Consider the following 1,153,433-nt stretch of genomic DNA (forward strand, 5'->3'; position numbering starts at 1 on the left):
GGGGAAACTTTATTGACACATTCCTGGGGTCAGATACATCACATGATCACACTGACAGAACCACAGGCACATAGACACAGGCAACAGAGCATGCACAATGTCGGCACTAGTACAGTGTATATCCACCTTTCGCAGCAATGCAGGCTGCTATTCTCCCATGGAGACGATCGTAGAGATGCTGGATGTAGTCCTGTGGAACGGCTTGCCATGCCATTTCCACCTGGCGCCTCAGTTGGACCAGCGTTCGTGCTGGACGTGCAGACCGCGTGAGACGACGCTTCATCCAGTCCCAAACATGCTCAATGGGGGACAGATCCGGAGATCTTGCTGGCCAGGGTAGTTGACTTACACCTTCTAGAGCACGTTGGGTGGCACGGGATACATGCGGACGTGTCCTGTTGGAACAGCAAGTTCCCTTGCCGGTCTAGGAATGGTAGAACGATGGGTTCGATGACGGTTTGGATGTACCGTGCACTATTCAGTGTCCCCTCGACGACCACCAGTGGTGTACGGCCAGTGTAGGAGATCGCTCCCCACACCATGATGCCAGGTGTTGGCCCTGTGTGCCTCGGTCGTATGCAGTCCTGATTGTGGCGCTCACCTGCACGGCGCCAAACACGCATACGACCATCATTGGCACCAAGGCAGAAGCGACTCTCATCGCTGAAGACGACACGTCTCCATTCGTCCCTTCATTCACGCCTGTCGCGACACCACTGGAGGCGGGCTGCACGATGTTGGGGTGTGAGTGGAAGACGGCCTAACGGTGTGCGGGACCGTAGCCCAGCTTCATGGAGACGGTTGCGAATGGTCCTCGCCGATACCCCAGGAGCAACAGTGTCCCTAATTTGCTGGGAAGTGGCGGTGCGGTCCCCTACGGCACTGCGTAGGATCCTACGGTCTTGGCGTGCATCCGTGCGTCGCTGCGGTCCGGTCCCAGGTCGACGGGCACGTGCACCTTCCGCCGACCACTGGCGACAACATCGATGTACTGTGGAGACCTCACGCCCCACGTGTTGAGCAATTCGGCGGTACGTCCACCCGGCCTCCCGCATGCCCACTATACGCCCTCGCTCAAAGTCCGTCAACTGCACATACGGTTCACGTCCACGCTGTCGCGGCATGCTACCAGTGTTAAAGACTGCGATGGAGCTCCGTATGCCACGGCAAACTGGCTGACACTGACGGCGGCGGCGCACAAATGCTGCGCAGCTAGCGCCATTCGACGGCCAACACCGCGGTTCGTGGTGTGTCCGCTATGCCGTGCGTGTGATCATTGCTTGTACAGCCCTCTCGCAGTGTCCGGAGCAAGTATGGTGGGTCTGACACACCGGTGTCAATGTGTTCTTTTTTCCATTTCCAGGAGTGTATATTAACGACATAGGAGACAATCTGAGTAGCCGTCTTAGATTGTTTGCAGACGATGCTGTCATTTACGGTCTTGTCAAAGTCATCACATAATCAAAACGACTTGCAAAATGATTTATATAAGATATCTGTATGGTGCGAAAAGTGGCAATTGACCCTGAGTAAGGAAAAGTGCGAAGTTATTCACATGAGTAATAAAAGAAATGAGCTAAATTTCGATTACACGATAAGTCACACAAATCTGAAGGCTGCAAATTCAACTAAATGCTTAGAGATTACAATTACTAATAACCTAAATTAGAACGATCACATAGATAATATTGTGGGTAGAGCAAACCAAAGACTGCGATTCATTGGCAGAACACTTAGAAGGTGCAACAGGTCTACCAAAGAGACTGCTTACACTACGCTTGTCCGCCCTATTCTTGAGTACTGCTGTGCGGTGTGGGATCCGCATCAGGTGGGACTGACGGATGACATCGAAAAAGTACAAAGAAGGGCAGCTCGTTTGGTATTATCGCGAAATAGGGGAGATAGTGTCACAGACATGATACGTGAATTGGAGTGGCAATCATTAAAACAAAGGCGTTTTTCGTTGCGACGGGATCTTATCATGAAATTTCAATTACCAGTTTTCTCCTCCGATAGCGAAAACATTCTGTTGGCACCCACTTACATAGGGAGAAATGATCATCACGATAAAATAAGAGAAATCAGGGCTCGCACGGAAAAATTTATGTGCTCGTTTTTCCCGTGTGCCGTTCGACAGTGGAACGGTACAGAGACAGCTTGAAGGTGGTTCATTGAACCGTCTGCCAGGCACTTTCTACATCTACATCTACATTTATACTCCGCAAGCCACCCAACGGTGTGTGGCGGAGGGTACTTTGCGTGCCACTGTTATTACCTCCCTTTCTTGTTCCAGTCGCGTATGGTTCACGGGAAGAACGACAGCCGGAAAGCCTCCGTGCGTTCGTATCTCTCTAATGTTACATTCGTGATCTCCTCGGGAGGTATAAGTAGAGGGAAGCAATATATTCGATACCTCATCCAGAAACGCACCCTCTCGAAACCTGGACAGCAAGCTACACCGCGATGCAGAGCGCCTCTCTTGCAGAGTCTGCCACTTGAGTTTGCTAAACATCTCCGTAACGCTATCACGCTCACCAAATAACCCTGTGACGAAACGCACCGCTCTTCTTTGATCTTCTCTATCTTCTCTGTCGACCCGACCTGGTACCGATCCCACACTGATGAGCTATACTCAAGTATAGGTCGAACGAGTGTTTTGTAAGCCACTTCCTTAGTTGATGGACTACATTTTCTAAGGCCTCTCCCAATGAATCTTAACCCGGCACCCGCCTTACCAACAGTTAATTTTATATGATCATTACACTTGAAACACGTATGTTGTGTGGCGGCGATGGTGAGGCATTGCAGAGTCTCTGACCAGAGAGCTATTTGTCGTTCCTAGTCTGCGCTTGACTGCGCGAGAGTTCAGTTCTGTTGCGAGGCAGTTGCGGCCGAGTCGCAGTAGAGTTCAGTTGCATGTAGGGAGTTAGCTGTTGTGTGGGGAGTCGGCGGGCGTCGACATGGCACTCTGGTCAAGATTCGGGACAAGGTATATATTTTAAATAAGGTAATGAAGCAGCATTGCGCACATCTGATAATGTAATGTAAATTAACTGTAACTAATTTGTTCAAGAATCGCCCCAATAATAATTTTGTTTTTAAACCAACCATTTTTAACAAAGAATCCTTTTTTGAAAGAATAATTGCCTTACATTTCCTTAAAGAAAAGTTCCCTTTAAATTCAAAAATATATATATGTATATATATATTTGCGATGCATTTCCTCCAAGCTATGGCGAAAAATAAGAGCAGATGCAGTTTTACTGAGGTAAGAATTTGAGTTTAATCAGGGCCTAAAGATCGACATTTCGGTCTATTTGCGTTTTCATTATCATTGAATTGTGTTACATTTTTTGTGGGCAGCTTACCTGGGTCAGATTGCTATTTTTCATTTAATTGTCATTGTCATTAAATTTATTTGCTGGGAGGCTACATTAGGTTGTATTCATGTTAACATTCAATTATTGTGTTTAAAATTTCTCTGGGGAGGTTACACTTAGCTTTATTCCCATTAACATTTTTTTTTTAAATATTGACATTAAGAAATATTTGTGTGGGGAGGTTACACTTGGCGACATCCAGTCCAGGATCGTATTTCGTTGAGTATCTTCTGAAACGTAGCCAGATATCTGCTCTTATTTGCTTTAATATAATTAGCATTTGGCGCAACGCTTTTACTAATTTTATGACTTCCTTTCCTCAGATGATCGGCAATTCGTTGCTCTGTTGTATTTGTGTGTTGCTTTTGCATTGTGCTTATTTGTTTTGTGAATAATTGTGACTATTGTAAAAATGCCGCGAAAGACTATGAATAGTGTATCGCGAGGTATTATGAATGAATTTACCGACTTAAACAACGTAACGGATAGTAATTGTGACACGCAGTGTAATGATGACAATCCTGCGTTCAGCGACAATCAGTGGGTTCCAACCACTAATGATGATTATTATCTTAATGATGAACAAACGAACTCAATTGTCTCCTCTGTTAGTTTGACGACAATTGATGACGCGGGGCGTTCTGTTGGAATGAGCGCTGCCCAGCTTAATACACCCGGTTTGGAAAATTCAAATAATGTACAGACAAATTTTACTAATGAAAATGGACAATGTACTGAAAGTACGACGGATCCATTTAATTCCGAAATAGTGACCGACAGTGTACATTCGACTGGCAAATCTTTTTGTAAACCTCAGAATAAGCAAATGGTTACAGAAAGCGAGACAATTCCAGATCCACCATTAAACAGCACAGAGAATAGAAATGCTAATTCTGTATCGGATCCAATTATGGCATTTTTGCTACAAATGAATAAACAGTTTAATGAAAAACTAGACAATACTAATGAAGATCTCAAACAACTTAGTGAACAGAACAAACAGCTTAATGAAAAATTAGACAACAATTCCAGATAGCTTAGCGAGCAGATTACAGCCGTTGCCGCGCAGTGCCATGACACTAAGGAACAGTTACGCGAGGAAATTGAGGCTTGTTCAAGAAAAAGTAGCGAAGAAATTAGATCTGTTGCTCAGGAATTAAGGGAGATGCAAACAGCTACAACAGAAACACTTAGAGACGAAATTAACGGAGTCGCTAAACAATGGTCTGAAAAGGCTACACAATTACGCGACGAGTTTAAAGCAATGACAGCAGAACTTTCGCGCACAATGGATGAAAAGATTGACGCGAAATTCGACCAACAGAACGCTCAGATTGACGAACGCTTTAATCACCATATACAAAACAGTGATACGCGTTTCCGTAAATTTATTCAGGATCAAAATAATGTAAAACGTCATGTCATGGAAACAATCACGGCTCAGAGACAAGAAGACAAACGTAAAATGTTTGCGAAGGCAAAAACATATGTAGACAATAATATTGCTACAGTGTCGGACAAAATTGATACCATTGAACAGTTGAACACCGAATTACGTGATGAGATTTCTGACCTTAAATCGAAAACAGACACATACACAACAGATTTTCAAACAGTGACCGACAGACTCGAACATTTAGAACTAACACAGGATTCCGATGTCGTCAAAGCTGACGTTAAAAAACTGAACGAAACTACACGTAAGTTGCAAAAACAGATTAATGCCTCCGATTCTAAAACCGATGATCAGGCAAAAATACTGACTGAAAAATATGATGAATTGGCCAGTCGTATTGATGCTATTGAAAGTAATAATGACGGCAAATCAGACGATACTTCACCGGTTTCATTTAACCAAACACCTGAATTTCAAAATTTACAGCAGACAATTAATGAGATCGATTCATCTAATAACACGTTGCGTAGAAAATTGTCAAGTTTACAGCAAGAGGTAACAGAGATAAAAAATGTTTCTGGGTTCAACACATCACAGCAGACGCCACTTTGCGAACATTTGTCAGACTCACGCAGCGCGTATAATTTGGTTAATCTACAGAGAGTACAGGACTTAGATTCCGAACAACCACAGTTCAATAGATTCTCTTACAATCCTGAACCTGTTCCATCACACAGAGACGATAATTTCGATTTCAAACATTTTCTGTCGGTAAGAAAATTTAAAGTGTTTAAGAATGACAGAACACAGATTCACCCACTGGATTGGATTCAACAATTTAGCTTTGCTTTTCCACCGACTTGGCCCGTAACGCACAAACTTGAATTTATTTGCAGTTTTTTGGAAAGCGAACCGGCAACTCGTATGAGACCGATCGCGAGACAATGTTATTCAGTAGAAGAATTTCAGAATGCCTTTCTATCAGCGTATTGGTCGAAGACGACACAGCGCGGAATTAAATATCAATTAATTAGTTTACCAAATTATGAGAACTCCAATTTTTCCACTGTCACGCATATTTTTGAGCACATGGTCCAACAAAACCTGTACCTTATAGTGAATCTGCACTCATTCAATTATGCATTTCTAAATTGCCACGATCATTAAGAGTGTCACTTCTAACGGGTCAGCAAAAAGAAAATATTTCGGCATTCAGGGATCTGCTGCAGCTTTTAGAAGTGCAGCAATTTTTCATATAACAACCAAGGCCAGCAAACTTACAGTAATTACGGTCAACCACGTAGTTTCATTAGCAAAAGTAACAGACGCTTTAGAAACGACAACCACCAGAACTTTGATAGCAGGCAAAATTTTAATTATCGGTATCGTCAAAATTATGAGCAACAGGAACCACATTTTATTAACAATAGACGTTTTCCACCACAACAGCATGAAAGTCAGCCGGTTAGCATTCCTAACCAACAATGGAATGCACAAGGTCAACCAGGCTTTTAATGCTTCGCCGCGTGCACGTATAGTCCCAGGTCCAACAAATATTAATGCACGGCAGCAAGGAAATAACTACGTACAGAGAAGACAGTATTTCAATTCCTATCGCAATGCACCGTATAGGAATGACTATCACGACAGACGTAAAAACAATGAGCACAATTATCAGCGTACGTTTCATAACAGTAGGTCTTACGAGCAGCAAAATGATCAGGAACAACATATTCTTATGAATGAACCCGACAGCAGGTATCATCCAGAACGTAATACGTCTGGAAGAAATAGTAGAACAGTTCAAATAGTCTAAATGCCACAGAATCGTCCTGACAATAATAATACGTCAGATAGAATTTGACTAGATACTGTACAGGTCGCATCTTCCAGTAACACAAGCACTACCTTTGACACGCAGAATGTTGTTCACGAAAATGTTATTACTTTTGACGACATCAGAGACACTCTTTTACAGGAAAGACCAGTTATTCAGAAAACCATTTCACATCCTGTCATCGAAATTAAAATTGGTTCATCGAAATTTGCAGCAGTAATCGATTCTGGATCACCTATGTCAGTTATAAATGAGGAAACTTTTAACGAGTGTAACAAAGAGAATACATATCCTACATTACCATTAGGCAAGACGAAAGTGAAAGGAACAGTATCGAGTAAAGGAGTAGACGTTAAATTACAGACGCATTTATCATTTTGTATTGCAGGTCTCACATTTCACTCAAATTTTTGGATTGTTCCTTTATTGACAACAGACGTTATTTTAGGTACTAATTTTCTCGTACAACACGACGCAGTGGTTGATTTTCAAAATTCCTGTTTAATGTTGAAGGATGAAAATGTGCAATTGGCTTTAGAATTTCAGCACTCATTATCGGCAGAAGAGGAAACAATTAATTGTACACAGGTCATTTCCGTGTTACGTAACATAGACTGTAATTCCACATTGTTCACTGATACGTACGTACATAACTATAACACTCCAGACGAAGCTGGCTACGACGTAATGCAAATGATTTATGATAAAGTTAAACAGAGCAGTGCAAATACAGACGACGAACGCACCCAACTACGCAAAATTCTTTTACAGCAAGCTCCAGTTTTTGACAACATTCCTGGTACTATGTCCGGATTTATGTATGAATTTCAAGTCAAACAGCACGACACATTTAAAGCTAAGCATTATCCTATTCCGTATATTCATAGAGAACAAGTTAAAAAAGAATTGCAGGATATGCTCGACCAAGGAATTATAGAACCAGCAGTTAGTCCGTACATAAACCCGCTGCATATTGTTAAGAAAAAAGATGGCTCACTTCGCCTTGTACTTGATTCACGTTACATCAATGACATTATTATTATTGGAACAGATCGACCACAGACACTAGAAGAACTACTACAGAAATTTCACGGTACTGCTATTTATTCTACATTAGATCTGAAATCGGGATTTTGGCAAATTCAACTTCATCCGAATTGCAGAAAATACACAGCATTTCTCTGTTTTGGCGACTGTTATCAGTTTTGTAAATTACCGTTCGAATTAACTATTTCTTCAGCAGCTTTTATTCGCGGTTTGAACACAATACTTCCGACAGAACTTAAAGACAGATTCACGACGTATGTAGATGACATTCTTATCGCAGAAGCTAACTGGAATGAACCGATCTGATTCTTGAACAACTGTTGCAAACTTTTCGTGCACAAGGACTCACAATTAATCTCAGTAAATCGCATTTTGGTAAAACTTCTATAAAATTTCTTGGACACATAATTTCAGCAAAAGGCATTGCGCCTGATCCGGAAAAACTTCAAGCTCTACGTGACATTACTGTTCCTACAACGAAGAAACAATTACGTAGTTTTTTTGGGATTAATTAACATTTTTCGTAAATTTATTCATCACTCTGCTTTAGACACACCTAGATTATGCCAATTAACAGGTAAAAACACTATTTGGTCATGGGATAAGCAAGCACATTCTGAATTTGTGAACCTGAAACATGCTTTGTTGAATGCTCCACTTTTATCGCACCCAGATCTTACCAGAAATTTTTCCATTGCCATCGACAGTTCCAACACCGCTTTAGGCGTACACATTTTTCAGGAAATTGAAGACGATGGCTCTACAGTAATTAAAAACATCGCATTTGCAAGCCGCATTCTGTCACCTGCTGAACGAAATTACTCCGTTACAGAATTGGAAACATTATGTGTTGTATGGGCTTTTACGAGATTTCGGCACTTTCTTTATGGCAGACATACCACCGTTTACACAGATCACAGAGCGATACAATTTTTACTTTCGGCTAAATTCACTCACGACAGATTAAGCAGATGGAAACTTTATTTAAAGGAATTTAATTTTACAATAGTTCACATTCCCGGCACACAAAATGTTATAGCAGACGCACTTTCTCGTTCTCTCAGCAACAATCAGCATGACATCGCAACCAACTTCTGCAAAGCAAATTTCAGTGTCATGTACATTCAGCAAGTTGCATTTGAAAATTTTATTTCGTCGTCATTACAGGACATAGCAAAAGAGCAAAGTAAAGACAATGTGTGGAAAGAAATTAAACACCTTTGGCAAAATAAGAATAATATTACGATTAGAAACCATTACACTGCACGCAATGACATTCTATTTCGCCGCTCTCATCCAGACAGCAACAATTGTTTATTATGCATTCCTGACGAACTGGTTAACAAATTAATATGGTATACTCATTTAAGTTATGCACATTACGGAGCCAGAAAATGTTTTCTTATACTGAGACAGAACTGTTATTTTACCAACATGGAAAAACGTATACGACGAGTTTTAGCGTCATGTAAAATTTGCCAGAGAGTTAAGTCAGACACAACTTCACATATTCCTCCATTATATCCCATTATACCTGTTAAATAAAGACATATGGCCGCCGTAGACATTTTTGGTCCAATTCCGAGAACTAATAGAGGTTTCTGCTACGTCTTTGTCGCTGTTCACCTCACTTCAAAATTTGTTACTTTCACTCCGTTACGTAAAGCTACTGCTAAAACTGTTTCGAAAGCATTTGTAAAACATTTTCTATTTCATGTAGGGTATGTGATGAAAGTAATTTCTGACAATGGATCACAATTTCGTTCTGCTATATGGACACGCATGTTACGAGCTAGAAACATTTCTCCGATCTATATATCCAAGTACCATGCTTCTTCGAACCCTTGTGAACGATTAATGAAAGAAATTGGTAAACTGTGTAGAATATACCGCCACAAAAGACATATTGATTGGGACACACACATATTCTCCTTCCAAGATGTAATTAATTCCATACCAAATGAATCCACTATGCTATCTCCGTCTGTTATACTGAAAAATGCTGAACCACCTAACAAAATTAAAGAATTAGTACACTTTCCTACATCTCGTCTATTACGACACCATGAAATAATTAACATTGCGCTAAACAACATCAAACGTGCCGCAGAGCGCCGGAGAAGGCAGCAAAAACAGGTTTGTACACGCCGAGACTTTCACATTGGACAGAAGATATTAGTATGAACACACTATTTATCCAATAAAATAAAAGGTAAGTGCAGTAAATTTGAACTTCTATACGCAGGTCCATATCGAATTCGCAGCATTCCTCACCCCAATGTTGTACACGTCGAAACTCTGAGAACCAGAAAATCGAAAGGAAATCACCACTTATCCAACATAAAACCCGTTATTGAGTGAACATACTTTACGATTTATCATACTGTAATGCTATTTACTAATTTTTATGATCATTTCTGCAATTATATTCACGTGATTAATTATTGATGACTATCGTATTTTTTTTCTTGGCAAGTGCCCGGCAAGGTAAGGTTAGCAGGTCGTTCTTCTTGTCGTTACAAATCAGACCGTGCATATTTTCCAGATGAACTTACGCATTTTATGAATAACTATGCAATTCTATGTAGTGACGTATTAATTTTATCACATTCTCTCTCCATTAAAGTCTTTAATTCTCGCCTCTATTAACTACACTACATACAAGCTGAACACAACGAACGTCACATTTTGTCTTTTTTATGTACGATTGTTATCATGTTTTGTTTGTATGCACTGTGAAATAGTTAAGGTATAACACACCAGTTGATTTTGACATTTTTTGCCCTATGATACCTCAACATCGTGACTGTTTTACATTTTTTTTTTGCTGCTGCATTGTGATATTCTCTGTACATTTTTGCCTTTGAACACTGTCTATGCTTTTGACATATTATGTTTTCTGTCATGATATGCTGTATGCTTAATTGTGTCACCATTAACCAGTCATTATTTAGTGGGTATATGATTTAAATGCAAGGCATTAATCTTTGTTCATCAATTTTAGAAAGAAATGATACGTAATGGAAATAAATTAAACAGAAATGGGAATTTCAGCTACGGAATAGACGAAAGAAGATACAAACACCTTATGAGGAAGAGTAAATGGATCAGAATTAACAAGCATTAACAAGAATATACTATGCACATCGTAGAATAGCAGTCTTAACTATTTTTTCTTTCAGAATACAAGGCGATTGATGCAGGCTGTCAGACAGAACTACACATATTAGTTTTAGTGATGAAATATGCTAGAGATAAGGAATAGTTGTGTAATGAATAATGAAGTGATTTTTTTGCAGATGATAATGAATGCTGATGAAGAGTAATGATGAAGAATATGCTACTATGAATAATGAAGTTTTTCTTTACAGTTGATGATAATAATGAAGTTATGATAATATGGATAATGAAGTTTTTCTTTACAGATGAGGATGATGTTGAAGTTTATGTATTTATGCTATGTAGTTATTTAAGTATTTGTTGCAGTTTGTTTTGACAGTATGTTTTATATCGTATGGTATGATGACTGAAGGTTTTAGAGAGGACAGCTATGGAACACATTTTTTTATACACATTTCACTACCTGTTAATTCGAAGTTCACTACTTTTCAGCATAGTATGAGTTTCTTCTTTCAGCTCAATAATCCATTTTGTATTTTTTCCAGGAGAAGCCTTTCATGATAGTTACTAAACTTGTTACTTATTAAGCCTATACTAGTACTTGCATTTTTTTTATCCACTTGTGTCACAACCTTGCTACAGCTGACTCATGACGAATGACGTTACACATTTTTCATTTACAGGAACAACCCAGAAGCAATTTTTTTTTCTCTTATTGCTTTCACTTATAATTACCCAAAGCAATGCATTGCTAACTAACTAGCATAAAAACAAAAAAAATGTATTACCAGTCCCAAATAATGCTACTAGTTTAAGAGAATTCTGAGTAATACTGATCAGCTCTGAATAGTATGTCACTTCAGTAATGACTTCTTAATGATACAAAAAAAAAAAAATAATGCTTTGTAACTGGCAAATAACTGCCACTGTTTATTGTAATGAGACTACTTATAATGCCCATGATTATTAATGCTATGACTGTAATTAACTGATTTTTAATCATAACTTCTTAATGGTGTGTATCACCAGTTTCAAATAATGCTACTCATTTAAGATAGTTCTGAATAATACTGAATGATGAACAATGTTTTATACTATTCAATACTTGCTGGCCATTAAGTGCCGATAATTAATATAACTAAATGAAATATGTTATTAATTATACCATTAATTAGCTCCTGTTTTCAATGATGACTTTTCATGTTTTGGTAACTGGCCAATGAGTGCCAATAATTTGTATAACTCAATGAATTATGTTAATGCTATGCCAATAATTGACTCTCCTTTTCAATGATGACTTTGGATGAACATTATTCTGTCATACTAAATATGTTTAGTGACTGGCCAAGGACTGCCACCGTTTATTGTAATACGATTACCCATGACGCCAATAATTTAATTTTATGAACATTATTCTGTAATACTAAATACATGGTACAGAAATGTTCAATAACTGGGCTATGAATGCCGCTAACTACTAATGTAATTCTCAATGAAGACTACTATGTGACTTAATGTCCTTCACCTTCTGACCTAACTACCTGCAATTACTGTAATATCCATTTGTCCTGTCCATCCTCATGATCATGGAGCACTATATTTGGTTTTTGCACTAATTCTACGTTGGTGTGCCTTGTAAGAGCGTGGTGTTGACACGACATGCTGTCCACCACCGTGAGCGATGAAGACGTTATTATGGTCCCACTGTTTGGTGTACCTAATGTACTGCCAAAATGAAAACATGGAACATTACTACGACATTTCAGTGTCTTGGATACGCTGATAAATACTTCTGGGAAAAGAACTGCAAATTATCTCACTTGCTGTTGTACTTCTGTGGAAAGATATGAACTTTCAGTGCAGCTGCTTGCAACCTAAGTGCTACAACCATGATGCAATCCTTCCTATTCCTTCCCTAATTCTTGTAAAATGAAAAAGTCATATACAGTGCGTGTGCACTTCCTTTCTTTTGTTAATAAGATCAGTTATCCTGAAATTGCTAAAGTTTTCTATAGTGCATGTGCACTTTATTACACTCCTTGATTCGTTTGCTTGTTGTAGAAAAATACTAGGGAGTACTACAGTCCGTGTGCACTTTTGTCATTTGTCAATATAATTTGTACTCATTAGGTTTATTTGTAGTAAAAATATTAGAGAGTTTTTCAGTGCGTGTGCACTTTATGCCATTTGTATTCATTACGTATATATTTTGTGACTTTCTGATATGTTCTGCACTACAGTGTGTGTGTATTTTTGCCGTTTATTAATACATTTTGTGATTTGCTGATATATTCTCAACTGCACTGCATGTGCACTTATGTCACTTGTCAAAATGATTTTTTACTTTTGCGTTTATTTATTATGAAAGTGCTAAAGAGTTTTTCAGTGCATGTGCACTTATGTTATGTGTTAATATGTTTTCTACTGAACTTCAGTGCCTGTCCACTTTTCTAATTTTTCAATATGATTTGTACTCATTCTGTATATCTTTTATGATTTCGTGATATGTTCAATACTTCAGTGCGTTTGCAATTATGTCATTTGTTAGTCATTGTATATACATTTCGTCATTTACTGATATATTCTGAACTGCAGTGCACGTGCACACATGTCACTTGTCGACATGATTTTTTGCCATTCTGTTTATTTGTTCTGAAAATGCTGAAGATTTTTTTCAGTGCGCGTGCACTTTGTTATCTATCAAATAATTTGTATATACATTTTCCTGATATGTTTTGTACTTATATTTTGTCTTTGTCTGAAATGTTTTGTACTCAGTGCATGTGCACCACATTTAATTCATGTACTACATCTGAATATTCTGTAAATTGTAAAAGTTGATTGATTAAAGAAAAAATTTTGCCGCACTTGGCAAGTCCAAATGACTCACCATCGCTGCCAAATTTTTGCCCCCCCCAGTGGAGGGTTATGAAACGCGTATGTTGTGTGGCGGCGATGGTGCGGCATTGCAGAGTCTCTGACCAGAGAGCTATTTGTCGTTCCTAGTCTGCGCTTGACCGCGCGAGAGTTCAGTTCTGTTGCGAGGCAGTTGCGGTCGAGTCGCAGTAGAGTTCAGTTGCATGTAGGGAGTTAGCTGTTGTGTGTGAGGAGTCGGCGGGCGTCGACATGGCACTCTGGTCAAGATTCGGGACAAGGTATATATTTTAAATAAGGTAATGAAGCAGCATTGCGCACATCTGATAATGTAATGTAAATTAACTGTAACTAACTTTTTCAAGAATCGCCCCAATAATAATTTTGTTTTTAAACCAACCATTTTTAACAAAGAATCCTTTTTTGAAAGAATAATTGCCTTACATTTCCTTAAAGAAAAGTTCCCTTTAAATTCAAATATATATATATATATATATATATATATATATATATATATATATATATATATATATATATATTTGCGATGCATTTCCTCCAAGCTATGGCGAAAAATAAGAGCAGATGCAGTTTTATTGAGGTAAGAATTTGAGTTTAATCAGGGCCTAAAGATCGACATTTCGGTCTATTTGCGTTTTCATTATCATTGAATTGTGTTACATTTTTTGTGGGCAGCTTACCTGGGTCAGATTGCTATTTTTCATTTAATTGTCATTGTCATTAAATTTATTTGCTGGGAGGCTACATTAGGTTGTATTCATGTTAACATTCAATTATTGTGTTTAAAATTTCTCTGGGGAGGTTACACTTAGCTTTATTCCCATTAACATTTTTTTTTAAATATTGACATTAAGAAATATTTGTGTGGGGAGGTTACACACTTAAAATCGTTCCGCACGCATACTCCCAGATATTTTACAGAAGTAACTGCTACCAGTGTTTGTTCCGCTATCATATAATCATACAATAAAGGATCCTTCTTTCTATGTATTCGCAATACATTGCATTTGTCTATGTTAAGGGTCAGTTGCCACTCCCTGCATCAAGTGCCTTCGCTGCAGATCTTCCTGCATTTCGCTCCAATTTTCTAATGCTGCAACTTCTCTTTATACTACAGCGTCACCCGAGAAAAGCCGCATGGAACTTCCGACACTATCTACTAGGTCATTTATACACATTGTGAAAAGCAATGGTCCCATAACACTCCCTTGTGGTTATTATTTATTGTGAATAGCAGAGTAATCACGTAGATGTAGATGTAGATATAGGGGTTCGAAGCTGTTTTATACGTGGGATTTGGAATGTTTAAAGAATCGAGGGTTTACTGATTTCATTCTAAGGAAATTTGTTGAGCTGGAGGACGGCACCAAACGAGTCCAAGGGCTTATAACGAATAAGCTGGAGAGGTGAAGGACAGCACTGAGCTGGTAGAAAGACTGATGACTTTAAAAAGTGTCAATGACGAAAGTGAGGTGGCGAAGTGGCGAGTGGCTGAGCCCTTGGCACGGAAAGGCTGCGGCGGGCCGTGACGCACTGCCAGGAAGCCCTGCCACCGGCTGCTGGCCCTGCCGACTCCTCCACTTAGCGGTCTGCGGGCCTGCCGCAAGGACGCGCCGGCCTCTGCTTCAGAAGGGCCTTCCCTGCGCCTTTCCTTCGTGGCCCATTAAACCCGCCACTTCCGACTCTCAGCGATAGTCCACACTTCGACGCCACCTTGCGATCGGCGTCACCCCGCAAGCTGCAAGGTCCAGTCGGCACGTGAAGTGGAGCAGCTGTAAGAGCCGCGGAAACGACATGCTGTGACCTTCCCCCCACGAACTTGCTGTTTCATTCCCAGACAGACTCGACGATTGCACCGTCAATTTTCTGCATACACAGTAGGCCAAATGATCATACTGGTATACTTGGTATAGGATTGACATTCCCTCGACTTGATTCTTTTTTGATAAAAAAAACGCAATTTTTTTTTTAGGTTTTCCTTGGCATGTATTGCCTACTACAGGGACTAAAGTAATCAGTTTTGAACAGGGCCACATTATTCAGTGCCCAAGGGGCTGAATGTATTTCGCAGTGACTGTATCTCTTTATTGGTATTGGGAGTTGCTCTGCCAAATCGATTCGTATAAAGTTTTGCCAATAATAACACAGAGTAAGCACACCACTTGCAGTTACAACATGCTGCACGGTTATTCGAGTTATGTATCCATTCCACAGTTTAGACATTCATTTAACGTAATCGTAAAGTTTTCTTTTCTTTTTAAAAACAAAGTACAATTATACTTGACTTTAACATTAATGCCAAATCTGCACAGTGACAAGGCTATTACCAATACATGAATCAATGTCTAACTGATTACATGAATAACCTCCAATGTCATAACAGAGGCGCCACCTGTAAGCAATAATTTGTTTAATGAAAAATTTAAATCGGCAAGAAAGTTCAAATGCAATTACTGAAGTTACGAAGTGGGGAAGACAGTTCTCAAGCATACTTTACTTACGTCAAGTACTTTAAGTTTGAGAGGAAACGCACAGATGTAAATAATATACTTATATGGATATGGTGTCTGTTCCGGAAGAACAGACACCATATCCACATTATGGTTCTGGCAATACCGGCCATGACCTTCTTCTTCTGTGCGGATGCACACATATTACCCGAACTCTTACGGGACTTGGTAAGATTGTCATCCACGAGTAATGAATATGTTGGGGTGGGACACTATGAATGTAGTGTGTGGACATACAAAGTGAGAATGTGGGTCTCGCGGGGGGCGTGCACGGGATTGTCCCTGCAGTCACTCTATCCTCTGTGCCCTCGGTGATTCAAATGGATGGAGCGTCTGCCATGTAAGCAGGAGATCCCGGGTTCGAATTCCGGTCGGGGCACACATTTTCACCTGTCCCCGTTGATATATATCAACGCCCGTCAACAGCTGAAGGTATTAATTTTATTCTAATTTCGATACAAATAATGTTCCTTGTACTGCTACGGCTCAGTAGGAAAACACCTCCCTTCCTGGACGTTAGCTATGCTGATGTAATTTACCACGGTATCGTAGTTAATTCCACTTCGGTCAGTACTGGCTAGCAATGCTGAGTCCGATCCCAGTGCCATTCAACTGCAAAGTTCCAGTGTCGTATGCACGGTATACCAGAACCACAACACATATCGTGTAGCCGCTTCGGCTAAGCAGGCCACACATTACGAGCGCTTGCCGGAACGTGTTGCTTCACAGCTCCCCAGTGCTGCCTTCTCCACACGCCCCTGACATTCTTCTCCAACGGCTTACCTGTGATGCCACCGCCGTGAGCCATAAATCTTCATTCCAACTCGAATGTGCCTACAACCGGCTCAGCAGTTAACTATTGGTGAACGTAAACACTAGAAAGCTCTGGGGATTCATCTCATGGGCATGTGAGGGTGTTGCGTACTGTAGGCGGTGCTACGCCCAACAAAAATGGTTCAAATGGCTCTGAGCACTGTGGGACTTAACATCTGAGGTCATCAGTCCCCTAGAACTTAGAACTACTTAAACCTAACTAACCTAAGAACATCACACTTATCCATGCCCGAGGCAGGATTCGAACCTGCGACCGCAGCAGCCGCGCAGTTCCGAACTGAAGCCCCTAGAACCGCTAGGCCGCCGTGGCCGGCCCCTCTCTTTCGAAGAGCTCGAAAACCGTTCTACAAAACTGTTTAAACGTTCCTGCTTTCCATCCAGTCAAACTTAGTAGCTTGACGCAGGTAAAATGTCTGGCCTGTTGACGATCCCAGTAATATCACTCCACGGCAAAATGCAGCCTCCTTTCAAGTATTTTCAAACGTTTATTTCCAACAGGTGGAATCCTACGTAAATCATTCACTCTTGAGCCAGTCCCATAGGTCACCACCATAGGGAAAGACTGGTCCTCATCTCCAGGGCGGAGAAAGCCTGCTCCCTCAGAATACCAGGAAGTGGCTTTAATGTACACAGTAACAGGCCACGCAAAAGGTGCGACCAGAAAATGAAATATTAGACGGGTTTCTCAAATTTGGATAGCCAAAATTATGTATATGACAGAGAATGATAAACTAGGTATCTAGAGAATAAGACCAGTGGTTAGAAACGGATACTTCCGGCGTTTCGATGCACTGAGTGACCTACAACTGAGGCACTTGTTTGCAAACTGATTATCATTCATAGCAAACAACGCTGATGGCACTTCTTTGAAAAGTAGTAAATTAACAATATGGTGTATTCACGCCGGAGTTTAACTTTATTTACAGCACGAAAGCTACCTGTTTGAAGCGTCTTTCATGTTTATCACTACGCAAGTTGCAAGACACAAGTGTGGCTCAAAGACTTTCTATTCGCCCTTTTCGTCTTCTAGGGGCTCACATCACTGGTTGTGAAGGCAAAACTCTATCTTTCAATCAGAAGCCGAGGGCCTTAGAATTGAGATGGCTTGGTCCATGTGGACGCGGAAGAATACGCCTTCCTCTTTCGCTGTCTTCGACTCTGGACGGGCTCACCCTATTCGCTGTTCTTTCGTGTGATCGGCAACTGCAGCAGCTAAAATCTTGTGTGTTAGCAGTGCAGACGCGAGACTCTTTGTATAACTGAGATGAGTACCTCTGAGGTGCAGTATTCAGAAGCTACGGTGAGACCACTGCTTGCTAGCTTAGCGTTATACACTGTTGTGCAAAACTTAAGGACGAAAGTAACTTTCGCGTGATATGTCGCTGCCGAGTAACACAGCTCTATGAAACTTGGACCGTAATTAGAAAGAACTACTGCAGTGTAGTACAGAAAGTAGTCTTCCTGACACTGAACGAGTCAGCAGCGTTCACGTCACTTCCTGCTATTTCACATTGAATAGCCATTTCTTCACGTGAAACACAGATCTACGTTCTGCAATATGTCGGCAACGTCCCACGTAAAGTACAGGGCTATTACAAATGATTGAAGCGATTTCATAAATTCACTGTAGCTCCATTCATTGACATATGGTCACGACACACTACAGATACGCAGAAAAACTCATAAAGTTTTGTTCGGCTGAAGCCGCACTTCAGGTTTCTGCCGACAGAGCGCTCGAGAGCGCAGTGAGACAAAATGACGACAGGAGCCGAGAAAGCGTATGTCGTGCTTGAAATGCACTCACATCAGTCAGTCATAACAGTGCAACGACACTTCAGGACGAAGTTCAACAAAGATCCACCAACTGCTAACTCCATTCGGCGATGGTATGCCCAGTTTAAAGCTTCTGGACGCCTCTGTAAGGGGAAATCAACGGGTCGGCCTGCAGTGAGCGAAGAAACGGTTGAACGCGTGCGGGCAAGTTTCACGCGTAGCCCGTGGAAGTCGACGAATAAAGCAAGCAGGGAGCTAAACGTACCACAGCCGACGGTTTGGAAAATCTTTCGGAAAAGGCTAAAGCAGAAGCCTTACCGTTTACAATTGCTACAAGCCCTGACACCCGATGACAAAGTCAAACGCTTTGAATTTTCGGCGCGGTTGCAACAGCTCATGGAAGAGGATGCGTTCAGTGCGAAACTTGTTTTCAGTGATGAAGCAACATTTGGTGAAGTGAACAGACACAATGTGCGAATCTGGGCGGTAGAGAATCCTCACGCATTCGTGCAGCAAATTCGCAATTCACCAAAAGTTAACGTGTTTTGTGCAATCTCACGGTTTAAAGTTTACGGCCCCTTTTTCTTCTGCGAAAAAAAACGTTACAGGACACGTGTATCTGGACATGCTGGAAAATTGGCTCATGCCACAACTGGAGACCGACAGCGCGGACTTCATCTTTCAACAGTATGGTGCTCCACCGCACTTCCATCATGATGTTCGGCATTTCTTAAACAGGAGATTGGAAAACCGATGGATCGGTCGTGGTGATCATGATCAGCAATTCATGTCATGGCCTCCACGCTCTCCCGACTTAACTCCATGCGATTTCTTTCTGTGGGGTTATGTGAAAGATTCAGTGTTTAAACCTCCTCTACCAAGAAACGTGCCAGAACTGCGAGCTCGCATCAACGATGCTTTCGAAGTCATTGATGGGGACATGCTGCGCCGAGTGTGGGAGGAACTTGATTATCGGCTTGATGTCTGCCGAATCACTAAACGGGCACATATCGAACATTTGTGAATGCCTAAAAAAACTTTTTGAGTTTTTGAATGTGTGTGCAAAGCATTGTGAAAATATCTCAAATAATAAAGTTAATGTAGAGCTGTGAAATCGCTTCAATCATTTGTAGTAACCCTGTACAACCAATAAGAAGCAAGAACGCTACGTCACATGCTGCACTTGCGAGACGCCATATTGTATTTGTCGTTTTCAACTGAAACCCATATTTCTTACTTTTTGTAATATAGCGTACATTCTATGAATATATTCTGTTTCTAAGCACCAACATATTGACAGTCTCTCAGAAAAGCGTCGAATTAATACGATAGGTTATAACGAAATTAAAAATCAATGAATTTTCGTATTTAACACCTCTGGTGATATAACTCACATGTTATGAGAGCATGTCTGAGACGACGGCACATTGAAGATTCATCGAACACGCATCGTTCGTGGCAGGATTTGATATAATTAAATGTCAGTTAGTAACACATTGGTGACTAAATTCTTCAGAAGGCCCTAACGAAAAATACACGTTCGTTCTTTGTACAATTAAAACTTTTATCCATTATGGATGAGGATCACTGCGACTGTGATGAATAAAAATGTCTTGAAATTACTGCAACCAGTCGCCTTTTGATTTGTTCCTCAATTCTTATTAAGACATTACCGGTTTCGAATCGCCTGGCGATTCACAATTAGATGGCACATATTTGATGATTGACTGCAGCAGTGTGGGAGTCTTGTATCTGTGGCAAGATGTATAAACGAAACATGTAAGCACTGCGTACGGCGAGAGTTATTCATATTACGAGATTGATTTTATTGCGTTACTTACAGTTATTAGTAACACAACAAAATCGATCACATAACGTGAATAATCCCCACCACACTCAGTACTTACGTGTTTCGTTTATACATCTTGCCACAGCTACAGGACTTCCATACTGCTGCAGACAATCAACAAATATGTACGATCTGATGATGAATCGCTAGGCAGTTCGAAACCGGTCATGGGATAATAAGGGACTGATGACCTTAGCAGTTAAGTCACATAAGATTTCACACACATTTCCATGGGATAATGAAAACTGAAGAACAAAACAAAAGGCGACTGGTTGCAGTAATTTCAAGAAACCTTTGTAGAACTGCAGCGTAGCGTAGTTGATTGACCTGAAAAATGTGTATCGCTGTATTCAGATTTTTTTTCACCCTCACGCATACTAAAATGTCGTGAGAATTACTTATTAAATTAAGAGAAGTAATTTTTGTGAAATTCGATGTTATGTAAATATAAGTGTGTCCTTTCTCGGGACTGAGTTTGTCCAATTTTGTGAAGCTTTTTAGCTGCTGTTCTTACTGACTGGACATGGAACTTTCCTTTTTGTTTTATAATGTGTCCATGGTTGTTAAAGATTTTTAGTTATGTCTGTATACTGCAGACAGAACAACGTGACTAGCTTATGGACCAGCGAGGAAGTGTGCGTTGTAATAGATCCAACGTAAAAGATTTACGTGGCGTCATTTTTCGCAAACAAGCTGTGCGTTTTGCGAGCCAGATACAGCCGACAGCCGCCGCTGGCGAGTGGTACAGTCCAAATCGCATTAGTCAGCAGGTCCCATGTGACGTAGGCGCTGTGTGCTGAGCGGTTGGATTTCACGTCCGAGTCCACGTCAGTGTTACCTGCCTCGTCCCATGTGAGGACGGCTTAACTGAAAGAAGCACGCAACGAGACGAAGAGAAATGACACTTTTATTCGGAAACAATAACTACATGCAGTCACTGCGATCTATGATCAAATGGCTCTGAGCACTATGGGACTCAAATTCTGAGGTCATCAGTCCCCTAGAACTTAGAACTACTTAAACCTAACTTACCTAAGGACATCACACACATCCATGTCCGAGGCAGGATTCGAACCTGCGACCGTAGCGTTCGCGCGGGTCCAGACTGTAGCGCCTACAACCGTTCGGCCGATCTCTGATCGATGATGGTCCATTGGGCATTACAAAAGGAGAGTAGAGGGAGAAACAAACTGTGTCTCCGTTAACCCCTCTCCGTCTCCGCGCCTGAACTCTGGCTTCGTGCCCACTTTGAAAGTGAGAGCTTTCCCCGACGCTTGCACGGCGGAAGAGTGGCGCGGCTGTGTGTTTACCTCGGGCCGCGTTCCTTGATCCCGGCGCCGTGTGGCGGCAGCCTTGCGGCCAAGTGTACGGCGCAGCGTACACACACTCGCGGAGGCGGAAGCTGCCCCGGCCGCCACGGCTGCAGATATTCCTTCCGGGCCGCAAGTGGGACAAGGCCCGGCGCGGCCGCTGCCCCGAGGACCGCGCGCCATTTGGCCTCAGGCCGGCAGTTTTTCTCACGCGCAGCCGCCACTGTGTCCGGCCGTCTGCGGGAGCGATCAGACGCCCGCGGCGCGCCGCACTGCTACCCTCCGAAGACTGCTCCAGTGCTCTTTACTAACAAGAGGCTACCGTTGCTACGTTACCCACTAAGGGCGGTAGGGCAACCCATCCCTTGGTTAAGTATCTGGGGATCATTCTGGATTATTCCCTCACGTTCACGATGCATACACAGCAACGCAAGCGGAAACCTTGAAGGTGGCATACGCGCTGATACCATTCTTCACCAGCACCCATCAAATGTTCAAATGTGTGTCAAATCTTGTGGGACTTAACTGCTAAGGTCATCAGTCCCTAAGCTTACACACTACTTAACCTAAATTATTCTAAGAATAAACACACACACGCATGCCCGAGGGAGGACTCGAACCTCCGCCGGGACCAGCCGCACAGTCCATGACTGCAGCGTCCTAGACCGCTCGGCTAATCCCGCGCGACAGCACCCATCTCAATGACAAGTACAAACTCTGCAAATGCCCCTTGTCACATTAATAACCAGAATATACACTACTCTTTACTGTACGCCTGATCCCCTTTGGTTTGCACTGGACAGCGCTTTATGCCGTAAAAAGGACACTGCGCAGTGTTTTTGACTGGACGTTTACCTACAGGGATATTTTATGCGCGGCTTCTCGTGTACCCCTCGCTACCAAATATCAGCCAATCCGAAGACGCTACATGAAGGTAAAACGCGTCACTGGGAAATAATAATAAAAATATTCGACACTGCAACCAAGACTCCTTGTCCCGGCCGGCCGGGGTGACCGAGCGGTTCTAGGCGCTACAGTCTGGAGCCACGCGACCGCTACGGTCGCAGGTTCGAATCCTGCCTCGGTCATAGATGTGTGTGATGTCCTTAGGCTAGTTAGGTTTAAGTAGTTGTAAGTTCTAGGGGACTTATGACCTCAGAAGTTAAGTCCCATAGTGCTCAGAGACATTTGAACCATTTGAACTCCTTGTCCCGGTTATGAATCTCTATAATTCATCAGACGGTTTTCATGCTTCCGTCGAACCATACGAGTACATGCTCCAGTCACATTAATGTGACAACCACCTATGGGCAGGTGGCAGCACTAACAATTGTGGGGGGTGGGGTGGGGGTGGGGGTAATATAAAGCGTGTCGGGGAGACGCGGATAACAGTGCAGTCGTTGTCGTCATGCGGAAACGGAGCAATGTACGTCCGTGGTTCGAGGAGCAAAAGAGCATGATCATTGTCTTTCGGGCCGAGGGTGGAAGCATTTTGGGAACGACTAATTTTGTAAATTGTTCACGTGTCACCATGTTTAAAGTATACCATGCATGGCACAATGGCGCTATCCAAAACCGGCACCGAGGCAGCTGTGGTGCATCAAGTGCCATAGATGGCACGGATCTGTACGGGCGAATAGACGTGCAACTGTTGAGTAACTGACCGCCCAGATCAACCAAGGGGCCACCAACAGCGTCTCCCCAACAACTGTTCAGCGAACGTTGCTGGACCCGCCGCTGTGGCCGAGCGGTTCTAGGCGCTTCAGTCCGGAACGACGCAGCTGCTACTGTCGCAGGTTCGAATGCTGCCACGAACATGGATGTGTGTGATGTCCTTAGGTTAGTTCCCGTGAGATCACCTAAGTTAAGCGCCGTCGGGCGTGGTCGGCACTTGGATGGGTGACCATGCTGGCCGTCATGCGCTGTTGCCTTTTTCGGGGTGCACTCAGCCTCGTGATGCCAATTGAGGAGCTACTCGACCGAACAGTAGCGGCTTCGGGCAAGAACACCATCATAACGACCGGAAGAGCGGTGTGCTGACCCCACTCCCCTCCTATTCGCATCCTCCACTGAGGATGACACGGCGGTCGGATGGTCCCGGTAGCCCACTCGTGGCCTGAAGACGGAGTGCTTAGGTTAGTTAGGTTTGCATAGTTCCAAGTCTAGGGGTCTGATGACCTCAGATGGTAACTCCCACAGCGCTTAGAGCCATTTGAACCATTTTTGAATGTTGTTGCATATGGATCTCCGCAGCAGGCTCCTGGTTCATGCAACCATGCTGAATGCTGTTTGTCGGCAACGAAAGCTGGAATTTGTACTCCAGTAAGGCAATTAGATGCCCACTGAGTGGCGATAGGTGACCTTTCCAGATGTATCGTAATTATATGTATGTGTGGTGTTTGTTCTTTAGGACATGTCCCAAAAAACAGATATCACACATTCATATAATTGATGCACCTCGAAGGGCAATGTATCTACAATTTCCAGTGCGGATGGACATTTACGTTCGACTTCCAGGGCGAATCTAAAATTAGCGAGCATAAGAGATGAGGACAGGGACTGCGAATAGGTGGCGCTATTTGGGGATGTGAGTCAGCCAGGGAGCGCACATTTGGATAAACGCTGTGTCAGGGTGGCGCAGTGGAAAACGCAAATGCCTAGTCAGCTGGAGACCCCGGGTTCGAATCGCAGTCTGGCACACATTTCATTCGTCGCCCTTCACTCCGAGAAAGGTCCCGATACTGCTGGTATCTATCATTAGTTCCCTCCCTTTCCTTTCCTTTCTCCCCAGTCCAATTTACATCATACGAATCAGGTTTTACGCTCCATCGGACAAATGGCCATTGGCGTGAATGGCGCTGCCACAAACTTCGTCTCTGTGGCATTCCCTGGGTGATCTAGTTTTTCTGGAAGGAACACAACGAAGCACCTGTCCTTGGGGAGCACGTCCACTCCTGCGTGCAGGTAGCGTTTCTTACCAGTAGCACACTACAATGTGTCGCACATTATGCGTGGTTCGAAGAGCACCAGGTTGCGTTTACCATTTTCCCCTGGCCACCAAGCTACCCGGACTTAGACCCAGTCAAGAATCTTTGGGACCACCTCGATCAGACTGTTCGCACCGTGGATTTCAGCCGAGAAACTTAGCGCAGCTGGCCGCGACATTGGAGTCGTCATGGATCGACATCCCGGTCTGTACCTTCCGGAACCATACTGACTCTCTTCCTGCACGTCTCAGAACGGCCCACGTTGCGGAAGTTGGTTATTCAGCTTTCTGACAGCTGGTCACGTTAATGTGACCGGACAGTGCAGAACGCATTCCCTAGCAAAAACAATAATTCACAGTTCAAAATGGTTCAAATGGCACTGAGCACAATGGGACTTAACATCTGATGTCATCAGTCCCCTAGAACTTAGAACTACATAAACCTAACTGACCTAAGGACATCACACACATCCATGCCCCAGGCAGGATTCGCACTTGCTACCGCAGCAGCAGCGCGGTTCCGAACAGCAGCGCCTAGAACCGTTCGGCCACATAGGCGGGCAATCCACCGTTACAAATGTGCAGTAGAGATGGCTGCGCTACAGACTCCTGGTAGAACTCTGCCTGCGTGAAATCTCCGTCTGGAGCATTTGTTTTCACAGTATCTTGCAACGATTCACATCCACGTTGTAGTTCGTATCTCCATTTGCATTACTACACACTTTAGTTTGGTCAAGAAACGCTTATCCAATGAGCACCACATTTTTGACTCACTTACAATATATGAAAAAATGTAGAGTCTACAGTCTACATGAGTGTCGAAGCTACTGCGATACAATGATATATTACAAGGATGTGGCATTTTGGGAAAGGAAACGCAATTTACTGGTATGTTACATTGAAAACATTGAGAACAATATGAAAATAGTACACATAGCAGAAAAAGGATCTACTATCAGCTTGTTAGAGAAAATAGAAATACACACACACACATGAAAAACAGCCCCACTGATAATCCTTAATGAGCAGACTGAGTTGGCTAATACCCCTTTACTGAAAAACTCCAATAAAGTACTTTCCAAATCCAGTATATAAGTAAATATTGTTTCTACTCATCTCCACAGATGAAGAAACAAATATTATAATATTGCATGTATCTACAATAGTCAATAATTTTCATGGAATTAAATATGAATAAATTTTAATGTACTGTAATCATTATTATTCCAATAGCACACAAGGATTACACATACTTTGTTATCTACGTTTATTTCTCCATCATTTTGTAAAATAAGTTTGAACACCTAATTCACTTGGTCCCATTTACGTATCTGTATTCAACGCCATACATCTATTGTAAAATGTTGCTTCACTGTAACGTAACATTAATTTCTCGTTTCTTTTCCCAGAACGACATATGTTTGTAATAAGTCATTGTATAGCAGCATGTTCAACACTTGTGAACGTAGTAAACTGTGTTTTCATACAACCGAGTCAAAACATATGGTGCGCTTTGTATATTTGTTTTGTGACCAAATGAAAGTGTTTAACAATGTAAACTGACGTATGTGGTTGCGCATATACAGACAACAATGCGAATATGATTCGTTGGAAGAAAACTGAAAACAAATGCTCCAGACAGACATTTCACGTAAGCTGCATTCTACCACACGTGTACAGAGCAACCATCTGTATTACACATTTAACGCATCATGTGTTTTGACGACAGAATTAAAGCACTCTGATGATGAACTGCATAAATTCGAAACCAGTAACGGTGCTTTTTAAGTAAGTAACTTAAAACTAATTTGTGGCTGGTTGCTGTACACCATCATCAGTTTATTTCGTATAACAGCCACGATCTCCAAACATATCATTATTTGACAAAATTTCATCCATATTTCCGGAACCGATAAGCCGGATGCTGTGATGGTTCTACATCTACATCATACTCCGCAAGCCACCCAATGGTGTGTGGCTGAGGGTACTTTCGGTACCATTATCTGATCCCTCCAACGCTGTTCCACTCGCGAATAGTGCGTGGGAAGAATGGTTGTCGGTAAGCCTCTGTATCGGTTCTAATTTCTCGAATTTTCCCCTCGTGGTCAATACGCGAGATGTATGTGGGGGGGAAGTAATATATTGCCTGAGTGCTCCTGATAAGTGCTGTCCCGAAATTTCAGTAGTAAATCACTCCGTGACGCACAACGTCTCTCTTGTAACGTCTGCCAGTGAAATGCATCCCTGTAACAGTCTCTCGCCAGCTAAACCATCCTGTGACGAAACGCTCCGCTCTTCGTTGGATCTTCTCTATTTCCTCTATCAGTCCTACCTGATAGGAATCCCAGATAGATAAACAGCTCTCAAGAATCGGGCGAACAAGCTCCTTACAAGCCACTTCTTGGTGGATGAGTTACATTTCCTTAAGATTCTTCATATGAATCTGAGTCTTTTGTCTGCTTTTCCCACTATCCGTTTTATTTGGTCATTCCACTTACGGTCGCTCTGGATAGTTACGCCTAGATAATTTACGGACGCTGTCTTCAGCTGTTTGTCATCAATAATGTAGCTGTGCAGTAGTGGACTTCTTTTCCTATGTATGTGCAATATGTTACATTTATTTACGTTCAGAGTCTGCACCATTCATCAATTCCCTACAAGTTGTTCTGCAAATCATCAATTCCCTACAAGTCGTTCTGCAAATTCGTACTATCTTCTGGCGTTGCTACTTTGGTATAAACAACTGCATCATCTGCGAATAGCTTTAAAGAGCATCCGACGCTTTCTACTAGATCATTTATACACATTGTAAACAGCAACGGTCCTTTCATACTTACCTGTGGTACTCCCAATATTACCTCTCCATCTGTCGATTTAGTTCCGTTAAGAGCAACGTGTTGAGTTCTACCTGCAACAAAGTCTTGAATCCAATCGCAGGTCTGCTTTTTTTCCAGTCGTTAGGGACCTTTCGTTGCTCAAGCGATCTTAGATAAATTACTGCTAGAAGGAGAGCACGTTCTTTCTCATAATCTTTGTAGAATCTTACAGGTATCTCATCTCGTCCTGAAGCCTTTTCATTACTGAGCGATTGTAGCTGCTTTTCAATTCCGCGATCGGTTATCTCAGTATCTGCCATTACGACGTTAGCACGACGATTGAAAGGAGGGACAATGAAACAACTTCGGAAGACCGAATTCAGTATTTCGGCCATCTCTCTGTTATCTTCGTTTCAGTGCCGTTGCGGTCGCTGAGAGAATTTGAGAGATTTTGACCCACTTAGTGATTTTACATACGACCAAACTCTCTTCGGGTTTATTCACGTCTTACTTTCGAAATCATTGATCGCTTCTCTCATTGCTCTCCTTACGCTCATTTTAGTTTCGTTCAGCTTTTGTTTGTCAGCTAGATTTTTACGTCTCTTGAATATGAGATGAAGTGCTCTTTGCCGGCCGCTGTGGCCGAGCGATTCTAGGCGCCTCAGTCCGGAATAGCGCTGCTGCTGCGGTCGCAGATTCGAATCCTGCCTTGGGCATGGATGTGTGTTATGTCCTTAGGTTAGTTATGTCTAAGTAGTTCTAAGTCTAGAGGACTGATGACCTCATATGTTAAGTCCCATACTGCTTAGAGCCATTTGAATTTGAGTTGTTCTTTGTTTACGTAGCACTTTTCTAACACGACTATTAAACCATGGTGGATCTTTCCCATCCCTTAAAACCTTACTCGGAACATATTTGTCTAGGGCATATTGAACGATGCCTTTGAATTTTTTCCATTTGTTCTCCACATCTTCGTCCTCATCATAGAATGTTTGATGCCGACTGCTGAAATTTGTACCCTGACACTCTTTCTGATCAAATATATCGTCCTACCTTTCTTAACATTCCATGCAGGACCCGTCGTCATCGATGCTGTCACAGCCTTGTGATCACTGATATCTTCCTCTACGTTAAGTGATTCGGTAAGTTCAGGTCTGTTTGAAACTTGCTGGGAGATTAAAACTGTGCGCCGGACCGAGACTCGAACTCGGGACCTTTGCCTTTCTCGGTCCGGCACACAGTTTTAATTTGCCAGCAAGTTTCATATCAGCGCACACTCCGCTGCAGAGTGAAAATCTCATTCAGGTCTGTTTGTTGCCAGGAGGTCTAAGACATTACCCTCACGAATTGGTTCTCTGACTATCTGCTCAAGGTAATTTTCGGACAAGACATCCAGAGCAATGCCACACGATTACCTGTCTCTGGCACCAGTTTTGATGGCATAACACTCCCAATCTATACCTGGCAAGTTGGAGTCACCTTCTACTACAACGGCATGGTTCCTTCGAAAAGGAGCGCGAACAGATTACTTCCCCGTTCGCTCTCTGTGGTCCTGGAAAAGGTTTCTTTCATGTTTTATTATACAAGTTATAGCGCATTACTTTACATATTTAAATAGACTTTAACTGCATACAAAAATTACCCTGCCTTACTAAACGACCTTTGTGTCTAGTTGTTTAATTTACACTTCATTACATTCTGACAAACAATTACAAATGGCCTAATTTATCCAAGTTAGTTTCCTGGTTTCCTGTCTAACGTAACTCTGTTCACACTTTCCGGCGGGCCGATCGGTACCGAACGACCTCCGTGTCATCCTCGTCCATTGACGTCACTGGATGCGATACGGAGAGGCATGCGATCGGAACACCGCTCTTCCCACCGTTGTCAGCAGCCGCTACTACTCGGTGAAGTAGCTCCTCAGCTGGCACCATGAGGCTGAGAGCACGCCGTTCCATTTCTCCTGCCGAGGAGAAATCCCTGGCAGGGCCCATACAAATTCCCAACCTTTGCTCAGTCCAGTCTCATCACATTCATGAATGATGAGTACAACACAAACACCCAGTCATCTCGAGGTAGGTGAATATCCTGACCCCGCCGGGAATCGAACACGGGACCCCATGCTCGGGAAGCGAGAACGCGACCTGGAGACCACGTGCTGCGTACTTACCGCCCCAGAGCCGAGGAGGGGTCTCCACTACAAGTAAAAACTTTGGCGCTCAGGGAAATGCTTTCATTCACACATCTTCGACCTTTAACCTCGACAGAACATCAAAAGAAAATTCAGCAGATGGAATTTTCAGTGTGCAGCGGAGTGAAAACTGATTTGAAACTTCGCCGATATGATCACGTCAGTGTTTCGTACGCCCAGCTGGCGTGGTTGCTGGAAGACATATTACGTGACTACTGCACGTTGTGTCTAATTCACCGGCTCCCAGTGCGCAAGCACCCCATTACCACGCAGCGGAGATCACCTCTAATTTCATCATAACCAAAACACAAGGTCCCATTTATGTAGTATCCGAGGTGTGCCCACTCAGAAATAAAATATATGCGCAAGCATCTTCGCTGTCGCCGCTGTCCGCCTCTGAAACGGAAGTGCCCTACACTCTGCGCACAATTCAATGCCACGGAGCTCTTAGGACGTGACTGAAGCATATCCTTCTGTCACCCACATAACCTTTTTCCCAAAAATTAACGCATACGGCCAAATCCTGCTCTGTCACTTAGCGAAGCCAATGCTCCTGTCTTCTATTTATCCTGTACGTCTGTTGTTTTCTCTGTGAATCACGCCACCTTCCTTTTTCCTTATATTCTTCAACTCTGTGTTATCACAGTCCTCTTTTCCTGCCTCCTCCACCCCTTTCTCTCACGCCCACTGCTGCTAGCACTTATATTGAAAACCAAACTTACCATAATTTACTATTATTACCGTACTTATCAAGTACCAATATAAGCTGTGTACATGTCTTCTTTTTTTTACCTTCACGATTTTAATTTTCATGCTCTAAATATCTAAGAGATGGTCAAAAGAAAACGAGACAGACGCAAACAAGTTAAATAAACTGTTTATTATTTCAAAAGTAATCAAATGGTTCAAATGGCTCTGAGCACTATGGGACTTAACATCTGAGGCCATCAGTCCCCTAGAACATAGAACTACTTAAACCTAACTAACCTAAGGACATCACACACATCCATGCCCGAGGCAGGATTCGAACCTGCTACGGTAGCGGTCGCGCGGTTCCAGACTGAAGCGCCTAGAACCGCTCGGCCACTCCTGCCGGCGAAATGGCATGGGGAGAGATCGGTACTGTGAGGAGCAGATTTAAGGACTTCCCAGCGAAACTTCTCAAGCGCAGTCGAAACAACCTAGGCAACATGTGGGCAGTCAATATCCTGCAATAGACTGATGGCGTCCGTCAGCACTCCGTTTTGATTTGACAACGAGCTTCAGTTTTTTCAAATTGTCCATGTACCGCTGTGCGCTAATTGTTCCTCCCTGTTCCATAACGTCAGTGACCAGTGGGCATTGCAGTCAAAGAGAAAGTGTGGTATCCTGCCCACTCGTGTAATACAGGGTGCCTCGAATGCTGCTTTCTCGGATAGCTAAACAACAATTCAAACATATTACATTAATGGTTTTTATTACAATAAAGTAGATTGACAATACTTAACTTGGCTTCTTTACAATTATTGGTCGCAAGCAATTACATGTCTCTCAATGTTTACAATTTCCATGCAAGTCAGGGCTCGTCTTCCAGTGAGGCTCTTCTAGAGCGGGCGAGTCTAGGCAGCGCGTCGCTTTTATCCTCCTTGTGTAGAGGCCGCTCCTGTCGGAGTGACGTCCTAGTCAGCGTCCGATTGGCTTACGTCGTCTCACAGAGTAAGATTTCCTGCATACCTTGCGGGTCAAGCAGATCCTGGATGAGAGAATACTACAGGCAAATTACTTAGCCACAGCCTAGGGGTTTGCTTCCAGAACAAATTTCCACTTTACAGTGGTGTGTGCTGCGTGACATTTGGAACACCGTCAAACTAACGTGGTCTTCCAAAGGATGGTGACCATACCTCTGGTCCGTAAATATCCTTCAGTTTCTGTATGATAAGTTTCCGGCTATTTGAAAGAGACAGTTCGATTCGCTGGTCGCCTTGATCACCTGACACCACAGTATCGTTCTTGACTTTCGTTCCGGCGCTTGTCGTTACGCCAGAACAGAAAGTCATCATGACTTCCCGGAGCTGGCGTACACAGCTTTGGATTGTTTTCAGTTGGGGTGAATCCGTGTGCTTGTACTGTTGTCGCTGATGCTTTCTCTCGGGCTCAAAATGATGTCACCATGTTTCGTCTCCCGGGACATTACGGGACCGTAAACGATATTCTTCATTGCGATACCGTTTCAGATACTGCAGTAATGTCGACATTCTGTTCAACTGCTGAAACTGCGTCAGGCTGCGGGAAACCCACTGCGCACCGATTTCCCGGTACTGCAGATGGCCTGTCGTGGTGGCGTGAGCGGAACCGCGAGTATTTCCCACCACGAGCTGAACGTCTTCCACCGTCCACCGTCGGTCGTTTCTGACAGCAGGATGCGCCGCATATATCACATAGATGGCAACGAGACGATGAGCCTGTCTTGGCCAACTCCTGTCTTTCAGTAATACCCGACCTTCTAGAAATCGCTTATTCCATGCAAACACATTCGCACGTGACGTACTGTCTTCGTCATATGCAGTACACATTCGGACGTTAATTTCACTTCCCGACTCTCCTTCCACAGTCAGAAACCGCTCTACACCTCTCTGTTCCTCTCTCCCAGCCTCCGCAGTGAAGTCGGACGCACACACTACTAGCTGACCTCACTTCGAGCACGTCTAGCAGGCAAACGGCACGGCGGTGGAAGTTCCTCCTGTCACTTCCTGACTGCCAATAGAGGGCACTTCTATACGCAAACCTATCTGTCTTACCAATGTTAGTGCCGTGCCCGTTACATACGATACTGCCCATTAAAATTGCTACACCAAGAAGAAATGTAGATGGTAAACGGGTATTCATTGGACAAATATATTATACTAGAACTGACACGTGATTACATTTTCACGCAATTTGGGCGCATAGATACTGAGAAATCAGTAGCCAGAACAACCACCTCTGGCCGTAATAATGGCCTTGATATGCCTGGGCATTGAGTCAAACAGAGCTTGGATGGCGTGTACAGGTACAGCTGCCCATGCAGCTTCAACACGATACCACAGTTCATCAAGAGTACTGACTGGCGTATTGTGACTGGCCAGTCACTCGGTCACCATTGACCAGACGTTTTCAGTCGGAGAGATATCTGGAGAATGTGCTGGCCAGGGCAGCAGTCGAACATTTTCTGTATCCAGAAAGGCCCGTACAGGACCTGCAACATGCGGTCGTGCATTATACTGCTGAAATGTAGGGTTTCGCAGGGATCGAATGAAGGGTAGAGCCACGGGTCGTAACACATCTGAAATGTAACGTCCACTGTTCACAGTGCCGTCAATGCGAACAAGAGGTGACCGAGACGTGTAACCAATGCAACCCCATACCATCACGCCGGGCGATACGCCAGTATGGCGATGACGAATACACGCATCCAATGTGCGTGCACCGCGATGTCGCCAAACGCTGAAGCGAGCATCACGATACTGTAAACAGAACCTGGATTCATCCGAAAAAATGACGTTTTGCCATTCGTGCACCCAGGTTCGTCTTTGAGTTCACCATCGCAAGCGCTCCTGCCTGTGATGCAGCGTCAAGGGTAACCGCAGCCTTGGTTGGCTCTGAACACTATGCGACTTAACTTCTGAGGTCATCAGCCCACAGCCTTCGTCTCCGAGCTGATAGTCCATGCTGCTGCAAACGTCGTCGAACTGTTCGTGCAGATGGTTGTTGTCTTGCAAACATCCCCATGTGTTGACTCAGGAATCGAGACGTGGCTACACGATCCGTTACAGCCATGCGGATGAGATGTCTGTCATCTCGACTAGCGATAAGCCGGCCGTTGTGGCCGAGCGGTTCTAGCCGCTGCAATCCGGAACCGCGCGACCGTTACGGTCGCAGGTTCGAATCCTGCCTCGGGCATGGATGTATGTGATGTCCTTAGGTTAGTTAGGTTTAAGTAGTTCTAAGTTCTAGGGGACTGATGGCCTCAGAAGTTAAAGTCCCATAGTGCTCAGAGCCATTTGAACCATTTTTTTGCTAGTGATACGACGCCGTTTGGACACAGCACTGCGTTCCGTATTACCCTCCTGAACCCATCGATTCCATATTCTGCTAACAATGATTGGATCTCGACCAACGTGAGCGGCAATGTCGTGATACGATAAACCGCAATCGCGATACGCTACAATGCGACCTTTATCAAAGTGGGAAACGTGATGGTACACATTTCTCCCCCTTACACGAGGCATCACAACAAAGTTTCACCAGGCAACGCCGGTGAACTGCTGTTTGTGTAAGAGAAATCGGCTTGAAACATTCCTGATGTCAGCACGTTGTAGGTGTCGCCACCGGCGCCAACCTTGTGTGAATGCTCTGAAAAGCTAATCATTTGCATATCACAGCGTCGTCTACGTGTCGGTTAAATTTCGCGTCTGTGGCACGCCATCTTCGTGGTGTGGCAATTTTAATGGCCAGTAGCGTATTGTGACCAGTGCCCAGGGTGACGTTGGACGCCGCCTGGTGATGTTGCGGGCACGTGATGCGGTAACAAAAGTATGCAAAGGAGCAGGCCCGGACTGGGGATCCCCCTAGCGAAGATAGGGGCTGCAAGTGGGGAAAGATATTGAGTAAGCGACTTTGAAAAAAAGGGCAGATTAGTATTATGCAGAGCCTGCGAGCGAGTATCTCGAAATCGGCGAAGCTGATCGAGTGTTCATGTGCTGCTGTCGTGAGCATCTACGGAAAGAGGTAGGAGGACAGTGAAACTACCACTAGACGCTAAGTGATTGGACGTCCACGACTCTTCACAGAACGTGGGGTTTGTCAGTTTGTCTGCTCTGTAAAATAGGATAGATCAAGATCTGGGGAACCACTGCCGAAAGAACACAATACTCGTACAAGTGTTTAGGAGCACACCGTTCATCGTACACTGTTGAACATGCAGCTCCGCAGCAGACCACCCCTGCATGTTTGCGTCTTGATCCATCGACATCGTCAATCACATTTTTGCCACAAGTAGACATCTAATGCTATATACCTCCACAAACCTACCAGCAAACTATCGGATCCCTGATATGTAGAATCAGTGATGTATTTCGTTCCAAAGAAGGACAAAGAAGCTATTACGCAGGTGATCATAATGTTTGGCTCATTAGTGCATAGTCTGTCTTTTATTCATTTGAATACTCCTTATAGTATAACATGCTAACGTTGATAAATGTGGAACCTAATGTAAAATGTACAATCCCTGATTAGATGTAAGTGAGGGCCTGACAGCTCTAATCTAGCCAGATTAAATAAATAATTAAGAGAATAAAACTGTGCGCCAGACAGTGACTCGAACATGAAACTTCTACCTTTCGTAGACACATGCTCTCCAGACTGAGCTGTCTCATAGCTCTTATAGGTCCTGCTGTGTTGTCCGAACAACCAGCGCAAAATCACCACAGGCGCAAAGATGTGAGCTGGTGCTAGTGCCATAGAGGCTCGCCCCTTGTGCGAGTTGCACCAGCGCCAAGGGCGCCGCTGAGGATGAAGATATCGACTTCTCCTCGGCCCCGCTAATGACCGGACAACAACGGACAGAAGAGGAGCTCTCGCCCACTTGGTTACAGATCGCCGTCCAGAGCTGACTTAGATAGGGAAGGTCGTCTAGTGAACTCTTAGCTGTGAACAACTCCTGCCGCACAGGCCTTGAAGGCCCAAAGGTACCGACTGGCCGCCGTGTCATCCTCAGCCCACAGGCGTCACTGGATGCGGATATGGAGGGGCATGTGGTCAGCACACCGCTCTCTCGGCCGTATGTCACTTTCCGAGACCGGAGCCGCTACTTCTCAATCAAGTAGCTCTTCAGTTTGCCTCACAAGGGCTGACTGCATCCCGCTTGCCAGCAGCGCTCGGCAGACCGGATGGTCACCCATCCAAAATAGCAGTGAACAGACTGTTGCCGGTCGGTGTGGCCGAGCGGTTCTAGGCGCGCAGTCCGGAACCGCGCGACCGCTACGGTCGCAGGTTCGAATCCTGCCTCGGACATGGATGTGTGTCATGTCCTTAGGTTAGTCAGGTTTAAGTAGTTCTATGTTCTAGGGGACTGATGACCTGAGATGTTAGGTCCCATAGTGCTCAGAGCCATTTGAACCATTTTGAACAGACTGTTGTAAATTGCATTTGCTATGTACTGTCAAGTTTACTATGATTATTTGCACTTAGCCATTGGGGGTCTTTTTGTGCTATATTACATGCAGTGTTGCGGACTTCAGTATTCAACAAGTCATAATGATAAGTAAACCTTTTTAAATCATTTGTGTTACTTTGTTACTAATTTGTTGGAATGTTGAAAAACCTTCGTTCTTCTACCCTGTTACCTGACTCTGGGGCAGAGCTATGTAAAAGTGGCAGGGAGAAACTGCTTGAGCGGAGTACTGCACCAGAAGCCTTTTCACTAATTCACAAACTCGGCCTACAGTGGCAACTAAGCCTCGACAGCTGTAGCGAAGGGGACGTTACAAAACTGGCGACGAGTGTTTACAAAAGTTTCACTCCCACCAGTGCCTGAGTCCTTCTTTCCAAACTTCGCATAAGATTTCCTGAGAACCTTGCGGGTCCTAATGGCTCTAAAAACTATGGGACTTTTCATCTGAGGTCATCAGTCCCCTAGACTTAGAACTACTTAAACCTAACAAACCTAAGGACATCACACACATCCATGCCCGAGGCAGGATTCGAACCTGCGACCGTAGCAGCATCGCGGTTCCGAACTGAAGAGCCTAGAAACGCTCGGGCACAGCGGCCGGCTACCTTGCGAGACAAGCATCCTGGATAAGATAATACTGCGGGCGAATGACTTAGCCACAGCCTAGGGTTTTGCTTCCAGAACGTATTTCCACTCTACAGTGGTGTGTGCTGCGTGACATTTGGAACACCGTCAAACTTACACGGTCTTCCAAAGGGCGGTGACCATATCTCTGGTCCGTAAATGTCCTACAGTTTCTGTATAATAAGTTTCCGGATATTTGAACGAGACAGTTCGATTCGCTGACCGCCTTGATCACCTCACACCACAGGACTAGACTCTTTCTCATACTGTTTTGTAAAGCGTCAGGTGTACTGAACAAAGATTGCAGACCTATAGGACTTGAAGACAGGCTTCGCAATGCATTTGAACGTATCACCATGGAGTCCCAGGAGCGCACACGAGAGCAACTGAATATCGGCAGGATGTGGTCTGTGCCAGCAGAAGTGCACATATTGACGTATATGAATGAGAGAACAAAACTCTATGAGTTATTTTGTCCCAGATTGACAACCAGTTGTTTTATCTAGTTTTATCTACTTGAAAGTTATTAAGATGTGGGAAGCAGTGAATAATCAGAACATTCTTAAATGTTATGTTCCATACTTGTGCTAAAATTGGGACGTTACTGTCAGAGAAACTGAAGGTTGGCAAAGGGCTGAGAGAAGGATGCAGCTTAGCTCCTACCCTCTTTAAAATATGTTTGAACGAAGCACTGAAGAATTGGATGACATCCTGCTGTCCCATTTCGCTGGAGATCAGGTCATCTTCGCCGAGGAAAAAGAGGATGTGTCTTACATGTTAAGGAAGCTTGAAGAAGAAGGGGAGGGATGGGCCACGAAAATTAACTTCATATAGTCTGAATATTTTACTGTCGAACATATAGGAAGGGATCTTGTTATGGATGATGGATCTACTGTAAAGTGTAGTCGATCCCATAAATAGTTAGGGACAGTCATTTCGGGTAAAGGTGGAAGCAACGACGAAATAAAGCACAGAACAGGAAATGTAAATGAGACAATTAAGCAGTTACACTCCATTCAAAATGGTGCAAATGGCTCTGAGCACTATGGGTCTCAACATCTGAGGTCATCAGTCCCCTAGAACTTAGAACTACTTAAACCTAACTAACCTAAGAACATCACACACATCCATGCCCGAGGCAGGATTCGAACCTGCGACCGTAGCGGTCGCGCAGTTCCAGTCTGAAGCGTCTAGAGCCACTCGGCCACAGCGGCCAGCTACACTCCATTATTTGGAATAAAAGTACATTAAAAAAATTTTAAAAGAAGAATGTACGAAACGACAGTTGAGAGCATTGCTCTGTATGGTACTGAACTGTGGGGGAGTCTCCATGGTTAATGAGAAGAAATTGAAGGCAATGGAAATGGAGTTTGGGAGACAATTTTGTGATGTAACAGGAAAAGACAAAATAAGAAATGAAGTGCTACGGGAACAATGGAAGCTACAAAGGTCATTGTAGACGCAGTTGAAAATAAACGGCTAACGTGGTATGGATATCTTAGAAGAATCCCACGGGAAATATAGCCTTGTAAAATATAGGATTGGAGACCTCCACGACACAGAAAAAGGGGAAGACTCCGGCTTGCTGGAACGATGAAGTGAAGCATTGAAGCGTGCGATGCAGGGGAGGGTCATGCAAGATGAGGACTGGCAAGACAGAAGGATGAAAGAGACGCCGCATGGTGTAGAACACTCACAGAGAGAAAGAAGAAGAGACGTTATGAAAATCTAAAGCTGTAAAAATAATTTATGAACACTTTGCATTTTTCCACGAACTGGTCTGGAATGCCACAAGAGGACAGCACAAAACAGGAGAGAGAGGTTGCAGCCTTTAGCAGTTGGTTGTTATTGAACGGAAAAGGCGTCCAGCTCTTAGAATCGAGCGAAACGACAATAGCGCTTGCAAGGCAGATTTTGCCTGTGCCGGTAGCCGCACCTGCTGCCGAAAGCGACGCCCCACTTTGAGGCCTGGAGGTGCCGCCCACGCGCCGCGGCCCTATGTGGGTCACATGTGCGCCGCTCCTGTGTCTGTCCCGCAGGGGTCACGGCCCGTGGCCCACTTAGTGCTTTTATCAGGACGCGGGGACTCCTCCCACGGGCACAGAGTCAACACGTCGTAACTCAGCCAGATAATGCAACAACGCCAGTCCCTCTAGGTACTAGCTAGCTACTTTACGTGCTCTGTTTACCGCGTAATGCAGCAGCGTCGGCGGAAGCTGCCGAGAAATATACCCGGCCATTAAAGGATGTTTGCAGATCTCAGGGTACCAGAATGTACACCCTCCCCTCTCATTTTCGTTCTGTTTTATTTTTACTTTTTGTTGTGGTTTAGTGGCTCGCCGACATCACGGCGTTGGAAACTGAATATTAACCCATTATTCCCATTGGGGGAACTCAAGTTGGAATTACGAACTTACTTTCTTTCTTTCTCGTGCCTTTGTCCCGCTCCAACGCGGGGTCGGCTGCATTAAGACAGATTTGTTAGTGTTAATGGCAGAGGGTGGCCGGATGCCCTTCATGCCGCCACCCCGAACCCCCCCGGGACGGAAGTAGTGTACCCAGCTGTCTGCGTCTAGTGGAAATCATGAAACAGTGCGAACGTTTGCAAATGTCTGTGAGTCGTGTAATTGAGGCCGAACTTGGCGACCAGCCCGGTATTCACCTGGCGGGATGTGGAAAACCGCCTAAAAACCACGTCCAGGCTGGCCGGCAGACCGGCCCTCGTCGTTAATCCACCAGGCGGATTCGAAAATGTTCAAATGTGTGTGAAATCTTATGGGACTTAACTGCTAAGGTCATCAGTCCCTAAGCTTACACACTACTGAACCTAAATTAGCCTAAGGACAAACACACACACCCATGCCCGAGGGAGGACTCGAACCTCCGCCGGGACCAGCCGGGCGGATTCGATCCGGTGCCGGCGCGCCTACCCGAGTCCAGGAAGCAGCGCGCTACCGCTCTTGGCTACCCTGGCGGGTCTTGGATTCATGAACCATGGCGGACGATTTTAGGTTTGTTCTGCGCACTTGCGTCACGTATACTGCGACAGCCAATGAGCGTTGTTCTGAGCGCACTGTCGTGAATGCCGTAGCTAATGCGAAAGTTAAACGTGATCGTAGCGAGTTTTTAGTGAATTTCGGTTCCATTTGTTGCGAGCTGTCATCACTGATTGCGGTGCTAAGTGATAAATTCTGCGTCAGTAAGCGAGAGACATAATTTACAGGATAAACGCTTTCTTCAAACGGAAAGCACGCGCATGCGCGTATCGCAACTGTCGTTTGAAATCGTCAACAATGCAATCCCCGTTCGTGCCTCGACATGCGCGAGCCGCTATCGTTCGTGGATCGGACTATAGTTGGTTCAAATGGCTCTGAGCACTATGGGACTTAACATCTGTGGTCATCAGTCCCCTAGAACTTAGAACTACTGAAGCCTAACCAACCTAAGGACATCACACACATCCATGCCCGAGGCAGGATTCGAACCTGCGACCGTATCGGACTATAGTGCCAGAGGGAGCTGTCCCACATGAAACTAAAACTGAGAAAAACTATACGTTACTAGAAATTGTTTTGACAAAAAAAGAGAATAAAATAAATTGGCCTGGTGCAAGAAGGACTCACGACTGAGTGTTCCGTACAAACTTAATTATGTATATAGTAGACAGTTCACCCATTCCAGGATGACCATTCAACCATTTTTGTCTATTATCGACATTGATACTGGCAAGATATCGGTCACACGGATGCTACGATTTTCGAGAATGTTCCAATTTCAATCATATAAATATAACGTAGAGTCACCCAGGAGGTAAGCGACCATTATTTAACACTCAGTAGGTCGGCATTCAGGCTGAATGGGTGGCAATGGTAAAAGCCAAACATTGCTACCCAGTCAGCCTGAACAGAGAACCACAGATTCTCTTAATTTCAAGTTTAATGTCGGGTAAAACAATTAACAATTCTCGGGTTTTTGCCTTTTTCTTGTACTGTCAAACCTCGCATCTTGCCAAATTTCATGATTCTAGGTCAACAGGAAGTACCGAACAGGTTTCGATGAGTGACTGCGCGAGCGTCAAAATATGTGACGTAAATGGCCGTATCTTTTGGCTGCATTGAGTTAGAAGCTTACATCTATTATACCACCAAATGCCTATAGGCCTTAGTACGTGACATAAATTTCAACTTGATATGTGTACCCATTCCTGAGAATGACGTGTCTTAACAGACGGACGTAAGACAGAGAGTCGGATAATAAAGGACTAAAATTTGTTTTGTTATATAGTTACAAATTTACAGTTTTCGGATTTTTTCCTTTGCTTGTTCTGCGAAACCTTGCTCATTGCAAATTTCATGATTCTATGTCAACGGGAAGTACGCTATAGGATTGGATGAGTGTGTTTGCGATTATCGAAAAATGTGGCATTAATGACCGTTTCTTTTGTTAGCATTGTCTTAGAAGCTTTCATTTATTACGTTTTCAAGAGTCTATAGGCCTCAGTATGTGACAAAAATTTCAACTTTGCCGTTCCTGAGGGAAATGCTCCTATATAGTGGGACGGATAGATAGACTGACAGAAGGGTAACAAATGATCCCGCAAGGGTTCCGTTTTCACCGACTGAGGTACGGACTCCTAAAAAAGGTTCGTTCTACAATTTTTTGGTGGTGTGAGGTAATAGTGGGGTAAGGGGTCCTGAGGAGAAGAAAAATTACGTCCAACAGTATCAACTGTGGTTGTTGTTATTGTTGTTACAACGTAGTGCGGGCTTGGTGCTCTATTGGTAAGGTGCGAACATGGAAACCGTAAGGTCACGAGATGGAATGTCGGTCAGATTTGGAATTTTTCAGATCTTCAATGAGGATACCCCAGAAACGACGCGTGATTCGGAATCCACGTTGAACTCCTGGTCCCCTGTCCCCCGTAGAATTACTGGCGTAGGTTAAAGGGCATGCAAAGAGCCGGAAGAACTTGCCAATAGGCGGCTCAGAATACCTCTTTGGGGATTCCCAGCCGATTATACCACACCTTTTTTTACGACGTTGTGCCTAGAACGAGGCACTCGTTGTCCGTGGTAATAAACAACACAATGAAGGATGAAATGATCGTGTAGCATTGATGGCGGGGAGGCCCCATCCGGGGAAGTTCGGCCGCCGAGTTGCATGTCTTATTTCTGCCGGTGCCACATTGAGCGACTTGCGTATCGGTGATGAAGAAAACATAATGAGGTCAACACAAAACCCAGCCGACGAATGGAGGAAATGTCCAAGCCGGTCGGGAATCGAACCCTGGCCCGCTGCATAGAAGGCAAACACGTTACCACTCAGTTACACAGACGGACCAACAACACCGTGAGTTTTGGTTACATGTATTACTCGACAAAGCAAACCGGAGACCTGGCTCTAGCGCCATCTGACACGCTCAAGTGACTAAGTACGGCCAGGTTCCAGTACTGCGCGTAAGCATGAAAAGTAATCGAGCACAATGCTTTTACGGGAAGCCGCGATTATTTGCTGTTAACATCATTAAATTTGTTCGCGATGAGAATGAGAAAGAGAAAGGAATTACGGTGTTGACGGAAAAGGCGACGGAACGTGCTAGCAAAGTGTTAAAATTAAGTAACTCGATGGTGTACCAATTATAGGAGGAGGGGACGATTCTGAACGGACTGGTATTCAAGAATCTAGAACAGGGGTCTCCAAACATTTTAGTCCGCGGGCCACATTGACTCCTCCGCGAAGTCATAAGGGCCAAGATCTACCTAGTGGGATTAAAGCACCCTAGCACTCCGTGATCACCGTAATGTAAGGCTAAAGGAAAGATGAAATCGCAAAAATCTAAGGTTGTGGGAATAGCTAGCACTGAAACGAACTACGGTTTTTATTTAATTACATAATTTTGATTGGTGGACGTACCTGACCGAAATTCTGGCGTATTTTAGTCTGGCGAATTTCACCGACAAAAACGTATGTCACTGCACATTCTTCACGAAAGCGTCCTGCAAAGTTAACGAAATCTCAAAATCATTGTTAGCAACACTATTACTGCAAGACGTAACAGAGGTAGAGTATGTCAAAGCATTGTTATTTCAAACTGCCCAGCAATAAGTTTAGTTATGTAGTCTTGTAGCGAGTAGCAGAGCCAATGTCGCGATGTATTGGTCGCGATAGGCCTCGAAACTCAGTTGTTGGCAGTATAGGTGCCACCTCAAATATTTGGCGGGCCGGATACCGGGGGTGTCCAGCTAGCTAACGCGGGCCGGTTTGCCGCCCCTCGCTGGCCGGAGTTTGGAGACCCCTGATCTAGAAAGACATGCAGAGAGTAACAGTCTCGATGACGGTTTGAATAAATGCGTTATTTGACAGTAATTTCTATGCTGCTACGAACAATACAAAAACAGTACGAACTGTATGAAAACTTGCAGTCTTCCCTGCACAGGACTGTCCTTCGAGGCTAGCAAAGAAACTGAGGAAAATTATCTGTTTGATTCTGAAAGGTGATAAGGTCAACGAGTTGCCGATTGCGCGAATGAGACGACAAAGTTTCGAAAATGGCATACTACACTAAATTCTTACGTAAAAACCAATCATTAGAACCTATACTTTTTGATGCTTTTAAACAACTAGAAACCAAATGGTTCATTGGTGGGATGTAAGATGTTAAGGACTGCAGATCTCCCAATTTCTGGATATAAATGTCGCTTCCTTAGGGGAACTACGATGACAGGACAGCGTCCTCATTACATTCATCCTTTATTATTTGGTAACTCTCCAATACTATCTATAATATTATTTCAATTTTGTATTCACATGATGATTCAATTCGAGCTCCTTAATGCTTGAATATTTTCACTGTCATTAGTATGATAAACAACTGGATTAAATGGTTCAAATGGCTCTGAGCACTATGGGGCTTAACTTCTAAGGTCATCAGTCCCCTAGAACTTAGAAGTACTTAAACCTAACTAACCTAAGGACATCACACACATCCATGCCCGAGGCACGATTCGAACCTGCGACCGTAGCAGTCGCGTGGTTCCCGACTGTAGCGCCTAGAACCGCTCGGCCACGCCGGGCGGCAAACAACTGGATTATCTTGTCTCATGTTACAAGACGTTAAATGGGTGATGAAATCAAGAAAGCGTATAATACTGTTTACGGCCGGCCGGGGTGGCTGAGCGGTTCTAGGCGCTACAGTCTGGAACCGCGCGAACGCTCTGGTCGCAGGTTCGAATCCTGCCTCGGACATGGATGTGTGTGATGCCCTTAGGTCAGTTAGGTTTAAGCAGTTCTAAGTTCTAGGGGACTGAGGACCTCAGCAGTTAAGTCCCATAGTGCTCAGAGCCATTTGAACCATTTTTTATAATACTGCTTACATTTTAGTATTATTGACTGAAAACAGTTTGAAACGTCATTCTTTCGGCAACCTGTGTAGTACATGTCCCTCTAGCACCTCCATAGTTGTCGTTAGAAGCTCATCATTCGCTCCAACAACCAGCCGAGCTCTCGACGTCATCACAGAGATACGGGGAATCAGTGACTCGGAATAGTGTGACGTGACGTAAGTGACGAGGAAGTCTCGCATCACGTTGCACAGCAGCGGCAGCTGTTCTTTGCATGCAGGCGACCGCACCGGATACAGGCGGGATGAGTTCGCTGCCGCATTGCACAGTTTGACGTTCGGTGTTTCCCGAAATAGAGTCCAGGAAAATCCGGTAATGCACGACGTACTAAGAGGGACTCCCTGTCTTCTAAAACATTTGCGAGCACTCGCCGTAGGTTGAACTCGTCTCTCGGCGATCAAGGAATCCCACCCCGTCTAACTGCAGAAGATAGAAAATATTAGACCAAGATTTACTCAATAAAAGTATAACGCACAAAACAGCAGACTTTAAACACGCTTGTTATAGAGCTTATAGTTCAGGAAACATATGGTTACCCTCCTCGTGTCACACTATGGCGACATAACCTCGCTTCCAGCACTCCATCCAGAACACGAAGAACAAGCGTCGCTATTGAGTTGAGTCTTTTTAAAGCCGATCACGGCCAATCAGAAGTCGTCTCATTTGAGCCGCAACTATGCTCTGCCTGCTTCTACAACCGTGTTAACAGGGATGTTGTACAGACGCGAAAATTTTGCTACAAGCGTTTATCTACCAATTTCCAAGTATTTAGGAAAATAAATACTATGAGAAACTATCTAAAAGTGGCAAGGAATTTTAGAGAATGGCAAGCTATATTTAACGCAGGACACTTTCCAGTTTTCCGCTTGAAGGCATGGATGCGCTTGCAGACCGGTCAGTCGCAGCGAGTATTCCAGCCCGTGTCGTGGTCTGTCCGACCCGTGACGTGAACGGGGTGTTTCCAACCACAAATATTTTAGCCGTTTTTCAACCAGGTGTAGGAGCGGCTACGCACATAATGCGTTGGCACGTTTAAATGGTTTATTTTTACGTTCATTTCTTTTCTACAACCTTACTGCAGCAAACGGTTACGCTTCTTATTTTATGATTTTCAATTTTTGAAAGACAGCCAGAAACTTTAAACATCTTTTAAAACCCACGGAGTCGATATATATTCTTATAACGTCTTTTTAATGATTTGTCGAGATCTGTGTATCTTTTTCTTCATTTTTGAAGAGACAGGCCAATGGAATACTTTTTTTTTTTTAATTTCAACTACAGCATTTGCTGCTTATTTGTGAGAAATGTTTTTCATTTATTGATTTATTTTTGATTTATTGTAATTATTAGACTCCCATACCAATCTTCGACAGCATTCGTGGTCCTGTGCCGCTGTATAAAACAATCCACATTTCAGTTGGTATACTAGAATTTTCCATTCACTGGTGGACAACACAGCCTTAGACTTTCATGACCTATTCTCCACTAGACATTTTCTCCATTATCACCACCCACTCTTCATCAACACTCTTTGGTAGAAGATGTGCCACTGCTGCGCACATGCAACAATACGATCGGAATTCTTCGCCATAATTATATTCCCCCGTTAATACTTGTTCTTTTGTTTTCTTTCACAGACATTGGATGAAGTGGAAATTGGATACCCAAAGTGAAGTTTCGGGGAACAACGTTTTCGTAGATTTAATCGTAGCCATTTCAAAATATAGCACTGCAGTCTTCGGTGGGCAACCACGCATCTTATTTTTCGATTCACAAAAAAGTCTTTCAATGGCCGCTAAAAGAAACATCTTTCAAATGTACCTTGACTTTTGTCTCGGAGCAAAGGAAATAAAACGGGAAATACCTTTGTCTCTCCTTCTGTGCTTCCGATGTCAACATATATGGTGAACAGTTGTTTGAGTTGTCACGAACAACTGTCAGATGTCCCATCCACAAGAACAGGTCCATTTTCACTCAGGATTTTCTCCAGTTCTTCACAGCCGGATTCTTTTATCAGAAATAGATCCAACGTCAGTTTTCAACAAAAGACCTATTACCGGTCCGCAGCTCGTGGTCGTGCGGAAGCGTTCTCGCTTCCCACGCCCGGGTTCCCGGGTTCGATTCCCGGCGGGGTCAGGGATTTTCTCTGCCTCGTGATGACTGGGTGTTGTGTGCTGTCCTTAGGTTAGTTAGGTTTAAGTAGTTCTAAGTTCTAGGGGACTGATGACCATAGATGTTAAGTCCCATAGTGCTCAGAGCCATTTTTGAACCTATTACCGTCAGTCGCTTCAAAATGTCTACACTCAGTTAATCTCTGAACCAGGGTTCTGGAGAGTCCCAATAGCTTCCCTTCTTCTAGTACACAACGCAGTCTTGGAGTCCTCATGATGTGGCATACCGGCGACCAAACTTAAACCTTATCTTCCAAATCTTAAAGTACCTCTCTAAAATTTGGAAATCAGGAATTGTCTTATCTTCGCGGACTCTTTTCTTGTGTAATGCACTCTGATTTAGTCCATTATAATTTTAAAAAAAAAAAAAACCTGCGACTGTGGGTTTGTTTATAAGTAACTTTTCTACTGCCTGTCACAAGTTTCTTTTATTCACGTTTTACACTACGCATTTCGGGAAACGACTCCCATTTTCAAGTGTGTATTTGTCTGTAGTATGCCATTTTTATGTAATGTTTTAGAGGTGTGGGGTTCTGCTTTGTTTTCTAGATTCTACTGCAATATATGAAAATCGTGCAATTTTTAGTTAGTTATCGATTTTTTGTATGTAGTTGGTGGCGAAATTTGGAAGAACTTGTACTTATAGTTTTCTTATGGTATATTTGTGTCGAGTGTCATACGCGTTAAACATCACTCACAGTTTTCAGTGCACAGTACACATCGAGAATAACTTACACAAACACACAGTTACAAAGATGTTTTTAGATGTAGTTGACAGAGACATCTAAAAACATCTTTGTAACGGTTTGTTTGTGTAAGTTATTCTCGATGTGTACCGTGCACTGAAATCTGTGAGTGCTGTTTAACGTGTATGAGACTCGACACAAATATACCATAACAAAACTATAAGTACAAGTTCTTCCAAATTTCGCCAACAACTACTTACAAAAAATCGATAACTAACTAAAAATTGGGCGATTTTCATATATTGCAATAGAATCAACAAAACAAAGCATTACCTCACACCTCGAAAACATTATATAAAAATGGCGTACTACAGAGAAATACACACCTGAAAATGGGAATTATTTACCGAAATGCGTTGTGTAGAACGTGAATAAAAGAATATTGTGACTGGTACCAGAATGTTTATTTATAAACAAACCCATTGTTATGCATTCGTTTTTTTAATCTGCACATCTGCTTCGTCAGGTGGGCAAGAATGTTGCTGTACAGCCATGATCCTCCCACTTGGAATTTTTTAACGGCCTCAGTACTTCCTCTATTCGGAATTGACGCACTACCAGCTTGTATACTCATTACATTTTCTGTGCACCAGGTAGCGACGACCATTCTTGAGAAGACACGGGTTCTCACCCTTTGTAATTATTTCCGTACTCACAGAGGGTAGAATTGAAGTAGCTTAGACTTACCAAACTATACTAAAACAAATGCTGTCAGCGAGGGCACTGCCTGACTGAAGGTGGCAACACATCCGCTGCTGCTCTACGGCTGGTGTAAATCTAACAGTGGGGAAGGCCCTGGTCGGAAAACTCATGGTGCGGAACTGCTTGGTCGGAAGTCCCACAGTACCTGCTGCACCTAGAAAAGGGACCGAAACAACGCGGTCGGAAAGCCCACGTAATCTCCCAGCCAGGCAAAGACTACGTTAATAGTGTGGCCATACCTGATGTTAACAACAATTCGAACCCGATTATCGATTCCACAAGCTGAGCTGGCAAATCACAGGAAATTGAGTACGGCAGGACAGAAAGGGGAAGACCCTAAAAGAAACCGAAACAATGACTTTCCTGTACGTAGTCAGAAAACACTGAAAGAAACAGTATTCCTCTGATTTACGCGAACGCATAGCTGTACCCTGTAGATCTATATTCACAGTCGCTGTGCTAAATGAAATACTGATAACGAAGACTGTAAACACCAATTTTATACCACTTAATTCTTATTTCTGTAAATTACGCTAAGGTGATGAGCCGAGCATTAATGAAAGCAATGAATAGTTTTTTATTTCGTTTCGGGCCAACTAAGGATTACGTGTAGATAACTATTTATTTCTCTTTTCCTCCAGCCCTCTCCAAAATTTATTCTCTCAGAATGAGTTCTTTTCCTCTCGTGTCATCGTTCGACGCCAGTTGTTTTTCTGTTTATTTGATGTTCCTGAAAACCTTCGAATTTCTTGACTTCTAGTCTGAATTTCGCTGTTGAATAAATTCTTCTATCCAGTCGCCATTTCTTCCAAGTCCTTTCCTGTCTTTCCTCGCCCCCCATTTTTTGTCTATTTTCCTCTTTTTGAAGCATGTATGGATCTTCTCTGTTAATCTGCTTTCCTTAGTTCTCTCTAGCCTCCCGCAAGCAGGAAGGCTCAGCAGGTAGTAGGATCCACGCCTCCTGCACGAGTACCAGCAGGTAGTAGCCTCGATCCCTCCGTGACTCCTCAGAGTGGCAGTTTGTGGGCTCATGTTTCAGTCTACGGCAGGTCGCTTCATACTGAACACCTCCTCGGACACAGTTGCGGTTACTGTAGAACGGGAAAAAAATTGCTACTGCAGGAAGGTTACGCTTTCGAATTTCAAAAATTGTTAAAAGGTGGTGGAGCGCGATGGACGAGAAACTTTAGGAATTGCAGAATTTTTATTAAAACTGCCTCCATTGAAGACACCGATCTGCTCGAGAGTCAAGACGACCACAACTACACAGAAGTAGCTGCTGATAAAATTCAGAGGCAGAAGATAATTCCTGATATGAAAAGGAAAGTTACAAAGGACATGTGTGACAGACCATAAAAACATGCAAGGAATCGTCTTAAAGGAGATCACACGGAAGAGATAAAGGTTAAATATCTCTACAGCTTTCGTAAATACACTTACAAAGCTAGGCGGGAAATTCTGCCTAAATTACCTACAAGTGTTCAGGAGGTTAATGCCGTTCTGAATGTATTAAGTGTGAAAATTAAAAATGGGGCGGATTCTTTGATACGTAATAATGCTGACATAAACGTAATATTCTGTGAAACTTGGAACCTCAAAATACTTCATTAGTGTGACACAAAATGTGTCGATGGAACTTTTAAGTAGTGCATTAAGTGTTTTTTGTTAGATATTTAAGATCCATGGGCTTTTTAATGGATGTTATATTCCAATGATTTTATCTTTGTAGAATGATAAGAAAGCTATATATTACTAGCATGACTTCGAACGGTTGTTAATAAATGCGATAATCTATTGAAAGGCAGCTGTCCTATTTACTGTGATAATTCTGAGTGTATCATGGGCACAAATATGAGTTAGAGTTAATTCTTAACTCTGACAAATGTTCTCAAGTCTTGTAATATCGCTCTAAAGGTGCGTTTACACTGCGATTTGTATCGGCACATGTATGAGATACATGTATATGCGACTTTGCGACATGTATCGCGACTTGTATGAGTTGACAAGTATCAATTTCATACATGTATGAGCGTGCGTTTACACTGATTTGCATCACTGTGCGATGGCTTCCGACGACGATTTGGAAGATTTCACATTTTTATGTGCTGGTACACTTGCTCTTTTGGAAGATGATAGGAAGAAAAGGCGGAGGAAGCGTAGATGGTGGCAGAGAGAGTTTCTTCGCAAACGCGCTACTCACGGAGCTTACGCAATGCTCGTTCAGGAATTAACGCTAGAGGATGGCGCATATTTTAGAAATTATGTTAGGATGAGTATGGAGGATTTCCGCGGTTTGCTATCTCTTGTTGCTCCTCTTGTGTCCAAAACCAACACAAACTTTCGGGAAGCGATTCCACCAGAGGATCAGTTGGCAGTAACACTCCGTTTTTTGGCCACTGGGGATTCCTTTTCGACGTTAATGTATCTGCATAGAATATCAAAAAGTGCCATATGCAACATTATTCTTCGTGTTTGCGAGGCCATTGTGCAAGTTTTATCCCAAGAAGTGAAGGTAAAAGTTTTATATATATAAACAATCGTGTGTGAGACGTTGGCATTAGCAATCGCGCGACAGTGCAAACGTTTTGTCATGAAATCTTCGTTTTACGAGGGCAATTATTTTTAACGAGCGGACGAGGGTACATACAAGCAACTGTCAACCAGGAAAAGCAGCACAAATTTTCTACCGCGCCGTTGATGTTGCCAACATAACCACGTGCGGATGCTGGAATAGGAACTAAAATTTTAACGGCACATACATTTTGCACCATAAATTTCTCAAATTTTGCTGAAATGGGTTAGCTTTTAGTTCTTTGGATCGACTGACATGCTTCACTCAGTAAGACAATATCACAATTTCTGAGGACACTTTTTCACAGTAAAGATATCCAACAACATTAATTTGTATTTAGTTTTATTAAGTAGTACTTGACAGCACATTACATGCATATTTCAACATTTATACATGTTTTTAAAGAATACATAAATTATGATGCATTTGCATCTATTATTTCATCGTTTGACTCCTGCAAACATCTGTATATTCCGTTCTCAAGTCTTGCCATAATTCTAGTAAGGCCATTTTCATAAAGAAATCTGAGCTTCTTGCCGACCAAGTCACCCAAGTGGGTAAACTGGTCCCTTTTTCTGCCTGCTAAATTGTCGCCAACTTTTCTTAAGGTCTGTAAAAGACCTTCTCGGTCTTCATCCAGGTCTCTCCTAGCTCTCTTCAGTGCACTTGATCTACCACTTCCACTCGGACTTGGAGTGGTACAGGGTGACACGGTTGCACATCCACTTTCATGTGGAGGCACAGAAATGACTGGAGTGGTTTCCACTTCCACAATGTCTTCAATGGGGGCGTGGCAAATGTCACCTCCTCCATTTCTGTGACATCGAAAGGGAAACTAATGCTTCCTTCTCCTTCTCCTTCTCCTTCACCATCTCCTTCTGTGGCTGGGGCTTCCATGACCTTTAAAATACATAACACATTTCTAAGGCAAAGTGAGCTATATGTTATACATACACTATAATCGAAGTATCTTAATGTATTTAGAATTTTTTTGAGTGTCCATGCGTAAATTAAATTAAAAGAGTAACAATTTTCTTTCCAGCTTCCTGCTACTGCAGAGGAATGGCTGAAAATTGCCAAAGAATATGAAGAAAAATGGAATTTCCCCAGGTGTTTGGGAGCTATAGAAGGGAGGCACATTGACATTGTGGCGCCACCCAACAGTGGAACAGTTTATTTTAATTATAAAGAGCGCTTCAGCATTGTTTTGCTAGCAATTGCTGATGCTAATTATAGAATAATTTACGCTGATGTTGGCACGCAGGGGAGGATTTCAGATGGTGGTGTCCTTAAAGACACCACATTTTACAAAATGTTAGAAACCAAAACTCTAAATATACCACCATCATCTCCTCTCCCTGGTAGGAGCAAGCCTGTTCCATATGTTTTCGTCGCTGACGAAGCCATTGGCCTAGAGGAAAATATTGTGAAACCATTTCCAGGTCTGCATGAAAAAAATAGTTGGCAACGTATTTTTAACTATAGAGCATGCAAGGCAAGAAGAGTAATAGAAAATGTATTTGGGATTATAAGTGCTGTTTACAGAGTGCTGAGGAAGCAAATGCTTCTCAGTCCGGAAAAGGCTACGGTGGTGGCACTAGTCTGTGTTTATTTACATAATTTTCTTCAAAACAGAAAATCTCAAAGGTATTGTCCAGCAGAAACATACGACAGAGAGGGAGATGATGGCAACGTAATACCTGGGTCCTGGAGGGACACCCCTACTGTGCTGGAGCCACTGCCCAGAACTGGCCGAACAACTTCATTGCTGAATGACAACAGAAGAGAATATGCTGAATACTTCTGCAGTATTCAGGGCTCCATCCCATGGCAGTATGGAAAATAAGTTCCACATCAGTGTTAAGTGATGACATAAAGGAATATGATCTATTCTTCTGCAGTATTCAGGACTTCAAACCATAGCAGTATGGAGAATCATGTTTTTCAGTGAAATTGTAAATATTCACATAATGTAAAGCATTAGCACGAAAAAATGTTGCCAAATATATGATTAATAAAATAATATAACAAATTTACTTACTGGTACTACTTCATGTGTACTCCTATGAGAGAGTGGTTTGTAATTGTCTCTTATGAACTGCATACTTTCAAAAGCATACCATGAAGTGTGGTACACATTGCTTGTAGCACTTCCAGTTCCTTTGCTGCTCTTCCTTTTCGCTAACTCGCGACTATATTGGCTTTTTAAATTATGCCACTTGTCCTCACATTCCTTCCTTCACACGTTAAATGCCTTGGCAATTTCCTCCCACTCGTCGTACCTTTTCTGAGTGTTCTTATAGTCTCGTAGTTTCACATCCCATGTACAGGGGTGCCTACGCACTGCCTCTATAAAATGCAGTGTATTTTGTTTGGACCAAGAAGTCATGGCAAATTTTAAAGTATTACACGCGGGCACAACACACGACACAATACACAAATAACTTCACAACAAACGACAGTCGGCAGCTCCAAAACTCAAACAGCCGCCAAAGAGCCTGGTACCACGCATGCGCTAATCGTCAAAATAAGCGGCAGGCGACAAGACGACAGGAAATGATAGTACTGCGCATTCGCGAGTTCTTAAAATGTCGCTCATACATGTCGCGTATATGGCCAAAAAGCGATATACAAAATGTATACGCGACATGTATGAGCTCGAGGGTCCGCATACAAGTTCCGTGAATTTTTGTATGAGGTGATATTTCGCGACATGTCAAATTGACATGTCGCTCATACATGTCGCGATACATGTATCCCAGTGTAAACGTACCTTAACACTGTCTTTATAGTAATAAACTTTGGAACTATGTTCGAGACCAGAGATGTTGGTCAGAGAGGTTAACTTTACTTTGTCAGAGTAGAGGCCGAGTGTTCTAGTAGCAACTGCGTGGTAATGTACTTGCTTTGAAATGGGCGGAAGCTGGCCTGCACTGGAGTGGAGGCAGCATTGTGTTAAACAATTTTTGTAATATGATGTTTAAAGAGAGATATTAAACACAAGGAGTATAATATTGTATGAATAAGAAAATGTCACATTTAAAGCTAATGTGGTTTGTTACATTTGTAATTACTTACCATGCTGATGGTTATAACAGTGCTTATGATTTAGATTTTCTGTAATGTTTTGTAATGAAGTTATATGTTTCCGTCTTTCATTCAGTGATAAATGCTAAAGAGACATTTTGTGAATTAGTTCAAGTGTGAGAAGGGCATTTACGAGAATAATATCAGTTAAGATTAGAGGATTAATGCAAGTGAAATATTTTACGAAAGTGCTACGCTGTGATTTCTAACAGATTTATTGGTAAACATTCAGTGCGAACATTTAAAACAATGTCATTTAGTCACAGAATCTGATAGCATACGTAAATTTTATTGAGAATAGATTTTTTTCTCGCAGTCGTTTTGTTTGATCGGCCGATTAGATTTCACATCATGAGTACTTTCATTATGTCTGAATTTACCTTCGTCACCAAAGTTTTCAGACATTATATAAAGTATTATGAAAGTTGGAAGTGAAATGTGATCAGAAAGTTTCTGTGTTGCACGTTCATTCTGCCAATGCTGGATCGTGGGTAGGTACTCTCTTGTTGAGGACTTACACCTATGTCTGTGTGTGGAAAGCTACAAACGTTGTACCATTACTTGGTGGATACTTAAAGAAAACGCACTCTTTCGTCCATCTATGTGGGCAGAACTGAGCTGCAATAGACAGAGAGCCACCAATTCTTTGGGAAGTTTCCACAAGTACTATAATTCTATTCCTACAGCCCACATAATAATTGCAGTCAATCCCCTTAAAAATAAGTAAATAAATAAAAAGATCTTGTCCAAATTTAAAATTTATGAAGCAACAACTGGCAAAATCAATAGATGGAAAAATTACATGAATGCAATATGCGTAATTAGTTTCCTGTAAAGTGAAACTTGGAAGCACAATCTAAAATGAAAAATATTGCCAATTTTATTGATAGGAATAGACTGTCGGCTAGTAACACAGTTAATTTTGTAAGCATACTTAAAACTAAAAAAAATGTAAATTTTTAAATACCTTTTGCGCTAAAACAGTTCGCTTTCTCGTCGTGCACACTGGGTAACGCTGAACGTGCAGGTACAAAAACAACTAATTCATAGTTTAGCAACACAGGTTTATTTGCTTTTGTTCTCGGCATGACAATCAGAGTCATACTTCCTTATTACCTACGGCAGAAAACGTTTTGCCGCTTCGACTAGAAGTATGTCCGTTCCAATCAACTTCGAAACGGGGAACTGGGTTCCCTCCCTGACCTCTGTTGGGATACATCCGGTGCCCGAAACGGACCCTCAAGGGTCATAGAGACATGGGTCCGGTTTATCTGACCGCGGGAGCCATTGATCTTGCGGCCCTCTAGATGTACGCAGAGTGTAACACATCTTATCTTGATCTCATCTGTTATTTCAGGGCAGAAAGAGTAGATGTCCTTATTTAGTAACAAAAGCAAATTGCTATGCTTGACCTTGATTAAAGCTAATATTTTACGCAAGATTTTTGTTCCTATCTTTCTCAAATCTTCTTATGCAGTTGTTCATCCAGATAAAAATAGCGTTTCCAACTCTTAGATGACTTTGGTTTCATACTTGTATTACAATGTTTTGATTCAACTTCTTTAGAAAAACATTGTTTATTGTATAGATTTCTGACTTTGATGTATTCGCTAAACATTTTTCCAGTTCTGGCATAAACTGCTTCTTGTTAACTTTTTATATTTGTATTTTCACTCACATATTTAAAGTTGCCTATTTTCTTTGTATTGATATACCTGTTTTTTAAACTTTTCGGTGCCTTATTTTCATTGGTAATGTATTCTGTCTTTTCACCTGTTACTTGTAGACCTCCCTTTCCAGCTATCAGCTTCAGAAGTTCTATCCTTTTTTTGCATTTTCTAAGATTGGCTCTGTTATTACGAAACTGTCTGCAAAAGCCCAAATAGTCTATTTTCTATCTATCCAACTCTAAATATTTATTACTTTCTGTTTTTCTCCTTATATTTTCCATTCTCTCATAACTTTCCCTGGCACACTACTGAATGACAGTGGCGACAAACTGTCTCCTTGTCTCACTCCTGATACAACTGGGGAGGCCCCAGAAGTTGTTGAACTTCGACATTAGAAACTGAGTTTGTAAGAGGTTGTTTAACTATTTTAGACCTTTCTCGTCTGTTTCAAATTCCTAGAACATTTCAAAAAGGGAGACTCCATCAGTCGAATCATAATCCTTTCTAAAATTATCAAATCTCTTTTTAATTGATACGTTCATGTGCATGATTGTTTGATTAAGTTTTAGAATTTTCTCTACACAGGATCTGTTACTTCTAAAACCGCCTTGAAATTCTGCAATCCATTTATCTAGTTGAGTATTTAATAAGTCCAGAGAAGCTTCCTGACAGAAAACAGCGTTTTCCACCTACTAAGTGGAGAAGTCAATGACCAATGAGAAAGGTTGCTCTCTGCTTCTGAGATTGACTGGCTGAAGGGCTAGAATGATAAACCATTTTCTAGGGATGTTGGTAGCCCGCGGGATAGAAGAGCTGCTGGCGGCCTCCTAGGTATACGAGGAAAGTCGTGTATCCGCTGGGCCAGAAGTTTACACTTCTAGCAGGAAGTTATAGTGCCATCGTGGTCCACAAACATTTTATTTCAACGTGGAAAGCCTACAGAAACTCAGAAGTGCGTCCCCGGGTTCAGGCGTGGAATTCTGATTAGTCATTTTCCCGCTACCCAGACACGTGTCGCGACAGAGTGAAAGCTGAGAGTTCGGTAGAGAGAGGCCTCAGAACTGAGCGTGGAGCCATCAGCTACCAGGAATGAAAGAGACAGACTTGGCGAAGTCTAATTTAACACAGTAAATTACATTTGATTTCCGTGGAAACTGTAAGCGTTTTCTTCGTCATGGAGATTATCGGCGTAGGTTGCTAGGAACTAGCTGGAGGTAGTGTATTGACGTTTAGTGGCGTAGGGTCTCCTGTCCAGTGATCTAATATCGGGATCTTTCTAAATGCAGTTAGACTACTGCAGGACATTAATCGCTGGTTTTGGAACATTGACAAATTTAACCCTGTCTTGTTGGTCAAAGTTGAAACTTGCTTGTCACAGTGTCATCTTCAAAAATTATTTTTCCTCCCACGTGTTCTGAATCGTAAGTGTACTTTGAAGGATGTTCTGTACCAAATGATCGACTGATGAAGGTGTCACAGTATTTGACAGCTGAGAAGTCAGAGGTGCCTTGAGAGTAGAAGTGCGAGCCATAGTAAAGGGCCTCACACACGAGCGCGACGGATCGCAGCGATCCGTAGCATGCGATATCGCCTGCAATCCGTCACTCACCTCGGCAACCCCACAAGTGAGGGACTTGCCTAGCAATTTCAGTCAGTATTATGAACGTCACTATTCTGTTATGGAAAATGAACTGCTATATTCAGTAGCAGTTTCAGTCGATTTCCGTATCCTCACGAATACTTGCAAAACACAAATTTGAAATACATGACAATTATAATGTATGAAACTTCTTTTGAAACGCTTTTCTTGATGACTGTTGGTTACTTTGCAGAATAAATCATATTTTTACTGATGCCAAATGGGTTTTGGACACATTTTCGGTGTGCCATTACAATTTGCTTTACGTTTATTAGTCCTCAATGACTTTTTTATTTATTAGCCTTTCGTTTGACGCTTATTTAGTGAGATATTTGGCCCGGTCACTATCGATGGACTACCATGTGTAGATGTGCTGTACGTTTACAGCTTCTGTAATGGTGGTGATCCTGCCGCTGTCGAAGCGTACAATCGGCGCTTTCAGACAAGCCGAAATGCTGATCGTAGTGTATTTACCACAGTTTTCAGCACACTACGTGAAAGAGGTATTCTTCCAAGTTCCCATTTTTCTTCTGAATCTCTAGTCCAATAACCTATGCAGGAACAGCAATGTTGTTGTTGATGTGGTCTTCAGTCCTGAGACTGGTTTGATGCACCTCTCCATGCTACTCTATCCTGTGCAAGTTTCATCATCACCCAGTACCTACTGCAACCTACATCCTTCTGAATCTGCTTAATGTATTCCTCTCTTGGTCTCTCTCTACGATTTTTAACCTCCACGCTGCCCTCCAATGCTAAATTTGTGATCCCTTGATGCCTCAGAACATGTCCTACCAACCGATCTCTCCTTCTAGTCAAGTTGTGCCACAAATTTCTCTTCTCCCCAATCCTATTCAATACTTCCTCCTTAGTCATGTGATCTACCTATCTAATCTTCAGCATTCTTCTGTAGCACCACATTTCGAAAGCTTCTATTCTCTTCCTGTCGAAACTATTTATCGTCCATGTTTCAATTCCATACATGCCTACACTCCATACAAATACTTCCAGAAACGACTTCCTGACACTTAAATCTATACTCGATGTTAACAAATTTCTCTTCTTCAGAAACGCTTTCCTTGCCATTGCCAGTCTACATTTTATATCTTCTCTACTTCGACCATCATCAGTTATTTTGCTCCTCAAATAGCAAAACTCCTTTACTACTTTAAGTGTCTCATTTCATAATCTAATTCGCTCAGCATCTCTCGACTTAATTCGACTACATTCCATTATCCTCGTTTTGCTTTTGTTGATGTTCATCTTATATCCTCCTTTCAAGACACTGTTCATTCCGTTCAACTGCTCTTCCAAGTTCTTTGCTGTCTCTGACAGAATTACAATGTCATCGGCGAACCTCAAAGTTTTTATTTCTTTTCCATGGATTTTAATTTCTACTCCGAATTTTTCTTTTGTTTCCTTTGCTGCTTGCTCAATATATAGACTGAATAACATCGGCGAGAGGCTACAACCCTGTCTCACTCCCTTCCCAACCACTGCTTCGCTTTGATGCCCCTCGACTCATAATTGCCATCTGGTTTCTGTACAAATTGTAAACAGCCTTTCGCTCCCTGCATTTTACCCCTGCCACCTTTAGAATTTGGAAGAGAGTATTCCAGTCAACATTGTCAAAAGCTTTCTCTAAGTCTACACATGCTAGAATCGTAGGTTTGCCTTTCCTTAATCTAGCTTCTAAGATAAGTCGTAGAGTCAGTATTGCCTCACGTGTTCCAATATTTCTACGGAATCCAAACTGATCTTCCACGATATCGGCTTCTACCAGTTTTTCCATTCTTCTGTAAAGAATTCGTGTTAGTATTTTGCATCTGTGACTTATTAAACTGATAGTTCGGTAATTTTCACATCTGTCAGCACCTGCTTTCTTTGGGATTGGAATTATTATATTCTTCTTGAAGTCTGAGGGTACTTCGCCTGTCTCATACATCTTCCTCACCAGATGGTAGATTTTTGTCAGGACTTTCTCTCCCAAGGCCGTCAGTAGTTCTAATGGAATGTTGTCTACTCCCGGGGCCTTGTTTCGGCTCAGGTCTTTCAGTGCTCTGTCAAACTCTTCACGCAGTATCGTACCTCCCATTTCATCTTCATCTACATCCTCTTCCATTTCTATAATATTGTCCTCAAGTACATCGCCCTTCTATGAACCCTCTATATACTCCTTCCATCTTTCTGCTTTCCCTTATTTGGTTAGAACTGGGTTTCCATCTGAGCTCTTGATATTCATACAATTGGTCCTCTTTTCTCCACAGGTCTCTTTAATTTTCCGGTAGGCAGTATCTATCTTACCCCTAGTGAGATAAGCCTCTACATCGTTACATTTGTCCTCTAGCCTTCCCTGCTTAGCCATTTTGCACTTCCTGTCGATCTCATTTTTGAGACGTTTGTATTCCTTTTTGCCTGCTTCATTTACTGCACTTTTATATTTTCTCCTTTCATCAATTAAAGTCAATATTTCTCCTGTTACCCAAGGATTTCTACTAGCCCTCGTCTTTTTACCTACTTGATTCTCTGCTGCCTTCACTACTTCATCCCTCAGAGCTACCCATTCTTCTTCTACTGTACTTCTTTCCCCCACTACTGTCAATTGTTCCCTTATGCTCTCCCTGATACTCTGTACAACCTCTGGTTTAGTCAGTTTATCCAGGTCCCATCTCTTTAAATTCCCACCTTTTTGCAGTTTCTTCAATTTTAATCTGCAGTTCATAACCAACAGATTGTGGTCAGAGTCCACATCTGCCCCTGGAAATGTCTTACAATTTAAAACCTGGTTCCTAAATCTCTGTCTTACCATTATATAATCTATCTGATACATTTTAGTATCTCCGGGATTCTTCCATGTATACAACCTTCTCTTACATTTTTGAAATGCACATCAAGTGATCTACATGGAAAAGCATTCGGAACAGGACACGTGTTCACAGCAACTTTTTCCTTCGGATGACTGTTCCTGTCATATCCCTCAGTATTGACCATTCCTCCTAGACGCCCTGTGTACGTTCTCCGAATCAGTAACAAAAATGCTGGAAGCTGTGATCATAAAATTCACTCAAACATTCATTTACGCCCGCATTTCTTTCCGTTGCATTCAGTAAGCACTAACTACTTTTGAATATGTTTTTGAAATATGGTCATATTGCGTTATAAATAATTACCTAGATCAGAACTTCATGTAGAAAGGGGCACTTATTCAGAATGTTTCATCTGGAAAAATACTTTCGTGTACGCAGAACAAAACGGAAAAGAGTAGTTGACTTACAAAGCGAGGCTGCTACTCTTGTTAAGACTATTTTCTGAGTGTAAGAGTGCAGTAAATTGAGTAAGACCCTCCAATAAATGTTTGCTAATTAATCTTAAGAGTAACAGCAGTACGTCGCTTAGTGTGTTTCGCGGATCGAGAATGCATGGCTTTCGGCCACGGCAGCCTGAGATACGAGGTAAAGAAACATTTCCATCGTATAGTGTCATCAGCCTCCCCCCATGAACCATGGACCTTGCCGTTAGTGGGGAGGCTTGCGTGCCTCGGCGATATAGATAGCCGTACCGTAGGTGCAACCACAACGGAGGTGTATCTGTTGAGAGGCCAGACAAACGTGTCGTTCCTGAAGAGGGGCAGCAGCCTTTTCAGTAGTTGCAGGGGCAACAGTCTGGATGATTGACTGATCTGCCCCTGTAACACTAACCAAAACGGCCTTGCTGTGCTGGTACTGCGAACGGCTGAAAGCAAGGGGAAACTACAGCTGTAATTTTTCCCGAGGGCATGCAGCTTTACTGTATGGTTAAACGATGTTGGCGTCCTCTTGGGTAAAATATTCCGGAGGTAAAATAGTCCCCCATTCGGATCTGCGGAAGGGGACTACTCAAGAGGACGTCGTTATCAGGAGAAAGAAAACTGGCGTTCTACGGATCGTAGAAAAAGGGAAATGGATAGGTTAAAGTTAGATATAGTGGGAATTAGTGAAGTTCGGTGACAGGAGGAACAAGACTTCTGGTCAGGTGAATACTGGGTTATAAATACAAAATCAAATAGGGGTAATGCAGGAGTAGGTTTAATAATGAAAAAAAAATATAGGAATGCGAGTAAGCTACTACGAACAGCATAGCGAACGCATTATTGCGCCCAAGATAAGTACGAAGCCCACGCCTACCACAGTAGTACAATTTTATTGCCGACTAGCTCCGCAGATGACGAAGAGATTGATGAAATGTATGATGAGATAAAAGAAATTATTCATATAGTGAAGGGAGACGAAAATTTAATAGTCATGAGGGACTGAAATTCGGTAGTTGGAAAAGGGAGAGAAGGAAACGTAGTAGGTGAATGTGGATTGGGGGTAAGAAATGAAAGAGGAAGCTGCCTGGTAGAATTTTGCACAGAGCACAACTTAATCATAGCCAACACTTGGTTCAAGAATCATGAAAGAAGGTTTTATGCATGGAAGAACCCTGGAGATACTAAAAGGTATCAGATAGATTATATAATGGTAAGACAGAGATTTAGGAACCAGGTTTTAAATTGTAAGACTTTTCCAGGGACAGATGTGGACTCTGACCACAATCTATTGGTTATGTACTGTAGATTAAAACTGAAGAAATTGCAAAAATGTGAGAATTTAAGGAGATGGGACCTGGATAAGCTGACTAAACCAGAGGTTGTACAGAGTTTCAGAGAGAGCATAAGGGAACAGTTGACAAGAATGGGGGAAAGAAATTCAGTAGAAGAAGAATGGGTAGCTTTGAGGGATGAAGTAGTGAAGGCAGCAGAGGATCAAGTAGGTAAAAAGACGAGGGCTAGTAGAAATCCTTGGGTAACAGAAGATATATTGAATTTAATTGATGAAAGGAGAAAAAATAAAAATGCAGTAAATGAAGCAGGCAAAAGGGAATACAAACGTCTCAAAAATGAGATCGACGGGAAGTGCAAAATGGCTAAGCAGGGATGCTAGAGGACAAATGTAAGGATGTAGAGGCTTATCTCACTAGGGGTAAGATAGATACTGCCTACAGGAAAATTAAAGAGACCTTTGGAGGAAAGAGAACCACTATTATGAATATCAAGGGCTCAGATGACAACCCAGTTCTAAGCAAAGAAGGGAAAGCAGAAAGGTGGAAAGAGTATATAGAGGGTTTATAGAAGGGCGATGTACTTGAGGACAATAATATGGAAATGGAAGAGGATGTAGATGAAGATGAAATGGGAGATATGATACTGACAAGGGAACCTCCCCATCGCACTCCCCTCAGATTTAGTTGTAAGTTGGTACAGTGGATAGGCCTTGAAAAACTGAACACAGATCAATCGAGAAAACAGGAAGAAATTGTGTGGAACTATGAAAAAAAAGCAAAATATGCAAACTAAATAGTCTATGTGCAAGATAGGCAACGTCAAGGTGAGTATAAACTCAGAAGCGCCGTGGTCCTGTGGTTAGCGTGAGGAGCCGCGGAACGAGAGGTACTTGGTTCAAGACTTCCCTCGAGTGAAATTTTTTATTTTCAGACAATTATCAAAGTTCAGGCGCTCACACATAATCAACTTCGCTCTCCAAAATTCCAGGACATGTTCAGATTTGCTTGGACATATGCAGGATTTGACGGTCTACACACGGAAAAATTTGAAAACGTTAAAAACATATGTTTTGTCAGAGCACAGGGAAAGCTGTGCGACTGTGAAACTGTTGCATTCATTTGCTGCAGTTTATGTGACAAACTCTTATGTTTTCATCACTTTTTTGGGAGTGATTATCACATCCACAAGAAAACCTAAATCGGGCAAGGTAGAAGAATCTTTTTACCCATTCGCCAAGTGTGGGTCGACAGCATATTCCTGTCATGTGACGTCACCAGTGTCGTATAGAATATATCAGACGTGTTTTCCTGTGGAGGAATCGGTTGACCTATGACTTTGAGATCAAATGTTTTCGGTTCCCACTGGAGAGGCGCGTCCTTTCGTCTACTAATCGCACGGTTTTGCGGTGCGGTCGCAAAACACAGACACTAAACTCATTACAGTGAACAGAGACGTCAATGGACGAACGGACAGATCACAACTTGGCGAAAATAAAGAAAATACACTTTTCACTCGAAGGAAGACTTGAACCGAGGACTTCTCGGTTCGCAGCTGCTCACGCTAACCACGGGACCACGGCGCTCCTAAGCTCACTGCATCCTTGATGTTACCTATCTTGCCCATGGACTACTCAGTTTGCATATTTTGCTTATTATTTTCATAGTTCCACACAACTTCTTCCTGTTTTCTCGATTGATCTGTGTTCAGTTTTACAAGGCCTACCCACTGTGCCAACTTATAACTAAATCTGAGGGGGGTGCGATGGGGAGGTTCCCTCGTGAGTGAAGAGTTTGACAGAGCACTGAAAGACCTGAGTCGAAACAAGGCCCCGGCAGCAGATAACATTCCATTAGAACTACTGACAGCCTTGGGAGAGCCAGTCGTGATAAAACTCTACCATCTGGTGAGCAAGATGTATGAGACAGGTGAAATGCCCTCAGACTTCAAGAAGAATATAATAATTCCAATCCCAAAGAAAGCAGGTGTTGACAGATGTGAAAATTGCCGAACTATCAGTTTAATAAGTCACAGCTGCAAAATACTAACACGAATTCTTTACAGACGAATGGAAAAACTAGCAGAAGCCGACCTCGGGGAAGATCAGTTTGGATTCCGTCGAGATGTTGGAACACGTGAGGCAATACTGACCTTACGACTTATCTTAGAAGCTAGATTAAGCAAAGGCAAACCTACGTTTCTAGCATATGTAGACTTAGATAAAGCTTTTGACAATGTTGACTGGAATAATCTCTTTCAAATTCTGAAGGTGGCAGGGGTAAAATACAGGGAGCGAAAGGCTACTTACCATTTGTACAGAACCCAGATGGCAGTTACAAGAGTCGAGGGACATGAAAGGGAAACAGTCGCTGGGAAGGGAATGAGACAGTGTTGTAGCCTGTCCCCGATGTTATTCAATCTGTATATTGAGCAAGCAGTGAAGAAAACAAAAGAAAAATTCGGAGTAGGTATTAAAATCCATGGAGAAGAAATAAAAACTTTGAGGTTCGCCGATGGCGTAATTCTGTCAGAGACAGCAAGGGACTTGGAAGAGCAGTTGAACGGAATGGACAGTGTCTTGAAAGGAGGATATAAGATGAACATCAACAAAAGCAAAACGAGGATAATGGAATGTAGTCGAGTTAACTCGGGTGATGCTGAGGCAATTAGATTAGGAAATGAGACACTTAGAGTAGTAAAGGAGTTTTGCTATTTGGGGAGCAAAATAACTGATGATGGTCGAAGTAGAGAAGATATAAAATGTAGACTGGCAATGGCAAGGAAAGCATTTCTGAAGAAGAGAAATTTGTTAACATCGAGTATAGATTTAAGTGTCAGGAAGTCGTTTCTGAAAGTATTTTTATCGTGTGTAGCCATGTATGGATGTGAAACGTGGACGATAAATACACTCCTGGAAATGGAAAAAAGAACACATTGACACCGGTGTGTCAGACCCACCATACTTGCTCCGGACACTGCGAGAAGGCTGTACAAGCAATGATCACACGCACGGCACAGCGGACACACCAGGAACCGCGGTGTTGGCCATCGAATGGCGCTAGCTGCGCAGCATTTGTGCACCGCCGCTGTCAGTGTCAGCCAGTTTGCCGTGGCATACGGAGCTCCATCGCAGACTTTAACACTGGTAGCATGCCGCGACAGCGTTGACGTGAACCGTATGTGCAGTTGACGGACTTTGAGCGAGGGCGTATAGTGGGCATGCGGGAGGCCGGGTGGACGTACCGCCGAATTGCTCAACACGTGGGGCGTGAGGTCTCCACAGTACATCGATGTTGTCGCCAGTGGTCGGCGGAAGGTGCACGTGCCCGTCGACCTGGGACCGGACCGCAGCGACGCACGGATGCACGCCAAGACCGTAGGATCCTACGCAGTGCCGTAGGGGACCGCACCGCCACTTCCCAGCAAATTAGGGACACTGTTGCTCCTGGGGTATCGGCGAGGACCATTCGCAACCGTCTCCATGAAGCTGGGCTACGGTCCCGCACACCGTTAGGCCGTCTTCCGCTCACGCCCCAACATCGTGCAGCCCGCCTCCAGTGGTGTCGCGACAGGCGTGAATGGAGGGACGAATGGAGACGTGTCGTCTTCAGTGATGAGAGTCGCTTCTGCCTTGGTGCCAATGATGGTCGTATGCGTGTTTGGCGCCGTGCAGGTGAGCGCCACAATCAGGACTGCATACGACCGAGGCACACAGGGCCAACACCCGGCATCATGGTGTGGGGAGCGATCTCCTACACTGGCCGTACACCACTGGTGATCGTCGAGGGGACACTGAATAGTGCACGGTACATCCAAACCGTCATCGAACCCATCGTTCTACCATTCCTAGACCGGGAAGGGAACTTGCTGTTCCAACAGGACAATGCACGTCCGCATGTATCCCGTGCCACCCAACGTGCTCTAGAAGGTGTAAGTCAACTACCCTGGCCAGCAAGATCTCCGGATCTGTCCCCCATTGAGCATGTTTGGGACTGGATGAAGCGTCGTCTCACGCGGTCTGCACGTCCAGCACGAACGCTGGTCCAACTGAGGCGCCAGGTGGAAATGGCATGGCAAGCCGTTCCACAGGACTACATCCAGCATCTCTACGATCGTCTCCATGGGAGAATAGCAGCCTGCATTGCTGCGAAAGGTGGATATACACTGTACTAGTGCCGACATTGTGCATGCTCTGTTGCCTGTGTCTATGTGCCTGTGGTTCTGTCAGTGTGATCATGTGATGTATCTGACCCCAGGAATGTGTCAATAAAGTTTCCCCTTCCTGGGACAATGAATTCACGGTGTTCTCATTTCAATTTCCAGGAGTGTAGTTTAGACAAGAAGAGAATAGAAGCTTTCGAAATGTGGTGCTACAGAAGAATGCTGAAGATTAAATGGGTAGATCATATAACTAATGAGGAAGTATTGAATAGGATTTGGGAGAAGAGACGTTTGTGGCACAACTTGACCAGAAGAAGGGATCGGTTGGTAGGACATGTTCTGAGGCATCAAGGGATCACCAATTTAGTATTGGAGGGCAGTGTGGAGGGTAAAAATCGTAGAGGGAGACCAAGAGATGAATACACTAAACAGAGTCAGACGGATGTAGGTTGCAGTAGGTACTGGGAGATGAAGAAGCTTGCACAGTATAGAGTAGCATGGAGAGCTGCATCAAACTAGTCTCATGACTGAAGACCACAACAACAACAGTGTCATCAGAAATGTCAATAACATGAAGCAGGCAAGAGTATGGAACTCAAATCTTCCTGCATTTACTGTACTGGCTAACCCTTTTCTTTACCGCCAGTTTCGAACGCTTTGACACTTACTGTGTGAGAGGAGTTAACGGCAAGACACTGGACTCGCATTCAGAAGAGGGGAGGTTACACTCCCCGTCGTGCCATCATGATTCAGGTTTTATGTGTTCTCTAAATCGCTTGCGGCATATACCGGGGTGTTTCCTCTCAATAGGACAGGACCGATTAGTTTCCGCATGAGCTCCAATTTCTCTGATTTTACAGTCGTGGTCATTTCGCGAGGAGGGAATAGTATGTTGTCACACTTTATGCTGTCAGAATTTCTACGTAACCGAGTTCGTGGTAGACAGTGCCTCTCGAGTTTGAGGAGCACCACCATAATCCTCTCGCCCTTGCTAAACGAACGTCCTCTATTAATCCAATCTGGTTAGACCCCAGGCAGGCTACACGTACGCGAGAATCGCTCGATCGAGCCACTTCCTTCGTAGATGAATTATGTTTCTTTACTATTCTTCCATTGAATCTCAGTATAGAAAGCGTTACTTCTACAACTACTTTTCAGTGGTCCTTCGGCTTCCGGACGGTACGGATTGCTACACCTACGTATTTACGATTGTAATTGAGTTGTTAACCCATTTATATATATATATATATATATATATATATATATATATATATATGTTCCGTCAGTCCGTAATTTGTGAGAACGACGTGGCCGGTGCGTAGACATCTTATGCCACGTAGTTCCGGAGTCCTCCCAAGGATTTGTCGAATCCATGGCACGAAAATCTCTGATTACGGTCCCAAGGTAGATCAACACGCTATTAAGCAGTTAATGCTTTGTCTCAAGATACAAACGAAAAGGACGAGTACAGGACAATGAAACAAGGAAGGAATCTTAAGAAAGGCCCGGTAACCAAAGGGATCCCCGACACGAACTATGCACAAGTGCAGCCATGCCAGTGTTACTACTCAGATAATTACGTTCCAGATACCAGATCCAACAGCGAACAATAACCTCAGTGTGCACGTGTATCTTCTATAGTGGTTGTCGTGGCTCCACACATTTTTTCAAATGAACGGATGACTGGCCTACACTTCACGCACGTATGTGCTAATGGCGATGCACGGGAGGCAGTGCGACTGTATCACGAAGCATATCCTTAGAGAAGACAGCCTGACAACAGAGTGCTTATTAAGTCCCATCAGCGCCTGCGCGAGTCCACTTCATGCAACACGCAGCTAGACGAAGAACGGCGTCGATACCACGAATAGAGGAGTTTGTATTACAACAAGCGGATACAGCGTCGGGCGCAATCACGAGGACTGCTGCAGCAGAGTGCGTTTCTCCAATGACCGTACGGCGTATATTACATGAGGGACAGTTGAACCCATGTCACGTAAAAAGTATGCAAACGCTGGCAGCACATGACTTTACAGCCCGGGTTGCCTTTTGCCATGCATCCGTACTCAGTGTGGATATGGTAGACAGTTCTTCGTGCAATTGTTATTTACAGACGAAGCCTGCTTTACCCGATACAGTATTACGAACATCCACAAAACACACGATCAAGCTTATGAGATCCCTCATGCTGCCATTGAGACGACGCATCAGCGGAGATTTTTCATTAACATTTTCCCCCTGGTGTCGCTGGTGATCTGTTGAGGGGGTGGCATTTCCTATCTGGCCGACTTACTGCTCCTGTGTACTTTCATTTCCTGCAACGAAGCTAATTGACTTTTCCGGTGATCTTCGTTGTGGTGAAAGAATTCGTTCATGGTACATGCATGATATGCATGATGGTGCACTGGCACACTTCCATGCGGCTTTCCGAGAATACGTAGCACGAATCTTGACTAGAAGTGTACCTATCAGTCGTGAGTCGCCAGTAGCGTGGATCCCCCGACGTGAATCTTTGTTGGACTTTTTTGTAAAGGCAATGTTTGAAAGCTGTTGGTAGTATCGACGAAGTCCTGGAATGAGTTGTGCGTGGTTATCAATGCTTTCAAGACACGTCTGTGATATTTGTACCTGTATGGGCATCGATCAGGTGAGTTGTTGAAACTGTAAGCAGGCTGTTTAGGTGTAAGTAGGCTGTTCAAATTTTTTTTATGTTGGTAACGCCACGTAGCCCTCTGTATGAGAATCACTGACTGTGCTGTGTGCAGTCTGTGGCTGGTTGGCATTGTTGAAATAATCCCTATTGTAGTGTTGGGCAGTTGGATGTGAACAGAGCGTAGCGGTGCGCAGTTGGAGGTGAGCCGCCAGCAGTGGTGGATGTCGGCAGAGAGATGGCAGAATTTTGAGAGAGGACAATCTGGACGTGTGTCCATCAGAAAGAGTAAATTTGTAATACTGGATATCATGAACTGATATATAAAATGACTTTTGAACGCTATTAAGGTAAATACATTGTTTGTTCTCTATCAAAATCTTTCATTTGCTATGTCTATCAGTAGTTAGTGCCTTCATTAGTTAGAATCTTTTATTTAGCTGGCAGTATTGGCGCTCGCTGTATTGTAGTAGTTCGAGTTACGAAGATTTTTGTGAGGTAAGTGATTCATGAAAGGTATAGGTATTGTCAGTCAGGGCCGTTCTTTTGTAAGGATTATTGAAAGTCAGATTGCGTTGCGCTAGAAATATTGTGTGTCAGTTTAGTGTTGATCAGAATAAGTAAAGAGAGAAATGTCTGAGTACGTTAAGTTCTGCTCAGCTGTTTGAAAATCAAATAACGTAAGAGATTTATCAGCACAGTAATTCACTAATTTTTCTAAGGGGACGTTTCAAAACCTGCCTCCACATGAACAATGATCGTGTGGAGAAGAGAACATCTGGAGTTGGGATTCTTGGGGGAGTGAGGGTCTGTTATATTGTATCCACGTACTCGTTACTATTATCTCGTATCGAAGAAACTATTGATTTCCGGATCTATGTTTATTAGAATTATTTCCTTGTTTCTTTTTCCTCTACTTAGGAACGGGAAAAAGTGAAACTGGTATTTTGTTCGATATTTCTTTGGTCTGGGTTACAACAGGTGTGTTTTATTTATTACTAACAGCTGAGAAACATCAATTAGCCATAGCAGCAGTTTTTAAACAAACTTTTTAAAGGAAAGGATTAATTTTTAATCGTAAAATCTGTATTGGTTTGAAATATTGCTTCATTATAGAAAATGGGAAAAGCGATCAGAGGTATTTAAATAACAATGCCAACAGAAACATAAAAACAGAAAACGGTTCAAACGGCTCTGGGCACTATGGGACTTAAGATCTGAGGTCATCAGTCCTCTAGACTTAGAACTACTTAAACCTAACTAACCTAAGGACATCACACACATCCATGCCCGAGGCAGGATTCGAACCTGCGATTGTAGCAGCCGCGTAGTTCCGGACTGAAGCGCCTAGAACCGCTCGGCCACCGCGGCCGGCCCAACAGAAACAAGCAACAAACACATAGCATAAGAATTGGTACAACACTGCGACACAATAATGCCCCTTTTGCCGTGTGTGTGTGTGTGTGTGTGTGTGTATGCATGTACGTGGAGTGGTGTGCAAGAGTTGCCCCACCTGGTCTATACAGCAGTTTCTCGCTGCCGTCGCCAGACATCCATTGTATTGCAGAATAGCATCAACCCCAGTCTGGAAATATGCCTCCGAAGTGACAGAGCAATAAAGTACAGTGCTTCATTTACTTTAAAACATTAAATATTTGTCTGCCATTTCTACGAAATAGTAAAAAAGGAAAAAACAGTAATAAATTAAAAACTTAACAACAATTCATTCATAATATACAATAAGAATAGCGTGTAGCTGATTTGCTCCCTGTGCTTACATACTATGGCCTTATCTGCTTGTAGCTCTTGAAAACGGACAGATAAACACCAAAAATAGAGTCCTTCAGTCACAGTTTCCACTTTTCAACAGTGATTATTCGTAATACCCACACGGTGGTATGATGCCCGATTACAACATCATTTGAGCAGAGTTTAAAATAATTAGAATCGGCAGGACAATGCTGGTGATATTTTGTAATAATCAACCTCAACTGACTTTTCCAGAAAAGCAGCTAACGGTGGATGGACTAAGCTTTCTTTTGTTTGCCTGTTTAATTTAATACTTCGATTCAATGTACCTTGAAACTGAGCGAGTCCAAATTTTTCAATCATTGTTCACTTTCTACGTTGATTAAAGAAAATAATAAGAATAAAAAACCGGAAATCGGTTATTTCAAATGCCGGTTATTTAGAGCGATTGTAAAGGGAAATGATAGGTTGCCGGACGAAAATATTGCTCACTTTCGGAAACTTTTCCCCCGTACTGGAATATATAGACAAATGGGCTTTATTCCAATGAATAAATTATACATTCACGTTTCTATTTGTACATTTTTATCCAGAAATATTAATATCTTCACTGTGTAATTGGGATTTTCCCGAGACAGCTCTGAAAGGGGGTAGATCGACGGTTGTCGCTGTCACACCAGCTGTCGTTATCTTAAACATGAAATTAACATATCACCCTCATTCTTACATATGTAGTTTTGGTTAATCGTAGGGAGTTTCAGAAACAACAAAAAAATATTGGTGTCATTATAGTTTTTTGAAAAAATGACCATTTTTGGAATCCTCTTTTCTGGCCGAAAAAATACTAAATATAAACAAACAAAAATAAGCTACAATCAAATGAAGAGAATTCAGTATGTTTCAAGGGAGACTAAAAATAATTGAAATTGGATGAAAACTGTTGCGTGGGCGTCAACAACAGTACCGAAAAACATGTTTTTGAGAAAAACGCGTTTTAAGTTTGACAAGTATTTATCATGTAATAAAAGGGACAAAGCTTGAAATTTACGGGATATTATCGACGCCTGGTCCATAACAACTGTCGTCCCGGCTAGTTGTTGACCGCTTTCTGCCACCTTGATCTGATAACTCCTCATTTTCGTCCTCAAAGCCCTTTTCGTCGCTGAGGGCATCGACGCTGGCGTCTCTCTCTTCACAGAATCGGCGTACATCATCGCCGATTTTGGATCAAATGGCTCTGAGCACTATGGGACTTAACATCTTAGGTCATCAGTCCCCTAGACTTAGAACTACATGAACCTAACTAAGTTAAGGACATCTGACACATCCATGCCCGAGGCAGGATTCGAACCTGCGACCGTAGCAGCAGCGCGATTCCGGACTGAAGTGCCTAGAACCGGTCGGACAAAGCTGCCGGCGCCGATTTTGGTTTGAAGGGCATTTGCCACGTATTATATTGCAGTATGGCCTACACTAAATAGACATACGGCCAAATTTGAAGCAATGTTGACAATTTCGCTTCGGCTGGATATTATTTTTGGAGCTTATCTCCAAATGTGACTGTTGACACTTTTGTTGACGTTTTGAGTAAAACCGCCCAAACAAAGCTCCAGGAAAACAGAGTTTCTCAAATCGGTATAAATAGGGCGCCTGAGCGCGGAACCGGTTCTCCAACGTCGAAACATGTGTAACGTCCACTTTGAAAAATTATGAGTGACAGTGCTGGAAAACTTGTACGTTATTTGATTTTCAAACAGCTGAGCAAAACTGAACGTACTCAGACATTTCTGTCTTTACTTATTCTGATCATCACTAAACTGACACACAATATTTTTAGCGAAACGCATTCTGGCTTTCAATAATCCCTACAAAAGAATGGCCGTGACTAATAATAACCTATAGCTTTCATGAATCACTTACCTCACAAAAATCTTCGTTATTCTAACTACTACAATACAGCGAGCGCCAATACTGTCAGCTAAATAAAAGATTCTAATTACTGAAGGCACTAACTACTGATAGGCATAGTTGGCAAGTGAAAGATTTTGATACAGAACAAACAATGTATTTACCTTAATAGCGTTCAAAAGTCATTATATATAACGGGTGATCAAAAAGTCAGTATAAATTTGAAAACTGAATAAATCACGGAATAATGTAGGTAGAGAGGTACAAATTGACACACATGCTTGGAATGACATGGGGTTATACTAGAACCAAAAAAATACAAAAGTTCAAAAAATGTCCGACAGATGGCGCTTTATGTGATCAGAATAGCAATAATTAGCATAAAAAAGTATGACAAAGCAAAGATGATGTTCCTTACAGGAAATGCTCAATATGTGAACCATCATTCCTCAACAATAGCTGTAGTGGAGGAACAATGTTGTGAACAGCACTGTAAAGCATGTCCAGCGTTATGGTTGAGGCATTGGCGTCGGATGTTGTCTTTCAGCATCCCTAGAGATGTCGGTCGATCACGATACACTTGCGACTTCAGGTAACGCGAAAGCCAATAATCGCACGGACTGAGGTCTGGGGACCTGGGAGGCCAAGCATGACGAAAGTGGCGGCTGAGCACACGATCATCGCCAAACGACGCGCACAAGAGATCTTTCACGCGGCTGTCGGACATTTTGTGAACTTTTTTTTTTGTTCTAATATAACCCCATGTCATTCCAAGCATGTGTGTCAATTTTTACCTCTCTATCTACATTATTCCGTGATTTGGTTCAAATGGTTCAAATGGCTCTGAGCACTATGGGACTCAACTGCTGAGGTCATTAGTCCCCTAGAACTTAGAACTAGTTAAACCTAACTAACCTAAGGACATCACAAACATCCATGCCCGAGGCAGGATTCGAACCTGCGACCGTAGCGGTCTTGCGGTTCCAGACTGCAGCGCCTCTAACCGCACGGGCACTTCAGCCGGCCGTGATTTGTTAAGTTTTCAAATTTATACTGACTTTTTGATCACTCTGAAGGACACTCGCCCAGATCGTCCGGTTAAAACTCCGCCATCTCTCTCCCCACATCCACCACTGCTGGCGCCTCACCTCCAACTGCCCGACGCTACGCGCTGTTCACGTCCAACTGCCCGACACTACACAAGGCAATATTCCAACAATGAGTCCAACCAGCCACAGACTGCACACAGCGCTGTCAGCGATTTTCATATAGAGCACTACGTGGCGTTACCAACATAAAACCCCGAACAGCCCTACTTACACGTGCCGTGCACGTTCGGCTTCAAACGCCCACAGAATCGTTACGTTTTTGGAGTTGGCGCATAATGTTTTGGGGCATAATTCGTCAATATATGTACATTCGAATTCCGTAATAAAAGAAATTTGGAGTTTTTTCGGCAGTCAACCTGTCGTCCCCACTTAAAAGTCAGGTTAAACTGTTGTAGAAAAAACCGATATAACCGAAAACCGGTTGTTTCAGCGATAACCGACGTCCCCACCTTTACTCACCCTTTCGTTTGTGTCTACAGGGTGAAAAGTATTTAAACCGACAAACTCTGGGAGCTTGTAGGGGACATCAAAACAAATAATTTTCCCTAATCTCATTTTTTCCTATGAGGAGTATTTAAACCGGTAGAGGAAGATTTCTCTGGTGGCAAATTAATTAAACCAACAAACACTTTTCCATTTTTTTATCACCAAGAGACAACAAATTAACACAACCCAATTTCAATTACAGTAGATTTTCAAAAACTCCCCCATTGACACGTAAATAAAAATTATACCGTCGGATAATGTTCTGCCTGACACGGGCAAAAACCCCAGGAGTATCCTGAATTGTGGCTGATGCAACAGGAGTTGCGTAAATAAGGTTGTGCATCTCTCCCCACACAAAAAAGTCCAGAGGGCACACATCTGGGTATCGAGCGGGCCATGGTACAGGACCACTTCTGCCAATCCACGTTTCTGGGAACTGTCAGTACAGGAATCGACGCACACGACGACTGAAGTGTGCCGGCGCCCCGTCACCTTGGAACCACACGCGTTGTCTTGTAGGGAGAGGGACGTCTTCCAGCAATTCTGGCAATGCTCTGGAGAGAAAATTGTAATAGTGCCTGCCATTTAATGGCCTAGGTAGCAAATACGCCCAATTAAACAGTCCCCAACAACACCGATCCACACATTAACGAAGAACCGCACTTGATGAGCGCTAGTAACTGTGGCATGTGGGTTATCCTCACTCCAAACATGAGAATTGTGCATGTTGAATACTCCATCACGCCCGAACGATGCTTCATCGGTGAACAACAAAGAGGATGGATATGTAGGATGCATTTCACACTGTTCCAGGTACCACTGCGAAAACTGTGCTCTGGGCGGATAATCAAGTGGTTCCAGGTTGTGGACACGCTGCAAGTGAAATGGGCGTAACAATTACTCCCCAAGTCCTGTTCTTACATTCGTCTGATTCGTCCCCATGTTACGTGCAATTTCACGAGAGCTGATTGAAGGATCCCGCTCCACATGCTGCAAGACGGCTTCCTCAAATTGCAGCGTTCTTACCGTGCGACGGCCTCCCTGTCGAGCTAAGTGACCCGGTCGCAAGCAACCGTTGGTACAAAGCAGCAAAGGTCGTATGATGCGGGATACGACGATTAGGATACTGTTGTTGATAAACCAGCTGTGCAGCTCGTCCGTTGTGGTGCGCTACGTAGCACGCACCAACCATATCAGTGTACTCACTCCAGGTGTATCGGTCCTTTAGTAAACAGAGACAATGCACTACTACACTGGTGGACAGCAGTTGCCTACAACTGAAGAGCGTAATACGGCCTCCACCGGTTTAAATAATCCTCATAGGAAAAAATGACATTAGGAAAAAATATTTGTTTTTATGTCCCCTACAACCTCCCAGAGTTTGTCGGTTTAAATACCTTTCACCCTGTATAATAGAGAAACACCTTGTTTGTGTATTAGTGACGGCAGCTTGCGTGTCCCCACAGTGGCGCCTCAGCACCCGCGCAGCCGGCTGAAGGCCGCGTGTCCGGGGGTTGTTGGCACGGCTCGCCGGTGCGTCCGCCGCTCCACTTGGGCCGCACTTGCGAAAACGCGGCGTGCAAGCGGCGGCCTTCCGGCCGGCACGGCGCGCGGGCTCGCCGTAAACAAAGCGGCCACTTTCGCCGCATCACCGCCTCAGCGCCTTTCGACACGGCCGCCTGTTGCCATAGGCCGACACCGCCCTACTTACGGGACGGCCCACGCCCATATACCTCACCATAAGCACGCGCTAGGCTGTAGGTAGCTTGTTTCCTCACTTGTCCGTCACTAGAGGCAAACCTGTGTCTGGAGTCAGGACGTGGAAGCGAACATCTGCCTCCCCAAACCACTCCCCATTCAAATAACAAATATGCCTGTATCAGTGACATAAATATAGAATGTTTAACAAATAAAAATAAAATAATAATATGTTGTTGTTGTTGTTGTGGTCTTCAGTCCTGAGACTGGTTTCATGCAGCTCTCCATGCTACTCTATCCTGTGCAAGATTCTTCACCTCCCAGTACCTACTGTAGCCTACATCCTACATGTCCTACCAACCGATCCCTTCTCCTAGTCAAGTTGTGCCGCAAACTTCTCTTCCCCCAAATCCTATTCAATACTTCCTCATTAGTTATGTGATCTACCCATTTAATCTTCAGCATTCTTCTGTAGCACCACATTTCGAAATCTTCTATTCTCTTCTTGTCCAAACTATTTATCGTCCATGTTTCACTTCAATACGTGGCTACACTCCATACAAATTCTTTCAGAAACGACTTCCTGACACTTAAATCTATACTCGATGTTAACAAATTTCTCTTCTTCAGAAATGCTTTCCTTGCCATTGCCAGTCTACATTTTATATCCTCTCTACTTCGACCATCATCAGTTATTTTACTCCCCAAATAGCAAAACTCCTTTACTACCTTAAGTGTCTCATTTCCTAATCTAATTCCCTCAGCATCACCAGACTTAATTCGACTACATTCCATTATCCTCGTTTTGCTTTTGTTGATGTTCATCTTATATCTTCCTTTCAGGACATTTTCCATTCCTATCAACTGCTCTTCCAAGTCCTTGGCTGTCTCTGACAGAATTACAATGTCATCGGCGAACCTTAAAGTTTTTAGTTCTTCTCCATGGGTTTTAATACCTACTCCGAATTTTCCTTTTGTTTCCTTCATTGCTTGCTCAATATAGAGAATGAATAACATCGGGGAGAGGCTATAACCCTGTCTCACTCCCTTCCCAACCACTGCTTCCCTTTGATGTCCCTCGACTCTTATAACTGCCACCTGGTTTCTGTACAAATTTTAAATAGCCTTTCGCTCTCTGTATTTTACCCCTGCCACCTTCAGAATTTGAAAGAGAGTATTTCAGTCAACACTGTCAAAAGCTTTCTCTAAGTGTACAAATGCTAGAAACGTAGGTTTGCCTTTCCTTAATCTAGCTTCTAAGATAAGTCGTAGGGTCAGTATTCCCTCACGTGTTCCAATATTTCTGCAGAATCCAAACTGATCTTCCCCGAGGTCAGCTTCTACTAGTTTTTCCATTCGTCTGCAAAGAATTCGCGTTAGTGTTTTGCAGCCGTGACTTATTAAACTGATAGTTCGGTAACTTTCACATCTGTCGACACCTACTTTCTTTGGAATAGGAATTATTATATTCTGTTCTTCTTGAAGTCTGAGGGTATTCGCCTGTCTCATACACCTTGCTCATCAGATGGTAGAGTTTTGTCAGGGCTGGCTCTCCCAAGGCTGACAGTAGTTCTAATGGAATGTTGTCTACTCCCGGGGCCTCGTTTCGACTTAGGTCTTTCAGTGCTCTGTCAAACTCTTCACGCAGTATCGTATCACCTATTTCATCTTCATCTACATCCTCTTCCATTTCCATAATACTGTCCTCAAGTACAACGCCCTTGTATAGACCCTCTATATACTCCTTCCACCTTCTGCTTTCCCTTCTTTGCTTAGAACTGGGTTTCCATCTGAGCTCTTGATATTCATACAAGTGGCTCTCTTTTCTCCAAAGGTCTCTTTAATTTTCCTGTAGGCAGTATCTATCTTACCCCTAGTGTGGTATACCTCTACATTCCTACATTTGTCCTCTAGCCATCCCTGCTTAGCCACTTAGCACTTCCTGTCGATCTCATTTTTGAGACGTTTGTATTCCTTTTTGCCTGCTTCATTTACTGCATTTTTGTATCTTCTCCTTTCATCAATTAAATTCAATATTTCTTCTGTTACCCAAGGATTTCTACTAGCCCTCGTCTTTTTACCTACTTGATCCTCTGCTGCCCTCACTACTTCATCCCTCAAAGCTACCCATTCTTCTTCTACTGAATTTCTTTCCCTCATTCTTGTCAATTGTTCCCGTATGCTCTCCCTGAAACTCTGTACAACCCCTGGTTTAGTCAGTTTATCCAGGTCCCATCTCCTGAAGTAATAATAATATTATAATAATAATAAATTGTAATAATTATAATTGTTTGGTTAAGTAACTGAGAGATTAAAGTTCGTTTCGCCTTTAAAATTGGAATTGAATTTCTTAATGTTTCATAAAATCTTACGTAGCATTGTTCATTGAGGTCACACAATAAAGTAAATGCAATGTACGGAACGTAGCCAGCGGTCATTATATATTTTTTGTAGACAAAGCCTGATATCTGACTTCAGCTTCAATCATGACAATGGGGTGAATAAAACTACTAAAACAGAGAAAAGCATACGATTAAATAAAACATGTATTCATTTCAATATATACGATATGAATGACACTTACTTAAAATTCTAGGTAAATAATTGCAGATAATACACAAAAAGAGCGATTTATTAATTCTGCGCCTCTTTTCTGCAAATAAGTATCAATATGGCTAACTGTGGAGCCAGACGAAATATTTCGTCCTTCTAGGACAACGAATGACATGAGTGCTGATGCCTACTGGCTGCGACAAGAGAGCGGTGTTAATTTCTTTGTTTTGCTTTCTCTTGTCTTAAAAATCGATACATATAATCTAAGTTCAGTAAATTAAATATCGTCTGTTCTCGAGTGCAAATGGTTCCTTAAAAATGCCATTACAGTACGAGGTATGTTCAGAAAATTCTGTAGCGTTGTCCACAAAATTTTTGTGCGCTTAGCGTTTGCTTATTGTGCATGGTCTTGTTCAAATGGTTGGTTCAAATGGCTCTGAGCACTATGGGACTCAACTGCTGAGGTCATTAGTCCCCTAGAACTTAGAACTAGTTAAACCTAACTAACCTAAGGACATCACAAACATCCATGCCCGAGGCAGGATTCGAACCTGCGACCGTAGCGGTCTTGCGGTTCCAGACTGCAGCGCCTTTAACCGCACGGCCACTTCGGCCGGCTCTTGTTCAAATGGTTCAAATGGCTCTAAGCACTATGGGACTTAACATCTGAGTTCATCAGTCCCATAGAACTTAGAACTACTTAAACCTAACTAACCTAAGGACATCACACACATCCATGCCGAAGGCAGGATTCGAACCTGCGACAGTAGCGGTCGCGCGGTTCCAGACTGAAGAGCCTAAAACCGCTTGGCCACACCAGCCGGCCATGGTCTTGTTCGAAATACTCTCCTCCACAATTGATACACCGCACAAACCCCGTTTCCACTTCCGGAAGCAGTCCGAAGCGCTGTTTGCGAATTTTCTTTTATCTCCTCTATCATTGCATATCTTCGTCCTTTCAACAGGTTTTTCAACTTTGAAATTAGAAAAAAAAGTCCGATGGGGCCAGGACTGGAGAGTACGGAGGATGACGCAGCATAATGATTTCGTTTTCTGTGCTCCAACAGGTATGAACGTAAGGATGCTTTAGCGTGATGCAAGAGGCATAAATTGCCTCGCCACAGTCCATGCCGATTCCCTGTCACATTTTCTCGCATGCGTCGCAACACGTCCCGATAGTACGATTGATTAACAGTTCGTCTTTGTGGCATGAATTCATGGTGAACTAGTCCTTCAAAGAAAACTATCAGCATGGCCTTGACATTTGACCTGATCTGACGAGAATTTTTTGGTCGTTGAGAACCTTTCCCAATCCATTCTGGATACTGAAATTGGTTTCAACATCAAAACTGCACATCCACGTCTCATCACCAGTTGTGATTCTCTTGAGGTATTTCCCGCTCTCATCAGCGCGATCCAAAAGCTCTTTACAGATTGCGAGGTGGTCTTCCCGGTCTAAACTCAAGAGTCGTGGGAAGAACTTGGCGGCATCACGATGCATTCCAAGATGCTGTTTCAGGACTTCACGACACCATCCAGCTGAAACGTTACATTCTTCTGCGCTCTCTCGGACAGTCAGTCTTCCATTGGCACACACTATTCCGCTGACGTTTGTAACGGGACATCCTCCTCTAGCATTACTTTTGCTCATCACTAGTTGTCGATACCATTTTCGAATTCTGGACAGGTCAATATTATCTCACTTGCCTTTTTGAAAACTTTCATATAATTATCCACACAGTATATTTCAAGCTAAAATTTATGAAAAGGAATTACTTCATAAAATATTTTAGTTTCGATGTTATAATCGATACGTACTAGCTCTGATGAACAATTAATTTTTTTAGAAACATTTGAAACTATTGTTTATTTGCACACTTAAAATTTCTATTATTAATTACGCAATGCTGTACTGTTTAATAGGTTTGTTTCTGGAGTCATTTATGAAATAATAATCGAAATTAATAATGTAACGAAAAGTAGTAGGAATTCATTTCTTAAGAAAAATTGTAAACCCTTTAGAATATTGTTATATCCACAGAGTGTGAGAATCGTAAGCTTGCCTCTAATGTGAACGGGCGCATTTTTGCATAACAGCTGCGTACAATGTAATTTCGACTTTGTTAATGTGAAAAATCAAAATACTGTATGATACACTAAAATGTGAGAAAATCACAGAAAAACACATTTACTTAAAAAAAATATTCTGCAACAATAATCTCCCTATTTAATTAGTTCAAACCAACCGTGAGACCTCATGTTAGATTTTCAGCTTCAAGAATCAGATCTCCAGACAAGAAGAACTGGAGCGATTTCAGCATGGTTCAAAAATGGTTCAAATGGCTCTGAGCACTATGGGACTTAACTTCTCAGGTCATCAGTCCCCTAGAACTTAGAACTACTTAAACCTAACTAACCTAAGGACATCACACACATCATGCCCGAGGCAAGATTCCAACCTGCGAGCGGTCGCGCGGTTCCAGACTGTAGCGCCTAGAACCGCTTTTTTTTCTTAATCTCATTTTGTTCGTTTCCCTTCGTTGTATCTGCTCTGGGCGGACGTCGAAAGACACCCGTTTCAGTTCGTTTTTGATCCATTAACTCAGTTTTTTTTATCACAGATGGCAGCTAGCCCTCTGACCGAACACGCTGATCTACCGTGCCGGCGTCCGCTCAGCCACCCTGGCCGGCGATTTCAGCATGACAAGCTAAGTAAACATGAAGGTTTATTGTCATCTTCGCTCCTCTCAAATCTTCATAAAAGACGTTGCTCATTAATTACTTGGAATGGGCAGCGTTTAATGTGGACAATAATGGAAGAAGGAAGGAGGGGGGAGATTACACGTTCCTTACATCAGCGTCTTCGGTAGATGTTCGAAGAGCGTCCTGAACAACGGTCATCTTCAACTTCCATCAGGCCATTTTTAAGCCGTGTGAACCATTCGTAACACAGAGACGGCTTAAGAACTCATCACCATAGGTTTCCTAAATCATTTGGTGTGCCTCTGTAAAGGCCTTCTTGAGTTTCACGTAAAATTTAATGCAGAAGCGTTGTTCCTGTAACTCTGCCATCTCGAAATTCATTAACCGTGAGACACAATGTTCTACTCAATGCAGCACTGAACAGTAACCAACAGACGTAGAACAATGAAACTTCCGGCAGTTACACATCAACACAGGCTGGCGCAGGGATGTAAACCGCATTTCGCTCCAACACACCATTGCATACATAACGAATGTACGGAATTTTTTGAGCAGATCTTGTACACATTTTACGGCCCCGTACAGAAAGTAGCTCTTTCACTACAATCGCAGTCATTTTAGGCATTTCGAGTAGTGTTATTATGAGCCTGTGCGCTGTAGTACTCTGACCTACGCACCTCTGTCGGTAAAAAGGGAGTCCGAAAATTGTTAATTTGTAATTACGTCCCATAAAAAAAATTGTTGTCCGTCCGTCTGGCTATTAAGACCCATTTTCCTCAGGAACCATTAGAGGCATCAAGCTGAAATTTATGTCAAATACTAAGGTCTGCGCCCCCTTGGCGGCGTAAAAATTGAAGGTTTTAAGTCAATGCAGCTATATATATACTATGTGATCAAAAGCGTCCGGATACCCCCAAAAACATACGTTTTTCGTATTAGGCGCATTGTGCTGCCAGGTGCTCCATATCAGCGTCCTCAGTAGTCACTAGACATCGTGAGAGAGCAGAACAGGTAGCTCCGCGTAGCTCACGGACTTTGAACGTATCAGATGATTGGGTGTCACTTGTGTCATACGTCTGTACGCGAGATTTCCACACTCCTAAACATTCCAAGGTCCGCTGTTTCCAATGTGATAGTGAAGTGGAAACCTGAATGGACACGTACAGCGCAAAAGCGTACAGGCCGACCTCGCCTGTTGACTGACTGAGACCGCCAACAGTTCACGAGGTTCGTAATGTGTAATAGGCAGACATCTATCCAGACCATCACACAGGAATTCCAAACTGCATCAGGATCGACTGCAAGTACTGTGACAGTTAGGCGGGAGGTAAGAAAACTTGGATTTCATTGTCGAGCGGCTGCTCATAAGCCACACATCACGCCGATGAATGCCAAACGACGCCTCGCTTGGTGTAAGGAGCGTAAACATTGGACGATTGAACAGTGGAAAAACGTTGTGTGGAGTGACGAATCACGGTACACAACGTGGCGATCCGATGGCAGTATGTGGGCATGGCCAATGCCCGGTGAACGTCACCTGACAGCGTGTGTAGTAGTGTCAACAGTAAAATTCAGAGGCGGTGGTGTTATGGTGTGATCGTGTTTTTCATGGAGGGGGCTTGCACCCTTCATTGTTTTATGTGGCACTACCAAAGCACAGGCCTACATTGATGTTTTAAGCACCTTCTCGCTTCCCTCTGTTGAAGAGCAATCCGGGAATGGTGAATACATATTTCAACACGATCGATCACCTGTTTATAATGCACGGCCTGTGGCGGAGTGGTTGCACGACAATATCATTCCTGTAATGGACTGGCGTGCACAGAGTCCTGACCTGAATCCTATAGAATACCTTTGGGATGTTTTGGAACGCCGACTCCGTGCCAGGCCTCACCGACCGACGTCGATGCCTCTCCTCAGTGCAATAATCCGTGAAGAATGGACTGGCCTTTCCCAAGGACTTTTCCAGCACCTGATTGAACGCATTAAATATGGCAACATTTCTATACGTCTTTCTTGCATTCACAGCGCCAGATTTTCACCTTGTGATTAAAATTGGAACTAATTATTTTCCAGTGTAAATCGCCTCTTCATTAACGCGTTGGCATATATATAGTATAATGAGCCTAGTGTTTTTAAAACACTTTCCGAAACTAGAGTGGAAGGTATGCGTGGGTGACTGATATATAAATTTTTATTACTGTTATAAATTTTTAAATCACTCTTACTATCAGCTCACTTTTTATCATGTTATTATTATTTTAAGTAAACAGATGATGGGGAAAATTAGATTAAGGAAAAGTAATGTAAGTTTAAACTTTTATATTTATTTTAAAATTCATCGAACGGATAACACATGCTAGTTCTGTCTCAAAGCTGGTGCCTTATTTACTACTGTAAATTAATTAAGAAAAGTGTTACTCAGAGGGGATTCAATTAGCATAAAACGTGACTTCCAAAGAATAGGAAACCGAAAGAATAGGAAACGGGATGGGACTCGCATTCAAACAAGCACATAAAAAATAATTCAAAGGTACACAAAAAAGGAACTGAAACTGTTCATAACCATTCCATTCTATTTAGGCAAAGAAATTCCGCTCCTAGCGTAGTCGTATTCCCAGTGGATAACCTCAGACTGGTAATGGAAGTTAAGACAAAGATCACGTGGTTCGAGATAACCACAATCTTCCCAAAACACTCTGTAAGAATCTTTCTAGAAATTGTGAAATAGGAAAACTCCTCGCGATAGCGATTAATTAAGTTTGAATACTCGAAATATTATGCACAAGAGTAGCTGAGGGCTAGTTTTGTTACTACAGCACATGTTCCACGTGCACAAGTACATTTACAGAAAATATGTAATTCCACAACGATTTTAATGAAGAAATGAAATTAAAACACGTTAGTTACAGAAAACTTCCGAACTGCGTTAATAACGCCGTAGTATTGACCTAATGGGTCGTTAAACCATTTGTACGAGCACGTGGTACTGTTGCTACAAAGCACACACCACATAGGTTGAACACAAAGAGGAATTATTAATTTGAAGAATTTCAACGGGAGAAAACCTTACAATCACACGCACATTCACACTGAAGAGCGATAATGCTAATTAGAATTACGCCTCATGACTTATCATACTTCCACTTTCTTTTATTGGAGTGGAAACAAAGTAATTACCGCAGTAAAGTCCGAAACCAACACAGAAATCACACTACATCCTGATTTAAAATAATATAAAAACATTTTCAGTATAAATCTGTAAGAAAAGTAATTAATATTTCAGTTAGGCTGAAAACTTAAGAATTTCATTGTGCTTCGGACTCATCAAACACGCGCTTATCCGACTATGTTACCACTTGAAAAACTGCGCAGAGACTAGCTAGCGTGTGTCCCGTCCGAGAGTATCTCACAGATACAATAGGAAACAACCAGAGAGATAGCTTCCTTTGCCAACTTGACAAGGGACGTACAGAACCACACCAAGGAGACAAATCTCTTTGCCTTAGGAATCGTATCTACCTACTCAGACGTTGGTACTGCTGTTCTCTAGCAGACAGAACTTCTGTGCCACCACCGAGCATGTAACTACAAATACTCACACTCATTCATCCTTTCACACCAGAGGGGAAGGAGGTGACAATATGTTTGAAGAACATCATATACACTACGTAAAGGAGGCGGATGTGGGTTTCATAGAAAACTGTGTGTCATACGAATTACGCAAAAAAATGTGTTTGAAAGTGTTACATGACAAGTTGTTCGTATTTATATGTCAATATAACATATTCCGTTGCTCAGTCTCCTCCCAGGTAAATTTAGAAATACCGCAGTAAATTTAGAGGTTGAAATGTGTGCCGTAAACAACAATAAATCGAGCAAAATAGCATGAAAGGAATCTAACAGACACCTTTCAATAGCATGTCCCGCTGCCATTCGCCAATTACAGCTCACACTAGACGTCCGTGAGGAGCTGAACTTCAGTTACGAACACGCGTACAATGTCAATGAGGCAGGAATCACTACTTCGGGAGAGTATTACTTCTTGTGCCGGCGTACGCCTTCGTCAGCACACCAGTCGGCACTAGGAAACATCGTATAGCAGGCGCTGAACTAGGTGCGCCTATGACAAGACCAAGACACGCCCCCAGGCTAAGCACCCCTGAGCAGCGTCCTATATAGGCCGCCGCCGCCAACCGAGCTGCCTCAATCTCTCCCTCTCAGTACCTCAGTACGTCGCATCGGGACTCAGTTCGCATTGCACCTCAATGCGTCGCACTGTGCTCTAGTTTTCTACAGTGATAGTCGTCGTCTCACACCTTAGCACGGACAATATGCAAGAATTAGTACATGTTATTTGATTGCTGTTAACCCCAGAACTTCAGTTGGATGTCATTGAAGTTCAGTACTCAATTGGTTCCTGTAATAAAGTGCATATTAACCACGTGTGCATCTGGTATTGTAGTGAGAGGAAACCGGCCACCCACCTGTTATACCACCCTCTCCTCGTCCGCCGGCCGGAGTGGCCGAGCGGTTCTGGGCGCTACAATCTGGAACCGCGCGACCGCTACGGTCGCAGGTTCGAATCCTTCCTCGGGCATGGATGTGTGTGATGTCCTCAAACCTTTAAGTAGCTGTAAGTTCTAGGGGACTGATGACCTCAGAAGTTAAGTCCCATAGTGCTCAGAGCCATTTGCATTTTTTTTCTCCTCGTCCAGCAGGGTAAAACAAAAAAGAGGGCACAGCCACAACAGGTGGCAACGAGACTGATCAACAAGTTTTGTTTGCTTATCATGTGTTCTAGGTTGCTGCAAGGGTGCTGTCGTTTCAGTGATTGTATTTGAAAATTTATTGTCGCAGGCTCGAATCCTGCCTCGGGCATGGATGTGTGTGATGTCCTTAGGTTAGGTTTAAGTAGTTCTAAGTTCTAGGGGACTGATGACCTCAGAAGTTAAGTCCCATAGTGCTCAGAGCCATTTGAACCACTTTTTTGAAAATTTGTTCTTGTTGTTGCATGTATTGCAGGAGGGAAGCTGCAGAACTAAGCTAATTTCTTTTCAGACGCTTTGCACGTTGCTTTTCTATTTGTCTTTTCATATTTTGCTATAATTTGTTAGCGTTAAAACGGCTACCCCGCCCCCTTCACCCCTGCCCCTGCGCCTCAGCCGCATACTGCTCCTGCTCTGGAACTAAATCAGATTTCTCAGTTTCAGAACCAGTAAATCGCCACATTGCTGTATATTGTATAGCAACTGCTTGCCGCACAATCTGCGTCGGCTGCCTAACCGATCCAGCGAGTGCTACCAAACAACATTCCACCATTACGGGACTTCTATGAAAGAGAAGAGGAATTGCTCGAATACCTTAACCAGTTACAGGCTCACTTTCAAGTCCATCGAATTCAAGGCACTGTGAAATCTCCTTATTTGCTGTCCGTTGCTGGAGTCCCTGTCTGCTCAAATGGTTCAAATGGTTCTAAGCGCTATGGGACTTAACATCTGAGGCCATCAGTCCCCTAGACTTAGAATTACTTACACCTAACTAACCTAAGGACATCACACACATCCATGCCCGAGGCAGGATTCTAACCTGCGACCGCAGCAGAAGCGCGGTTCCGGACTGAAGCGCCTAGAACCGCTCGGCCACATCCCTGTCTGTGTTTCGGCTAATTCAAATACTCTTCCCTCTTCTCAATGTGTTGTGGTCTTCAGTCCTGAGACTGGTTTGATGCAGCTCTCCATGCAACTCTATCCTGTGCAAGCTTCTTCATCTCCCAGTACCTACTGCAACCTACGCCCTTCTGAATCTGCTTAGTGTATTCATCTCTTGGTCTCCCTCCACGATTTTTACCCTCCACGCTGCCCTCCAATGCTAAATTTGTGATCGCTTGATGCCTCAAAACATGTCCTACCAACCGATCCCTTCTTCTAGTCAAGTTGTGCCACAAACTTCTCTTCTCCCCAATCCTATTCAATGCCTTCTCATTAGTTACGTGATCTATCCACCTTATCTTCAGCATTCTTCTGTAGCACCACATTTCGAAAGCTTCTATTCTCTTCTTGTCCAAACTAGTTATCGTCCATGTTTCACTTCCATACATGGCTACACTCCATACAAATACTTTCAGAAACGACTTCCTGACACTTAAATCTATACTCGATGTTAACAAATTTCTCTTCTTCAGAAACGATTTCCTTGCCATTGCCAGTCTACATTTTATTTCCTCTCTACTTCGACCATCATCAGTTATTTTACTCCCTAAATAGCAAAACTCCTTTACTACATTAAGTGTCTCATTTCCTAATCTAATTCCCTCAGCATCACCCGATTTAATTTGACTACATTCCATTATCCTCGTTTTGCTTTTGTTGATGTTCATCTTATATCCTCCTTTCAAGACACTGTTCATTCCGTTCAACTGCTCTTCCAAGTCCTTTGCTGTCTCTGACAGAATTGCAATGTCATCGGCGAACCTAAAAGTTTTTACTTCTTCTCCACGAATTTTAATACCTACTCCGAATTTTTCTTTTGTTTCTTTTACTGCTTGCTCAATATACAGATTGAATAACATCGGGGAGAGGCTACAACCCTGTCTCACTCCTTTCCCAAGCACTGCTTCCCTTTCATGCCCCTCGACTCTTATAACTGCCATCTGGTTTCTGTACAAATTGTAAATAGCCTTTCGCTGCCTGTATTTTACCCCTGCCACCTTCTCAATAAGAAGCGTAAATTCAAGTGTAGCTGTGGCAACTTTTATAGCGAATGATGATCCGTGACCCAATGACTTACAGTGTCCCTAATAGCAGAATTAGAAAACAGATTCTCAAGTACTCAGATCCTTCGCTCCATCAAGTGTTGCAATTTGACTCCGGCGCCACGGCCGCCGATAAATCTGATCAGGTCCCGATCTGTCCGGTCTAGTCGCTTCTTGTCCGCGACTGCGTCGCTCAGCCACCACAACGAGCCCTCACACAAACGCGCAGACAGCCTATCAAACAAGTAGCTAGGCCTGTAAATCTAGTGAAGTCTTGCCTTCGCTGTTTTGCTCGCCATAAGCGGCAAGACTGCCGTCGCGCAACGCGACGAGTTACTCATGTGTAAAAAAAAGGCAATATCCAGCCAGTTTACTTGCAACTGCAAAAGAACGTCAATTCTTTCCGCTCTCGCAACAAAGGTCTCATGCACATACTGTGAATGCAGTGTTTTCAAAACCGAGTACAGGTTTTAGCAGTAATTTAAGTAAGATTGTGCCCTCATGTCGCCCCAGTGCAGTGCGATGCCATTCCAACAAACTCTTTGTAACACTACAAACTGCAGGCCTTCCTGTTGATTTTCAATTAGACACAGGTGCTTCTGTGACTTTGCTTAATCGTGCTCCGCACGCCTGTCAAAATCTAGCACGCACCTCAGCGCACACGACGGACAGGAAATCCCAGTACTTGCACAGTGTAATTTGGCTGCCACTTACAAATGTCACACTAGGACAGCGAACTAGTTTGCTTAAGGAATTTCCTGTACTCTTTTCTGATGGACTTGGGAAAGCTAATAATTTTGTAGCGTACATTGCCCTTTCCCTTTGCTTTACGAGACAAAGTAGCCAGTGAATTAAAAGTATTGCAGGACAATGGTGGGATTGTTCCAATACAAGCTAGTCAGTGGGCAAGTCCATTGGTTTTGATGCCCAAGCCTTCTGGCTGCATTCGCATTTGTGTTGACTTCAAACGTACTGTCAAGGCACATACAATAATTGATCCATTGTCTCTCCGTGTGGAACTTATGGACAGGCTTAATGCAGGCCGTTACTTTCGTAAGGTACATTTGCGTGATGCGTATTTACAAATACCTCTAGGTGAAGAACCACAGAAAGTGTTTGTTGCTAATACACACTAAGGCTTGTTCAAGTATTTGCGTTTGCCCTTCGACAGTGCCTCCGCACCTGCCATTTTTCAACGTTACTTGGAAGAGCTGGCTGCTCAACGGCCGTTCTGTTCCAACTGTCTTGACGATACTGTCGTCTCAGGTCGTACGCCAGAGGAACACATCGCCAACTTGCGTACTGTTTTTCGAGGATTGCAGATGCAGGACTCAAGTGTCGTCTTGGAAAGTGCGAATTTTTTCAGACTGAACTACAGTACTTAGGTCATGTGATAAACAGTCTGGGTGTGCAACCCCTCCAATCTCATTTGCTTGCAGTCCGTGACCTACCTGTTCCTCGCCACGCGTCTGACCTGCAGTCAGTGGTAGCCAAGTTGACATACTACATTCGTTTCTTTCAGAACGCTTCTCAGATCGCGGCTCCATTTCATCGTTTGCGTCGGAACAGTGTGCTTTTCATGTGGAGCAAGATCTACGGCAATGCATCGGAATGCTGACGCCGTTTCATGCCTTCCGATCGGCCCCACCTCTGATTTTGATTCCTCTGACGCATCTTGTTGCCAGATCGATGCACAGGACTCCGAATTGCTGCAATCTTTTTCACTGAATTACAGAAAAATTGCACAGGACACGGAAGCGGACCCTGAGCTGAAGATTTCGTTGCATTACAGTCGCACGTGTTGGCCTTGCTCATTGAATGGTATTCAGAACTAACTAAGTAGCGTGCCGATACTTTGCTCGTCGGCGTAACCTTTCAGTACAACAAGGCGTGATCTTAGTACACTCTGACAGTGGACAATCGTGCGTCTTCGTTCATTCCTCCAGTGTTGCAAAACGATGTGTTACAACTGCTTCACCAAGGAGACTGAGGAATTGTTCGCACTAAACAGTTCGCGAGCCGGCATTGTACTTGGCAGGGATGGATGCCCGCATTGAACAGATAACGTCACAGTGTCGCGCATGCGCGGAAAAACAATCCGCTCCGCCACTGACATTCTCAGCTTGGCCTAAGACTCAGCCGCCATGGCAACGATTGTACATAGAGTTTGCAGGACTATTTTGGAACACTCGTTGGCTCAAAGTGGTAGACTCTTTCAGCAAGTTCCCATTTGCAGTGCCTATGAACTCTGCCACGTCACGTAGCACAATTGACGTTCAAAAATGGTTCAAATGGCCCTGAGCACTGTCGGACTTAACATCTGAGGTCATCAGTCCCCTAGAATTAGAACTACTTAAACCTACCTAACCTAAGGACATCACACACATCCATGCCCGAGGCAGGATTCGAGCCAGCGACCGTAGCAGTCGCGTGGTTCCGGACTGAAGGGCCTAGAACCACTCGGCCACCGCGGCCGGCTACAATTCAAGTGCTGTCCTCAATTTTTTTCATTGAACGATTGCCTCAAGTCATTGTTAGGGACAACGGACCTCAGTTCACGTGACATGACTTTGAAAAGTTTTGTAAACGCAATGACATTCGCCATCTACCAAGCGCTTCGGTTCACCCCAAGTCCAAAGGAGAAGCAGAACTCTTCGTACGCACTTTTAAACAACAGATGGCCAAGCTTCGCACCTCCCACACAGTGAAACTCTTTTTCGCCTCCTACCGCTCCCACCCACGCGACGGACCATCACCGGCGGAACTACTGTACTACCGCCGCCATCGGACACTGCTTCACTTGCTCCACCACCGCAGCATCCGGCGCCCCCAATGGTCCGTCAGTATCGCTTTGCACCCTGTTGTTCTTTACAGGGTTTCAGGCCGATGTCAGCGCTGCGAGCGAGGCGAGATCCAGAAACGCATTGGCAAATATAGGTATCCAATTTCAGATGCCAATGGTTTTCAGCGCCGTCGCCAGAATCAAATTCGCATCTGTCGTTGCCCCGTGCTTCTGCTACCTTTCTTTCCCCAGATTCACGGCCTCATGGGACCACGCGGCTTTCGCAGCCGCCCGCTGCTGCCGTCACAGCACCGCAGGACGAGCCAGTGCACGTCGCGGCTTCTCCTTCGCCTTCGCCGTCGCCGCTCTCTGACCCGATGGACCTGGACCCGACATCGCCGTCGCCGCCGCCGTCATCACCTCGGGAGACGCCCTCAGAACTGGATGAGCCTCCTGAGCAGTATTTTCGGGAGAACGTACCTCTACTCTCGCAGGTCAGACGGTGGGTTCCAGTGCACGACAACAGTGAGACGTTTGGCCAGCACACCGGTCGGCATTAGGAAACATTGTATAGCAGGCGCTGAACCAGGCGCGCCGATGACAAGAGGAGACCAAGACATGCCACCTAGGCTACGCGTCGGTAACACCCCCTGGGCAGCGCGCATACAGGCCGCCGCCACCGACCGAGCTGCCTCAATCTCTCACTCTCAGTACCTCAGTAAGTCGCACCGGGACTCAGTTCGCATTGCATCTCAATACGTCGCACTGTGCTCTAGTCTTCCACAGTGATAGTCGTCGCCTCACACCTTAGCTAGCTGTGAGGGAACGTTACTCATTGTATACAGGGTGGTCCATTGATAGTGATCGGACCAAATAACTCACGAAATAAGCATCAAACGAAAAAAACTACAAAGAACGAAACTCGTCTAGCTTGAAGAGGGAAACTAGATGGCGCTATGGTTGGCCCGCTAGATGGCGCTGCCGTAGATCAAACGGATATCAACTGCGTTTTCTTAAAATAGGAACCCCCATTTTTTATTACATATTCGTGTAGTGCGTAAAGACATATGAATGTTCTAGTTGCACCACTTTTTTCGCTTTGTGACAGATGGCGCTGTTGTAGTCACAAACTTATAAATGCGTGGTATCACGTAACATTCCGCCAGTGCGGACGGTATTTGCTTCGTGATACATTACCCGTGTTAAAATGGACCGTTTACCAACTGCAGAAAAGGTCGATATCGTGTTGATGTATGGCTATTGTGATCAAAATACCCAACGGGCGTGTGCTATGTATGCTGCTCGGTATCCTGGACGACATCATCCAAGTGTCCGGACCGTTCGCCGGATAGTTACGTTATTTAAGGAAACAGGAAGTGTTCAGCCACATATGAAACGTCAACCACGACCTGCAACAAATGATGATGCCCAAGTAGGTGTTTTAGCTGCTGTCGCGGCTAATCCGCACATCAGTAGCAGACAAATTGCGCGAGAATCAGTAATCACAAAAACTTCGGTGTTGAGAATGCTACAGCAACATCGATTGCACCCGTACCATACTTCTCTGCACCAGGAATTGCATGGCGACGACTTTGAACGTCGTGTACAGTTCTGCCACTGGGCGCAAGAGAAATTACGGGGCGATGGCAGATTTTTTGCACGCATTCTATTTAGCGACGAAGCGTCATTCACCAACAGCGGTAACGTAAAGCGGGATAATGTGCACTACTGGGCAACGGAAAACCCACGATGGCTGCGACAAGTGGAACATCAGCGACCTTGGCGGGTTAATGTATGGTGCGGCATTATGCGAGGAAGGATAATTGGCCCCCATTTTATCGATGGCAATCTAAATAGTGCACTGTATGTTGATTTCCTACGTAATGTTCTGCTGATGTTACTACAAGGTGTTTCACTGCATGACAGAATGGCGATGTACTTCCAACATGATGGATGTCCGGCACATAGCGGTATTGAATAGCATATTTCATGACAGGTGGATTGGTCGCCGAAGCACCATACCATGGCCCGCACGTTCACCGGATCTGACGTCCCCGTATTTCTTTCTGTGGGGAAAGTTGAAGGATATTTGCTATCGTGATCCACCGACAACGCCTGACAATATACGTCAGCGCATTGTCAACGTATGTGCGAACATACGGAAGGCGAACTACTCGCTGTTGAGAGGAATGTCGTTACACGCATTGCCAAATGCATTGAGGTTGACGGACATCATTTTGAGCGTTTATTGCATCAATGTGGTATTTAGAAATGGCTCAAATGGCTCTGAGCACTATGGGACTTAACATCTGAGGTCATAAGTCCCCTAGAACTTTGAACTACTTAAACCTAACTAACCTAAGGATATCACACACATCGATGCCCGAGGCAGGATTACAACCTGCTACCGTAGTCGTCGCGCGGTTCCGGACTGACGCGCCTAGAACCGCTCGCCCACTCCAGCCGGCTGGTTCAAATGGTTCAAATGGCTCTGAGCACTATGCGACTTAACTTCTCAGGTCATCAGTCGCCTAGAACTTAGAACTAATTTAACCTAACTAACCTAAGGACATCACACACATCCATGCCCGAGGCAGGATTCGAACCTGCGACCGGAGAGGTCATTCGGCTCCAAACTGTAGCGCCTAGAACCGCACGGCCACTCCGGCCGGCGGCCGGCTGGTATTTACAAGTAATCACGCTGTAACAGCATGCGTTCTCAGATATGATAAGTTCCCTAAGGTACATGTATCACATTGGAACAACCGAAATAAAATGTTCAAACGTACCTACGTTCTGTATTTTAATTTTAAAAACCTACCTGTTACCAACTGTTCATCTAAAATTGTGAGCCGTATGTGTGTGACTATTACAGCACCATCTATCACAAAGCGAAAAAAGTGGTCCAACTAAAACAGTCATATTTCTTTACGTACTACACGAATACGTAATAAAAATGGGGATTCCTATTTTTAAAAAAACGCAGTTGATATCCGTTTGACCTATGGCAGCTCCATCTAGCGGGCCAACGATAGCGCCATCTGGTTTCCGCCTTCTAGCTAGACGAGTCTCGTTCGTTGTAGTTTTTCCGTTTGACGCTTATTTCGTGAGATATTTGCCCCTTTCATGTTCAATCGGACCACCCTGTACAGTTGTGATATAGACACGGATACGATGCGACAATTAGTACAATCCTGTTAACATCGGAGCTTCAGACTGGACATCGCTGAATTTAAATGCTCAATTGGTTCCTGTAATAAAGTCTATTTTAACAACGTGTGCATTTTGTGTTGGTCATCAGAGGGTTGGATTCCCTCAGTCGACGACGTCAGGTTGCAACGCCTGGGCTACTCTCAGGTTGTAATCTCCGTCTTCGGCGGTTGTGTCTGTCTGTCTGTCTGTCTGTCTGCCTGCCTGTCTGCGTGTCTGCCTGCTCGTCGCTTCCTGCTGTCGCTGTTCGTCCGTCTGTCCGCCTGCCTGCTCGCTGTCCGCCGCCGCCGCCGCTGCTGCCTGCTGTCCGTCCGTCCGTCTGCCTGTTCGCCGCCGTCTGCTGTCCGTCCGTCCGTCTGTTCGTCGCCGCCGCCAGCCGGTGCCCGCCGCCGCCGGTGCCCGCCGCCGTCGCCGTCGCCAGCCGGTGCCCGCCGCCGCCGCCGCCTGGTCGCCGCCGTCGCCGCCGTCCTGACCCTGGTCTGCGGCCGTCTTCGTCTTCATCCGTCTTCGTCTTTGTCTGTCCCCAGTTTCTGTCCTTTCCTCTTCGTTCTGTTCGTTATTGTTTCTCTCTACCGTCATGTCCGCCCCCACCACCGCTGCCACCGCTACCACCACCGCCATAGTTTATACTTCCCCTTCCGCCGCCTCCACCACTATAACTTGGTGTGCCCAGTCCCACCCCCCTCCTTCCATCCCACCTCTCCTCACTCTCCCTTCACCCTCTATCTTTGTCGCCCCCTCTCCCGCTTCTTCCTCTCGCTCCTCTCGTTCTGATCCTTTCCCCCCACTCCCCCAGCCTGTCACTGCAGCTCCGGCTCGGGCGGTGGCCCGTCGGGCCACTGTCCACGCCCAGCTCTCGCCGTCACCTTCGCCATCACCACCGCCACTGCCACCGTCATCGTCATCGTCGCCGTCGCCTTCGCCTTCACCGTCACCATCTCCGGCGCCGACTCCGACCCCGGGACCTGCCCCTCCCCGCCACATTCCCATTGTTCCCATCCCCCACACCTCCTCCACCGCCGTCAAGCGCCCCAGTGGCACCCCTGCTTCCTCTGCTTCCAAAAAGGCTCCACCTCGTCCTCCTTCCCCCACCCATGATGCCATGGATGTCTCCCCGCCTGTCCCTGCCCCCTCATCCTCCTCCTCTACCCCCTCCTCCTACCGCTACCTCCTCTCCCGTCCTGATCCCTCTCTCCTTGAAGCCCGGAACCTCACCCTCTTCCTTCGCCAGCATTGTCCTGGTGCCCCCATCTCCCTCCTCACTCCTCGCCGTGATTCGGTCCTCATCTCCTCCCCCAGCCCAACCCTCCACACATACCTCCTTTCCCGCATCCCTGTCACCTGCTTTGGCCCTCATGCCTCTCTCACGCCTGCTCCCTCACCACCTCCCTCCTGCCAACCCCAACCTCCGCGTCGCCCGCCAACTCTCACCTCCGTGATCACTCGGCTTAGTCCAGTGATCACGGAGGAGGAGGTGTTGGCGGAGCTCCAGGCGCATCCCCATTTGGAGGTGCATGCGGTTCGCCGCATACATAACGCTGCCGGCCCCACCCGCCTTATGCGGGTTTTTTCTGAGCACGCCCCCTCCATTGACCGTCTCCTGAAGGAGGGTGCCCTCCTTTTTAACCAGCGGTACAAGGTCGACCCCTCCCGTTCCCCTCCTCAATCCCTGCACTGCCAGAGGTGTCTGCGCTATAACGCGCACCCCACAGCTGAGTGCCGCGAGGCCCCCACCTGCCCGCATTGTAAACAAGCGCACTTCCTCAGGCAGTGCCCTAACCTCCAATCCCCTCCTTCCTGCAATACCTGCAATCTCCCACATCCCACCTACTCCCAAAAGTGTAAAGCCCGACCCCCTCCAACCACTCCTGAACTCACCGTCCCTGTCCATCCCCTGGACGCCCCCACCCCTCCTGGCAATTCCCTTCATCCCCCCCCCCCACCGCTGAGGACATCATCAGGTACCTTACCATCGTCCTCCAGAATGTTCATCCCTTTCAGCGCCCCCACACCCTCCAGCAGATCTCCCTTGCCGCCCGTTCCATATTCCAACTCAAGATGTACGCCACCTACTCCAACAACCAGGCCCATTTCACCTTCTCCCACCTTGACACCCTCGTCTAAATCCCTATCATGGCACGACAGCATCATATCCTTTTCAACAACATCCGCTCCCTACCCGCCAACAGGAACCTCTTCCTGCACACCCTTGCCACCCACCGCGTGGATGCCTTCCTCCTTAATGAAACCTTCCTCCAACCCCACCACACCATTCACACTTCGGCCTACCTCCCCCACCGCTCCGATAATCCCCTCCCAATTGTGCGTGGCGGAGTTGCCATTGGTCACCACCGCCAGATCCCCGTTCGGCTCCATCCTCACCTTCCCGACCCCACCGAACACCTGATCCTTAGTCTCTTCTTCCCCGGCCTTACCGTTACCTGCGCCACCATCTATGTCCGCCCCAACGCTCCTATTCCCTTCGACTTCCTCTCCCACGTCGATCGTACCTTCTCCTCCTACGTGATCGCCGCCAACCTCAACATCCATAGTCGTTCCGCTGCCCAGTTACGGCGGTGGCATCGGTTCCTCTCCACCCTTCAAGGCGACCTCGTCCCCATCCCCCAGCATACCCGTCCCGAATCCAACTCCACTCCTGATGTTATCCTCTCCTCCCCCAACCTCCTTGGCCGCATAACGGTGGATGTCCTGGAGCCTATTGGTAGCGACCATCTCCCTGTCCTCCTCACTGTTTCAGATGGTCGTCGCCCTCACCCCGACCCTCGTACTGACCCTCCCCCTAAGTTTGTCCATGACTATTCCCGTGCCGACTGGAATGCCTACCGGGCTACCCTTTCCACCCAGGTCGATAGCCACCCCTTCCCCTACCACCACCCTGACGATGTCACCCATGCCGCCTCCTTTCTCCAGCAGACCTTGTCTGAGACCGTGGAGGCCCACGTCCCTACTGTCGCCATCCACCCCCACCGTCCTACCTTACCCCCACAGGCTGTTCTCCTCCTCCGTGAATCCCGTCGTCTCTACCATGCCTTCCTCCGCATGCGTGACCCGGACACACTACGACGCCACCGGCAACTCCAGCGACGCATTCGTAATTTGCTCGCGGCTAAGAAACGCCGGGACTGGCGACAGACATGCACCCATTTAAATGCTACCCTGCCAATCAACTCGTCCAAGTTCTGGTCGGCCTTCCGTCGCCTTACCGGAACTAAACCCTCCCCCTATTATCCTCTTCTCCATGATGATCACCCTTTCCCTGACACCCTTAGTAAGGCCAATCACTTTGCCTCCTACCTCTCCGATATCTTCTCCATCCCCGATGATCCCCAGTTTGATTACTCCCTCTTCCCGGATGTCCGCGATCGAACTGACACCTCCGTCCCTCCCCTCGCCCCGGGTTTCCAGTACTTGGACAACATTGCACACACGGAACTCAATGCCCCTATCACTACACAGGATCTCATTGCTACACTCCGCACAAAACGCAACACCGCTCCTGGTCACGATCGTGTCGCCTACCGTCACCTTCGTGAAGCTCCTGTCTCTTTCCTCTCCACCCTGGCCAGGCTCTACAATGTAGTCCTGTCCACCGGTTACTACCCCGACCTGTGGAAAACCTCCCGTATCCTCATGTTCCTTAAACCTGGCAAACCGCCGTCCGCCGTCTCCTCCTACCGTCCCATCTGCCTTACCTCGGTCTTCAGCAAGGTCCTGGAATCTATCCTCACCCGACGCATCCACCAGCATCTCCGCCAGCACCGCCTCCTTCCCGTTACCCAGTGTGGCTTTCGGCCGTCCTTCTCTTCCGACGACCTTCTCCTTCACCTCACTCATCTCCTTTCTGAACAGCTTAATTCCCGTCGCTCCGCAATCTTCCTCTCCCTGGACCTCGAACGTGCATATGACCGTGTATGGCATTCCGGTCTCCTCTTCAAGCTCCAAACCTTCGCCCTTCCCATTAACTACGTCCGTCTGAACGGCTCCTTTCTCTCCCGCCGTCCTTCCTATGTCACCATCCATAACACGGATTCCTACACCTTTTTCCCCTCCGACGGTGTGCCCCAAGGCTCCGTCCTCTCCCCCCTCCTGTATCTTTTGTACACGGCGGACATGCTGCCGCCGTCACCCCCCGTCCACCTTCTCCAGTTTGCCGATGACACCGCCTTCCTTGCCCTTGCCCCCACCCTGCAACGCTCCCAACGCCTTCTCCAATCCCATCTTGACCGATTCACTGCTTGGTGTAACCAGTGGTTGCTCAAGGTCAATCCTTCGAAAACCCAGGCGATCATTGTAGGCAAAACCACCCCTTCCTTCCGCCTCCTTGATTTCTATCTCACCGTCTATGTCCGTCCCATCGCCCTCACTCCCACCCTTAAGTACCTTGGCGTCACCCTCGACCGTCGCCTCTCCTGGACTCCCCATCTCCGTACAATCCAAGCCAAGGCACGTTCCCGACTCCGTCTCCTCAAGCTCCTTTCCAGCCGTACGTGGGGTCTGGACCCTTAAACAATCCTCCACACCTATAAATCCCTCATCCGCCCTATCCTTTGTTATGCCTATCCAGCCTGGATCTCCGCCCCCCCTACCTTTTATAAATCCCTCCAAATCCTTGAACGCCATGCTCTCCGCCTCGCCTATCGCATCCGTCTCCTCTCCCCCACGCGGATCCTGTATGATCTCATCCCCTTCCCCCACCTCCTCCTTTTCCTTGAAAGGATACGGATCCTGTACACCTCCCGTAAACTCGATCCTCCTCACCCGCTCGTCTCCCCAATCCTCTCCCATCCCCGCCCGCTGCCGCGCCTGTATTCCCACGTCCCGCCCGGTCTCCATCTCTCCACCCTCCTTACTCTCTCCCAAGGTGGCTTCCGCCAGCTCCCCCTCCCTGATGATGTCCTCCTCCCCTCCATCTACCCCTCCTATCAACTTTGACCCTGCCCCACCACCCACTTCCGGTGTCCTTTCCTTTGCGCACCCTCCCTCCCTCCCTCCCTTCTCTTCCCTTCCCTCCCCTTCTCTTTCCTTTTCCCCCGTCCCCTCCCTCCACCACTCTTCCCCCCGGGCTTCCCCTCCCCCTTCCTCCCTCCCCCTTTTCTCCCCTGCCCGTGGCATCTCTGCTCTCCCCTCTCCCTCTCCCACTCCCCTTCCTCCTCCTCCTCTCTTGGCAGGTCCCCGGACTCGCACACGCATAGTGAACATTCGCGCGCCGGAGATCATCGCCATCAGTGTCTAGTGTGTGCCGTCGTGTTTAGTGTTCAGTGTTCACCGTCACACTCCCTCGTTCACCAGTGCCATCGACATCTTCAGTGTTTGTGCGTCGTCTCATCAGTTAGCCGTGTGGATTCTCGACGAGTGTGAACGGCTCCGTGTTTGTCTCTATGTGTCTCCTGTTTTATTGCCCACATTCTGTAACTTATGTGTCTTCTCCTGTTTTTTCTGCTTGTATATTCTATGGCTGAAGAGCAGCGTAGTGTGCTGCTGACAGCCTGCCTGTTGTACAGGCTTTAAAATAACAATAAAGTAAAAAAAAAAAAATTGTGTTGGTGAGAGGAAAGCGGCCACCCACGTATCATACAATCCTCCCCTCACACAGCCAGGAACCACTTACAAGAGGGCACAGCCACAACACTTACAACAAATGTCTCGTTTTATTAGTATTCGTGTGACCTTCTTTTAGTGTGTTAGTAGAACCAGTATCATTCATCGCGAGCGTCTAACTTAGAAATCAAGGGTGGCGTAGAATCCATTTCTGAATCTCGCAATACTATGTGTCTTTTGGTACTGCAGTCTACTTCCGTTAACATAGTGCATATCTTTTTTGCCTGGGTGGAAGTTTGGCATGTTTACTATAAAAATCACTGCATGGTAGCTCTACGTCGGTGGAAATAGAAGCTGCACCATTCTGTCCAGATAATATGCACTTTCGCCGTCCCTAATACCGGCATGTTCTTGTGTCAGTTTTAGACGAATCAGATGACGCAACTCCTTTTTTCTATCGAGACTTCTCAGTTGATCGTGTGCCAAGAGATTTACTTTTTATCCTTCGGTTGCTCTCGAAAAAAACTCTCGGACACCCTTCGAATCAGAACGTATTAGGACTTTGTCGACCACATAAAGATTAGTTTGATGAACGGCATACGACTCAGTGATTAATATCAGCGCTTCTGTTGACAACGAGAAGGATTATCGCCACCTGGTAATGTGGTTCCTATAGAGACACACTTTTTCGAACCATCCGTGTACAACTTGTACTAGTTGTGCTAGATATGATCCAATTTTAACACTTAGTAGCTCTCAGTTCCCTCGGTGTACATTGGAGTTAAGTAGTTTTCTTTTGTAGAACTTTGTTTTCAACACAGGTGCAGCTACCCCTCTCTCTCTGCAAACAGATAACGTAAAAATTCAAACTAGTATTTCAGAGGCAGGTTGCTAGATTTGTTACCGGCGCGACTGCTACGGTCGCAGGTTCGAATCCTGCCTCGGGCATGGATGTGTGTGATGTCCTTAGGTTAGTTAGGTTTAAGTAGTTCTAAGTTCTCGGGGACTGATGACCACAGATGTTAAGTCCCATAGTGCTCAGAACCATTTGAACCATTTTTTTTGTTACCGGTATTTTCAACCAACACGCGAATATTACGTAGATGCTTCGTGAACACAAATGGGAATTACTGGGAGGAAGACGGCTTTCTTTTCACGGAAGGGCATTGATAAATGCAAGAGAATGAGCATTTGAAGTTGACTGGAGAACGGTTCTGCTGCTGCTAACATACATTCCACGCAAGTACCACGGTGGTAAGATAGAGCTATAAGGGCTCGTACGGGGCATATAGACAATCCTTTTTCCCTTGCTCAAATTGAGAGTGGAACAGCAATGTAAACGCCTAGTAGTGGTACAAGGTACCTGGCGCCATACACCGTACACCATACGGCGGCTTGCAGACTACGTAAGTATGTCGATGTAGGTATTGCGAATTGTAGGAATAAACGGGTGGCGTGTAATCATCAATTCATGTAAACAATCAGTTAAAAATGGCTTACCTGTAGAGTACTAATCTTTAGTTAACCAGTTATACATAATAATTGTAAATAGTCACCTTACTCAACAACCTGTCAGGGTAGCCGAGAGCGCTAACAAGCTGCTTCCTGGACTCGGATATGCGCGCCGGCTCCGGATCGAATCCAAGAAAAGACGGGCAACATATTACCTTCTCCCACATGTGTTTGTGAAGTGACCACGGCATGAAAATTAATGGAACCAGAGCTCAGACGTAGGTTTACCGACCGTTACTCTTCACGTGCACCATTAAAGTACGGAACAAGAAACGGGGAAATCACAATGATACCCGAAATACCTTCCTGCATTCAGGGTAACCATAAGAAACTTACACGTTGTCTCAGAACTATAAGCAGGCTGGAAGTTGGAAAGAAGGTTGTACTTCCGTGACGGAAAACAAACGGCAACCTTATAAATCGTGTACGAAGGCGGGCTAACTAGCAAAACGAGAAGTACGTGGAGGGCGACACTCGGCGTCCCACTTAACAAGAACAGGTGAAGAAAATTATCTGATGCTTAGTATTAATATTGCGACTAGTCGCTTTTTAATGCTTTTCAAAAACATTTTTTTCCCTTTAAGCTTTGGAGTGACTGAAAGCTCATATTCCGATGGTTATTAAGTACAGTACTGCACCCTCTCCACTGCTTCAAACACAGTTGAAGGTTCAAGGAACCTTCAAAGAAGATCAGACGTTTAAACAGAAGTTATGAAATTTATAATAAATTTAACGATGCTATATCTTGAAAACTACAAAATATATAAAACTAAGCTGCAAACCTATTTAAACACGAATAATGAATTCTCAGTCATAATTTGAAAAGAAATACTAGGCACCCAGTAGAGAAATAGAACGAATATTGACACAGGGTGTGTCCCTCTTGACCGTAAAAACTTCGTGGGAAGATGAGGAGATGTATCAGTTTGATGCTGGGAACCATGGTGCGAAATCGAAAGCTATGAGTGACGGAAAATATACCGTTGCCCTTGTACAAAAATAAAGGTCTATGTGAAAATATTTTGTCTGCACGAGGTGCTGCATTCGGAAGAGTTATTGAAGTAGAGTCTGATCTCCCTCCCCCAGTTTCTACTCAGGCCTGCCATGGTCGCATTTGTTATCCCAGTCGATAAATTCGGGTGGTTTTAACGGTGTCAAAGGCAGTGAGAATTCTTGCCAGAGGATCCTCTGCAGTCTACACAGATTTCTCGCACCCAAGGTTATTTGTATGACAGCACAAGAAGGTATCAGCTGGGGTGGCCACTATTACTGCGCACCTTTGAGAGGATGTTTGGTGCAGGTGTTAACGAGCAAGATGCACGAAGTGAGCTGCGGCTCCATCATGTTAAAGCCAAATCTCTGCATTTTGATCAATTGGGATTTTTTCAAATCTTTTCGGACTGGTTTGAGGCTGTCTCCTGATGCGTCAAATTTTTCATCTCATAATAGCACACACAATCTCCTCTTTTATTTGTTAGATATATTCCAATCACTGACATCCGCTATAGTTGTTGCTCTTTACATCTTCATCTAGTACCATGGAAGTTACTCAATGACAGCCGGCCGGGGTGGCCAAGCGGTTCTAGGCGCTACAGTCTGGAACAGCGCGACCACTACGGTAGCAGGTTCGAATCCTGCCTCGGGCATGGGTGTGTGTGAAGTCCTTAGGTTAGTTAGGTTTAAGTACCGGGTGATCAAAAAGTCAGTATAAATCTGAAAACCGAATAAATCACGGAATAATGTAGATAGAGAGGTACCAATTGACACACATGCTTGGAATGACATGGGGTTTTATTAGAACCAAAAAAACACAAAGTTCAAAAAATGTCCGATAGATGGCGCTTCATCTGATCAGAATAGCAATAATTAGCGTAACAAAGCAAAGATGATGTTCTTTACAGGAAATGCTCAATATGTCCACCATCATTCCTCAACAAAGCTGTAGTCGAGGAATAATGTTGTGAACAGCACTGTAAAGCATGTCCGGAGTTATGGTCAGGCATTGGCGCCGGATGTTGTCTTTCAGCATCCCTAGAGATGTCGGTCGATCACGATACACTTGCGACTTCTGGTAACCTCAGAGCCAATAATCGCACGGACTGAGGTCTGGGGACCTGATAGGCCAAGCATGACGAAAGTGGCAGCTGAGCACACGATCATCACCAAACGACGCGCGCAAGAGATCTTTCACGCGTCTAACAATATGGGGTGGTTCCAATAAAACCCCATGTCATTCTAAGCATGTGTGTCAATTTTTACCTCTCTATCTACATTATTCCGTGGTTTATTAAGTTTTCAAATTTATACTGACTTTTTGAGCACTCGGTACTTCTAAGTTCTAGGGGACTGATGACCTGAAAAGTTAAATCCCATAGTGCTCAGAGCTATTTGAACCATTTGAACTCCCTGACATATTTACACATTCCCTAACATCCTGCCCTTTCTTGTCAGTATTTCGATGTATTCCTTTCCTTGCCGATATTGTGGAGAACCTCTTCATTTCTTACCTTACTGGTCAACATGGTTTCCAACATCATTCTGTACACCACATCTCAAACACTTTGGTTGTCTTTCTGTTTTCACACAGTCTATGATTCACTTCCATTCAGTGCTGTGCTTGAAACATAGATTCTCAGAAATTTATTCCTCATATCAACTCCGGTGTTTGATAGTAGCAGACCGTTTTTGGCCAGGAATGTCCTCTTTGCCTGTGCTAGTCTGCTTTTTATGTCCTCCTTACTTCCCCCATCAAACGTTGTATCGCTTTCAACAAAGGTTCCTACGTGTCCCTAAATCTGATAAGTTTACCGCTAATCTCGTTTCTGCTCTCATTGCTTCTGTCTTTACTCTCAGTCCATAGTCTGTGCTCGTTAGACCGTTCCGTTCGACAGGTCCCGCAATTATTCCTCACGTCAGCTGAGAACAGAGATATCGTCAGAGAATCTTATCATTTATATTCTTATACCCAGAATGTTTATCCCACTGCTGGACCTTACTTTTGTTTTCGTCATTGCGTCATTGATGTACAGACTGAACAATACGAGAGAAAGGCTGCATCCCTGCCTTATGCCCTTTCTAATCCGAGCACTTTGTCCTTTGTTTTCGATTCTTATTGTTCCCTCTTGATTGCTGTACATATTACATATTATCCATCTTTCCTTATAAGTGGAATGTCTTCCAAGAAAGTGGGGTGCACGTCATTTAGAAACAGTGTTCAGTAAAACAGTTAAATGGGCCGTTAGTCCAAAAGTTTTCGATACTGAATTAATAAAAAAAATGGCCAAATGCAAATAGGACTCGCGCATTGAAGTATCAGTGCAAGCTCAGTTATGAACACTACTGGCCATTAAAACTGCTACACCAGAAATGATGACGTGCTGTAGACGCGAAATTTAACCGGCAGGAAGAAGATGCTGTGATATGCAAATGAGTAGCTTTTCAGAGCATTCACACAAGGTTGGCGCCTTTGGCGACACCTACAACGTGCTGGCATGAGGAAAGTTTCCAACCGATTTCTCGTACACGAACAGCAGTTGACCGGCGTTGCTGGTGAAACGCTGTTGTAACGCCTCGTGTAAGGAGGAGAATTGCGTACCATCACGTTTCCGACTTTGATAAAGGTCGGATTGTACCCTATCGCGATTGCGGTTTATCGTATCACGACAATGCTGCTCGCGTTTGTCGAGATCCAATGACTGTTAGCATAATATGGAATCGGTGGGTTCAGAGGGTAATACGGAATGCAGTACTGGATCCCAACGGCCTCGTATCACTAGCAGTCGAGATGATAGGCATCTTATCCGCATGGCTGTGACGAATCGTGCAGCCACGTTTCGATCCCAGAGTCAACACATGGGGACGTTCGCAAGACAACAACCACCTGCACGAACAGTTCGACGAATTTTGCAGCAGCATGGACTATCAGCTCAGAGACCATGGCTGCGGTTACCCTGGACGCTGCATCACAGACAGGAGCGCCTGCGATGGTGTACTCAACGACGAACCTGGGTGCACCAATGGCAAAACGTCATTTTTTTGGATGAATCCAGATTCTGTTTACAGCATCATGATGATCACATCCGTGTTTGGCGACATCGCGGTGAACGGACATTGGAAGCGTCTATTCGTCATCGCTATACTGGCTTATGACCCGGCGTGATGGTATGGGGTGCCATTGGTTACACGTTTAGGTCACCTCTTGTTCGCATTGACGGCACTTTGAACAGTGGACGTTAAATTTCAGATGTGTTACGACGCGTGGCTCTACCCTTCACTCGATCCCTTCGAAACCCTACATTTCAGCAGGATAATGCACGACCGCTTGTTGCAGGTCCTGTACGGGCCTTTCTGGATACAGAAAATGTTCGACTGCTGCCCTGGCCAGCACATTCTCCAGATCTCTCACCAATTGAAAACGTCTGGTCAATGGTGGCCGAGCAACTGGCTCGTCACAATACGCCAGTCACTACCCTTGATGAACTGTGGTATCGTGTTGAAGCTGCATGGGCAGCTGTACCTGTGCACGCCATCCAAGCTCTGTTTGACTCAATACCCAGGCTCTGTTTGACTCAATGCCCAGTCGTATCAAGGCCGTTATTACGGCCAGAGGTGGTTGTTCTGGGTACTGATTTCGCAGGACCTATGCACCCAAACTGCGTGAAAATGTAATCACATGTCAGTTCTAGTATAATATATTTGTCCAATGAATACCCGTTTATCATCTGCATTTCTTCTTGGTGTAGCAATTTTAATGGCCAGTAGTGTATGTTTGTAGTTAAAGCATCCTGGGAATCGAGAACGTCAACGAATTTTGCCTGTTATCTGCATCGATACTAGCAAGATATTGATCCCGGGAATATGTACAGCAGTTCCTCAGACCAGACCGGACATACAAAAGGAAGTGATCAGGGGACCTTAGTTTATATGTGTAGACAGAAACGATTTGATAAAAAATTTTATCTTCTTACTAAAATATGACTATAACTTACATTTTATGTTCGCGTGCAGTAATGTTCGTCTATTATGCTTCTGACGGATGATGAATGCAATGTGTATTCAAAGAGCAAACCATATTTTTATGTGATATAATTACAATTTTACAAGTTTGAGATTTTTTACTTTACTTGTACTGTGAAACCTTGTTTCCTGGTGAATTTAATAAATCTATGTCAACAGAAAGCACGTTATAGGTTTTGATGAGTGAGTTTTCGAGGTTGAAAATATGTTATATAAATTGCCGTATCTTTTGACTGCATTAACTTAGAAGCTTACAATTTTTATACCTTTCAAGAGACAATAGACCATAGTACGTTATGTAAATTTTAACTCCGTACGCCAAACTGTTCCAGAAAAAAGGGTCTTAAGACACGGACAGACAGACGGATAAAAAATGACAAAAAATATTACATCGCGTAATATAACTACAAATTAGCAATTTCAGGATTTTACCTTTACTTGTACTGTGAAACCCATGAGTGAGTTTTCGAGTCTCAAAATATATGAGTAAATGGCCGAATCTTTGGAGTGACTTAGAAGCTTAAAAGCTTTACGTTTCCAAGGGACCATAGATCCTAATTGTCGGCTGGAGTGGCGGAGCGGTTCTAGGCGCTTCAGTCTGGAACCGCGAGACCGCTACTGCCGCAGGTTCGAATTCTGCCTCGGCCATGGATGAGTGTGATGTCCTTAGGTTAGTTAGATTTAAGTAGTTCTAAGTTCTAGGGGACTGATGACCTCAGATGTTAAGTCCCATAGTGCTCAGAGCCATTTGAATAATTTTTTGACCTTAACATGTGACACAAATTTCGAGTCTATACGTCAACCCGTTACTGAGAAAAAGAATTCTTAACAGTCGGACAGACAGACAAACGGACAGATAACAAAGCGATCATTTCATTTTTACGAACTGAGGCACTGAATCCTAAAAACAGGGAAAAATTAAGATGAAGGTTTGAATAATTCGAATGTTCTACACAGCCTCTCTCTCACTTGAGTATAACGCACAGAACGTTCATACAACAGTGTGAAAATTTCAGAAAAGTCTTTCTTTTGGATGTTTTCCAACTCGCCCGTCACATTGGCTTGAATGTCGGTTACGTCGCCAAAGTGTTGACCTTTCATGTGAATGTCTACACTTTGTTGTTTCGTGGTGGTTCGTATTGGTAACAAATCTCATCAAGCGTGATATTTCTTACAGAAAAGAACTGTTCGCGTTTGCATTTCAATCAGGTCGCCGCAGAAGTTCATGGCTCATTACTTTTGTTCGGGTGTCTAAGTGTGCGTGCCAAACGTGGCTCACCATTTTCTTCATAATATTCTGGAGAATATCTTGCACTCATGATTTACAGGTTTCGTACCAATGCGATGTGTGACAGGAAACAATGTTGATGCACTATGGCCTCGCGTCCACTTCTTAACACTGTTTGGTCACAACTGAGTGTTGTTTGCAGTTGATAGTTGAAGCAGCCACTCTAGCTGCTGCTCTGATGTCACGTGTAAGCCACGAATAAAACCTGTCTCGGTACTTTTTGGACGGACGGTGAAGACACAACAATCAGTTACTGGCTGTCCATGCCCTCTAATTTATTACAAATATAGCTCTTCAAAAGAGTAGGGTCCGAACTGTTTACCACCACACATGACTATGGCGACTATTGAGCATTCCGTCACTCACGCTGCAGCACTCGTCGACTCAACACGAGGCGAGGTGTGAAGTCAGTAATAGCTGAAGATCCCATTTTTTGTAAATCAGAGGGGTGTATTTGCTTTTTCCCGTGCAGCTTTCCACCAATGTACTGCCGTCATCCGGAATTACTTGCAACTACGTACGCAATAGCTCAATTTATAACTTCTTGTAAACGACGATTCCTAGATACCCAAATTCCATTAATTAGGTTACGCGTTTTACTTCGTAACGTTGGATTTAGTCGCTTCCAGATAGGGTTCCTTGGATAAACGCACTTTCACTCCTTCATCATCAGTGAAAATTCGTACTAGCACCACAAAAAACACAGTAATGTTTTTTTGTCGTTTTAAACGATTCTATTTTTTTCATCACGCGTCGCAGTTAATATTGTCCGTTAAAGGGAGACAGGTTGGTGGCGCACATACGTGTTTCTCGAACGCTAAACATTTCTTTACTACGTTAGATCACAACTGCATCAATTTTCTTGTACAAACTTGCTCGCATGCATTTTTATTCTAACCAAAATAACAAAGAATGGCAGTATGATAGTTTGTTACGTGCCAAATCTGTTTTAACTTGTGGGATCAACACGTTGCGAACTTCCCATTTCAGACGATACAATGTGGACACGGGTGTCGCAACATTCTCACGTGGCACAGAGAACGATTAACAAACCTGGCCGGAGGAATGAGGGGCCATATATAAGTGGTGTGACACAGGGCACGGCAGGGAGGCGTTAGGAAACCGCCGCGGGTTGACAGTTGGAGTTCAGTGGCCCGGCCCCCTAACAAAGCTGACACACGCAGCTTGCGCCGTGCGTGAGATTTCAAGGCCGGCGTGGCGAGGGCGCAGCGTCGTCCAAATGTAACGCCCGCACTCTGTTTACAGAGCTGTTAGCCGCTCTTGGCAACAGCCGGCACGCAGTTTCAACACTAATTGCCTCGCTGTGCTACATGGGAGGGCACTGCGTAATTTTCGAACAAAAGTAAGTGAAAGGGTATTAACTTTCCTCCTCTCCAGAAACGGTGGTTTGTGTGAAGTCTGGGGCTGCTAAGGAAAATTATAGTTCTTGCTTCAAACTTTACTTATTGTTTAAATTAGCACGACCTTTTTCGCCAGTATTAATAGAAGCAGTTCATTAGGCAGCTGACGATGAGAGCATATTGCAGAAACCTGCCGAACTAATTTGATTAGCAAACAAAGACTGAAGCAGATAAATGTTACATACAGCTTTAAACTGAGATGACGAAAATCATGGGATAGCGATATGCGGAGTATCACGTACACAATGTATAAAATGGCAGTGCAATGGCAGAACTGTCAACAACTAACAACCGGCTGAAACTGTGGCGAATGGTGCAGAGATGGGTACTATGACAAAGAGATCCGTAATTCATGCAATAAATACAATCAAATTGCGATACAAGAAGCATAAAACGAGATACCATCAGCAGAGGGCCGGTCTGAGAAACGTAATCCATTAGCTAGCACCGTTACAACAAAGATAAACAAACAAAAGGAAAAAGATACCCAAAATTAAAAATCGGGAAGCGAGAAGTTAATCTAGCTACTGGGCCTACATGCGACTACATGTGTACATTAAATGCAGGTGAAGGACTAATTGTTGTTGTTGTGGTCTTCAGTCCTGAGATTGGTTTGATGCAGCTCTTCATCCTACTCTATCCTGTGCAAGCTGCTTCATCTCCCAGTACCTACTGCAGCATACATCCTTCTGAATCTGCTTAGTGTATTCACCTCTTGGTCTCCCTCTACGATTTTTACCCTCCACGCTGCCCTCCAATACTAAATTGGTGAGCCCTTGATGCCTCAGAACATGTCCTACCAAACGATCCCTTCTTCTAGTCAAGTTGTGCCACAAGCTTATCTTCTCCCCAGTTCTATTTAATACCTTCTCATTAGATATGTGATCTACCCATCTAATCTTCAGCATTTTTCTGTAGCACCACATTTCGAAAGCTTCTATTCTCTTCTTGTCCCAACTATTTATTGTCATGTTTCACTCCATACAAATACTCTCAGAAACGACGTCCAGACACTTAAATCTATACTCGATGTTAACAAATTTCTCTTCTTCAGAAACGCTTTCCTTGCCATTGCCAGTCTACATTTTATATCCTCTCTACTTCGACCATCATCAGTTATTTTGCTCCCCAAATAGCAAAACTCGTTTACTAGTTTAAGCGTCTCATTTTCTTATCCAATTCACTCAGCATCAACCGATTTAATTCAGCTACATTCCATTATCCTCGTTTTGCTTTTGTTGATGTTTATCTTACATCCTCCTTTCAAGACACTGTCCATTCCTTTCAGCTGTTCTTCCAGGTCTTTTGCTGTCTCCGACAGAATTACAATATCATCGGCGAACCTCAAAGTTTTTGTTTCTTCTCCAGGAACTTTAATTTCTACTCCGATTTGTTCTTTTGTTTCCTTTCCTGCTTGCTCAATATACAGACTGAATAACATCGGGGTTAGGCTACAACTCTGACTCAGTCCCTTCCCAACCACTGCTTCCCTTTCATGCCCCTCGACTCTTATAACTGCCATCTGCTTTCTGTACAAATTGTAAATAGCCTTTCACTCCCTGTATTTTACCCCTGCCACCTTCAGAATGTGAAAGAGAGTATTCCAATCAACATTGTCAAAAGCTTTCTCTAAGTCTACAAATGCTGGAAATGTAGGTTTGCCTTTCCTTAATCTTTCTTCTAAGGTAAGTCGTAAGGTCAGTATTGCCTCACGTGGTCCAACATTTCTACGGAATCCAAACTGATCTTCCCCGAGGTCGGCTTCTATCAGTTTTTCCATTCGTCTGTAAAGAATTCGCGTTAGTATTTTGCAGCTGTGACTTATTAAACTGATAGTTCGGTAATTTTCACACCCGTCAACTCATGCTTTCTTTGGGATTGGAATTATTATATAATCTTTAGAAATTTCCTTTTTCTGACGGACACACGTCCATGTTATCCGCTCTCAAAACTCTGCCATCTCTCTTCACACATCCACCACTGCTGGCGGCTCACCTCCAACTGCCCAACGCTACGCGCTGTTCACATCCAACTGCCCAACTCTACACAAGCGAGTATTCCAACAATGCCAACCAGCCACAGACTGCACCAAGCCCCCACAACCGCACGAGTGGTCGACTGTGAAGAGGGGACAAATTGAATAGCTGACCGGCGGCCATTAGAGTGGTAAACTGACGCGCGGATTTCGAATGTTTCTACATCGCTTTTGGTTATAAAATGCCTTCCCTAGAGTTGGGTCACAAACATAATGCCTCATTTAAATACGTTACTACAATATAGTTTTTAATTTATGAACAAACAGCAACTAGTCACTGTTTATGAATTTATGCTACGTAGTACATGGAATCTGCCGTAGCTAAAAGTTATCCACTGGACCCCTAGCATTTTTCGTAGTTCATTTACGATAGATGTACGCAAAATGCATCAAAATACTCGAAGATTTGCCCACTATGTTAATAGATATTTTCTGACTTTATTGCTTTAGATTTTATGAGTGCGTTATATATGGCGTAGTGCTTTGGCAACTCACGACCAAATTATCAAGTTTCAACCTAACCTAGACCATGAAAACACTACCGATCAGCCAGCTACAACAAACAAGACTTCAGGCAGGTATCCAGTATCGCATTAATCACAATATTTACTTTCGAAGATGTACACTTCAGTTTATACGTGTGGTTTTTTCATATAATAAATAAAACTCAACAACTGTTCCATCGAGAGAAGTTGTGAAATCAGATTACAATTACACACATTAAGTTGCATTTTATAACGATAAAAAGCCTGCTAACTCAAATTTCGTGTTGCTTGCAACTCAACTTTTATAGTTAAAATAAAACGTGGTTCACAAAGAAAAATTTATCTTCTGCTGTATATGGTCTGGAAAACGAAAGATGGATGGAACAACATCATCTTTCAGCTTTCTGCGATTTACGTAATTTTCAAGGAAACAACTTTCTTCAAAATGATCGGAACATATAAAATGGTATTCTCCGTCGTCGGAAATCTTGCCTCCTGACAGCGTGTAACCATTTTTGTAACAGCTGTGGTTTTGAGAAAGGAAACCTGCAAATATATGCACAGACATTATGCTAATACCGTGTTACAAAAACATTTACTAAGCAAGTGCACTGACATGCAAAACAACTTAAAATATCCATATACCTGTGAAATGTAATATTCGTTCCTTTCTCGAATTTATTTGTACAATTAATCGCTGCACAACTCTTCACCATTGAACTTCTTTTGATTGGAACGTGCAGACAGTAGAATTACGAGTAACAAATACTGTATGTACGCCCCAACAAATATACAACGTTGAATCAGGGTCTTCATAAACAACAGTACTACACAACACATCTGACTACAACCACTATAATGGCGTCCAACCGAAGGTTCAAATTGTCCCGCGACTGCAGCGCCATAAGTGAGTCTAGTTATTTTTTACAAGGTCTTTGGACTGCACACAGCACAGTCAGTGATTTTCATACAGAGCGCTACCTGGCGTTACCAACATAAAAACCTAAACAGCCTACTTACAGACGGTTCAAATCCGCACACGGCTATCCAGATTTAGGTTTTCCGTAATTTCCTAACTCGCTTCATGCAAATGCAAGGATGGTTCCTTTGAAAGTACGCGGTCGATTTCCCTTCCCCATTCTTTCCAATCCGAACTTGTGCTCCATCTCTCGTGCCTTCAGTGTCAATGGTTCAAATGGCTCTGAGCACTATGGGACTCAATTGCTGTGGTCATAAGTTCCCTAGAACTTAGAACTACTTAAACCTAACTAACCTAAGGACATCACACACATCCATGCCCGGGACAGGATTCGAACCTGCGACCGTAGCGGTCGTGCGGTTCCAGACTGTAGCGCCTTTAACCGCTCGGCCACTCCGGCCGGCCTTCAGTCTCAACGGCACATAAACTCTAATGTTCCTTCCTGCCTCAAATCCACCACAGAAAAAATGTGACTTGAGACACGCCTTTATGTTCTTTAGTGGACTAGAAGTCTAATGTACAAGCCCATGTTCTATATCTACCCGAATCAAAGTCGTAAACCACATTATAACTCCACTGCAGAGATTATTTCTTTCTTTCCTTTCCTTTTTTTATATGACAGTCACAAAGGATACTTATAAGCTGCAAACTGTATTGCAGAATTTGAGTCATTATTCAGTACTGACAGTAATCTCTCTGGCGACATTTTACGAGGCTAACCACCCATCAGACAATTTAAGAGAGCCTACCTTTGAAAGACCGTCAATTTCTCCTACGGAGACGGCATGGCGCTTTTTTCTGTGCCTTCCAGTGACCACATTTTTCACTTGAGTCTGTCTCATGTACCAGGGTTTTTTTTTTTTCATTCACAACGGCAAGAAGTCTTCAGAAATAAAAGTAACTTCAGACACACCCCAAAGCAGTGTATTATAACGAAATGTAGCTAGACCTGTGGAAGATCGACGCTTGGTGGAGGGAATGGCAGTTGACATTTATCATAAATGTAACTTTTTGTGCATAAACAGGCAAAAATGCCAATTATTTTGCGATAACGATCACTGGAAGCGATCACACCGATAATACCTCTAGGAATATACTTATAGAGTGATTTAAAGTGGAACGACTTCAAAGAACTAACAGCAGATAAGGTAAATGCCAGTGTTCCATTGGAAAAATCCTCAGAATGTGTAGCACACTCACAAGGGAGACAGCTTGCCAAACCCTCCTTGGACCAATACTTGATCCGATTCAGATAGCACTAATAGAGGAAATGGAGAAGATTCAAAGAAGAGTACTGCGTTTCATCGCAGGTTTAATTAAAACGAAAGAAAGCGTCGGGAAGATGCTCAGCCTATTCCAGTAACAGACGATGCAATGGAGGCTTTCTGCATCACGGTGTGGTTTCCTGTTTAAAGTTCCGAGAGCGTACGTTCCTGGAAGTCAACCAATTTATTGCTTCCTCCTACGTATATCTTTGAAAAGACTTTGAAGGTAAAATTAGAGACATTAGAAGTCATACGGAGGCTTACCAGCGATCGTTCTTGCCGCGAACCACTCACGACTGGAACAACAGGAGGGAGAGCTGACAGCAGTACACAAAGTACCCTCTGCCGCACTCTGTAATGTGGTTTCCGGCGTATACAGGGTGGTCCATTGATAGTGACCTGGACAAATATCTCACGAAATAAGCATCAAACGAAATAACTACAAAAATCTAAACTCGTCTAGCGTGAAGGGTGAAACCAGATGGCGCTATGGTTGGCCCGCTAGATGGCGCTGCCATAGGTCAAACTGATATCAACTGCTTTTTTTTTAAATAGGAACCCCATTTTTATTACATTTTCGTGCAGCACGTGAAGAAATATGAATGTTTTAGTTGGACCACGTTTTTCGCTTTGTGATAGATGGCGCTGTAATAGTCACAAACGTGCAAGTACGTGGTATCACGCAACATTCCGCCAGTGCGGACGGTATTTGCCTCGTGATACATTACCCGTGTTAAAATGGACTGTTTACCAATTGCGGAAAATGTCGATATAGTGTTGGAGTCTGGCTATTGTGATCAAACTGCCCAACGGGCGTATGCTATGCATGCTGCTCGGTGTCCTGGACGACATCATCCAAGTGTCCAGACCGTTCGCCGGATAGTTACTTTATTTAAGGAAACAGGAAGTGTTCAGCCACATGCGAAACGTCAACCACGACCTGCAACAAATGATGATACCCAAATACGTGTTTTAGCTCCTGTCGCGGCTGATCCGCACATCAGTAGCCGACAAATTGCGCGAGAATCGGGAATCTCAAAAACGTCGGTGATGAGAATGCTACGTCAATATCGATTGCACCCGTACCATATTTCTCTGCACCAGGAATTGCATGGCGACGACTTTGAACGTCGTGTACAGTTCTGCCACTGGGAACAAGAGAAATTACTGGACGATGACAGATTTTTTGCACGCGTTCTATTTAGCGACGAAGTGTCATTCACCATCAGTGGTAACGTAAACCGGCATAATGTGCAGTATTGGGCAACGGAAAATCCACGATGGCTGCGACAAGTGGAACATCAGCGACCTTGGCGGGTTAATGTATGGTGCGGCATTATGGTAGGAAGGATAATTGGCCCCCATTTTATGGATAGCAATCTAAATGATGCAATGTGTGCTGACTTCCTACGCAATATTCAACCGATGATACTACAAGATGTTTCACTGCATGACAGAATGGCGATGTACTTCCAACATGATGGATGTCCGGCACATAGCTCGCGTGCGGTTGAAGCGGTATTGAATAGCATATTTCATGACAGGTGGATTGGTCGTCGAAGCCCCATACCATGGCCTGCACATCCCCGGATCTGACGTACCCGGATTTCTTTCTGTGGGGAAAGTTGAAGGATATTTACTATCGTGATCCACCGACAACGCCTGACAACATGCGTCAGCGTATTGTCAATGCATGTTCGAACATTACGGAAGGCGAACTACTCGCTGTTGAGAGGAATGTCGGTACACGTATTGCGAAATGCACTGAGGTTGACGGACATCCTTTTGAGTATTTATTGGATTAATGTGGTATTTACAGGTAATCACGCTGTAACAGTATGCGTTCTCAGAAATGGTAAGTTCACAAAGGTACATGTATGACATCGGAACAACCGAAATAAAATGTTCAAACGTACGTACGTTCTGTATTTTAATTTAAAAACCCTACCTGTTACCAACTGTTCGTCTAAAATTGTGAGCCATATGTTTGTGACTATTACAGCGCCATCTATCACAAAGCGAAAAAAGTGATCCAACTAAAACATTCGTATTTCTCTACGTACTACACGAATATGTAATAAAAAATAGGGGTTCCTATTTAAAAAACGCAGTTGATATCCGTTGGACCTATGGCAGCGCCATCTAGCGGGCCAACCATAGCGCCATCTGATTTCCTCCGTCATGCTAGACGAGTTTCGTTCTTTGTCTGCAGCTCGTGGTCGTGCGGTAGCGTTCTCGCTTCCTCCGCCCGGGTTCCCGGGTTCGATTCCCGGCAGGGTCAGGGATTTTCTCTGCCTCGTGATGACTGGGTGTTGTGTGATGTCCTTAGGTTAGTTAGGTTTAAGTAGTTCTAAGTCCTAGGGGACTGATGACCATAGATGTTAAGTCCCATAGCGCTCAGAGCCATTTGAACCATTTAGTTTTGTTCTTTGTAGTTGTTTCGTTTGATGCTTATTTCGTGAGATATTTGGCCCGATCACGATCAATGGACCACCCTGTATATGTAGAATCAGCTATTATACAAGCGCGATACTACGCTATACAAGGATTCTTCGCAGTAATTCAGCTTGTCTGATACACACTTCTTACTTCATGACAGGCTTTCTTGTGCTAGGAAATTGTCTAGGACAGCTCCTAGTTATTCACCTGTTTGTCCACAAACCACACTACGGAATTTGAGGCTAATTTTAAAACAAGAGTACACATCTACACTGAAGTGCCAAAGAAACTGGTATAGGCATGCTATTCAAATACAGAGATATGTAAACAGGCCCAATACGGCGCTGCGGTCTGCAACGCCTATAGAAGACAGCAAGTGTCTGGCGCAGTTGGAAGAACGATTACTGCTGCTACAATGGCAGGTTATCAAGATGTAACTGAGTTTGAACGTGGTGTTATAGTCGGCGTACGAGCGATGGGACAAAGCATCTCCGAGGATGCGACGAAGCGGGAATTTTCTCGTACGACCATTTCACGAGTGACCGTGATTATCAGGAATCCGGTAAAACATCAAATCTCCGACATCACTGAGGCCGGAAAAAAATTCAGCATGAACGGGACCAACGTTGACTTAAGAGAATCGTTCAATGTGACAGAAATGCAACCCTTCCGCAAATTGCTGCAGATTTCAATGCTCACCCATCAATGAGTGTCAGCGTGCAAACCATTCAACGAAACATCATCGATATGGTCTTTCGGAGCCGAAGGGCCATTCGTGTACCCTCGATGACTGCACGATACAAAGCTTTATGCCTCGCCTGGGCCCGTCAACACCGCCATTGGACTGTTGATGACTGGAAACATGTTGCCTGGTCGGACGAATCTCGTTTCAGATTGTATCGAGCGGATGAACGTGTGCAGGTATTGAGACAAACTCACGAACTCATGAATCCATGGACCCAGCATGTCAGCAGGGAACTGTTCAAGCTGGTGAAGACTCTGTAATGGTATGGGGCTCGTGCATATGGGGAGATGTGGCACCCCTGATACGTTTAGATACGACTCTTGACAGTTGACACGAACGTAAGCATCCTGTCTGATCACCTTTATCCATTCATGTCCATTGTGCATTTCGACGGACTTGGGCAACTCCAGCAGTACAATGCGACACCTCACACGTCCAGAATTGCTATGAGTGGCTCCAGGAACATTCTTATGAGTTTAAACACTTCCATTGCCCACCAGACTCCCCAGACATGAACATTATTGAGCATCTCTGATGCCTTGCAATGTGCTGTTCCGAAGATATCTCCACCCGGTCGTAGTCTTACAGATTTATGGACGGCTGTGCAGGATTCATGGTGCCAGTTCCCTCCAGCACTACTTCAGGCATTAGTGGAGGCCATGCCACGTCATGTTGCGGCACTTCTGCGTGCTCACGGGAGCCTTGCACGATATGAGGCAGGTGTACCAGTTTCTTTGGCTCTTCAGTGTACATCTACAAGGGTACTCTGTAAGTCACACTTTGTAGTGGCTGTTCTCATTGCCGTAAGGGCAGCATCTGAAAATGAGAGATGATGAAAGGTCACGAGAAGTGGAAGAATATTCGACTTTTTTCACCAACAAGTAATTAACATTTCAGGACATCTGTTAGATTTTTGAAGTGAATGTTGCATTAGCAGCTGTTTATGGGGATCCTTCCAGAAATGGTTCAAATGGCTCTAAGCACCATGGGACTTAACAGTCCCCTAGAACTACTTAAACCTAACTAAGGTCATCAGTTCGGAAGGACGACGGTTCAATCCCGCGTCCGGCCATCCTGATTTAGGTTTTCCGTGATTTCCCTAAATCGCTCCAGGCAAATGCCGGGATGGGTCCTTTGAATGGACACGGCCGACTTCCTTCCCCGTCCTTCCCTAATCCTATGAGACCGATAACCTCGATGTTTGGTCTTCTTCCCCAAAGAACCCAACCCCTAAGGACATTACACACATCCATGCCCGAGGCAGGATTCGAACCTGCGACCGTAGCAGCAGCGCGGTTCCGGACTGTAGTGCCTAGAACCGTTCGGCCACAGCGGCCGGCGGCATCCTTCCTTCAGGCATGATCGTATCCTATGTACTTTGGCACAGAAGTTAATGAAAGAAATGGTCCGGTATGGAGACGGAAGGCGGAAGTGGAGTTCAGACCATTAGCAGCGTGTCCTGGACGGTTGGGCCACGGTGCCCTCGGTCGGCCAGGTCCTCAGCTGAGCGGGGCGGCTGGTCGCAGGTTTCCGGCCCGGAGGAAAGTGAGCGGCGCTTTCGAGCGGCGCCTTCGCTTTCTGCTGAGAAAGTCCGCCGCCGGTTTCACTGGACGCCGCCTCCCGTGCTCGTTCTCCGCGGCCAAAGCGCGCCCTGCTCTCGTCACAAAAACACGCACACTTTCCTTGACGTTTCGAGTCCATCTGATTAGCAGCGCTGTCCCGACCGTTGGGAAATTCCAGCTTCGTTGATTTGTCTTTGTCTGCAGCTCTACAGGGTGTCCCCTGAGGAATGGTCAATATTCAGGGATATGATCAGGGATGCTCACATTGAATCAAAATGTTTATATTGACATATGCATCATTCAGACAGGTTTCTGAGACAGAATACCTTTAATGTACTTATGTTTTTGGGCTAGGGGAAAGCACGCATTTGTGTTGCCATCCAGCCTTTTTGACATTTTAATCTAGTCTAACCTACCTCGATGTTTTTAACATCTTTGCTCACGATGTCTTTCTGCCATTAAACAGCCCGTTCAACGTGCAGTTGTGAGTGAAGTGGTGCGAGGGGCCGTGAGTGTATCAGAGAGAAGCATCGGTTAGATTACATTAGATTAGATTAATTATTCATTCCATAGACCCATAAAAGAGGGAATCCTCCTGGGTGTGGAACATGTCAGATAAACACATTACAAAAATGTAATTAGAAAAACTTGAGTTTCATTAATTTTAATGATTCTCAGTCAATAAACAGCAAAATTATGTACATGAATTAAATTTAAACTTATAATATTTACAGGTTTAATACTTACATCTTCTTTCATTAAATCCATCATCAGACATTTGCTAATTTCTTGGCTATTACAACCAAGTATTGTCAAAAATTAAAGTAAATTATTCATTTCAGTGATCCTCAGTTAAGAACCGTCAGATTATGTACAAGATTTAATATTAAACTTCCACTATTTACAGACTTAAGACTTAGATCTGCTTTCCATACAGATCTGCTTTTCACACAGTAGGTAGTTACTTGGCTGTTACAACCAAGTATTGTCAAAAGTTAAAGTGTGATAAATTTTCATTAAAATGGTCTACTGTGCTTGTTGAGAAACTCATGGATGGAACAGAAGGAGTTGGCCACCAAAAATTCTTTTAAATTATGTTTAAATTGTGCCTTGTCTGAAACTAAAATCTTAATGGTTGCTGGTAACTTACTGAAAATATGCGTTGCTGAATGCTGGACTTCTTTCTGGGCAAGAGTAAGTGATTTTAAATCTCTATGTATATTTTTCTTATTCCTAGTATTTATACTGTGTACTAATCAGTTAGTTGGAAAAAGAGATGTACTATTTACAACAAACTTCATTAAGGAAGAAATATACTGAGAAGCTGTGGTCAATATGGCCAGTTCTTTGAATAGGTTTCGACGTGATGTTCTTGGATTTACACTACTCATTACTCTTATACGCTTCTGTACTCCAAAAATTTTTAACCGCTTTGGTACACGCTCTGGCTAACATGCCACATCTACGCCAATGAAGAATATGCAGTTATGGTGAACGTTCACGACTTCTGTGATGATAGTGCTCCTGCTGCTGTCGAAGAATACCGTCGGCGCTCCCTGACACGTGGAATTCCTGATCGTAGAGCATTTACCAAAGTTTCCAGTACATTGCGTGAAACAGGTATTCTTCCTAGTTCCCATTTTTCTTCTGAACGTGTAGTTCAACAAACTGTGTAGGAACAGCTGCACATCGTTGAAATGCTGTAGCATAATCCCACTACTAGAACATATCAGTGTCCCACGACCAAGCGTATGGCGTACATTACAAAATGGTTCAAATGTCTCTGAGCACTATGGAACTCAATATCTGAGGTCATCAGTTCCATATACTTAGAACCACTTAAACCTAACTAACCTAAGGACATCGCACACATCCATGCCCGGGCAGGATTCGATCTTGCAACCGTAGTGGTCGGGCGGCTGCAGACTGTATGTAACCCCTAGAACCGCTCGGTCACAACGGCCGGCGTGAACATTACATTTGTAACACTTGCACTCATTTCACATACAATGTGCCCACAATCTTCATATTTTCTAAGGTACACATGCTGTGCAGGAGGCAATTTGTATGGTTGGAGGCCGGCCGGAGTAGCCGAGCGGTTCTAGGCGCTTCAGTCTGGAACCGCGCGACCGCTACGGTTTTAAGTTCTAGGAGACTGATGACCACAGCAGTTAAGTCCCATAGTGCTCAGAGCCATTTGAACCATTTTGTACGGTTGGATGTGAAGAACTCACTTCGTACGCCGCGTTAGCACTGTAGACACTTTTATTATTCAAAGATGACCGGTTTCAACAGTCTTACACTGCCATCATCTGATCTTAGGGAACTTGTTATAAAATTGCGATGTTACATTACATGAAGTCAAAGAATAAAGGGCATTCCGTACGTACACATATCTTGATAAAAATGCAGTTGATAAAATGCACACAATTGATAAAATTCTTGTGCCATCCATACATATCGGTGGCAGACACGAGTGATGACCCTGTTCGTCACCAAAATGCATGAATAGCAAGAGGATTTTATAAGCTGCGTGGATTTTGTCAACTGTGTGTTTTTATCAACTGGGTTTTTATCAAGATATGTATACGTGTAGAGTGCCTTTTATGGTTTGAATTCTGTCACGTTTGCTTCGCAAACACTATTCACTTATGAAGCCGCGTTTACACGGAATGGAATCAACAGCACACGTAATAATTATCGATGATCACGGGAAAATCCAGACGGTAAAGCAGAAAGCAATTTCCGAGTTCGTTTTTCAGTCAGTGTTTGGTGCGGCATGATCGGTAATACGCGGACAGGTCCAGTCATTTTACAATAGCGAATGATGGAACAGAATTACTTGCATTTCTTGGAAAATTTGCAACGGCCTTGCCACAGTGGATACACCGGTTCCGGTGAGATCACCGAAGTTAAGCGCTGTCGGGCGTGGCCGGCACTTGGTTGGGTGACCATCCAGCCGCCATGCACCGTTGCCATTTTTCGGGGCGCACTCAGCCTCGTGACGCCAATTGAGGAGCTACTCGACCGAGTAGTAGCAGCTTCGGTCAGGGAGAGCGGTGTGCTGACCCCACGTCCCTCCTATTCGCATCCTCCTTGAGGATGACACGGAGGTCGGATGGTCCCGGTAGGCCACTCGTGGCCTGAAGACGGAGTGCTTTTTTTTCATGGAAAATTCGTTTGTTGAACACCTTGAACATGATTGCAATGTGCTTCCAGCACGATGAGCCCCTCCAAATTTTACTGGATGTGCGAGGGAACGTCTCAACCTCAATTGCTCTATTCGCTGGATTGGTCGTGGTAGTATAATTAACAGTCCACCAACTAAGGCAGATCTGACGGCATGAGATTTTTGTTCAGGTGGCTGGATGTAGTCTGAGGTTTCTTCACCTCAGAAAATTAAATGCTTGGTCACATCTTAGACGCTATCTAATTAGGGAACGCGAGGAGGCACTAAGACAAGCAACACATGTTCTCCCATGAGAGCCTAATTGCATTGAAGTTGACGGTGGGATAGTCGGAAATTTATTGTGAACCGTGCAATAGCTGCAATGCGACGAGTATGAAAGTGCTTAGAGGTGAATGTGTTAAAAATACGAATTTTTTAAAGTTTACTAATTGATGTACATGTGTAAACCAAATGATGTATTGAATAATACAGAAAACAAATAACAATGGACATTAAATGTGTTCTAGCTCGAAAATCATTCGAAATAGGGCATATCTCCTTATGACGGTTTCTGTTGCAAATGAATGTTCCTGTCATATCCCTGGATATTGTGCAGTCTTCCTGGGACACCCTGTGTAGCTCTGCTGTTTACACAGCTGACCATTAAAACTGTAACGCCATGAAGGTGATACGCAACAAAAACAAACATCAAACTGGTATTGGTTCAAATGGTACAAATGGCTCTGAGCACTATGGAACTTAACATCTGTGGTCATCAGTCCCCTAGAACTTAGAACTACTTAAACCTAACTAACCTAAGGACATCACACACATCCATGCCCGAGGCAGGATTCGAACCTGCGACCGTAGCAGTCGCGCGGTTCCGGACTGAGATTCTAGAACCGCGAGACCACCGCGGCCGGCAAACTGGTATTAACTGTACAACGTGCTTTGATATGGAAATGATTAGCATACCAATGCAACTGCAAACTGTAGATAGGAACAGCACCATCTACATTCTGTACACAAGGAAAGATTACACAGTGACTTTCTCATTTGTAAATCGGAGTCGAATATCGGTTGTTTGAGAAATGGTCGTGTTATGCCTCACAAAACAAGCTGAATCGTCTACCAAGACATGTTGGGCGGGATCGCGGTCAACGAGAGTGAGGTTTATCGCTCTGTGACGTTGCTGTTCGCTTCTCTCGGGTTGCCGCCACTGTGACGTGAATATGGGATCGATTGGTTCAGGAGGACAATACGCAACACTATGTAGGGTATCAAAGACGCCACGCAAATAGCGCCCGAGAGGACAGGCATATTGTTCGCTTGACCGTGCAGGATCGTACAGCCTCCTCACGTACGTCGACGTTGGAAATTGGTTTGTCAGTTATCCACAGGGATAGTCCGACGACGTATCGTAACCCTGGTCCTCCAAATGACTGCACTGGACACAGGAGAGGCACCATGTCGTCTTTTTAGAAGAGTTCCGGATCTATATAAACTCTTCTTGTGGACTTGTCTTTGTGAGGAGACTCCGAGAAGGACGAACGTTGGCTGATTGCACTTGTTACCGTCAGACCAATCCAGCACCTAGCGTGAGTGAACTGAATGCTAAGCGATGATTATATATATATTTTTTTATGTATACAAGGCGATCTTGCATAAGAATTTAGGTTACGCGAAAGTATGATCAAGATGTTCTGTGATTCTAACATCATCTATAAGAGTAAATGCGTTCTTCTTCCTTCTAGAGAGAAGCGATGCAGATGTAGATTCAAAAAATGGTTCAAATGGCTCTGAGCACTATGGGACTTAACTTCTGAGGTCATCAGTCCCCTAGAACTACTTAAACCTAAGTAGCCTAAGGACATCACACACATCCATGCCCTAGGCAGGATTCGAACCTGCGACCGTAGCGGTCGCGCGGTTCCAGACTGTAGCGCCTAGAACCGCTTGGCCACAACGGCCGGCGCAGATGTAGACTGCATTTTGTATGGCCTCTATCTGTAAAAACCATGGATCATGGAAGTCACCCCGAACATATTCAAAGCTGGTGCACGTATCTCGAAGTTCTCAACAGCTAACAGATATTTTATCTGTCAATGGGAGTTTATCATTGCAGCAGTTCCGCTGAAAGCAGAACTTACTCAATGAACTGTACTCAAATTAGTTAATCAGTTACGGACTTAGACAATGGATAAATGAGGACAAGGGAACTAGGCATTAGAAACGTAATAATCTGTGACTTCCGAATGAAAAATAATTAAAAAGAATCTGAAATTAACAAGCACGACTATTTAGTAATAACGCTACATTCGAGTATGTCCTCTAAGGGACCACTTGATAATACAACGCCACACGATATCAAAAGCAAAACAAAAAGGGACCCCACATAAACTCAAATCCCCTTGATAAAATTAAACAAATGAGAAGTAACGTGAATCAAGACCTACGGATGACTTAATAAAGACCGATATTGAATCTAATACATAGACCAAAGCCTCAATTGGAAGAAATAAAACACGTCTGTAGAGCCGAAAATCGTGTGATAGAATGTTACACCAGAGCAGGCTAGCAAGCAATGCTCTCATCATGAATTCCTGAATGTGTCAGCTTAGAAACAACCACCTCGGTGGTACACATGACAAAGGCGTCTAAACTTCACGAAATGAAGCATGCTGACTGTCTGCAAGCGGCATCCACACGAAAAGAAGTATACAATTAGGTCCAGTGGTCAGGGTAGGAAAAGTGATTCTAATGGTTCAAATGGCTCTGAGCACTATGGGACTCAACTGCTGAGGTCATTAGTCCCCTAGAACTTAGAACTAGTTAAACCTAACTAACCTAAGGACATCACAAACATCCATGCCCGAGGCAGGATTCGAACCTGCGACCGTAGCGGCCTTGCGGTTCCAGACTGCAGCGCCTTTAACCGCACGGCCACTTCGGCCGGCAAAAGTGATTCTCTTCTCTGGCCGTCCGTATGGTCAAGCTAAGTCAGGGGCTCCGCCTCAAAGTACAGCGTACATGTATGCTCTTACTGCGCCCCGAAAACGTAACTTCCCTAGCAGTTGAGAACAGTGTATAAAAAGTCTTTCTATCCTGCTAGCGACTTACAACTCACGTACTGGTATTTGCACTGAGGTGAGAAAAGTCATGGGGTACCACCTACTGGTGTTCACTGGCCTTTCTTTGCTAGGAACGTCTTAAATAGGACCGATTTAGTCCTTGAGACCACATGAAAAGCTGCTTGGACAAAAAGAAAAAAAAAAAAAGAGAGAGAGAGAGAGAGAGAGAGAGAGAGAGAGAGAGAGAGCGAATGAGGGAGACACGCCACTTAATAGCAATAAATCTGCAATCTGTATTAATAATCGCACAATCTTCATTTATCATTGCCGTTTTCTTCTTGCTTCTCTTTGACAAAGACTTTTCCCAACAGTCACCACAATTCTTCGCATTAATTACTATCTGACGCGGGTACTATTCGTCGCTTCAGTTCGTGAGGTGAAACTGTCTGTGGAACCATAAAGTTTCATTTTATTAAAGCACCTATGCCTGTTTTTAGGCAGGATCCCTCTTTTAGTTCGATGCTGAGGTGCTATTCCAGTACAGTTGTAAAACATCGACAGTGCGTTCGAATTTATGCGGACTATCAACTGGGCTGAGGCGTAAATGGGAGTTTCCACTGAGAAGGGAGGCGTGCTGGAGCAAACCGTGCCACTGTGCAAATCCACTGTGCCATGGTAGTGTACTTAGCAGGAGACCCAGGTTCGAATCCTGGTCTTGGTACAAGTTTCTATTCATCGCCTCAGTCTGCATATGTCCATCGCAGACGTTTGAAACTTGAAAAGGTCTCTAGAATCATAAAGATATTTGACAACAGAAAACGGTAGAAAGATATTTGACAATAGAAAATGGTACTTGTTGATTGTTGACGGCACTATCGCGGGTCTCTTCCCTCGTAACAAGTTATGGTTCCATGGGACTGTTATGGAATGAATGAAGACCAAACGCCATAGGAAAGCCGTGCTGGAAGGCTCGTCCCAGATTCGCTTCGCGCTTTTTTAGTAGCCTTTGAAAGACTCGAACTCGTATGCCTAGCGATTAGAGGTGTCGATAAGAAAATAAATGAAATATCCAAATTGTAAATTTAGGCTGAAATAAGAGAGGCAAAATTGGAACGCCCTTTCATTACAATCATTAACGACTGGCTGCCAGAACACTTTGTGGCATTCTTTGTTGTGGAACAGATCCGCCACGTCATTCGCATAAAAAGAAAGGCTGGTGTACAGAGAAAAGCGCTTAACTCGGGAAGACGCTTTTAAAGAATCGCCCCCTCTGTCAGGCGTTATCGGTACCCACGTGCGGCGACAGGCAGACCTTGGCCATCCGTCAACAGTATGCGAGCCACGTCGTGATTCCCCCACTGTCCGGCATTATCGCCGCAATTAGCACTTCGCAACGACAGCTCTCCGCCAGCCAGCTCTGTTTCTTGGCGCCAAGTTTAGCTCTCTGAGACCGCTGAGTAATGCAAAACTGATACGAGATATATCTCTGTGCGCGCGGAGATACTTTTGGAATCCGTACAAAGGGCGCATCAAAACGTTTGTTATGTGAAGCTCCACCCAAGAAAGTCACCGCCTCTCTTCGTGCCTCTTTAAGCCTATCAGCACATCGGTTATAAACAATTGTTCTAACTCCTCTTAAGTTTCCCGTTTGGCATTGCCTAGCTCGAATCGATAGTGCTAAGACACAGGGCTCGCTTTCAGGGGAACGTCGACTGAAATCATCTCCCCGCTATCCAGATCAGTGTTTTTCGGGGATACCTTAAAATCCGCCGGCCGGAGTGGCCGTGCGGTTCTAGGCGCTGCAGTCTGGAGCCGAGCGATCGATACGGTCGCAGGTTGAATCCTGCCTCGGGCATGGATGTGTGTGATGTCCTTAGGTTAGTCAGGTTTAATTAGTTCTAAGTTCTAGGCCACTGATGACCTCAGAAGTTAAGTCGCATAGTGCTCAGAGCCATCTGAACCATTTTTTGAACCTCAAAGTCTTGAAATCGTTTAAGGCAAATGCCGGGATGCTTCTTTTCAAAAGATCCTGCTGATTTTCTTCCATATTCCAAGCTTTTTCGTCGTCTCTGATGACCTCATTCTTATTCCTAATCTTCATCTTCCCTAATTTTGAAGTCTTTATGTTGACACGAACGAAAACACTGGGGCTTATGGAGTAAGTGAATAACGGTAGCATCACGAGGGCTTGAGGAACACTGCCTCATTCCCCTAAGATAGATGATTCATGACATTACAGAAGAGATGATTCAGACTGGAGGACAATCCTCGTTCAAGTTGGCCTTTATCGTTGACTAATGTTTCCACAATTCGATATCTAATCGTAGAAGATAGTCCTTTGGCCTGTCTGGACATGAAGTTCAAACAATTTCCCAAGATCACACCAAACTGATGAAGCTATGGTCTCCGTACTCGGTAATAGTCTCGTGATACATCCTAAATCTTGTAGGTCTGCAGAACCTGGTGCAATGTTAAATTCGCTGTGATGGAGGATCCGTCGTCTGGAGTAACGACAGTGGGACAACCTGTTGCGAGAAGTACACTTATTTTCGCACTAGTTAAGCGATATAATTCTAGATGAGTTTGTAGGCAGCACCTTCATTGGACTGAATAAAAAATGGCTACAAGCACTATGAGACTTAGCATCTGAGGTCATCAGTTCCCTAGACTTAGAACTACTTAAACCTAACTAACCTATGGACATCGCACACATCCATGCCCGAGGCTGGATTCGAACCTGCTATCGTAGCAGCAGCGCGGTTCCGTACTGAAGCGCCTAGAACCGCTCGGTCACAACGGCCGGCTGGATAGAATATTTTCTTAGCAAGTAACAATAGAACACACCATCCCCTTGGCTATCGCGCTTATGAGATGTGACGGCAATCTAAAAATTGCTTGTTGTGTAAGATTTTAATATGACAAATAGTAAAAACGAAAGTCTGTTTTGTGTAGAAATAAGAACTACAAGTAGAACTAATGAGCATATTCTTTCAAGGATGGTGATAATAAGTATTTTCTATATATCTGGCGATTGAATTCTAACAGGCACCACATATGTCGCAACGGTCAGGAAACGTGTATCGTTAGGTACAGATATTTTAATGGTGATAGTACTGATTTTTGTTCATATCTTTTCAATCAATAGTCTATTTAACACCTTATCTGCTAATTTTTTGCTACTCGCGTCGACTCAGAAATTAATTTCACGGTATGTTGGAAAAATCTTGAAGCCGTTCTGTCCGTGTGTAATACAAATATCAATGTCAGTTCAGGCAATGTAAGGTGCTGTGGTACGAAAATTGATGATTAAAAATCAAGACTAATAAAAAGAAAGTGTACTAAAAATAAAAACAAATAGTATTGTACTGCAAGCTAGTTTCGCTGGACAACCACTTAAATGGACGGTGACTTCAGAGGGCGATCAATTCAATGGACGCTTGTTCCACTGAACAATCATACAACTGTACGATCATTCCTATGTGAAACATGTCTACTGGATGATCATTCCACTGGACGATCATCCTATTGGACGATAATAGTACTGGACCACCACTGCAGTGGTTAATCACACCCTTGTACGATGATTCCAGTGGAAGTCATTCACCAGATACAAGAAACCGCAGAAAAACTTTACATTCGACTAAGAAATAAAACAGGTCGTAATGAACGCTGGACTTTGACACTCAGGTCGTTACTGAGTTGTATGAGAAACACTGCACCCCGCCATAGCGTCTGTTTCCCGGCGTCGTTACACAGTAAGTCAGCAGAAATTCGAAACCACATAAAAATGGCAAAACAAAAAGAAAGATTACAGTGAAGCAATATGGCGGGAACCAGACGCAGACGCCTAATGGACAATGCTTCTACGTTAGGTTCAACAGCTATTGTTAGAGTCTTGTAGTATCTGATCAAATTAATGGGCATGAAAGGTGTTTACTGAACATATTCGTGAATCTTCGTTTCTGTTGATGTTCGTGTACAAATTCGGCTTCACCAACAAGTATATCGTCTCTCAACCTTTTGAACTGTAAACAGTCTGCAGTGGTTTCACTCCCTCGCGTTTGATAGAACACGACAACGGAGATCATAGTCAAATCAGTGACCCATTTGAAGCCCTTCACGCATATAACCACAAGTGTTCTGTTCTGTTCGTTGCGTGAATCGTATATTTTTCCAGTTTAGGTGTTTCCAGCTAAGGTTCTCGACCTTGATCACATTCCATATTGCGTGTGCAGGAACGTCTGCGAGACCTAGCAGATAGACCACAGTCTGTCCCCCAGCTTTCTACTATTTTTCCCCACTGCGTTGTGCAACAGACGTATTTGAATATTGTTAATTTTAACAGAGTAAAAAACGCGGTCATGTTATAACCGCCAGTTACTTTTGCTTATCCATATGTTACTTGTCTATTTCTAAGCTAAACAAATTACAGTGTCCTTTAAATTCAAATCCTTTTGTCTCGTATAATCATTCCAACCTCAATATGCCTGAAATAAAATCATTGGATAATCATTAAAAGAATCCAAAGTAGAACCAGAATGAACATTATATGAGTATTGTACAAGACCAAGTGCTAGTACTGATTCAGTTAAGTTATCGCGTCCCTTTCTCTGACGACTCCACTATCCTTTGGCGTTATCCGTTGCATGTTCAAAACATCAGTCAGTAACATTTGGTACTAACTATTAAATTCAGTCGGTTGTAGATTCCTCTATTTATATCCGTGGGCCTATTACTCCACCGAAAATAATACGAGGGTACCATGCCAGACACGTAACGTGTATCCACAGGACATGTGGCCTGTAATTGAAGAAGTGTCATGATGATCTCTCCATTGGCAAAAGATTCCGAAATAGTCCCCCATTCGGATCTCCGGGAGGGGACTGCCAAGGGGGAGGTTACCATGAGAAAAAGATTGAATAATCAACGAAAGGATAACGTTCTACGAGTCGGGGCGTGGAATGTCAGAAGCTTGAACGTGGTAGGGAAACTAGGAAGTCTGAAAAGGGAAATGCAAAGGGTCAATCTAGATATAGTAGGGGTCAGTGAAGTGAAGTGGAAGAAAGACAAGCATTTCTGATCAGATGAGTATCGGGTAATATCAACAGCAGCAGAAAATGGTATAACAGGTGTAGGATTCGTTATGAATAGGAAGGTAGGGCAGAGGGTGTGTTACTGTGAACAGTTCAGTGACCGGGTTGTTCTAATCAGAATCGACAGCAGATCAACACCGACAACGATAGTTCATATATACATGGCGACGTCGCAAGCTGAAGATGAACAGATAGAGAAAGTGCATGAGGATATTGAAAGGGTAATGCAGTATGTAAAGGGAGACGAAAATCTAATAGTCATGGGCGACTGGAATGCAGTTGTAGGGGAAGGAGTAGAAGAAAAGGTTACAGGTGAATATGGGCTTGGGACAAGGAATGAAAGAGGAGAAAGACTAATTGAGTTCTGTAACAAGTTTCAGCTAGTAATAGCAAATACCCTGTTCAAGAATCACAAGAGGAGGAGGTATACTTGGAAAAGGCCGGGAGATACTAGAAGATTTCAGTTAGATTACATCATGGTCAGACAGAGATTCCGAAATCAGATACTGGATTGTAAGGCGTACCCAGGAGCAGATATAGACTCAGATCACAATATAGTAGTGACGAAGAGTAGGCTGAAGTTCAAGACCTTAGTCAGGAAGAATCAATAAGCAAAGAAGTGGGATACGGAAGTACTAAGGAATGACGACATACGTTTGACGATCTCTAACGCTATAGATACAGCAATAAGGAATAGCGCAGTAAGCAGTACAGTTGAAGAGGAATGGACATCTCTAAAATGGGCCATCACAGAAGTTGGAAAGGAAAACATAGGTACAAAGAAGGTAGCTGCGAAGAAGCCATGGGTAACAGAAGAAATACTTCAGTTGATTGATGAAAGGAAGAAGTACAAACACGTTCCGGGAAAATCAGGAATACAGAAATACAAGTCGCTGAGGAATGAAATAAATAGGAAGTGCAGGGAAGCTAAGACGAAATGGGTGCAGGAAAAATGTGAAGACATCGAAAAAGATACGATTGTCGGAAGGACAGACTCAGCATACAGGAAAGTCAAAACAACCTTTGGTGACATTAAAAGCAACGGTGGTAACATTAAGAGTGCAACGGGAATTCCACTGTTAAATGCAGAGGAGAGAGCAGATAGGTGGAAAGAATACATTGAAAGCCTCTATGAGGGTGAAGATTTGTCTGACGTGATAGAAGAAGAAACAGGAGTCGATTTAGAAGAGATAGGGGATCCAGTATTAGAATCGGAATTTAAAAGAGCTTTGGAGGACTTACGGTCAAATAAGGCAGAAGGGATAGATAACATTCCATCAGAATTTCTAAAATCGCTGGGGGAAGTGGCAACAAAACGACTATTCACGTTGGTGTGTAGAATATATGAGTCTGGCGATATACCATCTGACTTTCGGAAAAGCATCATCCACACAATTCCGAAGACGGCAAGAGCTGACAAGTGCGAGAATTATCGCACAATCAGCTTAACAGCTCATGCATCGAAGCTGCTTACAAGAATAATATACAGAAGAATGGAAAAGAAAATTGAGAATGCGCTAGGTGACGATCAGTTTCGCTTTAGGAAAAGTAAAGGGACGAGAGAGGCAATTCTGACGTTACGGCTAATAATGGAAGCAAGGCTAAAGAAAAATCAAGACACTTTCATAGGATTTGTCGACCTGGAAAAAGCGTTCGACAATATAAAATGGTGCAAGCTGTTCGAGATTCTGAAAAAAGTAGGGGTAAGCTATAGGGAAAGACGGGTCATATACAATATGTACAACAACCAAGAGGGAATAATAAGAGTGGACGATCAAGAACGAAGTGCTCGTATTAAGAAGGGTGTATGTAAGACAAGGCTGTAGCCTTTCGCCCCTACTCTTCAATATGTACATCGAGGAAGCAATGATGGAAATAAAAGAAAGGTTCAGGAGTGGAATTAAAATACAAGGTGAAAGGATATCAATGATACGATTCGCTGATGACATTGCTATCCTGAGTGAAAGTGAAGAAGAATTAAATGATCTGCTGAACGGAATGAACAGTCTAATGAGTACACAGTATGGTTTGAGAGTAAATCGGAGAAAGACGAATGTAATGAGAAGTAGTAGAAATGAGAACAGCGAGAAACTTAACATCAGGATTGATGGTCACGAAGTCAATGAAGTTAAGGAATTCTGCTACCTAGGCAGCAAAATAACCAATGACGGACGGAGCAAGGAGGACATCAAAAGCAGACTCGCTATGGCAAAAAAGTCATTTCTGGCCAAGAGAAGTCTACTAATATCAAATACCGGCCTTAATTTGAGGAAGAAATTTCTGAGGATGTACGTCTGGAATACAGCATTGTATGGTAGTGAAACATGGACTGTGGGAAAACCGGAACAGAAGGGAATCGAAGCATTAGAGATGTGGTGCTATAGACGAATGTTGAAAATTAGGTGGACTGATAAGGTAAGGAATGAGGAGGTTCTACGCAGAATCGGAGAGGAAAGGTTCAAAAATGGTTCAAATGGCTCTGAGCACTATGGGACTTAACCATCTGTGGTTATCAGTCCCCTAGAACTTAGAACTACTTAAACCTAACTAACCTAAGGACATCACACACATCCATGCCCGAGGCAGGATTCGAACCTGCGACCGTAGCAATCGCGCGGCTCCGGACTGAGCGCCTAGAACCGCGAGACCACCGAGGCCGGCGGAGGAAAGGAATATGTGGAAAACACTGATAAGGAGAAGGGACAGGATGATAGAACATCTGCTAAAACATGAGGGAATGACTTCCATGGTACTAGAGGGAGCTGTAGAGGGCAAAAACTGTAGAGGAAAGCAAATAATTGAGGACGTAGGTTGCAAGTGCTACTCTGAGATGAAGAGGTTAGCACAGGAAAGGAATTCGTGGCGGGCCGCATCAAACCAGTCAGTAGACTGATGCCAGAAAAGGGTACGTCTATTATGAGCAAGGGTGTCTATAATATCTCTACATCTACATCTACATCTACATCCATACTCCGCAAGCCACCTGACGGTGTGTGGCGGAGGGTACCCTGAGTACCTCTATCGGTTCTCCCTTCTATTCCAGTCTCGTATTGTTCGTGGAAAGAAGGATTTTCGGTATGCTTCTGTGTGGGCTCTAATCTCTCTGATTTTATCCTCATGGTCTCTTCGCGAGGTATACGTAGGAGGGAGCAATATACTGCTTGATTCTTCGGTGAAGGTATGTTCTCTCCAAGGGATATCAAACAATATTTGAAAGGGAATTAAAAGAACTGTAATATAAGTTACTAACCTGCCACCGTATTTCAGTGACTAATCGGGCTGTTAAACTGCAAAAAGCTTTATCTTGGCAGCGAGTTCTAAGGGAACTCTGCAGATGTTATAGCTAACCGACAACTGCCAGCCAGAAATGTATCCATGCGCTCTTGGCGTCTTTCTTCAAAACAAGGAGATTGCTAACGGTCACCGCCATCTCGGTGACCACCAATAATTGCAGTTTGAAAGACATTGGCTTAAAATTAGCCTGACCCAAAATTACTCCTGTACGTGGGGGTTAATATTAAGTACTGCCTGCCTCACTCTCGTCTACAGGACACATAGAAAATCGGGAGGCAGGTTTTTATTATTTGAATTTGTAACTTAATCTTCTAGTAAAATAAATACAGTATCACAAAATGGCTACACGATTAAAAACCAGAAAATTTGTAAAGCAACAATTTCGGCGAGAAGCCGCGAAGTACCACGTATACGCTATTTTCTACGTCCTTCTAGATAACAAAGACGCAGAACTGCAAATTAATGGAAGCCATAAGGCCTATTCTAGTTAAATCGAGGTACTGAAATAAGTGGAAAACTTAATAATAAGATTATTTTTAGTGTAATAATAAAATTCGGTTTATTGTCTTTATGGTGTTTTTATTATGCCAGCGTACATTCCGAAGCGTTTTAAAAACTGTGCGATTTGCTTTGTTCTAATGTATTGTGGTATCCGAAGCAAGTTCCATTTCCGGCTACTTGTCACATTGTTGAGAGATGAAGGCTAGGTTAAAACAGAAATTGAAAAATCTGTAGTCCGACCGGGATACGACCTCCTTTTCCACGCAAGCTCTTTACCTCTTTTTTTCTTTCTTTCCGTCGGTCTGTTTCTTCGTTGTTTTTTCGTCAGTAGTTTTGTGTGGATACAGCATAAAATGCTTCGAATACAATGGAGGGGGTATTACAGGGGGTAGCCGGACCCCAGAAGGACCACGCTGAGCTACCGTGCTGCCATCGATAGAACTCCAGACTGGAATTTATTGTGATGACACACTTAGTCACGTCTGGCTCCTCGAGAAATATGGGCCACGCAAGGAACTTGTGACGTCACACCAGTCGGCTTGTTCGTCGTACGTCGCGAACGCTAGTCTGCGTGTGGAGCCCACGGGAAATCAGTATGTTAATGAAAAGGTACTCACTAAGTGTCTTAACTTTGTTGTCTGCTGCTGAGAGTTTGCATACATTTAAGCGCTTAATTAAGAATTATTGAACTCATCTGAAACAGTTATTCGCTCCCAGCCGGAGCCGGCTGCTGGCACTCGTAAGACCTGCACCGTCACGTGCTCTGACGTGTGGGCCGCGGCCTGTCCTTCTCGTGGGCCTCGTATGCATCTAAATCGCTATCCTGGAACCCTAAACCATTTGCAGGTTGCCTATCAATAAAAACTTTATTTTTACACTACTGACCACTAAAATTGCTACACCACGAAGATGACGTGCTACAGACGCGAAATTTAACCGACAGGAAGAAGATGCTGTGATATGCAAATGATTAGCTTTTCAGAGCATTCACACAAGGTTGGCGCCGGTGGCGACACCTACAACGTACTGACATGAGGAAAGTTTCCGACCGATTTCTCATACACAAACAGCAGTTGACCGGCGTTGCCTGGTGAAACGTTGTTGTGATGCTTCGTGTAAGGTTTCCGCCGGATTGTTGCCTATCGCGATTGCGGTTTATCGTATCGCGACATTGCTGCTCGCGTTGGTCGAGATCCAATGACTGGTAGCAGAATATGGAATCGGTGGGTTCAGGAGGGTAATACGGAACGCCGTGCTCGATCCCAACGGCCTCGTATCACTAGCAGTCGAGATGACAGGCATCTTATCCGCATGGCTGTAACGGATCGTGCAGCCAAGTCTCGATCCGTGAGTCAACAGATGGGGACGTTTGCAAGACAACAACCATTTGCACGAACAGTTCGACGACGTTTGCAGCAGCGTGGACTATCAGCTCGGAGACCATGGCTGCGGTTACCCTTGACGCTGCATCACAGACAGAAGCGCCTGCGATGGTGTACTCAACGACGAACCTGGATGCACGACTGGCAAAACGTCATACTTTTGGATGAATCCAGGTTCTGTTTACAGCATCATAATGGTCGCATTCGTGTTTGGCGACATCGCCGTGAACGAACATTGGAAGCGTGTATTCGTCATCGCCATACTGGCGCATCACAAGGCGTGATGGTATGGGGTGTCATTGGTTACACGTCTCGGTCACCTCTTGTTCGCATTGACGGCACTTTGAACAGTGGACGTTACATTTCAGATGTGTTACGACCTGTGCCTCTACCCTTCATTCGATTCCTGCGAAACCCTACATTTCAGCAGGATAATGCACGCCCGCATGTTGCAGGTCCTGTACGGGCGTTTCTGGTTAGAAAAAATGTTCGACTGCTGCCCTGGCGAGCACATTCTTCAGATCTCTCACCAACTGACTGAAAACGCCTGGTCAATGGCGGCCGAGCAACTGGCTCGTCACAATACGCCAGTCACTGCTCTTGATGAACTGTGGTATCGTGTTGAAGCCGCATGGGCAGTTGTACCTGTACACGCCATCCAAGCTCTGTTTGACTCAATGCCCAGGCGTATGAATGCCGTCATTACGGCCAGAGGTGGTTGTTCTGGGTACTGATTTCTCAGGATCTATGCACCCAAATTGCGTGAAAATGTAATCACATGTCAGTTCTAGTATAACATATTTGTCCAATGAATAGCCATTTATCATCTGCATTTCTTTTTGGTGTAGCAATTTTGATGGCCAGTAGTGTAGTATTTTGCGTAATTATTGACCGAATTTTTAAATTAACAATACTGACATAACCTACTCATAAAGACGTATAACCTTATACCGGGTGTTCAAAAAGTCTCTCCGCAGTGCCGTATGATTGTTAGTCGCCCGTGCCGTATGCCGCAGTGGATATACCGAAATGAAACTCAATGAAATACAAGTTATTAATTTACTGAATATTTAATTTTACTGAAATAATCGAAACAGTGGAATGTTAGGAGAGTCCACTTGAAGGGAAGTATCCCAGGCAGGCGAACTATCATACAGCACGCGCGGCTAACAATCATACGGCACTGCGGAGAGACTTTTTGAATACCCCGTATAACAGGCACTGTGCGTTTGTGATGAAACACCGTAACTGAGGGCGCACAAATACGCAAATTATATGCATCCAGTACTAGAGAAAGAGAACACTTAGCGACTTCCAACAAACATCACATGCAGTTTCAAACTTTTACGAAATTCTTTGAAGCTGACAAAGCCGAATGGGAAGAATTTTATAGCTTGCCACATTTTCGCTGTTCCTGCACTGAATGTACCTCCCAGATTATATCACTGTTCGACACACAGTTGAGGAGATGTGACGTCATAAACACTGGGAGGCCTGAGAAACCAGCTTTTGCTAAAATGGAGCGCAGATTAGCCAGACTACATTCATCCAGAATGAGAGCACTTAGTTACTTCTAACAAAACTATAAGCATAATTTCAAGCTCTTCCACAAACTTTTCTCTCTTACATGCTTGAAATCAAATACTTAAAACATTAACTCATACGTAAAGTATTCAAACGTGTGAAACTGTTAGATTCTTTAAAGAACTGGCGTTTATTGGCAGATCAGCAACCAAAAACGTTCACAGATACGCTTTTGTAGCGTGTTGACAATTAGTTGGTAACATGTTTCACAGATAATTTGAACGATGTTTTTATCGAAATGGTGTGAGGCGAATCAGTTTACAGAATATGTATACATGATTAGTATTAACATTAGTGAACACATCATTATTTTTTAGTCCAATTCATGCAACTACACTTTTTTTCTGGCTGCTAGTTCTTAACTAGAAATTCGTCAACGGAATAGGAGGAGTAGTCCAGCAGAGATGATTTTAAACTGGGCTCCTTTCTGAGAAACTAATGGTGTGTAATAAAGATCACCTTCCCCTGTTGTTGTAGATGTGGCCATCTCTATGCATCTCAAAATGGTGATGGATCGCAATGAAGGGCCCTACACAGCAACAGAAAGCGCGGATAATGAAGCTGTAGCTTTGAAATGTAAACGTAAGTTTTCCAAGATAAGTGCACTTGAAGTACGCAATTGAGTTATAGTGCAGTATACAGCTGTTTGTGACAAAGCCAGGCACGTCGAGAAACGCGAGATATCGCCAAATTTCGAATGCGGGCTCGAACAAGTCGCTGGATGTGGGAACGTGACCGTTCGCTCTGCTGTCGCGACCCACGGTTTGTGCAACCAGGAACAAATGTCGAGGAAGTCTCGTAAAGAGATTGCTGCGGCTTGCGGTTGTATGAAGGACAGCGGCGCGAGATAACACGGTTCTGCACATGCCGGCAGACAAGGACAGCGCGAATGTGTTCCGCTCCGCTTCCATTTCGCAAACCGAGGCTCGCCGCACAGCGAGCTTCATCCCGCCACTTCATCTACATCCACATACCTACCTACCTTCACATACGTAGTCTCCAAACCACTGTGAAGTACATGGCAGACCATACGTGGCGTTGTGCCATGTGTTAGAGGTTTTTCCCGTCCCACTGGCTTATGCAGCGCGGGAAACAAGACTGCTTAAACGCCTCTGTGCGCGATGTAAGTTGTCTGATCTCTTCACGGTTGCTAATGGTGCGATACCCAAAGGGCTCTAGTATTGCCATATTCTTCACTTAATAGTCGTTCTTGAGACTTTGTAAGGACTGGTATCTGATGTCAATCTTCAATCGTCTGCTAAATGAGACTTTCTGGCAACTCCGTGACGCTTTCCCGCCAGTCAAGCAAATCTGTGATCATTCGAGCTGCCCTTCTTTGTATGCGTACCGTATTCCCAGAAAGTCCTATTTGGCGTGGGTCCCACATAGTTGAGAAAATTCTAAGATTGGGTACGTAAGTGTTTTCTGGGAAGTCTCCTCTGCAGAGGGCTGCATTTTCCTGTATTTTGTCAATGAATCGAAGTCTACCAACCCGAAGTCTACCACAAGGTATGCATGGGCAGTGCATTAGCAAAGCTGTCGTTTGTGCTCATGTGCTTCATGTGAAAATGTTTCAGACGTGATTGTGGCTGCACGACGGGAACTAACAGACTCTGAACGCGGAACGGTAGTCAGAGCTAGACGCATGGAACATTCCATTCCGGAAATCGTGACGGAATTCAGTATTTCGAGATTCACAGTGCCAAGGGCGTGCCGAGAATAGGAAATATCACAACAACGCAATGGCCGATCGGCTTCACCTAACGACGGAGAGCAGCAGCGTTTGCGTAGAGTTGTCAGTGCTAACAGACAAGTAATACTACGTTCAATAACCGCAGAAATCAATAAGGGCTGCGTGACGAACGTATCCGTTACGTCAGTGTGACAAAATTTGGCGTCAATGGGCTGTAGCATCAGACGACTGGTGAGAATGCCTTTGCTAACAGCACGAAATGGCCTACAGCGCATCTCCTTGGCTCGTGACCACATCGGTTGGTCCCTAGGGGACTGAAAAACTGTAACCTGGTCAGATGCGTCCCGATTTCAGTTAGTAAGAGCTTATGGTAAGGTTCGCGTTTGGCGCAGACGCCACGAAGTCATGGACCCAAGTTTTCAACAAGGCACTCTGCAAGATAGATCTGGCTCTGTAATGGTGTGGGCTGTGTTTACATGGAATGAACTGGATCCAACAGAACCGATCGTTGACTGGAAACGGATATTTTTGTCCACTTCATTCGCAGCCATTCATGGAGTTCATGCTCCCAAACCACGATGGCATTTTTATGGATGACTATGAAGCATGTCTCCGGGCTACAGTTGTTCGCGATTGGTCTGATGAACATTCTGGACAATTGGAGCAAATGGTTTGGCCATTCAGATCGCCCGACGTAAAGGCCATCGAAGTTTTACGGGATATAATCGAGAAGTCTGTTGTGTTCATCATCCTGCACCGTCAATGGTTTCGCAGTTGTGGATGGTTGTAAGGGCAGCATGGCTCAGTATTTCTGCTGGGGACTTCAACGACTTGTTGAGTACATGCCACGTCGATTTGCGACACTACGTCGGGCAAAAGGATCACTGCTTCTTTGGGTTCTGTTGCATGCTTGTGACGGTGTAGCAACGTCTTCGTATTAAACCGCTTCCCGGGAACCGCTCCAGTGCAGCGACCACAATCTTCGGCGAAGCTTCTTCCTGGATCGATCCACGACTTCCAAACAGCAGTGCACAACGCCATCTAAGAAACTTGGCTGTAGAGTAAATCTAGTTTGCAAGCTTGCCGAAAGCAATTGGTGTGTGGACGCCAATATTCTACGCTCTGCTGCACTCGCTCTTGGGTATTCTGCTGGTCAATACTGCGCCCTTGCGTGGGAAAACGGAGACCACACAACAAATGTGCAGCTTACTGAAGCCGTGAGAGCTATATTGGAAGTGTTAGATCTACTCGCCTGACCTAACTAATATTGCCCCTCAAGATCTGAAGAGAAAAGCAGCTAGGGTAAACTCGGGCAAGAACATCATTTCGCATAAGAACTCTACTACAAAATCCAGCAACAACTCCTGTGAAATCACGCAAAGCGCTCTGGCTGATTCGGAAAGTATCAGTTCTCTCGCCGTGACCTCCGAATGGTGACAACGCTAGAACGAACATCCACCCATTAGGGCCAGCCTGATTCAAGATTCAGGGATTCCATCTACCGCGCCAATTCTGATCGAAGTTGAGCCGCATTAGGACGGGCCAAGGGATATGTGGGAACACATTGAGGAAGTGGGATTTCTGTCCATCTACTGACTGCGACAGCTGAGTTGAGTAGCAAACAATAGAGTGCCGACTTCGAACATTCGACGGTGATCTGAAGATCAAGTCACTCAGAGAGCTCTGGACCTATTGGCAGAATTTGACATTTCCTTAGGAGAAGAAGAACTCCTTAGCCGAGATCGCTATAAAAGCTCAACTGTAGATAATCGGTCTCAGTAAAACTAAATTACTATCTTCAGATCTTCATCCACGAGATTTGGCTATGTAGCCACTGCTTCTAACAATGCTCTTGACTGTATCTATCTCATTCATGAGGGTGTAGCAATGGCTACACAGCCAAAACAATTGACAATTTAGACAGACAAATACACAAAGGCAAGACAACGAATGGCAACACTATGAAAGAAGAGAAAATATTCGCCAGTATCCCATACCTGGGCACCATATCACAAAAAATAGCCAACCTTTTCAACAAACAAATTTAACAGTTTCGTTCTCAACTAATAATAAATTAGGAAACTTACTCATCCATAACATAGAATCAAATACGCAAATATACAACAACACTGGAGTGTACAAAGTGTCATGCCCCAGTTGTCCTGCCTACTATGTAGGGAAAACAGGCAGAAACTTCAAAACCCGTTTTCAAGAACATGTAAATCCTCTCAGGCTCAATCACTTTGAAGTATCAGTCATTGCACAACATTCGTTGGAAACGAAGCATGTTATGAACAATCTCGAAAAGAATCTGGAGGTATTACATAATGAAGCCAATAGTAAGACCCTAAATCTGTTAGAACAACTGGAGATATGCCTCCACAAAATCAAAAAAAAAAAAAAAAAAACTGAATTGATGTTAAATGAGCAAACAGATTTCGCAAGCCACAGCTATTTCAGTAATTTTAAATACCTATTCTAAAGTTATTTCCTGCATATGTCAATTGTTTAAGGCATATGACAATTGTTTGTTAATTTTTTTTATCATCGAGTTGAGCCTCTATGGACTGCGTGGTAACAATATCTTAATATCTTAATAATTATATCTTCAACACTGTGAAAAATTTATCTTTGACCACACCATGTACATAAACATATGTGGAGTGTTTACAAACGTGTTTGCGAATGTGCCTCTTGAATGAAGTGATATGTTTGAAAACGATGGAGAAAAAAACGTATGCTGTTGCTAAAACGCCAAAAACGCTTTTTTTGAATTATTTGGTAAGTTTACACCATTTCTCTTTTCCACTATATTGGCACATATTTTCCGCCTTTAACTTACGAAATTCGTAACTTAACATTAAACCTTTTCGTGACAGGAATATGCATTTCACCTAATTCAAGAGAAAAAAATAAAGCAGTTAATAAGACGAATTACACCTTAAGATGGATCCACAGGGTCCGAAATGCATCGTGTACTGAATAAAACAAGAAAAATTGTGACTGAAGGCATTTTTTAATTCATACCTCGAAATGATTTTTTGTTTATTATAACTGATTTTAGATCCACTTTCTACCTTGCTTCGTTCTTCGATTCGGTCTGTAGTTTGTCGGATCTGTGACCAAAATGCACAACGTCTGGCATATGCTGTTATTTATATATATTTGAAGATGGTGCTGATTTTGTGTTTAACATTTAACGATGCCGCTTTGGTTCCAGTACATTAGGACATGTTTTTATAAAACAGATCAGAAGATGGTCATTATAGACCGAAACCGGTAATCTGATGACAAGAAATGTGTGACCATAGACGTAAAGTAAAGGAAATGGATTTATATTGGACAGAACAAATAGTTAACTATTTGCTTAAACCTGATTAGTCGTAAAAGCATCTGAATTTAAAAGATAAATGTGTAAACAACAGTGTTATAGTTCCGTTGTGTGCAAGGGGCTCGCTGTATCTATTTTGGTGGCGTAACTCACAAATGGAAGATCTAACGAGGCCACACTTCATATTAAATACTGGTAAGTTCCGCCAGCGTCTGACATACCTTCTGTTTTTCTAGGCATATGCAGGAAGACTGCGAGAATTGTTCACCGTTTTCTGATAGACGATTTAATGTTGACTGTGGAAACAATTCAACAGAATAGCTGTCTTTGCTTAAGGCAACATGCATTCTATGCAGAGCAGTTTATTACTCTGCGCGAAGTGCAACGCGGCGCAATTTTCTTAAAAGAGGAAAATGCTGGCAAGGAATTTCTGATGTGTTTGAAATAATTTGAGTAGAACAGCACATAATTTCTTCCAACATATAGATAAGCTACAATGGTACTCACGACATGAGTGCACCAAACACCTGGTAAAAAAAGCTGCAACATTTGAAATTTTGAAATAAGACAAAATCTGTATCTACAGAAAACTATTGACAGACGTTCACTGGTTTTGCATGTGATGAGTTTAAATGCTTCACTACTGGGATAGATCTATAGAAAACCGACTTTGTACCGCGCATCGAAGACTACTGTCTTCACAACGCCGCAAAAGTAACATCTCAACGTGGAAAACACGCTTTAAAGTCCTGAAAGATCCCGTGAAAATCTCCACTTCAAAAATTGCCATAGGAACCATGGAAATAGACACGCATTAACTGCGTGATATCAGCGAGTGACCAGCAGACTCTGAGTGCAAATGAGATCAATTTTCTACACAATTGTATTCCGTCTTACCATATCGCGGCGACCCATTCGCTGTCACTGACCGACACAAGCAAGCCGGCCACACAAGACTCGGCTCGCTTTGCCCCTTTCAAGCACGCCTTCCATCAGAAACTCGGTGTCTTCGGATCACCTTACTGAATATGCCAAAGATAGTTACCCTTGCCAAAATCGACAGCTCGGTACAGAATATGTCTTTGTAGTGTATCTTCCAGTTAACAACACGCGAAATAAATCAGTAGTGAAATTTGTGCTTGTGACAGACAGCTTTCAAAGTATAACGGATTCTATAACATCCAGATATACCCATGAACGCCCACAGAAATTTATACGGGTGGGACAAGATTCTAAGCCGCGCAGGATTAGCCGAGCGGTCTTAGGCGCTGCAGTCATGGACTGTGCGGCTGGTTCCGGCGGAGGTTCGAGCCCTCCCTCGGGCATAGGTGTGTGTGTTTGTCCTTTGGATAATTTAGATTAAGTAGTGTGTAAGCTTAGGGACTGATGACCTTAGCAGTTAAGCCCCATAAGATTTCACACACATTCGAATTTCAAGATTCTAAAACTGCCATTTTTAGGGTTTCATACCTCAAACGGTAAAACCAACACAAGTAAAGGAAAAATCCTAAAATCGTTAATTTTTTATTATATCACACTAAAAAATATTTTTAGACCCCTCTTTGCCAGTAACGGGTACGCGTATCAAGTTGAAATTTTTAAGCACCTATGTCTATGCAGTCAAAAGATACGGTCATTTCTGTCACATATTTTGATATCTTACCCGATATCGATGTCGATAACAGGCAAAAATCGTCGAAATCCTATATTCCCGGGTTGGATGAAGTGTCTATTTGCGAAATTAAGTTTGCACGGTGCTCGAGTCCTACTCGCAATTATCCGTACTTTTTTAAACCAGAAAACTTGAGAAATTCTTGTTGATTATTAACATTAATTATCGGCAAAAGTGCCACTGATTAAAACTCCGGAAATTGAAGTAACGGGAGATAAACTTTAAAAACTTTTATTCAACTTATTCCACCACTCCTTGATTACAAAACTTAACATTTGATCATGTTAGTGAACTCTACTGCTTTATTTACATGCCTTCAATTTTTTTAAAATTGACTGGTACACTTATTATTAATCAAACGTGTTCTGAAAGATACACTTTTCTAAGCAATTTGACTAAAGTGGAACCTAGGCCACCATTCGACAAGACGAACGTGACAAACCAAAAACAATCACGAATCGCCGTGCACAATCGACTCTCAACAGCCTAGGATTGAATCAATGTGAGTCTTACTCCTCCCCCCCCCCTCCCTCCCCTTCCCACTGTACCACCAATTTGACAGATTATTGAGAAACCATGTCAAATGAACCGCTGAAATTGTAATTCTATGACTGCATCATCTTATGCAGTGTTGTACCAGGTCAGTTTGAGAAGATCCCGTTTCTTGAAGTAAAAACTTTCGATCTTGGTGTTTCACACTTTTTCTCTTTTCTAAGGAGAAAATGCTATTTCTTATTTGCGATTGATGTATTCTGCTCCATAGATAAGGTACAATGAAAACACCAACGGTTCAGCAGTACCGTGTTCTTCAGTCTTCTACAGACGCTCTGCGGCTGATAAACGGAATGTAGTCTCAGCAAGCCGCGACAGGTCTTCTTTGACCGCAGACGAATGGTAAGCTGTTGTGATTAAGTTGTCCAGTATCAGGAGGGAGTGTCCCTGTGGAAAATGGGGAAGGACGTTAGACAGCTGCACTATAGCCATGTTTGCTGGAATAAAAGTGTTGGAATGGTCCCTTTCTGGAGCTCGATAATGACTTTACGAAGAAAGAGCAGAAAGTAATTTGGGGACTGTATTTTGGCAATGTTCTGCGAAACGTTTTTTATTCCAGTCTTTGATCACAACATCAATTTTGACGATGACCGGTTTCAGTCCGTAATGACCATCCTCAGATCTTTTCTACGCCACGTCCTAAAGTGATAAGGCCATAATGGAATCGACTATGTCGCAGCTGGTGAATGTTCTGTAAATTGTTACATCTACCTTGAATGCAGGAAGCACCAAAACCATCAATGCGCCGAAGGAAGAGCATAATTTACCGTGAACAGTCTGTGTCAGAGTTCTGACCCCAAATCCCCCGACTCCAATCCAGCTCACCCATCCCCACCCCAACACGTTCCCGTTGCGAACTTTTATGGGTATACCCTCATTAGTTTCAAGTAATACAATATTCGTGATATGCGGAAGAAAATATGCCAACGAGATAAGTAAAGAAAAGTTCCACATACAGATATCGCAGCATACAGTGACAGAGTTTTGTTTCTGGTATAGAGGCCTACTAAAGATGTGCCGCTGGAAGCCAAGCGCAGCTGTATGTTTGTAGCGCCAGCCACAATGGACAGTGAGTAAGATGCCCTCCGAGGCCACGGCAAGGTCCTATGCCAGTCTATGTGACCTTGATGACACGTTCCGCAGTGAACAAACAGGTACTCATTCTTACACTTAACAGGACTCGTCTGATGCTTGCTAGCGTTCTTAGACTGACTCTATGCCCCCAAATGCGCTCTGCTAATTCTTGTTAGGGTAACGGCAGGTGCTGACGGGAATGAATATTATGGAACCGTCGATTTAATGAGTCGTGGTTGCAAAATACTGACAGTAATTTGTTACAGGAGAATGGGAGAAAACTGGTAGAAGTCCACTTCAGAGAAGATCTGTTCGGATTCTTAAGAAATACAGGACTCTACGACTTATTTTAGAACGTAAGTTAAAGTAAGGCAGGTTGTTAAAGTAAGGCAAAACCTGCATTTAAAGAATTTGCGGATTTGGAGAACGCATTTTTCGGTGGAGACTGGAATACACTCTTCGAAATTCTGAAGCTAGAAGGGGTGAATACAGGGAATGAAAGGTTATCTACAACTTGTGCATAAGCGAGACTGTAGGACTAAGATTCGAGTACATGAGAGAGAAGCAGTAATCGAGAAGGGAGCGAGACAGGGTTGTAGCAAGCAGTAAAGGAAACGAAGGAGAAATTTGGGGAGGGAATTAAAGTTCAGGAAGAAGAAATGAAAACTTTTGTCGATGACGTAGCAAGTGTGTTAGAGACAGAAAAGTACTTGTTGAGCAGTTGAACCGAATAGATACTGTATGCAAAGGGATTACAAGATAATGGAATGTAGTCGAATTATGTCTGACGATGCGGAGGGAATTAGATTAGGAAATGAGAAACCGAAAGTAGTATATGAGTTACGCAGGAAAATAGCGTATGACAGCCGAAGTAGAAAGTATATTAAAAAGGCTGGCAATAACAAGAAAAATATTTCAGGGAAAAAGAAATTTGTTAACATCGAATATAAATTTAAGGGTCAGCAAGCCTTTTTTGAAGGTATTTGCCTTTAATGAGCCTTGTAAGACACATATGACAGAAAGTTCATATAATAATAGACTAGGAGCCTTTAGACTGTGATACTACAAAATCATGGATATTGGATGGATAGACTTTTGCACAGGACAGACTAGCATGGAGAGCTGCATGAAACCAGCCTTCCGACTGCAGACCACATCTGTCTGAGAAGCTCAACATCTTTTCGATGTTAAAAGCTAAAGCCCATTATTATCGGATAGAATATCATTTTCTACATTTTCTTCTACTATTGTTGTGTACGAAGTCTACTGGGAACTTGTCCCTGCATTATGAATCTGCGATGTCATAGAGTGTTAAAGACGACAGCATTTCAAGTAAGCAGTCCAATGTATGACCACCTCCCATCGTTATTTACATTTTTGATCGATTTGCCTCCCCAGTACTTCAAAGACGCACGTAAATACGAGACCGAGCAATTCCACAGTGCAACAAATAATACTTACCGAGTCTACGAGAAACTGGGGTCGCACGCACGTCTTCCCTATACCCATCCTCGTGTTTAACTCGAGTACCACTCATATATCCCCGATCACAACTATATTTATGCTCATACGTCACATCTTTGGCGGCGAACACACTGTACGTTATTTTCCCTTTCATGCATGAGACCCCCACTTTCTCACTATGTGTACGTAGTTTTAGCTGTCGATTATATATGGCACTCTATATGCAGTAATCCTATATATTTCAGCCCTCCGTTGTTGCCTGTAGGTATGATCTTAAGCTGCTGTATCCATGGCCCACCAAATTGTCCTTCGAATAGTTTCTCACGACTCTTATAAACCATTCTTCTTCTGCTTCTCATTACAGGCCACATAAGAATTACTTTTAAGAGGCTAAGCTCAATTTACGCTTCCTCTAGTACTCCTTCACATGTCCACATCCTTCTTCATTTTCCTCTTTCTCTCTATAACTTCATTTGTGAGTTTTTGTCGTTTATCGTAGAAACCTCCTCATTTCGTAGTTTTGTCTCTATATTTTGTTCTGCATTCGGTTTATTGTTCTGGCACTTTCCTAAAGCAAATTAATTTGTTATCTATGCTATTATACGAAGACAGGTCGTCGTGTAACGTTGTTACAAAACATCTTGAAAATTTCGTGTCCGATTTACTGCAGATTTTTACACAATATCGGGCGGACTCAAGTTACATGCTTTTCAACATATCATGTGCGGTTTCGTTTCCTTTCTCATAATTAGTTTTAACTTCGATAGCAGGACATTTAATCCACTTGAAAGGAGTTTACTGGCCGTGCTAACTTACGTTGGTAATTTTTTTGTGTCACTGTTATTTGTGTCTACTGGCTTTGAGCCTCGTTGATACTTTATGAATATTTTATGAGTTGCTTCTGTAATCTGTTACGAACTCAGCACAAATGCAAGTCCAATTTTCCTTACTTAGTTGAAGTGGGCGTTCTCGTTCAGATTTTATTTATACCTGCTTTTATGAAAATAGTCTCATAAATCTCAGTTTAAAATCAAGCTACATACATTGCTAAAGGTCTGTGTGTGTCCGTGTTGCAGGTATTTCTTAATATCGGATTCTAACACGGTTTGTTATTTATCAGTATTATTTGTGCTGGTTTTAATGGTACAGATTAATTTTAGTGCTTGTTGTTGAAACCAGCTGGGTCTTGTTGTTTAAAACTTGTTTATACATCGCGTCAGATATATCTGTTGATCACGAGGAGAGGAGACAGACAGTTGAGCTTTGATGTTAGATGTGAACAGTCGAGTTTTGGTTTAGTAGCAGTAAGCAGCAAACAATGGAGATTTGTGGGAATTATATTATGGATTAATGGAAGATTTATTGTGGAGAGAAAAAGAATTGATTTTTTCATTGGTACCATTACACTCTTTATAAAGAATGGTTTACAGGTAATTATTAAGTTTGTCTTATTTGCAGCAGCAGTTTGATAACGCAGCACTCTTGGGTCGTCAGACATCCAGATCAGGAATCTTTTTTTTTTTTAGAATTTATCGATCATTGTGAGAGAAATGCATTTAAGAATTCAGGTTTCGAAATTTTGCTTAAGGAAATTTTTTGCATGTGAAGTTCAATTTGGCCGGCCGGTGTGGCTGTGCGGTTCTAGGCGCTTCAGTCTGGAACCGCGTGATCGCTACGGTCGCAGGTTCGAATCCTGCCTCGGGCATGGATGTGTGTGATGTCTTTAGGTTAGTTAGGTTTAATTAGTTCTAAGTTCTAGGCGACTGATGACCTCAGAAGTCAAGTCGCATAGTGCTCAGAGCCATTTGAACCATTCTGAACTTCAATTTTTTTTAATTCTTGGATTACAGTTACGTGATTTCAGAGAAATATTAACTATTATTGAAGTTCCATTAAATGTTATGTCCGCCCCTGGTAGCTGAGTGGTCGGCGCGACGGAATGTCATGCCTACCGGCCCGGGTTCGATTCCCGGCTGGGTCGGAGATTTTCTCCGGTCTCGGACTGGGTGTTGTGTTGTCCTTATCATCATCATTTCATCCCCATCGACACGCAAGTCGCCGAAGTGGCGTCAACTCGTTAGACTTGGACCCGGAGAACGATCTACCCGACGCGATGCCCTAGTCACACGGCATTTCCATTAAATGTTATTAAGCCACACTACTACTGCGTTCATTTAACCCAGAGCCATTGTCCACATCTTAAAAGTCAATTAATTTTCGATTTATTGAAAACCATTATCAAAAATTATGAACCAAGAATGATACCAACGTTTATAGAGAATGCATCAGCAGCTCTTGCGACTCGCTTACCGAGACGCACTGTAACTACGAGAGCAGTTTTCATGGCGTTTTCCAGTGGGACCCAAGTAAGCCAAACAGTGTCGAGAACAGATTCTTTTTATAGTTAAATTTCACAGGGACCAACTTTAGTTTCAAAGTAATAAGTTTTTCATTAAAGTTCATAGCCAGATTTTGTGGTAACAATAACTTTCAGGCAGGAAATGATTTTCTTAGAATTCTCGCAGCTAGATTTTTCTATGGATTCTCGCAGTTGAATCTCGTCACCAACCGTATGCGTTATGCAAGTTGTCAGATCCAACAAGCTCGAAGTTTAGCATCCAACAGACCATTTAACATTAAAAACACAATTTACATTACAGATACACTTTCACTAAAATAAGTTTAATGAGATATGGTTCAACTGAAATGTTTTTGTATCAATTTTAGTTCACGCTGTGCTTTATTCAATCTATGCTGAAACAGAACCACCGGAGCCGGCTGAAAATCAGCGATTTGATGTGTCGTATTAAGTAGTTCAGTTTCTAACTCTGTAATTGTATTGCCCATATGCTTACTTTTATTTCAGTTTCTCAGACTTTACTTGTTATAGAGATAATAACTACATGTGGCACCCTTTTAAAAAACAAAATTGTCTTTTCTGGTTCAAACGTCACGTTTTTGCGACCTGGCGTCTTATCACTACCAGCTCTCTTTATTTCTTTCCAATCCACAACGTTAATCTCCTGGCGATTAAGTTCTCTTTACATGGCAAACTCTGGCTTCATTAAGTTCAAAACTGAGAGGAAGTCTCAGTTCCTGCAAAGTGTGTTGTGATAATCGACGATAATTGAGAGATTATAGCTATTTGCGGGTAGCTCGTTACAGTCTTGTATACTCCACCAGATGGCATCGATATAAACGACTTCCTGTCCTATTCCATTCGCGCACGGAGCGATTGTACAACGATGGTGTATACGCTTATTACGAGCCTTTATCTGTCACCTCCTGTTCTAATTGCCCCAATGCGAGATACAGTGCAGAGGCAGCAGAATCGATGCGCAGTCTTCCTCCAGTATCGGTTGCCTGAAATTGTCGAGCAAGCTTTTGTAAGATTAACATCCTCGCTCTTCCAAAGATTCGTATTTAAGTTTCCCAAACGTCTCTGTTACACTTTAGTATGGACCATATCGACTTGTGAGGACCCTAGCAGCGCATCTGAATTCCGCCATGTCTTCATCAGGTTACCCTCCATTCATAGGCTGTTGCACGTAGCGCCTGTTATTGACTTGTAAGTAATAGATTTCAGCTATCAGTCGTCCTTTTCAAATTTTATTGGCAGATCTAGATTTCAGCTAGAAACTAGCCATCCTCAATGCACTATCGTATGGCATTGTTGGCCGGCAGGCCCCATGCGGGGAAGTTCGGCCGCCGTATTGCAAGTTCTTTTTAGCTGATGCCACTTCGGCGACTTGCTTGCGTCAATGATGATGAAATGATGATGAAGAACACACAACACCCAGTCATCACGAGGCAGAGAAAATCCCTGACCCCGCCGGGAAGCGAGAACGCTACCGCAAGACCACGAGCTGCGGACAATCATTTTTGATCAATGCATGTAACGCCTGTTGGTCGGGCTTCATTCATAGTTCATTCAATGAACCGTGAATGAAGCCCGACTAACAGGCATTACATGCATTGATCAAAAATGATAGTGCATTGAGAATGGCTAGTTTCTAGCTGAAATCTAGATCTGCCAATAAAATTTCAAAAGGAAGACTGATAGCTGACATCTATTATTTACATATCTGCCATGTCTGCTGGAACAATATTCTACACCATCCAGTCATACAAATGTGATCACAGCCTACGTTCGACGTTAACGTGCAATAATCACTCACAGACGTCCAATGGCAGTTGTGGCAGTGGAGGGTATATAAAGCTTGTCAGAAGAACGCAGAAAACAGTGGATTCGCTTTCGTAACGTTATCTGACGTCCATAAGGACATGATCACTGTCGTTGTGGACAAGGGTGGAACATATTCCAAAACGGCTAAATCTGCAAACTGCTGGCGAGACCCACGTGGTTAAAGAATACGTCTAGGTGCTATCCAAACCGGCGCCAAGGAACTCTGGTGCACCACAACAATAGATGCCGGGGGTGAACGAGAGTTGGGTACGCCCGAACAGACGTGCAATTGTTGTGCAACTAACTGCCCAGATAAACCTGTGGGCTACCAACAGATCCTCTACAACTACCGTTTAGCGAACGTAGTTGTGTATGGGCCTCCACAGCAGGCACGTGGTTCATGCATCCATGCTGACTGTCTATATCACTAACGTCGATTTGCAGTAGGGTTTTGGAACATCTACTGTATTCGAACATTATGAAGTACCTCGAAGAAAACGATTTATTGACACATACAACGGATTCAGAAAATATCTTTCTCGTGAAACACTACTAGCTCTTTATACTAACGAAGTAATGAGTGCTATCGACAGGGGATGTCAAATTGATTCCATATTTTTAGATTTCCAGAAGGCTTTCGACACCGTTCCTCGCAAGCGTCTTCTAACCAAACTGCGTGCCTACGGAGTATCGCCTCAGTTGTGCGAATGGATTCGTGATTTCCTGTCAGAAAGGTCACAGTTCGTAGTAATAGACGGCAGTCATCGAGTAAAACAGAAGTAATATCCCGCGTTCCCCAAGGAAGTGTTATAGTCCCTCTATTGTTCCTGATCTATGTTAACGACATGGGAGACAATCTGAGTAGCCGTCTTAAATTGTTTGCAGACGATGCTGTCATTTACCGTCTTGTAAAGTCATCAGATGATCAAAATGAATTAGATAACATATCTGTATGGTGCGAAAAGTGGCAATTGACTATGAATAAAGAAAAGTGTGAAGGTATTCACATGAGTACTAAAAAAAATTAGCTAAATTTCGATTACGCGGTAAGTCATACAAGTCTGAAAGCTGTAAATTCAGCTAAATACTTGGGGATTACAATTACAAATAACCTAAATTGGAACGATCACATAGATAATATTGTGGGTAGAGCAAACCAAAGACTGCGATCCATTGGCAGAACACTTAGAAGGTGCAACAGGTCTACCAAAGAGACTGCTTACACTACGCTTGTCCACCCAATTCTGGGGTATTGCTATGCGGTGTGGGATCCGCGGATGGCATCGAAGAAGTACGAAGAAGGACAGCTCGTTTTGTATTATCGCGCAATAGGGGAGATAGTGTACAGACATGATACGTGAATTGGCGTGGTAATCATCAAAACAAAGACGGGATCTTCTCATGAAATTTCAATCGCCAGTTTTCTCCTCCGATTGCGAAAACGTTTTGTTGGCACCCACCTACATAGAGAGAAACGATCATCACGATAAAATAAGAGAAGTCAGAGCTCGCACACCGAAATTTAAGTGTTCGAGAGTGGAACGGTAGAGAGACAGCTTGAAGGTGGTTCATTGAACCCTCTGCCAGGCACTTTATTGTGAATAGCAGAGTTATCACGTAGATGTAGATGTAGATGTCCACCAGCGACGAAGGCTGGAATTTGCACGCCAACACCGCAACTGCACGTCCACTGAGTGCCGACAGGTGGCCTTTTCAGATGAACCACGTTTTATGCTCCGTCGCACAAATGGCCGTTGGCGTGTACGGCGCGAAACGTCCGACAGCAAACAGGCTGCAACCAGGATGGAGAGTTATGGTCTGGAGAATGTTTTCATAGCACTCCCTGGGTGATCTCGTCATTGTGGTAGACACAATGGATCAACACAATTATACATATATCCATGGGGACCATGTTTTTCCTCGGCACCATGGCATCTACCAGCAGGACAATGCAGTGTGCAACACAGCTCGCAATGTACGTGTATGTGTGTGGTTTGAAGAGTATCAGGATGAGTTAACCGTACTTCCTTGGGCGTCAAACGCTCCAGATTTAAACCTAATCGGTAATCGATGGGACCACCTCGATCGGGCTGTTCACACCGTGGATCCTCGTCCGAGAAACTTAGCCCTGCTGGCCACGACATTGGAGTCGGCATGGCTTTACACCACTGTCGGTACCTTCGCGAAGCTCATTGACTCTCTTGCTACACATTTCGCTCTGCAAAATGTCATTATTGAAGCTTTTGACAGGTGTTCACACAACGTGAGTGGACAGTGTAGAGCAGATCGCACTAGTGTCATGTATGCGGTATTCTTCACTTATGCAGCTCACTTTGCCAGGACACTCTCAACAAAGTTCCCCATTCGCAATTCATATTGCTGATTTTTGCATTCCATTTCGTATCTTACGAGGGTAATCCCAAAAGTAAGGTCTCCTATTTTTTATAAGCACAAAACTCTGTCTGTGTGGCAGTTGGTCACACTGTTATGAAGAGTGCTTCACGAGCTGTATGTAAACATGCGCACGCTGCGTCGAGGCGCTCAGTCTTGGCTTGGCAGCCGTTGAGAATGGAGCTCCCGTTGGATGTTACCGCCAAGTGCGAATTGCGGGCAGTTATTCGGCTTTTGAACGCAAAGGGCACTGCGCCGATTGAAATCCATCGCCAATTGACGGCAGTGTATGGCGAGTCGTGCAGGGATGTCAAAAATGTTCGTAAGTGGTGTAGAGAGTTTGCAGCTGGTCGGACCGAAATTTACGAAGATCAGAGGAGCGGGAGACCGTCAGTTTCTGAGGAGACAGTGTTTAAGGTTGAGCGAAGCATGCGTGAAGATCGGTGGATCACCCTGGAAGATCTCTGCACGTTGGTTACTGAGGTTTCCCGAAGCTCCGCTCACAGAATTTTAACGGAAACATTGAACTACCGGAAGGTGTGCGCAAGATGGGTGCCACGCATGCTGACTGAGGACCACGCGCGGCAACGAGTTGATGCTTTCCGCGCATTTCTTCATCGCCTTGCAGCCTAACAGGACAACTTTCTGGACTGAATTGTCACGGGTGACGAAACCTGGGCATACCACTTTACACCTGAGACCAAGCAACAATCACGCCAGTGTTGGCATCCTTCTTCTCCAAAGCCGCGGAAATTCAAACACAGTCTGCCGGTAAAGTCATGGCAACAGTTTTTTTTTTATTAGAAAGGGGTATGTTGGTCGAGTTTACGCCCACTGGGACCACAATTAACGCTGACAGGTACTGTGAGACTCTGGAAAAACTCAAACGGGCAATTAAGAACCGGAGAAGAGGAATGTTGAGCGAGGGCGTACACATTCTCCATGACAAAGCTCCGGAAAGCTCTGCAAATCGTTGCTCTCCTGCAACAGAATCAGTGGAACATAATCGCCCACCCACTCAATAGTCCTGACTTCGCGCCCAGTGACTATCAAGATTAAAAGAACATTTGACCGGAAAGCGATTCAGCTCCGACGACGAGGTGAAAGATGAGGTTCATAACTTTCTGAACAGCATGGTGGCGAGCTGGTATGACATGGGCATACAAAAACTGCCACAGCGTCTACAAAAATGCTTCGATATGTCGAAAAATAGCTAAATGTTCAAGCTGTAAACTGATGTAAACCACTGTAGAAATACAGGTCTATGTACTTATAGAAAAATAGGAGACCTTGCTTTTCGGATTACCCTCGCATATAAAGCTGTGTAGTTCGCTAGATAAAATGACTTCTTTTATTATGACGTTAAAGTACACAAAGTGTAAATACATCATTTTCTTGCAGCCACCCATTAACAATACATTCTGGGAGACAAGAGCATTGGCGAAACATCTAATATTGCTGCTGACAGCTTCTGATAAATCTTTTATATACATTAAGAATATTAATGCTCTTAAAAAACTTACCTGTGATACATCGTGTCACCGTACGGTTTAACTAACTGGATTCCAAAGATCAAAAACTCTTCGAGCCAACCACGTACCTATGATCATACGATGGTTTTAAGTTGTCAATGTGGTAAACTTTCGAACTCCTCTGGTAAACCTACCTGTTAACTTGAGTATACTATTTGCAAGACAGCTTGTGCAAGAAGGCGAGCTGTGCTTCATACGAGTGAGTTTTCCCTGAACCCATGCTGATTCTCTAAGAGAAACTGTCCTGCGGAACGTCATAATGTTCGAGCTTAGAACATACTCTATGAACCCCCGCCTCCCAAGAGACAGATTATTTCCTCTTTTATAAAACAGGAGTGAGTTTTCCAGTTTCGCGGGACTACTCACTGCGTAAGAGGTTCTCGATAGAAATGAGCTGTGGAAGGAGCCGATTCACCGGAATATTCAATACAAAATCTAAAAATGGAAGCATCCCATCATTTTCAACCTCCATAGTAAATTTGATACGGGGATGAAGACAGCTGAAGTGGTCCAAAAATCTGTTAAGATGTGTCAATGTGGGGAAGCTTACGTTGGCCGTTCTATTCGCACAGTGAATGACAAGGTGTGTGGAGCATCGCCGTCACACGAGGCTACAACAGCCGGAAAAATCGGCCGTAGCAGAACACTGCCTAAATGAGGGACACAAAATGAAATTTGAGGAAACTGTTGTGATTGCCAACATTTCCGGTTTTAGGAATAGTGTCTATAAAGAGGTGACCGAAATTAGGTTGGCTGATAATTTAATCAACAGAGACAATGGGTTTCCTCTTAGTAAAACGTGGAATCCTGTATTATCTCGCATCGAAACTGAACGCTCTTCGGTGCGGCCTTGATTGCGATATATCGTTGCCAGCAGTGTTTCACTAAGGGCGGCGCCACCTCCCTGTTTTGGAAGCCAGAAACCGTGATGGGCGGCGCATGCGCCGTGTACTGTACGGTGGCCTATATAGGACGTCGAATTGCAATCTTGCGTCAGTTCTCAGCGGGACTCATCAGCAGAAGCAGCATTTCCTGAAGATAGCGAACAGGTGGATCGCCAAAATATCAAGTTGATTTTAGGATCCGGCAGCAAACCCGAAGAGACTTTCAAGATTTCCACAGTACTGCTGAAGGCCATTTTAAGATTTCAAGATAATTAAAGAGAAACCTTGCAGACACGAATTTATACGTTACGGGCTCAAAGCCACAGGTTTTAAAACAAACGCGGCTGAAGGTCTAAATACAGAGCAAACAAGAATTTTAAATAAAACACGGCTGAGGACCTAATGTTAAAATACTTCACATAAGGTTCGGCTGAAGGCCATATATTGATCACAGAACAGACAAAATTAATACACGGCTGAAGGTGTGGCACGGTACTTGCGACAAAAGAAGATCACAATCAATAACAGCACAACAGTGGTGCTCAGACGCGTTCCAAGGATCGGCCTGGGGAGGAAACTAAAAACAGTTTAGGTGAGACAGGCAGCCAAGTGTAACACTACATAATCGGCTGGCAGCAAGACCTAGGGACGGCTGAAGAACCAACCAACAACCCAATCTGTGGTGTCACCGTCAGACACCACACTTGCTAGGTGGTAGCTTTAAATCGGCCGCGGTCCATTAGTACATGTCGGACCCGCGTGTCGCCACTGTCAGTGATAGCAGACCGAGCGCCACCACACGGCAGGTCTCGAGAGACTTACGAGCACTCGCCCCAGTTGTACGGACGACTTAGCTAGCGATGCACACTGGCGAAGCCTCGCTCATTTGCAGAGCAGATAGTTAGAATAGCCTTCAGCTAAGTCAATGGCTACGACCTAGCAAGGCGCCATTAGCATTACATTGCATGTATCTACAGAGTCTCACTTGTATCGTCAAGAGCGATGTACAACAAGAATGGATTAAAGTTACGTATTCCAGCAGCTACGTACTTTTCTTTATAACATTCATTACGTATCCTGTTTCAGACCTCTCTCTAGCCTGCGTGAGTTTAACGCGTGCATTCGGCCTCCTCAACCAAGTAGTGTGCGTAGTGTTGGCTAACTGCTAACACTACACAATCAATTCCCTTCCACCCGACCAACGGGACGACAACCAAAAATCAGCGAAACACAGTTCCACATAAACGCTTGCTTCAAGAACTCCGACAATCCTAAAACCAATCACCGTGGAACAACAACGAGAAATGACAAGACACATACAGACAGAGTTTCCGTAAGCGATCGGCAACCAAATAGCCGTCGTCCGATGAGATGACCGACCGACGATCAACCAAGGTCGTCCCTACTCAAGTTATGAGTGTCGGCAACGGTCGGGCGAGTCCTGGCTGTCCGGAGCTCACTGCAGCTCCAACCCGACTCAACCCGATGTCCGTTCGGAACTCGGAGACACGGCGACCCGGGCACACTGGCTCGGATCCACCCATGCAGAGGTAACTCTTGTCCATAGGCGACGACATCTCTGCCGTCCAGATGACCAACTGACGAGGCCCAGAAACGGTCAAAAGACCAAATACACGTCGCCCAATGAGACGACCAACCGGCGGTCGTTCCCGCTCCACCGAGCGAGGTGGCGCAGTGGTTAGACACTGGACTCGCATTCGGGAGGACGACGGTTCAATCCCGCGTCCGGCCATCCTGATTTAGTTTTTCCGTGATTTCCCTAAATCACTCCAGGCAAATGCCGGGATGGTTCCTCTGAAAGGGCGCGGCCGACTTCCTTCCCCATCCTTCCCTAATCCGATGAGACCGATGACCACGCTGTCTGGTCTCCTTCCCCAAAACAACCAACCAACCGTTCCCGCTCCATCTCCTTCCGTCGGACAGTTCATGTGTGTGGCCAGCGGTCGCCAAGTATTGGCTGTCCGCGCCTCACTGGCGCTCCGTCCCCGACTGAACTCCCGACGCACGACGAACCGGTAATATTAGCGGTCGTTTCGAAGATAATACGACAGTGCTCTTATCGTTAAGCGCTGCTGCTGCCACTCACGGGCAGGTAAGACAGGAACTTAGTGACGCCCGTAAATCGAATAAGACAACGAGGCGGCAGTACCGTAAGGAGAAGATGACAAACAATAAACGGCATGAACACGAGCCGCGCAAAGCTCACATCCTATATAAACAGTTCGGGGTAACCACTACTTTTCTTAAATGTGCTGTTACTGCATAATCCCTTCAGCTATCTCATTGCTAATTTTTAATTCACATGGTCGGTTTGAAAATTACAGTTTCATCTTCAGGTGTGCTTGTGGCAGTCCAGCTCACCGAAGTGAGGAAATACATCAAGTGATCAAAAGGTGAAGGCATCGAAAATTATTAGTGCTACTGTAGGCACAAAATACACTATTTCGTGTGACAGTCCAATATGAATTCCCAAGAATATAGTAACCCGAAATTCTATGCCTGCTCAAAGAAAGAAGGAAAAGAATATTAATGATTTCTGAAAATAGCTGTAACAGTCTAGATTGCATGGCACATTTATTCATAGGTGACTCGTTTCGATCGTTAAATGATCATCTTAAGACCTAGCTGTAATATAATACAGGATATAAATTAGAAGGATACGTTAAAAGAACTTAAAATTGGATATAAAATTACAAAACGTACTGCATCCATTTTGATGGACAACGGCTGTGTATGGAGAAGGGACCGCTGAATGACGGTAGCCAATTGCTGGGGAGGGCAGTAGTCCTATTTCTTAAATACTAGATGCTCCGCCTACAGCTGATAGTATGATGTCAGCGTAAGCCAATTAGGTATAAGCCGAGAGAATTATGAACAAAAAGATGTACTTGTTAGAAAATAAAACGTCAAAATTATGCAAAAAAAATTATAATAAAGAAGAAACAGCTTGTTAATACTGCTACTGTGAAATAAATATCACATTTGCTGTATATACGTAGCCGTCTAGGGGCATGTTCGAAAATAATTACATTCTTGTTAGTTTCTACGAAGATGATGGATGCCATACCAAAGACGTTGTGTCAGAGCGGTTTACAAAGAGATGTCGGTGAATATCGGTAGGTGATGCCCAGCAAACGACTTTCCATAGATGTTCGAAACAGTTAGTTACAATTGGGCTGGAAGACGCCGATCTTGGGTGCTCTCCATTGAAGCAGCCACAAACATCGATAAATGAAGTAGATGACGCTCCATAGATGTAGTGCCATGACATGAATAAGCAGTATCCGTTGATGTACGGATCGATCTATAGCAATAGCTGTAGAAAGTAATATACTGGCAAACAGTAACAAAGTGCTGAGAGAGTCTAGCAACATTAAAGGAAAACACGTGCCTGCATTTCTAAAACAAACTGGTGAAACTGAGTAATGTTGAACAGAAATAAATTAAAATGATTTCATGAAAGACAGATATAAATTAAAACTGCGGTGCTATAAGAGACTTAATATGCCAGTTATTTGTAAATGTAATAACGTTGTACAAAGATGTAAGAAAATAATTTGAAATGAAGGAAATAAATGTCATGAGCCATTATATGTAAGTAAAATAACAAAAAACCATAATAATATGGGTCACAAAAAAATGCTGTGAAGAAGGATGTAAAATGGACTCGTACAGCTATAAAACTAGGACATGAAAGGAAGCATTCTAAAGCAGATCGTCAAAAAGTTCAAAGAAATGTTTGTCTTTGAAGTTTAGCTGCTCATTTATAACAGATGAGGGTTTGTTTTTGAATATATATGACTTGCGATCTAGATTGTTATAATCATTTTCAAAGGATATGAATGAAAAACAACTAGACGCCACATGTTTCCATTTATAAGGATGGATCAAACCAAAAAATACCTTTTTTATTTAATTGTGTTGGTATCTAATGTACATACCATACAACCTGTAATATTTACATCAGAAATATATCTGATGGTTTCCAGCGAATTTACGGAGATCATCGTTCTTGTTAACTGTGTGTGAAGTTTGCTATGAAGATGTTATTTTGCCAATTTTTGGGGCTGCTCCGGCAAGTGTAGTGGTATTACTAGCGGATTTGACGTAACTGAACAATTTGCACAAATTACTTTATGATAGCCATGTGTGCACTGAAACACAAATTTTCTGTTGGAAACTGCGATTTCGTGTTTTATTTGCGCCGTGTTGTGTTTGGTTCATTTTCACCAGATAAAATATTTTTCGTAATTATAATTATTGTGTATTTTCCTTGTTTTATGGGAATCTATTTCCGTACAACTTTGTTTTCCTTTCGATTTCTCCGTTTACTGTACTTTCCTGCCCTGACAGTCATGTCTACAGTCCCTTGTAGGCTCTAAGCTGTTAAAAGTTCTGTGCTTGTGTTTGTATAACTTCTTGCTGAACAGCCAAGTCTACTCTGGCTGTCGGCTTATATTTATAGTTGTTTCTTAGAGGTCTGATAAACGTGACTTGAGAGACTGAAAACAGTCCGTACATATGAAACAATAAAAAATGGCTCTGAACACTGTGGGACTTAACATCTGTGGTCATCAGTCCCCTAGAACTTAGAACTACTTAAACCTGACTAACCTAAGGACATCACACACATCCATGCCCGAGGCAGGATTCGAACCTGCGACCGTAGCGGTCACGTGGTTCCAGACTGAAGCGCCCAGAACCGCGCGGCCACACCGGCCGGCTATGAAACAATAGGACTACCTTTTTCTTAACTGCGGGCTAATACAGATGTTCTTTATTTGGCATACTACATTATGCGATGTTTGTTGCACAGTATAATAAGAAGTTAAACATTCGGCCAGAAATACTTGGTGTGCAGTAAAACATCACTGTCGATACCATAACACATGAAATCCAGTACTCCTCCCTTGAGGACACTATTTTCTGGGCGAGGCTCTTCAAGCACACATCCGAGAAACGGCTGCGGCTGTGTATCTTGGCGAATTGATCGTGTGGTTTTGAATACTTCTTCACAAATATTCAGTGACACTCCTTCCTTGTATTCCACGTCCGCCTATGAACCCTGAAGCGGTAAGAACTGATTTACGGCCCAGTCAAACCATCGTCGGTGAAACATGCCCATGCACTGGGGACGAAGTTGAACCAAAAGGCACGATAATGTGCGGTACGAGGGCTTAATTCATCCCAAATGTAGCTTACCGTTCGGTAAAATTGCATGTCAGGTAAAAACGTGAGTTGATTTTGGTTTCATTGTAATGTGCAAACGAACACTTTCACGATGGATCTTCCTATATGAAGCTTTATTCAGTTAGTCCCTCTCTTCAAACACTGGTAGGGGCAATTGGGATTGTGGAAGACTTTTTATATCGTACTTCAATCGTCATAACGCTGAGATTCGTGTAGTGTGTCTAACAGGTTGATTATTATGTTCTATACCGTTGACAGTTTTTAATCTGCATTTGAAAATATCTGTTTTGCTGGTTTTACAATTCACTTACTGCATTCTGTACCTATGAAATCTGTGTGTAGAAGTTTTCTTTCTATTCGCAATACCATTCATTCACTCTTTTGTGTTCTTGTAGTGTACCCGTGTAAACTGCGCCTAACAGTTTCCATTTTTCAGGTTTTCCCTTTCACTCGCTATTTTCTTTTAGAGTAATCTGTAACCGTAAGCCTCATTAAGTGGTCGGTAGCCCTTGTTTTCACTTACCTGGATCTTCCAATCGAAGCTGTCGACTTCATTCTATCTCGGCACTGAGTTGACGTGGATGAGGAAGAATTCGATTATACCACACGAATCTCGTTTTATCTTGAGAGCTGGGAGTGTATTTTGTAACAGACAGAATGAGCTCTAAACTGGACGTGGATTTATCATAGATTAATGACTGAGAATAAAGTGGCCGTTTTCTCCTACGGAGAAATTAGAGACGAAACAGCTGTGACTTAACGTGAAATATGTTACGGATTCCTCAATTTTCAGTCACAAAATGCAAGATCTTTTTTTTAAAAAAAATGTCACTCCGTGGTATAACTGAACTATTAGAACTGTTGAACTGTCTTAGTGTTGCAATCCGCTCTGCACGGTTTTCTGTTCTGTGTGTGTGTAAATAGATGACTCTTCCTGTGTTAAGATCTACTTTGCAGTTCATATAGTTAGCCATGTTTGTGTATAACTTACCTGTAACAATTGTTAGTATGTACAACGATATTGCGTCATGTCTTCAGTCTCCAAGGTTAGATGTGATTCAGTACGAAAACTGCTCGAACAAATTGGTAACCTTACTCTGTAACGGTAGTTCAAAAATGAAGTCGTATAATACTATCAATATATGTTACTTATCAATTGTAGACGGATATTACAGCTTTAAAGTTGTATTGCTCCTTTTTATTCGGTGCGTACTCCTTATGTCAGAATAGAAATATGTCTGATTTTTTTCACTACTCATCCAGCAATCAATGTTTTCCTTGACAGATACTACACTTCAGAGTAGTTCTCAGGGATATCATCCATCTTGGCCACATCGTCCCTCAAACGATGTTGAATACTTATCACCAGCAGTAAAATTTTTGTGTTTAGCTTGCTGTTTATATTGATTGTTGTCCAACTTGGGGAGTGTTATAGTTGTAGAACTGTAGGTTTTACACACACAATCCACTTTTACCACAATCCTCCTCAAATCAAGTTTACTACTATTGTCAGCAAATAAACTTATCTCTTGCAATTTTGTCATATGACGACATGGTTGGAGACGGTGGCTGTTATTTGAAGACAGATGTTGGTGTTGGGACAGCAACAGTTTGTGGCTGGTTGCTGTCCCAACACTAACATTTGTCATAAACTTATCTGTTTTTGTTTGCTGTTTATACTGATTTCTGACTAACTTGGAGAAGAGTACAGGTATAGAGCTGTATGTTTTAGTCCACCTTGTCCCTCAAATGATGTTTAAAAATGTTACCAGCAAATGCATTGATCTATTTTGTTTGGTGTTTCTCAGTGATAGATGATTACGTTGGAGAACATTGTAGACATGGAGCTGTTTTAATAAAATTTCTCACTGTTGTTATTGGAGCCGTAAGTTACAAGATGTGTGAGAAACATTTCTGTGCTCTTGACTGGAATCATTTATGACATTTAGAGTGGTTGGCTAGTTAGTGATTGTAGATAAAGTCTTGTTATTTATATACGAATATATTCTCCCAACCAGACACCTGTTCCAACATGCAGATGGTTTCATACACATGTAAAATACTTTGTAAACATAGTTCTGTTGATATGGGTGTGATATACTGGAAAGGTAGAGGATTGTGGGCGAAGGTATTCAGTTGAAAAAGAGAAATGCGAGTTTTTATATTTCACCAGACAAAGTTTATTCTGACGACCTCAACAAACTCCCAAGCTTACAAAAGTACATACAAGCACACCACGTGAAGCAGTGCGGCACGCGGGCTGGGCTACACTGGGGCGAAGCCCAGTCTGCGGTCCGCCTAAATGCAGGGCACCGAGTCGAAACGGCTAGCGGGTCGCCTCTGTACTTGAAACAAATCTGCTAACTACTTTAATGCAATAAATGGACCAGATCACACAACTACGCGACAAAATTTTTTTCCTTATTCGAAACGTCAGAAACATCTCTTCCCTGCTTTATATGTGGAGGATGCTCAGAACAACCAAGTCTTTTTCTTACTTACAGCAAGCAAAGGACACAGAAAAAAGATATGTAGGGAGCCACGGTCACCTGACTTTTCTCTCGAATACAAGTGTTTTTTCTCGAAAAATGTTAGTACAACGGACACAAGTTTACTATAAGACATCTCGTAAAAAGGTACGGGTACTTTGAAAAAACGGGTGGGCATCACATACTGGCCAACCTCCGACGACGCGTCCCCCAGAAAACGGGGGTATATAATAGTTTACAACGTACAGTACAAAAAACTCGGGGTGCAAACAGGCCCCTTTTACATACTACACTTACACGATATTAGTAACATTTATTTTTTTATAATTTTTTTTGTCTCAGGTGCCGTGGACTCCCCTCAGTCTCATATGCCTCAACTGGTGAGGTAATTGCTAAAAAACCTTAGTCCTCGCATGCAATAATGATAATAATACAGTGAAAATGACAGTCAAATGACGAAAAAAGTATAACTATACAAATGGATTGGGAAAAAATGTACACTTTACACAACTTTAGTTTTTTTTTAAAAAAAATGCACTGTCCTACGGAGGAATATATCACATACAATACAATAGGATAGGTGCACAAAAAATTCACTGACACATGAACGGTTGCGGGTCGCAAGGCGAGGCAGGCTCCCCCGCGGAGGTCTCTACTGCGGGAGCGTTCTCCGCGGAGGCTCCTGCGCTGCGCCCGCGGCCGCACCGACCACTCGGGTGGGCGTCTCGAGAGACTGGAGTGGCGGTTTGGAGGGGAAAATGTGACAGCTACGTACGACGCCGGCGCTACATTGTCCTCGGTAGCGCCGGCCCGCTTTAACATATTCTGTTCCTAGCGTAACAATATAGAGACTCGACACAAATAATAAAATTTCACACAAACAACACATAGAATTAATAAGTATTGTTTAAATAATAAATTATTTGGTTTGTAATACGGCAGGCTGCGCGCCCGGTTTGTACTGAGAGTCGGCGGAGCGCGCCCGGCGGTCAGGCCTCCAGCGTGACCACCATCTTGGTGGGCTGCGGGGGCGGCGGCGTCGGCGACTTCTTGGACAGGTTGAGCGGCTGCTGCGAGTCGGCGGCCACGTCCACCTGCAGCGCCAGGAGGTGCTGCGGGGGCGGCTGCGGCTGCTGCGGGGGCGGCGCGTGGTGGTGGTGGTGGTGGGGGTGGTGGGGGAGGTGGTGCTGCTGCTGCTGCAGGGCGTGGTGCAGCGGCGACGGCGCCGGCGACGTGGAGGAGGAGGGCGCGGGCGACGCGGGGGAGGGCGCCAGCTGGTAGGCGGCCGCTGACGTGATGACGCCGGGCGTGTTGTGCTGCTGGTGCTGGTGCGGGGGCGCGTGCGGCCAGGCGTCGGCGCGCATGATGTAGCTGTGGATGATGTCGGTGCGCTGGCGCTGCTCGGCCGTCATGCGCGGGCCCTCCATCAGCGAGCGCGCCAGCGTCGAGTGCGTGCTCGACAGCAGCGACGCCGACGGCGCGGGGGCGGGCGACGGCGACGGCGCCGACGCGGGCGCGGGGGCGGGGGCGGGCGCCGGCTCGGGCGACGACACGAGCGCCAGGTGCAGCTGCGGGTGCATCTGCTGCGTCGCCGTCAGCGGCTGCGCCTGCGCCTGCGCCTGGCCCGCCGCCTGCGGGGGCGGCTGCGCCGGCGGCTGCGTGCGCAGCGCGCGGAACTTCTTGTGCGGCTTGTACGCCTCGTCCATCAGCGAGTTTGTGTCGTACAGCGGCGGCGCCTGCAGCACGCGCTTCAGCACCGGCATGTCCTCCACGATGCTGCTGCCCGACGTATGCTGCAGGCACAACAAAACACACTCGTCAGTCCGCTGTTACATCGTCACACGTGCCGACACTAAAAAAAGAGTATTAACATCGATAGGGTTGCGAAGTGCTCGGAATCACGCGAGGCGAACCTTACAAGGTCTTCCTATTATTGTGGACTGTTTGTTCCGTATCATTCGCGGATGGGGCGACGGAAAAATGACTAGATGCCTCGGTATGCCCCCTAATCTTATCTTTTTCCCGTATCCCCTTGAGATAACAAAATATTATTGTTGCACTGATATATATGTAAGGTAACCACGCATCTGGACGATTTCCGACACTGCCTCTCCGAAACGTAAATCGCAGATATTCACAGGCGGTGTCTTCCGTCACGGTCTGTACAGTGAATCGCGGATTATACATCCTTACTTGTGCGGTAAACGGGCCAAAATCCAATTTCTGCATTTCCGGCTTTGAGACCACTTTTAAAACACCTACACGCTATTTCATTTGTGGAAGAAAGGCGTAAATCATGCTCCCCCCCTCCCCCCCCCCCCCCCCCCCCACTGTCGATTTAGGCAGTATTAATAGGACTCGTGTCCATTTAAAACTGCCGAAATAGGCAGTAGACTGTCACTCGTCCACAAACCAAGCAAAGTGTCTGCCTATTATGAACATGGTCGTGACTCGAAAATACAAAAACTTGTGTACGTATATGAACAAAGCGGGACTAGAGCATGCAAAGAAAGGTCTTCCATTGATCTTTAACTAAAAGTTCGACCAGACGAACAGTCTGTATGTAAGTGAAAACCGGACAATGAGCACTAAAAGATATTATAGACCTCAAGCAGCCGAGGCGAGATTTTGTAGAACAGTGCAGGGAGTACGAAGAAAGATAGATAAGACTGCTACAGTAGATTCTTGAAGGAAGGAGCATTGACTGACTCGAGAGAAGGAAGCCGCAACGGACTATCTGGTCTAATGCTTGAGGAAGAATAGAGAGCCGCGCGGGATTAGCCGAGCGGTCTCAGGAGCTGCAGTCATGGATTTTTAATCTGCACTGCCAGTATTGCGTGGTTCGATGCAGTCATGGACTGTGCGGCTGGTCCCGGCGGGGGTTGGAGTACTCCCTCGGACATGGGCGTGTGTGTTTGTCCTTAGGATAATTTAGGTTAAGTAGTGTGTGAGCTTAGGGACTGATGACCTTAGCAGTTAAGACCCATAAGATTTCACACACATTTGAACAAACAAGAATAGAGAAAATTCCTAAGACGTCCCGTTTTCAAGAGTGAAAGAGTGGCGTGCACCCTTGGGAACGTGGCTCACGCCGGTGGCGTTCCCGTATAGGTGGCAGTTTTCTGAAGCGCGACGGTTCGGCCCGCGTGCCGGCACCTGACAGCCCTTCGGGTAGGTGGCGAGGTGTGTTTGTACTTACGTGGTCGTCGTCGAGCGTGGACCGGGGGCTGGAGCAGACGGAGGTGGGCGTGTTGTCGGCCTTCTCGGTGCCGGACTCGATGCCCGAGTCACTGGGGGAGTCGAGCTTGCGCACGAAGCGGCGGTGCGGGCAGGCGTCGGCCGCCTCGGCGCCGCACACCGACTCGCTGCTCGAGACGGAGCCCAGCGGCGACTTGACGGCCTCGTCGGCCCACTGCGGGGGCGTCGCCAGGGAGACGGGCGCGGGGGCGGGCGCGGGCGCCGCCACCTCCAGGTGCTGCTGCTCTTGCTGCTGCTGCTGCTGCTGCCACTGCTGCTGCTGCTCCGTCATCTTGAAGGCGAGCAGCTTCTCGGAGTGCAGGGTGTTGAGCGTGCGCAGGTCGGGCACCTTGCGCAGCAGCTCCTGCGCGAGGTGCGAGCCGGCCGCGACGCCGCCGTGGTTCTGCGCCAGCACGGCCTGCAGCGCGCCGCGCAGCTTGCACTGCATGCGCTCCACCAGCTCGCCGTTGCGCAGCCCGGGCCGGTCGGGCGCGATCACCACCACCGAGCAGAACAGCCCCACCTCGGCGTCCGTCAGCTGCAGCGCGTTCAGGCGCTCCGCGAAGTCGAACATGGAGTCCATGAGGAAGCGCGCGTTCGACGAGCTGTGGATGGCCTCGCGCTTCAGCATCTGCCCGTCCAGGCAGATCATGCTGTTGGTGTGCGCGTCGAAGAGGCACGCGAGCCGCACCAGCAGCACCTCGAACACGCCCGCCTTCAGCAGCGTCACCTGGTCGTCCTGCGGCAGCAGCGCGAAGCCCGGGATGCGCTTCGCGAACTCCACCACGCCGCGGATGGCCGGCGAGAAGCGCTTCGAGAAGTCCTGCAGCAGCTCCTGCTGGCCCGTCAGCGGCTGCGGGCTCGGGTTCAGCGGGCACGCCTGCAACCACACACAACACACACACCTGTCAGCGTCTCGCCTTCTCGTCGTCACAGCGCGCCCACAGCTGGGGAAGCGTGGCGGATACATCCGAAAGAAAAAGGGCTAGTTAACATGGGCTTCAGACCTACGAGTACTTGTTGATCTTCGCTGCTGTGAAACATCTCTCCTACTGAACAGCTCCTCATAGCTCTTAAGATATTTCTGAGCTCATGTTTCAAAACTGGTTCAAATGGCTCTGAGCACTATGGGACTTAACTTCTGAGGTCATCAGTCCTCTAGAACTACTTAAACCTAACTAACCTAAGGACATCACACACATACATGCCCGAAGCAGGATTCGAACCTGCGACCGTAGCGGTCTCGCGGTTCCAGACTGAAGCGCCTAGAACCGCTCGGCCACACCGGCTGGCGAGCTCATGTTTGCTAGACAAGTTTTTCTTGTTGTCCCGGCGCGGGTGGCCGAGCGGTTCTAGGCGCGTCAGTCTAGAACCGCGAGACAGCTGCGGTCGCAGGTTCGAACCCTGCCTCGGGCATGGATGTGTGTGATGTCCTTAGGTTAGTTAGGTTTAACTAGTTCTAAGTTCTGGGGGACTAATGACCTCAGAAGTTGAGTCCCATAGTGCTCAGAGCCATTTGAACCATTTTTAATACTACGACAATTGACGTACCAAACAAATAGGCGCAAATGATATCTGCTGCTGTGAACAGTATTGATATCTGACTAATGTCGAAGCTGATAATTTAACACCGCACGATTTCTACGGCTGCCCGCATAGCCTACACTAGGAGCCACGTTATGTTGCACGAATCGATATCCTTCATGGTTACGACAAAAATGCTAGCGTTAAGTCGATAATATCCACGTTCGTATCAAGGCGAGTTGGCGCAGTCGATAGCACCCTGGTCTCGCATTCGTGAGGACGACGCGTCAAATCCCCGTACAACGATCATTATTTATGTTATGGTTTGAATACCTCAACAGTGTTTTTATTAGTCATGGTCCTGTGAGAAATGGTATGCAGTTGCCTTTATCCTCAGAGTTGACTTAAACACTCTGTTGGATTACGAGCTACAGTTTAACGTGAATCCCTAATCACGGTGCTTCTTTGCACTTCTCACGTTAATAAACGCTGGAAGAAGTGATAAGTGACAAAAATCTTACGACAGAGGGAATCGAACCCGGGACATTCAGATGGGACCTAACAGCTGGTTCAAACGCTGCTTATTAATACCGAAATCGGAAAGAAATAAACAAGGGGAGCGGCGCGCCTATTTGAGGATTTGGAAGTTGGAGTAGTGAGTGGCGCGAGCGCAGACCGCTTCCTCGTATTTGCGTGCGGCGCGGCGCGGCGCGGCTGAGTTGGCGTGACGTCAGCGGCGACCTCAGCACGGCCGCCAAGGTCGCGATCGATGGCAGCGGCGGGCCGGCTGCAGCGGCAACGCCGCAGGTCCCTGACCGCCGGGGGGGCGCGCTTCGACGCCCGCCGACCTCCCTCCTGCTGCACCCGTGTCCCGAGGGGTGCTTCAGTAGCGTCGACCTCGATACAGTATACCGACCAAAGGTCTCCTACACTTCGCTCCGCAGCTGTCTGCTTGTCAGACGTTCACCAGAAGACGGTGAATGATGCAACAGATCGAAATGACCGGTACAGCGATAGCTGATCCTTCCGATTAAGGCTATTTCTGTTCCAGTTATTACTTCTGGACGAACTATTAATAAACAGGTTTCTGACCTACTAACCGTAGACTTCAAAAACGTCAAGGAATTAAAATTATAAACGGAAAGGTATCAATATTTAAAATGTTATTTTCAAGATGGACCATAGAAAGGGATGGGACAAGAATAAGGAATGATTTCGGCTGTATCCTGTTTGCTGTGCACGAGTTAAAGAAACTCCAGAAAAATTCGATGGTCTGTGGTCTGCTGGACATTCGAACCTTGTTTCTTACGAATGCTACTTCGCCGCATCGCTCGTCGGAAATAAAAATATTCTGACAATATCTTGATACTTCGCAGCGACAATGTCGGAAGTACCTGTGGAGACATATTGTAAGTTTGTCTCCACAAAGCCACTGCGGACGAATTGCGTTCGGCAGCTCTGCCGAAGTTCATTTCGAAAGCAGTGCGCCGGGAGCTGACGAAGGCGTAAACTATGACCTCAGAATTGGGTTAATATTATCAGAATGTAAATAGTTACGGCTGCTAGCCATTATTCAGTAGAACATAGGTTCGGAGTTCCTTTACGGCAAATAAAAGGCGCCCCGATTTCGTTACTACTGAAGCCACCTCCACAGCTGCAGACCTTTTTTTATTCTTGCCCCATTCGTAATTTGACGTCAAACCTTATTTCTTATGACTGTTGGGCGTCTATCTGTCATTACCAGATCCTGGTTTCATATCTCGACATCAAGAGAGGAATATTTAAGGCGCCGTAAATAGCTGCGCATCATCTACAGTCGCATGTTTAATACGTGAACTTTGAATGCTCTTATCATTATCTCTCTCTGCCGTTTTGTTAGGAAGGATGGCCTCGTAGAAATCTGAAAGTTTTTCGTGTTGCTACTTAGTTTTTTATTGGTGGGGAGAATTTTTGTTTGGCTACTCATGGTCTTATTGCTACTGCTCGTTCTTCTACGGTGTTCACGCAATCCCGCCTTTTACAGGTCGGATGCTGACTTTTGTAGCCCACTGAACGACAGCATTACAGAATAATATACCAGAGTCTTGTTGCAACCCTTGTTCACAGAACGAGCAGCCCTTAGCGGCTGCCGGCCGCGGTGGTCTAGCGGTTCTAGGCGCTCAGTCCGGAGCCGCGCGACTGCTACGGTCGCAGGTTCGAATCCTGCCTCGGGCATGGATGTGTGTGATGTCCTTAGGTTTAATTAGTTCCAAGTTCTAGGGGACTGATGACCATATATGATAAGTCCCATAGTGCTCAGAGCCATTTGAACCATCTGAACCTTAGCGGCTCGCCATCTCACAACTATTCATGACGTCGCCTTTCCGGCTTAGATCTTTTTTAATATGTGACTTGTAAGTACTGCATCTTTTTCCAGTCAGTACAGACTTTAATTTTATTAATGTATTATATACCTAATATGTTTTGGAACATTTAGTCTAATTCTGAAGACGACGCTCATGGTAGCGTCGAAACCTGGTCAATTTTGACTTAATATTTGTGACCGAGGGCTTATTTGTTCTAAAGTAGATTTTATTTTTCGCTCTAGTATGCAGGAATCGAAAAATTACGTGTTTCGCTGGCAAATTACTGTCCTCAAATATGAGGATTACGCCAGAAATAATCGCATAAAGATTGTAATTGTGTCGGGGCAAATGCATACCAGCGCGGTCGCTGTATTGCTCCTCTCGATCAGGCTACGAACGAGGAAAAAACTGCGCCTGCTGGCGCTTCTTTTTGCACTCGTCGTTGCGAAGCCACATTAGGCAAGAGCGTCAGAGGTGAAGACGTCACGAGTCCGGTAAGCAAACGCGCTGCCCGGCCGTGGATTACGGGGCGGGGCGGGGCGGCCGACCTTGGCTCGTCTTCCCGGTAACGAGCTGAGCCAGAGACTTCCCGGCGCGATGCCCGCGCCACACCGCGGCCGCCCGCGGAACTAGCGTGGCTCGCGCCGCAGACTAGAGCGTGTGCGCTCTCGCTGTCGGAAGGGAAGGCAGCCTGACAGGACTGGGTAGGTGGGTGATTTTGGAGCGCGCCGAGCCAGACTGCAGAGAAGAGGTGTGCGCGGGTACTCACCAGAGTGGCAGGGCAGCTGGTGTAGGTGGGGCGCGCGCGCGCGCTGGCCAGCAGCGGCGCCACCTTGTCGCGCGTGAAGTCGCACGTGTCGAGGTGTGCACGCACGACGCGCGCCAGCAGCGCCGACTGGTCCTCCAGCTCGTGCGCCAGCGCCTTGTCGTGCGACCGCGAGCTCGAGCTCTGCTGCATCGCGGCCAGGATGCGCGCCTTCTCGCGCTTCGGCACGCGCCCGAACCGCACCGCTGCAAGCAGAAAGAGCGCGCGTTCCAGGCAGGCCGTTCCCACACACCGTTCTTAAAATCTACACAACACACTTCACAAAATGTCGCCTCGCATACCGCACCGAACAGGCTGCAAAAACAATGACACAATTAGACACTCTCCGTGTGAATCACCAATCTGGATCCCCTAAATACATCACAAGACATCACCAATACCTACAGCTCTATACACGAGAGCTACCCAACCTGGTCTCAACCTCCCACTAGTGGGCGTTCCAGCTCTCATGGTGGGAGTTAAGCTGTAGTAAGGCCCTTAAAAAACATTTTACGCTTTTATAAAATTTTGACGCAAAGTGTTTGATAAGTAATTATTGTTGTACGCTTTAATTTGTTTTAACTATGTTTATTAAGTTTGTGAAGTAAAGTTCCTTGCCTCCTTTATATATTAACGCCTCAGTAACTGGTGGGCGGTTAGAAAATTTTACCACTAAGGAAGATAAAAAACGTAGGTTGACTAACCCTGCTATACACCGATTCATACGCAAAACCCGCCTAAACCGTGATATCAGACACATCTTCCCCTCCCCCCCTCCCCTCTACCCCGCCTTAAAAACTTGGTTGTGATGACTGATGTGTAGCACAAGGTCTAAATTCGTTGCAAACGTGATAATTTGGTTGTGAACTGAGGAAGCCAACGAATGTGAACACAAAACTAGGGCTTTCGTAGCAGTCTGACTACAGAGTAGCCTGCTGTTTACGTACGCGCCAACACTTTGCCATATTTAACGCATTTTTCATCATAAACGCTAGAACGGAAAGAAAATACAGAACACGAATGTTACATAAATGCCAAGTCTGCGACGAGTATTTTGATGCATATTATGAACATAAACTACGAAAAATGTATAAGAGGGGGGGGGGGGGGGGGAATCTACCACGTAACTCGTACCCAAAATCCTCTTGGGTAACTGTAGAGAACCTATGTACGAAGAAAACTGTGATCATTACGCTGTCACTTTCGCATATCTCGCGCAGGTGTCATCGATTACAGCATTTACAGGGCCACATACACATTCATTTTTGCCTCGCTCAATAAACAGGTCCAAAGGCGAAGAAAATCGATAATACTGGTACGATACACTCTCCGCCTCTGCACTGTGGCTTGCCGAGTATGTAAGTAGATAGCTAACTACAACGAGATTTTAGTGTACTCGATCGTCCCTCCAGAATTCTTGCTTGTGCTGACAAATTTGAATGGTAGCAGTCAACTTATCCTAGCATAAGTTGGACGCTCACAACTTGCTTGTGAGCTGGCGAAACTAAGGACATTGAATGTACAATAGAAGAGATGATAAGAGATGGATCGAAAGTCTACACTCTCTCTATGCATAGCTCCTACTAAATACAACATAGAATCCACAACACTGCGTACCCAAAACTTTTCACTTACGCAAAGCATTGTTGAGGCAGGAATCGCGTCAGATCTCACATAATAAGAAGACAGGACCTAGCCAAGAGTCGAAACTGGCATTTGTAATGTGATCACTTCAAGCACGATATACTTCAATAATATCAAGGAATGAGAAATTTTGTGCTGTACCGAGCTGTAATCAGTGTAATACTTCCACGCAACGGTAACTCATGAAATAAGCAACGAAAGATGCCGCATGAATTTGCTTTCATAAATTGTGACTGAGTATGATGTACAATATGCTGCTTTCACACAGTTATCTAACCGCCTCTCCATTCACCGTGTAAAACTGTGAGGCTGTTGGTCTGTAATGAGAACACGGCGGGCAGTTTTGAGACGGACGCCGGCTGCATCCTCTTACGCAAGAGGGCGGCGCGTGCGGGATTTAAGGCGACGTGTGCTGCGTGGGTGCGGACGCAACCCTCTTGCGTCACGGCAGCCCAGAGTCACAAGCAAAGCAAACAGCTGCACCACCCACCGAGAAACCTCTCCACAGGATTCCACGCAGTGACACTTGGCTACAGAACTACATGCCGAAGTTAGCAAGTGCGGGAACTGCCTGCAAGGGGGGACAGAAATTAAAATTCTGGAGCAGCCACAAGTCGCACGTAACTTTTTAACACGTCGAAGTAGTGTACAGAGCAGGCAATAAAGTAAATCAAGCAGGAACCGAGATCAAAATATTCCCTGCCTCCGGTATCAGTTCCACTGTATCAGAGAAGTGGTGAATGTCCGACATTTCACAGACTGGAGAATGGTTATTGTTATTCACAAATAATGAAAATTTCGTATTGATGACTCTGGACCTTGTCACACACAACGTACGTGAACTGTCTACAAAGCTGCAATACTTAATGACGAAACAGCGATCATAATAAGGGACAGAATTTTCCACACAATAATCATCCATTTCTGCTTCTACAACCTCATATGAGGAGCAGTAACGATACAGGTGTATTACTCTTGCAGTACCTTCGGATTAACAGGCAATCTCTGCTCACACACCATAACGTCCTAGAATACGCCATGGATTAACACAGACAAAAATATATGCATTGAAACTTCAAACACCAACCGAAATAGAACTACAGACCTTTGCTCTTTAAGCAGTCAGTGTGACCATGGTCTTATGTACTGTTCAGAAGCTACAATGTAGGAGAATACGACACCGATCAACTGAGCCAAAATTACATGCACCGAAACCTTAAACACGAATCCAACAGTACTGTAGATCGCTCCTCTTTAAGCAGGCTACGGGACCACTGTGCCATCTACCGCTAACAAGTTAGAACGTTCTAGAGTACGATATGGACGAACAGACGCAAAAAGGCATGCAATGAAACTGTAAATATGAACGAAAACATAACTTGAGATCGTTGTTCTAAAGACATGCAATGTGACCGTTTTCCTATCTACTGCTAACAAGTTAGAACATCCTGCTATGAATGAACAGAGCCAAAGGTCTTCACTACTTCGCGTCCACTTTGCACAATTCAGAGATTTTAGTTTTATTCTGGATAGTTTTGGAGGGCACACTGATTTCGTCAAAGAAACATGAACTGTTGGTCATTCGAGAATTAGTAATGAAGTGCACGTTTCTAGAAATCACCTCACTACACATCCACGGCAGCACTACGGTTTCGGAATAGATATGTCAGCGGGAACGTGGCTGAATTGAAATAGCATTACAAAATCCGGCACAGCGACACATGTAGTCTTGGTAGGAAATTACGGGTTTCGGGCACGACTGGCCACTTTAAGAAACAGTAGTTCGCTCGCAGGCACTATTAAACCAAACAGTGAAGCAGAAGCAGCGGTTGACGCATCATTCCAAGTATCTGACAACATAAACGGGCGCCTCACAAACACTGACAATGAATGAAGATCGGGTGGAGTTTGCACGGTTTTCGCCCGGCGACAGTTTCAGTCACGCCGAACACGCACGCAAAGCGGAGGATGGTGTTTGCAGCAGGAAAAACAGGCACGGGCACGTGTATTTCTGTAACAGTGTCGAGGCAAGGCGTGATCGCCAGGCCAACAGGCAGCACAGTGCAAACGGCAGCGGCCGACACCGAGCGCCACCGGCCGGGTGCACTGCCCCCACGGGATGCTGCAGCGATCTGGCGGGCCGCTTCCGGGGTCGCTCAACCCCGCGCGGCTCGAGTCCCGGTCGGAGTGTCGGCGCACTCGATAATACCGGGTCGCGACACCGAAACTCTACCATCACGGTTTTTGTGGTGTCTGGCAGAGTGAATACGAGCTGAGCCTTTAATGGTGCACGGCGCCGGGGGCAACAACCGTCGCGCCGGCAGAGGGCGCCGACCGCACGGGCGCCGCGGCGATCTCTCTCTCTAGCGCGCGCGTGCCCGGGGAAAGCGAAAACAAGACTCACTTTCACGCACGCAGCGTCGTAAGTAGGTCTGTAGAAAGCAACGCGTCCCGTTGGGGAGGGAAGCGAGCGCAGCGGTGTGTTTCACAAATTCGTCCACTACTACGCCACTCTGCAGCACTTTTGATAAAAGCAAAAAAAAAAAAAAAAAAAAAAAAAAGAAAGTCCCTAGCATCACTGATCGGAACAAAATACAGAGAAAACTGACGCAGAATGGCTGGTGAGGATGCGTAAAAATTATTAAAAATGAAGCACGAGACACGAGAAAAAACACACACACACACAGACACACGCAAGTAAAACACAGTAGCCGACAGGATACGTACGTGCATTATGATAGTTCACAACGCCGTTTAATATTCCCTTCAAAATGGGCAACTCGTCACCCATCTTGGAGACCACTTTGGGAGCAATGTTGGCGGCCACTGTAGCACTGGGCGGCGTGAGAAAAGCGTCCTCTTCGCCTACTATGGAGCGCACTGGAGTCGAAGCGACCGTACGGCGGTCGCCGCCTGCGGTGAGACGCGCGGGCTGTGGCGGCGTGCGGAGCGGTCAGTGTCCCTTGTAGCGGTGGAGCTGCCGTCGCTCGGGCTGTTCAACTGTGTGCTCGCAGCGCGCAAGTCCGCGCAGTTGCATTCCCAGCGACCGACTGGCGGAGCGGCGGCCCGCGCGCGACCCCCTCCCCCGCGGCCTCGAGCCTGGCCCCCCCTCCCCCACACCCCCTCCCGCAGCCATTGCCGCGACAGGACGACCGCCCCCCACTCCGCCGCCCGGCCCAGCCCTTGAACTTGCTTTCAGCGGCGGCCGCAGCGGCGCGACCTACATACGGCGCTCAGCCCCCCTCCCTCTCCCCGCTCCACCCTTCCCCTACCGGGCAAACTGTGGAACATCGCGAGCGTAACCGCCCGATTCGCGCTGCGCAGTGCTGAAGTCTTACTACATTTGCAACGGGCCACTTCTGCCACTCGTTTTCACCTACGTCTGTACTCTGCAGGCCACAGTGAAATGCACGGCAGAGGATACTTCTCGCGTTCTAATTATCTTGCCTAGCTCCGCCTCCGTAGGCGATAATGAAACAGAGTACAGCTTTCGTCTTTGGACTTCGAGAGACATTATGAGTACAGAAACGCTCTCCCTTAAGGATAAAGAGGACAAAGAAACGGAAAAGCCTAGCGCTGCTGCTTTCGGCACCGAAGGACCCGCCTTCGAATACCGGTATCTTCTCTTATTTTTTTCTAAGCTAGGGAGGTCTGGGCCGGGGTTCACCCACCCCTTGGTGACATCAAACGAGCAGCTGCTTGAATAAAGAAGCAGGAGCAGCACCATCGGCATTCGTCTACTGGCAATAAAGGCTGGAGAGATGAACGAAATGATGCTCACATGGCCCACGATTATATATCGCTCCTTGTACTGGTTTGTAAGCACCAGGCCTAATACGTAATTCGTGACTAGCGGTTACCTTTAGATATTTTCAACCTGTATGTGGCACACACGGATTGCTATACCCTCTAGATGGGTCAATACATCGACATAAATAAACGAATGTATCACGTATTAGAATTTCTTCCCGTACCATTCGTATATGGCGCACTGGATGAATGAGTGCTTGAAAACCTCTCTACACGCTTTAATCATTCTAATCTTGTCTTCCATATGTAGCGGGGTTGCAGTATATTATTAGATGCCTCATATAATAACACTCACTAATATTTTTTAGGTACCCTTTTCCGAATTGTTTGCATCAGTTTTCAACCGTCTGCCTCATAACGTTTTTAGCGAGCTCCATGGCTCAAACAAACCTGCGTGTGTTATAAAATAAGGGCTGTTCCAAAACGTTACCGGCAAACACACAGAGTGTAAATGGGAGCAGTGCGAGTAAGACCTTACCCAAGCTATCACAGTACCTGCACTCTATATGCTTTAACCAAACAGAATCTAAAGGCAACTCGTGGCAGCCCACGTTCAAATGTTCCTTACATGTTTCTTGACAGCTATGAACTTCCACTCTATAAATAGAAATGGCGCCTTGTCCTTCAGTTCCTTTTAGCTATCAGCAATAAGAATTTACCTGCATTTCCTTAAATCATGGCCTCGTAATCTCAGTTCTCGTCTGAAATGGAGAGTAGAACAAATTGCGATTGGAACTTGCGGCGTAGAACGAATATCTGGAGACCTCGTTCGAATACCCACGAAGTCGAGAAAGGAAGTCATATATTACAAGTGCTTCCGCATGCTGCTTTTCTGGACGTTCACTAAAGATCTGATCGCCACAGACGGAAATAATTAAGGTGATTCTCTCACACGGAATATGGTGATCCATTTAAACACTTTCCGAAACCAGAACACGCAACCATAAACCACACAGTGTGAACGTATTTTATTTGTGAGGCAAACCTCTGCAGCCAGTCTTTTGTACGCACGCATGCTTTGCCTAACATCGATTCCTTTCAGAACATAGCTCTATTTTGCCCAAGGTTTATGCCTATAAATTTTGAGTAAGGTTTTGAAACACACATTATTTCAGTTGTCACCAAAACAACTGCAAATTGTTCGTTCCTTTTGTGCTCATTAATTACGTTGCAGTGACATTAGCTAATGGAATTTTCCATTCGAATCGCACTCAGTGACACGTTGGATGATCAATCAGATTGTTCGGTTCTTTTATAGTAACCGTAGCAATATTACTGCGAACGTCCGTTGACTTCTAGTTAGACATAGTCTTTGAGGAGCTCTGGAAATTTAGTCCTACATATACAGTTACAGAGGAACTGTCAGTGTTTTGATTTACGACGCTTTTGTCTTCCGCACTAGAACCTACCTTAAGGATATTCAGTATTAGAACCTACTGTATTCATAGGAAAAGCACTCTCTGCGGATGTAGCACTGTTTCCAGTTGTTCCTTCAGATATTGGTGAGCTTAAGCTCGTTTGCTTCGTGTCACAAGAGACGGAGGAAAATTTCATTTTTTCCCTTTCGGTATAAGCACACAATACCGCTTTTTGTAACGAAGAATAGTATTACCTTAACAATACGCGAATATAAGAGGATTTACAGAGCAATATTTTTATATTGTTTAGAAATAAATTTTTACAATGAAATGAAAGAGGGACGTTTACATTTCATAGAAAATTACTGAAATCGAGCGGTGTGCAGGTAAAAACACGTTGATCTACAAAACGTAACGTTCGATTTCAAAATTACGTCCTCGTTATAACAGCCTCACAGCTACAAGCAGACAATGGATGAAAACACGCGGTTATAAAACCCGTCGAGTGACATTGGTCAAGGAGAACGCGATCCGCGAAAATAAAATGGCCGGCAAGGTCAGCGGCGGCGCTGCTCCGTCGCGCAGCCGCTCGGGGGTCACCTTTCGAAAATAACATGATGACACACGAGCACGACGCGCAAGCGCCGCACATACCAAATTTTCCGTGACGCAACGCACTGTGTATATCAGTTTACCGTGCACGACAGCTGCGCGTTATTGTTTCGCGAGCCATTTCCGCGAAATGCAACTGTCGGATGTCTATCGAATTCGCTGCGTCAAGGATGATAAAAAAAGAAAAACAATTTTGACGCCAGCGCAGTCTGGTGTCGATTAGAGGAAATTACCTACTATGTTCAAGTCAAGAATCTAATTGCATTCGGGAATGGGGGAACCAGGATTTAGATTCAGATGATGAATGACAGTGGCAGGATTGTGAAAAATATTTCGCACTACACTGTGCAGGAAATACTGCGCCGTCACCTCGCGCCGTCGCGAAAACACCTGAGCCATGCTGCAGAGGCAAGGACACCGGTGGCGGTCGCGCCGAGTACGTAGTTCCGCCGACCTCCGCCAGGCGGCGGTAGCGCGCTTGCTCCCACCGCAGCAGCAGCGCCGCGTCGCGGCCGCGCGCTGAACTACCAGAGTTCAAGTAGCGGTACCTACGTCACAGGGGGGCTGGCCTCTGGAGCGGGAGTTCAACCGGCGCCGGCTCACAGCTGCGGTCGGAAGTGGCCGCCTACGAGGAAGTCGGAGGAAATTGGGTCTGCGGAGGACAGAGAACTCGTCGCGGCTGTAGGCGTGCGCAGATGCGTATCGTACATAAAATGTACTGCGGCGCTACACAGAATGGACTCGTCATCAGTACTACCAAGAAAGAAGTGAGTTATGTACAACGTCATGAGAACTTTACTGGAGGCGTTTTGCTAAAATTATAGATCAAAGGGGAGATCTTCTTGGAAAAAGGGAGTATTTATGACGACGTAAGTGTGAAGCGAAAGAGGAACTGCTACTCGAGGCAGGATGCAGATACGGGATGGCAAAATGCTTGTTGACAGTCGTAACGGAGCGGCGGGCTGTGGTGTGAATCACCGCACGCTTTGTTAGCTTAGGCAGCGCCCAGATGTTTAAGCGTCCTAGTTTACGAGTCAGAGCAACGACCGATAACAGCGTGAGCAAAGGGGGTCTCCCTTGACGTCATTCCGTCCAAAAAGAAACCGGGTTAGAGAGGTTAATGCACTTTGAGCACACGCACGCCGTGCTTCTCATTCCTCAAAGTAACTAGCGAATAAGCTTCAGTTAAAATGTTGAGAATCATCGAAATTGAGACAAATGAGGCAGTGATGTTACATAGGCGCCATACAAAATACAGACGTCATATAACGGAAACTAATTAAAATACTTGAGGGTAATAATTGCTCTGGTGAAAGGTGAAGAACGGACGCTTAATTCGAGTTCCATACGAGATATAAACATCCATAGAAATGACAGTGTGCAAGACTGGGATTCGAACGCAGGAATGCTATTACCAGCTATTTTATCCAAGCACGACTCACGACCTAGCCTCGCAGATTTACTTGTACCAATACACCCATTACAAGCATTATCTACAAGGTAGCTGGTCCAATTCCTAGCATGGCGGTAAGTTTCAGTTTGCCAGGAAGCTTCATAACAGCCCATACCCTGCTGCAGGGCCAAAGATTCCTTCTGGAATACATTCATTGATATTTGTTCTAATAATGATTTCAGTGACTGAAAGACCTGCTGCACGTCTTTCAGTAGGACGCCGCTATGTTGACTTGCATTTCCCCAAACCTACCCCAGTAATTCTGCCGGGGAAAGAGGACCTACAGCTTAACGTGGAATCCGAACCACGTGCAGCACCTGGCAAATATTTACATCAGTAACAGGTGAAACCTAGGTTAAAGAGAAGCTGAAATATTTCGTGTCCGACAGGGATTCGATCTCGGTACTTTTTCGTTTCCAGGCATTCGCTTCACCGCTGGATTACCAGACTTGACAGATTTGTATCACCTGCCATTGCCACGTTCTATATCTTCCCTGGTTCTAAAGCCACAGGCAACGAGCTTCGCGAGAAAGTAATTCCTAACATGGAATGGGCAGGAACCGTTTCTGCGGGGAAAAAAAAATTGCCGGAGAAAGAGTTGATTTTAACAAGAATATAGTATATTGAAATTTTGCGAAGCTGAGTGGAAGACCCATGTGGATTTCAACCTTAACAAGCTGTGCACTTTTTAATCTGCTTTGCTGGGAATTTTAGTACTCCCGCAGGCTCAGGCAACAATGGTGTGCTGGATCGAAGCCGATAAGAGACCGGCACGGTTTGCGGACGAGTTTCACAGTCAACAGCAGAGTGCGTTCCGTTTCCATTAAGAGGGAATAAGCTGCAATAGATCGCTGTTGGAGGCGGCTGGCTGTCCCGGGGGCGTGAACCCGCCTGGTTCTGTCGCAAGGCGCCGTGTCGTGTCGCAACGCAACGCTGCCGCGCTCCGCCGCACTCTTGCTCAAGTCGCACACTTTCCAATCCGATGTGACCCGCGGGGGCAACGAACTCGGGACTTTCGCGACGTAATCCGCGCCGACGTCACTACCGCAGCGTGACTCGGCCGCCGACTCACGCACGTTCCCCTCTCCCTACCCCCTCCACCTGCCCACTCACCCATGTGTCCCATCCCCTCCACTAACCCCCACCCCCGCCCCATACACAGAATCCACGTTACGCAGCAATCGGCACAATAGTGTGTCTCATATGATCAATGCTACTTCTTCAATACACCCGCGCATTTTCTCGAAGAAAAAACTGTACACACTTTCTACAATATTTATCAATGGGACGTGTCTTGAAGAATTTTTTTCCCTGTGCCGTTTTACACGTGACTTGGGCACAAATCAGCTAGTAAGTAAGAGTCGTCTATATTGTAGCCCTTTGCAGGTTTTGCGTTAGAGTTGTGATCACTGTGGAGCAGTGGTACGCTGTCAGGTACGACGCGCACTAAATCCATTGTTGTGTCTTCTGCCACTCCCGTAGTTGCAGTGTATTCACTTTTTGCATACAGCGGAGGAGAACACCCCTCTCCCTTAGCCTGGTTTACTTCTAAAGAGAGAATCTCACGCCTTATATGCTACAGCGGACGCCGAAGCATGCCTTTTTTTTCCCTTTTAGCAATTGCTAATAAGAGCCACACCATTCGACGTTCGTTATATACTACAATTAGTATTTCTCTCACTGTATGGGATTTTTTTGGCCTGGTACTATATTTCGTATGCATGTAAACATAATGGTTCTGACTCCACGTTAAACAATAGGTTCTTCTATGACTGGGTGAAATAGTTCTCAGCTCGCAGAAACCCCGTGACAGAATACCTGCAGTAGCATTATGGTTACTGAGGCACTGTCGCGTTCTCTTCTGCTGGTAACTGTCGCGCATTTTTTCTTCTTAAAGTGAAACCTGACGCATTTATCATACGATTATATACACGAACAATGGAAGCAACAGATGACACTCTAACGGACAGTCAAAATAACCAAAAACTACAGGATGTACGGAAGAGAATGTAATATTTTTGTGACGATGGTAACAGGGGGAATAACAACAGAGTATTTTATACAAGAAAATAAGGAGAGTACAAGATTCACTTCTCGCCGTGAGTGTAACAAAACTGTAAGTTTCAAGAAGGCACTAAAAAAAAGTAAAATTAGGAGGAATGTAATGTCTTGTGTGTAGTCGGAACAGAACAGTTGTTAGTAGTTTTGAGAACCAATGTGCATCCTCATAAGCTAAAACAAAGTTCCCTGCAATAGCTGTGGAAGAATGCAAAAATGAAATTCTAGTCGTAGTATTAGAAAATATTGTTTCTATGTGCTGCATCATTACACTTGAAGTAACTGACAGATTAAAATTATGTTCATAATTACGAAACGTTTAGTAAGCTCTAGGCAACATCAGGTGACGAATTACGTTCTACCTTCAACAGCACTGCTCTCGAGAATTTGACAACTGTTCGTTGATTCTGCAAATGCAGAAACAAAGAGTCTGAGTATGGAGGAAAGTGACTGACGTTTTATACAAGTATTTTTACTTTGGATATAATCACAGGACGCGTTATCAAAACATTACGAGTTTCGGTCATAGATTGGCCATACACAGAACCTGTACAACATAGGGGGCGTACGGCGGTAAAACTGTCCACGATGTATGTTGTCACGCTACAAATACATCTTCACTCCGGAACTCACCTTATGGTGTGTGGCGGAGCGTAGATTTGATAGTAGTATCAATCCCTTCCTGCCGTGTTGCATTCACGAATGGCTGTTGCGCGGGAAGAGCGACACGTGATAAACTTCCTTAAGCGCTTATTTCACAGTTTCGCTGCCAAGAGTGTAAAGCAGTCATCAATCCAGAGATTGTTTTCCCCGCCACGATGCATTACAAGCCGTGGTCCTGTTGGAGGTGGTATGCCGAAACTGGTCCTGATGATAGTTATATTCTGTGGCTGTGTCCGAAACAAAAAGATGGGGTGTAGTGACTGCAACACTGTTATGTTAATATGATTTTTTTCCTGTGCCAGTGCGTCAGCATTTTTATTGGTTATGATATTGCAGTTTACACTGACGAGCTATTTGTAACGAAGTATTTTATACCTGATGACACAGTGTTGAAGCCGGTGATAAGTCAGTAACTATAATTCGCGATCGAAATAGTTTTTTCATTAATTCCGTGGTTAGTTTGCACCAGTATTGTTGTGTTCTCGAGAGCTCGGCATCCCGGTAGTGTTTACAAAGAGTGTGTTTGAAGTGGAGGCACTCACCATCTCTGCTCATGCCCACGGCGATGCACTTCTTGAGCCGGCAGTACTGGCAGCGGTTACGGTTGACCCTGAGGATGGAGCACTGCTGGTTTTTGGTGCAGGGCCGGTACTGAATCTTCTGCTGGATGGACCTCCGGAAGAAGCCCTGCAAGGGAGCGCGCGGTGAGACACATCGCGAGCTGCAGCCCATGGCGTCCGGCGGCAGACTGGCTGGCTGGCTGGCCGTGCGGCTGCGGCCGCCGCTGGCTGACCCGCTTCGCGGCCGTTCACCCCGCTCGCCGTGACACACTCTCGCGCCGGCGCCCAGGCCGGGCAGCGCCGCGCGGGGCGAAAGCGATAGTGTTTCGTCACGAGGCAAGCAGCGCCGCGGCACGGCGAAAGTCCCGCTTTCCCAATATCGGCCCACATCGCCGCGGGTTACCACACAGCCGCAGCCGGAGCTGGAGCCCAGCACCGTTACCAAAATGTTGCCGCAGCCAGCCAGTCGGCCGCCGTTTGTTTACCATCTTGCAAAAGCGCACAAGTTAACCAGCGCAGAGGGGATCGAAAGGGAACGAGCAGGAGAGACGGTAAGGGCTAAATAGTATGCGGTACGAGTCAGCGTTGCAAGGGAAAATTTGGGAACGAAGAGCAATTGGAAGGAAAATTTGGGAACGAAGAGTAATTGAATGGGAAAATTTGGGAACGAAGAGTAATTGAAAGAGAAAATTTGGGAACGAAGAGTAATTGGAAGGGAAAATTTGGGAACAAAGAGTAATTGAAAGGGAAAATTTGGGAACAAAGAGTAATTGAAAGGGAAAATTTGGGAACAAAGAGTACTTGAAAGTGAAAATTTGGGAATCAAGAGTAATAGAAAGGGAAAATTCGGGAACTAAGAGTAATTGGAAGGGAAATTTGGGAACGAAGAGCAACTGAAAGAGAAAATTTGGGAACGAAGAGTAATTTGAAGGCGAATCGTTGATGAGTACAGCTTAATAATTGCTTCAGCTGTAGTGGCAAGCTACCTGTAGGTAACTACCAACGAATTCGTAAGTGGTTGATTTGTAGAGAATGTAAGGACTGATTTGAATCCAGCACGAAAAGAAACAGCCAGAAGCGGAGCTACGGAAAATAAAGGAGTTACAGAGTTGTAAACGAAAATGACTCGAAGACAAGTCGTTGATGATGGGTACAGGTTAACCATTGCATTAATTGTAGTGGAAAACTAGGTAGCTAAGAACGAACTCTTAAGTGGTTCGTTGCTATATAATATGGGATAAGGATAGATTTGAATCTGGTGCCAAAAAGTAGCAGTAAAAATGGACGGAAGGGAAAATAAAAGAGAGTTGTAAACGAAAATTTGACGCTGAAGAATGAATGAAAGGTAAGACGTTGACGAAGAGTACTGCATTAATTGTAGGGGAAAACCAGGTAGAGAAGAACGTACTTGTGAGTGGTTCGCCGGCCGCGGTGGTCTCGCGGTTCTAGGCGCTCAGTCCGGAACCGCGCGACTGCTACGGTCGCAGGTTCGAATCCTGCCTCGGGCATGGATGTTTGTGATGTCCTTAGGTTAGTTAGGTTTAAGTAGTTCTAAGTTCTAGGGGACTGATGACCACAGATGTTAAGTCCCATAGTGCTCAGAGCCATTTTTTTGTGAGTGGTTCGCTGCGGAAGAACATGAGCTAAGGGTAGATTTGAATGCGGCAGAAGAAGAAATAACGAAAGGAAGGGAAAATAAAGGAGTCAAAGTGCTGCAAGGGAAAATTTGGTGCTTAAGTGGCTTTTAAATCTCAACTGAAGAGTGAATGGAAATAAAGTCGCTGATGAAGAGTATACGATGTCAACTGAAGAGTGAATGGAAATAAAGTCACTGATCAAGAGTATACGATAACAGTTGCATCAACTGCTGTCGGAAACTAGGTAGCTAAGAATGTAATAGTCAGTGGTTCTTTCGTAAAGAGCAACGTAAGAGGCTAAGGACAGAGTTGAATGAGGTAGAAAAAAATAGCGAAAAGGGGGGCGGGGGGTGGTATAGGGAAGTCAGAATGTTGTAAGAAAAAAATTGGCTCAGCAGCACAATTTCAATCTAATCAACTGAAGACTAAATGGAAGGCAAGTCGTTGATGAAGAGTATAGGTTAACAATTACATTAACTGTACTGGAACAACAGGTAGCTAAGAACGTAATCGTTTAGTTCTTTGGTAAACAATGTGACCTAAGGATATATTTGAATCCGGCAGAAAAAGTAGCGAAGAGTGGCGACGGATTGGAGGAGTAAAGACTAATATTTTAGTATAACGACTCAAAAAGTTGTTCATGAAATTTTGGGACTGAAGAGTGTATGGAAGACTCATCGTTGATGCATAGTATTGGATAACAATTGTACTGTGGTGGAAAATTGGACAGCTAAGAATGTACAAGTTGGTGGTACCTTGGTATCAATTTGATTGCAGCAGGAAAAAGGGAAGCGAAAATTGTAATGATTCTGAGCTGACTGATTTGGCTTATCACTCCAATTACGGTAGAAAATCAGAAAATGTTGGTTGTGAAGATGAGTGATTTATGGCTGAGTCATATTGGCTCAGACTGAGTTTAATTGGGACGGGACAAAATGGAGCGAAAAATGAAATGAGTTTATCGATGATGAATATCACTAATCTGATTCTGGTAGAAAACTTGGTGGCGAAGAATATAGCAGTAATAAGACTGTTATTAAGAAATGTCGACGAAGAAGTAGCTTTATTGTTCAGCACAGACTGTAAAGATGAATGAATCATTGGTGCAGAATATGAGCTCAGAATCGATTTGGTTGTGGTGGAGAAAATGTTGTGATGGGGAACATGGACGAAGAGCTCCTTTTATTGTGATAGAATTTTACGTATTGAAGAATGCAGTAATGGCAATTTCTGTTTTATTTGTCAGGCAGTACGGTCTACTAAGAACATATCTGACTATACGAGACGACTGGGAAGTGAAGAAAGCAGAGGCGACAGGTGTTCTGGTAAGTAATAAGACGGAGAAATAAGAAGCGAAGTCCACAGGGATGAAGTGCTGCTGGTGAAAATTATAACTAAGAATCTGTTTGAGTGCGATGTAAAACAACGTAACACAAAAACAAAAGCAGCCCGCCAGAATGGATGTGATATTTCAGCAATCACCATTGTAGTACACATCCCTGCCGGCGTACATAATTTCTGGAAACGCATAACAAGCACACCGCAGCCGCATGGAAAGTGAGGGTAGACCAAAGGCTGGAACTAGTTGTGAGAGGAAAGTGGATTCTGAGGAAAACTTTAGTAGCGAAAAGAGTAGATAAGTTACGTATATGGTTTAAATGGTAGACAGAGTGCGAATAAAAATTATTGTCTCTTCCGTCGACTCATTTACCAAAAGAAATGATAAAATGGATCCATTTAAAAATCTCAAAAGGGTTCTGTGACAAATGTTTTGATATCCAGAACAGCTACAGTTTTTGTTTGTTTCGGCGCCTTACTTCATCCGTAGACCACTAATTTTGTTTCAAAATACTCGATTAGCTATAACACGGTCAAAAAATTTTATCATCTCTTTTAAGATTTGCCTACATCACTCAAATACCTCTTCGCACAAGGGCTAAACATTAAACTAGTAATGCAAACGGCCTAAATGGTACGACATATTGTCGTGACCACCGAAAACGCAAAAGTAAAGTAAGATTAGAAGAAGAGAAATGTATTTAAAACTAAGAAAGTGTGTCTTCTATGATCCCACACAGTGCGTCGAAGAATTCACCCCATTGTGTAATGACAGCGCATACAATATCATAATGTAAACGCTTCAAATGCAAGATCAGTTATCCTTGTGTACATCTCGTAGAATTGGTAGAGCAACTAATCACTCTCAGAAATTAGTGTCCTATCAACAAAATGCTGCCACAAAATATAAATACGCAACCGCATCGTTCCTACGTCAGTACCGTAGAAGAAAAGCCAGCGACTCAAACACAATGACGCTACAGTAAAAATGGTCAAATTTCCGTACAAAGCCTCACGAAGTCAACAAATTACAAATCACATTTAGTGTGCGGTCATCATCTCAGACGATACGATGAAAGGTCACGGAGGCAGATATAAGAAATGGGGAAAAGGGAAGGACGAAGTTAGTATGCTCGCCCCTCGGCGTCCCGGCGTGCAGTACCGTTATGCGCGAGATGCAGAAGTCCAAATACTGCACGCAGGGTTCATCGACCCGTGCCGGAAGCAGGGCTAGTCCCGAGTTATCTAATCGGGCGTCGACCCCGCGCTGGCCTACCACAACACGGCACGCGCATGCGCGCTAGCCACCCGGGCCGCTCACTGGGTCACGCATGCGCCGTGCGTCTAGCGGGAAAAAAGACAGGCTTGCAGTACCGGGCACTGCACCCAGCTAAGCCACTGGCAGCTCACGTGGGTTGCGCACGGTGCATTGTATTAAACGAGGCGGAGAGAAACTGCTTACTGCAACGCATTTTCAGGCAAAATGTTAACCGTAACAGTACCACAACTTCCGTTTCAATAAATTACTAACATTCTTACTTAACGCCCTCCATTTTCGTTAATTAATTTCATTTTCCTTTGTATCTCATCATTTTTACTTTGATTTTTTAACACTGTAAAATATTAGACTTGTTTTTTAAAATATTACGCAATATGTCTCTGAATGTGAAATAAACGATATGAAATCCGAACTGAGAGTTCACTTAAGCGTGCCATCCTCGTGACACGTTATGAAATGTGACAACTTTCCAGCTAAAACGTGGTTAGTGTTTGGGAAGAGCAGCTACACAGCACACGCTGTTAATATGACGTCATCTGCAGGTAAATCTGAAAGATCAGTAACTTTAAATAAATGATTTGACATTACACTACACAGCTAAAAAATGATCCAAACAAAAATAAAAAACATTTGCCGTAAGAAAAATTCATGAAGCTTCCGTTGCGTGGGCTCAGAGACCTCTTCGTGACTAGCCGGCCGAAGTGGCCGTGCGGTTAAAGGCGCTGCAGTCTGGAACCGCAGGACCGCTACGGTCGCAGGTTCGAATCCTGCCTCGGGCATGGATGTTTGTGATGTCCTTAGGTTAGTTAGGTTTAACTAGTTCTAAGTTCTAGGGGACTAATGACCTCAGCAGTTGAGGCCCATAGTGCTCAGAGCCATTTGACCCATTTTTCTTCGTGACTGGGTAAAAAGGAAAACAAAAATGAGGAATTAAGTACTGCTTTCTGAGCACAGGCAACTGGTTCGGTACAGAAAGGAAACCAGGAAATTTTATCGGGGAGAAAAAGCATTAACCTCATTTACAATTCCTTAAATAACTCTATGCCGCCTCCACTATTGGATTTTAGTTCAGAAATGTCTCTGAGCACTATGGGACTTAACTTCTGAGGTCATCAGTCCCCTAGAACTTAGAACTACTTAAACCTATCTAACCTAAGGACAACACACACATCCATGCCCGAGGCAGGATTCGAACCTGCGACCGTAGCGGTCGCGCAGCCCCACACTGTAGCGCCTACAACCGCTCGGCCACCCCGGCCGGCTGTACAATAGTGCTTAAGTAAATCCAATAGTCGTAGGCTGCAGTTGTGGACGCGACATTAAAGAAAATTATCCCTCAGAATTACTGTCGAAGGTAGTTCCTAACTTTCTGTTAGGGTAGGCGCGTAACACGCAAACATCTTCTACTCAGTAGAATATCCTCTCTGAACAAGGGATCTACGGTATACACACAAATGTCTCTTTAAAGGCTTATTTTGTAGATAAACATCATATTGTGAGTTTGGATAATTTTACTACGGGCGGTACCAACCAAGGAAGCAGATCGATATGTCGTACGATTTTAGTGTTGGTAATGTCACAGTATCACTTGCAGTTCTCAATTCACCTGTTCTCTTTTAAATGAGTTCATCTCCAGCCATCTATTGTTATTGTGTGTGAAATCTTATGGGACTTAACTGCTAAGGTCATCAGTTTCTATGCTTATACACTACTTATCCTAAATCGTACTAGGACAAACACACACACCCATGCCCAAGGGAGGACTCGAACCTCCACCATCTATTCCCTTTTAAAGAGTTCACCAATGATTTGTTCACCAATGATTTATCGACTCGTACGAGTGCATAGTTCATGTTTGTGTGTGTCATGGATAATTAATCTCGCTGTTGATGAAACATTTAATAGGGGTGAAATCGTCGCTGCGGAAACGGCTTCGATTTCGAGCACACGAGCCTGGCGGTTTCTCCCGAGCACGGCCGCGCCGCCGAGGAAGGAGATATCCTTTCTCTGGCGAAAAATTCGGCGAGCGAGAGCAGCGAACAGCGAGCAGCGAGTCGCGCTCGCGGCGGGCAGGTGAACGACCGCGGCGCCGCGAGAAGGTCACTCGCGGACATCGACCCCGGCGCCGCGCTCGGCGGCGCTCGGCCCGCTCCGGCCGCCTTCGGCTCCGCTCGGCGCACTTTTGTTTTCGCCCCGCCCCTCCCGCTGGCCTCATTCGCTAACAAGGACACAGTTACGTCAGCACGGCACGGCACTCGTTCCCATTCGGCAGCCAGGAGTCACTGACACTTTGGGGAGAGCCCTCCACCCCGATACACCCACTCCGGCTGCGATTTCCAAACGGGGGCGCCGTCTAACGGGGACCAGAATACTCTCCGCAAACAGACAGACAGACAGAGGCTGCCTCTTCTGTTTCGCTCATTCCGCGGAGACCTCATCTGCGCTCTCCTGTGTGCTACAATGTCGCTCGGGGAAAAGTGCAATGAACTCGGGCAACCGCAGGAAACGTATCGCCCTTCCCTTTCATTAGCTAATGGCGCTTACTTTGCTACGAACTTTTTTTCCGTTTGCAGACTCGTTTACGTTAATTTTGACGTCTATGGGACAGATATTTATTCCGCGTGGCTACACAAGGTGTATAATAAATAACAGAGTAAACGCATACAGTTGCAAGTACACGGCACTGGGCGCAAAAATGTCTCAATAAACAAGAGCTCTAAAACGCACACCTTAAAAGCTGGGAGCTTCCTCATGTTCAGTACTGTGAAACAAAACGCTTCTACTGCAAGCTCTCTGCTTTGAGAGGTGGTAGTATCTACCAAAACAAGAAAGTAATGTCCAGTAAACATGGGATCTAAAGTGTATACCTTAGGAGCTGTGACCAATTCTTTATCTCCGCTACTGTGAAACACATCTCTTCTGCTTAACAAGTACTCTTGTAACTCTTAAGACATGTACATTAGGGCCCTTGTTTGCTCGACGCTTTTTTTCTTGTTTTCATCCAGTTTACCTGCTTCCAAAATATAGAAACCAAAGAGCTTGCAGTAGAAGAGATTTGTTTCGCAGTATCTAAAATGAAGAAGTGCTTGTAGCTCGTAAGGTATGCGTTTTACAGGGCATGTTTACTGAGACTTTTTTTGCTTCTAGTGTCGTATACTTTAAAATACATGCGTTTCAAATGGTTCAAATGGCTCTGAGCACTATGCGACTAAACTTCTGAGGTCATCAGTCGCCTAGAACTTAGAACTAATTAAACCTAACTAACCTAAGGACAGCGCACACATCCATGTCCGAGGCAGGATTCGAACCTGCGACCGTAGCGGTCGCTAGGTTCCGGATTGTAGCGACTAGAACCGCACGGCCACCCCGGCCGGCTGCATACGTTACGCCACTAATTATGATATATACTGTACACAACATCTAGCTGTTGAAGTAAGCAACTTAAGTGACTTTTAATCGATCTCACTCATTCTGAGGATATTTTACCCTTGTTAATGGTGGTTGAGCTCTATGGCTGTGTATTACATTACTTGGGAATAGAGCAGCCAGTCGCTTTATACAGCTTTATTTATGTCAAGACGACTTTTGGGGCTTCATCTTGTATTGGCGTGTTTCACTTAAACACAATGCCGAGAAAATGTTGTTTTGGCGAAGACACAAAAATAATACGCCTCCCGAAGAAATTCCGAAAAGAGGCATGACGTGCATATAGCTGTAAGAGAAAAACCTGGTTGCTGCATTTTTCAGGTAAGATACGTTTATATTCTTAACTTCAATGAACACAGAAAAAAAAAATATCTATCAATTTCGACATAAGTTGTAAGCAGATATGTTCACCAGTCGGAGTTACCTTTTATGATACTGCATTTGACTCGCTGGATGTGAATAATAATAGAGTAGAAAGATATCGACGGTTTCGTCCCGCGCCTGAAATTACGCCCCCCCCCCCCCCCCCGCCGCCATTGCGGCAGCAGAAACGGGCGAGCGGGGGCCTGCAGGATGAGGGAATTGCGATTTAAAGAGGCGGCTGCGAGAGTAGCGGGTGCATTGCCCCGTGGCCCGGCCTTACAACACCGGGGCTGTTACGACACAGCACGGCCGCGGGCCGGGGGAAACTGAACTGACACACATTTCGCCGCTTTCTTTTTGCTGCACTTTCGCGCCAGCCGCCGTGTAATTTTTATGGCGCCAGCGTAACAGTCCACTGCTCATTGACCGCCTGCTCTGCGCAGCAACAGCCGAGCCTAATCGGCTATTTGCTCCCCTTGTTCTTTCAGGTACACCCTCGTTTGCCTCGACTTGCCATGTTACACGAAAACAGCCATGGGTAGCACTACTTCTGAACAAGACTTACGCCACGACTTTTTTTCTTTTTTTTTGCTACATCAGTACTCGATTCATGTTTATCAGAGACTTATTTAGCCGAAACACGAACTGTACAAGATTTTTTGCCTTGGTGCATTCTCTGTAGGGGCCACACAGAACGTAAGTAGGTAGTACTAAAATTCTGATCATTTACACGAAACAGCAAAAACAGGTAAGCATTCAAAAACGAAGATACGTTTAGCCCCAAATCATTCAGAAAGTGGTCACTACAGTATTAATAATAAGAGTTTCGTGATTACATTCTTCTGTTGCTATAATGTGATTCGTTCCCTTTAACAAAAAGGACCTTTCTAAGTATTACCATATTCACTTGATACTTTTTAGTACTGTTTAATGTAACAACAAAAGGTGGTAAAATAAAGGAACGGGGAAATAATGAAGATATGGCTACTTTCAGAATAGTCTTGTCGATAACTCTGTGAAGTTGTTAAATAACTGTAAACAGAAAGGGATGCCGAAATTCACAGTCAGGGTGGAGGTGAAGGCTCAAGGAACCACACAAATAATATATAAAATCGAAAACATGTGAAGTAAGCAGTGAAGCTTTCGAAGACAACCCCCCCCCCCCCCCCCTCCGAAAGGGAGGGGGGCTTTGGGTCCAAAAGCTGCATACTGCATCCTTGATAACCATTTCGTGTGTTCGACTGCCACATTACCACTGCCAAGTACCAGCGGCTTGTGAAGAGAGAAAAATATGTAAAATCCGTACTGCAAGATGATTATGTCGGAAAATCTAGTACTGCAAAGAAAAGGACGGGAAGATTACGGTCTAATGCAGTCCCGACGAAAAAGGGGCGAAGTGCCAGTCGTACAGAAAGTACCCCCCACCAGGTAGCTGCCAGAGTGTAGATGTAGATAATGTTAGCGACAGCCACAAACTTGGATTGTGGAAGGAAGTCTGCTGTGTCTAATCGGATCATCCCATATTTGTCTCGGGTGATTTTTGAAAACCACGATAAATCTAAATCAGGATGGGTTGGATGGGACTTTGATCCTGGGGCACCCCGAATGCGAATACAGTCGATTAAGAACAGCGCCACTTCGCTCGGTTGTAGCCTCATGAATAGCCATAATACTTAACTCGCTGTAAGGATCAATCTACAGATTTTACCGGAAATATTGAGAAAATTAATATCTATTGCTGTGTTAGAGAAAACATAAAGAGCGAAATGTGTTGTACCTGGATAAGGCACTAATAACTGCAGGTACAAGTGAATCGAACGAGTGGATGATGTCAAAATATTAAAGACCCTGCTGAAATATACAGAAAACATAGATAAGGAAGCATGGACAACAACAACTGTGGATGATTGTGACAAAAAGAGAAACAGAAATTCAATCTAATAATCTAAAATAGCTTCATTTGCAACGTAAACAACGACAATTTTTCTCACCCAGGCTCATTACCCTCCATATCTTTCGTGTGTGGGTGTGAAATGGGTTCAAGAGACGTGCGAAATTCGTGCCACGGGCTGTAACAAAGTAAGTACATTTATCTCGGAACAGCTTGTAGTGAGTAGTCGTTATTACGTTCCTACACTCCTCGTATCGGTGATGGTTAAGATAAACTTGGCGACTGACATGCCTTTAATTGTGTAATTCAGTAGCCACGATTGCGTGTTTTGACAAGTGCTTCGGCTCTAACTCAAGTAAGTTATGTGCATTTTGATTCAGGGCAAGCAACTGAATGGCCTAACGATGATGGCATCATCTTAGGTAAAACAGTTCCCCATTCGGGTCTCCGGACGGAGGCGACTCAGAGTGAAGTCATCACGCGAGAGTGTGGAGATCTGCATTAACGCAGAGTCTGCATGGAAGACCACAACAACAACATCGTACAACCACACAGGGGAACTGTGCTTAAACGAAAGGACACTGAAGATATGGTTTAATCCAGCCAGTGTGTCAGTGTATGGTCATGCAGAAATTGAGTAAGCACGGGGTGTAGTGTGCGAGATGATGAGGAAGCCAGGGCGGTGAGGGAGAGTCGCCGTGTTGTGGGCCCCCGGCCGGCAGGCAGTCGTCCCGTAAGACGACGCGAGGCCACGGAATGCTAAGCTGCCAGCGCCGCCGCCGGGGCAACGACCCGTCCGCAAGTAGGCCAGCGGCGCGGCGAGCTCGCGCGAATGATTGCCGGCGTTGGCGCGCGCTATATATACCGTGATAACGGGCGCGCGCACGTGCGCGTGCGCGGGTCCACCTCATCTCACCTCAACCTCAACCTCATCCTCATCCTCTGCCCTCCCCGCCGACACTTCCTTTCGGCGGCCGTTCACACCAACGAGAGCGTGCTCCAAATCGATACGCCCGTCGCGGACAAAAGCGAAATGGGGCCGCAGATTAACCGCGAACTGACTGCTGACTCACGCCCAGGCTTAGCGGCAATGGCTCACACGCGCGATAAGTGCTGAGGCGCAAACTTCCGCCTCCTAAACGCTCCACAGGTACGCAACAGCCACTACGAGACGTATCAGTAAACGGATTTTTTCCGTGAAGAGGAAAGAAACCAAAGAGGGTGATATACAACGGCAAATGAATCAATCTGAGATACGAAACCCTCAACCCAAAACGACTGCTTCCAAAGCTACGATGCCAAACATGTGTTGTGGAACAAGATAGTTTTCCCTTCTATTTGGCTAACTAGACGCTGCGTGCCTCTTTTTTCCTCCTATATTTTTTCATCTTTTCGTAGTATCTCTTTTGTCCATTGTCATATCACTCCACACTTGTTACTCTAAACTTGATATTCTAAATTTGGTTCAAATGGCTCTGAGCATTATGCGACTTAACTTCTGAGGTCATCAGTTGCCTAGAACGTAGAACTAATTAAACCTAACTAACCTAAGGACATCACACACATCCATGCCCGAGGCAGGATTCGAACCTGCGACCGTAGCTCTAAATTTAACACCCTGTTCCTCAAAAGACCTTTTTCTGCTGCCACTTGTGCTTTTATGTTGTGTATTTTTAAATATTTTTAACATCTCGGGTCCAGCTTTTCGTTAATTTCTTTTCCCAGATACACTTGTGTATCTGTTTTGTTAGCTTTTCGTCATTCATCTCGTATAAATATCCATAAAATATTACTCATATTTTAGTCATTATGTTTGTTCTTTTTGGCTGTATTTCGCCATTGCCTTTCCACTTCCATGCTTCTGAGGTTGTTAATGGACCCAAATTTTTTTCATCGTTTTTCTCTGTAATATTTCTAGTTTGTCTATGTTATAATTCAGTGCAAAACATTCATTTGCGTTGAGAAGTTCTGATTTCAGTTTTATTTATTTATACACTTTTTTGGACAGCATGCACCATTTAATGTCGTGAAAACTATTCCATTCCGCATATCGCGTATTTTAGGTACGAATATGGTCTACTCCTGCCGAACCCAGTTATATAAATAAAATAGGAGATCTAGACTGTTTTGGATGGAAAATGATGATAATAGAAACTGTTTTTCCTAGAGCGCCATAGTGGTTTCTTTAAAAGCATTTATCATAGTGTAAATTGATTTTTAGCAGGACTCTGGGATATACAGATCCGGTGAACTTTTAGGCATACATCACAAGAGGTGGAGGCAGGAAACTAGAAACATACGCTGCAGATAGTGTGACGTATGCACTGACGTCGTCAATCCTGATGTAGAGGACTGCGGCCCCTTTTCACAAACTGAAATGTGATTTCTATTATCCTTAGTGAAGTGGCATTTTTCTCGGGACACTCGACTCCATATACAGATATGCAAGAGGGTATTGTTGAAAAGCTAAATACCCATATAATAGGCACACGAAGCACAATATGTGTCCGAGAATGTACCGACGTTTAAGTGAAATAAGAACAGTGGTGTTACAGCATAATGAACGAGGAGGGCAACGAACAATACGAACTCCCGAAATGCTCGGGTTATGAAGATCCCATATCAACACTGGAGCAATGTCACGTGATGTGGCGTACAACGCTGTATGGGAAGTAACACAAAAGCAGCAGCTACGCCACTACCATTCATAGAAAACACAAGCTTCTGCTCTTGCCGGCTTCTCACCTAGGCATCACGTTTAGCCAACACTGAGAGTCGATCCTCAATTTTTTCGGCCGAGGCGGAATGGCTCGTAGTTGCAATGGTCGTCAGGGCCTCCATTGTAATTAAAAAGTCGATCTGCATGCTGTTCTGAAATTTATTTCCTTACTTTGCGAAGAGTGTGTGGCATAGAAGATGTTGAGAGTCAGCGCGAGCGAAGAAAGTACGAAGTGCCATTCGGCAATCTCGCCTGAGTAGCGCGCAACCCGCGTTACGCTACTGCTTCGCCAGGTTGCATCACTCCGAGGAGGTGACGCGGTAATTAGCTGCGGATCAAAATTCCCTAAACTTAGAGCTACGAATGAGAAGCGAGGAATATGTGTGCTGTAATTACAGCGATGTGGTGATATATTTACGTTTCTAAACTAGTGATTCGTCACTGTCTAAAAACACCGTTATACTAACTGTCTGACTATTCTTCTGATTTTTTTCAGTTTTGAAATTTCTTGCTTACACCCCTGTGTACGTTGACGACACTGGTAGCATGGCAGTGAAGGTCAGAGTTTCTTTTGATTGAGACCTTCTGTTGTTAAATTCTGTAGATTATAACATACTGAAAATTTCCTAATCTATTCCTAATCAAAATTTATAGTTTAAGCAAACATGCGTACAGTACGTTGTTGCCTCAACCGCCCTTACAATAGCAATGACAAACTGAAACTAAGAATTCTGTTTTCTTGCCAGACACGTATAGCGTTCTTTGACTTAAGTAATTGGCACAGATTTGTGCTCGAGTTTCCCGAAAAACGACTTGCTTCACCAAGTCTGTCCTGTTTTTTGAACCCTTCCCTATGCTGTTGGCTGAAAATCTCGAGCTAATATCTAAACTCTAACTACTGTCGTTAACCAAAGCAAGAACATTGTTTTGATTACGTCCTTTCTCCCAATTCTGAATCAAGCAAGTGTTCACAGCGAGGTTACTGAAATTTTTATTACTTGTTTTCATGTAAGGCATACTGAAAATCTAGCAGTAAATTAATAGCAATGTAGACATTTTAGCAAGTAACTGGCACTGACAGCAAATCATTCACTACCATCAGTTCTCAGTTAATTTAACTGCAAATATTTCTCTAAATTCAAGAGTGATGTGAACGTGTACACTATCTATACGCCGCGTTTAAAGTGGCCAATTATTTTCATATCTTTACATGCAATGATTTCATTCGATTTATGGCATCTATCTTTCTGAAGAATTTGTCTTCAAAATAACACTGCAAGACATAATGTGAAAATAATGTAACATTAAAAAGCACGATGACGAAAATACCCCCTTGAAAGGGCTTAGCGTCTATCTGAAAGGCTAAAAGAATCGGGAGAGTGAATGGCACGATGGAAATGTTTAGCTCCAGCATTCATGCGCAAGGTGGAGATAATGACGCTATTAATGTGTAGGAACCGCCTTTGCGCGTGTTGTATAAAGAATGTACCTCTGGAACGGCGTCGACGTAAGCTACTCTGCTCTGCTCAGCGAAGTCACGTTCTGTGCACGCAGCTGGCTTTATATTCGAGCAGTGAAACTGCCAACAGAACTTTGCTTTTTAGTGTTCGCTTCGTGTAGTTTGGCTGTAATGTTCAAAGTGTGTTCTCCCCTTCCCCACCAACTCTACAGAGTCATCACAAGGCCAGAGTGAGTAATATTGCTCTAGAGTATTAACATGGTGCGTCGAGATGAGTGCATCTCTCGGTCAACTATGAGGATGAGCTGAATATTTTACGACCGGACGTGAGGCTGCTGTGAGCGTCCGCGTGGGGACGTCATCTGGTATCTCGTACCGGAGCGGAGGTGGGAGGCGGTGTGAACAACCGTACGTCACCGCAGCGCATTCCGCGCTGAGCAGCAGCCGTGTGGGTGGGTCAGTGACCCCGGCAGATACCGGGCTGTGGGTCACCTTGCCTCTGGGCCGACGTCTGATAGGCGCGCGGGCAGATGGACGGGCGCAGGGGAGGGGAGGGGTGGGGGCTGAGCGCCGGGTGGAGGGGGGCGCCGTGGCGCGGGGTGCATGACCGGCGCAAGGCCGCGGGAGCATCGGCCCGGAAGCCTACCTCCCCCCACCCCCCTCCTCCTCTGGCCCTGGCGCTCTGCGCATGCTCACCACATGAGTAAACACCGCGGAGCCCGCCTACTTGCACGGGACAGCCTCAAGTGGGCTGGCGAGCACGATTCTGCGCTGTTCCCAACCCAAAGACGTGCAACAAGTGCAAATGGCTTATCACCTGTTCGCTTTCTGCCTCCCAGCGCTGAGATATGCCAAAAGAGGTACTGTGGATCGTTCAGACAGTTGAAGCTCGCTCATTTCGAGAAGAAGCTTACTGATACGGACCTCGGCAGAGAAATCCTTTCGAAGTTCACTATCCTAGCAAAAAGTTTGTTGTAGTTCGATATTTTCATAGTGTATGTAGGGGCAAATAGTTAGTAGAGATGGAGCTGTGCGTGAGTGAACTGAGTAGCACATGATTGAAAAATTATAATGCTTTGATCACCTACACTCAGTTTTCTTTGTGTGTGCGTGGTCATTTAGATTAGGAATTTTGACTCAAATTTCCATCCACCGCGACATTCAATGAAACTTCCGCGTTCGATTTAGCTGTTAGCTGGGGTACCATTGGGAGGTATTATAAAGAAATAAGAAACCTTCGTTGTCGTCTTAGACTTCATTATCCAGCTAAGCAGAGAAAAAAATAGACGGAGTCATGGCGCTACTGCACAGAAATATGAACTTGTTCATACTGCTTACATACCCGGATTTCACATGAATTATTGATGGCATCATGTGTTGTGACGATTACAATTTAATGAACGTTTTAAACTTAAATAGTGAGATATTGTCCCTGGCGTATGGGAGTTTTTCAAAAGTTACCAGAATCATCTCGCTTTTCCATGTTCACGAACGATTCGTTTGGAGTTCTTTCCTTTTTTTCTGTCAGTCACCCATAATGGAAGATACTGCTTCTGGCGTCTTTGCTGCAGCTTGAAATCTACGATGGGACTTCAGAAAGTGGCGTTACACAGTATTACAGCAGGCACAGTTATTTTTATTGTATGCTGCACTTATAGTGGGAAATTTCAGCCACTTGCTCAATTCCTAAACGACATAAATCTGTTCCTTGGTCACGGAGCCGTTCGAGAACAGCTGTGTGAACGTCCTCGTGGTTGGAAAATCTCTTTCCCCTCAGATCTTCTTTCGGCTTGCCGAAAGGATGGAACTGTGCGGCAGAGGTTTCGAAACTTCTCATCGAAAGTAATGAAGCAAAAGTCGTGTGGAGTGTTTCACTTTCGTGCAGAAGAACAATGTCTTTGGTAGATATTCCACGCCTCTTGTTCTTTACGGCGTCAGTGTTTCACGGTACGAACTGGCATCATTTGTGCTATTTGCCACAAACTATGTCAACACAACTCCCTCACAGCCGAAGAAAACAGTGGTCATTACCTTCCCTGCAGATGGCGTAACTTTGCATTCCTTCTGCGGAGGTGAGAAGGTGTGTCTCCATTCCACAGACGATCTCTTTGTTGCAGGTATGAAATGAAAGAGCCATGTCTCATTGCACGTAATGAAGCAGCAAAGGAAACAATTGTCTTCCGCGGAGTAAGCCTCGGGCAAGACAAGAGAGGCCGTAAACTTTGCGCCTTTTGTGTGTAGGTGACAATGGTCGCGGAATCCAGGGAGATAATATTTTCCGTTACAGCAGATGATTTGAGACGATGCAATGAGCACTACCTGCTGAGATGTGCATCTGCTTTGTAGGGAGTGGCTAAATTTAGATCACAGAATACCGAGTAAGACAAGTATCCTGTCACCATTGTACACGTAGCGTGTCTTGCTACAGACGAACATGGGCCTGAGTGCATTCTACACACGATAGCTTTATAGGGCACGCATCCTTACTGAACATGCGATTGGGGCAGGACAGAAAGCGGCTAATATTTTTACGAAATGCCTTCCGCAGGGTTTATATGTAGGATTCAGAGCCAAGCCGAGCGGTCAAGTGGCGCAGGCACACACGACACTCGATTCTGTGCGTACGTGCGCAACTGCAGCTGCGGACAGAGGGGTGAACTCGCGAATGCGAGGGCGGGGGAGGCGTGCAGCCGGTGTTGCGTGGGGCTGGGGGCAGCGCCGCGGCAGGGGTCCCGGCCGGTCCACGGACCGATACAAGGTCGCTGTGCCAAGGTCACTCACCCACCGGGGGCCGAGGGCCGCACAAAGACGCCTGCCCGACTTGCCGACTGGCCGCGCCACAAATAGCTGCACTGTATCCGCCGCTGCCAGCCGCCCACTCCCGCACCAACCGACCACTCGCGCCCCTCTCGCTCCGTCACTCTGGCGAGGAATACGAGCTCTCTGAAGACTCGCAAGACACCTCGCCAGTTGCAGAGCGAGTGGTCAAAATATTCGTCACTCCCAGAGTCTCGTTTCTTAGGACGAGACGCAGTTCTTATCGACCCCACGATGCCCCTAGTACGTAATACACGGCTGCACACGTTAGGGAGGAGGTTTCTCCAGAATATTTGTACAGCCTTTGGCGACACCTTCGCTATCGTCCTCAGTGGACACAAACACGCGTTCAGTTTCGACAATGGAACTCCGTAACTACCTTGCGCGCTTGCTTGCCGGTGATGTATACCAGTTTACTTTGAAAAATTGGAGATACGTATTTGTATTTGTAATTAGTGAAGAATTTACGATCGAAATCTGAATAACGGTAACGTGCACGGCCTTAGAAAGACTCGAGTATTGACGATGCAGGTAACAGCCGGAGGCTGCCGAGAAGATTTGATGCAGTGTAGTCACTCACGTAAGGACACACGACAAGAAACAGCAATACTTGAAATTTTTCCCAGCCAGTCATGAAACGTTTAATGTGTGTAGGACAGAAACAAAACTGTAGTGCGCAGTTTCTATTAAGTTTCCTTCGGTGTATCGTACCTCGCCTATCGTATGAATGCACTGCGGCCCACGTTCCTTCTGTAGCAACGTACGTCATTTGTCTAATGTATAAATGGAGAGACTGTGTCGCTACTTTTAGTGACACAGAAAGAAATCACGATGTCGTATTCTGTGCAGGTATTAAAAGGACTGTTCGTGCGCACCTGCTACTAATTACTTCTGTCCCTGAAATGACTGTAATTATTGATCATTTTCCTTTACTGGCGTGTTCCAGCAGCGATGTCGCTGTCAAGCGGTAGATGGCTCGTGTGATCAGACACCAAAACTGCTCAGCGTATGGCGGGTTGTGGTATTCAAATGGTTCAGATGGCTCTATGGGACTTAACATCTGAGGTCATGAGTCCCCTAGAACTTAGAACTACCTAAATGTAACTAATCTAAGGACATCACACACATCCATGCCCGAGGCAGGATTCGAATTTGCGACCGCAGCGGTCGCGCGGTTCCAGACTGAAACGCCTAGAACTGCTCGGCCACATCGGCCGGCTGTTGTCGTAGTATAAATTTTGTACGACTGTGGTACCTGCGATGTAAAGTAATTAGTTCTATCTATTGCACATACTAAGGTATTGGTACTTCCTGGGATACTAAACCTGTGAGTAGAATACGATGAGTTCAGCAGAGACGCAGCACAAGTCTACATTAGTGAAGGTTGGGGAAGCAAATCAAAGACACCATACGAGGCATTTGCCTATATAGAGTATCCACGGGAGATTTGAAACTCGTCGGATTGGTGATCTGACTTCAATCTGTTGACCACTGCAATATCTCTCTCTCTGTTCGAACTTCTATTGTTTCTAAATAACGTGTAGCAGGTTTTACAAAGCTGATGCACGACACATTCATTCGAATTGGCGTATGCAGTATAAAAACGCAGTTTGAAAGGTGATTTTGATAGGAGTAATTTATTATTTAGTACGTATTTGAATAGATGTGAAGTGTCCCGCAATTTTCCCGAAGGAATTTCGTAACAAAGCCGAGGCCGACGGCGGTTTTGCGCTCGACGCGCCGGTCCGTCCTTTCCCAGGGCCGCTACAAGGCAAACGACCGCCCAAAGCCGCTCGCGTTGTCTTCCGGGTCCGCGACAGCTTAGCAGCTCATACGCTGTATTATAACCCTGAAACTATCTGCTCCAGAAACGCAAAATGTGAAGGCGTACCCCAAACTGCTCTGTTGATACACATAAGGAAATATGTCCTCAACTCGAAGGTTGGTTTGAACCTGACGGACGTGGTATGACCGCTTACAGGCAGAACTATACATTAACGAGGGTCAAATTTGAGATTTTTCAAGTTAACGAAGCAACAAGTCAGAAAAAATTCTACGACCGTTCGGAGACCACGCATTTGTAATCCACCATTTACCCACTAGAATACCGAGCTCGCACAGTTACGTTAAGGATGCCGAGAGCAAGTCCAGTCTTGCACTGTAGCTGCTTTGCAAACAGCCTAAACAGATTTTGGGGAGACACGGCAGTATAGCGGTGTGATAGTGAACAGCCTTGGGATAGCCAGGGATGCTTTACTTGACACAGTTTCGGCCGAAGCGCAACGAGCGGGAAGGAAGGAAGAAATGTTGGTGGCGAGCGTGACGTAACGACTTTCTCCGGCCGGCAGGCCGTTGGCTCTGCTTTCTCCAGTGACGCAACAGGTGCGCCGCCCGCGCAACGTGAATCTCCGTGAGACCTGCGCTCGTTGCACGGCATGTGGCGTACGTAGATGGTTAGCTCGTATTATTCGCGCAGTTCAAAAAGCAGCTTCAAAGTGAGATCAGAGAAGCCACGAAGAGGCGTCCTGCGATGGAATAGAAACAGTATTTAAAAAATGCTGTTGAAACTGCCGCAGTACACTCACCTTATAAGTCGAAATTACATTATGAAACTCCCGAAAGCATACATTGTTATAGAAAGGAAAAAACTAGCTTCGCCTGCTGGTTGAAACCGAAGTAGACCGGGAGACTTACTTTACGCAATAGCTTCAAAGCTAGTAGTATCGCTTAGGAACTATTTGTTTTTCGACGTCGAACCGTGTCTTTACGCTGCGGAAAGTTCCATTAATATTAGCGCAGCGGCAACGGACAGGCAGTTTGCTTTAGGCAAGTCACCAACACCCTGCGCAGCCTCGCCGAAGACACGATGCAGGTATATGATACTACGGCAATATAAACTCATAAAATTTTCTCGAGCTTTCGGATGTTTACAGTGGTTAAATATCCTCGAGCTTCCTGGCGGGTGCTCCTCAATCGTTATCAAGTGCTGTCCTTTAGAACACCGAGAAAGTTTTAATTCTGCAGCAGTGTACTACATAGTGGAAGCAACCAATATAGACTTACATGGGCTCAAAGGTGTCTACTCTGAAGGTCACCACTACCAAATGAATTTATTTGACAAGCACGCAGGTTCGCAGCATTCTCATGTCAGTGGTCGTGCGCTACTTTTTCTGGCGGAGTGCAGCAATATGTCAATGAGAAGTTGCTCGTTCAGTGCCGCTGATATTCTCGAATTTTACAAACCTTATCATGGGGTAAGGTCACAGTAAATGGTCGAAAGTGGGAATTTCTTTTTCTTTTGTAGCAGGGAAGCCGGCCGGAGTGGCCAAGCGGTTCTAGGCGCTACAGTCTGGAACCGCGCGACCGCTGCGGTCGCAGGTTCGAATCCTGCCTCGGGCATGGATGTGTGTGATGTCCTTAGGTCAGTTGGGCTTAAGTAGTTATAAGTTCTAGGGGACTGATGACCTCAGGAGTTAAGTCCCATAGTGCTCAGAGCCATTTAAACCATTTTGTAGCAGGGAAGGATGTCCAGAAATGACACTTGTTTATCCCAGTACAGTGTATTAGTAGCACAATCACATCCGGACGGCAATACATGCAGTGGCTTCAACGTATCGCCTGTCGGGTGTTAAAATATGAAAGGTGCGAATGATCAAGAGAGATATTTGTTCGTTACTGGCTCCGAACATTGGTAACAGAGCAGCGCGTTGAGTTTCCAGCACTGGAAATTCGTCCCTGGACAGAGTAGTAAGCCGGAGCTCTATCACACGATAATGATTTTTCTGACGTCCACAGAGTTAAACACAGAGAGCAGTGTTTCGAGGCAACAATGAGAAGTACTGAGTTGTCGCGTGTTCCGTTTGCTGTCCGTGACCACGACGGGAGATGGAGCGAGGGCGCTCGCGCACTCGGGGTGGGATGACCTCTGCAAGGACGCGTCCGGGCCGACGACCGCAGCTCATCTCCCGCCGGCCAGTCGCCGCCTGCGCAGACACTCTACACGAACTCGCCCTCTGCCCGAAACCACACCGGAATGCGAATTCCAGCCATCACCGTCCGTCCCACACAGCTTTACCTGCTAGCAGTCATCATCTGAAGCCCAAATGAGACTAATCAGACGAATTATATAGTCATCTCAAGATGGGAAACGATATCTGGTGCTTAGTGACTCTACTGAATGAGGAGAGGATATATACGAACGCGAAGCGAGAGGCGTTTATTTCCATAGTCTGTCACACGCTATCGAGTTTTTTCGAAATTCTGCCGTTGTCAAACGATTGCCAGTACGGGCTTTGAGGACCGTCTTGATTCAAAACACTTTTTCATATCTAAGCCACTTTCAGGTGGGGGATTTCTCCGACACCAAGGTGTTTTCATTTTTCTTCTTTGTAAACTACGGAAATTCAGTTCCGCCTATTATGGAAGCAAGTGTTCATTTTCATGTCGAAACATGTTTTCAGCACATTTTTGCCATCATCAGTAACTTCTTTCATTCATGTCTTATAGTTTACAATATCAGATTTTTTCCGACATTCTGAAGACGGCAAAAAACGTACTGCAGCATTTGGCATGAAAATGAATAAACTCTTGCATAATAGATGGACATGAATTTCCATTACTCGGTCCACACTTTACGAGTACGCTACCAATCAAGCGATGTCTAACTCCTGCTAAGGTGAGCCTATGTATTGCTCCATTTCATATTCACAAAAATTGTTACTACCAGACGCTTTGATCTCAGTTGTGACTCATTGAAATTGTTTCTGTAATTCAAGTGTGGTGGAGTGGGACTACAGCTACTCGATGACTTTAAGAAAATAGATACTAACAGCCGTAATTTTATTTAACAATTTCGTCAAGCTCCAAGTTTAGGTGCCTGATTGGCATCATCTTCAGGCTTCCACAGAAGAAACTAGGTAAGTCACCTAGTCGTCTTAGTATAGTGACCACAATCTCCAAATGGTTTCCGTAGATTTCTTCTCGACAGACGTGGATCCTTCACACCTCTCTCCGGCTGACAGTTGCTGTTATAGGTGCGAAGCCTCCACGTCCGTCGAGAAGAAGTCTACGGAAACCGTTTGGAGATTGTGGTCATTATACTAAGACGACTAGATGACTTATCTAGTTTCGTCTGTGGAAGCCTGAAGATGGTGCCAGTGAGACAGCGAAACTGGTAGCTAAATAATATTATGACTGTTGGGAGTCTAATTTCTTCAAGTCACTGAAATTGTACTCAAAGGACAGTACTGTTTTTCGTTTTCTGAAATACACAATTATAAATTTGTCAACATTTAAAGCAAGTTGCCAGTCTTTGCATCAGTCTGAAATCTTTTTCTTCAGACAGTGCTTTATTATGCAGAGATGAGTGATCTGCTGAAAGTGTGGCGTTACTGTTAATATTGTCAACTAGTTTATTAATATACAAAACGGACGGCAGCAGTCCCAACACAATGCAGTTACTCTTGCGTCTGTCAGTGAATCTCCACCCAAGATAATATGCTGCTAATAACTTACTGCAGAAATCGAAGATTGTGAGAAATGAAAGGGAAGATTGAAGAGGGAGAAATTTAGCGATTGAAAGAATAAAGGAGGAGTCAGTGAATCTCCACCCAAGATAATATGCTGCTAATAACTTACTGCAGAAATCGAAGATTGTGCGAAATGAAAGGGAAGATTGAAGAGGGAGAATTTTAGCGATTGAAAGAATAAAGGAGGAGTCAGTGAATCTCCACCCAAGATAATGTGCTTCTAATAACTTACTGCAGAAACCGAAGATTGTGAGAAATGAAAGGGAAGATTGAAGAGGGAGAATTTTAGCGATTGAGAGAATAAAGGAGGAGTTGAGGAAGGAATGCTGCGGGTGCCGGGGTGCGGCGCGGCGCGGCGCGACGGCCGTGGCGGCGCGACAGGCGAGGTGAGCAGGAACGGACAGCCCTGAAGGCCGGCGGTGAAGGCCAGCGGCGCGGACACTCACCTTGCAGCCTTCGCAGGAGTGCACACCATAGTGGAAGCCGGACGCCTTGTCGCCACACACACGGCACAACACCGTCGTCCCGTCGAACTCTGCAACAGCCCAGAACACGCCGGCGTCACGCACTTGCGATACTACGGCCTCTAGTCACATACACACACACTCAAAATGTCAGTTCGAGGGCGACCGCACTCGAACAAAGGAGAGCGGCCAACTCGAGCACAGCGAGGTGAGTACAATACAACGTGATAGAGTATGCAGAGACTTCTTCCCTCCCAATCTATCTGACCTTCAGAGTGAGAAGTAACTTCAAAAACTCTCCTTCGATCACATTTGGCTACAATGGTGATGCTGCCATTAAACCGAAGGTTGAAATCCATCACTACAGTGCCTTACTAAGCATGGTCTTACTGGTATGCCATTGGCTTCTTCCGAGCTATGGACTGACTTAACCAGCTAATTATAAGGAGACTACCAGTTTAAAGTATTTTTCACCTTAATAAAAACTGCCAGAGGCGAAAGAAGTGATAAGTGTTCAGTCCCTGGACTGACTGAGTATCGAACCCGTGGCTGTTTTACAGCCCTACAGCTTACGGCCATGCACTGCTCAAAAGTCCCTCTCGTGTTCCAAAGGGCTCAAGAAGCTGAACAGAAGCGTTGTCACTGCAGTGAGCTAGTCTCCTTCGCCGCCCAAGCCGACACAGTTCTTCATCACAGATCAGTACTGATCTACAATAATTAATGTTAAGGTTCCCCAAAATCACTTGGAACAAATCGAATAACATTTCTTTGGAGGCTGTGCGGTTCTAGGCGCTTCAGTCTGGAACCGCGTGGCCGCTACGGTCGCAGGTTCGAATCCTGCCTCGGGCATGGATGTGTGTGATGTCCTTAGCTTAGTTAGGTTTAATTAGTTCTAAGTTCTAGGCGACTGATGACCTCAGAAGTTAAGTCGCATAGTGCTCAGAGCCATTTGAACCATTTTTTGCTAAATGTATTAAAAAAAATACATTTACAAAGACGAAACAAAATCGCAGCATGATTACATAGCCCGATTAGATAAAGTGTAGGAGAAAGTAACGCGTGAGTCACTGCGAGTCCCAGCATTCACTGTTTGCGTCACAGCGTTCTCATACCTGATAACAATGAAAGGGTTGCTTGCTCATGCGGTCGTTGAACTCTCCAGGCCTGGGACAATGGCACGGCAGCGTCGCAATTTCTCGCAGCCTCCTCTGACACAGAAAGCGAGCAAAGTGCTTATCTAATCTGTGACCCGGATAAGTTCGTTCGAACCGTCACGAGGGAACAAAGACCGAAGCGCCATCGCAGTTTTTCAAGGACTTCTCGAATGCGGGTCTCTTCGCTGTCAACGACCACTTGCCAAGGTCACCGACTTGTCGGGCATTACGGCGCGGGCGCAGTCGCCTCGCGAGGACAAGGAGGACGTTATCTCGCGCAAAAAAAAAGAAATGTAGTAACTTACAGTGTATCTTCTAGTCGTGTTTGATGTTGCTGTTGGGCTAGTGCGTAAGAATAGGAATGTCAACCCCACTGGACACAGAGAAGTCTACAGTTTAGAGTTTCTTTCAATGTTGGATGCTGTCCTTCAAAAAAATGGTTCAAATGGCTCTGAGCACTATGGGACTTAACATCTATGGTCATCAGTCCCCTAGAACTTAGAACTACTTAAACCTAACTAACCTAAGGACATCACACAACACCCAGTCATCACGAGGCATAGAAAATCCCTGACCCCGCCGGGAATCGAACCCGGGAACCCGGGCGTGGGAAGCGAGAACGCTACCACACGCTGTCCTTCAAAAAGCCCTAAACATTGTAATATCATTATGGATATTTCTTGTTTTATACTGATGTCAAGAATTTAAATGTTACTTACTTTCTGGTACTTGAAAAAATCATATTTCAAAACCGCCCAGGGCTGTCGCTCTTTTACTACCGGCTTGATCATCTGATCGTATTGAGGTATCTTAAAATTACTTACAGCTGCCTACACGGCAACGTAAAGAATTTTATCATACCTCAAGATGACCAGGTGAACGAAATAGGTAGTGAATAATCAGATGTTATTAGTGGATTTGAAAAATAAGATTTTCTTCTTAAATAGTAAGGACGATGAGGGACACCGCCTGCACAGACTATTTCTTTTTGCTGCTTTGTTAATCGTATTAGGCAATAACGGGAAAGTTCCTATTATAGCGAAGGACTCTCTAAGTGCAGAGATAATGGAAGTCCCAACCAGTCTAGAGGATGATAACGATGTAACATCTGGAGCGCAGATACTATCAGGAAGGCTTTAAAATAATTATTTGCGGTAAAAAAGGATTATCAAACCTGAACGTTGGTTTGAACATCACAGTGCTTTACTAGATATTGTGCTGTTGGAAGTTGCACGCCGTTGGTTTCCTCCGATACTTTGAGCTGACTTACGAAGCCAGTGGCATACAGTTTAACACGGACTCCGAATGCGGTACAGCTAAGACAGGCTTCAGAGGTATGCCGTGTTGTCGCAAAACGCTATGTTAGCTTCCTCGACCGAAGATTGCTGCACTTGCAACAGTTACAAACATCGACAGGTGTGGAGCGGTGTAAGAATCGTGTGGAGAGAGGGAGAGAGTCGCCTGGAAGAAAAGTGAGAGGCCGGTGAAAGGTTGAGGCGGCGGCGGCGGCGGCAGGTGGAAAGTGAGAGAGCGGGCGGGCGCGCTTTACCTATGTGCAGCTCCGGCTCTCGCCGGCCGACCGCGGCCGCGTCCATGTCGACGAGCATAGCGGAGGCGGGCGACGCAGAAGACACCGGCGCGTCGTAGGCGGCGCCCGGCGGGCAGCCGACGCTGCCGTCGGACAGAATCATCGCGTCCGCTCCGCTCGGCACGGTCCCGCGCACACGACTGCTGAAGGCAAGGCGAGCCACTGGCACTTCACACACGCGGACACACTGTTCGGGAACGACCGCACCGCACGACTGCCACGCGGAGAGTGAAAGTCGCAGCAGCGCCGCGCACGCACCACACCTGAAGGGCGACGGCAGCCTTGTTGGTAAACGGCCAGTGCCGCCCGCGGTAGTGGGGAAGGGGAAGGGACCTCGCAGAAAACCTGCGCGCCCACCGCGCCCGCTTATTCCTTTTTTCGGCAGCTCGCCGGCGCGGAGGTCATTGACAAACAATAGCGCGGCGGCCAATGGCGCGCGCCGCGGCGCCGGGCGCGGCCCGCGATTGGCTGGCGGCGGCCCCCCACCACCGGCGAGCTCTGCCCCCCACCCCGCGGGCCGCGCGCGCCACCCCTCCGCGGGAGACGCAGGGGGCTTCGGCCGGCCACACACCGGGGTAGTTCAACGCCCCCGAACCTTGACTGAATTACCCAGACTGGAAGCGGCCAAGGCCACCCGCCGGAGCGGCGAACGCCCCGGCCGGCCGGACCGAGAGCGCACTGCGCATGCGCGGCGAGGCTCACTACGCCGCTCCTTTCACTGGCGCGCTCTCCCAGAACTATTTACATCACTTATCGCCTCACCGTTATCAGCAGGCCGCTGCGCGGGTCATCGAACCCCACCTGCCACCGCGACGGAAGTCGAAATCTGCTCTCCTTCTCATTTGACTTCCATGCACCAGCCCTTCTATTAAAGACATCGACTGTACTCAATCGTTACGTAACGATCGCTGTTTAAAAAAGAAAGTGCTATTAACCTCTGACCGATTTTGCTATTCGCCCAACCTCCTCCCACCTTAAGCCTATTCAGCGAGTTCGGCGTAATGTGAAGGCATTTCCGCAGCCGCGAAATGGCTCAGAAAATGTGTTGTATAAACGTTGAATTTTTTCCCGGAGTAAACCTAAGAGAATCCATGTGTGATGAGGTTCTTCGGGTGAGTGGCGTATCTCATTACATTGAGGACGATGAACTCTTGTTGCTGTGGTTACACAAAGCCGCGCAGCCGCCGGTGTGCAGTCCTTCAGGTAGCACATAAATCTACAGCAACGTAAGATTCTCACTCTGAATAAATGCTGGGAACAAGGCAGGTGATTAACCTCTCGCGTTCGCCCGAGAGGTTACTAGGATGCTTTCATTCTTTCAGCAGCAAACTGTGAGAGTTAGATATTCTCTCAGGAAGTTACCACTGCAATAAGTGACAGCACTGAATTTATCCTTAACGTTTTCTTTGACACAATCGTAGAAAACGTTTTGTATAGTTAACCGGCTGGCCGTCGTCAGAACAACTGTAAGTGACATTAGATGGTCACAAAGAAATGCTTTCTCAGACAATGGCTAGTGGACTGATACCTGTTAAGCACACTCGTACAAAACATTTCCTGTAGCTGAGTCTACATCTACGTGTACATGATTACTCATCAGTTCACAATTAAGCAACTGGCAGAGGGCTCATCGAACTACCTTCTTGCTACTTCTGTACTGTTCCACTCTCGAACAGAGCGTGGGAAAAACGAAAACTTAAATCTTTTCTTCCGAGCTCTGATTTCTCCATTTTTATTATGGTGATCGTTCCTCGCTGTGTAGGTGAGCGTCAACAAAATATTTCCACACTCTGATGAGAAAGTTGGTGATTGAAATTGCTAGAGAAGGTTGTGCTGTAGCGAAAACACGCCTTTGTTTTAATGAATGTCACCCCGATTCGTGTATCATATCCGTGACATTCTCTTTCCTGTTTCGCGATAGTACAAAACGAGCTCCTCTTCTCTGAACTTTTTCGATGTCTTCCGTCATCCCTATCCGATGCGGATATCACCCGAAACAGCAATACTCCAGAAGAGGGCGGACGAGTGTTGTGTAAGCTGTTTCCTTATCAGCCTGTTACGTTTTCTAAGTGTTCTGCCAATAAATCGCAGTCTTCGGTTTGCTTTCCCCACAACTTTATCTATGTGATCGTTCCAGTTTAAGTTGCAGGTAATCGTATTCCCTAAGTACTTAGTATGTAATTTAACGTGTAACCGAAATTTATCGGATTCCTTTTAAGCATGGAAAATGTGAGGTGCATCATCGACAAATGGCAATAACTACCTCCCCAACGAAGTCTCACCTTTTTCCTAAAAGATACAGTATTGTGGATACTTTAGGTGAGGAAGAGAGTACAGAGCAGTAGGATAATTTATACCCTGGGTCCGAAGTTTAGAAGCATGTAGAGGTTTACAACTCATAGAGAACTCTGGAAATACTGCATCTTATCAGATCAGAAAATGCAAAGATCTTCTGGAAATGTAACTATCAGAAAGTGGGAAAAACCAAAAGCAAGAGAGAAACGTATCAAGAAATAGAAAGAATTAATTGGAGAAAAAGAGTGTAGAGTACATAAAGACAGACAATGCAAGAAAAAGAAAGGCATGATGGCAAATACTGAGCAACGAGAAGAACGCTAACACCCTACAGTATAATTCTTGGAGCCAGAAGAAGATTCATGTAATCGAGGTTAGTAAGGTTCGCATGGTGGAGAGCTAGGCAGAATAGAAACAATTAGAAGCCAGTGAAAGATGTTGTTCCTCGAAACATTTGCAGACCAGGCCGATTGATCGAATAAGGAATGAAGACACGCTGGAACGTCTCGACGACCTGATGAATTAATCGCAGAGGTAGAATGGTGGAGCACATATTACGACATAAGTCGCTGCTGTAAACTGTATTTGAAGGGACCGTAGAAGGCAGGCATAGGTATGAGTATATAAAGAGAATCTATGATAATGATGTAGGACACAGCAGTCGTGCTGAAATGAAGCGGATAGCGACAGAAAGAGATACATGTGTCAAACCAGCTGAAGACTTTATGGCAGAAAAAATGGTCCAAATGGCTCTGAGCACTATGGGACTTAACATCGGAGGTCATCAGTCCCCTAGAACTTAGAACTACTTAAACCTAACTAACCTAAGGACATCACACACATCCATGCCCGAGGCAGGATTCGAACCAGCGACTGTAGCGGTCGCGCGTTTCCAAACTGAAGAGCCTAGAACCGCTCGACCACACCGGCCGGCGATGACAGAAATAACTAGTCTTCTGACTGATTTTCGTTCCTTGTCCATGTTTTTTCTTTCTTTTTTTTCCTGCATATCTAATACATCAAACTTTCTGAAAAATTTGTACTCAAACTCTATTCTGCCTTTTCTCCTAAGAGCGAAGTATTCCTGGATGCTATGTTAGACATCTTTTTGAACGGTTCCATCTCCTGGTAAATTCTGTCCATATACGTATTTTCTGTCCTATCGTTTCTTGCAGGTCTCTCCGCCGCACTTCACGTACTCCAAATCGATGGAGGTGGCACAGTGGTTACCATACTGTACTCGCCGACCATACAGATTTACCTTTTCCGCTATTTCTCCAAATCGCTAAAGGCAAATACGGGGATGGTTCCTTTGAAAGGGAACGACTCATTTCCTTCCTCTTGCTTCAAACGTTGCGAGTGTTTGCTTGTTCTCTGATGACCTCTACATCGACGGGACGTTAAATCCTAATGTGCATTCGTTCACGTGCTCGAAGTATTGCGCACCACCGTGGCGTTTATCAGTAGCAGTTTACAAAGCGACAGACGGCTGGGCGCCTTTCGTCTGCTCTCCACGGCGCTTCGTGTGTCGCGAGGACGCTCACTCATTCCTTGAAACGAGTTCGTTGACCGCGGCGGCGGTGATCGCCTTGTCGCCGGTAACCAAGAGTGTGGTGGGCCTGTCACTGTAGTTGACGTCTGCCGCCGTTATCCCTTGTGCCAGAACGAGGGCAAACGCGTGATAAAGCTCTCACTTCGACTTATCTGTTCATATCGATTACAAAGAGTTGTTTTTCTCGATCTGCGCTATTACGTTTGTTAAATTTAGTCACCAGCTTTTGTCTGACTTACCAGCAATACGCTTCGTTAGTCCACACCGTTCTCTTCCTTTCTTTTTGTTTGTGTAGGGACGATTGTATGGATTACGTGATGTGTAAAGAACCTAACAATAACGCTATCTTTTACTGATATGTATAATACGGTTGAATCTATATGAGTCCTGTATTTTCAATAGCGCCATCTTCCCAGCGATTAGTTACGAGAGTGCGATGAAAAGCAATGCCTCCGAATTTTTTATGCGGGAACTCCTGAAGTTTTTTTTGTAAATAAAACAAACATATTATTAAGATTCCAGATTTTTATTTTTCTTCTGCCGGTAGAGGGCTCCGGACTGCAGCGTGTAACACGGCGGTGTGTAACGCGAGAAACGGTGTCCTGTAATCGTGTTTCCAGCTCGACGGGTTCATCGACACACGGGGAAACCTCTCCTGCGGCATGCCAGTGCCAGACTACACACGAGCGATGCGGCGTCTCGAACAGTCCGACGCCTTGGTTTCACTGCCACGGATCAGTCTCGCGTTGCCTCCGTTCCATTTTCATCTGTTTCCAAAACTTAAAGAGACCTTCAAGGACCTCACTTTGATGGGGACGAAGCGGTGCAAACAGAGGTGAGGCTGTGCCTCACTCAATTAAGTCAAACATTCTACAATGGCAGCAACAACAAACTGGTCACTTGTTGGGTGAAATCTGTTCTTCGAGCCGGCCGCGGTGGTCGTGCGGTTCTAGCGCTGCAGTCCGGAACCGCGGGACTGCTACGGTCGCAGGTTCGAATCCTGCCTCGGGCATGGGTGTGTGTGATGTCCTTAGGTTAGTTAGGTTTAAGTAGTTCTAAGTTCTAGGGGACTGATGACCTAAGATGTTAAGTCCCATAGTGCTCAGACCCATTTCTGTTCTTCGCCAGCGTCACTATGTTGAGATGCAAATATTTAGACATGAAGAACAAAGACGCAAAATGGTAATAACGTCTGTTTTATTTAAAAAGCTTTAAGAGTTTTCACATTAAAAATTCAGAGGCATATCTCTCCAGCACGTGCTCGTAGACGAAGTTCTTGAGAATATCTTCTATGAGATGCAGTGACTCGCAAACTGATTAATGAGCGAATAAAAAGTTTTAAGAGTGTTATAAATCGTGTGGAAGCAGTTTCCGTACAAATTACCCGCTACTATAACAGAAAGATTTTAACTCGCCAAAATATTTGTGAAATTGTGTTTTAAAAAGCATTGTATATCTATAGGGTCAAGAGAATCTGCTATTAACATTCTTTACAACACTACACCTGTTAAGGAAATGATTTAAACTTCCTCTAACTATCCGCATTGAACTTATGAGTGTGGAAAGAGAAAAGTGATATACCACTGCTATCAAGCGACGAGTCAACAAACTCGCATCAGGGAGAGATCAACGATGCTATGAAAAAATATGTCGATTTACTCACAGGTAAAAGCAGGTTGTTGTTCACGTATACGAGTATATATAGACACTACACCGCAATCCAATGTACCGGGTGATCAAAAAGTCAGTATAAATTTGAAAAGTGAATAAATCACGGAATAATGTAGATAGAGAGGTACAAATTGACACACATGCTTGGAATGACATGGGGTTTTATTAGAACCAAAAAAATACAAACGTTCAAAAAATGTCCGCCAGATGGCGCTTCATCTGATCAGAATAGCAATAATTAGCATAACAAAGTAAGACAAAGCAAAGATGATGTTCTTTACAGGAAATGCTCAATATGTCCACCATCATTCCTCAACAATAGCTGTAGTCGAGGAATAATGTTGTGAACAGCACTGTAGAGCATGTCCGGAGTTATGGTGAGGCATTGGCGTCGGATGTTGTCTTTGAGCATCCCTAGAGTTGTCGGTCGATCACGATACACTTGCGACTTCAGGTAACCCCAAATCCAATAATCACATGGACTGAGGACTGGGGCCAAGCATGAAGAAAGTGGCGGCTGAGCACACGATCATCACCAAACGACGCGCGCAGGAGATCTTTCACGCGTCTAGCAATATGGGTTATTTTTTGGTTCTAATAAAACCCCATGTCATTCCATGCATGTGTGTCAATTTTTACCTCTCTATCTACATTATTCCGTGGTTTATTAAGTTTTCAAATTTATACTGACTTTTTGATCATCCGGAACATTGCATTCAGGAAGACATTTCGTACCAGTATTAGCGAATTTGTCTTATTACATTCGCCTTTTGAGCGAGGTAAGAAAAACTGTTTAAATTTATTCTCAAGTTCTTTACGCAAGATATACAGTGGTGGCTGCACAAGCGTCCAATCCTAACGCCAGGGCTTTGCTAGTGCAGTAATTTCGTGTCCCACTACAGTTGGCGAAATGTGTCTCTATCTTTATTTGTTTCTTCCACTGGCGGTATGACCCCTGCAGAGAAGGGTTGTAAGGCAGATGGAGGAGCTCACACGGGATACGAAAACGAAATCGGTGCTGCAGATGCGGCTGGGCTATTGTTCGTTTTCCGCGGGCCGTAGGTATATTCCTGTACGGGTTCGTGGCGCGTTTCCCGAGGGGTGGACACCGAAGCGACGGAAACGACTCAACGGGGGTGTCGGCCTTGGAGCGCTCCACAAAGGCGGGGGAAATCGTGGGCCGGGGTGAACGTCCCAGAGGGCGTCCACCCCTTTCTGGCAGGGCCGCACAAAGGAGAGCGAGGCGGCAGCCCTCAGACATCCTCCCTGTCGCTTTCACGGCAGAAATTTCCAGGGTCACGGCGCCCCTTCGTGGCGCGTGAAATTTTTGCAGATGTCTTCTCTGATGTCACGTAGCCATAGGACTGAGTGATTGATGGCCAGCAGGAGTAGGAAGTGACATGTAATTGCCACCTTAGTACAGGTGATACTTAAAAGAACAGGAAAATTGGGCCTAGGGACCACGAAAGTGAAATTCATACGAAATCAAGAGTGTAGGAGATATAGATAGCAATACTAGTCCGACGGTAAGACGTTTTGTGGAAACAAAAAGGTCACTAATGAGTGACTGAAAATTGTGGAGCAAGTATCCATAATGGAAGACAGCCACATGCTTATAAAAAAAGACATACTACCTCCACACAAAAAAAGATGAGAGGGCACGTATTGCTTAGTAAACATGTGCTGTGGATCGTCATTTCTTTTCTGTCGAGTTTAACTCAGATGATGGAGAGAGACATAAGGTATTCGCGATAAAATTTGTCACAAGTTCTCAATATATAATACTAAAGCTATCTAACTCTTAGCTGCATTTAATGGAAGGTTTAATCAAGCACTTTAGGTTCAGTTACACATTTTCCTCCTCTGTTTCCTTCCATATGCCTCCACAGTAATAAAGCACTCAGCAACCAAAAAGACACTCCTGCTGTTTCTTCCCAATGACAGAAACGAGGCGGCAAGATTTCACTCCCTGCGTTACTGAATTATGAGAAGACAAGACAGAATACGTTTCTTTCTAAAATATATTTTAATTCCGATTTCGTTGTTCCCATTAGACATCGCATGAGTCTATAACAAATAAACTAGTATATTCTACATCTATCTACACCTACATATATATTCTGCAAGCAAATGCATGGTGCATGACAGAGGGCTGCTATTGAGATGCGAAGAAAAAAGTGTACCCTGCTCTAGAGATCCCAACTGATATGTGTTTGACTTTAAAAAATTTTAAGCAGATGACTCACGAATGGTGTTCGCCATGCAAGGTAAATTGGGTGCATTCATTTTTACATCTGAATGCCTTTAGCATGTGATCACGTAGTGCGTGGCCCTGACCAACAACGGCACGAAAACAAAAGAAAAACATGAGAGACGCAATCTTATGTAAGACCTGCCACCTGAGATTATTCTGTAGTATTAAAAATCCTTCGCTCAAACACTGTGTGAAAACGCCAAGGAGGGGACAGTGGAAAGGGAGGTGGGAGACGCCATTAAGAGAAAGACTGGATGGCAAGGAATGGATAAAGAACACTCAACAAACCATGTATCTTCGTCTTCGAGCTGTAATTCAGATAAGCTGGTATACATGAAATTTGACATTCCTGTTCTTGTTACGTTCATTCACCACGATTACAGGTCAGATTTTTGTGTAACATATACAACAAATTCTTTGCTTATTATGGCTAGTAAGCCTGCATTCCATGTTATAAAATCTGATACAGGCCTGCGACATACTTTCCTGTTTAAAATACCACTGTAATCTTAACGCTTTTCTGCGGTATGGGGAAGTACCAACGCCTTAAGGTTATTTCTGGAGGTGAAGCTACTATAGTTACGAAATCTGCCGTATTTATGTTGAACTGATAAGTATGACACTGCGTTAAGGCAATGTGGATGATCAACTGCGTAGCCTGTAGAATTCACAGAATGATTTCTGAGGCCTGCAGTCGACAAGTATCGGAATTTTCGGGGACATCTCAGTTTACGGCACGGATTTTCATACCTCAAATACGAGCATTTTAGGTTAGTTATAATGGTGAGCGTTATAGATATCGTCAAAAATTCACAAATACCTAAAAAAGCTTTTTTAATTCACAATTTTGCGATGGATTTCAGGGTATTTTGGACTTTCAATTCACAATTTCGCGATGCATTTCGGAATATTTTGCCTCCATCATGAGGTCGACTTCATTAATGTGAGTGGATCACAAATCTTGTTTTGTACACGACTTTGTGAGTACAGTGTTACACCTCTTCACATAATATTAAAGGCAGTCCAAAAATACGCACAGGAACATATATGAATACTTTCACAGTGTGTATGATATAACTGAGCGATATGAAACTGAAAAATACGGAACGCTACAGTGCTCAGTGGCTTTTCTTCAGTTTCAGCTACTTTTACTGTTGCATTGTTTTTCACAAAGTAACTGTACACACTTTGTAAAATTTAGAGTGGACAGAATCAAGATAAGCAAAATTTAACTGACGATGAGTGTAGTAAAGAGCTACAGAACTTGTGAAAGGTCAGAGTCAAGCAGACAGAGTTGGTACACTATTTGGCAAGCTGCGAACAGTGTGTAGCCCGTCCGAAGATCTGCCACTTGGTGCAAAGTGGATCAGAAGTGCATTGGTGGCTGGTGGCTGGCTTCACTTTTACGTGCGGTTCGACTTGTGGCCTGCGAGGTGAGGCGAAGCGAAGCCGAGCGTGGATGAGGTTGCTGACCGTGTCGGCTAGCGTCGGGCGCCTTCGGCAGCATTCGGCCGCCTTCGGCTCGGGGTCACCGAGAGTCACTTACCCCCGTGGTACACAAACCGGACGCAAAACCTGCCGGCTGAATGCACCCGCTCCGTCGCATCTGCACACGCGGCAGCTATTGTCATTTATGGAGGATTAGGCTTTTTATTCTGACAAAAGTATCTTCCAGTCCTAGTAGAACCAATCTGAGGTGCTATACTCGACGTTATAATGATGACCCATTTACCAGAAGCATAATCGTAATAACGATGATTCGTCTCGTACGTGTATTGTATCTGAAACTATTACAGATTTTTTTTTATTTCGAATACATTACTTGAATATTCATCACAGACCCATATAAGAGAGCGTGTTGTCACAAAAATTTCACTGGGTGGACAGCTGTCATTTTTCTACTTTGCCACCATTTCTCCTGTAGTCTCTGGGTTAACGTTTTCATCGCAATCGTGTCATCAAGTTTTCGGTTACAGCATCACCAGCGATTCAATACTTCGTTGATATACGAGAATTTAGAAAGTAATGCCTGAGATTTTTCCGAAATGAGAAGGTATCAGTTTGGTCCAGAAGGATTAGTTTCTTTACAGTTCAGGATTGACTTGTGTTCCCATCATTACCGCACAGTCACGATGATCGTACCCCTAACAAAAATGTTCAAATGTGTGTGAAATCTTATGAGACTTAACTGCTAAGGCCATCAGTCCCTATGCTTACACACTACTTAACCTCAATTATCCTAAGGACAAACACACAAACACACTCGAACCTCCGCCGGGACCAGCCGCACAGTCCATGACTGCAGCGCCTTTGACCGCTCGGCTTATCCCGCGCGGCGTACCCCTAGCACATTCCATTGTAAATTCATGCACTGAAAAAAAATTAACCCTCTGTAGGGTTGAAGGAAGGATTTTCGATTTTAAAAACATGTACAAACTTATTCACATGAGTTCCAGAAATGTAGGAAGCCTCATTTTACTACCAAACGTAGCCCTATATACCTTTTCATGGAACATTCATGCGAGGCCAATGTATAAACTATTTTCAGTAAGCCGGACGTGCCACTTTAAATCAATTCATTGCTACCGAAAATATTTCCTAAATTAGTCCCTTCTCGACAATTATTTCTTTTATGGGGTTGAATTCAAACGCCTCATGATTACCTATTGCTGGTAGAATTAGCCAACAGGCTAGCTAGCAAATCATTAATCTAATCCTTTCTTCTTAAACTTCAAACGTCTTACATATTTTCCTCCTTTACACCGCAATGCACAAATGGTTCAAATGGCTCTGAGCACTATGGGACTCAACTGCTGTGGTCATAAGTCCCCTAGAACTTAGAACTACTTAAACCTAACCAACCTAAGGACAGCACACAACACCCAGCCATCACGAGGCAGAGAAAAACCCTGACCCCGCCGGGAATCGAACCCGGGAACCCGGGCATGGGAAGCGAGAACGCTACAGCACGACCACGAGATGCGGGCCAATGTACAAGCTTGCAGGACTTGTAGAGGGGAGTGAGTACATAATATTTTGAGCAGGAATCCACTCCCAGAAACGTACCATTTCCATTCCGATTGTTTCAATTCAGGTATGTAACGCGTCCATGTCTGATGAGGGAAAGATGGGTAGGCCGAAGTGATCCAACTGCGTGGCCGCAGCGATCGCCACATTCAACTCATATGGACCATTTCCTGTGGTGTCGTACGCAGTTTAGTTTACGAATTTACGAGACTCCCGTAGAGACAGAGGAAGATCTGCTGGCGCGAGTTCTGGCCGCTGCACTAAAAGTTAAAAAATGGCTCTGAGCACTATGGGACTTAACATCTATGGTCATCAGTCCCCTAGAACTTAGAACTACTTAAACCTAACTAACCTAAGGACAACACACAACACCCACTAAAAGTTAAAGAGACGCCAGTTGGGATGGAGACTGTGTACCGGGACATGCTTCGTAGATACAGTGTCTGTAACGACGTTGGTGGTCGCCACATCGAGCCACTGTTGTAATGCGTCAGTACTCTTCTGTACGTATTGTATGCTTAAGTGGCAAATGGATGTTTCGTTAAGTTTCCTTTCGAATTGTTACCTAATAACTGTACTGCGTCACGCTTAATTCAGTTCCTCGAGTAGAAGTGGATGAGTTAAGCATCTGAATTAAAATCGTAGTAGAACGGAAACGGTACGAGTCCAGATATGAGTTCTTGTTCAAAATATTATGTGCGCTGCAAGTCCTACTAACTTGTAACGGGAATTTTCGAACACTTTGAATGTTTCCACAAACTTAGTCTAAGGTTCTGTGGTCAGCATTGCACAAGTCAACACATTTTAAAATAAAATATATAAAAGCCACACGCGGGACTTCACACACGATATGTAGCGAAAACGCAACCCGGTGATTCTGTACTTTATCAAACTAAACTTTTATAAGTCCCCAATCTAGTTCAAACTATTCTTTTGACACTCTGTGCTACTATTGATAAAATTGATAATCATATTTTTTCTCTCGTACTTTCAAGTTTGTTGGAAATAGTTGTTTTTATGGAGATTTCCAGAGTTCCAGCACAAAGAGTTTGCGTTCGTGACTTGCAGTGAAACAACCATTTACCGAGTGGCGAAAAACGTTCTTGACTATTGCTTCGAACAGGCAGTCTCGGTTAGGGTCTTTATTCCATGTGCAGTGTCCTCTAGTGCTGACTAGAATGGACTGCTAGCAAGTAGTCGGTATTCCTTTATAAATGAACCACTTTTTTCATCCGATTGCTTATGCCGCTGCTGCGCGGCGCACTTGCGGCCTGCATAATTCATGGGCCTTTGTATGCACCCTGTGCGAAAACCTATTTGTAATCAGCGGAAGTTACGCTTCATTCACTGTTCTGAGCAGTACAGTTTACTGCCTGCGAAGCAGTCCGCGGTGCAAGTAATCGCGTAGGCATCATCCTCCAGAATACTGAGCTGCATACACAACTCGCTTCCTTCTCCGGCCCCACGTCATGCACGAACCGTTTCCGAACGACAGGATGGCTTCGACCATCTCTAAATGGCCTTAAACGAGAGCAAACATGAAATCAGTCACAGTGACGCTTCGGCAAGCACTTTACTTTCCTGTGTAGTAAGTAGTGGGCCGCTTTCTGGGTCACTTCTAACTTAAATATTCCATCTCATTTAGTACAAAAATTACATGAGCCTTTAGATGCCAAAGAAATGCACAGACTTTTCCTCGCCATCTTTCCTCATCTCGAGCAGTATTCTGTTATAATATACGAAATTTTTTGTAAGATACCGAGATACACTGACAAGCCACTAATCTGGTAATACTGTACCGTAAAACGAAGTAGCGATGTAAACAATCTTAAGCGTTTACTTGTGTGGGTAGCGACACTTTGTAGTCTATGTCCAGTGGGTTTGTAAGCTGTAGTGTCAGCAGAGGAAAACTCCTCGGTATTACTCAAAATATATCAAGATACTATTTAAAAAGTTTTTTAAATCCAGTGCTACAGTAGAAAGCTGAAGATCAGGTGGGTAGATCAAGTAGTTGAAGTAGAGGTACAGAATCGAATTTGGGAGAATTGACTTTTGCGGCACGCATTGACTAAAAGAAGAGACAGTTTGATAGCACGCATGTTGAGGCATCCGTGAATCTTAAGTAGGAAGAGTTTATGGTAAAATGTGTAGAGTGTGAGCAAAGCTTAAATATGGTAATGAGGTTTAAGTGTTGCACTTGCAGTTGTTATGCTGAGAAGAGACTTGCAGAGAACGGACTAGCGCGAAAGGCTGCAACAAACCAGTCTTGAGAATGATGAATACAACATCTTGCTCAGAAACGTCTGTGACATAATTAACTCAAACAGTACTTGTAGACTTTTTTACCTTCTAGCATCTAACACAATCTAGGAGCGATTAAAGAGTTTGCTATGGTGTAGTTTACGAGCCAAGCATTGTTAGAGCTACTGCCTTTCACTTGTCTTATAACGCTAAAGTAACACAGAAATATCGCAAGCTCAACAGCAACTGTTCTTAACATTTTTGTTGTATATTTTTTCAGTTTATAGACTTTCGGGCGATGTTCATTCAGCTATCTTAAGAGTAATGTCAATTACGACGATACGAGAGTAAGGACAGCACAACATCCAGTCCTCGAACGGAGGAAATCTCTGACCTGGCAGGGAATCGAACCCGGTACTCTTCGCTTAACAATCCGCCGCGCTGACAACGCAGCTACCGAGGTGGACCATTTTTAGCCGGCCGAAGTGGCCGTGCGGTTAAAGGCGCTCCAGTCTGGAACCGCAAGACCGCTACGGTCGCAGGTTCGAATCCTGCCTCGGGCATGGATGTTTGTGATGTCCTTAGGTTAGTTACGTTTAACTAGTTCTAAGTTCTAGGGGACTAATGACCTCAGCAGTTGAGTCCCATAGTGCTCAGAGCCATTTGAACCATTTGAACCATTTGGACCATTTTTGTTGCACTGACGTTCGAAACCCACGATTATTTTTTCAGTGGGAAGAGTTTTTGTTACTTTTAATATAGAATCTGACTCCCAATTTGTGCTCTTGTAATACTACAACTAGTATTCGGGACACACCCACAACCGTTTCGTTGTTCCCATCTCACTCGTAGTTTGATTGCTTAAGAATGTGGCTACAAATCGTCGTGGCGACCCGTAGTTTGATTGCTTAAGAATGTGGCTATAAATCGTAGTGGCGATGCACACACACACACACACACACACACACACACACATATATATATATATATATATATATATATATATATATATATATATCCATGCACACATATATAGACACAGGCAGACATACGTAAATGCAAAGAGGTTGGGCAGAAATATATATCTGCCTATGTCTGTATATATGCGGATGGATATGTGTGTGTGTGCGAGTGTATACCTCTCCTTTTTTCCCCATAAGGTCTTTCCGCTCCCGGGATTGGAATGACTCCTTACCCTCTCCCTTAATACCCACATTCTTTCGTCTTTCCCTCTCCTTCCCTCTTTGCTGATGAAGCAACCTTGGGTTGCGAAAGCTTGAAATTTGTGTGTGTGTTTGTGTTTTTTTATTGTTTCTATCAACATACCATCGCTTTCTCGTTTGGTAAGTTAACAGCATCTTTAACCGCCGTAGTAGCAAGGTCCTAATGGAGGTGGTTTGCCGGGCCTTCTCCGACCGTAATGGGGATGGGGATGATGATGACGCCAGAAGAACACCCAGTCATCTCGGGGCAGGTGAGAATCCCTGACCCTGCCAGGTATCTAACACGGGACCCCGTGCTCGGGGATCACGAGTTGCGGATATATTTTCCACTGTAAAACGGTAATTTCAATCTGGCCTACAGCACGGTAGGATAATATGTTTTCAGACTGATTAGTAGTTTGGATTTTAAATGTTGTGTTGCAAGCATCTTGCCCGTTCTAAACACCTTTCGAACCATGTACTCACTTAGTTTATTTACAAGTGCTGTCTGTTCTAATTAACGCTGTTGCTGCTTCCCGCATTATTCTCAAAAATGTCTCTGAGCACTATGGGACATAACTTCTGAGGTCATGAGTCCTCTAGAACTTAGAACTACTTAAACCTAAGGACATCACACACATCCATGCCCGAGGCAGGATTCGAACCTGCGTCCGTAGCGGTCGCACGGATCCAGACTGAAGCGCCTAGAACCGCTCGGCCACTCTGGCCGACCCACATTATTCTGATTTCCAATACTTTCTTTCTCTTTCTCTCTCTCTCTCTCTTTATCCACATTTCAGCCCCCGTGCGACTGAAGAAAAACAAAAAGGTTTTCGCAAATTTTGACCATATCTTTGTAATACCGCCCTGCTGCGTCATTGCAATCGATTTTGCCGTCCGTTCGGCGTACGTGCAGAACGGCCGGCGCTGGAGCACCGCTAGCGATTTGGCAGTGACAGAGGCCCCGAAGGCGGTCGACGCCGGGTTCATCGGCCCCTCTTGTAAACAGTGCTCGCAGTTACGCGCGCGTGACGTCAGCATGGCGGTCGCGTGGCATGAGGCGGCGCTTCCGGAACGCTATACGGCCGCCGGCTCTGCTAGGCCGTACATCACTCACTCCAGGAAAACCGCGTCAGGAGAGTCCAGGAAACCGCCGAGCGCACCACCAGAATGTAGGTCGACAGGGGGCCCAGCTTTTATTAGTTCCGCATAAAGAGCTAAAGAAAGGATTCCCCAGAATTTATTAGGACAGCCCAAGTAGTCGATACCGCTGCTTCCGTGAGCAAAAAAACATGACCGCGAAAATACCCGAATCTGTCTGAAGCTTATGAGGAAAACACTACGCACCGTGTGTCTCGAGTGGGGAGTATTGAAGAATTACAGTACCTAGGACACACAGCTCGAAACTTTTTGCAATATATAACGCACAAATACATAAGTTCCCAATATAAGGCACAAAAATACATCAGCTTCTCTTATCCAGCAGAAGAGAAGTCTAAATGGGATGGGGGGGGGGGGAGGGGGGAGGAGGGAGGAGGGAGGGGGTCGGAATAGTACAGTTCGCTATAGAGAAAGCCATAGGAAGAAAGCCATAATTTAAAAGAAATCTTTTTGTCAAGAATGGTATCTGGTATGTTGAAGTGTAAAGTAGATATCAGTTACTAATGTCTTTAAGGAAGCAAGATTAAAATTTAAAGTGTCGTCTACGATCAGGTCGTTAGAGTCGGAGCTCAAGCTTGGAATGGGGAAAGAAAGCAGCAGAACCGTATGAAACGAATCGTTCGAGAATTTGTCTGAACCGTTTAGTGAGGTCACTGACAACCTAAAGGCTTGCCATACGGCTATATGAACCTATCTCCTCCCGAACACTTGTCTAGCGTCGTACCACGGCGCAACTGTGCTCGGTAATATTGTGATGAGGTACGGTACTTTCCTTGAAGGAAATTTACGGTCTAACATATGCTCGACGTCGGAGGAGGAGAATGGCAGAAGGAAGCAGAGCTGTTCATCCTCCTTGACAGGGCCACAAATTGGTCCAGTTCACACCTAATCCTCAGAAGCTGGATTTCGAACAATGGTATTAGAGATCCTTACTGCCGGTTCCTGAATCTGGAAGGCTGCGTAATAATTCGCCAAATGATGGTTCAGCAAAGAAAGCCCGGGTAGAATTATTGCATTAAGTCTTCAGAAGGTGGTGTCGAAAGCTCGTAAATACTTGAAGAACGTCATGATTATAGGCAAGATCCGCTGATAAAATTTCTTAATTGAAAACGAGTATCGGTCCACAGACCATCATCAGGTTCATAAAAGCATTAACAACATCATATTTGGCGATATAAAATCAGTGGCGTCAGATGATAAAATCCGTGAATTAGTTACTGTTGTCACATAGAAGTATAAATTATATAGTCAGTCATAAACTGTGGTAGACAGTGCACCCTGGCACAGTTTATGACTGACGATGTAATTTATATTAATACATGACAAAAGTGACCACGGATTTTATGACCTGACGCCAATGATTTTTTATCGCAAAATATGATGATGTTTTATGAACCTGATGGCGGTCTGTGGACCGAAACTGGTTGATCAAGGAAGAAATTTTATTAGAATCACTTGCCGGTAATCATGACGTTCTTCAAGGGATTAAGGTCCATCTCGACCGCGACCGATCGGAGAGTTGGTTGTAGCAAGAAAGCCTATACAATACAAAAGTGATATGCGCGATGGTGAAGGGGGAAACCTTGATAGGAAGGGGAAGAAACATGGAGATAAATACGCAGCGCGTTCGGTAACTAATACAACACATGTCCTTTCTCGGTCAATTTTGGTTGAAAAAAAGGCAGAATTGGTGACGGTGGAATATTCCCGGTTCAGCCCGTATAGTATCATGAAGTTCCGATTAGTGCCGGTGCTATACGTAACCTTCAAAATGGCGTTCCAAGCAGAGAACTGTCTTTGAGATTGGCCATAAACCAGAGCATCGTAGGTATTCGTAGATGCTTGCAGAATGTCTACGGAGATCTGGGAGTGAACAAAAGCACGCCGAGTCGTTGGGCGAGCCGTCTGTCATGGTCGCAACGTCTCCTTCTCCATGACAATGCAAGGTTTCGCACAGTTCTCTTATATCGGATGACTATTAAGACCCCCAGTGGTTTAGGCCAGATACAGCTGTGGCATTTCACCGAAATAGGTAACTGGGCGATATTATGGAGGAAGCACGGTCAAATTTTGCTGCGGTCACCCGGACGTACAGTTTCAAGGGTTTCCCCAAAATCACCCATTTATTTACCCCATCTTTATTCACTGCGAAGTCTGTGAATGTTGACCTGGTTTTGTCACATTTCATTCGAAGTATTTTAAGAGGTGTCGGATGGGATTTACGTGAAGTGTTCTTGTGGTGTCGTTGCTCCGAAGTTTCAGCGACCAAGCAGAGGTGTCTGGTGGCTGGTGGCTGGGTGTCGTCTACCTGCACGCAGCGAACGCCGGAGAACGGGTCGCGCGGGGGCGTGTGCGCGGGCAACGACCCGCGGCCGGCCTGTGCTCGGGCTTGGGCATCGATTGGGCGTTCTGGTCTTAACCCTGCAGGCGCGCGCCGTTTGTTTACGGGCGGGGCCCGCTTCCTGGGACTATTCCCGGAGGCGGCGGTGGAGGCGCGGGCGGAGGCACGGCACAGCACTAACCCTGGCAATCCTGGCGGGCACGCGGAAGTTCTGCCGGACGCCTTACATGGCGGCCGCCGCCACATCACGGCAACAGGTGCCACTGGCGGTCTGCCCGCCACAGTGGCACACTCAGCTCTCTCGCCTTCTTCTCATTCTCCTCCTCTTCTTTCCGATTCTCGTTCAAATGGTTCAAATGGCTCTGAGCACTATGGGACTTAACACCTGAGGTCAGTCCCCTAGGCTTAGAACTACTTAAACCTAACTAACCTAAGGACATCACACACATCAATGCCCGTGGCAGGATTCGAACCTGCGACCGTAGCGGTCGCTCGGCTCCAGGCTGTAGCGCCTACAACCGCACGGCCACTACGGCCGGCACGTAGATACACTGGAGCGCCAAAGAAACTGGTCTAGGCATGCGTATTCAAATACAGAGATATGCAAACAGGAAGAATACGGCGGTACGGTCGGCAACGCCTATATAAACAACAAATGTCCGGCGCTGTTGTTAGATCGGTTACTGCTGCTACACTGGCAGTTTGTCGAGATTTAAGTGAATTAGAAAGCGGTGTTACAGCCGGCACAAGTGCGATGGGACAGAGCATCTCCGAGGTAGCGATGAAGTGGAGATTTTCCGGTACGACCATTTCACGAGTGTACCGTGAATATTAGCAGTCCTGTAAAACATCAAATTTCCGACATTGCTGCGGTCGAAAAAAGACCCTGCAAGAACGGGACCAACGACCACTACACAGAATTCTCCAATGTGACAGAAGTGCAACCCTTCCACAAATTGCTGCAGATTTCAATGCTGGACTATCAACATGTGTCAGCGTGCGAACCATTCGACGAAACATCATCGATATGGGCTTTCCGAACCGAAGGCCCACTTGTGTGTGGCCGAGCGGTTCTAGGCTCTTCAGTCCGGAACCGCGCTGCTGCTACTGTCGCAGATTCGAATCCTGCGTCGGGCATGGATGTGTGTGATATCCTTAGGTTGGTTGGGTTTAAGTAGTTCTAAGTTCTAGGGGACTGATGACCTCCGATGTTAAGTCGCATAGCACTCTGAACCATTTGAGCCCACTCGTGTACCCGTGATGACTACACGACACAAGGCTTCACGCCTCTCCCTACCCCTCAACACCGACAGTGGACTGTTGATGACTGCAAACGTGTTGCCTGGTCGGACGAGTCTCGTTTCAAATTGTATCGAGCGGATGGACGTGTACGGGTATGGAGGCAATATTATGAATCCATGGACCCTACATGTAAGCAGGGGAGTGCTCACGCTGGTGGAGGCCCTGTCTGTGGCGTGTGCAGTTGGAGTGATGTGGGATCGTTGATACGTCTAGATACGACTCTGACAGGTGACACGTACGTACGCATCCTGTGTGATCATCTGCGTCCATTCATGTCCATTGTGCATTCTGACGAACGGGCAATTCCAGCAGAACAATGCGAAACCCCATTCGTCCAGAATTGCTACAGAGTGGCTGCAGGAACACTCTGCTGAGTTCAAGTACTTCCGCTGGCTACCAAACTCCCCAGACATGAAATTTATGAGTATATGTGAAATGCCTTGCAACGTGCTGTTTAGAAGAGATCTACATCCCGTCGTATACTTACTGATTTAAGGACAGCTCTGCAGGATTCATGGTGTCAATTCCCACCAGCACTTATTCAGACATTAGCAGAGTCCATGCCAGCTCGTGCTGAGGCACTTCTGCATGCTCGCGGGGCCCTACACTACATTAGGCAGGTGTACCTGTTTCTTTGGATCTTCAGTATAGTTCATCTTTCGGTTTTAATAAGTGAGTTTGCGAGGATCAAAATATCTGACGTAACTGGCCGTATCTTTTGTCAGAGTTGACTTAGAAGGCACATTGTTTGCAGTGCCAAGGGACCATAGGCCTTAATGATTGGCAGTAGGCACACGCAGTACAGCTGTCTGTGCTCCTCTAATTGAGCTATCGCTGCTGGCCTGAGGGACGGAACGAAAACCCGAACGGCGGGCCGGCTGCTCCGCATTCCTCTCGCTGCCGGTGGACCAGGAGGTGTCGGCCGCCCTCTTACGCACTCGCGTAGCACGCAGGGCAGTCATCGGAGGCGGCGGCGGTCGCGGGTCGACGACCGCGCGCGGCGCGGCCGCTGCGTGTCGGTGCCGTTAGCGCTCCACTCACACACACGGCCGGCACCCCCTCCCCGCCCAACTTTCACTGCTCTCGGCCGCAATCTGGGGGTCGTCGACTGGCCGCCCATACACTGTGTGTGTGTGCGCGCGCGCGCCGGCTGACCCCGCTGACCCTAGCCACAGGTGAGGGCACGCGCTGGTCATTGTACTCTGCCGGCTTATCGCCACCCCGGCTCCCTTTAAAAGCCTCGGAGTAGTATAACAGGAGCGAGCGTCGCCCGCTGTACATTTGTAACACGAGTGCCTCTCTCTCTCGCCAGTCTTTCCCGTTCCTTGTGCGCTAGATTACGTTTCCTTTACACGAATAAACTACCGTTAAGTGTCCTAAATATTGAAGAACTCATGATTACCGCCAAGAGCTGACGGTAAAATGTCTTTCTTTGAAGGCCAGTTTCCGTCTTCATCAGGTTCATAAAAACATTTACAACATCATATTCTACGTCTACATCTACACTTATACTCCGCAAGCCACCCAACGGTGTGTGCCGGAGGGCACTACGTGCCACTGTCATTACCTCCCTTTCCTGTTCCAGTCGCGTATGGTTCGCGGGAAGAACGACTGCCGGAAAGCCTCCGTGCTCGCTCGAATTTCTCCAATTTTACATTCGTGATCTCCTCGGGAGGTATAAGTAGGGGGAAGCAATATATTCGATACCTCATCCAGAAACGCACCCTCTCGAAACCTGAACAGCAAGCTACACCGCGATGCAGAGCACCTCTCTTGCAGCCTGCCACTTGAGTTTGCTCCGTAACCTTATCACGGTTACCAAATAACACTGTGACGAAACGAGCCGTTCTTCTTTGGACCTTCTCTATCTCCTCTGCAAACCGACCTGGTACGGATCCCACACTGATGAGCAATACTCAAGTACAGGTCGATCGAGTGTTTTGCAAGCCACCTCCTTTTGTTGATGGACTAAATTTTCTAAGGACTCTCCCAATGAATCTCAACCTGGCACCCGTCTTACCAACAATTAATTTTATATGATGATTCCACTTCAAATCGTTCCGCACGCATACTCCCAGATATTTTACAGAAGTAACTGATACCAGTGTTTGTTCCGCTATCATATAATCATACAATAAAGGTTCGTTCTTTCTTTGTATTCGCAATACATTGCATTTGTCTATGTTACCAACAATTAATTTTACGATATAAACTCATTTTTCATCATATAATAAATTCCAGGAATTCTTCGCTGTTGCCACATAGTAATACAAATTATTTCGCCAATCATAAAATGTGCCGAAGTGTACTGTCTGGCACAGTGTATGACTGACGATGTAATTCATAGCACTATGCGACTAGAATGAATACATCATAGATTTTATTATCTGACGGCAATGATTATATCGCCAAATGTGATGGTGTAATTTTCTTATGAAATAGCCTCTGAACCGAAATAGCCCGTTACGGTGGGCGTTCAATAACTAATGCAAAATTTTTTTTCGTCCTGTTTCGATTTAAAAAAGGCAGAATTTGTTGTGGGAGATCGTGGGATATTCTCGCTTCAGCCCCGAAGTTCATGAGGTTCCGCTAAGTGACAGCGCTATACGTAGAGCCTTCAATTGCCGTCTGTAAGGATCTGTGTTCCAGAGAGCTTTCTTTCGGAGGAAAATCAGAGCATTCCGGATAGGCGCTTGCGGAATGTCTACGGATATCTGGCCGTGAAGTAAAGCGTGCTGAGTCGTTGCGTGAAGCGTCTACCATCAACCCAGCAAGGTCGCGCAAACCTGTCCGACCTCCCACGTGCTGGCCGTTCGCACACAGCTGTGACTCCTGCTGTGTCGGAACGTGCGGACACTCTCATTCGACTTGATGGACGGAATCAGTCAAACACTTGGCTGTGTTACTGGACGTCTCTGTTGGTAGTGCTGACACACTCGACTAGCAGCTGGGTGCAATTCATTGCTCATTACGAGGCTCGTCGTGGCAACAAAGATCTCAGTATAATGGATTTGAGGGTCACGAAATAAAATTTATTGATTCCAGTCACAATTTTTATTAACTTGTGTTTTTTTCCTTATCAGATGGAATTACGTTTTCAAAGTGCGTTTTTAGAGTATTATGACAGTTTCAGGAGTGAAGTTTGCGATGGCTGAGATGCTGCGTTATTCTGTTGTCTGTACTAAAATATGAACAAGAGTAGAACAGACTTCTCCTTATTTCCATTTCCACATTTCAACGGCGAGCGGTCTACATGCATTGGTGTGTAATGTTGATGATAATAACATGTACGTTTCGCTTCTTAGTGGTATTTCTTCCTTTTGCTTCCTGTATTATCCACATACTTTACTAATCCAGATAATGTTACGTCATTCTGGCTCTTGTTTTGTTATCTGTTTTAAGAAGAAAGCTTTCGTGTGATTAAGTAGTGAAACGAAGGCGCAACTCTACGTGCTGATTTCACGAAGCCCTTCTTTTCTTCAGTACCCCCCTTCCCCCCCCCCCCCCTTTCGCCCCCTTTCCCACTACCAGGTAGCTTTCACAGCGTCAATTACGTAACACCATCCTCTTGCAATGCCTTTGTGCAAGGAATCCTACTGCAGGACAAGAAATATGCTAGGCACAAGGAGTTTGACTAGTAATATCTGACAAGGAGAGCGCATTATGTAGTAAGCTTCAGGAAATAAGGCCAAACGCGAAGTCTAAACATCATCAGCTACTGGCGGAACAATTTCTAACAAGTGAAAAGAAATGTAGAAAATGAAACTGAAAAAGTGCGTAAGTAAATGCTCGTTGATCATCAGAACAGGTCGAAACAGACGCGAGAAACAAGGTAGGAAGAGAGTAACTTGAAAGTCTATTTTTTGACCCAGTACAAAGCAGAGGAACGACAGGAGTGGCTGTTGGCTGTGAGGCAATCCGGAAATGCTGCCAGAGAAAGGCGCAGCGCGTGATTTAAGAGGATGACTCGTGAGCGCTCACCCTACCGGACACGTGCCGCGTTGGTCTGCTTCCGTATGCCGGCGCATTAACATTTCAGGCCATCCTTTCCACCAAATGCTAAATATCAGCGGCACACACGTGTTGCACGTGTTGCAACTTTGGGAAGCTGCACCAGCCGCCGTCTCCGCTCATCACTATGCAACTGTCACATCGCTGTATTAACTTCCTGTGTCGCGGAGAAGCGGCGTAGTCTGCCAGCCCGTGACAGCTGCACCACCTGGCCCTTAACAGGCAAAGCGAGCCGCCCTAAGGGTCCGCACACTGGACTCAAATCCCTGTCAGGCCAACCAGATACAGCACTGTCGCGGTTTCCCTAAAGCACCTACGTTGAATGTTGGGAGCGAAAGTGGCACGGACAGTTTCTCACAACACCCTTCCCCAATTCAAGATCGGGTTCCCTTTCTAAGCCTTCTGCCGTCAACGAGGCATTAAACTAATACCCTTCTTCCTTTCGTATATAAACACTCACTGTTCTGCTAGACCCATAATTCTACGTAGAACGTGTACCAAAACACTCCAGTCGAAAAGCAAGTATGATGCAGAAAGCAAAAAAATGGCTCTCAGCACTATGGGACTTAATTTCAGAGGTCATCAGTCCCCTATAACTTAGAACTACTTAAACCTAACTAACCTAAGGACATCACACACACCCATGCCCGAGGCAGGATTCGAACCTGCGACCGTAGCGGTCGTGCGGTTCCAGACTGTAGCGCCTAGGACCGCTCGGCCACTCTAGCCGGCGCAGAAAGCAACAGATGTCAAAAAATAGTTCGAAGCTCAAGCTACTAATTATAGCGGTTATCGGAACTATAATTATAATTTCTTACACAAGAATAACAAAATAAAAATAGCATGCAGTAGACATAATACGGTGGAAATAAACTAATGTATCAAACAAGGATGTCCCATTTCATCCACTCTTTTTAATGTAATGATCACGAACAGCCAGGAAAAAATTGTTCAAATGTGTGTGAAATCTTATGGGACTTGCTAAGGTCAACAGTCCCTAAGCTTACACACTACTTAACCTGAAGTATCCTATGGACAAACACACACACCCATGCCCGAGGGAGGACTCGAACCTCCGCCGGGACCAGCCGCACAGTATATGACTGCAGCGCCCCAGACCGCAGCCAGGAAAGCTCGTAAGGTTCTTGCAGGGGACGTTGTCGGGCGATATGGGTCGCCATTCGCTCGGATTGTCCAGAACGTTCTTCAAAAGAATCGCGAACAATTGTGACCCGCCGACATGGTGCCTCATTGTTTGGGAACTTGAAGCCCATGAACGGCTGCAAAACTGGTCTGTAACTATCCGGACATAACCATTTCCAGTCAATTATCGGTTCAGTTGGACCGGAGGACCCAGTTCATTTCATGTACACACAGCACAGTGTTATGGAGCACGGTGAGCTTGTTGACAGTTTGTGTCCATTGCTTCGTGGGGTCTGCGCCACATTCGAACCCTAACATCAGCTCTTACTGATTTCTGGGTTCACCTGACTAGGCCACTGTTTACCAGCCGTTATGGTCAGGAGCCCAGGAGAGGCGCTGCAAGCGAAGTCATGCTGTTAGCAAAGGGACAAGCGTCGATCGTTTTCTACCATAGCCAGCAACTCCAGATTTCGCCACACTGTCCTAACTAATAAGATCATCGTACCTTTCTGTGGTTATTTCATGCAGTGTTGCTTGTCTGTTAGCACTGACAGCTCTAAAGAAACGCCGCTGCTCTCGGTCGTTAAGTGAAGGCCGCCGACACTGCGTTGCCCGTGTGAGAGATAGTGCCTGAAATTTCGTATTCTCGGCACACTCTTGACACTGTGGATCTCGGAATATTGAATTCCCTAACTGTTTTTGAAATGGAATGCCCAATGGGTCTATCTCTAGCCACCATTTTGCGTTCGAAGTCAGTTAATTCTCGTCGTGCTGCCATAATCACGACGGAAATCTCTTCACATGAATCATCTGAGCAGAAATGACAGCTTCGCCAATGCACCGCACTTTTACGCCTCGTGTACGCCATAATACCGCCATCTGTTCACGTGCTTATCGCTATCCAATGATTCGTCACCTCAGTGTATAATTGCCACTAGTGTTCAGTAGCGACTCATTTCACAATATGTCTAACGATTCTATGAGATCGCGTTGTTCTTTAATAGTCACTCTCTCTCGTTAACTCGTTGCGGGATGTCCTCAGTCCTTAAATGGTTTAACAATCTGATCAACACTATTCTGTAACATCGTATGCGTCGTGCACCTATAGTTTTTTATGTTAACAGCTGGTTCTTTTTCGGAAAGCCGCTTTGCATTATGCAGCAGTTGCGGCTACGTCTTTCTTCTATCTTCGGTATTCATTTATTCAACACTCATCCACCTCTTTAACAGTCCCTTGACCGAGTTAAATTACCCACAATGTGCACCTGGCACTCCTCATCATTAGATGCTGTAGAATACATTTTCCAAGTCCAAAACTGGTCATGAAGTTTCATTACATCAGTATTTCGAGGTAATTTGTAATCGGTAGCTAATTTTTAATTTAACACATACGTAAGTAAATCTGACATCGTTGAAAGTGAAGTTCTAGGTAAGGAACCATGTATCTCATTTATAGAAGAGAGGGGCTCGGTGAATTGTTTAACCACGCAACGATGTTAATTTGCTCCTCCACAGGCATTAGAAAAACCGAATTCGTGAATCCAAGAGCAGAGGTGCTCGACATAACTGTGTGTTGGGTGTCGCTTCAATTCGTTGCCTGCACTTTGTAATGGTTCTTTATTTACGTGACCAGTACGGCACTCCAACCCCAGCTCTCGATACCAGTAACATCGTACTACTTTTCTGCGAAGTAACAGACATATTTTTGTGACAATATTCACATTTTGTTTTATTAATGTATAGGTACTCCGATGTATCGATATATTACAGTGATATGGTTCTCGTCTGTATTCATTTCTGTAAGATTGTCATAATCTTTGACTTACTTGTAACCGTTTTGGCGCGAATGCGCACAGAGCAGTCTTTGTTTGACTTTGCAGAAGTTGAGTTGTTATTTCGCTTTGTAAAAGAACAGTCAAGTCTTGTGTTTGGCTAAAGTGGAAATTAAATATATGCAGAATGGTACAAAAATGTTTTCTTGATGATGTGACAATTAAGAAGAAGTATGTGTGATTTATAAGAAGCTTAATAAAAATGTTGATCGTGAACACCACGTCAAAAATTATTTCTACCATACCATTGTTCTGATCTGGGATTGTTTGATCATTAAGAATTTCCTGAAAAACGCTTTTGTTATGTCTTCAAATATTGCTAAAATACAGATCTGGACCTTCTAGCAGTCAAAGTGGAATCACCCTAGAATCAACAAGATGAGCCAAGACAACTTCGACGAAATCTACGTGGGAATCCATTCAAGATAAGTGCCAAAATTAATGACTTTTTTTACAGTGACTTCATTATTTCCATTCTGACGATACCATCCACAGTCAATAACTTTGTTATTGCCCGATAAAGCGAACATATGCTGCGTGAGCAACATTATTAATCTGGTTTCTAACCTACTTTGCAAGTGGTGGTATTGTTAGAACTTGACAAGACGAATAACGACAGATTTCTAGCCTCACCGTCTCGAATCCGCGCTCCGTACACCGTAACAATACATAGCGATTTTTCTAAATATTATAGGGAGTGAGAATGAGAATAGCCTCTACTGTTTGCGAGAACGCTGTTCGTACAGTGACACGACTGCAGCCGGTTGCTAATCCTCGCGTGAGGAAAACATGTTATTCGCGAGTGACGAAATACTTTATTTTTTTTCGTGCGTTTCTTTTCTGGAAGGCAGTGTGGAGGGTAAGAGTGGAGGGTGGCCACCCCCTGGGGGTCGCCGTCAGCCGCCCCCGCAGCTGCAGAGGCGGCTGTGGCTGTTTGAATGGAGCGTTGACCCGGTGGCGCGCGGAAGTGGCCAGGTCAAAGGACTTCCTTGAACCGCGCGCCACGGCCGCGGCACAGCAGCAACGCGCTCGGCCACCTTCGGCAGCACTCGGCAGCGTTCGTGGGCCGCCAGGACGATGCTCCCGGGAGTCAACGGCCCTTCACAACACAGGAGCATCGGCGCAACCCCTCGCCGCTGCCCATCTCCCTTTGAAACCCCGCAGACGCCACACCGCGGCTCATCCCACCTTATTGTTGTGTTCCTGAGGTCAGCAAGCTTCCGCCACCTGCTCGATACTGCGTCGTCCGTAACACTATACTCAACCGGCCAAACTGAAATACAACCGTCATCCTTTGGCATACGAGACGCTCTTACAGCGTCCGCATTTGCAGACCAAAATACGGGCGCTAAATTCTGTATGTAGGTGCAAATGACAAAATCTACTTACGTTACTTTTCTTGCCCAAACGTGTTTCGTGACATTCGTACCATCATCGCTGGAGTCTAATTTACTGAAGTCTTAATTACTATTCGTTGAATGCTGAAATCGTAGTTTTATTGAGGCGATAAAGCTTTATGTCAAAAGCAACAATTTATTAAGTTCCGCCGCTCGTGATTAGCCGAGCGGTCTATGGTGCTGCAGTCATGGACTGTGCGGCTGGTCCCGGCGGAGGTTTGAGTCCTCCCTCGGGCATGGGTGTGTGTGTTTATCCTTAGGATAATTTACGTTAAGTAGTGAGTAAGCTTAGGGACTGATGAGCTTAGCAGTTAAGTCCCATAAGATTTCACACACATTTGAACATTTTATTAAGTTCCACTATAACACAAATTGCCTGTTGGCTTCTGTCTCGGGTTTTTCGGCCGACGTTTATTTGATGATTTTTCTAACGTTTCTCCAGCACGAGTGGCTGGCATTGTCAAAGCTTCACCGTCCAATGCCGCAGCAGAATGTATGTATGTACCTGGCGCGAGAGCTCGACTCCAATACACCACCAGCAACGGAAGCTGAAGCTTTGACAATACCAGACACTTGGCGAAAAGTCAGAAAAATCATGAAACTAACGTCGGCCGAAGAACCCGAGACAGAAACCAACAGGCAGTTTGTTAACATGTGTCCACGGAAGGCTTAACAATTTTGTTCCAATACAAGTCTGTGTCAGGTTTTTAAGTCATCATTTAGTGGAACTACATATGGGTCAAAAACATTTCTGCAATGAACACGTTTTCATTTTCGCTTATACATGAATAAACAGACGCTTTTAACAAACGTAGATTCGCGAATATTTGTATCAGTAAGTAATGTCTACGCCGATAGTGTGTAATACTATCAACCACTTATGTTACAAATGGATTAATAAATCAACAACATAAGACCTAATTAATTTGCCAATTTTTCTGTAATATATTTCTTTGACAAGGCACAGAATCCTTGGCGACGAGTTACTGCCATTCTGTCTATCTTCAGTATATGGCGCACACAGGAAACATGTGTTTTCAATTATGTTTAGTTAGAGAAAGGGACATGAAACACATTCAAAATCTTCTGGAAACAGGCTGTATCTAATCTTTTATTAGGTTACACGGTTAGTAAACCTTTTTTACCTGCCGCCACTTTGGCATCTCTGTTAGCGGTAACATTTTGTAACCGGCCAATGCTTTTCAGTAATGGTGACTTATAAAGCACGGAAGTAACTTTATCTTACGGAGTTTATGAAGAAGGTTAAGGTGTATAATGATAATTAACTAGCAAATATTTTATGTCAAAATTTTATGAAAACACAGCCGGAACGTCCACTAGGTGGGGATAGGGACCAGATTGAGTAACACTAGTTTAGAGCATTGAACATTCTGTCTCCACCGATGATAAGTGTCATCGCAAAACGTTTCATTCTTGGCACTGAGAGGACCATGGTTAACGACGCCATATATCGGGTCGTGCTTTCCTGTTGAAAAACTTTACCTTTAATATTAAATAATTAGCTACGACAGTACAACTTAGGAATACTATGACGTCCTGTAGTCAAATCATTTGCAATTTTACTGGGTTTAAGTTACACAATATCAAGCAGTCTCGAGAGGAATATCAATACCTCATAAAAAAAGAAAAAAATAGAGTAATGGAACAAATTTGGTATACCGAACATTTACAAAATGCACAATAACAAATCAGGTTCATACTATAAGCAAAGCTAGTCTCTCGGTATTTTTGTGGCACGGTATACCAACTTAAGTAGCATTAGCCATTTATCTTACGTTCTCTGCTTGCTTGGGAAATCCATGAAGTACGACATTAAGCGACGTCTCGAAGGTTCGTATGTAACACTTTACTGAGTGCGGAAACCAGTTAAGTGGCCTCGCGGCCGGAGGAAAATGTCAGTGTCAGTACGGCGCGTGAGTGGCCGTTTGTAGGCTACGCTGAGGTAAACCGAGAGAGAAATCTCCGGGCCGCCGGCGGAGTCTCACAATTACACTGTGAGCCATGCTCCACTCACTATTGCTGTTCTACTAGCCCTGTGCTCCAAAAAGATACTTGAGGTAGTGGCTGCTACCCAAATTGCCTCCCAGTTCCAGAAAAAATGAGCATCATCATGCCCTTAACCCGCTTACCTAGCTGGAGGTTCAAATGGTTCAAATGGCTCTGAGCACTATAGGACTTAACATCTGAGGTCATCAGTCCCTAGACTTAGAACTACTTAAACCTAACTACCCTAAGGACGGCACACACATTGATGCCCGAGGCAGGATTCGAAACTGCGACCGTAGCAGCAACGCGGTTCCGGACAGAACCGCCTAGCTGGAGGAAGCCAATCCATGGGCATAAATATCGCTTATATTTCTCCTGGGAGAACTAGTATCTTCATTGTTCACTGCAGCCGATAGATTATCGCATGAAATCGGCAACGACGTAGGCAAACTGAACATCTCGTGCAAGTCACCAAATTTATTGAGGTATACACATAAATAAGTATACTTAGACATACATTGCAGCTTCCTCTCTTAGTCTGGGGTGTACTGTCCCAGATCTAAATTAAAAACAGTTGCAGTGCTCCGGCTCTGGCCAAGAAATTGAAATTCCGTGAATATACGTTTAGAAAAGAAACGGGTAATATGTTATTTCTTCCCACATACGAAGCGCCGAACAAACACAAAGAAAAAAAAAAAAAAAGAACAGAGACATTAGAGCCAATGTGAAAGTTTACGTTCCTGCCACTAACTTTTCGCCAATATAACAGGGAAAGTGGAAAACTGGAAGCGTTCTCTGGTAGCGCGCTACTCACCTCTCTCTTAAATCACGTGTGACCGGCGTTAGCAAAGTCGTAATTTTTTTTTGTCACGGTCGAACATGTTTTCTACAGGCAAGTCATTACAAATGGAGCACAACATGAGCAAGACGATTCTTAGGGGAGATGTTGGGTGTTGTGTTCGCCTTGTCCTAGTTTATTGACCCAACGGATACTCTTTGATTTTGATTAGCTTTGAAGATGTTGCGGTGTAGAGCAAAACAAGAGATACGTATTTTCTTATACGTGCCAATACTGCAGTGAAGGGGTGAAACATCCCGCTGAACATACTGAGTTTATTATTTATGAATGAATACCCTCGAAACAATAAGTAACGAGAAAGAATTTTTCGGGTCAAAAAATGCTGAAAGCACTTTGATACAGAGATATTTCTAGCTCATTTTTGACTAATCCTTCTCTGGAATCATATGATTGAATTTCGTATAGCGATGATGTCTATACGTTATGCTGTTAGTCAAATGTCAAAATGAGAAACAAAATATTGGGGAAGATGGGATTTCGAAAAAAATGGATTTTTTGACAAATCTGGATGCACCTTTGTAACGTACATTAAAATCATAGAACTTTTATTTGAAATTTTTGTTGTATCTGTTACCGTTTCGATGGTACTCATTCACTTTTTTCAAGGCGGTGTTTCACTCCCTTAACGGCAGTATGGGCACGTATAATAAAATATGTGTCTCTTGTTTCCCTCTACACTACAATATATTCAAGTGGCAACGGCCTTGCCGCAGTGGATACACCGGTTCCCGTGAGATCACCGAAGTTAAGCGCTGTCGGGCGTGGTCGGCACTTGGATGGGTGACCATCCAGGCTGTCATGCGCTGTTGCCATTTTTCGGGGTGCACTCAGCCTCGTGATGCCCATTGAGGAGCTACTCGGCCGAATAGTAGCGGCTTCGGTCAAGAATACCATCATAACGATCGGGAGAGCGGTGTGCTGACCCCACGCCCCTCCTATCCGCATCCTCATCTGAGGATGACACGGCGGTCGGATGGTCCCGGTAGGCCACTTGTGGCCTGAATACGAAGGGCTTACTATAATATATTCAAATCCGATCAAATTCGAAGTGCATCCCTCGGGTAGTGTTACTTCTGAGTATCGTGTGTCAGACGTGACGTAAGGAGGAGGTAAGTGGCGCGTTACAGAGAACTCTAGCCTGGCATTACGCCGGTAGTGATGGTCACCGCTGTTTGCCCGTTAACAGTGAGTACCGCGGCTGAGTGCGGGCGACTTAATAAGTGGCCGGCTGGCGCGGCAGCGCCCCGTCACCGCGTGACGCAGCGTTCTTCCCCCACTGCGGAAGTTGGCGCGGTGGCCCTGATCCGCGGACAAACGTGAATCACATCAGAATAAGGGCAGCGTGCAGTTCGGCGCCGACGCCGACCCCGGCTCACAAGGTGAACGGCCGGTCGCCAGGATCCTCAATAGTACTCCAGGGTGCTGTGTGTTACCGGTATTCCGAGGTGCTACGCTCCGTATTGGGCAACCCTCGTACGCATAATGCCCGCTCTTACAACAAGCCATGTTTGTAAGATTCCGCTGTATCACAGGGAATCTGCTCAAGGCTCAGAAACCGATTACCCTTTGGACTTACTCTTAAAATCTACTATCTTCATCAAAGTGTTCGATTTCAGGATAATTTACGTCGAGTAATGTGTAGACTGTGTAATTGTTTTCGAATACGAAGCTGATGTGTGAAGAAATTTAACTATACGTAAAGGAATAAGGGCCAACGGCCTTGGCTATTGCTAACACCGGTTCCCGTCAGGTCACCGAAGTTCAGCGCTGTCGGGCTTGGCTAGCCGCAGGATGGGTGACCGTCCGGGTCTGCAGAGCTCTGTTGGCAAGCAGGCTGCACTCAGCCCTTGTGAGATCAATTGGGTCGCTACTTGACCAAGAAGTAGCGGCTCCGGTCACAAAAACTGACAACGACCAGGAGAGTGGCACCTGTTGGCTGAGGATGACATGGCGGTCAGTCGGTCCGTTGGGCCTTCCGAGGTCTGGTCGGACGGAGTTAACGGGGTGATTGTCTCAAGTATATACATGTGCTTCCATTTTACTTGTGAGACTGAAAACAGTCTTACTCTTAAGACCTTTCATGTACACAATACATATAAATCATTGAGACCGGGTGGTCTACTGATGACGGCGCGGTAGCTCCGTCAGGGCGCTAGCAAACCCCTGTAATAAAAATATTAACCGATTTTTTTAACGATTAAACATCAAGTCACATCCTTAGAGATCCACTGACAAGAAACCGACGACGAAACAGTTCGAAAGAAAGAAGTGCCTGGAAACCGAGAAATCGCTTGTTAGAATCCCGGTCGGACCATGGATTTTTCGCTCTGCGCTGTACCTAGTATTCAGCTCTCAACAATGTGAGGAGAGGCCAGAATCGACATGTGGTTCGGATCACTCGCAAGGCTATAGGGTCCCTTTTCCTGTTTGGATAAGGGGGGAGGTTAGGGTCACGCAAGCTGGCTGGATGGTGTCCAGTGAAAAGACCTGTACCAGAGCGTTGAGTCACTGTAAATTATAATAATCATTATAATAATGATAATGATTATTATTAACTTCGTAAGCTCCATCAGGAGCATTTTCGCCGATGATGTTGTTGTGTAGAAAGATGGCTCTGAGCACTATGGGACTCAACTGCTGAGGTCATAAGTCCCCTAGAACTTACAACTACTTAAACTAACCTAAGGACATCACACACATCCATGCCCGATGCAGGATTCGAACCTGCCACCGCAGCGGTCGCGCGGTTCCAGACTGTAGCGCCTAGAACCTCTCGGCCACTTCGGCCGGCGAGTTGTATAGAAAGAAGTAGCGAAATGTAGGAAGACCCGCAAACGATCGACGCTTCGCGCAAGGTGAAAAAAAAATGTAAGCTATTACGCAAAAATAAGCAGAAAGACCCACTACTGCATGATTGCACGCTTGCAGAACAATCATTGGAAGCACTCATACCCCTTACATACCATGCAGTATGCATATAGACCGATTTAAAATGTAACGACAACATAAAACTAAACGCAGGTAAGGGAAGGCTAGAGATTCATTGGAAGAATCTTCAGGAAGTGTAGTCCAGCCACCAAGGAGGTAGCTTACAAAACCCTACTTCGACCAGTGTTTGAATATTAATCGTCTCGATTCAGTATCAGATAGGTCTGATAGAGAAAAACAATGAAGATCCAAAGAAAAGAAGCTCATTTCGTCACACCTTGAGTTAGTTAACGTGAAAGCATCGCAGAGAAGCACATCCAACTCCAATGGCAGATGCTACAAGACAGGCGTTATCCATCGCCGTGTGGTTTATTGTCAGCTTCCTGCTACGTACATCTCGCGAAAAGACAACGAAGGTAAAACCAGACAGATTCGTGTTCACACGATGATCACCAACAGTCGTTTTTCCCGTGCCTCGTTCGCGAGTGGTGCAGGTAAAGTGTGGGTAAAGTACCCTCCACCACATACCATAAGATGGTTTGCGAAATATGTCTACAAGTAGAAGACTCAAGGCAACGGCCTTGCCGCAGTGGATACGCCGGTTCCCGTGAGATCACCGAAGTTAAGCTCTGTCGGGCGTGGTCGGCACTTGGATGGATGACCATCCAGGCCGCCATGCGCTGTTGCATTTTTCGGGGTGCACTCAGCCTCGTGATGCCCATTGAGGAGCTACTCGGCCGAATAGTAGCGGCTTCGGTCAAGAATACCATCATAACGACCGGGAGAGCAGTTTGCTGACCCCACGCCCCTGCTATCCGCATCCTCCACTGAGGATGACACGGCAGTCGGATGGTCCCGGTAGGCCACTCGTGGCCTGAAGACGGAGCTGTAGAAGACTCAGTACCCCGCTTTGTCATCCATTTCCTGTAAACATCTTATTCAGCGATCCCTCTTAACAGTTTTTCTTCTGAAGGTGTAAGGCATTTTTCCAGACTTATGTCAGTGGGATGGAAACACGTCAGAGACATCTGGACTGTATTTTCCAGAGTCGATGCCTGGCGTGGCCATACCTTCTTCCTGCCAAGACGCTGGTTCTAGGCTGCCCGGCGGACCGGAACGGGCAACTTCTGGAAAGCTGCTAACGATACCAACTCCATGTGTGCAGAGCACTCGCTCTGCCGTGTGACCGCAAGCTGCCCGCCGAGACTCAATAATCCGCCCCGACATTGCCGAAATGCCGCAGCGAGTAACACCTGGTCGCCTGGAATGCGCCTCGCTAATGTAGTGTAATGGATGGGTGGACCGCTACATATGCATGGCTCATTTCTGGAGCAGGCCACATCCCTATGCAGAGCGTTGGCTCCGCGCATTATTTCCGTAACACCAGGCTCCGAGGATCGGCAAGTGGCAGGCTAGCAGTACAACAGCTGCTACGAGAAACGTATTCACGCTCCGTCTTCAGGCCACGAGTGGCCTACCGGGACCATCCGACCGCCGTGTCATCCTCAGTGGAGGATGCGGATAGGAGAAGCGTGGGGTCAGCACACTGCTCTCCCGGTCGTTATAACGGTATTCTTGACCGAAGCCGCTACTAATCGGTCGAGGAGCTCCTCAATTGGCATCACGAGGCTGAGTGCACCACGAAAAATGGCAGCAGCGCATGGCGGCCTGGATGGTCACCCATCCAAGTGCCGACCATGCCCGACAGCGCTTAACTTTGCTGATCTCACGGGAACCGGTGTAACCACTGCGGCAAGGCCGTTGCTTGCGAAAACGTATTCGGAGAAAGAAATAAGTTTTTTAGAAAAGCAAGTTACACAGTACACCCTCGACAAATTCCTAAAATCATTTAAGTTATTATTTTTTATCAGTATGATGAAGCCAGATGCGAAAATCAATATTTCACGTCCCGTCGAAGATATTCTCGTGAGATTTGGGAAGGAAATCTGCTGTGTGTTTTTCCAACGAACCAAGCCGGCATGTGCCTTTAAGAGATCTGAATGGTTGGAAGAGCGTCTCAATAGGTGTCTTCCCAAATGTGTAACTCTTTCTACTGCGACAACTCGTTCGTTGTCTGTTCCCGAGGCGAACAGTCGAACATAACGTTACGAGTTCATGGATTCGTGAGGTTGTCTCCATATGCGTACACGTCCATCCGCCCGATGCAATTTGAAAGGAGACTCGTCCGACCAGGTAACAAATTTCCTGTCATCGAAAGTCCAATGTCGGTGTTGATGGGCCCAGGCGAGGCGTAAATCTTTGTGTCATGCAGTTCAAATGGCTCTGAGCACTATGTGACTTAACTTCTGAGGTCATCAGTCGCCTAGAACTTAGAACTAATTAAACCTAACTAACCTAAGGACATCACACACATCCATTTCCGGGGCAGGATTCGAACCTGCGACCGTAGCGGTCGCTCGGTTGCAGACTGTAGCACCTAGAGCTGCACGGCCACTCCGGGCGGCGTGTCATGCAGTCATCACACGAGTGGGCCTTCGGCTCCGAAACCCGATATTTATGATGTTTCGTTGAATGATTCGCACGTTGACACTTGTTGATGGCGCAGCACTGAAACCTGCAGCAATTTGCGAAAGGGTTGGACTATTATCACGTTGAACGTTCTCTTCAGTCGTCTTAGGTCCCGTCCTTGCGGGATCTTTTTCCGTCCGCAGCGATGTGGGAGATTTGATGTTTTATCGGATTCCTGATAATCACGGTACACTCGTGAAATGGTCGTACGGGAAAATCCCCACTTCATCGGTACCTCGGAGATGCTGTGTTCCATCGTTCGTGCGCCGACTATAACACTACGTTCAAATTCACTTAAATCTTCAGACCCTGCCATTGTAGCAGCAGTAACCGATCTAACAACTGCGCCAGACTCTTGCTGTCTTATATAGAAGGCCGGCCGGGGTGGCGGAACGGTTCTAGGCGCTGCAGTCTGGAACCGCGCGACCGCTACGGTCGCAGGTTCGAATCCTGCCTCGAGCATGGATGTGTGTGGTGTCCTTAGGTTAGTTAGGTTTAAGTAGTTCTAAGTTCTAGGGGACTGATGACCTGAGAAGTTAAGTTCCATAGTGCTCAGAGCAATTTGAACCATTGTTATATAGACGTTGCCGACCGCAGCGCCGTATTCTGCCTGTTTACATATCACTGTATTTGAATGCGCATGCCTATACCAGTTTCTACGGCGTTTCAGTACATTAATGTTAATGGGATCGCGCTGTTAGCGGTCAGCGACACCAGTCAATAGACTACCGGCCCTAACGATGGGAACCCAGTATCAGTGAGCTAGGGCAAAGGTTAATTGTGTGTAGGTTCTTAAGTCTTATACAGGTGTGATGTTGCAGGTTCTGCAGTGCCTTTTGTAGCAATCTACAGTCAAGAGTCGGGTGACCGTGAGGCTAGAAGACTGACGCTGTCATAGCAGTATTAGCGGCGAGAAACAGCGCTGCCCGGCGGCTTGGCTTCTAATATTAAATGGGAAGTGTCGGGGAGGCGCCGTAACCCAGTTCCTGGGCGCACGTCAGCGCCGGCGCCGCGGCGAGTGCGTTGACTCTGGGGGAACTCCTCGTGAGTAATGTTTACCGCCCCCCCCCCCCCCCCCCCGCCGCGGGGGAGGACGAACTCGGCCGGGCCGGCGGGTCGTCGACCTGCGCCAGCCGTGACTTCCACGTCCCGCGCAACGCGGCGCACGCCAGCGCGGCGGAAGGGAAGCCGTGCCGTGTAGCGTGGCACGGCGCGCGCCACACACTACACGCGGCCAGAGCCTTCTACCGGCGCCACGCGAGAGTGGATCCCACAGAACCGGAGTCGCCGCGGCTTTCGCCTTTACAGCGCCTCTCCTCAACTCGCGCTCCCATCTGATCAATTTCGCTGCTCACGAGCGCCTGCTCAACTGCGCTACGTATCTCGTGGCACGGTGACTTCCAAACCCGTGAATGGACGTACGGTACGAGCGCCAAACGCTTGCACGACTGGCAGTTAAGGAGATACGTGATCCATAACAATTCGCTGTATATTTATTTGCTTTGAGCGCAATATAAAGAACCATTTAGTCAACTGAGTAATGGAAATGTCAAATGTTTTAAGTGCTGAATCTCATATCTGTCAGGAGAATAAAAAAAAACATTGTATCTCTTTTTGTATATAACTTATTTCTATACAAAACATTGGGAACGTAGCATGAAACCGAGGAATTATGCTACTCATCTCACCACTGCAAACAAATAATGAGACAAATTAGAATATAAATAATACATTAAAAATGGTGCTATATCAGAATAAAACCGTCTGGTTCTAAGTGCCTGTAGGAAAGATTTGTTTCAGGTGCCATTAATACTGAGGAACTACTTTTAATTTGTGATGATACAAGCACATAAATACACCAGTAATGTTTTAACTAGTACAAGTTTAGTCAACAAATACCATTTCCCATATCTTTTCAGATTTTTAAAAGAGAATAACAAAATTAAATTCGTGGAAAAAATCTCTCAGTATTGGCTTCTGTTTCTTACACAGACCCATTCTTGGGAGATGAAGTTGTAGAGTTTACTGTAAAACTCCCACTGCTGTTGAGAAAGAAATGGTTAGTCTGCTCACCCCTCGAACATTTTTTTTTTTTTACTATTTTTGAAGCCCAATTTATATCTTTCCACTTCGAAGATGCTTTATTGATACAAGGAAATGCTGACACGCACTCTGCTGACCACACAAATTGTGCGTCAGTTAAATGGAAAGAAATTTTGACTCATGGCACTTGGAACTCGGGAGGGAAGACCTACTTCGCACCGAGACCGAGCGCCATCTAGTAATAAATGTTGTATACATTTTGTCAATGGTTTAGCACTTGCAACAAAGTGCGGAGCACACACCCTAACTAAAAATGCGTTTTGTCAATAAATGTTACTGAGAAAGTTTGACATTTCCTCACTTCAGTTGCTGAACAACCACCTTGTGATCTACGAAATCCAGAAGGAAACCATTATCAGCAGGAGAAATCATATTGATGAAAGTTCAGGATGTAACAATTTGATATTTAAATGTACTAAGCAAGAAAGGATTGCCGAGAAAAGACATCCACATAAAAATATTTCTAACCAGAAATCAATATGATTTCTCCTGCTGATAATGGTTTCCTTCTGGTTTTCGTAGATCACAAGGTGGTTGTTCAGCAACTGAAGTGAGGAAATGTCAAACTTTCTCAGTAACATTTATTGAAAAACGCATTTTAGTTAGGGTGCGTGCTCCGTACTTTGTTGCAAGTGCTAAACCATTGACAAAATGTATACAACATCTAGGAACACTTAAAGTGACCATCAAGTAAGAAGAGCAGGGAAGAACGAAAGGAGTTAAATGTCCCGTCGACGCCGGCGTCATCAGAGATGAAGCACAAGCTCGTATTGGGGAAGGATGGTGAAAGTAATAATCTGTATCGTTTTCAAAGGCATTATTTCCTTACTAAAGTCAAGCAGTTTCGGGAAAACACATAGTGGGAGAAACGTTGTTGGGAGGGGCAAAAACTGTGAGTAAACGAAAATGTGGGCTGCAGAAGGTATGCAAATTAATTATCTAGCTGAATCTTGGCGCTCTTAATGTTCTTTAATAGTTTTTGAAAAATAGGACAGGTATTATAATTACTACTGCAAAACGCACTTTTTTATTCGGTTTTGTTCCCCTGCATCTCTGTTCTTTGTATCTCGCTTCAGAAATATGATAAGGTGTTGATTGGCTCTCTACTTTATTGTTTTAGTCACGAAAATATAGAATGTACTCCCATCTTGAGGTAAGCCATTTATAGACTTGAATTTAAAACTATGCAACATTTTGTTACATTCCATTGTATGATAGTAAAGTAGCGACAAATAGTCGCCTTTATTGTTCAAATGGCTCTGAGCACTATGCGACTTAACTTCTAAGGTCATCAGTCGCCTAGAACTTAGAACTAAGTAAACCTAACTAACCTATGGATATCACGCACACCCATGCCCGAGGCGGGATTCGAACCTGCGACCGTAGCTGTCGCTCGGTCCAGACTGTAGCACCTAGAACCTCACGGCCACTCCGGCCGGCCCCTTTATTGTTAAATAACAGAAGTCAACGAGGAGAAAAGAACTCTTTTAATGGATGTAGCTTATGCTTGGTATCTTACAAAAAACGCGGGAACCTTATGAGCACCAAAGACAGCGGTTCCAATCATACGAAAGAAGAAAGAAGGATTAGACTGGTTGGTTGATTTGGGGGAGGGGGCCAAAGAACGAAGTCAATGGTCCCATCGGATTAGGGAAGGATGGCGAAGGAGGTCGGCTGTGCCGTTTCAAAGGAACCTTCCCGGAATTTGCCTGAAGTGATTTAGGAAAATCACGGTAAACCTAAATCAGGATGGCCGAACGCGGATTTGAACCGTCGTCCTCCCGAATGCGAGAATGTGCTAATCACTGCGCCACCACAGTCGATAAAGAAGGAGTTTATTTTCTTATGCAGCATATGTACCATGGTGATGGAGGTTCCACATCTGTAGTATTGATTAGCACCAGTTTCACTGTCATTTTTAGCCGGCAACTGTGACCGAGCGGTTCTAGGCGCTTCAGTCCGGAACCGCGCTGCTGCTACGGTCGCAGGTTCTAATCCTGCCTCGGGGATGGACGTGTGTGATGTCCTTAGGTGAGTTAGGTTTAAGTAGTTCTAAGTTTAGGGGACTGATGACCTGAGATGTTCAAAATGGTTCAAATGGCTCTGAGCACTGTGGGACTTAACATCTGTGGTCATCAGTCCCCTAGAACTTAGAACTACTTAAACCTAACTCACCTAAGGACATCACACACATCCATGCCCGAGGCAGGATTCGAACCTGCGACCGTAGACCTGAGATGTTAAGCCCCATAATGCTTAGAGCCATTTGAACTGACATTTTAAATACGAAGAATGGCCACGGCACTCAAGGCGATTATTCAGTGGTTATAACGCAGCTCATGGTCTTGCAGTAGTGTTCTCGCTTCCCGCGCACGGGATCCTGGGTTCGATTCCCAGTGGGGTCAGGGATTGTTCCTGCCTCCAAATGACTGGGTGTTGTTGTGCCGTCTGCATAATTATCATTCATCCCCATTACGGTCGGAGGAAGCCAATGGCAAACCACCTCCACTAGGACCTTGCCTAGCACGGCGGTGCAGGTCTCCCGCATCGTCCCCTACACTCCTCGAGTATGCGACATCATCATCATCATAGCGTGAGAACGTCTCTTAGGACATCTCTCATATAGCACTGGATAAACCAGTCCTAGCATTTAAAATTAAAATAAAAGTGCAACTGGTGCTGGCATTTTATTCTAGATTAGGATATGGTCCACGTTAATAACGAGGTAATTGGAACCGAACTCCAATAGGGTATAACGACTGGGGAGGGTTTCGGCCTTGTCTTTTTCAGACGAAGCGTCCCAACATTCGTCTAAGTCTCCTTAGCGGGACCACGAAAAATCTCAGTCTGGATGACCGAGCCGGTATTCGAAACCTGCTCTTGTCGTACGCGAGTCCATGGACTTGGCCACTACGCCAACTCGCTCGTTACACAAACCACGCAACATGAGAGACAGAAGAGCGATCGGGACGATTTTCCCATTATAGAGTCAACCAATTGAGAACGCCGCCGAGCTCCGAATCCGGCGTGGAGCTCCTCCCACGCGGAAAGCGAAGCGCTGGCTGCAAGGGCGGGTGAGTGACCCGCGGCGCGGCGATGGCACAGCAGGCGCCAGCCGCGGCGGGTACAGTTAGCGCGCCGGCCGCCATTAGGGTTTCCTCGCAGCTGCCGCACACGCCGAGGCCCGCCTCCAATTAGACGCGAAATCACATTAACCGCCGCCCTGCCCGGCATTAGCATACGGAATGACACTCCGTCCGCGCGTCAGCAGCGCCCCGAATGCCACATGGTGAGAAAAAAAAGGGCCTGGGTAGCCGAGCGGTTCTAGGCGCTACAGTCTGGAACCGCACGACCGCTACGGTCGCAGGTTCGAATCCTGCTTCGGGCATGGATGTGTGTCATGTCCTTAGGTTAGTTAGGTTTAAGTAGTTCTAAGTTCTAGGGGACTGATGGCCTCAGAAGTTAAGTCCCATAGTGCTCAGAGCCATTTGAACCAAAGCTTCGTGCCATCTCTCTGCTTGGACGTTCCACGTTAGTATCTTAATCAGCTACCGTTCTAAACTGACCTCATTAAAACATTCATAACAGTTTTATTTAATATATCTACGAAATCGCACAAAAGTGCTATTGTCAGGCTCCCGACTTGCTGTAACAGTCTGTGGTGTAGTCCAGTGATCGCGGAGCCGTAGCAAAGCCGCCAACACATATCGATACTACAGACATTAGTGAGGAGTCGCTGCAGTCCCTTAACATCCAATGGGCTGCACGCCAGAAGACTGCGCCTCCCTTTCAGCATAGCAGTACCAAAAATGGTTCACATGGCTCTGAGCACTATGGGACAACTTCTGAGGTCATCAGTCCCCTAGAACTTAGAACTACATAAACGTAATTAACCTAAGGACATCACACACATCCATGCCCGAGGCAGGATTCGAACCTGCGACCGTAGCGGTCACGCGGTTCCAGACTGAAGCGCCTAGAACCGCACGGCCACACCGGCCGGCATAGCAGTGCCCTCACACTGAGATCAACATAGGTCGAGCATGCAAGAGTTCAGGCCAGTTGATGACTCCATCTGAAAGATTCAGTATTATAGAGTAGGACCAACGATAGCAAATATCGATATACCATAGACATTGGGGGGGGGGGGGGAGGAGGGGGCACGCTGCAATCCGAAAAAAAGTGAGCCACTGCAGAAGACAAGGCCTTCCTCTCAGTAGCAGTGTCCTCATACTGAGGTCAATGTAGTGCCGAGCATGGAAGAGCTCAGGTACGTTCGTGACCCCATCTGAAGGAGTCAACATTACAGTGTAGGACCAAAGAGTTCTAAAAGCTTCTGATCATTTGTACGTCATTAAGATTGAACGTTGCACTTGAAAAGAATAGTTTATTAATTAGTGAAAGTGATGTTTTGCTAATAAATGACAGTAGTACATTATCCAGCACTCATGTAGCAAAAAGTGTGAGACAATTAAGTAAATCTTTTATTATTTATATAGTAAAGTTATGATCAGACGAAGGTAGTTTCGTATGGTAACAACATTTTCTTTTACAAAGACCCTATCGTACTGATTGGGGCACGAGTTACAAGCTCTAGCAACCAAGTATCACCATTATCATCATCATCTCATCCATTTAATCACCAGTGGAACACAAGACAACTATAGATTACCGATCCAATGCAAGAGCTATACTTCTGTCGCTGAGACTTCTTCAAAGCAATCAAAGAACTCGCAGTTATAGCCAGACGAAAGTAATTTCGTGGCAACAGTGTCTTTTTCAGAGACCCTAACGTACTGATTGTGGCATGTTTTACAAGCTCTGACACCAAAATATCATCGTCATACCATCCATTTAATCATCCGTGGAACACAAGACAACCACAAATTACCGATCCAAGGAAGGAGACTTAACTTCTGTCATTGTCTTGCAACTGCTCTAAATGATTTTTCTAGGTAGTGTTCTTTCACGGTACCCAGAATCTGTAACTTGTTCTCCTACCACTTAGGTTCCAGTCGAACAGATATCTGGGGACATCACGTACTGTTTTTACGAGAGTGATTCCAAACTAGCACCATCTTCACTCTATCACGGCGATTTACATTGGTCTAGTTAGCTAGTTTCCGGAGATCTTAACTCCCTGCGGAATTTTGACCATCTCACATCACCACGGGAACACAGACTTCTGTTAGCAATAGTCGTTCGTTTCCTCCGCAGTTCTTTGGCTACAGTCCACTTTTGCAGCCGCAAAGAAATAGTGATTGATCGTTACTCTGGAAGATCCTGAGTTTCGTTCGTTCTGTCCCACGATATACAGTTGTTCGAAGGCACCTCGTGCTTTTGCCGACTCAGTATCACACATCTCCATCTACTTTGATAGCGACCAATCTTGACTCCTTAGAAAACTGTTTTGTACAATCGAGCATATGCTTAATGCGTCTTGGATACTACTGTAGGTAATCAGTAGGAAAGAATAAACAAGACTAATAAGGTCGAAACGGGTTATAGTATTGGTAACTGTATCATGCGAGTGGAATAGTGAATCAGCTCTGTCACATACTTGGCTGTCTCTGCCTCCTCACAACAGACATTACGTCTAGAATCGTAAAATATTTTAGCTTTGTGTCCGCGTTACCTATGTAGCACACTGCCTGTAGTCCATGCAGAGCGAAAGTATGTATTATATTTCCTATCGCTCTCTGTGGGTCGACTAATTCGTCTTCTTTTTACCTTGGTCGCCAGCTGGGTTCCTAGCTTACGGAAAGAAATGATTCAAACTTTTTCCAACTTCGATACTAAATAGCCTTCCAAGACTGGCGTCAGCGGTTTGAAGGTGTGTAGTACAGTTCTTCGCAATGCGCAGTTACCAACGCAGCTTCCAGTCTTTTCTCTCGGGAGCTACTACGAGACGCTGCTCAGAAGTGCGAGTAAGAATTCCTATCGTTCCAGCGGCCAAAGCGGCCTTCTGCCGACACTCGAGTCCCGGCGACCGGCAACCTGGAACGGCACAGGTACGGAAAAGCATTCGCTGTCGCGATCTGCTTCCTGGAACGGAAATATTCCTGGAAGAGAGCGCATAGCGCGCTGCATTCCAGAAACTGGCTTGCTGGAGTGGTAGTTAGGACAGTCGGCACGGTCCACCCGCAGCGCTAGCGGCGGAAACGCTCTGATACGGAAAGGTTCCAGGGAACGCATTAGCTGAAATTCCGAAGAGAACGCTTCGAATTCTTAATCGGGCAGGATTCTCTCAGGTAGTCACGTGGACGATATAGAGTTACTATAGTATTTCGAGTGAAGAGAAGCGTCTAATTGACGCGTAATGTGAGAAAGAACTGTTCGCTTCAAGTCGTGTCAACGTCGTGATTAGTAGAGGCTGGAGCGACGGGTCAGATGGGTAAGGATGCAGAAGGAAATAGACAACCGTGCACTTACTGATGGAATATTTCCGGCAGTCTTGTGTAGTGATTAAAAAAATCATTCAGAATGTCCGAATGTGGATTTGAACCACATAAGTGAACACATAACCATAGCAACCATAACACTGCTTCGGCGACACAGGAGATGCATCACTAGCTACGTTAGATAAAGACAATCGCAGGGATCGGCCTTTGTTTAAGTAGCGGAAAGTGAGACGCCCAGTAGGTAGACACTGAGCTCGTATTCGGGAAGGACGGAACTGAACTCTCGGTCCGGTTAACCAGATTTATATTTTCCGAGGATTTGTCCCTAATAATCTAGTCGTCGACAAGACACCAAAGCCCTAGTCTTCCTTCTGTTTTCAGTAGAGATAAGCAAAGAGAAACAACGAGAAGCGTCCATCCATTCTTTTACCTAATGCATTAAGCATTCGGCCACAAGATACTATTTCGTAACTTCTACCTAGAGACTGTCGGTCTTGTACTGTTCAATAGGACGCTTTATTCGGTTCTTCGGTGACAGGTTTTTTTATTTAACTCCTCAGCATGCTATTCCTCGTCTTAGAGACATGTATCGCATCAAGAATCGTACTTTAGCATGATTTGTACCACACGTGTTATTAACAAGAGTAGTTCAAGTCACACAAGAAGGCAAAATGAAATCCATAGTAGGATGTTGAAGGGAACCTTTCTAGCACCATCCGGGATTGATTTGAGGAGAAAAATGAGTATTTGAACCCTGTTATTCCCGAAGAATACGAACTTGTGTGGTACAAAACTTTGCCTCAGGAATCCACACCAAACATGGGCCCCCTTCTCTGTATCTCATAGTTGGACAGCCATTTTCATGAATTCTCACTCTGTGGCAAAGTACGCTCTGATCTGAAACTCCCTGGTAGATTAAAACTGTGTGCCGGACCGGGACTCGAAGTAACGATCTTTGCCTTTCGTGGACAGTGCTTTCACCAACCTTTTTTTTTCATTTCCTTACCTCTCACCAAAAATGAAGCCTTCTATGGCTAGGTTCTCACGCTATATCCCTCATCTGTGTTTTGTAAGGCGTAACGTGTAATACTTCTCTTCGACGCAATATAACAGCTACGGTTCCTTTTCGAAACAACTTTATATGTTATCCGTCTCCGTAGCTGCGGGGTCAACATGGCAGATTGCTAACCGAAGAGACCCGGGTTCGATTCCCAGACGGGTCGGAGATTTTCTCCACTCGTGGACTGGGTGTTGTGGTTTTCTTAACTTCGTATCATCAAGGCTGACATTTACCTTAAAACACACTTTCGTATCGTCTTTCTTCTACTGAGCTGAAGCAAAAGCCAACAAATTAAAAAAAAACCTTTATATTTTAACATTTCTCGAGGACTGAGCTATCCAAGCATGTTCATGATCCACTCTCGCCGCTTTACTTCCTCCAGTTCCTCTTCTACTACCCGCAACTTTCCACGAATGGCTACGCCCAGTTTGAAGTCTCGGTCCGACACAGTTTTAATATATGCTTGACATTATCAAGTTAGTAGGTGATATAATTAACGTAAAAACAGAAGCTGAACTTCAAACAGATAAGATCGCTATCGCACAGCATTTATTGTGATGACCTGTTTCTGCAAACTACGATGCCATCATCAGATCTTGTCCAGTAGAGTTTGCTGAAACTTGATCAAATGTATATTATATCGTCTCGTATCACAGAAGGATACTTCATGAACACGAGCACAATAGTATATCAGTAAGTCAAATATAACTGTTACATAAAACAACGTTCATATTGCATTGGTTATACAATCTCATTTTCGTACATTAGCAGAATGAGTCTTCATTCATATTGCACTGATTATACAATCTCATGTTCGTATATTAGCAGAAGGAGTCTTCATCTGTTAGTGTAAAAACATGATTAGTGCAATATTTACGTTGTTTTATCTAATAGTTATTTTATGGTTCACTTGCTGATATACTATTGTTGTCATGGAAAAAATCGAGGCCGGCCGGTGTCGCCGAGCGGTTCTAAGGCCTTCAATCTGGAATCGCGCCACCGCTGCGGTCGCAGGTTCGAATCCCGCGTCGGGCATGGATGTGTATGATGTCCTTAGGTTAGTTAGGTTTAAGTAGTTCTAAGTTCTAGGGGACTGATGACCTCAGATGTTTAGTCCCATAGTGCTCAGAGCCATTTGAACTATTTTGAAAAAATGGAAATTTCTTGGCTGGCTCTGAGCACATGGGGCCTGCTGCGGTCATCAGTCCCCTAGAACTTAGAACTACTTAAACCTAACCAACCTAAGGACGTCACACACATCCATGTCCGAGGCAGGATTCGAACCTGCGACCGTAGCGGTCGAGCGGTTCCAAACTGTAGCGCCTAGAACCGCTCGGTCACCCCGGCCGGCTTGGAAATTTGTGGTAAGTTCCTATGAGACCAGACTGCTGAGGTCATCGGTCCCTAGGCTTACTCATTACTTAATCTAACTTAAACTAACTTACGCTAAGGACAACACACACACATTTCCATGGCCAAGGGAGGACTCGAATCTCCGACGGGGGTGGCCGCGCGAACTGTGACAAGGCGCCTGAGACAGCGCGGCTACCCCCCGCGGCTTGTTCTCATGTCGATGAAGTATCGTTCTATGGTAGGACACGCTATAATATCCATTTGAACGACAGTGAAATGTACTGTAGATGATCTGATAACGGAAACGTATCTTGCTGAAAGCAAGAAATAAATGCTGTACAATTCACATTTTGGCTGTTGGAAGTTGTACTCAGTTTCTACTTAGTTTTGATCTGCCAGGAAGTTCCAATCTACTTTTTCCTTAAATTTTGTTGTGTAACTGATTGGGGACGACATACGTCGACCGCATACACCGACAGGTAACTGTATACCTGTCTGTTTCCGTAAGGAACGGAGCTGTAAAGAACCGAATTGTGTTAGATCATAGGGTTGATCGTGATATGTGTCGGGTTCATGGCATCGTATTCGTGTCCATTTTCCTTAATAAAACCGTTTTGAAATGAGACACGTGACCTGTCTTCCTGTGAGTGGGGTCGATTCTAGCGGGCGGTCGTGGAATACGCCGAAGAGGACGTCATTGGCCGGCACGCTGCCGGCTGACGTCATCGTGTTTCCCCCTCGCTGACACTTCCGGGGACCGGCCGTGACACTGGCGCCGCAGAATCTGGGCGCGCGCCGACTCCGGGAGTCATCCGCCGGGTTCCGTGGAGCGCAGGGGGAAACGGCCGGCCGCCCTTCCCCTTCCAGGACGGGGTCAAGGGCAGCAGTGGCGGAGGGGCGGGGTGCGCCGCGGCCGCGGCCGCTGCCACTGCTGCATTCCGCATGCGGCGCGGGTCCGCCGCCTCGCCGCTGCAGTGCTGCAACGGGAAACCGGCGCACCTGCCGCCGGCAGCCGCAGCCGGCGCGCGACACCCACGCCGCTGCGCCGCGGTCGTTCACTGCCGCCGCGCACGCCGTATATAGCCCGAGAACGCGGCTGAGCTTGTGTGGCGGAAAGACACTGCATCGTAGCGGCCATTAGCTCAATCCCCTTCGTCAGGATTGAAAGCTTAACTGAGAAAAATTCACACTTTTCTTCTTCTTTCGCTTACGCCATAGTCCCGCAGCGATCGCTCGGTCAGCGTGGTTACAACGGATTTGACAGTGTTAGTGCCGCCATCCCAAAACCCCTAGGACGGAATCAGTGTACCCCAACTGTCTGCGTCTAGTGTAAATCGTGTAGTGCGGACGTTTTGCAAATGTCTGCGACGCGTGTAACTGAGGTGGAACGTGGGGACCAGCCCGGTATCCACCTAGTGGGATGTGGAAAACCGCCTAAAAACCACATACAGGCTGGCCGGCACACCAGCCCACGTCCTTAATCCGCCGGGCGGATTCGATCCGGTGCCGGCGCGCCTACCCGAGTCCAGGAAGCAGCGTGTTGAGAAAAATTCACCCTGAGATGACAAAAGTCATGGAATAGCGATATCCATATATACAGATAGAAGTAGTATCGCGTTCACAAGGCATAAAAGGGCAGCGCACTGCCATTTGTACTCAGCTCATAAGTGTGAAATGGTCTCCGAAGTGCTTACGGCAGCAAGACTGTAATTAACAGACTTTGAACGCCCCATTTCGGAACTCGAAGGGGAGTATTCCGAGATCCAGAGTATCAAGAATGTTCCGAGAATATCAAATTTCAGGCGTTACCTCTGACCACGGACAACGCAGTGGTCGACGGCCTTCCCTTACGACCGAGAGCAACGGCGTTTGCGAGGAGTTGTCAGTACTAACAGACAAGCAACACAACGTGAAATAACTGCATAAAGCAATTTTAGACCTACGGCGAACTTATCCGTTAGGACAGACCAGCGAAATTTGTCGTTAATGGGCTATGGCAGAAGAGTATCAACGCGACTGTCTTGCTAACAGCACGGCATCCGTCGCAGTGCCTCTCCTGGGATCATAACCGTATTCGTTGGACCCTGGACGACAGGAAAACCGTGGCCTGGTCAGGTGAGTCCCGATTTCAGTTGGTAAAAGCTGATTCGAGTGTGGCGCAGACCCCACGAAGCCACGAACCCAAGTTGTCAACAAGGCACAATGCGAGCTGGTGGCGGCTCCATAACGATGTGGGCCGTATTTAAATCGAATGGACTGGGTCCTCTGGTCCGAGTGATCATTGACCGGAAATCGTCATGTTCGGCTGCTAGGGGACCATTTGCAGCCACTCACGGCCGTCATATTCCCAAACAACGCAGTGCACTTCCAAAGACTTGTTGCGTCGATGCCTCGTCGAGTTGCTTCACTACGCGGGGCTAAACCATGTCCGACACAATGTTTGGAGGTATACCATGACTTTTGTCACCTCAGAGTAGTCACCTCCCTTCGAAGTGCTTACTGGTGGCTTTGGGGGGTGTAACTACTTAACTACCACTGCTACAACTACTAAGTGCATGCCACACGCACACTTGTGTAAAGAGGACAAAATAATCTTACAACCGTGTGTAAATCTCAAAAAGCCCGTCTTTGTCGTTTTTTCAACTCGCGCGTCACATTGTCTTGCATGTTAGTTATGTCGTCAAAGCGTTGCCCATTCATTAAAATTTCCGCATTTTTTAAAATTCTTTTTTCATTTTTTGCAGAACTAGATCTAACGCTGGTCACTTTGATGACCCATTTACCCAATTTCCAGTCTTCGTTTGACAATGAAAAATAGGACAATAATTCAGTCTGTATTTTTCAGGCAAACTATTAATTAATTTTCTCGGAATTATTCTGATAGTTTCAAGCAATTCAGTATTTTATTTTTATTTTTTTATACAAAATTAGGAATTGTGCTGGTCAGTTTGGTACCCCGTTTCTCACTCTTCGTTTCGCTGTGAAGTTTCGGACAAAACATTTCCCTCAAGTCTCAAATGAAGTTTTAATTTTTTAGCTGAAGTTGGTACTTCAAAGCAATTACATCTTTCTTTGCAAAGCTAGACCTCACGCTGATCACTTTGACACCTCGGTTGTAATTATCCCACTCTTCGTTTGGGTATAAAATTCCGACAAATGTCCATCGTGTAGCTTCTAGGGCTTTTTTTTTTTTTTTTTTTTTTTTTTGCTCCCCTCAAACTTTTGACCAAAAGAAAGAGGATCTGGCACTGAAGACATGTAACGTGTGTGGCACTTATAGTGAGCGAGAGTGCGCGGCGGAGGCTGGATGCGCCGCAGCGGGGCATGCAGATGGGCTGACCTGGAACGACGGCGAGTGTGAGGCGCGACCCACTGGCTGGCGGGCGGCGCCAGGCCGACCCCGCAGCCCAGTTTACGCGGAGCTGGCCTCGCCTCGCCTCGCCACACCAGGCACCAGCGTCAGCCACTTTCGGTTACCGCCTCTTCAGCAGGCCGACCCCCACTGACAGCGCAACTTAAACCTCGCCGTTTGTAAACAGCAACCGAACTGTCTCTGCGACATTGACATGTTTTTGGGTAGACCCAGCTGACTCTTGTGTGTAGTAACACACCCCCTTGTAGGTCACTGTGTCAGTAACAAAATGAGTCGTAGTCCTTGAGTACAACTACGTGATCTGAAAGTTACGTCACGTTTTTTAAGAAGAGCGAAGAGTGGATCCTCTTCCTACTCCCTTATGCCTCGAATAACACCACCTTCGTAAGACAGTTAATCCTTAATCTTCCTTCCTTTCTTTTCTTCCCATTCCTTTGCAACATTCGTACACGAGTTAAAAACTACCAGCTGTTGCAGTAAAGTGAAATTTCGACTTAGCGTGAAATCGATAAAAAAGATTTTTTTTAATGCGCTGCTTCTGACGTTAGAAGGGAATTCTAAAGAGCTAGGAAGAAGAGGAAAATTAAACAAATTAAAAACTAGACGTCAGCTGAAAATCTTACCAAACGAATATGCACAATGTGTTGTGGTTTTTACAAAAAGTGCCGTTCTCAATTAAAATTTTCGACAGAGTAATGAATCAAAATGACTGGTTTCTAGAAAAGCAATGACTACTTCATGCGATCCATACGAATTGCTTTTTCTGAAAAATTAAGCCCAGTAGGGTAAAATGAAAATGGTAATCTCTGATATCGATTACAAATGTATGACCCGCTACTGTGTAACTTTTCATAACGATGGGACATGGGAACTGAAAATAGGACTAAAAATTGCTTATTTCTAAAAATGTACTCATGTAGATATGATCAGCCCCCCCCCCCCCCCCCAGGCCACCTCTCTATCTCTGCAAAATGAGATTTTCACGCGATCTTAGAGTTGGATTGTAAATCTCCCGGAACATCTCCATCAAGTACTCTTGCAAGTGTGTCTTCCACCGCACAGTGTGCCAGCAAATCCAATATCGCTTAAGCAGGATTTTATATAGGGCACAACCGATTTCATGGAAGAAGGAAGGAAGGAAGATTTGGATTTAACGTCCCGTCGCCTTCGAAGTCATTAGAGAAGAACTACATGCTCGAATTATTTCAAGGAGAGGGAAGGAGATCCGCCATGCCCTTTCCAAGTAAACCATTTCGGCGTTTATCTGGAACGATTTAGGGAAACACGGAAAACGTAAGTCTGGATGGCCGGACGCGGATTTGAACCGTCGTCCTCGCAAATGCAAGTCCGGTATGCTAACCACTGCGCCACCTAGCTCGATAATCTCTGGATGGAAAGACAGTTATCCTCTGATCGACGGTACTCGGTCGTGGTTGCAACTGAAAATTACAAATGAAAAGAAAAACCTTTGAACACTTACAAGCGACTGTATTAGTGATAGATTCGTAGGTCATCCTTCCTACCTACTATCGATGACAGAGCGGAATAAACTTTGATGTTGTCTTCCACTGGTGCCAGTCCTTTCGTCTGTGCACTTCTACGAGATCAAAATGTTAAATATGTATTCCAAGGATGTTTTACTCTGCAGTTTCCTTCATATCTCGTCCTCAGCTGTTCGTAGAAACTAAAGACAGCTCGTGGTCTCCAGGTAGCGTTCTCGCTTCCCGAGCAGGGGGTCCCGGGTTCGATTCCCGGAGGGGTCAGGGGTTTTCCCCTGCCTCGAGATGACAGGGTGTCGTTGTGTCGTTTTCATCATCATCATTCATCCCCATTACGGTCGGAGGAAGGCAATGGCAAACCACCTCCACTAGGACCTTGCCTAGTACGGCGGTGCGGGTCTCCCACATCGTCCCGTACGCTCCGTTACGGAGTATGGGACTTCATCATCATCAAAGACCTCGTATTGGAAAGTGTCCTTTCCCAGCACAGAATCAATCAGTGAAACTGCACACCACCTCCAACTATCCCGGGAAAAAATACTCCATTATGGTTCAAATGGCTCTGAGCACTATGGGACTTAACTTCAGAGGTCATCAGTCCCCTAGAACTTAGAACTACTTAAACCTAACTAACCTAAGGACATCACACACATCCATGCCCGAGGCAGGATTCGAACCTGCGACCGTAGCGGTCACGCGGTTCCAGACTGAAGCCCCTAGAACAGCACGGCCACACCGGCCGGCTCTCCATTATGGGGATGGCCCGCGAAAGAAGAAGAAATAAGCTAGCAGTTACAAAAACCGCCAACCAGTGCCCTAGAAGACCAACTAAACAGCCACCTATGCACATATAAGTAACTATAGACGCCAAGTCCGACTTGGATAGACCTACTCACTTCTCCAGCCTGAAGTTTCAGTCGATACCAGTGGTAGCCAGGTATCTCTCGGCACTTGACGAGAATTCTTACGCAGCAGCTCTACTGCCGATCTTTGGTGCCAGTGTTCGGCCGTCACCCTGACGCAAGCGACTGGACAAACCAGATGTAGCTCCATCCAGCGGACATCGTACTACCTGCTCTGTAAATGAGATCCGCCGACAGTTTCCCTAGCAAAACAGTGTCCAATTGCCGCCGCCATACACTCCCTACGACGACAGTGCTACTGCCCAGGACGTAACCACGCTGTTGGGCATCACACCAGACGATGGTCACTGCAGGATTGTCATAATGTGAGCTTCCGAGCCTCGCGACAGTCCGTAAGTCTCTGCAGTAGACGCAGAGCGGTGGGGCGAGCTGTTGTGGTGCTGTGCAGACCCTCACAAACAACGACGGTTGCAAAGTGGATCAAGAAAAGTGACTGCGACGGGAGCGGGAAGCGGCTGGCCGCGGCGCGCCGCCCCGGCAGGGCTGACCGCGTTCACCGGCCTCGCCGCTGCTCCTCCTCCTCTCCTCTCCTCTGGTCTGGTCTGCGATAACGGGACGCTGCCGGCAGGTCGTTGACTCGGCCACGGCCGGGGCTCTCGCTGCAGACGCAGCGCCACGCCGTGGGAAGTGCCCGCCCCGGCACGACACGCCGTGACTGGCATTTCCGCACCCGCCGTCCGCGGTTCGGCTCCCGTGCGGCGGACTCACGTGTTCCTCCCCTCAGCCGCCATGTGTGTAATACAAACATCCCTCCTCGTACTTGACCCTTCTCCTGCAAACTTTGCCGTTGGACGCAAACATCGCTGCGACCATTTCTCAAACAATAGCTCAGTGACAAGCCGAATTTTATTGTGTGACTGAATACCGTCAGATTTGAAACGCTAATGTCTACGTCACTAACAATGTGCAAACAACGGTTGAGCCCGCTAGGCACTCCACACTACAGATTCGGACTCGACAAACAAATTTCACATATGACATTATCTACAAATCCGTAAGAGACTCAGACAAATGGCAAAACCTGAACACAGCCACTGATAATACGTCATGTACACTATGCCGAATATATAGAAAGAAGGCCGTACCGACGTACCAGACAGGCAGTTACCCGAGATGAACCCGATCTGTGGCAAGTATTTTATAAATAATGTTGGGCGAGATCGGGATCATGTGGAGGATGTGTAAGGGCTTCCCAGCGAAACTTCTGCAGAATTGTCGAAACAGTCTTAGCAACACTTGGGCCAGGCCGCATCCTCCATACAGTCCTGATCCCTCCCGATGCAATATCCGTAGTTTTGGAGCTCTAAAGAAGACATTCGTTGCCAGTGATCTGCTTCGGACGAAGAGCTGCACTCCTGCCTTCAATGACTGTTCCGTAGACACCCTTTCATGAAGGCATTGACGGCCTTGTCACACATGGCAATTAGTTTTGAAATAATAGACAGTCTAGTTACTTTTTAGGATTCTGTACCTCAATCGGTAAAAAATAAACCCTTATAGGATCATCTTCTTGTCCGTCTGTCAGTCTGTCTGCCTGTCTCCCGATTGTTAAGAATCCTTCCCCAGGAAGTGCTAGACGTATCAGGTTGACATTCATGTCGCTTACTAAGGTCTTATGTCGGGAGGCCATGTTTATACCACCATTTATGTCACACATTTTTATACTCGCAAACTTACTGATCAAAACTATAGGGTCTTCCCGTTGACACAGAATAACGAAATTTGGCAGGAAGCAACTTCCCACTGATAAAGGAACAATCCGATAGCAGTCGATTTGTAATTATAATACATGAAACAATTTCTTTTCTCATCTGTTATCCGACTGCCGGCCGGAGTGGCCGAGCGGTTCTATGCGCTTCAGTCTGGAACCACCCGACCGCTACGGTGGCAGGTTCGAATCCTGCCTCGGGCATGGATGTGTGTCATGTCCTTAGTTTGGTCAGGTTTAAGTAGTTCTAAGTTCTAGGGGACTGATGAGCTCAGATGTTAAATCCCATAGCGCTCAGACCCATTTGAACCATTTGTTATCTGACTGTGTGTCTGTCCCGTATTAACACCTCTTTTTCTCAGGAACGGACGGACCTATAAGTTGAAATTTATGTCACACACTTAGGTCTATGGTCCCTCGGCAGTGTAGCAAATTTAAGCTTCCAACTCAATGCAAAGGAAGGATACGCCATATATTGTTATAATCGCGATCTCACCCATCAGTACCTGTAGGATACTTCCTGCTGACATAGAACCTTGAAATTTGGTAGGGAGCAAGGTTCCACTGTACACGTAAAGGAAAATATACGAAAATTGTTAATTTCTAATTATGTCAGACGAAAAAAATATTTTATTATTATGTTATCCTACTGTCTGTCTGTTCGTTTGTTAAGAACCCATTTTGTCAGGAACGAGTAGAGGGATCAAGCTGAAATTTATGCCACATACTAAAGTCTACGGTTCCTTAGGCGGTGTAAAAAATTTCAGCTTCTACGTCAGTCCAATCAAAAGATACGGACATTCGTGTCACTTGTTTTGATATTTTGCCTGTATCGATATCTATAAGAGGCAAAAGTCGTCATAATTCTCGATTCCCGGGATGGATGAACTCTCTAAACACTTTATTAAGTTCGTACGGAACCCACAGTGCGCGAGTTCTACTCCCAGTTTTCCGGATTTTTTTTTCTGCTCATATGTCACGTTTTCGCCAATGGCCTTGCCGCAATGGTAACACCAGCTCCGGTCAGATCACCGAAGTGCTGTCGGGCTTGGTTAGCTCATGTGTAGGTGACAGTCCGGTCTGCCGAGCGCTGTTGGCAAGCGGGGTACAGTCAGCCCTTGTGAGACCAATTGAAGAGCTATTTGATTGGGAAGTAGTGGTGCCAGTCACGAAAACTGACAATGGCCTTAAGAGCGGTGTCCTGATCACATCCTCTCCATGTCCGCATCCAGTGACGCCTGTGGACTGCGGATGACACGACGGTCGGTCGGTGCTGTTGGGTCTTCGGATGGAGTTTTTAGTTTTTCCGTCACGTTTTTATGTAACTGCCCCTTCTACTTCAGCGACCTGACTAGACCGATTGCACACTCGAGAATCGGCTAAATACGAGAAACAGTTGCGCCCAAGAGAGTGCGGAAGACTCGTGTGGAGGAGGCATCTTCCGGGTGTGAGCGTCCCCGGAGATTCCATTAGGCAGGGTAACTGGAACGATGGCTGGGCTGGCGCTGACACGGCCCGTTAGCGCACCACCGCCGCTATCAGCTTTCAGCCTCGGCCCGGCTCGGCCGATCCATCACCGGCGCCCGGTCGGCTTTTGTCTCGTGTCTAGCGACCCGGCGCCGAATTAACCCCCCCACCCGCACTCACGTGTGTCTGAACACCCGGAATGCTCCTGCTGCGTACATTGACCTCTCACTAACTACTGGCACACGTCTCCAAAACAAAACCCACGTTGACTGATGGTACTGCAGTGGTGTGTCGTCGACGAGACGTTACAATCTAATGTTCTTTTTTTCGCTTGTACGATTTGGTTTGGACTGAGGTCTGTTACTTCACGATATCCGCTGTCCGGCTTGGCTAGCATGTGGGTGGGTGACCGGCTGGGTCTACCCAGCGCTGCTGGCAAGCGGGATGCATTCAGCTCTTGTGAGGCCAATTGAGGAACTATTTGATTGTGAAGTAGCGGCTCCGGCCACAAAAACTGACAACGGCTGGGAGATCGGTGTACAGGCCTCATGCCTGTCCATACCCGCGTCCAGGACGCCTGTCGGGTGAGGGTGAAATTGCAGTCGGTGGGTACCGTTGGGCCTACCGAAGCCTGTTCGGACGTAGTTTGGTTTTAGTTAATTCGCGATCAGTTTGGATTTAGGAAAGATAAAGACACAGGAGAGGTAGCACTGACGTAACGCCTGATAACAGAAGCAAGTTTTAAGAAAAATCAAGAAACTTTCGAATAAATTATCGAGTCTGAAACAGCATTCGACAATGTAAAATGATGCACGATATTCGACATTCTGTGGAAAGTAGGTCTACGCTATAGGGTAAGACGGCTTATTTTAGAATAAATACGAGAGTACCAACAACAAAGTGCTCAGATTATAAAAAGTGTAAGACAAGGATGCAGTCTTTCGCACCTACTGTTCAATCTATACCTCGAAGCAGTGACAGAAACAAAACAAAAGTTCAAGAGTGGGATTAAAATTTCAGGCGAAAGGATGTCGATGATAAGATTCAAAAATGGCTCTGAGCACTATAGAACTTAGAAACTACTTAAACCTAACTAACCTAAGGACATCACACAAATCCATGCCCGAGGCAGGATTCGATCCTGCGACCGTAGCGGTCGCGCGGTTCCGGACTGAAGCGCCTAGAACCGCTCGGCCACCAAGGACCGGCTGATAAGATTCACTGATGACATTACTATCCTTAGCGAATGCGGAGAAGAATTAAAGGACATACTGAATGGAATGAACAATCAACGAGTGCACACTATGAGGTGACAGTAAACCGAAGAAAGACGAAAGTAATGAGGAGCAGCTGAAATAGGAATAGCGCGAAACTTATCAAATTTGGAGCCCACGAATTTGATAAATTCTGCTTCCTTGGACAGTCGGATAACATGACGAAGGAAGGAAGACATAAAAAGCAGACCAGCACCGGCAGAGAGTGCATTCCTGGCTAAGTGAAGTCTACTTGTATCAAACTTAGGAAATATCTGTGTGTCTGTAGCGCAGCGTTGTATGATAGCGAATCATGGACTTTGCGAAAACCTTAAAAGAAGACTTCGAAACGTTTGAGATGTGGTGCTATAGAAGGATGCCAAGAATTAAGAGGACTGATAAGGAAAGGAATGAAGAGGTTTTCTGCACAATTAGTGAAAAAAGTAACGTGTCTAAAATGCTAACAAGAAGAAGGGACAGGATGATGAGACATATGTTGCGACATCAGGGAATAACTTCCGAGGTACTGGAGGGAGGTGCAGACGGTACAAACTGCAGGGAAAGACAGAGACTGGAATATATTCAACAAATAACTGACTACTTTTGGTGCAAGTGTTACTCTGGAATGAAGAAGTTAGCACAAGAGAGGAACTCGTGGAGGACGGTGCCAAATCAGTCAGGGGAAAAGAAATGAACACAAGCTTGGACTGGAGAAAGGTAAGGAAATCATCCGTATCCTCTTCTGAAGGACCATACTGGCATTCGCCTCAAACGACTTAGGGAAACTACTGGAATCGTAAATGTGGATGGCCGGATGTGAGTTTGAACCTCGGGGTTGGCAGGCTCTCTGTGTTAATGACCTTAAAGTTACAAAGTGAATTCAATCACTTCAGCGCATGCTACTTTTCCTTTTATAGTTCTGCTACCAGCAAAGGGCTGAATATGTTAGGGACGGAACACGACTTTCTGTACCTATCTTAAAGGCATTACTGTTACATGAGCTACAGTAATTAACTGGTATTTGCCATGAGAGGGGTTGGGGGGGGGGGGTGACCAAGGCATTTACCTCTATCTATAACACCACAGATCGACATATTTCTCCGCCGCTGACTGACACATACGGGGGCATAAATTTGGATCAACGCGGTAACGCTCAGAGGAGCACAAAATTTCTTCGCGGAACGGGCGGCAGAGATGGGCAGCTACGTCAGAGCACGTGAATCAGTCGGCAGGCAAACGGCGCATCTCTCGTAATTGTCCCTTCCTGGCAACAGCCCTGCATGTGGGTCACTGCGATTACGTGGCAGCCTGACTCACTCACTACTCACTACTACAGCATCTCGGCGAGGTCGCTCACCCCGCTGTGGCTATATACCAGCAACAAAAAAGTTAGATATCTATACAGGTTTTTAAATGATCATTTCAAAATTCAAAACACTATGAATACGGAATAGATGTGTAGCTTCAGCACTGTTAACACTTAGAGCGGTACTTACGTTGCCGATGAGCCGACAGTCGATGGAAAAGTAAGTGTAAAATATTTATTACTTACCAACTGGAGCTTGGCGATGTTGGAAGACCATGTTCAATCCGCATACAGTATGCAACCCTTAATGTTGTAGCTGGCCTTCATAAACCGTGCGCGAGATTTTCATATTCTCTAGCTCGCTACACGCAATCTATTAGTCCTACAGAAAAAATGCACAGGACCTTTCCGTAGGAAGTTTAATGTAGTTGAATTTTGTACTTGGATATGTTTTCGCTGGAGGTTGTAGTTTTCGAATTATTCAAGAAAATCGTACGAAAGTGACCTTCAAACGCATCTCCCAGTCCCACACACAGTCCCCATCGGTCAGGATTTCTAGTACGTTGTGCGTAGGCATACCTACTGACACTATACAAATATTTCCTAATGCACGAATTATTTCTGACATTCGGCCGTTTTTGGTCTTCATTGACTACCCTTACAAAAAGTAAAATTGACGTTTGTGTAAATTTTGCCTAACAATTTTGTGAATTTTAATAACATAAAATAAACACTTGTATTGTTGTATTCGTCAGGCCTTCTGACTACGAAACCACTGTGATTGTAAGGATTAAGTTGGGTCAGAATTAACGTAATTAGTTTTGGCGTAAGTCGTTTTTCGTTCATTACCCTCATGGGCCGTTTAAATTAGTAATGTTAACGAAGAATCTGACTGTGCTGGTGGCGTAATAGCCCAATATATAGAGAGCAAAAACGGTATAATCTCGGGAATAGTTCATGTAGTTGGAATTTTTTTTACAATGGTAAGAGGGAGTGCCTCGAACACAATACTAGAAATCTTGACTGATGAGGGATGAGTGTGGTGGGTGGAGCTGCGTTTGAAGATTACTTTTGGACGTTTTTCTTGAACAACTCGAAAACCGTGGCCTTGGCGAAAGACAGACCAGTAAACAAAAAAAAAGTCTTCAGTACATTCGATACGACAATTTTAGATTGTTGTCGTATGTCTTTTCGCCCTTGACGTACGCCGGCCGGCGTACCACTACACCTGGACCCTTGCTCCTGTATGTCGCTCACTAGTAAACACACGTCGGTGCACCGTTCCACGGAAGACTGAAACCATCCGTGAACACGCTCTATCGCACGGAAACACACAACATTCACCTGGCGCTGACGTAATGCACTGTTAACAATGTGCATGCGGAAACAAAAGGAATGAGGCGGGCGAATCACTTTAGGGAGCGGGTGTGACTTGAGGTGTCTGATTTCGTGACGGCAACTTTTTTAAGGGATATACACATCCGATAGTAGCGCTAGCTGTGCGAGAGTATTTCGTAAATAGTGCCGGTTACCGGTGTCTTTATGGGTTCGGTTTTATGTTGCTCAATGTGTAGGAGAGCGTGGTCAGTGGTACAGCCGTTGACTGCAGACCTTGTACCATGTACCAGTGCTGCGCTGTGGTACTGAAGATGTCAAAGGGTTGTCGGGCGCTGCCGCAACGCCAGCGCCGCTAGGCTATCTGTCCCCGCGCCACCTGCCATTAGGCGCTCGCTAATGGCGGGCCAACAGCCTTCCAGAATGCTCGCCGACCCACAACCCGCCCGAATCTGCTTCACAATGCCTCGCACCGCTAACGAAAGCCAGAGCTTTCCGCGACAAGCCCGCGCAGACTCTTCAATATTTATATAACGGCCGCGTTACCACGGGCGCCAAGACTCGATTCGGCACAGTTTTAAATGAGCTGGCGGGAGGAAAAGCCGACTCAGTACAGGAAACCGAGACACTATTTCATCACAGTATCGGGAAGTGACTTTTCTTGTCTGCTGCTTCCCGTTAAATTATTCTTAACGTGTCGGCAATGAAACGAAAAACCTGCATTGCTTATTCAAAATTAGTCACCTTACTAACATAGTACCTGGTACAGGTAGGCTGTATTCTTTTTTTTATCCAAGCGATTGGCCAGTTTCAACCTTTGGACGTTTTCAAGCACTATCTTAAGCTTGCAGCTTCATTTTACATTTTAACATACCGCGGGTACATGAGACCAGGAATACATCTCAGTATTGTGGGCTTGTGGCCTAACTGGAACATGTTTTCATTCTCTGCGTTAACTGTCATTTTAATACGTATTTTATATGTATAGCTATTACTTCAATTTAGATTCTGAACAGATACAATTCTAGAGTCCTTATTTTTTCGTTTACCTGTTGACTTGCAGTGCCGTGTAAAATTGATACAGCTTTGTTTAATATATACGTTAAATTTCCTTTACTTTACTCTACGCTCACAAATTTTTTGTGATCAGACTACCGGTTTCGGTCTATAATGACCATCTTCAGATCTGCAGCAGAATATGAGAAAAACACAAATACACTAGCAGACTGTCTACAGCTTAAAACAATAAAATAGACCATAATGAAAAGTATTACTGACATACAGGAGCATTTGTGCTCTTTAAATATGAAGAGGCATTCCCGTTTTATAAAAACATATCTTAATATACTGGAACCGTAGTGGTATCGTCAAATGCTAAACGCAAAATCATAAGAGTCATCTTGTCAGCGGCACTACTGTTCAAAACAAACTGCCATACAGTAGCCACAAAGTCTTTGTGTTGCAAGTGCGTCAGATGTCGCTATTGTAAGCGTACACACATTCTTCAGTGATTAATTGTACGATATGAAATAATGGGGGATACAATCAGTAAAGTCTGTTATGGGCTTATAAGGTGAAAGAGGCCTTACATTAATAAAAAGCAATGAAATAAAACACGACAAAATGTTAGATTGTATCCCTCATTATTTTACATCGTGCAATTAATCATTGAACAATATGTGTATGCCTACAGTAGCACCATCTATCGAACTTGCAATACAAAAATTTTGTGGCTACTGTAGGGCAAGTTGTTTTGAACAGTAGTGCTGCTCACAAGATGACTTTGTACATACTATTACTTATATATATTTGACGATCCTGGCTCTGATTTGGGCATTCGGGAGGACGACGGTTCAATCCCGTCTCCGGCCATCCTGATTTAGGTTTTCCGTGATTTCCCTAAATCGCTTCAGGCAAATGCCGGGATGGTTCCTTTGAAAGGGCACGGCCGATTTCCTTCCCCATCCTTCCCTCACCCGAGCTTGCGCTCCGTCTCTAATGACCTCGTTGTCGACGGGACGTTAAACACTAATTTCCTCCTCCTCCTCTCTCTCTGATTTGGGTTTAGCGTTTGACGATGGCACTATGGCTCCAGTATATTAGGTTACGGTTTTATAAAACAGGTATGCCTCTTCATATTTAAGGCGCACAAATGCTCAACGTATGTCAGTAATACTTTTCATTGTGGTCTGTTTTATTGTTTTAAGCTGTAGACAATCTGCCAGCGTATTTGTGGTTTTCCAATATTTTGATGCAAATCTGAAGATGGTCGTTATAGACCGAAACTCCTAGTTGGTTGGTTGGTTGGTTGTTCTTGGGGAAGGAGACCAGACAGCGTGGTCATCGGTCTCATCGGATTAGGGAAGGATGGGGAAGGAAGTCGGCCGTGCCCTTTCAGAGGAACCATCCCGGCATTTGCCTGGAGTGATTTAGGGAAATCACGGAAAACCTAAATCAGGATGGCCGGACGCGGGATTGAACCGTCGTCCTCCCGAAACTCCTAGTGAGACGTCTAAAAATTTGTGACCATAGACGTGAAGTAAAAGAAATTTATTCTATATTCGGGTCACTGTTCAATTCGCGACCATGTCACAGCTTGTGAAATATATACGTGTATCTTTATTTATATTTGTGCCTCTACAGCAATTTTTTTCGTTAATGTTGTTAGACTTGTATCTCTGTTATATCATCAATTTATGGTTTGTACTGAATATCTCTTACCTAACTTTTAGATGGCTAAATGGCCACTAGTTCCCGGTGGCCAATTAAACAATATACAGCACTCTACGTGCTGGCGATGGCAATGCTATCGAAACGAGTAGTGGAGGAATAAAAAAAGGGGTGTTGACCTAAGGCATTATCGGCGAGATATGCTTAAAATTTATGAGAAGATTTTTTGTTTTCGGGAATCGGCAGGGTAAGCGTGGGGTGCTGGGGACGGGGCTCGGAGCGAGCATCGGCGAGCGACCTATTATCGAGCAGCGAGTGCGGTGTGGCGATGTGTGCCGGTGGCGCGCTGCCCCAAATACGAGCTACGGTACAGTTGCAGCGGTGGCGTGGCGCAGCGCAGGCCGGCCTTTCTGGGACGGCGGCGGGACGCGGCCAGCGGCCTTGCTGCCCTCCGCCGTCTCGAACCTCGCTCCAGGCCACTACGCTCTGGAACTGCCAAGTCCGCGTTGTCGTTCACCTCAAAGAGTAATTTATCCCCAAGACAGACAGTTGCTCATGCAACTCCGGTGGCAGATATCGCAAGGGAGGCGCTGTACATTGCGGCGCGGTTTACAGCTGTTATTCCCGGGAAAATACTTTTCTACAAGAGTCAACTGGTATATTGCTTCCTCCCTCGTAGGCTACATATCGCCAAGAGACCATGAAGCTAAAATTAGACAGAATCCAACGCGGAGGCTTCCAGCGCACAACGGATAGGGAAAAGCGACAGTGTTACACCAAACAACCCCCCCCCCCCCCCATCCTCTTACAGAGATCAAATATAGAATCTACCTGACTCAAAAGTTATAGATTTCTGGTCGCCGAGTTCTCTCAAAGGCATAAAACTTTGAACATAGCCGCTAAGGTTCAGTGACCGTGTCAGAATTATATTAGAACAAATAAGCCCTCGGTCACAAATATTAAGTCAAAATTGACCTGGTTTCGTCGCTACTATGAGCGTCGTCTTCAGAATTAAATTAACTGCTCTAAAGCATATTAGGTATATAATACATTAATACAATTAAAGTTCGTACTGACTGGAAAGAGATTTAAAAAAAAATCTAAGCCGGAAAGGCGACGTCATGAATAGTTGTAAATAAGATGGCGAACCGCTAAGGGCTGCTCGTACTTGAGTCAACAAGGGTTCCAGTCACTACAAACTTTAATTTTATTAATGTATTATATACCTAATATGTTTTAGAACAGTTAATTTAATTATGAAGACGACGCTCATAGTAGCGTCGAAACCTGGTCAATTTTGACTTAATATTTGTGACCGAGGGCTTATTTGTTCTAATATATCTCTCAAAGGCTGTTTTGCAACCTTTGTCTTAGTCTTATCTGCATCCAACATACGCCCAAAAGGAAAAATGTCGACACGGCCTCGGTGTTCTAGTAAATCGCCTCGTTTTGTTTTAAGGCACTGACACCCAAAGCACCAGATGTCAGACACTCAGATCGGTACCAGATGTTGTGTGTCAATAGAGCATAACCAAAACACAGATTTAGTTCGTGTAACGTACTGTCGTCCAGTAGAATATGCGTAAACGGCAATTAAAAATAACTCCAGAACTACAGAGGAGCGGAAAAAGTTAATCTGAGAGTATTTGTTTTGTAGATCTCGGGTGGGTGAGTCCGCAGGGCGCGAGGTCGTCTTGCGTAAGGTCCCGTGTTCAAATTCCAATGAAGACAATTTTTTTAACTGCTTACGCGTGAAACAGCTAAATGGGAGTACGTTTCCTGACATATAGAAGGATTTTTTGGAGTTTGTCTCACATGTCCGATAGGACACTACACCTATTCATACAAATGTACTCTATAGATTTGCCACTTTGAACCAACTAAGCTTATTTGCTTCTTCTCTCCTTTCCTTGAAACCAGTTAATTTTGTTCTGAGTTATTCTTTGTTTTCAATATCTTCATTGGAAATAATCATCTGTCGTAGGTCCTTATAGACTTACACGGACCAAGGATTTCTCTGTTGTTCAAGTATTACGCCGAACAAATTCTGCAAATCAGTTCATAAAAAAGAAGCTTTTCCAGGCCAAGTCACCTTTGCTCATTGGCCTTGGCAGGTCTATTGTCACAAATTAATTGATGACTGACATGAGGACTGCCAAGTTGAGTAGACGAGAGCTGGAGAAACTCCTTGTTGTCTAGAGTTTCCTATCTCTCTTCTGTACTTTGCTAAAAGTTCTTTTGTTGGAAGCTTACACCCTCTACCATGCATAAAAATTAAATGCCAGTTCTCTAAATTTACTCAGTAGGTTTTCGAGGACACGTTAGGTTTTTTTTCCAGAAGATCCCATTTAAGTTCCTGGAGCTTGTACGTTGTATGTTTATAGAGGCTGTATTGGGCCGTTTCATCTCAGCAGAGTATGTCTATATCGTTCGGTGTCTCTTGTCGCTTCAAAGTTGGTCGCGCTAGCGTCTTGTAATTTTGTTTGTCACGGTTCACATCCTTTTGTAGCATTGACCCTACATAGATGCCAAAAGGTAACCACTTATCTTGTAATCGAACACTATCGGGTAAAGGATCTTCAAAGATTTGCGATATTTCCTCAGAATTGTTTGTAGCTAGTGTTGCCAAACATATTCCTTTCCAGAATTTCATGAGCTACATATTCTTTTCTCCATGCGTTGTATTCCTCTACTACACTTTATTTTAGTTTTTTTCCTATATTAGGCACAACGTATTGTAATGAGGTACAAAATTAGTGCGTAATTGCTATAAGCATAATATTCTTATGAGTAGATACTCACGGTCTTTTTTATGTGCCCTAGGACAGGACTAAACGAAGAAAACTAAAAATGTGAATTATTCATACGGATCAACCCCTATTACAGCGCCACTATACTTAATAATATCTCATTTTATTTCGAGCCCGTAAATTGCAGACACTTAGCATGTAAAGAACTAGCTTAGCATTAAAGTTAAAATCTTCTAAGTTGAATGGCCGCGTTATGTTTCTTCAGAAAATCGACTGTCAACTGCTCTGCTGCGATCTTCTTCAGGATCTTGTGGTGACAACCGTAGTTTTCCTGATCTATAGTGTACATCACAAGATCCTGAAGGAGATTCCAGAAGAGGGGTCGAAACGTCGATTGTTTGAAAAAGTATGATGCGGCCTAACAATTTGTTATTTTAACTTCAGTGAAACCGGCCACGAAAGCCTGCAGACTTACATAAAATAGCTTAATATTCTTTCCTTTTTTGTCTTATCTGGCGGAAAGGACAACGTCAACGGGTGAAACTAACGTTGTGCTGTCACTAAAGACTACGCATATATTTAGTGGAAGCGATACAAGTTGTGTATAAGAATCCTTGTCGTACTTAGGCAGAATAAGAACTAAACATTGTGCGCAGCACCGTAACTGGCCCTTGCGTGTTTACAGGTGTACACGCAGACAGAACGCTAATGAACTCTAGAAATATCCTAGAATTAGCTTATACTCTTCGATAGCAGTTTTCCAAAACTGGTGTCAGGTGCAATAAAAATGCCTGAAAGTCTCCCGCACGTAGCATAAAGTTTCAGTAAGGCAGCTGTTTCTCATCTTCAGGTGCTACCGAAGTCAGTTTCCTTGACGTAAAGCCCCAGAACCTTTCATGTAGCGAGTACGTGGGGAAAGCCTCAAAAAGAGCAATAAAAATCCCTGGAGCGCCATAACCGTGTAGAGTGTCTGGACGTTCACGTCATGAAGGTGAAACTGTTTACGCACGCAAATATTTCATTCGTCCAGATGATGTGGAAAAGATGGGAAAAAATCGCAGTTAATTTAGCCGGTGGGTGAGATTTGGCACGCTTCGAAACCGCGTACGGAAATGTGCGGGAAATTCCGGCCATAATTACACGCGGCTTGAAGCAAACAGTGTCGATTCCACTTTGGGGCGAACTTCTAGGAAGCCATCAGTGTAGCTGTTAACAGATTCCGACACGGAATGAATGGGGTCAGGTGATATGTGGTCCATCTATTTCCTATACGGGTCCCGACAAATTTCTCGGCCAACTTTCAAAACGGGGCATGAAGATGGCGTCATGCTCGGCCAGCTTTCTCCGGCAGTCCGCTACTTTTCTCCGAAAACTGCGAGGGTTGAGTGACCCCTAACGGTCACCTCCCCCATCGTGGCATCAATACCTGAGATGCCGACAGCGCACCCCCTGTCGCGGTATTAATACCCGCCGACGAACGGACTGGCCGCCCTACATGGCTGTCCCTGTTCACGGGCCACGTGCTCGAAATGTCTGTCTCTTCGTCAGAAAATTTTCCCAACGTTAACGCAGCCCACAGTAGAACACATTTAATTTACATTCATTAAAATCTTACATTTTCTTGAAAGCGCTGGACGCTGCATCACACTATGAACTCGTAACGAAAGTGTGAGGGGCGCTCAATAAGTACTGCGACACATTTCTTTTCTCGGACAATTTCGGTTGAAGAAAACGCGGAATTTGTTGTGGGACATTGCGGAATATTCCCGCTTCAGCCCCTATAGTTCCGATAGGTGGTGGCTCTATATGTAATCTTCGATATGGCGTCTGTAACGGAGGTGCCTTCTAAGCAGAGAGCTGCCATTGGATTTCTTTTGGTAGAAAACCAGAGCATCACAGGTATTCATAGGAGCTTGCGGACTGTCTGCGGGGACCTGGCAGTGAACAAAAGCACGGTGAGTAGTTGGGCGAGGCGTCCAGCATTATCGCAACGAGATCGCACAAACCTGTCCGATCTTCTGCTTGCTGCGACTCCTGCAGTGTTGGAACATGGGGACATTCTCATTCGAGGATCATAATGAGACACCTCGCTGCACAAGCAGACACGTCTGATGGTAGCGCTGACATACTCGTCCACAATTTGGGGTGCACAAAGTTGTCCCCCCGCTGAGTTTTTCGCCCCCTGACAGGAGACCATAAAGAGCAACGAAGGACCATCTGCGCCGAATGATGCACTCCACGGATGACGAGGAGGTTATTGGTGCAGCAAGTCGCTGACTACGAGGTGGAGCAGTGGAGTGGTGACATGCGGACGTACAGACCCTCCCAGTAAGGTGGCGTAAGGCTGTCGCATTGATTAACCCGTGTTGAAAAACGAGGTTTTGAAGCCAAAAGAGTGGAGAATAATACGGTGTGCTGGAATCTCGAATAAAACCACCTTGCTTTCCGAAAGAAAGTGTTACATTACTTATTGTATGGCACTCGCACTATTTACGGAAAAGACTGTCAAAATACTGGGTGAACCAGAACGCCACTGACGAAGTTTGATAGGTGGCAGTACAGACGAAAAAAAAAGAAATGGAAATGAGTGTTTGGCGTTATTGGCCGCGAGGCCCTTTACGTGGCAGGTCCGGCCGCCTTGGCGCAGGTCTTATTACATTCGACGCCACATTGGGCGACCTGCGCGCCGGATGGGAATGAAATGATGATGATGAAGACAACACAACACCCAGTCCCTGAGCGGAGAAAATCCCCGACCCAGCCGGGAATCGAACCCGGGCCCCTTAGGACGGCAGTCCGTCACGCTGACCATTCAGCTATCGGGGTGGACGAAAAAGAAGAAAAAGTGTAGTAAACATGGGCTCTGAAATGAATGCCTTAAGAGTTGTGAGCGCTTGCTCTGTAGAAGAGGTGTGTTCTGTAGTAACGAAGATGAACAAGTGCTTGTAGCTCGTAAGGTATGCATTTCAGAGCCCATGTTTACTGGGCATGTTGGTCGATACCACCACCTCTGAAAGTTTGTCGGTGGAATTCTGATTCACCTTGTGCCGGGCCGTTACTGTCGGACACGTAAATTGACTACCCAGTGCAGTGATGGTCAACCTGTTTCCTACCGCGCACTAGCCGCCGTTACAGCCTTTATGGTGGACCATAGGTGACTGGAAGTTAAAGAAAATTGCATAATTTTTCCATATAATGTTGACATAAAGCATTCGGAACGTTAATTATTATTATATGCTTTAACTTCTTGCAACTCTTCTTCGTAAATTTTGTATCATAAAGTTACTTTCTTAGTTCACAATTCACCTATACTGTAGAACTGGTACGCCGTTAGGAAATTTTGCTACTTACAGATATAATAGTGGGTGGTAGCTAAAAATGATTGACTACCACTACCACGAAGTTCTTCTCACACCCTGCTGTTGTCTAGGAAGCTTGCAACGCAGTAGCGAATTGCAGGAAGGCTTGTGGAGGATCAGTGGTTGGCGCAGGGACTGTGAACGAAAATAAATTGCGCATGAAAAGCGCAGAGACTCATTACTGTTTGAGTACATTACTGGCGACAAATCACAGGAAACAGTAACAACCGCAAGATACCCAGTAGTAACCTTCCGGATCAAAAGGACCACATGAAACCAATGGCAGGAAAATCAGATGGCAGGTTGAGACTGATTTGAAGAATCTTAAGGAAATACACTTCGTACATGAAAGAAGTAATTTACAAACCACTGGTAAGACCGATTCGTGAGTATTGTTCATCAGAGTGGGACTTTTATCAGACTGGATTAAGAAAAGAGGTAGAGAAGATCCAACGAAGCGTGGCGTGTTTCGTCACGGGATCGTTTAGCAAGCTCCAGAACGTTGCGGAGAGGTTCATGGACCTCCACTGGTAACTGCTGAAATTCCGACAGTTTACGTTCGACAAAAAGTCAGACAACTTATTCATTCCGCGTACATATATCTCTCGAAATGACTAGGCGAAAAAAGGAGGCAAATTAGAGCTCAGACACAGGTTTATTGGCAGTCGTTCATCACGAGCACCATTCGCGAATGGAACAGGCTACAAGGGAAATGAAGGTCCCATCAGAAGTACCCTCAGGCACACACCGAAAGATGATTTACAAAGTATGGTTTTAGATATTGCTACGTGATCGTCTGGAGCCTATTTTTTACTAATGGAACCTAGTACTTTGTCCTGAACGACGAGGCAAAGGGAAGATTATGCGATACCTAGGGAAGTTTAATAGGACAGTCCCAGCTGTCTCTCTTTGTAAAGAATCAAGAAGTCAGTGCGGGGAAGCATTCTAAGACTGTTTGCTGATAAAACTGTTGTGTACAGGAAAAGTGTCGATGATAACTGGACAAAACATAAGAGGCTCATACACCACGTCTTCGAAGGAAAGACAAGGAAGAGGAAGAAGAATTCAACATCTGGATGACATGAAAGGTGGCTGGAGATACAGGAGATTTAAGTAAGCAGCTAAAGGCAGGGAACAATGGCGATATAAATTCTCCTTACGAAGTCATGGAGCTGCCACTAGGCATAATAATAATAATAATAATAATAATAATAATAATAATAATAACAATACTGTATCATTTGGAAAGTACATACTCGTATTGCACGCACGTGAGCTGTGAGAATTTCTTGTCGTGTTCACGTACTATTATTTCATAGACATCTCTTCAAGAATTTAGGCATACGATATGCAGATTACCACCAGATAAAAGTATTACGCAGAGCAGCTGCGAAGAAAGTGAGAGAGAGAGAGAGAGAGAGAGAGAGAGTGGAGGAAAGTAGTCGTAGCTCTCCTCCGGGTCCCGAGCCGCAGGTACAGCTGGAGAAAGCAGAGCAACCGCGGTAGATGAGGTTCGTCACCAGGGCAGTGATATTGTGCGTACTCATTTCTGAAATAACATACCTTAATAAAAGAACAGGCAAAGTAGACCACGGAAAATAGTATCGTGCGAAAGATGCAACTTACGCCGCCTAGGATTACCGTCTCAAACAGAACGTAGATCTAGACATTCGTGACATGACGGGGGAAAGCCAGTTTCTAACATAAAGATAGGAACCGTTGAAGAACTAGTTTGGTACTGCTGTTTTCGTGATAATAATTACGTTTATATGTAGATAATTACTTAAGCAGGATTGTACAGGAATGGTCTAGGTTAGTCAGAAAAAAGTATAGATATGTTTGTGTAATACACTCTGCCGAAGGATGTGTTTGATTTAAAAAATAGGAGGTCCGAAATATGGTTTCTCACTTTTTATTTAATACCGCGGGAAGCTTTCAGTTCCTACTATCGATTGGAAGTAGCTCCAACATGAAAAGAAAACCGGCGTATTTTCCGTCGTGTTGGAGAAACGACGGCTTTTAACCGTAACTTTTGAACAATACCTAGTTGATCGGTATGATTATCACGTCGCATATGCAACATCAACTCATTTTCAATAGTAATACTTTATTAACACTACCTTTTTCAGAACGCATACATTCCATCTTGCGACGTATACAGGCTATTGAGTTAGACCTTCTTTAAAAAGAATCTGAAGCTTTTGGTAACCGTTTAGCGCAAAAGTGAGTGTGGAATGCAAATATACCGAAGCAGACTGCGTTAATATAAAGAATTAAGTCGCACGGGAGGCTGTATGTTGACAAAATATTCGAAGTGAGAATGTACTACAGCATGAAGACATAATGTATATTGTCGATGCAGCTATAAAATTGCAAAAAGTTCCCGCAACATCTAAGACATTCCGGCCGTGATTAATAGAAGACACATTTAGGAGCATCCAGAGGGGTTATTGATCACATTTGTCGCAGAAACTCTCAGGATCACATATTTTTATCCGGCAAAATATATTGATTACTTAGCTTTCCTAAGGCCCAGCAGAGACAGATGTATCTACATCTATGCAAAGGAAGCCACCTTGCGTAGTGTGGCGGAGAGTAATTTTCTAGGCCACCCCCCTTCAGCCTCCACCAGTCGCGAACGGTGTGTGGAAACAGCGGCTGTTGGTAAGCCTTGAGCCTCCGTGTGACTTCAAATGTTTAGCTATAATTTTCATGGTCCTTTCACAAGATAGATGTAGGAGGAAGCTCATTCGATGATGCGTCTGGAATTTGTTCCTCGTTGCGACCCAAAATCATTCTGAAGTTGCTGACATCTAGCGCCAGGTGTAGGTGACATGACTGCCTAGCAGCCTTGTGGGTGACTCAAGGCTTTCATCTAAATCTGCATCTACATACATATTCCGCAAACGACCTGACGGTGTGTGGCGGAGGGTACCTTGAGTACCTCTATCGGTTCTCCCTTCTATTCCAGTCTCGTATTGTTCATGGAAAGAAGGATTGTCGGTATGCCTCTGTGTGGGCTCTAACCTCTCTGATTTTATCCTCGTGGTCTCTTCGCAAGATATACGTAGGAGGGAGCAATATACTGCTTGACTCTTCGATGAAGGTATGTTCTCGAAACTTCAACAAAAATCCCGTACCGAGCAACTGAGCGTCTCTCCTGCAGAGTCTTCCACTGGAGTTTATCTATCATCTCCGTAACGCTTTCGCGATTACTAAATGATCATGTAACGAAGCACGCTGCTCTCCGTTGGATCTTCTCTATCTCTTCTATCAACCCTATCTGGTACGGATCCCACACTGCTGAGCAGTATTCAAGCAGTGGGCGAACAAGCGTACTGTAACCTACTTCCTTTGTTTTCGGATTGCATTTCCTTAGGATTCTTCCAATGAATCTCAGTCTGGCATCTGCTTTACCGACGATCAACTTTATACGATCATTCCATTTTAAATCACTCCTAATGCGTACTCCCAGATAATTTATGGAATTAACTGCTTCCAGTTGCTGAGCTGCCATGTTGTAGCTAAATGATAAGGGATCTTTGTTTCTATGTATTCGCAGCACATTACACTTGTCTACATTGAGATTCAATTGCCATTCCCTGCACCATGCGTCAATTCGCTGCAGATCGTCCTGCATTTCAGTACAATTTTCCATTGTTACAACCTCTCGATATACCACAGCATCATCCGCAAAAAGCCTCAGTGAACTTCAGACGTCATCCACAAAAGCAGAGTCTGTTCCTGAAGAATGAGTAGGTGTACCGGCGGCTTCCTGGGCGGGAGACGCCCTCTGGAGACAGCCGCAGCCAGCGGCCACCTGCGGCTACTGCCCGCTCGGAGGTCGATCACCCGCGCCACGGCGCGAACCTTCCAGAAGTCCGCCGCCAGAGTGCGGCGCGTCGCGTCGCTGCACAGCGCTCCCAGGCCGTCTTCCCGCGGACAAGTCTGAGCCGTGCAGGACAAGTGCGTTGAACCTTCACTGTCACTCCTGCTAAAGCGCATCCACTTTCGTAAAATATGGTTCTGTTACAAAATGAATACCGCCATCTTTAACGTACCCGAAACTAAACGCTACAAGGAAGGAGCTTGACATCTGGACTCCAGGAAACTGGAATAGCTCAAATATGGTGCTAGATACGCAAGTAAACGATAGTGACAAAGGCGGCAGGAGTACGCATCTAATAAACGAGAGAACCCCTTACAATGTACAAGACTGACCATCATTTAGCGTGGCCATTATAAATAAATGATCTGGGTGCCAGCCGGTTTCTCTAATAATATCTTTCTACAACAGGCCATTACCCATGTAGGTAATGTACGAGTACCCATGCATATTCGTCATAAAAAACGAATTCCTTGAACAAGTTTTCGTCTTTTGGCGCCACTTTGATCACTTAATATACACTTTTCTGATAAGCTAAACAGCACACATTTTCATAAGAGGGCGGCTTCATATACCAAGCTTGAGTCCAGCTGTTAAATATGATGCAGTGAACACATGGTGTGTCGTGGGGCGATCGCTCTAAAATAATTGAAATGCCATGATCGCTTCAATATCGTTTACTAGCACCTTCAGAGTGCTTAAACCGGTCATCTAGTAAACGATATTGAAGCGATCGTGGCTTTTCAATTATGTTAAATATGAAACGAGAAAGTCTATATTACTAATGAAAATGTGCTATTCTGCCAACAAAGGATGCTGTTGACAATATAAAATTATAAAGAAGTGAATATTTGATATTTTGTGTTGACACATATTACAGATAGGGACCGAACACCTACTTCGTAGAACAATTTCAAGACTGACCACAATTTAGCGAGCTATGTAAGAGGGGCTTTCAATAAGCTATGCAGCACTTTTCAGTTGAAAAAAATGCTGAATTTGTTGTGGGATATCGTGAAACATTCGCGCTTCAGCACCTACAGTTTCATGAAGTTCCGACAGGTAGCGGCACTATATGCAACCTTCAAAATGGCCTCTGTAGCGGAGGTGCGTTGGAAACGAGAGCAGTCATCGAGTTTCTTTTGACAGAAAACCAAAGCATCGGAGGTATTCATAGATGCTTGCAGAATGTCTACGGAGACCTGGCAGTGATCAAAAGCACGGTGAGTCGTTGGACGAGGCATGTTTCATCATTGCTACAAGGTTGCGCAGACTTATCCTACCTCCCTCGTTCCGTCCGGCTACATACAGATGTGACTCCCGCGGTGTTGGAACGTGCAGACACTCTCATTCGAGCGACGGATCTCAGTCAAACACCTCGTTTCGAAACTGGACATTTCTGTTGGTAGTGCTGACACACTCGTCCACCAGTTGGTGTATTCAAAGGTGTGTGCCGGCTGAGTACCTCGCCGCTCTGACAGAAGACCATAAAGAGCAAAAAAGGACCATCTGTGCAGTGAAGGATGAACTCCGCGGGAAGCAGTACGCGGGTGATGTGTCAGACTGTCAGATCTTAGATGATATGTGTAGTGAAGAGACTGCCAGCTTTCTCGAGCTCCTAGAAACTGTTGAATCGTTTGAGCAAAGAGGCCTTCCAGTCTCCAGCACAAAGATGCACAATGATTTGGCTTTAGATTCAAACATGCTTACTGTCTTCGTTCTGCTACTGCTAGCATTTCTCTGCTAGATGCTGCCGCTCACGAGAGCTTCGAGTGTCATCGTTCCCCATTAACTTGTAGGGAAATTAGAACACTGCGCACAGATATGGAAATATATCAGCTGCAATGGCGTCCAAAGCCAAAAAAATTTTTTTCTGAATTTACAATATTTGTGTTAAAATATCCTTTTATTTTGTATTCTTCACTTCATCTCAAATTAAGCTTTGTGGCCATTTTCAAGTGTCTCTGTAATACACACCATGTGTAGCGCAGTTAAAACACAATTATAAAACAGCCATTGCGTTCCTCGCCAAAGGAATGGAAAATTGAAATGACAAGACGATTTACTCACCAAAAGAACGTTTTTGAGTAAGAGTCAAAGCGATTATGCAGTCAAACATTATTAAAATGAAGTGCGTTGCTCCATTAAACAATAAAATCAAGCAGTATTAGAATTGAAAAATGATGGGCATAAACTACAGAAAAATATGATACAGAAAGAATTACATTATTCGACTATAAAATAGTATTATAGTCGAAATTTTGCAGCAGTGGAGAATCCAAAATAGAAGCTTATTTCAAACCAACTGCGGTAGATTCCAGTCATTCAGAAAAGACACAAGTCTTCTTCAGATAGTGCAACACGCAGTTCTCGCATCTGTGCCAGCTCTTACGCCCCACGGCGCCGTAAACTGTCGGTCCCGACGCAAATGAATGTAAAATCACTGCGCTAAATAAAATCCAAATTAGGTAACAGCTCTTTCAAACATTCATTCCTGTACGGTCACGGGTACGATATACAATAACATTAGTGTCGTGGTAACACGGTTAGCGGTTGCGTGAGGGGGCAATGCAATCGTGACCATCACGTAATACGGATGGACCACGGTGAAGAGTAATCTCGACGCCTGCAGATCGGCAACCAGCAGTGCACCGCAGTTGGGCAGGCAGCGGCGCGCCAGGCGCAGCCGCCCACGCGGGCGCAGTGGCGGCCAGTGGACGGCGACGAAAGTGTCGTTAGGTGACCCAGTTGCAGGCCGTTGCTCGCCGCCAGCCGATATTTTGGACGCGCGGTCGTTACACCGCGCTGTGGCCGACATTCGTCGAACCGGGCCGTACAAAGGGCGCCAGATAGTGGTTACGTTACGTCGATCGCGAGCCGCACAAAGGAGCATTGTTCGGCGAAAGCACACACCTTGACCGCGCCGCCGCGGGCATTGACACCCGAACAAGGTGGGAAGACAGCTTTCTGGACTGATATATTGGCGACGATTCCCATTAAGCGAGACAAACAGTCTCAGAAAGCCTGAACATCTGATAAGATGAAACGTCTGTGTCTTCTTCATGTTACATATCTTGTACTGAATTGGAGTAATTTATCTTCAAGTGTGTCTCACTACGTCGAAGAAAATGAAATGGAGAAGGGACTGGCACAGGGACTGTAGCCTTTCCCTGGTTTTATTCAGATTGTATTAAGAAAGCTGTGAAGAAAATCAGGGAGAAATTTGGGAATGGGATTAAACTTCAGGGAGAAGAAATAACGACTTTGAGCTTTGCTGATGACATTGTATTTCTATAGGAGACGGTTAAGGATTTCGAAGAGACATTGAGCAAAATGGCTAGTGCCTTGAAAAGAGGTTATGAGATGAATATCAATAAAAATAAAACAAGGGTAATGGAACGTTGTCAAATTATGATGGTTACAAAATTAGATTAGGAAATGAGACACTGAAACTAGTAGCTGAGTTTTGCTGATGGGGCATCAAAATAACTGATGATGGCCGAAGCAGAAAAGATCTAAAATCTAAACTGGCACCAGAAAGAATTCATATCTGAAAAAGAGGAAATTACTAAAATCTAACGTAAAGTGTCAGGAAGCCTTTTCTGCAGATATATTTTTGAAGTACGGCCTTGTGTGGAAGTGAAACTTGAAATGAAATTTGAAAGATAGGCACTTCAATCAATAAGAGAACAGATGCTTTTGAAATGTGGTGCTATAGAAGAATGCTAAAGATTAGATGAGTAAATAACAGTCGAGGAATTAGCGAATCGAAAGCCGGAAAAAAGAAATTTGTGGCACTACTTGACTAAAAGAAGGGATTGGCATAAAGGATATTTTCTGAGGTAACTGTCTGATAATGGAGAAAAGTGTGTGTGTGTGTGTGTGTGTGTGTGTGTGTGTGTGTGTGTGTGTGTGTAGAGGGAGACAAAATTTGAATAAAAGGATGCAGGTTGAGGTACTTATGCAGAAATGAAGAGGCTTGCACAGAATATACTAGCGAGGCCTGCATCAAAAAAGTCTCCGGATTGGAGGCTACAGCTAAAGTGTGTCACTACATGAGATGAGAGATTCTGACAGAAGTCGTCGAAGATTCTTGGCACTTACACGTCATAAAACCATACCTGTCTACGGCGTATGAGGGTGACAAACATTTGTATCACGTGATTCTGACGATTACACTCCTTCCCTGCGTTACTAGTAACCGAATTACTTGGACTACGACCGCAGTATAGTGTTAGAGCGGTACATACATGATGATGCGAGGGCAAACTTTCATTTGGTTGTCTGCGAGCACTTTGAACGAATCTTCGACAAGTATGTCGGTCGTTATGTTGTAGCTCGCCAATACCCTGGCATCCTAGGTTCGCCGACTTGAGCCCGTTGGATTTTTCTTCTTTTTTAGCCCTGTTGATAGTGTCGATGAACTCCGGGAACGTAATGTGTTTATCCTCAAGTGCATATCTGTATTTTGGATTCTCGATGGCTCTGTTACAAAGTGTTCACGTAGCTCGCCAATACCTAGGTTCGCGGACTTGAGCCCGTTGGATTTTTTTTTTTTTTAAGGCCTGTTGATAATGTCAATGAACTGCGGGAACGTAATGTGTTTATCCTCAGGCACATATCTGCAGTTTCAATCCTCAGGACTTTGTTACAAGGTGTTCACGTATTGAGCCATAATACGTCATAGGGGGAAGTTATTGGTTCCCATGCCTATACTTATTAAAATGATTTGCTTATTTCTTTGTCCTCTCCTCTCCACTTTTTTACCTGCAAGATGTGTCTGAAAGCTCAGTGAATGGTTTCAGAAAATACGGGAAACAAAATAGCCTTAAAGTAATCACTATTAGCTACAGTACACTTCTGACGTCGGCTGTAAAGCTGTTGGAAACTGCCAACGAACGCTTTTTGTGGAATCACTCGAAGCAGCAGGGCCTTGCGTTCTTGTATACCCGTAATGTCTTGCGTGTTCAGCTTTCACGCTCAATTCAAGGTGACTGTTCTTCAACACGCTCCTTATTCTCGAGATTTGGCGCCGGCAGACTTCTTCCGCGCCTTAAATTAGTCCTGAAAGGCTTTCGCTTCGCGGACGTTGTCCGTGACCACAGTGCTTCGAGCGATTCCACAAGAAGCTGACAGATTCCAACAGAAGTTGGTTGTAGCTAATGGCGATTACTTTGAAGTTGTAAAGGTATTTTGCTAGTAACTCTTGTTTCCTTTATTTTCTGACACCATTCAGCGAATTTTTCAGACGCAGCTTTGATAATAGCCGAACACCCCTTATGCGAGCAGCTCGCCGAGGCTGCCCTAGCTCGTATCAGTGTCCGCGTACACGAGGGACGACTTGGCGATAGGCGGGCCGCCTTGTCGGAAGCGACGAGCGTGAGGAGTGCTTGGGATAGCGAGTGGGCGTCCGTGGGGTACAGGTGTGAGGTAACGGTGCGTGACGCCAGGCCTTCCCGCTAGGCGCGGCCACGTCACCGCGGTGACGACACGGCGTGCGCGGGCGGCGTGCGCGGGGTCGCGGCCGCGTTGGCGGTCGTCGGCCCAGTCGGCGACTTTCGCTAATTGAGCCGCCCGCCGGGGTCGACGACCCCGCGCCACGCTGCCGCTCTGTTGCAATGCCCGGCAGGTGCAGCCCTCGGCCGACGACCCACGCAGCTCTTCCTGCAACACCCAGTTTGTTCGCAAATACGCGTCCTACACCTTCCGTTAGTCGAGGGCATCGTCATCCGTCCACATACACCCGCGTGGACGCTTACCGCAAACCGTTCACCAACTCAGCAGCTCCACTGCAAGACCGATGCCGAACAGGTCCATATTCAATATACAACCACATTATCTCCAATTATGGATATCAACATAGCTATATTTTACACAGCTTTTATCTTACAAAGTCGAAACTCGTTCGGCATGGGTATTGGTTCGATCACTCTTAGAAAACAACTGAATATTGGAAGGAACTCGTAATATCGAATCCATCACGAACTAAGTAATACATAGTACTCGTGACATGTATGTAGTCTAGTGACAACTGAAGCAAAAAATCCGTAAGGAAAACAACAAAAGATGAAATTTCCTGGGAGATTAAAACTGTGTGCCAGACCGAGACTCGAACTCGGGACCTTTGCCTTTCGCGGGCAAGTGCTCTACCGACTGAGCTACCCAAGCACGACTCACGCCCCGTCCTCACAGCTTTAATTCCGCCAGTACCTTGCAAGCTTCAGGGAAGCTCTCCTGCGAACCTTGCAGAACTAGCACTCCTGGAAGAAAGGAGGTAGGAGACGAGGTACTGGCGGAATTAAAGCTGTGAGGACTGGGCGTGAGTCGTTCTTGGGTAGCACAGTCGGTAAAGCTTTTTCCCGCGAAAGGCAAAGGTCCCGAGTTCGAGTCTCGGTCCGGCACACAGTTTTAATCTCCCAGGAAGTTTCATATCAGCGCACACTCCACTGTAGAGTGAAATTTCATTCTAGAAACAAAAGAAGAACTTGTTCGGGTGGTTGATCTTTACATGACACGCCTCTCAGAAACTGATGACAAAGAGGAAACAAAACGATATAAACAACAAAATCTGGAAGTGGATAACATAAGAAGTTGCAGACTACTGTTTGGAACGTATACCAAATAAGATCCTTAAAACATATATGTCGGGCGATATAATTTGATTGAACTGATTTCATCTAACCAAGGAGAAAAAACAACTGTGGCGTTAGCTCCCTGTTGCCTTGATCGAAACAAAATTTACTGTGAAGGTTCTCTCCCTGTCACTCTAGCGAATACAACCAGAACCTTAAACAGTAGTAGGAGTTCCTTTATTACGTCTTTGTTAGCTATAATTTCTTAAGGAATTAATGACTCAATTTTTTTTTTCTTTTGGTCTTCAGTGCAGTGGAAGGTTAAATGTGGTGCAATCTACTCCCCCGGTACCACATACACTGCACTTAAGGGCTTCTTTCACTACTGCCTTCGCGTACAGTTGTTTCTTTAAGTTCCCACGGCCAGTCATTCAACTTATCACGAGTTTAAACTGCCTCCTGTCCAACCAGAGAACCACAGACCTTCTCTTCGAACACGGTTTCGGCATCATTAGGCTGCCATGTTTTTGTTTTTGGGATTTACTCCTGTGTTCTACGTGCTGCATCGCGATACTGCAACGTAGTTCAGATTTTACCTTTCCCTTAGTGACAGTTAGGATACCGTGCGATCTAACAAACTGAGTCGTTGCCCCCGTCCTGGTTCGCCTATCAGTTTGTTCGTTGCCACGAATACTTGAGTGACCAGAACCGAGAGCAGGCTTACCTTGTTGTTTGCCCCTAGCCTCACAAAGGTTTCAAGGCGTTCTGGAAAGATATTTGATCTCGTTGAAGGGCTGATAGAAATATTGGGACTGCTCGGTTGTCTGAATGAATGTTAATGCTGTGATTCTCTTAACAACTATCTAGACTCTCATCCGTGCACACTCTGAGGGCGATATGAGTGGGTGGAAATTAAGAGCCCTGCTTCCTTTAGAGATCTCATCAAAACCGACATCCAGTATAACAGTAATTATAATAAAAGACGTTGGCTAGTGACGTCCAGAAACGGCAGACTTAAGCGGTGTACAAGTTTCAGTGTCGACAGGCAAAACACATTCCACACACGGGACGAGGAATAGAAGCATAAAAGACAGTAGTAGAAACAGTTGCAGTGATTATGGAGTTAATGTGGATGAAGTTTTGTGCTGCATGCTTGAATTGCAGGAGTTTCTTGTACAGAACGTGCAACAGTGTTTACCCTCCCTTCTGCAAAATGTGGAACTGTTAGCTTACGTAATTTCCCGATTTGTTACTCTCCTATTCACTAACACGGCTGAAGCTTCAGACCAAGAGATAGCTGCTGAAGAAATGTCCCTAGAAACGCTACAGAAGTGACTTTTGCCCATGGCCTACTGTCACTCGTTGCTTATAGCTGTGCTTCGGTTACTTCCCGTTCATTTACATGTATTCGTGATACATGCTACGAGTAACTGATAGTTTCGTCTAAAGTCTCCGCTTTGTTCGTAATCTCGCATCGTTTAAAAATGCAACGTCTTGCACAAACACGACGTAAAAATCTGAGACAGAGCAGTTTATCAGCGATCTTACATATTAGCTGCGTAACAGCTAAGTAGGACATAATTGTGATACACGAGAAATATTTAGTGTATCAAATTGAGACGGTGGAGTGTTAGAATGAGCGAGTCTGAAGTTGGGCGTTCGAGCAATGTTACACGGTTAAAACTCTACTTGCTGGTCTACGTTAGCGTCTCTGTTGCCCGAGTGGACGGTGGCGCCGACACGCGTCCGCGCCGGGAACTACTAGCGCGCTGCAGTCTCTGCTTGTGAATGGATGCAGCGGCAGCTGGCGTAGGCTGCAGGTCAGTGTTACGTCAGCGGCGCAGCAACAGCGTGCGTAATACGCGCGCCGGCGACTCTGCCACATTTTTCTACCCGTTTGATTGTGTAACTTCTTGTTTCATGAGACACGCTAGAAACTCCCGTGTGGTGGACGTAATACAAGAATTCAGGATATCAGCTTTCGTTCATTGTAGAATTCTTTTTTTGTCAGAGTGACTATTTCGAAATTGTTACTGTTTCATTTTTCTATTTTTAGTTACCACGGTCAAGTAGAACTGTTTAAATGTTACACTTTCGCCATTTCTCTGATATATCATTTTCCCTGGTGATCATTTCTGGAGTTTCGGCTCTGCAGCCATTTTCAAGTAATTCATATTTTTCCTTTCGGAATTAGTTAAATTCTATACCTTTCTTGACATGTGCTATGGAATGCGATGTAACTAATTTCTAAAGGATAGTAATGAATTACTTGAAAATGGCTGCGGAATCGAAACTGCAAAAGTGTCCATCTGAAAAGTAAATAACAATCCTGTGGTGAGGGCATTATCATTTAAACTCGTACTGTATGGTTCAGACCTTAAGCATACAGTATCTGATCAGAATTACACGAGGAACAGGGTACCAATACCCCAGCAATCAGTACAATATTATCTCCAATCTAATATAAGTGACCTTAGTAAGGTGCTAATGTTTACTGTGTTAAATACAATAATTTTATGGGGACGCATTTCGAGCATGATGTACGAAAACTGTTATGGGAACAATCTCTCAGCTGTTAGCGCAACGTAATTGAAGATGTGACAGTTATAAATCACTCAGTAGGTCTTTCACTGTTACCAACATATTTCAAAGTTAAAACGTTTGTAGTCATGAAGAAAGATATGACTCTGTATTTCGTGGATATATTGTGGTAGAAAACGTGTTAGAGGAACTATACCTGCAATGAATCTATTATCCACAGTCATGTGTACGACTAGAGCTGGGTAATTAACCTAACCTAACCTAACCACTTAAGAGTTACTCCATATTTGGAAATTAAATTCCAAGAGAGTGTATATTTATTATCGAGCTTCAAGCAGAACTTCTACACTGTAAATAGGTTAGTTATAAGCGGTTTTTTTCTATTGCACGCACTGAAAGTGATATCAACATATTTATTCAAAAATGTAAATGGATTAAAATATTTCTTGTAACTTGCTTACGACCAGACTCCATGTGATAGCAACATCATAGATGTCGTAGTAAGACGTGGAATAAAGAGATTTAAAAAGCAGACCCTCACTGATTATAGAGGACGCAAGTTTCCTGTGGTTCCCCAACTGATGCAATTCAGGCCGTTATGCAGAAAGCAATGTTGAAACTGGAGGTAGCAAACTTCCCCGAGAGTGGAGAAGACCTTGAAATCGACTGCGGCGCCATCTGTCGGCAGTGGCCTGAACTCCGGCTGCCAGCAGCTTCGCGCTTTCGACGCCAGGTGCTGCTGCGCGCAGTCGATGCTCAGTTGCGCGACGCGCAAGCTGGCGCGGAAGATTCAAAGCTGTCACGTGGCACGCGGTTGCTTCCATCAACGTGTTACGCAATTTCTCCGATTGCCTGAACTCATGAATACGAAAAGGAATTTGATGTTCATTACTGATAGCTGATGAGCCACCTGTCTGTTATTAAAGACAAAACTTACCTGCTAATGTGAATGGCAGCTAAATGGAATCCATTATCGCAGTTCTAAGGAACTAGAAGACATAATAAAAAGGAGCAAAGAAAGGAAAAGTAAAAGAAATGAGTATGTCAAATTGGTCTTCTCCTTGAGTCTATGTTACACAGGCTCTGAAGGGAGCTTTCTCAGTGTATCTGTCAAAACCATAAGAAACTAAAAACTTGGGGAAAGCACACCAAACAATCTTCGTGTAGATTCCAAAAGTGCATTTCGGTTGCAAAGGGTGGGGAGAGATGTACTGGCGATGGGGCAACTGTACCAATGAATAAATGCATCCAATAGTGAGTAGGTTATAAATTTTTCGAAATAGCTGTTCTATAGGCTTTGTCATTTTTGGAAGGCCTACGTGACCATTACTATTAAAAAACTGAGTGTTAAGAAGTAGAAGCAGCCCCTGCTTGATGCTACGGGAATGGATGGACGTTGCAAGATAGGCAACGCCGCGATACCAGCTGTCTAACGGCGTAGCAGACTTACAAGGCGCTACCGTCTAGCACCCTGTATATGATCCGAAACCTACCTCAAAATTTTAAAACGATTATTGTAGTAGTTTCAGTTGCAAACAGCCATACTTGATAACTACTTTCGACTACATTTAATGATCATCTTCAAATATGTTTAATGACGAGTTGTGAAATGCCAAATTCTTTAACATTTTTTCGCCGACAGAAACCAGTTATCAAGTGTGACTAGTTGCAGCTGAGACTGGTACAATAAATATTTTAAAAATATTTAAACAGTTGCAGTACCTCTCGTGACAATACATCATCATCTCTTATAATCTAAATATTAATCTCTTTAATACAGTGATTACAGAGAGTAGTACAATGGTTAAAAAGAGATAAATCATAAGTTTAGAACGTCGTTGGCCACTTTGAGGCCGTAGTACCAGCTATGTAAAAGCTTTGCGCCGTTTTTTCATTCCAGTTTTGACGCTGCTCGTATTCGCTCGACACTGGACTTCTTCAGAATTTTGGATTCCATTTGAAGCGAGCTTTCCTCTGACGTGCGTTTTTTTAATCATCTAGAGCATATTTACGAGTTGTATGATATAGTATATTTCATTATTTTGTAATTTTCAATTTAATACCGATTTTTACTGGTGAATATTTTTATTTTGTCGCATTTGGTCCTAGTAGTGTTCCGAAAGCTCTCCACAATAGCGCCCGAATCAGAGCCCCAGCTAAAGGCGTTTCACGTACACCAGTTTATAACTTTACACAAAGCTAATTCCTAGCACACACGCGCATGCGCGTATGGTGGTAGGATGACGTCAGAGGCAAAACAAATACTGCGCGATAAACACGTACAAACCTTATCCGTTGTGAGTCAACCATTGTTTATGCATTGTTAGTCTCGTAGTTATTAGCAATTCTAATCTGACAGTATTTTGTCATGTAAAAAATACGAGTGGTGAGCGAACAGAAGTTTTGACTTCGATGAACAGCACAAGAGCAGGAGAAGCAACAAAAGAACAGTGATTTTCAGGACTTGTAAATTAATAGGCGCCTTGGCAATCAGCATTAGCAAGCGTGTTTCATAGACAAATTAACTATCTCATAAATTACATGCCAAAATTTAATTTTCGAAAAGAAACGATGAAGGAAACGCTATGTGAGTGGTGAGCGAACAGAAGTTTTGACTTCGATGAACAGCACAAGAGCAGGAGAAGCAACAAAAGAACAGTGATTTTCAGGAGGTGTTGAAATTGGAAGGCAGATGCAGTAACAGAAGAGGTGTGAAGTGATCTAAGGAAAGAAAAAAGCGTACACGTGCGAGTAGAACTATGAAGGTCTTGTAAAAATTTAATTATGTACAGAGATCTACACAGATAGCTCTTCTACAGGTATTGATGAGTGAATTTGTATCAAAATATGTGACATAAATAGCCGTATCTTTTGACTGAAATGATACAGAAACTGAATTTTTTACGCAGCCAAAGAAACGTAGACCTTAATATTGGACATAAATTTCAACTTGATACCTCTACTCGTTCCATAAAAAGAGATATCAACAGAGGGACAAAGAAGTCGTCGTAAAAGGGTTCCGTTTTTACAGACTAAAGAGCGGAACCGTAAAAGGAGGTGTGCTGGATAGATGGAAGATACAAAGAAGTTAAAGATGCTGACTGCCAGTGGGTATTGATATATATCAATGGCGCAAGCTGAAAATTTGTATTCGAACCAAGATCTGCTTACTAGGCCGATGTCCTGACCACTAAGCCATCCGGACACAGTGACCACCACAACCGCACTGACTACTCCAGCACGCCTCGCGTCACACCCAAATTCTCGCTTTATACCGCACGCTTTTGATGTAGCTCTCTCGTTCATTAACCTCATTACTCGCGGCATATCGCCGATTTCCGTATAATCGGCCCTCATCGCGTTAATTTTATACAGATATACGTGACGTCATATCTGTTCTTTCGCACATGTCCAAGAGAAAAGACACTAATATATACTACAGGAAAAAGTTAGAAGGAAATGCGATTGTCACATGGTCCATAGTTGGTTAAAAATGGTTCAAATGGCTCTGAGCACTATAGGACTTAACATCTGAGGTTATCAGTCCCCTAGAACTTAGAACTACTTAAACCTAATTAACCTGAGGACATCACACACATCCATGCCCGAGGCAGGATTCGAACCTGCGACCGTAGCGTTCGCGCTGTTCCAGACTGAGGTGCCTAGAACCACTCGGCCACAAAGGCCGTCTGGTTACAATGGAAAAGGGATATACATTAAGTGAACAGTACTTGATCAAGTACCGACCCACACATAAGAGTTCTCTCACGAAGTAAGCGAGAAGATCGGCAACGTTGTATGGAGTGGGTGTATTGGTTTGATAGGTACGAGAAGGATGTAAGCTGCAACTAGAGGGAAGTGAGTGTGCAGTACTGGACCTGAGTAGGCGGCAGCGGCGGCCCGAGGCAGTAGTCGGCCGCTGGAGAGGTCGAAGCTGACGACGGCGGCGTGGCTCATGTCGTGGCGCGGACTGAACCGCAGCGGCGCCGGCGGCCGCGGCGAGACACGTGCGCACGTGCGGCCGGCACGAGACCAGACCCCGCTGCTGACGTCTGCCCGCGCAAATCTGGCCCCGGCTGTCAGCGGCAAGCCGCCCTGCCAGCCGAAGCCGTGCCCTCGCTCCCACCACCCGTCTCGTGCAGCTACCCCACACCCCCACCACTCACTTGCCGAAGGCACTACATCTGCAGCTACAGGGTGGTTATCATTAAACTTCCGCTACCTGAGAGGGCCGCCGTGAAAAACGAGTGATCGCAAGACAATGAAACTTTTGTAAGGACGTGCAATAGAGAAATAACAAACTATTAAAAGAAATACACTACCGGCCATTAAAATTGCTTCACCACGAATATGACGTGCTACAGACGAGAAAATTAACCAACAGGAAGAAGATGTTGTGATATGCAAATGATTAGCTTTTCAGAGTATTCACACAAGGTTGGCGCCGGTGGCGACACCTACAACGTGATGACATGACGAAAGTTTCCGGCCGATTTCTCATACACAAACAGCAGTTGACCGGCGTTGCCCGGTGAAACGTTGTTGTGATGCTTCGTGTAAGGAGCAGAAATGCGTACCATCAGGTTTCCGACGGATTGTTGCCTATAGCGATTGCGGTTTACCGTATCGCGACATTGCTGCTCGCGTTGGTCGAGATCCAATTAGCAGAATATGGAATCGGTGGGTTCAGGAGGGTAATACGGAACGCCGTGCTGGATCCCAACGGCCTCGTATCACTAGCAGTCGAGATGATAGGCATCTTATCCGCATGGCTGTAACGAATCGTGCAGCCACGTTTAGATCCCTGAGTCAACAGATGGGGACGTTTGCAAGACAACAACCATCTGCACGAACAGTTCGACGACGTTTGCAGCAGCATGGAATGTCAGCTGGGACACCATGGCTGCAGTTACCCTCGACGCTGCATCACAGACAGGAGCGCCTGCGATGGTGTACTCAACGACGAACCTAGGTGCACGTATGGCAAAACGTCATCTTTTCGGAAACAGCTATGCGACTGAAGCGTTGTTCACCTTGTCCAGACCCTTCTTGATACTCTGCAGCTTCAATGCACACTGATGCTCGTGCTTCAACTCTACGTCCCCGTATCAGCACCGGCGCTAAACTGCAATTCTTGATACTGCAGAGCACAATCTGAACATCTATCCTATAAAGGTGGGTAACCATACGGTAAATACTTTTCCGCCTACACTGGCTCAAGAAGCGAAAGTTTAATTATAACTTCCCTGCGTATTTATATGCCGCAAAGTCTCTTTCTGATCTGTGCCGGCAAGTGCTTTGTATGGACCCACCGCGTGCATTTCCCCCTTTTCCTGATTGAGACACCTGTGGAGCGCGGAGAGAGTAATTGTTGGCAAGCTTCTGTATGGACTCGAATCTCACTAACATTTTAACCAATTTTTTTGGATTTTAATGCTCTTCTTTCTTTCTGTGCATGCTGAGTCGCCGTTTCTTTGTTTTGACTCTGTAGCCTTCTTTTCCCATTGTTCTAAACGTGTTAACTTACTCATTTTCTTTTTTATCAGAAATTTTGATGGAGGTACACTCAGTATTATTTACTTTGTGACAAAAACAGAATCTTTCAGTTGTCATGGAGCATAAAGGCTGTGAAAATGTATGGCATTTGTAAAGCTACCTGCATAAAAACGTGTTACAGTCATTTAAGACTGAAAAATAAAAAAGAAAACACTGAACATAGCACTGAAAGTGGTGAAACATGTTTGGGTAATGAAAAACACACAAATGGCGTATTACATAAAGTGGGATATCTTCCCACTACATCTCTCTAATTTCGCTAGATGTAAATTCGAGCCCGCCGCTGTGACCGAGCGGTTCTAGGTGCTTCAGTTCGGAACCGCGCTGCTGCTACGGTGGCAGGTTCGAATCCTGCCTCGGGCATGGATGTGAGTGATGTCCTTAGGTTAGTTAGGTTTAAGTAGTTCTAAGTTCTATGGGACTGATGATCTCAGATGTTAAGTCCCATAGTGCTTAGAGCCATTTGAACCATTTGTAAATACGAGGAAGCATTACGTTGGCTGACTCTTCTAGAGACATCCGCTCTCGGAATTTGAACAGTAAACGCCACTATGCACAACGCCTCTCTTTTTGTGTCTGCCAATACAGTTGGCTGAGGGAGCAGATCAGTCACTGTGACAGATCTTTGCCCCTGTGGATATGTCGTAAACTCATAGTCGAAGAATTCCAGTCTGCTTTCCTATCAGTCCAAAAGGTAACGTTGGCTACTCACCCACAGCACCGTCAATGGCTCCAGTTTGTAAAAGTAAATTACTTCTGACGCTAGAGTGCGTGGCCGGTACTTACCGACTCAGCGGCAACGGCTTTTAGCTGAGCTGGATGAACGAGGAAAGAGCGCCGCAGTGTCTGTCATCTTACCTGAAACAACAGGAAAAACTACTTATTTTTGTGTAGACAATAGTGTCATAGTGAAAGCCGCAACAAAAATTACCAAAATGCAGTAAACATAGGCAGTGGATGAGGTACAGCGTACAACAGTGTCTAAGCGCAAGGAGCGTTGCAGATGGGTGTTGTGTTAATAACGCTAGTCTGAGACTAGTCCACCGAGATTAAATCCACAAAGGAAATTATGATATAGTACAAGATCCATCAGTGCAAAACTCTATGGGAAATTAGGTAACATTCACTAATGCTGTGTCAGAGTGGTAGAATAGACTACCATGGTCCATCTCAGACAAGATTCCAACGATTTCATTGAAAAAAAAAGAAAAAAACTTTCTGATTAAATATACGTAAAAATAACCCTTCTGATTGAGTATACGTCAAGATAAGTCCACAAATAATATTTTAATTCTGGGTCATCTGACAGTTTTGTTGTTTAACGTAAATTTTATTTTAATGCAGTTTCATCTTTCCAAAGGGGAAATTTCTCTGTTACTTGTTTCGGTCTTCTCTAACACCCGTGTTACTCAGATATCTTTGACATATATTTTATATAAGTCTCAACGACGCTCCAAATTTATAAAAGATAACTGAAAAATGCCCAAGTTCATCGTCAAAGGCTTTTTAAAGCTCTTCTGTGAAGGCTACTGTAGTCGCAAAACACCCTGCATCATATGTCTGGACGCGCACGACTAGATGTGGTTCTTATGGACTTTCATTTAGATATGTAAATACTTGTCTGGATGACTCTCAGAAGGACCTATACAATGTAGTGTTTGTGCTGTTTCAGTGGAATATGTAAATGAAAGGAGGATAGACATTAGAACTCGGATGTGCCTTAAACCCATTTCTTTCTAACGTCAGAAAGGGTTCCGCCGATCATAACGTCTCCAACGAGAGTGTAATCACCATCATTGTCAGCCAGCCGCGGTGGCCGAGGGGTTCTAGGCGCTACAGTCTGGAACTGCGTGACCGTTACGGTCGCAGGTTCAAATCCTGCCTCGGGCATGGATGTGTGTGATGCCCTTAGCTTAGTTAGGTCTAAGTAGTTCTAAGTTCTAGGGGACTGATGACCTCAGAAGTTGTCCCATAGTGCTCAGAGCCATTTGAACCAATCATCATTGTCACATACTCTCGCTAAACTGGGCCCTGGCAGAAGTCAGAAATTTTAAAACTGGACAGAGACGCCAAGAAACTCTATTCTAGACCTTCCCATTACTTAGCTAGTGTTGATGAGTATTACGTCTGCTGTCAGAATTCGAACGGACCGCTCTAGTATCGAGAGCCTCTATAGTGTGTTAGCAACACTTCCAGTGAGTCGGTTTCCGATGTTTTAGGGGAGCCTATTTTTGTAAGTCACTTTGCAGCGATTGTTAACTGCTATTTCTGGAATGACGAATCGGCTATTGAGGAAATATCCTTTTGTCTATGATATCTGTGGATTATCGGCGGTTTTGGAGGCAATGCAAACGAACCAGAGCGACAGCAAAAGCTGGTGATGGTGGTGTACGGTCATCATTATCACAGCCGGGGTCCTGCCAGTGCATGTAGATTATTATTAGGCTACGTCAGCAGGAGGCACACGGCATGGTGGCGTTGCGTGTCCGCCATGCACACCCAGAGCCAGGACCTGCGCAATACAGCCGCTCCTGTCCCCCGCTTCACGTGGCGGCGGCACGCGACTGCCGAGTGCTGACGTCACCACTCAGCCCCACCCCACGGCCGCTGCGCGCGCAACACGGGTTTTGCCAAGAGGCGCGTCCCGCAGGTTCCTAAATACGGCACGTCTCCCTGACAGCACACGCGCGGTAGCATTCAAGACCAGGGGGCCACGACCCTGCTAATACTGGAAGAAGTCTGACGTACAGTACTCAACATCGTGTCGCGTGCTCACTACACTGAATATACCGGGTGATCAAAAAGTCAGTATAAATTTGAAAACTGAATAAATCACGGAATAACGTATAGAGAGGTATAAATTGACACACATGCTTGGAATGACATGGGGTTTTATTAGAACCAAAAAAATACAAACGTTCAAAAAATGTCCGACAGATGGCGCTTCATCTGATCAGAATAGCAATAATTAGCATAACAAAGTAAGACAAAGTGAAGGTGATGTTCTTTACAGGAAATGCTCAATATGTCCACCATCATTCCTCAACAATAGCTGTAGTCGAGGAATAATGTTGTGAACAGCACTGTAAAGGATGTCCGGAGTTATGGTGAGGGATTGCCGACGAATGTTGTATCTCAGCATCCCTAGAGATGTCGGTCGATCACGATACACTTGCGACTTCAGGTAACCCCAAATTCAATAATCACACGGACTCAGGTCTGGGGCTCTGGGAGGCCAAGCATGACGAAAGTGGCGGCTGAGCACACGATCATCACCAAACGACGCGCGCAAGAGATCTTTCGCGCGTCTAGCAATATGGGGTGTTTTTTTTGTTCTAATAAATCCCCATGTCATTCCAAGCATGTGTGTCAATTTTTACCTTTCTATCTACGTCATTCCGTGGTTATTAAGTTTTCAAATTAATACTGACTTTTTGATCACCCGGTATACTCACATGCAAAAATCGGTACGTTGTCGTGGGTGACGAATTATTATTATTTAGCGCATGGCAACTTTTTTTCTGTCTTGGAATATACACTTTCCACATGAATTTCGCCTATTTGTTAAGGCCATCTTCTGTTGTTTTTTTACTTGCTGGTGTGTCAACCCATAATTTTGGTCTCCTCTCATTAGATAATAGCTCAGGAGACGCACTACCACTTCCATTAACCAGATTAGGCACAAATTCGCGTTGAGATCTTTAGATTTTCTCGTTTTCACTCTTTCTTCTTCATTAACTAAGCGATGTGAACACTTCACCCTGATAAGGTGTGAACTTCAGATTAATAGTAGGAAAAGTGTGGTGATTTTGGTAGTAAGAACTTTTTTTTTATCAGATGTGTTTTGTCGGATACAAAAGGAAAAAGACGTTAAAGCGATTCTGTTCTGCTAGTCAAAGGGGTCGTTCCGCATGATGGAAAATCCTTTATTTCTGTATTACCTCAGTAGCATCGTAGAACTTTAAAATTTTAATTTATTGTATTCTTCAAAATCGTTTGAACTATGTAACAGTGTTCGATTCTCTAATTAATTACTTACTAAACCGAATTTAAGAGCTCCCAAAATTTTAAGGTTTCTATCGAGACTAACCCTTACTAAAATTTCTGTCACGCTTATATTGTAGTTACTGTATTTATATCCCGGTGCCGTACTTCGTCAGTACTTCCGAGCAAACTTAATTTCTGCCCCTGCCGCAGTCGCCGAGGGGTTCTAGGCGCTACAGTCTGGAACCGCGCGACCGCTACGGTCGCAGGTTCGAATCCTGCCTCGGGCATGGATGTGTGCGATGTCCTTAGGTTAGTTAGATTTAAGTAGTTCTAAGTTCTAGGGGACTGATGACCACAGCAGTTAAGTCCCATAGTGCTCAGAGCCATTTATTTAATTTCTGCAGTTTCACTTGCATTGGCTTCGTTCGCTCCCTCGCGTATCACTAACGAATTTGCACTGGAAATAGTTCCAGACCGCAGTTATCGAACTATTTTTCTTCTTTTTCCGAGCCTCGATCTCAACAGAATAGTGCCCATGTCATGTAGAGAAAAAATGGTTCAAATGGCTCTGAGCACTATGGGACTTAACATCTGTGGTCATCAGTCCCCTAGAACTTAGAACTACTTAAACCTAACTAACCTAAGGACATCACACACATCCATGCCCGAGGCAGGATTCGAACCTGCGACCGTAGCAGTCCCGCGGTTCCGGACTGAGCGCCTGAACCGCTAGACCACCGCGGCCGGCATGTAGAGACAGTTGGTTATGTATCTTAACTACTGACTGTTTGCGATATGGCTGGCATTACGTGCTTGGCGTTTTAGAGAAATGGTAGCGATATAGGAACTTCTGTGAACCTTCTTGAAACTGAAGAAATGCTGTTTGCGAAGAGGAAAGAACGGATTTCGATTGCGGTTGTTGTCCGCTGTTGTCAGTGACGCCTTATAGTCAGCACGGATGCAACCCGCCGAGCGTAATCGTGCTCCCGGTCACATCTCGGTTACTGTGCAGGCGCCTACCAAAAGCGGACCCATCATTCTGTTTCAAAATAAATTGCTAAAATAACCTTTCTTTTAAATTCCTGTATGTACTTATGAGTGCTAATGGACCATTATTGATGTGTGATGTCACCACAATAATAATAAGCGTCGTACAATTAACGTGTTGGTGCGGTAGAAAAATGTTATGGACTAGCACTTGTGATCGTCTCAAACCTTAAGTCACATAGCAAGATCTTAAAGGGGCAGAAAAATCTTTTTCAGCTAAGTCTGTTGGAAATAACCCTAAATTAAATCGTGTAAGAAATCACTCCACTTAGTCCTTAAAATGACTTCCCTTTGCGTTCGATATACTGTGCCAAGCACGCATGTTGCTCTTACGTCTTTGCTAATGTCACTATCTACTATTTATCAAGTTGTTTGCTCAGCCTTTTCTTATTTCTAGAAACCAGACAAAGGACATCAATCTTCGACTTTCGTCTAGCCATTTACCGCAGAGTGATTTTCAGTTTTCCAGTTTTTTTCATTGAAAGTGTATCTGTCAATCACACTCCTGTTTCAAGAATATAGTTTGTAAAGCGCTATATAGTTTACCCGAAGTTGTCTAGACCATTTTAATCTAAATGAAATTGCTTGATTTCTTAGGCACTGTTAGCAATTTTACTGTATCCATAACAAAATTTTTGGAAAAAATCGTTTTATAATTACGTATACCGACGTCTGCAAGCGGTCTCATCTGCTGTATCCACTTGTGAATTGAAACTCTTCGTTTGTTTGGTTAAAATGGAATTTGGTTTTTAATATACTTTTGGGGACAGTGTCGGTGAATATTTTACAAATAGCACCACTATCAACAAAGCTGTCATTTAAATAATATTAGTATTGTTTCTGCTTCTACTATTGTCGGTGTAAGGGACTTCATAAGGCAGAACATACAAAAATATTTACACAGTTATTGGTATGACATCAGGTATCTTCAAGTAATTTCTGAGTGATTGGTGAATGTTGTAAATAATTGTATTCTTAAAATATCAGTGACGCACAGTAAAATCAAACCATATTTTTTCCATCCTTATTTATTGTCATATTAAGGGACAGGGAACTGTATACCTGTTGGGCAACCAAGTGGTGTCTCACATCCGTGCCCCTAGCATTAGAGGCGCGTGTTTTCTGTAGCTCATGTAACTTGCAATGAAAATAATACGAAAATTTGCATACAAATTGCACATGACTTTGTTTTCTTCATAGATTATGTGTCACAAGCCTTGCACGTATCCTCTTTTTAATTTAGAACTAATTGATAATTAAAAAAACTTTACGAGAATGGTTATCATTTACTTTGATTTTTCTTCGAGTCAAAGCTTTTTTGGTTTCAAGTCTTTCCACGTTCGTAGATTCTGAACATGGTCAGTGTACAGTCGGCAATGACTGTTGTTCTTTTCTGCAATAATGTCTACTGGAGATAAAAACAGGGATATAATACAACAGTCACCTACTGTGTGACAGTCGTTCTGGAACATTTCGTTTATTGCAAGAAGGCGACAGACCTATATAGGGTGTAACGGATATAAGTGCATATATTTTTATATGTGGTACCTTGACATATTCACACACCAGTGTGTTGATTGCATTTCCCACAAGTGAGCCACAAACTTTGCGACCTGAAGTTTTCTGCGTCGCCATAGTGCACCACTAAGTGGATGACGCCTGTCGGAATAGACTAACCGTTTTGCGACAACGCGTGCACACTTCAACACCTGACGAGATACCCAGGGGTAAACAAGCATGAATGGCCTGCTCTTCGCTCATGTACTTGTAGGAACTACCTAATCTTAAAACATACTATTTGTAATAGCTACAATTATTAGTCTACAAATGACGTAAATACTGGTATAGTGTTGTTCAGTACACCGTCCTCAGTTACCATTAGAAATATCTGCACTTCCCGCCGTTATAAATTCCAGTCGTTACACTCTGTATATAATAAAAGTGCACTGTCAGTCTCTTGTGTCGTGACGGAGAACAATACGGAGGTGCGCTACGTTAAAGAGGTGAAGAGGGAAAGGGATCACGTTGTGTGAGTTCAGTGACACCGCCGCCACAAGGACGGCGAGTGCTGAGCGGCAGGAGCAGCCAGCAGTGGAAAGCGAGAGTGCAGAAGAAAGTGCCTGTTGCGCGGAGCGGGGAGAGAGAGAGTTGCGGAGCGAACCCGCCCAGTGACGCGAGCCGACGCGCACGCCTCGGCGGCCTGAGCGAGAGTGAGCCGCAGTCGCGCTAGCGCCAGACGGTGGCGCCGCGGCGGCCGGCGCGCGAACCAGCGGTCAGCGACCGCGCGGGGAAAAGTAGGCCGGCGCAGCCGGAGGCCTTGAGCGCTGCCCCGCCGTGCCTCTAACTCGGCAAACAAAGCCCGGCCCGCCACAGCGCAGCTGCACGCCACAGGCCAGCAGCCAGCCGGGCTACTCCGCCAGCTCCTCGCAGCGAGCGATTGCGTCGCCGCTCGAACGACACGGCAGTCCGCAACCAGACCGGAACATTTTGCAGCCTTGCTCGCTACAGAGCCCCGGGTGAAAGTGTTTGCTACGGGGCAGCCGGCACGCGCCCGCTGCGGAGCACTCGTCGTTTTCAGCCCTACAAGTACGCCGAAACAGTGCCATTCTACGTCCGAAACTCTGATACTGCACAGCCCATCATACCAAATTATGATTGCCTTTGCTCCGCAAAGGACGTAATTACTTCCTCAATTGCAGGCAGCGAGGGAGTACATACAACAATTTTCTATGCGCTACCAAAAGTGCACATCTGTCCTATGGCTCTTCAAGTGCCAAAACCTAGTCTGGACATGTGGGTAACATACCATTGTCAAAGCTTCAGTAGCTTCAGTAGTCATTAACACTTCCAAAGCTACTTTTCAGCGTCACTTTTCCGTCTCAAAACTTTTAATCCCAGACAGAATCACCCTCAAGGGACTGTAACATTCATTTGTGGGTTGTAATGAACTTTATTTTATTTTATTTATTTATTTTTACAATGGGCACGTTTCCTTAAACTTTTATTCAGTGTATCACCATGTCCAGGATCTTGGGACCCCATAATCCAATACGTACAAAAAGTCTGATGCTTTGGCATACTTATTTCGTGTTTCTAACGCCATGAAACCGGTCATGTGTTACACAAAACCTTTAACAAGCGTGCCAGATGGAAGAATTTTTCTTCGTTTGCCATACTGATCCTGCTGCGAATACGAACTTCCGTTATTAGGACGAAGAAAATACTCCAATCTTCAGAGGACTGAAAATTCTTGCAGCTCCCGTCTCTGTACAAAATGAGCTTCCCCGGCGCTTTTAAACAGTGACATCTTTTCATACAAGGATGTGGCATTTCTTTTCACAGCGTCCAGAATTCCTGAGCAAGGTATCGGTTCTACGATTAAAGGGAAGAATGTTGGAAAAATCGCACCTGTATGCAAGATTGTTATTTAGAAACATAAAAATCCAAAATTCTGACTCTGGCTGTATCAAATGACAAATCATTTTAAAAAAATATGAGTCGAATTGCAATGAACTTCTTTATGCTCCTAACTTCACATCGCTACAGAATCTTTTATTTCTTAATCGTCACCGCGCGGGATATCCGTGCGGTCTGAGGCGTCTTGTCACGGTCCGCGCGGTCCCCCGTCGGAGGTTTGAGTCCTCCCTCGGGCATGGGTGTGTGTGTCGTCCTTAGCGTAAGTCAGTTTAAGTTGGATTAAATAGTGTATAAGCATAGGGACCGATGACCTTAGCAGTTTGGTCCCATAACACCTTACCACAAATTTCCAGTTTTTTCCTAGTCCTCCTAAAATACGTGTTACCTTATCTCTATGTAACAGGTGTGCCTATTTTTAAGTAAACTTCGTGCTAAACAAGACTGCACAGAACGTAACAGGTTGCCAGACAAACAGTGGATGCAGAAATAGATGATCCCGCTCATGTGCAGCTATCAATACTTCAAACAGAAATTTCTGTTTTTAATTTCTGAAACAGAATTTCATCTAATTCCTTTTGAGCAGTTTCTTAAAGGTACGTTTTATTACAGTACCTTCAATGTTAAAGTGCTTTTGCCAAAAGTCGTAATGCAGTGACAATAATTCTGCAAAAAAATTCCATAAATCTTCTAAAGATGTATCGGTAAAGGGCAATTTTTACTGAATGTGAGTTCGCTTTGAGATATTTATTAGAACCATTCTTTCGACCACATGAATACAGATGAAGGTCGCTAATTTTCGGGATGAGAGAGCAATTGGGCTGGCCATTGGCAAAGATGGTTTTCGTACATGATCATTCCATGCTGATGTTACAAACTTTCAGGGATGATGGAGAAGGGGAAATGTATCAATTTGAGGTAGGGGATCCTGGTACGAAAACGACCGAAATGAAAGTTATAAGCGGAAAACTTTCTGGTACTTGTGACACTAGGCCTCTTCTACTGCAGGCTCTTTGCCTTCCATATTTTCGGAGGAGGTAGTATGGACCAAACCGAGAAAAATCTGTCTAGCAAACATGGGCTCTAAAATACGCACCTTAACAGCTACGGGCACTTGTTCAGCAGAAGAGATGTGTTTCAGTGCGCTTTAGAGCCATGTTTACCGGAATTTTTTTTCGTGTTTTGGTCCGTACCATCTACTCCCAAAATATGGAGAACAAAGAGTCTTCAGTAGAAGAGGTCTATTGTGAGAGGTATCAGGAGGGTTCTCGCTCATAAATTTCAACTCGCTCGTTTCCTAAACTGAAATTGATAACTTTATGCCGGCCGAAGTGGCCGTGCGGTTAAAGGCGCTGCAGTCTGGAAACGCAAGACTGCTACGGTCGCAGGTTCGAATCCTGCCTCGGGCATGGATGTTTGTGATGTCCTTAGGTTAGTTAGGTTTAACTAGTTCTAAGTTCTAGGGGACTAATGACCTCAGCAGTTGAGTCCCATAGTGCTCAGAGCCATTTGAACCATTTGATAACTTTATCCTTCATCATCATCTCTGAAAGTTTGTAACATCATCACGGAATTACCCTATATAGCCCGGATCGTCGTCAATGTCCGAGTTCTATGCTCGACTCCTTGACGCTGTCATAATACAAGGCGTAAGTCGTGAGAATAAACCTTTTCACGGTTAAAACTAAAATATATGCGAAAAATAATAAAAAAACTAAAAGAAGGATAATAAACACGAATGTGGTATAGGCGTGTGTCTGAGAAAGTGCTTCATAAATAAACAAGCGCGTGAATAACGAACAAAGCGAACAGCTTATAGAAGATGAAGTTCAGTATCCACCAAATTTCTCCGAGTCCTGTCCCATTTTCAGAAGCAGAGTGGCGCTAGAAAAATGTGTAGAAACAAATGCAGACGAAGTGAAATTGTTTGGAAAGAATCGTAGAACTATTACACTGTGGCAATATGATAGCAAGTCAGCTTGGAAAAAATAAAAAGAAAAATTATAATAAGAATAAGGAGACAACAGGAATGTGCGATAGTATTCAAATGGTACCCGAAAATTCGATCAATGTAAAGCTCTGTATGTGTCAGATTCACGGTTACAAGAGCACCATATGTGAACCACGTACGCTTTTGAACGTAGTGTTAAGTGGACGCTCTATTTTGTAATGGGCCGAGTATGGGAAACGTCAGGATGGCCTAGCGAGATTCTACAGCAAACAAGCAAGTGCTGAAATGGACGGTGCCAGCGTTGAACTACAACCATGCAGACAGCGTGGAAGGCCAGAGGGGAGTTTACCTGAGCGCGTGGAGTCAGCCAGCGCGACCATGACGCAGCGGCATCTACGGTGGCGCAGCCGGGTCGCGACTGGAACCACGCACCCCGGGGCGCAGGCCGCCATCCGCGCATGCGCTCTGGCTGTGCGGTCAACGACCCCGCAAACACTGACCTAGTGAACAGCACCGCCCCCGATCTCGCACCGTGCTCCCAGCCGTCCGGAAACAGACCCGTCACCTCGCGACCTGACTCGTATGCGAGGGGCGTATCAATTCGCTCCTACTGACAACGATGTTTTGTCGGACAGATGTTCTTCGTCTACTGGCCGAGGTGGTTAGGATAGTGTAGAAAAGGTGTGACGCTCGATTTCTTGTTAGTTCTACGACATATTCTGACCTTTAATATGCCTCGTAGTGTACAAATGATCCTCCGCGTAATTACTTTTACGTTTTACATTGTTTACTTTCTTTTTTTCCTCGTCAGAACAGGGAATGAAAAATCTAGGATCCAATTTTCTGTTGCTCTTACAATTCTTTATCGCGCCTTGCATTATATGCCGACGCTGGCTCCAATGTTTCTCCTCCACTTTAATCGCCTATATATTATAAATTAAAGTCTCCAACCGTGTTTTTATGTGTGTATCAGAAGCCTACTCCCATGAATTGCTGTGGGTATTTTGATACCGTTTCCACGGATCAATAAACTGATTTCAAAAGGGAATTATTTATTAGCGCTGCGTCAGACAAATGTGAAGCTGGCGATGGACTGTACTGTGATACATTTTCCAATTCAGGCTTAAATTTTATGCTTATTTTTATATACCATTCTATTATATATGAAGATAGTAACTGTTCTCGAAAGAACAGATACCATTGATAACCATGCAGCTTCTCTAGAATAAATGATAATTAATTGAAACCCTCAGCTGCCGACAGGTGTAGTTGATATACCTCGATGGGGACAGCTGAAAATGTGTATATGTACTTAAATGGCTACCCGGTCATGCGAATGAGCACAGGTTGCCCGAACTCTTACGACCGAGCGAGGTGGCGCAGCGGTTAGCACACTGGACTCGCATTCGGGAGGACGACGGTTCAATCCCGCGTCCAGCCATCCTGATTTAGGTTTTCCGGGATTTCCCTAAATCGCTCCAGGCAAATGCCGGGATGGTTCCTTTGAAAGGGCACGGCCGACTTCGTTCCCTAGTCCAATGCGACCGATGACCTCGCAGTTTGGTCTCTTCCTCCAAACAACCCAAGAACTCTTACGGGAACCGTCACCTTAGTTGGCGCGAGTAATGAGTGTTAGGGCAAATATCTATTAGGAACATTACGTATGTAGATTGTGGACAGTTGAGAATGTGGGTCTCACGGGAAGCGCGCAGGGGATAAGTCCCTGCAGACACGCTATTCATCTGTGTGCTCGGTGGCTCAGATGGATAGAGCGTCTGCCATGTAAGCACTCCCGGGTTCGAGTCCCGGTCGGGGTACACTTTTTCAGCTGTCCCCATCGAGGTATATCAACAATACCTGTCGGCATTTGAGGGTTTCAGTTAATTATCATTTAATCGTTCTATTAGACTGATCTGAATATGAGTTTTAATGAGCATTACTGATCGAAATTAGCTACGAGTTAAAACACATAAATCTCTTGCTATCAAGAATAGTACACTCTGAAGTATTCACACTTCGTCTTTCACTTCTGGCAATGGGTGTTGTATGAGAAACGCGAAGTTCCACCGTTTCCGGAGTCTGCGTTAATCTGTACTCACTTTATAACTGGCAAGGTAAGTCAGTTCATAGGAGTAAGGTGAGGACTTGCCACCAAGAATGGGATTGTGCCTAGCAAAAATCTTCGATGCTCAAACGAAGAGTCTGGTTAAGGAAAGCTTTACCGAACCTTAGCAGGTTGGACTTTTCGGTGATGACATGGCTATTAAAATGGGTTTGCTTCAGAGATACTGATAAAGACGGAGAAGAACAGGGACGAATAGCCGACGGTAAAATCTAAAAATGTAAATATGGGTTGCAGAATACTAATGTATTGTCTGACGATATGCTGATTAGTTTCGTTCGCACCCTGAAGTGGCGGAATATTCACAATAACTGAGGACCCGTGAGAACTGCGTCTATATTCGACAGTGCATAGCGATTCAGAGAAATCGTGGGTAAACTGCAATGAGTTTATTTTCCTTGCTAATTAAATATGTATGGTGTTCTGGACCGTACTCCTTCCTTCGTTGATTCAAACTGCAATAGTTAGACTCAATTACCCCCTAAGGCACTTGCCCGAACATTTACCAGCGGATTTAAGGCGACGAAAAAGTGCATACAACGTGTGTTGTGCCGTCTGCTACAGCGAAGCGCGCTAAGTCGGCCGTCGGTTATATAAACCAGCCACTGGCCGTAGCGGAAGTGAAATCGGCGAGAAGGCGCGAGGCGCCTTAGCGAATGCTGCCAGCCTACCGCGTGTGAGGTAATGGTCCCACCGTGGCGTGGCGCTGACTGACACGTAAAGAAAGCTGCATACCGCGCCCGCTGAGGCCGGATAACGGGAGCGTAACACACTCACGTTCTGAGGGATGGTGGACGGCGTCTAACATGTTGTAATCGGGCAATCATGTAAGTTGGCGGCCTGGTCTTTGTGCGATATATGAGGCTGTTCAAAGGTATCAAAAGCAGGAAAAAGCGCACACGACTTAACTATTCACTTGACTGCTAAAATCTCTTGGAGAGGACATATTTCTTTCTCTAATTAGACCATTGAGAAAGTGAGATATTATGAAGGTGATAGCTGGTAAGTTCAAGCTTGATTCTGTCAAGCTTTTTCGACCACTTCTATCAGCCAGATGCGCCAGTATTAATGGGTAACCTTACCCAGATGTACGGTACGGATAACATCGCAGTTCCTCGCTCCTGCGATCTCCTCGATTATAATTACTAACAATGCAGAGGTGACAGTAGACCTTTTGAGTTGGTCACCACGCTTGTGCGAGCGTGGACGGGCTCCCGCCTTTAAGGGAAAAAAAAGTAAGTTCAGTAGATGGATGGGGGAGGAACAGTTCAAATTTAGGAGAGAAAAAGGAACAAGAGATGCTACTGGCATGTTAAGAATCGTAGGGGAAAAATGTAGATAAATTTATGCTATTTTTATTGATTTGGAAATAGCTTTCAATAGGGTGCAGTGGAACAAGCTGATTGATATTTTGAAAAGGAAAGGAGTAGATTGGAGGAGAGATGATAGATGCAGAATCTATATTTACAACATAAAGTAAGAATAAGGATTAGAAATAAAATGTCTGAAGGAAGCAGCATTGGAGGGAGCATTAGACAAAGTTATTGCTTCTACCCTTCATTGATCAGCTTATACATGGAAGAGATTATTGCGAAAGGCTTAGATGGAAAGAGAGAAGTGTGTATTGGTGGAAATAGAATAGGGTGCATAAAATTTGATGACGACATGATATTAGGGGCAGAAACTGAATGAACTGTAAATAAAATGATAAAAGATCTGAATGATTCTTGCGTGGAATATGGGATGAGAATCAATACAGCAAAAACAAAGAGTATGGTGATCGACAAAGGAAGGCGGCTGCCACAAGATAAGTTGTTTTTAGCCAAGTCAGAGCGCTTAAATACCTTGGAAGTACGATTACTGAAGTCTTGAGTGGTATCAGGAGAAGAAAACCCGCGTTATTACAATGAACGAGGCATCCAATAGAAAGAGGAGGTTATTATGTGGCGAACTAGGAGATTAATCTCCTGACAGTGTCAAAGAATAACGTGAAAAACTGGCTTTTCTTAAAACGGAGCTTTTGTACACAGAAGAATCTGTAAGAATCTGCAGGCGCTATGGGTGGTGACGCTATAACTGTACATGCCTAGAAGAACAACGCTGGAGCGCACGCTTGCAGGCAACGGTGAGGCGATTGTTGGCCATTGGAGTGTTACGTGGAAAAAGGCAGCAGCACGCGTGTGGGGACAAAGCGGCTGTGCGGGGGCAGGCGAGGCGGGCAGTGAGAGTTGCGAGCGGAGCAGAGGTGAACGACCGCCATGTGGGCCGGGCCGGCCTCGAAGCCGCAAGTGGGGCAGTGAGCTCCGGCGCTAGCGCTGCCGCGGCGGTGGCGCTCATCTTGCGACACGCTGCACCGGCACCCCGCAGTCCTACCGAGGGTCTGGCACGTACTCTGGCTCATCACAAGTATCCGGACACCCCTAGGTAACCACTAGATGGCACGAGACGCGGACCCGTCAATACAAAAGGAGACCGATATGCCGGTGGTACTGAGGAAGATTGCCACCATGCTGCGGGATGGGCGCTTCAACGCGCAGCAAAACCCCTACCTGTTCGCCCAGGTAGATGGGGCACAGAAGCCCTCGCTACCTCACAAGCCGGTGGACTTCCGTGGCGGACAGAGATCACGTGCACCTTCTCGGAAGTAGTTCAACGTGCAATAGGCAGTTACGCATCCCCGATTATAAACATCTGACCATCAGTTTCAACCTAAAAAGCTCAGCTCCATCTTCTGGAGCCCATTCAGTTCCGCCCGATCGCCGTACCGTGCTCTTCCAATGGTTTCAATCGGATGTTGTATTGAATCTGTGGGGTCTGCGCAGCGCTTGTCCGGTCGCTGTCAGCTTCCCAGACTTCTCTTTCAAGTAGCTCCTCAGCTGGCATCACGGTGCTGAGTATATACCGTTATCAACTTCAAGTGGTGGCGTAAAGCGCATGAAAAACAGAGAGGGAACTAACACGCTAGAACAGTGACCGCCATAAAAAACCTGTTGTCCTCGGCAAGATCGAAGTATACGTGTCCGACACACGTTACATCCAAGGATGCGCTTCCACCGAGAAAACTTTCGCAATCTCTTCCAAATGACAGGCATAAGAGAATATCGTGCGCCTCGACACTAGTGACTTAAATCATCCACTTTTTCAGTATGAGCGGCATAGCAACCAACAGGTCTCCTTGAGCAAGAGAACATAGATGTCCCATACTGTCATTAAAAAAGCAGATAAAGTTACCAGTACTGCTGTCTGTTGAAATTCAGCACGTGTTCATCTTTCCGCTGATGGCCTGGAACTCTTACCAGCTGTATAAGAACATCCAGCTGGTAATGTAACGAGCGGTCTAGTACTTATACGCTCATTCTCTCAAAATCTTGATGGTTACACGCAAACCTGACCCTATTAGCTTGAAAATGGAATGAGTACTTTGTGAAACATGTACAGAAAATCGGGAGTTTCCATTTGCGACAGAGGCTGTACTTTGACGCCCGTAAACATCTCTAGAGAGTGCTGCTTCACATTTTTCGTCTCTCATCCAGCACAGTGGCCCTGCTCAGAACGCTGTGTCAGAGAGAGCAGACATAGTGAAGAGTGAGAGCAGCCAGCCAGCAGCAGTAAGAGTGGTTCCGCTCTCCCTTTCTCAGCAGCACTGCGGGGGCGGCAGCTGACACTCTCCCTCTCTGTCTCTTTGTCTGGGCGCACTCGCTCACTCGCGCCGCCCTGGAAACTTTTATCGCATTAAGCGAGAACGAACAGCCTAATTGGGGGAGCGGACAATGAGGAGACCTCTATTGTTTACACAGTGAGTCAGCGCTCCTAATAGGTCACGAGGCTCGACGAACAAAGGCAACACTTCCCATGTAGTGCAGTCATTTCGTAGTCCGACTTGAGACCACAGTCACTGTGCTAAGAGGCCATAAACTGAGCAAAGCATTGTTGTCTTTCGCCTACCTGACCACATAAAAAGACAATAAGTCTAACCTAATGGAGGAAACTGAAATCTCTCCATGGCTTATCCCTCCTTCAGTAATCTCTTCCACTCAATTTATTCTTTGCCCTTCTCCCTTTCCCTCCGTCTCAGCCTCTAATACCCCTTCAATAAATAATGCCTCAGTACATGGCCCATCATTCGTCGCTTTTTGCACTTCATTCCATATGTGCTAAGAATTCAAGCCCTTCTCTTCCACACCTTCTTCCCCAACCTCCTACACTGCCCATTACTGTCTCTGATTACACAACAATGAGACTCTCTAAATGTATTCTCCTGCAGTGACTCGGTGGCATGCTGATTTTATTGTTTGGAACAGCTTTTCATTTAGCCTCACAAGGCCGAGTGGATATCGATTTTTTTCGCCAGAGAAAATTCTAAGATTTTATTATTTAATCGTATGGCGAGGGTCCCTCCCGGGGCAGACCGTTCGCCGGGTGCCGGTCTTTCAATTTCACTCCACTTCGGCGACCTGCAGTCGGTGAGGTTGAAAGGATGATAAGGACAGCACAACACCCAGTCCCTGGGCGGAGAAAATTCCCCGACCCAGCCCGCAATCGAACCCGGGCCCAGAGGATTGATAATCCGTCACGCTGACCTTTTTTTTCATTTATTTATTTATTGTCAATAAAGATCACTCTGTGAAAAGGAACGTGTAGATCATTTCATGGTATAGTATGTGCATTACATATGGAGCGGTGAGAGAAGCGTGAGTTTCATTATCAGCTGTCAAATGTGCACACCGACTGCACCCGGCACATATCCATTCAGCTACCGGGGGCGGACAAATTCTAACATGGTACCCTGGAATGAACTCTGGTTACTGGATACAGCAAACAGCAATGCTAACTGCTATGACAGTTTTTTTCGTTCATCCATCCTTAACCCCGGATGGAAAGTGGTACTAGGCCTTGTCAGTATACGAGAATTAATGGTTCCTCAACCTGAGGAACGTACTAGAGCTATTCGGAAAGTAAGGAACGATCTGTCGCGAAATGGAAACGACAGTGAAAATCCGATGACGCTTTGCACAGATGTGTTGGGTAGCGTCTCTAGTATACCAGTAGGCAGCGTCGCATCGCTCTTCTCAGTTCCGAGCACATAGTGAGTGCGTAAAGATGCCTAGAAAATAGTGTCTCCCGCCATGTATGGGTGCCTGCCGTGAGATTTTGCCTGACATCGTGCAAATCCACATAACGTGAGTGTGATGTACTTGCTTCTTCATGACCGTTCTCGGCCGCTTACTGCAGAGGCTATGAGGATGCTCCTGCAGAGTTTTAGAATGGAGCTGGCCGTTGGGGCCGAGCGGTTCTAGGCGTTTCAGTCTGGAACCGCGCGACCGCTACGGTCGCAGTTTCGAATCATGCCTCGGGCATGGATGTATGTGATGTCTTTAGGTTAGTTAGGTTTAAGTAGTTCTAAGTTCTAGGGGACTGATGACCTCAGATGTTAAGTCCCATAGTGCTCAGAGCCATTTGAACCATTTTTAGATTGGAAGTGTTTGATCAGTCACCATACAGTCCAGACTTGACTCCCTCTGATATTCATCTCTGCTCAAACGAACCGCTGCACAGACAGCGAGCTGCAGTCGAGCATAGAAAATTGTCAGAAATCACATGAAGCTGCCTTCTATGACGATGGAATTGGAAAGTCAGAGCGGCGATCGTATAGAGAAGTAGCTGGAAGGTGTAACAAATAAAACAGTTTTTTCACTCTGCTCTCCATTTCACGATCGATCGTTCCTTACTTTCAGAATGGTCCTCGTAACTCCTACTAGTTGTTGGTTGATGGGTATAGCGGGCACTTCACGCATGAGCAGGTCAGCTAACGTCGAATTTGATTTTTATTTCCTATCATGGGAATATGGAATGTTAGTTATAAGGCAATATTTGCGAATAGAGGTTCCTGATGGCGCAGTGTATCGCAGAAGTCGCCTGAATAAAGAGGTTCAGACACACAAATGAAAATGTTGCCACTAATTCTCGCTACATAGCTGGCTGTCGCTGAGACTTTGTTGCAGGAGAAATCGAGCGTTAGGTACCGCCACTGTGGTGTGGTGTCCCCTGACCGTAGTGACACGGGGAGCGCAGGCGCTCCTTGCGCCACGCCGGCGACCCACTTGTTGCGTCTTAGCGCCCGCGTCCTTGCGCGCCGTTCCCACCCCTATGCTTCCGGTCGCTGGGGCTCCACCTCTCACCCGCTGGTCTCTCACGACTAGCAGCTGCTGCCCATTTCCCAGACACTCCGTCCCTTTCACTGGACTCGCATTCGGGACGACGACGGTTCAAACCCGCCATCTTCATTTAGGTTTTGCGTGATTTCTCTCAAACGCTTCAGGCAAATGCCACGATGGTTCCTTTGAAAGCGCACGGCCGACTCCCTTCCCCATCCTTTCCCAATCCGATGGGACCGATGATCTCGCCGTTTGGTCCCCTCCCCCAAACCAACGAGCTGACGAACGTTTTTATTGCCATACGGAGGGCATTCGATCCCCGGCTGGGTTCAAGATTTTATCCGCTCGGAGACTGGGTTTTGTGTTGTCATCATAATAATTTCACTTGCACGAGACCCCCGAACAGACTTGGGTCTCCCGGACAATAATGCCACACGATCATTTCATTTCATTGCGCTACGTACTGGGTGTAACTACTGACGCCACATTACTCACCATAACCAACAAGGAGTCCATACTCCTGTCAAGGTGGGCAAACGGGAACGGCAAGCATTGTGATGACAGCTGAGAAACAGACGTGGCAGCTCCAGTTTTGGAAGCTGACGTTGACGGCTCGTAGGTAGTCTGTTGATCACATGTCCGTCCATTGAGACAGCAGGCAGCGGTCGGCAGCCAAACCATTGATTGGTTGGCTGGTTTGAGGGAAGGGACGAAACAGCGAGGTCATCGGCTCCGTCGGATTAGGGAAGGATGGAGAAAGAAGTCAGCCGTGCTCTCTCAAAAAAACCATCCCGGCATCTGCCTGAAGCGATGTACAGAAATCATGGAAAACCTTAACTGGAATGGCCGAACGCGCCACCTCGCTCGATGCCAGGCCATTGATTTGAAGGTGAAACTGCCCGTGATTAGAACAAACCTCGTCAACACACAGTGTGTGTAGTAAGTCAATGCAGTAATCCCACTTAGTACAGAAGATACTGAGATACGTCTGTCTGTCGTTGCAGAGAAGAACACTCGAAACATTGGTGCTAAGCCCCTTGGTAGTCTTGGTACAATACAAAACATTAACGATCAATGATATGGGCGTACTGAGATGGTGCGGCTGAGCGGTTGTAGGCACTTCAGTCTGGAGCCGCGCGACCGCTACGGTCGCAGGTTAGAATCCTGCTTTGGGCATGGATGTGTGTGACGTCCTTAGGTTAGTTAGGTTTAAGTAGTTCTACGTTCTAGGGGACTGATGACCTCAGAAGTTAAGTCCCATAGTGCTCAGAGCCATTTGAACCATTTTTGTACTGGGATATGCATTGGTTGTGAAAATAATTTTGAATATCTGCCTGTAAGAACTGGCAAAAAGTACATCGTTCTGTTCACAATATCGGCATTAGTGGTATAGAAAAAAAAATCCAGATAATTGAAATATAGAACTCCAATACGCTCTATAGAACTGTAGAGTAAAAGTGACTCGTTACCGACGTCAGTGTCTTTCCACCGGTGTTGCCAGTAGCCACAGTACTGTGAAGACAGACCTATATTGTCCTCATTAAGTAATTATGATACAAACTAAGCCCATGGCGATGTATGAGACCACATGGTCTCTTAACTCCTCTGTCTCTCCATTACTGAGGGAGGGATGCGTTTGTCAGGACACTGAACTCATATTCAGAGTAGGTGCCATTCAAAGCCCAGGTTGGACATATGAGTTTGCGATTTCCAGAGCGTCCCTAAACGGGTTACGGTAAATGCCTGGAAGCTACCTTTGCAAAGAAGGGGTCCAAAATTCTTTTCCCTTCCTTTTGCAGTCCGAGCTTGTCCACTGTATCTGAAGATCTCTTCGTCGATGATGCGTCCAGCCCTAATAATCCTATCTGCTTGCTTTGCTTCTCCGTCACAAATATTTCTCTCTAGCAGCCGGTGGCAATTAGAAATTAATGTCTAACACGCATAATTTTCTTCTGCTTGATTCGATGTAACCTCTTCTGCTTGTTCATTTAGAAGGACGTACGTGTTGTCAAGGGCCACGCGGGATTAGCCGAGGGTCTAAGGCGCTGCAGTCGTGGACTGTGCGGCTGGTTCCGGCGGAGGTTCGAGTCCTCCCTCGGGCATGGGCGTGTGTGTTTGTCCTTAGGATAATTTAGGTTAAGTAGTGTGTAAGCTTAGGGACTGATGACCTTAGCAGTCAAGTCCCATAAGATTTCACACACATTTGAACATTTTGTTGTTGTCAAGGGTAGTCTTCCCGAAATAATGACCCCAGCATCTCCTTGAAGCTAACAATGGAAACAAAGTTTGGGAGCAACGAGAGGAAATTTCATAAAATTTCTGAATTCCGAAGTAATTGGGGGCGGGGGGGTGGGGGTGAGAGGGGTGGAGCTTATTATCACCCGGAATAAATTCCTTGTTACAGGTCATACTCGGGTGGATTTGAAATGGGGCCGTTCTTATAGCTCCGAGAATTCTGAGAAATAGCAATCCGAGAGGGGTCCAAAAGAGTGAAAGCGCTCTCGCGTTTGATACTAAAAGAACGATGAGATCCGAAATAATAGGGATTGTAGTGCACTGTCGCCTGCTTGATAGAGGTTGTTTAGTAGAGTTCAAATGAGGTCGTTGTCACAGCTCCGAGAATCGCTGACGAAAGCGAATCGAATGGAGGTGAAGAACAGCGAAAGTGCTGGCTTCGCTCTCCCTTCGCAGCGCGCCCCTGGCAGCTAGAATGACTTTCGCTGACGTCGCCAGCAGATGACGAGTGTTTTGCTGTCGTGTGTGACCTAATGAGGATGCCACTTCTCGACCTTTCGGACGTAACCACTTGCAAACGAGGAGAGAACGCGTTCGCTTACACGCTCCGTACGGGGCCCGCGGCTGGTTGGCGCACAGAGTTGTGGGGGAGGGGGGAGGAGGGGAGGGGGAGGGGGGAGTGTCAGCGGTGGGGGCAGAGTAGGCCGCGCGGGGCGACGACCGCGCCGGTGGCCGCGTTCGCGCGCGGGGGCAACGACCTGGCGCGACCCACATCGGCCGCAGCGGAGAAACCGACGCCGCCCTGCACTCTCTCTCTCTCTCTCTCTGCCAGCGTTCACCCTCGGTAGCACGATTCACTCTTCCTTTCTGTCAACCACTTTGTCTAATTCCCGGTTTGTTGCCATCTTCCTAATAGCCAATCAATTTTAAGGAGCAAAACGTTATTCCACTGGGCCTTATTTAACAGTCGTATTCTGATCAGCACTGCTACTTTCGGACATGACCCACTTTCAAAAGCGTCCATAACAGATGTGAATACATCGTCCTCGTCTCCTCCTGCAACGATGAAGACTATGTATCCACATCTGCTGTAGATGCACTTGACAGTGGCCCATGCTCGAAACTAGTGCTGCTGTTCTAAAATACGGCCGCGTGGAATGAAATTTTTTCTCTAATTTATCGAGGCTGTAGTGCCCACCCAGACGAAAATGAACTTCTGTATATTTACGACGCACTCCAAAGGCTTTGTTCCATCATGAAGTACAGTGTTTAGCTGCCGGACTTTCCACGTGAAGAACATACTGTCGGGAATACACGTCATAAACAAGAAAAACTTAAAGTTCAGTGACTGTTTACAGCACGTTTTTATTTACATCTAAAACAGTCCCGTAAACAGCCTGCCGAACATGTCCAAGTGTAAAGCAAAATTATCTGCTCTAGCCGCAGCTACTTACAGCAACCTATAAATGAACCATGCACCATTGTTATACCATTGTGAAACTTAAAGCATTGGTTAAACACCACTGTCACACATTTTAAGCAATTTCCTACGTCTGCCTGCCAAGGATATTAGCTTTACGCGTTCAAACCAATACAGGAACGTCCGATTAGTTCTCGTTGATACACTAAAACAATTCAACTCGTTAACCAGTTTGCAAAAATAATGAATTTTTATTATTTAACGAAAGATTATCGAAGGACACAATAACAGTACGAGGAATAGCAGGCAAGACAAACAAAATTACGATAACGGTAGTGTTTACCAAAACAAGTTACAACTATAGCAAAATAAATAAATAAATAAATAAATTGCAATGCCCTCCGCGGAGCAACAGAGAGCTTGTGGCAGGGAAACAAACAGCGTCAAACAACCTGTGCAGATGCCGACAAATGTGAACGAGGTGACATCGGCTCCAAATGAATTGGTATCGATAAGTCGAAAGCGCGTTCTTTTTGACGAAAGCGGAAACAAATGTACGAGCTACAAGAAGCGAAACTGGCAGAATGAATCTGCGTTTTGAAGCTACTTCAATCGGTAACGGGTACTAAAGCAAATTTTCGAAGCCCGTTAGCCAACAGTTGGGCATATAAAATGTCTTACACGAAGAGAACTGTGTTATAGGAGAGTAAGTAATGGTGGGTTCATGTTACCAACAGCAACTGAAACCAGATTGCAAGATACTAATAACTAGCATTGCTACAGACCAATTACGTACAAACTTCCGCAATGCAACAAGGTAAAATGAGCTATGTACATAAAAAAATGCGTGTTGGATAAAATGCACTTTTATTATTCAATTTCTCATTTGGTTAGGATCACGAACTTTTGATGTCTTACACAGTCACGAAAGGTGAAATAGCGTGGGATGTTGAATCTGACTGATGAGATTTTCCAACAGAGAATACGCACAAAGTCTGTGTTACAGACGTCACTCTAGTGCTATGGTAACGAGCAGTTTGTACGTGTATGCATGTGCAGGTATGTGCATGGGAGTGAGGGGGGAGGGCTTAAGAGACACAGGGGAGGGAAACAGAGGTAGAACCAACAGCTGCCGAATTGCTTCTGCCGTTTAAAATCTGAAAATAGCTGCTTGCAGCGTTGGCATTATAATTAACCGAGAAAGGCTCAAAAGAGGCAGCGGTGGCAAGAGTTTTTGTGCAAACTAGTATGTGATTTTAGGGATAAAAAATATTCAAATGTGTGTGAAATCTTATGGGACTTAACTGCTAAGGTCATCAGTCCCTAAGCTTACACACTACTTAACCTAAATTATACTAAGGACAAACACATACACCCATGCCCGAGGGAGGACTCGAACCTCCGCCGGGACCAGCCGCACAGTCCATGACCGCAGCGCCTTAGACTTTTAGGGACAGCTGAGTCTGCAGCGTCTCTGCTACTGCAGAGGACAAAGGTAACAATTGTCCCACCGAACTCGGGACTAGCTAAATGCAGTGGTAGCAGACGAATTGTGAAGGTAGACGTGGAGACGAAAAAAAAAATTAATGTCAATTCTTTTCAGTGGAACCCATTGGTCTAACTGACCGAATAATGGATCGACGAATAATATTGATGTCTAGTGCAGTACAGCTGAAGGAGTGGCTGCTTTGTTCACTTGTTACACTTGAAAATTCCGTGAGGTCCGAAATCTGACAAGGGGAGAAATTTTGGAGCAATAAAAATATCCACATATACGAATATTCTCTGTACAGAGAAAAAAGTTGGACAAAATTACGACAGTACAAGGATCCAGTGCGAGGGATGTTGCGAGGGGTGGGGAGGGGGTTAAGAGGTCAAGGTCAAGGCTACACAGAGGGCAGCAGGGGAAGAATGGAGCGCGCACTGCGCGTGCGTCGTGACGTCGGCAGAAGGCGTCGTTGTAGGCCGCGCTTACCTTCGAGCACCCTGCCTATGAGGTTGTCACTGTCCACGGAGAACGCCGGCACGCTGGCCGCCGCCGGCGCCGCCGTCACAGGAGACGCACACGCGCTTGCCGCCTTACTTGGGTCCTTCACAGTCATCGCGAAACGTCCTTAGCCGAGTGTGTCGCGCGGCACCACCGACCCGCCGGCGGGAACAATGACGACTGTCGGCGACGTCAGTAGCCGCTGACGACAACAGCAGCAACAACAACAACAACAACAAAAGCTACGACGGACGTGTCGGTTTGCAGCTACAGCGAGTCCTTGCGCAAAGGCGGTCCGCACGTATCTGAGGAGCCGGAACCCGCCGCTGCCGCCTCCGCCGCCGCGGGAGAGGTGGTGGGGGGCGCCGGAGCGGGCCCGCGCATGCGCACGGCGCTCCGAGCGCGCTCGCCACAGGCGAAAGTGACCCAGTGACTCAGTTGCAGGCTCCGCGGGGTCAACACACTCTCGCTGTCGGTTCTCGGCCGCGCTGCAGCTTTCACCGCGCCTGGCGCCGGCCTGTCAGCGGTTTCGCCTTCAGCTTCGTCTCTGACTCTCTTCCCTAATTATCCACAAAAGACCACTTTCGCGCGCGTTTTGCCTGCAAAAGTGTCAGCTCCACTTTCAGAACAGAATCCGACCGTAGTGGTCGACGACGACACGACTACATCTACATCTACATCTACATGATTACTCTGCAATTCACATTTAAGTGCTTGGCAGAGGGTTCATCGAACCACAATCATACTATCTCTTTGCCATTCCACTCCTGAACAGCGCGCGGGAAAAACGAACACCTAAACCTTTCTGTTCGAGCTCTGATTTCTCTTATTTTATTTTGATGATCATTCCTACCTATGTAGGTTGGGCTCAACAAAATATTTTCGCATTCGGAAGAGAAAGTTGGTGACAGAAATTTCGTAAATAGATCTCGCCGCAACGAAAAACGTCTTTGCTTTAATGACTTCCATCCCAACTCGCGTATCATATCTGCCACACTCTCTCCCCTATTACGTGATAATACAAAACGAGCTGCCCTTTTTGCGCCCTTTCGATGTCCTCCGTCAATCCCACCTGGTAAGGATCCCACACCGCGCAGCAATATTCTAACAGAGGACGAACGAGTGTAGTGTAAGCTGTCTCTTTAGTGGACTTGTTGCATCTTCTAAGCTTCCTGCCGATGAAACGCAACCTTTGGCTCGCCATCCCCACAATATTATCTATGTGGTCATTCCAACTGAAGTTGTTCGTAATTTAAACACCCAGGAATTGACAGCCTTGAGAATTGTACTATTTATCGAGTAATCGAATCCCAACGGATTTCTTTTGGAACTCATGTGGATCACCTCACACTTTTCGTTATTTAGCGTCAACTGCCACCTGCCACACCATTCAGCAATCTTTTCTAAATCGCTTTGCAACTGATACTGGCTTTCGGATGACCTTACTAGACGGTAAATTACAGCATCATCTGCGAACAACCTAAGAGAACTGCTCAGATTGTCACCCAGGTCATTTATATAGATCAGGAACAGCAGAGGTCCCAGGACGCTTCCCTGGGGAACACCTGATATCACTTCAGTTCTACTCCATGATTTGCCGTCTATTACTACAAACTGCGACCTCCCTGACAGGAAATCACGAATCCAGTCGCACAACTGAGACGATAACCCCATAGGCCCGCAGCTTGATTAGAAGTCGCTTGTGAGGAAAGGTGTCAAAAGCTTTCCGGAAATCTAGAAATACGGAATCAACTGGAGATCCCTTGTCGTTAGCGGCCATTACTTCGTGCGAATAAAGAGCTATCTGCATTGCACAAGAACGATGTTTTCTGAAACCATGCTGATTACATATCAATAGATCGTTCCCTTTGAGGTGAGTCATAATGTTTGAATATAGGAGGAACATTAGGAACAGACTAGAGGAGACTAGAAATCTACTCTGTAGGAATCAGCATGGGTTTCGAAAAAGACGATCGTGTGAAACCCAGCTCGCGCTATTCGTCCACGAGACTCAGAGGGCCATACACACGGGTTCCCAGGGAGATGCCGTGTTTCTTGACTTCCGCAAGGCGTTCGATACAGTTCCCCACGGTCGTTTAATGAACAAAGTAAGAGCATATGGACTATCAGACCAATTGTGTGATTGGATTGAAGAGTTCCTAGATAACAGAACGCAGCATGTCATTCTCAATGGAGAGAAGTCTTCCGAAGTAAGAGTGATTTCAGGTGTGCCGCAGGGGAGTGCCGTAGGACCGTTGCTATTCACAATATATATAAATGACCTTGTGGATAATATTGAAAGTTCACTGAGGCTTTTTGCGGACGATGCTGTGGTATATCGAGAGGTTGTAACAATGGAAAATTGACGCATGGTGCAGGGAATGGCAATTGAATCTCAATGTAGACAAGTGTAATGTGCTTCGAATACATAGAAAGAAAGATCCTTTATCAGTTACCTACAATATAGTAGATCAGCAACTGGAAGCAGTTAATTCCATAAATTATCTGGGAGTACGGATTAGAAGTGATTTGAAATGGAATGATCATATAAAGTTGATCGGATGCCAGACTGAGATTCATTGGAAGAATCCTAAGGAAATGCAATCCGAAAACAAAGGAAGTGGGTTACAGTACACTTGTTCGCCCACTGCTTGAATAATGCTCACCGGTGTGGGATCCGTACCAGATAGTGTTGATAGAAGAGATAGAGAAGATCCAACGGAGAGCAGCGCGCTTCGTTAAAGGATCATTTAGTAATCGCGAAAGCGTTACGGAGATGATAGATAACCTCCAGTGGAAGACTCTGCAGGAGAGACGCTCAGTAGCTCGGTACGGGCTTTTGTTGAAGTTTCGAGAACATACCTTCACCGAGGAGTCAAGCAGTATATTACTCCACCTATGTATATCTCGCGAAGAGACCATGAGGATAAAATCAGAGAGATTAGAACCCACACAGAGGCATACCGACAATCTTTCTTTCTGCGAACAATACGAGACTGGAATAGAAGGGAGAACCGATAGAGGTACTCAAAGTACCCTCCGCCACACACCGTCAGGTGGCTTGCGGAGTATGGATGTAGATGTAGATGTAGTTCTTTATTCCGCTCTTTGATCGCAGATTAATCTACGATTTCGGTTAGACGTCATTAGAGGAATAACACGTGGTTGCGGCAGAAATTTGGCACTGTCTTTGTGAAAGACATCAGCATTCGCCTCCATATATTGATAGAAACTACAGAAAACGTAAACCTTGAAGGCGTGTCATGTAAAGATGCTGATGCTGAATAAAATTTTCTCAGACAAGCGCGATGACTGCCAAACTTCGTTGATCAATGTTCGGGCGAGGTACAACAAAACTGGGAATCTACAACAAAGCGACGAATGTAGGAATATTAAACACAATTGGAGATGGAACACAAGCGCAGATGGAGAAACACTGGAGAAGGAGGTCTACAGTAGCCTGCAAGCGACTTAGAGAAACTGTGGCTCAAATGGTTCAAATGGCTCTGAGCACTATGGGACTTAACATCTATGGTCATCAGTCCCCTAGAACTTAGAACTACTTAAACCTAACTAACCTAAGGACATCACACAACACCCAGTCATCACGAGGCAGAGAAAATCCCTGATCCCGCCGGGAATCGAACCCGGGAACCCGGGCGTGGGAAGCGAGAACGCAACCGCACGACCACGAGCTGCGACAGAAACTGTGGAAAAGTTGGGCAGGAAGATGAATCGGCTGGAAGACAGTACAAAAACCGTATGGTAGCTGGGCACGGAAAAAAAGAAAACAAAGTGATAGAGTGTGGACAATACGAAATTACTAAATACAGAGCTTAAACATGGGCAAAACAGAAAAGGATAATGGCTTTATTTACCCAAGTTTGTTTATGAATCTGGAGACAGTGAAAACCTGTATTTACCGGGTGATCTGAAATTTTGGGATCATAATTTTACGAATGGGGGATATCTTAAAATGAGTATCTTGAGATAAGGAACCAACAGTCCTAAATGAATATTTCAGGGAGTCCGAGGTCTCGAACGATCAGTGCTTACAGGATCAAGTGATTCGACGTTATTTGCTGCATCCTGATTGAATGATGCACGTTCACTGATATTTATTGAAGACGTGCTGTCACATTGGATGGATACAGCGGTTCTTGAGTCCACGAGAGGACGTATGACACCACCCCACTTTGATATTTATGTACGTGACCACGTGAACAACAGATATTCTCTTTGTTGGATAGGAACGGGAGATTCTGTCCCATTGGCGAGCATGATTATATGAGGTCGTTAGTGTACAAAACTCAGTACAAACTAAAGAAGAACTTTTTGAATAGAATTGCCATCGTTTAGTTATAATTATTTATTATTCATTTATTTCGCACTACGGCGATTTCGGCTTTATTGTCAACTGCAGTGGTGAAAATGTCTTCGAATATCCGACATTTCTCACTGACATCTCGTCAACGAAATTACAACAGTATTACAACACTTAAGTGGTCATATATACCAGCCGTCACATTATAAGACATGGGTGCGAACGAAAAATAGGTATTACGGCAGGCCCATTTTTAATATATCTTACAATATGACGTCTGGTGTATGTAGAACAAAAACCAAACAACAGTCGTATTTCAATCCGTTCTTATTTATTTTTCTTTAAGGCACACTGTGAAGAGATGTACCACAAAGCTTGGTGCAGTACAACAGAAGCCATCAAATAAATCTGGATTCCCTGTATATTTATGTGAAGTGAATACCCCAGCGATTAGACAACAACTGTGTACTCACTCCAGAAAAACATTTACGGAATACAGATTTGATTGATGGATCCTGTTGTGCTTTATCAATCTTTGTGTTACATCCGTTCACAGTGTGCATAGATGCTTGAGGATGGCAGCAGTGAAGTGCCGAAACTCGTAGCTTAAAGAAAAATATATAAGACCTGACTGAAATACGGCTGTTGTTTGGTTTTTGTTCTACATACTGTTTGATCAGCCGCTGTCCCGAGTCTAGGATGGAGCCAAGAAGACTGGTTTATATCACTACATATATGATGAAATATTCTGACAACATGTCATTCTGACATGCCGGATGTTTAATGTTTCACCTTTGCACTTGATAATGTCTATAAAGCCGTAATCGCGGTAGTCTGAAATAAATGAATAATACAAACCTTAAAGTGAAATAGCGGCAATTTCATTCAAGAAGAATATTATGAATGTGGTCCCTAACGAAGAAAAAGTCACGGAGAAGAACTGGTGAGTAGGATTCGCATTACTTTCACACTGTACAACACAAAAAGAGTTTTTTTTATTTTTATTTTATTTAAGAATACCGTGAAAATTTATCCGTTGTTGTAATGAATGTATTGATACTGGTGGTCGTCACTTTGAAGGGTTGATATGAGCTTAATCTGTTATCAAGTCAATAAAAAAATAAATATCTATTTCTGAACATTAGATTATTACTTTAAATAACTCACTTTTGGTTCCTCTGCTACCTTTGGCCCTTGCAGTTACCATGTTCTAGTGACATTGGTTAAATGCAGTTGAAGTAAGCACCAAATCAATAGGGTTGAAACACGGGGCCATCAGGGACTCGAGTTCTGTCAACAGACCAGTGGTATCAACAGTGGAAAGTTCCTATGGAACCAAACAGTTGAGGTCATCGGTACCTAGGCTTACACACTACTTAATCTAACTTAAGGGGGGTAGGACGTCAAACGGGCCGACTTGGAGCAGGAGAGGCATCACAGGACATTTTAATTTCCACTGTCTATACTTTTACAAATAAAGTCATAAAAATTTGTTTGCATCACCAGGAAGGATGCTGGATTCACACTCATTTCAGTGGAAGTTCGAAAACATAACAAAATAATTTTTTTACATGTGAAATTTCATCATTTTTTCACTTACTTATGGCTGCATTTGTTGCTGTAGGTACACTTTTCTTCATAAATTAGAGAGATTCTTCGATGAATTTTGCACAGCACACATACCATACCTACAAGTGTATGAAACTCTAGAATTTATTTAATTTATGTAAAAACGAATGAGCTGTTATATTTTAAACTTCATGTTTAGAAAAAACACAAATTTTATAGTTAATTACCTCAATTTTTACCACAGTTTTTAATAGATGTAGAAAATTCTAGAGTTTCATACACCTTTAAGTATGGTTTGTATGCTGTGTAAAATTCATCGAACCATCTCTCTTACTTACGAAGAAAAGTGTACCTATAGCAACAAATGCTGCCATTAGTAAGTGAAAAAAATGATGAAATTTCACATGTAAAGAAAATTATTTCGTTATGTTTTCGAACTTCCACTGCTATGAATGTGAATTCTGAATCCTTCCTGGTCATGCTGACAAAGTTTTATGAATTTATTTGTAAAAGTATAAACAGTGGAAATTAAAATGTCCTGTGGTGCCTCTCCTGCGCCAAGTCGTCCCGTTCGACGTCCTACAACCCTTAAATTAACGTACGCTAAGGACAACACAAATACCAATTTCCGAGGGAGGATTGGAACCTCCGACGGGGGGAGCCGAACCGTGGCAAGGCGCCCTAGACCAAGCGGCTACACTGCGGCGCACGAGCGGTTGTGAGAGAAGCCGAGTCTCTAAAAAAGGTGGTATGTGGATTGATTGAGAAAAAGAGGATAACAGAGAAAAACGTAGGAATACTGGGCGCCAACGTTACAGCATACGGAAGAAGGAAGAAAGCTGACAGATGGTCCAATTAAAGAAAGAACGTGAAACACTAGGAGCTGTAATGGCGATTGTGACAACGCTAATAGCTCTTGAGTGACGTTTTCTTTAGTGGGAAATCTGGTAAGACAGTGTCAGCAACTGGACTGGAACAATGTTCGTCTTAATAGTGTGTACTCCCTGTGGAGTACTGTAGGGGTGGTGGGGGTGGGTGGAATGTACGGTAATTGCGGTCGGCTTTCCTCTCGGTTGTATGATTAGCGGTGCCCGGGACAGCGCCGCCCCGGGACGAGAAAGCAGCGGCTTGCGGTCGACACGGCACGGCGCTGCAGGTTTCCCGCTCTGCTGCCGCCGGCGGCCACTCGTGGATTCACTTTCCCTGGCACGGGCAGCCCTCGGTTTTGTTTACAAGCAGACAGGTCGCACCACCACCTGTTGCCTTCAGCAGTCTGACCGAGCAGTTGCTTCCTGTCGACTGCTAATATTGCCAAGTAGAAACCAACTAACAACAGGCTTCGAAAGGATGCGTGGCAGGTTAGCATTGCGTGACACGGAACACGAATGTTTTGTTTTTCCAAGGCTGGACTTCACGAATTTATTGTAAATAATAGAAAACTGAAACGCGATTTTGGTTCAAATGGTTCAAATGGCTCTGAGCACTATGCGACTTAACTTCTGAGGTCATCAGTCGCCTAGAACTTAGAACTAATTAAACCGAACTAACCTAAGGACATCACACACATCCATGCCCGAGGCAGGATTCGAACCTGCGACCGTAACGGGCGCTCGGTTCCAGACTGTAGCGCCTAGAATCGCACGGCCATGCCGGCCGGCGAAACGCAATTTTGATTTAGTTTTGTTTGATTTCTTTTATAGCGTTGGTGTCAATTTTGAGACTAATAAACTAATAAACATCTTTATCCTGATCTCATACATCTTTATTTAACTTCCATTTGTTTTACGATAAGCGTCCCATTTATGGCACGCTAGATTTGTTTTTGAGTTATTGACGCACTTGCCTGAGTGAGTGCAGTAGATGCACTGACTTGTTATCGGTGACATTTGAATTTATAAAATGACAAATAATAAAAATGGCACGTTAGATTAAACACAATGAAATGTTTGAGCAAGTACCTCAAATACCACACGAAATACAACAATGACGCAAGAGCAGTTACAGTACAGTACATAAAAGACCCTGATACTTAAAAAAAACAAAAAAAAAAAAAAAAAAAAAAAAAAAAGATTAATTTAAGAAGGGAAACACGAGCGCCTTACGTTGTTAGCAATCGAAAAACAAGAGTACAAACCAAACCACGAAATAAAAATTGCTTCAAAATTAAGTTTCATATATCCATTCTCCATTTTAATTCAGCCAACGTATGACACACCACTAAGAACGCTCAGAAAGCAACTTCTACCAAACGAGTTTCATAAATTTTAAAGGAATTTTTTTGCATCCTCCAATTCAGAACATAAATTTACAATTCTCCCATCAGTTAATGCCCACAACATCAATCATTGCTGTGCAGTAAAATCACGCAATGCTGTACAAATAATTTGCTTGGTCGCTATTAGATTTAACGACGTAAAGCAAATGAAGGAATGCAGTTGCATTAAGTATAAACTTACGCCAAGATGAAAAGCATATATTTCGCCAGCCGCGTATGTAAAATTCTACCGACGTTTGTTTAGAAATCCTTATCGAGGCACTTTAGAGACGCTACTTGTAATTCCTCGACGATATCTGCCTATATTCCCATCTAGTATGTTAATTACAGTAAGAAAATTAAGAGTCCAAACGTGGTCATATTGACGATACTACTTCCAAGTTCGCTGCGCGAATAAATTGAGTAACATGAAAAACGAGGCTCGACATGGTTGGTGGAAACATTAACACATCTTCACTTACTTCTGGTTGCTTCTCGCAGGAAAACATCTTCTCATTAGTGCATCGTAATTTCGTATATGTCTGTCAGTAACATCTACCCTTCAAATATTTTGTGTGAACCCACAACTAGCCTTTTGTATTTGACTTTTCTATCTAAATTCTTCCAATCCATTTGTGGCATACAGAAAACCAGTGCTTAACAGTTGGGGTTGTTCTTGTTGTTGTTGTTGTCTTCAGTCCAGAGATTGGTTTGATGCAGCTTTCCATGCTACTCTATACTGTGCAAGCTTCTTCATCTCCCAGTACCTACTGCAGCCTACATGCTTCTGAATCTGTTTAATGTATTCGTCTCCCTCTACGATTTTTACCCTCCGCGCTGCCCACCAATATTAAATGGGCATCAAGGGATCACCAATTTAGTATTGGAGGGTACCGCAGAGGGTAACAGTATTGGTTAAAAACAGTCTTGGTTGCAATTTGTCATTATGCTTACAACCTGAGCTTCATCTTATTCTGTTAATCGCTCCTGTGAACGGGGACGCGTTATGCAGGTCTTGGTGTCACTCGCGTCCAGCTAGAAAAGATTTTACTGACAAGGGGAGGTCGCCAATTGTGAAATTCAGATTCGATTCATACTGCGCATAATTAAAGCTCATGGCCAGAGGTGTAATGTGGCAAAGCACCAAGATGCACTTCTCAGCCGTTGTCGAGAAAATCGACAGTTATTAGAAACCGTTGTGGTGAAATACTCTCTATGATCAATAATTTTCTACAGCGTCGTGGCGCAGCGGTAAGCGCTCGGGTTCGTAATCCGAAGGTCGCCGCATCGAATCTCGCGCCATGCACTTTTTTTATTATTAGTTTTTTGTAATCTATTAATGAATTGCTTATGCATGTTGGTGAAGGCGGATCGCTCTCCAATTGTACCGCCTCCATTTTTACGTTTGTTTAACAGGGTGTACCAAAGCTCTCCCGTCCGCACTGATTTTCGACGATGTTATAAGTTGCACTAGGGACCGCATCTACCTTCTTTCGAAGTTAGCAGGCAACTACGCTGTTATGCGGCGGCTCGTTTTGGCCCATTCAACATCTTCAAGTGTAACGAGCGAGTAACGGAGTTTATATTTCATACGTGCCACAGCAAATTTGTGTTCGTGGGGTCTCTATTCTAATTCGAACGTTTGACTTACGCTATACGTATTGGTTTCGGAATATCGTTTCTTCGTCTTCCGTTAACTATACGTGGTTCACATTATGAAGACAATTAATAACATTTGTGAAATACAACTTTGTTCGCGGAAAACATAATGATGTTCGAAGTCGCCAGTTTTTCCACGACAAACGACTTTCAATTATATGCATAACTGTTGCAACTGATTGCCGGGAATTATATATATATATATAAATTTGAATTACAAAAAACAAATACTAAAAAAAAAAAAAAAAAAAAGTTGCATGGCGCGAGATTCGATCCGGCGACCTTCGGTTTACGAACTCGAGCGCTTACCGCTGCACCACGGAGAACTGTCGAAAATTATAAATCGTAGAGAGTATTTCACCGCAGCGGTTTCTTTTAACTGTCGATTTTCTCGACAACGGCTGAGAAGTGCATCTTGGTGTTTGCCACATTACACCTCTGGCCATGAGCTTTTATTATGCGCAGTATGAATCGAATCTGAATTTCACAATTGGCGGCCTCCCTTTGTGAGTTTAACGAAGGAGATGTGGGCCCGATATATTCGACGATGCCCTTTGGCTACACTGACTAAAGGATCCTTCTAACAAATGCCAAATTAAGATAACCGGAAGATGCCTAAATAAAGCGAAACGCGTAGTTGAAAAATAAAAAACTGAAATTGCAACCTAGACTGTTTTTAACCAAGACTTTTCTATCGTTCCTTTGGTGCCAGTTTCAGGTCGTTGTTGATGAATCTAAATTTAAATTGGATCACGTATTTCCTCATTTGGCAGGACCCGGTTTGCTCAGAACACTGCTATGGGGCACCGTGTGGATCGGCGCCAGCAGTCTGCAGGCAGATGCGGCCTACGCTCGCTGCAGCTCAAAGCGACACACTTGCACTTTCTTCCCTTGCGACTTTCTCCACAAGGTTGCAGCCGCGAAGCCGTCACGCAGCGCCAAGGAAAGTGCGCCCGCCTGTAGTTCGCGATCACCTGCCAGTGACCGGCGGGATGCAACAGGTTTTCGCGACGCATTAAGCATCGGCCTTCGACGGTCTGGCATCACAGATTTAGCGGTATTTTTCTGACTCACGCGAGGCAGTCTCGCCGTCGATCATTCACTCTACCCTTCTTTGTATACTCCCAATATCCCCTGCTGATCCAGCCTGGCACAGGTCTTCCCCCTCTCGCCTCCTCCTCCGCCACGATAGAGCATTCATCTGCTACAGACGGGACAAGTGTTTCATAGGTAATTACTTTGGTTTACAAACGGAAATTCCCCAGTACCCTAATAATGAAGTGAAGTCTGGTATTAGCTCTGCCTGCAACTAACAAGTGTGATTGCTCCATTTCATTTCTCCTTATAACATAGTTTCTAGATATTCTTTTACTTTCTGCGCTTTATTTTGACGGAATGTGAGGTTATGTTTCCAACATGGCGACCACTTCAGTAGCCGCCATCTTGGATGCAACTCCAAAAGGAAAGAGGCACTTACAAATACAAAATTTAGGAAACTTGCGACAGGATTAAATTAGTTATGCTCTATATACAATGCATGAAACAGGCAACAAGATAAATATACGTTAAAATTACCAGTTATATAATCTTACAAAATTAAGCGGAGTTAGAAATTATAAGGAATTTTAGAAATTTCATGTATTGTTTTGCTCGTCGGATCTTAAGGATCCGCTTTTTTTTTTTAAGATAAAGCTCTCCTATTTGGCATGCTTCGCTAAAAAACATCCTAAGTGACACATTGGTTGCATTGGTTAAGATACTGGACCCGCATTCGTGTTAACTGATACTGAAATCCTCTTCCATCCATCCATATTCAGATTTCCTATGTTTTCCCTAAATCACTTAAAGCGAATTCTGGAACCGTTCCCTTAATGAGATAAAGTCTAATTTCCCTCCACACACTTTCCTTTTCGAAGCCCGCGATCCACCTCTAAACTAAAATCTGGAAAATTACTTTTAGTCATGGATTATAAGACAAGAATTTCAGTCCTAACACGCTTGTTTTCCAATTCACTCTTGTCATTGCTTTTACAGTAGTATTTTCACTCTGGTTAGCTCCATTCTCGGATATTATACCCTAAATAAATTTTAGATGGTTGGTTGGTTGGTTTTGGGGAAGGAGACCAGACAGCATGGTCATCGGTCTCATCGGATTAGGGAAGGATGGGGAAGGAAGTCGGCCGTGCCCTTTCAGAGGAACCATCCCGGCATTTGCCTGGAGTGATTTAGGGAAATCACGGAAAACCTAAATCAGGATGGCCGGACGCGGGATTGAACGGTCGTCCTCCCGAATGCGAGTCCAGTGTCTAACCACTGCGCCACCTCGCTCGGTAAATTTTAGATGAAAGATCGTGTAGGACAGTTACTATTTCTTATCATTCACACGTGATTGTTAATCTTACAATTTGAGATACTTAAACATGAAAACAACAGTCCTTCATACCTACTTATGGGCGTATTTTCTTCTGAATTCTGTAGTTAATATTCTTCACCTCATCCCATTTCCAATGCTTTTCCACCGTCGAAGTTTATTAACTTTAAACATTCAGTAATATGCAACATCATTCAGTTCCTCAAAATCAAGCCTACTCCCACCCCTAACGCGACTCAGTGACTTATACGACTCGCCTGACTAAGGGGTGGTCCGTTCTAAAATAAAAACCGATGGATAAGCAGAAATTTAAAGTAGTATGAGATGCGAGGAACGGAACACCTGTGAGGTTATGTTTCCAACATGGGAACCATTTTGGTAGACGCCATCTTGGATGCAACTCCAAAAGGAAAGGGCTTCAAGCGACGTATCAAGCAGATACAGAATTGCACTCTTGGAAATTGAAATAAGAACACCGTGAATTCATTGTCCCAGGAAGGGGAAACTTTATTGACACATTCCTGGGGTCAGATACATCACATGATCACACTGACAGAACCACAGGCACATAGACACAGGCAACAGAGCATGCACAATGTCGGCACTAGTACAGTGTATATCCACCTTTCGCAGCAATGCAGGCTGCTATTCTCCCATGGAGACGATCGTAGAGATGCTGGATGTAGTCCTGTGGAACGGCTTGCCATGCCATTTCCACCTGGCGCCTCAGTTGGACCAGCGTTCGTGCTGGACGTGCAGACCGCGTGAGACGACGCTTCATCCAGTCCCAAACATGCTCAATGGGGGACAGATCCGGAGATCTTGCTGGCCAGGGTAGTTGACTTACACCTTCTAGAGCACGTTGGGTGGCACGGGATACATGCGGACGTGCATTGTCCTGTTGGAACAGCAAGTTCCCTTGCCGGTCTAGGAATGGTAGAACGATGGGTTCGATGACGGTTTGGATGTACCGTGCACTATTCAGTGTCCCCTCGACGATCACCAGTGCTGTACGGCCAGTGTAGGAGATCGCTCCCCACACCATGATGCCGGGTGTTGGCCCTGTGTGCCTCGGTCGTATGCAGTCCTGATTGTGGCGCTCACCTGCACGGCGCCAAACACGCATACGACCATCATTGGCACCAAGGCAGAAGCGACTCTCATCGCTGAAGACGACACGTCTCCATTCGTCCCTCCATTCACGCCTGTCGCGACACCACTGGAGGCGGGCTGCACGATGTTGGGGCGTGAGCGGAAGACGGCCTAACGGTGTGCGGGACCGTAGCCCAGCTTCATGGAGACGGTTGCGAATGGTCCTCGCCGATACCCCAGGAGCAACAGTGTCCCTAATTTGCTGGGAAGTGGCGGTGCGGTCCCCTACGGCACTGCGTAGGATCCTACGGTCTTGGCGGGCATCCGTGCGTCGCTGCGGTCCGGTCCCAGGTCGACGGGCACGTGCACCTTCCGCCGACCACTGGCGACAACATCGATGTACTGTGGAGACCTCACACCCCACGTGTTGAGCAATTCGGCGATACGTCCACCCGGCCTCCCGCATGCCCACTATACGCCCTCGCTCAAAGTCCGTCAACTGCACATACGGTTCACGTCCACGCTGTCGCGGCATGCTACCAGTGTTAAAGACTGCGATGGAGCTCCGTATGCCACGGCAAACTGGCTGACACTGACGGCGGCGGTGCACAAATGCTGCGCAGCTAGCGCCATTCGACGGCCAACACCGCGGTTCCTGGTGTGTCCGCTGTGCCGTGCGTGTGATCATTGCTTGTACAGCCCTCTCGCAGTGTCCGGAGCAAGTATGGTGGGTCTGACACACCGGTGTCAATGTGTTCTTTTTTCCATTTCCAGGAGTGTATTTGATAAGAGCAACTCTCCCTTTCATTCGACTATAGCTTTACTCATTCTCGAATTGTGACTGATGTTTCCTCCTTATACAGAGAATACTGGTGGAGTTAACTCAAGCCGGATGCACTGACATCGTCACCATATCAGGAGAGAGCAGCAGCTATGTTTTTGCTGAGAATTTCAACCAGTGCCATCCAGGCATATCATTCACTGCGTACAGTACGATGTTGGATATGGGGTTTCTTGAAATGTTGTGCGTTTCGTCATATGGGGTACACTAACAGCAAACTGTTTCTGCAGTTGTCAGATGGAGATGTACTACCGTCGTTGCTGTCTGAAGACACAACATTTGAAACTGTCTTTCAGTATGATGGTGTCCCACCTCATTACGCACTAGCTGTCCTGACATAACTGGATATCCCTTTTCCCAAGAGACTGACAGATCATTGATGTCCGGTGGAGTGGTCGCCACATTGCCCAGATTTAAGTCTGTTACCCTTCTATCTATGGGGAAATGTGAAGTGTACTGTGTGCACGATGAAGAACAGAAAGCTTGCACACATCAGGGAACGGACTGCTGATTTTCCGATATGTGTATGCATTAAAGTCCTTGACGAATGTGTTGAAACGTCCCCTTAGAAAAATTAATGAATTACTGTGCTGATAAACCTCTTACGTTATTTGATTTTCAAACAGCTGAGTAAAACTGAACGTACTCAGACATTTATCTCTTTACTATTCTGATCATCACTTAACTGACACACATTTTTAGCGCAACGCAATCTTGACTTTCAATAATTCCTACAAAAGAATGGCCCTGACTAACAATAACCTATAACTTTCATGAATCACTTATCTCACAAAACTCTTCGTTACTCGAACTATTGCAATACAGCAAGCGCCAATACTGCCAACTAAATAGAAGATTCTAACTACTGAAGTCACTAATTACTGATAGGCAAAGTTAGCAAATGAAAGATTTTGATAGAGAAGAAACAATGTATTTACCTTAATAATGTTCAAAAATCGCTCTGAGCACTATGGGACTCAACTTCTGAGGTCATTAGTCCCCTAGAACTTAGAACTAGTTAAACCTAACTAACCTAAGGACATCACAAACATCCATGCCCGAGGCAGGATTCGAACCTGCGACCGTAGCGGTCTTGCGGTTCCAGACTGTAGCGCCTTTAACCGCACGGCCACTTCGGCCGGCAATGTTCAAAAGTCATATATATATATATATATATATATATATATATATATATATATATATATATATATATATATATATCCAATATTACAAATTTACTCTTTCTGCTGGACACACGTCCAGATCGTCCGCTCTCAAAACTCCGCCAACTCTCTCCCCACATCGACCACTGCTGGCGGCTCGCCTGCAACTGCGCAACGCTACGCGCTGCTCACATCCAACTGCCCAACACTACAATAGCGAATATTCCAACAATGCCAACCTGCCACAGACTGCACACAGCACAGCCAGTGATTTTCATACAGAGCGCTACGTGACGTTACCAACATAAAAACCTAAACAGCCTACTTACAGGGTGAAGCGGATGATAACATTTAAACATGCAGAACGAGACGTCGAGCACATGGTGTAGCCTTTACGTGCTATCACCTGCATTTGCCTGTTCTTTACAAAATGGAGCACAACTCGACAATGCATAAAGCTCTGCTAAAACGAAAGACAGCTTTCTTTTTTGTGAAATTCTCTCACTGCTTTATATGTCACATGACCCCCTTTTTATTAGAAAATTGCGTGTTGCATCCAAGATGGCGGCTTCCAAAAGGACTGCCAAGTTAGTAACACAGCCTCACAGGCTTTTCCCATACTTTAGAGTTCTGTTTACCCACTTGTTTTTGTTTTACAAGGGTGGTTCACCCTTGTACTTGAAAGTTCAGGTCCGCTCAAATCTAAAGACTACAATGTAGACAAGTGTAATGTGCTGCAAATACATAGAAAGAAAGGTCCCTTATCATTTAGCTACAATATAGCAGGTCAGCAACTGGAAGCAGTTAATTCCATATATTGTTTGGGAGTACGCATTAGGAGTGATTTAAAATGGAATGATCATATGAAGTTGATCGTCGGTAAAGCAGATGCTAGATTGAGATTCATTGGAAGAGTCCTAAGGAAATGCAATCCGAAAACAAAGGAACTAGGTTCAGTACGTTTGTTCGTCCACTGCTTGAATACTGAGAGAGAAGATCCAACGGAGAACAGCGCGCTTCGTTACAGAATCATTTAGTAATCGCGAAAGCGGTACGGAGATGATAGATAAACTCCAGTGGAAGACTCTGCAGGAGAGACGCTCAGTAGCTCGGTACGGGCTTTTGTTGAAGTTTCGAGAACATACCTTCACCGAGGAGTCAAGCAGTATATTGCTCCCTCCTACGTATATCTCGCGAAGAGACCATGAGGATAAAATCAGAGAGATTAGAGCCCACACAGAGGCATACCGACAATCCTTCTTTCCACGAACAATACGAGACTGGAATAGAAGGGAGAACCGATAGAGGTACTCAAGGTACCTTCCTCCACACACTGTCAGGTGGTTTGCGGAGTATGGATGTAGATGTAGATGTCCAACGACTGTCTGTGTCCCGAACAACTCGGCTCCAGGTACAAGTGATACCCTTACAGTAATACCGACCCTTGACGAAAGTTACTGCGGTGGTTCAGCATACCCACTTGCAAGCTCCTGCAGCGTTCGTTAGCGCCTGCACTTTAATTTCAACGACTTGTAGGTTACTCCCGGTGGCGGTTGCGACGCCTCAGAGGAAAGTAGCGCGAGCGCGAGAAATGGAAAGTGAGCGCCTGGTCTCGGGTTCCTCGGCCGAGAGCACAGGGCGAGTGACGCTCGCGGGGGAGGGAGGGGGAAGACGTAGCGAAAGCCGGAGAAAACGCCAGCCCCTACCAGATTCTCAAGGGGGCGAGGCTGCTCTCGTTTTCCAGTTACCGCGTCAACACGCAGCCTTGCAACCAGGGATGGCGGCTATCGCTGAATCAACCGGATTTCAGTTGTGTCGCTTCGCATAAGCCAGTGTAGCCCGACTGTTAAAACCACTCAAGATAACCGGTTTCTGAAATAACCGAATTTATGTTTTTTATTCCTATTATTTTATTTCCTGTAATAAACGTAGAAATAGAACAAAGATAAAGCACTAGTATTCTGCTATTGATTCTAATTATCCGAAACTCTGCTCAAAAATCATGTTGTAATCGGGGGTCATACCAGTTTCAGGGCATTACAAACAGTCGTCAGTGCTAAAAACTGAGGTTGAAGAACTATTAATTTTTCCGCATTCAAGGGTTACAAACAGATAAATGCATTGAGTTAGATAGAGCAGCAATCAGTCGCAGAATTAAGTTGCTTTAATATGACATTTACAGTCACAGCGCAGATCAGATTTCGACCTGTGTCAGGTCATTATCAATACAGTGCTGAATTGTAGCAGTTGTTCGTGCTCAAGTGAATGCTTACACAGTTCAATCATTGATGGTTGTTGTATACTATGAATAAACTGTTGTTAAGTTTTTAATTTATTACTGTTACCGTAATTTCCTTTCTCTTTCATTATTTCGTAGAAATGGAAGACAAATCTTCCACGTTCAAAAGCAAATGAAGGATTGCACTTCATTACTACATTTTCAGAGTAAGGTTGGTGCCATTCCACAGTACAACTGATGTCTGGCGACTACTGTGAGAAACTATGGGCGGGGGGGCGGGGGGGCGGGGGGGCGGGGGAGCGGGGGGGGCGGGGGGGGCGGGGGGGGGGGCAAGTCTTGCACAGTCTACGTGCACGCGTACCTTACCCACAAAAAAATGGCTCTGACCACTATGGGACTTAACATCTTAGGTCATCAGTCCCCGAGAACTTAGAACTACTTAAACCTGACTAACTTAAGGACATCACACACATCCATGCCCGAGGCAGGATTCGAACCTGCGACCGTAGAAGCAGTGCAGTTCCGGACTGAAGCGCCTAGAACCGCTCGGTCACAACGGCAGGCCTTAGCCACGACACACGGCGACAGGGACATTATTTTCTCAGCAATGCTGTGCCAGTTCTTATGCTTTATGTTTGTTGCTCGTTTCTGTGGGCATTTTTATTATAATAGCGACGATCCCTTTCCCCGTTTTCTGTAATGCAATGCAAATTTTACAAATAAAACTTACTCATACTTTTAAAAAGGATTATTCAAAAACGGAAAATTTTAGCAGTGCTGCTATGACTAACCGTGCGGTTAAAGGCGCTGCAGTCTGGAACCGCAGGACCGCTACGGTCGCAGGTTCGAATCCTGCCTCGGGCATGGATGTTTGTGATGTCCTTAGGTTAGTTAGGTTTAACTAGTTCTAAGTTCTAGGGGACTAATGACCTCAGCAGTTGAGTCCCATAGTGCTCAGAGCCATTTGAACCATTTCTTACTCGGTTATTAATAAAAAAAATAAAAAGACATCTCTTATATCCGATATCAAACAAATACCGAAAAATACCAGTTATTCAGAACTAAAATATCAGTATCGGCTTGAAGCGGTCAGTTTTTCCCATCCCTATTTGTACTCCTGACACAAATGTGTGCGACACAGCCAGAGTCACAGTCAGCTAGACGTCATTATCTTAGGCAATCCTACAATCACTTCACTACATGAAGCCTCCAATCTTTGTAAACCTTCTTGTTACCTTCTGTACCTATATTAAAAGGCAAAGATTCTAGTTAACTTCTGAAAACAGCACGTTTCGAGCAAAGTGACTGGCACGGCAAGTACCAGGGGAAGCATAACAAACAAACATTCTCCGAACAGATCTTGAAGGTGCAAAGGTACCGATCGGCCGCCGCGTCATCCTCAGTGCTTAGGCGTCACCGGCTGCGGATACTGAGGGGCATGTCAGCACACCGCTTTCCTGGTCGTTGTCAGTTTTGTGACCACTGCCGCTACTTCTCAGACAAATAACTCCTCAATTGGCCTCACAAGGGCTGAGTGCACCCCGCTTGCCAAAAGCACTCGGCAGACCCGGACAGATCAATCCAAGTGCCAGCCAAGCCCGACAGCGATTAATTTTGGTGATCCGACGGAAACCGGCGTTACCACTGCGGCAAGGCTGTTGGCACCAGGGGAAGCAAGAAAGTCTTCATTATCACCCTGAAAAAATAAACATAATTAACTTTTTTTTGTTTGCAGGTGCATGTCTGTACTCCTCGTAAATACACTCCTGGAAATTGAAATAAGAACACCGTGAATTCATTGTCCCAGGAAGGGGAAACTTTATTGACACATTCCTGGGGTCAGATACATCACATGATCACACTGACAGAACAACAGGCACATAGACACAGGCAACAGAGCATGCACAATGTCGGCACTAGTACAGTGTATATCCACCTTTCGCAGCAATGCAGGCTGCTATTCTCCCATGGAGACGATCGTAGAGATGCTGGATGTAGTCCTGTGGAACGGCTTGCCATGCCATTTCCACCTGGCGCCTCAGTTGGACCAGCGTTCGTGCTGGACGTGCAGACCGCGTGAGACGACGCTTCATCCAGTCCCAAACATGCTCAATGGGGGACAGATCCGGAGATCTTGCTGGCCAGGGTAGTTGACTTACACCTTCTAGAGCACGTTGGGTGGCACGGGATACATGCGGACGTGCATTGTCCTGTTGGAACAGCAAGTTCCCTTGCCGGTCTAGGAATGGTAGAACGATGGGTTCGATGACGGTTTGGATGTACCGTGCACTATTCAGTGTCCCCTCGACGATCACCAGTGGTGTACGGCCAGTGTAGGAGATCGCTCCCCACACCATGATGCCGGGTGTTGGCCCTGTGTGCCTCGGTCGTATGCAGTCCTGATTGTGGCGCTCACCTGCACGGCGCCAAACACGCATACGACCATCATTGGCACCATGGCAGAAGCGACTCTCATCGCTGAAGACGACACGTCTCCATTCGTCCCTCCATTCACGCCTGTCGCGACACCACTGGAGGCGGGCTGCATGATGTTGGGGCGTGAGCGGAAGACGGCCTAACGGTGTGCGGGACCGTAGCCCAGCTTCATGGAGACGGTTGCGAATGGTCCTCGCCGATACCCCAGGAGCAACAGTGTCCCTAATTTGCTGGGGCGGTGCGGTCCCCTACGGCACTGCATAGGATCCTACGGTCTTGGCGTGCATCCGTGCGTCGCTGCGGTCCGGTCCCAGGTCGACGGGCACGTGCACCTTCCGCCGACCACTGGCGACAACATCGATGTACTGTGGAGACCTCACGCCCCACGTGTTGAGCAATTCGGCGGTACGTCCACCCGGCCCCCCGCATGCCCACTATACGCCCTCGCTCAGAGTCCGTCAACTGCACATACGGTTCACGTCCACGCTGTCGCGGCATGCTACCAGTGTTAAAGACTGCGATGGAGCTCCGTATGCCACGGCAAACTGGCTGACACTGACGGCGGCGGTGCACAAATGCTGCGCAGCTAGCGCCATTCGACGGCCAACACCGCGGTTCCTGGTGTGTGCACTGTGCCGTGCGTGTGATCATTGCTTGTACAGCCCTCTCGCAGTGTCCGGAGCAAGTATGGTGGGTCTGACACACCGGTGTCAATGTGTTCTTTTTTCCATTTCCAGGAGTGTAGTACCGTAGCACTCGCCGAGGGGTACAATCTGCAACCATCCGCGTTGATTTCGTGAGAGTGTAGGGCAACAATAGACCGTCATATGGCACTGTCATTAGGAAGCATTTACAGTGTGGTCAGTCCACAATAACAAAGTGGCAGAACATATTTGTGAAGAACCGGGAATCGCAAGAGGAGGTTCTGGTGCTCGAAGACCGAAGTATCACAATCGAAGCGAAAGTGGAAAAAGTGAATATCTCTCATGGAGCAGTTTCCATCATCTAGAACGATGCTGTTAACATGAGAAATGTGGTCCGTCGCAGGGTTCCGCGACTGCCTAGACCCATTCATAAAGTTCGCCGAGGGGAAACGTTGCAGCTGCGTCACGCCTACGGTGGTGACTTCCTTAGCCGTGCACGAGTCCTGGGTACGTCAGCAGGATACCGAGCAGAGGAACAAAGCAAGCAATGGAGACACGTGGGTTCACCGCCGCTGAAAAGAGCGAAGACTTACCCATCATCGGGCAGAGTAATGTTGCTTTTTGGAACTAACGTTGTTTGATGCTAATAGATTATGGTCATAACAGGTATACCTATCTCTACGTCTAACTAGATACTCCGGAAGCCACCGTACAGCGCGTGGCAGAGGGTACCTTCTACCATTATTTCCTGCTCCACTCGCAAATAGAGCGAGGGAAAAACGACTATCTATATGCCTCAGTATGAGCACTAATTTCTTGCATCTTATCTTCGTGGTCCTTACACACAGTGTATCAGAGTGGTACTGGTTTGGAGAGTGCAATATAATTTCTTTAACTGAGTAATTTATGATGCAATGTTTTCATATTATTTCATTTTAAATATTGTATTTTATGGAAAACCGATAGTGACATATTGATCTTCAACCCATGTATATATGCTGTATAACTTGTATAAATGTAACCTGACTTTGTCAATTTCTGTAATAGCTAAACAACAATAAAATTTCAGTCAATTCAATTCAGTGTATGTTGACGGCTGTACAATCATTCGGCGGTCAGCTTCAAATGCCGGCTGTATAATTTTTCTCTATAGTGTTCCTTGAAAAGAACTTCGCCTTCCCTCCAGGGATCCCCATTTGAGTTCCCGAAGCATCTCCATAACACTTACGTGTTGTTCGAACCTACTAGTAACAAATCTAGCAGCTCGCCTCTGAATTGTTACGTTGTCTTCCTTTAATCCGACCTGGTGCATATCCGAAACGCTCTAACAGCACTCAGCATGGGTCGAACTAGTGTCCCATATGCGGTATCCTTTACAGATGAACCACACTTTTCTAAAAATCCTCCCAATGAACCGAAGTCGACCATTCGCCTTCCCTACCACAGTTCTCACATGCTCGTTCCATTTCACATCGCTCTGCAGCGTTACACCGAGAAGTTTAAACGACGCGACTGTGTCAAGCACGACACTGCTAATGCTGTATCCGATCTTTACGATTTTTTTCCCTACACATCCGCATTAACTTACATTTTCCCACATTTAAAGCTAGCTGCCATTCGTCTCACCAACTACAAATTTTGTCTAAGTATTTTGTATCCTCCTACAGTTACTCAACTTCCACTTCTTACCGTATACCACAGGGAAATACGGAAGCGTCCGATCCCACCCCCGCCGGCCGAAGTGGCCGTGCGGTTAAAGGCGCTGCAGTCTGGAACCGCAAGACCGCTACGGTCGCAGATTCGAATCCTGCCTCGGGCATGGATGTTTGTGATGTCCTTAGGTTAGTTAGGTTTAACTAGTTCTAAGTTCTAGGGGACTAATGACCTCAGCAGTTGAGTCCCATAGTGCTCAGAGCCATTTGATCCCACCCGTCTGCTTTGACCCATGACGTCACAAATATGGCGGAAACAAAAGCAAACACACACACTTTCCACAAGAAGCCTAATAACACTAACGGGACAAGCGCGGGAAATGGGGTGTTTTGGGTGGGGGGCAAACTAAATATAAACAAATTTAGACGCCTTGCGTAGCTACAACGTGTAAGTGAAGTCAGCCATGCATGAATACCCACCCACCTCCCCAGGGGTCGTAACCCCTGCAACCCATAGAAGATAAAGATGCTTCAGTAGCTGATTAGTGTTTTTTGTCTTTAAAAAAAAAAATCTCACGGGATAGAACGAACAGATCAGAAAGATAAATATAATAAACTGAAACAGAAATTCGAGGAAACAGATAATTATAATAAGTAATAAGTGTTTTTAAATTTTAAAAAAATTTCACGAGATAGAACGAACAGATCAGAAAAGTAAATAAAATAAGATAAAACAGAACTGGAGACAGCCACACTCAAACCAAACTCCGCGCCGTCATGACGTCACACACAACACCCTTACGTCACGGGTCAAAGCCGACGCGTTGGATCGGACGCTTCTGTCGACCCTACCACAGCATCACCAGCAAACAACCACAGAATGCAGCCCATTCTGCTCGCAAAATCATTTATGTATATTGAGAAGAACAGCGGTACTGCCACACTTCCCTGGAACACTCCTGACGATACCCTTGTCTCTGATTAACACTCGCCGTCGAAGACAACATAATGGGTTCTATTGCTTAAGAAGCCTTCGAGCCACTCACATATCTCTGAACATATTCTATATTCTCGTACCTTCTTTAACAGCCTGCAATGGGGCACTGTGTCAAATACTTTCCGGAAATCTAGAAATCTGGAGACTCCCTGTTGCCCTTCATCCACAACTCGCAGTATATCATGTGACCAAAGGGCAGGCTGACTTTCGCACGGGCGATGCTTTCTAAAACCGTAGTGATTCGTGGACATAAGTTTCTCGGTCTCAAGAAAATTTATTATATTCCAGGATTCTGCAACAAACCGAAGCTAGGGATATTGGTTCAAATGGCTCTAACTACTATGGAACTTAGCATCTGTGGTCATCAGTCCTATATACTCAGAACTACTTAAACCTAACTAACATAAGGACAGCACACACATCCATGTCCGAGGCAGGACTCGAACCTGCGACCGTAGCAGCAGCGCGGTTCCGGACTGAAGCGCCTAGAACCTCTCGGCTACAACGGCCGGCTGGGATATTGGTCCGTAATTTAATTACACAAAGTAGCCTCCGCCCCACAGCGAAAGGTGGCTCGCGGAGTATATAAGAAGATGTAGACCTATACGTACTTGCTGACGCAGAGGCCAAAGTCACACACGCTTCATTTTTGGGGTATCAAATTTTGCCTCACCCTCCGTATTCTCCTGAATTGCCAGTTAGCAACATTTTCCTCTTTTGTCGAGTGAATAACCATTGTGTGACAAGTATTCCTAGAATAACGACGAAGTGATTTTCGAGATGGGACGATCCCTGAACAGCTAAGAATAAAGAAAGACTTCAGCAACTGTGCTCTCCGCCAAGTCATGTAACGCTAGGAAAAATGAGTCGTATTAGAGACATAGAGAAGGAGTGACACCGGAGCTGCTTGGTCGCAGTTTGATGTTCTTAAAGATATGATTAAATCTTTATGACTACTCCCCGAACTTATATTGAAAAGTTGAGTTTCCAGGACATTCCTGAGAAGCGCGTGTAAAGCGAGCAAAGTGACTCATACGGAATTTAGCTGGGCGTGTTGAACGAGCGACCTGTTGCTTCATATTGAACGGTGCAAATACCCTTACAGCAGATGGAATATACCGTGCGACACTAATCAGACGAGCCAAACGGGCAGGATAAAGTTGTCATTCACGTCTCGATTGCAGGAGAGCATCAGTTTCTGCCATTAGATGGATCCTGTGAGAAGCAGTTCGCCCGTCACACAAGAGTGAACACGGGTACCAGGCGATGCTTAAAGCTTTGTGCCGTGCAGTCATCAAGGGTACACGAATGGGCCCTCGGCTCCGAAAGCCTACATCGATGGTGTTCCGTTGAATGGTTCGCACCCTGACACTTGTTGATTGGCTAGAATTGAAATCTACAGCAATTTGCGGAAGGGTTGCACTTCTGCCATGTTGAACGATTCGCTTCAGTCGTCGTTTGTCCCGTTCTTGCACTAACTTTCTCCGACCGCAGCGATGTAGGAGATTTGATGTTTTACCGGATTCCTGATATTCACGGTATACTCGTGAAATGATCGTACCAGAAAATCTTCACTTCGCAGCTGCCTCAGAGAAGCTGTGTCCCATCGCTCGTGCGCAGACTATAACACCACGTTCAAACACACTTAGATCTTGATAAAGCCATTGTAGCAGCAGCAACCGAACTAACTACTGCGCCAGGCACTTGTTGTCTTATATAGGCGTTGCCGACCTCAGCGCCGTATTTTGCCTGTTTACATATCTCTGTATTTGAATATGCATTTCTATACCAGTTTCTTTGGCGCTTCAGTACATTACTCACAAGGGAACCTCCCCATCGCACCCCCCTCAGATTTAGTTATATGTTGGCACAGTGGATAGGCCTTGAAAAACTGAACACAGATCAATCGAGAAAACAGGAAGAAGTTGTGTGGAACCGTGAAAAAAATTAGTAAAATGTACAAACGGAGTAGTCCATACGCAAGATAGGCAACATCAAGGAGAGTGCGAGCTCAGCAACGCCGTGGTCCCGTGGTTAGCGTGAATAGCTGCAGAACGAGAGGTCCTTGGTTCAAGTCTTCCCTCGACTGAAAATTTTACTTGCTTTATTTTCGCAAAGTTTGATCTGTCCGTTCGTTCATTGACGTTTCTGTTCACTGCAATAAGTTTAGTGTCTGTGTTTTGCGACCGCACCGCAAAACCGTGCGATTAGTAGACGAAAGGTCGTGCCTCTCCAACGAGAACCGAAAACATTTGATCGCAAGGTCATAGGTCAACCTATTCCTCCACAGGAAAACACGTCTGATACATGCTACACGACACTGGTGACGGCATGTGCGTCACATGACAGGAATATGTTGTCGACCCACCTAACTTGTACACTTAGCGAATGGGTAAAAAGATTCTTCTACCTTGCCCGATTTAGGTTTTCTTGTGGATGTGATAATCACTCCCAAAATAGTGATGAAAACGTAAGAGTTTGACACATAAACTGAAAATAAAAAATTAAAATTTTCACGCGAAGGAAGACTTGAACCAAGGACCTCTCGTTCCGTAGCTGCTCTCGCTAACCGCAGGACGATGGAGCAGCTTGCCTTCCACTGTCCCTGATGTTGCCCATCTTCGCATGGACTACTCAGTTTGTATATTTTACTAATTTTTTTCATAGTTCCACACAACTTCTTCCTGTTTTCTCGATTGATCTGTGTTCAGTTTTTCAAGGTCTATCCACAGTGCCAACTTATAACTAAATCTGAGGGGGGTGCGATGGGGAGGTTCCCTTGTCAGTAGTAATGCTCTCGAAGTCTTTGACCGAACTGAGCCAACCAGCGATGAGCTGCTGTTTAAATCAGCGTTGAGAGAGGGCGCTGAACTCTGTCTTCCTGGAGGTGTTAGGATTGCACAAAAACAATGACAGTTCTGTGTGTAGCGTGATGGGGCTGCACAGGCCACAGGTTGAGGATGACTGAACTGCGTTGCACTATCACGAAGGTGATCGGCGTAACTTGTTCTGAAAAGACGTTCTGGTATTCGAGATACGTCATTACGTTCAGCTGGAGAATTATGATTACGGTTCGCTTCCGGCATGTGATAAATGCGCTGCATTTCCGGAGTGACGCGTGCTCCGCTATCGAGTTCCGACAGTGTGTGAGCTAGCTGTGCGACCCCCTGTCCTTGTCCTGGATCCCGCAATCTTATCTGCAATTTCACTGCGCTCTCACGGAGCGACGTAAAACTATTATGCACCGGTCATTAAACGAGCACAAAGAAGTCGCGGCTTTTACGAGTGCACAAACGTGTCGTCGAAACTGGGACGCCTGGCTGCGACACCAGAATTTTCCTCACTGCCTGCTACTGTGACGCCACGAAGACGTCTTCCGAGAATGTTACGGCGCAAAACGGTTTATGAGGGTCGTAAGTTTACACGCAAAACAATTGGGAAAAACTACACCGCCTGACAAAAAACTGAAACACCCAGAAGTGGAGGAGGACACAAAACTTCACGGATTGTGATGTTATTTCAGTGATTATAAAATCGAGTCCAATTTACAAAGAACTTGACAGTATTAGCATACAAATCAATGTAACATTGCACCTCCTATGGTCTGGGCACATTCACTGATTCGGTTAGAAATGGTGTAACAAAGTCGGTGTATGCTCTCCTGAGGCAAGATGGCTCATAGCTGTTGCAACTGGTAAATGATATCACGGATACTGACAATGGGACGGAGTTAACGTACGAGTTGACCCTACGCATGTTGTGTCGCAGACAGATCTGAGGGTATTTCTGACGATAGGAGAGCGCCAACATCAAGCAAACAGCTCATAAGAGATATGCCATTGTAAGGCATCCCTTATTAATAGACAAGAGAGCATGTTACTTTATTTACAATTTTGTAACAGCGCTGCAGTACGCACGGAGTAAGGAGTGAGCGGTAGGTTCCCAAGGCGGCTGGCCATCTGGCGCTTTCAGAGCGATTGGGTGAGGTGCCGATGCAGAAATGGCTCGTGACGTCAGCAAAGAGATACGTAGGGAAAGTACATTTATTCTGGCGCGAATCAAATAATCGTTATCAATAAATAGACTGAAGCGCCAAGGAAGCTTGTCTGAGTTGGTCTTCCATCCGACATACCATTTATACCTGTAAGTTTAATGTAATAAATATTATAAAGCGTTAAAACCGCGATATTCATTTATAAACGCCCTGTATAGTTATCATGTCTGAAGTTCGACATAGTGTTTTCTCGTATAGGTTGTATTATTTTGGTAATCTTGCAAAGACACAGTGAAGCGCTTAATTTTTCACCTAAAATAATTTTTTTCTCTCTGTAATGTTATTTATAAACTCTTTTCTCTGCGACGAGTGGTGACCAAGAGGTTCATGAAACAAAGACGAACGTATTTTCCTAACTTCCTTAATCACCGAGATGCAGACGTAAATTTTTTTGTGGCAGAACAGAAGATCTGCATGAGATAGATTCAGTGAGACATCTTTTTGTAGGTCTAGCAAGAAATTACAGAGTAAAATTACATAGAATATAGGCATTTATGTGCTGTTAAATGGTGCACCATCTGTAAGTCTACTCCTCTACAGACTCTCCGTCGAGACAGGCGTAATCATCACGTATCACTTGCCTCGGTGGCACCAGTGGCGTAAACTTGCGGCTACGGCCCGATCCACGAACGACGACGATTCGCGCATGTCGTGAAACAGACGTGGTTCCAATACTGACAACTCCAAACGACTGTTGCGGTACGGGCATGCGCGTGCTTTCCGCTTGAAGAAAGCGTATATCCTGCAAATTATGTCCCTCGAATGCTTCTGCAGAATTTATTAGTTATCATCACTATGAGCAATGACAACTCGCAACAAATGGAATAGAAATTTCCTAAACAACTCGCTAGGATCACGTTTAATGCTCACATTAGCTACGGCATTAACAGAAGAGCGCTCACAATGCTACTGAATGTTCACTGGCTTTCGGAGAACGCGCGACGTAGGTTCGCAGAACAAGCCTAAACTCGACAGCCATCGTTCGTGACTGCAACTACAGTGTGCCATTCATATCCCCATGTTTAATACATTTTTCGTTCGTAATTTCTTTTCAGGCTTACAAAAGAATTACATCATTCCATTTGTCCCATGTAGATCGGATAACCTTGGGCGAAACATTTGCCATAGTTCTATTTAAAAAAAAACTTAATCAGATCAGAAATATTCGTCTAGATGAGTAAAAAGTACCAATATCTTCAACGAGCCAAAATTTATATGAGGTAAAGAAGTTAGTCACCACACCGTTAGTCACCACACCGTATATAGCAACAATACTTCACACAGCAGTTATCCCAGCACCGTAAATGCTGAGTACAGCAGCAAAAAGGTGAAAAAAAGAAATTGCCTTGAATTATATCATCATCACAGTTATTCATTTAAACAGAAATGCAGAGAAAGATACGCCAAACAGTAGACAGGAAGAGAAGAATGAAGGTAACAAAGAAATCAGAAATCAGAAAAATCAAGCAACAGGAATAAATCAGAAAAGTTACCATCGCCCGGAGGACGGCAAAGTGGGATGCAGCGCTGAGTTATTAACCGGAAGGGAAGTATTCGTAGCTGGAGCCATAAAATCGGAGTGACGTAGAGCGTTCCGTCGTGTTGCTAACGAAAGCGAGTCTTGGCAGGCGGCCCCACCGACTGTTTGTTACCCATGTCAGCCGTTGCGGCTGCTGCTGCAAGCGTGAAACTATGTGCCGCCAGCAGCAGGTGATGGATAGCCCATGCTGCAAACACTCCGCGTGCATATGTCGGAATGGCGAACTGCGAACGCCTTTACAAAAAGTGTACACAGCAAGTCTACTTTACTCGTATAGAGGCGTCGGTAGGGTAACCAGTTTTCTGTAGGAATAACGTAGCAGGCATCAACAATACGATGCGCATTGGTAAATTTTTAATCTCTGTTTTGAATATTTTATTATTCTGAATAATATTTTAAATTAATAAAAGTCAGTCTGAAGAGTGACATTATGCTGCTGACATTATGAAGCTCAGAGTAAAAGAATAAAAAGAAAAAAAAGAATATACGCCGAACCGCACACTAGGCAGCTTCGTAGATTTCAAGGAAGCATACGACTCGATTCATCGCACCAGTCTGTTCAATACACTTCGTGAATATGGTATAGACAACAAAACTACTTGCCGGCCGAAGTGGCCGCGCGGTTCTGGCGCTGCAGTCTGGAACCGCGAGACCGCTACGGTCGCAGGTTCGAATCCTGCCTCGGGCATGGATGTATGTGATGTCCTTAGGTTAGTTAGGTTTAGCTAGTTCTAAGTTCTAGGGGACTAATGACTTCAGAAGTTGAGTCCCATAGTGCTCAGAGCCATTTGAACCATTTTGAACAAAACTACTTCATTAAATGAGCAGACTTTAACAGAGACAACCGCAAAAGTAAAATTCATGGAAGAAGTTTCTAAACCTTGTCAAATTAGGATGGGAGTGAGAAAGGGTGATGGGTTGTCCCCATTCCTGTTTAACCTGGTACTGGACAAGATTATCAGAACGTGGGAGAAAGAAACGCTTGGAATAAATATGGGAACAAAGGACAAACGATTCAACATAAAATGCCTTGCTTTTGCTGATGACCTAGCAATAATTACGCGGACTCCCGAGGAAGCCAAACACGCCATCGAGAAATTAGTATTATGTTTTTACATTGCAAATTTCTTTTGTTATAAAGAAAGTAATGTAATAAATATATGTTTTATTACGAATGACACACAAAACGAAAAATGAGCAAAGAAAATCTCTGCCTCCACAAAACTCTTTGGAGACAACAACAGCCACACTCTTTAGTTTGTTCATATTTTGTAAAGTATGTGGGAATCGCCATCGGTGGAAAAGTGCTCGTTTCACTTGATGTTTAACGATTCTGGAAAACATAAATTATATTTTTCAGAGCAGTGCTTGCAACAAGAATAAAAACAGTGAGTAATACCATCAAATTAATCAAACAATCTTAATATTCTTCCCACATACGGTACTCACTATTTCGTGTCTATATTTGCCACAGATGCACGATCCCCACAATACTTCAAACTAAATAGTATCATCTGATGATGAATCGCCAGGCGATTCGAAACCGGTCATGAATAAATAAAAATTGAAGAAAAAACGGCGATTGGCTGTAGTAATTCCTGAAACCTATTTTAAAAGATGTTGAAAGGGAAATTACTTGTTTTAGAAAATAATTAAAATATATGCAATACTCGGAAAACTGTACATAAAAAAAACCTAAAAATTATGAAAACAGCATCACTGGAATGTGAAAATATAAGCTATTGCCGAATGTAGTCCCTGTGCTACATCAAAAACAATATGCGGGTATATTGTTGTGATGAAATAAACAATCGCAAATTCGATATCGTAGGACATATTAGCATATTAAAGCATGGTCTAAACACATTCTAGTCCAAAATTACTAAAAACAAACAGAAATTACCAATAATTTTCGAAGGCCTGCTTAAACTATGATAAACAGCTTTTTTAAGCATATGCTGCAAGCTACAGGGAACATGAAGAGAGAACTGATGCGTTAAAAGCACACGGCTTACAGTATATGTTACAGCTAGGCACAGCCAATTTGCTGTGTTCCTTGAGCTAGAAAAAAAAAAAATTGAATGCAACATATATGCTACACAGGGACTGTGGAGGTTAACATTTGCAGGCGTCTATTAGGTTCCATATATGGTTTATCCGTGTAAGACCCGTCAGGTTTGACGAAAGCGCTAATGCGCTGCTTCCTGTACTCGGGTAGGCGCGCCGGCCGCGGATCAAATCCGTCCGGCGGATTAACGACGAGGGCCAGGTCGTTTTTAGGCTGTTTTCCGCATCCCACTAGGTGGATACCGGGCTGGTCCCGCCTCGGATAAACGACTCGCAGACATCTGAATACGTTCACACTATTCCATGGATTACACTAGACGCAGACAGCTGGGATGCACTAATTCCGTCCCGGGGGTACGGGGTGGCGGCAGGAAGGGCATCCGGCACCCCTTAAACATTAACATGCGAAATCCGATGCTAACCTGGCCGAAATTGTGGGATTAAGGCATCAGCGAAAGAAGAAGAAGAATATGATTTATCCGTGCAAATCTCTAAAGCTGACATATCGCTGTAAACTGTCATGAAACAGTGATGCCGTGAAACTGTTACAATTTGGTGTCACAGTGGATATCATAAAAGAGACGTGATAATGATGTAAGTTTCTTTGTAGAGGAGTATCTACTACACTACTGGCTATTAAAATTGCTACACCAAGAAGAAATGCAGACGATAAACGGGTATTCATTGGACAAATATATTATTCTAGAACTGATATGTGATTATATTTTCACGCATATTGGATGCATAGATCCTGAGAAATCAGTACCCAGCACAACCACCTCTGGCCGTAATAACGGCCTTGATACGCCTGGGCATTGAGTCAAACAGAGCTTGGAAGGCGTGTACAGGTACAGATGCCCATGCAGCTTCATCACGATACCACAGTTCGTCAAGAGTTGTGACTGGCGTATTGTGACTAGTCAGTTGCTCGGCCACATTGACCAGACGTTTTCAATTGGTGAGAGATGTGGAGAATGTGCTGGCCAGTGCAGCAGTCGAACATTTTCTGTATCCAGAAAGGCCCGTGCAGGACCTGCAACATGCGTTCGTGCATTATCCTGCTGAGACGTAGGGTTTCGCAGGGATCGAATGAAGGGTTGGGCCACGGGTCGTAACACATCTGAAATGTAACGTCCATTGTTCAAAGTGCCGTCAGTGCGAACAAGAGGTGACCGAAACGTGTTACCAATGGCACCCCATACCATCACGTCGGGTGATAGGCCAGTATGGCGTTGACGAATACACGCTTCCAATGTGCGTTCACCGAGATGTCGCAAAACACGGATGCGACCATCATGATGCTGTAAATAGAACCTGGATTCATCCGAAAAAACGACGTTTTGCCATTCGTGCACCCAGGTTCGTCGTTGAGTACACCATCGCAGGCGCTCCTGTCTGTGATGCAGCGTCAAGAGTAACTGCAGCCATCGTCTCCGAGCTGATAGTCCATCCTGCTGCAAACGTCGTCGAACTTTTCGGGCAGATGGTTGTTGTCTTGCAAACGTCCTCAGGGATCGAGATGTGGCTGCACGATCCGTTACAGCCAAGCGGATAAGATATCTGTCATCTCGACTGCTAGTGTCAGGAGGCCGTTGGGATCCAGCACGGCGTTCCGTATTACCCTCCTGAACCCACCGATTCCATATTCTGCTAACAGTCATTGGATCTCGACCAACGCGAGCAGCAATGTCGCGATACGATAAACCGCAATCGCGATAGGCTACAATCTGACCTTTATTAAAGTCGGAAACGTGATGGTACGCATGTCTCCTCCTTATACGAAGCGCCAGAACTACGTTTCACCACGTAACGCCGGTCAACTGCTGTTTGTGTATGAGAAATCGTTTGGAAACTTTCCTCATGTCAGCACGTTGTAGGTGTCACCACCGGCGCCAACCTTGTGTGAATGGTCTGAAAAGCTAATCATTTGCATATCACAGCATCTTCTTCCTGTCGGTTAAATTTCGCGTCTGTAGCACATCATCTTCGTGGTGTACCAATTGTCATGGCCAGTAGTGAAGTAAAGTACTTCTCGGCTAACACTCGAATCCTCGAGTGGAAAAGGTTGCAAAGACGCGTTTGAAATGTGTTAAAACGACTCTGCAGCTACAGCTGGTAGGTGTGCAGTGGCGCCTAATGACCTGCTGCGGGGTGATAATCCGCCGGCAGTGAAATTGTCCGCAACGCGGGGAATGTTGGCCTGCGCTCGTCGCGTTACTCGCTGGAACGGCTTGTACGAGGCGAGGCGAGGCGGCTATCGGATTTTCCCTTTTTCGTGCGGCGACGGGCGGTCCGTAGCCGCGAGTGAGCCGGCGGCGGCGAGGGAACCTTGTCCTGGTTGCGGCGGGTCGCGGGTTGACTGCCCTAGCAAGGACTCGCGCGGCCGCCGCTCCACTTAGCATCCGCAGGTCCTCTAGCCGCGCCGGCTCGCCTGCATCCCTATCGCAGATAATCCACACGGCGCTGGCACAAGTATCCGGGGCAGTGGTAAGCGTCGCATCTTCGTAAAGCACAGAAACCGCGAGGAAATGACGATATGCTTAGATAATGTCTGGAACCCATCGCCATGTCGCACTGATTGAGCATGTGGAGTCGTGTACAGAAAAACCTTGATTCAAACCAGCGGCCCCTATCTATGTCGGCAGCGGTTTCCATAAACTGATTCAAGCGAATGCCGGCACGGTTCCTACCAAACACTGCTGATTCACCACTAACACACATAATCCTCAAGGGAGTCTACAGTGCCGACTGTCGGCAAGACTGAACGGACGAGCAACGCCTCTGAAGTTGTCCAGCGCAGTTCTGGACGAAACGTTAGGAATAGAAGAGTTGCTAGGACCACGACCTTCCGAAAAGCTTTACCAGCAACAAACCCCTTGTCCTATTCCATTCGCGTATTGAATGAGGGAAGAACCACAGCCTGTATGCTTCACAATGTTCCGAAATCTCTGGTTGCTTCCATGGAACTGGATAATGGGTACATCAACTGCAATATATTTTTTGCAGCGCACAGTAGTTTGTATACTAATTTTCCACCCAGTTGCGCCTGTTGTATATTAGCAATTGGTTTCGAAGTCTTTCATGACTTGATCCTGAGTCTCATAGAAAGCCGGCCGGAGTGGACGAGCGGTTCTCGGCGCTACAGTCTGGAACCGCGCAACAGCTACGGTCGCAGATTCGAATCCTGACTCGGGCATGGATGTGTGTGATGTCCTTAGGTTATTTAGGTTTAAGTAGTTCTAAGTTATAGGGGACTGATGACCTCAGAAATTAAGTCCCATAGTGCTCAGAGCCATTTGAACCATTTTGAACCAAAATGAAATACATCCGCAAGTACTCGTATACCTTGCTGCTGTAACACAACATCCTCTTGTTTCTGTTGCTGTTTTTTTTGTAAACCCTTGTCGCCAGTTTTGTAAATGCCTCGTCGCTACTGCTGTGGACGCCGAGTTCGTGGAACGGCTTCTGGTGCAGTACACCGCTAAGACGATTTCTCGCTGCCACTGTTACACAGCTATGCCCCGGGATTAGGTAACAGGATAGGAGGAGGAAGCTTCTACGATAGTGCAACAAATTAGTAACAAAGTCACACAAATGATTTAAACAGGTTTATTTGTTTTTGTAATTTGTTGAACGATTAAGTCTGCAACACTGCTTGTGATATAACAAAAATGCCCTCAATGGCAAAGTGCAAATAATCGTAGGCAAACTACACAGTACATAGCAAATGCAATTTACGACAACTGTCTGTTCACGTCTGAGAGTTCACTAAATGACGTTCCCTGTCTAAGTCAGTCCTGGACGATGATCTATAACCAAGTGCGCGAGAGCTGCTCTTCTGTCTTCCGAGTAGGCTTTTGTCCGTTGTCGTCCGGTCACTGGCGGATTGCACTCGGCCGGCAATTGGCCGAGGCGAAGTCGGTATCTTCATCCACAGCTCTCCCCGTGGCGCCGGTGGACTCGCGCAAGTGACGAGTCTCCACGGCACTGGCACCAGCTGGCATCTTTGTGTCTGTGGTGCTTTTGCTCTGGCTGTGTCTTGTTCGGATGACACAGCAGTTGCGGTCTTCAGTCCGAAGACTACTTTGATGCAGCCCTCCACGCTGCTCTATCCTGCGTTAACTTTTCGTCTCCAATAACTACTGCAACATACATTCATCTGAATCTGCTTACTCCATTCGTCTCTAGGCCTTCCTCTGCAGTTTTTACTTTCCTTTCAGTATTAAACTGACGATTCCTTGATCTCTCAGTAAGCGCCCTAACAACCGATACCCTCTTTTAGCCAAGTTCTGCCACACCGAGCGAGGTAGCGCAGTGGTTAGCACACTGGACTCTTATTCGGGAGGACGACGGTTCAATCCCGTCTCCGGCCATCCTGATTTAGGTTTTCCCTAAATCGCTTCAGGCAAATGCCGGGATGGATCCTTTGAAACGGCACGGCCGATTTCCTTCCCCATCCTTCCCTAACCCGAGCTTGCGCTCCGTCTCTAATGACCTCGTTGTCGACGGGACGTTAAACACTGAATCTCCTCCTCCTCCTCCTCCTCCAAGTTCTGCCACAACTTCCTTTTCTGCCCTATTTCATTCAATACCTCCTCATTAGTCACGTTATCTATCCAACTAATCTTCACCATTCTTCCCTAGCACCACATTTCAAAAGCTTCTCTTCTCTTCTTGTCTGAACTGTACACCATCCATGTTTCACTTCCGTGCAAGGCAACACTTCAGAGCTTCCTCTTACGTAGTAAATACATAGGGTGTTACATAATTCTAATTGCAGGCGTCTAGGGGCTGTACAGGGGTTTAGGAGATAAGTTTTTAATAAGAAACCAATTCCGGAAATTTACCGTTTCGTTGTAACATAAGCATCAACATCTGGTCACTTTCAAGGTACGTACATAGGGAACAATGATCCATGGCATGGGCAATGTTTCGAGTACTGGTTCCCGGGCTCTCTTCTACGTGAAGGATGGACGTCCCTCTTCAAAGTCGAGAGGCCTGCACGTCCGTGGAGCAGCACAACCAAACCTCCTAGTAGCGAACCTAACGATTTCTCGCAGCCGTTGTTGTAGTCGTACACAATGGTATGTGGTCTCATGATTTTCAGCTTGTGTGCCGGAGATCTGAAAGTGATCCAATCCTCAAGATTATGTAACATTGATTCGTTATCAAAACTTTATCTACTATGTCCCCTGTTTTCAGTTTGTGTGCTGGAGATTTGCGCCGCGCGGGATTCGCCGAGCGGTCTTAGGGCGATGCAGTCATGGGCAGTGCGACTGATCCCGACGGAGGTTCGAGTCCTCCCTCGGGCATGGGTGTGTATGTTTGTCCTTAGGATAATTTAGGTTAAGTAGTGTGTAAGCTTAGGGACTGATGACCTTAGCAGTTAAGTCCCATAAGATTTCACACACATTTTTTTGGAGATTTGCAAGTAATCCAATCAGCAAACTTATTTTACATCAATATGGTACATGGGTTCCTTATCAAAACTTGATCTAATATGTCCCTCATTTTGAGCTTGTGTGCTGGAGACATGAAAGTGATCTAGTCCTCAAACTTATTTTGCATCCAGCTGGTGCATGGTTTTGTTAGCAAAACACTATTAGTAGATAGTTTGTTTTCAGTTTGTGTGCTGGAGATCTGAAAGTGATCCAGTCCTCACACTTATTTTACAACGAAATGGTACATGGGTTCGTTATGAAATCTTTCTCTACTATGTCACCTGTTCTCAGGTCGTGCGCTGGTTATTTATTTGGCTTATGCGTAACACACTACATTGGAAACATCATAAAAGAGAATATACATTGTTAAAATATAGGATACGAGCATAAGAAATAATGTAAATTGAACATTGGCACATAACAATAAATGTATAACCATATTACAAAACAATAAGATTGGCCGGCCGCTGTGGCCGAGCGGTTCTAGGCGCTTCAGTCCGGAACCACGCTGCTGCTACGGTCTCAGGTTCGAATCCTGCCTCGGGAATGGATCTGTGTGATGTCCTTAGCTTAGTTACGTTTAAGTAGTTGTAAGTTCTAGGGGACTGATGACGTCAGATGTTAAGTCCCGTAGTGCTTAGAGCCATTTTAACCAAAAAGATTGCATAAAGTTCACATTCCAGTATTTTCAGCAATCACAATTCCACATTTAGATCCTGTAGCCACTCCACACCTTGTGGTGTTGCCCTGAGGAAGTCGTCATCAGTGCCGGTGAACGCCCTCAGTGGACACTCGCTGACCATGTGGTGGATGGTTTGTTCTTTGGCTCCACAGTCGCACCCAGGGTCAGGCCTCAAGTACCATCTGCACATCGAGGATTCACATCGACCACGACCTGTCCGTATTCTGTTCAGAGTTATCCAGATTTTCCTTGGGAGGTGAAAGCCCGCTGGACGGCTGGGAGTCTCAAATAACGTATGCCATCTTGGATTGGCTCTGTTTCTCCAGTCCGTTCGCCAGATTTCAACACCATTGTAGATTTGGTTCAGAAGTTGATGTGCAGTCTTCACAGGAGGATTTATGGATTTGAGTCTTCTTTTACAGTAAGGTCCTGGTGGATTGTCAGGGGTGTATTACTGTAGATCTTTTTAAACACTCTAATGAGTATGTTGCATCGTCGTATATAAGGCTGTTCGATGTTACTCATGACTGGTAGCCAGTAGAGTGGAGTGGTTTTAATGGCTCCAGCAATTATTCGCATCGTCTAATTTAGCACCACATCTACTTTTCTCATGTGCGGGCTGTTTAGCCACTCCGAAAAAAATGGTTCAAATGGCTCTGAGCACTATGGGACTTAACTTCTAAGGTCATCAGTCCCCTAGAACTTAGAACTACTTAAACCTAACTAACCTAAGGACATCAGACATATCCATGCCCGAGGCAGGATTCGAACCTGCGACCGTAGCGGTCGCGCGGTTCCAGACTGTAGCGCCCAGAACCGCTCGGCCACGCCGGCCGGCTAGCCACTCCGATGCGCAGTATTCAGCTGTCGAGTAGACCAAGCTTAGAGCGGTGTTACGGAGTGTCTCTGCACCAGCTCCCCAGGTCTGCTCAGGTCTTCCAAGGTGTGCTGGTGATTTGAATGTGATCCAATCCTCAGACTTATTTATGTCCAAATGGTACATGGATTCGTTATCAAAATTTTATCTACTATGACCCTCTATAACCTTACAAGTCTGCAATGCGAACTCTGAAACACCCTGTGGTTATGTCCTATTACATATGCTGAGGGAATTAGATTAGGAAATGAGACACTTAAAGTAGTAAAGGAGTTTTGCTATTTGGGGAGCAAAGTAACTGATGATGGTCGAAGTAGAGAAGACTGGCAATGGCAAGGAAAGCATTTCTGAAGAAGAGAAATCTGTTAACATCGAGTATAGATTTAAGTGTCAGGACGTCGTTTCTGAAAGTATTTGTATGGAGTGTAGCCATGTATGGAAGTGAAACATGGACGATAAATAGTTTGGACAAGAAGAGAAAAGAAGTTTTAGAAATGTGGTGCTATAGAAGAATGCTGAAGATTAGATGGGTAGATCACATAACTAATGAGGAGGTATTGAATAGAATTGGGGAGAAGAGGAGTTTGTGGCACAACTTGACGAGAAGAAGGGACCGGTTGGTAGGACATGTTCTGAGGCATCAAGGGATCACAAATTTAGGATTGGAGGGCAGCGTGGAGGGTAAAAATCGTAGAGGGAGACCAAGAGATGAATACACTAAGCAGATTCAGAAGAATGTAGGTTGCAGTACGTACTGGGAGATGAAGAAGCTTGCACAGGATAGAGTAGCATGGAGAGCTGCATCAAACCAGTCTCAGGACTGAAGACCACAACAACAACAACATAGATGTTCCTCACCTTTCATAACGCTTATTATTATTACGCCCTCGTTAATGGTGTGAGGTGTTCCAGATTTGGGTCCTAACCTGGCAGTTCGATTCTGGCGCTGCAGCGTACTTTGCGGCGATATACGGAAAGTGGGTGAGGGCTTAGCGTGGCAGGGCGCTTCGCGGGGCCTGGCGGAGTCGCCGACCCCTCGCCTGGTGCAACTTTCAGATTAAGACAAGCCGAAGCGCGGCTCCGTTTCTACGCCTCACCGCACCCGCCGCTTGCGTAAACACGAAATGTCAGCCCGTGTTTTAGCCGCTATTCTTGTGTGTGCCCGCCGCGCCAGCAGCTAACGGCGCTCCGATAAGCGCTTACGTGCTCTAAACTTCAGCTCCCTGCCATCCGTTTCTTTAATCAGCTTAACACTCAACTGCGTACTTACGTAGAAAATTCCGAAGTGAAACGACGTTAATGAGCAGCCAGCACCCACTGGAATAGCACCCGTCTCCGCGTGTTGTCGGTAGACCACTATTCTGTTGACACAAGATTCTTTATAAAATTTGTCGAAAAAGATTCGGATGTTGTTCAGTGATATTTTCTGAGCGTTATGTTACAAGCGACCTGTGGTTTCCTTTGATTTTATTACAAGTGATCCGCTTTTCGTTTTATTTACACAGCGGCTTGAATAGGTTTGTGGGTGACGAAAGGGCTGATACGCACCTTCTGTGTGGATTCACTGAATCAGATGCACAACGGTGCTATGCACAGGTGCTGCCACAGAGACGGCAATCACGGCACTGTGCATATGCATCTGAGCAGTGTTGTATCACTCTGCATTTTGTGTTGTACGTTCTCATAATACCATACTACAAGTTTTTCCACTGCTGTAATACTTTTGTATTTTTTTTTTCTAATAAAGAAACGCATTCTTCCAACTACCTTGATTTCAAGTTGTTGCCACTCATCTAGCGTTACCTAAATGGTTCTGTTGTCTCTCATTTATTATATTTTCCAGTATTGTAGTGTGAGTAAATTTAGTCATGTAACATTTTGCTGGCCGGGGTGGCCGAGCGGTTCTAGGCTCTACAGTCTCGAACCGCGCGACCGCTACGGTCGCAGGTTCGAATCCTGCCTCGGGCAGTGATGTCCTTAGGTTAGTTAGGTTAAAGTAGTTCTAAGTTCTAGGGGACTGATGACCTCAGAAGTTAAGTCCCATAGTGCTCAGAGCCATTTTTTTTCATGTAACATTTTATCGTATGATGATTCGAAACTCATTCTTTCGCAAGGTACATTTTATTTTATTTTGTGATCTATATCGCTTTTTTTGGTTGGTTAGTTGACTGATTGATATGCGGGGAGGGGACCAAACAGCGAGGTCTTCGATCCAATCGGATTAGGGAAGGATGGGGACGGATGTGGGCCGTGCCCTTTCAAAGGAACCATCCCGCCATTTGCCTGAAGCGATTTAGATAAATCGCGGGAAACCTAAATCAGGATGGCCAGACGAGGGATTGAACCGTCGTCCTCCCGAATGCGAGTCCAGTGTGCTAACCACTGCACCACCTCGTTCGGTCGGTTTTGTTTACATTATAATACACCAGTTCATGGTTACAAGTACATCTTCCCTTTTCATTTTTATGGCGTTGGCCCACCCTTAAGCTTGATGACAGCTTCCACTCTTGCAGGCATACTTTCAATCAGGTGCTGGAAGCTTTCTTGGGGAATGGCAGCCCAATCTTCATGGAGTGCTGCACTGAGGAGAGGTATCGATGCCGGTCGGTGAGGCCTGGCACGAAGTGGGCATTCCAAAACATCTCAAAGCTGTCCTATAGGATTCAGGTCAGAACTCTGTGCAGGCTAGTCCATTACAGGGATGTTATTGTCGTGTAACCACTCCGCCACAGGCTGTGCGTTAAGGCGTTCAATCGTGTTGAAAGATGCAATCGCCATCCCAGAATTCCTCTTCAACAGTGGGAAGCAAGAAGGTGCTTAAAACATCAATGTAGGCCTGCGCTGTGATAGTGCCACGCAAAACGACAAGGGATGCAAGCCCATTCCATGAAAAACACGACCATACCGAAACACCACCGCCTCCGGATTTTACTGTTGGCACTACACACGCTGGCAGATGACGTTCACCGGGCATTCGCCATACCCACACCCTACCGTCGGATCGCCACAATGTGTGGCGTGATACGTCACACGACGTTTCTCCACTGTTCAATTGTCCAATGTTTACGCTCCTTGCACCAAGCGAGGCGTCGTTTGGCGTTTACCGGCTTGAGTGGCTTATGAGCAGCCGCTCGACCGTGAAATCCAAGTTTTCTCACCTCCCGCCTAACTGTCATAGTACTTGCAGTGGATCCTGATGCAGTTTGGAATTCCTGTGTGATGGTCTGGATAGATGGCTGCCTATTACACATTATGACCCTCTTCAACTGTCGGCGGTCTCTGTCAGTCAACAGACGTGGTCGACCTGTAGGCTTTTGTGCTGTACGTGTCCCTTCACGTTTCCACTTCACTATCTCATCTGAAACAGTGGACCTAGGGATGTTTAGGAGTGTGGAAATCTCGCGTACTGACGTATGACACAACTGACACCCAATCACCTGACCACGTTCGAAGCCCGTTGAGTTCCGCGGAGCGCCCCATTCTGCTCTCTCACGTTGTCTAATGACTACTGGGGTCACTGATTTGGACTACCTGGCAGTAGGTGGCAGCACAACGCACCTAATATGAAAAACGTATGTTTTTGGGGGTGTCCGATACTTTTGATCACATAGTATATTTGCAATTTTATTTTTGCAACCTGTAGTTGGAGACAGTTCAAACAAATACTGCTTATCTCGTCTTTCGCGCGACGCCCAGTCTTGAGGAATAGCGTCGGTTTGTTTCCCATTACAGACAAAATAATTTTTAACGCGGAATTTTACATGCGCATTCGATTGTGCGGCCCCAGATTAGTCTAGTGCAGTGCTTTGTCTACCGATATGTGTTAACAGGCAGAGTATAACCCAGAGAATAGCCAACACTCTAGCAGCGGCAGCACCGCCCCTGCCCGCGCTGACTGACACTGAGAGGCAGCAGCGCTAGTCGCTCGTGGCTGGAGTACTGCGAATTCTTCGCGTTTTACTGACCATTTTAATACATAGCGATGAACCAAATACCGTACTAGACAAAAGTCGGACAGCTATTTGATGTAGGGTCGTAAAATTTCGCTTTAAAAATAATTTTATTTGTGACGAAATAAATCTCGGGTGAACAGCCTGGTAGTGTGCATAGGACACAATATTTCGGCAATCGACCACGTTGACACCATCAGTTGCGCTGTGAAATATTGTGTCCTATGCACACTCATATCAGGCTGTTCACCCAAGTTTTATTTCGTCATAAAATACTCCTGGAGAAATTGGAATCACAAATTTATTTGTAACTGGAAACAAGTTCACGTTTTCCCTCGATGCTGGGCATCGCCTGAAAGACGTGATGAACAGTATTTGTTTGGGATAACTGCAGCGACACGTTGTAAAAATGAAATTGCAGATATCTTCCGAAAACGTCACAGAAAATACGCTCGACGTCTCTTAGGAGAGACAGCAGATACAACATTTTACAAAAATAAATGGGATCCACTGAGCACGACGCAAGGGTGTCGAAACGTGTTACGATAAAGAACAGAAGCAAGAACATTGCGTTTTGCAGAAATCACAGTTTTTAAAACACCCAAATTTAATTCTTAAACACGGAAATGCGGATGATATTAAAGAAAATTGATTACATTGCAAGATTCTAGGGATCGCTCATGTATACAGGGTGGTCCATTGATCGTGACCGGGCCAAATATCTCACGAAATAAGCGTCAAACGAAAAAAGCACAAAGAACGAAACTTGTTCCGTGATCCGAGGCATGTTTCCTTTTTAAAAGCAGTTGATTTATCCACTACTGGCTTGCTAGGCCTATCGCAGCTTCACCAGAGCCCCGTTAGCCGTCACGTTTCAGGGTTCCCATAGAGCCTTCTCAGCTACCGTAGCGGTCCTGGGGCACACGAAGTCCCCGCTGTACATCGCCCCTATAGGCAGTCCCCTACTTTGTGCCGTTGCCCATCTCCCACGACTTGGACGAGGGGTTGGACTTATGGGAGGATGTTTGATCTGCAACTGGAGGGGAAGAGGCCCAGAGGAAGACCAAGAGATAGATGGGTGAAGGGAGTGAAGGAATGTGTGACGAGAAGAGGAGAGAACTGGACGAAGGTGGAAGAGGGGGAATGGTGGAAAGACAGAACACGATGGAGAGGCTTGTGTTCCCGACAGACCCAGCCAGTGGCTGGAAACTGTCCAAGATGATGATGATGATGATGAATGAAACTTGTCTAGCTTGAAGGGGGAAATCAGATGCCGCTATGGTTGACCCGCTAGATAGGTCAAATGTGCATGAACTGGGTTTTTTAAAATAGGAACCCCCATATTTATTACATATGTAGTACCCATCTAGCGGCCCAACCACAGCGCCATCTGGTTTCCCCCTTCAAGCTAGACGAGTTTCGTCTTTGTAGTTTTTTCGTTTGATGCTCATTTCGTGAGATATTTGGCCCGGTCACGATCAACGGACCACCCTGTATATATCCCATAAACAAAACGTAATTGTGTGGAACAGTGGTTTTAGACAGGCAGAGTTGTTTAGGTTCGCCGCTAAAAACGCGTGAGTGCGAGTGGTGCCTCGAGTGCGTGGTCGCGGCATTGACAGTGAGGAGCGGTGTTTTGTTCGCCGGCTGGCCACCTCGCCCTTGCGCGCTCAGCACGGCGTCAGCAGCTGTCTCGGCTGCCGCCGCCCCCGTGGCCCGTGACGTGTGGCGTGTGGCGGGAAGGGGTCGTCGCCCTATCGCGGCTGCCATCTGCTCTCACCGCCACCGCGGCACTTTCTCTGCCGCCGCACGTGCTGTGAAAACCGCCGCCTCTCGCCTGCTTTCCCGGGGCTTCACAACAGACACCATCAAGACGCGCCCACTCAAATTACTGCTCCGCAAACATGTCTGCACCGTGTTGAGAAGAAGTGCCGTAAGACGGGGTGAATAGAAACAGTGGTATAAAAAAAAAGATAGAGAGAGAGAGAGAGAGAGCACAAAAAAAAAAAATGGGAATACATAAAGGTGCACAAAACCGAACCTCTGTCATTCGAAGATTTGTTTGTCTAGGTCTGTAATGAACCAATCTAACAGAGAAATTATGAGCTTCAATGTTGGCAACACAATCACATGCTGTGTTCACTCCGTGACAAAGATGAGATGTACATTCTTATTTTGATTGTCGTAACTGAAAGACGCCTTTTTGCATATGAAAAAAGGTTGGTGGAGAAAAACAATTTACAATTAAAAAAATAAAAAAACAAAAAAAGAGAAAAAAAGGTTTGGAGGTACCGTGTTCGAGTACTCGAGTCCTGCTCGTGTATTTTTTTTCTTAAAAATCGAACAAATTTTTCAATTTTATTTGTAGGAATATCAACAAACAGTGTTGTTCTTGTTGTTGTGGTCTTCAGTCCTGAGACTGTTTTGATGCAGCTCTCCATGCTACTCTATCCTGCGCAAGCTGCTTCATCTCCCAGTACCTACTGCAACCTACATCCTTCTGAATCTGCTTAGTGTATTCATCTCTTGGTCTCCCTCTACGATTTTTACCTTCCACGCTGCCCTCCAATACTAAATTGGTGATCCCTTGATGCCTCAGAACATGTCCTACCAACCGATCCCTTCTTCTGGTCAAGTTGTGCCACAAACTTCTCTTCTCCCCAATCCTATTCAATACTTCCTCATTAGTTATGTGATCTACCCATCTAATCTTCAGCATTCTTCTGTAGCACCACATTTCGAAAGCTTCTATTCTCTTCTTGTCCAAACTATTTATCGTCCATGTTTCACTTCCATACATGGCAACGCTCCATACAAATACTTTCAGAAATGACTTCCTGACAATTAAATCTATACTCGATGTTAACAAATTTCTCTTCAGAAACGCTTTCCTTGCCATTGCCAGTCTACATTTTAAATCCTCTCTACTTCGACCATCATCAGTTATTTTGCTCCCCAAATAGCAAAACTCCTTTACTACTTTAAGTGTCTCATTTCCTAATGTAATTCCCTCAGCATCACCCGACTTAATTCGACTACATTCCATTATCCGCGTTTTGCTTTTGTTGATGTTCATCTTATATCCTCCTTTCAAGACACTGTTCATTCCATTCAACTGCTCTTCCAAGTCCTTTGCTGTCTCTGACGGAATTACAATGTCATCGGCGAACCTCAAAGTTTTTATTTCTTCTCCATGGTTTTTAATACCTACTCCGAATTTTTCTTTTGTTTCCTTTACTGCTTGCTCAATGTACAGATTGAACAACATCGGGGAGAGGCTACAACCCTGTCTTACTCCCTTCCCAACCACTGCTTCCCTTTCATGTCCTTCGACTGCCATCTGGTTTCTGTACAAATTGTAAATAGCCTTTCGCTCCCTGTATTTTACCCCTGCCACCTTTAGAATTTGAAAGTATTCCGGTCAACATTGTCAAAAGCTTTCTCTAAGTCTACAAATGCTAGAAACGTAGGTTTGCCTTTCTTTAATCTTTCTTCTAAGATAAGTCGTAAGGTCAGAATTGCCTCACGTGTTCCAGTGTTTCTACGGAATCCAAACTGATCTTCCCCGAGGTTGGCTTCTACTAGTTTTTCCATTCGTCTGTAAAGAATTCGTGTTAGTATTTTGCAGCTGTGACTTATTAAACTGATAGTTCGGTAATTTTCACATCTGTCAACACCTGCTTTCTTTGGGATTGGAATTATTAGTGTAAGGTGTGCGAAATTATGAAGATATATTCAAAAATGAAAAAAAAAATGGTTGGTTCATATACTTATGGTCTGGGTTCAATTCCAACTTCTGCTGATGATTTTTGATAGGGAGAGAAAATCTTAAAAAAAAAAAAAACTGAGTGGTCAGTACGTCTGACTACCACGCAGCGGGCCCAGGTTCGATTCCCAACCGGCACAGAGACTATCCCATCTTGGTGGACTGAGTGTTGTGTCGTCTTTATCATCATTCATCCATGACACGCAAGTCGCCCAATGTGGCGTCAACTGAGAAGATTTGCAACACGGCCGAACTTCCCTTGGTAGGAACGCCCGGTCATCAATGCTATACGATCTTTTTGTTCATCGTCGGATGTGGTGTTCAGTTTGCTTACGTTGAGCTTCATTTGTAAGCATCAATCTAAACTGTATTGTTGTAACTTAAGTACATGGTAAAACAAATTTTTAAAATCGTTTCAGTAACCAGACGTTCAGTTCTAATGTATATTTTAATCGAAGTTCAAAAATCAAATGGCTCAAATGGCTCTGAGCACTATGGAACTTAACAGCTGTGGTCATCAATCCCCTAGAACTTAGAACTACTTAAACCTAACTAACCTAAGGACAACACACACATCCATGCCCGAAGCAGGACTCGAACCTGCGACCGTAGCGGTCGCGCAGTTCCAGACTGAAGCGCCTAGAACCGCTCGGCCACTCCGGCCGGCAATCGAACTTCTGTTTCGGCTAATTCAAAATGTAGAATTGCGGTTTCAGAATTTGTGACTTTGAAACCCTTATCTATTTTGTACCAGCTGTAAATAAATAGTTGCCACTATTAAAGTTCCAACCCTTGTGATTGTAGAGGAGAACAGCTTATGGCAAATTTTCTAAACTGTACACCATAATTAAACAGTTATGGCAATATACACTGAAGCGCCAAAGAAACTCGTGCAGGCATGCGCATTCAACTACAGATATATGTAAACAGGCAGAATACGGCGCTACGGTCGGCAAAGCTTAAATAAATCGACAAGTGTCTGGCGCAGTTGTTAGATCGGTTACTGCTGCTACAATGGCAGGTTTTGAAGATTTAAGTGAGTTTGAACGTGATGCTACAGTCGACGCACGAGCGATGGGACACAGCATCTCAGAGGTAGCGATGAAACAGAGATTTTCGCGTACGACCATTTCACTAGTGTATCGCGAATATCAGGAATCCGGTAAAACAGCACATCTCCGACATCGTTGCTGCCAGAGAAAGATTCTGCAAGAAAGGGACTGAAGAGAGTTGTTCAACACCGAAATTGGACTGTTTATATCTGGAAACATGTTCCCTGGACGGACGAGTCACGTTTCAAATTGTATCGAGTGGATGAACGTGTACGGGTACGGAGAAAACTTCATGTACCCATGGACCATGCATGTCAGCAGGGGACTCTTCAAATTGATGTAGGCTCTGTAATGGTGTGGCCGGCCGCAGTGACCGAGCGGTTCTAGGCGCTTCAGTCTGGAACCGCGCGACCGCTACGGTCGCAGGTTCGAATCCTGCCTCGGGCATGGATGTGTGTCATGTCCTTAGGTTAGTTAGGTGTAAGTAGTTCTAAGTTCTAGGGGACTGATGACCACAGCTGTTAAGTCCCATAGTGCTCAGAGCCATTTGAACCATTTTTTTGTAATGGTATGGGGCGTGTGCAATTGGAGTGGTATGGGACCACTGATACGTGTAGCAACGATTCTGACAGGTGACACGTACGTAAGCATCCTGTCTGATCACCTGCATCCAGTCTGCCCGCATCTCGTGGTTGTGCGGTAGCGTTCTCGCTTCCCATGCCCGGGTTCCCGGGTTCGATTCCCGGCGGGGTCAGGGATTTTCTCTGCCTCGTGATGGCTGGGTGTTGTGTGCTGTTCTTAGGTTAGTTAGGTTTAGGTAGTTCTAAGTTCTAGGGGACTTATGACCACAGCAGTTGAGTCCCATAGTGCTCAGAGCCATTTGAACCATTTTTTGAACCTGCATCCATTTATGTTCATTGTGCATTCCGACGGACGTGGGAAATTCCAGCAGGACAATGCGACACCCACATGTCCAGAATTGCTACAGAGGGGCTCCAGGAACATTCTTCTGAGCTTAAACACTACCGCTGGCCACTAAACTCCCCCATGAACACTACTGAGCATATCTGGGATGCCTCGCAGTGTGCTGTTCAGAAGAGATCTCCACCCCACCCCCACCCTCCGTACTCATACGGATTTATGGACAACTCTGCAGGATTCATAGTGTCAGTTCCCTCCAGCAGTACTTCAGACATTAGTCAAGTCCATGCCACGTCGTGTTGAGACACTTGTACGTGCTGGCTGCGGCAGGTGTACCAGTTTGTTTGGCTCTTCATTCTATTACTTAATGTATGTATTACTATTTTTAATCTGTTTTCACAGTCCCTAGAGTATCTCAGTGTATTACTTCACCTACATTCACGTTGTTTGTGTGTAACCTGCATTATACAGAAGAGACAACTGTGACCTACTTCCCCTTCCTCCAGCGCCATGTGCAATGAGAGAATAAATTTTCTCTCACCTCCTCCGAAGCGCGAGCGACTGGCCGGTGCTGCTGGAGAATGGCGACCCCTACGTAGTGGGAGATGAGCCTCCTGCTTGCTGGGAGACTGTCCTGGAGAAAAGTGAAATCCAGGCGCCGCCGCAGCGCTCACTTTCCTGGAGGATAGGAAAGTGTTTGGCCCAGAAGCGCGCACGTGCGCCTGCGCCACAAACACACTGCCTGTGAAAGTCCGCTACCCGCTGTACGCAGCCCCTCGCGTGAATACGATATGGCTGACACTGTATATTAAATCCACTCTCCTTAATCTTCGTATATGCTTTCATTTACATTTCTCCATCTAGGTCTACTCTACCGGATCAAAATTATCGGGACTGTCCTATGTGATGCAGAATTGATCACTAGATGCCATGAGAGTCAAACCCATCACTATCAAAGAATACTGTGTTTATAGTTCAAACGTGGTAACAGCAGATTTGGTTGCTCAGGAGAGCTCAGTCACTCCGAAAATGGACTACTCACTGGATGTCACATCAGTGAAAACCCCATTTAAACATTTTTAATGCTGTCCAAGATTGATGCCACTTGAAAATGGATGACAGAAAAACTAGTGATTTGGAGTGATGAATCATGCTATACCCTGAGGAAATCCGACGAAATGGTTTGGATTTGGCGAATGCCGCGAGAAGGTTACCTGCCATCACCTACAGTGTTGGGTTGGATTGTTTTGGGGGAGGAGATCAGACAGCGAGGTCATCGGTCTCATCGGATTATCGAAGGACGGGGAAAGAAGTCGGCCGTGGCCTTTCAAAGGAACCATCCCGGCATTTGCCTGGAGCGATTTAGAGAAATCACGGAAAACCTAAATCAGGATAGCCAGATGCGGGATTGAACCGTCGTCCTCCCGAATGCGCGTCCAGTGTGCTAGCCACTGCACCACCTCGCTCGGACCTACAGTGTCAATAGTGAAATACAGAGGATGTGATGTTACACTATGGGGATGGTTTTCGTGGTTAGCGTGTGAACCCCTCACTGCACTTGAGAAACGCTAAGTGCAGAAGGATATGAAAAAATTTTACAACATTGTGTACTGCTTATAGTAGAGGAACAGTTCGGAGGCGGTGGTTGGTATCAACATCAAAATGCACCCTGTCATAAAGCAGCTTCCACGAGGCAATGGTTCGTGGAAAATAACATTCCTGAAATGGTCTGGCGGGCGCAGAGTTTCAACCTGAACCCAACGGAACATCTTTGGGATGAAATACAATGTCGACTTCACTTCAGACCCCAGCGTCCAACATCACTAGCTTCCCAGGTTTCGGCTCTTGAGGAAGAATGGGCTGCCCTTCTTCAACGGAGTTTCAGACCCCACACTGAAAGTGCCCCAGCAGAGTTCAAGTCGTCGTAAACGTGAAGGGTGGACACACCACTTGTTGATGTCCACAAACAGTCACTTTCGATCAGATAGTATGTATCCATGTCTACTTGACAATGACTCCAAACAATGGAAAAATACAACTGGTCGCACAAGTGTCTCGTGTACGATTTGTTCGCTGGTGTGTTTTAAGCATTTGCCTATAGGTTTTCTGAAACAATAATTGAGACCGCTCAGAATTTACCTTGATGGTTTCGGTTTACGCATAAAGATCATCACACTGAGGATCACTTGAGAATCGGTCAGTAACCCAGCACGAGTTTCAACTCTTGTCTGCTAGGGGTGCACCTCATATCCCGTCTCTAAAGACGTGGTACATGTTAAGGTATATGAATGGGCCAGTATTCACTTTGATTGCTTTGGAGTGTGAAACATAATCATCATTTGAGGTCGACACCTGTCAAATACGAGTTTAAGTTCCCAAGAATGCTACGTATCGGCTGGTTAAATTCTCCTTTCTCTTACGTGATGGAATGTCCCCCGACAACTTCCAGCTTCTCCAGCTGCTCCAGCCTAAACTTACATTCTGTTGCTCTGCTCTATACTAGACTTGCTAGAATCATTTTTAAGTAAGAATGTATCCTCCCACAAAACAGTTACGAAAGAATTTGTGTACCGCCGCAAGAGTTAACTGGGATCGAGAGTGAAAAAAAAGTCCAAAAGAATTAATCTTAACTGATAAACCGGTTTCACGTAATATATAGGACAAAGCCTATTACATGGAAGATGAGAAACTAAAGTAAACGGAATATCTCTCTGAGTCAGTGTCTGCACGCTTCTGGAAGAACTATTTCGATCCCAGCAGCAATTTGTAATCTTCCTACACATTCATGCACACATTTACATCTAGCTATATTCTGCGAATCAATATGAAGTGAATTACGAGGATAGCTTCTGTTTTACTATATATCAATATTTTTTCCGTCCCTTTAGCGGATGGAGCTCGTAATGAATGATTGCTTAGACAAACTCTCTGCGAATTGTTATAACTTTAATTTTAGTTTCACGTCGTCTGCGGTGTACATTAGCTATGTAGGAATTAAATAAATACAGAACATTAGTAGATTTCGCCCCGAAAAGCTGTGCTTGGAGTTTCGTTAGTAGGATTACACGAGATGGTAAGAACCTCCTTGGAGTGGCGGTCAGATGCTATTTTCTCAGGATTATCATAATACCTTCTCGTGAGTGGCTGCTGTACGAAAAAGCCAAAGTTCACACCTATGAGTGAAAATCATTTCTCCTCGACAACTCCTTCTGTTCCACGGATGAATTTATATTTAACAAATTGTAGCCTCTTTTTTTAATTTTTGGTGTGGTTGCATGAGTAGGACTAAAAGATAATGTGTTCAAATGGCTCTGAGCACTATGGGACTTAACTGCTGAGGTCATCAGCCCCTACAACTTAGAACTAGTTAAACCTAACTAACTTAAGGACAACACACACATCCATGCCCGAGGCAGGATTCGAACCTGCAACCGTAGCGGTCGCGCGGCTCCAGACTGTAGCGCCTAGAACCGCTCGGCCACTCCGGCCAGCGATAATGTGTTCATTAATAGTAATATTAAAAATTTGTACATATCCTGTAAACTGACTCTTTCCACATCATTTCGGGGAAAAATGGTTCAAATGATCTATGGGACAGGTCTATGGAATATGTAATTAACTAACCAACTAACTGAAATCCTGCTATTTTCCCGTATAACTGAGGGAACGTCACTTACTGGGTAATCGACCACTGCTCGTGTACCGCACTGCGCTGCAGTTAAATGTCTTTCGAATGAACTGTACCTAGCTGTGTGATTTAAAGGGACACGCAGGCTGAGACTTCGTCAGCAGTGAAAGTGGCTGTACCAGCGGTCGCCGAGTGCAAGAAGAAGAGGAACCCTGACGATGGTGGTAGTGAATTGAAACTACTTTTGTCGAGAAGGGTATCGGTGGTGCCGCAGAGAATAGACAGACCCACTCTCGGCAGACCCTCGCAGTAGCAGCAGCGGCGGCGGCAGCAGGCAGTGTGTCAGTACGGCTGCGCCTTGCGACACGACAGTCCGCGCAGCCCGGGGTGAACGGCCCGCAACTGGGCCTCCGTACAGCTCCGCGCAAGCCAGATGCAACACCAACGCGACTATCGCGGAGGAAGCGCCAGCGTGCGCTCGGCTGGCTTGCTGGCGAGTCTCGTGCCCGCGACAGAGCAAGTGTTCCCAGGCAGCACAGCATTCTGCTGGCCCTAGCAGAGCGCTTCACTCCCTCGTGTATGGCAGGAGGCAATGACTCACACCCGTGTAGCCTGCGTTACGCGCTTGTGACGTCACGTGGCAACGCCACCACCATCGCTGTATTTCGTTACCAACTCCAGGGGTCACCGGTACGACATATGAGAAGCTTATTTCCAAAAGGTATCAAATCCATAAAATCTAATTTAACATGCTAGATAATAGACGTTTTACCTCCACAGTAACATTAGAATAAGTTTTGTTTTATTAAGACAATGTTGAGAGACATTATGCCAAGTATCTCTGCTACATGTATATTTAATTGTTATTGCATAAATAAAAATGTGTTTGATACCTTTTGGTAGAAAACTGAGTTAAGTTTGGTGACTGTTGTTCTGAAGTTTCTGTTGGTGATTCATAGTATTCACTTTACATGTCAGACTACATAATTAATTAAAAACTCAAAATCAGTATCAAAAAACGCTAGACACAACATACAACGTCATGTAAATTAATGTCGGCCATGTTGTGTATGACGTCATTACCAAGACCAGCAACGATTCCCTGCCGGGATCTGGTGCTTCCTGGAAACGAAATAAGACTGGATTTGGTATTCCTCATCGTGAACAGAAAGTCTTCGGGGAAAATACGTGGAGGACATAGTACGTTTTGACATACATAACAGTTCTTGTTACATAGGTAATTGATATAAGTAGTGTTGCCACCTGTTATATAATTTGCCAATTTTTCGTGTTGCTATTCAGTATGCAGGCTATTCAACCAATCATATTTAATATCGCTGAATGCTGATCATTTACGTAAGAGTTTAACACTAGTATTTTAACTCGTTTACATTTTATCACAGTTACTTAGCAGTCATGTACGACTCCTCGATCGTCGAAAGATTCGTACGTAATTACTGGAAAATTGCAAAAGTCTAACTAACTAATAAAACTGAAAACTAATTTTTCTTAAATTTTACTACTCACTCTTAAATACTGTACGTTGTGGGAGATTATGATTACTTTAACTTAGTTGTAATAATGATAACTAGACGAAGTTGGAATTCCAATGTGCTATATCTTTAATTTATAAACTTTTATCAAGAAAATTTTCTTACGTGTGAAATACTAATGAGATAAAACATTGTAATATTTCATAATTTACGTTACTAAAAGTCTTTCATAAAATAGGTCCACTCCAATCCAAAGTTCCTTGTGATTTCGGCTTGTGGAATTTGAGTAAGATCACTGACAATATTTGAGCGTGCCATCTATCAGGAAAATCATTGAACTTATTTAACGTAATGTCGAAAATTGCAGAGTGCTTTTTCAGCCGTAAAGTATGGTTAAATGTAGGTGAAGCCGACTCAGAATACTCCCACCGAAACATCGTCTTTAACATATGCTACTTGTCTTACAATATTTTTGAAATTATGCATTGACTGAGAGTGCATAAATAATACGTACGGCTTTGAATAATATTTGTTTCCAAATTATATTTTCAACATATATTAATTCAGTAGTGAACAGTTGTCAGAATCAGAACCAAATCAACAAAGAAATGCGATGCGAATTCGAATGAGAATGTGAATGCTAATGCCGGAGTCTGCATTGTTTCGATATTAATAAATCAACTGAGAAAAACATTCTTGTCACGGTACGACGCAGTTTGTATAATGTATCTACGACTTCTTTTCTCCTTGCTCTTACACTGTTTGAGCCATTATGCTTGGACATGAACTGTAGTCACTTACACATAACTAATAAACCATAAAAACTACGTAAAAACTCTTAAACTTAAAAAAATGAGGCTCTCTACAGGTCACACGAATACCCAAAAAAGACATTTGGAGTAATCCGATGGATTATAGACCCATATCACTAACGTCGATTTGCGGTAGGATTTTTGAACATATACTGTGTTCGAACATTATGAATTTCCTCGAAGAAAACAATTTATTGACAAACAGTCCACACGGATTCAGAAAATATCGCTCTTGTGAAACGCAACTAGCTCCTCATTCTCACGGAGTAATGAGTGCTATCGACGGGTGATGTCAAATAGATTCCACATTTTTAGGTTCTCAGATGGTCTTGGACACGGTTCCTCACAAGGGCCTTCCAATCAAATTGCGCACCAATGGAGTATCGCCTCAACTGTGGATTGGATTCGCGACTTCCTGTCAGAGTTCGTAGTAACTGACGTAAAATCATAGTGGATGACAGATGTAATATCTGCCCATCCCCAGGCAATTGGTACAGGCTCTCTGCTGTTCCTGATCTACATAACGATTTAGGAGACATTCTGAGCGGCCCTCTTAGATTGTCTGCAGATGCTGCTGCGATTTAGTGTCTTGTAAAGTCATAAGATGATCGAAAACAACTGCAAAATGATTTAGACAAGATATCTGCATCGTGCGAAAAGTGGCAACATCAGTACTAAAGGAAATCTGCTAAATTTCGCTCACACGATAACCGCACAAATCTAAAGGCTGTAAATTCTATTAGATACCTACGAATAACGATAACGAATAACTTAATCTGGAACGATCACATAGACAATATTGTCCGGAAAGCAAATCAGAGGCTGACAATTGTTGGATGTACACTTAGAAAATGCAACAGATTTACTGATGAGACTGCTTACACCGCGCTTGTCCGCCCTCGAAGGAGCCTTGCTGTGCGATGTGGGTTCCGCATAAGATGGGACTGACGGAGCACATGGAAAAATTTCAAAGAAGGGCAACTCGTTTTGTATTATCGCGACATAGGGGAGAGAGTACTACGGACATGATACATGTGTTGAGGTGACAATCATTGAAACCACGGCGTTTGTCGTTGCGGCAGAACCACCTTGCGAAATTTCAATCACCAGCTTTCTCCTTCGAATGCGAAAATAGTTTGTTGGCGTCTACCTATGTAAGAAGAAATGCTCATCATAATAAAATAACAGAAATCAGAGCTCGCATGGGAATACTTCGCGTCCGTTTTTCCCGCGCACTGTGCGAGAGTGTCACTATAAGGATCCCACTGCCATTTCCTTATTGAGATAACTGGAACTTTGCCGTCTTTCCCATATCAGGATCAAATTATCCGCTAACAATGTCTCCGCGGAAAATATCATGTTAAATCTTGTATCCCAAATAATGTCTCCACATTTGGAACGATAGCTACGCAATCGTGTTTAATGGGATCTAAGGCGCTGGCCCAGTTTGCGATTTGTGCTTTTACCAGTGGGGGGGGATGTCTTAGGGGGTTAGCATAATTATATATGTTACTAGCTTGGACCGTGGCGCTACCGATGGTTAAACAGTTATCTATAAATAGATGTTAATGCCGAAACTCACTATTCACGCGTATGCACTATCAGAAAAGCCATTCTTTTTTATATCTTTAAAAATACATTATAGGTAAAGCTTATTTACAAAAGCATCTACATACAGGTATACGAGGGGAATTCAAAAAGTAAAGGCACATTTGTGAAAAGCTGTACTTATTCTGATGCTAGGAAACTGAAACATGCGTTGTTTTTCTACGTAACCTCCCTGGACGTCAATGCAGTTTTCCCGACGTTTTACGTTTTTTTTTATTTCATCAGAAGATACGTTTATCGGTTGCATCTGTAACCAATTTTGTACCGCAGCAATGACGTCTTCATCACTTTGAAACCTTCTTCCCTGTAGTGCTTCCGTTAAGGGTCCAAATATGTGAAAATCGCTTGGAGCCAGGTTTGGACTGTATGGTGGATATTCAGCACATCGAATCTCAACTCCTTTATTCCGTCGGCTGTCCGTTTGGCAGAATGTGGGCGAGCGTTATCTTGCTGCAGGATGACACCTCTTCACAGTTTTCCACGACATTTGGATTTGATTGCAGGTTTTAGTTTCACATCCACCATACAATACAGACCTGGGTCTAAAGCATGGTGCGCATGGTGCGCATGGTGCGACAGATGGCAGCTTTCCCTAAACATAGATAAATGTAATATAATGCGCATACATAGGGGCAGAAATCCATTCCAGTACGATTATGCCATAGGTGGTAAATCATTGGAAGCGGTAACGACCGTAAAATACTTAGGAGTTACTATCCGGAGCGATCTGAAGTGGAATGATCACATAAAACAAATAGTGGGAAAAGCAGGCGCCAGGTTGAGATTCATAGGAAGAATTCTAAGAAAATGTGACTCATCGACGAAAGAAGTAGCTTACAAAACGCTTGTTCGTCCGATTCTTGAGTATTGCTCATCAGTATGGGACCCTTACCAGGTTGGATTAATAGAAGAGATAGACATGATCCAGCGAAAAGCAGCGCGATTCGTCATGGGGACATTTAGTCAGCGCGAGAGCGTTACGGAGATGCTGAACAAGCTCCAGTGGCGGACACTTCAAGAAAGGCGTTACGCAATACGGAGAGGTTTATTATCGAAATTACGAGAGAGCACATTCCGGGAAGAGATGGGCAACATATTACTACCGCCCACATATATCTCGCGTAATGATCACAACGAAAAGATCCGAGAAATTAGAGCAAATACGGAGACTTACAAGCAGTCGTTCTTCCCACGCACAATTCGTGAATGGAACAGGGAAGGGGGGATCAGATAGTGGTACAATAAGTACCCTCCGCCACACACCGTAAGGTGGCTCGCGGAGTACAGATGTAGATGTAGATGTAGATGTAAAGCCTCGTTTACGCTGGGGCGACAACATTGTGGCATGCTGTGGAAATGTGGCGTGCGTCGTCTTGACATTTAGTTCTAAATGTTTTGAAATGCTGAACTACTACATAACACTTTTTCAAAATTAATAAGCAAACATATTAATAGTAAACTTTTAGTGTTTGGCTCCACAAATTTAAATTATATGTAAAGTTTTACTCCAGTGCGTTAGAAATAAACATCCCAGGTTGGGATGCATAAACTAAAACCAGAGGAGGGGATGGTCTGATGCAGAGGGGGGGAAATCCCTCCCCCCATCCCCCCCCCCCCCTGCATATCGCACACTGCGCTGGCCTCACTAGTATGACTGTGGACGTCGGTGGGAGGGCGGTAGATCTTCCCGAAAGTTTGATGAAGTTAATCAAGCCCTATGACGATGATGGTATTTAGCAAGTTGGGGCAGTGAGAGCGATAGAAATGGAATCGTGTTAGGAGAATGGAGGAGCAGCGATCGCTGACAGGATTGCGGCAGCAGCGGCAGCGGCAGCGGCGGGTTGGCTTTCACTGGAGGCATTTATCCAGGTGATGCAAACGCTGGAATCAACGCGCCGCGCCGTTTCAACACGGGCCTTTGTCGTACGCGGCTTACGGGGGGCTCGTGCACAAAGGAAACAACCCATCCCCCTGCATTTACATTACCTCAAACCACAGTGTAGGGCATGGTGAAGTCTCTGTTTGTTCTGTTCCATTCGAGTATCTGAGGACGTAAAAATAGTCATCTATATGAATCGATGAACCATGGACCTTACCTTCGGTGGTGTGGCTTGCGTGCCTCAGCGGTACAGATAGCCGTACAATAGGTACAACCACAACGGAGGGGTATTTGTTGAGAGGCCAGACAAACATACAGTTAATGAAGAGAGACTGCAAATTTTCAGTAGTTGCAGGGGCAACGATCTCGATGTGTGACTGACCTGGCCTTGTAACATCAACCGAAACGGCCTTGCTGTGCTGGTACTGCGAACGGCTGAAAGCAAAGGGAAACTACAACAGTAATTTTGCATGAGGAAGTGCTGCTCTACTGTGTGGTTAAATGATGATGGGGTCCTCTCGGATACTCTCGGATAAAATATTCTGGAAGTAAAATAATCCCCCATTCGGATTGAAACATCCCCTTAGAACAATTATACACGACTGTCCTTAAACTGACACACAATATTTTTAGCGCAACGCAATCTGACTTTCAATAATCCCTACAAAAGAATGGCCCTGACTAACATTAACCTATACCTTTCACAAATCACTTACCTCACAACAATCTTCGTTACTCGAACTACTGCAATACAGCGAGCGCCACTACTGCCAGCTAAATAAAAGATTCAAACTACGGAAGGCACTAACTGCTGATAGGCATAGTTAGCAAATGAAAGATTTTAATAGAGAACAAACAATGTATTTACCTTAATAGTGTTGAAAAATCATAATATACATAGCAGTTCATGACATCCAGTCTTACAAATTTCAAAACTCCGCCATTTATCTCCTCACATCCACCACTGCTGGCGGCTCACCTCCAACTGCGCAACGCTACGCGCTGTTCACATCCAGCTGCCGCTGCCCAACACTACAATGGCAGACAACAATGCAAACTAGCCACAGACTGCACACAGCACAGCCAGTGATTTTCATACAGAGCGCTACGTAACGTTGCCAATAAGAAAACATAAACAGCCTACTCACAGGATCTCCTGGCGTGGACAACTCAGGAGTATGTTGTCATCAGGAGAAGCAAAACCGGCCTTCTCCGGATCGGAGTGTGGAATGATAGATCCATTAATCGGGCAGGTAAGTTAGAAAATTTAAAAAGGGAAATGGACAGTTTGAAGTCAGACGTAGTGGGAATTAGTGAAGTTCAGTGGCAGGAGGAACAAGACTTCTGGCAGGTCAGTACAGGGTTACAAATACAAAGTTAAATAGGTGTAATGCAGGAGTAGAATTAGTAATGAACAAGAAAAATGGAATGCGGGTAAGATACTGTGAACAGCATAGTGAACGCATTAACGCAGCGGAGATAGTCACGAAGCAAACTTCTGCCACAGCAGTACAAGTTTACATCCCAACTAGCTCCGCAGATGATGAAGAGATTGAAGAAATGTATGATGTAATGATTATAAAGAATCCGCCTCGATTGAAAATAGAAACCGGATGTTGACCTAGCTTTCGGCGCGAATAACCACGCCTTCTTCGGAACTCTCTAAAACTACAAACTGCCTAAAGAGGCACGGTCCTATTTAGGAAGTTTGTAGTTTTAGTGTGTTCCGAAGAAGGTGTGGTTATTCGCGCCGAAACCTAGGCCAACACCCAGTTTCTATTAGCAATCGAGGCGGATTCTTTGTAATCATTAAATTATTCACGATTGCTGACGCGCTGCAATGTTAAAAGTTCTCAAATGTATGATGCTATAAAAGAAATTATTCTTTCAGGTAAGGGACACGAAAATTTAATAGTCGTGGGGGACTGGAATTCGATAGTAGGGAAAGGAAGAGAAGGAAAATTATTAGGTGAATATGGACTGAGGGAAAGGAATGAAAGAGAAAGTCACCTGGTATAATTTTGCACAGAGCGTAATTTAAACATGCCAAACACTTGTTTTAAGAAGCATAAAAGAAGATTGTTTACCTGGAAGAGACCTGTAGACACCGGAATGTTTCAGATTCATTACATAATGGTTAGAAAGAGATTCAGGCACCAGATTTTAAATTGCAAGACAATTACAGGGGCAGATGTGGAATCTGACCACAATTTATTGGCTATGAACTGTAGATTAAAACTGAAGAAACTGCAAAAAGGCTGGGAATTAAGGAGCTGGGACCTGGACAAGCTGAAAGAACTAGAGGTTGTTGAAAGTTCCATTAAGCAGATCATTAAGCAACGGTTGACTAGAACAGGTGAAAGGTGCTCAGTAGAAGACAAATGGGTAGCTTTAAGAGATGAAATAATGAAGGCAGCAGAGGATCAAACAAGCAAAAAGACAAAGCCTAGTAGAAATCCCTGGATAGCATAAGAGATATTGACTTTAACTGATGACTGGAGCAAATTTAAAACTGCAGCAAACGAAGCAGGCGAAATGCGAAGCAGGAATGGCTAGAGGACAAATGTAAGGATACTTCTCTAGGTGAAAGAAGGATACCGCCTACAGGAAAATTAAAGAAGCCTTTGCTGAAAAGAGAAGCGGCTGTATGAATGTCAAAAGCTCGTATGGTAAACAGGTTCAAAGCAAAGAGGGGAAAGGTGAAAGGTGGAAGGAGTATACAGAGGGACTGTACAAGAGAAATGAACTTGAAACAGAAACAGAAGTGAACTTCGACGAAAATGAGGCGGGAGATATGATACTGCGAGAAGAATATGATAAAGCCCTGAAAGATCTAACTCGAAACAAGTGCTCAAGGATGGACGATATTCCGTCAGAACTGCTGTTAGCCTTGTGGGAGCCAGCCAATAACTCTTCCATCTGGTTCTTTAGAGAAGAATGCAAAAACTGGTAGAAGCCGACCTCGGGGAACATCAGTCTGGATTCCGGAGAAATGGAAGATGCAGGGCAATACTGACTTAATTTAGAACATAGATCAAGGAAAGGCAAAGCTACATTTATAGCATTTGTAGATTTAGAAAAAACTTTTGGCAGAGTTGACAGAAATACTCTCTTTGAAATTCTCAAGGTAGCAGGGATAAAATACAGGGAGTGAAAGGCTATTTACAACTTGTACGGAATTCAGACGGCGTTTTTAGGAGTCTAGGGACATGAAAGGAGGCAGTGGTTGAGAAGGGAGTGAGACAGGGCTGAAGCCTATCCCTCACGTTAATCAACAAGCAGTAAACGAAACCAATGGAAAATTTGGAGTAGGAATTAAAGTTTAAGGAGAAGAAACAACAGCTTTGAAGTTTGATGATGACATTGTAATTCTGTGACAAACAGCAAAGGACTTGGAAGAGCAGTTGAACGGAATGGACGGTGTCTCGAACGGAGGATATAAGATGAACATCAACAAAAGGAAAACGAGGATAATGGAATGAAGTCGAAGTAAATCAGATGATGCTAAGGAAATCAGATTAGGAAACGAGGTACTTAAAGTGGTAGATGTGTTTTGTTGTTTGGGCAGCGAAATAACTGATGATGGGTGAAATAGAATGGTTCAAATGGCTCTGAGCACTATGGGACTTAACTGCTGTGGTCATAAGTCCCCTAGAACTTAGAACTACTTAAACCTAACTAACCTAAGGGCATCACACACATCCATGCCCGAAGCAGGATTCGAACCTGCGACCGTAGCGGTCGTGTGGTTCCAGACGTAGCGCCTTTAACCGCTCGGCCACTCCGGCCGGCAGGTGAAATAGAGAGGGTATAAAATGTACACTGGCAATGGCAAGAAAAGCATTTCTGAAGAAGAGGAATTTGTCAACATCGAACATAGGAAGTCATTTCTGATGGTATTGTTCCGGAGTGTAGCCATATATGGAAGTGAAACACGGACGATAAACAGTTTAGATAAAAAGAGAAAAGAAGCTTCGAAATGTGACGCTACAGAAGAATACTGAAGATCAGATGAGTGGGTCGCGTAACTAACGACGAGTCACTGAATAGAACTGGGGAGACAAGGAATTTGTGACATAACTTGACCAAAAAAGGGATCACCAGTTTATTATTGGAGGGATGAAGGCGTGAATTGTTTCACAGGCAGTCTAGTTTATTTTTATTTTTATTTTTCTTTTATTTTTTTCTTTTTAGTCATCAGTCTTCTGACAGGACCTCCTACAAAAAAAAGAGGAGGAGGAGATTAGTGGTTAACGTCCCGTCGACAACGAGGTCATTAGAGACGGAGCGCAAGCTCGGGTGAGGGAAGGATGGGGAAGGAAATCGGCCGTGCCCTTTCAAAGGAACCATCCCGGCATTTGCCTGAAGCGATTTAGGGAAATCACGGAAAAGCTAAATCAGGATGGCCGGAGACGGGATTGAACCGTCGTCCTCCCGAATGCGAGTCCAGTGTGCTAACCACTGCGCCACCTCGCTCGGTCGGGGTCCTCCTACAGTTTTCACCCTCTAACTACCCTCTAGCGCCACGGAGATTATGCTCTGATGTTTCACCATGTGTCCTATCATCCTGTCCCTTCTTGTCTGTATCTTCCATACGTTCCTTTCTTCGCCGATTCTGCGGATAAACTCCTCATTCCTTATCTTATCACTCCACCTGATTTTCAAAATTCTTCTGAAGCAACACATCTCAAGCAATTCTGTTCCGATTTTCTCACCGTCCATTACTCACTACCATGCAATGTTTTGCTCTAAACGTACATTCACAGAAATTTCTATCTCAAATTCTGGCCTATGTTCCATACCAGTAGACTTCTCTTGGCCAGGAATGCCCTTTTAGCCAGTGCTAGTCTGCTTTTGATGTCCACCTCGCTTCATCCGCCATGGATCATTTCGCATGCAAGATAGCACAATTCCTTCACTTCCTCTATTTCCGAACCACTAATTTTAGTATTAAGTTTCACGCTATTCTCATTTCCGCTAATTCTCATTACTTTTGTCTTTTTCGGTTTACTCGGTTTATTCTCTGTCTATATTCTGTAGTAATTAGACTCCTCATTCCATTCAGTAGATTTTGAAATTCTTCTTCACTTTCACTGAGGGTAGCGAATCTTATCACTTATTCCTTTCAGCCTGTATTTTAATCCCATTCACAAGCCTCTCTTTTACTTCCGTCATTGCTTCTTCGCTGTATGGACTAAAAAGCAGTGTCGGAAGACTGCAGCCCTGACTTGCACCTTTTTAATCTGAGCACTTTGTTCTTGGTCCTCCGTTCCTATTGTTCCGTCTTTGTTCTTATAGATATTGCAAATCACTCGTCTTTCCCTGTAATTTATCAATATTTCGAACAGCTTCCAATTTTTCTAGGTCGACAAATCGTATGAGGGTGTGTTGATTTTTCTTCAGTCTTGCTTCCATTATCAGGCCCAACGCCACGATTGTCTCACTGGTGCATTTATCTTTTCTAAAAAAGAGATTTCTTTTCCATTCTTCTGTGTATTATTCTTGTCGGCAGCTTGGATGCATGAGCTGTTGAAACAATTGGGCTATACTTCTCGATATCATATTCTCTTGTTATCTTCAGAACTGTGTGGATGAATTTTTCCGAAAGTCTGATGGTACGTCGCCAATCTCATAGATCCCACACAGTAACTTCAATAGTTGCCACTTCCCCCAATTACTTTAGAAATTCCGATGGCATGTTATCTGTCCCTCGCTCCTTATTTGATCTCAAGTCTTCCACAGCTCTTTTAAATTCTGACTGATGCTGGATCCCCTACTTCTCCCTTATCGTCTCAAATTTCTTCTTTCAAGTCACCGGACAAGGCCCCTCCCCCCCCCCACCCCCTCCTCGTAGAGGCGTTCTATGTACTCTATGCACCTGTCCGCTATTTCCTCTGCGTTTAAGAGTAGAATTCTTATTGAATCTTTAATGTTAGAACTCTTGCTTTTAAACTCACCGAAGGTTGATTTGACTTCTCAATATCTTCTTCTTCTTTCTTGGCTCTACAGCTCATGATGAGCCTTGGCCTCTTCTACAATTTCCTTCCATTTCTCTTGATCCTTTGCCAATACTCTCTAGTTTCTATAGCCCAACTTCCAAAGATCTTCGATTACTCCATCTTCCCATCTGGCTCTTGGTCGACACGTTCTCTCTGACCTCCTGGCTTTCCTTGTAATTTTCTTTTTGGTACTTCTGTATCATTCATGCGAGCCACGTGTCCCGCCCACCTCAGTCTGGATGATTTCACTATCCTTCTGATGGGTTGGTTTTTGTATATGATGTACAACTCATGGTTGTATCTCCTCCTCCATCTTCCTCTTTCACAGATTGGCCCGATAATTCGCCTAAGTACCTTTCTTTCAAATGCATCCAGTGTTCCAATATATTTAGTCATTAATGTCCAGGTTTCAGAGGCATATGTAAGCACTGGTCGTATAAGTAATTTATAGATAGTTAATCTTGTGGTACGAGTCAGGAGCCTTGAGGATAGAAATCTTTTTAGGGCAAAATAGGCTCTATTGGCTAATATTAATCTCTACTCAATTTCATAGGAGGTATCATTTAGATGCGTAACTGTCGAGCCCAGGTACTTGAAATGTTCAACTCTCTCAAACGTATAATTGCTCACTGTTATTGCATTTGGCATATTTTCTCTATGTGCTTTTCCAGCTGCCATATATTTTGTTTTTCGTTCATTAATAATTAACCCCATGTTCATACTAGCCTGTTCATACGTTTGAGAGAGTTGAACATTTCAAGTACCTGGGCTCGACAGTTACGCATCTAAATGATACCTCCTATGAAATTAAGTAGAGATTAATATTAGCCAATAGAGCCTATTTTGCCCTAAAAAGAGATAAATGCACCAGTGAGACAATCGTGGCGTTGGGCTTGATAATGGAAGCAAGACTGAAGAAAAATCAACACACCCTCATACGGTAGTTACTGTCTCTTCCATTACTTTTTGGGTTCTTGCTGTTATATCTATGTCATCTGCGTAGGCCAGCATCTGCACTGGTTTATAGAAGATCGTTCCCCTGTTGCGTTTCTGATCAGCTTCTCCAGAGCGGCAATATGCTGAGTCATTTCCTTTCGACAATCATTTCATTTTCGATTTCTTCACATTTTTCCTGTAGCCATTTTGTCTTAGCTGCCCTGCACCTCCTGTTTATTTCATTCGTAAGTGATTTATATTGCTTTGCTCCTGTCTTCTCTGATAAGTTTTGTACTTCCTCCTTTCGTCGAACAATTGAATTATTTCTTCTGTTACCCAAGGTTTCTTCGGAGTTGCCTTCGTCTACCTATGTCTGTCTGTCTAACATCTTTTTAGAGACACCCATTGCTCTGTGGTATTCCTTATCGCAGTATGTACAGGGTTATTACAAATGATTGAAGCGATTTCACAGCTCTACAATAACTTTATTATTTGAGATATTTTCACAATGCTTTGCACACACATACACAAAAACTCAAAAAGTTTTTTTAAGCATTCAAAAATGTTCGATATGTGCCCCTTTAGTGATTCGGCAGACATCAAGCCGATAATCAAGTTCCTCCCACACTCGGCGCAGCGCGTCCCCATCAATGACTTCGAAAGCATCGTTGATGCGAGCTCGCAGTTCTGGCACCTTTATTGGTGGAGGAGGTTTAAACACTGAATCCTCACATAACCCCACAGAAAGAAATCGCATGGGGTTAAGTCGGGAGAGCGTGGAGGCCATGACATGAATTGCTGATCATAATCTCCACCACGACCGATCCATCGGTTTCCCAATCTCCTGTTTAAGAAATGCCGAACATCATGATGGAAGTGCGGTGGAGCACCATCCTGTTGAAAGATGAAGTCGGCGCCGTCGGTCTCCAGTTGTGGCATGAGCCAATTTTCCAGCATGTCCAGATACACGTGTCCTGTAACGTTTTTTTTTTCGCAGAAGAAAAAGGGGCCGTAAACTTTAAACCGCGAGATTGCACGAAACACGTTAACTTTTGGTGAATTGCGAATTTGCTGCACGAATGCGTGAGGATTCTCTATCGCCCAGATTCGCACATTGTGTCTGTTCACTTCACCATTAACAAAAAATGTTGCTTCGTCACTGAAAACAAGTTTCGCACTGAACGCATCCTCTTCCATGAGCTGTTGCAACCGCGCCGAAAATTCAAAGCGTTTGACTTTGTCATCGGGTGTCAGGCTTGTAGCAATTGTAAACGGTAAGGCTTCTGCTTTAGCCTTTTCCGTAAGATTTTCCAAACCGTCGGCTGTGGTACGTTTAGCTCCCTGCTTGCTTTATTCGTCGACTTCCGCGGGCTACGCGTGAAACTTGCCCGCACGCGTTCAACCGTTTCTTCGCTCACTGCAGGCCGACCCGTCGATTTCCCCTTACAGAGGCATCCAGAAGCTTTAAACTGCGCATACCATCGCCGAATGGAGTTAGCAGTTGGTGGATCTTTGTTGAACTTCGTCCTGAAGTGTCGTTGCACTGTTATGACTGACTGATGTGAGTGCATTTCAAGCACGACATACGCTTTCTCGGCTCCTGTCGTCATTTTGTCTCACTGCGCTCTCGAGCGCTCTGGCGGCAGAAACCTGAAGTGCGGCTTCAGCCGAACAAAACTTTATGAGTTTTTCTACGTATCTGTAGTGTGTCGTGACCATATGTCAATGAATGAAGCTACAGTGAATTTATGAAATCGCTTCAATCATTTGTAATAGCCCTGTATATTCTTAGCGAACTACAAACGGGTCTCATCATTCTTTAGTACTTCAGTATCCCACTTCCTTCGACGTTGTTCTACGGGTGGGGCGGGAGCAGCGAAGTGACCCAGAGCGATGCACCACACAGAGGCAGACGCTGGCGGGAAGCTGCGCCCGGGCTCCGCGGGGCAGCGGCAGCGCCCAGCTTTCTCTGTTACTTAAGCGTGGCATGTACGCAAGCCGGCCTGCATCTGATTTCTATTTTGAGCAACACCGTGAACGGCATCAGAGCTCTCGTAATTCCATCTCGAACATAACTCACCGCATTACCGCTTTATACGGCGTGACTCGGCAAATTCCGGGACGGTGACGACAAAGGCACGTTGTGGATACCAGACAATGGACGTAGGAAAACAATTTATTGAACTTTCTGGCATTAAACTTTCTCCTGCGTGCCATTTAATGAACATCTGCTCCTCTGTTTCTGTACCGGATTCGCTCGTCCCGAGTAATTAGCAATTAGTACCAGTATACAGCGGAAAAGCGTTAAAGTACGGGATAAATCGAAACTCCACCGACAACTTTTCGGAGAGATGTAGATGTGAGGTAGATAAATGTCAATAAAAAGAGAGAAATACTAAACTGCAAAACTGTGTCTATGGAATAAAACTAATGGAGAACATTTCATCACAGTGGTAAGACCGGAATATTTCTGTGCCTGTGAATGCTTGAAAAGAAACTACGAATCTTGACACAACAGAGATACCTGAAAGACGGATTATTAGAAAAATAAAGACTACAATACAAGCATTAGAGGATTTTGAAAGTTATGGGTAGGTCTTCTAAGACATAAAGAAAATAACAGAGGTAATGGCAATGAAATGTTAATCTCCTTTGGGCACATCTACCGAATGAATGTGGGCAGGCTAAAGAAAGAAATATTGCCGTATTTCTGAAAAAGAAGTCAACAACAGCATGGATTACAGAAATAAGAAGTGAATTGGAAAGAAAGAATATCAAAGAAATGTAAACAACAAAAAGAAACTACTGCAAGAATAAAATAGTAAATTTTTGCGGTTTTTCAGGGGAGAAAAATATGAAGTTAGGGACAACATGCACGGAAGAAATAAAAAGATGACATGAGCAGATGACAGAGGAGTAATGGAAAAATTTGAAGCACCGAAGAAAGAAGAGGAACTGAAGTTGTTACGTAACCACAGACGCAATAAGAAGACGAGGAAGAAATGCTGAACAATACGCACAAAGGTAACCGTTTACACCTTTTGTTCGTGCAAGCTTGCAGCAGAAGTATAGACACACCTTGAATTAATAGTACGTCACGGAAAAAATTGCTCAGGAGACAACAGAACGCCATGTCCCGATTGCCAACAGTTGCATTCACCAGGCAATGCGGTCGCGACTGCATATTTATGCCTTTTCACCTCGAGTGGGCCAAAGAACAACCCCCACTTGCACCTGCTAGAATGGAGACAGTTATGTGAATCTACAGCCAAGTAATCGTTCAGTTACGATATCTTAAGGTGGTTACCATAGCTGTGATAGATGCACTCGCTTGGAGTGCGATCAGAACCGATGGCGAACATCTGAACCACTTTCGTTGTCGATATCGGATGTGTACGACAAAAACAGGTGGAATAAACAATTGTGATCGAAGACCCGAAAATTATCGCTGCAGCAACTGCTTTGGAGGTGAATATTGAAAAAGCTCCTAGGTTTATTCCTGATATCCTACCAGTTCAAAATAATGAAGTAATTTCCAGATGCATCTACATGTTGAAAGGAAGTATCGCACACCTTCAGTTTCAGGTTCAGTAGAACGTCCTTGTTGACTGGTACGAACTGAAGCTTTTTGAATGCCGTCTAACTCAGCTCTATTCCTCTTGGAATTCTGGTTTGCTTTTCCTTGCTTTATGTCCAAGGTAGATGCCTTCAATAGTTACATTATCGTTACCTTGACGCCTAAAAAAAGGGCTTTGTCATAGGCGAGAGCACATGACTTGTAGTGAACTGGCAGATGCTCGGCGTCAGCATCAGAGACAATATAAGAACCAAGTCAATCAGAAGAAAGAGACGGGTAACGGACATCCACTCGAGAGTGTTGGCAGGCTAACAACAGAGTCGCCCGCATGGCGAGGAACATACTTGAGAAACGAGTTGTAGAGCACCGAAGATTTTGGGGACACAAAAGTGGAATTGGTACACACTAGTACACATTCCTTGATGTCGTTAATACTACTGCAGAAGTACTGCGATGACGAATGCCTCAAAACAAGTGGAATGGGAATTTATGTAAGAGGTCTGTCTCCACCAGTTGATAAAAATGGAAGAAAGAGAAGTCGTCCTACCACAAATAAACGCCCGATCACCGAAATGGTATGCGTATTGGTGGCTTACGTCATTGTGTGACACCAGTTTTGTCCCATTATAAACATGATATTGTGAAGTCTACCAGAAATCCCTAAAGGAACGATTTTCGCGACTGCTCGCTGGAGTTACAGTTTTTGAATCTCTTGTCGTGTCTAATTTCAATAACATTTCGAGATTCCGGCTGTTACTTCCACTGTCTTCGTTAGAATGCCGCATCTGACTAGCCGGAAAGTAATTTTCGACTAGTGCCAGGTAATATGTGTAGGAACACCCTTTTATGTCGTTTTAACACAGGGGGCTTGCGCTAGACTTCTTACATGGATCATATAACTAAAGAATAAATAGAAAGCGTATAGTGAAACTCAGTTTTGCAGAAGAAGTTAATTAATCGTCAGATAATATGATTGTATTAAGTTTGTTACACTGTATATACGATGTTCCAGATCGGGTGTTTTTCTAACTTACAGAATAGGAATATTTATTTAGACAGGTAGACGTAAGAAACGTTACTCTTTTTTCTTAAGAACATAGTTGCTTTGCAGTCCATTCAGAGACAGGTTATAATTTTTTTTAAAGTAGAAGACTATCTTTTTCCTAGGAGATGTGTTGTGTTTCAACCAACTATGTACAAATGAAAGGGGACTGTCCTATTTGCCATCTCCATTTTCAAGAAGTTTTGGCCATAAATGTAAAGGAAGCTGCGAATCTGATGAATGTGCCCAACCTCTGTGGTATCGATATGATCGTATTATTCGTAAGTATGTTCCTGAGACCACAGATGTTGGTCATAGAGGTTACTTCCTTTGAAGATAGTAGCATGCAGTGTGTATTAGACTGTCTGGAAACGTACTTGGTTTGGAAAAGATGATGCAAGCTGGCCTGCCGTGTAGTGGAGGCAGCATTATATGAAAAGGGTTTTGTAGATTTTGTAATAATATGCTTTGAGGAATATTGAAGACACTGAGCAAATATTAATGGAAGAATTACAAACTCGAATGTTAATGTAGTCCAGTTTTCTCATGTTTGTAAATCTGTAGTTTCTTATAGTTAGGACATTGCGTATGTCTGAAGCTTGCAGTAGAAATTTTATAATGCAACATATGGTTTTGTCTTGTAAGTGAAGCAAATGTCAAGGAAAGTAATAGTACGCAGGAAAATTACTAAGAAATATTTTGCTGACTTGTGTAGTTGTGGGTACTTTTTGAAAGGGTTTATTGTTGTTATGGACTAATGAAGCGTAACTGTACTTGGAGTCTTTGTTCTCATCTATCAGTCGTTAAGTTCTTCATTTTTCATTCTTTACCTTTTTGAATGTCTTTGTATACTCGCACTGCAAATCGCGAGTTGTGTGCTGCAGAAACATTTTTGTGAAAATTGGTGGGATACCGTCTTGCATTGTACATCACGAGTACGCTAAATAAAATTTGGTTTTTGACATTGTCATCATTACCTTAACAGTAACAGGTTGCAGAACAGAACAGCGTTCCGTTCGCGCAGCTAGGCCAACAAATGTAATTATAATCGAAGTTCATGTCCACTGCCAAGGTACAGCGATTGTCAGAATATAGTTGAGAAAATATAAATCAGTTCAGAGGCATAATACCAGTAGAAGCTCTCAGTAAAGTGCTATCCTGCGAATTTTCAGGCGGTTTTATAACAAAGTCAGATGTGTTACATTTTATGTTCGTTTGCTGTGTAATTACATCAACTATCATGGTACAGAGAAAGAAAACTGGCGTTCTACGGATCGGAGCGTGGAATGTCAGATCCCTTAATCGGGCAGGTAGGTTAGAAAATTTAAAAAGGGAGATGGATAGGTTAAAGTTAGATATAGTGGGAATTAGTGAAGTTCGGTGGCAGGAGGAACAAGACTTTTGGTCAGGTGATTACAGGGTTATAAATACAAAATCAAATAGGGGTAATGCAGGAGTAGGTTTAATAATGAATAAAAAAAATAGGAGTGCGGGTTAGCTACTACAAACAGCATAGTGAACGCATTATTGTGGCCAAGATAGACACAAAGCCCATGCCTACTACAGTAGTACAAGTTTATATGCCAACTAGCTCTGCAGATGATGAAGAAATAGATGAAATGTATGACGAGATAAAAGAAATTATTCAGGTAGTGAAGGGAGACGAAAATTTAATAGTCATGGGTGACTGGAATTCGTCAGTAGGAAAAGGGAGAGAAGGAAACATAGTAGGTGAATATGGATTGGGGGGAAGAAATGAAAGAGGAAGCCGCCTTGTAGAATTTTGCGCAGAGCATAACTTAATCATAGCTAACACTTGGTTCAAGAATCATAAAAGAAGGTTGTATACCTGGAAGAATCCTGGAGATACTAGTAGGTATCAGATAGATTATATAATGGTAAGACAGAGATTTAGGAACCAGGTTTTAAATTGTAAGACATTTCCAGGGGCAGATGTGGATTCTGACCACAATCTATTGGTTATGAACTGCAGATTGAAACTGAAGAAACTGCAAAAAGGTGGGAATCAAAGGAGATGGGACCTGGATAAACTGAAAGAACCAGAGGTTGTAGAGAGTTTCAGGTAGAGCATAAGGGAACAATTGACAGGAATGGGGGAAAGAAATACAGTAGAAGAAGAATGCGTAGCTCTGAGAGATGAAGCAGTGAAGGCAGCAGACGATCAAGTAGGTAAAAAGGCGAGGGCGAATAGAAATCCTTGGGTAACAGAAGAAATATTGAATTTAATTGATGAAAGGAGAAAATATAAAAATGCAGTAAATGAAGCAGGCAAAAAGGAATACAAACGTCTCAAAAATGAGATCGACAGGAAGTGCAAAATGGCTAAGCAGGGATGGCTAGAGGACAAATGTAAGGATGTAGAGGCTTGTCTCACTAGGGGTAAGATAGATACTGCCTACAGGAAAATTAAAGAGGCCTTTGGAGAGAAGAGAACGACTTGTATGAATATCAAGAGCTCAGATGGCAACCCAGTTCTAAGCAAAGAAGGGAAGGCAGAAAGGTGGAAGGAGTATATAGGGGGTTTATACAAGGGCGATGTACTTGAGGACAATATTATGGAAATGGAAGAGGATGTAGATGAAGACGAAATGGGAGATAATATACTGCGTGAAGAGTTTGACAGAGCGCTGAAAGACCTGAGTCGAAACAAGGCCCCGGGTGTAGACAACATTCCATTAGAACTACTGACGGCCTTGGGAGAGCCAGTCATGACAAAACTCTACCATCTGGTGAGCAAGATGTATGAGACAGGTGAAATACCCTCAGACTTCAAGAAGAATATAATAATTCCAATCCCAAAGAAAGCAGGTGTTGACAGATGTGAAAATTACCGAACTATCAGTTTAATAAGTCACAGCTGCAAAATACTAACGCGAATTCTTTACAGACGAATGGAAAAACTGGTAGAAATGGACCTCGGGGAAGATCAGTTTGGATTACGTAGAAATGTTGGAACACGTGAGGCAATACTAACCTTACGACTTATCTTAGAAGAAAGATTAAGAAAAGGCAAACCTACGTTTCTAGCATTTGTAGACTTAGAGAAAGCTTTTGACAATGTTAACTGGAATACTCTCTTTCAAATTCTGAAGGTGGCAGGTATAAAATACAGGGAGCGAAAGGCTATTTACAATTTGTACAGAAATCAGATGGCAGTTATATGAGTCGAGGGGCATGAAAGGGAAGCAGTGGTTGGGAAAGGAGTGAGACAGGGTTGTAGCCTCTCCCCGATGTTATTCAATCTGTATATTGAGCAAGCAGTAAAGGAAACAAAAGAAAAATTCGGAGTAGGTATCAAAATTCATGGAGAAGAAGTAAAAACTTTGAGGTTCGCCGATGACATTGTAATTCTGTCCGAGACAGCAAAGGACTTGGAACAGCAGATGAACGGAATGGACAGTGTCTTGAAAGGAGGATATAAGATGAACATCAACAAAAGCAAAACGAGGATAATGGAATGTAGTCAAATTAAATCGGGTGATGCTGAGGGAATTAGATTAGGAAATGAGACACTTAAAGTAGTAAAGGAGTTTTGCTATTTAGGGAGTAAAATAACTGATGATGGTCGAAGTAGAGAGGATATAAAATGTAGACTGGCAATGGCAAGGAAATCGTTTCTGAAGAAGAGAAATTTGTTAACATCGAATATAAATTTAAGTGTCAGGAAGTCGTTTCTGAAAGTATTTGTATGGAGTGTAGCCATGTATGGAAGTGAAACATGGACGATAACTAGTTTGGACAAGAAGAGAATAGAAGCTTTCGAAATGTGGTGCTACAGAAGAATGCTGAAGATAAGGTGGGTAGATCACGTAACTAATGAGGAGGTATTGAATAGGATTGGGGAGAAGAGAAGTTTGTGGCACAGTTTGACTAGAAGAAGGGATCGGTTGGTAGGACATGTTTTGAGGCATCAAGGGCTCACAAATTTAGCATTGGAGGGCAGCATGGAGGGTAAAAATCGTAGAGGGAGACCAAGAGATGAATACACTAAGCAGATTCAGAAGGATGTAGGTTGCAGTAGGTACTGGGAGATGAAGAAGCTTGCACAGGATAGAGTAGCATGGAGAGCTGCATCAAACCAGTCTCAGGACTGAAGACCACAACAACAACATCATGGTACAGTGATTGCTTACAAAACTAAGGTAAAAATTAACAGTATTCAGGGTCAACATTTTAATTTGAGTCATTTGCTAGGCAGTCAAATAGTTTTGATGTACTGACTAATCCGGATTTCGCATTGTGTAGCGCGTTTCACATACTTCCATTCGAAGTAGCCCTGCAATGAAATTTACGCACTTCAGCATCAAAATAAGTTTTATACATTTATCAGATACCAACCAGACACTTACGAACACGAGTTTAAGAAGTCTTACACATTACTTTCACAAATCAAATTCAATCAAATATCGATCAATTTCAGTTAGGGAGCTAACAGCTTGTGAAGTTTTAGGCGTGTATAGAACATGCTCTTCATGATTGGCTGCGTTTAGTTGGCTATTCTGATGGCAGAATGTTCACTTACGTGAGGTTTTCAAATGAGTTCCCATTTTCCTGAATGCACAACTCGATGCGTCTTCTAAACGATCTGTGAAGGAGACATAGCGTTGAAGACATTGCGTAGCGACAAGATGCTCTGAAGACACGTTCGGTTATGTTGCAAAATGTATCCTTATACTGCCGTATACAAAGCATGTTGGAGTACACAAACAAACGAGATAAATATTGACGTGGAATAAACATCACATACACATCCAATGAATACGTTGACAGTTGACATGATGATTATAAAGAAGGCTAGATTCAAAATGGCTCTGAGCACTATGGGACTTAACTGCTGAGGTCATCAGTCCCATAGAACTTAGAACTACTTAAACCTAACTAACCTAAGGACACCACACACATCCATGCCCGAGGCAGGATTCGAACCTGCGAGCGTAAAAAGCAGGCAAGGGTTAAGTCGTGAGATATCCTGGTCTAAGAGCTCTGTCATTCATTACGCTCTTACGTCCTGAGCAACGACTCCGCGAAACAAGTATTTTGAGAAGACACGACGGTAATAGACGAAAACTGACTGTGACGAGTGAGATGTATTGAGCTTTTATCGTCGACAATTTAGATGCTCCTTTAAAATGTGGTCTACACGTTACAGGGCATATGTGGGTGCAGCCCGATGGTTACAGCCCATTCTGTACGTACTGCTGTCCAAGAAGTGAATAACAGATTTCCTGGAAGATGATACGGACGCCGTGGTCCTTAGGAAGTTCCGCACCGTCGCTCCGTTTAACACCTGTGGATTTCTTTCCTTGGGGAACCTACAAGGCCAGATGGTTCACAACAGGGCATCGGGGAAGCTTGTCGCTCCGTAGCACTAGCAACTTAACGTCACGTCCACAGATCATTTAGAATGTGCACTGAGTTGTATATTCAGAAAAATGGACACTCATTTGAACACCCTACTTAAACGGAAACTCGTCTGAATACCTCACTCAAATGGACATTCTGCCATCAGAACATCCGCCTGGATACAGCCAATTAAGTACAGCATGTTGCATCCAGAATTAAAACTTTGGAAGTTATTACCTCTCTTACTAAAACTGACAAAAATTTCATTTAAATTGGTATGTACACAGTTGGATTGAATATATAATACGGCAAAATAATGCTCTGTTTAAAAAATTGTCAACTCTTTGCTGAAACTCGATGCAGAATAACTAAATAAGCTTTGTTCACAAGAATGAGTAACGTTTCTTGCCTTTAATTATCTAAATAAATGTTCTTTTCCCTTACTATTTTGTCAGTTACAGAGGAACACTTTGTATGTTCTCGAGTTAGTAGTCGAAATACAGGGTGACAATTACTGAACTATATGAAAAAAACGTAAATTATTTACAAACTACGGCGTGCACGCGCTTTATTCAACGTTAAAACGTCTCTACAGCTATTCGGACATAGGTTAAATGTTCGATAGGCCTACCATCCTTGGCTATCATGTGGTGCAGACGAATAGCGAAATTCCGCATGACCCGCTGAAGTGTAGGAACTTCGATGCTGTCGATGGCTTCCAGTCCACAGAAAGAAGTTGCATTGTTCAGATCCGGAAAATATGGCGCTCAATCGAGGTCCTTTCCAGTGGCCTCGGGTACCCCAGAGCCAGAATGCGGTCCTCAAAGTGCTCACCCACATCAAACACTCTCCTGCTTCGATGGGGTCGAGCTCCGTCTTGCATGAACGACATCTTGCAGAAATCAGGGTTACTTTGGATAATGGGGATGAAATCATCTTCCAAAACCTTCAGGTACCGTTCGGTAGTCAATGTGCATCAAGGAATACCGCGTCGATTATTCCGTGACTGGACACCGCGCACCACACATTCACCTGTTGAGGGAGAAGAAACTTTTCGACCGCGAAATGCGGATTCTCAGTCCCCGAAATGCGCCAATTTTGCTTATTGATGAATCCATCAAAATGAAAGCAGGCTTAGTTCCTAAACCAAACCACACATGCGCATACTATTTTCCATCATTCCCCGCGGCCAATCGTGCAGTTTGAACGCCATAACGCAAACTGTTCAGGAGTTATGACGATTTTATTTCATATAGTTCAATAATTATCACCCTGTAGAGACACAATGCAAGTACGAAATATGGTAAATTATTACGAAATATTGTATCGCGACTGTAGTATTCACATTCATTTTCTTTCAAGATAGCATCGGATAGAAAATAACTACTTGTGGACTGAATTGAAAGCATTGAAATGAAATGAATGGATCTAAGAGGACGAAAGCACTGAACACACAATGACACGACATAATACCAGAGAAAAACGGTGAGATGTTCTGAACCTGCAGTGTCACGAATATCTCGTGGCAATTGGTTATGGCGATGTTCGCGAAAAGCACGAAATCTGGGTTCGAGTCCCGGGCTGGCCAATTATTCAATTATTAGGACTTATCCACAAAGTACGTAGATAGGAATGCTGACTTATGAAAATACAGTGAAAGCGCCAATGCGTCTGCTGGAAACCGGTGGCGGAAACATGGATCTTCGTTCCGGCCGAAAAATAAGCTCTGCAAAAATGGAAGTACTTTTAGTCAATGATGGAAGCTGTACCATATCTAGCTTAAATATCTGTATAGAGTAAAGAAAAAACAGTACAATACCCGTATCAGAAACGCTGCGAACCGAATGGCTTTTTGTGACATGTGCAAGTACCGATTCTGCACAGTAATTCAGTGATTTTAATAACGCATTCCTTACCATGACACAAAACCACAATGAGGAAAACAGTCTTGTGAACTGCCATATCTAGCTCAAATATCTGTAGAGAGTAAAAAAATTTAAAAAAAATAGTACAATAGCCGTATCAGGAACGTTGCGAACCGAATGGCTTTTTGCGACCTGTGCAAGTACTGTTTCTGCGCAATAATTCAGTGGTTTTAATGAAGCATTTCTTTCCATGACACGAAAACACAATGAGGCGAACAGTCTTGTGAACTATTTTGCAATATCGAAAGCCGCGTTTGTATCTATCAGAAGTTTCTCTTCCTGCATTTTGTTATCAGGTCATTTCATAACCGATTACTTCTTAAGGGCAGCAGTTGCCTCACGTCCTCTGATGTAGGGCAGCTGCAGCGACAAAAGAAAAAGAAAAAAATCGCTGCGTTTCTATCAGTGTGTGAAATGTGACTGTTTGAGACAATGAACGCCACTGCTATGTCAGGACATTTACTGTAACTACAGGAAAAAAAAGACCTAGCCGTCAAAAGTATTGAATAACTGTTTACCGCAGGGATCCGTTCTTGCTCCTCTCTTTTTTTGTATACCCAGTCAAGAAAGTTGCTCTATGCAGATGCTTAGACAGTACCTACCCAACACAAAACTTCCGAAACAACTGAAGAAATCCAAACTCCTAATCTAGGCGTCATAAAGCAATAACTCCATACATGGAGATTACGCCTGAAATGAAATAAAATAGAAGATAGATGCACGATACCAACTTTGAGGGATACAAATTTTGTCGTAACATGCGTCCAAAATACCTTGGGATCACCTTAGGGTACTTTCTTTTAAGCAGCACTTGAAGCGAACATCCGTTAAGCTCAAAAGCAAAGATAATGCTTTTCGTAAGCTCCGTGACGCTAATTGGAGATCGTCTGCAGACACTCTTCCAATATCGGCACTCGAATTGATGTATTCAACAACAGAATGCTGTGCTCCTCTCTGACGCTTAATAGTCGTTCTGTGAAAAAGACAGATGTACTACTTACCAAGTCCATCCGCTTAATTAGGGGTCAGATGGATCTACTTCCACATTCTGGTTATCTGCCTTAGGCGACACTCCGCTTTCTGATATAAGACGGAAGAGAGCGCTGCTACATGAATATCTTAAGATCGTTGACCTAATACTGAATGACAGGTCGAGATATTCACCCTTATCTTGCTGAAGACGAATTCAACGCCATCAATGAATGCAAACGCTGCTGACAGCAAAATTATCCTCTACAATGACTGGAACTTCCCTACATCGAAAGGAAACCCTCTTGATTTGACCAGCCTCGGGCAATTTGGATAACTGTGAATCGCATTCGAACGGGCCACGCAGTACCCTCCACAGGTGGGCGAAATATCCATCACCATCTTGTGACTGTGGTTCTGATCGACAATTTCTCGCGTTGTATGAATGTGTCCTACATGGTCCTGTAGATTTACTGACAGCGACAAGTAGAGTGATAAACTATATAAAATCCCTTGATGTTCTTCTATAACTGTTGTCATTTGTATTATATTATATTGGGGTGTTGTGTGGAAGACTTAATACGTAATCGTAATACGTAATCGTAATACATGTATTCCTGTTATTCAAAAATTCTTAATGCATGCAATGCGACAAATAATAATAATAATAATAATAATAACGGTGAAGGAACCCAACTTACTCCAGTAACAATCGGTAACAATGCGACAATAAGAATAATGACCTCAGAAAAAAAGGAAGTTCATTTTACTGGGTTATTCGCGGATGCAGATATATCGCCCCAAAATGCATGAATAAGAGAACTTTATATTATTAGTAACCCACTCTCTCTCTCTCTCTGATGTTTTACGCAGGTAGGGTTGAGGGAAGAAATGATTTCCTACAGGCATGCTGTTTTTATTTTGTTCATTTGATTCCTAAACGTAATATACGAGGACATAATGGAACTGTTCACATTCTGAACTACAGGTTTCGTAAATTTTACGCACCGTTTCGTGGGAGTTGGCTCTTTTCCATCGATTCCCATTCAAGTTTTCTGAGAAATTTTGCAATACATTCCTATGTGATGAACTAGCAGGCGACAGCGCTACAAGTTCGTTTCTAAATTCGTTTATCCACTTCCTTCTAGTCTACTATATTAACGTAGCACCCACTGTAGTTGTACAGAAGAACTGATTGCAGGTCTCGCCTATCCGGAGTTTTGTGAAGTGTACTCTGATTGATCGCATATGACAAGTTAAAAGTGATTCCGGAGCGACACTAGAAACTAGCTGAAGACACTCTGAAGCCTAGAACTGGTGTCTAGGATGCGCTGGGGTGGGTCAGGATAGCAAAATGTCAGGGTTCGAGTCACTGTCTTTGCTGACTGTTTTAATTTGTCACGTGTGATCAAATGTCGTTGTGTCCTCCCTACAACGTTATTCTTCTTATTTATTCTTAACAGTAATTTTAGAAACAGAGAAGGCTTGGTGTGAGCCGTCCTTTCGTGTTGCCTCCAGCACAGCAAGACGGGAAGATAGTTACGGAAATGTGCCTCGGACCACGGCCTAATGTTCATAAAACAAAAATCACCAAGATCCCATTTTCCTTTGTTATGACTTAAAAAAACGGTTTCATAGAGGAGATAAGTATTTGCAAGGAAGCAGCATTCAGCCGCTATGAATTTTGTAATTGTTCTGGTACTTATGGCTCACGTGAGACTGTGTTTACGAGGCTATTGACGTAATGATATCACGGAATCAGCCTAAATATCATTTACCTAAGTATCATTTCTCCTCACAATATGAGGAGTACTCTTGAAGATTTAACTACCGTAAGAGATAACAAAGTTAGGTAACTAATTTTGTGTATCTTTGCAGTAAGAGACCTCCAGTTCTGGCACATAATGAAGTTGGCGCCACAGTTCAGTAGCATTCAGCTGGACGACCTATAATGAAATGTGCAGCCCAGGGGTGTCCAACCTTTTTGCTTATATGGAGTACACTGGAAGAAGTCGAGTATTTTTCAGCCTCACAATATATACTTAATTCTAACAATAACGGCTAAGAAAGGGGCAGTCGAAGGTATATAGCTAACACATCGAAGTTCTAATGGTTCAAATGGATCTAGTTTCAGGTTCTAGGCGCTTCAGTCTGGAACCGCGCGACCGCTACGGTCACAGGTTCGAATCCTGCCTCGGGCATGGATGTGTGTGATGTCCTTAGGTTCGTTAGGTTTAAGTAGTTCTAATTTGTAGGGTACTGATGACCTCAGAAGTTACGTCCCATAGTGCTCAGAGCCATCTGAACTCTAGTTTCGCAGTTGCAACTGAAGTAGGCGAAAGGTAACAGGCCAGCGTGTCTGACGGATTGGCCGGTTATAAGAACGAGACTCTGCGAGATCAAGTAGTTATACAGCAAGGGCGTCAATTTAAAGAACTGGATGGACCAGTGAGAGACTAGCATTATTTTTTTTCCAGTAGCCCCCTTTGATACTTGAATTGGGCCGCATGCGGCCCGCGGGCCGAGGGCTGGACAACCCTGGTGTAACCCATTCGTGAATTGGAGAAGGACTATGCTGTTTTGTTTTCAGTACTTTAGCGGCGTGCTGCGGAAATGTGAGATGCACATTTCAGTGTGTATCAGGACTGGAGATATGGTCTTGCAAGGAAACGAAGAATTAATTACATAACTCCATTTGTTCGAGGTGACAATTGTTGCTTTAGGACCACTGTAAGTACGCTCCATATTTTTGTTATAATATAACAAAATAATAAAAATTAAAATTACATTTGGATAAAGAAAACAGTAATCAAAATTTTGCAGTAAGGATGTTGTTTAGGTGATGAGAAAGAAAAGTAAAGAAATGAGTGGCAGCAAAGTTTAGTCAGTAGGTAGACTACGGGGGCAAAAAGTGACAAGAAAAGACACTGGTGAGAGAAAAAAGGCAATGATCGAACATACAGTTTTCAGCTGAAACAGAGATGGGGCAAGGGTATGCACAACATGCTATCAGCTAGCGAAAAGGGAAGTGACTGTAGAGATGTGGTACGGCATACTGAAATGAAGAGGATAATGAGGAAAAAACTCAAAGACTGCTTCGTTGATGAGTGGGGACCGAAACTGTATAGAGAAAAGTGAAGATTGAAGAAAGCTGTACACTTTCTCCTTATACACAGAATGATAATAGGTCTTATGTAGACTGTAGGGACTTTCGTCCCAGGGGCAGATGGTGCGGAGGGAAGGGACAGTGTGTAAATACAATTCCGACATGCGAACTGCTGATTGGAATTTCGAATTCGCTAAATTTCTGCCACGCCCCCTACCCACCCCTCTCTCAACTATCCAACTTCTCACTAAGAAACGGCGAAGGAGTTGCTCCAGAAGCACTACGTGCTGGTCAGGAACTGGCGCCAGTAGCGAGTTCGCTGCGCCGGTAGGCCAGGCGCGATGAGCCGCGACCGCGCTCAGCTGTTGCTTCAGCTGTTGCGGCGCGCTTGGCGGCAGCTGTACCTCCTAGATGTGCGGCGGGCGCGCACTATCTGCGTGAGGCGGAGAGCAGAGAGCGAGCAGAGCGCGTTTTAAAATTACACAAGCGGGCTGGCGCGCCAGCGAGGTGGGCGCAGCAGCAGCAGCAGCCGCGGCCGACAACTGCCGAGCGCGGCCGAGCGCCGCCGAACGTCGCCGAGCGCGCGGCCTCGGCCTGGAAAGCGGCGGGTGAACGACCGGGCAACTGGGGCAGTCGGCGCTACGTCACGGGCAGCGCTCGCTGCTCCTGGCGGCCGCTACGCCGGTTTCACTTTCGGACACTTTCTCAAAGCGGGCTCTGCGCGCGCAGGCGCTGCGTCCAGGAAGAGAAGACGCGCTGCGGGTCGTCTCTGCGCTCCCGCCACCAGCTGGAAGGCCACCATCCTCACAGTTCGTGACAAACCGGTACGCGTGCGACTGCGTGCGTGCGTAATATGTTCCAAAACGCCGCGCGTAAAGACGAGGCTTTCCCTTGCTCATGCCTTGGGTTCTATTGGTGATAAAAAGGCAGGGCGAAGCGTTTTGGATACCCCTTGGGCAAGGGACCATTCCTAAAGCAACAAAAGGATAAAGTCACTACCCTACAGTACAGGGGTGTTGTTGTTGTTGAGGTCTTCAGTCCTGAGACTGGTTTGATGCAGCTCTCCATGCTACTCTATCCTGTGCAAGTTTCTTCATCTCCCAGTACTTACTGCAACCTACAGCCTTCCGAATATGCTTAGTGTATTCAACTCTTAGTCTCCCTCTACGATTTTTACGCTCCACGCTGCCCTCCAATGCTAAATTTGTGATCCCTTGATGCCTCAGAACATGTCCTACCAACCGGCCCCTTCTTCTTATCAAGTTGTGCCACAAACTCCTCTTCTCCCCAATTCTATTCAATACCTCGTCCATGTTTCACTTCCATACATGGCTACACTCCATACAAATACTTTCAGAAACGACTTCCTGACACTTAAATCTATACTCGATGTTAACAAATTTCTCTTCTTCAGAAACGCTTTCCTTGCCATTGCCAGTCTACATTTTATATCTTCTCTGCTTCGACCATCATCAGTTATTTTGCTCTCCAAATAGCGAAACTCCTTTACTACTTTAAGTGTCTCATTTCCTAATCTAATTCCCTCAGCATCACCCGACTTAATTCGACTACATTCCATTATCCGCGTTTTGCTTTTGTTGATGTTCATCTTATACCCTCCTTTCAAGACACTGTCCATTCCGTTCAACTGCTCTTCCAAGTCCTTTGCTGTCTCTGACAGAATTACAATATCATCGGAAAACCTCAAAGTTTTTGTTTCTTCTCCATGGATTTTAATACCTACTCCGGTCAGGGGTAAAGTATTAATATTACACACTTCCTTCGCTTAGGCAAATGTACCAAATCGCTTGATTCCTTCTGCATTTGATGTGGTCTGTGGTGGGCTTGACGGTACTTATAGAGGCACCATTAATTCATGGACAGTTTCTTGGAACACCCCACAAAGAGAGATTTTTTTTTACTACATTTTCGCCGTCGCCAGCGGACCAAAACCCACCCGAGCTTCGGGAGGACGACGGTTCAATCCCGCGTCCGGGCATCCTGATTTAGGTTTTCCGTGATTTCCCTAAATCGCTCCAGGCAAATGCCGGGATGGTTCCTTTGAGAGGGCACGGCCGACTTCCTTCCCCGTCCTTTCCTAATGCAATGAGACCGATGACGTAGCTGTTTGGTCTCTTCCCCCAAAACAACCCAACCCCCACCCGAGCAAAGCGGCTATACATACCAAATGACTCAGATTTTTGCTGTATATTCCTAAAATATCCAACAACCTTGCAAATTTTCTTGATATATTTGTCCATTTCCAAGATACAGACGTTCAAAGTTACCCTACTTCTACATGCAAAATCCAGTATTAGGCGGTATCTAAGTAATAAATGATAGCAGCATAATCCTTAAATTTTAACGGCATATTCTCTAGACATTAATCTAGACCAGACATCTCGCCGTTTTGAAGAATTTTTATCCGTTATCAAGAAACACCCCAAAAATTTCTTTACTTGGTACCAAACCCCAGCCGCGGACTGCGAGACGGCTATGCACAGGAAATGGCTGTGATTTTTACGATGAATTCCTACGATCCCGATCTCTAACAACTTTGAAAATTTTCTTCATATCTTTATCCATTTCCTGGTCCCGGCGGAGGTCCGAGCCCTCCTTCGGGCATGGGTGTGTGTTTGTCCGTAGGATAATTTAGGTTAAGTAGCGTGTAAGCTTAGGGACTGATGACCTTAGCAGTTAAGTCCCATAAGATTTCACACACATTTGAACATCTTTATCCATTTCCTAGATACACAGCTGGTTCAAAACTATCCTTCTTGTACACATAAAATCCGGTGTGAGGCGATAACGTAGTTTATAAAGCGACGTAGAAAGGAGAAATATGCTGTAAAGTGTCTCCGTCTTCATCTGGGAACCCCTTGTTGTATTTCTAAAGCAAACGCATTTTTTATTTTTTTCCGTAAAATCAGGTCTGAGGTGTGAGGTATAAAATTAGTTTTGCGTTATTTCAATTTCACACAAATGAACTATCTAAATTTTATTGACCAATACATTTCTTTTCACGTGAGTTACGTGGCCTTCTGCAGCAGGAAAAAGAAGGGAACCAGCCGACAAATGCTCCTTTCGAAGCACAAAAACATGCGAATACGTTTCTGTTGATTTAGTAGTCTCTGACTGAAAAGTGGGGTACCATATGTTACGTTCTATCTTCCTCAGCAACATTAAAAATTTCCCCAAAAGTTTTGGCAAGCGAACATGTTCGCGCTTTTTCATGCTGAGAGAGAAGAATGCAGTGGTAGTGGCAAAGAGACAGAAAAGTACTGGAAAATAGTATGCAGTGGTTCTGGTATGGGAAGAGCAAAGGAGACTAGGGCAGTGTGTGAGAGAGAGAGGGACACAGTGGCAGAGGAACGTAGTTAACAGTGACGGAATAGTGATGGGAAAATAACGAAGTAAACAGTGCTAGGCAGGAGGAATACATAGTAAGAGACAGCAGAAGTGGGTGTGAGCCAGTGATAATAAGAGACAGAGTATATGATAATGACAATAAGGGGGAGAGAGGTGGTGACTCTGAGAAGAGACAGCAGCAGTAGGAAGGAAGGAATGAGATATTAGCAGGAAGTGCTAGCAAGTGGGAGACAATAAAAGTGAGAGGAGACTACAGTAGTAGGACAGAACGAAGGAAATTGTGGCTGTGACACAGGAGACAGTGACAGAGAGGTACAAAGAGATAAATAACAATAAGTTGGGCTCAGTAAGTGAGGAAGAAAGGGCAACTGATAATGGATGCGTACGGGCGACTTACGGCGATGGACTAATGGGTGTAAGGGAGTTTGAGGTCAGTTGCATGTTCAAAAAAGCGCGAACATGTTCGCATGGCAAAATTTTTGGGAAACTTTTAAAGGTGCAGAGGAAGGTAGAATGAGCCAGCTGGTACCCCACTTTTCAGTCAATGTCTTTTAAAAAACAGGGACCCAATCGCATTTTTTGTGCTCCGTAAAGAGCATTTTTTCCACTCGTGTGATACTTATTGCCAGCAGGGTTACGTTATATATTTTCATCAACACATTTACTCTGCTTTACATTGGATGGCAGGGGGTGCTTGGTAACAATGAGGAGATTTTTCTCGCCTCCAGGCGTATTGGGCGTGAGAGGAATGACTGCCCACGTGTCCCTATGTGAGTTTTATCTCTCTTACTCTCACGACCACTACGCGAAATACACACCAATGATTGCCTAGTCTTCCTCATATACCTGTTCTATAAATTTACCTAACAAGATTTCTCAAGATCAAAATTGCCTTTCTTCCAGAGTTCCCTGACTGTCTCTGTTACACCTATGTATATGCTATACTGCTCTGGTACGATCCTAGGAAGCAGTGCGCCTCTGAGTTCACGCCATGGTGGTAAAAAGCAAAGTACAGTGTCACCACTTTTTGCGAATATTAAAATTAGTAAAGGGAGTCTAAAATATACTCACAATGTTAAAAAACATAGGCATACCGATCGCTCCTAGTCAAAATTTACTATTCAGAGAATATTGTCAATACCATGGCGAGCGAAAGGTAAAATTTGCCTGTATCTGAAAAGAAAATATTTTATAGGAAGCGGATGATATTTTCTTTCGCGTAGTGGTCATGAGAGTAAGAGAGATAAAACTCACACTGGGACACATGGACAGTATTCCTCTCTCGCCCAATACGCCTGGAGGCGAGAGAAATCTCCTCATTGTTTTAAAAAAGAGGCCGGACTGGCGATAAAGAATTGTCACTGCTAACATGAGTAGCCGCGACTCACGCAAATTACAATGTGGAAAGAATCAGGTGGCAGTGTCTTATCAGCATGACAGCAGGGCAGCTCAGTTAGGGCAAGGCAAAAGCGGCCCGCACGAACTACAAAGAGACTAGCTGGCTGGCTGACCGGAAGTTATCCAAGTGGGCAGTGTGACGTCATATACTTATCACTAGGAGCGCTGTGTCGCTACCTTCACAAGCGAGAATAGTACAGAATGTTATTACATAGTAGCACCTAATCATACGGACAATCAAAATTAGCCAGAACGTTATGGTGCTATAATTCCACCTGGTTATTCAAAGTGAACCGAGCGTTTTCTTTTTTATGTCCAAAAATTTCCACTTTCTCTAATATATTCAAAATATGGCATTTTTCTTTTTTGTGCAGTATTTTTAAATTTTCTGAAGGGCTTGTGATGCTGTGTCCCTCTTCGCGTAAGTGCGCCGTTAATGCGGAGCGCCGGCCGCGGTGGTCTAGGCGGAGCGGGGGTTATTTAAGTTAAGGTTTTCCTGAAATCTTGTAAGAAATGACCTACCGCTTTGTCCTATATATTTCTTAGGGCAATCATTGCATCTAATGCAGTAGACATCCCTTCATTATATTTATTCACCACAGCTTTTTCCTTGTGCCACAGTTTTCGGCCTCGATCTGAAAATGTAAAATACTCTGTAATAGTTTTAGAATAAACTGTGTTTCACTAATCTGGAAACCGACCACTTAACGGATAAGATATTGGCAGGAATACAGAATGTCTTTTCATCCGCAATAAACAAGCCCGTGAGAGACTCTGTGGATTACTAAAGTACTTATTCATTGAGCTTGAATGTGTCTGTCAAATCCATATCCAAGTATAAACGAGACTAGTTTTAATCCTTAGATTAACAGTTTGTAAATGGGCGACGTTGGATGACTTGGTTGATTACCGAACTACCTACCAAAATCATAAAATGGTGCAGTGGATATGTATTATCGAAGAATCGAATTCAGTCACCAAGGAAGATACCATGACACAAGCATCTGTATTTTCTTAACATATTCCAGACGAATCCTGGTTAATTAATTTAACTTGGTCCACGATGTCTCGAACATTCTGGCTACCGGCGGATAATACATCAATAGAAAAAAAATTAAGAAATCGTATGCAATTTTTTGTATCTATGCCCACGCTGCTGAACATCAGGGGTAAAGTCATTCCACAGACTAATATACGCCCGGTAACCTGCGTGAGAGGCGTGTTAAAAATGCATAAAGTGACAGACGGTTATAAAGCAATGGAACTTACACGTTACGCGGTTCAGCAAGACTGGTTAGCAAATTAGTCGTCCAGTTACATCAGTGCTAGTATAAGGTGTGCCAGAAATCACGATCAGACATGTTTAATTGTTTTCATATTGAATCAAGAAGCAACATGAATGGCAAACAGAAACATGAAACGACTCCCTAGCTCTGGCAGAAGTCGTATTTAACAGAAAAAATTATGTGCAAGAATCGAATAACACAGAATGTTCTTACACGCTTCTTACATACGCCAAACTCTATCTGTATGCTGACCATCATTCTCGGGGCAGAGTTGGATTATTCGCTGCCATGTGCGTCTGTTTGCCCGGCGCGACATATCTGGAGTGACCATTCTCTGGGTTGTCTTTCGCCCAGATATAAAAATTTCGAGACCGGGAGCTAAGGCACACAACACATTTATCTGCCATCATGACGTTATGGAGAGCCACTAATGTGGTAGGAACTGCAACTAACTGTACGCACGAATCACGTCGCGTATTGATATCATAATCACTTAATTCATTGATGCTGCCTGGTCGAAAAGGTCTTCATCCAATGAAGCATGGAGGTTCTGGGAATGTTATCGCCGCCGACCGCTTCTTTGTCGATTTTGATGGTGAACGAAACAATTACGCATTTAAGCTGTCAGTAACTTCTTGTTGTTGCCATTTTTCTTGGGTCTTCCACTGCCTGGTGCATCTGTCACAGACCCAGTTGCAAAGAACGTTCTTCCCAGTTTTCGAAGATCAGCCTACATTAGGTCTTTCTTGAAGCGATTAAAAAAGTTTTCCTTAATTTCATTATATGTCTCATCCGTTCCTTACCTTTAACGCACTCATACATTAAGAATCTGCTTGTATCCACCATTATAACACAGATGTGGTAGCAAAACAGAGCACGGTCTCATGCCGTAGCATTCGCCAGAACCATAAACAAAACAACACGATCACATGTCGTATTTTCATGGAGTGACGCATGCACTGTTGTAATTTGAGCGTCCTCCACCAGAAGACAGACATACCACAGGCAGGGAACATTATTTTCAGCCTAGAATACATTTCCAGATCCACGTAACTGCGAAAATATACTTGAAGTGACTTAAGTACTTTCTGGTCGTGACCTTCGGCCCACCCTGTACATAAGATAAAATAAACAGTGTGATTCGTAAAAGCAAATACAAGACGTGACGAAAATGGACTTTTATTTGGCTCTACATGGATAGATATGAGATTCTTCATTTTTTTGACTAGTGTTACGTATTTGAATATAAAATAATGCAAAATGAATGAACATTTTGTGTAAGAGTTAGCTATTGGAAATATATCTCGTAGTGGCCTGTTATTAATATGCGTAGTACACCATAGTATGTTATTTTCTAGATAATAACAGCTAAAGGTAAATCCTGCTAGGTCACGTTTCCGTGTAGGGCAAATACAGGTGAACAGCTAGAGGTCGTCGGACGAAATTTTCCACTGCACATTCGACGACAAATTGCATCATTGCCGCCATTCCCAGGCTAATGTGAAAGGTGACCGTTGACGCGTCACAGTTTCAAACGGGCGCAGGAGCATGAGGAATTATCGAGTAACATCTCAATGAATGGAAATGACCACGGCGTCGCCGAGAAATGTGTACAACGGGGACGTTTATTTGCATTTATTTCAAATACTGAAGAGCGAACTATTTATAAGGGTGCCGCATGGAAATGAGATACGATAGGAGTTGTTGTTACCGCGTTCGGCGTTTCAACTGAGACAGCCGGTGACTCACGGGAGACTGGGAAGTGTCTCTTGGTAGAAGATGTATAAATAGTGCTCCGGGGGCAAAGTACCCTAGCTTTTGAGAGCACCAAGTTTCTTATAAAACTTCTTCTGATCTTAAGCTGTCAGAAAATGCAGTACGAATCCTCTTTGTTCAAGAAGAAAAGTCATCACCATACGGCTAAGGAAATTCTAAAAGAGAAAGAAAGAAAGACAGAGAGAACTAAAGCACCAGCCTGTTCAAAATGGCTCTGAGCACTATGGGACTCAACTGCTGTGGTCATCAGTCCCCTAGAACTTAGAACTACTTAAACCTACCTAACCTAAGGACATCACACACATCCATGCCCGAGGCAGGATTCGAACCTGCGACCGTAGCAGCAGCGCGACTCCGGACTGGAGCGCTTAGAACCGCACGGCCACCGCGGCCGGCGCACCAGCCTGTAGGAAGGGTATAAGACTGAGAGGAACATTCATATGTTTTATCTTAGCCGTCGCTACAAGTAATAGCAAAGGAAATCAGACTTTCCCTTGTGTTAATTGCAACCACATGGAATGCACGATGGCTGTGCGAACAGTTAAAAAATTAATCACATGATCTCTTCAATATCGAAACAAAATGGACGTGGAAGCTCAGAATTAAACGTTTGCTGCTGCTCACAGAAGGAGAAAGAAAATTTGTAATGGCAGTGGAGAAATTGTGGGGATCATATTGGAGTACCAACATTAACTTGTTCTGTGGAGCAAACCAGGCACGAGGATATGCAAGAAAATGACAGGAGTAGAGAGAAAGTAAGAAAGACAGAGAGAAATGTACTCAGTTTATGGGAAACACAGAGTACTAGAAGAGCTATCTAAAGCAAGCAGTAGAGACTACATTCGTACCTTATATGGACATTGAAATGCTAAGGTGACAGAGTATCCAACGGGAAGCCGATAAACTGATAGGCGCTCCTCAGTGTGATTATGATATCACAAGAATTGCAGTCTATTGATGAGACACCTGAAGTCCGTACTGCCTGTTATTGACCGAAGTTATCAACTAAGTCAATGGTCAACAACGTGACCAAAATTAAGGAAACGTGAGAGGTATCGAGAAGTACAGCCAGGAGCAATGAAAAAAGAAGTAATACATAAACAACTGAAAATCTCTAACCACAAGAAACCTTTTGTTCAATACAACGGTAAGTCTCTGGGGACATAAATAAATAATAATATAAAATTTTATGTCCGTCTCAGTCGCAAAGCTTGGCTATGGGTAGCAGGGCAGTTCACACTGAAAAGCATTATTTTGTCCAAACTATCGATCGCTGCACTTTGGCTCGGCTATTGGAGAAACGAATACATAGTCTAGTTTATATTAATAGCCGCTAGATGTCAGTTGTCTTCTGTTTTGCTTGGTAACCATTATGTGTTTAAAATGGCTACTCCGCAGCAGAAATCGTTTTGTGCTCTCGAGTTTGCGAAGTGCAACTCCGTGATTACAGTGCAAAGACGTTTCAGGGTGAGGTACCAAATTGATCCTCCGAATGGGTGGAACATTCGCAGATGGTATCGACAGTTTCTAGATACAGGATGTGTATGTAAATGAAAGAGACCTGGCCGCCCTCGTCTTCCTGAAGAAAATGTTGCACGAATTCAAACTGCTATCCAACGTAGTCCAAAATCAGCTCGTCGTGCCAGTCTGGAGTTAACAACTGCCTACAACAACAATTTGGCGTGTTATGAGACATCCGTTGATTATGAAGCCGTACAAGCTACAGCTGTTACAAACTCTGCTTCCTGATGACAAACGTTAACGTGTGCCATTTTGTAACGAGATTTTTGATGCTATTGACAATGATAACACTTTCGCACAACGCGTCGTGTTCAGTGATGAAGCAACTTTCCGTGTTAGTGGTCAGGTAAACAAATACAATGCTAGAATTTGGGGCCTACATAACCCACACACAGCATTGAACATGTACGAGATTTACCAAGTCAATGTGTTTTGTGCGATATCCCGATCATCTGTTTAAGGCCCATTCTTCTTTAATGGAAACACGGTTAACGGTTATTAGTATCTCGCTATGTTAGAAAACTGGTTGTTTCCGAGGCTGCACGAAGACAACTTCATTTTTCAACAAGACGGGGCACCCCCTCTCTGGAGTCGCGAAGTGCGTGAATATCTGAATCGAACTCTACCGAACCAAGGAGCTGGCGACTTAGCATGTCTCAGCTGGGCTCCACGGTCACCGGATTTGACACACTCTGATTTCTTCCTGTGAGGTTTCGCCAAAGACAACGTTTATGTACTACCACTTCCACAGAACCTGGAAGAGTTCAAGAACCAGATCCGTACTGCCATAACATCAGTGACGAAGGACATGCTTCCCCGAGTGTGGGAGGAATTTGAGTATAGATGTGATATCGTTCGTGTCGCTGATGGAGGACATATTCAACATTTGTAATCTGAACTCGAGAGGTTCGTAAATATGTGAGTAAAGTTTCATATTCGTATGTCTTAAAGTGTAATAAATATATGCATTCGAAATACGTATATTCTTTTTTTAAAGACCCTGTATTTTGTACTTGATAGTGGTGCATAAGGTATTGAAAATCTGTTAATAAAATTACCTTGCGATCGAGACGAAAATAAAATTTTGTATTACTGAAAGCATTGCGACCGTTAGATCTAAGTTACAATACGAAATGAATAATATCTCCATGATTCTGCCTGCAAAACACCGTGAAAGAATCGCTTTAATGGTGCTATGGAGCAAAAAATGAAGAGACATAGCCTAATTTTGTAGCAAGTACGTGAGGTATCATGAAACATCTTTAGATGACAGACAGCAAATACATTCCCTTACTATCTGCAGCTGAAATAGTAATTGTGTGCAACTGTACACTGGATTAAAAAAGAAATGAAAACGCCTCGTATTCCGGCCTATTCTCAATGTTTTATTCAGACAAACCGTGTTACGCTTTTCGAGGGCAAACTTACATCTTTAAGTGTTTTAGCTTAACATAAATTAAGTCAATAAGCAAGATGTTACTCGTTCGCCAACCTAGCGTGTTTGCAGCAAGAACGGGAAATGTGATCGCTAAGCATCCTTATGAATAACAAGCACATGGAACAGGACATTAACTTCGGTGCTGGCACAATTGACTCGCAATATCATGTCAGTGACGTAATTCCTGTAAAAGTAAGACGCTTAATGGCACTGGCATCCTTTGGTCGTGAATCATGAAGTGCTTATCTAGGAAAAAAAGCATCGTGATTGAAATGGAGCCCTCACTGTGGTTTTTAAATACTTTTTTTTAAAAAAGAAAGCTACGTTTCAGCCCTTATGCATAATATTTACTGGAAATAAATATTCATTTCAAAGCGTGCAAGGTACTGGCTTCGCAACGAATAGAAATGTACGTGGGACAGCTGAACTTCGCAAGTGATTAAAAGCATAAAATATGTACTTCAAGGAAAATCACCAAGAGGTTAAATAGCAGATTTTCGTGAAAGAACGGTAGCGCATTGCAAGAAATTGCTAGCAGTACGTTAAACTCTGATAAAAAAAGAGTAGTTAAGAATGTCTGACGCTACAATAACGAAGCACACAGTAAATTTACAAAGACGTATGTGAAGAACCTATTTTCACGCTGACAGTTATTAAAAATTATTTCAGTCTGACATCGATATTCTGAAAACATCAAATACGTAAAACACACTAATGAATACCTACACAGTGGGAACAATAATTGGGTGACCCAGTTCTTGATACAAAACTGGGAAATTACTACAGCTTTGTTTATAGGTGGCAAAGAAACTTCTCATGAGAGCAAAAAAATTGTCTACAATAGACGTGTTAAAGGCCATAAATTAACATTTGCTTGTACTGCTTGAAAAATTACTTTTGTATTAGATCGGCTTGCATTAGCATGTGCTCATTCTCACGGTAGCTGGTCGTTTCTAAACCTACCTTGGCATCCAGACATTCTGAAAATTGCATTTTGATTCTTGCATTCCTCTATTTACAGGGTATTTCGCACTTCACTCTTTACTAGCTGTTCAACGTCTTAACTATTAATCCCCTGTTTCTAGGTGGTTAGTTGATCGTAACGGACAGCTAAAATATGATGCCTGCTTCTTGGATTTATTTCTGGTTTCTGATGGCGCAAAGTACATAGCTTATAATTCGATAAGCGCTCCACGCGTACTAACTTCATTTGTAGCTGCTATATACACTATGTGATCAAAAGTATCCGGGCACACCCAAAAACATACGTTTTTCATATTAGGTGCATTCTGCTGCCACCTACTGCCAGGTACTCCATATCAGCGACCTCAGTAGTCATTAGACATCGTGAGAGAGCAGAATGGGGCCCTCCGCGGAACTCACGGACGTCGAAGAACGTGGGCAGGTGATTGGGTCTCACTTGGGTCATACTTCTGTACGCGAGATTTCTACGCTCCTAAACGTCCCTAGGTCCACTGTTTACGATGTGATAGTGAAGTGGAAACGTGAAGGGACACGCCCAGAACGAAAGCGTACAGGCCGATCTCGTCTGTTGACTGACAGAGACCGCCGATAGTTGAAGAGGGTCGTAATGTGTAATAGGCAGACGTCTATACAGACCATCACACAGGAATTCCAAACTGCATCAAGATCCACTGCAAGTACTATGTCAGTTAGGCGGGATGTGAGAGAACTTGGATTTCATGATCGAGCGGCAGCTCATAAACTACACATCACGCCGGTAAATGCCAAACGACGCCTCGTAAGGAGCGTAAACATTGGACGATTGAACGGTTGAAAAATGTCGTGTGGAGTGACTAATCACGGTACACCATGTGGCGATCCGATGGCAGGGTGTGAGTGTGGCGATTTTCCGGTGAACCTCATCTGCCAGCGTGTGTAGTGCCGATAGTAAAATTCGAAGGCGGTGGTGTTATGGCGTGATCGTGTTTTTCGTGGAGGAAGCTTGCATCCCTTGTTGTTTTGCGTGACACTTTCACAGCACAGGCCTACATTGATGTTTTAAGCATCTTCTTGCTTCCCACTATTGAAGAGGAAGGAATTATTATTTATTTCTTTTACATTTTTGAGCAAACTCGCACTCTGCCTAATTTAACACGTAAACCACCCCAAAGGATACACTTTGATTTTGATCGGCTTTGAACATGTTGTAGTGTAGAGCAAAATAAGAGATCCATATTTTTTTATACGTGCCCATGCGGCCGTTAAGGGGCTGAAACACCCCCTTGAAAAACTGCGTTCAGAATTTTTTCCACACGAACAATTCTTCGCTTCCTCATTATTGTGTAGATTTATAACAATGCTACAATAATAATGTACAAACAATTTCAAATATAAAGTGATCAAATATGTGAATATCACAACTCGAGCACAAAAAAGGGAGAGAGAGAGAATGCATTTAGAATATATTTTTCTGGGGAAGACGTATTGAACAACCCAGCATGACAACTGGCATTGAAGAAGATATATATCAGGCGTGCATACAGCGATGTAGATGCATTTCTAGCTTATTTCAGACCAATGCATCTTCATCATATATGACTGATTTTGGTATTAACTATGCTACACGTTTTGCTATTAGTGAAATGTCGAAATGAAAAACAAAATATTTTATCAGAAGTGTTGTGTATATCTGTTACCGTTTCAACGGTATTGACTCAGAAATATTAAACTTTTTTTTTCAAGGCGATGTTTCATCCCATAACGGCCTTAGGGGCACGTATAAAAAAATTTATCTTATTTTATTCTGCACTACAATGTATTCAAAACCGATGAAAATTGACGTGCATCCCTCTGGTAGGTTTACTTGTAAGTAACCCTTCACTTTAACGGCTACATTTTAACTGCCATTTAAATAAGTTTGTATTGATAATTTCTTTAATCTACTTGGGCAGTTCATTGTGTCGTTTTATTCTTTGGTAGAAAATACAGAGTTCTCTGGCTATTGATCCATCTTCGGAAAAATGTGTCGCTTTGAATAAACAGATATAGACTGATGCCGAGATTTACATTCGCAACTACATTTTATAGGTGATAATTGAAACTTCATGCCTTGGTGTTGCAGGTTTCCTCTGCCTCGTCCTGCTACCAGCTGGAGCGTCGGTGTTTGTGGAGCCGGGTGGCAGCGGGGGGCTTGACAATGTGTACCGGCCCACTTGTGGCCGGCCGACTTCCTCCTCTCGTCCCGCGATAAGCGAGATAGCGACCGGCGGGTTCAACGACCCCCAGAGAGCCACCCGGCCGCTTGCGACATCCCGGCCGGGTCGCTGACCGCCTCCCGGTAGCCACATCCTCCTACCGCCGACACTCCACAAATGAAGCCCCTCCCAGTAGCACCGAACCGTCCGTCCTAATTCTGACTGCAAACAGAATATTGGAAAACTGCTAGATTACGTAATCTCAGCTCAGAATATGAATCGAGCGTCAAAGAGAAAGAATGTATCGAGCAGTAGCACAAATGCGATTAGTGACAGTAGCGTAAATGAGATTAGCGATAATTCTAGCATCAAAATTAGTAGAAAACGTAAATACATTCTGCTGCCCTGAGCACGACGGACGAAGAACGGAGGACATAAGAAGCAGCTTACCACAGGCAAGAAAACTTCAATCGTGAAAAAAAGTCTAATACTGTCAAATAAAGGCTTAAATTTTAGAAAGAAATTTCTGAGAGTATGCGTCTGACGCAGAGTGTCATACGAATATGAACCACGGACTGTGAGGAAACCAGAAAAAAACAAGAGAATCGAAATAATGAGTTGCGACATAGTCACAGCGAAGTTCACATCATCCAAATAAGCTTTTATGTTTCTATTCCTGTTACAGACCACAATCTTATACAAAAAGAAGTTCAAATGGCTCTGAGCATCATGGGACATAACTTCTAAGGTCATCAGTCCCCTAGAACTTAGAACTATTTAAACCTAACTAACCTAAGGACATCACAAACAGCCATGCCCGAGGCAGGATTCGAACCTGCCACCGTAGCGGTCGTGCGGTTTCAGACTGAAGCGCCTAGAACCGCTCGGCGACACCGGCCGGCTCCTTATACAAAAGGCAATTGATTTTGGTCTAGGTTGACCACCTTCAAGGCGGGAGTTCAAACGGTGCTCTACCACATCCAGCCAACATGTACAGGATGATTCAAAGACTTTGCGTCAAACGTCTTGGGGTGATAGACGACGTCATGGGAAACAACTCTTGTTAGAGAGAAAATGTTCGCTGACGCTTCCCACCGACACTAGACGTGTTTTTATTGAATTCGTCGACCCTGGGACGACGCGGTTTCACCGAACTAGCAGCATCTACAGACCGGGTGTGCTGCATCTGTATATTACTCTCCTCCCGAACAGGCCATGAAGGCCCAAAGGTACCGACCGGCCGCCGTGTCATCCTCAGCCCACAGGCGTCACTGTATGCGGATATGAAGGGGTATGTTCAAATGGTTCAAATGGCTCTGAGCACTATGGGACAACATCTATGGTCATCAGTCCCCTAGAACTTAGAACTACTTAAACCTAACTAACCTAAGGACATCACACAACACCCAGTCATCACGAGGCAGAGAAAATCCCCGACCCCGCCGGGAATCGAACCCGGGAACCCGGGCGCGGGAAGCGAGAACGCTACCGCACGACCACGAGCTGCGGACGGAGGGGTATGTGGTCAGTACACCGCTCTCCCGGCCGTATCTGTATACTACCCACCTCAGTAAACTGACAAAGTGATTTTCAACAAGAAGACATTAAGAATAAGTACCTCTAAGCGAATCAGGAGCTTAAGTTTTCCTGGTCTATCCTCTCTCCCCCCCCCCCCCCCCCCTCTCCTTCACGCAGAACAGATGACTAGATTATAGGCAACACACAAGGCATCGTACACTACCACGTACCTAATAGCCGGTACGTACACCTGTGGCTCGGTTAACAGCAGCGACGCGCCGTGGCATGGAAGCAGTGAGGGCTTGGTAGGTCGCTGGAGGGAGCTGGCACTACATCCGCGCGCACAACTCACCCAATTCCCTTAAATTCAGGAGAGGAGGCCATTGAGCTCTGACGCCACGTTCAGTCACAACCCGATCGGGTTCAGACCTGGCGAGTTGGAGGTCAGCACAGCAATCGGAACTCGCCACTGTGTTCCTAGACCCTTCGATTACACTCTTGGCCTTGTGACATGGAGCATTATCTTGCTGAAAGATGCCATTGCTGTCGGGAAACATGATCGACATGAACGGGTGTACGTGGTCTGCAACCAGTGCACGATACTTCTTGACCATCACGGTGCCTTGCACGAAGACCCATCGATGCCCATCTCAATGTTCCACAGAGCTTAACGGAGCCGCCGCCAGCTTGTCTCCGTCTTGCAGTAGAGGTGTCAAGGAGCTGTTCCCTGGAACGACGGATTCGCAATCTCCCATCTGCATGATGAAGATGGTATCAGTTTTCATCAGACCACGCAGCGCTCTGCCACTGTGCCAAAGTCCAGTGCCGATGGTCATGCGCCAGTTTCAGTCGTAGTTGTCGATATCGTGCTGTTAACTTCGCATAGTTCGTCAGCTGTGGAAGACCATCGTTAGGAGTGTTCGGTGAGTTGTGTGTTCAGACACCCCCTGTCCAGCATTAAAGTATGATGTTAGTTCCCTCACATTTCCCCGCCTCTCCTGTTTTGCCAGTCTGCCCATTCTACGATGTCCGACATCTGTATTGAGGGGCCGGCCAGAGTGGCCGAGCGGTTCTAGGCGCTACAGTCTGGAACCGCGCGACTGCTACGGTCGCAGGTTCGAATCCTGCCTCGAGCATGGATGTGTGTGATGTCCTTAGGTTAGTTAGGTTTAAGTAGTTCTAAGTTCTAGGAGACTGATGATCTCAGAAGTTAAGTCCCATAGTGTTCAGAGCCATTTGAACCATTTTTATGTGTTGAGGGGTGCTCACCCACGGCTTCTGGACGTGGTTCCTCCACGAGTTGAAGACGCTCACCACAGCACTCCTCGAACACACGACAAGTCGTGTAGTTTCCTAAATGCTCGTGCCGAGCCTGTAGGCCGTAACAATCTCCCCTCGGTCAAACTCAGACAGATCGCTCGCCTTCCCCATTCTAGACACGGACAGCACGCTGACAGAAAACTATATGCACCGTGCGTGTGTCTGACTAGCAGCCATTCTTCGCGAGGTAACGCCGCTACCGCCTGGACGGGTTTATATCGATTGTAGGTCGGTGGTCAAATGTTCCGGTTGGTCAGTGTATCTGGTTAGGATAATCAGCTCAATGGTCGGGGGAAGGCAAAAACATTCCACCTCCAAAAGGACCGTGCATGGAGGTACTGTCGTGTTCAAACCAACGATCGGGTTGATGACAGCTTCACTTTCAATCACTCTGAAACTGACGCATTGATGTTACACTTCGAATATAATCGAAACTGACGGAAAAATTCGTTCTGCTGGAACAGTAACAAATGTCTTGCGAACACGGAAATAAAAGGAGCGCGAAGATTAAACTAGGCTGCCATTGTGGGTCGCTAGGCATTCCGTCACCAGGAAATTACGACAGAAGCGCTTTTCCGGTCAAGAATCGGCAACTCGGCCGTCCTGCGTCTCGTACTTTCCATCACAAGGCAACATAGTAGAATTTAACATTTGTTGGGAAATAACCAACGTAAGTATCACGCAGTTATCAATAATCATCCGCACACAATTCCAAATAGTGCTTTTAAACTACCACAGTGAACATTGACTTGAATGGTAAGTACGTTTCTACAAATAACTGAGGGGAAAAGAAAAAACAAATAACTGATGAGAAAGCTATGGAAGTCCATTAAACTGGAGATATCTCTTGATGAACAGGTGTAACGACGAACTGCATTCCTCCGACACCCTCGTATACTTGTTGAAGATCAACATCCATTGCTAATTGTAATTTAGACCTGAATTTAAGCATTAGTTATTTTCTAGTAGTTTTTTTCCTTGCTTAATCGAAGACAGGATTCAGTTTGTGGCGGAGCGGTGAGCGGTGAGGTGGACTATAGAAAACTGGTGGAGGGGGGAGGAGGGGGGGCACGAAGACAGAAATGACAGGTAAAAAACCGTCCGAATATTATTTCGAAGATTTTTTAAAGCTGATATTCAAGACTCTTGACGAATTTTGGTTAGGCAGAGGTAATGACGTAATAAGTGAGAATGCTGTATGAAAATGAAAGAGAATAATTCTGATCACAAAAGAACACCCGGACAGGATTCAGTGAAGAAAATAGTGAATATCCTGAATATTTCAGTTTCCAATGTAGCTAAGCCGAAATAATACAAGGCAGACATTAAAACAGTTTGTATGGTGGTGAAACTATCCGAATATCGAGAGAGAAACAGTTAAGACCAGCGAAGAAATGTTAGGGGGATATCAGTTGTATAATGTTGGGCCTAAGATTGTAGACGCCTGACGTAGACAAAGAGGAAGAGAATAGCTGTGTCAGAAGATTATACAACGAATGCGGTCAATATTAGGCAGGATGTCTGATGAGTTTAACGTATCATTTGGTAAAGCTAAGAAAAAAGTGGAAATATGTACTTCAATATATTACAGAAATTAGAAACACCATTAAAAGAAATGCAGAGTAGGAGAAGATGGCATTAATGCAGAATTATGGAGATATGAGGGCCAATACTAAATCAAATATTTCTTAATCTAATTAACAGATGTTGGAACGGATATCAGATTCCATAATTCTCATCGGATGCCAAAGTTATGCCTGTATTCAAAAAAGGTGCTAGAAACAGGTGTGACAATTATAGAGTAATAGATGTTTTGAATACAGGGTATAAGATATATGCAAGAATATTAAGTAAAAGAGTACGAGCAATCACAGATGTTTTATTACGAGCAGATCAAAACTAGAAAGGGGGCGATCCTTTCACAATTAAGTAAGTAATAGAAAAATAAGGGAATAGGCCTATAACCTTGAATCTCAAACGGCTTTCATTGATTACGAAAAAGCATTCTACCGAGTAAGTAGGGAGAAATTATGCGAAATCATGACTCAAGGAGAATGTATGAATCACCTAATTAAAATACATATATAAAGATTCAGAAATCAGCGTACATGTTGGAAATGGAAGATAAAATAAAAACATACGCCTAAAACAAGATGTAAGGTAGAGTTGTAGTTTGTCTACTATTTTGTTTAGAATTTACATAGATGATCTGATTAGAGAATGGATGTATAAAATTAACGGTGGCATTTGTACTGCATCAAATTTTACGCTTCAAACAATGATATTTGCTGATAATTAGATTATTACAAGTAAAACTGAAGGCTAACTGCAAAGATCAATACAGTAATGTGACAATTATAATTTCCCGCTTTGCGTGAATAAAACAAAAACAGTGGGCTCCAAAGGTACATACATTGTTAGAACTAAAATTGTAATCATTGATGCTATAGTAGAAAAAGACAGGCGTTTTAATTACTTAGGAACTTATTTCAGTTACAAATATGAAAAGGATTTTAAAAACAAATCACTAATTTTCCAGAAAATGTGCGGTATAATACACAGAAGCCTAAAAACTAAGACCAGAAAGAAACACATATGAAGTTTTACAAAGTAATGGTTGTGCCTTCTTTTCTCTATTGATATGCGACATGGATATCGACAATAGCTGATGAAAAAAAGGTACAGGCTGCCGAAATGAGACTCTTAAGAACAGTAGATGGATGTAACCATTCAGATGAAATTGAAATTGAAAAAATGGGGGCAAAACTAGAAATAAATGCTTTGGAAGGAAAAAGTGTAAAGTATAGAAACTATTGGACACAGCATGTTGACAGATTGACAAAGGAGAGGAGGAGAGGATCTCCAGAAGAGCATTGTACTGTACGCCTAAGGGAAGAAGATATCCGGAAAGACAAAGTGGCGATAATGAGATATGTTTTGAAGTCGGAACAGGCACCATTGCCTAATCCACGCAGAAGAAGAAGAAAAACTTTGGCAGGTTTTGACTAAACTGAGAAGACATCTCAAAGAAAACAGAGTACAGGTACTATATTGATATCTTGAAAGGCTTCCATGAATAACAAAAAGAGGACATCAGCTGTACAGATGAAACGTGACACGCAGTCAGGGAAAGAAAGCTAACGTAAGTGACTGACAATAAAGAACAGTTCCAGTAAAACACACAATGACCGTCTATATGCTCTCCCTTAACAGTAATGATACATGTTTGTAAAATATGTTTGCTTCTATAACTAAGTGGATTTCTAGATTCAACATATTTGGCGAGGGCTGAGGCTCCGCAACTGTGTAAAATTACGAATAGCCACTCTAGGTGCTCATATGTTCTTTATTTCAGTCCACGACCAGTTTCGGCTATTTATACAATCCATTTTCTAGTAGTTTTGAAAACTATGCTATGTTGAAGCGAAGTCATTCAGATTCGCTAGAAAATGGCTCAAATTCAAACACCAAAATCGGTCCTGGGCTGAAATAAAGAATATACTACCGCTTGGAGCGGCTATTCGTAACCTGTATTTTATGCTACAACTCCCTCCAGTCTGCAGAGTGGCTACACTCTGAAAGGGATCGTTAATCGCAGGAAGTCGTTGGCATCTGTTTGGCTTCATGCTGCGCAGTTATTTCCAGAAAAACCATTGAGCCGACGAGTATCATTGTTATGAATCACTGCAGCGTAAGCTTGACGCAATTCAGAACAAAATACAAATTAGCTGCCCTTGGTCGATTATTACAAATATATTCGGAGAGCGTCATTCTTTCTGTTTTCCTCCGTTCCCTAGTTGCTTCAAAATTCGTGGGTGTATGTTCCGTCTTTGCAAGTAATTGAAAACAGTTTGTTTATTGACATGCACGTTTCACTTCTATTATTTGTGAAGCATCACAAATAAAAGAAGCGGAACGCGTATGGCAGTAAACAAACTGCCTTCAATTAGCTGTATAGACGGAACATACCTCCACGAATGTTCACAGAACACGCAGGTAAAGAGCTGCAAGACAAAAATATACGTGACGTTATTACTTGGAAGAAAAACACAAAAAATATACAGCTATCTGAAGCTATATATTGTGAGATTACGACGGAATAACTGGGTGGAAGGAAGTAAGCTTTTTATTAAGGCGAATAAAATTTTTGTGTTACTTTTAATTATAGTTGTAATGTCAAACCAGCTGTATTTATTGGTTTTCACTAATGGCGATCGATATGAAAGTACCGGATGCGTCATCCTCAGTTGCGTTGCGTGGTAACCGATGTACTGCATGTCCGCAAGCGTATCAGGTAACCATGATACAGCACAAATACATCAGTGGGTGTGGCTACACCGAAACCGAATCTGTACCATGCATCCATTACTATGCTGTTGCCTGAGGATAACGCTCTTTGTACTTTGAGATATATTGCAATTAGTGACAAGAAATGCAGGTGGCTGGGCACAAAAGAAAAATAAAATCAAATAAATAGTTTTTTTGTAAATTTCTGTAGCAAGAAATTTAGCGTTCCCTAAGGGTCGGTGCTGGGGCCACTGCTGTTTCTTATTTATATAAATGATATGCCTTCTAGTATTACAGGTGATTCAAAAATATTTCTGTTTGCTGATGACACCAGCTTGGTAGTGAAGGATCTTGTGTGCAATACTGAAACATTATCAAATAATGTAGTTCATGAAATAAGTTCGTGGCTTGTGGAAAATAATTTGATACTAAATCACAGTAAGACTCAGTTTTTACAGTTTCTAACTCACAATTCAACAAGAACCGATATTTTGATCAGACAGAATGGGCATATTATAAGCGAGACGGAACAGTTCAAGTTCCTAGGCGTTCGGATAGATAGTAAGCTGTTGTGGAAAGCCCATGTTCAGGATCTTGTTCAGAAACTAAATGCTGCTTTATTTACCATTAGAACAGTATCTGAAATAAGTGACAGTTCAACACGAAAAGTAGTCTACTTCGCATATTTTCATACGCTTATGTCATATGATACTATTTTTTGGGGTAATTCTTCTGATTCAAAAAGGGTATTTTTGGCTCAAAAACGGGCTGTTTGAGCTATATGTGGTGTAAGTTCAAGAACCCCTTGTCGACCCCTATTCAATAGTCTTGGAATTCTGAAATTGCCCTCACAGTATATATTTTCTTTAATGTCGTTTGTTGTTAGCAATATTATCTTGTTCCCATGAGTTTGCAGCTTTCACTCAGTTAATACTAGGCAGAAATCAAATCTGCATGTGGAATGCACTTCCTTGACTCTTGTGCAGAAAGGAGTGCACTATTCTGCTGCATCCATTTTCGATAAGCTACCACAAGAATTAAAAAATCTTAGCAGTATCCCAAACGCTTTTAAGTCTGAACTTAAGAGTTTCCTCATGGCTCACTCCTATTCTGTCGAGGAGCTCCTGGAAGAGCTGAAAAATTAAGCAAATTCCAGTGTTACATTGTTGATTTTCCTTATTTAAACTTACGAATTGTCGCCTGATAAGTTTCTTATATTTCATATTATCTGTTTCTAATATCGTGTTATAATGTCATGTATTGACTCGTTCCATGACCATGGAGACTTCTCCTTAATTTGGTCCCACGGAACAATAAATAAATAAAATAAAGCAGCTGACTTCCCTATCCGTTTAAGCGCTACGTAAGCCACATTCAAAGGAAGAGGTTCTGCAGGAAAGAAAGGGTGTAGAAGGCAGTTGACGTTAGTGAAAAGTAAGCTGATAGTGAAGATGAAGAATCAGCTTCGACGCCGATAAAGACAACGTGTTAAGGCGTCTATCGCGGGCGTGCGAGCGCGCGACGCCAGATGAGACGTGACCACAGCCGAACATAGGATGACGTGGCTGCGGGCCCTCGGCAGAAATAGAGCCCGGAACGCTGCCAAGGCATATAAGTTGCTCGCTCCTGCGTCACGGCTCTGTTCCGCCCAAGGATGTACCTGTAGGGTGACAGCAGCCTAATGCTTCATCCCACAGTAGCGTCGTTACCAAACAAGGGCGTACTGAGGAAGGGGAGCTGCCTCCACCCCTTCCCAATATAAAAGGTAATGATATCCGTAATCCGACCTCACACCCTACTCCGCTACAAAGGCATACGTATCAATTCGGCGTCAGTTTGAAGACATTCGAACATGAAACGGATATTGAATTTTCTCATTTTGAGAGTACTGAAGGTGCGATCTGTTTTGCCTACTAAAAGCATTCAACAGCCTAGATCGCATAAAATATTTCTTTACTTAGGAGAACCGGTTTCGACAATCTTTGCTGCCATCTTCAGGTCTAAAAAATCTTTTTGTTGTAAAACGTGTTCATTTTACGTCGTAACCTCATGCCAAGTTGTGAAATGGATAAAATGGATAAAAAGGCTTGTCATGACTAAAACATTTAAAAAGCATCTAGTGCAAAAGGCCATGTACGTATGTGCTACTGTGTACTTTTCTGTGATCTAATAAGCATCTGTGAGTGATATACATATGGACATAGCCATCTGCACAAAGTGATTTATGTTTTTAAATGCGTTATTTACGACAAACCTTGTATAATGTGCTGATTTTTATCCACTTGGACAACTTGGCGTGAAGTTGCGATGGAAGATGAACAAGTTTTACAACAAAAAGACTTTTAATACCTGAAGATGACAGGAAAGTCTATCGAAACCGATAACCTTAAACAAAAAAGTATTTCATGCGATTCAGGGCTGTTAAATTCTTTATAGTAAATGAATCGGATATTGATTTGTAGCAACAAGATTACCCACAGGCATTTGCCTCGGAATATTAAAACAATTGCGCTGTTAGCTGCTGTTCTCTTTGTAACTGAAAGCAGTACACGAATTCGCGATTCTACGAGTTCCAAGAGCGTTTTACCACAAATTCGTCGCGTTTTTTCACGTGTTTCAAGAAAATATCAGCCCTAGCACACACTCTAATACCGTGTGATACATTAATACTAACCTCAGTTAGGAGCTGATGAGTCCAAAAGTTTATTCAGGTATGCCGAAACTACTCCCGTATAGTTGTCAAATTGTGAGAATACTGACTGCTACGTTTCGGTCCCTTGTACAGACGTTTCCAGACATTTTACGCGATCAAGATCAGGTAATTTAGGGGCCAACTGACGTAAGATAGGGTGCCTCAGTGTCTGTCAAACAGCCTGTGGCACGACCGTTGCCATCTTGGAAGATGGCAGTGTCCACAGCATACTCATCGAGAACATTTAGAAGAAAGGGCAACAGCTGGTCGCCGGCAATGTTGATATAAACATGGTGGCTCATGTTCATGCTAACGTGAATCAGTGTTCACAAATCTTTGTAAGAAAAACACGCCAATCATCACAGAACCATATCCGTTCTGAACCACACCTCCGGATTAAACACCTCATTCGGCTGTGCTGTCGGTACAGATGACGACTCGCGCCGTTTGACAAGGAGCGAAATAGTGGCTCGCCTCACCACATTACGTGCTCCCAGCCAGTTGCTGTCCAGCTTCTGTGTTGCCTGGCGCATTGGAGAAGTACTGCTTTACGTACCACTATTAGCAATGCCCTTTTTGCCATGTGCTCGACCGCAAATCCACTTCGCAATGCTGGTGCGGAAACTGGTTGAGAGTGACCCGCATTCACTGACAGCAGCAATTCATATCGAGTCTGGAACCCATTGTCGATGATAGTGCATGCGGATCGCCACGATTCCTGTCAGTTAGGATCTTTTTACCACCGTTGTTCTTAAGCCGATTTACAAGGCAGCGAGTGGTACCCTATTTCTTGAAGATATGCTGGACAATTCGCGTTGATAAGCCTACAAATCGAATAGTTTCAACTAAGGCGTGGTTTCGGACACTATATAGTTATTTTTATTGTATGTTATGGTTTTATAGACAAGATTAGCATGTATTATTGGTTTTCAAATGGTGTATCGAAATGTCCATTGACGCTAAACTCGCCTTGTGCGTATGTTTTGTCGTGTGGTAATACGTTGGTAAAGAGCTGTGCCAGGTTTCTTGTTGTGTGCTCTTGAGTCCGTTGAAAGTCGCCGTGTTTATTTGCAGGTTTGTTGGCCAATCTGCCCAGCAGAATCCACGGCAGCTCCTTCCCCCGCTTGCGGCGAGCCGCTCACAGCTACACGGGAGACGGCACCTACCGCCAGCTCGTCACCGGTCGCACTCGCTCTTCCATCGCTCACTGTCTCCGACGGGAAGCGCAGTGCATACAGACCACGGCAGGATGCTAAATTCACGTGACGCACTGCTTACGGCTCTCATTGGCCGGCGCGTCTTTTTAACCAGCCGCACTCAGACCCTCACCCCCGAACATTCAGTGAACTCAAGACTCATCAACATTAGTAGTAGTGACGACAATACGTCGGCATACCAGATGCTACTAAATTTTACTACGTTTCAGTGTTTTATCAGAGTGAATGAGCTTCAGAACTTCATTTATGTATAACTCAGCACTTGATCCGACTTGGCACGTCTATATTTCTGAAACTAGTAGACATATACACTCCTGGAAATGGAAAAAAGAACACATTGACACCGGTGTGTCAGACCCACCATACTTGCTCCGGACACTGCGAGAGAGCTGTGCAAGCAATGATCACACGCACGGCACAGCGGACACACCAGCAACCGCGGTGTTGGCAGTCGAATGGCGCTAGCTGCGCAGCATTTGTGCACCGCCGCCGTCAGTGTCAGCCAGTTTGCCGTGGCATACGGAGCTCTATCGCAGTCTTTAACACTGGTAGCATGCCGCGACAGCGTGGACGTGAACCGTATGTGCAGTTGACGGACTTTGAGCGAGGGCGTATAGTGGGCATGCGGGAGGCCGGGTGGACGTACCGCCGAATAGCTCAACACGTGGGGCGTGAGGTCTCCACAGTACATCGATGTTGTCGCCAGTGGTCGGCGGAAGGTGCACGTGCCCGTCGACCTGGGACCGGGCCGCAGCGACGCACGGATGCACACCAAGACCGTAGGATCCTACGCAGTGCCGTAGAGGACCGCACCGCCACTTGCCAGCAAATTAGGGGCACTGTTGCTCCTGGGGTATCGGCGAGGACCATTCGCAACCGTCTCCATGAAGCTGGGCTACGGTCCCGCACACCGTTAGGCCGTCTTCCGCTCACGCCCCAACATCGTGCAGCCCGCCTCCAGTGGTGTCGCGACAGGCGTCAATGGAGGGACGAATGGAGACGTGTCGTCTTCAGCGATGAGAGTCGCTTCTGCCTTGGTGCCAATGATGGTCGTATGCGTGTTTGGCGCCGTGCAGGTGAGCGCCACAATCAGGACTGCATACGACCGAGGCACACAGGGCCCACACCCGGCATCATGGTGTGGGGAGCGATCTCCTACACTGGCCGTACACCACTGGTGATCGTCGAGGGGACACTGAATAGTGCACGGTACATCCAAACCGTCATCGAACCCATCGTTCTACCATTCCTAGACCGGCAAGGGAACTTGCTGTTCCAACAGGACAATGCACGTCCGCATGTATCCCGTGCCACCCAACGTGCTCTAGAAGGTGTAAGTCAACTACCCTGGCCAGCAAGATCTCCGGATCTGTCCCCCATTGAGCATGTTTGGGACTGGATGAAGCGGTCTGCACGTCCAGCACGAACGCTGGTCCAACTGAGGCGCCAGGTGGAAATGGCATGGCAAGCCGTTCCACAGGACTACATCCAGCATCTCTACGATCGTCTCCATGGGAGAATAGCAGCCTGCATTGCTGCGAAAGGTGGATATACACTGTACTAGTGCCGACATTGTGCATGCTCAGTTGCCTGTGTCTATGTGCCTGTGGTTCTGTCAGTGTGATCATGTGATGTATCTGACGCCAGGAATGTGTCAATAAAGTTTCCCCTTCCTGGGACAATGAATTCACGGTGTTCTTATTTCAATTTCCAGGAGTGTATAACGAATTTAGTTATTTCATGCACGGGAAACTAAAAAAAAGTTTTTAATACTTTTCCACAGGTGTTCAATATGGTCCCCTTGAGATGCACGACATTTATCAATCCTGCATTCAAATTGTTCTCACACTGCAGCGAACATGTCTCGAGTTACAGCTTCCACAGCTCCTGTTATGCGGTGTCTCACTTCATTCATTGTTGTTGCTAACGGAGCCACATAAACAGAGTCTTTTATAAACCCCCACAAGAAATAATCACATACAGTCAGGTCTGGTGTCCTTGGAGGCCAGTAATGTAAGGCTGAGGCATTTGGTCCAGTGCGACCGATCCATCATTTAGTAATCCTTTGATTTAAAAAAAAAATACTGTTGGTAAATGAAGTCGTTCGAATCAGTCTCCAACTGTACAGTCTCCTGTAACAGTTTTCTCGGCAAAGAGAAATGGACCATACATTTTTTCTCGTAAAACTGCACAAGACACATAAAATTTTGGAGAGTCCCTCTCATGTTGTACAGCTTCATGTGGTTCTTCCGTATCTCATATTCTGACATTATGACGGTTCACCTTTCTATTTAAATGGAATGTTGCCTCGTCACTAAACGCTAATCGTGGAACAAAACTGTCACAGTCGATCTTGCCAAGAACGAAATTACAGAACTCCACACGTTGTTGTTGTCACCTTCACGAAGAGCTGGTAGTAGCTGAATTTTGTATGGTTTCATGTGTAAACATCGAAGCAACACACGCCAGACGGACATCAGGGGCTTGTTGAGCTGTCAAGCTGCGCGGCGAACGGGATTTCTACGGACACCTTTTGAAACTATGGTGCATGCGTTCGACGTCTGTGTCAGACACTCGGAGACGTCCCGGATATTTGCCTTTACACAAACAACCTGTTTCTCTGAGTTGTTCATGCCATCGTCTAATGCTCTGTGCTGTAGGAGGATCCACACCATACATAGCACGAAAGTCACGCTGAACAGTTATTACTGACATGCACTGCACAAAAAGTAGAATACAAAATCTTTGCTTCACTCTGGAACCGCGCGACTGCTACAGTCGCAGGTTCGAATCCTGCCTCGGGCATGGATGTGTGTGATGTCCTTAAGTTAGTTTGGTTTAAGTAGTTTCAAGTTCTAGGGGGCTGATGATCTCAGATGTTGTCCCACAGTGCTCAGAGCCATTTGAACCATTTTGAACAAAACGCTTTCTGAAACTTCCTGGCAGATTAAAACTGTGTGCCTGGCCGAGACTCGAACTCGAGACCTTTGCCTTCCGCGGGCAAGTGCTATACCACTGAGCTACCCAAGCACGACTGACGCCCCGTCCTCACAGCTTTAATTCCGCCAGGACCTCGTTTTCATTCTGAAAACGCTTTCTGTTGTCCCGACACCATTTTTAATAGAACTGAAGTGGGCGCACACTGCTGCTACCTAGCGGGAACCACGTAAAATTCGAGACTTTGCTCTTTCCAACAGTACGCTTGAAACATCCCCTTAGAAAAATTAATGAATTACTGTGCTGGTAAACCCCTTACGTTATTTGATTTTCAAACAGCTGAGCAGAACTGAACGTACTCAGACATTTCTTTCTTTACTTATTCTGATCAACACTAAACTGACACAATATTTTTAGCGCAAAGTAATCTGACTTTCAATAATCCCTACGAAAGAATGGCCCTGACTAACAATAACCTATACCTTTCATGAATCACTTACCTCACAAAAATCTTCGTTACTCGAACTACTGCAATACAGCGAGTCCCACTACTGCCAGCTAAATAAAAGATTCTGACCAATGAAGGCACTAACTACTGATAGGCATAGTTAGCAAATGAAAGATTTTGATAGAGAACAAACAATGTATTTATCTTAATAATGTTCAAAGTCATAATATATATATCAGTTCATGATATCCAGTATTACAAATTTACTCTTTCTGATGGACGCACGTCTAGATCGTCCGCTCTTAAAATTCTGCCATCTCTGTCCCCACATCCACCACTGCTGGCGGCTCACCTCCAACTGCGCAAAGCTACGCGCTGTTCACATCCACCTGCCCAACACTACAATAGCAAATATTCTAACAATGCAAACCAACCACAGACTGCACACAGCACAGTCAGTGATATTCATACAGAGCGCTACTTGGCGTTACCAACATAAAAACCTATACAGCCTACTTACCCGGTGTTCACGCACATATCTAAAGTAAGTTATGATTTGTTTAAATCGGATGAATGTTTTTGATACACTCTGTATTACGTGTACATATTGTAAATAAACTTATTAATGTTTTATCGTCTTGTAGATGTGAGGCTAGTCATTTGAACTACAGATACATCTGTAGGGCTAGGGCTTTATCTGGTGAACTTACACAATGGCTGCTGTGAGGAGGAGTCGCTTAGCTTACACAGGTACACTGATTACTGCCGTCGATAGCAACAGTGCTGGGGGCATTCCGGATAGGTCCCCTCGCGCACCATATTGCCGTTTAAGGCGTCGCGTCGCGGCGTGGGCGCCAGGAAAGCGGCGCGCGGTACCTGGCTGCTGGCTGCTGGCTGCTGGCTCCAATGCGGTGTGGGTTCTGCCTTGAACGGCGGCGCGCGTTGCAACACGGCCCTGAGAGGCCGTTGCCCGCGCCGATTATATGTGTCGCTGGCCGGCCCCTTGCCTCATTCCCAGCCGTTAGCCTTCGTTCGCTGCATTCCCCGGCTCCCGTCTCCGTGGCGACAGACGCGGTCCACGATCCGCCGACTCGCGTTCAACGGTAACGGACCAAGCGGTCATTAAACGTACTCCTGGCTTTAAGCGCGCCCATTCATCAGATAGCATTCATTACAACCGTCAAGGTGATTATCAACGTCAGAAACAATCGAGGCAGTAGCATCTGTCAACAGAATACCAGCCCACTGGTGGCATCAGACCTGCATATGGGAGCCCTGCCTTTCATGGACGCACACCAAGATCTATAAACAGGGTGAACTCGACTCCACCAACAAATTTCGGAGGTTCTTCAGGGAAATGTTCTATTTCGTTATAAGGAGCCTTCATCTCCACACCCATTCATCAAATAGCATTCACTACAACCGTCAAAGTGATTATCAACATCAGCAACAATGAAGGCAATAGCATCTGTCAACAGAGTACCAGCACACTGGTGGCATCAGATCTGCTTCTGGGAATCCTGCCTTTTGTGGAGGCACGTCAAGATTTATTAACAGGATGAACTCCACCAACAAATTTCGGAGGTTCTTCAGGGAAATTTTCTGAATATTTTGGTAAAAGGACCCTTGATATCCGGTGTTTCGTTGCAAAATACTGAACTACCTAGGAGATGTGGTCAGATGACAATCCACAGTTCTGCACATACACCCAGTCGGCACGTATGTCAGTGCAGTTGCGATTCTCTGAGGCAGATAGAGGGCTTTAGTGTTGTTTGTGTTTAGTGTTGTTACCAGGCCTGGTAGGATATACAAGGGATGCGAAAAGCGTCAGGTGTTGAGTAATCACTGTGGAGGAGAAGGAGATGCTGTCTGTTCGTGTGAGAAAGCATTAGCAGCACCTGACAGAGTCTGAAACAGATCTTATTGTGCGTATCCATTTGGTCGGCTGGTCGAACTGAGTCGTATTCGTATTTGTGGTACATCTGGGTATCGTAGTGGCGCGATGTTGGACTGCATGGGATTGGGAGGACAGGCACATTCGTCCTCAAGGTTGTGGTCGAACACGTCTGATGAGGAACGCCGTATTGTGTACCAAGTACATCTCAACCACTTCACATCTGCGCCTGCCATCTACGAATAAGTAATGCGCTTTCTGCAACATTCAATGTCATCCCACACCATTGGTCGAAGACTAGCAACAACGAGACTAAGAAATTATTGTCCCGTTCGTAGGCTGCCGTTACCACCACAACATCGACTGTGTTCGGAGAGTTTCCATGCCCGTGAAGCATAGACTGCTGACGAATAGTGTCGCTATGTGTTCAGCGGCGAATCGGGATTCTACACTATCCCAGATGACCACCATCGGCGAGAATGGCGGTGACTTGGGGAGACTTCCAATTCCTCTAATGGGAGAAGCACATCGCTGTTATGGCATCACGGTGTGAGAAGACGTCAGGTATGAATTGAGAACACGGCTCTTACTGACTTAGAGAACTATGACGGCACAACGGTACGACACAGATCTCCAACGACCCCACGTGTTAGCTCTCTTGTGACAGTATCATGGTGCCATATTTCAGCGGTCAATGCTCAACCACATACGGCACATGTCTCTAGGAACTATCTGTGTGATTTTAAGGTACTTCCGTGCCCAGCGAGGTCTCTAGATCTGTCCCCGATAGAACACGCGTATGATCAGCTCTGACTCTATTCCGTCCCAGTATCCAGGATGTCAAGGACCAGTTAGAACGGTTGTGGACCAACTTACCCCTCAAGACGATACAGCGGTTTTCTGACACCCTTCACAACGGAATCAGTGCATGCATTCAGACCAGGGGGGGTGCAACGTCGCCGCGCGGTGTCGCCGCGCGGTTTGAGGCGGCATGTCACGGATTGCGCGGCCCCTCCCGCCGGAGGTTCAAGTCCTCCCTCGGGCATGTGTGTGTGTGTTGTTCTTAGCATAAGTTAGTTTAAGCAGTGTGTAAGTATAGAAGCCGATGACCTCAGCAGTTTGGTCCCTTATGAATTCACACACATTTGAACATTTGGTGCAACGTCAGTCTGTATGTGGGATCCTAGTGCCAAGTTCTTCGAAAATTTGACGTATTCTAATCACAGAAGTAACGTCATCTATCCTCTCAGCCCATAAAGTTTCATTGCGTCTCCTCCTTCTCTTCTCCGTCTTTTTATCAGACAGTGTAATTACGATTTATTCTGTTTGTTACCCCAGTCACCTTTCTTTCTCTGAAAGCAAGTATACAGTAGTGAAAAGCCCTGTCAGTGGAATCGCCAAATCGTACGACACAATGTACAGAGGATGCCGCAACCCTCAGACAGGTGCAAGACTACTGTGATGTGGTTACCGACGCTGTGGAAATAGTTCAGCACTGCGTCGCTGAACTGCTCTTCTATTATGTTCAGTAGAGCCATACACGAATTGCATGATGGGCAAATTTTCATCAGTAAACCTATACGCACGCCTGTGTATTGATGTAAATGGGGGCAATTAATACTGCCATGAAGACAAACTCGAGATACAATCATGCAGTACTGAAAGCAAGTCTGAGAACGAAGAGTAAAGTCAGCATTGCTGTTTCAGCAGCTATTAATGGTACTGAGTGGAACAAGTTTCTTTCCCAAATGAGAAAGAAAGCGCATACCATCCACATTTGTACGATTGTGCAAATATTGCAGGTGCAATAAAGATGCAAAGATAAATGGTAATAAAAAATCAAACTAAAATTAGTTATTCTGTAACGAGCTGGTGGAGACCATATGTCTTTCTTTAATGGAAACAAAGCTGAGTTTATCTATTTGTTCCTTTCCTTTACACTGAGGAGCTGTTCTTATTCCCTTTCGCCGTTTTCCACAATCGTCACGCAAAAAATCTGCCGTGGGTAGATATGGTCGTTTGTTAGCAGCTTGGCGTACCTCATTCCTAGCGTTCTTCCTCCTGTGTTCTTCTCCGCTAACGTCTTCTTCTGTCTGGCACATTCTCATACAAAATCTGGTTTAAGTCTGTAGCACAGAAATAAGTACCGCAAATTTTCGCTGGCTTATCTGCCGTCGAACGAGCTGTGACTGTCTTTATAAAGTGTACCTAATCGATAACTTTCTATTATTGTTACTGTCATTAAGCCAATAAGGATAGTTTATAAAGTAATAAAAAGTATTATTGATTCTGGAGGTCTTAATTTAAGTTAGTTTGTAAAACAGAACCTCTGTCTCTTTGTTCTACAAGAGCCGCGTGGTCTAACAGCTATAAGAACTCCCAGGCTTACTCGACCACTGAATTTTCGTGGTAATGCGACTGCCCTTTCATTCTGAGAAAGGGTGAAACGAAATTAGGTTTGGTTCTCCATGCAGCGTTGTTGATCTCGTGCGGTGCCGGTTGCCTAACCGCCAGTGAGTGTTTCGCGGTAGCTGTGCTACGTCATGAACTGGAGTCCGAGCCGGATGACTAACGCGTATTGGGGACGTACGCATCTAGGTCCACAAACAGGACTTGGGCTTTTGGTTCAAGGTATGACTCAGCCCTTACGAGTTTCAAAACAAGTTCTTGAACTTACGTTCACGTCTTTTGCTTTATCCTTTTACCGAAAACGCTCACAAAATTAACTTTTCTGGCCTCTGAAAATACTAGCAGAAAGGCCGAATTAGAAATGAAACTAATCTGTTAGAATTTCACAAGATAGTACGTAATTTGTGTCTCTTACAAATAGCAATACGTGCAATTAAGAAAATCGCAGCCACGGGGAAATTTTCATTTTTCGAGTTTTAAGACTAAAATATCGTTGTAGACAAATAGTTGGTCTTCAACTTACCTAGAATCTCTAAAGCCTGTGAACGATTCCTTCGAGACTAATTATTATATACATTAAAACTTATGACTTTCAAAACAGCTCGCTTTACCGATCAGAAGTCAAATTTTCAAAATCACTTTTACGAAGCAATTAGCAACTATATTCGTTACTAAAGAGTGTACTTCTTGTGTTTGATAGTGCGTTTCTGGTCTTCTGGGAATCTTTCGTGGTAGTACATTTCAAACGGTGTCCAGAATCAAATTTTGAATTTCAAGTTACTTCAGATTACTTGACAGTCATCCAGACAACTATTTATCTGGGAGCCTGTAAACCACTCTAAAATCTACTGAAAGAAAAGATTTACCATTCTTCCTCAGAATAGTTCAGAATAATAAAAGGAGCACTGTTAAATGAAGGAAGCATACTGTTTAGTACAGGATTTGAGCCAAGGATAAACGAAATTTGAGATGACAAGGAAAAAAAAGTAGCCCATATACTGCGGAGTGGGATAATGACTTGCCAATTTTTATTTTCATTTATTTATTTGTAAACTGTGCCGAGAGATAGTGTAAGGAACTTGGTTGTGAGGAAGAAAGTTTTCTGTAATCGTATTGCCCGTTGGCTTCTATCTCGGCTTCTTCAGTCGACGTTTGCTTAACGATTTTCCTGTCGTTTCACCAGCACGAGTGGCTGACATTGTCCAAACTTCATTGTCAGTTGCTGGTGGCGAAATGGAAGATGATTCTTTGACAACGTGAGCCAGTTGTTTTGGCGAATCGTCAGGAAAATCGTTAAGCAAATTTTGTCTGAAGAAGTCGAGAGAGAAGCCATTAGGGAAAAGGTCAACAAATGACCACGAAAGTCTCAGTTCTTTTGAATTTCTACAGACATTAAAAATGAGAAAGCGATGACGAGTAAATTGAAGTTTGTGACAAAAAGAATTCCACAGAAGGAAAATTAATTGATGTCAGACACTCCTCAACAACTAAAAAGAGGTTGATGAATATCCATGTCCGGAGTGCAAGATGTGATGTGAAACTTGTGGGGGGGTGGGGGGGTGGTAAGATGAGAAGGTGTGCAAAACTAGGGGACAACTGAGGTAAAATATGGACAAATGTTATATGGAATGAGGGGAAGTAAATGCATAGCAAATGGATATCAGAATATGGGTAATGTTGGTGATGTTTGCCCTTGAGACTTCTGAAAGTGGTGTATCTGGAAACAGCGACAGCAGTGGAGGAGAAAATTGTGGGCTCAGAGACAGATGCGAATGTGAAATGTAGAAGTCCTCAAGCTTTAACTTCTCACTAACTTCCCTTATTAGAACACCTCCATGCCAATGATGAACAGCCGTGACACAGGAATACAGACGTTATATTTGAAGATCTCTTACTCCCGAACTTTTTTTTAAATTGTACACTTAATACTCATATTTTTTATATCGGTAATCGGTATCGGCCAGCATTAGCGATTCTCAGAAAGATAAAACAGTTTCAGTTGTCTGACTGCCTCTGATACAGCATCGGATATGGACATAACGTTTAACTATATTTTCGGTGTTTGCAACAAAGAAAACATTAAGCGTCCTGTTTAAAAAATTTCTGTCACTAAAGCACGACAAAACGTGATTTTTTTCCAAAAAAATCCGAGAGTTAGCAATAATACATCCTCGCAGAGGATTCTCAATGAAAGGGGGTTGTGGATCTGCGTCGGTACGTTAGGTGAGCTCGGATGGCTCAATTCGAATAACTCTGTTAGCGAAATGGGATTCGTTAAGGAAGAAACTTCACCTCAGTACATCAAGTGTACTCACAACTCTCTTTGATACGGTACTCGCATACGCAGAATTTGTGGTGTCTTTTGAAAAGAGAAAGCGGGTGTGTTTCGAGGGTAGCACTGGTACGGAGGAGCGACTAGGGAGAGGGCGGTGCAGACGAGCGATTTACGTAACGCAGTGTCGTCAGACTGGAGGTGACGTGAAAGCGGCGGCGGTTCCTCGGCGCGGCTCGCCGTGTCCCAGTTCCGACCCGGGTTCAACACACTCTGCCGAGGACGCGGCCGAGCGCGCCGCGCAGCGCAACAACCGCACAAGCGACAGCCGCTGCAGTCCGGCGCCTGCAAGGATGCAACACGCGGCGCACAGTGTTAGCGCTGCCGTGGAGGGGGGTCTCTTCACTTTCAGGGCCCGCAAAAGTGAAGCGTTCCCCACCAGAGGACGCGCGCCTCCAAAGGGTTATGGATTCGATCTCTTAGGCGAACAAGATCTACCAAACAGTTACTACTTTCACTGTCAACGGGAATTTTTAATTTTTCCACCAATGAAGAATATTATACCAGAATGACTTTTTACATCAGTCAGTTTTCGCCTTTTTATTCAGATTATTCTCCTGCCATTAAGTAACTTCCCGTCAAGATCCGTACACTTTTCTTCCATTACAAAGACGCCAATGTGAGTGTAGGCTGTAATTGAAAAGCGTCTGTTGAAAGAGCGAGCTGAATATTTTCAGTGTCACAGTTTAATGAATTGCCTCTAATCTTTAAAGAATCGAGCTCCCATGTGTGAATCAAACATCGAAGTACTTTACGAAAAGAGGAAAAGTTTAGAAAAGCTTTGAAATTGTGTCTAAAATTCGTTGGAAGTTGGTAAGTGCTCTCATTGTAAAATACTGCATAAATACGGTCTGGGTAACTTGCGCTCTCTTTTAAGAAAAGTTACTTTTTTCCATGCATTCCGTGTTGAAGACGTTATATTTCCTGAAGTATATGTCGTACGATATAATTCTGGAGGTACGTTTTGTGGCATATATGGATACTATCTGCATTGTGTGACGCGAATTATTAAATTAAAACGTAGTGCTCGATGCCAAAATTCTACTGCAGGAACAGCGAAAATTTACTAAGAGATAAAATTCTTTCCTATCATCATTTTTCGGGGGTTATCAGCGAGAAGAAGTTTCGAAAAGGTTTGAAATTATGTGGAAAGACCGTTGGAAGTCACTGTGTGTCATTCTCACATACTGTTTGAACATAGTGTGTGTAATATGTGCGCCATGAATGGCACTGCCTTAAGACTTTCAACGACAGTTTAGACGTTTTAATTAATAGATTATCATAGTACCCTAAATTTTGGAATTCGGTGAATAATTGCATGAAATTGTTTTCTGCTGGAGCGGTTGGACACGCAGCTTGCAAGTGGGACTAAATATCGTTTCAGCGGTTTGGTAATACAACGTGTCCGTCGAGGAATGGTCAGTATTCAGGGATAAAATAGGTAGGATCATCCGAAGTAAAAAGTCCAGTAAACACTATATCTAAAGTACACACCTTAGCAGCTATGAGCACTTGTTCACACCGTGAAACAAATCTCCTCTACTGCAAGCTCTTTGCTAAACATATTTTGCTATGAGATGGTTTGGACCAAAATAAGAAAAATTGTCAAGTAAACGTGGGTTCTGAAGTGCATACCTTAAGAGCTATGAGCACTTGTCCAGTATAAGAGTTGTGTTTCACAGTAGCGAAAGTGAAAAAGTGCTCGTAGTACTTAATGCATGCATTTTAGCGTACTTGGTTACTGTTTTTCGCTTCGAATGATCATTCCTGTGATGGCCGTGAACATTGACTGTATCTCCTGGAACATTCTGTTGGATAAGAACGGGTGTCCAAGCGATTGGTGGATTTTGATACATGCCAAGGTAAGCGACTAACTAAACTGATTAATGAGGAACCACATATATGTGTCGATACAGATATTCTGAAGAAAATGCTAATGAGTGTTCCTGGGCAATAGTCGCAGTAACTTTGCTTGTGAGAACAGACATCACTGCACTCATTACGGTCGGGAATACCGCTGTTTTTGTAAATATCAAAAAAATGTTCAAATGTGTGTGAAATCTTATAAGACTTAACTGCTAAGGTCATCAGTCCCTAAGCTTACACACTACTTAACCTAAATTATCCTAAGGACAAACACACCCACCCACCGAGGGAGAACTTGAACCTGCGCCGGGACCAGCCACACAGTCCATGACTGCAGCGCCTTTAGACCGATCGGCTAATCCCGCGCGGCTGTAAATATCACTGTAAGAAAAACGCAACCACCCAGAGTAACTGAGTAAATCATTTATTTCACGGTAAGTAGTTTCGAAAATAGGCCCATCTCCAGAAGGCAGCTAGGGTTTCTCGTACAAATTTCATATGTTTGTTTGGAGGAATTTTATAAGTTATATCACAAAGGTCTACCGCATCGATTTGTCACATGATGAACGGCTAAAGACAAGACTTCTGTAAAACATCTGGGAGTATGCGTACGGAACGATTTGAAGTGGAATGATCATATAAAATTAATTGTTGGTAAGGCGGGTGCCAGGTTGGGATTCATTGGGAGAGTCCTTAGAAAATGTAGTCCATCAACAAAGGAGGTGGCTTACAAAACACACGTTCGGCCTATCCTTGACTATTGCTCATCAGTGTGGGATCCGTACCAGGTCGGGTTGACAGAAGAGATAGAGAAATCCAAAGAAGAGCGGCGCGTTTCGTCACAGGGTTATTTGGTAAGCGTGATAGCGTTACGGAGATGTTTAGCAAACTCAAGTGGCAGACTCTGCAAGAGAGGCGCTCTGCATCGCGGTGTAGCTTGCTGTCCAGGTTTTGAGAGGGTGCGTTTCTGGATGAGGTATCGAATATATTGCTTCCCCCTACTTATACCTCCCGAGGAGATCACGAATATAAAATTAGAGAGATTCGAGTGCGCACGGAGGCTTTCCGTCAGTCGTTCTTCCCGCGAATTATACGCGAGTGGAACAGGAAAGGGAGGTAATGACAGTGGCACGAAAAGTGCCCTCCGCCACACACCGTTGGGTGGCTTGCGGAGTATAAATGGAGATGTAGACGCAGACATCTTTCAAACTACGTGAAGAGTACTTTGATATCCAGTAAGGGAGTTGACGATCAAACTTCTGGGTGCCCTAAATATGACATCATCATCATCATCATCATCACCATCATCAGGAGCGGCAGTGGCACAGAAAGTTGTGCAATTGGAAAGCACGTCCGGGTCGATGGGAGGAAGGTGAGGCGCAATGGCAGTGGCCGCCACGTTCCGAGAACGGGCTCGGCTTCTGCGCGGCAACAGGTTTCACTTTCAGGCGTGTGGTGGTACGGACACTGTGAATGAGGCCGCTTCCGGCCTTCTCGGCCCGAGTGGTCCTCGCGTTTCGCTTTCGTCGCTGCGTACCAGGTGTGAGCAGACACACACGCATATCACGCTAATGCAAACGCCTCGGAAGGCGGGACCCACCTGTAGCCTGCCGCACGGCTGCAGTCCTTTACGGCAACAGGGTGAAGGGCAGAGGTCAGCGCTCCGTCGGTTTCGAAGTCATTACGGACGGAGTACAGACTCACTTAGGGAAGGATGGGCGCAGCAAACGACCATTACCTTCTAAAGAATCATTCTGCTTTCGTCTATAGTTATAAAGTGAAATTGCACGAAACCTAAAACAGGCCTCAATAATTCCAAACTATAATTTCAAAAATATGAGCGGGAAATCTGCCTTTTACGACTGCAACCCTCAGTAGCACGAATCTCTCAGTTTTACTTTTTTTGGGGGGAGCAGGTCATCAGTCTTCTGACTGGTTTATGTGTCTTGCCACGAATTCCTCTCTTCTGTCAACTTCTTCATCTTGGTGTAGCAATCGGACCCAACTGCTCAGTTATTCCTTTGGTATGTTCCAGTCTCCGTTATCTCCTACAGTTTGTAAACATCTGAAGCTCCCTCAAGCAACATGGAAGTTATTCCTTGATGTCGTTCCTCTCGCAGTGAACCTCTGCTTGCCGATTCTCCGGAAAATTTTCAAAAATGGTTCAAATGGCTCTGAGCCCTATGGGACTTAACTTCTAAGGTCATCAGTCCCCTAGAACTTAGAACTACTTAAACCTAACTAACCTAAGGACATCACACACATTCATGCCCGAGGCAGGATTCGAACCTGCGACCGTAGCGGTCACGCGGTTCCAGAGTGTAGCGCCTAGAACCGCACGGCCACCCCGGCCGGCCCGGAAAATCTCCTCACTTCTTATCAATCCACCTAATTTTCAACATAATTTTATAGCACCACCTCTCAGACACTTCGATTCTCCTGTGTTCCGGTTTTCTCACAGTCCCTTATTTCTGAGTTACATTTTCAGCTTGGACTAATCATTGGATGTCAGCTGAGTAACAGATCCATCAAGGGCATTTCAGTGCTTCTAAAGCTATCCCAGCTCACAGTCGGTGATGTGGTCCTGAAGAAGAAACGCGAAGGAGCAACGACAGCTATACCAAGACAAGGTAGGCCTTAAGTATTGACAAACACGAACCGTCGATCATAGTGGAGGCTGCCTGTAAAAATAACCAGCGAAAGGAATCACCGACGCCACTGGATAGTGGATGACTGAAAACGAGCTATACTCTACGGCAACCTAGTGAAAGGGTTTTGCTTTGGCGAATGCCTGGAGACCGTCACCTGTCATCGTTTTTAGTGCAACAGCGATGTATGGAGGGTGTGGTGTTGCGTTACAGGGCTATTTTTCGTGGTTAGAGTATGGTCTCCTTGTTGCGTTTAAGAAAACGCTAAGTGCGGAAAGATACGAAAACATTTTACAGCATTGTGTATTTCGTGTAGTAGAGGAACATTTCGGAGCCATGACAATGTACCCTGTCATAAAGCAGCACTGGTTCGTGGACAATTACATTCCTGAAATGGACTGGCCTGTCCACAGTGCCGACCTGAATCTTTTAGGATGAGTTAGAACGTCGACTTTTCGCCAGACCCCAGCGTCCAACTTCACTATCTTCTCTGGTTTCGGCTCTTGAGAAGAATGTTCACCTCACTGAATGGGTCATAAACCGCCATAGACGCAAAGGGTGAACATAGCTCACATTAATGTCCACTAGTTCGTGTCCAGATAATTTCCATTACATAGTGTTACATTATCTTAAATTCCAAGTTTTTTTTTATTGAAAAACAGCATTGAGCTAATGACACAGTTTATGCTTTGTACTTCAGTAGGAGTAATCTGCCCATTTGACCATTCCACCACAACACAATTTCGTTCTCGCTGAATGATAGTGTTTTTTTGGTTTTCTTATCAGTTTTTGGTATTGTTCAGTCGAATTTAAGATCATATCTGTATTTTCCTCAAGTTCCTCACGAGAGTGAAAATGTTTCGATCAACCAATTAAAAAGATGTTCCACATGTAGTTATCCTTTTCCAAAGGGCTAGGGGCTCGTCTGTCCAAAAGTATGTACGCGCTCTTCTACTTGAAGGGCAAATTGCATAATCGGAGTACGGTAATTAGTGGACCGTCCCTCGACTATTTCTGAATCGTGGAGTTCGTATCCTCCAGAACGCACTGCGTACCTGTTGCCAAGGATAGCTATTGTCGCTATGAAACTCCGCCTACACACCTGTCTGTGTTCCTCACCCAGTACTGACATCAGAACAGGAGCAGAGCAGAGTGTCGGAACTGGCCTCCAGGAACCCACAGCCCGCTCGCCCCCGCGCCGCCACGGCGCTCGTTATATTTAAAGCGCGGGAATTCAGCGCTCGCCCCGAGGCCGCGCCCGCCCAGGGCAAGAAGCGGCCAAGCGCCCGCGACCGCGGCCTCGCGGAACTTTTCACAGCGGTCGGCGGTGTCCGCTGCCACCGTACCTCACTTCTGCCCATAGGTCACCTCCTAAAAAGCGAGCTGGTACAGTGGTGTCTCCACACTGAAGCCAGAACCAAGTGGTTCGTTTCCGATTCTTCACCGCATTTCTTCAGAAAGAATCTTCTTTTTTGTGACTGAAGAGGTTTAAATAACTTAATACAGAACTTTTTTTCTCAAAAAAGGTGGTGGCATATTCCTACAAGAGTAAATATTGCCGAAAACTAGAATAGACGTTACTATATATCCGGAAACCAATACTTGTTGCTATATGGGCTATTTTACTTGTGACGAATAGTTTATAGTATTCGGTGGTGTAGGCAGGATTCGCAAGACATAGCGCAGTAAATTACCACACTACGCACGTGTGGGTAGATGTATATCCTCGAGGAGTCATGGAGGCGGATAGTAGATGTGTGACTAGGGCCTCCCGTCGGGTAGACCGTTCGCCGGGTGCAAGTCTTCCGATTTGACGCCACTTCGGCGACTTGCACGTCGATGGGGATGAAATGATGATGGTTACGACAACACAACACCCAGTCCTTCAGCGGATAAAATCTCCGACCCAGCCGGGAATCGAACCCGGGCCCTTAGGATTGACATTCTGTCGCTCTGACCACTTAGCTACCGGGGGCCGACGTCATGGAGGAGAGGCATCAGGATCGCTAAAGTATCAGAGTAGGTGCAGGAATTATCGGTGACAGAGTCAGTTGGCCATACAATTAACCCAAAAAATTAACATTCACTCTGTATCATTCAATTCTTTGCGATGAATTATGAGCGCTGTCGTAGAACGTAACTCTTACAGAAGACAACGGCACCAGTTTATGTACGACAGGGCACCACCCCACTTTCAACGGATCGTTCGGCGGCATCGCATTGCAACGTTTCATGTGCGATGGATTGGTCGATTAGGTCCGGTAGCATGAGCTTCCTGTTAACCACACATGATTCGGTTTGATTTTTGGCTATGGGGACATTTAAAAGCATTGGTGTTCCGCAGACAATGTGAAGACGTTACAGGAGCATGTGACAAATGAATGTGACGCATTTCGAATAGAGCCAGGTCAGTTTGAAAGTGCATGATTCACTATGACGAAGGCTAAGCGATGTGTGACTATGCGTGGTAATTAGATGCGGCACTGCCTATATAGTGCCTACTTCTATGCAAAGAATGAAAATGAGAGGGCATATCGTTGTATGAATTTTTCCTGTTGTTTGGATCTGCACAACGACGGTTCGACGCTGTCAGAGACCTTTGATTAAACAAGTATTTTTACATTGTTTTTCGACATGAAAACGTACATCAAAACATGTTACTTTCTACACATTTGATGACTTTCAGCTTATTCGTCTCTCTCTCTTTTTTTAATTTTTATGTGGTCCACAGTTCTAATATATTTAAACCATGTCATCACAGAAGATGCTTTTAGTGATTAGCGCTCCATTAATGACTGGTTTCGTTAGGAAGTGTCACTTTCAAGTCGACGTAAAAATACACCATAAAAGGATAGGTTCTCACATATAACATCACATACAAGTTGACAGTTGGCTTCGCCAAGAAAATTTACGTCAAAACCTTTCGTACAGTTATCATATCTTCTCGATATCACACACCAACACAAGTCCGCCACAGTTGTACGACGTGCATCAATGGGTCCAAAAATTGTAAAAATTAGAAAAAAGACGTTGTAATAAAAAGTATTTCAGATATATTAGGTCTGCGGAGCATGCTTTACAAAAGAAAAAATGATTGGACTTTGTCAAATAAGAGGCAATGTGAAACTGAAACTCATCTAATGTGCATAAAGCATCACGTAAATGTAAATTTTGTTGACAAAGCTTAGTGCCGAGTTGGATACGAAGTTTTACGTGTTAACCTATCCTACGAGCTGGTCTGAGGTGACGCTCCGCTCAGGTATTCGTTTTTACTAAATGTGACACTACGTCGGGTAACAAGTTCTGAGTTTTGATCTGATGAAGGCAGCAGGCGAGAAATCGTCATAAATAAACAGGTAGGTACGCGATCGACCAGGCTTTACTCACAAAAGTCTTCGATGATTGCAGACTCATCCTGGAAATTTACTACCTTTACTAATAAAAAGATCTTCGTTTGTAGCCTAGCGAGACGAACCCTTCGAAGTTTCATTCAGTGATTACCGACCCTGGAGTATAGACGCTGTGTTTCTACCATTACCTGGTGACAACATCTTTGGTAAATCTCGCGTCACGCCTCATCCGCTTTTATTACTGAATCCCTTAATCGAAAGTGCTTGTCTCAGAGGAGAATTAATTTTACGCAGTCGTGGCGTTTCTCCGCTTCTCGGTCACGTAACCAGTCAGCTGTATCAGTCTGCTACGACAAATATATATGTTCAGTGAACTGTTAAACTGCAACCAACATGACGCCCTTATTCATTTTCTTTATGCGCTAGTACGACTCACATTAATATGTGTTCTGCTTCAGTTTTTCGTTCATTAGACAGCATGTATTTTGAATTACGAAATGGTTTAATATATTCATAAGTTGTATAAAACTCATTGGTAGATTGTTGGCAAACGTTGTACGTACAGTCTTCCTAATTATTACAATGTGTTCACATTTTTAATTACTTTAAGTACGACTCACATTAATATGTGTTCTGCTTCAGTTTTTCGTTCATTAGACAGCATGTATTTTGAATTACGAAATGGTTTAATATATTCATAAGTTGTATAAAACTCATTGGTAGATTGTTGGCAAACGTTGTACGTACAGTCTTCCTAATTATTACAATGTGTTCACATTTTTAATTACTTTAAGTACTTAAATACCTTAACTGTTAAGACTATGTAGCAGTTACCTCATGTTGAGTGGTCGTCAATGATTTCGAACTTTTCGTTGGCACCAGCTATACAGTTTGTATAACTATTCACCACAGAGAGCACCTTGGAGGAGATTCTACAATCTTTGACAGTTTTCCTCACAAAGGATATGCTACGTCAGTCTGTCCACTAACTTACTACCTTATGTGCAAGTCGGGTGTTTTCCTGCTTCTCATGATTTGTTGGTTTATAGCGTTGATCTGCATACAAGATGCAATAATTTGACACATGTTCTCTAAATGAAATCACTTTGTACATATACATTACTTGACGTATGTATTACAAATTTATGATTATTGTTTTTGTCTGTGACCACTGTGCCTTATTATGGTCTTTTTCATTGTATACAAGTGCCTGAGGATGATTTATTGTTTTGGCGAAACTGGTTGTCTTTTAGTAAAATAACGTTCTACTATTGTACAAATCGTGATTTTTCAAACGTATCTAGAAACTAAGTTGAAGATGAACGCCGTTAAAATAATGATTCCTTCAAGTGAAACCTACTTTTCGAAAATGAGTGTAAAGACTGATCTTAAAAAGTTGGTAATCTTTAAGTACGCCTTGTGACGACAAGTGTTTGAGGCAATACTTCAAAATTTAGCAAGATAGCCTTTGCAGCAGAAAAGCAGCTGTACTTAGTCCACGTCGCTTGTAAATAATCAAAGCAATTATGTTTACAATAACGACGTTAATTTCGGATTCTATATCGCCTGTCAGGAAATTCCATCATAAACTCACTCGTCCTGAAAGTGGGTAGAATTGATAATAAAAAGTTCTCTTCTTTATGATGTGCGGGATGGTTCAGTATTAGTTGTTTGTTTTTACACAAAGAGCTCAAAGTTGGTTTCAGGAAGAACAGTGACATCATTCCAGACGGCGTCACCTAGAAGATACGGCAAAGTGCTTCTCAGGCAGATAGCGGCTGCGTGATTCACTGCCGTGATAACACGTTCAAGACGATTGCGTCATTGCCACAAGCGTTGACGTCATCTTCCGGTAACTCGTGCAATATACTTCTGTCACGTAAGGAAAACAAGTACAGTTGTACAAGTTGGTTCAACGAAAAAACGAATTTGAAAACGTTATAAAAGTCAGTCAGGAATTTCAGTGCTGCATAAAATCCTCCATCGGTCACAAAATGTTTTTGACAGTTGTTAATCATTTGTGTCTTCAATAAAGTGAAATGCATGTAGGTATCTCATGTCATTGGTTGAAGTGTTCTTCTAAACCAAATAACATCAATTTCTAATACAGAGCAAAAAATTAAAAATCGTATCTACCACATGTGGCCGCAGTAATAATTTATATGCTGAAATGAAACTGTTTTATCAACTTTCTGTTTCCTTCTAGTCACTGTCGGTTTCGGAAATCGCCACACATCTTGGAGTAAACGTCCATGTTGAAATCTGAAGATGAACGTAGATCTGAAATGAGTGATGGCTGAAGTAAAATAGAAAATTTATAAACATTTATTGGTGCTTTATTTCATTGTCATGATTTTCTTTTGCAGATATCGCTATTTGTAACGTTTTCAGTAAACATAAATGTAAAAGAAACCCCATGATAAGGCCTTGCAGACCTCGCGATAGTCGACCGATCGCCGTGTCATCCTCAGTCATTCGTCATTGGGTGCGGTATGGAGGAGCTGGGCGTCAGCACACCACATTCTCAGTAAACAGATATACATTTACGCATTTCTTTTGTAATAATATGATACAAGAATATCTGCAAGTACTATATTCTTCCATACAACACACACACACACACACACACAAACTTAGGCGCTCGCGCGATACTCATTTCAGCTAATTGACATTCAATGCTGTTCTGTGTATAAGGTTTAGACCATAAAAGGCCTTATTTCAAGGATACAGTTTTGTTTTACACAAAGTAGCTCTTCGTGATATTCATACAAAAGATAATTACTAAAGACGAGCATATAATTCTTTTCCCGTAATATAGACATTGGTAAACGTTTTCTTTGAACGCGATGTCAGTCAGATTGTAAATTTTTCGCATCCACTAACATTCCTGTTTGGGGAAACATATACATTTATTTAATTGATTCCTTAATCACCATCTATTTTACTGAAAGAGCAACTGTATCCTTCTAATAACAGAATTTTTGTTTAGGTATCAGAAGTACAGACAATAGTACCCAGTACTAGAACGGTTCGGTTTCTAGACGGACTATTGTAAGTTGTGTTTCAAGCTACAATACAGTTTGTTTCTATATGTTACCACAGATACCCTCCCGCATATCCATTGCTGAAAGCCTGCAATTATCTCAGAAGGAGGAGAAACATAGCAAAATGACTCGAAGGCAAAAGAATGAAAAATTAAATGCCTTGGGAGTCGGCCAACGGCAGATGTAGATCATGACGTGCAACATGAGGTAAACAAATTCATCATTTCGCTACGAAATAAAATTAAAATATTATCATAAGAGATATAGTACAAAGTGTTACAAGTAGTTTCAAATTATTAAAAAAGTAGGTACTTTTTGTTATATGAATGTAGAAGCTTATGAGTACATAATGACGGGAATGAATTCGTCAAGTCCTGCAAAACAGGTTTTCGAAACTGAGGCAATTTGAGTAGTTATTTACGATTATGCAGTTGGGTTGATGATTCTGTTTTTCTGCACATAATCATCTTATTGCTGAGAGCAACGTTCGTGAACATATCCGTTGTCCACACTCCAAAAACGAGTACTTTTAGCTCTCGTGTCTTTGAAAGTTAAATCGACGATATAGGAAGTAAGCAAAATCCCCCACCTCCGAACTCCCATGTATAACACATGCGATTCACACATTTTAATGATTATGACGTCATATCTCCTGAATTATGTGTCGTACAATGACATATTTCAAGTGCATTCAGTAGCTTGTATGGATACTGTCTGCCAAAATGTGTAGCGAATGGAGTTGGTAGTAAAGAAGTAATAAATTAGAACATCGTGTCTGATGCCGACGATTTACTTTTTGATCAACGAAAATGTAGTAAGTGATAAACTTTTCTCCTGGGGGTCCCAGCGAGAAAAAGTGTCGGAAAGGTTTAAAATTATGTGTAAAGTTTGTTGGAAGTCGCAAAGTGCTCTGAGTCTCAAATACTGGATGAATAAAGTCTGGATAATTTGCAAGCATGAGTGACACTGCATCAACAGGTACACATTATTTCTAGCAATAATACTTGACTTACTGGTTAAGTCTTTAATGTAAGAATGTCGCTCTTAATGAGTAGATTATGAGAGAAATTTAAATTGTTAAATTCCGCCAATAATTTTGTGAAATACTTAAAAAATCACAGTTTCCTTTTCCCTGGAAGCTGTTAGACAGACAACCTGCAAGCTTGTGACTAGACGACCGTTTAAGCTGTTTAGTGGTACAGGATGTTTAAAGGACATAATTTCATGCTGGTGCCTCTAGGACTGTGTGTGTACAAAGTATGTTGACTTACATTGTACAGCCAGAGGTGTATTTCAACCTACATGTGAATAGAACAAGTTTAGTCATTACGTTACTTGTCCCAGTGATCACAGCTGTTGTCTTCTTTGATACAAATATATTATTACCTCTAATTTATATTCTCGTAGTGACGTGGCATCGAATATTTCTGAACATTGGCCATAGTGTAACGCCGAAACTGTAACAGCAGAATAAAAAAGTCTACAGTCATAACGGATTATGACGTCTTTATGACCTATAACACCAGAAATAATAGTAAGTACTTGTCCTGAGGACACCTGTTTCAGTCCAGCGGTTGTTGTCTTTCACTTTCAGGAAAAGGTATGGGAAGAGGAGACTATTGGCGTAAAGCGACTGGCCTCTTCCCCCCTTTCCCTCTTCCCCCCCCCCTCCCTCCAGCCACCACCTTCCTGTAAAATCTTCAAGCTTATTGAATTTCAGGAGATTTCATCATATCTTATTTGACGATAGTAGTAGTCCCGCTATCCACATAATAACAGTGGTTTTCCCAGTGGATTTACGTAATGTGGGTGTCGTCAGATTTCCGCTCACTCGCAGAGGCAGCACTTATCAGCATCGAGTCCAGTGCCAACTGCGTCCCCAGTCCACCGACCCCGATTTCCAACAAACAAACTGTGACGCGACCGCCATCAAAGAGTCCTGCCTTTCTGCCGCAATATCGACAAGTGTGAGAGTGTTTGTTCTTTGTCGGACTTGGATTGTACACAAGGAAAAAGCATTATTTTTATCTACATTTACATGATTGTGATTGCTAAATGTAACCCGTTAAATTTAGTTTACACGATAAATCACACAAATTTAAAGGCTGTTAGTTCAACTAAATAACTATGGATTACAATTACGAACAACTTAAATTGGAATGATCGTGTAGAAAATGTTGTGGATCAGGTGTATCAAAGACTACGTTTCATCGGCAGAATACTTAGAAGATGCAACAAATCTACTGAAGAGTCAGCCTATACAGCATTTCTCAGTCCTTTTCTAGAGTATTGCTGCCCGATATGGGGTCCTTACGAGATAGGATTGACGGAGGACATCGACAAACCTCAAGGAAGGACATATCGTTTTGTAATATCGCGAAATAAGCGAGTGAGTGTCACGGACATGATAAACGAGTTGGCAATCATTAAAACAAAAGCGTTTTTCGTTGCGATGAGATCTTTTCACGAATTTCGATCACCAACTTTCCTTCCCGAATGCCAATATTTTTGTTTACATACACGTACTTAAGGAGAAAGGAACATCGTAATAAAAGAAGAGAAATCAGAGCCCCCATGAAAAGATTTAAGTGTTCGATTTTTCCATGTGCTATTCGAGAGTGGTACGGTAGAAAAATTGCCTGAAGTTGGTTGGATGAATCCATTGCCGGGCACTTAAGTGTGAACTTCGGAGTGGTCATGTAGAGGTAGGCGTAGATGCATATTCTCCTAGCAACTGTACAATGCATTATGGTGGCTTCTTCCAAACAATTTTAGCGATTTTTTGCCCTATTCCATTCGGGTACTGAACAAAGAACACAGACTGTCTCGGTAAGTCCCCAAATCTCTCTTCTGTTGTTCTCATGATGCCTATACCAGATGTAGATGGCGGGACCACAACTGTCGGGCATCGTTCTTCGAGTACTATACCAGTTCCCTGAATTTACGCGGCGGAGCTTTTGAAAGAACTTCGTCGTACTTTTTCCAAAAGAATTCCATAAGAGCTTCTGTGTTACACGTTGTTATGATTCTAGTAGCTCTCTGAACTCGTACTGTGTTCTTTGTCCTCCGTATTGTGTGTGATTGTTATGTACAAATTCTCACCACAAGAGATGCATGGATAATAAGGTTGAAATAGTAAATAGACTAATAAAAACTGAAATGTATTTTTCTTGTTGTCATTACACCATGAACATGTGTAAAACAAAGTATAGGGCTGCACATAGTGAGAGACGATGAATGAAACGCGTTTGGCTGTCAAGAGAGCAAGGCGCGAAGCCTTCAGTGATTACCGTAGCAGAATATTGTCGAATGATCTTGCACAAAACAGAAAGAAATTCTGGTTGTCGATGAACGCTGTTAGTCGCACTAAATTTAGTGTCCTGTAATCACTGACGTGACAGGAACTGAAACTGAGTGTAGCAAAACAAAAGGAGAAATTTTTAACTCCATTTTCAAATGTTTCTTTACAAAGGAAAACTCAGGAGTGTAGCACTGGAAAGATGAATGAAATCGATATTATTGTCAGTGGCGTTGGAAAGCAGCTGAAGTGGTTAAAACCACACAAAGCTCTAGGTTCGGATGACGTCCCTATCAGATTCTATACACTCAATTTGCAGCGAGTTAGTCCCTCTTTGAACTATAATCTTCGGTAGATGCCTCGAAAGAAAAATCGTACCCAGTAGTTGGAAGAAAGCACATGTCCCACTCGTCTGCAACAAGTTTAGCAGAATTGACCCACAAAACTATGGTAAAATGGCCTTGACGCCATTCAGCAAGGATGCGCGAAATATGGGTCATGTGAAACCGAACTCAGACTTTTATCACGTGACGTACTGGAAAGCCACACATGAAAGCAGTCAGGTAGATGCAGTATTCTCCGATTTGCAAACGGTATTAGACTCGGTATCACATCTACGCTTATACCAAATTAAAATCACCAAATCTGTGAATGGATTGAGGCTTTTGTAGTAAGAGGGACGCTCCAAGTTATCATGAATAAAGAATCTTAGACAGGGAGATGTGTTAGCACCTATGCTGTTCATGTTGTATATTAATGAACTTGCGAACAATATTAATAGTACCATCAGATTTTTCGCAGATGATGCAGTTATGTATAATGAAGTGGTGTCTGAAAGAAGCTGTGCATATATTCAGTCATGATAAGATTGCAAAGTGGTGCAAATATTGGCTTCAAATGGTCAGAAATGTAAAATTGTGCACTTCATAAAACGAAAAAACATAGTATCCTATGACTGTAATATCAGTAAGTCACATAAGGAATATCTCAAATCATGCAAATACCTGTGTGTAACAGTTTTTAGGGATATGAAAAGGAACGATGACATAGAGTTAGTCGTTGACGAAGCACGTGGCAGACTGCGTTTCCATGGTAGCATACTAGGGAAAAGTGATCAGTTTACAAAGGAGTGTCTTTCATATCACTCGTGCGACCAATCCTAGATAAAAATGGTTCAAACAGTTCTGAGCACTATGGGACTTAACTTCTGAGGTCATCATTCCCCTAGAACTGACAACTACTTAAACCTAACCAACCTAAGGACATCACACACATCCATGCCCGAGGCAGGATTCGAACCTGCAACCGTAGCGGTCGTGCGGTTGCAGACTGAAGCGCCTAGAACCGCTCGGGCACCCCGGCCGGTCCCAATCCTAGAGTCTTTCTTAACTGTGTGGGACCCATGCCAAACAGGACTGACAGCGAATATTGAACTTGTATAGAGAAAGGCAGCACGAATGGTCACAGGTTTGTTTGACCTGCGGGAAAGTGTCACTGAGATGTTTAAAGGACTGAACTGGCAGATTCTTGAAGGCAGACGTAAACTACCCCGAGAAAGCCTACTCACAATGTTTGGAGAACCGACTTCAAATGATGACTCAAGGAGCAAATTACAACCGCCTACATATCGCTTCCATAAGAATCGTGAGCAGAAGATTGGATTAATTATAGCACGCACAGAGGCACTTAAACAGTCATTCTTCCATCGCTCCGTAAGTGAACTGAAGAGAAGAGAGCCCTAATAACTGATACAATGAGACATACTCTTTGCAAGCACTTCACAGGGATTTTCAGACTATGAATGTAGACGTAGAAAGAAAATGTGAAAAGTTTCTAAACGGCTACCAACTATGTCAGTAACGGAAAAAATTAGCTAATGTGAATTCCACCCTTCAGTATGGTTGTGATAGTAACATATTACAAAAAATAATTGATTTGGGAAGTTAATTCTCTTACTTAAATGGTCGTTTACTTCGTTAGCCAAATTCCCCGTCTGCAGAGCAGCGCCTGGGAAGCGGGCTGCCCGCTCAACGAATTTGCCGAGCGGGTAGCAAACTACCGTTTCGTACAGGCGACAGGAAATACCGGATTTTAAGTCATCTCTTGAGTCCAGACACTGAGAAAGGCTACAGTTGTGTCAGATAGAGCTCGGCCCGCACTGGGACATACATTTACGTAACTATTGACTTCTCTCTTTTCCCGTGCTCCGAAACACTTAATAAATATTGTAATTCCCTATGATACACATATGAAAATATATAGTAAAGAGCCGACCGGGTTGGACGAGCGGTTCTAGGCGCTACAGACTGTAACCGCGCGACCGTTAAGGTCGCAGGTTCGAATCCTGTCTCGGGCATGGATGTGTGTGATGTCCTTAGGTTAGTTAGCTTTAAGTAGTTCTAAGTTCTAGGGGACTGATGACCTCAGAAGTCAAGTCCCATAGTGCTCAGAGCCATTTTTTTTTTTTTTTTTTGGTAGTGAAGAACGTGAATTTTTATTGAAAAAGTAGGTTAGACTGTCGTTCTGTATACTACTTTGTACGATAAATTGAGTGGCAATAGCCAAGCAGACGTCACGGAGGGGGAACTAATAATTCAGAAAGCATTCTAAACGATGCCGGAAGTGATATGGCTATGTGAAGCGTACAGTACATTTAGCACCTATATTCGATGACCGTGTAATAAATTCGTGCATTTAACTAAAGCCGAAGCTGGAAGCTAGTCGAAGCTGGCCTTTTTTAATTACGTAAGAACTTATCAACGGCCTTGCCGATGTGGAGGCACCAGTTGCCGTCAGATGACAAAGTTAAGCACCGTCGGCCGTGATTGACACTTGGATGGAAGACCACCCTGGCCACCATGTGTTGTTGACCTTCCGGGGCGCACCAAGCTTCCTAATGACAGCTGAAGAGCTACTTGATCAAGTAGTGGCGGCTCCAGGTCATCAAAACTGATAACGACGTGTTGAGCGGTGTGCTGATCATAAGCCCCTCCAAAACCGCAGCCGGTGACGTCGTGTAGAGGATGACTCGGCGGTCGGCCGGTAACGCTGAGCCTAGCGGGGCCTCTTCGGACAGAGTTTTTTTTTGGTAAGAAATTACCACAACATATAAAGGAAGTACCAACACGAATTTGTGCAGCTTGGTAGCATCAGTGACATAGGCGGCAGTGGAGAGTCAGAAATTTCAATATTGTGATTCTTTTTTATATTGAAATATCCTGCCCCATAAAATTAGATGTGGGTCCTGGATCCGGACCTTGGCTTTTGCATGCAACGCCCTTATCGAGTCCGCTATGCAGGTTCTGCGCTATTTTCCAAACATGGGAGAAGAATCTCAGCTGCTTATCATGCTGGACTAGTGCTCCTGGAAGTAAACTGTCGTGAATGTTGCCAGTCGTTCGAGGATAGCTCTGTCGTTAAGAGAACTGCCGGCAAAAAAAGGCAACTGCTGGTCTCTGCCGTTGTGGCAGGAGTGCTCTGGAGAGAGTGGACTGCAGAACAGAGTGTAGCTCACGGCAGCCATTACGTCCACACTTAGCACTGTTCTTTTCTCACCAGAAAAAAACCTGCTCCAACAGGCTGGCACAAATTAACGCTGTTACGAGAAAGGCGTGCTGCTCACGGGTGTCTTTCCTGGGTCAGCTAGGATACACGTCTTCTTACTTTCGTTCAGCGCGTAGTCGATGGCCAATATTTCCTGTAAGACGGTTTTGGATTATTTTATTAACATTACCTCTGCGTCATGGGAAACTGCACAAAGCCATGTACATGTGTCAAATTTTGCTTCGTAAGCTACAATGTATCATTCTTTTTTTTTATCATCAGTCTTCTGACTGGTTTGATGCGGCCCGCCACGAATTCGTCTCCAATGTCAACCTCTTCATCTCATCTACATCTACGTCATATTCCGCGAGCCACCTAATGGTGTGTGATGGTGGTACTTTTCGTTCCAATGAGTCCTCCAGACCTGTTCCACTCGCGTATAGCGTGCGGCCAGAATAATTGTCAGTAAGCCTCTATATGGGCTAATTTCTCGAATTTTCTCCTCGTAGTCGTTACGCGAGATATATCTGGGGCGGGGGAGTAATACGCTGTCCGATTCTTCCCGGGACGTGATCTCTAGATATTTCAATCTCTCTTGTAACGGCCGCCAATGTAGTTTGTTGAGCATCACCGTAATGCTCTCGCGCCTGCTAAACGATCCCGTGACGAAACGCACCGCTCTTCGTTGGATCTTGGTACGGATCCCAGACAGATGAAAAATACTCAAGAATCGCTCGAACGAGCGCCTTATGAGCCTCTTCCTTCATGGATGAGTTACACTTCCTTAACATTCTTTCTATGGCTCTGAGTCTGGTAACTGCTTTTCCCACTATTTATTTTATGTCTTCATTCCACTTAAGGTCACTCTGGGTAGCTACTCGGGCATTTTACGGTAAATGCTGTTTTCAGCGGTTTGTCATCAGTAGTGTAGCTGTACAGTAGTGGGTTTCTTTTCCTGTGTATGCGCAATATGTTACATTTATTTACGCCTTACTATCTTCTGGCGTTGCTACTTTGTTATAGAGAACCACATCATCTGTGAACAGTCTTAAAAAGCTTCCTCAATTATTTGTTATATGTAACGGAATGTCTTCCGGTACGATTTCAAGTACCTGGAAGTTATTCTCTGTAATCTTAAGTCATGTCCTATCGTCTTGTCCGTTCTTCTTGTCAGTGTTTTCTGCAAGTTCGTTTCTTTCCTGAGTCTGCTGAGAAACCCCTCATTCCTTATGTTATCTCTTCATCCAATTTTCAGCATCGTCCGATGGCGCCATATCCCAAACGTTACAATTCCTTTCCTTTTCGATGCTCTAAACGCATATTCTCAGAAATTTCTTCCTTAGATTAAGACCGTCGTTTGACAGACAGTAGGCCAGAAATGGCTTTTGATCTGCTTTTCATATCCTCCTTGCTTCGTCCGTCGTATATTAGTTAGCTCCCAAGGTAACAGAATTCATTAACTTCATCTACTTGGTGGACCCCAATTTTGGGTTTATTATATATCTAATATCTCAGCTACTCTCTATTACTTTCGCCTTTTTTTTTTAGATTTACTCTCAGTTCATATTTTGTACTCATTGGACTGTTCGTTCCATTCGGTACGTTCATTAATTCTTCTTCACTTTCACTGACGAGAGCAATGTCATCAGCGAATTTTATCATTGATGCCCTTTCACCTTGAATTTTAATTCCACTCTTGAATGTTTCCTTCATCCCGTCACTGCTTCTTCGACGTGTAGGGGTGAAAGACTGCCTCTCTGTCATACATTCTTTTTAATCCGAGCACTTCGTTCTTGGTCCTCCAGTCTTTTTGTTTCCCCTTGGCTCTTTTACATATTGTATACTACCTGTCTTTACCTATAGCTTACTCCCACTTCTCTCATATTTCGACCACCTTGTACTATTTTACATTGTAGAATGCTCTTTCCAGCTCAACAATTCGTACAGTGTACAAAAACATGTCACAAAAATAATGTATGGATTGGCAGGAACGCCACACTTTACCCCCTCTCCTACACCATTGCCACCCACAGACCAGCAAGCCGATCAAGTGACGGTACGGGATAAGACAAAGAAAGGTATGAAGACGCGTTGTAAAATAATCGTGACATTAGTAGAAAATACTGTTTAAGCAGTTAATGTTTTTGAAATGCCCTCTTTGATTAAGCATAATTATTTTCGTAGACGAGTGTGTGACGGTGGAGCGCATTCTAATGGCTCCTGTTACTGATCATATTTTAGTCTGTAAAGTGATGACATTTCATCTGATTTAACGCAGAGGATTTTGCCTAGCCACGCCAACTGTTAGTCTGCTACATTCTGTAATAGCACCCTACACCAAATGACATAAGATTGTACACACCGGAAGATGCAACTTAAAAGATGCTGTGTGAATCTCTAATCGACTTCAATAAAAACAGTTATTGCGCACTATTGGACTTTTCATTCAGTTTTATATTTCAACAGTTTTAATACCTGTAATGAAATACTTGTTTTATATGTATGAGTCCTCAGTCAGTTATCCTGTTACGAAATTTCCGTGTTTGCACTTACTGTGAGAGTCCCCCTTAAGCCAACAACCTGAAAATGCCTTAACGTTTGTGGCCATACATACCGTTTTTGTAGCCTTACGGAACGACATCCAATTTGCTTTGGAACTGACAGCAACTTTCTCTTGCAAAGAAAGCAGTTACTTGCAGCTTCTTTCTCAATAAGGGAACTACAGCCTTGCAAATATTAAAAAAATATACGTATCTTTTGACAGATCTAAAGTGCACAGCTAGAAAATTATGGCAACACCCACTCTATAAATATGTCGCTAACACGATGTCAAAAATACCGGGATAGGAACTAATGACTGATATTATTTGTGATGCATAATGTTACGGCGGTACTAAAGTGTGTTTTGACACTGCCAATTACGCTTAAGTAACTGGTTATCTTATCTCTCATCCAAATGGCATTTTCCGTGAATCTCACCAACAAGCAAAACAATTAGCTGAGAAAAACGAGAACTGCCTGCCAGAAACAACTACCATAGACTTTATATCCATTCTGTGCTTAAAAAGATATACATTAAAATAAATCTTTCTTTTTTAAATTTTAGGTTTCACTGGTGATTATTTATTACAAATTATATTCATTTTCCATATTGGCCTATTTATTAACAAATACGAATATATTTATCAATCCTCCACAGTGGCGGACGTAAGCCATTTTGAAGAGGCCATCTGTAAGCAAAAACGTCATACATCATGTGCATATCTAGGTCATTTTTTCCACGGCCTAAGTACCTAAGTAAGTGTATAACTTGTAGTTTTTTGCAATTCTTATTTTTTATCGTTATTTCATTCCTAAAGGGTAGGCTGAGAATGGGGTACTGACCGCAGAATGTGACCGTTCTTTAACCCAACAGTTTAAATTCAGAATGTTTAAAAATAAACATTAAAAGATGAAAACCATTCAAGTCATATCATTAAAGCTGATTCTCTTGATACGATGATTTGCAAAGTGAACGGTGTCGCGTTGCTGTACTGGATTTCGATGTTAACGCTTATGTTTGGTGTTTGGTGTTTATTATTTTATTTACAACTTCCGGATGCCTTGTAATAGTCATACTGGCATAAACCTTTATATCAGTATCAAATAAACACGAGGTATAATGCTAACGAGTACGTAAAATTTATAGTACCACGCGATGGATCCCAGTCATAAAATACTCTCACGTAAAAACACTCAGTACTTGTTCCAACTCATGCTGATCTCTCACTGACCTATGGACCTGGCACGAAAATTAGTAAGAATCAGACGCGGGCCCGATGAAAATATGTACAAATACATAAGTGAATAAAACGTGTGATCACGCGAGGGTTTTAGATAAACCCTTAATATCTAAATCAAAATCCAGCTCACCCCTCCTCGCAAAGAATTGAGGTGCATCATTTTGGACGCTGCATCACCTCAATGACACTCGAGTTAAGGCTCTGATATAATTTCGTTTTTCTTCTTACTGTTTCCATTCAATAAATGAGGCCGAACAGCCGGCCGAAGTGGCCAAGCGGTTAAAGGCGCTACAGTCTGGGACCGCACGACCGCGACGGTCGCAGGTTCGAATCCTGCCTCGGGCATGGATGTGTGTCATGTCCTTAGGTTAGTTAGGTTTACGTAGTTCTAAGTTCTAGGGGACTTATGACCACAGCAGTTGAGTCCCATAGTGCTCAGAGCCATTTGAACCATTTGAGGCCGAATATATGACAATAAGGGTTTTATGACTACATCCCATAAACAGAATGAACCTACTTACTGAACATCAAAAAAGGGTCATTAGCTTTGGAAACACATACAGTATGTGTTCCTAAACTATATGCACAGATATCGGAGTAATGTTGAATAATTTCTTCTCCAGATAATATATTATATCATTATGCACCATGTCTGCCGCACATGCGTCTGCCGCCGCTTCTTTCCATCAGCCTTCCTTAGAAACTAATTAGTTGCCCGAAACACGCTTGATACTGAGTGGCGCTTGAAGGAAAAACTGCTTAAAGCGCAGGCCGTAGGACAAACAAGTTTCCTTCACACTGAGAGCGCCCGAGAAGCGTTTCATTAACCTGTGTTTAGTCGCAGAGTGCTTTCGATGCAGCCGTCCAGCCGCACGTCGTTCGCGAGCCGCCACACAGATGGCAGCAGGCGGCGCTGCGACAAGCCCGCGCCCTGCGCCACGCGGCCGAACTAGCTGGCGCAGCTTGTTGTCGCGCGTAATTACGGCCGATTTCAGCCGGGAGTAATGAGAGGAATTGTTTCCGTCAGCGACGGCGGAACGGTTCGTCTTGTAGCTCGAGGAGGATAAAAAGCAATTCTGCATCCCGTCACCGTGTTCTCTGCATTCACGGGACGATAAAATGTCTGTTTAGCAGGTTTTCAAAAAAAGTCGTCTGTTGTTACAGTCGGGCGGGGAAAACAATGCACATTCTCTGCCTGTTACTTTCTCTTTCAGCTAACAGCAAGTAAGTGGGCTACTCTTCTGGCATCATAGCTATAATTTTGATGGCAACAACAGTAGCTCTCTCGAGAACTAGAGGCAGTATAGATTGTACAATATAATTTTAACTACTTGAAAACACATGTTTTCTCATCAATTTAGAAGCATATTTCTGCATTATTACTGTCAGCCGAAAAGAGGAGCTGTTGTCAATAACCGAGATATATTTACGTTATATGCTTCTTTGTATATGCACTAGGCGTGTGTGTGAGTGTGTGTGTGTGTGTGTGTGTGTGTGTGTGTGTGTGTGTGTGTGTGTGTGTGTGTTTGGAGCTTAAGAGCGCTCAAGTCGAGGTTATCAGCGGCCATGCACAAGGAGGACAGAATATAAAGGTGAAAAGAAATAATGAAAATTAACGGAATCGAGACATAATCCTCAATTAAAATATGAAGCTATGAGATAAACTTTGTCATGGACCCTTAATGTTTTGGAATCGCCAGCCAAAAGGAGCATGAGAATGCTGCTGTATGTTCATCTCTCGCTGAATTCTCTTTTTCGGTTTATGTTGGGCAACAAAATGCTATACACGTGTATGAGATTGTGTAACCATTCAATTAAACATAGTGCGCCACCGAAGGAGAAAATCTTAACCGACAGTCCACAGCCGCCAGTAAAAAGAAATTTCATCACCAACATTTCATAAAATGGGGAAGATTCGGAAATATAGATTCGCAAGTTACGCCAGCGCAGTCATTTTCCAAATTCTTGTTAATCGAGTGAAAGTGTCTGGCACATGGATACGTCAAACATGACGCAGCCAGGCTGTGGCTAAGCCATGTCTCCGCAATATCCTTTCTTTCAGGAGTGCTAGTTCTGCAAGGTTGACAGGAGAGCTTCTGTAAAGTTTGGAAGGTAGGAGACGAGATACTGGCAGAAGTAAAGCTGTGATGACGGGGCGTGAGTCGTGCTTGGGTAGCTCAGTCGCCGGCACGGTAGCTCAGCGTGGTCGGTCAGAGGGATAGTTGCCCTCTGTAATAAAAAAACTGAGTAAAATGGATAAATGGATCAACAACGAACTGAAACGGGTGTCTTTCGACGTCCGCCCAGAGCAGACACAACGAACGACAACGAACAAAATGAGATAAAAAAAAAAAGTTGGTAGAGTACTTGTCCGCGAAAGGCAAAGGTCCCAAGTTCGAGTCTCGGTCCAGCACAGAGTTTTAATCTGCCAGGAAGTTTCATATCAGCGCAGAGTGAAAATCTCATTCTGATAACTTTTTTTTTTGAAAAATATGTAACAATCTGCCAACCGGTTGCATAGGTTTTCTGTATACCTCGAGCAGGTTTCGTCACCTCTAAGGGTGACCTCATCAGAAGGTAAGGTAATTACCTAAAATGAATATGTCAGATTAAATATATTATCAAATAAAAGTTTACATTAATGTAAACGAGTGTAAAACAAATAGTACTTACATGTAAGTACTATTTGTGTACTTCATGGAGTTTACCATGTGCTCCAGGGCGTCAGTCATTTTTCTGCGTACTAACAAAAAATTTGTTACGTAAGTTTATTTCCTCGTGGTGATGACTAAAACTCTACGACAACGCACAGCATCGTATGTGGGGTGCACGTCGGTTGCTGGAGAGCTGCCCGTATCTCGTGGTCGTGCGGCAGCGTTCTCGCTTCCCACGCCCGGGTTCCCGGGTTCGATTCCCGGCGGGGTCAGGGATTTTCTCTGCCACGTGATGGCTGGGTGTTGAGTGCTGTCCTTAGGTTAGTTAGGTTTAAGTAGTTCTAAGTTCTAGGGGACTGATGACCATAGATGTTAAGTCCCATAGTGCTCAGAGCCATTTGCTGGAGAGCTGGTGCCACCGTGACTGGGAGAAGACGGCAGCATCGCCCGTGGAGACGCGGCGGAGGCGTCGGTATTGACCTTGCAGCGGTGGCGGTGCGTAGCCACGCACGCGGCACGCACCACGCGGCATCGATCCGGCTCGTAGTACGCACGCCACGCCACGCCACGCTGCCTCCCCGCCGCACGCAACGAACGCAGCGCGCCGGCGTACGACTTCCCTTCCCCTGCGGCGGCGGCAGCGGCAACCCGCCACGCACTCCGCCATCCTCTGTCACCGCTCCTCGCTGCCCAATAGCGTACCAGAACGTGGGCAGTTGGAGTCCGCTCACCGTTACGATTGCGCAATACTGACTCTAGGCACCACCATGAACTTCCTACTACTTCCGCATTCACATTCTCACTATAAAGCACCAATGACATTTCTGAATAAATGCTCCACGGAGTTCTTGCCGCGTCACATTTGCACTCAATCTCAAGCATTCGTCGTCAGGAGATTTCAGATAGCCGTTACGTACTTCGTTTCACTTGCCCAATTATGTCACAAAATCACGGATCATCCATATGCTACCAGAAATTATGTCGATGTTTGTGACAAAAGAACGTTGGAGGCGATACTGATTTTTGGTAGAATAAGGAACTACAGTCTTCAGTCACAGTCGTGATCTAATTTCCATGCAGGATGCATTTCGAGCCCTGGCAGCTCATCTTCAGATGTTTTCACAGTTACATCAATTTTTTCTAAAGATTTACGTTAATTCTGGTCCCGGTAAGATTACAATGGTATATTACAAAGTGACATATTGTGAAGACAATTTCACGAAGCGAAGAAAAATCGAAAAGTTTCTTACTCTTTACAGTAGTGGATACATTGTTTTGATGTACATTATGAATACTGTACCCACTGTATGAATACTGCATCCACAACTGGAAAAAGTTATTTTTCAATTTTAGTTTTATAAACTAACTTATATTCATTAATGTCAAGCACGCCCTTTGGCCAGCCAAATGTTGGAACTGTAATGTGTAGGTGTCACTTTGTAGTATACCATTGTAATGTTACCAGGACCAGAATTAATCTAAATTTGAACTGAAAATAAAATCTGCATTGAAATTAAATCACGATTGTGACTGCAGGCGGTTGTTCTTTACTTTACGAAAGTAACGCAGTCACGCCAACTATGGATAAAATTAATTAAAGAATAATTGTCCGTTGTAGGCTGTACTGTGCTTTATTAAAATCTTGCTATTAGGTAATTTCGGCCGTGAGCCATTATCAAGCACATTTTCTATGTCGTGTATTACATATAGTGCTCATCACATTCTTTTATGTCACATACATAAAACTACAAGTCGTACTCAACGGTAACATACTCTAAGTGCTGCTGTCTGACAACTTGTCAAAGCAAATGTGCTTGATAATGGCTCACGGCGAAAATTAGCTAATATCAATATTTTAATAAAGCACAATACAGCCTAAAACGGACAATGTATTAGTTTATGAAACACTTAAGAGGCTGTGCATCCCCACGGAAGCAAAATCTTCACGAATAAAATTAAGACATTGATTTTGTTACATGGTGCTTTGTTTCTTTGTTGCCTTTCCAATCTGACGATGACGACGGAAGAAGTAGTCGAAAGCTTAAGATTGAGTGTAAATCAGACACCGCAAGAGCTCTGTGAAGTGTTTAACGGAGAATGTCGCAGCGAAAAATTACATTGTCAGTGACATTTTTGTTAATACAAGGGGCTTTTTTGTGTCATACTGCCTGGAGGCGGGATTTTGCCATTTTGCCAGGCTTCCTCATCCGGTGTAAATCTCATTAAAGTCCTTCTGGGTGTATTGCCGCGTCATCTGATAAAAAAGTACTCAACACGCTAAAAATACTAGAGTAACAGTCTTTTTAACGTTTTAAATATTGCATAAGATGACGCGGCAGCACACCCAGATGGTTTTTAATAACACCTGCGTCTAGTCGGTTCATTACATTCATCAAATACTTTTACCGTCTCACTAGCCAGCTTTCGAGCCACTGCAGGTTCTTCACCAGGTGGTGGGGATCTACGGGAATTTTATATTATGTATCAAGTGCAGCGAGTAGCTGATATTATGCTGACGTTACGTAACCGTGGGACTCGTAAACATTCCAGTTCATAAACGTCCAACGAAGAAAACGCAGCACATGTGGTAAAACATTGTGGGGACAGGCTTGGTATCGGTTATTTGCGGTTTTCCTAAACCGATTAAAACGAATGTCGGGATGGTTGAATACATTACGCCCGATTTCCTGCCTCATTCTTGTCCATTCCGCGTCCCTCCGGCACCTGATAACCTCGTTGTCCACCACACGATAAACGCTATTCCGGTTTCCTTTTTGGATTAATTCTGTAAATAGCTTTCTTTGTATCTCTTCATAGCTGACAGCCATTCTCTGATTTGATCGTGAAATCACATAAGTATTTGGTATTCAACCATATAGGATTGATTAATGACATCATTGACACTGCTGAAGAGCACAATTGAATCTGGCCATTTTTAACCCCTCCAGGTAGTGCAGCGCTGTGTGAAAGCTCGACTCTGGTGCCATCGATCCGTCGCCACTCCACAAGCGTTTCCCGGTAATCTGTCACAGCATCGTAAACAGAGCCGCTCCCCGGTAAACCGAACAACAATCTCGCTCTCCATAGATAGTGATACAATAAGTGTTCCGCATTCGCGGCGCCGAGTCAGGTAAGAAAGCAGTGAACTCGGATTCGGAAAGAGCAGAATTCAAATCCTCAAGTTTTCCATAGTTACCATAACCCACGATCACTAAGAATGCCGGGATGATTCCTCTGAGAAGAAGATTCCTAATTTCCATCTCATTCTACCTGAAACCGAGCTTGCGCTGCAGTACTAATGACCTAGTCGTCGCCGAGACCTTAAATTCCCATTTTATTCTTTGGAGTCATCATAGGTATTCTGGATATTAACTTTGCGATTTATCTTACCGTAATTCACTGATCATATATTAAAACCCAGAATCTAAACAACCTTTCTTCTGCCATTGGCGATAATGGAGGCTAATGAATTTTTACATTTAATATCTGTTGCATGACGTTGTACGTGTGTCACTTCTAGTTTAAAAAAAAAAAAATGGTTCAAATGGCTCTGAGCACTATGGGACTTAACATCGGAGGTCATCAGTCCCCTAGAACTTAGAACTGCTTAATCCTAACTAACCTAAGGACATCACACACATCCATGCCCGAGGCAGGATTCGAACCTGCGACCGTAGCGGTCGCGCGGTTCCAAACTGAAGCGCCTAGAACCGCTCGGCCACTCCGGCCGGCCACTTCTAGTTTCCCACGTTTGCAAATTTCTTTGTTTCCAGTAGTTCTTCAATACAACTAATTTCTCTTTCTGTTTTTTTCTCTCCTTCTTTATTCATTCCCAACCTTTCAGTTGCGAGCTCGTGCTCACTCTAATGATCTCTGTGACGACTGGAAGTAAAACCCCTTTCTTCCATACTTATAGCGAAAGAATAATAAGAGAAACCTTCCGAAAAATCCACAAAGAAAACCTTTCCACCAATGCACCCACCTGGGAGACTTGCATCATAATGATTTATCCTGTTACGTTGGTAACGTCTATGTGTCATGCTTACCAGTATAATTCTGCAAAGCACGGTGCTTTATTTCTCGTTAATCCTCATACCAGTATGGCCTCGGAACTTGTTCGCGCCGGTGGCAATGTCTACCATTTCCTCAATGTACAAGTCTCTCTATGTCTGAATTAAAGCTCGAGCTTTCGGAAATACGAATATGTATCATCTTCGCGGTTGTAACCGCGAAAAAATTCAAGAAAATTTCAGTTGCCCCTAGCCGGAGGACGTAGCCCGCGATGTTCGACAACACCGATAAAAGGAGGTAGCGGACATCTTCTACAGCACGAGTGCTAGGCGTGACACGACTTGAACACTGGGAGTATTTTCTACATTCATACTGGTACTTCCGTAACTAAACAACGGACTGAGGCTTATAAACATGTTTTTATCCCAAGCAACAAAGTTATTTCGGACCATGAGAGAAAAGATTGATACACTACCAAAAGTGCGACCTTGCGCACTGGAGCTTGTAGCAGGGCAGCGTGGCTTAGTATTGTGTAGTGTGGCTGGACTGCCGCGGGCCGCTCTGGACACAGTTTGTTGTCGGAGAGGCGCGGCCGGCGCGCCTTCACTCCCTCGTAGGCGGTTTGGCAACACGGGCCGACGATCGATGCTCGGAGCCACGTTTCAACTTCTCTCCAGACGACGACTACAGGGCAGGACCCAGCCCGGCAGCACCCCATCGTCTCGCCTAATTGACGTCTCCGTCCCAACACAGATTTAAAACGGAAACTATGAAATCTTTTCCGACAGAAGTGAGTTATTCCTGACACCAACTGTGTGATACTGCCATTGTCTGTACTGGAAATTATGGAGCCGCGAAGGTCGTAAGTCAATGTGGAATTCCTGACCATCTCACTGACATTTTCATATACCTGTATCTAAGAGCCCATTTTCTGTCACAGAACAGTAGATGGGAATTCCTCTTTCCTTAGCATTCCGCCAGGCATCAGACAAGTATGCATTTTGTCACCATTCCTTTTCATATTAGTCGCAGATTTCATAATAGGAAAAACTATGGACGACTCTAACATGGGCATACGTTGTAATGAACAATCTAGTTTTACGGATCTGGATTTTTCTGATGACACCAAAAAGTTCAACTACTGCTAAGCTGGATGGAATAGCCAGTTGCGTAGGGCTCAAAATAAAGGATGCTAAGACAAGAACAATTTACATATAAAGTGGAAATGTATTTACTCACATTATATGACAGTAGAATGTGGATACTGACCGATTACCCCATGTCGGCAGCCTTATCTTGAATACCGGGACGTAGACGCAGACTTCAGAAACAGAACTGGGAAAGATGGAGCTTTGTCCAATAAGTGCGATGCATATCTTAATTAGACTCTGTAAGTACGCCCAAAGCTTCGACTGTATTCTGTCATTCTGCCGATGGATATACGTGCATGTGGAACCTGGGAAATGTCGGGAAAATCAGCACACAATCTCGACGTTTTTCTACAACGATGTTTGAGGCGAATTTTGGAGATCATTTATCGGGACCACGTTTCAAATGATGAAGTGCAGAGAAGAAGTTGCACAGAATCGTTCCTGGAAGATTACTGAAGGCATACTATAGGCATGAAAAGTTGAAGATTCCCCAAATCTGCACTGTCGTGGAAACTAATGGATACATACAGAAGCAGGGGAAGATCTCGCGACAACTGAAAGCAAACTTTTGCAAACGATCTTCAGTGTATGGACATGGAATGGGTGATCTAAAAATCTGGCAGCTAACAGAAAACTGTTGGCCGATATATTACCTAGCAAAGAAGGAACTAAGTTCAAGTGAGTAAGTAAAAACGCTGCGACAGAATGGTTTTTTAATCTTCGTACAAAAAAGGTAGGGGGAATTGGGAAATGAGGCGCTAATAAGGCGAAGCTTACATAGTTCTATAAACTCTCACTGAGAAAGGTGTAGATGGCTTGTGAAGAGGACGGTAAGTTTCTAGGTCATAAGTAAGGATTAGCAGAAGGTATTGTTAATTTCCTGGTCCCAATGGAATTTTCTCAGCTAACAGACAGAAACTACGGTATTAAGCCGTTCTCCTTTGATGAGACACTTCAAATTTTTAAATAGGTGCTGCCATGTATTTTGTTGAAGTTCTTCGAGTATTCCAATCCTCTTATAATGAGTATTATTAACACATTTAAATTGATCATTATAAATGGATTTTTTGATGGTGTTGTTGTAGATATTAAGTTTATTTCCTGTACATATCCTTCTCTTCCTTCCCATTTACCATGATCAGTTACAATGGCATGTCACTCACATTTGCACTCCTTTGTAGATTTTATTATTTAATCCATAACTACTTGACTTAAATGAGATCGAAGAAGGGTCTTGAGAAAAAGTGAATGCGTAATATATCAGTTCGTAGAGGACACTTCTCCACAGCCAGGGCGGATCATGATAGATGAAAATACCTCTGGTGTAACATCAGTATCACATCAAAGTGCCTATCTCGTACAGTACGATGAACATTCCGTGATTTACTTCCTCCGCTAATGTTTGACCACTGACAGAAAAATCAAAGAAATCATTACAATGCAGGTACATGGTTCACCTGGAGGCTTAGACTAAAATCGAATTCAAAATCACAGAGACCGAAGTAAGTATCTATGAGACAAGGCCAGAAAAATACTTCGGTCTGAAAAAACAGAAAGGAAGGAAGGTCGGAAGTACATAATGAGGTTAACGTCCGCTCGACCATGTGACCAACTGGAGACAGTCAAGAGAGAAGAATGATATATCTGGTTTTCACGTCTGTAGAAAGTTAGAGAAGTTCGAGAAGTGTTGGTGGAAGCTGATGAAGCAGTGAAATTATGATATATTACGTAAGTATTGAACTAATTTCGTAGTGGAAGTGTTCTTGGACAAACGATGGTTCAAATGGTTCAAATGGCTCTGAGCACTATGGGACTTAACATCTCAGGTCATCAGTCCCCTAGAACTTGGAACTACTTAAACCTAACTAACCTAAGGACATCACACATATCCATGCCCGAGGCAGGATTCGAACCTGCGACCGTATTGTTCTCGTGGTTCCAGACTGAAGCGCCTAGAACCGCTCGGCTACACCAACCGGCGACAAACGATGCACTCGGGAAGTGCCGAATAACATGCACGTACCAGGCAGTACGTATTGATAAGAGGGAGGAGGGAGCGAATATGAGCAGAAATGGTATGAGACCTGGCCTTACATTGTCTGACAATCAGTGACGTCACAACCGGTACCACGGCTATATAAGGACCAGGTCAGGAGCCACAGGGCAGTCAGTTATAGCTTGAAAATGACAGAGGAACAGTCGGATCGTACAAGCATCTGAAAGCTCGATATTGAGTGGAAAATGGACTACTCTTGTTTCAAACCTCATTTCAACTCAGAATTGTTAAAAACGGCCTAGTAAATTTAACTGATGTAATGTATTCTTCTCCTTTGCCATCTTAAGATTTAACAGAATATGATAACGGAGTCAGCAAATTAGAGATATGTTAAGACGTTAAATGAAATTATTTTTTTAGCAGTAGGTTCAAATGGCTCTGAGCACTATGGGACTTAACTTCTGAGGTCATCAGTCCCCTAGAACTTAGAACTACTTAAACCTAACTAACCTAAGGACATCTCACAGATCCACGCCCCAGGCAGGATTCGAACCTGCGACCGTAGCGGTCGCGCGGCTCCAGAGTGTAGCACCTAGAACTGCTCGGCCACCCGGCCGGCTGTTAGCAGTAGGAAATGATACACTAGTGTCATAGAGAAACTCTGTACCTGGTCGTTTTGTTCTACAGTTTCATCACTGTTCGCTAAAACGATGGCCTTCTCAATATCCTGTGGTTCGTGTCCATTCACCTTTCAGTCAACGGAGATCGTACTTGGAGAAAGGACACCTCAAGTGAAAGTCGGCGAGTACTTTTACTTGAGCAAGATGTGGAATACGCCTGCAAGTTCTTCTGTATGCAACACGCAGAACTGCAGAGCTCTGCGGGTTGCCCCTGCGGTAGGGGACGCGACGCACAATCTCTCCTCGCGCGACGGCGCACACGAGTACGCGACGACTCGCCTGCCCCTTTCATTTCATTTTTGCCCCACCGCGGAGCAAGCAGCCGCCGTAAAGGGAGAGTGTGTGTAAGTAATTATACACGAGGACCTGTGCGTAGGAATGCGTCTGCTAATGCAGGCGGCGGCGGTGGCGTAGGAGAGCGGCGACCGCCCCTGTGCGGGGGCGGCTTTGGGGCAGGACGATGGTGCTCCGGACAAAAAGCGCACAAGTGCTCTCCCTGCAGTAGGGCGTTGCCCCACCGCCGTGGCTGGTACGTCACAGGACCCGTCGCACCGCAGGGGGCGCCGGTTGCGTGTGTACTGATTCGTAATGCCGCGCGAATCGCTCAATTGTTCATCCGGTAGCTCCCGAGAGATACGGGCACCGAGCAACCGAATTGCCTAATTAGAAGCAAAGGGGTCACGCACCTGCCTGAAAGCGAAGGGGCACTTAATAAACTATGTCGTGCAGCTGCCTCTGTTAGTATCTAAAGAGAACCCCGTCCCTTGTAAAGCAAATTTATTGGGCCTAACACCCGTTCTGTCTCCACTCCCATTTTTCAAGACCGTGCGGTGGCATGCGTAACTCGAACTTGAAAGCACCTAACTTTGACAAACACACTTTCTTCATTTGAACGAAACGGATAATTCATGAACATCCTCTCCTGAAAGAATCACACATATATGCTAACGAAGTATACTGAATCACAGACGCAAATAAAGGCTGTCATAGAGAAAATAAGTTTGAAATATCGCAGATTTTCTGGTATGTCGACAACTGAACGAAGGTTCTTAACAACAAAAACCTTGATGATGGAGATGCGATTCCAAAATCTACGCTGGCATTGTAAAACCGCTTTTATCAAGTTTTCCAATAAAGACTGCCTTCAAGATTCATTTATTTGTCCGTTTAATTTTCCCCACCAGTGGCGGCTATGTACTCGTAATACAGTATATACTCAAGTGAATGATCATGTTTTTAGTGTGTCATTCATTACTTTACTTTTCCCCTATTCGTAAATATAATAGATTCTTCTTGAATAATATGCTGTATCACTCCTCTTTTTGTTCGATTTGAGGAGACAGTGCTGCACGAAAGAGTGACTGGCAGTGTTCTTGAACCTGTTAAAAGAAGCGGCGTCAATGGATGTGTACTAGTCATGTAGTGCTAACTCTCGTTCGTTTAACATACAATACGAGTATAACTAAAAACAGGCTGAATGAATATTTTATTTCTTTATTCCGGTAGATACCTTAATCAAGCTGTCGCCGAGTGATGCCTCGAATATAATCATAAAATGAAGCACAATCAACCCGGTATTGCGGGCAAAACGTCAAGTTTCTGAGACAGCATCACCAACGAGTCTAAGAAGTTGGAAAACCTAATAAACTGTGGCGGAGGTTTCAATTTAAACAATGCTTGGGGTCCGGGACACAGTTTATTAAGATCTCGTCAGCCGCCCAATCCACCTGAACTGGAGAAAGGCAGAGTGAATGTTCGTTTCAGGGAACAAGATTGCGGACTCCGAAAAACAAATGACCATCAAGAGGGTGCAGCGAGCTCCGGCAGTTCAGCTCGTCTATAAATAGCGGCACGATATCACGGATAGTTCCAAGCCTGGTCAAGAGTGGAGGGAGCAAGTAAACTTAACAACAAAGCTCAGGCAGCCTTATAACATATCATTTCTCGAACGTAGCTGAGTAGTCCGTGCAGCTGAATGGCTTGCGGAGGAACTGGTTTTGACTCCCAGTAACAGCCGGGATTTTTTAGTGACGCCAACTGAGGTGCTATTTGATCGAGTAGTAGCAGCTGCAGCCAACGAAAACACAGTGGGCAGGAGCGCAAAGCGCTGAACCCATACCCCTCCATTCCGCATCCAATAACGCCATTGGTGGAGGATGACACGGCGGTCGGTCGGTTACGATGGGTGTCTCTCGCCCCCCCCCCCCCCGCCCCCCAGGCCCTGTGAAATGAGTTTACATAAATGTTAACCTCTGTTCTAGTCCAATTCCCTATCCTGGTCGTAAGGGACAGTTTTCGGTTACAGGTTCAAATGGTTCTAAGCACTATGGGACTTAACATCTGAGGTCGTCAGCCCCTTAGACTTAGAACTACGTAAACCTAATAACCTAAGGACTTCACACACATCCACGCCCGAGGCAGGATTCGAACCTGCGACCGTAACAGCCGCGTGATTCCGGACTCAAGCGCCTAGAACCGCTCGGCCACCACGGCCGGCTCGGTTGTAGGGGTAGGAGATTTTTGTTCTGTCCGAAGATGATAGGCCTCTGTTGCTCTAATCCTCCTAAGCTGGTGGTGGACGAAGGCTGAAAAACGTTCAAATGTGTGTGAAATCTTATGGGACTTAACTGCTAAGGTCATCAGTCCCTAAGCTTACACACTACTTAACCTAAATTATCCTAAGGACAAACACACACATCCATGCCGGAGGGAGGACTCGAACCTCCGCCGGGACCAGCCGCACAGGCCATGACTGCAGCGCCTTAGACTGCTCGGACGAAGGCTGATATCGATATTTTCCCATGGCGGCCCGTGTTCACTGCAGATAAATTTCTAAGTCCTCACAGGAAGCACCACCTTACGGAAGCGCTGTAAGTGGGAGTAAGAAATGGTCAGTTCTTTTTCTGACTGTCATCACCTCGAAGGCGTACGACTTTAATAATTTCATGGAGAGGTTGGAGCTCGAGAAACCGAAGCGTGGGCTGTCAGCACTCGTGTGGTTTATTTGGCTGGTCATGGGCCCTCTGCTGTGGAGATGGTGTTCTATGGTGTTCTAAAGAGTGCTTCTGAAGTCAGCAGAAGCTGGTCCTAAGTGACAAACCAAGTTACTTTTCCACAGCGGAGAAGTCTTTCAGAGTCGAAAGTGCGTTCCAGAAACCGTCAGTGAAATCCTGCGTAGGTAATTTACGGTTTAGAGATTGCAGGCCTGTTCGGTAAAAACAGACACGGCAGAGCAATCAGCTAGTAACAAATTGGACGTAGTTTTGTTATTCAGTCCAATGGTCGCTTCTCGGAATCGTTCTGGAGTAATTAGATTGCTCGACGGCTTTATTGACACAGGAGTAGTGAGAAGTTTAATCCTGGTTTGCGGGTCAGAGCGAGATCGATGTCGCTTACTTAAGACTGCTTTTACAAGAGTAGCAATGCAGATAGTTAATCCAGGTCCGTCAGTAAACGTTTCCGAGTACATTTGCGGTGCAGTGAGTCGCGTAATTTGTGTCGCCCACCGCACATCGCCAAGAGTACGAGGATTCTTGCCGCGGCCGCTAGTGGATCTTCGCGTGACAGCTCAGAGGGGGACTAAAGGAACATTTCAACGTGAAGAAGATTGTATCGAACGTTGAAATATCGTGTAGAAAGATAGAATCGATGTATGGACAGTCGAACGCTATCGCAGTTCGTAATAGGATGAGTGATGAGGCGTTTTGTCGATGCGGCGTCTAGCGAGAATACAGCGACGTATCACGATGCCGTTGAACGTCCAGCGCGAATGGTGATGAAGACTCGGGTCCCGGGGCAGTGTGACATGCCAGCAGACGGCAGAGGAGAACGCACGCGTCGCTATTGAACGGAGAATTAGCGCGGGTGGCTGGGGCGGCGCTTAGGCGGTTGTTGCGCGGAGAGGCTCGGAAGCGCGATCCCCTCACGCAGTCTGACTGCGCTGGGGGAAACAAGGGTGTTGCTATGGTGACCGTGCATGGCATGGGGTTGCCTGCCGCCGGGGGTGAAAAAGCTTCCCCTTGCAGTCCGGGGACCCGGCCAGCGCCGCAATCAATAAGAGGGAAGCAGGGACGGCCGACTGAAGGCAGCCGGAGCTGGCATGGCGCATAGTTCACGCACCGGCGTAGCGTGGAAATAAGAGCGCAATGTGCCAGTTAGCCTTGAGGCTGCTTCACTCTGGGCCAGTAACACAGTCTACTGGCGACGGATTCAGTGTCCCTACTGAGAACGCAGCAAGTAGACGCCCGAGCTCTTACACACGGCGCACTGGGTGGCCAAGTGGCAAACGTCTTGGTGGATAGCTTGTCGTGGAAGGAAAGATGGGAGGAGAAATTAAAAATTGAAATACAAGAAAATGGGCTCGAAAGGGACTGGTCGAAGAGAATTTGTAGAGTACTCCGCGGAGACATCGGTGGTCCAAAGGAATCGCCGGCCGCGGTGGTCTAGCGGTTCCAGGCGCTCAGTCCGGAACCGCGCGACTGCTACGGTCGCAGGTTCGAATCCTGCCTCGGGCATGGATGTGTGTGATGTCCTTAGGTTAGTTAGATTTAAGTAGTTCTAAGTTCTAGGGGACTGATGACCTCAGATGTTAAGTCCCATAGCGCTCAGAGCCATTTGAACCATTTTTGAACCAAAGGAATTCTTTTTCACTCTGAAAATGGTGGAAAGCTAATTTTCTCTTAGAAAAAATACAATGGTAAAGCCTAGGTTAGCAATACTCATCTAAGTTAAGCCATGCTTTGTGAAAGTACCAAGCTCATAATCGTACACAGATCCATTAAAATTCCGACAGCATTAAGTTGCCACGAAACAAACGTAAAATTAGCATGAAGTTGTGACACATGATTGTAGGGACTGTATGGAAATTAGCATCAGCGCAACAGTCCAAAGTAGGTATGAGTAACAACGAAATATTACGTAGCTGATTTCTCATTCCTAAATCACATTTGGATGTTGTTGGTTTGTGAGGAGAAGAAAAATGTGCGTGCGGCATTGACTAGGATTCCGTTTCTGCAGAGTTTGGCCATTTGGTGTAAGTCTTTTTATCTGACGTCACTTCGGTGACTTGCGCGTCGACGATGATGAAATGATGATGACAACAATTACACCCACTCCTGAGCAGAGAAAATCCACGACCCGGCCGGGAATCGTACCCAGGGCCCCGTGATCGAAAGTCAGCAATGCTAACTACAAGACCACTAGTTGCTGATGGTTTGTGCTTCGTGTAAGAATCGCAATTCGACAGTGGTAGAATCGCTGCCTATCGAAACTGTCGTGTCCCGTTGAGCATCCGTAAGATCCGAAACTGTAGTGTATCCGCGATATCGCGTTTCACGTTGCTCGGGATCTCACAACTCGGCGCTCAGGAGCACCATATTCCACCCCATGCAGCGTCTAAATGGCCCTACGCGACTAGCGCTGGAGAGGAAAGAGAAATTGTTCGCTTCACCGCGCGCGGTCTTGTCGCAAAATTACCTACATCGAGTCAGGAAATGTGCTTTTCTGGAGCAAAGGAAGTATCCACACTAACAGTACGATGAAATACACCACCATGAGATGACAACACGGAGACCATTGTTGTGATTTCTGTTGACGCGCCATCAGGGAGAGACGCACTGACAGCGGTGCGCCCAATAATGACACTGGACATAAGACAGAGGCCATGTCATCATTTCACACGAGTCTCAGCTGTACATGCAACACTACAGAGGACATACCCCTGCGTGGAGGCACCAAGGAGAAAGAACGTTGTCAGTCCGCATTCGTTATCATCATATTGCCGCAGACAAAAGCGTGATGGTACAGGTTGCCATTGGATATACGACGCGATCACTGCTGTTGGTATAACTGATAACTTGGACAACAGCCATTATATTTCTGACGTGTTAAGGTTGGTGGCTGTGCCCTTTATTCGAAGCCACGTCGATTTTGTATTTCGAGAAGATAAAGACCACGTGTTGTGGAGATTCAATCGCTGAAGAAAATATCTGGTCACCAGTTACCGAGAGGTTGGCATGCCACCGCTCACCAGGCACTAAGAATCGTGAACTGTTGTGCAGAGTTGAAGCAGCTTGGAATGATATCTTCGTATCTGTGACCGAAGTTTGGTTCAACTCGATGCCCAACTGGGTTAAGGCCCAATGACAACACTGGAATCATGAGCGGCCCCACGTTGTCTTTTTAGACGAGTCCCATTCCAGCGTTCATCACGATTGACGTATCTGGGTGTGGAGGCTCTCAGAATAAATAACATTGACAAATTGCATCCGTCATTGTCACAGCTGCTCAGTATCTAGCGCAATGGCATTAGATGCCTTGATCACCTCTGGTTCGCTTAGTTAGCAGTAATTTGGGCAGCAGCCGTTGCAATGCTGAGTTATGAATGCCAGTGGGTGTGCCCATATTTGAGGTCCCCGTGATGGACAGAAATGTGAATTTCATGCAACTGAGAACCCAAAGCAATCGAAGAGACACATCAGAGAATCTAGATTACGAATGTAGCCCACTTGTTAGGGGCATCATTTGTTTCAGACACGCAGCTGGCTGTGAAAGTTCTCGTTTCACAGCTACATATCAGGCCACTAGGTATGGAAAAGAGCCATATGCCTTTTTTAAGAGAGGTTAAAAAATTCTGAGAACTTTAGAATTAAAGAAAACATCAAAGGACTGATCTGTTTCGATGAGGAATGGTTTTCAAAACAGATTCACTTTTTATATTGTTATAATCATTGTAGAAAACTAATGAGGTAATTCTTAGACAAATCCTATGAGATGTTATGTCAATTCAGATGTAATGTATGCATCATAGAATGCCACAGTTACCGAGTAAAATGCATCTGGAAAAGAACGGAAACTTTTGAGAGAACAACTGGTCTCGAGTGTTGCCGACACGAACCGACCCGCAACATTTTCGGATGCAGCATTTGAATACTCGACGTCATTTCTCGAGAACACGCCGGAGCGGAGATGTCCGTACTTTTCGGTTGTCGCATCTCCCGGCACTGGTTTAGACGTGAGTCGGTGACTCGAGTAAGTTGTGAGCGCGCCGTGGCGCAGCAGCGAACCGTGAGTGGTCGCCTTGACCTCGACCTTGGGAACGGAGGCAGCGACCGCGAGAGTCAGCGAACCGCCTGCGCAGCCGGCAGCGGCGAACCGGCGACTATGCGCGCGAACCGGCGGAAACGGGGATGGGCGAGAGGGCTGCGTGCCACTGTAGGCGTCAACACTCTCCGTACATGGAGTTCTCTGTAAACGAAGGAACGTGCACGGGTAAGCAGGCAGCTCAAGTGGAACACCGCAAGGGAGCGAGCGATAACAGCACGAAATACCTGCCGCTATGCACCAGAACAAGATTTTCCGAGTATAAAGATCGTCTCTGACATTTCATACTCTGCTCAATACATCAAAATCTATTTTTGAATGACTCTATGATGCCTGCGACTGTCAATTTTTATTTTCGTTTTATTGCACAATTTTGATACACTGAAACGTCAAAGAAACTGGTATAGGTATGATTATTTAAAAGACATATGTATACTCTCTTTCAAATTCTGAAGGTGGCAGGGGTAAAATACAGGGAGCGAAAGGCTATTTACAGTTTGTACAGAAAACCAGATGGCAGTTATAAGAATCGATGGGCATGAAAGGGAAGCAGTGGTTGGGAAGGGAGTGAGACAGGGTTGTAGCCTCTCCCCGATGTTATTCAGTCTGTATATTGAGCAAGCAGAAAAGGAAACAAAAGAAAAATTCGGAGGAGGTATTAAAATCCACGGAGAAGAAATAAAAACTTTGAGGTTCGCCGATGACATTGTAATTCTGTCAGAGACAGCAAAGGACTTGGAAGAGCAGTTGAGCGGAATGGATAGTGTCTTGAAAGGAGGATATAAGATGAACATCAACAAAAGCAAAACGAGGATAATGGAATGTAGTGGATTAAAGTCGAGTGATACTGAGGGAATTAGATTAGGAAATCAGACACTTAAAGTAGTAAAGGAGTTTTGCTATTTGGGGAGCAAAACAACTGATGATGGTCGAAGTAGAGAGGATATAAAATGTACACTGACAGTGGCAAGGAAAGCATTTCTGAAGAAGAGAAATTTGTTAACATCGAGCATAGATTTAAGTGTCAGGAAGTCGTTTCTGAAAGTATTTGTATGGAGTGTAAATATGTATGGAAGTGAAACATGGGCGATAACTAGTTTGGACAAGAAGAGAATAGAAGCTTTCGAAATGTGGTGCTAGAGAAGAATGCTGAAGATTAGATGGGTAGATGATATAACTAATGTGGAGGTATTGAATAGGATTGGGGAGAAGAGAAGCTTGTGGCACAAATTGACTAGAAGAAGGGATCGGTTGGTAGGACATGTTCTGAGGCATGAAGGGATCAACAATGTAGTATTGGAGGACAGCGTGGAGGGTAAAAATTGTAGAGAAAGGCCAAGAGGTGAATACACTAAACAGATACAGAAGGATTTGGTTGCAGTACGTACTGGGAGATGAAGAAGTTTGCACAGGATAGAGTTGCATGTAGAGAGCTGCATCAAACCAGTCTCAGGACTGAAGACCACAACAAAAACAATATGTAAACAGGGAGAATATGCCGCTGCGGTCGGCAACGCCTATATAAAACAAAAAGTGTCTGGCGTAATTGGTAGATCGGTTACTGCTGCTAGAATGGCACGACATCAAGATTTAAGTGCGTTTTATAATCGGCGTAAGAGCGATGGAACACAGCATCTCCGAGGTAGCGAAGAAGTGGGGATTTTCCCGTACGACCATTTCACAAGTGTACCGTGAACATCAGGAATTCATTACAACATCAAAAAGATGCTACAAGAACTGGATCAACGACTACTGAAGACAATCGTTCAACGTGACAGAAATGCAACCCTTCCGCAAATTGCTGCAGATTTCAGTGCTGGACCATCAACAAGTGTCAGCGTGCGAACAGCTCAACGAAGCATCATTGATATGGGCTTTCGAAGCCGAAGTCGTACTCGTGTACCGTTGATGACTGTACGGCACACAGCTTTACGCCTAGCCTGGGCCCGCCAACTCCGACATTGGACTGTCGATCACTGGAAATATGTTGCTTGGTCGGACGAGTCTTGTTTCCAATTGCATCGAGAAGATCGAGTGTACGGGTATGGAGTCAACCTCATGAATTCATGGACCCTGCATGTCATCAGGGGACGGTTTAAGCTGGTGGTAGCTCTATAATGGTGTGGTGGGGGGGGGGGGGGGGATGTGCAGTTAGAGTGATATGGTACCCCTGATACGTCTAGATACGAATCTGACAGGTGACAACTGTGTAAGCATTCTGTCTGATCGCCTGCATCCATTCGCGTCCATTGTGCATTCCGACGGACGTGGACAATTCCAGCGACACCCCATACGTCCAGAATTGCTACAGAGAGGTGGTTCAAATGGGTCTGAGCACTACGCGACTTAACTTCTGAGGTCATCAGTCCCCTAGAACTTAGAACTACTTAGACCTAACTAACCTAAGGACATCAGACACATCCAGGCCCGAGGCAGGATTTGCGATCGTAGCGGTCGCGCGGTTCCAGACTGTAGCGCCTAGAACCGCTTGGCCACCCTGGTCGGCTACAGTGAGGCTCCAGGAACATTCTTCTGTGGTTAAACATCTTGCTGGCTACCAAATTCCCCAGACATGAACTTTATCGAGCATATCTGGGATACTTTGCAACGTGCTGTTCACAAGAGATCTCCACCCCCTCGTATTCTTACGGATTTATGGACAGCCCTGCAGGATTCATGGTGTCAAATCCCTTCAGTACTACTTCAGACATTAGTCAAGTCCATACCACGTCGTGTTGCGGTACTTCCACGGGCTAGCGGGAGCCCTACACAATATTAAGCAGGTGAACCAGTTTCTTTGGCTCTTCAGTGTATTTTGATCTTACAAGGAGACCGTGCGAACTTCCCCTACCGATCTGATTCATACAAACAAGGAGTGTATGGCACGACTGGGACTCAACATGTGTAAAAAAGAAAACGCAGCTCTCTACCGTTTTCGAGAAAATTTTTAAAATTTTAGGCGTGCTTATATACTTCGTATGATCGTTATTACTCCAGGAGTCTGCAGCCAAGCGAGAAGATGCTTGATTTCATGAGGGTAAGGTCTCTGGGTCCAATCTTGCTACTGCTGCTATCTTTTATTCCCAGATCATTCTAACAAATGGTTTATTATAACTGTACAGTTTATGAATATTAAATTATTTATTTCTTATCTTTATAGTCTCTGCCCCGAAAAAGGAGGAAAAAGTTTGTAGTTAGGAGATTTGGAAATGAAGGAAGGATACACGAGAATTTTTAGTCAAGTTATCAGAGTCATTTTATTTATATTATTTTATCCTCATTTGTGGCAAGCATAAGGTGTAGCCTACGGAGCACTGCGCGAACCAGAATGACACTGATCGTAGACACATCGAAAATAGTAATTATTGTGATATACAGTACACGTAATGAACGCTGAACTTTTAGTGTATGTTTCTTTCAATGTTTTTATTGCAAAACAAAGTTGGTTTACATTCATAAACGGTCCTCATTGTAAAGGGAAACAACTTATAAAATTTTAGAGGAAAATATTTGACAGGAAAAAGATCATGAAAATATTAAATGATTCTTTAGGTAATGATAATCTGTTGTTAGAATTATGTAGGGATGAAAAAAAAGTACCGGCAGTGAGATGCGATCCAGAGACGTGGCGCTTATGAAACCGAGCGCTTACTCGTTCGGCAGCGGAGTCCCTGAACACTGGCAGTCATACAAAGTACACAATAAAGTCTAAAATTTTCAAACTCAGATTTCTCGAAATGATTGAGAGCTGCGTCTTCCTGTCGAAGTCCTAGTCATTCCCTAGAAATCGGTGGCTTGAAATTCGTACGATCCCCCCGTCAGACAGTTTTCAAGCACCATTAAAAAAACCACTAGATCTTGAATACATCAGTTACGGTAAATGTAATAAGTTAGTAGACACATTTGTTAGCTGTTTGATCTTGAAAATATCTGAGAGGACAAGTATTGACAATTCAGCCGAAGGTGCCGTAACAGAGAACTCATGCCAACGATACAATGCATATTTATAAAGATGATACGTTTTCAGAACTATCTATCCATTAGCGTGCATATAGGGATAGGAGCAGTGGGTAACTTTAATGACGTTTCGATTGTAGCAGTTACAATAAAATAACATACATAACTAGGTGACGCAATTGTCAGCACAGTGGACTCGCCAGTCTAGAGAATGTCGATTCAAATCCTCGTCCAGCCATTCAGATTTAGGTTTCCATGATTTCACTAAATCACGCCACACAATCGCTGAAGTGGTTCCTTTGAAAGGGCACACCCTATTCCCTTCCCTATCCTTGAAACAATTCGAGCTAGCTTGTGCTCCGTTTCTAATGACCTCGTTGTCGACGGGACGTTAAACCCTAATATTCCTTTCAAAAAATAAATTATTTTAATATTTTACTCCTAAAAGTTAAAATGATCTACTAAACACTCAGAATTGTTTTTAAAAATACTTTCTAACAGGATACCTACTTGAAAGCGGACTAAGACCGAAACTGTGCTATAAAATGAGAATAAAACTAAAATTAACAGTTGTAAGTATCACGGAGACATTCGGAGAATAGGAACTGAGTAACCAAGTTCAAACAATTTCGAACTAAGGTTATTGTCATGTAATGTACCAGAGATGTCAATGTTTTGCTGTATCTTACACTCAAAACGTTTTTTCTTGAGAATACATTCAACCTATTATGTAACATTTACTAACAAATCCAACAAGAAATACGTTTTTTTTTTTAAGGATGAACGTTTGCCGGATATGGTGCTGCGTCGTATTGTAAACAACTACTACTGAGGAAACCAACGTTTCGGTCACGGCCACAGTGGCCTTCTTCTTGCTATAGTGGCGGCCCAGAAGGAATTCACTGTAGTTGTGGCGGAAACGTTAGTTTCATCGGTGATAGTTAGTTATTTCCACTGTGGCGCAGTACCACAGCCAGGATATTTCCGTTAACTGATTCAGATCGCGGAAACCTGCGCAAACACATTGTTTCCTAACTCGTACATGTGTCCGATTACAAGTACGCGTCGTGTTTATTAACTTTCAGGTACCACAAATACTAAAATCTCTGCAGTTTCCAAAAGGTTATAACAAGAAAAACTGAAGAAGGGAGTTCCCTGTTTCAAATGTGACATACTTGATCGACGATTCAGGTGTCCCTAATGCGGACACGCCAACACAAAGGAATAACACGTGGCACAGAATGGGAGACAAGAATGATGATGAGTAGCATTACGAAACAATGACGGTTTGAAATTGTACATTATTGTTCCGCCTTTTGTGCAAGGCGGAGATACAGGTGTGGCGAACGTTTCTTTGTGTGAGAGAATAACTGCCTGAACAGCTCGTCAGCGCAGTCGAGCGAACGACAGTGCGCAAGGCGCGTTTACGATCACTGTATTGTGCGTTCAGTGATGATTTGATGAGTGCTGGAAGAATAAACAGTGAAAATGTCTTCTGTCTGCATATCTTGCGTGAATGGTCGTACTTCCGCACACGACTAAAGATTGCTTTCGTACTTACAAATTACGGCTTTAGAGAAATTCAAGAAAAAGTAGGCAGTCTCGGTTGCAAAATCGTGATTGCGGGAGTTTCTGTACAATTGCCTGTGACCTTCGAGTGTTTCTACGCAATGCCTGATGATGATCCTATGAGAGTGAAACGCATCGTAAATTAAATAAGCAAGAAAGAATTTTGCAATCGAGGTTGCCTATTCTTTCTTGAACTTCTCAAGAGATTCGTGAATCATTAGCCGTGTGATTTTTAGTTTAGAGAAAGATATACAGTCGGTTATTCAGAAACGAGTTCCCAAAAACGGTCGTAACATTCGTCTATAATTAAGAACGGACGATAACGCTGAGCTGAATGAATTATGTATTATGAAGTATTTCTTCCGCTAGCAGCTTATAAAACAGGAAAAAGCCAAACGTGTCGAATAGCAGAGGACATAACACATGTAGATTATCAAACTTAACACACACACACACACACACACACACACACACACACAGAAAGAGAGAGAGAGGGAGAGAGAGAGAGAATTTTCGCATGTGTATCACGTCACAGCTGCAAAATACTAACGCGAATTCTTTACAGACGAATGGAAAAACTAGTAGACGCCAACCTCGGGGAAGATCAGTTTGGATTCCGTAGAAACACTGGAACACGTGAGGCAATACTGACCCTACGACTTATCTTAGAAGAAAGATTAAGGAAAGGCAAACCTACGTTTCTAGCATTTGTAGACTTAGAGAAAGCTTTTGACAATGTTGACTGGAATACTCTCTTTCAAATTCTAAAGGTGGCAGGGGTAAAATACAGGGAGCGAAAGGCTATTTACAATTTGTACAGAAACCAGATGGCACAGTTATAAGAGTCGAGGGACATGAAAGGGAAGCAGTGGTTGGGAAGGGAGTAAGACAGGGTTGTAGCCTGTCCCCGATGTTGTTCAATCTGTATATTGAGCAAGCAGTAAAGGAAACAAAAGAAAAATTCGGAGTAGGTATTAAAATTCATGGAGAAGAAATAAAAACTTTGAGGTTCGCCGATGACATTGTAATTCTGTCAGAGACAGCAAAGGACTTGGAAGAGCAGTTGAATGGAATGGACAGTGTCTTGAAAGGAGAATATAAGATGAACATCAACAAAAGCAAAACAAGGATAATGGAATGTAGTCTAATTAAGTCGGGTGATGCTGAGGGAATTAGATTAGGAAATGAGGCACTTAAAGTAGTAAAGGAGTTTTGCTATTTGGGGAGCAAAATAACTGATGATGGTCGAAGTAGAGAGGATATAAAATGTAGGCTGGCAATGGCAAGGAAAGCGTTTCTGAAGAAGAGAAATTTGTTAACATCCAGTATTGATTTAGGTGTCAGGAAGTCATTTCTGAAAGTATTCGTATGGAGTGTAGCCATGTATGGAAGTGAAACATGGACGATAAATAGTTTGGACAAGAAGAGAATAGAAGCTTTCGAAATGTGGTGCTAGAGAAGAATGCTGAAGATTAGATGGGTAAATCACATAACTAATGAGGAAGTATTGAATAGGATTGGGGAGAGGAGAAGTTCGTGGCACAACTTGACCAGAAGAAGGGATCGGTTGGTAGGACATGTTCTGAGGCATCAAGGGATCACCAATTTAGTATTGGAGGGCAGCGTGGAGGGTAAAAATCGTAGGGGGAGACCAAGAGATGAATACACTAAGCAGATTCAGAAGGATGTAGGTTGCAGTAGGTACTGGGAGATGAAAAAGCTTGCACAGGATAGAGTAGCATGGAGAGCTGCATCAAACCAGTCTCAGGACTGAAGACCACAACAACAACAACATCACGTGGCGTGAGTAGAAGGCATTTTACACAAAGAGAGAGGTGCCTTGAACTCTTTTTGTCTACCTTACGGATGTTAAACGTTTTTTCTACGGTACATCGAAACTTGGTCAGTGCTCGTCAAGAATGGTCGTATACATTTGTCCGCATGCTGGAACATAGCACAGTAACGCCTAGAGAATTTTGAAACACACTTAGAACCCTATATATAAAAAATACTGCGCAGGTAAGACACTCTTAGGAAGACTAGAAGTGGGATTGTGGGTGAAAGTGGGGTGATATGGAAAGATAAGTGTAATTCAGTAAACCCGGAGAAATTTTTACCAAAATTTACGTAAAAATACATTAGTATCTAGAAAAAAATACTGAGACGTACGACGTATCTAGTAATCCCATGGGGTTGGGAAAGAGGTTACACGAAAAAAAAATTCTTCAATGGAGTCAGGTCCATCGACTTGGGGGCGATGGAATAACTTGTAACTGGCTCTGTGACATTCCCATAATACTTTTGGCGAATAGAACACTGTAAGGCCCTCTGGGTATCTTTACGAACTAAGATCTCCCCAGAGCCTTTTAGAAAAAACAGAATCACTTTTCCGTGTCTGTGTTCTGAAATATTATGGCGAGATCATGGTACACCGTCAAACGCACTACTCTCATAGTAAGGGAGAGTAGTAGTTCAAAAGTTGAGACTTGGAATAGCGGATGATGCAGAGACTACATTGTGAGGCTGTTTTTCATATTACGCTTGGAAAAATGGTTTCAGTTTATCGTGAAATGCACTGGTACCCAATAAAAGCAGAACGTTGAGATTGCGCAAGGTTGCAGGACAACGGAACATCGGAAGACGCGTTCCTCCAGGTGATACCACAATGGTGCAATACTGTCAACCTGCCCAATTTTCACCCAGAGTTGCGTAAGTTATTGCCACTCTTGGCAAACCGCCATCGTACAAGTGCGTACGTAAAATGGAAATTTCTGCAAGGGAAAAGGGGTGAAGTAATGCTTACATAAAAATGACACTCCAATTTTTAAAGCGGAAAAGAAATTGTACAATAGAAAAACATAAAATTTCGACATCAGTTATTTTGGATGAGATCATGAGAATCTTATATCTACATATATACTTCGCAAGTCACTGTACAGTGCGTGGTGGAGGGTATATCGTACTAGTGTTTTCGGTTTTCCTTTCTGTTCTACGAGGACGTCCTGAAAAGTAATGCCTCCGAATTTTTTATGTCAAAACTCTTAAAGCTTTTTAAATGAAACATACATTATTAGCGTTCTAAATCTTCATTCTTCATGTCTACATATTTGCAGCTTCTGCCGCTAGAGGGCTCAGAATTGTACCTCTGTACGCGTCCTATTCTCTCTTGTCTTGTTCTCATGGCCCCTGCACGGGATACAAGGATGGTGGGAGCATTATACTCTCACAGTACTCGTTGAATACAGGCTCTCTAAGTTTACCTAAAACGGTAACACAACAATTACGTTCTCATTCTTCCAATGATTAACAGTTAAGATTCCCGATTTATTTTTCTTACACTTTCTTAATGGCGATATTTTTCTTGTACAATTCTAGCAGCGTGTTCCTGAATTCGTTCGATGCCTGCTGCCGTGACTACTTACGTTGTAACACGACGTAACATGACGGTATAACACAACAGCACAAGCGTAAGTACAACAGACATACTCGGAGGAATATAAATGGGGGAATATATGGAAGCACCTTTCGCCATGGTCTGCACAGTGGCTTTCGGATATTACACTACCCTATCAAAAGTATCCTGACGCCCCCATGTGTGCGGTTTTGACAGCTGTATGTCACGAGCGGCGACACGGGCATTATAAGAGAAGGTGGGGACTGCTGCGTTGTCAGCAGAGAAGCGGTAAAAACAGAATGAGTCGGTTAGGAAAACTTAGTGACTTCGATCGAGGATTAGTTGTTGGAGCTCACATGAGATTCAGATGCATCTGAGACAGTTCAGCTCTTATTAGGTTGGTCAGGGTGGCTACTGTTGGTAGGATAATGAAGTGTAAACACGAAAGAAAAAGCCACTGCTAAACCGATAACAAAGGCCTCATTTACTGATGGAAAAGGACCGTCCAGCATTGTGGAGGGGGATGTAAAAATATCGCATGAAATCATAGGAACGAATTACTCGTGAACTGCAAAGTGCTACCATCAGTCTAGCGAACAGAATGACTGTCAGTTAAAAAGATGGGGTACAATGGTAGAGAACCTCCTCATAAGGCACACATTCCTAAGCTACGCATTTCTCTACTCAGTTTTAAGAGGCGCTTGAGGAGATGTACATAATGGCTTCACTGGACAGTGTACGACTGGAAACAAGTGATCTGGAGTGACGAATCACGCTATACGCTGTGGGAATCCGTTGGAAGGGTTTGGGTGTAATGGTACGCGGGGTGTTCTCCGTCGTTAGGCTGTGGTCTCCTTATTGTGCTTAAGAAAACGCCAAATGTGGAAGGATATGAACACCTTTTACAGCATCGGGTACTGCGTACATAGAGGATCATTTCGGAAACTTTGACTGTATCAGCATGACATTGCACCCTGCCATAAAGCAGTCTCAGTGAATCAACGGTTTGTGGACAGTAGCACTCCTGGAATGGACTGGCCTACCCAGAAACCCAACCTCAACCCATTGGGACGAATTAGAACGTCGACTTCGCTCCGTATCCCAGCGTCCAACATCACTACCATCTCGAGCAGAGATCAAGCCGTCATAAAGGCGAAGGGTGGACACACTGGATATGAATGTCTACTATGTCCGGATACTTTTGATCACATGGCGTTGATGTAAATGAAGACCAGAATTGACCACACTAGCCTTTTGTACGCAATTTCTTTTACAGATGCCTTGAATTTTCCCAGAATCCTTCCAACAATTCTAAGACCTCTATTCATCTTTCCTGACACTGATTTGACGTGTTCACTTCTTACAACGACCCCTAAATATTTATAAGATGTGATACTCTCAAAATGTTAATCAGTAAATCTTGCAGTCAGACAGAATCGGGATTTTGAGATGTATAATAGTAATCATCGCCGATGAGAGACAGGAGAGGCTTAGAGTCGAACGCTCTGTCGAAATGCAGGTCCTCAGCGACGGGGTATTAGCCCTATTGGAGAACGTCCGGAGAAAGACGTGCGGAACCTTCTTAAAAGAAGCAATTCTTAGCCGTCATCACCGGTTAGGTATCCACTGCTGAATAAAGGTCTCCTCAATATTTTTCTGTATGTTACGGTGTTCATCTGTAAGTACCCATGTTGACCCCGCATGTCTTCGATACTGTCCTGGTATCTACCTACATTTATTCAGGTAAAAGGCGGGATGCTTTGATGTTAATTTGAATCTTACCCTTTCCAGTAACACTACCACGTCGTCTCGTTCTATGACATTGGCAGCTGGGGTTTCCAACAGTACTGCATGTACCAAGTTGGATATCGCATAAGGTGGTCCGCAACGTAAGAAATCTAACTTACCTGAAATGCCCGAACACCGCCCAGTACCGTATTCTCTGAGACAGATCCTGTAGCGAGCAGCAATGAGGATCGGCCTCCCTCTGACTTACCTGAAACAAAAGAGAAAAGTGGTAAAGGCGTCATTTCGGCAAAGCGTTTGTTATTACACTACTGGCCATTAAAATTGCTACACCACGAAGATGACGTGCTACAGCGGTGAAATTTAACCGACAGGAAGAAGATGCTGTGATATGCAAATGATTAGCTTTTCAGAGCATTCACACAAGGTTGGCGCCGGTGGCGACGCCTACAACGTGCTGACATGAGGAAAGTTTCCAACCGATTACTCATACACAAACGGTAGTTGAGCGGCTTTTCCTGGTGAAACCTTGCTGTGATGCCTCGTGCAAGGAGGAGAAATGCGTACCATCACGTTTCGGACTTTGATAAAGGTCGGATTGTAGCCTATCGCGATTGCGGTTTATCGTATCGCGACATTGCTGCTCGCGTTGGTGGAGATCCAATGACTGTTAGCAGAATATAGAATCGATGGATGCAGGAGGGTAATACGGAATGCCGTGCTGGATCCCAGCGGACGCGTATCACTAGCAGTCGAGATGAAAGGCATCTTATGCGCATGGCTGTAACGGATCGTGCAGCCACGTCTCGATCCCTGAGTCAACAGATGGGGACGTTTGCAAGACAACAACCATCTGCACGATCAGTTCGACGACGTTTGCAGCAGCATGAACCAGCTCGTACACCATGGCTGCGGCTACCATTGACGCTGCATCACAAATGGTTCAAATGGCTCTGAGCACTATGGGACTCAACTGCTGAGGTCATTAGTCCCCTATAACTTAGAACTAGTTAAACCTAACTAACCTAAGGACATCACACACATCCATGCCCGAGGCAGGATCCGAACCTGCGACCGTAGCGGTCTCGCGGTTCCAGACTGCAGCGCCAGAACCGCGCGGCCACTTCGGCCGGCTCGCTGCATCACAGACAGGAGTGCCTGCGATGGTGTTCTCAACGAAGAACCTGGGTGCACGAATGGCAAAACGTCACTTTTTCGGATGAATCCAGTTTCTGTTTACAGCATCATGATGGACGCATCCGTGTTTGGCGACATCACGGTGAACGCACATTGGAAGCGTGTATTCGTCATCGCAATAGTGGCGTATCACCCGGGGTGATGGTATGGGGTGTCATTGGTTACAGTTCTCGGTCACCTCTTGTTCGCATTGACGGTGGACGTTACATTTCAGATATGTTAGGACCCGTGGCTCTACCCTCCATTCGATCCCTGCGAAACCCTACATTACAGTAGGATAATGTACGGCCGCATTTTGCAGGTCCTTTACGGGCTCTCCTGGATACAGAAGATATTCACCTGCTGCCCTGGCCAGCACATTCTCCAGATCTCTCACGAATTGAAAACGTCTGGTGAATGGTGGCCGAGCAACTGGCTCGTCACAATACCCCAGTCACTACTCTTGATGAACTGTGGTATTGTGCTGAAGCTGCATGGGCAGCTGTACCAGTACACGCCATCCAAGCTCTGTTTGACTCAATGCCCAGGCGTATCACGGCCGTTGTTACGGCCAGAGGTGGTTGTTCTGGGTACTGATTTCTCAGAATCTATGCACCCAAATTGCGTGAAAACGTAATCACATGTCAGTTCTAGTATAATACATTTGTCCAATGAATACCCGTTCATAATCTGCATTTTTCCTTGGTGTAGCAATTTTAATGGCCAGTAGTGTAGTTACATGTTCGTGTAGAAAAATGTAGGGATGAAATTGCTAAATGCCGGACTAATAGAAGAACACTCATAATAATTGTTCGTGCCTTCGGTGACTTCCACGAAAAGCTATGATGTACAGAGGGGAAGAAGTTCTACCGTGCTTGGATGATGGAATTAAAAGAAATAAGTTTGTATAAAAATAAAGAGTTGCATTCCTGTACCTCTTCTCCTTATTAAGCTTACGGTATTGACCCGAACACATAAGTAAGGAAATCTCAATGTCTGTAAAACGCGAACGTAGCTCACTGGTAGATAAACACCGTGTGAGTGCCAGACCTCGACTGGTGTCGAGAGGGGCCATTCCGATACTGTGGCGCGGCCTCTGCTGGTGCAGTATCGCCTGAGAGAGTCTGAGATTCAGATTTTGACTTCGTCGTCGTATAAAATATCATTTCAGCGCGTACGGCGCAGTAAGAGCCAAGCCGGCCGCAAGGAGAGTGCGTGTAACGGCATTAGCGACTCCTTCTGGCTGCCCGGGCGGACTTAGGGGCAGCGGCAGAGGCCGCACGTGTTGACGACATCGATCGGCGACCTCCCCATCAGGGTGGGCAGCACTTTCCCTTCCCTCTCGTCTCTCGCTCTAACACACACTCCGGACAGCTCTCGCTGACCAAGCCGCTACAGGCCAGTCCGCCTACCAAGTCGTAGCTCTCTCTCTCTGCCATCCTGACGAAAATTATGGCTACTATTACTAAGAAAGCAAGCAGGGCACCACATAGTAAAAAATCTGGAGCATCCTTCGACAAAGAACCAGCTAAAGGGGAAGTTTTTCCTCCCAGCCGTAATACTCTTCGTTTCATCTGGGCGCAAATGACAGACGGCATTGACACACTATTTAAACAGAGAAAAAGGTGCTTGAGTATTTTTACGTTCATCTCTCACCACAGCAGGAGCATACAAAATGCACATGCGGTCAAGCGTACGTAGGAACAACGAAAACAAGCATTAACTCCCCCCTTAAAGAGCACAAAAGCAATTATCATCTGGGGAACACGGATAAATCAACAGCAACAAAACGTGCTCTGGGACCAGGGAATCACCAATTTCGCTTCTCCGATACTACGATTTTATCAAGGTCCAATTATTAACCTGCTGGTGAACACAGAGCAGCGATAGAAATTCAGAAAGCACAAAAAGACCTTCGACAGAAAAGAAGGACGGAAACTAGACAAGTTGTGGGCTTTGAAAGCAAACGGCACCAACTCTTCTGCAGTGCAAGCTCCTTAACAAGCGACAGCCAGACCCCACAGCGTATGACTGCGGTCGGGTGATGTCTCGGTCCAATAGCCGCTCGTGTACTTGTTAAAGTTCTGCTTCCTGAGGTTGTTACATTTCGAAAAGCAACCAACGAAGTATTATAGCCTTTGAAGACGTCTCCAGCGTTGGAAGACGAAACGTTAGACATAGGAAGATGCCACGGAACACGTCAATGCTCGCACAACTAAATCTAAAATCACGAAGAAAATGGAAATACACTCTCTCCGATATCTTCAGCTATTTGGAAGCGCCAAATACGTTATCAGTACAGAACCTGTGCTGAAAATAATATTCTTTGTTAACACAACTATTTTCAGCATATGCACTCTGTATTTCACCTTTGTATACGATTGAAAATGATGTAAACACGTTGCAAATCTGGCTATGTTAATTAAGATATTTAAATTGCGATCGAAAGGATTCGATAACAGAAACAAAAACGTCGCAGTAAACACTAACCCCCAAACGAGATATTAGCGACAATTTTTAGTTTGTGCTACGAGCAGCCGCTGAAACCAGCATGAAATATTATTCTATTTGGACAAAAATGTAAAATATTCGATTAACTCCCCATACAATTGGGCTCAGACTACAGAGTAGTGAGTGTAAAAAATTCACTCTCCAGATGATGTAGGAAAATTATAAATTCGAGAGTCGAATCATTGATTGTGGACGAAGAAGAAGAGAATGAGTTCGTGGCGGGAGGTCATCATGATCTTTTCGTTGACGTTACGAAAGCCTATGACAGCATTCCCATCTATAAATTGCGGACTGCAATGTTAAAGAATAGAGTGAGTTGTTTAAAGTCAAGTTGCTAGAGCTTTTAGAATTAAAGAAAGTACGAGAATATTTGGAGAATGTCTAAATGGTTACTTCGAGGCTGCGTGATAGCACCTACATTATTTAAAATATATTTAATTTCTATCTTACTTTTAGAGAAAGATTCCGTCGTAGTAAGGTGCGTCTATAAACGACGACATGCTGTTTACTTTTGCTTCACAAGATGTGACATTGTCATGAAAAGTTTTCAGCAATCCAGGAAAATATTTGTTTCATTATAATTCATGTCCTGAATCGAAATATTTATTTGTAATCAGATAATTAATTTCGGTTGGTAATGACCATCTTCAGCCTGAGCAGAAAAATGTTGCCTTATACATATTAACCATCACATGTGATGGTGCGGTCAAAATCATACTGCACATGAAGAGAGACTGTTATGATGGTCATTACCGACCGACCGATCAACCGAAATTAATTAACTGATTACAAATAAACATTGTGATCTGAGAATGGAGTTATAACAAAGCAAATACTTTGGTTTCTGCTGCTGACAAAGTCATTTTTGTAGGTGAGGATGATGAACAGCATGGTTCAAAAGTTGCACAGAGACTATTAGAAATGGGGTTGAACTATTAATTTGGAGAAATCGGAGTATTTGGTTACTGGAGGTGTGGGTCAAGACCGGAGTTAGATTGTGGGACAGTAACGTCTGTGGACTTTTATAAATACTTGGGAGACATTGTTGACTGAGCTGGAGTTAATTAAAGTGAAATGAAGAACCACAATGGCCGAGCTAGTCTAGCAACCAAGAAATTAAATAGAATTTTATAGAAGACACCTATTGTATCATAAAGGAAGAGTAGTATACTTAAACTGCTGGAGAAAGTTTAGCAATGTACGAAGCAGAAACATGGGGAATAACTTAAGGATTTACAGGAAAGTTCTGGTCAGTGGAGATCGGGTTTTGGAGGTGTTGCTGTAGACTAATACTCAGGGATGAAATTAAAAACGAAGACATACGTAAGAGAATGAACCTGGGCACCCCTGTAATGGACGTAATTGAAGAAAAAGGGCTGAGGCGGTGTGGACGTGTGTGCTATTCAGGCGAGGACATATGACCTAAGAAGGTGGAAAGATAGACTTTTGAAAGCTAGGGTGCGAGAACTAGAATATTATATACCGAAGGTGTAGGTGGGAGAAAGAAAAGGGAAGAGAAGGAACTATAAATGTTAGCTGCACTGGGACTTTATGCGGAATGAGCAACGACAGCGTTCGTCTCGATGCAGCTGATATCAATAGTTGCTTCCCTTTTCTCTCCTTTCTTCTTTCTCTATCTTCGATATACACTGTCTGTTCTTTCGGACATGTCCGAAAGAACAATAGCAACGCATTCATATATAATGTTATAGCAAAACGCAATTAGGAAAACAATAATTGCGTTCTCATTGTCCACGTGATCTATGGTTAGGGAATTCTGTACATGCATGAATAGGAACCGGCATATTTTCGTGTCGATGAATGAAAACTAATGCATCACTGTTGTCCATGATGGGTAGATCGAACAGGGGCTGCATCTCCACCTTCTAAGTCACCTGTGCTGAATGCTCTAGATTACTCTGTCTGGGACCACCTCAGATGCGTACATCGTTGAAGTTTGTGCATTTGAAGAAATGGAGCGACTAACTGTGTGATTTAAGAGAGGATGCACAGGTGTTTCAATGAATCCGCAAAATTACTGAAGAGAAGAGCGCATCCAAATGCGAGGGTGATGCGTGGAGCAACTTTTTTAACAAATACTATTGTAGACTAAATTATAACTCATAACGCGCTGAAACATTATCGTAGTTCTTTCCCGTAAGCCAAAGGCCAAATATGAGTCCTATTATTAGGGCTACATGTTTGCTTTCCCCCGTTTTGCAGTAGATGGCACTAGTGGCAAGTGGTGGTGCAGGTGGTAGGTCGTAAGTGTCATACAGTAAGCTTAAGCATTTCTAAACATAAAGCCATCAAAACATTAGTCATTTGTGATTACATCATAAAGCTTTAATTTTCTTCTTTAACATGAAATAATCTGCAGCTAAGGCTCATAAAATGCTTTGTAAGACTTATGGTGAGACAACTGTTAGTGAAAGAACGTGTAGATAATGGTTTCAACACTTCAGGGACGGTGATTTGAACACCGAAGACCGGCATGGCGATGGAAGAAAGAAGATTTTCGAAGTAACGAAAACCAACGGAAACAATCACAGGAGATAGCTATCGAAAGCAACCGATGCGTTTAGCCAAGCACTGAAAGACAAACGGTCACAGTGCAGCGATATAGAAGAAAATTGACTTTTCAGCATGACAATGCTCGACCCCCATGTCGCAAAACCCGTCAAAACATACTTGGAAACGGTGAAATGGGAAATGCTACCCGACCCGCCGTATTCACCACACATTGCCCCACCTTTTCGATCGACGGCACAGGGCCTGGCTTACCAGCGCCTTCGGTCATATGGACAAGTGCAAAATTGGATCGATTCATGGGTTTCCTCAAAAGACGCCGTGTTCGTCCGCCACGGGATTCATGTGCTGTCCCAAAGATGGAAGAAAGTAATGGTTAGCGATGGCCAATATGCTGAATCCTAATTTTTTTGTAAAATATTCACAATAAAGCCTCGAACTTTGAGAAAAAATTACGGAAGCGAAGTTGTAGACCTAATCGACCCAAAATTTGCGTTTCAGATACATCTGTACGGCATAGAAGAACATATTGAAGGCATTGGAAGTTCGTAACAAGACATTTGTATTTACGAGGGTTATTCCAAAAGTAAGGTCCGATCGGTCGCGAAATGGAAACGACTATGAAAATCCGATAAAGCTTTGCACAGATGTGTTGGGTAGTGTCTCTAGTATAACCCCAGTTAGCATCACGTCGCTCTTCTCATTTATGAGCTCGCAGTGAGTGCGTAACGATGTCTAGAAAATAGTGTCTGCCGCCAAATACGAGGGCCTGGTGAGAAATTTCGCCTGAAGCTATGCAGCTAACATTACATAACTGTCGTGCTGTTTCGTCTTCACGACAATTCTCAGCCGCATTCTGCAGGGGCAATGAAGATGCTCCTGCATCGTTTTCAAATGGAAATGTGAGATTACCCACAATACAGTCCGCAATTGTCTCCCCCTGAGTTTCATCTCTGGTCACATGAACCGCTGTCTTTGAAGACAACATTTTGACACAGACAACGAGGTGTAGGCCAGCGTGGAGAATTGGCGGAAAGCACTGGCGGCTGCCTTCTATGATGAGGCTATTGAAAAGTTCGTACAACGCTATGACAAAAGTCTAAGTCAGAACGGCGACTACGTAGAGAAGTAGCTGAAAGGTGTAGCTAATTGTTACAAGTAAAACATTTCTGATGTTCACTGTGGTTTCAATTTGGCAATCAATCGGACCTTACTTTTGGAATAACCCTCGTACTTTGAACTCACAATGAAATGAACACCCTTAGCTGCTTACAGGCGGTGACATACATCAAAGGGGACAGATGAAAATGTGTGCCCCGACGGGGCCTCGAACCCGGGATCTCCTGCTTACATGGCAGACGCTCTATCCATCTGAGCCACCGAGGACACAGAGGATAGCGCGACTGCAGGGATTTATCTCTGCCACGCCCCCCGCGAAACCCACATTCTCAACGTATTGTCCCGCACTACAATCGTAGTGCCCCCGCCCATTATACTCATTACTCGCGGCGCGTTGCCGTTTCCCGTAAGAGTTCGGGCACTGTTTGTGCATTCGCACAAAAGAAGATGGTCAAGTGGCCGGGGAGCCTTAATTATATATATACTAAGATGGTATCTGTTCTTTCGGACATGTTCGAAAGAACAGATACCATCTTAGTATATATGCATTTACTTTGCTAACTAGTTGTGCGCGGACTCACATCTACTGGAGCGTTTCTGTCTGTTTTACTTTGTACTTTCACCTGCGTTAGTTTCCGTTGTTGTGATTCGTACTGTGTATTTCGCCCGTCAACTCAACGTTTGTACGTTCTCTCGCTGCCTGTTGTGCACCACTTAATGGACTAGAATGGAGCGGCATCCACCTACACGCGGTGGGCGGCGGCCTACGAAGGTCGGGCCGTGTGGCGGTGCGTAGTGCGTACGCAGAGCAGTGCGTGCACCTGCGGGGCGGCGGCAGTGAAAGCGGCGGTCAGGGCCGGCTGCCGGCTGCCGGCTGCGCACGTGCCGGCGCGATCGATGGCTCGACCCTGCAGCGGGGGCCGTGCCCTTCACACTGTCAACACGCCAGCACGTGGCGCGCCGGGACGCCTCCCACCGCCCGCAACATCGCCATTTTGCACCGTCATCTCCAACTGGCCTACCGGCTAGACCAAGTTCCGTCCCATCCAGCTACCCGACATCTACTCGCACTTCTGTCGCATAGGCGAGAAAGACTTGTAATATATCTTTTCTAGGCCACTCACGTGCGCAGTTTTCGTTTTCAGGCGGAGGGTTTGTTTTTATGTCGCCTCGAAACAGGGCGGACTGCTCTTTCCCTAGTCATCCTAAATGGGAGTTGGTCAGAGTCGACTAGGTTGATTTTAAGGGTGAGTATTTAAACATGGAAAAAAAAAATCGCAACACCCAGAAGAAGTTGCCAACATAACGAAACTTGACATCTTGGGTTGTCGGGTGTTCTGCCGGATATCAGCGTCGTACTTGCACGATAACCAACGGTGGAGGGGGAAGGCCATAGGCATAAATACTGGACCAGGTCCACTCGAGGAGCAGTCTCAGGTCGCACCTGATGAAGGTCTCGATCTACGTGACCGAAATATCGTGCAAGTACGACGCTGATATCCGGCAGAACACCCGACAACCCAAGATGTCATTAGATCGCCGGGAAAGCCTGAAGAGTTACATAACGAAACTTGGTTGGCGTGTTTCAACAACTGAAGGATGATGTCTATTCAAATTTACCGAGCGAGGTGGCGCAGTGGTTAGCACACTGGACTCGCAATCGGGAGGACGAGGGTTCTATCCCGCGTCCCGCCATCATGATTTAGGTTTACCGTGATTTCCCTAAATCGCTCCAGGCAAATGCTGGGATGGTTCCTTTAAAAGGGCGCTGCGGACTTCCTTTCCCGTCTTTCCCTAATCCAATGAGACCGATGACCTCGCATTTTGGTCTCTTCCCCCAAACAACTCAACGCATCCTCTATTCAAATTTCGCACCAGTCGCATAAGAGTGGCGCTAGTAACGCCATTATGAGGATACAAATAAGGTTCGCTTTGAATACACGCTGTCACAGTCGTGGACATTGGTTCACGGATTTGAACCGTCGTTCCCCCGAATGAGAGTCCAATGTGCGAACCACTGCGCCACATCGCTCGATCCCAATCTCTGTCGCCGGCCGGAGTAGCCTTGCGGTTCTAGGCGCTACAGTCTGGAGCCGAGGGACCGCTACGGTCGCAGGTTAGAATCTTGCCTCGGTCATGGATGTGTGTGATGCCCTTAGGTTAGTTAGGTTTAATTAGTTCTAAGTTCTAGGCGACTGATGAAGTCGCATAGTGCTCGGAGCCATTTGAACCATTTTGAACCAATCTCTCTGTCTTTCTCTGCTGTTTATACCCCTCTACTCTCTAGTACCGCGTAGTTATCATTAATCTAACGGTGTTCCAAGTGCTGAATATATCGCAGGACGCTGACATTTTGTAGGCATATTCATTAATCTTTGCACTCGCGGAGTATGCCGAAAAAAAAAAAAAATAGTTTGCTTTCTGCCACTAGATGAAAATATGGCGCTGTAAGCAGTCAGAACGTGGTGTGAGTGCAGTACAATTTTACTGCCGCCAACTTACATTTCGCGGAAAGACCACAAAGATAAGATAAGAGAGATTAGGGCTCGTACAGAGGCATATAGGCAGTCATTTTTCCCTCGTTCTGTTTGGGAGTGGAACAGGGCGAGAAGATGCTAGTTATGGTACGAGGTACTCTCCGCCACGCACCGTATGGTGGATTGCGGAATATGTAAGTAGATGTAGATACCTTTGAGATGGGACGTGGTGAACTTACGTTAGTCAAGAATGCTTTTAAGGCGATAGAGGTTGAAGGAGATCATGTAATAGGGCTACGAGAAGCTGAATGTTCCTCCTGCGATTTTGCAGAACGACTTGGCAGGAATGTCGCCACAGTGTGTGTTTGCTGGCAGCGGTGGTCACGAAAAAGTATTGTCGCAAGAACACCGAGCTTCAGACGCCAAGAAGGACGACCTGTTGTGTTCGGCAAATGGCTCTGGCGCATCGTACTGCGTCTGCAGCAGCAATCTGAGCAGTAGCTAGCACCACAGTGACAAAACGGCTACTAAAAGGACAGCTCAGAGCCAGTAGCATACTTTCCACTAACCCCAAACCATATCCATTTGCGACTTCACTGGAGTCAAGCGAGAGCTCATTAGAAGGTGGAGAGGAGGTATGTTGTGTTTTCTGGTGAAAGCTGGTTCTACGTCGGTGCCAGTGATGGCCATGTGTTGGTTAGGAGGAGGTCAGGTGACCTTCTGCAATCAGCCTGTCTGCGGCGTAGACGCATTGGACGTACACGTGGAGTTACAGTCTGGGATGCGATTTCATATAACAGCAGGAACACTCTAGTGTTCATCCCACATACCTTGACTGCAAATTTGTACGTCAGTCTGGTGATTCGACAAGTTGTGCTGTCATTCATGAACAGCATTCCAGGGAGTGTTTCCAACAAGATAATGCTCGCCTACTTACCGCTGTTATAACCCAACATACTCTACAGAATATGAACTTGTTTCCTTGGCCTGTTCAATAGCCAGGTTTGTCTCCAATCGAGCACACATGGGACATCACGGACGAAGGTCCAGCGTCATCCACAAACAGTGTTAACCGTCCCTGTATTGGCCGACCAAGTGCAACAGACATGGAACTCCATCGCAGAAACAGACATCTGGCGCCTGTACAACACAATACATGCATGTGTGCATGCTTGCATTCGACATTCTAACGGTTACACCGCTCATTAATGTACTAACATTTCACATTTGCGGCAACGGCCATGCCGCAGTGGATACACCGGTTCCCGAGACATCTCCGAAGTTAAGCGCTGTTGGACGTGGCCGGCACTTGGATGGGTGACCATCCAGCCGCCATGTCTTTTACGGGGTGCACTCAGCCTCGTGATGCCAATTGAGGAGCTACTCGACCGAATAGTAGCGGCTTCGGTCAAGAATACCGTCATAACGACCGGGAGAGCAGTCTGCTGACCCCACGCCGCTCCTATCCTCCTCTGAGGATGACACGGCGCCCGGATGGTCCCGGCAGGCCACTTGTGGCCTGAAGACGGAGTGCATTTCACATTTGCAATGGCTGGTCTCGCGCATAAATTGTGATAATGCTACGTTATTCTCTTCCTAGACAAATGTATTACAGAAATGTCATAACCCTACATTAATTATTTTTTAGTGTTGCGATGTTTCTCCGTCAGTATATTTTCCCCTTGACGGCCATCTATGGCAAAGAAATTTCCAAGAGTCCTGAAAGGAAGGAGGACTTAAGGTCCACTGACTTCGAACATTCATCCTATCTTCAGTCAGTCTTCAAGCTACGGCAGGCTGAAATTTTGGTTGTCCTAATTTCAGCTGTTTCCGCCACCGCCACAATTTTGATGGTCTGTGGGTGGCTTATGGGACAAAACAGCCCGTAGTGTCACTTGAGAAGCCGTTACAGTATAAGCACCGTAGATTACAGGCAAGGTGTCTGAGAGATGTGAATTCTGAAAGACTTGCAGCTGAATTAGAGGTGAAGCAATAATAAAAAAATTTTGATAAGTATTTCACAAACCTGCCAAAAAATTCCAGTCCTCAAGATTTCGCTATGTATTCAAACGATGTGCTGTTACTATCAAAAACCTTACCGCGGAGAGAGAGCAACGGGATAACGCAGTCTGCAAACAATCGCTGCTGCTCATTGCAAAATTGGACTATTGTCACCTGCTGAAGAAGCAAGAAATAACGTTTCACAGTCTCCAATATCTCTAAATACGTGGATTGGACGAAAATGTGGGAACCCCGCGAGAAATGGATGCTCTAATATAAATGCAGCGCTAGCCGACCCTACAGGTTGCGGTGTTGTATCTGACCTCCAGCGGCGTCTGTGCAGTGTCCTCAGTCAGCCGCAAGTGTCAGTAGTGGCCAGAACAGTGCTCTGTGTATATGTGAGGGCTTTATGACGGAGCCCAATGCATTCGTACGAGGGTAGATTGTTGATGTTCGGATGGTACATGCCGCAGAAGGTGGCATTACTGCCATTATTCAAAGAATAATTTACGAGACACACATCTGGGAACTTTCCAGCGACGTTGATGTCCACGAGTTTCGTTACTGATGTACCGGGTCATCAAAAAGTCAGTATAAATTTGAAAACTTAATAAAGATAGAGAGGTAAAAATTGACACACATGCTTGGAATGACATGGCTTTTTATTAGAACCAAAAAAAAAAAAAGAACGAAGTATTGCTAGACGCGTGAAAGATCTCTTGCGCGCGTCGTTTGGTGATGATCGTGTGCTCAGACGCCAGTTTCGTCAGCTTGGCCTCCCAGGTCCCCAGACCTCAGTCCGTGCGATTATTGGATTTGGGGTTACCTGAAGTCCCAAGTGTATCGTGATCGACCGACATCTCTAGGCATGCTGAAAGACAACATCCGACGCCAATGCCTCACCATAACTCCGGCCATGCTTTACAGAGCTGTTCACAACATTACTCCTCGACTACAGCTATTGTTGAGGAATGATGGTGGACATATTGAGCATTTCCTGTAAAGAACATCATCTTTACTTTGTCTTACTGTGTTATGCTAATTACTTCTATTCTGATCAGATGAAGCGCCATCTGTCGGACATTTTTTGAACGTTTGTATTTCTCTGGTTCCAATAAAACCCCTTGTCATTCCAAGCATGTGTGTCAATATGTACTTCTCTATCTATATTATTCCGTGATTTATTCAGTTTTCAGATTTGTACTGACTTTTTGATCACCCGGTATTACAACAAATTAGTATAAGAACTAGAGAGGGGGGGAGAGGGAGGGAGAGAGAGAGGGGAGAGAGGGGAGAGAGAGAGAGAGAGAGAGAGAGAGAGAGCCGGCCGCAGTGGACGAGCGGTTCTAGGCAATTCAGTCCGGAACCGCGCTGCTGCTACGGTCGCAGGTTCGAATCCTGCCTCGGGCATGGATGTGTGTGATGTCCTTAGGTTAGTTAAGTTTAAGTAGTTCTAAGTCTAGGGGACTGGTGACCTCAGATGTTAGTTCTCCTAGTGCTTAAAGCTATTTGAACCATTTGAGAGAGAGAGAGAGAGGGGGGGGGAGGAGGGGGGGGGGGAGGGACAGTGGGAGGCTGAAGGGCGGGAGGTCGATTACGACAGTGTTATTTCTTTAATAAAATAACTGCCTTTTTACTTCAGTACTACGACCTCGAATGCCGAGGATGGGAAGAAAGATTCAGAACTTCAGTATTTTCAGAGCGCATAAGTGAGGCCATGAAAAACGGCATCTCAGGTTTGCTGTAACAAGGAGAAAAAAAATGTGCGTCGGTGAGAGATTGTGCCAGGCGTCCCTGGATCTGGAATCTGGGGCAGGGCTGGCGGAAGTCGCAAACTCGAGAACGCCTGCCTGGCGGAGGCGGTGGAAGCGGCGGGGGCGGTAGTGCAGTCTGCAGGCGGAGGCGAAGGAGGAGGGGCGGACTTCTGAAACTGGGGCTGACGCTCGCCAAGCTCAGCGAGGACGAGGCAGCCTCTCGCTGTTCCCACAGTCACGTTCCTAAGACCGCTGTCGTGGAATAGCAAGCTATCTGTGCTCCAACACGTCATGTCTCTTTTAGCGACTGCGCCTCCGTAGCTGAACGGTCAGCGCTGCTGATGGCCACGCGGGGGAACTGCAAGGCATTTTTCTTTGGTCGGAGTACTGGAACGAGGTGTACTCAGCTTCGTGATGGCAGTTGAGCAGCTACTGCGGGTGGACGTACGTGAAAGCCACCAAAACGACGAAAAAATTTTTACTGGATCTTCATTTACTACAGGCAACGGCCTTGCCGCAGTGGATACACCGGTTCCCGTGAGATCACCGAAGTTAAGCGCTGTCGGGCGTGGTTGGCACTTAGATGGGTGACCATCCAGGCCGCCATGCGCTGTTGCCATTTTTCGTGGAGCACTCAGCGTCGTGATGCCAATTGAGGAGCTCCTCGACCGATTAGTAGCGGCTTCGGTCAAGAGTACCGTCATAACGACCGGGAGAGCAGTGTGCTGACCCCACGCTTCTCCTATCCGCATCCTCCACCGAGGATGACACGGCGGTCGGATGGTCCCGGTAGGCCACTCGTAGCCTGAAGACGGAGTGCTTCATTTACGACATGCTACTTAAATTTCAGTTCCTGAATATTACGTTTCATTTCCACTACCGAGTGTGACAAAAACAATAATTGGCAGAACATTGCACGGACCACTTGCGATAATAGAGTTAAATTGAAATTGAAATGTCTAAAAAATTTTATTTACTTAAATGATATCGAATGCAAACCGACGCAGTAAAATTATCGACCTTATACTAAAGGTTAGTGTTAAGAAACCTCTGTAACTATGTTAAGATGTAAAAGAGTAATTTGTGAGATAAATGATAGTTGGAAGAAGGGAGTAATTTGTGAAAACATTAATAATTTTATGGAAAGTAAAATATTGAAACTAAAGTGAGTTATAAATGTACTGACTGTGAGATTCTATCAGTATTAGAGCATGTAATTCATTAAAACAAATTAAAAACATAAAGGTAGGAATCCACTATGAGCATTCGACCACCACTCGTTATCAGGTCAGCACGAAATGACGACGATTAACAACCAACACGTCCACAACAACCGTTGTGCGCAATGTAGTTACGTTAGGAGTTTGAGGGAATAATGGCTGGATGTTTACTTCCATGATAGCGGATAGCCACAAATGTGGACGGCTGTAGCCATCACCTCTATTGAAACTATACTTACTCTCTGATATTTCAACTACTTCAAGCTCTTCCCTTCCATAATTATTACATTCTCTGATTGGCACTCGTGTGTTCTACAAATTCATAACCTAGCTACATTCCTTTTGATGCTCAGATACCGCTAGTTTTATATTTTATCTTAGATGTGTGTGGTGTTCGTGTTCTTTGACACGTTTTTTTATTGCCCTTTCACTTCCGCCAACTAATACGATGCCACAACCACACGTCATTCGATTTACTCCCGCAGTGTGGAGGAAAACAGGCTCGTTCGTAGTGGATCGGGAGAAGTCTTTTAACTTGTGTTCTGTCGTAAGGTCAGCTAAGCTGTTGGTTACCCTGTTATCAAACGATACCCTTACGAAATGTGCTGGAGGTTCCGCTTTCTTTTCGTCTCCATTATTTTTATTACCGCTCTGTTCGAACGGCTGTGCTTATGGGAAGGTCATCGCAACCTTTGGATATCAATGTTAGCCTACCGAATTTCAGCTGTGATCGCCACCTCTTACTGTCACTGATGTAGAATTCATGCAACGACAGATTCTTCAGAGCGGCTTGCTTCAGGGGTGGATGAGGGTGAGAAATGGCGCCTAAAAGGTGCGGCAGTGAAACGGGCAATTTGCCAACCCGGGAAATAGCGCGTTACGTTAGAAATCAGAAAACGGGAGTGGTGCCATCTGGACAACAAACCTTTGGTACTGACCCTGGCATCGATGTTCAGTCGAGATGGTGGCGTGGACCGGTTAACAACTCGATGTTGCTGTGACGGCGTTTTACAAAACCAGCGACAGCTACGTACGTGGCCGCTCAGCATGTATTTCGTGCCCATTACAATTTCGTACGTCATGCTCCACTCCCGTCTGCACATGGTATCAAAATGTGAGTACAAGAGCTTTGACGAAACGAGTCGTACGTTGCGAAAGTTGGGTGGAAATGCAATACTTGTGAGCACACAGAGAATGTTGCAAGAGTGCAAGAAGCCTTCAACCGAAGTACCAGACGTTCTGCATTCGACGCGCTGCAACTTGGCGTATCTGATAGCCGTGTAGGCGAAAGTTGCACAAAGAACTGCAGTACCAGCATTAGAAAATTCAGATAGAATTGAATGCGGACGACTTCCCAAAGGAACTAAGTTTTGGCCAAGAATTGCTGGAACTCATCAACGACGATCCAGGCCTGTGCGACAATCTGATAATGAGCGATAAGGCTAATTTTTATGTGTTAGGCTTCCCTGAAAAGCAAAATTTTAGATACTGATTGCATGAAAATCCTGAAATACTTCATTAAACGCCAGATCGCAGTCAGAAGGCTGATGTGTGGTGCAGAGTATCGTCGTTTGGAACCATAGGGCCTTTGGATAGAGAACGTTAAGTTATGTTGAACGATTTCCTAGTGTAACAGTTGGCTGATCTCCCTGTAACTACTGATACACTACTGGCCATTAAAATTGCTACACCACGAAGATGACGTGCTACTGATGCGAAATTTAACCGACAGGAAGTAGATGCTGTGATATGCAAATGATCTGTTTACAGCATCATGATGGTCGCATCCGTGTTTGGCGACATCGCGGTGAACGCACTTTGGAAGCGTGTATTCGTCATCGCCATACTGACCTATCACTCGGCGTGATGGTATGGGGTGCCATTGGTTACACGACTCAGTCACCTCTTGTTCGCATTGACGGCACTTTGAAGAGTGGACGTTACATTTCAGTTGTGTTACGACCCCTGGCTCTACCCTTCTTTCGATCCCTGGTAAACCCTACATTTCAGCAGGATAATGCACGGCCGCATGTTGCAGGTCCTGTACGGGCCTTTCTGGATACAGAAAATGTTCGACTGCTGCTCTGGCCAGCACATTCTCCAGATCTCTCACCAACCGAAAACGTCTGGTCAATGGTGACCGAGCAACTGGCTCGTCACAATACGCCAGTCACTACTCTTGATGAACTGTGGTATCGTGTTGAATCTGCATGGGCAGCTGTACCTGTATACGCCATCCAAGCTCTGTTTGACTCAATGCCCAGGCGTGTCAAGGCCGTTATTACGGCCAGAGGTGGTTGTTCCGGGTACTGATTTCTCAGGATCTATGCACCCAAATTGCGTGGCTCACAAGTCAGTTCTATTATAATATGTTTGTCCAATGAATACCCATTTATCATCTGCATTTCTTCTTGGTGTAGCAATTTTAATGGCCAGTTGTGTACATTCTTCCAACAAGACGGGGCTGCGTGACATACCTCGCTGCCTGACCTGGCCTCGAAGATCCTCTGACGTGTAATTTCTTCCTCTGGGGTCATTTGAAATCTCAGATCTTCCTAGAAACTCAAGGATCAAATTCTCGAGAAAGTTAACCCAATCCCAGCGCCAGTCCTGCAAGATGTATGCGAAACTTGCGTAAAAGACTTTAAGTGCGTGTGAAGGAAACTGGCGACCACCTGAGAGGTGACATCTTCGAGTTGGGCATTTGCAAGCATTGTAAAGTCACGTTGTGTTTCTTTTGTATCGTTGTGAATAAATTTGTATCGCTGGTTGAGGGTTCAAAACCGCCAGTTTCTCTGCCGCATCTGTGTGTTTATGTTGACTTCCTATAAACTCTAGGGTACAAAGCACTACCATTTCCTCTGTTATTTTAATCGAAGACACCTTTCGTATGGAGTATACAGTAACTGCTGCCGTCCTGTTACCCGAGCACCCAGTGATTCGTACTTCCATCTGTTTCGATGTGCATGAGATGTGCTCATCCCTCGCCCGGAGAGAGTCCAGTTGGTGATGGAGCCCTGCGTTGGGAGGTTCAGTGTAATCGGCGGGCACGGCGCCACGTGTGAGCACTCCAACTAGTAATCCTCTCACGTCGGTCTCGCCGGCGCGACGCGAAGCCATTGGGGAGCACACTGGGAAGTCGCGACACGTCTCCCGTCAACACACAACACCTCTGTTTATCCTCACAAAACACCGGGTCGTACGAGTTGGGCTCCTCAGACAATTAAGCTCAGCTACTCCTACACTTCGTACAATTACTAGTCTTGGAAACAAACGTATCAGTCTTCTAACGCATGCAGCATTATTCTGAGTATTATTGTCATTACTTTCTATTAATGATGCAAATTATAGTTACTAAATAAGTCATGTAATAACAAATCAACATAATTTTCAATACCTCTATTACTTTATCATTATTATTAGTGCTGTCGTTATTGTTATTGTCAATTATTATATTTATTAATAATGCAGATTATGATTATTGTGATTGTTATGTGCTATTTTCTTATATGTGTTGTTCCTGATCAGACGGCTTTAGTCACTAAAATGGTCAGGCTAAATAAGCAATAAATACATAAATATGGTCCACTACTAAGCCGGCCGGTGTGGCCGTGCGGTTCTAGACACTTCAGTCTGGAACCGCGTGACCGCTACGGTCGCAGGTTCGAATCCTGCCTCGGGCATGGATGTGTGTGATGTGCTTAGGTTAGTTAGGTTTAACTAGTTCTAAGATCTAGGGGACTGATGACCACAGATGTTAAGTCCCATAGTGCTCAGAGCCATTTGAACCATTTCTATTACTAAATGCCTTAAAGGGCCCCCAAGTCACTAGTTGCAGGGTGTCTATCTAACTGCTTCAAGGGGAAACTAAATTTGTTTTTCAGTATTCCTTACAATTACTGCCAAAATTTAAAAATTTAATATGCTTTCATAATCTACTCAGTAAGAGCTGTAATCTTACGTTAAAGAATTACACAATCAGACAAGTATTAGATACTGCGAATCTATCTTGAGGCAGTGTAACTCACAGTGCACAAATTACCCAGAATTTATTAATCTAGTGTTTGAGAATGAGAGCACTTAACGACGTCCAACAAACTTTACACATAATTTCACACCTTTTAGAAACCTTTTCTCGTGGACACCCCCACGGAACAATGACAAGAAAAAAGTTTATCGCTTGTGACAGTTTCGCTGTTCATGCAATAAAACTTCAGCATCACGCGTGACTTTTAAATTTGCTACTTCTTTATCACAAACTCTGTTCACAACACATTTTGCATAAGGTATTCACATTTACCATGGAACGCACCTGCAAAATGCATATGTGTCCTCGGACTCTTTCGTGGTGGCTTGCTTCCAGAACACCTTATCGGTTTCATAGAACAGCATAGCTCAGGCGATCTTACATAAAAAACATTGATACGTGCAAAACAACTTTTTCTTAAAACAGAGCGAAAATAACCCCTTCTGTAATCACCTAGGGCTTGATAATGAGAGCATTTGTTTCTTTTTTTTTTATCAATTTGGTTTTGACCTTTTCATTAGTCAGTGGGTGAATAATCTGAAACTTATAAAACTTATATAATTAGGGTTTTGTGTCTTTAACAATATTTTACCTCCTTAGCATCAAATATTTAGTACATCAACTCATTTGCAAACTAATCACACCTTTGGAGCTGTTTTATACAGCGCAGTTCGACTCTTTAAAGAGTCTAGGGTATGGAGCGATAGCGAAGTTACAGCTATAATTACAAAAAACTATCGATTACACAAAAGGGGGCGATGAGAATGATACGTGGTGTTCACCCACAGTCACCATGCAGGTACCTCTTCAAGAAGTTACGCATCTTAACTCCACTTTCAGTGTACAAGAAATTTGTGGGATGACGATATGCACTTTCACAGGTGGCGCTAGTATCGCGTACATAAGGTATAAAGGAGATATCCCACGCCTTTTTTCACTTCAGTGAATGTTTCCTACTAAAATTCCTTATAAATTCAAACGGTTCAAATGGCTCCAATCACTATGGGACTTAACATCTGAGGTCATCAGTCTCCTAGACTTAGAACTACTTCAACCTAACTAACCTAAGGACATCACACACACCCATGCCCGAGGCAGGATTCGAACCTGCAACCGTAGCAGCCGCGTGGTTCCGGACTGAAGCGCCTAGAACCTCTAGGCCACAGCGGCCGGCCTCCTCATAAATAATCCGCCACACTTTCAAAAGCCTTGCGATGTCGATACCTACAACACTAGAAGGAGAAAATGACGTTTAGTACCCACTGTTAAAGCTGTAGTGGCTCCGAAAGTAGTTCATTATTCACCAACAAAAATATTTGATCGCTTGTCCAATAACATAAAATGTTTGACAGGTAGCAGAGCAAGTTTTAAATGTAACTTGAAATTATTTCTTCTGAACTCCTATTCCACACAGCAATTTTTATTTAAAAACCGGTATCCTATAAAACAGAAAGAAAATAACAACCAATTTATTTACGAGGAGAAATTGCACGAGTAGGAATGAAAAATGATGAGCCCACTAATGTAAGCCCTCTATCGACTGATTTCACAACAGGCATCACATAGAGTGATGCTGTACGTCTATGTCATGGTTCGACATTTCAGTCTTTCCTTTGATACATAGCGTCACTATTTGAAACACATCTACAGCGGCACTTCTTCCACTTGAAGTCAACCTATTTTTTTACACACAGGCACACGCGCGCGCGCGCACACACACACACACACACACACACACACACACATACGCACTCACACACTCACAATGCGCATGTGTTCACCTGGGCGCCTTGGTGTCTTCTAACGCCCCTTTTAATAGAAATGATTGCTTCGCAGAAGTGCCCTGTGTTTCGAACTGGCCTGGCACCTGCACAGTTTCTGGGTCTCGGCCTCTGTAGCGGTGATTGGCACGCCTTCGCTCTAGGCTGACGTCAGAAACAGAATTGGACGCCTTGGGCAACCATCGTCTCCTACAGTAGCTGATCGCTTTGCGTCCCTGGCGGAAAATACACAAATTTGTTTGTCGTCATTTCAGTAAAATATGGTCCAGTCATATTACTCTGACCATTTATCAGCAGCCTGATTAACCACCTTTTGCAGAGCGGACGTGCAGTTAGAGAGTCTGAGAAGTTCTGGAAGGTACCGACAGGGATGTGTGGAGCCTTGACGATTCCAGCGCCGTGTCCAGCTGCGCTGTGCTTCTTGGCTGAGAATACGTGACGGGAACCATAGAGTAAATATCTCTGGAGTGAGCATTCACATGCGCAGAACAGATTTTGTGTTGTCAACATACATTGCCGGCCTGGTCACGTGTTCTCGGGACGTCGTGTGTTTGTCCGTATAGCGCCCTGTATATTTAGAATGTCACTACATCCCTAGTCCAGATGGATTCTTTTCGTACGTGTCGTGGATTGTTTATATATGTTGCACAGACAGTTTAACAGTATCCATTTGATACCGATAATAAACCAGCTACGTAACTCTTAAGCGCAAGTGATATAACATCCTGCTTCTTTGCGGTGTCACAGTTCAGGTGCAATCGATTTTTGGTAGTTTTCGGTATGATACGGCACTTTATAGTATTACAGAGCTTGACGTACATTTTTGCAGTGATAGCCTTGCAAAACGACTTGACAGTACGCTAGTACTTTTGCAAGTGTCCGAAAACCACCGAATTTGCCACACATTAGCGATTATATCCCTGCTAATTTGTCCATTTTTCTGCTATTTCTGCGTATTTATTTTCTCGTTTTTGCGACCTAAAGCACAATTATTCTTAGTGGTGACACTTTGAAGTACTTATTTAACGCATTTTGCGTACTTGCTCCCAGTTTATTAATTAAATAGTAGACTGAGTAATCTATATACATAATCGACAAGTCACTGATATATGCATGGAGGATAGTATTTGCTGAAACAACTAACCATTCCCTTTTCTGTTCCACAAGCAAATTTACGGGAGGAAGCGATTGTTTGTAAGCTTTTGTACGAGCTGTAATATCTATTATATAGTCATAAAATCATAGAAAGAAGAGGTCTACAGAATCAAGCCTTCATTTTAAAGCGTCTCGAAATTTTTAAACATATACAGTGTCTCTTACTAATATGATAACTATAATTAGAGCTACATGGTATGTACCCATGAAAAGTTACTATCCCTCCTTTCACATATTTTGCTTTGCATCCGTAGCAACAACAGTAATTCACCATCGCTATTACACTATCAACAAACGGTGAAACACAACGAAAACTCTTGACATTATAAACTTCAAACGCTGCAGAAAGCACACACGCACAGCGAAGTCCCGAAAACACGTGACAATCCTGGTTTAATGTTGACAACATGCGCAGAACGCAATGGTCACTCCAGAGATATTTACTCTATGATGGGAACAGCCCTGTCGAGATGGCCAAAGAGATTCGCGATTGGTTTTCTGGCGAATTTGGTGGCGAGGGGGTATGGTAAACACCTCCTTGTGCTCTTCGAATCACGCAAGTGAACACGTGTGACACGTTGCATTACCTTGCTAGTCGGTGCCATCGTGTTGAAGAAAAACTGATTGCATGTAGGGGTGGACATGGTCCCGAAGGATAGATTCACATTTCTGTTGATCCAGTGTGGCTTCCAGAACGACTAAATCAACCAGGGAATGCCACAGAAATATTCCCCAGATCATAGCGCCCCCTCTTCCGACCTGGATCGTTCCAGTGACTGTTGCATGACCGTATAAATCAATGGCCATAAACGTTATTCATCTGCGAAGGCTACCAGTCGGCAATCAATGGACGTCCAGCCTTCGTCGCCAATGAACAGCATTCAGAGTGGGAGCGTGAACAGGCGCCTGCTGCAGAGGCCCATACGCAGCCGCGTTCACTGAACGATCGTTGACGAGACACTGTTACCAGCTCCTTGGTCCGTCTGGGCGTTCAGTTGGTCAACTGTTGCACGTCTCTTCGCCCCTACACATCACCGCTGCCGTCGATCACTACTGTTATCTATGGCCTGCGGTGCACCACATTTAGCCGACCGCGGTTCTAGGCCCTTCAGTCCGAAACCGCGCGACTGCTACGGTCGCTGGTTAGAATCCAGCCTCGGGCATGGATGTGTGTGCTGTCCTCAGATTAGTTACGTTTAAGTAGTTATAAGTCTAGGGGACTGATGACCTCAGATGTCAAGTCCCATAATGCTTAGAACCATTTGATTTTTTGGTGCACACATTTGCCTCGGTGCCGCTTTTGGATAGCTCCATTTTTCCATGCGAGGTATACTTTAAACATGGTGGAACGCGAACAGCTTTCAAACTTAAGCGTTTTGGAAACGCTCCCACCCTTGACCTGAAAGCCAGTGATCATCATGTCCGTTTGGACGTCAGATAAATCGCTCCGTTCCCACATTACGGTAACGAATGCACTGTTTCCGAGTCCCTCGACACGCTTCATACACTCTCCACTGCTACTGCTGCTACGTCCCGTCTGTGAGTGGTTGTCGAACGTTGACATCGATCATAGGCGGTGGTCACATTGATGCGACTGGACCGTGCATAACTTTTCTTGCGTAGGGAGCAGTTACGGGGTAGTTCATCCTGTTTCTGACTCCAGTTATCTTTGGGACTGTATTGTTCGTGTAGATAATATGATATGTGCGTCGTGTTGTTGAAGAAAAACCATCTTTTTAGGGATCGTGAAATTCCTCAAACTTGTGTTCGAAAGTTTTGTAAAGCCTAGTTGCCAGTTTTGTAAAGGCCTCGTCGCTACTGGTGTAGAGACCGAGTTCATGAGATTCTGAAACGGCTTCTGGTGCAGTACAGACAATTTCCCCTGCCGCTCCTACACAGCTATGCCCCGGGTTCAGGTTACACGAAAGGAGAAAGAAGGTTCTACAACACCCCAACAAATTAATAACGAAGTCACACAAGTGAGTTAAAAAGGTTTACTTATCTTTGTGACTTGTTGAATGATTATGTCCGCAACACTGCTTGTAATATAACATGAAAAACCCGTCAAAGGCTAAGTGCAAATAATCACAGTACATAGCAGATGCTATTTACAACAGCTGTCCATTCACTTCTAAGAGTTCACAAAGCTACATTCATTGTCTAAGTCAGCCCTGGACGATGATCTATAACGAAGTGGGCGAGAGCTGCTCTTCTATGTTTCGAGTAGGCTTCGTTCCGTTGTCGTCCAGTCATTGGCAGATTGTACTCGGCCAGCAAATGGCTGAGGTGAAGTCGATATCTTCATCCTCAGCGCCGCCCGTGGTGCTAGGGGAACTCGCGCACTCTCTAGAGCACTGGCACCAGTTTGCATCTTTGCGTCTGTGGTGCTTTTGTAATGGCTGTGTCTTGTTCGGACGACACAGCAGAAAGCTTGCTGATTCGTAAGGTAACAGCGTCGTGCTGTGTCTCATCAGAGAATACAGTTAAGGACTCGAAAAGCAGCATAGATTAGTAACGCTTGTCGACAGGCTGTTGTGTGGCATAAGTCTATTAAAATCACTTTGACTACCATTTATAGGAGTCGAATTGTGGGGACTAGTTAGATTAGATTAGATTAGATTAGTACTTGTTCCATAGATCATGAATACGACACTTTGTAATGATGTGGAACGTGTCAGGTTAATAAAAGGTGTCTATGCAAGATATTACTTTACACAAAATATTACATGACACTTAATATTTTTAATTTTTTTTGTGGGGGTTGGGGAAATTACCCACTTACTATATCCAAAAACTCATCTAATGAGTAGAAGGAGTTGCCATTCAAAAATTCTTTTAATTTCCTTTTAAATGCTATATGGCTATCTGTCAGACTTTTGATGCTATTAGATAAGTGACCAAATACTTTTGTGGCAGCATAATTTACCCCTTTCTGAGCCAAAGTTAGATTTAACCTTGAGTAGTGAAGATCATCCTTTCTCCTAGTGTTGTAGCCATGTACACTGCTATTACTTTTGAATTCGTTCGGATTGTTAATAACAAATTTCATAAGTGAATATATGTATTGTGAGGCTACAGTGAAGATCTCTAGCTCTTTAAATAAGTGTCTGCAGGATGATCTTGGAAGAGCTCCAGCAATTATTCTGATTACACGCTTTTGTGCAAATGAACACTCTTTTTACTCAATGATGAGTTACCCCAGAATATGATGCCATACGAAAGCAGAGAATGAAAATAGGCGTGGTAAGCTAATTTACTGAGATGTATATCGCCAAAATTTGCAATGACCATAATAGCATAAGTAGCTGAACTCAAACGTTTCAGCAGATCCTCAGTGTGTTTTTTCCAGTTCAATCCATCAATGCATACACCTAGAAATTTTGAATATTCTACCTTAGCTACCGATTTCTGATCGAAGTCTATATTTATTAATGGTGTCATTCCATTTTCTATGTGGAACTGTATATACTGTGTTTTGTCAAAGTTTAATGAGAGCCCATTTGCAGAGAACCACTTAATGATTTTCTGAAAAACATCGTTTACAATTTCACCAGTTAATTCTTGTCTGTTGGGTGTGATAGCTATTGTAAGTAGGCTGTTTAGGTTTTTATATTGGTAACGCCACGTAGCGCTCTGTATGAAAATCACTGTCTGTGCTGTGTGCAGTCTGTGGCTGGTGGCCATTGTTGAAATAGTCGCTATTGTAGTATTGGGCAGTTGGATGTTAACAGCGCGTAGCGTTGCGCAGTTGGAGGTGAGCCGCCAGCAGTGGTGGATGTGGGGAGAGAAATGGCAGAGTTTTGAGAGCGGATGATCTGGACGTGTGTCCATCAGAGACAGTAAATTTGTAAGACTGGATGTCATGAACTGCTATATTATTACTTTTGAACACTATTAAGGTAAATACATTGTTTGTTCTCCATCAAAATCTTTCATTTGCTAACTATACCTATCAGTAGTTAGCGCCTTCAGCAGTTTGAAGCTTTTATTTAGCTGGTAGTAGTGGCGCTCGCTGTATTACAGTAGTTCGAGTAACGAAGATTTGTGAAAGGTATAGGTTAATGTTAGTCAGGGCCATTCTTTTGTAGGGATTTTTCAAAGTCAGATTGCGTTGCGCTAAACATATTGTGTGTCAGTTGTGTTGATCAGAATAGGTAAAGAGCGAAATGTCTGAGTACGTTCAGTTCTGCTCAGCTGTTTGAAAATCAAATAATGTAAGAGGTTTATCAGCACAGACATTCAATAATTTCTCTTAGGGGACGTTTCACTACACTTGTATCATGGGCAAAAAGTAGCAGCTTTGCATCTTCGTGAATATAGAATGGCAAGTCATTAATATATATTAAGAACAGCAGAGGACCCAAGATCGAACCTTGCGTTCAATGGCCGTTACGTCATTGCTTATAGGACATTTCAGATCCCAGAGGTCTACAATAGATTGGTTCAAATGGCTCTGAGCACTATGGGACTTAACATCTTAGGTCATCAGTCCCCTAGAACTTAGAACTACTTAAACCTAACTAACCTAAGGGCATCATACACATCCTTGGCCGAGGCAGGATTCGAACCTGCGACCGAAGCAGTCCCGCGGTTCCGGACTGAAGGGCCTAGAACCGCACGGCCACCGCGGCCGGCTCTAGAATAGAGATATGTGTAAATCATATTATATGTCGTCAATGCCTTTCGTTCTCAAGACTAGGAATCATCTTAAAATAAATGAATCCGAGTCTGTGTCAGTGCGGGTTAAAGGTGTTGCCTGTTTTGAAGGTACATAAAGAGCCTCGTCTCGGGAACGGCTCCGGTATTTGCCTGAAGTGATACTGGAAAACCACGGAAGGGATGGCCGGCCTGTATTTGAATCGCTGCCAGAAGGTCAGATCTGTTTCGCCTGCAGGCGTGGCGACTCTGACGTTTGCCTTCAGCACAGAAGGCCGAAGCCAGCGCGACCGTCGGCTGTCGTGGCGGCGAAAAAGCGAGAAGAGAAACGAGGCAGAGGCGAGCGGCGCTCCAGAAGCGGGATTACGGCGCTACGAAGGCTGCGGCCGGCGCTATAAATACGTGGCTAATGCCGCCCCTGCCACCGCCTGCCAGGGAGCGCAGACTGAATGGAGGCCCGGCCTATGGCCGCCGTGCGTGCCGGGAGGACCAACTCTCTCACAAGCACGTCCTGTCTCCGGTAGCTGGCGAACGAGGGAAACAGTGGAGGGCACAAATGGCACACTCTCTCCTTCGTTTTCTTCTCTTCTGCTGCTCCACGAGGCGCATTTAGGGCGAGGTAAAATCGACTGATGTAAAGAGAATGTCATCTACATCTACATTGATACTCCGCAAGCCACCCAACGGTGTGTGGCGGAGGGCACTTTACGTGCCACTGTCATTACCTCCCTTTCCTTTTCCAGTCGCGTATGGCCGGCCGAAGTGGCCGTGCGGTTAAAGGCGCTGCAGTCTGGAACCGCAAGACCGCTACGGTCGCAGGTTCGAATCCTGCCTCGGGCATGGATGTTTGTGATGTCCTTAGGTTAGTTAGGTTTAACTAGTTCTAAGTTCTAGGGGACTAATGACCTCAGCAGTTGAGTCCCATAGTGCTCAGAGCCATTTTGAACCAGTCGCGTATGGTTCGCGGGAAGAACGACTGCCGGAAAGCCTCCGTGCGCGCTCGAATCTCTCTGATTTTACATTCGTGATCTCCTCTGGAGGCATAAGTAGGCGGAAGCAATATAATCGATATCTCATCCAGAAACGCACCCTCTCGAAACCTGGACAGCAAGCTACACCGCGATGCAGAGCGCCTCTCTTGCAGAGTCTGCTCCGTAACGCTATCGCGCTTACCAGATAACCGAGTATCGCCGATACAGTTTTAATAAGGTGAATCATAAGATGTCGCGACAACACTCTGAGATAGACTTTCGAACAACGACACATGCCAACTACTCAGACAAGAAGATACTTTTCACACTTGGAATGCATTGGCAGATGGGGTTTCACGGAAAGTGTTAGCAGAATACCTGAGGAACCAAGAATAGGTACCAACTCATAGATCAAACCGATTGAGACCAGATCCTATTCCCATACCGCGTGTGCGTGGAACGGTCGACTTCCATCATAGTTGGAAACCGCCACGTACGGGACTGGGGGGGGGGGGGGGGGGGGGGTCAACACCACCGATTACGACAAAAGCACAGGATAGGACGTAGGTTAAGTTAGTTTTTTGTAGGACAGATATAGGACATTAATTTAGGAAACTGCAGCGAATACTAACCTTGGCCAGCCCAGTGCCAGGGGCATGCTCCTCGGGTTTAGCTCGTGGAGCCTGGCTATTCTAAGTAGGTTTGTACTTTACTGGCACACCTGTGACGCTGCAGGTAATAGTCATTCTAGATTAGTTAATTAACAAGGAGGTTAGATCAAACTGCCCATTGTTTTAGAAAACTAACACACTGTAGTAGTTTAAACTGTAGTTCACCAACATAACTGTAATAGTAAAAGCTGCATTGTAATCCAATTTATGTATCACTTTATGACCCACTAATCATCTTTGGAGGTGGGTTAACATGTATAATTAGTATTGTTATTGAAATAAAGATTTTTTTTAAAAAAAAGGTGAATCACCTAAAACTTTCATCGTAAATGTTGCATAAATGATGTTTGGTGTACAAAGAATGGATTGGTAGTCATGGGCTCGTATTGTTAGCCAATACACAGATTGTAGTAATACTTCGGAGTGTATTTTTTATGCAGACATACACTTTATAAATGGAACAGTGTCTACTAACATTAAAAACTTTAAGTATGGTAAATGAGAATGTCAGTGGTGTTTGTTGCAGGATTCTAGTGCAAATCGTTTACGATAATTGCACAATACCTGTGGTAGCGCACACTAAGAAACGAAACGTGTCCATACACTTCTAATGTCGGTTCTAGTCAGTAGCGAGACAATCGACCAGCACAGGTTGTGTTCAAAATGACCACTGGCAGCGGGAATACAGGCTTTCAGTCTGGTGTGGAACGACTGCTGCACACGTGCTAGCATTTCAGCGGATATGTCTCAGCAGGCTACGTTAATACATCGCTGCTTATAGTCTGTTGTAGTTAGTATGTCCTTGTAGACAGCGTCTTTCAGCTTTCCCCACAAAAAAAGTGTCTCCAGGCGTCAACTCCGGAGAAAGGGCCAGCAAAGGTACAGGTCATCTGCGTCCAATACAACGATTTCGAAACAATTTGTAAAGACTTGCTGTAGTACTTCGTACAGTATGTGATGGACAGGCAGCACTTTGGTACCACAAGTTACTCTTGGTCTGCAAAGCATCCGTGGAAATTGGTCTGTTACGAGGCTGCGATACTTAATGCGCGTTCAGTGTTCCGTCTACGAAAAACGGGCCTATGTCCTCATGATTCACTATCCCACACCATACATTTACACTCCACGGAAACTGACGTTTCGCATGAGGAAATCAATGGGGATTTTCAAAACACCAATTGTGCTTGTTTCGCCGGCTTACCTGGTCTGACTGGTAAGTGTGGCTTCATCACTAAACGAGATACATGATACATCTGGACAATCCTGTCTTGGTGCGGCTTGTACAGAAGTTAACACGATTCACATAATCGTTTCCATGCAGCTCTTATTGGGGAGAGATGTGACAGCGATGGAACCTACACTCCTGGAAATTGAAATAAGAACTCCGTGAATTCATTGTCCCAGGAAGGGGAAACTTTATTGACACATTCCTGGGGTCAGATACATCACATGATCACACTGACAGAACCACAGGCACGTAGACACAGGCAACAGAGCATGCACAATGTCGGCACTAGTACAGTGTATATCCACCTTTCGCAGCAATGCAGGCTGCTATTCTCCCATGGAGACGATCGTAGAGATGCTGGATGTAGTCCTGTGGAACGGCTTGCCATGCCATTTCCACCTGGCGCCTCAGTTGGACCAGCGTTCGTGCTGGACGTGCAGGCCGCGTGAGACGACGCTTCATCCAGTCCCAAACATGCTCAATGGGGGACAGATCCGGAGATCTTGCTGGCCAGGGTAGTTGACTTACACCTTCTAGAGCACGTTGGGTGGCACGGGATACATGGGGACGTGCATTGTCCTGTTGGAACAGCAAGTTCCCTTGCCAGTCTAGGAATGGTAGAACGATGGGTTCGATGACGGTTTGGATGTACCGTGCACTATTCAGTGTCCCCTCGACGATCACCAGTGGTGTACGGCCAGTGTAGGAGATCGCTCCCCACACCATGATGCCGGGTGTTGGCCCTGTGTGCCTCGGTCGTATGCAGTCCTGATTGTGGCGCTCACCTGCACGGCGCCAAACACGCATACGACCATCATTGGCACCAAGGCAGAAGCGACTCTCATCGCTGAAGACGACACGTCTCCATTCGTCCCTCCATTCACGCCTGTCGCGACACCACTGGAGGCGGGCTGCACGATGTTGGGGCGTGAGCGGAAGACGGCCTAACGGTGTGCGGGACTGTAGCCCAGCTTCATGGAGACGGTTGCGAATGGTCCTCGCCGATGCCTCAGGAGCAACAGTGTCCCTAATTTGCTGGGAAGTGGCGGTGCGGTCCCCTACGGCACTGCGTAGGATCCTACGGTCTTGGCGTGCATCCGTGCGTCGCTGCGGTCCGGTCCCAGGTCGACGGGCACGTGCACCTTCCGCCGACCACTGGCGACAACATTGATGTACTGTGGAGACCTCACGCCCCACGTGTTGAGCAATTCGGCGGTACGTCCACCCGGCCTCTCGCATGCCCACTATACGCCCTCGCTCAAAGTCCGTCAACTGCACATACGGTTCACGTCCACGCTGTCGCGGCATGCTACCAGTGTTAAAGACTGCGATGGAGCTCCGTATGCCACGGCAAACTGGCTGACACTGACGGCGGCGGTGCACAAATGCTGCGCAGCTAGCGCCATTCGACGGCCAACACCGCGGTTCCTGGTGTGTCCGCTGTGCCGTGCGTGTGATCATTGCTTGTACAGCCCTCTCGCAGTGTCCGGAGCAAGTATGGTGGGTCTGACACACCGGTGTCAATGTGTTCTTTTTTCCATTTCCAGGAGTGTATATCGATGGAGAAAGCGTAGGACATGCTTGACTCATGCCACTCTCTCGTGCGATTGCGCGGGAGCTAACGTGCGGATCCGCTGCAACAGCAACAAGAACTTTGATTTCCCCCCTCTTCTGTCACCTGTTTCCTTCTGTTACGATGTCTAGGTGTTACATCACTACTTGAAAAGTTTGATAAATAACTGCGGAGAGACTTTTATTGGGATATCTTGCAGCATACACCGCACAGGATCGAACTACATTCTTCTTACATTCTCCATACACCATGAACATGTCGGCTTGTACTGCATTGGTAAATCCCATCCTTTCTTTCAGGAGTGCTAGTTCTGCAAGTTTCGCAGGAGAGCTTCTGTAAAGTTTGGAAGGTAGGAGACGAGGTACTGGCAGAAGTAAAGCTGTGGGGACGGGACGTGAGTCGTGCTTGGGTCGCTCAGTTGGTAGAGCACTTGCCCGCGAAAGGCAAAGGTCCCGAGTTCGAGTCTCGGTCCGGCACACAGTTTTAGTCTGCCAGGAAGTTTCAGTCTGGCTCTTATCTGACTGGTTCAGTACAACACACAGAGAAGATCGAAGAGCACTGCGATTCGTGACGTGACTGTTTAGTAAGCGGGGAAGCGTTACGCAGATGCTCAACAAATCTCAGTGACAGACGCTAAAAGAAAGGCGTTATGCTGTTGTTTAGAGTTGAAATTCCGAGAGCGCATATTCCAGGAACAATCGTGCAACACATTTCTTCCTCCAACATAGTCCTTGCGAAATGAGCACAAAGAGAAATTCACAGGAATTAGAGCTCTTACCATTCGAAGATGGAACCACCATGATTGTACTGGTACACATTTATGGTCACTACCGGCTCCGTTCAAAAGAACATCATCGTGTTACACTGTCAGCTGTCTTCATAACAAATACCCGCAGAGTCATATCAGTATCACGACTTGCGAAATCTAGTTTTGTTACGTAATATTAAAGGCAAATTCTGGAGCATGACGATCATTTAAACACTCCGACGACCGCCCGGCCGAAGCATTTCGAGCAGTGAGCGCAGTCAACTTGGCACAGTGTGTGGAAAGTCTAGTCGTCTAGTGTACACAGCACGCCAAGTTGCATGCACTCACTGCTCACAGTGCCTCTGCCAAGCGGTCGACAGAGCGTTTACATGATCGTCATGCTCCAGGATTTGCCTTCAACTAGATCCCTGAAGTCATGATATTAGCACGACTAAATGACGATTTGTTGTGAACATTGCTGGCAGTATAGCTAGACGATGTTATTTTGAACGAAACCGGTAGCGAAATAATACACGTTACCTAATACTAGTCCTATTACTATTAGCAAGAATGAGTGCGGAGGTCAAAACGATCAAGATTTATCTAGCAGTGGTTGCAAGTGTAGATGTAAAAAGCGAAGTCGAACATCACGTTAAACTATGATGTCGCTACACAGGACGGAGCAGTTAAAGGCATATTTAGGGATCAGAAACGGATTGTCAGATATTTTAGATGATACGGGGTTTTGAACCAGAAAAGCGTGCGAGGCACGTGTTAGTAAAAGCTTTACGCTTTAAAGAAAAAAAAAACTGCAGAGTCGTCGTTTTTATGCAATCTTGGCTTCAGAAAGTTTTTTGCCAAGTAAAACGGATCACTCCTTCTATTTTCTCAGCGTGGGAAAATTCGAAGAAACTATGAATTATAACGTGATAGTTGATGGTGATTTTTACTGCTTGAACAGCGGAAATGTAGTAATCGATAAACATTTTTCCCTTCCATTAATTTGTGGGAGGGGGGAGGGGGAGTGACAGCGGGAAAATGTTACATCTCCTACAGTTTATCACCTTCATTTGTCTACGACATAATCATTTTCTGCATGAAAGAAAAAGTTTCAGATTTAAGCTTAGGGTCTCGAATGATATGAACGTTATTCGAATTGCAAGCGAAGATATTAACATACGCAGAAGCTGAACATATTGTGGTCAAATGACGTGCTGACCTTCTGAAAAAAAGAGAAAAGTAGGAACTGACCCTAGCCAATAAAAAGTTTGAGACCCCCCCCTCATATGAGTACTAAAAAATTACACGATAAATCACACAAATTCAAATCGAATAACGAGCAACAGATTGGAACAATCACATAAAAAATGAAGAGGGGAAGGCGAATCAAAGGCAATAATTCCTGGCAGAACATTAGGAGGCGCAACAAATCCACTAAAGAAAAAGACTGCCTACACTACGCTTGTCCGTCCTCTTCTGGAGTACTGCTGCGCTGTGTAGGATCCTTAACAGATGCGATCGATGAAGAACGTAGAAAGTTCGAAGAACGGTGGCTCGTTTCGTATTACGGCGAACTAAGACAGAGAGTATGAGAATGCAGGCTTTCTCGGCAAATCGCGACGATAATATCTTCTCGGGTTGACGTGTCACGGATAAAAGACGAGAGTTGGGGTGGCAGTCATTAATAAAAAAGCGTTTCTCTTAGTGGCGAGATCTTTGCACGAAAGTTGCATTATCAACTTCCTCCATCCAAAATACTTGTTTGACTACCACCTATACAGAGAAAAATTGGTTCAAATGGCTCTGAGCACTATGGGACTCAACTTCTGAGGTCATCAGCCCCCTACAACTTAGAACAACTTAAACCTAACTAACCTAAGGACATCACACACATCCATGCCCGAGGCAGGATTCGAACCTGCGACCGTAGCGGTCGCGCGGTTCCAGACTGTAGCGCCTAGAACCGCTCGGCCACAACGGCCGGCCTATGCAGAGGAACATGATCACTGAAGTAAAATCAGAGCTTATACGGAAAGCTTTAGGAGTTCATTTTTCCCGTGTGCTATTCGAGAGTGGAATGGTCGAAAAGAAGAAAGGCAGGAAGCTAGACAACGAGGTCATTAGAGACGAAACTCAAGCTTGGTTACAAAAGGAGGGGGAAGGAATGCGGCCACGCCCTTTCAAAGGAACCACCCCTGCATTTGCCTGGAGCGATTTAGGAAAATCACGGAAAACCTGTATCTGAATGGCTGGGTGCGAATTTGATCCATCGTCTGAAGTTGGGCGTATGAACCCTCTGCCAAGAATTAAAGCGTAAATTGCAGAGTAATCTCGTAAATGTACATGTAGACACAAACAGAAAAATAAAATATTGTATTTCATTCGGCGTATCACCAGTAAAAGTATCCTCGTATAATTCGAGACGAACTATACATGTACGCCGCCCGAGGGCAGAGCGTGATGTATGTTACTTGTTTCGAGCTGCGGGCTGCAGATCTAGGAGTTGCCATAGCAACGCCGCTGTGGAGCGTAGGTGGCGGTATCGGGCGAGCTAGCAGCTGCGGCCCCCACCCCGGTCCGTCATTAGGGTCGGACACGTGTCAGCGCTGCAGCTTGTTTTCCTGGAAGTTGCAGCTCTGCCACAGCAGGTACAGCGACTCCCTCCACCCTTGCCGCCTCCCTTTCCCTCAATTTTCATTTCGCTCGCGCAAGTAGTAGCAGCACGGGCTGAGCAATTTCTTCCTCGCTTTTCCCTGCCCGTCTTTCCTCTCGTTGCAAAGAGCGCGCAAAGTATCCACCTGAAGCGCAAGCGCAGCGGCCGTCACGTACAGAGTCCCCGTCCATTCTTCAAGATACGTCGCGTCATCTCTTTGCTTGACTTCTTTTGTTCTTAAAGGAATTCCTCTGCGCCGTCAAAATCGCCGGTTTGACGAACAGATGTTATTGATGACACAGATTTATACCGCTACTACAGCAAGCGTACAAGTTGGGCAGATGATTGACATTATTTGTGCGTGGCTGGCGAACAAAGTTCCAGGCATCTGTGGTCATTTGTTTGCAGATTCAATCAACTATCTACTTAGGACTCAAACGATGCTTCCCACACGACACACACTGCGGAGTCACCTTTATCAATGGCTATAAAACACGCACAGTAAGGAAGAGAAAACACAATTCTTTAGGTGTACGAGATTAATATTCTGGGGGTTAAAATAAAGCACTCCGTCTTCAGGCCACGAGTGGCCTACCGGGACCATCCGACCGCCGTGTCATCCTCAGAGGAGGATGCGGATAGGAGGGGCATGGGGTCAGCACACCGCTCTCCCGGTCGTTATGATGGTATTCTTGACCGAGGGGGTTAAAATACTTTTGTAAATCATAGCAAATGAATTCTTACCTTTAACTTGACACAGAAAAGAGACCAAGAAAAAATGCATAAATTCAACTTCGAAGAGAGAAAGTCAAAGTTCATCTTCGAAGACAATATCCGATTCTGAAATTCACTATTGGGTGAAATCGTAGATAAAGATAATTACATACACTGGGCTCATTTGCATACATTATTCGCACCTCACTGAATACGTGGAGGCGGCCCTGGTGTCCGAGCGATTCTAGGCTCTTCAGTCCGGAACCGCGCTGCTGCTACGGTCGCAGGTTCGAATTCTGCCTCGGGCATGGATGTGTGTGATGTCCTTAGGTTAGTCAGGTTTAACTAATTCTAAGCCTAGGGGATTGACGACCTCAGATGTTAAGTCCCATAGTGCGTAGAGCCATTTGAAACATTTGAAGCCGGCCGGGGTGGCCGAGCGGTTCTAGGCGCTACAGTCTGGAACCGCGCGACCGCTACGGTCGCAGGTTCGAATCCTACCTCGGGCATGGATGTGTGTGATGTTCTTAGGTTAGTTAGGTTTAAGTAGTTCTAGAACCGCACGGCCACACCGGCCGGCCGTGGACATTAGTGATGTGGTATTAGAGTGTTACCGGATCACTGACTTCTATATGCTTTTGTTAGTACTTTGACAGTCTACCGTTGTCCTGGAGAAGACAATGATGGTTATAATAGAATGCTCAGATTTTTATAGAGAATTAACGAAAAATGTACCGAGCACATTTAATATATATCAGATATGTGTTTCAAACTATAGAGACCTAGCACTTAGCATTGTGTACAACGAGTCCGTCAACTAGAGGCACCTTACCAGAAAGAACAGTAAAAACTAAGAATAATGAGCAACTAGAAACACAAGAGAAGAGAGAACAGACATCATGTAGTTATGACGAATGAAGGACAAAGTTCAGAGTCCACTATTTAAACCAGCCGCAAACTGTAGTGCATAAAATGTGTTCGCTCTAAAACATACGTATAAAGCACGTTACAAATGAGCTCGGGTTGCCTTGTTTGGTCGGCAACATGAGTGCTCTCACATTTTAAGTGAGACGAGCTAATTATCTCGGGAAGTGTGGCTGTTTACGCAGCGGTGCACATGTATCGGCCATAGAAACCGCACAGAGAAAGTTCCCAGATAGAAGCAGCGTCTGTTGAAGCAAGCTTCTGAACAGATGTTGCTGCGTTTTCTGCCTTGAACGCTAGTAAATATCGAATTCACGTCCAGTGGTGTAGGAGTAGGCTCATGACATCTTAGTAAAACCAGTGAAAATACAGTCTACATTGCGATGGTACTTTATTAAAATGACCAGTTTCGGCCTGTAGCTAGGCCATCTTCAGACAGCAACATCAGCTGAAATTGATGATGCGTGCAACAGCTAGTTGACTGCAGTTTTAGCGTCTGAGGTCAACTGGCTATTGCACGCATCGTCAACGTCAACTGATTGTGCTGCCTGAAGATGGCCTATGTACAGGTCGAAACCGGTCATTTTAATAAAGTACGAGCGCGAGATAGACTGTTTTTTCACTGATTTTTTATAGATTAAAAGGTCACTGCTTTCCGAAAATGTTACCAAAAGTTTCAAAACTTCTTGCTGTAAATGAATGGTAAACGCAGAAAACAATTCACATTCGCAGCTGGCGGTGAATGGGTCGGTTGACTGTGTTTTCGTCTTGAAAAATTTGCAAATTAGTTCTCATACAGCACGAGAGGCGTTTCATCGGAGAGAAGAACTTGCCAGGAGTGTGTTGATCTTGCGTCAGTGACTGACAGAAATCATTAACCTCTCGTTATTTCTGTCACCCTTTGCAGCTAACCAAAAGTATTTGCGATGTAATAGAAAGGGATGAAATCATTACTAATTATGGAAATAAGACGTTCGCGTTTTAAGAAAGGTGTGTAAAATCCCTGAAAACGTCTCTAAGTATTCCGTCAATATAGCGGCACAAGCGGTCTCAAAACCCATTAGGTATCACACCTTTTTTCAACCACCTTTATTGTTTATCCTCTTTCCTTACTCTAGGAACACCATTTGTAACAAATGGTAGCTTTCGTATGTAACAGAAAGCATGGTTTGGTAGAGCAAATATTTAAAGCCGGAGAAAAGCAGAGAGGATACATGGAAACAAATTTTTGACGTAGCCAAGGACCGTGCAGAGCTGTAGCGCCAAAGAAGAAGAATGCAACTACTCATTATGATGTAATCTACATGTCATCTTATTGTTTTAGTAATAGTTCAACTAATTCTGACACCCTCAAGTGGAATTTTATTCAATTTTTCACGAAGTATGTTACTATAATTCTGTAGCGAAGTGGACAAGAAAGTATACTACTTCTTCCTGTTGCGAAAACCACCCAAGTGTCTGAACAATTGTCAAGACAATCGATAACAGAGGATAGAACAACGTCTGGTTATTACGCCAGTAGCTTAGTGCCAAGACACTCCTAGTTCGATAAGAGAAAACATTCAACAGTAGAATGCACACGACACACTCAGTTGGTTTATTTAATAACTACGAGAATTACATGTACTGAGAGCCATAGCAAGACTACCATGGTCATATTGTTACCGAATCCGCGAAGGTGCTTCGAAATGAAAGAGTCCAGAACATATCGGCTATATGTTGCTTTCAGAAGTAAAACCTACACTTTTGTTGCACTGATCTGCGACAATCGATGCATAATCATTTCTGTGATAAGATGTTGCCTTCGGCGATACAGTTTTTACAATGAAATTCTTACTGCGCAACATCGTGAACACTTCTTAACTGATTATCCGTCATAGTGAGTCCTAATTTCAGAAACATGGCTTTCGCATTCAGTATTCTTATCGACTGAACTTTTCAGCACAATACGTGACTTCTCTCACAGGCTCGTCCGACAGTATTTCACACTTTCTGAATTCAACACGAGTTCTCTGCAAAGAACGCACATTTCTAATATATCAAGAAGTTTCTGAATGTTTTTTGACAAACTAGGGGAAAGAAGAGAAGCTTGTAGCTCAATGAACCATCGACGCCGAGATCATTAGAGATAGAGAAGTTGCCCAGTTCGAGACGAATGAGACAGAAGGAAGTACATCACCATTCATCCGATTCACTTTATTGAATGCTTTATCGGTATGACCTTTCAGCATCGAGGTACTCCCGTAAAATAAGAGCCCGCCGTATTAATAGGCATTTTAACCCAACAACACACATCGAGTTACGGACTTACCTACAGACTGAGCTCTGCAGTTATTCACGATGCGGCAGTGAGATGATAGTTACCCGAATTCATTCTAACTATTCATTGTTTCATCATAGCTACGAGACACTCGATCATCGTTTCTCTTTGTTTCATCCAATATTTTTATTCCGTTTTATTTATATATGAATAATCACGGAAAACTTTTATCGGCATGATTAAAAGAGGACCTGATCCATCAGCTTCTGGAGTGTGAAACCAGTTCTGACACATCACGATCTGTCCCAAACAGTGGGAGGTATCACTATCCTGCAGCTGCATATTTACTACATTACATATGATACAATCTTAATTATTGCCTACAATGCTGTAATATTGTAAAATATAGTAAATAATACGTGAAATTAAGCAGCAAAACATTTAGATATCATTATCAAAGCACTGTGTGTAATAATGTTCGCAAATGTAACAATGGTGGTTTAACAACACTCTATTTGCCACCGCGGTTGCGAGTCATTTATAAGGTAACCTGTTTCGACATATATAATCATCTTCAAACATATGATAATTGCTGTGTGTAACACACCTTCGTAGAATTAAAGAACATTAAGGAACCAATTACCTAATATAAAAATAATTAATAATTTTCGATTTATCATACCTGTAGTCATCACAAAAAGTGATGTGTTACAGTGGAATTAAACGTAGCACTAACTATCTGACACATATGTAGGCATGACCTCGAGTAAGACAGGAGTTGGGAGGGGTTTAGAGCACACTAGGGGGTAGGGGTGGGGGAGAAAGGATTAATGCAGGGGTGACGCGCCGCGTAGAGGGGGAGGGGGGCGTGGAGGGGAAAGGGACGTATGTGCTATACTAGCACTCTTTTTTTCAACATATAAACATTACACAAGGTGCATCATAAACATTTAAAACCCCATCTCTACGTGATACAACTCAGTTAAAACATAATTATACACTTCTCACTATTCGAGAGCGGGTTAAGCTTAAGGGATTTTCAGTCTGTTGTCTAATAGAGAAAGAAATGCTTGCTAAGCTATTCAGAAATCTGGTAAGAAAGAACATATGCCTACAATCAAATCGGAAGGAACGATAGTATTATATTTCAACAAACCTTAGTTGCTTATCACACTCCTGAGTGCCTCTCCTCGCATATCAAAAGCCTAGCGCCTTTCCATAGCTGCAGTACAACTTCCAGCATCTTATCTGCGCCTACGCGTAACTTACATCATTTCCCATTTCATTCACATATCTGTGGCAAAAAACTGCCTTCAAGATAGATGCGAGATAGGCCTGGTTTGGTGCATTTGATATAAACCCACGGTGCATTCAAGAGAATATTAAAGTTCCACGTATGTGTCAGTTTGATTAAACCCCTTTTAGGTGTCAATGCGCATCATTATGAAGCACTAAAATAACTAATAATATTCATGATGGTGCACAGCAAGCAGCTACAAATTGGTTTTAGGTTACTTTATTCAGAAAGTACTGTTATCAGTTTCGAATTTTTCACAATTCATCATCTGAAGGTTTTTTCATGCTTTCATCGAAATAAAATCATACATTGGTTTCCTGTGGGTTGCATTAGGATAAACAATCATTCTAAATTACAAACTTGTAGCCAGTTGGTTGTGCTATATATTTGTGTTGGAATGCATCTTACGTGAAATGTCCATCTGGTGCATTTTTTTTTTTTTTTGCTTTCTTGCAATGAAATGCATTTTCAAGCATGTTCGTATTTTAATAGTTACAAAAGTTGCACTGCGTTGAAAGCCACTTTCGTTCAGTCACAAAACGAATTCTGAATACGCACCACATGTTTAAATTTACAGCATACGAAAACAAACACACAGTTTACAGAGTACGTGAGAGTCAAAGATGCTACAGTAGTTGGAAATGGAAATGTCGTGTGGCTAGGGCCTCCCGTCGGGTTGACTGTTCGCCTGGTGCAGGTCTTTCGATTTGACGCCACTTCGGCGACCTGCGTGTCGATGGTGATGAAATGATGATGATTAGGACAACACAACACCCAGTCCCTGAGCGGAGAAAATCTTCGACCCAGCCGGGAATCGAACCCGGGCCCTTAGGATTGACAGTCTCTCACGCTGACCACTCAGCTACCGGGGCCGACGATACAAAGACATTGCATTTATTTGGGGTGGGGGGGGGGGGGGGGGAAGGAAGAGTAAGTGTTATGTTAGACTGAAAAAACGTTTTATATTGAATCTAGGACTTTACATAAAGACAGAAACTTGATGGATGTAGAGACGACATCACAGTTAGAGGTAGTCTGTGAAACCAGTTGCTGGCAACTGATGCATCGTATATATCGATGGTGCAACCTCTTCAGCATCAACTAAGGCCTGAAGATAGTGCATTGAAGGGCCGAATTTTCCGCATCTCTGTTTGTTTCTTCCTTTTCTCGACCTCTTCTGCTACGTTTACTGTATCATTTTTCATTATTCCCCAAATTAACAAATTCTTCTCCAGAATTAATTAAGGCAAGATTGCTGCTGTGCCTTTCTGCTACTATACGGCTGCTGTCATCTGACGACAACCTTATGAGAAATGTATTTACTTCGTCCAAAAAGGCCTCGGAATGCCCAACGCGACCGACCGACCACCGTGTCATCCTTATCTGGTAGACGTCGCTGGATGCGGATATGGCAGGGGCATGTGGTCAGCGCACGGCTCTGCTGACTGTTGTCAATTTTCGTGACCAGAGCCGCTACTTCTCACTCAAGCAGCTCCTCAGTTGCTCTTACAATGGCTGAGTGCACCTCGCTTGCTAACAGTGCTCGGCGGATCTGGCGCGTCACTCATACAAGTGTTAGCCAAGCACGATAGTGCCTAACTTTGGTGGTCTGACGGGAACCGGTGCTACCACTGCACCGATGCCGTTGGCAGAAATGTATTTAACAGTACTTCATTTAGACTAACATCAGTGCAATACTTGGGTCATTCCATTAACATTTTTGTGTGTGTCTCATCAGTCCTCTGGTTTGATGCGACCTGCACGATTTCCCTCAGAGTGGCGCTTGGAACCTACGTCCTCAGTGTTATGTGTTCACTTCAATGTTTACCTTGTAGAGCTGCCTGTAGTACTCTGAGAGTTATTCCCTGATGTCGTAACACGTTTACTATCATCCTGTCCCTTCTTCTTGTCCGTGTTTTCCACAAACTTTTTTCCTCACCGAGTCTACAGAGAATCTCCTCGTTTCGTATCTTATCAGACCAACTAATTTTCAGCATTGTTACATTTTGCTCATGCGCATTGTAATGATACCGTTAAATAAGGAGTTCTAAGGAAGCTTGATCGGATGTGGGAGAGATTGTAAATGTTAACCTTCGGTGTAGGAATGTATACGCAATTGCGAATATGAACCACCATCAGCCGATTGGACTGACGGAAAGGAAAACTGTGCCGAACTGGGGCTCGAAACCGGATTATCCGCTTTACGCGAGCGGTTGACTTCTACATCTACATCTACATCTATACTCTGCAAGCCACCTGACGGTGTGTGGCGGAGGGTACCTTGAGTACCTCTATCGGTTCTCCCTTCTATTCCACTCTCGTATTGTTCGTGGAAAGGAAGATTGTCGGTATGCCTCTGTGTGCGCTCTAATCTCTCTGGTTTTCTTCTCATGGTCCCTTCGCGAGATATACGTAGGAGGGAGCAATATACTGGTTGACTCCTCGGTGTAGGTATGTTCTCGAAACTTTAACAAAAGCCCGTATCGAGCTACTGAGCGTCTCTCCTGCAGAGTCTTCCACTGGAGTTTATCTATCATCTCCGTAACGCTTTCGCGATTACTAAATGATCCTGTAGCGAAGCGCGCTGCTTTCCGTTGGCTCTACTCTCTCTTCTATCAATCAGCACGAAGACCAGGCAAGGTGTAATGCCCAAATTCTCATTCGTCTTTCCTTGGAAGTGAGAGGCCTCTTCTCTCCAATTATGCGACAGTCGTGTTTATTCCTCCGCCGGGTACAATAAGGTGCAGACGTAGAGCGCGGGAGCACGCGGAACGGAATTTAGCGGCAGTCAGTAGCGAGCCAGCGGGTGTGTTGGAACTTCCATCGAGCTACAGACCCCCTTGAAGATGCCTCCCGCAGACGGGGACAAAACGTTGGGAATTGAGACAAAATTCATCAACCGACCATGGCATAACAGCCCGGATAATAATAATGGTCAAGACGTAGAGCTGCTTTCACTGTTCCAGTAGCCAGACCGAGTGGACGACGTTGGACGTGGTACGTAGCCGTTCTGCACGCCTGTCCAACTCGGCTCGCCCCTTCGACCAACGACATTTCGCTGCAGAGTTGCAGCATCCAAACCTCCCGTTAACGGAAAGCAGCTGCTGAGGATAGACATGCAAGACGTGGCTGGCGTTCACGTTACCGGCTACCGTGACGTCAACGTCATGTGAGAGTCCCCTGTGTCATCTTCCTCACCCCACCCCCCTTTCCCACTTCCCCCCTCCCTAGACCTTGCTGCCATGTGAAATAATAACCAAAAAAAACTGGGATTCGCAGCTGTCAGACGGGCAGAGGCCGCGCGGGTCATGGGAACTGACCAGCGGCCAGCGGCCAGCGGCCAGAGGACGAGAGGGTGACCGCGGCGACACCGGTCACCCGCGTGACCCCTGACCTGCGGCGGCAGCTGCGACGGGCCTCGCCGGCCGCCTCTGCAGGAGCCGCCGTGTCGCCTCGTGTCGCCTGCGCCTGGTCCAGCCCAACGGACGTCGCAGCTCTTTGCAGCCGCCGTCGTTGGAAATGAGCTCACTGCAGCTTGCACCCAGAGTCTGCAACCCACGCTACTCCGTCCTCCGTTAACCGTCAACAGCCTATGCCCCTCTGTCACGGCGGAATCGTGCCAGGCTTCGCTGCACACCTACAAGAACGAGCCTAACGTTTTTCTGCAGACACAGGGGCAGATTACATCCATCATCTTCGAGAACAATGGGAGTTTCTCTTTTTTGTTTTCATCAGTCTTCTGATTGGTCTGATGCGGTCCAAAAAATGTTCAAAAAAATGTTGAAATGTCTGTGAAATTTTATGGGACTTAACTGCTAAGGTCATCAGTCCCTAAGCTTACACACTACTTAACCTAAATTACCCTAAGGACAAACACACACACCCATGCCCGAGGGAGGACTCGAACCTTCACCGGGACCAGCAGTGATGCGGTCCACCAAGCTCTCCTGTACCAACCTCTTCATCTCAGAGTACCACTTGCAACATACGTCCTCAATTATTTCCTGGGTATATTCCAACCCTTGCTTTCCACTCTGGTTTTATCCTCCGAAGCTTCCTCTAGTACTACGGAAGTTACCCTGTGATGCTTTAACAGATGTCCTGCGATCCTGTCCCTTCTTATTGTGAGTATTTTCCATATATTCTTTTCCTCAAAAATTGTTCAAATGGCTCTGAGCACTATGGGACTTAACCTCAGAGGTCATCAGTCGCCGAGAACTTAGAACTAATTAAACCTAACTAACCTAAGGACACCAGACACAATCATGCCCGACGCAGGATTCGAACCTGCGACCGCAGCGGTCGCTCGGCTCCAGACTGTAACGCCTAGAACCGCACGGCCACTCCGGTCGGCTTCCTTTCCTCGCCGACTGTCCGAAGAACCTTCTCATTCCTTACAAGTCCACATACTTTTCAACATTCTTCTGTAGCAACAACGGGAGTGCCAGAACCCAAACATTGCTGACCTCTTTCGGACCCACACAGTAACAGAGATGACTACATTAATTTCTTATCTGTGCAGGTGTGTATGATCCGGTTTACGGATTATCAGTGCAGAGTTCGACGATATTTGAAATAACTAAAAAGACCAAGCCTGAAGTATTCTGTAATAAGCAGAACCAAAATTTTCGTTTATAAAAGACTGTTTCGAATGTTACTCACGTTCTATCACCGGAAATCAAAGCGGGGTCCCATCCAACCGTGGGACATCTCTGAAATATTTTTCCGTTTTCCCCCATTTCATCTTCTGGTAAACGAGGGGACCCTTGTACCACATCCGCGACAAGTTTATAGCCTGTATGTTTGTCTAGCGCTTTTTCTAACAAATAAATGTCGATGACTTCCTTCTCAAAGCCGATAATAAAATAAAACGGTTTAGCGTGTCTTGTGGAACGTTTCCCTCCAAGATGCTGTAGGTTATAAAATATATCATTGTCGTCAGCTGCGACTCGATTCCGAGTACGCACGGCTTCTTGCTGCATAGAATGAGCAGCTTATGGCTGTGTTGCCGGTGGCTGAACAGACCAATCCTGCCATAAAACGTGCGTCCACACAAACCGCACTGAGTGGTTGCAGGAGGGCGGGGTTGTAACTGACGGGGCTTTCTTGCTTGTTGCTTGGCCTCTTCGTGTATGCGGGGTTTTCCATCAGACAAGTTGACAGAGTCGGATGTAATGTTCCTCCACAGTAAACGGTCCGCAGTACGTTCTTCCAGTGTTTGTAGCCGGCCGTTGTGGCCGAGCGCTTCTAGGTGCTTGAGTCTGGAAGCGCGCGACCGCTACGGTCGCAGGTTCGAATCCTGCCTCGGGGATGGATGTGTGTAATGTTCTTAGGTTAGTTAGGTTTAAGTAGTTCTAAGTTCTAGGGGACTGATGACCTCAGATGCTAAGTCCCATAGTGCTCAGAGCCATTTGAACCACCAAAGGCCAAGATCAATGGAAAAAAGATGTGAACCTCGTAAAAATCAGTAAGAGCGTCCACCTCTTCATTTTTTAAGAAAACTACCACGTACACAAAGCAGTAACGCACAATAAACAGCTACTTTAGCTGCTTAACAACCAGAAATATTGGAAAACAGACATTATTCAAAATCATTGAACAGATCACATTTAAAAAATCTTTCCCCTGCACCCTCTCCTCAACCGCTACTCTCTCTCTCTCTCTCTCTCTCTCTCTCACACACACACACACACAGACACACACACAGACACACACACACACACACACACACACACACACACACACCTCCTCCATTTCACCTTTTCACACCAACTCGCTCACCGTTCCCCTTTTTGGATTCACTGTTCAGTACCTCTAATCATCTTTGACCTCCCCCCCCCCCCCCCTGCAACTACCAACTCTCCATTTAGATCTCTCCTTTATTTCACTATTTCTCTTACATATGAAACTAGCCCTCGGGGTCTAACGCGCTGCTTCCGATCAGGAAGGCGTGCCGGTTCCCGGCACGAATCGACCCGCCGGATTAGTGTCGAGGTCCGGTGTGCCGGCCAGTTTCATAGTGCTCAGAGCCATTTGAATCATCCAGTGTTTGTATGCTTACACGATGACGGTCCTTACTGCACTTGAGAGGGGCTCCAAGAGGTCTACTGCCATTGACAATGAGATTTGACATATACTAACTCATCAAAATTATGCGCACACCCCAACGTAGTGAGAAATTGAGAACTACACGACACGAGAGGTGAACTCGACAGCATAAATTGAGGTTGGGAGGATAGTATTGTCAGTAGAGAAGCGGTAACAGCAGACTGTGTCTATACGAGAGCTCAGTAACTTCGAACGTGAACTTGTCATTGGATGGCGCCTGAGTGCAGATCCACCACCGACAGCTCAACCCCTCTAAAGCCGCCCACGTCGACCATGGATATGACTGTGAAGTGGGAACGCGAAAGAACAACCACAGCTAAATCAAGACCAGGTAGAGCTGATGTACTTACGGACAGGGGCCGTCAACCATTACCGATGGTGATCACAGAGAATCGCACGAAATCAGTGGAAGAAATCACTTGTAAGCTCCAAAGTGCTGCCGACAGTACTGTTAGCATAATCAGTGTACATAGGGAGTCAAAAAGAATGTACAATGGTGGAGCAGCTCCTCGTCAGTCACGCATTCCTGTAGTAGACGCTTGAGGTGGTGTAAAGGGCGATGCCACTGAGCAGAGGATGACTGGAACGAGTTATAAGGAGTGACACACCACACTATGCCCTATTTGGTGAAAGCCTGGAGGACGTTACTGGCCATGAACGATAGCGGCAGCTGTGAAGTGCGAAGGAAGTGGTGTTAAGGTGTGCGGACGGTTTTCGTGGTTAGGGTGTGTTTCCCTTATTGCGCTAAAGAAAACGCTAAATGCAGACAGATATAAACACATTTTATAGCATCGTGTACTGCGTACAGTAGAGGAACAGTTAGAGGACAATGAACTTATGCATCAACATGACAGCGCACTCTGGCTTATATCATGAACTGTGAGGCAATGGTTTGCGGATGATAACATTCCTGGAATGGTGTGGTCTGCCGGGAGTCCCTACTTGAACGTAATGAAACGCGTTTGGGACAAGTTAGAACGTCGACTTGTATTGTATTGTATTGTATGTTGATCGAGGACCTAGAAACGACGGAGAGGCTCCGTCCCCGCCGCAGCCGCAGTGGTCCGCAAACCCACGTCGACTACCGCAGTCCACATCACCCCTCCGCCGCCCCACACCGAACCCAGGATTATTGTGCGGTTCGGCCCCCGGTGGACCCCCCAGATAACGTCTCACACCAGACGAGTGTAACCCCTATGTTTGCGTGGTAGAGTAATGGTGGTGTACGCGTACGTGGAGAACTTGTTTGCGCAGCAATAGCCGACACAGTGTAACTGAGGCGGAATAAGGGGAACCAGCCCGCATTCGCCGAGGCAGATAGAAAACCGCCTAAAAACCATCCACAGACTGGCCGGTTCACCGGACCTCGACACAAATCCACCGGGTGGATTCGTGCCGGGGACCAGGCGCTCCTTCCCGCCCGGAAAGCCGTGCGTTAGAGCGCACGGCCAACCGGGCGGGCTGAACGTCGACTTACTCCAGACCCGAGCGCCCAACATCACACGGGTTTTGAAGAAGAATGAGTTGTCATTGTGCCATATACATCCAAATGCATCACTGAAAGTGTTCCTAGCACAGTGCAAGATAATGGATATTACTTTTTGATGCTTAAGTTACAGACGTATTACACGTGCTAGGTGGCTGTGAGACAAATGCAAACGTCTTGTTTCGGTAAAAAAATGCGTTCATTTTGGATTATACGCGATTTTGAGATATCCTGGTCTGCATTAAGCCGCACCGTGGTGTAATTCTAAACACATCTACAACGTTACAGCTTTAACAGCTATCCAGATGACCGAAAAAATAAGAGAATTCTGTCTGTCAACCTACTATACACCACGGAGGAATTATCGGAATGGGATGGAAATCCGTAGATCTGCATATACACACAAACAAATAATCGCAACTTCAAAAGAAATGAATGATTTATGCAAGAGAAAGAGCTTCACAAATTGAGCAAGTCGTTAATGCGTTGTTTCACATCTGAACCTTATACGAGCAAGTATTCGGTTTGGCATTGATTGATAGAGTTATTGGATATCCACCTGGAGTTATCGTGCCAAATTCAGCCCAATACAAGGGTTAGATTGTCAGAATCTCGAGATGAGAGATTAGAGATTAGAGCGCGCACGGAGGCTATCAGACAGTCGTTCTTCCCGCGAACCATACGCGACTGGAACAGGAAAAGGAGGTAATGACAGTGGCACGTAAAGTGCCCTCCGCCACACACCGTTGGGTGGCTTGCGGAGTATAAATGTAGATGTAGATGTAGATGGTAGGAGGGCCCTGCCCATAATGCTCCAAACGATCCCAACTGGGGAGAGATCCGGCGACATTGTTAGCCAAGGTAGGGTTTGGCAAGCACGAAGCAGTAGAAAATCTCGCCGTATGCGGGCGAGCATTATCTTGCTGAAATGTAAATCCATTATGGAAACTAAATGGGGCGTAGTATGTCGTCGACGTACCGCTGTGCTGTAAGGGTGCCGTGAATGACAACCAAAGAGGTCCTGCTATTAAAAGAAATGGCACCCCAGACTACCACTCCTGGTTTTCGGGCCATATGATGGGTGAGTCAGGTTGCTATGTCACCACTGTCCGTCTCCAGACATGTCTTCACTGGTCATAGGAGTGAAATTCGAAGCGGTACTCACAACTGAAGGTGATTCTACTTCAGTCATTGAGGTTCCACACTTAAGACGTGTCTGGAGATGTCCCGGACAAGGGACGGTGATGGGATACCAACCTGATTGTCGCACCCCGTGGGGCCCCACAACAAGGAGATGATCTAGGGTGCTAACTCATTTCATAACGGGACCCTTTTAGTCGTTACCTGCGGCACCCTTACAGCACAGCGGTCCGTCGACGATGTTCTACACCCCGGTTTTTTTTTCCAAGCCATACTGGGATCACATTTTAGCAAGATAATTCCTGCCCGCACGCGGCGAGAGTTTCTACTGTTTGTCTTCGTGCTTTTTCAAACGCTGACTTGACCAGCAAGCTCACCAGATCTCTTCGCAATTGAGAACGGTTGGAGCATTTGGAGCATTATGGTCAGTGCCCTCCAGCCAGCTAAGAAGTACATCCAACAACTCCATTAATCAATGCCAAGTCGAATAATTTTTCGCTTAATGGCCAGAGGTGAACCACCACATTACTGAGTTGCTCAGTTTGTGAAGCTGTTTCTCCTTAATAACTCATCCATGTTCTGAAATAGTAATCATTTGTTTGACTGTACATGTATGTCTCATTTACCAGTTTCCTCCTCATCTGAATAATTCTTTCCGTGGTGCGTCTTTTTTTTTTTAGAGTATCAGTATTATCTGTATATCATAAACCTCAATCATGCGAAATGTCATATCCTAAATATTTGAAATGGGCTACCTGTTCCATCAGTTTATGATTGACGACTGTTCTTGTTCGTACTGGATGAATACCTGAAACGCCGTGGTTTTAGTTTTGTCTATAGATGTACTAAGATTGTAGGATAGGAAAGGGAAACCTACGTTTCCAGCATTTGTAGACTTAAAGAAAGCTTTTGACAATGTTGACTGGAATACTCTCTTTCAAATTCTAAAGGTGGCAGGGGTAAAATACAGTTATAAGAGTCGAGGGACGTGAAAGAGAAGCAGTGGCTAGGAAGGGAGTGAGACAAGGTCGTAGCCTCTCCCCGATGTTATTCAATCTGTATATTGAGCAAGCAGTAAAGGAAACAAAAGTAGGTATTAAAATCCATGGAGAAGAAACAAAAACTTTGAGGTTTTCCGATGATATTGTAATTCTGTCAGAGACAGCAGGACTTGGAAGAGCAGTTGAAAGGAATGGACAGTGTCTTGAAAGGAGGGTATAAGATGAACATCAACAAAAGCAAAACGAGGATAATGGAATATAGTCGAATTAAACTGGGTGATGCTCATGGAATTAGATTAGGAAATGAGACACTTAAAGTAGTAAAGGAGTTTTGCTGATTGGGAAGCAAAATAACTGTTGATGGTCGAAGTAGAGAGGATATAAAATGTAGACTGACAATTGCAAGGAAAGCGTTTCTGAAGAAGAGATATTTGTTAACATCGAGTATAGATTTAAGTGTCAGGAAGTCATTTCTGAAAGTATTTGTGTGGTGTGAAACATGGACGATAAATAGTTTGGACAAGAAGAGAATAGAAGCTTTCGAAATGTGGTGCTACACAAGAATGCTGAAGATTAGATGGGTAGATCACATAAATAATGAGGAGGTACAGGATAGAATTGGGGAGAAGAGGAGTTTGGGGCACAACTTGACTACAAGAAGGGATCGGTTGGTAGGACATGTTCTGAGGCATCAAGGGATCACCGATTTATTATTGGAGGGCAGCGTGGAGGATAAAAATCCTAGAGGGAGACCAAGAGACGAATACACTAAGCAGATTCAGAAGGATGTAGGTTGCAGTAGGTACTGGAAGATGATGAAGCTTGCACAGGATAGAGTAGCATGGAGAGAAGCATCAAACCAGTCTCAGGACTGAAGAACACAACAAAAATAACAAAAACGAGATTGTAGCTTCCTCTTGTGTCATCTAGTTATGTAATGGTACTTGTAATTACAGAAGCTTCACTGTCTTGTATAATAACTTGATAATCAGAGAATAATATCTTTTTAATGCATAATTCAGGTTTTACGTTCCAGGAATTAACGTTTTCCCGCCTTTTCTGACATTTTTTATCGTTCCCGTCAAATTTCCTATGTCCACAATATTAATTTGCACCCTATTTTGCGTCAACATATTTATAATTTTCACGCGATTTACGCATTACGAAAAAGTGTTCGCCGGCCGAAGTGGCCGTGCGGTTAAAGGCGCTGCAGTCTGGAACCGCAAGACCGCTACGGTCGCAGGTTCGAATCCTGCCTCGGGCATGGATGTTTGTGATGTCCTTAGGTTAGTTAGGTTTAACTAGTTCTAAGTTCTAGGGGACTAATGACCTCAGCAGTTGAGTCCCATAGTGCTCAGAGCCATTTGAACCAAAAAGTGTTCGTGGAGAAAAAATTGACGCTGGCATGATGTTGGCCGTCTAGTAGTGTTTATGAATAGTATGTGGTTTAAATTTCTTTACACCAGAGCGCTATACTCAGCGGATTTGAACCGGTAAACGTGTAACAGTTGCAACAATTGGTGCCGTATCTCCCGCTGCTGCTAAGCTCTACTTGGCATCGTGGCCGATGGAAGTAACCAGGTTCGTTCGAATAGATGGATTATGACCAATCACAACGACCGCTTCCAAACTGTCTCTACTGCGCAAACGCATTATCATGATTGTTGTGATCATCGTGTCACCTTTGTCGAATCATATTTAGCGTGTTTGACCACTTGTAGTGCTAGTCGACCCCGTCATTCACTTTTGCGTTGGTCAAATGTTTTTACTTTTGAGTACAAACACAGCGCTGATTACGCAAGTTTTTCATCTGAGCAAAACGTGTTTCGAGAATTTATTCTTGTTGTCAAGTGCAGTATTTACATATGTATTTTTTTGCGATGTTACACAAACAATGTGACTGATAGTTTGCGAGTGTGGTTTTCTACTTAACTGAGGAGGCACAGTACCTGATAACCTCAGAAAGACGGCTATGGGAAAGACGCAGAACAACACATACAAATGCAACACAAAATACTGCTCTACATATTTGTCCTTGACAACAGGAAAAAATTCTCGAAACGCACCGTGCTAAGCATGAAAAAATAACTAGTGCAGTATTTCAGTAATTAAATAACAGATGACAGCCGCACGCTTTAAACAACATCGATTATGACGGATGAAATTGAGGCAAACGTTCCTACATCCCAGACAGTTATAAGTTCCAGTTACATCAACGGTTTTTATTAGATAATAAACCTTTATTAGAAAATAAACAAGCCCATGACAAGTCCTTTGATGCCTGTTATGTACATGCATCGCACATAAAGTGCGAAAATGCAAGAGGGTATCAAATTGTTCAAATGTGTGTGAAATCTAATGGAACTTAACTGCTAAGGTCACCAGTCCCTAAGCTTACACACTACTTAACCTAAATTATCCTAAGGACAAACACACACACCCATGCCCGAGGGAGGACTCGAACCTCCGCCGGGACCAGCCGCACAGTCCATGACTGCAACGCCTCAGACCGCTCGGCTAATCCCGCGCGGCCAAGAGGGTATACTATACATAACTTTTACAGCTTAAAACGTTATTTCCCACATTTTACATTTTCCCGCATTTTACACCATTTTTTTGAAGTCCCTTGAAAAGAGTAAAAGCGGGAGTTCGTAAATAGGCTTTTTGGCACGTGGATCACATGTTTATTGATTCCTCTTTCTTCCATTGTTGTCTGTAGGATATCTCAGCGAATTCTATCAAATGCTTTCTCATAATCCACGAATACTCTCGATTATCAATCTCTGACCTCCGGCTACCGGGACCTGCACTTCTTCTCTTGCGATTCCCGGTTCTTCACAGAGGTTTTTCGCCGTTTCGTTCTTCGTCATTCAAACTTCTTTGACCAGACTGGACCTTCTGTACTACCTGACCACTGTGAGATGGTGCATTCTTGCCGTCCATTTCCATCAAATCAGTGTCGTACGTTGGAGCATCCGTCCCCTTCAGATGAAGAAAACGAATTAGAGGACGATACTCCACTTTTCCAGTGGGCTAAATATTTTATTTTATCTCTTCTGGCGGAATGGCTAAGACACTGTGGCGCGGGGATTTCATTGTGTATCATGACTGTAGACGTGTACTTGCAAAAACACAAAGAAATAAGTAACATTATGTTTCAATGTGATGGTTAATGCTCTTACACACTGTGTGACATTTTATACCTGTAAAGATCTGCCGGCATAAATTTGCAGTCCGTATTCTACATCTGCGCTCACTTGAAGGGTCAGCCGCAGCTAAAATAGAAATCGGGTGAAGAGGGAACAGTAAAATACATTAGGAGTTACACGTCTATTCGCTGACGCTAATTCGCCTCTGAACTACTCGGAGGGTGCTAGCTGCTACATCGCAACGAAAGTCTATTTCACTGGCTACACGTAGCCGTCTGGCTGGCTGACTCGTGCACGTTTTCGGAGAATTAACTGGAACGACTTACGGCGCTCGTAGCACCGCTTTCGCAAATTGAGTTACTCCGGTCGCAAGAAAGCCTTTAGCGGAGCGTTCCCTACTCTAGCGTCCTTCACCCAAACAGTCGACGCCAGTTAGCTTCGTGCAAAGCTGGGCGCCCCAGGACCCCGAGTATCTACTTGCCACGGCACACTGTGGCAGTTACCTAAGCACTGCCTCATTTTCGAAATTGATTTGTATGGCGGAGGAAAACTTTGCAAGACTTCTATAAAGGAGAGCAAGGATCGAGACAAACTTCCTTTGGCAATGTCAGTGTCGGTAACATCTACTTGTATCTCTAGCGAAGGGAGACGTGGGTTTAGCATCCCGTCCACGACCAGATCCTTAGAGGCGGGACGCAAGTCGGCATTGGGTAAGAGTGGGAAAGAAACTGTACTTGTCCTTTCCAAATGAATCGTTCCATCGTTTAGCTTAGGCGATTTGGAGAACTCAGAGAAAATCAATGTCTGACTAACCGGAAGGCGATCTGAACTGCTGCCATACTCATTTCTGTAGGGGCTTCATATCTCAGAATTCACAACTGTCAGCAACGACCAAACCTACTTCCTAATTTTATCCATGTTTTTGAGCTTCAACCGTTGCTGTATTCAATACACACGCCTTCTGTCACAATTTTTCGTGTTTTATTAAGTACACGATGCATTTCGGACCCTGTGGGTCCATCATCACGTTAGTTTCTCTGTTAATGGATGAGACTTCAGCCACAGGTTTCCTTTAAGTGTGGTGAAATATATGGAAGCAGTGTTTTTGATACTGATACGTGTGAAAAGACAGCTCAAGTATTTATGGTTTCCTGTGAATGGTGGCGGGGCATAGCCAGACCTCAATCATTTAGACTTCATTCGGGAGGAGGGCGCCGGGGGGGGAGGGGGGGGCATCTGAAAGAAGTCGTGTATGTGATGCCCATCCTAGAGTGCAAATACTGGAACAACGCATTCATCTTGCCTGAGACGCCGTTCGGTTGCAGGAAGTCATATTGGAACATGTGCGCCAGTCGCTGTTGCGTCGTGTTTGCGTGTGCCTAAAGGCCTTGGGGGCCGCTTCGAAGACAATGTGTAACGGTGGTCTCATCACAGAATGTCGTGCATTGTATTGTACTGCACGTGCAAGATGAATTAATAAACACCCTGTAGCACAGACACCATGCATTTCCCACCATACGTCCATAGACCCTTTTTGTTCGTTATACTCTCAAGGATCATTTCCTGCGGTATGTTATCAATCAGCAAAATCATCCTGTCTATAGGATGAGTCATTATTCAGGAAAAGTATTTCGCACCATTTAGCAAAATCATCGTGTCTATAGGATGAGTCATGAGTGAGGAAAAATATGTCGCGCATATTGCCACACATTGAGCTACAAACAAAAAATTGTTTTTCGTATGTTTCTATGTCAGGAAATTATTTATTTATTTGACCTGCCATCAGGTTGTTTCTTACATGGGATCAGAGTTTCACACACACACAGTACCTTCTTTACATAACAGTTTACTAAAAATAACAATTTTAATATGACCAATAGTATTAAAATGACTTGTGTCTCTGAAGTGATAATGTGAGTAAAAAATAGTGACATCTGCGTCTATACCTACGTGCTTACTCTGCTATTCACAATAAAGTGCCTGGCAGAGAGTTCAATGAACCACCTTCATGCTGTCTCTCTACCGTTTCACCCTATAACGGCACGCGGGAAAAACGAGCACTTAAATTTTTCAGTGCGAGCCCTGGTTTCTCTTATTTTATCGTGATAATCATTTCTCCCTATGTAGGTGGGTGCCAACAGAATGTTCTCGCAGTCGGAGAAGAAAACTGATAATTGAAATTTCATGAGAAGATCCCGTCGCAACGAAAAACGGCTTTGTTTTAATGATTGCCACTCCAATACACGTGTCTTGTCTGTGACGCAATCTCCCCTATTTCGCGATAATACAAAACGAGATGCCCTTCTTTATACTTTTTCGAAGTCATCCGACAGTCCCACCTGATGCGGATCCCACACCGCACCTCAATACTCCACAATAGGGCGGACAAGCGTAGTGTAAGCAGTCTCTTTGGTAGACCTGTTGCACCCTCTAAGTGTTCTGCCAATGAATCGCAGTCTTTGGTTTGCTCTACCCACAATATCATCTATGTGATCGTTCCAATTCAGGTTATTTGTAATTTGTGACTGTGAACTAATGAAGTTAATACTGGCAGTACTTTACTACTGCAGCTGCTGCCATAAATAGTGATAATAGCAATAAAATAATAATAATAATAATAAAAATGACAGTAATAGTAGTAATGATAAAAGCAGACACGAAAAGAATTTATAGTAGTACATTTCCAGGGGCAGATGCGGACTCTGACCACAATCTATTGGTTATGAACTGTAGATTAAAACTGAAGAAACTGCAAAAAGGTGGGAATTTAAGGAGATGGGACGTGGATAAACTGACTAAACCAGAGGTTGTACAGAGTTTCAGGGAGAGCATAAGGGAACAATTGACAGGAATGGGGGAAAGAGTGTGTGTGTGTGTTTGAGGTTTACGGGCGCTAAACAGCGGGGTCATCAACGCCCATGGGGGAAAGAAATACGGTAGAAGAAGAATGGGTAGCTTTGAGGGATGAAGTAGTGAAGGCAGCAGAGGATCAAGTAGATAAAAATACGAGGGGTAGTAGTAATCCTTGGGTAACAGAAGAAATATTGGATTTAATTGATGAAAGGAGAAAATATAAAAATGCAGTAAATGAAGCAGGCAAAAAGGAATACAAACGCCTCAAAAATGAGATCGACAGGAAGTGCAAAATGGCTAAGCAGGGATGGCTAGAGGACAAATGTAAGGATGTAGAGGCTTACCTCACTAGTGGTAAGATAGATACTGCCTACAGGAAAATTAAAGAGACCTTTGGAGATAAGAGAACCACTTGTATGAACATCAAGAGCTCAGATGGAAACCCAGTCCTAACCAAAGAAGGGAAAGCAGAAAGGTGGAAGGAGTATATAGAGGGTCTATAGAAGGGCCATGTACTTGAGGACAATATTATGGAAATGGAAGAGGATGAAGATGAAATGGGAGATACGATACTGCGTGAAGAGTTTGACAGAGCATTGAAAGACCTGAGTCGAAACAAGGCCCCCGGAGTAGACAACATTCCATTGGAACTACTGACGGCCTTGGGAGAGCCAGTCCAGACAAAACTCTACCATCTGGTGAGCAAGATGTATGAAACAGGCGAAATACCCTCAGACTTCAAGAAGAATATAATAATTCCAATCCCAAAGAAAGCAGGTGTTGACAGATGTGAAAATTACCGAACTATCAGTTTAATAAGTCACAGCTGCAAAATACTAACGCGAATTCTTTACAGACGAATGGAAAAAACTAGTAGAAGCCGACCTCGGGGAAGATCAGTTTGGATTCCGTAGAAATGTTGGAACACGTGAGGCAATACTGACCCTACGAATTATCTTAGAAGCTAGATTAAGGAAGGGCAAACCTACGTTTCTAGCATTTGTAGACTTAGAGAAAGCTTTTGACAATGTTGACTGAAATACTCTCTTTCAAATTCTGAAGGTGGCAGGGGTAAAATACAGGGAGAGAAAGGCTATTTACAATTTGTACAGAAACCAGATGTCAGTTACAAGAGTCGAGGGACACGAAAGGGGAGCAGTGGTTGGGAAGGAAGTGAGACAGGGTTGTAGTCTCTCCCCGATGTTATTTAATCTGTATATTGAGCAAGCAGTGAAGGAAACAAAAGAAAAATTCGGAGTAGGTAATAAAATCCATGGAGAAGAAACAAAAACTTTGAGGTTCGCCGATGACATTGTAGTTCTGTCAGAGACAGCAAAGGACTTGGAAGATCAGTTGAACGGAATGGATCGTGTCTTGAAAGGAGGATATAAGATGAACATCAACAAAAGCAAAACGAGGATAATGGAATGTAGTCGAATTAAGTCAGGTGATGCTGAGGGAATTAAATTAGGAAATGAGACACTTAAAGTAGTAAAGGAGTTTTGGTATTTGGGGAGCAAAATAACTGATGATGGTCGAAGTAGAGAGGATATAAAATGGAGACTGGCAATGGCAAGGAAAGCGTTTCTGAAGAAGAGAAATTTGTTAACATCGAGTGTAGATTTAAGTGTCAGGACGTCGTTTCTGAAAGTATTTGTATGGAGTGTAGCCATGTATGGAAGTGAAACATGGACGATGAATAGTTTGGAGAAGAAGAGAATAGAAGCTTTCGAAATGTGGTGCTACAGAAGAATGCTGAAGGTTAGATGGGTAGATCACATAACTAATGAGGAAGTATTGGATAGGATTGGGGAGAACAGAAGTTTGTGGCACAACGTGACCAGAGGAGGGGATCGGTTGGTAGGACATGTTCTGAGGCATCAAGGGATCACTAATTTATTATTGGAGGGCAGCGTGGAGGGTAAAAATCGTAGTGGGAGGCCAAGAGATGAATACACTAAGCAGATTCAGAAGGATGTAGGTTGCAGTAGGTACTGGGAGATGAAGAAGCTTGCACAGGATAGAGTAGGATGGAGAGCTGCATCAAACCAGTCTCAGGACTGAAGACCACAACAACAGTAGTACAAGATTGATGTTTTCTGATGCAGCGAGTTCTGGGGGAAGGAAATTTAAGGAGACTATATCAGCTAAGAACACTGGGAAAAAAGATAGATCTAGTTGGAAAGAAGAATGTGCACGCGTAACTAGTGCGTGCAGGGCCAATGATAATCCTTATTGTAGATATGTCATTAATAGATATGTCATTAACTGTCTTCTGAAGCTGGAGATGCTGTGTTAAACCAACTGAATTCCATAAAAGCCATGAAAGTTAAGGGCCATATTAAGCGTTCTGTGCGTTTTTATAATAAGGCAGCACAAAAGAGCGACAAGTTTGCATAATCGGCTCGAGATGTAAACACTATTTCTCTTTTATAGATCGCTCTTTCCGCTAGAAACAGACGAGTCGTTTCTGAAAGTATTTGTGTGGAGTGTAGCCATGTATCGAAGTGAAACATGGACGATAAACAGTTTAGACAAGAAGAGAATAGAAGCTTTAGAAATGTGATGCTACAGAAGAATGCTGAAGATTAGATGGGTAGACCACGTAACTAATGAGGAGGTATTGAACAGAATTGCGGAGAAGAGAAATTTGTGGCACAAATTGACCAGAAGAAGGGATTGGTTGCTAGTAAATGTTCTGGGCCATCAAGGGATCACCAATTTAGTACTGGAAGGCAGCGTGGAGTGTATAAAATCGTAGAGGGAGACCAAGAGATGAATATACTAAACAGATTCAGAAGGATGTAGCACGAGACTGTAAACTCTTTCGCTGTCGACGACTTGTGGTTCGCAAGTTCTTATACGAATGCCCGTGCTTCACGATGGGAGCAGTTGTTTCTGTACTTTCCTAGCAGTAGCTGATACAATCTGTGCCTTTGCTGTTGTTGTAGTCTTCACTCCAGAGACTGGTTTGATGCAGCTCTCCATGCTACTCTACCCTTTGCAAACTTCTTCATCCCCCAGCACCTACTGCAACCTACATCCTTGTCCCCTCCCGGATATCCGAATGGGGGACTATTTTACCTCCGGAATATTTTACCAAGAGGACGCCATCATCATTTGACCATACAGTAAAGCTGCATGGCTCCGGGAAAAATTACGGCTGTAGTTTCCCATTGTTTTCAGCCGTTCGCAGTACCAGCACCGCAAGATCGTTTCGGTTAGTGTTAAAGGCCAGATGAGTCAATCAACCAGACTGTTGCCCCTGCAACTACTGAAAGGGCTGCTGCCTCTCTTCAGCAACCACACGTTTGTCTGGCCTCTCAACAGATACCCCTCCGTTGTGGTTGCACCTACGGTACGGCTATCTCTATCACTGGGGCACGCAAGCCTATAGTTCGTTGGATGCGATACATCTGCGGGAGAATAACATGTTCAGATCTTGAGGTTCTCCAGTGTCCCCGTAAATGACACTTTTTTCGTTTTTGTGGGGGAAGTCCAGTAAATAAAAAGAAAGGGCAACAGTTCTTGATGATGTTCTTTGATCCAAGATCGACATTTGCTATGAACTTTTTGACTGATTCTATCATGCCTATAGCTGTTAAATTTTACTTTATTTCCGTGCTACTACACGATTTCAGCGTTGCCGATTTTCGAGTACCTAGATATATTTGGTGGCTCTGTGATTATAAAATATCCGCGATGGCAAATATTACCAACAAAACGAACGATGTTGTTACTCCTTTGTGATGAAAGAAACAAGAAATGTATGCAGGTACTAGAAAATGGTCTGGGGCTGCAGCTGTGTAGTACTACGAAAATAAAATAGAAATCATTGCAAGCATCATAGAGTCATTGAAAAAAGTTTCTGGACCTGTTTCGCATGAAGTCCTTTGAACATTTGTCGTCACTTATGATTCACATTGAATGTCAAGAAGGGAAACGGTACTCTTTAACACTCCGTTGAGCTACGCCAGAAGTTAAAATGCGAAATATTATTTTTGTCCATTCCTGCTTTGTTTGGTGCTACTACCTACTTTTAGGGGAACCTCATCTTCCTCTTCTTCTTTTTCAGCCTATATCAATCCACTACTGGATATAGGCTTCCTCAAAATGTTTCTATTCGTTTTTGAGCCACTTGATACCATCATGTTCCAGCCACCAGATTCACGTCATAAAGCCACCCCTCCTGCAGTCTTCCATAGCCTCTGATGTGGTCCATGATGTCCACTGAACAGTTCTAGTCGTCCATCATCTGCTATTTTGTCGAGTTACGTGACTGTCCCATTGAAACTTCAGTATAGCAACTCTCTTTAGGACGCCTGTTCCTTATATTCTCTTCTAACGTCCTTTGATGGAATTCCATTCCAGAGGCTGACTCCCAGCATCCGTCGCTCCATGGCTCGTTGTGTGCGCTTTAGTTCACGAGCACTGGCCCGACAGTCATTGTTTCCAGTCCATAGGTAACGTGCCCAAGATATAGACCTTCACCTTCAGGTTATTTGGGACATTTTGTTCGTCAAGATGAATCTTAAAATTATTTTCGTAAACGTTATTCATGTCAGTCCTATTCTGCGAGTTTTTCCTAGATTAATCTTGTAGACAATGTAGATATGTTCACCAGCAACTTTTACAGACTGTTTTCGACTGTAGGTGGTTGTTTTCCTGGGCTTAGTATTTTTGTTTTAATGATGTTCGGTCGACCGGGGTGGCCGAGCGGTTCTAGGCGCTATAGTCTGGAACAGCGCGACTGATACAGTTGCAGGTTCGAATCCTTCCTCGGGCATGGGTGTGTGTGATGTCCTTAGGTTAGTTAGGTTTAAGTAGTTCTAAGTTCTAGGGGACTGACGACCTCAAGTTAAGTCCACAGGTGCTCAGAACCATTTGAATCATATTTTGAATTGCAGAGTCAAATTCCAGTCCTTACAGAGCCAAATTCCAATTATTGGATCATACTCTTTAGTTCTTCCAAATCTTAATTTATGAACGACATATCATCTGGAAAGCGCAGTTGGTTCAGATATGAACCACAAAATTTTTATAAATTTAAAATTTAAAAAATCACCGTGTTTTAGGTTGGCTATTTACGCTTTGCTAAAATCTTTCGTGCGAAGACTCGAGTGTGTGGCAAAACGAATCAGCCGTGTGAATACGCGAGTACTCTGTCGGCGTCGCGAGTGCGCCGTGTCACCAGCGAAAGCCTAAAATTACGGCAGAGGGGCTGTCCGCCGGCTCGGCTTTATCTCGGCGGCGCCGGACGGAAATAGTACGCGGCTCGGGGGTGGTACGGGGTGGGCTATTCCTGCGTCCGGGCGACGCCCAAGGTCGCAGCTCTTTGGGCACGCCGAAAACTCGCGGCCGAGGCTGCAAAAAACCTCCCCCCGTGAGGAAAAAAGGCAGGTGTGGCGTGCCGCCTGCCTCCACTTACAGCCCCGTGCGCCGGATCGCTTTGTTCTGCCGTGGACGCCTTCCGTCCGCCAGTTGTCAGGACCTCGCAGTACCCTGGAGAAGTGTCGAAGTCCTTCTTAATCCCCCGCCCCCTGTCATCCTTTACATCACACAACGAGACACCCGGTGACTCAACAAAGGGAATCCGGCCACTGTGGGGAAAGGATGCAGCCAGATACTTTCTCCACGTGGCCCCATTTGCGCTGACAGTCACCTGTCGATTTGGGCAGGACACTTGTGCTATACTGGATGAACGACAATAGTTCTATCACTAAAAATCTCGTTTAGTATCCTATTTCTATGATGTGATTGTGATTTAAATTCCTATGGGACCACATTGCGGAAGTCATCGGTCACTAGGCTTACACACTACTTAATCTAACTTAAACTGACTTACGCTAAGGACAACACACCACACATCCATGCCCGCGAGAGGACTTGAAACTCCGACGGGGGCAGCCGCGCGAACCGTGGCAAGGCGCCCTAGACCGTGAATAAAGCCCTCTAGATAACTTCTTTCTCTATTTACAACGACATTACGACTACTGCCATCATCAGTTCAAAAGAGAACCTATAAAACAAAGTTCAGTATATCGCAAGCCAAAAAATCCTATTGCTAAGCGTTAACGTCCCTCTCGGGCACAGGGAGTTTCATTAACGGGGGTAGGTCGTGAAACGGGCCGACTTGAAGCAGGAGAGGCTGCACAGGACATTTTAATTTCCACTGTCTATACTTTTACAAATAAATTCATAAAACTTTGTTAGCATGACCAGGAAGGATTCAGGATTCACACTCATAGCAAAGGAAGTTCAAATACATAGCAAAATAAAGTTTTTTTACATGTGAAATTTCATCATTTTTTCACTTGGTATTGGCTGCATTTGTTGCTGTAGGTACACTTTTCGTCATAAGTAAGAGAGATTCTTCGATTAATTTTGCACAGCATACAAAACATACTTACAGGTGTATGAAACTCTAGAATTTCCCAAATCTGTTAAAAACTGTGGTAAAAATTTAGATAATTAACTATAAAATTCGAGTTTTCTCTAAACGCGAAGTTTAAAACGTAACAACCCATTCATTTTTCCATAGATTAAATAAATTCTAGAGTTTCATACACCTGTAAGTATGGTTTGTAAGCTGTGCAAAATTCATCGAAGAATCTCTCTTACTTATGAAGGAAAGTGTACCTATAGCAACAAATGCAGGCAACAATAAGTGAAAAAAATCATGAAATTTCACATTTAAAAAATATTATTTTTTCGTGTTTTTGAACTTCCACTGCTATGAGTGTGAATCCTGAATCCTTCCTGGTCATGCTGACAAAGTTTTATGAATTTCTTTGTAAAAGGATAGACAGTGCAAATAAAAATGCCCTGTGGTGCCTGTCCTCCTCGAAGTCGGCCTGTTTGACGTCCTACCCCCCTTAAGTTTGACACTTACAGCTGTTATACCTTTTCTAAGTTTTGATTTGATGATGACAGCAGCCCAAATGCCGTTAAAATACAGAAACAGTTGCGTTATATGGAAACACGGTGACAAAGACACGCTTGAACACAAATGCAGATTCTGACCGAGTGTGCAGGTTGCGCTGTTGTATTTGACCGCGAACGGGCCTGTGAATGCAGTCAATACGTTGCAGGTGTCATTCGTGATCAGAACACTGTTCTGTGTAGTTGTGAGTGCATTATGTTGGAGCTAAGTGATTTCGAATGTGAGCAATTTGTTGGTGCTCATGTCGTGGGTGCTTACCTAACCAAGACAGGCGATGTGTTTATACCGCGTACAGGAAAAGCGGATAAATATCATTCGATAAGTCACAACTCGGACGAAAGCGTGCGTTGAGTGATCATGACCGACGCTCATTGGAGGGGATTGTGACCAAAAACAATAGGACGACAGCTGCAAATGTCACAGCAGAACTTAATGTCGCGCTCGCGATCCTGTCAGCACCAAAACAACACGAAGCAGCTTCATAAGCTGCGAATTGGAAGGCGAGCTGGAATTCCGAAACCACACATCAGTGATACAAATGCACTTAACAGAAAAACTTGGTGCCGAAACTATAAAACCTGGACTGTGAAGCAATGGAAGAAAGTCATTTGGTCTGATTGGTTTTGTTACACACGGTTTCCAAGTTCTGGTCGCGTTTTCGTCACAAGAGTGAAACAAGGCAGGTGTTTGGTGATGATTTGAGCAGGCATTTCGTGGTATTCCGTAGGCCTCATAGTCACTCTGCAAGATCACCTTCCTGCCAAGGATTATGTGACTGTTTTGGCGAGTCAGAAATGGTTCAAACGGCTCTGAGCACTATGGGACTTATCATGTGAGGTCTTCAGTCCCCTAGAACTTAGAACAACTTAAACCTAACTAACCTAAGGACATCACACACATCCATGCCCGAGGCAGGATTCGAACCTGCGACCGTAGCGGTCGCTCGGTTACAGACTGTAGCGCCCAGATCCGCACTGCCGCTCCGGCCGGCCCCAGGTGCAAGTCTTTCCATTTGACGCCACTTCGGTGACTTACGCGTCGATGGGTATGAAATGATGATGATTAGGACAATACAACGCCCAGTCCCTGATTGACATTCTGTCGCGCTGCCCACTTTTTTTTTTAAATCTCATTTTGTTCGTTTTCGTTCGTTGTATCTGCTCGCGGCTGACGTCGCAAGACACCTGTTTCAGAGTTACAGAGGCTAAACAGCTCTCTGGCCGAACACGCTGCGCTACCATGCCGGCGTTAAGTATGAAACTTCCTGGCAGATTAAAACTGTGTGCCGGACCGAGATAGTTCGTCGTTGATCCTTTAACCTTTAACTCAGTTTTTTTGATACAGAGGGCAGCTAACCCCCTGACCGAACACTTTGAGCTACTGTGCCGGCGCCGGCCGTTGTGGCCGAGCTGTTCTAGGCGCTGCTGCTACGGTCGCAGGCTCGAATCCTGCCTCGGGCATGACTGTGTGTGATGTCCTTAGGTTAGTTAGTTTTAAGTAGTTCTAAGCTCTAAGGGACTGATGACCTCTGCAGTTAAGTCCCATAGTGCTCACAGCCATTTGAGCCTACCGTGCCGGCGGTACCAGGGACGGACTGACGCCAAATGAAGAACAACAATAAATAAAATATGGATTTTTGTCACCTGATTTGCCTACGAATGGCTTTATGTTATCGGTCTTTGTACGTCTAATTTGTTATCCTAAGGCATAATGTAAAATTAGGAAAGATGCGGCTAATAATACTCGTAACTTTTATCACGAGGAATGACTTAATAAAGGCAACCTCTAACGAGAACCGAAACATTCATCGTTTCAACTACATTTCATATGTAAATAAAAAAAAAAAGAAAGTAAAAAAGGAATAGGTTGGTGCAACGACATCCTACGCTCTTAAATGTTGCCTATTTCCATTTACGAACTTCTGTAAACTCAGTTGTACTGCAAATATAATTCTCAGGACTCAGTAAATACGAATTGTTAGGCAATACAGTCGTAGACGATTTGTGATATTGACTGAAAATTAAGTCGAATGGCATTGTTGTTAGGAGATACTATGTGTTTTTCACAGTGACTGGAGGGGGGGGGGGGGGGTTCACAGCCATGCCGGTGCTCAGCCTATACCTCTCGGTGAAGCTTAACATCACCTTCTGCCCGACGGACCATAATCAACGATCAGTTTAACTCTTGATACATCTTCCACTCTATCGGATAACACACGACACATCTTCCACTCTTTCGCATAGCATACGAGTGCTGGTGGTGACAATTTCGTATCTGGCCACCGTACTGTCTACTAGCGTTCCGTCTCGAGAGACGGAACGCTGAACCTTGACATTTTAGTAATAGGCATCACAGAATAAAAAGAACAGAAGGAGAACAAGAGCACCTTACTGAGCAGCAAAGTACGTAGCCTTCAGAGGCGCCATTAGGGAGAAACTGACGTGCGAAATCGGAGCCGGTGGAAAGGGAGCGCACGTTTCGCTCGCTCAGGCTGCAAGACGACACCCGCGACGAATTTCTCCCCCCGCTCAGTCAGCAGCGCCGAGGCGCGCCGGAGCCAGCGCCGCAGAGCCTGCGGCCTACTTTCCTGCCCGCATCAGCGGGAGGCCACAAAACAGAGTCAACATTGACACCAGCGCAGGCGCACTTGTGCGCTTTCACAAGTACGGACTTCAATCACCCGCCTTGCGTGACACGGCGAAGCCCGCCACGGGCGTCGAAGTGCTAGCCCGGTAACGAGACTGCGGCTTACGTCACAGGCGCACGGTGGAACGGGGCAGGCGCTGTCTCTAGCTGCAATGTACAGTTTCACACAAGGGGACCGCGCCTATTCGTCACCGTCGATTTCATCCTGACTTACTGTACATATGCGGCTCGGCCAATAATAAGACAGAAGTGGGATCACCAGATGGACAAGAATTTGGAAAAAAATACAGTTTTTGACGCGGGTTGGGTCAGACGTGAGCCAACAACGGTAGCGCAGTTTTAAGGGACCGTTTGACTCAACGGAAAGAGTACAGAATTTTAACCGGAGGGTCTTGAGGTCGAGTCTCTATGCGAAATCTATTTTTAATTTTTGTTGTTGTCAGTTTCTACGTTACTCACACTGAAAGTAAACCGAAGTGATGGTCAGTATATTGTATCTACTAATATTTTCATAAAATACATGACAAACAAAGGCAAAGGGAAACAGTAAAGTTCAAATGTGTGTGAAATCTTATGGGACTTAACTGCTAAGGTCATCAGTCCCTAAGCTTACACACTACCTAACCTAAATTATCCTAAGAACAAACACACACACCCATGCCCGAGGGAGGACTCGAACCTCCGCCGGGACCAGCCGCACAGTCCACGACTGCAGCGCCTGAGACCGATCGGCTAATCCCGCGCGGCCAAAGGGAAACACGGAATAAATTTTCAAGAAAGAGTTGTCCTCATAAGCACGTAAATCGACCTTCGTCGGAATAGTCCTTTTAATGTCACGTACAACAACACACTTACATTCGTAAATTCTCTTTCCACGTTTCCAGTACCAGTCGACTTTTAACCGAACCCTGGACCTGCGAGGGCAAAATTACGAGTAGTTCTCGTGACACGACAGGGTATGAACGAAATAACGCACTCGTACAAAACGTTATATCCTATAATCCTTTACGGAAAAATTGTTGCCAACAGTGTCCAAATGTCTACAAATGGGGGAAAAAAAGGGTAATGGCTCTTAGGGACCGAGCATCCAAAACAATTTCTTACATACATGATAGTTAATATTGCAGCGTGGACAAAACAGAGCACCATGTAGATCTACATGACGAAGAGTGTGGACAATAAATTCTGCTAATACACTGATGCATTATGTGTTCAAGTTGAAGTGCGTGAAAGATTAACCACAGGTGAAACGGCGCTGTAACCGGATACGGAATTACCTGACACTATTTTCGAGTACGGATACGCAAATGGAAAATGTAGGAAAGAAATATCGCCTCACTTAAGCAACTGGACTCGTGGTTATCTGTCCGAAAGATTAGTGTTGGTAGTAATTTTCGGGAAGTCATCTAGTGAGACCGAAGTTATTTCTGGTATCAGCCGTCCGCTGTGGCCGACCGGATCTAGGCGCTTTAGCCCGGAACCGGGGTGCTGCTACGATCGCAGGTTCGAATCCTGCCTCGGGCATGGATATGTCTGATGTCCTTAGGTTAGTTAGGTTTAAGTAGTACTAAGTCTAGGGGACTGATGACCTCAGATGTTAAAGTCCCATAGTGCTTAGAGCAACTCTGTGCAACGTATGTGCAAGGCAAGTGGCATACACCATACTGGGTTAGAAAATCTGACGCCCTTTGGCTGCTTTAGCCATATATGAAGCACCGCCTGTTACAAGCAGCAAAAAGGTTGTATCTTTTCATACCACCCGGCCACAGTAGCTTCAGAGAGTTGTCAAACAAAATAGCATTCGTCGAATTGTTTACTCCACCGAGAGCTTCACACGTTAGTAGGAACGTATCTCCAGTGCCATCAATTTTTAGAACACAAACAACAACATTTGCAATATATCACCCACTAATATCCGTAGTTTCATCTATCGACAGCCAGATATTTTGTCAGCAATAGTAATTCGTATTTTGTTGAGCACATCATTGTAGCATACGGATAAATAGTTCTCTCTCAGTGTAGATTCATCTGGAACTGTATGTGTTGCGTACTTCTCCAAGAACCGTCTGAAGGGTGGATTCTTCAGCTTTTCCAATGGGATGTTGCAGGACACCATCATCGCACGCAAATCCTTGCAGGATGATTGCACGGTTAACGATTGACCCGTCTGTTCAAATAACAGCGTTTGCCAGCTGTTATTTTCAGCACTTCGTTTCACACAGCTGCTGTGTTTAGCAGTATTACAGTGTTGTTGCACATTAAAGCGCTCTTCTGCATTAACTTTAACTTCACACAGTTTACAAAATAATATTTTCCCATCAGTGCTAAAGAACTCTCCAAATTCTCGAACATATCCTCGCAACTTCACGCTGTCGGAGCACTTTGCTTTAGGCATGTTGAACAAGGCAAAGGCTGTATTCAAACTGGTTACTGGGAACACCTGTGCGACTGCGATGATTATTACGGCAGAAGCCGCCTTTGTTGGCTCTGAGAGAGTATTGTCTACTCTGCGCAACAGTATTATATGTTCGCGAAACAACTGTTGTTGAACACCGATTTTTTGGTACAGTCCTGAGAAATAAAGCTGTGTACTAATTTATCTGTTTATCTTTGATAATAGCAAGTTAAATATTGTCTCGTGAGCAACATATTCATTTTCTTATTCGTGTGTCCCGTAAGATACAAGAAAAACGGTATGTGCATTTTTGGTAAAAATTGACCGGAATATAACCTATTATATTAAAAGTTAGCCGCAATGTGATCTATTACTAAAATTTGTTGAAATGTGACTTTATATGCACAATCAAAATACATTTTTTGACACTAAAGTGCCTGGGTTTGTGTATAAATTGTTCTAAAATTCACCCCATAGTTCAGGAAAAAATATGACTTGTCATTAAAATCCGGGCCCTAGTGATCATACAGTAACGGGATTTCCGTGGATTTTCGACTGAATGCACTTTACTCCGTAACTTTTTGTCACTGAATTCGTCTCACATAGAAATTCTACATTATCACAAAAAAAACTTTGTTCTGTTTCAGATAAGACAGAATTAATGCCCGTATCTCTGTAATAAACGAAACTGCGAAATGTCTTTGGTCTTTGTTTCATGAGCCCCGATTCACTATCGGCTTAAGTGAAAATACGTTACAAGTATCTGTACAGAGCCAACAATTTTTTCGGAGAAAAGGGAGGCCTATATACACTACTGGCCATTAAAAATGCTACACCACTAAGATAACGTGCTACAGACGCGAAATTTAACCGACAGGAAGAAAATGATGTGATATGCAAATGATTAGCTTTTCAGAGCATTCACACAAGGTTGGCGCCGGTGAAGACACTTACAACGTGCTGACGTGAGGAAGGTTATCAACCGATTTCTCATACACAAACAGCAGTTGACCGGCGTTGCCTGGCGAAACGTTGTTGTGACGCCTCGTGTAAAGAGGAGAAATGCGTACCATCACGTTTCCGACTTTGATAAAGGTCGGTTTGTAGCCTATCGCGATTGCGGTTCATCGTATCGCGACATTGCTGCTCACGTTGGTCGAGATCCAATGACTGTTAGCAGAATATTGAATCGGTGGGTTCAAGATGGTAATACGGAACGCCGTGCTGGGTCCCAACGGCCTCGTATCACTAGCATTCGAGATGACAGGCATCTTATCCGCATGGCTGTAACGGATCGTGCAGCCACGTCTCGATCCGTGAGTCAACAGATGGGGATGTTTGCAAGACAACAACCAACTGCAACAGTTCGACGACGTTTACAGCAGCATGGACTATCAGCTCGGAGAACATGGCTGCGGTTACCCTTGACGCTGCATCACAGACAGGAGCGCCTGTGATGGTGTACTCAACGACGAACCTGGATGCACGAATGGCAAAACGTCATTTTTTCGGATAAATCCAGGTTCTGTTTACAGCATCATGATCGTCGCATCCGTGTTTGGCGACATCGCGGTGAACGCACATTGGAAGCGTGTATTCGTCATCGCCATACTGGCGTATCACCCGGCGTGAAGATATGGGGTGTCATTGGTTACACGTCTCGGTCACCTCTTGTTCACATTGACGGCACTTTGAACAGTGGACGTTACATTTCAGATGTATTACGAACCGTGGCCCTACCCATTCGATCCCAGCGAAACCCTACATTTCAGGAGGAGAATGCACGACCGCATGTTGCAGGTCCTGTACGGGCCTTTCTGGATACAGAAACTGTTCGACTGCTGCCCTGGCCAGCACATTCTCTAGATCTCTCACGAATTGGAAACGTCTGGTCAATGGTGGCCGAGCAACTGGCTCATCACAATTCGCCACTCTTGATGAAGTGTGGTATCGTGTTGAAGCTGCATAGGCAGCTATACCTGTATACGCTATCCAAGCTCTGTTTGACTTAATGCCCAGGCGTATCAAGGCCGTTATTACGGCCAGAGGTGGTTGTTCTGGGTACTGATCTCTCAGGTTCTATGCACCCAAACTGCGTGAAAATGTAATCACATGTCAGTTCTAGTATAATATATTTGTCCAATGAATACCAGTTTATCATCTGCATTTCTTCTTGGTGCAGCAGTTTTAATGGCCAGCAGTGTATGTACATGTAGCACAAGATTGTAGGCCAGCTACCCAGACAGAGGTAAGGCAGGTGCAGCTAGCTGCCGAGAACGAGAACGGAAGTAAGTGTAGCAAACCGGACGTGGACCGAGAAATACTTGACGGGATAAAGATTCTACCAGCGTACAACTGCGACCGGTAGGCTGTCTATAGCGAGGAGAGCTCGAAAGCGGGCCACCCCGCAGGTGCGATTCAAGGTCGGCGGAAAGGGAAAAAAAGGATGAGTTTCGATTCGGAAGGGTAAAAAAGAAGGGAAGGGATGCGAAACCGGCCCGGCGAAGGTCGGCGGGGAGGAGCGGCGGCGAGTACAGGTAGGGCCAGGTGCGGCGCGAAGGGCCCTGCCCTGGGCCGCCGCCGAGCCTGACCGGCCGTCAACCCGCGGGTGAACGCACGCCCGCCACCGGGCGTCGATCCCGGGAGCCCGGCGCCGCGTACCGCCGGTCCCGTTAGCCGGCGCTCTGTGTGCGCCAGATCACGCACCGGCACGCGCCTTTCCCAGAACGCCGGCGCGCCCGCCGACGTGCGCGCTATTCTATTCCGCGCCGCTTCCTCCCCGCTGCGGCCGGCAAAAACTCGCCCTATTATGCACGGCGCGCGAAAGTATCGACAGCGAGGCGGCCACAATCTCGTTCGGCTTCCCGTCTTCGGGCTTTGTAAGCTACTCTCCGAGACTGTTTCCGAGTGCCGGTCGGCGTGTAATCGGACGGACACGGACTCGCCAATTCAAAAAGGGTCGAGGGAAGGCCCGCTAATCGCTCTACCGGAATTCTGCATCTTGCCCTTCAAGCAGAAGAGCGCGTATTATGTTACGGCAGATGAGGTCCTCTGCGTTTCGGAGAAAGGCAAATGGGTTAGCGAGTTCTCATTCTCGTTGACGCTAAATAACGAAAAGTGTGAGGTGATCCACATGAGTTCCAAAAGAAATCCGTTGGGATTCGATTACTCGATAAATAGTACAATTCTCAACGCTGTCAATTCAACAAAGAACCTGGGTGTAAAAATTACGAACAACTTCAGTTGGAAAGACCTTATAGATAATATTGTGGGGAAGGCGAGCCAAAGGTTGCGTTTCATTGGCAGGACACTTAGAAGATGCAACAAGTCCACTAAAGAGACAGCTTACACTACACTCGTTCGTCCTCTGTTAGAATATTGCTGAGCGGTGTGGGATCCTTACCAGGTGCGATTGACGGAGGACATCGAAAGTGTGCAAAAAAGGGCAGCTCGTTTTGTATTATCACGTAATAGGGGAGAGAGTGTGGCAGATATGATACGCGAGTTGGGATGGAAGTCATTAAAGCAAAGACGTTTTTCGTCGCGGCGAGATCTATTTACGAAATTTCAGTCACCAACTTTCTGTTCCGAATGCGAAAATATTTTTTTTAGCCCAACCTACATAGGTAGGAATGATCATCAAAATAATATAAGAGAAATCAGAGCTCGAACAGAAAGGTTTAGGTGTTCGCTTTTCCCGCGCGCTGTTCGGGAGTGGAATGGTAGGGAGATAGTATGATTGTGGTTCGATGAACCCTCTGCCAAGCACTTAAATGTGAATTGCAGAGTAATCATGTAGATGTAGATGTAGATGTTTTAACACTTTGTTTAAATTGGCTCACCCAAAGAGCGCAAACAGACAAACAATTAACTAAATAGTGTCGGATCTCGGTCTGTGCGAAAACGGAGAGTAAACAAAAGAAACAATATTCATACGGAACAAAATTATATAGCAGATACAGGGTATCTTGGCCCGCAGTGGGTGCTACGACCATGCAGCAGCGCTGCTCAGGCGCTTCTAGAGTACTGGTTATTCTTTTCGTTTTACTTTCACTGTTAATACATATCAATATACGAATGTCGCTCTAAAGTAATTAGGGACTGCTCAATCGAATGGCCAAATAACATTCCGCCTTAAAATTTGTTTTGTTTGTAATGATAAACAAGTCGACGCTTTCCGTCGACACTGGGCATTATGACCAGTGTTTATATGGGCTTATTCAAAATATACTTTGCAATATGTCTTCGGGAACACCGAATAAAATGCTGTGTGTATGTGTGTGTGTGTGTGTATGTGTGCGCGCGCTTGTGTGTGTGTGTGTGTGTGTGTGTGTGTGTGTGTGTGTGATCTGTCTATAAAAAGTAAAAATTCACCCACCAAAACTTTAAAGAAGAAAATTTGTCAGCTGTAGAGTTTTCAGGGCACTGACGGTCCGCTGCGGCACAGATCTTACTTCAAGTGGTACTGAACTTTCTTTAACTAGTTCTATTGGGTCATTTTTTTACTTTTGTTTACTAGTAAAGTAATACAGTACTAGTTATTGTCATGTTGCTTTTTATTTTAAGTACTTGGCGATGGGAGTAATCGAAACATGTCAATGAAGTAATAAAAAATATATCAAACAATGTAGACAGTATTCAAATGGTTCAAATGGCTCTGAGCACTATGGGACTCAACATCTGAGGTCATCAGTCCCCTAGAACTTAGAACTACTTAAACCTAATTAACCTAAGGACATCACACACATCCATGCCCGACGCAGGATTCGAACCTGCGACCGTAGCGGCCATGCGGTTCCAGACTGTAGCGCCTAGAACCGCTCGGCCACACTGGCCGGTTGTAGACAGTATTAACCGGAAAGAAAAACAGATCAGTTTGTCAGCGTATTCGTAACAATAATCATTATCATTTATCTCAGAGGCTGGACATTTTCATCCGTTCCGTCTCCTTCTAAAATGGTCAAGCTATCTTTTCTAAAGACCTTTCGTCCCTTGGTTTACGGTATTTTATTGTGTTAGTGACATTCCCATGTGGCAGTCGGTTTATACGTTCTTTCCATGTTATCTGATGCTATGTTAAAGTGTCGATTATGCATATTCAGTTGAGCTCGATTTTATCATTTCTCTTTTTTCCATTAAAGTATATCCAGCCAAGTATGTTAGGAAGATCATTGCACAAGTTTCTGTTTCTTCTCTTCTTAAGGGTCCAGCTTTGCATCCGTAGAGCAACGGATGTATAGCCATAACGTTGTAGAACGTCAATAGACTACGTGGACTTTCTTTCCCGACGTTCTGCGTGTAGTTCCACAGGCACCATTAAACGGGTCTAACATATTTTATATTTCATTATTTGTGCCTTATGTGTGAAAAATGTTGCTCTCTGAGTATTTAAATGTAATAACTTGCTCGAAGACCTGCCTGTCAATTTCGATCTTACGTTGGATGGGATGACGTTCTAAAAGTGCTATCGATTTTCACTTCGTGATACATTGTATTCTCTGGCTCTTTTCCTTAAATTAAAAACTGTTTCTTCTAGGTCATTTTCATTCTGACTGACAATTACTTGGTTGTCAGCTTTTAATATATTTAATAGGTGTACCTACATTTTGGTCATATATGACAGTTTTGAACATGGCTGTTATTCAGCAACCGTATATTAGTTTCAATATGAGATTAAACAGTCAATCGCTTGCACATAAACGCTAGGTACATTAACCTAGGTTTCGGCACCTACTAGGGGTGTCTCGATACCTTGGTCAGTGCACCTAACGTTTATGTGCAACTGGTTGGCTGTTTAATCTTATATTGATATATATGTATAAGAGTGGGTGAAAGTGGACTGCCTTGTCTAACTGTTTGGTTTATTTCAGTCACGTTATGTCCGCCTAAAATTTCCAACAGTTTGTTTCCACTTACTCTATATATTTATATATTTAGGAGGCTAATACCTCTGTAGTTCTGACATTCATGACTGTTTCTCATAAAACGGGCTCTTAAATCGAGTATTCATATTTTTCCATATTTGGTGCATATTTTATCGGTTCCATTTTGATTTTATCACTTCCTTCGTTTTCCTTCTGGACATTACTGCTTCCTGTAGTTCGTCTACATCCATATCTGCTTTAGCAAGAACCATCTATGTATCTTGTGCATCCGTCCGGAGCGGTTTACGGTATTGTAACCATTTAGTTTCAGATATTCCGTTTGTTTCTAACAATGTGGTAGATGCAAAATAAATAATGCTGTGTTTCATGATTGTTTAGGCACATATGACGTCACACGAAACGTCATCGCGTCACACACCAACGCTGACGTCCGGATTCGGTAGGATCAACCCAGACGCAGATCCAATACGAGAAGCCGCGTTCCCGGAGAAGGCGACTGCGCTTGTATAAAACGCGCTGCAACGTTCGATCCCTCGGGTAGGGGAGAGATAGATGCCTGCGTGGAAGAGTTGCCTGCCTACCTGCGTCGATTCGCCGGCCCACGGCGAATTTTTGTGCCTCGCCCCGGCTACCCACCTCATACCTGCGGCATCAAGGCCAGCGAAACCGCGACCCCGGCTCAAGGGCGCGGCGGCAGGGTACCCGCTCGGCTCTGTGTCATCGCCTTCTTTGTGCCCTGCCCAGCTCGCCGGCTGACCTCACAGCGCACACGATTCCCTCCTCGTCGAAAGCGAAATGAAAGGGCGAACGGCGACGCCCACTCGCCTTCATTCCCTCTCGTTTCAGCGCCGCCGTGAAAGGCTCTTTTGCGTGGAAAACGCGCCGGAAGCCCGGTTATCTTATGAGAAAGTCTGCCACACGACACCCAGAAGGGTGGAAAGCGCGAATCCTTTATCTTTCTGACAAGACTACATGTAGGTCAGACATGCTTTTCCGACAAGGGTAAACAATGAAAAGTAACACAATATGACCAGGCTGCACGTATCTTGTATTTCAGGTCAGGTGCGGATCCAATGTTCGCCTCTGGAGTGGGGGTGGAGGTGGGGGGGGGGGGGGCGGAATGTGAAGGTTTGCTATACTGTCTCAGCCACGCCCCGCTTCTAAACTGTACTTGCCCTCACCCCAAGTTTAAATGTGCCACAGATATCTAAGATTTTTGTAATAGTGAAAGCATAGCTTCCCAGAAATTGCATTCAGAGAGAAATTGCATTCAGAGACCTGCATCGTTTGAAAAGCATTTACCCAACATATTGATGAGTAGCTGTGTCGTACTACTCTCACAAAGTTAACTGAAAATCGTTAAATGTAAACGATCCTAGTAGATTGTGAAACGTCCCCTTTGCAAAATTAATGAATTACTGTGCTGATAAACCTCTTACATTATTTGGTTTTCAAACAACTGTGCAGAAATGAACGTACTCAGACATTTCGCTCTCTACCTATTCTAATCAACACTAAACTGACAGCCAATATTTTTAGCGCAACGCAATCTGACTTTCAATAATCCCTACAAGAGAATGGCCCTGACTAACATTAACCTGTACGTTTCACAAATCACTTACCTCACAAAAATCTTCGTTACTCGAACTACTGCAATACAGAGAGCGCCCCTACTGCCAGCTAAATAAAACATTCAATCTACTGAAGGCACTAACTACTGATAGGCATAGTTAGCAAATGAAAGATTTTGATAGAGAACAAACAGTGTATTCACCTTAATAGTGTTCAAAAGTCATAATATATATATCAGTCCATGATATCCAATATTCCAAATTTACTCTTTCTGATGGACACACGTCCAGATCGTCCGCTCTCAAAATTCCGCCATCTCTCTCCCCACGTCCACCACTGCTGTCGGCTCACCTCCAATTGTGCAACGCTACCCGGTGTTAACATTCACCTGCCCAACACTGCAATAGCAAACAACAATGCAAACCAGCCGCAGACTGCACACAGCACAGTCAGTGATTTTCATACAGAGCGCTACGTGGCGTTACCAATAAAAAAACCAAAACAGCCTACTTACAATTGTTGTGTGATAGTACCCATCACGTTCTCCCTTTTGATCCGTGCCTATTTCAGATGCATTTTCCTTAAACTTGATGGTTGCGGTAAGAAAGACTATCTCATTTCGAATGCGATAAAATTGGTTTTTTATGAGGACATATTTAAATTCGGACATAATCGATTACTGACGACTTTTAGCTATTTTTAGTACGTGACAATTTAGACCAATGGGCATACGTATAATGTGCACGTCAGTCTCTCTGCCGGTTAAGGTTTGAAACCAACATCTAAGTCAGGTGATGGTGGGGGTGAGCGTGGGAGGGCGATGGGCGGGGGAGGGGGGGGGGCAAAAACTGGCACTATGCACCACGCGAAGTGGAACCGACAGCTTCAGTTCTCATTACAGGTCAAATCAAGCCCTGGTTTTAGTAGCTGAACGACTTTTTGTTTTAGTTTTACACATGCATAGATAATCCAACGTCTCGTAAATTCCAGATGTTAATGCCGTGGTTACGTGTTTACGTTTGGCCATCTGAAACGGTCACAAAGAGTTTGAAACATCGTATTCACAGCGCTTTCTTTTTACAAGCGGTAGACTTACAGTTGTTACATTGCAAGTCACTTTGTTCGCAGGCTCCACAGAGGAAGACAAAGTATTAGTGTGGGAGGAAGCATTCAGTTTTCCGAAGAGTCCACAACAATACGTGTCAAATGTTTTATTATGTTTTTATTGAAAGTAACGTCCGTTCATACCACAAAGTCTCGTTTTTTAGGCAAAATATATAGATTTCGAAACAATATCAAGATAAGACGCATAATAGGTATTGTTTCCAATTGATTATAGATAAAATTCTTGCAGTGCGTTTGATATTAACTTTCTGTAGTCTCAGAAACTTCATCATCCATTTTTAAATCTGAAGGCAGACGTAATGTTACGTGATAGATGTATGACGATCATTATCATTCAATTCGTAATACTTAAGACGGACATAAATATCCTTAAATAGAAGACCGTTTGCACATAGATATCACTTTTTAGCTTCAGCCCCTAAATCCACTGAACTAGTCTCGAAAAGTGTGTTTGAAAATTTTTTGTGTTTTTCAAATAACTTCACCTGACTTCCTTCCACATATCTTTCGTTGCAACTAAACGCTCCACAGGATTTCACCACCGTAACAAAGACATCTTTACCGAAAACACTGAATTTGGATAAAAATAAATTGGACAGTATCCAAGATGTCACATGAAATGGATGACGCCATTAGTCAGGTCTCTATCATCTACGATTTAAGCGGGACTACCGTGTCTGAAATTTACCAATCATTGAAAGACAGAAACGATTGTCATGTGTTGTAGAGATGTGTCTGAAGGCACCTAAATTATAAGCCACCCCACAGGCCATGGCGTAAGTGAACTTTGAAATATTTCTGTCCATCTTGAATACGTTCCGAGGGAAAAATGATTAAAATCCTATACTGCGTTTCCCAACCTCGGGTTGCGCGAACAGTATCAAAAAATGGCTCTGAGCACTATGGGACTTAACTTTTAAGGTCATCAGTCCCCTAGAACTTAGAACTACTTAAACCTAACTAACCTAAGGACATTACACACACATCCACACCCGAGGCAGGATTGGAACCTGTGACCGTAGCGGTCGCGCGGTTCCAGACTCTAGCGCCTAGAACCGCTCGGCCACTCCGGCCGGCCGAACAGTATCATGAGCGGTTCAAATTATTTTCAAGTCATCATGACATACTCTGAGTCCATTACACAGAAACTCGTTAAGAGAGACATTCACAATTAAGACACTCACAATCGTCACAAGCGCCTTTGCTGTTCACGTTTTCGGAAGAACACTGCAAGACGACCACACAAGAGCAAATTGCTCAGTTGCAATTTCCATCATTAGCCAAGCGGTCTAGGGCGCTGCAGTCATGGACTGTGCGGCTGGTCGCGGCGGAGGTTCGAGTCCTCCCTCGGGCATGGGTGTGTGTGTTTCTCCTTAGGATAATATAGGTTAGGTAGTATGTAAGCTTAGGGCCTGATGACCTTAGCAGTTAAGTCCCTTAAGATTTCACACACAATTTCCATCCTATACGATTGGACACCTCTCAAAATTCCTTTTATTATAAGTTTGTCTGGTGATGCAGTAATTCTCATCTTCAACTGAACTTCGCCCAAACAGATCTCCTTTCTGCAGATAAAAAATCGCGACGCGTCGATCTGAAGGGACGAGAAGCGAGGTACAGAAATGTGCTGTGTATTCTGATGGTGACGTTCACATGTAGTGACGTCATCTGTACCGACCACGTGCTCGTGACAAGTACCTGTTTTATTGGCTGTTTGCAGCTTCCCACGTTAATATGCTTTCACCGCTATCCGCTGACTTCATCAGCAATGCCAACCGCCGGTACAGCTCTGCGAAGGTTCTCCTGCATGAACGCCATATAAAGATAAACTCACAATTACTCGTCATTGACTCTTGACACGCAAAAACTGGTCAGTTCTACTGCCGCAGTATTTCTTAATTAAATATTGTTTCAGTTAGCATGTGAAAAATATATTACACGTGGTGCAATTGCGGATACTTTTTCTCGTGTTTATGTGATAATGGTGAAAGTGTAAAGGGCCAATTTTTTTTAAAGAGGTTTTCCGCTGAACCTTTTCTATTCAGTGTCATTAAAATAAATGCCCATTACTTCCGTATCTCAGTGAGATTTGAACTGTGTTACTAGCATCAATCAAACTGCACAACTCATCAGTCTGCATTATAAAACTTGTGGTAACATTTTGCTGTATATTTTGAACCGTTTATTAAATATTAGAAGTATTCACTTTACGTCGATAACTACATTTACGTAAAGACTTCAGAAAGTAAGTTACACGTGTCATCCGGCGCTAAGACCATTGCATAACAAGAGAAGCACTTTGTCAGAACAAATTACATGTTCCGGGTCTTCTGCAGGCAGTTCTGCTGCAGTATAGGTAACAGGTGTTTCACGGTGTACGACTGAGAGGGCACGACAACTAGAAACGTACCTATACTAAAAAGTTGAAGTGAGCGGGACAGAACGGTTCCAGTGGGCAACGCTTCCAAATTGCACACAGATTCGCTGTTAAATCCAAGCGGTATATGGACCAAATGCAATGCCGCGTCCAGTCGCAGTGAAATGGTGCCGACGATTTGAGGAAGGCTACCCATACGAGAATGATGCTGATATTGCACCATACGGTCTCCACCTTTTGCACAAGGTGAAAGAACATGTTTGAGGAAAGCTGAGCGGTTCTCTAATGTCACCGTAACCAAGGAGCGAATTTATGTAGGAGAGGAACTGAACTATGGGTTCGTTACAGACTGTTGGTGATTATGTTGAAAAATAATTTTTGTCTGTCATTACGAAATGTAGTGCAGCATTCAGTAAAAGTTACTTGAATCTACCGTGACTGTTCGAAATACATGAAGAAGTTTTTACAATTATCGCTAACAGTTACATAATTTGTTGATGTCTTCAATTATTTAATTAGCAAGATTCGAGGTTAGAGCTCATCATCAGGTTACAACTACAGTGTATAAACATTTAACACGACCACACACACTTACTAAAGTTCCTTCGTTTAGACTTGGTATGTGGTGTGGTCATCCTGTGGATAAAGAGAAGGACAGTCTAATAAGAGGCGATATCAGTTTGTTTGTCGGCCTGCTGTTCACATGAAAAATTTTTTAATTATGTCACTTTCCGCTTGTGCCGTAGCAGTCTTCTTATGATGTGTTGAGATACCACCATTTCTAAGGCTCTTTTGAACTTCTTAGCCATTGTTCACAAACTTCTGAAGGTAAAGTGGAGCGCTATATCACAACGAAATCAAAAATGCAGGAAACAAGATGGTGGCGAAAGCAAAACTTATTTCGATTTGCCTATCGATATGTCGATCCTGGTGTTGCCAGTCACTTGCAGTGTCTTCTGCACATTTTGATGTCACATCACTGATGTTGGTCGGCGAGCTATCGTACAAAATGAAAGTCTGTGACAATTTTATAGTAAAAATGACCGTATAAAATTTTTATGTCAAGAATTACAAAAATATTACTGGGACCTAGACTCATATATGACCTTAATGTCATGTATTTTCTGCTCGATGATCATTGAATTCAAATTGGTGAAAAAATGTGAATTCTTAAAACCTGTCATTTGATTTAAGATTTAGCTTTTCCACTTTTGGACCTGGATGAATATTTCCTTTCCCCCTCCACTATTTCCATTTTCCTGCTGTTTTCTAAATTATGCAGTCCTTTGTCTATTGTAATACTGTGACCCGCTTCGTTTATATGTTTACTGCACTGTTGATTTGTTTGTGAACAACGGATAATTTCAAAAGAGGCTTAGAAATAGACATACCTTAATAAAATGTAACAAGTCTGCCATGCCACACAACAGAGTGATTATTTAAAGAATTTTCATGTGAACAGCAGATCAACATACAAAGTGACATGGCCTCTTGTTAGGTTATAGTTCCCTTTCTCCACAAGATTATCACAGCACATACCAAAACTACAAATAGAAACTTTAGTATCTATGTGCACTTGTTTTAAATGTTTTTGTACTGCCGCGGAAACCTTATAATGAGGTCTAACCTCACGGTAAGATTGAATGCTTAAATGATTCTGTGCACTGTAATATGTCTAATACAGTCTTCGCAATCCTTAAGGAAGCGATGCGTACGGGCTGTAGTATTGTCTTGGTTTTCTCAGTACTGGTTCTTGAAATGTTGTAAGCAGGCTCTATCACCAAGAGCTTGCTTGTCAGACTTCTGAGCGTTTCTGCGACGCCCTCTCGTGGGTCAAACAAACCTGCAAGCATTCGTGTTTTCCGTCTCTGAATCCGTTCAGCATCCCCTGATAGTCCTGTCTGGTATGCGTCCCACGTACTTGACAAAATTCTACGATGGATCAAAGGGCTGAAAGGGCTGGTATTTAAAAGATCTCCTAAACAATCAGTGAAATGAAACGAAATGAGTCATCATCAGTGAAAACCGTTCAGAAATGCTGAACTAGCACTATATATTTCGTCCAGTTATCCCCAAAGTAAGTAAAGCTGTTCCCATACAAAGGTTACGAATGTTAATTATCGGAGGTGGTATGTTTTCGTCTTGAAGGGACGACAGAACTCCCAAGCCCAGCCAGTTGCAGAGGAGCTACAATTTAACTTACCACGATGTGGCTTGATTTTTTTTCAAGTAGCAATGGAAATTACGTCCCTTTATCACATTCGTTCGTCTGGTGATGTTATTTCCTAAGGAAGATCCTACGTGTTGTTTGTTCGGATGAGTCTGAGAAAAACAAATGACAATGAATGATCGTGTTAGTTTTGGGAGCTAGCTCGGGTGGCTTAACTTCGCGCTAAGAAGTAGAGTCAGTGCTAGCATAGATTTCCAACAGGCAGTACGTTGTTGTTGTTGTTATTATTGTCTTCATTCCAATGTCTAATTTCATATAGCTCTGTAAACTAGTCTGTCTTTCGGAAGTCTCTCCATCCTTGCATATCTGCTGCAAAATACATCCGCTTGAAATTAGTTATTGTATTCCAGTCGTCATCTCTCTCTACGGCGTTTATCCGACACATTTTCTTTTGTTATCAAATTGATGATTCCTTGATATCTCTGGATTTGTCCTATAAACCAATCGTTTCTTTTAGTCAAGGTATGGCACGAATTTCTTTTCGCCTTAATCCCATTCAATAGTTTATCAGTAGTTATTCGATCATCTACTCTTCAGCATTCTTCTGTGGCTCCAAATCTCAAAAGCTTCTGTTCTATTTTTAACTGATCTGTTTAATGTCTACAAGTCGACACTCCAAATACCTTGGAAAAAGACTTCCTACAACTTAAATTTAGATATGATGATAACAAATTTTTTTTCGCAAATGCTTTTCTTGAGGTTGCCAGTAGACGTTACGTATCGTCTCTGATTCGGGCATCGTAACATAATTCTCTTTAAAAACTATAACATTGCTGATTAGGTCGCTAGTAAAATCTCGTTATTTGGTGTTGATTAATTCATGTTTATTTAGGCGTTTCGAGATTAACTCATCATCACAATATTCAAGAAGAAAGTTGGAATTCATCATACATAGTACGGTGTCGTGTCTACACTTATCCAGAGCTAACACATGGCACAGTACTGTGTATAAGAATTATACCTTTCTTCTTAAATATTTTGATGATGATTTAATCTTGATACGCATTAATAAATGTGAATTACTCAATAACAAGTAATAAAATTTTTCTAGTGACTTAATCCGCAGTGTTACAAGTATAAAAAAAAGTTAGACAGTGGTTGCAATCCTTCTTTACTACTTCATGTCGTACCAAAAATCATAGTCACTTATTCTGTTGCCCAAATAGTACAAGTCGTCTAATACTTTTATTGTCTCATTTCTCAGTCTAATAACCTCAGAATCGCTAATTTAATTTGACTACATTGGACACATTCGCCACTTAAAATACTGCGACAAGCATGTTTTCACCGGTGAATGTCCGCCTGTGCTACAAGCCGGTGTCTTTGTGGACAGGTCGCCCAGGGGAGACAGCGCGATCGGTTCCGCTAGACACACGAAGGAAGTCAACGTCCGATGCCACAGGCGCCGCGACTGAAAGGGAAACGACATTCCTTTGTGGAGCCCCTGTGTGCAGCGTGCACCGCGGACTGCCTACGGCGTACACGCCACCCACCTAGTCTACCGGCGCAAACCACACACGAGGAATTCTTCAGAAGGGACCGACGAACGTACAGTAAATCACTTACCGGCCGTGTGAATGTCTGGCCGTGCGGTTCTAGGCGCTGCAGTCTGGAACCGCAAGACAGCTACGGTCGCAAGTTCGAATCCTGCCTCGGGCATGGATGTGTGTGATGTCTTTAGGTTAGTTAGGTTTAACTAGTTCTAAGGTCTAGGGGACCTCAGAAGTTGAGTCCCATAGTGCTCAGAGCCATTTTTTTGTGAATGTCGACGTCGCCGACGTATACTACTGATAGAAAGCTACACGGTTACCAGCCGGGTGGCAGTGCTGAAAGGCTGCTACGTCGTGAAGTAATACTCATCATGTTCTCTTATTCTGGCAATACACCATGTGGTCAAAAGTATCCGGACGCCTGGCTGAAAATGACTTACAAGTTCGTGGCGCCCTCCATCGGTAATGCTGGAATTTAATATGGTGTTGGCCCACCCTTAGCCTTGATGACAGCTTCCACTCTTGCAGGCATACGTTCAATCAGGTGCTTGCGAGAGCCAGTCTACATTTTATATCCTCTCTACTTCTACCATCAACAGTTATTTTGCTCCCCAGATAGCAGAACTCATCTATTACTTTAAGTGTCTCATTTCCTAATTTAATTCCCTGAGCATCACCTGATTTAATTCTACTACATTCCATTATTCTCGTTTTGCTTTTGTTGATGTTCATCTTATATCTTCCTTTCAAGACACTGTCCATAACATTCAACTGCTCTTCTAGGTCCTATAGGTACCGCTAAAGACGTTCATAACGGCGAAAACGTTGCCAGTGCAGGTCTCTTTGTTCACGAACTCAACTCTCGATTATGTTCCATAAATTTTCGATGGGATTCATGTCGAGTGATTTGAGAGGCCAAACCATTCGCTCGAGCTGTCCAGAACTTTTTAAACCAATCGCGAACATTTGTGGTTCAGTGACATGGGGATTGTCATTCATAAAAATTCTACCGTTATTTGGGAACATGAAGTCCATGAATAGCTGCGAAAGGTATCTAAGTACCTGAACATAATCATTTTCAGTCAATGATGTTCCGTTGGACAAGAGGACCTATTCCATTCCATGTATAAACCTCCCACACCATTATGGAGCCACCACCAGCTTGCACAGGGCCTTGACAATTTGGGTCCATGGCTTCGTGGGGTCTGCACCACATTCGAGCGCTACCATCTGCTGTTACCAACTGAAATCGGGACTCATTTTCCCAGGTCAGGCAAAGGCATTCCCATCGGCTGCCTGCTGCCATAGCCCATTAACGCCACATTTCGCTGCACTGTCTAACGCAGGGATTTCTAAAGTGGTCGATATCGACCCCTTGGTGTCGATATCGATTTCCTAGGGGTCGACATAAACTGATTTTGGGGGTCGACGAGATCTAAAAATCGACCCCTATTAAATTAACACAAGTTCTTATTCAAAACTTTCAAGATAGGTAGGTACTGTATTGTTTATGTTGTGTTACGTGTACGAAGAATAATTAATATTTTTGTAGGAAATAGCATTGTTGTAGTAATGTAAAGTCTCAAGTTCGTACAAGATGAAAAACTCGGCAAGTCTGTGTGGACAAGTTTGTGCAAGATAATGAGTTGGGGCGTACGTCTTTCAGGCGCGTTTTGACTTGCTCTCTATTTGACGCTTACGCGATTTAACACGAACGAATTCATGATCGAGTCCAAACATGTTCCTGCTATTTTACTATTTAACGAACTTGCACTTAGGTTGAAAGTTCATTTGCGTTACCTTACTACCTAGGTATTTTGTATCAATAGGAAAAAACTAAAGATAGGTCCCCTTATTCATAATAGTCTGCTAACTTAAAGCATTGCTACTTCTCACTCTGTCTTCTTCTATTCACCTAAGTCAGAATGAAAAATAACACTCTGTAGCAGCTGTTTTAAGTTAGCGGACCATTATGAATAAGGGGGTTGATCTTAAAAGTAGGTAATTTGGCCATGGGGGTCTGAGGTAACAGTTCATTTTGGAAAAGGGGTCACTTGTCCAAAATAGTTTGGGGATCCCTGGTCTAACGGATACGTTTATCTTTCATCCCAGTTATTTCACGCACTGATATCTCTAAGCAAACACCGCTGCTCTCGGTCGTTAAGTGAAGTCCATCGGCCACTGCGTTGTCTATGATGAGAGGTAATGCCTGAAATTTGGTATTCTCGGCACACTCTTGACACTGTGAATCTCGGAATATTGAATTCCCTAACGATTTCCGAAATGGAATGTCCCAATGTCTAAAGCGTGTTGTGTCCCGTCGTGTGGGCTTAATCACGTCGGAAGCTTTTTTACATGATGATGATGATGATGATGTTTACTTTTTGGGGCGCCCAACTGCGCGATTATCAGCACCCGTACAAATTCCCAACCTTTGCTCAATTCAGACTCGCCACTTTCATGAATTATGATGAAATGATGAGGACAACACAAACACCCAGTCATCTCTAGGCAGGTGAAAATCCCCGATCCCGCCGGGAATCGAACCCGGAACCCCGTGCTCGGGAAGCGAGAACGCGACCGCGAGACCACGAGCTGCGGAACTTTTTCACATGAATCACCTGAGTACGAACTATAGCTTCGCTAATGCACTGCCCTTTCTCACCTTGTGTACGCGATACTACCGCCACTGTATATGTGGATATCGCTTCTCCATGACTTTTGTCACTTCAGTGTATTACAACATCCTGTGTTGCAATTTCCACATTACATCATTTTCAAGTTGTTACAGGTGCTGAAAACAGGGCAGTACTCAACATTCATAAAAAGAATAAAAATGTGAACCTCTATCACTTTAGCCATTCTCCGTCACATAGATCATCGTTAAGTGGTAGATATCATAGTAGCTCATCCAAAGGAAGGACTTTTCTAATAGTTGCCTGGACGTCCTGTTCATTGTACTAGTAGGCGAGACTATGTAGAACACCTGATGCCTTAAAACCACTACCTTAACTCTTCTCTATTTTTATTATCCAGTTTCGTTGTGGAGACATAGTGTTTTGGAGTGAAAGGACCCTTTTCGGCAACTTCCGTCGCTGGCTGTTATCGTCGGTATCGGGTACAGGCATCACAGCGGAAGTTTATGTATGCAACGTAATGACAGAATTGTGGGATACGCACTAAACGAGCAAATGTAAGGCAAAGATAGTGTCGTGATTGCCTGTCCTTCAGAGTTGGTGAGCTCTTGTGTTTCCATTCCTTGGGCCCCTGCTTGGCCTTTTCCCGGCGGACAGCTCTGGATTAACGATCCTCGGCAGTGACTTGCGAGGTACCCAGACGTCTGGTCCCCCTGCTTCTCTCAGCCAGACTCGGCTGCAGCTCCTCTTCCGGCGGCCACCCTCGCAGCTACGCTATTTCTGGACACGCCCTTCCGCAGCCCGGATACACCAAAAGCATCGCTGGGACGCCAAACTTCTCTCTGCGTCCAGTGGTGACGCCAAGGTTCTGCGATCCTTGACCTACATCATAGCGTCCCAACGTGGAGGAAGCAAAATCTACCAAGTACATAGAAATCAATGCCTAAGACACATACAGTTACACGTGAAACCTTTGTTACCCTCTGGAAATACAGTAAATAAAAGTACTAACGTTCAAGTAGGCATCTTAAAAATTAAAGCTTTTATGAGTAGAGTTCCAAATATCTCAAGAGAGTTCGCTTTCTTTTGCCACTTCGGGAACAACCGAGAAAAGCCACTGCAAGTATTGACTGGGACCTATAACACGCTCTTAGAAAGCAATTCGGCAACAAGCGATTTCAGGACGAATCGGTTTCCTAAAAATGTTGAAACTTCAGCACATAGTGGAAATAATGACAGTGACAGAATCACCGATGGCAAGTAGCTTATTTACAATGTTTTTCACAGTCTGTGACTGCAAATATGACATTATCGAAAACGCATCCAGTTTCTGCTGTGCATGACTTTCTTCTAATCGCTTTGTTGAACGTAATTTGTTAAAGAAAGTTGCTTCAAGGTATTCTTGAGTCAATATAAGTTCTTTAACGGCCGAGCAATGTGGCAAAGCGACTTTCTTTGACGACTTACACCGAGGAAGTCTGAAGGTGGCTGTCATTAGCCCAAACTGGCTATGCCTATAAATTTTTACTTCACTCTAAATTGTAACACGGTATACACTATTTTATTCTCGACGTGGATACATTGTTAAAAAGGATAGACAAAGAAAATGACCTGTCGTTGCAAAACGAAACAATCCGGTATTTGCCTTAACCCTCTGACTACCAAATTTATTTAAGAAGTATTAATGTAAGGGTATTTTAATTAATTTCTTAGAAGTAAAGATATAAAAAGAATATTTACCGCCGTATCGTGTTCCAAGGGGGCTGGAGAGGGTGGGGGCTAGGACCCACAGGAGTCTTCATAAGTACCTCAAGGATTTCAGAAGACGTCTGCGCAAAGCCTACAAGTCATACTTCAAACAGACACACGTCACTAGACATAGCGTCTCTCCAACCTTATAACTCACACTACAACTACTCAGTATGGGCTTCATCTGTGATGCGGCATGTGTCAATTCGCGGGTGCGATGTGCCCGAGCAGACGAGAAGGTGGTCCGCTTTGCGAATCTGGTAATTGGGTTGCCTACCTGCAAGTGCGAACTAATTCGATGTGACAATACGGTGACGATGGTTAATAATGAAACTTGAGGACAGCAGAACCTTCAGATTCAATATGTAATTATAAGAATTCTGCTAACCATTAGTTGTTGTTGTTGTTGTTGTGGTCTTCAGTCCTGAGACTGGTTTGATGCAGCTCTCCATGCTACTCTATCCTGTGCAAGCTTTTTCATCTCCCAGTACCTACTGCAACCTACATCCTTCTGAATCTGCTTAGCGTATTCATCTCTTGGTCTCCCCCTACGATTTTTACCCTCCACGCTGCCCTCCAATACTAAATTGGTGATCCCTTGATGCCTCAGAACATGTCCTACCAACCGATCCCTTCTTCTGGTCAAGTTGTGCCACAAACTTCTCTTCTCCCCAATCCTATTCAATACTTCCTCATTAGTTATGTGATCTACCCATCTAATCTTCAGCATTCTTCTGTAGCACCACATTTCGAAAGCTTCTATTGTCTTCTTGTCCAAACTATTTATCGTCCATGTTTCACTTCCATACATGGCTACACTCCATACGAATACTTTCAGAAATGACTTCCTGACACTTAAATCAATACTGGATGTTAACAAATTTCTCTTCTTCAGAAACGCTTTCCTTGCCATTGCCAGCCTACATTTTATATCCTCTCTACTTCGACCATCATCAGTTATTTTGCTCACCAAATAGCAAAACTCCTTTACTACTTTAAGTGCCTCATTTCCTAATCTAATTCCCTCAGCATCACCCGACTTAATTAGACTACATTCCATTATCCTTGTTTTGCTTTTGTTGATGTTCATCTTATATCCTCCTTTCAAGATACTGTCCATTCCATTCAACTGCTCTTCCAAGTCCTTTGCTGTCTCTGACAGAATTACAATGTCATCGGCGAACCTCAAAGTTTTTATTTCTTCTCCATGAATTTTAATACCTACTCCGAATTTTTCTTTTGTTTCCTTTACTGCTTGCTCAATATACAGATTGAACAACATCGGGGACAGGCTACAACCCTGTCTTACTCCCTTCCCAACCACTGCTTCCCTTTCATGTCCCTCGACTCTTATAACTGCCATCTGGTTTCTGTACAAATTGTAAATAGCCTTTCTCTCCCTGTATTTTACCCCTGCCACCTTTACAATTTGAAAGAGAGTATTCCAGTCAACATTGTCAAAAGCTTTCTCTAAGTCTACAAATGCTAGAAACGTAGGTTTGCCTTTCCTTAATCTTTCTTCTAAGATAAGTCGTAAGGTCAGTATTGCCTCACGTGTTCCAGTGTTTCTACGGAATCCAAACTGATCTTCCCCGAGGTTGGCTTCTACTAGTTTTTCCATTCGTCTGTAAAGAATTCGTGTTAGTATTTTGCAGCTGTGACTTATTAAGCTGATAGTTCGGTAATTTTCACATCTGTCAACACCTGCTTTCTTTGGGATTGGAATTATTATATTCTTCTTGAAGTCTGAGGGTATTTCGCCTGTTTCGTACATCTTGCTCACCAGATGGTAGAGTTTTGTCAGGACTGGCTCTCCCACGGTCGTCAGTAGTTTCAATGGAATATTGTCTACTCCGGGGGCCTTGTTTCGACTCAGGTCTTTCAGTGCTCTGTTAAACTCTTCACGCAGTATCTTATCTCCCATTTCATCTTCATCTACATCCTCTTCCATTTCCATAATATTGTCCTCAAGTACATCGCCCTTGTATAGACCCTCTATATACTCCTTCCACCTTTCTGCTTTCCCTTCTTTGCTTAGAACTGGGTTTCCATCTGAGCTCTTGATATTCATACAAGTCGTTCTCTTATCTCCAAAGGTCTCTTTAATTTTCCTGTAGGCGGTATCTATCTTACCCCTAGTGAGATAAGCCTCTACATCCTTACATTTGTCCTCTAGCCATCCCTGCTTAGCCATTTTGCACTTCCTGTCGATCTCATTTTTGAGACGTTTGTATTCCTTTTTGCCTGTTTCACTTACTGCATTTTTATATTTTCTCCTTTCATCAATCAAATTCAATATTTCTTCTGTTACCCAAGGATTTCTACTAGCCCTCGTCTTTTTACCTACTTGATCCTCTGCTGCCTTCACTACTTCATCCCTCAAAGCTACCCATTCTTCTTCTACTGTATTTCCTTCCCCCATTCCTGTCAATTGCTCCCTTATGCTCTCCCTGAATCTCTGTAGAACCTCTGGTTCTTTTAGTTTATCCAGGTCCCATCTCCTTAAATTCCCACCTTTTTGCAGTTTCTTCAGTTTTAATCTACAGGTCATAACCAATAGATTGTGGTCAGAGTCCACATCTGCCCCTGGAAATGTCTTACAATTTAAAACCTGGTTCCTAAATCTCTGTCTTACCATTATATAATCTATCTGATACCTTTTAGTATCTCCAGGGTTCTTCCATGTATACAACCTTCTTTCATGATTCTTAAACCAAGTGTTAGTTATGATTATGTTGTGCTCTGTGCAAAATTCCACCAGGCGGCTTCCTCTTTCATTTCTGTCCCCCAATCCATATTCACCTACTATGTTTCCTTCTCTCCCTTTTCCTACACTCGAATTCCAGTCACCCATGACTATTAAATTTTCGTCTCCCTTCACAATCTGAATAATTTCTTTTATTTCATCATACATTTCTTCAATTTCTTCGTCATCTGCAGAGCTAGTTGGCATATAAACTTGTACTACTGTAGTAGGTGTGGGCTTCGTATCTATCTTGGCCACAATAATGCGTTCACTATGCTGTTTGTAGTAGCTTACCCGCATTCCTATTTTCCTATTCATTATTAAACCTACTCCTGCATTACCCCTATTTGATTTTGTGTTTATAACCCTGTAGTCACCTGACCAGAAGTCTTGTTCCTCCTGCCACCGAACTTCAGTAATTCCCACTATATCTAACTTCAAACTATCCATTTCCCTTTTTAAATTTTCTAACCTACCTGCCCGATTAAGGGATCTGACATTCCACGCTCCGATCCGTAGAACGCCAGTTTTCTTTCTCCTGATAACGACATCCTCTTGAGTAGTCCCCGCCCGGAGATCCGAATGGGGGACTATTTTACCTCCGGAATATTTTACCCAAGAGGACGCCATCATCATGTAATCATACAGTAAAGCTGCATGCCCTCGGGAAAAATTACGGCTGTAGTTTCCCCTTGCTTTCAGCCGTTCGCAGTACCAGCACAGCAAGGCCGCTTTGGTTATTGTTACAAGGCCAGATCAGTCAATCATCCAGACTGTTGCCCTTGCAACTACTGAAAAGGCTGCTGCCCCTCTTCAGGAACCACACGTTTGTCTGGCCTCTCAACAGATACCCCTCCGTTGTGGTTGCACCTACGGTACGGCTATCTGTATCGCTGAGGCACGCAAGCCTCCCCACCAACGGCAAGGTCCATGGTTCTAGTTGGCCTTCCTTTACCAGTGGGACACTGATACATAGCAATAACACGCAAAAAAGTCCAGTTAGCTCTCTAATAACTTGTCGCGGGACACATACGTCTCGTTGGTAGGCCAAAGAATAACCAACGAAAACACAGAAAATGTAAATCTGGATGGACGAACAGAGTTTTGAACGACCACCTTCTCAAATACGAGATATTTTTCTTCTTCCTTGCGCATGGCTAATGCTAAGCCGCTGCGTATGGCTTCACTTTTAGAGTATGTACCACCGCAGTGAGTAGTCACCTCGGATGAGCTCTATCAAAAACAAACAGTTGCTCTGCCTGTTAACAACGCTGTCATGTGTACTTTTCATTGTTAACTCGTGCCGGCCGGAGTGGCCGTGCGGTTCTAGGCGCTACAGTCTGGAGCCGAGCGACCGCTACGGTCGCAGGTTCGAATCCTGCCTCGGGCATGGATGTGTGTGATGTCCTTAGGTTGGTTAGGTTTAATTAGTTCTAAGTTCTAGGCGACTGATGACCTCAGAAGTTAAGTCGCATAGTGCTCAGAACCATTTGAACCATTTTTGTTAACTCGTGAATACAAGAAGGCCATTAGTACACCTGTTCCATGTGAATCACATATGAATATATGTACAGTCTTCCAGTTATGTTCCGTAAATCCCAAAGATACAGAAAAATTTGTATTTTTCGGGAGAAGTGGTGAGACTAGAATACTCAATGAGTTCTCTAATCGAACGGCAAATTGCAGTAGACCTACGGGATTGCTTGTTTGCGACTGAATGTTATCCTCAGAACCGTTGCTTCGAAATGACGTAGTTTATCTGTCACGGTAGCTGGGCGGTCAGCGCAGTGGATTGTTAACCGAAGGGGTCCGGGTTTGATTCCCGGCGGGGTCGGAGATTTTCTCCGCTCGTGCACTGGGTGTTGTGTTGTCCTCACGTTCGTACCGTCGTAGTTGCCACTCCGCTATGGAGGTGGCTGTATGGGCGGGTCCCGAAAGCCAATAAGTTAGAAAAAATGGACGGAGTTCATTTGTTTCGGGTAATTGAGGTAAATGCTTTTAAAAATTAGTAGTTATTTTACCCAGCCAGTGCAGTGTCCTGGCGAAATTCTTGAAATGTAACAAGTTTAATTTTAGGCAAGGATTGTAATTGATTTTACGCCCTCTCTGTGAGTGCTGTTATGCACTGTGCAGGTGTATAACGGAACAATATTTTTTCCTATACAGATTCAAGTTGTAAAATCCGTCACGCTTGGTGGACAGACGATTTAGGTAAACTTTTGTTAGATTCTAACCGAAATTTCATGGGTTGAAGCACAGGTGATGTGATAACATCACACGCATTAGTGATGCCAGTTGTCGCTGAAACAATAGATTTGCTGATATATCGGTTTTATTCAACGCCAGTTTAATCTGAGTTTTAAAACCTTTCAAAATGTCCTTTTTCTGAACTGACCGATTTTCAATTTTTTTATTACTTTTATTTCCTGTAATAAAGATGGAAATCGAAGAAAATTGGAAAAAAATCTGTTTCTCTCATTTTCAAGTCTGATAGAATCGAAATACGAAATTAAATAAGCAAATTAAACAAAAAATAGAACACAAAAAACATAGCACGCCCACCGTTCGCTGCTTTTCTTGAAAAGTGATCGTGGTTGAATACTACTAAAAATGACTAGTATTCTCCTACTGTTTCTGATATTTTGAAACTATGCTCAAAAACATGTTATAATTGAGTATCATACCATTATTTGGGTATTACGAACAGTCAGCGCCTAAAGGGTGAAAACTGAAGTTGAAGAACTCGGTTTTTCATGTTAATTTGTCTGTTTTCAAAAGCTTTTCAAACGCTACAAGCAGAGAAATGCATATTACGTAGACATAGGCAACGGATCAGCTACTTCCTATTTTTATGGTAAACTGTGAATGAATTGTTAGGTTTTATGTTTTCTCATCTTATGATGTCCAAGTTTGTTGTTGTTCCTCCTGCTCTTAGTCTTTTAAACCATATTCATCGATACCGCACTTCGTAAAACGCTTTCAGAGTAGGGATGTTGCCATTCTGTAATTGAACTGATATCCGGCGATGACAGCATGAAGCTATCGTACAGACCAGATCGGGCAGGTCTGCACACTGCATATAGACGCATGCCATCCTGTATACGGGCCACATGGTAACAGGTACATTATCGTCTCAGCAATACTGAACCAATTCTTGTGCCATGTGTTTCCTGCTCGTTTTCGTCGGCATTGTTATAAAAATATCACTGACCGTTTTTCCCATTTTCTATAATAATGCAATGTTTTAAAGCAATGGAAATTTTACGAATAACAGTTACTCGTTTAAAAAAAAAGTTTATTTGAAAACCAAAAATTATAGCACTGCTGTTGTGTTTAGTTGATATTTCGGTTTTTCTGCCGGGCTATTAGTAAAAAAATAAAGAAAACCCCTATATAATCGAGAGTAAACAAATACCGAAAAATACTGGTTTTTTCAGAAGTAAAACACTGGTACCCGTTTTAATCGGTCGGTTTTTCCCATCCCTAACACACTGGTCTCCTTTCAAATTAATTTTGTTGGCGACAGGTTCAAAGCAATGGTGAATAAGTTAGGGAAACGGCGAAATCTCGTTTAAACTGACTGACACACCCACGAGAAACGCTCATCTTATGACAACAGCCTTCTCTCTGTGTCTCTTTCTCTCTCTCTGTCCCTTCTTCCCCTGTCTTTGTTTGAACAACCGACGGAATGTTAGCTCTTGAGTTATATGCCGGCATAATCGAGTGTGCTGTGAGGTCAAGGCCGGAGCGCAGAGTTCACTGCTAAAGGTCGCCTGCGGCGGGCGAAGACACCTGCATTGCTAAACTTAGAAGCGACTCGCGGCCTTTTGTGCATACATTGTGGGACGCATCTTCTAGTTCGAGAACGGAACAGTTATCGACGGGCTTTTCGTGAGACATGTTGTGTAAAAACATGCAGCAAAAGTGCCCACAACAACGAGAATTACTGCCATTTTTCTGCCAGTGAACGGCCAAAACAGTCACCCAGTCCCAGTTCCACGTTCCGTATCTATCGGCTTCCCAAGGAGAAAAAAATCATATTCAGCATATCATATACACTGACAGGAAAAATGTGGCTAGCGGAAAATTTGAACAGACATCATCTCTCAGACGTAGAAACACGACTACCAACTTCCGTTTATTTCGCACATCCCTTTCTTCGTGTTGTGATTTTTTTCCGCCTGTGTACTTACTGATCGAATTTAAAAATTTAAAATGCTGTGATAATCCAGTCGTTAAAAGGTATAATCTGATGTTAAAAGTTTAGCACACTGAGTGAAGTTTTTGAAGTTAGAAATTATGTATACTTTCTGAAGCAGCGTGATTCACGGTGCAAAAATTACTCAGACTACATTCATCCAGTATTCGAGACTGACAGCACTTAACAACTTCCAACAAACTTTATGCATAATTTCAAACCTTTTAGAAATTTTTTTCCATACCGCCCACACAAGGAAATAGGAAAAAAAATTGCTTCATTTTTACTATTCACGCAGTAAACCTGCACCCTAAGGCATGACGTTTTAATTTATTACTTCTTTACTACTAAATGTATTCGAAACACGTTTTGCGTACAGTATCCACATATACAACTGAATGTACTTACAAAATTATGTCATTGTACGACACATGGTTCAAGAGATACGATGTCATTAGCGTTGAAATGAAGTAGCTCTTGCTAAATGCAGAATGCCGACAGCATTCATCCACTGTTTCAAGCAGTTTTATTCATGAGGGTTGGAGTCTTTAAAGAACTTGCGGTTGGGGGGGGGGGGAGGTAGGCGAGGGAAGTTACTGGTCCAAGACGCAGGGCAGCACGTGAAAAATATTGCGCTGTGCGTGAAGGCACATATCTAACGCAGCACTGTGGGCGTAAATTTTATTTGGACAACTGTGCTGAAATGATGGGCCCTGTATCTACATACGGATCTGTAAGCCAGTTTTTGCTGCTTCGTGGAATGTTTATAGTGTGCGTGATCATTAACTCTAGCCCCAGCTTAATTACGCCTGTTTCATTCACGTACGGTGCGGGGAAGAATGATTGTAAGCTCTAATTTTGCGGTTGATTACTTTGTCGGATATCCAAAGTGATTTAGCTGTCCCTGCTATGAGTCTTAAGCAACCCACAATGCCTTCAGAAACTATGTGTTAGGTTTTCGTATTTTGTCGCTCGCTATGTACAAACTAATAGTTCTACAGAAAAAAGTGAATTGGACCTTTTTATAGAAAATTTAATGTAGTTAAATTTTGTACTATGATACGTTTTCGCAGGAGGTCACAGTTTCCGATTGAGCCAAGAAAAACATGTTTCAGTGTCACTTTTGCACGTTTTTCTTAAATAATCCGAAAACTATGGCCTCTAGCAAGAATATATCTCAGAACAAAATCTAACTATGTTATGTTTCGTAAAAAAAACGATCTTGAATCATTTTTTTCTGTAGGACTAGGGAGCGAGAGGATATGAAAATCTCGTACATGGTATTTGAAGGCGTTGCGGGTTGCATAAAACCCAATAGCTAGGAGCAGCTGACTCCTCCTGTATGCGGCACTAGCTTGTATCTGCCCGAAATGAGCGCTGTCAGAACACTGACAACAAACGCCTTCAAGACGCAGAATATGTCGCTTGTTGTTGTTTGATGCTAGAGTCGGATGATCTGGTGCATACGAAACGAACCCACAGCTGTTCCTTCTGTCAATTTTTTCTATATTAATCCTAGACCGTAGCTCATCGTCGATGGAACGTTAAAGCCCTTCTTCTATGCTTCATCCTACCATCTCAGATACCAAATATGCAGAGTAGGAGTTTCTTCGACTCACACCAGCTGATGCTGGTGACAGCTATCCCACCCTCGAAGGTGTTATAATTTTTTTTGAGTGAACAGCAATGGATTTTCGTCACTTTGTGAACGGAGTTTTCTGACATTATTGAGTGTCTCTTGTATGCATCTGGCAATGTATTTTTGCAGCTTGCAAATTATAGACTTCGCGTGATGACATAACAATTTCAAGAATTTGATAATCAGATCATGTCTTCTCAAAAAACGTTCTGTTTTTCAAATTAAATGCATCACCATTTGGACCTCTAGTGAATGTCTGTATTGACATTTAACAGTATGGTATTTATGACAACAGCTTATAACACAATTCATATTGCTTCCGAGTATTGTGGAATCATTCTACAAAAAATATCAGTAAATCAGTTTGTTTCAGTAATTACTACAAAAAACCACAGCATAAAGAACTGTACTGTACTAAATCGTGGTCATGATCAGCATCTTCATTCTTGTCCTATGTTGGGTAAATTACGAAGTCCGACTTCACCAGACGAAAATTCAGATCAGGGGCAGACCTATTGTCAGACTTCCAGACCACCGAACGAGTTAAAGTGGTTCACAATATTTGAAATTCCGCTGGTGCAGAAAAAAGACTTGCGTATATGGGACTTGCGGATGCAGTGTGGATGCAGAGAGTACTTTTGTTATCCGTGGAGATCTTTATCTGTAATTTCATTCACTCATTTTGAAAACTGAGCCGGCCGGTGTGGCCGAGCGGTTCTAGGCGCCACAGTCTGGAACCGCGCGACCACTACGGTCGCAGGTTCGAATCCTGCCTCGGGCATGGATGTGTGTGATGTCCTTAGGTTAGTTAGGTTTAAGTAGTTCTAAGTTCTAGGGGACTGATGACCTGAGATGTTAAGTCCCATAGTGCTCAGAGCCAACTGGAATGACATGCATCTTTTTCTAACCCCGTCGAACGGTTCATTACTTCAGAGGCCTACTATACACTTTTGCTAGAAGCGAAATACGTAATCTCATGCCTTCAAATGACATGTTAAGCCAAGGCAATGCGCCAGACGCCGCGGCATTTTTTCGATGTGAAAGTCGCCAGAAAATAATCAATTTAGTCTATTGTTAGAAAAAAATCGACTCATTCTGTTGCACTTTATATATCAGCTGAATTATTCCTCTACTCTTTTTGGTGAAACCAGTCTATGGAAAGAAGCGAATGAAAACAATAGTTCAGTCTGCTGTAGTATTACGTATCAGCTGTACTATTGTTCATTCTTTCCTTCAGTTCAAACTATACTCTGCAACAATCTGAATGAAAAGGACTGGCGCAGTCCGTTGTAGTTTTCCACATTGAATAAAAAGAAAAATAAAAGAAAAAGAAACGACGCACAACAATGGAATTATCCGAATGGGACGAAAATCGGTAGATGTGATGTACAAAAGCAGAAAAACAAATAACTCAAATTTCAGAAAAACTGGATGACTTACTGAAGAGAAAGTTCCTCAAAAATTGAGCAAGTCGACAACGCGTTGGTACACCTCTTGCCCTCACGTCTACGGCTGGAATCTCACTGACTGGAGTAGAATTGTCTTCAGTGATGAGTCTCGCTCCGAAGTGACCCCGAAAGGTAAGCGAAGGCGTGTCTGAAGACTCCTCGGGAAGCGACGGGGTAGCAGCCTGACTGTCGTGCGCCATACTGCCCAAAACAATGAGTGATGCACTGGGATTGATACACTAACAGCAAAACAGTACGTCAACGATATTCCTCGCCCCGTTTTTTTTTTTCCCCTTCATGGCAAGCCATCCTGAGCTTACATTTCAGCATAATAGTGTCTGCCCGCACGTGGCGAGAGTTTCTACTGCTTTTTGTCGTGCTTGCCAAACCCTACCTTGGTCAGCAAGGTTGGCAAAAATGGTTCAAATGGCTCTGAGCACTATGTGCCTTAACATCTGAGGTCATCAGTCTCCTAGACTTCTTAAACCTAACTAACTTAAGGACATCACACACATCCATGCCCGAGGAAGGATTCGAACCTGCAACCGTAGCAGCAGCGAGGGTCCCGACTGATGCGCCTAGAACCACTCGGCCACAGCGGCCAGCTGCAAGGTTGTCGGATCTCTCCCCAATGGAGAACGTTTGGAGCATTATGGGCAGGGCCCCCCAAGCATCTAGGGATTTTGACAATCTGAAGCACCAAATGGAGAGAATTTGCTGAGTACACCCAACAACTCTATCAATCAGTGCCAAGCCGAATAACTGCTTGCATAATTTCCACAGGTGGACCAACGCGTTACTGACTTGCTCCATTAGTGAAGCTCTTTCTCTTGAATAAGACATGCAAATTTTCTGAAATTGTAATCATCTGTTAGTCTGTACACGTACAATCTACCGATTTCCGTCCCATTCGGATAATTTCTGCCTTGTGCACCGTGCATTTATTTTTCTTTTCAGTGTATATTGTGTGCATTAAGTTGTTCTATATGCAATTAATATGTAGCTAATTAAGGTGACGTGTCGTTAGAGGTGCAAAGTTGAAGAAGAAAGAAGAATGGAACACTGAAAAATTGGAATAACAGTGTGGATTCATTTTTGCTAAAAAAAGTTTTGGCGATACACATAAATTAATCATTTGATTCAAGCCCTTAAACCCTGTTCAGCCATTTAATATTGCGGAAGATAAATATTTTGTACAGAACATTACGTCACCGGCAATGTACGTAGAAATCACATGAATGTACAAATACTGCCTAAATTTCAAAACGTATGAAAAGCAGTAGGTATATTGTTTCACAAGTATGAGGAACTACTGTTCACAATCACACTGATACTTCAGTTTCACAGACAAGTCTGTCTCTGGCCACATCGTAAAACGTAAACGGTCTGTGATCAAGCGTGCACCCTTGTGGAGTACTAACAGTGACGAACGGACTAGCCTGACCCTTGGCGCTTTCAATTCTGATCCGAAACAGTCGATTATTCGGAAACAATCATTATTGTTGACTGTAGTCTGTTATCACCTGTCACCACCATTTTTGTCACTTCGATACTTATTCTTCACTTGGTGCCAATATGCAGCTTTCAATTCAGTTCCTCGGCCATGTTTATGAACAGTGCGATTATTTACAGTGAACTATGGGTCTGGATGAAAATGCCGAATCTCTCACAGTCAGTAGAGTCTGAATGGGAGAAATCATATGACTGGATTAAAAGTGATCTTCAAGGTAAATTCAGTGCGATATATAGTATCAGCAAGGATGATTTATATTCTGAGAACGTATTAATTAAGGAAAATTACAAATGAAGTGACGAATGATGACAAATATTTTTCGCGAAAAACACATCCGACAGATAGGAGTATGTACGTAAAAGTAAGCGATTAAGTCACCAAACAAATAAAAAATATTGTATCGTATATGGTGTCTGATCACATCACCATAGCATTTGCAGAAAGAGAACTGTCGGCGGTAAGTGCAAACCAGCGGGAAGATAGACACAGAGCTTCAATAAATGCAAAGTGAAAAATTATTTATTTAACCATAAATTATATCATTTAGCACATTTTAAAATCCACCAAAAGTTGATATTTAATAAAAGAAGCATGAAAAATTCGTATTCATGTAAATAAACACACAAATTTCGAAAATATTTTATTTGTAGAAACACACGTCTCTCTTGAAATAAGATACGTTATTTGACCTTAAAAATTTGGCAGTAGTAATAATGGTTCATTTATGACCGAAAGATTGAACTAGTATGCAAGCGAAATCACTCAACCTCGTAGACTGACGGAAAAATTCTTATAACTGGCGTAAGCGTTGCAGACTTGTGTCAGCTGTTTGTCACACATTAAGTGAAACCACTCACACAAGAAAGACATTCAAACAGCTGACGTGGCAGCACAGACTAGTTTCACTCGGTCGTTTCGCTCGTCTGAAAAAGTGACTGAGCGAAAAAAATTGACTGGACTAGTCGGCCGTAAAAACGAGTCGCTCGTCCCATCATTAGTGAGCGCACGGGGTCAAGGCCGAACGCCGCACGCCGCGCGGCTAATGAAGGAGCGAGCAGTCTGTCTCCCAAGCTACGTGCTAGGCTGACGTCAATGGCAGCCAAGTGGACAGCGGCAACAGGCGGAGTTCTGCAGCTGCTGTTCACTTGTCAGCCCGGTCGTGATTAATCATCTGCGAAGGCGGGGACGGTTCACTGATACCTAAAAGGCGCTGGTGGCCCGTCCCAATCAATTCACTGTCGTCTGGATACAAAATTACAAAAAAAAAAAAGTTGGATCAGTGCAGGAGAAGAGGCGAGAGAGGAGGTGGGGGGAGGATTTGAGAAGAAATAACTGCTGAACACATTCGCTTAAAACGATGCCAGAAATAACGTTTTAATCACTAGCATTTCTCACTGAGATTTCCGCAGGTAACGAGCCCTTGGTTCAAAACGACCATCTGCAGTTGAAGGAAGGGTTTCTCAAAGAGACAAATCTTGGAAATTATAAGGAGTGACAACAAAACAAGTGGACAAAGGAACAAAATCAAATGGAAAACGGAATTAGACCTACGACTGTAACGAGATTGTAATGGATGTGGTCGAGATAAGCACCCAGTGAGTCAGTGATAGATGAACCAAGAAGGAATAGACGGAGAAGACGACCTAATAGGAGGTGAGAAGGCAACACTAGAAACATGCAGCGACCACATGAATGTGTATGGCTGGAGCCCGCAAGAGGCCTCCATCTAGGAGAAGATGTGAAATGCCAGCTGTAATTGCTCCTGCTGCCGATGATGACGATGATAATGATGATGATGATGAAGCTGATTATCACGGATAACCTACCGTATTATTATTGTTCTTCTTCTTCTTCTTTTTTTAAAAAAAAATGCTATTTCCTTCTTGTGGTGTTTATTTGATTTAATTTATTTACCCTGACCCGATTATGGCCATTAGGTACTCTCTTGTATCGGACTAGGGTTTCACACTATCTATAACATCATATTTACCTAAGGTATAACAATTCTAATATGACAACAAATTTTTAAACGATCTGAGTGTCAGAAGTGGCTGTATGAGTAAATTATACTCATTATGAACTAACAAAGTTAATACTGGCGTTTTTATACTACTGCAATTGCTGCCACTAATAGTGATAATAGCCATAACATCAATACTAATACTAATAATAATAATAATGACAATAATTGTGACAACAAAAATAATGATTGTGACAGATATAAGAAGAATAGTCATGGCGATGCACTAAAGCGTGTTCCATCTTTTTCTCACAGAACCAACACCCAGCATTATGCTAAAATGGTGAAACCTCCAGAAATCTTCTGGAGATGAACCTGAAAAGGTTCGAAAACCGGTTCATGGAATGAAACATACTCAAAAAAGTGACTGGTTGCTGTTTTATGTAACTAAATTACTCACATAATAGATGTTTTCTGATGTAGTGATTTCTGGAAAAAGAAAATTTAAGGAGACTATATATGCTAACAGTACTGAAAAATAAGGAAGATCAGGTTGGGAAGAGGGTTGTACAAGGGTAAGGAGTGCGTACAAGGATAACGGTAATCTTATTATTGCTTTAGTAGATATGTCATTACCTGTCTTCTGAAGCTGGAAATGTTATTTAGTTCTCTAATATAACGTGGGAGGTTGTTCCAATGTCCGGTTCCTGGTACTGAGACGGACTTAGAGAGGGCGGCCGAACGATGGAGTGTGACGGAAAGGATTTTGCTCTGATGGGAATGGTTGATTATGTCGGTGTTGTTCTGACAAGACCGTTGAGGTCGAGGAGAGATATGATGTTAGTACATAACGTACGTTATTTTTAGCCACAATCCACGACCAGAGATCGTACTTCGAATTTTGTTTGTGTTGGTAACTTCTTACGTGCCATACTACTGAGGTCATTGGTCCCTAGGCTTAAACACTACTTTATCTAATTTAAACTAACTTACGCTGAAAGGACAACATACACACTCATGCACGAGGGAGGACTCGAACCTCCGACGAGAGGATCAGAATTTTGTATTCTCGATTGAGTCAAATGCTGAAATCCCATCACGGGTGGTCGTTGCTAAACTGTACTCAGTTGCTTCTCCTAATTAAATTCTGAGATTTCTACCAATTGCTTTAGGTGTAGCGCTCTTAATTTTGGTGAAAAGCGTCGGAGATGGACTCTGATAGACGATCCGGAGCATCGCAGATGTGTGAACGATGAAAGAGCAAGTTCGGCGTGCAGTTTTCCTCCTTATGTGCAATGCATCTGGTAAACGTTTTCAATGTCTGAAGACTATCGACACTTTTACGTACTGTACTGAGACGGTACAAATCGTTACCGAGGAAAGATCCTCTGACAAAAAATGAGGGACCGACCAGTGTCTTATAAACAGACACAGCAATCATTAGGTATTGACATCACCTGCAATTTATATTCTGTCATTTGTACGACTATTCATCACATAGGTACAGATGACACATTGTATCTCCTATTGCAAAAAATTGCTGGTAAAATCGAAAATCTTTCATGCCTTTATTTGAACAGCGGAGTTACACCAACGCTGTTAAATTAACTCAAAGCAAAGTACATAAACAATTGCAAAATTCTTGAATGCGGCGATGTGAGAAAATGCAAATACAGTTCCTAAGCTCGCCAGCAACGTGTTCCCAGCAATTAACTGTGCACGTTAAGACAAAGCAGTACCCATGGAATGACGATCAATATTCGATGCAATGAGGCAATACAATAGCAACTCTAATGGCACAGTAGACAGTAATCGGAGGCATCGTCGACTGGCAATGCGACGTCTGCAGTGATCTTTGTAGTATATTGCTGCTTTCTTCACCAAAATTGAATTGTTTGAGTGTACACTGACCAGTTCTAAAAATTGTCATAGTAATGAAAAAAAAAACCAGTTGTTACATGTTGCAGTACCTGTCTCAGGTTGGGTCTTCCATCATGTGTATCATAATTTTAGTGACTGTTTAAACGCAGTGGGCTTCACAATTCTGTAACGCCGTCAGTGTGGTCCCGATCTTACTTTTTTAGATCCTCCACCAGTTTCATCAAGTCAAGAAAGGAGAGAAAGGTCGATTTAATGTCCCATCGACCTCGAGGTCAGAAGAGTAGCACAAGATCAACTGGATAAAAGCACGAATCTATCAGGTAAGAAATGGGGAACTCCTTCGCAAAATCAGCGAGGACTTTAACATCTGAAAATATTGACTATAAGAAGAAATATGATGGTAGTAAATATTTTAAGATACCAGGGGATAACTTCCATGGTACAAGTGGAAACCATAGAGGTAAAAAGTTGCAAAGGAAGACAGACACTAGGATATATAGCAAAAATTGGACGTCATTGAGTTAGTGCTACCCCGCGTTGAAGAAATTGGCGTAAGAGAGAAAATTGTTGCGGGCCGCATCAAACCAGTATAAAGATTGACGAAAGAAATAAAAAAAGATCGATCATTGTCCATACATCCAACCCGACTTACGCTTGAAGTGGTTCAGAGAAAATTCAGGATGGATGGCGTTTTGAAATTCGCTTACCCAAAATCATATTCCAATTTCGTAACCATGCACCTCCTCACTGTATTCAGTGATACCGAAGAAGACAGAGATTTTCTATGGATGAGGGCCTCCTACAGTCGAAACTAATCAGTAATGACCAGAGCAGACGTTAAGGAAATTACGAGTATGAACCAACTGGAACTAATTTGATGACGGAAGATAGAGCAACATGTGAATGCGACTTCAGTTTGACACCATCGGCATAACTAAGCACGGAAGATTATTTAACCGGACCAGCTGATGGGCTGGACTTACCGAGTGGCTCGAACGTCCATACTTAAGTGAGGTCCGTATAAATTGGTTCTTAGGCCACAGTTGTATCGAACTATGTCGATAAAATAGGAGTGTGAAATGGCAAGTTTCATTAAACTGTGTAAGTAGGCTGTTTAGGTTTTAATGTTGGTAACGCCACGTAGCGCTCTATATGAAAATCACTGACTGTGCTGTGTGAAGTCTGTGGCTGGTTTGCATTGTTGGGCAGTTGAACGTGAACAGCGCGTAGCGTTGCGCAGGTGGAGGTGAGTCGCCAGCAGTGGTGGATGTGGGGAGAGAGATGGCAGAATTTTGAGAGCGGACGATCTGGATGTGTGTCCATCAGAAAGAGTAAATTTGTAATATTGGATATCATGAACTGATATATACATGATGACTTTTGAACATTATTAAGGTAAATTCATTGTTTGTTCTCTATCAAAATCTTTCATTTGCTAACTATGCCTATCAGTAGTTAGTGCCTTCCGTAGTTTGAATCTTTTATTTAGCTGGCATTATTGGCGCTCGCTGTATTGCAGTAGTTCGAGTAACGAAGATTTTTGTGAGGCAAGTGATTCGTGAAAGGTATAGGTTATTGTTAGTCAGGGCCATTCTTTTGTAGGGAATATTGGAAGGCAGATTGCATTGCGCTAAAAAGTGTGTCAGTTTATTGATGATCAGAATAAGTAAAGAGAGAAATGTCTGAGCACATTCAGTTTTGCTCAGCTGTTTGAAAATCAAATAACATAAGGGGTTTACCAACACAGTAATTTATTAATTTCAATACTGATGCTCTTCCGGTAGCGACGGAGGCCTGATTAGAATGGCTACCTGTTGAAGTGTTGGTTGGTACGATTTTTGAATATGGCAACTTGTAAGAAACCTTACGGAGTGCTGTGGAATGTGCGTTATTTTGTCGATTTGGGTTACTTTCGCTCGTAATCTGCGGGAAGAAACATTCTTAGTATCGCTCGGTATTCGTCCAAACTACTCTAATCTTACCATCGCTGACATTACACAAAGCATAATTTGGATTTCCTTGACTTGTTTTGGAACATGTGCGATAGAAATAATGAGACAGCATTGCACATTATTTTGAAAGAAAGTAAGGTTCAGGATCTTGAAATAGTACTTCATGTATCAGTGCAAAGGATCTCACGGAAAGGTTCACGAGGGATTGTTCTTCACACTTCACGAAACGAATCTTCACCTCTCGTCGTACTTACCTGCCTGCTTTACGCCGTCGCTGTAATTGCGCATCACCCTCCGCTGTGTACATGCCTCACTTTACCGGCATAAACCGTCTACTGACGGATTAGAAGTCTCGGCTAGCTCTGCGGCAGGTTCTAGGCGGCGCAGGTGACGTCTCTTGCAAGTTTCACACGAAAAAATGCGGCGCGCGGGAGGAAGTGTTTTCGCGGAACGGCTGAGCTCGGCGCGGCTGGGCGCGCGGGTTCGATAGCGGCGGGCGGTCGCGCGCCGTGTCAAGGCCGGCGCGGCGCAGGGTTCACTGGCACGCGTGACGTCACCGCGGCTGCGCACTGCGCACTGCGCAGCAGCCGGCCGGCCGCCAGCGCAGTTAAAAGGACGCCAGCCGCCCACCTACCCAATTAAGCGGAGTCCGCGGCCGGACCGGCGCTTCGTCATCCCGGAATTTCCTCTGTCCTTCGGGATTTTATTCGGAATACACTGCAAGCGTCGGTCTTCCCAATTTTCGTCATCTTATCAGGTTAAATAAATAGTCACTCTGCAAGTAAGACTGAGTATTGTTCTCGAATAATTGTAGACATCGCCAGAAACAAAAGGAACGCCTTTAAAATTTGTGAGTCCTTTGCTGGAAAAACCCTTGTATATTTTTATATGAACGACAACTGTAAGTACCACAGCCATACATACACTGCTCCAGAATGTTATCTAATGCCATCTTATCACCTTTCTTCACATTTATTTGGGTTTTTAAATTCAGCCTTCTGTAACACACAATACGTTTCTTTTTTCTGTTGACTCAAACATGTTTCCACCCCTATGCATCGTCTTCTGTGGGTTTCGATTTATTTCTGTAATACTATTACACCAAGGTCGTGTTTTTTTTCTACATTAAGGCTAAAAACTATAAAATATGCTTTTTAATATTTTTGGTTTATTGCTCACTTGCAATTACGTTAATTGTGAAAGTGTATTTGTACAGATTGGCTTGCTTTTGAGTCTTTTTATAGCTTGACAGCATGCGACCTGCGAAGCAATAGGAAGTGGTTAAAGACTTACTAATTTTGAAATATTTTCTTTTTCGAGACTCTTAGACCCATGTGTCCTGTACTTAAGTTTTCCGTCCTGTTGTACATTTATAGCGTGTTTTGTTTTTGGGTATATCACACACACTTTTTTCGAAAGCGGAGTTCAAGTATCCCGTTTCATTCGAAAACGTCAACCTGATCTTTCATATCTCAAAAAAATAATTATTTGTATATCGACACTTCACACGGTGTGTGACGGACGGTCCCTCCGGTAAAACTATCATTTCCCGTTTCTCTGTTCCATTCTCTAAAGGTTAGATAAACTTCCGCATGAGCTCCAATATTTCCGAACTTCTCGTTTTGGTTCTCTCACGAGAGGAAGTATCTGGGAGTAAATAGTATGTTGCTGACAGTTCGTCGAACGTACGTTCTCAGAATGTCACCGCAATCCACTCCATGATACACCCCTCTCTTGTAGTGGCTGCCATCAGCTCCGTAACGCCCTCGCACTTACCAAAAGGTCCCGATCTTGTCAATGTTGGCTTTTAACCATGCCTCATGAGGATCCCAGAATGATGAACAACACTCAAGAATCGGTCGAACATGTATTCTGAAAACCACTTCTTACGAGGAGAAACGACATTTCATTAAGATTCCTCAGCTGCCTCTCAGCCTGGCTAATGCTCTTCCTACAACTTGTTTCATGTCGTCAGTCTAGTTTAGGTCGCTTTCGATATTTTTTGTGGTTCATATTTTCAGCGATCTTTCACCAAAAGCGTAATCGAACTCTAGACTCAGTGCACCTTTTGACCTATTTAATATGTTATGTTTATTTATGTCCATGGTCAAGTGGCAGTCCCTACACCAATCAAATATCCTCCACAGGTCATCCCGTATTTCTTCTGGCTTTGCAATCTCCTTATAGGCAACAAAATTTTCTGCTTCATGGATCAGCCGACGCTGTGCATTACTTCACTTGCGTGTAATGTAAACGGCAATGGACAATAACATTCCGATTAGGTATTCCATAAATTATCTTTAGATCTGTCGATTTCGTCTTTTCGTATCTTTTTCAAGAACACAGCTCTCTCTTGGGTTATATACCTACTTGTCCGCCAATCTCCACAGCAGTTTCATCGCAGTCGCACATAACATTATCCGCTCCAGTATCCCCCTGTTACATTGGTTTCACCTGTGTCTCGTAGTGACTTCTATCGTGTATCCCTACAATTATTGTTGTGTAATCCTCAGTTTTTGAGTGGCTTTACATCCACATAATACATATTCGGCCGGCCGAAGTGGCCGTGCGGTTCTAGGCGCTACAGTCTGGAACCGCGAGACCGCTACGGTCGCAGGTTCGAACCCTGCCTCGGGCATGGATGTGTGTGATGTCCTTAGGTTAGTTAGGTTTAACTAGTTCTAAGTTCTAGGGGACTAATGACCTCAGCAGTTGAGTCCCATAGTGCTCAGAGCCATTTTTTGAATACATATTCGGAAAACGATAACGAACTGTACTAATTATTGGAGGAACCGCCATCGGTACTACCCAATTTTAGAGTTTCTTCCTACGTTGCTGAAAGTTTAAATGCCTCTGCGTGCGCTGCAATAAGTCTAATCGTGTCCTCCCTGCCCCTACGGGAGCGATACATTATTTAATGAAAAGTATCTATGTAATGCGGAATTGACCAGCAAGTGTAACGAGAGGCGAGACCGATAGTATAAAAGGAGGCAGGGAGTATTGGTTGGCTGTTTGATTCAGGGGAGATGGCCAAACAATGAGGTTCAAAAAATGGTTCAAATGGCTCTAAGCACTATTGGACTTAACATTTGAGGTCATCAGTCCCCTAGACTTAGAACTACTTATACCTAACTAACCTAAGGACATCACACACAGCCATGCCCGTGGCAGGATTCGAACCTGCAACCATAGCAGCAGCGCGGTTCCGGACTGAAGCGTCTAGAACCGCTAGGCCACAGCAGCCGGCAAACAGTGAGACTCTGCAAGAGAGGTGCTCTGCATCGCGGCGTAGCTCGCTGTCCAGGTTTCGAGAGGGTGCGGTCCTGGATGAGGTATCGAATATATTGCTTCCCCCTACTTATACCTCCCGAGGAGATCACGAATGTAAAATTAGAGAGATTCGAGCGCGCACGGAGGCTTTCCGGCAGTCGTTCTTCCCGCGAACCATACGCGAACAGGAAAGGGAGGTAATGACAGTGGCACGTAAAGTGCCCTCCGCCACACACCGTTGGGAGGCTTGCGGAGTATAAATGTAGATGTAGATGTAGAAAGAGACCTATCACAACCACAGGTGGAAACACAAGCGGCCAAAGACACTGCTAACTAGGGCATAAACACCTATGGTAAACTAACATACACAAACAGCGACAAACGCCGGTAAGCCCCTGCATATCAGCAACACTGACTGGCAACTACCAGCTGCTATTAGAGCCGACCAACAGGCCACAGCAGGGACACCGACGAGCTCGCCCACAGACGCACGAACAATCTCCCAACACTCCCTCACACTGTGCCTCCGGTATATGACCTATCGGACACAAGACCGATAACAAATCTAACTGTTGCAGGTTGCTGACGCTGAACGAGGACTCTGTACCAGCACCCAGCGCCAGCCGCCGAGCAGCACAAACGCACAACGTCAAGGTATCGACATGCATGATACCCACTACTAACAAAGCCTATCCTTGCACAACCTATCGCAGGCAGCAAGACAACCGCTACTGCTCTTGCCGCCCGACCTAACTTTCGCAGAGGTTTTTTTCCCTTGGCTCTTGCCTTGGCACTTTTTTTCCTCTGCCCTTCAAACCGCTACCCTTCGTCAGATTTCGACCAATCTATCTCCAGATGAGCGCGTATTAATGGTTAATCCTAACCAGACGTACGCAAACATCGCAGTACCCACATCCTGCGACACCTCACTTTAGTGAATACTAACCCTTATGCAGAGATGGCAGTAGACCTTTTGTGTTGGCCATCATGCCGGTGTGGGCGTGGAGGGGCTCCACCTCCATTAAAAAAAAAAAAAGAGACCTCCAGATAGGGATGACACTCGGGCTCGACGGCAGCGCCGTGCAGTGAAATGCGACCCCAGCGGTGATGCTGGGGGTGAGAGGGGACAAGGGGCGGCTGCTGGGCCAGCTGTGGCGCAATTGTTGCGGAGGCAGGCCGCAGCTGGGCGCCGCAGGCAGCTGGGACCGCCCTCAGGTGGCCGCCGGTTTGCACAACACGCGTGGGCGGCTGCGCCACCCGCGGTCAACCGCCGTCCGAGCCCAGTCTAGTCCAGCGAGTCCGGTGCGACAGCTACTGGCTGCCGTCAGCCTCAGGGCCACAAATTACTGCTTTCCAAACAAAGGCTGAGTGCCATCTACACCATCTGACAAAATAGCACCCAGATACTCCTGCTTAATGTATATATTAGAAGTGGATCTTGTGTCAGTTGAACAAGTGATGAGCTCCAATTGTCTACACTGTTATCTCAATCTTTATAGCGTGGGACTGAAAAATCAAGTTACAAAGGCAGTACGCCTGCAAAATTCTGTATGGAGAAACAAATTTATGACAACTAAACTGAAAATAAAAATATATAAAACAATGGTGCATCCTGTTTTACCACGTGCAGCAGAATCTTGAGTGACTGTAGGAGGATACAAGATGACTTGGACAGGATTTGTGATTGGTGTAAAGAATGGCAGCTAACTCTAAATATAGATAAATATAAATTAATGCAGATGAATAGGAAGAAGAATCCCGTAATGTTTGAATACTCCATTAGTAGTGTAGCGCTTGACACAGTCATGTCGATTAAAATTTGGGCGTAACATTGCAGAGCGATATGAAGTGGGACAAGCATGTAATGGCAGTTGTGGGAAGGCGGAAAGTCGTCTTCGGTCCATTGGTAGAATATTGGGAGACCGCTTATAAAACACAAACACGACCTATTCTTGAGTACTGCTCGAGCGTTTGGGATCCCTATCAGGTCGGACTGAGGGAGCACATAGAATCAATTCAGAGGCGGGCTGTTAGATTTGTTACTGGTAGGTTTGATCATCACGCGAATGTTACGGAAATGCTTCAGGAAATCGGGTGGGAGTCTCTAGAGGAAAGGAGGCGTTCTTTTCGTGAATCGCTACTGAGGAAATATAGAGAACCAGTATTTGAGGCTGACTGCAGTACAATTTTACTGCCGCCAACATATATTTCGCGGAAAGACCACAAAGATAAGAGAGATTAGGGCTCGTACAGAGGCATATAGGCAGTTATTTTTCCCTCGTTCTGTTTGGGAGTGGAACAGGGAGAGAAGGTGATAGTTGTGGTACGAGGTACCCTCCGCCACGGATCGTATGGTGGATTGCGGAGTATGTATGTAGATGTGGATGTAGATGCAGATGAATCTAGAGCAGAAAAGAAAAAGATAAAACAGAAATTAACGACACACGAAATGAAGGAACTAAAACATATACAAGGAGTAACCATGTGGCACAAAAGAACAAATGTGTCGATAAGAGGATAGTGCAGAATGCAAAATACAACCAATGGACGAAGACAAGAAAAAGAAATAGGAAGAATCATGTGAAAAGGTTGGGCCCCGCAAGACTAGTTAAGATTCGGGAACATGGACGACCGCAACAGAAACGACCACGTGGATAACCATCCAAGAGATGAGACAGCAGTTGGACCGGTGGCGCGCTAGTCAGCAGAAGAAGAATGATTCGCTTCTCGTATCATCTAGTTTCGAATGGTTCAAATGGCTCTAAGCACTATGGAACTTAACATCTGAGGTCATCAGTCCCCTAGACTTAGAACTACTTAAACCTAACTAACCTAAGGACATCACACACATCCATGCCCGAGGCAGGATTGGAACCTGCGACCGTAGCAGCAGTGCGGTTCCGGACTGAAGCGCGTAGATCCGCTCGGTCACAACGACCGGCCATCTAGTTTCGATAAACCTCCGTATGTGCTGTAGATTCTCAGACTTTTTCCGTCGAGGGAATTTCGCGAAAGATACGTGTAAGGAAGTAATTTGTGTCCAACTAGCTTCTGCCAGTACTACCTTATGCAGGAATGTGTGAAACTTTTTAAACTCTCTCAGTTTAATAAGTCATGGTTGCAAAATAGTAACACGAATTCTCTACAGAAGAATGTAAAAGCTGATAGAAATCGACCTCGGGAAAGAACAGTTTCGATTCCGCAGAAATGTAGGAACACGCGAGGCAATACTGACTCTACGACTTATCTTAGAAGTTTGGTTAAGAAACCAAAACTACGTTTATAGCATTTGTAGACTTAGAGAAAGCTTCTGAAAATGTTGACTGAAATACCCTCTCTGAATTTCTGAGCGTGACGGGGATAAAATACAGGGAGCGAAAGACTATTTACGCCTTGCACAGAAACCAGACGCCAATTATAAGAGTCGAAGGGCATGAAGGGATGACAGTGATCGAAAAGAGAGTGAGACAGGGTTGTAGCCTGCCCCCGACGTTATCCAGTGTGTGCACTGAACAACCAGTAGAGGAAAGAAAAGAAAAATCTGGAATAGGAATTAAAGTCCAGGGAGACGAAATGAACACTTAGAGGTTTGCCGATGACATTGTAATTCTGTTAGGAACAGCAATGGACTTAGAATAGCGGTAGAACAGAATGGTCAATGTCTTGAAAGGAAGATGTAGGATGAACATTAATAAAAACAAAACCAGGATAATGTAATGTAGTCGACTTAAACTAGGTGATGCTAAGAAAATCACATTGGGAAACGAGACATTGAGAGTAGTAGATGAGTTTTGCTGTTTGGGCCCAGCGAAAGAACTGATATTGGCCAAAGTAGACAGGATATAAAATGCAGACTCACAATGACTAGAAAAGCATTTCTGAAGAAGAGAAAAATTTGTTAACATCCCATACAGATTTAAGTGTTAGGACGTTTCTTCTGAAAGTATTGGTATTGAGTGTAGTCATGTACGGAAGCGAGACATGGATGATAAATTGATTGGATAAAAAGAGAATGGAAGTTTTGGGAATGTGGTGCTGCAGAAGAATGTTGAAGATTAGATGGGTCGTTCACGTAACTAATGAGGAAGAACTGTACAGAACTTGGGAGAATGGAAAATTGTGGCACAACTTGACCAAAAGAAGGGATCGATTGATAGGACACATTATGAGACGTCTAGGGATTACCAATTTATTATTGGAGGGAAGTGAGAAGAGTAAAAATCGTAAAGGGAGACCAAGAAACGAATACAGTAAGCAGATTCAGGAGGATGTAGGTTGTAGTAGTTATTCGGAGATGAAGAGGCTCGCCCAGGATAGAGTAGCATGGACAGCTTGTAAAGGAATTATTTAAATTTTTGTTGTGGATATGTAGACACTAGTTCAACTACCAGAGATTAATGCGTAAAGCATTTACTGAACAAAAGAAGCTTTACGCTCTTCGTTTATTAGTTTTAGAATAAGTTACCTTTCGCTGTTATCCTGTCCTAGTGTTAAGGTGTGTTGTGCATTTCTTACTGATAAAACTGGGTTAAATAATGAAAGTGATTTTGAAGCAGAGCGATTTCGTCTTTTGTGATACCATGGGTCGCAGCTCCTGAAATTCTGGAAAATTATTACTATTATTTTAATTTTATGGAGAGAATTTAGATGGAGGCGACGATCTTCACGGCAACGCCGCTTAACAATAGAGGTACGTGAATGTGTTCATCTTTTTCCTTTCGTGGCCGCTACCGTCAATTTCAGTATATTTGCCGCGATATTCAGAACCTGCAGTCTTTCTTTTCATTTAACTTCGAAGTCCACGCATTTACATTCTGAGATGAATAAATGCATTTAACTATAATTCTTTTTATCCAGGCTACGGGGGATGATTGCACTCAAAATGTACGTGCCTCTATCCCGTTCGTATTTTTGCATACATTTGAGTATGTACAAGCGTAGCTATATTTAAGACTCATTTCCTACACAGTATTAACGCTTTTTTTTTTTTTTTTTTTTTTTTGACCACTCATTCGCAAATGTACGTGCCCTCTTATCTGATGTAGTCAGTTTGCCGTATTCTTTAATAACATTATTTGTAATATTCAGTGACTTAGTTTCCAAAATTGATCTTCGCCTGTTTCGCAACGGCGCTTCACGCGAAATATTTATAACGCGACATCCACAATAACTTTTATTTCAAAATTTCGACGACCGACTGCATAAAGATTTTTCTAACAACAACAGTAGCAAAACATAATAATATAAGAGGGCGCGTTATAAGCTTCATCAAACGAGTTTTATGACTGAACCCCACAAGGACGACAACAAAAACAACAACACAAAGAAATATGCGTATGCGACCAGTAGTTCTTAATTTGGAATTGTACAGCCGCGTAGTTTTATTCTTTAAGATTTGAGACGACGTGCCGAAGGTGTGAAGGCAACTGAAGAAATGGAAGCTTGGAGGAAGAAGGAGCATGCCGCACAAGTGTTTCCAGGAGACAAAGAAAGCAGCGGTGAACACAGGGCCTGGACCACGTTGCTTCCCGGAAGCTCCTGGCAGGCGCTTATCGCCAGCGCGGGGTCGTGTGGCCGCCGTAGCGTACCGCGCTCACGTTCTCTCCTCCAGGGTCGATGCTCTCTGCACCTGGTCCAGAGAAACTCGTAACAGATACACCTGCGGAATGTTTCTGCTCTTATCATTGTGCTCCAGTAAACAAGTCACCTGAGTTTACCTACTACAAGCACTCCGGCTTCTGACCAGCGGTATTGCGAACGTACGTGCTTGATCGCTGTCGCGCTTTATCCTCAAAGGTATCACCCTTTCCAAGAGTGAAACAAGAGCACACCCAAAGTGAGAGAACACCGTGAGAGGTCGAGGCATGTGATTGAGCGTTGCCTGGGCTGGTACTCGGTAATTTTTTATACTTCTCCTTCCTCGTTCAAATGCACAGCAGAAGAGCTTGGATCTTTTCAAACTTATCCAGCCAATTGGGATTGGGACTGTCGTTATGCCAATTGGGACTATTTGGTAGGGAATTTTCAGTTCTTTTTGCCTTACAACGAGTGAAAATTTCTTGAAAACCTCGGTTGGATCCAGGGGTCTGGACCTGTTTTCCATATGTGTACGAGACAGTAACACGAACGAACAGTGAATATACGTTGACGAGCCAAAACATTAGGACCACTCCCCACCATTAAATGACCAGCCGGCCGCGGTAGCCGAGCGGTTCAAAGCGCTTCAGTCCGGAACTGCGCTGCTGCTATGGTCGCAGGTTCGAGTCCTGCCTCGGGCATGGATGTGTATGATGTCCTTAGGTTATTTAGGTTTAAGTAGTTCTAAGTCTAGGGGATTGATGACCTCAGATGTTAAGTCCCGTAGTGCTCAGAGCCATTTGAACCATTTTGAACTGAATGACCCTGGGAAGTTGAGGGCACATTAAGGGTTGAGGGAAGTGTTCAATCAGAGAAGAGAAGAATGGGGAGTCATCCTAGTGACGATCCACTGACATAAGCCAACGGGAAAATTCTTATGGTCCGGCTTCAGGGAACGAGCATCTCGTAAACGGCGAGACTGATCCGATGTTCGCGTGCTGCTCTCTGCGCATCTAGGGAAGTGTTTGAAGAGCCTAGAAAGAACGAACAGCCAACAACTTGGATGCTGACGCGTCGACAAAGGACGTAAATGGCAGAGACTTGTTCGTTTCGTGAAGCAGAACAGGCGACCACCCGCAGCACGCAGGGTAAAGAAAGATACTGCTTCATGCACTAGTGTGAAAGAGCACATTGTTCAGCACGTATTGTTCAGTACAGCTCCACAGAAGAGGAGAACTACGTGATCCATGTTGAACCAACGACTTTGTCAATTACGACTGCAGAGGGTGGGATCATCGAGACTGGACCGTGGATCAGAAACATATGGCCTGGTCACATTAATCACGTTCCTTGCTACACCAGGTCAATGGACGTGTCCAGATACGTCATCATCAAGGCTAGCGGCTGCGTGAAGTATGCGTTGCGCCACGGATGCATGGCTGTGGCGGCAGTGATCTGTTTTGTGGGATATACATCTCGACTTGCACGGCACCTATGGCAGTAATCGAAGGTTGGTTGGTTGGTTGGTTTGGGGAAGGAGACCAGACAGCGTGGTCATCGGTCTCATCGGATTAGGGAAGGATTGGGAAGGAAGTCGGCCGTGCCCTTTCAGAGGAACCATCCCGGCATTTGCCTGGAATGAATTAGGGAAATCACGGAAAACATAAATCAGGATGGCCGGACGCGGGATTGAACCGTCGTCCTCCCGAATGCGAGTCCAGTGTCTAACCACTGCGCCACCCCGCTCGGTATAATCGAAGGTGGCGTGGCAGTTGTGGACACTGTGAACATTGTTAAGGACCACCTGCATCCCATCATGCTTGACACCTTCCCGGACGGTGTCTGGTGACGCCCCGTCTCATAGCGTCAGCAGGCCGGTGTGGCCGTGCGGTTCTAGGCGCTTCAGTCTGGAACCGCGTGACCGCTACGGTCGCAGGTTCGAATCCTGCCTCGGGCATGGATGTGTGTGATGTCCTTAGGTTAGTTAGGTTTAAGTAGTTCTAAGTTCTAGCGGACTGATGACCACAGATGTTAAGTCCCATAGTGCTCAGAACCATTTGAACCATTTTTTTTTCATAGCGTCAGTATCGTGCTAGAGTGGTCTGAGGAGCGTGTTAGTGAATTCATTTTGATGTCTTGGTCACCAAATTTGCCTGATCTCAACCCGATGGAACACATCTGAAACACTATCGGGTGTCAAGAAAAGAAAGGAAGATCAAAGTTTAACATCTCGTCGACAGCGCGGTCATTAGAGACGGTATCGGTAGCCAGCTCCCGTCCCACTAACCACAGGCCCCTTTGTTTACCGAAATTGCGTGAAATATGCGCAGATATCTGGTACCATGTACTTGCGGAAACATACCATGTTGTGTTCAAATGTGTCTGAATTCCTAAGGGACCAAACCGCAGAGGTCATCGGTCCCTAGACTTACACACTACTTAAACTAACTGAACGCAAAGGACAACACACACACCCATGCCCGAGGGAGGACTCGAATCTCCGGCGGGAGAGGCCGCGCGATTGGTGACATGGCGCCTCTAACCGCGCGTTTTTGTTTTGCCTGTTGGTATTCCTGTTGCTATGGGTTTATTTATGGAGTGTCACTTTTTATTCGTAGTTCACTGTTGCCGTTTGACATTACATATTATCATATTGTCATTTGGAGATAGTGGAGCTGTGGACGCTAGGAAATGGAGTGCCAGATGAAAAAGTCGGAACATTTCCGACATATTCTTCTGTTTGAGATCAGTAGACGGTTGACAGCAGTGGAGGTAGGTAGAAACATTTGCGACGTTTAGGGGGATAATGCACTCGGACAGAACACGGCAAGTAAATGGTTTTCTCGGTTTAAGGAAGATATTATTGACATTAGTGACTCTCCACGTTCAGGAAGGTTTTCGGTGTTTGATGACGATCGTTTCAATGCATTAATTCACAACTGACTGCATCAGTGTTCTCAAGAACTAAAAAAGTGGTGAACTGCGATCATTTCACCATCGTACGCCGGCTGCGGTGGTCTCGCGGTTCTAGGCGCGCAGTCCGGAAACGTGCGGCTGCTACGGTCGCAGGTTCGAATCCTGCCTCGGGCATGGCTGTGTGTGATGTCCTTAGGTTAGTTAGGTTTAAGTAGTTCTAAGTTCTAGGGGACTAATGACCACAGCAGTTGAGTCCCATAGTGCTCAGAGCCTTAGCTTTCACCATCGTATGACATTTGCATGCAGTAGGGAAGGGTCAAAAATCGGGTGTATGAGTACAGCATGCTCTAAGCCAAAATCACAAACATCAACGGATGGCCATATGTTCATCTCTACTTGCTCGTCATCAGCTGGCTCGTGAACAGCACCGACCATTCCTATCTTGTATCGTTACTGGTCACAAGATGCGGTGTCTTTATGCTAACGTAAGGAAGTAAAGGAGTGGTTGAGCCCAAGCAAAGCAGTAACTCCGCACAAAATATAATATTATGCATCTGGTGGGGTATATTATGAATTGCGTCCCAGAGGTGTAACCATCTATGACGACATTTATTGCCAACAACTGAGACGTCCTGCAGACGTATTCCAAGAAGAACTATCAGGATAACTGCACGAAGTGATGCTACTCCACATTAACACCTGCCCGCATTCTGCTAGGCTGACAAAAAACACTGGGTTGGGTAGTCATTCCACACTCACGTTATTCACTTGATCTTGCGTTGTCAGATTATCACCTTTTCCGCATTCCATCGAACTGTCTTCAAGGCTCTTCCTTGCCGGATGAAAATGCGCTCCGAACATGGCTCGACGATTTCTTCATCTCAAAGCACATGGTTTCTACAGTCTCGGAATCGAAAAGTTAGCCCTTGGTTTGCCAGCCAAGGGCTGTTATGAATAGTGAAGGAGAATATATTATTGATGACTAAAATCTCTGTTATGTATATCTGTTGTGTTTATGCTACGAACGGATGCACTAACCCAATATACTGCGTCCAAATGGTGGACTATCACTCTGTTCAGCAGGTGCTAATAATGTTCTGTTTGTCTGTAAGCTTTTGTAACAAAGTCTATCACTTTTCAAAATGTATTGCATTGTCCAAGCTTTGTACTTTTTACCTATATCCTAAATTATTCGTCTAAATACCACGCAAAGTATAAGTTGGGCAGACGAGACGCTAATGGCGGCCGTGTGGGATTAGCTGAGCGGTCTATTGGGCTGCAGTCATGGACTGTGCGGCTGGTCCCGTCGGAGGTTCGAGTCCTCCCTCGGGCATGGGTGTGTGTGTTTGTCCTTAGGATAATTTAGGTTAAGTAGTGTGTAAGCTTAGGGACTGATGACCTTAGCAGTTAAGTTCCATAAGATTTCACACACATTTGAACATCTGTTTTTGCTAATGGGGAATCACCCTCGGCCACACAATGTATGGTATGTACAGATGAAAATATGTACCAAAGTTCAGTACAAGCATCGTCAATGCTTCATGTCGGCAAGGGCTAAAAATCAGTACAGAGTAACGAACAAGGGCGGTTCGCAGTCATCGTCTGCTTATGATCTTCAAGTTCAACTTCCCAAGTTCATATACTGTACCTATGTCAGCATGTACAATATGTACTATAATTCCAGTTTTCTGCTGACTTTATTACATAAAAAACTGATAGCATGTAAGATATCGATAATTGATCGACTGATACGGAGTACACTGCCCTTGGCACAGAATCTAAATTTACGTGGAATTTGGGTTGCAGTTCGCTTTTACATAATACGCCATTGCTGAAGAGTAAAGCGGAAGGAAGGAGAGCTTGCTGATCACTGGCCACCGGTGAGGCTGCACAACCGCTTTCTCTCCCTTCTGGAAAGTGAAATGCCGCGGGGACGAGTTTGCCGCTGGCTGCCCGCAATGCTCAAACTCACTTTCCGGCCAGTGGCGCAATTTTCACTATACTTAGGCGAGCTGCTCGCAAGGCGAAGTCACTAACGCACGTCTGTGTGGTGCTGCTCTGCTCGGAAGTAACCAATTCGAGTCCTGAAGGTGGAAGATACACTCCTGGAAATGGAAAAAAGAACAAATTGACACCAGTGTGTCAGACCCACCATACTTGCTCCGGACACTGCAAGAGGGCTGTACAAGCAATGATCACACGCACGGCACAGCGGACACACCAGGAATCGCGGTGTTGGCCGTCGAATGGTGCTAGCTGCGCAGCATTTGTGCACCGCCGCCGTCAGTGTCAGCCAGTTTGCCGTGGCATACGGAGCTCCATCGCAGTCTTTAACACTGGTAGCATGCCGCGACAGCGTGGACGTTAACCGTATGTGCAGTTGACGGACTTTGAGCGAGGGCGTATAGTGGGCATGAGGGAGGCCGGGTGGACGTACCGCCGAATTGCTCAACACGTGGGGCGTGAGGTCTCCACAGTACATCGATGTTGTCGCCAGTGGACGGCGGAAGGTGCACGTGCCCGTCGACCCGGGATCGGACCGCAGCGACGCACGGATGCACGCCAAGACCGTAGGATCCTACGCAGTGCCGTAGGGGACCGCACTGCCACTTCCCAGCAAATTAGGGACACTGTTGCTCCTGGGGTATCGGCGAGGACCATTCGCAATCGTTTCCATGAAGCTGGGCTACGGTCCCGCACACCGTTAGGCCGTCTTCCGCTCACGCCCCAACATCGTGCAGCCCGCCTCCAGTGGTGTCGCGACAGGCGTGAATGGAGGGACGAATGGAGACGTGTCGTCTTCAGCGATGAGAGTCGCTTCTGCCTTGGTGCCAATGATGGTCGTATGCGTGTTTGGCGCCGTGCAGGTGAGCGCCACAATCAGGACTGCATACGACCGAGGCACACAGGGCCAACACCCGGCATCATGGTGTGGGGAGCGATCTCCTACACTGGCCGTACACCACTGGTGATCGTCGAGGGGACACTGAATAGTGCACGGTACATCCAAACCGTCATCGAACCCATCGTTCTACCATTCCTAGACCGGCAAGGGAACTTGCTGTTCCAACAGGACAATGCACGTCCGCATGTATCCCGTGCCACCCAACGTGCTCTAGAAGGTGTAAGTCAACTACCCTGGCCAGCAAGATCTCCGGATCTGTCCCCCATTGAGCATGTTTGGGACTGGATGAAGCGTCTTCTCACGCGGTCTGCACGTCCAGCTCGAACGCTGGTCCAACTGAGGCGCCAGGTGGAAATGGCATGGCAAGCCGTTCCACAGGACTACATCCAGCATCTCTACGATCGTCTCCATGGGAGAATAGCAGCCTGCATTGCTGCGAAAGGTGGATATACACTGTACTAGTGCCGACATTGTGCATGCTCTGTTGCCTGTGTCTATGTGCCTGTGGTTCTGTCAGTGTGATCATGTGATGTATCTGACCCCAGGAATGTGTCAATAAAGTTTCCCCTTCCTGGGGCAATGAATTCATGGTGTTCTTATTTCAATTTCCAGGAGTGTATTTTCACCTACACTATTTGGCCGGAAAGAATACGGCAGGTGGCGGCCGATGTGGCCGAGCGGTTCTAGGCGCTTCAGTCTGAAACCGCGCGACCGCAACGGTCGCAGGTTCGAATCCTGCTTTGGGTATGGATGTGTGTGATGTCCCTAGGTCAGTTAGGTTTAAGTAATTCTAGGGGACTGATGACCTCGTATGTTATGTCCCATAGTCCTCAGTGCCATTTGAAGACGGCAGGTGGTGGCGTGTCCATATTCACCAAGCTTTCCGCCGATATCCTGGATTATACACTCCTGGCCATTAAAATTGCTACACCACGAAGATGGTGTGCTACAGATGCGAAATTTAACCGACAGGAAGAAGATGCTGTGATATGCAAACGATTAGCTTTTCAGAGCTTTCACACAACGTTGGCGCCGGTGGTGACACCTACAACGTGCTGACATGAGAAAAGTTTCCAATCGATTTCTCATACACAAAAAGCAGTTGACCGGCGTCGCCTGGTGAAACGTTGTTGTGCTGCCTCGTGTAAGGAGGAGAAATGCGTATCATCACGTTTCCGACTTTCATATAGGTCGGTTTGTAGCCTATCGCGATTGCGGTTTATCGTATCGCGACATTGCTGCTCGCTTTGGTCGAGATCTATGACTGTTAGCAGAATATGGAATCAGTGTGTTCAGGATGGTAATACGGGACGCCGTGCTGGATCCCAACGGCCTCGAATCACTAGCAGTCGAGATGACAGGCACCTTATCCGCATGGCCGTAACGGATCGTGCAGCCCCGTCTCGATTCCTGAGTCAACAGATGGGGACGTTTGCAAGACAACAATCATCTGCACGAACAGTTCGACGATGTTTGCAGCAGAATAGATTACCAGCTCGGAGAGCATGGCTGCGGTTACCCTTGACGCTGCATCACAGACAGGAGCGCCTGCGATGGTACACTCAACGACGAACCTGGATACACGAATGGCAAAACGTCATTTCTTGGAATGAATCCAGGTTCTGTTTACAGCATCATGATGTTCGCATCCGTGTTTGGCGACATCGTGGTGAACGCACATTAGAAGTGTATATTTGTCATCGCCACACTGACGTATCACCCGGCGTGATGGTATGGGGTGTCATTGGTTACACGTCTCGGTCTTCTCTTGTTCACATTGACGGCACTTTGAACAGTGGACGTTACATTTCAGATGTGTCACGACCCATGGCTCTACCCTTCATTCGATCCCTGCGGAACCCTGCATTTCAGTAGGATAATGCACGACCGCATGTTGCAGGTCCTGTACGGGCCTTTCTGGATACAGAAAATGTTCGACTGCTGCCCTGGCCAGCATATTCTCCAGATCTCTCACCAATTGAAAACGTCTGGTAAATGGTGGCCGAGCAACTGGCTCATCACAATACGCCAGTCACTACTCTTGATGAACTGTGGTATCGTGATGAAGCTGCATGGGCATCTGTACCTGTACACGCCATCCAAGCTCTGTTTGACTCAATGCTCAGGCGTATCAAGGCATTATTACCGCCAGAGGTGGTTGTTCTGGGTACTGATTTCTCAGGATGTATGCACCCAAATGGCGTGAAAATGTAATCACATGTCAGTTCTAGTATAATATATTTGTCCAATGAACACTCGTTTATCATCTGCATTTCTTCTTGGTGTAGCAATTTTAATGGCCAGTAGTGTATTTGAAACCTCTCTTCTGCGCCACTTGACACTGCTGATGGTGATCCGTCCATCGTATGAGGACGTTAGATCGGCGGCTCCCTCAGTGCCATTTGTGAGGAGTAAGCTTTGTGCTGACTCTGCCTTCCATACTCTGTCTTCTCTAATCATCAATATATATATATATATATATATTTGATTAGTCCAAAACAGTTTCGCGACTGCATTAGTAAAAAACAGAGAAACGTTAAGATGGTGGTATTAATGCTTCAGAAGTTGTATGTAGCCTTCTGCCACGAGAGCGCAATGCGCAGAACGTTCATTCAACGATGTACAAGTGTAAAAGACATTCCTTCTTTGGGATGTTGTTTACCTCGTGCATCACAATGGTCTGAGTGCCGGTTATGTCGTCGTTCATGTGAATTTTTTCACTTTGTCGTTCTGTCTTAGGTTCGCATTGATAACAACGATCTCGTCACCCGTGATGTTTATTTCCAGAGAACAATTGTCAGAGTTTTACATTTCACTGAAGTCGCAGCGTCAGATTTTTGTCCGAGAATGACGGCGTGTGGGAAAAACTTCACAACACTTACCTCTTCTTCAAAATCAGCCTATCGTGGTCTTGCGGTTAGCGTTGCCGCCTCCCGTTCACCTGGTTTCGGGTTCGACTCCCATCCGGATCGGAGATTTTCTGCGCTCGAGAGTGTGTGTGTGTATGTGTGTGTGTTCTCCTCATCAACTTTTCACTTTTCATCCTCGTCGACGCGTAAGGCGCTGAAGTAGCGTCAAATAAAAAGACTTGCACCAGGCGGCCGTGTATCCCAGATGGGACTCCCTGCCAACAATGCCATACCCCTCATGTTATTTCTTCAGCAAAACATTTCGGGAAATGTTCTGAAAACTTGGCTTAGAGATGTTGCTCCATTGCGATTTGTGTCACAATAACATTGACACACTACTTAACACTGCCTGCTCACAACCGACTGGAATACTCATTTGTTGCTTCAGGCTGCCACATGCGCTGACGTCGCTTACACGCCAGGAATAAAAATCAGTGTCGGAGCTTTTTGACGGATGGCATACTCTACAGGCACGAAGTGTTAGACAAATTATTATAGTATCTGAACGTGTCCTGATCTACGTTACATCTATAAGTTCAGTTAACAAATCAGTAACACCTTCCTATGGAGCAAACAGTCTCTTCAGTCCTCCAAGCTCTTCTACCAGACTGTCTTAATCCTCTCACAGTCTTGAGCAGTGCTGCTACGGTTTCGTTTTCGAGTTCTCCGTGAACAGATCGAACTTCCCACTCTTCGTCCAAACAGCTGCTTCAAAGTGATTCCTCCACTCTACATGATTTCCTCGCAGTCCTGCACACTCCGGTCAGAGAAGAGGACATAACAGGGGGTAAACACGGGTCATTAGCAGCGGTTGATTCACTTCTGAATCACTTGATGCACCGCCATAAGCTACCAGACGAGGGCGGATCCGCCCCGCAAACACGGTGGCTGCTGCTGAGAGGCGTAAGCCGGCCGATCCCCCGCCCACTGATTCATGCTGCAGCTTACGTTAACAGCACCCTCCGCCCTCCGCCGCCTGCCCCTCCGGGGAATGACGCATGTCTCCCCTCTGGTGTGCCGCCGCCCCCCCCCCCCCCCATGCCCCTTCCGACATCCACCAACCATAGTCGCCATACGTACAACGCATTCCCAACGGTTCCCCAGACAAACAACTCATTAGTGAGGCAGCGGACAGCTACAACATCGCAAATAGGCACGCCCTCGGCAGTTTCTTATAGTTCTGCCTGCACGACCCGTTACTTTACTAACGGGCACCAAATGACAAATGGATATCAAGAGAAAAGTAGTGCAGTCTTCTGCTTGACAATAGTAGTTTTCTGGAAAGCCAAATCACATGTCTCAAGAGGAAAAAAAAAATCCTATGCTCTCTGTATAGCGTTATTTTGGTCTAAAAAATTGGACACCCATCTCCTTCCCAACTATGAACTGACCTACCCAGGCAGTTGTAGGGCGACCTACAGTTTAATTTGGACTTAGACCCGCGGTGCAACTAGGAATATTTCACATTAACAAATAACTGCCAAAGATTCAAAAAGGAAACGTCAGATAAAAGTCATTGGACGGGCTGGAAATCGAATCCAAGATTTCTAGATTTGAACTCACGGAGCAGCATTCAATACTTACAGTACCTACTTCGCAGGATCTGGAAGGAAGTCAGCCGCGCGGGATTAGCCGAGCGGTCTAATGGCGCTGCAGTCATGGACTGTGCGGCTAGTCCCGGCGGAGGTTCGAGTCCTCCCTCGGGCATGGGTGTGTGTGTTTGTCCTTAGGATAATTTAGGTTAAGTAGTGTGTAAGCTTAGGGACTGATGACCTTAGCAGTTAACTCCCATAAGATTTCACCCACATTTGAACATTTTTGAAGGAAGTCAACAGCGGTCCACAGCTCGTGGTCGCGCTTCCGGCGCCCGGGTTCCCGGGTTCGATTCCCGGCGGGGTCAGGAATATTCTCTGCCTCGTGTTGACTGGGTGTTGTGTGATGTCCTTAGGTTAGTTAGGTTCAAGTAGTTCTAAGTTCTAGGGGACTGATGACCATACATGTTACGTCCCAAATTGCTCAGAGCCATTTGAGCCATTTTTTGAAGTCAACAGCTCTATGTGCTACAAACTGAAATTCAGAGAGTCCTGAACACCCTACATTGATAGACTCTCATTAAAGAAAGAGAGCATCAGTTCCAAGTGACAACCGAACAAGTTAAAACGTCTCATTCTTTTGCTTCTTATTGTGTCATAGTCTGTGTGATTCTTAGCCCGGTCAATAATGCATCTTCATTCTGCTCTGTTATACGTAAGTCATTCTGCTCTAACCCCTAGCTACCACAGTCATCTTTCACATCATCTATTCGTAGCTTTATGAGTATTCACTTCTTTATTACCGAGCGAGGTGGCCCAGTGGTTAGACACTGGACTCGCATTCGGGAGGACGACGGTTCAATCCCGCGTCCGGCCATCCTGATTTAGGTTTTCCGTGATTTCCCTAAATCGCTCCAGGCAAATACCGGGATGGTTCCTTTCAAAGGGCACGGCCGACTTCCTTCCCCGTCCTTCCCTAATGCGATGAGACCGATGACCTCGTTGTTTGGTCTCCTTCCCCAAAACCAACCAACCAACTTCTTTATTCTCCTACTTGGTTTCCATGGCAGAGCCATATTTATTCCTCTTCAGTTATCCACTCTAATGACGTATCCTAATGAATATATTCTAATGGCCTTATTAACCTTAGGATATCGACCCTTTGTCTTATATGCTCCAAATCTCCGTGCGCCATTTTTCTAACTTCTGGTACATATTTTTCACGTAATTCATCTCTCAGAGAGACCTGTTATTCATTGGCACTGGTTAGTGCCCATAACTCCAAGTCCACGTCCATGACAGCAGCAATAACCAGAATCTTTTGTCCATTTAAGGCTCTGGTCTACTATTCTCGAAGCTACTATTTTTACACAGAGGGTGATAGCATTTGGTGGCACTTAATACACTGAGACTTCATCTCAGAGTTGCCTAAATGATGTGCTCCAGTTACAGTTTAAATATTTTCACCCGCTAACAGTAAAGGTATGGCGTTCTTGATAAGACATTGAAACAGTGTTCATGTTTACAATACCTTGAACTTCGTACAACTAATGTGGAGGAACCGAAAATCTTGTGTGCTTCCAGAAAGAGAAGAAAAAGAAACAATACAGAACAGAGTTAAAAAAAAAATATTCTGCGAAGGGAAGAGCTAAGAATTTATGAGTAAATTTTGTATTACACCTTCTCAGGAAATAAGAAGACACTTACTAGCTCCTCTCTTTCTTTATCGCCGGCCGGAGTGGCCGTGCGGTTCTAGGCGCTGTAGTCTGGAGCCGAGCGACCGCTACGGTCGCAGGTTCGAATCCTTCCTCGGGCATGGATGTGTGTGATGTCCTTAGGTTAGTTAGGTTTAATTAGTTCTAAGTTCTAGGCGACTGATGACCTCAGAAGTTAAGTTGGATAGTGCTCAGAGCCAATTGAACCATTTTCTTTCTTTATCATCTCCACCAGCTCGTTATCTACTTCCACATATCACCTATAACTCACAAGAGAAGATATTTCCTGCTTCCAGATGCAAGCTGCCTGTACTACTTTTCGTCAGGTGCGAAAGACGGCAGCCTTCTCGGATAGCGTGCGAAGCTAACCCTGGGTCCGCAGGCAAGGTCACCCAGACATGCATCCAGCACACGAACCGGTCTGGCACCCTGACGAGCCGCGATGTAACTTTCATTCTGTTGTCTGCACCTGTCAGGCGCGCTCCCCGTTTACAGAGCCACGGTGAGCAAACATTAAAAATACGTGACTAGGCCGGACAGGAATAACGCTGTTCAAGAGGAGATACGTGTGTGGGGCATTGCAGGTCAACGTTTTGAGCTTTGCATACGGCTGTGGAGCACTTTGGAACAGGTCCACTTACAAAAGAGGAATTGTGGCGAAAAAGTTTGCTTAAAGTCCACCAAGCACCCGCCGTAACGCTATTACTTCCGGCTACGTATGAACCCGAACACCTGCCACAACGGGGCTATGTAATGGTTCCATTCACAAGTAATCACCGCACGCGTTAAGACATTTATCCCATCGGGACACGAGGCGATGAATTCCTGTTTCATAGAACGCAGTCGGCCGCTGACAGTTTCACAACCGCAGCCACTCTTGATTCCTCGTCCGGCTGAAACCGACGCCCACATATGTCTCTATTCAGGCCATCAAACATGCGAAAATTAGATGGTGAAACATCCGAATTGTACAGAGGATGTTGCACTGTTTCCCAGCCAAATTGCTGAAGCGTAGCCTTCGTCCGATTGGCAGTATGGGAGCGGGCGTTATCGTCAAGAGGTGGTTTTGACTTTATGGGGCTTCGAAGTTTCTACAAAGTGACTTCACAGCCCTGCACACTGAATTGGTTCCGCGCTCTAGGAACTCGACGGCCAGAAGGCCCCCGCAGTCGAAGAAGAAGGTCATCATGAACTTACCGGAACTTGTGTGTGCACCTTTGGATATCTTCGATAGGGGACATATCGGATGTTTCCACTGTTGGGTTTGCCGTTTGGCTCGGGCTGTCGGATGGAATCACTCCGTTGCACAGTAACGCCTGCCCCCACACTGCCAATCGGACGAAGGCTACACTTCAGCGGTTTGGATGGGAAACAGTGCAGTATACTCCGTACAGACTGGACCTTTCACAGTGAGATTTTCCCATCTTTGGCGACTCGCAAAAAGACGTGCATGGACGTCGGTTTCAGTCGGACGGAAGTGCAAGAGTGGGTGCGGTCGTGGATCCGTCAGCGGCCGACTGCGTTCTACGAAACAGTGGGATTACCTCTATCACGAGTGCCGTGACCACTTTTGAATGAAACCATTCCATAGTCTTGTTGCGGCGGGTATACGGTTTTAAGTGCCATTCATACACTACTGGCCATTAAAATTGCCACACAACGAAGATGTGCTACAGAAGCGAAATTTAACCGACAGGAAGAAGATGCAAATGATTAACCTTCCCAAGTCTCGAACGTCTATGATGAACAATGCAGACTGCAAAAAGAATGAAAATGTGTACCAAGGCCAGGGTTCGAACCCGGGATTCCTGCTCACTAGGCAGATGCGCTAACCACTACGAGATTCTGGCACAAAGCTTTGCACAACTGTTCCGACTACGCTAACTGGCCTCCATCCTCAATCCAATTTCCCATTAATGCCTCAGCCCAACTGGTATTCCCCCCAATGATTATACTGTTCGCGCATTACTTCAATGTAATTAGTCAGTCTGGGATGCACACCAGACAGATTTGATAGAGGAAACAGAGAACATTCAAAGAACAGCCGCACATTTCATTAGTAGGCGCGAAATCATCATAGAGATGCTCAGTCAACTCCAACGGCACGCTGCAAGAGAGGTGTTCTGCATCACGATATGGTTTACTGTTAAAATTCAGAGAGTGCTCGTTTCTAGGACAGTCAACAAATATATACCTTGCTCCTACATATATCTCGCGAAAATACGCGAAGATGAAAGTACAGATTCGAAGCTATACGGAGACTTTAAAGGAATCGATCTTCACGCGAACCATACGCGCATTGAACGGGAAAAGGTGAAAGTGACAGTGGTGAGCAAAATACCCTCCGCCACACACAATAAGGTGTCTTACAGAACAGAGACGTAGATGTAGGTGTAGGAACTGTTAAAACAGTCATCTGGACTCATTTGCGGATTGATTATCTAACAGCTTCCAGTGGTAGGAAAAAAAATTATATTCAATATTTCATGTAATTAATTACCGAATTTAAATATTTAAGGTGCTGTCATAATCTCTTCATTAAGAGGTACACTCCTGGAAATTGAAATAAGAACACCGTGAATTCATTGTCCCAGGAAGGGGAAACTTTATTGACACATTCCTGGGGTCAGATACATCACATGATCACACTGACAGAACCACAGGCACATAGACACAGGCAACAGAGCATGCACAATGTCGGCACTAGTACAGTGTATATCCACCTTTCGCAGCAATGCAGGCTGCTATTCTCCCATGGAGACGATCGTAGAGATGCTGGATGTAGTCCTGTGGAACGGCTTGCCATGCCATTTCCACCTGGCGCCTCAGTTGGACCAGCGTTCGTGCTGGACGTGCAGAACGCGTGAGACGACGCTTCATCCAGTCCCAAACATGCTCAATGGGGGACAGATCCGGAGATCTTGCTGGCCAGGGTAGTTGACTTACACCTTCTAGAGCACGTTGGGTGGCACGGGATACATGCGGACGTGCATTGTCCTGTTGGAACAGTAAGTTCCCTTGCCGGTCTAGGAATGGTAGAACGATGGGTTCGATGACGGTTTGGATGTACCGTGCACTATTCAGTGTCCCCTCGACGATCACCAGTGGTGTACGGCCAGTGTAGGAGATCGCTCCCCACACCATGATGCCGGGTGTTGGTCCTGTGTGCCTCGGTCGTATGCAGTCCTGATTGTGGCGCTCACCTGCACGGCGCCAAACACGCATACGACCATCATTGGCACCAAGGCAGAAGCGACTCTCATCGTTGAAGACGACACGTCTCCATTCGTCCCTCCATTCACGCCTGTCGCGACACCACTGTAGGCGGGCTGCACGATGTTGGGGCGTGAGCGGAAGACGGCCTAACGGTGTGCGGGACCGTAGCCCAGCTTCATGGAGACGGTTGCGAATGGTCCTCGCCGATACCCCAGGAGCAACAGTGTCCCTAATTTGCTGGGAAGTGGCGGTGCGGTCCCCTACGGCACTGCGTAGGATCCTACGGTCTTGGCGTGCATCCGTGCGTCGCTGCGGTCCGGTCCCAGGTCGACGGGCACGTGCACCTTCCGCCGACCACTGGCGACAACATCGATGTACTGTGGAGACCTCACGCCCCACGTGTTGAGCAATTCGGCGGTACGTCCACCCGGCCTCCCGCATGCCCACTATACGCCCTCGCTCAAAGTCCGTCAACTGCACATACGGTTCACGTCCATGCTGTCGCGGCATGCTACCAGTGTTAAAGACTGCGATGGAGCTCCGTATGCCACGGCAAACTGGCTGACACTGACGGCGGCGGTGCACAAATGCTGCGCAGCTAGCGCCATTCGACGGCCAACACCGCGGTTCCTGGTGTGTCCGCTGTGCCGTGCGTGTGATCATTGCTTGTACAGCCCTCTCGCAGTGTCCGGAGCAAGTATGGTGGGTCTGACACACCGGTGTCAATGTGTTCTTTTTTCCATTTCCAGGAGTGTATAATCTTACGTCAGAGGTTTAACACTGTAAGTCAAATATTACAAAGTCGGAAACGATATATGCACAGATCAAAAAAAGTTTTGCATCACCCCGGTTCCCAGAACTCCTGAACATAAAAGTTGATTGTGGATATTGTACCGCAGACACAGTCCCTTTGACCAGAGACGTCACTACACCCGCCCAATTATGTAAACAACCATGCATGAGCAGCACCTGTTAGATGGAGGGTGCCCGACAGCCGATCAGTTCCAGTCATTCCACCGGAAGGAGGTACACGGCTCGTGTTGTCTGTAGTTCAACTGTGCCTAGATGGTCAACAACGAGGTTCGATCGCGTCCGCATTGTTACTTTGTGCCAGGAAGGACTCTCAACAAGGGAAGCGTCCAGGCGTCTCGGAGTGAACCAAAGCGATGTTGTTCGGACATGGAGGAGATACAGAGAGACAGGAACTGTCGACGACATGCCTCACTCAAGCAGCCCAAGGGCTACTACTGCAGTGGATGACCGCTGCTCACGGATTATGGCTCGGAGGAACATTGACAGCAACGCCACCATGTTGAATAATGCTTTTCGTGCAGCCACAGAATGTCGTGTTACGACTCAAGCTGTGCGCAGTAGGCTGAATGATGCGCAACTTCACTCCCGACATCCATGGCGAGGTCCATCTTTGCAGCCACGATACCATGCAGCGCGGTACAGATGGGCCCAACAACATGCCGAATGGATCGCTCATGAATGGCATCATGTTCTCTTCACCGATGAGTGTCGCATATGACTTCAACCAGACAATCGTCGGAGACGTGTTTGGAGGCAACCTGGTCAGACTGATCGCCTTAGGCTCACTGTCCAGCGAGTGCAGCAAGGGGGAGGTTCCCTGCTGTTTTGGGGTGGCATTAAGTGGGGCCGACGTACGCCGCTGCTGGTCAAGGACGGCGCGGTAACGGCTGTATTATACGTGATTGCCATCCTCCGACCCATAGTGTAACCATATCGGCAGCATACTGGCGAGGCATTCGTCTTCATGGATCACAATTCGCACCCCCGTCGTGGACATCTTGTGAATGAGTTCCTTGAGGTTCGATTGACTAGAGCGAAAAGGGCTGCTTATGGAGACATGGAGACGTGACCCACCACTCTGAGGGATATATGCTGAATTGCCGTTGAGGAGTGGGACAATATGGACCAACAGTGCCTTGATGAACTTGTGAATAGTATGTCACGACGAATACGGGCATGCATCAACGCAAAAGGACGTGCTACTGGGTATTAGAGGTACCGGTGTGTACAGCGATCTCGGCCACCACCTGTGGAGGTCTCTCTATATGATGGTACAACATGCAATGTGTGGTTTACATGAGCAATAAAAAGGGCGGAAATGATGTTTATGTTGGTCTATATACCAGTTTTCTGTACAGGTTTCGGAACTCTGGGAACCGTGATGATGCAAATACCCAGACGGTATTCATCCAGTATTTGAGAATGAGAGCACTTAATGGTTTCCAGCAGACTTTATACATAACTTCAAACCTTTTCGAAACTTCTTTTCACTCATGCTGCCCCACCCCCTCTCCACAAAATAATGAAAAGAAAAAACTTTACCGCTTGCTGCAATTTCGCTGTTCTTGCAGTAAAACTTCAGCGTCAGACACGACGTTTTAATTTATTACTTCTAAACTACTAGATCTAACCGCAACGCACTTTCCAGACAGTCTCAACATAATACTACATGTTTAAGCCAAATTATATCATTGTAAGACATATAGTTCAGGAGACATGGTTCAAATGGCTCTGAGCACTATGGGACCTGAGGTCATCAGTCCCATAGAACTTAGAACAACTTAAACCTAACTAACCTCAGGACATCACCCACATCCATGCCTGGGGCAGGATTCCAACCTGCGACCATAGCGGTGGCTTCATAAACACTGAGACGAGTGAAAAGCTACAACACAGTTCGATTCCTTAAAAAGAATGAGGTCCTCAGTCCGCTAGAACCTAGAACTACTTAAACCTCACTAACCTAAGGACATCACACACATCGATGCCCGAAGCAGGATTCGAACCTGCGACAGGAGCAGTCGGACTGAAGCGCCTAGAACCGCTTGGCCACCGCGGCCGGCCAAAATATCTGATTCTCTATTTTTTATTCCTATTATTTCCTGTTATAAACGCATAGATCTGACAAAGATTGACTCCCTCCGTTTGAAAATACATCGCATTAGAATATTTGAGTAAGCAGTCTTACATTTATTACACAGCTAAGAAACAATCTGCCCCAGTGTGTGACATAAATTTCAACTTGACGCGGATATCCTTTCCTTCACAAACGGATAAACGGACAGATTAGACAGTCGGACGAGAAGTGACAAAATTATTTTTTTCGTCTGATTTAACTACACATTAACATTTTTCGAATTACTCTGCGAAACCTTGCTTCGTAGAAAATTTCAAGATTCTCAGTCAACGCGAAGTGCGCTATAGATTTTGATGAGTGAGTTTGGAAGTATCAAAATGTGTTACATAAATGACCGTATCTTTTGACGATACTGACTCGGAAGGTTACATTTATTATATCGCCAAGGGAGAACAGACCTTAGTTTGTGACAAATTTCGACTTCATATGTCTTCCGGTTCTTGATAAAAAGAGTTTTTAACCGTCAGACAGATATACAGATGGACAACAATGTGATCCAATAATGGTTCTGTTTCTACCGGCTGCGGTTGTTGTTGTGGTCTTCAGTCCCGAGACTGGTTTGATGCAGCTCTCCATGCTACTCTATCCTGTGCAAGCTGCTTCATCTCCCAGTACCTACTGCACCCTACATCCTTCTGAATCTGCTTAGTGTATTCATCTCTTGGTCTCCCTCTACGATTTTTACCCTCCACGCTGCCCTCCAATACAAAATTGGTGATTCCTTGATGCCTCAGAACATGTCCTACCAACCGATCCCTCCTTCTAGTCAAGTTGTGCCACAAACTCCTCTTCTCCCCAATTCTATTCAATACCTCCTCATTAGTTACGTGATCTACCCATCTAATCTTCAGCATTCTTCTGTAGCATCAGATTTCTAAACCTTCTATTCTCTTCTTGTTCAAACTATTTATCGTCCATGTTTCACTTCCATACGTGGGTACACTCCATATAAATACTTTCAGAAACGACTTCTTGGCACTTAAATCTATACTCGGTGTTAATAAACTTCTCTTCTTCAGAAACCCTTTCCTTGCCATTGCCAGTATGCGTTTTATATCCTCTCTATTTCGACCATTATCAGTTATTTTGCTCCCCAAATAGCAAAACTCCTTTACTACTTTAAGTGTCTCATTTTCTAATCTAATTCCCTCAGCATCACCCGATTTAATTCGACTACATTCCATTATCTTCGTTTTGCTTTTGTTGATGTTCATCTTATACCCTCCTTTCAAGACACTGTCCATTCCGTTCAACTGCTCTTCCAAGTCCTTTGATGTCTATGACAGAATTACAATGTCATCGGCAAACCTGAAAGTTTTTATTTCTTCTCCATGGATTTTAATACCTACTACGAATTTTTCTTTTGTTTCCTTTACTGCTTGCTCAATATACAGATTGAATAACACTGGGGAGAGGCTACAATCCTGTCTCAGTCGCTTCCCAACCACTACTACCCTTTCGTGCCCCTCGACTCTTATAACTGCTATCTGGGTTCTGTACGAATTGTAAATAGCCTTTCGCTTCCTGTATTTTACCCCTGCCACCTTCAGAATTTGAAAGACAGTATTTCAGTCAACATTGTCAAAAGCTTTCTCTAAGTCTACAAATGCTAGAAAATTGTAAGACATTTGCAGCAGATGTGGACTCTGACCACAATCTACTGGTTATGAACCGGCTGCGGAAACGAACGCTAGAAAGAGATCTTACGTCCCGTAGTGGAAGCGCGTAAGGGCGGTGGGCTGGCAGAGGGGCGTGGCCCAGTATGAAATCGAAATGAGGGGGAAGTGAGCGGAGCAGCGAGAGAGGAGCTTAACGGTTGCGCGACCTCGGCGGGTTGAAGGTCGCGCGGCCGCTGCCCGCCGCCAGCCACCGCTGGCCGGATCGCAAACAGCGTCGCGCCGTTGCCATCTCTGCACGCTACGTGGCGTCGCCAGCCGGCGGAATGCGCCCACCCGTACCCACGTGCTCTTCTCCCCCGCTCACTGCTTCTATTGCTTAACGCCGGGGAACTTCCATGACACGCAAGCGCACTGTGGACAGCACGCACGAATTCGTTCCGAAGATTTTCGCTTTCGCTGTTACTCGACCATTGATGACAATCGCCAATTTTGTTTCCCCTCACCCCCATCGTCTTTAATCCTTTAGACCTTCAACGGCAAGACTACTCTCGATCTACTTTAACTAACGCACAGCTCTCCGACCCACATGTACTCTGCAACTTTTACTTATTCAACATACGAAGTCCACAACTTGCCTCAAACTGCCGCTACTTTCTTTCGCTTGTGCCTTTGTCCCGCAGGTACGCAGGGTCAGCACGGTTAATGGGATTTGGCAATGTTAGATTAAGGGGTGGCCAGATGCCATTCCTGCCGCCACCCTGTACCCCCCAGGACGGAATGAGTGTACCCCAACTGTCTGCGACTAGTGTAATCCGTGGAATAACGCGACAGTGTTCAGATGTCTGCGAACCATGAGGCGGGAAATGGGGACCAGCCCGGTATTCACCTAGGGGGATGTGGAAAACCGCCTAAAAACCACATCGAGGCTGGCCGGCACAGCGACCGTCGTCGTTAATCCGCCCGGCGGATTCGATCCGGGTCGGAGCGCCTACCCGAGTCCACGAAGCAGCGCATTAGCGCTCTCGACTAACGTGGCGGGTCTGAAACTGCCGCTACCACCAGCAGATAAACTCCGAAACTAGCAACAGACCCGCTACGGTCTCAGGTTCGAATCCTGCCTCGGGCATGGATGTGTGTGGTGTCCTTAGGTTAGTTATGTTTAAGTAGTTCTAAGTTCTAGGGGACTGATGACCTCAGATGTTAAGTCCCATAGTGCTCAGAGTCATTTGAATTTTTAGCACCAGACCGGAGATTTTCCTCTCGGCCACTCCCCGCAACACGTTACTAACAGGTATATATGAAGCTGAATAGTACTGTTACAATTTTGTTGCAAAATTTGAAAAAATTATCTTACATACAAGTACTATGACGGACGGAGACGAAAAAGTTCTTCACGAAAAGAAAGTTTTAATAGTGAACTTCAGTTACAAGTACTATAACTGAGAAGGTATTTTGAAGCTAACGATAACATTTTAGTTTCCAACGACAAACACACTAGTGAGTGCAATCCGTCCATTTCACTGTTTTTACATTGTTCACTCTTTTTCTGGATGATTAGTATCTTCGTTTCCTTTTCTTGTCAGCTTTTGGTACAGAACCAAACCCCATAATATTTAACTGAAAGTTATATATATATATATATATATATATATATATATATATATATATATATATATATATAAATCGAGGATAGGACAGCGTGTCCGGAAACGTCATTCAGCTACGCTACAGAGCATCGTAGTTGATAGGCGCCAGCGCCTGCCCCCAGGTCACCCCTTCGGCAGCAAACGTGACTTTATACGCTGACGGGCCATAGTCGGAACATCCCACAATGTTGTTTGGTTGTTTTTTATTCAATGATCGCGACCGACTGCCACTATCGCCAGTGGAGAAGAATGATCTCGGTGCTACGTAGTCAGGCCTTCTCTCCTATGGATGTGATGCTCTGTTGCGTTTGTGGATGACGGTTTCGGACAAGGGTTTCCGTCTACAGTTTATTTTTCTCTGAATACCGAAAAACAATGGAGATTTTCAAGGGCTCTTGCCTCGCGGGATTAGCCGAGCGGTCTAATGGCGCTGCAGTCATGGACTGTGCGGCTGGTCCCGGCGGAGGATCGAGTCCTCCCTCGGGCATGGATGTGTGTGTTTGTCTTTAGGATAATTTAGGTTAAGTAGTGCGTAAGCTTACGGACTGATGGCCTCATAGTTAAGTACGATACGATTAGAAAAAATAGAGTGAAAGTAAATAGATTTTAATTTAGTTACTACTGGCGATATTAATTTCAACAAACGAGAAAAAACGAACGATAAAAAACGAAACAAAACTTTAGAACAACCACGGTCTACTTAATGTCAAGGCAATCAATATACGATACACGGAATAAAGAGCTAATAATACCTGTTGTGGAATGGTCTGAATCGAGTTACTGAAATTTACATCACGACAACAACAATAAATCTTCCAGCCCGCATATTAATAAAATGAAGAAAAGTGACCGGAAACACATCAGAGAAAGTGGCGCAACTTCTTAACGTTACCAAGGTAAGTCTAACACCAAACCACATATCGTTAGTAAGTTAGCATTCCGATATGCAGAGTGCATGAGCTCTACACCGTGATAACAAAAAACAACAACAACAATATTAGTAGTAGTAGATGAGTGGTTTGGTGGCATAGTTGATCGTATGACTTTTTCTCTTGTTCTTACACCTCTGCCAAAGATTTGGATAACAATAAAACAATCTTTGTGTAGGTTGTGCAACTGATACAGTGGATAACAAAAGTGAAAAACTGAGAGCATTTCTATACAATTCGATACACTGTCTAGTGTCCGATGTAGCACGATCCTTCACCTTTCGCATTAGGCATCGGAAGAGAGCGAGAGCGACATACGTGAAGACTTCTGTTCAGCTTCACCGCATCTCACATTTCCACGAGTTTTAGTTGTCACCATGAGGAGAACAGTGAACCGCTGGATGCACTGCGCCGTGCGAATGACAGCTCAATTACGAGTCCCCCTTAGAGGCGTGCGTCAGCTGGTGCCGGAAGCAAAGGGCGCCTATCTCGCTACCGTCGAGGGTGCGCGTGAATATGACTTATCGCTCGTCGAGAAGAATGATTATTTGTTATCGCGACGTACATAAATATACGGCTAGAAGTACAAGGGGTGCCGAAAACACACCCAGAAATTCTGAGGGCCGTTTCCTCACATTAAAACAAGAAACATTGTCATGTAAAACGTAAGTCGAAGGACGTTTCGCTTTTCAAAGTGCCATTGTGCAACGGTAAATTATATGCCTGCAATTAACAGCACTCAGGAATTGTTCTCAGTCTGAACACCTGAAAGGAAATGTTCAAAATTTACTCCTCTTACTCCTTCACTGCCACGAATCCTTGGCTGAAGAACTGTCACAATATTTCATAGTCACCTAACGGTGTCTTCCATGACACGAAGACAACGCGTCACCACATTTGGAATAATTATTTTAGGTGCACCACAGACAAAAACCCAGAATACTGATTTCATGTGAACGTACATTACGTGGAGCTACCCCTCCCACTTGGTATCTCTCATGGTACATATACGACCTACATTCCTAAAAATGAGACGAAATGTGCTGAAGCTACATCATGCACAAATCTCAGGAAACGCCGTCTAAAGTATTACGAAACTTATTTGCAGACAGCGAATTCATTTGACGTCAGCTGTAGTAGGTATAGATACACAATTAAACAGTGACACACGAAAGTTTGTGCAGGGCCGGGTTTAGTACATGGATTTCTCACTTATCGCGAGCGGTCGTCTTAAATTTAGCTTTTCGTGCACGCTTCCCGGATCGATCAAAACTTCCATATGTTATATGCCGCTAAATTGTGTAAGTGTATCCACTGTAGTAAGCTAGATAACACTGAAATGTCAAAGTGACCGCCTCAGTTTGTTTGTTTACCAACGCATGATGTGCCATAGTAAATACGTACGAAAACTATTTCGTGCTTCCCATTCCTGTGCGCCACATGAACGTACTAAACCAGCTCAACGTTTGGAATGCTGCAATGGTTTTTCGTCACATCACTGTCACAACGGTCACTTGGGGCTGTCACTAAGCGACTTACATCTGGACAACACGTTTCCTTTCATTGCCAAAGTAACTACACTACTGGCCACTGAAATTGCTTCAGCAAGAAGAAATTCAGATGATAAACGGGTATTCATTGGACAAATATATTATTCAAGAACTGACATGTGATTACATTTTCACGCAATTTGGGTGCATAGATAGTTCATCAAGAGTAGTGACTGGCGTATTGTGACGAGCCAGTTGCTCGACCACCATTTACCAGACGTTTTCAGTTGGTGACAGATCTGGAGAATGTGCTGGCCAGGGCAGCAGTCGAACATTTTCTGTATCCAGAAAGGCCCGTACAGGACCTGCAACGTGCGGTCGTGCATTATTCTGCTGAAATGTAGGGATTCGCAGGGATCGAATGAAGGGTAGAGCCACCGGTCGTAACACATTTGAAATGTAACGTCCACTGTTCAAAGCGCCGTCAATGCGAACAAGAGGTGAGCGAGATGTGTAACCAATGGCACCCCATACCATCACGCCGGGTGATACGCCAGTATGGCGATGACGAATACACACTTCCAATGTGCGTTCACCGCGATGTCGCCAAACACGGATAGACCATCATGATGCTGTAAACAGAACCTGGATTCATCCGAAAAAATGACGTTTTGCCATTGGTGCACCCAGGTTCGTCGTCGAGTACACCATCACAGGCGCTCCTGTCTGTGATGCAGCGTCAAGGGTAACAGCAGCCACGGTCTCGGAGTTGATAGTCCATGCTGCTGCAAACGTCGTCGAACTGTTCGTTTAGATGGTTGTTGTCTCGCAAACGTCCCCATCTGTTGACTCAGGGATCGAGACGTGGCTGCACGATCCGTTACAGCCATGCGGATAAGATGCCTGTCATCTGGACTGCTAGTGATACGAGACCGTTGGGATCCAGCACGGCGTTCCGTATTACCCTCCTGAACCCACCGATTCCATATTCTGCTAACAGTCATTGGATCTGGACCAACGCGAGCAGCAATGTCGCGATACGATAAACCGCAATCGCTATAGGCTACAATCCGACCTTTATCAAAGTCGGAAAAGTGATGGTACGCATTTCTCCTCCTTACACGAGGCATTACAACAACGTTTCACCACACAACGCCGGTCAACTGCTGTTTGTGTATGAGAAATCGGTTGGAAACTTTCCTCATGTCATCACGATGTAGGTGTCACCACCGGCGCCAAACTTATGTGAATGCTCTGAAAAGCTAATCATTTGCATTTCTCAGCATCTTCTTCCTGTCGGTTAAATTTCGCGTCTGTAGCACGTCATCTTCGTGGTGTAGGAATTATAATGGCCAGTAGTGTATATATGACCGATTCACGACATCACTGGTTGTAGTAGAAAAAAATGGGTGAGTGACGTTACTGGTTGTAATAAAACAGTTATTCTCCTATTCTTTGTTGATTAGGAGTCTTGTTGACAGCTATCTTCTCTTGCTGAATCCGTCAGAGCACTCTCTGAAACGTGGCACAGTTTCGTGTCTGGCGGTCTGTATGCCAGCACTGCGTCTAGCGTGCTCACCAACCGAACCACTGATTTGCGTGCTGCGTATTAATGCTGATGAAAGGCGCACCAGTGGCACCTCTTGGGCGCTGGCGCCGCTTCCGCCAACCAGACACCCCATGAATAATATTGCATACGCGATAGGTGCGGCGAGGAGCGGTGCGGTTGGCTCTTTCGGAGGTGTATGTGCGGACTGGCGTGCGGGCCCCACAGCCGTGGGGAGGACAGGGTATCGTGTATCTCGGCACGTGTCGTCCCCAGCTGAATATCACGCCGGTGGGGTTGGGCCAGCGAACGGAAACGTCTCCGCCCTTGAAACAGTCAAATGCGAACACGACAACAGCAGGGCAGAATCTCTCACTTGGGGTAAGAAGTTTGTGCAGGTGGGTTTGTTGTTGGCAGTTAGTGCCAAATAGACGAGGTGCGAGGTTGTGACAAAGCTCGATACCGGCGACGCTGCGTTTTATTGGCGGACACTTAGAAAATGTAACAGACCTAATAAGCAGACTACCTACACTACGCTTGTCCGTCCTCGTTTCGAGCACTGCTGCGCGGTGTAGGATCCTTACCAGATAGGACTGACGGAGGACATCGAAAAAGTTCAAAGAAAGGCAGCACGTTCTGTATTATCGCGAAATATTGGAGAGAGTGTCACAGAAATCATACAGGATTTGAGCTGGACATAATTAAAAGAAAGGCGTTTTTCGTTGCGACGGAACATCCTCACGAAATTTCAATCACCAGCTTCCTCCTTGTTGACACCGACCTTCATAGGGAGGAACAATCACCACGCTAAAATAAGGGAAATCAAGAGTTCGTACGGAAAGATATAGGGGTTCATTCATTCTGCGCGCTATACGAGATTGGAATAATAGAGAATTGTGAAGGTGGTTCGATGAACCCTCTGCCAGGCACTCAAATGTCATTAGCAGAGTATCCATGTAGATGTAGAGGTAGAAGTCGTGGTGGCAGACTGTAGTAGAAATTTCCATAAAATCTGGAAGAGGGTATATAATAACAATTCTCTTGTTTGTCGTCACTACCATTAGCTTTCAGCACCGTCAGCTATACCTTGCCACTGGTGTAGCTATATGATTTGGGTGTAAACGTGGTGCTGCGAACATGCTCATATATGAGGGGCATTCAGTAAGTAATGCAAAACTTTTCTTTCGGCCAATTTCAGTTGACAAAATGCGGTATTTGTTGTGGGACATCATAGAATATCCCCGCTTCAGCCGCTGTAGTTTCGTGGTTCCGACAGGTGGCGGCTGTAAGTAACTACAAAATGGCGTTTGTAACAAGGTGCGTTCCAGGCACAGAGGTGCCATTAAGTTTCTCACGGCGAAAAAACAAAGCACCGCAGATATTCATGGGCGCTTGCAGAATGTCTAGGAGACCTTGCAGTAAACAAAAGCACTGTGAGTCATTGGGCGAAGTGTCTGTCACCATTGCAACAAAATTCCTTTGGACTCAATCACCTTACAGGCCGGATTTCGCGCCTTGCGAAACCACCTGTTTGTCCCAATGAGGGAAGCGGCACGTGGACGATGGGGAGGTTATCGATGCAGCAACACATTGCCTCCGACGTCGACCAATAGGATGGTACTATGAGGGCATACAGGTCCTAAGGCCGTCCCGTTGAACGCAGATTACGTTGAAAATAGGAACAACTGGTTTTCTGCAATCGATTGCTGATCGCGACGAGCAACGTTTACAAACACAATTCACAGCTCGGAACCTCTCGACGACGTGAAGATTAATACAGTGTACTGGAATGTTGAATGAAACCATCCTGCTTTCAGAAAAAAAGTGTTGTATTACGTATTGAACGCCCCTCGTTTTTGAAGCTAATAATATACACTATTTGGTCAAAAGTATCCGGACATCTGTTAGTGGCAATTAATAAGGGGTGCGTCTACTCTCCATCTTTACGATCGCTTGATCTCTTCTGGGGATATTTTCAGTGAGATGCATGAATATATGTAGAGTTATGACAGCCCATTCTTCCTCAAGAACAGAAACGAGGGAATGTAGTGACGTTGGACGTTTGGGGTCTGGGGCGAAATTGATGTTATAATTCATTCCAAAGGTGCCTCGTTCATTTCAGTGGGGAGTCTAGACAGAGCAATAGATTACAGGAATGTTACTATCCATAAATCATTGCCCACAAATGCTGCTTAATCACAGTTGAACTGTTATGCTGATACAAACAATCATCGTCTCCAACCTGTTCCTCTACTGCACGCAGTATGTAACTCAGTGAAATGTGTTCGTATCTTTCGGCACCTAGAGTTTTCTTAGCAGCGTAATGATTAGGCCACATTCTAATCACAAGAACCACTCACATACCGTAACATTAGCTCCTCTATCGATATAACCAGCAACGAAAGAAATTTTGTTTCCTTAATCGGTTTCAAGCACCTAGTGCTCTTCTTCGGATGGCTAATACTGTCGCATTGTAACTTTTTGAAGAAGGGTACCAGGTGACTGAAACCGGTCATGGAAATAAAATTTCTTTCTTGCGACTGGTTGTTAATTATTTCAACAAATACAAAAAATGGTTCATATGCCTCTGAGCACTATGAGACTGAACTTCTGAGGTCATCAGTCCCCCAGAACTTAGAACTACTTAAACCTAACTAACCTAAGGACATCACACACATCCATGCCTAAGGCAGGATTCGAACCTGCGACCGTAACGGTCGCGTGGTTCCAGACAGTAGCGCCTAGAATCGCTCGGCCACTCTGGTCGGCTCAACAAATACAAATACTGTTCCTGAAGAGGGATGAATTACTAAACTCCCTCCTCTGTAGTTCACTATTGGCACTACAGAAGATGGCAGATAATGTTTTCCAAGATTTGTCATATCCAAATCCTTTAGCTGGACTGCCACAAGGAACAGCGTGTTGACAGCCCAAATCACTGGTTTCCAGACATCCACTGTCCGGTGGCGTCGTTCTTTACATCTCATCTAGCGTCACTTAGCATTGAGTACAGAAATTTGTGGCTTACGAGGAGCTGTTGGACCGTTGTGCCACAGTATTCATTGTGCTACTGCCCTGTTGATACCACTTTAGAAGTCACGAATTGTTCCTTTCGCTGATTTTATGCGATTTTCTTACAACCACTCTCTGCAAATACTCGACGGCCCCTGTCTGTCAGTAGCTGAGAACTGCCTGGTCTTGATTTAGGTGTGGTTGTTTCCTCACGTTTCCACTTCACGATTAGATCACTAATAGTCGACTTGCGCAACTCTAGAGAGGTCGAAATGTCCCTGATGGATCCGTTACTCAGGTAAAAAAATTCAGTGACTAGTTCACGTTCGAAGTCACTGAGCTCCCCTGACCTATAGACTCTGCTGTTACTGCTTATTTACTGACAACACAATATTCCCGGCTCTTTTTATACTGCCCGATCCACCTATTGTGACTTCTATTGCTCAATTCCACGTTAAATTGGGGTGTCCAGATACTTACGATCAGACAGTGTGTGTAGGAGGAAGAAATTTGTTGACTGACCGTTCCTGGATTGTACGTTCTCGGAATTTTAACAGTATAGTGTACTTCAGCTTCTAGCAGTTGGAGTCGGATGAGCATCTCGTGTTACTCTGGTGTTTAATATGCGAAGTCATACATAAACGTGCTTCTCTTCTTTGGATCTTCTCCCCCCCCCCTCCTCTCTCTCTCTTTCCTCATCAGTTTACCGACTGCTTTGGTGCGATCAAAAATGTTCAAATATCTGTGAAATTTTATGGGACTTAACTGCTAAGGTCATCAGTCCCTAAGCTTACACACTACTTAACCTAAATTTTCCTAAGGACAAACACACACACCCATGCCCGAGGGAGGACTCGAACCTCCGCCGGCACCAGATGCAGAGTCCATGACTGCAGCGCCCAAGACCGCTCGGCTAAACCCGCGCGGCTTTGGTGCTATCCTCCACGAATTCGACTCCCGTCTCATTTATTAATTCTGCCTCGTGTGGGTCCAAGACCGAGGACTAACACTCAAGAGCAGTCGAACGAAGGTTATGCAAACTACCATTGTCTTGGATAAATTGCATTTTCTAAGGTTTCATTCAATGGGTAATAGTTTGACATATGCTTTTCCTTACGACTATGTGTTTAGTCCACCACTGGAAGTGCATAGCTCTAAATATTTCACTGTTGCATCTGTTATCAGTGGTTGATAGTCACTCGCATCCTTAAACAATAATGGCCTATTTCCTCGCAATACGTTACATTGTTTGTGTTGTGGTGCAACTGGTATTCCTTGCTTCCAGAACAAATCCTTTATAACTATTCCCAGATTTTGCTACGATTTACAACCGTTGCGACTTCTCGATGTACAACAGCACAATCCTATCCACAGGAATATTTACGTGTATCGTGAAGAGTAATGGTCATCGAATCCTTACTAGGCGTACGCCACAAGCTACATCCCCATTTGACGACTCCTGTCTAGAAACATGACGGGAAATTATACTTTACAGCCGTAATCGATGTTACTCCAACCATACTGTTTATAAAAACGAGCCAAATTTTTCAAGTATTTCAGCCATATGAAATTTTTGAGATAAGGTCGTAAAAGGAAATATGTTGAATATAGTGATGACTGGGTGTTGTGTGATGTCCTTAGGTTAGTTAGGTTTAAGTAGTTCTAAGTTCTAGGGGACTGATGACCATAGATGTTAAGTCCCATAGTGCTCAGAGCCATTTGAACCTTTTTTTTTTTTGAATATAGAAACCCAAGAGAATTAGGTCACTAGGCGGAAGGTGGCACTTCCCGGTGTCTTGTAGCACTGCTTGTGCCACAAGTGGTCAGAGAAATCGCTGCCCAGCTGTATTTTCTGGAGCTGCTTTCCGGCGTCCCGTCAGGTAAGTTGTTTTGCAGCTCTAGAAAGTCCAAAGAGCGATTAGGGCGTATTTTCCGTCGTGGAAGGCCACCGCCAGGACCACAATTGTACCCGCGGCGCCCACCGTACCACACCAGCACTCACGGCTGCGAGACGCTCTCCAGTGACAGATTCTGTCCTAAAAATTGCATTATCCCACACGGTATTTACTACGGTTGCTAGTGTGCCTTAATTTTTCTTTTTATATTTAGAGTTAATTGGGCAAGAGAGTCATTTTAAGAGAGTCTGGTCTATTATCTGCAATTTTCTCCAAAAGAAATACCGAGAGGCCTAGTGTGTTTACGGCGCTCTTTGGAATGAGTGGAATTCAGATTTCCGTCTGGCCACCCAAGTTCACATTTTCTGTGCTTCCCTAAACCTCTTGGGTGATTATCGGGATTATTTACTGTTAAAAGAACATCATTGTCCTAATAGAGCTTCTACAGCGTACGGTGCGTGTCAGGGGGTACTTCTGGTACTGCAAACGTCACCATCCTTGCCTGTTCCAGTCACGAATGGTGCGCGGTAAGAACGAGTGTCGGAAACCTTTCGTATGAGCTCTGATTTATATTTCTCTGAATTCGCATTTGTGACCATATGGCGAGAAGTAAATGGAAGAAAATAATGTGATGCTCACCACTTGCTGGGACGCACGCTCTCGGAATTTCAACAACAAATCTGTCCTCGGTACACAAAGTCTCTCCTGTAGCGTCTGCCGCTGACGTTAGTTGAGATCTTACAACCCTCTTGCAATTGGAAAAAACTTTCTAAAGCCAAGATCGCATAAATATCCCTTTACTTACAGCAACCAGTTTCAACAGACTTTGCTGTTATCTTCAGGTCTTCAGAAAGTTTAGTTTTAAATCAACTTCATTTTGAGTTGAAACTTCACGCCAAGTTATCATGTTAGCGGTGAAATGAGCACTTACCAAACGATCTTGTGAGGAAACGCGTTTCTCTTCGTTGGGTGTTCTCTACCTCCATCTCTTCTACTAATCCAAATTTGCGTAGGTCTCAGACAGACGAATCGATGGAACGCTAGTCTTGTAAGCTACTGCTTTCGTGGATGAATTACATTTCCGTAACACTTTTCTAATGAATCTCAGCTTGGCAGCTGCTTTTCCTCCAATTATACGGTCATTCCATGTTAGATCACTTCAGATGGTTCTCTTGGGTACATTTCGGTTGTTATTGTCTGCGGCGAATCATTACCAGCAGCATAATCCAGTAGTAACTGATCTTTCCGCCTATTAGTTCGCAGTTCGTTACACTATTATACTGCATGTCAAGCTCAGTAGCCACTCTACTGTGTGCAATAGCCTCGTTGTCTTGAGAAAGTTAAACCTTAAACGTTCTTTCATTTTACAATGCACTTGGCAACTCACAATGTTTTACTTTGCCACATATAGCAGGGTTTTCGTTATCTTTTGTCAAATGAGAGCGAAATAGTCGAAACCAAAGATTGTTTAATCGATACAAAATTAAATAACAAAATTGTTAAATTCTTCCAACATTTGTGCCAAACGGTAACTTTCTATCTCTTGCTTCTAGTCAAACACATAACTTCACATGTGAATTTACTCTACTATTCTGTATATGTGTGACAGAAAAATTCTCGGTAGATGCGTCTCTCAATATAAGTATCCCACACCTTCCTTCTACATTGCAAGATAAGCGCAGTATGACTTGGTGCAAAGGCTTTCCTTGCCTCTCCTAAAAAAGAATGAAGCAGTCAATATCTTTTTGTCAAGCTGTGCAATTAATTTTCTTTAATTACGAATGACAAGCATTTCTACATATGGTTTATAACAACATCGTCAATATCAGAAATTAACCTTACTAAATGGAGCATGTTAGTTACCAGGGACGGTTTATCAAATTTTCTGGAGACTAAAGTAGTTGTAATTCCTGCGTGTCGCCAGCACAGTCCACAACCCCAGGCATTAATATTTTCTCGTATTTTGTAATTGGAGGCTCTTACCCGTCATTGCTGGAATACGCAGAGGAAATAATGGGAATGAACCATTAGGTCGCCTCTGTCACAAACAGTGGAAGGGAATTCCAGGCCGTTTATCTGTCTCCAGGAAACAGAATCTAAAATGCCGATCTGCATAATAGCCACCCTGAGGAACGATAATAATCGATACTTGAGGAAGCATCGTCGTAATACTGTCCTGGTGCCCCTACTGTCTACATTTCATAATGCTACAGATGGGTTGATCCCGAACGTCTGAATGTAACACTCTATAGTCAGTACGTGGTTTTTAGGCTTCACGTATGAAAACGTTGATCGAGCACTAATTTTCAGAGCTACAGTAATGCTGATGCGTTTACTGTCTACTAAGAGGCATTCCCGTTTGTTCTAATACGAGATGAAGCGATCTTAGCATCTTCCCCAGCAGGCCATTACTCGATGGCGCGTAAGTTTTTTCAGCAAGGGGACTCACCGGAACGTGTCGACACCAGAGCGTAATATATTTGCGAATTTTATTCCGTGTACTGAGTTGGACAGTAACTATGCCTCGCGGATAGGAGTATGATCGGTACACGCGGATTATAGCACTTGAGAGAGGAAGTGTAGCCGGACTCAAAGAAGCCGGTTCGAGTAATCGGCAAATCGCTGGATGTTTGAATAGGAGCGATGCCACTATTGGCAAGAGTGGGTGAGCGATAGCCGAACACATCGTTAAGAAGGAATCGGCCAACCCAAAGAGACGACACAACGTGAGGAACGAGCATTAGTCAGAGAAGCGTTCAGAGCTCCAGATTCGTCATTATCATCGATCCAACGTGCAAATGGTGCTTCAGTGACCAAAAGGCTCCCAGAAAGGGGGCTGAGCTCGCAGCGCCCTTTGCGCCGACTACCATTGACTGTACACCAGCAAACCCGCCTGAAGTGGTGTCGGGCACATTCGGCTTGGAATCTCATTGACTGCATGGGAATTGTCTTCAGTGATGAGGCCCGCGTCGAACTGAGCTCCTTGACCAGCGAAGATGTTTCTGAAGACACCCCAGACAGCGGTGCAATACAAGACTGACTGTCGCCCACCATACGGCCTGACGACTAGGACTGAAGGTCTGGGGTGCCATCATATTCTACGTCCCGTTTCGTTGCCGTTTACAGCAATCCTTCCTGGCCTTACATTTCAGCAAGATAATGCCCGACCGCACACGGCGAGAGATTTTCTGCTTGTCTTCGCACTTGCCAAACTCTGTCTTGGCCTGGAAGGTCGCCTGATCTCTCCCCAACTGAGAACGTTTGGAGAGTTATGCTAGGCCCTCCAACTGTCTCGCGATTTTGATGATCTAACGCGCCAACTGGACAGAATTTGGGACGATATCCCTCAGAAGGTCACCGTCACCTCTGTCAGTCATTACCAAGCCGAATAACTGCTTGCATAAGGGCCAGAGATGGACCAACACGTTACTGATCTGCTCAACTTGCGCAGCTGTTTCTCTTGAATAAACCAATCCGTATTTCTCTCTCCAACTGAGAACGTTTGGACCATTATGGCTAGGGCCGTCCAACCATCTCGGGATTTTGACGATCTAACGCTCCAACTGGACAGAATTTGGGACGGTATCCCTAAAGAGGTCACCATCATCTGTCAATCATTGCAAAGCCAAATAACTGCTTGCCTAAGGGCCAGAAATGGACCAACACGTTATTGATTTGCACAGTCTGTGAAGCTGTTTCTCTTGAATAAATCATCCCATATTTCTGAAGTTCTAGTCATTTGTTTGTCCGTACACGTACATCACATCTACTGATTTCCGTCCCATTCGGATAATACCTTCATGTTGCGCCGTTTTTTCTGTCTTGTAAACAGGGAATGGGCCTAACAACGTACTACAGATGTAAGTAATGAGTATGTTTCAAATTCAGTTAACAGGGCTATATATAATTGTCTCTCCCAGTGTTGGGAAACCGATGTAACTGAAGCAGAATGACTCGCACATTTTACCACTACAGTCGAGACAAAATGAATGAAAAGGCTTACGAACATACTGTAGCTTCAAACATTCCGACGGTGGCTAGAAGACGGTGCATTTCAGTAAATAAAGGTATTTCCTTTCTGTGTAGTGCTTTTTTGTAACATTACTCACCGGGATTTTTAGTCATATCAGCTCGTTCCATGCACAGTGTTCAGGGCTTCACCCTATGCTAATCACTACGCAAGTCTGGTTTGAACGCGATTGGAGTTTCTGTTTGCCATGGGTAATCCCTGCGTAAGCCTGTCTGTTACTCAGCAGGAAACTAGGTCCTTACGTAAGGAAGACGGTGAGTGTACGTGAGGCAGAAGGCAGGCAGAGCAGCGGGGATTCCCCGATGACTCACCAGCCGCATCGGCAGGACAGCCACTTCGCCATCAGCTGTCTCTGCAGGCTGCCGGCCACGCCGTACATTAGTCCGGGGCTCCGCAATGGAGTGTGTTTCACATTGTCACAGCTAGATCGCTATGCTAACTCTACGACCAGTTTCGTTACTTCACTGAAGATTCTATTCTTACGCTACATCGAAGGCACACACTGTTGTGGACATCACTTTCTTTCTGTCTGCCACCTGTCTAAATGGAGACACAGAATGAACCACTTTTCCAACCAACCCTGTCAGATACTGAACCACTGTCTGTCATGAGTATGTGGCATCTCTGTGTCCTTCATAGTGATTATGCAACATCTGAAGCTGTTCACGGCCCTTCACCCTACCAGGCCTGGTAACAACACTAATGAACTCTGGTGGCTGTTCTCTCACAGAGAACTGCAGCTCTTACCATTTACGTACCCGCCGTTGGTGTGCGTGTATAGGGAGTTACATTGACGTCCGATCATGTCTTCTCGGTACTTCACTTTTTTTGTCAGTCTGGGTATTTCTTTTTATTTTCTCCTTTTGTTAAAACAAACCCTACTCTAGTGTGCAGGGCGAGATTTTCTAAGGACTTCGACCTTGTTTTAGTACAGTGTTGATTTATTAGTGTTAGATTAATAATTATCTTTAATGGCTCATTCGACTTACCCTAAGGACTACCTAAATCCATTACGTAACAGTCTCTTTATTTTGTTTTCCGTTTTTCATCCAAATTCCTACAAAAAGAGATTGGAAACGGGGATTTACAACAGGGAATACGGGGAATACGAGGGCTGTTCGGGAAGTAAGGTCCTATCGGTCGCGAAATGAAAACCACAGTGAAAATCAAAGAAATTTTATTCACAACAGTTAGCCACACCTTCCAGCTACCTCTCTAAATAGTCGTCGCTCTGACTTAGACATTTGTCGTGGCGTTGTACAAACTTTCCAATACCCTCGTCACAGAAAGCAGCCGCCTGTGCTTTCCGCCAGTTCTCTACGATGGTCTGCCTTTCATTGTTTGTGCCAAAATGTTTTCTTCGTGGCCAGCGGTTCATGTGAGGGGAGATGAACAACGGAGGGATCCAATTAAGGGCTGTATTGTGGGCGATCAAACACTTCTCATGGTCAGTGCTGCAGGAGTGTCTTCATTGCCCCTGCAGAATGCGGCTGCCAATGGTCTTGAAGAAAGAAACGCATGACATTTATGTTATGTGGGCTGCATAGCTTCAGGCGAAATCTCTCACTAGATCCACATACTTGGCGGGAGACATTGTTGTTTTAGGCATTTCTACGTGATCAATTTGCGCACTGAACTAAAAAGAGCGGCGTGAAGCGATCGACAGGCACACTTAAGACACGGCCCAACACATCTGTGCAAAGTTCCGTCGTATTTTCACAGTGGTTTCCATTTTGCGCCTAATCGGACCTTACTTTCCGAATACGCATCGTATTTGGGAGCGGATTTTCAACGCTGGCATTCATTTTGATACAGGACCATATGGTCCCAGGCAAAAATATTTGAGCCTAGTGGGTGTAGAGTGTATCTCTTAGTGTATGAGAAAGAATAAAGTCGATAACATGAGCAAGCACTGGCGTGTACCTACCTTACGTGTGGTGACATCACTTAAGTCGCATTCTGTGAGTGGATACCGAAAAACGCGATGAAATGGCTGCGATTTGGAGCATTTCGTGCGTTATTAATACCAGTCGAAAAACGGTTCCCTATCATGATAAGAAAAACATCTGATGGCTGTAAGAAGCAGTAATTTATTTTCGTGATCAATGACCGACACTCTAAGGAAGGATCTTCTGAGGTGCGGGTTGGATCATTAATTCAGAGCTGCAGCATCATAATTTTGCTTGTGTGAGTGTGAATTGTGCAAGACGATCCATCAGGGACTACAATTACGCGTTGTCGTGCGAGTGGTCAAATATGTTTACGTAATACACTATTACTTAAGAGCGATTGTGAAATCGTTATAGAGTGATGTTGAAATTTCTTGAGCATTGTAACCATTCTTTGTTAATCTCCTGATTCTAATGAAATATGCGGTACATTCGAACGTTCTGGAGTAGTTGCATTCCATTGTTACATTGTTTCTTTCACAGTATCTTTTATCGTAGGTATAAGAATCTCAAAAAAATATTATTCTGTTATTTTGAATGACGTTAAGAGGAATGAGGATTGTAATTTGACTTACTTGTAAGTCGCTCATGTTTATCGAAGATGTCATTACTGTTTTTATGAGAGTTTGGTTGATTGTTTTACTTGATTTAAGAGTTTAAGTATTATAAACTCTTTGGTTGTAAAGTATGACAAGGAGAGAAGAAAGCTCTTTCATATTAAATAAGAACACTTAAGACAAACTATACACCGAAGACTTTATCTCCCTAGAGAAGCGCTCGTGACCGCGCAGTTGAGCGCCCCACAAACCAAACATCATCCCTAGAGAAATTCCTGATTTCATTTGAGGAAACCTCGATGGCCCTTTCCAAGGTGGAGGTCCGAGTGTGGAGGAGAAAGGCAGAGAACATAAACACATGAAGGCAAATTGTTGAGGAGACCAAGACCCATCAAAGGTCGAATGGTTGAAGTGCCATCCGCCCCATCTAATTGGTAACGTAGAAAACGTTTTCAGTGAAACTTATCAATCTGTTCTCCATGAGAAAGTTTGGTTACACACGTCTGTGAGAAAGATGTATTAGCGAAAACAGGCCCCGAATTAAGCTGTGTGAAATTAAAGACATTCGAAACGTCACTCAATTGATGGGTATGAGTGTATGGTTTCCTCCGCGATGTGCAGCCGATGCTAGCAACAGTAGTCTTATGTTCCTTGTAGGCCAGAAATAACGTCTGTGAAAGCGGGCAGGACATGAACGCCGTGCGGGTAGGAAAGTTCCCGCCGCGGCGGCAGGCGCCGCTGTGAGTGCGGCGACCTCAGACGCCGCTAACCGCGCCTAATTTGAGCTCGCGGCGCCTCACAAGGACGGCCACGTCTCAGATGTTTGCTCCGGTACCTCCTGCAACCACGCCCGCAGCATCATAAAAAATACCCGCAGAGCACACTGTTCTTAATAACGCGCACGCTTTCACAAGAGCGTTCGGAATCGCACGTCTACGAAACGTTTCGTCGTGTCGTGTCAGGGCGCACGCCCGCATTTACAAACACACACACACACACACACACACACACACACACACAGACAGAGGTAGTTTAAAAATGCGCCATACATTCCTACAGGAGGTAATAACTTATTGTTCAGACTATAAGAAAAATAATTTAAGAGAAATTTGTATGACTTAGCTGCTCTGGATGTTGGAATAATTCAACAGGTACGCTTAAAAACGTGTGAACGGGCCGTGGTGCGAAGCCGGATTCTCCGCTTCTCACGGGCGGTTACCTTGGCCGCTTCGGCCATCTGGACACGTTTCCCGTCCGACTCAAATTCCGATGTGCTGCTGAACACTGATGTGAACCCGCCCAATACAAATTTCGCTTTAGCTATGAATATAAAGGCTGGTTATAAAATGACTTAGTTGACAACATCGGTAGCTCCGTGAGGCTATTTGCAGATGACACGGTTGTTTACAAGAAAGTAGCAACATCAGAAGACTCGTACGTACTCCAGGAGGACCTGCAGAGGATTAATGCATGGTGCGACAGCTGGCAGCTTTCCCTAAACGTAGATAAATGTAATATAATGCGCATACATAGGGGCAGAAATCCATTCCAGTACGATTATGCCATAGGTGGTAAATCATTGGAAGCGGTAAAGACCGTAAAATACTTAGGAGTTACTATCCGGAGCGATCTGAAGTGGAATGATCACATAAAACAAATAGTGGGAAAAGCAGGCGCCAGGTTGAGATTCATAGGAAGAATTCTAAGAAAATGTGACTCATCGACGAAAGAAGTAGCTTACAAAACGCTTGTTCGTCCGATTCTTGAGTATTGCTCATCAGTATGGGACCCTTACCAGGTTGGATTAATAGAAGAGATAGACATGATCCAGCGAAAAGCAGCGCGATTCGTCATGGGGACATTTAGTCAGCGCGAGAGCGTTACGGAGATGCTGAACAAGCTCCAGTGGCGGACACTTCAAGAAAGGCGTTACGCAATACGGAGAGGTTTATTATCGAAATTACGAGAGAGCACATTCCGGGAAGAGATGGGCAACATATTACTACCGCCCACATATATCTCGCGTAATGATCACAACGAAAAGATCCGAGAAATTAGAGCAAATACGGAGACTTACAAGCAGTCGTTCTTTCCACGCACAATTCGTGAATGGAACAGGGAAGGGGGGATCAGATAGTGGTACAATAAGCACCCTCCGCCACACACCGTAAGGTGGCTCGCGGAGTATAGATGTAGATGTAGATCTTTGTTATTTCGGATATGTCTATTGTATAAGAAAAGTTCCTATTCTTGTACTCCGGAAACCAGATCTATTGAGATATAGCGAATCTGTCGATCCACTCCCATCTGTCTCTTACGTAGTTGTAGACACTACAGGCAGTGCTGGATGTGATTTCCATGCATCCTAACACACCCTACAGCACTTGTTTGCAGTGAACTGTGGTAACTTCCTATGGGACGAAACTGCTGCGGTCATCGGTCCCTAGGCTTACACACTACTTAATCTAACTTAATCTAACTTACGCTAAGGACAAAACACCCACCCACGCCCGAAGGAGGATTTGAATCTCCGAAGGGGAGCCGCGCCAACCGTGGCAAGGCGAAGTAGAAAGCGCAGCTAGTCCGCGCGACCCATCTGCACATTGTCGATGGGTTAGGCATATAGTAAATAGAGAAATCTGACAGAGTCCGGTCTGATGAATGGGGAGACCATGCTACAGCACCTCCATCGCCCATGGAACATTGAGGTGCCGTACGATCCCCTTCTTTTTATTTTATTTATTTATTTATTTTTGCTGAATGGTTCAAATGGCTCTGAGCGCTATGGGACTTAACTTCTGAGTTCATCAGTCCCCTAGAACTTGGAACTACTTAAACCTAACTAACCTATGGACATCACACACATCCATGCCCGAGGCAGGATTCTAACCTGCGACCGTAGCATCTCTCGGCTCCAGACTGTAGCGCCTAGAACCGCACGGCCACTCCGGCCGGCTTTGCTCAATGTTGCTGCCGGCGTTTGACAGTAGAAATTTTTATTTTGTTATACGATCCACATATCACTGGTGTGAAATGTACTGTACAAATCACAGTCGTTGTCTTTCTTCACGGGTAACTTTCTCCAATAGCGCTGCTAATTCATCGCGCAGAACTCGCTGACACATAGTACCTGTTAATCTGTTTGGCAGAGTGCATGGCCCTATGAGTCTATCACTGACAATTCCTGCTTGTACATCGAAACTCAAGTGAGCCTGGTGACTCACCTCTATGGTTGCTCGAGGATTTTCATCTGCCTACAGGTGACTATTGTGCTAATTTACTATGCCAGTTCTAGTGAATCCTGCCTACACCTCCGAATACTACACAGTACTCATCACAAGCAAAACGGCCCACGTTTCCCGACATATAATTATAGGAACGTTTCTTCTAGTTGCTGAAGGAATGTGTGACATTTCTTTTTCTAGTTCCTGAAGGAATATGTGACATTTACTTAAACCACTGTACATATCACAACAGAGCAGATATTGGATGCTACATGCGTAATCCAACTTGACACACGGCGCGAGGGATGCTGGGAGCGGTGCATAAGGCGCAGTCGCTCCCATTACTTCCTGCACGGATTGTCAAATTAGACTGCGCTTGTCGTGCAGTATACTAGATGACAATTCTGACGAGTGTCCTTGTGTTCAAAATTCATATGTGTGAGTATTGCGATAGACAGTTGGGAAGCAACCAGATGACGCAATGTCTGATAGCGTCCAGCATGTGCTGTGTAACTGCAAATTCATTGTGATACACGTGGCAACTGGAATGAACCAAATAAGTTTATTAAGTCAGAACTCTGTTAAATCTGTGAGCTGAATCAACTCGAGAACACTAAGAAAATGAAATATCACTATAGCCGACAAATTCGTCGTGAATTAAAGGTCACTTACATCGATGTTAGTTTAAACATCTGTTCTTGTAGTTAATAGTCGAGTATGTAACGTTTATGGACCCAATTTCCTTGACAAATGCATGAAAAATACTTTGAAATTAAATGAGAGCGTAATTATTTGTCGTGCTTTCTTTCTGAAAGTCGATTTTATTGTCCAGTTCATATTCTAAGTTATGAAAGCATGTAATCAGAAAGCTAGAGACTGATTAAAAGTGAAAAGTGTTCATATAGTGGCCTATATTCTTTTTGAATAGTATAACAGTAACATTTCTATAGGCACAGCAAATTTCATTACTCCAAAAACGCCTATTGTTGGTTTAAAATATACTTCTTTTGTAGAGAGTTCCTTGCCTGTCAAACTTCTGTAGTGTTTGTCATTATCATTCATGGTTTACAAAGTGGCTACCAGAAGTGTAATGATTGGATTCTTTGGGTTCCATTATTCCGCGACAGCCTCTAAAATGATCACTATTTTAATTTTCTTATAATTTGGCGGAAGGAAGGAAGATTAGGATTAAACGGACAGTCGATGACAAAATCATCAGAGTTAGTGGAGCACACACGCTCCTTTTCAAAGGAACCATCCTGGTACTTACCTTAAGCGATCTAGGGAAATCTTGTCAATTCTAAATCTGGATGATTGGATATCGGTCATCCCAAATATGAGTCTAGATAATTTGTTGAAGTCTTAGGAAATGGCATTTTTTTTATCTCCAAGAGTTGGCCTCCCTTAGTAACACTTACACCCAGCCATTAGTTCGTAGATACGTAAGTTTACTTTACAGCGCATAAATTATGTACAGCCGGCGTCGTTTGCTTACCTGCTTTCCATTCGGGTAAGGGTCAAATAATGACTGCAAATGTAGGCCATTTTTACAGTTATTTTTGTTTAATGAGCCCGGATTAGCAGTGTACTTTATTCTATAGCGTAATGACATAACGTAATCAAAAAATTTGCAGTAATCGCTTACATGACCCCTCATAGTTCTCTGATGGAACGGGAGATTTCAGAGACCAATAAGCAGATTCTCGTAACCACGCCATCGCAAAGTGTTCCTCTGTAGTTAGGCCGGTGATTCCTGTAAGCTCCATAAATTCTGTATTTTTCAAATCTGTCAACACTGTAATGTCCTATCAGAAAATTGATGCTGCAGGAGAAGAATCCTGCGATCTGTACTTTTACTGAGCAGAGAAATTTCAGGCGGTCAAGTTCACGAAGACGCACTTAACCGCTTTGCCGTGTGGTAAGCGGTTTCATCCAGTTGCAACGGCTTCAAGTGTACCACTTACCCGCTGCCAAGCTTTAGATGACTTTTCCTCTGCAAGGAGTCGGCAACTCGGCATTGAGAAGTCTGTCGCGGTCAACGATATGCTGCAAGAAGACTGTTCTATGTGAAACTTGAACGTGATCCTAGTGTTGTTTGAATGCCACTGCATTAAGGTACCACGTAGGCAATGTTACGTCACGGTGGGCAATATGGCTTTACCATAGTCCTTCAACTGTCTTTTTACAGAGCTCAGAATGTGGAAATTCTGCTCTTCCCCCGCTTCCGAACAAATTCAGCTTACCCATTGCCCCAAGGTTTTTGGTATCTAATTCAGTGCATTACCCGTTTATTTTTAGTTATTATCATTTTTCGTAATGCAGCTGTTACGAAGTGAAGACAGTCAACATAAATGGAGAACATTGTGTGATCTGTCACGGAATTGTGCAACATGTGTTGACTCTCTCTTGTGGACTGCTTGTGCAGCGTGTACTACATACGAGAGAGGCATCCAAACTGAATCAGAAGATGGAGGTGTATTGACTTCCTAATCATCAAGTAGCATCCCCTCAGTAGGCAATTATGTTCTGGTGTTGTAGTCGTTACAGGATAGTAAATGGCGCCTTTAAAAAAGAAGGCTTGCAGAACGAGAGCCCGACGTTTGTGCTTACGCTAAGTTACAGGTGACAAGCAGATTCGTAGACTGGCTGCAATGCTTGTCGTGTTCGTTTCAAGAGCGAGGCTGCGACACGCGAACACCTGAGTAGTTACTAGCTGGACTGCTGGGAGACTACCTACCGACTTCCTTCTGCTGTTACGCTGCCGGGGAAGTACGGTGACCCAAAACCTATACAAAGCCCGGAAACATCCTGCATCATCTAATCAAACGACATTCGTAAGGGAAATTCTTGGATACACACACAGCAAAAAGGTTACATTGTGATTTTCGTTTCATATGTCAGAGGAAAACGAAATAAAGATGATGAGGCAAGGAAGGGAAGGAGAAGGATATTTTTTTGTTTACGTCATAGTGATAAATTATTACCAATGTAGAAAAAACTGAAAAAAATTTTTTTGGCTATTATTCAAGGCATTGCTCCTTTCGACGTCGATACAGCTTCACCGCTCCTATATCACCATTCGGTGTCTAGCGAAGGGGACCTGGTATTTGTTTCACTTTTCCCTGTTCATTATTCTCTAGATATACAGCGCATTCAGTAAACTATTTCATGTATGTTTCCATATTGGCTATAACGGTTCTCGTTTCGTCTAAGTGGTCCTTGTATCACATGTATGTAGAGACTGGTCCTAAGCTTCTAAATATAATTCTTAGAATGGAAATTTGGCAAGGAGCACTTGTTCCTGTGAGGACTTTCTGATGTCTCCAAGTATATTAAACATATTTGAAATAATCGTGCTGCGGCTGAGGCTCAGGCTGATCTGCTTGTAAACTCCTATTCTCCTCGAGTCTTTCTGGGTTCACGTGGGTGATAGACTGATGTGTAATATCCTTCAAGTCGTCAATGGAAAATTTATGAACATCTCCCGCAAATAAATAATCAGCTTTCCAGAATCTTCTGAAATAGACGTTGGAGCTTCGGAGCTACACGTTTCCCGTATTTACTCGAACTGAAGACCCACAGACATTTTTTATGGAAATGTTTTGTTTCGTATTCAAATAATAACGGCTGTCTCCGAGTTTTTGTATTCCTCGTGTTGGTTTTATCAAGTTCAACGGAAACGAAGTTAGGATTTAACTCACCATCGAGAAAAAGTTCAGCATCGACGGAACACAAGGTCGGATGTAGGATGGGGCGAGAAAGCAACTGGGACATTTCCAAAAGAACTGTGTTATTTGGGAAAATCACAGAAAACTTACATCTGAATAGCCACATGTACAATTGAACTTCATTGTTTCCAGATGTTTCACCTCTTTCTGATATTGTACTGAGGGTTACTTGCCACCTACGCTTCTTGGATTTCACAAGAATTTTGTTGCGGCACTACCCCTCTAAAAACGACGCCGCCTGTAAATAATAGCGAAGAGCTACCGAAAACGTCGTTTATGAATATTGTGACTCTACCTGGGCCCAGAACAGTTACCTGATGTACGGCTTACCTAACAATCCCCCTCCCTTACCCCCCACCCCGAAGTAGTTTCCTCTTTCAGATCTACGTAGCAGGTTTTGCCAGTCTAGAAATCCTCGAACCGATGATAGACGGTCTGAATTAAACGAAATTTGATTGGAAATGAGCAGTTACAATTTTTGGAGCCTGCGAATTACTTCAAACGTAACGCCTTTATAATTTTCTCAAAGCGTAGGGTTCGATTTTGTATTCACCACAACATATCGCTGGTTCAGAATCAAGTGACACCGAATTCGCGGTTAAAATGTTTTTTGCCTTTGTATTTAACGGTTCTACAATCATCCACACAATTTTAACGTGCGTAGTTCTTTTATCCTCAACATTCTCGGCGCATTCGCGGAACGAAAGGTACTCAAGCGTGGGCTTGGCAGATGCTACTTTGTTTTTATTTTGTTACAGACACATCGTGGTACTGAGAAAACGAAATCGCACAGTACCCTAGAGAACTTTATGAACTGTTACGGGAGAAGTTACATGTATTACTTCTTACCGTCCTTTACGGCCTGAAGATCGCGACTGAACCAGAACACAACTGGGTAACGGCTGCCTTCAACATGTTTGAAGGGCTGGCGCTATTTCTTAGTTTGATATTGCTAAAATATACACAAACATTATTTTTGATATAGGATTAAGGAGAAAAGAAAAGGACATCTTTTACTTTCTACGTTATTCCACTGAATTTCTCGGATCAGTTCAGAGATACTCTTGGCAAACTGAAAACTACTCTGAGATCACTTTTCAGTAAAAAGTGAACAGTCGTGTAAAGTTCGGGGCTCTGAGCACTATGGGACTTAACTTCTGAGGTCATCAGTCCCCTGGAACTTAGAACTAATTAAACCTAACTAACCTAAGGACATCACACACATCCATGCCCGAGGCAGGATTCGAACCTGCGACCGTAGCAACAGCGCGGCTCCGGACTGAAGCACCTAGAACCGCTCGTCCATAGCGTTATTAACAGTGGCTGAGTGCTGTAAGAATTAACCTGTAAAGCAACACTACCTGATAGGATCTGAATCGTCTACTGATTGGCGTGTTCGGGGCAAGATTTCAGATTTCCAAGCTGGATTTTAAAAGGTGGAGATGATATGCGAGTGCTTGTCGAATAACTTACTGCGCAACACTGCATAAACTGTTCTGATTGGACTAGTGAGCTAGGCACAGCCTAATTTTAGTATAATCATACAGTGTGGGGGAAATAAAACTGTCCCTTAAATATTTATAATGCTGGTGCAGAACGGACCCTTTTTAATGTACTGGAGGAATGCCCATCGCAGAAATTGATAGAAACCTTTATTTCAATGGACCAGCCTGCGCATCTCCCGCTCGCTCTGCCGAGAGTAATTCGCTGTGTCATTACGCTTGAGTGAGTGAGAGGAGCAAATGTGCTTAGTGACCAGCTAAATGCAACACAAAATTGTGCTCGCGAGGAAACAGCACGTTTTCACTGTCAAATCCCATGTGAAGCACAATTTGCGGAAAACGTGTGCAGAACTGTTTCAAATGGCCCTGAGCACTATGGGACTTAACATCTTTGGTCATCAGTCCCCTAGAACTTAGCACTACTTAAACCTAACTAACCTAAGGACATCACACAACACCCAGTCATCACGAGGCAGAGAAAATCCCTGACCCCGCCGGGAATCGAACCCGGGAACCCGGGCGTGGGAAGCGAGAACGCTACCGCACGACCACGAGCTGTGGACGCAGAACTGTTTACGCCAGAGCTTAAGACTGGAAACCTTTTGAAAAAACTTCTAGCAAAGTGTACAACCCAAAAGTTAGTGGTAAAATGGTGACCATTTCCAGTGTCTTCTTATTGCAAATATTTTCCAGACCAGTTAAATTTTGACCACCCTGTGTATCTCACATACGGAAGATGGGTCAGGATTAAGAGAGATCAGGGCGTGACCTGAAGCATGTAGACAGTAATTTTCTCCTCGTTTGGTAGTCGTTTGGAATAGATGAGAAACCCGTCAATATGACTCAACACCACCATGTACTGTTCAGTAACTTGCGGAGTATAAAGCGTGATTCAGCTACCCCTACCGATGAGCGTTACGCAACCTGGAGCACATTCATATACCATGTGCAAGATTTTCATGTTCTCTCACTTGCTACATACAAACTCTTATTCCTACAGAAAAATGACGGGACCTTTTTGTAGGAAATATTATGTAATTAAATTTCGTACTGGGATACGTTGTGAATAGGCTGTTTAGGTTTTTATGTTGGTAACATCACGTAGCGCTCTGTATGAAAATCACTGGCTGTGCTGTGTGCAGTCTGTGGCTGGTTGGCATTGTTAGAATATTCGCTATTGTAGTGTTGGGCAGTGTGGACAGCGCGTAGCGTTGCGCAGTTGGAGGTGAGCCGCCAGCAGGGGTGGATGAGGGGGGGAGAGATGACAGAATTTTGATAGCGGACGATCTGGACGTGTGTCCATCAGAAAGAGTAAATTTGTAATACTGGATATCATGAACTGATATATTTATGATGACTTTTGAATATTATTAAGGTAAATACATTGTTTGTTCTCTATCAAAATCTTTCATTTGCTAACTACACCTATCAGTAGTTAGTGCCTTCAGTAGTTAGAATCCTTTATTCACCTGGCAGTATTGGCGCTCGCTGTATTGCAGTAGTTCGAGTAACGAAGATTTTTGTGAGGTACGTGATTCATGAAAGGTATAGGTTATTGTTAGTCAAGGCCATTCTTTTGTAGGGATTATTGAAAGTCACACTGCGCTGCCCTAAAAATATTGTGTGTCAGTTTAGTGATGATCAGAATAAGTAAAGAGAGAAATGTCTGAGTACGTTCAGTTTTGGTCAGCTGTTTGAAAATCAAATAACGTAAGGGGTTTACTAGCACAGTAATTCATAAATTTTTCTAAGGGGAGGTTTCAACTTTTCCGCTAGAGGCCTTAGTTTTCGAATTATTCAAGAAAGGCGAGCAAAAGTGTCTTAAAACGCGTTTGTCTTCAATAACTCGAAAACCGTGGCCTCCAGCGAAAACGTATCCCTGTAAAAAAATTAACTACATAAAATTTCTTACAAAAAGGTCCTATTTATTTTTTCCTTAGAGCTAATAGTTTGTACGTAGCGAGCGAGGAAATATGAAAATCTCGTGCACCGTTAATGAAGGTGTTGGGGGTTGCATAAATCCCTCGGTAGAGTCAGCGGCATCACCTTATACACGTGGACGTAAATGAATCAGGAGGATGAGGTTGCTCTTTGTCACCTTGTTCTCCTTTATTGCAATCCAACTTCATGAGTTTACATGTGCACTGCAGCAGACAGGCTGGAAGGTGACGGTGTGGTTGTACTTGTGGAACAGAGGCCTAGATGAGCTCCAGAATGGCCCATAGGAACAGCAGTGGGTCGTTTGGCCAGCGACGCGCGGAAGGCGCGACGCGACTCGGCCGTGAAATGTGAATGGCGAGCTGTGCGGTTACGTGAGCACTGTCGTTGCCAAGGGCGCCAGCTGCCGAAGGGCGCACCGCCCGGCGCCGAGCCGACGTTCCAGTCGCCAGTTGGCGCAAGCCGGCCACCGCCAATATGCAAGGCAGCATGACTGCGGAGGAAACAGCCCTGGTACTCCTAGTGTGCCATAGCCAGGCGATTCGGCACATACCCCCTTCCTCCTCCCCAAACTGCCGATACTTCTGTTGTGTTGGCAGAAGAGCCAACACCGTGTTACTAGAGGAGGCCGAAATGCACGCGTTTTAGCTCACGCAGGCTGGCGTGAGGAGGGAAGAGCTATACTGACGTGAGGTCTGGAACATGACAAGGAATTAGAATTCAGAAAGCGGACGTAATTAGTTTGATACTTAACTTTAATCCGTTAATGATGAACGTCGCTCTTGACGGTACATGATTCACAATATTATCTGTTCAGAATACAGTAACTGAATATGGCGCCTTGCTAGGTCGTAGCAAATGACGTAGCTGAAGGCTATGCTAGACTGTCGTCTCGGCAAATGAGAGCGTATGTAGACAGTGAACCATCGCTAGCAAAGTCGGCTGTTCAACTGGGGCGAGTGCTAGGGAGTCTCTGTAGACTAGACATGCCGTGTGGCGGCGCTCGGTCTGCAATCGCTGATAGTGGCGACACGCGGGTCGACGTATACTAACGGACCGCGGCCGATTTAAAGTGTGGTGTCTGGCGGTGACACCACAACTTCAACTGGTGCACACCCTGTCATTCTCATGTGTTGGTCATGAGGAAACTTGACGGTACGAGAGGCCATGCCTTTCATAGGAAACCAACCCACATTAAAGTGTATCTTCAGGTTGATATCTGTCACCGTCCAGCTCGGAGTGAAGGGGTACTTCATACGTTGGTTCATAGGGCCAACGCCATTTCAGACGGTGAAAGATTGTCAGCTGTGTTGGCCCACTTCGAAGTCACCTTTCGTCGCAATGCTTATAGGGAAACACTGACAAGACGCGCGTAACGCTATCGACCAACTGTGAATTTGTTGAGTCATGAAAATAACGAGATGGCATCAAATTCTCCAGCCGTTTTAATCCAAGCAATTAGCGTTTCGAACAAGACCGGTCGTATCTGACGAAAAATTACGTGAAATCTGCTTCTCGACCACCAACTCAAGATTATCTCGGTTTGTGTAAGTAGGGCGACCGTCACATCCCTTGGACCTGTGACATGTCATACACTGGCCAGATCATCAAGACGGGGACGACCAATGTGCTGAGCATAAGCGCCGCACACACTTACAACAGCCGAGCAGATGTGCTGTTGCAGGACGTCGCCTTCGCACCAGTCGTCCTATGAAATATAACTAGCTGGCATGCATTTCCAGCTATTGGGGTAGTGAGAATAAAGATGCAGCTAGACTGAATTAGCAAACAGAGATTTTTGCTTGATTCTGCTTGCAGTCCTGCACTGTCTAGTCAAACAAAAAGGGACAAAAGTTAATGCTACTTCACCTGTTGGTAATTAATATTCACTATAACGTTGGTCAGCTTTGGTTGTGTGGAGGAGCCTGTGCTTAAGGTACGTGGATGTGAGTGTTGTCTTTCGACACACGCCCTCCATACCGAGGTTTTCAATTCTCTTGCACAACCCCATCTAGTAGCGCTTGTGCTTTTAAAATGTCAGGGTCTCTACCTGTAGAAATGTCAACGGTTGTCGAAGATGTCACCTGGCTCAGTTCCTGTATGTTGTTTGAACATTTTATGTTTGAACATTTAAAAATCTCAAGTTTCACAGGATGTGAAGCCTATTCAGCACCCCACCCACCACCCCTTCCCGATGCCCAGGCTGTTTAATGGAAATAATGGGCTGATGCCCTGCAGGTGTATCCATTTTAGTAAATGTCGCTCTATTCTGGTCAACAGGTCTCTATGGACGTCACTGTCATCAGGTAAACCGCCTACAACGCTCGGAGGAGGAAGCTCAGAGACCTGAAAGGGAAGAAAGGAAAATTACAGTTAAACGTTTGACGACTTCGAAGTAATTAGAAATGGGTTACCAATTCACTTGGAGAAGCTGAGGAAAAAACAGCCATGGCTTCTTAAATGAAATATCTGGCAGCTACAATGAATTGCAGTCTATGAAGTTTCGGGATTACAGCGGGATGATGTCGTCATCTTCCCACAATACTTCGGCTGACAACCATTGAGCTATCGTCAGGCTAGTGCTTCACACTGGTTGGAGGAGGAAATTGGTGTTTAACGTCCCGTCGACAACGAGGTCATTAGAGACGGAGCATAAGCTCGGATTAGGGAGGGATGGAGAAGGAAAGCGATCGTGTCCTTTCGGAGGAACCATCCAGGAGCTTACCTTAAGTGATTTAGGGAAATCACGGGAAACCTAAATCAAGATGGCCGGACGCGGGTTTGAACCGTCGTCTTCCCGAATGCGAGTCCAGTGTGCTAACTGCTGCGCGATCCCGCTCAGTTTCCACACTGGAGATTGCTGGTGCACGTAGCATAGATTACCGCTTCGTGAGGAACTTTGTCGTGTTCTTAGAGGGCACTAAACTTGACAGAGGACACCCATGGAGTGGTAACCTATGCGCATGCGACTCTGCGCCAGTATTCGACTCGGCGAACCAGCAATCTCCAGTGTGAAATGCTCACCTGAAGATAGCTGAATGCTTGTCGGACAAAGTATGGTGGCAAGATGTTGGCGTTAACCAGCTGCAATCCCGAAAATTCATGGTATACTCGTTACGCCGGGTAAACTTCAGGAATCATACCATGAATTGTTTTATATACACCTGGAAATATTGTGTTGTGATGGCCAGACTGGGGTTTCAACAGGGCTTCTCCCAAAAACGCATCCACTGCGCCAACATAATTTGCTCCATCAGCCTTAGTCTAAAAAATTTCAAAATGTTTCATTTACGAAGTGGAATCAGTTGATTTACGCTAAGGAGCTGTATAAGAACAGAAATCTCAGAAAAAAACCTGAACCTTTTGCAAAGAAGCCGCCTTCGATCTATTTAGGGTTATAGAAGGCTTTCCAACATTCTGATTTTGCTTACCTTCATAAACTAAATCCCAACTGACAGAAATCCATGCACATCGATAGAGTCTAGCGTTGTACTGGAAGGGAAACCAGCAACAAGTACAAATAATTCATGGTACCAACTGAGCACTGAGAACTGACGTTGAGAAGCTTATAATTCGTTTCTCTGACGGAACTGATAAAATAATTTCGGATTATCAGGCAAGAAACTGAGTCATCTTGAAGCAACGTACCGGACCGTTTGCTGCTCATCATATTCAAGCAGAAGATAGCGTGCAGGAAACTTATGAAAAAAATTCAATCAACTGATATCTTACCTATGAAATACCCCCAGAAACCCTGCATTCTAATGAAGGTAAGAGTTGCTACTTTTGAAACACATCTGCACGTCTGTATGATAAGACTACCAATAACCTTGCTGGACTGCGAAAAGTGTCACCTTGCGATAGACATTAAACAATCGACTTTCTCCTCGCTAATATGAGACCACATTCTTACCAACAAAAAAATGGTTCAAATGGCTCTGAGCACTATGGGACTCAACTGCTGAGGTCATTAGTCCCCTAGAACTTAGAACTAGTTAAACCTAACTAACCTAAGGACATCACAAACATCCATGCCCGAGGCAGGATTCGAACCTGCGACCGTAGCGGTCTTGCGGTTCCAGACTGCAGCGCCTTTAGCCGCACGGCCACTTCGGCCGGCTCTTACCTACATCTCTATTACAATGTTAAGCACTGCGAAATTCTAACTATACTTAATACTCGTGAATATTTGGCACCACCCTTTTATACAGCATGTCGGTACTTGTGAAAATAGATTATCATTGCTAGAAACAAGGGAGTGGTTAAAAAAAGATATAGAACATGAAAAACGAAAAATTTTTCGATTATTTCTTGCACCGTGTCTGGAACGACCAATAGCAACGAACACAATTCAGTCGCAGTCAGATATGCGATTAGACTACTCTTTCTCGATATCGTGCGATGTACAGTAATCCATTCGGCAGGCGGACGTAGGTATGTAGCAATTACAAACTCGCAGAGAGTGTTTGCAGAATGCGCAAACCGATAAAATTGAAATAATATCCATTTTGCATAGGCAGTTTCCTGTGAGCATAAACTGTGAAGTACCAATATCCACAACCACAATGATAAGATTAATATAAGAATGGTCACGAAATGCTGCATCTGTAAGTTTATAAACAAAAGAGAAGACGGCAAAAGTGAAGCGCCTTCGATCACGTAACGTGTGCCCCAGACAGTGAAAGCTGGCCGAAATATTTTCGTTCGCGCTCGCTTATCAGTCAGTGCCAAGGAGATACGGCGCGACCTTAAATCTCCAAATAATCAAAAGAAAGTCACGCGAGACGGAAAAAACTGCCGCAGCTGTCTTCTATAGAATCGCAGCTGTTATTCGGTGTCTGCACCGGGTATCCATCTCATCATGCTCGCGCTAGTTCAATAACTACATATGAACGCCATATGTTTTGCTGTAACGCTGTAAAGTGTGTAGTTCATTTCCTTCTAATTTTTACTTCAACTTCAGCATACTCAGAATATTGCTCTAGTGCGAAAGAACCACCTCTACGTTTTCGGTGTTTGTCGAACATTCGAGACGAAATACTTAAATCTAATAAACACTCGATTCACTGCCGCCCTGACAGATTTGAATACGTCATGAGAAACTGATTGTTTCCCTAGAAGTCTACTCTTAGTTGTCACTGGCTTCTAAACATTAAAAAAAATGGAAAGGAAGAAGAAACGCCGGCCGCGGTGGTCTAGCGGTTCTAGGCGCTCGGTCCGGAACCGCGCGACTGCTGCGGTCGCAGGTTCGAATCCTGCCTCGGGCATGGATGTGTGTGATGTCCTTAGGTTAGTTAGGTTTAAGTAGTTCTAAGTTCTAGGGGACTGATGACCACAGATGTTAAGTCCCATAGTGCTCAGAGCCATTTTTGAAGAAGAAACTTTGTAGTAAGCCGAACTGCTTGTTGCTTGAGACGACTTTCTGACTTTCGGAAATACTTTGTAGACATGATTTTAATATTACGGCAGGGAGAGCCGTGACGGATTAGCACCCCTATTGACAATTTAGATCACCCTCCGATAAATATAACAAGTACGTTCTTTCGTCTATTTTTCACAACTTGGAAAAGTTCAGAGGAGCAGTATAATGATTATGTAAAACACAAACTGACGTTATGGACAGTTTCGTTCTCTTGCACAAATCCGCAGTGCGACCTATATATCTGTAATTAGTTCACACTTTCACGTATCATTGAATATTCACTGTTTTAGTCTTGTTGTCAAGAAGTATCTTCACAAGTTTACCTCTTCTCGTAACAACTATAATTGTTATAATGTCACTACATATCTATAGAGCAGCGTATTTTCAATAATGTCACTACATAGCTATAGAGCAGCGTATTTTCAGGGCACTTTTATTTTTAAGAAAAGGTCACGGTGGAAATCATGTAAAAATTAGACACATATAAAAAAAACTACTTAGATACACGACTGTGGGACCGAATATTTACGCCCTGCTGCGCGTAATTAGGAAAAATACAGAGTAAATCTGGACTTAAGAATTCGGCAGCGAAATTTGTCGTTGTGTACGGCTGCGTTATGATATTTACAAAACCACAGACACTTTATGGTATAGTGAACTTTTTTTTTCAAAAATAATATTGGTACGATTCGTTTTTCCATTTTCGTGATGGGCGTATGTTATAAACCCAGTAATCTGTGCGAAATGTTGGGCTTCAAACGCTTGCGTATCATGCAGAGTAGATGTAATAATACACCGGCACTTGGGGTAGCATATGGGCACTTCAAAATGTTTGCATTTACGAAACACACGTCTTATCAGGTACTGATGACGTATGGGTACCTGAAGATGATACACGATGCCGATACCGCATTGTCATAGTAACTTAGCAACGGAGAATCGAGTGTAGTTTTGCAAATATATACAGCGAAATAACATAACCACTTTTATAATGCTGCGAGCAAGGAGTAACTATAAAACGAAAAGGATTACGTAGATATAGACATGCAGTAGCTAAATACATCGCAAGTGAAAATGTTCCGCGCAGTGCCAGATTTCTACGGCACTGGGCAGGGGTGTTACGTGGCGCGTCACTTTTGCCGTCAGCGGCCGATGCGATGCGAGCGGAACGGGGTTAAGGCCACGGGCGCTGACAGGTGGCGACGGCGGCGAAAGTGCGTCGCGACTCACCTAGGTCCGGGATCGAGCTCGACGGCTCTTCGTGGCCGCCCTTATCGCGGTGCGACGCCTTGTGGTGGTGCGACGACGACGCCGGCACCGGGGGCGGCGGTGGAGGCGGAGGCGGCGGGCGCATCGCGGAGGCGGGCGTGATGACGACGGAGGCGGGCAGCGGGGGCGGCGGGGGCTGGACGACGACGGGGGCGGCGGCGGGCGGGGAGCACGTGGACGACGACACGACGGGCGAGGCGCCGCGGAAGTCTGGCGGCGCTCCGGTAGCGGCACACAACATGCTGCTGCTGCTGTCGCATGCGACCTTCGCACGGATGTGAGGCGGGCGGCCGGCGCGGCGGGCAGGCGGCCACTGGCGTGACCCGGGCGCGCGCGCCGCCGCCGCTCGGCAACTTCCGGCGGCGCTCGGGCGCGCTCGGCGCGCCGCTGGCCTTGTCCTTGAACGCGGCTCCTGAACCCGCGGGCCGGCCTGACAGTGAGCCGAGTGTAGCGGGGGCGGCGGCGGCGGTGGGGGCGCCGCGATCGATGGCGGCGGCAGCGCCGGCCACACAAACAGCGCCGCCTCTGTTTACCAGCCTCGCACAACTGTACCGCCGCCGTTGCGTAAGCGCGCTGCAGCTAGGAAAGTGCTCACTGACTCACCGGCCGTTAGGGAAAGTGAGCCGCCTGCCCGGGTTCGCTCCCTCGGCTCGTATGTCGGTCACCACTGCTTTCGATGCGCGAGAGTTGTTCTTTCGAAGGCTCCAATAGAATCGGGGTGATTCGGAAATTCTTTATTTTCCTTAAGGCGGGTGGGACGTCAAACGGGCCGACTTGGAGCAGGAGAGGCACCACAGGACATTTTAATTTCCACTGTCTATACTTTTACAAGTAAATTCATAAAACTTTAACAGCATGACCAGGAAGGATTCAGGATTCATACTCATAGCAGTGGAAGCTCAAAAACGTAACAAAACACATTTTCTTACATGTGAAATTTCACCATTTTTTTCACTTACTACTGGCTGCATTTGTTGCTATACGAACACTTTTGTTCCTAAGTAAGAGAGATTCTTCGATGACTTTTGCACAGCATACAAACCATAGTTACAGGTGTATGAAACTCTAGCAGTTATTTAATTTATGAAAAAATGAATGAACTGTTACATTTTAAACTAAATGTTTAGAAAAAATCCAAGTTTTATAGTTAATTATCTCAATTTTTTCCACAGTATTTTAATAGATTTGGAAAATTCTAGAGTCTCATACACCTGTAACTACTGTTTGTATGCTATAAAAAATTCATCGAAGAATCTCTCTTACTTAGGAAGAAAAGTGTACCTATAGCAACAAATGTAGCCAGTAATAAGTGAAAAAATGATGAAATTTCACATGTAAAAAAAAAAAAAAGAAGGTATTTTGCTACGCTTTTGAACTTCCACTGCGATGAGTGTGAGTCCTCAATCCTTCTTGGTCATGGTGACAAAGTTTTATGAATTTATTTGTAAAAGTATAGACAGTAGAAATTAAAATGTCCTGTGGTGACTCGCCTGCTCCAAGTCGGCCCGTTTGACGTCCTAGCCCCCTTAAACGTATCTGAAGCATCAGATTCGAAATTAGGAAAACGGAATTTGAAATGTTCTCTGCTTATGACGAGAGTCTTCGTGTCAAAATCACAAGATCACAAATTACAAGAAATAAAAGGAAATACAGATTATGGGAACACAAATGTTCTATACTTCGCGAAAATTACCGTGGAAGATTTTTTTTCTGAAGCAAATCTTCTAAAATGGGGATATCTAGTACTGTCCAACCGGTGCAGTTATAATGAGGTCAAGGTAACTCAACTTGTATTCCTGTTCTGATTGTTCCATTCGTGTCAGCAATTCCAAATGCAACTGAGGTTGCCAGTTCTGACCTAATCTAAAAATGGTTCAAATGGCTCTGAGCACTATGGGACTTAACATCTAAGGTCATCAGTCCCCTAGAACTTAGAACTACTTAAACCTAACTAACCTAAGGACATCACACACATCCATGCCCGAGGCAGGATTCGAACCTGCGACCGTAGCGGTCGTGCGGTTCCAGATAACCTAATCTAGTCTAACCAAAACACATTCAATTCGAATAAAGATTTGATGTATCTCTCCAAGCTGGTCTATCTTCTTTTACCTCCCCCACGTCCCACGTCCTGCACGCACACACTTCTCTCCATCACCAAATTAAGCATTCCTTAATGCCTCAAAATGTTTTCCATCACCGACCTCTCCTTTTAGTCAAACTGTGCCATAAATTTCTTTCCTCCCAGATTCGATGCAAAACTTTATCATTCCTTACCCGAATACCCAACTAATCTTCAGCATTCTGAGCATTCTTCTGTAGCACCACATTTCAAAGGCACTGTTATCTTCTAGTCTGTGCTGTTTAATTCACATATCACTTCCATAGAAGGCTCCACGTCAGATAGATAAAAAAAAATTCAGAATACTTAAATTCATAGTAGATGTAAAAATACATATATTTTTCCGAACCATTTTTCTTGCCATTTTTTTTTTGCATTTTATGTCAGCTCTAATTTGGCTCTTATCAATTACTTTTCTGTCGGAATGCCAAAAGGCATTTACTACTAATCCAATTTTCTCAGTGCTGACAGATTTAATTGTACTACTCTCCATTATCCTGGTTTTACTTTATAATTTATGATATGTAATTCGTTTTTTTAAGTGTCATAAGCGTAGAACATTTCTGTTCTCTTTATTTGTGTTGCCTTTTATTATTTGTAATTTCTGATCTGATGTGTGACTCGGATGAAAAAAAAATGTACAACTGTCATGAATAAAAAAAAAAAAATACTTAAAAGAAGTTACGAAGCATCACGATTGTACTGGCGGCTTCGAAAGAATAGTCTCTCGCTGTAAGTGTAAAATGTTGCATTCACAATTAATAAAATATTCCAGGCTATTATACCGTAGTCTAAGGGATTTCATTTCAAATGGGTTTTGAAGTGAAATCCCTTAGACCACGGCATAATAGCCTGGAATATTTTATTAATTGTGACAATTCCAGCTGTGAAAGTTTACATTTTACAAAATGTTGTATCCCTGTAAGTTTTACTTCGTTCCCTAGAACTCTGAATTTTCTTGATAGCCTGAGACTCTTCTGACCGCTTCAAACAGTGATTGATTTTGCAATTGACCACATCTCCTTTTTATGTTGAGTTTGGTGCTTGTTGTGGCCGCCTTCGCTGAGGACGCTGTTTCTAGACATCTCAGTCTCTCTATGTAGACAGTTGCGTTGCGCACAACTGTTGGTGGAACGATTCAGGCCTAGTGGCAGATCCCATCTTTGAGAACCGGATTCGGGCGGCCGGTGATCAGTCTTCACGTTTTTCCGAGTGCTACATCAACTCGCATAGCGTCAGTAAATTTGTATCAGACGTAAGAGGCATATTCGCCAGCCGAATAGCAAACAGCCATTGCTGTTGTTTTTACTACTTGTTATTTAGCACCGCTCTTTGAGCCCACAAATTTAAAGGAGATGTTGTTAATGCCATTGATTCACACTGCAGAAGTAAATACGCTAGATTATGGCTACAAGTACTATTGACAACGGGGTCATTTAAGACAGAGCGCAAGCCCACATGGACTAGGGGGTTGAAAAAAAAAGTGTGTCGGAATTCGATTAAGAGATTTAGGAATACTACATGCGATGTTTATACATCCCAGGTCTAACGAAACTCTGTATGCATGAAAATAGACGAATAAATCTAGTAAATAAGCAATGGTAAGTAACAAAATTTTTCTTTAAAGTGGGACATTCTTCTATTTGACCCAACGACATTCCAAATTTGCGAGATGAAAACGTCTTTATAACTGTTCCAATACAAGTACCGATGAAGTCAGAGACGTGACAAAATGCCCTACTTTTTTGTTGTAAAGTGTATTTTGCAAGCAGTGTGTCATGTGCTATGCCTATACTAATAATGGACCGTGAGCTGCTTCCTTCCAGCCATATCACGTGGTCTTACGCCATGTAGCAGGAGATAGATGAAGTAAGAGCGGATTGGAGTTTCAGCCAAACTGACGATTAGTCGTACTTTAGCACTGGGGCCAGAGGTATGTGTAGTTGATATGCACAGTTTCTGAGCTTAGTAAACTCTTTTTATTAGAAATAAAGTTGTAGTTCAAAGATTATAACTAACGAGAGATAGAAACGTAAAACTTAAAGGCAGAAAAATAGAGCAGCTAAGGTAAGATATACCACTTGAAAACCTGAACATTGGTTTCAACTCGGTAGTGTTATATATAGTCATGGTTCAGTTGGAGGTTAGTGAGTGTTCTCCAGTGCGTGTTTTACAGTGAGTGTTCCGTGTTGTGTTTTTTGGGAAGTGTTGCGAACGGCCATCATACTGTCGCTGGGTGTGCCTTTTATCTCTTGCGAACAGAAACCAGACTGTCGCCGTGTTTTTTAATTGTGTGTGTACTATGTTACTTGTCTGATTCCTGTGTCTTTTATTAACGTTGCCACTCCCTTTTTGCTTTCTGTTTTAACTTTCCGCATTTTTTCGCCGTTTTACTCTTGGCGTCTCCATTTTATCGCCTGTTTTTCTTGTTTCTTTTCTTCTTCCGTTTTTAAAATGAAAGTCTGGAGGCTGTAGAGCAGCGTACTAAGCTGCTGCCAGCCCACCCCCTTCGGGGGAATTGAAAATCAATAAAGGAAAAAAAAAAAAAGAAATTGGAGGTTGTACCAAAACCCAGGCGATCATTGTAGGCAAAACCACCCCTTCCTTCCGCCTCCTTGATTTCTATCTCACCATCTATGGCCTTCCTATCGCCTTCACCCCCACCCTCAAGTACCTTGGCGTCACCCTCGACCGTCGCCTCTCCTGGACCCCCCATCTCTGGACAATCCAAGCCAAGGCACACTCCCAACTCCATCTCCTCAAGCTCCTTTCCGGCTGTACGTGGGGTCTGGACCCCTCCACCATCCTCCACACCTATAAATCCCTCATCCGCCCTACCCTTTGTTACGCCCATCCGACCTGGATCTCTGCCCCACCTACCTTTTATAAATCCCTTCAAATCCTTGAACGCCATGCTCTCCGCCTCACCTACCCCATCCATCTCCCCTCCCCCACACGGATCCTGTATGACCTCATTCCGTTCCCCCACCTCCTCCTTTTCGTTGAAAGGATACGGATCCTGTACACCCCCCGTAAACTCGATCCTCCTCATCCGCTTGTCTCGCTCATCCTCTCCCACCCCCAACTGCTGCTGCGCCTGTATTCCCACGCCCCACCCAGTCTCCATCTCTCCACTCTCCTTACCCTCTCCCAAGGTGGCTTCCGCCAGCTCCCCCTCCCTGATGATGTCCTCCTCCCCTCCATCTACCCCTCCTATCAACTTTGATCCTCCCCCCCACTTCCTGTGTCTTTTCCTTTAGGCACCCTCCCTCCCTTCTCTCTCCTTTTCCCCCCATCCCCCTTCCTCCACCCCCTGGGCCTCCCCTCCCCCTTCCTCCCTTACCCTTATCTCCCCTACCTGTGGCATCTCTGCTCTCCCCTCTCCCTCTCCCCCACCACCCTCCTCCTCTCTTGGCAGGTCCCAGGACTCGTACGCGTTCAGTGGATATTCGCGCGCCGGAAATCATCGCCATCAGTGTCTAGTGTGTGTGCCTTCGTTTTGTGTTTAGTGTTCTTTCGCCGTCACGCCACCACTGTTCACGTTTGCCGTCGCAATCGTCCGTGTTATGTGCGCCGTGTCATCAAGTGTTAGTGCTTTTTCTCATCCAGCGTGAACGGCTTCATGTTTATTGTTTTTCGTGTCTACAATTTTTGCCCACATATCATTGTACCGCTCACGGCTGAAGAGCAGCGTAATATGCTGCTGACAGCCCGCCTTGTAAAAGGTGCTTAAAATAACAATAAAGAAAAAAAAATTGGAGGTTGTATGCTGTTGCCTTCCTCCGGCATTTGCGTTGACTTACTCAGCCAATTATAGGCAGGTCATGCGAAGACTGTTATGGGACCATTTATCGGGACAGACACCCGGCGTATGCAGACTCACCATCTTCAAATTAGAGTCCCATCCTTGACCTGAGTAACTAATTGATGTTAAATATATGAGTGATCTTTACTTGCAGTGGTGAAGAATTGGATTTGCATGCTACTGGGATTTAGAAAAATGCTTTGGAACCAAATTGGACGACACGGTCAGTGACTCGAATGCTGGGGCAGCCAGAAGTCCCATTGCACTACTTCAGATAAGGGCTGACGATCAGTGACAGCCACTCAACGGTCAAGGGTCGGCAGGGCCATCTCTGGGGCCCTTTTGATGCATCTGGGAGAGTATTTCGTACAGAAAGAAGTTCTTGGAGTCATCACTTGCGAAAACATTTTATGAAATGGAGTCATGAAGAAGTTTAGCGAAAGGCTCTATTGTCTGCTGACTGCTGAATATACATTCGACAGCACAAAAAGAGGGCCACCCCTGAATTATAATGTGTAGGCCACACGTGACTGTATGCAACCAACGTAGCACAGCTGTCCTGCAGGTCCTCTAAACCCTCTGCAGCACAATCGTTCGACTATACACAATAGGAACCACAAGAGACTACCAGAGAACACTGTTCTTTATGGCAGTCAGTCGAGATGTAAACCAATACCATTATACAACAAATATTAGAAACACATTATTAGAGATGAGACATTCCTAATGCTTGTTAACTGGAGTTCATTACAAGAAGGGACACTGCAGAAGTATTATCACACTCATTAAATGACATGCCTATCCCCCCCCCCCCCCCCCCAAGAGCCATGGACCATGGACCTTGCCATTGGTGGGGAGGCTTGCGTGCCTCAGCGATACAGATAGCCGTCCCATAGGTGCAACCACAACGAAGGGGTATCTGTTGAGAGGCCATACAAACGTGTGGTTCCTGAAGAGAGGCAGCAGTCTTTTCAATAGTTGCAGGGGCAACAGTCTGGATGATTGATTGATCTGGCCTTGTAACACTAACCAAAACGGCCTTGCTGTTCTGGTACTGCGAACGGCTGAAAGCAAGGGGAAACTACACCCGTAATTTTTCCCGAGGGCATCCAGCTTTACTGTATGGTTAAATGATGATGGCGTCCTCTTGGGTAAAATATTCCGGAGGTAAAATAACCCCCCTTTCGGATCACCGGGCGGGGACTACTCAGGAGGACGTCGTTATCAGGAGATAGAAAACTGGCGTTCTACGGACCGGAGCGTGGAATGTCAAATCCCTTAATCGAGCAGGTAGGTTAGAAAATTTTAAAAGGGAAATGGATAGGTTAAAGGTAGATATAATAGGAATTAGTGAAGGAACAAGACTTTTGGTCAGGTGATCACAGGTTTATAAATACAGAATCAAATAGGGGTAATGCAGGAGTCGGTTTAATAATGAATAAAAAAATAGGAGTGCGGGTAAGCCACTACAAACAGCATAGTGAACACATTATTGTGGCCAAGATAGACACGAAGCCCACGCCTACTACAGTAGTACAAGTTTGTATGCCAACTAGCTCTGCAGATGACGAAGAAATTGAAGAAATGTATGATGAAATAAAAGAAATTATTCAGATAGTGAAGGGAGACGAAAATTTAATAGTCATGGGCGATTGGAATTCGGTAGTAGGAAAAGGGAGAGAAGGAAATGTAGCAGGTGAATATGGATTGAGGCTAAGAAATGAAAGAGGAAGCCGCCTGATAGAATTTTGCACAGAGCACAACTTAATCATAGCTAACACTTGGTTCAAGAATCATGAAAGAAGGTTGCATACATGGAAGAAGCCTGGAGATACTGACAGGTTTCAGATAGATTATATAATGGTAAAACAGAGATTTAGGAACCACGTTTTAAATTGTAAGACATTTCCAGGGGCAGATGTGGACTCTAACCACAATCTGTTGGTTATGAACTGTAGATTAAAACTGAAGAGACGACAAAAAGGTGGGAATTTAAGGAGATATGACCTGGATAAACTGACTAAACCAGAGGTTGTACAGGGTTTCAGGGACAGCATAAGGAAGCAATTGACAGGAATGGGGGAAAGAAATACAGTAGAAGAAGAATGGGTGGCTTTGAGAGATGAAATACTGAAGGTAGCAAAGGATCAAGTATGTAAAAAGACGAGGGCTAGTAGAAATCCTTGGGTAACAGAAGAAATATTGAATGTAACTGATGTAAGGAGAAAATTTAAAAATGCAGTAAATGAAGCAGGCAAAAAGGAATACAAACGTCTAAAAAATGAGATCGACAGGAAGTGCAAAATGGCTAAACAGAGATGGCTAGGGGTCAAATGTAAGGATGTAGAGGCTTATCTCACTAGGGGTAAGATAGATACTGCCTACAGGAAAATTAAAGAGACCTTTCGAGAAAAGAGAACCACTTGTATGAGTATCAAGAGCTCAGATGGAAACCCAGTTTTAAGCAAAGAAGGGAAAGCAGAAAGGTGGAAGGTGTATGTAGAGGGCCGACAAAGGGGCGATGTACTTGAGGACAGTATTATGGAAATGGAACAGGATGTAGCTGAAGATGAAATGGGAGATAGGATACTGCGTGAAGAGTTTGACAAAGCAGTGAAAGACCTGAGTCGAAACAAGGCCCCGGGAGTAGGCAACATTCCATTAGAACTACTGACGGCCTTGGGAGAGCCAGTCCTGACAAAACTCTACCATCTGGTGAGCAAGATGTGTGAGACAGGCGAAATACCCTCAGACTTCAAGAAGAATATAATAATTCCAATCCCAAAGAAAGCTGGTGCTGGCAGATGTGAAAATTACCGAACTATCAGTTTAATAAGTCACGGATGTAAAATACTAACGCGAATTCTTTACAGACGAATGGAAAAACTGGTAGAAGCCGACCTTGGGGAAGATCAGTTTGGATTCCGTAGAAATATTGGAACACGTGAGGCAATACTGACCTTACGACTTATCTTAGAAGCTAGATTACGGAAAGGCAAACCTACGTTTCTAGCATTTGTAGACTTAGAGAAAGCTTTTGTCAGTGATGACTGGAATACTCTCTTTCAAATTCTGAAGGTGGCAGGGGTAAAATACAGGGAGCGAGAGGCTATTTACAATTTGTTACAATTTGTACAGAAACTAGATGGCAGTTATAAGAGTTGAGGGGCATGAAAGGGGAGCAGTGGTTGGGAAGGGAGTGAGACAGGGTTGTAGCCTATCCCCGATGTTATTCAATCTGTATATTGAGCAAGCACTGAAGGAAACAAAAGAAAAATTCGGAGTAGGTATTAAAATCCATGGAGAAGAAATAAAAACTTTGAGGTTCGCCGATGACATGGTAATTCTGTCAGAGACAGCAAAGGACTTGGAAGAGCAGTTGAACGGAATTTACAGTGTCATGAAAGGAGGGTATGAGATGAACATCAACAAAAGCAAAACGATGATAATGGAATGTAGTCGAATTAAGTCGGGTGATGCTGAGGGAATTAGATTAGGAAATGAGACACTTATAGTAGTAAAGGAGTTTTGCTATTTGGGGAGCAAACTAACTATTGATGGTCGAAGTAGAGAGGATGTAAAATGCAGACTGGCAATGGCAAGGAAAGCGTTTCTGAAGAAGAGAAATTTGTTAATATCGAATATAGATTTAAGTGTCAGGAAGTCGTTTCTGAAAGTATTTGTATGGAGCATAGACATGTATGGAAGTGAAACATGGACGATAACTAGTTTGGACAAGAAGAGATAATAGAAGCTTTCGAAATGTGGTGCTACAGAAGAATGCTGAAGATTAGATGGGTAGACCATATAACTAATGAGGAGGTATTGAGTAGGATTGGGGAGAAGTTTGTTGCACAACTTGTGCTAGAAGAAGGGATCGGTTGGTAGGACATGTTCTGAAGCATGAAGGGATCACCAATTGAGTACGGAAGGGCAGCGTAGCGTGGAGGGTAAAAATCGTAGAGGGAGACCAAGAGATGAATACACTAAACAGATTCAGAAGGATGTAGGTTGCAGTAGGTACTGGGAGGTGAAGAAGCTTGCACAGGATAGAGTAGCATGTAGAGATGCATCAAACCAGTCTCAGGGCTGAAGACCACAACAACAACAACTAATGACATGACGAATAGTTGTTCATGATCCGAATTTGAACACACTTTAACCAAACAAAGCTTGCTTGTATTGTCCAGACCTGACTAGGCATAAAGAGACGTAAAATATTGAAGTGTTCACCAGTATCAGTTTACAAAGCCGAATGTCCGTACATGGAAATAAATGACTGTACATTTAGCGCTGTATTGGGAACCCCATGAAGCTTATATTGCTTCTGAGGAGTAACCACGAAAGGTATGGAATGAAGTTCAATGCACAAGTGTAGTTAATGTCACTTACTGAAACTGAAGTGATGAGTGTGATTCCGCGAGTTGTGTAGACCATCTGATCATTCTAATACATATAAACTGTTTAGCAGACAAACAGAACATTTCTCTTAGATTTGTGGCAGGTAATGCTGCTGCCTAATATACTTGTCAGAAGAGCAAAGCGGAATGCAAAATGATGTTGAACATATATAATCCCAGTGCAAAATACTACAAGTGACCCTTAACAATAAAATGTGAAAGGTTCTCCACATGATTACTAGGAAGGTTTCAATAAGTAAAACTAATTTGAGGGTTATTGATCTAACGAATGTCCTAGGGATTAAAAATATAAACAACGTTACTGTGAAACATCACATGTTGTGGCAAAGCTGAAAGAAATACTGAGATAGTGACACAACCCATAGAATATCCAAGAAGTCTATTATGGAGGTGCCAGAACTACGTATGTTTGATCTCTTCTGAAATACTGCTGAGTACTATGCGATCATTACTGACGGGACTGATGGAGGACGTCGAAAACGTTGAAGGAAGACAGCTGATTTTGTAGAATAGCGAATTAGGGGAGAGAGCGTCGCGGCGGATGTTTTTCTCGTTTTTTTCCGTGGAGGTTGGAGAATGCGTGGGGACAGGGAGACGAGTTGGGTACACAATAGTAAAACAAGAGGTTTCTCCCTGATGTGCGTCATTTTCACGGCATTACAACCAGCGTCTTTCTCTTCCAAATGCAAACAGTTTTTATTGCTACAATGGATGATATTACATCTGTAATAATATAAGAGAAATTAGAACTTGCACATAAAGATTTTGCTGTTCGTTTTTCTCGAGCTTCGTATATGAGTGCCAAGGTCGAGAAATTGAAGCGATTCTGTGAACTCTTTGTGAAGCACATAACTGTCAATTACAGAGTAATCGTGTATCATTGCGATGTAAGTGAAGTGCCTTAACAGAAAGAAATTTCCATTGTGCACCGCTTATTGCTTCAGAGATACTGAGTGCACTTTATAAGTGCTCAAATGTGAATGATATAATGTGTATACACAATTTACTTTTACAATCCGCTTAGTTACCTTGGTAGAATACATATTTTCTTACGGTGAGATCTAACGCAGAGCGCTTACAAGAAGGAATAGTTTCCTGCATTCAGCGACTGCTAGCTAGTTGAACTGTTTTGTGGTAGCTACGGTTATCATGAGTGTATTCTTTAACTTTTTTTCGTTAAATATTAGAATGAAACGTCAAAAGTAGATGTGCCTGCTCATGTTATAGTAAAATAGCTCTAGCTTCGTTAGTGTATACTATAGACTTGGGTAGGGTAGCTGAATCGTTTTATCCTTCAAGCGGTGAGTGTGGATTTGTGGCCTGGGCCTGTACTAGCTTGGCTCATGAGCTATGGCCAGCCAGACTGGACGGCTGATGGGCTGGCCGGCCAATTAGAGCCTGGTGCTGTTGTCTGTTTTCTGCTGGGGATGGAGCAGGAATTCTTCACAAGATAGAAGGAACTCTCGACAGCGAGAGACCCGCTGATTGTGGTGGTGGCACAACAGCTCCCCCCTTCATGGCTCTGCCTCTGCTGCTCCTTTTGATATAATTATGTTTACTTCCTCTCGTGGCATCAGTATAAGTGCAGCAAGCAGAAATACACATCAGGCTGTCTGTTGCGATGGTTCTCTAGGAGAGATGAAGTTGAGACAGAGTCATCGCTCTTATTGAAGAAGGTGGATGTCCCATCAGAGAAGCTGGCAGAAGGTATGGCGTGCCACATACCACAGCAACGAGATGGTGGAGGAAATGCATCGAAAGAGGTACCATCAACGGAGTTCCTGGCTCAGGCAGGAGGAGAATGAGGTTATAGCAGGAGGGTAGGGAGTTTGTGTCTGAGAGCAGACAAAATCCCTTTCCGGACGTGAAACAGTTGTGGCAGGAGACTAACTTCCGCGGCGACACTGACACGAGTCCCCAAAGGCTCATCGAAGACAGTGTTTTATACTGGTTGGCATTTGTGGAGCTCCATCTGAGTGCGTCTTGGGAAAACGTTATTTTCACTGACGAGAAGGTGTTTTCGAACAATATAGACCGTCCAAGAGTCGTTACAGGCCACAAGGGACTCACCATCGACACGAATATGTAACCATGCCTACAAGAAGTGGGCGGTTGTCTGTTTCCTGCTGGGGATGGAGCAGGAATTGTTCACAAGACAGAAGGAACTCTCGACAGCGAGCAGTATGGCCACATATTGGAAAATGTGATGCTTTTGTGAGAGCAAATGCTGTACATCGAAGGGGACTTCACATTCCAAGAGGACCATTCTCCCGTTCACAAGTCTGCATTCCTTCAGCAGCAGCTCTCCACGGTTGGCGTCAATGTCACTGACTGGCCACCACAAGTTGCTGATATGAACCCTATGGAAAACATGTCGGCTGAGGTCGCCAGAACGTTAACAGAGAACTGGTCACGAAACCAACCAACTACATCTGACGTTCTTTGGGACTGCATTCTTGAACCCTGAGAGGAAGCTGCTACTTGAGGCTGTTACGTGCGACGACTTAGATTCTATGCCAAAACGCATGATGGAAGTACAAAATATGCAGGATTCTGGATAAAATATTAGAGTCCTTCAAACGCTTTGTTACATCGCCGTTTCCTTCATTTTTCCTCATTGAGAGCCAGTGGAGGATCACCTGGCAAGAGATAAAATAAAATTTGAGATAGTTTTCCTTTGAGTTGCTATTTTGAATTGAAGTGCGTTTCTTTTGGATATACAGTTTGTTAACTATTCTACTTTTATTTCATTTACACTCTGTCTAAATACTTACAAAGTAATCAGTTTAGATGGGCGCTTTAAAAGTATTCTGTGTTGTTTCATATACATCTTTCTCTTCTCCTGCATCTATTAATACACCCTCGATCCTCCAAAAATTATGCAAAAATTTCGTCATACATTTATTCATTGTTAATTTCTCCTCCATTCTGAAACTCTCTCACCTCTCTTACATTACGATCTCAACTGTCCAACTTCTACGTTATCCAAAACATTTTTAGCAAGTCCAGCGGTTTTCATGGAAACTGCACATTCTGGTTTAATTTTTGATTTCCATACTGTCCTCCGTCATGCATCTCAAAACCCATAAAACCGTATTCTTTTGTATCCCCTTACCTATAATTCACTCTTGGTTCTTAAAACATTACTTCATTTTCTCTCTCTCTCTCTCTCTCTCCTAAGATAGAACGAACTGTGGCATACGTCTAAGTAAGGATTACTTTGCAAGCTTTTCGGTTTTTTTTCTCTCTCTCTTCTGTACTCCTAGATTCCTTCCTCCTTCCCTCTTTCCTGCTACCCCTCCCTTGACATTTTGACCATTTTGACATTTGCAACCACATCTAAGTGAATACTCTGCCATTCACACTTAAGTGCTTGACAGGGGGTTCTTTGAACCACTGTCACATTATTTCTCTATCGTTCCATGTTCAAAAAGCGTATGGATGTAATGAACAACAAAGCCTTACTGTAGAAGCACCAGTGCCTTTTATCACAATGGTCATGTCTCCTATGTATGTCGAGGTAAACAAAATACCTTAACATTCAGTGGAGGAGTTTGGCGATTGGATTTTAATGACATCACTTCGCCGCAATGTAAGACATCTAGGTTTCAATGATTTCCATCCTAAGTCGTTTACCATATCCGTGACACAAACTTCCCTATTTCGTTATAATACAAAAGAGCTGCTATTCTTCGAACTTTTTCGATGTCTTCCGTCAGTTCTACCTCGCAGGGATCCCATACTGTGCAGGAATACTCACGAAGAGGACGAACAAGTGTGTTGTAGACAGTCACTTCAACTGATTTTTTGCGTCTTCCATGTATTCCATCAATAAAATGTGCTCGTTGGATTTCCTTCCCTACAATATTTTCCATATGGTTGTTGAAATTTAAGTTGTTCATGCTCATAGCTCCAAGAAATTTAGCTGAATCGACAACCTTTATATGTGACTGATTTATCATATAAGCGAAGTTTAACGGAACTGCGTTGGTACTCATGTGTAGAAACTCACACATTTTATTGTTAGCGTTAATTGTCACATTTTGCACCATAATGATACAGTTTCAACATCATTTTGCAATTCGCTTTGCTCTTCTGAGGAGTTTACTAGACGGCAGCAGTACCTACCACAAAACTAAGAGAAATGTTCTGATTGTCTGCTAAATAGTTGATGTGTAATGGAAAGATCAGAAGGTCTACATCACTTTACTTGCGGACACACGCGCATCAGCTCCGTTTCACTAGGTGACGTCCCAACGTCCTATCAGTTACTGCGAAATGGGACCTTTCAGACAGAAAATCACGAATCCAGTCGCACAACTGAGACGATAGTCCATAGGAAAGCAATGTGGTTGGAAGCCGCTTATACGAAAAGATATTAAAAACTTTTTTGGAACTCTTTAAATACGGAATCAATTTGAGATCCCCTGTATACAGTACGTCATGCGAATGAAATGCTAGCTGTGTCTCACAAGAGTGATGCTTTCCAAATCCAAGCTGGTTTGATGTCAATGGGTGATATATTACGGGGTATTTCATAACTTTGGAACGAAGTATTTGTTGACACGTCCTGCTATACGTCGATGTCAATGAAATGGATCTGTGATTGAGTGGATTATCTTTATTTTCTTTCATATACATTGCGATGGTCTGTGCAAGTATCCATTCTTCACCCTAAGGATAAACGCTAAAATATTCCCCATGATATGATAGGAAAAGTAATTAAGTCGCTACATCGTTGATACACAAGATGCACTCCTAAATTGTTAGCCCACTCAAGAAAGACATTGCCAGTAGAGACATAATCGTCCCCCTACGACTATGATAGGGTCATGACAAGATAGTGGAACATGTCTGGAATGACAGAGAAGTATCTTGCAAGATTCACTTGATATATTCTTCGTATACCAATCAAAGATTCTGAATGAATTCCACTTTGGTGTGTCATCGACTTATCAAATATACGTTTACAGACAGGAGAGATTACTTTCAGGCAGCAACGACAACTAATCTCTTTGTCTACATTGTGAATTGTCAGTATCAGTCATCACAAAGGCGATGAGGAGGCGATGAACCCTGCAGTTGGTCGCTTGCTCCACGGAAATGTCGATGCACTGTAAAGAGTAAGAGGCAGTAGCTCTCAGTTCGAAACTGTTGTAAGAGTAACATTTTACCTCCACCGCGACAGTACTACAAACACCTACATCGGACTCAGAAGGATATCTTTAGAAATTTTGTCATCACAAGACGTCTCGCTACGTTTAGTAACCAGTAGATCTAGAGGTAAGAAACATAAAATACTGCGGAACAGCTACTGAAAGTACACAGTCTGTTAATGAAATCGTATCACTGAATATTCTGTTAACTGTGTTTCACTCAGCAACTATTCTCACAGCCACATTTGTCGTATTTACGTTGTAGTCCGGTGAAGCTACTTCAGTATGACAAGACTTCATGTTTAATGAAGATAGTCATTCTTTGTATGGTATTATGACGAGACACAGTTGTGTTAGTGTAGTGTATGTTAACAGAGTTCCCCGTTAGTTTATTGAACAAAATATACACATATATCAGAGAAATTGTCAACAATATAATGCTCCTCATTATCGAAAACCATCTGATGATGTGCAGTTAGTTTTTCGAATCCACGCATGTAGCGACTTGCTGGTGCTGTGTTAAGCCAAGTTTATAGTGCAGTCGCCAAAACAAAACGAACAAAAACAAATAAAAGAACACAAAAACTAACTTTCTTGGTGGTTGATCGATAAGGGGCGAGAATGGTAAACTCATGCGAGTACCAGATTAGTAGACATGCGGTAGGGTTGTTTGCCAACGAAGCTCCTTGGTGCTGTCTTCCACGTCGTATTTGTTACTCTGCAACTGCAAGGCATCTCATTTGTTGGCAACAAATGTCAATTGCGAAGGACGTATCCCTTTTAAGCAGCTCGTAATACAAAACACATTCTATGTGCCACTAGATGTATATCAATAACAATACATTATGTGGACGTATACAGACCATCGTTTGAGATAATTTTTGTTATAGCTTACCCACTGTTTTCTCCTTATGAAGTTATCACACAGTACATCAAATCGCTACCATGCTGCAGTGATTTAGGACTACGCTGAACTCCTTAAATCTATTAATGCAAATGCCAGAATTAGTCCTTTGAAGGGACACAGATGACTTCCTTCCCCATCCTTCACAGTTCGAGGTTCTGCTTTAAGTCTAATCTCTTTCTCGATGTGACGTTGTATCGTAATCCTCCTTCCTTTCTTTTAACCCCTATATGACTACTGAATGCAAGTGTCGAACGAAGGTCGTTACACTTGCCAATTATCAGATACACTGCCATTGACCATAGTAGTAAATTTCAGAAACATCCTTCATGAGTGCCTATCTGTCTTCCTGGATATGGTGATTAATTTACCCCAAAACGATCGTACTTAAAATGATACAACTTGCCTTTATTGATAGCACTCACTCCATACAGGGCACAGGTGTTTCGAATTACCTCAACTGCTGTCACTCATTTATCAAACACAACCGGAACCCAGTGCCACTAATGTTTGACTTTACTCCATTTTAGACACCGTTTTCTAATAGATAAACGACGCTTCTCATAACGTGGAAAATGAGAATTATTCAAGTTATCATGACATGAGCTATACTACAAATTTTAACAAAATAAGACCATAGTTGAATAGACTTATAACAACACGCCATACAAAATCGCCATGGAGCATGCTGAGACGTAGTATTATATCATACGTAACGTTACCTAATGTTTTGCTTGTTAATTCGAGACAGAAAAGTCGGCTGGAGATCATAGGCTTCATGCCTGATGCGTCGCGATCACTAGGCGGATGCCGGTCTGTATCAAGCTGCAAGCGCCCGCTGGCTGATACGCCGAAATTGGTCTTACCATAGCAGATACCCACGGGCCCTTTCACAAATACGTTTCTGCAAGATTTTCTATTATTTGTTGGTTAGAAAGTGAACGAAGCTGTCTCTGATCATCTGCCAGACTGATGCTCTCAGCAGACAAAGAGAATATGGCTTAAAAAAAAGAAAAGGATGGATTTGATATCACAGCTTTCCGTTCGAACTGCTTGATGTTGACTACAGTACCACAAATAGGTAGTTCACAACAGCAGCTCAAATGGAAGGCAAGCCTTCTTGTATCATGTGCTGCGTACCCCGTTATGACGAAAACATGATGCTAACACATGTGAAATTCGATGTCTGGTTGGACAGAGGCTACCTTGTGTGCTCGATTCCCACTAGGGGTACCAGCTTTTAACACGAACATTCCCTCTTCACATCCAGTAACGCCAAGTAAAGAACTCAGGACTGCGTTGTGCGTCCAAATCAACACTGAACAAGTCCATTTCTGCTGACTGAAACAGAATTGGATTCGTTTTGACTGTCAGAGATGGAAGTCGCTGCTTGTAGAAACTCTGTATCTAATAAGCTTTCTTACAACAGTAACGTTATTTTAATTCACAAGTCAATCGTCAAGTAAGATGATAGGACCTTTATTTCTTATTTTAAGTGGCCTTGAGATGTTTAAAATATTGGCACTGGACTGGGATTCGAGCTGCGATTCCAATTTTTGTCTGGATTTCAAACTCTTTAAGATGATACTGTCCTATCGTCTCGTTCTTCCCTCACAATGCCTAGCTCCTCGAGGTCTGTACGAATGGCACAATCCTAACTACTAGTGAAGCTAGTGAAAGAGAATTTGGTAGCTGACATCTCTTTGTATGGGGTTAACAACGACGATATGCACGCAGTTGGTGTCCCAGGCAGCACAGAGCTATTCGTTGTGATACCTCTCGACAAACATGTACGTATCTCCCTACTCGTGAAGAAACAGTAAATATTTTATGATTGTTCATAGCCGAAAGACAACATTGAAAGATGCCGGGTTCGAATTCCTGCTAGCTAAAAATCATTTGCATCGTTATAAAATCTGTGAAAAAACAGTCTTGATCGCGACGGTTATTTTAAATTATCAGTTTTAGCCAGGACTTAGGCCGTCTTCAGACAGCACCGTCAGCTGAAGTTGACGATGCGTAGAACAGCCAGCTGACCTCAGTCACTGAAACTGTTGCTGGAGCAGTTTCAGCGACTGAAGTCAACTGGCCGTTCTATGCATCTTCAATTTCAGCCGATGCTGCTGTATGAAAATGGCCTAAGCTCAGGCCGAAACCTGTCATTTAAAATAACCATCGCGATCAAAACTGTACCTATTGTAGTCATAAGATACTCCTGTCTTTATTTTGTGAAGCGCAAAAGTTTACATTTCTGAACAGTTAAGGCAAGTTGCTAACTTTTACACAACTTTGATTTATTTCTTTCTCTCTCTTTCTTTTTTTTCCAGGTGGTGCTTCATTGTATACCCGGTGTTCGGAAATTACCGTTACAAACTTCTAGGACTTGTAGAGGGGAGTGAGTGCATAATATTTAGAATAAGAATCCATGTCCAGAAACTTCATCCAACGACCTACAGAGAGACAAAGCTAAAGGCGACGGCGCCCCTAAATGTATGTATATACAGCATGATTCCGTGACGACGTTACAAACTTTCAAACCAGGATAAATGTATTTCTTTGAGGTAAGAATCCCTGCTTCTGAAAGGAACGAGTCGAAAGTTACAAGCGAAAATCATTCCGATACCTCTGACAGTGCAATGTATGTATCTAAACTCTTGTTGCCAATAATGTAGGCTATGCTGCTTTCCGAGGTGGCAGTATGGATCAAAACAAGAAAAGATGTTCAGTAAACACAAGCTCTAAAACGCATACTGAGGAGCATTTGTTCATCTTCGCTAAATGAAACACATCTTCTCTATCGAACGAGTGCTCATATCTCTTAAAGGTAAGCACTGTCGAGTCCATGTTTCTTAGATAAAGTTGCCTATCCTACAATCTTAGCAACAACTGTACCGGTACGTATATTCCACTGCCACAAGTATCACAAAGGTTTTCGCTTATAACTTCCGCTCTTTCATTTCCGGTGCAGAGAGCCTTATCTCAGACTGATACATTCATCCCTCTCCATCATCATACAAAGTGATCCTACAAACACTGCAACATTATCACGGAGTCACCCTGCATATAAATACATTTGCAGGCGCAGCATATCATAACTTTGACGGTCTGTATCTTTGTTGGATCACGTTCCCGGACATGGGTTTCTATTCAGAATATTATGTGCTCAGTCCGTTCTATAAACTCTAGAAGTTTGTAATTGTAATTTCCGAATAATCTGTATAACTGTAACTATGTAGACTTTCCCGGCGTATTAGTATATCAAATTCTTATCGGGTTTCCAGCCGGATCAAACTGTCATCTGAACACAATATTTCAGTGGTCCACCTGGCCGCCATCATCAGGTGAGAAAAGCTACGCTGCTCTCGCGGATAACTGATTCCACTCGCAAATGACTGCACCTTTATTTGCCTCGGAAGTACAACAGCGCATGCGCTAGATACAGTGCGCACGCGCTGAATCATTCCTGCTGCCCCCTGGCGCAAAAAGAGTTGCAGCGCCTCCGGTGGTGAATACTATTAAAAACAATATATCGTTACAAATGGTTATTCATAGCCGGCCGATTCAGGTGCCGTTGTTTCTTCATATCTAATAAAACAGGATTCCACGTTTTACTTAGCGAGTATCCATTATCACGATTAATGATATTATCTGCTAGTCTGATTTCGACAGATTCTTTTAAAACACAATCCCGGTGCCGCGAAGCATTTGCAACTGTTTGCGTCTCATTGTACAGCATCCTGTGCCCCTCTGTAAGGCAATGCTCAGCCACCGCAGATTTATCTGGTTGTAATAATCGCGTATGGCGATGATGTTCAATACACCTGTCGTTGACGGTAAGAATAGTTTGGCCAATGTAAATTTTCCCACACTCATACGGTATTTTGTGAACGCCAGACCTCCTCAAATCTAAACTATCTTTACCAGAGCCAAGAAGTGCTCGAATCTTAGCTGACGGACGAAAAACACATCTGATCTCATATTTCTTCAAAAGTCTACCTATTTTGGCAGACACGTTAGCAGCATACGGAAGAAAACCCACAGACCTAAAGGTGTCTTCAGAAGGATCAGGTAGAGGTTCAAACTCAAAAGCATGTCGAATTCGTCGGTCCGTATAGCCGTTATTATTGAACACTTCCTTAAGATATTGCAGATCCTGTGGTAAATTTTCCGCATCCGAGACAGCATAGGCGCGTTTAACCAAGGTCCGAAGGACTCCTGTACGTTGAAAAGGTGGACGGAATGGTGCAAATGGCTCTGAGCACTATGGGACTCAACATCTGTGGTCATCAGTCCCCTAGAACTTAGAACTACTTAAACCTAACTAACCTAAGGACATCACATACATCCATGCCCGAGGCAGGATTCGAACCTGCGACCGTAGCAGTCGCGCGGAAAGGTGGACGGAATCTGGTAGCATGTAAATACCTGTCCGTATGAGTCGGTTTCCTGTAAACACTGTGTCACTCCCCACACGTCCAGAACTGCTACAGAGTGTCTCCAGGTACACTCTTCTCTGAGTTTAAACACTTTCGCTGGCCACCAAACTCTTCAGAAATGAACATTATTGAGCATATCTGGGATGCCTTTCAACGTACTGTTCAGAAGAGATTTCCACCCCTTCGTAATCTTAGGGATTTCTGACAGCCCTGCAGGATTCCTGGTATCAGCTCTCTCCAGCACTATTCAGACATTAGTCGAGTCCATGCCACGTCACGTTGCGGCACTTCTGCGTGCTCGCAGCAGCCCTACACTATATTAGGCAGGTGTACCAGTTTCTTTGACTCTTCAGTGTATTAATACTGTCTGCAATATCATTAGTATTGAACGTGAACCGTAAGGGCTCAACACACTTCCATGGGACACACCTGAAGATTATCTGCTCTTCTCGATGCCCTCCATCCAAAATAACATGTTGCGTCCACCTTACCAAGAATTCCTCAATCCAAATTTTGCTTGACACCCCAAATGATTAAACTTTCGGTAATAACTATAGATGTAGCACTGAACGAAAAGCTTTACTTATGTCAAGATATACTTAATTTACCTGAGTGCCTTGATTCATGGTTCGTAGGATGTCATTAATATGATCAGAGTTTATTATGTATTTGACACGTCAAATGTAATACAAAAATGCAAGTACTAGTCGAAACACAGAAGTCTGCAGTATTCAAAACATACCTCAATCTATCTGTTTACACTAAAGCTGTACCAGCACTGACTGACTCAGTGTCAAGATACACTAACAATTACTCTTCTTGTCCGTTTATCCATTGGACAAAGAAGCTTTCAGATATGTTTACTGTTTCTTGTCGAAAAGCGAATCGTCTATGCGCCCATAGTATATTTGCCTTCGTATATGTCTGATCAGTGTTCATACTTCGTTGCAGTGATACATCATCTACAGGGGACTGATGACCTCAGAAGTTGTCCCATAGTGCTCAGAGCCATACATCATCTACAGGTTTCTACGCGCACTGAATCCTAAAACGAGCATTATCGTAAACATTAGCCTCTCGCTTCAAGTGTCCGGGTTCATAAGCAATTAGAACGTCGTCTACATACATCCGCATAATATACTCATCGCATTTCTCTCACAAATATTAATTTTCCTGTTCGCGTTATGTTACTGATACAAACACACTACTACTCTAGTAACTTGATCCAATTACCCCAGATATCTGTTTCTCTATTTTGTGTTCTCTTTCATCTGTATTTGTACTATTGCCATCCAACTTCTGTGGCAACTAGCACAGTGTATTGACAAAAATTGTTATAAAAAATTTCTCATTTCTTCAGTTGATCTACAGGAGAGCATCAATTGCCCTAAAACCACTCAACCGAAACATCGGTTAGCCGAAAGAATCAGGCTGACAATTTCAAATATGCGCGCGCAACATGTAGAAGTTCCGCTGATGCTGTGCTGGCTAGTTTGGCGGTACACGCCCTGTCTCGCCCCACCGCCCCCCCCCCCCCCCCTCCCCCAGCCTATTCTTTGCTGACGTCTGAATCTTAGCTTTTGACAGATTGTGTTGTTGTGCTACTCGCAATGGCTACTAAATGTAAACGCAATTTTCAAACGCAGTTTTGTTAGTGTTTCTGAGAAACTTAAAATAACGGACGTGTTCATGAGAGGTGCTAGTGGATCTCGCTTAGCTTTAGACTTTTGAACTGTACATGCAACATCGTCGGACATTTAGAAGAACATTAATGCCGTTAGGAAATCTGCGAGAATACTCTGCAGTGAAGATGGAAGCTTGCAAAGAAAAACTACGTAAACAGCAGAAAATCAGTATTTAGACACTTCACCACGCTTGGAATAAGCTACTTCCTTCAGGCGAGTCTATTACGGCATCTGAAGAGTCTCCATATAGGTAATGTGTATCTGAACTTGCTAAAGTGATTAAAGAATCTTCAGAATTTGATTATTATAATATTCAAGACTTAATGTTAAATACTTATGTACGGAGATAAAATTCCAGAGTGAATAATGAACAAGACCGTTGCGAAATTTTGTGTTTCGTTCAGAGATTTTTTTGTCATATTCCTATGAACACCGGTACGATATGTATACCCAAAAAAATCAATTGTCCGAATCTTGTCCCTGTTTGTTCTGGATAATCGATACTCTGCAGCATTACAAAATGTTTCTCATTTATGATACATTGCTTACTTCACAAACGTCCGCGTAAATTGAATCTTTAATTTTTACTTGAGCCAATTACGTCATCATCATCAACTGCAACTGTTTTCCCCGTAAAATAACATACATTCTTCAGGCCATAGTCAAAGGTACGCTTTTAATAGTCTTACCCTATTAACGCTACCGTCATGGCCGGCCGCAGTGGCCGAGGGGTTCTAGGCGCTTCAGTCTAAAACCACGCGACCGCTACGGTCGCAGGTTCGAATCCTGCCTCGGGAATGGATGTGTGTGATGTCCTTAGGTTAGTTAGTTTAAGTAGTTCTAAGTTCCAGGGGACTGACGACCTCAGCTGTTAAGTCTCATAATGCCCAGAGCCATTTGTACCATTTTTTCTACCGTGGTGTATTCTGTGCCACCTAGGTGTATTTCTCCCAAATTTGTGCTTATTCTTCGACCTGGCGATCTTCCCCTATGTCTTCGACTGGTTCGACCACAATATAGCTCCAAATTAGTACACCACTTATCATAGCTTCGCTCTTCCTATCTTCGGCAAAGAAGTAACAAGATGAACATTGAACCTAACTCTTTGGATTGTTCTGGAATTTCCCTTACAGAATTCATTCAAGCCCTAAGTCTATCACGTACAGTTCACCGATGGTAGATGAGACTGCTCGTAAACAAATTTACTTGTATGTATTGTAGTTTTAGTTTTCCTGCAGTAAGTTTTATTCTTGGTTGTTCTTCCTAAAGTTTGTAGCATGTTTACTGACATTAGAATAACTACTGCTTAAGGAAACATTTTAATATTCCGTGGATACGCATCGTCATGTTGTGGAATTACTTTTTAACGTTTCGAGTCTCCAATTGCTGTTATGTTTACCGCTGTAGAAGTGATAATTACATTCATAAATTAGCAACTGCGGAAGGCCACATATTAGGTGGATAGGACCCGGTTCCCTCCACTAATCACAACAACGTTCGATTTATGTGAAGTATAATACACGAAATGATACGGAAGTTCGTACTGAAGACGTACCTTTGACAGGAAAGATTTCAAAATGCGGCACAAGAGCGACTACGAATACGTCATAGGAATGCAGTGCAAGCGTGGAAATTATTATATTTTTGTTAATTCATCGATTTTACCCCACAGTTTAACTCTACTAGGATACTCCATATGAAACCATTGTAAGAATAGATTTGTGGATAATTTAATCTCCTTAGTAATTTATACTATCCAAGATTATAAGATTATTCTGTTATCTTCCTTTGAATCAATGTTTTATATTTGTACAATTACGGCTATTGTCGGATAAATGGTCAACGTAGCCTAACTCAAAATTAATAAATAAATAAAAGATAGAGACTTATATTACTCAGCAATTGATGAGGTTGTTTCTAAACTACCGTAAATAAGTGCAAAGATCGGCGTGAAATCTATGCCACCGAGAAATATTTCCTTTCGTGAACAAATACAAATTACGTTTTGCTTTGGTTTTAATGGCTAAATGTAGGCACTGTCACGGTTTTGGTTTTGTTTTGTACTGATGCGAGTAATATAATTCACTGTAATTTAATTTAACACATTGCCACATGTTTTGAGTGTGTATTGTGCATTAACCGGTGTTTCTTGCTTCTTCTGCGTATGTGCGAAAACGATGGGTACTAAAGTTACCTAAAATTATGTGATTAACTTTCTTTGCTTTTGTGTACTGGCCTACAGATTTTCTCGTGAGTTTCCATCGGCGGTGATAGATTTGTAACCATTAGCATGACGCCTGTTGCAAGACAGTTCTCCTTGCCTTTGCTCGGTTTTCAGAACACTGCAACTTATTGCACCATTGATTAATCGCATGTTTACAAGTTCTTGGAAAGAGTAACACGTCATCATCTACAAGCATTCATGAACTGCAAACAGAGGTAAACACTATAGACATGTGAAAGACGACTGTGTATTGCTTTTAAGGGTAGCGCCAACCGTGCCCATGCCCCAGGAGATGTTTGTTATGAAACATACACAACTTACGAACATGTGACTCACAAGCATTACTCATTCAAGACCTCGCACATCGTGACACATTCATTTCCGACCATTAATTCCTTGCCTCAAAATACTCAATTTCATATCCTCTACTTTCTCATGGCTATTCTTATATAAAGGTTCGGAAGAATCTGTATATGTTCCATACACACAACTGTTTTTTCTGTAATTGTTTCAGTGACTAGCGGGGTTAGAAATACAGGGCTATTACAAATGATTGAAGCGATTTCATAAATTCACTGTAGCTCCATTCATTGACATATGGTCACGACACACTACAGATACGTAGAAAAATTCATAAAGTTTTGTTCGGCTGAAGCCGCACTTCAGGTTTCTGCCGCCAGAGAGCTCGAGGGCGCAGTGAGACAAAATGGCGACAGGAGCCGAGAAAGCGTATGTCGTGCTTGAAATGCACTCACATCAGTCAGTCATAACAGTGCAACGACACTTCAGGACGAAGTTCAACAAAGATCCACCAACTGCTAACTCGATTCGGCGATGGTATGCGCAGTTTAAAGCTTCTGGATGCCTCTGTAAGGGGAAATCAACGGGTCGGCCTGCAGTGAGCGAAGAAACGGTTGAACGCGTGCGGGCAAGTTTCACGCGTAGCCCGCGGAAGTCGACGAATAAAGCAATCAGGGAGCTAAACGTACCACAGCCGACGGTTTGGAAAATCTTACGGAAAAGGCTAAAGCAGAAGCCTTACCGTTTACAATTGCTACAAGCCCTGACACCCGATGACAAAGTCAAACGCTTTGAATTTTCGGCGCGGTTGCAACAGCTCATGGAAGAGGATGCGTTCAGTGCGAAACTTGTTTTCAGTGACGAAGCAACATTTTTTCTTAATGGTGAAGTGAACAGACACAATGTGCGAATCTCGGCGGTAGAGAATCCTCACGCATTCGTGCAGCAAATTCGCAATTCACCAAAAGTTAACGTGTTTCGTGCAATCTCGCGGTTTAAAGTTTACGGCCCCTTTTTCTACTGCGAAAAAAAACGTTACAGGACACGTGTATCTGGACATGCTGAAAAAATTGGCTCATGCCACAACTGGAGACCGACAGCGCCGACTTCATCTTTCAACAGGATGGTGCTCCACCGCACTTCCATCATGATGTTCGGCACTTCTTAAACAGGAGATTGGAAAGCCGATGGATCAGTCGTGGTGGAGATCATGATCAGCAATTCATGTCATGGCCTCCACGCTCTCCCGACTTAACCCCATGCGATTTCTTTCTGTGGGGTTATGTGAAAGATTCAGTGTTTAAATCACCTCTACCAAGAAACGTGCCAGAACTGCGAGCTGCAATCAACGATGCTTTCGAACTCATTGATGGGGACATGCTGCGCCGAGTGTGGGAGGAACTTGATTATCGGCTTGATGTCTGCCGAATCACTAAAGGGGCACATATCGAACATTTGTGAATGCCTAAAAAAACTTGTTGAGTTTTTGTATGTGTGTGCAAATCATTGTGAAAATATCTCGAATAATAAAGTTATTGTAGAGCTGTGAAATCGCTTCAGTCATTTATAATAACCCTGTACAGTTGTGGCTTATTTAAAGGCCTATTCAGGTCTTAAACCGGATCGACCCTGTAACTGTGATCGACCCTGTACTCACTGGCAGATACAAATAGAAGTTGATATACCCTCTGTTTTTCACAAATAAATTAAGAGTCGAAATGTGAAGTGTTCTAAGTGCCATTTTTTCACAGAACTCTTGCTAAGCGCTGTTGATTCTCGCTACTCAGTTGCATATCCCTGCACATGTTACAAATAATGATGAAGATGTTTCCAACATTCAACACTACGTAGAAAACGTTCTTTGTGTCGAGCAGTGTTTCCCTCTGGAATTCCAAGCGCCATACGTCGAGGTCTGCTCCATATAGCCCGTAATAGTTTGAAGAGATAACACATAGATATATTGTAATTGAGCACAGTTTTTGAGCTGTGACAAATTTTTCAGCTATAGAGAAGCGGTGAGGGTAAGCAAGGCCTTTGCAACGCAAGATTTACACGAGGCTATTGAGGCAGCTAAAGCTGTGAACCCATTCCACGTAATTCCATTACATACAACTGACTTCGTTCATTATATAGATACTGTGAAGCTGTTGTCAATGCAGGCGAGTTGGAATGCTATGGCCACTCTGGAAAAATTATGCACACAGGCCAGCCCTTGGACTGGGTCAGGTGGGGGATCAAACGAGTATAATACATACTCTCCAGAAATACGTAGTTAAAAACTAATGTTCGTTTATGCAATGTAATTACTGAATTATAAATACATAGCTGCCAGAGATGTTTCGCACTTCAGCTACTACTTCACAAAATTTCAAAACGCGAATTAAAATCAACTCCTGTTTCTTCTCCTGTTGCTTGTCATCGCTAACAGATGGCAGCACTTGTAAACGTTCATAGTTCAGTCTCTGAATCATGCTTGGGCACACACACGCACACACACACACACACACACACACACACACACACACACACACACACACACATGCCGCAGTGCTATTTCTATGTAAACAAATGTGGATAGTAAATAACATGTTTAAGAGGCAATTAAACTTCACGTTTAGGTCCAGTTGAGACCAAGCTTGCAACTGCAGAAAACACATGTTCGCTACAATATTATGGTATGCAGGCAAACAAAAAAAAAACATTTGGCAGTGTGAATTACGGCCAGCTAGTGGAAGAATGTAGTTAATTTTGGTCTTCACTTGGAGTAAATGTTTAAACATTGAACTGTTTTCTATAACGTTCCTCAAGAGTGATAGGACGTCAAAAATTCGTGAAAGATGCTGGTTTATTTCTGGTTCATGTCAGTGTGGGGCATATTATTTGTGCTTCATAGAAATAACTGGAATCACCCATAATTTTTAATAGCTTTTCGGTATTTGAAGATAAAAATCTTGTAGGTTGTTAGACCGCATCATATATCTATCTACACGATCGACGTCCTGATATCTGTTCTGCGATCTTCTTCAGAATCTTGTGGTGTTTACGGTTAGCTGCCAGTAATATTTCACGTTGCCAAGCACCATTTTAGGGCGCACTATATATTATGTTATATTGGTGGCTAACATGGTGTTTTCATGATAACGATTTTTCATCTCCTTCTTATTCCACCACTGACCACGTATTATCTGTGCCTTTTCACCACCATCATCGCCTTAAGTTGTGCTGCGTGTTTACACATCGTTTTCGAAGCATTGTTAAGCCATATTTGCGTATCACGAAAATATTCAGTTTATGTGATACTTGTAGTAAGGATTTCGTTAAAACAACTCTTCGTTTTCTAAAATAACGTTGGTCAGTTGGTTTGCCTTTTGGTTCTATTGTGTCTGAGTGTGTGTTTTACATTGTGAATCTTGATTAGATTTTTGGAGTTATTTAGTAGTTGATTATTTGAAATACAGCTTTGGAAAGTCTTGGAATCTTGGAATCGTAGATCTGGTTGGCGAATATTGTGACGTAGCTCAGAAGTTCGTCCGTATATAACCTCTAGTAGGCATACTTTAAATGCAAATAAAAATCAGTATTAAGCTATTAATGACATCGATTATATTTTCTAGTGTAGAACAGGATACGTTATCTTCATCTCCACTAAAATTGTGCTTTCTAACATATTACTTAAAAACGTATAAAAAGGACAGTTCACTCTACGAATCAACAATAATATAGCCCAGGATTGAAACACCAGCACTCTTTACGTATTTAATGTAGAGATACCATTGTAATTTTTGGACACGCATTATAGAACAATTTAGATGTGGAAATATTTAATTTGGGGATTCATTGTGTCTTGCAACCTGTGATGGCCTAAAAATGGATTTAATACATTATGGCTGTAATTCAGACCTCATCTTCTTTTGCGTACTCGCCGGCTTCGCATAGTGTATTAGTCAACACGTGTTTCCTGCAGTTATAATCCTGGTAAGGTTGCTTTTACTACATCGACTAAATAAGGTCTAAACATGATGTTTCAATATCTGTTAAGCATGTTATTTCTTAGACACATATGTTCGGGCATAAAAAATAGTGTTGAGCATCAAATGTGAGAGTCCACAGTCATGTTCTGACGAATGTGTGTGTGTGTGTGTGTGTGTGTGTGTAAACAACATTGTGGCGTTTAACTAAACACTGGGTTTTTTCTGTTGCTATCATGTTGGTGTAGACATTTTGGATGTGGAAAGAACGTTATGACACTTGACAAGCATTATTGAGCAATTTAGATGTGAAAATATACTAATTTGAGCATCCTTGTGCCTCATATCAAGCATGGTTCGGATATCAGTATAGGAATGTTGTAGCACAAGGCAGCAATTCTCTTTTATTTTGCATTTTGAATTTTTGCAGAATAGTAGTGAAGTAAACTTCACCATCGGCAGCTACATATTTTTAATTTTTTACTACATTTTGTAAGTGTACAGTGGTTTCAGCCACTTGTAGAGAGTATGTCTTTTGCTAGTTCTGATATTCCGTAGCGAATTATATACAGTTTTCAATGAAATTTACAGATGTGAAGTGAAAATTATTCGTGAGACAGCACAGTAATTGACATATGGAGTCTTTTTTTATGCATGAAAAACATATACAGTTGGCAATATTTTTTAAAAATAGCATCATTTCACGCAATTCAGGTGAAGGGTGGGTACATTCATGAATATCTTTGTGTTGTTGATATACTTTAGACATAAAAATTCTACAAGTTACAATACTTTTTAGAACAGCAAAAATAAGTACAGATTCTACATCTACATCTACATCTACATCGATACTCCGCAAGCCACCCAACGGTGTGTGGCGGAGGGCACTTTACGTGCCACTGTCATTACCTCCCTTTCCTGTTCCAGTCGCGTATGGTTCGCGGGAAGATCGACTGTCTGAAAGCCTCCGTGCGCGCTCTAATCTCTCTGATTTTACATTCGTGATCTCCTCGGGAAGTATAAGTAGGGGGAAGCAATATATTCGATACCTCATCCAGAAACGCACCCTCTCGAAACCTGGCGAGCAAGCTACACCGCGATGCAGAGCGCCTCTCTTGCAGAGTCTGCCACTTGAGTTTATTAAACATCTCCGTAACGCTATCACGGTTACCAAATAACCCAGTGACGAAACGCGCCGCTCTTCTTTGGATCTTCTCTATCTCCTCCGTCAACCCGACCTGGTACGGATCCCACACTGATGAGCAATACTCAAGTATAGGTCGAACGAGTGTTTTGTAAGCCACCTCCTTTGTTGATGGACTACATTTTCTAAGCACTCTCCCAATGAATCTCAACCTGGTACCCGCCTTACCAACAATTAGTTTTATATGATCATTCCACTTCAAATCGTTCCGTACGCATACTCCCAGATATTTTACAGAAGTAACTGCTACCAGTGTTTGTTCCGCTATCATATAATCATACAATAAGGGATCCTTCTTTCTATGTATTCGCAATACATTACATTTGTCTATGTTAAGGGTCAGTTGCCACTCCCTGCACCAAGTGCCTATCCGCTGCAGATCTTCCTGTATTTCGCTACAATTTTCTAATACAGCAACTTCTCTGTATACTACAGCATCATCCGCGAAAAGCCGCATGGAACTTCCGACACTATCTACTAAGTCATTTATATATATTGTGAAAAGCAATGGTCCCATAACACTCCCCTGTGGCACGCCAGAGGTTACTTTAACGTCTGTAGACGTCTCTCCATTGATAACAACATGCTGTGTTCTGTTTGCTAAAAACTCTTCAATCCAGCCACACAGCTGGTCTGATATTCCGTAGGCTCTTACTTTGTTTATCAGGCGACAGTGCGGAACTGTATCGAACGCCTTCCGGAAGTCAAGAAAAATAGCATCTACCTGGGAGCCTGTATCTAATATTTTCTGGGTCTCATGAACAAATAACGCGAGTTGGGTCTCACACGATCGCTGTTTCCGGAATCCATGTTGATTCCTACATAGTAGATTCTGGGTTTCCAGAAATGACATGATACGCGAGCAAAAAACATGTTCTAAAATTCTACAAGAGATCGACGTAAGAGATATAGGTCTATAGTTTTGCGCATCTGCTCGACGACCCTTCTTGAAGACTGGGACTATCTGTGCTCTTTTCCAATCATTTGGAACCCTCCGTTCCTCTAGAGACTTGCGGTACACGGCTGTTAGAAGGGGGGCAAGTTCTTTCGCGTACTCTGTGTAGAATCGAATTGGTATCCCGTCAGGTCCAGTGGACGTTCCTCTATTGAGTGATTCCAGTTGCTTTTCTATTCCTTGGACACTTATTTCGATGTCAGCCATTTTTTTCGTTTGTGCGAGGATTTAGAGAATGAACTGCAGTGCGGTCTTCCTCTGTGAAACAGCTTTGGAAAATAGTACTTCAGCTTTACGCGTGTCATCCTCTGTTTCAATGCCATCATCATCCCGTAGTGTCTGGATATGCTGTTTCGAGCCACTTACTGATTTAACGTAAGACCAGAACTTCCTAGGATTTTCTGTCAAGTCGGTACATAGAATTTTACTTTCGAATTCAATGAACGCTTCACGCATAGCCCTCCTTACGCTAACTTTGACATCGTTTAGCTTCCGTTTGTCTGAGAGGTTTTGGCTGCGTTTAAACTTGGAGTGGAGCTCTCTTTGCTTTCGCAGTAGTTTCCTAACTTTGTTGTTGTACCACGGTGGGTTTTTCCCGTCCCTCACAGTTTTACTCGGCACGTACCTGTCTAAAACGCATTTTACGATTGCCTTGAACTTTTTCCATAAACACTCAACATTGTCAGTGTCGGAACAGAAATTTTCGTTTTGATCTGTTAGGTAGTCTGAAATCTGCCTTCTATTACTCTTGCTAAACAGATAAACCTTCCTCCCTTTTTTTATATTCCTATTAACTTCCATATTCAGGGATGCTGCAACGGCCTTATGATCACTGATTCCCTGTTCTGTACATACAGAGTCGAAAAGTTCGGGTCTGTTTGTTATCAGTAGGTCCAATATGTTATCTCCACGAGTCGGTTCTCTGTTTAATTGCTCGAGGTAATTTTCGGATAGTGCACTCAGTATAATGTCACTCGATGCTCTGTCCCTACCACCCGTCCTAAACATCTGAGTGTCCCAGTCTATATCTGGTAAATTGAAATCTCCACCTAAGACTATAACATGCTGAGAAAATTTATGTGAAATGTATTCCAAATTTTCTCTCAGTTGTTCTGCCACTAATGCTGCTGAGTCGGGAGGTCGGTAAAAGGAGCCAATTATTAACCTAGTTCGGTTGTTTAGTGTAACCTCCACCCATAATAATTCAGCAGATTATTCATATACTCATCAGTACAGCGCAGATGGGTGTTCTGGAGACACATTATGATTGGCTGTGTGAAGCTCTGGGATGACTGACTGTTTCATTTAACGCTTGGTAAAACACCAAGTTGTGATTGGCTAGTGAGGAAAGGGGAGGGGAGGTGCAGGGGAGAGTGATGGGGCGACAGTAGTTGCAATATGTGGATGGTGATGACGCCGTAGATACGGAGGGCCGTTGCTTATTGCCATCTTCGATTGGAATGTCAGAGGAGTGTGGTCTCCACCTGCCAGAGTCCGAGCCTCCAACCCGACACAACTGGAGTGCATATTTATTCAAGGGCCACCATTACTACTCATGCTTGTAAGATTTCCAGAGGCAGTATGGTATGTGCGTCATGCTCATCCACCCAGCTCTTTTTAGGTCATCTGTCTTCTGACAGGTTTCATGCAGCCCTCCATGAATTCCTCTCCTGAGCCAAACTTTTCATCTGAGAGTAGCACTTGCAATCTATTTCCTCACTTATTTGCTGGACGTATTCCGTTATCCGTCTTTCTCTGCCGTTTTTACCCTCTACAGCTCCAGCTAGTACCATAGAAAGTATTTATCCCCTGGTGTCTTAACAGATGTCCTTTCATCCTGTCCCTTCTTCTCCTCTGTGCTTTCCATATACTGCATTGCTCCCCAATTCTGCGGACAACCTCCTTATTCTCTTACATTATCAGTCCACCTAATTTTCAACAGTCTTCTGTGGCGCTACATCTCAAATATTTCGATTCGGTTCTGTTCCGGTATCCCCACAGTCTACGTTTCACTACCACACAATGCTGTGCTTCAAACGCAAATTTCTTCCTCAAATTCTATGTTCGATACTAGTAGACTTCTCTTGGCCAGGAAGGCCGTTTTTGGCAGTCCTAGTCTGCTCTTGATGTCCTCCTTGTTCCGTTCGTCATTGGTTATTTTGCTGCCTAGGTAGCAGAATTCCTTAACTTCATCTACTTCCTGACCATCAGCCCTGATCTTAAGTTTCCCGCTGTTCTCATTTCTGCTACTTCTCGTTACTTTCCCCTCTCTTCGATTTACACTCAATCCACATTCTGTACTCAACTGGCTCTTCAATTCATTCAACATATCCTGTAATTCTTCTTTACTTTCACTGAGGATAATAATATTATCAGTGAATCTTATTATTGATATATTTTCACCCTTAATTTTAACCCTACTCTTGAACTTTTTATTTCTGTAAATTGCTTCTTAGATCTATAGATTGAACATAAGGGGCGAAACACTACATCCTTGTCTTACACCCATTTTAATCCGAGCACTTTGTCCTTGGTCTTCTAGTCTTAGTGTTCCTTCTTGGTTCCTGTACATATTGTACATTGCCCGCCTTTCCCCATGGCTTACCGTAATTTTTCTCAGAATTTCAAGCATCTTGCACCATTTTACATCGTCGAACACCTTTTACAGGTCGACAGATCCAGTGAACGTCTCTTGATTTTTTCAGTCATTCTTCCATTATCAACCGCAACATCAAATCTCCCTTTTCTGCCTTTACCTTTCCGAAATCCAAACTAATGGTAATGTGGTGTCACCGCCAGACACCACACTTGCTAGGTGGTAGCCTTTAAATCGGCCGCGGTCCGTTAGTATACGTCGGACCCGCGTGTCGCCACTGTCAGTGATTGCAGACCGAGCGCCGCCACACGGCAGGTCTAGAGAGACTTCCTAGCACTCGCCCCAGTTGTACAGCCGACTTTGCTAGCGATGGTTCTCTGACAAACTACGCTCTCATTAGCCGAGACGATAGTTAGCATAGCCTTCAGCTACGTCATTTGCTACGACCTAGCAAGGCGCCATTATCAATTGCTATTTATATTGTGATGCATGTACCGTCAAGAGTGATGTTCACCAATTATGGATTAAAGTTAAGCATTCCAGAAGCCACGTACCTTTTTACTAGTCTCACCTCCTTTAACTGTTCCAGATCTCACGCCAGCCTGCGTGAGCTTAAACGCGTGCCTTTCGGCTACCCGTCACAGTGGACTGGCTGTCTTGCCAGTCCACAACAGGTAATCTATTATCTTTTCCATTCTTCGGCATGCTATTCTGCTCAGCAACTTGGATACATGAGCTGTCAAACCAACTGTGCGATAATTCTTGCGCTTGTCGGGTCTTGCAATCTTCGGAATTGGGTTGTTGCTGATGAATTCTTCTCGAGTTATCAGCCGAGTGGTGGCGTCGTCTTGTCGCAACCTTTCGGTGAGTTTCGTACCCATCATCTTCTGGCGAAGTCATCAGAAGATGATGGGTACGAAACTCATCGAAACGTTGCGACAAGACGACGCAAGCACTCGGCTGATAACCCGAGAAGAATTCATCAGTGGAATACGCCGAGAAATGGATTGTTGGCGTTGTTCTTAAAGTCTGATAGTACATGACCAGTCTCAGACATTCTACATTCCAACTTGAATAGTCATTTTGTTGCCACTACCCCCAATCATTTTACAAATTCAGATGGAATGTTATTTGTCCCTTCTGTCTTACTTGTTCCTAACTCTTTTAAATTCTGATTGTAATTATCTGTCTCTTCCCTATATACTCCTGCTTCTTGTTCTATCACATCATGAAAAAAGCCCTCTTCCTCACAGAGGCATTCAATGTACTGTTCCTACATATACGCTCTCTCCTCCGCAGTGGGATTACCATTGCTTTCGTAATATTATTGTCCTTTCTTTTACTTTCACCGAAGGTTGTTTTGACCTTTTACATGCTGAGTCCGACAATCATTTCTTTTTCGATTTCTTCACAATTTTCAAGCATCTGTTTCGCGTTAGCTTCCCTGCACTTCCTATTTCTTTCATCCCTAAATGACTTGTATTTCTGTATTCCTAAATTTCCCTGAACATTTTTGTACTTGCTTCTTTCGTCGATGATGAATTATTTCATCTATTACCCATGGTTTCCTCGCTTTTACATTCCTTATATCTATGTTTTTATTTCCGACTTCTGTTACAGCTCTTTTTAGGGATGTCCATTCCTCTTCAACTGAACTGCCTACTGAGTTATTCATTATTGTGGTATCTATAGCCTCAGAGAACTACACTCTATTCTCTTCATTACTTAATATTTCCGTTTCCCATTTCTTTGCTCTATGATTCTTCCTGGCTAGTTTCTTAAATTTCAGCCTACTCTTCATCATTACCAAATTATGCTTTGAGTCTATATCTGCTCTTACGTACTCCTTACAATTCAATATCTGATTTCGGAATGTCTGCCTGACCATAATATAATCTAACTGAAATCTTACTGTATTTACCGGCCTTTTCCAAATATATTTCCTCGTGTTATGATTCTTGAACAGAGTATTCGCTATTACTAGTTGAAAGTTATTGTAGAACTTAGTTACTCTAACTTCTCTCTCAATCCTAGTAGCACTAAGCTACTACTCTCCAGTAACCATTTTTTCCACTCCTTCCCCTACAACCGCATTCCAGTCCCCCATGACTATTAGATTTTCATTTCCTTTTACGTACTGAAATACCCTTTCAATATCATTGTACACTTTATCTCTCTCTTCATCTTCTGCTTGTGACGTCGTCATTTATATCTATTGTTATGGGTGTTGGTTTGCTGTCGATTCTGATGATCATAACCCTATCACTGAAATGTTGACAGCAATTCTCCCTCTGCCTTACCATTTTATTCATAAAGAATCCTACTCCTGTTATCCCATTTTCTGCTGCTGTTGATATTACCCTGTATTCGTCTGACCAGAAATGGTTGTCTTCTTCCCACTTCAACTCACTGACCCCTACTGTATCTAGAGTGAGCCTAAGCATTTCCCTTTCCAGATTTTCTAGCTTCCCTACCACGATCACCCTAGTGATATTCCACACTCCGATTCGAAAAACGTTATGCTTTCTGTGGTTCTTCGATCTTTTTCTCATGTACATCCAATGGCTATTACAAATCTTCCTTTGGAACAGGAGACTGGAAATATTTCAATGTATTCAAACGAGAAAAGTCTGTGCAATGTCATGCTTCACCAGAAATACCAGCCATGTTTGTCAGTAGCAAAACATAAAAATCTGTAGATGAAGTTGCCATTTCTTCCTCAACAGCACCGGAAGCTCCACAGCAGTCTCTGCAACATATGATCACAGGGCTGCAGCTGTGTGAGAAACGGAAGTTAATACTGATTGTGAGAGATTTTCTCTCGAACTTAATTTTGTTACTCGCTAGTAAAAATTTTAAAAGATTTTATCTGATTTGATTGATTAGAAGTGGTTTGTGAAAGCCTCCTTCTGTGAAAATAATGGGTTCGTTTCTAAATCACTTTTCTGCTACCAGACACAGCTTACCTTTATTTATATTTTCCTCGACACTTTTCGGGAAATGATTTCCAAATGGTTCAAATGGCTCTGGGACTTAACAGCTCAGGTCATCAGTCCCCTAGACCGTAGAACTACTTAAACCTAACTAACCTAAGGACAGCACACACATCGATGCCCGAGGCAGGATTCGAACCTGCGACCGTGGCGGTCGCGCGGTTCCGAACTGAAGCGCCTAGAACCGCTCGGCCACACCGGCCGGCAAATGATTTCAATTTTCAAGTGCATTTTTCTCTGTGTTTTAAGCCCTTTTTTGGTAACGTATTTTTTATGCGGGAGCTTTTGCATTGTTATATTGCCTTAAAGTTTCCTCATGTTCCATTTGTGCAGTCTCACACGTGTTAAACGTCACATGTAATTTTTTGTGCACAAGATACATTGAGAATAACAAACTTACAGAAAGTTTGTCTAAGTTTGTGATACTCGATACATAGTGTGGACAGCAAATTGTGTGTTACGTTTAACATGCGCAAGGCTCTGCAAAAATGGACCACATGACAACTTATAGGCAACAGAGCTATGAAGAACCTCTCATATCAAAAACGTTACGGTAAAATCGCACAGAACACAGAGAAAAACGTCATTGAAAATAGGAATCATTTCCCGAAACGCTTCATTTAAAACAGAAATAAAAGAAAAAGGTGATTGAGAGCAGAAAAACGATTTAAAAACAAACCTAAAAAAGATGTTAGAAATGATTTTTGTTGTCTACAGTTCATCCTCTTAAAACATTGCTGTTGTGTTCCTATATGTGTATTATCACAAAGAAAAAGGAGTGCTTCAGTATTCACGGCACTTAAGCAGCTTAGAACAAGTTAGTTGCCTAATATGGCATTTAGATCGTTTTTAATAAATTATTTATTTCCTAATTTGTGTCAATATTTCTTACAGTGATGAAGTAAGCATCATAATTCTGTAATATTAGTATACATTCTCAATTTTTTGGATGCAAGTTATGTACAAATAAATGTAAGACTGAGTATTTAGAACGTTTACACTACCGCTCTCTAAACGTTTTTGACACGCAACATTTATGTGATACACTTTCATTTAACGAACATGTATAAGAGTATGTGGAATGTATCGGAAAAAGTAAGGTTTCAATTGTAAGAAAGTGTTTTATCCCGTAGGAGCTTTGACGGTGGGAAAGAACTGCAGGTCTGTTCCCAGGCTCAGTGCCCTGCACTGTACGTAGAGTGATATCGCAGCAGTTGGTGGAAACTGATAAGTCGATCCCTATTGCGGCATATGCCCGAATACGCTACGACCACTGGGTTGTTATCGCTGTCAGCTGGTGCTTGTCTTGGCCAGGGGTTAAACACATATGTCTCTTACTGGAGACCTGCAGGTGTCCTTAATATTACTGACTTGCTACAACTGAGTTGCTGGTAATATTATATTGCCGCTTTCTAGGTTATATTATCTATACATGCAAATGATTAAATGCAACTTACGTTTCACCAAACGCATTTCGTCTTAATTTATTGAGGCATCTTCAATGGGACTACATTTTAGTGTTGTTCTAAGTGCGTGCTTACAGTTATCTTTGGCCTCCACCACGAAGAACAGTTATTGTCTGCACGGCACATACATCTTTCCATCATGTTATCAGGTATTATTATACACTGAAGACCAAAGAAATTGGTACACCTGCCTAATATAGTGTAGGGCCACCACAAGCGCACAGAAGTGCCGCAGCACGACTTGGCATGGACTGGATTAATGTCCGAAGTAGTCCTGGAGGGAACAAACACCATAAATTCTGTAGTTCTGTCCATAAATCTGTAAGAGTACGAGGGGGTGGATATCTCTCCCGAACAGCACGTTGCAAGGCATCCCAGATACGCACAATAATGTTCATGTCTGGGGAGTTTGGCTGGCAGCAGAAGTGTTTAAACTGAGAAGAGTGTTCCTGGAGCCACTCTGTAGCAATTCTGGAGCGCGTGGGGAGTCGCATTGTCCTGCTGAAATTGCCCAAGTCCCTCGGAATGCACAATGGACATGAATGGATGAAGGTGATCAGACAGGATGCTTACGTACGTTTCACCTGTCAGAGTCGTATCTAGATGTATCAGGGGTCCCATATCACTCCAACTGCACACGCCCATTACTGAGACTCCACCAGCTTGAACAGTTCCGTGCTGACATCCAGGGCCCGCGTAATCATGAGGTTGTCTCCATACCCGTACATGTCCATCCGCTCGATACAATTTGAAACGAGACCAGGCAACATATTTCCTGTCATCAATAATCCAACGTCGGTGTTGACGCGCCCAGGCGAGGCGTGAAGCTTTGTGTCATGCCGTCATCAAGGATACATGAGTGGACCTTCAGCTCTGAAAGCCCATAGTGATTATGGTTTGTTGAATGATTCGCACGCTGACACTTGTTGATGGCTCAGCATTGAAACCTGCAGCAATTTGCGAAAAGACTGTTCTTTTGTCACGTTCAACGATTCTCTTCAGTGATTGTTGGTCCCGTTCTTGCACGATCTTTTTCCGGGCACAGTGATGTCGGAGATTTAATGTTTCACCGGATTCCTGATATTCACTTTACACTCGTGACATGGTCGTACGGGAAAATCCCCGCTTCATCGCTACCTCGCAGATACTGTGTCCCATAGGTCATGCGCCGACTATATCAGCATGTCCAAACTCACTAAAATATTGATAACCTGCCATTGTAGCAGCAGTAACGGATCTAACAACTGCGACAGAGCGTTGTTATCTTCTGGCTTCAGACCGAACGAGGTGGCACAGTGGTTAGCACACTGGGCTCGCTTTCAGGAGGACGACGGTTCAAATTCCCGTGCAGCCATCCAGATTTAGGTTTTCCGTGATTTCCCTAAATCGCTCCAAAAAAATGCGAGGATGCTTCCTTCCTTGTCCCTTCGTAGTCCGAACTTGTACCCCGTTTCTAATGACTCCGCTCTCAACAGGACGTTAAACTCTAACTTTCCTTCCTTTGTTCTTCTCTCACAGAAATTTGTCTGTTGGATTGGTTCTTCGCCTCCTTTCAGAAGAAGAAAAACGTGTATTACACGTGTCTTAGGTTGCTGGTATTCTATAAGAAAGAAGACGGATTTGTATGGTGCATTTATCGCGATTTGTGACAAAAATTTAAATCCAGCGCTACATTCCGGAATATGACAAAAAAGTGCAAACAGCAACATTAAAAATAATAGCTACATGCCTGTCGAGAACATTCATGGTGGTTATAATTAAAATTTCGCTACCTGAGACGGCCATCATGCAAAACGAGCAATCGTAGGACAATGAAACTGCGAAAACACCTGTAACGACATGCGGAAGAGAAATAACGAGTCAGCCGTTGAAAGAAACACATTGTAATGTCTATGTGAGAGGGTAGCATTTGTTAACTGCGAACCATGTTTACGTTCCAGTTTACAAACGTTGCTCAATGTGACAACCATCTACAACCACGACAGCCTCATACCGCACTAGAGATAGCACTTCAGAGTTCCTCGCGGCACTTTTCGAGTGCTGGACAACGGAACGTTCAGCTTTCGTGACACAGCTCGTGCCCTTCTTGAAGATCGCGCATTGTTCCCAGTATTCTCAACCATAGAAACAGTAACTTCTTCGACAATTTGTGGCCCAATTGGCGCCAGTTAATTCGAACTTCCGAATCATTCCTCAATCCCGACGCGTACAGAGGACCTAAAATTCGTGGTAAGGTCTTATGGGACCAATCTGCTGAGGTCATCGGTCCCTAAGCTTACGCACTACTTAATCTAACTGAAACTAACTTACACTAAGGATAAAACACACACCCATGCCCCCCGATGGGTGACTCGAAACTCCGAGGGGGGGGGGGGTGGGGGGGGGGGACCCACGCGGACAGTGACAAGGCTCCTCAGACCACGCGGCTACCACGTGCGGCAAAAGAGGACCTCTCCGTATTCTTTTAATGAATGCGTCGATACTCTTGAAGAGCAGCAGTACTGTCGCTGTTGTTTTGATAAAACAGCTTTTGAGTAAAGTCTCGCTCACCTTGTCCAGACCCAAGTGTAATGCACACTGATGCTTGTGTTACAGCCTACTTCACGGTACCAGTACCAGCGCCGAACGGCAAGTCGTAACACAAACATTACTGACAACGCAAATCCTGAAGTGCGCAGTCTGATCATCATTCCTATAAAATTGGTTACACATGCGATAAATAGTTTCCCGTCTACACTGGCTTAAGTAGCAGAAGTTTAATTATAATCACACTGTACTTCCTAATCTACTGACAATAATGTAGGAGTGCTACACAGAATTCGATAGCAGGAAAAGAAAGAGAAGGAAACGTAGTAGGTGATTATGGAATGGGGGTAAGGAATGAAAGAGGAAGCCGCCTGGTAGAATTTTGCACAGAGCATAACTTAATCATAGCTAATACTTGGTTCAAGAATCATGAAAGGAGGTTGTATACACGGAAGAGGCCTGGAGGTACAGGAAGGTTTCAGATAGCTTATATAATGGTAAGACAGAGATTTAGGAACGACGTTTCAAATTGTAAGACATTTCCAGGGGCAGATGTGGACACTGACCACAATCTGTTGGTCATGAATTGTAGATTAAAACTGAAGAGACGACAAAAAGGTGGGAATTTAAGGATATGGGACCTGGATAAACTGACAGAACCAGAGGTTGTAGAAAGTTTCAGGGAGAGCGTTAGGGAATGATAGACAAGAATGCGGGAAAGAAATACAGTAGATGAAGAATGGGTAGCTTTCAGAGATGGAATGGTGAAGATAGCAGAGGATCAAGTAGGTAAAGAGGCGAGGGCTGGTAGAAATCCTTGGGCAACAGAAGAAATACTGAATTTAATTGATGAAAGGAGAAAATAAAAAATGCAGTAAATGAAGCAGGCAAAGAGGAATACGAATGTCTCAAAAATGAGATCGACAGGAAGTGCAAAATTGTTAAGTAGACATGGCTAGAGGACAAATGTAAGGATGTAGAGACATATCTCACTAGGGGTAAGATAGATACTGCCTACAGGAAAATTAAAGGTATCTTTGGAGAAAAGAGAACCACTTGTATGACTATCAAGATCTCAGATGGAAACCCAGTTCTAAGCAAAGAAGGGAAAGCAGAAATGTGGAAGGAGTATATAGAGGGTCTATAGAAGGGCGATGTACTTGAGGACAATATTATGGAAATGGAATAGCATGTAGATGAAATAGGAGATATCATACTGTGTGAAGATTTTGACAAAGCACTGAAAGATCTAAGTGAAAACAAGGCCTCCGGAGTAGACAACATTCCATTAGAACTACTGATAGGCTTGGGAGAGCCAGCCCTGACAAACCTCTACCATCTAGTGAGCAAGATGTATGAGACAGGCGAAATACCCTTAGACTTCCAGAAGAATGTTAACAATTCCAATCCCAAAGAAAGCAGGTGTTGACAGATGTGAAAATTACCGAACTGTCAGTTTAATAAGTCACGGCTGCAAAATACTAACAATAATTCTTTACAGACGAATGGAAAAACTGGTAGAAGCCGACCACGGGGTAATATCAGTTTGGATTCCGTAGAAATGTTGGAACACGTGAGGCAATACTGAGCCTACGACTTATCTTAGAAGCAAGATTAAGGAAAGGCAAATCTACGTTTCTAGCATTTATAGACTTAGAGAAAGCCTTTAACAACATTGACTGGAATACTCTCATTCAAATTCTGAAGGTGGCAGGGGTAAAATACAGGGAGTGAAAGGCTATTTACAATTTGTTCAGAAATCAGATGGCAATTGTAAGAGTTAAGGGGCATGAAAGGGAAGCAGTGGTTGGGAAGGAAGTGAGATAGGGTTGTAGCCTATCCCCGATGTTATTCAATCTGTATATTGAGCAAGCAGTAAAGGAAACAAAAGAAAAATTCGGAGTAGAAATTAAAATCCATGGAGAAGAAATAAAAACTTTAGGTTCGCCGATGGCATTGTAATTTTGTCAGAGAAAGCACAGGGCCAGGAAAAGCAAAACAAGGATAATGGAATTCAGCAAAATTAAATCGGGGGATGCTGAAGGAATTGGATTAGGAAATGAGACACTTAAAGTAGTAAATGAGTTTTGCTATTTGGGGAGCAAAATAACTGATGATGGTCGAAGTAGAGAGGATATAAAACGCAGACTGGCAATGGAAGGGAAAGCGTTTCTGAAGAAGAGAAATATGTTAACATCGGGTATAGATTTAAATGTCAGGAAGTCGTTTCTGAAAGTATTTGTGTGGAGTGTAGCCGTATATGGAAGTGAACCATGGACGAAAAATAGTTTAGGCAACAAGATAATAGAAGCTTTCGAAATGTGGTGCTACAGAAGAATGGTGAAGAATATATGGGTAGACCACGTAACTAATGAGGAGGTGTTGAATAGAATTGGGGAGAAGAGAAAGTTGTGGCACAACTTGACTAGAAGAAGGGATCGGTTGGCAGGACATGTTCTGAGGCATCAGGGGATCACCAATTTAGTATTGGAGGGCGGCGTGTAGGGTAAAAGTCGTAGAGGGAGACCAAGAGATGAATACACTAAGCAGATTCAGAAGGATGTAGGTTGCAGTAGGTACTGGGAGATGGAGAAGCTTGCACAGGATAGAGTAGTATGGAGAGCTGCATCAAACCAGTCTCTGGACTGAAGACCACAACAACAAAATAATAATCAAATGAAAGATGAGCGATTCATCGATGTTGCAGCACTAGGTAGGGATATGCTTCTGGAATATTCACGATCTTCTTAGAAAAGAATAGAAAGAACTGCCCTATTCGAGGACAAGATGCACTTTCAAATTCAGAAATTATGTAGAAAAGAGGTTAGTGTTTTACTGTCTTATTCCTGATAATGGTGGCTGAGCTGTGTGACTGTGGATTAAATTACTGAATAAGTCCAGATGCTTTCTTAACACTTTGTTGATGCCTACACGCGTTTCGAGCCTTCATCTATCTTCGACTGGCAAAAAAAAAATGCCGAGAACAAGTAAGTACTTTATAATGATATTATCTTTGCGGGACATCCACAGTTGCAGCAAAAATTTTTCATGATGAATAAATCTGCTCATTATACTTGGTAAATCCTTTATTTGAATAAAATCGTATACACGACTCTGGTTTCAGGGCGTAAATCCCAACAAAAACCGCTAAGCGGTATTCTTCATGAATTTAATTAACATTAAACACTGAATGAGCCCACACAAATGTGAACATCAGGTTATAAATTTATTGCGTACGAGAAAGTCGTACCAGTCATGTAAGAAATCCAGCAAATTTATCAAGTAACATGCTAGATCCCTTGCGGGTGAGCCATCAAAAGCTACCCTGATCCGACCAGTACCACACAGGGTAAACAGAGCCTAACCGAAAAACATGAATGTAGCAGAAAATAAGCATACATTGCCAGCTTAATGTAACCAATGAAATAAATGCGACTGACTAGACATGTGGCATGGGCTAAGGAAATTAAAATGAAGACATAAAAGTCGAAGGATGCCAATTTTTTAACCTCAAAAGTAGCTTACATATAAGTGGCCAGCCCGCCGCATATCGTGGTAGCCCAGTTACTCGATGAATTTGCTAGATTTTTTACCTGACTGGTACGATTTTCTCGATCGCAATCAAGGTATAACTTGATATTCGAATTTGTATGAGCCTTTCTAAGGATAATTAATTTTATTGGGAGTCCCTCTTAGTTTTCTTTGTACACTCCTGGAAATTGAAATAAGAACACCGTGAATTCATTGTCCCAGGAAGGGGAAACTTTATTGACACATTCCTGGGGTCAGATACATCACATGATCACACTGACGGAACCACAGGCACATAGACACAGGCAACAGAGCATGCACAATGTCGGCACTAGTACAGTGTATATCCACCTTTCGCAGCAATGCAGGCTGCTATTCTCCCATGGAGACGATCGTAGAGATGCTGGATGTAGTCCTGTGGAACGGCTTGCCATGCCATTTCCACCTGGCGCCTCAGTTGGACCAGCGTTCGTGCTGAACGTGCAGACCGCGTGAGACGACGCTTCATCCAGTCCCAAACATGCTCAATGGGGGACAGATCCGGAGATCTTGCTGGCCAGGGTAGTTGACTTACACCTTCTAGAGCACGTTGGGTGGCACGGGATACATGCGGACGTGCATTGTCCTGTTGGAACAGCAAGTTCCCTTGCCGGTCTAGGAATGGAAGAACGATGGGTTCGATGACGGTTTGGATGTACCGTGCACTATTCAGTGTCCCCTCGACGATCACCAGTGGTGTACGGCCAGTGTAGGAGATCGCTCCCCACACCATGATGCCGGGTGTTGGCCCTGTGTGCCTCGGTCGTATGCAGTCCTGATTGTGGCGCTCACCTGCACGGCTCCAAACACGCATACGACCATCATTGGCACCAAGGCAGAAGCGACACTCATCGCTGAAGACGACACGTCTCCATTCGTCCCTCCATTCACGCCTGTCGCGACACCACTGGAGGCGGGCTGCACGATGTTGGGGCGTGAGCGGAAGACGGCCTAACGGTGTGCGGGACCGTAGCCCAGCTTCATGGAGACGGTTGCGAATGGTCCTCGCCGATACCCCAGGAGCAACAGTGTCCCTAATTTGCTGGCAAGTGGCGGTGCGGTCCCCTACGGCACTGCGTAGGATCCTACGGTCTTGGCGTGCATCCGTGCGTCGCTGCGGTCCGGTCCCAGGTCGACGGGCACGTGCACCTTCCGCCGACCACTGGCGACAACATCGATGTACTGTGGAGACCTCACGCCCCACGTGTTGAGCAATTCGGCGGTACGTCCACCCGGCCTCCCGCATGCCCACTATACGCCCTCGCTCAAAGTCCGTCAACTGCACATACGGTTCACGTCCACGCTGTCGCGGCATGCTACCAGTGTTAAAGACTGCGATGGAGCTCCGTATGCCACGGCAAACTGGCTGACACTGACGGCGGCAGTGCACAAATGCTGCGCAGCTAGCGCCATTCGACGGCCAACACCGCGGTTCCTGGTGTGTCCGCTGTGCCGTGCGTGTGATCATTGCTTGTACAGCCCTCTCGCAGTGTCCGGAGCAAGTATGGTGGGTCTGACACACCGGTGTCAATGTGTTCTTTTTTCCATTTCCAGGAGTGTATTTTGTAGCGCCTGAAGATGATATTTGCATCGGGAAACGTGGATCGTGTGTACGATTTCAGTGAAATAGAGGATTTATTAAGCACAACTGGAGCGGATTTATTCATTATGATGAACGTTATGAGCTGCGGTTTTTGCTAAATTACGGCAATCAACTTGGTAAATTTTCTGGGATATACAAGCAGTTTTTTTACGTTTGTTTATTATGACACCGATTTTGTTTCTTTTTTAATGGAAGTATATTTTTTTCGTGGCTTCTGTAAGAAAATTTGAAGAGAACTTCCGTGACATAACATGTGAGAAGTTGGTCAAATAGTAAGAAGTCTGATCTGCCACGGCTCCCCATGGACAGCATGAAGTTCCTACGGCTGGAGAGTTAATAAATTATGAGCACAAAACTTCCGCGTGAGTCGGCCTGTCTGTTAGCGAAAATTGAGACTAAATCCTTACTTCGCTGAGATTAGGCATTACACACAGACATAAAAACGAGGTGGGGGACTCTAATTCATAATTTTGTAGATGTATGGATATATATATAGACTCTGGTCATGGTTCACTTCTCTCTGGAGTTGTGGCGGGTGTCACTTTAGTGGTTTTCCCACCAGAAACTGCCTCCTATGTAGATGACCATTCGAAGCTCCCATAATTACCACGAAGCTACATTCCAACCGTCAGTTAACCGTACAATTTCTACACGTAGTTCCTGCGATTGGCCTTGATATAGAGACAGTAAAACGTAGTAGCAGACTTTAATTTAGTAAGATATATAGCTGTATGGATAATAGCTCTTGAAACCTCTGTTCTAAGTACCTGTCTCGCTGTTCAAGATACAACAAGGATATCTTAGAGAGGGCACCAAAATTTTGCCTGGCGTTGTGATGCATGACTTCAGACTGGCGTTTATCACTTGGATTAGTTGCTGTGAGCTCGAGTTGTGGCTGAAAAATGTGAATTGTTTGTATCAATAAATAATAAATATTTATTTCCCGTCAGTGGTTCCTTATTTCAGAGTACTTAGTTCCTAAAAACTTCGAGCTAGTACTCTTGAACACCCCATACTCCCCATACTGAGTCAATACAATGAAAAACCGAAACTTTATTACGTATTAGAAAAGGTGGTCTAGTAGCTGATTTTTTTATTGAGCCCTGTCAGCTTAAAGGTTCTCTAAGACAAGGTCACCACCCCCATTAATGTAGGCCAATATAATGACTTAAAATGGTGGAAAAATCAAGTTAACCTCCTCTTCCTCCTCCTCCTCCTCCTCCTCCTCCTCTCCATATTAATATTATTCCAGCTGAGTGAGGTTCATCATTCAAGATCTGTACTTTTTAGTGGAAGGATCATCAGAGACATCATCGGCAGAATTATCGTACATAAAAATGGCGGTCAATATTATCTTAATTTATGATCCAAAATTACCTAAGACCCTTTGGCATACAGTGTTCCACTGGAAATTTAGTAGGGGCTTGACTGAATTACTACAGTTTAGTGATATCATGACTAGACTGAGGACCTTTGAGTTAACACCTACTCTTTTCCTGGGTTACTAGTTGCAAGTAAACTTGTATTTAAGCGCTTAATGACTAATTGAACTCTAAACCGTTAATTTTATGGCACCTAAACCAATCTATTTCCACCTTAACCCGTATATTGCCTACTATTTCACATTTTAGCTTTAAAATCCTAAAAGATACCTATTTCTTTAATGCAATATAAAATCTCTGTATTTTTAAAAGATTAAAATAGCTTTCAAGAGTAGAAGGTAGGAGGATTGAAGCTCGAATTTGAGTCAAGATGGTATACTCAGAGATAAAACAAAGCAGTAGGCTTTTACCAGATATATTGACCCTTAGGCAATGTGTCTAATAGTGTATTTAAATACGACAGTATGCCATCTTAGACACTGTATAACATTAAAACGCTTGATAATGGCACATTGAAGTCGAGATCATGATCGTCTAAATGTAGCACTGCAAATAAAAAACAGTCTGATGGTGGTACTGACTTTAAAGAAATATGCATGTTTTGGAATTCTGGCCAGCTGCCTGTTTCCACAAAGCAAGATAGTCAGAGGCCTTGAACTGAAATCAGATGAAAAAAACGCACAGACAAGGGAAGAGTTGAAGCTGCCTAAACATGCAATAAAACAACCTTATCTCCCTACTTGGTTATATATGGTCGTTCACTGTAGGAAAGTGATGCCATTGTCGAACTTTTGTTATCCATCCACCATACTAAACTAGGATGTAGTGTACCAATGGATGTATAGAGAGTAACATGTTCATTGTTAAGAATCTCTTCTATTTTCAGTGAGTGAATAGTTCAACATGAAACAATACTGAAAACATCAAGTTCAGAGTATAGATGTATAAGACTGTGGCTGCCAGAGTTTTCGCACTACGTGACAGATAGGAAAAGTATATTCTGTCAAGCACGCAACAATGAGGTTAGTTATGTTTTTATGCTCCACAGTTTTTCCTGCCATTTCAGAACTGCGAAATCCTTCTCACGATACCAGAGTATTCCTGAAGCAGGATATTTTGTAAATATTGCTTAAAATCATACTAAGAGTTACTGGGACTCAATTACTGACTGTTATTCAAATTTTTAAGTTTTGAGCATAATTTTGATATAAAGGAAACGTAGGTAATGTGAAAATATCATACATGTAAGACAAAGCATAAATGTTTCTAAAATGATGCTACAAGTATTGAGTTGTTTTGACAAATCTGAGTTTCAACAGAATTTATTCAGTGACAGGATAATTGGAAAACTAATATTGCTCAATTGTATTATATTTTTTATTTTATTGTGGTTTCGAATGCAGAAAGTTGCACTTACCTGAGCATGCAAATGTTGGACAAAAATAAAAAAGGATGCAAACGCTTTCAACAAAGACCTCTGATCAATCCACCCGAAGAACCGATTCTGCTGTGGGAAGCAAACGCTTTTAACATAGATCTCTGATGAATCCACCAAGAAGAACCAGTTCTGCAGTGACTTGTGTCATGGTATTGTGACATTAAACATCCATTTCCTAAAACTAGATAGTTCTATTTTCAAAGGTTTTCTTGAGAAGTGTTGCCATTAGTCTGTTCTTGTAAAGTTAACGTTGTGCAAAAATTATATGGATTCAGCTTACACTGACACACTGCGTACAGTCCTAGCAGATATTAGGGAGTCTTGCATGTGGATTGCTGTTGATGAAACTACTGACAGTCTTTGCCGGTAAATTGCAAATTTGATAAATAGCAAATTGTACCCACATGCACCATTCATGGCTGATTTGATTTGTTCAAAAGAACTCCCAAAGACCAACCTGCGAACAAATGTCTACTTTGTCAACAGTGGGCTGAAAGTGCTACATCCAAACGGAGTGGATGGAAACAAGATACTTGTGGCCTTCAGAGATGCCGCTGCATCGCTGCATATATGGTTACAGCATTTTAATTGCTTCAAGTACTATACTCTTGGATGCTGCATGAAATTTGTGTAGCATGTAGTATCAACTACATAGCAGAACAAGGAAGAACAGAATCCCTCGCAGTAAATGAATTAATCTCCATGGTAAAGAACGTTTCTGTTAAGGCATCACCAAAGATACAGGCATTTAAAGGACAATTTCTAGATATCCCCTTTTCAACTGAACCTAGTGTAACCCTCTGGGGCACGTGGTTCGTAGCAACGGAGTACTACACTAAGTATCTTGCAGCAGTCCAGAAAGTAGCTGAAAATCTACTGGAGGATGCCGCCTCTGCATCTTCAACGTAACTCTTGCTCAAGATCCCTCAATCCAACGGGACTTGGTTTGTATTACAGACAATAATTATTTCTGTATTAGAAGGGTCAGGGAGTCCTATTTACGAAAGGCAATTAATAAGAAAATTAAAAAAGCACCATGTGGTAGAAGAGGGAGAAAAATTGCGGGCATAAATGAAAAAGATTTTGTAGTAGAACGCCAGTCTGAAGGATTTGCGCGCAACAGCACATATACTTAGTGGATAATGCATCTGGCCTGATAACAGCGTTCCTGTCCAACATGTGCCGAAAGTTAAGTTCGCCCCTATCACATTCGTTGACGTAGAACGTCCTTCTTCGGCATATAAATTAAAACTGCCCGACAAGCGCCATAGTTTTTTTCTCTGGCAAACGTAGAAAAGGTTTTAGTTATTTACTGTAAAAACATTTTGGGCTGAACGTTTGAAACCACTGGTTTATCTGGAATTTATTAAATCACATGTTAAATTTATCCAACAAATGGCTATATATTTTATACTGTACTTTTACCTTGGAAAATTTAACACACTCCAACAAATGACCACCTCCAACTACTATTCGTATTTATAATACCTGGGTAACATGTTACGATGTTTTAATTTCCTTCCACTTTTCAGGCTCGTCAACCGAATATACACATAAATACGAGACTGAACCATGACCACAGTGTATTATTTTAACAAATACACCGATACCCTATGTTAAACAATTAGCACACTGCAATAAATACATTTTTGCTAGGCACAAGGACTACGGTGAACTCATCATTGCTATTAATGTGTGAAACCATAATTTGTTAAAAATAATGACATCACTATAAGACTGCCTTAGCGGAGTCTTGCAATATAGGATTATAGCAGACTTTTAATTAAAGGCGGAAAATCCAACAGTAAACACGCACACACACACACACACACACACACACACACACAGCACATCATTAAATTTACACAGCAACTACCCCCAATCACGCTGTGTTGCTAACCACCACAATCACCACCACCACCATAAAAATTATTGTGAGGCGCTACTTTCGTTTTGCCTCAGGTTACAGTAGGAAGTAATTATGGTTTCTACATCGAGATATAAGTTTTTCTTTGATTGCTAGCAGCTTCAACACCTCGCTGGGTGAAAGGAATATTTGACACATTTGTTTATTTCTTTTCATTATTTCACAAAGAGGTCACACGCCGTTTTATGTATACTCCTTTTTCCATCCTGTATGAGTGTGCGTGGGTATGAATGGAAGTCAAATGTAGCGGGAGAATGAACCAGAGGGAACAGTTTAAGGCAATAGCAGTCATTGCCAACATTACAAGAACAACGGCAGGTAGGCCAGAGCAGGAAGCAAAGATGAAGCAGGCACGAGGGTAGGTTACAAAGTTGGTGCGGGGGTGAGGTGAGTCTCCCCACCACCGCGTTTGAGTAGGAACGTTGGTCGGATTTTGGCAAGTGGAGAGCACTGTGGGGCCAGCCATGAGACGGACCGGACGCGGGAGCACAGCAGCTCGCAGATTTGGTGAGATAAAAATGAGGTAATACGGCTAAAAATTCACGACAGAGTATGCTCATAGCACGCATTCAACATACCTTCATCGGTACAGGTTATGGTTTTAATCTATTTGCGATAGTTTTCTCGGAAATGTGTTTGTGAAATTTTGCTTTGTGGTAGTGAGCATGCAACAGGAACCATCAGTTCAGGTAGCTATTTCCCGAGTTATAAGCTTCACTTTTAGCTCAATGAGTGCAGATTGCCTATCGGATGGTAGATCGAGACATTTCTGTCGCGAAATTTAATTATTTTTTGGCACTTTCTTTGTGAGTTCAGTTCGCACTTCATTTTGGCGCCAATAGTAAATCATTTTTGCTCAGAATCTTTTCTCTGATAGAGGTTATCTACCTTCAGCAGTGGCCTACCTTAAATTTCTAGTGGTGTAATTCATGCATGACGATAAGTGAGTCTTAAAGAATGAATGGCGATTTTCCCGTTAAAGACGGCGTGGCCCACTTACATATTTTTTGTGTTATTATGAAATTATGTCTCATATATTTTTTGTGTTATTATGAAATTATGTGTCATATATGAAATTTTGTCATTGTCCTACCCATGAGAGGTAACGCTGAAATTTTGTAACTAAAGAAAAATTGTAATGCGTCGGCTTCTAAAGTTTTCATCAAAAGTAGACAATAAATCTATTAAATGAGAGTCAGCATTTCAGTTAAGAAATATTCCCCCAGACACCTGACACGTGAAATGGATAGGATGTATCTTATTCAGTCCGATTTTCTAAAGTTAATGAAAGACAGAAATAATCTGAAATGTGAATTTAGATAGGCTACCAGCTGCTATAGGACGGCTTTGAGTTCAACCACCCCAGAACGCGTTATCTTAGAGAAACTCGCACCAGTTTCCGTTGCGCACGTTTAAAAAATAATTAATTTGTTTATCAGGTTATTCAAATAAGGGTCAAAAATATAGATACCATTCCTTATGTGCCTGGTATATTAGCAGCCAGGACGCAAAGTCGGGTACAGTTCTCTAAGGTAACGCGGGGAGATGGTCACACAGGTTCAATATAAACTAAAAATATTTAAAGAACGAGCATACAGCCAACCAGCAGTCACATAGCAATTTCATAGGGGATTAAAAATAACGTCATCACTATAAGGCTGCCTTCAAAGAGTCTGACACTGTTCGATTATAGCAGACTTGTAAATAACTGCAGAAAATCCAGGTCTGTACACATACACACACATCACTAAATATAGTTTGTAAACAATTACATCCAATCCATCTCTGCTGCTACCACCGTCACCAGTAAAAAATTTTGTCATTATGGATTAAAAAGGATGACATCACTGTAGGCTGACTTACAGGAGTCTGACAATAGAATCATCTTTAGAAAAGTCTGACAGTAAAGTCGCAATAGGCTTGTAAGTAAAGAAGGTAAATCCAAATATGTACAAGCACAAAACGTCGCTAAATTTACACTCTAAAGAATTAGGCTCACTGGCGTAGGATGGGAACAGGATAAAGAAACACTTCATTTAAAAGGAACTAAAAAATGCGAGTACTAGTATCGGATATAACCATCTCCATGGACATGTACGAGAGTCCAGATGTCTAGAGAAGGTTCAGTGTTACTGCTGTCGTCCTGCACATAGTGTAAAAGCATCTGGCTTGGAAAATACTGCCACGGCAGCTTGCTGCGCCACACCCCAGTTGCCGCCCTGCCAGAAGCTGCAATGGGCAGGGCTCTACTTGCAGCTCACAGACATCACGTGCCAACCAGGAACCACCAGAGTCGTCCAGACATCTGACAGTTGCGAGCGAGTGAGATGGAGAATGGTCTCTCAGGCGCCCTCTGTCCACAGGGAACCAACTATCAAAAAGTCGCCCACACATAATACATAGTGCTACTGGAGAGAAAGCGAGTGAGAAAGGGAACGGCCTCTAGGGTGCTCTCTGTCACAAGGGCCAGCAACAGCCGAGCATCCAACACAATTGAGGTATGACTGGCAGGATCCTAGTATTGTGATATGGACAGCAGAGGCCTCAGTAAGATCGACAGGATGCAGGCTGTATTATCTGTTGCAATACTTTTTTATCCCATGTCTCTTTAATTCCTAAGGATATTTTCAGTATTGAGTCATTATTAAAATCACTACATGACAAGTGGGGAATCGTCCAGTTATGTACTATTCCTTTATTATTTTGCTGCAGTGGTAAACTCATTCCACAATTACTAAATTGGTGTGTTCCTATTATTTCTGCATGACAGTGAAGAACACATAACTACCCTGATGAAATCATTAAATTTGCTTTTGTTTAGATGTATAGTGTAAACTATGATTGCTGCATGTAATGACCTGTCCAATGACATGCCTTTATTCAAGACACATTCTCACGGTACTCCCTACAAGATATTGACAAATCTTGTTATCTGGCACACACTCACCGGCATCTTGCATTATATACAAATACGTAAGTAAATTGTTCTCTATGCGAATTTACATTTCTTGTATTTCCTCGAAATGGTTTCCAGTGGTCCTCGCCGATTTTTCCTGATATGTTTCTTGATACCACAATAATGCTCCAATGTATGAGAAATGATAGTGATGCAGACATATGCCATCGTCTCTTTCATATACTGTGTACATACTTTAGAACTCCACAGCCTCTGCCACAAATTTCAGTTACTTCCTTAAAAATGAAGAACAACCGCCTTCAGTCACAGTCGCGATTTTACTTCAATGCACGATGAGTTCCTAGCCCTTTGACAGTCTAAATCGATTATTTTTCTAGGTTTAGGTTAATTCTGGTCCTGGTAAGATTACAATGGTAACTAAGCTGTGGGTTACAACATATCATGCCTCCTAGCTAACATATTCATCAATCTTCAAAGCGGTCTGCTATAAGCGACTTTCGCGCCATATATTCATACGCGAGTTATGAACCACTTGTATGACTCAGAGTCTCAATAGTCAAGATTTACGTCTGCTATGAGAACCTTAATCTTTCGCTGGCTGTGCAAAGTCTGTTCTTACTGATTAATTCGAACGGTAAGTCGCGGCGCACAGTCATATTACTTGGCGTCAGGTCTGAATTCGCTAGGGGAGCATGGATCGGCATACAAGGCACCCTTCTTTTCCCCCGGAACATGTGAACATCCTTCGCCTCTGCAGACTTTCAGAGTACAGACGTTTGTCTTGTAATATTTGGTATCTACATCGTGCAGGGCTATTTGTGAGAGAGTGCTAGCTCGCACTGTACTGTCGTAATTATAGTTATGCGATTTATTAGGTTTATTTACGGGGCGTGTTTTACAATTGTGTTCCCCGTGAGTAACGTTAGCTCTTTGTTCGATAAGAGTTTTTGTTACAATACATGGGGATCAATGTTTGCTTTCATTGGGTCACCTGAGCTTATCATTGGCTTATTTCATTACTTTCCCACTATCAAATGATATTACGAGGTTTAAGTTTCTGTGTTTTGTAAATGTATGGTTCTTTAAACCCACATTGTCTTCTAGAGGACATTTGTAAGTGTTATTCACAAGCTTTTTTGTCTAATTTTTGGATAATAACTGTGTTTAATTTCAAGTCTCTCATGAATTCTTTTCTTCGTGAAGTCGTTTTCCAATACTCCGATCTTTGATGCTCAGCCGCGCATGTGCTCACTCATGTTCATGAAAGAATCACGTTCACATACAACATTTTTGAAATATTTCTTAAAATACCCTCAGCAGGGGCAACATTTCTTAAACTGATTTTGGCAGCAACATTATTTTTATGATTTTATATGCAATTTGCAGCTAACTAAGGTGAGTTTTAGTTGAAGTTATCTTCAAGATACGATCTGCAGCCTAGAATACTTAGAGACCTTGCTTTCAAAAGAGTCATTTTCCATTTATAAAATACATCGTACAGTTACACCTAGACAGCATATATCATTTCTGTAACGAGTGATGCATTAACACTGGTAGGTTGTAGCAGGACAGTCGAAGCTTTTGATTACGATTTATCTTGCTTTAACCTATGTTAAATGAACCTTTATTATTCTGTTGTGCTTTGAACGTTCTCTCAGTGCCGCATATTTCACTATAAGTAGTCAGACTGCGTTATTGTTCATTCATGTGGCAGATTTAATACAAAGGAAAATGTTTTCAGGGCGTAAAACTGGAGACATAATATGCTACGTACTCATAAACTAAAACTATATGGTCGTGACCGCTCTCAATCTTTTGCTCTGTTCAGATAACAATATTTAACGAAAAACCAAGGATGCGGCTTAAACCATCATCCGCATACAACGACTTAGTTATTAAGAAAATATGAAGTAAAACTGTAAGTGCAAAAGAACTGAATGAAAGAGAATAGAAATCACTAATGGAGATGGTGAGTTATTTATATTACATTTTTGTAATACACTCTTGAAAAACGTGTGACAGCTTGACCATAGATTTCGTCCCCACCCTGTAAATAACAGCTAACAGTGCTGTGATCCTGAGAGAAAGGGTTTTACAATGTAGCGTTCATATTTCCATGAGCATCATGCCCTAGCCACAAACCGTAGCGTCAGTAAAATTCGCTTTCATATCGCATGCTAGAGCGTTCACCTCTACGGCAATTTCCGTTAATTTCAAAGCAAACATTTCTGCAGCCTTTTGCGTTACAGTTCATCTCCACCGAATTCACAGTTTTCGTTCCTGTTCTGTGAAGTACACACATTCCACGGAGTATTCTATCGTTATAAATTTGCTGGTCTGTTTACACTGTAGGAACTCTTTCGCGAATCATGTGAGGGTTGAAACTTCATTGAATAGAGTTACTTTTCATTGATTAAACAGGCGTAATTAAATTGTCGATAGTTCCTCCGCTGTTATGCACTTTAAGAAGCAAAGTTTTAACCCATGCGAATAACAGAAGTGAAAGTGTAGCGTCCGCCAGAGAACTCCTTTTACCTGAGGGTTATCGGCCGCACATGGCTTAATGGTTCAGCGATTTCTGTTTGCTGTGGGAGCAACAAGGACTTAGGAACGTCAAAGCTAAAGTCTGTATACATGAACAGAACGGAGGATCAAATTGTCAATTTCATCATACAGCCTCATGAACTCTTATTTTGGTGGTCTCGTTTTATGAGCTGCGCTGTTCCCCGATATTTCAATCATTACCGGCTACTGTACGTTTTATAACTGTAGGAATGACAATGCCTGTTCTTTGTTCTGCCTTCGGTATTTCTTCGTGAAACTGCTTGCTGCATTGCATCCAGTAGAAGTTCAAATTAATGTAAATCTTCAGCTATTTAAATAAACTTTGAGTAAATTGTAAAGAAGACGTATAATATAATTTGAAGAATGATGATGAGGTTGACATCGAGCAGTTAGATGCCGGAGTTGACTTTTTTATGTTCAAGTCGCATTTCCATTCGTTGTAATTAGTCTAAGAAATTTCTTTAGCACGCAGTTGATTTAAAAGACTCTTGAATATGGAACGTGTGAAGCAAACTACTTGTATATTAAATAGCGGTTCAAATATCATTGTCTGAATATATAGACTCATGTAAAGTGTACAATATTTTATTCAACTTCAAATATAGCTAATCTTTTATTTTTAATTTCGACCTAGGATAGAGAATTTGTAATTTTAGTTGATTATGTTGTTTAAAAACTGAAGCTCAAATAAATTTCAAAATACTGCACGAGTTCCGAGGACAGGAGTTTCTTGCGAGCGTCGTTACGTTAATGCTTGTTGCTTGGGTGTGTAAACAATGTAGGCGGCATATGCAAGCCGTGACGTTGGAGGGCTGCAGAGAGTAAACTATCGGTGAATCGCAATTGTCTCCTTCTTGGACACCTGATGGGAAAATGCTGTGTAGCATACTACGAAAGTATGCTTCAGTGATTTTTTCCATTCACGTTATTATTTTCAAGTAAAATTCGATGGAAATCTGTATAAAACAGTTTCGTAAATCAAGATCTGTTTTCCATTCCGATATAATATTGTGTCATACCTCAAAGTTTCATAAACCAACTATAGAGATGAATAAAAAAAATAATATCTGGTGACACCACGTTTGAAACAACACATCAGTGATCAGGAACTTACTATAAAAATAGAAAAAATACATACTTAGGAGCATATAAAAATGGACTGGACTGTGCACATGTAACAATAGGGAATCGACAAAGCAGAGGAACAATGTAATGTCTAAATTTCTATTGAAGAATAAGAACATCTCAAAAAGTAAATGCAGGAAAATATAGTTCCATAAAATAAAATTAGACATCATGTCTCTGACACTTGGCGAGCTATAATGAAATACTAATACAGAAACAGTCCATGCTACTTTTTTATTTATTAAATTTTGTTTTAGAAGTAAAAATGAACTGCCCTAGCAACTGAATCTGTTCTAAACTATGGATTAGAATGACAGATCTCAAAACTTCCACTTGCAAAAATGGATTATGGATGAAAGGGTATGGGAATATTAAGAACAGACAGAATTAACAAGAAAATGAGACTAAGAATGAAGGTGGTTGAAACTGTGTTTTACTTTGTTGTGTAAAAATCGACATTAGCGAGAGAAAGTATTTGAATACGGACCACCTTCAACAAAGTGATGTGGTATACAGCAACATATTGTCCTGAGTAGAGGGACTGGGCAGACGATAACGGGACATTGGCAAGACCATGTTAACACTGATCACTAAGCAATGGGAAATCCACGGTGGAATGTATCAATATTATGAAAAGGATAGTTGCTACTCAAAAACTTTAGGCCAGTAAGGCCTTTGTCAAAATAGAAGACTCGTGTGTGTGAGTTTCGTTTGCTTGAGTATATGTGTGTGTGTGTGTGTGTGTGTGTGTGTGTGTGTGTGAGTGTGGTCTGTTTTTGACTAAGGCCTTACTGGCCGAAAGCTTATTTGTGACAGTCTTTTTGTTATGCCCATCAGCGACACAGTATCTCCGCTATATGGTGAGTAGCAATATTCTTTTTCATAATATTTTAATACTAATCATTGTGTCATTTAATGCTCTATTGCTGAACCAATTTCAGGGGAGGGTATGGATGGCATAATAAGTTCACTGTGAAGTTGCGAGATAGTTAGGGAGGAAGATTACGACCCCAAAACCTTTATGACCTTGTTTGCATGCCTGTCTTTTGCATAATCTGTTATAACAATTATTACTGGTTCTTCTGTCTTTACTGAAATTAGAGGGTACTTTGAAAACATCAGATCACCCATGAATACAGCAGTACAAATAGCTACAAATAATGGATATAGAGAATATTTTGCAATAAAGTTGAACAATAAAATCAAGAAACAGAAACAGGAAACACCCGCTGTGGCCAATCCAAGGACAGACTCACACAAACAACAAGAACAGACGCAACAGAGAGTGAGAAAGGTAAAGAAAAAAACATGGAATGCAAAGGCACATAAACAAAAATACACACACAAAATATCTAATATTTTCAGAAAACAAGGCATGAAACTAGCTCACTAAGTCAATAATTCAAATCGAAAACACTTTCTATAAGCAACACAGAACCATTAGATACTGGCAACTGGATAAAAGAAATGACTACAGCAGTACAGAACATTTCTATATCTGAAACGAGGAATGTACCAGCATAAATGTAATACATGTGACGGAGTGCAAAGATTGAACCAGGAGAATATCTGACGCTGCGCACAAAGAGTATGGAAGTACGGGAGAAATCATTCAACCCTTATGTCAACATTAACAACCCATTACCAACAAATACACTGACGAGGGTATCGCAAGTATAACCAAAAAATATCTTCTCATCCTATAAGAAAATTGCCATACCCATAAAACGATCAGAAAAGAAACCAATCATAAATAATCAGAACATCCAGGTAAATCAAACACTTTTTAAATTCATAGATCACTTAAATATAGACATTTGAACACATTTCTACAGGTTTAACACACTCAGTACCACTTCCCCTTCCCCCACCACCCAGTGCTATCAGTTCGCAACCACTACCATCTCCTCCCAGTTGCTTACACTATAATCATTGCCCCACCCCCCCCACCCCCCACCCCTCCCAACCCACCACATAACTTGAGCTATCAGTCTCATTGCTTTCCTGTCCACTCACATCCAAAACACCCAACGACTTTTTACTAATTTATACTCACATTCCCCCACCCCCACTTCTCTCTGCCACTCTCTCTCTATCTCTTTCTCTGTCTCTCTCTCTGGCAGTCTACACAGGAATCAAATGAATAAACAGACACTGTGCTGAGTGCGGCACGGGTTAAAACTAAAGTACTATTTGTCTTGACAAGTTTTACAAAAGTGATTTAAACTGAAAAAAGCAAGAACGATGCGTTAGAAAATGTGGGTTAAAAATGAGAAAATGCCAAAAATGAATGTACAACCAAGCTTCTTTCGGCCTCACCCTCCGCTAACAACAAAGACCAAAGGAATAGTTTGCTGTATCCGTAAACAAGAGGCAAAACACTATGAGTAAACTGCACACGAATTTTGTAAGGAATTACTGTTTTTAATCTGTAAATACCAAAACGCATGGGCTTATTAGGTATCCAAATTTTCAGATTGACCACGTAAGACGCTTTATAGATAAAAGTGAAACACTATTGGTGAAAAATATTCTCTAATTACAGTAAGCTTAACACGAAAAACCAGACTAATTGCTCATTAGGTTTGATCATATAGAACTTAAATAACGACGTAAAGTATACTGATTTAGGAAACACAGTGGTCGACTTTTAATTTTTTTTCTTATATACTATAGTCCCAGGTCACCTAAGGATGTGATATAAAGAAAAAAGTAAACAACTACAGCTTTTGCTACTACCGATCACAATATAAACTGGAAAATTCTCATGTTAGACTTCATGAAGCGCATTAATTTCGTTATGTTTGCAGTAGACAGGATTATACTATAAGTGACTTAAAATGGTGAAGTCAGTGTATGTTGGCTAATTCCGTTGTCAAATGAGTCCCTAAATCAGTTTAGTGTAAACTATTTGGAAAGCTAACATTTGCAGAATATAGTAACTTAACTGTTCTTTCATCGCTTCGTGGTAAAGCGACTTAATAATTATAAATAAGTGGCACAGTGTATTATATGTTCTGCAGTATTATAGATGCCATAGAATATACGCAACAATGTAATTTTCTGTTATTATTTGTAATTTTAGGTATAGGAGTCGTATCTTATATTTTAAGGTTCTTTAAGTGTGTGAACATGGAAGTATATAATAAATAGAAGTCTGCCTCCCCTTCCTATTTTACTTCTACTTTTTTGCAGATATTCAGGAAAAAATAACTGAAATGCCTTCAATGCACAAACATCTTCCTTTTTGAGAGCAAAAACATATTTACTGTTGTATTCTTGTCATTCATGGCTGTTGGGGTGATACGAATAATTCACATGTAACACGTTTGCTTTACCAGATTTACAACCTCAATGTATGACGGCTGCCTGAATTTTTTAAGTGCTCACCTCATCCTACGTCAGCTGAAGACTGACAGATGTGGCCGTAGGCTTATAGTTTATCCAACAACGTAAGAACCTAAGGGCTAAGCCGGATAGACTAAGCTGACGGTTCATTAGCAGAGTTATGCTCTTGTTTCAGTAATTCTGTAGTGTCTACTATCACTATTGCTCTATTTCGCAATTTACATGTTGCTAATTCTGCAAGATTTCGAGATGAAAAAGCAATTATCAAAATTTGTTTATCAGCTACTCAGTTTGATATAGAGAAGCAGGGCGGCAAACAAATTCCTGATGTTATGAACAGTGAGCTTGTTTCTATCTCTTGATGGCAAAAGCATAGTGTTCATTATTTCAAGATTAGTATTCCGTTCCCAATATGAAAGCGAATCTTCGAAGCCGTAGAATGGGACAAGCAATACTACAACAACCGGAAGTAGCAATTATAAAGTGCTTCTGTATACTAAGTCAACCATCATTAGCGACAATATTGGGAGGCTGAAATTAATCAATGCCATTCACGTTCTCTACCTGAGAGGGCCTCCAATGAAAGCCTGTAATCACCCATGGGAAAAAAACTGCACTACGAAAAATTCTACTGCTGTTTCATTTATGCAGTTAGCTGCGTTTACGTCGTGTTGGCCTACTTCATTACGTTTCACGCTCATGCATACGGATAGGATTCAGCGAAAAATATTTGAGTTGTGTAACAATGGAATCTTATAATGCTAAAAACATTAATCCTTTCTGTAGTAATAAGCGCTTGAGATTCCAGAATACAAATATTTGCGCACCTTGACGATATTGTTATGATTCCACGAACTTTCGAATTTTTCTCACGTATTTGTACGTCTTTTGTTATAGACGTTTTTGCTGCAATGCATAACTTCAATATGAATCACAGGGACAAAGACGAAAAGCAATTTTTCTTTACAGATTTACGCAATTCAACAAGTTTCGCCTATTTTTATTAGTAATAAATTCAATCAAAGGATGTCAAGCTTCTTGTAGAACTGCATACAGCATTGCTATCACCTAGTAAATCACTTAAACAACCAGACGGAAGCAATTATACAGAGATGCATCGATCATCAACGAACATTAGGTAATGACTAAAGCCACCGGAAGGAATCAGGACATAGATGTATGATAAAGAAGTGCTAAATCTACGGTTGACTAAATCCATTCGACACGATATTAATTACGGTTTAACAGTGCCTTATTACGCTTTCTGTCTAGAGGAAATATCTTGTTTAAGAAAAATTACAACTCACGACACCACAAATGCATTGAACTCGTTCCTTTTACGTCCCTTCGTTATAAAATATTAAAATATAATAATTATGGTATTATGAAGACTTACCCACCAAGTACTTTTCAACGAAGTAAACCTCGATGACAAGTAATAATCTAATAACGGCAGCAATTGTGAGAGAAATGTAGTACCAGTAGACATTCGTTTGTTACGACACCAACAGAGATAGGACTCCTACTAACTCATGGTATGTAGAATCTCTGGTGAGTGGTTGATATCACAGATCACCAAATTATAAGAAGTGCAAGGTATGAAGGTATAATCAGAGGAGATGGTGCTACAGATTTATGCTGTACGTACCTTAGAAGCCGGCCCCGTAGTGTTAGATGTCCCAAAACATTAATGGATTATAGTTTACGATTGCTTTTTGTTCTTCATTTCTCTCGTGCCCACGCAGTAGCTGTTTAAAATATGAAATGTTACAGTGCTTTCGTGAATAACACAGCGTCAGGAAGGCATTTTCAGACATTTTTCTGGCCTTAAATGTATTTTTGATCCAGCAATACGATGCATTTCACCCTGTTAATGTAATTTTTAAATATGTTTAGAATAACCAAGAACAGAAGTACGTGACGTAAAACTACTGCATCCAGCATTTTCCTTAACACGGACTGACGAAGCTGATGCTCGGTCTATGTTCTTTTCCGAAAATGCTGAAAACATATTTTTCTACATTTCGGCGGTTTCCAATCTTTTCTTCTCACAGCGCTCATCCAGAGAACCTTTCGAGTTGGAATGATAGGAAATGTAAAATTAAATGAAAGAATTAAAACCACGGCAATAAAAGTAAACAGCGCAACAACACTTCATGCATATAAAAGAGAATATCGCTTGAACGAGTCCACATATGAATGAAATGTGATTCCTTTACACTTTAGACTATAATCAGAATGATTAGTACGCCTATAAATGACTCAGGTTGGCATTTTTGATTAATATGCTTTAACCAGAAACTAATGTTTTTGGAAACTAACATGGCGGACGTCGGCTTCCATGTTTGTGGAGTCTTGACGACTCCTATTATTGTACGTCCACGGTGCAAGGTCCATCATAACATGATACAGAACGACAGTAGCGTTTCTAGTGGCCTTGCACTGATCTTCGAACCAAAAAACGGGAACAAATCTGCATTTTTCTCTTTGCAAAATATGAGTATTACATGATGATCTTTGTCAAGTTATAGTTTATGGTTGGTTCTGGTAGCTTGGTTGTAATTTTGGTACATGGAAACGCTTTTGTTACCTTGTAACGTAATACGTTCGAGAAATCTCAATCAAAAACTATGATTAACTTCTCGGAGCTGGAATTCACAGGAAATTCTGTGAATGATATCGTGGTCCTCTGTGACTGTAAAATTACTTATTTCTAAAAAACAGCGTTGGAATTTTGACCGTGTGTCCACTATCCTGTGATAATAGTTGCACTTTAGTACATGTCAAAACTTATAAAATCAACTGACATGATATGACACAGAAGCTGGTTTCATAGCGTTGTATTCTTGATTACAACCTACTAGTGTGTACTGCACCTATCGAATTGAAACGTAAATATGTTGGTCGTATTATGCTTAATTTTTGTTCGCATCCGTAATATTGGTGTGGTAAACGACTCCATATTTGTTTTTTTTTTCTTTTACATAAAACAGAAGCTGATTTCGTCGCATGGCATCCTAAGAACTCATGGCTATTCGTTGCTGATCATGAATACGTGCGAGAAGTGCTCGATTTAAATGTACTGTAAGGGTATTGCTCGTATTCTACGTCAGTTCTGTTTGCGTCCGTTTTTCGTACTTTCACGTATTTCATGAAGGCCTCAGAAATTATCATTGGAGAGGATGATTCTAGTACATTGATATCTGCTAAAATATTTATAGTACCTGTTAATAATGTGTGAACACATTTGAGTAATTGTTGCATTTTTAGCATTTGCAAGGAAGACTACAAAGCATACTCATCTCCGTCCATATTCTGCAAACCACTGTGAAATGCATGAAACTCAGTGGCAAGAAGCAACAGCATTCAACGCAGAAATACATACTCATTCCATGACAACATTCAACAAAGCTGAATACCAATTCTATTAAGAGCTGCCAACGTGCAGTTCTCCATTAAATGCGGGAAAGTACGAGAAACGGACGCGAACAAAAATAACGTTGAATATGAGCAATATGCTTACAATGCATTTAGATCGAGCAGTTCACACGCGGATTCGTGAGCAGTAACAAATAGACCTGAGTCAACAGAACGCCACACGACGAAACCAGTTTATGTTCTATATGAAACTAGCTGCGCGCCCACTGCTCCTCTAGCGTAGACCGTATGGCCTGCAGAGACTTTATTTTATTTAATCGAATTTTTATGATGTTCACAAATTGCAACACCTTCTAAGCTTTTCACGCTAATGAAAGCTACAGGATCATGGTCTTTTCCGAATGTACTCCTGATCAAAAAGCGATTCTGGTAGCTGGAGTTCAAAGATTTTTTAATCTAGCCTTTTCCGTTCTTGTAAAGATATTTCCATAGCAGCTTCCATCCCCAACAAATATTTGTACTACCGAGGAGTGAAATACCAGGTCTCATAAACTGAGTATTAAAATGTTTTTTTTTTAATGTATAGAAATATTTACTTGAAAATTTTCATCCCCTATTGCACTCTCTTAGGGGCTGAATATCCAGAAACACTGATACACGTATTTTTCTATTTCTAACCGAGAAGTCAAATACCAATTGCTATAGATTTTGTTGTGGTGTAACAAGCTTGCTACGCCACACTGGGAAGGGGGCCGAAAGAGAGGCACGCGTACACACACGCCGACTGGCGTGAAGTCTGGAACAGGATAATTATTGAATGGTAGCAAGAAAAGTACGTAGCTGCTTTATACTTAACTTTTAATCATTGTTGTATACATCGTTCTTCTTGAGACATTTATACGATAACTCTCAAACTAGGTAAGGCTAATGGCGCCTTGCTAGATCGTAGCCATGGACTTAGCACAAGGCTATTCTAACTGTCTCTCGGCAAATGAGAGGAAGGGCTTCGTCCGTATTGTCGCTAGCAATGTCGTCCGTACAACTGGGGCGAGTGCTCGTCCGTATCTCGAGACCTGCCTTGTGGTGGCGCTAGGTCTGCGATCACACAGTGGCGACACGTGGGTCCGACATGTACTAAATGGACCGCGGCCGATTTAAGCTACCACCTAGCAAGTGTGGTGTCTGGCGGTGACACCACAGATTTAGCCTTAAAATGCTTTAGTAGTTCTTAGCAATTATTTATTTTCGAAAAAACCTTCACCCTCTTTTTGACCCCTTAGTGGCTGAATTTCCAAAAATGCTGAAACACGCATTTTTTTCTGACTGAGAAACCAAATATCAGTTTTCGTAGTTCCGGCTTCAAAATTGCCTTAATAACGACATATTTTCAAAAAGGGTTTCATCCCCTATTTCACCCCCTTAGGGGTGGAATTCCGGACAATCCGTTCGTAAATGACGCCTGCAGTATAAGATCCACATCCTACCCAAACATTAAGTTTCTCCCCTTAGCGGTTTGGCTGGGCGATGATGGGTCAGTGAATCAGTCTGACCCCTTTCGGTATTTGTTTATTTCTGTCTGAGAAACCTGTTGCGGGTTGGCAGGAGAGCCAACACCGGGATACAAGAGGAAGCCGAAAGGCACGCGTTTTAGCTCACGCAGGCTGGCGTGAGGTCTGGAACAGGACAGGGAAATTAGACTTTAGAAAAAAACGGACGTAGCTAGTGGAATACTTAACTTTAATCCATAAATGGTGAACGTCGCACTTGACGGTACATTATTCATAATATCAATAGTAACTGGTACTGGCGCCTTGCTAGGTCGTAGCAAATGACGTAGCTGAAGGCTATGCTAACTATCGTCTCGGCAAATGAGAGCGTATTTTGTCAGTGAACCATCGCTAGCAAAGTCGGCTGTACAACTGGGGCGAGTGCTAGGAAGTCTCTCTAGACCTGCCGTGTGGCGGCGCTCGGTCTGCAATCTCTGATAGTGGCGACACGCGGGTCCGACGTATACTAACGGACCGCGGCCGATTTAAAGGCTACCACCTAGCAAGTGTGGTGTCTGGCGGTGACACCACAAAACCAAATACCAATTTTTGTAGGCATAGTTTCAAAATTGCCTTAATAGCGACATTTGCTAAAAAAAATCTCTTCATCCCAAATTTCACTCCCTTAAGGTTGGAATTTGAAAAATTCGCTTCTTAAATGATGCCTACATTATGAGACCCACACCTTCTCAAAATTAGAAGTTTCTGTCCTTAGCGGTTTTGACTGGGCAATGATGAATCAGTCAGTCAGTTAGGGCATTGCCTTTTACATATAGAGATAGAAATAAATATAGAATTATTTACTCCACCCAATATTACGGATCCGAGCAGAAGTCAAGCAGCATACAAGCAATGCAATTCAAAGAGTGCAGTACTCGTACATACAAGAAGTGGTAATCAGAAACACAATGCGTTGAAAGCAGCTTCTGTGTTCTATGAAACAAAAGCATATTTGGAGGACTTCAGTAACACAAGGCGGACTTTAAATCACACAATAAGGAAACCAAACGATGAACTATTGATTAACTTGCAGAGCATCAAGTGGCCTGGAACCGAACCGAGGTTGTGTTACTGGAAGTCCCCATATAGTATGAGCCCCGTGGTTGGTATACATCGGCTTTACATGCGACACTATACGTGGAAGACGAAAACCAGATTTCGGAACCCGTGTTTCTCCTCGGTGATTACGTGTTACGCCTAAATCAATTTTGGTAGCCTGATGAGATATTAGTTTGTAAACCTATTGTCCAATTTCGAGTGCGAATTTATCTCTACTTTCGTAGTATTTTTGATAAAGAGATGTACTGATGCCAGTAATTCGCTTGGAGAGGAGGAGGAATAGATTGTCAAATAAAAGATGCTTAGGAATGCCATTCACGCCAATACATGGGTTCGAGACAGCTACATTGTGAAGAAAAGAGTGAAGTGGTCGCTGGTGGAAAATTACTACAACGGTTTGGAGACTTGACGTCGCTATAAAACTTTCGATTGAGTAAAATCACATTCACATTCCTGGGAATATAATTAGCGAAAGTTATTTCACGACCAAATGATTGTCTTCGAGTGCCTGTGTCCTAAAAGCGAGGGTATGTATAGCATTTTACAAATTAGTCAACTATGGAGAATGCAAGATTGTTGTCAAAGAGTTCGATTTCTCTAATACAGCTAATATAAAATGATTTACATGCATCTTTCCACCTATTGAGCATAAAATATGCTTCTCTTCAGTTAAATTACGGAAATTAATTGTTTTCTGCTCAGTCGAATACTGCTCTATTTTCTTCAGTTCAAATAAAATGTAGTGTCTACATTAACCAACATTTTTCTTGCGAAAAACAAACAAGGAACCTTACTCCCCAAGCATGTTTCATAGATGGTTGGACGTTTGCATGCGAGTCAATATCGATTTTGGTAGAGGTAATACGGCAGCTAGAACCGTCGTTCTAGAATCGATATTACAATAATGTTTACATGATCATTCAGAAGCGGTATTGGGAAGCTAGTTTATGAAAGCCAGAATTGGGAGGCTTGCGTAAACGTAATAAAAAACAGTTAATGTACGTCATACAGTCTTTTTAAAGTCTTTTTCAAACTACCGGTACTGTCGTTTTCCACAATTCGTCTGCTGTTCCCTGCCTTTACTCGTTAAAAGACCACACATATGAGCCAGTTCAGGAGCTCTTACATTTTTCCTGAATGTGAGGTGTGGTTAAGATTTAGCTGTTAATACTGTTTATAGTGGCCGATTTTCGATCGCCTTTCTTTTCCTTTAGCGTTATCTTCAGTTCGTGTGTATGCGCACATGTTTCATTCTAAAACAACTTTGTACTAATTAGGTTACAAACCAACGTATTAAGAACAAAAAACCGAAGAGGTTGGAAGAAAACGTATTATCTGAGGCGGTTACTTATACCTCATCAAAGAACACTGGACAGACTGATAGAAGGTAATTCGGAGGAAGTTTGTCAACTGTCGTCATTCCGAAAACAAGATGCTTGACGAAAGAGAGGTATAATTTAGCACGAAATCAATTCACCTTACGAAAGAGGAGGAGAGTGGGATAAGACACTCCAGAGAAAATACTGTGAATTTGAAATTAACTTGAATGTATTGTTTGACTTCAGCAACTTATTCATTTTATCAGTCTAAGAAGGGAAAGTTGGAGTTTGATGTCCTGTCGAAATATCATTACAGTCGATAAGCTTTCGTTTCGCTGAACGTGTATAGGGAAAAATCAGAGTCCCTTCAATTGAAGAATACTCGTGTCATTGGCCTCACTGCAACTAGGCAGGAAACGCCAATCTCAAATCAAGTGGCAGGGTAAGTATTTCATACACTCTCGTCCATAATATGAGTCCATTGTGTTAACAAAGATGTGTATCGTTCGGATTGTTGAATAAACAAGTAGGAAATAAGGATTTCAAAGCGGCATGGACAATATGGTCATTGAATATTGAGACGACGTAATAAAGCGTTGTTGGCCTTAACTGACACAGGAAAAACATGGAGAATATAAACTAAAAAAAGTCGAACAAGTGTTTTGCATTGCCTGCTAGGATGTCAGTAGACACTGGTGAGCGCGTACCCCAACTTTATGAAAAAATATACCACACATTTTAAAATATACCCACATTTTAAGTAATTTTACTCCCGTCCGTATGAGTTAACTTTTGCCTTTACACATTATCTGTGTCTAATAAATGTGTCACAACCGATTTCTACAGGTGACTAAACTTCCTTTCTTATTTGTGTCCTCTATTAATATGAAATTATTGTATCTAAAAACTACAAAATATTCAGTTAACAAAAAGATAGTTATTGAGTTCAAGTGAGACACGGCATACTGTTAGGGGGCAATTGATAAGAAACACATTTTGAATAAATTCTTTCTAGGTCTTCCATTGTTACTGTTCCGTCTTGGTTCATGTGTGTGCCGTATGTTACTTCCCTTTCCCTCCAAACGCCGCGCATAGAAACACAGTGTTTTTCTGGAGCTCATACCTAGTGTTTTATTGGTGATAGAAAGGTAGGGTCAAGTGTTCTGGAAGGACAGTCTTAGCCTCACTATCCCACAGTAAGAATATTACACACTTCTGCCGACCGGTGTAGCCGAGTGGTTCTAGGCTCTTCAGTCCGGAACCGCGCTGCTGCTACGGTTGCGGGTTCGAATCCCACCTCGGGTATGGATGTCGGTGATGTCCTTAGGTTAGTTAGGTTTAAGTAGTTCTAAGTCTAGAGGATTGATGACTTCAGATGTTAAGTCCCGTAGTGCTCAGAGCCATTTGAACCACTTGAACACACTTTCTCCCGCTTAGGCAAATTGAGCAAACCGTTTGGTTGTTATGCATTTGATGGGCCTTAAGGGGCTTATGGAGGCACCATTAGTTCAAGGGAAGTTTCTCAGAAAAAAATACCAATCAAGGGTTTCTTACCATTTTTTCGTACCAAAACAGAGCCGGGGTTTCTAAGACGGCTATACACAGCAAATGGCTGTAATTTTCGGGATATATTCTTAAGATACCGATCTCGAACTACTTCGAAAACCTTGATATCTCCATCCATTCTGAGATATAAGAGTTCTATATACCCCAACATGTACACGTAAAATATGCTCGTATAATCCAGTGTGAGGTGGAAGCGGTGTATAAAGTGACAAAACACTTATAGCATACCATCAGAAGGATTCTGGAAACACCATATTGTAGTACTGAAGTACATGTAAAATTTTTGTGCACGTAAAATCCAGTCTGAGGTGTATAATTAGTTTTGCGTTATTTCAATTTTACGTAACCTAACTATCAAAATTTTACTGACCTCCAAAGCTCTTTTCATATGAGTGACATGCCCTGCTGTGGCAGGGAAATGGAGGGAACCGGTGGAAAAGCGTTCCTATCGGAGGATAAAAAAGGCGAATATGCTCCTGATTAAAGCACTCTGACTGAAAAGTTCAGTACCAGCTGCCTCCTTCTACCTTTCTCAACATTTTTAAAAATTTTCCCAAAATTTTCGGCATGTGAACACATTCGCTGTTTTTTAAGCTGAGAAAGACGAAGGTAGTGGCAGTGGGAAAGAGACAGAAACGTTATAAATACTGGAAGATAGCAGACAGTCATTTCGTATAGAAAGAGCAAAGGAGACAATGGCAGTATGTGAGAAAGAGAGGTAATAGTGACATTGGCAGAAGAGTGCTTGGAAAAGAGTGAAGGAGAGAGTGCCAGAGGAAGTGGAATAAAGAGAAGGAGAAAGTGAAAGTGGGTGAGAGACAGTGATAACGAGAGACAAAGTTTCTGACAATGACAATGAGGAAGAGAGAGATGAGTGAGGAAGAGAGAGATAATGACAGTGAGAAGAGACAGTGGGAGTGGGAAGGAATGAATGAGATAGTAGCAGTAAGAGAGAGACAATGAAGTGAGAGGATGCAGTAGTAGTAGGAGAGAAGGAAAGAGGCAATGGCTGTGAGACAGAAGACAGCGACAGAGAGACACATGACATTGAGTTGAACCGAACGAGCGAGCGAGAATGGGTGGGTGGGAGTAGATGGGTATGAGCGACGTGTGTAAGCTAGTTACATTTAGGGTCTGGACGTTCTTAAATCTGGTTCCCGTTGTCAAGAATAACGTCTTCCGTTCCTTTACGTTTTTAAAGCTAAACTGATCATCTAGTGAATCCTAAATTATCTTTTCCATTCTTCTGCATATAATTCTTGTCAGCTACTGTGATTCATAAGTTGCTAACATCATGGTGTGGTGGTTTTCGCATTTACTTGCCATGCTCTCTTCGGGGTTGTGTGGACGCTACCCTTCCTAAAGTCTCCAGTCTCACAGATCCTACACGCTAACTTGTATATTCTATTGGTTTCCATTTCCCACGACAGCTTCCGCAGGGATGTACCTGCCCTTGTGCCTTATTTGATCGCAAGTAAATACACTTAAGAGGTACGTTTCGGACGTAAGTGTGTTTGAGGCGTATGACGTGTTGTTGACTGGAGAGTTACAAGTTTCGCTGTCCTGTCGGGAAACTTGAGCTGAGGAATGTGGGCTGGCGGCGGCGTCCTTCTGTGGAGAGCAGCAGTCGGCACGCCGCCTCGTCAGGACCTTTCTCGCTGAGCACCCGTTGGAATTCCACCACGCAGGCTGGCAGCACTTTCCACCGGATCCCAACTTTTAATTCTGCCTCTCCTGACAAACTGACGCAGAAGGAGGCCAGCGAAGTCAGCCAACATGAACTGCCGAGGCGACATTAGGTAGCAAAGTCGAGTGACTGCAGGGCTCGCTTCATTTTCGAGAGAACGATGAGGCTGATAACGATCAACAGCGAAGTAAGGAGCTATCCACTGTATCGTAGCAAACCGTGTACAATTTAAGAAGAGAAAAATATAAAGAGTTTCACAAACTGAGCTAGTCATTAACGTATTAGTCCAGCTCTGGTCCTTATGCAGGTAGTTATTTGGCTAGGCGTTGATTGATAGAGTAGTCGGAGGTCCTCTGAGGGATGTCGTGCCAAATTACGCCCGTTGGCGCACTGGATCGTCAAAATCCCGAGCTGCTTGGAGGGCCCTGCCTATAATGCTCCAAACGTTAACTGGAGAAAGATTCGGCGACCTTGTTGGCCTGGGTAGAGTTTGAAAAGCACGAAGACAAGCAGTGGAAACTCTCGCCGCGTGCGGGCGGGCATGATCTTGCTGAAATATAAGACCAGGATAGCTTGCCATGAAGGACAACAAAACAGGGCGTAGAATATCGTCGACGTACCGCTATGCTGTAAGAGTGGCACAGATGATAACAAAGAGGTCCTGCTATGAAAAGAAGTCGATCACCAGACCATCGCTCCAGTTCGTCGGACATTATGGCGGGTAACAGTCAGGTTCGTGTCCTCAGCGTCTCCAGACACGTCTTTGCTGGTCACTGGGGCTCAGTTTGAGGTGGAACTCATCACTGAAGACAATTCTACACCGGTCAATGAGATTCCAGACCGAGTCTGCCCGACACCATTGCAAAAGAATTAGTTGGTGTAGAGAGGTCATTGTTAGTCGGGGCACCGTGAGCTGACCTCCAATTTTTTTTTTTTTTTTAATGTTTCTTGTGGCCACTGAAGTACCAGTTGCACGTCGGATCGATGATAATGATGAATCTGGGGATGTGAGTGCCTCTCTCACGATTGCTCGGTGCTCTCCTTCTGTCGTCTCTCTAGCTCGACTGCTTCCTTCTTGACGCTGTTTTCGGCCATGGTTCACCCATTCCTGCCAACATAGTCGAACTGTGGCATCGCTCCATTCAAATATCGAGCGATTCGCCGATTAATCCAACCGCCTACTTTGACCCCAACTATACGTTCTCTCTCAAATGCTGATATCAGCATATATTGTACACGCGCCTGTCTTCAAGGCATAATTACTGTTCGACTGAGCACAGGGAATGGAATTCGCAAAGACTTTACACCCTGGTATTAACATGTCCCATGTCTGCTTTCTTTTCTAGCTGCACGGCGAAACTGCGCTCCAGAGTCACACATTCATCCATGGGCTGGCAAAGTTTACAATTATGCATTTTCCATCGATACCTGTGTGTTTATCAATTCGTGACCAATTTCCGCAACTCCTTCGTGGTGGATCGTCTTTTTTTGTCTTAGAATGTATATTAGTAAACGGCGAACTTGGGGTACTTAAAATGGTTCAAATGGCCCTAAGCACTACGGGAGGTCATCAGTTCCCACCGAGCGAGGTGGCGCAGTGGTTAGACACTGGACTCGCATTCGGGAGGACGACGGTTCAATCCCGCGTCCGGCCATCCTGATTTAGGTTTTCCGTGATTTCCCTAAATCGCTCCAGGCAAATGCCGGGATGGCTCCTTTGAAAGGGCACGGCCTACTTCCTTCCCCGTCCTTCCCTAATCCGATGAGACCGATGACCTCGATTTCTGGTCTCCTTCCCCAAAACAACCAACCAATCATCAGTTCCCTAGACATAGAACTACTTAAACCTAACTAACCTAAGGACATCACACAGTTCCATGCCCGAGGCAGGATTCGAACCTGCGACCGTAGCAGCCGCGTGGTTCCGGACTGAAGTGTCTAGAATCGCTCGGTCACAGCGGCCGACTAACTTGGGATACTGTCCCAGTTGTAGGTCGCCCCTTTAGCGGTTTCCACAGCCATCAGAAATTTGATTTTCGATATTTCACAGACATTGGTTGAATTTAAAAATTTAAAATGCTTTCATAAACTTCTCTTTAAGAGCTGCAATATTACGTTTAATGGTTAACATACTAAGGCAGGTACTATAGTCACAAACTGTGTACGCTCCTGCAGGCCGTGTAACCCAGGGCGCGCAAATTACCCAGACCATATTATCCAGTTTTTGGGAATAAGAGCACTTAGCGACTTCCAACGAACTTAACACGTAATTTTAAACCTTTACAAAACTTTTCTCGCAGTTATGACGTTTTAATATATTTCTTTACTTCTATCTCTATTGGCAACAAATTTTGGGGAAAGTATTCACATACACCACTGAACGTGGTGTCACAGTTCGGCAGTATGATGTTTTATACCTGGAAGTTTGGTTCTATAAGGAATCGCGGGAGGAGGGTTTACTGGTAAGACTCTAGGTATCGTATTTGGGAATATTGATGTTGTAGTCGTGAGTCTGTAGACACCTTGGATGCAGGTCTCTACGCTACTGTATCTTGTACAAGCCTTTTCAAATATATATAGCTACTGCATCGTACAGCCCTTTGAACTAGTTTACTGTATTCCAAATTCTGTTAGTCTCCCTGTACAATTCTCCCTTACTTCACTTTCTTCCATTATCAGCCTTAAGCTGTCTTACGTATATATTATTTTTTAGTGAAATTCTGGCAAAAAATTCTCTTCTCCCCAGTTCAACAAAGTACCTTTTCATTAGTTATTCGATCTACTCATCTAATCAATTAGTACGTGCCTGCGCTAATCTCAATGGGACGGAAATCTCAAGACTCCATGTTTACAACAGGTCTCGTCGCCTTTCAGATACCATGCCCTATTTTCTCAGCTCGACGACTATGTGTACTGAACTACTCTTCAATGTCACGCATCCGCACTTTGTGACATAGCTGTACAGCTTACTTCCGTCTGAAGTAACTCTATAAGCTAGTGGCAGCAGGTAACTTCTTTGATTAAACAAGGCCATTTGATTATGTGGATCATAAGTTTGCATAAGTTGAAGCATTATGGAACCGGAAGTAGGATGCAGAATTTTTTATCTAGTGTCAACAAACACGGGGAAAATTTGAATCTGAGTGAAATAGTAAAAGCTGTGGGGTGATACAGGGCCCTGCTCCATGTTAATGGCCAGCGGAGGAGTCTCGCTGTAATGAGGTCCAGTGGAGCGACCGTGATGGACCGTCACAACAGCCAGTCTACATCACGTGTCACTTTCGATCTGATGAGAAAGATTTGTTTACGAAATCGTGCAGACAAAGTAAAGCCGGAAAACGTCAGTAAAAAAAAAAAAAAAAAAAAAAAAAAAAAAAAAAAAAAAAAAAAAAAAGAGCAAAGATTTAATATTCTAATGTATCTTCCACGACAAAATCATTAAAGACGGAACGCAGATTACTTTTATAGAAGGGAAAAGTGGAAGTCGACACCACCCTTTTCAGGAATTGCTTTTAAATTTTTTTTTTTTATTTCCACATTTACACTTATTGCATCATGTCAGTATTACCTCAGGTGGTCAAAACGCCGCCGAATGTACTGGTCTTTTGGATTCTGGGGCGGCCAGGTTTAATTGTAGTGTGGTTCAACAAAGGAAGTCGAAGTCCTATGGCCAACTTAAAACCAAAATAAATACTTTTTTTGCAAAACTTAACATATAAACACTTCTCCAACCAAGTAGACTTCATAAATTGGGGAATACATTAAAATAACAGGAGATTCAAATTTTGGCACTTCAAGAAACACGAATGACGGACAATAACCCCGTGGATTTCGACAATTATCGTCTTTTTAAAAGTTCAAATGTGTGTGAAGTCTTATGGGACTTAACTGCTAAGGTCATCAGTCCCTAAGCTTACACACCACTTAACCTAAATCATCCTATGGACAAACACACACACCCATGCCCGAGGGAGGACTCCATGCCCGAGGGAGGACTCGAACCTCCGCCGGGACCAGCCGCACAGTACATGACTGCAGCGCTTTAGACCACTCGGCTAATCCAGTGCGGCTTTTTAAAAGTAAAATTGATAAAATAATACTTAATAATACACCACCTCTGGGAGTTGATTTCACAGTCTCCAAAAACATTTTAAATTTAATAACGGAGGTGAGACCTATATATAATAGACTAATGACAATTTTTCTTAAATGCACAAGTAAAGCATTGACTATAATTAATGCCCATATGCCAGTCAGTGAGGATAATCGTAAGAAACTTGAATAAGTTATTGAAGCTTGGGAAATTTTAGAAAGCATCATAAAAATTCTCTCAATCCTGTTAAAATTTTAATGGGTAATTTTAATGCTCAATTAGGTAAAGAGAAAAATATAAGAAAACGGCGGGTGGACTCCCTGCACATAAATGGACAAAACAAAATGGCCACAGACTTGTTGAAACGTGCAAAAATTTTAACCTTAAAATCATGTCAAAATTTTTAGAAAGAACTCTCTTAAACAAAAAGCTTGACAGGCACCCAATACGCTTATTGGGGAACTTCAAATCGGTCAAGTAGGAATTTCGGACCCTAACTGAAAAGAAATTTTATCTATCCAAGTTAGGAAAGAGGCTAATACAGATTCTGGTAATTATTTAACGCGAATAGAAGTAAAACTCCAACGTCAAAAACTCTTCAGAACAAAAAATGTTATCCCAAAATTCGACACTGCTAAAATAACCCCAATTCTGACAATCGAACTTCACAAAAAACAATCCAACAATTAGCAAAGCCTAAAAGATAAGTTCATCAGAACAGCACAAAATTTAATTCCACTTCGAAAGAAATAGAAACACCCTTTGAGGAACGCGGATTGTGAATGGAACAGCAGTTAAGTCTATTCATAAGGCATTCAAAAAGTAAAATAGTAAAAAAAAAAAAAAAACTGAAAACGAATACTACACATTTCTAAGCGTAAGAAAAGAAACATCTAAATTATTCCGACAGACTAAAAGAAACTACGAAAAGGCCGAACTTTTTGAAATTGAAAAAGGCTTCCAAAATTACAATACAAGAAACTTTTATAAAACAATGAAAACAAAACTAACCAGTTACCAATCTCAAAGTCTTTGCTTCAAAAATGAAAATGGCAGTTTAGCTCTTAACAACCACGAAAATTGTAAGGTACTTCCTAATTATTCCAGAATCAGCGAATAAATTCCAATCACAGGAAACTAACAGCACCAATCCTAACTGTAAAGAACCTGACGAAATTTAAATAACTAAACAAATTAAGAGTCTTAAAAACAATAAAGCATCCGGAGAACACAGTATAATTGCAGAACTACTAAAAATCACTTGGCCCTAACACTATAAAAGAGATCACTCAACTAATAGGACATATCTGGCAAACTGAAAAAAAATACGTGAGGACTGGGAAACTGTTATAATTCATCAGTTGTATAAAAAAGGAGATGATCCGATGTTAATAATTACTGAGGAATCTCTCTTCTCCCGGTCACATACAAACTTCTCTCGCAATGTTTACTTGATCGAGTCCAAGAACAGCTAGAACCTAAAGTTGGTGAATACGAAGAAGACTTTAGACCAAACAGATCCGGTTCGGAACAAATACTTAATTTAAAACTCATCCTTGGGCACCAAAGGATTTCTAGTGCCAATGTCTTATGTACATTTGTGGATTTTGAAAAGGGCTACGACTCAGTTGATAGTGAACCTGTTTTCCAGGTTTTAAAGGAACAAGTGCTAGATAATAAGACTCTAACACTGATTAAGGAAACGTTAATAGACCCTAGCTCTGAAGTTATAGGAGAAATTTTGAACCATTTGATATAAAGACTGGTGTTATACAGGGAGATGGACTTTTCCCCATTACTGTTTTTTGGAAAAGGTAATTACAGAATGGCGAGAGCAAAAGCCGAGTCAAAATATAGCTCAATCAATCAAGCTAGGTAGAAGTAATATTAGAGTATATTGTCTCGCCTTTGCAGATGACGTGGCAATTTTAACAAGGGGTATCACTACAGTTCAAAAACAAATTGAAGTTCTGAAATAGGTTGCGGAAAATGAAGGACTACAAATATCATTCGAAAAAGCGGAATATATGACATGCAGCAAAAAAGCACAAAAAGTTTTGAACACGAAATATGTAAAAGTAAAGAAGGTTTCTCAGTTTAAATACTTTGGGGAAATCATACAAGAAAGCGGTGTTGAAAAAGCTCCAAACGACGTTCATTGTCAAAAAATGACAACTGCATTCAGATTAAGACAAAATATTTAGAATAAAAAAAACACTTCCTAAATTCAGAAAACTTAGCCATTACAGCACCGTAATCAAACCTGCATGCCATTGTGAAGCAGAAAGTTTAATTCTAAATAGAAAGAGGGACACTGCAGAAATTCGAAAGAAAGAAAGAAAGAAAGATTTTTAGGAAAGTATTAGGCCCCAAAATTACTAATGGAGAAACAGACTGAGAAATAATAAGGAAATAGAATAATACACAGACATACATGGAGACATGAGAAGACGAAGACTTAACTTTTACGGGAAAATTAAAAGAATGGCACCCACTAGGCTCACAAAATGAATAGTGGAATTATACGAAAACAGAAGTAAGGCCAAAACTGACCCAATTAAATGGATCGTTGCTATTAAAGAGGACCTTAAAGTAGCCGGTATAACTCAGGCAGACGTCACAGATAGAAAAACATTAAGACAAAAGATATTTTATAGGAAAGTAGGTCAGAGTGAAATTAGAAAACGTACTGGAACACCGTGGTCTGGTGAAAGAAAGAGACTTCATTCTGTGAGGATGAAACAAATTTGGACACAAATGAAGGCCAACTATCAAAAGCGAAGTCGATTGATTGTATCTCGCGTGGTCCTGTTGGGCCATACGTGAATAATAAATAATAATAAATCGTGTTTCTATGATGTTTAGTGTCTGTAAAACTAAAAAGAAGCGTGTGTGTCCTATTGTATCGGTAGACGAAGCGGCAACACACAATACTTACATGTTTTCCAGATAAATTTCGCAAACAAGAAATTTTACTGTAGCAGTATAGCCCAAAAATCAACGTCTTACTTTATTAAGACTGTAGGTAAATGAAAATCATCCTTGGAAATATCACATTCTGGGTATTGTGCAGACACCGACTGCTGCGTTCTTTTATACAAGAATAATTTCCCCTGTCATTGCCATTGAAACGCGAAAACTTAGATGCTTTGCTTGTTTTCATCGTATTACATTCTATGCCATCATACTTTAGCGTAGCTCAGTGCGTCCATAAAAAAACTCTCAGATAATAAAATTACGATTATAACCAGAGGTCGCAGCAGGTCGTGAATTTCGTTCCACCTATTCATCCCCGTTACCTAAATTATAGCTCTATCTTCCTTTACGAGTATTCAGTCTTATGGGATTTGTTGTTGATAACATTTCCTTGTTGAACTCTAGGCAGAAACGATTCCAAATTGGGTAACACTTCCTCAGCCATTGCACATAACGGTGTGAACTATTCGGAAGGTTTCGGTTTAAACAAGTTTCAAGAAGAAATACATAATGTGAGTGATAAACCCGAAATTTTCAGATCTAAGTCAAAAGATTTCCTTGGGATCACTTTTTGAATTCTTCATACAGGTTTCTAGAAGTAGTATAACTGCTTTTGTTGTAATGCGTTATTCTACATCCTCGTCTATATACAGACTCCGCTAGACAATGTACAGCGCACACCGGAAGCTACCACGTACCATTACTATGAGGGCTCACTGAAAAGTTCTCGCCAGTCCAAATTTTAATGGCCACACTATTTTGCCATCGGCGCTGCAGGCCCGTTGTACCGTCCCTGTAGAAGTAGTCGTTTCCTTTACAGTTCCGTTCATACCAGGAGAGAGGGCAAAAAAACGGTCTAATGCATCCGTATGAGCCCTAATTTTTCTCATCTCGTCTTCGCACTCATTACGTGAAAAATACGTTGACAGCAGTAGAATCGTTCTGCAGTGAGCTGCAAATAATTCTCAAAATTTTCAGTTATATTTTAAGAAAGAGCTCTTGAAATCGTGAATTTTTTTGTTTGTAATTATTTCACAAATTATGGAGTGACTTCCTCCACGACTGAGCAGCTTTGACTCACATGGTACAACGTAAGTTGAGAAATAATAAACAGATACCTATGTGCTTGTCTTCTGAATCAGCTGCTACACTTTTCATCCCATCATGTCCCCCACGTGTTCGATTGGAGTCAAGTAATGAGAAGTTGCCACGGAAGTTGCTGCGCGTGTTACAGAGCACGTTGAGTTTCACGGGCAGTGTGTAGGGGGTTACTATCCTGTCGGAAGAATATATCATCTTTCTATTGCAAGAACAGCAAAGGAACGGGTCTGACAACGTTCTGCACATATCACAGCCCAGACCATTAGGACAGTGTGTCTTGGATAAATGCACTCTACGAGTTAGCGCTCACCAGGTTTACGTCGTAAGCGCAAACGGCCATTGCTTGTGTGCAGCCACAATCTTCTTTCATCGCCGAAGACCACGGCGTGCCATTCTATCTTCCAAGTGACCCTCTGAAGGCAGCAGTCGAGCCTTGCATGTCGATGATGTGACGTGAGCGGAGGATGGGCTAGAGGTGTGCGTGCCCGTAGTCCCATGCCTAATAACCGGTTCGCAACAGTTCGTGTTGACACGTCTGGGCTCACAAGCTCTCTTATCTGTGCTGTGGTAGCCGTACGATCTGCCACTGCTGCCCTTACAATACGACGATCCTGGAGGGCGTCTCTGCTGTGTGAACTTCCAGAACCTCGTATACGGGTGTAAGAATGTTCACGTCGCCACTGATACCGAAACTGTTGCGCAACTCACGCAGTACGGCTGACTTGTGTGGTAGTTCCCCGAAAGGACTATCCTGCCACTCGGAAGGCCACAATTTGACCCATTTCAGGCTCGATCAGTCGGCTGCAGGAAGCACGAGTGCCTGCTTGCTTCACACGTTTGCACCGCAAGGAGCCCTCTGGCTGTAATCATTCCCTATTGCAAGGTAGACACATTTGGCGCTCTGGTAGTTATGGCATTACGCTATCTGTTGGCGGACGATGTTGAAACCATTATCAGTACATGTACTATCCCCCAGGTCGTATATGCGGTCATCGGATCAAAATCAACGTCTTCTTTCCAGGTGTACCAATTTTTTCTGCAGTCTACATAACGTAAATTAATTAACAAGAAGAAAACGAAAAACATGGTAGTTGGAGGAGACGGGAGAAAATGCCGTAAGAAAATACGGGGAGAGGAAATATAGCAAGCGAAAAACTTCAATTACTTGGGAAGTCTACTAATGGATAATATGTATTGCTCAATAGAAATTAGGAAAACAATTGCAATGGCAAAAGAATGATTCAAGAGGAAACAGAAATTACTTTGTGGATCACTAAGCAAAGATCTGAGGAAAAGAATTGCCAAATGTTACATCTGGAGCGTTGCACTATACGGTGCGGAGACGTGGACGTTGAGGAAGGAAGATGAAAGAAGATTGGAGGCACTACTGATGTGGATATGGAAAAGAATCGAAAAAGTGAAATGGGAAGACCGAGTAAGGAATGAAGAAGTATTAAGAAGAGTTGGACAAGATAGAAACATGCTGAAAGTTATCAGGAAGAGAAAACGGAACTGGACTAGACATTGTCTAAGGAGGGACTGTTTAGTGAAGGAAGAAATAGAAAGAATGGTGGACGGAAAAAGCCGGCCGTGGTGGACGAGTGGTTCTAGGCGCATCAGTCCGGAACCGCGCTTCTGCTACGGTCGCAGGTTCGAATCCTGCCTCGGGCACGGATGTGTGTGATGTCCTTAGGTTAGTTAGGTTTAAGTAGTTCTAAGTTCAAGGGAACTGATGACCTCAGATGTTAAGTCCCATAGTGCACAGTTTTTTTTTTTTTTTGCTTTGAGGAAAAAAAGGGAAGAGGAAAAAGAAGATATCAAATGCTGGACAATATAACAGGAGACAAGTATTCAGAAATGAAAAGATTGGCTATAGACAGACAAAAGTGGAAGAGGCTTAACCCATGACAAGACCTGCCGTAAGGCACAATACCATACTACTGCTAATATCTTACGTTTTCGTAGACGTCCAGTTGCCGCCCGTGGAGGCGATACCACGTACGAAAATGGGTGTTTCACCATGGGTCGATACCTGGTAAATGAGAACCGCTTGTGTTATTGTCTTGTAGATGTAATCATTTCCCGTTCTAGGCGCGCGGGGTAGCCGCACGGACTGGGTCGCTTTCTCACGGTCCGCGCAGCTGCCTCCGTCGGAGGTTCGAGTCCTCCCTCGGGCATGGGTGTGTGTGTTGTCCTTAGCACAAGTTAGTTTAAGTTAGATTAAGTAGTGCGTAATCTTAGGGACCCATGACCTCAGCAGTTTGGTCTCGTAAGACCTTACCACAAATTTCCAAATTTTCCCGTTCTCTGTATGCAGTGTTGCAACAATTAATATTGAGTGAATTGTAAACCACTTCGGCGTACGTTCTTAATAACTGATTTATAAATAATTTTGAATGCTATAAGTTTTCCTTTGGTATTGAGTGATATACAATTGATAATAATATTCTGGAAAGAATCAAACGGTCTTGTATGTGTGAAATCTTATGGGACTTAACTGCTAAGGTCATCAATCCCTAAGCTTACACTCTACTTAACCTAAAATATCCTAAGGACAAACACACACAACCATGCCCGAGGGAGGACTCGAACCTCTGCCAGGACCAGCCGTACAGTCCATGACTGCAGTGCCTTAGACCACTCAGCTAATCCCGCGCGGCCAAACGTCTTGAATGCTGATTCTCTCACATAAGACATTGAATGTTAGAAGTGCTTAGTAGCGTAGTTCTGCTTCAATGTAATGTTCCTCATTGCTGTTTTCCACACTAACGTTCATAATGTACTTGATCTGCGAGTGGGCTATGAAATGCAGCAGCTTAAAAGGATGCGCCACCCAATCAGAGTCTCGAGCAATGATGTCACGCTCATTCCGCGTGTCCTGGCGGCGTGTATTCGCATGCGTGTCGCTGCCTGGCTGAGAACAGAGAGCGATGGATAGGGTGCTCGGAAGTGCCGTCTCTCTCCTAGGTGCGAGAGGCGCGCTGCGTGCGCCCGACTTAGATCCCGTATGTGCGTTAGCTGCCAAAATACTACTAACACGTTAGTGGAAAGTGCTACACCATCAGTAGAAAGTGTTACACCGTGAGTATCTTGAGCGAACGCTGCTAAATAGGTGCTCCAGTATTACAGTGTCGTATAGATGTTGTTAGACCTTTGTAAATCCTGCTTCTTGATGGCGCGAGCTGTATCATGTTCACGTCGTCATTTGCTACGGCCCGCTCGCGCAGTCGATGTTACTCACTCGTGTCCTATACCACTGTAGTGCCCTTACTGGCATACTTCTATATGGTTTTATATTTTTGACTATACCTGTTTTGTATTCAGGTGGGAAATGTTTTAGTTGTGGCTTTAGTGTTTTGACTACAGCGATGTCGCTCAAATTTCCTTTATGCAATTTAATTTGTGAAAATTGAGTATTTGTTCTAATGCCTGTCTGCTATTAATGTACCTTCCTGTGATATTGTTAGGTAAGGTAACAGTTTCTTCTGAAGAAGGCGCTCCTAGTTGGCGTTGAAAGCTAGTAAAGAATTTTAAATTCTATTTGCAACCTGTTGGCTGCAAATTTGTGACATTGTAATTAATTACGGTTGTTGATCACAGCCATGTTCAAAAAATTACTCCAGTATTTCTTTGTCAGTGGGACACGTCGGTTGAAATTTAACTCTTACTCGGGCTTATCATCACTACTTCCCGCACAGAAAAAAGCCATTCCTACAGATGATGAATGGTGTGAGTAACAAGGTAGTTGGTTGGTGTGTCTGATGTTACTGGAACTTTCCAGGTGCAGATCACAGCAGAGGGTACCCAGAGGAAATGTCTGCGCAACTTACCACCGCCTCTGTGACTTTTAGAAATGTCGAATCATTAGCGACAGCGGAGCACCATATCGAGTGGTCTCACTGACAGTTAACTGTAATACAGTTGCTGCACAATGACGAGATAGGTTTAGGAAACAGTGCGACGAGGACAATAGGTGTAAGTCCTTACAGAAGAAGTGTACCAAGAGAAAAATCACACGGAAGAATGACAAAAGCTTATTCAGTGAACAGGATGGAGGGAGAGTGTCACGTATGGAACCGATTACTGAACGCTGGGTTGAGATATCAGAATGCCATGCGTCATTCACTGCTGACAGCGCAGCGGAGGCAACGGAGACTTGCATGACTGAGACAATGAGTGGCATTCTGTAGCGTTCAGCGAGAATCGGGCTCCTCTTTGTGGTGTCTAGATCGGTGCCAGAGAGTTCGTATGGCCCGGTGAAGAGTTGCAAGAAATACCGATTCTCAAAACCCGTAACTCTCCAACTCTTGGAATCATGGTATGGGGAGCTTCTGGGTATGAAACCAGGTCTGGTTTGGTAATTTTTGAAAGGAATCTGAATGATGTCCATTATGTAGCAAAAATGGCAAGCCCTATTGTCCTACCCTTCACGACCACGGTACCAAGTGGAATATTCCAGCAGGATGGTGCCGCATACTGTGGTTCACACCACAGGTGCATTCAGTGGCCTGCCTCCCCGTAGAACACGTCTGTTACGTGATGGGAGGATGTATTCTTTCATCATCAACCGACGTAGCATGTGTTTCAGAGATGGCAAGCAATTCCTCAAAATGAAATTCGGAGGCTTCCATGCCACAAAGAATACAAGCGTGTGTTCATGTCCGTGGGAGTCATACTACATACTGACATTGATCGTGGGCATCAATTTCGAATAGGATGAAAGTTTAATGTTTTAGTGCGTGCTATATGGTAAACCTCTCCAGAAAGTTTGAAAAGTATCGGACTGGTGCTTTATGGTGTAAAAGTTTCCATTTCCCTCATTGTGTCAGGCCAAATAGCAACAATTGAAAGAAAATTACGAAATATGATGAAAAGACAGAATAAAAATCAGTAATTAAAAGAAATAGATGCTAAAGACATAAAATTTGGCTTTAAAATCGTGTTGCTTGATCGGTGTAAGTAATTATCTTTTCCTGTGTGTTCTTCACAGACATGTAAAACATTTTTCAAATCATAATTACCTCTTACGATTCTTAAAATTATTTACTTGTATATGTAAAGTACCTAATTGTAATTTAGGCCTTCAGCCACTATCAACTGGATCACAACGAAAAATTTCGTGTTTACCACACCTGAGTATTTTAAAAAGTCGGACAATGGATATATGTGGATATCGCATGGTCCATCTCCAATGACTGTGTACATCACGTGTTGCCAACTTCTCTGCAAATAGCACCAAACTGCTTCACATCCTTACCGTGTGGTAGCAGCTCATTTACTCAAAGATGTAAGAACTTCGCACACACATGATGGAGATGAACCATGCGACGATGACATATACATTGTCTGATAGTTTCGAGTTATGGCACGTGGTAAAGCTGAAATTTTCCCCATCGAAAATGGCCGAAGGCTAAATCAAAATCGTGAACATTATAAATAACTGATTTTATGTGGCGAAGGTGACAATGATCTCTTCTAAAAAATACACGTAATGTTTGTCAGTCAAGGTTAGGAAGAGATAAAAAGATAAAGAGAAAACAGCTGTGAACCGTGAATTTACTTTCAATTTTTTTAAAGAATTTACTTTATTTACTGGCGATTCATCAAGAAAATTGACACATATAATCACACTAGGTGAGCGTGGAAGTAGTTTCCAGGAAGTAACAGATGGATAATTACTTTTAATAAATGTGAATTTATTCCTAAAAGCTTTTTCAAAACAGATTTAAAATTATATACAGAAAAGCACACTCGAAATATCAAGTCAAAATTTAACAAATGTGAATTTTATTCCTAAAAGCCTTTTCAAAACAGTTATAAAATTATAAGCGGAAAAGCACCCTCGAAATATCAAGTTACAGTTTTATTTAGAGGCAAAGAACAATATTAACAGTAGCAGCCTTCGGGCTGAGAAGCTTGCCTGCTCCCTTTCAACACGGCCGTACTCATGACCGCTCATAACAACCTCTGAAAGAGTACACTGGTGAGAATCTGCAACACACCAGATTACTTTAAACAAAAATTTTTTCAATAACTCACACAAACATGTAAACTTTGCACCCCGTAAGAGGAATAGAAAGGGTACAACCCTCAAATTATTTGCCACTGAAAGTGCATTTCTTTAAAGGACTCTTACGGTGGAAGAGTGGCAAGCTTATAGCCTACAATGACTATTTAAATAAAACCCATAAAATGCAGACTTACATAAAATGTACAACATGCTGTACATTACACATATACCACCTCGCAAGATGATAAGCAAGATAGAAACATATTTCAAGAATTCGGCCTTTAAGTAATAAATTGGTCAACACCGAATCCGACAAACGTGACAGAGGCAGCTATTAACATATGTCAGATTGTCAGGTTGACAGGGGGGGGGGGGGGGTTACTAAACAACCCGAACCGCAGGTTGCTCTAAACCTCCCCAATTCCACAAGGGAAAAACTGACCACCCAATTCACAATAACCACCTTCCCGCGGGTGGGCAAACAGAAAAGAATGGTGGGACGACCCCAAAACAAAGCGGCTGGTGACCTCAACAAGAAAACAAGTAGAATTTATCAATTAAATGAAACAACAAATCTCCAATCACTTAACTTATAATAAACTGAGATTTCTGGCGAAGACCTGGCGCAGCACCCCCAACGCTCTCCCGAACCGTCCGCTGCCAGCCGCTTCAACGGACGCAGGAAGGCGCGCCGATCTCCCGTCTTACGGCGTCGCAGCTCGCCCCGACCAGCCCGATGTCATGGGTTGACTCCTGTAGCTCTCGTGTGAACCGCGAAGCCACTACTCCTTTCTATACGGCGCTGCCCACTGTACACACGTGGGGACCCCACATGTGCTGACGCTCAAGGTGGACAAGTCATCTCGTGTCTCAGTGCGCGATCAACCAACCGACCAGTCCAACCGCCAATGACGGTTGCCCGAGCAACTCGAACAGACTTCGCTGTTGTGCGCCCTAAAACACTAATCATCATCATCATCATCATCGAACAGACTGGCGGCCTAACGTGCAGACTCAGCCCCGATCGGGCGACCACTAGCTGACTTCTGTTACTGGCGGAGTGGCAAGACTCTCATTTTCTGGCTTTAAGGTCTGATCCAAACGACAGACATACTAGCACTCCAAAGACTGACAGTCACTAACTGCCGCACAAATGCAAACGATAGACAGACTAGCGACCGGTGACGCGAGACTGACCTAGCCTCACTCCGACTGAGCCCGCTGACGAGCTAATAGCGTCCCTTAAATGCACGTTAACAGGCAACCTTTCCGCTTTCCCACCAGACGGAGACACCAAAGCTGCCATTACCACAGCGGCGCCACCGCCAGAAACGGAGGGCAACTGCTTCACACAACGCGCTGCGGCGAGCTCTTCAAAATAGGAGTTTTTTACCACGGCTCAAGCTGTCTTTCTAGGTCTATATGCCGTGGGATGACATCAGAGCATTTTACAATCCCTCCTCAGTTCTTCCTCTCACCGTCCTCAGGGAGCTAAAAAGGCTTAGGGGACCTCTATGGCATTCCGCTTCAATTTCTACACATAGTGATGGTAAATTGTCTAACACTGTATGCATGTGGTGTAAATTGTGTGGAAGTTTTTCAGACGTCTTGGCGCTGGAAAAACAGTAACTGACTTTGTGGTCGATGCCCTTACCGCGCCGGCCGAAGTGGCCGAGCGGTTCTAGGCACTACAGTCTGGAACCGCGCCACCGCTACGGTCGCAGGTTCGAATCCTGCCTCGGGCATGGATGTGTGTGATGTCCTTAGGTTAGTTAGGTTTAAGTAGTTCTAAGTTCTAGGGGACTGATGACCTGAGAAGTTAAGTCCCATAGCGCCCAGAGCCATTTGAACCATTTGAGCCCTTACCGCACTAGCGCCTTCGTTATTCTGCATTTTGCATTCACGCCGACGGAGTGGTTTCGGTGGCTCTGGGAAACCCAGAGGTGCTGTCTAAGTCATCCTATATCATTTTACAGTCACTCAACTTTGACGCCTTCCCGTCCACCACAGCATCATCAGCAAAAAACTGCATATTTCTGCGCATCCTGTCCTCCAGATCATTTATGCATACAGAAAATAATAGCGGTTCTAGCAAACTTCCCTGTGGCACACCGGATGTTACCCCTGTCTCTGATGAACACTCGGCGTAGAGGACATCAAACTGGCTTCTACACTCCTGGAAATTGAAATAAGAACACCGTGAATTCATTGTCCCAGGAAGGGGAAACTTTATTGACACATTCCTGGGGTCAGATACATCACATGATCACACTGACAGAACCACAGGCACATAGACACAGGCAACAGAGCATGCACAATGTCGGCACTAGTACTGTGTATATCCACCTTTCGCAGAAATGCAGGCTGCTATTCTCCCATGGAGACGATCGTAGAGATGCTGGATGTAGTCCTGTGGAACGGCTTGCCATGCCATTTCCACCTGGCGCCTCAGTTGGACCAGCGTTCGTGCTGGACGTGCAGACCGCTTGAGACGACGCTTCATCCAGTCCCAAACATGCTCAATGGGGGACAGATCCGGAGATCTTGCTGGCCAGGGTAGTTGACTTACACCTTCTAGAGCACGTTGGGTGGCACGGGATACATGCGGACGTGCATTGTCCTGTTGGAACAGCAAGTTCCCTTGCCGGTCTAGGAATGGTAGAACGATGGGTTCGATGACGGTTTGGATGTACCGTGCACTATTCAGTGTCCCCTCGACGATCACCAGTGGTGTACGGCCAGTGTAGGAGATCGCTCCCCACACCATGATGCCGGGTGTTGGCCCTGTGTGCCTCGGTCGTATGCAGTCCTGATTGTGGCGCTCACCTGCACGGCGCCAAACACGCATACGACTATCATTGGCACCAAGGCAGAAGCGACTCTCATCGCTGAAGACGACACGTCTCCATTCGTCCCTCCATTCACGCCTGTCGCGACACCACTGGAGGCGGGCTGCACGATGTTGGGGCGTGAGCGGAAGACGGCCTAACGGTGTGCGGGACCATAGCCGAGCTTCATGGAGACGGTTGCGAATGGTCCTCGCCGATACCCCAGGACCAACAGTGTCCCTAATTTGCTGGGAAGTGGCGGTGCGGTCCCCTACGGCACTGCGTAGGATCCTACGGTCTTGGCGTGCAACCGTGCGTCGCTGCGGTCCGGTCCCAGGTCGACGGGCACGTGCACCTTCCGCCGACCACTGGCGACAACATCGATGTACTGTGGAGACCTCACGCCCCACGTGTTGAGCAATTCGGCTGTACGTCCACCCGGCCTCCCGCATGCACGCTATACGCCCTCGCTCAAAGTCCGTCAACTGCACATACGGTTCACGTCCACGCTGTCGCGGAATGCTACCAGTGTTAAAGACTGCGTTGGAGCTCCGTATGCCACGGCAAACTGGCTGACACTGACGGCGGCGGTGCACAAATGCTGCGCAGCTAGCGCCATTCGACGGCCAACACCGCGGTTCCTGGTGTGTCCGCTGTGCCGTGCGTGTGATCATTGCTTGTACAGCCCTCTCGCAGTGTCCGGAGCAAGTATGGTGGGTCTGACACACCGGTGTCAATGTGTTCTTTTTTCCATTTCCAGGAGTGTATTACTTAAGAAATCTTCTAGCCATTCACATATCTGGGAACCTATTCCACATTCTCGTACCTTCATCAAAAGGCTGCAACGGGACACTGTTTCAAATGCTTCTCGGATATCTAGAAATATAATCTGCCCGTTGTCGTTGGCCGGAGTGGCCGACCGGTTCTAGGCACTACAGTTTGGAACCGCTACGGTCGAAGGTTCGAATCCTGCCTCGGGAATGGATGTGTGTGATGTCCTTAGGTTAGTTAGGTTTAAGTAGTTCTAAGTTGTAGGGGACTGATGACCTCAGAAGTTAAGTCCCATAGTGCTCAGAGCCATTTGAACCTTTTTGTTTTTTGCCTGTTGCCCTCCACCAATAGTTAGCAGTATGTCTGTAACGTGGTAACAAGGGAAAGCAGGAAAACGTGTGGACGGCGCCTAATCAGTTACCGCTGATTGCACAGAAAATACAGACACTTTATTTTTAAAAAACAAACTCACAACAATCATTTTTAAAAGATTTTACTACACTGGCGACTGAAAGCCTTATTAGAAGAATTGAAAGTTATTGTCGGCTGAAGGCCACAAGCAATGTTACACACAAGCAACGGCTGAAGGCCTGATTAAGAAGGTCGAAAATTATTCGTGGGCTGAAGGCCACAAGCAATTTCAGAATATACAAGGGCTGAAGGCATGAATTACAAATAAGGAAGGCAGTTGCATGTTAAGATACTAAAACCTTGTTAAACCAGTCTTAGCGAACTGTAACAGGCTCAAGTTGATTCCGTATTTCTAGATTTCCGGAAAGCTTTTGACACCGTTCCTCACAAGCGACTTCTAATCAAGCTGCGGGCCTGCGGGGTATCGTCTCAGTTGTGCGACTGGATTCGTGATTTCCTGTCAGGAAGGTCGCAGTTCGTAGTAATAGACGGCAAATTATCGAGTAAAACTGAAGTGATATCAGGTGTTCCCCAGGGAAGCGTCCTGGGACCTCTGCTGTTCCTGATCTATATAAATGACTCGGGTGACAATCTGAGCAGTTCTCTTAGGTTGTTCGAAGATGATGCTGTAATTTACCGTCTAGTAAGGTCATCCGAAGGCCAGTATCATTTGCAAAGCAATTTAGAAAAGATTGCTGTATGGTGTGGCAGGTAGCAGTTGACGCTAAATAACGAAAAGTGTGAGGTGATCCACATGAGTTCCAAAAGAAATCCGTTCGAATTCGATTACTCGATAAATAGTACAATTCACAAGGCTGTCAATTCAACAAAGTACCTGGGTGTTAAAATTACGAACAACTTCAGTTGGAAAGACCATATAGATAATATTGTGGGGAAGGCGAGTCAAAGGTTGCGTATCATTGGCAGGACACTTAGAAGATGCAACAAGTCCACTAAAGAGACAGCTTACACTACTCTCGTTCGTCCTCTGTTAGAATATTGCTGCGCGGTGTGGGATCCTTACCAGGTGGGATTGACGGAGGACATCGAAAGTGTGCAAAAAAGGGCAGCTCGTTTTGTATTGTCATGTAATACGGGAGAGAGTGTGGCAGATATGATACGCGAATTGGGGTAGAAGTTATTAAAGCAAAGACGTTTTCGTCGCGGCGAGATCTATTTACGAAATTTCAGTCACCAACTTACTCTTCCGAATGCGAAAATATTTTGTTGAGCCCAACCTACATAGGTAGGAATGATCACCAAAATAAAATAAGAGAAATCAGAGCTCGAACAGAAAGGTTTAGGTAGAGAGATAGTATGATTGTGGTTCGATGAACCCTCTGCCAAGCACGTAACTGTGAATTGCAGAGTAATCATGTAGATGTAGATGCAGATGTAGTGCCGGCTGCAGGCCTTATTAAGAGAAAATTGAAAATAATTAGGCGGCTGAAAGCCACAAGCAGTGTTACAAACAATTAACGGCTGACGGCCGGAATTACAAGTGGGGAAGGCAGTAACATGTTAAAACATTAGAGTAAGTTTTAAACTATTATGACAACTTGTCCAAATAAGACGGAGTGACCCACAGGCAGTGCTCCCTGGATCGACCTGAGGAAGGTGACTACAGCTGTGTAAGCGGTGAGACAGGTAGCCCAGAGTTGTACTCACGTTACAGGATGGCAACTCAAACTAGGGGAAGCTTAAGCGCCGACCGACCGAATAACCAATCCGGTTGCCCTCGCGCTGCACGGACCTGCTCACTGCTGCGCCCCAACCAAACTGATCTCCGTTCGCAACTCTCACCAGATCCAGTGCGCAGACAGCATTAAAATAACTGCTCATTCAGAACTACAGATACACACGGATTCGAGAAAACAATTCCACCAACAGCTCACAATACTAAAACCAGTCACTGTGAAACAACACTGATGATTGTAAGTCGGCACAAACACAGAGAAGCCAGAAGCGTTCGGAAGACCAAATGCATGTCGCCCGCTGCGACGACCGACCGAACGACCAACCAACGGCCGTCCCCACTCAAGTCAGGCACGGGAAAGATCCCAGTATAAATCGTTGACTGACAACTTATTGCCATAAGGGCACTTCGATGGGCGGACACACACATACACAGGTGAAAATTGCACTACTCGAATATCACGCTCCATTGAACTAAAACTCGCTGAATCCGCTCCTTGACGTGGTCGTGCACTCTTGCGACCACATCCTTCCATCGGACAGTTTTTGTGTGTCGCCAGCGGTCTGGCGAGTACTGGTTGTCCGGGCCTCACTGGTGCTCCGTCCCAACTCCCCTCGCTCGACACACGACGACCCGGAAATACTACAGGCCGCTCCAAAGACGGTACCTCAGTACGCGCTATCGATAAGCGCTGCTGCTGCCACTCACGGACAGACAAGGCGAGCAAACATGGTGGCACCAGTGAACACACTAAGAAAACGAGACGCCACTATCGCAATTACAAGATGCCAAGCTATGAATGGCATCAACACGAGCCGCACACACCTCAATATCATGTAAGAAAAGGGCAAGCTAAGTTTCACACGAGCGATGCTTTCTAAAACCGTGTTGATTCGTGAACATAACTTTTTGGTCTCTAGGAAATTTATTATATTCAAAATGTGGATAAGACGGGATAATGTGATGTTAATGTGTCGATGAAACGAGTGCAGGCGAAACAACGACGCGTTTGACAGTGTAAACACTGCCTAGTAGGCCCGTCATGCCTGACTCCGTCGCTGCAACAAGCCTTTCAACTGTTTACTTGCTTCCACGATAGCTCTTCACCTCAATACGAATACGAATACACATTTGAAATAATTTTTCTGAGCCCTTGATGATACATTGGAATACAGTACGTAGGTCCATTAACAATAATCGTAACTAATATTTTATCTCCATCGTATGAAGTAGCACCAAAAGGGAATGTGATTTAATTTAATAGTATAATCCATATCGTCTTGCTTCATTTACCGAAGAAGCCTGGTACCTGAGCGCAACAGCCAAATGCGGTAACCTTGTCTTTCAACTAGAACACTTTTTCATTTATTATAGCATTTAGCACTTAAAAAGCACTCGTCTGAAAAACTGGAAAATACATGTGTCATACATTTAATCTAAGCGCTATAGTAGAGACAAACTTTCACAACTTTGACAAAAGCATAACTTACTCAAGTGTCCTAAAATTATCAGGATTTAAATAAACACTACATTTATGAACGCAGGGTAGCGTCTAAAAGAGCGGAATGCTGTTTCTTTCAGTCGTTTCCGTTTACTTTCGGGATGTCAGCCTTCCTATTAATTATTTTCTTTCATGGAGAGTCTTATTCTTTCTGTCTTCCGTTAACGAATTTCCTGTGGTTTGCCGGCTGTGCCTGTGAACTTATAAAGTGTGTTGAGTTTGATGTGGTCAGTAGCTATGGCTATCTTTGGTATGTGCGCCTTTACTCAACCGAAATATTTCTTGTCGGGCTCCTGCCCATCCATGTGGCCACAACCTTGTGCTAGCTGTTGCAAAGTACCCTGGGTTTAACTTTTAATCTCTAGAACTTCTTGTGATTTACGAGTGTGTTAGTTACAATGTTACTTTATCCTTCTAAAGTTAGCTGTGAAGCTTGGAAATTGATGTATGTAAAAAATATTACAATACTCCTTCATCTTTTTAATTTTTTTTTAAAATTTGCGACTGTGGTTTCATTGCCCATATGATACTGTCCCATCCCTCTTGCATCCTCGCCTTAATTGATAGACCAATAAAGTCCTCTGCTGGATTCCAAGAGACAACAGTGAGCCAGCGGCGTCATGGAAAGTGACTGGATGACATCACAAATCATCTGTTAGCGTCTACTGGATGATCGTTATGCCTGGAAGAGTTGGGAGGCGTCGAAATAACTGACGGTGGGAATAAGAGTTGGGCGGAGCCGAAAAAGTTGATGATGAGAATTAAAGTAAGTATACGAGAATGAAGAATGATAACACAACTTCTTAAATGGAATGAACTAAGGCAGTCGCGAAATATTGCTAGACCAAGTTACTGATGGTTAGCGTTACATGCGTAAACTACTAACGTGACTTGCGTAAACCACACAGAAGTGCCAAAGAAACCGGTATAGGCACGCCTATTCAAATATAGAGATATGTAAACAGGCAGAATACGACGCTATGGTCGGCAACGACTATGTAAGACAACAAGTTTCTGGCGTAGTTGTTGGATCGCTTATTGCTGCTACAATGTCACGTTATCAAGATTTAAGTTAGTTTGAAAGTGGTGATAGTCGCTCACAGCATATTAGAGGTAGCAATGAAATGGGGATTTTCCCGTATGACCATTTCACGAGTGTACCGTGACTATCAGGAATTCGCTAAAACATCAAATCTCCGACATCGCTGCGGCCGGAAAGAGATCCCGCAAGAACGGGACCAATGACGACTGAAGAGAATCGTTCAACGTGACAGAAGTGCAACCCTTCTGCAAATTGCTGCACATTTCAGTGCTTGGCCGTCAACAATTGTCAGCTTGCGAACCACTCAACGAAACATCATCCATCTGGGTTTTCGGAGCAGAAAACCCTCTCGGGTACCCTTGATGGTTGCATGACACAAAGCTTTACGCCCCGCCTGTACCCCTAAACACCGACATTGGACTGTTGATAACTGCAAACATGTTGCCTGGTTGGACGATTATCGTATCAAATTGTATCGAGCAGATGGACGTGTACAGGTATGGAGACAACTTCATGAATCCATGGACCCTACGTGTCAGCAAGAGACTGTTCAAGCTGGTGGAGGCTCTGTAACGGTGTGGGGCGTGTGTAGTTAGAGTGATATGGGACCCCCGATACGTCTAGATACGACTCTGACAGGGGACACGTACGTTAAGCATCCTGTTTGATCACCTGTATACATTCATGTCCATTTTGCATTCCGACGGCCTTGGGAAATTCTAGCACGACGATGCGACAACCCACACGTCCAGAATTGCTACAGAGTCATTTTCGCTGACCACCAAACTTCCCACACATGAGCATTGTTGAGAATATCTGGGATAACTTGCAACGTGCTGTTGAGAAGGGATCTCCACCCCGTCGTATTCTTACGGATTTATGAATAGCCCTGCAGGATTCATGGTGTCAGTTACCTCTAGCACTACGTCAGGCATTACTCGAGTCCATGCAACGTGGTGTTGCAGCACTTCTGCGTGCTCGTGGGGGCCCTACACGATATTAGGCATGTGTGGCTCTGAGCACTATGGGACTTAACATCTATGGTCATCAGTCCCCTAGAACTTAGAACTACTTAAACCTAACTAACCTAATGACAGCACACAAGACACAGTCATCACGAGGCAGAGAAAATCCCTGAACCCGCCGGGAATCGAACCCGGGAAACCGAGCGTGGGAAGCGAGAACGCTACCGCACGACCACGAGCTGCGGACTTAGGCAGGTGTACCAGTTTCTGTGGCTCTTCAGTGTAACCTGCAGTAGAGATGGAGATGATAGCGTTAATACTGTTCTGACGATTACAGACTGCTGAGGCAACATGAGCTGTTCTTAGAAGACCACTGAAAGCTCAACTTGACATTTAAGCTCCGTCGTCGCCTTCTTACACTCTCCACCCATTAGTATGTCATTTGTTTTGCATAATGGCATCGTTACCACCCTTTTCCCCGTAACACTGCCACAAGGTCATCAAGGAAATGAATGTTAACTACATTCTTCAAAACGTATGTATTGCTCGTTGTCGGGAGGGTAGACGAACTCAGGGATAACATCGAGCGAAAGGCTACAATTTTACTATAGTCTAAAAACACACAATATCCAGCATTGGAGGGCATATGCATTGTGGAATCTTATTAATGCAGGATATTACAGTAACTAAACTGACAATACTTGACTTTGATTTACAATGTCGTGTCGCAAGCAATTGGCGACATGCAAATAATCAATGTCCACGCAAGTTAATTCACACAGGTTCACATGGATCACAAGTCACGGCTCTTCTAGTGCTCACTTGCAGTCCGGGAGTATTACTGTCCGGCCGACGCTGGCAGGAGCGGCGTTTATATTCTCTCCGGATAGAGGCCGCTCCTGTCGTGGTGACGTCCTAGTCAGCGTGCTATTGGCTGACGTCGTCTCACAGGCCTCTCTGATGTATAGTTCTTGATCTTCGTGACGGCGCTTGTCGTTACGATGGAACATGTCTTTTTTTTTTCAATGTTGAATAATACCTCAATTTTCAGGTCAATTAAAGTGTTAAGTTGTTGTCAAGTGCCTCTGTAGATGTTTTATTTATTTACTTATGTATTTTAAAGAAGATAAATGATGGAGATGGATTCTGAAGCATGTGAATTCCAGAATGGACTCACATAAAGTGTAAATCTCTTGAGAAGCGAGCTTAATTTCGGAAACTCTTTGTGATGCAAAAAAAAAAAAAAAAAAAAAAAAAAAAAAAAAAAAAAAAAAAAAAAAAAAAAGAAAGCGAAAAAACTGTGAATCCTCACTTTGTCTCTCCTCAGGTTCTAACTACCCAGAAAAAAATCTCTCACTCTGTCGCGTAGTGTGTACTGTTTTCAGATTTCTAGATAGTTTAAATCTGTGTAATATAAGGGGACTCGAACCAGAAACCTTGCCTTTCGCTGGCAACTCTCTTACCGACTGAGGCACCTAGCCACAATTCACAATGCCCGCTCACACCTTTACTTCTACTGACAGGTATCTCTCCCCTACTTTTCTTGCAGGACTAACTCTCCTGAAAGAAAGGAAATTGCGTAGAGGTGGCTTATCCGTTACAGCGGCGAGCGTTCTAGATTCTATAGTCAACAACTATAATGAGATTCAAACAATTTTGCTAGTGTATGGTTCACTCTTAATTTTGAATCACACCTCGTTGTATTGTTGATATTAACAGTAAGAAATGGTGAAGCTATTACGTTTATGTTGGGCTGCACCACCCATCATGCTGGAAGAACGTCTTGCGTGCCTGTGTCATCGGAGAACGCTGCAGATACAAGGTGCGGGTACCCACGTCGGTAACTTGTATTTCACGGAAGACTATAGCCTTCTACTACATTCCTGGGGAGGAATTCCAAAACTGACGACGCCTTCTTTGTGATACAAGATAACACACTTCTTTTCTCTCCTTGCATTTCAATAGCTACTTCCCTACAATAGAAACGCATTGTAATACAAGAGATCGTTTCGTAACTGCAGAATTCGCTGTCAGTTGACTGTCGAAACGGGTTGCTGAAACGCGGTAGCCTGTTCCTCATACCATGTTCAACACGGTTTTAATTCGGATAGGTGAGATATAAAATGTTTTCCTTACGGGCATAGTTGATTTCATACATTTCTGTCATGTCGCCAGTGATTCTGCTGTATTATTTGATAATTTCATGCGTTTCATAAGGTACCAATTCACGCTGCACCTTGCAGCAGTTGTAGTAAATTTCGTGATACGAGAGGGTGAATTTGTAGGACTGGTGTCAACTACTGTTGACGTGAGACGCGAGCTAGGGCCAGAACACTCGTTCATAATTACTTCAATTGAGCATAGTGTATGCTTACAGTTTAGCCACATATTCCCTGCTTCTGCAAACCTATACCAGAAACTTCGACTGCTGTGTTGTTAAAAATAGTGCTTGATGTGAGTCATGGTGAACTTATTTAGTCTCTTCATGTTAATGATTCTGAGATTATGTCTACATGCAAACAATAAATGCAATTATGGTCTGTAAGACGCCTGTCGCCTCAACTTATGAAAACATCTTCAGTCGCCTGCAGTTGGTACACATTTTCATTTAAATGGCAGCACTTTTAATTTCCGTGTTTGTCATTCTTCTTACAGGGAATGAAGTTTCTGGCCCTGGAACTTCCTGCTCAATACCGTGTGTTTGGCAATTTATCATTGCTTGCTCTCTGCTGTGGATTTTTCTGTATCAGTTCTGTTGCATTGCAATGAGGTAAGTGTTTGTTCGCACTAGTCTACACTACCACCTCCTAAAATATTTACTCCTCCTCCTCAAACAACCTATAAAAACTACTTGACAAAAAAATTGGAGCAAATAAAAGTTGAGGAGGAAATGAAATGAAATTTCACAGTTTGAGAGAGTAAGTGATGTCATTTTAGTGAGTACAGAATATAAGCAAATTTACGAAAATCTCGACAGTATGAACCGCCTTATCAGTATGACGTAGTACCCACTGATTCAGCTGGTAAGCGTGTCTCAAAGCCGTTGCATTCTATCCTGAGATTAGATTAGATTAGATTCAGTTTCCGTTCCACAGACCCAAAAATTGAGATGATTCTCGTGGGTGTGGAACATGTTGGAAAATATAACATAAAAACGTAAAACAGAATATAATACTTACTACCCTAATCATTTATCAGGAGATCGTCGAAATAGATGAATACAAGGCCATAAACAGGAACAGCTAATATTTACAGAATTAACAAGCAGTCAGAATGAAACAGTGTCATGCACTGTTAATATAGTTATCATACAAAAAATACCTAATCTTGACTGTTGTGACCAAGTTCTGTCAAAGCTGAAATCTAGCAGACACTTTTACTTAAGCTGGCTTAACAGTCTCTGTTAATATCTTCGTCTATAGAGTAGAAGGACTTGCCTATCAAAAAGTCTTTCAAACTCTGTTTAAACCGTGCTTTATCTGAAACCAAGTTTTTAATGGTTGCAGGCAGTTTATTGAAAATGTGTGTTCCTGAATATTAGAGCCCTTTTTAGACCAAGGTAAGTGATTTTAGGTCTTTATGGAGATTGTTCTTATTCCTAGTATTGATACTGTGTATTGAGCTATTGGTTGCAAATAACGATATATTACTAGCAACAAATTTCATTAAGTAATAAATGTACTGAGAAGCAGTGGTTAGAATACCAAGTTCCTTGAATAAGTTTTTACATGATGTTCTTGAATGTACATCACAAATGATTCTTATTACACGCTTTTGCACCCCACAAACTTTCGTTTGGTTTGATGAGTTGTCCCAGTATATGAGCCTGTTAGACAAAACAGAATGAAAGTAAGCATAGTATGCAAGTTTTTTCTCATAATTTTATCTCCTTCATCTGACATCATTCTCACTGCAAATACAGACTTGTTTAGGCGCTTAAGCAATTCTGTGGTATGCCCTTCCAAACTGAATTTATTATCGAGTTGTAATGCTAGAAATTTAACACTGTCAACCTCTTCGATCTGCATGTCTTCATATGTTATACACATGCTGGAGGGAAAATTCTTACAGGTTCTGAACTGCATAGAATGGGTCTTCTCAAAGTTTAATGACAGTGAATTAGCTTTAAACTGTTTATTAATGTCAGTGAAAATTTGAGTAGCAGGTATTTGTAAATCTGTACTGGACTTGCTACTTATTGCAATGTTCGTATTATGTGCATACAAAACAAACTTAGCATCTGGCAATGTAACTGACGAGAGGTCATTAATGTACACAAGAAAAAGCAATGGACCCAAAATGGAACCTTGAGGAACACCACACGTAATTAATTCCGAATCACGTGAAGACTGACTGCTTACTGCAGAGGTATTTTGCAAAGGCACCCTTTGTTTCCTGTTAGATAGACAAGACTCAAACCATTTCGCAGCATTGCCGGTGACACCATAATATTCTAATTTACTCAAGGGAATGCTGCGATTCACACAATGAAAGGCTTTTGACAGTTCACAGACAATTCCAGTAGCCTCTAACTTATTATCTAATGAATTAAGTACATTCTCACTGTAGGTGTAAATAACTTTCTCTACATCAGAACACTTAAGAAATCCAAACCTTGACTTGGGCAGTACATTATTCGCAGTCAGATGCTTAAGGAGATGCTTGAACACAACGTTTCCTAATGTTTTTGAGAAAGCCAGCAAAAGTGAAACTGGTCGATAGTTGTGTGGTATCAATTTATCCCCCTTCTTGTAAAGAGGCTTAACTTCAGCATATTTTAACCAGTCTGGAAATGTTCAGCTGATGAGAGATTGATTACACAAATAACTTTAAGACAGAACTCAATTCGCATGAGTACTCTTTGATTAACTTCGTTGATATGTTATCATACCCACCAGAATACTTAGGGTTTAAGGATTTTATGATAGATGCTGCTTCTTTGGGAGACGTGAGTGTCATTTACATTTTTCTGAAGTTATTTTTAAAGACTGGTATCAGATACTCCATTTCACTGTTCACTGAACCTGACAGCCCCAAGCTCTCAGTAACAGAAATTAAGCAAGCTGGCCCACAATTGTTGTTACTGGTCTTTGATATCCTGCGTACTGACTCTGGGATAGACTTCACGTCCAAGCAGATGCCACATATGTTCTATCGGGGACAGATTTGGGGATCTGCTGGTTACGGCAGTACCTCAGCACGAAGTGAACAGTTCATATAGACACATGCCATGTCAGCAGAAGCATTCTCCTGTTGAAAAATGTCACCACGATAGTGTCACATGAGGGCACCAGATGTCGTGACCTATCCTTTGGCCGTTAGAGTTCCCTCTATCACTACCAGGTGTACCTGAAGTCATACTCTATGGATCCCCACACCATGACTCCTGGAATAATACAACTGGGCGCCTCCAAAGCACTGAAAGAATGGGACCACTCAACAGGCCGTCGTCACACTCGCTGACGGAGGTCATCCAGGGTAGCGCAGAACCATCATCCATTGCTCAATACGTTCTCGTGCCGTTCATCAACAGTCCATGCCTCCCGGTCACAGCATCACTCCAAGCGAAGCCGTTAAGTGTTTTGGTGTTAACGGCAGCCTACAGATAGGGTGGTGATTCCCTAGTGCTGCTGTGTTAGGCTCTGATCAACGGTGCGGGAGTCCATTACTTGTTCTCCGATGGCATTGAGCACATCTCTGGAACGGCATTTTCGTTATATTTAGAATAATGTATGGGAAGATTTGGGTTAATAGTAATGACTGGTCTTTGCGGAGCTCTCAGAATCGTGTTTGATAGGAACCTGTTTTGCCGACTTTGTCATAAACAGCTTGGAGGTCTTCAGTAAAGTCATTAGTTAATCGTGCTGTCTCTTACAGTGGGTCATTTGCATAAGCATAAATATGATAATTACTGAGGGGGAGCACGGAAGACATGCCGATAAACTTAGAGAGCTTTACGAGGGACTTGCTACTGATTCTTCAAGGACACCTCACGTTACATCATTGCTTTGCGACCTTTGCATATTGATTATGGACTGTATGCTGCTCTAGGATATGACTGAAATGATTTCTACACTGCCATGGAGACCGCAGATCTTTCTTTACTTGCTGTTAGTATCCCGAAACCGATAGAGTAGAAAACTACTGAAACTGTTAAGTGTCAATAAGTCGTTTTTATCAATATATAGTCCGTCCTACATCGTCTCTAATCTTGATCATTGCACTTGGTACTTCCGGAAAACTGGTTTACGAGTGCCAAGCGATTCATTCGTGTCATAACCATTAACTTAAAATATCATGTGTCATGTACTTGTATGCTTCCTAAAACGCTGGAAGGACACGTATTATTATGTAATCCGAGAGACAGATGGGCACATTGGTGTGTCTGTTTGTAGCAGTTTATTTAAAAGGCCTTGCTTCTAAGCAGGTGTCAATTTTCAGAAAGGAATTATTGAAAATATCCCTTACAGCATCATTTAAGATACCCGCATTCACGCCAACTAGCAGTACCATTTGCTCCCTTGTCTGTAGAAAAGAAAATTTTTTATCCAAGTATTCGGAAAAGGTCAGTGTTTTACTGTTGATATTTGTACGGGTTTTGTGTGACGCCAGTAGGTATAAATTTCATTTTTTATCACTGTCGCCGGAAAACATTTCACTTTATATTTCATGTTACACCTGCAAGTATTTGTTGCTACTGTGGCCGGCCAGAGTGGCCGTGCGGTTCTAGGCGCTACAGTCTGGTACTGTGTGACCGCTACGGTCGCAGGTTCGAATCCTGCCTCGGGCATGGATGTGTGTGTTGTCCTTAGGTTAGTTAAGTTTAAGTAGCTCTAAGTTCTGGGGGACTTATGACCTCAGCAGTTGAGTCCCATAGTGCTCAGAGCCATTTGAACCATTTGTTGCTGCTGTAGTCGTTGTTGTGGTCTTCAGTCCAAAGACTGGTTTGATGCAGCTCTCCATGCTACTCTATGCTGTGCAAACCTCTTCATCTCGAGTAACTACTGCAACTTACATTCCTCTGAATCTGCTCAATGTATTCATCTCAATCTCCCTCTACGATTTTAACCCTACACGCTTAGCTCCAGTAATAAATTGGTGATGCCTCAGAACGTGCACTACCAAACCAATCTCTTCATCTAGTCAGGCAATGATACAGATTCCTCTTTTCCCCAACTCTATTCAGTATCTTCTCATTGCTTACCCAATATACCCATCTATTCTTCAGCATTCTTCTGTAGAACTGCATTTCAAAAGCACCTATTATCTTGTTGTCTAAACTGTTTATCGTCCATGTTTCACTTCAATACACGGCAACGCTCCATACAAATACTTTCAGAAAGGACTTCCTGACACTTGAAACTATACTCGATGTTAACAAATTTCTTCAGAAACGGTTTTCTTGCCATTGCCAGTCGACATTTTATATCCTCCCTACTTCGACCATCATCAGTTATTTTGCTTCCCAAATAGCAAAACTCGTCTCCTATTTTAAATGTCTTATTTCCTAATCTAATTCCCTGATCATGACCTGATTTTATCCGACTACATTCTATTACCCTCGTTTTGCTTTTGTTGATGTTCATCTTATATATTCCTTTCAAGACACTGTCCATTCCGTTCAACTGCTCTTCCGAGTCCTTTCCTGTCTCTGACAAAAGTGAAATTGTGGTGTCACCGCCAGACACCACACTTGCTAGGTGTTACGTCGGACCCGCGTGTCGCCACTATCAGTGACTGCAGACCGAGCGCCGCCACACGGCAGGTCTAGAGAGACTTCCTAGCACTCGCCCCAGTTGTACGACCGACTTTGCTAGCGATGGTTCACTGACAAAATACACTCTCATTTGCAGAGACGATAGTTAGCATAGCCTTTAGCTACGTCATTTGCTACGACCTAGCAAGGCGTCATTACCAGTTACTATTGATACTGAATCATGTACAGTCAAGAGCGACGCTCATCATTAATGGATTAAAGTTAAGTATTCCACCAGCTACGTCCGTTTTTCTAAATTCTAAGTTCCTTGTCCTGTTCCAGACCTCACGCCAGCCTGCGTGAGCTAAAACGCGTGCCTTTCGGCTTCCTCTAGTAACACGGTGTTGGCTCTCCTGCCAACCCACAACAGAAATGTCATCGGCAAACCTCAGAGTTTTTATTTTTTCTCGTTGGACTTTAAGTCCTACTCCAAATTTTTGTTTTGTTTCCTTTACTGCTTGCTCAATATACAGATTGAATAACATTGGGGATAAGGTACAACACCGTGTCACTCGCTTCTCAACCTCTGCTTCCCTTTCGTGCCACGATAGCTGCCAAATGGTTTCTGTATAAATTGTAAATGGCCTTTCTTTCCCTGTATTTACCACTGTCACCTTCAGAATTTGAAAGAGAGTATGCCAGTCAACACTGTCGAAGGCTTTCTCTTAGTCTACAAATACTGTAAACGTATGTTTGCCTTTCCTTAATCCATCATCTGTGAGAAGCTGTAGGGTCAGTAATGCCTTGCGTGTTCCGACATTTCTCCGGAATCCAAACTGACCTTCGCCGAGGTCGGTTTCTACCAGTTTTTCCATTCATCTGTAAAGGATTTGTGTTAGTATTTTGCAACCGTGACTTATTAAACTGATAGTTTTGTAATTTTCACAGCTGTCAGCACCTGCTTTCTTTAGAACTGGTGTCATTACATTCTTCTCGAAGCCCGAGAGTATTTCGCCTGTCTCATACAACTTGCTCACCAGATGGAAGAGTTTCGTCATGGATGGCTCTCCCAAGACTATCAGTAGCTCTAACGGAATGTTGTCTACTCCCGGGGCAATTTTTTTGACTTAAGATTTGCAGTGTTTTGTTAATTTCTGACGCAGTATCACATCTACGTTTTCATCTACATCCTCTTCCATTTCCATAATATTGCCGTCAAGTACATCTCCGTGGTATAGACCCTCTATATACTCATTCCACCTTTGTGCTTTCCCTTATTTGCTTGTGACTGTTTTTCCATCTGAGCTCTTGGTATTTACATAGGTGGTTCTCTTTCCTCCAATGGACTCTTTAATTTTCCTGTAGGCACCATGTATCTTATATCTAATGAAATATGCTTCTACACCTTTAAATTTTTGCTCTAGCCATTCCTGCTTAGCCATTTAGCACTTCCGGGAGGCAATTTCACTTTCCTAGAAATTTGTACTCCCTTTCGTCAACTTCATTTACTGCTATTTCTCTTTTGACTGATTAAATTAAATTCAATACCTGTTTTGTTAACCAAGGATTTCTACCAGCCCTCATCTTTTTACCTACTTGATCCTCTGCTGCCGGCCGTTGTGGCCGAGCGGTTCTAGCCGCTTGAGTCCGGAACCGCGCGACTGCTACTGTCGCGGGTTCGATTCCTGCCTCGGGCATGGATGTGTGTGATGTCCTTAGGTTAGTTAGGTTTAAGTAGTTCTAAGTTCTAGGGGACTGATGACCCCAGAAGTTAAGTCCCATAGTGCTCAGAGCCATCTGAACCATTTTTGAGCCTCTGCTGCCTTCACTATTTCATCTCTCAAAGCTACCCATTCTTCTTCTATTGTATTCCTTTCCCCTGTCCTTGTCAATCGTTCTCTAATGCTCCCTCTGAAACCCTTAACAACCTCTGGTTCTTTCAATTTATCCAGGCCCCATCTCCTTGAATTTCTGTCTTTTTTTGCTGTTTATTCAGCGGTTCATAACCAATAAATTGTGGTCAGAGTCCACATTTGCCCCTGGAAATGTCTTACACTCTAAAACCTGGTTCCGAAATCTCTGCCTTACCATTATACACTCCTGGAAATAGAAAAAAGAACACATTGACACCGGTGTGTCAGACCCACCATACTTGCTCCGGACACTGCGAGAGGGCTGTACAAGCAATGATCACACGCACGGCACAGCGGACACACCAGGAACCGCGGTGTTGGCCGTCGAATGGCGCTAGCTGCGCAGCATTTGTGCACCGCCGCCGGCAGTGTCAGCCAGTTTGCCGTGGCATACGGAGCTCCATCGCAGTCTTTAACACTGGTAGCATGCCGCGACAGCGTGGACGTGAACCGTATGTGCAGTTGACGGACTTTGAGCGAGGGCGTATAGTGGGCATGCGGGAGGCCGGGTGGACGTACCGCCGAATTGCTCAACACGTGGGGCGTGAGGTCTCCACAGTACATCGATGTTGTCGCCAGTGGTCGGCGGAAGGTGCACGTGCCCGTCGACCTGGGAACGGACCGCAGCGACACACGGATGCACGCCAAGACCGTAGGATCCTACGCAGTGCCGTAGGGGACCGCACCGCCACTTCCCAGCAAATTAGGGACACTATTGGTCCTGGGGTATCGGCGAGGACCATTCGCAACCGTCTCCATGAAGCTGGGCTATGGTCCCGCACACCGTTAGGCCGTCTTCCGCTCACGCCCCAACATCGTGCAGCCCGCCTCCAGTGGTGTCGCGACAGGCGTGAATGGAGGGACGAATGGAGACGTGTCGTCTTCAGCGATGAGAGTCGCTTCTGCCTTGGTGCCAATGATGGTCGTATGCGTGTTTGGCGCCGTGCAGGTGAGCGCCACAATCAGGACTGCATACGACCGAGGCACACAGGGCCAACACCCGGCATCATGGTGTGGGGAGCGATCTCCTACACTGGCCGTACACCACTGGTGATCGTCGAGGGGACACTGAATAGTGCACGGTACATCCAAACCGTCATCGAACCCATCGTTCTACCATTCCTAGACCGGCAAGGGAACTTGCTATTCCAACAGGACAATGCACGTCCGCATGTATCCCGTGCCACCCAACGTGCTCTAGAAGGTGTAAGTCAACTACCCTGGCCAGCAAGATCTCCGGATCTGTCCCCCATTGAGCATGTTTGGGACTGGATGAAGCGTCGTCTCACGCGGTCTGCACGTCCAGCACGAACGCTGGTCCAACTGAGGCGCCAGGTGGAAATGGCATGGCAAGCCGTTCCACAGGACTACATCCAGCATCTCTACGATCGTCTCCATGGGAGAATAGCAGCCTGCATTTCTGCGAAAGGTGGATATACACTGTACTAGTGCCGACATTGTGCATGCTCTGTTGCCTGTGTCTATGTGCCTGTGGTTCTGTCAGTGTGATCATGTGATGTATCTGACCCCAGGAATGTGTCAATAAAGTTTCCCCTTCCTGGGACAATGAATTCACGGTGTTCTTATTTCAATTTCCAGGAGTGTATAACTAACCTGAAACCTTCCGGTGTCTCCAGGTGTCTTCCACGTATACAGCCTTCTTTCATGATTCTTAAACCAACTGTTAGCTATGATTAAGTTATGCTCTGTGCAAAATTCTACCAAGCGGCTTCCCCTTTCATTCCTTTCTGCCAGTCCACATCCACCAAAAATTCGTATGAAGGAAGGACTGCGACGGTGGCTTAATGAAATATACCCTGATAGATCACGTGTAGTATTACAGTCATCTTCATACTGGTTGAGATTTTTCTCCTTTGGACGTTTTCTCGCTGTCACTTTGTCCCTAGATCTCTCCCACTTTCACTTGAGGCTGAGCATACTTTCACAATGAACTACTTGCAGAGAGGTGTCCCTTGCTCGTTTCTTCTTTCCAGGTCGACTAGCCATCGATTTCACTGTCTCTCTGCGGCACAGTTATCTCCGAGCGTATTCAGTTTCACCCTGATCTCTTCTTTATAGTTGCAGAAGGAGGTAGCAGCGATCAGCCCATGTTTCTCTACAGATGTTGAACAAAATACACTTCAGCGACGTCTCCTCTCACCTCGCTCTACGGCTAAGTATTTCCTGTAAAATGGTTCAAATGGCTCTGAGCACTATGGGACTTAACTTCTAAGATCATCAGTCACCTAGAACTTAGAACTACTTAAACCTAACTAGCCTAAGGACATCACACACATCCATGCCAGAGGCAGGACTCGAACCTGCGACCGTAGCGGTCGCGCGGTTCCAGACTGTAGCACCTAGAAACGCTCGGCCACCCCGGCCGGCGTATTTCCTGTATTTCACATACAATGCAACAGCACCTCGTATACAATGTGATGTAAATAACATAGACGGTGCTAATGTGAGTTATAGTTTACATGACCTTGAACGTTATATTTCTGTTTGCGAACGTAGAAAGAATTTTGAAAGGAGATAGGTAATGTTGTCTCTTAGGTATTTATTGATAGTTCGTACGTCACGATACAGTGTTTCATATCCAGGAACACGTGTTGAACTGGAAATGATCTAGAGAACAGCTTCAGTGCGAGACAATAAACGAACACTATCGCTCCGAGGTGTCAGACATCAGAATAGAGAAGAATCGAAACGAAAAAACTCTCCTCGCCTGTGCGTGTTGCCACCAGTTACCAAAAACGGCAGAAGACGAAGTTCACAAACACAGTGGAGTGCATACATACAGCGATATTTGTTATAAATTTACGTATTTATATTATCTGTTTTCTAAATGATTGCAGTAGTATTGCTATTAGTATGTCTATAACACTGCACGTAGGTAACACACGAAACTACCTGATGTTGTTATTGTGAAATATCGAATAAAGAAATAAAGAAAAAGATAGAACTCGTCCTATCAGATTCCAAAACACCTCCAACATTGTCAGTTTCAACATACTAATTTGAAAATAAAAATCTTAGGTCCTACCACAACTCAGAAACGGTTGATCCATATCTTACAGTGCACGAGTAGCTCGTAATGAAGAGAACATAAAACTCATTAGACATATACAGTAGGAGGTGTCCCTTAACTATCGATTTTTGAACCACTGTTATTTTCCGCATGCGCGCGCGCTCACTCACACCCACCCACAGACACACACACTCACACACACACACACACACACACACACACACACACACACACACACACATACTGCGAGAAATAACTGAGAATCCAAGGGTAATGGAAGCCAACACGACCAGGACAAGACAGAACTTTAAAACCTAGCTTTCGCAAACGACCTGGCCATACTCTCGCATAACGAAGCAACAGCAATCAAATAAGTAGAAATACTAAAAGAATGCGCAGAAAAAAATTTACTCGCTAGTATATTTCCAAAAGTCTGAATTAGACGCCAAGTATGGAAAGATAAACAGAGTTACACATTTCAGACGTCTGAGTGAAATCCTCGAACCTACAGGAGGAAAAAAGGTACTACAGAAGACTCGATTACACACACACATAAAGAAAAAAAGGGGCCGTGCGGTCTACGGCGCCTTGTCACGGTTCGAGCGGCGGCCTCCGTCGGAGGTTCGAGTACACCCTCGGGCGTGGGTCTGTGTGTCGTCCTTAGCGTAAGTCAGTTAAAGTTATATTAAGTAGTGTATAAGCTTAGGGACCGATGACCTCAGCAGTTTGGTCCCATAACATCTTACCATAAATTTCCAAACTTTTTACAAAAAATAAACTTACGTTACAACACAAGCTTTGCATAATGATAAATTCTTGTCCAGTCAAACAAAGATCAGACGCTGCAAGACAGTAATGAAGCCTAAATACCGAATGCAAGTGAAACTATAACACTTCATACGAAAGACGACATAGAGCGCATACTGAAGGAAGAACGAAATTCTAGAGAAAAATTCTCGGACCATAGCTTACAGATTTGGGATACGGATTACACTCTAGAAAAACCACAGAAAAGATGTCAAACCTAACAGCAGATGACAGGGAAAGGTTAAGGTTCTACGGGCACATCCCCAACTAAACTCACCAACAGACGTCTTACATACATATCGTGGACCACACAAATCAAGCTTGACCTAGAAAATGAACAAATCGATCCAATAGAAACTGAAGACAGGAAAGTCTACAGAGACAAGATACACATGTGGAATGTTAGGCCAGAGAAAGAAGTTCCGAAGTAACCAGGGACAAAGTGGAATGAAGACAGAAAGATACAATGGAGAAAAAATGTGAGAACCGTGGAAGATGAGAAAGAGTGTTCAAATGAGACATTTATGCTTTGCATGATCTTAGACGATCTAGACAGATAGACAGATACGAAATTTTGCAGTATTTATAATAAAGTATTTGTGAACAGGGACTGAAGAGAAATTGTTCTTATGTTTATGCAATATGTACAGCAATATCATGCCAGAAAAACGTAAAAACCTCTAATAAATAAAGAAGGAAATAGGAAAATGATAATTGTTCAATAATGTCGAACATGGTCTTGGATAAGGAAAGAGAGAAAATGTTGAGCCCGTTTAAAACTTACAGTAAGTGCTCCATGATATAATAGTCAGGAATGGCACAGATCCGTTCCAGTTACTGTATTACAAAAAGTAATCAACAGTACCAAAATGAAAAGACAGTATTTTATATGTAAATTACAAAAAGGCCTACACTTTCTCCTATGTTTCTCTTTAAAATGTTGACCAAATGTTATGTTCTGTACTTAACAGATTGAAAATGTCCAGCACACATATCACAAAACATCAGTAACGAATACATTATTATTCCACTTCTGTATTCAGAGAAAAACAGACTGGAATTTAATTTTCTAGTTTTCCACAGTTATAGCAAAGACAGTGTTGTTCAGTTTTTTAGCCAGTTGCTTTAGCATGAAAATACAATACAGTAATGCATACTACAGTATACTATCCCACTAATTACCTTAACTTGTATTTGTTTGCTTTCTGCATTTATGATATGCTTATGCGTTTTACAATTGACAATGCTTTTGCTTTAACGCCGCGTTATTTTCACCTGTGCTTAGCTCTTCTTTGAAAAATATGAAATTTTTGTAAAGTTTTCGATGCACTGAGAGCTTTCTCAAGTGATGGCACAACAAATCGTTCTTCTCGTTCATTTTCATGTTCGTCAGTCATATGTAGGCTTTGAATGCCTATCTGGGCGCTGTTTTTCAAGTTGACAAAGATTAACAAAGTTGTCGCACTAATTGCAACAGGGGAACATCATCCTCATCTTCATCATCATCATAAGCTTCATGAGGTGTTGTTGAAAAGTTTCACCCTTGTGAGCGTGGGGGTTGATCTGCTATTCTGTTATTCTGCTCAACGGACTAATCTGAGGTGTACCATTTACCCTGTGGCTCCTGCAAGATGCAATTTCCACCCACACACTACTACAGAAGTCAGACAGACGATCCTAACGTTCTAAAGAGAAATGCCTGAAAAACGTTCAGCAATAAATATTTTCTGGAGTCGTCTGCTGTAAGGAAATAACACAAAAATTCACAAAATTTCTTATGTAAATTTTGAGAAATCACAATGGCACTTTCAGTTATGAATTGAACAAGTTATATCCTGATTCTTTTCGGAATGTGAAGTTACCTCTCAAGGATAGGATTCGCTAATGAAATTCCTATACAAAGTTTAAGATTGTTATTGACTTGGCAGAATGGCTGAGAGGCGCACCTACTCAACTTGAATAGTTATCCTTTAGAATGTTGCTAGGTACGGTTGACGCTTTCACGTGTGAAATGCAGTGAAGTGTACTGTTGTGGAGGGAATATGGGGCTCACAATAGCTGTAGCGCACAATACCGTAAGCTGTGATGACTGCGGTCTGCGCCGCTCGCTGCTGACAAACAAGATAACTCTCGATCTATCTGGATTGACCTTCGCCAATCAAACTCTCCCTACGCCTTGATGAAGTCAAGGATTCCTATTCATCCCTAGTCTTTGGCGTGGTACGCCGCTCAGATAACCAGTCCACCGTGATGCCACTAAAAAATTCGCTCGCAGGCATTTAACTATAACTCTGTCCATTCACACCATACAAGAAGTGTGTCGGCCAACACAGTGAACAACGCTTAATCGCAAGGACTCAATACAGAGTCGCACTTCGATTCGCTCTTGACAGAGGTACTCTCCCAGTGAAGTACTGAGTAGAGACTTGTTCCTCGCTCCAAGAGCGACAATGGAATGGCGCCTCTCCATGCCAGACGTGAAGGGGTATATCTTTCTGTCTCTTCCATTACTCCTTCAGCTCAAGGCGTCAGAAATATCGTCTGCGAATCACCATTGCTCTTCTAAAATGGGAGAATGACGTTTCATTTAAGGTGAACAATCCGGAAATCTGTAGTATCAGCGTTTGGCGTTTGCTGTCTCCCTGTGAAAATCTCTGAAACTGCATGTTATGTGTAAAGAATGCGTAGGTTGGACGCTCCCACACAATGTAGCAGAATTTGGTTTTAAGCTGAACACGGGGTCGTTCCCCCTTCCACTCAGGCACATGCTGTCTGCTCCACAGGCGGCCAAGGCTAAATCATCCTCTGAAGGGACCAGCCTCCCAGTGCGTGGTCTGCCTCTCTCGAACTAAAACCTCCTGTGACTGTCGTGTCTGGAATGTATGTGTGTATGCCAGCCTTGAGTATTTCAACCCCAGTGCGCACTTGTTATTTGCATATCGTTTACATGAATTCATACAACATTGACTATATCAAGTTCGGGTTCGAATGAACTGTCTTGATGTGCGGAATATGATTGTGAGGGCGGAATATGTAAGCAATGAAGGTCAGGAGACCACAACATCTTACACCGTCAACGTGGGATGGTGAAGAAAAGTGTCTGGAACATGCATGTTTAAAACAATTGGCGATTGTATTGTGTATAACGTTTTCCCATGCTCCCGTTATCATTAAAAGTGCATCAAGAACGTTGAAAACTATTTCTTTATCCTCTTCAATTTTGTGTAGCATGTTCATCACTTGACGTTTCTTGTACTGCATTTTCTGTGATTTTATTGCTCGCTGGTCCGTAGGCTGTAGAACTGAAGTGACATTTGGAGGTAAAAACACACTGCAGTTTGTCGGCTACTGGACGACCAGTGCAGTTATCGGCGAGGAGAAGCCATGTCGTAATAAGCTATTTCTTAAACGTAGTATTTACATAGGATTTAAATGTGACCATTAGATTTCACTGTTACTGCGAATACGTCGTCAAAAGCGATGTCGCTGTAAACGGTATCGACTGCATAAATGTATAAATAAAGAGTATATCTTCCACACTGTAACAACCATATCAACATGTGGACTATTTTCAAACACAAGCCACATCTACCTGATAGTCCAATGACAGACTTATTGTTTTAAACTCATGAGTCGTTAGATGGTGTCCTTCACTTTTTCCTCATCTAGTCTTTGTCTGCGTCTACAATTTTTTCCCAACATTGCTCCTTGTAGTGGCTAGTAAATTACTCCTGGATGTCGCAGCATGTATCCTCATTACTCTGTCCAAGCTCCTAGAGAGTGACTCCCATAGTTTTCCATCCTCACCTTTTTTAGTACTTCTTAATTTGTTAGCTGGCTTGCGTATTTAATTTTTAACATTCCTCGATAGCACCACCTTTCAAATGCTCCAGTTTATCCTTCTCCAGCAGTTCATCCTCAGGAAGTTCTTAACTCCGTTCCGTATTAATACTTGATATTAGTAGAGATCTTTCGTAGATGATAGTTGTCTTCCTGTTCTGATCAATTTTTGACATCTTCCTTGCTTTGACCATCGTACGTAATGTTATTGCTTGGACGAGAGTATTCCTTTACTTCTCATTCTACTGCCTGTTCCTAATAATGATGATACGCACATCATTGTTCTCCTTTGCACTAATGTTTTATCACCTTTGTCTGTGCTTCATCGATACGCATGCGACAGCATGTGCTGCCAATATGTTTCGAAACGCCGCGCATAAAAACAGGATTTTTCCGAAAAGCAGGATCAAGTGTTTTGGATTGCTCTCGCGGTCTGGACCATTCTTATACCCAATAGGAGGATCGTATTACTGTAATCATCCTACATCACAAGGTCAAAGTCTGAATATCACACACTTCCTCCAACTTAGGCGACTTGATCAAATCGGATGGTTCTTTTTGCATTAGATATGGTCTACGATGCGCCTTAAGGGGCTTATGGAGACACCATTAGTTCACGGGTGGTTCCTGAAAATACCTGAAAAAATTGTTTTTTCCAATTCTTTTCCGTCAGCAGCGATATGTAAGTAACTAACATCAGCCAATTGCTCAAATTTCCCGTTTTCAAAAGCCTTTATGCATTATCAAGAAACGCCCCAAAAACATAGTTCTTGGCTGCTAAAATCGAGCCGCGGAATCCGAAATGGCTATGCACAGCAAATGGCTGAAATTATTACAGAATTTTCCCAAGATCCCGATCTCGAACAACCTTGAAAATTTTCTTGATATCTTTATCCGTTTCCAGGGTACAGAGGATCAAAGTTACTCTATCTGTAATGTAAAATACGCATGTAAAATTTGATGTGAGGCCAAAACGCAGTTTATAAAGTGATGCAGCACGGATAAATATGCAGTAAAGTGTCTCCGTTATCATCAGAAGGGTTCTGGAAACCCCACGTTGTAGTACTGAAGAACAAGGAAAATTTTTGTGTGCGCAAAATGCAGTCTGAGATGTAAAATTAGTTTTGCTTATTTAAATTTCATATAATCAATTTTACTAACCCATGTCAGTGACACGCCCTGATGTAGCAAGGAACAGAGAGAAATCAGCTGAAAAATGCTGGTATCGGAGCAAAAAATTAAAAAAAAGTATTTCTTGTACCTTTCTCAACACCCTTGAAAAATTTTGTAATGCGAACATATTCCCGCTTTTTGATGGTGAAATAGAGGGAGGCCTTGGCAGTGGGAGAGGAATAAAGAGAAGAGGAAAGTGCAAGAGAGAGTGGGAGATAGGCAGTGATAATGTGAAAGAGAATCTATAACAATGACAGGAAGGATGACAGAAATAGTGACAGCGAGAAGACGCAGCAACAGCGGGAAGAAATGAATGAAATAATAGCAGTAAGAGGAGATTAACAAGGGGATAGTGACAGTGAGTGGAGACAGTAGTAGTAGAACAGCACGAAGAAGACTGTGGATGTGAGCAGGAGACAGTGACTGTTAGAGACACACCATGAGACAATGACGGTTGGCTGGATGGTGAGTGGCAGTAGGAAAGTGGTAGTGGATGGCTATGAGAGATCTACTGTGATATACTAGTGGCTGTAAGACAGTTACAGTTACGGGAGCTTGTGGGAGTGTGAGGTGAGTTGCATGCTAAAAAGAGTTTGAACATGTACGCATGCGAAAATTATTGGGAAAATTTTTAAAGGTGCTTTCAGCCAGAGTTTTTAACGGAAGTATATTCGTCCTTTTTACCGCTGGTTTGTCCTTAGCAAACATTATATGCTAAGCATGCTGCTGATCCAATGGCTACTGAGCCATGACACGGTACGGACGTCGTCGACATGTGCTTCATCGTGCTACTGCCTTCATATCAGTTATAAACATAGGAACCAACAATGGCACTGGAGGGTGTTTCACTAAACATAAACAGACAGGCGTTACCTCTTGCTGATGACCGGATCAGCAGAATAGGACTCAATTTGAGTTCTAATAATTCTCATAGTACATCATCGATTCGTCAGAGCACATCTGCGCGAATCCCTCTGTACGTTTTCTTGAACAATACACACGTTTTCGCCGGCCGCTGTGACCGAGCGATTCTAGGCGCTTCAGCCCGGAACCGCGCTGCTGCTACGGCTGCAAGTTCGAATCCTGCCTCTGGCATGCATGTGTGTGCTGTCCTTATGTTGGTTAGGTTTAAGTAGTTCTAAGTTTTAGGGGACTGATGACCTCAGATGTTAAGTCCCATAGTGCTTAGAGCCATTTGAACATTTGAACACACGTTTTCAAATAACTTACAGATGGCTTAAGTATCGCTTACACGAGGAACAAATTGGCAGTGCATTGGCGGAGCTGTCATTTGCATTTAGGTGATTCATGTGAAATGGTTTCCGACGTGATTATGGCCGCATGACGGGAATAAATTGTCTTTGAACGTGGAATGGTAGTTGGAGCTAGTCACAGGGGACATCCCATTTCGGAAATCGTTAGGGAACTCAGTACTCCGAGATCCACAGTGTCAAGAGTATGCAGAGAATACCAGATTTCAGGCATTACCTCTCACCACGGACAACGCAGTGGCCGACGGCCTTCACTTAACGACGGAATGTAGCGGCGTTTGCGTAGTCTGTGCTATCGGACGAGCAATATTTCGTGAAATAACCGCAGAAATCAATGCAGGACGTACGATGAATGTATCCGTTAGGACAGTTCTGCGAAATTTGGTGTTTTTGGGCTATGGCAGAGTGTCCTAGCTAACAGTACGACATCGCCTGCAGCGCCTGTCTTCGGCTCGTCACCTTATAGGTTGGAAGTTACACTACTGGAAAACTGTGGCGTGGACGGATAAGTGCCGATTTCAGCTGGTAAGAGGTGATGGTAGGGTTCGAGTGTGGTGTAGGCCCCAAGAAGCCATGGACCCAACTTGTCAACAAGGCTCTGTGCCAGTTGGTGTTTGTCGATAACGGTGTGGGCTGTGTTTATATGGACTAGTCTGGGTCTTCTGGTCCAACTAAGCCCATCATTGACTGGAAATGCATGTGTTCGGCTATTTGGAGACCATTTGTAGCCATTCACGGACTTCATTTTTATGGATAACAATGCACCATGTCACTGAGCCACAATTGTTCGCGATTGGTTCGAAGAACGTTCTATACAATTTGAGCGAATAATTTGGCCTCCCAGACCGTCCGACACGAATCCCATCGTAAATTTCTGAGACATAATGGAGAGGGCATTTGCACAAAATCCTGCACCGGCCACACTTTCGCAATTATGGACGGCTATGGAGGCAGCATGACTCAATAATTCTGCAAGGAACTTCCCACTTGTCAAGTCCATGTATCTTCGAGTTGCTGCACTAAGCAGGGAAAAAGGACGTCCGTCACGACATTAGGAGGTATTCTATGACTCTTGTCACCACCGTGTACATTACCTACAAACAACTATATGATCATATTATCCCTGTCTACAGAGAATAGTGCGAATTACTTTCAGTCGGTAGGCGGGACTGATGCATGTTTTACTTGCATTATAGACAGCGCTATAATTATAATCGCACGCATCGGTCCTCAGATGTAGTATTCCCATAACCTACGCGAAATACCAGATCTATCTTTACATTCACTGGAGTTCACAGTCCATGTTAAACTCTAGATTTCTCTGTAACTGCTAGGTAAGGCTCCTTTTGCACGAGTGATTCTTGTATGAATCGAGTTCTAGTGGCAAGTGGGTCTACTGCAGCGATCCTGGCGTATTACTTCTGTACTAATGTACTACTGCCACAGTAGTGCTTTTCGTCTTTACCCGTCGGCGCCTAAATTGTGGGTATTCTGAAAGAACTAAACGGAGGAAGCGTTGTTATGAATGCTCTTTCTTCCTACAAAAACTCAGAATAAAATAACAGCATTAAGAGACTAGCGGTATCGAAAGTGTTTACTAACGAAGAAAGCAAAATTCGTATTAGATGTTCTTGACGAAGTTGCACAGGTCACGCCAATGAACAAGAAAGGAAATAAGGTAATCCGCTGAATTACAGACTCATATTACTTACGTCCATTTGCAGTAGGAATATACAACACATATGCAACATTATAAACTACCTCGAATTACAGATTCAGAAACTATCTTTGTTGTGAAACACAACTATCTCTTTATCTACAAGACACAATGAGGCTAATGACGGGGGATTTCAGATAGATTCCATGTTTTTTCATTTCCAGAAGTTATTTCACGTCGTTCCTCACAGCAGTGTTTAGTCAAACTGCGTGCCTATGGAGGATCGTCTCAAGTTTTTGACTGGATTCGTGGTTCACTGTGAGAAACATCACTGTTCGTAGTAACTTGCGGAACGTCATTAAGTAAAACAGAACTGATATCTGGCATTCTCCAAGGGAGTTTTATTGGGCCTCTGCTGTTCCAAATCTACATAAAGGATTTGGCAGCAGTGTGAGCAGCCCTCTCAGACTTTCTGCTGATGATGCTATCGTATATCGTCTAGTAATGTCTTTAGAAGATCAAAGGCAATTGGAAGATGATATACAAATATTATCTATATGGTACGAAAAATGACAACTGACTCTGAATAATGAAAAGTGAGAAGTCGTCCACATCTAAAGACTGTAAACGCAAATAAGGCCCAGAGATTACAATTACGAATAACTTACATTGGAACGATTACGTATAAAATGTTGTGGTCGAAGCGAACCATACACTGTATTTTATCGGCAGCACACTTAGAAGATGCAAGAAGTCCACTAAAAAGGCTGCCTACACTACGCTTGTCCGTCCTCTATTGCTATGCGATATAAGATCTTTAACGGGTAGGACTGACAGAGGACATCAAAGAAGGGCAGCTTGTTTTTCATTATTACGGAATAGGGGAGCGAGTGCCACAGATATGATGCTCTACTTGAGGTGGTAATCATTAAAAGAAAGGCGTTCCCCATTGCGGCTAGAAATTTTCAGGAAATTTCAATCACCTATTTTCTCCTACGAATGCGAAAATATTTTGTTGATGTCCACTTGCATAGGGAGAAATTATCATCGTTATGAAATAAGACAAATCAGAGCTCGCATGGAAAGATATAAGTGTTCGTTTTTTCCGCGCGCTGTCCGGGAGTATTACGGTAGAAAAACTGTCTGAAGATGGATTGATGCCAAGTAAGTAAGTGTGAATTACAGAGTTATCATGTAGATTACGCTGCTGAGAATTGAAAGGATAGAGACGTGTCTTCCAAATATTTCAAAGATCAACAATTATTTGCTCAAGGAATCATATACCCATAAACAGATCGAACAATATTTAGTAGACAGTACATGAGTCTTTTTAATTCATATTTTGTGTCTTATTTTGTTTCGAAATTCCAAGTAAAATGCGAAACTATTTTTCTCTTCCAGTAAAACCAATTTTTAAAGTGTACAATATTAGAAGGAAAGATCGCTTGCTATGAAACAGCTTATTTCATGTCCAGTTTAGACAGTAATTACCTGTCGTTCTTAGATTCACAGCTCTCCCAGAAATATAACTTTACATCAGTCTCGTCGGCATACTGCAAACATACTCCAATTATAATAATACTGCTTCACACTAGTTTGTCAACTTGCTTTGGTTTGGTTTGTTGTCAGTACGTCGACAGGAGTGATGAGTAGCTACATTTCTGGAAGATGTGAGAATCTATGGATGACAAATAGTACTCTCGAAACTGATTGTATTTCACGGCAACGTTTCTTGGCCTCTAATATTTTATATTCAAAATTAGATTGGCCCAATAAAATGTGTAAATCATAGAACTTTTAAAGTGAAACAAAATGTCAATAATAACTTTTTTGTGTTTACATTCTTATTTACGCACAGTGTAGGCTTATTCATCCTCCAGGTATGTAAAACCTAAACGATATATTAGTTCTAAATATCTGGACCATCAAGTCCTCAGGCAACCTTTGCAGTATACCAAAAAATCGAAGCAAAGAGTAAGATAAAGATTAAGAATACGCCGAAGCATAAAACCCACTACAATGACGTGAGTGATCGAGGCAAGAATCGGTTAACTTCTGACAGCAGAGGACTCCACCTTCCCCTGTTTATGCAGATGCTCTATGTTCAGTATGTTCAAGATTTTAGAACGCTATACTTGGTACAGTCAACTGGTCACTGACGTACTAACCCACTCGCAGAGTGATACGGCTGGCTTGCACGCTAACACGTAATCGGAAATAGTCGATTTAGACGAGAAAGTTGCTAGTGTAAAACTGCGTTATGTCGATTCAAAGGTCAAAGAAGGAAAGGATATACCATCTCCAGTAGCATCACGCCTTATGGATCAGTGATGTGTTCAAACCAATATTCATGTTGTAACACCCCACCCGTCACTTATCTGGTTTTCGCATATGTTCACCCCAGTTAATTGACTAACAGATCAACAGAGAGTGCAAAACTGCCGCAATATCGGATAACGCAAAGAAAGTAATAAGGCCCTGAGACTCCTGATTGAACTGCGGTGGCAGTGTTGACATTAATTGATTCAGAATTGATCACTTTTAATGAAAAAGGGGTGCACATTGATGTTATATTCAGCTATTGAACACCAAATGCAAATGTTGAACATAAAATTAATTAAGAAAGTGACTTGGGATTTAAACTACTTGATTGAAAACAGATGCAGTCGTTTAGCACAAATTTATTTTAATTCCCAACCTTCAATCATCACATTACATGACTCTCCTAACAGGAAGTGGTAATAAATTGCGTTTACATGGAGTAAAGCGCGACAAATCAAATTTAATTCCTATCGACTGACCCAGGCGTAATGCGAAGTGCGAGAAGAATTCCCCAATACACGGCCCATGAAACCCTCATGGAAACTTTGCCGATGTGATCCAACAAATTAATGTGGCCTAACTCAAGGCAGAGCGGGTGCAATATCACCGAATTCAGCGCGGTGGGGCGTCGTCGTTGTGAGGACGTCGTCCGGCCTCGTGGTGCCGCAAGGCTGCACTCATCTATTCACTCCTAGCTATCTTGATCAGTACATAGCTGAACCAAAACTTTCTATCTATAAGCCCAATCGTTCCATTTGCTAAGTCCTAAACTGCAGAGATGCTCACTCTCTCTTAGGCAAGCTGAGTAAAGAACGCCACGTCTGCACTCTAGGCAAGCTCAGAACGGAAGACCTCTACGGGGACTTCTGCCAGTCTGCTCTTCACCTCGGTTTCCCCTCCAGCAAAATCACTTACGCCAATTGCAGTGCAAGTCGCGTTACGTATGCGTCACTTCCCAGTGCCGACCAATGCCTGCTCTGGGAAGTGAACAAATTCCCACAAAATTTCCCTTCCTCTCAACTTCTGCTATTTAGCTTCTCCCAGGCCACCCATCAAGGTTAGCGTCTGCACAAAACACCAATTTTTCCAGAATTCTGACTCCCAGGAGAGTACTTTAAATTCCTTGGTCATACGTTCCCATCAGAGGCCGGCGTATTTCATTATGGTGCTCTCCACCTGATTTACTTCAGACTCTGTGGACCGTTAATTCAGCGTGAAGTTGCTATAGTCACGAACATGCATATTTTGGCGTCTGTTGACCGCTCAACCGCATCTTTGCATGGATTTCTCGCATGTTTAACTGAAAATGGGACGACGGACATTTATCAACAGGTGTACAAGTTCTCCGTCTGCTTCCCAGTACACCAGCATTGCGTCAACCACCCACTCACTGTCACTCATCTCCATTTGTAAAGACTGTAAACTCAACTAAATGCCCAGAGATTACAATTACGAATAACTTAAATAGAAACAATGATGTATAAAACACTGTTTTGCCGGCAGCACACTTAGAAGATGCAAGAAGTCCACTAAAGAGGTGTAAGTAGGCTGTTTAGTTTTTCTTATTGGTAACGCCACATAGCGCTCTGTATGAAAATCACTGGCTGTGCTGTGTGCAGTCTGTGGCTGATTTGCATTGTTGTTGGCTATTGTAGTGTTGGGCAGTTGGCTGTTAACAGCACGTAGTGTTGCGCAGTTGGAGATGAGCCGCCAGCAGTGGTGGATGTGGGGAGTAAGATGGCAGAGTTGTGAGAGGGGATGATCTGGACAGAGACAGTAAATTTGTAAGACTGGATGTTATAAACTGATATATATAATATGACTTTTGAACAATATTAAGGTAAATACATTGTTTTTCCTCTATCAAAATCTTTCATTTGCTAACATGCATATCAGTAGTTAGTGCCTTCTGTAGTTTGAATCTTTTATTTAGCTGGCAGTAGTGGCGCTCGCTGTATTGCAGTAGCTTGAGTAACGAAGATTTTTGTGAGGTAAGTGATTTGTGAAAGGTATAGTTTAATGTTAGTAAGGGCCATTTCTTTGTAGGGATTATTGAAAGTCAGATTGCGCTGTGCTAAAAATATTGTGTGCCAATTTAGTGATGATCAGAATAAGTAAAGTGAGAAAGGTCGGAGTACGTTCAGTTCTGCTCAGCTGTTTGAAAATCAAATAATGTAAGAGGTCTATCAGCACAGTAATTCAATAATTTTTCTAAGGGGACGTTTCAGAGGCTGCCTACACTACGCTTGCCCGTCCTCTATTGCTATGCGATATAAGATCTTTAACGGGTAGGACTGACAGAGGACATCAAAGAAGGGCAGCTTGTTTTTCATTATTGCGGAATAGGGGAGAGAGTGCCACAGATATGATGCTCTACTTGAGGTGGTAATCATTAAAAAAAGGGCGTTCCCCATTGCGGCTAGAAATTTTCAGGAAATTTCAATCACCTATTTTCTCCTACGAATGCGAAAATATTTTGTTGATGTCCACTGGCATAGGGAGAAATTATCATCGTTGAGAAATAAGACAAATCAGAGCTCGCATGGAAAGATATAAGTGTTCGTTTTTTCCGTGCGCTGTCCGGGAGTATTACGGTAGAAAAACTATATAAAAATAAATAAGAATCTGCAATAAGTGACGAATCTAGGATTATACCATAGCCCACAACGCATTGCTCCAGTAGGGACTGCAAAGTTAGACTAATTACAAAGAGGCCATTAATCAGTCTTTCTTTCTGTGCTGCATATGCGAATGGAACATGAAGAACCCCTAATAGGTGGTACAATGATAAGATCCTTATACCATCTACTCCATGGTCGTTTGCAGAGTACATATGTAGATGAAGATGCTAAGCAGTATATTTCCTATCTGCTATTAGTCCATCATGCAAATACGGCGTTTCTATACCATATTTTTTGGAGGGCTTCAGTTTCAACTAGTTAATTGTTTAATGCTCCTAAAACACAATTTATTTTACGTGTCGTTATTAGCAATCTTAGCTGTGACGACGGCAGAGACCAGAGAGACTGGAACGGTGCTGGAACCGCATCTGCAGCAAAAACTGGAATCGGGCGAGCAGGAGCAGGGTCGTCCAGGCGATGTGGGGGCCGGTCCCCACTGGACGTTGCCCTCGGACATCGATCCCAAGACCACTCTCCTCCTCTCGGTACTATACTGCACGCAGGGCATCTTGTCAGATATATGAACAACTCGATGACCTGTTCACTCATTAATCCAGTACGTACGTTGTTCGGAACACTGTATATGCACCGGTACGCGACGAACAGCTTATGCTGAGCTTCTCAGTGATGTATAGAAAGCAGTGTGGATGACAGGGCATATATTTTTCAGATTTCTGTTTCGCAGTGACTGTATTAATTCGTTGAAATGAAATGGAATTATCATGTGACATTGATGGCACGAGTTTGGCAGCCAAGTTACAAGTCTTTTCAGTTGACGTCACACTGGGTGACTTGTGTGTCGATAATGATGAAATGATGATGAGTATATCACAACACCGAGTCACCGAGCGAAGGAAAATCTCTGACCCGGCCGGGAATTGAACCCAGGCCCACTGCATGGCAGTCACACGCGCTGAGGGGAAGGACGTTAATTCGTCATTTATACATGACGAGTCTCGTCTTGGGTAAAATGCGATCAAATTACCTTCCAATATTACTGATGGTAATTTTTTTGTATGAAGTTGCACTAGTAGAAGTATATGTTGGGTGACTTAGATCTACATTGATTTTCAAAATTTTGTTTGTGTTTTATTCTTTAAGGACGTCTAGTTCACTCCGATAGCTGAGTGGTCAGCGCGGCGGGCCAGTCAAGGGGCCAGGATTCGACTTCCGGCTGTGTCGGAGATTTTATCCACTCAGGGACTGGGTGTTGTCCTCATCATTATTTCATCATCATCATCGGAAGGCAACTGGAAACCACCACTGGATTCGCTTCCCTAGACGCTCATGTGGTGAACATCTCTGACCAGGCTTCGCCCATGACAAGACTTGCCATACGACGGAACACAAAGTTAAGTAAGGACGTCTGGATATGTGTTTGTGCGGATATAGATTTCTAGTTCTTTCAGTACATTTATTATAGTTCTCTAGGGTACATGAATATCCTGGAAGAACTTGAAATCCATATCCCCACAAACACGTATCCAGAAAAAATTCTTAACTAACCAAAAAAAAAACCAAAACATCAACAATATTTAGAAAGCTTTATTGACTTCCTTAAAGATCAAGAATAAATTTGAACGCCTCGGGTCCAACGAAATCAATTAAGAACAGCAGTACTCTGAACACTAAAAACATCTTTGTACGATACTTGAAAACATGTAACATAATCTCGCAGAGGTCTCCAGACTCTATGCTGTAACATCTAAAACTTAAGGCAAGGAATTACCAACATAGTCAGCCATCCAACATATACTTCTATAACTTGCACAAAATAATTTAGCATCATTTAAATTGCAAGTGTACTTGACGATCGCGTAAGTGCTGTGTATAAATAACTAGTTCATAAAGTCAATATGCAACAGTAATTAGAAACATATGTACTACGTCATCCAACGACTTAATCCTTTGAGCACCCGGGGTTTCTGCCTCAAAGCATCATCTTATTAATTTTTTTTTTTCGAGTGCCAGTACATTTCACATGAAACCACCAATGCTACTGCAAGGCAGAGACATCTGGTGCTTCTACGAACGCAGCGCATTGTAACAGTCACTTGCAGCGTTCGAAGGAAGAGATTGGGAGAGATTGTGCTACGTGACTATAGGAGCCTGCAACAGCATACGGTTTTTTTCCAGTAGTCACAATGAGGAAATCATTGACAGTGAAAGTAAATACATATAAAGTTATGAAGTTTGCACGAAATAATTTTGAATATTAGTCCGCGTCATTATAGAACACTAAAGCATCTAAATTTCCGACGTTTCAACCGACTTCTTGCGGTCCTCTTCAGGACTGTTAACTCCTAGATACTGGTGAATTTTTTCTCCTATATACTGTCTGTTTCGGCTATAAAGTGGTTATCTGCAACACATATCTGGGCTGTCACTGAACAATTTGAAGAGAGTTCATACGGACAGGAGTACTGCCTATGCTACTGTGATGGCTGACTGGAAGTTAGTGTAACGTATATTTGAGGATACACTACTGCTGCTACGAGTGGTTCCGAAATTAAATCACTGGAGTAGTACGTACTATTGATATAAATTTATTACATTTTGTGTCATTTTTGCTTGTTACGAGGGCAGTTCAATAAGTAATGCAACACATTCTTTTTCTCGGCCAATTTTGGTTGAAAAAACCGGAAATTTCTTGTGGAATATTTTCAAACATTCCCGCTTCGTCTCGTATAGTTCCATTGACTTCCGACAGGTGGCAGCGCTGTACGGAGCTGTTAAAATGGCGTCTGTAACGGATGTGCGTTGCAAACAACGGGCAGTGATCGAGTTTTTTTGGTGGAAAACCAGGGCATCTCAGATATTTATAGGCGCTTGCAAAATGTCTACGGTGATCTGGCAGTGGACAAAAGCACGGTGAGTCGTTGGGCAAAGCGTGTGTCATCATCGCCGCAAGGTCAAGCAAGACTGTCTGATCTCCCGTGTGCGGGCCGGCCGTGCACAGCTGTGACTCCTGCAATGGCGGAGCGTGCGAACACACTCGTTCGAGATGATCGACGGATCACCATCAAACAACTCAGTGCTCAACTTGACATCTCTGTTGGTAGTGCTGTCACAATTGTTCACCAGTTGGGATATTCAAAGGTTTGTTCCCGCTGGGTCCCTCGTTGTCTAACCGAATACCATAAAGAGCAAAGGAGAACCATCTGTGCGGAATTGCTTGCTCGTCATGTGGCTGAGGGTGACAATTTCTTGTCAAAGATTGTTACAGGCGATGAAACATGGGTTCATCACTTCGAACCTGAAACAAAACGGCAATCAATGGAGTGGCGCCACACCCACTCCCCTACCAAGAAAAAGTTTAAAGCCATACCCTCAGCCGGTAAAGTCATGGTTACAGTCTTCTGGGACGCTGAAGGGGTTATTCTGTTCGATGTCCTTCCCCATGGTCAAACGATCAACTCTGAAGTGTATTGTGCTACTCTTCAGAAATTGAAGAAACGACTTCAGCGTGTTCGTAGGCACAAAAATCTGAACGAACTTCTCCTTCTCCATGACAACGCAAGACCTCACACAAGTCTTCGCACCCGAGAGGAGCTCACAAAACTTCAGTGGACTGTTCTTCCTCATGCACCCTACAGCCCCGATCTCGCACCGTCGGATTTCCATATGTTTGGCCCAATGAAGGACGCAATCCGTGGGAGCCACTACGTGGATGATGAAGAAGTTATTGATGCAGTACGACGTTGGCTGCAACATCGACCAGTGGAATGGTACCGTGCAGGCATACAGGCCCTCATTTCAAGGTGGCGTAAGGCCGTAGCATTGAATGGAGATTACGTTGAAAAATTGAGTTGTGTAGCTAAAAGATTGGGGAATAACCTGGTGTATTTCAATGCTGAATAAAACAACCCCTGTTTCAGAAAAAAAATGTGTTGCATTACTTATTGAACTGCCCTCGTATTTACGACTGTAATTTTTTAGTCATTATAGGTTTCTGGAAGTTTCGAATGTAGGATTGCGTTTATGTAAAATGCGAAATTGCTTTCAAATATGTATTATGAAATGACTGTTTGTTGATAATATATTTCTTTCTGGGAGTGGGGGATGGGGGCGAGAGAGTAATCGTTTGGTGTTCGAAACACCAATTGACTCTTCAGGAGAGCTGGTCGCAAGTTTTGTTGAAGCTGCAGCCATCATTCGGTTATTAGTGAGACACCTAGACAATCATTAGCACGTAGATGCTACCAGTGCATTAATGTAAACGGATGACATGTTCGGCAACATCTCTATACTTGGAAGTTTGAACACCATCTCTGAACATTACTAGCTTCCAAATTCTCATGGACACCTAACGGGGAAATAATGCACCGGTGACGTTTTAGTCACGTAAAAGAATGTTCTTCTGCATCTCCTCTGAAAACATTTTGTGAACGTAATTCATTTTACACTGTGTATGGCTGCTGCGTTCGATTACTTTACATTCCCTTCTCAGTTCGACCCGCAGGGATATTATGTTTGACTTATCTCAAAGTATTCATTTTGAGTTAATAAGTAACACACGTAGCAACATTGAATAGCAGAGTGTTAAGTGAGGTGATAGTGGAGATTGGGGCAGTCTCAGCTTTTCACTATCCCCAGAACGGCTCATCCAACGATCTGTTTAACAGAGCTTTCTGGATTTCACAACTGTTCCGGTTTAAATGAACGGGAGCGTCATCCGGTTGAAAGACAAAATTAGGAATTCCTTTCATATATCTTCGAAGTAGGAGACGAAAGACGGAAGGGAAGGAAATTACGATTTATCGTCCTATGAAGCTGAGGTCATTGTAGATGGCATACTAGCTTTGGTAGGGGAAGGCTGGGGAAGAATGGCGGTTGTGTTTATTTTAAAGGAACTATTCCAGAGTTGGACATTAACAATTGACGGAAGCGTCAGAAAACCTAGATCTGCATTTCTTGACCCTCGGTCATCCCGAACGCAGGTCCAGTGTCTTATTCACAGTATTTCCTCTAAAAACACAACCAGGGGAATAGGAAAACAAGCAGTGGTTCACACTTCTCCCGGGAACGAAAAACACTTGAATACTCTACAGTTACGGAATATGTAGGTATTATCTTGGACCACGCCTTGCCTTTAAGTAGCACAGAACACCCAGCTAAAAGTTTCTAGCAGAAATAAAGAAGTAATCATAAGTACCCACTGGGTTCCAGATGAGAACAGGACGGAAACTCCAAGGCATACAGAAGAATAACGCATATCGGTAGATACTGGATAGAGCATCTCTCCAAATATCGATTCATAATACGTGCCATCACGTAGTTACACGATGGGTCAGGTGTGTCAGAACATGTAGACAACTCTTCCATTCTACATTGTTGTATCGAATTACAGTAATCAGCTGCAACGTCATGACCACCGATCTATTACCGATATAAATCTGTCCGGGCGATAGCAGCGGCACCTGGCGAGGAATGACGGCTACCCAGACACATGTCATATCAGAGAGCCTGCTGTCTGTGCGTAGAATGGCGAAGCCGAACAATCTGTCTGAGTCTGACCAAGGGAGACTGTGGTGACCCAGAGGATCGGCACGAGAATTTCGGAAACTGTACGACTTGTACGGTCAAATAAGGCAGAAGGGATAGATAACATTCCATCAGAATTTCTAAAATCATTGGGGGAAGTGGCAACAAAACGACTATTCTCGTTGGTGTGTAGAATATATGAGTCTGGCGATATACCTTCTGACTTTCGAAAAAGCATCATCCACACAATTCCGAAGACGGCAAGAGCTGACAAGGGCGAGAATTATCGCACAATCAGCTTAACAGCTCATGCATCGAAGCTGCTTACAAGAATAATATACAGAATAATGGAAAAGAAAATTGTGAATGCGCTAGGTGACGATCAGATTGGCTTTAGGAAAAGTAAAGGGACGAGAGAGGCAATTCTGACGTTACGGCTAATAATGGAAGCAAGGCTAAAGAAAAATCAAGACACTTTCATAGGATTTGTCGACCTGGAAAAAGCGTTCGACAATATTAAATGGTGCAAGCTGTTCGAGATTCTGAAAAAATTAGGGGTAAGCTATAGGGAGAGACGGGTCATATGCAATATGTACAACAACCAAGAGGGAATAATAAGAGTGGACGATCAAGAACGAAGTGCTCGTATTAAGGAGGGTGTAAGACAAGGCTGTAGCCTTTCGCCCCTACTCTTCAATCTGTACATCGGGGAAGCAATGATGGAAATAAAATAAGGTTCAGGAGTGGAATTAAAATACAAGGTGAAAGGATATCAATGATACGATTCGCTGATGACATTGCTATCCTGAGTGAAAGTGAAGAAGAATTAAATGATCCGCTGAACAGAATGAGCAGTCTAATGAGTACACATTATGGTTTCAGAGTAAATCGGAGAAAGACGAAGGTAATGAGAAGTAGTAGAAATGAGAACAGCGAGAAACTTAACATTAGGATTGATGGTCACGAAGTCAATGAAGTTAAGGAATTCTGCTACCTAGGCAGTAAAATAACCAATGACGGACGGAGCAAGGAGGACATCAAAAGCAGACTCGCTATGGCAAAAAAGGCATTTCTGGCCAAGAGAAGTCTACTAATATCAAATACCGCCTTAATTTGAGGAAGAAATTTCTGAGGATGTACGTCTGGAGTACAGCATTGTATGGTAGTGAAACATGGACTGTGGGAAAACCGGAACAGAAGAGAATCGAAGCATTTGAGATGTGGTGCTATAGACGAATGTTGAAAATTAGGTGGACTGATAAGGTAAGGAATGAGGAGGATCTACGCAGAATCGGAGAGGAAAGGAATATGTGGAAAACACTGATATGGAGAAGGGACAGGATGATAGGTCATCTGCTAAGACATGAGGGAATGACTTCCATGGTACTAGAGGGAGCTGTAGAGGGCAAAAACTGTAGAGGAAGACAGAGATTGGAATACGTCAAGCAAATAATTGAGGACGTAGGCTGCAAGTGCTACTCTGAGATGAAGAGGTTAGCACAGGAAAGGAATTCGTGGCGGGCCGCATCAAACCAGTCAGTAGACAGATGACAAAAAAAAAAAAAACGACTTGTCGGATGGTCGAGGAGTGGTGTGGTCATTGCCTTCAACACATGGCGAGACTAGGGAGAGACCATGCACAGACGTCGTGGGGATCGGCGACTACCGCTTTTTATAAATGTCGGTCGTCGCAGGCTGGGCAGACTGGTAAAACACGACAGGCAGCGAAGTGTGCTGGAACTAACATCAGACTTTAATGCTGGTCAGAGGGCAAGTGTGTCTGAACACAGTGCAGTGACTACTCCCAATGGTGGGCCTATGCAGCCGACAACCCATGTATTTCCCAGTGTTTACACCACGTCATCGGCATCTAAGACTGAAATGGGCACGTGAGCATCGGCATCCTACTACCTTCTCCATCATGCCGATGGGAGGGCGCGAATCCGACGTCTTCAAGGGGAGCAGCTCCTTGACACCTTTCCTGCAGGCCGGAGGCAAGCTGGTGACGGCTCCATTACGCTCTGGAGAAAATTCACGTGGGCATCCGTGCGTCTAGTGGAGCTCGTGCAAGGCACGATGATGGCCAAGGAGTATCGTACACTGGTTGCCGACCACGTACACCCCTTCATGGCGATCATGCTTCACGACAGCAGTGGCATTTTCCAAGAAGATAATGAGCCACGTGACAACGTTCAGAGTCTGATGGAGTGCTTCGAGCAACACAGTAGCGAGTTCCAGTTGATGTTTTGGCCACCAAACTCACCATATTTGAACCCGACCGAACACAATTGGAATGTGACTGAATGTGGCGACAGGGTCCCCCCGCGTCAGTGGAATTTACGGGAATTAGAATTAAATGACTTGTGGTGCCAAATCCCTCCAGTGACGTACCTTGTCCTCATTGCTCCAACACCACGACATGTCGCCACTGTTATCTGTCGCAAAGGTGGACACACCGGCTATTAGATAGGTGGTCATAACGTTCTGGCTGCTCAGTGTAGTTCCCGCCTGAAAATAGGCAACCCAACGAAGAGATTTAAGCGGGAGGCTGTCGCGCCTCCCCTAGCGACTTCAATGGAATACGTGATTATACTGACGTTTCCCGCACCACAAACAGTGCCTGTGATGAGCACCTATAACGTGAGTTAAGAAATTGCAGATATGTTCTAGTCATTCATTTTCTTTGTGTCTTGTGGTTTTCACGTGATCTTCTTTTAAACCCCGAAGGTACTTATGAATAACTCTGTAATATATGTGGTGTCTGTCCTCTTGAACGTCCGACAGACCAGGAAAGCACGTACATAATTAAGCTGAGGACGGCCAGTGATCACTTCTTCAGTCCGATGCACATCACGCTCCAACTCTTTCGGGAATCGGCGAAGTGCGGCGAGTGATGCGGATAATGGGCAAGTGGCGCTGCTAGTAGTGTGTGGATGAGTTGAGAATTTGGGCCTGACGAGAGGCGTGCTGGGGTAGTTAGTGCAGTTGCAATGATCACTGTGTCCAGATGACGCTGTGGTCAGCGCATCAACACAGTAAGCGGGAGACCCGGGTAGGAACTCTGGTTCGGCGCAAATTTTCAGCTTTCGCCATTGATTTAAATCAATCCCAATTGGCAGCTAATGTCTGTAATTCCTTTTTATGTTAACTCTGTAATGATGCGAAACCACAGTAACTGAAACAGAGTGAAATCTGGAACATGGAAGTAAGAGAGGTAATTTACAAACTACTTTGAATGGATTTATTTACAGTGTCTCCTGTCATATTTGATGAGTAATGGGACCCTGTTTGTTAAGCACTATGTTTGGACAAAGAGTCTTATGATTAATAATTTCTAGGTGATTCAGTCTCGAACCGCGCGACCGCTACGGTCGCACGTTCGAATCCTGCCTCGGGCATGAATGTGTGTGATGTCCTTAGGTTAGCTAGGTTTAAGTAGTTCTAAGTTCTAGGGGACTGATGACCTCAGATTTTAAGTCCCATAGTGCTCAGAGCCATTTGAACCATTACTAATTTCCGTTATTTCAATATGGTTCATCTGCCTTCCGTTGTGGATACTGTATAGGACTTCACGCGCACCTTGTAACAGTGGCGTTTATTAAACCGGTGGCCTGCAAAGGTATACTGTACTCTCCTTTTCTGTCTCCAACTTTTAGGGTGTTTTTTCAAGCGGGTAGATATTGTCCTGAAAGACTGACCTATACAGAATTTATCACAAGGGATTTTGTACTTTCCACTCTTTCCCAAACGTGATGTTAGGCACCAGTATTGGGCAAAATGTATTCAACAGTGTTGTTAACGTAAAATGATGTTAAAGTTCTCGTATTTAAGTATCCTGGAAATGTCGTGAGAGAATTTTCCTAGATGTGGAATTGTGATCATTACTGATATCTTGAGGTAGTGGGTGTTGCACAGATGTCCAGAAGAGTGGAGACCTATTGTTTTTGTTTTTTTCTGTTCTTTGAAGTCCACCAAGAAAAGAGTGAAACTTTTGCTTGGTGCTATACGTTCAATAGAAAGTTGTTATATCACTCTCCAGTATGGACGTTAGGCGATGTTTCATAGAATGAAAGATAGCTTGTTTATTGGTCACTGGGGGTTGAGAATTAGCTGGTATTACAGTGAAGTGTTGTGGGGCTGACTGTAAATATCTTATGTATGAGTGCGATCACTGATATCCATGGTTTGGTCCTTTTTTGAGTACACAGTCTTCTAAGTGATTTAATGAGGACCGCCACGCATTTCTCTACTGTGTCATCCTTTTTGATTAACACTTGCACTCTACGCCCTCAATTTTTTGTTTGTTGTATTCCAGTCTTTATTTACATCTACAGTTTTTGCGCTTTTCAGCTCCCTCTAGTACCGCGGAAGTTTTCCCTGACGTCTTAACACATGTCCTATTGTTCCGTGTTATCCACATGTTTCTTGCTCTACCGTTTTTGAGGAGAATCTCCTCATTCCTTGCCTTAGCAGTCCTCCAAATTTTCAACATTCTTCTGTAGTAACACATCTCAAACGTTTCGATTCTCTTCTGCTGCGGTTTTCCTGCGGTCCTTGATTCGTTACCATACACTGCCGTGCTCGACGGTACATCCTTAGAAATTTCTTCCACAAATTAAGGCTTATGCTTCATACCAGTAGACTTTTCTTCGCCAGGAATGCCCTCTTTGCCTCTGCTAAGCTGTTCTTTTGTCCTCCTCGCTCCGTCCATCATGGTTTATTTTGCTCTCTAGCTAGCAGGATTCCTTAATTTTATCTAGTTCCTGATCCCTAATTCTCATGTTACGTTTCTTGCTGTTCTCATTTCTGCTACTTCTAATTACTTTCGTCTTTCCTCGATTTACTTTCATACCACATTCTGCGCTCATTAGATTGTTCATTCCCTTCAGCACGTCCTGTAATTCTTCTTCACTACCAATAACTGAGAACAGCAATCTCATCAGCGAATCTTGTCATTTATATCCTTTCACTCTGAGTATTAATTGAACTCTTCAACCTTTCTTTTATTTCTGTCATTGTTTCTTCGATTTATGGATTGTACTCTAGGGACGGAATGCCACATCTCTGTCTTACATCCTTTTTAATCCGAGGAATTCGTTCTTGGTCTTCCGCTCTTATTGTTCGCGCTTGGTTCTTGGCTCTAAGCACTATGGGACTTAACACCTGAGGTCATCAGTCCCATAGACTCAGAACTACTTAAACCTAACTAACCTGAGGATAGCACACACATCTATGCCCGAGGCAGGATTCGAACCTGCGACCGTGGCAGCAGCGCGGCTCCGGATTGATACGCCGAGATCTTGGTTCTCGTACACATAGTATATTACCCGCCTTTCCCTCTAACTTACGCCTATTTTTCTCAGAATTTCGAACGCCTTTTTACATTCTCAAAAACTTTTTCCAGGTCGAGATATCCTATGAACGTGTCTTTATTTTCCTTCAGTCTTGCTTTCATTATCAACCGCAAATCGGAATTATCTCTCTGGTGCCTTTACCTTTCCTGGAGCCAAACTAATCGTCATCTGACAGATTCTCAAGTTTCTTCTCTAAATTGTCCTTGTCAGCAACTTGGATGGTTAAGCTGTTAAGTAGATTATGTGATAATTCTCGCGTTTGCGAGTTCTCACTGCCTTCGGAATTGTATGGACGGTGTTATTCCGAAAGTCCGATGGTACATCGCCATTCTCATACATTCTACAAACGAACGTGAATAGTCGATTTGTTGCTACTGCCCCCAATGATTTTAGAAGCCCCGATGAAATGCTATCTATCAGTTCAGCTTTATTTCATCTTAAGTCGTCCAAAGTTCTTTTAAAGTCTGACTCTAATACTGGATCCCTTATCTCTTCGCTGTCAAATCCTGCTTCTTCTTCTTGTATCGCGTCATCAGACAAGTCCTCCCCTCATAGAGGCCAGTCCGCTCTTACCTCTGTCTTAAGCAATGGAACTCCTATTGCACTCTTAATGTTACCGCCCTTGCTTTTAGTTTCACAAAAGGCTGTTCTGACGTCCGTATATGCTGCGCCAATCCTTCCGACAATCTTTTTTTTCGCATTTTCATGGAGCCATTTCGCCTTGGCTTTGCTGCACTTCCTATTTATTTCATTCCCAAGTGACTTTTTCTCTGTTCCTGAATTTCCCTGAACATTTTCGTACGTCCTTCTTTTGTCGATCAACGAAAGTCTTAATGCTGTTGCCCACCGTTTATTTGCAGTTACCTTTCTTGTAACTATGTTTTTCTTTTCAACTTCTGTGATTGCCTTTTTTAGAGATGTTAATTTCTCTTCAAATGAGCTACCAACGGAGCTGTTAATTATCGGTGAATCTATTGCCTTAGAGAACTTCAAGCATGTCTCATCACTCATTAAAGCTGCTGTATCCCACTTCATTGTGCACTGAATCTTCCTGTCCAGTCTCGTAAACTTCAGTCTACTCTTCATCAATTCTAAATTGTGGTCTGGTCTACATCTGTTTCTGGGCACTCTTTAAAATCTAGTATTTGATTTCGACATTCTGCATGACGATGATGTAATCTACCTGGAATCTACCAGTATTTCCCGGCCTTTTCCAAGTGTACCTCCTCTTCTTGTGATTCTTGAACAGAATACTCCCTATTACCATCTGAAATTTATTACAGAACTCAGTCAGTCATTCTGCTCTCTCACTGCTGCTGCTTAAACCATATTCTCCCGTAACTCTTTCTTCCACTCTTTCCCCTTCAATCGCGTTCCATTACCCCAAGATTATTAGATTTGTATATTCCTTAACATACTGAATTACCCGTTCAATATTTTCACATACTTTCTCTATCACTTCATCTTCTGCTTGTAGGGTTCGCGTGTATACTTGAACTATTGTTGTCAGCGTTGCGTTACTATAGAATCTGATGAGAGCAACCCTTTGATGAATACAGTAACTCACTCTCTGCCTGCCTTCCTATTCATTACGACTCCCGTTGCCGTCATACACACACACAAAAAGAAGTTATGCATCACCTCTATTCCCGGAACTCCTGGAGATAGACGTTGACTGTGGATATTGTTTCACAGACACAGACCGTTTGACTGTTCAGAGATGTCACTAAACCCGACCAAAGATGTAAACAACCATGCATGAGCGGCGTCTATTAGACGGAGGGGGTCCGACAGCCGATCAGTTCCAGTCACTCCACCAGGAAGGAGGTACACGGCTCCTGTTGTCTGTAGTTCAATCACGCCTGGACCGTCAATACCGCCGTTCGATCGCATTGTTACTTCGTGCCAGGAAGGACTCTCAACAAGGGAAGTGTCCAGGCCCCTCGGAGTGAACCAAAGCGCTGTTGTTCCGACGTTAGGGAGATACAGAGAGACAGGAACAGTCGATGACATTTCTCGCTCAGGTAGCCCAAGGTGTACTACTGCAGTGGATGATCGCTGCCTATGGATTATGGCTCGGAGGAACCCTGACAGCAACGCAACCATGTTGAGTAATGCTTTTCGTGCGGCTACAGGGCGTCATGTTACGACTCAGACTGTTCGCCATAGGCTGTATGAAGCGCAACTGGATGAGTTCCTTCAGGATAACGACATTGCTCGACTAGAGTGGCCAGCATGTTCTCCAGACATGAACCCTATCGAACATGCCTGGGATAGATTGAAAAGGGCTGTTTATGGACGACGTGAGCCACCGACCACTCTGAGGGTTCTACGCCGAATCGCCGTCGAGGAGTGGGACAATCTGGACCAACAGTGCCTTTATAAACTTGTCGACAGTGTGCCAAGACGATTACAAACATGCATCAATGCAAGAGAACGTGCTACTGGGTGTTAGAGGTACCGGTGTGTACAGAAATCTCGACCACCATCTCTGAAAGTCTCGCTGTATGGTGGTGTAACATGCAATGTGTGGTTTTAATGAGCAATGAAAAGGGCGGAAATGTTGTTTATGTTGATCTCTATTCCAATTTTCAGTGCAGTTACCGGAACTCTTGGAACAGTGTTTGATGTTAACTTTAAAGACCCACCTGTGTCTGTTATTCAGCATTGAAGCACATATGATTAACCTTACATTACATCTGGTTAAGATTGAATATTTCACCCGACTAATACAGAACTGTTGAAATGCATCGGAAACAATTTCACACACCAAAAGATTAATCAACAAGGCCCACTAACAATGAACATAAGACAAACCATGACTCGCAATCGAACTACTTTACAATTTCTTAACCAAAAGCGCATACTGGATAACTGACTGCACGGAAACAACCCTTACTATCTGTTATACTGATCTGAACCTTACTACGTTTGAAACATGCTAACAGCACTGTGGGTGTTAGAGGAGAATTTATTACCTGCCTGTAATCTAGCTCTTAGGCTGTTTTGCACCGCAGCAGAAAACTCAAAGACGAGGAATGCTGTACTGTATCGTATGACAAATGGTTCGGTGCAATGAAGTAGCTCGTTATTGACCAAGTGGATTCTAAGATTTTGTATCGTGGAATCTGCAGACTCTCTTTATGAATTTTAACATGGAAATCTCAATTAAATTACAGATTTTCCTGTCAAAAGTCACTTGATTTTGAAAAAGAATGTTAATTTTGACATAAAGGATACAACTGCAGACAGAGACGGCATGCGATGAAGAAGTGCAAGAAATATTGATTTCAGTACAGATTAACTAACAGGGAATCCCTTGAGTGTGAGGTCGCAAAAGGCCAGAGATTTTTTCGGCTTTCGACTCCGCGGATATTGTATACCATGCAACCACAATATTGACTGCTAATAGCATCAGGGGTCGTAATGGAAGTATCTAATGGCGAGCACAGCATAAGGCTAAGGTGTGTTACAGAACTGCTTAGTCAATGGGTGAATCAGAACATTGCTGTAGTGCAAGTGGCGTTGATACAAAGCAGAGCAGTAGGAACGATAAACAAAGCAACCATTGCATTATATCTACAACAGTTGCCGAAGCTGACAGTTAATCAGAAAGGGAGCCGAGGAATTTCGCAGAGCGAGAAGGCGCAGCTGAAATATTCGGTTGTCTGCAAGATGCGTCCGTGGAATTTGTGCTGTCGTATACGCTCTGAGACGTGGGACTTAGGAAAGCAGGAAAGGTCTGGACGGGGCCTAATTAGTTACCGTTGGTTGCACAGAAAACACTTACACTTTATTTTTAAAAAACAAAACTCTCAACAATCATTTTTAGAAGATTATACTACACTGGCAGCTGAAGACCTGATTAAGAAGGTTCAAAATTATTCGTCGGCTGAAGGCCAAAAGCAATTTCAAAAATATACAACGGCTGAAGGCCTGAATTACCAATAAGGTGGAAAATTACACGTTAAAAATACCAAAAACCCTTTAACAATCTTAATAACTGTAACAAGTTATAGTGACAGCTGAAGGCCTTATCAAAACAGAACTGAAGCTATTTGTCGTCTGAAAGCCACAAGCAATGTTACAAACAATTAACGGCTGAAGGTCAGCAGTAATTTCAGGCTGAAGGCCTGAATTACAAGTGAGGAAGGCAGTTACACATTAACAAATAATAAGATATTTTCTACTTAACAATCAAAACGGCAACAAGCTATAGTAATGGCCGAAGGCCTTATTAAGAAAAATTGGAAATTATTGGTCGGCTGAAGGCCACAAACAATGTTACACACAAAAACAACTGAAGGCCTGATTAAGAACGTTGAAAATTATTCGTGGGCTGGAGACCACAAGCAATTTCAGAATAAACAAGGGCTGAAGGACTGAATTACAAATAAGGTGGACAATTACACTTTAAAAAATACTAAAACCCTTTCTAATAATCTTAATAACTTGTAACACGCTATAGTGACGGCTGAAGGCCTCACTAAAACAGGATTGAAAATCATTTGTCAGCTGAAGGTCACAAGCAATGTTGCAAACAATTAACGGCTGAAGGCCGGAATTACAAGTGGGGAAGGCAATAACATGTTAAAACATTAGAGTAAGTTTCAAACTATTATGACAACTTGTCCAAATAAGACGGAGTGACCCACAACAGTGCCCCCTATATCGACCTGAGGAAGGTGACTACAGGTGTGTAAGCGGTGAGACAGGTAGCCCAGAGTTGTACTCACGTAACAGGATGGCAACTCACACTAGGGGGCAGCTTAATCGCTGACCGACCGACTAACCAATCTGCCTAACGTCCTGTCACCGGTACAACGATGGAATATTTTTAGGCAAGGGGGAAGAGACGGACAGCACCACGGCTTCAGAAACACATTCAATACCGAAGGAAACACTAGAACCAAGGTACACCTCCCGAAAACATATGTACAGTACAATTCAAGAGGCTGTCGAACTACACGCCGTGTCGGACAGCATCAACACGATGAGGAAAGGTACATTACCAGAAAAGTATGCTAACCTCCAGGCCAGGTAACTGGGGCGTTAGCGGTGACAAGGTAGAAAAGACCACCGGTTGCACTTCAGTAATAAGAATAATGCTAAATCCAAACTAACATCAAGAAGTACAAGGCGGCTAATAGCTTGCCCCCACCTGACAGACTCCGCTTGTTGTGGTTGGTCTTACCGACCTTAGGAGCAGCAACACACAAAACAACAGCGAGCTCTCAAACAGTGGAGGTTTCAGCACTGGATACGGTTCACTCAACTTCAAACGTCCTGGGTTCGGTCGTTGGCTACAGCCCCTCGATGTGACAGTGCCTGCACGCCGGCAGCGGTCCCGGCCTGCCCTTGCACTGCGGACCTCCTTTCTGCTCCGTCCGAAGCCGAACTGATCTCTGTTCGCAACTACTCCCCAAAGACAGTATTAAAATAACTGCTCATTCAAAACCACAAGATACAAAGGGATCTGGGAAAACAATTCCACCAACAACTCACAATACTAAAACCAGTCACTGTGAAACACCCCCGGATGAATTATAAGTCGGCACAAACACAGAGAGGCCAGAAGCGGTCGGAAGACCAAATGCACGTCGTCCGCTGCGACGAGCGATCGAACGACCAACCAACGGTCGTCCCCACTCAAGTCAGGCACGGGAAAGATCCCAGTATAAATCGTCGACTGACAACTTATTGCCATTAGGTCACTTCGACGGGCGGACACACACACACACAGGTGAAAGTTACACTACTCGAATATCACAGTCCATTCAGTTAAAACTCGCTGAATGCGGTCCTTGACCTGATCGTGCGCTCTCGCGACCACATGCTGCCGTCGCACAGTGCAAGTGTGTCGCCAGCGGTCGGGCGAGTACTGGCTGTCCGGACCTCACTGCTGCGCCATCCCAACTCAATTCCCCTCGACACACGACGACCCGGAATTACTAGAGGCCGCTCCAAAGATGGTACCACAGTACGAGCTATCGATAAGCGCTGCTGCTGTCACTCACAGACCCTGCGGGCTTTCAAATACAATATAATGAAATGAGGTGGTGTGATGGTGGCGCTCAACTACGTACCCACTGACTCAGCGTTAAAATATTAAAAGTTTTGGCTCAAAAATGGTTCTAATGGCTCTGAGCACTATGGGACTTAACTTCTGAGGTCATCAGTCCCCTAGAACTTAGAACTACTTAAACCTAACTAACCTAAGGACATCACACACATCCCTGCCCGTGGCAGGATTCGAACCTGCGACCGTAGCGGCCGCGCAGAAAAGTTTTGGCTGGTTTCATTGTCTAGGGGCTGGGATACGTAGCTGCCGCATTACAAGCCAAATACTGCTGAGTCTATAGTATAGAATGTTCAACATAACATAGACGTTTATTAATGAAAGATTGCAATTAAATAAAATCTGCAGGTACTATCTTAACGACTTTAAATGATGAGTATGATAGTAGAAGTACTTTTGAGAGTGCGGTATATTTCTGCAAAACACTTATTGGTGTCGATTTTACAGCAATTAAATAAAATGTAAGTTGAATAACAGGGAAACAATAGATTCCTACTGCACGTAATTAGTTATGGCTCAAATGGTTCAAATGGCCCTGACCACTATGGGACTTAACATTTATGGTCATCAGTCCCCTAGAACTTAGAACTACTTAAACCTAACTAACCTAAGGACAGCACACAACACCCAGCCATCACGAGGCAGAGAAAATCCCTGACCCCGCCGGAAATCGAACCCGGAAATCCGGGAATTAGTTATGAACGACAACATAGCTCGCGAGATATTCACTTCCAAATGCATAATACGTCTTCACTGTAGAAGCTACGGAAATCTCACAACTGCACAAGCGACCACGCACAAGTCGCTCCACACTCCAAGTCTCTCTCCAGCGACTGTGCGTTCAGTCTCCTGTCCTGTCCCGTACTCTTCTCCCACTTCCACCGAGTCTCCCCATCCACGAGCGGTGTGATTGACTAGAGCGCTCCCGTCATATCTTCAAGCCAGTGCACACTCCCAAATATAAAACACTTTCGAAATACTGGATTTACATTTAAATAACTTGAAATTAAATAAATATTCCTACGGCTGGACCATAAACACGCTCTAACATACATTATTAAGTACATAAACAAATCAAATAAACATATGTCACATGAATAGCAAGCAAAAGGCCAGTAACCTAATGTCTCTGTGCTTTCTAAAATATAGTAAATATTTGACCAATTTCTTCATCAATAGTATATATCGGATATAAACAAAGGCGAATAAATATATTTATAAGCATTGTGCTTTTTCGTGTAACTTAGTACGATAGTAATCGGCCACTTTGACCTCCAATAACTCATGCACTATTCAAGTTAAATGTCTGTAATTTATACCAATTTAGGTTTACACTAATAGCTTTATAAAGACACGTCGGTCAAGAAAATCGGAAGAAGCGTTTAGGTTTTGGAAATTCGTTGTTGGGTGTTACTTGTATAATTTACAGTCAGATACTAAACATTAAACTAATAAAGATATTGAAAAACTGATTACACCATCAGAATCGTCGTACAAATGATGGTAATGTACATGTTTCTTTTTGAGGTATCATCATTCATCTGGCTACTATTAATTCATATACGAACTGTGAAATGTCTGCTATTATGCTTCCACAAAGTCCGCCATCTTTGGCACTCCCAGCACAGACATCTCCTTAATCGACACAAAGCACCGTCCTCGTCACAGCATCAACATGGAATTTCCAGCCACGCGACCAGGCTGGACCACTCTTGCTTCGCCCAACGTCCAGCACCAAGGGATCGGCCTGCCGAGCATCCCGTGCGACAACGCCAACTTCGAACTTAGAATATTTTGAGGGCGCCACAATTCGCCTGTTACTTCGCAACACAAACAGGTGAAAGTTGCGCTACTCGGATATCACGGTCCATTCAACTAAAACTCCCTGAATGCGGTCCTTGACGCGGTCGTGCACTCTCGAGACGACATCCTTCCGTCGGACAGTGCAAGTGTGTCGCCAGCGGTCGGGCGAGTACTGGCTGTCCGGCCCTCAACGATACTCCGTCTCAACTCAACTAGCTCGACACACGACGACCCGGAATTACTAGAGGCCCCTCCAAAGGTGGTACCTCAGTACGCGCTATCGATAAGCGCTGCTGCTGGCACTCACTGCTGCCAAGGCGAGCAAACGCACTAAGAAAACGAGACGCCACTATCGCTATTACAAGATGCAAAGCTATGAACGGCATCAACGCGAGCCGCGCACGGCTCACGCTCGACCATGAGGAGTACAGTGATCATGACACGTGCTTAACAAGTGAAAGTGATACTGTGGAGTCATTTAGTTCATCATCCTTGTCGGACGGGGGCACACAAATCCCGTCTTCGAAGAAATTAGTAATGGACAATCGTTGTCCAAGAAATCGGTACTAAACTTAATTATGTACATGAAAGATCATCCGCAGCATGGTAAAAAACCAATTATGAACAGTTTTCGAATAATTTCGTAGCAATATGACCTTGTAGTGAATAATAAAAGCTATGGATATTCAACGGAGGACAAGGCGCACTTGTTACAAAAACTGGTGTTTGCGTGTTTCAAGGATTTTCGATACAATTTACAGGATGTAAATGATAGAGACCCACGACGTTATGCTCATCAAACTGCGCCCAACATAGATTACAGCGATTTCAAGGGAAGCAGTTCATGGTTGCATAACTTTAATCAAAAATGGTTCAAATGGCTCTCAGCACTATGGGACTTAAGATGTGAGGACATCCGTCCCACAGAACTTAGAACTACCTAAACCTAACTAACATAAGGACATCACACACATCCATGCCCGAGGCAGGATTCGAACCTGCGATCGTATCGGTCGCGCGGTTCCAGACTGAAGCGCCTAGAACCGCTCGGCCACATCGGCCGGCTAAACTTTAATCAGAGCTGCACAATTGGAAGACGTAAGGTAACGAAATTTCAGACAAAAGCGTCAACCTCACGATACATAGCAAACTGCTAAATCGGTCCGAAAATTTGTACGTGAGGTAAACAAACTCCCCTCGTTCAGTAACACATATTTTTCAACTCCAATGAACCGGGGCTGAAGAGGAAATTCAAATGAAAGAAATTCTGAAAATTAGAGATACAAGAGAGCTGTATCAAGAACAACTAATATCAATGGCTTAATGCATTCTTATACAATTATGTCGACTGTTAATCTAGATGGTAAAATGGCTTCAAAGTTATTTTATTGTGCTGCGAGAAGATGGAGGTGCCCCCCCCCCCTCTACTATTCACTCTCTCGTGTGCGTGATCTTGCAAGGACAGCAGGGAATGTTTACGTCACAGCAGGAAAGAGTGGGAAAATGCGCGTAGGACAGCTACAAGTATTATGAGCACTGGTTTTGACCAATAGCTGGTCGAAATAACTTGGTTTTGCTTGACTCCTGGTCTGAGTATAAAAATCGCACTTCTTTAGAGCAAACTATCCGTCCTGACAAATGCGTGGCATTTCAGTTCATACCACCAGGAGCCGCTGTACTAACTTAGACACTGGCTGTTTTTTTTGTTTTCTTTTTCGTGCCTATAGAGCATATTATCACACTATGTGAAGCTACACCTCAAAGGATAAACAGTTTCACATTCGGTAGCGTGCCACGACATTCCATCGGTTTTCATCACCCTGTTAGACCAACGCGGTTCTAGATGCTTTCTTTAAAAGTGACTACCTAGCCGAACGTCCTGGAGGGTTAGTAACTCCCAAGAAGTTCGTCTTCGAACTTGATGATGCGAACCTTGGCGATCACTATAGCTCGTCATTTTTCATTCGATGTTCAGAGTGCAACTTAACGTTCTGTTTTTAACAAAAAAAATGGTTCAAATGGTTCTGAGCACTATGCGACTTAACTTCTGAGGTCATCAGTCGCCTAGAACTTAGAACTAATTAAACCTAACTAACCTAAGGACATCACACACATCCATGCCCGAGGCAGGATTCGAACCTGCGACCGTAGCGGTCGCTCGGCTCCAGACTCCAGCGCCCAGAGCCGCACGGCCACTCCGGCTGGCTGTTTTTAACATTTCCTGAATGTCGACGATGTCGGTTTTGTGAAGTGTAATACGGGGGACCCATTTTCAAAACTTCGTATTTATTCAAGTACAAATCGAAAATGAACTAGCTTTATACCAGTGAAAAGAAGAAGTTTCAAAGTTTTCTTTTTCATAATGTTTGATATCAATTTAATAAATTTAATAATTTGTGATATTATGTAATTAATTAGTTTTTAATAATTATTTAATAATTAGGAATGTGATAAATGTTCCAAATATTCAATGAGGCCACCGCTGGCTGCACGGCAAACATCGAAGCGGTAGCCAAACTCGACCCACACACGCGAAAGCATATCTGCTGTTACTGAGTGCACGGCAGCAGTGATCTGCTTCTGCAGATCTTTCAGAGTGGTTGGTAGAGGCGGGACGCAAACAGCTTCCTTCACATAACCTCATTACAAATAGTCGCATGGTGAGAGATCGGAGGACTCGGTGGCCAGAAGTGCAGAGCCAGGTCCTCGAGTCCTCTGCCACCGATCCAGCGCTGAGGAAGGCAGTCATTCTAAAAGTCTCGTACATCACGGTGCTAGTGGGGCGGAGCTCCAACCTGTTGGAAAATAAAGTCCTGGAAATCTTCCATAACTTGATGGAACAGCCATTGTTCCAACATTTCCAGGTATGTAGTTCCCCTTACAGTACTTTTCGCAAAGAAAAATGGTCCATAAACCTTTGTACGGGATACGACACAGAACACGTTGATTTTCGGTGAGTCTCTTTCGTGTTGCAATGGTGAATGTGGATTTTCCAAACCCCACATGCGAACATTGTGTCTGTTGACTTTTCCACTAAGGTGGAACGTCACTTTATCACTAAAAATTTCGCGCTGTAGAAATGCGTCATCCTCCATATTTGCTAGCACATAACGACAAAATGCAAGACGCTTTTCTTTGCCATTGGGGTTGAGAGCCTGCACAAGTTGTAATCAGTAGGGTTTGTATAGGAAACACCGCCTTAGAACTTTCCATACAGTTGGTTGGGGTATTCCAAATTCTCGAATGGCTCTATTGGTAGACTTACTGGGACTGCGCACGAAACTTTCTTGAATGCGTCGGACATCATCCTCTGACACACACGGTCAGCCTGTGCTTTTTCCTTTCCACACACTCCCAGTCTGCTTAAGATGCTTAAACCAACGGCTGATGCTTTTGCGAGTTGGTGGCTGAATACCGAATTTGGTACAAAATGCTCCCTGCACTGCAATTCGCGAACCCAAGAACGCAGAAAACCTTGTGCTCCACAGTCGCCATCTTATTCACAACTGACAGTGAAACGGAATGATAGCCCTAGAGAGCCTGTATAGGGAGAAAGTGGCCAACCGGACAATACGGCGGCAATTTTTCTGCGAAACTGCGGGCGGGACTTTTGAATGGCCAGTAGTGGAGTACACACTCACCGAATCAAAAGTACAAGACAATATGGCGAAATCATTCGTTAAATACCTTTGTTTATAAGAATAATGTGTTATAATAATTTTCACACAGCCAATTTACAGGTCTGTTTTCAAATTTAACTGTGTATATTGCAAGTTGTTTTATATGTAGTAAAAATCAAAATCGACTTACTTTGCATAGATAAGAGTACTTGGTTGGTTTCCACAAGGCTCCTGTTTCATTCATGTCAGCCCTATTGACTGCGACTGTCCACTGCTTTCGTCTTTCTTCATTGCGTGGAAATGCTAACATGCGAAATCCACCTTCGCCTCTATTGGAACAACCAAATGCAGCACAACCTGGCATCGTTTACGAACGTCTCAGAACGAATTACAGATGTCAAAAACAATACTGTACAATTACTAACGTGTTTACTTCAAACATGCAGGCCTACCGACTTCAGCACAAAACGCTTCATTATTTCAACTCGTATCTAAGATCGCAAACGCTAATTACGAACTAAAAACCATATACAACTAAATCGAACATGCATGCACAACGCATAACAAGTCTCTCAATAATTCAAATATCTTTTAATCGTTTCCAAAGGTCCTCTGAACTTCAATTCAACTCAAAAGCACGGCGAACATAGGAAGCGTGAGAGACGTTTGGCGCCATTTTTCTGCCAAAGCTAATCAACCAATCACGGGAAACTTCACCTATGGCCACTCTCTCCCTGTACAGGCTCTCTAGATAGCCCTATTTCCGCGTGAACTCTACCGGCCGTTTCTGAAACCATCACCGCCCGCCCGCCGCCGCCCGTCAAAAACTACGAAACTTCCTCTTTTCGTTGGCATAAAGCTTGTTCGTTTTGGATTTGTGCTTGAAGACATACTAATTTTTGAATATGGGTTTATCATATAGAATAACCTTGTTCAATACTATTGAAATTGATCTTTGCACCTCCCGGACATTGATTTTCAGCCGCCTCCCTGATGCACACAGTGAGTCAGTAGCAGCTAATATTTTTCCTGTCATACCTGTTATCACAACACTTTCAATTGAGCCTTACTATAGATTGAAATTGCGACCTCGCTCTCAAGGATTTCCTTGTAAGATTGAGAGAAAATATGATTGCGTTGGTCCCACACTCAAGATTTACGCTCACTTTGCTTTTGGATAAGAGCGTAACGTGCCCCCTTTTACATAATTGTATTCTGCGAAAATATGTTCGACAGTGTTCGCTTGTGCCTAAAGGAAAGTAAAATTTGGCAAAGCTATTGTTTTAGAAGGGAAATGTGACGCCAGTTCGTGAGGGACATGTTTACAATATCTCCGAGGGTAACTTATTCCGGTTTCTCCACTTTCAGCTCAGTTATCAAAAATTGTGCAATGACTCACGTACTGTTCCAACGAAAAGGGGTACCACGGGACTTGGGATACAAAACAATAAACTTCACTATCACTTTTGAAATAAATGAAAAACGGTTGCCGGCCTAACTGGGCACTGTTTATCCACTGAGTAATTAAGATTGCGAATAGCAATGAGTAGGGAAAAATTTGCATACGAGTGGCAATAAAAGGCTACGTACACTTTTGTAGTAACATAATACGTTACGAAATAGTAAAGGGAAAGAAATACTGTAGTTGTTATTAAACACAATGAAATGAATCTGGAATAAATAAATCTCACACTGACTAACTGGAGACTGTCTACTTTTATGCTAAATAGTTGCGTAATTTCACAGTAGCGTTTACTCACTTTTGCTATCTTCGGAATTGGCTACGAAAATGTGAAAGAAAACTTCAATTGAGTCTAAACTGATTTAAATAAAAGAACTATCACTGAACATCAACACAACTGCAACAACGAAATACGAACCAGACCAACACATAAAACAGCGTCATCAAATTACCTAAAATTAGATAATATGAATGTTTTTCTTTTCTTTTAAATGAAATCTTTAGTTGAAAAGGCAGGAATTAATTTACTTTTAAGTAACTGAATTTACTTTTGATTTTCAAGGATAAATTTGCCTCTAAACAATACTTACCTTAACTGTGAAGTTACTGAGGCGCATTAAAAAATACCTTTACTTGTGTTTTCGCGAACGTCCTTGCCACAGTGATAACACGGGTTTCCGTCATTTAACCGAAGTTAGGCGCTGTCGGGCTTGACTAACGCTTGGGTGGGTCACCGTAAGTGTCAACCGAGTGCTGTTGATAAGCGGGCTTCACTCAGCCCTTGTGAGGCTAATTGAGGAGCTGCTTGACTGAGGGGCAGCAACTCCGGTCACGAAAACTGACTACTGCCAAGAGAGCGGCGTGCTCACCAAATGCCCCTTCGTATCCGCATCCAGTGATGCCAAAGGTCTGAGGATGACACGGCGGCCGATCGGTATTCAAGGCCTGTTCGGACAGTGTTTTTTTTCTTTTAATTCTGTTTTCGAAATTATTAAGATATATAGAAGCGAATTGGCATTGAAATTAATTCTGATTCATTTCCTTCTTTTCAGATAAACGACACTTGGACTGTTTCGGCAACAGGAATGAACGTGGGACCTACTTGGTAATAATGACTTGGGATAGTCATTAGGTTAAAGTTTCTAAGTTTTTGCAGTAATTATTATTACAGCACTGGGTTACGCCGTTACATTTCTCAAAAATGCGAACTAAGTGGAACACTCTCACAGTCGTTCGTTGATGTAGCGATGAAGCCATAACCGTCGTCGACAATGCTGCAGAAGCTCCAGACAAAACTTGCGAGGAGAGATTTACTTATAAATGTCCATTGTTGGAGCAGGATCTTGATGTGAAAGGAGCTGCCTTTTCATCTGCCGACGCACGTCCGTTGCTATCGTGCCGCTATTTAAAACTTCCCCTCACACTGACTTAGCACACAACTTGCGCGTCAGATCATGTCGGAGTCAACAGCCAAGTACTTGTGCAGCGTATGCGTTCTGACGCTGCGTTTTTACTGTTCGCCTCATATCCGTAACATTTCCGTAATCAACACTAACCCAGCATAAATTACACTTATTTACATTATTTACACAGATCAATAATCATTTTTTAAACTAATAAAATATCTTTCAAGGTTTAAAAGAAAATCGAAGTACTATATTTATAGTATGCAAAGGAACAAAAAAAAAATAGATATGTACATCTGTACTTACTGTGTTACAAACGCAAATATCGCACCAGAACAAAAAAAAATTGGGAACAAAGGAAATCTTTTTCTTGAAACAAAACTTACGCATTCTGCTTTCATTTAAAGAACAATACATATTCAAAAATGGATTGGGAAACAATTGACACCACTGGGCTGAGCGAAATTACGGTTAGCAGTAGTTCAGTTAACACGAGCCTCGAAACGCTCTTATCCCTGTGTACAGGAGGAAGGACAAGGTTTCATTTTGTTACAGTCAATAAAACAACTAAGTAAACCTGCGCAATATAAGAGACCATCCCTTTATCATAAAAACTGCACTAATCCAGCCCTTATTGACTAAATCTTGATAAGGTCAGATATGTCATTGGTCACTAACAGCCAAGTGGTATGAAAAACCTCATATTTACAAAGAAAAATTACGCTCCTACATATTATGAGTATTCCACATTTTTCAACGTACCAAATTCCTAATGTTTTACGATGCTATGCGTGATGCGGTCACAACTCCAAATATTGACTTGGCACACGAATTCACGATGCTGTACTCATAAAGAAACAGGTTATAGTAAAATATTACAAGACAGAACGTCTGAATGTAGGTTAAGCAAAATAACATGATAAAATAATAGTCGGATGAGGGCTCCGTTATTCACAAGAAGCACCACTAAAGATGGGCCTCTAGTTGTTAATTTTGTGAATCAATTAACAGAATGTGAGTCAAATAATTAACTGAGAGGAGATCTGCCGTAGCAAAATTAGCGAGAAGTTAATTCTCGTCTCTCGTACAAATTTAGCGTGGCACACCGAATATCAACTGATTACTGCAGAGGAGCAGAACGTCCACAGTGGCGTCTCCTTTACAAGTGTCTGAGCAGAGGGCTCCTTTGTCTCCTGTTTCTGGTTAGTAATCCTACAGGTGAGGTGGGTGAGATAAGCTACTTCTATTGCTGCCACAGATTTTGCTCATTTAGGCCAACTCTAAACTTACTAGCACGCAATTAACGTGACATCTTCGACCAAGACTACGACTAGAAAGCGTGCGATGAATTAAGCACTCTTTACGAAGGACGGAAAGCTCTCTTCCTCTCAGCTGGCGACTGACATGTTTGCAAATATGGAAAAAGACACGAATATTAACAACCACCATAAAAATCTCTGATTATATGCTGTTACTGAGTTAGTCCCGCACTGTGGAAACCAAGCACATTTCACCGCAGAATGTAGTGCGTTTAGGCTTGTCCAAAATCTCAAAATCCCTGCATTGCGCAGATTATACGGCTTACAGAACTGACACTATAATAGAATAAGCCATACAATGAGACGGCTATAGGCACATTTAGTTCGCGACTATCCCAAATCAGAGATTACATCGATCCGGTTAATCGAAACTGCACTGTTACAATAGCCTAGCGTAGTAATTTCATTATACGAACAACTTTTTCTTGCTGTAACAGAGCGAATTGGTGCAGTGGTAACGCACTGAACACGTGTTTGGGAGGATAGTACTTCAAATCCCGTCAGGCCATTCATATTAAACTTCTCCGTGATTTCCTTAAATAACTTAGGGCAATCGCTGCGATACTTCTTTTGAAAGGGTCCGTCGAATTTTTTTCTCTTTTCTCGACCAATAAGTGTTCGCGCAGCTTCTCGAATGATCCTAGTAATTGATGGAACATTAAACCATGACCTTCAGTCCTTACTTTTCTCACTGCGATGTCACCGTTTTGTAAACAACAGCTACGGATCACTTAGAACAGAGTGAGTTACGCACACATACTTGTAATATATGGACAACGGAATCACGACGGTGGTCTGTCACTGCGAATCATTATCGATCATTTATGTCATTTCAGACAGAACGAAGCAGCTTTCTCTTATGTATAATCATTTTGTTGATGTTATCAGCTGATTACCCAGTATTTTCCGAGTTCTTATTTTCTCAGAATATAAAAGCACGGGAAATAGCTTCTTTGTACATTAGCTGATCTAGAAAGTCATGCACAGTTTTTTAACACTTTTTTAGCTTATGCAAAGTTTTGTTAGGCTACGCTGCCACTTAAATTTCGTCTCGACTGTCAGCAATTACTCTATCCAACCCGAGAAGGAAGAGGCGATTCTTGAAACATAGTATTCTATAAGCAGTATTAGGGAGACAGGAGGCAAGCCATAAGAAAGCATGGAATACAGAAAGCATAATAACAAAAATAAAATTTAAGATGTAAACGGGAATAAGGCAATACTAAGGAAAAAGAAAGGCAATTTAGAGCGTAAAGAAATGAGGTCAACTGAGATCCAAAAAAGGCTGAACAGCAGTTTTTGGGTGACCAGTGCAAAAATATGAATGAAACGATCAAGGTAGAGAAACTAGAATGTGCTATAGGCAGTTTTTTGAAAACAGGAGAATCAAATGCAGTGGACTCCATAATCAAGAGGGAATGTTATTATATGAGCAGAAAGACATAGAAGAAAGGTGGCAACAATACCTTGAAAAACTGTATGCAGGAAATAATGAAGATTTGAAACTGGAGAACCCCGGGGAAGTCGATCCGGAAGTGGACGATGTGTTCGATCTTGCAGTCTAGAAGCTAAAACCTGGTAAAGTCGCTGGAGTGGATGATACACTGGCATAGTTCATCAATGCTGCTGGAGAATAACTGAATGATGAACTGTTTAATTTGGTACAAGTTAGATACGAAATCACGAAGCTCGAGACAAACTTTAAAATAATCAATTACATTGCCAGTACCAAAGAAAGCGCCTGCAAATGTTTCGTTTGGTAACACATTGCTCCAAGATCTTCACATCTTTCATTCTAAGGACGATCGAAGGCAGTGTAGATGCACAGAACACGGACGACCAATTCCGCTTTAGACAGGTATCCGCACATGAGAAGCAATACTTTTAACGCTTGAGAAAAGACTAAGGAAGTCTTAGGATACTTATATTGCCTCTGTCGACTTAGAAAAAGCGTTTTACCGGGCAGACTGGCAACAGCTTTTGAGATGCTGAGAGAGAGAGTGGCATAAGGTTTCAGGAATGTAGTGTAGAGGCTGCGTGGACAAGACGTGATTGTGGTAAGATGTGGAGAACGTCAAGAAAAAATTACTATGAAGCAAGGTGTACGACAAGGCTACTCACTCTCTCCTGTCTCGTTCAGTGACCAAATTCGGAGGACAACAGCTGAAATTAGAGAGAAACTAGGACCCATAGGACGAACTCAAGCCCATGGTAAGAAAATAGACGTGTTGAGGCACGCAGTGTTAAGAGAAGATGCGGTACAATCAGAAACGATGCTGGCTCAGATGCAAACTATTAGTAATCCCTCCTCTAACACTAAAATTAATGGTGAGTAGACAAGAGACGGTTGTTCAATTCTCACTTAAGAATGAGCGACTGAAGCCTGTCGAATCCTTCGCCTAGCTAGGAAGTAAAATTACACCACATGAAAGATTACAGATGGATTTTGCAAATCGCATCTATCAATCAAAGGCTGTTTTTAACAAGGGAAGAAACCTTTTGACACTAGGCTGCACAGACAAACGTCTCAGCAAAGAGCTCATAATGAAATTTGTTTGAAGTGTGCTGCTGCACGGAAGTGAAACACGGACACTCGGGAAATCAGAAAAACACAAAAGAGATCTGGGACTACCGCACAATGCTAAACATTGCCTGGACAGACAAGATATGAAATGAAAAGGTGCTCCGCGTAGAGGAGGGGGCGAAACCGTGTCTGGAAGCTTCTCCAACACAAAAGGAGGGCATCGGTCGGCCGTCTGTTGAGAGATGGTGACGTCATTAAAAGCATAATTTGAACGGACAGTGAACGGGAAGAACACAAGAGGCAAACCGAGACTGTAATACACGTCAACCGGATCATGGGGGATAGCAGTTGCCACATGCACTGATCACCCAGAACATTATGACCACCTGCCTAATAGCCAGTATGGCACTGATGACAACGCGACGCGTCGTGGCTTGGAAGCAAGGCCTCGGTAGATCACACGCCCACACACACATACAAGTCGTCTAATTCGCGTAAATTTCGAGGAGGGGGGCGGTGAACTCTAATGCCACTTTTAGTCTCATACCAGATGTGTTCAATGGGTTCAGATCTGTCGAGTTGAAGGAGGGGGGGGGGGGGGGGGGGGAGGGAGGGTGCAAAACATCAATCGGAACTTGCCACTGTATACCTTGAACCACTCCATCACAACTTCTTCTGACGTGGGGCATTTCCTTGTTGAGAAATGTCACTGCCGTCGGGAAACATGATTGTCACTAAGCGGTGTACGTTGTCTGCGATCAGTGTACGATACTCATTGGCCGTCATGGTGCCTTTATAATGGAGCCCCGCCAGCTTGTCTCCGGCCCGCAATACAGGTGTCAAGGAGCTGTTCCCCTGTAAGACGACGGATTCACACCCTCCCATCGGCATAATGAAGAAAGTATCGGGATTCATCAGACCATGCGACGTTCTGCCACTGCGCCAACGTCCAGTGCCGATGGTCACGTGCACATTTCAGTCGCCGTGGTGTTAACATTGGCACATGCATGGATCATCGGCTGCGGAGACCCATGGTCAGGAGTGTTCGGTGCACTTTGTGTGCATACACACGTGTACTCCGCTCAGCATTAAAATCTGATGTCAGTTCCAGCACAGTTCGCCGCCTGTCCTGTTTTACCTGTCTGCCCAGCTTGTGACGTCTGACATCTGCCACGAGGGGTGGTCGCCCAACCCAAAGATGGCTGGACGTGGTTTCATCTTGGTTTCGCCACGTGTTGAAGACAATTACCACAGTACTCCTCGAACACCAGACAATTCGAGCAGTTTCCGAAATGCTAGTGCCGAACCTTCGGGACATCATAATCTACGTTCGGTCAATCTCAGATTGATCGCGTGTCTTCCCCATTCTACACCCTGACAGCTCATTCTCTGACACTACATGCAAAGTGCACGTGTCTGACTAGCAGTCATTCCTAGCCAGGCGACGCTGCTATCGCCTGGACGGATTTATATCGATAGTATCTCAGGAGTTATAATGTTCTGGCTGATCAAGGTACACCACTCTCAAGAGGAAGGCCGAAAACAGTAGAGGATGGGCACTGTTGCCGTCCAAACTGAAGAAGAAAAAGAATCCCGAAGAAGATGCGTACGAATCTAGTACCAGTCTTTTTCGATTATTTTTCCATGTCACTCCCTTCGCACACCCAACCTGACCCCTGGGTATGTCATGTCATCTTAAACGCAAAGTATTCATTTACACTTTTAAGTCGTACAGGTAGAATGGTTGGTTTAAATGCCGCCAGCTGTTTCGGAGCAATGTTGGAACAGGTGTACCTACAATCCAAGCAGCCACCTACAAAGACAGGTACACCTTCATAAGCACTCAGCGCAAAAACTTAGTCATACCCAGGGGACATCACACAAATACAGCGTAACACCGCCTCTATCCTTCACAATGGCTTGAAATCGACGAAGAACTGAGTTCACAATTGTGTCCTGGTCTACTAGTACCCCCTGCAACAATTCACCGATTGTTAGAACCCTTAGAACTAACAAATTACGGAGATTTTTACTGCGACGCTTCACCCACTGTACGAGACACTCACAGTAAAGACATTTCCATTGCGATTAAGATAAGATGATTTAGCTGCCAGTCGATATGCAATACGGTTCCTGAGTATTTGTCAAACCAGGAACGTATGAGTGGCAGCCCTGTGAACACGCCTGTTGTCAACTTAGAAGACGCAGTGTCCCCAGTGTACCTATCACGTAGAGGTGGAAGGCAGGACAAGACATGATCATCGAGAATGTTGAGAAAACATCCTGGCTTATTTGCATGGTAACCTGAGTGAGTGGGCGCAAATATTGATACGAGACTCGCTTGGAAGACATCACAGAACCAGCTCCGACCTGAAACGCCCCCTCCACACTACGCAGGTTAATAGCCTCGTCAGATCGTCAGTGTTCTCGGCGACCTGTGCCGTTTAAATGCGGTAAAATCGCAAGTCATCGGAGCACAGTTCACACCTCCAGCCTGCTATTGTCCAGTTTCTGCGTTGTTTGATCCACTGAAGACGTGCAGCTTTATGTGCCGTTGGGAGCAATGGCCTTTTACGAGGTGTCCGACCCCTAATCTCCAAAGGACGCAGTTATCTTCGCAATGTTCGCTCGGAGCAGCAGTAATTCCCTCCAATTTGAATCCTGCAATGGAACAGGGAAGTGGTATGTCCGGGTTGAGCTGTGAGCGATCGTTACTCATAAGTGTTTTATTCCACACAAAATATCAATCATAGAAAGAAGCCTAATGATTACAGGGTTGAGTGATCAAGATTCACATCAGATCCTTTGAACATTAATTGATTTAAGGTATACGTCCATAACAATAAGTAAAAGGAGCTCTATAACTTTTTCTTCTGTAAGTGGCCTTCGTCTATCTTAGTCTCGGGGGATTTTGAAATCACCGTAAAATGACTAAAAAGACAGCGAAATAATGTCCTAAATTTCTGTGCTATTACAACCTCTCAATCACGTCTTCATTTGGAGACATGTATAAAGTTATAAATATGCCACTTGACTTTCGTTCTGAAAGATAACTTTAGTTTTCACCTTCAAGAATGTATCTTTCTACGCACAAATAATTTTTTTACCTAAACTCAGAAGATATTAACCGGGTGATGGGAGGTGCAAAGATTAATGGGAAGCGTCAATGTGAATGTGCGCGTTCAGTTTTGTTTCGTGGTACTACAGATTGACAGGAGATGTCGATACTGTTCTCAAATAAGCACTCTGCTTGTGACAGTACGAGAATAACAATCACAAATGGTAAAATTTAACGAATTTTAATATACTAAGCATTTATTTGGTATGTTCTTATAAGAGGACGCCATGACCGAAAGGTTGAAATTGCGGCGGAGTTGTGATGTCTCGTGACGGCACAAAACTGACTGTCACTGACAAAGCGTGACAGTCTTCTCTGGTCCCTGTCCGTTAGCATCACTTTAAGATCACTGTTCTCAAGCCGTGTTATTTGTCAGATGTACCACATTACTTGTAGACTAGTTGGATAGTCTACATTCATCCACCACAAATAGGGCAGCTTCAGTCGCGGCGAGGTCATGGGCGGAGAATGGACTTCACTAACTGCTTGTATTCAACATGAAAATAATAGTTTAAAAAGCTGAGATAGATGTAGCGCAAATGATATTGGCGATGAGGGTTGTGCCTTCTACCTGAGTGCAGAGTTGTTTCCAACAAACTAGTAAACGACACTGCAAACTGTTAAGGTTGTAACACCATGAAGCCGGCAAGTAACAAACAACAAACTGGGATGAATTATACTACGTACTTGGGTATACTAATGATTAAATTTCAGTCCAACAGCACAAAGTAGGACGAGTAACGCGATCTACATTCAGTATATACTGAAAGATTGCACAGCGTGTTTCTCAATCAAAAATCACATCTGAGTATTGGTTGCTTGCGAGAAGATAGTGGTACGCCTCTGCAAAAGAGGACCAACGTATACCTGCACGTTCCACAATCCGACAGCGGCAGGATCGCCTGTTGAAACTGTGCTTAATCGTTCTGCGATGTTGCTGCTCACGTTGGTTGGGGTCTAACAACCGTCATGCGAATACGGAATGAACAGGTTCAGGAGGTACGTACTCAATGCCATGTAGGATCCCAGTGGACCCAAGCGACTAGCGCTCAGGTGACTGAAGTATTGTTTGGTGGGCAGTGCAGGATCGTACCTTGTGTGAATAAATGGACTTATTTGCAGCAAGATAAGTATCTGCACGGACAACGCGATGACGTCTGCAACCCCACGAACTTCCAGTGCGTTGGCCAATGTTGCATCTCTCCTTCACGCGACAGCTAAGAGTACATGTCGACACTGATTTGCACTACGACAATAGTGGACTTAAGGAATGACATCACGTAGTTTTTTCAGGCGAGAACCGCTCCTGCGTACATCATGACAATCGACTTATCTTCGAGGAGAACGAGCGTTGCGAGACTGCATTCGTCATCGTAGTACTGGACCAACACCTTGCGTGGGTGTCACCGGTACACAACAGCATCACATTTGTTTCGTATAGCCGGTAGTTTGAGCAGCAGGCGCTACATTTCTAACGTGTTAAGGCCGATACATGTGCCCTATCTTTGAGATCTCCGTGACGTCATTTTTCAACAAGGCAATATCGCACGTTCCTCGAGCTGCCCCGACCTACCTCCATACAGAGAGTGATCGACTGTTTGCTCTAGTCAGGATGTTCTCCAGATATCTCACCGATTTAAACATCTGGTCGTGAGAGACTGTCACTCCACCATTTGTTAGCGTCTACGACTGATTAACATGGAGCTGAAACCTTGGAATGACAAACCTGTCACCCAAGCACAGTTCGATATGTGACCAGTCACACTGTAGTCATTGTTGCTGTAAGAGCTGGTGGCTGTGTGAACTAACTCGCATCCCCATATCATCTACAAATTTAATCGTATATACTTATTACGACACTGCGTACGTAAAATATTAAAATCTCGATAGTTGCTATTGGCCCCTACTTTATGGCTTTACAAATTTAATGACGAACAGTGTAGGAAACTTAGAAACAGACAAATGTAGAGCAAACAATACTGGCCATAAGAGTCTTACATGCTATCTGAATACGTCCTTGTTACCAACGACCTGCTAAACTATGTTCTTTTAAACATTTCGAGGACTATATTTGAACTTCTTAGTCTCCATCTTAACGCACAGTGGCACTTCTCCTCCGCGGTGTCACAGGGTTGTGTCTTAAATGACTGCTATGAGTCCGTGTGGTGTTTACTGTGATGCTTGTGTTGTTGACGGCCGTCGTGTCTCAAAATTTCAGGACCCCAGCTTAATGTTTCTGCCGACTTAATGTATAATTTATTTTGTTGGATGGTTTAATGGGAGAAGGTACATTTACTTTGTGTTTGTTATTGTGTTTGATTTTTGTGGATAGTTTTGCATAAGTGCGTTTTATTTATGTTTTATGTCGCTGATGCGGCTCATTGCCGGAGCGAGCAGTTCAGCCTGAAGCTGGTGACCGATATCGGCGGCTCAAACAAAGGTCATTGCGACTCCGGGGCACACCCACGTTGTTCATACAGCTTACAGAAGCAGTTACTTGTGAAAAATTTGTTAATCGTTAAAGAAATCTCATTTTAACAAGCTTTAAGGCAAACAGTGCAACAGAACTAGCATTCCTGCCAGGAAGTTTCATATCAGCGCACACTCCGCTGCAGAGTGAAAACCTCATTCTGGAAACATCTCCCAGGATGTGGCTAAGCCATGTCTCCGCAATATCCTTTCTTCCAGGAGTGCAAGTTCCGCAAGGGTCGCAGGAGATCTGTTAAGTTTGGAAGGTAGGAGATGAGATACTGGTAGAAGTGAAGCTGTGAGGACGGGGCGTGAGTCGTGCTTGGGTAGCTCAGATGGCAGAGCATTTGCCCGCGAAAGGCAACGATCCCGAGTTCGGGTCTCTGTCCGGCAACAGTTTTAATCTGCCAGGAAGTTTCAGCTTGAAGGTCGTTCATTGAACCCTCTTCCAGGCACTTTATTGTGAATGGTAGAGTAATCACGTAGATGTAGATGTAGCTGTAGATGTGTCTTGAAAATTGGTAATAAGATGAACATCAGCAGTAGTATGACAATGGTAATGAATTGTATTCGATCAAGTCAGGCGATCCAGAGGGACATATGTTAAGAAATGAGACACTAAAAGCACTAGATTACTTCTGCTATTTTGGCAGCAAAATGGCTGCTGATGGCCGAAATCGTGAGGTATAAAATGCAGTTTGGCAATTTTAAGAAAAGCGTTTCTGAAGAAGAAAAATTAACAACAGCGAGTATAAAGTTAGTTGCTAGGAAGTCTTTCGTGAAGATATTTGTATGAATTGTAGCCTTGTATAGAAGTGAAACGGGAGCAGTACACAGTTTAGACAGCAGAGAACGAAGTTTTTGAAATTTAGCAGTACAGAAAAATGCTAAAGATTAGACAGGTTGATGGAATAACTAATGTGAGATAAATCTCTTCTACTGCAAGCTTCCTTGCTTTCCTTATTTTGAGAGGTGATGGTATGGAACAAAACAAGAAAAAAATGTCCAGTGAACATGGGTTCTAAAGTGCATACCTTATGAGCTATGAGCACTCATTCACCTTCGCATTTATTTATTTAATTTAATTAACTTATTTGTTTGACCTTACCTGGTTAGGGCCATCACACCGTCTCTTACACCTGACCAGGTTTTCACATATAGAATACCTTTTTTACATAATAGTTAACTAAGGTATAACAATTATAGTATGACGAATAGTATTAAAAAGATTTGTGTATAGTGACAATATGAGTAAATAATATTGACTATGAATTAATATAGTTAATAGAGCCCATGTTCCTAGACAATTTTTTCTTGTTTTGGATCGTACTGCTTCCAAAGAAAGTATGGAGAGCAAAGAGCCCGCCTTAGAAGAATTTGTTTCACAGTGAAAAAGTGCTTATAGCTCTTAATTTATGCATTTAGAGCCTGTTTTTACTGGAATTCTTTGTTTCGAATGATCGTTCCTATCACATATATGAATAATCATCATTCCTCCAGGGACACTTTGTATGTAGTCCGTAAATAGGAAGTGTCTGGAGGTCGAAACAATTGAAAGACTCTCTCACTGCCAGTTTCCAGTTTTTACTGCGCATTTCTAGTCTGTTAAGTTAGTGAACCTGTGTGCGAACTGCGGGAACTGCTCGACAAAGCATTTCCGGTCGAAAGGAGTCAGCGTTGTCGTCAAATGCTTAGACAGACGTCATGCTGTGCCATTTTCTTGCTGATGATAGGGCGAAGTGGCATTCGGCTGTTTGGTTGTGGGTCTTCATACGCTATATGCTTCAGAAGAAGGCACGTGTATTTTTTTTTTCCTTCAGACTGATGACTGGATACAGGGAACTTATGAAAATGCCCCATATTCTTTCTTACATGATATAGCACTGGTAAAAATTAGAAAGCATAGTCGGGTAGAAAATCCGGAAAAAATTGCTTATTGAGATATCGGCCATTTTACTTTTGACGACAACGGTGAGTAATCAGTATTGAAGGCTATCTTCCTGTTGATATTTATTATTCATTTCTAGTGGTTGTGCTTGTCTGTGTACTTAATCCTGTGGTTGTCTATATGTCAGACATATCACTTATAGTTGTATCAGCCATTCCATACATACCGTTTTGTGGCTGGTAACCCTTTTTAGACCCTTTAACTTTGATCCACAACCACAGTCACTATTTCATGATGTGTCATGATGTATCTTATTAACCGATTCCTTCTTTTAGACAAGTGGTGTCATAAACTTCTTCACTCCGCAGTTCTGTTCGGTACCGCCTAATTAGTTATCGGAGATTACGTATCCTCGGCATTCTTCTGAAAAACCACATTTCAAAAACTGTTCTTTCGTCCACGTTTTACTTCTGCACAAGGATTAACACCAGAAAAATACCTTGAGAGGAGATGTATCAGCACTTAAATTTATATCCGACTCGTAACGCTTTTGTTTCTATAGCCAGTATGCGTTTTATATCCTCTCTATATGTGCTATCGTCAGTTAGCTAGCTACGCAAATAGGGAAACTCGTCTGCTGCTACTTTTAGTGTCTCATTTCTTATCTGTTTCCGTCAGCATCTCCTGATTTGATCAGACTACATTTCATTGCCCTTTTTTACTTTTGACGCTTTATTTATTCCGTTCAAGTGGTCTTCCAAATCCTTTTCCATCCCTGACAGATTTGCAGTGTTATCGGAAAACCTTAAAGTTTTTACTTCTTCTCCCAGGTCTTCAGTGCCCTTTCTGAATTTCTCCTTGGTTTTCACGATCGTTTGCACAATGTACGGATTGCTGGCTCCAATCTCAAGTACTGCTTCCCCTTCAACTTACATAAGAGCAGTCTGCTTCCTCCACAAGTTGTAGATAACCTTTCTCTCTTGTAATTTATCCCAACTATCTACTGAATTTCAAAGAGTGTATCCCAATCAGTATTTTCGAAATTTTTCTCTAAATCTATAAAATGCTGTAAATGTAGGGCTGTGTCTATTCTGTCTAAGGTAGGCCAAAGTGTCAGCATTGCGCCGGCCGCTGGGCCGAGCGGTTTTAGGCGCTTCAGTCCGGAACCGCGTGACTGCTACGGTCGCAGGTTCGAATCCTGCCTCGGGCATGGATGTGTGTGATGTCCTTAGGTTAGTTAGGTTTAAGTAGTTCTAAGTTCTAGGGGACTGATGATCTCCAATGTTAAATCCCATAGTGCTCAGAGCCATTTGAACAGTTTTTTTTTTTATTTTTGTCAGTATTGCCTCCCGTGTGCCCACAGCTCTCCGGAACCCAAACTGATCTTCTTCTACCAGTTTTTCCATTATCCGTAAGTAATTCGTGTCAGTATTTTGCAGCCATCACTTGTTACATTGGTAGTTTACTAATATTCACAGCCGCTACTGAGCACCTTCTTTGGAATCGGAATTATTACGTACTTCTCGTAATCTGGGGATATTTCGCCTGTCTCATGTATATCGCATACCAGGTGGAGTAGTTTTGTCATGCATGGTTCTCATAGAATCTGAATAGTTATGAGGGATTGTGATCTACTCCAGGGACCTAGTTTCGACTTGAGTGTTTCAGTGATCTGTCAGTTTCTTCCTGCAGCATCATATTTCCCGTCTTATCCTCATCAACTTCCTGTTCTATAATATATTCCCTAAGTTCGTTTCCACTGCATAAAATATCTTATAATATTTTAAAAATTTAATCCGATCGAGAAAATTATGTTTTTACATACGGCATGTTGACACCAGTCTAAACTTATCACGCTTACACACACAGGACGATGTGCCGATAAATGTCACGTTCTATAAGCGCAAAACGGCATCATGAGTAAGTAGTGCAAATGGCTCTTAGCTCTATGGGACTTCACATCTGAGGTCATCAGTCCCCTAGTCTTAGAACTACGTAAACCTAACTACCCTAAGGACATCACACACATCCATTCCCGAAGCAGGAATCGAACCAGCGACCGTGGCAGCAGCGCTGTTCCGGACGGAAGCGCCTAGAACCGCTCGGCCACAGCGGCCGGCGCCTCATGAGTATGGTAGTTTAGAAGCATTTCTAGTTAAAGCTATCCATATGTTTGCTTTTATGTGTAGCGATGCTGCAGTAAGGAAGGACGTGGGTGCCTACAAGTAAGTGATGAGAAACTGTTTATGGTCGTGACTGGCTGAGAAGGCGCTAGTCGTTTTGTTCTTCACCGCAACTCTCCCTAGTTCATTCAAACTACATCGTGCGGTGTTGTGAGTGGAGAGAAGTGCTGCTTCGGTAGTGGGCTTCCTAGGTGCGAGGCATACTCAGAAAAAAAGTCTATTTAAATAATTTACAGGGTATTGTTGATACACTTGTTCACTATTTTTCCACATATCCCCATCCAATGCATGTTGTGAACCATGGCGTAAGTTTCTTCAAGCCCTCCTCCAAGAACTCTCCCACCAGCTTTTTCCCCCACTTCAGAACCTCTTTCTGTACCTGCTCGTCTGCTGAAAATTTTAATTCCACTCATGTGTGCCTTCAGGAAGGTGAAAAAATGATAGTGGGGAGGGGAGGGGGGATTTGAAACATCCCAACCAAATGAGTGCCTTGGTGGGTAAAGCTGTAGGGCGTTGACGTGTAACAAGCACACTCCTCTCGTCAGATTTCCTCTCGTTTTTTTTTTTTTTTTTTTTGAATGCTCCTTTTTGGGTCTCACAATGTCGTTGTACCTTGATCTCACCCTGAGGCAGAAATTCGACCAAAATGATGCCTTTCGCTCTCAAAACACGTAAGTCATGCCCGAAATTTTACTACTGAATTTTTTGGCAGATGGGTAATTAGTGTGACGTCACGGCGAAGACTGTCTTTTCGCCTTAGGCGTGTAATGAATGATCCACGTTTCATCTCCACTTACAGCTGAGCTCAATAAACTCCCGGAGACTTCTGACCCGATTTTTCTTATGCGGCTGTGTATGCAACTGGACCCATCTTGCATATAGTTTCCTTTACTCCAGCGTTTCTATAAGTGTCTCGTATAAGAGAATTCGGGAGAGTTCTGGAAACATCGTAGAAATTCATCCACTGTCAATCGGCGGTCTTCACCAACAGTTTCCTTGATTTCCTGCACCAGATCATCGGTCAAAATGGAAGATCTCCCAAGGCTCTCTTCGACATGAACATTTTTTCTGCGTACACTAAATTCCCTACACCACTGATTCTGGTCACAACATCTTCGCCGTAAACCATTTTGATTTGTGAACAAATATTCCTTCCGCAAGTAGGAAGTGGCTTTCTTACCAACATCTTTCACGCAAATGGACGTTACAATGCGGGCAGGGCATCCCCCACTACCACTCATTGTTGCCAACACTCAAAAAACCACAGCCTTTTGTGGTCACAATGCACTTACTTTTTGAACGTGTCTCGTACAAGGAGAAAGAAGGAATTTCCAGACATTAACGGCCAAAAGAGGCTCCTGTTTCGTTGGTTTACGTACTTTGTGTCCACCACAAGCGCTTATTACGATAGGCTATACAAAGAAACAATAATTATTATTAAACAAGCCTATAGCACTAATCGGAAGGAGTCGCGTGTGAACTGAATGTTATCTTGCTAACGCTGCTGAAGATGTATGCCAGTCCCGCACCGAGTTGCGATAGCATAGCGGATGATCGCTATCGGCAATGGTCCATTGCGATCGAGTTTTGAAAACATGTTTCACGCCTCTGTGCAGAATCACGCGGAAACGAACTTCCGCTTCGCGTTGTAGGATAAGAACCGTACATTCACAGAAACTACTGCTCCCCATGAAGATGAGCTCAGCATATGAGAACGAAGCGTTGGATTTGTCCACGAAATTCATTCAGCCACGCCATAACAGCCCTGAATCTCAAACACACGAAATTTCCAGTCTTGGTGGCACTTTATTATTTCCGATTTCGATTACGCGTTTCTCAGTACAATATATATCACAAATAATACATACTCGTACATCTCAAGTAGTACACACACGTACGAAGTTGAGGTACAAATTTGTGCACTCGTGAGCTCGCACCTACCATTCGTATTAGTATCTGATTTTTGACTGTATGCATTGTACTGACATTTAAAGTTTTTGATACCATGATGACAGTTAACTGAAACGTGTAATCGAAGGCAGAAGTAACAAAGCGCGACCGAAACAGAAAAATTGTGTGTGTTTATCCATGGTTGTGGCTGCTGACCTATATGAGGAAGTCCAGCACGCTATTCTGAAGCCCTGAACCTATTGTCAAAAAATAAACAAGACTGACTGCAGGCAGCATCACTAAGAATGTGTTTTCCGTGTTGTATTAGCAGTCATGTTTTTGTCCTTGATTTGTGCCCTCATGGTGTGACAGGTTCAACTAATCACGGTTAATGATTTAAAAATACAAGTCACTTAAGGTATACACTGACATAAATGAAACTTTCTGTACAGAGTTAAATTTCCCTACATAATATTACTGACAACCCAACACATCCAACAAATATTCTTAATTATACTTCAGATGTAACGGTAATGATGGCAGCATGCTGGTGAAATGCAGCATGCTAAAAAATACGAGTAAAGAGTGCCAAATAGAAAAAACTATTTTATAAATTTATAATGCAATTACTGACCTCAACAAATTCCATACAACATGGATAAATTAAAATATCGTGAAAACGTTTTACTTAGAACACTTAGAGACTTTGAACAAGAATTCCAGACTGATTATGAATGTATTCATTTCCTTTGTTTCATCGAAGTAGGGGGGATATTGGAGGTAAAGTGGCAACATAATTCAGTAGCTCTCATGTAACAGTTGTTAATGTTGAAAAAATGAAATATGTGTTCAAACTTTTCCTGTGATTAGGGTAACTTTGTACACAGATTAATTTTATTGAAGTTCAAAGTTATACAAGGGAACAAGTAACAATAAAAGCCAATGCTGTTTTAAATACGAAAAATTCAAAATAAATGAAACTCATAGTTGGACAAGTCTATAACAAATAAGAAATTGTTTGAGAATTAATTTAAAAAGTTTGAAAGTTTATAACAAATATGAAATAGTTTGTCAAATAATTAAAATGTTTGGAAAGTTGCAATAAACATTTTTGTGGTAGATAGATGGAGCAATCAAAATCTACAAGGCTTTTGGCAATCACTATGTTGCTATCGTTGTAAAGTCTTCTGGTAAAATTAGAGTTTCTTTTTGATGAATATTAGAAATCGTCTCTTATCAATACCTGGAGCACTCAATGACCTCACAATATCTTGTTCAGTAATAGTTCCTTCATCAGCTATGTGAGGCAAGTAACACTTTTAAGTAATTTTATATCTATCTTACAAATATGAAGTCGTGTGATGAAGTCATATGTTGCCCCAACTTTGTCTCGTTGGATGGCTTTTATAATTTTACCAACATTACGTTTTACAGATTTCTTTAGTTGAAAGTGAATTAAAGAAAAACCACAATTGCTAGGATGCTTTCAGCACTGGAAAATGCAGGTACTGAGTGTTATTCAGAGTCTGTGAGACCGTTACAAGTGCCCCATTATCTGCTAGAAAATATGAAATTTACAAAAAATCTTAAATAAAAAAAAATATATAAACAAAAAGCAATATTCTCGATCGAATTATGACAAAAATCTGTGCATGTGTAAAACAGCAACTGTATTTACATCTACATCCCCATCTACATAAATACTCCACAAGCCACAGTATGGTGCGTGGTGAAGGGTACTTTGTACTGGTATTAATCATTTCCTTTCCTGTTCCTCTTTCAAATAGAGCAACGGAAAGACGACTTTCTGTAACAATGGAATCATGCAGCGGTCAGCTTCAAATGCTGGTTCTCTAAATTTTGTGAATAGCTTTCCTCAGAAAGAACGTCGTCTTCCCTCCCGAGATTCGCTCCTCAGTTCAGGAGGCATCTCTGTTTCACTCACATGTTGATGGAACCTAACGGTAACAAATCTAGCAACCTGTTTCTGAACTGCTTTAATGTCTTCCTTTAATCCAAGCTGCTGCGGATCCCAAACACTTTTGTAGTACTCAAGGATGGGTCCCACTAATGTTATAAATGCGCTATCCAATACAGATGAACCACATTTCCTTAAAATTCACCCAAGAAACCGAAGTCGACACTTGATCTTCAATTCAAGTTCAATATAAATGCTTACCTTCTTAGTTAGTAAAGTTGTCCCAGTTGTTAATTTCATACCAGTCAGAGGGCATATAACACGCAAATTCAAAAATCAGGAGCACCAGCATATTCTGAAAGAACACAGAAAATATACTTCCAAAAGAAATTTACATTCATCACAACTGGAGTGACAGATAGTGTTAAATATCATTTTCTGAAAAAAATTTAATGTATCCCTTTATTGAAATTAACACTAGTTGTTGCAGTACTTTGATGTTATATTATTAAACTCCCATTCATCTGTGGTACGTGAAAAGTGGGGGTGAGGGCAAATTATATTGGAGGGAAGAGAGGAGGGGGAATGTAGTAAGTAGCAAAATGGACTGCTCACTCCCCTCTCTCTCATACATCTCATACACAAACGCAACGCTGGATCCTCGAACGGCGGACGAGCAGTTTACTTCAGAAGTGTCCTCGCGGCTGACGCCGCTCGTCGCGCCCCTAGCGGCGGGCGGCGACACTTGACCGAGTTGTGTCGGCCGTGACCCGTCGCGCTATTGTTCCAGGCCGGGGCAGGCAGCGGGCAGGAAAGCTTATCTCGCGCCGCACCATCCCTTCGCCGTCAGTTCTTTTTGTGGCTTCATCCGCGACGGTCTGAAAGAGGGAAAACGAGAAAAGGAAACGTAGCAGGTCGTGTTCTCAAGCTAGTCTGTTACTTGTACATTAGTTTGAGTACAATTTAATTTCTCTCAAGTAAAACTTGCTCGTATAGCTTAACAGGCAGCTGGCTAGCTTACGAAGCAGGGAGGCGCCTGACACGGATCCAGTTGGTACCCCACGTTAATGACGGCTGGTCTGGCGTGATTAATTTCTTGTCCAGCGTATGGAATATGGTGGTACAAGTTTCGCCACTGTGGTATTACCACACTCGAATACATTCAGTCGCGACACTCTCGGGTGCAAAAGTCGTTACCGTTTGACACGTGGAGCGACACTAGCGCTCCAAACGGTGAGAAAGCGGACTGTTCCCTGCGTCGTAAGGATAATTTTTGCTTTTAATTATTTTTATATTTAATCAACGAAATAGTTGTTACGTTTTGCGTTCCATACATTAGCAAATTACCAAGACACATAAATTACTGTGAAATAAATGTAAAAACAGACACAAGCTACAATTTATGTAAGAATAGTTTCGAATCTGTGTATAAGTGTAGCTTGATCCACTGAAAGCAAGAGAACATAGCCGCGCGGGATTAGCTGGGCAGTCTAAGGCCCTGTAGTCATGGACTGTGCGGCTGGTCCCGGTCCAGGTTCGAGTCCTCCTTCGGACATTGGTGTGTGTGTTTGTCCTTGGGATAATTTAGCTTAAGTAGTGTGTAAGCTTAGGGACTGATGACCTTAGCAGTTAAGTCCCATAAGATTTCACACACATTTGAACATTTTTCTGACTGGTTCAATCTACTAAAGGATAACAAATGGAAACAGTTAATAATAGGTGGTCAGTTCTCAGTAAAGGAGTCGATAAGAAGATTATGCAGACAGTTATCAGTTATCTTGGACACAGAAATAGGTTTGAGCCGTCCGACATGTGTATATTCAGCAGTAACCTTCGACGTCGTAGTGTCAATCGATTTACTAGCTCTGAACACCGTGATAGCTATGGTCGTGTGCGGAAACGCGAGTGATTAAGAGGGTAGTCGCAGGTTGAATGAACAGTATACGTAGCTGCTCAGACACATATTTCGATAAATGGCTAAATTGTAATGAATGAAGCAGAACCATCTATCGGCCAGATAAAAGAAAAAGTTTCAGATGAAACTTCGTTCTGTATTAAGACTAGAAAATTTTACGTCACAAATAAGAGAATCTGTGCACATGAATCACCTACAAAAGGAGTAGACATTTTATTGACGATAGAAGCATTAGGTCGCCACTAGTCTCAGTTCCATTCATAAAGCTTCAGTCGATATTTCCCTGTGCCGCACTCGTTTCAGGCATTCCTTCTAATTCTTACTGGCGTCTTGTTTTCGAGATAGTGTACTCAGGCGTTTGCTGTGCTGACGCTAACTGTTTATGATTTACGTACTGTGATCCTGTGAACGTCATTCTTGTTTCTAGCTGTGAATGGCCTGCAACATATTTCTGATATTTTATTTCAGTAAACTTTGTGTCCACATCTGCTCCCACAGAGCAGTGACAGAACTTGGAGTTAAGGTACACCCTGTCGATTCCGGTCGCTATGACCTTTTCCTAGTATCCACAGTAACATCCGTTTCCAGTGCACAAAACAGATCATCGTACCTGCTGGAATGGACCACTCATTTCACCCAAAAAACACAATTGTCTTGGAATCCCAGAATGTTTTCAATTGGTCGTGCTCCTTCGGCCATTTTCAGACTCTTCTGAGCATGTGATAAGGCTCATTCGATTGCTGAAACATACTACTTTCCGCGGAAAACTAATTTTCAATCAAACCAGTACAAGTAGATTACCACTCTTGCAGAAAATATTCCGCAAACGGTAAAAGACTTCCCTTATACAGACATCTGACAGCAAAATCTAAAGAATGTTTCCTAATAGACACACTGCCTCCTTTGAAGCATAAAATTGGATTCGCTGGAGACGAATCCGCCCTTAATGATCTCAAAGCGAAGAGAACAGTGCTAACATTTGCTCTTCCGAGTAGTATTTGTGTTTCAAACTCTTATTGGTGCATGCTTCTAAACTGATTATTGCTCAGTTCTGGTTGGTCGTTATAGGCTCATTAGTCGTAAACTCCAGGAATCCAACCCATTTTAAGTCTTTAATGTGGAAAGCATAAATTTATCTTCATTATCGAAGGACAGAAGTAATGTTAGATGAAAAAATTAAATGTACTGAACCTACACCTGCGACCAATAAGGTGCGACGGACGTATCTCCACGAAGCTAGACAAATTTAGAAAGCTCCTTTCTTTAGACGCAAAACGGAGACTAGTACAAACATATTGATTTAAAATTGTTTAATATAGCGTTGCTATCCTACAAGGACTTTGTGAGGGGAGCTTGCGATGGTTTGAAATGGTAATAAGCGCCTGCATGTGATGTTTGGCTGCAGTGTTCGTCATTGATCATAATTCACCGTCTTTTACACAGTTAGTCGGGTTAAGTGCGAAGTTTCACATAGATCGACATAAAAATGCTTCCAAATCTCATCGATATTGACACTTCTATCTACAGAGTACCCATTCCCATCTGAACCAAACCCTTCCTGAACCACTGCATCACAAACCCTCCTTCTAAACTCTTTTTCGAAGCTGGAAGTCGTCTCTCACAATACGATAGAACTGATTCACTTCTCTGGTTATAAAATATAGTTAATTAACTGCCTCTGGAGGACTGTAATGTCTTGTGTAAAAAGACAACGTCTGTAAGAGCGCACCATGCTTACTGCTTTTTTCAGCTGAACGCTTAAAATCCACCAGAATGACAAGAACTGTATTTTTTGTTTTAATTTTTCTATCATCTTTCACTTGGACAGTATTAGGTCTAACCAATAAGCATACCACATGGCATGAAATATCCAACCTGTGACTCCGTGCGCCATACAGTATGCTCGTTGCTTGCAGTTACTTTTGATCTGAGTGGAACATCTTAAGGTTGTTTTAAAAATTAATCAAAATTAATAATCGTTAAAAAATTTTCTTGTGATTCTGGTGGTTACTAAACGTTTTGTTGAAACTACATCTTCCCTTATTGATTATTAAAGCACTTTTTACTCCTTTTCCTACTGGCGTTTCCCATAAGACAATTACCTTTAGCTGAAGCAGTATTCCTTCATTTATGTTTCCTAGGATTCACTGTTGCCTAACAGTCTCACTTTATTACTCTTAGTTATGCTTACAATACCATATCATGTGTAACTATTAGAATTGCTTTTGTCTCAAATACACCCAAAATTGATTTAAACTATGCTTTTACTACTTTCATTACCGTTGTCATTATTATTTATGATATTACAGCCATTATCATTAATTAATTATACTATAAAACAAAACTGTATAGTGTAAGACAGGCTCTCAATAAATAAAAATTATTCTTTAAGAATGTCATATTTCGCGACCTTTTTCCTATGTGGTGGGGGTGTTTTAGTACTTTCGAGTCGTCTGTACCTACGTTTAATAACAGTAACAAGAAATAAAATCTAATGACCACACCGAAACAGTCACCTGTACTAGTAGCCAATCTTCTATTGTAATCAGTCGCCTTTATGACGTGTTCATCTCTTTGTGTTCAAACGATAGGCGATTTCTAAGGGGTCATAAAATCCGTGAACTCTGTCGTTCGCTCCATATGAGTGCCCTCCGCTCGAATCCGTAAGTCTGCAGTCAGTCTTAGAAAAATACTGCAAATTGCTAGAAAGTTGGAGCTTGAATGAGAATTCATGCACATTCTGCAGATTGGAAAAGTTTGGAAATTTGTGGTAAGGTTTTATGGGATCAAACTGCTGAGGTCATCGGTCCCTAAGACGCCTCAGATCGCGCGGCTACTGCAATTTGTTCATACATCTATCAACATAGCGCTTCTTTCTGGTAGAGTGAAACATGTCAAGCATTGTAGCTGTTGCTGATCACTTACGCAACGAGCGAAAGAATGGTTGAAGGTAGAGAAGATGCCATAGTTTTCGAGAGCAGCTGCTGTGACATAAGCAGGTGATGCAACGTCGACCCTGGACAGCCCTTTGGTGTGACGTAACAAACAAGTGATGAGCACAGTGGGCCACGAATGCCGTAGGGAAACGTGCGGCCATGGCCTTGTTTGCTATAAGGCTGATTAGTAGAACGGAAGCGACAATTGTTACTGTTGTCTGCTGATGTAATCTACTGAGTGTTCTGTCTTACAGTACTGTCAAAAGAAACTAAGGGTTGGAGACTTCACATCTGTTAAGGAATTTCAGTTTCAGCATCTTTAAAGAAATCCACAACTCAGCAGTTAATGCAAGAGCCAGTTATAAAGTTACATAAATATCACCAGGTAAAGACCAAACGGTGCCCATGAAACCTGGTAGTGTTGTTGGACCTTCTCTACATATTGAATGTGGCTCATTTTTCGCAAAGATGAATCACTTGGCGCAGACCTTGTTTGTATGAGTAGAAGTCTGCATTTTGGTTGTTTAGGAAACGTATCACCTCAAAAATCATCACGTCATGATTTTGGATATGACGATAACGCAATGGTTCCTTCATGTTGGGAAAGGGAAATCACTGGTTGTCATGTCAGAAGACTACGGAGGGACGAAGGCGGAGGGATATGAAGCTAAATTTGATAGTCCAGAGAAGCAGCATGTATGACTGAGTCTTACACGGAATGAACCGAGGCGTTATCGTGGAGGAGAAACAACCGGTTGGACAGTTTCCCAGGACGCATCGTCTTGATTGCCTCTGGCAGACCTCTTTACGAGATGTTCATAGTGCCCTGCCGTGTCAGTTTAGCACATAGGAGCATAATCTCTTAGCATCATACCTTTGCAGCCCCAAAAGGCACTCAGCATCACCTTGTTCGATATGGTAGGGTTCTCTTCGGCGATGTTGTTGTTGTTGTGGTCTTCAGTCCTGAGACTGGTTTGATGCAGCTCTCCATGCTACTCTATCCTGTGCAAGGTTCTTCATCTCCCAGTACCTACTGCAGCCTACACCCTTCTGAATCTGCTTAGTGTATTCATCTCTTGGTCTCCCTCTATGATTTTTACACTCCACGCTGCCCTCCAATACTAAATTGGTGATCCCTTGATGTCTCAGAACATGTCCTACCAACCGATCCCTTCTTCTAGTCAAGTTGTGCCACAAACTCCTCTTCTCCCCAATTCTATTCAACACCTCCTCATTAGTTATGCGATCTACCCATGTAATCTTCATCGTTCCGCTGTAGCACCATATCTCGAAAGCTTCTATTCTCTTCTTGTCCAAACTATTTATCGTCCATGTTTCACTTCCATACAAGGCTACACTCCATACAAATACTTTCAGAAACGACTTCCTGACACTTAAATCTATGCTCGATGTTAACAAATTTCTCTTCTTCAGAAACGCTTTCCTTGCCATTGCCAGTCTATATTTTATATCCTCTCTACTTCGATCATCATCAGTTATTTTGCTCCCCAAATAGCAAAACTCCTTTACTACTTTAAGTGCCTCATTTCCTAATCTAATTCCCTCAGCATCACCCGACTTAATTCGACTACATTCCATTATCCTCGTTTTAATTTTGTTGATGTTCATCTTACATCCTACTTTCAAGACACTGTCCATTCACACTGTCCATTCCGTTCAACTGCTCTTCCAAGTCCTTTGCTGTCTCTGACAGAATTACAATGTCATCGGCGAACCTCAAAGTTTTTATTTCTTCTCCATGGATTTTAATACCTACTCCGAATTTTTCTTTTGTTTCCTTTACTGCTTGATCAATATACAGATATAACATTGGGGTGCGGCTACAACCCTGTCTCACTCCTTTCTCAACCACTGCTTCCCTTTCATGTCCCTCGACTCTTATAACTGCCACATGGTTTCTGTACAAATTGTAAATAGCCTTTCGCTTCCTGTATTTTACTCCTGCCACCTTCAGAATTTGAAAGAGAGTATTCCAGTCAACATCGTCAAAAGATTTATCTAAGTCTACAAATGCTTTAAACGTAGGTTTGCCTTTCCTTAATCTATTTTCTAAGATAAGTGGTAGGGTCAGTACTGCCTCACTTGTTCCAACATTTCTACGGAATCCAAGCTGATCTTCCCCGAGGTCGGCTTCTACCAGTTTTTCGATTCGTCTGTAAATAATTCGCGTTAGTATTTTTCAGCCGTGACTTATTAAACTGATAGTAATTTTCACATCTGTCAACACCTGCTTTCTTTGGGATTGGAATTATTGTATTCTTCTTGAAGTCTGAGGAAATTTCGCCTGTCTCATACATCTTGCTCACCAGACGGTAGAGTTTTGTCAGGACTGGCTCTCTCAAGGCTGTCAGTAGTTCTAAAGGAATGTTGTCTACTCCCGGGGCCTTGTTTCGACTTAGGTCATTCAGTGCTTCACGCATTTCGTCTTCATTTGGCTAGCAGCTCAGTTTATGTTCAATCATGCAACAAGAACTTGTTGCTAGTCTGCTGTCCACGCAAAATACTTTGTCATCAGGATTTTGGTAAGGTCAACAAGACTCCGAGTCGCAGATGCTCAGCTTCCTATAACGATAGGTTATGAAATCTTCCTAGTAACACCAGTTTTTTTCCTCCTGCATTGGTCAGTTCTTCGGTTAGCTGGGTAAAACATAAGGTCTTTTAATGAAATAATAAGTTCATTATCATGATTATCATCATTATCACCATCATCACCAACAACAACGACAATTTAACACCCACAGCTAGATAAACGCATTTTCGAACTTCTCAAATATTACAACGTTCAACTACAAGTTTTTAGCTTTCTCCTGGATGTTCTCCAATGTCGTCCAGCGAAGAACTTCCTTCGTCCATCTACAGGCCTTTGGTCTTCTACAGTCATTTCACCTGGATATAAGTCCCCCCCCCCCCCCCCCATCTTCAATTCATATACTTAACATCCGCAATTTTCGGTCTTACATAAATTGTATCTTCCTAGTACAGTGATATGGAATTGTATACTTATCACAGAAATGATGAAGCTGAACATTTTATTCTGAAATAGCTATAGAACAGCCTGTAACACTCAAAATTGCATCTTACACTGTCATAAATGTTTTGAAACACTCCTTTTCGTTTATAATTATTTTTGTTAGTAATACTGTGTATTTGTTATTCCATGTATGTATGGGGACTAAATGAGGAACGTACGTGAAAAACTGTTCCTGAAACTGTAAGTATTTGGTGTGTATGTGTATTTATGATTCGCTGCCAAGAGCTGCTGATAAAAATTTCTTCATTGTACAACCAGTTTCTGTCCACAGACCATCATCAGGTATCATAAAATATTTACAACATCGTACAAGACCATACAAGTCCAGTGGCGTAAAGTAATGTAACATCCCGGATTTATGACAGTTGTCAAATCCATACATATTATAAAAATGGACGCAGCTCTCTCTCTCTCTCTCTCTCTCTCTCTCTCTCTCTCTCTCTCTCTCTCTCTGTGTGTGTGTGTGTGTGTGTGTGTGTGTGTGTGTGTGTGTGTGTGTATGTGTGTGTGTGGATGTTCCACATCTCCTCCTAAACCACTGGACAGATTTCAACCACACTTGGTTCACATATCCCTTACCGTCTGGCAACAATTACTTTCTGGGTAAGAACCATCTGTCTATAATAGTTCAGGAGATATGACGCCATAAACAATGAAATGCGTGGAAAACTGCCGCATTGTGCATCACACGTTTTGCACGCAGTATCCACACATGCCGCTGAATGCACCTACACAAATGTATCATTGTACGACACACATTTCAAGAGATAATGACGTCGTAAGCACTGACATGGATATAAAAGATGTCGCATCATGCATGAAGATTTAATACGAGGCGCTGAGAACTATAAGTGCCTAAGGCACAACGTTATCTAATTTGAGACTGGAGATGTCTGCATGATCCTGACATCTGCTGACCTTATGCTGAATCATCTACGTATATATCTGTTGTCCCACACTGTATACTGTATACAAACATTCATGAAAAACTGTCTCACCAAGTTCTCACAGGTTCATTTGCATATGACCCCCAAGGCACAAAGCATAATATTTTTGCTCTGCATTGTTCGTTATATCCAGGGCTGGCAACATAATTTCATGTCTACGTTATGTACGTAGTAGTAGCACTTCGTACTCAGAGGCATATCGGCGGTTTTATCTGAGTCTCAAGCCTCAGAATTTGCTTTATGAAAACGATGATAAAAGAGGACTATGAAGTGATGGAGTAGGTCATAATTGTGTGTGTGTGTGTGTGTGTGTGTGTGTGTGTGTTTGTGTGTGGTGCATTCAATATCTGTTCTGAATCTTATGATTGTACTTTCACATTAATTATAAGCTTTACAATTGTCATCAAAAGACACTATTGAATGTATGGAAACTTTATAAATCAACATTAATAACGAATATAGTCTAAATTTTAATTAATATTTCATTATATAAAGTGAGTACATTATTTTCTCACAGGAAATATAGGATGTTGAGACTTGGTTACAAAACAAGTCAGACCTATGATACTGCTAGTTTGCTCACAAATTTGATTTTCACAAAAATCTTTTCTCAACACTTTGTGTCTTATTCTTTACTACTAGGACATTCCTACAGTGGAGTCAACTTAAGCAAATCCCTGACACCTGTCAGCGCTTTTGACAATATTCAGGTGAGAAGCACAAACGGCTGTAGGCGGAAAAAATCGCCATCTAAAGAACTATAAAGAGACCTCGCCACAGGGACGCTTACAAAATGGTGTTGCAGACACGCGAAGCAGCTGCGCCGAGCGCACAGAAACTGTCCGGGACATTACACTACAAACACAGTTCATTTTTTATTTTCGTATCTAATAGAAAACTGGAAAAGTTAATACCCTGAGCAATGCGAAGTGTGTCAGCTATAAGTAATATAAATAATATTTTCAATTATGAAAATTTACCGAAACTGAATGTATGATTCGGAAACTTTTGTCAGCAGCTCTAGAAGATGAATCATGGAGTTTTTCAAGTATTTGCGAGCTGTGCGGCACCATCTTCTTTAAATATATTGGTGTAAATAGCGTTATGTAATCAGATACTGCATCACGTATACAGTATGAATTGCTGTTTGTAACACAGCCGGTATCTACGTATATCCAGGAAATAATACATTTTTCTTTAGCCCTTTGGTCATATAAAGTTGGTGCAATTTTAAAATTTTTCCGATTTTTTTAGAAACCATAGCTTGGAAGAAAAAGAAAAGGAAATGAAGGCTCAAAACTGGTTAAGCAGGGAAAGTGCGTAAATATGCGAAACCAGCAACAACGCTCATCTGCTGTAGTTCATCCCAAACCAGCAGGAAAAAAAAGCGGCCCCACTCTGAGTAAACGGTTACTAGGTGAAATAATTCTGCGGGAGTCGGGATCGAGTTTTAGTAGTGGGAGGAAGTGTCTTGTGTTGCTCTAAAAGTTTTAGGAAAGTGCTCAGTCACGTTTTTATGTGAAGAGAAGTGTAACTGAAGAAAGTATATGCTGGTACCATCACAAATATCCGATATGGATGAATGTATTGACAGTTTTTGGTACTCTAAGTGAAAAGTGCTTTTCTTTCTGTAAGTCATAATACTGCATGGCGTATTCGAAATATTAGCTCGCCGTATAGTGAGGAACTGCGTAATATTTTGGCAAACAATTATTGTTAGTGAATGCTCTGTGGGTAATTTTGACTGTAAACTGTAATACCCACGGGTAACCAACCAGAATGACATTGTTAACGCTTTCGTCGAACACTATCGACGTACTTACAGGAAGAAAATGCTGATGCTGAGGCAGACGACTCCATCTTGCATCGTCACGTGCACCCTCACCCACGTAGTCAGATACTTTAACAATGGCAAGGCAATCGACAAGGGTGCAGTCAACAGATCGCCCTGTATCGACAGCTTGCCAATTTATTTTTATTGAACCTTTCAGGGGCTCACAGCAGCGTTGTGGTTGGATATGTTCCAATAACTGATGACATCTGAACGAGCAATCCTTCCTACCTTTGATGAAGGCATCATTATATACGAGCCTGTGGTACGACGGTCACGAAGCATAGACCGCTCACGTTAGTCAACGCAGGTTACAAGATCTTCTCCAGTTTGCTGGCGATGCATCTCAATACTCCCTCACGACCTCTCCCCAGAGCAAATGATGCCTGGTAGGCAGGTTAAAATACAGGCTGACACAGGAGAATTCCCTGACGTATTTGCGATGGCAGCGGCTTGAAGACTCCGTGCAATGGTCGTCGCTATAGATAAAAGTCGCCTTCGATGAAGTGTGTCACAATTTCCTGTTTTTGGTGGCAGCCCAAAGGGCATCCCACCCCTTTTCTTCAACGTCCTCTGGAGCCTTTCAGTGGTGCCAGTTCTCAGTCCAAGTCAGTGGACGTTTGGCTGGGCCGTTTCTCTCCGCGATTTAATTTTCTACCCTCCTCCATGCTATTGCCCTAGAACCTCTCATTGGGGGCCTGACGACCAAGATCTCCAGACTTACCCTTTGAAACCATACCTTTCACTACTTGGCATATGTTGATGACCTTCTCGTCCACTCCAGCTCTGAGATTCACCCAAGCCTTGAATTCGATATGATAGATGCTGAAGAAATGAATTAAAATTTGTGCAATGGCTGGGACTTGAACCCAGGTCTCCGCTTACTAGGCAGAGTTGCTAAACCTTACACCACCATAGCAGTACATCTAATACAGCAGCGTGGATTACCCAAAGCCAATGCTCTCCCCAACACATGCCTTCAGCCTATTTTGAAGTTCGTGTTAGGGAGGGCACTGGCTTAGGCTAGTCTGTGTAGCTATAGTATCCACACTGCTATGGCGCTATAATAGTTAGTACATTCATTTAGCAAGCAGGAGACACACGCTCAAGTCCCGGCCACAGCATAAATTTTAATTCATTTCTTCAGCTTCTACCATTATCAAACATGAAGTTGATACTCATATATCTCAAGAGAACTGTAATTCCATCACATCAACAGGCCTTGAATTGATTTCATGTTACGGGACTGCTGCAGGCAGTGCCAAGAATGTCGTCAAATCTTCTGCGATGTACATCATTCGAGGTCTTCAGGAGGGTGAGGTGGCGCCCCTGCCGCTAGTGTGGACATGCCGGTACATGGGCATTACGTTTAGCCCCACCGTCACTCGCACACCTGTGACGAATTTCAGTAGCATGTTTCACGTCATCTGCAACGATATCCGCCAGAACCTCCTGCGTCCCCAGGGCACACTTCAAAGAGTTGTTCCTTAATCGTTATGGGGCATCAAAATTGGTCCCTGTCGCGCAAGTACCCTCTCTGCCGACATCGATTGGGTGAAATCTCCAGGCGGCCCGTGGCTATTATCTCACAGCTGGTTCCATGATTAAAGTCCATTATGAGGCACTTACCCTGAGCTCCCACCCCTCCCCAGGATGGTGGCCTTGGATTCGCCAATTCCCGTATGCAAGCTGCAGCCTTGTATATGAGTACTATAAGAAGACAATGGACCAGAAAGGGCACATTCCTTACTCGCACCTCGCTAGAGGTCCTCCCTGCATCTACCTTACCACCAGTGTCTGTCAGCTACATCGCTCCCCATTTGTCTAACTTTTCGGCCGTTTTTGTCGACTACAGTTACACACATACCATACTCCCAGAAACACATCCGACCAGAACCGAGGATTTTTACAACTTACTATTGCGCCGTTCCCCATAACATACGGGAGACCAAGTATCTCTCCATCAGTTGGCCCATAGTGTGGAATATCATCCACCAGCCCTTTCTCTCTATGGCTGTGGTGTCACATACTCAACAGCGATTGTCCAACAGTGGATTGTCGGATTCCGCTCATTGCCTATGCTGCCAGCAACTCAACACTAATGACCGCCGTCTGATTTGCGTCTCTTCACACGACATCTGGCGATTCGTGGAGCAAATGCCTGCATGCTACATTCAAGTGCCACCAGATGCGATCGAACCGCGAATGTTTCAAACCCGGAAGACACATATTTTCCCGTCACCAAAATTTCATGCCATTACGTGGGTCAAGGGGTGGGCGGTCAGTTACCTATTCCGTGAGGGGCCAAAATCCCGCCTCAACTTCTGGGCCTCTCTACAAACAGCCCATGCAGCACTCGAACACACCCCACATTACCGACTTTTATTTGCCAACTATCTTCGAGGCGCCTTTGCTAGATGACCTTTAGCCGGCGAGTGGTGGAAACTGAGGGCTTCTACCCCTTCCGGCAGTGTCTGAATTGCAACCTCCTGTAATCGATTCTACTCCTGTCATCCGCGGATGGGAAAGCGCACCATAAATGCGCCGACCTTTCTTCTTTCTTCCACAGCCTCGGTGGCGGGGATGGGAAACACTGTGGCCAGACCTCGATAGTCGACCCCTGCCCACTTTGCCCCAACTGTCGCTTCATCCTCATCTCCTTTCCCTCCCCCCCCCCCCCCCCCCCCCACACACACACACACAAAAGTCTTAGAGCTCTTGCTGGCGAAAGGCAAAGGTCCGAAGTTTGAGTCTGTCTTCGGCACATAATTTTAAACTGCAAGGAAGTTTTCGTATCTGTGAACGCTCCGCTACAAAATGAGAATTTCATTCTGTTTTACATCCGATAAAGCGTGGGTACTATAGGCTAGGAATTATCATATGCACCTCAGCGTACGGTCAATTTACACATTTTGTGACTAGCCTGTTGTTACCTCTCAAATTAAAATGTTTAAGATTTTTTTAACTTATTGTCCATCCATGAGCACTATTTCAATTAATATTTGTGGAACTATGTATTATGTGTTATTGTTTTAAGACACTCTTGAAGATCTCATCACCATGGATCTATGGAATAAAGGTATATCTAATCTAATCTAAGTCACTGGGTCTACGTGGACGCAGGCTGTTAATGTGAGCCTACAATTTGAATGGAATGAACATTAACATTTGTTACAAGAACTGTGTGTTGGAAACGTGACTTATGGTTTAGTACGAAGTTTGTGACCATATATGTGATTTATGAACAGACACGAAAACTTCTACCAAGTCTTCAACAGTTTTTCTAGATTAAGCTAAAATTGTTCGCCGTCCTAGGTCGGGGATGGATTTACGGAACTAAATAGGGGCGAGGACCTGTTTTCTTTTACTTTCTTACTAATGTTCTCTCACTGCTTGTCCTTATTTCGGTGGGAAAACTGCATTCACAACGCACATGTAACATTCATAGTCTCTACTAACAAATGTTGTAATATTACGTACTGGTTATTAGTTTATTAGCAGTTACAAAATTTCACGTCTTTTTTGTGTACAGCTAGCTGCAAGGTATCATGGAAGCTCTTAACTAAGTTTGTTAGGTTTTATTAAACAACTATGTTCCATTTTTTCCATGCCAAGAAGTAGAGCGCTCTGTTTGACATCCGGCCCATTATACAGTTGGGTTTCTTCTCAGCCGATTACCATGCAAGGTGGTAGTAGGACAGAGAGGATTCCCCATTGGGATGGATTTACCGGTTCTGGCATTTATCTGAAAACCTATGGAAACCTCTCGAAAGCCTTGGTAAGGACTGGAAGATTACGACTATTTTAATTTTTGCGGGGATAGTGACACAACTAAAAACGTTGTATGATTATTTTGTATGTGCGTGCTGCGTACGTACGTCTGCCATGCTTCTGCTACGGCATTGTGATTTTTGTGGCTCATAGTATCTTGATTCCACAAATATATTTCTTGTTGGTAAAGTTCCAAAAATTCAAGAGCTTGCATGTTTCTCCACTGCTCCTGAGACGTTGTAATTTCAAAACTCCAACCTGGAAGCGAAAACGGCAAACAAACAAATGCAACACCGAATAAAATCTTATCATTTGTCCAGTTGATTCCGGCTGCGAATATTCATTTCAACAAATAATTTTGTTTTTGTTATATAAGAAGAAGAAGTCTTTAACTATGGTTTTTTCTTTCTGTACATACGTGACTGTTTGCTTTTTTCACTTTTGTGTCAGTGTTTCTCTATGCCCAAAGACACATGTAAGGCTGGGTTCACACGCTGCGACCATCGCTGGCGTTAACAGTGTGTCCAATGTGTGGGTCGGTCAAATAGCATTGGAAACAACAATAGCCCCAGTGTTGGTACGACAGTGCGTTGGAGCCGATAGCAATATTATACGTCGACCGCACTTTGGGGTCAACAGTTTGTGTTTTGTTTGTTGTGTCGAAATCTGAGTTTGTTTATTTGTCGTTTTTACTTCCAGGTTGGATTTCTGAAATCACAACGTCTCAGGAACAGTGGCTAAACATGTAAGTTCTTGAATTTTCGCAACTTTGCTAACAAGAAAGACATTTGTGGAATCCAGGTACAAGGAACCACAAAAATCGCAATGCCGCTGCGGATGCTTAGCGACACAGCCAACAAAAATTCAATATGATTTGTATCATAACTGGATTTTAGAAAAGTGTTTAATGTCAACTTATTGCCTTTACCAGAGCCGGACCAAAGATACATTTAGTTCAGGGGTATCAACTGACGAAGTATATCGAAGTACACTATGTGATCAAAAGTATCCTGACACCCGGCTGAAAATGACCTACAAGTTCGTGGCGCCCTCCATTGGTAATGCTGGAATTCAGTATGGTGTTGGTCCACCCTTAGCCTTGATGACAGCTTCCTCTCTCTCAGGCATACGTTCAGTCAGGTGCTGGAAGGTTTGTTGTCGAATGGCAGCCCATTCTTCATGGAGTGCTGCACTGAGGAGAGGTATCATTGTCGGTTGGTGAGGCCTGGAACGAAGTCAGCCTTCCAAAACATCCCAAAGGTGTTCTATAGGATTCACGTCAGGACTCTGTGCAGGCCAGTCCATTACAGGGATGTTATTGTCGTTTAACCACTCCGCTACAGGCCGTGCATTATGAACAGGTGCTCGATCGTATTGAAAGATGCAATCGCCATCCCCGAATTGCTCTTCAACAGTGGGAAGCAAGAAGGTGCTTAAAACATCAATGCAGGCCTGTGATGCGGTAGTGCCATGCTAAACAACAGGAGGTGCAAGCCCCCCCCCCCCCCCCCCCACGAAAAACTCGACCACATCATAAAATCACCGCCCTCGAATTTTACTGTTGGCACTACATACGCTGGCAGATGACGTTCACCAGGAATTCGCCATACCCACACTCTGCCATCGGATCGCCACATTGTGTAACATGATTCTTCACTCCACACAACGTTTTTTCACTGTTCAGTCGTCCAATGTTTACGTTTATTACACCAAGCGAGGCGTCGTTTGGCATTTACCGGCTTGATGTGTGTGTGGCTTACGAGCATCCGCTCGACCATGAAATCTAAGTTTTCTCACCTCTCGCCCAACTGTTATAGTACTTGCAGTGGATCCTGATGCAGTTTGGAGTTCCTGTGTGATGGTCTGGATAGATGTCTGCCCATTACGCATTACGACCCTCCTCAAGTGTTGGTGACTTCTGTCAGTCAACAGACGATATCGGCCTGTACGCTTTTGTACTGTACGTGTCCGTTCACGTTTCCACTTCACTATCACATCGGAAACAGTGGACCTAGGGATATTTAGGAGTGTGGAAACCTCGCGTACAGACGTATGACACAAGTGACACTCAATCACCCGACGACAGCCGAACTCCGTGAGTTCCGCGGAGCGCCCAATTCTGCTCTCTCACGATGTCGATGTCTAATGGCTACTGAGGTCGCTGATATGGAGTACCTGGCAGGCCAATGCACCTAATATGAGAAACATATGTTTTTGGGGGTGTCCGGGTACATTTGATCACATTGTGTATTTGGTATGCCAATGATCTTATACTTTATTTAAGACTTACTGATTTCAAATGATCTAAAGTGCTATAGCTCTCCATGTTTTCTTGTTTTAGTTTTGCAGTGGCAAAATACAATTATTCGCGCTCAAATCTGCAAATGCACCGGCCGCGATCTGTACGTCAGACATGTTTAAGTTGCCTCTATGGGAAATCAGCTGGATGTTGGCACCAGTGCGTAGGTGATGTCCCATAGATATTGACCAATGTTGACGCCAATAATATCACCAATATTAGGTGAAGGGTAAGAGGCCTCCCCTACATTGTGAAGCATCAGTATGGCGACTGATTTTGCAGTCTCTGGCTTGGCTGATTTTGCTAAGATGGCGTGTCTCCACCCCCCCCTCCCCGCCACTCCCTTTCCTTTTTTTATGCGCATACACAACAAAATAATAATTGACGCTTTTAGGCAACAAATTAGCTTGACATGAACAAACTTTCTGAGAAGAATAAATGATTTCGGAGCTGTATTTGAAGGAATATCCGGGTGGAACTAATATTTCAGTTAACTCACAATCGCCGATTTTCAGTCGTATTTGATTGCAACATCCGATATGTTATTGTGGGAACATTATCATTTATAAAACAGGAAAGAAACTTAAAGTAATCAGACATGTTATGGCCTCACAGAATTAATGTATAGTAATTAATTACTCCGTACCGTAATTGAATAAAAAGTTATTTTCTTTCTTCTTTACAGCTCACACGAGTCCATCTGTGGTCATAATATGGTTGCAGAAACATAACAACTTTAATCGCTTTGAGTCATGCGTTTTTTACTCCATCTTTGTAAAACATTTTCACTGTTCGTCCTTGAGTCTTTCAAATATTCATTTTTATACACACGATATCTATAAACTCTCATATCAATCCTTTTTTTGTTTTCTTCTTTCTGCTTCCCTTCAACTGTCCGTTCCCTTTACTTTACACAGATATTGATCCCTCTGGCCATAGCAACCATACATAAAAATATGTGTGTAAAACCCTTATAGATACACGAATTTACATATCAGATGCCATATAAAGTATTGAATAAATAAAAATAAAAAAGATGCTACTAATAAACAGGTATTTTTACGTCGTAAATTAAAAATCGATCATTTGGTGCAAGGAAGTTGGACGGGACATGAAGGAACTCCTAATTGCTCCACAAGGTATTGAGAAATTGCAGGACTTCAAAGGTTTCCACGAAAAACACAGGAAGTAGATTGGAGCCGCCTGGGTGGAAGAAAGAAGAGATAAACATCGAGAAATGTGAAAGAAAAGAAAGGAGAAAGTAGAAATAACCGTAGTCCATAGCGTCTCATTGTAAAAAAACTCAGGAAAAACCCCGTTACAGTAAGAGAACGGCAGTATAGGAACTTTAGCTTAAGTCTGAGACCACCCCGTCACATTTTTCAGGAAGACTGTAAGAAAACAAGAAGTTTAAAAGTCACTTTCAAGAATGTTTCTCATAAGTAAAGTTTTGATTTTTTAATCACTTACACGTAGTTGAATCATAGACAGAAGATCCCCGATAAGAGAGAAAAGTTAGACAATGAAAATTCATTGCTCACAGGGATCAGATGCTGCCCACAGCAAGATGGGGACTTACTGCTCACACCTGGAGTCTGATTTTGTGCTCAGGGAACGTGCTACATTCAGAAAGTTTGTTATTTTCACAACTATATTGCTGCAAAAACGCTCGCTCCTCTAGTAAACAAAGCATGGTGGCAAATCTCAGCTACGTAGGAAGATGGCGTGTACTTTCAGAATACTCCTTACCTTGGTGCCACACCAGTCTGTACATGGTATACGCGTCAGACCAGAAGTACGTTGAAGCACAGAAAAGAGTTCCAAGTCGCATCGTGAGCTACTGTGTATGAATTACTTCGTCCCGCCGCTTTACAAAGCAGGCGGCGAAGCCACTCGGGTAAGCAGGTCACCGCCTACGTGATACTGCCGAGATGAATAACTGCCTGCCTGTGTCGCATCCGTCTCCTTCCTGCTTAGTATACAAAGAATGCCTCTGATTTTATCAGCACTGCAGCTCATCTCTTAATGCCCACACCGTGGACTGTTTTCCAAGACCCGGTGGCCCAAAAGCACGGTGTGTTCTCCGGAGCGAAACAGGGTCACGACACGTCCAACGCTTCAGGCGTCCAGAATATGATTTCACTAAAGTGGAAGTACGAGGTAAAAAATTAAGCTGGCCTATATACGTATTTTTTCTATTCTGTAAACTGAGACGTCGATGGTTTTATTTTGTAATCTTTACTTAGTAACGCCATGTATCAACTGTTTCCGAAACATATTTTAACACGTTGTTTGGATGCTAAATTATATTTTGAAACGATACAATACGTAATTTTTTTTTACATCTACATCTACATACATACTCCGCAATCCACCATACGGTGCGTGGCGGAGGGTACCTCGTACCACAACTGGCAAAGTAGGTGCGAGTATGCTCATAAAAACGTATCATTTATACGTGTGTAATGTATTCTTTCTTGAAACGAAAAGCCGCGAGGGATTAGCCGAGCGGTCTAAGGCGCTGCAGTCATGGACTGTGCGGCTGGTCGCGGCGGAGGTTCGAGTCCTCCCTCGGGCATGGGTGTGTGTGTTTGTCCTTAGGATACTTTAGGTTAAGTAGTGTGTAAGCTTAGGGACTGATGGCCTTAGCAGTTAAGTACCATAATATTTCACACACATTTTTTTGAAATGAAGAGGGTTACCTTTCATTTACAGAAACTGATTTCTCTTATCTTTGAATGGTGATTATTCCACGTTTTGAAAGCTGGTGGTAATAAAAAAAATGGTTCAAATGGCTCTGAGCACTATGGGACTCAACTGTTGTGATCATAAGTCCCCTAGAACTTAGAACTACTTAAACCTAACTAACGTAAGGACATCACATACATCCATGCCCGAGGCAGGATTCGAACCTGCGACCGTAGCTGTCGTTCCAGACTGTAGCGACTAGAACCGCTCGGCCACTCCGGCCGGCAGTGGTAATAATATATGCTCTACATTCTCGGCGAAGATCGGACTTCAGAGCAGCCCCTTCCGTTTAGCGCGCCGTCTATCTGCAAGCGTGTCCCACTTCAAACTATGTATGAGATTTGTACCGCTCTGGCGATGGCTAAATGTACCAGTCACGAATCTTGCCGCTCTTCTTTGGACCTTCTCAATGTCTTGAATGAGACCCAACTGGTAACAGTCCCATGCAGACGAACAATACTCTAAGGCAGGACAAACTAACGTATTGTAAGCAATTTCCTTTGTTCAAGGACTGCGTCGCTTCAGGATTCTACCAATAAACCGCAGTCTAGAGTTCGCCTTGCCCGTTACTTGTGGGATCTGATCATACCATTTGAGATCATTTCGAACAGTCACACCCAGAAACTTGACGGATTTTACCGCTTCCAAAGACTGGGAATTTATTTTGTACTCGTACATTAATGGGGATTTTCGCCTCGCTATACGCAGTAGGTTACACTTACTAATATCGAGAGATAACTGCCGGTCATTACACCACGCATTTATTTTCTGCAAATCCGCTTTGATTTGTTCACAACTTTCGTGTCGTACTACTTTATACTACTTTCCTGTAGACTACAGCATCATCGGCTAACAGTGTAATGCCACTGTCAATACCATCAACCAGATTGTTTATGTAAATCGTGAAAAGCAGCGGACCTATTACACATATATCATCGGATAGACCGTAAGTTCGCACTTTTTTGAGCAAGCGACAGTGCGGAACTGAGTGGAACGCCTTTCGAAAGTCGAGAAATATGGCACCAACCTGGGAGCCGGTATCTACAGCCTGTTGTATATCATGCACAAAGAGGGCCAGCTGTGTCTCGCATGACCGCTGTTTCCTAAAACAGTGCCGGTTTCTGCAGATGAGCTTCTCAGAGTCTAGAAAGGTCATTATGTCTGAACACAAAATATGTTCCACGTTCTACAACAAATCGATGTCAGTGAAATTGGCCGGTAATGATGTGCATCCGATTTTCTCCCCTTTTTATAGATTGCTATGAGCTGGGCCTTCTTCCAGTCCCGTGGAACTTTCCGTTGTTCCAATGATCTCTGATAGATTAAAGTGGGCTTTACGCGTTCCCTTACAGAGAAGCTGTTGCCACTACGAAACCCTCCTTTAAATCATCGGCAGGTGGTGTTCGTATTACTTGGGTGCATCGACGAGGAAAGGAATATATGGAACACACTGAGAAGAAGAAGAGACAGAAAGACAGACGTCTGTTAAGATATCAGGGAAAAACTTCCATCTGCAAATCTCACTTAAGTACCTGCCAGAGGGTTCATCGAACCACTTTCACAATAGCTCTTTATTGTTCCTCTCTCGAAGAGGCCGCGGGTAAAAACTAACATCTGTATCTTTCCGTGCAAGATCTGATTTCCCTTATCTTATTATGATGATCGTTTCTCCCTATGTAAAATATTTTCGCGTTGGAAGGACAGAATTGGTGACTGAAATTTCTTGAAAGATCCGGTGTCCTTTTTTAAAAAAAGATGTCGGCCCCAAATCCCGTATCATGTCCGGTACATTCTCTCCCCTATTTCGTGGTTATACAAAACGTGCTACTCTTCTTTCAACTTTCTCGATGTACCCTGTCACTCCTATTTGGTAAGGATCCTACACTGCGTAGCAGTACGGCACTCCAAAAGAGGACGGACAAGCGCAGTGTAGGCAGTCTCTTTAGTAGATCCGTTTCATCTTCTAAATGTTCTGCCAATAAAACGCGTCTGTGATTCGCCTTCCCGACAACATTTTCTATGTGTTCTTTCCAGTTTCAGTTGTTCGTAAATGTAATTCCTAGATATTTAGTTGAATTTATGGCCTTTAGATTTGACTGATTTATCGTGTAACCGAAGTTTAACGGATTCCTTTTAGCACTCATGTTGATGATCTCACACTTTTCGCTATTTAGTGTCAATTGTCAATTTTCTATCCTACAGATATCTTTTCTAAAGCGTTTCGCAGTTTGTTTTGATCTTCTGATGACTTTACAAGACGATAAACGACAGCAACATCTGCAAACAAGCTAAGACGGCTGCTGAGATTGTCTCCCGAATCGTTTATGTACTTGTAGATAAGGAACAGCAGAGGGCCTATGACACTATCATGGGGAACGCCAGAAATCTCTTTTACTCGATGACTTTTCCAGCAGTTACTACAAACTGTGACCTCTCTAACAGAAAACCACGAATCCAGTCGCATAACTGAGACGATATTCCATTAACAAGCAATATGATTACAAGCCGCTTGCCTTCTGGAAATCTATAAATACGGAATCAATTTGAGATCCCTTGTCAACAGCACTCAACACTTAAAGTGAGTAAAGAGCTATTTGTATTTCAAATGAGCAATGTTTTCTAAATAAGTGTGGACCGTGTGTAAATAGACCGTTCTCTTCACGGTAATTCATAATGTTCTAACACAATATATGTTCCAAAATACTGCAGCATATCGACGTTAATTATATGGGCTTGTAATTTAGTGGATTACTCGTATTGCCTTTGTTGAATATACTTGTGACGTGTGCAACCTTCCAGTCTTTGGGTACGGATCTTTCGTCGAACGAGTGGTTGTATATGATTGTTAAGTATGGAGCTATTGCATCAGCATACTCCGAAAGGAACCTAACTGGTATACAGTCTGGACCAGAAGACTTGCTTTTATTAAGTGATTTAAGTTGCTTCACTACTCCGAGGATATTTACTTCTACGTTACTCATGTTGGCAGCTGTTCTGGATTCGATTTCTGGAATATTTACTTCGTCTCCTCCTGTGAAGGAATTTCAGAAGGCATATTAGTAACTCTGACTTAGCAGCACTGTCATCGATGGTATTTCCACTGCTGTCGCGTAGAGAAGGCATAATTATGTCTTGCCGCTAATATACTTTACATACGACCAGAGTCAATTTGGATTTTCTTCCAGGTTTCGAGACAAAGTTTCGTCGTGGAAACTATTATAAGCATCTCGCATTGAAGTCCGCGCTAAATTTCGAGCTTCTGTAAAAGATCGCCAATTTTGGGAGTATCATTTGATTACATTGATTTAGAAGCAATTTTTTACGTCGCCAAGGGATCATAGACTTAAATACTTGATACGTACATCCGTTCCTGAGAAAAAGGGTTCTTAACTGACAGGTAGAAAGACGGACAGCTGGAACGGTGCGGTCGCTGGGAGCTGGCTGGTGGAGTGGTGAGGGGCTGGATTAGCTAATAAACAGCGCGTGGCTGAAGCAAACATTTAAATATTTCCGTGAGAACTGTGTTTTTTCTTATTTTATTATGATAATTACTTCTCCCCTTGTAGGTGGGCGCCAAAAAATTTCTCTCGCAGCTGACGGAGGAAGTTGGTGATGCAAATTTCGTGAGAAGATCCTGCAGCAACGAAAAACATCTTTGTTGTAATAACTCCCACTCCAATTCGCAGGTCATATCCGTTGCACAGTCCCCCCTGTTTCGTCGTAATTCAGAGCGAGTTGCCCTTCTTTGAACTTATTCGATGTGCTCCGTCAATCATAAAGGTGCGGAAGCCGATTACGTCACGGGGTCGAAAGTTTTCCAAACTGTTTACCAGAGAGGGTAGTGCAGAATCGATGAAAACAATAGTGATGCTTGACCAACGTCCACGGAGTCGTCAGTGAGTGCAAAATGAACACGTTCACCACGGAGCACTGATGGCCCATGTAGAAAGGCGATTGCTTCGGCATGATCAACATTCATATTGTAATCAATTGCGGATGCCACACCGCACAGCAACACTCCACGGAGAAGCGTAGTGTAGGCAGTCTCTTTAGTACAACTGTTACGTTTTCCAAGTGTTCCGCCAATAAATCGCAGTCTTTGGTTTGCTTTCCCCACAACGTTATCTATATGATCGTTTCAATTTAAGTTATCCGTAATTGTAGTCCCTAAGTATTCAACTGAATTCGCAGCTTTTATATTTGTATGATTTATTGTCTAACCGAAACTTGTCGGATTCCTTTTAACGCTTAAGTGGATTATTTAACAATTTCCATTATTTCGAGTCAACTGCCACTTTTCGTACCACACAGATATCTTGTCTAAATCATTTTGCAATCGGTTTTGATCATTTGAGGTCTTTACAAGGCGGTAAAAGACAGCATCATCTGTGAACTTCTTAGATTGCCTCCCAAGTAGTTAGCAAGGTAAGGAACAGCAGAGAGCCTATAACATTTCCTTGAGGAACGCCGGATATTACTTCTGTTTTACTCGATGACTTTCAGTCAGTTACTAGGTACTGTGACCTTTCTGACAGGAAATCATGAAACCAGTCGCACAACTGAGACAATACTCCAAAGGCATGGGAACGGTGTCAAAAGTCTTCTGGAAATCTAGAAATATGGAATCAATTTGACGTACCCTCTCGATAACACTCATTACTTCCTGAAAAAAAGAACCTAACCATGTTTCACAAGAATGATGTTTCCTGAATACGTGCTGAATGTGGATCAACAAATCGTGTTTCTTCGAGGTAATTCATATTGTTCGAAAACAATATACGTTCGAGAATCCTACTGAAAATAGACGTCAGTAATATTGGTGTGTAATTCAGCGGATTACTCCCATTTTCTTGCGTGAGTGCTGGTGTGACCTGTGCAACTTTCCAATCTTTAGAACGGATTTCAGGGTAATACTAAAGATCGATATGAAATGGGAGACTCACAATTTACACATGTAGCAGTGGACAGAATTAAGCCGGGCGCCAATAAACGACTAACGATTTAATCGGTAGAGCAGTAAATCGCGTGATTTGTCTCTTGCGCCACTCCCCGTCTATTGTCTGTGGATTCTGGTCGCAGATACGAGTGTGATTTTGCACAATGCTACGCCACGGAAACTCGGAGAACCGATGAAAGGAAAATTTCTGTGAGTTTATGGGTTTGTGTATGTTGTGTGTGTGTGTGTGTGTGTGTGTGTGTGTGTGTGTGTGTGTGTGTGTGTGTGTGTGGAGGGGGGGCGGGGTGGGGGAGGGGCAGATGTGTTCAAACAAACAAAAGTATTATAGTAGTAACAATCTATCGCCCTCCCGGTTAGCCGTGCGGTCTAACGTACGGCTTTCCGGATTAGGAAGGAGCGCCTGGTCTCCGGCACGAATCCGCCCGGAGGAATTGTGTCGAAGTCCGGTGAGCCGGGCAGTCTGTGGATGGTTTTTGGGCTGTTTTCCAACTGCCTCGGCGAATCCGGGCTGGTTCCCATTGTTCCGCCTCAGCGATTGCTGCGCAAACAAATTCTCCGCGTACGCCTACACCACCATTACCCTACCACGCAAACATAGGGGTTGCACTCGTGTGATGTGAGACGTTCCCTGGGGGGGGGGGGGGGGAAGGAGAGGGGAGGGGGGAGGTGTCCACCGGGGGCCGAACCGCACAATAACCCAGAAAGAGTGGTTCGGTGTGGGGAGGCGGAGGGGTGAAGTGGACTGCGGTAGTCGTCGTGGGGTTGTGGACCCTCACAGCGGCTGCGGCGGGGACGGAGCCTCTCCGTCGTTTCTAGGCCCCCGGTTAACATACAAATGGTTTAAATGGCTGTGAGCACTATCGGACTCAACATCTGAGGTCATCAGTCCCCTAAACTTAGAACTACTTAAACCGAACTAACCTAAAGACACCACACACATCCATGCCCGAGGCAGCATTCGAACCTGCGACCGTAGCAGCAGCACGGTTCCGGACTGAAGCGCCTAGAACCTCTCGGCTAGAGCGGCCGGTGGTTAACATACAAGCAGACTGTATGGAGTAGGAAATAGGCCAATAAATAAAGAATAGATAAAAACAACTTCGTACAGTTCGGTGGAAGTTGCCAAAGATCCTTGATACTGTCTTGCCAAATGCCACAGCCGCTCGCTAGTTGTGTACGACCACATGGTGCTGAGCCGGCTGTGCTAACTTGCGCACAGACTGCAGAGACTCGTAGTGTGCAGTAAACATGCGCTGCTTCTGTTCCCCAGTAGCTCTCACGCTTGTTACGGCGCATGTGACGACCACGTTTCTTTACTAGCGTGGTACCTTGTACTCCTGTTGGATCGATCAGTGAATGTTCGGCCACGTAACGGCTAATGAGGCAACTGGCAGCCGAGCGAAACTGAGCTGCTCGACAAGCAATTAATGGGCGAACAAATGCTCTTCAAGCGGCTTCATCCCGCAAATGCAGTGCACTTCTTTGCAACCTGCGCGCAAGTGGGTGGACACAGTCGAGTGAGTGCCGCGTGGCCACATACACGGAGCAAGTCGCTGTTTCATGAGATGAGGTGGTATCGGTCACCTTCTTCAGATGTATGAAGTTTACTCGCCCTCTCTGTACAAGGCCACAGCAGAGTGAAGCCCACGAGGATCGTCCACACATCTGCCGTCTAACACACAGGATAGCACCTTCCATACGTCGTTATGATGATTCCAGTAACCATCTGTTGTTATTGTCCAGCATTTAATTACTGCACTGCAGCCTGTTTATCCCCTGTGACAATCCACAACGCTCTACGGCGAGTAGTATCATCAATAGGCTCATGCCCAAGTCAGTTCACTTTGTTGCTGGTGGTTTATGACTGAAACGAAGTTCGACTTCTCTGCTCGCAAAACAGCCATTTCAGACTAATAATCAGTACTTTAGTTAGCTGCATCTGCTCAACGGGAGACCCTAGTTAGTAGATATTAAGCTGTCAAAATACACTCTACGACAAAAGAAATAACGCACCACGAAGGAGTTATGCAAATTGGTCACAAATTGATATTCATACGGGTATCGACGGAAAGTGCAAAACTGGAAACTTTGGCGGCCGATGGCTGAATGTGTAACGCTGCAGCGCAATTTCGTCACTCAGCTGTCAAGGATAGTAAGCAGGGGATATGTCGATACCACAGCATACATAATATTTGCGAATTCTATTCAGAGAGGTGCTTCAACAATATATACAGATGTCAGCATTTGAGACGAGTAGCTAGGCTCAAAGAAGCCGGTTGGAGTAGCAGATGAATCGCGCAACACTTGAACAGGAACGATGCCATTATTCCACGGTGTTGAGAGGAACAGACGGATCACGGCCGAACAAAGCGTCAAGAAGGAGTCGACCAAGAAAGACGAAAGAACGACAGACCGTAGGTCGGAGCAATCGTCAGACATTAACTCAGAGGCCGAGGTTCATCACTATCACCGGTCCGAGGCGCAACTGGTGCTTCAGTGCCCACAAGGACCATTTTTAGGCACATCACAGAGACGGGACTGAGTTCACAGCAGCCCTTGCGCCAACTACCAAAAAAAAAAAAAAAAAAAATGTGTGTGTAAAATCTTATGGGACTTAACTACTAAGGTCACCAGTCTCTAAGCTTACACACTACTTAACCTAAATTACCCTAAGGACGAACACACACACCCATGCCCGAGGGAGGACTCGAACCTCCGCCGGGACCATCTGCACAGTCAATGACTGCAGCGCCTCAGACCGCTCGGCTAATCACGCGCGGCTACGCTAGCTACCATTGACCTATGTTCACCAACAAGCCCGCTTGCGGCAGTGTCTGGCACATTCTCCCCGGAATCTCATTCACTGGAGTATAACTGTCTTCTGTGACGAGTCCCGCTCCGAGCTGAATCCCGATGACTGACGAAGACGTGTCTGGTGATTCTCCAGACAGCGGCGGGATATCAGCCTGACTGTCTCTCTACCACAGGGCCAGAAAATCAGGTGTGATGGTCTCAGGTGCCATTCCTTTTCATAGCAAGACTCCCCACCACCCTTACAGTACAGTTGTACGTCGAAGATATTCTATGCCCCGTTTTGCTGCCCTTCACGGCAGGCAATCTTTGGCTTTCATTTGAGCAAGGCACTGCCCGGTCCCACACGGGCTTGTCTTCGTGCTTGCCAAACCGTACCTTGGCCAGCAAGGTCGTCGCATCTCACCCCAATTGAGAATGCTTGGAGCAACGGGGTTTTGACGATCTGACACACCAATGGGACAGAATTTGGCACGATATCCCTCAAGAGGGCATCCAACTACTCTTTCAATTGATAACTAGCCGAATAACTGCTTGCACAAGGGCCAGAGGTGGACCAACGAGTTAATGACTTGCTCAAATTGTGAATTTCTTTCTCTTGAATAAATCATCCAGTTTTTATCAAATTATAACCATTTGTTTGCCTGTAAATGTATATCACTCCCACCGATTCCTGCACCCATTTGGATAATTGTCTTAGAGTCTACATTCAGACATCTACCGCAATAAAAAAAATGAAAGAAAGCAGTAGAGTGATGCAGGTTATTGAGTGGCTACCTTCCTGATTGATGACACCTTGCAGTACCATGGAAGACTACTGCAGTACTGGAAAACTCGTCTTATTGTGTCATCATAACTGAATTCATGTTTTCATTTCACGACCTACGTGGTTTCACTGCAAGATTCCTAGCAGCTCTGCTTCCAAAATGCAATCGAAAGAGTGTACCGTGAATGACGGCACGTTCAAAATCGCCCCTCCCTCCCCCCCCCCCCCCCCCCCCTCACTTGCTGGCCCAGACGAATAATAAGTTGGTTGCGCGGTAGCCTCGATTTCGTAGTAGAGCGTTGCAGCCTCCCGACAATGCCGTCGCAGGTGGAGTTCGGTGTGTCCGCGGCTTGAACGAAAACTTGGTGTGACCAGCACGGGAGCCGGACGGCCCTCGGTTTGAGCAGTGAGCGAGCCGGACGGGGCAATCGGGCCTTAGACGGTGGTCTTCATTACTGTGTCGGCAAGGGGCGCTCATCTGGGGTTGTCTTACGGAAGGTAGGGTCTGTTTGTGGTGTTTTCCATCCTGTAAGCAGGGCTGATCATACAGTCTCGTTGTTGCCTGCAAAGGAGCTGAAGGAAGACAGAGAGTCGAGCCAGTGAGGAAGGAAGCAAACAGGAAAAGCAATTACTGTGGTTGGACATCACAGGCGGAGTGGCAAGTTGCGTGGGCAGCCTGGTGGGGAGACCGGGCCTGAGAGAGCCGCTATTCGCTGACGCCGACATTGGTCCCTTTGCCGGGAGCGTGTAAGTGGCTGGAATCGTGGTTCATGTGAAAACTGGTGTTGCTATACGCAAGTGGATTCTATCCTGGTATGGGTCACTGCACGGTGGCTTACCAAAAGACAGACAGAGAGAAAGAGAAAGACAGAGACGTCCCGGTGGTATGCGACGGGCACAGTGGTTGTGCGCTTGCGCTGTGGTTCTATTTAATGTTGTCCCAACTAGTGTCCATTCAGGGTTGTTCTCTGTATGATCGGCTTAGGTGTAGTGCCACTGCAAGTTCGAGTTGTGCTCTCTTGAAATACGTTTTTGGCCTGGAGTGTTATGTATTAAACCAGCGCCCTTCTTGCGTTAGGTGGTTTCATTTCTTATATTTAGTGTGTGATCTAGTGTTTCTGCAGCTATTGAATGCTGTTTCGTTGACCCCATATTCCAACAACAAGAGGGCCTTCTCTGCACTACTTGAAATTATTATTATCGCTACAGTAAAAAAAGTTTTGCATCACTCCGATTCCCAGAACTGAAGATAGACGTTGACTGTGGATATTGCATCACAGACTCAGTCCCTTTGACTGTTAAGAGATGTCTCTAAACCCGCCCAAAGATGTAAACAACCATGCATGGCCAGCGCCTATTAGACGGTGGGGGTCCGACAGCTGATCAGCTCCAGTCATTCTCCAGGAAGGAGGTACACGGCTCCTGTTGTCTGTAGTTCAACAACGACTAGACGGTTAATACCGCGGTTCGATCGCGTTCACATTGTTACTTTGTGCCAGGAAGGGCTCTCAAAAAGGAAGTGTCCAGGCTCTGAGTCAATCACAGGGATGTTTTTGGACATGGAGGAGATGCAGGGAGACAGGAAAAGTCGGCGACATGCCTCGCTCAGGCCGCCCAAGGGTTATTACTGTAATGGATGATCGCTACCTATGGATTATGGCTCGGAGGAACGCTGACAGCAACGCCACCTTGTTGAATAATGCTCTTCGTGCAGCCACAGGACGCCGTGTTACGACTCAAACTGCGAGTAATAGGCGGCGTGAAGCGCAACTTCACTGTCGACGTCCATGGCGTGGTCCATCTTTGCAACCACGACACAATGCATTGCGGTACAGATGGACCTAACAACATGCCGAAAGGAACACTCAGGATTGGCATCACGTTCTCTTCACCGATGAGTGTCGCATATACCTTCAACCAGACAATCGCGGGAGACGTGTTTGGAGGCAACCCGGTGAGACTGAACGCCTTAGACACATTGTCCAGTGAGTGCAGCAAGGTGGAGGTTCCCTGCTGTTTTGGGGTGGCATTATGTGGGGCCGAAGTACACCGCTGGTGGTCATGGAAGGCGCCGTTACGCCTGTACGATACGTGAATGCCATCCTCCGACCGAAAGTGCAACCATGTCGGTAGCATATTGGCGAGGCATTCTTCATGGACGGTAATTCGCGACCCCATTGTGCACATCTTGTGAATGACTTCCTTCAGGATAACGACATCGCTGGACTAGAATGGCCAGCATGTTCTCCAGACATGAACCATATCTAACATGCCTGGGATAGAAAAGGGCTGTTAATGACGACGTGACCCACCAACGACTCTGAGGGATCTACGGCGAAGAATCGCCGTTGGGTAGTGGTATAATCTGGACCAACACTGTCTTGGTGAACTTGTGGATAGTATGCCACGACGGATACAGACATGCATCGATGCAAGAGGGCCTGCTACTGGGTATTAGAGGTACCGGTGTGTACAGCAATGTCGACCACCACCTCTGAAGGGCTCGGTGTACGGTGGTACAACATGCAATGTGTGGTTTTCATGAGCAATAATAAGGGCGGAAATGATGTTTATGTTGATCCCTACTCCAATTTTCTGTACAGGTTCCGAAACTCTCGGAACCGAGGTTACGCAAAACATTTTGATGTGTGTATTTGTACTGCAGAATTAATTTGTGCTTTTGGGGGACTTCTCTGTACTTGTTGTTTTAGTCTAGTAAGAGTATCCCTGAGTTTCCGCATAACAGCTTTATATGTTATTCTTGTTCTTTACTTCATTACAGCTGTATATTACTTAGTTAGTTATAGGTTTGCTGTTTCGTGCTGTGTGCTCATTCCATTGTGAGACTACGTTCAATGTGTTATCAACGCCTACCCAAACAGCAATTAGTGGAAGATATCCCGTCCCTTTTTGTAAAACAATATTTGTATTGTGATTTTATTACGTGATGTTTGCCGATTTGAAATGCAAGTAATTTTCTGTGCCATTAATTCTGAGCCGCTCTGCATAAAGGTTATGTCATTAATAAATTATAATAAGGTCTTAAGTACTTAAGCCCACACTACTGCCAGACTCTTACCCCTTATGGGGCAAAAACCGGAGCCAGTTTTTGAATCGACTGCCATTCCATTGATTCAGAAGTTCGCCACCAGGTGGAAGATATGTTTTATTGTAAGTTATTATTCCAAGAAATTTCGTCCCAGCAGCTCGCTCCAGAGTTGAGAAATTGAGATAAGTCTGTTTCCTACTACTTACACGTAACTTTTCCGATGTTTTACTTTGAACATTTCATATTGTAAGGTTTGAAAAGAAGAATCAACGAATTACTCGTCGAGACTATTGCATTTAAGTTTTACTTCCGAGTGGAAGTAATTTTTCCTGTTGATCTCGAAAATCACATGGTTCACATGGCTCTGAGCACTATGGGACTTAACATCGGAGGTAATCAGTCCCCTAGAACTTAGAACTACTTAAACCTAACTAACCTAAGGACATCACACACATCCATGCCCGAGGCAGGATTCGAACCTGCGACCGCTGCGGTCGGGCAGTTCCAGACTGTAGCGCCTAGAACCGCTCGGCCACTCCGGCCGGCACTCGAAAATCAGCGAGGCAAATTTTTCAGAAAGTGGCGAAATGGGGCAAATCCCTGCTAGTGTTTTGGGTTAAATCCCAGCAGCTCCAACAACGTGATGATAATTGTTCAATGAAAACCCTCGAAAAAGATGACATTTAGTACACACTGCGTGAGGTTATCTCACCCGAAGATATAGTTCTGTTACCTGAAATAAATATTTAGGGAAAACTTCCCGGAAAAGCACTGGAATCTGTGTTTCTGACGCCGACACACATTAAAGAACGAATGGAATAAAAATGCATGGGAAAAGAAAAGCTTGTTTCTGAGAAAGAAAAATGTGCCACAGAAAGAAAAAAGCATGCTGCAGAAACAAAACGACGTAAGCCAGATTTCATTAAACATATCAAACGGCCACTTGATTAGTCTTCAGCGTCAGATTCATACTTCTCACATCATGACAATAGCTCAGGTATAGATAAGGACCCAATATTTGGCGAAGAACTATCTGAAGAAGAAGTAGTTGAACTTATCCAGGTTACCCTTCCATTCCTCGTTTTGTGGAGAAGAAAATGTTATTTTTTACAGGTATTTTCAAGCATGATGTTCAAATTTGCGAGACATTTCATTTCAATTTTGTGTTGCGTAACTTGGTTACAATACAACAAAGTGTCATTTCAAGTCATTTTATTATAGAGTCATTCATTTTTATCCATGTTTATCTCAAATGGGGCAAAGAGCTGCAATTACACATGCGTTACAAGCGTTACACGTGAAACATCATTCCAATATTTACAGACTTTGTGATATTATTGGATTTCAGACATTTTGCATATGAGAAAAGGACAGCCGTCGAGATGTAGTTTGTAATGATACTAAGCATGACAACGCGAGAGTAAAGAAACGAAATCTGTTTATAACGTGCGCCTATACCAAGACGCGCGACCAGCGTTTAAAAGGTACTTTTAAACACTACGACTCGCTGGGCGCAGATATTTAAAATCATTGCCACAGCGCTTGATAGCAAGAAGCTGCGAAACAGAAGAAAGAACAATTTATCATTTGTTAGGAAAATTCTAGAGTCTTTATAGTTAGTCGTACTTCTGGTCGCCGATATGTTAACATGTACTTCATTACCTTTGATGTTTGGCCGCCGACTTGTTAAGACGTGTTGTGTAGCACCGCTACAAGTTATATTTCATTTAGTGTGAAAAACCACGTTATCATCAAGAAAGAAAACGCTTTTGTAAACCTTGTGACGATAAAAAATACTTAAGCGCACGCCAGGACACTTAATTTTTACAAAATATCACACATACAAAAGCAGCGATTGTTGGACTGCTCCATGTATGAGAAAAACATAAAAATGTAAGTTTTGTATTCATTGTAAATTTGTTAATGTTTATAGTTTAACGCCTTTGTTCTTTGAGAATATATTGATGCTTCACTGTACAGAAAATCTATGCTTATTCTTTTCTTTAAATTAACCACAAATAATGTTTATGTTTAAATGAACTTTGTTACAGGTTCACTCTTTATCGTGGTGTCTCGATTGTATTTGGGAGACCATTAATGTGTTCAATTTCCGATCTGACAACTTTTTTTACAAAATTTCACTGTTTTGCATTCATTTCCAATTTTCCTTATTATTATTCAAATAGGTCCCTTAGGTAATTTCATTCAAGAGTCTGATTGCGTGAAAGCAATCCGGGTTAAGAGGTCATTTGAGAAACTATTTTCGCGCAATCAATCTGTACGTCTCCTGAACACAATCGAGAACCGACGCATCGGCGACCATTCATTAATTTTTCTCTCTTTCCAAGTCGTACCAAAAAACGGCCAAGGAGAACTGCCGTGAGTACGCAATCTAGTGTTAAAGGTTGCATTCTTTATCTTGTCGGCAAACATTGCCATAAATTATAATCATCAATGTTATATTTGTTTAAATGAGAAAAGCCAAAAAACCTTTTAACGCTAGAACTTTAAGGATCTATTCATCACATAACAAGAATTAAATGAGTAAACTTCCACTGTATTTGGAAGTGATGTCCATCATAATGAATATGAGATGTGATCCCCAGGAGTACAAATATATCTTTTAGTCATTGTAGTGCGGAAGCGAATGGCTGCCAAATTACTTGAGGAATTGTCTTGAGGAACTCTTTGCCATGTCTCAAACGCATGCTGAGGCTCTATGCATGTTGTTACGAAACTCCTCACAACGTATCGCACACATGGTCTGGACAATAGAGCAAGGGATCAGACTGGTTACTCCAAGACCGTATATTTCCCTTTTGAACTTGAAAGGTGCCTATTCATTTGCAATTTCATTTTTGTTCAAGTTGATTTTGTTTTTCTCAAATCACATCATTATCTTTGCAATACTTTGCTTGTTTCCACTATAGCGAGCTTCGACTATTAGAAATAATCTCTTTGAACAATTTTTTTTTATCGATACTTAGGCATTTGACACCTCTGGATGTTGGTTTTGGCCACCAGCCAGTGAGGAGCCGTCACGTTTTTCGGTCCACGAACCTCTTTAGCTTGAATGGACATTCAGCATTTTGTTTTCTGTTGCGTTTCTGTTTCGTCGAGTGCTGCCCTGGTTTATTTGGGAAGTGGGAAGAAGGCTGGCTTTGTCCGATGTTGGGATGACCAGGTTCGGAATTTCTAAAACGATGATGAAATCTGGCGAGATATTTGCAGTTACTTGCCATGATAACTATTAGGAAAAAGTATAGCTTGTTTCAGACGAGTATTCAAAAGTTCTGCACAGATACGATTATTCCATGTCCAGTCTCCCGAGAACATGTTTGCGCACCGCGAAATGAAACCGCATAGGTCGCTCACTGTTTATTACATCGAAGCTGATTATAGGGTCCAACATTATATTTTCCATCCGTCATGTTGTAGATTCAAACTTTTCAAACTTTTCCGAGCTGTAAATGAATTATTGTTTCGCTGAATCTAGTGTATTGCGAGAATGACGCTTCATCCCTCATTTTGAGAACCATGTATTGTATTAGCATCTAGAGAACCCATGTGGTTTATTGCGGTTAATAAAATCAACTGCTACCTGGCTTGCCACGATACTCATTACACTTGTAGATGGCGAATGAAGCACCTAAATACATCTATGAGATGGGACAACCAGTTAACTGGCTTCATTACCTTTTGCAGTTGCCAACTACTAGCAATAAATATTACATTTTCGCACGAAATTAAATTTCAAATGGAGTAAGTTGAGTCGACGACTACTGTTATGGACGATCGTTGTTTTCTAAATGTATTTCAAAATGAACTGACATGTTAGTGATATATATGGTGGATTATGTGATAGCAAGAGGCTTTGTAATTGCAATATTAAGTGCAATTTACACTTTGAACTTCTATTATGTTTGGTGGTTCAAGAAGGTATGGCTTAGAAAGTATTGGTTTAATTATTCTTACAGATTCAAAGTCAGTGATTATATATCTAAGGGAACATATCTGCAATGCTTGGAACTATACTCCGAAACCAAATACGCTAGTCAATTCTTGGATAGCTTCCTGACCAATCATTACATATTATTTAATGTTTGAACAATAGCTGTGTAAACTTTATTTTCAGTTGTGCTGAGCTTATATAAGCATGTTTCTGTGTGGTGCTTCTATTAAACATCATACAGCGTTTTCAGTTTGTTTTCTGGGGTGTAGAGATTCATATTTTACTGCATAGCTTAATTGTTCAAGGCTTTAACTAACTGCTCGTGGCAGTAATTCAGTTTTTCACACACACACACACACACACACACACACACACACACACACACACACACATACACACACACACCTCTTACGTCTTAAAAACTGCAGTATGGTGTCTAGCATTTCCTGCTGGAATACGCCGTTGGTATTGTGTCATGAAATATACGGCAATATGGTTTACTAATGCTGCCGCATACTGGCGAGCATTCAGCCTCTTCAACAACTGCCAAGTCAGTTCTGTTGTCATCTCCAACAGTTCCTCAAATCACGATGTCAGGAACTGTCAGGAGCTGTAGGTCTAGAGAATCATTGGTTCATGTTACCTTGTATCAGGTCATCTACGGACACGTTGACGTCGTTACGACCACAACAGACAGAAGTGAGGTTCATCGCTGCATACCACAGCATGGCTGCAAATGGCCCAGTTCAGTCTGGCTGTGACTCACCCAAGTCTCTTGTGTCCGTGGTATGATATCAGCTGTAAACGACCAATTGACACTTGGGCTGTCACTTCGTCCATGACCTCTGTCTTGATTTCAGTTATTGTTATCAGTCTATTCATCGGGACCGCCGAGCAGTTCTAAGGCCAGTTCGGGGTGTAGCCTTCTGGAAGGAGCCGTTCCTTAGCATCATGCCACACTGTCGTCCTAAGACCATCTCGTTAGTGCTCGTTCGACAGTCGGTTCACCACTATCTTTTGTCTGTGCGATCTGGCGGTAGGGTACTCCCATATCCCGCATACCAATGTCCCAAAGATTTGACTTTTCTCAAATTCCAGTAGGTAGTGATAAGCTGCACGTGCACGTCAGTTGGGTCTGTTGTGCTGCGATATCTACCTGAAAAGTATTAGTAACTGACGTCTGTTGACTCACCATCAGTACAGATTCAGAAAATATCGTTCTAACAAAGCTAGCTAGCTCTTTACTCGCACGAAGTAATGGGTGCTGTTTGCAAAGGATTCCATTTTTATATATTCCCGGAAGGCTCTTGACAGTTCCTCACAAGAGACTCTTAATGAAATTGCGTATCTATGTAGAATCGCTTCAGTTGTGTGACAGGATTCGTGATTTCCTCTCAGAAAGATTACAGTACGTAGCAATCTACGGAAAATCGTCGAGTAAAACAGAAGTGGTATCTGGTGTCACCTAAGGAAGTGATATAGACCCTCTTCTGTTCCTAACATACATAAACGATTTTGGAGATAATACGAGCACCTCTCTTAGATTGTTTGCAGATGATGTTGTCATTTACCGTCTTGTAAATTCATCAGGAGATCAATCAATCAATCAGTTCCTATTATTTGTCTGAAGACAGAATTGATGTTGCATAAGACATCGTCAAGTACAAATTATTTCTTTGTGGACAACATAATATAATGTTACATATAATTTACATAAATCTTAATTTATACTTGTATAAGTTATTTCTTTGTGGGCAACAGAATACAATGTTACATATTAAACTTACATAAATTTCAATTTACACTTGTATATTACCCGGTTTATAATATACATAATTTACTTTACAGTACAGTTAAATCATTTATAATATTACATAAAAAATCCTGAACATTATAGAAAGACTTTCTTTTTAGCCATGATTCCATCACCATTTTAAATTTATTGTGTGGCAGTTCCTTAATACTTTATGGTATTTTGCTCAGAAACACCTTGCAAATGTGAGTAAAATTGTTTTTGATCTTGGCTAGTCTAGTCCAGAGGACATTTATTAAGTATCTGTTCCTGGTTTCATAAATATGGACATTAGCCCTCGTTTCATATATAAGAGCATTCTCTTTGGCGTAGACAAGAACTCGCATTATGTACAAACTGGGAACAGAAAGTATTTTGTATTTGGTGAAATATTCTTTGCAGGAAGTTGTGTTTTGTAGACCTAAAATGCACCTTACTGCTTTGCTCTGCCACAGGAAGACATTCTTAGCCCCAGCAGAGTTCCCTCAGAGTATTACCCCATAGTTCAAATGTGTGTGAAAAAATGCATAATAGGCCATAAGGAGGAGGTCTTGATTGACACAGCTTTTTAATTTTCTTATCAGGTACACCACTCTTGATAATTTATTACAAACTTTTTCTGTCTTGGTATTCCAACATAACTTACTGTCAAGATGGATGCCTAACAATTTCACTGATTTTTCCTTGAGTTTGTGCAGATCAGTATCAAGGTTCCTGAGGGAGAAAATTATGTGTTCTGTTCCATCATCATTTCGCTTTAATCCGTTGTCTCTGAACTAATCACTAGCCTCTTCCATCATTAGTTCATTCACTTGTATCATAACTTTTACATCTGTATGAGATGTGATTAAAGTGGTGTCATCTGCATACATCACTATTTCACATGGCACCATACTTGAGAAGTCATTTACATATATAACAAACAGGAAGGGTCTCAACACAGAACCTTGTGGGACCCCATATATAACATACTGAAAACCAGATTTTTTGTTTCGATTTATGATCACCATTAGTTTTCTGCTAGTTAAGTATGATCTCAAAAATGCCAGTTCATTGCTTTTTATTCCATAATGTTCTATTTTGTTTATTAAAATATTACGTGAAACAGTGTCAAAGGCCTTGCTAACATCCAACAGAGTGGCATAGGTATGTTGTCTATCTTCAAAGCCATGTAGAGCAGGTAACACAAAATTTTGAATGGCCTTGATTGTAGACAGCTCATTTCGAAAACGACACTGAGCCTTGTTTAAGAGGTTATTACTTTCAAATAAATCATTCAGTTGGTTTTTTTCTATAGTTTCAATAGTTTTTTATATTATTGGGACTACTGAAATATACCTATAGTTTTTACGTGTGTTTCTGTCTCCATTTTTATGCCCAGGCAATATGGTGGTTAACTTCAAGTTGTCTGGAAATACTCCTTTTGTGAACATAAGATTTATAAGGAAACTAATTTCAATAAGGCACTACATCCGAATGGCGCGAAAAGTGTCAATGGTCTCTCAGTAAGGAAAAGTGTGAGGTCATCCACACGCATATAACAAGAAATCCGTTAAATTTCGATTACATGATAAACCACACAAATCTGAAGGCTGCCATTTCGACTAAGTACCTAGAAATTACAGCTAGGAACAACTTAAGTTGGAATTATCACACAGATAATGTTGTGGGAAAGGTGAACCAATGACCACGTTTTATTGGCATAACACTTCAGAAGATGCAACATATCTTCTAAAGACATTGCCTACACTACGCCTGCTCGTCCTCTGCCGGAGCACTGCTGTGCTATATGAGATCCTTACCAGATAAGATTGAAGGGGGACATGGAAACAGTTCAAAGAAGGGCAGCTTGTTCTGTATTATAGCGAAATAGGGGGGAGAGTGTCGTGGATATGATGAGCGAACTGGGATGGCAATCATTAAAACAAAGACGTTTCCAGTTGCGGCGAGCTCTTTTCACAAAATTTCAATCACCAACTTTCTCCTCTGAATGTGAAAATATTTTACCATCGCCAACCAACGTAGTGAGAAATGATCATCTTAATTAGAGAAATCAGAGCTCGCACAGAAATACTCAAATGGTCATTTTCCCCATTCGCTTTTAGAAAGTGGAACGGAAGAAAAATGGTCTGAAAATGGTTCGAAGAACCCTCTGACACGCCCTTGAAAGTGAATTTCAGAGTATTCGTGTAGATGTAGATGCAGATATAGAACATTAGCGACAACATCAAAGAGCCATCGTGTAGTCACACCATTCTTCACCTACAGGACTGATTATTTTCTGTCCTGAAAATAAGCTCACATAACGATGACATTTTAATCAAAAGCCACAGACGTGGAAATACTGAAGTACGAGACTGGCAGCGTGCTGTCAAGGTGTTAATGGTCCAACACTACCGTTACCGTAGGTGTAGTTATTGTGACAGAGTTACAGATAAGGCAATTAAGGGAATTAAATGTTTTATCAAATCACATTTTATAACCCACTTTGCAAGGGTCCCAGTTTTCTTACTGACGATGATGAGCTTCCCTGCGTTTAATGACTACATCCGAAATGGGATAACAGTAATGGCGGAGAAAGTCACTTAGCGTTGGTCGCTCTTTGGATGCAATGGTAGTTGCAGAAATCGCTAATGAATACTCTGCTTTGTAATAGCATCTGACTACGTTGGGCAACGTTTTGCGGACTATTGTGTACATGTAACACCTAAAATGAGTGCTAACAATAATTGTATATGTGTCTTCCATTTTCTTTGTCGAATGCACACTACGAACTGTCATTTTTTGCTTCTTATTACATTCTACCTATTTAAGTTATATAAATAAGCTGAAATAGATTGAGGGAAAACACAAAACATTTCTCTTGATATTAACAGCTGACATTTTTAGAATTATAATTCAATGTGTGGCTTGGCTTTTGCTGAGGTTTCTCTGAATGCAGTTTCTCTGAATGAAACCAGGGAAAATGATCACAGCGTAAATTTTGGAATTTTTTATTTTAATGTCCGTGATTGGGAACCTCAGTGAGAGAGCAGGAAGCTGAAATTATTTATTTGAGTGCTTTGAGCAGATAGGAGCGAATCAGGTACGAAAATTCCACAAGAAATGAGCTTCTTCATTTGCTTTTGAAATTAATCGTATGCATCTCGTAACCTTTCAGGATCATCGTGTTTCCGCATACGGTAGCCAACGGATACATGAAAATAATAATATTTCAGTTGGATGGTAGGTTTATTGTTTCTGAGCGCTTAACAGCTTAGCCGTCAGCGGCTTTGCATTAAATAGTCAGGAACGCGTGCGGTTAAAATGTTCTAAGAGGTATGTAACACATTGTAAAACGAAATGTTAATGCTACAGACACAAACACACACTCACACACACACACACACACACACACACACATACACACACAGCCCGAATAAAACACGAAGCAGTTACGCATTAAAATAAATCCTAAAAGTAAAAAAAATATATATATAGACTTGACATAAGCCTAATGAACAAAACAGCACTTCTTTGTGTGTGGCTCATCTCACAAAAATTGGATGAGCCAGCCACTCTGTAAAATACGAAAAATCCCCTTCCGTAGCATTTAGGAAACGGCCGTAACGCCGCACAGAATCGCTTAATATTCTCGCAAATGAGAAGGCATATTAGGTGTCATGTGAAGTATGCCCACATGCCGGTGCACAGCGTCTATTTGCACTATTGTCTGTGAAGTTTGCGACACCAAAAAGGAGACATGTAATTAAAATAAAATTTATTATACAGATTATGTGTGGTGTGCATACTGTAAGACCTTCTGTACACACACCATCAGATTATTTGACTTGTCGCTCTAGCGAAGTAGGCGAGTGTCAGCAATATGTCTCGTGGTCTTATAGTGGCGTGTTTATCTTCTGCCGTAATGTCAGACGATAGAAATGCCACTTGCACGCTTAGAGTAGCAGATTGACGGTAACCAACAGAACTTGATTAATTTTCACACACATTTATTAAAATAATAACAAGCATAAAAATTACTTAACTTGGTTCTGGATGCTATTTACAATTGACTATCTGAAGTTCCTTTGGTATTGGTACATTAATCTTATTCTCACATATATACTTGACAAAAGTGTCTATACATTTATCTTCATGGCTATGTTTAGGAAATGGTAATTTTATTGGGCGCAGACTGAAACTTGTCTATAGTCTGGTGCAGACAAATGCAGACTGGTACAGACTGGTGCAGACAAATGCAGACTGGTACAGACTGGTGCAGACAATGCAGACTGACTAATCGGAGGTCTGTACACTCGTTATAATACCTCGCGCGTTCATGTATCACTGCGCGAGTGTGATCCGCGAGGAGAAAAGGTTCTACGTTAGCAGCAATCTCATTGGCTGCGTTACATATTAATACGCGGATCGGTGGAAGCAGAATTTGGTCCGTCTCTAAGGCAGCGCTATCTCGTAGTGCGGAGACGGACGAGCGCTGCGCCTGCGCTGTTGTGCTTAGCGGGGCGCGCTCTAGTGGGAAAGTTGTGTACGCGCTGACTACGCAGAACTAAGTACACAACATTATGCATGTGACAATACACAGATGATTAGAATTACAGCACTATAAATGCACTTTGACCGAAGAAATTCAGTACGGCGTGAGCCCACTATCTGATCCAGTCGGATCCTGGTTATGCTGTTGGGGAGCGCACTGCTGTGCCGTTTCTAGGCACATTGGCAAAGCATCGGTAGAGGTTGCGAAGGACCAGAACGAACTAATTTCCAACAGAGCGTATTCCAAACACTTTTGATGGGCACCATGTCAGGCGAACGTGTACGCTAGAGAGGCAATGGTAACCGTCGTTCTTGGAAGTAGACATGCACATTTCTCGCCGCGTGTGGTCGGACATTATCCTGCTGAATTATAGTATGTGGAGCAGCCTGGAGGAAGGACATTGCATCGACGTCTAAAAACCTCATGTAACGACTGCTCTTCAGATTTTTCACGCTACGTGGGATGCGAGACCACATGTTATACCGGGTGATCAAAAAGTCAGTATAAATTTGAAAACTGAATAAATCACGGAATACTGTAGATAGAGAGGTACAAATTGATACACATGCTTGGAACAACATGGGGTTTTATTAGAACCAGACAAATGTCCGACAGATGGCGCTTCATCTGATCAGAATAGCAATAATTAGCATAACAAAGTAAGACAAAGCAATGATGATGTTCTTTATAGGAAATGCTCAATATGTGCACCATCATTCCTCAACAATAGCTGTAGTCGAGGATTAATGTTGTGAACAGCACTGTAAAGCATGTCCAGAGTTATGGTGAGGCATTGGTATCGGATGTTGTCTTTCAGCATCCGTAGAGATGTCGTTCGATCACGATACACTTGCGACTTCAGGTAACCCCAAAGCCAATAATCGCACGGACTGAGGTCTGGGGACCTGGGAGGCCAAGCATGACGAAAGTGGCGGCTGAGCACACAATCATCACCAAACGACGCGCAAGAGATCTTTCATGCGTCTAGCAATATGGGGTGGAGCGCCTGGTTCTAATAAAACCCCATGTCATTCCAAGCATGTGTGTCAATTTTTACCTCTCTATCTACACTATTCCGTGGTTTATTAAGTTTTCAAATTTATACTTACTTTTTGATCACCCCATATAACCAACGGCGGCCCCAACCATCACACTTGGCATTTGTGCACTTTGCCGCTCAAAATACAGTATGGCCGATTCTGTTCATAGCGTCTAACACATACGCGGCCATAACATTAGGGCAATCTGAAGCGAGGCTCGTCCGAAAACACTACATTATGGCGCTCAGCATGCCAGTGACAGCATCGACGTGCTCATTGCAATATGGGCTGTTTGCAGGTTTCGGTCGATGAAGCCGACCCAGTTACGTGGTTGCCACCATCCAGTCCTAGCAGTTCGCTTCAAACCGCAAACTCAGATATGTTCACAACTGTTGTGGTGCTCCAACGTCCAACTAATACTGTGGACGAAGCTGTTCTGTCGGCTACGGCCATGCAGACAGCATGGTGATCATCTCTCGCTATGGTCACATTGTGTGTGATGTGTTGGTAAATGTGCCAACACCTTGTAGATAGAGGAGGCCGAAATGCACGCTATCTAACGCAGACGGGCGTGAATTCTGGAACAGGATAAGTAGTGAATTCTAATAAGAAAAGTATGCAGCTCCTCGAATACTTAACTTTATTCCTTGTGTGAATATAGCATTCTTGATGAGACATTTCATACAAGAACTATCAAACTATGTAAGGCTAATGGCGCCTTGCTAGGTCGTAGCCATGGACTTAGCTGAAGGCTATTCTAACTGTCTCTCGGCAAAAGAGAGAAAGGCTTCGTCAGTGTAGTCGCTAGCAAAGTCGTCGTACAACTGGGCGAGTGCTATTCCGTATCTCGAGACCTGCCTTGTGGTGGCGCTCGGTCTGCGATCACACAGTGGCGACACGCGGGTCCGACATGTACTAAATGGACCGCGGCCGATTTAAGCTACCACCTAGCAAGTGTGGTGTCTGGCGGTGACACCACAGTGTGGTCTTGTTCCTGCTCATCGGTGACTACGACTGTCTTCTGCCCACTGGTTCCACACTCGCATCACTGTCCTAGCAACGTAGCCTGTCGGGTCTGCTGTGTCACGGTAGGCCAAACCCGTTTCCCAGACCCGATCGAACTCATTCACATGCTGATACTTCACTCTTTGATGTCAACGGGGCATATAGGCAGCTGTTTACTCTTGTCCACTCCGTTTGTCGGTCTTTCCGACAGAGCGTTGCGTAACACTGACCTGTCCAGTCGCATAAAAGAGATTCCACGTGCACGCCATTTCTTCGTTGTCTTAATCTCGAATTATGCTTCCACTGTTCTGCACATCTAAGTATGGAGTGATTGAGCCCATTTCTTCTGAGTGTTGTAATTTTTACACACAGTATTGTAGTTACAACGTGGCTCACTGAGAAGGCGACGTCATGATCACCACAAACCAGTTAGTCCTCTCGCCGTTGAATAGAGCAATCAGAGAGTTACCCATAACGTCTTGCGAACTTTTCTGATCGTTAGATCCCCACATTCCCTTACGAGTGTAGTTCTGATAGGTGGCAGTATCGATTAGAGAATTTTTATTTGTGGTATTAGGTAGAGTGCTCGTGAGCAAGAATTCTGTAGTTACAGCACTGATTGATAAAGAAGCTTAACTGTTAAAGAAAACATGAGGATTGTTTGGAATGCGGTACATCTGGGAATCTATTTCGGATCCTTGTGGAAGGAAAGAGCCAGTTCTAACAGGATCTAGGTACGGTGTGTCATCGGCTGCTCCGAGAGTCCTAGATAGGATTTACTATCTTAGCATAGGCGTGCGTGACCGCCGGGAAGCAACGGAAATTTTCTTTTTCACACAGACATTTAACATTTATATTTAGGAAACATATTCATAGACTGAAGCACTTCGATTCTTTCCTTTTCATGTTTTCTCGTAGTCCATCATTCGCTTTTATGCCATTTTGTGCGGCAGCAGCACATTTACGAAAATTTCATCCTCAAGTTACCATTGTTTAATACTGGTAGACTTGTTTTAGCGAGGAATACCCTCTTTGCTTCTGCTAGTCTGCTTCTTAATAAACCCGATGTTGCGTGTGTCATGCAACATTTTTCTTCGAAGGTAGCACACAGTTTTTCAGTTGGTTTTCTATGGCGTAAGCAATTCTGATGTTAGTTTATAGAGAGTCTCATAACTGCTATTCTTCATTGCTTTCATCTTTCTTTGGTTTAGGATTGGCAGCTGTGATTCTCAAACTACAGTGTTCAGTGATTCAGACCAATTTGGCGTTACAATTTGCCGGCAGCTTTGTCAGAACAGGGAGCTAATTATTCCCTGGAGGCAGTGCTTGCCGAGTGAAAGGTCTTCGAGACGTTAATTAAAATGGGAAAAAACCATATTGTGTACAGGGAAACTGAGTTTTTGATTTTGGTGTATCTCTCTGATTCTCGCAGTTTTGAACTGAGATCCCGAGACACTTTTCTGTGCTGAAATTGCCAATGACCTCGCAAATAACCAGTCAGGTTAAGCAGAAATTGTTAGCGTTTTATATGTCCAGTCCAATGATCGGATCTGTAATCGGATTAGTACAGGTCAGTGGACATTTGTGTCACAGTTCTGACGTTTTAATCTTGTCCCACGGGGTAGAGGCTTGTGACCTTTATCAGACACAATTTCATTAATATAGCGGTGGAGAGAAATTATTAGAATTTGCCGATTAACAGTTCATTCGCAGACGGTAGTACATATACGTTACTAATAAAAATACGTTAATTATTACGTTAATTACTTAATCTTAAATAGGAAAGACTTTCCTAATGTTCCGTAAAATATATTTTTAATTGAGCACGATTCTGCTAGGCCATCGTGAAGATAACTGAATGTTCCAAACACATGTAAATTAACGTGCTTTTTACGCAGATATTACTTACACGGAAGACACAAAAGATTTAAAATTATTTCATGTAAGAAGCCCACAAACAAAATTATTCCCTCCTTTTTCTTTTGCATTTGTTTAATTTCTTTACATTTTTACTTTCGTACCTTTATATTGGTTACATATTAAGTATCTGACGTACGTCATATGTTGTGTTTAAGCTGTATCATAACTCTCTGGCTCGAGGAGGATTTCTTAATGAGAAACGAAGTGTATCAGTTTTGATAATCAGACACAGCAGGCTACGTATAAAAATTCACCTTTTGTGGATTACATAATTACTTAGTAAAAGATGTAAGGACGGCAATAGTTTCAAGGATGCAGACTGTTCTAAGCCACCTCATCATACCATTGAGGTATGTAAAACAGGATACTGTAATAACAAAATAAAAAATTAAATAAAACGTGCATCACATAGAGAAACCGTGTTGTTAAGGATGCGAGAAGCGAACTGCCATAAATTGTGTTGTAACGCAGGAACTACTGGGAATGGTAAGTGGCCGAGGAGGTTGTGTTGGCGAAACTTCTTAAGCAAATGTAACTCAATCGATTAACTGTGTACAAACAATCCAGAGAGCATGCAGAATAAGTAACGACCAAAGAATGCAGTGCTCAGAATAGTAAAATCAGTTTCTATCAAGTACAAACAGTTTAGAGTGCATTCCGAATAAACAACTGTCAAAGACGTCAGCACTCAAAAAACAAAGTGCGACTTATAAATCAATACTGATAATATCATTTTAATTAACTCACCCAAACAGAATTAATCAACGTTTCAAAAAGGGGATTCAAATGAATGTACAATGTACCAACCCACTGTCACCTAATACAATAGACAGATTGTCAATAAATCAGACCCTCTGAATTGACCCAGGCTACACACAAGGGCATGAATTAAGATACACAAGTAATAACGCACAGTGAAAGAACACTGAACGTTGAACACCAGACCTGACCCCAGAACCAAATTCCAAAAATACACAACCAAAGTCGACGCCTTACTTGATACTAAGCAGGTAAACAAGAGAGACAAAACTCACAATGGGACCCACTATCTGTACACTCCGCTGCCCACAGAAAATCACCACGATAAATCAATGAAATCCAACAGTAAGGATGATTTAAGCACAGTTCCTTCAGCTAGTACACTTTCAGTTGAAAGTACGAGAAACAAAACAGCCCCCCTTGTGTTTCACCGGGTAATCAAACGACAGCTTCAGAAGGCCAGCCAGGTTCCACTCATTTGCACTACTGCCAGCATTTATCACAGCAAGCACACATTCGTTCAACTTTCTTATCTGAACACACGCCACAGTAACTAGCTCTTCACTCTCGTCTCCGCTGCACTCCTTGCATCCGCGAAGCCCAACACCCTCCGCTACTCCAATTCAGAACGATGTCACGTGTAACAGCAAACGCCTATCAACCCTGGCCGTCCGTGGCCAGGCTGTCTCGCTGCTCTGGCAGGCATTTCCTGCTTCGACTCTCCAGGAGGTGTTTTCTTTGTTCCCCGTGTCGAAACTGCCTCGACTTCACCGCGGCTGCGCGTCGCTGTCCTGTGTTGGTGCTCCGAGCACTTCACGTGTTCCGCTCACAACCTCTCGCATGTTCCGTTGCCTAATCAACTTGGACAAGAGCCGCCGCAACAGGAAAGAGGAATGTGCCACAATTCACGGCACGCTCTGCAGATCGACAAAACATCCCACCAGACTCTTAGTGGAAAAACGTCGTCCTAACGAGACTGAGAACAGGCTACAATTGGGTTGCAGATGATACGGGAACCATTTAATGGTTGTGATAAGCTAAGACTTTTAGTTTGTGAAGTCTATAGCAGCGGATCTGATACAAAGAGTAGTCTGCTTTGTCGAACATCATACTGCCTTTCCCCACTTTGCAAACGTACTGGGAAGTTGTGGATGAGTACAGTTCCTGAAATTAACTGACTTTCAGTGTATTAAAGTCATTATAATATATCTTGCTTTCGAGGAATTGTCCAATATTATGGACGCGAAGTGTCAGTTATTTTGAACCGGTTGTCCAAGAGAGGAACAAATGTTCATTATGCTGCTTTGGGATGGCGCAGTAGATTTACCCCGGAATGTTGTATTAACTGTAGCTGATCACACGACAACTATATCGAAAATTAGGACCAGTATTCATGCCAAACCGTTACCTTCTGGCAAGGACCCAGTACCCAGTACAGCTAATTTCCTAGCATCTGTATGAGATCGAAGCTGGTCGTTGTCGTCAGAAACGTTTTGCTGGAAGGAGGGCTACAGGCGAAGGTACTACTCGCCTGTCTTTTTCCCTCAACTTATGGCCTGATGGTGAAACTGGCGAGATTCTCTGTGTAGAATTGTGTTCATTAGTGAGAATATGTTCTTCCTTGGCCTACACTTTTTTACCAGTGTTTTTCTATTTGGAGAGGCGCAGCTGCCGGAGAGTATCAGAAAGTGATATACTGAATCAGTTTCAGGCGTCGCGGTGTTTCAAGACGTAATTTTCAACGATCGCACGGCTCTAGAGTTTGTTAAAGGAACACGGAACATTACCAAATACTCCCACAGTCAATTTGGCTATCATTCTTTCTACCTCGGGGAGACATAGCTTACAATAGAACAACATCCCTTCACACACTTGTCAAACTATCCAGCGAGCACCCGAAGAATGGAAAAAAAACGAATATCAGCACGAAGTCATGAGGATCTGTCTGGGAGCATCAAGTCAACTCTGAGAAGTGCGTGGAAGCAAACAAAGTGTCTTGCAGGCCGTTTGACACAAGATATAAAGAGCTCATCAGCACACGGAAATACAGTACGAAGCACTCAACATTTGTAGACCACTTAAAACCGGAATATCAAGGGCCAAGATCAATAGAAAAAAAATGTGAACCTCGTAAAACTCAGTAAGAGCGTCCACTTCTTCATTTTTTAAGAAAAATACCACATACACAGAGCAGTAACGCACAATAAACAGCTACTTTAGCTGCTTAACAACCAGAAATATTGGAAAACAGACATTATACAAATCAATCATTGAACAGACCACATTTAAAAAATCTTTCCCCTCCACCCTCTCCTCAACCGCTTCTCTCTCTCTCTCTCTCTCTCTCTCTCTCTCTCTCTCTCTCGCACACACACACACACACACACACACACACACACACACACACACCTCCTCCATTTCACCTTTTGATACCAACTCGGTACTCGTTCCCCTGTTTTTGGATTCACTGTTCAGTACCTCTACTCATCTTTGACACCCCCCCCCCCCCCAACCACTAACTCTCCCTTTAGATCAACAACTCCTTCATTCCATTATTTCTCTTAAATATGGAATTAGCCTGCGCGGTCTAACGCGCTGCTTCCCGAGCGCAAAGGCGTTCCGGTCCCCGGCACGAATCGGCCAGGCGGATTAGTGTCGAGGTCCGGTGTGCCGGCTAGGCTGTGGATGGTTTTTATGGCGGTTTTCCATCTGCCTCGTCGAATGCGGGCTGGTTCCTCTTATTCTGCTTCAGTTACACCATGTCGGCGACTGCTGCGCGTCCGCAGCTCGTGGTCGTGCGGTAGCGTTCTCGCTTCACACGCCCGGGTTCCCGGGTTCGATTCCCGGCGGGGTCAGGGATTTTCTCTGCCTCGTGATGACTGGGTGTTGTGTGCTGTCCTTAGGTTAGTTAGGTTTAAGTAGTTCTAAGTTCTAGGGGACTGATGACCATAGATGTTAAGTCCCATAGTACTCAGAGCCAGAGACTGCTGCGCAAACACGGTCTCCACGTCCACATTCACCATAATTACTCTACCGCGTAAACGTTTAGGGTTACACTCGTCCGGAATGAGACTTTCTAGGGGGGTTCCACACAAAAACCCTGGGTTCGGTGTGGGGTTGGCGATGAGGCGGGTGGACTGCTGTGGCCTGTAGTGGGGTTGTGAACCACTGAGGTCTACGGCGAGACGAAGCCTCCCGACGTTTCTAGGTCCCCGGTTCAGCACACAGTACACAATACATATGAAATTAATACCTGTTAACAAAATTAAACGACACAATACACATCTGACGAACCACAGATGAAGATAACATTTAAAGACCAAGAGAAAATCACAGCTGGCGATTAAGTGGGTAACAGTAATCACACGAGAACAAAAAGCGATACACCTAGACGAAAGTATGCAAGCAAACCGTAGCGGTGTTCATCCTAAGAAAAGTGTATTGCTGTAAACTGATATCAGATAAGGCAAAAATCAGCAGTCCCAAACAAGGGAATATCTCAGAAATGGGCAAGCAGACGACACTTCCCGATGTGAGCGAGAATCCAGCATAAAATAACACGTAGCCGACGGGAGACCGGTCTTGTTACGGCAGTACGTTCTCGTGACCACAGAACCCTGCAATCATGTACAGTAGCTACATTCCTGTCAAGTCGTTCTGAAGTATCGTAGAAGGAACATCCAGCTTGTGGTAGCCCGATTACATGGCTCCATTCAAACACTGAGAGATGTTGATAATGGCGTCTTTGTCGCCTTAAAGGCATTCTTGACTAACACCTTCAACTCAACATGTCCTGTCTCAAAGGTAACTAACGCTCACGACCGTTTCAGCATGTATTTAAAGTGAACCTGATTTACTAACGCCACTCTCATGCGACTGTTGTGAAATTTGAACAGACATAAACTGTCGAAACACGACTACCAACTTTCTTTTATGTCGCACAGCTCCTTCTTGGTATTGTGATTTTTTCCCATTAGTGTATAAAATCTTCTACTAAAGCAACTTCGCTCTTAGATTCGTGAATGGTATGTGTACCTTACAATGTTAGCACCAACATACGTAATAAATGAGTTTATTTCACATCACAAATGACGAGTTGTACGTTGTCATGTTCTACAGGCAGAGGAAAAAAGGAAGATTAGTGTTTAAATTTCCGACAGTAATGAGGTCATTATAGACGGGCTGAAGCTCGGATTAAGAAAAGAGAAGGCAGGTAACTGCGCATCCCCATTCCTAGAGAACTATCCTGGAATTTACCGTAAGTGTTTATGGAACACATTGACGAAGTAAATCTGTGTGGTCGAAGGCGATTTAAACAGCCAGTGTGCTATCACTGCACCACCTTTTTCGGTCTCAGGCAGAGGTATTTCACAACACGTGCGGCCTCACAACTTTCATATCAGGCGTCTCCAGATCAGAGATACCTATCTCCAACAAACCTGTTTGTCCTTCTCTACCACCCCTCGAAGAATGTATGAGCATCAAGAAAAATACTTGTGTGTAGTGTAGACTCTGCACGTAGAGCCATTTTTCAATTTAGGCTAGTGTTTAGTTCATTGGACGAACATCACTCTTAATGACTATAGCATTAAAATTTCAGTAAGTTCATCTTATTTATTTAATTATAATAAATGAAAAACAGAGCACTGTGTATATTTTACAGGATTAATATATTTAGTTAACTGGTTTTCGGATACAAGGCCATCGTCAGGCTAACTGACTATCGACGTCAAAGAAGTCACAATGTTTGTAAACAGCACTGGAAAAATTGTTAGTCGTCTAGTCTGAAGTACAAACAGACAACAAATGGCATTTTTGGCACTGCATCGGTAATGCAATTACAAAGATAAAAAGTTGAACAGTAAATAAGTATAAAGGGAGAAAATCAGGAAGAAAACGTTAACACTAACATCGAAAAAACAATTCTTATATAACAGTTTAAATTAAGAACCCAATAAAATGAAATTAGTACTGGATAAGAGGACTAAAGAATGACATGAAGTATTACTTATGGAAAGTATTAAATACACAGAGTAAAACGTAGATTTGACAACTGTAACTAAAGAATCTATTATGCACAGAGGCAGTCATAATAAAAGAAATACAGGAAAGTGGAGGAACATAAAAGAACAGACAATGATAGAAGCATTTGGAAAACTTTTCCAAATGAGTTCCACTCTATCTCTTCCTTTCTATGTCTTCATTTTCTTGTATTTATTTATTTTATTCTGATTGCCTATGCCTATATTCTGTAATTACAACTGTCAATTCTATTTTTTACTCTGTTGATGTATCACTTTTCATAAGTCGTACCTCTTCAGGTCATTCTTTCAAGTAAATATTTTACTTTATTGAGATTTCAAAGTTGTTATATTGCATTGTTTTTCAAGTTTTCTTCCTGATTTACTACCTTTACACTTATTAACTGTACACCTTTTTACCTTTCTAATTGCAATACCGCTACAGTGCCAAAAACAGCATTTATTGTGTGCTTATACCTTAGACAAGCAACATCTTTTCCAGTGTTGTTTACAAACATTGGAACTTCTTTGACAATGACGGGCAGTTAAATTCTGATGATAGTCTTGTAAGCCGAAAACCGTTTAAGTAAATAAATTAAACCTATGGAACGTACACAAAATTGTGTTTTTCATATGTAATTGTGTTGCTCTACCAAGAAGCGACGGAATAATCAGATAACAAAATTTGATTATCAGGGTTCGTGGGACTATGCCAGCGAAAGCTACTTAATCATAAAATGAGTCAGTACATACCGAGTGGTTATAATTAAAGTGCAGCTACTAACGGAGTACAACCTCGGGAATAAAATTACATCAGACGAAAGGTCAAGGAAGGATATTGAAAACCGAATCCACCAGGGACGAGCTGCTTTTGACAAGAGAAGAAACCTTTTCACCTCCAGCAGCACGGACAAAAACATAGAAAAAACCTCATAAAGACGTTTGTTTGGAATGTGCTGCAGTGCGGAAGTGAAACATGGACAGTCGGAGAAGCAGAAAAACATAAAATAACAGCCTTCGAGATGTGGTCCAGCAGCAGAATGCTCAAGATTTCCCGGGAATACAAGATATCAAACGGAGAGGCACTCCACAGAGTGGAGGAAGAGAAGCCTTATCACCAGACGGTAATCGAACACCGAAAGGACACTTTGGTCGGGCACCTGCTGAGACATGACGGTATCATTAAAAGATGATCATTGAAGGAACAGTAGAAGGAAAAAATACAACAGGCCGACAGAAAATAGAGTATATCAACCAGGTCATGGTGGATACCAGCTGCACCACCTACACCGTTCTCAAGAGCATGGCTGAGGATAAAAGTGTTTGGCGAATTGGTGCTGACCAACCTGATAGTTGAAGACTCAAGAACAAGAAGACTCAGGGGGGTCCAGTGTAAGCTGCAATTATAATATGGCAGCCAGGCTTAGTAGATATGCTAATGTGTCAATGCGGAACCGATTTACGCCGGAGAAAAGTTAGTGCCAATTGTGGGCACCAGGTGCGTATTTGCCGCTGTATACCATCTCGTGAAGTCTTCAGTGTTCATTTTGAACAAATAGTATATGTGGCGGTTAATAATGGAACCAACCTTATGTCTTTGTCACTTATTTGACCTTTTCTGCCTAAGCCCCGTTCCTAATCAATTACATATGGAAAAATGTCTACACGTTTTTCTTGTATTTACAGCGCCAGATTTGCACCTCGTGGCCAAAATTGAAACTTATTTTTTCGATCGTAAATCGATTTCGCCTTAACGCATTAGACTATCTACAAAGTTTCCCTGTCATACTTCTGTGAGTAGCTTAACTTTAATCAACCAACCGGTAGTTTACAGAAGGCTGATTAGAAAATTTATAAACAAAATAATTAACACAAAAATTGTGAGGATATAAGAATAAATTGGAACAGATTTTACTTAACTCCTGTTTTTTTTTTAACCCTTCACTCTAAAGGGGGTGGAAGGGCTGACCCAATAAAGTGAACATTTCAATTCCAGTGGGTTTATTAACTCCCCAAAACAATCTCACATAAAATTTGACAGGCGCCAGTCGGGCAAGATTATGAAAGAGACAATCATTACATAAAGTCATAAGCAAGTTAATACATCATTAGCCAACATTGAGAAGCGCCACTCAGGCAAAATATTTAAGAAACTCTCATTACATAAAATCATAAGCAAGTTGATAAATCATTAGCCCACAATCTCCCACCAAAATTGACAAAATCCACTAAGGCTGAATTTAACCATAACTTTAACGAAACAACTCTACTTAAGACACATTATTTAAGACCCTTTCAATCCCAAACTTTAACATTACATGTAAAATAACAGTTGACAGACAGCCTTAACTTTAACACGAATACTTAAAACATATTTATTAAACATAGCTTGGGCAATCTTGCAGAGCGAACCACGAAATTATTCAAATGCCCATTGACTTGTAAGATGGACCTTTAGGCCATAGAATGTTATAACTTTGTACAGTCGTAAATGTGTAACAACAGAAGCAAGGCCCAAGCTTGTAAGGCTGAAGTTTAACCACGAACGGTGGAACCGAACGAGGGAAGTAATACTTAACTTCGAACCAAGACGTAGCACCGTTTGCAACCCCACGTCGAATAAACCACCAAAATATGAACCAAGCAAACGCTACCAAAGAGGAACACACGAGCTCAGGCGAAGTTCAGGGCCCGTAAGCCAAACTTGTAATCCAAAGGGAAGCCCTGTCCTTCGGTTGCCCACTGCCTCAGCTCACTGAAACACAGACCACACCCAACAACGGAAGGCAGAAAAACTTTTCTTAACCTTAACATTTAAGATTGACCAGTAAATTAACTATATAAAATCAAGGCTAAACAACAACTAATTTAACTCGGAAGTGCTCCTTTAAGTGAAGCAGTACTTGATAAACAAACACCAAGAGTGGGAAGTGAACAGGCTGGCGAGAACTGACACTCACTAGAACTTAATGACACACATCTGCAAATACATCAACTTAGAACTACTTAAACCTAGCTAACCTAAGGACATTACACACATCCGTGCCCGAGGCAGGATTCGAACCTACGACCGTAGCAGCAGCGCGGTTTCGGACTGAAGCGCCTAGAACCGCTCGGCCACAGCAGCCGGCCATTTGAAAAAAAAAATACATTCGAAATTTTGAGAAGGGCGTATGTCAGGACATTAATTTAATAAGTATTATAGCAAGGAACTGTAATGACCTGATGAAACTAAATCGTTCAGTCACAATTGCGGGTTCTTTGATTGGTCTGGGAGATGGTTGATAGGAATTACAACATATGAAATATTAGTTTGCTTTATTACAAAATGATCAAAAGAGTTATTTGGCTTTATACAACCCACAGCCAGAGGAATGTGGCAAATATTTACGAGGGCGGCTCAAAATGGCTCTGAGCACTGTGGGACTCAACTGCTGAGGTCATTAGTCCCCTAGAACTTAGAACTAGCTAAACCTAACTAACCTAAGGACATCACAAACATCCATGCCCGAGGCAGGATTCGAACCTGCGACCGTAGCGGTCTTGCGGTTCCAGACTGCAGCGCCTTTAACCGCGCGGCCACTTCGGCCGGCTACGAGGGCGGTTCAGAAAATAAGGAACGATAAGTCGCGAAAGTCCGATGAACCTTTGCACAGCGGTGCCGGGCAGTCTCTCTAGTACTTCCATAGGTAGCGTCACGCTCTTCTGTTCTGAACGCACATTGGCGCGTAAAGATACCTAGAAAAATAATGTATACCGCCAAGTTTACGTGCCTGCCTAGACGTTTCGCCAGATTTCATGCAGTCCTACATAACGTAACTGTCATGCACTGCCTTCTTCACGACAGTTCTCGGCCACACACTGCAGGGGTAATGAAGACGTTCCTGCAGCGTTTTCGAGGGAAATGTTTGATCATCCACCGTACAGCCCAGACCTGGCTCCCTCTGATTTTCATCTCTGCTCACATGAACCACTGACTATGAAGACACTTTTGCGCTGATAGCGAGCTGGAGTCCAGCGCAGAAAACTGTCGGAAAGCGCAAGAGGCTGCCTTATGTGACGAAGGCATTGGAGAGTTGGTACCATGCTTCGATACGTGGGGAGGTATGTCTAAGTCGGAGCGGCGACTATGTAGAGAAGTAGCTGGAAAGTGCAGCTAAGCGTTGCGAATGTAACAGTTTTGATTTTCATTGTGCTTTCCATTTTGCGACCGATAGTTCCTTACTTTCCGAATAGCTCTCGTAGAACTGTTTTTGAATATTAAAGCATCACTGATGTACGCTTATAATAACTCTTCTCTAGAAGTATAAAGATCACGAAGCCTTGAAATATAGTTCATTCTAAGACATAAGTAAACCATGAACCCTAACTAGTCGATGTTGTCTCCTAGTTCGGAGGTCACGAATTGGGCACAGCATTTCCGTGCTCGGCTGTGTATCGGCCTCCGTGTGGCGGCGCTGTGGAGCTGGATGTGAGCTCCGCCAGCACCTCCCATTCGTCGGTGAGGATTCCAGCGAGACATCGCTAACTCCTTTGGTATCGGTGTGAGTTGCCGACTGTGGTATGATGTCACAGTGACCTTTGGTTGATACTTCACAAACACTCACAACTTTAACGTCGCATTATACACAGTACAAAACGGAAGTATGTACTCACTGTTATCAGTATATGACTAAGCTCTACTATTGTGAAAATGGGTCCGCAGGCTATGGTCCTGTGAGTGCCTAAGTGAAAGGAATGTTGTATCTTCTAGTCGTTCCCACCTATTTCTAGGAAATCTGTCTTTGTGTCGTTTTTTATTAGAGGGGAATCTTCTCCTTTCTGTATTTCCTTACTCTAATTCATGTGCGTTGTGGCCGAGCGGTTCTAGGCGCTTCAGTCCGGAACCGCGCGACCGCTACGGTCGCAGGTTCGAATTCTGCCTCGGGCATGGATGTGTGTGATGTCCTTAGGTTAGTTAGGTTTAAGTAGTTCTAAGTCTAGGTGACTGATGGCCTCAGATGTTAGGTCCCATAGTGCTCAGAGTCATTTGAACCATTAATTCTTGTGGTTTGCCGGTTATACCCGTGGACATGCGAAACGAATTGTGTTTGTAAGCAGCAGATACGGTCAACCAGTGAGAGTGCAGCTTCATCTGGCTGGAACGTTCCCAGCCAGCATGCCAGTCAGCGATCGAAGGAGCTGACGCAAGCAGCTGAAAAGAACTTTGTGTTAAGCACACTTTTTAATTTCTAGAATTCCATGCCACCTTCAAGTCTGTTCATTTTTATACTAAAGACTATTCGAAAGTTAGCTGTGAAATTGGGAACTTGACATAACAGGCGATAACTATAAGTCGTGTAAATCTACAAAAATTGTGTTTTGGGAAGGGGTGTGATCTTTCCCGCAGACAAGTGAATGAAGTGCTGCACAGGACAAAATCGAAAATTAAAAATGGCACTTGCTTTCAACGTACTTTTACAAGAACCTGGTATGGAAACAGCAATCATAAATCATAAATTTCTTGTGTCAGGGCAATCGTACCTACCAAATGATGCCGACTTTGGCATGATACAAGCAAAGAGTAGAAAAACAACCCACGTTTACTCGACAGATGCCTGGACAACCATTGCAAAAGAAATCCAAGAAGAAAAATCAGTTTAAAATAGTTCACATGGTGCTTACAGACTCACAAAGAAATTAGGAGCAACCATTGCAACCGGAAGAAAACCGGTGATGATCACAAAGTGAATTGGTTAGACATTCAGTGGCTGAGGTACGAAAAGTGATGTGTATATTCACCAAAACATAAAAACGGTCTCGATCCTGACAGACAGTTCCGTCAATAAAATTTGGCAAAGAAAGGCCAGCACGTCAGCTACAGAACCAGGCAGTCTCTGCAAACAGCGACGTTCAATTACGGATGCAAAGAGGGAGGATATGTAGGTTTTGCCGCCTTTTATTTGCCCCATTCAGCAGAGTTTCTTCATACATATTCCTTGAATTGCAAACACACATCAAAAACGGTTTCCTGAAAATGACAGCATGTCTGAAGACAGTAATGAACTGTTCTAAGTGTGAATACGTAGGTAAATGTAGTCAGAAGAAGAATGGATGTGGAAATATTAAACATGGAACTGTTATATTGTTTACTACTTTGTTCACAATTATTTTCAGCAGACTACTGAAGCAAGTCCATACTTTCCGTTTCAAACACTCTTGCCGTCTCCAATGTTTCTTCTATGTAATGTATTTTCCATGGAACAAGTGAAGTATAGCTGTGTGTTCCAGAATAAGGTAAATTTTAGTTTGTAAAGTGAATGCTGATTTTTTTTTAATCCGCATATATCTTTATCTTCGATCCCTCAGAAACACTTTCTCTGGACTTATACCGCTTGTATTCTGAATGCCTCATATGTAAAAATATTTTTAAAAAGTTCTGGAGGGTTGGGGGCGGGGGGGCGTCATGAGTATTCGCCCCTACCTCCCTCCATCTCCCTTGGAGATGTGGTTCATCTGTAAAGGAGAGCGCTTATAAAACACTAATACGACCTATTCTTGAGTACAGCTCGAGCGTTTGCGATCCCTATCAATTCGGATTTGGGGAGGACATAGAAGCAATTCAGAGGCGGGCTGCTAGATTTGTTACTGGTAGATTTGATCATCACGCGAGTGTTACGGAAATGCTTCAGGAACTCGGGTGGGTGTCTCTAGAGGAAAGGAGGCGTACTTTTCGTGAATCGTTACTGAGGAAATTTAGAGAACCAGCATTTGAGGCTGACTGCAGTACAGTTTTACTGCCGCCAACTTTCGTTTCGCGGAAAGACCACGAAGATAAGATAAGAGAGATTAGGGCTCCTACAGAGGCATATAGGCAGTCATTTTTCTCTCATTCTGTTTGGGAGTGGAACAGGGAGAGAAGATGCTAGCTGTGGTACGAGGTACCCTCCGCCACGCACCGTATGGTGGATTGCGGAGTATGCATGTAGATGTATATGTAGATCCGCGCCTGGCTTTCCAGTTAATTAGTGCAGATGTATTTGTAGTGGGGTAACATTAGGGCGTAGCAAAATTTGTCCCACAGTTGCAGCTGTAAACTGCTGGCCATAAGGAAGCTAGAGGCGCTGCTAAACAGTGGTGAAGCCAAAGAGCATGCGGCTGCCCTTGACCTGCCGACGTAGCGTGTCGCCACGAGAGCGCTGTGACGTTGCACGTGGCACTTGTAGCGCTCACTGGCGCCACTTCATCCGCAAGTTGGTCCGCGAGCTTTGTTGCACCAGTTTCGGGCAGCGGCGTTAAAGTCGCCCTTGACCTGTTTTCCAGTAGCTCAGCAGCTGAATGGTGACTCTGGGAAATCTCGTGGACACACCTGCAGAGATGCTCTTTTGTTCTGCTTTCCTAGAATCAAAGTGTACAGTCCATAACATCAGCCCTTTCTACCATGAAAACTTGCCGCTTAAATCCGGACAAATGAAACTTTTCTTAAAGCGAATTTATTAAAACAAAATACAAATGAAAATAAAAATTCTTTTACATACAAGTAGTGGTATCAAAAATGAGATTTTCACTCTGCAGCGGAGTGTGCGCTGATATGAAACTTCCTGGCAGATTAAAACTGTGTACCCGACCGAGACTCGAACTCGGGACCTCTGCCTTTCGCGGGCAAGTGCTCTACCAACTGAGCCACCGAAGCACGACTCACGCCCGGTACTCACAGCTTTACTTCTGCCAGTACCTCGTCTCCTACCTTCCAAACTTTACAGAAGCTCTCCTGCGAAACTTGCAGGACTAGCACTCCTGAAAGAAAGGATATTGCGGAGACATGGCTTAGCCACAGCCTGGGGGATGTTTCCAGAATGAGATTTTCACTCTGCAGCGGAGTGTGCGCTGATATGAAACTTCCTGGCAGATTAAAACTGTGTACCCGACCGAGACTCGAACTCGGGACCTTTGCCTTTCACGGGCAAGTGCTCTACTCCGCAATATCCTTTCTTTCAGGAGTGCTAGTTCTGCAAGTTTCGCAGGAGAGCTTCTGTAAAGTTTGGAAGGTAGGAGACGAGGTACTGGCAGAAGTAAAGCTGTGAGTACCGGGCGTGAGTCGTGCTTCGGTAGCTCAGTTGCCCGCGAAAGGCAAAGGTCCCGAGTTCGAGTCTCGGTCGGGCACACAGTTTTAATCTGCCAGGAAGTTTCAAGTAGTGGTATCTTTCAAGAGTAACATTACTATATATAAAGCTCTTCAGCCCCCAATGACCGCCTCCAATCTTGTCCTGCCATCGTACGCATTTTAAAAAAGCGCTGTCCACATTCGAGAATACTGCTTCGATAGTGGTGCGTGGAGATGAGACATTAGGATGCCTCTTATTGGTAACTCTTTCGACTAAGCTCCAAACATAGTAGCCAAGGGGGCTCAAATACGGGTTATCCCTGGGCAGAACTCCTTTGACCAGAAAATGTCAACGTTCTCCCAGAGCCAGTTTTGGATTAAATGGCTCTATGATGTCCTCCTCTGACATCCGACGCATTGTTTGCTCGGTGATATTTGCTCCCTGACATGCAATACTGGCGCCAATTTCCTCAGCGGTTGCCGCGGGTCCTCCGAAATCAACACCTTAGTCTTTACTGCCGCATGTCACGACAGGCGTTTCCTCGAACGAGGTTTCCTCGCCGGGTTAGCGGAATCTTCCCCAGAATTTTCCGAAGCATGATACTTGGCCACAATATCGAAAACCGTTGATCTCAGGTACCAGAAGAATCTAACTATTTCAGTGGGCGAACGCCCAGCTCGGAGACTTCCGATAATCGCGACTCTTCGGTTGTACTCCGCACTTGTCCGTAGCATCTCGGCCATTTTGATGTTCTGAGGCGTGGGGTTGATCTTCTGTTCTGTTATTCTGCGCAACGGATTAATCTGAGATGTACCTTTTACCCTGTGGCTCCTGCAAGATGCAATTTCCACCCCCACACTACTACAGAAGTCAGACAGACGCTCCTAACGTTCTAAAGAGAAATGCCTGAAAAACTTTCAGCAATAAATATCCTCTGGAGTCGTCCGCTGTAAGAAAGTGACACAAAAATTCACAAAATTTCTTATGTAACTAGTGGGGTACTTACTAGGGTACTGGAGTAGTGCTAGTTAGTGTAAGAAAAACATGAAACTAACGAAAGTTATTATTTATTGTGCAAAAATTCTGAGAAATCACAATGGCACTTTTAGTTATGAATACAAGTTATATCCTGGTTCTTTTCGGAATGTGAAGTTACCTCTCAAGGATTCGCTAATGAAATTTCTGTACAAAGTTTAAGATGGTTGTTGACTTGGCAGAATGGCTGAGAGGCACGCCTACTCAACTTGAATAATTATCCTTTAGAATGTTGCTAGATACGGTCGAGGATGTCGCATGTGAAATGCAGTGAAGTATACTGTTGTGGAGGAAATATGGGGCTTGCAAGAGCTGTAGCGCACAATACCATAAGCTGCGATGACTGCTGTCTGTGCCACTCGCTGCTGACAGATAAGATAACTCTCGTTCTATCTGGATTGACCTTCGCCAATCAAACTCTCCCTATGCCTTGATGAAGTCTCCTATTCGCCTCTAGTCTAACTATTGGCGTGGTACACTGGTCAGATAACCAGTCCACCACGATGCCACTAAAAAATTCGCTCGCAGGCGTTTAACTGTAACTCTGTCCATTCACACCACACAATAAGTGTGGTGGTCAACACAGTGAACAACGCTTAATTGCAAGGACTCAATATAGAGTCGCACTCCGATTCGTTCTCGACAGAGGTGCTCTCCCAGTGAAGTACTGAGGAGAGACTTGTTCCTCTCTCTTTGACTACACGTATGAGCGCACACGCTCTTGTTATGTGTTTTCGCCACAAGAGCGGCCTCTCCCCACACCAGACGTGAAGCGATATATCTTTCGGTCTCTTCCATTACTCCTTCAGCTCAAGGCGTCAGAAATATCGTCTGCCAATCAGCATTGCTCTTCTAAAATGGGAGAATGACGTTTCGTTTAAGGCGACCAATCTGGAACCCTGTAGCATTGGCGTTTGGAGTTTGCTGTCTCGCTGTGAAAATCTCTGAAACTGCGATCTATGTGTAAAGAATGCGTAGGATGGCCGCTCCCACACAAAGTAGCGGAATTTGCTTTTAAGCCAAACACGGGGTTGTTCCCCCCTTTCACTCGGGCCCTCACTGTCCGCTACATGGGCGGTCACCGGCCGACATAAGCTGGGTCGTCCTCTGAAGAGATCAGCATCCCGTTGTGCGGTTTCTCTCCTGAACTAAAAGCTTCTGTGACCGTCGTGTCTGGAATGTATGTGTGTACGCCAGCCTTGAGTATTTCAACCACGGTGTGCTTACTTGTTAATTCTGTATCAGTTGCATGGATTCACACAAAAATGACTTTATCTTATCGAGTTTGGGTTCGAATGAAGCGTCTTGATGTGCGGAATATGATTGTGAGGGTGGAATATGTAAGCAATGAAGGTCAGGAGACCACGACGTCTTACATTGTTCTGACTGGTTACTATATGCCTATGGCTTTTAAGAACTCTAGTCACAACCTCAGGTGGAACTACAGTATTGAGGGAAATTGGAACTGAAATTTGTCTGGCTTTAGGCGCCGCACCCTGTACATACATACACAATTGCAGAATATGTGTTAAAACTTGATATATGTCCTAATCTCCTTTCGACCCTCCCTCCGTCTATCTCCTCCTTCCTCTCCATCTCCTCTTGACCCCTTCCTGCTTCTCTCTGACCTTGAACCTTACTTAGTCCTGTTAAAAACAAAACCTTGATTGGGACTTGAAGTCGCTTAAAATGAGTCTGTAAGTTGGTTGGGATCATTGGTGTATGGGGTATGTTAGAGAGATTTATCCAGCTGCTGGATCTGTGAGGATATTAACTTCAATGACAGTATCTCACATAGTTTTAATGTGCGAACTGGTAGGATTACATAGTTTTGAATGATTCATATTCCATAGTAATATTTTAATCATAAGCCAATAAGCTATAAATAGAACTTTCCTGTTTTCTGTTAATACCAACTGCTCAGCATTGTACTTTGGGAGAAATAGTACACAGGATAGACGACAATTAGCCGCTTATTGAAAACTGTAACTTTTATTAATATTTAACAAATTTTTTTATGAAGAAGTAAACATTTTATTCGTTACAGTGAAAGAATTTATAACATTGTATACCATTTATGTTATTGTGGATATCAGTGGCAGACCATGTCGCAGAATCTATCCATACGGTAGCGGCTCTACAGGCATTCTGATATGAAGTATGCCGATCTGTGAAACAAGTACAGAGAGGGTGCCGAAGTGTGAAAGGACCTCGTGGTTCAGTAGATGCAAAGACCATAAGGAACTGCCAATCGAAGAAAATAGACACAGGTTCTGTATCAATTGTTAAGAGACTCGACATATAGGGTGGAGGAAAACGTGTAGTGGCTTCGGAAATGTGCTCCTGATGTCTTTGATCTTCCTTGTCGGTTGGTAAATAGTACCCCACAAGTTATACTGGGAGTGTAACAGAGTCAAACACTTGGCGAAGTGGCAGATCAGAAAAAGAAATGTCTCATACGGCCTTTCTGCCATGCAATCCCAGAGTGAAGAACAGCATCAGCCGTATATTGCGCAAAAACGGCGTAAAGACTATTTAGAAACAGACCAAGAAGCTCAAAGGGTGTCTCAGATTGGCAAAGGAGATACGGGAACTACTTGCAATGTCGGGAATATATCGCATACTGAACACATGTGGGAAAGTTAATGTTGAAGTGACTGAACGATCAATCAACAACAGGATCGCAGAACATAAGCAACATTGGACGTTGGGAAAGGTGGAGAAATCTGCTATGGCAGAGCACGCGCTGAGTGAGACAGACCATGTAGTAAAATTCGCTGACACAGAAGTTCTGGCTGTAGAGAAGAACTATCACACCCGCTTGTTCAGAGAAGATGTAGAAATGTACAAATAAGAGAACAGCTTCAACAAGAAAGAAGCAAGCCTCAAGGTAAACAGATCCTGGTTTCGCATGCTGCAGCGAAAGACTGTCGCAGGTAGTAAGAGAACAGTACCAGAAATAACCATGGAGAAGCTCTTGGACGTTGGCGCACTAGGTACATATAGTTTGCGGCCACGAGCTCGGCTCTAGCCCACTACCAGCAATGGAGGGTGAAGCTTTGACAATGCCAGCCGCTCATGCTGGCGAAACACCAGAAAAATCATCAGACGAACGTCGGCCAAAGAACCCGATGCAGAAGCCAACGGGCAGTTTGTTAATTAAATAATCTTTTTTAAATCTGTTATACACTCATAAATTACTTCTTCTGCAATAATCATGGTATTGAGCGACTGTAAGCTCCCTCAAAATCTCAGCCACCTATTATGGATACAAAACATTAGGCTTTTGACAAAATGAAAAGTTATGAAATTACGTTTTCAGTTACTTTTATGTGCTTGGCTGTTGGTAAATGTTTCTTAGATAATTTTTAACTATTTCTTTTCCTCACTTACATACTATTTTTTATTTTTGCCTTTCTTCTAGTTGACCAGCCTTGCATGTACTTGAGAGCTTGTCCCTACATGCACAGTTAAAGTAAAGACATAGAAAGTCTTCAATTTCTTGGCAGCCTACATATTTTTATGGCCTGTTTGTTGTTCGTCATTGAAAGTTCTATTCATTTTATGTAATTGCAATCATTGCTTATAATAACCCCAAAGGTACGTTTTGCATCTACTAGAGTCCCTAGATGGTGAATTTAAGTAAAAACAACTAGAATCTTTAATATTTTGACGACATGCACATTTCTTTGTGGAATCATCACATTCAGCATTTTTCATGGATAACAGTGTTTTAGAATTCTCATCATTTGAAATTTGTTTTAAATGATTCTTATAATATTTTCTTGCAACATATTTTCCACATACACATGGAATTCGATTAGTTTTACACATTTTCTCATAGTTTTTCTCACATTCCTTACAAATATGTGAATGCTTATCCTTTGCATACATGTATGGGTAAAAATTATCAATTGACATCTCTACTTCACATTTTTCACACTTCTTGAACACTTCTATTTATTGAAATATGGTTTCATTAGTTTAATTAAAATTATTCTTTATTAAATGAAACCCCTTCCTTCTTGTACACTACATAACATTATGGATAAAATATTTATGATGTTAGTCTTTTTACTGTCACCAGCATTTTTACTCTTTATTTTATATTTCATTTATGAGTTTCCAGCACAATACAATTGTGACCCATAATGACACATTCTTAAGGAAATTAGTGAAAACTGGTTAAACATTTTTATCCACACATTTATTAGAGTGGGTTCCAAGTATATCTAATGCTGTTTGCAATTCAGAAGAATCCATGATGAATATATTTGAATTTATTAGCCATAACAGCTGAATTTAAGAAGTTGGTTTAAAGACATTTGGATTTCATTGTTTGAAGACAAGAATGTATTGATTACAAATGATATTTTAACTTTTCAGAAGGGAATTCCAGGTGGAAAAATAAGTAACACCATATAAAAGAGATCATGTTAAATTTCTTAAAGATATTGAGGCACCATTCACAGAAATACAAGTAATAATCCACTTGCTTTATTGTAGAAATGTATTCAGAATAAAATGAAAACATTAAAACCAAACCATATTGTAAAAAGGAATGAATTTTTTTAACTGCAGAAAATTTTAAAAATTCAGTAATGACATTCAATACAAAATAATATAAACAAGTTAGAAAAAATTGCTTTCTTTTTACAGAAAATACTACTCGATTATGTAAGTGTACAGCAATTGTTGAAAAAAATATATCTCCAAAAATTATCAAAGATGAAGTGACCAAATTACAAGAAAAGACCAAGAATGTCTAAAACTAAGAAATATAATATCTGACATACAAGAGATGAAGAAAGAACAAATAATTTACATTGCCACATCCAAGCAGTATGTCAAGAAAAATTATTTTAAAGTAGGAGGTGTACTGTCTAAAAATCATATTTCAGGAAGGTTATCTGGTTATAAGTGTTGAAGTCTTAAACAAGATAAAATATTTTATGTTATAGAGTATGAATGTACTGATCAAAAATTAGTAGAGCATATGCTTAATATTTATTGTGGTGTACACAGAGTAGATAAAAGTAAATAAATGTACAATATTCACTTCAAAAGTCTATCTTATTTCCTCGATAAATAATATGATCAATCCACTGATAATCCTGACGAAATCATTATTCCCAAAAAGTCCTATCTATACCTGCTTTCTGTATTCTATTCATATTTCTTTCAAAATAAATATGGCTCATTGTACAATATTCATTTAGGCCCAAATCGTTTTCATATAACTTTCAAAGCATTCTTTCCCTATTCTCCATAGTTAGGTTCTTATATAGTCTACCCCCTCTTAAGCTAACTTAAATCTACTGAGCTCAGATGCTAAACTAAGGGATGAGGCAATGCAGCAGCACATAAAACAATTAATATAAACAGCAATGAAAAAAAATGGAAAATCGCAAAGCAAGCTACAGTAAATCTAAATTACCAAGCAATTCAACATTACAACTAATATGAGGCAATGCGCAGCAAACAAAAAAAAAAACAAATCTGGCTTAGCAGAGTAACACAAATTAAAGTTCAGTAGCACTATGCCTGGCAACCAACAACAGAAAATGAAATAACTTATACCTAAGCATGACAAAGTTCAAGCAGAAAAAAATAGTACACTAAAGACAACAATGCAGATAAGGGAAATGTATAATCACATCTTAATATCTATGTAATTAAAGTGGTGCACCACAACTTACTCTACCATAAAAATTACCAAGTACTTGAAAAGAAAATTATATATGCAGTTACTGTTATTAGTCCCTTCTTATTGTTCTTTCCATTCCAAGAGCTCCTTTTTCGAAGAACGTGGATCATAAAGTAATTATTTAATACACTCCTGGAAATTGAAATAAGAACACCGTGAATTCATTGTCCCAGGAAGGGGAAACTTTATTGACACATTCCTGGGGTCAGATACATCACATGATCACACTGACAGAACCACAGGCACATAGACACAGGCAACAGAGCATGCACAATGTCGGCACTAGTACAGTGTATATCCACCTTTCGCAGCAATGCAGGCTGCTATTCTCCCATGGAGACGATCGTAGAGATGCTGGATGTAGTCCTGTGGAACGGCTTGCCATGCCATTTCCACCTGGCGCCTCAGTTGGACCAGCGTTCGTGCTGGACGTGCAGACCGCGTGAGACGACGCTTCATCCAGTCCCAAACATGCTCAATGGGGGACAGATCCGGAGATCTTGCTGGCCAGGGTAGTTGACGTACACCTTCTAGAGCACGTTGGGTGGCACGGGATACATGCGGACGTGCATTGTCCTGTTGGAACAGCAAGTTCCCTTGCCGGTCTAGGAATGGTAGAACGATGGGTTCGATGACGGTTTGGATGTACCGTGCACTATTCAGTGTCCCCTCGACGATCACCAGTGGTGTACGGCCAGTGTAGGAGATCGCTCCCCACACCATGATGCCGGGTGTTGGCCCTGTGTGCCTCGGTCGTATGCAGTCCTGATTGTGGCGCTCACCTGCACGGCGCCAAACACGCATACGACCATCATTGGCACCAAGGCAGAAGCGACTCTCATCGCTGAAGACCACACGTCTCCATTCGTCCCTCCATTCACGCCTGTCGCGACACCACTGGAGGCGGGCTGCACGATGTTGGGGCGTGAGCGGAAGACGGCCTAACGGTGTGCGGGACCGTAGCCCAGCTTCATGGAGACGGTTGCGAATGGTCCTCGCCGATACCCCAGGAGCAACAGTGTCCCTAATTTGCTGGGAAGTGGCTGGTGCGGTCCCCTACGGCACTGCGTAGGATCCTACGGTCTTGGCGTGCATCCGTGCGTCGCTGCGGTCCGGTCCCAGGTCGACGGGCACGTGCACCTTCCGCCGACCACTGGCGACAACATCGATGTACTGTGGAGGCCTCACGCCCCACGTGTTGAGCAATTCGGCGGTACGTCCACCCGGCCTCCCGCATGCCCACTATACGCCCTCGCTCAAAGTCTGTCAACTGCACATACGGTTCACGTCCACGCTGTCGCGGCATGCTACCAGTGTTAAAGACTGCGATGGAGCTCCGTATGCCACGGCAAACTGGCTGACACTGACGGCGGCGGTGCACAAATGCTGCGCAGCTAGCGCCATTCGACGGCCAACACCGCGGTTCCTGGTGTGTCCGCTGTGCCGTGCGTGTGATCATTGCTTGTACAGCCCTCTCGCAGTGTCCGGAGCAAGTATGGTGGGTCTGACACACCGGTGTCAATGTGTTCTTTTTTCCATTTCCAGGAGTGTAGATCTGTTGACAGAAAGTGTTCACATTAGCAAATGCATTAAATTTTATTTTATGAAACCAATGCTGCAAGACAGCTGGAAACCAGATATGAAATGAAATAAGCAATTACGCAAACCAAAGCATAAAAATATCATTCAATAGTCATGTGACATTTCATAAGTTAGTAGAAATTCTCTCAACTCTCGTAGAAAGACGCTTGTCATAATCAGGTGTGCAGATGTAAAAATATTTCTCGTCATTTCATTAGGCATTTCTGTAAATATCATAAATTAAGAGCTCCACAGTATGCTTTCAACAAGGAAATGTCAATAGCGAGGATAATGGCCTCCCCTTTTTTTTTTCTACCTGTGCTTCCGGAAAGGCACACCCTAATGGCTTGTTCTCCAGGTGTCTGACACAGCGGTGTGCCGACGACGTACGTGCAGGTGGTCACTTAACTTTCTTACGGAAATATTTACGACAGCAGTTTCCGCTACAGTGACAGTCTCATATAAAAGTTTCACAGGTTGAGAATTTACGTTGCAAATGTGTTGAAACAAAATCCTATGAATATAACAGTGTTCAAAAAAATTTTCGCCGGCATTGTGATACATTCACGCATTTACACACCTGTCATAACTCTCAAAGTACCATTCTTGGTTTCCAACATCCTGTTTCACAAGTCAAGAGTCCCTAACTTCTATTCATTATTCATATACATATAAACACGTTATCACATTCCTCATATATGGTAGCATCATCTTATTGACATAAACATACCTCAACAGCATAATACACATCGTCGTCGTAAAAATAACATCATAACACCTCAGTCAAATCTCAAAAAGGTCGTAGCTTTCTGCAATAATTTCAAACCATAAAAAATATTCTCTGCTTATTTCAATAGTGTCATCTGCCTCAAACGTACTTTAAAAATCATGATCTCATACCAAATACATCATTCAAAGCTCTCGTAGTATCACAATGGTTCCGAAAAATATGAGCAGTTCACAAAGTACAGACAAAATACAATTTCATAAGTGTGAAGTTATCCAACTGTGTAATTGCGTAAACATCTGTCACTGATGTAATAAAAAAAGTTTATCTCTCAGTTACATGATCAGATAGCTGTGTAATTTGTGTGTTAGAGAAATATGGTACCGATGTGTAAAGTTGTATAAGCGAATACCATATTAGCTAGGGTTCCTTGTGGTTGCCACACACATGGTACACAAAGTAAGCATGTACCCCCCTGAGGATTAATGTAATTATACCCTCAGGTGTTACAGATTACAGCAATGGAATGAAATGTATCACAGAAAACCTTTGTATCATTGTACTCCAAATATCTTTAAAAATAAATATTTTAAGTACAAAATCAGTCACTCAAATACGTGTCCTGTAGCGCTAAATGTGCGTCTTGTTGCAACATAATCTCTGTGGAAGTGTCGTAGTCATCGTCCTCCAAAAGCTAAGTTCTGCAGAAGTCAATGTACTTACCTCATCATAAACAAAAGTGAAATGCTTTGTGTATAGATATCGTAGTTATTACGCTTATTGTTGTGATGAAGAAAGTACTGTACTGTAACGTATTGTTGTGCTACGGAAAAGGCAGTCTCATTGTAGCTATACCACAAAAGTTACTACTAAAACCTGTTTTACTTTCCAGAATAAAACAGAAAACTGTGCAGATATAAAACAGAAACACTGCAAAACCAACATTGTAAATTGTCACTCATTAGTAGCGTCGTGATAAAATCGTGTAGCTGTCACATAAACTAACCACTGTGTCATCTGGTATCTCACAGAAAGTACTTTAAATCCAGAATGTATTTTCAAGTAACCCAAAATGTTGCATTAAAATCTCATTAGCAGTACTGGTAAATGTTGTAAGTATGTGAGCCTTATAGTCGTTCCATAATCGTGCAACTAACAAGCAAGAATGTACACACACAATAACACTGTTACGTCTGTTCACTATAACAATGCATTCGTAATTTCTGTTTAAAAATGTTCCCTAGGTTCTTGGTTGGATATTTAACTTCAAACATTGTTGCATGTTAACAGATTATAAGTCTGACAAAGCATACTAGAAATGTGGAGTGAAAAGTTTTATGGCAAAGACAAAGTTAAAAAGCAGATTATCTCTCAATAAGCTGTTTTAAATGTGAAGTGTGGTGCAATCCTTTACTCTTCATAGTACTCAGAGTTTGAACTTGAATGCAATTGTCATGCGGTATACGTCGGTAAAGAGTACTGGAATTTTTCTCGAGGTTAGCGTCAATGTTATTTTTCTCTGAGCCAGCTGGCGCACGTGGCTGCCTGCGGTGCGAGTCATTGTCTGTCTCTTTGTTGGCGTGCGTCGTTACAGGGATTTGGAGACCTAACTTCTACAAATTCACCGTGACGAGAGGGCCCTGCTCTGTTTGAGTCCCGCCAGTTCTGATGCAATTCAGGTCTGTCATTACGATCATATCGTCTGTCGTCATGTCGGTAGTTCCTGTAGTTTCTTTCTTGTCGGTTAAGTGGTGGAGAATTTCTCCCTGAATTGTAACTGCGCGCTGGACCGTTGCGTCTAAAGTTATTCTGTCTCCCTTGATAATAATTATTTTGGTTCCCATATTGTCTGTTTCTCTTATTGTCTCTGTGATAGTCATTACCACGGAGAGGTGATCTTTCCCTGTAGTTATTACTACTCTGCCAACGGTTGTCATACGGGTGGTGTCTATTTTGGTCACGATATGTGTTGTGAGAATAATCTTGTCGTGTCCATTTATTATTTCTTTCATCGCGGAATTGCGACTGATGTGATCTGTAATTGTTGTGCTCCTGCGTTCCGCGATTGTCAGTGTCACTTTCCAGTTCTTGTAACAGTCCCTGAAAAGCTTCAATGTCGTCTTTGCAACGTCCTGCCAAAATAATATGTCGTAAATGTTCAGGTAATTTGATTAAGCAAATGCGGATTAGTTCTGAGGGGCTGTATGGGTTTGACAGGTACTGATTCTTGTGCAACATGTCTTCAAAATATTTCACAAGACTGGAGAATTCAGATTGTTCGAAATGTTTCATCATTATGATGCCATGTTTTACTCGGTCTTGTGTAGCTTGAGACCAATATGCTGAGAGGAAGGCATGGTAAAATTCTCCTTCACTGTGACAATCGTGAATGACCGATCGCATTCTTACAGCTGGTTCATTCTCTAAATAGCCACACATGAATTCTAACCTGTGCTCCAATGACCAGTTGGGAGGAAAACAATGAGAGAATTGATGGAGCCACACTTGTGGATGAATGTCGTTGCCGGAATTCTTAAAGGTTTTGAATTTACGTGTAGTAATGAACAGCTTATAATCAAAATCATCATGTCGGCGAGTCGCATGTCGGTCATTGTTACGTCGCTTCGGCGGTTCCAACTCAAAATTCGGTGCACATTGCCAATTTCTTTCATAACTTCCGAAATGCCCTATGTTATTATTTTGTGGCTGTTCCGTATTTCTATGTCCCTCTTCCCTTATTGGGGCGCGAGTGTCCTCTGAAATACGTAATTCTTGTATTACCTGTGTTAGCTGATCTTGTACTTCCCGGATTTCTCTTTGGTGTTGCGTATCAATTTGATTCAGATTTTGTTTCAGTTTCCTAATTTGTTCGCTCTCTTCTGTGTTATTAAAGACTACCGGTTTTGTGTCATTCAGATTATCATCTACCTTCATAGATAAATTATTTAGCTGATCCGAAAGTTCAACTACTTTCTCTGATAATGAACTAATTTCCTCCATGTGTCTTTCTACTGTGTCCTTTAAGTTTTCCTGAGTTTTTGCAAGTTGCGTAACCGAATCGGTAGATACAACTGAGTCAATTTCAGCTTGCAAGGTCTCATGATTTTCATGAACAATAATTTGCAGTTCTTTTATGGCTGCTTCGTGATTCTGTAATGCATTTTCATGCCGCGAAAAAATAGGTTGAAAATGCTCACAAATTTGTGTTTTTACGTCGTTACAGACTTTTTGACATTTCGATTCGATTTTATGTAACTCAGTAGTTAAATCTTCACGTGTTTGTTCAAGTGTGGTGTCTAACTTTTGAAGATTTTGTTCCATTGTGTCTAACTTTTGAAGCTTTTGTCCCATTTGTTTCTGATTTTGTTCAAGTGTTGTGTCTAACTTTTGTAGCTTTTGTCCCATTTGTTGCATTAACTGTAATAACAATGCACTGGTGTCTGAAACATGTTCCTCAGTGCCTTTCGGCAGTGAATTTGCATCGGCAACATTCACATTTTGACAAGCGGAAAACGTGTCTTGACTCATTTGGGAAAACGGTGAGGACGCAAAACCTGAATCTACAGTATTTGCAAAGTTGTGTCCTGTCATTTCGGATTCCTGAGGCGAGCTGCTGCCGACCGATCGATCGATAATGCTTCCCTCTTCACTAATTGTTTCACTGTCCACGCCATTGTTTGCCGCCCGCTCCATTTCCCTATGCATAATTATCAAATTACTACTTTGAACATCAGTTAATTCATTACTCGGTGGCGCTAACACACTGCTTTCATTTTCACTGTCATTTCTCAGTTTACTTTGGAGCCTAGTATTACGTTTTTCACACGCCATTATTGTCACAGTATTTCACACGACAACACAGAAAAACACAATTTGAAGATCAAAAATAAGAGAACACATTAACATAGCACTGAAAATAATATCTAGTTAATTGCAGCTGCGAAATACTTGGTGCAAATCTACATGCATGCCACAACTGTTTTACTGTACAACAATGAAAGTCTGCAACTACAAAGGAGATTTTCTCTACAATTACGCGCTAGCAATAGACAAAATCTACACTAATTACACAAACTACAAGAAAAAATCAGAAGATTCCAGTGAGGTATCCTCAGCTAAGGGTCGACATATGAAACGTCCCCTTTTTAACAATTATACAAGACTGTTCTTAAACTGACACACAATGTTTTTAGCGCAACGCAATCTGACTTTCAAAAATCCCTACAAAAGAATGGGCCCTGACTAACAGTAAACTATACATTTCACAAATCACTTACCTCACAAAAATCTTCGCTACTCAAGCTACTGCAATACAGCGAGCGCCACTACTGCCAGCTAAATAAAAGATTCAAACTATGGAAGGCACTAACTACTGATAGGGATAGTTAGCAAATGAAAGATATTAATAGAGAACAAACAATGTATTTACCTTGATATCATCATATATAAATATAGCAGTTCATGACAAATTACAAAACTCCGCCATCTCTCTCCCCACATCCACCACTGCTGGCGGCTCACCTCCAACTGCGCAACGCTACGCGCTGTTCTCAACCAGCTGCCTAACACTACAATGGCGAGTATTACAACAATGCAAAGCAGACACAGACTGCACACATCACAGCCAGTGATTTTCATACAGAGGTGGCGTTACCAATAAAAAAACCTAATCAGCCTACTTACAGTACGTCTACAGAAAAGAGAATGCTTTATCTTCGAATCTTCTTTTTTGTCCAGCCTTGACTTTTGATAGTTTATTTGTGATCTTGTAGTCTACTGTTTTGTCTTTCAAGGAAGAATAAATGGTAATAAAGTGTACCCAGGCAGAAGATGTACGGAAACACCGTATCCAATGCGGCGTCGAAGTAGCATGTCAACGAAGCGTCCAAAGAATAGATACGGGGCGGAGAGCAGTTCGAAAGAAGAAACTGAAAGACAGTGACCAGACTTTTGACGTGAATTACGAATTGAGCTATTAGATTAAAAATGTTTTTGCGTTTTCTCTGTTATTTCTCAACACGTGAAATGTAAAATGTGGAGAACCACGTTGCAAGAACGAAGTCCTCGAGGCTTATGCTTCACGATAATTATTGCTCGTCCAAACGGCCCAGAAGTTGTCATACCAAGTAATAAGTTTTTACGGAACGCACATGGAATCAACCGTCCCATCATCCTAGCGATGCCTCTGCTGGGAGTAGGGCTAAACGGGATTATAAACTTTTGAGCGTTCATGGAATATTTCAGTGGTTCTATGATAAACTAGAGGATATAATTTCAAACACAATGGCAACAGTACGACAGGCCAATCCTGGGATAGCAGATTAACGGTAAGAGTTTTGTTCAAATGGCTCTGAGCACTATGGGACTTAACATCTATGGTCATCAGTCCCCTAGAACTTAGAACTACTTAAACCTAACTAACCTAAGGACATCACACAACACCCAGTCATCACGAGGCAGAGAAAATACCTGACCCCGCCGGGAATCGAACCCGGGAACCCGGGCGTGGGAAGCGAGAACGCTACCGCACGACCACGAGCGGCGGACAGGTAAGAGTTTCCTGAAAGTATAAATCTTTGATTTGTTCATGTATACAACACATTTCAAAACTTCAGACACATTTTTCTCGCAATCTGATTTTCGAAAACGGCATACAGTATAACTTCAACAACTTTTTATCTTTTCATTTCAAAATTCAACCACAACTTTGAAACATTTAAAAAATGTGAACCACTTAGAGGATTTTCGATTAGTTAATTTAAACAATATTTAGTAACAAATGAATATTCTTTCTTTGGTGAAAATTTAGCGACCTTATTCTAACACTCGTCAGCTGCATAAAAATCAGTATTTCTAAAATCCCATTTGTGGTTCACTAGCTACACTCATGTAGCTTACACAGATTTTTTGTTCCCTTTTTTCCAGATTCAAATTGACACCAATTATAGGACGTGCAGCAGAGCGACTCAAATTCAGCGTGTCTTGGGAGAATTGCTGCAGTGTCACCATTTGTAGTATTTTCGAATAAACTTTTTTTTCTACTATACTTAAACATACGCTCAATAACTACCGCAAGTATTATTTCTCTATCACCTTTCCTTCTACCCGAAAAAATTGCTAAGGAAACGCTTTTTACAGGTCGATCGGTTGCGTTACCCCTTAAAAGGAATGGGCTACAGTGGTCGAGACTTTCTGTAGCTAGCGCCAAGCTGCCTTGAGGTAGTATAAAGAGCGACGACATTGGACAGTGGATGACTCGAAACGAGTGATCTGGAATGATGACTCAGCCTGTGTCCTATTCCAACAAGACGTGCAATGTGTAAGAAGGAAAAAGCAAGAGAGTTAGAGTTAGCTCGGAACTGAGTTATTGGCGCTATGGTGTGGACAATAAAGAGTAACTTCTGTTGACAGGTCGACGAGGGGTAAAAGCAGGCTAGAAAACGAAGTTGTGAGTAGTGAAAATTATAAGAAGAAACCAGGAGCGTCAGGGGGAAAGTTGAAAAGAAGCCGTAAGTCATCCAGTTTGCGAAAAGAGCGGAACAGCTGTGATGCTTACCTTGTCGTACACAGTATTTTGCTGCTGACGGATTATGGAACTAGATTTGTCTTACAGCACTTCACAGTTAGGTCTCTGGGTCGTATTGATGGCCATTATAAACGTGTCATGAGCGTTTCTGTGGTTTTATCAAGTTCAAAAGTGGTGTAAAAGGTCGATAAACGGGCGAAGGAAAAGCACAAGAGAGGTCAGATGTGAGAGATTAAAAAACAAGTCAATTTACAAAGCCAGGAGATGGTCATACCCCGGCAACTTTTAACGTTTAAATATTATTTTTAGGGAACAAAAACAGAAGTACTTGAAATACTGCAGAATTTCGATCACTTTTAATTGTACAAAGAGCTGAAACGGTATTTGGCCGGCTTTATTACATTGTTTCAAGTTAAACAAAGAAGTCAGTGATAGACAAAGACGCAGCCTAATTCCGTGGTGCCAGGTATGCATACAGACCTCGGTTTGGTGAAGACACAGAAACAAAAAAATGAAATGGCAGTTTGTACCGAAGCATTTTCCTTTGTTCATCGCTCTACAAAAAACAGACTTCAGTATATACTAAAGAGCCTAAACTTTACTGGAAGTGTACCAACTGATAAACAGTGTCAATGTTGTCCGTTACATAGGAAGTTTAAGGTTTCAACAGAGTAATTAATAACGTTCAAAGGTCGCAAAAGCCATCAAAGCATGAAAGTCACACGCAAAGTGTATTTTCGGAAGTTTTGAGTATTAAGAAATTTTTTCGATGTTTAGGGACTATTTTCTAACTACAGTAGTACTCGTATCTTACGATACATGGATATATTTAACGGCAGGTTCAGCATTTCTTTTGAAGCTTTGTAGCCCAAGGCATCAATTTTTATGTAAGCCTACAACATGATTAGAAGAACATAAATACTCATTTCATGGATACAATAATTCGCAGTAATTAACATCATAGTATAAGGTTAACATAGTTGCCCTACCTCGTTCTTACTGCTCAAATATTTCATCGGAGTGAAAACAAGACCTAGAAGTTACACAGCGGATTTTTGTCTCGTATTTCATACCCAGATGGAGAATGTGTAATGGGCAAATGTGACATTAAATAACCAGTTTAAGGCCTACTTCTGAAAAAAAGAGCTTAATTGCTTGAAAGTAATCAGGATAATTAAGAAAAACTAAATTATTGCCTGATAGGAATTGAAATACTTCATGAACAGCTGCCTCATCCTATGTTAATTGTCAAAAATATACGGTCAGTACTGTGACAGCATAAATAGAAATTTCTCTGCTCTCTCTTGATGTATATACTCGTCCTCTTAATAGTTCTAGAACAACCATAGATATTTAAATATATTATATCTCACGCATTCTGAACAAAACATGGAAAAATGTATGAAAAAAGTAAGATGTTTTGTGAAATTATTTGTCTAAAAGGAAGAAATAAAATACATTAGAAAACCATTGTATGTGCACTTGAATGATGCTCGAAACATGTACAGCAAATGAGGTGCCTATTGAGAACTTAAAGTCCAATGTTGAACTTAAGATTTTAAATTTTAGAGTTCTAGAGAGTATTTGTTTGATTGAATTTAGCTCAGTTGTCTCCTTACATCACTAATGTTTGAGTATCTAAGCTGCTACACATGATTTCGAGCATTATTCAAATGCGCGTCAAATGCTTCTCTAGACTGCTTACTGATGTAGCTGCATTTACAAAGAACTGATTAACACGTATAATAATCATCCCTGGTTGCAGAACATACCACATAATACAAGAAATGCAAATTTCGTAGTTCATTTTCACATCATATGTGGTATCGCATTGTTGGTGATGTTACTTTGAAGGAACAAATGACAGGCCACAGATATCTTCATTTTCAGGAAACTAGTGAAACAAGTGGATCACGTTTGTCACACGGAATGCGGTATACTTTCACCAGTAAATCACCAACCCCCTCAGTCCTCGATTCTTAAATAATGTGACATTTGCAAAATGTTTTGATAAAAGCTAATTTACCACACATCGCAATGTTTATGATGTCCATATCTCCTGAACTGTACGTCATACAACGATATAATTTTGCGGGTACTTTCAGTGGTATATGTCGATACGTTCCGAAAAATGTGTTGCCAATAGACTAAGCACTTTTTTGTCACTGCATCTGGTCCATGACCAATGCCTTTCCAGAAATCCTGACACCACGGCATTTTTACCCTGTGAAGGACACCCCAATCCATATCTCCAGTTCCATGACCCCACCTTGGTTCCTTGCGCCTACATCCCACATCCCCAATGCCTACACCCCCATTTCTCCTAGCGCGCCCACCCCCACCACCTCCACACTCCTGCTTGACCAATGGCATCCAAATTCAACTCTCACAATTTGAGCAATTTTATAAATTGATTGAGTGTATGCTATCATTTGCTGTCCAGCATCAAACGCCGCCAGCAATAGCAGGGAACAAGAAGACTATATATAAATATTTTGTTAATACATCTCTTATTATTTTTATGTCATTATACTTACGGCTTTTTATTACTACTAGTATTATTACTGTTATTATTATTGTTATTACTGGCAAGAACACACAGATGTTCATATGTCAGAGCAGAAGCCACTGTCCACCGGATGTCTTTCTATCTAGTGCCGCTTGACTATACAAAAGCACAGCAGCAGCAACTACCAGCCCTGATCCAACGCTGACCGAGAACACCCAGGTATTCTGCAACACACAAGTGTCTCAGCAGCAGTCATTATTTATTTGATGTATTCTCAGATCTTTGGACCTCGCTCTGTTGATCCATTGTGGACGTAGGACAGTGGCTGGTCAAATACACTATGTGATCAAAAGTATCTGTAGACATGACTGAAAATAACTTACAAGCTCGTGGTGCCCTCCATCGGTAATGCTAGAATTCAGTATGTTGTTGGCCCATCCTTAGCGTTGCTGACAGCTTCCAATCTCGCAGGCACACTTTCAGTCAGGTGCTTGAAGGTTTCTTGGGGAATAGCAGCTCATTCTTCACGGAGTGCTGCACTGAGGAGAGGTATCGATGTCGGTTGGTGAGGCATGGCACGAAGTCGGCGTTCCGAAAATCACAAAAATGTTCTATAGGATTTCGGTCGAGACTCTGTGCAGGCCAGTCCATTGCAGGGATGTTATTGTCGTGTAACCACTCAGCCACATGTCGTGAATTATGAACAGGTGCTCGATCGTGTTGAAAGATGCAGTCACCATCCCCGAATGGCTCTTCAACAATGGGAAGCAAGAAGGTGCTTAATACATCAATTTAGATCTGTGCTGTGACAGTGCCACGCAAAACAACAAGGGGTGCAAGACCCCTCCCTAAAAAACACGACCATGACACAAGTAACACCCAATCACCTGACCACGTTCGAAGTCCGTGAGTGCCACAGAGAACTCCATTATGCTCTCTCACGATGTCTAATGACTACTGAGGTCTCTGATATGGTGTACCTGGCAGTAGGTGACAGCTCAATCCACCTCATGAAAGACATGTTTTTGAGGGTGTCCGGATACTTTTGATCACCTAGTGTATGTAACAAGGAAATTCTTCAAATAGCCGTGAAAATTGAGAAATTATTTTATTTTATTTTCGCTACCAGTTTCGGCAACTGAATACGCCATCTTCAGGGTCCATGTGCACCTCTAAAAAGTTATCGATATTGGCATACTGGCGCCATCTCTTTCTGGATGGGATGGATTCTTACTCAAGTGCTTCCTTCGAGACTTGACTTCAACTTAAAAATAAAAAAGTTTGGACCTGGTGTCGTTGAACTATGCCATAACACAGCCACAGCATTAACCAGAACTTGTTTGGTTCAAATGGCTCTGAGCACTATGGGACTCAACATCTTAGGTCATAAGTCCCCTAGAACTTAGAACTACTTAAACCTAACTAACCTAAGAACATCACACACACCCATGCCCAAGGCAGGATTCGAACCTGCGACCATAGCAGTCCCGCGGTTCTGGACTGCAGCGCCAGAACCGCACGGCCACCGCGGCCAGCGAACTTGTTTGACTGGTTGGTTGTTTGGATTGGAGAAAGGGACCAAACTACATGGTCATTAGTCCTTCCAGCCTTGGAATAACTAAAACCGATAAAACCTCACACTGTAAGAGGGAACTACAATGGCCATAAAATTACAAATTATTGACAGAGAAGGAAGGAAGAATGTAGAAGAAGAGAAGAGGGAAAGAAAGTGACTAATGACAGAGGCATGAAGGAAGAAGCACAGGTAGGCAAGATAGACACTCAAGATAAAACAGACCCCATAAAGAAAGGAGTGGGAAGGCAAAGGGTGGGGGTAAACCACCAAGCCCAGTCGAAGCCAGTCCAATCAGAGCGAAGGGGGTAGCAAGACGGTCTGACATCCCCTCCACCCACTGATAAGATTGAAGATCCCACCGTTAAATAAAGTGATAAAAACCCCCATCACAAAGAAATTGTAGAACTAGATCAGCTGCTGAGGCATTGTCAGCTAATGCGAAGGATAGAGTGTCAGGAAAACTAAAAGTTCGTCTCAGGGTGGTTAAGTCGGGACAGTCCAGTATGAGGCGAACTGCAGTCAACATTGATCCATAACGATGAAGAGGGGAGCCCTCATGATGGAGGAGATAACTGTGAGTCAGCCAAGTATGGTCAATGTGAAGTCGGTGAAGGACGACAGAAGCCTTACGAGAGTCCTGTATGGAGGGCCACCACATAGTTGTAGAATCCTTTATCGCCCTGAGCTTGTTTGGTGAAGAAAACGTGTGCCGTTCTGCGTTCCAAAGTCCCAAAACCCAACGATGTAATGACGAGCGAAGGTCTATTTCTGGAATGCCAATAGCAAAAGTTGGCCTGTTGGGAGCCAGTTTAGCCAGTCGATCGGCACGTTCATTGCCAGGGATCCCAACATGGCCTGGGGTCCAAATGAAAACCACTGACCATCCACGCTGATCAACAAGCGGTAGGGGAAATACCGGCCAATATCATGCAAACTGCTCAAGGAGTCCTGAGCAGAAGCGGACACGGTCCAGTGCACACTTGTGTGCACATGGCAGACAAAGTGCCATGTGCTACACTGAAGGTCAAGCCCTACCATAACAGCTTCAACTGTTCTGCCCAGGGCAGTAGTCATGTGACTACCCCAAAGTGGGTTGTGGGCATTTAAGTCCCGTAGAAGCAGGAAGGGAGAAGGGACTTGTTGAAGAAGGGTGGTTAGGGCAAGGGATGTGGGCGGCCTGTCAGGCAGGAGGTAGGGATTACAGATTGTAATTGGAGTGGCCAGATGGACCCTGACAGCAATCGCTTCCAGAGTTGTATGGAGGGGAACCCATTTACTAACAATATCCTTGTGGACCAAGATGCAAACACCACCAGAAGCCTGCAAGGGGCCAATTCGGTTTCGACAGAAAGCATGGAACCCACGAAGGGTGGGTGAGTGATAATTGACAAAATGGGTCTTCTGGAGAGCAATGCAAGCAGTGGAGTAGGAGGAAAGAAGGGGCTGCAACTCTGGGAGGTGATAGAAAAAGCCATTACAATTCCACTGGAGGATTCTCACATTGGAGGCCAAATGGGAAGAGAATGGACCGGAGATGGTCACACTGCCGAGTCGCCATCCATAATGTCCATGTAGGTGGGGCAAGACTGTTGGTTCATTGGCTGGAAGAGGGGAAGGCGGCACCTCAGCAGGTCCCAGAGATGCCTTGGTCTTGTTCTTGTGTTTCTGCTTCTTCTCTTGTGAAGGAAGAGAAGGGCAGACTGCAGTGAGGTCAGGCACGGAATTACACCTGGCAATCTTGATGCTCATCAGCTATGGATCGCACAGCCGATGAGCAGCTGCAGATTGTTTTTCAGATGGGTGCCAGGAATAGGAGTCCCAGGAAGGAGCTCTAGTAGTAGCAACTGCTGAAGAAGGGAAGCGCTTCTCTGGCAGGGGAGGGGGAGCAACAACTAAAGGCGTTGGTATGGGTACTGATGAGGAGGGGGAGGGGGGGGGCGGGAGAGAGGGAGAGTGAGGGTGAGGGGGAAGGTGTGGCGCGAATTGGGTGGGCCTTGGAAGAGTAGTGGTTAGGAGTGGGAATGGACATAACTGAAGCAAAAGGATGGAGCCAGTCATACTTTCGACAAGCCACAGTGTAGGTAAGTCAATCCAAAGTGTTGTACTCTTGAATCCCTTGGCTGGCCAGTGTGGCCAAGCGGTTCTAGGTACTTCAGTCTGGAACCGCATGACCACTACGGTCACAGGTTCGAATCCTGCCAAAGGCATAGTGTGATGTCCTTAGGTACGTTTAAGTAGTTCTAAAGTTCTAGGGGACTGATGACCTCAGATTTTGAGTCCCATAGTGCTAAGAGCCATCTGAACCATTTGAATCCGCCGTTGTTTCACATACATCGGACATGCTGGAGAGTGTGAAGGATGCTGTGCATTACAATTGATACACACTGGTGGGTCAGCATAGGCACTTCCCTCATGGAGGGGGCGCCCACATTCACCACAGAGGGGATCATTGGCGCAGTGGCAAGACATGTGTCCAAACCTTAAGCATTTAAAACAACTCATCAGTGGTGTAATATAAGGTTTTACATCACACTGATACACCATCACCTTCACCTTCTCTGGGAGGGTATCCCCCTCGAAGGCCAGGATAAAGGCCCCTGTATTGATGCGATTGATTTAGGGCCTCACTGTACATGGTGGATAAATCGGACTCCTCGCTGCTCGAGGTTTTCACAGAGCTCCTAATCAGTTTGGAGAAGAAGATCCCAGTGGGAAATGATACCCTGTACTGAGTTTAAAGATTGGTGGGGTGCAACGGAGATGGGGATTTCACCGAGATGGTCACAAGCACACAGGTCTGCAGATTGGGCAGCAGAAGATGTCTTTTGAGCAAGGGACCAGACCGCATCTTACTCATGGATTCCACTTCGTCATACTTATCTTCAATTGTCTCCACGAAAAACAAAGGCTTGGTCGTGGCAAAACTCTCGCCATCTGTCCTGGTACAAACCAGGGACCGAGGGGAAGTTTTAAACCCAAGCCAGCGATCTTGACCCTCCTCCCAGGGTGTGGCCAGGGAGGGGAAGGCCAAAGGATCAGAAGAAGGTGTGGCATGTCTGCTAACACTCTTAGAGACGGCCACAGAATGTCCAGGATAAAGCGCTTTTGTCGCTTCCTGTGCAAGGCATCCGCCCTAGTATCACCCATTCCGACTTGGGGCTCGCCCTGTGGTCGCCACCCACCCACAGCAAGGGCCATCTGACACGATGGCCATTGCTGGGAGTTTTGTTGCCCCAAAGTGATGAGCATCGACTCCTTGGCATACACTAGGCGTTAACATCCCAGGTACTAGCAGCATGATCCCTGTGTTGTCAGGGGGCTCAGCCAAGTGGGTACTTAACAGCCCCACCATACGGACTGGCTACCGTGCTCGTGACATAGCAGGAAGGGGGCCAGGGTGCAAGGAGAAAAGGGAGGAGAGGGGGAGAGGAGCCTGCACTATGGAAAATAGATAGAGAGGTCATCGCCAAATGGCTCACACTGAACGGAAAACACTGGAAATGGAGGTCAAACCCCAAGGGGACCAAAAACGCCAAAAAGGAGATGGAAAAAGCAAACTAAACAAAAGCACATACCAAAACAAAACCAGGAGGATAACCAAGTCGATATAAAGAAGTCCACCAAGTGGGAAAGTAGGGGGCAGGGAAAAAGCAGCAAGGACAGGAAACGAGAGGCACAGGGACAGTAATGCAGTCTGGAGAAAGGATGGAAACTGCAATATCTCGGGGCCCCGTGCACGCCACACATGTACCCACACACCCACAAAAGGGACAGTGGGCTCCCTGGGAGGGCCAGAACTTGAGTCTCAGCTATGTTGCACAACTGTGTTGTTGTTTGCCAACACGTACAGTGTGACTGCTAGTGGTTCTAAATGCGTGAATGTCAACGTAGCACTGTAATAGATAGAGCCACTGTGTCCATCTCCCTCGTATTGCGCCAAATTTCAGCATGGGATGAGGGTCTGTAACAGAGTATAACAAGAATGCCAGGACGTGATTACCTTATTTGTATAAAATACATATTTATTTGAATAAGGAAGCAGTATAATGTTAACTGCTGCCCCTTTTGAAAATTGACTCCGTTAATAGCAGACAAAAGTATTGTCGAAATATTTACTGATAGACTTCGCCCGTCTGACTGATCGCTGTTGCTGCTGGTTGCGCTTCATGCTCGACAGCAAATGGCAACATGCGAGCTGTCGAACTATAAATAATCAAAATTGCTCGAAGGGTAGGCAGCTGGACTGACATGCCATTAGTTGAGCCGAGTTCGGGTGTGCTGCGGGTGGAGACACTGTGGCCGGGGGCGGGGGATAGGCTCTGGTTGTGGGGGTATGGGTGACAGGGTAGGGGGTGGGTGGTGCGAGGTGCAAGTACCTCCACAGGGCAATGACAATGATGTCAGTATTCCCTGAATGGCCTTGGTGCATGTGTGCTGATGTGATGATAAAAAGCACTGATAGATATCGAAGCACCGAATTCCGCCAGAAAAAAACAACTGAATCTCCACTGCAGTTGGTAGTAAAGAAGCAATAAATTAAAGCTGCACGTCTGATGGTGAAGTTTCACTGCATGAATAGCAAAAATGCAGTAGTTGGTTAACTTTTTTGCCTTCATTTTTTGTGAGGGTGTCAGCGAGGAAAAGATTAGAAAAGGTTTGAAATTATGTTTAAAGTTTGTTGTAAGTGGCTAACTGCTCTCATTCTCAAATACGGAATGGATATAGTGTGGGTAATCTGGGCGCTGTGAATTACGCTGCGTGCACAGTTTCATATGCAGAGTTTCTAACTTTAATACTCGATTTTTGTGTTAAACCTTTAACGTAAGATTATACCTCATAATGAGTGAATTATGACAGCATTTTAAATTTTTAAATTCGGTCAATAATTATGTGAAATAATGAAACTCAAATTTTTGTTGGCCCTGGGAGCCGTTAGATAGCCTATCTGCAACTGGGGTAGTGCACCGTACATTGTGTTAGCTATTTAGTAACATAGATCATAATGGAACACCCCGACATATAGCCATACATACGGGGCAAAAATTTTACTGTATTTTCTGTAGCTGGTGCATTTGTCATGTTAGCACTATTATCTAATCCCCAACTGCTTCAGACATTGTAGTTTCGGTTTGGTTTCAGTTTTTTGCAAGACCCTTCGAGCATATGAGGGAAACTGTCCATGTTGAAGAATATGTGAGCTGGTTTACGAATAAGATATTTTTTCCTTATGAAAATATTCCTATTTGATCGCCAGTTACATAGCTCAATCTTTTTGTTTTAACCTTTATCCTGAACCAGATTTGATTAATGACACATTCTTGTTTACATGGTTGAATGAAAACATAAATTTACGGCAATAATGTCGGTACGTGAGATGAACTTTTAGGCTGATTATTGCAGGAACGTAGACGTAAACAGAAATACCATCCAGAGGCCTTGGTGGTTCCACAGGTACCGACCGACCGTTATGTCCTCGTCTGCCAATGGCGTCACTGGGTGCGGTATAGAGGGCCGTAGGACTAGCACACTGCTCTCCCCGCTTTCGTCAGTTGTCGTGACCTGGAGCCGCTGCTCTTCGCTGCAGTAACTCCTCAGCAAGCACGACGAGGTCGAGTGCATCCCATTCCAGTCCTCCCACCGAGAAAAAATCCCCGCAAGTACTGGGAATCGAACCCGGGTCCTCGACATGGAAGTCAACTGCACTGACCTCTCAGTTACAGAGGGGAACTCTGCAGGAGTGTGGAGACCCATTACTGCAAGCACGCAACATTCTTCTCTTGCAAGCATAAAATGACATTTAAGTTGCCAGAGGACTATTTGAAAATTTTATTGGGAACCATTTAAAAATGAATATGTATTTCGTAACTTAGTATGGCTAGTCGGAGATGGGATGTTAACTATTGTTAACTGCAAAACGCTGAAAATGAATTATGGATTGTTGTAAATTTGTAACCTCATAAATGAATAATATCTAATACATGATAGTAACAAAATTAAGCTTTTCATTAATATAACAAATTCTCGGGAACGATTAGAAACAGAGAAAATCGCTATCTGAGCATTTATGCATCAAATAAACGTTTATGCGAACTCTCTAATTATTGATCAACCATTCTTCTTCCGAAAACCTAAAGAAATTTCGTTATCATGAAACACTAATATAGCACGGATATAGACCAATGTTTCTATCGCGGTGATTTCTGAGCCTAGCAAGAGTGGAGGTTGGGAATTGACTGTATCCAGGAATAAGTTCCTCGAACCACTCCATCACACTCCTGTCCTTTGGGCAAGACGCTTTATTTTGTTGAAAAATATCGCTTCCTCTGGGCAACATGATCGTCGTGAAGAGGTGTACGCGGTCTGCAACCAGTGTACGATACTCCTTGGCCGTCATGGTGCCTTGCACGAGCTCCATTGGATCCATGGATTCCCACGTGTACGATCTCCAGAGCACAATGGAGCCGCCACCAGCTTGTCTGCGATCTGAAGTACAGGTATCAAGGAGCTGCTAGCTGAAAGACGACGTATCCGCGCCCTCCAATTGGCATGATGAAGGTATCGGGATTCATCAGATCATGCAACGCTCTGCCACTGCGCCAGCGTCCAGTGCCGGTGGTCATTTTCCCATTTCAGTCGTGGTTGCCGATGTCGTGGTCTTGACACTGATACTTGCACTGGTCGTCGACAGTCCATCGTTAGGAGTGTTGGGCGCACTGTGTGTTCTCACACACTTGTACTCCGTGCAGCGTCAAGGTCTGACGTTCGCTCCGCCACAATTTGCCACCTGTCCTGTTTTATCAGTCTGCCAAGCCTACGACTTCCGACATCTGTAAACTGGGGTGGCTGCACTATCCCACGATGTCTGGAATAGTTTAATCTTGGTTACGCCATGTTTTGAAGACACTAACCACTGTACTCTTCGAACACCCGACAAGTCGTACAGTTTCTGACATGCTGTACCGATCCTCTGGGCCATCACAATCTGCCGTCAGTCAAACTCAGAGAGATGGCGAGCCTCTCCTATTCTACACAGGGAGCGCAGGGTCACTGATACTACATGCAACATGCATGTGTCTGACTAGCAGCCATTCCTCGCCAGGTGATGCTGCTATCGTCTGGACCGGTTTATATCGATAGTAGGTGTGTGGTCATAATGTTCTGGCTGATCAGTGCAATGTTGCCAACAATTAAAGTGAACTCCCCACCAGTTTCAAATGCATAAACCACCAGAAAACCACTGACAAAAATGCCCCTGCTCTGATAACCAATAAAATTTCCACTGCATGTTTTTTAAAATTGTTGTGAAAGAAAACAAGAAATATATTAGTAATTAGTTTCCTGTATTACTAAGTAATAAAATATTCACAATCATTAAATGAACATACAGTCAATAAATCTGCATGTCAAGTTCAGGAACACGCAAAAAGTTCTATAACGAAGAGCTAATTATTTAAATGAATTCGTCTTCTTCAGATGAATCAGTATTGTCGGCATCATCGTCATCCTTGGTTTCAGATTGACACGATTCTTTGGTACCGATTTGTTTTACAACGTTTACTGGAATTTCATATTCGTTGCAGCATTTTTCCTTCCACCCTCAAACCACAGCGTATTCTTAATATAGCAGTTACAAGATTTAAGTTCTTTCTATTCCTCTGCTTGTTTTTTATTGCATTCATACTGCTAAATAGTCTTTCAGCATCGGCATTGAGCAGTATTAGGAGAGTAGTCGCAAAAGTCGCTAATTCCTCAAATCTGGATTCCCCTTGAGCATCTTTGAAATGCATGTTATGTTATGTTAACCGGGGACCTAGAAACAACGCAGAGGCTCCGTCCCCGCGCAGCCGCAGTGGTCCACAATCCCACGACGGCTACCATAGTCCACTTCACCCCTCCGCCGCCCCACACCGAACCCAGGGTTATTGTGCGGTTCGGCCCCCGGTGGACCCCTCAGGGAACGTCTCACACCAGACGAGTGTAACTCCTATGTTTGCGTGGTAGAGTAATAATGGTGGTGTATCCGTACGTGGAGAACTTGTTTGCGCAGCAATCGCCGACATAGTGTAGCTGAGGCGGAATAAGCGGAACCAGTCCGCATTTGCCGACGCACAAGGAAAACCGCCTAAAAACCATCCACAGACTGGCCCGTTCACCGGACCTCGACACAAATCCGCCGGGCGGATTCGTGCCGGGGACCAGGCGCTCCTCCCCGCCCGGAAAGCCATGCGTTAGACCGCACGGCCAACCGGGCGGGCTTTTGAAATGCATACTTCATTCGAAAATATTTTTATATCTTGGTCTAGTTCCAGTTCAACAAATGAATTTGTCACCATTGATTATCCACTCTTGCTATAAGTTCTACACTTTTATTGAACTGAGCCAACATTTTCTTTGTCGTGATTAACTGTGTATTCAACACTTATTCTGGAAATTTTTTCATTAACGTCAAATTTTCTGGTAACCTGTTTTTTATTTCTTTAATCAGACTTACTATAACTGTTATGCACCGATTACGCAACATTTCTTCGTCTTCCCGTGGTAATACTTCTTCTCTCATTTCAAGCAACTGCTTTTCAAAACAGAATCCCAGATAAAATCTTCGATTGAAGAAATCAAGAATATTTTGAATAAAAAAGTAATGTTATTTGCAGGCAACGTAGCTTTGCATATCTATCACGTTGGTCAACTCCTCAAAGAGTTTGGTGTAATCTGTATCTTTCGACTCAAACATTTTATTGACTCTGTTTATTCCAATTAATATTGGATATAAAAACGCAATATATGCGTAAGTAACGTCGTTCACATACATAGCGTGCAATTATTCTGACATTTGACACTTTCGCACTTTAGCTACGAAAAATGTGTTTTTAGCTCTGACCATTGCGTATATATTCTTGCTACAGTGGATTCTATTGATAACCACCTCGGGAACGAAGTTTTTCGCGACGACACTTATATATACCGCAGCAGCAGTGATCACAGTTAGCTCCTGACAATGACGATGGAGGTAATCGTCGAAAGCTCGAGATCTTATCGATAACCACCTTGTCTGGCACACCTGAACTATTTTTAACAGTTTCTCTCCATCGTTGATGGTTTCGTATAGCCCCTTATAAAGAGATTGGAAAAGGAGCTACTAAACCAATCCTCTTTAATTACAAACTCCAAATTTCTCGGTAAAAATTCTTTTGCAGGAGCTGAAGCAACCAGTTGCAAGGAATGGCACAAGCAACGTACTAAAATCAGTTGTGGTGCCTCTACTTACAATCGTGCAGTTCAGCAAGGTCAAGGTACAGTATTAGCTATTATTTTTTGGTTAAATTTACTGTAATAAACTACAATCAATTCCAAGTATTTATGTACAGCTATATCAGTAGATTCATCAATTAATAAGCTAAATCTTGAAATCTTGTTTCAGAAACTCAGTTAAATCCGGAGCTAACACGTTATTTATCACTGAGGTGCACTTAGTTCGGTGCAGCTGAGCTTTTGCAGTTTTAGGTTGCATAGCTGTAACTGGCACCAATTTACTTAGTCAAAGAGTGGTCAAAGATGTAAAAACGATCAATGAATGACTAATCAATTTAAAAAATTGCTTACCTTTTTATTTTGTAGATGCTTCCTTGACATCCCATGAGACTTCAAATCTCCATAGTGACTCCTTAAAACTGTATCATAAAATTTGCACTTCGCTGCCTGACCCGCAGTCCTTTCAATAACTTGAAGCCAATCTACACTCCTGGAAATTGAAATAAGAACACCGTGAATTCATTGTCCCAGGAAGGGGAAACTTTATTGACACATTCCTGGGGTCAGATACATCACATGATCACACTGACAGAACCACAGGCACATAGACACAGGCAACAGAGCATGCACAATGTCGGCACTAGTACAGTGTATATCCACCTTTCGCAGCAATGCAGGCTGCTATTCTCCCATGGAGACGATCGTAGAGATGCTGGATGTAGTCCTCTGGAACGGCTTGCCATGCCATTTCCACCTGGCGCCTCAGTTGGACCAGCGTTCGTGCTGGACGTGCAGACCGCGTGAGACGACGCTTCATCCAGTCCCAAACATGCTCAATGGGGGACAGATCCGGAGATCTTGCTGGCCAGGGTAGTTGACTTACACCTTCTAGAGCACGTTGGGTGGCACGGGATACATGCGGACGTGCATTGTCCTGTTGGAATAGCAAGTTCCCTTGCCGGTCTAGGAATGGTAGAACGATGGGTTCGATGACAGTTTGGATGTACCGTGCACTATTCAGTGTCCCCTCGACGATCACCAGTGGTGTACGGCCAGTGTAGGAGATCGCTCCCCACACCATGATGCCGGGTGTTGGCCCTGTGTGCCTCGGTCGTATGCAGTCCTGATTGTGGCGCTCACCTGCACGGCGCCAAACACGCATACGACCATCATTGGCACCAAGGCAGAAGCGACTCTCATCGCTGAAGACGACACGTCTCCATTCGTACCTCCATCCACGCCTGTCGCGACACCACTGGAGGCGGGCTGCACGATGTTGGGGCGTGAGCGGAAGACGGCCTAACTGTGTGCGGGACCGTAGCCCAGCTTCATGGAGACGGTTGCGAATGGTCCTCGCTGATACCCCAGGAGCAACAGTGTCCCTAATTTGCTGGGAAGTGGCGGTGCGGTCCCCTACGGCACTGCGTAGGATCCTACGGTCTTGGCGTGCATCCGTGCGTCGCTGCGGTCCGGTCCCAGGTCGACGGGCACGTGCACCTTCCGCCGACCACTGGCGACAACATCGATGTACTGTGGAGACCTCACGCCCCACGTGTTGAGCAATTCGGCGGTACGTCCACCCGGCCTCCCGCATGCCCACTATACGACCTCGCTCAAAGTCCGTCAACTGCACATACGGTTCACGTCCACGCTGTCGCGGCATGCTACCAGTGTTAAAGACTGCGATGGAGCTCCGTATGCCACGGCAAACTGGCTGACACTGACGGCGGCGGTGCACAAATGCTGCGCAGCTAGCGCCATTCGACGGCCAACACCGCGGTTCCTGGTGTGTCCGCTGTGCCGTGCGTGTGATCATTGCTTGCACAGCCCTCTCGCAGTGTCCGGAGCAAGTATGGTGGGTCTGACACACCGGTGTCAATGTGTTCTTTTTTCCATTTCCAGGAGTGTATTAAAAGTTGGTCTCTAAGCCAAGAATCCAAAAACATTTGTGTATATTGTGGTTTCTGAATAGTTATACACGTATGAATTCGTGAAGTAATACAATACACCGAGAATCACCATTGTATAGTGCACACCACGAACGATGACAGTCAAGTTACTTTTTCTGCGCATCTGACGTGGTACTCCCTGCGTGAGCCAACAAGCGCTCAGTGGTTATTCGAAGCGACAATGAAATAAGTGAGCACCCATTGTTTGAAACCGGTTGCTTCGCACCCTGCACCTGCGCAAGCCGACTTCGCTCGTGGAATGAACTATAACTAGATGCTGCTAAATACTGTCCTTTCTACCGGGAATTCCCGCATGTAGTCTATCAAGTGTGGTGGTTCGTTTGATATCAAATTGTAATGAATCAATGTTGTCTTCGCAGTAAAAGTTAAATACTCCTGAAATCAAATAAAGCAGGAATAACATATTTCGAAATAGCTTAGTGGTTGAGAGATCGCATTTTTAGTAACTGAAACTGAGTTCTACTAAACCACTATAAAATCCACTAGCCACTAGAAGCAATATTTCGCCACTAAAAGGAGGTTAGAAACCACCAGTTTTAGTGGAAAATACACTAAGTTGGCAACACTAGATCAATGTACACGACTCCAGAACTGCCCTGCCTCACTCAGTTGTCAGGCGGGATTGAATGGCAAAGTGTTCGGCACCCAAAAGCGACGCGGAGAAACGTATTAGATCCTCTCGCGGTGTTCTGAACCAACGGTATACACTTACAGCTCTTTGATGGTCTTTGAATTTTGACTTAACTATTCCTCTATTTGTCTCACAGCAATAAATAAACTCTTTTGAAGCAAAATTTCTGGAGTAGCTGCTTCACAATTATTATCCGCATGGTGCGGTCGCTTAAGTAATTGGAGTCACATTCAAAATCAATGTGACTCAAATCCGAGTACTGCTGTTGAAATTGATGTTTTTACTGGTTTTATTGAATCGCTTAAGATGGATGTCCAATTGATTTATTTGATAAGGACATGGCTTGTACCATTTTTCATTCATCTCCGTTCTTGTTCCCGCTAACAACCTACTCTTCGACAGCAGTCTCACTGGATATCGAATTTTTAATTCGAAAGATAGGACTAAAACATATTCAATACTCACTTGAACTGCGTTAATTTAAGTAATATAGCTATGTTTCAGTGCTCTCTCACAAATAAATTACAGAGTTATTGTTTGTTCTTTCTTTTCCATAAACGACAGGTGCGTATAAGTTTGTCTATTTTTACCGCATTGACGGTACTCACTCGTCACGGAACATGGAAATGAGGCTATGGGAGGTTATAGCAGATGTGATTTTATGACGGAGTTAAGATGAGTACCGAATGACCTCACGCCCTGTTCTACGATGACGACGTTCGTGAAACTCCGATGAGCTGTCACGATTCTATCGATTTGTGGGGTTTTCAAGTTTACTGATCAAGCTATTCTATGTCCTCATAATTCCTTGCCATTAAAAGGGGATTCCCGACATCTTTCTCTGTCTTACTAGTACATACTAATGAAGAGTATGACATTTATAAATGACCTCTTTCTGTGCCCTGTTTCTAAAATTAACATTATTACTCCCGTGTACCGATTAGTAAGACGCAGGCGTTCTCCGTTTTTGCTACCTACTATTAATACCTTCATACCATCAATGCACGACATCTTCACATTTTTTGATACACATTCTATATCTACCGTATCTTTCAATTTTTCGTCTCCACTGTGAAATTTGTAAGTCCTGTTTGCCTCAGCAAATCTTTCATCAACTTTTCCTCCTTTCGAGGTAATAGCGTTTATACATTTCACTGTAATCTTGCAATTTAGATGCCCACTTTTAGATTTACACTGGTTTTCGTGAACACGGTCGATTGCCTCTCCATCTGAGGTTCTGGTCAGTCCCTGATGATCTCGGCATCGACGAAAGATAGATGCTAATTGTCATGCCTTTTTTACCTTCTTAAAATTCAACTAATGTCTACATAACAGTTTCAAAATTTTGATTTAATTGTTGTCGGCAGATATGACCAATGAAATACTCGTTTTATCTGTATGATTATTATTCTACATTTTTCTGGAAATATCTCGAGTGGACTGTTTATCGCTGATATGAAATGTTACTCCTTGTTAAAGCAATTTATGTACAAATTCTACAAGAATGATCCCAAAACCTGCTATGGAGCATTTGATACTACAATGTTGCTTCATATACCAAACAAACTAAGTTGTAATACCAAACAAAGTTGTAAATTTTTGGCGATCTCAAATAAAACACTCCTATATCATATTTAGTCGATTTTATCATCTCCTACTCATGTCACTGGCAAGAATAAGTGATGAAGATGGCTTGTTTTTATGTGCATCATTATCGTTCAGCGTTACGTAGTTTTCCACTGCAGAAGATGTAGTATTTTGTGATCCTCTACTGTCAAATGTTTTTTATTCCAGTCTTTGACCACAGTATCAGTTCCTTTGACGATACCAGTTTCAGTCAATAATGACCATCTTCAGACCTACAGTGTGAAAATATATACACCTAGTGGGCAGTCTCTCTTTCAACACAATACAGCATTACATATCTCAATATACTATCATATAACCAGGGAAATGCACAGGTAAAATACGGTAAAGCGTACCTATTCTACAACATATTCTGATGTGATGAGGCCGTAATGGCTTCGTCAAAACATATAAAAATACTCAGCACAGCATCGTCACATAGATCTAAAATATGGTGTAAAATAAGCCACATCGTCCACAAAGTCATTCTGCAACTGGCTACTGAAGTGCTGTAGCTACCAGAAATCTGTTTGCCTACATCCTTTGTAGATGTTGCTACTGTGGGCTTAGATGTAGTCATCATTTACGTAAAGAAACATAATCTGATAAAGACACATTAGGTAAAATACATGTATCACATTTTTAAATATTGATAACTGTTATAGAAACCAAATGTGACACAGTAGAAGACGAATACAGTTACCTATATGAAATTATTAAAGGAAATATATAAAGATAATAGGTCTGACACTTTTATAGTGAATTTACGGTCAAAAATAAAATATACGTAATACATTGACTGTAGCAATCTATAAATTAACTATGAAAGATAAAATGACTATATGACAAAATAACTGAAGAAAAGACAGATCAGTGATCAGCGTCCTCTGTTGGGTCGGCCGCCACGATGTTATGTAGGCGCGCAGCGATCGTAAGAACTTAACCACTACAGGGCTTTTCATACATCGTAATATGTCTCCCACAGAAAACGTTTATACAACATATTAAGTCAATAAATTAAATTATATTCTCTGGCCATACAATTCATGAATAGGTAGGATATAATCAGTTATAGGATTAGAACGACGAAGGTATGGAAGTAAGGCAAATGCATAATGTTTTCAACATTAATCATCAAACAAGGCTAAATATAAATACGCGAGGCATTAAATGGTTATCGTAGTTTGTTATCAAACAGACAAAGTAGGTGTTGGGCACAAAATCGCTTTGTCCGTTGAGTACCCTAGCGGACTCACGCTTTTTGAGTTTGTAAACCTGCAACTCCTCCAACAAGTCGAGAGCGCGACCCTTCTCTGCCCTGTGTAGAATACGCATACAACTCTCAATATTGCCTACAGTGTGGCCAGTTTCTGCCAAATGCACTCCCAATGCAGTTTTGCTATGTGCCTGCAAGTGCTCCCTGAATCTTATTTTAAAAGAACGGCCGGTTTGACCGATATACAATTCGTCATAACTACTACAAACGATCTTCTAAGCCCCACAACCATCAAATTTATCAGAATCATTACTCAAATTATGTTTTAAACTGAGTTTCAGCGTTTTGTTAACTTGAAAACCACATCTAACGTTAGATTTACTTAAACACTTTTCTATTTCTTGGGATATTTTTCCGTAAAATTTCATTGGAATAGTTTTCATGTTTTCTTTATTATTTCTTTTTCTGGAAGATTGGGGGTCTGCCTATTATTTACTTTCTGTTTTTTTTACCCTATTGTACGGGCGCATAATACCATGCCATCCGCCACTATGTAAAAGGGCCTTTTTCACCTCTATGATCCACCGACTCTTTCGATTACCATTGGCCGACAATGAAATACGTCAAGAACTTAGTATATTAAAGCAAACTGCAGTAGCCAACGGTTTCTCAGCAATTTAAAAATGAGAACATAACTACGCCAAGGCCTACAGTGAGATCAGTCGAAAAATGAAACTATGCGTGCTAAACTTGATTCTACTAGCGCAGATGACCTGTAACAAGTAATCGAAGAATTTAACAGTGTTTTAAAATTTGAAAGTAGGCCAGAAAATTAATTCTAGCACAAAAAAGTGTAATTAAACAATGAAAACAAAATAGTACAATAGAACAATGAGGTCACGGAAACACTTTATGTGCCTCTGTATTTAGGGCAGCTAAAGACTGTATAGACAGTAAATAAAATACATAAAAGAGTTATAACTGGGGGAAAAACTTTTGGTAAAATAAACAGGACATTCCCAACAACGCTCCCGAAGAATATGAAGAAGACAATTTACAATTTGCATGTGTTTCTAGTTTTGACTAACGGCAGTGCGATGTAGACTTTTAAAGCGGAAAACATTAAAAAACCAAGGGTTGCTCAGAGAGTAATGGAGAGATATGAATTATCAGAGAGTTAGGTAATATATGACCAGAGTGAAGTGGCTAATGTAATTATAACTGTAATGGAAATGGAGTGGAAATAGTCGGAACGCGCAGCGAAGCGCGTGGATGGTAGATTAACAGACGATGTTCTGTCCTGGAGTCCAAGAGATAAGAAAACAGCGATGCGAAGATTAATGGGAGGTGGACTGACGACAATGAAGAACGCAGGATCAGCGTGGGTGCGTAACGCATGGGAGTGCCTGTAGGATGCCTTTTTATCCATAGTGGATTTCTGATAGCTTATGGTGATCGTGATTATTATCCAGTTTCACCAACCACTGTGGACAACTGAATTTTTTTTGGAAAAGGTGAAACTAAATTATAAAGTATTTAGTATTGAACAGCGTGTGTCTCATATTAGTACGGAAACTCATAAACAGAAGTAATAGAATTTATACGCGTCTACAACTAATGATGATGATGAAGTCCCATACTTGTTGACAGAGTGTAGGAGACGACACGGGAGACCTGCACCACTGTACTAGGCAAGGTCCTAGCGGAGATGGTTTGTCATTGCCTTCCTCCGACCGTAACGGCGATGAATGATGATGATGAAGACGACGACATAACAACACCCAGTCATGTCAAGGCAGGTGAAAATGCCTGATCCGGCCGGGAATCGAACCCAGGACCCCGTGCTCGAAAAGTGAGAACGCTACCGCGAGGCCACGAGCTGCAGACTCTACAACTAATAAAATGCGGATAACTTCATTCTTAACATGGAAACAGTTAACAGGAGATTTGATTACCTCCAGATTGGCAGCTACATGGGATGCACTGTATAAAGTACACTACCTGATAAAATGACGCAACCGGTAGACATGGTTGGACATCAATGTAACCTCGTGCACCTACACGCCTTTGGCGGGTATATAAAGTCTCTGTGGTAGTCAGAATGGAACCAAAGTGCAGTCTTGGCAGGTTATATAAGGGATCACTGTGAAGGACACAGGGATGGCGCATACTCGTATGACACAGACTTAGCAGCACCTGACACAGTTTTAAAGTGGCCTCAATGTGGATATCTATTTGATCGGCTGGCCAAATCTTGCAATATCTAGATTTTTGGGGCATTCGGGTTTGACAGTGACCTACTAGTCGTCAAAGTTCTGGTCGAACGCGTCTGACCACGACGAGGGAGGATCGTTGTATTGTGCACTAAGCACATCGTAACATCTTCACATCTGTGTCTGCCATCCTAGAGTAACTAATGGACTCTCTGAAACGTGTGTCATCCTAGAACCTAGCAGCAGCCGGATTAGGAAATTACCGTCCCCCTGTCAATGGCTCTTGTTAACACCACACCACTGCTGTGATTGGAGTGGTGCGGTGAACGGGAAGCACGGCTGCTGATGAATGGCGTCGAATTGTGTTCGTGGATAAATAGCGTTTCTGCACTATCCCGGGTGATAACCGTCATGCGAATATGGCAGCGACCTGGGTACGAGGGTTGCCCAGAAGACAAAGCACCGCATTTTTTTCTTTAACAATCCTTCGTTTAACACAATGAGAATTAAACACAGTGAAGAATGGTATTGTATGTACACACTCTATTTTTCCACGTGATTTCCATGGCCTTCCTCCAGCGTGAAAGCCGCGCAGGGTAGCCGCGCGATTTGAGGCGCCTTGCCGCTGTGACGGTACAAAACCCCGTTATTAGATGAATAGGTCTAGTATGCAAGGATTGCTTTGTGGAGAGCGAGCGCGCGACATGGAGCGCCATTCACGGAAGCGCGTGGCGCGCCCATGCGATATTTGCAACGCGTCGGTGGGATGCCTCCGCCACCGTGCTGCCACGTGGCCCGCAGCTTGGGGCATTGTTTGGTTTTTCGCGCATTACTCGAAAACTATGTAACTTACGGTGAAGAGCGATGCGGCAGTGGATTTCAGTCAGCAATATGCACCTTCTGAAAGATCGATCTTTATTTTAAGTCACGAGACGCAAGAGTTATAGTAACTTGAAAATAGCTTAATTTCACGAATACTGAAAAATTAATAAAAATAGTCAATGACAACTTGTAGAGATGAACGAGCGCTCATTAAAAACGTCTCGAATAGCGGATCGAGTGCCATAGTCACATTTTGAGATTCATAAATAATTAAGCTCGTAAAAAGCAATAAACAAAGTTTTGATGGGAAATTGTTTATAAAATTCAACAGAAAATTCATGACGTAAAGAACGGCACTATATAATATTTTGGGTGGCATCACACGTATTTTAAACTAGTTAAGTTATACTACACACTTGCAATAGTTTTCACTGTTTGCAAATTATTATTAACATTTGTAGCCCATAATTAATTATTATGAAGATTTTGAGCAGCGCAGTGTGTAGATCGCTATAGATTATGTTGTGTCGGTAGCTGGGCCGACACCGTGAAGTTGAGATGGCTGAAAAGGAACTCTAGACTAACGCTGTAGCCGATAGGGCACGCACGGCTAAAGCAGACGGGCGTGAAGTCTGGAACATGAGAACTTATAAATGAATAAGAAGAAAAGTATGTAGATGCTTATTACTTATCTTTTAATTAGTCCTTGGAATACATCTCTCTTGAATACTCGTAAGCTATAGGCACTGATACAAATGGCGCCTTGCTAGGTGGTCGCTATTAACTTAGCTGAAGGCTATTCTGTCTCTCGGCTAATGAGAGAGAAAGGCTTCGTACAACTGGGCGGTAGCTAGGTTCTCGTACAACTGGGCGATAGCTAGGTTCGCGTACAACTGGGCGATAGCTAGGTTCGCGTACAACTGGGGCGAGTCCACTCTCGTATCACGAGACCTGCCTTGGTGGTGGCGCTAGGTCTGCGATCACAGTGGCGACACGCGGGTCCGACATGTACTACATGGACCGCGGCCGATTTAAGCTACCACCTAGCACGTGTGGTGTCTGGCGGTGACACCACATTCCTCCCCCGCAAATCGGCGGAAGGTCGTGTGATAAGGCTTCCGCCCGCCGTGGGGAGGACCACATGTTGACGTATGCGATGAGGTGGGGAGCCTAACAACAGGCGAGGCTGTGCCACCCGCACCCGGCCATACGGTCCGAGGGGAGCTAGGAAACGCCTGAAAAACTAGTCCAGGGTGCACGTCAACATGCGGTGTATGCGCCCGTAAAGAGACAGGAGTGACCGAAGGGTCAACCTCCATAGCGTCGGGGTAGCCGACGCGCGATGACGTCATGTGGTCCGGAGCGGGCGGGAGTTCCATGGCGGAGGACAGCTGGTCACGGGAAGCGATCGGCGGCGCGTGACCCTGGGAGGCGCCTGGCGGCTGCAACGAAGCGTCGAATGCGGGCGGCGCCGGCGGGAGAACAAGCGGCGGCGGCGGCGGCGGCGGCTGCTGCTGCTGCGGCGGCGGCGGCGCGTCGCCATGGGGCAAAATGGAAGGCATCGTCGGTAACACCTGGGGATGAGGCGAGCCAGTAGATGGGTCCCCAGGGCGCTGACCGGACGGCACTGTCGCTGAAAGCAGACGGGGAGCGGCAGAACCCGAGCGACGACAGAGGCGCAGCTGATTGAGATGCCGACGCACCTCACCAGAGGCCCCCACAACCAAATACATCGCGCGGCCGAGGCAGCGAAGAATGCGCCCTGCGAGCCAACGCCGTGAACCTCGATAGTTGCGATAAAATGCAACGTCGCCAGGAGCAAAAGCAGGAGTCTGCCGCTGCACAGGAACCTGATGCGGCGGATGCAGCAAAGACATCAAGGTGCGATGAGGACGACTGTGGAGCAACTCAGCCGGCGAGCGACCATCTCGGGGCTGAGAGCGATACGAAGACAAAAAGAGCAACAATGCGTCCTCCCGAGAATGCGACTCTTTCAATTTCAAGATCTGTGACTTGAAAGTCCGGACCAATCGTTCAGCGGCACCGTTGGACTGAGGCGAAAACGGCGCGGATGTCAGATGTTGAATACCATTGGCCTGGCAGAATGACTGAAATTCTGCGGACATGAATTGTGGGCCATTGTCGGAAACAATAGTCTGCGGAAGACCTTCAATGCAAAAGATAGCAGACAACGCTTGGATGGTGGCGGAGGACGTCGTGGAAGACATCCGGACAACAAAAGGAAAATTACTGAAGGCATCGACCAGAACCAACCATCGAGCATTCCAGAATGGACCAGCAAAATCAATGTGCAAGCGTTGCCAAGGGGAAGTGGCTTTTGGCCACGCAAAGACTTTCCGCGGCGGTGCGGACTGTTGTTCGGCACACGCCGGGCACGAAGAACACATTTTCGTAATCGCAGCATCGATTCCGAACCAAGTACAGTGCTGACGAGCAAGTTGTTTCGTTCGCACTATACCCCAATGTCCTTGGTGAAGAAGCCGTAAAACAGAGGACTGTAACGAACGTGGGACCACGACTCTGGACTGATCATTATCAGAACGCAACAACAAAACACCACGTCGAACAAAAAGTCTCTCCTTGTGAGCAAAAAATCGGCGAACCAACGGATCCTCGATCCGAGACTTTGACAAAGGCCATTGCGTAGCAACAAAACGTAAAACAGTAGCAAGGACAGGGTCAGCAGCTGTGGCTGTAGCGACACGACGAAAATCAATCGGAAACGATTCGACCACTTCATCGGTTTCCGAATCAATGAACATGCAAGCAAGTTCGGAAGAATCGAATGCTTTATCCTCAGCAACAGGCAAACGGGACAACGCATCGGCGTTTCCGTGCTTAGCAGTGGACCGATACAAGATATCGTAGCGGTACTGCGAGAGGAAAATAGACCAGCGAATGAATTTCTGCGCTGTACGTGGAGGTACAGGCTTGGTCGGATGAAAAAGCGATGTCAAAGGTTTGTGGTCTGTGATGATGGTAAAGTGACGACCATACAAGAAATCATGGAACTTAGTAACACCAAACACGAGAGCCAAAGCTTCTTTCTCTATCTGTGAATAATTTCTTTGCGCCGATGAGAGCAATTTGGACGCAAAGGCAATAGGGCGATCATGGGAGCCAACTTTGTGCGCAAGCACAGCACCGATCCCGAAATCCGATGCATCTACCATCAACAAAAGGGGTTTCTGGGGATCGAATGGCGTAAGGCAAGTATTAGAAAGCAACGCCGATTTCAACTGGCGAAAGGCGCGTTCGCATTCCGTCGTCCAGAGAAACGGAACACCTGTACGGCGTAAGCGATGAAGCGGAGCTGAAATGCAAGAGGCATTGCGCACAGTCACTCACACCTTGTGATTCTACATTGTTCAATGTTCTTGCGACCTCCTGACGCACTGCGTGGGGAACATTGCGCGCTCGGAACAATTTCGGTTGCGCGTTTCCTTCCAGTTCCAAATGTGCTTCATAGTTTTTAGCGCAACCTAAGCCCGGTGCAAAAATGTCTGCAAATTCGTCACACAGCCGAGAAACACTGTCTGTAGGCACAGTCTGATTTACTGATAGGACCTGATTTACAATAGACATGTTAAACAACTGAAACAAGTCTAGCCCAAACAAGTTCACTGCAGAAGAAGAACGAAGAACGTAAAATGACACAAGTTTTGTTTGTCCCTTGTGTGTTGCAAGAAGGCTGCACTGTCCTAACACAGGAATTGTCTGTCCGGAATATGTAGTTAGCTTAACATTTGCGGAACGCAACGGAGGTTTGCCCAGTTGTTTGTACGTGTCGTGATTGAGCAATGAAACTGCAGCTCCGGTATCGAGCTGGAATGGTATCACTTTGCCTTCAAAGTCTAAGTCCACAAAAAGTTTATTGTTCTGCTGACGACAAGAGCGACTGTTTTGTGCAATTGGAACAGACACTGTTACAGAATCACTTGCTAATTGACGTGATTTCCGGCGACGTCGACGCACAGTTTTTGTGGGACGATCACAGTTACTGTTAGAGAAAGTGTCACTGGACGAAGCGGAATTAACGACATGAATGTCCATAGGCGAAGGTCCACGAGCCTGAGTGTCCTGGGTTCGATTCCGGCGCGAAGCAAAGGGCCTGGAATGATTGTGATTGTCTGATCTGAGCTTTTTCTGGCAAACACTTTGAACATGTCCTGTCTTATTGCAGAAAAAGCAAATAGCTTGGCGTGACGGGCAATGTTCACGCGAATGTCTAGTAGCACACCGCGGGCATGATTTCACTGCAGTTGTGGGCTGGCGCGGCACACCTGGCTTAGCACGCGGCGGTCGCTGTGTCGACGTGCGCAAGGCCCGGTTACCGGGCCGCGCAGCGCGCCCAGCGGGCCGGTTAATGTTACACACGGCTGGCGAAGTTTCAAAAGATTCCTGAGCACAGTCAAGTGTGTCCTGTCTATCCAATATGTCTATCACTTGTGGAAGGGAGGGATTAACTAGTTTCAAAATTTGCTCCCGTATGCGAACATCAGAAACGTTCTGTGCAATTGCATCACGCACCATTGTATCTGAATAAGAAAGACCACAGTCACATTCAAAGGCACAGTCCCTAGTAAGTCCTTGCAATGTTGCTACCCACTCCCTATTAGTTTGACCGGCCGTACGTTTTGTACGAAAGAACGTATACCGTTTTGCAACCACATTAACTGTTTCTTTGAAATAGGCATCTAATGCAGACAAAATTTCCTCGTAGGACAGAGTTGCTACGTCTCGTCGGGGAAACAATTTCACTATCACACGGTATGTGGACACACCGACACAAGAAAGCAAAAACGGCTGCCGCTCATTACCTTGAATTCTGTAGGCAGCGAGGTGAAAGTGGAACTGGCGAGACCACTCGTGCCAGGTCTCATCGGCTGCCACGTATGGTCGAAAGGGAGGAGCAACAGCGTTTAGTGGCAGCGGTAGCGAAGAAGCAGCGGCGGCCGCATCGGTTTGAATGGTACGTTGACCCTGGACGAGCTGTCCAAGGGCATCCAGTAACGCCTGCGTCTGCTGATTCTGCAAGCGATAAAATTCGGACAGTACATCTGGAGAATGTGGCGAAGCCATGACACAATTAAATGTAAGAAATCAGAAAGACACTTTAAATCGTCGCCAATGTTGTAAACGAATTAATACAAACTCTTTTGCTCGTCGCCAATAAATGTTGTGTCGGTAGCTGGGCCGACACCGTGAAGTTGAGATGGCTGAAAAGGAACTCTAGACTAACGCTGTAGCCGATAGGGCACGCACGGCTAAAGCAGACGGGCGTGAAGTCTGGAACATGAGAACTTATAAATGAATAAGAAGAAAAGTATGTAGATGCTTATTACTTATCTTTTAATTAGTCCTTGGAATACATCTCTCTTGAATACTCGTAAGCTATAGGCACTGATACAAATGGCGCCTTGCTAGGTGGTCGCTATTAACTTAGCTGAAGGCTATTCTGTCTCTCGGCTAATGAGAGAGAAAGGCTTCGTACAACTGGGCGGTAGCTAGGTTCTTGTACAACTGGGCGATAGCTAGGTTCGCGTACAACTGGGCGATAGCTAGGTTCGCGTACAACTGGGGCGAGTCCACTCTCGTATCACGAGACCTGCCTTGGTGGTGGCGCTAGGTCTGCGATCACAGTGGCGACACGCGGGTCCGACATGTACTACATGGACCGCGGCCGATTTAAGCTACCACCTAGCACGTGTGGTGTCTGGCGGTGACACCACAGATTACATCTTAAAACAGTGCTATACGCAGTTCTATGTTAAAACTTTATAGCACAGACTTAAACTAACGAATCTGTGCTAAGTAGTGAAATTTTGCAAAAAATTAAAACTTGATTTATGGGCGATAGAATAATCCTAGAAATTAATCTAAAACCGTAAATAAGATGTACTTTTTAGCACGGTTCCGATGGTGCACTTATTTCTGTTGAGGGATGTAAGTGTCAAACTTTATAACCTTAACACTGGTGAGGTTGGTAGTTGCATAGCCGGTGGGGGGGGGGGGGGGGGGGGGGTAGACATCCGAGCCTAAATAAGCGAGCGGTCATCTTGGTTGGGGGTCAGTCGTTTGGCAGTCGGTGAGCGTGTGGGTGGCGGAGTTAACTGGTGGGAGGAGAGTGAGCCCCACTTGTCGGTGGCCCATGTGGTCGTTTGAGTAAGAATTTTTTTCGCGCCGATTTATTTCGACAAAGAGTATTGTTTGATAGTGCAAGTGTGCAAGAATATATTTGGTGAACTGGAAGTGCTACGATTATTTGTGTGAGTACGAATTACGTGGTATACATCAGCGTAAGTAAACTTGTGGTGATCTGTGATTTCACGCCAAAACTGCTAGAACAAAGAGGACAGTTGGACTTGTGATTCTGTTCGAGTTGATTGAGTAACTTTCGATCATAGCAGCCTACATTACTGCTATTGGGGGCTCGGAGTCAAATTATTATTAAAGTAAAACTGTAAACCGTCTCACTAGTGCTAATTTCATTGTGTGAAAGAAAAGGACGACGCAAATAAACAGTGCTGATAAAAACTTAATTGATTTGTGTTGAGAAAAATTATTTTTCTCAAATAATCGCCTAATTTTTGGTTCCCTAGCATAAACTATAATCACGTCTGAGTGAATATTAATTCAAAAACTATAACTAATACGCGGGTGTGGAACAGTGTACTGATGCACCAAGTGTGGAAATCATTCCCTGAGACTTACGAGGTAGCCAAAATTTGCACTAACATTTTTTAACGAACATTTGTATATGCACATTCGTGTGAAATATTCAACCGCACTTATTTTCCACCCCGTCGCACCACTGTGTGTGCGGCTCCCACCGTCGGAAGTTCGACTCCTCCTTCGGGCATGGGTGTGTGTGTTGTCCTCGGCGTAAGTTAGTTTAAGTTAGATTAAGTAATGTGTAAGCCTAGGGACCGATGACCTCAGCAGTTTCGTCCCATAGGAACTTACCACCACTCCAGCGCGAAATAAGGGCTTGCATGCCTGTCGGTACCAAACCTAGTCTTGGTGGCGGACCAGTGTTTCACTCTGTGAATCACCTCTTGATCGTCCTCAAAATGTCTTCCACGAATGGCATCCTTTAATAGTCCGAAAAAGTGGAAGTCCGAGGGGGCTAGGTCAGGGATGTAGGATGGATGGGATAACGTTGTACAACCCTATTTTGCGACGTGTTCAGATGTACTCAGAATTGTGTAGGACCTAGCGGTATCGTGTTGCAGCAAAACATCTCCTGGGTTGCTGTGGAGCCGAAGCCGCTTCTGAATTAATGGTACCGCCTCTTGGCATCACATCAATGAGAATCACACCTTCACAGTTCCAGAACACGGTGATCATGATCTTACCGGCGGAAGCAGTTGCTTTGAAGTCTTTCTTCTGTGGGGAGTGGGAATGGCGCCATTCCATCGACTGTCGTTTCGTTTCGGGCTCAAAATGGTAAATTCAGGTTTCATCACCTGTCACAATCCGGGACAAGAAGGCCTCCCCCTCAGCTTCAAAACGCTGGAACAAATCAAGAAAAATGTTTTTTTCTGTGTGATTTGTGATCCGCCGTTAGACACCGCGGGACCCATCTTGCATACACTTTTGAATATCCAAGAGTGCGGATAATTGCATCCATACTTCCTTTGCTGACTAGCAGATGCAATGCCAACTGCCGAGTCGTAATGCATTTGTCCTCGCGAATGACAACATCAGCTTGCTGCAGCATGTCAGGTGTGATAACCACGGATGATTTCCCCGACCGCTTCGAATTGTGGAGCTCCGCCTCACTGGCCAGCGACTAACGGTACTTCTGTCCACAGCAGATGCTCCATAGACTTTCCACAAATGTTTGTGAATATTCCCCATAGTGTCTTTCTCTGCAGTGAGAATTCAATGCCGGCACGTTGCTTGTACGTACATCACCTACACTCGCCATTTTGAAACCTACATGCAGCTACGCTATCTGTCGGAAGTGACGGAAACTTGGCGTGCTCATTCAGGAGACTTCGGATAATACACACGTAGCGTTTCGCATTCGTAGCGTTGTTTTCGGCTGACAAAAAATACGGTGCATTACTTTCTGGGCAACTCTCGTAGAAGTGCCGTTCTTCCAACGCACAGCAGCGTTACTGCTGACGTCTATGTGTGGAGGAACTGTCGGGTGTGACGTGAGGTCGTGGCTGATAGCCACTGAGGGAACTCAGATGGCACAACGGCGGATCGCGGATATCCTGTGTGCTCATGTGTTACCTGCCCTTAGACATATCGTGGTACCATTTTTTCACCAGGACAATCCTCGCTCACACATGACACGTGTTACTTTAAACTGTCTGCGTGATGATGTGATACCCCCGTGTCCACCTAGATCCCCAGATTTTTTCCATATACAGTACATGCGGGATCAGCTCTGATGTCAAATTCATCCCACTGCCGTATCAAGGGACACTTACTACAGTTGTGGGCCAGCCTTCCTCAGGAAAGAATACTGTGGTTTTATGATAGTGCATGTATCAATACCTGGAAGAGTGAACGTCATATTAATAAATGGGCTCATACATGGGCTCACCCTGCCAAGTTATTTGTTAATTTGACTCAAATTTTTAATCACTGAAATAATGTCACATACCGCCCGCGGAGTTTCATTTCGTGTCCTCCTCCCTTGCTGGTTGCTTCGTTTGTTTTGTAAGGTAGTGTAGTTCAAGAGTGTATTGCCATACCATCACATTCCTGAGTAATATCTGTGCTGTGGTCTGGAAGGGTCTTTGGTAGCAGCAGGCCAGCTGCAGTGCATACCTCGGATGGTCCATGCGATTAATATTTGAAGAGATCGCTCTTCAGTACACGCCGAGGGTAACTTCTACATCTCTACTTTGCAAGCCATCTTAAGGTGTGAATCGGAGAGTACTTCTGCCGTAACTATCATTTTTCACTTACCTGTTCCACTTGTGAATGGTGCGTAGGAACAACGACGGGTCTGACAGTATGAGGATACGAGTTCTATTTAGCCAGTAGTATAGATTGTCCAGCCGTCACAAACGGGGAGCGAAAATTTACTGGCGACCCCATTTTTTAAAAATATTATTGAAATTGCGTGCTATGACTACTTATTATTGTGTTGAAGATGTATAAACACTTCACGATCTGGAGTTTCATGCTCTTTTGAAATACAGTTCACGGTTTTTTATTGCATAAACAGTAAAACTGTTTCTTTTGCATCAGATCTCAGAAAAGTGCCTAAAAATATTAAATTCACAGTCGAGCATGAAATAAATAAGAGCATAAATATTCTTGATCCTAAAACTTTAATTGTGGCCAGAAACATTAATTTAATATCTATAGAAAACCGACCGCCACAAATTTCAGTATTGACAACTCGTTATATTACCCCAGTCAGCACGACGTAGTATATTTCAGAACATGCTACACCGAATGCTAAAAGCTCCTACGAGTCACATAGATCAGCAAAATGGAATCAAAGTAATTAAAACGGTTGCTTATAATAATACTTATGATCCTGTAATAATAGGCAAACTTCACAACTAACTACAAACAAAAACCACAAGTACACAAAACAGGAGTTCACACAACATTTACTCCAAAACAAATCTGTCTTCCACGAACTCAAACATAAATATATTTATATGCTATACGCACGTCCACAATCATGCAAAGTAGAAAACTTGTTGAGAAAGAAGAATATTAAATCCAAATTCCACTACGGTCAATCATAAATGTGATTCATGCCCAAAATTCCACATTAGTCAGATAGGCACAAGTTATGATATTAGGTACAAAGAATACCTTGATATTTTAAGACTTTGCAATTTAAAAAAACTTACATTTGTAGCCCAACTTGCTGAAGGAACCTATTCAGCGAGAAACATTGAGAACAATGATGTGTCGACAGAAGAGCCGACACAGTGTGATTTGAGGGGACCGCAATGCACGCTATAAACACACGAAGGATGGCGTGAGGTCTGAAACAGGATACGTAATGAATGCTATAAAGAAAAGTACGTAGCTTTTGGAATACTTAACTTTAATCCATCCTTGTTGTATACATCGTTCTTGATGAGACATGCTTTATATGATAAGTATCAATTGCTATGTAAGGCTAATGGCGCCTTGCTAGGTCGTAGCCATGGACTTAGCTGAAGGCTATTCTAACTTTCTGCTCGGCAAAGGAGCGAGGCTTCGTCAGTGTAGTCGCTAGCAAAGTCGTCCGTACAACTGGGGCGAGTGCTAGTCCGTCTGCCGTGTGGTGGCGCTCGGTCTGCGATCACTGACAGTGGCGACACGCGGGTCCGACATGTACTAATGGACCGCGGCCGATTTAAAGCTACCACCTAGCAAGTGTGGTGTCTGGCGGTGACACCACAAACAACATGAAAACAGCTCAAGTACCCGAAAAAGGACCGAGTATGAATATGTTAGAAGAAATACACATACACACCAAAACAGCTCTACTGGCTGTAACGTTAATGAGTAGATTGAATTGGCTAATATTCCTTTTCCGAAAAGCTTCTAGACTCCAATGTAACTAAGTATCTCCATCTATCTGCAGATCAAGTGACATATCAAACAATGTTGTTTGTATCTGCTATAGTCAATAGGTTTCATTACCCTAAAGAATAATAAATTTTAATGTAATTTCGTCAGCACTGTTTAAATAACACCTAAGATTTTTAAATACCTTCTCAGTCACATTTATTTCTCTACTTTATATACACCTTTCCCGAAATGCTATAACTTTGTAAAGTACCAACGTGTAGCAGCAAATTTGATACTCATGTGATCTGTAACCGCTCTCCATTTATTTGGATGCGTTATAAGCGAGGCAAAACACATCATGAAGGGCACTGATAATTTTTTTGTGGTACAACGAAAGTATGTAATAATGAATACCAACATATGTCTGTGTGAACATATCGACAAGAACATTGGAAATGGGTCGTGGAGAAAAACTGTAAAAACGATAATTCCAGGCGGATATTTCACGTAAGTTGAATTCTAACCCATGTCTGTAGTGTATCTATCATTATTAAACATTTTAACAGTGAATTTTCCTCTGTTTCAATTCGAAACCGGTAACGGTGGCTACTTTGGCAGTAAAGTAACCTAAAACCAATTTGTGGCTGGTTGCTGCTGTACACCATCAATTACCTGTATCACGTAAGAGCCACGATCTCTAATCCTGCCTTTATTTTTAAAAAAATGCTTCAGCGTTTTTTGTGTTTCATTGAAACTGATTTCCGCTAAAAATTGCTTCTGCCATTGGAGCACCACGATGCAATTTCGAAAATCTACACTCAACAGCTTCGCCTCCATTTAGAGAGTGCCTGCATTCCTGCACCTCTAACCAAACCCTGTCTCAGTGCGAGAGAGATGTCGAAGCCTTACCTCCACCGGGCCGGGACTTCCCCGAATGCGGCTGGGAACTCCAGTGAATTGGCTCCCAGCGCTGTCCGCTATATCGACCTCACTTCCTGCGGCAGATTGCCCCGTCACAGGGGTCTCCAGAATACCCATGCTCCAGAGTGGCTAACGTAAACAGGCGGGAATCATTCGAACTTACATATACATTACGTCCGCAGCTCGTGGACGTGCGGTAGCGTTCTCGCTTCCCGCGCCCGGGTTCCCGGGTTCGATTCCCGTCGGGGTCTGGGATTTTCTCTGCCTCGTGATGACTGGGTGTTGTGTGATGTCCTTAGGTTGGTTAGGTTTAAGAAGTTCTAAGTTCTAGGTGACTGGTGACCATAGATGTTAAGTCCCATAGTGCTCAGAGCCATTTTTTTACTTATACATACACTCAGCAACTGAGATATTCGTCCGGCCTAAGCAAGGTCAGAAGCTGCGCGAACTGCCGTCCTTAACATCTGGCTTTCATTGTTACTCCTACTGAAATCTTCATGGCAGATTAATGCTACATGTAAAAACGTAAGCTGTGTGCATATCGATCAAGCCACCTGGCTTCGAATTACGATGCAAGATCTGGTCGGATCTTACCCCGATAATTCTGTATTGTGTGCTCGCCGTATCTATTCACCTAATGTTGTTGTTGTGGTCTTCAGTCCTGAGACTGGTTTGATGCAGCTCTCCATGCTACTCTTTCCTGTGCAAGCTTCTTCATCTCCCAGTACGTACTGCAGCCTACATCCTTCTGAATCTGCTTAGTGTATTCATCTCTTGGTCTCCCTCTACGATTTTTACCCTCCACGCTGCCCTCCAATACTAAATTGGTGATCCCTTGATGCCTCAGAACATGTCCTACCAACCGATCCCTTCTTCTAGTCAAGTTGTGCCACAAGCTCCTCTTCTCCCCGGTTCTGTTCAGCACCTCCTCGTTAGTTATGTGATCTACCCATCTGATCTTCAACATTCATCTGTAGCACCAAATTTCAAAAGATTATATTCTCTTCTTGTCTAAGCTATTTATCGTCCACGTTTCACTTCCATACATGGCTACACTCCATACAAATACTTTCAGAAACGACTTACTGACACTTAAATCTATACTCGATGTTAACAAATTTCTCTTCTTCAGAAACGCTTTCCTTGCCATTGCCAGTCTACATTTTATATCCTCTCTACTTCGACCATCATCAGTTATTTTGCTCCCCAAATAGCAAAACTCCTTTACTACTTTAAGAGTCTCATTTCCTAATCGAACTCCCTCAGCATCACCCGACTTAATTCGACTACGTTCCATTATCCTCGATTCGCTTTTGTTGATGTTCATCTTATATCCTCCTTTCAAGACACTGTCCATTCCGTTCAACTGCTCTTCCAAGTCCTTTGCAGTCTCTAACAGAATTAAAATGTCATCGGCGAACCTAAAAAGTTTTTATTTCTTCTCCATGGATTTTAATACCTACTCCGAACTTTTGTTTCCTTTACTGCTTGCTCAATATACAGATTGAACAACATTGGCGAGAGGCTACAATCCTGTCTCACTCCCTTCCCAACCACTGCTTCCCTTTCATGCCCCTCAACTCTTATAACTGCCATCTGGTTTCTGTACAGGTTGTAAATAGCCTTTCGCTCCCTGTATTTTACCCCTGCCACCTTCAGAATTTGAGAGTATTCCAGTCAACATTGTCAAAAGCTTTCTCTAAGTCTACAAATGCTAGAAACGTAGGTTTGCCTTTTCTTAATCTAGCTTCTAAAATAAGTCGTAGGATCAGTATTGCCTCACGTGTTCCCATATTTCTACAGAATCCAAACTGATCTTTCCCGAGGTCGGCTTCTACCAGTTTTTCCATTCGTCTGTAAAGAATTCGCGTTAGTATTTTGCAGCAGTGACTTATTAAACTGATAGTTTGGTAATTTTCACACCTGTCAACGCCTGCTTTCTTTGGGATTGGAATTATTGTATTCTTCTTGAAGTCTGATGGTATTTCGCCTGTCTCATACCTTTTGCTCACCAGAAGGTAGAGTTTTGTCAGGACTGGCTCTCCCGAGGCTGTCAGTAGCTCTGATGGAATGTTGTCTACTCCCGGGGCCTTGTTTCGACTTAGGTCCTTCAGTGCTCTATCAAACTCTTCACGCAGTATCATATCTCCCATTTCATCTTCATCTACATCCACTTCCATTTCTATAACATTGCCCTTAAGTACATCGCCCTTGAATAGACCATCTATATACTCCTTCCACCTTTCTGCTTTCCCTTCTTTGCTTAGAACTGGGTTCCCATCTGAGCTCTTGATATTCATACAAGTCGTTCTCTTTTCTCCAAAGGTCTCTTTCATTTTCCTGTAGGCAGTATCTATCTTACCCCTAGTGAGATAAACCTCTACATCCTTACATTTGTCCTCTAGCCATGCCTGCTTAGCCATTTTGGACATCCTGTCGATCTCATTTTTGAGACGTTTGTATTCCTTTTTGCCTGCTTCATTTACTGCATTTTTGTATTTTCTCCTTTCGTGAATTAAATTCAATATTTCTTCTGTCACCCTGGATTTCTACTAGCCCTCTTTACCTACTTGATCCTCTGCTGCCTTCACTACTTCATCCATCAAAGCTACCCATTCTTCCTCTACTGTATTTCTTTCCCCCATTCTTGTCAATTGCTCCCTTATGCTGTCCCTGAAACTCTGTACAACACCTAATATAAATAAGAAAATGGATCTTCGAGAGATTCTTGGCCACCAGCAGCAGGACTACAGTTGCGTCTACTTTGACAGTGATTATCACCAGAAGTTTATCGAGTGTAAATGTAAGATACGCTATTACCTTGTGCCAATAGAGGACATAACAGAACAGTACCGACAAATGTTGACGGGTTTTAGAGCATGTGTTGAGGATCAGATCGAGAATAAGGATCCATGACTGTATCCAATAACGTGACAGGCCGTCAAAGTTACACGAAAAATGCCCGACGCTAGCCTGTCTTCCTGCATCAAATACCCGTTTTCATGCTGCCGGAAACACACGGAACCTGCTGCACCGGGTCTGACAATTTATGACACGAAATGGAGTCGAACGTGACCATGCTATCACAGCAACAGTGCTTGCGGTTCGTCGGTATCGTTTTGTAACACCCTTTCTTGGAGTAAGGGACTGTTGCGGCAACATCAGTGTTCTTATCAGGTGTACCACACCAGCGATAAAATTAGGGACATGGCGCTGCAATTACCATCTCAAAGACAAACCACTCCACACATTATGTCAACGTGTCGCAAGACGCTCGTAAAGACTCGTCGAAGCTGCATTGCGCCACCGACGATTCATGACGTCGCTTCGAGAGAGCCAAACAAACGGTCACCGTTTCGTTATTTATACGCGATGGTAGAGTTATCAGACAGGTTGAGGTGGCGACCGTGCTGCTGGGCCTCCAGCATCCACTGGACAGCCGTCGTCATCATCAACCCACCATACACACCCCCTGGAGTTCGGAGTGCCCCCCTGTGTCTATGCTGCCTCTAACTACACACCGCCAGCTGTGCAAAGCACCGTGGCCTCGGCTAGCAGGAATGCTGTACTAGCCTCAGCTGGCCGTCGATGCCACCTGCGACTAGTCTACATCTACATCTACATCCATACTCCGCAAGCCACCTGACGGTGTGTGGCGGAGGGTACTTTGAATACTTCTATCGGGTCTCCCTTCTATTCCAGTCTCGTATTGTTCGTGGAAAGAAGGATTGTCGGTATGCCTCTGTGTGGGCTCTAATCTCTCTTATTTTATCCTCATGGTCTCTTCGCGAGATATACGTAGGAGGGAGCAATATACTGCTTGACTCCTCGGTGAAGGTATGTTCTCGAAACTTCAACAAAAGCCCGTACCGAGCTACTGAGCGTCTCTCCTGCAAAGTCTTCCACTGGAGTTTATCATCTCCATTACGCTTTCGCGATTACTAAATGATCCTGTAACGTTGCGCGCTGCTCTCCGTTGGATCTTCTCTATCTCTTCTATCAACCCTATCTGGTACGGATCCCACACCAGAGTGAGCAGTATTCAAGCAGTGGGCGAGCAAGTGTACTGTAACCTACTTCCTTTGTTTTCGGATTGCATTTCCTTAGGATTCTTCCAATGAATCTCAGTCTGGCATCTGTTTTACCGACGATGAACTTTAGATGATCATTCCATTTTAAATTACTCCTAATGCCTACTCCCAGATAATTTATGGAATTAACTGCTTCCAGTTGCTGACCTGCTATACTGTAGCTAAATGATAAAGGATCTTTCTTTCTATGTATTCGCAGCACGTTACACTTGTCTACATTGAGATTCAATTGCCATTCCCTGCACCATGCGTCAATTCGTTGCAGATCCTCTTGCATTTCAGTACAATTCTCCATTGTTACAAACTCTCGTTATACTACAGCATCATCCGCAAAAAGCCTCAGTGAACTTTCGATATTATCCACAAGGTCATTTATGTATAATGTGAATAGCAACGGTCCTACGGCACTCCCCTGCGGCACACCTGAAATCACCTTTACTTCAGAAGACTTCTCTCCATTGAGAATGATATGCAGCGTTCTGTTATCTAGGAACTCTTCAATCCTATCACAAAATTGGTCTGATAGTTCATATGCTCTTACTTTGTTCATTAAACGACTGTGGGGAACTGTATCGAACGCCTTGCGGAAGCCAAGAAACACGGCATCTACCTGGGAACCCGTGTCTATGGTCCTCTGAGTCTCGTGGACGAATAGCGTGAGCTGGGTTTCACACAATCGTCTTTTTCGAAATCCATGCTGATTCCTACAGAGTAAATTTCTAGTCTCCAGAAAAGTCATTATACTCGAACATAATACGTGTTCCAAAATTCTGTAACTGATCGACGTTAGAGATATAGGTCTATAGTTCTGCACATCTGTTCGACGTCCCTTCTTGAAAACGGGGATGACCTGTGCCCTTTTCCAATCCTTTGGAATGCTACGCTTTTCTAGAGGCCTACAGTACACCGCTGCAAGAAGGGGGGCAAGTTCCTTCACGTACTCTGTGTAAAATCGAACTGGTATCCCATCAGGTCCAGCGGCCTGTCCTCATTTGAGCGATTTTAATTGTTTCTCTATCCCTCCGTCGTCTAATTCGATATCTACCATTTTGTCATCTGTGCGACAATCTAGAGAGGAAACTACAGTGCAGTCTTCCTCTGTGAGACTGCTTTGGAAAAAGACATTTAGTATTTCCGCCTTTAGTCTGTCATCCTCTGTTTCAGTAGCATTTTGGTCACAGAGTGTCTGGACATTTTGTTTTGATCCACCTACTGCTTTGACATAAGACCAAAATTTCTTAGCATTTTCTGCCAAGCCAGTACATAGAACTTTACTTTCGAATTCATTGAACGCCTCTCGCATAGCCTTCCTCACACTACATTTCGCTTCGCGTAATTTTTGTTTGTCTGCAAGGCTTTGGCTATGTTTACGTTTGCTGTGAAGTTCCCTTTGCTTCCGCAGCAGTTTTCTAACGCGGTTGTTGTACCACGGTGGCTCTTTTCCATCTCTTACAATCTTGCTTGGCACATACTCATCTGATGCATACTGTACGATGGTTTTGAACTTTGTCCACTGATCCTCAACACTATCTGTACTTGAGACAAAACTTTTGTGTTGTGCCGTCAAGTACTCTGAAATCTGCTTTTTGTCACTTTTGATAAACAGAAAAATCTTCCTATCTTTTTAAATATTTCTATTTGCGGCTGAAATCATCGATGCAGTAACCTCTTTATGATCGCTGATTCCCTGTTGTGCATTAAATGTTTCAAATAGTTCTGGTCTTTTTGTCACCAGAAGGTCTAGTATGTTATCGGCACGAGTCGGTTCTCTGTTTAACTGCTCAAGGTAGTTTTCAGATAATGCACTTAAAAAAATTTCATTGGATTCTTTGTCCCTGCCATCCGTTATAAATGTTTGAAGGCTGCTTTTATCCCCGTCATATAGGTGAAGGACTGAAGTCGTATTAAGAAACGCAGAAAAGGAACGTACCTTAATGAAACTAAATGAAATGAGAGAAAATAATAGACTTAAGGATTTATTACGTCATCATCTTCCTGCACTGCTCTAACAGAAAGGGAAGTGAGGGTGAAAGCAATGATAAGTATAGTAAATTTTCGTGGGGGCACGACAGCAACGTCTTTGGCGCCAATACTGAAATGTAATGAGACGAGTGTGGAGGAATATCATAGAATCACTAAAATGAGAACTGCGAGTAAAAGCGTAAAGAAAGTTCAGAAAACTTGAACACACAGACTCACACATAAAACAACGAAAATAATGTTGTAAAATTTAACAGTCGTTAAAAAAGAGAGAAAACTGTGGAAAAAATTAAAAGAAGACAGCAGACATCAGCGGCTGGCTGATCGCTGGAATAAAAAGGGTTTGAGCCAGCCGCTCTGCAGCACAGTAAAATCTCCAATCCAAAACCTTAGGTCAGTCCAGGCAAATCACAAAATTTTAAAACATTGAGTACAGTCGTCTTGTCATCAGACGAAATAGTGGGCATATCCTCCCATAAATTCGCTTCTGCCCGCTTGTCGCGAAATAAAATACACTCACTTAAAACGTCGCGTACACAGACTTGCACGCCACAGGCATCACAGGTCACAGGGAGGCGAGGGGGGATGGGGGGAAGGGAGTGGTCCTCTCGCTAAAGTAAAAAGTCGTGTGTTACGGTATTACCTAATTTGGAGGCGAGTCAGGACCACCTTGTAAGACGTATGCTTTGCCGGCGATGGGCGAGGCATGACAGAATCTCTGACCAGAGAGTAGTTTATCGTTAGTTGTTGCTTGTCGCTAGTCTGCGCGAGTCGACAGTAGTAGTCGGTCAGCTTTAGTAGCGAGTCGGTAGTCGTCTGGTGTATGCGTGAGTCGGCGGGAGTCGGCATGCGTCGGCTGTGTGCTCTGCCAACACCGACTCGAAGGAAGGCCTCGGCGCTTGTTCGTGACGTCACGTCAGCTAGGCACGGCGAACGCCAGGTCTGTTGCAGGCTTACTCATAATGGTGGTGTCTCCCTCCCTGACGCAGGAAAATGTGAAACTATTGGCGGTAGTTGACCGACACACATTGTTCTGAGAGATTTCTGCAATCAATTAATTGTGCAATTCATTACATTTCTTAACAAATAGTGTACTCCTGAACTTAAATTTCCACCTGTTTTAAGGATTGACATACAAAAACAACTTCACGGTCCGGCAGCAACAGAATTCGTGCTTCTTTACCTTATTTGTAAATCTGAGGAAGTTACGTTTGTACTGGGTTGCTTTTACAAGAAACTGTGAACATATTGGTGCTCTTCTTTAGGTATCTCGGATGACTATGGGGTGAGGAGCACTTAATGTTAATGAAATATCTTGCGATTGTACACGTTGGGGGAGGGGGTGAGGGACAGAAGAAGAGGCAAAAGAGAGACACTTGTTTTATCGAATAAAATTTTTTTATCTTATAAAGTTTCTCCTTTCAGTTGCAAGAGGGGAATATTTATCTTTTCTAATGTGCATGTTTAAAAAAGTTTAAGTTCAGCAATATTTTCGATGTATGAAGCTATTTTGTTTCCTGTTTAGAATTCCTTTCGCTGAAAACGACTGTAATCTAATGACTGGCAACATTTGCACATTTACACACGTAAATTAGTTCACATTTCCAGTGACGATGTCAAACGAAAATAAATAAATAAAAGAAACGAGTTCATTGTAAGGGGGCTGGGGTAAGTTTCGATAAGAAAATGGATCAAGTAAATATAGTTACTTGAATGTAAAATTTCCGAAGCTTACAATGGGGCAAAGCGTCTTCTCATACTGATCTACGTTAGTTTCGACAGGATTCGGTAATACAGAACTATGATCTTCATTTGCAGCTTTACGATAGTAAGAAAATCTTTCATCTAAATAAAACTGCAGAATCCAAAACAATACCAAACATTTTGTCCAAAAATAAGAGATTTATAGTGATAAGTACGCCGAGGCGTTTCTGCCTGCAACAGACCTGGCGTTCGCCGTGCCTAGCTGACGTGACGTCACCAACAAGCGCCGAGGCCTTCCTTTGAGTCGGTGTTGGCTCTGCTCGCGACTCTGGTCAGGACTCTGGAGGATGAGTATTGTTGTAGAAGGTAAAGAAGCAGCCTTGCGCATATTTAATAATGTATGTTAATTGAAATTTAATTTGTTAAAAAAAATGCCCCAATAATAATTTTTATAATATAAAGCAACTCTTTCAAAGAATAGCATTCGCCCGCATCTCGTGGTCGTGCGGTAGCGTTCTCGCTTCCCACGCCCGGGTTCCCGGGTTCGATTCCCGGCGGGGTCAGGGATTTTCTCTGCCTCGTGATGGCTGGGTGTTGTGTGCTGTCCTTAGGTTAGTTAGGTTTAAGTAGTTCTAAGTTCTAGGGGACTGATGACCATAGATGTTAAGTCCCATAGTGCTCAGAGCCATTTGAACCATTTTTGAAAAGCATTCATTTCAATTTAAAGAATTTCCAATGCATTATCATTGCATCCAAGAATAAAAAAAAAAATATACGCCAGCATTGCACGAAGCTGTGTCGAAAAATGACTAATTAAGAGCAGATATAATTGCAGTTTTATTGAGGTAAGAATTTTTGCTTTTTTTATTCAGAATACAAGGCCGAAGGTCAGCGCCACTGTCATTATAGATTCATCAGGTTACAAAACTTTTTTTATTATTTTTGGTGTTTAGGAAGTTTTCTGTTTCGAACTTGACATTAAATGAGGAAAGAATTTTGTGGACGGAGAGGTTACAACCTCACCTCTCCGGAGTGACCGACATGAGGACAACTGCGGCTGTAACGTCGGCTTCATTAACCGCAGCTTCTTGTCCGTCACTCCTCATTCTATAACTCCATCTATCTCCGACCCACCAGCGATATGACAGGCTGCAGGACAATGGCATATTCTGTAACGTTATATTCGCTGCAGGTCTCATAGGCGGCTTTGCCGGGCTGTTCATTCATTTCCCCAAATTCCCACGTACTGGCACCCAACAGAATGACAACTTCTTTCCCCGCCGGAAGTACTTCCCTATAGGAAGTACAGTTGGTCGTGAATGAGGTGGACCTATTTCTCCGTTGTGTACGTGTGCTCTAACGATTGTAGGGCACTGAGGGAATCTGAGGAGACGAGAATGTGTGTGCCCTGACTACGCCTCATCTGTCCCAGTGCCTTCACCATCGCATGGATTCTGCAGGAAATACAGTATGACGACGATGAAGATAAATCCTGAAGACACCGTCGGGAAGACGACAGAATAGCAGGGGTCCTCTTGTCGGAAGCCTTGTCTATACATAACTGCAAAGCCGTAGTTCCTATCCAAAATGTTAAAGAAATCAGAGACTGACATGTAAAATTGGGAGTGCAGTGTTTCTTAAAATTCGTTAAATCTTAAATAATTTCGGGCCACTCTAGGAACCAAGAGGCAGATCTGCTCCAACCTTAGTGTGAAACGTTAAAACCAGCCACAGGAAATCCTTCACGCGAATCCCATGGGGCCCAGTTGCTCTCTGCCGAGAATGAAAGTGTCTTTCTGCTGGTGACCGGGGAATAGTGTGGTATGCAGGTGTGCATGGCGTGGACAGTGTTTTATAGCTCTGTCGCACCATGAGGGGTCGTCGCCGGATGTAGAGCGGTCGCTGACCAGCCTCAACGCAGAGGATCGGTATGGAGCTGATGTGAAATCCTCAGTAGCCAGCCAAAGTCCCTCATGGTGCACCAAATCCAACATTTTTAAATAAAACTTTCGTGTATACCCGTACGGAAAGTGAAGAAGGAAATATCAAAACCAGGAAGATCCAGAGTAAACTTCGTAGATGATGTATATAAAATCTTTATTTTGTTCACAACACGTCGTATCGGATTTACTGTGTCCAGAGAAAGCATCAGTTTGAGAGTACCTTGTGTCCATAATGTCCAATGTGCGTGTGGCGAAAAGGACGTAGGGCTTACAGTCCGCCCCGTAATCCATCGCTGCATTTAACATAGGCGGCAGACCAAATATATAAATCTTGAGAAGTCAGCAACAGTGGAATGCAGTCTTACGGATGGGCACAAGACCAAATTTGAGAAAATCATCCCTGACGTATCCACTTACTGTGATTTCGGAATAGAAGAAACGGTAGAAATTCGCATGTGCACTAACAACTTTAACAGAGACGGAGGTTATAATCTCAGTGGAGCCTAGAGACGAGCACTTAAGATAGCGTCGTCAAAGAAATACAATAAAAAATAGTAACTCTTAAGGGGATAGGTGATAGTGGGGGTGGTCTCCATTCCCCGCGCATTCGGGAGGACGACGGTTCAATCCCGTCTCCGGCCATCCTGATTTAGGTTTTCCGTGATTTCCCTAAAATCGCTTCAGGCACATGCCGGGATGGTTCCTTTGAAAGGGCACGGCCGGTTTCCTTCCCCATCCTTCCCTCACCCGAGCTTGCGCTCCGTTTCTAATGACCTCGTTGTCGACGGGACGTTAAACACTAATCTCCTCCTCCTCCTCCATTCCCCGCAATCGTGGCCCGGTGGGGGGAGGGGGACATACCGCTCTATTGTCGATTTCTTGCTTTTGTACACGCGAATCCCTACAGGTGGCTGCAAACAAATAATACCAAGCGTCGTCAACAGACCAGTGGCTAGCTTTCGCGCCACCGTAAAGGAAGCAGACTTCACTCCCAGCAGACAGTCATCTCCTGTGGAAGAACGTGGTGATAATCTGCGAAGACTCGAGTCTTAACTCCGATATGAAGTGGTCTCAGCAGCAAGAAGATATTATAAGATTAAAGGGAAGACTGCCCCTAGGACATCATCAAAAGCTTGACGTAATGAACGAGCTTACAAATGAATGTGAGAGTGATTTTTTTGAGATATGGAAAATGAAAGAAAGTCACTAACAGATCGAAGCTGTAAGGAGGATCGTGATTAGAGCCTGGGTAGCACAATCGGTAGGGGCATTGTTCATGAATGGAAAGGTTCTGCGGTCACGTCATGAATTGGCATGCAGTCTTAATCTGCCAGTAAATTTGCAAATTGCATTATCTATTGAGAAATTATATCTCTTGGTTTGTAAGGTTCTAGTATTATCAAGGGGAACACATTATAAATGGGCAAATGGCTCTGAGCACTATGGGATTTAACATCTGAGGTCATCAGTTCCCTAGAACTTAGAGCTACTTAAACCTAACTAACCTATGGACATCACACACATCCATGCCCGAGGCAGGATTCGAACCTGCAACCGTAGCGGTCGCGCGTTCCAGACTGAAGCGCCTAGAACCGCTCGGCCACAACGGGCGGCAACACATTTTACTAGCGCTCTAATCACATGATATGGATGCAATATTTCTTGACTTCCGAAAGGCTTTTGACTTTGGTTGACACAAACACAAATTAAGGAAAGTAACATCATATACAGTATGTAGTGGTACACCTCTCAAAACATCAAAAATAATTATTTAAGTAAAAATTAGTTTCTTTTGGATAACAGAACGGAGTACTAAGGAATGAAGGTCATAAGGTGTATGTAAAGATACATCTCTCAAAAAAATCATGAATAGTTGTTTTAAAAAAATTGAATTTTTAGTAGATAACGGTATGGATGTGAGCTATTCATGTATCAATTAGTAATTAGTACAATGGTGAGGAGGTTAACTATTCATGCTTCAGCTGTCTATTGCAAGAATCCCACTTTTTTATTTTGAATGTACAAGCATGTTCGTAGCTATTAAAAATTCACAGTAGCATATTTTCAGTCCTATCTGCACGGTATAATACGGGGCTAGAAAAATTATTTTATACTTTTTATTCAAATTTTAAAACGTTAAATTTAATATACCACATTAATTTTTATTTAAATAATTATTTTCTGCTTTCTAGTCTTGTGTCAGTGAAATTTTTCAGTCGATTTCAAACATTCTGATGAGATTACAACACAGACATATGGTAAATTTCAGGTTTATTTCCGTTTGTCTTCACCTGACTCAACCAATATGTTGCTTCTTCCTACGTGTATCTCTTGGAAAGACCATGAAACTAAAAATTTGATTTGAGCTGACACGGAGGCTTAGAAGCGGTCGCTATTCGTATGAGCCATTCGCGACTGGGACAGGAAAACGGGATAATTGCAGCGGTACACGAAGTACCCTCCGTCTCACACCAGACAAGAAAGCAGATTAATACTGCACTGTCGTCCATTTTTGAGCTATGTCTAAAATATCATGTCTGTAGCTCATCGGGAATTTAGCTTACAATCATCGCATAGTTGGTACAAAACATACAGACAGACAAGGGAAGGACATCCATCCCCTCTTCCGCCCTCTGTCTGCTCTGCAGTGCCTGTCAGATCACTTACCACCTGGAACACATTCATATACTACAGAGCGGCGCACATAAAACCGGCCCGAACCGGACTGTGAACGCGCGTGAGTAGCGTTAGGCCTACTAGCTTGTCAGTTTCTTTGCGACCTTTCAAGAGCAGCAGCGTATGAGTAGTTCATACGGAAAGTAATCGTTATAAACCGTGTACTTCATTGTCATGCCTTACTCCATTGAAGAAGGTGTGATCATTGTTGAAGAATATGTGCGGTCTGAATCCATTAAAGTTGTTCGTGACACTTTTCATGAAAGTTTCCTGAAAGTAATATTCCTGCAAAATCAACGATTCAGGATCTAGTGAGAAAGTGGCGTTCGACAGGCAGTGTTGTTAGTTCAAAGAGAAATAAGGCACCGACTGTACGTATACCTGAATTTGTGGCAAACGTGACGGCACACATTGAAAGAAGTCCCTACAACTCAATACGACGATTATCACAGCAATGTGGAATATCTCGCAACTCATGTCAACGCATCCTTCATGGGTTAAAAATGAAACCTTACCGTGTGAGTGTAGTTCAGCAAATAAAAGAAGCGGACAAGGGTAAGCGTACGCATTACTGTAATTGGTTGCTGGAAAATGTCGCTGGGGGGACATCTTGATCCGTTCCTCCTTTTTTCGACGGATGAAGCTTGGTTTCATCTGTCGAGTTACGTTAATTCAGAAAACACAACACACTGGGCTACAGAGAATCCCCATGGCATACTGCAAAAGCTGTTACACGATTTAATAGTGGTGTATGGTGTGCTGTGTCTGGTGACAGAATTGGCGGCCGGAGTGGCCGAGCGGTTCTAGGCGCTACAGTGTGGAACCTCGCCACCGCTACGGTCGCAGGTTTGAATCCTGCCTCGGGCATGGCTGTGAGTGACGTCCTTAGGTTACTTAGGTTTAAGTAGTTCTAAGTTCTAGGGGACTGATGACCCCAGAAGTTAAGTCCCATGGTGCTCAGAGCCATTTTTTGGTAACAGAATTATCGGGCCATTGTTGTTCAACGAAACTGTCAACATACATGTTTACTCGTAACTCTACAATGAATTTTCGGCTCTTAACTCCAAACGAAAAATGTTGTGCATATTTCCAGCATGATGGGGCAACTTCTCATTCGTCGGATTTGTGCTTAGCTCGTATACATACTGGTTTTACAGAAGAGAGAGCTTGTGGCCACCCCGCTCTCCCGACTTCTATCTCTGGGGATTTCTAAAGGCTAGAGTCTACCGCACCAATCCCAGACCACTTGACACCTTAAAAAACAACATACGTGAAGACATTTCGAACATTCCTCAAAGACGTGCAGAACTTTGCTTGGATGTTGGCGGAGAAGGATTTTGAACACAGACTTTAAATTCCTTTCTAAAATATGCTCATTATACTAATAAAAGTAAATCAGTTCAAAAATGGTTCAAATGGCTCTGAGCACTATGGGTCTTAACTTCTGAGGTCATCAGTGCCCTAGAACTTACAACTACTTAAACCTAACTAACCTAAGGACATCATACACATCCATGCCCGAGGCAGGATTCGAACCTGCGACCGTAGCGGTCCCGCGGTTCCAGACTGTAGCGCCTAGAACCGCTCGGCCACTCTGGCCGGCGTAAATCTGTTACTTAAACTGTTAATTACATAGTTAATAATGAAACTGTACAATAAAAATGCAAGAAAGCGACGATGTACGTTGATTTTCTTCATTCATATTCCTTTGAGCGCAGGGGCCGCTTTTATGTGCGCCACCCTGTACTATCGCAGATGAGTAGGAAAAACTATCGTTTCTGTCGATGTAACCAGATGGATGAACACTTCAGAACTCATCAGACACTATAGAATGATTAAAATATAACAGTTTTTATTTACAATATAGACAGTATTAACCGTAAATAACTTCGTATCCTTCAGGTCGGCCACAGCGTGACAAACTCCACACGTGCAGGATGCGAAGACCGCGCGCCCAGCCTGGCTCTGCTTTGCTCGGTCCTTCTCAGAAGTACCCGGAACAGCGCGACGTTTCATTGAGTGTTGCGGTATATAGCATTTTTCCATCGGCTCAGCTCTTTATTCGGCAGAATTGCGGCGTCAGCGCAATTTACCCTTTGGTATTTGTTCGTGGTATCAGAGACATTCACAGGTCCAGTGGCTGTTTGCACAAAAAGAGGCGGTCTAGCGATCTGTCGTCACCAGCCTTTAATATTCAGTGAGAATTCTCAATATAGAAACACGAGGATTCGCAATATGTATTATGAGACGGGTACTGCAAATTTGCTATGAAATGACGTTACGATACCATTCAGAAAGAATTTAAAGATTTAGTCGGTAATGACAGAGCAAAAAATTACAAAGATCGACAGACGTGATTCATAGTTTTGTACATCAAAACGCAGTTCGTGCTAAATTTGCTGATCTGGGGCACGAGAAGAAATTGGAGGCACGAATGCTGAAATTTTGATGTCACGCACATTATTCCATTGTCAGTTGCAACAGTTTTCAGTGGAAATGGACAAAGAGTATGAAGACTTCATATGTTACTACAAAGTACGTAGGTTAAGTAAAGGGCCATGACTGGAGCGATTTTTCGATTTAAAACTCGCTACTGTTTCATATTTTGAAGGTAAAAGGATTGCAGAACGAAGCTTAGAACGTCCGTACTATCCTGCAGAATTTACATTTGAAGTGAATTTAACTACACACTGCCCTTTGTAACAAGTTCTTTCTAAGCTGATGGGGATGCAGCTAAAAAGAAAATCGCGCTCTAGAAGGAACACATTCTAACAAACAAAGTCCAGTTCCCTAAGCTCACTCCCGTGAGATTTTGAAGAACTTATTCAAAAATGTTCAAATGTGTATGAAATCTTATGGGACTTAACTGCTAAGGTCATCAGTCCCTAAGCTTATACACTACTTAACCTAAATTATCATAAGGACAAACACACACATCCATGCCCGAGGGAGGACTCGAACCTCCGCAAGGACCAGCCGCACAGTCCATGACTGCAGCGCCTAAGACCGCTAGGTTAATCCCGCGCGGCTGAAGAGCTCATCGCGGGCATGAAATAATTACGAGGATAGTCTCCTAAACTTTTTCTGGACACCTGTTTTTTAGACCGTTTGCCGTTTCTGTTGAAATCTCCCCAGTGCATATGCAGATGTAACTGGTAGATCTTCAAGGTAATTCCCGTTTCAAAGACAAATCCCTTTCACGTTAAAACTTCCTAGGCGATGTACATTCTTCCCTGAAGTAGAGTTTCCTCGTCGCCATAAAAAGATTGAAGAAGTGCTACAATGTTTCGATCAACCTAAATTACATTACGTCTTCAGCGCGTCAAAAATGATTAAATAATACTGAGAATTTGTTTTGTTTGTGAGCTATGTTGGTGAGAAATGTGAAATATTAAAACAAGTCGTACGCAGTGCGACTGCATTGCCATTTGAATGCAGTCCGTTCGCCGTTCCCCCTCCTCGGGATCAGACTGTGGCGCGGCTGTGGGGGAAATTGGCCAGCCAGGCGGACCGCCAAGGCACTCGTGCCTGCCATGGCTCGCGAGCCCTGTTCTTGTCTTCTGCTCTACTGCCTCTCTGTGCTATGCTAGTACTGTATTACAATATTCATTAGCACTCTGAGTAGGAATAGCTTTGTCTCACTGCAAGTCTTCCGTAAGCTAGGGTGATCTGAGAGTAATCTGAGGACAATCTGAAGTGTAGCTGTAAGTGCGGCGGCTTAAGAAGACACACGGACCAACCAAAGCTGCAGGCAGTGAGGTTATGCGGATTCGGCGTTCTCTAGTGGCGCATATAGCGACACCAGATGCGTCTCGTAACACCTCTCTAGCAACGGCTCTTCCGTGGCAATGTATGCTGTCAACAAGGTCATCGTCGATACCGCGAGAACAGTCCTGTAACGTTTGCATACAGCTTTACTAGTGAGCTACTCGAAACCGTCAAGTTGATTAAATATCTGTGCATGACGCTGCAAAGTGACATTAAATGCAATGAGTATTTAAGTATGGTAACAAGTATGGCGAATGGAAATGGAAATGCCGTGTGGCTAGGGCCTCCCGTCGGGTAGACCGTTGGCCTAGTGCAAATCTGCCGACTTGACGCCACTTCGGCGTCTTCCGTGTTGGTGGGGATGAAATGATAAGGACAACACAACACCCAGTCCCAGAGCGGAGAAAATCTTCGACCCAGCCGGGAATCGGACCTGGGCCGTTAGGTATGACATTCCGTCGCGCTGACCACTCAGCTACCAGGGGCGGACAGCATGGCGAAAGATCGACTGCCATTTATTGGGACAATTTTAGGAAAGAGTATCTCGTCCGTAAAGGAAACTGCATACAGAACACTAGTGCGACCCATTTTTGAGTAGCGATCGGGTGTCTGGGATCGCCACCAGGTCGGATTAAAGGAAGACATTGAAGCAGTTCAGAGGTATGCTGAAATGTTTGTTACCAGCCTGTTCGATCAACACGCAAGTGTTATGTAGATGTTTTGTGAACTCAAATGGAAGTCCCTGGATAGAAGACTACTTTCTTTTCTAGAAACCTTAGAGAAGATGAATTTGAAACTGACCGCAAAACGATTCTACTGTTGCCAACGAACATTTCGGGAATGAGCCGGAAAGATATGAGTAATTAGGCCTCGTACGAGGGCGTGCAGGCAGAAGTTTCTCCATCGCCCCATTTGTTAGTGGAACAGGAAAGGGGACGACTATTGGTGGTAGAAGATACTATCCGTCATGCACCACACGGTGATTTGCAGAGTATGCATGTACTCGTAGATGTAGATATAGCAGCACAACACGTCGGTCTTGCAGGGTAGCTGAGAAGTAAACAATTGCCAACCTGTTTCGCCCCCACCCAACCTCTATCGAACAGACTGACAAGAAAGCGAGTTAATACTGCTGTGTCATCCAGGTCTCAGCTATGTTTAAAATTTCAGGACTCTAACTAGCTACTTTAAAATCAACTGTAAAATTTGTAGCCAACAGATAGACAGGCACGAAAGTCACTCAATAAAAACGCCGCAAAATGAGCATAGAATACCGAGCTCTACTCTTCTATTTGAGTTTGTTTTTATAGTTTTTCCTCAGGCAAACATCCTTCTAATTGGCCTAATTCAAGATACTCTATGAAAAGTACGTTAACATGTATAAAAATCTTTACATGAGACCCTACGTTAGCAACTGACTATCTGAAATGTTCCTCACGCTATGATTTAAAGCTGGACACTTTACAAACTGACTGAAGATAAAAGAAGCACCCTTCCGTAGCAGTTCACTCTGTAAAATAACCCACTCGCCATCAAATTAAAAAATATAATATACTCTGCCAATAACATTACAGGCACTGCAGGCGTTGAACGATCTCTCCTAGCAATTTAAATAATCTGTAATGCAAGCAGTAGTCATGGCTTGTATCAGCTTTAATCACGCCACTCCAGAGCATATATAATACAAACAATGACTACTTTACAAAGCCGCATTTGTCTTAATTCTCGAGAAAAAACTGCTGGTTGTGGATTTCGTGACTCCTCGTCCTAGGCCTTGAGTGACGTCAAGGGCCGGTAATCGCATATCCGTGTGGTATTCGGAGGCTTGTGAATGGGAATGAGGAAACCATCGAGGAAACCATCTGGAATCAGCACGAGAGGTCACATAAGGTTCTGACAAATTCCCGTCCACACTGGCGCCTGATGGGAGCGAAATGTCCGATAAAACTACAGTGGGAGGCTGTCAGGGCCAGGCGACCTGTTTGTGGAACCCGTCTTTATAGCGTCATGGACTTCGCCGTCCGCGACGTTAGCAGTAAGATCCATCGTCGCATTCACGGGAACCGAGCCAGTCTGGAGACCGCCGTAATGTTGGCAGGGGAGCGACGTTGTTCAGAGTGCAGCGAAGTATAACGTGCATGGAGGGCAGACCCGATATCCCGTTGAATATCAAAATGCTGCCCGCCATCAGTCGTAAGATCAAATTCCTCCGACGAGGGCCTCGTTCCGCTATGACATGATACATACACCACTGGCCATTAAAAGTGCTACACCAAGAAGAAATGCAGATGATAAACGGTTATTCATAGGACAAATATATTATTCTACAACTGACCTGTGATCACATTTTCACGCAATTTGGGTGCATAGATCCTGAGAAATCAGTACCCAGAACAACCACCTCTGGCCGTAATAACGGCCTTGATACGCCTGGGCATTGAGTCAAACAGATCTTGGATGGCGTGTACAGGTACAGCTGCCCATGCAGCTTCAGCACGATACCACAGTTCATCAAGAGTAGTGACTGGCGTATTGTGACCCGCCAGTTGCTCGGCCACCATTGACCAGACGTTTTCAGTTGGTGAGAGAGCTGGAGAATGTACCGGCCAGGGTAGCAGTCGAACATTTTCCGTATCCAGAAAGGGCCATACGGGACCTGCAACATGCGGTCGTGCATTATCCTGCTGAAATGTAGGGTTTCGCAGGGATCGAATGAAGGGTAGAGCTACGGATCGTAATACATCTGAAATGTAACGTCCACTGTTCAAAGTGCCGTCAATGCGGACAAGAGGTGACCGAGACGTGTAACCAATGGCAACCCATAGTATCACGTCGCGTGATACGCCAGTATATCGATGACGAATACACGCTTCCAATGTGTGTTCACCGCGATGTCGCCAAACATGGATGCGGCCATCATGATGCTGTAAACAGAACCTGGATTCATCGGAAAATATGGCGTTTTTCCATTCGTGCACCCAGGTTCGTCGTTGAGTGTGATGTAGCGTCAAGGGTAATCGCAGCCATGGTCTCCGAGCTGATAGTCCATGCTGCTGCAAACGTCGTCGAACTGTTCGTCCAGATGGTTGTTGTCTTGCAAACGTCCCCATCTGTTGACTCATGGATCGAGACGTGGCTCCACGATCCGTTACAGCCATGCTGATAAGATGCCTGTCATCTCTACTGCTAGTGATACGAGGCCGTTGGGATCCAGCACGGCGTTCCGTATTACCCTTCTGAATCCACCTATTCCATATTCTGTTGACAGTCATTGGATCTCGACCAACGCGAGCAGCAAAGTCGGGATACGATAAACCACAATCGCGATAGGCCACAATCCGACCTTCATCAAAGTCGGAAACGTGATGGTACGCATTTCTCCTCCGTACACGAGACATCACAACAGCGTTTCACCAGGCAACGCCGGTCAACTACTGTTTGTGTATGAGAAATCGGTTCGAACCTTTCCTCATGTCAGCACGTTGTAGGTGTCGCCACCGGCGTCAACCTTGTGTGAATGCTCTGCAAAGCTAATCATTTGCATATCACAGCATCTTCTTCCTGTTGGTTAAATTTCGCGTCTGTAGCACGTCCTCTTCGTGGTGTAGCAATTTTAATGGACAGCATTGCTACGGCACGCTCTTGCATTAACCCATCGTGTGTGCGGGCCCTGATCATAGCTCCTTCAAGGTGACGGAGAAAGAGAGAGAGAGAGAGAGAGAGAGAGAGAGAGACATGAGCTGTGCCTTGCTACCGTTTGTCATCGCCTGGCGCTCTGACGAATACAGCATCATAGTACATTCCCGGAGAATGGTGAAACAGAGTTCCTGATTCCGTCGCCGCCACGCCGTAACCTCCCTTCCGTAAGTATCGTAACCAATCAAGGCCTTGTGGAGAGCAGGTTTTACACAGGGCACCCACGATGGCAGGGCAGACTGATAGGCATCATGGCGTCGACGACAAGCTGCCCACGTGGTCTCGGTGAGCTGCCGGCAGTCGGATGAAGTTAGGTGGATCATATTCAGTTTCCCTGGTCCACTGCCGCGCCACACCCTTTGGCGGCAAGGATTGAAGGCGCAGATATGTGCGTCATGGTTACAGAACGCAGTGGAACAGACTTCAGCAGCCTGCACCCCACTACAATATCGCGGCAGATGTAAACACGATCGAGTCGACTAGAAGAATGGCTGTGGAATGTGTAAACCGCGGACGATCGCCATGAACATGCTCCCAAGAATCCACTAGACTGAGGTGCTGGAGAAATGTCGCTAGCGCCGTGCACAGAGAACAACGTGGTAGTTGGTCTTTGGATGACTGGGTGCGGTTGAAATCGCCTCCCATGATCAATGCCGACCCAGGAAGAGACGCATGACTGTGGAACGTTGACGGTGGCTACTCGATCCAGATGGCGCAAAGACATTGACGATCCTGACGCCTTTGAACGTGAGAGCCTTACCTCTGGCGTCAGGGAGATAGGCAACTGCAGCAGTGAGGATACTGCCACGTAAGAGAATCGCCACTCTACTACCAGTAGGGGAAGCATGAGAGACATATGCTGTAAAACGATGGGGAGCGCAGAAAGTTGCAACATGCACCTCCTGAAGCAGAGCTACGTCAACGTCCACGGCATACAGCATGTCTTGGAGTAAGCCCAGCTTGCGAATAGTGTTGACATCGACCGTGGCTATGCGATAAGTCTGGAAAGCTGTCATGGCCAGGAGGACAGGCCATTCAAACACAGGAGAAGCACAGGGAGCTCCCAGTTAGGCCCCACGGAGGGGTACATCAATGTGACGGGGAGGGAGCCGACCCCAGCAAGGGGAGTCCATCGTTCTTTACACCACCAGAATGTCCATCCTCAGCATCGACTTCGTCCGCCCAGGAAACAGACGTGTCATCGGGCCGGTTCGGGAAAACACTATCAGAGGTGCGCCCACAGGTAGCGTCAGACACAGAAAGGGAGGCAACAGCATCAGACGCAAACGGGGGAAGGTCGGTGTCCGGTGTTGGACGCTGACTTGAGACGGAGGCGTCGTCAGGTGGCAGGGCGCCAGAGGACAGCGCACCATCAGTAGCAGGGTCGTTATTCTGTGCACACATCCGATGGACGCAGTCGTCAGAAGGGGTACGGCGCTGTCTCTTCCATTTCCTCGCCGACCGTTGCATCCTAATATTCTGTTCCGTGTCGCATGGCGGGCGGCTGTCGTCCGACATGTGGCCAGATGGCAGAAAGGCAGTGGTAGGTACAGCTCCATGATCAACAATCATGGGGTCGGGACAAATAGCTTGTGCCTGCCAACGGTCGTTGTTCGTTTGTACTGTCTCCGGCAGGGGTGTAGGAGAGACAGGCGAAAAGTCCATCGCGTCGTCGAGAGGAGCCGACACGAGAACCGACTGATTGAGAGGGGGCGTAGCAGGCAGCACCCCCACAGAGGCGTAAGACAGAAGTAACACAGTGGGCGCCGCAGGAGGAGCGACGTCTCCGGTCGGCGTCTAAAACAGTCTCCGTCGGAGGCATTCAGAACGGACATGGCCTTCCTGGCCACAACTGGAACACGTTCGCGACTGGCCATCGTACATGCAACAGGCAATAACCATGTAGGAAGGCACGTGTTGCCATAGTTCAGTGTTCATCTGACTGACACCATTGAGAACACGGTACGTTTCGAACGTCTTCCACGTTTCAGTCACGTGACTGACGAAGTTGCCGTAAAGCCTAGTTTACACGACGACATTGGGTTGCGCCACTCGTTGCGTGGAATGAGTTGCACGTAAGTGGTTTCATATATGACTGTAGACACGGCGACACCAATATACACTTCAGTTTCGTCGTTTAGTCGGTTCGTCAATAGTGTTTGAAATGAAAGTTTTGGCAGCTGCACGTCGCACGAGGTGTGATGCGGTTAAAGCTTACTGCGTGGAATCGCTGCATAAGAAAAAAATGAGAAACGTGTTTCAGTTCGTGACTGGATGAAGAAAAGACGTCAGCTCGGTTGCTCAGCATCCTTGCTGAAATAATTTATAGTGGAATATCCAAGAAGCTCTTTTAATTATCTTAGAATGTCACCAGAACTGTCCACGTTTCTTCTAAATAGAGTTAATTATGCGATAAGGAATAAAAGTACTGTAATGCATGAAGTACTGTAGCCAGAAGTGAAATTACATATATTGCGTGCATTACAATCTAGAACACTCGGCGTGCTATAAGATACGGTTTTAGTTGGTGATGACGCTATTTCATTAACACCAATAATTATTAACTTTAACAGTAATAATTATTAACATTACCAACAATAATTATTCGAAGTAGGCCGCATGAACAAGAGAATAGTTTGCAAACTACTCTCTTGAAGATAGATTTGTACAATGACAATATTTGAAAATTGTAACATATGTGGATGGGGAGCAGTGCAGCGACGTTTTAAATAGATGAATATCGAATAAAGAATGCAGCTTCTTGAATTTGTGTAGCCTTTCTTCCTGTCAACAATATTCCTTAACGAAGAGTTGGCAAACTCAAACGATGGCATTTTAGTCTTGTAGTCGAGAGCATTGCCACAGCTAGAATTACACTTGCTTGTATTTTTCTTTTTTCTGTTGTATATGTGCTCCTAACTCAATAAATTTTGTCCCGCATCGCAGATATTGTCAAACCATCTATGTTATGATCGCACATGAAGGTCTGAGGAGCAGCAATATGTTGCTTATTTTTGAAATCAGCATCACTGAAATCCCACAAACACCTATGCAAATATTTTAAACATAGCTGCACAACAGCAACGGTTTCATGTAATAAAATTATTAACAGCCGACAAGTTGCAACTGTTTATAATTTTATTACCTACGCAAATCATATCCAAAAAGCGAACATTATTCTCCGTTCCCCACTTCATATTTCAGATTGTCTACACTCTACGATCACACATAACCTCAAAACTCATGCAGCTAGTGTCGCCAAAGTTGGAACACGCCGAAAGTGTTTAGTTTCACTAACGAGTTGCGCCAACGCGCGGCACGCAGGTGCAGTGGCCGGTAGCGCAGTTGCCTGCAACCTAGTGTCGTCGTGTAAACTAGGCTTAAGGTGTAAAAGCGGCCACCACAACGTCCGACGGTACATCAAACCGGAGTTCGAAAACCCGTACGTTCGGAGGCCAAAACCAGCGTGATCAACCACTACAGTCCCTATACGTCCGTTAGAGTATCGAAACTTGAGATCGTTAGCGTAGCGCCGCATAACGTCGGCGCGAGCTATGTATACACAGTAGTACTAACGATTGTAGAATGTATTCCGAGAACGTCTTGTGGCAGGAGACGCATTTAATCCCGTATGAAACGTTCAGCTTCATACGCCTTCGGTCGTTCGTGATCTAACAGAAAATTTAATTGCGGCGTGGCGGTGAGAAAACGCCATGATGGTCAATGAAATCTGACTGAGACAAGCCGCTACGCGGAAGTAAACAAACGCGCGCTCGCTCGCAACCAGCGCAACAGGCGAGACGCAAACAAGGCGTGAGCGCCTCACCATAGCCGAAGGCCGACTGACACTTAGCCAGCATGAACTGTAGCATGTGGCACCTACGCACAGTTACATAATAGAAGCGTAAAACTTATCTTGCTCTTTTCTTGGAATTTCCAGAGTAATGCACCTTACTATTTGCACATTATGTTATTTTAATGGCCTACTAAAGACATACAAAATTTGAAGTAAATCCGTTATTCCAGAGTCGTGGCCTCCCGTTGTATGTTTAAGATGAACTGTACAGAGTTTCATTACATTAACTGTCTTGAAAGCTACCTGTTGACAGAATATCAGTTATTATAACGAATAACTTTTTTTATAAAATTCATTCCGCGGGCCGGCCGCTGTGGCCGAGCGGTTCTAGGCACTTCAGTCCGGAAGCACGCGGCTACTACCGTCGCAGGTTCGGATATTGCCTCGGGCATGGATGTGTGTGATGTCCTTAGGTTAGGTTCAGTGCTTTTTTTCTAAAAAAAAGTTTGAGGGTACTCCGACATTGGATATAATTCAGCGAAAATTACTTATAACTGAAGCATGGGATGCCATCCGTCTGCTTTTAGCCATGACGTCATCAACATGTGGAACTAAAAAAAAAAAAAAAAGGAATCCGACTCTTCAGTTGACTTTACTATAGCAGTAGAACAAGTAAAATAGTTTGTTAGTTTTCTGCACAGGTTGCAACGCAAGAGAGGACACACTGTAAAACTTCGCACAACCGACAAGAACGGAAAAGCAAAACACAAAAGAATAAAGAACAACAAAACAAAGATGGCAATGAATCGCGAAAGATCATGGTTCAAATGGCTCTGAGCACAATGGGACTTAACAGCTGTGGTCATCAGTCCCCTAGAACTTAGAACTACTTAAACCTAACTAACCTAAGGACATCACACACACCCATGCCCGAGGGAGGATTCGAACCTGTGACCGTAGCAGTCGCACGGTTCCGGACTACGCGCCTATAACCGCGAGACCACCGCGGCCGGCAAAGATCATGGTAGCGGGACCGTAGAGACATGTATCGGTAGCTCGGCATTTGAGCGTACGCATATCCGTTTAGCACTACCATCACCCACTATTAGTGGGCGGGGGCACTACATGCTTGCCGAACTGGCTACCAGCGATTCAGCTGAGCGCGCGATGCCGATGAGTGCGGACAACGGAACGCGCGCGTCCGAGCCAGCCGGTTCGGTCGCGCCGGGGCCGGCCGCTGGCCGGTCGGTGGGGCCTGCCCCGCCGGCCGCTTCCCCACAGGACGGATACAACGGCGACGACCCCTGCAACGACAACGGATTCTGATAGGCAACATAATGAGGACAGGACCACGACGAGTGATATGCGAATGCAGAGCGGAGGACAACGTACGTCAAACCCCTATAACGAGAGGCATCAGAACGATCGGCAACAACGGGAACTAAGACGTGAAATACAACACATGATTCTGAAAAGTCAGGAAGTATACGACAACCGCACTAGTACGGTTTCTACTTCACAGCCTGAAGAACAAGTAGACGACGTGGAACAATTTTCTCCACCAGAAGAAGACGACGAAATGTAGGGAGTCTCCTCTGAAGAAGTTTGGACCATGCAGCCCACCGACGGAGAGGGCGATTTTACACTACTTCGCCAAAGAAAACGACTCAACGCTTCTCCTAAGCAGAACAACTCTCGGAAGCGACAACGTCCAGAAGAAATGAAAACTTCCAACCGTTATGCGGCTATTGCGACGGTAGATACTACGGATGCTCCAGAACGTATGGACCAGACGAGTGATGTCAATCTCGAAGCAGATAAAGAGGGGACAGATGGCTCTGGCCGGAACTTACTACGCAAAGTCCCGCCCATTACAATTTACCATACCAAGAACTACATGGAACTCAACAGGGCGCTGAAAGCGAATATTGACGGCGGTCTTAAGGCCATCTACCAATGAGACAGGATCAAATATCACTTTGGCTCCTATGAAGATCAACGGCGGGCCATCAATTTCTTTGTGTCGAATGACATCCACTTTTTTACACATCAGGCCGCAGAGGACAAGGACCTCAAAGTGGTTATCAGACGTCTACCTGCCGAAGTTACGGAGGAAGAACTGAAAGACGCACTGATAGAGAAGGATTTCCCTGTCATCAACGTCCACCAGTTTAAAAATCGAGACGACAACACGAAGGAATTACGACCTCAAGATGCTTACTGTGTCACGGTGCCAGCCCAAAAGGAAAACTACAAGATTTACGACATCGAATACGCTCTATATACTAAAGTCGTTATTGAAACCTACAACAGACAAGAAGGATCTGTTCAATGTCGCCACTGCCAGCGATTCGAACATACGGTTAATTATTGCAGCTTGGCTGCTCGCTGCGATCGATGTGGAGGGCAACACCGATCTTCAGCATGTACGCATCCCCAAGGGGCTCCTCCGAAATGTGCTAACTGTGAAAAGGACCATCCTGCCACATGGCGTGGCTGCCAGAAGTACCAGCAACTTCTCAGGAAATACAGACAACGGTCTTCGCCGCAGCCCTCTCAACGGAGGACTCGTGTAACACGGAACTCCAACCTGACGCCACACCCTCCGCCCCACCGTCAGCAAACGACACAAGAACAGCCGGCGGCGACACGGCAGCCAGTAACACAGCCTCCTCCTGAAGCACTTCCACCTCGACAGCACCGTCAGCATTATTCATACGCCCACGCAGCATCACCACGCCCACCGGACCCGGAAACCTACGTCTCACCAGCTCATTTGATGGAATCTATAGCTCCAGCGCTCTCTGATGTCGCGAAACTTCTCACCGCCGTGCAGCAACAACTAGTGAGGATACTTTCTTTAATCGAAAGTGTATTGAAGGCCTTTGGAACACCTTAAGATGGATCGCCCTGGGACCACAAGAAACCTGAAAATCTGTACATGGAACGCCAACGGAATGAAACACAAGAAACCAGAATTCACTGAATTTTTACAACGTCACAAAATCGACATCGCACTTGTATCGGAGACGCACCTTCGTCCAACAACTGAGCTCAGATTTCGTAACATGTACGTCTATAGAACGGACAGACAAGGCCAATGAGGTGGAGGGACCGCAGTTCTGCTTAAAAGGGAACTGCGGCACTATCATGAAACACTACCACAGCAGTAACGGTTCGATCGGCGGCAGGCAACATCACTTTCATTGCGGCGTACAACAGCCCCGATAAAAACCTGGTGCCAGACGACCTACGGAGTATCTTCACCAATTTTGACAAAATCTTCCTAGGAGGTGACCTTAATAGCAAGCACGTCGCGTGGAATTCCCGGCGTACGAACCCTCGTGGACGAACTCTGATTGCCATGGAAGAAGAACTGGGCATCACAGTCCATGGCCCACGAGAGCCCACACGGATTCCTGCAAGAAGCAGACGTCCTAGATATTGCTGTCATCAAAAATATTGAGACGAACCTCCAGCTCCGCACCGTCGACGATCTTTCGTCTGACCACCGACCTGTAGTGGAAAACGCAGCGGCCAACCTTCCGCCCCCAACCTCACGAACTCTGAACTGGGGTCAATTTCGGACATATCTTGACAACAATATCTGCCCGACGCAGGGCGTTTCAAGACCGGAAGCCATCGACATCGCGTACAAATTTTGACGCTGAAGATAAAGGTAGCCAAACGGAGGGCAACTACTCACACGGTCTACCCTGTAGTAGCTTTCGACGAGTTCCCGCCTCTACTCCAAGAACAGAAGACACAGAGAAACAGGAGCAGGCGACGTTGGCTCCGCTATAGAAATCCGATCGATCGACGAGAAACACACGTCTTAACACGAGAACTGCACAGGAGAGTGGCCGAGCGGCGACAGCAGGTCTGGGAAGATAAGATGGATGAATGAATTCTTACTTCGAACCAAGAACGAATGCCAGGTAGTCAAGAACATACGACACCAGCGGCCACCTAAACGAGCCATCAGAGGACCAGATGGCCTCCTCTATGACGAACTCGCCCAGGCGGAGCTGTATGCTACGACTTACCAAGAACAGATGTCTACACCAGCGGCCCCCGTGAACGACGTCCGCCTGCAAGAACAGGACGCCGTCGTTACAGCAGAATGGACTGCTTTTCGTACTGCGCCGGTGTCGAGCCGCCCACAACTCACCACACCAGCAGAGATCCGTAAAATTATCCGGAAGACTCGGAATAATGCGCCGGGCAACGACTCCATAAGCAACACCGATTTGAAACAGTTCCCCAGGAAGCCAACTGTGCTCCTTACCAGAATTCTCAACAGCTGTCTTCTGCAGGGATATTTTCCTACGGCATGGAAGACGGCTCGAGTAGTTCCAATACCCAAGCCAGGTAAAGACCCAGCAGAACCCAACAGTTACCGGCCAATTAGCCTCTTGCTGACCCTTGGCAAGGTGTTGGAGAGAGTGCTGTTGAAGAGGCTCCATGACACGCTTACAGCGCATAATGTTATACGACCCGAACAATTCGGTTTCAAGGACAAGTTATCTGCCGAACTTCAACTTCTACGGATCACCGAACGGATACAAGAAGGATACAACAAGCAGCACTTCACGATTGGTGTCTTCCTTGACATCGAAAAAGCTTACGATAAGGTGTGGCGGCCCAACCTTATCGTCAAACTGCTTCGCAATACCCCTATTGCGGATTTTTACATTAGATACTAAAATGTAGACTTTCACGGCCGGAAATATCATGTCCATTATAATTATCCGGGCTGTTATGCCGTGGTCGGTTGACGAATTCTGTGTCGATTCCCAACGTTTCGTCTCCGACTGCGGGAGACATCTTCAAGGGGGTCCGTAGCTCAATGGAAGGTCCAACACACCCTCTGGCTCGCTACTGACTGCCGCTAAATTCCGTGTGCGCGCGCTCCCACGCCGCGGCGTGACGTCACGTGTTTTGAAAACGTCAGTGCAATTGGCCGCTGTCCGTCGCCGTCGATCGCCGTTGCCATCAACCAGTAGTGGGCGGGTGGTACACATCTTTAACACCGGCATCCATATGCCGTTTAATTTCACACCCTCCTCCTTACGGTTGAAATTATTAGGGTGTTTAGCGATTTCGATTGCCTCCCTGTAGAGCCTTTCGTAATATCCGCTTGTGGCCGCTAGTACTTGCGTCTCCTCGAAACGAATATTGTGGTTCCCTGGCTGGAAAGCATGCTCCGCAACAGCTGATCGTTCCGTTTCTCCTCTTCTGCAATTTCCCTTATGCTCTTCCAAACGTTTAGAAACAGTTCTTTTAGTGGTACCCACATAAACATCACCACAGCTGCATGGGATCCTATACACTCCAGCTTTTTCCAGTGGTTTGCGAGCGTCCTTGGCAGGCTTAAGGTATTCCTGTAGCTTCCTGGTGGGCTTGTAAATTACGGTAATATTCCGCTTCGTCAAGATCCTCCCTATTCTTTCCGTTACATTTTTAACAAACGGCAGGAAAGCCTTAGATTTTGCGGTAGCCTGTACGTCAGTATGATTTCTGAGTGGGTGCCTCAACGCACGTTTTATTTCGGCGGACGAATATCCGTTCTTCATTAGTGCATTGTGGAGGTGTTCCATCACAGCGTCGAGCAACTCAGGTTCACAAATATTTCTAGCTCTGTCCGCTAACGTCTTGATAACACCCCGCTTCTGTTGTGGGTGGTGGTTCGAATCCCGGTGCAAATAACGGTCCGTGTGCGTGAGTTTGCAGTATACTGAGTGGCCCAAACTACCATTTTCGTTTCTAAAAACAAGCACATCGAGGAAATGTTACTTGCCGTCTACCTCCTCTTCCATTGTAAACTGCATTCTCGAGTTTTTACTGTTCAGATGGTCGTGGAACCGGCTTAGTTCCTCCCTACCATGTCTCCACAGCACAAACGTGTCATCCACGTATCGGAACCATACATTTGGTTTTTTGCTGGCAGTACCTAAGGCCTGTTCTTCGAATTTCTCCATAAAGAAGTTTGCAATTACGGGACTTAGGGGGCTTCCCATAGCCACGCCATCCGTTTGCTCATAAAACTGTTCATTCCACTTGAAGTATGTGGTCGTCAAACAACACTTAAACAGTTCTGAAATATCGGCAGGAAAAATAGGATCCAGCTGTTCCAGTACATCATTAAGTGGAACCATGGTAAACAGCGATACCACATCGAAGCTGACCAATATGTTCTCCGGCTGGACCACTATGCCATTCAATCTGCTTATGAAATGTGTGGAATTGTTTATATAAGAGTCCGAACGGCCCACATGTGGTTTTAGCAGCGTAGTCAAAAACTTGGCTAACGAGTAGGTGGGCGAACAAATGGCACTTAGTATCGGTCTTAACGGCACATTTTCTTTATGAATTTTGGGCAATCCATAAAGCCTCGGTGGTAGCGCAACCGAATTGCAGAGACCTTTCTGTACACTCTCTTCAATGGAGGACTTTTTTATTAATCGCGACACAGTTCTGAGAACGCTGTTAGTGGGGTCCTTATTCAGCTTTCTATATGCTTGCGGATCCAGCAGATCAGTAATTTTACTCCGATAGTCGGCCACATCCATAACCACCGTTGCGCTTCCGTTGTCAGCTGGGAGAACCAAAGTACTATCGTCGTCATTCAGGAGTTTTAAAGCTCTTCTCTCACCCACAGTTATATTACTTTTCGGCGGTTTTGCATTGGCTATTATTCTTACTGTTTCTATACGGATTTCTTCAGCTGTTACAGAATCCACACTGCGAATTCCTGCTTCTACAATGGCTATAATTTCTTCCGTGGGCACAAAACGCGGACTAACAGCAAAATTTCCTCCCTTGGCAAGCACAGATGTCTCATGTCAGATAACGAACGTTTGGACAAATTGATAACGGTCCGTGAAACGTCTAAATGCCGAACAGTCTGATTAGGTAGCAAATTATCAAACTTCTTCTTCTGTCTACTAGACGTTGTCAACATACGCTTCCCCATGGTATCATGCAGTAGTCTATCAATTTTATCCCAGTCACCGCTGCACAGTTTATTACTGATCATAATATGGAGAGACATTAACTTACAGTTTGTACTTGCCAAGTCCCGTCGGGTCTGCTGAATGCGCTCTCGTAGTAAGTAGTAAGTAGTAAGTAAGATGGTAGTTTGGGCCACTCAGTATACCGCAAACCCACGCACACGGACCGTTATTTGCACCGGGATTCGAATCACCACCCACAACAGAAGCGGGGTGTTATCAAGACGTTAGCGGACAGAGCTAGAAATATTTGTGAACCTGAGTTGCTCGACGCTGAGATGGAACATCTCCACAATGCACTAATGAAGAACGGATATTCGTCCGCCGAAATAAAACGTGCGTTGAGGCACCCACGCAGAAATCATACTGACGTACAGGCTACCGCAAAATCTAAGGCTTTCCTGCCGTTTGTTAAAAATGTAACGGAAAGAATGGGGAGGATCTTGACGAAGCGGAATATTACCGTAATTTACAAGCCCACCAGGAAGATACAGGAATACCTTAAGCCTGCCAAGGACGCTCGCAAACCACTGGAAAAAGCTGGAGTGTATAGGATCCCATGCAGCTGTGGTGATGTTTATGTGGGTACCTCTAAAAGAACTGTTTCTAAACGTTTGGAAGAGCATAAGGGAAATTGCAGAAGAGGAGAAACGGAACGATCAGCTGTTGCGGAGCATGCTTTCCAGCTAGGGAACCACAATATTCGTTTCGAGGAGACGCAAGTACTAGCGGCCACAAGCGGATATTACGAAAGGCTCTACAGGGAGGCAATCGAAATCGCTAAACACCCTAATAATTTCAACCGTAAGGAGGAAGGTGTGAAATTAAACGGCATATGGATGCCGGTGTTAAAGAAGATGTGTACCACCCGCCCACTACTGGGTGATGGCAACGGCGATCGACGGCGACGGACAGCGGCCAATTGCACTGACGTTTTCAAAACACGTGACGTCACGCCGCGGCGTGGGAGCGCGCCGACACGGAATTTAGCGGCAGTCAGTAGCGAGTCAGTGGGTGTGTTGGACCTTCCATTGAGCTACGGACCCCCTTGAAGATGTCTCCCGCAGTCGGAGACGAAACGTTGGGAATCGACACAGAATTCGTCAACCGACCACGGCATAACAGCCCGGATAATTATAATAGACATGTCACATTAGACTCATAGACAGCTTTCTGCAGGACAGGAAAATGTATGTCCGAGTCGACGATAAAAACTCCGAAATGAAACTGATCTCCGCAGGAATTCCGCAGGGCTCTGTCATTTCGCCTCTGCTTTTCAACTTATATATAAATGACATCCCAACAGTCCCCCTTGTTACGGCGAATTTTTTTGCGGACGATACGGCCTTTCTGACAACTGGACGACACTTGGACCAGCTAATCGCTAGGATGCAACGGCAACTTGCTGTAATGGAACGCTGGGCGCTGCAAAATAAGATAACGATCAACCCGACGAAGACGGCAACCGTTCTGTTCACACGGAGGAAACCAGTTCTGAACGACAGACTCCAAATAGCTGACCAATTTATCCCATGGTCGCCGGGAGTGAAGTATCTCGGTGTCTACCTTGACAAAAAATTGCTCTTTACGCAGCATATTGACGACAAGAAGACGGCAGCCCAGAAGATGGCCATGTCATTGATTCCGTTCCTGAAGAGTAAGGATCTCAACCCTAAGACTAAACTCCAATTGTATAAGGCAACGGTGGAACCCACAATGTTGTACGGCTCCACCTCGTGGGGAACTACGTGCGTCTCCAACTACAACAAACTCCAAGCGCTGCAAAACTTTTGCTATCGATGGATCACAGGAGCTCCATGGTGGACAAGAAACGTCGACATCCGCACCGCACTCCACGAGACTACTATACAAGAGAAGGTCCATGACAAGGCTCTACGAGTTTTGACAAGATCGATGCCCTTAGGAACGAAGTTCGACAATTAGAATCGGTAGGAACGGTAAACCCTGCAAGATGGCACAAGTATCGAGTACCGAAGTCAATAACGTTTCATCCCCCATAGGCAATCTGTCATAACACGAGGAAGCAGTCACACATAACAGCCTTGACACATTTCACTCTCCACAGGAGATAGACATCACCAAAGACAGCAGGCTAAAGGACCCATTGCGTGGCTTTTCCCACCAAAAACTGCACTGGTATCGTTCGTATTGAAAATACCAATACGAAAAAATGAAATTAAAAATATACGTCCTTGAAATAAATCTTTGGCACTCTTCCAAGTTCTCAGCATCGTAAAAAAAACTCCTTTGTCGATGAAAAAGTTTAGGGTTACGCATCCCCCAGCGTTCCCCCAGAAAAACAACAGTGGTTAGGTTTAAGTAGTTCTACGTCTAGAGGACTGATGACGTCAGATGTTTACTCCCATAGTGCTTAGAGCCATCTTAATTCCGCGGTATGAAGCAACATATCAAATAAACTGAATTATTTAAAATTTAAAATTATAGGTCAAATCCTACAATTGGAGAAGGGGCTCCACCACATTCTCTTCAGATACCACGAGGCAGGGTGGTTACAATTTTCTCAAAAAAAGTCTAATGTCGTTTGTGGACGTCCCCTTAGAGTATACTAAAGCCCCAACACATGATGCCCCCTATATAAACTAGAACTGACATGTGATTACATTATCACGCAATTTGGGTGCATAGAACCTGAGAAATCAGTACGCAGAACAACCACCTCTGACCGTAATAACGGCCTTGATACGCGTGGGCATTGAGTCAAACAGAGCTTGGATGGCATGTGCAGGTACAGCTGCCTATGCAACTTCAACACGACACCACAGTTCATCAAGAATAGTGACTGGCGTATTGTGACGAGGCAGTTGTTCGACCACCATTGACCAGACGTTCTCAATTAGTGAGAGATCTGGAGAATGTGCTGGCCAGGTCAGCAGTAGAACATTTTCTGTATCCAGAAAGACCCGTACAGCGCCTGCAACTTGAGGTCGTGCATTATCCTGCTGAAATGCAGGGTTTCGCATGGATCGAATGAAGGATGGAGCAACGGGTCGTAACACAACTGAAATGTAACGTCCACTGTTCAAAGTGCCGTCAATGCGAACAAGAGGTGACCGAGACGTGTAACCAATGGCACCCCATACCATCACGCCGGGTGATACGCCAGTATGGCGATGACGAATACACGCTTCCAATGTGCGTTCACCGAGATGTCGCCGACATTTTGCCATTCGTGCACGCAGGTTCGTCGTTGAGTACACCATCGCAGGCACTGCTGTCTGTGATGCAGCGTCAAGGGTAACCGCAGCCATGGTCTCCGACTGATAGTCCATGGTGTTGCAAACGTTGTCGAACTGTTCGTGCAGATAGTTGTTGTCTTGCAAACGACCCCATCTGTTGACTCAGGGATCGAGACGTGGCTGCACGATCCGTTACAGCCATGCGGATAAGATGCCTGTCATCTCGACTGTTAGTGATACGAGGCCATTGGGATCTAGCACGGCGTTGCGTATTACCCTCCTGAACCCACCGATTCCATATTCGAGTAACAGTCATTGGATCTCGACCAACGCGAGCTGCAATGTGGCGATACGATAAACCGTAATCGTGATAGGCTACAATCCGACCTTTATAAAAGTCGGAAAAGTGATGGTACGCATTTCTACTCCTTACACGAGGCATCACAACAACGTTTCACCAGGCAATGCCGGTCAACTGCTGTCTGCGTGTGAGAAATCGGTTGGAAACTTTCCTCACCTCAGCACGTTGTAGGTGCCGCTACCGGCGCCAACCTTGTGTGAATGCTCTGAAAAGCTAATCATTTGCATATCACAGCATCTTCTTCCTTTCGGTTAAATTTCTCGTCTGTAGCACGTCATCTTCGTGGTGTAGCAATTTTAATGGCCAGTAGTGTAATTACAGCATGCACAGAGAGATATGATTTGTCGTTCCTTCCGCGCTGTATTCGTGAATGGAACGGGAAGAAAATCTGACTGGCGTTGCCCTGCGCCATTCACTCCACAGTGGTGTGCAGAATGTGAATGTAGACAGAGGCATAGAGGACGGCGGTGAGCGAACTGTGGACCAAGTTATTCATGAGGCGAGGTATGCCGGTAGCGTGCGGCCGCTGCAGTATCGGAGTATTGGCGCGGGCAGCGGCGGCGGCGGCGTCGCCAGCACAGTGACACAGTAACCGGCGCGGCGTCCGGGGCCCGGCCGCAGCGAAGCGCCGGCGCCGGCGTCGGCCAAGGTCGCGCGGGTCAAGGCACTCGCACGCCGAGTATCGAGCAGCGTACCGCGGCCGCGGGGCCCTCCACAGCCCCGGGCAGAGCCAGGTCAAGGCAGCGGGCGACCGCGGCGCGCGCACCCCGCCACACCACAGGTTCTGACCTGCCCTGGCCTCGGCCCCTCCATCTCGCTGCTTTTTCGGCTCTCCAGTCCAGAACTAAAATCTTACAGCCGTCTCTCCAAGTGGGTCAGCATCCAGAAACGTACCGAGTATAAAATGAAGTCGACGGCGTGGTTGGCTGGAAGTGCCCTAAGACTAAGTTCAGCCGCCTGACAGGGAAGGCTTTGAGTTTCTTTCGCTCACAGTGGTACCTCACTTTCGCGAGGGACGGGAGTTGTGTGTTTAAGTCAGGGATGACGCTTATCGCCGAAACAACCGGTTCAAGGTTGTATTTTTTTAATTTTTTTTTATACGCCAGTTTATCATGACTTAAGGCAGCTCAAAGTAGCTGGTTTCTGCATTAGCCGATTTTCGGTTTTCGATTCCAGTTATTTCATGTAATAAACGTAGCAGTCGAAGAGAGGTTGAAAAATTTTGGCACTATCAGTTTCAAAGTCTTTATGTCAATCTTTTCAGAGATAGCCACGGGACTTGGATACCAAATAAAACACCTCACAGTCGTCAAGTTTCCAAACTTATTTTATTTGGCTACCAGTTTCGGCGATTTACTACGCTACCTTGGATTGCTATAGCAATCGGAAATCTACTAATACAAGTATTGCTGGTCCCTGTTTTGGCCAGAAACGGGGTGGAATCTTCCTAAACGTTGTTAAGGGTCTGAAGATTGCGTAGTAAATCGCCGAAACTGAAAGACAAATAAAATATACTACTGGTCATTAAAACTGCTACATCACGAAGATGACGTGCTACAGACGCGAAATTTAACCGACAGGAAGAAGATGCTCTGATAAGCCAATGATTAGCTTTTCAGAGCATTCACATAAGGTTGGCGCCGGTGTCGACACCTACAACGTGCTGACATGATGAAAGTTTCCAACCGATTTCTCATACACAAACAGCAGTTGACCGGCGTTGCCTGGTGAAACGTTGTTGTGATGCCTCGTGTAAGGAGGAGAAATGCGTACCATCATGTTTCCGACTTTGATGAAGGTCGTATTGTAGCCTATCGCGATTACGGTTTATCGTATCGCTACATTGCTGCTCGCGTTGGTCGACATCCAGTGACTGTTTGCAGAAAATGCAGTCGATGGGTTCAGGAGGGAATACGGAACGCTGTGCTGGATCCCAGCAGCCTCGTATCACTAGCAGTCGAGATGACAGGCATCTATCCCCATGGATCGTGCAGCCACTTCTCGATCCCTGAGTCAACAGATGGGGACGTTTGAAAGACAACAACCATCTGCACGAACAGTTCGACGACGTTTGCAGCACCATGGACTATCAGCTCGGAGACCGTGGCTGCGGTTACCCTTGACGCTGCATCACAGACAGGGGCGCCTTCGATGATGTACTCAGCGACGAGCCTGGGTGCACGAATGGAAAAGCGTATTTTTTTTGGATGAATCCAAATTCGTACACCATATGCTTGTTGCTCCTTTACGTTTATAGCGCTATACCACCACGTTTCTCAGACACACAAATTTATTGGTACACATTTTTGATACTATACTTTCAATTAGCTCGTACCGTACACGCACTGCATACGGGAATCCCTTTTATATAGGATTCTCAATTTCAATGATCTGCGAGAAGGGTTATTGGCCATTCCTCAAGTTACCCAGCCCTTAAAATCGTTCCCATGTCGATAACTAAAAACGCAATGTAATAAAACAGACAGTTTGCAACTTGTTGCTAACTTCAGACAATACTGTGTGCTCTTCTCTACTGACTTCATATTAACGGCTAATTTCCGGAATAGACTATAAACTTTGTTGCTGTTCTCCAATAATAACGACGTTTCTAAGTCAGCAGGGGACAGAAGGTATTAAAGGTGCCCTCGGGCTCATCAAAATACACACACACACACACACACACGTACTTTTTCTTTAATTTTTGTCTTTAACAGTGGACAACACGTTTCCGACCAAGATTTTAAGTACGTTTGCCTTGGTTAGTGCGCGAATGGGGAGAACTGGAAATCCTCTCTGAAAAATCTCACCTGTATGCCCCCTCGGACCACACGAAGCTCACTGGGATTTAGTTGAAAGAACGTTCTACAGCAGTCCGCCCTAGCTTCAGGGGCGGGAAATGAGAAATGAAAACTGTCCTCGTCTTCACTACAAGCATAGGCTACTGCAGAATGACGTTAGAACGATATTCCGGAATCATACAAAGAACATTCATGGCTCCTTTCTAGCATCTCTTCACTTGGTACCCGTCCCTCCTACCTACATTTCGTTGCCACTACAGACGTAATTACATCTTTCACTTTAGCATGTTGCTCAATCCATTTGTTTGTCTTCCTTGCTTCTCTAATCTGTCCCTACATGACAGCTTTCCCTTGATCGCTAAGTTTTTGAATGGTTTTAGCGTCAAATTGTCTTACAACGATAAATGGAATCTGGACAGAGATATTAATTCTAAACATGCGTTTTCAGGCATATGGGCAGCTAGTTTTTAACGCTTTATCTACTTTAACAGAATCACTTCAGTCAATCCAGAACTTTTTAAATCCTATTCATTTCTACTGATGTCCATCAATAATACCTTAAATCCCATGAGTCAGTATCACACCAACGTGTATTAATAAAAGTACGATCGTCTGATAAATCAAATGAAGTGTGTTACCGTACTGAGTGTTTCTTAGTAGGAAGGACGCAGCACGTGATCTGGTGTGGAGAGATATCGACAAAAGTAGAAGTAACTTTAGGCAAGGCCCAAGGATTATTTTTTTGTTAAATTTAAAACTTGCTTTGTTACCTGTCAGACAGGTGCCTTAGTTAATGTTCTATAGATCATTTGAACTATTCTTTTATCTAAATGATGGGGAACGAGTCAGTTTACAGGATACTTGTACTTGATCAGTGTTAACATTAATGAACGAATTGCTTAGTCCTAATTGTGCAACTAAACTTAACAACTAGTTTCTTATAATTACTTTTTATATTTTTTAGAGGCTACCAATTATTCATATAGAAATTTATCATGGAATAAAAGGAATTATCCAAGAGAAATGAATTTAGGGTAGATTTAAAGTTCGATGAACCCTATGCCAGGCAGTTAAATGTGATTTGTAGATTATCCATGTAGTTGTAGATGCCAGACTGGGCAAATGATCAAAAATTCTTGCTCCTGCATGTTGAACTCCTTCCTGAGCCACTGACAGTTTCAGTAATGGGAAATAAAGATAATTTTTTTCTCTGGTAGGACACCTGCGTTCTTCTCAAACGTTGATTGATTATTTATGACGAATTTCATTAGTGAGTATATTTACTGTGATGGTGCAGTTAAAATGTCTTGCCGCGCGGTCTAGGACGCCTTACCGCAGTTCGCGCGGCTCCCCCCATCGGAGGTTCGAGTCCTCCCTCGGGCGCGCGCGCGCGCGCGCGTGTGTGTGTGTGTGTGTGTGTGTGTGTGTGTGTGTGTGTTGTCCTTAGCGTTGGTTTAAGTTAGATTAAGTAGTGTTTAAGCCTCGGGGTCGATGACCTCTGCAGTTTGGTCCCGTAGGAACTTACCACCACCGCCGCCGCCGTCGCTGCCGCCGCCTAACTCCCTGAAGAGGTACCTACATGCATACTGTGGGTGAACACCACATATTATTCTTACTGCTCGCTTTTGTGTAATCAAAATTGTACTTACAAGTAATGAGTTGTCCAAGAAAATTATTCGTAAGACAGTACTGAACGAAAATTTGTAAAAAGAAGTCAGGGGGTTGATTTGTTTGTTTCCAAGACCGGGAATTATACGAAGAGCAAAAGTAGCTGAACTTAATTTGAGAAGCTGAGTAATATTCTTCTTTCTGTTCAAGTTTTCATATTGGAATACTCCCCTATTTCTGAGGCTTGTTCATATACTTCATTAGTTGTTGGTATGACCTCATTTGCTCAGAACTGAATGCAATGTGTTTTCTCAAAATTTAGGAAGAGTCCACTTTTAAACAAACAGTTAATAATTCTTTGAGAATATCATTAGCAATCTCTTTTGTTGCTTGCCCTGTAAAGGGATTTACTACAACTGCAGTACCATCTGCAAAAAGCACCTGTGCTGTTCGTTGAAAGTTAAGTGTAACGTCGTTCACATGTGTAATGTATAGGAGAGGAGCTAAAATTCAGTCCTGTGGGATTCCCTTTGTCATTTCTCTCTAGTCATTAAAATTTTCTACCTTTCCGATGCTGTTTAAATTATTCAACAGAACGTTTTGCATTGTGTTTGTTAAGCATGATTCAAACCAGTTGTGTGTAGTGCCAACAGTTCCATAAAATTTGAGTTTTTCTGAGTGTGTAACATGATCTATACAATCAACCGCTTTCAAAAAAAAATCACAAAAAACGCCAACTGGCGATATTTTAGTGTTTAAGGCTCGTAATATTTGGTGGGTGAGCGTATAAACACTTATCATTCGAGCAACAATTCTAGAATCGAAACTGTGATATTCTAAGTAAATTGTTTCTACTTAATGTGAAACTACTCTTGAGTACATTACTTTCTCGAAAATTTCGAAAAAAATATACTGTTCATGTTGTATATTAATGATCTTTTAATAACGACCTCAGATTATTGCAGATCATGCTGTTAGCTGTAATGAAGTACTGTTTAAAAAAACCTGCGCGTATATTCAGTCACATCTTGATAAGACTTCAGTGTAGCTCAAAGATTGGGAATTTGCTTTGAATCTTTAGACATGTACAGTTGACCACTACACAAAATGAAATAACTTAGTACCTTGTAGGTACAACAGCAATGAGTCACAAGTGGATCAGTCAACTGTTGCAAATAAGTGGGTGTAAAAATTTGTAGGGACATGGAATGGAAAGATCACATTGGCTCACTCGTAACTAAGGCACGTGGGAGACTGCTTCATTAATAGAATATACAATGTAATGAGTCAACAAACGAGACAGCTTAGAAAATATTGGTGCGAAGCATCCCACAATATTGCTCAAGTATGTGGGACTTACATCAAAGAGGACTATCAGGGTATATTGAAAGTAGACAAACAAGGGCAGGACGTAAGATCACAGGTTGCTTGACCCGTGGGAGAGCTTCACGAAAATGCTGTAAAATCTGAAATGGCGGACACCTGAAGACAGATGCAAACTATTTCGCGACAGCCTGTTTCAAAAGCTTTGAGACACAGCATGAACTCAGAAATCTAGGAATATACCACCCCACCCCCTGAGTATTGTTCCCGTAGGGACCAACAAGAACTGATCAGACAAACTGCAACATGGACAGAGGTATATGAGCAATCCTTCTTCCCGTGTTCCAATAGGCGAGTGGAACGGGAAGCCTTAATAACTGGCGAAATTAGAAGTGCCCATTGCCACATACTTCACATTGCTCTGAAGAGTATAGAGTAGAGCTACAAGTAGTTATATTCAACTTCCATAAATTCTAAACGTTATCAGTTGATGCTATGATTTCCAAATTTGCTTCCAGAGACAAAAAGTACTCTATTATCAGTAAAAGGGTGAAATATGTTGAGAAAATGGCACAAAATTTGATTTTTTATTTTAGAATAGCTGCGATAAATTGTAGTGTTCTCTGGTGATTGTAGGAAAAATAATTGTGGTATCGTTCAAAGATCGTAGTCCCATACGAAAGTCGGCAACTCGCATCGATACCAGCGTTGTTAGCCATGTCTCACTGCAGTCTCCAACGACGAATGGGAGTCACTCCTGAAGACATGCCGTCTCTTTTAGGACCGCAGTTCCATCGCACGAAATTCGATATAGAACCGAAAATGGACACACTCTCACCAGTTGTGCCCTCCGGTGACGCAATCAACATCATCTAGTTAGGATAACAGTGCTATTCAAGTCTCAGATGGAGCTGTACTTCTGTAACCGTTGAATTTTTACTTAAAGAGAAGTGTGCATCAACTGATGCTTTACTGTTTGAAGACAGGAGTTAATGTTCGACCCATTTCCTGTTGCAATGGACTGTATAAAGTTAAGTAAATCCTATTTTTTCAATCGTGTAATAAAGTGAACTGATGTTTCAGATGTTGTATCTTCGATAACCATAACCATCTCCCAGAGCAATCTAAGAACCTAGAGTTATGGCTGGACGATTGTAGTTTCGTCAGATCACGTTCACCGTACAATACACCTTGAAGGATTTCTTATTTCTTTCGTCGTTCTTTAGTTTACTCTCGATCTACATTATATGATCATTAGACTTTATTTCATTCAACATGTCCTACAGTTCTCCTTGTCCCTGATAGTAATCAAATGGTTCAAATGGCTCTGAGCACTATGGGACTTAACATCTATGGTCATCAGTCCCCTAGAACTTAGAACTACTTAAACCTAACTAACCTATGGACATCACACAACACCCAGCCATCACGAGGCAGAGAAAATCCCTGACCCCGCCGAGAATCGAACCCGGGAACCCGGGCGTGGGAACCTGATAGTAATCCGTGATAGTAATGTCATCAGCGAATCTCATTGATATCTTTTCTCCCTGAAATTTAATTCAAATTCCTGAACATTTCTTTTTTATCCGTCATTCCTCCTTTGATGTACAGGTTGAAGAGAGTGCACCACTGTCTTAAGCTGATTTTTATCTGAGTGCTTCACTGTTCAGTTTTTATTGTTCTATCTTTATTCCAGTGCATATTTTACATTTCCCATCTGTCCCTACATCTTACACCTACTATTCTGAGAATTTCAAAAATTTTGCACCACTTTCTGTTCTCGAACACTTTTGTCGGGTCAACAAATCTTATGAAGGCGTCTTGACTTTCTGAAGGCTTGTCTTCAACGCCGAGCGCAACAGCAGAGCAACCTGTCATGCGTCTTTACCTTTCCCACAGCCAAAGTAATAGTCATGTAACAGAACCTTAATTTTATTTTCTATACCTCTGTATGTCATCCTTGTCAAACTCACATGCTTGACTTTCTAAGCTGATTATGCGGTATTTGTAGTAATTATTTGCATTTAATATCTTAGCGATTGTTTGGTTGATGTTCTTTCGAAAAGCGGAACGAATATCTGAGGGCACATACATTTTACACAATTGAATAATTGTTTGGTTATCACTTCCCTCAATGATTTTCAAGGCCCAAAAAATGTTATCTATCTCTTATGCCTTATTTTTTCGGAAGTCTTATAAAGATGTGCCTAATTATGACTTTAATACTGGATCCTCTCTGTCTTCCAAATAGGCATCTTCCAGGTCGGTTTTTTACTTCCTGAACCACGTTTTAAACGGCTCAGTCAACGCATTGTATCCTGATGGTTTTTTTGCAATGACAGGCAGACCTAGGAGCAATGTATAGTAAGAGGTTTACGATGACTTGTCAGGTAGAACAACCACCAGAGAGCATTAGTGTAGTACGTGTTTAGTATTGTTACCAGGCCTGGTAGTGTGAAAGAGACGTGAACGAAGTCAGATGTTGAGGATCACTGTGCAGGACACGCAGACGGCACGTAAAACGTGTCCTCCAGTTTTCTTGCCGACTCCGTTCCTTTACGATTAATTCTGCCCACGGTTAATTCCGATAGTCAATTCGCCCTGAGAACAAGAGCATAACAGAAATAATTGCGATCCGACAATTAGCTAACGTCCTCATCCTGTCCCTTTCTGTGTAATTTGACACTATGACAATGTAGGAGAAGTTTCGAAATTCCGCCAAGTAACGAGTGGAGGAACGCGAGTTCATTTTTGGTTTAGTCAGCCAAGTTCTCTCTGGGCAGAAAGATCACAAGCGGTCTTTTATCTTACGTACAGAGTTGGCACTGGTTTGGTGGTCTAGCGGTTCTAGGCGCGCATTCCGGAACCGCGCGACTGCTACGGTCGCAGGTTTGAATCCTGCCTCGGGCATGGATGTGTGTGATGTCCTTAGGTTAGTTAGGTTTAAGTAGTTCTAAGTTCTAGGGGACTGATGACCACAGTAGTTAAGTCCCATAGTGCTCAGAGCCATTTGAACCATTTTTGGCACTGGTTTGGTCACATGCCCCGCCTTGCCGCTAGAATTTTCACGCCCAATCGTGGCTACGCATGATATTGTTTTCCTGCGGCTCACGCCACCCCCTGTAGCTTATCGCTTCACTTCGGGTGCTGGCCTGTGCTAAGATGAGTGGGATGTTCATCCAGTTAGCCATTTTTTCAGAATTCTATTCGGTTTTATTATATTAACAAGCGAAGCCGGCAATGTTTGTTAATTGCTGTATAAGAGAATCTCCTCTTCCAACCTCTCTTTGTGCACCTGTTTCTTTTCTCCCTCTCACTTCCCATTTCTACCCTTCCTCCCCACTCTCCCAGTCTCTCTCAATTTCCATCTCACTCCACTCTCTGCCCATCTTCTCCTTCCCCTTCTTTCTATCCATTTCCTGCGCCTCTTCCTCTCCGATCATCTCCCCTTCGCTCTCTGACCATGAGCTTTGTTTATTGTTACTGTAAACGAGACCTCAATCGGGAAAAAAAGTCACTTAATATGAATGGATTAGTCGGTTTGGATCACTAATATCAGGGGCACAGGAGAGACGTCTCCACCTGCTGGATCTGTGAGGATAGCAGCATCAGTGACGGAATTTCTCATAGTTTTAGTCTGTGAACGAGTAGGACTGCAAATTTTCGCGTGATTCAGATTCCATAGTATAGTAGTACTCTAAACATAAGGCCATAAATACAACATTCTTCTTTCCTCTTAAAATCAACTGCAATGAAGTAAACAAAGAGCACACTGTTGTGTAAACAGTTTTGGTTTAAAATTACATATCGACAGAAAGAATGTATGTGGAAAAACAATTTGTCTAATGGTTTGAAATGCCCTAATATGGAAGTTAAAATTAACTGCGAGAAATAAAACGAAACCCTGGTTATTCACAACACATCATATTCTTTCTCGCAGTGGGTTTTAACAGAAGATCTGTACATTGCTTTTTAATTTATACATAAATATCCGGGTTTATATATAATACGTTCTTCTGTATGGAGACAAGTTGTAATTTAACATTGCTAATAATAATTTCGGAAAGTTCTTCACCGATTTCCTTCATTACAGGAACTCTAATAAATGTACAGACGGATATACGATACTTTTCAAGAAATATGTAATTTTGTGTAGTGTATATAGTAGCATGGAGAGCCGCATCAAACCAGTCTCAACGATACTTTTCAAGAAATATATAATTTTGTGTAGTGTATATAGTAGCATGGAGAGCCGCATCAAACCAGTCTCAGGACAACAACAACAACAACAACAACAACATAGTGTATATATTTTTATAAAAGTATCATACAGCCATCTGTACATTTATTAGAGTATCCTGTAATGAAGTAAATCGGTCAAGAACTTTTCGAAATTTTTGTAACTTGTTAACGACGTTAAACTGCGACTTCTTTCCATACAGAAGTGCAGATAATATGTATATATGTCTGTCATGTAAAATGCTGACGTAAATGGGTTTAAGAACATTCAGAAATTTTTGTTAAAAACCTGTCTTTTGTATAGTATATACAGATATACCATATAAAATAAAAAAAATATGTAGCCTATGTCCGTCCGAACGTTTATTAGAATACCGTGTAAAAATTTGAAGTAAATCGATCTAGAACTTTTCGAGATTTTTAGCAGCAGTATTAAACCACAACTGATCTTTGTATCTTTATACAGCAGTATAGTACAGATTAATGCTTTGATATTAACTTTTGATAATTTTCGAGTTGATTTCTCGTTAGATTCTTGATGTGTGTGTGTGTGTGTGTGTGTGTGTTTGCTTCCTCGCGGTCGGGTGGGCTTGTGGAGTCTGTTAGCTTCGGCAGAATCATTGGAGTGCTTCACACTCTAAATTTTTCGTTGAATTAATGTTTGCTCATCAATATTGTTTAATTCACAATCCAAATTTTTGCTTAGCGTCCTGTTTTTCTTTGTTTCGAGTGTGCCCACGTGTGAGGTGGGCGCGGCAGAGTTTCACATAACCTTAACAATCCTGTCTCGGTTCTCTCTCTTTGAAATTGTTTTTGATAGTCGAGATTTCACTTGGTAATTTATTTTGTGAATTTTCACAAATTAATTCTAGCTTTTGTGTGAGAGTTGGTCCACGTGGCACTGAACAATGGTTTGCAGTCACCTGCAAAACTCCGTAGCCTCTTCTTGGTATTAAAGTTATTTATATTCTAAATTAACTGAATTCTTTAGGTCTTTCGGTGGTTTATTTTTTTTCGTATTTCAATGAGTTTCCTTTTTATATCCGGCACACGTGCAGGAAGATGCTTTGTGAATCGTATAGCATTCAAATATTTAGGCGTTTGTACGGAAGTTCCTTTTTTTACAAACACTCTCTGCAGTTATGAATGGATGTTCACGTAAAATCGAAAGGGACTCTGATGTGCCGTTTGGTGACGGTATACTTTTGGGTAACCACTCACGCTGGAGGGATATAGATTTTTTGCTCATGCAAACACCAGCAAAGTGCTATCAATCCTATTTGCATGCGCGTCAGACACTCTCAGCACGATCGGCGTAGTTATTTCTGTAATTTAAAACGCGTAATAACCCAACTAATCAACGGTCCTTTTCATTCCATTTGGTCCCTCGACCCACATATGACCGTTCGAAATGTATGTTGTTTGTAATCTGAATAATCTGCTCCATTGAGTCTTTGTTTTAAGGGAATTACAGTGTAAAAGTTACGTTAATAAAAGTGGAAATCAATTGGACTTCTTATTAAATTTCATAAATAGTAAGCCTTCGCCTTCTGATTTTATTGACTGATTTTGCATCGAGCTGCTGCTGTTTTCATGTACAAGAGACAAAGGAAAAATTCATTGTACAAATCGAATTTTCATGACATATTTGTATGACAGGGAGCGCTTTGGCTACCAAGGGGCCAGTCAGTATCATGCACACCACTACGATTCGAGCTCTAATAGTGCGCGGCCTGCAACTCACTCACGTGAGAGAGCATTGTCAGCATATTTTGAAAGGGGCCTCATTGTTTGTCTCCTTTTGGCCGGATGGTCGAATCTTCAATATCCAGATTTGTGGGGCATTTGGATGTGACATGGGCCTATTATTGGACTGCATTGGAACGTGAGGGCAGGCATATGCGTCGTCAAGTTTTTCGTCGACCATGTCCGATCTCCTCAAGGAATGGTCACCGTATTGTGACCCATGCACATCGTAAACCCTTCACACCGGCGCCTCCTTTCCGAGAACATGTAAAGAAATCCCTGCAACACTGCGTGTCACCAAACACCACTGGTCGGAGACCAACAGCAGGCGGACTAGGGCAGTAGCATACTAACACAGGCTATCGCTAACACTACAAGAGGAACGGCTGCATTTAGAGTGGTGCCGCGACCGGGAAGGCATAGACTGCTAATGAACTGCATCGTACTGTCTTCAGTAATGAATCGCGATTCTGCACGGCGAGTGCGATGGCGTCCTAAGAGAGGTCTCTCTCTCTTCCAAAGCTGTTGAGAGGCGCAGCAGAGTTACATGTGGTGTTGCGGTGTGGGGAGCCATCGGTAGTGACTTAGGTACGGCTGCTAGTGACTGGGGGAACTCGTATGGTGCAACGGTAAATCACGGACATCCTGCGACAGTATTGTGGTGCCACTTTTCAACAGAACAATGCTGGTCCATACGTGGTACGTGTCTCAAGAACTGTCTTCGAGTTGGTTCAAATGGTTCAAATAGCTCTGAGCACTATGGGACTTGACATCTGAGGTCATCAGTCCCCTAGAACTTAGAACTACTTAAACCTAACAAACCTAAGGATATCACACACATCCATGACTGAGGCAGGATTCGAACCTGCGACCGTAGCTATCGCGCGGTTCCGGACTGTAGCGCCTAGAACCGCTCGCCCACTCCGGCCTGCTCTGGCGAGAAAGGTCCCCAGATATGCCCCCACAGACTGTCTGAGGAAGCAGCCCGGATGCCAACTGCATCCCAACGGCAGTATTCAAGATACCAAGGACCAGTTTCAACATTCGTGTGCCAGCAACTCTCAGGACGGGATTCAATGGCTTTATAAAAATCTTTCCAGCCGAATACATCCAATGCATATATCCATGACAGAAGTGGTGCGACGTCAGACTGATAGTGGCCTCATACGGCCAATTTCTCCGTTAATTTGCAGTAATCGCTGAAATAACACCACATACTCTCGGAACCCTTTATTTTATTTCCTCGTCTCCTCCTGGTTACTTCACTTTTTTTATTGAGACAGTGTACTGGTATTCTATGTTGCATGTACAAGTGTATATGGCTTGCACGAGCAGATACAGCTTTGCATGTCTCGCGAAGAATTTTTCATTTCTCGCTCGTATTCTGTAAAGACCAAGGATGTCACATTTAGTGTGGTCAGTAAGACAGACAAGTTAAGGTCGAACTGTGCAGAATCCGTGACGACATGAGAGGTGTGGAATACGTCACCTACGGATTCACATGTCACTGCTCTGCAGTAACTTGGCAATATCCGCTGTACCATGTTAAACTTGTGTACACGCGAGAGAGAGTTACCTTTTCATTAAGAAACAAAGAAATCAAAGGTATTAGCTGCCAGTGAGCGCTGCTACGTATCAATGGGGCAAGCTGAAAATATGTACTGGACCAGGATTCGAAACCCGCTCTCCTGCTTACTAGACAGATGCGCTGACAACTACACCATCTGGACACAGACCTCACGTACTACACTAGCAAGCCTCCTGTCAGACCCAGATTCTCAACTTGTACCACACGCTCCTACTCACTACACATTAGGGCCATATACGAGGGTCGTTCCGAAAGTAATGTGTCCTGTTTTCTTGTGGACACTTTGGATGTTCAAAATGTTCAAATGTGTGTGAAGTCTTATGGGACTTAACTGCGAAGGTCATCAGTCCCTAAGCTTACACACTACTTAACCTAAATTATCCTAAGGACAAACACACACACCCATGCCCGAGGGAGGACTCGAAACTCCGCCGGGACGGCTAATCCCGAGCGGCACACTTTGGATGTCCACGCCAGATGTTTTTTGTGTATTGCCAATGCTTTAACCTTCCTCTTTCATTTGCAGGTCGTTCAGTTTATCTGCGGTAGCTGGCGCCAGCAGAGGAATGTTCCGAAATGGAGTTTGATATGAACGCGGGTATAAAACAGCGATGTGTAAATGAATTCCTCATTGCTGAAGAAATTGCGCCGATTGAAATCCATCGATGCTTGCTAAAGGTGTATGGAGACGATACAATAGGCGGGAGGAACGTGAGGCGATGTGTTCGGCATTCTCAAAGTAGCGAAAAGGGTGTGGATGAACAGTCACTGCCCGATCGACCCTGCACAGCTGTCATCCCTCGCAATGAAGAGTGTCTTTATCAATTCATCCGTCCCGATTGCCGGTTAATGAGCAGAGGATTGTGTGAAAAGCTGAATGACGGCTGTAACGCCTTGGAATTGTTATTGTGAAGTCCGAGCGAGATGGGTCCCGCAAATGCTTACAGAAAAACAAAAAACTCGTCGAATGGAAATTTTTTGGGACCTGCTGGACCAATATGATGCTGTAGGTGACAATTTTCTGAATAGCATCGGCGCTGGAGACGACTCGTTGTGTCACTACTACGAGCCTGAACCCAAAAGAAAGTCCATCGAATAGTGACACGCTAATTCTCCATCAAAGAAGAAATTCGAGACACAGCCGTCTGCAGGCAAAATGATGTGGACAGTCTTCTAAAATAGCCAGGGTGTGGTTATTTTGGATGTCCTGGAACCTGGAGAAACTGTCAATTCAGCACCCTATAAGACGACATTGACTAAGCTGGAAGTTCGAATTTCCAGAGTAAGGGCAGAGAAGAAGATCCAACTTCCACCTGCAACATGATAATGCCAGGCCCTACACCACATTTGCGACCACGCGACTCATTGCAAAATTCGGCTGGACTGTCTTACCACATCCGATGTACAATCTCGATTTAACGCCCTCAGACTTGCATCTCTTGGGGCCACTGAAAGGTAGACTATGTGGCGAACATTTTCAATGCTCGGATGTTGATGTCAAAGCTGCAAGGAAGTGATTAGATTCAGCTGGTTTTAATTTTTACAAGCGCGACATGCAGGCTCTAGTTTATCGTTGGCAAAAGTGCATAACGAATCGTAGTGACTATGTGGATAAATGACAGTCTGTAGCTGAAACGTTGTATTTAGTCGTACTGCCGTGATTTATGTATCTCCTTTAGCTTCGACGAATAAAAATAGGAGGCATTACTTTCGGAACAACCCTCGTATTTCCTAAATCATTAGGAATCTGCTGCTTTGAAGTATGCGACAGGCCCATAAAATTTTGGAAAGTAATTTGTCTTTATAAATTTGCGATTTCTATTATCAAATAGTGTTTAGCTACTACTAAATCCTTCTTTTAGTGTGCTATGGTTAATGAGACCCGAGTCAGTGCGGTTTTTGCGAAAGTGCGATGATCTCTCATACTATGTAACAATTTCTAGCTGTTTGTGTCAATCTCAATACGTGTTTATTTGATTAATTGTGGGAAAGTGTAACCTTTATGTGGCACGTGTGTGGAGTACGATGGAGTGTTTGGAGGCTTGTTTTTTAGAATTACCTGTGTATCACACGTCATAAATTTCTTATGTTAATCATTCCATTTTTCAATATTCTTTAAACGAAAATAGACTTCGAGGGTTCTGTTTCACGCCTGAGATTTTCGTTGATCTCGAAAGTTTTCTTCCTGATGTGCACTGTATAAGAGATGCGATGAAGATTTGTAAATTTAGCTAAATATAAACGGATTCTAAATAAGGAGACTGAGAATAATACACTCATGCTTGCTATTTTTAGATCATGTTAATCTCCACTGAAATCAATTTTTCTTGTTGTCTACGTCCGTAGCTTCGATTTTTTTAAATGAACATTTCGTCTCAAAATTAAGATGCTGCTTTGGCAAGAGATTCCGAAAGAGAATATTCAGACTAAGATAGGCAAAATCTTACAAACCACGTGGTCAGAACCGAGCTAGTTCATTGCATGATCAGTCGTCATAATAGGTATACTGTTTTACTTCTCTTTCAGAATTCTACTGCTGTGTGAACCATGCTGCTAACAGGATAGCGTGGCAACTTGTCCTCTGAGGCCACAGGACTTCTACGTTGTTTCAGATGTACTTGTATATGGAACAGTACAACAGAGAGTATCGGTTGGCTTCGTTGCAGTCAGAATTGCCATCCTTTGTGCGCATTTGGTTGAAGAATAGTAAATTAATTTGGCTGAGAGTCAATTTTATCTTTTGTGCATGTTTAGTGGACTTTACTGATAAATCTTTTAGTGGATAAAATTTTTTCCCGTTGCCCTTGAACATTCAATTTTGGTCAGACTGTTGTTGTTGTGGTCTTCAGTCCAGAGACTGGTTTAAAGCAGCTCTCCATGCTACTCTATCCTGTGCAAGCTTCTTAATCTCCCAGTACCTGCTGCAACCTACATCCTTCTGAATCTGGTTAATGTATTCATCTCTTTGTCTCTCTCTACGATTTTTACCCTCCACGATGCCCTCCAATACTAAATTGGTGATCCATTGATGCCTCAGAATATGTCCTACCAACCGATCCCTTCTTCTACTCGTGCCACAAATTTCTCTTCTTTCCAATTCTATTCAGTACCTCCTCATTAGTTATGTGATCTACCCAGCTAATCTTCAGCATTCTTCTGTAGCACCACATTTCGAAAGCTTCTATTCTCTTCTTGTCTACACTATTTATCGTCCATGTTTCACTTCCATACATGGCTACACTCCATACAAATACTTTCAGAAACGTCTTTGTGACAAATCTATACTCGATGTTAACAAATTTCTCTTCTTCAGAAACTCTTTCCTTGCCATTGCCAGTCTACATTTTATATCCTCTCTACTTCTACCGTCAGCAGTTATTTTGCTCAGATACAATACTAATAACTAGTCAGATTTGCTGCTCTGTTCGACCTTCACGTGTCTTAACGACCCACAGTGAACGTCACACTTTTGACCAACATGATAACGAGAACACGCACGAGAATTGAAAGTTTTTTTACGAGAAATGGAGAGTTCTCTCTCTCTCTCTCTATCTCTCTCTCTGCTCGCACTAGCGACATAGACATGCGACATGTTGTGCAAGTAAACACGAGTATAATCGTAGATCCTGTTTGACAAAGATTGATAGATATCTTCCGTAGGGAAACATGATCGTCATGAAGGGTGTGTACGTGGTCTGCAACCAGTGTACGATGTACGATACTCCTGAGCCACCATGGTGCCTTTCACGAACTCCATTTGACCCACAGATGCCCAAATGAATGTTCCCCAGAGCATAATGGGGCCGCTGCCAGCTTGTATCCTTCGCGCAGTACAGATGCTGGCCTAGACGTAGTTCTAAGTTCTAGGGGTCTGATGACCTCACATGTTAAGTCCCAAAGTGCTCAGAGCCATTTGAACCATTTCGACCAACGACGTCCGACATCTGTCATGAGGGATGGCCGCCCAATCCCACGACGTCTGAACGTTGTTTCACCTTGGTTTTGCCACGTTTTGAAGACATTCACCGCAACACTCCTCGAGCACTCGACGTTGTCCAGTTTCTGAAATGCTCGTGCCGACCGTCCGAGCTATCACAATCTGCCTTCGATCAAACTCAGAGGGGTCGGGCGCCTCCCTCATTCTACAGGCGAACAGCAGGCTCGCTGATACTACACGCACAGTGCGTGCGTCTGACCAGCTGTCATTCCTCGCCTGGTGACGCTGCTTTCGCCTGCACGGGTTTATATAGCTAGCACGTCGGTGGTCGTACGTTCTGGCTGATCAATGTAATCGATCTCTCATATCTCTCGCTGCAGATATCTTTCAGTATTTGTCAAACAGGATCTACGATAATTTACAAAACGACCGACATTTGATCGGTTGTTTCTGCCTAGGAGCTATTTGTTCCTTTAAAATGAATTTTATTTTATGAAAGTGATGGTTCTGATCACTTCAGAATGCTTCAAATGCACTGTTCGTTTTCATACAAATAATTTACACATCTTTTATCTCTCATACGTAAGGTTTCTAGATTTTTGGTATCCGATGAAAATGATATCAGATCTTTTTTTATTCGATGTCTCATACTTCATATTTGTATACTGGATATTTCTGAAACTGAAGTCCTTAATAGTCGATATGTTGCACCACAGAAGTTCTTAGTACAATCGGTGTCATCTTTGGTTGTCAATAGCATTGTCGTCGCCGGTGTGGTATTCAGTGAGAAGTAAGTGGGAGAGTCAGGTGTTGGTCACACTGCTGACCGGTCTGGAAATAACTAAGTGGACGCAAAGGGCAAACGCAGAGGATGTTGCTTTTACTAGATATGACATTGTAAAGACCGACCTGAAAAGTGAGGAGATATTTAGGTAATGTTGTCGCTGTATTGTTTGCTTCTGCATAATGTATTATGAGTTCGAGAAAGACAATTTTTAGCATGACTTTTCCTTATTAATATGAATAATTTAGTTGGATAGTTCAGACACGATTAAATAAAGTGATCTATTCACATTGCTTGGACTCCGAGTTACAGATTCCTCACTCCTTTAACATTTCATTAACTAACTTCATGAGAGAGTCACAATTTTTATAATAAGTGATTCTTGTGAAGATGGTTGCAATTCTCAAGAAATGAGGCCAATAATACAGTTTTGAATGCTTGTCTCTTTCAGTTATTAAGTTTCTTTTTCCCCTCTCCTAACGAAAGTTCAATTTTGTAATTGTGTGTCGCCGTATTCCACTTAGTGGGACACATGCGCTCAAAACAAAGCAAGATCTGCATATCATACTTCCCTTTTCATTCCATTTCACTTGGCAAGGTTTCGTTATTTAGCTGGCTTGGTGCGGCGATGTATTTTAATGTTCATCACTTTCGAGCAGTTCAGAGTTTCCGTTGCCGCTAGGTAAGTCGCAAAAAGAAGCCAGTTTAACATCATTCAGCACACAGTAAAAAAAAAGTTCACTGTCAAGCTTTACAAAATTATCATCAGCTTCAGTTTCAGTAACGTTCAGTTCAGGTCTCATTTAATGTCTCAGATTAAGTTATTCTTACAGTGCTGTGTTACATACGCGTGTATGTGTAATTTAGTGCTCGGGATTTTACGTAATCCTCGTATGTAAAATTACAGGGCATTTTCATAAAACCGATGTGCCTTCAAAACTCTATTTGCAATTTTATGTAGAATTTTTACTCTGTTAGATGTGTATGTTGCAACCGCAAGACACGTATAATGACGTCATGTATTTTAGCACTGTTAGTTGCATTGCACAATATAGAATTTCAGAGGATAGCTTATTTAGCACTCAGTTGTATGTTTCCTAATTATTTTTGTGGAAGAAGTTAATTGCAATACAGTTACACAGCTTCACATAAATTTGGCAACTTAATTCACCGAATAGCATTTACGTAAGGACAACACTTGTATTATTCAGATTAACATAACAAAGATAAACATGAAATTTAAAGAATAGGAAACCAGTTTACATACAAAACAACAAAGAATAGTAATAATGATAAAACAGTTACACTTATCATGGAATTAGCTTTCGCTTCTAGGACCCTTCTCAGAAATTCTGCGTAATGTTAACTGACGGTCAGAAAAACCCTCTACTCTCTGTGAGACAACAAGTTTTATGACTGATGCCTTACGTTAGGTAATTTCACTGAGAGAGTAATATACTATTTGATTAGAGATGCATTTAAGGAACAGTCAATTGAAGTAATTTAACCAACTCAGTCTAAGTGTGAGGTCAAAAACCACTATCCAGGTAGGTAGTTTCCCACAAAAGATTTATCAAATTACTCAGTTACAACATTGGTATGAAAACGTGGATTGCCCAGAAAAAATTAAATTCCAGATTAATTCTCTCCAGATCAAATGATATCGTTTGATATGAATAACCCCAACATTTCATTCAATATGTAATGGCATATTTTGTTTTTTAAGTATATAACATTTCCATACTCATGTCAACCCGGTGCAGCTAAAATGTTAAAAATGTGATTGCATTCGTGCAGAAACAACACTGTACCAGATAATCTCATTTTCATCACGATGCTACAATGAACAATACGACCAGCTCGAACAGCGTAACACGCCGCGTATCCCTCAATACGATAAACAAACAGTTAAAATATGGTAACATACAACCCGAAGTTCACACGATTCACATACAGGTGGAGCACACAACTTCCCTCCCTTAGGTTTTATGGACTACTTTGGCTCCGGACGGACATCCGGCACCAAAGCTAAATTATGAATATAATTTACCAAATCCTAAACAAGCGGACCCCGTGCTAGATTGGATAAACGCCTGAGTAAACATGAAGAATTGTAATGAACAGTATAACAAATAGGCGTTCAGTCAGCATTGACGACACGAAAAACATCAATTGAATTGAAGGTCATGTCGACATTATGACGAACACTTCTTTTGAGGCTCTAACAACGATGGCACGAGCTATTTGTCGAAACTTAAGCGCTTCAGCTGAAAAGTGACAATTTGTGGCAGGGGGGCGGGGTGGGGGGAGGCTACAGGTGAGATATGTGTCATTTGCTTTGCTTAGCTGTCAGTGTTAAATATCTAGAACTATGTGTACGGAGTGATCTGAAGTGCAGCGACCGTATAAGACTAATGGCAGGTAAAAACAAAAATATCGGGAATTGAGTCCGCCTTGATGCAAAACACTTTGTTACTTGTTTACTTATTTCCCAAACTAGTTTCGGCAACAAGTATCACCATCATCAGTGGTTCTTTTAATCTAAAACACGCAGAAAATACCATAGTTAAACACGTTAACACATTATTACATTTTTACTGTTAGTTTTTTGAAATAGTTTTCTATCAATACTTGCCTACTACCTTATTTATTGTATGTTATGGCATGCTACGATGAGCAATGTTTTTAAGAATTATTCTCCTGTGGCGGTTCTAGGCGCTACAGTCTGGAACCGGGCGGCCGCTACGGTCGCAGGTTCGAATCCTGCCTCGGGCATGGATGTGTGTGATGTCCTTAGGTTCGTTACGTTTAATTAGTTCTAAGTTCTAAGCGACTGATGACATCTGAATTTAAGTCGCATAGTGCTCAGAGCCATTTGAACCATTTATTCTCGCTGTTTGCGCCGTATTTTCTGTTATTTTTTCTGTTTACCGTTTTCTTCTCAGCGTACATCATGTCATCTGCAACTATGTGAACGGCTGTTAGTAAACAAATACTAGAAGGTGAACTCAGTATGTCAACTATATACACTTGGGGTTGTAGAATCCAGTTTTGGAGTGTATTGGGCTGTTACTTAGTTATCCGTGTACTCACGTTCGTTGGACGGCATCTAGCTGATTCTTTACACAGAAAACCAAAACTTTCGCACTTTGTTTACGATCAAGAACATTACACCATCTTGCTATTCGCGGGTGTCGCGAGAGGTGTATCGCATGTTGCGAGAAGGCTATGAAAACTGTAGCGGGAATTACGACGACTTCTGTTCCTTATTTATGTCTCTCTGTGTGATGGGGGAGTAGTTCTTTTGCGTGTGTGTGCTTACTGTTCTGTGTCCTTGGTCAGTTCACTCAGAGGGGTAAAAAGTGTGTTGCTGCAAAGAGTTGTGTTTTCGTTTATTACAGGTAAAGCAGATGTCAGACAGATCGATGAGAGAATCCTCACTGAATGTAGTACATTCATGGAGGGTGTAGCTTACAAAATCTCTCGTTAGACCTATAATTCAACCGTGATAACCAGTGTGGATACCACAAGGGTAGGACTGGTGAAAGAAACAGATAATATCCTAGGAAGAGCAGTGCGTTTCCTCACAGATTCGTTTCGTATGCGCGAACTCCAGTGGTGGGCACTGCAAGAGAGAAGTTGTGCATTGCTACATGATGTTTAAATGCCGAGACCGGACACTAGAAGAGTCAACCGATGTATTGCCTCCACCTATGCATATCTGGCGGAAACAACATTAAGTTAAAATTAGAGAGATTCGAGTTCACATGAAGGGCTACCATAATCGTTCTTCTTTCCGACCATTCGTGACTAACAGGAAAGAGGGACAGTTACAGGGATACATGAAGTACCCCTCGCCACAAACCATAAGGAGGATAGCGGAGTATACATTACATGTAGATTTTTATGTTGGCGACACTGACGTCAGCCATCTTTCATTTGTTATAAGTGAACAGTTCCATCACCTGCACCAGGCGAACGGTCTACCCGACGGGGGGCCTTAGCCACACAACATTTCATTTCATTTTTCATCTGTTTACGTCTGCAGATGAGAAAGAAACGAAACATTACGGAGGGTTTTTCATTTACTCGTAGGCTGTAAAACGAAGAAACAATCTTAACATTTGAAGAGAAGATATGAATTTCCACACCTAGAAAAGAAGGTGCGTTGAAAGATTAAAAAGTCAGCACATCCAACAAAGTCGTGATTCTTTCGATCTACTTAAAACGCTCACGAGGGGTTGAAATACTTGCTACGAGGGCATGCTGAAAAGTAATGCCTCCGAACTCTGTTGAGGTCGGTTGGTCGAGTGTGCCGCTTCTCTGACCTAAGTTTCAATCCTCTGCCGCCAGGGGGGCTCCAAATTTTAGCGTGTGACATGGCGGTATCTAACTTAACTCTGTCGGTGCCTGACACAGACGGGGATCTAGGGGAGGTGGAGGGGTAGGGGGAGGAGAGGGAGGAGGGATCGGGGTATCTGTCCCGGGCGGCAATTTCAGGGGGGCGCCAAATTCATGTTCTTGAAGAGAAAACCTTGTTTCACAAAATACCTAGCAACCAGCGGACTATGATCTATCTATTATTCATATGATTTTGAAACGCATCCCTGTTGGTTTTCGAACATTTTTGAACTACTAAGTTGGTTTCTGAAAGAATAATCGACATCTACATCTACATCCACACTCTGCAAGCCACCTGGCGGTGTGTGGCGGAGGGTACCCTGAGTACCTCTATCGGTTCTCCCTTCTATTCCAGTCTCGTATTGTTCGTGGAAAGAAAGATTGTCGGTATGCCTCTGTGTGGGCTCTAATCTCTTTGATTTTATCCCCATGGCCTCTTCGCGAGATATACGTAGGAGGGAGCAATATACTGCTTGACTCCTCGGTGAACGTATGTTCTCGAAATTTCAACAAAAGCTCGTAACGAGCTACTGAGCGTCTCTCCTGCAGAGTCTTCCACTGGAGTTTATCCATCATCTCTGTAACGCTTTCGCGATTACTATATGATCCTGTAACGAAGCGCACTGCTCTCCGTTGGATCTTCTCTATCTCTTCTATCAATCCTATCTGGTACGGATTCCATACTGGTGAGCAATATTCAAGCAGTGGGCGAACAAGTGTACTGTTACCTACTTCCTTTGTTTTCGGATTGCATTTCCTTAGGATTCTTCCAATGAATCTCAGTCTGGCGTCTGCTTTACCGACGATCAACTTTATATGATCATTCCATTTTAAATCACTCCTAATGCCTACTCCCAGATAATTTACGAAATTAACTGCTTCTAGTTGCTGACCTGCTACATTGTAGCAAAATGATAAGGGATCTTTCTTTCTGTGTATTCGCAGCACGTTACACTTGTCCACATTGAGACTCAACTGCTATTCCCCGCACCACGCGTCAATTGATTTTTGAATGTGCGCATAGTATAGGCTTACGTGATGTGTCTGACAGAGGCATTCCGTCGCATCTAGAAATAAAAAACTTTCCCGCAGATGAAAGAGGACGGAGCTATACGAGCTGAGCTGAATAAACCCGAACGGGTGAACGCCAATCGCTGTTTGTTTGGTTGATTGGATGTGCGAATGGTCAGCGTAGTTATAATTACTAGCGAAATCCATAGATTCACACTACTACCAGAGTGGAAATAAACGACTAACAGGAATAACGGGTGAGCAAAGTTACATACAAATCTTCACGGTGTATCCAAATTTTTGCCAGACTGCTACACCATCAAGAGCCAGTTGCACAGTTCCCCGGTTAGCAGCCACGCAAGTTCTATTCTCGGAATAATGCGGAGAACTCCTTGTACGAACACGTAATAATGCCTAACCGGAGACTAAACTGGCGATTCTGGCAGGATTAGTGAAGTTAACCGGAGAATAAATTTTGACAATGGCAGGAATAGTTATAGAATTAGTGTTGACAAGATCGTTTGTTAAAACAAGGAAGGAGAAGAAACAGTGACATTACACAAATTATATGGAAGAATATGACTGTTGTGTCTAGACAAGACAGCCTAGACACAATGAGAGGAAGCCGAAAGGCACGCGCTATGCTAAAGCTGGATGGCGGGAGGTCTGAAACAGGATACGTTATGAATGCTATAAAGAAAAGTACGTAGCTTCTGGAATACTTAACTTTAATCCATCCTTTTGGTACATCTGGAGATTGTGGCGATACAAGTGAGACTCCATAAATACATGCAATAAACTACTAATGGCGCCTTGCTAGGTCGTAGCCATGGACTTAGCTGAAGGCTATTCTAACTATCTGCTCGGCTAATGAGCGAGGCTTCGTCGGTGTAGTCGCTAGCAAAGTCGTCCGTACAACTGGGGCGAGTCCTAGTCCGTATCTCGAGACCTGCCTTGTGGTGGCGCTCGGTCTGCGATCCCTGACAGTGGCGACACGCGGGTCCGACATGTACTAGTGGACCGCGGCCGATTTAAAGCTACCACCTAGCAAGTGTGGTGTCTGGCGGTGACACCACAATGACAATTCCAGTTTTATGTAAAAATTTCGTACTACTGCTTATCGATCTCATGCTTCAGAAACTGGAGCTAATGAGTGAAATATGAAATTGTTCGTAGCGTAAGACTTTTTACTTGTAGTAGATCCAACAGGCATGTGATATTGGTACTTGGTGAATTATATTCTGACGTATTAGCTACGTAAATGAGGTAGATACAAAAGACCATTTGTGCCAAAACAGCCTCGCTTATTTGGCGTGTTACAACTGCTGCAATATCTTGAAGACAGTGACGAAACAGATGCAATCAAATCGAGAAACCACACCAGCCTTTGGTACTGTTCGTATTAACAGCATTGTCAGTATTAGACAACGATATTTTGATTTTTCATGTAGCAAAACGTTTGACGAATTTAATGAGGTCATAGATTCTTTCGCGGAAAGGAAAGCACGCCGCGCTTATGTTTTGCCTTACTGGTTTCATGTTCCCTACATTTGATTTTATGTCACACAAAAGAGAAAGCTGTTAGCTAACAGACAATAAAGAGTGAAAATTTTCTTAAGAGGTCTTATTCTCCTAGTTACAAATAATCCCAACCAGTATTAACTGAGTTTTTTTTTTTTTTTAATGTGTGTAGGATGTCAAACCGGCCGAAAGCGAGCAGGAGAGGCACCAGGGCACATTTTAACTTCCACTGTCCTGAATAGAACTTTGATGGCCTCCAGTAGGAGTGAAATACAGTGACGTGCGATAGAAGAATGCTGTGTGAAGAGGGGCGGCACCGCACTTTGGCACACTTAAGACCACATAAATGTGTTACATTCCTTCGAACATATGTTTTATATGTCAGTTTTATATGTCAAAGTCTTCATAAAGATGTGCGGTACAAAATAAACATATTTGAAAAAACAATTATGGTATTACATTTTTGACGTCCTATATCAAACACTCGAGAGGCGGGGGTCGCCACTATCAAGTTTTTGCCCCGGTTCGGAAATATCTTAGATCCAGCGCTGGCCTGCTAAACAGCGCGCTGTAATCCCTTTGAAAGAAACAAAAGGCAGAAAACAGTCACAGACCTCTGTTCAACCTGTCCGTCAGATCGTATAGAGATCAAGTGCGGTTCGCACACGTTTCCCCCGGGCACTCCTGACGGTACCTTGTCTCTACTGAAGAACTGCTGTCGAGAGCAACGTTCTGCGATTTGTACGCTCACATATCGGGGAACCTTTCGTTAATAATTTTCAGTAGCACACCCTGTCAAACGCTCTCGGAGAACTGGAATCTGCCTGTTGCCCTACATACATAGTTCACAGGATATTGTGCAAAAAATGAAAAATGCGGGAACTGCGTTTCGCTCGAGCGACTCTTTCTAAATCCGTTGACAGAATTTTTTTAAAAATTAAATCAGCTGTAGAATGGTTCAAATGGCTCTGAGCACTATGCGACTTAACTTCTGAGGTCATCAGTCGCCTAGAACTTAGAACTAATTAAACCTAACTAACCTAAGGACATCACACACATCCATGCCCGAGGCAGGATTCGAACCTGCGACCGTAGCGGTCGCTCGGCTCCAGACTGTAGCGCCTAGAACCGCACAGCAAATCCGGCCGGCAGCTGTAGAATGTAGTGACAACATTGAACATTTGTGCTGGACAGGGACTCGAAACCGGATATCCCGCTTATCGCTAGCTGTCGCTTTACTGCACTATTGGCCATTAAAATTGCTACACCATGAAGATGACGTGCTACAGACGCGAAATTTAACCGACAGGAAGAAGATGCTACGTTTTTCAAATGATTAGCTTTTCAGAGCATTCACACAAATTTGGCGCCGGTGGCGACACCTACAACGTGCTGACATGAGGAAAGTTTCCAATCGATTTCTCATACACAAACAGCAGTTGACCGGCGTTGCCTGGTGAAACGTTGTTGTGATGCCTCGTGTAAGGAGGAGAAATGCGTACCATCACGTTTCCGACTTTGATGAAGGTCGGATTGTAGACTATCGCGATTGCGGTTTATCGTATCGCTACATTGCTGCTCGCGTTGGTCCAGATCCAATGACTGTTAGCAAAATATGAAATCGGTGGATTCAGGAGGGTAATACGGAACACCGTACTGGATCTCAACGGCCTCGTATCACTAGCAGCGGAGATGACAGGCATCTATCCCCATGGCTGTAACGGATCGTGCAGCCACGTCTCGATGCCTGAGTCAACAGATGGGGACGTTTGCAAGAACACAACCATGTGCACGAACAGTTCGACGACGTTTGCAGCACCATGGACTATCAGTTCGGAGACCATGGCTGTGGTTACCCTTGACGCTGCATCACAGACAGGAGCGCCTGGGATGGTGTACTCAACGACGAACCTGGGTGCATGAATGGCAAAACGACATTTTTTCGGATGCATCCAGGTTCTGTTTACAGCATCATGATGGTCGCATCCGTGTTTGGCGACATCGCGGTGAACGCACATTGGAAGCGTGTATTCGTCATCGCCATACTGGCGTATCACCCGGCGTGATGGTATGGGGTGCCATTGGTTACACGTCTCGGTCACCTCTTGTTCACATTGACGGCACTTTGAACAGTGGACGTTACATTTCAGTTGTGTAACGACCCGTGGCTCTACCCTTCATTCTATCCCTGTGAAACCCTACATTTCAGCAGGATAATGCACGACCGCATGTTGCAGGTCCTGTACAGGCCTTTCTGGATACAGAAAATGTTCGACTGCTGCCCTGGCCAGCACATTCTCCAGACCTCTCACCAACTGAAAACGTCTGGTCAATGGTGGCCGAGCAACTGGCTCGTCACAATACGCCAGTCACTACTCTTGATGAACTGTGGTATCGTGTTGCACCTGCATGGGCAGTTGTACCTGTACACGCCATCCAAGCTCTGTTTGACTCAATGCCCAGGCGTATCAAGGCCGTTATTACGGCCAGAAGTGGTTGTTCTGGGTACTGATTTCTCAGGATCCATGCACCCAAATTGCGTGAAAATGTAATCACATGTCAGTTCTAGTATAATATATCTGTCCAATGAATACCCGTTTATGATTTGCATTTCTTTTTGGTGTAGCAATTTTAATGACCAGTAGTGTATTTGGCGAGCAGTAGACGACCCACGCCCAGGCCCAAACTTCTATATGTTGGCAACCACCTATCTACAACCTGTACTCTTACATCCGTTAAGTATATTCCCGTACTGGTAAAACATTTTACTTGAAAGCCGCTTGCCCGGTATTGGCAGATAAATATGATACTGCAAGGCCTGTGTTGAGAAGTTTGTGGCACAACTTTACTAGAAAAAGGGATCGGTTGGTAGGACATGTTCTGAGGCATCAAGGGATCACAAATTTAGCATTGGAGGGCAGCGTGGAGGGTAAAACTTGTAGAGGGAGATCAAGAGATGAATACACTAAGCAGATTCAGAAGGATGTAGATTGCAGTAGATACTGGGAGATGAAGAAGCTTGCACATGATAGAGTGGCATGGAGAGCTGCGTCAAACCAGTCTCAGGACTGAAGACAACAACAACAACAACAACATGCCTGTGTTATTCTGAATTACAACGGAATGGTATTTTTAATTACAATTTGCTCAAGAATTCTGCAGCATGCCGATTTTTTAACTCCATCAGTTGCTTTCTAACGTCACGGATAACTATTCTTAAAAATTTGTCACAGGAAACACGGCTTTTCACTATCATCATGTTACATTAGATTTTCGAAAGCAATCATACTGCATACATACAGTTCTGAAATGGAGTCCGAAACACAAAATTGCGGAAGAGTACGAGTTTGTAATGTTTTAGTGGAGGAGTGCAACAATTTGCGGGATGTGAAATTACGTTTACCAGTCGAAAACTATTTTGGACTATATGATTACCGTGGAAAAACAAACTTTGAATAAATGACTTGTTTTTAACTTCCAGATAAACACAAAATTTCAGTTGATAATATGCCTTTAGACACTGATTAAGTATTTGTCTTTAGTTTAACTATGTAAAACTTAATGAATCATCGCCTCGTAATAATTAATGATGGAATAACTCTAATTATTCCAAAGTAATTGTCAAATAATTGAAATGGACAGCTTTTAGCTATCACTCAACAATATGATTCTAAGGTTCAATGAAAGATTGAGAAAAGAACTCGTCCCTTGTCGCACGCACTAGGCAGTTCAGTGTCTATCAAACATTTCACACAATACGTTTAAAATAAAAGTCGTAGGCCTATTTAAAGAGTGACTCATGCGCTACAATACTAAATCAATACTTTAATTGGAGGCAATGAAGTGATGTTTAGTCGTTTTCGACGACCGTATCATGCACACAGAATACTTATACAGCGCACACATGACTCCCCTCAATATTTGCAATACGCTGTAGAGTTTGTGTTGCCTATTAATTTTCCAAGACATAGAATCACTCACAGTGGGTCTTCCCTCCGTCTTATCTACATCGTTTCTATGAGTAACATTACTGCTTTTCAATTCCTATACAGTTGGCCGCGGTGGCGGAACGTTTCGCCGGCACGGTTGCTCAGCGTGTTCGGTCAGAGAGTTAGCTGCCCTCTGTAACAGAAAAAAAGAAAAACGGCTCAACACTGAACTTGAACAGTTGTCATGGGACATCTGCACCGAACAAATGCGCCGACCAATATCTAACAAAATGAGGGGGGGGAAAAGCGGTTCTAGGCGCTACAGTCCGGAACCGCGCAACTGCTACGGTCGCAGGTTCGAATCCTGCCTCGGGCATGGATGTGTGTGATGCCCTTAGGTTAGTTAGGTTTAAGTAGTTCTAAGTTCTAGGGGACTGATGACCTCAGAAGTTAAGTCCCATAGTGCTCAGAGCCATTTGAACCATTTTCTTTTTTTTAAATTCCTATACAGCGATTGTCAAGACCCCAATATAAAACTACTTAATATCTATACATAAATTCAAGGAAATACAAAACAATGCAATTAGTTAACAGAATATATCGGTATGAAAAAAATAAGCATGCATCTTAAAAATTTTTTCTTATGCCCTAGTGTATAGTAACGTGTTAGTGCTAAAAAGGATATGGCACATGAAGGACTATTCAGTCAATGGATTTTATTTCTAAAATAAATCTATATGCAGGAAATTGTATTCGTGTCTAAACTCTACAAACAGTTCTTTAATTGTGACGAAATTCCATTCCGAAAAATTACACTCGCTACATAATTTAGCGAATATTTTCAGTGTAGGCTCTGAAGGCAGGCACAGTGGCTTGATGGGTATTTGATAGTATCCGATAGCCCTACCGCCTTAACTGATGAAGCTATCTATGGACGACCCAGTATCACGCAAATAGGTATTGGGCGTACGTTGGCAGCAGAAATATGTGCAGATGAGGTAAAATGAAAGTGATTATAGCGGGAAATCGTCAAAAACGGTGAGAGCTCTCCTCTACAAGACTGCCACATGTCGATAGGTACTGGCTTAGAAAATAGGGTAATTTGTCCTCGTTAATGGGTATGATAATGATTTTCTGTAGCTGAATTGCCGGGTGGGAGTCTCAATTGGATGCCAATTCGGCGACTTGTGTGTCGCTGATCTACCCATGTTACGAAACAGAAAAAGGGAATCTACAGTTTAATGTGGTATCCGAAGCACTTGCCGCTCCCAGCATCTCCTCTTGCTGTGAAGCAAAATTAAAAGAGACTGAAAATTTCCACCCTCTGACCGGAATTCTGTCCGGCGACATCGCGATTTCTTTATCGCGAGGCCACCATGCCCGATTTTGACAACGGGCAGGTCTGGCCAACTCCGACTGTGGGACGATACTCATTTCGATGGCGACGCATCAGTATGAAGTCCTGCGGTCACTGGTCGACGGTTCTCATTTCTGCCTGGTGGCTAAACCTACTCTTCGTTGGGGTGACTTCCCCGGGCTAGTTATCGAGGCAGCATGAGGAGCTGGTGGCGGGCGTGTCAGGAGTCACTAACATTACAGGTGATCTGAAGTCTGGTTTTCGTAAAGTAATCTCCCAGTATTGCTTGTAGGTATTTAATTAACACCTCAGTATCGATCCTGGAATAGCGGGTTTGGTCGCTGGATTTCAGCGTTCACAACCGGTTTTCGGCTCCACGTAAACGCTCTGTCGCATTGGAGTCATGACTGGGTTGCTGTGTCGCTATTTAGTTTCTAAAATATTGCTTAATATAGACGAAGTTAGTGGAGTGAAAGAGAGGAAGAAATTTTTATTTTACAAGGAAGTTAAACATTTTCTATACTGAAATAAAGGTAATCACATTCACTCTTCGTTAGATGGGAAGATATACACAAATGCGAGTAGACTTACTGAATTGGCAAAATCAAATTACTTGACAACGACACTAAACCTTCCTAAGGGCCTTATTTGTAAACTACTATACCTGCTCTCTCTTATTGGTAAAGGCTGTCTCCCAAAATTAATGGCTGGTGAGGAAAAACAATCGCTAATTCTGTGTACAAAGATAGGTATGTAACTATTCATTTGGACATTTTGTAGATACTTGAGTTCTCCAGAATGTTGGAGCGCAATAATATCTCACCACACATCACTTCACTCTTTCTTTAGACAACATGGGTTATCTAGATGGATCTAACGAAACAGTTTAGCACGCATTAACAGACGTATGCAAGACTTTCATACATTTCCACGCAAAAGTCTACTGTTGTTCGTAAGGAAATCGAAGTCCCATTTACTGAAAATATTACGAGGCTACCGTTAACTTCAACTTGATAACGAAATCGGAAAAGCTAATTTACAGGCATCTCACGCGTAAAGTAACTGAGGGACAAAAGTCAAGGGTTTCAAATGGCTCTGAGCACTATGGGACTTAAGTTCTTCGGTCATCAGTCCCCTAGAACTTAAAACTGCTTAAACCTAACTAACCTAAGGACATCACACACATCCATGCCCGAGGCAGGATTCGTACCTGCGACCGTAGCGGTCGCGTGGTTCCAGACTGTAGCGCCTAGAACCGCTCGACCACCCCGGCCGGCAAAAGTCAATGGGTTCTTCATAACATCGTGTGGAACTTGTCCTGTGTAGTACAGCAGCTCGAAGTGGCATGGACTCAAGAAGCCGTAAGTCCCCAGCAGAAATTCTGAGCATTGCTGCCCCTATAACCACCCGTAAATGCGGAAGGTCCCGGCGGAGGTTCGAGTCCTTCCTCGGGTATGGGTGTGTGTGTGTGTGTGTGTTTGTTTGTCCTTAGGATAATTTAGGTTAAGTAGTGTGTAAGCTTCGGGACTGATGACCTTAGCAGTTAAGTCCCATAAGATTTCACACACATTTGAACATTTGTACTGCGGAAGTATTGCAAGTACAGCATTTTGTGCATGAACTTACGTTTCGATTATGCCCCATTTCGGGCAATCTAGGAGGACAAATCATTCGCTCGAATTCTCGTGTTCGTCTAGTCAGCCGCAAACAATTGCGGTCTGGTGACATCGCGCATGTCATCCATAAAAATTGCATCATTGTTTGGAAACATGAAGTCTATGAACCAGGTAGCCGAACATAACCATTTACAGTTGATTAACGGTTCAGTAGGACCAGAGGACCCAGTCCGTTCCATGTAAACACAGATCATACCATTACGGAACCACCACAAGCTTAAAGAGTACCTTGTTGACAACTTGGGTCCATGGCTTCGTGGGGTCTGCGCCGAGCTTACCCTACTATCAGCTCTTACCAAGTAAAATCGGGACTCATCTGACTAGGAAACGGTTTTCCAGGTGTACCAAACGGTATGGTCACGAACCCAGGAGAGGCGCTGCAGGCGATGTGTTACCAAAGGCACTCGCGTCGGTCATTTTCTGCGTAGCCCATTAACGCCAAGTTTCGTCGCACTGTCGTAACGGATACGTTTGTCGTACATCCCAAATTTATTTCTGCTGTAATTTCACGCAGAGTTGCTTGTCTCTTAGCACTAACAACTCTCCACAAACGCTGCTGTCGTCAAGTGAAGGCCACCGATCACCGTGTTGTCGGTGGTGAGAGGCTATAGTGAGGACAATAACACCTGAAATTTGGTATTCTTGGTACAATATTGATTTCGGAATATTGAATTCCCTAATGGTTTCCGAAATGGAATATCCCATGCGTCTAACTACATCTACGATCCCGCGTTCAAAGTCTGTTAATTCCTGTCGTGTGGCGGTAGTTACGTTGAAAACTTTTTCATATGAATCGCCTGAGGGGAAGTGACAGCCGCGCGGTATTAGCCGAGCGGTGTAATGGCGCTGCAGTCATGGACTGTGCGGCTGGTCCCGGCGGAGGTTCGAGTCCTCCCTCGGGCGTGGGTGTGTGTGTTTGTCTTTAGGATAATTTAGGTTAAGTAGTGTGTAAGCTTAAGGACTGATGACCTTAGCAGTTAAGTCCCATAAGATTTCACACACATTTGAACATATTGAAACTGTAGCTTCCCTTTCTCCGTCTGCATAACATGGGTAGATCAGGACACACAAGTCGTCGAATTGGCAGCCAACTGAAAGACTCCCAATCGGCAATTTTTTTTTTTTTTTGAAATGACAGCTTCGCCAATGCACTGCCCTTTTATACCTTGTGTAAGCGATGCCACCGCAATCTAGATATGTGCATATTGCTAATCGCTATCCTATGACGTTACTCTCGTGTGTGGTCAGGGTAGCAAAATCGATTCGCTCTGGCATGTTAACACGACAACGAAAATCATTTTCCGTAATTTGAGTTTCGTCTCCTGTAATTTGTAGCACGGTGAGCAACTATTGAGAGGCAAGAGACAGTCTAAGGGTCACGGAGAAAAGAGAGAGAGAGAGAGAGAGAGACGCGGGGGGGGGGGGGGGGGTGAGAGGGAGGGGGAGAGAGAGAGAGAGAGAGAGGGAGGGAGGGAGGGAGGGAGGGGGGGAGAGGGAGAATTGAGCTTGATGTAGATGCAAACTGAATCAAGAATCCTTATTTCCTTCACTGTAGACTTATTGTTTAGATTTTTGTGAGGCATTAAAATTGGAAACAACAGTACTGAAAATGAGCCACATTGCGTATCAGAGCCTGAACGAGTAGTGCTCGGTTAAAAAGAAACAGAGAAATGAACTTCGCTTTCATCTCACGTTTGAATTCCCTGAAGGATTGGCGAGGCACATTCGCGCTCGTAAATTCGGGCTCGGGGACGGAGCTTCCACACAGCCTCCATTGTGGCGTTATTCTGTGGCCCGCCCTCTGCGCCTTATAGCGAAACGCGGCGCGTGACCCACTCCAGCAGAAAGGATGGGAGCGGCGCGGCGCGCGAGGCGGATGTAATTCGTGGCCGACCTCAGGCGGGCGAACGCGCTCTGCGCCTCCTGTCGGAGTGGCAGCCGAGTTGTGCCAAGGGAGCAGAGCAGCGGCAGGGGGTGTGGGCGTGGGAGGCAAAGGCGGAGGGGCGTCCCGGGCTACTGGGTCAAGGCTGTAGCGGGGTCAGGGCCCGCGCTCCCCCCACCCCTACTCCCTGGCCACCCTCTAGCGGCCGCGTCCGGAAACGCTGCGCGAGCACCACATCCCTACAGGGAGTCACAAAACCAACAGACATTTGTACGATTCACGTGTTAGAAGGGTGCTGAATGCGGCTCCTGAGATCCTATTCACGTTCAAAAATGATTTTTAGTTATTTGTTTCCGATGTAGTTGACCCTTCACCTTCTCATCTTAACGTTCGAGAGGTACGTTCAAAAAACCGGATAAGTGCGAGAAGGATTTGCGCTCTGAAGATTCCGTACAAACTTAACACTGTATATAAATAATAAAAAAAATTTTCGGCTCAGTGGCCTGGGGCAACTCTTTCACAAACTGGTCTTTCAATCAGGCCTGCGTGTTCCTAGCCTACCCTAGTTATGCATCCCGATAGGGTGTCTACAATTTAGCGTGGAATCCGAACCAAATGTCGTTCACATCGGAAGCTGCGCGGTCAGCGCGGTGGATTTGTAATCGAAGGGGCCCGGGTTGAATCCCTGGCCGGGTTGGAGATTTTCTGCGCTTGGGGACCGAGTATTGTGCTATCATTACGTTCGTATCGTCGTAAATGATATTTCACTATGAAGATGGCTGAATGACACGTCTCGAAAACCAATTAAAAATAAAGAAATAGAGAAAAACACATGTCGTTTCTGGCAGCTCCACACATTGTTGAGATGTTACAGTAAGAGGATTTGTCCACGTATTGACGATAAAATCAATAAATACATAACTCATAGCAAAGGCTGTAGAACTGAAAATAAAAAGCACACACGCACGTACAAAAACCCAATGTTATTATAAAATACGAACTTGGCGTCCAGAATAGACAAAACAGTATGCTGCAACAAATGAATATCCAACAAACAGCGAAAGAGTGCGTGTTAAGCAGCATAGTTTACATCCATTCTAGAGGCATGAGAACGCGGAATCAATATAAAGTTAACTCTACACACACACACACACACACACACACACACACACACACACACAGCTCCACACACACCCCCACCCCCACCCCACACACACACACACACACACACACACACACACACACACACAGACACACACCCACACACAACCCCCACCCCCCACACACGTGCCCACCCCACCCTCCACAAACACGCCCCCCCACACCCTCCCCCCACCCTCACACCCTCCCCTCACACCCCCCCCCCCCCACACACACACACACACACACACACACCAACACCCACACCCACACCCACACCCACCAACACCCACACCCACCCCCACCCCCACACACCCACACCCACCCACACACACACACACACCCACACACCCACACACCCACAAACACACACACACACACACACACCCCTCCTTCCCCTCCTCTCCCCTACCCCCCACCAATTTATATCATTTGTAGTCGCCACATACCCAAAACATTTTCGAATACTAGTACTTTAACATAAAAAATGACAGTTAAAGAATAAAGTAATGAATCTTTATTGACAGCGGAACGTAATAACAATAGCATTTATTGACAGCAGAACATAATATGATAACGGTAGTATTGTATTCTAACATTAGCTATGTGGAAAAAAAAATATTTTATTTTAGGTCCAATAATTGGAAACTGAAAACTCTTGATTAATTGCAGATGAAAAACTGGAGCAAACTATCATCTGTACTGAAAGTAACACAGAGCCACAAAACCAACAGCATGTAATACTAAGATTTTTTTCAGTTAATGTTTTCCTTTTTATTATTATATAAATGTAAATTAAATACCATAAGCTCGAAGTCCGCAGCTCGTGGTCTCGCGGTCGCGTTGTCGCTTCCCGAACACGGGGTCGCGGGTTCGATTCCCGCCGGGGTAAGGGATTTTCACCTGCCTCGAGATGACTGGGTGTTTGTGTTGTCCTCCTCATTTCATCATCATTCATGCACGTGGCAAGATTGGACTGAGAAAAGGTTGGGACTTTGCACGGGCGCTGATAACCGCGCAGTTGAGCGCCCCACAATCCCAACATCATCATCATCATCACCATAAGCTCGAAACGATTAGATAGCGTGATTCTTATAAACTTTTAACAAAACCCGAAGCGACGTAGATGAAGATGACTCTGAGACTAGTAGTTTAATACAAGACACAAAGGTCCGCAAATGTAGGGAAATACCCTAAGAGTGTATGCAAGTGTTGAACATGTGACGTCACCAGATGACGTGCCTCTCCACTCGTGCAGCGATTGGGCTAGTCGATCTTACCCTCGCAGAAAGGAGGCAGCGATACACATCGCTCCACTACCCTGTTCTGTTTCCGAACGCGTTTTTTCTGAATGAGATCTGGTGTAAACGTAGAAGTTACGAAATTATTGTCCTCACTGTAGCCAAGCAAAAGCTGCTATTATTTTTTGTTTCCTTTTGTCCCTTCTTTTGTTTAGCAAAGAACTCTTAGATCATTTACTGGTAGCGGTGCAACTCTGGAGTTATACGCATTTACTTGTGGCGCGTATCGATAGATTTTCGTGGTACTGTGCTTTGCAGTTAACCAGCGGAGACCACGAGACCGTAAATAAGGTAATAAATTTTGTCTCGACATAAACACACAAGTTCCTAACGCAAAAAGACTTCCTGCCAGACACAAGACTCTAACCCTGAGCCTCATGTTCTGAAGTCAGGCCCAGAGCCACGCCGACTTGAATTCTTGACTTGCGTTTGGATTACCAGGTGCAATAGACCCATGGTTGCACCGCTGCACGTGCGGCAAGATACGGCATCTGGTGACGTCATGTGTTCAACAGTTGTCATCCACTTTTGGGGTGTTTCCCTACATTTGCGGCCCCATGTATCTTGTTTTAAATTAGTTAGCGTCATCTACGTCACGTCAGGGGATTTTAGACGTTTATAAGAATCGCATTGTATATTAACATCCAAACCCACTGACCATGGTGGATCATCAATACATGTTACGGTGTTCATCAAGAAGCATTTGAGTTTTCTCAAGGCAGTGGCATCTTTTCATATTTACTTAATTTAGTATCACGTAAGAATTCTTCAGTCTCATATTGCTCAATGTTGAATACTGAAAGCGGTCAGAGGTCTTCCACCCCAACGCAAGGTAAAGAAACAATCTACAAAAGATTTCAACGTGTTTACTCTACTCTATGGAGTCGTTCGATCAGTTACCACAGTTTTTACTCACAAAAGTTCATTAAATACAAGGCAGAACGAGGAACCATGGGTGGGAGGTACTGCCCATCTCTCCAGCCTTCATTGCCAGTAGAAAAATTATGATTTTGCCACTGCTTCTTTATTAAAGCATCTCCTCATTCGGCCTCACGAGGCTGAGGGTACCCCATTTCCAAACTTACTTACTGGGAATTGAATCCGGGTCATGCAGCACCGAAGACAACGACGTTAACCTTTTTCATTAACTAAGGACCTTAGATTTCAACATATAAATTAGGAAACCATTCTCGTTTATTTGACGACACTTTTTAAAATGTGGTAATCGGGGAATGGAAGGTTAAATAGCATAACAAATGCCTACTGCTAAAGAAAGAAGCTAGGGTGCGTATTCTGTCTCTCACACTTAAGGGCAAGAGTGTGTATATTACGAGCTTTTCGGTGAGCTGTGAGCTAACAGGAATCAGTATATCACTTTCACATGGAAAGAAATACAATATTCACAGATCATATGCAGAGTTCGTAAACAGTTATAAATCGTAAATAAATATTAATCGAGGGTTACATACTTTTCATGATATGTAACTGCTTCCTTCATAGTATAAAGTGCTTAAGTGACATTTTTTGCAGTAAAATATTTAGTTCAGCATAAATGAAGTTTGCAAAAATCCATCTGATGTACTTGTGAGAAACATTTGTGCTGACCTCATCATGTAAGCTTCTACTCTACATGCCAGTCTATGTGAAGTTTGCTGGGATCAATAAATCTGGCAGTCAAGATGCAGAACATTGCAGGTAAGGCACGAGTGCTACAAGAGAGTGGTCCACAACTGGGTCCTGAAGCTGAGACATTGCTATTATTCCATATGCGCGAAATCAGCTAGTGATCCATCAGAATCAATTCACTACGGACTTCTGTTACAGTGCTGACAACCAAGTACCGCATTGACTGATCCAATTTGAAAGCAAAGTGCACAGCATTCGATATAAGGGATAATATGATAACAATGCAGGGAAATGAGGAATGCATCAGACCTCCAATAGTAGGGTCCTGCATATATGGATATGTTCCCTTCTTTACGAAGGAATCTTCGAGTTAATGGTGGTCGAGAAACTAACTGACTTTGCGTAATATCAGAGTGGCGTAGAATACAAAGGATACACGACCTCCTGAGTGTAGTGCAATGTTTCTTCATAATGCAGATTGGAATTGTGGAGCAAGGTATACGAGTACCAACTTTAAATGATATCACTGGACGAAACATTAATAATGTGTAGGTTGGAATAATGCCAAAATGCAAAAGCTCCTCCTCATTGACTTTGCATCTACGCAAAACCAGTGCAGAACTAATGCAGTCGAAGCCATAAAGCCAAGATACAACCAATCGTAGGATACTGGGGTCTCAATATATTGAGAACATGCTGACAAAGTGGATGAATTATTTCTTATGTTCCCCCTTGGACAGGCACCGCAGTTTATCCACCCGGCAACTCTTCACGGTCACAAATTCCAGGACATAGGTTTAGATAGTTAGCTAATTCATGAGAGCAAACGATCTGTCGTACTGTCAGACACAAAACGAAGCCAACTCCCAAGACGTTCATTCACAAAAATTGAATAATATTGCAATGAAATCTTTCTTAATTTGAACAATATTGGGCCATGTTTTACTCGTTTTCATGTGATACTAACACGTTTTTTGGTACCTTAACTTCCTTATGTGTATTCTGAGTATGTCTTTACATAATGGTCGCAGATCTCCATCACGACTTTATGTCGCAACATGCGGACAAAGTGGATGATGGTTCGTTGGCTGGTTGATACGGGAGAGGGGACCAAACAGCGAGGTCATCCGTCATCGGATTAGGGAAGAATGGGGAAGGAAGTCGGCAGCGCTGTTTCAAAGGAACCATCCCGGCATTTGTCTGAAGTGATTTAGGGACATCATGGAAAACCAAGATCAGGACTGCTGGATGCAGGTTTGAACCGTCGCCCTCTCGAATGCGAATCCAGTCTGCTGATCACTGCGCCACCTCGCTCGGTAAGGAAACTGTGCCAAAATGGTCTCCCAGAAGATAAAAACGACTTTTACAGAAACATTTTCCTCTTTTTGCTCCTCTAATTGTAGATCATTTATTTCTGTTTATCTCATTTTTGAATATGTTGACGTTGAAATCAGTATCAAAATTATTGGAAATGAATATAGAGCTAATTAAATACTGGTATTAATAGTAGTGACAGTAGTAAATGTGTTGGCGCAGCGATGCTATCAGCATAAGATTACAAGATGTTTGTGCGACGAGCGAAATGTCTGAAAATCTCAATTGAAGTCCTTCAGTAGTTTTCTTACAAAGTTACCGTTTTCGTCTACACCCAGTAATTCTGGTGAAATGGTGGTTGCGGTTCTGCCGTGGTGTTAGAGGACAATTAACTGTTTAAATGAGTTTCGTAAACCAATCAGAGTGGAGTTACAAGTATCCTCGCGCATCTGCTCGGATCGATTCTGGCTGGAATAAACAGGTTTGCGGTGGAGGGCGCCCGCCGAACACTCGCGTGATGCAGACATAGAAGTGTGTGTGCCCGTGGATAAACCCAAAAGCCGGTGCATGCTATGGTCGCCATTCTTCTTCGCTTCATGGAGTAGGGTTATAGCCTGTTCCATCTTCATTGAAGCCAGTTGTTTCTCGGTCAGCCTACGCTAATGAGCCGAAACATCATGACTTCTGACCTTCGCGAGACTGAATGCCTATTGTAGCTTTCAGGGCACGTGAGGCGTTAAGGAAAATATACAGGGTGAGTGAGCTGCCCCTACCAATATCGTTTCATGCAACATGTAATGCCGTACCTAGCCCTCAAAAACCACGCGAGAGATTTTTATATTCCCTCTCTCGCTACGCGCAAACCATTACTCCCATAGAAAAACAAATGAACAGGACCTTTTTGCAAAAAAATTAATGTAACTAAATTTCCTACTGGGATACGTTTTCGATGGAGGCCACGGTTTCAGGATTTCTACATGATGTTCGTGGCAGTCCCTCCTACCACTGTAGGAAAATTTCCGGCTAGACAGACTGTTCCCAATATTCGTCCTTTTTTTATCTCTATTGATTGGGTTATTGTACCACCAGCATAGCTGGCTATTTGTTAACATTATTAACTTAAACGTGCCTTGAGGCCAACGGATGAAAAAGACTTTAACCATTACGCTAGAACTAATTACGTTGACAATTCGGTCCAAACTTAACCGCTACAAAAACAGCAGTTTCGTAGTCAGAAGACCTGACGAATATAACGACATAATTGTTTATTTTATGCTGTTAAAATTCAAAAAACTATTAGGGAAAATTTATACAAAAGGCCAGTTTTACAATTTTTAAGTATCCAACTAATCCGGTGGTGTAATAAGGCCAGTCAATGAAGACCAAAAAAGATCATACGTGGGAAACAATTCGTGCATTCTCAAATTTTTGTACAGTGGTAAGGAGTTCCATGACCAACGTTCTCACTAGGGGGGGGGTGGGGGAGGGGGCCTGGGTATGGGAGTGAGGATGCAATTGAAGGTCACTTTTCTTGAATAGCTCAAAACAGCGACCTCTGGCGAAAACACATCACAGAGCACAGAATTTAACTACATTAAGTTTCCAACGAAAAGGTATAACTTTTTTCTGAAGGACTAAGAGTTTATGCATAGCGACCGAGAGGATATGAAAACCTTGTGCTTGGATTTTGAAAGCCACATATAACACAGCAAGTTGCACAAAATGACATCGTTAGGGACAGCTTGAGAGGTGGCATGAGCCCCCTCTCATATTTCTATCTTACTCTGAGTAATTCGATTTTCCTCTCTAATTGCATGCGGTGAAAAGTTGCTATTCCTTCACACGCAATGTCTCAGGTCACCTGGGTGGTCCGGTGACAGGCGGGTTCTACTGAGCTTGAAAGGGTTAAGCCGACGGGTGTGAGGGAGTCGAGTGGATGCTTTCCAGACACCGACCTTGTCATAAGAGCGGGGGCGACACAGGGGCGGCTGGGCTAGAGATTCCGTTACTCTGCAGAAACTAAGTGAAAACACTTTCTGGCGGGCTACCAGCGAGGCGTGGGAATGACTTGTGTTCCCAGACAGTCTTGGCGGGCAAATGCCCGAGTTTTATGCAAAATGATAACTGTGATTGGCTTGCTCAGGGGATAGCTCCGTGACGTAGAGAAATCGGCGCAGAAATTGGCGGCAACTATCTCCATTGGTGGAATAGTAGTGCATCAGCAACAGAGTGGAATTTTCTGCCGGTTTTCGAGTTTCTGATTGGAACGTTTAACCACGCCCACTGTCGTGGGGGCGGGAATGTTCTGTGTTCGGGTTGTATGGGTGCTCTTGAGAGAGTCGGCTCTCGCTTTTCGGTCGGAGTAGGATACAAGACTGAGCTCTCGCTGCTCTGGACAGCCTGCCTTCCGTTGGCTGTCTAATATACTTTCATTTACTTGTAACTGTTTGACGGAGTTGCTGTAGTTTAGGCTTCAACGTAACTTTCCGAGCACAGTTGGCAATTGAGCGTTCTGCGTATAAGCGGCCTATGTTTTCCGTCTTGAGCAGTTTTGGCTAAAGTTGACTGTATCGGAGTTACTGTGTGATTTCGCTTGTTAAAAATCAATCACTGTACCGTCAGTGTTTGTGTGGAGAGCCTTCTTTGTCTCGCTCAGAGGCGCATTTGTATTATAGGAAGTCTTTAGTTTGGAACAACCAGACCAGGATAATTTGTTTCGGGCTATACTCGCGACATTATCATCACCACGACTGGACGTCGAAGCAACCAGCCATCGCTTCCGGTACGCCAGATCGTGTTCTTGCAGTTAAGAGGACAGCTTGGTAATGTATGTCCGCAGCACCAGCAGATTAGGGGATTTTGCTCTGTGACAATCAGAGCTCAGCAGACACGCCTGTTCCCGCCTTTTCTTATGTGGTTCTGTCTTGGGTGTTCATTGAGTTCTCACTATTGTAACAGCAATTAATGTTGGGTTGTCTGGGTGTTTCTCTTAAGATTTGAGTTGCAAGGAATTGGCTCCACAGACCACTTCACCTTCACAGCATTTATTTGAGTATTCAATTTGACGTATTGTAAATGTCTCATGTATTGTGCTGATTATTTTGAGTTTAGTCATAATGAATCAAATTGTTGTTTTGGACAGAACTTTCATTCTGTAGGTCGGTAGAGCAACCCTTTCATTTCTCACCACGTTAATGAAATTTATCAAATTTTCTACTCCACTTGCAGGGTCGATTAGAGTCAGTTCTCGTTTCTTCTTAATCCATGTGCAACAGCAAAAGTCGGAGTTAGAAAAGGGGTGGCTTAGAGCATTATTTCCATATGAAGATTCTAGAAGAATTTAGTGTTAAATACACTGCTAGCCCCGTCACCTCGCAAGCTGAATCACCTTGTGTAAGCGAAGCAGAGACGAAGGGTGATTCATCCCGCAAGGGAAATTCCACGCCCCTCCGTCTGCTCCGAATGGTAGACGTCATCCTAGCATTAAACTACAGAGAGCAGTGCGGAACGGTTTTACTACGTGTCCGCGTACATTTGACAATGTTTTGGCACCAGAGACTGACTTATAAAGTTCTCACACAGGGAATAACAAGCTCCCTAGGCAACTGCTCACCAGCTACCGACACTAAGTGATCAAGAGTATCTGGACACCGCAAAAACACACTTTTTCATATTAGGTGCCTTGTACTGCCACCTTCTGACAGGTACTCCATATCAGCGACCTCAGTAGTCTTTAGACATCGTGAGGGAGCAGAATGGGGCGCTCCGCGGAGCTCACGGACTTTGAACGTGATCAGATGATTGGGTATCACTTGTGTGACACGTCAGTAGGCGAGATTACCACACTCCCGAACATCCCTAGGTCCACTGTTTCCGATGTGATAATGAAGTGGAAACGTGAAGGGACACGTGCAGCACAAAAGCGTCGCCTGTTGACTGACAGACAGCCGACAGTTGAAGAGGGTCGTAATGTGTAGTAGGCAGACATCTATCCAGACCATCACACAGGAATTCCAAACTGCATCAGAATTCACAATGACAGTTATTCAGGAGGTGAGAAAACGTGGATTTCATAGTCGAGCTGCTCCTCATAAGCCACACATAACGCCGGTAAATGCCAAACGACGCTTCGCTTGGTGGAAGGAGCTTGAACATTGGACGACTGAACAGTGGGAAAAAAGGTTGTGTGCAGTGACGAGTCACGGTGCACATTGTGGCGATCCGATGGCAGGGTGTGAGTATGGCAAATGCCGGGTGAACATCATCTGCCAGCGTGTGTAGTGCCAACAGTAAAATTCGGAGGCAGTGGTGCTAAGGTGTGGTCGTGGTTTTCATGGAGGGGGCATGCGTCCGTTGTTGTTTTGCGTGGCACTATCACAGCACACGCCTACATTGGTGGTTTAATCACTTTCTTGCTTCCCACTGTTTAAGAGCAATTCGGGGATGGCGATTGCATACTTAAACACGATCGACCACCTGTTCATCATGCACGACCTGTGGCGGAGTGGTTACACGACAATAACACCCTTGTAATGGACTGGCTTGCACAGAGTCCTGACCTGAATCCCATAGAACACCTTTGGGATGTTTTGGAACGCTGACTTGATGCCAGGCCTCACCGACATCGATACCTGTTCTCAGTGCAGCACTCCGTGAAGAATGGGCTGCCATTCCCAAAACACCTTCCACCACCTGATTGAACGTATGCCTGCGAGAGTGGAAGCTATCATCAGGGCTATGGGTGGGCCAACACATTATTGAATTCCAGCATTACCGATGGAGGGCGCCACGAACTTTTAAGTCATTTTCAGCCAGCTGTGCGGATACTTTTGATCACATAGTGTAGAAAACCGCCCATTCGTTGAGAAGCATAGACGTACTTGTGGGATTGCCTCAGGGGACACTGCTGGGCCCTGTCTTGTTCTTCTGACAACAACTCGCGTCACCAGGTACATATACACTGCCGATCACACTCATCTGCTGATCACACTCATCTGCCGATCACACTCATCTGCCGATCACACTCATCTGCCGATCACACTCATCTGCCGATCACACTCATCTGCCGATCACACTCATCTGCCGATCACACTCATCTGCCGATCACACTCATCTGCCGATCACACTCATCTGCCGATCACACTCATCTGCCGATCACACTCATCTGCCGATCACACTCATCTGCCGATCACACTCATCTGCCGATCACACTCATCTGCCGATCACACTCATCTGCCGATCACACTCATCTGCCGATCACACTCATCTGCCGATCACACTCATCTGCCGATCACACTCATCTGCCGATCACACTCATCTGCTGATCACACTCATCTGCTGATCACACTCATCTGCTGATCACACTCATCTGCTGATCACACTCATCTGCGGGCAGAGACGACCAGAAGTGATAACAGGAAAACTCAAAGATTTCTGCAGAGACATCCAAACGTGGGCAACAGACTGGCGCTATAAGTTTAAAGCTGCGGAGAGTATCCTTACAAAACGATGGCCAGAGCAGTGGGTGGCAATTTATTCAACGAGCCACTACCATGGACTTCGCCTGAGAGATATATTGGGTTAACGCTTGAGCGCTACTCGTTGGTTATTGAAAGATTGACGTTCTCTGAAGAAGATCAACTACTGATCTTTACAATGTCTTCCTCCGTATGGGGAACCACAGCCAAGTTCAACAGGTCCATAACTTTCCTCCAGCATATCCAGCATGTTCCAGGAAATTTCCCAGACCGCTGCCTCCACGAAGCTGTAGAGGAAAAGACAAGTGCTCCAACGTTCCAAGAGCGACGGCTGATTGGATGAATCACGTTTGTTACACCACGTCGATGCTCGTTACTGAATACGCAGTAAACAAGGTGAACGGCTGCTCGAACCATGAAGGAGGCAGCATTCGGACAGTAGATTCTTAACAGTTTAATGTACGTTATAACAAATGGGGACTGTGTCCAAATCCAAACAAAACAAAATGTTGTACATTTCACATCAGTAAATATCTAGCATCTGAATGTTTTATTTTGTATGGAAAAAGTAAACTACAAGAATTATGAAAAATGCATCGCTCTCGACCATTCCCTGAGATACAATAAGCACTTTCAGCTAACGAGGCAAAAAATTATGACCATAAATATCGATGAGGGGAGAGGCAATAACAGCGTAGGGAGTGGAAGCAAATATCCTACACGCTGCCACACAGTATCAGCTGCACCAAACTGCAGAGTATTGTCACCAGGTTGGTGCAAGGGCACACACCAATAAACGAGATGTACTTGAGTTAAGTTTGAATACAAACATTTTTGCTTAGGCTCTTTGTTCACAGTTATTGATATCAATCGATACAATAAGTTTACTGTTTTAAAACGAAACATACTGTGGATTTTGCAATATTCTAACGGCAGAGATGTCACACTACACGAAAGCTTCGTAACTTTTGACTGTCATTTCCGGCTGTGGTTTTACTAACTCAGAGATGATACATGTTTCCTGCTTCGTTAAGAGTTTCAGCGCCAGGTGAATTAACAATACATGTATACGTTGCATTTACAGCTTTGGGGTAACCTGTACCATTGTCCCCAGAGATCAAGGGCTCTTTTTTCTGCCGTGTTCGCATCAGGTACATTATCAACATCGAAGTATTTGATGTCTGTGATTTAAAGACGACACAAAACGTCCAGTGTCCACTAGAGATAGTAGTAAAGGTTACCCCAAAGTCTTAAGCACTGAGCCTGCGAGCTCGGCCTTTCTATCGACTCCTGCCCTCGTTAACGATCTTTGTCTGGACAGCTTTGGAGGTACGCCGGTGGCGCAATCGGTGGGGACAAAAGCCGCGAAGTTGGAAGACTTTAGGGATTGGGTGCGTGGTGTGCTAAACGCGTCGGCGGAGAGCTAGAAATGTTTGGTGTTCTGGATGGCACAGGAGAGAACGAATCGGCTGGTTCGACGCTAGTGACGGCGGTCCGGTCTCTTGCAGGCTTAAGGAGTGTAACGACGGCAGCCATCCTGTCCAAGTTAAGTAACTTCCGTGTCTTACGTCTCACTCTTGCCCCCACTGAGTGGTGTTTATGCAAGCACCGCTCGTAATTAATAACCGCTGTTTAGAGGTCATTTGGTTACAGGCTGATCAGTGAATTTTGGCTAATTGTAGCTGCCTGTTCAGAGAATTTCTTTCTTAAATACCGTATTTTGCTCTCTGATGAACGACAGTGGCTTCATAATTAGTAGTTTAGTAATCATTTGCTTAAAATCGGATCAGTGAATTCTGGTTAACAATAGCTGCCTACTCAGTGACTTAATTCTTTTAAAAAATGGTTCAAATGGCTCTGAGCACTATGGGACTTAACATCTGAGCTCATCAGTCCGCTAGAACTTAGAACTACTTAAACCTAACCTAAGGACATCACACACATCCATGCCTGAGGCAGGATTCGAACCTGCGACCGTAGCGGTCGCGCGGTTCCAGACTGTAGCGCCTAGAACCGCTCGGCCACACCGGCTGGCTAATTGTTTTAAAATTCTGTACCTTTGTGTCTGCCCTGAATGACTGTGGGTTCATAATCAATAGCATAATCATTTACTTAAGCCGTCCGTGGTGGCCGAGTGGTTCTAGGCGCTTCAGTCTGGAACCGCACGACCGCTACCGGTCGCAGGTTCGAATCCTGCCTCGGGCATGGATGTGTGTGACGTCCTTAGTTAGGTTGAAGTAGTTCTAAGTTCTAGGGGGCTGATGATCTCAGATGTTAAGTCCCATAGTGCTCAGAGCCATTTGAACCATTTATTTAAGAAGTGATCAGGGAATTTTGGGTAGTTGCAGCTGCTTATTCATCGACTATTGATTGTTTTTAAAAAAAATTATTTTGCTGTCTACTGAACGACAGTGGGTTCAAAATTAATAATAACTGTTTAAAAATCATTTGCTTAAAATCTGATCAGGCGATGTTGGTTAACTGTAGCTAACTATTCAGTGACTTGATTGTTCCTAAAATTCAATACCTTTGCTGTCTGCTGAGTGACATTAGGTTCAAAATTAAAGTCAGCTGTTTATAGGTCATTTAGTTAAAAAATATTGGTCAGTGAATTTTGCTAACTGTAGTTAATTGTTTTTAAGACCATGTACTTCTTGTGTATAATTTATGGCTGCTGGCTTATAATTAGTGACAGCTGTTTAAAAGATGCTTCTCAAGTCTGCTCAGTCAGCTTTACTTAGATTGTTTTCAAAACTCGCTTAACTTTCATGAGTATCATAACAGGAATGCTGAAAACTACACAGTCAATTTGGCTCCACGCCCTTGGAGACGTCGCTCCGTCAGACCTGAGACAAGAGACCACAGTTGGAAAAGTCATCAAGCTTCACGCTCCCATACTTGGAAGAGTATTTTCAATTAACATCGTAGTGCGCGAAGCTCCATGCTCCCAGGTGAAGTCCTGGAGGATATACTAAAAGAGACGTAAGTTTCGTCGGAGCGACTACACAAAGTTCACTATTTGTATACAACAGTGATCAGAATGCGAACAGACAGGGCAAAAGTAGTTCCGCGCTCCACCGATGGTGCATTGCCGCTAGTCCTGAATGTGACTGCAGGGCAGCAGAACAGAACCTGGAGCACATACAACAGCACTGTTGCAAGAGAAGCTACTTTATTGTATATTTCTGTCATTTTATATGTTCTATTTGTGTTTTCTATCTACCTTTGTAAAATTTATGATCTGTAATTTGGATTTTTTCTTCTACATTTAAAATATTCAAATTACCACACGACAATCGACATGAATCTTTGGTTGACATGACTCCTCAGACTCGTCTACGCCAACATGGTGAAGCCCCTTCTTGACATGTATGTACGTTTTCAGTGGGGATTTTGGCATAAGTATGTGTTACAACACGTCCCGGTGGACATCATCTGTGCTGACCTACCTGCCGCTGTATATTTTATATATCAGCTTAGTAAAACATTAAAAATAAAAGCGAGAAAGGGAAAGTTTCGTAATACTTTTGAACACCATAACGAACTGAAAAAACTTGAAAATCACTATATTTTCCAGTAAACATTTTTCGATAAATTTACTGTTTCCAGGATGAGATACCCAATAACAAAGGAAAAACTTAATCCAGATATGTACTACTGAGGCAAATGAAGCGTTTTCATCGAAACGGACTTCTAAATCGTACATTCTTTCTGCAGGTTAGTCTTTCGAGATAAGAGCGAAGCTTCTACTAAAGTTGAGCATTATGTAGGAGACAGCCTATATTTTTCTCATTTAATGCAAAAATTTCAGTTTCAGCAGGTCCGACTCATAAAACATTGTCTGACCAAAAAATGGAAAGCACCCAGAAGATATGGTCAAACGTGAACGAAACTTCGTACACATACACACCATCACCGGGTATGTACATGATTAGAGTTGCCAGCTGAGTGCGTAACTGTTGTTCGTGTTAAGTGTTGTTACCATGCTCGGTAGGGTATATAAAGGGGTGTGAAAACTGACAGATGTTCTATGATTAGTGTGGAGGACACAGAGTAGTCACGTACTTGTATGAGACAGTTGTCAGCACCTGACAGAGATTGAAAGGGGCCTCACCTTGGGTGTCCGCTTGGCCAGCTGGTCAACTCGATTTGTGTGGCACTCGCATATGACAGCAACCCGATGTTGCAAAGCATGTGAAAGTGAGGGCAAGCATACTTGTCATCGAGATTCCAGGCTACCACGTTGGTCATCACAACAGGAGGATCGTCGTGTTGTGGACCAAGCACATCGTAATCCCTTCACATCTACGCCTGTCATATGGGAATAAGTAAAGGACTCCATATGACAATCCATGTTATCTCGCACCACTGTTCGAAGACTGGCAGTAGTCGGACTAGGGAATGACGACCCCATGTGTAGCCTGCTGTTAACAGCACAACACAAACGCTGCATCTGGAGTGGTGCCTTGACTGGGAAGCAAGGACTGCTGATGAATGGTGTCGTATTGTATTGTGTTAAGAGAATAATGGCGGTTCTGCACTGACCCGGATGACCATCGTCGGCCAGTATGCCAGCGATCTGGGGAGAGTTTCCGTTCTTCCAATTTTTGGGACAGGTGCAGCGCTGCTGGGAACCAAATGAACTGACTGGTGTTGAGGCACTCTCGAGACCAACATGACTCCCAGATCTCCCCCCATATAGAATGTGCGGATCCAGATCGGCCGACAACTCTGTTCCAGAACCAATGTCCAACAACCTTGGGCCAGCTTCTCTCAGGAGAGAATATGATGGGGTTTTGGCACACTTCCCGACAAAATCAGTGAATGCAACCACGCCAGAGGAGTGCTACTTCATACTGATAAGTGACCACATACTGACAATTTCTTTATAAAGTTGAATCGAATTTGTAAGCACAGAAATAACAGCACATATTTTCTCAACCGGTGAAGTTTCATTTCGTTTCCTCCTCCAGTTCCTGGTGGTTCATTTTTTCTGTCAGGTGGTGGACTGGACTATAGTTAAACTTGCCTTCTTTAACACGTTATAACACGGAAATTAATAGCCGTACGAGGACAGAACTTGGTAGCACTAATGTCAAGGACTTGGGGAAATAATGCAGAATCAATTAAATTGAAACACTTTTAACATGCTGCTGCGGTAAATCATTACTGCTACAAAAGGGGCTCAATATGGCGATCATCAATGTCCAGAAGAGTCTGTAAGCACAGGATTCTCTTGATATGCTGCGCTTCAGATCAGCACATGTGTGAATGTTCCTCTTGTAAACCCTGTCCTTCAGGCAGCCCCACAACCAAAAATCGCAGGGAGTGAAAATGGTTCAAATGGCTCTGAGCACTATGCGACTTAACTTCTGAGGTCATCAGTCGCCTAGAACTTAGAACTACTTAAACCTAACTAACCTAAGGATATCACACACATCCATGCCCGAGGCAGGATTCGAACCTGTGACCGTAGCGGTCGCTCGGTTCCAGAATGTAGCGCCTAGAACCGCACGGCCACTGCGGCCGGCGCAGGGAGTGAGACCAGGGAGATAGTGCCGGCCAAGCGGTTGGAAGTGATCGGCTGATAATTCAATCGTTTCCAAATTTGTTTCGGAGAAGCAGGTGAACTTTACGAGGGATGTGCGTGGGGCCCCACCTTGCATGAAAACTGTTGAGTTCAATGCGTCTCTTTCCTGTAGGAGAGGTAGGACATTCTGGCGAAGCACATCGCAGTAACGCTGGCCAGTGACACTGCACGTCTTTGGTCCTCGATCGCTAAACTGTTCAAAAAAGAATGGGACAATGATGAACGTAGCCACGAAGTCACACCATACGGTGACACGTTGACCACACAGAGGAACTTCGCGCACAGTGACTGGAGGTGAAGATTCCCACGCTCGACAATTGTGTGTGTTCATCCCACCCGTCAGAGAAAAATGAGCTTCGTCTGTCCGTAGGATGGTCCAGGGTCAGCCCTCGTCAACTTAAATCCTTCCGAGAAAGTGGAGAGCGAAGTCAACAAGTCTTTGATATAGAATTTGTACGGATACCATTTGAGTATGGTTCGGAGCAGTGGATCAAGGGATGTTCAACTGTCGTGACACAGCACGCGCACTGCCTGATGATCGGGAATTGCGCGCAGCGTTGTCTGCCATAGCAACAGCGATTTCATCAACCACCAGTGGTACAACCGGTCGTCGGCCTCTTCCCGGAGCGACGCCCAGTTCTCCAGTTGATTCGAACTTCATCATGCTCCACACAGCAGGTGGAGAAAGAGGACCCTTCCGCGATACTTTCGAATGGTGTCGTATTGCATTGTGTTAAGAGAATAATGGCGGTTCTGCACTGACCCGGATGACCATCGTCGGCCAGTATGCGAGCATTACTGTTTTGATAGTAGAGCTTCACCAAAAATACCCTTCTTTTGTCCAAGCTCATGATGAAACGTCAACAAGTGCACTGCGACTGGTCAGGCGTGTGAGACTATGAATCACGATTACTGATCACGGCACCTGGTGTGCGCAGATGGACCTGGACGGTAGCTATGTGACGCATGGAAATCGTGCACTCCAAACTCTGGACATTAATGCTACCAAGTTTGGTACTCGTACGGTAATTATTTTCCGTGTTGCAACGTGTTAAATAGGGAAAGTTTAATTATAACCACCTGGCATACAGAAATTTTGGGAAGCTAGAGTTAGATTTCACTTTGTATTGCTGTAAAGAGCGTGGTTAATTTCTCTTAGCCGTAACGTGAGAATTTGCAGAAGACGACATGTCTACAGGCAATAATCCTGGAAAACGCAATTCTCGAAATATTGTTTGAAACTACTGTTCCCCGTTTTACAAATGATGTACCAGCAATGAACCCTGAATGAAGCACAAGAGTCGGCATGCACAACAATTTGTCAATGGGCACTGTAGCTCGGAAACGTTGTCACGTACAGTTGAATTGTCATGCTGAAGACCTCGTGTAACAGCGTGACTAAGATACGAATTAATGCCCATTCGAATTCGTACAGTTCATTTTTCATATGAAACTGATTTTACAACTGTTTTTCCGCTTTTGGCTACGACTTTCTGAAGCAGATGCTCATATGAAGAACAAATTTAAGCTCTGGTAGACAAAAGCTGTGAAATTTATACTGAGTTTGTAATCATAGTACAAGTCAACAAATCAGAATACAATAATATTGTAGTATATTTATATCGGTCATTGATAGACCATTTCCCTTCGTCGTCATCAGCATATTACTTTTCCTCGCAGCAGTAAAAATTAAGACTCAGATTTACGTTAAATTCTACCTGTGTAAAATAATTTCAACATACTAGAAGCATATTCTATCGCCTTTTCAGAAACACTTCATTACCTTTTGCCTTATTTCCAATAAACGTTAAAGGGAAACAAGCAATGATCGTAGTACAACCAAATAATTTAAAAATTAGTCAAAAACACGTCAGTAAGCAATTTACGACAATAATCTGGACCACATAGATAAATTTTTACGGAACGCAACAAAAGAAAAAGGAGAACAAATTGCAGAAAAACATAAAATTATTGCAATCCTCTGGAAATATTACTCTCTGATATTTACTTTTAATGATCATCTCTTAAACGCTATAAATACGATATAGATAAGAACTTCAGCAGAAAAATCAAGACATTCAGCGAAAGAGATTTCTATAAAATTTATTTCGCCGAAACTATTCCTTGTACAGAACATTTCTTAATTTTCTAAAAAATACAGGTTACGAAAAGGTGACGATGTCCAACGATAAACTAAAGCTTTGTCCTCACATATGTATTCTCCTTTGTGAAATGTCTAATACATCATGAACGTAGAGTTAAAATGAAAAGTTTATAGCAAAATTAAATTTGAAAGCAAGAGTTTCATCGAGATCACTCCTCCTATTCCACAATAGCACATTTGTTTCAAAACTTGTAGCTTGCATAGAAGAAAAGAATCACGCTGTAACTTCTGACAGCGAACAAAAACTTTGGCATAACTATGAGAGCGCCTCCTACATTGTTCAGGATGCAGTCGTACGTAATACGACCTGTTAACACATTGTACCACTAACGGCTGACGGAAACGTTTTATAGTGTAGTAGTAATCAAAAATAACGTTCACTAATCCCGTCACAGTAGCGGCGAAATGTAACTCAACTGATCATGATTTAATGTAACATAAGCGACCTATCGTAATGCCACAACTTAAGTATTCGACCTAAGTACAGCGTTATTATTACACTCGAAGCTAATTTCTTTATCTGACTCCACATCTTTAGCAATAAAGCATCTTTTAGGTCGAGGGGTAACACATATCGTTGCTGTCTGTAACTTTGACCTAACGGTGGTTCCCTACTGCTTCGAATCCTACCGACATACCCGTTTTCTGAATGAAGTACTCGTAGTTAAGAGTATGAAGGAGAGGATGTACTTGTTGTGCTGCTCCATTAAGTACGACCTACTGAGCTAAGAAAGATTTCCGAAATTTAAGGAGCGTATCCCTTGCCTCCACCAAAAACACTTTTACGGGTGTAAAATTCATTTCCGCATGACAGATTCGTATGGTTCGGTATTGCAGGATGTCGATTTTGCTTAGTAATGATGTCGAGATATTTCTACATAAAGTGCACTCATAATCCAATACAGAAAGAATTATGCCACGGTAAAGAGTGAGTAGCCAGCCGCTGTTCTGGGCGCTTCAGTCTGGAACCGCGCGAATGCTACTGTCGTAGGTTCGAATCCTGCCTCGGGCATGGATGTGTGTGATGTCCTTAGGTTAGTTAGGTTTAAGTAGTTCTAAGTTCTAGGGGACTGATGACCTCAGATGTTAAGTCCCATAGTGCTATTAACTGGAACGGGGTAAGATACTTTTGCCAATGACGTCATATATCTTTTTCCAAGTTAAATAAATAACGTGGTCATTTAAGATCAAATACTTTTTCCTCGTGTAGTCAGTCAAAACTCAAAATTCTCGAAAGAAAATCGGATCAGTGGGCTATGTAAGTACCAGAAAGTGCATTATCTGTTCAAGATCAAACAGCAAGTACTAATTCAATTACATTATTGCGTCCCCCTCCCTTTTGTTTTATTCGTTGCGTGTTAAAAATATCAGCCAGTAACCTTTGGTACTAACTAAACTGACGGAAAAAACATCGCAACGCCAAGAAGGAGTTGGCAGGTGTGCTGTTACATGTGAAATATGATGTACACTCCTGGAAATGGAAAAAAGAACACATTGACACCGGTGTGTCAGACCCACCATACTTGCTCCGGACACTGCGAGAGGGCTGTACAAGCAATGATCACACGCACGGCACAGCGGACACACCAGGAACCGCGGTGTTGGCCGTCGAATGGCGCTAGCTGCGCAGCATTTGTGCACCGCCCCCGTCAGTGTCAGCCAGTTTGCCGTGGCATACGGAGCTCCATCGCAGTCTTTAACACTGGTAGCATGCCGCGACAGCGTGGACGTGAACCGTATGTGCAGTTGACGGACTTTGAGCGAGGGCGTATAGTGGGCATGCGGGAGGCCGGGTGGACGTACCGCCGAATTGCTCAACACGTGGGGCGTGAGGTCTCCACAGTACATCGATGTTGTCGCCAGTGGTCGGCGGAAGGTGCGCGTGCCCGTCGACCTGGGACCGGACCGCAGCGACGCACGGATGCACGCCAAGACCGTAGGATCCTACGCCCCAACATCGTGCAGCCCGCCTCCAGTGATGTCGCGACAGGCGTGAATGGAGGGACGAATGGAGACGTGTCGTCTTCAGCGATGAGAGTCGCTTCTGCCTTGGTGCCAATGATGGTCGTATGCGTGTTTGGCGCCGTGCAGGTGAGCGCCACAATCAGGACTGCATACGACCGAGGCACACAGGGCCAACACCCGGCATCATGGTGTGGGGAGCGATCTCCTACACTGGCCGTACACCACTGGTGATCGTCGAGGGGACACTGAATAGTGCACGGTACATCCAAACCGTCATCGAACCCATCGTTCTACCATTCCTAGACCGGCAAGGGAACTTGCTGTTCCAACAGGACAATGCACGTCCGCATGTATCCCGTGCCACCCAACGTGCTCTAGAAGGTGTAAGTCAACTACCCTGGCCAGCAAGATCTCCGGATCTGTTCCCCATTGAGCATGTTTGGGACTGGATGAAGCGTCGTCTCACGCGGTCTGCACGTCCAGCACGAACGCTGGTCCAACTGAGGCGCCAGGTGGAAATGGCATGGCAAGCCGTTCCACAGGACTACATCCAGCATCTCTACGATCGTCTCCATGGGAGAATAGCAGCCTGCATCGCTGCGAAAGAAGGATATACACTGTACTAGTGCCGACATTGTGCATGCTCTGTTGCCTGTGTCTATGTGCCTGTGGTTCTGTCAGTGTGATCATGTGATGTATCTGACCCCAGGAATGTGTCAATAAAGTTTCCCCTTCCTGGGACAATGAATTCACGGTGTTCTTATTTCAATTTCCAGTAGTGTATATTCGTGTTTCGTGCCACCAGTCGCATAAGCGTGGCGCTTGTGCGCATTAGATGACTGGATGAAGTGAGTTGATGTTAATTAAGAATGCCTTTAAGGCGACAAAGGCGACATTATCAAAACCTTACTGAGTACGAACGAGGTCGCCTAATAGGGCTACGAAAAGCTGGGTGTTCCTTTTGCGATATTGCAGAAAGACTTGGAATTTACACACCTTTCATGATTGCTGGCAGCAGCGGTCACGGAAATGTAGAAAGAAGACTGGTTCCGGACGGCCACGTGGCACTAGCGAGAGGGAAGATCGTCCGTCGTACTGCATCTGCGGTAGCAATTTGGGCAGCAGTTGGCACCGCAGTGGCACAACCAGATGTTACAAATCGGTTACTTCAACGACAGCTCCTAGCCAGACACTTTGCAGCAAGCTTTCCACTGACCCCAAACCACCGCCATTTGCTACTTCAGTGGTGTCAAGCGAGAGCTAATTGGTTGGAAGTCTTGTGTTTTCTGACGGAAGCCGATTCTGCCTGGGTGCCAGTGATAATCGTGTGTTGGTTAAAAGGAGGCCAGTCGAGGACCTGCAACTAACCCATCTGTGTGCTCGACACACTGGACCTACACCTGAAGTTGAGGCTATCATCTGGAGTGCCCCAGGGAAGCGTGGTAGGTCCGCTGTTGTTTTCTATCTACATAAATGATCTTTTGGATAGGGTGGATAGCAATGTGCGGCTGTTTGCTGATGATGCTGTGGTGTACGGGAAGGTGTCGTCGTTGAGTGACTGTAGGAGGGTACAAGATGACTTGGACAGGATTTGTCATTGGTGTAAAGAATGGCAGCTAACTCTAAATATAGATAAATGTAAATTAATGCAGATGAATAGGAAAAAGAATCTCGTAATGTTTGAATGTTTGTAGCGCTTGACACAGTGACGCCAGTTAAATGTTTGAGAGTAACATTGCAGAGCGATATGAAGTGGGACAAGCATGTAATGGCAGTTGTTGGGAAGGCGGATAGTAGTCTTCGGTTCATTGGTAGAATTTTGGGAAGATGTGGTTCATCTGTAAAGGAGACCGCTTATAAAACACTAATACCATCTATTCTTGAGTACTGCTCGAGCGTTTGGGATCCCTATCAGGTCAGATTGAGGGAGGACGTAGAAACAATTCAGAGGCGGGCTGCTAGATTTGTTACTGGTAGGTTTGATCACCACGCGAGTGTTACGGAAATGCTTCAGGAACTCGGATGGGAGTCTCTGGAGGTAAGGAGGCGTTCTTTTCGTGAATCACTACTGAGGAAATTTAGAGAACCAGCATTTGAGGCTGACTGCAGTACAATTTTACTGCCACCAACTTACATTTCTCGGAAAGACCACAAAGATAAGAGAGATTAGGGCTCATACAGAGGCATATAGGCAGTCATTTTTCCCTCGTTCTGTTTGGGAGTGGAACAGGAAGAGAAGATGCTAGTTGTGGTACGAGGTACCCTCCGCCACGCACCGTATGGTGGATTGCGGAGTATGTATGTAGATGTAGATGAAGTTATGGTCCAGGATGCGATCTCGTATGACAGCAGGAACACTCTCGTGGTTACCCCACTCATCACGACTGCAAATTTGTACATCAGGACGGCGATTCGATCTGTCGTGCTGCCCCTCATGAATAATATTCCAGGAGGTGTCTTCCAATAGGATAACGCTCTCCCAAATACCGCTGTTGTAACCCAACTGCTCTATACCAGTACAGTACAATGCATGCACTTCCACATGCTTTCAGTCAACCGTCTGGCGGTTACACCGGTTATTACTGTATCAGCATTTCACATTTGCTATGGTTTGTATTGCTCTTATTTTAATCTGTGATCTTGCAGTGTTAATTACTTAAAAATGTAACCAAGACAAATGTATCCAGAATGAGTTTTTCACTCTGCAGCGGAGTGCGCGCTGATATGAAACTTCCTGGCAGATTAAAACTGAGTGCCGGAGCGAGACTTGAACTCGGGACCTTTGCCTTTCGCGGGCAAGTGCTCTATCATCTAAGCTACCCAAGCATGACTCACGCCCCGTCCTCACAGCTTTCCTTCTGCCAGTACCTCGTCTCCTACCTTCCAGACTTTACAGATGCTCTCCTGCGTACCTTGCAGAACTAGCACTCCTAAAAGAAAGGATAGTGCGGAGACATCGTTTAGCGACAGCCTAGGGGGCGTACGCAGGAGAGCTTCTGTAAAGTTTGGAAGGTAGGAGACGAGGTGACATCGTTTAGCGACAGCCTAGAGGGCGTACGCAGGAGAGCTTCTGTAAAGTTTGGAAGGTAGGAGACGAGGTACTGGCAGAAGTAAGGATGTGAGGACGGGGCGTGAGTCGTGCTTGGGTAGCTCAGATGGTAGAGCACTCGCCCGCGAAAGGCAAAGGTCCCGACTTCGAGTCTCGGTCCGGCACACAGTTTTAATCTGCCAGGAAGTTTCAAGACAAATGTATTCCTGAAATTTCGTTACTCTACATAAATTATTTTTTTTGGTGTTGCGATTTTCTTCCGTTAGTGTATTCAATTCAGTCGGTACTTAATTACTATACTTCTATCTGTGAGTGTATTTTTCTATTGCGATCATATGGGGCTACCAGGTCAGAGGGAGAGCGAATGTTATGAAGAAAGATACAAATCATAGAATATTTGAAACAGAATTAAAAAAGTAACAACAGAATAATTTGCCACCGTATCTCAATGAGTAATCGGGGTGTTACAATTAGTACGCAGCACTCCTCCATATAGATAGACCTCGCGTGTGGACTTCGTCGATGCTGCGGCCTCTGACTCGGCTGCCTGGAGTTACCCTCCTAGTGACGTCACGCCCAACCTTGACCGCATGGCTTCCGGGGGGCCCGACACGCATGCGCACAAACGGACCAAATTCTTCGTTCTGCTCATGACGTCACACACGGCTGTGTGACAACATTAGTCTCAACATAAGCCATTCTGGCTTATCAGTAGATCGTTTCCCGTTGATGAGTCTAAAGATAAAGAAGATGCACTGCATTCTTTTTGCTAATTAGTAGGGGTCCTCTTGGTAAGTCACGGAAGAATGCCCGAATTGGCGAAAATTCACGAGCAACTTTTTTCCTGACACGTAATTCATCGTTTTAAAAAATAAGAAGGGATCGCATTCAACGCTCTGTCGTCGTCAAGGTCATCGGAGGCTAACTCTTCACTCCCACTGGACCGCGATGGAGTTCTACGCACCCCTCCCTTCTCCCTTGATCATTCTCAAAACCACCTCCCCAGTCAGAAAAAAAGGTTCTAAATTCTTTTGTTGTTCCACTGAAGAAGTGTAATTCTAATGTAACGTTATCATCTGTCGCTTTCTACTCAGAAGGCTCCGGTTATTTTGATTAACAATAATTTTGGTGCGCTTTCCCTGAAAAATTTCTGTGTGATATTGTTACTAAAAGTACTCTGGTGATCTGTTTAGACACAGTTTCTGTCTTGTGAGAGGTACAAACTATGAAGTGTATAGAATGAGATTTTCACTCTGTAGCGGAGGTGTGCGGTGATATGTAACTTCCTGGCAGATTAAAACTGTGTGCCGGACCGAGACTCGAACTCGCGGCATTTGCCTTTCGCGGGGAAGTACTCTACCACCTGAGCTACCTAAGTATGACTCACGCCCCCTCCTCACAGCCTTACATCTGCCGGTACCTTCGTCTCCTACCTTCCAAACTTCACAGAAGCTCTCCTGCAAACATTACAGAACTAGCACTCCTGAAAGAAAGATATTGCGGAGACATGGCGGTCTGTGAAGTGCATATCTGTTTGTATGTGGGTGGGGGGTGTAGACAAGTGCAAACCAAAATTAAAATGGCTCTAAGCACTATGGGACTTATCATCTGAGGTCAACAGTCCCCCAGACTTAGAACTACTTAAGCCTAACTAATCTAAGGACATCACACACATCCATGCCCGAGGAAGGATTTGAACCTGCGAACGTAGCAGCAGCGCGGTTCCGGACCGAAGCGCCTAGAACCGCGCGGCCACAGCGGCTCGCGCAAACCGTTACCGCAAGTGCAGTTAACTGATAGGTACTTTTTAAATGTTTAGTAGTTTCTTTCAGTACACTTCTAATTCAGAAGCCCTTTCATTTGAAGTTTTATGCTTGGTAGATCAATTTAACAAAAAATCTTTCTTTACTGTGTATATGTATATTTTATAAGTGTTTTATTGGTAGGTACATGAGACAGATAGTGTCCATGTTTTTGACATTAGTTGTTCTCTAACTAAGGGAGGCTAAGCTGTATCCTGTCATAAAGCTTTCATGTTTTTAGTAAGATAATGATGTAGATAGTAATGAAGGAAATAAATTTCCTAAATGAGTGCGATCATTGTGAATATTTTGCGAATAAAGCAATATAGAGCGCTTAATGTAAGTATTTGTTTATAATGTCGTTTGGGCTACCGCCATTATAAGATTGGCAATTAAGATTAAGGAAACATAGGATCTAGAGGAGATTTTCATACATTACCAGACTACAAAACTTGGAACATTGAAAAAATACAAAACTGCAAGATGTCACTCATCAAAAATTAGAACTTGTAAAACAACTTTCACGGTATCAATAAAACCTATACCCAATCGGAGCATCAAGTGAGAACTGGGCTCAAAAAGTTTCGAATACGTAAGTGCTAGCCAGCCAAGAAATAGCTCTAGGGCGGGGGACGTTGCCTTAAATTTTCTTCCGGTCATACATATAAACTGACAGTCTTACAAACATTTAAATTAAAGTCATGAGAACACGACTTAAATGAGTACAGTTGCACATTCATAAAAGTAACTTTTCGGGTAGCGGGAATTAGTCAATGTGGAGTTCACTTACATCTGACAATGGATCTGATTTACAGTCTTTTCCATATAACAGCTGCATAAATTTTAGTATGAAATTACTTTACCTTAACACGATGTTGTGATTATAAAAGTTGTTCTTATAACTGCTTTTGTCCAATAGATAAAAACTGTGCCCTATGAACTAAATTATACACTACGGTACTTCGTCTTGTAGAACAGATAACCGAGGATAAAATGACATGATCATTAAATTACAATACTTTGGAAGGCATCTCCATCATGTTAAGGCGGAATGTATTTAATATCAAAGTTTATGGAGCTGTTGTCTGAATAATATTGTAAAACAGATTCAATGAATGCTTGTCAAATTTAAGTGAACTCCATATGGTATAATTTATGCCGTCTGAGAAGCTAATTTTATTGATGTTTTATTCGCAAAATGAAGGAGTTCATTTACTGGAAGTTTGTAGTGTGGTCTTTCTCGTGTGTAATATCCTGAAATTTTATTATATTTGTTTAAAGACGTAAAATATGACCGTGGGTAGAAGTGCAGGAATTGTCGTAGGTTAGTGAGTTGTGGGGTACAGTGTGAATTGTGAAACAAGTGGTTTCACTGGGGTGAATGAATGAATGAAAGCGTACGAAAGAGACGTATAAGTTGGGAAGAGAATGAGATAGAGTAATAACCTGTTCCCGATATTACACTAGCTATTCCTCGGGCAAGCAGTAAAGGAAACCGAGGAGAAAACAGAATTAAAGCTGCCAGTAACACTGTGATTCTCAGTCGTCAAAGGACCTTAGTAATTGAAAGGAATGAATAGTGTCTTGGAAAGAGGGTATAAGATGAATATCAACATAAGAGGGAGTAATGGAATGTGTTAGAATGAAATCAGCCATTACTGAGAGAGTTAGATTGGATATTTGACACTAAAAGTAGTCAATACGTTTTGTTATTTGGACAGCAAAATAACTGATAATGGCCGATGAATGGAAACTGTCAAATGAAAACTGGTAGTAATAAGAAAAACCCCTCTCAGAAGATGAAATTATGAACATCACATATAAATTTAAGCGCTAGGGAGTGTTTTTTGAAGCCATTTATCTGGAAGGTAGTCTGCTGCGAAGGTGAAATTTGCGCTCTAAAATTTAAAACAAGACGAAAACAAAGTCGGAAATGTGGTGCTACAAAAGAATGCTGAAGATTGCGTAGATAGACTGAATAATTAGTGTAGACGTACTGAATCGAATTGGTGAGTATGGGTAAATAAAATAAAAATAAAAGTAATGATTTTATTATTTTTTATTACATTAAGTGGGGGGAGACTTTAGGTATTTTATTTAGTTACATCAGTTTCCAGTGTGAATATAACTGCGATATGAGGATATTTCATGACTCGATGGAGTAAAAATATTTCTCAAATCCGGATATTATTAAACCCTTTCACACTACTTTTCTTACATTGCAGTATGAAAGTTGTCGTCTTTTGTGCCAAACGGGTCCATTCTTAGCCGAAGTTCAAGTGTCGCCTGTAGAAAAACTATCGGACTTCTTTAATGTAATCTGAAAGAGATGCAGATTCGGTTTCGCAGGTAAATGTAACTCACTAATTGTCGGTGAAGCCGACCCAAACTTGGTCCCACGATAGCTAGAGCTATTGCAATGGTAAAGGCCGCTTTTAGTAAAAATTTAAAAATAGAATATGACTCATGATCTTTAAATAATGCAGAGGACTAAGTAATACTTTTCTTTGTAATCATATTTTCAACTTGAACATACTTACATGAATCAACAATGAGCAGTCTCAGCAGGAATCGCTAGAGGAGAAGTAGTAAATGGTTTTACATTGTTTCATCGCATTCATATTTTTACAAAAGAAACTAGTTAAGTACGTTATGACGTACACTGCGTCATATCTCTGGTTAACTTACAGTTCTTTGCTACGGTACTTTAATATCTTGAGCACTTTGCCTCTTTATTAATTACAATTTATTACTCGCAAGGAAAGAAACGTGACAAATTTCGAAATGAGGAGCCGTAGCAAAAAGATTGATCATGCGAACTTATTAAAACAAGGGATCAGTTTATAGGACACATTCGAGAACGTCAAAGAACCGTTACTTAGGGTAATAGAAGGAAGTGTGGAGTGTAAAAATTGTACGAGGTCAGCAAGCGTTGACTACGGAATGCAGTTTCAAATTAATGCAGGTTGCAGTAGGCAAGTAGTATGAAACGTCCTCTATGAAAAATTATGAATTACTGTGCTGGTAAACCTCTTACGTTATTTGATTTTCAAACAGCTGAGCAAAACTGAACGTACTCAGGCAGTTCTCTCTTTACTTATTCTGATCATCACTAAACTGACACACAATATTTTTAGCGCAATGCAATCTGACTTTCAATAATCCCTACAAAAGAATGGCCCTGACTAACAATAACGTATACCTTTCATGAATCACTTACCTCACAACAATCTTCGTTACTCGAACTGCTGCAATACAGCGGGCGTCAATACTGCCAGCTAAATAAAAGATTCTAACTACTGAAGGTACTAACTACTGATAGGCATAATTAGCAAATGAAAGATTTTGATAGAGAACAAACAATGTATTTACCTTAATAACGTTCCAAAGTCATCATATATATATATATATATATATATATATATATATATATATATACACTCCTGGAAATTGAAATAAGAACACCGTGAATTCATTGTCCCAGGAAGGGGAAACTTTATTGACACATTCCTGGGGTCAGATACATCACATGATCACACTGACAGAACCACAGGCACATAGACACAGGCAACAGAGCATGCACAATGTTGGCACTAGTACAGTGTATATCCACCTTTCGCAGCAATGCAGGCTGCTATTCTCCCATGGAGACGATCGTAGAGATGCTGGATGTAGTCCTGTGGAACGGCTTGCCATGCCATTTCCACCTGGCGCCTCAGTTGGACCAGCGTTCGTGCTGGACGTGCAGACCGCGTGAGACGACGCTTCATCCAGTCCCAAACATACTCAATGGGGGACAGATCCGGAGATCTTGCTGGCCAGGGTAGTTGACTTACACCTTCTAGAGCACGTTGGGTGGCACGGGATACATGCGGAAGTGCATTGTCCTGTTGGAACAGCAAGTTCCCTTGCCGGTCTAGGAATGGTAGAACGAAGGGTTCGATGACGGTTTGGATGTACCGTGCACTATTCAGTGTCCCCTCGACGATCACCAGTGGTGTACGGCCAGTGTAGAAGATCGCTCCCCACACCATGATGCCGGGTGTTGGCTCTGTGTGCCTCGGTCGTATGCAGTCCTGATTGTGGCGCTCACCTGCACGGCGCCAAACACGCATACGACCATCATTGGCACCAAGGCAGAAGCGACTCTCATCGCTGAAGACGACACGTCTCCATTCGTCCCTCCATTCACGCCTGTCGCGACACCACTGGAGGCGGGCTGCACGATGTTGGGGCGTGAGCGGAAGACGGCCTAACGGTGTGCGGGACCGTAGCCCAGCTTCATGGAGACGGTTGCGAATGGTCCTCGCCGATACCCCAGGAGCAACAGTGTCCCTAATTTGCTGGGAAGTGGCGGTGCGGTCCCCTACGGCACTGCGTAGGATCCTACGGTCTTGGCGTGCATCCGTGCGTCGCTGCGGTCCGGTCCCAGGTCGACGGGCACGTGCGCCTTCCGCCGACCACTGGCGACAACATCGATGTACTGTGGAGACCTCACGCCCCACGTGTTGAGCAATTCGGCGGTACGTCCACCCGGCCTCCCGCATGCCCACTATACGCCCTCGCTCAAAGTCCGTCAACTGCACATACGGTTCACGTCCACGCTGTCGCGGCATGCTACCAGTGTTAAAGACTGCGATGGAGCTCCGTATGCCACGGCAAACTGGCTGACACTGACGGCGGCGGTGCACAAATGCTGCGCAGCTAGCGCCATTCGACGGCCAACACCGCGGTTCCTGGTGTATCCGCTGTGCCGTGCGTGTGATCATTGCTTGTACAGCCCTCTCGCAGTGTCCGGAGCAAGTATGGTGGGTCTGACACACCGGTGTCAATGTGTTCTTATTTCCAGGAGTATATATATATAAATTCATGACATCCATCTTTACAAATTTCCTTTTTCTGGCGGACACACGTCCAGATCGTCCGCTTATAGTAACCTCTCAAAACTCTGGCATCTCTCTCTCCACATCCACTACTGCTGGCGGCTCGCCTCCAACAGCCCAACACTACTGGCTGTTCACATCCAACTGCCCAGCACTACATTAGCGAATATTCCAACAATGAGTGCAACCAGCCACAGACTGCACACAGCCCGTCAGTGATTTTCGTACAGAGCGCAACGTGTAGTTGCCAACATAAAAACCTAAACAGCCTACTTACAGATGTTATGCAGAGATAAAGCAGCTTGCAAGGGATACACAACCATAAAGAACTGCCGCAAACCAGTCTTCGGACTGATAATTTATTGATGGCCCTGCAGTTTGTTATATGAGTTTTCGTATTTTGTCCAACCCACGTAACAATCGGCTCTGGTGCGAAGGCAAGCCCCGAGACAGTCATTCCTCTTCCACAAGCCTTTCGAGAATGAAGCGTGTAACACGCGGAATAACGCAATGTGATGTGGGTAGATGTAGCGGTCAGCGCGAATCCCTCCTCCAACGTTCATCGTCCACTGGTGAGGTTGGGAACGAGTTGCTGGCAGCGACGCCCACCGACCTGTTGTGGCGAGGAGAGCTCACGAACAGTGGCAGGTGGCGCGTGGGTAGCCTGTTGATGCCGTGGCCTGCTTCCAACCTGTTGCCGGCGTTCCAGCTTACTAATTCCGTCTACATATAGGTTCTGCAAGCCACTGTGCGGTGCGTCGCCGAGGGTGCTAACCACCAAAACTGGTGATGTTTGTGCCCTGCGTAGAGTGAGAGAAAGGTGTCTATAAACACTGACGAGAAGAAAGTCATGGGATCCCTCCTAATATCGTATCCGCCCTCCTTTTGCCCAGTGTAGTGCAGTAATTGTACGTGGTATGGACTCAAGAAGTAGTTCCTGCAGAAATATTGAGCCAAGCTGCCTCTGTAGCCGCCTGTAATTGCAAAAGTGTTGTCGGTGCAGGATGTTGTGCACCAACTGACCTCTCGATTGTTTCCCGTAAATGTTCGTGGGCATTCATGTCGGGCGATCTGGATGGCAAAATAATTCTCTCTAACTGTCGAGAATATTCTTCAAACTAATGACGAACAACTGTGGCCTAGTGATATGTCGAATTGGGAACGAAATCCATGAATGGGTGCAAATGGTCTCCAAGTAGCCGAATATAAATATTTCCAGTCAATGATAGGTTCAATTGGCCAGAGTACCCAGTCCATTCCATGTACCGGCCATTGTGGCCGAACGGTTCAGGGCGCATCAGTCCGGAACCGCGCTGCTGCTACCTTCGCGGGTTCGAATCCTGCCTCGGTCATGGATGTGTGTGATGTCCTTAGGTTAGTTAGGTTTAAGTAGTTCTAAGTTCTAGGGGACTCATGACCTGAGATGTTAAGTCCCACAGTGCTCAGAGCCATTTTTTTCCTTTCCTAGGGGACTCATGACCTGAGATGTTAAGTCCCACAGTGCTCAGGGCCATTTTTTTCCATTCCATGTAAACACAGTCAACTCCATCATGGAGCGACCATCAGCTTCCACAGCTTGTTGACAACTTGGGACCATGGCTTAGACAGGTCTGCGCCAAATTCGAACCCTACCGTCAGCCCTTACTGACTTAAATCGGGATTCATCTGACAGGCCACGGTTTTCCAGTCGCCTAAGGTCCAAACGGTATGGTCACGTGGGCGAGAGAGGGGCTGCAGGCCATGTTGTGCTGTTGGCAAAGGAACTCACGTGAGACGTTTGTTGCCATAGCATTAATTCCAAATTTCGCCACACTCTCCTAACGGATACCTTTGTCGTTCGTCCTACATTGATTGCTGCAGTTGACGCAGTGTTGCTTGTTTGTTATCACTGGCAACTCTACGTAAAGGCTGCTACTCTCAGTCCTTAAATGGAGTCCATCGGCCATGTGTTGTGCGTGGTGAGAGATAATGCCTAAAATTTGGTATTTTCGGCACACTCTTGACACTGTGAATCTCGGTATATTTAATTCCCTAACGATTTCCGAAATGGACTGTCCCATGGCTCTAACTTTGTAAGTAGGTTGCTTAGGTGTAAATAGGCTGTTTAGGTTTTTATGTTGGTAACGCCACATAGCGCTCTGTATGAAAATCACTGACTGTGCTGTGTGCAGTCTGTGGCTGGTTGGACGTATTGTTGGAATATTCGCTATTGTAGTGTTGGGCAGTTGGGTGTGAACAGCGCGTAGCGTTGCGCAGTTTGAGGTGAGCCGCCAGCGGTGGTGGATGTGGGGAGAGAGATGGCGGAGTTTTGAGAGCGGACGATCTGGGCGTGTGTCCACCAGAAAGAGTAAATTTGTAATACTGTGTATCATGAACTGATATATATATATATATGACGACTTTTGAATATTAAGGTAAACACAATGTTTGTTCTCTATCAAAATCTTTCATTTGCTAACTATGCCTATCAGTAGTTAGTGCCTTCAGTAGTTTGAATCTTTTATTTAGCTGGCAGTATTGGCGCTCGCTGTATAGCAGCAGTTCGAGTAATGAAGATTGTTGTGAGGTAAGTGATTCATGAAAGGTATACGTTATTGTTAGTCAGGGCCATTCTTTTGTAGGGATTATTGAAAGTCAGATTGCGTTGCGCTAAAAATATTGTGTGTCAGTTTAGTGATGATCAGAATAAGTAAAGAGAGAACTGTCTGAGTACGTTCAGTTCTGCTCAGCTGTTTGAAAATCAAATAACATAAGAGGTTTATCAGCACAGTAATTCACTAATTTTTCGAAGGGGATGTTTCAACTTCAACTACCATTCCACGTTCATTGTCTGTTACTTCCCATCGTGCCGCAATAATCGCGCCGGAAATAGTTCCACATGAATCGCCATAGCGCAAATGACAGCTCCGCCAACCCATTCCTTTTCTTTTTTTAATACCGCCATCTGTATATGTAAATACCGCTATCCAATGACTTTTGTCATGAGGGTGTACACTCACCACTGGAGGGCACTTTTTATGCCATTGTCATTTACTCTGCTTTATGCTCCACTAATGAATGGTGTGCAGTAAGAACGGATTTTGGTAAGTCTCTACATGAGCTCAAATCTGATTTTACTTTGTCTTTTCGTTAGACGTAGGAGGAAGCAAAATATTCTTTCAGTCTGCTAAGAACGTGTGCCCTCAGTATCGTAACACTAAACCACGGCATGATGCATAGCGCATGTTTTAGTGTCAGTCAGCGGAGTTGGACGAGCATCACCATAACACTTTCGCACTTACTAAACAAATCTGTGACAAAATGCGCTACTCTCCTTTGGATTTTTTCTATTTTCTCTGTCTATCCTATACGGTACGTGTCCTAGACTGACGAACAATACTCAACTATCATTTAATAATTTTTTCATAATACGGGACCACAGTTACAATATATTTCTTTAAGGTCAGTACCGCCATTAGACTGTTGTTTCCAGAATGAGATTTTCACTCTGCAGCGGAGTGTGCGCTGATATGAAAGGAGAGCTTCTGTAAAGTTTGGAAGGTAGGAGACGAGATACTGACAGAAGTAAAGCTGTGTGGACCGTGCGTGAGTCGTGCTTAGGCAGCTCAGATGGTAGAGCACTTGCCCGCGAAAGGCAAAGGTCCCGAGTTCGAGTCTCGGTCGGGCACACAGTTTTAATCTGCCAGGAAGTTTCAGACTGTTGTTTATTTACAGTGTTACATTTACACTTACACAATATTGATTTCAGCTTCAAAGTGCCTTTATCAAGTGTTTTAAGTGAAAAATTACCATCTTAGGCAATTTATAACACTTAAAACAATTGATAATGACACTTTGAAGGCGAAATCATTATTGTGTAAGAGTAAATGTAACACGGTAGATAAACAACAGTATAATGGCGGTACTGACTTTAAAGACTCAAGTAGTAGGTTTAGTAAGCTACAGCTATCTTGTGTGGGCTACACTTCCTGAGATCTCTTCCAATGAATCTTATTCTAGCATCGGCCTTTCCAAGGACTAGTTTCATATGGTGGCTCCAATTTAAATTGTTTCGTACACATACCCCCCGACGCTACGGTCGCAGGTTCGAATCCTGCCTCGGGCATGGATGTATGTGGTGTCCTTAGGTTGGTTAGGTTTAAGTAGTTCTAAGTTCTAGGTGACTGATGACATCAGATGTCGAGTCCCATAGTGCTCAGAGCCATTTGAACCATACCCCCCAATATTTAATGGCTGTTACTACTTGCAGTGTCTGTTCGGCAATCGTGTAATCATTAGAGGTTTTTTACGCTTTTTTCCGGAATACGTTATATTTTTTAACATTGAGGGTCATATGCAAATGCCTGCACCAAGTGTTCGATTCTCTGTAGGTCGTCTTGCAATTAGATAAAATTTTCTAGAAGCCACTATTTTTTTAACAGTCTCTCCATATAACCAATTGCCGTCTACATACGGTGTGCCTGCGGTGAAAGCCAGTCATTACGTTTTTAAAAAGCACTCTGATTTGCAACTAGATGGACGTATTGAGATAACGCGATGTTCGACGAGCGTCCTCTTCATAATTCTCGTACCTCAATGCTGCTACCCGGCAAGAGAACCGACAGACATTCATCACCAGTAAACCTCAGGAAAGTCTACATTCATATATACCACTAAATTGTCATCTTTAATAGAGATAAAACGTTATTATAGGGCTACAGTTACATGTTTAGGCAGCTCCTCATAAATTCTCATCACAGTAGTTGTCATACCTTCGTCACTTACAACGGCCCATTGCATAATCCCACATCGTTATTGATAAACTGAAAGAAAACGTCAGTCTTTTCTGATGGCGCCTCGTTGAGAAACAGGATGCATCGACGCATTTGGTTTTCAATGCAATCGTACCCTTCAAGTTTAATCTACTTTGTACCGCGACCCATCGGTCTAAAGGACCAGTCTGTCTCTCTGTCTTACAATGGCGGTGCCAGCGGCGCGGATTGGCTGCGCCGTTTGAGGCGCCATGTCACGGTTTGCGCAGCCCCTCCCGTCTAAGGTTAGAGTCCTCCCTCGGGCATGGGTGTGTGTTGTTTTTAGAGTAAGTTAGTTTAAGTAGTGTATAAATGTAGGGACCGATGACCCCAGCAGTTGTTCCCTTAAGGAAAAAACACCCCCCCCCCCTCCACGCACACATACACACACACACACACACACACACACACACACACACACACACACACACACACACACACACACACACACAATGGTAGTGCTACTTACGCCCATGCCAACCGTGATGTCAGCTGAGGTACACGATTTGGACTTACGTAGCTCATAGTAGAGTCCAACGGGAATTCCAAAGCTAAATGCAGAGGAGAGAGCGGATGAGTGGAAAGAATACATTGAAAGCCTCTGTGAGGGGGAAGATTTGTATGATATGATGGAACAGAAGCCGATTTGGAAGAGATTGCGGATTCGGTATAAGAATCAGAACTTAAAAGACCTTTGGGGGACTTACGATCAAATAAGGCAGAAGAGATGGATAACATTCTCTCAGAATTTCTAAACTCACTGGGGGAAGTGGCAACAAAACAATCCACGTTGGTGTGTAGAATGTATGAGTCTGGCGATATGACATCCGACTTTCGGAAAAATATCATCCACACAATTCCGAAGACTGCAGGAGCTGCCAAGTGCGAGAATTATCGTACAATCAGCTTAACAGCTCATACATCCAAGTTGCTGACAAGAATAATACACAGAAGAATGGCAAAGAAAATTGAGGATGAGCTATATGACGATCAGTTTGGCTTTAGAAAAGGTAAAGGCACCAGAGAGGCAATTCTGACGTTGCGGTTGCTAATGGAAGAAGGACTAAAGAAAAATCAAGACATGTTCATAGGATTTGTCGACCTGAAAAAAAAAGCGTTCGACAATCTAAAATGGTGCAAGATGTTCGAAACACTGAGAAAAATCGGGGTAAGCTATAGAGAGAGACGGGTAATATACAATATGTACAAGAGGAGTGTTATGGGACCATTGCTTTTCACAATATATATAAATGACCTAGTAGATAGTGTCGGAAGTTCCATGCGGCTTTTCGCGGATGATGCTGTAGTATACAGAGAAGTTGCAGCATTAGAAAATTGTAGCGAAATGCAGGAAGATCTGCAGCGGATAGGCACTTGGTGCAGGGAGTGGCAACTGTCCCTTAACATAGACAAATGTAATGTACTGCGAATACATAGAAAGAAGGATCCTTTATTATATGATTATATGATAGCGCAACAAACACTGGTAGCAGTTACTTCTGTAAAATATCTGGGAGTATGCGTGCGGAACGATTTGAAGTGGAATGATCATATAAAATTTATTGTTGGTAAGGCGGGTACCAGGTTGAGATTCATTGGGAGAGTGCTTAGAAAATGTAGTCCATCAACAAAGGAGGTGGCTTACAAAACACTCGTTCGACCTATACTTGAGTATTGCTCATCAGTGTGGGATCCGTACCAGATCGGTTTGACGGAGGAGAGAGAGAGGATCCAAAGAAGAGCGGCGCGTTTCGTCACAGGGTTATTTGGTAACCGTGATAGCGTTACGGAGATGGTTAATAAACTCAAGTGGCAGACTCTGCAAGAGAGGCGCTCTGCATCGCGGTGTAGCTTGCTGTCCTGGTTTCGAGAGGATGCGTTTCTGGATGAGGTATCGAATATATTGCTTCCCCCTACTTATACCTCCCGAGGAGATCACGAATGTAAAATTAGAGAGATTAGAGCGCGCACGGAGGCTTTCAGACAGTCGTTCTTCCCGCGAACCATACGCGACTGGAATAGGAAAGGGAGGTAATGACAGTGGCACGTAAAGTGCCCTCCGCCACACACCGTTGGGTGGCTTGCGGAGGATAAATGTAGATGTAGATGTAGAGCCAAGAGGGAATAATAAAAGTGGACGACCAAGAACGAAGTGCTCGCATTAAAAAGGGTGTAAGACAGATGTAATCTTTCCCCCTATTGTTCAATCTGTACATCGAAGAAGCAATGATGGAAATAAAAGAAATGTTCAGGAGCGGAATTAAAATTCAAGGTGAAAGGATATCAATGATACCATTTGCTGATGAGATTGCTATCCTGAATTTAAGTGAAGAAGAATTACATGATCTGCTGAACGGAATGAACAATCTAATGAGTACAGAGTATGGATTGAGAGTAAATCGAAGAAAGACGAAAGTAATGAGAAGTAGCAGAAATGAGAACAGAGAGAAAATATCAGGATTAATGGTCACTAAGTAGATGAAGTTAAGGAATTCTGCTACCTAGGCAGTAAAATAACTAATAATGGACGGAGCAATGAGGACAGCAAAAGCAGACTAGCAACGGCAAAAAGGGCATCCCTGGCCAAGAGAAGTCTTTCTATTATCAAACGTAGCCCTTAATTTGAGGAAGAAAATCCTGATAACGTACGTCTGGAGTACAGCATTGTATGGTAGTGAAACATGCGCTGTGGGAAAACCGGGACAGAAGAGAATCGAAGCATTTGAGATGTGGTGCTATAGACGAATGTTGATAACTAGTTGGTGTGAAAAGGTAAGGAATGAGGAGGTTCTTCGCAGAATCGGAGAATAAAGAAATATGTGGAAAACAATGACAAGGAGAAGGGACAGGATGGTAAGACATCTATTAAGATATGAGAGAATGACTTCTATGGTATTAGAGGGAACTCTAGAGGGCAAAAACTGTAGAGGAAGACAGCGACTGGAATATATCCAGCAAATAACTGAGTTTGCAGGTTGCAAGTGATACTCTGAGATGAAGAGGTTGGCACAGAAGAGGAATTCGTGGCGGACCACATCAAACCAGCCAGAAGACTGATGGCAAGAATAAAGCTCATAGTAAAGGGGTGGCCAGCACTGAGTATATTAGCAGGACCTTTGCGCACTCATTCGCTGTTACAACCTGCGATAGGCGGCGCCCACAGAAATTTATCCGGAAGAGTGGCAAGATTCAAAAGTTGCCATTTTTTATGTAATTGAGTTTGAAAACGTGTCAGGAAGATCTGCAGCGGATAGGCACTTGGTGCAGGGAGTGGCAACTGACCCTTAACATAGACAAATGTAATGAATTGGAAATACATAGAAAGAAGGCTCCTTTATTGTATGATTATATGATAGCGGAAAAAGCACTGGCAGCAGTTACTTCTGTAAAATATCTGGGAGTGTGCGTGCGGAACGATTTGAAGTGGGATGATCATATAAAATTTATTGTTGGTAAGGCGGGTGCCATGTTGAGATCCATTGGGAGAGTCCTTAGAAATGTAGTCCATCAACAAAGGAGGTGGCTTACAAAACACTCGTTCAACCTATACGTGAGTATTGCTCATCAGTCAGGGATCCGTACCAGGTCGGGTTGACAGAGGAGATAGAGAAGATCCAAAGAAGAGCGGCGCGTTTCGTCACAGGGTTATTTGGTAAGAGTGACAGCGTTACGGAGATGTTTAGCAAACTCACGTGGCAGACTCTGCAAGAGAGGCGCTCTGCATCGCGGTGTAGCTTGCTGTCCTGGTTTCGAGAGGGTGCGTTTCTGGATGAGATATCGAATTTATTGCTTCCCCCTACTTACACCTCCCGAGGAGATCACGAATGTAAAATTAGAGAGATTCAAGCAAGCACGGAGGCTTTGCGGCAGTCGTTCTTCCCGCGAACCATACGCGACTGGAACAGGAAAGGGAGGTAATGACAGTGGCACCTAAAGTGCCCTTTGCCACACACCGTTGGGTGGCTTGCGGAGTACAAATGTAGATGTAGATGTCATGCCCCGAATACAATTGCGTACTCAAATAATGTTAGGTCGACACAAAATTAAAAATATGAAATATAAAAACGTCAAAATGATTAAGAAAATCCGTTGGATATTACCAAAAAGACCAAAAACAAAAAACATTCATAATGCTCCTCGAAGTGGAGGAGTAGGGAATAAACGTTAAAAGAAAACTTATTGAATTTTAATGAAGTCTGTAACACTGTTTGACTACAAAGGTCAGAGATGATTGTGGTAATGGATTTATTGCACGCCTATGGGCCGTTCTAGACCTGAGGAAATCGCGAGCACGACGCAAGCCGAACTATTTCATTCACCGCGGCGACCGGTGCACCCTGTCTCCGCATAGCAATTTCCAGCTTCCGCTCTTGTCTCCCCAACCGCCGACCAAACGAGGAAAAGAAAAGTGAGTGGACTGCAGGTAGGGTCACACAGAAAGGCTGGTACGGGTTGGAAGGAGAGAGAGGACCGCAACAGACCAAACGGAGCAGCACTAACAATATAATTTACTTGCATTCCAGCACAATACTTGTTGTGAATGGCTTCCTCCTTCGCAGCTTCCCATCCTTTATACCTGGTGCGCGGGACCCATGGGCGGGAATTGTCCTGTGACGTTGAATGAGGAGACGTGACGCTCCACACTGTGCTATTCCAAGTAGGTCAGTAGGTCGCTACCTGACGGCTGGTATGGTTTGTCGCCACTGCGGGGCAACGCCAGGAAGGCCAATTTGCTCTGGGAGCTCACTGGAGCTGTTTGTATTATCGTGCAGGCGTTGTACCAGGTGATCAAAAAGTCAGTATAAATTTGAAAACTTAATAAACCACGGAATAACGTAAATAGAGAGGTGAAAATTGACGCAAATGCTTGGAATGACATGGGGTTTTACTAGAACAAAAAAAAAAAAAAAAAAAAAAAGTTCGCAAAATGTCCGACAGATGACGCTGGACAGCAAAACGTCAGTGACTGCGCATGACAATCGTGTATAAAAGGAGGTGTAATGAGAGAGAGAATCAGATGCGCCAGATGTTGACACCTGAAAAGCCGCTTTTAGTGAAGCTGTATTATCAGAATGGGGAATGTGCTAGTTCAGCGTTACGATCCTATCGCCATAGGAAGGGGATTCGAACGGGTAATGGTCCGTTGACAAATGCAGCTGGGGCGAGAATGATTTCGAAGTTCGAAGCCAGGGGATGTTTAGACGATAGACCCCGTAGTGGCCGACCGAGCACAAGGCGTAATGCTGCTGAGACAGTTCACGAAGAAATGGGGACTGTAGCGGGTTCGTCTATGCACGGGAAAGTCAGCGCTCGTGCAGTCGCACGTCGCACCGGCATTCCATACACTACTGTTTGGTTGGCACTTAGGCGTACCCTCCGATGCTATCCGTACAAAATCCATCGGCATCATGAACTGTTATCTGGCGATTTAGTGAACCGGAGAGCATTTGCGGTGTGGGCGTTTCAAAAGATGGCGGAAGATGACGATTGGTTGAGTAACGTGTTGTGGACCGACGGAGCTCATTTCACGCTCCGAGGGTCTGTCAACGCCCACAACTGCAGAATTTGGGCTACCGAAAATCCTAGAACTCTCGTGGAAACTCCTTTGCACGACGAGAAAGTCATGGTATGGGTTGAATTTACCACATCTACCGTTATCAGGCCTTTTTTTTTCGAGAAAATGCGTGATTCTGGTTTTGTAACTGCTACCGTGACGGGTGAGAGGTACGCCGATATGTTACAGAATCGCATCATCCCCAGCCTGGCTGATAAACACCTGCTGGAACGTACGATGTTTATGCAGGATGGCGCCATATTGCTAGACGCTTGAACGATCTCTTGCGCGCGTCGTTTGGTGATGATCGTGTGCTCAGCCGCCACTTTCGTCGTGCTTGGCTTCCCAGGTTCCCAGACCTCAGTCCGTGCGATTATTGGCTTTGGGGTTACCTGAAGTCGCAAGTGTATCGTGATCGACCGACATCTCTAGGGATACTGAAAGACAACATCCGACGCCAATGCCTCACCACAACTCCGGACATGCTTTACAGTGCTGTTCACAACATAATTCCTCGGTACAGCTTTCTTGAGGAATGATGGTGGACATTTTGAGCATTTCCTGTAAAGAACATCGTCTTTGCTTTGTCTTACTTTGTTATGCTAATTATTGCTATTCTGATCAGATGAAGCGCAATCTGTCGGACAGTTTTTGAACTTTTGTGTTTTTTGGTTCTAATAAAATCCCATGTTATTCCAAGCATGTGTGTCAATTTGTACCTCTATCTACATTATTCCGTGATTTATTCAGTTTTCAAATTTGTACGGACTTTTTCATCACCCGGTATATGGGCCGTTCCATAAATTTAGTTTTGTAGGCGAGCCTTATAAATTGTATTCACAACAATTTATCACTAGTGCTAATCTACTCTTCGTGATAATTATGATATTTACTTCGACATTGCTTTGCTTTTTTTATGTTATATACAAACGAAAAGAAGTAAGTTGCTTTGAAAATAGTCACTGCATCTCGTCCTAATCTACTTGGCCCAGTTTTCGTACAATATTTCGAACAAAGCATTTATATAACTTTATACGTAACACTAACAGCTGTCAGTATACAGGCTAAGTCAGAACCTGTATAACACTGAACGAAGCGGAATTTGCATCCCTTAGTCCAGTTATTCTGAGAAATTATAGATGTGGCTAATGAGGTACGCTTTTACTTTGTTTTCCGGTATTTTGATATTTTCATTTTCCCGCCTGAGGCCTACCAGCAACTTGTTATGGACGAACATAAAACCCCATTCTGAAGCATAAATGGAAATTATTTTTATTGCTAGTTTTGTAGTTGTCAGTTACAGGCCATCCACAACTTACGTTCCGCGATCGCCGTGATACAAAAATCAAAAGCCTCGGCTTCTTTATCGGAACAGAGTACGCACGACAGTGTTGCGCGGCATAAGTACTCTATACGTTTCCCGAGTTAGTCTCCACTTGCCTGCCATGGAAACAACACTGAAAATAATAGACTAAGATTTTGAAAATGGCTACGCTTCAGCGGCCATGCATGCAAGAGCTTCAATGCGTTGGAAGTAACAGCCAACCAGTTGCAAAATACAAGTTTATTAAACCTTGATGATAGTTTCAACAGATTTAAAGCTGTCCTCTTAAGAAGGTAGTGTACATAGTATCACAGTAACTATATCGAGTGTGGGAGTCGTTGACCCTGTATAGTGCATGTGCGAGTCATCCACTTAATCACTTTTAAATCTTGTATTTTAAATCGTGATTAAGTGGACGACACACAGAGTCAACGACTCCCACATTGGATGTGGATAATGTGATTCTACGCACATTACCTCCTGAGGAAGTTTTAAAACTGTCGAAACCATTGGCACCTTTAATATACTCGTATTTTGCAGCTGGTTAGGTGTTATTTCCAGTCCATTAGAATAACAGAATTTCAGGTCTTTTCATGTCTTTGGGATGTGAAATCCCAAGATTACAAAACAGTAGCAAAAGGAGGCAAACTCCAGAGCATTTGGCCAAGAAACACAAAGTGACAACGCAACTTGGGAAAAATTACGCAATTTGAGATTACAAGCCAAGACAGCACAAGAAGCTGCTACCATAAAGTAAAGTGGTTCTTCTTCGAAAAAGTCAAACCAGTTTGTTTACCACCCACTACAATTTTTACTACAAGATGTGGAATCTATGGGAAATCACTATACAAACTGCGATGAAGATATGTCAATGAAGTAAGATTTATTTTATTTCGCTGTTTATATTGTACGATAACTGTGCTATAATGAAAATTATTAGATCTCTATGCATATGTAAGTAATATTCCTAAGTCTAAATAAGCATTGTATGTACATTCAGTAAATTAATATTACCTCATCCATACATTAATGCCACCTGTTATAATAAATAATTTTGTACCGTCATTGTTGTTGTTATTTGATATTTGCCACTTGATTCCAGTTATAACCCGTTTCTTTTAATCTATGACGATTTCTGTAGTGCAACTGACTCCAAAGGTGTGGATTCGCGACATTGTGTAGGGACTCTCCCCATATAACGTATGAGGATTTTCCCGTATAAAATGTCGCGCGACTTTGTCGCTAGGTGTGCACGAGGCTTAAGAACCTCACCGTCCCAGACGCCGCTACTGCGAGAGATTCAGTTTTCAGAGTATTCTCTTCGGTCAAAATAAGTCACTCAAGAGAGTACTCAAACCTCAGCAATTTAAGACAAGGAACATATCATCAATAACAAATTCCGATATTTCAGAATAAAAACAGTCTTGGTTTGCTAAGTTATTTAATATGCCCTTTTGGGTCATCATCATATTGTGTAGCAGTAGTTGGACACACAATCCACCCATCATAAAGCCACATAAAACGGTAAATGGGCGCAAGAGTAACGGTTGTGTAACCCCCCCGTCATAAAGCCATGTACAATGGAAAATGGGCGCAAAAGTAACGATGTTTAACAGGTCCGGCGTAAAGCTTCGCAAAATGGAAAGTGAACCTTAACCACGCCAGTAGACTCTCTCACAGCAGCGCAGAATTGGACCACGCTTACGAAATGAAAGCGGTGAGAGCCCCACACAGCACAAAGTCCTTTTGGCGCGCACACAAGTATTACTATATATTCTGGCGAAAAACACACACACACACACACACACACACACACACACACACACACACACTATACCAAAAATAATGTAGCGTAATGAAATTTATGGAATGCAATTGTTATGCGTGGCACTATCACAGCACAGGCCTACATTTTTAAACACCTTCTTGCTTCCCACTGTTGAAGAGCAATTCGGGGATGGCGATTGCATCTTTCAACATATCGAGCACCTGTTCATAATGCACAGCCTGCGGCGAAGTGGTTACACGACAATAACATCCCTGTAATCGACTGGCCTGCACATAGTCCTGAGCTGAATCCTACAAAACACCTTTGGGATATTTTGGAACTCCGACTTCGTGCCAGGCCTCACCGATCGACATCGATCTCTCTCCTCAGTGCTGCACACCGTGAAGAACGGGCTGCCATTCCCCAAGAAACCTTCCCGCACGTGATTGAACGTATAACCTGCGAGAGAAGAAGCTGTCATGAAGGCTAAGACTGGGCCAACACTATATTGAATTCCAACATTACCTATGGAGGGCGCCACTAACTTTTATGTCATTTTCAGTCACTTGTCCGTATACTTTTGATCACGTAGTGTGACTAACTCTTACAGTCGTTACAGTGTGTATTTAAAGCAAATCTGATCTGCATCCCCATAGTGGTGCAACTAGCGACACTTAGGCGACTGCGGCGAAATTTGAATAGCTATCATTTTTCAGAAGTAGAAACACGCCTACCAACTGTCGTTTATATCGCCCAACTCGTTCTTGGTGTTGGGATTTTTTTCCTTGGTATATTTTAAAAACCGGTTGTTGTACCAACCTGTTACAACGGAATGGAAAATATTTAAACGAATTCTCAAGATGGAGGATTATTGATGTTTAAGTGAAAAAGTTGCCATCTAGCTTTGTAATGCTTGTGTCCTTGTCGGTTTCATTATCTTATTGGTCAATGTTGGTATTTACATGTGTAGAAATATTTTTGTTGGTGCCTACAGTGATTGTACGATCTTGCCTTGTCACTGAGAATGTGAGTCATTCTCAACTGCACATTCAGTTAGAAACATTGTTGATGTGGTAAATCAACAGGAAGTGACTTTCCGTTAGATTTGAGCCCAATTAGCTGAGGGCCTAATGGAAAATGTATCAAGTACGTTTCTATTAACTAGGACAAAATTTCATACTGAAGTCAGTGGCCGCTAATAGCTCGCAAACGGCTCGGACTCAGGTTCCGTTATGGTGTACTTTCGCCAGTGTCAGGTTTCGCTATTAATTAGGCTACATTCTGTATAAACAGTGTTTTGTTTAAACATTGAAAAACATGTGCGTTTTCAGCAAAGTGTAAACATAATATATTTGTCTTAATATAGTCACACGTTGCAGAGAAATACCTAGGTCGGAACAAATGCGCCCTATGGCACAGCGTGTATGATGCAGAGCGTGTCCTTCACCTCGCAGGGTGTATCGAACCGCGGACTGCGGTCTGCGAGGCCAGCTCTTCCATCACAGACGGAAATAGCGCCGGGACGCGTGGGCGGACACGCGACTATTGCGTGTACAGTGGCCGCAAATTGTCTGCGGTCAGGACGTGCGGACCAAGGGCCATTGTGGGAGACTAGACGGAAGAGGGGAGGGATGGCCAGTGAAAGGTATTCGCCGGGGATCGATGACCCTCCCCTCCACTTACCAGGACAAACGAGCGGCGTGATGTTGCATTCCAAAGTGGATACAGACAGACACTGGTAACCTATCATCTGGAAAAGCTGTGCAGTATTAACAATAATTGGCGCTTACCACGAGACACGTCAGTATTACCGCTCTACTAACCACGACATGTTGTGATGTCTGGGCCAAAACATTTGCCCAGGAACAGGAAGAAAGCAAAGGTCACAGCTGATTACGAGAAGTATAGCAGAGTGATCCACAAAACTACCGTGCAACATTCTTGATATTCCTTTACCGTAGAATCTTACAAGGCGATCATCAGATCTGTTAATCACCGATTTTGATGAGTCTTGGGTAAGTTATAGAGGCACCTGAACAGAGTACCTGCCTAGCGGCTTTTCGGGCTAGGGCCCCCAATTTTCGAAGAAATGGATGTTGAAGTTTTACGCCCACCTCCTATTCACGAAAGGTTACTTACGATGTGGCCAGCGAGCGTAGTGCAACAGGTGAGGTTGACGGCTACCATTCTGGCGGAACGCGTACAAATACTGACCATGCCCTTGTTTATCACTTTCTACAGAATATCATTAAATAATATATGTCATGCAAAATTGTTCAAAATTTGTCATTTTCGTAATATTAAATCTATATAAATAAAATTGTAAATGTTCGTTTCTTCAGAATCACAAATCTCCGAAAGTTCTTGACCGCTTGATTTGAAATTTTGACATAACTTGAATTCTCTTATACAGGCGTCTATTTAGGTACCTAATTCTTTAATATAATAGTGAAATGTTGTTAGCACACAGGACTTCTGTGTTATGGCCTACTGGTTTGTGATTAGAATACTATTACAAAATCTGAATTTGCAATAACAAACAACGCTCAAGGTCAGAGAGAGGGGCGAAGAGCAGATGAACAGAGGGGTGACAGGAAATGGACGTACGAAACAGGAAGGAGGAGGTAGTCAGGGAGGGAAGCATAGGCAGGAGGAGAGAGTGGGGGAGAAAGGGAGAGGGGGAGAGAGGGAACTAAAAATTAAATGACCTTCGCCATAGTGCTTTGACGGATAAAGAGTAAAACGCGGTCGACAGCCTGCGCGTCATTTGCTAAAAGCCGCTAACTCAGACGGCAAACCCAAGCGGGAACGTAAACGGTTAAAAAATGGACATTCCATGACGAAGTAGCGGACAGTTAAAACTTGGGCGCAATGTGCACAAACTGGTGAGGGAGCAACACTCATCAAAAGACGAAGGCTAAAAAGGCAGTGCCCAATACGCAACCGAATTAAAATGACTTCATCCCGGCGCGAGGGCCGAGGGGAAATCGTCCAAGCCCCCCGCTGGGAGAGGCTTAATAATCCTGAGCTTATTCCTTGAAGGGAGGACCAATGGCGATGCCAAAGGGACACCACCTCCTGACAGATGGGAACACAGAGATCACTGAAGGGAATGTGGGAACTAGTGGGCTGAGGTACGAGGACCGCAGCCTTGGCAGCAGCGTCAGCAGCCTCGTTTCCTGGCAGACCGGCATGACCAGGGACCCACACAGACTTCACAGTGGCTCCACCAAGAAAGAGCAAGAGACAGATTTCGTGCACACGCTCCCATAAGGGATGGGTGGTGTACAGCGCACATAGATTACGGTAAATTGATAATTTTTACTTTATGGACCTTCTGACTACAACTGAATAAAACAGTTTTCGTGCCATACGCGTTTCGGCTCTATTCTCTGCAAGGCATCTTCAGTGGCCTGGAATATGTACATATTTTTGCTATTTAGTTTACATTTTGGTCAATGTACCTATAGGTTATGTACACTTCTGGTGGTTGGTTTTTGCTATTATGTAGTAGTATCTTGAACTCTACTTACTGGCTGCGTGCACGATTTTCTACATATCACGCTCCTGCTCCATTTTTGGTGTCGTTCCTTTTCTTATAAATGCCACTTGTGGTTTTTTCCCACATTTCACAGCACTAGGAACTGAACACTTGTTTTGATGCACTATTTTGGTTTGTGTTGCCGACTGTCAGATGTTATTGCCAGCTTTCAAGTGTAAGTTTTGAAGTACCTGTGTTCTGTTTGTGTATGCATTTTGTGTTTGTGTGTGTGTTTTGGTGTGATTATTTTTGTTGTCTGTGTGTGTGTGTGTGTGTGTGTGTGTGTGTGTGTGTGTTTGTGTGTGTGTGTCAGAAGGCGAAACGGGGGGGGTGTTTTTTTCCCTGGTTGTGTGAGTGGGACGACTTTTTATCTTATTTCTTTTGTTAAGTGTAGTAGGGAGCCTGTCCTGATGTGTGTTTGTTCATTTATCACATTGTTTTCAGCGATGGCTTTCTGAATGTGGAAGTTTTCTTGCATTTCTATAAGATATTTGTCATGGAAGCTTATTCTCATTATTAGCATTTCTTGTTCCTTGTTTGTTGGATGGTGGTTATGGTGTTTTAAATGTTCTGCAAATGTGGAATGGTTTGTTTCGTACTTCCTACACCTGATATGTTTTTTGTATCGTGTTTTAAAATTAATTCATGTCATGCCTATGTATACTGCATCACAACTTTGACATTCAAGTTTATATATTCCTGATGGCTGGAATTTGGCCCTATTGGTAGCTGGTTGGCTTAGGTGTGATTGGAGGGTTTGCCCAGTCTTATATGCTATTTGGCAGCCCTGCTTTAGGATATCTGCAACTCTGTGTGTTAATTTATGTGTGTAAGTCATCGGGTACCATCTGGTTCATTTCTGTGTGGTGTTGTCATTGTGTGTGATCGTTAATTGTGTGTATAAGTTTGCAGCTTGTGAGTTCTCTTGTATTCTGGAAATGATGTGTTTGTTTTGTATTTGTGTTTCTACTTTTTGATTGAGCCTGTGTACTATATGTGTGTGTCATATCCATTGTTCCTAGCCATTTGTATGATTGTATTCATTTCTTTTTGTTGAGTGGGATTTTGTTTAATCCACGTAACATCTACGTAACATATGTCTTAGTGCTGCACGTTTCTGGTTGTGGGGATGGCTAGATGTGGAATGTAACACTGTGTCTTTGGCCGTTGGTTTTCTGAATATGTTAAATGTGTGTTTGCCATTTGCTTTTTTATTGTAATGTCAAGAAAATTTGTTTTTCTTTTTCTTTTTCAAGTGTGAATTTTATATTCTGATGAGATTCGTTGATTTCCGAGTGGCGTTTATCTATTTTTTCACTTGGTTCATTTACCAGATAAATAATGTCATACGCATATCTGTACCAATATAATATTTTGAAACTTTCATTAGTGGTTATCTTTTCAAATATATGATTTTCTAGATGACTGATGAAAATGTTTGCTAACGTTCCTGATATTGGGGATCCCATGGGCAGTCCTTCACTTCATAGATAATATTCATTCTCGAACTGAAAGTAGTTTTGTTCAGTTATCAGTCTGAGCAAATTTGTTATTTCTTTTATTGCTTCTATGATTTTTATTGTTTCTGTGATAGGGATGGAGGTATACATGATTTCTATGTCGAATGAAATCAGTGATGCTGTGTGTGGTAGCTGTATGTTCTGTATGTGTTCTATTAGGTTTCCTGTGTTTGTCACAGTTCTGTTGGTTTCTACTTCATAGTGTTTTGTATCTAACTTTTTGGAGGTGCTTGGTTATGTGGCATGTTGGGGCTTTCTTGAAGTTGATAACAGCTCTTATTGGCATTCCATCTTTATGTACCTTTGGTTGCGCCGACCCTCGATGCTGGAATAACTGTTGAGCAGCTATTTCAGCGTCGAGGATCGGCGGAACTGTGGTGTCACCACCAGACACCACACTTGCTAGGTGGTAGCCTTTAAATCGGCCGCGGTCCGGTAGTATACGTCGGACCCGCGTGTCGCCACTGTCAGTGATTGCAGACCGAGCGCCGCCACACGGCAGGTCTAGAGAGACTTCCTAGCACTCGCCCCAGTTGTACAGCCGACTTTGCTAGCGATGGTTCACTGACAAATTACGCTGTCATTTGCCGAGACGATGGTTAGCATAGCCTTCAGCTACGTCATTTGCTACGACCTAATGGTTCTAATGGCTCTGAGCACTATGGGACTTAACATCTGTGGTCATCAGTCCCCTAGAACTTAGAACTACTTAAACCTAACTAACCTAAGGACATCACACACATCCATGCCCGAGGCAGGATTCGAACCTGCGACCGCAGCAGTCGCGCGGCTCCGGACTGAGCGCCTAGAACCGCGAGACCACCGCGGCCGGCGCTACGACCTAGCAATGCGCCATTATCATTTGCTATTTATCTTGTGATGCATGTACCGTCAGACCGATGTTCATCAATTATGGATTTAAGTTAAGTATTCCAGCAGCTACCTACTTTTCTTGCTAGTATAACTCCTTTAACTGTTCCTGACCTCACGCCAGCCTGCGTGAGCTTAAACGCGTGCCATTCGGCTACCTCCTAGTGGCTTGGCTGTCTTGCCAGTCCACAACAGGAACTTACTCCACGGAGTCCACCCACCGTTTCGATATCTGAAGATTGTTCTTAAATAGAATCTAAACCGGCCACTCCAACACAAATAAAAAGTTGCGATCAAGACTGTTTTTAATCTTTAAACCTTTCTAAATAGTAAACGGATTTACCATAGTGAAGAACTGACCATCTTCAGAACGTGAGACGAGGAACCATGGTGCAAATGGAAGGGTCTTTGAATCGTTCGTCTCATTTCGTTTACGTTTTGTAGACGTTTATTGTCTAGATGATTGGCTCATTGCAAGAAAATTCCCCATGGCGCGCTCCTTACAACTGGGGGCTCCCTTCACAAGGGAGCGCACCCGCCTTAGGTGGTTGTTCACATCTCAGGTCACACCAGCCGAATACCTGACAGAGGGACCAATCGGCATTCTGGGAAGACTGAAGCTCAGGCAATCACCCCTCCCTGGGCTGGGCCCATACCAGAGTGTACGTGCGAACCCTACCTGTCGACCCTGGGCTGGGAATTGCGCATTACCTAGTCACCTGTTACACGTGAGCCAGCCTTTATGGAGGAAGAAGAAAAAGAAGAACCTCAAACGCCGAAGTGGAGAAACAGGAGGAGAAGTGAAACAAAAAAAGGAAAAGGGAACGGAAAACAGTGGTGAGACTATTCTTATGTCAGCGACAGACAATGCAGAACATTACCAATGACACCCCAGACATGTTCGCCAACGGAGGGGAAAAAACTGCAAGAGGATAGTCACAGAAAGAGTGAAGGGGTAGGAGAAAATGAACGAAGAAAGGGAGGATGGGTGATGGAGAGATACGGAAGAGAGAGACATTAGGACGTATATACAATTCCCATATGTATTAGAAAGTGTGCTTTCTATTTTCTGTTTCTCCATTTAAGCAAGCCGAGCCACATCAAAGCATGACCGGGTACAGGTAGTTCATTAACAAATCAGTTATTGCAGCAAATTACCTTCAAATGTATATTCTATTTCTTACAGAGTAGATTACGGAATCATCCTACTTGCTATCGCCTGCAGCGACTGCAATTTCAGATGGTGCTTGTAGTAGAAGCAATATGCACATTTAATAAAAACTAGTGTCTTGCCGGGCCGCGGATTTTTCAAAACCGATAACGGAAAACACGGTTCGTTTGAATTCGAAAAAAATCTTCTCTCTTCAATGAAATTCGATGCGAACAACAAGCGTTTCATCATTCCTGCATTCCTAAAGTGACGCAAAACCAAAGAATTTTTTATGTAATATTCTCTCGAATCGATTTCTCTGCAGTGTGTAGCAAGTCAGGAGTATTTTGAGTCTTTTTTCGTGAAAATCACAGGTATGGTAAAGTGGAGTGAATTCCTGCAAGATAATTATTATAGTGCAGCTGCACGCTTTTCTTTCATCTACGAAGGTCTGATAGTAAAGTATCTCCTCAATCTACCCTATCCACAAATCAATGAAGTTTAAAAATTTTTCTTGTCCAATCTACGGACGTATGGCACATTTTAAGAACTCTTCGTGAACGTCCACGCTGATACTTGCACACATAAGAAAACAAATGGATATCTTTGCTGACGTAGTTACAATATACTCTGCTCTGCAGGAATGACTAATGTTGTTGAAATAAGTTTTAGCACCTTGCTACGCTAGGGATTATACGTCGATTGGTATCGACATCTGGTTTGATCGGTATCGATTACGTAATCGGAATCAAAATTAGAGATGACGTACTTTAGTCTATCTGTGATGACATATGGTCCTACTACTCGTATTAGTGGTATTCTATATGATGAAATTGAAAAAAAAAAGAAAATAAAAGAAAGTGCTCGGGCAGGATTTGATCCCGTAGTGCCAGTGGGGTAGCCGTGAACCTTAGCCGCTGCGCTAGTGTCGGATGCTCAATGTAAAATTAAAGATACGTATATACAAGGTACACATAAAACTTCAACATCCTTTTTCTCCTAAATTAGGCACCGTCGTATGGAAATCTGAAGCCGGGAGTTCAGACACTGTCCGCCTTCCGCATACCTATGACTCATCAAAACATATGATGGTCTCCTTATTAGATCATACTCTGATATCATACACAATGAAGTATCGCATCATGCCAGCTAGCGAGAAATCCGAAAACTTCGGCCATGCGAAGCATTGTCGCACTTTTCCCACGGGACATCTCGAGACCCTGAATCGTCAGGTGGATGCGGCATTTCTTGACTTCTGAAAAGCATTTGACTCAGTATTACAGCCACGCTTATTGACGAAAATGGGGTGACACGGAAATCAAATGAAATATGTGATTAGACTCAGAATTTCGTAGCAAGCAGCCCTAGTAGGTTAAATACAAGGAGAGTCATTGACGGGAGTAGTAGAAGCAATTTCAGGTGTGACCCAGGGAAGTGTACTGGGACTCTTTGTTCATACTGTATATTAATAACCCGACAGGCGATATCAATAGTAACTTCAGAAGTTTTGCGGATGGTTCATCTATCTGTAATCAAGTTCTGTTTGAAAGAAGGTGTACAAATGTTCACTCAGGTCTTTCTTGGATTTGAGAGTGGTTAAAAACTTGCTATAAATGTTCATAAAGCGCAAGAATGTATTATTCTGCTATTGTAATATACATTAGTGACAACTGGAGTAATTCCACCCATACAAGCCGGCCGCTGTGGCCAAGGGGTTCTATGTGCTTCAGTCCGGAACGGCGCTGGTACTACGGTCGCAGGCTCGAATCCTTCCTCGGGCATGGATGTGTCTGATGTCCTTAGGTTAGTTAGCTTTAAGTAGTTCTAAGTCTAGGTGACTGATGACCTCAGATGTTAAGTCCCACATTACCATTTGAACCACCCAATTAAATAGCAGAGTGTAACAATTTGTGAACATATGAATTGCAATAATCAGATACACTGAATCGTTTGTAAAGGGGATGTTAGGTTTCAGCTCATTGGCACCACTCTGAGTAAATGCAGTGCCTCTACGAAGGAGATAACCAAGAAAACACTCGTGCGAAGCACCCTAAAATACTGCTGAAGTGTATGCAACTAATACCGAATAGGGGTGAAGGGGGATATTGAAAGTATAGGACAGCATCGGTGGTTATCTGGTTGCTTGTCCCGCTGGGAACCATGAGCTGGTAGACACATACTTTCCAAAATTTCAAGACTCAGTACCGAGTAAGTAATCTCTGAATCCATTACAACCCCTTAGGTATCGCTCCGACGGGGGCTGCAAGGGCAAAACTAGACCAATTAACAGAGCGTGGTACTGTGGGAACCGCAAACTGCCTTTGACTTCACAGGAGTTTGCAGAGTGTATATGTAGATGTAGACGCAAACGCGTTCCGTAAAAGTAGAAATTTATAATACTGAAACAACAGTTCCAGTTTTTTATTTGAATTGCTCTCACGAAGTACCAACATTAGTTGCTAAGTACAGACTCTCAAACAGGTATAAAATAAACTGAGATTCTGTCATCATGCAGGCCGTTGAGATCAGAATATGTAACAAACTTAATGCAGAACATGGACTGCCACCTTAACGGTAAATTGAGACGGGCGCTCAAAAACGTGATTCTCCCAGAAACTGGGGGAAAAATTTGCGTCCAATTCGAGCGGTAGCGATGCCAGCGGTCCTCCATTACATAACCTCTGATAGGATAACCAAAATTCTGACTTCTTGCCTGTAGGTGAGGACAATGTAGGTAGGTAAACCAGACTATTGATTATAGGAGGACGCCATATCAGCAGCCTCAATAGTTAGGTACTGCTGGGGAAAATCTTCGACTCCTGCAATTCGACTCTGCTAGAAGACCGGAATAATTTGATTCATGACGTATCACGAGTATCCCCTTTCTCACATCATTTTGTGTCTGATGGAAAAACACCCACGTACATGCGCTGCCTGTGATGTGCAATAGTTAGTACAAAAAAAAAATGGTTCAAATGGCTCTGAGCACTATGGGACTCAACTGCTGAGGTCATTAGTCCCCTAGAACTTAGAACTAGTTAAACCTAACTAACCTAAGGACATCACACACATCCATGCCCAAGGCAGGATTCGAACCTGCGACCGTAGCGGTCTCGCGGTTCCAGACTGCAGCGCCAGAACCGCGCGGCCACTTCGGCCGGCTATAGTTAGTACATTTCATAGGCAGCTTTGCATGTGGCCGTCTGAATATGAACTTGCGGTAGAAGACCGTTCCGTCTTTTTGAAGACACTGACATGCATTTTTTGGATGTCCTATAACATTTCTTAGCGCTGACCCGCAGCTGTTCTTTCACAGACCGGAAACACGTTGAGCACATAGAAAAAAAAAATCGCCCCTGGAGATACTATGCTAACCTCGCGTGACATCGCCTTTTGCCTTGATAATAGCATCATTTCGTCAATGAAGAGCTCAAATCATTATTCAGGAATGCCGCATCATGCTACTGTGATTATATCCCGTAGGTTTACCGGAGTGCAGGGATGTTGATAACTACGTTATAGTCTTTGTTCCCAGTAATTCGATATTTTTTATGGACCTGCAATCGAGCGATCTAGCACGACAGTCGAGGTGACATAGGGTGCTTGAGCGTTCGTAAAACCAGAAATTGTGAACTCGGTTGGAAACTTGAAATGAGTGACACTTCTGCGGAGAGATGTTTCTGTTGATCGTTGGGCTCCTGCTGGGAAAGCGGTTTTTTGCAGGTAGCATACAGGCTCGCTAACGATTTATCACCTGATTGACTTCTCAGGGTCGGGGTTCAGTCATGTAGAATTTTGAAGGACATCATATCCAACGCTGACTAGAAATTTTTTATGTCACAATTGCAATTTCGGCCGTTGGGCCATTTTCAAGTGGCATTGCGAAAGATTTTGCTGTAGCACATGTCAGCTTTAAAGTCCTCCGACATGTTAAACATGTCATCGTCAAAAACATGCATTTCCTCTACGAAAAACAGTACAATCAGACGAGTGCGACACTGTACACCTTGAAATATTGTATATTACTTACACAGTTACCATTGCTAACATCCTTCCTATAAACCGTTACAAATCAATGTTCCAACACACTGTTTACATGTGAACTGGAGCAGCCTTAGTTCACATGTAAACAGTGAGTTAGAACAACGATTTGTAGGGATTTAGAGGAAGGATGTTAACATGAATAACTGCGCACGTAATTAACATAATTTCACGATGTACAGAGCTTCGCACTCGTTTAGTATTACTGTATTTCTACAGCGAAAGTAATTATTTTTGACGACATATCGGGGGATTTTTAATTCTCACAGGTGCTAGAGCAAAATCTTTTGCTATATCACCTGAAAAACCCAATGCTCGAAACTGCAGATTCGAAATAAACCATTTCTGCAGTCATCGGCGAATCAGATGTCTTTCAAAAAAGAAACATGTTACTGGCAATTAGTTTTAATATATGTTGACAGACTGAGTAATTGCAATCTATGTTGCCTTTACTAGTTTCGGGTTGGTTTGCCCATCCTGAGACAATTTCTAGGTTCGGTTGGAATGTGACAGTTTGGTTGTGAATTGGCGAAACCAAAAAACCTGAAAACAAAAGACTTCCTGAAGTATTTCAGGCTCCGCAGAAATGTCAGAACATTCCATCTCCGCACATGTGTCATTAGACCCAACTGTGACAAACTCCGTGCGAACACTGGTGTTGTCAGCTTAGAAAACGGGAGTTCAAAAAAATGGTTCAAATGGCTCTGAGCACTATGGGACTTAACGTCTGAGGTCATCAGTCCCCTAGAACTAAGAGCTACTTAAACCTAACCAACGTAAGGACATCACAAACATCCATGCCCGAGGCAGGAGTCGAACCTGCGACCGTGGCGGTCGCGCGATTCCAGACTGAAGCGCCTAGAACCGCTCGGCCACTCCGGCCGGCAGAAAACGGGAGTGTCAACGACAAATCAGTCATGGAGATTTAACAGAGACGGTGACGCATGGTCTCCGTTTCAAGTTCACGGTAACCTCAATGAATGGGTCCAAGACATGGTAGGAAAAACACCCCCAAAACCTCACACAACTACCTCTGGCCTGCACTACACTGCCTTTTTATCTTGTCACTGGGCCGTCGATGCAGTTGACGCCTTGTGTCGTTAGAAAAAGAGGCAAAACCACAGTTCGTCGAACCGCAGTAAATGTCTCCAGCCAGCTGCCGTCCAGTCCAAAGAGGACTATGCAGCATTATGTGCTACTGTTAGCAGTGAGCCTTTAGGAGGTACTGAGTACGAAATGAAGTCCGTTCCGTCTTTCTGAAGACACTGCCTGCAGTTGTCTTCACAGTGTACTATGGAAAAGTGATTTAGATGAGCCTGATTCACTTATAGCAGGAGTTTCTGTCGCGTTTGAAGTCTACTGTCATTGAAAATTAGTGAAATTCGTCTTCAGATCTTTTTATGGACACTGGTATAACGCCGTACCACACGGATGCATTCCTTGCAGACACGCTGGACAGTCCGCGTTGATACACCAACAAACTGACTAAGTTCATTCGCTGTGTGGGCATGGACAAGTACAGACACGGTAGCTTGTTTCTGCAGTGTGTCACGTCTCCGTGTTTGACCCACCTTACTGCGCTGGTTCTATACAACTAACTGTCACACTCACATGTCTTTATTGCAATGAATTACGTCAGTAGAGGATGGTCACACGATGATCTCGGTACCACTTCTGCACCATCTACAGCGCTCAAAAGCGACCAGTGTGCCAAGAAGGTAAATAACATGCTGTGCGGTGTCCCTATGAAATTAATATTTCCGTGGTAACACTTGCAATACAGATTAAAAGTCTCTACCCTACGAGAGTGATGGCGAAAGGATTGCTTGTCCCGCCAGCCGCAGCGCCTTTCGCCTTTTCTTGGCCCCCCTGTACCAGCTGGGTGTTATCAGCAGCAGCTGAGCGGCTGTGGCGAAAACACGCCGCGGCCCTGGCTTTGCCACTGACCGATAACGCCAATGTCGCTCCAAAGGCGTCTCCAAACACTGTCTCCGAGACCTGTCCCTCGTGCCTCTGCTCTGCCGGAGGTCACGGGTGGCTCCCTGACCCGACCCCAATACTTAACAGTTATTCCTGGCAACGCACACTATATTTGCCACCTCACAATTTATTCTGCATGATTATCAGAATGTGACGAAGGAGATTTTCAGCGTCATAACAGCAGCTGAGAGCCTGACTAGTCTACCATTCCGATTTTCATGACCACACTTTCGACAGTTTGTTGGGGGATTCAGTTCAATTCAGTTCAGTTCAACTCAATTCAATTTATTGCCACGAATTGTAGACCTGTTATCTCCAAACAGTTCGCACATATTCAATAATCATGGTGACATACGGCGTCTATATTGTGCACATAGTAATACGTCATGCGGTGGCCGTGCGGTTCTAGGCGCTGCAGTCCGGAACCGCGGGACTGCTACGGCCGCAGGTTCGAATCCTGCCTCGGGCATGGATGTGTGTGACGTCCTTAGGTTAGTTAGGTTTAAGTAGTTCTAAGTCCTAGGGGACTGATGACCTAAGATGTTAAGTCCCCACAGTGCTCAGAGCCATTTGAACCAATACGTCATGGTAACAGCAACCATTGGTAACATTAAGGTAGAAATAAAGCAGAATATTGAAAATAAGAATCAATGAAAAACAACATAAAATAAAAAGAATAACTCAAATTTCAAGTGAACAGCTTCCAGCTTATATTGTTAGATATGTTACTGGCAGCCGCACAAGAACTCGAAGTTTGCTGACCAACTACAACTATACTTAGTTCTAAATATATTCTTGTTACATGTGTGTGTGCGTGTGTGTGTGTGTGTGAAGGATTTTTCGTAAGAGCGTGCAAAAATGTGACAGGACATAGAGAATGCTTCACAGAAAAATTTGATGCAGGGAACTTTGAATCGGACAAGCCAGTTTAAGGAGATATGGAAGTAACCTTTTCTACCACTTTTTCTAGCATTACTGTTTTCCAGTTTATTTACATCTAACAAAAAAATTGTTCAAATGGCTCTGAGCACCATGGGACTCAACATCTGAGATCATCAGTCGCCTATAACTTAGAACTGCTTAAACCTAACTAACCTAAGGACATCACATACATCCATGCTCGAGGCAGGATTCAACCTGCGACCGTCGCGGTCGCGCGATTCCAGACTGTAGCGCCTAGAACCGCTCGGCCACACAGGCCGGCTACATCTAACATCCTTACAAGATTACACGTATTGTGCTGTTTATTTACATGTACATTATTTCCTGCAAGCAAACAAGGACGACGAGACTGCTCACTAAGACTTCTTGATGCAGATCTTGTTTACTTTACTTGTCCATAAGATGGCTCTGTTGTATTTACATTCTCCCATGGTAGAACGTGCTGTGAATCAAGGACAGACCCATTCATTACTCAGTGCTACACACAGACCCCACTGTATACGGGGTGGAATTAGTTGTCAGAATTGTAAGTGTCTGTGATGTGATTCGAAACACATCAGCTACATTTGGCAGGATGCGTCAGACTCTTGTTCGCCGATGGCATGCTTGCATTGAGGTTGATGGCCGTCAGTTTCAGCACATTTTGTAAGTTACAGCTCAAATGGTACGTTCGTTGTGTCAGTGATGTTATTTCCAGTTACATGAAAGTCATTTAAATAAAAAAGTACCCAAATGTTATTTAATTCCTATTATCTCCTTAAGCTGAATTCTCTGAGGCCAGGTTGCCTATCTCAAATTGTTCAGTGCAGCATCCTCTATGTTCTGTTAAATTTTTGGACGTTCTTACTGAAACACCTTCCACATACACTGAAGAGCGAAAGAAACTCGAATAGGCATGCGTACTCAAATACAGAGGTATGTAAACAGGCAGAACACGGCGCTGTGGTCGATAACGCCTATACAAGGCAACAAGTGTCTGGTGCAGTTGTTAGATAGGTTACTGCTGCTACAATGGCAGTGAGTTTGAACGTCGTGCTACAGTCGGCGCACGATCAAGGGACACAGCACCTTCGAGGTGGAGATGAAGTGGGGATTTTCCCCTACGACCATTTAACGAGTGTGCCGTGAGTATCAGGAATCCGGTAAAACATCATTCCCTACATCGCTGCGGTCGGAAGAAGATCCTACAAGAACGAGACCAACAACGACTGAAGAGAATCGTTCAACGTGGCGGGAGTGCAACCCTTCCGCAAATTGCTGCAGATTTCAGTACAGGGCCATCAACAAATGTCAGCATGCGAACCATTCAACGAAACATCATAGATATGGGTTTTCGGAGCCGAAGGTACACTCGTGTACCGTTGATGACTATACAACAGCCCGCATCTCGTGTTCGTGCGGTAGCGTTCTCGCTTCCCACGCCCGGGTTCCCGGGTTCGATTCCCGGCGGGGTCAGGGATTTTCTCTGCCTCGTGATGGCTGGGTGTTGTGTGCTGTCCTTAGGTTAGTTAGGTTTAAGTAGTTCTAAGTTCTAGGGGACTGATGACCATAGAAGTTAAGTCCCATAGTGCTCAGAGCCATTTGACTATACAACACAAAGCCTTACGCCTCGCCTGGCCCCGTCAACACCTACATGGAAACATGTTGCCTAATCGGACGAGTCTCCTTTGAGATTGTATCGAACAGATAGACGTGTATGGGTATGGAGACAACCTCATAAATCCATGGGCCCTGCATGTCAGCAGGGGTCTGTTCACGCTGGGGGAGGCTCTGTTATGGCGTGGGGCGAGTGCAATTGGATTGATATGGGACCCGTGATACGTCTAGATACGACTGACAGGTTGCACGTACGTAAACATCGTGTCTAATCACCTGCATCCATTAGTGTCCATTGTGCATTCCGACGGACTTTGGCAATTCGAGCAGGACAATGCGACACCCCACACGTCCAGAACTGCTACAGAGTGACTCCACGAACACACTCCCGCGTTTGAACACTTCCGTTGGTCACCAAACTCCCCATATATATATATATATATATATATATATATATATATATATATATATATATGTATGTGTGTGTGTGTGTGTGGGTGTGTGTGTGTGGGTGTGGGTGTGTGTGTAAGAGTAGTGTAATCATATATACCTGTCATCTATAATGGAGAAAACGCTTCTTTTGAGGTTTTCACGATAGTTGGAGGTACAGAGTATCCACTTAATCTCACAGATTGCAGTTTCCTTATAAATATTCGATGTGGATTTATATTAACTATAGTCCGCAAGTTCTGGTCGCTTGGACTTGTTTGAAGATCGCATTCGTATTGTTGCAGTCTCTCTCTACCCGAAAAACGGGGCGACTGGAAACGACGTGATCAATGGAACCTACCTCTCCACATTCACAGACTGTTGTGTTACTGCATCCCTTTCCATGTTTTTGATATGGACCGTGACCTCATAATAGGTGCACCATATCTCGAATAGGGTCAATGTCGCGTAGTTTGAGCCTGTTCCTAATGCTCTGCAGCTGTATACCCGGCTTGCAGTGCTTCTAGTGTCCCAGTCAGACAACCATTCATCTAACTTATGGGCTCGAAGATGTCTCATCAGTAGTACAAGCTCCTGTGGTTGTGTACACGATCTTATCGTTCACGCCCCAACCAATACAGTGATCCCCGCAAACGTACCGCAATATCCATCGGAGGTAACCCTCGACAGGTATAGTGCGAAAGGCACCGGTTAACCTCAGAACTACGTTGAATTCGTCGCAATGTTGTTTTGTAGCTGCCTATTCGAAGACGATGAGTGCAGACGTTGGCAGCGTCGCCCACAATGGCACTGAAGGTAATTTCGTGATACGACCGCGCCACGTGCAACGGTAATTTATAGTCAGCAGTGTTAACACGGACAATCTTACGCAAAATTTTAGCCGCTCTCTGAGTAAAAGATCATAAATATTCTACAGTGTTCTTTTCTGCGTTTAGAGTAGTAATAGTAGTAGAGGGGTTTTTGGGCGCACGACAGCATCTGCGTTTAGAAAGAGACCGAAGTTTAACAACAGTGTGCAAATAGAAGTTAGTAGGAGTAGTCGTGAAGTTTTAATTGGCAATACGAAAAGATGGAGCTGCTATTATAATGCTTAGTTAGGGTGATGTCTTTCACTACTGCGACTCGTTTCTGCCGACGAAGGATGACATGGCGAAGACCTTGGTGGTGGAAGAGTGCGTTTTGTTGTCCAGGAAACGTTCCCCGTGAATATCTCCTCGCTCTCACCCTGAAAATCCCTAAGACGGTATAGTTTCTCCACCCGTGGAAGGAAGACGCAATCTGGGTGTCATGTCACCAGAATTCGAGGGTAAAGGAAACTTGGTAGCTGACAAACAGCATGTGGGACTGTGCCATGTGCAGGATGAGCTAGAATGTTTTAGAGCGAAAAATACCTCTGGGACAATTTCCAGCTCTCCTTCGTCTTGACAGCTTCCAATAATCCAAACAGGAGATTTAAATAGTATGCTTGAGTGATGGTTTGCCTTTTACGACAACCAGCACCACACCATGGTATTCCTAAAACTCAGCATCGCCTTTCCCGACCACGGCTGGATCACCGCCTTTGTCGGCAGTGGTGAATCTACATTTTTCCACTGCCTTATGCTTCTGTCCCTGAGTCATATTGATATACCCAGTACTCATCCATGGTGGCTAAAAAATCAGCTGCAACATTTCCATTGCTTCATCAGTTCGGAGGGCTTACTGAGTGGGCGCGAAATGAGCTGACGTTTTTGAAGGTGCTGCGCCATTCCGTTAAACTTCTCTAGCAGGCAGCTGCGGTACTGTGGGGCGAGAGTTTCAGTCTCTTTCAGGACTGCAGACTTCATGACAAAATCTCGTTGTTACTATTGTTGTCTTCAGTCCGAACAATGGTCTGATGCATCTCTCCACGCTGCTCTATCCTGTGCGAGCCGCTTCGTCTCCGAATAGCAACTGCAACCTGCATCCCTTTCCTTTTTGTAACTTCCAGAAACTTTAATTAATTCATAGGACACCCAACCAGTAACGACGCTAATCAGGAGCGGTCATTAATTCAACAAATTAACGCAATGATGACACGTAGCTCATCACCTTCGTTTAGCACATCGAGTTCAGTTTAAATTAGAAACAAGACAAGCAGCTGTGGCACGTGATCACTTTAGAGATTACAAACACAAAGAGCTTACATGTGAGATACTGTGTCAGAAATACGTTGCACATACAACATAACGCTCTCACCACGGTCACTTGAGAAAAAACCAGTGATTAGCAACTGTCGACGGAACGCACTACCGACTTCCCAGGAAAGACGCGGCCAGGCCCCACTGCAGGTCCACAGCTTGGCCGCGGCTGTAAGTCTCCGCAATAATACTACTCTCGCCTTCATTGTACGCGCTGGAAACTTGTGCTGAAGCCAGTCAAGACATCGTAGCAGGCAGGAGACGTCCGCTTTTAGTCGGTGTCCGTTCCTAAATGGCCACGTGTGCGAGCCACACATCCCAGCTGCGCGAAAACGCCCAGCAAGCGCCTCTGTCGCTCAGACCTAACGCTCAGTGAAAGATAGCACAAACGTGCGAATCGATGTATCCTCCCCCACGGGAAAGCGAAAGACCGCCTCCCCTCTTTCTCTCACAGCAAGAAGGAAACTACACCCCCACTTAATTAGACATACATGGACTCTAGAAGATTTTTCAGTGTATATATTCTAGACCAAGAGAGTGACTGGATTGAGACCCTACAAAACTTAACAGAGGCCTTCAAAACGCAATGATAACTTATTACATATCGCCATTTTACCCCGCCCTCAACTCCAAAATTACGATCGATCAGCTTATCCCCTGGCTTAACCCCAAAGAGCGCTCATATCTCTGGGGTGCGAGTTCTGTATTCCTGTGCGAAAGTTTCCAGTTACGTTCCCATGCAGACGGTCATTAATTGAGCACGCATTTGCCAATGGGGAATTCATGGGACAGCTTAACATCAGGGAGGCTGAAGAGGCCTTACTTGCCTCGTGGTGAGGAGTTGAGAGCTAAGTTTAACCATGAAAGTTAAGCGGCCTATTTGTGCTGATAGTGCTGGTGAAACAAAATAAGAGCAGATTTAAGGTTCCGATTAACTCTCTCTGCAAGGGAGGGTTGTAAATCTTAAGGTATTGTGGTGGAACGACGAATTGCATTCTCGAAGTAAAACCTCCTAAATTGCTCGGTAACAAGTGCTGCGGCATTATCTCTAACGAGTGATCTCAGAGGACCAAAGAGGGAAAATATTTGAGATAAATCCCGAGTCGTTAGCCCAGCAGTGACGCCACTACTCGGGACAAGCCACACAAACGTCCGCAACAACCAGGGTATAATAGTTACCATCCCACGTCCTAGGTAACGGACCTATGCAGTCGAACAGCTTGTTCATTGGGTTATTTTCCCACGTGGAATGCAACATCCCCTCCTGAGAATTAGGGATAGTTTTAGCTACGTTGCAATTGACATTCGCTCACTAACCTCCGAACACGCTTGTACTAGGTGGGCCAGGTGAGGTGCTCCCTAGTCTGTGAAAATGTTTTGGCAGCTCCTAATCGACCCCCTACTACGGGATTATGAAATAGTAGAAAATAGCACGAATCAGTTCACCAGGTAAACAAATTTTTAAACGTTTATCTCTCCTGGCTTGGTAGCACGCAGTACCCTTCCTTAGGCTAATCTGGCACCTACTTACCTTCCAGAAGCTGCTGGTATATTACTTTCACGCAAGGATCCAAGCTCTGCTTTTCCCTCAAACTAGTGAACAGCACAAGCACCTCCGAGACGACACTCATTCCCCAACCGGAGTTCTCAGCACACGGATTTCCCTGATCATTCACATTATGTGTCAGTATGTGTCTAACGGTGAAAAGAAAGGCCGACACTCAGACCGTCCAGCGGGCAATGTGTGTGCCCTTTCTGAGCTGGGCCAGAACCAAACTGAAGGCTTGCTTATCGGTCTCGAGGTCGAAATGCCAATGTTCAAGATAAAAGCGAAATTTCTAAGGCAAACAACACTGCCAAGGCCTCCCACTCCAAACGGAATAATTTAGCTCAGCTGGTGAGAGCGTTCGAGATGCACAAGCTATGCGGTGTGTTTCGCCTCCTTCTTCCTGTAGAAGCACTGCAGCCACATCTGAATTAGATGCATTGGTATACATAATGAACGGTTACTGGTAATCGCCGGTCGTTGTGGCCGAGCGGTTCTAGGCGCTACGGTCGCAGGATCGAATTCTACCTTGGGCATGGATGTGTCTGATGTCCTTAGGTTAGTTAGGTTTAAATAGTTCTAAGTCTACGGGACTGATGACCTCAGAAGTTAAGTCGCATAGTGCTCAGAGCCATTTGAACCATTTACTGGTAATCAGGCGCTCCTAGATTTGGGGGGCTAGCCAAAGCAGTTTAATAGTAACAAGAGCTGACTGCTGGGATTCTCCACGTTTTCTTACGTAGTTGATTCAAGGGAGCCGCCAATTGAGCAAAATGGGGCACGAACTTCTAAAAAATTTGGTCATGCCAAGTCCTAGGTGGGAGAAACATACAAATACCTAGTTCTTTCATGATCGACTCTCATCCCATCAGCTGACGCTAAATGCCCTGGGAAGGAGATTTCCTTACGTACTAGACTTATTTAACACGGCTTAACAACGAGGTCAGCAGCACCAAAACGAAGTAATGCCTGCTCAAGATGTTGAAGTTGTTAGAAGGTGTCACTGTAGACTACATCGCTCCGCTAATTGTAAACCGACTTACATTTCAGATCCCCAGAACACTATCCAATAACCGGGAAAGGACGGCTGCACCCAATTTACTGGTCAAAACGTCAGGAAACTTATTAAGAACTTTCAACAGGCCCTCAGCCTCTTCACTAGGTAAGTGGCTCACACCAAACAGAACTCTCCACAACTATATTACTAACTCCAGTCACAAATTTGACACCAACATAATCTGATTATCTTGTCAGTACAAAACCTAAAGGAAACCAGCGCAATCTAAAACGAAGCCGACCTGCTGGATCCAATCACAACCTAATAACAAACTGACTAAAATCTCTAAATACCAATACTTGAACTGGCCACGAAAAATCTTGTATAGAGAGACTTCGTTTACAATAACTCATCAGGGGTAACACCTGCTCATTAACAGCATGACACTGTAACTTGGGCTGCAAGGGAGAAAGCCTACAAATACAACGTTTATTAAGATACCACTGGCAGTCCAACAACGAAACACTACCGCCGGAGTCAAATAAGCCGCAGACTGGTTCATGGTTCAAAGAAGCACGAACAAATGGCACAGATCGACGGATAACCGGCCTTATGCGACTGAACCGCGTAATTGGCTGTATGTGCCTTACGGTGCCTCCTCTCCCTAGACGTCAGCTGTTAGGCCATGAATCTCGCTGTAGGGCACACTCACGAACAAAATGCTCGAAACTCTCACATCGGAAACACCTCTTATCTTCAAGCATACCCTTTCGCCAGCCTATAGCTTTGGACTGCACACAAAGGGTCTTCGGAGCCAAACTTCCTTGCTCTTTGTGCTTGCTGTCAGCAAGAACTAATTTACTTCGCACTTTATTTATACAGTGAGAACCTTTATTATTTGAGTCCTGTGGATACGCACAGTCCCAGCTTGACTACAGTTTGCCTGTAAAGTTTCTCTGCAATTTGAATTTAATTCTGTCTATGAGATGCAATGTTACAGTAATTTTGGCATAGAGAGGCTGACTGAGCACCTGTTTTTATTTCCGCTAATGTGTGATAACTGCTGTTGAAATTCTCACTCACTAGTACATGAAATTTGTTATTTATTGTAATAATACAACCAGTTAAATTGAGTGATTGTTGATCAAGTTCTGAACTTAAATAAAGAGTGTATAAATATGACTTCTGCTGCCCCTGTGTATTTTCTGGTTCCCCTTCCACTCCACAGACACTTGCACTTCACCTTGCGCTGTTGTAGCTCAGAAAGCAGTTGGTGACAGAGCGTGGTTGTGTCCTGGGTCCCATTGTTAGTTGTAGCAGCAACATTCATAGTTCATTTTATCTATTTTAAGATCTGTTAATATGTGTGAAGATATTTTCTGTGTCGAAATTTTGTTGCAGCAGGAGAGAACCAGTCACCATAGGCGATGTCTAGGCATCTAACCACCTCCAATAGCAGCAACTCGTGTACGAATTCAATGATAGAGAAGCGTCAACTGATTGGACCATCACAGAGCTGAGCGCGCGCTTACGGGGTGCCTCGGACTGGTCAGTGTGCCCCGCAGCAGAACGCATCGGGGAGGTAGGTCCCGCATATTGCATTTGTGTGCTGCCTCTAGTGTGCGAGGTAACCTCGAATTTACGAAGGACAGTCAGCGGTCCTGTACCCAAATAAATAGAGTGCAAGTCGACTTCAATTACTGCATTTCTAAGCTGTGCGCTTTAGAGCAGATAAGGGTTACGGCTGAGCAAAAGATGACCACCGGGCTTTTGCTTCACCAAGTCATTGAGTTGCAAACAGAATTTAACGCTGTAGGGTGCCAGAAGGGGAGTGGTACAGTGGGTGCAGGCAGCTCAACACCAGAGCAGGGAAACCACACAGTTCTGTCAGAAGGGAGGGACATACTAAGTCACCTTCTTTCAGAACCTTTTGCTAAGCTCCCCACTCCTATATTTACCTCGATGCAGGGGCTGAATGTGCTAAACTTGGATGAGCTGCTGCGCATTGTTGAAGTGCTTTGGTTATGGCTCAATATACTTGGTGTTGCAATCGAACGATTCTCCACTTAATACACTCCTGGAAATGGAAAAAAGAACACATTGACACCGGTGTGTCAGACCCACCATACTTGCTCCGGACACTGCGAGAGGGCTGTACAAGCAATGATCACACGCACGGCACAGCGGACACACCAGGAACCGCGGTGTTGGCCGTCGAATGGCGCTAGCTGCGAGGCATTTGTGCACCGCCGCCGTCAGTGTCAGCCAGTTTGCCGTGGCATACGGAGCTCCATCGCAGTCTTTAACGCTGGTAGCATGCCGCGACAGCGTGAACGTGAACCGTATGTGCAGTTGACGGACTTTGAGCGAGGGCGTATAGTGGGCATGCGGGAGGCCGGGTGGACGTACCGCCGAATTGCTCAACACGTGGGGCGTGAGGTCTCCACAGTACATCGATGTTGTCGCCAGTGGTCGGCGGAAGGTGCACGTGCCCGTCGACCTGGGACCGGACCGCAGCGACGCACGGATGCACGCCAAGACCGTAGGATCCTACGCAGTGCCGTAGGGGACCGCACCGCCACTTCCCAGCAAATTAGGGACACTGTTACTCCTGGGGTATCGACGAGGACCATTCGCAACCGTCTCCATGAAGCTGGGCTACAGTCCCGCACACCGTTAGGCCGTCTTCCGCTCACGCCCCAACATCGTGCAGCCCGCCTCCAGTGGTGTCGCGACAGGCGTGAATGGAGGGACGAATGGAGACGTGTCATCTTCAGCGATGAGAGTCGCTTCTGCCTTGGTGCCAATGATGGTCGTATGCGTGTTTGGCGCCGTGCAGGTGAGCGCCACAATCAGGACTGCATACGACCGAGGCACACAGGGCCAACACCCGGCATCATGGTGTGGGGAGCGATCTCCTACACTGGCTGTACACCACTGGTGATCGTCGAGGGGACACTGAATAGTGCACAGTACATCCAAACCGTCATCGAAGCCATCGTTCTACCATTCCTAGACCGGCAAGGGAACTTGCTGTTCCAACAGGACAATGCACGTCCGCATGTATCCCGTGCCACCCAACGTGCTCTAGAAGGTGTAAGTCAACTACCCTGGCCAGCAAGATCTCCGGATCTGTCCCCCATTGAGCATGTTTGGGACTGGATGAAGCGTCGTCTCACGCGGTCTGCACGTCCAGCACGAACGCTGGTCCAACTGAGGCGCCAGGTGGAAATGGCATGGCAAGCCGTTCCACAGGACTACATCGAGCATCTCTACGATCGTCTCCATGGGAGAATAGCAGCCTGCATTGCTGCGAAAGGTGGATATACACTGTACTAGTGCCGACATTGTGCATGCTCTGTTGCCTGTGTCTATGTGCCTGTGGTTCTGTCAGTGTGATCATGTGATGTATCTGACCCCAGGAATGTGTCAATAAAGTTTCCCCTTCCTGGGACAATGAATTCACGGTGTTCTTATTTCAATTTCCAGGAGTGTATATCTGTTGACAAAAGGCTTGTGGAGCACTATTATTGCTGAGGCATTAGAACTCAAAGGCAATCTGTCGTACAGGAGCATTATTGACGTTAGGATGACTCCTCAAATTAAAGGTGATTTAGCTAGTAAATATTGTCTACGAGTCCAGGGTCCCACAGAAACTCTTCAGGGGTATATCAAGGAGATTCGGATTGCCATTTTAGCTCTAGATTTAGACGTTACAGAGGAGGAGGCTATAAAAAATATTTTGGAGTGGATTAGGCCCAAGAATCGGTGGCGAATTACATTCGCCCGTAAGCCAGCCTCTGAAAATTTAAAAACAAATATCTGACAGAACAATAAAATACTTAAATTTAAATATTAATTAATAAATAATTAATTAAATGAAAACTTAAATATTTAAATTTAAATTTAAAAACAAATATCTGATAGGACAATAAAATATTTAAATACGTTTAAACAGTGGGGCAAAGCAGTTGGTGATTTCCTCTCGCATATGACCAGGCTATATAGGATCAATTTAAAAATAGTTTCTCTCCTGCAGGGCAGTTAAATGCAACTTCTCCAAAATTTACCTGAAATGGAAAAATCAGAATTAATACAACGATTAACAACCGTTAACACTAGAAGCAGTCAACCTCAAAAGCAAACTACTACCTTGTCTAAATAAATCTAAACACTAGCTTACCTGAAACATAAGATGTCTGTTCTTACGATTGCCCAGGCCAGGGCAATGAATAACAAAATTATTCAAACTGTGGTGTAACCGCCAGACACCACACTTGCTAGGTGGTAGCCTTTAAATCGGCCGCGATCCGGTAGTATACGTCGGACCCGCGTATCGCCACTATCAGTGATTGCAGACCGAGCGCCGCCACACGGCAGGTCTAGAGAGACTTCCTAGCACTCGCCCCAGTTGTACAGCCGACTTTGCTAGCGATGGTTCCCTGACAAATTACGCTCTCATTTGCCGAGACGATAGTTAGCACAGCCTTCAGCTACGTCATTTGCTACGACCTAGCAAGGCGCCATTATCATTTGCTATTTATCTTGTGATGCATGTACCGTCAGACCGATGTTCACCAATTATGGATTAAAGTTAAGTATTCCAGAAGCTACGAACCTTTTTTTTGCTAGTCTCAATTCCTTGTCATTTTCCAGACCTCACGCCAGCCTGCGTGAGCTTAAACGCGTGCCTTTCGGCTTCCTCTCATAGTGGATTGGCGCTCTTGCCAGTCCACGACACAGACATTCAGTGTGCGGGGAAATTAGCCACAAGCAGTGGGATTAAAACATACGCCTTTCGCGCTTCAATTACTGCTATTCAATTTAACAAAAATTTACTGCGAAATTTCACAAGATGTACAAATTTAGGCCACCGCCCTACCAGTAAGGTAGCCGATATACCGTGACGGCACCACACATAATTGACTACTGGCAGCAGAAAGCCAAGTAACCACATCTGTAACTGACTAAGATTGTCAATAAGCAAGCGGCCACAGAATGGATCGGTTTCAATTACAGACATACATAATAAGACAATGTATTTATCAGGCTCTGTGGGTACCTAATAAAATCCAGGGCTGGAGCGGACGCATACGTTTGCGAGCCCAGCCTCGCGCCAACCAGTCATGCAAGCAACTAGCAAGCGCAAGTGACACAAGTACACAGACGCAGCCCACTGGCTTCACAGCGCAAATAAATAAGCCGGGCACACGGGTATGGCAAACACAGGAGCGAAGACTACATGCAAGCCAACGCATGTATCCAACCCAAAGTCCGAGTTGGAATATTTATGGTAAACATTAGATTAATACACTCAAATTCACTCCTGCCATGTACACTCCTGGAAATGGAAAAAAGAACACATTGACACCGGTGTGTCAGACCCACCATACTTGCTCCGGACACTGCGAGAGGGCTGTACAAGCAATGATCACACGCACGGCACAGCGGACACACCAGGAACCGCGGTGTTGGCCGTCGAATGGCGCTAGCTGCGCAGCATTTGTGCACCGCCGCCGTCAGTGTCAGCCAGTTTGCCGTGGCATACGGAGCTCCATCGCAGTCTGTAACACTGGTAGCATGCCGCGACAGCGTGGATGTGAACCGTATGTGCAGTTGACGGACTTTGAGCGAGGGCGTATAGTGGGCATGCGGGAGGCCGGGTGGACGTACCGCCGAATTGCTCAACACGTGGGGCGTGAGGTCTCCACAGTACATCGATGTTGTCGCCAGTGGTCGGCGGAAGGTGCACGTGCCCGTCGACCTGGGACCGGACCGCAGCGACGCACGGATGCACGCCAAGACCGTAGGATCCTACGCAGTGCCGTAGGGGACCGCACCGCCACTTCCCAGCAAATTAGGGACACTGTTGCTCCTGGGGTATCGGCGAGGACCATTCGCAACCGTCTCCATGAAGCTGGGCTATGGTCCCGCACACCGTTAGGCCGTCTTCCGCTCACGCCCCAACATCGTGCAGCCCGCCTCCAGTGGTGTCGCGACAGGCGTGAATGGAGGGACGAATGGAGACGTGTCATCTTCAGCGATGAGAGTCGCTTCTGCCTTGGTGTCAATGATGGTCGTATGCGTGTTTGGCGCCGCGCAGGTGAGCGCCACAATCAGGACTGCATACGACCGAGGCACACAGGGCCAACACCCGGCATCATGGTGTGGGGAGCGATCTCCTACACTGGCCGTACACCACTGGTGATCGTCGAGGGGACACTGAATAGTGCACGGTACATCCAAACCGTCATCGAAGCCATCGTTCTACCATTCCTAGACCGGCAAGGGAACTTGCTGTTCCAACAGGACACTGCACGTCCGCATGTATCCCGTGCCACCCAACGTGCTCTAGAAGGTGTAAGTCAACTACCCTGGCCAGCAAGATCTCCGGATCTGTCCCCAATTGAGCATGTTTGGGACTGGATGAAGCGTCGTCTCACGCGGTCTGCACGTCCAGCACGAACGCTGGTCCAACTGAGGCACCAGGTGGAAATGGCATGACAAGCCGTTCCACAGGACTACATCCAGCATCTCTACGATCGTCTCCATGGGAGAATAGCAGCCTGCATTGCTGCGAAAGGTGTATATACACTGTACTAGTGCCGACATTGTGCATGTTCTGTTGCCTGTGTCTATGTGTCTGTGGTTCTGTCAGTGTGATCATGTGATGTATCTGACCCCAGGAATGTGTCAATAAAGTTTGCCCTTCCTGGGACAATGAATTCACGGTGTTCTTATTTCAATTTCCAGGAGTGTAGAAAACAACCTTATATGGTAAAGCAACCAGATCACTGGTAAGATTTCATCATGTATGACAAACTGAAATCTGCATGAACAGTAACCACTCTTTAGCTTATCAAACTGTTGTGGCGTAGCAAGACAGCCACGCCACGGAAGTAGCCGAAAGGCACGCGTTTAGCAGGCAAGAGATAGGTCTGTAACAGGATACGTAATGAATGCTATAAAGAAAAGTACGTAGCTTCTGGAATACTTAACTTTAATCCATCCTTGGTACATCGCTATTGACGATATAAGTGAGACTCCATAGATACATGCAATGTTACTAATGGCGCCTTGCTAGGTTGTAGCCATGGACTTAGCTGAAGGCTATTCTAACTATCTGCTCGGCATAGGAGCGAGGCTTCGTCAGTGTAGTCGCTAGCTACGTCGTCCGTACAACTGGGGCGAGTGCTAGTCAGTCTCTCGAGACCTGCCTTGTGGTGGCGCCCGGTCTGCGATCCCTGACAGTGGCGACACGCTGGTCCGACATGTACTAATGGACCGCGGCCGATTTAAAGCTACCACCTAGCAAGTGTGGTGTCTGGCGGTGACACCACACAAACAATCTTTAATTAGCCGGCCAGAGTGGCCGTGCGGTTCTAGGCGCTTCAGTCCGGAACCGCGTGACCGCTACGGTCGCAGGTTCGAATCCTACCTCGGGCATGGATGTGTGTGATGTCCTTAGGTTAGTTAGGTTTAAGTAGTTCTAAGTTCTAGAGGACTTATGACCTCAGCAGTTGAGTCCCATAGTGCTCAGAGCCATTTGAATCTTTAATTAGAAAACATATCCTCCCTCTTGTTGCATACCCTGACCTTTTTATAGCTGCTACAAACTTCAATTCATTCATATGATAGCCACCCAGCAACTAGGCCAATCAGGAGCGGCCATTAATTCAACAAATTAACATAATGACGACAGGCAGACCACCACCTAGTTTAGCACATTGAGTTTAGTTTAAATTATAAAGAAGACAGACAGCTGCGGCACGTGGTCACATTAGAGATTCCAAAAACAAAGGGCTTAAATTTGAGACAGTGTATCAGAAATACGTTTCACATGCAACATTACGCTCTCACCAATGTCACTTCAGAAAGAAAAAGAAAATAAACAGCGATTACCAACTGTCGAGGTACGAATAGTCTGGCGGAACGCACTGCCGACTTCCAAAGGAAAGACGCAGGCAGGCCTCATTGCATGTCCATTGCTGTGGCTATGCGTCGCCGCAAGAACAGCACTCTTGCTCTCATTGTACGTGCCGGCAGCTTGTGCTGAAGCCATTCAAGACGTCGTAGCAGGCAGGAGACGTCCGCTGTTAGCCGCTGCTCATTCACAACTACCCGCGGCTCGGAGCCACACCTCCCAGCTGCGCGAACACAGCCAGTTGGCGGCGCTGCCGCTCAGACCTAACGCGCAGCGGAAGATAGCACGAACGTGCGAATCGGTGTATCGCCGGCGAGCTACACGGCTCATAGCGCAGCTGAATCATTCTGTATTGCCAGGAAAGTAATAATTACACATTATTAAAGTGGGCAATAAGTTGCAGCTTTAAGAAACTACCAATTATGAACACTGAGACGCACCTAAACCGGAGGTAGGTAGGTTTGGCAATGTCCACAACAGGACTTCCCAACCTTTTCAGCTGGTGGACCCCTTCTTCAGTCGAAAATCCATGGCATACCCCTACTGAGTCAAGAGCACAGTAACTTTAAATTTCAGAGCGAACCCCATGGGAACTGAAAGCTTCTTAATGCAAGTGCCATGTTCCCAATGACCTCCCCCCCTCCTCTGCCCCCCCCCCCACAAAGTATCAATAGTCTTTGGTTTAGAGATGAATGAAAAACAACTTGAAATTAACTATCCAATTTGGATTCTCACTGTATTCAGACACTTACTAGTAGATTTACTCCCTTTGTTCAACACACTATAGCCTGATTAAAATTACGTGGTAATTGACATTGCACACGTTGGAGCTGCTTTCCTCCAAGCCGGCCGGTGCGGCCGAGCGGTTTTAGGCGCTTCAGTCGGGAACCGTACGACTGCTATGGTCGCAGGTTCGAATCCTGCTTTGGGCATGGAAGTGTGTGATGTCCTTAGGTTAGTTAGGTTTAAGTAGTTCTAAGTTCTCGGGGACTGGTGACCTCAGATGTTAAGTCCCATAGTGCTCAGAGCCATTTGACCCATTTGAACCTTCCTCCAAGAGCAATCAACGGCACGTCCAGACTGTTCGCTGTTGACAAGCTGCCGCTTGTGGTCTGTTCACTTCCACTGTTTGGCTACTGTTGTGTAAGGAGCATACATATTTCGTAACAGTCGTGTGTGGTTTTTTTGTGAAATCCGAAAAAAAATGTTCAAATGTATGTAGAGTCTATGGGACTTAGCTTCTGAGGTTATCAGTCCCTACTCTTACACACTATTAACCTAAGTTTAACTTCCGCTAAGGACAAAACACACACACACACACACACACACACACACACACACACACACACACACACCTGCCCGAGGGAGGACTCGAACCTCTGGCGGGAGCGGCCGGGTAATCAACAACGACATGGCGTCTGAGACTGCGCGGCAATTCCACGCAGCTGCGAAGAAAAGAGGCAGACCCATGATTTGGGATACAAGCACATCACGAAAGAAAAGAGGCCAAGGAATTGCCTTTAAAGGACTACTGTGACATCTGTTGTGCAATGTGTAGGAATACATTCACCCAGTTTACATGCGTTTCCAAAACCGTATTTCGTAAGCTGATATCCCAGTTCCACTTTTGGTTGGTCAGGTAAACACTTCAAAATTGATTTTGGAAATTTGCCTTTTATAAAGCCGTTTTCCAGTCCCACAATCGATTTTCGTGCCCATGTAAACAGCTCGGAAAGTCCAGTTATTTTTACGTCTTTGTGTATCTACTGAATGGCAGCTATCAGTCCATAGCTGGCACCTAGCAGTCGGCGTGGCAACAATTTAGCCACAGCTGACAACTTCATCTACTACTTGGTCACAAATCAGGAAAATAAACAAACAGACTCTCTTATTTCTATATAAGAAGACAAAGCATTTCGCAGAACGTAAGACTTTTTTTCTCAAAGGAAACAAATTCTAGCAAAGGAGGTTTTTACAAGGTGGCACTTGAAAAGTCCTCATTTGTTTACGCTCGCAGCCAGTTGCCACAATATAGTGTCAGAGTAATAGCAAGTAATTGTAATTGAAGTATAGGCAGGCCATATTTTTAACTGAGTGGACAGAATATATTATAAAGAAAAGAAATTAGCTTTAGAGATCATTTTAATTTTTGTAACAAAAATATCAATTCCAGCAGAATTCAATTAATAATTATTTTGTAAATGATAGAAGACAGAAACAAAATTCCTACAGAGTTACAGTTCAGGTACATTCACTGAGCATCTACGAAGAAAAATGCTTTCTTCTTTACTATAGATGAGTCTGTAGGAATAGTAATGGAATCCTAATGTGATGGTTGAGGGTGCTTCTGCTGACACAATTTTGAAAAGTTGGATTCAGTTCTTGACAGCCGGTGACGAATGTCTGGTTCCGCATCTAGACAGCTTCGGCACTTAGTTTTGTGGGCAGCGTAGATCAAGAATCCAAATTCATACATGTATGTTGTGGCAAACGGAAGAAGTACATGTTTTGCCTTTTCGCTGAGGGGGTAGTATTTCTTGTTATCCAAAAGGATCCAAAAGTGTGAGTAACCGTCAGTGTCAAAACTTGATTTCAAAGTAGGGTCTGTGACAATTTCTATAAACAACTCATATTCATTTGATGATAGAATGTTCGGCTTTTTGGATACAGTGAATGGGTTGACCGCCCATATTTCTGCAGCTTCTCATCTTCAGCTGTTGGGAAACAATGCTCCAACAATGACATCAAGCTTCGGAGATGTTCCAGGATTTGATGAAACAAATTCTTCCCAAGCGCCAATGTTTTGTTTTTCAAAAACTCCTTGAGAAGAGGAAAACACTTGACCTCCCCCTCCTCGACACTCTCTGCCCAAAAATTGATTTTCCTCTTGAATGCTCGAACTTTGTCGATAGCAGTGACCTTTGTTTCACTTTGCCCTTGGAGTGAAATATTCATTTCGTTCATTTTGGAGAAAATATCTGACAAATAGGCAAATATACACTGCTAATTTTCGTCATTAATAAGGTCTGCTAATTTGGTGTTATGCTCCAAAAGGAAAGCTAAGACTTCCAATCTTAATTCGCACAACCGAGAGAGTGCATTCCCACGTGAGAGCCACCTCACTTCTGTGTGGAGAAGCAGAGAACGATGAAGGCTTCCCATATCTTCACACAGAATTGTGAAATGTCTTGACTTCAACGGCCTTGATTTTATGTAGTTAATGATTTGAATGGATTCGTCTAAAACCTTCCTGAACGAAACAGGCATTTGTTTTGTAGCTAAAGCGTACCTGTGGAGAGCACAATGACTACTGCTGCAATTCTTGGCATTTTCTTTTCTTTTCGTTACTGCTCCGACTGTAGGACCCGTCATAGCTTTTGCACCATCTGTGCACACATTTATGCAATTAGACCATGGAAATTCATCCAATAGACGGAATATTTCAACACCTGGTGTGTTGGCAGGTAGTGGTCTGCACAATAAGAGGTCCTCCTCCAAACATCCAGAATATTCATAATGGACAAAAGCCAATAAAATCGCTAATCCTGCAACATCAGTGGATTCATCTATGTGCAGAGAAGATGAATTGTGTTGGATGCGAGAAACAAAAGTGTCTTTCACATCATTTGACATGTCAACAAAGCGTCTCCTGACAGAATTGTTTGACAATGGCACCGAAGAAACAGGCTTTACTGCCTTTTCGTCTAGCCTGCAAGAAACAATGTCATTAACACATGGCTTTATGAGATTTTCTGCAATGGTATGAGCTTTGCCTGTTTTTGCCACTCGATAACTAACCAAGAAAGAAGCTTTCAATGAATTTTCATTAATTGTTTTTGCATGAGTGTTCACGCAAGGCTGAGAAGCAGCTAGTTCAGCATTCTTCCTTTTGAAAAAATCAATGTCTTTAGCCTGGAAATCCGGGTGAGTACCTTCAAAATGACGGCGCAATTTAACTGGAACCATTGAACTGTTCAGAAGGACGCGCGCACAAATTACACACTGAGCTTTACCCTCCTTTGTCTCCATAAAACCCATTTCTAAATAGCTTTCGTTGTACTTACGCTTCTTGGTTATTCCACTTCCACAGGATATTGCAACCAATGGAGTACTTGCAGCGTTTTCACATACTAAATCTGGCTGTGGAGCTTCTTGTGATTGTTCTTCCTTTGGTCGTCCTCCCTCCTCATTCATTTCAACCGGAGAAACTGCACCCTTCTTCAATGGTCCTGACTTCAGCCACCGTTCCATGTTAGAAGTAATAAACTGGTCAAAAATCGACTTATGAAAAAGGTAGTGCACTGACAAAGCAAGTTTAACATTTAATGATGCCTGGGGCCGCATACATGCCAGCAACCTCTGTGATTGGGCGACAAAGCTCGCTCTGCGCATGCGTAAAAGGTTTCAGCGCATCTAGCACCAGGAGCCGCCGCACAAACGACCCCTGTATTTTTGCGAAATAGTCGATCAGAGAAGCCGCATTCTCCGGGACTAAACTGTGTATGCATTCTCACTTAGGAACCGCAAAGGCTGCTTGGGAATACGACCTGAAGTAAAAGTACATACGTTATTCACACGAAAAAAAAATAGTGATGAATTTGATTTTCACATTTTTATTCCATAATTTTACTCATTATTTTACACGATTTGGTGAGAGGTGGCCGCGGACCCCCTAGAAGGAGCCGGAGGACCCCTAAGGGGGCCGCGGACCACACCTTGGGAAGCCCTGGTCCACAAGGAACCAGTGGGATGGGAATAATCACCGTCTCAATAGGTCATTCTCTAAAATACGTAACCTTGGATGAGTGTGCAGTGATTGGCCTAACCGTGCCAGAAAGACGTATGAAATTCGCATGCAAATGACAAAATCTGCTTAGTCATGGGTGAGGTCTCGAACTTCCACTCAGGTTTTCAATAATGAAACACAATCAAGAAGGAACGGACGAAAAAGCGCCTGAGAGCTTTATTTCCCGGTTAGTCTGTACTGCAAGATAATCTCACATAGATGAGCCGAAGTGTCGAGACCTACATACGGTGGATTCTCCTGCCAGCTGCTAGTCATCAGCCGCCGTGTGCTCGTCTGACTCTGAGAAATCCAAGTCTAACCTCCACAAAACCTCCGAAGTCAGAGTGTCTACTTTCTCACCACGTCTCCAAGCCCCGAGCGTCTACTTCCGTGTCTTCATCCTAACTGTACAAAAAATTCTATTTTTTTTTCTCTCTGCCCTGCTCAACACCTGTACGAAAAATATTCAGCCAATGAGAAGTCCCTCCAAAATGTGACCAAAGAGAATGGTTTTTTTTTTTTTTAACGGCGGTTCAGGACCCCACCTACGAACTGCTGTACACCCAGTCGCTGCTTTTGGCATCTACATCAACATCTACATCCATACTCCATAAGCCACCTGACGATGTGTGGCGGAGGCTAACTTGAGTACCTCTATCGGTTCTCCCTTCTATTCCAGTCTCGTACTGTTCGTGGAAAGAAAGATTGTCGGTGTGCTTCTGTGTGGGCTCTAATCTCTCTGATTTTATCCTCATGGTCTCTTCGCGAGACATACGTAGGAGGGGGTAATATACTTCTTGACTCCTCGGTGAAGGTATGTTCTCGAAACTTCAACAAAAGCCCGTACCGAGCTACTGAGCGTCTCTCTTGCAGAGTCTTCCACTGGAGTTTATCTATCATCTCCGTAACGCTTTCGCGATTACTAAACGATCCTGTAACGAAGCGCGGGGCTCTCCGTTGGATCTTCTCTATCTCTTCTATAAACCCTATCTGGTACGGATCCAACACTGCTGAGCACTGTTCAAGTAGTGGGCGAACAAGCGTACTGTATCCTACTTCCTTTGTTTTCGGATTGCATTTCCTTAGGATTCTTCCAATGAATCTCAGTCTGGCATCTGCTTTACCGACGATCAACTTTATATGATAATTCCATTTTAAATCACTCCTAATGCGTACTCCCAGATAATTTATGGAATTAACTGCTTCCAGTTGCTGATCTGCTATATTGTAGCTAAATAATAAAGGATCTTTCTTTCTTTGTATTCGCAGAACATTGCACTTGTCTAAATTGAGATTCAATTGCTATTCCCTGCACCATGTGTCAATTCGTTGCAAATCCTCCTGCATTTCAGTACAATTTTTCATTGTTCCAACCTCTCGATATACTACAGCATCATCCGCAAAAAGCCTCAGTGAACTTCTGATGTTATCCACAAGGTAATTTATATATATTGTGAATAGCAACGGCCCTACGACACTTCCCTGCGGCACACCTGAAATCACTCTTACTTCGGAAGACTTCTCTCCACTGAGAATGACATGCTGCGTCCTGTTATCTAGGAACTCTTCAATCCAATCACACAACTCGTCTGATAGTCCATATGCTGTCACTTTGTTCACTAAACGATTGTGGAGAGCTGTATCAAACGCCTTTCGGAGGTCAAGAAACACGGCATCTAGCTGGGAACCCGTGTCTATGGCCCTCTGAGTCTCGTGGACGAATAGCGCGAGCTGGGTTTCACACGATCGTCTTTTTCGAAACCTATGCTGATTCATACAGAGTAGATTTCTGGTCTCCAGAAAAGTCACTATACTTGAACATAATACAAATTCTACAACTGATCGACGTTAGAGATATAGATAGGTCTATAGTTCTGCACATTTGTTCGACGTCCCTTCCTGAAAACGGGAATGACCTGTGCTCTTTTGCAATCTTTTGGAACGCTACGCTCTTTTAGAGACCTTCGGTACACCGCTGCAAGAAGGGGGGCAAGTTCCTTCGCGTACTCTGTGTAAAATTGAACTGGTATCCCATCAGTTCGAGCGGCCTTTTCTCTTCTGAGCGATTTTAATTGTTTTTCCATCCCTCTGTCATCTATTTCTGTATCTACCATTTCGTCATCTGTGAGACAATCTTGAGAAGGAACTACAGTGCAGTCAACCTCTGTGAAACAGCTTTGGAAAAAGACATTTAGTATTTCGGCCTTTAGTATGTCATCCTCTGTTTCAGTACCATTTTGGTAACAGAGTGTCTGGACATTTTGTTTTGATCCACCTACCGCTTTGACATACGACCAAAATTTCTTAGGATGTTCTGCCAAATCAGTACACAGAACTTTACTTTCGAATTCGTTGAACGCATCTCGCATAGCCCTCCTCACACTACATTTCGCTTCGTGTAATTTTTGTTTGTCTGCAAGGCTTTGGCTATGTTTATGTTTGCTGTGAAGCTCCCTTTGCTTCCGTAGCAGTTTTCTAATTCGGTTGTTGTACTACGGTGGCTCTTTTCCATCTCTTACGATCTTGCTTGGAACATACTCATCTAATGCATATTGTACGAAGGCTTTTAACTTTGTCCACTGATCCTCAGCACTATCTGTACTTGAGATAAAACTTTTGTGTTGAGCCGTCAGGTACTCTTAAATCTAATTTCTGTCACTTTTGCTAAACAGAAAAATCTTCCTACATTTTTTTTAAATATTTCTATTTACGGCTGAAATCAACGATGCTGTAACCTCTTTGTGATCGCTGATTCCCTGTTCTGCGTTAACTGTTTCAAATAGTTCGGGTGTGTTTGTCACCAGAGATATCCTGCTCTTAGAAAACCGAGCTCCAAACTCCTCGGATTTATTACGTCATCCAATGGACTGTTTCTCCACCCTGAGACAGATAGAAATTTATGTATGTATGTCGCACTTCCTCCCTCATGACTGAAAAAGGAGAAAAACAATGAACAGCTTTCCATGAGAAATGGAGCTGAATACCTCTCGAACAGCCTGGGCACCCTTCGTTTTCTACGAAAGCGTTACTGGTGGGAAACAACATTTCAGCAACGGCGCCACTGTGTTCCTGAGTCCAGGACGGTAGGGCGTCCCGGACGCTGGCGACGAATGTAAAGGCCCAGTGGATGCGCGCGGTAAGCAGTGCTGCCAGAGACGATGACAACAGTGGACGAAAGGCCACGGGACTCAGAGGGCAGTACAATGGCCGTGTGCAGCTTGCTGTTCCGTATACGGAGACGGAATGTAACCACAGTACATGATCGCTGGCAGCGGTCGTCACTGGAGTCTAATACGGTCGCAGGTGATCGGGCTCCAGACGGCCACGTGGCACCACCGAGAGGGAGGACCATCATGTTCGGTGTACGTCTCTGGTGCATCGTATTGCATCTGAAGCAGCAATTTGAGAAGCAGTTCGCACCACAGCGACACAACGAACTGTTCCTGTTCAAGGACAGGAAAATGTTGCTTAGATTCTCCTAACCCAATACCAACGCCATTTGCAACTTCAGTGGAGGAAAGCGAGAGCTAATTGCAGGGAAGGGCGGAGCTCTGTTGTGTTTTCTCATGAAAGCTGGTTCTGCCTCGGTGCTAGGGGCCGTGTGATGGTTAGAAGAAGACCAGTAGAGGGCCTACAACCAACCTTTCTGCGTGCTAGACACACTGTATCTACACCTGGAGTTAGGGTCTAGGGTGTTATTACGTATGACAGTAGGAGCACACTCGTGGCTATCCCAAACACCCTGACTGCAAATTTGTGCGTCAGTCTGGTGATGAGCCCTGTTGAGCTGCCATTTATGAACGGAACTCCAGTGGGTGTTTTCCAACACGATAACTCTCGCCTACACTCCTCTGTTCTAACCCTATATTCTCTACAGAGCGTCGACACGTTGCCTTGGCTTCTCAATCACCAGATTTATCTCCAATCGAGTACATATAGAACATCATTGGACGACAACTCCAGTGTCATCAGCACATTAATGTACCAGCATTTCACATCTGCAATGGTTTATCTCGTGGTTACTTTAACCTGTGATCTTGCAATGTTAATCACTCAAGAATGTTACCTATAGGAATGGATTCCCGAAATTTCGTTACTCTACATTAATTATATTTTGGTGTTGTGATTTTTTCCATCAGTTTATTTACGGACATCAGTTTTGAGAACGGTGAGCATCTCGTGCTCCGAATTCCTTGGCATTGTGTTATCTGGTTACTGGTGACATGTGATGGTGATCCGGCCGGCCGCGGTGGCCGTGCGGTTCTGGCGCTGCAGTCCGGAACCGCGGGACTGCTACGGTCGCAGGTTCGAATCCTGCCTCGGGCATGGATGTGTGTGATGTCCTTAGGTTGGTTAGGTTTAAGTAGTTCAAAGTTCTAGGGGACTTGTGACCTAAGATGTTGAGTCCCATAGTGCTCAGAGCCATTTGAACCATTGTTTGATGGTGATCCGTCGTGCAAAAGACCGCAGACGTCGTTCTGTCATAGGCTACAGTTAAAACTGTGCACTTCGCATCGAGGTACTGACTAACTGCAACAGTTATCCTAACTAACTAGTGGTTTACTTCTCGACTATGCATTTAGATCTTCTCCTACCCTCCTCACGTTGCGGGTGTTGTAATGATGTGCCTAGCAGTAGGTTGCACCGTTACTATAGTTTTTCAATCCGAAGTTGCAACTCCTCACATTAAAACTTTAACTTCGCAATAACGTTTGGGATGTGCTAATAAATTTTTAAATTGATGGTCATCCTTTTAAAAAAGTTAAATAATTGTCGTTGGCTAATCCAGTTGCATAGCCTTTCTTGTTGGTGCACCGAATGACTGTTGTCTTTAGTTAATAGTCAAGCTTTTAAAGCGCAAGGTGTTTTCCATGAGTAAAGTAAATTGTGCAGCAATTTATTTGTGTGCGGCATAACCTTTCCTCATGTTTCGTAAAGTGCTTCTGGTAATGCGCTTCTGTTGTTTTAGTACTTCCTCAGAGTGTTTCTGACTGCTTTTGTCTGTTTTAGAAAGTTTTATTTTACTATTGTGTTGCGCTTTTTTTTGCGGGCGTGACTGGCCATATGTTTAACGAACGTCTGCTGGTAAACCGATGTACGGCCGGTATTATTTATGTGTTGTATGAGATTCTTGAAATGGATTCCCCTTCTGAGAAGAGTCCTTGTTTATTATTAACTGTTAATTGAGTGCCGGCCGAAGTGGCCGTGCGGTTAAAGGCGCTGCAGTCTGGAACCGCAAGACCGCTACGGTCGCAGGTTCGAATCCTGCCTCGGGCATGGATGTTCGTGATGTCCCTAGGTTAGTTAGGTTTAACTAGTTCTAAGTTCTAGGGGACTAATGACCTCAGCAGTTGAGTCCCATAGTGCTCAGAGCCATTTTTTTTGTTAATTGATTTGGAGGTGATGCCGTTGGTTTTGATATTTCCTGATGTTTGTGATTTTTTCTTGAATTTCTTGCAAAGTGGTTTTTAAGAAATATTAATTATAATGTTTGAGATTTTCTTAAGAAATTCTTTTTGATATACACTCCTGGAAATGGAAAAAAGAACAAATTGACACCGGTGTGTCAGACCCACCATACTTGCTCCAGACACTGCGAGAGGGCTGTACAAGCAATGATCACACGCACGGCACAGCGGACACACCAGGAACCGCGGTGTTGGCCGTCGAATGGCGCTAGCTGCGCAAAATTTGTGCACCGCCGCCGTCAGCGTCAGCCAGTTTGCCGTGGCATACGGAGCTCCATCGCAGTCTTTAACACTGGTATTATGCCGCGACAGCCTGGACGTGAACCGTATGTGCAGTTGACGGACTTTGAGCGAGGGCGTATAGTGGGCATGCGGGAGGCCGGGTGGACGTACCGCCGAATTGCTCAACACGTGGGGCGTGAGGTCTCCACAGTACATCGATGTTGTCGCCAGTGGTCGGCGGAAGGTGCACGTGCCCGTCGACCTGGGACCGGACCGCAGCGACGCACGGATGCACGCCAAGACCGTAGGATCCTACGCAGTGCCGTAGGGGACCGCACCGCCACTTCCCAGCAAATTAGGGACACTGTTGCTCCTGGGGTATCGGCGAGGACCATTCGCAACCGTCTCCATGAAGCTGGGCTACGGTCCCGCACACCGTTAGGCCGTCTTCTACCATTCCTAGACCGGCAAGGGAACTTGCTGTTCCAACAGGACAATGCACGTCCGCATGTATCCCGTGCCACCCAACGTGCTCTAGAAGGTGTAAGTCAACTACCCTGGCCAGCAAGATCTCCGGATCTGTCCCCCATTGAGCATGTTTGGGACTGGATGAAGCGTCGTTTAACGCGGTCTGCACGTCCAGCACGAACGCTGGTCCAACTGAGGCGTCAGGTGGAAATGGCATGGCAAGCCGTTCCACAGGACTACATCCAGCATCTCTACGATCGTCTCCATGGGAGAATAGCAGCCTGCATTGCTGCGAAAGGTGGATATACACTGTACTAGTGCCGACATTGTGTATGCTCTGTTGCCTGTGTCTATGTGCCTGTGGTTCTGTCAGTGTGATCATGTGATGTATCTGACCCCAGGAATGTGTCAATAAAGTTTCCCCTTCCTGGGACAATGAATTCACGGTGTTCTTATTTCAATTTCCAGGAGTGTAGATTTCTTTTTAAATTGGGCCTTCCCTTGAAAGTAAATCCTGACTAGCCCTTATGGAGCCTTACACAGTTCCAATAAAAGGTAAAACAGAATAAGCATGTAATAGGTGTGTGTGTGTGTGTGTGTGTGTGTGTGTGTGTCTGTGTGTGTGTGTGTGGGTGGGTGGGTGGGTGGGTGTGTGGGTGTGCCTGCGTGTGTATGTCGTATGTACATTCGGCAAGTGACGGGACTGGAAATGGAAAGATTGGGAACTTCGCCCCACAAACCAACATTATCACTATAACGACCATGGCTAATTATAGTTTCTTTTTTTTTTACTTATAATTTCATATAAAACACAATAGCAGTGTTAAAAGTTTAAATTGACCTGAAGTACTTAATAACATAAACACTTAATAATACCGTTCACTGCGTCATGTAACGTGACTATTAATGGCCAATTAAAGCAGCCAACAAGTTACAACAGTTTCTAGCAAATTATATCAGTTTAATCACTGTGACTTTGTGAGAGGAGAATCAGCAAAAGTTCATGTTGCAGTACCAATCAAAGCACACTCTTTCTAGGCACCTGATAATTGGATTAACTTGTGAGACACGACACAATGTACCGTTTCCAAAATGTCGGAAATCACAGCCACCAGTGCAGATTCAACACTAGCGAACCACACATTCCAAAACGGCAAAACGGCAACTTCGTACTCTGCCCGATAAGACAAGTGGCCGAGGATGTCGCCCGTCGTTTCGACTAATCCGCAGTAAACAACCCACAACTTGGGCCACAACGATTCTGATCCACCTCGCTTGGGGCCGAGATATATCACACTATTTCCGCCAGAGGGAGCTTTACCATCTCAGCCCAGCGACTCTTAGAACAAGAGTGGTGCTTACCTTGTGCGAAAAACAAGAATACTGCCACCCTTGCACAACGTGAGTAGACGTCATCCCATAGTCCGTCAAATTCAAATGGCGCTGAGCACTATGGGACTTAACTGCTGTGGTCATCAGTCCCCTAGAACTTAGAACTACTTAAACCTAACTAACCTAAGGACATCACACACATCCATGCCCGAGGCAGGATTCGAACCTGCGACCGTAGCGGTCGCGCGGTTCCAGACTGCAGCGCCTAGAACCGCTCGGTCACTCCAGCCGGCCCGTCAGATTCAATTAATTACATGACTGTCATTGCTCTGATGACGTATGATCACATACTTACATATAATTACGTAGGCTTCCGAGAGGACAGTAACCTGACGTAAAGTGTTTTGTGAGTATCACACTGTGTAGTGCAAAAAAATAAAAATGAGAGAAAAAAACTATACTGGTGAAACCAACGCTCCCGCCACGGTTACAGTGGCCTTCTTCTGGGTCTACTGATGTCGTTTCGCTATGTGGAGTCGCTTATATTTGTAACTGGTGTTCACTAAGCGTAATGTTATGTCACAGTTTTATTAAGATCCCTGTTAATATTGGTCACTTCAGGCGAAAGGAGCGGGAACTTTATTATGATAGAAATTTTTTCAATCAATGGCGGTGTGATACAGCAACTACTGGTAATAATATGAAAGAACAGACAGTCTTGGCTGCAAAACTGGCTTTTTTATTTTATTTACGCTCCAATGACGATTTGCGCCTTAAACATCTGGATTCTGAAGAAAAAAATAAAAGAACTTACTGGCAAAATATGGTGTTAAGCGCATAAGATGACGTGCATACAAATGCCCCAACAGGAAACCACCGTGGTCAGAATATGAGAAAACATTGCGTGGTATCCAATAAGGTAAGAGTAACATTTAACGGTATATGGCCGACAAAATGTTCAGAAGCTAGTGAGCAGTATAATGCACTAAAAGCCCAAAACACACTGAAAGAAAATTTTAAAAAACTATAAAAAATTTAACGATATAGAAGTTGCTACGCACATGGAAAACCGCGCCTAAAACACATGAAAGTTACAGTACGTAGTTGCCCTTGTTAAATTTTTTGAGAGACTCTCGAGCGGTGTCCTGTAAAACACATCACGTCGAGAATAGCCAAGAAGCATTCAAAAGCAAATAATCCTCTTAGTCTCATAGGAAGTACGTATATTTTGCATATAAACAGGCAGCATACACTGTCTGATATGTGGCGCCGTCCATATCCACTGAAACGGGACGAAGCCTACATATTATGCGCGTCACAGTAAATCTGTAGGAGGCACAGTTGCTCATGCTACCGCCTGTTCACACTGTACAGGGCAGAGAATCGTACAAGGAGTGTATCGCTAGTATACGCAGCCCACAGCAGATGGTGCATGTAGGCAATGTGTTGCCATAGCTATTAGGTTTACAGATATAATCACAAACAGACACATGACAAACAGCAAAGCCATATAAAAGATATTATCTAAAATTTCAGGTAAATGTCTATAAAAGTGGATCATAATTGATGTTCCGGTGTAACGAGAAGCGCCGCCACGACGATCAAGAACGGAAGAGCAGAGAGGGCTGAGAGACGACATCAGCCAATAGCACGCTGACGAACCCCTCTTTAGGACGACACCAAGACACGAGAGGCCTCGACACGAAGAGAATATAAGCGCCGCGCCGCCACGTCCGAAACTGCTCACGGCCCAGAAACGCCGGAACTGGCGACAGACATGCACCCGCCTTAATGCTACCGTCCCTGTCAACTCGTCTAAGTACTGGTCAGCCTTCCGTCGCCTTACCGGATCTACCCCCCCCCCCCCCCTCCCCCCACTACCCTCTCCTTCGTGATGACCACCCCTTTCCTGATAACCTGATTAAGGCCGACCACTTTGCTTCTTACCTCTCCGATATCTTTACCGTCCCTGACGATGCCAAGTTCGATTACTCCCTCTTCCCTGATGTCCGCGATCGAACTATCTCTGCCCCTCCAATCGCTCCTGGCTTCCAGTACTTGGACAACATTACACACACCGAACTCAATGCCCCAATCACTACTCAAGATCTCATCTCTACACTCTGCTGCACGAAACACAGCACCACTCCTGGACATGACAGTGTTACCCATCAACATCTCCTTGAAGCTCCCGCCTCCTTCCTCTCCACCCTGACCCGACTTTATAATGTGGTCCTGTCCACCAGCTTCGACCCTGACCTGTGGAAAACCTGCTGGATCCTGATGTTTCTCAAACCCGACAAACCGCCATCCGCTGTCTTCTCCTACAGTCCCATCAGCCCTACCTCGGTCTTCAGCAAGGTTGTGGAATCCATCCTCACCCTATGCATCCACCAGTTTTCGGCCATCCTTCTCTGCCGATGACCTTCTCCTCCACCTCACTCGCCTCCTCTCTGAACAACTCCCCTAGATCCGCCATCTTCCTCTCCCTCGACCTTGAACGTGCCTACGACCGTGTATGGCATTCCGGTCCCCCCTTCTAGCTCCAAACCTTCGCCCTTCCTATTAACTACGTCCGTCTGATCGCCTCCTTTCTTTCCCACCGTCCTTCCTACGTCACCATCCATAACACGGATTCCTACACCTTCTACCCCTCTGCTGGTATGCCCCAAGGTTCCGTCTCTGTATACAGTGGACATGCTGCCGCCTTCACCTTTTCCAGTATGCTGATGACACTGCCTTCTTTGCCATAGCCCCCACCCTGCAACGCTCCCAGCACCTTCTCCAATCCCATGTTGACCAGTTCACCACTTGGTGTACCCAGTGGCTGCTCAAGGTCAATCCTTCCAAAACCCATGCAATCATTGTAGGCAAAACCACCCCTTCCTTCTGCCTCCTTCATTTTTATGTCACCATCTGTTGCCATCCCATTCACATCACCCCAACCCACAAGTACCTTGGTGTCACCCTTGACTGTCACCTTTCCTGGAACCCCCATCTCTGGACAATCCAAGCCAAGGCACGTTCTCGACTCCTTAAACTCCTTTCTGGCCGCACATGGGGTCTGGACCCCTCCACCATCCTCCACCCTTATAAATCCCTGGTCTGCCCCATCCTCTGCTATGCCCATCCTGCCTGGATCTCCACCCCTCCCACCTACTATAAGCTCCTCTAAATCCTTGAACACCACATGCTCCACCTCGCCTATCACATCCGTCTCCCATCGACCATGTGGGTCCTATATGACTTGCGTCCTTTCCCAAACTTTCTCCTTTTCCTCAAATGGATATGGATCCTTTACACCTCCTGCAAGCTCGATCCCCCACACCTGCTTGTCTCTCCCATCCTCGCTAATCCCTGCCTGCTGCCGTGCCTATATTCTTGTATCCCACCTGCTATCCATCTTCACACCCTCCATACCCTTTCCCAAAGTGGCTTCCACCAACTCCCCCACCCTTATGATGTCCTTGTCCCGTCCATCTACTCCTCCTACCAGCTCTGACTCTTCCCTCCTGGTCCCCCTCTTTTTTCCCCCAGGGCTCCCTCTCTCCGTCCTCACCTTCCTTCCCCCCCCCCCTCCCCTCTCCCATGTCTCCTGCTTCCACCCCTCTCCCCAGGCTTCCAACGCCTGCCCCTCTCTCCTCCCGCCCCCTGCTCACCCTTCTTTCTCCCGCCCTCCTACCTCTCCCTTTGACCTGGAGGCAGCCCCCCCCTCCCCTTTGTCAGTGCGAGTGCTTCACTGATCATCGTCGCCAGTATTTTCCGTGCGTCAGTGCCTCTCTGTTTGTGTACCGTGTCTTCATTAATGTTTTCTCCTACGTTCGTGTCTCCACCTGGACGTCTACATCTATTTTCAACTGGTGCCACCCTTCATTACAGTGTCTTCCGTCGAACGACTTTTGATGTCTTGTGCAGTATTCATCTTGTGTTTACCATGTTTTGTCTTCTATGCCTACCGTGTGTTTATATTGTGTCTTTTGGACGAAGAGCGGCGTATGTAGGCCGCTGCCGGCCGGCCTCAGCTGAGGCATGAAATTAAAATAAAGGGGGAAAAAAAACGCCGCGCCGCCGAGTCGCGGCCGCAGTAGAAGACGAGCCGTCATACAAGCTCTATAGCGGTGACCTATGAACCGTATTGTTTTGCTTGCAATGAAATTGTATATACCGAAGGACATTGACAATTTGCGTGTCGCCTTTTCCTTGCGGCACCTTGCGACACACCTTTGTGGATACTCAAAGTTAAGAACTGTCAATTTAATTTACTGTAATAAACTCCATTAATACGATTCGCGTGAATTGTTGTATAGCGATACGAAAAACCAATTTCCTAGGCACCCTATAGTGTGGGCAGAACGCAATAATTATGAAAGGTAGATGATTTTACAAAACCAAAAAGGATAAAAGCATAAACTGCTGTGCCGGAAATAAATGAAACCTGCACAAGCGAACAAAGACAACTAATTTCTCGGAGAGCCAGGTCGTATTATAGCTAAAAATCATTTTGCACACTTTCGTCCCCTTCAGTCAAAATTAGGCCGCAAAGCGATAAACAGCGTTATATTACAGGCAGTGACCTCAGAACGTAAGACAGAATCAATAATACACTATCTGGATGCTAACAACTGAGTCATAATGTATTCCATTGGGACAATGACTCATAAAGAACTTAAGTAGAAAAATACAAAACTGCATCAGTGTAAAGGATCGAATGTAGCGTCTACGATATTGTATAAAACAGTAGCTCACACATGAAGTGCAAGAACTACAAATAAAAAACGAATGATGTTAAAAATTGAAAATTTTAAAAAATACTATAAATCTTTTAGCTGCAAAAAATTCTAAAAATGAGTGGCGGCACAAAATGACTGATATCACCCAGGTTCAACAACTTACTAAAACACTGATCTCATAGAGCAAACTATTTTTTGGATGTTTCACTATTTTTATTCTTTCCAGCATGTTTAGCTTTTCCACTTTTTGAGCGTAACGATGATTTTGAAATTCTGAAAATTAGTGTACGGACAGCCACTGACTTTTAGGTGTTCTGCAATAGTCGAATTGTGTTTGACTTGACCATTTCTATCCAATGGTTGAAATCTCACCTTAAATGTCCTGCCAGTTTGGCCAATATTCGCAGCTTGACAGAATTTAAAAACCCTCCATGTCACCCAGTTGCCGTTATATACTAAAATGTAGACTTTCACGGCCGGAAATATCATGTCCGTTATAATTATCCGGGCTGTTATGCCGTGGTCGGTTGATGGATTCTGTGTCGATTCCCAACGTTTCGTCTCCGACTGCGGGAGACATCTTCAAGGGGGTCCGTAGGTCGATGGAAGGTCCAACACACCCACTGGCTCGCTACTGGCTGCCGCTAAATTCCGTGTCCGCGCGCTCCCACGCCGCGGCGTGACGTCACGTGTTTTGAAAACGTCAGTGCAATTGGCCGCTGTCCGTCGCCGTCGATCGCCGTTGCCATCACCCAGTAGTGGACGGGTGGTACCCATCTTCTTTAGCACCGGCATCCATATACCGTTTAATTTCACGTCCTCCTCCTTTCGGTTGAAATTATTTAGGTGTTTAGCGATTTCGATTGCCTCCCTGTAGAGCCTTTCGTAATATCCGCTTGTGGCCGCTAGTACTTGCGTCTCCTCGAAACGAATATTGTGGTTCCCTGGCTGGAAAGCATGCTCCGCAACAGCTGATCGTTCCGTTTCTCCTCTTCTACAATTTCCCTTGTGCTCTTCCAAACATTTAGAAACAGTTCTTTTAGTGGTACCCACATAAACATCACCACAGCTGCATGGGATCCTATACACTCCAGCTTTTTCCAATGGTTTGCGATCGTCCTTGGCAGGCTTAAGGTATTCCTGTATCATCCTGGTGGGCTTGTAAATTACGGTAATATTCCGCTTCGTCAAGATCCTCCCTATTTTTTCCGTTACATTTTTAACAAACGGCAGGAAAACCTTAGATTTTGCAGTAGCCTGTACGTCAGTATGATTTCTGCGTGGCTGCCTCAACGCACGTTTTATTTCGGCGGACGAATATCCGTTCTTCATTAGTGCATTGTGGAGATGTTCCATCTCAGCGTCGAGCAACTCAGGTTCACAAATATTTCTAGCTCTGTCCGCTAACGTCTTGATAACACCCCGCTTCTGTTGTGGGTGGTGGTTCGAATCCCGGTGCAAATAACGGTCCGTGTGCGTGGGTTTGCGGTATACTGAGTGGTCCAAACTACCATTTTCGTTTCTAAAAACAAGCACATCGAGGAAATGTAATTTGCCGTCTACCTCCTCCTCCATTGTAAACTGAATTCTCGTGTTTATGCTGTTCAGATGTTCGTGGAACCGGCTTAGTTCCTCCCTACCATGTCTCCACAGCACACACGTGTCATCCACGTATCGGAACCATACATTTGGTTTTTTGCTGGCAGTACCTAAGGCCTATTCTTCGAATTTCTCCATAAAGAAGTTTGCAATTACGGGACTTAGGGGGCTTCCCATAGCCACGCCATCCGTTTGCTCATAAAACTGTTCATTCCACTTGAAATATGTGGTCGTCAAACAACACTTAAACAGTTCTGAAATGTCGGCAGGAAAAATTCGATCCAGCTGTTTCAATACATCATTAAGTGGAACCATGGTAAACAGCGATACCACATCGAAGCTGACCAATATGTCCTCCGGCTGGACCACTATGCCATTCAATCTGCTGATGAAGTGTGTCGAATTCTTTGCACTGACGTTTTCAAAACACGTGGCGTCACACCGCGGCGCGGGAGCGCGCGGACACGGAGTTTAGCGGCAGTCAGTAACGCCCCAGTGGGTGTGTTGGACCTTCCATCGACCTACGGACCCCCTTGAAGATGTCTCCCGCAGTCGGAGACGAAACGTTGGGAATCGACACAGAATTCATCAACCGACCACGGCATAACAGCCCGGATAATTATGATGGACATGATATTTCCGGCCGTGAAAGTCTACATTTTAGTAACAGTCTATAGCGCTGCCAACATACAAACGGACTACTTAAAATTGAACGAAACACGCGTACTGGCCAAGCAGCAGGGTTTGACGAAACGCAGGATCAGAGAAACCATAGAAATAATAAAACACCCTAGCAACATGAGCGGAGTGGATGGATAGAGACTTGCCCCACCCTGACTCCCAGCGCTCAGAGTCCAACAGGCCGCACCAACAACTCGAAACGCGATAGCTACCGGTGTAACGTATATGCAGCTATTATGTATGTAGCTACAAAAAATATGCCTATGTTCGTCTGTGAAAATGGACTCGATAAGCAACCTGAACTATCAGTAAAAGGAATCTAACCTGCATAACACCGTGTGCGTGTTGTATGAGTGTCAGTTCCACTGTCATTTAAGCCCACAACACATCGTTACATGAAAAACCTAAAACTAACATTTGGGTAAGCTATCTTACTACGTATTTGAATATGAAAAACTGCAGGAACAAATGAACCTGTAACAGTGAATACCTAAGCTATCTGACCGCGTTTTTGAACAAGAAATTACAAGCTATACAGAGTCTGGCTTGTGCAACGGAATGTACTGGATTAGAGTAAATTACATTTTGTCGTGTATCAGTGTTTCTGTTTTGGACCTAAGTTCTGCACTCACCTCCTTAGATGACTGCCTTTTTCCATGTGGTTTACATCAATGCGCAGCAGCAGGCAGCAGCAGCGGCTAAAGCTTATTATTACTAAGAATGAATTTAATAAAAAGGAGTTTCCAGAATGAGATTTTCAATCTGCAGCGGAGCGTGCGCTGATATGAAACTTCCTGGCAGATAAAAACTGTGTGCCAGACAGAGACTCGAACTCGGGACCTTTGCCTTTCGCGGGTAAGTGCTCTACCAAGTTTGGAAGGTAGGAGACGATGTACTGGCAGAAGTAAAGCTGTGAGGACGGGCATGAGTCATGTTTGGTAGATCAGATGGTAGAGCACTTGCCCGCAAAAGGAAAAGGTCCTGAATTCGAGTCTGGGTCCGGAACACAGTTTTAATCAACCAGAACATTGGAATATTGCAAACTCGGACTAACAACCACGAGCCTAACCCTGCAATTGCGCTTTACGCTATGCTTGGTAATTTTACCTTGAACTCCATCTTCAAGCGTAGTTAAGCCAGCTAAATCTCCTCTGGCTATATAAATGAAATCAGGCCTTGAGTGTGGTAAGATCTGCTAACACCGACGTGAGGGAACGTGACACCTCTTTGTCGCCGAGCTCTCGGCCGGCACTACTACTTCCACTCTCGCAGACAGACCTCGTCTCCCAACAATGCTTAGGATCGCGCTCCCATGTTTCGCCCTCGGATTGTTACAAACGATATCTCTGTGCGTACACAATGCAAAGAATAGCGTTGAGCTGGCTATATGTTTTCAATGTAATGGAGACTTCTGACACACTCCTTACACGGGAAAGTAACTGCCGCCGCACGGCCTGCCTCCAGCAACAGGAAAACAGTGGCCCACAACCCATTCGTTGATGACCTCCAATCATAGCAAACAATGCAAGAAGCAATAGACAACAGCAGATCCGCACTCCTTCCACGATGGCAAACTGTTCCTTCTCCTTCCGCCTCAAGTGACCAATATTAACAGTGACCCTTCAAAAATTGTAACCTGACATAATGCTAGCGAACAGCAATGACATGATATAAGCGATTTCACATAGGTAAAGCACATCAGTAGCCCCAGAAGAAGGCCGATGTAGCCGGGGCCGAAACATTGGTTTCTCCAGTATACTTATTTCAACATTATGACTCAATAAGATACTAAAAAACTTTTATGTCCACTTATGTGCATTTTATTTGTCGTAAATACAATTTGTTGTAATTCTTACATCTCAATGTCGTGTACAGTAGTGTAACGGATTTGTGAGTTAGGACTATTTTTATTTCATGTATTACCATAAAGCACATTTCAATGAGGCAATTATAAATGACAATATACCAATGTGTATTACATGTTAGTAGTCTGTGTTTTTTCTTCAGCAGTGATTATAACCAAAAGTTACATTTTATTACTGGCGATGTAATATGATCTTCCCCAAGAATTCTGGATACATTGTACCTGATGATCTGGCAGTAAACAAAATTTCTGACCAAATGCAGCTTATGTTCTTGATGTCCTTCAAAAACCAGAAGTAAACAAGTGCTCAGCTTTACCCATTTACTGTTGCTTCTAGGAACAAAGTAACTGCTCTTGGATGTGTCACTATATGTCCTGCTAATATATTCCATCTCCTGGGAGGGAGATGGAATTCCAGTTTCATGTCCGCTGGCTTCCTCACAGTCCACGTCAAACGTCCATACAATTCTGTGCTTCTTGAGTCGAATTTTCCACGATATTATGCCAATATGTTAAGCCAACAGACCCATTTCACCGTTGTTGAAGAAGGCTTCCTTCGCTTGAGCAGTCTGCTTCTTATACCTTCTTCGTTACTTCTAATGTCCTGTACATAAAGGATGTAAAGAGAATTTCAGTTAAGGCTCAGCATTACCAGAAGGAAATGAAGGAAGAGAGGAAATAAGGAAAAAGGACAGAGAAAAGAGTAATGAGAGATGAGTGTCTTTGCTGCTGTTTGCCGGGTTCAGAGGGTATTTATTTCAGATAGAAAAAAATTAACGCAGTGATAAACAACTGATGTGTTTTAAATGTCGTGGAGCGATGGGCAGTACATAGATTACGGGCTGAAAGCTCTTGCGATAACCGTTGCTGTGGTTCTTATTCGTATTTAGATATAGTGCAGTGGTACCTGTATTTAGATACAGTGAAGGCCAGTACTCTCATTCATCAGCTTGACACCAGAAACCATTTGTCTTATATTGTACTACATGTCACCCTTCTAAGTACTAATAATCATTTGTATATTCGTTAAATGTTACTCATCACATTGTTCTTCTATTAGTTACCGACTATGTTCAAAATATAGATGACTGTACAGACAATTCCGTGCCACGAGCCATGAACTTTGCCATGGTGTAACGGCTTTTCTGCCTCAAGAATATAGATAGCTGCACCATAGGTGCAACCACGTCGGAAGGGTGTCTGCCATATGATGCAATCCACTTGGGTAAAATATTCCTGAATCCTCTCTCCGGACGTGGACTAGTCAGGAAGGTACTGGCGTCAGGAGAAACTCATCTGGCGTTTATGGATCTGACGCTCCCATGTTAGACCTCTTAACCGGGTAGGTGGGCTGGAAGAGTAAAATGAACAGGTTGAAGTTAAATACAGAAGAAACTACTCAAGTGCGGTGGCAGGAAGAAGAATGCTTCTGGTCAGGTGAGTACAAGACTATCGATAAAATTTCAAATAGAAGTAGTGGTGAAGTAGGTGTAATAATGAATAAGAAAGTAGGAATTATGGTGAGCTACTATTTTCAGTACATGAACACGTTATCAGAAGTAAGAGACACATAAATTCAACACAGATCATAGCAGTAAAAGTGTGTACGGCTACAAATTCCGAATATGATGAACAAATTGAAAGAATGTATGGTTAGCTAAAAGAAACTATTCATATCGTTAATGGAGGCGAAAAGGTAGTTGTGATGACAGACTGGAAATCGAGAGTTTAAAAGCAAGAAAAGGAAAAAAAATAGTAGGAGAATGTGGAACGTGGTAAAGGAATGAAGGAAGAAACCGCTGGGTAGAATTCTGCACAGAGCACAATTTAATCGTCGCTAAGCCCGCCACTGGGGGCCGAACCGCACAATAGCCCTGGGTTCGGTGTGGGGCGGCGGTGGGGTGAGAGGACTGCTGTAGCCTGTTGTGTACCATTGAGGGCTATGGCGGGGACGAAGCCTCTCCGTCGTTTCTATGTCCTCAGTTCAATACATACATGTCGCTAAACTTGGCTTATAATGATGAAAGAAGGTTATATACGTGAAAAGATGTGGAGAGAATAGAAGATTTGAGAAAAACTACATAGTGATAAGACACAGGTTTGGAAACTAGATTGCAAACTGTAGAACGATTCCAGGAGCAGAAATGGACTCTGATTACAAATTATTGGTTAAGTGAAGAATTTGTAGGAAGGTAAGAAATTACATTGATGGGACCTGCATAAATTGAAAGAACCAGATTCTACTGAGAGCTTCAAAGAAAGCATAGGCAACGATTGATTGGAACAGGAGAAATAAATCAACAAAAGACGAATGGGTGCTACTGACGCAAGCAATAGTGAAAGTAGCAGAGGATAAAAAAAAATGGGCCTGACCACTATGGGAATTAACACCTGAGGTCATCAGTCCCCTAGAACTACTTAAAGTAAACAACACACACTTCCATGCCAGAGGCAGGATTCGAACCTGCGACCGTAGCGGGCATATCATTTAGTCAAAATTATTCAATAGAAATTCTTCTCAAAATATTGAATATATTTGACTGAAGATCTAACAAAAATGACGAAGGCAGAAGGGAATCAAAGTCTACTAAATACGAACAAGGACAAACTGAAAAAAGAGTTTTTTTTTCATTTAAACAGGACTTGTAGTCCGGGGTGATATGTTACAATACAGCATCACCGGTCTATACCGGTCTAACTGCAGAAGAGGTTAGCTGGAAGACAAATGTAAAGCTGTATAGGCAGAAATGACTGCGAGAGAGATAGACGGGGATTATAGGAAAATTGGACGTTATGCAGAAAAGAAGTAGCCGTATGAATGTCAAGAGGTCAGATAGCATACCAGTTCTAAGCAAAAATGGGAAAGGTGAAAAGTGGAAGAGATTTATACGGAATCAATGTAAAGGAAACGAATTTGATAATGTTACGGACAAGAGAGAGGAAGCAGATGAAGAGATGGGAGATGTGATATTGCTCGAAGAATTTGATAAAGCACTGAAGACGTAAGTCGCTTCAAGGAAGCCGATATAGACATTCCCTTAGCATTACGGCGGTCCTTCCGAGAATCAGTCATGACGAAACTATTCCAGCTGGTATGCAACATATATGAGACAGACGAAATACCCTCAGACTTGAAGCAGAAGGTAATAAATCCAGTTACAAAGAAGATAAGTGCTGACAAATGAGAACATTACTGGGCCATTTGTTTAATAAGTCATGACTGCAAAACAATAACACAAATTATTTACAGAGGAACGAGAAGACTGGTACAAGGTGAACTTGCTGAGAATCAGTTTGGTTTCCGAAGAGCTGTGAGACAACATTAGAAAATACTGGCCTACGACCCTTAGAAAATTGTCTGAAGAAAGGTAAATCTACGTTTATAGCATTTACATATTAAAGAAAGTTTTTGACAACGTTCACTAGAATACACTATATGAAAATCTGAAGGTACTAGGAATAAAATACAGAGAATGAAAGGTTATTAACAAATTGTGCAGAATCCAAATTGCAGTTATCAGAGTCGAAGAACAAGAAATTGAAACGATGGCTGACGAAGGAGTGAGACAGGATTTGAGCCGTGTGGGCTTTCAGTATGTAATCGAATGCGCGGTTCAGCCCCTTTGCCTGCAGCTGTGCAACGGCCTGGTTAGCGTCCCGCCAGGAGGCACACGCGCCGTCTTCCACGTGTGCTTAACTCCGCCCCTGATCAGCTTTGACCTCAGTTGTTACTCACCGGCAACAGGAGGATGGCCATCCAACGGCAGCAGTTGCCAGTTACGTAGAACGTGGACTCTGCAAGCAAATGCTGGAAATGACTGGCGAAAGTCTGCATTGCCGACTGTCAGCTTACATGCCTGAGACACACGTCATTCGAGTCTGGTGGAAGACGGCGTCTGTATCCGTCTGCTGTTTTATATATGCAAAAATTGCAGGTAAAATGGAATGGCAGAGCCATATGGACTTCCTGGGTCAACTGAAGAACGGGATACAACCCGTCAGCTTTGACCAATCACGTCATAGGTTACTACACTACTGACCATTAAAATTGCTACACCACGAAAATGTGCTACAGACGCGAAATTTGACCGACAGGAAGAAGATGCTGTGATATGCAAATGATTAGCTTTTCAGAGCATTCACAAAAGGTTGGCGCCGGTGGCGACACCTACAACGTGCCCACGTGAGGAAAGTTTCCAACCGATTTCTCGTACACAAACAGCAGTTGACTGGCGTTGCCTCGTGTAACGTTGTTGTGATGCCTCGTGTAAGGAGGAGAAATGCGTACCATCATGTTTCCGATTTTAATAAACGTCTGATTGTAGCCTATCGCAATTGCGGTTTATCGTATCGCGACATTGCTCCTCGCGTTGGTCGAGATCCAATGCCTGTTAGCAGAATATGGAATCGATGGGTTCAGGAGGGTAATACGAGCCGCCGTGCTAGATCCCAACGGCCTCGTATCACTAAGCAGTCGAGATGACAGGCATCGTATCCGCATGACTGTAACAGATCGTGCAGCTGCGTCTCGATCCCTGAGTCAACAGATGGGGAGTTTGCAAGACAATAACCATCTGCACGAACAGTTCGACGACGTTTGCAGCAGCATGGACTATCAGCTCGGAGACCATGGCTGCGGTTACCCTTCACGCTGCATCACAGACAGGAGCGCCTGAGACGGTGTACTCAACGACGAACCTGGGTGCACATAGGGCGAAACGTCATTTTTTCGGGTTAATCCAGGTTCTGTTTACAGCATCATGATGGTCGCATCCGTGTTTGGCGACAATGCGGTGAACGCACATTGCAACCGTGTATTCGACATCGCCATACTGGCGTATCACCCGGCTTGATGGGGTGCCATTGGTTACACGTCTCGGTTACCTCTTGTTCGCATTGACGGCACATCGAACAATGAACCTTACATTTCAGATGTGTTACGACCCGTGGCTCTACCCTTCATTCGATCCCTGCGATACCCTACATTTCAGCAGGATAATGCACGAACGCATGTTGCATGTCCTGCACGGGCCTTTCTGGACACAGAAAATGTTCGACTGCTGCCCTGGCCATCACATTCTCCAGATCTCTCACCAACTGAAAGCGTCTGGTCAATGGTGGCCGAACAACTGGCTCGTCACAACACGCCAGTCACTACTCTTGATGAACTGTGGTATCGTGTTGAAGCAGCTTGGGCTGCTGTACCTGTACACGCCATCCAAGCTGTGACTCAATGCCCAGGCGTATGTAGGCCGTTATTACGGCCTGAGGTGGTTGTTCTGGGTGCTGATTTCTCCCAAATTGCGTGAAAATGTAATGACATGTCAGTTCTAGTATAATATATTTGTCCAACGAATACCCGTTTATCATCTGTATTTCTTCTTGGTGTAGCAATTTTAATGGCCAGTAGTGTAATACATATTAATTTCTTTACTTTCGAGCCATAGATAATGAATCGGTTGTTTGCTATGGATAAGCGCTATCATTGTAAACTGAAATAAATGAATGTGTTTTTAAAGGACAGCACTAAATATTGCGTAAGATTTTTATCTCTTGCACTGATATAAATAATTGCTTTTTTCCTATTCATTCGGTAGTTAATTTCATTCTTAGTGAGTTTGAGAAAACTTGGAAGAATAGTTTTTTATTTAGAAGAATGTTTAGTTTTTGATTTTCGTTTGTAGGTAGGGATTTATCTATTCCCATGCATATGGAGAACTTAAAGCAGGCTTTGGGCATAGACATGATGGTAACCATTAGATTTTTTGCAAATTTCTGGTCTTCTTGCTGATTACGTTCGATGTAGTGAGAGCGGCGAACGTATGATAAATGTGTCTGCTCGTCGTACTCACGATTTGTTCATATGGAAGTGCAGCAATTAGAAGAGGAACATGGTTTGAGAAACCGAAGCTGGCCTTGAGGGATACAATAAAATTTCATGCTGTTGATGTTCGAGGTATCATGTGTGCTTGTGTGTGCATGGATGCCGTGTGAGTGAGCGTACCGTATTAGACTGGTATTCGCTTTGTAGGGAAGTTTGTGGGGAACATATGAAGTTAAGGCCTTTGGGGGGCGGGGAGGGGGGGAGGGTGTTATAGTCGAAATAGATGAGTCTCGTTTTGGCAAACACAAGTACAACAGGGGGGAACCTGCGGTGGGATTATGGGTTTGGGGGGCTGTAATTTCAGGTCCAGAATGTGATGATGTAGTTTTTAAAGTAGTTCCTAATCGAACGGAGAAACTATTGGTGAAATTAATTGAAGTTCATGTTGCCGAGGTCTCTGTAGTTATTTCCGATGGTTTCTGTTCTCATAGGGATTTGGGGAATAGGGGTTTTAAACTCCTTGTCGTCAATCATAAGATTGAATTCAGTTGTTCATCAACTGGGGCTTGTACCAGTAGTATAGAAGGTTATTGGTCAGGCATAAAATCTGTTCTAGGGAGGAAGAAACGACGCATTTCGACACTACAGAACCATTTAAATGAATATTCATGAAGGTGTATTGTGCCCAATACATATTGCCCGTTTAGATGTTTCTTTAAATGTGGTGGGCAAATGTATGCTCCAAAATTTGTTAGTTAATTTCAGATTGGGATGCGGGATGGGGGTTAACTTATGATTAACGTACAGGGTGGGTTTGGTCGGGATGGTTAAAATATTGAGTTGGATTTCTTGCGGGTAATCCATCATTCATCATGTTCTTATTTTAGTTAATTTTCTCTGTGGATTTTTTAAATTTTACTTCATTTCGTTGATGTGAACTTCTGGGTTTATATATTTGTGTGTATGTGTGCTTTTTTGTGATGTTGAGTTTCTTGTGTATGTGGGCATGTGATTTTTCTTGTCTTTCAAGGCTAGATTTTGTTCTTTGCGGAGGAGTTTGCGTAGAGCAAGTTTAGTTTTTTACTTTTTATGTTGTACTGAATTTGTCTGTTTTGATGTATTTTTTGTCGTATTGTGTTATTCTGCGTTAAGTATGGGTTCGTCAGCTGCAGTACGGAATACAAATTTTGCAGTTGTTCCTCTTTTTCTCTTTCATTTACTAGAATCACTACGATTTGTTCTAGTCTATACTAGCACTACTGAAGCAGAAAAGACCGTACAATTTGTATCCCGTACTTCAGTTGACGTATACCGGTCAACTGGACTACGGGATACTGGTGATAGCTAGACGGAAAAAGCGACATATATAACATTGGTATCATTTACCTTTATATCTCAACTGAAGAATGGGATAAAAATTTTACTGTTGTCGGTTTTTTTGTCGTTGCTAGCAAGGCTATGACAATTTTCAGTCGATACTATTAGTATCGAAGGCAAAAAAATTGTGTCCCATACTTCACTTTACCTATATAGCTCAACTCATGTATGGGATACAAATATTATGTATGTAGGTCTTGAAAGCCTTCGCTCGTAATACTATCTACGTAAGAACATAATGTTAGTAGTAGCGGAGGCGAAAGAAGCAACACTTGTAAAATATTCAGTTGACCCATATAGATCATCTGAATAATAGGATAGTAATGCTAACGAAAGCCAAGAAATTCACGCGCGTTAAATTTGTATGTCGCACTGCAGTTAACCTATATAAATCGTCTGAAGTTCGAGGTACAACACATATGTAGTCAACTGAGGTGTTCCAAGGTAACATTACTTCTATTCCTTTCCTTTCTTTACATTACTTCTATTCCTTTTTCTTTATTTTTTACAGAAGTAATAGGACTCAAACAAGCGATATCCTTAACATTACGTTCGAAATATTATTATATGTTATATATGTCTACCATATGTTTTCTCTCCTTCATTCCTTTGCTTATACACACTCGTCTTTGCTGTTAAATCTGTGTAATAAATCATCTCTGGCAAATTCTGACGTCATTGGTCAAAGCCGACGGGCTGTATCCCGTTCTTCAGTAATCCTGACTTCCTTTGTGGGCATTTTAAAGTGTGGAATGTACGCGGAGCTAGATGGAGTTATTTGCTGAGCAATGGTGTTCTGATACTGCATGTTTTATGCTTCAGTTAACTGCAGTGTTTTCAGGAGGCGTTTAGCGGTAGTTACGTTCGTAAATTTGTTTTGCTTCACGCTTATGGCTGTCTCTTTCCTTCATGCCTTGTGGATAATTCATGAATATTATGAACTGTGCCTGTAATGCGAACTAAAAGGCAATTTCAGTTGTCCTATATCCATTGAAACAATGTGGCAGTTCTGGCTCAAATTACATTTATACAGTTATATATGAATTTTAAAAAGACAGTCTATGTATTTTGCTGACAGTTTCTGTCTGCTTATGTCATAAATATTCCTGTTTATTGGATTTGTATTATTTGGGCTTGGCTCGATAGGCTGGATTAAATACATTACTCTTAGTTGGAGCCAGCTGTGCGCTGTTTCTTAATTTTATTTCTATACATACATCCTTTGTCGTTGCCCCTTTGTTTAATAGCGTTCATTAATAGTTTTCTCATTGCCTGCTCCAAGCTGATTACTAAATCTCTGAAATGTCAGTTCGTGTTAGTTTATTGGTGTATAACATCTGCTGATGGAAATACTTTTCCCTCTGTTTTAATTAATAGTATGCTTGTTAATCATTGTTGAAATAGAACTACCGGAGTGAGGTGAGTTTAATAGTTTGGTGTCTTAAATTAACTTCTAATTCTAAAATTGTACTGTACATTTGTTTGCATTTTGTGAACTTCTCCAAAAATTAATAAAGACGTGCTAAAGAACAAGATAAATATTTGCAGTACCTAATCAATAAACTGTCTTTTCTGGTTCACATGCTATTTTTTGGAACCTGGCGCCTGATCACACCCAGCTTCTCCCTAACTACGGCATTTCTGGGTTGTAATCTATACCCGACATTATCCAGTCTGAACATTGAACCAGCTATGAATGAAGCCAAGGAAAAATTTGGAAAGGGGGTTGGAATTCAGGTGGAAGAACAAAAAATTTAGAGCTTTCTCGATGACATTGTAATGTTGCCAGAGACGCCAAGAATGAAGAGAAATCGAATTAGATCGAATGGCACTGATGGAGTTTTGTGAGGTAGCGAGAAACTAAAAGTGGTAGATAGGTTTTGGTATTCTTGAACAAAAATAACTGACAACAGCAGAACTAGAAATTATAAAAAATGTACTTTCAGTACTAAGAAAAGCTTTTCTCACGCAAAGAAATATTTTTGCATCGAATATGTATGTGAGTGGCAGGAAGTCTTTCCTGAAGGTGTTCGTCCGAAGTGTGGCCTGTATGGAAGTGAAACGTGTATGATAAACAGTATAGGGAAGAAGAGTGTAGAAGGTTTTCAGACGTGGTGCCACAGAAGAATGGCGAACATTAGGTAGACCTGATAAGTAATAAGGAGGTGCCGAATCGAACTGAGGAGAAAAGAAATTTATGACACAACTTGACTAGAAGAAGGCAACATTTGATAAAAGATAATCTGAGTCGCAAAGGAATTGTCCATTTGGTCATGGAGGGATGCATTTGATGATTGAATACGATAAGCAAATTCAAATGGAGGCAAGCTGTAGTAGTTATTCTGAAATGAAAAGACTGACACAGGATAGAGTAGCGTGGAGATCTGCGTTAAACCAATTATCGGACTGAAGACCAGAACAACATACAGGTAAGATCCAAAGGTCAATTCCAATAAAAAAATTATTGTCATCCACTGATACACCCAGGGCATTGGGCCGTACAGTTTTCTGTTTTCATAAGAACGTATTCTCAGCAAGTCTCTGCACAGTGCACGTCGCTGTGATACGATTTACTCCATTTCCTCTCCTCTTTGCAAATGTATCAATAGAAAAAAAGATTCGTTTTATTGTAAACAACCTCTCGTAACATGTCCTTAGTTTCCCAGCCTCAAGTAGTAATTCTGTCAAAAGCGTGTCCTATAAAAGGTATCCGCTTTCAACGACGACCTCCATATAATTTCCATGAACACTACAAAAAAGTCTCTTAATCACCACAATTCTGCTGTCATATCTCTGAGATCCTTCACTGGGTCCTGATGAGCATCTCTAATATTTGAGCTTGAGAACAATATGCGACCGGTAGTAGGAAGTATCAATGGCGCAGACAAAAAACAAAAAATCGAATGAAGAGCAGAGCATTACGCTTCGCACACATCGCGAACTAGCTTGCTTAGTTGTAGGTGTAGATTTAAGCAGGGTCTGCTGCAGAGTTGTACGAGATGTCACTTGGAAATATATGATATAATCACAGTATTCTCCCATTACTGTGTAACTGTTCACATAGCCACCCTACAACAAATTCTGCTTGTTGCAGGCACACCGATTACATACCTCATGTACAAATTTTATATATGTCGTTCTTGTTCCGCTTTGATGATACTTTGTTCTTCACTACAGCATCGTCCGTAAGTAATCTGACAGCGTTAACGGAGCATCGTTTTATTAGAATCGCGCTGTATCATATTACCTATGGTATGTTAAAATGGCGATGTAAGTCTCGAAATTTACTTCGGTGGTGGAAATACTTCAAAGAACGATACAATATTGTTTCATTTTAGCTTTCAGTATCGTCATTAGAACATAATACTGGCAAACAGATGTTTTTAAATCGGCGTTACAAGACCTAAACACAGTACTGTACGTAACATTCAAATGTAAATCCTCTTATAACATCATAGTATTCTCACGCTAGTATTCCCACGCTGAGGGAGTGAACGTAGGGGAGTAGATTCAGAAATCCTGCATCGCCGTTCAGCAAAAGGTCCTACTGGGTTTGGTTTGCATGGTTTTCCTCCGACCTGTTAAAGTGTGAAGGGTGTGCACGTGTCGTGTGGACGACTATGATGGGTGCTTGAACAGTGTAGCGTTGTGTTTGTGTTGTTGCGGATGAAGGAAGGAGGATGGTGAAACCAATTGCCGGCACATAGCCTACTCATCTCGAATAACACAAAAAGGGAACCGCCGAGCTTAACGTCCATCCGACAGAGGGATCACCACTTCCGAGCTAAGAGCCAGTTTTAATTAATGAAGACACCGGCCGTGAAAGCCTACACGTAATGATCACCAACAGTGTCTGTGAAAACCTACACGTTATGACCATCAACAGTGTCACATGCCCTCACTTCATGGGACACTGCGGAGAGGTCTGGAATGTAATCAAGGACGTTGGTGATCAGGAACTTTACACAACTACCTTTCCTCCCCTTGCCAGCCAAAGGTGGCAGTGAAAATTTTCCACTACCATGATTCGGACGGGCTTACGTCCGAGAAGAGCGCCAGAGCGCAAGAGAAGGCTGGTGCACATCTTGTTGTAACGGTAAACAAATTGGAAACGACTTCACAACTTTAGACGGTACGTACAAGGTCTTGTGGTTGTTAATAGGCTATAATTTCTCTATCTTTCTTTACTGGAGGTTGTAACTTGTTTTGACAGACTGGGTGGAGGAAGAACGCATAAGATTTCTCAGATGTAGCGATAAACCTCTCACACAGACGATGACTGGCTGTGAACCTTGAATTATTGCAAATACTTATCAGGTCATTCACCTCAGAGAGAAAGGAAAGAGAATGTCAAGAGGTGGAAAGTTTTATCTTACGCGGCTGCCATATCTGTGCTCCGGCTCGCACAGAGATAACCTCGTTTGGAGTGGTCGACAGATTGCCGCTCTCTTCTCACAGCCACGTCTTCCAGAACCAGAGGAAAGATCATCGTTGATCGAAGACATAGAGATGCTACACCCAGTGAAACAACCTGCAGGGCTTACTAAAGCGGGAAAGCAGGGACGGTGTACTCATGTAACACGTGGTAGACGCTCGTGGTTTAAGGAAGCCCGCACCGCAATGCCTGTTTTTCAGAGACAGTAAACTGTCAGTAACTTAGAATCGAAAATTACAACGCACGTGCCCGATAGGACACGTAGCTGCCTCAGCTGTTGACGAGCGTCGCATCACGCACTCCGCGATCAACAACACTCAAACTTGGATCACGGCGAACGACTACTAGGCCCGAATCGAGTCCTTACCACGCCGTAGTGGAGAAGTGAAGCAACTACTGCCGAAGTGCAGCTGCTATTTGCAGGGATCCAGGTCAATATCGGTCTACTGATCAGAAGGGTATGAGAGACAGCGAAAGGAAACCGAAGACAAAGGTATTCTTACTTCCCCACTCCTACTGAGTAATCAAATGTATCTCACATGGATCCAGTTTCCTAGTTTTCTGCTTTAGGTCTACATCAAAATAAGGGATATCTGCTCATGAATGTAGGGTTTATTTCTTACACGTAAGAGCAAAAATGCGGCAAATTATCGATGCAAGATAATTGCATGAAACTTGCCGAGAAGCAGATAGTGAGATGATTTTATCATTCACTAAGATTTTCACTTTCGCTTCTTGTTTAACATTTCCCGGCAAAGTTCCTACGTCTGTCTTTTGCACTCATTGGTCAGCTTTTACTTTATTTTTGTATGGCGCAATTTTATCTAGCATTCTTTCCTCAAAAAATTGGCTCTGAGATCTATGGGACTTAACATCTGAGGTCATCAGTCCCCTAGAACTTAGAACTACTTAAACCTAACTAACCTAAGGACATCACACACATCCATGCCCGAGGCAGGATTCGAACCTGCGACCGTAGCGGTCGCGCGGTTCCATACTGAAGCGCCTAGAACCGCTCGGCCACATCGGCCGGCACTTGTTTCTAACATGGGTACAGAGTTCTATTGAATGTTATCTGAACTTTTAAGTCATTGTGTATGTGGCATTTTATCAGGTATTTGAAAACATTTAGGAAATGCAAACACAGCGTTGCCCTGCAAGTGGCGGTTTCAATATACGATGAGGAACGATAAACTAGCGACATTGAGCGATGTAGTTATTCTTAGTAATTGTGTGGACCGATACCATCAGACATCAGAGTTCCGCCACAGGTAGCAAACACCGCTTCTGCCCAGAGACTTCTACAACAGGGATGCCAACTATGTTACACAATTTAAAATTAGTGCCACTCTTGGAGCGTAATTTTGCAGTATTTTTAAAGCACTTGGAATAATAGCTCACTGACAGAAAATTTTATTTATTTTCGAGCCATTGAAAAATACATTGTAAGCAGTCTTATTTTATTAAACCACATTTAACATTATTAACAGACACTTCGCCCTTGACTTCTCGCGACTGTAACTTAAGGATTAGGAATATCTTTGTCATTAACCCACCGTTTACAACCGCTACATTCTATGTTCCTGTTTTAGTACAGCGCATTTCGGAGCTCCAACTCTGTTCTCAAGCTCTCAAGCTCATGAAGGAAGTATTTTCTTGAGTACGCTGTTCTGATTTTTAAAATTATCACTTTATTTCGCTTCCTTGGGCATTTTCCGACTACCTCTGCTACTGGCATCACGGTGAAAAATTTCAATAGTACCTTATATTCGACACATCTGTGTGGGGGAAGCAACATATGATGGCGTCCGTAATAAAGGTTTCTTACGATCATGGTACTTACGTCCACAACTGTTCCAGTCGTGAATTCCGTGTGCAAAAAGAGAACAAAATGCGCCCCTTACGTGAGTTTTGTCACTGCACCAGCGTACAACACATGGAATTAGTTAAGTTTCATATTTTAAATGAAACTATACATGACGTGGTCAAAGTCTTCAAATAAAGTTTCTTTAATTTACGTCTATGGTCACAATCTTTTTTGTCTAACAGATTACAAGTTTCGGTCTTTAAGGACCATCATGAGATCTCGGTACTGATTTGCTGCTTCAGTTTACAGAACCTTTCGACTCTGTCGTAAGCCAGACATGGCACTAGTTTCACAAGCTGCGACATCGTCGCGAAAAAACACAGTGACCCGTATGTGTAATAAGTTTCCTTTAATTTACGTCTATGGTCACAATCTTTTTTGTTTAACAGATTACCGCTTTCGGTCTTTAATGACCATCATCAGATCTCAGTACTGATTTGCTGCTTCAGTTTACAGAGCCTTTTGACTCTGTCGTAAGCCAGACATGGCACTAGTTTCACAAGCTGCGACATCGTCGCGAAAAAACACAGTGACCCGTATGTGTAATAAGTTTCCTTTAATTTACGTCTATGGTCACAATCTTTTTTGTTTAACAGATTACCGCTTTCGGTCTTTAATGACCATCATCAGATCTCAGTACTGATTTGCTGCTTCAGTTTACAGAGCCTTTTGACTCTGTCGTAAGCCAGACATGGCACTAGTTTCACAAGCTGCGATATCGTCGCGAAAAAACGCAGTGGCCCGTATGTGTAATAAGTTTCGTTTTAATTTCGCGACGATGTTGCAGCTTAATTGTTTCTCTAATCACGGATTCAATTTCACATTGCCACACACACAAAATACCAGTAAACATAGCTCTACATTGCCATAAAGCAAAACGTAATTAACCATTTCCACAATCTGTCAATTGTTTAAATTTCACACGCTGGCTTGTTAAGAAGTTAATGGTAAAGAAATATTGTTCCTACCGCACAAATACCATACAACAAAAACTAATTAGCCACTTTCACAATCTATCACTTGTTTAAATTTCACACCCTGGCTTTTTAAGAAGTTAATAGCAAAGAAATGCTGTATTTGGCTTATAAATACCACTAAATGTAACTCTACATTACCATACAACAAAAACTAACTAGCCACTTTCACAATCTATCAGCTGTTTAACTTTCACATGTTGGCTTGATAAGAAGTTAATAATAAAGAAATGTTATGACATCTTACCAGCTTACAGGTGTATTCTCTGATCAGAAGTATGCAGACACAACTATATAAGCTGAATCGACCACTAGGTGTGACGGGAGGCGTAACAGCCAATATAAAAGGAGACAGAGAGTATCGCATTGTCAGAGAAGCAGTAACGGCAGAATAGGACAGTTAGAAGAGCTCAGTGACTTCGAACGTCGACTAGTCATTGGAAATCATCTGAGTGACAAACCAAACAGTGACATTTCACCCTTTCTAATGCTGCCTAAGGTGACTGTTGCTGATGTGGTTGTAAAGTGGAAACGCAAAGGAAGAACGACAGTTCAACCAAGACCATGCAGACAGAAAAAATCTGTAAGAAATCACATGAAATCAACATAAGGAATGACTCGTGAGTTCTCAAGAGCTACGAGCCATCCAGCTAGCACAATAATTATAAGTAGAGAGTTAATAATAGTGGGGTGCAGTGTTCGAGCCTCATAAACCACACGTTTCTGCAGTCGCTGTTAAGCGACGCTCGAGGTAGTCGCTGGACAGTCAACGTGTGGAATTGGAGTGTTGAATCACGCTATTCCCTGTGGCAATCCGATGGTAATGTTTGAGTTTGGCGACTGCCTCGACAGTGTTACTTGCCATCATGCGTAGTGTCAATACTTAAGTACGGAGGAGGTGATGTTACGGAATAAGGGTGTTTTTCTTGGTTAGAATGTAGACACCTTACTGCGCTTAAGAAGCATCCGCGAGGCAGTGATTTGTGGAAAGTAACATTCCTGAAATAGACTGGCGTGCACATAGTTCCAACCTCAATTCAATGGAACGCGTTTGGTATGACTTAGAACGTCGACTTTTGTCGCTCAGCGCTCTACATCAATGAGAGGAGGAATGATGAAAAGATGAACTGCCATTCTTCCACAGACATTCAGATACCTCATCTGAATGAAAGTGTCCCCAGCAGAGCTCAGACCTCCATGAAGGCGAAGATGGATACACCCCACATTAATGTCCATTAATAGGTGTCCGGATAGTTTTCATCAGACGATCTATTTGTAAATTTGGTTTTAATGAACACTTACATGAGCCACAGACACTGTTTCCGGGTTGAAGACGACTCGCAGATACGCGCTTTGGCCCACACACACTTCCGCACCGGAGCTCTCCACTCGCCGGCAATGAGGCCTGCGTGCAGCCTACTTTACTCCTATTCCTGCAAACTGGCTTCCAGCTGCCAGCCTTGTCTTCAGTACACTCTAAGGTGCAATTAAATTCCGATACCCTATTCACCCATAGCGCCACTATTCACTGCCACTAAATAAAATTTTATACCAGTCTTTTGTTGGCTCCTTTCAACTAAAACTTTTTTTGTCAGATGACTGGCGGTTGATCCCTTTACCTAATGTATAAATTTATTTTTACATGCCTGAGTCATACATTTTATATGCGTTTATAATATTGCTTGCTCCCAGCGGACTTACTAGGCTCTGTATTTACGTACACTGAGGAGCCAAAGAAACTGGTGCGAGCACGCAGAAGTGCCGCAGCACGACGTGGCATGGAATCGACTAATGTCTAAGGTAGTGCTGGAGGGGACTGACACCATGAATCCTGCAGGGCTGTTCATAAATCCATAAGAGTACGACGGGGTGGAGAGCTCTTCTGAACAACAAGTTGCAAGGAATTCCAGATATCCTCAATAATGTTCATGTCTTGGGATTTTGGTAGTCAGCGAAAGTGTTTAAATTCAGAAGAGTGTTCCTGGAGCCACTCTGTAGCAATTCTGGACGCGTGGGGCGTCGCATTGTCCTGCTGTAATTGCCCAAGTCCGTCGAAATGCACAATGGATATGAATGTATGCAGGCGATCAGACAGGATGCGTACGTACCTGTGACCTTTCAGAGTCTATCTAGACGCGTCAGGGGTCCCACACCAGCTGCACACGGCCAACACCACTGCAGAGCCTCGACCAGCTTGAACAGTCCCTTGCTGACATGCAGGGTCCATCCAGTCGATACGATTTGAAGCGAGACTCGTCCAACCAGGACGGTGTTGACAGGCTCCGGTGAGGCGTAAAGCTTTGTGTCGTCATCAAGGGTACAGGAGTGGGCTTTAGGCATGTCGAAGACGTTTCGTGTATGGGTCGCACGCTGAAACTTGTTGAAGGCTCAGCGTTGAAATCTGCAGCAATTTGCGTTGGTCCCGTTCTTGCAGGATCTTTTTCCGGCCGCAGCAATGTAGGAGATTTGATGTTTTACCGGACTCCTGATATTCACGGTACACTCGTGAAATGGTTGTGCGACAAAATCCCCACTCCATCGCTACCTCGGAGATGGTGTGTCCCATCGCACGTGCACCACTATAAAACAGCGTTCAAACTCACTTAAATCTTGATAACCTGCCATTGTTGTAGCAGTAACCGATCTAACAACAGCGCCAGTCACTTGTATTTAATACGCACGCCTATACTAGTTTCTCTGGCGCCGCAGTGTGAGTGCTGTTCACTCCAAGTTAAGAGTGTGTATCATGCACCATGTACATTTTGCAATACGTCATGTTATTATGGTTCGTTAACGAAAGTATGTTACCTTTCCGAAACTTAGCTACTGCGCAGCACACAATTTTAAACAAACCTTTTAATGTGATTCTTCAGTTTCTTCCGGCGTATTTGTCGTTCGACCCACGGGTATACTTCCAGTCTATGGTGTCCAACAGGCACAATATTTCGACGAACAGACACGTCACCATCATCAGATGTGACAGCGTACTGTGTTCCAGAGGGCGCGAGGCCGACTTTTATCCCCTCCCACCGCAGACCGTTCCCTCACCGGTTTGCAGCCGAGGACGCGCGTCGGCAGTTCTGGAGACACTTGCGTACGCGTCTGTAGCAGCATCTGTGTAGTTGCTTGTACGTCCTGGTCGCCAGGTCGTTATGTCTGCAGAGCGTCTTCTTAATTAGACGTAATGGTTGTTCCGAAACCTTGCTGAGATTATAGCCGCAGTGCCAACTGGTAAGATTATACCTGATGCGAATTTCGATGGCTTCTCTAGCGACATTGCCCCAGTATTTGTAAGTCTGCGCTAAAATCCTGGTGTGGTCGTATAGCATCGCACGATTTTCTGACAGACAGTGGTCTGCGACTGCCGACTTGTTGGGGTACCTTAGCCGAATGTGCAGCTTATGTCCTCGGTATCGATCTTCTGTGGTGCTCACCGTCTGTCTGATGTAGGTTGTGCCACAATGGCACGGAATCTGACGCATTATTAGCCCGTTGGACACTGAGGACTAGCAGTACACCCGTGGTATGTTCGACAAACACTTAAATATTTTTTTACTTAGTCGTTTTAGGCCTTCTTAATTGTCCGAAGCTAAATTGTCGTCTGCTTCTCCATGCTATAATCCACTGTTGTGTAAGGTTTCTGAAACACGCTTCTTATACTTTACATACATTAACTGCCATATTCTAATGATTTGCATTTTAGTATATTGTTGTGTATGAGACGGAACTATGGGCCTCAAGGAAAAGGGGTGACCCGGCTGAGTCACGCAGTTTGACTGATTACGAGGTGTGGCCATTGCACGCGTTGATCACGTAGGCTGACGTGAGGATAAACGAACTGTACTTGACGGGATGTATCTGGAACATCTTAGGTAATTAGAAAGTTAGTAGACAGGAATACAAATACTTAGCTTTAATTCGGCATCAGCGGTGAACGTCGATCTTGACTTTGTACAATAATATTTACAAGTGCAGTTATAGACTGAACTGCGAACACTTCTTTACAATTCTGATTGCTTCACACATATAGATCAATTTTCAACGCATAAACTGTATGTGGCGGCTGGCTAGGTCGTAGCTACTGACTTAGCTGAAGGCTATGCTAACCAGCGTCTCTGCAAATGAGATCTCTGAAGCTATAACAAGTGACCCATTGAATTATTCAAGTCGGCTGTAGAATTGGCCAGTGAGTTAGCTTGTCTCGTAAGACCAGCCGAGTGGCGGCGCTCGGTCTGCTAGGTGTCGACAGTGGCGACTCGCGGGTCCGATGTGTACTGACGGACCGCGGCCGATTTGAAGCCTACAACCTAGTGTGGTGCCTTGCGGTGACACCACATATATTTCGCAGACATCCGAAGTTGACAGATTAGTCAGTCCTTAGCCCAGCGAAGGATTGACTTTATTTTGTAAAAGTTAATCATGTCTGATTCGTAATATACTACATAGCACATTAAGCAAAAGTTCTTTCTTTACTATCATTCCGGTTGTTGCAGTTTTAATGGCAATCAGTGTATATTGACCTCCACATGGTTACGTCCTGTAGATCATGATTGTATTGTGCCTTTTTATCCATTTCCTATTCAAGAAGAAGAGGAGGTTGTTCGTATTATTCAGAAAGAATATGGTAGAGTGTACTGATAAAAATAAGAAATGCTTTTACGTTATATGAGAAGACATCGGTTTTATCGTCGCTGATTGCTTCTAAGTTTGCTGATAAAAAAGAAGCACTTCACGCTGACGTAGACCCAGACACGTCTGGTTTCTCACAGATGATAAGATAACCGTCCAGATGTGGTGCAAACATTAGCGCGACGATTTTGCACGTTTGCGTAAAAGTGTCAGTAGGTTACCAGGGTAATGGAGTATGCTTCTTAAGTATCTTGCAGACACGCAAAGCTGTATTTTATAGACAATATACGCTCCCTCAACTTTTGCGCACACATGAATTGATACAGAAATAAAAGAAAATCTGGCATATAATGTGTTATACGATGTCGAGATCATTGAACTTCAGAACAACCGAGTAACATTTGCCTACCTATTTTGGCTACAAAAAAGCTTTAATGGTTATCTGGCATAGACTGATAGAGGGAACACATATCGTAAGATTTCTGGTTCCGCAATATATAACATATAACCTAACTTCGTAACATTAAGAATTGTGAATGAGAAAGTAGAACAAATATTCAATCTAGAAATGGTTTATTTTAGATATAAGAGACCAACACATTTCTCTACTAGTCCCTGATAAAGAACATTCAGGAAATGGAAAACTATTGAAGTGACCAAATGTAGCAAACAAAGTGAGCAAGCTATCCAATTCTGTTAAAGCATGCCTACTTCTGTGGCACTATATACTGCGTGATAATATGCATAATCGCGTGATACATCTACAATACATCTAGGTACATGCTCCGCAAGCCACCGTACACAGCATGGTGGATGGTACTGTGTACCACCATTAGTCATTTCCTTTCCAGCTCCGCTCGCAAATAGGGCGACGGACAAATGACTATCTAAATGCACCCGCAAGAGCCCCAATTTCTCTCATCGTATGTCCGTGGTCCTTACGCGGAACGGCGGCAACAGCATTGATCTGCAGTCGGCCTCAATTACCGGTTCTCTAAATTTCCGTAATAGCGCCTCGTGAAAAGAGCGTCTTCTTCCCTCCAGGGATTTCCAGTTGATTTCACGAAGCTTTTCCGCAACACTTGCGTGCTGATTGAACCTATGTCGATAGCAAAATAATATAACAGCACGCCTCTGAATTGCTTCGATGTCTTCTTTTAATACGACGTGGTGCGGATCGCAAACACTCGAACAATATCCAAGGATGGGTCACACCAGCGTTCTATACGCCGTCACCTTTATAGACGAGCTACACTTTCCCAAGTGAAGCATTCGGGAGAACTTTGAAGCGGTCATTAAACTTTGGAGGCGAACTGAAGCATTCGCCTTCCCGGCTACCAATCTTTCGTGTTAATTCCATTTCACATCTATTTCTTTTGCATTCACGTTACGCACTTTTCAGTCATCTTCAAAATCGGTGTCACTGTCACTAACATTTGCACAAATATTATGCATAAGTTCCACATCATCAGGTGAATCGAAGGACTGACAACTTTCATGGAACAGTTGGCACACAAAAACAACACCGAACCAAACACTTTTATTCTTTCCACAGCTGTAGCTCTCCTTACAAGTGGCTGAGATGTCATCATTTCTTTTGTTCTTTGACTTCTTGTTTTCCCTTAGTCACTGACTAAACTGTTCGTCTTTGATATGTGGACTTCCCGGCTTGATCAGCAACAAGTGTGGTTTGATGTGTGCTCTGACCTGTCGAGGAACATGGAATTTTTTACTTATTTTCTGGTTTCTTTTTACAGCTAAATGGCAGTCTCATCTTCTCAGGTATCATAAAGTCTGAGACCCGCACAAGAATGTGGATGTGGATGGATTATTCCCATCACCGACAGTCCTACATATTTCTTCCGCTGAGAAGTTTGACTTTTTGGGGCTGTTGTGAGAGCTTGATTTGGAAGAGATTCGGAACTCAAAGGAAAAGTGTTAATTTTGTTGAATACAGAAAGGATGCTCCCACTCGAAAACTTCTCCAGAAGAGCACGATTGAAAGCCACGCCAACATTTCCAGTTTGTACGTTTTTCACATTACTGCATAAGAATTTTTCATTATTTCCACGCTGTGTTTTGGCCAAAACAGCCTGCGCCACAGACAGAACCCTATTTTCTGCATTATTATCCCGAATATAATTAACTTCAAGTTCACTCGTCAAGGTAAACGGTCCACCAGTCTTGCCAATGGTCACATTGTTTTTGTCACCATTACAGCGGTCTACGTATTCTTTTACAGTACTCCGTGTAATGGAGAAATATTTAGAAGTTCTGTACATCTACCTCTTTTCCTTTCACACCTTCTGAAGCGCTCCTCGAAGATAAGCAGTTGAATAGGCTTGCCTTCTCTTGCTCACATACCCATTTTTGACTTTTCCTCCTTCCCATTTTTACTTAGAAGCGGCGCCATTGTTTCATAAGCAAATAATCCAGTAATAAGGTATCTAAATCCAACTATGATGACTAAGATTATAAGTATGTTACATAGGCAGTATAACTGCATATCTAAGTCTGAATAATTATTTAAGCAACTTACCTTAATAAACTCGTATTGCGGAATCAGGGCAGCAAACTGAACATTTCCCTGCACACAACACTGAACTGCCTGTTCCGCACCGAGTGGCCATTGCCGCCCAGAATATCTTTTCCGTATAAATACACACCTGCCATCTATTGAGGATGATTGGAAATGCGCGTAGAAGGCCTTTCTTACTTACGGATAAAGGATGTGTCTTCTATCACGAAATAAAGTATGTCACAGGGTTAGGTAGATTTACCCTACGAATCTGCAGCTCCTGATTTTTTAAATATTTCATTTAATTAGTACAACTGAAAGTCTCAGTTTTAAATAACAGGTCATGATATTAACTCGTTTTCATTGCTGCAGAAATAATGATCACTTACCAATTCTTAGAACCAGTGTTTCTTCTTTAACGTCCAATTTAGTTTTGCATTCATGTCGGAGTTCGCTATTGCTTAACTATCATGGACAGTGCAGTCAGTTCAAAAGTTGGCTGACAACATTAATTAGGATTCAAAAAAATGGTTCAAATGTCTCTGAGCACTATGGGACATCTGAGGTTATCAGTCCCCTAGAACTTAGAACTACTTAAACCTAACTGAGCTAAGGACATCACACACATCCATGCCCGAGGCAGAATTCGAACCTGCGACCGTAGCGATCGCGCGGTTCCAGACTGAAGCGCCTAGAACCGCTCGGCCACAACGACCTGCAATTAGGTATCAGAACTTTAAGTTTACGTTGAGATAAAGAAACACATTTCCAAACAAATTCAGAAGAAAGGTTAATACTAAAATTTTTACTGCGATTGCTGCGAGACCTGGGTAGCAAGGTGCTTGGTTTTTTTACCGAACTGGTATTTCAGCCCTTTGTTCTGTGTTTGTTAGCAAAGTACCAGTGATTCGATATTTTGAGAATTCCATACGTATGACTAATTTATTTATTGATTTGCAAAATCACATCAATAATTTAGTGTCGATATGATAAAATTAGATTTATGCATTTGTTGTAATTTGAAATTTTCAACATGCAACGACTTTAACCAATAGATTAAAGATAATTGACATTTGTTGATTGCTGCATCTAGCGATAGTAAATATGATTTGTAATATTTACGAAACGCTTTATTGTGTTCACCCTCAGCACTCAGCTCAGCAAATCCTTTCACCAGGTTATAAAACAAAAATCACACAGTCCGAACGGGCCTTGGGGGCTGCCGTGTCATCCTCAGCCCTTAGCCATCACCGGATGCAGATACGGGGCGGCACGTGGTCAGCACACCGCCCTCCTGGCCGTTGTCAGTTTTCGAGACCGGTGTCGCTACTTCTCAGTCAAGCAGCTCCTGAATTGGCCTCACTAGGGCTGAGTGCACCCCACTTACCAACAGCACTCGGCCGGCCTGGTCAGCTACCTGGCCAAGCAAGCCCGACAGCACATAACTTCAGTGATCTGATGAAACCCTAGTGACAACAGGTACACGACAACGCAAGCGCGTTGTGACACAGTAATTTTTGTCGATATAGGTACGCTCTGTCTCATCTGATCTGAACTACTAAAATAACTTTTCTGGGTAATGTATGAAATAATATTGCACACAGAATGGTAACTTAACACAAAAATACTCTGCGCCAAGCCATTAGAAGGTCAGTTCAATAAAATAACGAATTCGATATACATATCAGGAAATAAAAATGAACCATGCCAGAATAACTCCCAGCAAATTAATAAGTCGAGAAATTTTAATGGCTCTGATCACGTTCCAAATTTAAGATGAAGGTCAGTATCAAACAAGCACATATACTTGAGAAAATTGCAATAAAAGTTTAGTATCTGATTGCAGCTGTATTGCTTCGTTACAACTGAATAGAAATTAATCAGCTACCTGCATGTTGTGTACAGAGTTCCGCATAGTCAGCGCGTACACAACATTCCCACTAGACCACGCCCCACTAAGCACAACAGCGCAGGCGCAGCGCTCGTCTGTCTCCGCACTATGAGATGGCGCTGCCTTAGAGACGGACCAAATTCTGCTTCCGCCGATCCGCTCTCGCCTGAATGCGTGAGGTATTATAATGAGTGTACAGACCTCCGATTAGTCAGTCTGCAATTGTCTGCACCAGTCTGTTCGAGTCTGCATTTGTCTGTACCAGTCTATAGCCAAGTTTCAGTCTGCGCCTAATAAGATTATCATATTCCTGTATATAGTCATGAAGATAAATGTATAGACACTTTGTCAAGCATCAGAGATATGTGAGAGTAAGAGTAACGTACCAAGACCAAAGGAACTTCAGATTGTCAATTGTAAATAGCATCCAGAATCAAGTTACGTAATGTTTATGCTTGTTATTATTTTAATAAATGTGTGTGAAAATTAATCCAGTTCTGTTTAGAGTTGGTCCACGTCAATCTGCTACTCTAAGTGTGCAAGTGGCATTTCTATCGTCTGACCTAACGGCAGAAGATAAACACGCCACGATAAGACCACGAGACATATTGCTGACACTCGCCTACTTCGTTAGAGCGACAAGTCAAATAATCTGATGGTGTGTGTACCGAAGGTCTTACAGTACGCACACCACACTGCGCATACTCTGAAATTCGATTGCCATCTAAATGCCGCCTCCTGAATATCTCTATGTACAAGCTATTGAATACAGAAAAGCACAATTTACTGCCAAAATGAAATTCAGATTATGTGCAGCAGTTGATACATTTTTGTACACTGACGAACTGCAGAGTTTACGCTGTGTCTGTAGGACCCTGTGTGTCCCGAGGGAAATCATATACGCGGGTGCATTCACCAGTCTGACAGAAAGGGGGCGTGGCGTAGTGGCTCTGAGAGCTGTGGGCCGTGCCTAGGCGACAGAAACGGGGAGCTGGACCTGCAGACGACAGGCAGTAATCGTCGCATGTCTGCCCAAAGTGATTTGCTGACAGACTTGCCTGTGAAAGTATCCTGACAGTGGGTAGCAGAGTTGCACCAGAAGCTCAGCGTGTCGTTTATTGTATGAGTGCGGCGACGGCATGCGGCCACCTAACACTCTCTTTAAACCCACAGTCATAACAGAAAGTGCACGACGCACGATAGCTATACAAGAGTTAAGCACACCAAATTAAAGTTCTCCCAAAGTGAAAAGGGATGAGCGCAAGCTGTACCCCATAGCATAAATTGTTTACCAACTACGTTGATAAACTTGTAGAAGTTGTTAAAAACTTTTACTGATTAACTGCACAGATAGAAGCACTATTCAATGTAGAACGTGATCTAGTATCAAGAGTTGTGGATTAATACTTATTTTGGTACTAGCTGTTTTGGCCACGTGTTGCTGTAGCTCAGTATGGTTAAACTGAAAAGAAAGAAATTCCTAATATGTATGGAAACCAGATAAACATCCTTATCTCCTTCTCTCCCCTGTCTCTGTACATTTCCTTGCTTTCTATGTCCATTTTCCCACACTCTTCAGTCTATCTCCTATATTCCTCCCTTTCTCTGACCTTGAACCTTGTTTATTATTGCTGCAGTTTCAGATTCTCAGGTAGTATTCTAATCACAAGGCGATAGTCCATAAATACAGCTTCCCTGTATGTTAACAACGTCATGTCTCACTATTATATATATATATATATATATATATATATATATATATATATATATATATATATATATATAACCTATGTTCGTCTGAACGTTCATCAGATAATTGTGTAAAAATTTGAAATTAATCGGTCAAGAACTTTTCACGATGTTTGATAACAACTTTGTCCCCTTTATGTATTACATATATTTAAAGGAAGTTAAATTAAAAAAATGCAATAATCGAAATCAATGCTGTGTCAAAATTTCGAAGCAATTGATGAAGAACTTCCAGAGGTAAAAGATACTGACCAAACGTTTATATTTTAATGCATATTTCCCCTTTAATTATTACACATATATTTATATATTATATGTAGCCCTCCAGTAGGTGCATAAAAACACGCGCATATTCGAATTTACCGTTGTGTCAAAATTTGAAAGCAATCGGTGAAGAAATTTCGACGGTTTTGCCGCAGTGGTAATATCAGTTCCCGTCATCGCCGAGGTTAGGCGCTGTCGAGCTTGGCGAGCACTTTGGTAGGTCAACTTCCGGATCTGCCGAGTGCTGTTGGCGAGCAGGGTGCACTCAGCCCTTGTGAGGCCAATTTGTACATGTTTACATATACACCATATGGCGCTCTGGCAGATATGTAAAAACACTTGCGTATTCGATCGCAGCATTGTGTTGGCTAATTGACGATATATATATATATATATATATATATATATATATATAACGCTCTGATAGGTATGTAAAAACATGCGCGTATTCAATTGAAGCATTGTGTTAAAATTTCAAAGAAATCGGTGAAAAATTTTTGGAGATCTAAGATTTTGACCAAAGGAACTTGAGGTTTTTCTAAGTAGCTATATAAAAACACACACCTATTCAGATGATACATTGAGTCAAAATTCCAAAGCAATCGGAGAAGAACTTTCGGAGATATACGATTCTAAACAAAGGAACATTTAAATTTTTGTATGTATGGACTATATTAGACCTTTTCACATTTTGGAAATAACTTTATGGAAAGCTTTCTTTGTGCTAATTACAAATAAGAAATATGATGCAGATAGTAGATCCAAGCAGAGTCGATGAAAGCGCAACAACTTACGGTGCACGTCAATCTGACTAGAGCAAATTGGCAGTGAGTGGCATCGAGAATGGCGACTGCAGTTGCAATCAACCGAAACTAGCACCTAAATATAGCAACCATTGCCAGTACCACTGACCACATACAAGCTGGTGATTTACCTCTCCTCAGCACTTGATAATATAATAACATTATACTATTTTAAGCATTCTGTCTTTGAGTAAATATTTGTACTGCAAAGAATGATTTCAATGTTTTAAAGACTGTGCGGAAAATAATACTTGCAGAAAATTTATAATCACATAGCGACATTTACACTGGAAAGATATATTATCTGATATACGTAACACTTACGTTCAGATGGTTCTGAGAACTATGGGACTTAACACCTGAGATCATCAGTCCCCTAGAACTTAGAACTACTTAAACCTAACTAACCTAAGGACATCACACGCATCCATGCCCGAGGCAGGATTTGAACCTGTGACCGTAGCGGCCGCGCGGTTCCAGACTGAAGCGCCTATAACCGCTCGGCCACACCGGCCGGCAATACTTAGGTAAGCTGAAGAAAATATTTTATGGACAAGTAAAATGTGATTTCGATGGCATCGAAAAATGGTCACCACTTTGGTGGGTCGTGGACAGTCCATATTAGCGATTCTCGTGGTACGATTTTGTAAGAAGGAAGTATTGATAGATCAGCGGTGGAACTGCCATGTTATTGGAAAAATTCTTCTGGTTTACTAGGTTGTGAGATTTAGAAACATACCACTTGGTGGTGGATTTTGAAATATTTTCAACGTTCGTAGGGCCATCATTCGAGGTCATGAGGACTTTGATTTCTTAGAGGTAGCTTTTGACTGTAATTCGACGAAGTTAAACATTTGAAGCTGGAATATGACAGGAAACGGAACGTTCATGCATTGATTAGAAGCCATCTGAACTACATATACTTACAGTGTGTCACAGTGTTTGAAGATTCAATTAATACAGTGTATTTTAATGAACAGAATGCCACCGTCACTGTATGTTTTTCAGAACAAGCGTCGCTTTCCCGAGACTTGACTACCTTATTAGATTTTAGTGGACTAACATCTCCTCTGTGGGTCCCCTAGACACCCACTAAACAACAGATCCATAAATATATTTTAGAGTTCCAGCACAGGAGCAGCATAGCAACGCGCGTTTTTGTAAGTTGTCTATGTATTTTGACCTCTTGATAATGTCAGTATAAGCTAAAACCAGCTGACAGTGACAAACTAATAAATACAGCTTATTTAAGAAAAAACTACATCGCCGAATAATATCATCAGTAATTCGTATCTACTTATACGACGAAGGTGTCCAGAAAAAGCTCCTCTTCCAAACGTATATTGTCTCACCCCGTGTTCTGATGCAATGTCACACCACAATGGATACATAGTCGCATTTTATATGAAATACCATTTTAATGTCTGGTCTGTAAAGTGTGCGACGTTTTCACAAGACAGGGCCGGAACTGTTAATGTAATTGTAGTCCAAGGAGCCAGTGACCCATCCTAGACGTGTAACTGATAGCTCGTATGTGTACATCATGACAACCAATTACGGTATTAGGCTGGCGGTGTGAGGAGACCAGTTTGTAATTCAACTATCTCCTTATGATGACTTTAAAACACAAACGCCACATAGCAGTTCTGTTTGTAGGTACTGCTTGTCTGAAACAAATGATCTACATTGTTATCCAAGACCTCACCAAAAACCTTTTTTAATTGTGAAACGTATTCTCTTTCACCCGTCATTTAGGAACTGCGAGCGTGAAATGTTCTCACGATTTTGAAAATGAATAGCAATAATCGTACGCAAACTACATTTTATTAATCACAAACGGTTCAAATGGCTCTGAGCACTATGGGACATAACATCTGAGATCATCAGTCCCCTAGAACTTAGAACTACTTAAACCTAACTAACCTAAGGGTATCACACACACCCATGCCCGAGGCAGGATTCGAACCTGCGACCGTAGCGGTCGCGTGATGCTAGACTTAAGCGCCTACAACCGTTCGGCGACAGCGGCCGGCCTATTAATCACATGTCTGAATAAAAATAGAACGTAGTGTGTTTTTCTCTGTGCTCATTTTTGCTTCATTTCTTCACAGTAATGAGCACTGCACTTTACGAAACTTACCAGGATTCTGCCTCATGAAGTGAGAAACAATCGCCAGACTGAATATCGAAGGCTTGTCTACTGAATTGTGCGCTTAATACTGCACACGAACTGCCACTTTGAAGTTTATATACATCTCCATCTGAATAATTTACATGATCTAGTTACATAATTATGTACAGCCAAACTTTCTAATGTTTTTCATTAATGATTTCCCAACAAGTGAGCTACGCGACATTTGTCGATGAGAGATGAACTTAAGAAATTGTGTAATAGTGAAAACTGGAGATAATACGCAGCAAAATTACTGTTGAGAAGTTTAACCAAAGCTTGCGTCGCTGGTGCAGACACGATGTTTGCGCAAACTATGTTGCTTGAGGACCAATAAAGGTTCAAAACAATAGTGCGCAAATAATGTTCTTTGCTAATTACTCCGAGAGTTGTTCGTTATCGAGAGTTCCATGCTTATCTTCAGATTGTTATCTGATAACAAAGTACTTCTCCACTTCAAAAATGTCTTACTATTTTTTAAAATTTTCTTCCGTGTCTCAGTATCGCGTGGTGGTTTAAGATACGTAAACTGTTTATCGGCAGCGAATAAAAAGGTCTATGAATTAACTGTGATATGATTCTGTTTCAAATTATCGCAAACACGCAACTGATGTAGAGAATAGTCATCGCGAGCGGCAGTTAAGAACATATTGCGTAATGCACGTTGGAAAACAGTACACATCAATAATTAGTTTGAGATATTGAAAAGATCTTTAAAATTAACCGTTAATGTACAAGCGCCTAGCACAATATTGCATTAATGTAACCCCGAAAATTTTTCCCATAGCCTATAAACTGCTCACCATTCTCGTTTGACGATGTTCATGTATCTCACAGAACATAAAGTATTTAAGAAATGAAGATCATACAGTTATAGAGAGACGAGGCAATTGTTTAACAAAATTACTTACGGAAACAGCGAAGGATGTTAGAAAGCGTGAAAAAAATTAGAAGAAAAACAGAACAAGACCTCTGCAGAATAGGACACGATAGGTAGTTCCAAGGAAACATTAACAGTAAAATAATAGAAAATGCTGAATTAAGCAAAACTGTTCGGAAATGCTTCGAGAGAATGACAGAAGATACAGTGAAAGTTTGATAAGAGAAATAACAGATCATTACGATTATGATATTCATCCGCTTGTCTCGTCGAGTTGTTGTTTCCATTTTATGCACAAAATGTGGCCGACAGACTCAGCCTTCTTCTTTACGTGTTGCTCAGATTTTTGGAATTTAGAAGTGCTGACGTCTTAGGCGGCCGCTGGACTTCCTTCATTTATAGATTTTAACGTATTTTTATTTCATTTTTCTTTATTAAGACATCTGGGCTGTTGTCGCCTTTTAAGCTTAATATGGTGATTGCTGCTGGTTTCTCTTTAATCTGTTTAATTACTTGTTATGGCTCTTGGATCTCTCACTCTGTGCAATTCTCGAGGTTCGACTGTTCCAGAATATTCTAGGTGTCTGGTTCTATTTCTTAATCGTTACAATTTTTCCAACAATTTCGAGTTATTCCTGTGTTTGTAGTGTGACTGTTGGCATATTGCGTTCAACACGTAAGTCGTTTATTCGAGTCCACCGAGGAGCTTTGAGCATTATTCTGAAACATCGGCTTTGGACTCTTTGCAGCACTCGCTGGTTTGCGTTGCAAGTTGTCCCCTCAAGCTGAACAACCGTATAACAGGGCTGGTAATATTGTTGTTTCATACTGTATTATTTTGTTCGGATTCCCATGTCAGTGCTGGACAAAAGTTGGAACAGTGTATGTATTAGTTTCGTCATTTCCTCTTTTTTATATGCGACATGTATTTTAAAGGTTAGATTATTGTCCAACATCACTCCAAGATATATGACCTGATTTGTCCAATTTATGTGTGTTCTATTTATTAATAATCTGTAGCGTAGCTCTTGCTTTTTCCTCGTAAACATTGTTATTTGTATTTTTTCTGCGTTTAATTTGACATGGTTTTCGCGTGCCCATTCTTGTGTGGTGTTTAGTTGTCTTTGAATCCTCGTTATCGCAGCGGTCGTTCTAGAACTACTTACAAGTAAGGCGGTGCTGTCTGTAAATTGAGCCAATATTACGTTGGGTAACAGAGGTACGTCGTTAACATTATGAACAGTGTCGGCGACAATACCGGTCCTTGAGGGATACATCGTTCCAACGATTTTATGGTTGATCGTTTTTTGTCAATTTTTGCAGAGAAAGTGATCTATGATTTTTATGTAGGGGCCTGGAATGCAATTTAGATTTTGTAGTTTTACGATAAAGCGATCTTTCCAGACTTCATCATAAGCTTTCTCTACACCTAGGAAAGCTCCTGCAGTGTAATAGCCACTATTCATGCTATATGCGATATTTTCTAATATGCATATGAGTTGCGTATCTGTCGATGTTGTGGTCTGGAATGCAGAATTTTCGGATCGAATGACGTCATTCTCAAGCAGTGATTGTTTTAGCCTTTGCAGGATTACTCGTTCGAAAACTTTGGATAAGGCTGGAAGGAGGCTAACAGGTCGGTGGTTCTGGGACAGTTTTAAATCTTTACCCGGTTTTGGTACTGGTACAATTCTAGATGTTTTCCATTGCGTCAGGATATATTCATGTCTGAGACATCCATTGAAAATTCGTTTTAGCAGCACTATCGGATTTTTTGGTAGCTGTTTTAATTGCTCATTTGCTACGCCATCTGGGACTGGGACTAATTTTATGCCCCAATTCCTAATTATTTTTCGAATCTCAGTCGGGGTCGTCAGTAGTGGCACTTATTCGCTCGGTGTGATTCTGATGTTTCCCGCTCTTTGCCTTGTTCTACGGTCTTCAGAGTCTTGGCTTTCGTTGTTGGGGATATCGATACCGTTTTGTGCTCCGTAAGCCTCTGCAAATATTTCCGCTTTAAATAACGGATCGAAAACTAAGCCAGCTGGTCCCTCGATAGCAGTCTTAGATGGTTTTTGTTCACGAAAAAATCTTACAATATTACAGTAGAAGGAATTGGTCCATTCTGTCTTCCCACTTTTCGATTCTCCACTCAATTGCGCGACGATGTAGTTCTCGGGATAATTGTCGCAGTTCTCTGTGGTCGGCAGGGTTTCGAAATTTGTACCATCCTTCTCGCACTCTGTTCTTTAAGATCTTCAAGTCTTGAAGGAAAGGAGAAAAGTTTTCATGGTGACGGTTTTCGCTTGTCGATGTTATCGTGGCTCGTCTGTACGCTGTTTAAATTTTATTTGTGAGTGTGGTTATGGCTTCGTCTATTTATTGTCTATTATTTAAATCTAGCGTTGGTCCAAGTTTGTATTTTTCAGTGCTGGGATTGTGGTTCAACTGCTTTCGTCGATACACCTTTAACTGGGTCGTGGTCTGATATTAAATCGTTGATTATTGTTAGTCTTCAGTTTATCAATTATGTTAAGGACATCTGGTCTATGGGGGTGTGCTGTCGGGAAGTGAGTCTGTTCTTCCGGGCCTAGAGTAATGCATTGGAGTTGTTCTTCCATTACAAGTAATTTTGTTCCCTTGGTGTTGGTTCTCCGCGAGTTCTAGGCATAATGTTTAGCATTTAGGTTTCCCCCTAACATAATTTTGTCATATGCATCAAAAATGTGAAATAAGTCTTCTTCAGTTAGTTGTTGATTGGGGCTGAGATATGCAGCAACAAATGTTATTCTTCCATGTGCTGTTTCAATCCCGACTGCTGTTCTTTCTAAGTTCGTTAACTACGGTGCCGTTTCTGTTTGGTGTGTAAGTGTGTTTCATAAGAACACAACACTTCCCCTCTCCGTCTGCTTGCCCTATCTGCTCTACAAGCTGTCGTGTTCTTTAATCTATTTCTTCACATTTGCCTCAGATGGGTTTCCTTTACAAGTAGTATGTCGATATTGTGTCTTGTTATAAAATCTTCAAGTTCTGTTTTTTGTTTGGTAATTACGTTTGCATTCCATATGCAAAATGTTGGGTCTTGGCGTGTGGCATGCCTATTGACCATTTCTAGGTGCGAAAAATTTTAATATTCCCTCTAGTATGACCATAATTTTTGATGTTATGTCTGGTGCATTAATAAATCTTCTTTAGGTGCTGCTAAGATTTTTGCTGTTAATGTTTCCTCTCAGCCTGGGCTCCATCCAAACTGCGAACTATTGTCGCATTTATAGCCGAGTTCGATTCCCGACACCCACTATGCCCTTTGATTGTCTTCTGTTTTTCAGAGGTCGCACTGATATTCAGTAAAAGTCTAATTATGTTGGCGTTTTCTGCCTCTGGTGGATATTATGTCCGGCGAGATATTAATAAATTGAGCGCCGGACCACAAGCATTATTTAAATTGAAACCCTGTCCCTATTTGTTAGACTTTCTGACATCTTTAATCCGGTAGAGTCCTTATTTATGTTGTGCTAGAGACTTGGCGTCTGCATCACGATACTGGTCTCACCGTATTTCGTTCCAAGATTATATTTGAGGCAATGATCGGCAACAGCTGGTTTGCTTCGTTGTTTTAGTTGGGTGTGTCGCTGACATTCCTTGATCTGTCGTCGCCTGTTTTGATAGTCTACCCCATATAAGGCTCATCAAATTTGCATGGAATGCGATACACACCTGGCTTTCGGTGACCTAGGCAACTTTTAACAGTACAAAGAATACTTTTTATCTTTGTTGAAGGGCGCGAAAGACACTGGATGGCGTGCTTCCATAGGAATGTATCGATCGTGCCAGATATTGGTACAGCTTAGGCTGAATAAGTGGGTTCTCCGTTTCTATCCCATCCTCTTTCTCAGACGTTTTTGATTTTGACTACATTGCCTGTTCAATTTGATGATCTGAATATCCGTACCTTCGCAACACAATTCTTTGGCGAGGCTCTCCTTGTCTGAAAGTGTTCGATGTCTGTTGACCTGTGTATTTAGCTCCGAACTTCTTGGTGACAGCTGGTGAGGTCTCGAGGAGGAAAGATGGCCAATGGGCGTACGTTTCCATTGCTACCTAGGAATCCGTCTGTTTCTCTCTTTCACTTTCTTTTTCAAGTTCCATCGTCAATTTTATGTTACGATGGATAAAGGTCACATTACGAATACGAAAACAAGAAAACAGAAATATGCGTTGGGTAGATATCAGATTTTAGGATTTGAGAGGACAAATGACACAGAAAGTAACAACAGACATTGTATAAGAATGTCGCTAGTTGTTCTGTTGGCCAGCCTTGTTGATTCCAATAACTGGTAGCGGAAGGAACTACTATTGGCATTCATATGTTTCAACAGTAGACCTTATTTTAGAGAGACTTGATACTTCTTTAAAGTCAGTACCACCATTAGACTATTGTTTATTTACAGTGTTACATTTACACTTACTCAATCATGATTTCGGCTTCAAAGGGCCATTATCAAGTGTTTTAAGTGTTATAAATGCCTAAGGTGGCATACTGTCGTATTAAAATACACCATTAGACACATTGTCTAAGAGTCGATATTTCTAGCAGAGCCTACTACTTTGTTTCATTACTGAGATCAAGATGGTGTAATCAGTATCAGTTTTGGCAACCAAAGATATTGCCAGTTGATGCTACGTTGCAATAACAGTAAGGCAATTCGTCTCAGTATTAATTTTTTGTGCCCTGCAGTACGAACAGTCGTTTGATGCGCCTGTCAAAGCTACTCTATCCCGTGCAAGCCTCCTCGTCTCTGCAAAACAACGGCAACCTTCTTACTGTAGTCAGGCTTTGGTCACCTTCTATAGGTTTTAACTACCACACCTTCTTTCTTTTCTACATTGAAGATTCCCTTATGTCACTGGATCCGGCCTTTCAAAAAAACCATCCTTTTGAACCATAAATCCCTTTTCTCCTTACTTAGATTCAGTGCCTCCCAATTAGTTCTCCGATCTTCTGTATCGCACATCCCAAACGTTTCTATTCTCTTTCTGTCTGAGCTCTTTATCGTCCACATCTCACTTATGTTGAAGGCTACACGCCAGTCAAACAGCCGGCCGTTGTGGCCGAGCGGTTCTAGGCGCTATAGTCTGGAACCGCGCGACGGCTACGGTCGCAGGTTCGAATCCTGCATCGGGCATGGATGTGTGTGATGTCCTTAGGTTAGTTAGGGGGACTGATGACCAAAGATGTTAAGTCCCATAGTGCTCAGAGCCATTTGAACCATTTTTCAACCAGACAAACATACTGACGGAAAAAAAATCACAGCACCGAGAGTGAGTTATGCTACGTAAAAGAATGTAGGTAGGCGTGTTTCTACATCTGTAAGATTCCGGAATAGTCCCCCATTCGGATATCCGGGAGGAGACTGCCAAGGGGGAGGTTACCATGAGAAAAAGATTGAATAATCAACGAAAGGATAACGTTCTACGAGTCGGGGCGTGGAATGTCAGAAGCTTGAACGTGGTAGGGAAACTAGAAAATCTGAAAAGGGAAATGCAAAGGCTCAATAGATATAGTAGGGCTCAGCGAAGTGAAGTGGAAGGAAGACAAGGATTTCTGGTCAGATGAGTATCGGGTAATATCAACAGCAGCAGAAAATGGTATAACAGGTGTAGGTTTCGTTATGAATAGGAAGGTAGGGCAGAGGGTGTGTTACTGTGAACAGTTCAGTGACCGGGTTGTTGTAATCCGAATCGACAGCAGACCAACACCGACAACGATAGTTCAGGTATACATGCCGACGTCGCAAGCTGAAGATGAACAGATAGAGAAAGTGTATGAGGATATTGAAAGAGTTATGCAGTATGTAAAGGGGGACGAAAATCTAATAGTCATGGGCGACTGGAATGCGGTTGTAGGGGAAGGAGTAGAAGAAAAGGTTACAGGAGAATGTGGGCTTGGGACAAGGAATGAAAGAGGAGAAAGACTAATTGAGTTCTGTAACAAGTTTCAGCTAGTTATAGCGAATACCCTATTCAAGAATCACAAGAGGAGGAGGTATACTTGGAAAAGGCCGGGAGATACGGGAAGATTTCAATTAGATTACATCATGGTCAGACAGAGATTCCCAAATCAGATACTGGATTGTAAGGCGTACCCAGGAGCAGATATAGACTCAGATCACAATATAGTAGTGATGAAGAGTAGGCTGAAGTTCAAGACATTAGTCAGGAAGAATCAATACGCAAAGAAGTGGTGGGATACGGAAGTACTAAGGAATGACGAGATACGTTTGAAGTTCTCTAACGCTATAGATACAGCAGTAAGGAATAGCGCAGTAGGCAATACAGTTGAAGAGGAATGGACATCTCTGAAAAGTGCCATCACAGAAGTTGGGAAGGAAAACATAGGTACAAAGAAGGTAGCTGCAAAGAAACCATGGGTAACAGAAGAAATACTTCAGTTGATTGATGAAAGGAGGAAGTACAAACATGTTCCGGGAAAATCAGGAATACAGAAATACAAGTCGCTGAGGAATGAAATAAATAGGAAGTGCAGGGAAGCTAAGACGAAATGGCTGCAGGAAAAATGTGAAGACATCGATAAAGATATGATTGTCGGAAGGACAGACTCAGCCTACAGGAAAGTCAAAACAACCTTTGGTGACATTAAAAGCAACGGTGGTAACATTAAGAGTGCAACGGGAATTCCACTGTTAAATGCAGAGGAGAGAGCAGACAGGTGGAAAGAATACATTGAAAGCCTCTATGAGGGCGAAGATTCGTCTGATGTGATAGAAGAAGAAACAGGAGTCGATTTAGAAGAGATAGGGGATCCAGTATTAGAATCGGAATTTAAAAGAGCTTTGGAGGAGTTACGGCCGAATAAGGCACAGGGATAGATAACATTCCATCAGAATTTCTAAAATCATTGGGGGAAGTGGCAACAAAACGACAATTCAGGTCGGTGTGTAGAATATATGAGTCTGGCGATATACCATCTGACTTTCGGAAAAGCATCATCCACACAATTCCGAAGACAGCAAGAGCTGACAAGTGCGTGAATTATCGCACAATCAGCTTAACAGCTCATGCATCGAAGCTGCTTACAAGAATAATATACAGAAGAATGGAAAAGAAAATTGAGAATGCGCTAGGTGAAGATCAGTTTGGCTTTAGGAAAAGTAAAGGGACGAGAGAGGCAATTCTGACGTTACGGCTAATAATAGAAGCAAGGCTAAAGAAAAATCAAGACACTTTCATAGGATTTGTCGACTTGGAAAAAACGTTCGACAATATAAAATGGTGCAAGCTGTTCGAGATTTTGAAGAAAGTAGGGTAAGCTATAGGGAGAGACGGGTCATATACAATATGTACAACAACCAAGAGGGAATAATAAGAGTGGACGATCAAGAACGAAGTGCTCGTATTAAGAAGGGTGTAAGACAAGGCTGTAGCCTTTCGCCCCTAGTCTTCAATCTGTACATCGAGGAAGCAATGATGGAAATAAAAGAAAGGTTCAGGAGTGGAATTAAAATACAAGGTGAAAGGATATCAATGATACGATTCGCTGATGACATTGCTATCCTGAGTGAAAGTGAAGAAGAATTAAATGATCTGCTGCACGGAATGAACAGTCTAATGAGTAAACAGTATGGTTTGAGAGTAAATCGGAGAAAGACGAAGGTAATGAGAAGTAATAGAAATGAGAACAGCGAGAAACTTAACATCAGGATTGATGGTCACGAAGTCAATGAAGTTAAGGAATTCTGCTACTTAGGCAGTAAAATAACCAATGACGGACGGAGCAAGGGGGACATCAAAAGCAGACTCGCTATGGCAAAAAAGGCATTTCTGGCCAAGAGAAGTCTACTAATATCAAATACCGGCCTTAATTTGAGGAAGTAATTTCTGAGGATGTACGTCTGGAGTACAGCATTGTATAGTAGTGAAACATGGACTGTGGGAAAACCGGAACAGAAGAGAATCGAAGCATTTGAGATGTGGTGCTGTAGACGAATGTTGAAAATTAGGTGAACTGATAAGGTAAGGAATGAGGAGGTTCTACGCAGAATCGGAGAGGAAAGGAATATGTGGAAAACACTGATAAGGAGAAGGGACAGGATGATGGGACATCTGCTAAGACATGAGGGAATGACTTCCATGGTACTAGAGGGAGCTGTAGAGGGCAAAAACTGTAGAGGAAGACAGAGATTGGAATACGTCAAGCAAATAATTGAGGACGTAGGTTGCAAGTGCTACTCTGAGATGGAGGTTAGCTCAGGAAAGGAATTTGTGTCGGGCCGCACCAAACCAGTCAGTAGACTGATGAAAAAAAAAAAAAGATGTGTTTTCAAATTTCAAGCCAGTCGCATAAGAGTGGCGCTTATAGCGATTTTATTCCACCAGCGCACTTGCAGGAAAGATTTCCCAACACTTAGATTGTCAACAAAATTCCCTGTTTCAGCTGTTTCAGACACTCTTCGCTTGTTATCCTAAGTTAGCGTTTTATACGCTTTTCGTCATTTAAATCCAGTATCTTTTGTGTTACCCAAGGATTTCTACTTTGCCTATTTGATCCTCTGCTCTTCACTATGTCATCTCTCAGAACTATCCACTCCTCTTCTATCGTATTCCTTTCTACGGTTTCAATTAGTCGTCGCCTAATGTTCCCTTTGAAATTCGCAATAGCGTCTGGTTCTTTTAACTTATCCAAGTCTCATCTCTTTCATTTCTTATCTTTTTGCAGTTTTATCAGTTTATCTACAGTCCGTAACCAATTAATTGTGGTCAGAGTCCACAACTGTCTCTGTAAACGTTTTGCAGCTTAAAATCTGGTTCTAAAAACCTGTCATACCATTATATAACGAATCTAAAACTTTTCCGGTGATTCCACGTCTGTTCCACATATACAACCCCTAGCTCGTGATTCTTAAACTATGGATTGGGAACGATTAAATCATACCCTGTGCAAAATTCCACAAGGCAATGTTTTCTTATTCCTATACTACTTATTTGAATGTTTCAGTAAGACAGGTGCAGAGTTGTTACGATATATACGAACTGATTAAAAAGTAATTTACTATCATTTTAGCAAACTGCTTTTAGGTACGGCAGACTGCAGTCTTAAATTTTGCTAGGAGTGCGTATCAAGTTGTTCTATGGAGCGATCGGTTTTCTAAATAATGTCGACTACATAATGAGGTAGAAACAATTATTAACGGTAATTCTTCGAATCTGTTGACTGTAAAATAAGAAAACATGAATCAAATATGTGAAAGAATGCATCTAAAGAAAATTTAAGCAATTGTTTGTCTTATTCCAATTGATTCTTTCTTTTGTATAGTTTCATGGCATAATTAATCATATGCACTGCCGTATTACATCAGTGATTAACAACACAATTTCCAAACAACAAAGACGAAGTTATAACCCTGCAGGTGCACATTCCATCTCACCGTTCGGAGCCATTTTGGAGTATTTACCTCTCTCTGAATAACCAGTTGAACGGTTTCATTGGTTCACCGCCCTTGGCTTTGGTCTGTCTGTTATTGCTTACCACTAGCGGTCCCGCTTCAGAGCTACTTTTCTGTTGTTTTTTTGTGTTTTTAATTGAGAAACATGTTTTCTTTAACCCATCGTTTACAAGCTATGAACATGAGATGTTCCTCGCGTCCTGAAACGGAATAACAGTAATTGTACGCAAATTACATTTTATTACGCGTGCGTTTGAATAACGTTAGAACTTTGTCCATTTTACGCTGAGCTTCATACGTCTATATGGGTAATACCTGTACTGCAACGACCACAGATCTTTATGGAGCACACGACGCTTCAGCTTCATATTGTGGGAAACAGTCGGTAGACAGACCGTCGGCAGCTTCGCTATTGAAATATAAGATTACCATTCCACATGAGCTGCTACTTTGATGTTTACATGCACCTCTATGTGGACAGTTCGTACGTTCTACTTAAATGATTATGCGCGGCAATGACTTGTAATGTTTTTATTTACTACATTTAAAAAAAGAGAGCTTTGTGACATTTCGAAATGAGACGTAAGCTTTATAACCTAGAGGGTGACAGTTATTGAACTATAGGAAATAAAGTCGTAATAACTTCTGAACGGTTTGCGTTTGGATGTTCAAACATTCGGTTGGCCGCGCGACATGATTTGGTTTAGCGAAGAAGCCCACTTTCTTCTGAATTGGTTCGTCAACATGCAAAACTGGCCCATATGTGGGACTGAGAATCCGTATTTCGCGATCGAGAAGTCTCTTCACCAATGGGTGACTATGTGGCGTGAAATGCCCAGTCACTGTATAATCGGTGCGACATTCCTTGACGGCATGGAGAGTTTTTTTTTTTTTTGTCATCAGTCTGGTTTGATGCGGCCCGCCACGAATTCCTTTCCTGTGCTAACCTCTTCATCTCAGAGTAGCACTTGCAACCTACGTCCTCAATTATTTGCTTGACGTATTCCAATCTCTGTCTTCCTCTACAGTTTTTGCCCTCTACAGCTCCCTCTAGTACCATGGAAGTCATTCCCTCATGTCTTAGCAGATGTCCTATCATCCTGTCCCTTCTCCTTATCAGTGTTTTCCACATATTCCTTTCCTCTCCGATTCTGCGTAGAACCTCCTCATTCCTTACCTTATCAGTTCACCTAATTTTCAACATTCGTCTACAGCACCACATCTCAAATGCTTCGATTCTCTTCTGTTCCGGTTTTCCCACAGTCCATGTTTCACTACTATACAATGCTGTACTCCAGACGTACATCCTCAGAAATTACTTCCTCAAATTAAGGCCGGTATTTGATATTAGTAGACTTCTCTTGGCCAGAAATGCCTTTTTTGCCATAGCGAGTCTGCTTTTGATGTCCCCCTTGCTCCGTCCGTCATTGGTTATTTTACTGCCTAAGTAGCAGAATTCCTTAACTTCATTGACTTCGTGACCATCAATCCTGATGTTAAGTTTCTCGCTGTTCTCATTTCTATTACTTCTCATTACCTTCGTCTTTCTCCGATTTACTCTCAAACCATACTGTTTACTCATTAGACTGTTCATTCCGTGCAGCAGATCATTTAATTCTTCTTCACTTTCACTCAGGATAGCAATGTCATCAGCGAATCGTATCATTGATATCCTTTCACCTTGTATTTTAATTCCACTCCTGAACCTTTCTTTTATTTCCATCATTGCTTCCTCGATGTACAGATTGAAGACTAGGGGCGAAAGGCTACAGCCTTGTCTTACACCCTTCTTAATACGAGCACTTCGTTCTTGATCGTCCACTCTTATTATTCCCTCTTGGTTGTTGTACATATTGTATATGACCCGTCTCTCCCTATAGCTTACCCTACTTTCTTCAAAATCTCGAACAGCTTGCACCATTTTATATTGTCGAACGTTTTTTCCAAGTCGACAAATCCTATGAAAGTGTCTTGATTTTTCTTTAGCCTTGCTTCTATTATTAGCCGTAACGTCAGAATTGCCTCTCTCGTCCCTTTACTTTTCCTAAAGCCAAACTGATCTTCACCTAGCGCATTCTCAATTTTCTTTTCCATTCTTCTGTATATTATTCTTGTAAGCAGCTTCGATGCATGAGCTGTTAAGCTGATTGTGCGATAATTCACGCACTTGTCAGCTCTTGCTGTCTTCGGAATTGTGTGGATGATGCTTTTCCGAAAGTCAGATGGTATATCGCCAGACTCATATATTCTACACACCGACCTGAATTGTCGTTTTGTTGCCACTTCCCCCAATGATTTTAGAAATTCTGATGGAATGTTATCTATCCCTGTGCCTTATTCGGCCGTAACTCCTCCAAAGCTCTTTTAAATTCCGATTCTAATACTGGATCCCCTATCTCTTCTAAATCGACTCCTGTTTCTTCTTCTATCACATCAGACGAATCTTCGCCCTCATAGAGGCTTTCAATGTATTCTTTCCACCTGTCTGCTCTCTCCTCTGCATTTAACAGTGGAATTCCCGTTGCACTCTTAATGTTACCACCGTTGCTTTTAATGTCACCAAAGGTTGTTTTGACTTTCCTGTAGGCTGAGTCTGTCCTTCCGACAATCATATCTTTATCGATGTCTTCACATTTTTCCTGCAGCCATTTCGTCTTAGCTTCCCTGCACTTCCTATTTATTTCATTCCTCAGCGACTTGTATTTCTGTATTCCTGATTTTCCCGGAACATGTTTGTACTTCCTCCTTTCATCAATCAACTGAAGTATTTCTTCTGTTACCCATGGTTTCTTCGCAGCTACCTTCTTTGTACCTATGTTTTCCTTCCCAACTTCTGTGATGGCACTTTTCAGAGATGTCCATTCCTCTTCAACTGTATTGCCTACTGCGCTATTCCTTACTGCTGTATCTATAGCGTTAGAGAACTTCAAACGTATCTCGTCATTCCTTAGTACTTCCGTATCCCACCACTTCTTTGCGTATTGATTCTTCCTGACTAATGTCTTGAACTTCAGCCTACTCTTCATCACTACTATATTGTGATCTGAGTCTATATCTGCTCCTGGGTACGCCTTACAATCCAGTATCTGATTTGGGAATCTCTGTCTGACCATGATGTAATCTAATTGAAATCTTCCCGTATCTCCCGGCCTTTTCCAAGTATACCTCCTCCTCTTGTGATTCTTGAATAGGGTATTCGCTATAACTAGCTGAAACTTGTTACAGAACTCAATTAGTCTTTCTCCTCTTTCATTCCTTGTCCCAAGCCCACATTCTCCTGTAACCTTTTCTTCTACTCCTTCCCCTACAACTGCATTCCAGTCGCCCATGACTATTAGATTTTCGTCCCCCTTTACATACTGCATAACTCTTTCAATATCCTCATACACTTTCTCTATCTGTTCATCTTCAGCTTGCGACGTCGGCATGTATACCTGAACTATCGTTGTCGGTGTTGGTCTGCTGTCGATTCGGATTACAACAACCCGGTCACTGAACTGTTCACAGTAACACACCCTCTGCCCTACCTTCCTATTCATAACGAAACCTACACCTGTTATACCATTTTCTGCTGCTGTTGATATTACCCGATACTCATCTGACCAGAAATCCTTGTCTTCCTTCCACTTCACTTCGCTGAGCCCTACTATATCTATTGAGCCTTTGCATTTCCCTTTTCAGATTTTCTAGTTTCCCTACCACATTCAAGCTTCTGACATTCCACGCCCCGACTCGTAGAACGTTATCCTTTCGTTGATTATTCAATCTTTTTCTCATGGTAACCTCCCCCTTGGCAGTCTCCTCCCGGAGATCCGAATGGGGGACTATTCCGGAATCTTTTGCCAATGGAGAGATCATCATGGCACTTCTTGAATTACAGGCCACATGTCCTGTGGATACACGTTACGTGTCTTTAATGCAGTGGTTTCCATTGCCTTCTGCATCCTCATGTCGTTGATCATTGCTGATTCTTCCGCCTTTAGGGGCAATTTCCCACCCCTAGGACAAGAGAGTGCCCTGAACCTCTATCCACTCCTCCGCCCTCTTTGACAAGGCCGTTGGCAGAATGAAGCTGACTTCTTATGCCTGGAAGTCTTCGGCTGCCAATGCTGATTATTTATCAAGATTTAGGCAGTGGCGGGGATCGAACCCGGTACCGAAGACGTTTTTGATTATGAATCAAAGACGCTACCCCTAGACCACGGGTACATGGAGAGTACGGAACAGTAAGTGAAGGTTTTGGAAGATGATTTCATCCCCATTGTCCAAAGTGACCTGATTTCGACAAGATGTGGTTCTTGTAAGACGGAGCTCGACCTCATCGAAGCAGGAGAGTGTTTGATGCCCTGGAGGAGCACTTTGGGGACTGCATTAAGCCTCTGGGGTACACAAAGGCCACTCGCATGGGCCTCGATTGACCGCCATATTCTCCAGATCTGAACACATTCGGCTCCTTTTGTGGGTCTATATTAAAGTCAATGTGTACACCCGATAACCCAAAACCTTTGCTGAGCTAAAAACAGCCATTCAGGAGGTAATCGTTATCATCGATGTTCCGACCTTCAGCGGGTCATACAGAATTTCGCTGTCTGTGCCACATCATCGCCAATGATGACAGCCATATAGAGCGTGTCATAACCTATATCCGAATATCTGTGGTAATGTCTACATGTTGAACAGAGTGTGTGCACGCGGTAGTTTGTAACTAATTTACGTTTTTTTCATATAGTCCGGTAACTGTCACCTTGTAGTTATGTCTTGAATAATGGAAACAGGAGATCATAAGTACCAAAATTACATATCAAGAAGTTTAACCGTGGTTGTTGTTGACAGTGCAGATACGCTGTTTGCGCATCTCGTGTTGATTGAAGGCTAATTAAGGTTCAAAGCAGAAGTGGGCAAATATCGCCCGCATAAAAATTTGTATGGTATGCTGATTACATCGAGCGTTGTTTGATAACGAGAGTTATCTGCGCACGACTATCTTATATCAAACTACTTCTAATCTTCAAAAAAATTGCACTATTTTTTAAAATTTTCTTCCCTGTATCAGTGTCACGTGCTAGTTCAAAACACGTAACCTGTTTATCGGCAGAAAAAAGTCTAAGATTTCACCGCGATATCATTCTTCTCAGGTAATCGCAGACACTCAACTGATGTAGCGTCTAGCCATCACTAGCGGCTCTTACAGACGTATTGCGTAACACTGAACAAGACTGTTGAGAAACAGGACACAAGAGTTCCAAGTAAAGAAATACAGCGAAACGATAAAAAGAAGCTCAATTAAATGAAACTGTTTAGAAAGAGGAGAGAATCTTTAATAAAATTTTGATAAGACAAATAACAAAGTATTATGAGTACTATCAGAAGAAAACACAAACATGAATTTAGTAGACACCACATTTGAAGAGTTGAAATAGCAGATTGCACACACTAACAAGACAATTTGCTCAAGAATTCCAAGACTCGCTTATCTTATATTTTGGCATCGATGGACGAAGAGGCATCGATAGCAGTGACCTTGAACATCGCAGGTTCTCCAGAAGTGACAATAACTGGGGTAAATACAGTAACGAGTAAACGCCGGCCATACAAGTCGACCGCCTGGAGAACTGAGAAGATGGCGGAAGTCAGTTCTCTTCTAGCATCCACATCTAGCAGATCACCGCAAGCTACGCTGAACTACCATCTTCTCTCCGCCACCGCCCATGGCCCTAAGTGCGACCTCGTTCCACTCTGCTAGATCCTGCCCTGTTCGTCTCTCGCCATGCTGTAGTGTCGAGGGACTTTGTCTGCAGTGCTTGGAAACATTTCCTATGGACATCTGTGCTACCGTGACCTAAATCGTGTGCAACACTAACTAAACCACGTCACACTAGGATGCGGCGATTTTAGATTTATTAATATCTGAATACCATAATATATTGTAACTTAGAACTGCGTATTTATTGCTGTTGGTGACAATAGTTTGAATATTTGTATAATCCAAAAACGAATGAAACACAGACGGTTATTAGTAAAAATAACCATCTCCAGAAGTGCACCCTTATGGGAGGGGGGTATTGTATTTAGCAAATGTAGGTTTCAAAATAATTGTGACAGGAAGAAACCCCCTAGCACCGAAGGTGATGGAGCCCCTTAGGGAAATAACGGAAAGGTCGGGGAAGAAGGCCAGTGTTCACTGTCTGCTTGCCGGGGATCTCATCTGAGATGTGGAGGAGGCCCTGCCGGCGGCAATAGTGACCACTGGGTGCACCCGACTGCAGATTGTTGCTCATGTCGGCACCAATGACTCCTGCCGTCTGGGTTCATACAGGCGGTTGGCGGAGTTGGTGAAGGCGGAAAGCCCCGATCGCGGGGTGGAATCTGAGAAAACTATTTGTAGTGTCGTTCCCAGAACCGATGGCGGTCCTCTGGTTTGGAGCCGAGTAGAAGGCTTAAACCAGTCTCAGACGATTCTGCGGAGATCTGGGATGCAAATTTCTCGACCTCGGCTTTCGGATGGAGAAATGTAGGGTCCCCTTAATAGGTCAGGCGTGCACTCACTACACGCAGGAAGAGGCTACAAGGGTAGCGGAGTACGTGTGGAGTGCACATGTGGGTTTTTTAGGTTTGAGAATTCCCTCCCTAGGCCCGACAAGACGCCTCCTGAGACGCGACAAGGTAGCAGTAGGCAAAACGCAACAGTGAATGACAGTATTAATATGGTAATAGCAAACTGCAGGAGCCTCTATAGGAAGGTCCCAGAACTGCTCTCATTAATAAACGGTCAAAATCCCCACATAGTACTAGAGACAGAAAGTTGGCTGAAACCAGATGTAAACAGTAAGGAAATCCTAAACTCAGATTGGAATGTATACCGCAGAGACAGGCTGGACAGTGAAGGGGGAGGCGTGTTTATAGCGATAAGAAGTCCAATAGCATCGAAGGAAGTTGACGGAGATCCGAAATCTGAAATAATTTGGGTGAAGGTCGCAGCTAATGCAGGCTCAAACACGGTAATTGGATATCCCTACAGAACCCGTGGTTCAGCAGGTATTGGCAGAACACCTCAAGAAGAATTTGGAAAATATTTCGAGTAGATTTCCCGACAATGTTATAGTTTTCGGTGGAGATTTTAGTTTACCAGATATAGACTGGGAGACTCAAATGTTTATAACGGGTGGCAGGGACAAAGAATCCAGTGAAATTTTTTTAAGTGCATTATCTGAAAACTACCTTGAGCAGTTAAACAGAAAATCGACTCGTGGCGGTAACATACTAGACCTTCTGGTGACAAAGAGACCCGAACTATTTGAAACAGTTAACGCAGAACAGGGAATCAGCGATCATAAAGCGGTTACAGCATCAATGATTTCAGCCGTAAATAGAAATATTAAAAAAGGCAGGAAGTTTTTTCTGTTTAGCAAAAGTGAGAAAAAGCAGATTTTAGAGTACTTGAGGGCTCAACACAAAATTTTTATCTCAAGTACAGATAGTGTTGAGGATCAGTGGACAAAGTTCAAAACCATCGTACAATATGCATATGTACAGTATGTGCCAAGCAAGTTCGTAAGAGATGGAAAAGAGCCACCGTGGTACAACAACCGAGTTAGAGAACTGCTACGGAAGCAAATGGAACTTCACAGCAAACACAAACATAGCCAAAGCCTTGCAGACAAACAAAAATTACACGAGGGCTATGCGACAGGCGTTCAACGAATTCGAAAGTAAAGTTCTGTGTACTGACTTGGCAGAAAATCCTAAGAAATTTTGATGTCAAAGCGGTAGGTGGATCAAAACAAAATGTCCAGACACTCTGTGACCAAAATGGTACTGAAACACAGGATGACAGACTAAAGGCCGAAATACTAAATGCCTTTTTCCAAAGCTGTTTCATAGAGGAAGACTGCACTGTAGTTCCTTCTCTAGGTTGTCGCACAGATGACAAAATGGTAGATATCGAAATAGATGACAGAAGGTGTGGTGTCACCGCCAGACACCACACTTGCTAGGTGGTAGCTTAAATCGGCCGCGGTCCATTTAGTACATGTCGGACCCGCGTGTCGCCACTGTGTAATCGCAGACCTAGCGCCACCACCAAGGCAGGTCTCGTGATACGAGAGAGCACTCGCCCCAGTTGTACGAGAACCTAGCTACCGACCAGATGTACGAAGCCTTTCTCTCTCATTAGCCGAGAGACAGAATAGCCATCAGCTAAGTTAATGGCTACGAACTAGCAAGGCGCCATTAGCCATACAGTGATTGTACTTAAAGTCTTCTGTGTATCGTCAAGATCGATGTACCAAAAGGAATGAGTAAAGTTAAGTATTAATCAAGCTACGTACTTTTATTCTTAACATTAATTACGTAGCCTGTTCCAGTACTTCACGCCCGTCTGCTTTAGTTTAGCGTGCATTTTCAGCCATCTCAACTTCACGGTGTCGGCCCAGCTACCGACACAACAGAAGGATAGAAAGCAATTAAAATCGCTCAAAAGAGGAAAGGCCGCTGGACCTAATGGGATACCAGTTCGACTTTACACAGAGTAAGCGAAGGAACTTGCCCCCCTTCTTGCAGCGGTGTACCGTAGGTCTCTAGAAGAGCGTAGCGTTTCAAAAGATTGGAAAATGGCACAGGTCATCCCCGAAGAAGGGATGTCAAACAGATGTGCAGAACTGTAGATCTATATCTCTAACGTCGATCAGTTGTAGAATTTTGGAACACGTATTATGTTCGAGTATAATGACTTTTCTGGAAAGTAGAAATCTACTCTGTAGGAATCAGCATGGGTTTCGAAAAAGACGATCGTGTGAAACCCAGCTCACGCTATTCGTCCACGAGACTCAGAGGGCCATGCACACGGGTTCCAGGTAGGTGCCGTGTTTCTTGACTTCCGCAAGGCGTTTGTTACAGATCCCCACAGTCGTTTAATAAACAAAGTAAGAGCATATGGACTATCAGACCAATTGTGTGGTTGGATTTAAGAGTTCCTAGATAACAGAACGCAGCATGTCATTCTCAATAGAGAGAATTCTTCCGAAGTAAGAGTGATTTCAGGTGTGCCGCAGGGCAGTGTCGTAGGACCGTTACTATTCACAATATACAAAAAAAATGGTTCAAATGGCTCTGAGCACTATGGGACTTAACATCTGTGGTCATCAGTCCCCTAGAACTTAGAACTACTTAAAGGTAACTAATCTAAGGACATCACACACATCCACGCCCGAGGCAGGATTCGAACCTGCGACCGTAACAGTCCCGCGGTTCCGGACTGAGAGCCTAGAACCGCGAGACCACCGCGGCCGGCTCACAATATACATAAAAGACCTTGTGGATAACATCGGTAGTTCACTGAGGCTTTTTGCGGATGATGTTGTAGTATATCGACAGGTTGTAACAATGGAAAATTGTACTGAAATGCAGGAGGATCTGCAACGAACTGAAGCATGGTGCACGGAATGGCAATTGAATCTCAATGTAGACAAGTGTAATGTGCAGCGAATACATAGAAAGAAAGATACTTTATCATTTAGCTACAATATAGCAGGTCAGCAACTGGAAGCAGTTAATTCCATAAATTATCTGGGAGTAGGCATTAGGAGTGACTTAAAATGGAATGACTATATAAAACTAATCGTTGGTAAAGGAGATGCCAGACTGAGATTCATTGGTAGAATCCTAAGGAAATGCAGTCCGAAAACAAAGGAAGTAGGTCACAGTGCACTTGTTCGCCCACTGCTTGTATACTGCTCAGCAGTGTTGGATCCGTACCAGATAGGGTTGATAGAAGAGATAGAGAAGATCCAACGGAGAGCAGCGTGCTTCGTTACAGGATCATTTAGCAATCGCGAAAGCGTTACGGAGATGATAGATAAACTCCAGTGGATGACTCTGCAAGAGAGATGCTCAGTAGCTCGGTACGGGCTTTTGTTAAAGTTTCGAGAACACACCTTCACCGAGGAGTCAAGCAGTATATTGCTCCTCCTACGTATATCTCGCGAAGAGACCATGAGGATAAAATCAGAGAGATTAGAGCCCACACAGAGGCATACTGACACTCTTTCTTTCCACGAACAATACGAGACTGGAATAGAAGGGAAAACCGATAGAGGTACTCAAGGAACCCTCCGCCACACACCGTCAGGTGGCTTGCGGAGTATGGATGTAGATGTAGATGTAGACTAATATACGAGTAACTAGCAGAATGTCCAGCTAGGCTCTCCTGGGGAGGTGACTGTAGATAAGTCATGGTGCTGTCTTGAAACACGATGCTGATACCGTCGAACTTGCAGTCAATACCCTCTGTGCCAGTACAGCCTTGCGTCCGCTTACAGTTGCGTTTGGCGGTTGGGTGTTGAGTTGGGAATTATTTTGGTGATGTAACGCGGAAGTGTAACACAGGCCGTGTAGTGTGCAATTTCTGTGGCGTCTGACCATAACTCCCTTAGAGGCTGGCCTTTCCGTGTGGCGTCATGTTTGTGCGTAGCTGTGTACCGTATCTAGTGGTGGACACAGCAAGTTGTGTACAGCAATACTAGAAGAAGGAAAAATTGGAGATGTTGATGCTTCAATGGAATGGAGGAAATACACTCCTGGAAATGGAAAAAAGATCACATTGACACCGGTGTGTCAGACCCACCATACTTGCTCCGGACACTGCGAGAGGGCTGTACAAGCAATGATCACACGCACGGCACAGCGGACACACCAGGAACCGCGGTGTTGGCCGTCGAATGGCGCTAGCTGCGCAGCATTTGTGCACCGCCGCCGTCAGTGTCAGCCAGTTTGCCGTGGCATACGGAGCTCCATCGCAGACTTTAACACTGGTAGCATGCCGCGACAGCGTGGACGTGAACCGTATGTGCAGTTGACGGACTTTGAGCGAGGGCGTATAGTGGGCATGCGGGAGGCCAGGTGGACGTACCGCCGAATTGCTCAACACGTGGGACGTGAGGTCTCCACAGTACATCGATGTTGTCGCCAGTGGTCGGCGGAAGGTGCACGTGCCCGTCGACCTGGGACCGGACCGCAGCGACGCACGGATGCACGCCAAGACCGTAGGATCCTACGCAGTGCCGTAGGGGACCGCACCGCCACTTCCCAGCAAATTAGGGACACTGTTACTCCTGGGGTATCGACGAGGACCATTCGCAACCGTCTCCATGAAGCTGGGCTACAGTCCCGCACACCGTTAGGCCGTCTTCCGCTCACGCCCCAACATCGTGCAGCCCGCCTCCAGTGGTGTCGCGACAGGCGTGAATGGAGGGACGAATGGAGACGTGTCGTCTTCAGCGATGAGAGTCGCTTCTGCCTTGGTGCCAATGATGGTCGTATGCGTGTTTGGCGCCGTGCAGGTGAGCGCCACAATCAGGACTGCATGCGACCTAGGCACACAGGGCCAACACCCGGCATCATGGTGTGGGGAGCGATCTCCTACACTGGCCGTACACCACTGGTGATCGTCGAGGGGACACTGAATAGTGCACGGTACATCCAAACCGTCATCGAACCCATCGTTCTACCATTCCTAGACCGGCAAGGGAACTTGCTGTTCCAACAGGACAGTGCACGTCCGCATGTATCCCGTGCCACCCAACGTGCTCTAGAAGGTGTAAGTCAACTACCCTGGCCAGCAAGATCTCCGGATCTGTCCCCCATTGAGCATGTTTGGCACTGGATGAAGCGTCGTCTCACGCGGTCTGCACGTCCAGCACGAACGCTGGTCCAACTGAGGCGCCAGGTGGAAATGGCATGGCAAGCCGTTCCACAGGACTACATCCAGCATCTCTACGATCGTCTCCATGGGAGAATAGCAGCCTGCATTGCTGCGAAAGGTGGATATGCACTGTACTAGTGCCGACATTGTGCATGCTCTGTTGCCTGTGTCTATGTGCCTGTGGTTCTGTCAGTGTGATCATGTGATGTATCTGACCCCAGGAATGTGTCAATAAAGTTTCCCCTTCCTGGGACAATGAATTCACGGTGTTCTTATTTCAATTTCCAGGAGTGTAGAAAAGAGAAGGAGCCTAAAAATTATTAGAGGTTGGCTGAAGAGGAATTAAATTTCCTTAAACTTGAAAAATCCTGTAATTATTTCAGATTCCAACTCAAATAACGCGCGGAAAACTTCATATATATTAGACACATCTCCGTAAGACTCTCAACATTCGCTAGAATCCTTAGGAACAGCTTCGTAAATAGGAGGGGAAAAGTCTCATGTGCTTTGTTAAACTAAGTAGCCTTAGACAAACTAAAGTCCCGACATGTCTGTAACGGAACTTTCACTACCTGTGAGAATTACTGTACCGTGCGCTCCTGTATTGCGCGAATTTTAAAAACCCCGCCACCTTCTGTGTGTGGCGCTGTCTGTCAGTGTGACGCTCGCTGTCGACTGTTTGCGCGAGCTGACGAAATAGCGGCCACGGAGGAAGGTCTGCTCTCTCGCGACGTGCTATGGTGCTGAGCTAGCCAGCAGTATAGGCCGCCTCTTGCGTATTGCGGTGAAGTTTTCCTCGTTGTATCACAGAGGCGTGCAGTGATGTATTTAGGTGTTGACGTGACAGTCATTCCACGCATATTTCTGAATAGTGTAGCGTAGGACTGTTGATATTTTTAAAAGTATCTGGAATCTGATATACCGATATTTAAAAATATAGCATTATCGGCCATCGATGTATCCAAAAAATATCAATCTATCGACATAACGGAGGAAAAAGTATCGACACACGGGCCTATAAAACTATCGGCTGCACATTGAAAATATACCGCCGGTTTTAGGACTGTTCATTGAAGTAATGATTTGATCTTAGATATACTGCACATCAACAAGCTAGCAGCGTGCTTATCCCCCTTAGAGCAAGAATTGAAAGGAAAACGACGCACGATTCACATTTGGAAATCTTGTTATGCCTTCACATCCCCAACTTCTAGTGCTGCCGGACTTCTTCTCTGTGCCACCTACACTTGCTTCACACAGTGAAAGAGGAAGACTGGGCGTGATGAAAGCTCGAAAAGTAGAAAGACTCCTTCACTCAGAGAAAGTAAAATTATGTTCTACTGCAATTTGAAAACAACAATTTCAAATATTTACCGAAAATTGCGAAAAATGTAAACAAAATAAAAATATCCGCACTCGATATTGGTTTCTATATCGATACATTGGGAAAAAAATATCGCTCGTATACATCGATAATTTATGAAAAATATCGATGCATCGATATTTTATCAGTGTTCTGTTTAGAATTCTTCTAAGTAACTGAGATTTTTTTAACTACTTTGATAAGGCGTTCAATCGTGGTTACTCATTTTGTCGAAAGTTGAAAGCATCAGGCTGTATCCTTAGGTTCAGCCACCTTCTGTAAGGATTTGATTTGTAGGGACCGACCTTCTAACATCTCCGTGGTTTCGCGATCAGTGTAGTGTGTCTTTATGTTGCTGTCAACCATGAATCACGCGGACACAAACGCAATGGCCCTATTGCGAGTGGATTAGCAAAATGAGTAATGTTGTTTCTTTAGTGTGCGAGACACGAGTAGGAACAGTCATTGATATTTGTCGGTCTGATATTTTGCACCAGTGAGCGTGTGTGTTGCAAGTAGGTTTATGCACCACGTCTACAGAAATGGGTTTGATTTCTTTAAGAGGCTTCCAGCGTGAAGTGCCTTTACTAACGTAATATTTACGTTTGTCGTCTGTGGGAAATATTTGGGGTTCAGTCTGCAAATATTTATTCCCGACGCATAGTATTGTCGGCTGAGATCTGAATTGTGCAGTCCGATAGATATCCTGTGTTCGGTTCACGTAATAGTTATTGCACCGTTCGTGCAGTGACATTAGTTCTGTCCAACTAAACCCACAATCAGTCTGATGCTACGCAGCATACGCCTGGAAACAGAAGTGTTTTGCATTTGGTTCTTTGCTCTGTCACATGGCTCGGTATCTTATTTGGAAATGTACAAGCTAGTCTAGGTCATGTTCTGTTAGCACCAGATCAGAGTTTGTTTTCTGCGGCAGGGCACCGTCAAATTCTTGTCCACGCGGGTCTGTAGAAAATTTGGGTGTCTTTTCTGTTCCTGATATAACTTGCATCACGTGTTCGGGAATCAGTTGTAGTTCCATTGTGAGCGGTTCCGCCGCGACGTGTGATTCGTGATTATCCGTATACGTGTCGTGTGTGTTTCGCTAATCCGACTACGTGGATGATCAGTGGCTTATAGTTTGTATGTCTGGTGTTGTATTAGCTGTTGTGTTGAGATCACGTAGCTTCTGCTTGAAATCTGATCGATTCCGTATCTCGGTGGTATAATAAAAGAATTGTGGGCGAGAAAGTAAGTATGGCACATAGTAAGAAAGGACGACCCAAAAATCTCGCGTGGTTTTTCTGTTTCGAATAAATTAGGACTGGAGGCAATACTGTGCGTTTCGTGGTTACTCTGTTGTGTTGTTCGACGACTTGCGCTTCGCGAGAGCCGTACTTCAGAGTATTAAATTTGAGTCAAAGTGTTTTATTAGTTGCCGGCCGAAGTGGCCGTGCGGTTAAAGGCGCTGCAGCCTGGAACCGCAAGACCGCTACGGTCGCAGGTTCGAATCCTGCCTCGGGCATGGATGTTTGTGATGTCCTTAGGTTAGTTAGGTTTAACTAGTTCTAAGTTCTAGGGGACTAATGACCTCAGCAGTTGAGTCCCATAGTGCTCAGAGCCATTTTTTGTTTTATTAGTTTTGATAATTACTTTGTTCGTTGTTGGACGAGGATGGACGTGCTTAATTGTGGCGCCGCCTTGGGTTCCTCTGTATTTGTCTCGAGCGTTCCCATTGAGATGTAAGTATTACTTGTATGTTGATCAGCGTGTGCTTTCAGGATTGCCGTAGTGTGTTTCGAGCGGTTAGACCTCCAAGTTAAACAGAAGACCTAGTTTAAGCTACGGCTAGCTTAGTGTAGCCACAGTTCATCATAGTTATAAGCGACGCTTAGGGCGTTGCCGGTTAACTAATTGTGAGCACTCTATTTAAAGTAGCTTGGGAGTAGTTAGAGTGACCGCTGCTCCGTTTTACTAATGTCTGTTAACTCTGGGTACTACCTGGCTACATGGAAAGAAGCTAACCATATCTCTACTTGATGGTGAATACTCGTTTCTTACCCACTGTGCTTGTTATTTTCATGTTTGATGTTATTGAGGTCATTTTCCGATTATTTTATGCTACAGCTCAACCGTTCTTTTTTTTATTGTCGGACCGTGCTGTTGTCGCTTGGAGTGAAACCTGGTTGTTTATTCAGATTTCTGTTTTGCAGAGGAAGATTGGTTCGCTTCCGTTGCGTCTTGCTTTCCCGGCAGTCGTTAGGGTGCGCGCCGTCTTTGGCACAGACGCAGTTCTGGTCCTGCCAGTATAGGCCCATGCGGCTGGCACCTGGCTCTCTCGAGGGAGTACCGGCCGTTCCACATAGGTGCCGCACCCGAGGAACTGTTTACGGAATTTGAGAAAAGAGAAAAGATCATAAAAAATTGTAAAAATTAAAAAAAGGTCAGCTCAGAAGAACCTCAGTCGCAAACACCTAGCTCCCTGTCACTTCTATTACCATTTTTGACTTATGAGGGATACAGACTGGAAACCTCTAGGACAAGCAAGAAGAAGAGATTGGAATGGGAGACTAACGAAAATTACATGGAGGTGCATGGATAAGCAGAATCGTTCATGGTTGGTAGCACAGTGAAGCTCCTCTCTGCATTCGAAGAAATGAAATAATATTAGATAGGGCTAACATGAATATCTATCGCTGAAGAACATAATACATGGGAGAAGTCTAAAGGAAGCCTTTATCCGTCAGGGGGTGGAGGTCAGATGGCTCCTTCTGCTGCTGATGATAATATGAAAATGTCTTTAGTTTCTCAGTACAGTACTTTCATTTTGTACCACTGCACAGATTCCAGAATTAGGATCGTACTTTTGGTGAAGTGCATATGAGATTGAGCTGGTTACGGAAAACAGACCTCATAGCCAACACAAAAATATTTTATTCAAATCTTGCAGCAGTCACTGTGGAGAAATGCCTGAGCTGGATATACTATAGATTCTTCTTCTTTCAAAGAGAGATAATTCGTTTGTCACAGTCACAGAGGTAGGTGACTTTTCATTGGTCTTCTGATGTCTCTTTTACCATTCGGTCCATATGATAAATCTTCCTGTGGTATCGTCCAGCGGTCAAGGTGCCACACCAAAGTCACCAACGCAGATCGATATCACAGACTTTAGCGAGGCCACGGTACTATCCGCAGGGAAGTACGGGAGGCGCTTCTGAAGACCATGACTCCATTTCAGCAGGCCGGCCGGTGTGGCCGAGCGGTTCTAGGCGCTTCAGTCTGGAACCGCGCGACCGCTACGGTCGCAGGTTCGAATCCTGCCTCGGGCATGGATGTGTGTGATGTCCTTAGGTTAGTTAGGTTTAAGTAGTTCTAAGGTCTAGGGGTCTGATGACCTCAGATGTTAAGTCCCATATTGCTCAGAACCATTTGAACCATTGTTTTCCATTTCAGCATAGCAGTGGTTCAAATGGTTCAAATGCTCTGAGCACTATGGGACTTAACTTCTAAGGTCATCAGTCCCCTAGAACTTAGAACTACTTAAACCTAACTAACCTAAGGACAGCACACACATCCATGCCCGAGGCAGTATTCGAACCTGCGACCGTAGCGGTCGCACAGTTCCAGACTGTAGCGCCTAGAACCGCAGCATAGCAGTGCCCTGACGCTGACCTCAAGATAGTGCTAAGCATACAAGAACTCACCTCAGCTACAGCAGTTAACATTATCGTGCAGAACAGTGAAAGTCGTTACAGTTTCTGATGAACTGCACTTTTGCAAATGTTGTATTTTGTATTGCAAGAAAACAGTTTCTTAATCTGTGCATAAATAATGCTTTCATATACAATGACAGTTGTAACTTATCAAGCAATCCTTTGGCAAAGAACTGTGTTAAAGTTAAGTAACCCTTTTATTCATTTATGTATTAAACTGAACTAACATTTCATGTGTTCTAGGCTGATGAGCCTTCTCCCAGAGCATCGAAGAACCCACAGTTGTAGCTGGACGAAATTAGTTTCGTCTGGTCACAACACTTATTATGGTATTATTCCTGCATGCATTCTGTAAGGTATGAAAGCGATCTTTCTTCATTGTCGATGGTCATCTCTTCATGCAATTTCCTTTTGCGTTCTAAGGACCACGCGAAACTATCACTTAGCACTGCCTTTTTTGTTCTTCTTACCTTCTCATTACTTCCTTGTACTTTAACTTTGGGCTTGTCTTCATAGTTACATCCACGCATTTTTAAGTTTCAGATCCCTTCTCGTTGGGTTCTCGAGAATGAAGTTACGTGTATTGATATTCGCATTCCTTGTAGTCACCAGTGTCTCAGTGTGAAGTCACTTTGAGTGTCTACCAGTCAACGTGTTTGAGGTTGTCGGGTTCCGTTGATGATGTGGAAGATTTCCTTTGATCAAGTGAGAGCCGTCCATTTGTGCTAGATGACCGCAGAATCTTATATGTCTTTTTCGTGCAAGTGAGATCGATCGTTCAATGAGTGAATGCAGTTTTCCTTAAATTTAGCGCATCCAGGTACCATCTTGAATTTTGGGTCCAAGTATTTTGTATATTTGTCTTACAGTTCTCCCGATGTTTTGACGTTGGTGGTTAATCATGCCCCCCATGAACCATGGACCTTGCCGTTGTTGGGAAGGCTTGCGTGCCTCGGCTATACAGATAGTCGTACCGTAGGTGCAACCACAACGGAGGGGTATCTGTTGAGAGGCCAGACAAACGTGTGGTTCCTGAAAAGGGGCAGCAGCCTTTTTAGTAGTTGCAAGGGCAACAGTCTAGATGATTGACTGATCTGGCCTTGTAACAATAACCAAAACGGCCTTGCTGTGCTGGTAGGAAAAGGGAGAGAAGGAAACATAGTAGGTGAATATGGATTGGGGCTAAGAAATGAAAGAGGAAGCCGCCTGGTAGAATTTTGCACAGAGCACAACATAATCATAGCTAACACTTGGTTTAAGAATCATGAAAGAAGGTTGTATACATGGAAGAACCCTGGAGATACTAAAAGGTATCAGATAGATTATATAATGGTAAGACAGAGATTTAGGAACCAGGTTTTAAATTGTAAGACATTTCCAGGGGCAGATGTGGACTCTGACCACAATCTATTGGTTATGACCTGTAGATTAAAACTGAAGAAACTGCAAAAAGGTGGAAATTTAAGGAGATGGGACCTGGATAAACTGAAAGAACCAGAGGTTGTAGAGAGTTTCAGGGAGAGCATAAGGGAACACCTGACAGGAATAGGGGAAAGAAATACAGTAGAAGAAGAATGGGTAGCTTTGAGGGATGAAGTAGCGAAGGCAGCAGAGGATCAAGTAGGTAAAAAGACGAGGGCTAGTAGAAATCCTTGGGTAACAGAAGAAATATTGAATTTAATTGATGAAAGGAGAAAATATACAAGGGCGATGTACTTGAGGACAATATTATGGAAATGGAAGAGGATGTAGATGAAGATGAAATGGGAGATATGATACTGCGTGAAGAGTTTGACAGAGCACTGAAAGACCTGAGTCGAAACAAGGCCCCCGGAGTAGACAACATTCCATTGGAACTACTGACGGTCTTGGGAGAGCCAGTCGTGACAAAACTCTACCATCTGGTGAGCAAGATGTATGAAACAGGCGAAATACCCTCAGACTTCAAGAAGAATATAATAATTCCAATCCCAAAGAAAGCAGGTGTTGACAGATGTGAAAATTACCGAACTATCAGTTTAATAAGTCACAGCTGCAAAATACTAACACGAATTCTTTACAGACGAATGGAAAAACTATTAGAAGCCGACATCGGGGAAGATCAGTTTGGATTCCGTACAAACACTGGAACACGTGGGGCAATACTCACCTTACGAATAATCTTAGAAGAAAAATTGAGGAAAGGCAAACCTACGTTTCTAGCATTTGTAGACTTAGAGAAAGCTTTTGACAATGTTGACTCGAATACTCTCTTTCAAATTCTAAAGGTGGCAGGGGTAAAATACAGGGAGCGAAAGGCTATTTACAATTTGTACAGAAACCAGATGGCAGTTATAAGAGTCGAGGGACATGAAAGGGAAGCAGTGGTTGGGAAGGGAGTAAGACAGGGTTGTAGCCTCTCCCCGATGTTGTTCAATCTGTATATTGAGCAAGCAGTAAAGGAAACAAAAGAAAAATTTGGAGTAGGTATTAAAATTCATGGAGAAGAAATAAAAACTTTGAGGTTCGCCGATGACATTGTAATTCTGTCAGAGACAGCAAAGGACTTGGAAGACCAGTTGAATGGAATGGACAGCGTCTTGAAAGGAGAATATAAGATGAACATCAACAAAAGCAAAACAAGGATAATGGAATGTAATCTAATTAAGTCGGGTGATGCTGAGGGAATTAGATTAGGAAATGAGACACATAATGTAGTAAAGGAGTTTTGCTATTTGGGGAGCAAAATAACTGATGATGGTCGAAGTAGAGAGGATATAAAATGTAGACTGGCAATGGCAAGGAAAGCGTTTCTGAAGAAGAGAAATTTGTTAACATCGAGTATAGATTTAAGTGTCAGGAAGTCATTTCTGATAGTATTTGTATGGAGTGTAGCCATGTATGGAAGTGAAACATGGACGATAAATAGTTTGGACAAGAAGAGAATAGAAGCTTTAGAAATGTGGTGCTACAGAAGAATGCTGAAGATTAAATGGGTAGATCACATAACTAATGAGGAAGTATTGAATAGGATTGGGGAGAAGATAAGTTTGTGACACAACTTGACCAGAAGAATGGATCGGTTGGTAGGACATGTTCTGAGGCATCAAGGGATCACCAATTTAGTATTGGAGGGCAGCGTGGAAGGTAAAAATCGTAGAGGGAGACCAAGAGATGAATACACTAAGCAGATTCAGAAGGATGTAGGTTGCAGTAGGTATTGGGAGATGAAAAAGCTTGCGCAGGATAGAGTAGCATGGAGTGCTGCATCAAACCAGTCTCAGGACTGAAGACCACAACAACAACAACAACAACAACGGTTAATCATGATGTCCTCGAAGCGTAGAATGCATCTCTAAGAACGACTGTGTGGTAATAACGACTGTCTTTGGCTTTGATGGACGACGGTTTCTTGTTATTCGTATTCCAGGTTGTTGTGTAGGCTTCAAACGTTTTTGCTGCTACTCTTTCGTTACTAGCGTTTCCAATCATTACACTTAGGTATTTTAACTTTTGTGATGTTGCCGTACTTTCACGGATCTGAATTGTTTCGTTTCTGATCCCTGTAAAATATTTAGTGCTTGCTACTCATGTCTCTGAGCCATGCGGCGAAACTGGCACAGCCAACAGTTCATAAAAAAATCTGTATTTTTTTTCTCAGAGATAATGTTCTGTGGAGTTTTCCACATGTGGCCTCGTACTTATTCACTTTGTGATCCATATAAATGTAGTAAACTGTCACGGCCAAGATACTGGAAATAAGACACGTGGTCAAAAGGGATGTCATAGAGGGCTATTTTTGTTCGAACTGGATATTTGTTTCTGAAAGCCATGGTATTGCTGTCTAATTTCTTTGTGACTGCAGGTGTAAATTTTTTTAATCTTTGTGAAGCAGAGGAACTTCCGCTCATCCGCAGAGAAGAAGTAGAATTTACCCTGTACACAGACCACTTGCTCCAAATCGCTTTGAAAGGTTTCTGCAATTAGTGAGTGACTTAATAGCAGTGCATAACCAGATTTTTATGAAGGGTATTAATATTCGTACCTATCTGCATAAGACGTTAAACATACAGGGTGACAATTATTGAACTATATGAAACAAAAACGTGAATTAGCTACAAACTACAGTGTGCACACTCTTTATTCAACATGTAAACGTCATTACAGATATTCGGATTTGGGTTATGAGATGTTCGATATGCCTGCCATCATTGGCGATGATGTGGCGCAGACAGACAGCGAAATTCCGTATGACTCCCGTGCAGAGGCGGAACATCGATGATGTCGGTGCCCTCCTGAAAGGATGTTTTCTGATCAGCAATGGTTCCGATGTTATTGCTGCGCACTTCGTCTTCAATATAGCCCCACAGAGTCACTTGTTCTCAGATCCGTCGAATGTTGCGGCCAACCGAGGCCCACCCCAGTGGCCTCTGGGTACCACAGAGCCAGAATGCGGTCCCTAGAGTGCTGCTCCAGGACATCAAACACTCAGCTGCTTCGATAAGGTCGTGCTCCGTCTTGCGTGAACCGCATCTTTGTCGAAATCAGGGTCACTTTGGATGACAGGGATGAAATCATCTTCCAAAACCTTCACGTACCGTTCGGTGGTCACCGTGCCATCAAGGAATATCGCAACGACGTTGCCCAACACACAATCACCCGTTGAAGATGAAGAGACTTCTCGATCGCGAAATGGCGATTCTCAGTCCCCCAAATGCACCAGTTTTGCTTATTGATGAACCCATCAGAATGAAAGTGGGCTTCGTCGCTAAACCAAACCATACAGCACATACTAATTCCCATCATGCCCCGTGGCCAACCGTTCCGTTTGAACATCCTAACGCGAACCGTTCAGAAGTTATGACGATTTTATTTGATATAGTTCAATAATTGTCACCTTGCATGTTTAGCTTCGCGAGCAGAGAGAGAGCTTTCTGTTGTTGATAATTCTTCCGGGTTATATGGCCGTGGTCCATGGAATTCTTCTATTCCTAACGTTTCGTCCAATACTACGTTGGACATCTTCAGAGGTATGGCTGGCTCTGCTGAGTCCTGCCGACTCAGCAGGAGGGCAGGACAGCAGGGCCAGCCATACCTCTGAAGATGTCCAACGTAGTATTGGACGAAACGATAGGAATAGAAGAATTCCATGGACCACGGCCATATAACCCGGAAGAATTATCAACAACAGTACCATCCGGTAGTGAAAGCCTTCATTGTATAGAGAGCTTTCTGTTTCCCATAAAAATTTCCATTTCTGGCTGTTGTACTGATCAAAGACGACATGTTAACTTTGTGTCACTATGACAAGTAATGATCAAACTGAGTAGAATCTGTGATCACATGAAAAGTGTGTTATCTTGGCGTTGCACAGGTAATGAGAACGAAGGAGCCGCTGACTTACAGTGGTGTAGAAGGCTCCTTCTTAGATTGGTGACGCTGCCTCTGCTGTGCAGTATAAGGATGGTATTAGCTATTCCATGCTGAGCCTGAGTGTATGAAAGACATGGAGTTAACTTTTTATTACATTTGTTTTACGAGTTGCCTCTGAGTAGCTATTTGGGTCAGATTTCTGGTCTTTTCTTGGGTGGTAATTCTAAGCCCACTTGGCCCTCAGACAGCCAGTTATATTGACTCGATTATTCACCATATAAATGCTTTGATTTGCAAAATTTTAACGTGTTTATTTCTGTATGTGTAATATCGCGTGGATGACCGTGTCAATACCTCGGCTGGAGTTTCTTATGTTCTCCTGTGTGAATCCAAATGTTGTTAGTGTTCTCCATTACGACTACACATTTCGTAATGGCAAAGACTTTCACGTCTTGTCTAGATATAACTAAGTCCTTTATCTTACCAGGTTGTGTTTCATGGGGCCTACATCTGTTGGGCTTTCGGAGAAGTATGTGCTCTCTCATATTATGTAGGAACTTCTAGTTGCTTGAGTGAATCTCTAGTCGTTTTTCTTTTGTTAACTGGTAAGCAATATGCAGTGTTCGAGCATGACAAGCAGTTGTAAAGTTGTGGCAGGGCAAACATAGTGGAAATACGTGATTAAAATATTATATGATCAACATAACACGAATAAACACAAGAAAGACTAACATTAGATGATGCATTTTCTTAGAAAAACATTTGGTCTACATAGCGTATTAAAATCCAGGTCATTTCTGCGATTAATGGAATGACTACGTTCAACATTCTTCCAGATAATCGGTACATCAGTTTAAGTAAGGTTAGTGTTACAATTCCCGCTCTTAATTAATTTCAAATATAAGAGTTGAACATTAATAAAACCGAGGAACTGTAGGGACGGATTCGTTACTGGAAATGGAGGAAAAAAAGTCCTGTGAACATATGTCTGTAAATGGACGCTGTGCTTGCAACGGCAGTGAATCGTCCCGGAACACAGTACAGAGTTGCATCGCGTCCAAGTCACAACAGTTGTTCTAAGTGGCCTCCATGGGATACAATGCACTCTGGGACGTCGCAGCACAGACTGTCGTGCTCTTTTGCACGTGCCGACCTCTCTGCGAATAGCGTCACAGACGTCGCGAACACGCTGTTGAAGGGTTTGCACATCGGGAACAGGTTCAGAGTACACGACGCTTTTCAGATGTCCTCCAGGGTAAAAATGCACGGTGTTTAAGTCCGGTGATCTAGCAGGCCATGCTACAGGGCCTCCGCGTCCTACCCAGCGTCCGGGGAAGATGTTGATGAGGTATCGGCCAACTGTAATGCGGAAATAGGATGGTACTCTGGCGTGCGGAAACCACATGACCTGTCATATTGTCAAAGGCACATTCTCAAGCAGCCCAGACAGAGTATTCCGCAGGAAGACCAGCCCAAGTATATGGTCTCCTGCCCCCACATTAATGCTGAACCAATGCTGATGAGACGCCTCAACCATTCTCCGAGGATTGTCTGTAGTCCACACATGACGATTATGCAGAATGATAATGCTAGTTCTGGTAAAGGACTGATGACAAAAATCCCATAGTTATGATGGTCTGGTGCAAAAACGTCGACATAATCCGCTGCTGGTAATCATTGCACTCGTTGGAGATGACAGGGATAGGAGCGGTTGTCGTACGGTATACACATAATCGTACTTTCGCTTACACCGTGCTGGCGCCCCACTTGCCTGGAGCTTGTACTTGGGTTTGTCTCAATATCCTGTAGAACTCTCAATATCCTGTAGAGGCCGGTCCTCCAAATCTGGTGTATGCACAGTCCGCAGGCTCCTACACATTCGTCTGCCTGCTATGACCGCGCAAACGCCCAAAAGGGGCTTGAAATGTTCTGTGAGGGTACTTGTTTTGGTATAGCCGATCTGCCTCTCAACCGTTTCCATCTGCTTGGCCGTACACAAACACTATCTCGGCTTGTTCCCGATATGAATACCGGACCACTCCACTGCTTACAGTACGCTGCGTCAATCACACAGCCTGCAAGACGCAAGGATCACGCGGCACGTGGCCAAACGAACTATCATTCGTTAGCGCCATCTACCGTGGCATCGATGATTCCCGGACTCATGTTCATAGCACCTTTCTTCCTCCATTTCCAATCAGGAATTCATCCCTGCAGTTTTTATTGCAATAAATCCCTAAAATTTTGAGTAAACTGCACTTACAAATAAATTCTGTTTAATTTCAGTTCTCATAAAAAATGGGAGGGGGAGCCTTATACACCTCTGCCACCCTTACTCCGAATTTTAGTGTCAAAGACCCACGAGATAAGTAAATTCCTACGGATGTTGAACTGTTAATGACGTTGTAAAGTAAGTTTCATCGATATTTTCTCAAGATAAGTAAGTAATAAAACGGCTACCGCTATTTCCAAACGTTAACACAATAATGTCGTGATGATTGCTGACTGACTTTTAAACGTGTTTTATGGACAGATTATCACTGGATGTGACATTGAATTATTTATTTTAGGGTGATATGAAGAAAATAGAGTCTCGTAAGTGCTTTGCTCTTGAAAATAATTGCCCAGATAATTATGAAAAGAATCCAAGTTGGTCACTGACAGAATGATCAGTTACTGCACTTGCAGTTGTAAAAATAGTCGTTTTATTCAGACGATTGGTCGAAAGCGAATAATGTCCAAAATCATAAAGACCTAAAAGGAAAAACCATGCGAACTAATATCATCAGCCTCAGAATAGGATTTCATTTTCAAGCTAGAAGTTAAATAGGATTTGTTTGCCTGAAATCAGATAGCTGCAAAAAGCAAACTCAGAACGTCCCGAAACTAATTACAGAAGTTCGAGAGTCTGGGAAATGTCGGGAAGCAATCACTCTGCGAAGTGGAGCTATGACGCTGCTCATTTCATCACGTAAAAAAAAAAAAGGACGAAGTTCTGAAATGCAGTGAAGAACAACCACATGAAAATATTTCCTCGCTGTGGTATCGTCAGCGTATCGCAGACATAGAGAGCAGGATAAAAACAGATGAAACAAAGGCAATAGTCGCCCTGAGTGTATTCAGCCAATTACTGCTTTGTAATTAATGCATTCCTTTCGTAGAATATCAGTGACATTAATAGAGAGCCCTTCTACACGACCTTCTCTGCCTCAATCTCATTTTTCATGGAAAGCATGAAATCTTTTTGATAGTAGCGGGACTATAGCTTCAAAGTAGCTACATATACTTCGTCATGCGACCTAAATGCACTAAATACGATGTAAAGGTTGGTCAAAGATAGTTGAAGGGTACTGATGAAACACGTATATCTGTTGGCTGTCGCTGTTAGTGGTTATCTGCACTGAGCAACTTACTTGCTTGTGTTTTTCTTGTCTTGTGTGACGGGCTCAAAATGAGTTTGACAATGAAAAGAAACGTTACCGTAGAGACAGGTGGAGGCACTTGAACCAAGGTAAACTAATGTGAAGCTCAATAGAAAATTATCTAGACACATTTATAGTATAGGTATCGTTGCTAGAACAACTTGATACATCCTTGGGCCACGTAGACATAACCGACAATGGATAAAGAGATTTACATGTTAATTATCAGATTCAAGGCAAAACAGGAAACTAGCAAATATGATTATCTTAGAAAAACGACAGCGGAGTTAAGCGTGATGTATTCTCTCTCACTTATACGAGGGACCGGACTGTTACTAAATTTTGGTTTCTTCGAGAGAATAAATTTTGTAAAGCGATGGAAACCATCACAATCAAATAATACGATAATGTATACAGGTATTCTGCAAAATTTATTGCAGCAGGTCCCACGACCCTGAATGTCGGATGGTGTTGTCCGAACTGGCAATCGTAACACAATGCCCCATCAGCTGTATTTTGCACTGAGACGATCACAGAAACATGGGACAAAGACAACATAGCAACAATGTAGTCTATCGATTCAAAGATATTACTGCGCCAGTGTTCTGTATGTCCAGATTCGGATGGAGAAGACAACTATATGTGTGTGTGATGAAAAGATGTGAGAGATCATGTTAAGGAGATGAAATAGACCGTTGTTACCATTTTATTCCTGTGCCAGCGATAAAAGTCAGTGATTTTCTAATTATAGGGAAGCATTTCTCAAATATTAGTTGATTTACCTTTTCTTTTTGATTTGCCTTTTCAGCTGTTTACGAAGTTTGCAACGGGAGAAAGAATCGAAATTTCAGACATGACGTTTACAGTCGAGATATGAACACAAGAGTGTCTGAATGATTACAGAGGCATAGTCAATGCTATCGACTGTGACCTCTGAACATTTTTAGCCGAGTAGCAGTAGACAGGAGAAGCCACGAGTGAAATACAAAGTCTCAAGTAACAGGCATGCTTCTTGTCTTAGCACTTTGCAGACAAACAGACAAGGGATTTCGAGCTCTTCACGGCAGTGGTAATAAGAGTAGATAGTATGCCATGTGTAGAGTGAAAGAAAATAAAAGGTAAAGTCTGCGGCGCACACCCCCTCACCGGGCTACTGACCCTCCTACAGATAGAGTAAGAGCTTCCCTTGCAGCGGCAGTAGTACGGACAGGGTAGCGCCCCCCCCCCCCCCCTTCCCTCACCCCATCGGCTTGAACCCCCGTGAAAGATCCCCGGTCGTTATTCAATAACAATGGGTCTGGGGATCTGGAGCCGTCCTGGAGGGACTGAAACGAGGCAAAATTCTCGCTCTGATCCGATATTGAACCCCAGACCTTCAGGGGCGGAGTACAGTGCTATGTGTAAAGTACGTTTACATATATACTCATTAGACCACTTTGTCACAATATTAATCATCCGTTCTCCTTACAAGGGTATGATTCAAGGGAAAAGTGAGTGCACGCCGCTGTATCTCTGTTGCCTCTGTTCTATCTCATTTCCACCATCCCTTAAGCGAGATGTACGAACTTGCCAGGCTCGCTGCGAATTTCCCTGAAGTCTTACATGGGAAATAACCCGTCAGATTTAATGATTAGCTGGCCCAGAGGACACCCCGTCAAAATTCGAACACAGATAAAGCTTGAAAACAGGAAGAAGCTGTACTGAACTGTGAAACAAAGAAGCAAAATAGAAACGGGGAACGGTCGAAACTCAAGACGTGCAACATTTAGCGATCTTGGATTGCCATGGAGTCGTGGTTATGTCCTCACGGAGTTCGCCTGCGGTGGCGAAGATCCGTGTTCGAACCGCCCACCTTCCCCATCCTTTTTTTTCTTTTCACAAAGTCATAAACTGTCCATCCAGTGTTTGACTCGTCTGTTCACTATGTCGTAGTGCAACAACCGTTTTGCAACAGCGAGATCTGAGAAGGGACCTCCAGACATTAGTACGTCCTATCAGCCCTACACAACTACCACATGTAATGACTCTTGCGCTTTGGAAGTCTTGACTCTTGAATTCCTCTGTCGTGACATAGTTCTCACCCGTTTATTTGTTGTTTTCACTTCTGTGAGAGGTCAATGCCGCATCTCGCCTGCTCTAACTATTCATCACATTTACTTGCAACGGTAATTTATTCTTTCCACATGACTCATATTCTGTAAACAATGCATAGTACCACAATTGCCGAGACTAGAGAAGTAGAATAGACACGTCAGTGACTGGACGGAAAGATCATAGTTTTGTGGAAAAAAAGAAAGAGACACGAAAAAGGTCTGAACACGGATCTCTCACTTTGCAGTTCACGACCGTGAGCAGACAACCACGACGCCGGGGTTACAGCAATTTCTTCGATGTTGTCCATCTTGAGCTTGGACCATTCAGTGTTTCTACTTTGCTTATTTTTTCACAGTTCAATACACCTTCTTCCTGTTTTCGTGATTGATCCACAGTTTTTAATGGGCTGTCCGGTGGGATGTTTTACGACTAAATCTGAAGGCAGTGCGATGGGGATTTTCCCTTTTCTAACTTACTTAGAGATTTAAGGTCCTAGGATCTTTCATGTGGTTCACAGATGCGCAGTTCTACGGGCGTCCGTAATTAAAGTTCCAATTTCAAATCGATGTAGAAACGGAACCACAGCTAAGAATGACATAAAATTTCAACAGAATATTGTTAACGCAGAGGTAAACGTCATGCAACAAAAAAAAAGTCAGGATACAATTGACAAATGAATCGCAATACGATGTCTATGGCTTGAGCTGCATATTACACTCCCCGTACAGTTCAATGTGCATGACTCCAAAAGTTCGGCAGTCAACGGTTGTTGCACTGTTAGATAGCTCCGTCCATCAAGGCTAGGTCGTACCACATCGATTGGGAAAAATCGATTTTATCTGTCCTGAGGCCAAACACTCCATAAGAAGCAAAATGACATCTGTTTCTAATTGTTTTGAGACCAGCGCAAGGTATGTTCAATATGCTGCCCACTGTTTTCAACCACAAGTTAAAATCGAGAAACAGCATGTTCCTCAAAACATCTGAGTGTCACGGGGGTCATATTCAGAATGCGTTGCGCAGTATGCACCTTCAGTTCAGCTTCATTAGTAACTGGAGCACTGAACACAACATCTTTCAGGTAACCCCACAGCCAGAAGTCACACTGATTAAGATCAGGTGATCCGGACGGCAGGGTGTAGGGAAATGATGGCTTATAATTCTAGCATTGCCTCAGTAACAGCAGATTTACTGGCTGTGCAATGTACGGAGGAGGGCCATATTGCATGAAAGTGATCTTACCCACACAGCGACGCTTTTGAATTGTTGTAATGACTTTGGTGCCCAAATGAGTCTCACAGATTTTACCAGTGACGGTACAGGTAACACGACCCGCAGGACTCATTTTCTCGAAAAAATACGGCCGGACGGTAAATGATGCCGCCAACCCGCACCCCATAGGCACCTTCACAGAATGAAGTGGTACTGGTTGATATGCCTGCTGATTTTCCGTTGCCCATATTCTGCAATTCTGCGTATTTATATGTCCTTTGAGATGGAAATGTGCTTTGTCTGTCCACAGAGTTTTGCACACCACCGCTCCACCACTCCTGCATTTTGTGGCCCCATATTCGATAGACGTCGGATCAACAGTTTTCCTCCCTTTGCCGCACTACACGTCATAAGAACCTGTCTTTCAAAATTTTGTAATCATTTTCTCCACACGCTTGTCAGACATCGGAAAAATGACTAATGGCGCACAGTCACCGTTCCTGTAAAATAGCTTTGCCAGCGGCAAGTGATCCTTCAAAGAGACAATCATGTTGGCGGTTTGGACGCAACCTGAGGGAAAGCCGTGTCTCGCGCATCTGTTGATGTGCATATTCTGTCTCTTACAGCGCCATTTTGTATAATTCCATGACGTTTCCCCCTGCATCAACAATATGCTGTTCAAATTTGACGTCTTTTGAGGAGTGGTTCTCTTCCTACAGCGTTCGGAAACTGATACTTTAATTGTGGACACCCTATACATCTACACCTACATGGATATTCTGCAAATCACATTCAAGAGCCTGGCAGAGGGTTCATCGAACCATCTTCACAATTCTTCATTATTTCAGTCTCGTATAGCGCTCGGAAAGAATGAACACCTATATCTTTCTGTACGAGCTCTGATTTCCCTTATTTTATCTTGGTGATGTTTCTCCCTATGTAGGTCGGTGTCAACAAAACATTTTCGCATTCGGAGGAGAAAGTTGGTCATTGGAATTTCGTGAGAAGATTCCGTCGCAACGAAAAACACCTATTAATTATGTTCAGCCCAAATCCTGTATCATTTCTGTGACACTCTCTCCCATATTTCGCGATAATACAAAACGTGCTGCCTTTCTTTGAACTTTTTCGATGTTCTCCTCCAGTTTTATCTGGTAAGGTTCCCACACCGCACAGCAGTATTCTAATAGAGGACGGACAAGTGTGGTGTAGGAAACTCCTCAGTAGGTCTGTTACATTTTCTAAGTGTCCTGCCAGTAAAACGCAGTCTTTGGTTAGCCTTTCCCACAACATTTTCTACGTGTTCCTTCCAACTGAAGTTGTTCGTAATTGTAATACCTAGGAGTTTAGTTGAATTTACGGCTTTTAGATTAGACTGACTTATCGTGTAACCGAAGTTTAACGAGTTCCTTTTAGCACTCATGTGGATGACCTCACACTTTTCGTTATTTAGGGTCAACTGCCACTTTTCGCATCATTCACATATTTTTTCTAAATCGTTTTGCAGTTTGCTTTCATCTTCTGATGACTTTATTAGTCGATAAACGACAGCGTCATCTGCTAACAACCGATGACGGCTGCTCAGATTATTTCCCAAATCGTTTATATAGATAAGGAACAACAAAGGGCGTATAACACTACCTTCGGGAACGCCAGAAATCACTTCTGTTTTACTCGATGACTTTCCGTCAGTTACTATGAACTGTCACCTCTCTGACAAGGAAATCACAAATCCATTCACATAACTGAGACGATATTCCATAAGCACGCAATTTCACTACGAGCCGCTTGTGTGGTACAGTGTCAAAAGCCTTCCGGAAGTCCAGAAATACGGAATCGATCTGAAATCCCTTGTCAATAGCACTCAACACTTCATGTGAATAAAGATCTAGTTGTGTATCACAGGAACGATGTTTTCTAAACCCATCTTGACTTGTGTCAATAGATACACCATTCTAACAAATAAGTTTTCCCCTTCCCTCAAAATCAAATTTGTGTGAATTCTTAAGGGACAAAACTGCTGAGGTCATCGGTCCCTAGACTTGCACTCTATTTACACTTATGCTAAGAGCAGCACATACACCCATGTCCGGGGGAAGACTCCAACCTCCGGTGGGAGGAGCCGCGCAATCCGTGACATTGCGCCCCAGTCTGCGCGGCCACTCCAAGCGGCTCCCCTTCCCTACCACTGAAAAATTTTATTCCATTGTCTTTCCCTGTTGCTGAAACTAAGGCGTTCCTTTCCATGTCGCGTTATAATATTATCGGTATGTGCTTAAAAGACGCGACAGGCTCAAGAGCATAACTGTTAACAACGTGATGAGATACTATTGGTTTTTCTGTTGTTTATCTTAGGGTTGAATGAAAAGTATTGTCTTCGCCTTCGCAACAGTTCAGGAGATGGCACTACTGGCAGGTGGCAGGTAGTGGAGACTCCAGCAGACTCTTCTCTCATTTCCAGTTAGCGGCAAGAATGAAGCGGTCTCCAGACTGGAATACTATCAGTAATTTCGGTTGAGCAATAATTTTGAACGGTTGTGGGTTAGGTTTAGAGGTTGCGCAATAATCTTGAAAAGATCTAAAATTTCAAAAAACGTTTGTAATATACTGCGCTACTTGAGAAATACTGTACCGTATGTGGTCCGTATTGACGACATCCTAGCCA

General features: G+C 43.9%; 1 protein-coding gene and 3 pseudogenes across 5 annotated transcripts; 2 read left to right on the forward strand and 2 right to left on the reverse strand.

Moving 5' to 3' along the window:
- Positions 1–161,627: 161,627 nt before the first annotated feature.
- Positions 161,628–650,195, reverse strand: LOC126473201 (ecdysone-inducible protein E75). 5 transcript variants are annotated; one of them, XM_050100099.1, is made up of 6 exons: positions 649,871–650,195; positions 204,933–205,021; positions 182,012–182,156; positions 169,836–170,077; positions 165,160–166,077; positions 161,628–163,753 (listed from the first exon to the last, which is right to left on the reverse strand). In XM_050100099.1, the coding sequence occupies exons 1-6, from the start codon at positions 650,148–650,150 to the stop codon at positions 162,950–162,952; spliced, it is 2,478 nt and encodes an 825-aa protein (XP_049956056.1). In that variant the 5' UTR covers positions 650,151–650,195; the 3' UTR covers positions 161,628–162,949. The 5 variants fall into 5 exon arrangements, with proteins under 5 accessions (XP_049956056.1, XP_049956060.1, XP_049956059.1 ...); XM_050100103.1 differs by lacking the exon at positions 649,871–650,195 and adding an exon at positions 587,418–587,524; XM_050100102.1 differs by lacking the exon at positions 649,871–650,195 and adding an exon at positions 318,866–319,156.
- Positions 238,682–238,799, forward strand: LOC126475983 (5S ribosomal RNA; annotated as a pseudogene).
- On the forward strand, positions 497,665–497,782 carry LOC126475915 (5S ribosomal RNA; annotated as a pseudogene).
- Positions 650,196–993,521: 343,326 nt separating the features above from the next.
- On the reverse strand, positions 993,522–995,367 carry LOC126474701 (JNK1/MAPK8-associated membrane protein-like; annotated as a pseudogene).
- Positions 995,368–1,153,433: the final 158,066 nt, after the last annotated feature.

Source organism: Schistocerca serialis, chromosome 4, assembly GCF_023864345.2.
Source record: "Schistocerca serialis cubense isolate TAMUIC-IGC-003099 chromosome 4, iqSchSeri2.2, whole genome shotgun sequence".
Lineage (NCBI taxonomy): Eukaryota > Metazoa > Arthropoda > Insecta > Orthoptera > Acrididae > Schistocerca > Schistocerca serialis.

Coding starts and splice junctions, on each gene's coding strand:
- LOC126473201 (XM_050100099.1), bottom strand. CDS start 650,150: ATGTTGTGTGCCGCTACCGGAGCGCCGCCAGACTTCCGCGGCGCCTCG. Junction 166,078..169,835: donor CCAGCTGCCCTGCCACTCTG/GTGAGTACCCGC, acceptor GTGTGGTTGCAG/GCGTGCCCGCTGAACCCGAG. Junction 163,754..165,159: donor CCACGCTCGACGACGACCAC/GTAAGTACAAAC, acceptor TTGTGCCTGCAG/CATACGTCGGGCAGCAGCAT.